This window comes from Eschrichtius robustus, chromosome 17 (genome assembly GCF_028021215.1).
Source record: "Eschrichtius robustus isolate mEscRob2 chromosome 17, mEscRob2.pri, whole genome shotgun sequence".
NCBI lineage: Eukaryota > Metazoa > Chordata > Mammalia > Artiodactyla > Eschrichtiidae > Eschrichtius > Eschrichtius robustus.
Genome location: NC_090840.1, coordinates 82,953,755 through 84,098,463, shown reverse-complemented (window position 1 = coordinate 84,098,463; position 1,144,709 = coordinate 82,953,755). Strand labels below are relative to the sequence as shown.

General features: G+C 48.7%; 7 protein-coding genes and 1 non-coding gene across 25 annotated transcripts; 4 read left to right on the top strand and 4 right to left on the bottom strand.

Moving 5' to 3' along the window:
* The first annotated feature begins 34,074 nt into the window (after nucleotides 1–34,074).
* On the top strand, nucleotides 34,075–289,740 carry PTK2 (protein tyrosine kinase 2). Of its 12 annotated transcripts, none has more exons than XM_068525372.1 (33): nucleotides 64,463–64,559; nucleotides 93,107–93,247; nucleotides 94,468–94,604; nucleotides 120,698–120,924; nucleotides 129,260–129,426; nucleotides 142,463–142,550; nucleotides 155,165–155,244; nucleotides 157,535–157,597; nucleotides 171,295–171,349; nucleotides 179,664–179,804; nucleotides 180,326–180,403; nucleotides 186,014–186,121; nucleotides 187,814–187,931; nucleotides 193,047–193,077; nucleotides 196,794–196,846; nucleotides 216,402–216,458; nucleotides 218,886–218,983; nucleotides 224,151–224,235; nucleotides 228,113–228,213; nucleotides 229,872–229,987; nucleotides 230,839–230,939; nucleotides 233,834–233,923; nucleotides 236,484–236,688; nucleotides 250,064–250,175; nucleotides 256,291–256,377; nucleotides 257,857–257,994; nucleotides 258,712–258,843; nucleotides 271,587–271,649; nucleotides 278,088–278,127; nucleotides 278,464–278,570; nucleotides 283,730–283,885; nucleotides 285,583–285,663; nucleotides 288,494–289,740. In XM_068525372.1, exons 4-33 carry the CDS (start codon nucleotides 120,730–120,732, stop codon nucleotides 288,704–288,706), a joined length of 3,159 nt encoding a protein of 1,052 aa, XP_068381473.1. In that variant the 5' UTR covers nucleotides 64,463–64,559; nucleotides 93,107–93,247; nucleotides 94,468–94,604; nucleotides 120,698–120,729; the 3' UTR covers nucleotides 288,707–289,740. The 12 variants fall into 12 exon arrangements, with proteins under 12 accessions (XP_068381479.1, XP_068381480.1, XP_068381473.1 ...); XM_068525371.1 differs by having other exon boundaries at nucleotides 94,465–94,604; XM_068525370.1 differs by lacking the exon at nucleotides 94,468–94,604 and adding an exon at nucleotides 84,411–84,483 and having other exon boundaries at nucleotides 64,485–64,559.
* Nucleotides 162,897–163,003, bottom strand: LOC137751644 (U6 spliceosomal RNA). Its single transcript, XR_011070894.1, has one exon. It is a non-coding gene; the product is annotated as a U6 spliceosomal RNA (small nuclear RNA).
* A 25,170-nt stretch (nucleotides 289,741–314,910) lies between the features above and the next one.
* On the top strand, nucleotides 314,911–411,787 carry AGO2 (argonaute RISC catalytic component 2). 6 transcript variants are annotated; one of them, XM_068525984.1, is made up of 21 exons: nucleotides 314,911–315,012; nucleotides 365,792–365,987; nucleotides 377,933–378,053; nucleotides 385,326–385,507; nucleotides 387,166–387,302; nucleotides 387,781–387,915; nucleotides 388,669–388,756; nucleotides 390,022–390,169; nucleotides 391,001–391,120; nucleotides 391,284–391,406; nucleotides 394,754–394,887; nucleotides 396,348–396,532; nucleotides 397,806–397,965; nucleotides 400,225–400,315; nucleotides 401,414–401,608; nucleotides 403,592–403,726; nucleotides 408,743–408,844; nucleotides 409,737–409,902; nucleotides 410,786–410,837; nucleotides 410,966–411,096; nucleotides 411,402–411,787. In XM_068525984.1, exons 1-21 carry the CDS (start codon nucleotides 314,991–314,993, stop codon nucleotides 411,518–411,520), a joined length of 2,742 nt encoding a protein of 913 aa, XP_068382085.1. In that variant the 5' UTR covers nucleotides 314,911–314,990; the 3' UTR covers nucleotides 411,521–411,787. The 6 variants fall into 6 exon arrangements, with proteins under 6 accessions (XP_068382085.1, XP_068382089.1, XP_068382088.1 ...); XM_068525985.1 differs by lacking the exon at nucleotides 314,911–315,012 and adding an exon at nucleotides 321,499–323,019; XM_068525988.1 differs by lacking the exon at nucleotides 409,737–409,902 and having other exon boundaries at nucleotides 411,402–411,507.
* A 15,873-nt stretch (nucleotides 411,788–427,660) lies between these two features.
* CHRAC1 (chromatin accessibility complex subunit 1) lies at nucleotides 427,661–430,656 on the bottom strand. Its single transcript, XM_068526047.1, has 3 exons — nucleotides 430,414–430,656; nucleotides 428,881–429,007; nucleotides 427,661–428,302 (listed from the first exon to the last, which is right to left on the bottom strand). Exons 1-3 carry the CDS (start codon nucleotides 430,558–430,560, stop codon nucleotides 428,178–428,180), a joined length of 399 nt encoding a protein of 132 aa, XP_068382148.1. The 5' UTR covers nucleotides 430,561–430,656; the 3' UTR covers nucleotides 427,661–428,177.
* Nucleotides 430,657–467,222: 36,566 nt separating this feature from the next.
* TRAPPC9 (trafficking protein particle complex subunit 9) lies at nucleotides 467,223–989,458 on the top strand. Of its 2 annotated transcripts, XM_068525829.1 has the most exons (23): nucleotides 467,223–467,370; nucleotides 481,122–481,715; nucleotides 489,855–490,000; nucleotides 499,627–499,755; nucleotides 508,852–508,878; nucleotides 521,954–522,075; nucleotides 525,900–526,025; nucleotides 533,817–534,033; nucleotides 542,175–542,318; nucleotides 584,907–585,033; nucleotides 592,336–592,481; nucleotides 599,697–599,782; nucleotides 602,758–602,884; nucleotides 606,362–606,494; nucleotides 608,537–608,700; nucleotides 621,725–621,877; nucleotides 653,111–653,235; nucleotides 792,523–792,665; nucleotides 811,561–811,671; nucleotides 867,413–867,566; nucleotides 880,229–880,319; nucleotides 987,834–988,054; nucleotides 988,698–989,458. In XM_068525829.1, exons 2-23 carry the CDS (start codon nucleotides 481,132–481,134, stop codon nucleotides 988,863–988,865), a joined length of 3,444 nt encoding a protein of 1,147 aa, XP_068381930.1. In that variant the 5' UTR covers nucleotides 467,223–467,370; nucleotides 481,122–481,131; the 3' UTR covers nucleotides 988,866–989,458. The 2 variants fall into 2 exon arrangements, with proteins under 2 accessions (XP_068381930.1, XP_068381931.1); XM_068525830.1 differs by lacking the exon at nucleotides 508,852–508,878.
* LOC137751338 (large ribosomal subunit protein eL31-like) lies at nucleotides 511,587–511,961 on the bottom strand. The gene has a single exon (XM_068525866.1). It carries the CDS (start codon nucleotides 511,959–511,961, stop codon nucleotides 511,587–511,589), a length of 375 nt encoding a protein of 124 aa, XP_068381967.1.
* LOC137751558 (protein CEBPZOS-like) lies at nucleotides 544,974–545,232 on the bottom strand. Its single transcript, XM_068526223.1, has one exon. The coding sequence runs from the start codon at nucleotides 545,221–545,223 to the stop codon at nucleotides 544,981–544,983; it is 243 nt and encodes an 80-aa protein (XP_068382324.1). The 5' UTR covers nucleotides 545,224–545,232; the 3' UTR covers nucleotides 544,974–544,980.
* A 27,790-nt stretch (nucleotides 989,459–1,017,248) lies between the features above and the next one.
* Nucleotides 1,017,249–1,103,845, top strand: KCNK9 (potassium two pore domain channel subfamily K member 9). Its single transcript, XM_068525996.1, has 2 exons — nucleotides 1,017,249–1,017,915; nucleotides 1,103,004–1,103,845. The coding sequence occupies exons 1-2, from the start codon at nucleotides 1,017,249–1,017,251 to the stop codon at nucleotides 1,103,843–1,103,845; spliced, it is 1,509 nt and encodes a 502-aa protein (XP_068382097.1).
* Nucleotides 1,103,846–1,144,709: the final 40,864 nt, after the last annotated feature.

Sequence of the window (1,144,709 nt, the reverse complement as noted above, 5' to 3'; positions counted from 1 at the left end):
CTGGAAGTCAGTCTGAGGAGTTACAGATGAAGAGACTGAGGGTCTGGGAGGCAGAGTCATGCTAAACGGGCATTACATGTTCCCCTCGGAGGCCCCTCTTGCAAGCTGGGCCCCAGCTCAAATGGGGAGAAAAACCAGTCAGGCCAGTTAGGTTCCCAAAACTCTCCACTGAAGACAAATATGTCCAACAGGGGTCGCCTCTGAAGATAGAACGGGAACTGGGGTGGGGAGGAGAGGGTGCCGTGCACAGCGCTCACTTTGCCCAGTTCTATGATTATCTGAATTTTTACCAAAAGTGTGTATTATATGGTTTTTTTTTTTTAACGAGAAGAAAATGAACATCCGATGATCCTGAAGTGTCTGTCTTCCCTGGAAACGTCTGCACCTTGAGACAGTCATGACAAATCTCCAGAGACTATGCCTGCAGCCAGCCCTCAATCTACCTTGGAAGCACATCCCACAAGCTAGGCCCCAGACCCAAAGTTGGCCACGCATTCATTTCTTCAGTCATTCGTTCTTTCACTACTCTGTGTTAGGCCCCTGCCCCTCCAAAAGCCACTGGTCTAATGGGGAGACAGGCATAAGGACACCACAAAACAGAGCGATTGGTACTGAGGAAGAATGTGGTATAGGAGTGTGGCTGTGGGAGCAGTCAGGGAGGGCTTCACAGAGGATGTGACCTTTGAGTGGGGCCTTGGAGAGTGAGTAGGAGTTCGTTAGATGGGGAGCATGTGGGGAGGTTTTGCCAGCAGCAAGAAAAGTGTTGAGCACCAATGTGGTATGTGACCCGGGTGCCAGGGGGAGTTTGGGGTGAATGAAATATGGGTGTGGGGCTGAGGGCTGGTTGGGGGTGAAACCAAAATCACAAAGTGCCTGGATGACGAGCAAGGGCTTACAGGTGTTCCTTTGGGCTATGACTTTGGGCTTGCTCACCAAGGGCATGACTTTTGGCTCTGGGTTCTGATGCACAGGCCAGGGTTGAAAAGTTCCTGGCTGGTTCTGATGGACCCCCAAGACTGGCATCCCACTGCTGTGATCCTCCTGACCGCAGCATCTGGGCTGGGAGCAGGGCAGGGATAGGTGGCTGCAGCACACGTCACTGTGCCCATCAGCTGTGTCCCCAGCGCTGAGCATCCTTCGTCCCCTCCAGACCATCCTTCCTCCATCTCCGTGTGTGGCAGATGTCCACCTGGAGCTCCCCCGGCCCCAGGCCCACCTATGCAGCTCTGGGTGGCTCTGAAATGTGTCAGCCGGGCTGGGCTGCACTACATCTCCCAGAACCCACGTCCCTGAATGCTTCTGCAGGATGGGCCCCAAAGGCCTTTCCCGGGCGGGTGGAGGATGGAGTGGTTTCAGAGTTCACCCACGTGGTTGCTGAGCTGCTGGCCACCCCCTTGGTGTGAGGCACAGACAGGCTGCCACCGGCCCTCCATTCTCATGTCTGACTCCTGGGCTCCAGGTTCTGCAGGGCACCCACACAGCCGAGGTCCCCCCACCCCCTGACCCTGAGAGCTCCAGCTCATCCTTATGGGTCTGGCTTCTTCTTTTCTTGTCTGTATCTCATCCATCATCCATCATCCCTCCCTGACCCCCTGTTCTGCCGTCTTAGGGCTCCAGCATCAGCCTCAGGACATGAGCCTCCCCCTGCTGCTGATGAGTCAACCCGTGACCCGTCCCATGCGCATGTGCATGTGTGTGCTGTGTGCATGTTACATGCTTCTAACTATCCATCCCAGTGGGACCTGCTTCTCTGGCTGCGCCCTCGATTATGGCTTACCTGGGCCGGGGCAGTGGACACCCCCCACCCCCACCCCAACACGTACACACAAGCACACACAGCTTTGGGAACAAAAGGTAAATAGAAGCCCAACTTACCATGTTTCCAAACACAGAAAATGACCTTTGCTGCTGACTGGGTCCCTGCTGGGGGTCCTGGGCACACCCCTTAACTGCTGCCATATTATGGAGGGGGAAACCAAGGCTCCCAGAGGACAGTGATCTACCTGAGGCCCCAGGGATGAGGGGCAGAGCTGGGACTTGAACCCGGGTTGCTCTGACTGCAGGGTGACCCCCTGCTCTCGGGCCACATGCTCTCTGCTAGCACCCGGCGGTGGCTCAGTCTCGCCAAAGCCCCTAATTCATACACTCACCACCTTCCAGTGCCTGTCTTCCAAAGGTGGCAGGAAGGTGTGGCTGAGCTCCCAGCTCCCGGTCCCACCTGGGGCTGCTCCTGACCTCTTCCCTTCCCCCTCTGTGCAGCCCCAGGTGCCCTCTGGGGCCTGGGGCCGGAAAAGCAAGGACTCTGGCATAAGACAGACCTGGGTTTACATCGAGGCTGCCCCACCGACTTGCGTGAGGGTCTCAGGCAAGCACGAGCTTCTCTGAGCCTCAGTTTCCTCATCTGTAAGCGGGATGACACCTCTCTCAGAGATCCTGAGCGTGAAGACCTGGGCTCCAGGCCCAGGGCGGAGTGGCGACCGAGCAAAGCTCACTCCCCCTCCTTCCGCCTCCACGTGCTCCTGGCCACCAGCACCTTCTGTTAATCCTATTTGGAGCCAGCTCACAGGGGAGTTTCCATACCCGCAGGCCTGTGTCTGCTGCCAATTGGGAGGCAAGGTAATTACATCGTGATTACAGACGTGCGCTTCCACTTCTTAGTGAGCTACGTGGGCTTGGGCAGAAAGGTCTCTATTCTCTGAAACTCAAGGACCGTACAAAGCTGCAAGGCTAACCTGGAGGAGTGGTTTTCCACCTGTTTTCAACCCCCTTGAAACAGATGAAAACAATGAATACTAAACTAGTTGGGTTGAGGTCAGGGTGTTGAAGGGGGGCCGGGAGAAGGGCCCAGAGTCCCGTTTGCCCTACAGCTCTGGATCCTGGGGAGATGGAGTTTGGGGTTGGTTCTGGGGGTGGAATCAGGGTAGCCCCAGGACAGAGGGAGAGCACTGGGGAGAGAGTCCACCACCCATATTTACCAGCTGGCACAGAAGGACTTCAGTATCTTCAGAACTGTGCTCGTGCCCTTGTGGTTAGACCAATTAACTCATCTTTCATATCGAGAAGTGAGTCTATAAACAAAAATAAAAATATGTCCTTGAAAAAAGTCATAATGACGTCAACCTTTTAATAACCCCACAGTTTCCTTTCTTAAATTTAGAGGGATATTTTAGGGAAAATATCTTCCCTATAGAAGAAATATTAATATGAATTCAGCCATTCTATTAACTCCCTTTTCTTTTTCTTCTGTTAAAGTCAAGTAAAATTAGATTAAAAATAGTATCCAAGATGTGATTCTTCTGGTTTTATAAAATCATTTCTACCAATCTGTCCCTTACTCATCCTTCTGGTTTCCTGTGTATTTGCAGAGTTGTCCAAAATGATGTTCACTTAATGTTAATGGTGGTTTTTTTTTTTTTTTTTTTTGGCCGCACAGCACACAGGATCCTAGTTCCCCAACAAGGGATCGAACCCATGCCCCCTGCAGTGGAAGCACAGAGTCTTAACCACTGGACCGCCAGGGAAGTCCCCTTTTGTTTTTTTTTAAGAGAAGAATCCCCTGATTATTTATTTATTTATTTATTTATTTAAACATCTTTATTGGAGTATAATTGCTTTACAATGTTGTGTTAGTTTCTGCTGCACAAAAAAGTGAATCAGCCATACATATACATATATCCCCATATCCCCTCCCTCTTGCATCTGCCTCCCACCTTCCCTACCCCACACCTCTAGGTGGTCACAAAGCACCGAGCTGATCTCCCTGTGCTATGCAGCTGCTTCCCACTAGCTATCTATTTCACACTTGGTAGTGTGTATATGTCAATGCCACTCTCTCACTTTGTCCCAGCCCACCCTTCCCCCTCCCTGTGTCCTCAAGTCCATTCTCTACATCTGCATCTTTATTCCTGTCCTGCCACTAGGTTCATCAGAACCATCCCTCCCTTTAGATTCCATAATTATGTGTTAGCATACAGCATTTGTTTTTCTCTTTCTGACTTACTTCACTCTGTATGACAGACTCTAGGTCCATCCACCTCACTACAAATAACTCAATTTCATTTCTTTTTATGGCTGAGTAATATATTCCATTGTATATATGTGCCACATATTCTTTATCCATTCATCTGTTGATGGGCATTTAGGTTGCTTCCATGTCCTGGCTATTGTAAACAGTGCTGCAATGAACATTGTGGTACGTGACTCTTTTTGAATTATGGTTTTCTCAGGGTATATGCCCAGTAGTGGGATTGCTGGGTCGTATGGTAGTTCTGTTGTTAGTTTTTTAAGGAACCTCCATACTGTTCTCCATAGTGGCTGTATCAATTTACATTCCCACCAACAGTGCAAGAGGGTTCCCTTTTCTCCACACCCTCTCCAGCATTTATTGTTTGTGGATTTTTTGATGATGGCCATTCTGACCGGTGTGAGGTGATGCCTCATTGTAGTTTTGATTTGCATTTCTCTAGGGAAGTCCCTTTTAATGGTTATTTTTGGCTGATGGGATTTGGGTTGGTTTTTTACTTCCATCTTTGGGATATACAGCGTGTTTTGAATTCTTTATAATGAACAGGTGTCACTTCTTTTGTTTGTTTGTTTGTTTTTTGGCTGTGTTGGGTCTTCGTTGCTGTGCGCGGGCTTCTCATTGCGGTGGCTTCTGTTGCGGAGCATGGGCTCCAGGCACACAGGCTTCAGCAGTTGTGGCTCAAGGGCTCTAGAGCGCAGCCTCAGTAGTTGTGGTGCACGAGCTCAGTCGCTCTGTGGCATGTGGGATCTTCCCGGACCAGGGCTCGAACCCATGTCCCCTGCATTGGCAGGCGGATTCTCAACCACTGCGCCACCAGGGAAGCCCTGTCACTTATTTTTTAATGTGATTTTTTCTTAAAAAGAGAGGTGGGAAGGAAACTTATCAAGATAGTTAACCAGAATTAATTGTGGAAACTGAGTACTGAGACCATGGATGATTGCTATTTCTTTTTTTTCTCCTTTAATTTCTAAAAGTAAAAAAAAAACAATTTTACTTTTAAAGTAAAGAAAAAAGAAATCATGGAGACTGTGAAACAAAAGCAGTAACAGACAACTTGGCAATGATCTACTCATATTTATTGAACAACTTGGTGCCAGGTTCCAATGTTTAGTCATTTTATTTAGGCTTTTGGTTACTACACTTGGTAAAATTTTCTCATACACTTTCCCTGCAATTATATATGCTGCCACTAGGTAACAGTAGGCGTATCAGTATTCTGGGAGGTGTGTGTTTTGCCCACGTCTCAGGTAAGAAGCCACCTATTACAGATTTATAAGTTCGCATTTTTTGAGAGCTTTAAAAAATACATATTGGGAACGTTACAATTGATAACCCAATCAAGGCTGCTCAACTTCTTGTCTTCCTCAAATAAATACTTCAGACACAAGTCAAGCAAGTGACTAAAACAAACAAACAGGACGCCTCTGCACGTGAGACGTAGACACACATAGACAGTTGCCTAGAGGTAAAGCGCCCAGCTCTGGAAGCAGACAGATCTGAGTGCAAATTTTGGATTCGCCACTCACTTGCTTCATCATCTTAGTCAAATTACATCACCTCTTTCAGCCTTAGAATCCTCTTTAAATGCTGGGGATTTAACGAGCTCACATCACAGGATTGTTGTAGGAGTTGAGCGAAGTGGTGTAGGTAAATGAATCAGGAAATAGCAGTTCTTATTGTTCCTGCTGCCATGTCCACCTAGAAAACTCCTACTCATCCTTGAGGACCCAGCTCAAATACCTCCTCCTCAATGAAGCCTCTGTTAACTTCCTAGCAGCAATTAGTTGCCCATTCCTCTTTCCTATACCCCAGTCCTTAACCCATTATGTTGTCAGTTTTTTGCTTTATATCTTCTGAGTCTACGTTATCAGGTGAGTGCAAATTTAGGATTTTACATCTTACTCTTGGAATGACCCTAGTATTATTTTGAAATGTCCCTCTTTATCTCTTAAGGCCAATATTGATAACATAATCAAGTCTGCTCAACTTTTGTCTGTTACTATTTTAGCTACCTTCCCTCCCTCCCTCCCTTCTGTCTTTTTTCTCTCTGTGTGTGCTTTACATAGAAGGAGAAAAAGGCTCAGAGGAAGAAGTGATTGGCCGACAAGTTAGCCGGCCTCCCCCTCCCGCCCCACCTGCAGAGACACTCCCGGGTCCTTCTGCCTGGGGCCACGTTGCTGAGAATATTATTGGCACTTATTTTGTGGCTCTCACCTGCCCCATCCTAACAGCCCCCTCACCAGTCTCCTGGCCGCCAGGCTCCTCTCTCCTATCCAGTCTGCTGCTGGGATCCTGACCTGTCACTCCCCACGATGGTCAGAGGCCCTCCAAATGGCATTGATCTGAACTTCTCAAGGACCCCACGACTGAGCTCATTTTTCACCCTCACCCCCTGTCATGGGCACCTTGTCCTCACAAGCACGCGACCGTGTACACTCACACGCTTGAGTGTGAGCACATGCACAGACACACATGCACGTGCACAGGCCCACACAGCAATGCTCGTTCCCCTGACCTCAGTGGACCACCTCCAGTTTCCAGGGAGTCACCTGCACACGCTCCACCTTCACCCACGTACTGACTGCTGAGTTCCTCCCCAGCTCGCAGGACGGACGCAGACCCCGCTCTGTGCCCTCTCCTACCCCCCTCCTCCTCTCTGCCTCACTGAGAGCCCTGGCATCCTCCTGGGGACCACGTGCCGGGTGAAAACTCCTTTGCAGCAAGGGGTGGCCACCACCCTGCTTGGGAAGGCAACTGCGTGGGCTCCTGAGCATATGCCGTTTCTTCCTGACAGGAAGCGCTGGCTTGGCTGACCTTTTGCTTTTTGACCTTTACCGTTCCCCTTCTTCCTTCCTGGACTGCAAACCCAAAGCCTAGAGACAGAGCCACTGTCTTGCAAATGTGAGGACAAACGCCACGCTCTAAAGATGGTAGAGTAGGGAGTAAGGGGCTCCTCGTCCGCGACCACCCTCCAGCCCGGGCCTGCCTCCTTCTTGTTTTGTGAGAAAGATAAACCTCTGCTGGTTAAGCCAGAGGTCAGTTGCTGGTACGGGAAGCTGATGAAAAATTTAATTGCCACAAAGACAGTTCATGGGACACCTCCTCCAGCAAGCCTTCCTGGATTCCCCTGGCAGATTCCATCCGGTGCTCTGTGTCCTTCTCACGCGGGGTTGGCTCCTACCTCATTGTCTCTCCAGAGAATCAGGTGCACCCGTCCACCACCCACAAGGAAAGACAAACTTCCAGGGGCAGGGCCCATCTTGCAGGCACGGGTACCCCCTTATTTCTTAGCCGAGAGCCTGGCAGGATGTTTCAGTGGGTGTGGAAGAAGGAGCGGAGGACTCGGACTCCTGGAGCTTGTGTTCTAGTCCTGGCCACCATGTCCCAGCACAGTGACCTTGAGTTCCCTCTTTAAGCAGCTGTTTCTTCATCTACAAAACTATAAAAATATCCGCCTCCTGTGGATTGTGAGGGGGTTGTGAGGCTCAGATGAGGTAATCAATATGGAAAGACTTGGAGACAGAAAAGCACTGCTGTACAAATGGAAATTGTCAACGTCCACGTAAGGATTGTGGGATCAGAGCCTTGTCGTTCACTCTGAAGCACAAATAGCAACACACACACGTCACATATATACATACACACATGCTCACACTCTCACACACACGCACACACACAGAGGCATGAGCACGTCTCTTTTTTAAAAAAATTAATCTATTTCTTTATTTATTTTTGACTGCGTTGAGTTCTTTGTTGCTGCGCGCGGGCTTTTTCTCTAATTGCGGCGAGCGGGGGCTACTCTTCGCTGCGGTGCGTGGGCTTCTCACTGCAGCAGCTTCTCTTGTTCCCGAGCATGGGCTCTAGGCACGCAGGCTTCAGTAGTTGCAGCTCGTGGGCTCAGTAGCTGTGGCTTGCAGGCTCTAGAGCACAGGTTCAGTAGTTGTGGCTCACGGGCTTAGTTGTTCCGTGGCATGTGGGATCTTCCCGGACCAGGGCTCGTACCCATGTCCCCTGCATCGTCAGGTGGATTCTTCACCACTGCGCCACCAGGGAAGTCCCACGAGCATGTCTCTTAGGCCAAAGCCACTTGAACTGCCCTTGGAAGCTGCCCAAACCCACCTTAAGCACAAGCTGGTCCACACTCGGTGACTCGGTGCTGGTTTGAGGACCAGCCAGGCTTCTCTAGGTCGTTCTCTTTGAGCCAAACACGGTGTAATCACCTTAGATGGTGTCATCACCTTAGCGTTTGGCACCTTGTTTCCCACCCTGAGACACAGGGAAGGCCTTTACATAGCTCAACAAGTGAGGAAGTGGAAACCAAAGAGCCTTCCCACCAAGGCTGCCTCGCAGGGGATTTGGAGGAAGACGTGCTGGCCCACTGCCCGCAGCCCGGAGCAAGCAGAGGGACTCTCTCCGTCTCTCTCTCCCTCTCTTTCTCTCTCAGTCTCTCTCAGTCTCTGTCTCTCTCCATCCGTCTCTGTCTCTTCCCTCTCTCTCTCTGCCCCCGGCACCCACCAAGAGCTGGAAAGCCAGGCCTGGCTCAGGGCTGCTCCAGGTGGGCAACCAGGATCCAGCCACTCTCCGTCATGATTTGGAGCTGGTCAGGATCCAGGCTGCCTGTTCATCCAACAGACATTGCCTGAGCACCTGCTGTGTGTCAGGCCCTGGCTTGGCCCTGGGAGCACAGACTGGATGCCCAAGGTGGTGGAAGCCTGAGGAAGGAACGGAGAAGAAACAATCGTGCGTTGGGTGCCCTCTCGGGTCAGGCACTGTGGTGATGCCGTCAACATTTGGTTTAATTCCTACACAAGCCTGTGAGGTATTTACTTACTTAAATAGGTTCCACCAACTCTACCAGCTTAAGGTACAGACAAGGCCTATTTTTAATATTCAAATTATTCTCTCACCAGCACCTCCCAGACCAGCAGGAAGGCCGTCATATATCTATGTCTGTCTGCCTCTCTCCATCTTTGTTTCTGTTGTCGTCTCTCCCTCCATTCCAGCAATCCCACTTCTGGGAACATACTCAAAAAAAGTGAAAGCAGAATCTCAAAGTTATTTGCACCCCTGTGTTCATAGCAGCATTATCCACAATAGCCAAATAGTGGAAACAACCCAAGTGCCCATGGGCCAATGAATGGATCAACAAATGAGGTCTGTCCACATAGAGGAATATTCAGCCTTTAAAAGGAGGGAAATTCTGACACCTGCTACAACATGGATGAACCTTGAGGACATTATGCTCAGTGAGATAAACCAGTCACAGAAGGACAAATACTGTATGATCCCACTGATATGAGGTGCCTAGAGCAAACAAATCCATGGAGACAGAAAGTAGGATGGAGGGGGCTGGGGGAGGCGGTGGGGAGTGAGTGCTTAATGGGGACAGAGTTTCAGTTTGGGAAGATGGAAAGTTCTGGAGATGGAGGGTGGGGATGGTAGTACAACAATGTGAATGTACTTTATGCCACTGAGCTGTATACTTTAAAATGGTTAAGAAGGTAATTTTTATGTTATTTGTATTTTTCCACAATTAAAACAACAACAGCAACAGTGGTGTCTGTGGGTGTGGAGTCTCTGTGGGCGTGGGCTTGGGAAGGGCCACCTGGGTAGTTCTGGATGGTTCCGAGTGGTCTAGCCCCGGCGTTTTCCCTCACACCTTTATCTCCGTGAGGGCAGGAACCCCGGTTATCTCAGGGTCCCCAGCCAGTATTTGTTGACTGACTAGCTGACTGGCTGCTTCCGCAGTGCAATCCTGACCTGGGGGCCTCTGGGAGAGCCCAGACCCTGGGCGGCTGGGCAGTAGAGGAGGCTAGGAGCCTGGGTGCAGCTCTGGAACCCAGGCCCCCTGCCAAGAAGGAAGCGCCAAACAATAGCCCCCAAGAGGCCTCCCCTCATCCAGCCGGATTTGCACCTCCACGGACACAAGCAGGCTTCCTCTCTAGGAAGTGATACTCGAGGGAGGGGAGGGAGGGCTTCCGCTGCAGCCAGCTGGAGAAGGGGCTGGGAAGGACAGGCAGGAGGGGGGAGTCCTGGATACCACCACCCCTGGGCCTGGGCACCAAAGGCCACCGTGGGCGGCGCGCTCCCCAGGCCTCTAAGGACCCGCCCGTCCTGCGTGAAGCGCCGACTCGTGAGCCTGGAGGTCAGGGTCAGGACATGAGGGTCTGGGGACGTGCTCTTGCATCCCAGCCCTCCATTCAGGGGCTGTGTGGCCGGAGCCCTGGCCGCACGCTCCCTCCCATCACACGGCAATCGCCGTGCACTCGAGATCCCAACGCACCCAGACCCAGGCCTGCCCTCATGTACCTCATTGCTCTCCCGGGGAAAACAGACAAAAATAAACGGAGACATAAAAAGAAATGGCCGTGAATCCCTAGAGGGGTGGTTGACGGTGGTGACTACTCCCCCCCTCCCATCCATGCTCTGAATCAATTAAGAGCCTGCGTCAGGAGACAGATGAGGACTGGAGAGTGGAAATGAGAAGCTGTTGGAGGAGTTCTGACTCAGGACCAGATGGGCCCTTGCTCCGTCCCCTGCGTTCAAGGTAACCACCCAGGAAGGAGCCAGGCAGCCGTGGGCAAGGGCGGGCCCCCTCTCCCAGCTCCCAGCCCCCAGCCCGGGAGGAGACCCCCGCCCCAGGGCCACGGGCAGGCTGGGCCAGAGGGGAAGACGGCTGTGGACTCGGGGTCCCGCTGCCCAGGAGGAGGGGGGCAGAGTCGCTTTGCCTCCATGGAACCCTGAGGAGGGGCAGAGGCTGCCTAGGTAACAGGTGTGAGGAAGGAGCCAAGGGGATGGGGGCTGAGATCCGGAACGGGGGCCGGGGCGGGAGGAGGTGGCCACTCGGCTGTTGGCTAGGCAGCAGGGCCTGCTGGGGCTGGGGACAGGTGCACAGACTGGGGCCGAGGTGCATTGCTGAGGTCGAGGCAGCAGAGGGGAGACAAGCCCCGGCTCACGAGACCCTAGTGATCCTGCGGCTCTTGCCGGAGGTTCGGGCAACGGTGCCCTCCGGCCACCCTTCACTGCCATTTGGGGGGTCCTCCCGAGAGGGTGCCCAGCAGGTGGCCATCACCCTCGACCTGCGGTAAGAAAAGGGGGAGAGGCCAGGAAGAGGAGCCCACCCACCCGGAGAGGGCAGGGAAGCAAGGAGGAGAGGAGGGACCGGGAGATGAGCCCCGGAAGTTACAAAGGAAGGGGGGACGCTGTGGGAGAGGGGTGGGAGCTCCAGCACAGCTGCTACTGCACCGCTCCCCGCCACCAGGAGCTTGCTTTCTTGCTGTGCAGAGAGGCAGGCGTGGCGAGAGACAGGCAGCCCTGCGGGGCGGGCAGCCAAGCGCTTGGTGGGCGCTGGGGAGGAGGGCTGCTGCTGGGGGAGGGGGAGATTGAACCCCTCACTCTGCCCCTGCAGGTGCAGGGCAGCCCTTCTGCTTCTCTGCCTCACTTCTCCTGCCCCTGCCCCCTCCCCCTCCACGAGGTTGGGTCAGATCCCTGTCCCCACGTGTAGCGGGCTGAACTGTGTCCTACCCAAAAGATATGCTCAAGCCCCAACCCCCAGTCCCTGTGAACGTGACTTTATTTGGAAAAAGCCTTTGCAGGTGTAGGTTAAGGATCCTGAGATGGGATCGTGCTGGATTTGGGGTGAGACTTAGATCCAGCAATAGGTGTCCCTGTGGGAAGAGGGAAGACACAGAAGGAAGAGGGCCTGTGAAGACAGGCAGAGCCGGGAGTGACGCAGGCCAGGAGCCCACCGCAGAGCCCGAGCGCGGCTGCCCACGGCTGGTCTCGGATTCCGGCTTCCAGGTCTGCGGGGGGAGCACACTCCTGCCGTCTGAGCCCCCAGTTCATAGCAGTTTGTTACGGCAGCTTTGGACGTGGATACCCCACGGACACCAAAGCCCACCCCTGGGTCACCAGCCTGCAAGCAAGTGACGGAACACAGGTGGCCTTGACCCCGTTTCCAGCTCCCTTCCCTGCACGTCCTACCCCTGGGAAAATCACCAGGAGCCTGGTGGCCAGGGGTCAGGGTTGGGAAAGTAGGAGGGGAAGCTGACAGAAGCCGGGTGGAGGTTGACACAGCTGCAGCCCAGCGAGCTGCCAGCTGGGACCCGCGATTCCCTGGCCGCCTTAGACCTGCCGGTCTGGAGGGGAAGTAATCGCGGTGAAAGTGCTGTCTGCGGTCAGCGGCCAGAGCAAGGAGGAAGTGGGGAGATGACCCGGGCCTTGCAGCCCTCGGGGCGTGCCTCCCTGCACCTAAACCCACAACTCTGCTTCTCCCAGGAGAACTACAGGCGGAGGGGAACTTGCCACATTGCCAGTGAAGCTTACCCTTCAGGGCCCCTCACTTCCAAAGACCCCTCTAAAGCCCTGTACCTGGTCTTGTATTCTTTTTGTGCAAAGGGACACCCCCCCCCGGCCAGATGATAAAAGCATCAGGTCCCAAACACCCTGGCTCCCTCCTTGCTGACACCTGGGCACAGCACACAATGCACAGCTGGCAGTGTGGACGCTTCCCTGGGTTTTCTGTCATCTGACCACCCAGCCAGCCAGGCCTCCGTGCCTTCAACCAAGCTGGATTACTGAGTCCCTGCCTTGGATATAATCCTTGCTCTCAGTGTTCATGCTTAGAGGCAGGGGGAGAGAGGATACAGAGAAAAATTAGAAGCAATTAAACCAGCTGCAGCATGATGAGCGTGAAGAAAGTGATGGGCCGAGAGGAGAAATCATGGAGGGAATGGTTGTTCTACCTGGAAGTCATGATGGCCCCACCAAGGAGATGACCTCCAATCTGGGTTTTTAAGGATGAGTAGGAGTTCACCACCCGACAAGGGAGAGGGCAGCTTAGGCAGAGGGAACTGCACGGGCAAAGGCGTGGGACAGCCCCAGGCCCTTGGGCACCAGTGTGTGTGACTTAGCCTGCCTGGCCCACAGGTGCTGTGGGATGAAAAGAGAGAGGGAAGGGCCAGGGCTGAGCAGGGAGGCCTGGGGTAGGGAGAGGAATCAGGTACGAGGGCCCCCAGGGAATGTGTTGGTTTCCTGTGGCTGCCATAGCAAAGTAACCCAAACATGGCTTAAAAGGAGAGAAATTTCCTCCCTCTGAAGGCTCTAGGGGACAGTGTTTCCAGGCCTCTCCCAGCTTCTGGCTGTCGCAGCCATGCGACCCCCGGGTCCCAGGATTTGCAGCCGCATCCCTCCAGTTGCTGCCTCTGTTGTCACATGACCTTCTCCCTGTGTGTCTCTGTGTCCCTCCTCTTCTTCTTACAAGGACACCAGTCATCGCAGAGAAGTTACTAATCAGGTAACTTGATTACATCTGCAAAGACTCTACACTATCTCCAAATACAGTCACATTCACAGGTACCTGGGGTTAGGGCTTCAACAAATCTTTCAACAGCCAGAAGCTGTCCCCTCAAAGCCTAGGGGTTTAGGCAGCAGGTGAGAGAAAACAATCCTTCCTGGGTTGTCTCCCTCTGTCCTGCTTCCAGCAAGTTCTGAGTTCCTAGTCTGGACCTTTAACTCCTGGGTTTTGACTTGGCCATGGGCTCATGGCTACTGGGTCCCAGTTCCCCCAGGAGGATCTGGTTGGCTGCCCCACCCTCTCTTGGCACCCAGAGGTGACCCTCAGCAGACCCGCTTCCAGCTCCACACTCAAGACCCTTCCCCACCCCAGGCCCTGGTCTGTGCCTGGCTCGGGTGGGGTGGCCCGGGTGGGGTGGCCCAGGTGAGGTATCTGGACACGTCCAGGCCCTTGGGCTCCAACTTCAGGGTCATTCTCAATCCCCTGCTCCAAACCTTGATATCTAATCAGTTTCCAGGTGCTGCAGATGGGGCCTCCGAGGTGCTTCTCACGTCTGGGTGGCCTCTGCTCTAGGGCCATGTTTCCCAGCGGTTGGGGTCACAGTGCACTCACAGGTCACACACGGGTGTGGGGCTCTCTTTCCGACGTTCTCTCACCCATTTTGCACAAGAAGCTGATTGAGCCCCGGAAGCCAGCACCTTCCCACCACCTTTGTCTCGTCTTGCTCTGGCAGCTGGAGCAGGACTCAGGCTTGGAGAAAGGCGAAGGGGGAGACCCCCGAGTAGGTCCTGAGCTGGGCCTTGGGCTCCCGGAGAGCCACGTGTGAAAGGACAGGTGACGATGCAGAGCAAACAGCCGCTGCTGGGAATTATGCCATTAGCGCGGTCCAGCGACTCCCATCCCCAGAATGCTCGCTCCAAACCTTACAGCATGCAGTCTAAGGGTCTGCTAGACTGGACTTCAACATTCCAAGACGGCTAGACGCCCCCGTCCACTACAGGGTCCCCCACTGCACGTGGTATAAGAGGCCCTCGAAACACACATGAGAGAACTTCCGATGGGCGTTTGTACCAGTGCATCAGTCAGGCTGCCTTGACCCCATAGTGAAGGTCAAGAGTTCACACTCTGGAGCAGGGTGGACCTGCCTCAGTTCCTTCTTACCTCTCCTACCAGCTGGATGAGCCCGGGGATTTAACACCTCTCAGCATCTTTTCTCATCTTTAAAGAGAAAATAATTGTGGTACCTCCTCATAAGTTTGTTGCAAAGAGTAAGTGAGATAATACATGTGAAGGGCTTATCAGAGTTCCCAGCACATGTTACTTATTCTGTAGGAAAACTATTATTGTTGCTAGAACGAAGGGCAGGCCTATGGAAACCCGAGCCCCAGAAGGTTGAATTTACTGGGGCCTTTGATTCAAATATACACAGATTTTTGCCTCCATGGAAAGTAGATGAAAGTCGAAGATGGATGGGCTTGAAAATGGAATCATGGAGATAAACTAACTGGACCAATTTTTTATATGGAAAATCCCTCCCCTTTTGGATGATCCAAATTTCCCATCAGTAAAACCTACCTTGTCCCTTAGCACAAATCTCGTCCCTGTTGGTTCCTTTTCTCAGTCACATTGGGACAGTAAATGCACACTTTCAAGGGATTTCACGTGCACCCACTGTTTATTCTTATGCCAGTCAAATGTCGCCTCTGCTACGTGCAAAAGTTCCCTGGATGTGAGCACTTAGATAGGGCAACATTTGGAGGGTTTGGCCTCACAGATGGTCTGCTCTCTGGTTGGCAAATTCCAGCCTGGCTTCACGAAGTTGCCGTTGCCATGGCGTCTGTGTGTGGGCAGGAGACAAACGTGCATCTCCTCAGCTTCTGGAACACTCACCCGGAGCCTTGGAATCAGGTGGTGGGAAGTCTGTGTGCAGAGAGAAAAAAGGAGGCGAGGAGTGTGGGAAGGAGTCGATCTGGGCGACTTCACCAGTGTTAACAGCGCTGAGGAAGGGGGGGGCGATGCCTAGGCTGCCGATGAACCAAAAGAGATGGATGGAGGCGGAGGGCGCATTGGGCAGGGGTGGCTGCAAGGCATGCTGGGACCTCAGCCACACAGGCCGGTGGGGTGGGGGATCAGACGGAGTGCCTTTTCTCCCGCCTCCTGCGATTCTCTGCTGCCTCTCCTTTTTTTTTTTTTTTTTTAATTTAATTTTATTTTATTTCATTTATTCATTTTTTTGGGGGGGCTGTGTTGGGTCTTCATTGCTGCATGCGGGCCCTCTCTAGTTGCGGCGAGCGGGGGCCACTCCTCATCGCGGCGCGTGGGCCTCTCATTGCGGTAGCCTCCCCCGTTGCGGTGGCTGCTCCTGCTGTGGAGCACGGGCTCCAGAGCGCAGGCTCAGCAGTTGTGGCGCACGGGCTCACTCGCTCTGCAGCATGTGGGATCCTCCAGGACCAGGACTCGAACCCGCGCCCCCTGCGTTGGCAGGCGGATTCCCAAGCACTGCGCCACCAGGGAAGCCCTGCCTCTCCTTTGACAGCCACTTCCTACCACTATCTCGAAGTCACTGTAAATGTAGCCCAGGAGTTAAATACTGCTGATTTAACACGTGCCCTTAATAAATAAATGAATAAATATTTAACGAGCTGCCTGCAATGCTCTCTTCCCCAAGTTTTACGTGGCTGGCTCATTCTCAATAGTCTGGGTTTTGCTCAAAAGAGTTATCATTTGAGAGAGACCTTTCCTGACCCCCTATCTACCCCTGCCAGAGTCCTTTGCCATTACAGGGCCCTGTTGTGTTTTCTTATAGCACTTTGTAGTGTCCGAAACCATCTACATAAGCTCCAGTAGTGCCTATGTAACGTGTGTGTAGGTCTCCATAACTGGGTCATCGTAGGCACTAATAATATTGGATAAATAAAGTAGTGAATTGGTATGTTCTGGAATATGGTAGGGTTTCAGAGCAGGTCCATTGGAGAGAGATTTATTTACTGCCATGCAACCCTGGGAGAGTCACCTAGCCTGACTTCCTGGTCTGTAAAATGGGGCTAGTGTAATTATTCAGAGAAGGCAGCTGTAAAGCATCCACGGAGGTCCCTGCACAGCGCATGTGCACCCAGCACCCCTCACCTTGTTTGGAGGGAGCAGGGCTCCAGCACTTCTCAACCCCAGGGATACCACTCATACTCCCAGGGATGGAGGAATGTCTGGAGCCAAAGGCATGAGCGAGGAGGGAGTTGGTGGTCACCGGGGGGAGCGGGGAGGGCCTTATCTGTCGGGGAGGAGCTGGGGGGTCTGTCAGGGCGAGGTCTGCCCCATGGTCTTCCTGCCCTCCCTCCTGGCCTGGTCTGCTCATTGGGTGCCTCAGGTTGCCAGGACCAGGGCCTTACTCAGGCTGCCGAGGGACTGGGGCCAGGATGGGACACAGGAAAGCCAGGAGGCGGAGGCAAGGACAGAACCTTTGGCCTTTGGGCCTGGCTTCTCCAGAACTGTCTCCCCACCATGGGCAGCAGGCGTTCCCTTGACCCCCTGCCCTCTCAGGGGCACTCAGGGTCCCTCTGTCTCCCCCCAGGGCTTCTGCTGCCGTCATCCGGCTCAGCTTTGACCTCCTCCCGCCGGGTTTCCTACACCTGTCGCTTACTCACGGCTTGTCTCCCTCATCGTCCTGCCCCTCCTGCCTCAGGGCTGCTTGTGTGGAGCCTTTCAACTCTGCTCCCACCACCAACGCCAGCACGGTCTCCGTATCTCCAGCCCAAATTCCTGGGACAGATCAGCTGGCCAACTGGCCTGCTTGGGCAGCTCTAGGTGCAGCCAGGCTGGCAGCATGGCCAGCCCACAGGCTTGTTCCTGAGCATGAGCCTCCCACCTTGCCCTGTTCCCGCCAGCTGGGGCTTTGACAGGCACCTGTGACAGTTTCCCTCGGGGAAAGGGAAGGGTGTACAGGCACCATGATGGACGTGTCTGTATGTCCCCTCTACTCGCCTGACGCCCCAGTCCACGCCTCACTCTCCCACAGCACCCTCGCCCTCCACACCTCCGCACCTTTGCTCATGGGCTGCCTTCTGCCCAGAATGCTCCCCGCTCTTTCATCTCAGCTCAGAGGCCACCTCCTCCATGGGGTCCTCCCAGATCACCACTGCCAGATGTCACCTCTCCCTTCTTAGACCACTAAATCCCTTTGTCCCACTTTGAGACTTTGACTTGTTGTCATCATGAGCGTGGTAGACAGTAATGATCCTCCAAAGATGTCCACGTCCTAATCCCTGGGCCCTGTGAAGATGTGACCTTACATGGCAAAAGGGACTTTGCAGATGAGATTAAGTTAAGGACCATGAGAAGGGACGATCACCCAGGATTATCCAGGTGGGCCCAATGTTATCACAAGTCTTTATAAGAGGGAGGTGAGAGGGTCAGTCAGCAAAGGAGATGTGACATAGAAGCAGGGGGTGGAGGGATGCACTTGGAAGATGGAGGATGGGGCCACGAGTCAAGGACTGCAGGTGACCTCCGGAAGCTGGGAAGCCAAGGAAACAGATTCTCCCCTGCAGCCTCCAGAAGGAACCAGCACCTTGATTTTAGCCCCTGGGACTCCTATCTGACTTCCAGACCTGTAAGAGAATAAATTTGTGTTGTTTTAAGCCACTAAATGTGTGGTTCTTTGTTACAGCAGCTGTAGGCAACGAATACAGTTAACATACATGGGATTGTTCCTTTACTATAGAATATCAGCATCTCAAGGAGGGACTGTGCCTTGTACATCTTTGCACATCTGTATACATATTTTAAAACACCTATTTATGGCTGCACTGATCTATCAGTTCTCAACTGTATTGATCATTCATTCATCACCCTCCCTCTACCCTCCTCTGGGCTTCTCCCATGGGAAGAAATGTTTCCTAGAAGAAAGGAAGGTTTTTTTTCCCTGGAGCATCTGAATTACTCCATCCCTCAATGGACGTCTTTTGAGATATTTTTATAATAAAACAAAGCATGATTCTCTTATGCAATACCATTCACATATTTGTCAGGAAACGTTATGAAACTTCAAGGAAATATCTTGCTTCAATAAAGCCACTTTGGCCTCTGCTCTTGGCTGCCTGATAAAGTTTGAGAACTGGCCAAAAAGATAAAATCCAAACTTCCGCGGCTCCTGTGCAAGGCCGTTCAGTCTGGCCCGGTCCTCCTCCACCCCGTCGGCGGTTCATCCCTGCCACGAAGCCTCATTTCTTGTCCTGCCCAGTACCCGATCCCCTGAACGCCAGGACGGCGCCAAGCAAAGGAATCTTAGCACAAGTTCCTCCAGCCTAGAGACCACCTTTCCCAGCCCGTCGCGGCCCTGCTCTTCCTGGAAGATTTAAGGCAATCGGCATATCCTCTGGGAGACGTCCTTCTGCGCATGGAGATCGGCGGATGGTGGCTCCAAGCAGAGGCTGAGAATTTTGTGGGACGAGCCCCCTGGTCTTCACTCCAGGCTCTTGCCCCGCTGAGCGGCAAAGGGGCCGGGCGAGGCTCCCCTCCCGCTGGGGACAGCGCAGAGCAGCCTTTAAGGTAGTGGCTCCTCTGTGTTGCCCCAGCCACTCTGGGGCTAAATGAAAATGGGGTGCTCCAGCCCGAGGCCGGAAGCCTCTCTCCCCTCCCATGGGCCATCACCCCAACCCCACAGGATGTACCCTCAGCACTGGGACACATTTGGTACTGGGATCAGAGGGGCACGCTGTGGTACTGCCAGCTGAGGGGAGGGACAGCCACTACCAGGCCCCACCCTCGGGGGGTGGAGGGCAGCGGCCGTCCCAGGGAGGGGGCAGGAAGGATGAGGCTGGAAGGGGCCCAGGGCACTCAGAGGCAGTGGGGCTGGGAGGTGACAGGGGGTGGGACCATGTGTGAGCCGAGGCTCCAGGTCTGTCCCCTCGAGCCTGCTTCATTGTCCCTGGACTTCACTTACAAAACATAGAGTCAAAGGTAAAATTATTAAGGATTTCAAGATGGTGACCACAGAGCATCAAACCCCCGCCCTAGGTCCCCCCTCTGAGCACGGGGCCCTCTGGGACTCTGCCGGTCACACGCCCAGGAAGCCAGCCCTCAGCCAGCCTTCTGCCCAGACAGGGTGGACCTGGGCCTGGCTGCCTGCCTCCTGTGGCCATGGCCCTGCCCATCCGTCAGGGTGGCAGCTGCAGGCCAGCGGCCAGTCCCCGGAGACGCTCACAACAGCCTCTCTGAGGGCTCGTCCAGCACAGTCTGGGCCGTCACCCTTTCCTTGGGCCACCCTGGCTCCAGGGGAACCACCATGGAGTCTGAGGCCCTGCTGGAAATACTCCTCTTATGCCCCACCCAGTCTGACTGGATTCCATCCCACCCCTCGAACCAGCCTCTCTGGGCCGCACCCTCCAGAACCAGCCTCTCTGGGCCGCACCCTCCAGACCTGAAGGAACAGCGTGAGGCCACAGTGACGGCCAGTGTTGACAGCTGCGGTCCCACTTCAGCGGGCCCTTGGCCCCAGATGGAGAAACTGGGGTTTGGAGGTTCCAGGTTGCAAAGCCAGGGTGTGGCCGAGCTGGCCAGCCTGCACAGCTCCGCCCCCCAGGCCCATCCCCCTTCCTGGTGGGCGAGGCCACAGCACAGCTTCCTTCTTGCTGCAGAGGCTGCGGCCATTCCTCCCCGGCCATATGCATCCTTTCGCTAAATTTAGATTAATTATTCAAGAGGAAAGGGAGCACGTGCTTCTGAATAGCTAATCTGCCTCCACGTGCATTAGGACTTCTGATGTGATTGGGATAGAATAGGATAATTATACAGGTATTTGTAGAAGTCCCAGTAGGGGATTATAGGTAGAGAGGGAAACCTAGGAAACTTTGGGAGACCACTGTTAAGTTAATGATTGCTCAAGAAAGCTATTGGAACATCGTGGAATGAAGACTTGCTTAACTATAAAGCCATAAATAAAAGCACGAGATATGCCCCAGGTCATTAAGTGAAAGAAAAATGTTACCACGCTTCTACTGATTTGAATAAGCGCTATGACATTCCTAGTGTGACCTCATAGGGTCAGACACTCTCCTGCCCAAAACGAAGGAGGAGCTAGTGATATAAGCCCGACGTCTACTCGAAGAAGGCAGTTCTTTTCCCCTTCCCCCCACTTTCCTTTGATTATAAAGTTGTAGCCCACTTAATCCTGGGGCAGAGCCTCCTCGCCTGCCCGCTTGCATCTCTCACAAGCGTCCTATGTTAATGAATCTACTTCTTGCCTATCACTTTGCCTCTCACTGAATTCCTTCTGCACTGAGACACAAAAAACCTGAGGCTCAGTAAGTCCAGACACCAGCTGAGTGATGCTAATTAAAAGACCATGGGTTCGAGCCCCAGTCAGGTTTTTGGCCGGGTTCAAGTCCCAATCTGAGGTGCACGTTTTCAGACGTGCTTTCCTTCAAGGCCGACCGCCGTCCCGGGGCCGCTGGCTCACGCTGCCTGCCTGCCTTTGGTTTGTAGCGACATGTTTTCCCCTTCCTCTTTTGGTACGTTTCCATGTGTTTATTAGATTTGTTCGCAGTGGCTCATGTATTTTGATGTCCGGTTAGTAATTTCCGCCTCCAGGCATGCAGACCAGGGCGGGGGGCGGGGGAGCCGCCTCCACGCGCTCCTGTGACCCCTTTCAGGCCCCACCCGTCTCCTGCTCAGTTACCCCGATCGGCGCTGATGGCAGGGTCTGCTGGACCCACAGCTCCAGGAAGCACGTGTTCCTTATCTATTTCCTCCCAGCCTCTGCTTTGTCTTAAAATAGGGATAAAGACTAATATATTTTACAGGTCAAAATGCTTGGTGGAGTGAATGAATGTTACAGAAGCCATTGACAGAAGCTACAAGTAAGGCAGCAGTGGTGAAGAGCGGGGACTCGGGAGCTCGGCCACTTACTTAGCTCTGGGTCTTGCGGCCAGCTGCCCTCTCTGGCCCTCAGTGTCCTCATGGGGGTAAAATGGGGGTAATAGTATTCAACAGTAACTACCTCATAGGGCTGTTACGGGATGTAAATAGGTTAAGATTGGTAAGGTGTTTAGAATAGGGCCTGGCACATGTCAATGCTATCCAAGTATTTGCTAAATCAGTGACACCTTCCTCTTTCCCTCCTGAGTTCAAGACCAAATGAGAGGGACTTCCCTGGTGGCACAGTGGTTAAGAACCCGCATGCCAAGGCAGGGGACACGGGTTCAAGCCCTGGTCCGGGACGATCCCACATGCTGCGGAGCAACTAAGCCCACGCTCCGTAACTACTGAGCCTGCGCTCTGGAGCCCGTGAGCCACAACTACTGAAGCCCGTACGCGTAGAGCCCGTGCTCCACAACAAGAGAAGCCACTGCAGTGAGAAGCCCACGCACAGCAACGGAGAGTAGCCCCCGCTCGCCACAACTAGAGAAAGCCCGCGCGCGGCAACGAAGACCCAACGCAGCCAAAAATAAATGAATAAATAAATAAATTTAAATTAAAAAAAAAAAGACCAAATGAGAAAGACACTGGGGTTTCAAATAGCAGCTTTATTGTAAATAAGGCTGAACTTGAGTAGAAGGCTTGACTCACAGCCGCCATCATATACCCCAGTACGAATTATACTTGGCCCCTGCCCCAGGCTTGCCAGGGCCTGTCCTGTAACCCTGAGTCCACTCCTCCACCAAGGCTGTGACCAGAGGGCAGGGTGGGCCAGGCAGAGAAGGAGGGTGGGAACCGAGGCTGCTCAGTGCCGATTCCCAGTCTCCTCGCTCCCCATTCAATGAGAAGGGCTGCGCAGAGGCCAGAGTCGCCTTGCTCCTTCTTTCAAATGCCCGATGGAGGGTGTGGGGGGCAGGAGGGGGACGGTGGGGAGTTTTCCCATCTACCAAGGACCACTCCCGGCTGTCATTTATCAAACACCTACTGTGCACATTATACGTGTTTCATTGCTCCCTCCTCAGAATGATCCTACTAATTTTTCAGGTAAAGCAACTGGGACTCAGAAACCTTAGGTGACCTGTCCAAGGTCACACAGTCAGGAAGCAGCGGAGTCGAGATGCACTCTTTCCCCTTTGCCACGCTGACTCTGGCTCCACCTGGACAGTTGTAAAGGGCTGCTTGGCTGTGGTTCTGGGAGGAGGCCGCTGGCTTCAGAGCCTGGTACCCGGCACCCAGCAGCGAGGACTGGGCCTTTCCTCTGGGAGAATACGCTTTGGCACTGATGCTCTGGGGGGCGTGATGTGATGTGATGGTGTGATGGGGGTGATGGTGTTTATCCACTGCCGCCATGCCTTAGGCGTGTCTGGGCACAGACTGGGGAGGGGCGTCCTTATGGCGCCCTGCTGGGCCCCTGAGAGGCACAGTCTCCCCGCTGAGCCCACCACGCCGAGTCCCAGGAGCCGTCTGCCTTGGGGACCTGGACACAGAGTGACTGTCCCTGTCCTGTGGAGGCAGGAGGAAGGGCAAGGCGAAGAGTAAGGACCCCTGAATCTGCCAGGAGACGCGGTGACTCGCCAGGTGGTCAAGCTCAGAGAGGGCCTGCCGTGCAGGGAGCAGCACTGCAGGGGCGGGGGGCCTGAGAGGGGGCCGGTTCTGGTCATTTGGGCACACGCAACAGAAACGGACTCTGGGTGCTTTTAGCACAAAAAGATGTACTGGACAGACATAAATTAGCCCTCGTGTCAGGGGAAGATGCAAAGACCCAGGCCAGGAACCCGGGTGGTCCTGGGCATCCAGGTGGGCAAAACCTAGGGATGAAAACAGCAGAACGGGTGAGAAAAGATTTGGGCGGTAAAAGTGACAGGGACTTGTAACGGGTTGGGTGGAGGGAACTGGGGTGGAGGGAGGAGCCGGGGATGGGGGGCAGCGCCGTGAAGAGAGAATGTTCCAGGGGCAAGGACCGCCTGGTGGGAGTGGAGGGCTTCCTTTCGGGTTACATGGAGTTTGATATGCCTGTTGGACCCCCAGTTAAGAATTCTGGGCAAAGGGCTGGTCCAAGGGCCAGGTGTAGGGGACACGCATCCAGGGTGACCGTGGAGGGTGAGTGAGAATCCACAAGGACAGCAAGAACCACAGAATGAAGGGGGAGGAGCTGGGCCTAGGGCCATGCCCCCAGGAACAGCCCTACCCCCACTCCCGCCAGCAGGCACCTCTGCAGTCCACACAGGTCTTGGGCACTGCTGGCACCTGACTTCCTTGTCCTTCCAAGGCACTTGGCCTAGCATTTCACACACAGTAGGTGCTCAGTGAATATTTGTAGCCCGTCTCCTACTGATGGGAAGGAGACAGCTGGATGCAGAAGTTGCTCTAGGTTTGACAGGCCTGACGCATCCTCAAGGATGACGCAGAAGGTGGTGTCACAGTGGTGCATGGGGTGCTCCCAAGTCACAGTGTCTGCTTCCCGACGCTTCAAGGCAAACAACTGTGCTTATGTGAACGAGACCCCTCGACCTGGCATATCGGTGCCTAGAAAGGAGGTAGAGTGTGACACATTCCTCCAGCTCTCAAACTCTATGTTCTCTTGAGAAATACAAACAAATCCACATGTTTAAATACAGGCCGCCCACTTGCATCAGAGGGGGTGGATTCCCTGGGTGACAAGTACACACAGTTCTGGCTGGGTTTACATCCTCTCCCACAATCCCTCATTCATGGCCTCCTTGGCCCGCCACAGTCCTAATTCAGCATCCTTTCTTCCAGATGGTCTTGTCAAGGCTGCCTTCTCGAAGGCTGATTTGGAGCTCTGGTCTAATCTGCATAAGACCTCAGCTGGTTGGTAACACCAAGTGCCTTGCAATTTGTTTGTCCTCAAAATCTGCCCACTGCCACAAGTCGCTCTATTGGAGGTGTGGGAATTTTCTTCAAGCATTGTTTTCAAGCAGGCAAAATGGCTTATGTGTGGAGCACTGATTGCCAGCTTTGTGATTTGTGTGAGAGCAAGGCTGTCCTTGCCCTTGGAGAGCTCCCCGTGGGGGACTGTTAATGCCTGTCACAGACTAAATGTCACCCTTTTGTGAATTCATAGGATTTCAGAGCTAGAGGAGCCCCCTGGGGGCTCACGGAAGTCCTTGGACAGACCAGGAGCGTGAGGCTGAGGGCGGCAGAGGGGCCGCTGGGTAGAAGAGGCAGCTGACGGCCCCATTTGCGAGCTCTTTCCTGAGAGGCACACGGGACCCCATGCTGACATCCCACTGGGAAATGGAGCGCTGCCTACTCGTCGGAGCTGGCCAAGGTCCCAGATCTCTTCCCGTCCCCGAGGCATAGGTGGCATTTCCACCTAGCTGAGTCACCAGGGTTTTTTCTGGGTGGAGACGGTAATTACCAACCCAGGGGAGCCCGGAGTTCCTTAGCCCTTTGTGGAGGTGGCTCTGGGCTGCCAATTTAGAAACAAGTCTCTCTGTGTAGAAACGTATCCTCAAAGCCCATTTGTAGAATGTGGTCAGAGTCCTAGACGCTGTGGATGAATTACAAACCACAGACACAGTAAAGTAAGAATGATGGCTGTTAACACTGTGCATTCCTGCATGCTACCAACAGGTATTTTAAGTGCCTCAAATCAGAGGAGTGTCGTGCAAGGGGGATGTACCATGAGGAAACTGCCAGCTCTTTCCTACAAATATATCATCTACTCTTTACAACAACCCTAGGATGATATCGCTTATATGTGGACTCTAAAAAAAATGTACGAATGAACTTATTTACAAAACAGAAATAGAGTTGCAGACATAGAAAACAAACTTGTGGTTACCAGGGAGGAAAGTTGGGGGGAGGAGGGATAAACTGGGAGATTGGGATTGACATATACACACTACTATATATAAAATAAATAACTAATAAGGACCTACCGCATAGCACAGGGAACTCTACTCAATACTCTGTAATGGCCTATACAGGAAAAGAATCTAAAAAAGAGTGGATATATGTATATGTATAACTGAATCACTTTGCTGTACAGCAGAAACTAACACAACATTGTAAATCAATTGTACTCCAATTAAAAAAAAAAAAACAACCCAGGAGGCAGCTATGACAATGATCTCCATTATAAAAACAGAGGAATTTGATTTTAGGGAGCTCGAGTCATTTTGTTTCTTCTCCAAAGGCGTTTACAGCTTAGGCAAGTCGAGAAATACAAAGTCAGAGCACCAAAGGTAACACACTGTGTCCATAATCATGGGGAGAAGGGAGTAGTTAGGGAAACCTTCATTCAGTCATTCAGCAAACACTGGATTCAGCATGAGGTGCTCCCCATTCTTGGTTGGGTTTTGCCCATAACTCCTGTTTCCCACATGCCTCTGGAGCTAATTTGCTGATGCCCCCAGTGAGCCACAGACTTTGCCAGGCCTCAGCTTCCGCTCACGGTGATCACACTAACTACCAATACTGTTGACAAGGATGTTCTAAGAACGAGGGGATGCCATCTGTGAAGTGTGTCTTCCGGGAGTGGATGCAGGCCTTACTCCTACAGGTTAGTTTTTGCTCTGGTGCTTGTGAACCCCTCCCAACCCTGATGCTGAAGTGTGTGCAATGCCTGTGGGTTGTCACACGCATGAATTATCTGGTGAAGGTTAGAGAATACCACTGACTTTGGCTCGATAACTTTAAAGAAAATGCCTTTATCACCATCACAGTTAAATGCAACAGCACAAAGCAGGAGAAGATGAAAAGGAAAAAAGCTCAAACCAAAGAATAAATGACATTTCAGAAAAAGCAGAAGAGGTAGATATGAAGACCAGTTGTAATTTAAAGTGGCAACATGTCCGATGACTTAATTGCTGGCTTCTGGGTTGTTCCAGGTTAGAAAGAGGCAGGTACACACCAAGCCAGACAGGAGGTCCTGTGGCGGGGAGCAAAAGATTTGACCTTGGGCAGTCTCTCAACTTCTCTGTGCCTGTTTTCTCATCCATAAACTGGGAGAATAGTAACATCTAACTTGAAGTGATCATAAAAGAGTCTGGATTCACATGCCTAGTATCTAATAGATACTCAAAAATTGTAGCCATGATCATTAAGAGTCATAGCAGAGAAAGCAGAAAGTGGGTACAGAATTGATAGGTGCTTAGAATGAATTTCGTTTTGTTGGACTAAAATGAACCTCTGTTTTAAATGTCCCTGTCTTATTTGTTTCCAAATAAGACTCACTATGTCACCTCATCAAATGAGACAGCTTGCACACAGAGAGTGGTGTGCTGGTAAATGTTCAACAACAAGCTCCCAGGAAGGGGGAGAACCTTGACTTGTAGTGTTTGCCAATTACCGCGGTGTGAATATTCCCACCATGGCCGATTTCAAACTTCCAATGTGGCGTCAGGAGACTTGACAACTACATGCAATGTGGGTTCCTACGTGGGACCCTGGAACAGAAAAAGGACATTAGGTGAAAAATAAAGGAAATCTGAATAAATTATGGACTTCAGTTAATAACAATGCATCAGTGTTGGTTAATTAATTACAACAAAATACATCATACTAATGTAAGATGTTAATGTTAGGGGAAACTGGGTGCAGGGTATATGGGAACTCTGTACTATTGTCTCGACTGTTGTGTAAATCTAAAACTGTTCTAAAAATCAGGCCTATTAAAAAGAAGAAATAATGTCCCAAGACACTTTGGGAAGAAATAATAATATTAATATCTATTATTAATTGAGGGCTTACTGTGTGCCCATAATTTTACACGTCAACTCTGGGCTTCTGTAAGGGGAGCCGGAAGGGGGCGGATGCAGCCCAGCCCCAGAACTGAAAGAGTAACGGCAGGCAGGTGAGCTGTGAGTGCTCCTCCACAGCCGGGGCTGCTTCCCTCTCTGTCGGACACCAGGGTTACATTCTGGGAGACAACCTGCCCAGGAGGGAGGGGACCGTAATCCCCAGACCACATGAAAAGTGGGCAGAGCATGTCCTGAAGGGAAAGTGGGGTCCTATTACCAGAGGAAAGGGGAGAGGAGGGGACAGCTGCTATTTTGGCTGTTCACCATCCCTTCCCTTCCCACCACCTGTAGGTTTGGTTTGGGTGAGGCTGACTTACCCTCGGTTCTGTGGCGGGCGTGGGACCCGGCAAAGCCTGGCCAGCCAGAGCCACTGAGACTTCGGTTGAAACTGGAGGAAAAGGGGGCCGACTCTTCTCCAGAGTTTGTTGAGGGGGCAGGACCGGGCCACTTTGTCATCACAAGGGAAAAACTGTGTCAGACCAGACCCTGGAGCTGCAAGGTGGAGATAGGCCTCATCAGCCTGAATCTGAAGTTTCAGAATCTGAGTCGGTCCCTCTTTTTTTTTTGTAAAAAAGTACAATTCAACGGGTTTTAGTATACTGACAGAGTTGTGCAGTCATCGCCCCTGTCTCAGCATGGTATTCACAACGGTTGCACACGGCCGTTGAAGAATATTTTGCCGTTTTCCACGATTCCTGTTACTCTAAATGCGTGGATATGTATACATGCAGAAATCATACGTATTATACGGATACAGAGGCAACACATGTGAAGAGAGACACCAATTGTTTATATTGGCAACTAGGAGAACAGGGACTATGTGTATGTTCTTTTTCAGGTTCTTTTCCATTATAGGTTATTGCAAGATATTGAATACAGTTCCCAGTGCTATACAGTAGGTTCTTGTTGTTTATTTTATATACAGTAGTATATATCTGTTAATCTCAAACTCCTAATTTATCCCTTCCCCCTTTCCCCTTTGGTAAACTTAAGTTTGTTTTCTGTGCCTGTGAGTCTATTTCTGTTTTGTTAATAAATTCATTTGTATCTTTTTTTTTTTTAGATTCCACATATAAGTGATATCATACATATACATTTCTCAGTCTGACTTACTTCACTTAGTAAGATAATCTCTAGGTCCATCCAATTACAGTTTGTATTTAACGTTTTATTCGATAGAACCTTTGGAATAGAAATAAAACAACAGGAACAAAATGATTCTTTTATAAACATACATGAAACTATTAATTTTTTATTGTTTACGTTGACTTTAAGGTATACTTTTTTGGTGAAAGCATATTCCACTGTGTGGCTTTGAATGCAATCGTGTTTTACTTTTTAATCTTTTACACCAGAGCTGCTGACGGCGTGGTGTGTGGAACCACAGCTGGCCTGCACACTGTTACCAGTTCACGGGGAGATAAGTACAGGAATTAAGAGTTTTAGAGGCTCTCAAAGCAATTTGACAGAGCTGTTTTATGTTCTTTGAATCTAATAATAAAAAATTAGGGCTTGAATTTTGTATGTCATGGCTTTTAAAAAATTTCACTTATTTCTAATAATTTATTTATTTTTGTCGCACGTATCAGCCCACAATGGACTGGAAGAAAAAAGAGCTGGTCTCACCCTACAGGTAGTTTGGGAAGCGCTGCTCCGTATCACTGAGAATTAGTACAAGTCAAGGTCGTGATGGAAATGGAGAATATGAGAATGGAGCTCAGAAAAGGGGAAAAAAAAAGCTGAGAAGATGAAAGACATGAGAAATCTCCAAAATGGCAGTTTGCTTAAATTTTAGAAACTGCAAATGAGGAAAGCAAGCAGACCTCTGTGCCCAGCATGACCCCCACAAAATCTGCAAAGAGGACGCTGCTTTGAGGAGGGTTTACTGCTGATCAAAGCAACGAAAATGATCAAGAAAGTGATTTTCGGCAATTCCACAACTAGAACAGGTCTGATGGAGACCCTTCAGCTGTGGGGTCTTCTCTAAATGAGGCTGTACTGACCAACCACTGACTGCAGAGAGAAGGCTTGTGGGCCTCACTTGGACTCACCCTGGTTGCCCTTGTGTCGGGCATAAGGACACACAGTCTTAGGAGGCAAAGAAGCTCAGTGGCTGAGAAAACAACTTCGTTCGGAGCCACACAAGCTCTTTTGAATCCTGCCTCTGCTGCTTACTTGCTGGGTAGACTTGAGCTGGGTAGCCATCACTTTCTGGCCTCAGTTTACCCATCTGTAAAATGCACTTAATAGGATTTATCCAAGGTGGCTGTGAAAATTAAATGAGATAATAAATAGTTTGGGGCAGAATTTCCCAGGAAACGCGGCCCTTTTCCTCTCTGGAGGCTGGTGCAGGGGCAGCAGCAGGTGCAGGGTACATGGGAGCCCTGGATGGACTCTGATTTGAGCCCTAGCTGCAAGTTCCGGACCAAAGGGGTATCTCAGGTCAGGAGGGGTGCGGGGGGTGTCCCCGGCCTGGACCTGTTCAGCGCCGTACAGGGGAAGGGTGTTCCTCCTGTGTGTGTGTGTGTGTGTGTGTGCAGGGTGTGTGTGTGTGTGTGTGTGCGCACGCGCATGTGTGTGTGGGGGGCTGGGGGTTGGGAAGTGACCATGGGGCCCAGACCAGGAGCAGAATCCCTGGGACAGCCCCACAGGTGCAATCCTGTGCCCACTGCTTGTGGCAGGGTCCACTCACTTCCACTCATGGGGGAGGCTGGGGGGCACAGAGTGGAGGTGGGGCCTGGAAGAGGTCCAGCTCGCGCTCTGTGTATCGGAGGGACCTGGAACACCCTGGTGGGGTCTGGGGGGGATGATCTGTGTGAGCTGGAGGGGCTGGGGCACCCTTAGCTTCCGCTGGGGACGCTCCTCCCACTGGGGTGAATTGCTCCCACGTTCCCACAGGAGAGACGTGCCCATTGCAGGTCCTGCTGGTGGGCGTGACCCACCTTTGTAGGCGTTAGTAGCCCCACATCCCTGCATCCCTGCATCAAGTTCCATGGAAAGTGAAATTTCAAGCATGTAGTAAAACCTGCAGAAACTGTCTAGTTTTCCTGTGAGCCCAGAATGTTCCCTCCCAGGAAAGCTGCACACTGTGGTCGTGGCCCATCTGGTCTTTAGTTGGGCCAGAACGTGAAGGAGGAACTCTGTCTTCTGATCACTCGTACCGTCCCTCCCTTGGCCTGCTTCCCCTTTGGGCATCTTCCCTCGGGGCAGCCCCTGACCCCTTCCCTTCTGCTCTTGCAGTCGCCCCCCCCTTCCCCCCATTTTACAGATGAAGGGGTTGAGGCTCAGAGGCTGAGTGGCTGCTTAGGGCCACTGGGCTGTCCTGTGCGGGAGCTGGGATTTGAACCTAGGTCTCCCGGCCTCCTTTCTCGTTCCCCTGCTCCTGCTCACTGGTCCCTGTGTAGTCTCTGATTCTTAACACTCGAGGGCCAGCAACCCCGGTGATGTGTCAGGCCCATAGCTCCCTGGGGCACATCTTACTGGACCTAGAGGTGGCCTGGGCACCTGTCTCTTGGGTCCCACTTTCTCTCACTGCAGCTTCTCTAGGCAGATAGCAGACTGGCCAGTGGCACAATGTGGGCAGTGACCTGGGCTTCGGTCATCAGCTTCTGTGCCCTCATTACCGTGCATCCACCCCCCGCCTTAAATGTGTGTTTCTGCTTCCCCACGTGAGCAAGTACCTCCTGGTGGCAAGCCCTCTCCAGATGAGGTAGGCGAGGGGCTCTTCAAGGGGGACCTGCTCTGAGGGTTGGTACAGCTGCTTTGCCAACACACAGGAAGCCCTTCCTGAAAGCTTCCCACGCAAGGTCAGCGCTCGGCCCATCTGGTGCAGCACAGGAAGGGAGAGGCAAATGGTGTTCTGTGTTTTGTTTTTTGTACGGGGCCTGAGTGCAGCAGAGGCTCACGGGGAGAGGGAGGAGCACAGGCTTTGCAGTTGGATAGATTGTGGCTTTAAATTCCAGTCTTGTTGTCTGTCTCATTGTTTTGTTTTTTCTGAGTCACGGTTTTCACATCAATAAAATGGGGACGATGATCACAGTGTATATGGGGCAGGGCTGTTATGAGGTTGAGAGACAGTGTCTAAAGGATCTGACCCACGGAGCCCAAGTACAATCAGCCTTCAGTAGCACTATGCTCTGGGTGGTCCTTTGAGTATGCCCTCCATGATCAAGATGATTAGTAATCTGTACAGTAATGCTGCAGCTAATCAAGAACTTACTGAGGGTATACTTTGCCAAGCACTCTGCTGAGTGTTTTACAGGATGGTCCATTTCCTCCCCATCTTCTATAAGTCCCATTTTACAGATGAGGAATGAATCTCAGCAACATTATGCGACCTGCCCATCATCATCAGATGCTGGTGAACAGCTGCACTTGAGTCTCAGTCGGCTCCATCGTTCCTCCATCTCCAGAGGCTGAGCACTTAAGGCACCACAGGTATGCTCCAGGGATAAGCAGGGTTTGTTAGACAACGCGCTCCTCACCTTTTACCTTTCTCCTTTTGTATCTGTTTGCCCTTCTCATTTGCATCACTTCTTCCTCTCGCCCTTTCCCTACTTTCTTCCTCTCACCCTTTCCCTACTTTCTTCCTCTCGCCCTTTCCCTACTTTCTTCCTCTCACCCTTTCCCTACTTTCTTCCTCTCGCCCTTTTCCTACTTTCTTCCTCTATTAAGCTAAAGAATAATCAAAGCTGCCCTTCAGGAGCATCAAGTTTAAACATAACATGGTAAAGTTGAGGAAACAAAGTATCAGTTATCTATGGCTGTGTAACAAACTACCCCAAAATGAGAGGCTTACAACCACAAGCTTTTATTTTATTTGTTCATAACTCTCTGGTTTGGCAGTTTGGGCTGCGTCCAGCTAGACAGTTCTGCTGGTCTCTCTGGGTCTCAGGTGGCTGCAGTTAGCGGAAAGCTTGACTGGGGCTGGGTGGTCCAGTGCAGCCTCACTCACCTGCCTGGCGGTTGGCAGCCTGTTGGCCAGGGTGCCTCAGTGGCCACTCGCTAGGCTAGCTTGGGCTTGTTTAAGAGGGTGGAAACTGCATGGCCTCTTGAGGTTTCAGCTCAGAAGTTGTACATCACTTGAGACACATTTTATTGGTCAAAGCAAGTTACAAGATCTGTCCAAATATGTCGGGTGAAAAAGTAGATTCCATCTCTTGCTGGGAGGAGTGTCAAAGACTTGGTGCCCGTTTTTAGCCTACCACACTAAGCACAGTTCCCTCCCCCAAAGATATCCTTAATATAACCCCTTTTGTTACTTCACTCCTCTCCCCTGACTCCCATTCCCTCCTTATACTTTCAATAATAATTCCTTACTTCACATCACCCAAAGCTTCATTTACTCACTCAACAAATATTTTATTATGTGCCAGGGACCCCGAAGTGAACAAAACAAAGTTCCTGCTCTAGTGAGTCTAATGTTCTAGTGGAGGGAGCAGACAATACAGAAATAAAGAAGCACACAGTGTAGGGCTATGGTGGACAATGGGTGCTTTGGACAACAACAGAGCAGATGAGGGGGTGGGGAGTGTGTGTGAAAGGGTGGAGGGTAGTCGGTGGTTCCTATTACATACAGAGCGATCAGTTGACATCTAATGAGGTGACATCTGAGCCTGAAGGAAGTGAGGGAGTAAGAAGGTCCAAGCAGAGGGAGAGATTTCCAGGTACAGCAAACAGCCAGCGCAAAGGCCCTGGGGCTGACATTGAGAGACACAATTCCTTACAGTCTTAAATGTAGTTTAAAAACACCAGCCGTATGTATTTCATAAAAGAATAATAAAAGAAAATATTTAAAAATGGTAAAACTCTTGCTAAGCGAAAGCACTTTATTTTACTGGATTCTGTTATAATCGATTATAGCTCCTGAGAAGGGAACGGAGGGTCACCTCTCTGAGCTTCAGGGAGTTCACCTTTCAAAAGGAGAACTATGTGCTTATCCTGCCTCTCGCCTTGTGGTGAGGATCAAAGTGACACCATGAAAAATGAAAGTTGCTCTGCTTCTGGTTTCATTTCCTACCGCAAGGTTGCCCGTGATTTTTTTTTTTTTTTTAAACGCAAATCAGGTATCACTTTCGCTTAAAACCCTCAAAGGCTCACTGCTGCCTAAAGAATAAGTGCCAGGCACCTGAGCACGACTTCAGAGGGCCCTGGCCGTCTCATTTTTTACCCAGACCCTCCCCACCCCCCCCCCGCCACAACCCCACGCTCCAGTCAAAACCGGCTCTCATCTCAGCCGCTCTCTGCCTGGGACCCTCTGGGATCCTCCTCTCCCTTCTCAAGCCTCAGCACCTAGGGGACCGGCGCCTTGGTGGTTAATGTACCCAGATCAGTGCCCCGCTGGCGCTCAGGTAGATAACGTGTCCACCTCTAAGCCGTTATAAAGCTCTTTCCAGACCATCTTCTAAGATCAAATCTTGGTACCGCCCAGCACTAGCTAGCTATGATGCCTCTGAACAAATCCCTGAGCCTGCTTCCCTATCTGCAGAGGGGTCCGGGACACCCCTTAGGTGGGCCTGGAGAGGACACGGGCCGGCGCGGGCACACACCGGGTCCGGACATCCGTGCTTCCGACTCTGGGGCGGGGCTGTAAGGCGGCTGACCGGGGTGGGGGGGGGGCCTCCAGAGGAGCAGGGTCTGGGGCTCGGGGCAGCGAAGGGGTGCGAGGGCTTCCCCGTAGTCCGTCCAACTCCGCCGGCCCAGAGTGCGGCCGGAGGGAACCCCGGGACGTCCGCTCGGCGGGGCGCCACTCCCGCCCCCGGGCAGAGCTTCCCCGAGGCCGCCGCTCGGGGCCGCAGCCACGCCCCCGCGCTGACCACCCCCCCCCATCCGCCCGCAGCCCGGGCCTGAAGTCCCGGGTACGATCCCGGGAGCAGAGCCTGGCGGCGTGGTGGGCATGCGCGGGCCGCGGTGCGCGGCGCGCATGCCCGGTGCTCCCGGGAGGCGGAAGCTCGGAACGGGGACGCGGCCGGGCGCGCGCAGCGGGGGGAGGCGCGCGCCTCAGGAGGCCGCCGCGCACGCGCGGCCCGCGCCGACGCAGCACGGCCCCGAGGGCGCGAGCCCGCCGCCGCCGCCGGGCCGGGACTGCTGTGCGCCCGCGGCGTGAGGCGTGGGAGGGAGCGCGGCCCATCAACCGCGGCGCCGCCCGGTCGTCGTCTGCCTTCGCCTCCCGGCGCCAGCGCGGTCCGAGTGAGTGCGGGGCCGGGGCCGGGGCCGGGGCCGGGGCGCGGGCAGGCAGGCGGGCGGGCCGACTCCCGGAGCTGGTTGTTGGCAGGGCCGCGGCCCGAGGGTGGAGGGCCGAGCGGGGCCGGACCGGCCAGTCCCGGCGGCGGATGCGGCGGGGACCGGCCCCTCCCGCGCCGGCCGCGGCCCCGGGAGGCCGGGGACGTGGGGAGGCCGGGGGCCCGAGGAGGCCGGCGGCTTGGGGGCGGGGGGCGCTTGGAGGCCGAGGGGTTCGGGGCTGGGAGAGTCTGAGGGTCTCGAGGCCGGGGGATGTGGGGAGGCCGGGGGCTCCGGGAAGCAGGGGGCCTTGGGGGATGCGAGGAGGCCGGGGACTCAGGGAGGCTGGGGTCTCGGGGGACGCTGGGAGGCCGGGGAGCTCAGGGAAGATGGGGAGGCCGGGGGATTCGTGGCTCGGAGAGTCCGAAGGTCTGGAGGCCCGGGGCCTCGGGGAGGCCGCCCGGCCTCTGCCGGGGCGGGCCGAGTGCCTCCAAAACAAAAGGGGAGAGAGAGGAGGGAGAGGGAAGAGGGAATCCGCGGGGCCGCCGGGGGATCGGCCGGCCCGCGGGGCAGGGAAGGGTGGGCCTCGAGCCCGCGTGCGGGGCGGCGGGGCGGCTGCGTCCCCCGCGGCCCGCGCTCAAGTTTTGTGCAGCCTGGAGGCTTTCTCGGCGGCAGCCCTGAAGACCTGGCAGGATTCGTTGCGCTTCCCAAGTTTCCTCCTCTTCTCGCCCCAGCCCCCAACTCCGCGGCGCCCGCCGAGCAAGCTGGAAGCACTCTGGGTCCTTTCCTGGCACCCCATTCTTTCTCAAAGGAGTGTGTGTGTGTAGGGTGTGTGTGTGTGTACGCTGTTACTTGGTTTTCTTTGATTGCCGGATTTTGTAGCTTAATGCACTAAGGGTAAAGGTTTTTGCTTTTGCCATTTCAACAGTGTCTTATTCTTGCTTAGTTAGCCTGCAGCTGGGTTTTTGGCAGTGAGACTAAGAGAATAGTAATATTGTGGTATTCATGGGAACTGGTTGAAATACGGTCAAGTTGAAGGCGATGTAAGAGTTTGGGGGTCTGTACTTAAGACGACCATCATTGGGATTCATACTTAGGATGTAAACATCTTCGTGGTTGGAAAAACAGGCCATTACTGTTCGAAATGCAATACCAGAGCCTCACCTTTGATACTTTATTTGTAAAACGGGTAATGAAAATAGTCTCTTCATTGAAATGACACAGCCAAACCCTCAGGTTAGTTGTCCTGTCTTTGACAACCTCTGAAAAGTGGGAGGAAAGTATGTGGATGAAGTGATTAAAGATTCACAATAAATTAGCATTCAGCGTACTTTGTTGAGGTACAGTGTAGATAATATTTTGGTCCAGTTGTACTATTGAGTTAATGTTTAAAACCCTGTAGTATTTAAACACATGAAACTTTTAAAGGAAGTTTGTGTTTCAACTTTCAACTCATAAAGACAGTATGTCTTAGTATCTTTATGAGTATATTGTTTTATATTTTTGGCTACTGTTGGAGGGGAAAAACTAGTTGAACTTACCATTAGTCTCTTCTGAACACTTGTGTACTAACTGCTGCTGAAACAGCAAGATCAAATATTATAGATTCTCCTCTGAAGAATTTCTTTCAGGTCATTATCAAATAATCCAGTTTAATAATGAGCACTGGAAAATATTGTTTAAAACACATGTTCCCTTGTAAACGCGGCCCCATAAGGCTTCATGAAAGGACTGAATAGAAGGACTATACATCATTCAGAGGTGATGCATTGAGAAGCAAGTGCTTGGCTGAATAAAGACATTGAATCCAAAACTTAGTATTTATGATGTGGGGCAAAGAATGCTGGGACTCCTACAGGAGACCGTCTGAGGCTGTCTGTCACGGAAAGTGAGTAGTAAGTGTTAGATCAGGAGTGTTAGATCCACTAGTGCAGCGGTCGCCAAGTGTCTGGGGAAAGCGGGAGTTAGTGATGGCAGTAAGGATCATTAAAACGTTTTTAGCTAAACTCTTCTCTGTAACAGTCCATGCCCTTTGTTGGAAAGTACAGAAATTAATGTTCCAATTCTAAAAGCTGGGTTCTTGAGCTAGATAACTTCTCTTACTAGAAAGTTGGAGAAATTGTCTAAATAACAAAAGTGTATCGTTAAAGCGTTTCCTTTAAGAAAAAATACTGATGAGCTCCCTCAGAAGAAATTATTGTTATATTTTGTATATACATATATAGTCTACGGTGTTATAAAGTGTTATGTGTAGCAAAAGATAATTTTGAAAATTACTATCTTTGCATGTTATTTTGAGTTATAGTGAGGTGGAATCTTAGTTCATATCTCTAAAGTTTTTATGGAAACCTTTTTTTCCTATATTTTAAATGTGTCTTAATTTTGAGAAAAATAATTAAAAATTGTCTTAAGGGTAACAAAAGATGCAATTCAAATTGTTAATACAATATGTAAATCTTTAATTTTTTAAATTAAACATTTTCAGTTTAGACATTTTTAGATAGAATAAATCTGGTTTTAAATTTCAGTGGCATTAAAAGTTCTGTTACTTTTGATTACTGTAGCTTTATAGTATAGTCTAAAGTCAGGGAGCCTGATTCCTCCAACTCCCCTTTTTTTTCTCAAAATCTCTTTGGCTATTCGGGGTCTTTTGTGTTTCCACACGTTTTTAGATTTTGTTGTGTTGTTGTTCTAGATCTGCAAAAACGCCATTGGTAAAAAGTTCTGTTATTTTTATCGTATTTGTGAACTGAGTTTTTAAATGAGTTTTTTTTTTTTTTTGCTAGTAAATCAGAAAAGTTTAGTTTCTGAAGTACTTTATTTTGCCGTAAAGCTCTAGTTTAAGAACATATTTTCATTAGTTTTCTCTTACTGAAATCCCTTAAATAATTAGAAAAAATTACTGTGGGGATCTTTGAGAATTTTCACTGATGTCTGTATTTAAAATGTTAACTTAAAAAATTTGGGCAGAGTAAATGACCTTACTTGAGTCAATAGTAATAAACTCCAAGAAGTTTATGAATGCAAATAAGCATTCAAATGTTAAGTTGCTTATCAACCTTTAGAAGGATCCTTGGAATGGAGAAGGATGGAGAGCAGCTCCAGCTTGCCTTGGGTGCACCTGTGTTTCTCTAGCTCACCCAGATACATTCAGAAGTTATGGTTTTTTTCCTTCTTTTCTGTAAAACAGTGTTTAGTAGTGGATTATTTGAGCCCTTTATTGCTTTTTCTCTCTACTGACATTTTGGCAGGGTTCTTTTTTCTTCTTCATTTCATGACTACCAAAAGGCAACCCAGTGCAAGAGAAATGAAATTCATATGTACCAGTTTCTGGCATTAATTTCTAGTAATTGTGCTAAATCTTATCATTCAGAACTGCACAAATGTGTTTCTGATTGTAAATCAGCAGAGGAACCCCCTCTGTTTCTATCTGTAACAGTTGTATTGTTTTTTACTAGGCTCTGTGATGGAAATGAAATTCAGATACACATATATAGTTAAACTTTCAGTTTAAATGGAATTTCTAGCAAAACTGTTAATTATAGTCTGATTTGCGTAAATAGTAAGGAAATGATTTATAGACATAGTAGGAAATAAACGTTTCCCCGAGTGGCACTATTCCCACTCTTTAGCAGTTGGAAGCCTCAGAGAAGAATACTAGTAGCATCACCACAAAGTTTACCTATTTTTAAGGACACAAAGGTGTTTCCTTACAAACTGAGTATTTAATTAAAATAATCCTACCTAAATCTTATTTATGTACATTGCTATTTACTATAAACTCATTTTTCACATCAAGAAGAATGACTGAAGTTACACATTTGAATATTTTCCAGTGGTAGGGGAAGAACATTACTGGGTACCTGTGTGGGTGCCCTGTGCTGTTGGTAGGTGTTATTACCTTTTTACAGATGAATTAAATGTGGGAGAGTCTCTATCCTGTAAGTTGCATTTGTTAAACACCATGTGCCAGGCCTGAGCTGGGTGCCATAGTGCTTTATCTCCTTTATTACTCGCTAGAACTACTGAGTTGTACTGCTGTCTGTATCCTCCTTTTGTAGATGAAACCCTGGAAGCATCGAGTTAGAGTAGCTCGCCCGGGTCCTCAGCCCACAGTGGTGGATGGCTTGGACAGACCCGAGGGACTCTGCAGTGCCAGCTCCTAACAGCCTGCCTGCGGCCTCCCTGGCTGGAAAAGCAGCAGTCTGTAAAATCTTAATCCAGTCTTCTGCAGTAGGAATAAATAGTATGCTAGTGTAATGACCATGTCTGGGAAAGTTTAGATAATTGTATTTTCTATTTGAATCTAACACTTTCAGATCATGAAGTTCTGACCTGGCCAACATAGTATAGGTAAACATTTTAATTAATATACCAAAATTGTTTAATTATTTGAAATTAATTTAGAATTAGGTAAAGTGTATAATGCATGATGCAGTGATTGATACTTCTTATTTGTCAAGATGTGCTTTAATAACCTCCACATTTACAGTTTTTTCATTGGTGACTTTTTTGTGGGGTTGATGTTTGAAGACAGTTTTGTGGAAAGCAAGGAGTATGTAAGGGAAAAACAAATTGCACATTTCTCACACAGGTATGAGCCCCTTGTAGTAATCCTAATATTTACAACCTCTGATACATTGCTGCTCTATAAATGTTTCTGAAGTGAATGTGCTCATTCTCACCAACTTAGAATTTTCCATTCTGCTTTTTTTAAAATATATTTTTAAAATTAATTAATTTATTTTTGGCTGCATTGGGTCTTTGTTGCTGCATGCGGGCTTTTCTCTAGTTGCGGTAAGCGGGGGCTACTCTTCACTGTGGTGCACGGGCTTATTGCTGTGGCTTCTCTTGTTGCGGAGCACGGGCTCTAGGCACATGGGGTTCAGTAGTTGTGGCACGCAGGCTCAATAGTTGTGGTGCACAGACTTAGTTGCTCCGTGGCATGTGGGATCTTACTGGACCAGAGCTCGAACCTGTGTCTCCTGCATTGGCAGGCGGATTCTTAACCACTGTGTCACCAGGGAAGCCCCATTCTCCTTTTAAGAGTCGGCATATACTCTGCTCCTTTATTTGGGGCCAGTGAACCAAAACCAAGGCTTAGAAGAACCTAAACAGTCGTGTCTGTGGGCTGTGTGTGCCTAGGATCTCCCTTCTGCCCCCATATTCTGTATTGAAAGTAGTCGAAGGTGCTCGTCATGTCTACTGGTGACCAAAGCACCATGCATTTGTCTTTGCTGGCCTAAAGGAAGACCTTAAATGATTTTACACATTACATATTTTTAGTGGCTTGTGTGTCTTCTCATGAGAATTTAAGCACCATGAGGGCAGAAACTTTGTTTTACACACTTTTCCATCTTCAGTACCTGACACAATATTTATTGAGTAGAAGAACCCAGGCTTATTAATTATTGGACAACAGCTATTACATCAGTTAGCTGTCTGCTGTTTTGTTTGCCTTGGTAAAGGACCTCACTTTAAAACCACATAGGACTTGATACCAGGGAAGAATTGGATTATCGTGTTTTCACCTTTGTCTGCTTTATTTTAGATTGCCGCTGTCATCAGACTTGGGCCAGGGAAAAAATACTGCTCTGCCCCTTTACAGTTTTGTTCTTTTTTTCTAGAAACTGATCCTGTATTAATTGATCTTGTGTTCTTTAGGACTCATCCTGAGTTCTGCAGACATAGAAAATTGCTCAAGGTGACACAAAATGAGCGGGACTTGTAAAAGCTCCTTCATTACTGGTCCAGAAGCTCTAACGTGTCCCTTACTAATCAACTGGATTCACTGGCTGCTTTACAAGAGTTTTCCATTATGCCCTGAAACCATTTTAAAAAACCCATTTTCGTATTGCTGCCGTGCCAATTACATATACAGCATACCAGCTTTCCCTTGCTGTGACAGGTCACTTACCTTTACTTGGGGGAAAGTCAACATTTGGGTAAAAAAGAGCAGTTTGTTCTTCCTCAGCGAGTTCCCCCTTAGTCTTGCTGTATGGTGTGGGGAAACAGGCACTCTCACAGAGACCAGGAAGCTTCAGGTTGTTGAATTGGTTCTCAAAGTAGCCACAGGTTAGAAGTGCAAATGCTCCTGCCTGGCTTCTGACCTACTGAATCTGACTCTGGGGGCGGGGCCAGTGGTCAGTTTCAACTTGCTGTCAGGAGCTTTTGATGCATGCTAATGTTTGTGAACCACTGCTTTAGAGTGTTTTAAAAGAAACGCCAGTTGTAGCAGGCAGACATCAGTTATAAATGGCAGAGGTATGTGTATGGTCTCTTTTTGACCACTTAGATTTGCTAATGAGGTTGCCTTCATGTCAGGACTCTTAAATATGTTTCTAAGGGTTTTTAGAGTCTTGAGAAGACCTCACAACTCCTTTCGTTTAGTAGAGATTTTGAATGTTTTCTGCTGAGACCACTTAATTATTTTGAATCTTGGTGTGGATTTTAAATGAACACTCTTATGTTGAAGTGGCAGTTTGTGTGGCTCCTGGACTTGTGGCTTTTGGCAAATAACAGGAGAGTGTGTACATGTGAGTGCTTAAGACACACGTTCCCTGGTGGTTTTGTTTTGGTGCTGAAAAATTGGCTAGCTTTATACTAGAGTCAAGGTGATTGCCAAGTCTTGGGGTGGCTAATGAAGCAGCATTGTGTGAATTGATTCTATGCCTAGCATTACATTCATATCTAAATTTAATGAATTTTGTTTTGCCTTTTGTCCTTTCCTTTTTTTCCTAAGAAGGCGCTAAGTAAAAGTTAGTGTACCAAATGGGATTGGTGATGTGCCTTGTGCAGAATTAGATGCATCTGTTGGTAAATAGACTATTATACGCTGAGGGACAAGGATTCTGTATTATCTTTTCCTCATGCTGCCATAGTAGGTGGTCAGTCAGTGATTGATGATTGAAGAAGAGTCTCTCCTGCTGAGGTCCTGGAATTACAGAGACTAAAGCGAATGACGCTGTTGTGGGCCTTCTGTGGTAAGGGGTCTTTTAAGTGTGTGAAAGTTGTTACGAAGGTAGAGAAGAAGAACTGTCAAAGGCAGAGGGAATTAAGTGTAATGTGATCTCAAAACAGTGAGAAGGTTCTTTCCATGTGAATTTTCTCCACCCTCCCCCCCCTCCCCCCAACCATGGTCAAGCTTTCAGTTAACTGTGCAGCTGCCTGAAGGCAAAAATAATAGAAATGAGCTGGTGGAAAGAGCTATTTGGAACAATTTCTTTCTCCTTAAAATTGGTCAAGTGAAATTAAAGTTCTCATTAATGTGACTCCCATTAAATGTATAGCTGTCTGCCCAGTATTCGTGGGGGATTGGTTCCAGGACCCTCCTCAGATACCAAGTTCCTTGGATGCTCAAGTCTCTTACCTAAAATGACGTAGTATTTACATACATACATTTAAATGCACACCCTCCTGTATACTTTAAATCGTCTCTAGATTACTTATAATACCTAACACAGTGTAATGCTATGTAAATAATTGCCAGTGTGGCAAGTTCAAGTTTTGCTATTTGGAACTTTCTGGGATTTTTCCCCAATATTTTGAGCCTCGAATGCGGAACCTGAGGATGTGGAGGGCAAGTGCATTTGAGTGTGCCTGGCCCAGAGCAGCTTCTCAGTGGATGTCAGTGGATGGTTCTCCTGGGACCGCCCCCCCCCCCCCCCCCCCCGCAACCATCAGGCTGCATCCCCTGAGCAGCCTTCTCTCTGATTACAGCTTCAGCTCATCCCCGTCTGTCTCTGTTCTCCTGTCAGTCTCCCCTCCCAGCGCCTTGGGGTCGTTTCTGTAGTAGTATTACCACCTTGTGGTTTTATTTTATTTTTTAAAAATTTTGTTTATTTATTTATGGCTGTGTTGGGTCTTCGTTGCCGCGTGCAGGCTATCTCTAGTTGTGGTGAGCGGGGGCTACACTTCGTTGCGGTGTGCGGGCTCCTCATTGCGGTGGCTTCTCTTGTTGTGGATCACGGGCTCTAGGCGCGCGGGCTTCAGTAGTTGTGGCTCGTGGGCTCTAGAGTGCAGGCTCAGTAGTTGTGGCTCACGAGCTTAGTTGATCCGCGGCATGTGGGATCTTCCCGACCAGGGCTCAAACCTGTGTCCCCTGCATTGGCAGGCGGATTCTTAACCACTGCGCCACCAGGGCTGCCCCCCACCCTGTGGTTTTAAATAGCCTTTTCTTGGTTATAATGAGGTTGCACATCTTTTTATACATTTACTGGCCATTTGTATTCACTGGTTTGTGAAGTGCCCATATTTTTCTATTTGTTTTAAAGAAATTTATTTGTAGACTTCTGTATATTCAGAACACAGGTCCTTTGTTGGTTATATATTTTGCCACTGTCTCTTCCTACTTTGTCATGGAGTTTCACTAGCTTGGTGGGTTGTTTTTTTTCCTTTTTGAATGAAGAGAAGTTCTTAAGTTTAATGTAGTGCAGTTTATCAGTCTTTTCCTTTATAGTTGGTGCTTTTTGTGTCTTTCCCTACGCTGAGATAATGAACTTAATTCCTGTTATTTTCTAAATGCTTTATGATTTTGCCTTTTCCCTTTAACTTTATAATTCTCTTGGAATTGGTTTTGGTGTGTAGTGTGAAGGAGGGATACAATTTCGTTAACGTGGACATCTTAGTTGTCCCAACACCATTTCTTAAAAAGAATAAATGCTCCTTTCCCCCAGTGCTCTGTGGTGACACTTTTGTTGTAAATGAAAGGTCCATATATATGTGTGTGTCTGCTTTGGACTCTATTTGATCCCTCTGGTACTAAGCTGCCTACAGTATTGTAGCTTTATAATAAGTCTTATCTCCTCGTGGACCTCTTCCCACTTGGTTCTCCTTCAAGTGTGCCTTGGCTATCCTCAACCCTTTGCAAATCTGTATGTTTTAGAATCACTTGGCAACTTCCCAAAAAATTCTTCTGGTAGTTGTTTGGGATGACATTAAATGTATGGATCAATGTGTAGAGAATTGATTCTAGATTTGGGTTATTACAGATAAAGTGTATGAATATTTTTGTACGAGTCTTTTTGTGGACCCAGGCTTCTATTTTTCCTGGGGATGGTTGTTTAGGATTGTAATGGCTGGATCATATGGTAGGTGTCTGTATAGCTTTTTTTTTTTTAACGTCTTTATTGGAGTATAATTGCTTTACAATGTTGTGTTAGTTTCTGCTGTATAACAAAGTGAATCAGTTCTATGCATACATATATCCCCATATCCCCTCCCTCTTGCGTCTCTCTCCCCCCCTCCCTATCCCACCCCTCTAGGTGGACACACAGCACCGAGCTGGTCTCCCCGTGCTATGCAGCTGCTTCCCACTAGCTATCTTTTACATTTGGTAGTGTGTATATGTCAGTGCTACTCTCACTTCGTCCCAGCTTACCCTTACCCCTCCCACTGTCCTCAAGTCCATTCTCTACGTCTGCATCTTTATTCCTGTCCTGCTCCTACGTTCGTCAGAACCTTTTTTTTTTTTCTTTAAGATTCCATATATATGTGTTAGCATATGGTATTTGTTTTTCTCTTTCTGACTTACTTCACTCTGTATGACAGACTCTAGGTCCATCCACCTCACTACAAATAACGCAATTTCGTTTCTTTTTATGGCTGAATAATATTCCATTTTATATATGTACCACATCTTCTTTATCCATTCGTCTGTCGATGGACACTTAGATTGCTTCCATGTCCTTTACATGTTGTAAATAGTGCTGCAGTGAACAGTGTGGTACATGACTCTTTTTGAATTTGTGTAGCTTTTTAAGAAAGTGCCAAACTGTGTTCTAAAGTGGCTGTACCATTTTACATTCCTACCAGCAGTGTATGAGAGTTCCAGTTGCTCTGTATCATTGGGGCAACACGATGGTTAGTCTTTTAAGTTTTTGCCATTCTAATAGGTGTGTCATGGTATTTCATTGTGGTTTTAACTTACATTTCCCAAATGCTTTAATAACACTGAGTATCTTTTTATATGTCTACTTGCCATCTGTATATCTTATTTGGTGTTCAGATCTTTTGCCCATGAAAAAACTTTTTCTTACGGGTGAATTCTTTATATATTCTGGGTACAGGTCCTTTGTGAGATACTCTCAATGCTTTCCTCCCATGCCGTGGCTTGTTTTTTGCATTCTCTTAACAGTGTCTTGAAGAGCAGAAGTTATAAATTTTGATAATGTCCCATTTATCAATTTGTTGTTTTATGGATTGTGTTTTTTTGGTGTCATATTTAAGAAATCGTTGCCTAACCTAGGTCACAAAGATTTTCTCCTGTTTCCGTCCCCCCCACCCCCACTAGAATATTTATAGTTTTAGGTTTTACATTTAGGTCTGTGATTGATTTTGAGATAATTTTTGTTTGTGGTGTGGGATATGGGTCCACATTACTTGGAGGACTCTTTCGAGGCCTAGAATGAAGGTAGTTCCCTCCAGAGAGCATTTGTTTCTGCTTCAGCCAGTCTGGGACCACCCTAAACCAAGTCCAAGGTTTGAGGTTTTCTGGACCACACAGAGCTGTCATTCTCTTGGTGAGCTGATTCACTTCTGGCTCACTCTCATCCTGAGCTGTGTAGCTTTTGAGGTCCTGCTTAGGGAGGTAGGGTTAGACACTTTGGGGGGCCTGGCTTTGATTCCTGTCCCTCTTTCCCTGCACTGTTGTGAAAAGGAAAGTCGAAAATTTCAGAATTGGCAAATGACTTCTTCCGTGCAGAGGTGGTTTCTCTGCTTGTTTCTCTCTGGGTTCCTGATTTCACTTTAATTTTGGTATTTCCTTCTTGTGCTGTCATTTTCTGGTTGCTTTTAAGATTTTTAAAGTATTTTATCTGTCTTTTTAAGCCTTTTTCAAGCGAGGGTTGGACTGAACAACATAGCCTGCAGTTAAGGAGCCAAGGAAAGTTCTTTTTCATTTCACTCCAGTGTCTGGAGTCTAAACCTGGACCTGCCGTTGCCTGTAGTAGCCGCTAGCCACGCGTTTAAATTAAAATGGAATCAGATTTAAAGTTCTGTCCAACAGCCAGGCTAGCCCCATTTCCAGGGCTCAGTACCCACATGTGACTAGCGGCTCCCCCTCGGACAGTGCAGATGGGGAGAAGGTTTTCACGGTTGCAGGAAGTTCTGCTGGGCAGCGCTGGCTGGACCGAGAGCCTCTGCGGGGAGAGCTTCTGCGGGGCCTCGCGGCGGCGGGTCTGCCCCGGAGAACCGCTAACGGAGCTGCCCTTGCGCTTAAGGTTGGCCGTTTTCTGGAATCTGCCTGCAGCCAAACATGGCTGAGCCCCTTAAGGCTTCTGGGGAAGGCTCTCCATGAGGTGGGTGTGGGTCGTAGGCTGTGGCTGTCAGGGTGCGGATGGGGAGGGCAGGCCGCGGGGCGCTCACAGATCTGCGGATGGAACTGGATGGAACTGGCGTGGGGAGAACGCTCAGCATGCGCTGAGCTGAGTCCCTGCCCTGAGCGGGTCGTAGTCCAGCGGCCGGGCAGCGGCAGTGCCGTGTGTAGCAGGTGCTGGGCAGAGCTGCGGGGGGCTGCAGGACGCTGCCACCCCATCCCCAGGGGTCAGCAGAAGGAGCCTGGCGGGGAGGGGGAGGAGGAGGGGGAGAGTGCTCTAGGTGGAAGGAAAGCACAGGCAAAGCTACATGTTGGTGGGAACGTGCAGAGATTGGTTTACTGCACCGTACGTTGGATTCTAGCATCGAGAGAGGTAGCAGAAACCACAGATTTAAGAAAATGTCACAAAAGGATATTCCATCCATTCACTGAGTATTCGCTGTGAATTGGTAAGAGGATTATTAGTGCTGGGGCTGTGTTGGAAGCTCTCTTTGTAGCTCACAGAGCATTAGGATAAGAGCACGTGCTGCAGCAGCCCCCGCTGCCCCTTTCTGCTGCAGGGTGCCCCGGATGCTGGGCGCGATTCAAGGAACTGAGGGCATGCAGACTTAGCCGTTGTGTTGTCTGTAGCCTGCTGCTCTGGGAAGAAGGGTTCAGCTGGCTCAGTAAGTACAGCCTGGCTGCAGGGGCTCTGTCCGAAAGACAGGGTGGTAAGTGGGACTGAGGGTGGGGAGGGGAGAGGTTGGGGCCACAGACATGGGCTGGTCATGTCAGTCCTCTTCGTGGTCACCTGTGGAGTCGCCTGCCAGCCCTCCTCTGCTTCATTTTGGGATCAGAGAGCAAGCAGAAGAGGTGAAAGCTCAGTTTAACTGTACCAGGGTATGTATTTGAACTGATAAACTACCTCAAAATCCAGCGTGTGTGTGCTCTGTATCCGGGCTTCTCAAACTTGAACAGGCACACACATCACCCAGGGATCTCGTTAGGTTTTAGGTTCTAATTCAGTCTGTCTAGGGTGGGGCATCAGATCTTGCATTTCTAGCAGGCTCCCAGGTGGTGCCGTGCTGGTGGTCCCTCGGCCCCACTTGGAGTAGCAAGGTACTGGTTTTCAAAGTATGGGTCATAAGGTGACGTTGCCTCACTTAGTTGGAACGTTGAATAACCACTGGCAGTGCAGTGGTGAAGGGCATGGCCTTGGAGTCAGACTCTGACTCCGTGGTCTTGGGCTAGTTTGTTAACTTCTCTAAGTCCATTTCCTTGTCCTTTAAATCGGCCAAATAATAGAACCATAGGCTGATGAGGGAACGAGGTGATACGCAGCATGTAAGGTTCAGGTGTTCACTAGTGCGTGACCTTTTGAGATGTTTCACAAAAGGTAATAACTATTAAAAGTAAACATTTACAGTAAAAGTTTGCCAGTTTTCAAAGTTCTCAGTCCTCCCTGCATCATTGCCCATTTTGTAATATTGCAGCTCAGAGAGAATGGGGGTATTTCTTTCATTTACTGCTGTATACACAGAGAACGTAGAGGCACAGCTGATACAGCTTGTTTTCCTGTGGGTGAATGTCCTTTGACTTTCTCAGCTCGTTGCTGTCAGCCTCTTCCTTTCTGCTAGGGTCAGAAGGTGCAGTGCTGTGTCTTCACATAGATTTTGTTTTTTAATTTATTTATTTAATTTATTTATTTTTGGCTGCATTGGGTCTTCGTTGCTGCGCACGGGCTTTCTCTAGTCGTGGTGAGTGGAGGCTACTTCCTTGCGGTGCGTGGGCTTCTCACTGCGGTGGCTTCTCGTTGCGGAGCACAGGCTCTAGGCGCGCAGGCTTCAGTAGTTTTAGCACGCGGGTTTCAGTAGTTGTAGCACGTGGGCTTCAGTAGTTGTAGCACGCAGGCTCAGTAGTTGTGGCTCGCGGGCTCTAGAGTGCAGACTCAGCAGTTGTGGCGCACAGGCTTATTTGCTCTGCAGCATGTGGGATCTTCCCGGACCAGGGCTCGAACCCGTGTCTCCTGCATTGGCAGGCGATTCTTAACCACTGTGCCACCAGGGAAGCCCCTCACACAGATTTTTAAATAAGCATTTTTTTTTAAAGTTGCCAGTAGTAAGGGTGATGGAAAGCCATTTTATACAAAGGATTTTGAAACATGCGTAAATGGGAATTGTGTGAGTTTCTATTACATGGGTATTATACTTAATAATTAAAGTTAAAATATGAATCTTCAATTTTATTTTAAAACTTTGTGGAAATTTTCAGACATATGCAAAAACAGAATGTTGTAATGAACTCTCTCTGTATTCATCACCACCTTTAATGGGCATCATTAATTAATATTAACTCTAATCAGAGATACTGGCTTATATTTAAAAGATGTGAAGGCACTTGCTTTGGGAACATATATGCTAATGTTGGCCAGATATTGTGGCCCTTGCTAAAATGTGACATAACAATTCATGACACATTTCTTTCAGAAGACTGGAAGGGATCAGGTGTAACTGTACAGCTTTTTTAAGTCAGTGATGCACAGAAGCATCTAATAGTCCTAATGAGCTGGGTGTTAAGCAAGGCTGTGGGTCTCTCCACAGCCTTGGAAACTGGAGTGGAAAAGTCCTCCCTCCCTCCCTCCTCCGTTCCTCCTTCCCTCCCTCCCTCCCTCCCTCCCTCCTCTGTTCCTCCTTCCCTCCACTCCCTCCCTCTCTCCCTCCCTCCTCCCTCCCTCCCTCCTTCCCTCCCTCCCTCCTTTCCTTTCTCCCTCCCTCCCTTCCTTCCCTCCCTCCCTCCTTCTCTCCCTCCCTTTCTTCCTCCCTCCTTCCTTCCTTCCTCCCTCCTTCCTTCCCTCCCTCCCTTCCTCCCTCCTTCCTTCCCTCCCTCCCTCCTTTTCTGTTCTTCTTGTACTTGAGTCAAAATAAACAGTAGCTTGCTTTGCTTTGCTGTCTTGCTTTAATGCTCCTGATAGCAGTACATATCTTGTTTTTTTAAAACTTAGTCATTAGGCTGGAGAAGCAGCATGAAGCTTTAATAGAGCAAGGTTCATTAGAGAAATACACTTAGTGTATTAGTCTTTTTCAAAAATGATTTTATTAAACATTGAAGAGATACAGAAGAACATGTGTAAGATGTGTGTAAGGTGTAGATCAAGAGTGCTCTGATCTCCCAGAGGAAGGTACCCGAGTCCGCAGAGGTGAGCTTCCTCGTACTGGCCCAGACAGGACACATTTGGGCTCTGCAGGCCACCTACAGCTTCTGTCCCCAGTACTCAGCCCTGCCATTCTGGCACAGAAGCAGCTGTGGTAAAGGAGTGAGCAGTCTGTGTTCCCGTACAGTCTTACTTCTGGACCCTGAAATTTGAATTTCATGTAATTTCACATGCAACAAAATGTTATTATTCTTTCAATAATTTCTTTAATCATATGCAGTGTAAAAACCTTTCTTAGCTCATGGGCTGTACAGAAACAAGCAATGGGGCCACCCTGGTGTAGAGAAGAATAGCGCAAGCCTAGCACCCACGGCCCGGCTGCAGCACTCGAGCATCCCCCCTCTGAAGGCCCGCCTGCTGCCCGCCGCAGCCCGCCTCCCACATCATGAAGCCTGCATAGCCATCCTCGCCTCAGCCCCCTTAGCTGCAGCCTCCTCCTTCAAGGCCTGATATCATTTGTAATTTACTCACATTTATTTTCTTTGTCGCTTGGCTGTGACAGAAAATCTCAGGGCAAGATGTCTGTTCGCTACTGTATCCCCAGCATTTAAAACAGCGGTCACTGAATGCATGTTGCGTTTATCATTTCTTATTTCTGTGTTAGTTTCGTCTGTGTTGAACTTTCTGTTAGGGAATCACACGACATGTGACTTGCCTTTTCCCACTCAGCACTGTGATTGAGACCCGTAGGAGGTGCCGTACGTGATCAGTACGTTCACTTTCACTGTTGTGTAACCTGATCTCCAGTTGATGGGCATTTGGGTGGTTTGCAGCCTTGCTCTTGCAAGCGCTGCTGACACGTCTTTGGCTGCCCACGTGTGTGGATGTGTCCAGCCTGCCCACGTGGGAGTGCGATGCCGGTTCTGGGCTGGCCAGCCTTCAGCTTGACTGCTTACTGCCAGATTGCTTTTAGAGTACCCCTGCCAATTTACATCCCACTCCTGGTTGCTCTGCATCCTTGCTAGTAGTTTATTTTGTCTTTTTTTCAGTTTTACCATTCTGGTGGTTATGTAATAATACCTTTTTGTGGCTTTAAATTGAATTTCTCTTATTACTAACTTTGTTGATACTCTTTTAATATATTGGTCATATCTTTTCTCTCTTCTGTGAAGGACCTGTGAAAACATTGACCTAATTTCTTCTTATGTTTTTCTTATTGACTTGTAGGTGTTCTTTCTATGTGTGGATTACTATCCTTTGTCATTATAAGTTGTGAATATTTTCTTCCAGTTTCTGGTTTGTCTTTTTACTTTTGAGGTGTCTTGGAACTAAAGTTCTTAATTTTAATATCGTTGACTTTATCAGTCTTTTTCTTTTTTTTTTTTTAAATTAATTAATTTATTTTTGGCTGTGTTGGGTCTTCGTTGCTGCGCGCAGGCTTTCTCTAGTTGAGGCGAGTGGGGGCTACTTTTCATTGCGGTGCGCCGGCTTCTCGCTGCGGTGGCTTCTCTTGTTGCAGAGCACGAGCTCTAGGCACGTGGGCTTCAGTAGTTGTGCCACGTGGGCTCACTAGTTGTGGCACGCAGGCTGTAGTGCGCAGGCTCAGTAGTTGCGGCGCACGGGCTTAGCTGCTCCGCGGCATGTGGGATCTTCCCGGACCAGGGCTGGAACCCGTGTCCCCTGCATTGGCAGGCAATTCTTTTTTTTTTTTTTTTAAATCATCAGTCTTTATTCAGTTAAGGTATTAACATTCAGTTAACATTAAATAAAAGATCTAGAATATTAACAAAAGATCTATCAAATGGAAAGTTCCAGCACCACAAATAAGGAATCCATTCTCTCTTCCAAAATCCGCTTCATGATCTCTTTTCTTTGATGAGGCATATCTCCAAGGCACCAAACAGTCTTAAAGCACAGATTACACCCTGCTATGAGGACAGATGCTGTATACTTATATTTGTTGAATTCCAAATACTCCCGAATTAATTCATTAATTAGAGGGTTTTCATGAGACAATGATGGTTGAGGTTCACTTTCATCATCAAGAGCATTGAAAACTTCAGCTCGAATCCTTGCTTTTAAATGCCCTAATACTCCTCTTTTTTCCAAGGTGTCCTTTAAAACCTCCTTTCGTCCCATCCTTTTCACAGGCTGAAGGCCGACATAGTTCAGCTTCCCATTCGTACTCACCCGCCTGGCTGGCGATTCTTAACCACTGCGCCACCAGGGAAGCCCCAGTCTTTTTCTTTATGATTAGTTTTTTTGGAGTCTCATTTAAGGAATCCTTCTTTGCCCAAGGGCTACAATTTGATGTGAGGTATTTTTATTATTTATTCATAAAACATTTATTGTTCCATTCAATAAATATGTTCAATATTTAGGTATATTTTCTTTTCTTTTGGCCACTCTGCGTGGCTGGTAGGATGTTAGTTCCCTGACCAGGGATTGAACCCAGGCCCTCTGCAGTGAAAGCATGGAGTCCTAACCACTGGCCCGTCAGGGAATTCCCTATATTTTCTAATTTCCATTAAGATTCCTTTGATGACTTATGATTTATTGTAGTGTTTGATAAATTCCAAATGAGTGAATTTTTTTCATGTACCTTGTTGTGACTTATTTCTAAAAGGGGATTGCAGTAAGAAAATGTGTTCTGTATGGAACCACTTCTTTGAAATTAATGTTATCTTTAATAGACCCACATCCTAGTTCAGTTTGGCTACATCTTGGTCCTGACTCAGAAACTTCTGGGCACCTAGGTACTTAAATTCCAGCTATGCATAATTTATACCTTGGTTTTGCAAAAAGATTAGATTAATAGATTAGACTAAGTTTTTTTGTTTAATAGAGTTTCTTATATTTCATTTCTGCCTCTGGAAATACTTGTTTTATCTCCTGCCTGAAGTCGAGGTGTTAATGTACGTTCTCAGCTCTTGGACTCTGTTCTGTCCAAGCTGAAGCTTGAGGACAGATGACTGCCTCGACTGCCAGTTTGTTTCAGCTTAGCCGATGGGCAGGGGTTCATGCTGTGCCTGCAGCTGCTTCCTTTCAGTGGCATTTGTTAATTAAGCTGTTTAATTTTACTTTCTTAAGGACTGATTGAAGAAAAGGAAAGAAAGAAAATTTCAGTTTGTGGTTATACCAGGGTCTTTTAGCCTAGTGCTTATTTTGCGTATCCATTTCATTTTTGTTTTGTTTACAAAAAGTAGCATTGACTTGAAAATTATCAAAATTAAATAATGAGTCAGAAATTAAATTTTATCCCTCCCCTAACGTCTCAGGTATTGGTAATTGAAGGGGTCTGGGCATCATGGTTTGTGTGGGGAGGCAGGTCTTTTTAAAAGAAAGAGTATCTCATCTGGGAAGCAGAAGACCTGGGTTCAAATGTTGCCTCTCTGCCTTTTGTCAGGTGACTTTTGACAAGTTGTGTAGTTTCTGTGAGTCTCGGTGTCCTTACTTATAAAGTCTAGTATTTATAATCTCAGCCATTGAGGGTATTTGTGCAGCTACTGTGTAAAGTTTGGACAAACGTGAAGTGCTAGGATCAGGATCTTTACCCGACTTATGTAGTGGTTTACTACTAAAGGCTAAGTCTTTTGCCCTTGTGTGTTTCCCTGGTTTGTTTTTGAGCTGGTCTAGTCAGTTCATTCATTTGTTCAGCATTTATTAAACACCTGTCTTGTGCCTCATACAGTATTAAGCCCTGGTGATACAGACAAGAGGGGAGTGGGACTGGTTCTGGTCAGTGGCTGTGTCACAGCAGGGGCTCTGAGGACTGGAGAGCGCGTCTCCATTGATGGTCAAGCTCTGGTGTCGGCAGACTTTCTCTGTTAAAGGCCAGATGGTGAACACTTCAGGCTTTGCAGGCCGCATATCGCCTGTTACATTTTTTTTCCCTCTTTAACCCTTTACAAAAGTAAAAAACATTCTTAGCCAAGGAACCATACAAAAACTGGTTGTGGACCAGATGCAGTGGCCTCTGCAGGTTCTAACTGTCTGAAAGGATCTGTAGAAGTCAAGTGGAAAATGGGAAGCAGGAAGGGCCTTCAAGACAGGACCCGCCCTGTGCAACGGTGTGGAGGCGTGAGGGGCCAGGGTTTGTGGAGCTGACTGTCTCTGTCACATCTGGAGTACAGGACAGGTCGGGTAGAGGAGGAGGTGAAGTTGGCGTTACAGGCAGGATCAAAGCAGTTTGTACTTGATTCTGATATAGAACAGATTTGTACGGTTGGAGGAGGTTTGGACTGGATCAGCGTGGGCGGTGTTACAGTAAAGCAGTTGAGAAGGGGGAGGAAGCACACCTTTGTCACTCAGGAAATGGCTGCCCGGTGTCACTCGCTAGTAAAGTGACGGGCAGAGTTCAGATGGTCCAGTTCCACAGCTTGTGTTCTTTTAATCTTACAATTATGTTGTGCAGATAAATGAAGAAAGCCTTGATCAAGGGCATGACTGAGGAACGGGAGAGAAGGGGACTGATTTGAAGCCCGTTTCTGAGTTAATCTCCAGGCCCCGACCAGGCAAATGACGCGGCAGGGCCGCGAGAGGGGTCCAGGGTAACTCTGGGACAGCTCCCAGATTTCTCCTGGGGTGACAAGTTCATGAAGCTCTCTTTGCTCTTGAGTTTACTAGGGATCACAGTTGCTTTGAGAAGGAAACATTGTTTCCTAGGTCCATGAGCCCCAGAAATGAAGTTGTAAGCAGAATTGTGTGTAAATGTGTGTTGTTTTTCCCTGGGGAGAGAACTCTAGGGCTCTTGTTGGATTATTAAAAGGGAGCCCAGCACCCAGGGGGAGTGGCTCCCTGTTGTTAGATTGTATACTTCCGGCACTCTGCAAAGGTTTAAGCTAATCATCCAAATCACAGGGGTTTTACTTTAAATGTAATACATCCCAAACTGCCAGGTAAACCCCAAACACATGCAGCCACTCCGAAGTGGAACTGTATCCCCAGCCTTTCCTCCCCTCCAGAGACAAAACAAGACACGTTTTTGGTACATAGAAGGCTGGCCAGGTGTGTGGGACTCCGACGGTCCTGGAATGTTTTCAACATGCTATTGTACGTTAGAGCTGAAGCTTACATACTGTTAGGCATCTCTTAATAGTCACATGGCTGTGAGAGATGGACAGGTGTCACCTTTAGGTAGGATTTGCTAGCATCAAAAATGAGTGTAGTTTCTTCCTGGGAATGTGTGACCTCAGGCCCCCAGCTAAATTAAGGAGGCCTAAATCAGGCAGGAGGTTCTGAGGGCTCAGAGGTGACTTCCCAGGAGCTGTGCACGGGCAAGACCTTTCCCTGGGCAAGGTTCATGCTTTACTGCACAAAGCCTAAAGAAGTTTATTATTTCTGTCATTACTAGGGAGTTCAAGGAATTATTGCCTTTAGATAGAAGATATATGTTGCAGCCACATGCAGTATATAATTCACCACAAAACTGAAAAATCAGAATTTCTACACCAAAGTAAAGATGTCTCCAGAAGTGTGTCATCCTTGACACCTGTCCTAATGTTTTTATAAGGGACTTGAATAAAGATCAGGAGTCATGCTGGGAGACAGCTCATTTCTAGAATCAGAATTTTAAAATATTTTGACAGGTTGTAATGAAGTGCTGAAATCAATAAGGTAAAATTAAAATTTATCAGGAATAAATGTAAAATGTAGACATAAATCAAAAAGAAGATCAACTGAGAAAGTTGAAGATGGGTGAACTATGTCTTAACTGTACCTGTGTGTAGAAGACAGGGGGATTTAGTTGACTAAAATGGATTGTCAAACATTTCTGTAAAGGCACACAGTTTCCATAAAAGGAAATATCTTAGGTTTTTCAGACTAATAGGCAAAATCAAGGATATTATGTAAATACTTCTATAATAAGAGAGAACACAGAATTTCTACAAATTTTTCATGGACAGAATTCAAATTATAACTGAGTATAATTTTTTTATAATACAGGTCCACTAATGAGAAGAATGGAATTCTCTTTTGGGGGAGGAAGGGGATAACACTTTCCTTAATTGGAGTTTTGAAGTTAATGCTCCCTGTCTTTGGCGTCAATTACAGATATTCATCTCTTAATGCTGATCTGCCCAGGAGGTTTTATGTGCTTCACCTTTGAAAATGTCTTTATGCCGATAGGTACTCTCAGATCCTGATATCAGTGCAGGAGTATATCATTTTAATTGAGCATATTCATTGCTTGGAAGGCCTTTATAGAATTCTATTAGGTTCTTCTTGATATTTGCCTTTTAGCATGTCATTATATTGCAGATTAATCACTTCCAATTGATGGTTAGAGGGGGGCCTCAACTGCATAGTTAAATGGATTTTGAAATATGTAAATTTTCATTATACTTGGCATCAGGGTTCAAAAAATGCTGCTGTAGCTTAAACTCAGAAATGTATCTGCTGTGGATTTGTGTGGGAATGGAAATCTCGCTTGTCGTTGTGACTTTTGATAGCACGGGGAGAGTGTAAAGAAGCGTGGTGTCACTTGTGATTCAAACATTGGCTGTCATTGAAATGACTTTACTGCAGTAGAAGTCTCTCATATAAGCACTGTTGTGCCTTGTAATTTTAAGTTGAATTCATTAAGAAATATTATCAAGTCTTTAGCAACAGCTAATTTCATTGAATACAATTTTTCGATAACAGTGATAATTGAAGGAGGGTCTTTTTCAGAAGAATTTCAGTCGTGGCTCTGAGGTCAGCAAGTCACAACAGAACCTACCCCCAGTCATTAAACTGCTTTGTGGGAGGACGAGTCAGGATAGTCCAGTGAAGTTCGCTGTTGATGCTGCTGGTTCAGTAACACAGAGCAGATTAAAATACTTTGCACAGAGTACGCGCTGATGAAGAACACAATGAATAACCATAGTTTAAATAACTATGTTAAAAAGCTTTACAGGTTTTAAAAGCTGTAAATGTACAACTTACATTTTCATAATCTTTGTAAATTTGTCCAGCCAGCCCTTCTTCTCTGCTTCCCATGTATTTTTAAAAAAATATTTATTTATTTATTTGGCTGTGCCGGGTCTTAGTTGCAGCATGTGGGATCTTTAGTTGCGACATGAGAACTCTTGGTTGCGACATGCATGCGGGATCTAGTTCCCTGACCAGGGATCGAACCCGGGCCCCCTGCATTGGGAGTGCGGAGCCTTAGCCACTGGACTGCCAGGGAAGTCCCTCCCCGTGTATTTTTACTGTCATCATTTGTATTCCACTTCAGGTTGTACTAAATTGGTGTTTTCTCCAGTTCTTTGAAAATATTCTCACCCGTAGTTCCACATACACTATTCTTGGAGGCCAGTTCCTCAGTACCACTGGCTCCTTGAATAAATAGCCGAGCAGTGTGGGAACCATCTGTTGACGCATCAACAGCCAAGGAAAGCCACCCAGAATCATGTGCCTTGTTCTTTAACTGATTATTGATGTTGTTTCCCATGTCCTCAACTCTTGCAACAACTGTTCTTGCTGAAAGGCTGATAGTCTTAAGCAGGTTTGTTTTTTCTCAGCACATTTCTTTGGCCGTGCAAACATCCGTGTAAACTGAGGGACTGTCTAGGATCTTGAGCAGAGAAGTGGTGCGTCTGATTGAGAGTCCGAGTCACGTGCGGCGTTGGGAACAGGCTCTGGGGTGGCCAGGGTGGGAGCAGGGAGGCCGGTGCTGCGTGGGTGCGGCTGCTGCCGTCATGTGGGTGAACGCGAGGGCGGCTCGGGTCAGCCTGGTGCTGGGGGATGTGACGCCAAGGGCAGTTTCGGGGCGTGTTTTGCAGGAAAAGCCGACAAGATTGGGTGGGGAGCGTGGGAGGAAGGGTTAGGGATGACACCCTCAGCACTTGGCTGAGGGGGGGTTGACCGCGTGCGGAAGGGTCGTGTCGGAAGGCCGCGCCTGAGCTTTGAGGGGTCTACTGGGCATTTTACGCCGCTCTCTTTGGCGATGTTTCACTGCTCTGAGCAGGCTAGCAGCTGCTCCCAGTGTACAGTGCATCTGTCAAGGGTTTGGTCAGGAAAACAGAAGCCACTCTAGACGTTTTTTCAATATAGGAACTAGAATCCATCACTTCTGTTGGTATAGGGCTGGCAGGGTTGAAGGTCAAGGAAGCAGCCATTACAGTGAGTGTGTCCCAGGAGCTCATCTGGAGTCAACAGTGATCTGGACAGTTGGAGCCGCTGCTGCTGATCTCAGTGGTTGAAGCAGGTGGTTCCTGGGGCCTCCCTCTGGGGCCGCTGGGAATTCTCTGTGGAAGCCACTCTCGCTCTTAGCTGCCACAGTTGGTGAATTCTTTTTTCTCCCTACGCATCAACCTGCAGCTATGCTTCTGCCCACAGCTGCCTCCTGAGAGCACTTTTCTCGTTCATCTTACCCGTCTTGCACAAGTGCCTCTTATTGGTTACCTCCAGCCCTGAGTCGTGGCAGGAGGGGGTTTTGGGAAACCCAGTTCTGGCTTCTCCTCTGTGATGCACAGGAGAGGGTGGGAGGTGGTGGCTGCGACGCAGGGTTGACAGCAGTCCGTGCAGGACAACAGCTGGGCAGCGGGTCTGAACTGGAGACACATTTTAGAGTTAGCAGGAGACAGCATTCAGAGTGAGCTTGCCTGGGAGGTAAGCACAGCTAAGAGGAGAACGGACAGAGCCCTGGGGGCTCTGGAATTGACTGGTTAGAGAGAGGAGGAGGCACCTGTGAGCTGAGACGAAAACAGGGGAAGACGGCATCCTGGGAACCAAGAGGAGGGGAGAGGAAGTGACCGACTCTTGTCAGGTGAGGCCAGAGTACTGACCACTGGATCGAGCGGTTTGGAGATTATTGGTGATCTTGGATAGAGAAGTCTCTATGGAGTGGTGGGGACCAAAGCCTGTGGGTTTAAGAGATAAAAAGAATTTGTGATATTGAGTATATTGGGTGTGTGCTTGTTTATGGGATTATTTGCATAATAGCTGCTTTAAAGGCTTTGTGGGTTAATTCTAACATCTGTTTCATCTCAGTATTGACTTATCTTGATTTTGTTTTCCCATGGGAATCAGATCGTGCCTGGCTCTTCCTGTGCCGAATATGTGTGTGGAGCACATCCTCCACGTTTAGGGTATTTTGTTAGGGGCTCTTTGTCATATTTAAATCTGCAAATTTGGTGGTGGTTTGAATTCCAGTCTCCTTTCCTAATCCACCTGCTACTGTGTACTTTTCATTAAATAGCTTCTGCAGTTGCTCCATCCAGGTTTACTTTGCTGTCTCCAGGAGAGACAGGATAGAGTGTGCTTTACTCTTCCTTACCTACTAGACCTGGGACCCTGCACTTGCACACTGCTTCCATTGTGCAGGTAATGATGGTTTCTGGTTTCATCTGGGCCATTAATGTCCAAATGACTGTCCCTTGATCAGTTACCTCTCTCAGTCCCTACAGGAGATGCTCCTTCTAATTACTTCTTGAAATTGGTTCGTAGGTCCTTCTTTTGGTGTCTCTCTCAGGTGGACAAAATGACCCTTAGATATACTGTAATAACCATTAGTTCTTTTGAGTATGATTGAAGGGTTGACTTGTCTTGAATATATTAACTGTGCCTGTTAATTAATTTGAGTAGAATAGTGTTTTGTTAATATTTTTAAGCCTTTTGCACAGTAGAATTTTCTGGGGATGTTATTCACAGTGCAAAATAGAGCAGTGGTTAAGAGCATGGACTTTGGACAGATTTTACTTTGAGTCTCAGATCTGATCCTTGCTCCCTGTGTGATGGTGACCAGGTTGCTTAAACTCTAATTTTGTTATCTCATCTGTTAGGTAGAGATAGTCATAACTCTCTTACAAATGTGGTATAACATAGTTCGTACATGGCTAGTCATATAAATAAATAAGGAAAGAATCAACCTGATGTTCAACAAATACAGTTCCTAACAATGTAGATATTTCTGTCGTGGGAATTTGAAGGCTAATCTTTTTTTTCCTTTTTTTAAAGATTTCTATTTATTTAATCTGCGCCAGGCCTTAGTTGCAGCACGCATGCCGGATCTAGTTCCCCCATCAGGGATCGAACCCGGGCCCCCTGCATTGGGAGCGCGGAGTCTTACCCACTGGACCGCCAGGGAAGTTCCTGAAGGCTAATCTTAATCATTCTCCGATTTAGTTTGATCAGTTTCTCCAAGAACTAGAAGGCAGTTTATATTCATCATTTACTCTGCAGGCATAATAGGCAATCTGTTACTAGTGTTGTTGTTAATATTGTTTTTTCTGAATTTAGTAACTTTACCTCTTCTTTCTTGTTAATGTATTCACTTAGTCATTAGTTTAGTAACAGGCATCTCAGAGATGCCTGAGACACTGCATCCCAACCTGTGAGCAGCACCACAGTCTCGTATTAGAATATTTTTGGCTAGAAAATTAGTTTGAAGCATAAAGAAGCTTTTGTTTGTCCAGATGATTTTCATAATCATATTCACATTCTTTATATATTTTTGGTTTTTCAGAAAGTTACTTCTGACCTAATTTTTTTTAGAATACATATTGCAGCTTGCGTAAGTACAAAACTGTTGGTAGACTGAGCTTAGAGGAAGGGCAGCCTCCGTGAAATGGTTGTATATTTTGGACATTGGAGACTGTCACAGTTAACTTAAATTGTTACGATGTTGTGGGTTAAGAAATAGTGGGTTTCGGCCTTATTTAGCACTTAACATCAAACGACCAATTCTTCTCCAGGAGTTCAGCCTACATGCTTAATTCGAGCCAGATATCTTATAATTTGTCAGTGTGTCATGTTGAATGTTACTCAGCTTTAGGAAGAGTTTTTCTGCTGTGCTTGCTTTGGAAAGCCCAGATCATGTTCATTGTTTTAACAATAATATTATCTGGTTAATTTGGGAAACCAGAATAGCATCATGATTTTAAAAGTGCTGTTAAGCTAGTGTTTGAATCCCTGATCTCTCCCTTGCTTGCTGTGTGACCTTGAAAATTTCTTAATTTCTTTCAGACTTAGCTTTCTTATGTGTAAAATGGGAACACTAATAGTAACCAGCTAGAGGCGTGAGGAGCTCCGACTTATAAAGCACTTAGGAGAAAGGCTGTCATTGTATGATGATTAGGGTTGTTATTGAGACTTACTGAGAGATGGATGTTAGAAAGCTGGCCACGTTGGATTGTGCATTGAAATGAGAACACTATAAGCAAGGTGATGGAAGGAAGTATTTTACCTGTTAATGAAACACAGATTTAGAGTGTGCGACTGGTGGAACATTTTAGTTTGCATGTTAGAAAGGGAAAGGGGTTCAGAGCAGCCCAGGTATCTATTTATACCCATCATAAAACACACCATTCATGCCCAAAATGTAGAGAGTATCCATCTTACAAATACCTTCAGGGACCTGGCAGTGTATTTTATTGTATAGTGAGACAAGCTTAGTTTCTGTTTATCTATCTGGAGCAAAATATTTTATGTATGTATTTTAATTATACAGTTTGGGGGCTTCCCTGGTGGCGGAGTGGTTGAGAGTCTGCCTGCCAATGTGAGGGACACGGGTTCGAGCCCTGGTCTGGGAGGATCCCACATGCCACGGAGTGACTGGGCCCGTGAGCCACAATTACTGAGCCTGCGCGTCTGGAGCCTGTGCTCCGCAACAAGAGAGGCCGCGATAGTGAGAGGCCCGCGCACCGCGATGAAGAGTGGCCCCCGCTTGCCACAACGGGAGAAAGCCCTAGCACAGAAACGAAGACCCAACACAGCCATAAATAAATAAATAAATTAATTAATTAAAAAAAAATTATACAGTTTGGGAAATATCTAGTTTTCTCCTCTATTTGAACTAGTTCAAATTTCCATGCTTATATTTTACCAGTTTTGTAGTTAAAATGCATAGCTCATATTCTTAATAAAGATAGATTGGCTCACGTGATATAAACAGGAGTGCTGGAACTCAGCATGCGCTGCCTCGCCCACTGCTGACATGGCAAGTGAGCAGGCCTCCTGTCGCTTAAAATGAAATGTTGTTTCTTCTTGAATTCTTCTTAAAATACAATATGAAGCAAAGAGCAGTTATAAGGCACTCAGAAGCTGGTGTATCCATTCCTTTATTCAGGCATTGTCGCTCATGCATCAAGTGTATGTTTATTGATTAAGTGCTCTGGGTGTTTGATACAGTGTATACCATCGGGTATATAGTGGTGAACAAAAACCAGACCTGGGGAGTGTTTTGCCTTTCACAGCAAGAAGAAAGCCAGTTTTAAGAGACTTGCATTTCAATGAATGAAGTTTTCAGGTTTGTACTCCTGTAATAGAAAAGAGGTCAAAAACAAACAAGAAAAGAAAAGAAAAGGCAGAGGGCCTCTAAAGAGCACATGTTACTTACCTCCTGCCACTGACTGGAGTTTTTTTGAGCTTAACTTTGGTTTTATTTAGTAGTGTTTGGGTCCTGAGGCTGCAGAGCTGAAAGAGGCTGCCATTGTCCCTAGAATCTTGCTGTTTGGGTGGAGGGAGAGGCTGACAGATCGGGTCGGATTTAACATCCACTCTAGTAAGCATATTAAACCGGAAGCTACACCACAAGGGTCCTTGGGGGCAGGGCCGTGTCTCTCCTGTTGACTGATGTGTATTCCAGTGCCTGGTACCATGCATGGCATGTGTCAGTCACTCCAGAGATCCCTCTGTCAGTGGTGGGTTGCTGGGGGAGTGCAGGAGAGAGGGGCGTGGCTCCCTCCAGGTGTGCATCCTGGTTCAGCCAGGGCAGGAATATCCAGGTGGAGGGAGCTGCAAATGGCATAGAGGTGTGAGGGAGGGCACATGTGTTCTGTAAACTGGAAGTAGTTTACCTTTGCTGGAGTGTAGGATTCCTAGGAGACCAATGTTGAGAGATGTTAGGACTCTGGAGAGTTAGTCTGGGCTTGATCAATAAGGGCCTCATGTCATAACGTACAGGAAGCCAGATTCCCTAACGCCCAGGCTGACACTTTTCATATTACACGATGCATGCCGTGTCAAAAAGCATCATCACGTCTCGGGGTACCAATCCATTAGTGATAACTTGCCTATTGAAATTCTGTAAGCCATTGGTGAACTTTTCATCTTTTGGGGAGGATGAAGATATAGAATAAATATTTGTTTTCTCAGGAATAAAAATAGTTTAAACTCTTGAAGGACAAGCAAAGTCTGTATGTCTTTGACTTCTAGTTCCCTAGAGGAACGCCAGGTAGGTAGAGTAGGTACTCAGTACGTGAATAAACGCAAAAAAAGCTTTGCTCTCATGTGCACTGCTGTAGCAAGCATTGCACTGGGTTCTGGAAAGTGATCGCTGAGAAATGGCCCTCTACAAGGTCTCCAGGCGAGTGAGGGGCAGAGAGAAGCAAGTCACTGGCGATGGGACAGTAGGTGAGTACCTTGTAGAGAGATGCACAGGGTAGTGCGATGGATACTCACCTTCCTTTGACCAGGGAATCCCGTGTTCTTAGTTCTTTCTATGCCTGCTGCTTATTTTCCCCACACTTTCCCATAGCCTTTTAGTAAATCTTCCACAAGGTCAGTCACATACACTCTTCACGTTCTCTTTCTGGGATACGATTTCCTGGAGATCTCTGTTTTCTTCTTTTCTGAACTGGTTGCTCCTTACGCCTTTTCCTGTGGTGTTGCCCCTGGACGTTCCTTTGCTCTCATCCTTTGGCCTTTCTCCAGAGTTGAGTTTCGTGTTTGTGGTATCGCCTGTGTATGTCTTTCTTGACTGACTTCTTCGTTTGGGTGGAGCACACCATACAGAGATGAATCACTTTAGAAAGGTGGTCCAGTGTCTTTGGGCAGGTGCGGCAGCCTTCCTCTTTCCTTTCTCATGAGCCACGTTGCTCTGACTGTCCTCTCCTGGCGCACAGCTCCCGTTCTGGAATCTCCTTTCACCGTCATCCCGGAGATGCCCTCATCTCTTCATCGAAGCTCCTGTTTGTCCGTGACTTCCTCCTACTTTGTTATGCTCACACGTTGGTGGAGGACTTTCTCCAGTGGCTTCCTGAGGTGGGATGCTTAAGAGGCAGAAAGTCTGAGAGTGAGCGTGATGGAGAAGGTGGTCGGGGGTGTGGCCGCTGTGGGGTGCTGTGTCGGCATCGCTCTGCTCCATTGCCTCCTGTGCGCCACGTTACTGGTTTTCAGTTCAGAAGCTTATTCTAATTTTTTATTCTTTGTATGTAACTTTTTTCCTTTGCATCTTTAGAAGCTGGTAGGAATTAAAAAATTTGTCCAAGTCTTTCTAAATGTCATGATGTGTGGGTCTCTTTTCGTCTACTGTTCTGCTTATTTAGTGGGGACCTTCATTCTGGTAACTTTTATCCCTCAGTTATGGGAAGATTTTTTCAAGTTATTGTGCTGAAGATTTTCTCCCTTCTGTTTCCTTGTTCTGTCCTTATGAAAGTCTTGTTATCCACAACTTGGGTGTTGTAGACAAGTTCTGTAATTTTCTTATACTTTCACTCCAGTATACTTTTCTTCCCTCCCTCCCTCCCTCCCTCCCTCCCTTCTCCTTGCCTTCTTCCCTCCCTCCCTCCCTCCCTCCCTCCCTCCCTTCCTTTCTTCCTTCCTTCCTTTTTATTTTGCTTTCAGGGAGATGTCTTCAATTTGACTTAACCTTCTTCTTTAGTTTTTTATTTCTGTGCTTAGCTTCTTTAATATCCAAGGGTTCTTTTTTTGTTCTTTTAAAAGAACATCCTGTTTTTGTTTATCGATTGCAGTGTCTTCTTATCTCTAGGTTATTGACTGTATAGTTCCTGTTTCTTTCGAGTTATTTCCCTCCTTGCTTCCTTCGCTCCCACCCTCCCACCGCCGTCCTTCCGTCTGCTGTGGACTGGGCCTTTTGACTTTTACGTCGGGATATTCTGGGTGGGCCATTTGTTGGGGAATCCCCAGTGTATCTTTAGGTCTTTCTCCTTGGCCTGATCAGATTCCCCAGACTCTCATCTGTAGAATTCTGACTACAGAGTTCTGGGGGCTGAGTGGGTGGGTGGTGGGAAGCTGGAGCATCCACCGTTGAGCTGTGTACGCCGATGAAGTCCGCCTGTGTTAGTGCAGCTGGACAGGGGGACTTCAGTGCAGAGACGCTCTGCTCTTTCCAGGGAGTGACCGTCCGGTCTGGGTCAGAGATGGTGTTGGGGTTCTGGCTGTGGCTTAAGCAGCTTCACCTGCTCCTCTGTGCTCAGGCCTCCACCTTCCTCGCCCCCAGTTGTCTGCACTGGTGCTGCCGGTTCTGAGCCTTCTGGGATACCGATGTGTAGATGGAACTGGGTCTCAGTTTTTCCCACTGCGGGCTTAGGATCTGGCTGTCTTGGCCTGCTGAGTCATTTACTGTGCTTACAATCTTTCATAGTTTCCGTTTCCTCCAAGTTTTTTTTCTTCTTTTTTCTTCTTTGTTTTGTTTTGGTCTTTATATTCCGTGTGAGAAACTTTTCTCACAGCTTCCAGAATTCTCTTTCTTTTTCTCCTTTCAGTTCTGCCTGAGCTATGTTTTGTTTTTAAAATTTTTTTATATCTCTTTAGTATGATTTTGGTGGGAGAGGATGAAATAGATGTATATATTGTTGGTGATCTTACCCTGAACTTATTCGCTAACTTTGTGCCTCATTAATATGTGCTTGTTGATATGCTTTAATAGTGTTCAGTTTTCACATGTATTTTCTTAACTGGAATGTAGGTTTGAAGACAGGGACTTGATAACATGTTTTTATCCCTCATTCCAGGTCTGGCACGGCATGCATGCATGGTAGGTAATGAAGCTGACTGAGGGGGATGAACACAATAGAGCTTTGAAAAAGTGGTGGCAAAGGTGGTTTTATAAACGCACGTTGTCTTTTCTTGTCAGGTTCTTTCTGACTGCTATGGAAAGAGGAAAGAGAAACTAGGAATATTTGTAAATCATCGTTTGACTTCGTCACAGAGTTATGGTGGCCTTCTGAACTGTGAGTCTGATTCCCTTGCTACACTTGTGTCTTGGTTTTTTGTTTTGCTTTGATTTTTCTTTCCTCTGTCTTAGGGTTTCTTTGTCACACAGTAGAAACAAACAAAAGGTAGTGAATTTTGCAGAGTAAGTGAGAGAAAAAACAGGAGTTATTTAGTACCTTTTCTGTGTAGATACTATGTATATATTTTTGCTGAGATACTGTAATAATAATGATTAACAACAACAATAACATCGCATGCTTTAAAATAGTGCCTGGTGCCTTATAAACACCAAGTTATAGCTGCTGATGGGGCCTCACAATAAACCCGTGAGTGAGGTCGCTCCTCTCCCCTCTTTCACGTTTGCATAACTTAAGTACAGAGAGGTTAAAGGTTACTAAGATAGTAAATGCAAAGCTGGGATTCAGACTCAGTCTGGTTCAGAGCTTGTGCCCTTTACTCTGGTACCTGATTTCTCATGGGCTCTGGATTCAGATGGCAACTTAGCTACTTACGAACTCTACTAGCTACCTAAACCTAGCTTTCCCATCCAACAAACGGTGTTTTGATAGCACCTCCCAGGGTGGTGAGAGGTGTGTAAGGTGCTCAGCACTCACAAATGTTAGCAGTTATCATTCCGTGGGAGTTTTCCCATTTTAATGAGAGGAAGACTGGGCTCTTTGTAATTTGTAACTTCGGAATTTGTTTCATGCTCCACCGCTGGGAAGTTGTAAACTTGAGATTCTATCCCAGTTTGTCATTTCCAAAGACTGCTCTTTCTGGTTAGTTTAGTGGTAAATCAAGGACAGACAGTTGGTAGACGATTCATACATCTCTCCTGGGGTATTGGCATTGGTAAGCACTTTGTCGTACCAATATGTTGTGTCGGTAAAAGCCTCATGAACTTGGACCTCATGGATTCAGCATTTGTGACAATTTATAACTGTGTTGAATTTCACTTTGGCCAGTGTCCTTGTCTTGGATGTTGAAGTGGCGGGGCCCTGGTTGTTTTTCCATTTCCTTCTGAAGGTCAGCTCACTTTCCTCCTTTGTTCTCTTTCTTCCCAAGCCACTTGTGTTTCTACAGAGGCTAGGTATTAGGGAAGGGAAATTATGTCATGCAGTTTCAGTTTCCTAGCAAGGCCCGGAAGTCTTACTCCTGTTTTTCCAATTCCCCCTGCTCTTTATTGGCTGCAAGTGGAGCCTCTTCTGCATGGCTGTGCCGGGTGTGATTATGTTGCAGGTCGTGAGGTGACAACCTTGTTTTATTCCCTCCTCCCAGTCCAGATTATATGTTTCTTCCTGTAACTGTAACATTTATTTGGGTGAAAGTCTGTTTCCTAGAGTCTTCGAAATAAAAAAGATTTTATTTCAGCTCTGCATCTTTTCTGCTTGACCCGTAGGTAGTTTTTGCTAAATGCTGAATGAAGGAATATTTAATGCTTGACACAAAGTAAGTTCTCTTAGTAGATCCAAACAAGAGGCAGAATATCAAGTGTAGCTTTTCAGCAGCATTAGTGCTTAAAAATATCTCATCTTGGTACAGCACAAGACGGTTACATGAGGGGACAATATTTAGTAGAAGTTACTCAAAAAATCTTCTTGATATAATACGCAGTGGAAGAAAAGCCTGACGGGAGGGTGGTGAGATGACAGGCCAGCTCCTGATGAACCAAGAGCCTCTTCCCCAGCTCAGTGGAGCTTTTAACACCAGGACATAATCTACTGATTCTGCGTTGGCTCTTTTTTTTTCCCCCCCCAGTATTTGAAAATATATAAGCCTAGGAAAATAACCTTCTAACCAGTGTTCCTGTAATTGTTTCCCCTAGCTCCAGACAAACGGTCAGACCACATGAGTAATACTGGCCTCCCCCAGAGTGAGTCCAGAGCTGTGATGCTGAGGTCCAGGCCCCTGGCTCTACCTGAGTGCCCCATCTTAAGCCCCTGGCCCGCCTGAGCCCCTGCAGAATGGCTCTGCTCCCGAAGCTGCTTTGCCAGAGCTGGCTCTTGGTTCTTGCTGTGTTTTGGGGTGTTGGGCTAGAAGGCAGGGACTTGGGATGGAGGAGTTTACAACCGCAACCCTAAGAAAGCAAAGCAAAGTTTTGGAGGAGCGGAGTTGCTGAAATATGTATGGAGATCATTTTCAGGGTTAATGGTTTGTGGGAAGGTGGTAGACAGAAGGAAGGCTGCCTTGAGACCCTCTGAAGACCCCCATTTTGTGAATAAAGACATCTTTTAAGCATCTCGTCCCCCCCCCCCTCCTGGAGGCCCCTGGAATCCCCCGCTTTAGCCGTTTCTTTTAGCGTTTGCATCCATGTTTCCTAACTATATTTCTGTACTAGTCAGGAGTCACTGACGCATCAATTTTAGAAAAAGTTACATTTTCAACTTCGCTATATAGTTAAATCACAATTTTTGTTTAGACCCATATTTTAGTTTTTAATGTTTCTTGACTTTGTAAACATTGCTCACTGTTGAGCCAGTTAAGGTAGTGTGATTACGTTTCCTTTTTTGTTCAACTTTTTGTTTTCCTGCTTTCTTGGACTTCTAATGGCCACATTTTTTCCTGTTTGCTTAATATTCTTAAGTCTGGCTAAGAGTTCTCACCTTCTCTACTAGCTCTATAAGTAAGGCTGATCAAGTATTTTAATTCTGTCTCACCCCCGGGCACACCTGCCCTTTCCCTGCCTTGTCTGGACAGATGTTCCTCCTGCCTGCTGGGAACGGTGCCCGGGTTGAAGAACGTAGGGCAGATGGTGCAGGAGCAGGGAGACAAGGTAGAAACGCTGACGGAGAAAAGTATGGTGGGAAGTTCAGAGGGAGGGGAAGACTGTCTTCCTGGGGGAGCCTGCAGGGAAAGATAAGAAGGGCTGGCTGTAGCTGGGGAAGGGCATTGCAGGTAGAGAAAGCGCAAGAATAAGCACAGAGATGGACCTAGATTGTACAGAGACTGTACATATTAACTGAGTTACAGACTCTACCCTTAAGAGACTTAAACAGGTTTACATGGGAAATGTGATTCAGATTGTTAAACGTCCGATGTAAATTTTTAACGTTGTCCTAAAACCTGAGCATAGGAGATATCAGGACACTTGAATCCAAGTGATAATCTTAAACTGTTGATTTCATGTATTGATTCATGGAAAAAAATCCTTATAGAGCACCTGTCACAAAAACTTAATAAAATTGGCATCTGGCTGTCCAAACCAATCATTGGCGCCGGACTGTGCTGAAGCTCCGCTCCGGTTGTCAGGCAAGAACAGGGCACTTAAGAAGCTATTCCAGAAACTGTTCCACATTTGGCTGCACTGGGAATGTGGCAAGCAGAGGGGGTGGAAAATGTCACTGAGGTGTGTAAGCACCAGTCTCATTTGTATGGCATAGCTATAGCATCCTGGAGGAAAGTAAGCCGTTCATGACGAGGTCATGTGACACCAAGGGTGATTAGATTAGATCCTTTTGCAAAGAAGTGTCACTGCATTTGAAATGCTGAGGCAAAATCGTAAGAAATAAGGTCCACAGAGGCTTTCATGCTTGCCAGCTCCAGGGCACCTCTTCTGTAAACACCTGGTAGTTTTCACGTGTGGTCGGGACCCTGCACCTGCATTTAGTTCAGTGCGTCCGGCGTGTGCACGTTACCTGCTGTGTGAGCCTCCAGTTTCATACGCACAGCTCTGTGAAGAGCGCATCTTTATCTTCCCAGACCCACATTGTGATTCAGGAACTTTGGGTGAATGTAATAGTCATAATAGCTGCCATTTATGTGTCAGTCGTTGTGTGAGTTAGAATATTATTTAATTTTTTATAGTAATTCAGGAAGGTAGCATTTACTATTCACATTTTGTAGATGAGAAACGGGACTTAGAGATGTTAAGAAACTTGCCCAAGGTTTCATATGGTGGTTATCAAGTTTTCAGGTTCCTTTGCAGTAAGTCTTAGCCCTTGTGCTCCTGCATGTGGGTCATGCTTTCATAGCGAGGAGAGTCGTGCTGCCTGCTGAACTGCCCGCGGACCTTCCCTCAGTGCTGTGCTTCCTTTCTGTGCTGTCAGCCACGTGTCGACCACGATGCGTGTATTCAGCGTGTATGTGTCGCCCATGCTGACTTGCGTTACCACTGTATCTGCAGAGCTCTGCAGGTAGTTGCCAATCAGGTGTCCGTGGCTCATACTGAGGAAAGAATGTGGTTTTAGCAAATACTTGTAAAAATAGGGAAATCGGTCCATTCCTGTCCCTAGAAGTAGGGAGACACTTTTCCTGTGGTTTTTACATTCAGAGTAAGGAGAAGAGGAGATTTTTTTTCTTTCTACCTGTTTTGGCATATCATAGATATTTTTTTTGGGAGGTGGCAAGTAGGGTGTTGGGAATTGGGATGGTAAGGAAGCATTTTAGATTTTTGTCTACTCATGAATTCTAAGTGGCTTATCAAAATATGCAAACTTTTCAGCATTTCTTCTTTGATTAACTGTATATTAAAAAGGATAGATGTCTCATTAAAAAGAACAAAAATTTGCCACTTGCAGCAACGTGGATGGACTTGGAGGGCATTATGCTAAGTGAAATAAGTCAGACAAAGAAAGACAGATACTGTATGTTATCACTTATATGTGGAACCTGAAAAAATACAACAAACTAGTGAATATAACAACAACAAAAAAGCCTCACTGATATAGAGAACAAACTAGTGATTACCACTGGGGAGAGGGATTGGGGAGGGGCAGTATAGGGGTAGGGGAGTAAGAGGTACAAACTATTAATAAAATAAGCTACAAGGATATATTGTACAACATGAGGAATATAGCCAATGCTTTATAATAACTGTAAATGGAGTATAACCTTTAAAAATTGTGAATCAGGGTTTTCCTGGTGGCGCAGTGGTTAAGAATCCGCCTGCGAATGCAGGGGACACGGGTTTGAGCCCTGGTCCGGGAAGATCCCACATGCGGCGGAGCAACTAAGCCTGCGCGCCACAACTACTGAGTCTAGGGCTCTACAGCCCGTGAGCCACAACTACTGAAGCCCGCGCGCCTAGAGCCCATGCTCCTCAACAAGAGAAGCCTGTGCACTGCAATGACGAGTAGCCCCTGCTCGCCGCAACTAGAGAAAGCCCACGCGCAGCAGCAATAAAGACCCAACACAGCCAAAAATAAAATAAATAAATAAATTTTAAAAAAATTGTGAATCACTATATTGTAACCTGTAACTTATGTAATATTGTACAGCAACTATACTTCAGTTTAAAAAAAAAGGTGTCTCAGTAAAAATTTCAATTGAAAAAATGGCCAAAAGGTTTGATTAGGCATTTCATCCCTTTCACATGGATAAGAATAAGCACCCAGAAAGATGCTCAGCATCATTAATCATTGGGGAAATGCAGATGGCAACCACATTGAGATACCATTGCAATCCTATTAGAATGGCTAGCATTAAAACAAAATAAGACAGCACAAGGTGACAGTGCCCAGTGACAAAGATGTGAAGCAGTTAGAACTCTTCCTTTGCTGGTGGGAATGCAAAGTGTTATAACACTTTGGAAAACAATTTGGCAGTTTCTTATGAAGTTGAATATATACTTATCATACAATCCAGTAATCCTACTTGGAGGTATTTACCCAAGGGAAATGAAAATTTATGTCCATGTATATGAATGTTTATAGCAGCTTTATTCATAATCACTTAAAATGGAAAACAACTCAAATGCCCAACAGCTGGTAAATGGATGAGCAGCAGGTTGTGGTCCGCCCCTACGGTGGAATCCTGTTCAGCAATAGGAAGGAATTAACTACTGACATAGGCAGCAAAATGGGTGAGTCGCCAAAGCATTCTACCAAGTGAAAACACAAAACGCTAATACAACTATGATTCCATTTATACAACATTTTGGTAAAGGCAGAGCTCTGAGAATAGAAATTAGGTGAGTGGTTGCCTAGGGCTGAGGGTGGGAGAGACCTGTGTACAGAAGGGCATGAGAGCACTTCTCGGAGTGATGGAAAGAGGCCGTATCTTCCATGGCCATACAACTGAGTATGTTTGTCAGAACTCACTGAACTGGAGGTTCTTCTGTATGGAAATCATACACCAAACTTAAAAAAAAAAAAAGATAGGTGACTTCTGTGTATATACGTACAGATATTGCACACACTTGAGCTCAGCTTTTCTTTCAAGCTGGATTAAATTTTATTTTTCTGGATGAGGTATCATGGAAGTTTAAGTGAAATAGATTTTAGCATAGACACTACCTTGAAGTCCTTGGCTGATTTTTGTATGCTTATTTATTCATGACCTCTAAAGGCTTTATAATGTGGCTTGTCTTCATATAATACAATTGTATATTACAGATGTCATGTAATTAGCATAAGTAAAAGTTGTTTTAAAAGTTAAATTATTTTAGGATTCCTTCCATGTTGTTCAAGCTCTTGTAGCTCTGGAGAAAATAGTTTTACCAGCTTTGAAAATTAATAAGAACTGTTTTCTCAGATTAATGGGACAAATTTATTTTATTTTTAAAATATTTATTTATCTCTTTATCTATTTGGTTGCACTGGGTCTTAGTTGCAGCAGGCGGGCTCCTTAGTTGCAGCAGGCGGGCTCCTTAGTTGCGGCTCACGGGCTTCCTCCTTAGTTGCGTCTTGCTGACTCCTTAGTTGTGGCATGCGAACTCTTAGTTGCGGCATGCATGTGGGATCCAGCTCCCTGACCAGGGATCGAACCCGGGCCCCCTGCGTTGGGAGCACAGAGTCTTAACCACTGCGCCACTAGGGAAGTCCTGGGACAAATTTAATTATGCAGTCTTCAGCTCTTTTGTTTAGTCAGCTATAATTGTAGGGTACAGTTATATTTTACACTGCTAGAAATAACAAGAACATACACAGAAAATAATACACATTAGCTTTACTGAACTTAAGACTTAATTGTGACTGTAAATACACTTTCTTAAAAGTATGCAAGAGAGTTGCTTGTTATTACTTTGTGGTGCCTTTTGATGTCCTCCAGAGCTGTTATTTAGCACTTTTTCCCAATAGGCCCTTGCTTAGGAAAGGCTTGTATAGGGCAGGGAGGGAAATTAAAGTGGAAAGTTGTGTGTTTTAATTTTTATTTAAAAATAAAAGTTTGTTTGACTTTAGAAAATAAGAAGGCAGCTATTTTAAATGATGAGCTCTTCATAATTTTATGATGGGAGGATACTCCACTGTGCGGTTATAATAGAATCAGTGATAAAATGAGGCTGGTTTTTGTTCCTTTATTGCACGTGCCCCTCTGTGTTTGAGACCCACCTTACTCTCCCCTAGAGATGTAAACCACTGGGTGCCCAGACCTGCTCACCACAGCCCCTCCCTGCCGCCCTTTGTATGGTGAGCACACACCAGAGATCTGCTAGTAGCCTCCTTGATAGCGTATTGAGGGACAGAAGAGAGATTGGAATTGTTCTGCTTACATTTTGTTGTCTGGCTCCATCCCTGTGTTTTTCTCTGGGATCTGCACTAACTTAACCCTGGTTCTGAAGGCTGGGAACAGGGCTGGGATGCTTCTTACAGTTAACGGTGTTTCTGGGTGCTGTCAGTGGTCCGTTTGTGTGGATGCGGGAGGGCGGTTTGCCGGGTGCTCCCTCTGGTTGGGATCACGTGTTGTTGCTGCACCACACGTGTGGAGTGTGACGGCCGTGTACAGTGTCTTCTAAGAGGTTTCAGTGTGACTCACTGTTCAATTGAAAGGTTATTGTATATGCAGAAGAGAAAAAAAGTAGTGGAGTGTACACTTAAAAAAATATGTAACCATATTTATTATATTTTTCAAAAGGATACTTAACAGATCTTCTTAAACAAAATGTACTAAAAGATATTAAACTCAGTTATAGCTTTTCTGGGTGACTTGGGATCTGCGGTATGAACACTTGTCGATTTCAGTATGCAATAACACAACTTTTGCCTTTTTCATCAATATCATACCACTAGGTTGGCGCCTCCGAAAGCCCCTCCAGCACCCTTTCTAGTTTGCTGCTCCTTGTTTTGTTTTTTGTTTTTTAAATTTTTAAAAATTGAAGTATAGTTGCTTTACAGTGTTTCAGGTGTATAGCATGTTTTTTTTTTTTAATGAAAAAATTATTTTCTTTTATGGAAAAGTTGTAGGATGTAGTATAGGGAACTCCCAAATACTGTACTTCAACTAGATTCACCGAATGTTAAATTAACATTTTGTTACATTTGCCTGCATGCCTTCCCTACCCCATCCCCGTTTTCCTCTTCTCTCCCTCCCCATCCCTCCCTGCCCTCTCTCTCTGTCCCTCCATATATATACGTGCACATACACACAAATATATTTACTTTTTTTTTTTGAAGAGGTTTCTCCACAATGCTATCCTTTTTTTAAAAATTAATTAATTAATTAATTTTATTTTTGGCTGCGTTGGGTCTTCATTGCTGCGCACAGGCTTTCTCTAGTTGCGGCGAGCAGGGGCTACTCTTCGTTGCGGTGCGCAGGCTTCTCATTGCAGTGGCCTCTCCCGTTGCCGAGCACGGGCTCTAGGCGTGCGGGCTTCAGTAGTTGTGGCACTCGGGCTCAGTAGTTGTGGCTCGTGGGCTCTAGAGCACAGGCTCAGCAGTTGTGGTGCACGGGCTTATCTGCTGTGCGGCATGTGGGATCTTCCCGGACCAGGGCTCGAACCCTGGCAGGCGGATTCTTAACCACTGCGCCACCAGGAAAGTCCCCGTATATTTACTTTTTACCAAGGCCTTTGAGAGTAGGTTGCAGCTATCACACCCTTTATCCCCTTAAATACTTCGGTGAGTATGTGCTAAGAACAATATGACCATGATATAATTCATATAATTATCAAATTTACAAAATTTAACATTGCCTTTGCAACCCAAACACTTATCAAAATGTAGACCATTGTCGTTTTGTTGTTGAACCCAAGTTCGTGTGCCCAACTCACTGTGAGGCCAAACAAACCAAAACGTTGGAATTTGAAGAACAGAATGGTCGTATTGCAGGACCAAGCAAGGAGACCAGGTGGCTCGTGCTTAAAAGACCTGAACTCTCCGATGGTTCTTGGGGAAGAGTTTTTATAGGTAAAATTCGGGGGGAGGGCTTCAGGGTGTGTAACCATACTCTGATTGGTTGGTGGGGAGGTAATAGGGTGGTGTTCAAGGAATCTCAATCATCAGTCTTATGCTTCCAACTGGTCTCGGGTCTACGTGCTTCTACATCCTCTACCTGGGTGGGGCCCTTAGTTCCTGTAGAAGCAGTCAGAGATCTGTATCAGATTGTTAGGTATATCTCTTGAGGAGGAACCAGGATCCTGGTTTATCGCTGCATTATTATTTCTTTCTTTTTTTTTTAATATATAAATTTATTTATTTAATTTATTTGTTTTTGACTGCATTGGGTTTTCGTTTCTGTGCGCGGGCTTTCTCTAGTTGCGGTGAGCAGGGGCTGCTCTTCGTTGTGGTGCGCGGGTTTCTTACGGTGGCTTCTCTTGTTGCTGAGCACGGGCTCTAGGCGCGCGGGCTTCAGTAGTTGTGGCATGCGGGCTCTGTAGTTGTGGCGCAAGGGCTCAGTTGCTCTGCGGAAATGTGGGGATCTTCCCGGACCAGGTATCGAACCTGTGTCTCCTGCATTGGCAGGTGGATTCTTAACCACTGCGCCACCAGGGAAACCCCTGCACTATTATTTCTTGACTGCTCTTCCTTTGTTTCTGTATTCCCTCACTCTAATTAGTAACTGTTTGAATCTGCCCTTTGGAACTCAGGGAAGGTCTAGGAGGCTGAAACCTTTTTCTTGCAAATGAGAAATGGAGGGCCCAGAAAGTTCCTTCGTGCTCACAGTCTCTGTCCCAGCACCTCCCCTGCCTGCCCAGCCCGAGACAACTCCTGTTCTTCCACCTCAGATCAGTTTTGCCTGTTGTAGGATTTCATGTCAACAGAATTGTACAGTATGAATGACTGTGTAAGGCATTTTTTAGCACAGTATAGTTGAGATTCATCTATGTTGTTGTGTAATTGGTTCCTTTTTATTGCTGAGTAGTATTTCATTGTATGAGTCTACTTGTCTATCCATTCTTTCTTGGTAAACACCTTCATTTTTGAAGAAATTTTTGCTGGGTGTAGAGTTCTAGGTTGACGGTGTGTTTACTTTCAGCTTGCTGATGAACGTGTTGTCCCTTCGTCCTCTGGCTCTTTGTGCAGAATTCTGAAACTCATTTTCTACAACTTTTTCATCTCTGATACTCTGCCTTGCAAATGTCAGCTTGACTCAGCTTCCCAAAAGTTGAAATTTTCTCTCCTCAACTTACTGAAGCTGCAGTGCTCTGCTTCGATTCCCCTTACTGTACTGTTGTCCAGGGTTGCCTTCAGCCAGACAGAGGGGACAGTGGGGATCACAGGCCTGCCATGCCCGTTGTCTCAAAGATCTGAAAAAAGTTGTTTCCTGGATTGTGTCCATTTTTCTATTTGTTTACCATGGGAGGACTTTTTCCGTACTAGTTACCCCTTCCTGGCTGAAGTGGACATCCCTAGGTCAGTCAGTGCTTTTTAATGGCACACAGCTCATGTGCTGTACTTCTAAATTTTCTGGAAAATAATACGATAAAATTGTACTTGTTTTAATATTAAATTAGCTACTGATTTTACTACCTACAAAATCTCAAGTAATTTCCATTTTGACAGAGAGAAGCCTTTCTTTTGGCAAAACTTTCATTTTATTTTGTTATTATACTGATGTAAGATATTTGGTTTATTCTGCATTGTGTTTAATGCAAAGTAGCATTTCTTGGCCGCCTTACCAAATGCTGTGTTGTTTGTCATAAGCACAACTGTTAATCCCCACTCCTTCAAGCAGAGGTCATTTTCTTCCAGTCACTTGCCGACAGTCAGCGATGGGTGGTGAAGTGAGCAGTGGGCGAAGCTGGGACTGGTGAGTGAGCGGGAGTAGAAGGGAGATGCTCGAGGGCTGATTTGTTGGTCAGCACACTGCCGCGCGCCCGCTGACCCAGCCCTCTGCTCTGCACTGCTGAGGGTCAGTTTTTCGCTCTGATCTTGCAGATGATTGGTTGGAGATTTGGAATCATTTTTGGCTCTTCTTCTAGTTTTTGTTGTACATTTTAGTAACTCAGTCTCTCCCTTTACAAAATATTTTTGTTAATTTGTGAAATTGAGATTAATAGTACAGTGTATTTCTTTTTTTAAAAATAAATTTATTTATTTATTTTTGGCTGCTTCCGTTCTTCGTTGCTGCGCGCGGGCTTTCTCTAGTTGCGGCGAGTGGGGGCTACTCTTTGTTGCAATGTGCGGGCTTCTCATTGCAGTGGCTTCTCTTGTTGCACAGCACGGGCCCTAGGACTGCGGGCTTCAGTAGTTGCGGCACATGGGCTCAGTAGTTGCGGTGCATGGGCTTAGATGCTCTGCAGCATGTGGGATCTTCCCGGATCAGTGCTCGAACCCGTGTCCCCTGCATTGGCAGGTGGAACTCTTAACCACTGAGCCACCAGGGAAGCCCCAGTGTAAGTATTAAAATAATTTTTCTTTATTTAAGCCTTTGTGAAGTGACATATCATGAAATGAAGAAATGTGTACATACTACATAGTTTCTCTCTACTAGTGACAGCTGCTTTGAAATACAAGAGCCTGGTAGAATGATGGTGTTTGGGTGTATGTATGACATATGCTCATAACCTCTGTATGACATAGATTAGGACATATCCTAGAACGAGGGGTGAATGTGACTTAAAGGCACCATGGCCAGACTATTTCCTTTTTTTTTTTTTTTTTTTTATTTATTTATATATTTATTTTTGGCTGTGTTGGGTCTTCGTTTCTGTGCGAGGGCCTTCTCTAGTTGCGGCGAGCGGGGGCCACTCTTCATCGCGGTGCGCGGGCCTCTCACTATCGCGGCCTCTCTTGTTGCGGAGCACAGGCTCCAGACGCGCAGGCTCAGTAGTTCTGGCTCACGGGCTTAGTTGCTCCACGGCACGTGGGATCTTCCCAGACCAGGGCTCGAACCCGTGTCCCCTGCATCAGCAGGCAGATTCTCAACCACTGCGCCACCAGGGAAGCCCCCTTTTTTTTTTTTAATTTTTAAATTTTATTAATTTTTTTATGCAGCAGGTTCTTATTAGTTATCTATTTTATACATATTAGTGTATATATGTCCATCCCAATCTCCCAATTCATCCCACCCCCACCCCCCCACTTTCCCCCCTTGGTGTCCATACGTTTGTTCTCTACATCTGTGTCTCTATTTCTGCCCTGCAAACTGGTTCATCTGTACCATTTTTCTAGGTTCCACATATATGTGTTAATATATGATATTTGTTTTTCTCTTTCTGACTTATTTCACTCTGTATGACAGTCTCTAGATCCATCCACATCTGTAGAAATGACCCAATTTCGTTCCTTTTTATGGCTGAGTAATATTCCATTGTATATATGTACCACATCTTCTGTATCCATTCATCTGTCAATGGGCATTTAGGTTGCTTCCATGACCTGGCTATTGTAAATAGTGCTGCAATGAACACTGGGGTGCATGTGTCTTTTTGAATTAACGGTTTTCTCTGGGTATATGCCCAGTAGTGGGATTGCTGGGTCATATGGTAATTCTGTTTTTAGTTTTCTAAGGAACCTCCATGCTGTTCTCCATAGTGGCTATATCAATTTACATTCCCACCAACAGTGCAAGAGGGTTCCCTTTTCTCCACAGCCTCTCCAGCATTTGTTGTTTGTAGATTTTCTGATGATGCCCATTCTAACTGGTGTGAGGTGATACCTCATTGCCATTTTGATTTGCATTTCTCTCATAATTAGTGATGTTGAGCAGCTTTTCATGTGCTTTTTGGCCATCTGTATGTCTTCTTTGGAGAAATATCTATTTAGGTCTTTTGCCCATTTTTTGATTGGGTTGTTTGTTTTTTTAATATTGAGCTGTATGAGATGTTTATATATTTTGGAGATTAATCCTCTGTCCATTGATTCATTTGCAAATATTTTCTCCCATTCTGAGGGTTGTTTTTTCATCTTGTTTGTAGTTTCCTTTGCTTTTCAAAAGCTTTTAAGTTTCATTAGGTCCCATTTGTTTAGTTTTGTTTTTATTTCCATTACTCTAGGAGGTAGATCTAAAAAGATCTTGCTGTGATTTACGTCGAAGAATGTTCTTCCTATGTTTTCCTCTAAGAGTTTTATAGTGTCCAGTCTTACATTTAGGTCTCTAATCTATTTTGAGTTTATTTTTGTGTATGGTGTTAGGGAGTGTTCTAATTTCATTGATTTACATGTAGCTGTCCAGTTTTCCCAGCACCACTTATTGAAGAGACTGTCTTTTCTCCATTGTATATCCTTGCCTCCTTTGTCATAGATTAGTTGACCATAGGTGCATGGGTTTATCTCTGGGCTTTCTATCCTTTTCCATTGATCTATATTTCTGTTTGCCAGTACCATATTGTCTTGATTACTGTAGCTTTGTAGTATAGTCTGAAGTCAGGGAGTCTGATTCCTCCAGCTCTGTTTTTTTCCCTCAAGACTGCTTTGGCTATTCGGGGTCTTTTGTGTCTCCATACAAATTTTAAGATTTTTTGTTCTAGTTCTGTAAAAAATGCCATTGGTAATTTGATAGGGATTGCATTGAATCTGTAGATTGCTTTGGATAGTATAGGCATTTTCACAATATTTATTCTTCCAATCCAAGAACATGGTATATCCCTCTGTTTGTATCATCTTTAATTTAGTTCATTAGTGTCTTATAGTTTTCTGCATACAGGTCTTTTGTCTCCCTAGGTAGCTTTATTCCTAGGTATCTTATTCTTTTTGTTGCAATGGTAAATGGGAGTGTTTCCTTAATTTCTGTTTCAGATGTTTCATCAGGAATGCAAGAGATCTGTATAGGAATGCAAGAGATTTCTGTGCATTAATTTTGTATTCTGCAACTTTACCAAATTCATTGATTAGCTCTAGTAGTTTTCTGGTGGCATCTTTAGGATTTTCTATGGACAGTATCATGTCATCTGCAAACAGCGACAGTTTTACTTCTTTTCCAGTTTGTATTCCTTTTATTTCTTTTTCTTCTCTGATTGCTGTGGCTAGGACTTCCAAAACTATGTTGAATAATAGTGGCGAGAGTGGACATCCTTGTCTCGTTCCTGATCTTAGAGGAAATACTTTCAGTTTTTCACCATTGAGAATGATGTTTGCTGTGGGTTTGTCGTATATGGCCGTTATTATGTTGAGGTAGTTTCCCTCTGTGCCCACTTTCTGGAGAGTTTTTATCATAAATGGGTGTTGAAGTTTTTCAAAAGCTTTTTCTGCGTCTCTTGAGATGATCATATGGTTTTTATTCTTCAGTTAATATGGTGTATCACATTGATTGATTTGCATATATTGAAGAATCCTTGCATCCCTGGGATAAATCCCACTTGATCATGGTGTATGATCCTTTTAATGTGTTGTTGAATTCTGTCTGCTAGTATTTTATTGAGGATTTTTGCATCTATATTCATCAGTGATATTGGTCTGTAATTTTCTTTTTTTGTAGTATCTTTGTCTGGTTTTGGTATCAGAGTGATGGTGGCCTCATAGAATGAGTTTGGGAGTGTTCCTTCCTCTGCAATTTTTGGGAAGAGTTTGAGAAGGATGGGTGTTAGCTCTTCTGTAAATGTTTGATAGAATTCACCTGTGAAGCCATCTGGTCCTGGACTTTTGTTTGTTGGAAGATTTTTAATCACAGTTTGAATTTCATTACTTGTGTGATTGGTCTGTTCATATTTTCTGTTTCTTCCTGGTTCAGTCTTGGGAGGTTATACCTTTCTAAGAATTTGTCCATTTCTTCCAGGTTGTCCATTTTATTGGCATAGAGTTGCTTGTAGTAGTCTCTTAGGATGCTTTGTATTTCTGCGGTATCTGTTGTAACTTCTTTTTCTTTTTTCTTTTTTTTTTTAAGTGACTTTGTTTTTTGAATTTTATTTTTTTTTTATACAGCAGGTTCTTATTAGTTATCCATTTTATACATACTAGTGTATATATGTCAATCCTAAACTCCCATTCATCACACCCCCACCCCCACCCCGCCATCCTTTTTTGTTTCTATTTTTATTTTATTTTTATTTTTTTTAATTAATTAATTAACTTATTTATTTATTTTTGGCTGTGTTGGGTCTTCGTTTCTGTGCGAGGGCTTTCTCTAGTTGCGGCAAGCGGGGGCTACTCTTCATCGCGGTGCGCGGGCCTCTCACTATCGTGGCCTTTCTTGTTGCGGAGCACAGGCTCCAGACGTGCAGGCTCAGTAGTTGTGGCTCACGGGCCTAGTTGCTCAGCAGCATGTGGGATCTTCCCAGACCAGGGCTCAAACCCATGTCCCCTGCATTGGCAGGCAGATTCTCAACCACTGCGCCACCAGGGAAGCCCCTCTAATTTTATTGATTTGAGTCCTCTCCCTCTTTTTCTTGATGAGTCTGGCTAATGGTTTATCAATTTTGTTTATCTTCTCACAGAACCAGCTTGTAGTTTTATTGATCTTTGCTATTGTTTTCTTTGTTTCTATTTCATTTATTTCTGACCTGATCTTTATGATTTCTTTCCTTCTACTAACTTTGGGTTTTGTTTGTTCTTCTTTCTCTAGTTCCTTTAGGTGTAAGGTTAGATTGTTTATTTGAGATTTTTCTTGTTTCTCGAGGTAGGCTTGTATTGCTATAAACTTCCCTCTTAGAACTGCTTTTGCTGCATCCCATAGGTTTTGGATCGTCGTGTTTTCGTTGTAATTTGTCTCTAGGTATTTTTTGATTTCCTCTTTGATTTCTTCAGTGATCTCTTGGTTATTTAGTAACGTATTGTTTAGCCTCCATGTGTTTGTGTTTTTTACGTTTTTTTCCCTGTAATTGATTTCTAATCTCATAGTGTTGTGGTCAGAAAAGATGCTTGATATGATTTCAGTTTTCTTAAATTTACTGAAGCTTGATTTGTGACCCAAGATGTGATCTATCCTGGAGAATGTTCCATGTGCACTTGAGAAGAAAGTGTAATCTGCTGTTTTTGGATGGAATGTCCTATAAATATCAATTAAATCTGTCTGGTCTATTGTGTCATTTAAAGCTTGTGTTTCCTTGTTAATTTTCTGTTTGGATGATCTGTCCATTGGTGTAAGTGAGGTGTTAAAGTCCCCCACTATTATTGTGCTACTGTCGATTTCCTCTTTTATAGCTGTTAGCAGTTGCCTTATGTATTGAGGTGCTCCTATGTTGGGTGCATATATATTTATAATTGTTATATCTTCTCCTTGGATCGATCGCTTGATCATTATGTAGTGTCCTTCCTTGTCTCTTGTAACATTCTTTATTTTAAAGTCTATTTTATCTGATATGAGTATTGCTACTCCAGCTTTCTTTTGATTTCCATTTGCATGGAATATCTTTTTCCATCCCCTCCCTTTCAGTCTGTATGTGTCCCTAGGTCTGAAGTGGGTCTCTTGTAGACAGCATATATATGGGTCTTGTTTTTGTATCCATTCAGCGAGCCAGTGTCTTTTGGTTGGAGCATTTAATCCATCCACGTTTAAGGTAATTATCGATATGTATGTTCCTGTTACCATTTTCTTAATTGTTATGGGTTTGTTTTTGTAGGTCCGTTTCTTCTCTTGTGTTTCCCACTTAGAGAAGTTCCTTTAGCATTTGTTGTAGAGCTGGTTTGCTGGTGTTGAATTCTCTTAGCTTTTGCTTGTCTGTAAAGCTTTTGATTTCTCCGTCGAATCTGAATGAGATCCTTGCTGGGTAGAGTAATCTTGGCTGTAGGTTCTTCCCTTTCATCACTTTAAATATATCATGCCACTGCTTTCTGGCTTGTAGAGTTTCTGCTGAGAAAGCAGCTGTTAACCATATGGGAGTTCCCTTGTATGTTATTTGTCGTTTTCTCTTGGTGCTTTCAATAATTTTTCTTTGTCTTTAATTTTTATCAGTGTGATTACTATGTGTCTCAGCGTGTTTCTCCTTGGCTTTATCCTGCCTGGGACTCTCTGTGCTTCCTGGACTTGGGTGGCTATTTCCTTTCCCACATTAGGGACGTTTTCAAGTATAATCTCTTCAAATATTTTCTCTGGTCCTTTCTCTCTCTCTTCTCCTTCTGGGACCCCTATAATGCGAATGTTGTTGTGTTTAATGTTGTCCCAGAAGTCTCTTAGGCTGTCTTCATTCCTTTTCATTCTTTTTTCTTTGTTCTGTTCTGCGGCAGTGAATTCCACCATTCTGTCTTCCAGGTCACTTATCCGTTCTTCTGCCTCAGTTATTCTGCTATTGATTCCTTCTAGTGTATTTTTCATTTCAGTTATTGTATTGTTCATCTTTGTTTGTTTGTTCTTTAATTCTTCTAGGTGTTTGTTCTTCAATTCTTCTAGGTCTTTGTTAAACATTTCTTGCATCTTCTCGATCTTTGCCTCCATTCTTTTTCCGAGGTCCTGGATCATCTTCACTATCATTATTCTGAATTCTTTTTCTGGAAGGTTGCCTAGCTCCACTTCATTTAGTTGTTTTTCTGGGGTTTTATCTTGTTCCTTCATCTGGTACATAGTCCTCTACCTTTTCATCTTGTCTGTCTTTCTGTGAATGTGGTTTGTGTTCCACAGGCTGCAGGATTGTAGTTCTTCTTGCTTCTGCTGTCTGCCCTCTGGTGGATGAGGCTATCTAAGAGGCTTGTGCAAGTTTCCTGATCGGAGGGACTGGTGGTGGGTAGAGCTGGGTGTTGCTCTGGTGGGCAGAGCTCAGTAAAACTTTAATCCGCTTGACTGCTGATGGGCGGGGCTGGGTTCCCTCCCTGTTGATTGTTTGACCTGAGGCGACCCAGCACTGGAGCCTACCGGGGCTCTTTGGTGGGGCTGATGGCAGACTCCGGGAGGGCTCACGCCAAGGAGTACTTCCCAGAACTTCTGCTGCCAGTGTCCTTGTCCTCACGGTTAGACACAGCCACCCCCCGCCTCTGCAGGAGACCCTCCAACACTAGCAGGTAGGTCTGGTTCAGTCGCCTATGGGGTCACTCCTCCTTCCCCTGGGTCCCTATGTGCACACTACTTTGTGTGTGCCCTCCAAGAGTGGAGTCTCTGTTTCCCCCAGTCCTGTCGAAGTCCTGCAGTCAAATCCCACTAGCCTTCAAAGTCTGATTCTCCAGGAATTCCTCCTCCAGTTGCCGGACCCCCAGGTTGGGAAGCCTGACGTGGGCCTCAGAACCTTCACTCCAGTGGGTGGACTCCTGTGGTAAAGGTGTTATCCAGTTTGTGAGTCACCCACCCAGCGGTGGGATTTGATTTTATTGTAATTGCGCCCTTCCTACCATCTCATTTCGGCTTCTCCTTTGTCTTTGGATGTGGGGTCTCTTTTTTGGTGAGTTCCAGTGTCTTCCTGTCAATGATTGTTCAGCAGTTAGTTGTGATTGCGGTGCTCTCGCAAGAGGGAGTTGGCCAGACTATTTCTTAAGACCTAAGTGGGAAAGATTCGGGCATCCTCAAGTGATAGTTTTGTTCTGGACATGCAGTGTTGATGAAGGCTGCCTGTTGTGTTTATGTGGAAACTGTTAATCCTAAATTTACCCTCTTTTGGTGGACGGAGGGCAGATGAGACTTGGTTAGTCTTGGAGCTGAGTTTTCACCGTTCAGGGCTGAACTTTATTGTGTCATACGTATGTCAGTAGCAGGGGTGTATTTGAGAAAACTTTGGTCACTTGTGTGCTTAATTTTGTCAGAATTTCTGTTATAAATTTCTTGAATGAAAAATTTTGAATTAGTGAATATATAAAAGATTTTTTTAATTATTAAAAATGTATTGACTCTCTTGAGTCTGACTTTTAATCTTTAGAGTAAATCTTTAGATGTAAAGACTTGTATTTATTATGCACTGAAGAGAATTTTCTGTGTGGTGCATACTTCTGGAAGATTAAAGAAAATGTATCCTCCTTTCTCTTTGCTCCCAAACGCCACCTTTTTCCCCCACCTTAATTTTACTCAGGTAAGAAGATGTGAACAGGGAAAAAGGCGGGGTGTAGCTTTTTATGCAAAATATTCTGATTATGAGAATGGAGTCAGTTCATAAGTGGATTTTAGCTGGAAGAGGAGGATAAAAAGCATGGTCAAATGTTTGCATGGCATTTACACAATAATCATGATGGCTGTTTTTATTCTAGGATATACTGTGGCTGCTGTCAGGAATTCTCCCAAATGGCAGTGCAGAGCAGAGTGTTTCCTTAGCTGCAGTAGCAGACTTCGTGACCGTGCCTTCTTTGTGTTGGCCTGACTCTGTGTAAGGGAGACAAAAAATGGATTTACTGTAGATTGTGATAGATGTACACAGAGAGGAGAGTGTATTTTGTCTCTTAGATAACTGTTAGAATGAGGTGGAGATCAGCTAAGTTTGAGGATATTAAGAATGAGATGGTCCTGAGTATAGTTTTCAAAAGAAGAAGTAATTTCAGTCAACTACCGTATGGAAAGGTCATATTGTAGTAAGTATAGATTGTACCTTTGAGGTCACATGGAAACAGCTGTAAATGTACTTGGTATATTTTGGGACTAGGAATATGTAGTTACATTTTACAGGAAACTCTGCAGGTGGTAATGCTGTTATTTTTGTGTTCTCTTTTTTTCTTGTTAGATTAATTCATATTTCTGTTGTTCACTTAAAGATAATATTTGATTTCCATAAAAAGTTTGGGAAATAAACGTTAGGAAATTCCTGTCCTCAAAGGTAGTTCTTAGGTGGTAATTCAGGGATGCCAATAAAAGGAATATGCTTTAAGCCACCTGTAGTTATATCCAGACTGTGTATGTATTTATAGCAAAAAATAAACGTATGTTCTCTCATAAATAATTCAAATGCGTTTTATACAGACACATTCATTTCATAACTTTATTTTCAGCAAAATCAGATTTGGAGATATTTAAAGCCACAGCTGAAGGAAATTACAGTTTCCCCAGGAAGTAACTATAAAGGTATGCAATAATGATTATAAAAAGAAAATTTAAATACTTTAGAGTATTTTTGCAGATTCTTGGCTCTTCTCCTCCCAATCACATAATGGAAAGTAAAATAAATTTTTGAAAATGTCCAGGGACTTCCCTGCTGGTCCAGTGGTAAAGAATCTGCCTTCTAATGCAGGGGACGTGGGTTCGATCCCTGGTCGGGGAACTAAGATCCCACATGCTGCAGGGCAACTAAGCTCACACGCCACAACTACTGAGCTCGAGCGCCTCAATGAGAGAGCCTGCGCTCCGCAACTACAGAGCTCACTTGCCCTGGAGCCTGCGCACCGCAACTAGAGAAAAGCCCACGTGCTGCAACGAAGAGCCCGCGTGCAGCAACTAAGACCCGATGCAGCCAAAAAATAAATAAAATAAATATTTTTTTAAAATGTGCAAATTAGAAATATATATTTTAAGTAACCCCTGTATCGTAGGAGATCCATGTTCCTATATTTTATAATTAGATCTTGTTTTTTTTCCTGGAGTCAGAATTCGAATGTTTTCAGTTGTTCTTGTTAGTTACCTTTTCATCTGTTTTTGATGTTTAGTTTTCTGTTTTGAATGTTTTTATTAGCTAAAGATGCATGCAGAGGTCATATCCCCAAAAAGCAATAGTCCATATAACGGCTTTAATTAACTGAAAGAAGTTTTTCCCTAAAAGATTATGTTTCTGGGAGGTTTTTAAAAAATTTTGTTCTCTTGAATATCTCATGTCTTAATGGATTGAAGAACTGCAGGTAAAGGCAATTTTTTAGAACTTTTGTGGGATTTAATTTGAAAATTTCATATAGTGTTTAATAGATAGATAGATAGATAGGTACTTTTGTGTTGGGCTTCTTTCACTTAGCATAATGTTTTCAGGTTTCATCCATGTTGTAGCCTGTGTCAGTACCTTTCCTTTTATTGCTGGCAGGAAATATACTACATTTGTGTTTAGGCTTTTAGCCTGCCAGAACCTCTCCTGCTTTCCTGTCCTCCAGCAGCAGTTTTCTGTGGTTGCAGAGCCCAGGGTCTCAGCCTCCTTCTTGTTTGCAGGATTAGCAAATCAATACCAAAGTTCACAGTAGCTGCAGTAGATCAGCTCAGCGTTGTGGTTCCTCACGCTCTGAAGTATTAGCCCCTCTTGTTCTCACTGCCCTAGCAGCTTTCTGATTATTGTATTTTATCCACTTTTCCTGTTTTTCTAGAGGAAATGCTCTTCTGCTGTCCACTGTTGGACCTGCCTTGGATTCAGAAATCTTAAAAAAAGGGGAAGGAGGAATCTTTGAATAAGTTAGCTATTTACAAACTCTCCTCTTTTCTGGCTGTCATGCCCTGCCAGCATGGCTTGTGGATTTAAGCCATTGCCGCTGTTATTCTGGATCTTTGGACTAGAATAAGAAGGGTTTCTGCTGTATCACAGGAGGTGCAAATAGCCATAATCAAGCATGGATTTTGCTCACACATTTTTAGGGCTTGCCTCCTTCATTTAAGGTCAGACATTTATGAATTCAAGAGTTTGCTGGTCCAGTGTAAAAAATGCATTGCAACTGTTTCAAGTAAAATAGATACGCTTTGACAGTTTAGTTACCGTGTTTCTGGTCCTTGAAAAGAAGTGTTAAATAGCTTTATTGTTCTCAGAAGGGAACTTTTAAAATTGCATGATTGTATTTGACATGCTTTGGGCAGAAATGTTTCTAGTTTCACAAACCCCCTAGATGATATGCCCTGGGTGTGGGGAGCCTTGGGGTTGAGGTGGACAGGGCCAGTGGAGTGGGGATGGGTACGTGTGGGCAGGACTCTGGTGAGGCATGTCTCAGAGACCCCAAAATCTCAGTAATCAAGATAAGTAATAGTGTTTTTTTTGTTTTTTGTTTTTTTAATTTTTGGCTGCGTTGGGTCTTTGTTGCTTCACGCGGGCCTTCTCTAGTTGCGGTGAGCGGGGGCTGCTCTTCGTTGTGGTGCGTGGGCTCTAGGTGCGCAGACTTCAGTAGTTGTGGCATGTGGGCCCAGTAGTTGTGGCTCGCGGGCTCAGTAGTTGTGGCTCGCGGGCTCAGTAGTTGTGGCTCACGGGCTCTAGAGCGCAGGCTCAGTAGTTGCAGTGCACGGGCTTAGTTGCTCTGCGGCATGTGGGATCTTCCTGGACCAGGGATCGAACCCATGTCCCCTTCATTGGCAGGTGGATCCTTAACCACTGCACCACCAGGGAAGTCCAAGATAAGTAGTAGTTTAATGCAGCATTTTTATTTTTTTTAATTTTTTATTTATTTTATTTTATTTTATTTTTTAATGCAGCATTTTTAAAAGTCAGGATTTAATGCAAAAAAATCCCTGATGCATGATACCAAACTTAAATGAAGACAGGATCATTATTACTCATTTTTCCTTTTGCCCTAGCACTGTTCCTTGTTCTATCTTAACTTCTACTTACTTTGGGTTTAATTTGCTAATGTTTTTCTTATTTCTTAAGGTAAAAACAGAGACAACTCATGTTTTTAGCTTTTAAATATAAGTGCTTAAAGTTAAAAATTCCCTCTACGTACCCAGCACTCTTTTAGCTGCATCCTAAAGATTTCGATGTTCTGTTTTTAATTATCATTCTATTCTGAACATTTTGTCAATTTCTCCTTTGATGTGTTGTTTGACTGGGTGTTATTTAGAAAGGATTGTTTACTTGCTAAATATTGGGAACTGTACTAGACATCAGTTTTTTAAAATAGTTATTTTTTATGGTCATATACTATTTTGAACTAAAATATACATGGTACAAAATTCAAATGGGTGGGAAATGAATCCTAACTCTCTCTCTATGTGACTCACTGTTCCCACTTGTGTAACCACCCACAGGTCCTCTATGTGTGTACAAGGAGGTGCATGTGCATGGATCTTTCTTTTGCTTTATATCAAAATGTATTCTACATACTCTTCCATACATTTTTTTATTACTTAAAATATATATCTTGAAAATCCTTGCATTTTAAGACTGGGAGTTGCCTTAACTCTTTATAGTACATGTTGCTTCTTTTCATTAATGAGTATTTTCCAGTATGAATGAAAAATTTTCAGCAAACACAATTTTTTAATGCTTGTATAGTGACTCATTTTGACGTTCCAGACTTTATTTGCTCATTTCCCTTCTTTTGAGCATGTTCCCACTTTTTCAGTGTTGCAGATAAACCTATGAATCATTTAAGCCTCAAACTGTACAGGAGATTTACTGGGGGTTTCTTAGACCAGTCTACCAGGAGCCGGAACTGTGGGTGCTGGGACTTATGCGCTTGTCCTCTGTGAGCTCTGAGCTCCTCCACGGCCTGGGCTCTGTCCCAGTTATTTTTGGATCCCTGGTGTTTAAGTCATTGCGCCAGCACAGAAGATGCAGAGTAATGCACTGATAATGCTGTACTCTCAAAGCCCTTTGTTTTGTGAGATTTAATTGTCCTAACAACTGTGAACAGTAGATGCCATTTTCAACTTCATTTAATTGATGAGAAAACCAAGTCAGAGAGAGGACAACATTGGGCTTTCAGGCTTAAGGGGGTGGAAAAGATGAAATGATTTGGGCTTTGGAGTCACATGTGGCTTTGACTTTTACAAAGTCTGATCTTACCCCAAGTCCTTTACCTCTCTAAGCCTGTTTCCTTTTTCTTGAAAATGGTGATATTAGTAATTATCTCAAAGTTTATTAGGGGATTAATTTTTTTAAGCCCCATAAAGCCCCCTTGTCCAATGCTGGACCAGTATCAGCAGTGCCGGACCAGTATCCAGCCTAGTCGAGGACCGGTTGTTGGCTCTCTTTTTCCTGCCTCTTGCACTTTGAGCTCGTTCTAATGTCTCAAGACTGTCCCCCTTGTCTGTAAAAGTAGACATAATTGTATCATATTTGCAGTTTCGTTGTAAAATATAAGTGAGATTCACTCTTTTAAAGTGGTTTTAACATTTTAAAAAGTTTTTTATTGGGATAGACAAAAAACACAGAACATAAAATTTACCATCTTACCTATTTTTAAGTGTGTAGGTCAGTGGTGTTAAGTGTATTCACATCATTGTGAAACAGATCTCTAGGGCTTATCTTGCAAATCAGAAGCTCTGTATCCCCTTTTCCGTTCTCCCCAGCTTCTGGTAGCCACTGTTCTACTTTCTGTTCCTGCGAGCTTTACTACTTTAGATGCCTCAAGTAAGTGGAATCATACGGTATTTGTGCCTATTTCACATGTGACAGGCTTTCCTTCCTTTCAAAGGCTGAATAATATTCCACTGTAACATACACCACATTTTATTTATCCTTTCAACCATTCCACTATTGTGAATAATTGCTGTGAACATAGGTGTGCAAATCTCTTCAAGACCCTGCTTTCAGTACTTTTGGGTGTGGAATTGCCGGATCATAGGTAGTTCTAGTTTTGATTTTTTTGAGGAACCTCCATACTCTTTTCTGTAGCAGTTGCACCATTTTACTTTCCCACCAATGGTATGCAAGGGTTCCAGTTTCTCCACATCTTCACCAGCACTTGTTATTTTCATATTAAAAAAAAAAAAGTGGGCTTCCCTGGTGGCGCAGTGGTTGAGAGTCCGCCTGCCAATGCAGGGAACACGGGTTCGAGCTCCGGTCTGGGAAGATCCCACATGCCGCGGAGAAACTAGGCCCGTGAGCCACAATTGCTGAGCCTGCGCGTCTGGAGCCTGTGCTCCGCAGCGGGAGAGGCCGCGATAGTGAGAGGTCCGCGCACCGCGATGAAGAGTGGCCCTCGCTTGCCGCAGCTAGAGAAAGCCCTCGTGTAGAAACGAAGACCCAACACAGCCATAAATAAATTAATTAATTAAATAAAATAAGTATTTAAAAAAAAAAAGTAATCATCCTAATAGACGTGAGGTTGGTTTTAATAACTTTTTAAAATTGAAGTATAGTTGATTTACAATGCTGTGCCAATCTCTGCTGTCCAGCACAGTGACTCAGTTATACACAGAGACATTCTTTTTTTAATGTTCTTTTCCATTATGGTTTATCACAGGATATTGAATATAGTTCCCTGTGCTATACATTAGGACCTTGTTGTTTATCCATTCTTTTTTTTTTTAAAGTGTTTGTTTTATCAATTTTATTTATTTATTTATTTATTTATTTATTTATTTATTTATTTATTTATTTATTTATGGCTCTGTTGGGTCTTCGTTGCTGCATGCAGGCTTTCTCTAGTTGCAGCGAGCAGGGGCTACTCTTAGTTGCGGTGCGCGGGCTTCTCATTGCGGTGGCTTCTCTTGTTGCGGAGCACGGGCTCTAGGTGCACGGGCTTCAGTAGTTGTGGCACGTGGGCTCAGTAGTTGCAGCTCGCGGGCTCTAGAGCGCAGGCTCAGTATTTGTGGCGCACAGGCTTAGTTGCTCCGCGGCATGTGGGATCTTCCTGGACCAGGGCTTGAACCTGTGTCCCCTGCATTGGCAGGCGGATTCCTAACCACTGCACCACCAGGGAAGCCCTTGTTTATCCATTCTAAATGTAATAGTTTGCGTCTACCAACCCCAAACTCCCAGTCCATCCTCTCCCTCTCCCCCTCCCCCTTGGCGGCAACCACAAGTCTGTTCTCTATATCTGTGAGTCTTGTTTCATAGATAGGTTCATTTGTGCCATATTTTAGATTCCACATATAAGTGATATCATATGGTATTTGTCTTTCTCTTTCTGACTTACTTCACTTAGTATGATAATCTCTAGTCACAACCATGTTGCTGCAAATGGCATTATTTCGTTCTTTTTTTATGGCTGAGTTTAATAACTTTTTTTTGAAGATTTATTTATTACTTATTTATTTTTGGCTGCGTTGGGTATTAGTTGAGGCGTGCGGGGTCTTAGTTGCGGCATGTGGGATCTTTCGTTGTGGTGCGCAGGCTCTTTGTTGCAGTGCGCAGGCTTCTCTCTAGTTGTGGCGTGCGGGTTCCAGAGCGTGTGGGCTCTGTAGTTTGTGGCACGTGGGCTCTAGTTGAGGCGTGCGGGCTCAGTAGTTTGTGGCGTGCAGGCTTAGTTGCCCCACGGCATGTGGGATCTTAGTTCCCTGACCAGGGATCGAACCCCCGTCCCCTGCATTGGAAGGCGGATTCTTTACCACTGGACCACCAGAGAAGTCCCTAATAACGTTTTTTAATGATAAAAATTTTTAGGTAGAGTTGGAAAAGTGACTCCATAGATTTTTGCTAAGTTGGAATAATGTCTGTTGATACCCGTGTGACAAGACCAGAATCATAGAGGAGGCTGATTGACAAAGAAAACCAATCACTGCGCAGCTGTGTTTGGGAAGAGAGGCCATCTTATTTGTGCCTCTTACTCAGAATATGATTGAAGAAAGGACAGGATCCATACTGGGTGCTTCTAGTGTTTCTTGAAAATGGAGTGTAGAGTCATGTCGTAGAAACACTTTCCTTTTCCAGGCCACAGCGAGGGATAATTTAAAATGTGGATGGATGATGTCTCCCTCTTTACAGCTGAGGAGTGTAGGTTGCAGAAGAGAGTCATTCACCACCAGGGGTCCCCCTGGCACCAGTGCCCCTTCCAGCTATAGCTGTCTGCTTGCAACCTGCAACCACATGGCCTGATTTCTAGCAGGACCCCAGAGGTTCTCTCCGCTTCAGTTACCTGATTTGGGGAGCCAGTCTAATGTCGCTATTTGCTAAATAAGGTGAGTGGTCAAACTGTGGATAAATTGGATTTATAGGGTAAAAAAAATGTATGGTGAGGAAATGATGAGGTAAGTTGGATATGTATATGCATGCCCAATGCGGTAAAAGTTTCAGAGTTGGTTTGAACAGTTGCAACATTAGAATAAATACTCGATTGCCTTTTGATATTTGTGTCGTTTTGGTCAATATAAACAGAAAACCCCTCTATAACGTACGTAGTTAGGTTGAAAATTTTGGTGTCTTTTCCCATCCTATGGTACTATACCTCTGCCACTCACTATATTTGAAAAACTAAAGAAGCATTCTTCTTACACATTTCAGGACCCTTTTTTTCCCTCTTAAACTTAATGGCGAGTAACCTCCCAACAGTTTCTAAACCTGGAATTTAGCGCTGCTCTTTTATATGGCAAAATAAACAAGAAATGCCCATGAATTAGTGTCTCTGGAAATATTCTAGTTTAGCATTGTTTTTAAAAATTAATTAATTAATTTGGTTGCACTGGGTCTTAGTTGCGGCAGGCGGACTCCTTAGTTGCAGCTCCAGGGCTCCTTAGTTGTAGCATGTGAACTTCTAGTTGCAGCATGCATGTGGGATCTAGTTCCCTGACCAGGGATCGAACCCAGGCCCCCTGCATTGGGAGCGTGGAGTCTTATCCACTGCACCACCAGGGAAGTCCTGAGTATTGTTTAGATTAATAATAAGTACAGAATTTTCTGCCTTTTAATTTTTTTTATTTTTTGAATTTATTTATTTTTATTTATTATTTTTGGCTGTGTTGGGTCTTCGTTGCTGCGTGCAGGCTTTCTCTGGTTGCGGTGAGCGGGGGCTACTCTTCATTACGGTGCGCGGGCTTCTCTTGTTGCGGAGCACAGGCTCTAGAGCGCACGGGCTTCAGTAGATGCGGCATGTGGGCTCAGTAGTTGTGGCTTATGGGCTCTAGAGCACAGGCTCAGCAGTTGTGGTGCACGGGCTTAGTTGCTCCATGGCCTGTGGGATCTTCCTGGAGCAGGGCTCGAACCCGTGTCCCCTGCATTGGCAGGCAGATTCTTAACCACTACCAGGGAAGCCCTACTGCCTTTTTAGAAGGCATTTCCCTTCTGTTTCATATATCTCAGTGTGGCTTAATCCAGTGGTATGTTTATCTCCTGGTGGTTTTGATGCATCTCTCAGGTACCAGCCGCATGTCCAGCATCTTACCTGAATTTGTTTTTGACAGGATTGCTGACACCAGGGACTATGATGGGATGTTGTGTAGGGGAGAGAACGGCCTGTCTCGCGTTCTTTCCGTGGGCATGTTTCTTCTCTTCCTTCTTTGTCTCTTTGGTCCTCACTGTGACTCAGTCATCCTCTGTAGGCTGGGTGGGGCCTGCTTCCTGACTCTCTCTGGAAAGCTTTGCAGTCTCTGCAGGTAGCATCACTGTAGGTGGTGGTTGAAGTGTGTGTTCTGGCTGGTGTCCGAGTGCCCGTGCATATCCCAGCTCTGCCGCTGACCGGCTAGCTTGATGTTAGGTATGTTACTTAATTTCTCTGTTCCTCAGTTTGTTCGCATGTCACGTGTGGATTATAATATCATCTACCTCATTGGTTGTTGTAAGTACTAATTGAGAAAACAGGTGTAAAGCACTCAGCAAATTGATGAGGAACACGGACTGTGGAGCCTGGCTGGCTGAGTTTGATTTCCAGCTTTGCACCTTAGAAGCTCTGTGACCTGGAACAAGTTATCTCTCTGTGCTCCAATTTCTTCATCTGTGCAGTGGGGGTAATAGAGTCTGCCTCGTGGGATAAAAGTACTTAGAACAGGGCTTGGTGCATAGTAAGCATTAACCTGGCATCATCATTATCATTATGTTTTCATTATTATTAGTGTTGCTGTTCTGCTGTTTTGTGATTGACACGTCATCACTGTTCAATAGGTGATAGGTATTGTCATTGTCCTTGTTTTACAGGTGAACAGACTGAGGTTCAGGATGGTGAAATGATTCTTTCTTTGTCTCACGGATAGAACTGGGGCTCCTTTGCGTCTTCCAGTTGCAAATTCAGTGCCTTCCTCAGCTTCCCCAGAGTTCCTCCAGAATAACGGAAGGGAGGTATGGTAATTGTTATGAAAGTTGGCAGGGAAAGCAAGTAATACCAATACCATCACCTTTCGGAATATGTTGTGTTTTGCGACCTATTGTCTGTTTGTCTTCAGAAGGTGATTATAGCCATTGTTAAGCTTGAATTTCTTTAGTTCTTACCAAGTCATAATTTTTATTGATACTAAAATTTTCAGAAAAATTTTTTCTGTGTTTGTGGTGGAAACAGTGAGACGCAATGACACAGAAATGGTAATTCTATGAGTCTTACTGGAAGTAAGCTTGGAACAGGATACCCAGCTACGGAAGTTAGGGTATGTTGTAACTATCAGTTGCTAATGGACGTACCATATTGTGAAAGTGTTGATTTTATTTCAATCTTTAACTTTTGATTAATGAAGATAAATTTTGAATTGTGTGTGTATAATGTGAATTACAGTTTTCTTTTACTTTCCTCCTGTTGGTTGACATATAAGCATTTACCAGTGCTTTACTCTTCTAAGAAGTACTGCCCTAAAGTTTTGGTACTAACTTAAGGCAAACAAGTAAAACCATGATAACTGTATGAGAACTGTGAAAAGTCAGAGTTGTATCTTTGTGAGCTGCTTTTGTGACATTTACAAGCAGTTTGTTTCTTAATAGTTCTTTCCCAATGACTTTCTTATTTAAGGCCAGGTTTCTGTAGGGAAGCCAGATTGGACAAAATTATACAGTGTATGAAGGGTTTTTCTGCTCACTGATCTTGCTTATGGCATTGTTTGCTAGCCTTCTAATCTCGCACATTAGTTTCATTATTGCTCTACTAAAATCTGCAGTGGAAGTTCTGATCGGAGTATCAGGATACTACAGTTGTGTGATTTATTTTTTATGTGGGATGAGGAAGGGCATTCCACATGATTTTTGTAGAATTTATATCCATTTTTCTTTTTCCATTCTTATGGGGGAAGAAAAGCAAGGTTTACAACACGTGTAATTCACGTATTCATGCAGTAAATATTTTTCAAGCCCCTGTGCTGGGTCTTGGAGGTGAAGCAGTGCCCAAGACTGAGGCAGGCCATGCTGTCACGGAGCTCACTGTCGGGTCCTGATACCTAGAATCTCTGATGCTTTCCCTATGGTCGTGGCCTCTAAAATAAAATAGAACTTCCCTCTGCCATGTCCTCATTACCTACAGGGGATAGAGGAGGAATGTGTGGAATATGGCCTGTACATTTTATTGTCTGTTTTAGCAGTGAGGCCCTGGAGACGGTGTGCAGAACCGACGACGTCCTTCCCGCCATGGAGAGTGCATTGTAGTGGGGCAGCCAGACAGTGGACGAGGTGCAGAATAAGGCACGTGGTGTTGTAGAGGGGATCGTGCTGTGAGGAGGTGAGGCTGGGTTAGGGTATGGGCTGTGCAATTTTAGATGAGGCGGTCAGGATAGGCCTCGTGGAGTAAGTGACATTTGAGCAAAGGCTCGGAGGAAAGGGAGTGAGCCTTGTGGTTACCTGGGGCAAGAGTGTCCAACCTAGAGGGACAGGCAGTGTAAAGGCCCTGAGGTGTCATGCATGGCTCGTGTGGGCAGAGGGCAACAGGGAGCTCAGTGTGGTTGGAGCTGAGAAGGCCCGGGGGCGGGGATGGTGGTGGTGAGGAGATGAGGGTGTAGACGGTAGGGGAGCCTCCCGGCACAGGGCCTTGCAGACCACGCTCGGTGTGCAGGTCACCTGTTCAGGGGAGTTGGGGAACGTTTGGTGAGTTTTAGCAAAGGAGTGAAATGGTGTGATTGATGTTTTGAAAGGAAGGGTCAGTTGCAGCTGCTGGCTTGAGAGTTGAGTGTGGAGCAGCAAGCCAAAAACAGGGGGGTGGGGGGTGGGGAGGCCTGTGGATGCCAGACGGCAGCAGACAGCAGACGTGGGGCAGCGGGCGGGGGGAGGTCACGGCCCAGGTGTAGTCTGAAGGCAGGGATGGTGGGTTTTCGCTGATGGAATGCTTTGATCTAAGAGACAGAGAAAGAAGTCGGGGTGACCAAGGCTTGGGGCCTGAGCAAACAGTAATCTTTCTATTTAAAGTAAATTTTAATTAAGAGTTTACTTGTTAAGTGGGACTTACCAGAGTTGCTCTTAGCTAGACTGATACTATAAAGAGGTTGTTTAAATACCAAAGAGCTTTTTATATTAATATATAGAATTTCATGAATCAGAGCATAAAGGGATTGCTTACTTTTTTCACTTGTGTTGCTATTAACTGTCAGCTTTTCCCATTCTTTTCAAGATGTCACTGGATTGGGAATTTAAAAGCATAAGTTGTTTTAATATTTAGCAGAAAGAAAATAGGAGTCGTCATATCACCACACTGGCTGGTACTCGTAGTTTTTCGGCTCTTAGGCCTGAGGCAGATCGCTCCGCCTCCGAACCTCAGGATCCTCTTCTGTAGAAAAGGGGAAGGAAGCGCTTTGTTGGGACTGTGTTAAGGGTTAAACTCAGTTGTTTTGTGTGTGAAAGCACCTGGCACAGTGCTGGTCCGCAGGTGCTTTTCTGCTGTGCGCCGAGCATCTGCGTCCTCTCCTGCTCTCACGCCGGCTGCTCTTTCTTTTCAGTCGCCGCAGTGGTTCTTAACTTTCTTGTAGCTGCTGCTTCCATCTGGGCTCTGCTTCGTCAGGCAGCCACTGTTCCCTGTGTCCTGGAGAAGTTTATGCTTCTCTGTATCTTTCCAGCTTTCAGACCCTCAGGACCTTGCACACCAGGAGGTGACATTTGGATATTGAAATAAAATATAAATTAGCTTGGTGGATGGGAGAGAAAGCTGCCATCCACATCCACTGGTTACTTCATTTGGAAACTGGGCTTCTCCCCCCACTCACTTTTTCCTTCCTAGAAAGCGCCCAGTTTGCCCCTCGTCCCCGCCTCCACTGCCCTGCATCAGCTCCAGCCACACACACCCTTCCCGCCCGCCCACCCCCCCCCCCCCCCCCCCGCTAGCTTTTCTGCACAGCTGCTGCTGTGGCCTTCTGGGCTGTTCGTGAAGACCCCTGCTTCCCAGATACGGCTGGGCTCAGTGACACTGTGCCTCTGCCTGGTTGAATGGCCCTGTCTTTACTCATCTTTAAAAGATGTGGTGGCACTGATTTTGCTTAGAAGATGTGAAAATGAGATATAATCAGTATCTGGTGTGTAGAGTATGGTTGGTGACAAGGTAGCCTTGATTTTTTAATTTTTGAGAGTCATAGGTTCCAAGAGAGACTCACAGTTTGCTTGGGTTGTTTATACATTCTGTTAGCTGATGGTTTCAGATTAAGCACCAAGCCGTTGTCATGGGGCTGAACCAGGTACCAGACTTGCCCACTGATGTTCTTTTCTGTCCTGGGCTCTCCTCAGTAATGGGGGAAGCTGGGGTGGTTTTCATGAATTCTGCTAGGTCTGTCTGCTTGTTTCTTCTGTTCTTTTTCTGGCTGGCTTGCCTGTGTTTTCTGGAGCCCCCTTTCTAACCAGTGTTGCCTGAGGTCAGAGTTCTCTGTGGTGAATGATGTGTTTTCACTGGGGCATATGAGGGGTCACTTGAGTTCTGCCTGCAATTAGGAGCCTGAAGGTAAAGCCTGCGGACAAAGCATCATCTAGGGGAGCTGTTAGAAACCGAACACGCTGCCCTGAGGCGTCACTGGACACAGCCTTTGTTCAGCTCTTGTTTTCAGAAGTTAGTGAATTCACAGTTAAGTAAAGTACTTGATTTTTTATTAGCTTACGGGATTTACTACTAACAAAATCACCCATATATTAGGAGGGCTAAACTGTGTTCAGGCAAAGGCTCCAGGAACCTAGTTACTTACTGTCTTACTGCTAAGATAATAAGTGTGGAATGTGTTTAAAGAGCTAAATTTTTTAGATGACCTTGATTATCTCTCAGTTTGAATGGAGAAAGTAAGTAGCTTTGAATCTTAAAAAAGTTGCTAGTACAGATTATTAGGGTATTTTTCTGTCCTACTTCTTCAGTATGAGTTTATTATTCACTTATATTTTGAAGCTAAAAAAAGAAATGCATCTTGAATCCCTCAATATTCCCTAAAGCTAATTTTGAAAGTATCTGGCAACCTCAAATTCTTGTTTTTATGTGTTTTCTAGATAACTTTCTATAAATTTACAAACTTACTTTTCAAGTATCAATCTGGAAAAATATTTTACCTCAAAAATATTTGGGTTCCTATGGACATTTTTTACAGACTTGTTTTTAGTGTTGATCAGGATTTTATTTTCAGAATTATTCTTATTTCATCAAGGTAATTATTTTAACTGTAAGGTTAGAATTAGGCTGGCAAAATGCCAAAAGCACGACTTTGAAAAACAACAATGGTTTGAGCAGGCACCTACAGACATGATCTGGGTCAGACCTGATTTGCAGCTTACCCAATTCTAGAATCGTCTGTTAGTTTCGTAAACAGAAGTCTGCCAGATGAATTGAACAGAAGGGTGAGATTAGCATATTAATAAGGTTCTGGCTACCGGCCGCCTTTTTCTCCACCCTGTGTCCTCCCTCCCCTCCTTCTCGCTCTCTTTCCCTGAGTGAATCTAGGAACACAGACCCTTGGGGTCACGTTACTTGCTGGTTTCTTTCTGTTCAGTAGCTTAATCTGGCTAGGAAGGTCTGTGTTTCAGGTTGCGGAAGCTTGAGAAGATTCTGTAACTGAGAAGCATTCTTCAAGCTGCTGGAAAGCATTACAGAGGGAACACCTCCCAAATTTTGCTTCAAGCTCTGAAAAAAGGAGCGCAGAGGGGAAGCTTAGTCTTGCTTGTGGATCGAAGCAAATCCTGTAGGAGCAATGAACGGGGACTTGGTGTGCGGACTCCTGGCTTGGTCATTCTAGGACTGACTTTATGTTGTTGGAAGTGACGGGCCGAGGGGCCCTGGGACCCACAGGTGCTGTCTGTATGGAGAAGAGCGGCTGTAGTCCATTTCCAGTGTGTTGGGCTAAAGGTATAAGTAGATTAAAAATCTGTTCGGTTTAAATTTTATTTAGATTCATGCTTTTGCACTAAGAAGGTGGATAAGAGTTTGTCAGAACTTATTTCAAAGAGATTCACAATTAAATTTAAGGAAAAAGGGAAATTACGTGGTATGGGTTTGCAACTATTGCATAAAACCAATTAGAGAGTGTTTCAAAAAGTAAATAAAATTATTTTTATGGAAATGCATTTAAATGAGTAAACTCTTTTTATGCTCTGTCTTATGTCTCTTGAAGTTGCATGTTTTATTTTGAGTTTTAATGAAGACGTCCTACCCATTCTGTGAGGCAGGAGTTTTTAAAGAATAAAGAGACTAAGCTTAAATAGGACTGTAGGAAAAAAGAGTGACATAGATTTTCTTATTTCAAAAATTGGTTTCCTTTCCTCACTGTAAAGACTGTATATTTAATTGGAAACTCCTTGTTACTGTAAGGTGGGCTTATCACTAAGGGTCAGCAATGCTGTGAATAAACAATTTTCCACTGTAATGTTGTTAGGGGTTTTAGTTATATAAAAATAAAAACATAAAATATAGCATTTCATTGTAACACTCAAGACGGTATTTGAAACTAACTTTTTTTTTTTTTTAATTTATTTTTATTTACTTATTTTTGGCTGTGTTGGATCTTCGTTTCTGTGCGAGGGCTTTCTCTCTAGTTGTGGCAAGCGGGGGCCACTCTTCATCGCGGTGCGTGGGCCTCTCACTATCGCGGCCTCTCTTGTTGCGGAGCACAGGCTCCAGACGCGCAGGCTCAGTAATTGTGGCTCACGGGCCCAGTTGCTCCGCGACATGTGGGATCTTCCCAGACCAGGGCACGAACCCGTGTCGCCTGCATTAGCAGGCAGATTCTCAACCACTGCGCCACCAGGGAAGCCCCTCAAGACGGTATTTGGAGAGCGTGTTTAGAAGTTAAAAATGCCATACAATTCACGTATGAATAAGACCAAGACAGGTAGGCTGTTTTGCTTAAAGTAGTAGTGAATTGAATATTTAACCTGGGAGGTAAAGTCCTTAATGAAGAATTTAATAAAAATATTTATTATTAAAAAATATATATTTAAATGTCATCTTACTCCACTTAGGAAAAATTTTTAAAAGGAGGACTCTGCACTGGGTAAAGAGGTGCAGTATTATAAGTAAAGCTTCAGACTGATTAAATTTAGTGTTCAGGTTAAAAATTTTAGTACCACCAGGATATTTTGATGTGTTAGCACAAAATTAAATTGGTTTTCATTTGAGTTGTTGTCATTATCTATTAATTCTTTTCTAGGCTTTTAAACATTTTAAAAACATGTGATATTAGAATCATTTAGTATGACTAAACAAAGACTGTCATTTTATTACATAATTAGATATTAAGAGTAAAGATTTTGCAGTTAATTCAAACTCCTGAGTTTTAAAGGATGTTGGGTTTGGGAACTTTTTAAATTGCAGATTCTCACCTCAGGACTGTATAGTATAATTGAGCATGATCAGTGCTCAGTGGTGAAGAGTTCTATACTTGTTGAAAATTTTGATCTTTTCCCAGACTTGCTGGGATTCATTTATATAATGCCACTTGCATTGTGTGATAGCAAATGATAGCTCTCTGTTAGCACTTATCCTTAACAATAGGGCTCTGATTTCACTCACAACGTCTAGGCTAGATTCAAGATATATGAATCCAGTGGCAATGTGATATTAAATAATCAGCTACTAAGTTTTTAAAAAATTCAAAGTGACTTTAGAACTATGAACTTTGGAAGAGAGATTGTAGTGTTTTTGTTCGTCCCAAAGCAATTGATTGAAGCCACTTATTTTTCCATTATGTTTGCTGACTGCAGAGCAAATGAGTAGAGGCGTTTTTAACTGAAATATCATTTTGATAGAGGTGGGCTTGGGCACGAGGGCAGAGCTCACATGTGTAGAAGAGGGAAAAGGTAGGGATGGTATCAAGGTCAAGGTCAGTCTGCGTGTAGGGCTGGAACAGGCTGTCTCCTCAGATGGATCCTTCAGGAGCAGATTCTGACAACGCTGGGGAGCTTGCAGCCTGTCCCCTTCTGGGGCTGAGCCCGCCGCCCCGTGAGCGCATAGGCACCATCTCAGGACAGGTCCCCTCTGCCTTCTCCGCTTACTCTCTCGCCCTTAGGTGTTTATCCTGATTAATTTTTGCTGTGTGATAAAGACAAAGATGTTGCTGTGCAGGAATTGTCTGAATTGGTTATTTTAAAGTATAAAATTGCTACTTTTAGATAGAGACAAAGTAAAAAGCTCAAATCCAAAGAATATATATCCAAATCTCTATTTGCAGTTAGACATTCTAAACCTCACATTTGATTTTATCAGTCACATTAACCTCAAAAAACAGCCATGGCCCAATTTAAGAAGACATGTAAAATACTTACTAGAACAGGCTAAAAATAATAGAACAGACCTATATTTGTGTACTTTGAAGTGAAAACTTTATCCTTAAAACACTCTGGAGTCTTTTCTATAATAAAGTTTATTGTACTGATGAATTTAGTTTAAAGAACCCACCTTAGATTCCACCTGCTGAAGATTGTATTTTAACATATTTAAGAGGACTGTGTTATAAATTGTGTTCAACTATATCATAATTTCCTAGGCTTAAAGACAGTTTTAATTCAGGATATTGAAGTAAGTGTAAATGTTTACAGTGCTGTTAATTGGCTGCAAGGCTACTAAGTGCAGAAAGTCCTGCTTGGAAAGTTCTTTGATTATATCAGTATGTGCATTGTTTGTTTCATCTTTTTGAAAGATGGGGAAGGATTGAGAGGTGTCAGATTTGGTTGTTAGGAATAAATGTGTTGTTGATTTTTTTTCTGTGTCTTTCAGTGGTAGATTGAGATTGAATATACTATTAATAGTTCATTTGTGTGATTCTGGATCCTGTGGTTGAAGTCATGCTTTTTCTGTATCAGTATTTTAAACTCCATCCATCCATCCATCCATCCATCCACCCATCCACCCATCCACCCATCCACCCATCCACCCATCCACCCATCCATCCATCCATCCATCCATCCATCCATCCATCCACCCATCCATCCATCCATCCGTCCATCTGTCTCTGTGTACAGCCCATCTTCTCTTCTGTGTGTCAGACTCCAGGGGTCAGCTGCCTCTTGATACCTACATTTGTATTTTTCATAAGCATCTGATACCAGCCAGAGAGGAGCCTCTTACTTGTTACCCCTGAAATTGGTTTCTCCCCAAATCCTGTGTCTTAATAAACATGTCAAACCCCCATCCACTCAGTTGTTCATGCCACAGACCCAGGATGCCTCTTTGACGCCTTCTTCCATGTATAAGGGGTCCATCTTTTTATCCTGATGATTCTGTCTCCAAAATAGGTCTTGAATTCCTCACCTTCTCTCCCCCTCTGGGCTATGGGAGTTGTTTCCTGTTGGTCTTCCTGTTTCCTCACATGTTCATCCTTCACACACCTGCTGCAGTGATTTTGTAAAAACATAAATCTGATGTTATTCTTTTTCAAACTCCCCAGTGGCTTCTCATTAGAATCGGATGGAATTGCAAATCCTTAACATGGCTTGCAGGGCGTCGCCTGATCTGGCTTCTGTCCACTGTCTCCAGCTTTGGGCCCTTGGCCTCTTGCTCGTTTTGACTTTTCAGTGCCTGGGACACCCAAAGTCTTTCCTCTTAGGCCTTCTGCAGCTGCAGTTGCCTCTTGTCTCCCTTCTCTGCCCAGCTGACTCCTGCACCTTTAGGTCTCAGCTAAACTAGTTTCTCTCTGGTGTTCCCTCCTTGAGCCTTTTCTTCTGTCTTGCACAACATTTACTGTTATTTATCATGGTATATTGCACTTGTTTGACCTCTTCTTTGCTAGATGGTAAACTTAACAAAGTCAGGGATTATGTCAGGTTTTTTCCTGCTTGACAAGTAATTGGCACAAATAAATATTACCTAATGAATGAACAAATTCTGTATAGAGTTAGCTAATCCTTAAAAATTGCTCAACAAAAGGAGTGAATTGGTCTTTGGGTTTCCTCTTGTAGCAGCACACATGCTACATTCGGTTCTCTCAACAGATGGGTCTGGGTCAGGCTCCAGGGTCTGATAGCTGCCCTCTGCCATGCCTGTGGGATCACGGCCATCCGATCTGACAGCTTGAGGAGCTAATTGACTTGCGGGGGAGACAGATTAAAAATATATTATTATGTAAGCATATAAACATTTCATAGTTACATTTATGTAGCTGTCTAGATACCTGTAAATTTACAGTAAAAGAAATCCGGTGCTCTCCAGAGGAGTGACTGACTTTTATGAGCGCACAGCCCAGGGAGCAGGTCATGGCGCCTCCACGTAGCGGCCTCAGTGAACGCTGAGCTGAGTTCCCGTCCACCCTCCGCCGGCCCTGCTGCTGCAGTTGTGTCCTCAGGCACTGCCCCCCTCCCCTCCGCCCTCTCCCCCGCTCCCCTCCGCCCTCTCCCCCCCTCCCCAGCTCCTGCAGGCTCCAGCCTCGCGTCCACCCTCTGCCTGCCCTGCTGCTGCAGTGGTGTCCTCAGGCACTGCCCCCCTCCCCGCCTCCCCAGCTCCTGCAGGCTCCAGCCTCGCAGCTCTGCGTGCACTTAGCTTTCTGAGAGGACCCTGCTGGGTTGTGCCTCGCCTGCCCCTTACGCTTTTGCTGCTCCTGTGTGGAACTTTCCTTCTTCTTCACACGTGAAGGCTTCAGGACTCTGCTCCGCACGTGGCCCTCTGTCTCTCACCGGCCCACAGGGCTGGGCGCTGCACACACTGGCATAGCTGGCGACTCACTCAGCTCTGCTTATTTGCTTGTCTCCTGTTACCTGGTTGTCAACTTCTTACAGGCCTTATTACTTTTTAAATCCCTCTGGTCGGACATGTTGTCAGCACTCAGTTGTTTGCTGAGTGAAAAGGAAGGCTGAACTGGTAGTCTGGGCCATTTCGATTCAGGCCCAGAGGGTGGGAGGGCGCTCCGTGCTCTAGGGATTCTGCGCGTGAAGGCGCTGAGACCCGAAGGTGTTGCCGTGTCCCAGAGGATGTGGGCTTTCCCACTGACTGCAGCTTGAGTTGCATTGAGGCCGATGGAGAGGGGTGAGTAGGCAGGCCTTGCCCTCCACCCTGTTTCTTCGAGGGGTAGGGGTGGGGCTCTTCTTCCTGAGACTCCCCCTGCCTCCGAAGACCGGGACTCCCCAGGTGGGTGCCAGGCCTAGTCAGGCCCCTGTGCACGGACTGGGCGCGTCTTCCCTCTCCCTGGGAGCCTCATCCGCCGCACGGGAGGCACACCTGGTCTGCCTCTGTCCCTCACCGTCATCTGTCAGTTCCTTGAACTCTTCCTCAGGTGGGGGATGCTTTTCCCTCCACCTGGGACACCCTTTCCCTTCACAGTTCCCTCTGTGACCCCAGCCACTCCAGCTCAGATTCCTTGATTGTCTCCTCATGGCGCTGGTCCCTTTCCTCACATCGTAGTGAGTTAACCGTGGGTAAATGTTAGTGCACTGTGTTTGTATCCCTCGCATGGAGCAGGCATATCGAGTACATGAGTTTATGATAAATCGAGAATATGAAAGTAACAGGTGTCTCTGTCGCTGCAGAGGGGAAGGAGAGGACAGTTAGGCAGCGCTTGAACAGAGATAAGGAGAGCAGCTAGCTGTGCGGGGTCACCGGGAGCTCCCTTTTCTCTCCTGTTTCGAATCTTGTTAGCACCCCTTCCCTCGCCCACAGAGCCGGTAGCGTGGGGATTCAGACACCTTTCTCTCTGATTCTTTCACTTGTCCTCATTGTATGTGAGGAAGAGGCCGCTAGTTCTCCCCGGGGTTCTCTCCACACGCAGTTCTAGAGCTTTAGTTGGACGTGGGGTTTTTGCTCAGATATGCCCTTGTCAGCCAGGTAGGGAAAGTGAGTGCCCCAGTTTATCCATCTTAACACTCGTCGCCCACCCCCGAGACCCCCGCCAGCTCTCCTGGTTTGGACAATAAGCTATATGAGTGTGTCCTCCTTGGCCCCCCTGGTGAAATGGGGCCCTCCTCCTGCCACCACCATCCTCTCCGCTCCTCTGCTTTCCTTCTCTCTTGCTCTCCTCACCAGCTCACGTACTGTCTGTGGTTCACCTGTTGGGCTCGCTTGCTCTCCTGCAGTGAAGTGCACACCTAGGAGGCAAGGGGCCAGTCTGCCCCGGCTCACTGCTGCGTCCGGTGCCTCGTGTGTGGCAGACTGCTGTCGTGAGCAGATGAACGCCTTAATGGAGTGAGTCATCTTGTCTGCCTGCAGCAGTAGAGGTCTAAGTCTCTGGAAGCCAATGAGAAGGGTGATGGAGACTTTTTTGGGAAAATTAAAAAACTGTTGAGTTTTTTCTAGCGCTTTAACGGTTAGTGATACTGATTTTTAAAAATAGTGTTCACAAATCTTTAATTTCAGATTCGTCTGTAATTGTTTAAACTGTAAGGAATTTATTGTAAATTCAACAGTTTTCTGTATTTCATAACTTTATCAGTTTTCAGTTAAAGAGAAAAAGCTAATGTTAAAATAATTAGGGACTTCCCTGGTGGTCCAGTGGGTAAGACTCCGCGCTTCCAATGCAGGGGGCCCAGTTTCAATCCCTGGTCAGGCAACTAGATCCTGCATGCATGCTGCAACTAAGACCTGGTGCAGCCTAAATAAATAAATATTTTTAAAAAATTATCACTGAATATTTTTGTTTTGCATTTAAGTAATATTTGTGTAAATTTACGTAATATTATTGACATGTAGCTCACATAATTTAGGTTTATGATTAGGTGTATATGTATTATCGTCTTTAACTTCTTTAACTTATATACATTTGTATTTTTATACCTTTCTTCCTGAAAAGTTGTATAAATTGAGTCATATTTTAAGTATTTTGTAGGAATTTGTTGAAAAGAAATCAATGGCAGTACATTTTTTCTTTGAGTAAAAAGACAAACTTTAGTTTATTCTGTGGTTCATGTAGCTTTGGTTCATTTTTTTGTGTTCTTATTCTCAGATGTTGGTGAATTTTTTTGTTTTTTGGTTTTTTTGCCTCTTTTCACAGTGTTCAGTTGAATTTGCAGACTTACGGATAGCAAGTTTTACCAGTTACAGCAGTTTTTGGAGTTGTTGTTTTTTCTATTCTGTTTTGATGGGGCTGTGTTGAAGCTGTAGATCAATTTGGGAGAATGCCCTATGAACAGTATTGAGATTTCTGGTGTATCTATCCAATATCGTACACTAGTGTATAGTAGATCTTAGTGTGGTGGTCTGGACTTTTTTTTGATGCTATTTGGTTTTTAAGTTTAATTTTCCAATTGTTGGCCTAGTATGTAGAAATAAATTATCTTGTTAGCTTATCTTCTGGCCTTACTGTAAATTCACTTATTAGTTCTGGTGGTTTATTTGCACAAGTAGACAGTCCTAAAAAACTATAATCATGTAATCTGTAAATAAAAACTATTTTTCTCTACAATCTTGATATCTTTTGTTTCTTTGTCCTACCTTTTTGCCTACCTCAACTTGGATCTTCATCCCAGGGTTGAGTAGAAATGGCAAGAAGGGATGTCCTTGTCTTGTTCCGACCCTAAGAAGAAAGTACTCAATGCTAAATAGGATTTAGCTCAGTTTTGTCTTTTTTGTTTTTAAGATATCCTTTATCAAATCAGAAAACTTCCCTTTTAATTCCTGGTTTTCTGAGAGGTTTTTTTTTTTTTTTAAATCATTAGAGAGTGTTGAATTTTGTCATGCTCTTTTTCTGTATCTGTTGATGTGATAATATGAATTACATTTTGATTGTTAAACCAACTTTGCATTCTGAAGATGAATCCCACCTGATGGTGATGGGTTATCCGTTACCCTATTTATACATTGAGAGATTGAAGATGTAGGATTCTGTTTAGGGTATTTGTGTCTATTTTCATGAGGGACATCGGTCTGTAATTTATTTTTGTTGTAATCTTTTTGTTAGTTTTTCATATCAAAGTTCTCATAAAACAAGTTAGAAAGTGTTCTCTTATGCATCCGTTTGTATGATATACAGCACAGCCAGAAAAATCCTCTACTGAAAGATGTGTGCAGTCTGTCTTACTGAGAAAACCAAGGGACAAACACAGGATCTGTTAACCAGGGTGAGGCCAGCATGTTGATCCTCCCCCGAGGTCTGTTTTGTTAACCGTTTTTTTTTAAGAGAAACAAAATTCTGCCAGAATATCATACCTTAATATTAATTTTTTTTACTGTGAAAATCTTAACTGCTTTGTAAAGTTGACAGAATTTCATTGAGAAGATAATAGTCCTGAACTGTTGACTGTTCTTGTTTCAGCTTTTGTGTAGATTCACGATGGAATGGTATACTGGTGGCATGTTTTCAGTGTAAAAAATGCATAGGTGTTTTATAGGACAAGGTTTAGGGGGGAAATCTAAAGGAACACTGTGCTTAATTTGGTTATTGGATTTAACAATACATTTCAAATATACCAGCTATTATCACGGTAAGAATGGGAATCTGTTGTTTCCTTTTTGGACAAGGATTCATGAAGCTGTTGTGCGGTCATGCAGCAGTGTGACCGCTAGGAACAGGGATGATGCTGATTGGGGACAGAGATGGGACTTTTGAAGTATGAGTTAAACGGGAGGGTCTTGCAAGGTTTCCACTTAGAGAACAGTCCAGCTCAGAGCTCTCCTTCTGTAGCAGCTGTCGCCTGCTGCATGCTGACTTGGGTTCAGTGTCTTGCTGAGCACTGTATGCTTATCCTCTCCCCCCATAGGGGAGGTACTGTGACTCCCACTTCACAGAGCCTGGCGCGACTGAGAGCCCCAGAGCTGTGAGTGAGCACCGGCCCTTGCAGTATTTTTCTGGCTGTGTTGTTACCAGAGGACACGTGCTACTCCTTCATCAGGATCTTGCCCAGAGGTCCTGCCTAAGCCCTTCCCTGAGACCAGCTTCTTCTGTCGGATTTCCACTTGTCTTCAGTTACAGCCCTGAGATTATACTGGGCTTCTTCTTTTAAAGGGTTATTTGTGTGATTTAGGTGAGGTTTGAGCTGTTTGTAATCTCCAGGGTCTTGCCCATAGAAAGTAGGTGAGCAGTTTAAGGGAGAGAGAATTCAGTCTTGCTTCTGAGGGCTGTGCCTGACCAGGGCAGCTCTCCACAGCCATCGCTGCTGCAGTGCTCTTGTCATAATTTATTCTCCCCGTTGTGGGCTGGCTTCTGCATATATTGTTTTAAAAACTTTACTGTGGAAAATTTCTGGTAAAACGTAGTATGTTGAGAACGTATTCTTGCACTCAGAACCGGGGATTAAGTGCAATTAGCCATGCTTTCTTTTTCCTTGCTTCCCGGAATCCTGTCAGGAGGTGGAGACGTTCTCTTCTGGAGACGCTGGTCCAAGGGAAAGGCAGGTCCTGACCTTCGGCGATCTCTGACCGAGTGGCTGCTTCCCTGCTCAGCACAGGGTCCCTGACAGACAACCAGGTTTTTAAAGACAGCCTCTGCTTTCAAGATGGGAGACCAGAACAGAGAAACAAGCAGAAAACAGTCTACAGAGATGAAACAGCAAGAGAAGGAAGCTGAAAGAACACAATAAAAGTCCCAGTGTCAGGTTTCCAGAGTGCCAAGAGGAGATGTCGCCTCTGTGAAAGACAAACAGAATTCTTTTAAAAAGTACATTCAAGAACAAGAAAATTAAAAGTAAGAAAGCAGAAATAAACTCAGCAGCAGCATTGGGAAATAATGTGGAAGGTGGCTCAGAACATGGAAAGGAAAGACAAATGGGGGAGAAAAGAAGGAAAGTAGGATGATGAATTCAGAAGGTTCAGTATCCAAATAGTAAAAGTTGCAGAAAGAGAAAAAGGATAAAATCATCAAAGAAATGATGCAAGAACATTTTCTGAACCAAAGGAGAAGCGTTTCTGGATTGAAGCTTCTCAAATGTTGAAGCCCGCCCCTGGGGCCGCCTCTCGGGCTCCCCCCTCACCCCGCCACCGCCGGCGCTGAACTGGTCTCCCTCAGCCCCGCACAGCATGCGCCGCCACTGTGACGTAATGATTCTGTGATGATTTGGGGCTTTTTCTTTACTGCTCTTACTCTAATTGTAATTTTTAAATAGTACTTGTTACAGTTGTAATTAAATAACCACATGTGAGTGTATGTGTATGTGCGTGTGTGTAGCTCTCTCCTAACTAGGCTGAACGCTCTTCAGGTTAGGATTATATCTTTTTGTAATCCATACTAGTTAGTCGTTGGCTCAATAAATGCCTTTAGAATTAATTACTCCAAGGGAGGTGTGGCCTGCAGGGACAGGCATGAACAAATGGATGAGGCTGGCTGGCTGTGAAAGAGTGGGCAGTAGCAATAACACCTTGCAGCTGGCTCACGGCCGAGGCCAGGACAGCGCAGTGGCGACTGCAAGGATGGAGAATGGCCACTCGGTGCTTGTTGCCAGTGTTGCCACGCAGCGGCCCGCCCGCTAGTGACCGCAAACCCGGGGCAGGGCAGCAGGGCTTGCTGAGCAAGGGCGTGGCCTCTGCAGCTCCCCTGCCTGCTGAGGCCCATGCACTAGGCCTGTGGCTTTGGGCCTTGGGCTTCTCTCTTCCCACATCCGGAAAGCAGGGAAAATAAGGTTGTTATGGGGATTAAATGATTTTTAATCTAAGCGCACGTTTAAGCGCTTAGAATAGTCCTGGCATGGTAAATGCCGCATGAATAATTACTTAAATAAACCCCTGCGAGCCCCCGGTCTAATTCATACCTTCCTGTCTCATGAGCGGCCTTTATGATAATGAGTTCCAAATCAGACAGCCCAAATCAATCTCTGCATATTAGGAAAATCACTCTTTTTGATGCATAGCAGTTTAACACCACATTGGGAGTCCTTGCCATTATGCCGTTTTCATTTTGCACAGTGCCCACCCCCCCCCCCCCCAAAAGGGTGGCAGTATTTTCCCAAAGGTAAATTTACTTCTCCCCCTTAGGAGTACAAAGATTCATTTGTAGCTGAGAAATTATATATGTATTTTAAAAGGCTTCAAAGAACCCAAATCAAAATGTCAGAGTCATGTGTGTCGTGCCCCGCCCCCTTCCATCCCCAGCCTGAGAGCCTGTGGTGACCCGAGGCTTATTCCCCTTTCCAAAGTAAACGTCCAGAAGTCAGGGCTCCCTGCTTCCCCCGCCCCCCACCGTAACTGGAGGCATGAAGTGCCTCCTTCATCTGGCTTGAGTTCAGGCATTTAGACCTGAGTTGTTCCCAGTAACAAATACCAAGCTGAATTGATCCTTTTACTTCCTGCCCATCCCCCTTCCACCAACAAACAGCATCTGCCCCTCCTGTGTTCCTTATCTCAATGGAATGGTATCGCTTTCCCACTTTGCTGCCCAAGCCAGAAAAATGGCTGCTGACTGTCCTGTAGTCTTGCATACGTGAGTTGATCAATCCTGTCCTCTTGCATTTTTTATAGCTTTCCAATCTTTCTTCTCCTCAGGCCATTTATCCTGTCTGGATTATAACAGAAACCTTCTGATTGGTCTGGAAGGGCTGAATTGCTGCCCAGGTGCATATCTGACATCAGTCAGGCTCTGAACCTGCCTCTACAGCTGGGCCTTGGCCTGCTTCCCTGCGGGTGGAATTAAAGGCACGTTGGCTTTGCGTTGACTCCCTGGATCACTCTCACCTACACCAGAGACCTTATCTTTTGTTGGGTATCAGTTTTGATACCCATTCTCCGGATCCCAGCTTGGAACTCACCTTATATCGGAGCCCTGACCACGTCGCGACTCTGAGCTGGACCTTTTCTTTCCTCGCCACGCCCCTGCCCCCCCAGCACTGGTTTTTTTTTTTTTTTTTTTTTCAGTTAATTAATTTATTTTTGGCTGCGTTGGGTCTTCGTTGCTGCGCACGGGCTTTCTCTAGTTGTGGTGAGCGGGGGCTACTCTTCGTTGTGGTGAGCGGGGGCTACTTTTCGTTGTGGTGCGCAGGCTTCTCGTCATGGCGGCGTGGCTCGTTGCAGAGCACGGGCTCTAGGCGCACAGGCTTCAGCAGTTGTGGCACGCGGGCTCATGTGGGCTCAGTAGTTGTGGCGCGCGGGCTCCAGAGCGCAGGCTCAGTAGCTGTGGCACATTGGCTTAGTTGCTCCGCAGCATGTGGGATCTTCCCGGACCAGGGCCCGAACCCCTGTCCCCTGCATTGGCAGGCGGATTCTTAACCACTGCGCCACCAGGGTAGTCCCCAGCGCTGTGTTCTTAGTGCACTTGTCTGTGGTGGCTTTTCTCATGAGGACCTGTTATCAACGTGTCCTGATTGCCTGTGAGAATGCCTTATACATACGCTTCTCTGATACATTGGGGGGTTGGGGGAGGTTGAATTGATAGGTGGAAAGTAAATGATATACTAAAGAAAATTATAATATAGCTTGGTAGTTTTGATGCAGGTAACCTACCAGACTAAACTTGCATAGGGTTCACGTGGTGATCTTGGTTGGGGTTGGGTAGGTTTGTGCTGGGGCTTGCACACTCCCCGTGGTGCTGTGCTGCGGGTCGGTGGCTCATCCTTGGACCGGCCAGTATCTGGTGTGGAGGTGAACTCGTAGACATGCAGCTGTGTGATCTGGGGCAATCGCCTAACCTCTCAGTGCCTCGGTGTCCACTTGTGTAAATGAGGTGACTAACGGAACCTACTGTGCAGGGTTGCTGTGTGGATGAGATGAGTTAGATGAGTGAGTGGAACCATCAGAGTGTCGTGGCTTTCCTGCTGTTTGAAGGACTCCTCTTGAGTTATTCTTTTCCTAAATAAGCACATCTTTTTGATGCTATATGAGGTACATTTAGATATAAACTTATAAGCACTGAAGTGCTGAAGAAATTATTTAATGTAGGTTTTCTACATTGATTTTGAACATCTGCTTTGATAAATTCTATTTTAATTTATATCTTTAAATATTTAATTGTAAAATAATATTACGGAAAAATACTTTAACCGTGTTTCTTTCATCTGGGGGATTTATTGATACACCTAGTAACAAAGAAGTGTTTGCGAAAGTCTATCATGATTAAGGTGTTCAGTAGTAATGAGGAGTCAGCCTGGCTCCGGGGAGATAGTCCTTAGTGTTGCCCTTCCCAGGAGACCTGTGGGGGGTTGTGTCATGTGGCCCAGGTTCACCCAGGCACGCATTCCATCCAGCCACACTGCCATCTGTTCTTTTTCATCAGAGTAGCTGCTTATTGAATGACACCAGGAAAGATAGGGAAATAGCCTTCCTCCTATGTGGACTCCACCCATGGCCAGTCAGCCCCAGAGAAGTTGCAGAAGTATCCGTGACAAGATGTGGTAGATCCACAAGCTTTCTCCCTGAGATTCCCTGCGCAGGAGTGGAATCTGCTTTAGACAGCGTCCTTCCTTTCATTCTTTTATTCATCGTCTACATTTAGTGCTTGCTAGCGTTGTTGGGACTGCAGCAGTGAACAGTTGTGTGTGTACGCGCATGCTGAGAAAACGGACTGCTTCACTGAGCTTTAGGATTTTAGGGGCAGAGAATGTTGTTAGGCTGGACTTGATGGGCTCCTTGGTGTTTAGATATACAGTATACCTGGACTGAAAGAGTTTTTCAGAGCTTCAGTCTCACTCAGTCCCAATCCAACCTGGAATATAGAGTGTCTTTCATCTTAGATTTTTATACCTGCCTAACGGAGCTAGTACCACCCACCTCTAACAGTCGTGGTGAAAATGAAATGAAATGAGATCATGTATGTTTGTGCTTTGCATGTAGAGCCACTAAGTAAGTGACAATTTAGATTATTTGTAATGAATGTTGGTACTGGTTGGACTATTGATCTTAAAGCTGGGGTCCATGTATGAGTTTTAGGGGAAACGAACTTTGCAATCATATACAAAAATTTGTGCTTATTCGTGTTTTTGCATTTTCTGGAGGACATGTCCATGTTTTTCAATAGATTCTTAAAGACATCTGTCATCAGTATGCATACATGTGCATGTGTATGTCCATATATCATAAATGTAGTTAAGAGCTCCTTTCATAGAAGATGATAAATTAATAGTAATTTCATATTTGCAGGCATCATACATTTTACTTGTTTTGCAGAATAGCACGTGTATGTACAATTAAAAGGGCGGCAGAGGCAGAAATGCAAAAATCAAGAACAGTTGGCATTTATAAAATGTGCCGTGTGAATTGCTTCTTTGCTGGATTTGTAACTGTGGCTCAGGCAATTAATTTTAGCCAGTGCGCTCTGGCATTGCGTGTTGCTTTTGGTTGATCAGTTGTTGGATAAGAGTCTTAAAGATGTGTAACTGAAGTATAACATCCATACTGTAAAGTGCACAAATCATATGTAGCCTGCTGCAGTTTTTACTGGCACCTTCCATGTCAGTGTTTAAGAGTGTTACCAGCTCCCAGCAGCCTCCCCCCTGGCCCCTTGTAGTCAGTATCCCTGAAAAAGAAACCAGAGTTGATTTCTATCACCGTGACTCGGTTTTGCTTGTTTTTGAATTTTGTGTGTTGTTTTGCCTATCATAACGTCTGTGAGATTCATTCGCGTTGTTGCATGTAGCACTTGCTCATCGTTTTTCATTGCTGTGTGGCTTTCCATTTAAGAATACACCACAGTTTATTTTATTGATGGCTATGTGGGTTTTTCTGGTTTTGAACTATTATGAATAACACTGCCATGAATATTGCATGTGTCTTTTGGTGAAGATGTGCGTGTGTTTCTCTTCGGCATATACTTAAGAGTGGAATGGCTGGTAATATTGTATATATATTGTTCCACATCATTGCCAACAGTTAGCATTGTTTTTAAAAATTTGGAGCCATGGAAAAATGTACTTTAAAAAAAAATCAATTTTAAAAATTGAGAAAATTTACCATTTTGGAGTGTACCATTCAGTGGTTTTAATTTTACAGTTGACCTTGAACAACACTGATCTGAACCGCGCAGGTCCACTTACACGCGAAATTTTTTCAGTAAATATATTGGAAAAATTTTTTGGAGATTTGTGACAATTTGAAAAAATTCACAGATGAATTCTATAGCCTAGAAATATTGAAAAAATTAAGAAAAAGGTATGTCACAAATGCATAAAATATATGTAGATGTACATGTAACATACAAAAGATGTGTTAATTGTTTATGTTATTGGTAAGGCTTCTAGTCAGCAGTGGGCTATTATCAGTTAAGTTTTAGGGGAGTCAGAAGTTACACATGGATATTCAAGTATGCGGGGGGTTGGTGCTCCAGTCCCCGCGTTGTTCATCCCCGCGTTGTTCAGTGGGCACCTGTGTACACAGGTTTGTGCAACCATCACCACTCTTCAACTCCATCCCCCCGAAAGGAAACCTTGTACTTGCGACCGGTCACTCCCCTACTCCTCTCCCCTCAGCCTCTGGCAACCACTTAACCTACTTCCTGTCTCTCTGGATTTACCTGTTCCGACTGCTCATGTAAATGGAGCCATACAACATGTGGCCTTCTGTATGGCTTCTTTCACTGAGCATAATGTGTTCAAGGTTCATCCATGTTGCATCAATAGCATTGTCAGTACTGCATTCCTTTTTATGGCTGAATACTGTTCTGTTCTATTCTACGGAGGTGCCACATTTTGTTTATCCATTCTTATTACTAAATGTTGTTATTGTTCTGTTGGAATAGAGGAGATGGAAATTATTAAGCAGCATCTTTACATTTGTGTTTTAACATGACCTCTGGTTGATTGGCTCTGATTTATCAAACTTTGCCTTAGAGCACATGATGACTGTCAGGAAAGGCGGCTTCAGTTCCCTGTGGGTGAGTGTGCGTGATGTGCTGAGTTTGAATATACACAAGTAGGTTATGATACTCTGAATGCTCTTAACTTTCCGTTTGAAATACATTTATCTTACCAGCACTTTATTAATTTGGGTTTTGTAAAACAAATATGTTATATTTTGCCATTCCTGATTTCCTTAGGATTTTTTTTAAGTCTCCAGAAATTGTTCACCAATGACTTTTACGGTCTCAGTGTTAATTAGAGATGTTAGAAATTAAAGTTGATGTTAAAGACTAATGTTGAGTATTATCAGGAATATAACATTAAAAATTTTAGTGATACTTCAAATAAAGTGTCTATTTACATAATTGTCATATTATCTGAAATAAAGAAAACCATATTTTCTGTGAAGATATTAGTTGAATTGTTATACAGGTGGTCCATGTTTTATATAGTTCCAATATGCACAAATTTCAGTTTCTGTGGTTCAGTTAAAAGTACCAGTTCCTCAACAGAGTGATTGAGAGTTTGGTTACCACGTATGTGAACTATGAGTAATTGCATAAAGTACAAACCCATTTTACAAGTGACTACATAAATAACAGGTGTGAATTATAATCCGTGACCAGTCATGTCACTTCTCTCAAAGTCTGTTGGTGACTGGTCAGTGCGCATCTGTTGTTCAGTTTATACACAGACAGCAGAGTGTGTAGTTGTGTTGCCTCCTTGTTTGCCAGTGATAAATCCATGTGACATTTTACAAAAATAGCTAATCAAAGGAGGAAATTGGCCAAGGAGGATGAAATACAGAATTGAAACAAAAAGTGAAAACACTGGAAGTAAAACTGGGTGTAAGTGAAGATTTGAAAATATTGATAGTAACGTGGTAACTGTGTAACAAAGTGAGCCGGGTCGTAGGTGTGCGTGGAGCTGTGGTGTGAACCAGCAACTGTAATCTCATTATTCAGCCAACGGACCAAGGAGTTGTTTCAACTTTTAAAGCCTATAGACAGACTTTGGACAGGCTGTTAATGCTACATTTGGAGATTGATCAAATGAAAAAATTCAGGAATCCTGGCAGGAAGTAACAGAGTGATAAGTGTGCAGTATGGCAGAAACTTTTACTACACTGTGGAAATAACTTTGCAGGATTCTCATTGAACGTAAATGGAGTTACAGAAAAAGTAGCCGACTCTAGGAATGTTGACTTTGCTGTTGAGCCAGACATTCTAGATGTGCAGCCAAAAGAACTTAGTAAAGGTGGTCTCATTGACATAAATGAAGAAAATAGTTGTGACAAAAAAAGATGTCACTGAAGAAGTGACATGGCAAAAAAGTTCACATTAGAGGAACTCTCAGAGGTATTTCATGACACTGGAAGTACAGAGGATAAAACGTAAAAGGAAGGTGACCCAAACTTAGGAAGGAATGTGACATTTTGTCAAGGCATTGAAAAGATGCTCACTCTGTATCTTTAGTTTAACAATGAGAAGAAGAAGGCAAACACTTTTCAGATGGCTTTTGGTAGTCATTTTGTGTCTCCCACTCCCACTCGAAGCGAGAACCGCCTCTGCTCACCTTAGTTGAACATACGCTCTGTCAGTTGTCTATTGATGAAAACAAGTCACCCCAGCACTTAGTGGCTTCAGATGACACGAGTTATTCGTTGTGCTCAGACGTGCAGTCTGGGCAGGGCTCAGCAGGGACACCGCGTCTCTTCCTGTGTGGCGTTGGCTGAGGCGGCACGACTGGGAGCCAGTGGGTCTACTCCAGGTGGCTCTGCCCCAGGGCTCGGAAGTTGACGCCGCCCGTCAGCTGGAAGCTTAGCTCAGGCTGTGGTTCTTGGAGCTCAGATCTTGGGTTGCTTGAACTTCTGTACAGCGTGGTGGTCAGGTTTGTGAGTGAGCATCCCAGGAGCGCCATGGGAACCTAGGTTCCTTTCTTTCTTTTTTTGGTGTTGCCTTTTAGGACTTAGCTTAGGATGTATCTCAGCCTAGTCTGAAGCCCACCCAGATTCAAGGGGAAGGAAGGTAGACTCCGCCTCTTGAAAGGAGTATCAAAGTCACACTGGAAGAAGAGAATTGGGAAAGGGGGAGTTTGGAAAATATAAACAGCCACACATTGCTATTATAATATTAAACATTTAAGTAATTTAATGTTAGCTTCTCTGTCTAGTAGAATCACTATAGGACATTTAGGATATTCAGGTTAGATATTTTATGAGAAAATAAACCCAAATCTTGTGTAAAAGAACAAAATTAAGGAGAAGAAAACTTTCCACACTAGTCTAGTTTGTTTAAGGATTTACTTTAGGGTCATTATCAAATTCTTAAAGACTCTTCAAACCTGTTGATGTCTTAATTTTTTAAAAAATGTAGCTGTATCAATTTGCATTCTTTGTTTCTTCTCTCATATTCTGGCAAGCATCTCAAGTTTTATTAAAGGGCCGGCTTATTTCAAGCGTAATGAGGTTACCCTCCTGGTGGGATCTTACTATGTACAGTGAATATAAACTAGGCAGCTCTGGAGTAGGATGCTCGTTGTGGTCCTTGTGCTTTTCTCCCTCTTCTGTATGTGCTGTTTTATGCAGCATTTATATCGGATTGTGGGCTGAGCCTTGGGGTCAGTGCCAAGGTTTGTCAGTACCTGTTTCCTCACACCTGCCTTGGGACTGCCCTACTTGTCCCAAGAAGAGAAGAAGTTAGGCACTGAAGTTAGTATGTGAATGAAAGGGAGACCTGAAGCTAGAAGGTCAGCGGCCACCGCTGACAGGCCATCTGCTTTCCCATTTCCCATTCCAGTGCACTGGCCTCTTGCTGTACCGGGCAGCCTGGTGCCCAAGCCTGGACTCGGCCAACTGTGGCCAGCAGACTGCGGTTGGTGCTGGAACTGTTAACAGTGTAGGACAGAGTAAGGGTAGAATTTGGTGTAAGCATCTAGAAACCTCTATAGCAACTTGACAGTAATTTTATGTTCATTGACTCTGATGATAGAAGTTTCGTGCTTGGCTTTTGTAGGCTTTTATTTTGAAATTTCATTTTTCTAGAAATTCCTCTTTATTGTATTTTACAAAAGTGTTGGTCTGTGACAGGTTGGAAATTAAAACTGGTCCTTTACCACAGATAGTTGGAAGAGTAGGGGTCTAAACCACGTAAATAAGCCAACTTTAAAAATCTTCTCATTTCCATGTCTTTGATAGTTTTTTGAGAAAGATATCCTGTAGTATGCGGAAGTAGCTGATGCCTATGACTGGTTAATCTTGAAAAGTTCTAACAAATACAACTGGCCACAGATTACAGAGGGCTACAATTACAAAATCCTATAAAAGCCTACCTCTCTGGTAAAGGAGGGGGACGGGCTTTTGTCACTTAGAGACACAGAGAGTTGGCAGCCCCAATTGTACAGCTTTAGCCATGGGTCAAAAACAAATAAGAGAACCACACGAACAACAGAGAATTCTGTTAATTGTTTGGAAACAGAATAGTCAGTGTAGCAGAGAGCAACGCTTGGGACTTTTCATTCCGTAGTGGACACCATCCCACAGACTGACTAATCCACGGTTTTGTGACCCAGATGCCAGGCTCTCAGAATCTGCAAGCCCATCATAAAGACAGACTGGAACGCCACCACCAGGGGAGTGGGTGGTGGTTAACTGACACACACACGGAACTGTCCAGAAGGGTCAAGGAGGGCTCACTGGTGGAGATGTGGCCAGTTTGAGAATTTATAGCACAGATCGGATTTTGACACATTCTGTTTTAGGAAAACTGCTTCGCTCTGGTGGCATTACAGCAATGGTTTATCTTTTAAAGAACGTTTAGGCCTACTTTTTGAAGGTTTATGAAGGATTTTGCCATTGATTCTTAGCCACAGAGGTATATCCAGATTGTGTGTTGTTTCTGGTTTAGCTCCTCCCTTGACACGCTCACTATTATGTGTCCTGCTGACCCTTGAGCAGCGTGGGCCCCAGGGTGCCAGCCCCCTGCGCAGTCGAAAATCTGCGTATAGCTTGTGGTCAGCCCCCTGTGTAAGTGTTCCCCTGTATCTGCGGTTCCGCTGCTGGGGATTCAGCCAACCAGGGATTGTGTGGTACTGTAGTGTTTATTTACTGTTGAAACCGGTGTTGTTAAAGGGTCAGTCCAAACCAGTGGGCAGTTCAAACTGGTGTTGTTAAAGGGTCAGTCCAAACCGGTGGGCAGTTCAAACCGGTGTTGTTAAAGGGTCAACTGTAGTGATTTTCCGTCACTTCATCACTAGTATATCATTTCTTCTGACCACTCCGGAGGTGTGGTGTTTCTTTTCAGGAAGCAATTGATAATATATTTATTCATCCTTACCATCTCATTTGGGGAGCAAAAGAGATAACTAAGATGATCAGAAGTACAGTTGATTTTGTTATGATCCAGCAACCTTGCTAAATTCATTTATTAATTCCATTAGTTTATCTATAGATTCTTACAAATTTTCTTCATACATAGTCATGTAGTCTGTGAGTAATGATGGTTTTATTCTTTCCTTCATACCCTATGTTTTACCTCCCTTTTTTGCGCTTGGAACCTGGTTAAGACTTCTGGAACACTGTCAGATTAGGGATGGTAATGCTGGGCATTCTTGACTTAGTCCCAGTCGTGGGGGGCGGGGCAGGGGGGGAGGGACTCTTTTCCACCAGTATTAATACTTTCATTAGATTAAGGAAATATTTTCCTATTTCTGTTTTGCTAAGAGTTTTTATTATGAGTGTTTGGTAAACTTTATCAGTTGCTTTTTCTGCATATATTAAGATAACTCTGGTTCTCCTTTCTGAAAATATGGTGAATTACATTGATTGCTTTTTTAAAATTAAGACTTTATTTTTCCTAAAGCAGTTCTAAGTTCACAGCAAAATTCAAAGGAAGGTACAGAGGTTTCCCGCGTACCTCCTGCTCCGGTACATGGTACATGCACAGCTTCCGCATCCCCACCAGAGCGGTACGTGTGGTACAGCTGACGAGCCTGCAACGACACATCATAATCACCCAAAGTCCGTCCCTCCCATGGCGGTTCACTCTTGGCGTTGTACGTTCTGTGGGTTTGGACACATGTATAAGGACTCATATCCATCATTATAGTGACATACGGAGTACTTTCAGCACCCTAGAGACCCTTTGAGGGTTTGAGTTCCTTGTTTGGCTAATAAGTTACTTGAAATACATTGCTTAATTTCCAGACAGTTGGGAATTTGCTAGTTATCTTTTTGTTGGTGTCCAGCTTAATGCTAGACACAACACAGCATACTCTCAGTAATTTTAGTCCTTTGATATTTATTGAATCTTGTGCTTTCACCTAGCACGTGGTCAATTTTAGTAACTATATTTCACCTGCAAAGGTGAGTTGCTGTTGGGTGTAGTATGTTATATGTCAGTTAGATCGTTTATTCATCATGCTGTTCAGATCATCTGTATGCTGCCAAAAGGTAAGAGGGTGTATATAATCAGCTGTGCCCCTTGTCCCCTCTGTGTGTCTTCAACTTCCCTCTGCTTTTGGAGGTGCCCACTGGGCTTGGTTTCAGGACTGGTGGCTGTCGTCAAGGGACAAATAGCACCGTGTGTGTGTGTGTGTGTGTGTGTGTGTGTGTGTGTTAGTGCCTTTTCCTTAGCTCTTCAGGGTCTTGAATGCCCAGAATTGGCAAATGCCCTTTGGGGAAAGGCGGCTGTTGAGGACCTGTTCCTTCTCCATCTGTGTCACCTCCTAGTGTCTTGGGCTCCACACATCTGGGTTGTTTTCTAATCCGGCTTCTCTGAGTGTTCTCAGTGGGAGTTGTGGTCTTGCCCGAGCTATTCCCTCACATTCAAATGGACGTCCTCCTATCATACTTTATTTATTTATTTATTTATTTTTAATGAATTTATTTATTCATCTATTTATTTTTGGCTGCGTTGGGTCTTCGTTGCTGCGCATGGGCTTTCTCTAATTGCGGCAAGCGGGGCTACTCTTCATTGCAGTGCACGGGCTTCTCCTTGCAGTGGCTTCTCTTGTTGTGGAGCACAGGCTCTAGGCGCACGGGCTTCAGTAGTTGTGGCTTGCGGGCTCAGTAGTTGTGGCTCACGGGCTCTAGAGCGCAGGCTCAGTAGTTGTGGCGCACGGGCTTAGTTGCTCCGCGGCATGTGGGATCTTCCTGGACCAAGGCTTGAACCTGTGTCCCCTGCATTGGCAGGTGGATTCTTAACCACAGAGCCACCAGGGGAGTCCCCTATCACACTTTAAAAAACTTAGTCATATGTGCTTTTTGTTTTTGTTTTGTTTTCAGTTGTGACTGAATTTTCAGTGTATGAAGAAAGAACTTGTATTTCACATAAAAGTTTTCAAAAGTAGGCAGCAAAATTAACATATTTGGCTCTCCAGTGAGATTTTCTCACAAATTTAAAGGCTGTGATTTAAAAGGAGGGTGGTGTTAAGTTATGTTGTTTACAGATAACACAGTGATTTTTGATGGAGCTGAGATAGGGTTCCTGGCCTTTTAATAATTTGTTTAACCAGTATTTATTATTCTACTGTGAATCAGGTACTGCTCTGGGTCTGGGGGTGGCAGGGGGTCGGGGATGGAATACAGTGATTATCTTGGTAGATTAGTAGGTCCCAGTTCTCCTCAGGCTCAACTTCTGCATATAACAAAATAGGGAGAGAATAAAGAACAGTGTTGTTATGTCAGTATCAACAAAACACATTTTAATCAGTAGATTTCAAATATTGTGCACTGAAAATTTTTTTTTCCTTTTACAGACTATGACAGATACCTAGCATCTAGCAGAATAATGGCAGCTGCTTACCTTGACCCAAACTTGAATCACACACCGAATTCAAGTACCAAGACTCACCTGAGTACCAGTGTGGAACGTTCCCCTGGGGCCATGGAGCGAGTGTTGAAGGTCTTTCATTATTTTGAAAGCAACAGTGAGCCAACCACTTGGGCCAGTATTATCAGGCATGGAGATGCTACTGACGTCAGGGTAAGTACATTTTCCTAGGACACATCCTCAGTGTATATGTAGGTTAAATGTTAATGGCACATACCAAAAAAAGGCGGAGTAATAATTTTTATTCCCATATTTCAGAGATGTTAACTTTTCTCTATAGCATTTATTGAGTTAATATGTGACGGACCAGAGTTTTGATTTACGTAACATTTCTTAGAAAAATAGTTAACTGCATCATATTATTCATATAATGCCATTGACTTGTTTTTCTCTCCCGTTTTTAAAAAAATTCTTTGAAATATACAAGGAAACGAAGGAATTAAAATAGTCTCTAATACTGTTGAAATAAATTATTTTCTAGAAAGTGTAATTTTGAAGGTATTTGCATGACTCCAGGTAGGATAGATTCTTAAAAAAAATATATGTATATCTTCTATATACCAGACACTTGGCAAGGTTCTGGGGATATTAAAGGTCCTGGTCATACAGCTTCCAGTCTGTTGTGGGCGAGATGCCCGTGGCCTTAATCGCAGTGCGGTGCAGGCAGTGCTTCCCGGGGTGTTGCAGATGACGAGGGCCGGCAGGGGTGTCACTGCGTGTGACTGTGAGAGGTGGCTGGACACACTTTCCTCTGGGTGTTGATGGGAGTGGGCGGTAAAGAATTGTGAGGGGAGCACAGTGTAGGCAGAGGTTGCTGAGAGTGAGGAGTGAGCACCATGATCTCAGAAAACTGAGTTCAAAATGTAAATTTTCAGGATGTTTACTTTGGTCAGGTGTTGAAGAAACCCCTCCTCCTTCCTGCTCTTTCACTTAGTCCCTATTCATCTTTAAGGAGGACAAGTGTCCAGAGAGTAGGACCATCAGATGTATCTCCCCTGCTTTCAGTAATAAAGAAACAAAGTAATTTGTACTCTTTGACTTATATGCCTTAACTGTTTTTAAGTATCATAAAGGGATTGGTAGAATTTAGATTTAAGGCTACATACTACATATGCATTATATATAATATTCTGTTACCTCTGTGATACTGTAATAGTGACTATTCAAACGGACTAATTATTAAAAGGAGAATCATTCACTGAGGATTGAAACATGTGTTAGTATCTATCCATGTGCTACACTTGAAATGTAGTAGTCTCTTTTTACAAGTTTTCTATGAAGCTTGCTGGCTTTTTCTAGTTTTTCTATAGTTCTGTTTTATATTTAACCATATAAACACAGTCACTGGAGAGAAACCTTGTAAAGGTAACGTTTATGGGAAGGCTGTTAGGGTATGTTCTAGTTTTTATAAATTTCGGATACAATGAGAGAGGAAATTCTTTAAATCATTGCATCAGCCTTAATAAACTTCAGAGTATTTGTGCAGGAGGGGAGCCTTTCAAAGATTATGAATTTGACAAGACATTAGCAAATGTTCAGAATTTATTATATCAGAAATTTCACCTGGGAAGGACTCTGTGACAGATGTGCCATGGTTTTAGTATCATAGGTACTGCACATGAGAGGAATCATACCACGAAGAGAACCAGTGATCACTGACACGTGTCCGCCTTTAGCCAATGTTAAAATCTTACCAGACATCAGAACATTCATATTGTGAAGAAAAATTTAAACCAGATACAAATACATAAGTTATGAGAACATATTTGTTAAACTTTTATGAAGATCAATATGAGCAAATCTTTGTGGCCAAAGAGCAAGTTGTTTTATTTCACAGTAATTGATAAATGTTTGAAAATTAGCAAGTCTTAGCAGTTGATGATTGATTTTACAACATGAGGCAGAGAAACCTCTATTGGCATTGCTTGACCCCAGCCCTCTCCTGGAATAGCATGAAATCAACATAGTACTGGGTCACTGTGATGGCAGGTGGGTATTATTCATAACCCACTTCCTTCTACTGCTGTAACATTTGAAAATGCAGTATTTTCATATAAATTAATTAATGGGTGGATCTAAAAATCAACCATTTTCTGAAAGGAGGTAGCTTATTGTTATCCAGAGTTGATGAGTCTCAGACTCTGTTGCTGCACTGCCCGATGTGGTAGCCGTGTGCAAATGCTGAATACTTGAATGTAGCTAGTCTGAACTGATGTTTTGTAAGTGTAAACATACGACTGGATTTCAGAGATTTAGTATGAAAAAGAATGTAAAATCTCATCAGTAATTTGTTACAATTTTGTTCTTGGCATGCTAGGTTAAAGAAAATATATCATTAAAATTGAGTTCACCTGCTTCTTTTTACACTTTTTTAAAGTGACTGCTAGAAATTTTAAAACAACATATGTAGCTTGCGTTATATTTCTGCTGGACAGCGGTGCCCTATAGAAAGTAGTTATCTGAGAGACTGCTTGACGCAGAAGAACCAGACCTTTGGAGGAGTTGAAAGGTTTATTTTCACCAGGAAAAACCTGGATTCTGGTTATAGTTCATTACAGAGGTTTTATTTCTCATGCTTTAATAGACTTCACTCCTATTACGTATTTGTGCTAGTTATACATTAATTGTATAGAGGATGCTGAAAGGATTCACAGGACTCCACTGGGAATAGGTAGAGTATATACGGCAGCAGTAGGAAAACGGTACTCATTGAAGGGCTTTGGACATCTCAGGCATAGGCCTCGTGGCCTTGGATGCTCCCAGCCATCACCGGCCATGTGTGCAGCACCCAGGTGTGAGGAGGGCTAAGGCCTCTTTGTGGTGGGATCTGTGAGATGGGCAGAGAGGCACGTTCCATCTCCGTAGCCAGCCTTGCCCTGTGTAACTGCCCAAGTGCCGCCAAAATCAGGTGCAAGTTGGGAATCCAGCTGTGATTACTAAACAGTGGTGCAGGCTAGTTGTGTCCTGCCCCGAATAGTCAGTAGCCCATGGTCGCAAACATCACTTATCTTGGCCACAGCTGAGTGTCAGTACCATGCTTCAGGCAGCTCTGGAGATAAGTGTGGGGTCAGTGCAGAAGAGCCAAGGTTAACCCATGGTGGACAGTGCTGAATAAGATTTGTCGTCTAGAAACATTGTGGTGATACTTCAGAATAATAAGGGTATAGAGAAGATCCAGATTCTACCAGAGAAGTCTCCTACGTAGGAAGACGAACAACATTTACATCAGACTGTAATCTGCGATGCTGGATGCAGGATAACATTGGAGCAGGTGTCCTCAGAGGCTCTGGCGAACAGCTTGTACCTCTGGAGTCTGTAGCAAATACATTATCGACCACAGAAACACGGAGTGAAGGTACTTGTAGAGACATAAGGAGGTAAGAAGTGCATACCGTAGGCTCTCCTTGAAACCACAGCTAGATGACATCGCAGAGCATGAAGAAGCGTGGACCCAGAGGGAAGCACTGTGTGGGGTGCGAGAGGCTGGCTCCCTTGCTGCCCTCGTGCGTCTTCAGAGGCTCTTAAAGCCGTGGCCGTGGTTTCATGCCATGCTCTGCCTAGTCCACAACCGTGCCCCGTGCTGATTTGTTTCGTTTTCAGCTTCAGACCTAATGCCGCCCAGCTGCATCTGCCCCTCTCTTCTCTGTCTTTGCCTTTCTTTCTCCAAAAGAACCATCAGCGCTTCAGAGGAAGGGTCTCCCCTTCGTTTACTTAACTAAAGTAGGGCCCTTGGCATCACCTTCTACTCCTTTTGCTTAGACCCTGCAGCCAGTACATTAGCTAATCCTGTCCACGTCGTCCTCAGAGTGTACCTGGAATCCCCCACCTCCTAGGACCTCAACCGCACACCTTCCTCGGAGCCACGTGGTCTCCTAACTGACATCACAACCCAGCAGCCAGAACGGTCCTGCTAACGTGAGAGCCAGAGCGCATCACTCCTCCACTCGGAACCTTCCGGTGCCTTCCTCTATTTGGAGTGAATATTCAAGTCCTTCAGGAGCCCCTAGCCCATTCCTCTCCCCGTCTTGCCCTGTGACCTTCCATCCTACCGGTCACCCACTTTTACTTTCTGCTTCCTGAACCATTTCTCTAACATGCTGCTCTTCTAATCAGTAATTTGCTCGAAACCCCCAGTAGCTCCCCATTTCCCTCAGAGAAAAGCCACATTCCCCCAGTGGCCCACAAGGACCTACAGGGCCTGGCTCCTTGTTACCCATCCTGAGCTTCCAGCGAGCAGCACACCCTTACTGATGCCTTTGTTTTAGCCCAGTGATACCCATTTCAGACTTGTGACCTACACAACTGGAAGGTCACACATTTGTGTTATTCTGAGCCCCTAAGTTTGTGGTCACTTGTTACAGTAGCAATGAGAAACTAAGAGTGACTATAGATCGTCGAGACAAAAGTGCATGCTTTGTCTTGAGGACTGTTAGGAGGGCCCCTCGTCTGCTGCTGAACCAAGAGCAGGAGGTGATGCCCTGGCTGTCGGAGAGCAGGACTGGATTTCCGCATCTTGTTTTGGTAACCGAATGATGCTAGGCTCCCACCTCTACAGGTGCGATCAGAGAAGAATGGTAGGAGCCCATTGATTCCTAAATGTAAGGAGTACCCGAAAGAGAGCACGCTGAGAAGAATAACCCCTGGACAGGATAAAAGACAAATCAATTCTTAGGAGGAAGTAAAGAGACGAACAGTGTTAAGAACAATACGTGTGACCTCAGATACCTCCTCTTGTGATAAATGGAGAAATGTTGCAAACTGCTTGTGAGGCGATAGCTAAAAATATGAAATGTCCATTATCATCTTGTCCCCTGCCTTACCTTCCCCACAGATGAATTACTCTCCTGCATGCATTCATTATCACGTCCTCCTGCTGCTCAACTCTGAGACTTCTCAGGGTCAGAATCGCATCTCGTCGTCATTGGGTCGCTAGCACCAGGCGTGCAGCGGGCCTGTAGGTGGTTGTTGAACAGTTGAGGGGTGCACATTCACGAGTGAATGGATGTGAAGGACGCGGCCGTATGAGTGCTCTCCACCGGGGAGGAGGTCACTTCTTTTCAAAGCGCTGTCTAAAAGATAAGTGGCCAGGTTGAACCGAGCAAAGTCATAGCAAGAACTCTTAGAAACAAACACAATTACAGCCTCGTCTCACTAGCCAGCAATCAGGGAAACGTAAATTATAACAGCAACCCCCGCCCCCGCCCCAGTTTGGTCCATCACATTGATAAACGTTTTAAGATTGATTTCATCCATTATTGGTATGAGATGAGGGACAGTCTGTCACATTATGTGTCAAGTGTAATCGGTATAGTTTTGTTGGTGCACAGTTTGGCTGTACTTACCAAAATGTCATATTTTAAGTAGCTCTTGACCCAGCACATCTGTTTCTAAGCAGTGCCTGTACGTATGTATGACGACAGGCTAGAAGGATGCTCCTCGCAGGATTACTTGCATTTCCACCTCCCTTTCCCCCAAAACAAGGAAACAGAAAAGAAAATAACTATCTCCCAGTAGTAAAAGGGCTGAATTGCTATGTTCCTGATGAAATACAAGCACGATGCAGACACTGGCTTCTTTTATTTCCACGTTTGAGAAGAATCCTTTACCGTGAATATCTAACATGAGAATTTAATCAGGAAAAGTGTATATTTCTAAGGCCTGGGCTGTGATATAAATGAATAAAAGGAGTTTTCAGAGTAGCTAAGTGTTGCTTTGTGTATTGTAGGACTAGATTGTCATGAGCCTTTAAAGCCAGGATGAGAAATTTAAATTTAATTTGGATACCATCAGTGGCATATTATGAACCCTTGTCCTCTTAGCTCCCTAGAGATAGTCCCTTTTCTAAATGTACATATTCCGAAATAATATACACATATACTAACGTGTGTGTGTGTGTGTTATATGGAAATGGTAATGTTTCCATATGGTAGCGTTGAGTTTGCATTTCTCACTAAAAATTTAGTTCTCAAAGTTACTTGTTCAGTTATTCAGAACCAAATAGTTGGTTCTCAAAATTATCAGTACTTTTTACTGAGTACTTATGTACATTTAGCATCAAATATTTAAGCACCTTGTCCACTCATAATCTTGGCTGCTATCCAGACTAAGTCCGAAGTGGCATTTATGAGAGTATTAGAGAATGAGACTGGGACGGAACTCAGTATGGAAGCATCATGGAAAAGCAAAAAGTGAAATAAAAGGGAATGCCTGTGTTTATTGCTTAATTGTTCAGTGGAGAGTGAAATTGCAACCTGGTTTAGGCACCAGGTCCTACAGTTTGGGGACTCTGGTTACGCAAACCCAGACTTGACATTATTCCTGTGTCTTCTGGCAGTGCGATCAAGGGAACTGACTAAAATTCTGTCTATTCCACAAGACTTCAAGACTAGGAACATGCCTTCCCCCTAATCATCACCATGTTTTTGGACTAAGCCCCTCTCATTGATACTGCTTCTCTGCAGGTGGGCTCCTGTGTGTGCCCGTGAGTCAGAGGACATGAGGGTCACCTGTGCTGTGCGAGGGGTCATCAGGGCAGGCACCCCGCGAAGATGGGGTTTCTCCCGGGGTGTTGATGGCAAATACAAGTATAACGAATGGTTGTGCCCTGCCTTACACTCTACATCTGGGCATGGAGGGGTAGACAGACCAAGACACAAAGATCTGGGGCTGATGTGGAATCGAGGGGAGATGAGCAGGGTAACTAGAGCCTGGGTGCTCTCGGGAGTGAGCTGGCAGAGCGGGGGCGAGAGACAAAGGCGCTTTTGTGGGAGTTTGAAGGAGGCGCCAGCGCCTGTCCTTTGCAGCTCAGGGATTTGGATGTTGGCAAGGAGAAGCTGCACAAGTCGCCTTTCAGAGAATTAGCAGAAAAAGATGGCCCTTCCTGTAGGCAGATCCTGCACCCCAGAGCACAAGATTTGCAGGCGAGCTTGGGGCTGGATCTGGGCTCCCACCGTCCGCTGGCAGGATGCCCTTGGGTGGTGTTCGGCCTGCACTGTCATTCACAGCGGCCCTGTCAGATATTCAGGCCTTGAATCCAGAAGCCAGAAAAAACGTTTTATGCTCATCCCAGGTACCACCCCAATCCCCCCCGCCCCCCACCCCGCCCCGGAGTTCTGTAGGCTGCAGACATGCCTCCTGTCCCAGTAAGAGTTCATCTTCTTCCTGAAGCTGTTGTCAGCTCTTCCAGCCGGGTTCTTTTTCATGCTTTCTCTCTGGTGCCACGTTTGCTCCCTCCCTCCATCCTTCCTCTGCCGCTCTCCTGGGCTTGATGCACAGCCTTGTCCTGGGGATTGAGGAGTCAGGAAGGGTGGTCGGCATGTGCAGGTACAGGAGTGCGGCACACGTCCTGCCCGTGGTGTGGACTCGCTGGTCCTTGACAGTTTTTGAATATAGTACATGTTATTATTTATCTGTTCTTACGGGTAGGGCTGGGGACATCCTTAATTGTATTATCAACAGCATTGTGCCATAATAAATACTAGTGTGTGCAGAACTTTTAAGATGTGTCTTACATTTTAAGTTATATGTTAGCTTCAGTTAATTGCTAATCTTTAAAAACCAATGATGTTTTTCTCCAGTACTAGATAGTTCTGATTTTCCATGATAGACATTTTCATGTTAATGTCAGAATCATTAAAAAAAAAAAACCTTATTAATGTCCTAAAATATTGAGAAGATTGCAATGGATGGTGATTAGCACCTGCTCACGTAAGGGTGGCAGATGGTCTCCATCGTATTCCCAAGGTGTCTTCCGCGTGTGCTACCCATTTACAGACATAGACGCACGACTTACACATCTCTGTGGGCACAGGGCAAGAATCAGTTCTAATTAACACTTTCTTTTCCACAGCCCCAGGGTAAACGCCGCCTTCTCTAGGGAGCCTTCCCTGATGCCCTCCTTCAAAGGTCACCTTCATCTCCTCTGAACTCATGGGGCACACGTGTTAGAAGAGTTGGGTTGGGAGCTATTGTGAATTGCTGCATGTTAACCTATAGAGAGCGAAGAGCAGGTGGCTAGGCCTAACTTTAAGTAGCTTTTCATATGTCATCAGTACTATCAGAAACATGGCCTTAATTATATGTTCCTAAATGTGTGTTTTTAAAAAATGATATTAAGGTTGCAGCCTGTTCTCAACAATATCGTTGGTTCAGAAAGTATAACCTTCCACAGGTCTCATTCTTAGGAAGCCACCTGAGGTGTGGCCGTGTGCTTTGATGAGTTGGGGTGACGCAGAGGTGGAGCTGCAGAAATCAATAAAGAAAGGGGAAGTGCCTCTTTTTGTGGTTTTTAAAAAACTTTTCTTCATAAAAGTTCATAAAAGTACTTTTTGTGAAAAAAGATTTCTAAGTAAAATTAAGTGATTTATTTAAATTGATACTCTTTTACCAAAGATTTCTGATAATTAACTAAAAGAAATGAACATTGCATTAATTTTTAGCATGCAGTTTTTTGTTTATAACAGTCGTTTTTGTGGGGGGTATGTTTTAGGGCATCATTCAGAAGATAGTGGACAGTCACAAAGTAAAGCACGTGGCCTGCTATGGATTTCGCCTCAGTCACCTGCGGTCAGAGGAGGTTCACTGGCTCCATTTGGATATGGGTGTCTCCAATGTGAGGGAGAAGTATGAACTTGCACACCCACCAGAGGAGTGGAAGTAAGATTACAAACCTACTTTGGGGTGACTCGAACTTGATTTGTTTTGCATATTAGAGACACGCACAAGAGGATGATTATCTATGCTTAATTTTCGCACTGATTGTCACTGGGACTCCTGTATAAATAGAGCTGGCCGGTAATTATTAACTAGTGATCTCTTCTACACTTCTGTGTAGTCCGTCTTGGGGCCCCACTGACTTGGACTTGCTCGAGCCGGCTGACTGATCTCATTCTTTTGTGATGCCCTTTCGCTCCTCACACTTCTCTTGTCAGTGCTGCTCTGTCCAGCCTCTGCTCTGAGGAGGACTCAAGCCCTGGTACTTGGACTTCCTGTTCTGCTGGCACCCTTTCGTGCAGCAGGATTCCCTGTGCCTGAGGAGACCACACCCAATTACCTTCTTAATGGGCTGCAGAGCTCGCTTTATTGTGCCCAGTACAGTAATCCACAGCCCACCGAAGAGAGTCAGCGTCTCTTGGATGTTCACACATAACATTGAAATTAGGAAGTAATCTCTTAGTGAGTCATACTGACCTTAATGAAACTAAAACCATTCAAGCTCAGTTAAAAGAATTCCCTATAAATTGTCCTTTTCCTGGTTCTCTCCTAATAATTTTTTTCACATTTAAGTAAACCAAGATGTTTGCAGGAAATTATACATCTAAAAACACGTTTGAGAGAAGTATAACTTATAGAACGGGGTTCTTCCACAGTGGTTCCCATTTTTACAGATAATGCTGCAGAGGTGAAGATGGTTATAGAGTGAAGAGAGCATTCAAATGTCAGTAACTTTCAGTTCAAGGATCTAAGTTGAGAAGATTAGAAAGATTAAAAAGAAAAACAGGGCTTCCCTGGTGGCGCAGTGGTTGAGAATCTGCCTGCCAATGCAGGGGACACGGGTTCGAGCCCTGGTCTGGGAAGTTCCCACATGCCGCGGAGCGGCTGGGCCCCTGAGCCAAAACTACTGAGCCTGCGCGTCTGGAGCCTGTGCTCTGCAACAAGAGAGGCCGCGGTAGTGAAAGGCCTGCGCACCGCGATGAAGAGTGGCCCCCACTTGCCGCAACTAGAGAAAGCCCTCACGCAGAAACGAAGACCCAACACAGCCATAAATAATTAAATAAATAAATAAATAAAAATTAAAAATAAAATTCCAAATAGATTAAAATTTAAAAAAAAAAAAAGAAAAACAAACATGTTTAGGTGAGTAAATCTTTAGTTGAATAAAATCTTGACCCAATTACGGTTTATCAAAGAAATATAGTTGTATTTTCAAATTTATCAAATAGCTGGAACCGAGCTAACAAAATAGTCCGTGAGAGTATAGTTTGGTTGCTTTTCATCACTGGCTAGCAAAGATTTGACTTCCATCTATTTGGTCAATTAATTAAATAAGTGTTTAAAAACTAAGACTATCTAAAAGTTGCTTGAAAATACCTCTAGGTATTTTTAATCAGCGCAACTTTGTTACCTTCTGTGTTTATGCAGACATGTCAGAGGCAGCCTTCATTATAGCAATAGTTTTAGTGCTCAGTCAAGTGTTGAATGTAGATCCCTGTGTATACAAGCTTTGCTTTTGTTCTTTTAAGCCAACTTACTTTACCTAATTTCAAGTAAAATTGAGTAGGCTATTTTTTTTTAGTGGAGCCTGGATCCTCAACAGTAAGGAAGATTTGGCTGACCCTCTTCAAGTGAAGGGTGATGAAGGTGCTACTGCTGGTACTGGTGAAGATGATGACATTGACGTATTGTCACCATCGAGTGGCTCTTAGAGCCAGGCACTGTGCCAGCTGTGTGCTATTTGTGATTCATATATTTGTAAACTGTATATTTCATTTACCCAAACCCTAGGAGGTGAAGACTTGCTGTCCTTATTTTACAGATGAAAACAGAGGCACAACAAAATTGATTTAAGCTGCATCCACATAGATAGTTTGTGACACAGTTTTGATTTGGATTTAGCTCTCTGACTTCACAGTATGGGTTTTTAAAATCAACATGCCTGTCTCAGCGGGAATAATGTGATCTTCGAAACTCTGAGAGTGTAGCTAGGCTTACAAGACGAGTGAAGGTGAACGGATCGTCGGTAGAGGCGATGAGAGAAGAACATGTGATCGGAGATACCACTGATACATGCGTGGTATCGTCCAGAGTGTGAGGGTTAATACAGATTGTTCTAAAGTGTCAGTGGGGAGCAGGAGGCTGTTAAATAACCAAGCAGATTTGAAAAAGAGCAAAACAGAAGTTCTGGAAATCACTGGATAGATAAAGCAGCAGATTAGACATAGCTGAAAACTTAGTAAACAAGAAGGTAGATCTGAGAAAATTTGCCCAAAACGTAGCACAGAGATGAACAGATGGAAATTATGAAAGCAGTTTATGTAACATGGAGAATGAGAAGGTCAACCCTTTTCTAACCGGAACTCTGAAGAAGAGAATAAAAAGGATGAGCAAGAGGAAATAATCTGAAGAGAAAACAGCTGAGAACTTTCTAGAATCAGTGAGTGACGTGCGTCCTTAAATGCAGGATTAACAAAAAATCTCAAACAGGGCGAATAAAACTAAATGCATACTTTGGCAAATTATAGTAAAATAGTGTTGTACAAAAGAAAAAGAGAGGATGTTAAAAGCAAGCAGAGAAAAATTCAGACTTCTTACAGCATGATTGATGCCAAGACGATGGAGGGATTGTACGTTCAAAGTGGTGGGAAAATGTAACTGGCAGCCTGTATTTGTTTGCACAGTTAAATTCCCTTAAGAACAGATAGCGGCTAAATACGAGGGTAACAGCTCAAACATTAGAAATATAACTTAAATACAAGGATAACAGCTCAAACATTAGAAATAGAACTTAAACCGTAGTTGGGTAAGTAGGTATTAGAGAAACGTAGGGATCAAAAAGAAGGAAAGAGATAGAGAAAAGGCACAGGAAACAGGATAAATAGAAATCACAAATAAGATGCAGGTATACTCACGGTGAATGGTCATAGGTTATCAGAGTGTGATTAAAAAATAAATTCTAGCTCTCTGCTATTTATAGGCTGTATCCAAAACAGTGATGTTCAGACATTTTTCTTTGACTTACAGGAAGAAATGTGTTTTGCCTTGAGATTTAGTGCACGTGTACCTGCTTGTGCATCTCAGAGCTGTTTGTAAATAACGGGCCTACATGTTGCATGAAACATACTCAGCCTTATTATTTACACTGAAGTCTAAGGGCTTTCTCTTCAATGTCATTCTGTTTTGTTCTACTTAAGTAAAATAAATTAATAAATAAATAGTAAAAAGAATTTTCCTACCTACTAATGAGTCCTGATTTTCAATTTGAATAACTCTCACATAAAACATGAGTACAAGTATACCAGACAAATAATAACCAGGAAAAAAAAAAAAAAAAGATTAGTATTATGCTATTAGTATCCTGTGCAAAAAATTTTCAGGCAAACAAGAATTATTATGGATGGAGAGGGCAACTACATAACAATAAAAGGCTCATTTCACCAAGAATTTAATCACTATAGAAATAGATATAACTCTTAAACTTATAAATTCCTAGACATTCCTCAAAATGTATAAAGCAAAACTAGTATTAAAGGAATAAAACTTACCTCTCCTAATAATTAAAAGGAAGAGCGCAAACAGTAGTAAGTAAACACTAGTTTTAAAATTATGTATCTAACTACTTCTTCTAATGTAGAAATGTAGGATCCTGCACGCAACAGTATATTGAGCAATTTAAAAACACATCTCTACATAATTTACGGTTCGGGCTTCCCGGGTGGCGCCGTGGTTGAGAATCTGCCTGCCAGTGCAGGGGACCCGGGTTCAAGCCCTGGTCCGGAAAGATCCCACATGCCGCAGAGTAGCTAAGCCCGTGCGCTGCAACTACTGAGCCTGTGCTCTAGAGCCCGCGAGCCACAACTACTGATCTCACATGCCACAACTGCTGAGCCTGTGCACATGGAGCCCGTGCTCCGCAACAAGAGAAGCCACCACAATGAGAAGCCCGTGCGCCACAACGAAGAGTAGCCCCCGCTCGCCGCAACCAGAGAAGCCTGCGCGCAGCAACAAAGACCCAATGCAGCCAGAAACAATAAATAAATAAAATAAAATAATAAAATAAATAAATTTATTTTAAAAAACAATAATAATTTATGGTGCAAAGGAAAAGGCCCAGCCTGCTGAGGGCCCGGCTTTGATGGGGTCTGTCCCTTGGCCGTCCAGTCTACTCTCTGCGGTAGCTCACGGCCGCAGTCACGTCCTCCTGTCCACGTGCAGCTGACCCTCAGCACCCGCAGGTTCCCTGCTTCCGCAGCCATGGATTCAACCAACCGCCGATACAAAATTCTGGGGGGGGAAATTCCAGAAAGTTCCAAAAAGCAAAACTTGAATTTGCTGTGCCAGCATCTATTTACATAGCACTTGCATTGTGTAAGGTACTACTATAAGTAATCTAGCGATGCTTTCAAGTATACGAGAGGGTGTGTGCTTCTTACATATGCAGACTGTGCCAGTTGACGTGAGCATACGAGGATTTGGGTGTCTGCGGGGGATCCTGGAACAATTCCCCTGTGGATACTGAGTGTACTTCCTTCATTTAGCCTCCTGTTTACCAGACTCTTCTGGTGAAGGTTTTCCTCCTCTTTTACTGACCATCACGGTCTGTCTTCTCCTGCTTAGCCTTGACGTTTGGGGCTGCTCCAGTGACCTCTTTTCCTCTTTCTGCCCACCTTAGACCTGCCTTTGGCATTAAATTCACTCTTTATTGGATACATGCAGGAAACCAATGGACAGGTTATTGCAGTAACCCAGGAAAAAGTCACAGAAGACGATGGCTGTGGGGAGTAGTACTTGAAGGAGTGAGAAGCAGCTGTACCGAGATATGTTTAAGGTAGAGCTCAGCGCATTTGCTAACAAATCTTTTAAAATGTGTAGGTCGTCCCTGCTCAGAAGCTCCCGGGAGCGCCCCCCCCCCCCCCGCCCCCGTCACCCCTGGAGCCCACTCTCAGCTTGTGATTACTTCCTGGTCCTCGTCTCCGTCTCCTGCTCCTCCCCCTCCTCCATTTGAGCGACTCTGGTCCCTTTGAAACTTTAGTATTCTGTTTTCTTAGCTACTCAGGGTAGGGTCTCATTTGATGGTCTCTTCTCTGTTGCCAGCCTTCTTGCTTGTTGAATACAGTAACCCTTCATCTCACTTCTCCTTTTGCCTTTATCTTTTCCACCTTTTCACTTGCTTGACCTTGGCCACACTGGCGCTCTTACTGGCTCTTGAACAAACCAAGCGGATTGTTCCTGGTGCCTTTGAACTTGATGCTCAACTGCTGTGTGTACTCGTCTGCCATTTCCGGCCTGGCTTGGACCTCCCTTCGTTAGGGCAGGTGCTCCACTGTCACCTCCTCCCCAGGGCCTTTTCCAGCCTTTCTGTCTACAGAGCCCACTGCCCACCTGGTACAGTCTCTCTCCCTCAGGGACTCCGTTGTATTCACTGCTCGGTTCTGGGCGTGCCAGGTATATAGTAGGCACCCAGTAAAAAAATATTTTAAGTGGAAGTTGAATCAGTGATAGTGAAATTATCAACTAGGAACTGAACAGGACTAATTTATGTTAGTAACAGTCTTCACATTAACACGCTTCTTGCTGTGTGTCAGACATTGCCTGAGAGGCTTGATGACCTGCCCGTGGTCACACAGCTTAAATGGGTGGCAGAGTAGAAACTGGGTCCATGCACCAGCTCGCTCTTTATTCCTGTGTTAGGTATGTGACTGCAAGAAACAGAACGTTGACAATTTGCTGGACACCTGAAGCTAACACAACATTGTAACTCAACTATACTCCATTGAAAATTTTAAAAATTGAAAAAAAAAGAAACAGAACATTGAGACCTCCTCTCTCAGTCCATGGGTGGACATGTGAAGGCAACTGCAGCTCTGGCTTTAGTTCTGAGAAGTAGGATGTTAATATTCAAATGAAAGTGCCAAGACTCATCAGAATAATTGGATATTAGTTTCCATTCCTGTGGGGTTTTTGAACATAGATTTTTCTTTTTTGCAGTATCTGCTAGAGTATCTCTTCATACTGTTAAATAAACCTGAGATCTAAACCTGTTTAATGGAGTCTTCAGTTCTTCTAAGACCTCAGTAAGCAGCTGCAGCACACACATTTGGTCGTAACTGTCTCAGGCAGGATGGCCTCACAGAGATGTCATGACGTGTCATTGGGGAAAGGAAGGGCTGATTTGATAAATGGCTATCCTCGTAGGAAGAATAACAACAAAATTAGATCCTACCTTGAACAATACACAGAAATCCACCTGAGGTGGATTAAGTTTAAAAAAAAAGGAGAGAAAGCTTAATGGAAAATATAGTTGAATGTGTCTTTGGCCCTAGAGTAGGAAGGTTTTCTTAATACTCCAAAAACGTTCACTCTGAAAGACGAGAATAATAAATTTGACTTTAATGAGGTGAAAACATTCTGTTTATCAAAAGGTGTATTTTCAAAGCTGCAGAAATGGTAATTCCCTGGCGGTCTGGTGGTTAGGACTCTGTGCTTTCACTACTGAGGGCGCGGGTTCAGTCCCTGGTCAGGGAACTAAGATCCCACAAGCCATGAGGTACGACCAAAAAAAAAAAGGTGCAGAAACAAGTTGCAACTAGGAGAAGATATTCTGCTGATCAATATGAAGTCTCAAATTGGCATGAGACTTGAAGCTATTTTCATAAAAGAGAAGACAAGTTTGACTAGTAATCACAGGAAGACACTGTCATCTTTCTCAGTGCTCAGGGAAGTACGAATCTAGGCCATTAGATTCCATCTTACACTGTCTGGTTGGCAAAAAGTAAGTTGTCTGACAGAATTAATAGCAGGAGAGGTTATGGATCTGACAGGATCTTGCCTGCCCTGCTGGGGAGAATGTAAATTGGTAAAACCATTTGGGAAAATGGCATAGCGTCCTCATGACATGCCCTGCCCTCCTGCTGTTCCACTTCAAGTTCTGTCCTCGAGAGACTCTTGCATTTCTCTGCTAGGCTAGAGACCCAAGAACATTCGTAGAATAGGCAGTGATGGTTAAGTCAGTTGCAGAATATTCACAGTGGAATGTTACTCTAGTCAAAATGAACGATCAGGACTTGCAACAGTGTGGATAAATCTTAGACAGATACCATTGTGTGACAAAAGGCAGTCCCAGGACAACTGTGTGAGTGCGCTAAATAGCAGTACCATTGAGTTGCACACATCGAAGTGGTTACTTTCGGGGGTGGGGGGGGTGGTGCGCCACTGGCTTGCAGGATCTTAGTTCCCCAAGTAGGGATTGCACCCAGGCTCTGGCAGTGAGAGCATGGAGTCCTGACCACTGGACCGCCAGGGAATTCCCTAAAATGGTTACTTTTTATGTGAATTTTACCTCAGTTAAAAAACAAAAAGTCCCAGGAGACGACACACAGCATGATATACTTTTACAAAGTAAAAAGAAAAATAAACCTAAGAATATTGTTGGGAACACATCAGATGGGTAAGACAATATTGAACATGTAAATGAAGGGTCGGGGGAGATGGTCGGTCTAGAGCCTCTGTGGGGAGAGCACCCTGGCCCCTCCCGTCCTCTTAAGAGCCCTCAGGGACTTGTGTGGACTCCTCGGGTCCTGAGGCAGAGCCCGAGGCCACTGCGCCGCATGCACAGGCACGGGCCCTGCTTCCTTCCCAGTCTTTCGGGGAGCAGGCACTTGCTCATCTGTCCCTGGGGTCCTGGGAGATCTCGGTTAGGTGGATGGTGTTTGCTAGGATCTTGAGTCAGCCAAAAAAGTTTGAATTACAGTACCATACCTAGTTAATAGTGTAGCAAAAGGGTATCTATCATGCAGTTTTGAGAGATTTCTACCAAAGAGATGTAAACTTTAAAGTTTTGCACCTAGATAATTAAATTCTAGTTAAATTTTGATGACTAAATTTTGGTTATCTGGAATCACCTACATGGACTGGTCTGACTTCTGAGCAGGTTAATCAGGTATTAAATGGCCCAGTCCTTTTGGTGTAGGATTCAGGGCTTTGAGAGCCAGGTCTGAGGGGAGGCTCTCTCGGCATTTGAGAGAGAATTGTGGGGCTTCTGCAGAGCAAGTGGGAAAGAAAGTCCTTTTCATCGTTATCAGATGTGGTTCACATTCTCCTGCTCACGGCTGTTGGGCAGCTCCTCGCTCTGCAAAGGGAGGATTTTTTTTTTTTTTTTCAGACCTTTGCAGGAAAAAAAAGTCTTTTATATAGAGGAAAGGTTTCCCTTTTCAAAGATGACAAAAGAAAATGACTAATGATAGCTTAGGAAGTTTTAGATTGTATTTTGATAGCTTTCTATGTTATCTTGAAACGACATTCCGTGTACCTATACCTTAATTTGAAAAGCTAGTCTTTCATTATAACACTGAATTCAACAAGAGTGCTTTAGAAGATTTAAAGCAGTAAGAGAGTAAATAGAGGAACATTCTGACAAGTTTGGAAGTGACCCCTTTAAAAAACAGGATGGACTTCCACATTTGCTGATTTATTAATTGAGCATTTATTGGATACTTCTGCACCAGACACTGACAGCACAAAGATGAACAGATTTCTGGCCGGTCTGTGGCTACACAGAACTGCTGTTTATTGACCAGGCTGGTTTAAAACTCCTTCTGGTGGTTATTTGTGATCACAGCTACAGGATAGTCAGTCTTAGGTATGTGAGAATTTCTTCTTATTCTCAATATGTATCAAAAGTTGCAAAAGTAGTACACAGAAATCCTGTGTACCCTTCAGTCGGCTTCACTAAATGTTAAAATCTTACTTAAACATAGCCCAGATATTGAAACCAGGAACTTAACATTGATGCAATACTATTAACTAATCTACAGACGTCATCAAATTTCACAGTTGTCTCTAATCTGGGACAGGTCCTCAGGCGGTCTTTGTCCTTGATGACCTTGACCCTTTTGAAGAACACTGGCTGGTTGTACCGTGTTCCTCAATTTGGGTTTGTCTGGTTTTTTTTTTTTTTTTTTTTTCATGATTATATTGAGCTTATGCATTTGGGGAAGAGCACCACAGTCAAGATGTTGGTTTTCGCACTGCATTTTAGCAGGAAGTCTTCGATGATGCTATGACTCATTTTACTGGCGGTTTTAACTTGGATCATTTGATGTAAGGTGGTGGCCAGGTTTCTCTGTTATAAAGTTATTATTGTCCCCTTTGTAGTTAAGTAATATCTTCTGGGGAAGTACAGAGACTGTGCATATACTCTTTCTCACTGTATTTTCTCCCACTAATCTCAGCATCATTGGTGATTCTTTTTTGCAGTATTCATTACTGTAATTTTTGCCAAATGGTGAGTTTCTATTTCTGTCCTTCCTTCTAGGGTTTTTAACTGGAAGTCTATTGTGAGAAAGAGCTGTCCACACCACATTGTTTATGAGGGTCATCTGTGTGTAGTTTCGTGAAATTGTACTTCTGTTTATTTCACTACTCGCAGTCTGGCTAGCTAATCCTTCTCGCTATCCGGGTTATCAGATCTTCATCCAACTCAGCTTTTCAGAAACATTTCCTGCTCCTCCCCATCAGTCGTCCGTTAGCATGTGGGTATCTTGGTGCTCATAGTTGGAGGTAAGACTGAGGCAGTTAGTTGTTGGTGGCATTAATGTTAATGTATTACTTAGTAGAAGCAAAAGGATGGTTTTATTTTGGGCATGTTGTAGTTAGCCGCTGCTCAGAAATCCATGGAGTGGCCTAGAGCAGAGACGTGGACATGTGTCAGGACACAGCCAGGCTCTTAGCAGAGTAGCAGAAGTATGAGGAAAACGGTGAGTTTCACGGAGGAGAAGGGAGTGGCGATGCTGGCGCGAGTGGGCCTCAGGTGCTGCGGTTTACGGACTGGGGTGAGGTGTTTGGACTGGAATTAAATTCGGAGGCCTTGAGCAAAGTGTCCGTAGGGTTGTGAGGGGGAATATGCTAGACGGTAGTGGGCTGAAGCAGGGACCAAGACCCTTAATACGATCTAAAGACCTTGCCCACCCCCATGACCAAGATCAACTTACATTCCTCTCTGTTTCTAAGCACAGGTGCCTTCTCTTAGTTTCATTCTGCCTCTGGGCATTCAGGCATGTTGAAGTTGAATCCCAGGTCTGCCTCCTAATAGCTGTGGGACCTTGGCAAAATTACCTAATTCCCAAAATTCTTTTCTCCCCCATCTACGAAAATTGGGTGAAATAGTAACCTGGTCACTATGTCTGGCCAGTCCCCTCCTGGCCTCCCTTTGGCCCCTGGTGTCTGCTCTACCTAGTACCACCTGGCTGGGCCTCAGTAATGCGATGTTACTGCTCTGGCCGCAGTGCTCCTGGAGCTTCCTTCCTCTCTGGGATGAGCCCCGCCACCATGATGAGCAGGGTCCTGTGAGGTCTGCCAGCTCCTGATCCCACCCCTCCTGGAAGCCCTTTTACTCACTGCCCTCGGTCAGTGGGCTATAGCTGCATTTGCCCCCGGGCACCCTCTGGCCTCAGGGCCTTTACACATGCTCCTCCCTGCACATAACTGCATAACTCCCTTCCTTACTTCCTTTAGATCTTCCTTCAGGTATCACTGAGTCAGAGTGTCCTTCACCAATTCCCTTTATAAAATAGTACTTCATCATTTGTTACTCCCCTTATTTGGCTTATTTGCCTTTATCACATTACCTGCCACCTCAAAGATACTTAATGTGTTTGCTGTCTGGCTTCCACCACAAAAATAGAAACTTTTTGAAGGCTGGTACTTCGTGCCTGTTTTATTCACTAATGTCTTCCCAGCCTCTCGAATTGTGCCTGTAGATGATTGGTGCCGAAGTAAATCGTTGTTGAGTAATGACTGATGAGGTAGATAAACCGTCCAGATGGTTGTGATGATGTGCAGTGATGGCTCATTCACTTCTCCCGGCGTCCTGATGAGGACATTGAGGCACAGAGAGGTGATGGCAGACAGTGAACAAGTGAGGGAGCCAGAATTCAGGAGCAGGCGTTCTTGATCCAGGGCCCACGTTCTCTCTGCTTCTTGTGGGGTTGTTGCTGATGAAAAGAAGTCATCTGGTTAAAATGCTTATCACAATTTCTGTCGTATCCTGAGTAGTCCCTAAACGTTAGTTGATATCGTCATCAGGATGCTGGATGTTAAGAGCGTGGAGGTGGAGCCAGGCTGCCAAATGTTTGACTTTTGGAGCAGTTTTTTTTTTTTTTTTTTTTTTTTTAAATCATTAAAATGGAGTAACATTAATACCAAAGCCTCCTGCAGCCTGTTTGATCCTGGAGCTTCCAGCCTTGGAACTGGTTGCTTACTTTTGCCAGCATCGTTCTCCTGGTCTGCTGAATGTGAATAAGTACACTTTTGTTCTTTGATTATTATGTTGATTAAGAGAAATGGTGCATATAAGGTGCCTGGTAAGTCCTAAACTCAAAATAAATGAAACCTATTGTGCTTCTGTAAATAGTTGCCCAATGTAAAATATCTGCAGTAAGTTATTGGAACACCTTCAGAGAGCAAAAGTACAGTGGAACCTCATTGTTTGGCAGTTGTGTATTTTAATCAGACGGACACTTAAAAATCTCAGCAGAACTTGTGTATGTGAATCTTGCATTTTTTCTACCCTTAATTGAACCAAAAGAATTGTACTGATTACTTCGCATTATTTTCCCTGTGAGCCTAATACATTTTTAAAAGATCAGTTTATGAAACTTCTAGAAAAAATTCATATCTTTATAACCTTTGTGTAGGCAAATATTTTATAAACAAAACACTAAGATAATTTATTAAAAAGAAAAGGAATAAATAGGACTGCATAAAAATCACAAACTTTCTTCCTCAAAAGATACTGTTAAAAAGATTTTAAAAATAATTTTTAAAAGGTACCATTAAAATAGTGAAAGGCAAGCCATAGAGTGGGAGAGGATATTCACTAAGCCTAACAAAGGCCTTACGTCCAGAACATGTAAAGAATACCTACAAGTCAGTGGCGGGGAATGACACAGATGACTCAGTAAAAAAGGGGCAAAAGCTTTAGCAGACACTTCACAAAAGAAGATAACCAACAATGGTCAATTATCAAATGAAGAAGTGCCCATCTGTGTTATACTCATCAAGGAAGTACTAATGAAAACCACCGTGTGCGCTTGCTGTTAAGTATCAGAGGTCCTAAAATGAAAAGGTTAGAAGTACCAAGTAGAGGTGAGGAATAGTGGAACCGGAGCGCCCGTGCTGCTTGTGGGGGTGTGCATTGGTACAGCTCTTTACCTTAGTCTCTGGTCATATCTGCGCTGCCTAAGGTGTGTGCTCGTTAGGATCCAGCGACGACGCTCCTGGTCTGCGTCCGGCAGAGACGTTCACCAAAAGGCGTGCGTGCGAGTGTTCATATGGGTGGACACACACGTACACGGAATGAGGCACAGAGAGAGCATTCTGGTGAAATTCGTTTGTCTCGACCATTCTTGAAGTTTGGCTTCCTGAGCAGAATTACTTTTTTAGAGGAAGATAAAGAGTGCTCGTAGCATTATTCGTAATAGCCCCAAGGTGGAAACTACTCAAACGGCCATCACAGTATCGTGGATGAAGGATTGCGGTCCGTCATACAGTGCAGGACTGTCAGCTGTGAGCAAACTGCAGTTACTCGATAGGGAGGAGTCTCACGAGCATATTGGTGAATGAAAGAAGCCGGACACACGAGAGTACCTCCTGTGTGCCTCCAGGCATGCAGAGCCCACCTCTGGGGAGTGGAAGGTGGCGCTGCCCCTGGGCAGTGGGGCTGGAGGGACTTCTGGGCGCCCTCTGGGCTTCTCATCGTGCTCTGTCTCCTGCAGAATCCTTGAGCTGTAGCATACTCACATGCACATTTTTGTGCTGAAAAAGAAAACATTTACATTGACAGATTAATTGATTATATTTTAACTTATTTTTACGATGATATTTCAGAGTAATTGGCAGTGCCATACTCAATACTGTAGACTATGAATTGAGAAAATGACTTATTTCTAATTGCTTTATCTTGTTAATTTTTTTTTAGATATGAATTGAGAATTCGTTATTTGCCAAAAGGATTTCTAAACCAGTTTACTGAAGACAAGCCAACTCTGAATTTCTTCTATCAACAGGTACAGGAGGATGCTTTAATAACACTTTTTTTCTTTGTTTCTTTGAATCCTATTTATTTCATGGTTTTATTTTAGAATTAGATTAAACCTAACGTTTGGGAGAATATAAATTTGTCACCGTAGGGCAGTGAGATTCTTGTAATTAGTAGGAAATTATGAATTGTTGACACTGTGAATTTTTGTATGCTTGGGCAAATCTTAAAAGATAACTTCTTTTAAGTAGAGACAGGAGGTCCTAAGTGACACAACCATTGTTCTGTCTTTAATTCAAGTGTAATTATCATGCCTGAATATCAACAAATTTGTCAGATGTTTATTCAGAGCCAACTATACCCATATAATCTCAATAGCACTTTGCACAACAAAGCAGAATTGACTTTTTTACACTGAAAGGAGCTTGCTTTTTACCCCGTATTAGTTAGACAATAAATACTTGTGGCATAAATGAACCAAAACAGTTTTCCAATCAAATAAATGTTACTTGTAAGTATTTGTGAAGAGTTCAAAAAAAGTCTAATGGATATCAGCGAGACATTTGTACATACAATTTTGCAATTAAATACGCTGGGAAATTTTTTGTTTTAGTAAAATTATTCATTAAATGTCTATTCGGGGTCAAGAATGCAGAAATTAATGACATAATCTGTACTTCTCAATTCCTCAGTCTAGTGGATTTCCTGTAAACAGCACCTTTGTGTTCAATCCTGTGCTGTTTGTAAGCACAAATGGTGTGGCCATGCCTGGGCGGAGGTGCTAACACAGGGGAGGTCTGGGGTCCAGGCGGCTCCCCTGCAAACTGTCCTTTAACGCAGCGGTCCCCAACATTTTTGGCACCAGGGACCGGTTTCGTGGAGGACAGTTTTTCCATGGACCGGGGAGGGGGGGATGGTTCAGGCGGTGATGTGAGGGATGGGGCGCCGCTCACCTCCTGCTGTGCGGCCCAGTTCCTAACAGGCCGTGGGCCGGTACCAGTCTGCGGCCTGGGGGTTGGGGACCCCTGCTTTAAGGAGCCTCCAGCTTTGTAGGTGAGGAAGAGAGGTACGTTAGAAAAAACATGGTGCGTTTAAATCTGAGCTAAGATGATTTGAAAGGAAACAGGTGAGAGAGATGGGACCACATCATGTAAAGAGAGGGTTTTCGGTTTTCTCCTGCAGATGATTGGGAGCATTTATAGAATTTAATTAGCAAATGTCATGATCAGAATTTTTTTTTTTAAATAAGACTGCCCTGATGGGATGGCCGTACCAGGGATGGATTGGGTCTTAAAAAGGCTGTAACCTAGTGGGGGCTCGTCACCCATTTGGGCAGGAAGCTAGAAAGCTGGGAGGTCCAGCGGTGTGGTAGGAAGCAAATTTAGTGGATGGATTTGCTAGGACTAGAGACTGAACGAACTGGAGCATGAAAATGAAGAAGAAAGAGGCCGACGGCGTCAACCCAGGCACTCAGTGTCAGGAAGGAGAAAAGGTGGGTGGGATTCGGTAGGAGCGCCAGGTAGATGGTTTCATTTCCCTGTTGAGGTAAGTGGATATTCCTGCTTTTAAGATCCAGCCTTTGAGAGCAGCATCCAGCTCTTGGGATGTTTTCTTGTCCCTGAGGTAGAAGTCATATAGGGAATGTAAGGTGTTAGGTGAGGTACTTGCGGGAACTTTTGAAGATTTATAATAATATGGAGTCAAATGGGAGAGGGAGTTGCGTTCAGCGAAGCAGAGAGAAATCCTGTTTGGACTCCAGCTGAGCGTGTGTGAGGCCTACTCATTACGGAGCGGTTTCAGTTTACAGGCTGCCTCTCTCTTCTACGTCCTTGCATCTGGCCCTCTAGCCGTCTGCCGAGCTTCGTATTTTGGTGAAGGAGGCGACAGAGTTCAGTTAACGGGTGTATTTATATTGTATTCTTCTCTCTTGTAGATGGTCTATGTCACTGGTATCTATATCTATATCTGTGACTCCTTTAGTGACATTGATTTCCAGGATGCATGAGACGGGCCTAAATAGCTCTCAGTTATTCCTTTTTATAATTTCTAGGCTAACCTAAAAGTTGGCAACTTTTATGTTCCTTTCACGCTGTTACTAGGTTGTCCTACTTTTTCCTTTCGGGAAACCTTGCTTCTATGTATATGATTAAAAGCTAGCGCACGTACCAGTGTATCCCAGATTTTCTTTCACTAATAGGACGTATCTTACTGCAGTCTGTGATTCGGGTGAATGGCCTCTATAAAGCCCGAGAAGTGTGAGGTGTCGTTAGCCCACAGACTGTTCCCGTTCTGCGTCTCACAGCTCTGTGACTCCAGGTGCCTCCCTTAGTTTCTTCACACGTAGGTATATAACACCTCCTGCATAGGGTCTTTATGTTGATTAAGTGAGGTCTGATTGTCTACCATATACCTGCCCAATAACACCTGGAATTTCAGTCTGTACACAGTACCAGGCTTTTGAGGATTCAGCGTTTCCACTTGGGTGTCACAATACAAACGTGAGCTGCACACTGTGGGATGGGACCCACCTCTTCCTTCCCATGTGCTCTGTATGCAAACCTTCCAGCCCCTCCACCCCACCTTCTGCTTTCATCCATTTCTAGAATTTCTCTTCTTCAGCCTATCCCCTTTTAAATTTTTTAAAATTGTTAAATCTTATGTTACAGTTTTAGAAGTCCAGAAAATATTCTAAAACATCACTTAACTTATCTCTGTCCTAATAATTACTTTCATTTTGTGTATGCTTTTATTATAATATCCTACCAAGTACTTGTAATTTAAAGGAAATAGAAGTGTGGTGATGGTAACACCTCTTTCCCGTGCTGATGGCCGGTGTTACTGCTTATCCAGGCCTATAACTAGTGAACTGCGGCTCTGTTCATGGGTATGGAAGTTGTGATGTTAAATGCTATTGTTTAAAACAGGCCATATAAAAAATAAAGCGTGTAATATAGTTCCATTTATGTGAGAGAAATGTATATTTACCCTCATCTGACAAAGTTTTAGAAATAGTATGATTTTTGCATTGCTGCTTTGGCAAGTAATTTTATATTTATTTGACTTCTTGTGATAATCTTTCAGTGCAGAGTCTATCCTGGTCTGTGCATGGAAGTTCTAGAACTAGAATTTATTTATTTATTTCTAGAACTATTAGAGGTGATCCGAACGTTATCCTACCCAGGCAGTACCCAACTTGGGAACAGATTTAATTTCAGTGTTGAAAGATCAGTTAGGAATTCAGAACTTCCTCCTATTTAAACAAACATGCCAAAAAAAAAAAAAGTATAAATAAAAAATTGGCCCTTCAGCTATTTATAGCCAAAGTCTTTTGAACTGAGAATGCAGCTGAAATATCTGTAAGAACTTGTGTGTGGAAATTTTCACCAAATTCTGAGAGAAATTATTTTATAAGGGCCTCAGAATTTGATGACACCCACTATTTAATTTTAAAGTTATTTAATATTTGATGCAAATATGTTAAGATGCATACACGTATGCATACATATAATTTCACTGAATTCCAAGCTAAATTGATCCACTTTTAAGGGGCGCAGGTTTTGATGACATGTTTAGATTCTGTAACATCCGATACACGTGTTCTTTAGTAAGGTGTGATACTTAATAATAAAATGAGTACCTCTGACCCCACTGCCTAGAGGAAGAGAACATGCCTGATGTTTCCTGGTCCCATGTCCCTGTGACACCCCCCCATCCCAACCCCTTCACTCCAGGCAGACAGCCATGGTCCTGAGTTGTGTATTTATCATTCCCTTACTTTTGTTTGCTGGTTGTCACGTTTTACAGCATACGTGTGCACATCTCAATTCTGGCCTTAGGATAGAAGCTGACTCTAGCTCTCCCCTGAGCCCTCTGCATTCCATCATTAGTCTGAGTAGGTTTTTGGTTTGGTTTTGTTCGTTTGTTATTCAGCTCATAGAAGCTTTTCAGAAGACTTTAAAAAATATTTTATTCAGCATTTTTAGTTCTTTTCAATGAGCACTGTGGCCAGGACATTGGGTCCACTGTGTTGGTAGAAATGGAAGTGATCACATAGGGCTTTAAAATTTTATCCCTTTTGGTTCATTTCCACAGTAATTTTGCACTGTGGTTAGAAACTGTGGTTCATTTGAACTCGTTCAGACTTTTTGGACTTGTTTCATCGTCTTGCATGTTGAGATTTTGCCAGGGGTTCAGCTTTGCTTGAGTGAACGTGTCTCCTCTGGCTGTGCGGTGAGCTCGGTAGATAACCATCGGTTTGAGATTGTTCATCGTGCCGTTCGCAGCTCCTGCGTCTCTGTTCTCTCTTCCTGCTTGAAGGATGGTGTTGCTGGGAGAACCGCGGTTCTGGTTCAGAACCACGTGGGAGTCGTTCTCCCTCAGAACTTCGGCGGTGTTCTCTGCTGTGTACGATCCCTGTGGCTGCTGTTGAGAAATGGCTGTCGTAGTCTATTTTGTAGGTCATCTGTCTCCTCTCTCTGGGTGGCTTTAAGACCCTTACTTGTCCTCAGTGTTTTGCAGTTTTATTACAAACTAGGTGGGATTCCCACTTATTTTTCCTGCTTGATCTGTGTTGTGTGGCCAGGACCTCTGGGTTCCTGTCGTTTTAATCGGTCCTGGAGATGTCTTCGTTGGCGTCTGCTCAGATACCGCCTTTTCTCCCTTCTTAGTTATTCCTCCTGAGATTTCAGTTGAGATCTCCATCAGAACTTCTCAGACTGTATCTACTGATGCCTCTTTTTTGTTCTCAACTCCTGTCTCCCTGAGATCTGGATTCACATAAATCTCTCAGATCACCAGCCCTCCTCAGCTGTGGCCAATTTGATGTCTAGTGCATTTGTTGGATTTTTATTTATTTTTTAAGTTTTATCTCTTCCCCCCACCCCCCATTCTTCAGTCTGCCAGGCCATCTTTTATGGCCCTTATTACTAACTAATTTTTCTGCCCCCTCCTTTTTTTTTATCATTTCCGATGGGGTTGATGTCTCTATTCTGAATCCGAATTGTAACACCTGGAGTCTGTGGGCTTTACATCTGTTGGTGGTGACCTACACTGACTCTTATTCACAGCGGCTTGTTTTCTTGCATGTTTGTTACGAGCCTAGCATTTTGTTGAACTTCATGTGTGGGAATCTTGAGGGTCTACATTGGGGAATAGTGAATACTCCTGAGTGTTATCTGTTATTTCTGTTTTAGAAGAATCAGTATTTTTATTACTTTGGTTCTTTTATCAGGATAGAAGCAAAAGAATTATGTTTAGATTTCCTCTATACTAGTTCCATCCCATGAAAGAGAAAGAAAACTTATGATAAGCTACCTTAATTTTATTATTCCTTATTTTGAAATTTCACCCAATCCCACTACTCATCATGCCCCTTGTTTGGATGGAGTCATGAGGAAAACAACATGTCAGTGGGTGTATTGAGCGTTGGGCTCCTGGTGGGAGATGATTCTGTGGATGCACATAGTTTCATTCAAAGATGTCCTAAATGTGACCACCAGTGTGACATGCCACAGATGACTCACTAAATGTTTTTGACCCATTTTAGAATATTCTGAAAGATATTAATCAGCACACTCTAAAAATAAACTAGAATCTTGTTATAACCCTATTCACTGTAGAGCAGGTGTCTAAAAAAGTAATTTGTGATGCCAAAGCTAATGGCTTATTGTAAAGCAAGAAAAGTATGTTTTGCCTTGAAGTTGAATTTTGCCTTTGCCATATAACATTTTATTCTTATCTCTCTGGTTTGTTAAAGGTGTATTTGATTGGCAACCTTTTGCAAATAGTAGTGGCCGTTAGTTTGAAGGGCTCTGTCCATGTTTAGTCAAGAAGTTGTCGTATTAACTAACTGTGCATCGATGATGCTGAACTTGTGTAGGACCCATTTGGTACCACTGACGTTTTCAGCTTCTGAGATGCCTGTGTCTGACATGAGGTTGTCGCTGTTTTCTCCTACAAATATATTAGGATTTAAAATGAGTATTATCCATCGGTTTGCTCTTAAAAAACATTAACTGTAACATAATTCGTGGTTTATTTGACAAAAAAAGTTCCAGTGGGAAGCTGAAGAAGACATTGAGTCCAGCACCCTAACTTTATGGTTTGGAACCTAAACTGCAGAGATGGGTGAGGGGCCAGGGCACACTTATATTTTGTTGGTCAATCTTTCTGTTATTTTACTCCAATTTTTTATTTTTACGTGTTTTTATTTAGATAATTATATTATCAGAAATGATTTCTGTAACTGTAGTTTCTTGGCCATAAAGCTTTCTGTCAGTTAAAACATTTTGAAATGGAAGCTCCAAGTGGGAAAGTTTAGTTTAAAACCTGACATTTTCAATGTGGGAATTATTAGCTGTCCTTTTCCAGAAAGAAGTTAAAATTAAATATAGGTCTAAGTCTGATTCATTAGAAGATACATTTGCTGTACTTCTTTAATAGATTTAATAATGTCCCTTTTTCTTCTCCTTTTCCACTCCTGTATGGTTTTGGTGATTCAAAAAGTTTTATGGTTATTGAGGACTTAGGTAAACTCTGTCATATTTATACTGTTCAACCCATAGTTTTTTGTTCATCCTTCTCTGTAAAAGACTTTAGAAATGGGAGGCAGAAATGGTCAGTCTCTCACAGTTATTCTTCCCTGCTGCTATTTTAAGTTTGCCTTTAGTCTACCTCAGGGCCTTGGGCAGATTCTTTCTTTGGTAGAAATACTGCTGTCTCAGGATCCCCAACACCACCCTCAAGTTCAGTCGTTCATCAGAAGGATTTACAGGACTCAGAGGTTGTTATGTTTCTGGTTTTAGTTTATTATAGCAAAAGGATACAGAGGACAGGCAGCAAAGGGAAGGGGTCTGCGGGGTGATGTCCAGAGGAAATTAAGTGGAAGCTTCCCCGGGTCCCTCCCAGGGGAGTCCCATGGCGCAGCACGTGATGTGTGACAACAGGTGCAGAGGTTCGCCAGCCTGGGACCCTGCTGAGCTTGGGCGTTGAAGGTTTTTATCAGGCTCCATCTCCTGGGCGTACAACACCTGTGTGACCTCAGGTAGTCAGGCTCCAGGCCCCAGGGAGGAAGCAGGTGTTCATCATAATCACATTGTACATATAAATTCTCCAGTCAGACTGGTACGGTGTGGCCCGGAGGCTTCAGGTGGGCAAAGGCACTCTTCTCAGAACATTTCAGGAGTTCAGGTTACAGGAGGCCAAGAGCCAGTCACAATCTTGGGAATGCGTAGGGTTTGAGCAACACAGGCCTGCCGAGTTAACATTTTTCTGCATGACTCCTCTTTCCTTTCCTGGACTTAGATCATTTCTATTCATTCAGTAACTCTTTTTTTTAAAAATTGAAGTATAGTTGATTTACAATGTTGGGTTAGTTTCTGCTGTACAGCACCGTGATTCAGTTACATATATATATATATATATTCTTTTTCATATTCTTTTCCATTGTGGTTTATTACAAGATATTGAATATAGTTCCCTGTGCTATTACAGTAGGACTTTGTTGTTTATTTTGTATGTAGTAGTTTGTATCTGCTAATCCCAAACTCCTAATTTATGTCTCCCCCCCCTCCCTTTCCCCTTTGGTAACCATAAGATTGTTTTCTATGTCTGTGATTAACTCTTAATTTTAAGCGGTGTTTTCTATGTGAAGCCTTCCATGACACCTGTACATTTCTCATTTAACATCCGATTTTTTTTTAATATCTTAAAATTAGTTTTACTGAGGTATAATTTTACATGCAATAAGAATCACCAACTTCAGTGTACAGCTCAGTGAGCTCCGACAGATGTGTATAGTCGAGCAGTTTCCATTACAATCATGATATAGTACAATATAAAAATAGGGAAATTGACATTGACACAGTACTACTCAGTAGACTACAGATCATGTTCAGATTTCACCAGTTTTTACGTGCACTCGTGTGTTTGTGTGTAAGAGTGTGTCTGTAGTTCTATGCAGTTTTATCGTAAGTACAGATGGATGTGACTACTACTGTAATGAAGACACAGAACTGTCTCACCAACACAGAGAAGCTCCCTGGTGCTGCTTGGTCACAGCCTGCCCCTCCCCTAAGCCCTGGCAGTCACGGGTCTGTTGTCTGCACGTTGTATTTCCCTGTTATTATCTGTTGCCCCCACTAATAGAGCGTGCCGTTCAGTGAGAGCAGACGTAAAGTCTGCCTTCACCATTGTGTCCACAACACAGTAAGACGTGGTTTTTAGGTGCCTAATTGATTCTCTCGAATGACTTATTAGTGATGATTGAGTTTTAATGCTAATGCCCTGATGTTCAAAAATTTGGATGAGATTTATTAGAAGATGTCAAAAACATCCAAGAAACAAAGGAACTATATGCCTTTGGAATTTGAGAAATCACATTGGTTTGTGTGTGTGCGTGTGCACTCTCAACATTAGGTCTTCTTTTTAAAAATTGATGTGATTCTTCAAGTATCTCTAGTATATTTATGGTTGCTTTTCCATTATATATGGACAAGAAAAAGGAAACAATGGAAACACTTCTTGTCATACAGGTTTTCTAGCTTTGGTCATCTCCTTCTATAGTCTGTTCTCAGTGTAACATCCAGAGCAGTCCTTTTCCAATCAAAATTTACCCACCATTATGTCCCTGTAAATTCCATATACAAGTTTTATTCACTGCTGTATCTTGGCACATGGTAGGCATTCAGTAAATATTTGTTGAATGAATACCTGTTAAATGCGATGTTAAATGACTTACTCAGTTGTGGAGAAAGCATTTGACTCAGTAAGATAGCATAATTCTTTAATTTATATATTTTTATAGCTCACGTACGCAAGAGAAAATCAAGGAGTTTGTTTTAATTGAGACCTGCCATTGGGTTCCTTCTGCATACAGACACTCCACTCTGTGATCTCACAGAACTCAGGGAGGAGTGCCTGCCAGTTGAGCCAACTTGGCCGACTGCCTCGGATCCCTCAGGTGGTGTATGATGTGTAGACGGTTATATACACATTTGTCTGCCCTCAGCCCCATTTTCTTTACACACACTATCGAGGACTTTCAGGTCTATTTGATAAATTCATGTAGCTGACAGAATATTCAGAAGAGACCAAAACAAGGCAAAAGATCTCATGTGGTAGCCAAAGCATTGACTTGGCATATGGAATAAATTATGGAGCAATTTAGGATTAGTACTTTTATTAGAGATGTGAGTGGTTTTTATATTAAAACCTGTGCTTTAGTGCTATTGCAGAATAAGGTGAAAAAACTCATGAATGTAAATACAATACTTGCCCACAGAAGGAAGTCCAGATACATCCTATTTTTTAAGCAGGAATTTGACATCAATATGGAAACAAATTAATTTAATAAAACAAAGAACAACATTCAGAGATCTTTGCTTGAAAGGCTCTTGGAAATTTTCTGGATTTGGAGTTAATAAACAGTAGTAATCCATGGTATAAAAAAGAATGCAACACAATGACAGTGGTAAAACAGACTGGGGCATGCATGTGAAGCTGTCATGTTAGACCCTGGGGCTACCAGGGTTATGAGCTGTGGTCCTTACTGGTCATCAATCTTCCTTCTAGTGGAGAATGCCTACACTTTCTGAGAGTTCACAAGAAGGTATAGGAACACACTGAAGCTTGAGTTATGGGGGTCAGTGGATGGGTTTTTGAGTTTTAAGTTTAACGCTTGCTGTGTGACCTTGAGTACGTTAACTTTGAGTAATTAAGCTTTCTGGTTTTTATGTATAAAAGAGGACTAAGGCCTATCTTGAAGAGTTATTGTACAGACTATAAATAATGTATCTAAAACAGCATAATACCTAACCCCTGGAATAATAAGTAGCTCCTCTGCTATCATCTTCATTCTTTTTAGGTTCTTTCTAAGGCTCTTAATTGGGGATTATAGTAGGATCCAACTCACAGTGATGCTGTGAATATTAAATGAGAGTTATGTATAAATCTGTCTGACTTGGCAATGTGAGTATATTTACTGTAAGCAACTATATAGCTATATATATGCACACTTAAATGTTCAATAAATTGCATTTATTTCACAAATGAAAGCATGAAAGTTAGAAACGTTTTGTAAAGAAATGAACACTGAGTGTTAAAAACCCTACATTTTGAAGAAAATTGTATGAGCCCAACATCAGGACGTGATGTGCACAGTGGTTCAGAGAACACCCCCTCTGGAGCCTGGGTGACAGGGACCTTGCGGGGGGGGTTGCTCTCTGTCCTCACAGAGGGCAGCTGCCACAGGGTGGGGTAAGGAGGAGGGGAGGGTCTGCTGAGATGGCTGGTTCCATCGTGGATCAACACACTTGGCAGAAAACGTGGATCACCGCACACAGTGAATGGGCCTCAGGCTGTAGTCATACAGCTCTGAGTCAAGAGTAGTAGATTGTCGCTGTAAGAAAAACAACTCTCAGAACTTTTAAGTCATGTTCATAAATAAAGGGATTTTCCGTGAAGATCGTTAAGTTAATTTTCTCTTTTTTTTCATTTTTGCAACTGATATGAATTTGGTTTTGATGACTGAATAAAGCATGTGATTACATTTTTCCACCTTTGAATAGTGTTTAAATATTATAGTAACTAATCTTAAGATAGTTTTGTAATGATGCATTTTCCTCAACATGTAATTGCTGTTCTGCTCTGGTTGCTTCAAAGTCTGCACCAAACCATAAGCTAAGATCCACTGAATGCTTCAGTCAGAACAACTGTGGTGTTTCTCTAACTCACATAAATACAGTCTTTATTTATCTCTCCATTTTTGTGTTTAGTAATAAACCTACTTAAGATGCAAAAAAGTTTTAAAATTTGTATTTATTTTTTGCTGTAGAGGAGAAAGGGCCAATTGAAGTGTAAACAGAGTGATTCTAGAATCAAAGCTTTTTAATTTAGTGGGTTGAATAATTCAGTTCTATTGAATCAGTCTTAAATGCCTGCTATATTTAAGGAATAGAAATTACTATTGCTTGTAACTCTTATGGAAAATGACATTTACACACAGAGGTATCCAAACCCTGGTTTGATGACTTTATTCTTTCATTCATTTGCTCAGTCTTCAGTCAGTCAGTGTTTATGGACCAGCTAGGTAAAGGTGCTAATGCAGAAAATAGAGCAAAGGTTTCAGAGGAAAATAGAGCAAAGGTTTGGCGTTTAGATCAGAAATAGATCACTGCTGGCTGAGCGGGCATCGCCCCCATCCTGAGAGGAGTGAGTAGGTGAGCACACATGCCCCTCAGGTTATAGGTTCTGGTACGTTAAAGAGGGCATCCCCGTCTGAAGACTTTTATTTTCTCTGTAAGAAAGAGATGTGGCTGGTTGACTGGAGAAAGTGTGAATCAGTGTGTTGCCAAGCTTCCTAGGCAGGCATTGCTGAATTTCCAAGCAGTCTCAGGCGATCGTTTGAGGTTTGTCGTCATGAACGTAAAGCGAAGCACAGAGCAGAGTTTCTCCAGTTGCTCAGCAATAAGCGTGGAGAAGGAGGTGGGTGGCTGGTTTCAGTATCTGTTGGTCTGGCCAGGGAATTAAAATAACGGGAGGAAGGAGGTTGGGGGGTTTGGGGGTCTTTTCAAGGGAAGGTTATGAACTATCACTATAAGGTTGGCAAAGTAGTTAACTTGGGACTAGAAATTTTTTGAACAAGCGAACTGACACGCTAGGTAGCAATAGTCGAAGAACAGGATCTGTGGAGTTTTTCCTAGGGCAGAGGTCAACATACTTTTTTTGTGAAGGACCAGAGAGTAAATATTTTAGGGTTGAGGGTCAAGAGGCCAAATGGAGGGGAGGGTATTATGAAATACTTACAGAACAAGAGACAAGACAGATTTCCACGGAGTTTTGTATTGGTGAAATTCATAATATAATAATTGAGTGCAGTTTTTTTGTAATACAGGTCTGCTAATGAGAGGAGCAGAGTTCCTTTCTGGGGGAGGAGTAACATTTCACTTAATCGAGGTTCAGAATGAGTGCTCCCTGTCATCAAAATCAATTGCAGATCTTGATCTCTTGATGCTGAGCTGTGAGATTTTACATATTTCATCTTTGAAAACATCTTCACACTGATACGTGCTCTCGGATACTGACATCAGTCCCTCACAGTCATGGGTTGGAAGGCCTTTGCGCAATTTGTTAGATCCTTCTCTTTATATCACACTTCAAGCATGTTGTCACTTTGCCGATTAATCACTTATAGTCGATGGTTAGGTGGAAGCACATCAGTTGCAGGATTAAATGGATTTTGAAATAATGTTAGTTTTCTTTGCCCTTTGCATTGAGGTCCAAAAAATGGTGCTGGGACTGTAGTTTGAGTTCAGAAAATACAGCCACCGCCAATTTGCCTGGAAATGGAGATCTCCCTTCTTGTTTTCCCTTTGACAACACGGAGGGTAGAAAGCAGCTTGACGTTATTGTGATTCAGATGACGTTTAAGTGCTCATAGATCATGTATGTTCTTCATAAAGGAAGACTGTTTGACTCTTTAACTATTCTTTGGTATTACTCATTTTATAGCCAGCATCTAGCGTGATTATTGACACAGTGTGTATAAAGCATGTAAATGGCACCCAGTAAACATTTACTTAATGACTAAGTTTAAAACATATTCTCTTACAACAACATTATTTTACCCTTTCCTTTTTATTGTAGGTGAAGAGTGATTATATGTTGGAGATCGCTGATCAAGTGGACCAGGACATTGCTTTGAAGTTGGGTTGTCTAGAAATACGGTAAGGGGGTAACGACATTGAGGTCTTCATTCAACAATGTTTTCTATTATTTTTTTCTAGGTATTTTCCTTTCCTGATAAAGATTATCAATAAAATACTGAATAAAACTTGAGTAAAATTTGAAAATATTCTGAATTGTGTTGACACTGCTAATTTTAGAATCTTTTAAAATATTATATTTAGAATTGAATGATTTATAAGAGTACAAGTATGTAAGCAAGTCTAAGGCTGAGCTCCCCAATGGAACCTTCTGTGGTGAAGGAAATGTTCAGTATCTGTGAGATCCCATGTGCCAGCCACTAGCCAAGGTGGGTACTGAGTACTCAGATGTGCAACGTGGTTTAAATTTGAACATAAATAGCCCTATATGTCTAATGGCTGCCATTATGGGAGATGGGAAACTGAGAATGTATTTCTTATTTCTGATAACATTTGTCACCATTTGTCATGTATTCTGTGCCACCATTTAAAACTTTGAGTGAAAGAAATATTTTACCTTTGTCAGGTATAATTTTAACTAAAATTTACCCCGGCTCGGGGCTTCCCTGGTGGCACAGTGGTTAAGAATCCGCCTGCCGATGCAGGGGACACGGGTTCGAGCCCTGGTCTGGGAAGATCCCACATGCCACGGAGCAACTAAGCCCGCGTGCCACAACTACTGAGCCTGCGCTCTAGAGCTCATGAGCCACAACTACTGAAGCCCACGCGCCTAGAGCCCATGCTCCGCAACAAGAGAAGCCACCGCAATGAGAAGGCTGTGCACTGCAAGGAAGAGTAGCCCCCGCTCGCCGCAACTAGAGAAAGCCCGCGGGCAACAACGAAGACCCAACGCAGCCAAAAAAAAAAAAAAAATTTACCCCAGGCTGCTAGTTTAAGATGTGTTGGTTAAATTAGCTAAAATTTGATTACATGTACTCAAAACAGTTAGTGATAATTTTCCCGAGAGATCACTGTTTTTTATATTATATAAGGCTATCAAATCACGGTTCCTACAAGGACCCAAAGATCATTAAGTATAACTCTCAACTCTTCATTAAAATTTGTTTTCAACCTTAATTTTGTATTCCAATTAAAAAAAAAAAAAGCCATCTCTCACTGGTCTCTTCCCATTCCTGGCCTTTACAGTTTTTGCTTGGGAAGCAAACTTGGCGCTCTTTCCTTCCCACAGACAATGCTGTGATGTATTGCTTGGAAGAAGGGTCCAGAAGCATTAGGTCCCACGCGAATGGCATGCGTGCCTCTCTGGCTTCCCCTCCCACTCTGGCCTCTCCATTTACGTTTATCCTTCTCCTCCTCTCCCCTGTTTGAGGTCACTGATTTTTGAACTCTGAAGGAAAAACTTGACAAAGTAGTCACCCGTCCAGCTACCCCTCCCAAACTCCTCCCCCACATGAATTGAAAACAGGAGAACAAATTAAGTGATCCTTTTTGGGCCCTTTAAAATTTTTTGTCGAAATCTAGTACTTTCGATTTTAAGTAGGCCAAAGAAAAAGTCAAACAAATTTAAAAAGCAAAACCAGTATTCCTGTTATTACAGACAAGTTTGAAACAGTCTTGTTGATTACACATTCTCCTGGGAAATCACTTCAGATGATTTGTAATATCTGTGTGTTCCAAAGCAGCTCGAGCTAGACCTTGTCCCTTTGTGAGATAACTGTACACGCAGAGAATCCCACCCACTTGGGGCAGATTTTGCAGAGAAAGGACTTGGTTCCAGTAAGCCCTGAAATTGCTTGAACATGTAACTTGGAGTAAGAGGTAAAATCCAGACTGTGAACACTCAGTGAGATAGGCAGCACTTCTCTGCAGAGCCTGGCGCCTGTTACCTGGACTAGCCCACTGCGATGATTCTGCTGCAGGTCCCATACTGTTTCCTTAGTAACTGTGGGTCTTCCCAGGAGTAGGTGGGGTGCGCACCGGCCACAGGGGCAGCCTGGGGTTCCTGGCACTGTCCCTTGAGGAAAGGCCAAGTACAAGTAGCGAATGTAGCTGATCTCTTTTACAGCTGGAATCTGGTTTCTCATTTTGCAAAGAGCCAGACCTGCTTCACATCAAAAGGGAACGTGAGATTGTTCAGTAGAGATACGGTCTGTGTTAACTGATTTATGCTGCATTAGGATGTAGGAAAAATGCTGCGAATCAAATTTGTTCTTTATTCGTTGTTTGTGAGAATGTTTGTGGCTTAGCCGCGTAGTGGTTAAGATACCCCCCTTTCACAGTTGTTAATCATTTAACATCGCAGACATTCCCAATACCAGTCTATGAGTGTGTGTATCTTCTCTGCTTTTAGGCGGTCCTACTGGGAGATGCGGGGCAACGCCCTGGAGAAGAAGTCTAACTATGAAGTATTAGAGTAAGTGCGGCACGTCCAGGCGCTGCCTGCAAGCATTCAGAGCTAAGTCACTTTTCAAACTGTAGATTTTACTGGTTTATCTTTACTTAAAACTTAATATTAAATCTGAAACACTACTGTTTCTAAAACTTTTATATCTGGAAGAGGAAGGTTTTATTAAGAAATGAACTCTTGGTGACGTTAATTGTGTTAGCAAACATTTAAATTTGTTGATAAATGTCGTAAGGTTAATATTCTTTGGCATGTTAACACATAAATAATAAACTTTTCTGTCTCTGTAGATTTAACCATATTGGGATGGAGTTTCACTTCTAATTTATATTGAACTATGAAATTGTTATTATTTATATTCTCTTTATAAGTTTATTAGGGTTTTTTTTTCCCTTAGTTAAAAAAAAAAAGTGGAAAGATGGGAGTTATTTGTTGCTCATGTATCAGAAAATTTAGGAAAACTGAATATTTTTCCAATAGTGAAGTTAACAGTCGTTAGACTATTACGTTAGAGTATTAAAATGCATATAAGACAAAGTGGGGCTTATGTCTTGGGAGGCGGAAAGTTCTGCCCTTTATCTGTTGATAATTAATTCAGCAAAAAAAATCACTGAGATTTGTTATTTCCAGCTTTATTTTCATTAGCAATAGTGCAACTTTTTGCCAACACTTTTCCTGGCCATATTATTACTGAAATTCTTGTGCTATTTGGAAGATGTTACTACAGTGAAGTAAAAGGTTGTCCATAAGTACTCTGCGATAATAAGAGACCTGACACGGCTTCGGATTTTATTTGGACTTTCCGGGTCAGCCCAACTGCTATGACACTGTGAAAGTATAATATCCCACCATTTTGAAAACAAGATTTTACAGGGGAGGTGTGGTCATTTGAAAATAAAAGTAGAAGTAAATATTTGGGGGAATTAGTTATGGAGCAGGTCCGACCATTTGCACTAATAACTGGTGGTAGGCGTGATCGTTACTTTGCAGTCACACAAGCCTCCTTTGTCCCAATTGTGACAAGTGAGGTAGCGCCCTGGGCAGCCTGTCTCGTTGCGGTGTGGATTCATCCCTTGATTTCTGGACCTACTGTATTAGCATAACGTAGGTTTCGTGACAGTGTGCAGCGTATAAGGCACTCACTAAATATTTGTGGTTGTGTGTTTATGGACACATCCATCACATAATGTTGTGCCTCTTAACAGATTAAATAAGGATAAAACACGGAGTTGTTAGAGTTGAGTGAAGACTTTTAGAGATCAACTGGGGTATCTTAGTAGGCAGAATTATTTTAAGTAGAATTTTCCCTGCCCTTCAGTTGACAGCATAGAAGCAACAATACCATTAATAACATTAAAAAACAAAAACAAAAAAAACTAGCATTCACTGTGGTTTAGGTTTTTGTTTAAAATTGCCACATTCAGCCTGAAAGACTCTTCCTACTGCTTAAAATACAAATTACCAGATTCAGAGGAATCATTGAAGGTCTTGTCTCAGGTACATGCTAGGTTTGTTCTCATTTCAAATGGAGGTTTTTGAAAAATAGGAATATTTGAAAAATATCCATTTGTTTCTTTGTTTATTCGTTCATTTAACAAAGATTACTGAGCATCTACTGAGTCCTTGGCAGCTAAGTGCTAGAGATGCAGAAGTGGATAATCCAAAGTTTTCACCCTCAGGAAGCTTACAGCTGGAAGGGAGACTCTCAGACAGTAAGCAGAGTTGTAAAATAATATAGTAGGAACTGAAGTAGAAGCTTCTAGAGGGGGTGTGTGGGGTGGTACTCCATGTCTGATGTCTGATGGGAGATGTTGTCTAGCCTGAGTGGTGGAGAAGGAGCGTGGGCAGGCGGGGGCTGCTGCTCGGGAACCAGCCAGCCCCGGGAGAGAGCGCAGCGTCTGCGAAGACACGGAAACGTGCACGTCAGTTCACTGTGGGTAGAACACCTTGCCCGTGGGGGAGGGCGGGGGTGTGTGTTGTAAACAGCTCCAGGCGTTCTGACACGGCCTCCAGAGGACTCGGTCCTGAGCCTGAGCCGTGATGACTCAATGAACCAGGTCCGTGACAGGAGGAGATTTGTGATGGAGAATTCCATATTCCCAAATTGGAATGATATTAAAGAAAGTTAAAAACGGAAGTAGGAACCCAGAAACTGTTGCATCTTTCCTTTCCCCTGGAGCAAGAATGAGGCTCTGACGTGGACTCCATAGCAGGAGCAGTGGAGGTGGGAGTTTACCAGAGTCAGGGTCTGCGGACTGGCTGCCTGGTTGGATTGGGGTGAAGGAGGCCAAGGAGGCATCTAGGGACTCTCGGTTTTCTGTCCTGGGCCAGTGGGCATGTCAGTCACAGAAACAATTTCGTGTTTGAAGGGAAGGAGGGTAAGTTGGTTGGGACGTGTTGATTTTCAGTTCTGAGGGAACGTTCGTGTTATTTAAATGAAAAAGGAAACAGAAATGTTGGTTTATTTTCTATGTTATAAAATCACTAAAACCACAGCTTAAAAAAAAATCTCTGATGGTACCCAGTGCCTAGATCTTGGTTTCTAATATCATTCTTCAATGAAAGGAAGCAGGACTCCTGATCCGAGGGGCAGGGGGAGATACATGATGAGCCTAGAGCATCTTGTAGAGCTGGAAAGGAGCAAGTGCTCAGAAAAGCAGATGGTGGGGCTCTGTCAGAGCATCAAATTGGAGTCCCAGTGACCAAAGGTAGGGCATTTGGGCAACAACGAATGACTTAGTTTTGGGTTATAGCCCAGAGTATGAAATAAATATCCATGGGCCTATATGAATATAAATAATTGAATAAATAAATATATAGAGGAGTGATAAATCTCCCACATAGAAGAATTCTAAGTAATTTATATAGATACAGGCTGAGGAGGCAGATCATAAAATCCCCCCCTATAGTGTGGGCTCTGCTTAGTGACATGTGTCTAAAGAATACAGTGTGGAAGGGTGTGTAAGTAACCTGACAGTGGAGCCACCTGACAGGCGCTACCTCAGCCAGGTGGTCAAGGTCAGCATCAACACCAACAGTTATGTTGATGGCATGTGTGCCCTTGGTGTGATCTGTTGCGAATGACACTTCGTCTCTGTGGTCTGCTTCCCCAAATCCTAAAAACCCAATCCAGACTTGCGAAAAACAGGTAATTCTCAGTTGAGGGATGTTTTACAATTACCAAACCAGTACTACTCAAAACTGTCAAGATCTTTAAAAACAAGGAAAGTCTGAGAAACTGACACAAGCCAGGAGGAACCTAAGGAGATGTGATGATTAAATTGGATCCTGTGAAACAGAAAAATGACATTAAGGAAAACACTGATGAGATCTGAAAGTGTAGGGTTTGTTAGTAATGATGTATCAGAACCGGTTTATTAGTTATGACAGAGGTGCCATAGTAATGCAAGGGAAAGCCAGGTGTGGGCTATTCAAGGAACTCTCTGTACTATCTTTGCAACTTTTCTGTAAATCTAAAACTATTCTAAAATAAAAAGTTTATCTTGGGAACAGTTCTCAAAGCTTTCTGAGATGCTCTTCCCAGGTTATAATCCTCCAATTCGGCTCGAATAAAATTTTCCATTTCTTAAAAAAAAAGAACGAGAGAATTGAAGAGGAAAAAGCCAGGAGGTACTTAGAGATGATCTAAAGAGGTGAATCATTGTGCGAAGTTGGAGCAGGAGGGCCAGGTCCGTGGCTTGCGTTGTAGCGTGCCCGGCCGTCAGAGAGTTGTCCTCAGGGCCACTGTGATGTGGACTGTGTCCCAGCCTGTCGTTGTGAGAGGCCCACGTCGGACCGGGAAGGGTAACTGAGCCATGGCAGCTGGGTGAGAGCCAGAGGTGTCATGGGAATGAAGAGAACAGGTACCTGGGGGAAATCTCCGTGGATGATACATTTGCATGTTTTTGGCAACAAGAAAAGTCTGTAAAAAGAAAGAAAATGAAGAAGCAGGTATCCATCAAGATGGATTTGGAGGTATATTTGGAGAGAGGAGCGTTAAGTTCAAGATTTATTTGAAATGAGAGTCAAAAATTGCATTAAAGTTGGTGTGAATTTGGCTTATTTCTAAAAGTTACAGAAATCGAGGCGGCAGGAGAACAGATATGTGGAAGAGGGCCCACTGGAGTATTAATCAGTGCCTCCAGAACTTCACAGTTGTCTGTGGGGTCAGTGGCATGGGAAGTGTGGGCATCACCAGACATGAATTAGGGCCAGTGACTATTGCCAACTGCAAACAGAACAAAGCAGTACAGCGTGATTTTGTCAGTTAGAGGCCTCCTTAGAGGATATTGATGAAAAACGGAATTATCTGTTATTCCAAAAATGGCCATTTTGTATTAGTTATTCTATATGTAAGATACTTAAATTAAGTAAACATGATGGTTAAGGAAAAGAAGGGGCAGTATGAGAGACTTCCAGTTTCTGGCTGTTACTGTGCTGGTTTGCTGTACCTACTTTCTGCATTCCTCTGCTTCTGCCTCGCCATTAGGGGTCCTTCATAATGGCGTAAGTTGTGTGAATTCACTACCCCATCTCAGTGTGAGAAGTGGGGCGATGGAGGGGGCTCTTGCAGCAGGTTGCTCCCCTGTTGGCTGGCTCTTCCACTTACTGTCCTGGATCAGTAAAGCCCTGGGTTTCTGGTTCCAAATCTGTAAAGTAGGGACCATGGTGATAACCTACCAACATATTGGGTTGATGTGGGGAGTTAAGAGAGAGAATCATGTCAAGAGCTTAATATAGTGCCCAGCACTGAATAAATGTTGCCCGTAATTATCATTGGGATCATTATCCAGAGGAGAGAGTTTAAGCACCCTCCCATTTTGGGGCCGTTTTATATTCCTTTTGTAAATTGTACTTTTCATCTGTTTTCCATTATGTTTATGTTTTTTTCTTATTGAGATCTTTGTCATACTAACCCATGGTTCGTAATATTTGTTGTATATATTCTCTCCCAATTTGTCTTTTATTTATTTATTTATTTTAAATTTTTATTTATTTTTGGGTGCGTTGGGTCTTTGTTGCTGCGCGCGGGCTTTCTCTAGTTGCGGTGAGCGGGGGCTACTCTCTGTTGCAGTGTGCAGGCTTCTCATTGAGGTGGCTTTTTTTTTTTCTTTTTAACATCTTTATTGGAGTATAATTGCTTTACAATGCTGTGTTAGTTTCTGCTTTATAACAGAGTGAATCAGCTATACATATACATATTTTCCCATATCTCCTCCCTCTTGCATCTCCCTCCCACCCTCCCTATCCCACCCCTCTCGGTGGTCACAAAGCACTGAGCTGATCTCCCTGTGCTATGCGGCTGCTTAAAAATATGGAATGCTTCACGAATTTGCGTGTCATCCTTGCGCAGGGGCCACGCTAATCTTCTCTGTATCTTTCCAATTTTAGTGTATGTGCTGCCGAAGCGAGCACTGCAGTGGCTTCTCTTGTTGCGGAGCACGGGCTCTAGGTGCCTGGGCTTTAGTAGTTGCAGCACGCGGGCTCAGTAGCTGTGGCTCGTGGGCTCTAGAGCGCAGGCTCAGTAGTTGCGGCACACAGGCTTAGTTGCTCCGCGGCATGTGGGATCTTCCCAGACCAGGGATCGAACCTGTGACCCTTGCATTGGCAGGTGGATTCCAGGGAAGTCCCCAGTTTGTCTTTTAACTATGATTATATAGCTTTTCATCATACAGAAGTTTTTCTTTTTTAACGTGGTAAAATCTGTCCATTACTTTCATTCTGATTTTGCGTTTCAAGACCTAATGTTTGTTCTAAAAGTTTTGTGGATTTATTTCTATTTTTACATTTCCAAATGTGTGGATATTTTTTGACTTTTTTTTTAAATAAATAAATAAATTTATTTATTTATTTATTTATTTATTTATTTATTTATTTATTTATGGCTGAGTTGCATCTTTGTTGCTGCGCACAGGCTTTCTCTAGTTGCGGCGAGTGGGGCCTACTCTTAGTTGCGGTGCGCGGGCTTCTCATTGCGGTGGCTTCTCTTGTTGCGGAGCACGGGCTCTAGGCATGCGGGCTTCAGTAGTTGTGGCTCGTGGGCTCTAGAGTGCAGGCTCAGTAGTTGTGGCTCACGGGCTTAGTTGCTGCGCGGCATGTGGGATTTTCCTGGACTAGGGCTCGAACCCGTGTCCCCTGCATTGGCAGGCGGATTCTTAACCACTGCACCACCAGGGAAGCCCTGACTTTCTTTTTAAAATTAACTTCTAGCTTAATTGCATTATGATCAGAGAGTGTGGTCTCTGTGATAAGAGCTTCTTTGGCTTTTGTTGAGACTTTCTCTGTGGACTAGTGTAAGGTCATTTTTCTCCAGTCATTTATTAGAAAGAAACTATAAACATACAAAAAGTTGAAGCATCTCCTGTTTTTGGTCTTTTCTAGTTTCACCATGTCTTAGGCTTGGATATCTTTTTTATAAGCCCAACTTGGAACAAGATGTGTTTTCCTGATTCTGTGGATTCACGTTTTTCATGTGGAAAATATATGCCATTATCTCTTTAATTGTCAACTGGATGTTTTTTCAGCCTTTATATCTCTTAACATCTTTCATATTTTTCATCTCTATTTCTTGTGGCAGTGTGTGTGTGTGATTTCTTTAGATTTGTCTTCTAAATCCTTAATTCCCTTTTAAGTAGTGTCTTCTTGACATACCCTGTCCATTCGGTTTTTCACTTCACCACTTATATTTTTCACTTCCAGAAATTCAGTTTCCTGTGATGTAATACGCTCTCCATTCCTGGTAATCTCTGTTGCTCACGTATGTGATTGTGCCGTTTATTTCTTCAAGCTTTTCATGCCAGCTGTTTTGTGCTCTGTATCTGACAGTGACTCTAGGGTTGCTGGGCTGTCTCTATCTGCTGTTCCTCTGACTTCCTCAAGCTCCCAAGTGGCTTGAATCAACGCCTGGTGGCCCAAGGCTGCTGGGTGGGCCTCCGGAGTGGGCATCTGACGAGAGCCAGGGAGTGAATGGCACAACTCGCCCTCCCTCAGGTCCCAGCTCAGTCCAGGCCCAGCATCGCCGCCTGGCAGGCGGGGCGGCATTGGGTCAGCCCTCTTCACCTCCAGCACTTCGGGTGTATAGGGTGGGGTCCTGCAGACCTACTTGTTTATTACTGTGTTGGTTAAACATTCTTTGTTGTAGCTCAGCCTGTCTTCTGATAGCAGTTCCCTTTTTCTTAAAGTATATTGTTTAGAAATTCTTTTATATGTGTCTTCGGTGGTAAAATTCTGCTCTTGTCATCTTGTAGTTTTCTTTATTTCACCTTGTTCTTGGAAGGTGAAGATTCTTTACTCCTTAGCAATTCTAGTTTAATCGTGATATTTTCTCAGTACTGTTCCCTGGGTTCTGTCTTCCACCGCAGCTGTTGAAAAGGCCCAGCCAGGGCTGTGGACGAGGTGTGGCTGGAAAGTGGTTCTCCAAGCACACCGAGGCCGTCCTGCCCGGCGGCGACCGGCAGCCAGGGCCTCGGGGGGTCAGCATTGCCCTTTCCTACTGGTTGTTGCTAGTAGCCTGGAGCCACTTAGAAGTGTAAATATTTTCTCAGTATGGAAAAGAATTATACATGAATGCAGAATATTACTTGTTTCTTGTTAGTTTATTTTAGGGTTCTGGTTTTTCTTGCCAGTAAGGAGAAAAACTGTGAAATAGTCCATATAGTTGCTTAGTTTCGCCAGAAAATGTATGGACAGTCTCTGTAATTTATAATGTACTGAAGAAAACTCCTTCAGCTTTACCACATTTCAGAATAACTATTTTCAATTATGCAATAAATAATCAGGCCCAACTTCGGAGAGTGGGAAAAGCACTATCTAAAAACGTTTGCATTTTTTCTTTAAACCAACTAAAGGGTTAATTAGTCTCTTTTTTCTATGTCTCTCCAACCCTGGTAGGACCAAGGTGCCTCTGCTGTAGGCAGAGGGGAAGTACTGGCCGCGACCCTCCAGCCGCAGGCCCAGAACGTGGCCTCCTGGGGTCTTACCCTGCAGGGCGCACTCTGGAGTGTACTCGGGTGGCTCTCTTTTATTCACGCCTCTTGTAAATCAGAGACGGGAGTCAGATGAGATATGTATGTTAAGAAAAATGTTTTAAGCTTAAAAACTGCATTGCTGACAATGACAGATGAAACCAAAATAAGCTAAAAATACAGTGTTAAAATTATGGTTCCTAATGTGATATTGTAGAAGGAAGAATCTTATGTACCAATGATTCTTCTTCAACGTACAGAATTATACTGTGAAATTATTTTAAATGAATCACGTAACTTTTCAGTTCTGCTCATTTCCTTATTAAGTGGTTTGCTTTTTTTAAAAATTCATTTTTAATCATCTTTGCATTTAATGTATTTTGCTGTAGTTGTTTGTGTAACTGTGTCTCTTCTCTACTAGAGTAAGCTGTATTGATGTAGGGACCTCCTGATATTTCCAGCACTTAGCAGAGTGTCTGATGTTTATTAGGTATTCCATCGATACTTCCTCAGTGAATAAATTTGTGATATAAAATTAGCTGAGGTTAATTCTAATTGTGCATTATTTTCATTCATTTTTAAAAATTGTCTTTCTTGTCAATAATAATCTAGTGCTTTTTTTAGCTGCCTGTAATAATTTATCAGTGAAGGGGATGCTCACAGATTTGGCGTGAATTGATTGACAGTGGCTTAACTCAGATAGAAGGTACTTTCTCTTTCACATAAAATGAGTGCTAGGCAGTCAGTGCTCCTCATCACCAGGGCACTAGGCCCCTTGAATCTTGCCACCATCATCCATAGCTGCCACCTGGTAGCCTAAGATGGCTGGTTGACCTTACCTGTCACAAGGAGGAAGAGATGGACCTTTTCTCTCTCTCCCAGCCCCCTTTAAGGACACATATGTGTATGTAGTGCTTTCCCTGAGAGGGACATTGGCTGAAACAGTGTCACATGGCCACACCTGGCTCCAGGAGAGGAAGGCAGCATCACCTGGTGTACCTGGCCAAAGGTGACTTCTCATTACTCAGGTTGAAGGAGAGGATCATTAAGAAGCAAACAGCAATTTCCATTGAAGTTAGAGAATTCTAAGTTTTATCAGTTTTTAAGAGGCTTAAGGTATCATATTAGAGGTTAAAGGACCTCAGTGATATTCTTAATGCTACTCAATTCTTGAGAGTTTTGGGGCGAGGATAAGATAGGGATACTGTATGAAAACGTGCGTTATAGTTTTATTTTAAAGTCGTTTTTGGTTGCCTTTTTTGCTGGGGCTTTAAATTTATGAGAGTTACGTCCACAAAGTATTAATTAGTTAAAGCCAACAGACAAGGTCTGAATCTTCTCAGAAGTAGTGCTGAAGGAGAGAGAAGTTTATACTTGACCTGAGAATTCACTTATAAGGAGCTTAATGTATGTAAATAAAGCTATTCAAGCCTCAGGGCTCCAAGGCCTGCTGTGTCATGGGTTTCGGGCGTGAATGCAGGTGTGCGCAGGACAAGGCCCCAGGCTGGGAGTAGCTGGGCGGTCCCCGAGTGCGCTCTAGAAGGATCATTCGGGGAGCTGGTGTGGGGTGGGAACCGCTGGATGGTGCCTCTTCCCCCTGATGCGGGGAGCGGCGCCTGCTGCCTGGACCGTCTGACGGCGAGTGTGGTCAGGGGTGCAGGAGGATGGCACAGTCGTGGGGGGAAGGCAGAGCTCTGAGGTTTAACAAAAGGGAAAGAGCACGGCGGCCTCATCAGCCAGCAGTGGTCTGAACGTTTCATTAGACGGACAGAGGTAAATTAAACGTTAACTAAGAAAATTCTGGTTTAAAATTGATCACAAATACAGTTTTAAGCCCCAGACACCCCAAATCTCAACGAGTAACTTTCCGGGCTCTGAGAGCGTGCTGTCTGATGGTGCCTGTCATGTGCTTGCACAGCTCGGGTCGGTGTCTCACCCAAGGAAGAGACCGCAGGGCAGTGACTCCCCTCTCCCCCTCCCCCCCATACCTAAAGTGGTGCCCAGTGTGGGGAAGCGGGGGAGTACAACAGGCTTGCTTTCTTTGAAGCTTCAAATCAGAGTGAGTTGCATCTTAGAGAAAAGTCGGAGGAAGAGTTACTGGGAGATCCTGCTTCCATGCACGGGCAGCCCCAGCCCAGGCCCCTGTCTGGCCCCCACTCCCTCCTGTGGGATCCGCGGTGGTCTTGCTGAGCGGGCCCCCTGGGAGTCGCAGGCGGTCGTGGTTGTCCCCGTGGGGCTGTGTGGCCGGGCCCACCGCCCTCTCTGAGGAGCCCCGGGGCCCAGGCAGCCGAGGCCGAGATTTCATTGCTGTAAGCCCGCGCCACCATCGCAGCGCCCTAGGCTGTGAAGTGTCCTGTCCGCCCGGCCAGCAGCGGGCGCCCTTAGCCCCCGTGGCTCCTGAGCACCTGAAGTGGAGCCCGTGCATCTGGGAACTAGATTGTTAACTGAACCTTAGCTAATTTAAGTGTGAATCCTTCATGGGGCTCCTCTTGTGGACAGTGCGTTCTCACCTAATATTAATATCTCGTTAATTGCGCGTGTGGGTTAAGAAGGTTCCTTTGAGCTCACGTGGGAAATCTGACAGCCTGATACTGGGGTTTGGGAACTGGGGGGTGGCTGTATCCTAAAAGTTTCATGAAAGCTAGTTTTAGTCAAATGAGTTTACCTGTATTTAGGATCTACCCTTTGGTAACTATTTACATAGTAAAGAATTGCCTCATTATAAAGGCCAGTAGTTTTATTTTGTTTGTGCTACATCAGTAGTGTTTACTGTTTTGTTCACCTTACCTCACGGCTGTGCAGACTTTGGGCTCAAGTGAGTTTTGTGTCACATAAAGCTGAGAGCTAGCCTGCTGCCCATCAGAGAGCTCCTCGAAAGCCAGTGCCCGACACGGGCTGGAGGGAGGTGGCCACGTGTGAGATGGGACAGCCTGTGTGGCCCTGCCGGGCTTCCTGGAGAGTGCTGAATGCAGGTGTCTCAGGAGGCTTTCCCTAAAACTGTGAGCGCAGCGCCTGAGGTGTTTCCCAGTGTCCTCCACCGCCAAGCCTCGTAGATGGGCTTCTTGGTAAAGTTAAATCAGAATGTGTGGAGGGGGGTGGTGGTGGTACGGAATTCTCCCAGCGATGCTGTGTTCTTTAGCCTCATTTTTATTTTCTCACTTGCCATGTGTCCCATTTTAAAGGGTTCTAATGTATGGGCAGGTGTTACAGCCTCATTATTACTCAAAAGTAGTTGGAAAAACTAAACTGCATACTTGCTAAGCATTAGTTGGCCTTAGCTTTTTTTTCCTTAAATGGAGTTGTCCTCACCTTGGAAGTAAAAGTAACACCTGGTAATAGGCTTTATTTTCACAGAGAAAAATTCAACCCCCTTGGTCCATCTTTAATTTTCCATTTGTGACAAAAATGAGTATGATAAATTTTCTACTTTCCATTGAACTCTAAGAAAAATATTGGGTTGGCCAAAAAAGTTCATCTGGGTTCTCTGTAATAGTGTATGGAAAAACCCGAACGAACTTTTTGGCCAACCGATAGCCGCAGAGCGGTGTTGAGTAGTGGCAGCTGATGGTCTCACCGTGGGGAAGAGGCCATCCCTGGCCCTGGTGTTCCCTGCCCCCCCATCCAAAGACTTACGTGGCCAGCTGCCTCCTTGAGATCTCCACCAGGAGGTCTCGTGCACCCTGCTCGACCCCTCGCCAGAAGCAGAAGTCCCAGGAGGCACCCCCGGGCCCCCGGCCTTCCTCTTCCTGGTGCCTCAGCCTTCCCTTGTCACCTTTCATTCAGCGCCGCTGGCTCTGCGTCCAGGGCATCCCTGAGTCTCTGCTGCCCACCCTCCCTCCCACCGCCCTCCTCCGGGCTCCCGGCAGAGCCTCCCTCCCGCCTGCCTTCCGGCCTGTGTCCTCCCCTCCTCCCTACAGCATGTCTGCTCTTGGCAACATCAGGTCACGCCTCCCTCTGCTCCAGACGACGGCTAGTCAGGCCTGTAGACCAGACTCTTGCCAGACAGGAGGGGCGTCCCGGGTGTTTCCAGGGGAAGGGGAACTACCCGTGTAGAGTTCTAGGGACTTAACACATTCTCACTGTCTCCTCAGCACCGCTGTTGGCAGCAGGGATTAGCATCCCTATTTTACACGTGGGTCACAGAGGTTGACAGGCATGAAGGCATAGCCAAATCCTTCCTACGGCAAAGCCAGGATTCCAGTGCAGAGCTCCCTCTATGAAAATAAGTTCTTTTTATTATGGAATAGCTGCCTGCAAAGGAAGATAGGGAAGAAAATGCTCAGGAATAATGCCTCTAAGAGTCTAGGGTGTTGGTTTATCTTTTATGTGCTTATTTTGCTACTTCCCATAGTGATTAGCACCCAAATCCTTAAAATGCAAAGTTCCTGTCTTTTTAGGAGGCAACAAAAAGTGGAAGAACTTGGGTGGACACTTTTCCCTGTTCATATCTGAAAAGATAAGGAAGGGAAGTTATAAACAAAAGTGGTTAGAAAAATAAGTGGAAAGCCAGGAGTTGTATGAATTTGCTGATAAGTAAAAGCAGAAAACTGTGTGTCATGGGAGCTGAGGAAGGATTTTGTACGGGTGTAGTGAACGTGGCCGTCGTCATCATCACAGAGTGAAGAAGAGTGTGAGAACTGAGACCAGCGTTTAGCAGGGAGTTCGCCGGTTTAGGTGCTAACTAGTAGAGTGTGGGATAGGGGATTAAAACGTTGGGATCTAGAGTCAACCATATAAACTCTGACATGCTTTCTATGGTTTCATTGGTAATACCTGCTAATAACTTACAGTTACGTGTGAGGAAGTCATCCCTGCTTTATTTGTTTAATATACTTTATATTCATTTTACTTTTTTATGTAATCCTGAAAAGGTACCTGTATTTCGCTTTTCTCCTTCTTGATCCTTTTATATTTTCCATGTGTCTCCTGATAATCTTTCATGTCTAGAGGCTTTATTTCACCTTACTAGCGCACGATTGCCCTCTAGTGGCCAAAAGCCTGGCTCACTTAGTACCCAAAGTAAGTAGAAGATGAGAGTGAGCCATTCTTTCCATCGGTTTTCTTGGCCAGAATGCTTTGAGGCTCTTGTTACTAATGATTGATTTTGTAGCTTGATCTAAAGAAGATGACTGGGATTTTCAGCATTTCCACACATTCAGCTTTTTGACCTTAGGCCACTCACTTAATTTCTCTTTTTTTGTTTTGTTTCCTGTGTGAAACTGAGATTATAAACATTGATTAATGTTAATCAAAAAGTTTATTTTTAAAAACAGTCAACTTTTAGGATCAATCTAAGGTATTTAAACTTCCCTGCTATATCCCAGATCTTTCCCTAATCAGGCCAGTCTACTTTCTATACAAATACAGCATTACCCAGTTGGAATCGAGGTTTATAAGGCTAACCTTCAAACAATGTTCAGAGAAGCACAGTTTTGTTTACATGTTGTAATTTACAAAGAGGCAATATTTTAGAGGGTTTGCAATAGTAAGGCTTAAAAAAAAAAAAAGACTTTCTACCTAAACCAACTTGTATCGGTGTTTCCTGCACAGATCTAGAAAATTACTTGTCCCACCTGCTTCATGACTGTGCGGGTACACTGGAGCTTTATTATACTTATTTCCTTCTAGAATAACCTGTGGAAGGGTAAATAATTTAAACTGCTTTTATGTTCTTGTGACAATGTCATGTTATTCATTGATTTGGTGGTGTTATTTGTTAATACACTTCTTTTTATATTTCAGAAAAGATGTTGGTTTGAAGCGATTTTTTCCTAGGAGTTTACTGGATTCAGTCAAGGTAATTAGAGTCTGCTTTATCATAATAGGTGACCGTGCTAGGCAAACACCTCCCCCGTGGTATGTGGTTTCCTCCTTTATGTGTAAAAGTCATAATATAAAAAGCTGGCAGTTATTCTAGTCATACTGATGGCAAGTAGATTTTTAAAGGTGTAGCATTCTGCCAGAAAACCATGGTTTCGCTTCTTGATTGCGAGTGCACCCTGCTAAGTACAACACCAAGAAAGTTGCGTTCACAGCGGTCCTCATCACCTAAGTCTTTACGGTCTTGGGTATTTTGACACACGAAAGTAAAGAAGCGGTACGTAAAAGAGCCATAGTGGCAGCTGTAGCGTGTGTGCACGCGTGCGTGCGCACGCGTAGAAGTGTGTTCTGAAGGTCTGTCTTCTCTTGTTTCGACCAAGGGCACTCCTCCCCGTTAGTAACTCTTGCAGAACACCAGTTCCTGTCTCTAGTGCCTGTAGCTCCCACTGCAGGGGAGGGGACACCGGGGACCTGAGGTGCGGTTCCCCAGCCCATCCAGAACATGGTCCAGTGTGGTGTGAGGACGCAGCTTTGGATCAAGATAGAGTCCAGCTCAGATGAACTCTGCCATTTCCTAGCCTCATGGTTTTGGACCTGGTTTCTTATTTCCACAACGAAGAAAATGATATTTTGTAGGGTTGGTGTGGCTATTTAGCAGATGAGTGTGGTGTATATGTGTAAGTTACCGCCACAAGCACCTGTCACAGTGCAGTTTATAAACTGTGGCTCTTACGGCTCTGACTTTTCATCACAGAGGACATGTTCCACACTAGAGCAGCCATGTGGAAGACCGTCCCACTCACTGAGGCCCAAGTGGGATAAGACAGAAGGACACAGGGGTTCAGAGAACTGGCTCGGAAGCCAGCCTGCCTTGCTGAAAGTTCTGACCCGATCACCTTGAATCACTTGGGACGCAGTTTGACCTGGAGGGTGAGGCCCTGGCGTGGGCGCAGAAGCCCACCCTATGCATCAGCCTGCCCTTTGCTGGGTGGACCCAGGGGGAGACTCTCACAAGTGTAAGACACCGTTCTTCAGGGCATTCACCCCATCATTGGACAGAGAAGTGCACCACCCAGGGTAAAAGTAAAAAGCAGGAAAGGATACGAAAATGGCTATATCACATTAGTAGCACCATCGGTGCTCAAACATTAGTCCCGGGGTGGCCTGAGAATTACTGCGAAGTCTCCTTAGAGCCGTGTGTAGATAAGCAGTTATCACAGGAGGTATGACTGCTGGCATTTGGGAGTCCAAGAAGTTATTCTGTATTAAAAAAGGATCCTCAAACTCCAAACAAGCCACCCCAGGTCCAGCTCACAGGTGCCATGGTGTAAGTGTAGCCGAGGTGAGAAGGCCCTGGGGAGGTCCCCCATCGCCGGCTCTTCTAAAGCTCAGCCTCGGCGTCCTCTCCCATACAGACTGCTCACCTCCCCAAGGGGGGGCTGAAGAAACATCCTCTACCTTAGGGTCCTGCTCAGGATCTTAATTTTTAATTTTACTTTCTCAGGTTTTAATTACTAGATATTTACTTGTTTGCATTTTGTCTGCCTGCTTCCATTATATTTTAAGATCCATGAGGACAAAGATAACATCTGCTGTGTTCTCTGCTGTAAACCCTGTGTTTGGCATAATCCCGGGCACACAGTAACATTCAGTAAATCTTATTTAAGTGAAAAAAATGAATGAATAAGTTTAAGGGCCACTTGAAAGATGACTGGACTTAGAGGAGGCACTTTCCAGGTAGAGGGTACCGTGTAGAAGGAGGCACGAGAATAGCGCAGGTGATACTCCTTCACAAGATAGAAGAATCGGAAGGCTGGAGAAGCTCGTTTCCCTGGGCAGCCCGCTCTGCCCCTGCTGTCACTCCAGAAACGTCCCCGTTCCTGCACAGGACTTGTCCCCTCCAGGTGTCTTTCAAGCTGTCCCTCAGGACCCAGCCTGACCGGCCTTCCTCATCCTGACCCTGCTGCCGACCCTAATGCGCTTCTGCTGCTGTCTGGGCTCCAGCTGGCAGTCAGGTCAGCCCTGTGACCAGAGCTCAGACACTGCGGTCACCTGTGTGGACGTCAGTACTCAGATGAGAGCACGTAGGGGCCCTGGGTGTTCATGGCAGGTTTCATGGCAGGGGAGGGACATGGTCACCTTTTGGACTTTAGAACATAAACCTGACAGCAGCATGGAGGACAGATCGAAAGCAAGAACACTCCAATCAAGAAGGGTTGGAGGTGATTAAGGTAATCAAGGTGTGCAGTGTCAGCCCCGGATGCAGTGGTAGCTGAGCCTTGTGTGTGCGCACGGGGAGTGGAGGGGAAGGAATTGACCCTGTGGAGCTTGAGAAAACTTCACGAGCCAAACAGATAGCACTTGTGTTTTCTGAAAGGTTCAGTTGCTGCTGATTTTGATGCAAGCAGGGAGAAGAGAATTGACTTTTAGCTTCTGTTTCTTAGGTACAGATTCGTCTAGTGTTTCATTTCTCACATGCTTTCTAATATAAAGGAAATCAGTATACTTTTGTAAAGCAAATAATGTGTATTTGGCTTCTTAAATAGCTTAATCAGTAGTTCATATCCTTGTGCCAAAATTTTTTCACCTTCTATGTAAATTCTTTCAACTGATTGCCATCAGACTCTTGTGGGTATGACTGACATAAACGTATACCCATAGGTGTGTAACAGCTACAGTACAAATTAGGTTGTGTTCAGACAGTCTCCTCTTCAAAACTATTGCCAGTGAAACTTCAGCTAACAAGAAATTCACATCAGCTTCTTGTTTCTCCCGGACTAGCCCTATAGAATGGCTAGACCAATTAGTATTTGCTTTTCCAAAGGCCATTTTGTTTTATATGCCTTTTTCCCTTCATATCTAGATTTCTAGAAGATCATTTGTAGTTAATGCTCACATTGAAGGGTTGAAAGGTTACCTTATATTTGATGGAACTTAAGCTATGATTGATTGATGGCAAAACAGGATTGGGGTGTATGTGCCCGATTACTAAGAATAGTTTACAAGATATTTAAATTTTCTGACTCTTTGATCTTAGTAGTGCCAGAGGCACATTTTTAAAAACACTGTACCAGTAAAACAAGTCAATCCCAACCTGAGGATAGTCTACAAAATTGACAGCTGGGCGATGGGGAGACATGAGTAAATGCAGTGTGGGGTCCTGGAGCAGTGAGAGGGCGTCAGTGGGCAAACCAAGGGGTCTGAGTAAAGTCTGCAGCTAGCAAGTACTCTTGTACCAATGTTGGTTTCTTAATTTTAACGGATGTGCCAGTGTCGTGTGAGATGTTAACTTCCAGGACAGGGGTAGTGGGGAGGTGGGCGCTGGGCAGGAATTCCGTACTGTCTTTGCAGCTCTTCTGTAAATCTCAAATTATGTTGCAAATAAAATAGCCAGATTTCAACTTATTTGAGTATAATTCACAGTAGAAATCTAATTTCAGAACTAGAAATGTTGCAAGATCAATAGGTATCAGTTTTTTGAAGTATCTGTACTTCAAAGTAATAGAGTGGTTTCCTAGGGTCCTTTCGGGAGCACTTAGTTTAGTCACCATTCCCATCCCTGTGGTTAGCACGGAAGTGCCTGGCTCAGCAGTCATTCAGCGACCAACTCCTGGCGTCTGCTGCGTGCCAGGGAGAATGAGGCCTGGTGTCAGCACGGAAGTGTCCATCCGGTCTGGGCTCCTGTAAGTAGGGTGGGAAAAAAGCACGCTTCAGACGTACACACACACACACACACACACACAATGGAATGTTACTCAGCCATAAAAAGAAGGAAATCTTGCCACTTGCAGCAATGTGGATGGGCCTTGAGGACATTGTGCTCAGTGAAGTAAGTCAGACAGAGAGAGACAAATACTGTGTGACCTCACTTACATGAAAAGAAAAAAAGCCAGCTCCTAGATACAGAGAACGGGTTATGGCTGCCAGAGGTTGGAGTGGGTGAAATGGGTGCAGGGCTCAAAAGGTACAGACTCCAGTTATAAAAGTAAGTCCCAGGGATGTGAGGTGACTGTAGTTATCAACACTGTTTTACATATTTGAAAGTTGCTAAGAGGGTATGTCTTAAAAGTTCTCATCACAAGAAAAAGAAATGTGTCACTCTGTGAGGTGTTGGGTGTTAACTAGACTTACTGTGGCGATCATTTCACAGTATATACAAATACTGAATCATTACATTGTACACCCGAAACTAATACAACGTTACACGTCAGTTAAAAAACACACACTTTGCATGCACTGTTACCGTATCTATGTTTAGCATTTGGTAGGTGGGGAGATAATTCCTCAATTAATGTTTCTTAGCCTGCTCCTCTTTTTTTGCGTATTCTCTTTAGCGCTGCATTATAACTTTTTCATCCAGGAGGCCCTCGGAGTCCATTGTTGCTAGCAGCATCTGATAAATACTGGGTTGATTAATATGAAATTATTTTTGTTGTTCAGAAGGCTGAATAGCAGCAATTTCCGATGATTCATCCTAATAATACTGCCTCATTTTGAGTAGTTTTCTCTCTATATATAAATTGGTTTAAAATTGACTAGCATTCATTGATTAGATGCCTTGTTTCCTAAGTCTGGGCAAAAACACAAAGCAGATGTTGAAACCCTATAAACAGGGAAGTGTATTGATTAATATCAAGAGATTCTAGGAAGTCAGATTTTGGGGAATTTTTTCCTTACTGAGAAAGGAGGAAAGAACTGATGCTTTCTGAGGCATCCTTCGTAGAAACGAATCTGGGGCTCCTTTCAGATAGCGAGGGTTTTCTAGTTCCTGCCCAACACTGGCTGCTGCAGGCCGGAAATCTCAGTCCTCTTGGGTGGCCACATTGAAGTAGAGACCCCGAGGAAGCTCAGGCACTCACTCCCGGCGGGCCAGGTGCGCCCGCCCTTGCTGGGCGGGGAGCCGGGGTGTGGCTCTGTGTCCCAGGAAGTAGCCCTGAATGGGTGCGCTCCCTCCTGCAGCTCCTGCGGCTGCCGCTCATGAGCGTGACCTCCTGTCTTAGCTGGGTGATGTGTAGGACTCGGGAGGGGCCAGGCAGAGCAGCATGCGGAAAACTGACAGAGTCAGCTGGATGACACAGAGGCGTGAAACTGTAGCTCGGGCTGTCTGTCTGCTAACACTGCACAGTTAACTATTTTCAAACCGATTTGCCCAGTTACTCAGAAGTTTTCCGGCAGGTTGAGTGGTCAGGTGCACAGTTTAGTTGACCCCGTGCACACCCATTCCACAGGTGCTGTGGGTCGGGGGACAACAGCGAGGGAAGGAGACGCGGAATGGGGAGCGCCTGTGCCGTGGGCTCGGTAGGAGAACGAGGATGAGCAGGGACCGTAAGGTGTTGCATTTCATGTTTACACGTACGCGTATTTACCTGTCACGTGTGAGTTACTTCTACACACTTAATAGAGAACTAACTACGTATAATGCTCACATCACAGGTATTTCCATTTCCTTGTTTTTCACTAGTCTCTCTTCTACCAGAATTCTGTATCCACGGGAGACCATCACAGAAATCAAGGCAAGAGCGGGGCTCCTGCTTGGGAAGCTTAGAGAAAAGAACGTGGCTTTTGGAAAAGCACTTTGAGGATGTGTCAGTGCAGTGGGTTTTGAGAGGTGGGCGAAAGAGGTCAAGGTTGCCGCCTAGGTTTCTGTCTCTAAGCCGCTGGGAGATTTGCTGAGATGAGGAGGACCAGGCCTGGAAGAAAGTCACAAGTTCTCTTGGTGGCACGCCAGGTTTCAGGTGTCTGGGAATTTCAGGTGGAAAGCTCAGGTGGGCACGTGCACATGTGTGGTTCTAATGCTCAATAGGAGACGCAGAGAGTGTTTGCAAAGCCTGGAGTCAGAACAGCTGTTAAATGCCGTCTCAGCTGTGGTGAGAGTGGCCTTTTTCAGTCTCTGGGCTCGTGGCCAGAGCTTGGACGGTTCTCCCCCAAACCACGCGTCCCAGACTTTTCATTTACAGAGTGTCCAAGGCCAACCACTCATGCTGTAGGTAACATCTGATAGTCAAGCCTTGCTGCCCTTGAACCCATTTTGCTTCTCTTCAGTTTAGTTCCTGTGATCTAAAACCATAACTGATACTCTTCCAATCGCCTGTAGTTCCACACTTGGCTCACCTGTCAGAACCCCAGCCCTGGTTAAAACCAGTGTTGGCCTACCAAGCAGGCTTTGGCCCGCACTTCTTTCCTGCGGCCACTGCATTTGTGGGAGTCATCAGGCCCCATGCCTGTAATCACGTCGGCTGGAGACGGTAACGTTCTGACCCAGCCCTGCTGTCTCCTGAGCTCGGGTCTATATCCAGCCTTATGCTCAGTGGTTCAGATCGGGAGACTTGCGGATCTCAGGCACGTTCAGAATTAACGTGACTTTATCTTCCCGGAGCCCGCCCCTTCTGTTTGCCCGCTTGTTCCACCCAAAACTCGAGTTGTGTCGACTTCCCGCTTTCCCTGCCATCTCGAGCATCATCCAGGCGGCCATGCGTGCCCGGCGCCGGTCTTTCTGCTTCCGTTCTCCCCCACACCTTCTCTGCAGGAGCAGAGCCAGCTGTTGAAATAAAAGTCACCGGCCCTAGGTTATCTAGGGCCTGCTCTCTGCCCGCCGCCGCCTCGCGCCCTGGGCTTCATCTCCAGTAACTGCAGCCCCTCTGGAACTGGATCCCCCGCTGACCACAGCTCCTAGCTGTCCAGCTCACTCTGCGGTGTCCCAGATCCAGCAATCCTTTGACCACACTGGTACCTTCAGGCCACTCCAGGCAGGCTGTCACTGCCCTGACCCACCAAAGTATGCCACCCCCTCCTGATTCACCTGCTCCCACTTCCCTGACTGCTGAGATGAGCAGGCCGCCATGGGATGAGGTCCTGTCCCTGCCCCTCCAGATCCCCGCCCTGGTCCTGTCTCCAGTCTCCTGGCTTTGCTTCCTGTCTGTGTGCTTCTCACACCGAGGCTCAGGCGGCCCCTGCTATTCTCTAAGACCCTCCTCCGCCTCGCTTCTCCCGGTCTTGGCCATTTCAGTTCAGTGGTAACTCTTACCTCTCAGTACATCCTGTTGGTTCTGTTTTCAAAACAGGTCTGAAATCTGACTACTACTCACTCCTTTCTGCTTCTACACTTGTGCAGCAGTGCCTGGGTCCCATCACCTCTCGCCTGGATTATTTTGGTGGCATCTCACTGGATCTCTCCTGCTCCCTTCATACTGTTCCCAGCATAGCGGCCAGAGTATTCCTGTTAAAACCTATGTCGGATCACAATATTCCTATTCCAGGCCGCCCCAGGGCTTTGCCTCTCACCAGGGTGGACCCAATTGCTTCCTGTGGCCTGCATCCTCTTGCCCCCTTCCCCAGACCTCATCCATTACACATCCTTTGCCCGCTGGCCCCCTCAGGCCACACTCCTCTCTCTGGCACGCCATGGACTGTGGGCTCGCCACCCTCCACCATCCAGATGCTCATGGTTTATAAATAGAAAACTCAGATAAGTGAAAAGGCTCCCAGAGATCACCTGTGATCCCACTACACAGAGAAGAGAGGCATGGCTGGTTTGTCTTCACTGTGCGTTGGTGCGTGTGCCTGCCTGTGTGAGGCCCATATCCTGTGCTCTACTTTTAAAGGCATCCACACTACGACAGATTGCCTTGTCTTATTTTTTCATGTAGCACTGTGATACGGATTTTCATGTCAGTCAATGGGATGTGCACAGCAGTCTTAGGACATCTGGGTAGCAGACACACTGCAGCGTGCATGGCTGGTTGTGGGGTACTCTACACACTTCCGTGCTGAACCTCCTTGTTGCTGGATCTTTGCATAGTCTTTCATCATTCCTAAAGAATAATTTCTCAAAGGTTGTGGTTTTAAAGTTTTTGATTTCTTATTGCCAAATTGCCTTCAGAAAGGGCGTGTCGACTTCCCCTCCCAGGTTGGGATGTGTGAGTGCCTTTATGTCCCCTCCTTTGCCGACTCCAGGTCACATGCGAATATAGCCCTTATATTTTTAATGCCTAACTGTTTACCACATGTTCTAATAAGCCAATTATTGCTTTACCAATTTCTGTTTAAGAAATAAAGCTCGGTACTGCTGAACTGTATACTTGAAAATGGTTGCGATGGTATATTTTATGTGTATTTTACTATAATTTTTTTTTTTAAAAAAAGAAACAAAGCTCTGATAAATACAACATTTGGTGAACGGAGGCGGTATTAAGTGGTGGCTGGACAAGAAATGTTCCTTGGTGTTGGCTGTTATTGCTGTGGTCTTTACTCATTGTTGGCTCTAAAAAGATGTTTGTAATTTTATCATGCAGGCCAAAACACTAAGAAAATTGATCCAACAAACATTTAGACAGTTTGCCAACCTTAATAGAGAAGAAAGTATTTTGAAATTCTTTGAGATCCTCTCCCCAGTGTACAGATTTGATAAAGAATGCTTCAAGTGTGCCCTTGGTGTAAGTATGGGGACTTGGAAATAGGGTGGGACTAGGTGTGATTTCTTTTGCTTTTTCTTATCCATGTATATCTAAATTTCTGATTGAAATCTAATTTGTCACATTTTTAACAACATGAGAATATTTTATCATTTTACAGTGGGGAAAAATACAAAAAGAAAATGTGTCAACGTGAGACTAAAACCATCCTTTTTTAATAGCATGCCTAAGATTTTTTTTTTTTATTCCAGCCCAGCGAGTCATTGATTAACTGTTCTCTAAGGGCTCGTTTACCTATTCAGATAATCTTCCCAAAGAAACCATTGGCTTGAGACCCACTGGAATGAGCACAGTCTGTCTGTCTCTGCTTAGGCTCAGCAGATGCAGCACCATGAAGTTGTAAATATTTTGTATTATTTGGTTACAAAGATCAGTAGCAAGCTAGTCCAGCCCCCCTTTGGTCCTTTAATATGCCCATGGTTCTTTATCTAAAATATCTTTTTCCTTCTGGTACCTTTGCCGTCACCTGTTTCACCTTCAAGTCAAGCTGGATTATTTCGGTGGAGCTGGCGATTGGCCCCGAAGAAGGAATCAGTTACCTCACAGACAAGGGCTGCAACGTAAGTGTGCTTGGGACAAGTCTTGGGAGCGGCCTGTGTGGAACACACCTCCCGTCGGACCTGATTGTGGACAAAGGGGAATCAAAATAAGGAAATGAGGATTCTCTTGGAAAAGACATCATTCTGCCATTAAAGCTTTCCGTTTCACAGCGTTTATTGCTCAAGGGAATGAAAGGAAGAGACAGCCTAGGTCGAAAGTTTTTGAAATTCTTTAGTCAGGAAGGAAAGGAATCACACAAATTGCACATATGTTGGTGAGATCTGAATGGGGTTGTTACAGTTTATCTGGAGAAGTTTTAGATACTAATTTCTTCATTCAGTTCTACATCTAATTTAAGTATATTTGTACTTGTATCATGTCCTTTGAAACAGCCTCTTCTGGCTCTTTCCAGGATCAAAAAAATCACTAAGAAAAGGGCAGCCAGCCCAACAGAGGAGGATGTCCAAATAGTTAAGACATAAGTGAAACGACGTTCAGCCTCATAGTCATCAGATAAATGCACAGTGCGATACTATTACACATCTGCCAGAATGGCTGAGATGAAAAAGATGTGTAATTCCAGGTGTTGGCAGGCATGTGGAACAGCTGGACGTTTCATACACTCTGTGAGGGTATAAAGTGGCACGACCTCTTCAGAAAGCCCTGTGACGTTATCTGTCTTCTCTTTGATTTGTAGTCTCTCGTATTCTCTTGCAAGGTTTTCTTTGTCCTTTCACATTTAGCCCATGTGGAATTTTGTGTATGGGACAAGGTGGGCCTGTGGTGTGTCCGGAGGATGGGCTCTGGAGTGTGCAGCCGGGGTTCCCAGTGGGTCACTCTCATGCTGGCCTTGTGACTTTGAGTCTATTTCTTCACAGCTGGCTTGTGTTTCCTCGTCAGCAAAATGGCAATAATAATTACAACTCCCTAAGAGCGGCGGTAGGAGGATTAAGTGGGTACTGAGTGTGCAGTGTTGAGGTGAAGGCCTTGCACAGAGGAAGCACTTAAGAGGATGCTGGCTGCTGGCATTGCCCCCTTGTTGCTCTTCTTGTTGGTATCCCAGTGAGCAGCCAGCCGTGTCAGCACAGTAATCGTATCTTTTACCTCAGTTGAATTTCTGCCATCTTTGTGATCTAATTCTGGGTCCTCTGTTCTGGTCCAAGGACACAGTTCTCTCTTTCTGTACCGACTCCATCCAGATGGGATTGCTCCGGGTTGGTGCTGCATCCCTGTGTCATCTTTTTTTTGTACACTTTCTGCACATATCGTTTTTCTTTTGTACACTTTCCTGGCTGTTACTGGCTGTTTAGTCTTTCAAAACCAAAGTTATAGAATTAGCAGAAAATTCTGTTGGGATTCCAACTTGTTTGTTAATTTGTGAAAGTAGATATTAGTTATCTGTCCAAGAATACGGTATGTCTTTCTATTTGTTCAGGACTTTTTTTTTTTTTAATTATTTATTTATTTTTGGCTGCATTGGGTCTTCTTTGCTGCGCGCAGGCTTTCTCTAGTTGCGGTGAGCGGGGGCTACTCTTCGTTGCAGTGCGCGGGCTTCTCACTGTGGTGGCTTGTCTTGTTGCGGAGCATGGGCTGTAGAGCTCAGGCTCAGTAGCTGTGGCGCACGGGCTAGTTGCTCCACGGCATGTGGGATCTTCCCGGACCAGGGCTTGAACCCATGTCCCCTGCATTGGCAGGTGGACTCTTAACCACTGCGCCACCAGGGAAGCCCGTTCAGGACTTCTTTTACATCCTTCAATAAAATGTCATAGTCTTTTTCGTATAGATTTTTTGTATTAAGCTAATTGATAAGTATTATAGAGTTTTTGGCCTTATTGGGAAAACTTTTTTTGGCCATTTCCAATTTAAAATTCATACTGTGAGCATAGCAGAATATACTTGATTGTTGTTTATCATATATTCAGCAACCTTGTTCATTTAATAAGTCATTTTTTATTAGAATCTTAGATTTTGTAGGTATATAATCATGTAATCAGCAAAAAAAGAATAGTTTTAACTTTTTTCTTTAATCTATGCAGTTCTTTCCTGTTTTCATATTCACAGGCACCTTGAAGATCATGTTTAATAACGGGTGGTAGAGGATATCCCTATCTTGTTTTAGGTTTTAATTTATCAGTTAAAAGTATGTCATCATTTAGGATAATTTTTGATGTTGGGTTTTAGTAATGTATCTTTTTTTTAAAAAAAATATTTATTTATTTGGTTGTGTGGGGTCTTAGTTGCAGCACATGGGCTCCTTAGTCGCAGCATGCAAACTCTTAGTTGCAGCATGCGTGTGGGATCTAGTTCCCTGACCAGGGATCGAACCCGGGCCCCCTGATTGGGGGTGCAGAGTGTTACCCACTGCACCACCAGGAAAGTCCCTTTAGTAAAGTATCTTTCATGTTTCTAAATTATGCCCTTCTCTGCTTAGAATTTTTATTAGGAGTGGCAACTAAATTTAACTGAAGGCTTTTTCAGCCTTAATGATATGATCCTGGTTTTTTCTCTTTTAATTTGTTATTATTTTATATTATCTTGATTAGATGTGCTGATATTGAGCCATTTAGTAACTCCTACTTGGTTATGTTATATTATTCTTTTGAAATAGTGATTTATTATATTTGCTAATATATAGAATTTTTGCAACTATTTATAAGTGAGATCAATCTAGTCTTTTTATATTAGCTCTATGAGGACATGATATTAGAAGTTACACTAATTTTATCAGGCGAATTAGGGGGCTTTTCATCATCATTTTGTGGCCTGAAATATTTTAAGTCAAGGTAGAGTTGTGTGTTCTGTGAAGGTGGATAGAATCAATCTATGTAACCATTTGGTGCCTTTTTCAATGGTGGGTGTTTAACCATTTTTTCAACCTTTCCAGTAGTAATAGATCTATTCAGGTTTTCCATTTCTTGTGTCAGTTTTGGTAATTCATACTGTTAGCGTTTCATCTGCTTCTCTACATTTTTAAATTGTTGCCATGGAGTTCCATCTTGTGATACTCTTATGATCTTTCCAGTAACTTTATTTCTGTATCCTTTCTCAGTCCTAAGCTTGTCTATTTGGATTTGTCTCTTCTTCTCAGATTTGCAAAGGATTTATTTCAGCTGCTTTTGAAGGACAGGCTTAGCGGTTAGGGTTATAGCATTAATCTATTTGTCTTCATTAATTTCAGTATTTATCTTCACAGATTTCCTTTTCCTAATATCTTTTGGTTATTTTTATTCTTTCCTTCTGCTGTTCCCTTTAAGTACTTCTTTAAAATTTATTCTTTTTATGTGGCCGACCTTGAGGGATAATGTCAGGATGAGTCAGAAAAACAGTGGGTTAAAAGAAGGAATAAAAAATAAGTTAAATACAATAATTTCCATAACTCAACTTTCTTTTTGTGCTTTGGAAGTTTTTTTAAATTGTAAGATGCCAGTAATGGGAATATTTTAATATAACCATTTACTGAAACTAATTGAGATATTTCTCATTTCATGTGTCACCACTGACTTAATGATATTTGGTCCCCAAGTGTGTTAGAAGGACCCTCAGGCCTCCTCTATGACAGTGTATGTACCTTGTGCCAGCAGCTCAAACATCAGACTAGCATTGCCCTCGGTGATGCCCTTTTCCAAAATGGTGAGCAACTCATAGTAACATTCCAAAGACAGGAACATGTAATATTCCCTGAATTACACCTAAGTTGCATTCCTGGAAAATTCCATGCAGAGAGCATACTTTGTGTTTCAAAATAGATGTGGGTTCTAGAGTCAGATTTTTCACCAGCATGAATAAACACTAGGACGTTTGAAAGCCATTCAGGACACAAGACAGTTTTTCGCCATGTGGGAATTTCCTGCACATTATATGGCCTCTGACAGCCGTGGTCCTCATTCATGTTCCTCATTCTTTGGTCAGCTGAAAACAACCCCCAGGGAATGGCCCTGCCCCACTGAGACCAGAGCACATCCCATCAAGACGAGGTCCTGGTGGGGAATTAGGTCAGAGAGGCAGGCAGAGGTCAGATCAGGTGGGTGTTTGATTCCTTTTGGCTAGCATTGTACCGTTTTTACAGGGGACTTAATAGGAGCAGATTTACATTTTAAAGTACCTCCCTGGCTTCCGGGGGCTGTCTGTGTAGAGGACGAACACGGATGAAGGGACACTGGCTGGGAAACAATTGCAGGACGGATTCTGAGCACCGTGCAAGACGGTGGCTTGTACTGGAGTGGTGGCCGTGGGGATGAGGGAAAACGCACGGATTCTGGGTGTTGGGAGCTGGGCTGGACATGGGGTAAGGGAAGGAGGGGAGTCAGTAATCATGCCTTCATATTTCCACTCAGGAACCAGGTTGAATGGTGATGCTTTTGTGGACGTGAGGAAGACTGGAGGGGGAAGGGGGTCCGCTTGACTGTGCTGGGTGTGCGGTCAGTCTCTCTCCAGTGTCCACGCGGGGATGCCACGTAGGGAGTTGGATACTTGAGTCCGAGCTCAGGACTGGAGATGGTACTTGTGCCACAGGACTGGATGGTGTTCGCCGGGCAGGCCTTGCACAGCTGGGGAGAAGAACGGGGCCCAGCACAGAGCCCTGTGGCACTTGAACGTTTGTGGGTTGAGTAGGGGAGAAGCCAGGAAAAGGAAGGAGAGCCAGGGAGGGAGGAGGAAAGCCCATGAGGGCAGAGGCCACAGAGGCCAAGAGAGGGCCGGGCGTGGGGGCCGTGCTGTGTGCTGCCCAGGGGATGGAGGACTGCCCGTGGGTGTCCGTGCGCAGGGCCTGACAGAGCACAGCCGTGCCTGAGAGCAGTGCTGCAGAGACGCTTCGCTGAGAAGGGGCGCGGGGTAGGAGTCCCCTTCTGAACCGTAATTCCGGCTCAGTCCCAGTGGCGTAATCTGTGCTGAGTGGGGCGCTTGGCAGGGAGGGGCTGATGCCGGTGATGTTCTAAGAGAAAGAGGTCCTAACGAGGCCGATTGTTTTGGATAAACCTGTCGGAATCGTCTCGCGCAAACCGGTCGTTGTCATGAAATGGTAGAGGATGAAAGACGGATGGGCATATTCTGTCTGCATAAGAAAAAAGAGTTCACTCCTCTTGGGAAAGTGAACAGTGTCTCTCTTGGCCTGTCTGTGTGGGGCGGGTCCTTTGGATACCCGCCGTCTCCCTAGCACGGTTACACTCTGGAACTTGAGAACGTTTCAGAGACTTGTTCGAGCTCAGGGTGCATTGGGAGTGGGAACAGGTCCCTCCGCCTGTGAGAAGCAGAGCAGAACGCTCCCCCAGGCCAGGAGTTTCACACGGCCCCCCCCCCCCCCCGGCCAGAGGGCGAGTCAGGTCCGGGACTCCCTTCTCCCCTTCTCTGTCCTGCGTCATGTGGGACTGGTGGCCGCCTGTGCAGCCCCCGAGGATGGAGCGCCCCTCGGCCAGCAGGGGCGCAGAGAGCAGACACGTCCCTGACCGTGAAGTGAGCAAGGGGCCCTAGGAGGTCCGTGACCGCTCCTCAGAGGGAGAAAGGCCCCCAGGCGACAGGGACAGTTGGCTTCCTCAGACATCCCGTCCAGGGAGGCGTCCTCAGGAGGATGAGGTGGGCTTGGGACCATGAGGACTGCGTCTGTGGTCCAGAGTGTTTGCCTTTTCTTCCCAAAGCCCACACACCTGGCCGACTTCAATCAAGTGCAGACCATTCAGTATTCAAACAGCGAAGACAAGGACAGGAAAGGGACGCTGCAGCTGAAGATCGCAGGAGCGCCCGAGGTAAGGAGGGCTCAACGTGCGTCATGGTGGGAAGACGAAAATAAAGCGCTGTTGTAGAAATGATGATTGTTTCTGGATGCAGGTGAAGTATTCATGGGTCATCAGAATCACAGCTTTCTCTAATGTAATAAGCGTTACGTTACAAATAATAATGATTAAATGCCCTCAAGAATAGGAAACAGGTTTAAAAATTAATGGAGCCTTATTGTGGAGGTGCTGGAAGATTATCATGAATTACCAAGAAAATCAACCTCTTAGAATTATATAAATTCTGTAAACTATGTTACAGTGTTATTTCCCAGACTGTGCAGTATGTGACATTCTCTGGGGGGTAATAATTAGGAAAATAACCGCGGCAGCAGCTGGTACTTTCTGCCACATATGTCCCCACTGTCCGACACTTAACACAGAAGCCAAGGACAACACGTGGCATCCTCAGAACCCAGCGGAAGAGGCACTTTGAGATACTTTGGTTACCCCCAGTCTGTAGATGAGGGAACCAAGCACAGGATGGTGGCCACGGTCCTAGTAGGTGGTAGACATGGAGTTCACCCCAGACAGTCTGGACCCAGAGCCTCTTCTTAATCAGCACGTGGTGTGGAAAGTAAAGGCAGGCCTGGCACGAGAAATGAACATTTGGCAAATACTGCATAAGGTGACCTTTCTGAAAGACGGACAGAGAATACTCACATACTGAAGAGTCTGCACAACCTGGCGGCACACGCAGGTTTACTCGTGGGCGAAGCCCGTTCTGGGGGCTCACCCGGTCCCACGCGCACACCTGGGCTCTGCTCTGCTGCAGCCCCTGCTGGGATGGCTTGTTTTCAGTGCTCCTCACGTCTTCTTGCTCCTACTGCCTTGGGATCGCAGCATTTCTAGGCTCCAGGCAGTTGGTTCTCAGAATTAAACAAATGATGCCATGAAATATTGAAACCGTATTGCAAATTGAAATTTCCTGAAAATATCTCAGTAATTTCTTGTTTGCACCATGATTTTCAGGCTGTCCTCCTTTCTGTTTGCTACCCCCAAATAATACTTAGGATAATGCAGGTGAGATAAGTTGTCCCTTTGGAAGGAGGTTATGAAGACTACATGAGTTAGGACATACTTGTGTTTGAAACGGCTTTGATTATCTCCTGGATAACATTTAATGATAGGTTTTTAGGAAATTTATCATAATTGCATGTTTAATTTGAGAAGTGTGGTTTCTAAGCTCTTAGGCAGAACATGCTATGCCTGCTCAAAATAATGAAATTCCACTAATTTTCTTTAATGTCAGAAAAACTACGATGGATGGTTAATAAAAATTTACTCCACGTTTGTCTAGTTTCTAAAATAAGCTCTACTTTAGCTTACTAATTTTCTAAATTCTTTTCTTAATTAGAGCGTGCCTAAGGGACCAGACGTTCTGAAGGGAAGTGTTTTTTCCACCTCTTTTTATTCTAGAAAGGGAGTCTCGGTTTAAGTGATTTTTCTTTTTTTGCCTGGGTTTGCCTTCTGTCACACATTCTAGGAATAACGTCCTTAAATATCAAACTTCCTTTTTCACTCAGACCTTACGACAGATCTTGTTTCGCTCCCGCTCCTCTCTGCGTTCAAGTGTATCTAGAGATCTGATGTCATAGTGCAGCTGTCCCTTTGATTACTGCAAAGAACAATAACGGCTCTCTCCGGGTCTTCTCCCCTGTCCAGCCTCTGACGGTGACAGCACCGTCCCTGACCATCGCCGAGAACATGGCCGACCTGATAGACGGGTACTGCCGGCTGGTGCACGGGGCCACGCAGTCTTTCATCGTCAGGCCCCAGAAAGGTGAGCTCTCCTTCTGTTCCAGCGCCCCCTCTGAATCGTTAGCCGAGCTCACCCCACAGCCTGCCGTCCTTCTAGATCGCTCTGTGAAAGTGAAGAGTGAGTGAATAATTCAGCCCAGTGGATCTGTATTCTTGCTTTTCTAGGGAAGTGACCCAGCTCACAGCCTAAGAGCTGGGTTTGGACAGAGCTTAAAGGAAACATTGTGTTTAGACCCTTTTGTTTTGAGCAACATGCTTAACGTATTTTCTAGGTTACCGTTAACATTTTTAAACAAACTTTTGGGATTACGTTCTGGGTCGTTTTTTTTTTTTTAAGTCTCTTGTAACTCATGATAAATAAAGTCTCTTTCCTATTTTTTCTCATAGATCTCAAAAGCTTAGAGCAGTAGTTCTAAGCATGATGTGATGAACCTTAGAAACATGACTGTGTCTCTAGCCTTTCACAAGGCAGTAAGATGGGGTGTTTCAGAGGATTTGGATTTCTGAAATAAAGCAGGAAAAAGCTGGACTTTGGAATTGTGTTGACCTATGGGTTCAAATCCTGAGTGCATGCCATCTGCAAAGTACTTAACTTTCCGTGCCTCAGTTCCGTCCCACAAGACACGAAGAGTGGTCCCTGTCTTGTGTAGTCGTGGGGGGACGGCCCCGTGTGTAGGTGGCTTGGGGCCGTGCTGGCACGTACAGCGTCAGAAACTTCAGTGTTGCTGTCGTTGCAACGCTGCTGCTAGTTTCAGTGTGATCTTGACACACTGGATGAGCCGTGGCTTGGAGATTCCTCGTCCATAATGGAAGAATGGTACCTACTTTATAGCGTGGTAGGTGGGTCCACAGGATCCTTGCCAGCACTCCCCTCTGTGGGTAGGACGATCCCTGGAGGGAGTCGGGGACGGCTGAGCGGTGAGCGAATGGGGAAGCGTATGTGGAGACACACAAGGGAAGCAGATGACAAAGCCCTGAGCTCCAATCGTAGACACAGCAGAGGGCCCTGCCTGCCCAGCGGTCGAGTTCTCTGTGCTGACAGCAGGTGGAGGGCGTTGAGGGAGGGTGTGAAGCAGAGGCATCATTGGAACCTTTGTTTAAAAGTTAGTGTCAGGGTGTTGTGCTCTGAAAACGGTATCTAAAGCCATGAACCAAAAGGCCAGTAAGTGCATGGGTTCCAGGATGCGGCTAATCTAGCAAAAATGTTTTTCCCACTATGATCAGACCAATAAAGCCTCTTCATTTATTGTTTTCCTAAAATATAGTGTGTATTTATCATAGCTTTCTTTATGTGAAATATAGTAATGAAGTTGCTTTTAGAAATATCTAAAGGCTACTCTCAGTTAAAATTTTTGCATCCATGAGCTTTTGAGTTTTCATTTTGTGCTTTAAATGGGGGTATGTACCTTGCAAACATTATTTAAATGTTTTGGGAAAGTTGCTTCATATAAAGATAGTATTCTATGAAAAATGTTAAATGTGCCATATCGCCTATCTTCTTTTTAGTGAATAAGTTTTAAATTTCATCCTGATTTACCAAAATGTTCTTCATCAGTTTGTTGGTACACAAAAAAATAACATTCAGACATTAGTCATTAAATGTTTGAAGCTTTAACATCTTTCTGTGTTGGTTTTTAATTGGCTTTTTTTCCCCTCTAGGGAGAAACATTTTGATATCAAATCTCATGAAATGAGATGCATTAAATTCTTCATTCATATGAAAACAGCATAAATGAAAATGCTTCTCATGAAAACCTAGTAGGGCATTGGTTGTTACCAATTTTATGTTGCCTTTATAGAATTAATTATTGAGTCTGATAATTTATTTGCTTTATTCTAAATCACAGCATAATGTACTTATTACATGACAATTTTATAATAGGTACCTAAAGTGAGGTTATATTGCCCAATTGAAATAATATTTTCAGTCAACTGTTTTAATGGATTATAGTCAGACATACATGGACAAGAGCACATGTGCATTTTTTAATTTAGTTTTTTTTTAGATTTCAAATAAATGTGAAACACGTTTCCACAACTCTAACGTACCATTTTCCTGGGATGTACTTTAAGTAACGATTATGTACGTACCCATCTGTCCTCTCTAGACTGTAAACTGCTTAATGGTAGGGAGCACGTACACGTTTGCGAGTGTTAACGGTTATAGTGACGTGTAAGTTCTACACCTGAGGTCTGATGTGCCCAGATGCACTTTGTTAGCTCTGTGATCCACCATAATTGCTTTGAATTTAGAAAGTGCTTTTAAAGGTGGTATCATTGGGGCAGAAAACTGAGAGTCACAAGTCCGATGCCCTGAACCAGGTTCCAGCAGAGTCGCTGTGTGACCTTGGCCCTTATCGTGGGGAGTTATCTGACCTTTCCTTTACTTGCAAGAAAGCTCAGTAGCAATTTTTCAATCTTAGTAAAATTCAATCTTAGTAAAATTCTCCTCAGAGGAAAGAATTGTGCGAATCAGGGTCATAATTTCATCGTTCTCAAGGAGGGTTTCTGTACAGAGGATGGTGGTAAATACTGCACATTGTGAGGGTGGGGCTGCTCCTAAGCCTGACACAAAACCCAGAAGGCACGGAGAGCAAATCCGTAGAGTTCATCGGTACGTAAGTATGAAAGCGCTTCTACTAGTAAAAGAAATGCTTTTTAAAGCCGTGACACAGAAGGGGAAACATCTGTAATACATACAATAAAGAATTAAAATCTCTCATTTTTCAAGTGTTCTTCTAGCTCATTGAATAAGAGGGTAAAAATGGGCACCTATAGAAGAACGGACGTACACTGTCCAGTAAGCGTATGGACACAGACAGTGACAGATAGCATTCTGTGTCTGTTAACCTGTTGTTAGATGGGTGGAAAGACCGTGATACCCATTCTTGGTGGGGCTGTTGCGAAGTGCCCTCCACACTCCACTGTGTCGGTGTGAGCTGGGACAGTGCTTTCGGTTGCTCCTGGCACTGCCGGCCCCTCCTGGAAACAGCCCCACAGAACCACTGATGCGGCGCCCCTGCCGCACTGTCTTCGGTGGCACAAAATGTGGAACGACCCCGGTGTCTGCGGGGGTGGAGCTAGTAGCTAATAAATAAGGGAGTGTGAGATGCCATGCAGCTGTTTGAAAAGACGAGCTGGCCCTGTTTCCGTGCTGAAACCTACATGCACGTGTGTGTGTATAGCCAAACCTGTGTGTGTTTATAAGCATACAAGGAGTCTGGTAGTCTGGAACGTTAAGTGTGGACGATGAATACCCCTAAGGAAGGTGGAATTGTACGTGAAGGCGGGGGGGCTTCAACTTGTCTACATTATAGACCTTTATGATTAGATTTGTTACAGTGAATCTGTATTGATTATTTAATTAAAAAACAGTAGATTAAAACTTTTATTCAAAAACTAAAAGCCTCAGTTCTAAAAATGAAAATTAAAGTGTGGGTTAATACAAAGATGCATCCTGAATCCTAAGGAATTTATTTCTGAGAAATAAGAGACCACATGAATGCCATGAGAAAGCATGTGTTACTCATTCAACTGATAAATTTAAAGCAGTGTCAGAAATTAGCTCCTAGAACTGGGCATTTTAGTTAGTGAGAACTTAGAGATTTTTATAATGCTGCTACTCACAGTGTCTGTTGCCATTTTTCTCAATATTCTGCTACGTTTTTGTTTTCTGAAAATTGACTCTCTTACGCTCCTTCAGTTGTTAATCACCTCATTTTCAGCCTTCTTCCAACTCCTGCCCAGCTTCTTATAAAGTCTGTGTTAACCAAATATTTCATAGTCTGGTTCCTTTTTCTCTGCAAGGCAGTAGAAATTTCAGCAGAGAGAGTAAAACAGCTAGAAATCACACGGACGTGTCATTTGAAAGCCCATATGATTAATTGACAGTGTTGAATGTGAGTAAGGTGGTGGTGGTAGCATCCATGGGGTAATAAACTAATGATAGGATTTTCCAGTTATTCTAAGTTTGGTCTTCACGGTATAACGTGGTTATTTTGCTTGAAATTTGGATGTGAAAAAGTCATAGTGAGGAAATTTGGATGAAGTTTCTGCAGTGTATTGGGTATTATGCAGTGGCTATGAGTGCCAGGTCCTCTGCTGGGTGGGGGGTGGCCTGTGGGCGGGTTAAGTCTGACCTTCTAAGTCGTCTGATAGGTGGGAAGCGCTCTGCTAATGCAGCAGAAGCACAGGAAGGCCATCCAGAGCCACGTGGGGTGTTCCAGGAAGGGCTTCTTTGAGGAGGTTGAGCTTGAATTGAGCTTTGAAAGATTGAGGGATGAAGCTTCCACCAGAAGGAAGAGAATCTTTCAAGGGATGGAATGTGTGAAGGCATCATGCGGTGTTCAGGGCCATACGGCCTGCACTCACACGGGACCGGGGCATAGGAGGAGGGACGGGAGACCTGGACAAGGGTAACCTGTGGCCTGGGGAGCGAGGGGAGTGGTGGGATGGGTTTACCGCCAGATTCATCCGATAAAAGAGATTAAAGCAGGGGCCTCCATGCTTCCTGGTTCACGGATGAAGGGGAGGGAGCACATCTCCCCCGCCCCTGAGCAGAGTCCGGAGCTTCCCTGCGATGCACTGGCCAGAGCCCAGCCATGACGGGGGAGTCTGCCACCGTCATGGGGGCCTCGGCACCTCCCGAAGTCGAGTCCACAGGACACTTCAGGCCACGCCTCTGAGGCTGCTGGGCCCCTTGGCTGCCCCTGTTCCTCCAGGAACACAACCTGTGGCTTTGTTTCCTTTGGATTTCTGTGTGTTCCCTGCACAAGTTTTGGTGTTGCCGCAGGACGTTCAGTCTTTGGTAAAGAATGTTGGCTTTGACTATGAGAAATTCTTCATCTTCTAGAGTCTCCTGGGAAGAATATCTTTCATCAGTTTATCCCTTACCATTTGGTTTTGATTGGCAATACCTTTTATATGGTCTGCACCTGCAGGCAGTGTATATTTGTCATCAATACTGAAAATAAAGCCATGGAAACCTAAGATAGATAGGCAGTATACCAACTTCGTTTTAAAGGGTTATTGCTAAAATTCTGAAATAGGACTCATCTTCTTTCTCTGATTTCTATACATAATCTTTTCAAAAGGAATAGAAGGAATCTCATCTCTCTCTTTCTGTTTTTTTCCCCAGAAGGTGAACGGGCTTTGCCATCGATACCAAAGTAAGTACTGCTTTGTGTGTCTTGTAATTCCTGTGCATTAGAAACTGGGAGGAAATCACTATGCTTTATTATCCATTTGCCTGAGTAATCAAATTTCTACGTATATGATTAGGAAACTAGAAAACAAATGTTTCCAGAAAGAAATCAAATCAATTGTAAATCATGTATTTAGGTTTAATCAAAAGTGTAAAATGAATTTTCCCTTTAAGTTCAGTAGAGAGCTCAAGAATAGTAGTGATCATATGAGGGAGGTCTGTTGTCAAACAGTCACTTTATAGTCAGTGACAATATTTATAAGAACCTGAAAATAGATACCATTCTGGCTATTTTACAAGTGAGAAAATTAAAGATATGTAGTTTATGTTAATTTTTAAATTTGTTTATGTCATGAATTTCATAGTAGATGTTTCAATCTGTACAAGTAAAAGAATGCCAAAACTTCTCTGTTCTCAGCCATTGTGCTAGGAATTGGGGACCAAACGAAAGTTACAATCTAGACATTCAGATATACAGGTAAATAAACAATTGCAGCTGTGTGCTGAGCACTCAGAGATTTGAAGAGAATCCCAAGGCACCTGCAGAGAATACAGCACCTGAGAGGCCACTGCATATAGGGATGAAGAGGGTAGAACCTGGGCATCACCTCTGTTCTGTCACTCTCTCTCCTCTGTCACCGGTCTACCACCAATTCCTTCCTTTCTGCTTCCTAACTATAAGATCCATCCACTTCACATTCCCACCGTCCCTCCCCGGTTTTCAGTTGTTATCACCTGTCTGGGCTCCTCCAGTAGACTCCTGTGTCGAGGTCCCCAAGACTGCCCCATTCAGTGATTCTCTAGAAGGAACTCCCAGGACTCAGCACGTAATCATACTCTCAGCTGTGATGTATGGCTGCCAGGGAATACAAAGCAAAATCGGCCAGGCAGAGAGCAATGGCATGAAGTCCCGAGGAAGCCAGGGGCAGGCTCCCAAGAGCCCTCTCTCAGGGACTCAGGTAGGGCGCACCTGATCCTCGGGAATGAGTTGTGATGACGTGGAGTGTTGTCTACCAGGGAAGCTAGTTGGAGACTCGGTGCCCCGGCTTTTATGGGGGCCTGGTCGTGTATGCACACTTTGCTTGGCATGTACCCAAATTCCAGACTCCCAGAAGGAAAGCAAGAGTTCAGCACGAACCATATTATTTGTACAAACAGTCTAAGGACAGTGGACCACACTTACTAGTTCGGGGTTGGTGGGAACCCTCCTAAACACCAGCCAAGGGCCCACCTCAGAGGATAGCAGTCTCAGGTCTTCTGGGTTCCCATTTTTCTGCACACCTCCTACCCACCTTTGCCTGTCCCGTTTTGCCTACCGTCCCATCCATTCCCTACAGCAGCAGAAGGGACCTTTCCTCTTGAACCCCTCGCGTGGCTGCTGCTGCTCTTAGATTCAGGCCACATCCTCCGCCAGCTGGCAGGAGGCTGCCCGACGGTCCCTGCCACCCCTCCAGCCTCCCCTCCCGCTCCTCATGCTCGCTCTGCAGTCACACTGAACTTCCCTCAGTTCCTGGAGTCCTCCGTCCTTCCTTCCCTCCAGCCTTGTCCTCAGCAGGGCCCTGCTCGAGTCTCATCCTGCATCCCTGCCTCTGGAAACCTCCCACCACCCCAGTCCCAGGAGCAGCCCTGTGTGTTTCCCTATAACTTATCTCACATTAAACAATCACCTCTCTGCTGCTCACACCCTGTGGCCTAGTTGATGGCCAGGGTCATGTGACGTGGTAGACCTGACACTGGGCAGTATCTGGCACACAGTAAGGTACACAGTAGCTGGGCAGGCGAGTGGAGGGATGGGCGAGACCAGCTTTCTCTTAGCTTTTAGGCCTTGTGTTTCACAAACTCAACAATATTTAATAGATATTTATTAATGTCCCACATCAGGCAAGGAACTAATGCTCATTGTATGTTCAATTGTGGAAAGTCTTTAAGAGATGACTTTGAGGATTAAAACACACTGGAATCATAAACACAGATAAAAAAGTGAGGAAGAAGGGAGTAGGTTTGAAGTGCCAAGAAATCCTAGAAAAACTGAACAAATAAAGCAAACTTTAAAAGAGCAGAATTTCCCCAAATCATAGAGCAGCAGACCTGTTATTGCCACTGATCAGAGAAGTGCAGATATCCCTGCAGTTGTAAGTTGGTTTGAAGTAGCATCCCAACCCACAGCAAAGGAAGACCCCGGTGTCCTATCAACAGGATACAGAGGCAGATGGTGTAACCTGCTTATTATGAATGTGTGCGCCTGTGACCTCCTGATAAACGTAGTTCAGAGATAGTGACAATAAGTCATGGAGCTGCAATAGAAGAGGAGCTGGTGATTTGTTAGAAAACAACTTTGGTTAAACTTTTATAATAAAGATACCATTTCACATATTCAGAGAATTCCATAAAAAGGAACTCAGGGCTATGGCTTTGTGCTGTAACCCTTAATTATAGAGGTTATGCAGTTGCATATTGAATATTTCTAGTTCTCAATGGGGATATACTATTTTAAGCTCCCGTATTACCTAATATAAATTCTATATACTAGGGAAAATTCTTACTTAGTACTTCTAGAGTAAAGGCTTATGTAGCAGGAAAAAGTTTTCTTTTATAAAAAGAGCAAAGTAACTTTGACATCTAAAGACTATAGGGTTCTGGGCTTCCCTGGTGGCGCAGTGGTTAAGGATCCGCCTGCCAATGCAGGGGACACGGGTTGGAGCCCTGGTCCGGGAAGATCCCACATGCCGCGGAACACCTAAGCCCGTGGGCCACAACTACTGAGCCTGCTCTAGAGCCCACGAGCCACAACTACTGAGCCCATGTGCTGCAACTACTGAAGCCCACACGCCTAGAGCCCGTGCTCCACAATGAGAGAAGAGAAGCCACCACAATGAGAAGCCTGTGCACCGCAGCAAAGAGTAGCCCCTGCTCACCGCAACTAGAGAAAGCCGTGCACAGCAACGAAGAACCAAAGCAGCCAAAAATAAATAAATAAATTGACTTAAAAATAAATAAAAGAAATGCAACAAAAATATTTTTAAAAATAAATAAAGACTATAGGGTTCCTTTTTTCTCTGTTTTACGCTTTTCCAAAAATTTTAAACTGAACTATGCTTGGATTTTTAAAAAATGTCACTGAAACCTTTGGCCAAAATGTTATTTTATGTGGGTGTTTATGTAAAACACTAACGTTGTCGAGCCGTTTCATGAAACAAATAACCGGATGCGTTAAGCTTACCTTGTTTCAGTCTGTAAATAATAACAGTATATGTCAGTGAGCTGCCTGCTCTTGGACGTGCTCGAAATTGAAGCAGGGCCAGTCGTGTAACAGTGTTTCACATTCGCATCTCAGTCCCAGGCATCGTTCCCTCTGTGGTATAACTTCGGCTACTCCCTTGCAGTCCAGCATCTAAATTAAAGTTAATCTAAGCCACGTACACCACATTCAGTGGTGTTATAGTTCAGCGTTCCTTCACTTCTCTGTCTTAATTTCTGGTCTTTAAAACATTAAAGCAGTCTGGTGACTTTAAGGGCCTCAGGTGGTAGAATCCAGTATTTTACAAAATCACCCCTCTAGACCGTGCAGTCTCCCTGGGAAGTGGCACAGTCGTCCTGATTCTGGGCAGCTCACGGTTTGAATGAATGCTGGCGGTGTGGTCTGAAGAGCGTGGCACTCACGGCTTTGCACCTCTGTTCCAGGCTGGCCAACAGCGAGAAGCAGGGCGTTCGGACCCACGCCGTCTCCGTGTCAGGTAAGAGGCCACACAGGCGTCAGGCAGAGGCCCCGCCGCCGTGGGAGGAAGTCGCCGTGTGTTAGACGTCTGCTCATTTGTATTAGGATTAGTTCTTTCTAGAACAGCTTATGAAAATTAAACATTAAAAATTAAAATTATTAATAATTTTTAAAATTTGCATAATTTTACCGTCATGAAATAGGTTTAAATGTAGCTCACTGATTTTTTTTAATATGAGACATACGTGTATAATACTCACAGGATTGTATAGAATTTCAAGTTATTTTTCAGTTTTAATTCCATGTTAATTATATTTAGAGTGAAAATTTTTACTTTTGAAACTGCCATTATAACTTATCTTTGTAATGTAGCAGAAATTAGCATAATATACTTTGTATATTTATTATTTTTTGAAGTTCAGGAAATGTGAAACATTTTTAAACAGCTTTTGTCTTTCACAATTAACATAAAATGGTGTTTGAATATTGCTTTTTTAAAAATATAGTTAAGATGTTGACATAAGCATTATCTTAACTATTTGCTGGTGTGATGAGTGTGGTGTGCTTCCCTTGATATGTTTTCAAAATACATGTGCCTTTTTTCCCCATTTAAAAATGTGGAAAATAGAGGAAAGGTGGGGAAAAAGCAAAAAGCATCTTCTATGGACCCAGGTTTGGTATCTTAAAATATTGATACATACACTACACGTGTATATTTATACATGTATGCGTATACATGTATATCCATACACACACATGTAATATGTTCTTATTATGTATGTCACATTTCTGAAATATAGCTTCCTAAAACTCTAGTATCTGACAATCTGACTTAGAAGAAATCGAATTCCTGTTAGTTTAATTTACCTTGAGTTAATTTTTACCTAAAATTTAGTTTTGTGCTTTTGCCTTGTTGATGACTGAATTATTTTCTAGTGTTCCAGTGTACAAATAGAATTGCTTTTTTTTTTTTTTTTTATTGTCCACAAACTTCCCACAGCCCCCTTCTCAAGAAATACCTGTGCTCGTATCCATATGCTCAGCAAGATGCTCCAGTGATGAACCGCGTGGGGCGGGTGTGTGGGGGCCGGAGCACTGCTGCTCAGGAAACTGATCCCTTCCTGATGGGGGGAGAGGAGTGTTAAGGGCTGGAGCTGGTACTGCTGGGCAGTGCCAGACGCCCGGCGGGCTGCAGGGTTGCCGGCACGCACTCCGCCTCCACCGGGCTCTCCGAACCCCCGCGGTGACGCGGGGCCGCTAAGCGCGCTCATCTCCAGCCTGTGGCGGGAGCAGGAGGTGCAGCGGACGGAGAGCAGGCCCTCCGGCGGAGCGAGGAAGGCCACCACGTGCCAGAGTGGCGAGGTGGTACGGGGCCCTGTCAGTCGCGGGCATCAAAGGCTGTTCCGTGGCATGTTCCATAGAAGAGGTGAGACTGAGCCCGCTTTGAGTAATTCGTAAGCGCCCTGGTCCCCTCCTTGCCAGACTGGAGGCAGGCACGGGAGTGAGGCCGTCGCCGCCGTGGCTGCCGCACGCGTGCTTCACAGCTGCCCCGCGTGATACAGAGCTGACACGCCCTGTTGGGCTCATCGTGACCCCAGCTAGTGATGAAACACAACACGCCTCACAGAAGCTTCAGGTCTTGTTCCTTCCATTTCCTGATGTCCTCAGAGTTTTTTCACAGCTGCTGCTCACAACACCTGCCGGTTTTACCTCTCCCAGCCAACCCCTCCTTTCTGAGTCCGCCTTCCTTGTTTCTCCCTGGTTATCCCCTGACTAGAAGCTCATGCTGCAGCCCCGTCTCTGCAGTAGCTGCCTGATGGCTACCGCCTTTACTGAACTTAAATAGGCGGGTCCCTGGGCAGAAACTTTCAGGAACGACTTACAGTCCATCAGACCAAGTTCTGACTCCTCGGCTCAGCCCCCAGCGGCCTTCCGTGGTCTGGGCACAGCCTGCCTCGCCGGCCCTCCCCCGCGTTGCTCTTCAGCCAAATAAAGCCGGGCGTCCAGCCCTCCGCCCCACCTCCTTCCCTCGGTCGGTCGTTCTGCTTGAGCTGCTCCGCCGTTTGGCATGTCCTTTTCATTGTCACTTGTCAAGGTCTTTCGTTCTTTAGATAGTCAGTGATGCCGTTTCACACGTGACCACCACTTTGGTGGTTCACCGAGACAGGCCAGAAAGAGCTCTCAGTGTCTTGTGGATATTCAGTGACGGGCCTGACGTCTTAGATGCCCGTTGATCCTTCGTCAGCCCGCCTATGGCTTGCTCCCTTTTGTGGAAGCGGACTCACTGTGCTTTATTTGTGTCTTCCACAGAGACTAGAGAATAACATCTCACCAGCCTGGCCAGCCAGGAGCTGTGCCTTGCACGTCGCCCATAAGTTATTAAGTTGACACCAGGAAAGCCGGTACTGTTGCTAAACCCCGGGGTTCTTCCTTACCTAGCAGCCTGGAAACCCGGCACCGCGTGGGTGTAGTGCTGACACTGAGGGGAGACCAACCCCCCCACCCCGGACCCTGCAGAGCGCCGCGTCTGCTCCCGCACCGCGAGCTGATCCGTCTCCAGGCTGGTGGGGTGGTGGTGAGGCTCAGTCTGTGTGCCGGCCGTGGGGACTTGTTTCTCTGTCAGGGTCCATCTCGTTTGGCCCCAGCAAACCCTACAAGGTGGATACTAGTCCAGTTTTACGTTTCCCGTTTTACGGTAATTCCGTCAACAGATACATCTGAGTGCCTGCCGTGTGCCAGGCACTGTTCCAGATGCTGGGGTACAATAGTGAACAAAGCCAGGCACTCCCCTTGTGGAGCCGACGTCCTGTGGAGGAGACAGACGGACACTGAGTTAAAATAAAGCAGGCAAATGGAGAGCGAGGGGTGGGACTGTTTAAGGTTGGGGTCAAGAGGAGTCTCTCTGAGCAGGTGACTAAACGCACACATTGCGCGACAGCGAGCGCTGAAGCAGCGACTTGGCAAACCCAGCGCCAGCCGGAGTGGCAGAGAGCAGGGCAGGCGAGGTCTCACACAGCTAAGAGGTGACGGGTCTCTATTAGGTTCTCAGTGTGCTGTGCACAGCGTTAGGTATTATCTCGTTCATCCCTACGACGATCTCACGAGGTCTTTGTCGTCTCCCCATTTCACAAATAGGAGGAAAGAAATTCAGAGAGGTGAACACACTTGTTCAGTGTCACACAACTTGAAAATGATGGAGCTAGGATTGAACTCAGGTCATTATTGTCCTCTGGGCTATATTGCCTTTCAATAAGAATTTAAGGGAGATTACCCCAGGTACAGATGAAGAATCACTTCAGAAGATGGAGAAAGTGGGACTTGTCTGATTCCCCTATTTACATTCATAACTGAAAAGTTCTTACCTGATCTTCAAGGCTGGCTTCAGATGCCGCCACCTCCTAGAAGCCTTCCCTGGCTACTCCAGGACTCTTCTTCCTCGGAGTTCTCTAGCCCACCATATGTCTCACTATTGTCGATAGTCTTTAAATAGATGTAATGATTTTAGAAACCTTCTTGTCCACTAGACCCTGCCCCCATCATAGGCAAAGACGTGTTTTATTTGTCGTTTATTGTCTGGGACATAGCGCTTAGTGATTGCCTTTAAATGAATCGGATGCCCCAGCAAGGTACGGAGAGGTGCTGGGACTTGGAGGAGTGTGCGCCACGCGCGGGAACAGGAGGAGCAAAGGCAGGGACCCCCCCCCAGAGCGAGCAGTGACCTTGAGAGTTGCTGGACTCTCAGACGCTTGCTGTGAGCTGGTCACTGTGAACTGTTCTGGACACACTCCTAGGTGGTTTTGGGTAAGGGGCATGGAGGCCAGCAAGCAGGGAGAATGGGGGTCTAGGTGCCTTCACTCCACGCACGGGAACAGGAGGAGGAAAGGCAGGGACCCCCCCAGAGCGAGCAGTGACCTTGAGAGTTGCTGGACTCTCAGACGCTTGCCGTGAGCTGGTCACTGTGAACTGTTCTGGACACACTCCTAGGTGGTTTTGGGTAAGGGGCATGGAGGCCAGCAAGCAGGGAGAATGGGGGTCTAGGTGCCTTCACTCCACGCGCGGGAACAGGAGGAGGAAAGGCAGGGACCCCCCCCAGAGCGAGCAGTGACCTTGAGAGTTGCTGGACTCTCAGACGCTTGCTGTGAGCTGGTCACTGTGAACTGTTCTGGACACACTCCTAGGTGGTTTTGGGTAAGGGGCATGGAGGCCAGCAAGCAGGGAGAATGGGGGTCTAGGTGCCTTCACTCCACGCGCGGGAACAGGAGGAGGAAAGGCAGGGACCCCCCCAGAGCGAGCAGTGACCTTGAGAGTTGCTGGACTCTCAGACGCTTGCTGTGAGCTGGTCACTGTGAACTGTTCTGGACACACTCCTAGGTGGTTTTGGGTAAGGGGCATGGAGGCCAGCAAGCAGGGAGAATGGGGGTCTAGGTGCCTTCAGACGGTTCTCAGCTCGTGATGACGGGGTACCAGGGCCTCCTTCCAATCTCATTGTAGGAGGAAATGTAGTTATCAGATCATCTCCAGTAAGGGCACACTTACAGTTGATGTTGAATACATGCAGAGTTTATCTCTGAAATCTAGACAAAGTTTCTCTATAAAAATAAGTATAAGGTTAACAGATTTACAAAAATATCTAGCAGAATAGTGCATTTCCTTGGGCACATTTCTCTGAGGGCCTAGAGTCATTTTTTTTAGCCTAAGTGTAAGTTTTTAGGAAACGTGTAAGCACACATTCTGGAGCTCAGTTAGAACTATAGTGGAGAGGTCGTTGCTTGTACTACAGACACGGGGTCTGTAAGTGGTCAGAGAGACTGGTGCCAGGATCGGGGCGGGGGGGGTGGGGGAGGCGTGCTTGAGCCACGTTCGTGTGGGTGAAGATTCCCTAGGAATATAGGTATTTCCGAGGAAAACCGATGAATAAAGCTGAATTCTAAATATTTCAAAGGTATAAACTTTGGTTTTTGTTTGGTTGGATTTTGTGTTTCAGGGTTCTGTTTTGTTTTTTAATAACCAGGCCCTTAATCAAGCAGTAGGACCTTAAGTGTAACAGAAATACAGGTAACGCATGATGGCCACTGCACTGTGCACGTGGCTCTTGTCACACATCTGGGTTGTAGTAATGGGATGGAGATCAGAAGACGATTTTCTCTCTTATGTGTCTGTCATGACAACCAGTGCAATGACCTCTTTCTTTTGTTAGAAATGTTTGGTTTGATTGCGTCTGCTGAGCCCTTGGTTGATGATCAAATGCACCACTTTGTGATGAAACTTTTTCAGTATTTATTATAAATTAAAAAAATTTTTTTTTTTACTTTATAACAGATTCTTCTGGTTTAGTTAATCATACAACATCATTCCAGTTATTTAAGATTACCTTTAGGTTTCTCAAGTTAGTGACTAAAAATTGTTCTAAACGAAAATAAACTTAGCAAAATAAATGTTATTTGCGTTAAGCTGCTTCATTACAAATTCTAAAGCAGTTACTTTATTTTTTTTTTTTTGAGATTGAAGTTTCATGTTTTTATTTGTTGAGAAGAAAGAGGTCATGTCAGCTAATCAGCTTCAACATACATAAATGCAATTCCCAAGCCTCTGAGTGCAGGGTTTAAAGAAGAGATTACAAAACCAACTCATTAAAAAGTACTGAGGGAGGTTCCTTGAATGTCTGGGTAAAGCTGGGTTCTACCAAATACAGGCTGACCACCCAAGTGGCCCCACAATGGGGGCTTACCGGCCCATTTAGGACGGGTCCAACAGACTGATTTTGGAATATTTTACTCTAAGAGTCAGGATAGTTTAATTGCATTTATTTAAGCATTCTGTTTGTACAGTGAAAATGGGAAGTGACTCTTTCTAGGGAAAATTGTGCATTTCTATTACCAAGCAGTTACTTTATATATGTAAAAGTAGTTTGTAAACTGTAAAGTTCTGTAAAATACAAAGTGGTATATGTATAGTCCATAATAATTATTTGCATTTTTTCCCCCTTTTTTTCTCACAGTCTCTGAAACACTAGGTCTGTTATTCATTCATTGCTCTTCCACTGCTTTGTAAATATAAGTACTGATAGTTATTTACATGTGAATGGGGCTCAGAGATTATGCCAGGCGCGTTCACAAGCACTGTCTTATTTGAAGCTCGGGACAGTCTTCCTCATGTTTCCACTTCATAGATGGGCTGAGGTGACGAGGCCTGGCTCACGTAGCTAGCAGTGGCAGAGAGCCGGATGGAAACCCAGATCTGGGCTCCAAACCCATCGCCTTTCCGTTAGAGCACACCGAGTCATTGGAAAGCTTGAGATGTCCGTGTGTAGAAGGGAGGAGTGGTTTTGGAAGAGTCTGAGTCTGATTTCAGGGTAGTTTTTCTCCCATTTATCAGGAATAGCATAGTCCTGACTCATTTCTGACTGTTCTGTTGGAATCCAAAAGTCTGCCCCGTTTTGAAGTTTGAAAGAGTTTCTTGTGTCTGGTTTACATCCTAGTTTCACTTGTGATAATGATAACACTGATTTAGAAGGTAGTCTCTGTCTGTGCTGAAAGCTTGATTTAAACGAAAGCTTTTAGGGATTTTTTTTGAAGTGCCCTAATAGAGTATTGTCGCCTAGTACGTGTGAAGTTAATTTTTGTAAATTATATGCCTTATGAAATAATTTAATCAAATTAATGCTACTGGTGATTTTTACGTGCACCGAGTTGAACGTATTGGGGGTTTGACATGTTCATAGTACTTGGCTTACTGGAAATTCTTTTAATTCCAACAGCCACGACTAGCGTTCTGTAGTCAGTCTGGCGTTAGGAGAGACGTTTAGCCGTCTCTGACCGGGTAGGGGCAGGGCGGTTGATCGTGTGGCACGTGAACAAGGAAGTGATCATGAAAATACACCATCACCACCACCCCACCCCCACCCCCACCGTGCTACTTCCTTCGTCCTAGCAGCCCTTCTCGCACCATTGTCACAGCATCTGAACTCTCTTTGCCTCTGTCGAGATTTGAGGGTGCTCCTTGATGATGTCCCTCACCTCTCTGGCTTCTAAGGGAGTTGAGAAGAATACTCTGGAGTCACACGGGTGCTGAAGCGTCTACATCATGTGTTGTAGAGTAACACCCAAGAAGGACCCGGAGCCAGATGGCTTCCTGTTCCTCACCCTGGAATTGGACTGAACCTCTCAGCTGCAGGCCTGGAGACAGGCAGACACTTGTAGGACCCCCAGGGGGGAGTAGCCTGAGACACTTTCAGATGAAAAAGAGCCCGAGTGAGATCGGAGCAATCATGAGCACAACAGAAATTTAAAGAGGATATTTACTTCTGTAAACTCTTTCCAGGCCGCATGGATCCGTCCTCTTAGTCCTGTGAACTCAGCGTCCAGACTAGAGTGTGACCACCCCCTCCTAATAGCCTCCGCATAGCAAGGGACAGTGCGGTGCTTCCCTCAGGAGAGCACTTTGAGCCAGGGTGCATTTTTTGTCTGTATGAAAGCGTGCTTCACGGTGGCCAGTGTTTGGGTTTATTTAGCTGATGAGCCATCTTAATCCTCTTGCTAAAATTATTAACACATTAATAAATAAACTTTAATAATCTTCCTAAAATTTATTACTACAAGAAGCCCAAGTATCATCTTGTTAAACATAAAAACAGATATTGCTAACATCCGAAGACCCAGTTTTTTCCCGCGCCCCCCCCCCCCCCCCCCTTCACAGAGAAAAATTTTAAAGGAAGGCTTGAAACTTTTAAAATGTGAATCTGGAATTTGACCTCACAGGTTTCTAGTAGCATGTCGTGGCTGCATCATATTGTGGAATTTGTTAAAATCAACCGCATGAGTCAAGATAAAATGCATTTGATATTTTTACAAGCAAGAGGCCATGTGAATGGGTGGATATCGTCATGCTTTTGAATTCTTAGCTTTTTAACTCTTTGTCATGGGAAGCTCCAGACGCACACAGAAGCAGAGCGAGTAGATTGTGTAGCGATCCTCCAGGCTCGTCACCCAGGTTCAGCAGCTGAAAACCAGCCACACCTCACCTCTGTCCCCACCCACACAGACACACACTCCCCACAGATGGTCTCAAGCGCCCCGAAGGCATATTCCTCTGTAAACATTTCTAAAAGACAAAGACTTTTTAAAAACAACATTACTACACTGTAAGAACAGGAATTCCTTAATACCAGCGGTCTGGTCAGTGCTCGGATTCCCTGATTAAGGCATTTTCACACTTGGTGTCGTCCAGTCTGGGGTCAGACAAGCAGGGCTGGGTGAACTTGGCTGCGTCTCCTGTCTCCTCCTGTCTCTGTGCGCTGCCGCCCCCCTTCTTTTTTTCTTGATCGCAGTTTATCTGTTGAGGAAATCGTGTCCTGTACGCTGTGCCCGACACTCTGGGTCTGGCCAAGTGCCGTTCCATGATGCTGTGTTGAGCGGGTCCCCCTCCAGCCCCTGTATTCCTCCTGACTTACCTACAGCCTGGTCGTTAGGATCGAGAGGAGTTTGGTCAGATTTGGACTCAAAGACTTGTTTTTGGACTTGTTTTTACAAGACCACGCATAGGTGCTGTGTAACATCTGGCTGCTGTCTCTGTGACGTTAAGCCGATCCGTAGGTTCAGAGAGTCTGTGTTTCACCTCGTGGCTCTGGCAGCTACTGATGTTTGTGCAGGGATTTCATTCGGGGCCACAGCATGGCCACGGGTGCATTCACGTCATCTTCGTTTATTTCGCTGTTATACTTCTTTTTTTTTTTTTTTTTTGGCTGCTTTGGGTCTTCGTTGCCGCACACGGGCTTTCTCTAGTTGCGGCGAGCGGGGGCTACTCTTCGTTGCGGTGCGCGGGCTTCTCACTGCTGTGGCTTCTCTTGTTGTGGAGCACGGGCTCTAGGCGCGCGGGCTTCAGTAGTTGTGGCTCGTGGGCTCAGTAGTTGTGGCTCACAGGCTCCAGAGCACAGGCCCGGTAGTTGTGGCGCATGGGCTTAGTTGCTCCGCGGCATGTGGGATCTTCCCGGACCAGGGCTCGAACCCGTGTCCCCTGCATTGCCGGGTGGATTCTTCACCACTGTGCCACCAGGGAAGCCCCGCTGTTATACTTCTAAAGACAGCCTTCGCTCATCAGCTGTTCAGTTGCCCTGAGAAATGGGTGACCGATAAGTATGTTTGCCAACCACCCCCCCCACGCCCCCACCCCACCCCATCCCCGCCCGACCTCCCTGCTCTCCTTGGCCAGTGCCCCAGGCTCACCTCTGCTCTGGAAAGCTTTTTAGCAAACGACTCCTTCCATATTTAGAGGTGCAGCCCCACAGGAAAACACTCCCTGTCCTGCGTCTGCTCTGAGTTTTTTCTCCATGGCACTTACATGTTGATGTACCACACAGTTTACTCACTTAATCATCTTTTCCCCAACCCAGAACGTAAGCTCAACAAGGAAAGAATGGGGGGGCCTGTTTCACTGCTGTAGCCGCAGCACGTACACAGTGTGCTGTTAGCTCATGGTAGGTGTTCAGCAAACATAATTAAAGTAGTCATCTTGGATAAAATAAAGGAAGGGTCCTAACACTTTTTTTTATGGTGTGGATAATATTCTTGTTATTACTCAAAAAAAGTTATGCTTATATTTTTTAAAAAGTATTTGCCTTTTAAGTTAATATGAAGAATATTCATTACCTTAGTTTCGAAATAAGATAAAAAATTGAAAGGTAGGAATAGCTTGCGCCTACGGAGCGGTTGTCCTGCGCCGGGTGCCCTGGGAATTCATGGAATCCTCTCTGCATCTCTTTACTTGAGGAAGCTTCTGTTACTGCCTCATTTTACAAATAGGAAAACAGAAACAGAAGTTGGGTAACTTTTCTAATGCCATGGGGTGAGTAGTGGAGCCAGAATCTGAATCCAAATAGAGATTTTTGTATATTTTATTTTTCCATAATTTCACACATAGAGGATGGTCGTAAGAATAGTAAAGTGAAGTCTCATATGTTCTTTACTCAAACTCACTATGTCTATATTTTGGCCCACTTGCTTTCTCCTTCCCTCTACTTTTTTTTTCTTTTTTAAAATTGAAGTATAGTAGATTTACAATATTGTGTTAGTTTCAGGTGTAAAACAAAGTGATTCAGGGTTTGTTTTGCAGATTATTTTCTATTATAGGTTATTACAAAATAGTGAGTATAATTGCTGTGCTATACAGTAGGTCCATGTGGCTTATCTGTTTTATATGTAGCAGTGTGTATCCGTGCATCCCGTACTCTGAACTTATCTCCCCACATCCCCCTTTGATAATCATAAGTTTGTTTTCTGTGTCTGAGTCTGTTTGTTTCGTAAGTAGATTCATTTGTATTATTTTTTAGATCCCACATATAAGTGATATCATACAATATTTGTCTTTGTCTGACTTGCTTCATGTAGTATGATAATCTCTAGGTCCATCCATGGTGCTGCAAATGGCATTATTTCATTCTTTTTTTATGGCTGAGTAATACTCCATTGTATATATGTACCACATCTTCTTTATCCATCTCTCTGTCGATGGACATTTAGGTTGCTTCCATGTCTTGGCTATTGTAAATAGTGCTGGCTATGAACATTGGGGTGCATGTCTCTTTTCGAATTAGGGTTTTCTCCAGATATATGCCCAGGAGTGGGATTGCTGGATCATATGGTTGTTCTGTATTTTATTTTTTTAAGGAATCTCCATACTGTTCTCCATAGTGGCTGTATCAATTTACATTCCCACCGGCAGTGTAGGAGGAGGGTTCCTTTTTCTCCACACCTTCTCCAGCGTTTATTATTTATAGACTTTCTGGTAATGGCCATTCTAGCCAGCGTGAGGTAATATACCTCAATGTAGTTTTGATTTGCATTTCTCTAGTAATTAGCAGTGTTGAGCATCTTTTCATGTGCCTATTGGCCATTTGTATGTCTTCTTCTTCTTCTTTTTTTTTTTTTTTTTTTTGAAACATTTGAAAGCAAGTTGCAGACATGGTATGCCCCTTTACTTATAAATGTTTCAGTGTGCATTTCCTAAGACCAACGACATCCTCTCAGACAGTCACAGTGTCATTACCAAAACCAGGGAATTTGACACTGATAGAATGCTCTTATCTTGTCTACAGTCTGTGTTCTTGTTTCATCTCAATGACCTCTATAGCTATCGCCCCTCCACCCCATCCGGAATTCTGTCCCGCCTGGCACAGGGCACTGTTTTCGTGTTCTTAGCTGATAAAACACAGGGAGCTGCCCTCTGGAGTCATCACACAGGAAATTGAGTGTGTGCTAAGGGGAGAAGATGGAACAGTGCACATTGTTGGGATAACAGCACACCCTGTGGGAACGTGACCACGTTGTCTGTTTCAGTTCTTCTCATTTCTGTTCCTAACTGATGGCCGTAAGTTGTTGCCGTCTTCATCCTGACCCTGCTCTCCCTGGGGCCACACCTGGAATCCTTACCTTTCTTGATGGGACCCTGTGGATCTGCAGTTAAGTTGTGCATGCCCACTGCATCTTTTCTGTCACATGGTGTCACCGCTGCATTTTAAAGGGTTATACATCCCTTGTTTTGACTCTAGTTTGACTTGTCTGCTCTTGCCCTTAGCGTACTGCAGTTGTTTCTTCTCTGTTCTACTGTCCTGGGTGCTTGTTCATCCAGCAAGTGCCTCATACAGAGAGAATTGACTTTCAAGTGAGTTTTCAGCACATGAATGAGAGTGAATGAACAAAGGATGCTGGTAGGCGGGGGAGGGGCTTTGCAACCTATGTATTCAGATGTTCTTATGTTTTTTATGTTAAGGCAGTTTATTTAAGGTGTACACTTAAGGTCTGTGTCTTTGCTGATGATTTGGGGGAAAGTGCTTATAAAGCTCTTTCACAAATCAGGATCTGCTAGTTTTCTGCAATTTTTTTCTTTGTGGTTGAATGTTAGATGTTCACAAGAATCTTGAATTATTTATTGGTCTTCGTTGTTTGTCTCATTTCATTTTGTTTCAGTTTTGTTATTTGTAAAGGTATCTGTACCTTTACTTGGCTGGCTTTGTGGAGCTGGCTGACTCTCTTTATGTCTTGCTAAAAGTTTCTGTGTCTAGTGCTAATCTTTCCTAAGAGGGAAAATTGCATTTTAAAATATTAATATGTTTCTTAAAACTCAGTTATATTAAGAAATCAAGTGTGCCAGTAGTCACATAAAAGCATTGCAATTTTGTCTTTGTTTTTATAGGTATGCCTTAAAATATAAGTTTGCTCTTGTATTAAAATGTGTTTCTGTTTTTCTCTTTCCTCCTCCTGCCTCTTTATAAAGGAGTCAGTCACTGCCAACATAAAGTTAAGAAAGCTAGGCGCTTTCTCCCTTTGGTCTTCTGTTCCCACGAACCTCCTTCTGCTGGTACTGCACTCATCTTTGCACAGACTCTTACTAACCACAGCGCCGCAGGCAGCAGCCTAACCAGATGCTTGTAGATTATCCTGAGCGGGTGTGCCTGTACTGGGGGTCAGTGAGTGCTGTCCACTGCCCGGCAGCGGTACTGTGGGCCGCTCTCCTCATAGAAGACTGTTTGCCCGTTTGCTGGTTTTTAAATGCATGACAGGGCGAGAAGTCTCTTCCCGGTTTCCCCCGTGGGATCTTAGTGTTGTACCAAAGGGGCCAGCAGGTACCTTTGCCTCGTGGGTTTCCTGACCTGGCATGCGATTAATGGAGAAGGATGGTCCGAGTGAGCCCCGGGGGTCTGCCTTTCCTGCCTCGGGGGCAGATACTCAGGGTGCTGCAGAGCAGAGGCCACGGGGGGAGTTTTCTAGCAAAGGGAAGATGATCTGTAACAGCTGGAAGAGTCATTTCTACAAACACTGTATAAATGTAAGTGGAAGCTCGCCAGCAGAGCCTCAGGTGCTGTGCTCCTTAAGCTTCTTTGGAGAGGCTGGAATCCTGGGCAGGCTTGCTGAGGGCTGTTCCCTGCTTATTGTGTGGGGTACACATTAATGACCCATGGTGTTCATTTCTAAGAGGATACAAATTCCTTTTGTGGAAAGTAGAGTCATTTTTAACATTTAACTGAGAAGCAGTCAAATCAGTTTTGCTTAATGTGGCAGAAACACACTTAAACTGCTATTTACTTGGGGTAACGTGTGGACGGCTTAAAACTCGCATTAATGCCCTTAAGTCAAGTAAACATGCTAACTCCTATGATCTTTCTTTTATCTTTTGAATTAGACTGGGGGGGTAATTTTTGTGTTTTCCTTACACTTTGATTTGCTTGTCATTTTAATAGCGTTTTCCCTCTCTCCCTCCCTCCCCTCCCCTCCCCCCCCTCCCCTCTCTCTCTCCTCCCCCTTTCTTTGCATGCCACCCGGATCTGCAGATGAAATTAGTGGGGACGGTAATATTTATTTTCATGTTTGTGTTATTAATATAATTATTTATGGATATAAATATCATTCAGTATTTAATGCAAGGCAAAATGTGGCTTTGATCCAACAAAACAAGTATGAAAAAACCATGGTGTGAGTCAGCAATCTCTTCAGAATTATTCAGGGCTTTGACATGGGAAGGGTAACTGTCAGTTTCTTTACTGCGTCTCAGTGGTAAATGCAAGTTGTATCTATTCATAGCGAATTTTAGAAGTGAAGAAAAATTGTCAAAACGGAATCATTCAGCAGTACATGGGAGAAATTTGCACACTCCTCCGCACGTACGTATGTAGTAATTGTTAGTTTGGGAGTGAGGTAGTGGAAAGGAAAGAAGGAAAAGTGATTTTTAAGAGTCAAACAGACTAAAATAATTAGAGAACCATCAACAGGAGTGATAATGAGTATTTTTCAGGCAGCCGAGGTTATCACTTTCATAAACTAGAAATTTAGAAGTCACGTGTAGTGTCTTGTTTTCCATTTCCTTTGTGTACTGCCTGCACGAAGCTTTGTACTCTTACGATAAGGAGTAAGGTTTATAAACTAAAATTAAGGGGGGTTGCATGTTTCCTCACGATTAATGAAAGAATGCTTTCACTGAAGAGCCCATCTGTGCTTGCGTGTGTGTCTGCTTGACGACTTGAGCACCGTGAGCAGAGTGCTTGCAGTGAGACGTCTGGACTAAATGCGACTTGGAAAGCGCCTTGCCTCCGGGGACCTCCAGCTCGAAGCTCTGCGCCTCGTTTCCGGGCCGACTCCTTGGTGGTTGCTGGGTGGCCGCCCCCCACGTGCGTGCCCTTCACCAGCGAGTCTCCCGGCAGGGGTTCAGAGCATGATGGGTGTTCTCCTCCCTGTCGTGCGGGTGAGGACACTGGTGACCAGTCCAGGGCCGCTGGGTGAGTGGTCAGGTCCCAGGCTCCAGCCTCGCCCCGTCCTGTCACCAGCTGGCCAGTTGGGTGACCTGGAGCAAAGCACTTCATCTCTGGAGTCTTCATCTGTAAAAGGCCTTGATGGTTGTTGTGAGGATGACCGTGAAAGCATAAAAATTTCAACAAATGTGTATTAACAAGTGGTTATTACCACATTATTTATCTAAAGAAAACATCGTGCATTTTCCCCACATTTGAATTTCCCAATACTGTGAATTAGAGTGAGTATTATTATCGCCATTTTACAGGTGAATAAGCTGAGACTTCCACAGACTCAGGCCTGTGGGCCAAATACGGCTCACCTCTGTGTTTGTATTGCTCCTTGAACTAAGAACGATTATTACAGTTCTTAATGGTTGGGGGTAAAATCAAAGAATAGTACCTGGCATCAAAACTATGTGAAATTCAAACTTCTGTGTCCATCAGTAAAGTTTTGCTGGAACATAGTGACACGTTCACTCATGACGTGTCTGCTCACCCCTGCAATCTGAACAGCAGAGTTAAGTTGTTGCAGTGGCCACTTTGTGAGCAGTGAAGTCTAAAATACGTACTGTCAGACCTTTTGCAGAAAAAGCTTGCCGACCCCGGTGCAGGTCACAGAGCACAGCGGGGCCCCCTTCCTGGCTTCCTGAAAGCCCTCCTGCCCCTGCCCGCCCCCCCCCCCCCAAAGCCGGTCGCCACTTCCAGGGCTCACGGCAGGGTCACATGTGCAGGTGGGGTGAGAAGTTGTGATGTTGCTTGGTCCCACTGAATTGCTGAGCAATCCCGTGACTGTGCACGCGTTGCCCTGGGGGTGGTGACTCATCAGGCCTCCTGAAGGCAGCAGGGCACGGGCCAGAGGCTGTCGTCAGAAGCCAGAAGCGTGTTGGTGTCAGGCCCCGAAGGGCAGGTGGAGGAGGTGGAGAGGGAATCACCGGGCCTGCCCCTCTTCCCCGAGGGGGAGTGAGCGGGTGGTCGGCTCCTGAGAGCTTTGTGGGCCTGCAGGCTCCGGTGCACTTCCCTTTGTTTACAGCCGAGCGTCCGCTGCTCTGTCCCTCTCCAGCTGGAAACTGACCCCTTCATGGTGACTCCGGAGGCTTCAGGCTCTTTGCGTGACGGAGCACGACAGGCGTGTCACTGGTTTCAGTAGTGACTTCACTAGGCCTCTTTTACCTTGTTTTAAAACAAGAACCTTGTACCTTTCTCTCCTAATTTCTGAGCTGAAGGTTTCTGCCCTTTTAACGTGTCTTCCCCTCATTTTTATTTTACCACGTCTTAAGATACCAACCCTTTCAAATTACAGTGTTATCCAAGGTTTCAGAAGTCTCCATCCATTTTTCAAAATGTTTACTTTGAAATATTTGACTCATGGTCCTAGAATTGTCTCCCAAGTGCACAGGCCCAGATAAGCCTTCCAGGGATGCCCATGTTGGGGGTGAAGTCCCAGAACATCCTTAGGGGAACACTCCGAGGTTTCGAAGCATCAGGTATCTGGTCTCACAAATAAAAGTCCCCAGAAACGTTTTGGGAGATAATAAAGAACGAAGCACAGAACACGGCAGCCCAGGAGCTCTGCTGGAGCGCTGCTCGCCGTGCCAGCCGCCGCTGAGTGGCTGGGGACCGTGAGAAACTTAGGATGCCTCTGGGGGCCCCAGCTTCCTGCCTGGGAAACGGGGATGACGATAGCAGTACCACCATGTACGACGTTCCTGAGGATTAAATGACGATACGTGTAGTTGTTTATGACCGTGTCTGGCGTTATGGTGGGCGCTCCATTAGTTGTCATCCTGGTCAAGTGGAGAATGCAGAGCTGCTTTCCTTTATTTGTGACGAGATCTTTGAACCTGTTTCCTTTTCCTTTATATTTTTCTTCGTTTATGTCATTATTTTGGAGGCCAGGCGGTTTCAGGGTGGACTCCAGTTTTTCAGGGGCCCTTGAGTATGTAAAAGTACCTCTCATCTCAGTGTCATACTGTCCCATAATCCTAAAAACCAGGAAAGAAAAAAAGAGAAAATAGAACCAAATCAGTATCAAGAATTCTTAGAGAAATATGCCGAGCATCCCCACTTGCAAAGCCCTATATAGAAGGTTACGGTAAAACCTTTGTAGTTCCACGTGCCTTCAACAGTGTTGATTGACCCTGCTGCATAAGAACCAACTCAAGAAGGACACAGCAGCAAAAATTCTCTGTTCACGTGACGTCACGGTACCCATAGCCACACCCACGTGTCGTCATGAGTAATGCTCAGGGAGCTTGGATAATCCCCAGAGTTCTTTTGTAGAATTCACATAGCACCGAAAGAAAAAAACTGCAGGCTTTTTCTTGTGATTGTGTGAATTAATGCAAGTGTATGCAAACTTGGTTTTTCCCACGTCACTTTTGTGTGTTAGCCTGATACATGAGCCATTTTCTTCTTACTCCTTGAAGCTGGTTCAGAGTTGGTATCCCTGCTGAGAGTTGTATAAGAAGAGGCAGTCCGGGAAGCCCTTACAGTCCCACCAGGAAGGCTCCTTCCAGAGGCCTCAGCAGGAAGGGAACCAAGGAGCCTCCCACCTGTGTGCAGGGCCGCGCCACAACTTCATGTGCCTCTCTGTAATCCTCACCACAGCCCCACCAGGTGGACGTGCTCTCATTGGGCACGTGAGGGCACAGCTGAAGCGCAGACAGGTTCAGCGGCTTCTGGGGTGGAGCAGCGCCCAGACGCGCAGCTGTGGCTGGCCTGGCTTCCTCGCCTCCGGGTCACGGGGAGCGCCGTCCCCTCCTGCACTGTTGAAGGGCACTCCTCCCTTTCGTTCAGCAAGTGCTTACTGGGTGCCTCCCGGGCCGGCCCTGGTTTGGACGCTGAGAACACAGCAGTAAACAAGGTACATACAGCAGGGCCCACTGCCCTGGGGGCTCTGCTCTGGATGGGGGCACACGGTTGACAAGGAACCAGAGGACCGTCAGAGGGTTGGTAGTGATGGGCCCCGAGCAAAACATGTCAGGCAACGTGATCGAGAGAGATGGGGGTGAGGAGGGGTCTCTGAACAGGTGACACTCAGGTGGCAGACACCATTACCCACAGAGACGGAGGGACAGGCGGTCAGTGACCCCAACAGCCTTGGGAAACTTCAGTGCCCGCGGAGTCGATGGGTCCCTGATATCTCCTTAATAGAGCTGAGAGCCAGGTGCAGGGGGTGTTGAAGATTCCGGAGCAAATCTGGTAGCAGGGCGGCAGAGGCAAGAGATCCGGGCAGTTTCACTGCCAGAATCCGGCCCCTCAGGGTCAGCTAATGTGTTTGGCCTCTAAGGGTGTGTGCTTTGCGTGAAAGGGGGCAGCAAGGGTGGGTCTGTGGTTGCAGGAAATTGAGCCTTAGTTGCATGTGCTCTGAGAGAGGGGCGTGAGGGGAGCTCATCTGGCTGCAGACAGAGTGAGTGGCTGAGTGTCCGTCTGTGGGGCCTTAGCACCGGCACATTCCCCCGCTTAGCCCTTTCCTTGCCTCTGCCTTAGCACCACCTCCATCCCCAAATTGCATCTCACCTTACACAAAAGCAAGGCTATCGGCCTAGGAACCATGGCTCACTCTTCCTGGTAGTCACTGAGAACAAGATAGGAGGGAGGAATGTAGGAATAAAGAATGTAAGATTTGGGGTAGATTTAATCATTTTTTTCTTTAATCCTGGAAGTAGTATTACTTATAAACATGTGAGAATAATATAAATTATCCACCTGGCATACAGGACTTACAAATAGGTCACATTTGCTAAATGTCTAAAGCAGAACCGATTTATTGACTTCACATTCTGCCAGTTGAATTTGTTTTTTCTTTAATCACTTTTAATGATGATTACAAATTAAGAAATGAATTCTTGGGCTTCCCTGGTGGGTCAGTGGTTGAGAATCCACCTGCCAATGCAGGGGACACGGGTTCGAGCCCTGGTCCGGGAAGATCCCACATGCCACGGAGCAACTAAGCCCGTGTGCCACAACTACTGAGCCTGCGCTCTAGAGCCCGTGCTCCGCAACAAGAGAGGCCACCGCAATGAGAAGCCCGTGCACGGCAACAAAGAGTAGCCCCCTCGCCGCGGCTAGAGAAAGCCTGCGCGCAGCAACGAGGACCCAACGCAGCCAAAAATAAATAAATAAATTTAAAAAAAAAAAAAAAGAAGAAAGAAATGAATTCTTCCAGTTGCTCTTAGATTTGGTCTCAGTTGTTACTGTAGCAGTATGTAGAAGAGTTGATGTCTAGAAACCGTAAACTATATGTAGTCTCTATTTTCTTTGGTTTCTATAATTTTAATATCTGAATGGAGTAATAATGACAGCACAGAAGAAAGAACTTTTAGTTCTTTAGCTTTCAGTTTCTCTGAGGTTAAATTTTGAAAACGATCTCTCTTCAGATGATAATTCAGGAAGTACTGCCCCTCCTTTCCTGGCCCGTCAGCCTAAACCCTTGTGCATAGAGCTACTAAAGGTTTTCCTCTTTCCAGAAAGAGGAAGACAGACAAGACCTGAGTGATTTTTCAGTGTAATTGTTATCCAAGTGAGTAGGTGTTTTCTACAAAAGGGGTTTTCCCCCCCACTAACATGGTGGTGGGTCTTTAAGTTGCTGCATTACTGAAAGGAATTAGTGGAAACATTGGAACTCCTTGACGTTAGTCAGAAGAGAACTCATTTCAATATGCTATTTGTTCTGACTTTATTCTCTTTGGCACATCTTTTACCCTTTTGACATTAATGCATACTGTTTAAATATCTGAGTGAAAAGTTACAAGAGAGAAATTCCTGGGTTGCTTTCACCCTGAACAAATGAAGTAAGTTAGCCCAGTTAATCTCCTCAAAAGTCAGCCTGCCGTTTTGTTTTCTAAAGGAGAACATCCAGACTGTGCTGTGGAGTCAAACTATGAATGAAATCTAAGCTGTGTTCTGGAGGTACCGGTCTTGTTTGGAGAAATCCCGGTAGACAGCGGTGTGGTTTATAACGTGTATCTGGTGCAGTTGAGGGAGAGCTTTGCAGTCAGTACCGCTTGGTGGGTTTGAATCGTGCGAACAGTTGTTTCATGTCTTTCTGTTTTCCACAAGGGCTTTCTCTGTTAGTCTCTTTGCTCTCTGAGGAACAAGTCTGTGTGTTATGACATGTTGGACCATGATGTCACTTTTATTTCCATAAATGACTCAACGTGTGAGCAAAAATTGAGTAATAGTGTTTTAAGAATAATGTCAGCATGGTAGGGGGTTTAGGCAGATCATTTCGCCTTTTCAAATTATATTAAAGGCCAGGGGGTTGAATATTTAACCTCTGTTTCCTTTCCTACAGAAACAGACGACTATGCTGAGATTATCGACGAAGAAGATACCTACACCATGCCCTCGAGTGAGTAGACTTCTGATTTTGTTCTCGTGCAGAGCTGACAGATATTTAACTTCTAAATATCTCGTGTTTAAACGGTTTAGGTATTTATTGTCCTTTTAGAACTACTTTTAAGACCTTACTGAGTTCATAACAGAAATATTCTTTTCAGCCTTTAGAATTCTGTATTGTATGTGCCCACTGCCAGGTCGGAAGCCTGAAACTCAAATATCTATAAGAAGTCAGTTCACTTATGGGGTTTTTGTAATCTTGTTTTCTGGCTCTACGATAATATAACCTTTAATGATTAGAGCATTTCCTCTCTGTAGGAAATCAGTATTTAAAGTTAAATATGTATACTCACACATGTATACAGCTCTTTAAATACACACATTCAATGGATTGCATTTCCCCTTTGAACTTTCATCTTCTTATTGCCCTTGACTAAGCAATTACAAAGAGCCTCCCGCGTCCAGTCCATCCAGCTCCGAGCTGGAGGTGTGGGGAGAGAAGGACTCTTCACTGACCACCCCCACCCCCCCCAGCAGCCTAGCAGTGTCACCCTCTGCTTCTCTCTGCTGTGCAGCTTGCTGGTGACAAGAGTCTGGGAGCCCCAGCCCTTGTGGTGGCGTGTATATAGTCACAGCTCTTGAGTTGGAGACAACCTTGGAATTTCACTCAGGTTAAAAAAAAAAGTTAACCCTACCTCTTAAAGAGGCCCAATTAGGAGTCCACCTCACAGCCTCAGAGGCCTGATAATTCAACATTTGATGTCCTGGTTTCGGTAGAGCTCCATGTATTTGTAAAATAAATGTTTCAGGTGCTTTACCCTGTTGTGTAAATATTTTAAAAGTTGTTCTCAATAGATTTACCATATACGTTGAGGAGAGTTACCAAAATAAAGAGAAACAGCCCAGCCCTCTCAGGCAAACATTATCCTGGGTGGGCCCCTCCTTTCAAGAGCTCCCAGGTTAGTGATTTGAAACAGAGGCAAGAGCTGAAACTTAAATGTGTTTACTTTGAATGGCAGCAGCAATTTGGAAAAACGTTTAAATTTAGGTTTAAAGTTTCAGTTAGCCATTTAGTCATTTGTACATTCCTGCAGAGTATCCAGATTTTTATTCATATATTTTCATAGTTGACTGGTGAATGTCCAACGTGGCTAACTTTTATCCAAACCCCACAAATGTGGGTTATCGTACAGGAATTTATGGGATAGAAATGTAAAGCATTGTATATCACATTGAGTTAGCTTGAGGATATTACTTGCGTTGTTACTTGTGTTTGGTCCTCTTTTTTGACCCGTGTTGGTAGTCAAAATATTTAATAAAGTAAATATTGAAACGTACTCTCCGAGTTTGTTGTTGTTAACCTGATTGCTATTAGTTATTTCTAAGCAAGGTCTTCAATTCTTTTCTCTCTTAATTGCAATACAGAAAGCTATGGAATAGATGAAGGTAACAGGATTCCTTTAAAATAACTGCATTTGCTTGCAATTGCAACCCATGGAATGATAACGGGATGTTTCAGTTTTCAGTTAACTTTTATTTTTAAATTTTTTTCATTGGTTTACTCATGCTGTTAAATCAATGGAACTGCTAGCTAAAGTGATTTTAAAGAGGAAAATAACCATCTAAAATTTGGGTTGAATTTTCTGTATGATTTATAATTTGACAAATTAGAAGAAATCAAAATACCACGTAGTTAATTGGATTAGAATCATCCACTAGGTTCCTAGTGGGTATTTTCTTTCCATGTGTCTCAACAGCCTGCTAAATAATTGGTTTTGTATAAATCATAACAATTTAATACGTTAATTTGAGGCGCATGCTCTCAAAAATATAAAATACTCGTAAATTATTATGTGATACGTTCAACCTTGATTCCAAGTCATCTGATTATGAAATCAGTTTTTAGAAGCTCCCTCTTTAAACTCTTTTAGCTCCGTGAATAATATAGATAGGATTATAAAAAAGTGGAAAACTCTTAAACTTATAAAGCTACTCAATGAGACAATTTTTTGTTCCCTCCATATTTACAGACTTTAGTTACTTGTAAAATAATTGCTTTAAATAACTGTTTTTTAGCCTTCATATATTAATACCTGAACTAATGGCTCATATTAATTAAACATACATAAACTTGGAGCAATTATTTAGAAAACTATCAAATAGATAATCAGCTAAATCAGACATTCAAAAATATGAAAAAAATCTACCTTGTATAAAACTCCTCATTTTGGTAATTCAAGCAGTGCTGTAACAGTTACATAAATTCCCTTAAAAATACTGTTTAAGAGAATTCCACTCTGTTTAAAGCATTTTCATAGAATGATGTGCCACCAATGAAGTTTTTACTCATGGATGATGATGAAATGAAGTGTGTCCAGTGTTTTCTACACTGGGGATGTTGCACTGAAGTATCTTCTGCTGTGTGGATCATGTTTTGCAGCCAGGGACTATGAGATTCAGAGAGAAAGAATAGAACTCGGACGGTGCATTGGAGAGGGCCAGTTTGGAGACGTGCACCAAGGCGCTTACACAAGCCCGGTGAGTCCTGTCAGACCGCCAGCAGCCCGAGCCGTCCCTGCTTACGTGTAGACTGCTCCTGTTTGTCTTCATGGCTCCTTAGCTCTTCCGGGTATTTGCAGTTGGCCTTCATAAAGCTTGTCATATATGTCAGCTCACTTGCTATATCCAGAAACCAAAAACTGGCAAAATTACCTCCTGAGAGCTGGGTCTTTTATTCATTTTAGTCTTTCATCCAGCCTCTGTCCTCAATGGATTCCATAGATGATTGTTCCCTCGGGTGCAATGGACAAAGAGATAACAAATAGATGCAAAGTCAACAGCAGTTAGCCAGCATTCCCAATTACCTGCATTTTCAAGAAAAGAACATTGATTTGTCCCAAGTTGCCCTCCAGAAGAGATCAGTGAATTTTTAAAATGATTTATTTAAGAATCATCTCATTGAGATATAGTTCGCATACTATGAAATTCACTCTGTTAAAGTGCACAATTCAGTGGTTCTTTAGTATATTCACAGAGTTGTACGGCCACCACCACAGTCAATTTTGGAACATTTTCTTTACCTCAAAAGAAACCCCATACCTTGGCGAGGATGTGGAGAAGAGGGAAGCCTTGTACACTGATGGTAGGAATGTAAGTTGGTGCAGCCACTGTGGAAAACAGTATGGAGGTTCCTCAAAAAACTAAAAATAGAACTACCGTATGACCCAGCAGTTCCACTCCCGGGTATGTATCCAAAGAAAACAAAAACACTAATTTGAAAAGATACGCGCACCCCAGTGTTCATAGTAGCATTACTTACAATAGCCAAGACGTGGAAGCATCCTAAGTGTCCGTCAACAGATGAATGGATAAAGAAGATATGGCATGTGTATGTATACAATGGAATATTACCCAGCCATGATAAAGAATGAAATTTTGCCATTTGCAACACCATGGATGGACCTGGAGGGTACTATGCTTAGTGAAATAAGTCAAACAGAGAAAGACAAATACTGTTACGTTATCGCTTATATGTGGAATCTAAAAAAATAAAAGAAATGAACCAATGTAACATAACAGAAACAGACTCGTAGACACAGAGAACAAACTAGTGGTTACCAGTGGGGAAAGCGGATGGGGGGAGGGGCACAATAGGTACGGGATTAAGAGGTGCAAACTACTATGTATCAAATAAATAAGCAACAAGAGTATATTGTACAGCACAGGGAAGATAGTCAATATTATATGATAACCTTTTTTATAATAACTTTAAATGGAATATAATCTATAAAAATTTTGAATCACTATGTTGTACACCTTAAACCGATATAATATTATAAATCAACTATACTTCACTTTGAAAGAAAGAAAAGACAAAAGAAGCCCCATACCCGTTAGCAGTCACTTCCCATTCCACCCTCTCCCCAGCCCTTGCCAATCACCAGTTTGCTTTCTCTTTCTCTAGAGTTGCCTGTTCTGGACATTTCATATAAGTGAAATCATACAGTGTGTGGCCTTGTGTGATTGGTTTCTTTCCATTAGCATAATGTGGTCAGGTTCATCCACGTGGGTAGCCTGTGTCAGTACTTCATTTCTTTTTATGGCCAAATGACATCCCATTGTATGGATAGACCACTTTTTGTTTCCCCAGTCGTCAGTTGATGGTCATTTGGGTTATTACCACTTTTTGGCTGTTACGCACAGTGCTGCTGTGAACACTCGTGTACAAGTTTTTGTGTGAACATAGTTTTCGCTTCTCTTGAGTATGTGTGCCTAGGAGTGGAATTGCTGGGTCATCTAGCAACTGTTTAACTTTCTGCCAACCTGCTAAGCTTTTTTCCAAAGAAACTGCCCCAGTTTCAGTTCCTAGCAGCAATGTGTAAGGTTGCCCATTTCTCCACACCCCAACCAACGCTTGCTGTTGTATGTCTTTTTTTATTAGATCAGTAATTTTTAAATGACAGTTTAAAATAACAGTACGTACTTGTTCAAGAAACTATTTTTAACTAGAATAATCACAGTGAACAGAGATGGCTTTAGTAGGGATATAATAGCACAGATGATTGACCTTTTGTGACCCCCTGATCTGGAAACTGCAAATGGCATTTTTTCCCCCTGTGTCTCCTTATCTATCAATTTTCCATATCCTTTACACATGCACTAGGGATACACTGATCATTACTTTTATAACCAGAGGACTGTAAAAGTCTTTCCTTAGAGGAAAATAGATAACTGTTGTTAGAGATTCTGTTTTTTAAAGTTCAGTTTTGAAAGTCTTTACCCTTATTCTTATATAAAACTATATCATTTATTATATATTTTTATCCATTATCGCCTTTTCCAATGTTTTGTTTTTTTTTTTTTTTTTTTTTTTACACTATATCTGTATTGTTTATCTTCTTAATTCTCTTAACTCTGCTCTTGAGGCAAAATGCATTAGAAAGAGCCCTGGATCTAAATTTGATCAAAAGACCTAAATCTTAGACCTGGATCTACCTCACTGTGAGATGTAAGGGAGGTGAGGCTTCTTGATCTAAATTATTGGACTTGAACCCAGTGGTCTCTGAGCTTCCTTACATCTCTAAAAGTCTTAATAAGCAAGCATTCTGAAGTTCCCGGAGTACAGGGACTTACCGGGATCACACAGCTAACAGCAGGGCTGATAGACTTTATTTCATTCACTTTTAAGTAATTCATTTTAGTTGTAAAAATACAAGAGAACAATTTTTTAAAATATCCGTAGTGTTTACTAAGTATTTGTTGAATGAATCCCAGCCTCCAGGAAAATATCAGCGTTCACTTTTTTTGTTGAATGTCTTTCTGATACACATCGTGTGTGAATGCTTGTCTATTTTGTTTTTCATGTGGGAGTCTCATCTTACAGCCAGTTCGTTTCTCTAGGTTTCCGTTAAAAATCCTTTCCCCAGATGGTGCTCTTTAGTGTTCTTTAAGATGTAATAACATTTTATCAGGGATTCTTAATAATTGGTCAAGTGTAACTCAGCATAGATTTCATGGGCAAGAACCCAGCACTGGTTACGTTACTTGAGATTCAGTGAATTCTTTTAGCGGTTATTTGTCAATCGTCCCCCAAGTGGCAGCTCGGTGGTGGGGACATTGTAATGAACAAAACGGTCAGGGTTCCTGCTCTCACAGACCTTAAATTCTATCTGAGGCACAAGGGGACAGGCAAAAGCAAACACGCTGAGTATCAAGTGGGGAATCTGTGCTCCGAGAAAAACAAAGCCTGGGCTTGGGGAGGTCAGGGCCCTCTTCCCGTGAGACGCTGACACGTGAGCAGAGACCTGAGCAAGGAGGGACAGTCCCTGAGCTGCCCGTGGGGAGTGTGCCAGGCAGGGCGGCGAACCAGTGCAGGGACCCCAGGTGGAGCCGAGCGGGGGAGGAGGAGGAGTACGAGGAGGAGGAGAAGCGAGCAGAGGGGAACTGGGCCGGGTGCAGGGGCGGCACATGGGGCGGCAGGGCAGCCTCTCATTCTGAGAGTCATGGGCATGAGGCGTATCTGAAGGCTCCCAGCACACACTCCTTTTTCTTTCTTAGGCCCGGTTATCAGGTTTATTTTTATTATTTGAGCATCGCTGATCATTTGCACATTCTCGCATCATTATTATCCTAGTCTTAAAAACCATGCTTTAAATCTGTTTTCTCTTAATTCATCCCAGAGCAGTCCTTCTCTAGACTCACTTGTTAAGATCTTCTGAGTGTCTGCTAGCTGTTACTAACTCCCAGCCTCATCACCTACCCCTCACCTCGGCCTCGTGGACACCAGGGTGGCATTTTCATTCAACATTGAGGAACTGCTCTGTCCCCCTAAACTCTGCTTGTGTTTTAAAGAAGGTAATGAAAATCGTGTCGTGAGCAGTTACCTAGATGTGTTTGGATCTGCCCCCTTTTAAAGGCTTTTAGAAAACCCTCTGCTCAGTTCTGGTCTTGCTTGTTGTGGACTGACTTCTTCTCCAGCATCAGGTCTCTGTGACCAGCCGCTCTGACAGCTCGGCACCCCCCAGGCCTCTGCAGCCTGGGGCCACTAGTCACCAGGCCTAGTCCATGGACTGATGGCCGAGCCACCTGGTCTGCTCACGTACACCCCTTTGTAGACCTGCTGCCCGTGGAATCTCAGGCTTAGCATCCACTTGAAACTATGCATTTTTAGAGAGCAGTGTTTTCCTTGCGCTTCTTTACTATCTTAATAAAGCACCATGTTCAATATTTGAGTTGAATTGACAGGATTGATGATGATTTATGGTCTTACAGAAGTTTCTGTTGTTACTCAGATCTCCTGTAAAATGGGCATTTTGTGTCATTTCTAAAGTATACCAATCAGCCTTAGGTTCACATAGAGGTAGAATTCATGGTGCTGGTCCTAGCAGTTTGCTGTCTAGTTACAGAGGACAAAGACTAAGTCATTCAGAGCAGAGTGGTTTCACTGAGGTGCCCTGTGTTGCTAGTGACTCTCAGAAGGCCCCAAACTCAGACGTTTAACAGATGCGCCTCTGTGCCAGCAAGCTGCCGTCCCACCGACACCTCAAGCCTGTCTTGTCCAGAGCTGGGCTTCTGATCTCCCCCTTCTCTCACCAGAAACCCGAACTCGCCCTCCCCGACACCCAGCCCGCTGTCTTCCTGCCCACCCCCCCCCCCCCCCCCCCCCGCCTCCGTGGCGCCTTTCCTCACCTCCCCTTCCGGGGGCCTCTCACTTAGGGTGGAAGCCACAGGGTCCGACCCCTCCCTCTGCCCTGGCCGGCATCCCCTCCCCTCCCCTCCAGCAGTTCTTTGTTCTCATCCCCTCTCTTCTCCTCTCCTCTCGGGGAGGTTACCTTCTAACCCGCTCCAGTCCGCGATGGATGTCTCGTTCACCGTGTTTGTCTGTATCCTCCTCTGGGACGTCAGCTGGAGTAGCACAGGGGTCGCCGGCCCTTGTTCACTGGTGCAGCCTAAGCCCCTACAGGAGTGCCGGGCGCTACGGAGAGGAAATGTCTGTGGAACAGACGAATCGCCTGCAGCGTTTTACGTGCATGTCTGTTTTCTGGGGGTTTTCTACAGAGGATTTTAACTGTTCCTCTCACTCTTGAGATTGTACAATTCTGGTTCTGTCTGATCCAGAATCCAGAGTTGCAGAATAAACAGCCTGTCCTCAACATGCCCATTGATTAACATAGAGACCCTCTTGTTGCATGTGTCCCCGTCACAGGAGAATCCAGCTTTGGCGGTTGCAATTAAAACATGTAAAAACTGTACTTCGGACAGCGTGAGAGAGAAATTCCTTCAAGAAGCCTGTAAGTTTCTAGAAATGTATGTGGAACTCCATTTGACTTTCCGTGAAATCCAAACTGTCTCTGAAGATGTGAGAAAAATAATGTTTTGACTTTTAGTGAGACAACTACATTTATTACCTTGCCATGCAATTAGTATCTGTATTTGTAGAGGCACGTGTCTACAGAGCTTCCCAGGTCAGCCGTCATGTTTGGGATGTAAAGGCAGATCGATTTCCTGTCCCTTCATCCTCTGGTACCTTGTGCCATAGCCATCTTCACCCTGGCATTGGGCAGATATAGAGATGCCAGCAGGCCCTGGAGTTGGGGGTGAGCGGGACAGACACAGTCCCTGCGGGACGGAGCCCACGGATGAGTGAGGGAGAGGAAACCCTGCCCGTCCCGAGGGGGCTGCTGTGGAGAGTTGTGTGTGATGGGTCCTCTCTCCTGAAGGCAGACCCGCGGAGAGCCAGGATCTGGTCCTGCCCGTTTGCACGCATCAGGCTCTTTCCCACCTGCCCTCAAGCTGGGTCGTCTTCCTGCTTCCGTTCGGCTTGTCCCTTCTGACCACGTACTTAAATAGTGTCTCCTTAGGAGGCTTTGTCACAGGACCCTGCTCTTTCCCTTCCTAACTATCCATAATTAAATATACATTGTCTAGGGACTTCCCTGGAGGTCCAGTGGGTAAGACTCTGCGCTCCCAATGCAGGGGACCCGGATTCCATCCCTGATCCGGGAACTAGATCCCACATGCATGCCGCAACTAAGAGTCCGCATGCCGCCATTTAAAAAAAAAAAAAAAAAAAAAAGATCCTGCATCATGCCACAACAAAGATCCCACATGCTGCAGCTAAGACCGGGTGCAGCCAAAATAAACAAACAAATAAATAAATACACACACACACACACACACACACACACACACATTGTTTAAGTTACTCTTGTCTCTGTCTCCCTCTAGACTTTAAGCCCCAGTGGGGCAAGGAACATGTCTGTTCTGCTCACCGCTCAGACCCAGAGACAGCATAGGGCTTAACTCATAGAAGGCACTCAGTAGCCACTGGTCGTGTGAATGAGTCTTGGTGTCCTTCATCACATGTACATTGAATTTCAAAAACATTTATCACCCAGTAGTCCAATGAGTAACAAGTCATGGAGTGAGTCATATTGTAACTTCATCAGTTAAGTCGAAGCAAATCCTAATCGTATTCCTGGATCTTTGACTTCAGTACAAGACAAGGCCTGGTGATGACCTCTGTCTCAACTAGTTTATTTCTTCAGGGCATCTAGGCCAAGAAAACACAGAATATACATCAGCCATCATTACCTAACAGCCTGTCTGCCTTACCTTTGGTGGTAAAGTGTATTATGTATTTTCAAAAATGCACATTTTTAAAATTGCTTCTCTTTCTCTAAAATTTTTATCAACAGTTATTGTATCGTGATTTTTGTAGGGCTTTGGAATCACCATTACAGAAATAAACTTTAGAGTTTCATAGGAGTAGTCAGTTCAAACTAACCTTGTTCTCTTTTTGAAAGGCTGTTATTTCAGATAACATGATGGACATAGTTATACCTAAAATCCTGTAGGGCTTTGACAGGCTCTATACGTAAGAGGGGAAGTAAACTTTTTCTATAAAGGACCATATAGTAAATATCTTAGGCTCTGCAGGCCAGATGGTCTCTTGTCACAGCTGCTCAGCTCTGCCATCGGGGTGTGAAAGAGCCACAGACAGCACATAAAGGGCTGAGCAAGACTGTGTCCCAGTGAAATTTAGTTTGTGAAAGCAAACAGCCGCCCCTGGCCTGAGCTCCTTGCCCTGGGTGAATGAATAACAGGTCAAACTACTACACCTATTGGGTTTTATTTCAGCAGGGATAGAGTTTCCTAGTGACCACAAGATTCTCCTCTTAGCCCTGCACTGTGTAGTATTTTTAATAATTACTTCTGTAAAGGGTAACATAAAACCAAAAATGATGGTAAGTCGATTGAAAATGAGTGAATATACTGGGTTCCTGAATGTTTATCCAAAAATATCACATTATACTTAAGTGATGAACTGAATTGACGATGAAATTCAGTGATACATTTTGGATTTTGTGCCAGGTGTTTATGTGGGGGGGGGGCGGTTTGCTTGTTTGTTTGTTTGTTTTTAACTACCAGGTCCTGTTTTTGGAATATGTAGGCAAAATTGAGGGGGAGAAAATACCTTAAGGGTTTGAGTTCTCTCAAGTGAGTGTGGGGTGACTTTGCAAGAAGCCAGTGTAATCCTTGGGTGCGTTGGTAGGATATACAGTCCTCCATGTCCACAAGTTCTGCATCTGCAGATTCAACCAACTTCGGATTGAAACTATGTGGAAAAAAAATTCCAGAAAGTTCCAAAAAGCCAAAGCTTGAATTTGCTGCGCTCTGGTATCTATTTACATAGCGTTTACATTGTATGAGGTATTACAAGTAACCTAGAGATGATTTAAAGTATAAAGAGGATGTGCGTAGGTTACGTGCAAATACTCTGCCATTTTTCAGAAGGACTTGAGCATCCGCAGATTTTGGTTTCCCCCTGGGGGTTCTGGAACCAACCCCCTGTGGATACTGAGGGACGGCTGTAGGGTGTCTAGAGTGAACACAGTGAGAGGCCTGTCTCCGCAGACGTACCCAGTGCTGAGTTGCTCCACACCGGGCTCCACGCTCAAATGGATACTAAAAGATATTTGCTCCTGCTGTGATTCTCATGTCCTTGCTTGGCATCATAAAAGTCAACCCTGTATTGGTCCCCAAAATTTAAAAAAAATGTTTTCATTTCAATAGTCTGTGAAGTCCAGGTACTTTGGGGACCACTGCAGTAGGTCACATGTAAAGTCACGTCCCGTTTTGAGGTTCTGGAGTTCTGTGAAGGTTGTCCTGTTCTCACTAATCCTAGTGAGTGTACTATGCAGGTGACCTCCTTAGCCCTGATACTAGATATTAGAAGGGTATACACACTTAAAAATACGCAGCCACACATAGGTACGTGCGTATATGTGCAGGGCCCTCTTGGTCATCTTGGGCTCAGTGAGGCAGTCAAACTCACGTGACGGCCACAGGCCATATCTGGCATCAGACTTGCTTTGAGGGGAGTACAGGACTGGAAACAGCAGGCCAGCATTTCTCCTGTAGCGAAGTCCTCACAGCAGTCCGGGAACTCGTTTGCTTAGCCCTGATAGTGATCTGGTACTGTGAGGGGATGAGGCCGCAGTGGTGGACTCGGGAGCCACCCGGGTCCGAAGTAGAAGTCCTCACAGACCCGTCACTGTGGGCTCTGGGGCTCTGCAGGGGACACCCAGCCACACCCACGCTCAGGGGAGCTCCTGCTACCCCGTCAGCAACTTAACCAATCAGGGGTGGTTTTTACCATGAAGGGTATTGCTTAGAAAACGAATCACACGTTCCAACTTCATGAGATTTCCAGAGGAAAACCTAGAAAGTTAGCCCCAGGTCAGATTTGTCCGTGGAAAATAAGAGGAGGTTTTCTGAACCCTTAACCCTCACAGTATGTCCCCCTGTAAAGCTGCTCACAAGTTCACTGCAGTGGCATCTTGTGCCTCACGTGGTCTGCTTTTTTTGTGCCATTTTATGGCGACTTGTGAGCTGACCTGACCGGTGGAATTGAATTCCCAGTTTCCACATCATTAGCCTTGAGGTTTTTTTTAATTCTTATTTTTTGGCTGTGCCACACAGCTTGTGGGATCTTAGTTCCCCGACCAGGGATTGAACCTGGGCCCTGGCAGTGAAAGTGCCGAGTCCTAACCGCTGGGCCACCAAGGAGTTCCCCATTAAAATGCCTTGAGTCTTATTTGAACTAGTCTTCAGGAAACTGAAATATTTTCAGAAGACTGACCGTGGACCACTGTTTTCCCCCAGTAACGATGCGCCAGTTTGACCACCCTCACATTGTGAAGCTGATCGGAGTCATCACAGAGAACCCCGTCTGGATCATCATGGAGCTGTGCACGCTCGGAGAGGTACCTGCCCCACCTCCGCCTCCCGCCCGCTCCGCCTGCCCCCTCGGGGAAGTGTGCGGCATACACCCTAGTGCATCTGAGCTGAGCGTCTTCATCAGTGAGTTCCCAAGTAATCCCCTAACTCAGTGCTGGCAGCAGTGTCTTCCCATCAAAGGATTTGTCAGGACTGGAAGCAACAGGTGACCAAGCGGTTCTTTGTTCCCTCTCTGTGGCTGTCATCTGAAGAACAAGCCCAGGGATCTGAGAGTGAAAGAAGCAACGTTGGTGGAGTTTGGGTAAATTAAGGCTGAATTTACGTAAATTAGAACAGTTGCTTCATCTTTTTGGGCATTCACTTTTCAGTGTCTTTCAGACCAACTCATGTTAGTCACAGTTTCTTTTTAAAACGTGAGTAACAGACTGTGGGCAGATGTCCTTATTTGACTCCCTCTGGAACACAGAAGCTCTTTAGTTGGTGTATCACCACCGCCTGGACGCTGGTCCCACCCGGGCCTGCTGAGCCACAGGAGGGCGGGCAGTCCTGGGCGCCACCCTCAGTCTGTGTCCCCAGGCGGCTCTGTGGGCCCCTGCTTGGGGCAAACACGGCGATGTCATTTCCAGATGTCTACACATGACTCTGTGGCACTGAAACCTAGTAGTTTAACCTTCTGACACATCATACACGTTACTTCTTCTTTGAAGGACACCAAACAGTCTTGCTTTTAATGAAAATTGGGGTTTTCTGTTATCAGGAACCCGAGGGTGCTTTGGGCCCGTCATCCTCTTCGTGACGGCATCAGCCCTGCCTTCCGAGGACAGGCCACTGCCTGGCGCCTCCCACTGCTCTCCTCTTCAGCTTGGGTAACAGAGTTGGCGAGTGAAATATCTGAGGGCCTCTCCGGTGTCTTTCCTTCCTCTACCATGCCTTGCCAAATAAAATGGAGTGTTTACGGATTTTTTTGGTTCACATTATTTTTCTGCTTTTGTTTTTGGAGAATTTGCTAATTCTTCTGGCTTAAATCATCAATATTTCTCCTTTGTGTAGGAGATTTTGTAGGATTGGAGTGTTAAATTCATCTGCCTTCTTTGCTATATTATTAGCATTTAGCTGAATTAGTCACGATAGCGGTAGTAAGGACCAGAAGGCCTAGTGCGTAAATACCCAACACGGGACCATTTTATCCTTCTTCACCCAGAACTTCCTGGGGGCAGAGGCAGAACCTCTTGCCTCCCCTTCCTTTTCATCCCCTTGTGCTCAGGTCTGCCTGGGGCATGGGGAGGTCTGAGGGAGGTGGACTGACCATGGCTGTGGAGGAGGCTTGCTTGAACGGTAACTGGAGCTTTTTGTTCCCCAGCTCTCATTATCTGGCAGTATTTTATACTGTGCCTTTATTCATTCCCTGGAAGCATCTTTCTGTGTTTTTTCAGAAATGTGTCTAGAATCATGAAGATTCCAATTTTGCAACTGGATCTCAAGTAAAGAATGATTAACCATAATTTCTGAGCTGATATGTTTCTTTCATTATGCTTTTTTTATTAGGGTAGAATTGAAGCCATTCTCATAAAAATGCATTTGGAAATGATCAGCATTGTTTTTGAATATAGCTCTTCTGCTGTTGATTTTTAGTCTCTGACACTAATTCTTTCTCTTTTTTCTTTTTTGGTCACTGTTCAAAAAGCTGAGGTCATTTCTGCAAGTAAGGAAATACAGTTTGGATCTAGCATCTCTGATCCTCTATGCCTATCAGCTTAGCACAGCCCTTGCGTACCTAGAGAGCAAAAGATTTGTGCACAGGTGAGACCCGGGCGTGAAGCTGGTGAGCTGCCTCTGAGCAGCAAGGAGGTGGGGAGAGGTTCTCACTGTGCCCTGAGACCTTTCGTTCCCCCAACTCTCATACACGGACGGCACTAAATGTCCTGCTGTGCGTATCCCAGCCGAGTGTGGTGCCCTGGCGTGGGAACACATGGATTTGAGGGGGTTTTCCTCACATGGAGTATGAAACAGGTCCATTATTCCTTCCACAAATACTACTGACAGCCTCTACGTGGCACTATGGACCTAAAACGGATATTGTCCTGGGACTTTCCAGGACACCATAGCGCCAGGAGTGACATCTGTTGGCCTTCTGCAGAATTTCTGTTCATAATCTGGGTCTCTTACTTGAATACAAGTTAAAGCCCTTACAACTTATTTGCCTTGTATTGTGTTAGAGTTTTGTCATCCGGCACTGAAACGGACTGCATCAGCAAAATCGTTTACAAGTGTTCCAAAGATCATTTGACTTTTATTAATGAGGTTTTTTAGTAACAGTGGAGTTACACACCCTGGTCGTGTATACTGTCTATTAGTTAATGCAGCCGGCAATATGATTGCATGAAAACTAATAAGTGGTTTCATTATTTGAGAATATTCTTCACCATCATTCAAAATAGCAATCACCATATTAATGAGTAAATATCTGCCAAAAGGAATATATTTGAAGTAAAATAATAAAAGTATTTCTTTTTCAGGGTATAATAAAGCTCCTGTTTGTACTGTATATAAGCTGTCTTTCAAAGTACCTGTATGTCTTTATATAACTTAGATGAGTTTGTGGGGTTTTTCCCTTGTATTAAAATGTATTGTCCCAAATTCTTCCTTATCAGGGACATTGCTGCTCGGAACGTTCTGGTGTCCTCAAACGATTGTGTAAAATTAGGAGACTTTGGATTATCCCGATATATGGAAGACAGTACTTACTACAAAGGTAAGAAATCAGAGCAATAAATAAGAAACAGGCTCAGGATCTTCAATGATTTCTAATTCTGAAAAAGGTACATTCTGACATGCTCAGCTGATTTTTGACAGTGGTGTACAGTCAGGTCCGTGGAGGAAAGACAGCCTTCTCAACAAAGGTGCTGGAGCAGTTGGTCATCCCTGGCCAAGAAACGACCCTCAACCTAAACTTACTCGCCATTAACTCAAGTGGATCATAGACTTAAATATAAGACATAAAACTACAAGACTTTTAGGAAAAAACATAGGAGTAAAGTTTTCGGATCTAGGGCCAGGCAAAAGAGTCCTTAGGCTTGACACCAAAAACATACATAAAAGGGAAAAATTGATAGCTTCTTCCTCATCAAAATTTAAAATTTTTGTTCTGCAGAAGACCCAGGCAGAAGGATGAAAAGACAAACTACAGAGTGGGAGGAGGTATTTGCCAACCACATATCTAACAAAGGACTGGTATCTAGACTACAGATAGAACTCTCAAAACTCAGCAGTAAAAAAAGAAAGGACACAGGTAGAAAGTGGGCAGAAGATATGAGGAGAGATTCCACCGCGGCGGGTATTCAGATGGCACGTAAGCACATTACCCACTAGGGAAATGCAGAGTCAGCCCACGAGGAGGTATCGTGCACACCTGTCAGGGTGGCTCAAGTAACGGTGGTGACAACACAAAATGCTGGCAGGCACAGAGAACGTAAACTGCTTGTGCAGATGTAAGATGGTACAGCTGCTCTGGAAAAGAGTTTTGCAGATTCTTAAAAAACTGAACATGCACCTCCCAGATGACCTAGCTACTACACGCCTAGGCATTTCTCCCAGAGAAACGAAAACTCACATTTACACAAAACTGGTGTTTGTTCATTGTAGCTTTATTTCTAGTAGCCAAAAGCTGGAATGAGCCCGGATGCCCTCCACTTCGTAGACACAGCTGGCTGACCTCCCAGCAGAGCGGTGGGTGCCCTGGCTCAGTGAATGCCGCCGGACTTACAGATCTGCAGTCTGCTGGCTCCAGAGACTTTGATCCTTTAGCTTTGGAGCTGAACTCTAGCTGATGGGATTTTTTCTTTAGTTTTCCCAATCTTGGAATCAGATTGACTTGGTTCTTCAAATTATTATTAATTTTCATATTCCTGGTACTTCAGCTAAGGTTTGGATAATAAGTCCATATTATGCTTTTAGTATATTTTCTAGTTATCACTACCATTTTACAAAGGCCAGTTTCTTGCTCAGTTTGTTTGATTTTTACGTAGTCGCAAACTGAGCCCTAATCTTACATACAAAATTAGTCTTTTTCATTTATACTGCAGCTGCTGACTGTTCTCTGTCCAAATGCTTTCTGTATAGTACAGCCTGATCCTTTGTTATGTGGAAGGAAAAGTCTGGTTGTTTATTCATTTTGATTATGTAGTCATTTAATTTAAAAACGACCAGGCCACCTTTCCACTGTTATAAAATACATTTCATATCACCTCACATCCTGACTAGTCCAAACCCTAGAATTCCACTAAAGGGCTGAACTCCAAACAGCACGGTGGCCAAGACTCTTAATCATCTAGACATCACTTAAAGTGGGCAACTGACGAGTTCACACATTGTTCTCTCAGAGAGGTCCGTAAGTCTAGATCCTGCTAGGCTTCAGGAGAACAGCCCCTCGGGGTTAGGGGTTCCTCGCTCGGAGCACAGCTGGAGAGTCATTTGTTGTGAGGGAATCAGAGGCTTTGACCTCAGTTGTCATGAAGGTGCATGAAGTTAAGTGGAAGAAAATTAATGAAACAAATGTAATTGTCTTCTGATTAAAAGTCTTGAGAGGCACCCTTGCTTATAGAAGGAAGTCCAGCCCCTGACAGCTCTGCAGAGCCCGGCACCCTGCTCCGGGGCCCCTGGATCAGGGCCTGTCCCCACCTGGCGCCTGCAGCTCCTCCTCCGCGCCCCCCCCGCCCCTCCCCCTGCAACACCCTCTCACTTCCGCTGGATTTGAGAAACTGTTTCTGCCTTTTGGAATTAGGGCTCCTTGAGGGCTGGTATCTGGTGAAAGAATGTTGAGGGAGGTGGCACAGAGGAAAGAGTTTAGGCCTCTAAAGAGGGCCAGTTTCAGGCTTTCCGAAGAGTGTCCTTTTCATTCTGTCGCCCCCTCCTGCTCTTCACCTCCCGGTGGTGGTACAGCCCATCCTCATATTCTGTGGATTCTATTTTTGCACATGCGTCTGCTTGCTGAGACTTGTGACTTCCCGAATCCACACTCCGATGCGTTCATAGTCAGGTGGGGATGTGCACGGGGCAGTGACAAGGTGTCTGTTTGGGCTGTTGGACAGCGAGGAGAGGGGCAGCCCCTCTGGCTCTGGGCCAGTCGGGCAGGCTGGAACCCCAGCTGTGGCCCCTGTGTGCCCGGGGCGGGGGGCGGGGAGCAGGGCCTCAGGCAGCTCAGCAGCACATCCATGCCTCATTTTCCAAAGAAGTCAGAACCTGCCAGGATAAGTGTTTAGGACTTAAGGTTATAATCTACGTGAGGTATGAATATGTATGTACACATTTCTCCCGGGAGCGATGGTTCGGTGTTGAAAGCGACTTTACGGAGTGTAACCACCGTGAAAGAGAATTGACTGTGTGTCGCTACCAGGCCGTCTCTAAAGCCGGGCCTCCAGCCTGTAGATGAGGCCTGCACAGCCGAGCTGGGAGCTGACGCCGCCCGGCAACCGGGGCTCCCTCCTCCCCCGCTGCCTGCCTCGCCCCTGTCCCCCCCAACGACCCAGCATCAGGGAGTGCGAGGCAGTTCTCCCAGAGACTTTGGTACTAAAAATCTTAGCTAGCTCTAACTGTTAGATTCCTAAGCAGGTGACAGGGAAGTTTTACTTTCTAAAATTAATCTTCTAGCTTCCAAAGGAAAATTGCCTATTAAATGGATGGCTCCAGAGTCAATCAATTTTCGCCGTTTTACCTCAGCTAGTGACGTATGGATGTTTGGTGAGTATTTGAAAACTTTTGTGTTAGAATTACAGTTCACGTATTCTCTGAGAGGGATTTAGCTCTGTCTGTTGTCAGAGTCTGTAGGTTGGTTTGCCTTCCCTTGCCTGGCCTCCCTCATTGCTCGCCCGTGCCCTCCTCGGTTCCTCAGATGTGGGCATGTGCCGTGCGCCCAGGCGTGGCCCGCGGGGTCCAAGGTCCTGCCTCTAGCCCCTTCTCACTCCGCCTTCCTCCCTCTCAGGGAGGTGCTATGTCCTCCCTTCTCTCCTGTCTCCACGGCCTCAGACATTCCTTTTATGTGAGTGACGTAAATGGTTAACCTGTCCGTGCGGTTCTGTGATGGCCCCCAGATCCAGCATGTCTGAGATTGCCCTTCATCTCTGTTCTGGAATCTGACCCCTTCCTGACTTGTCTCAGGTCTTGGAAGCGTGACCCTTCGTGTTCTGTAGCTGCTGCTGCTCTGGTGTCCACTGTGTCCCCTCCTTCCTGCTCCGAGTCCGTCCCTGTCGTCGTCCTCCTGCTCTGCGTTCTTGCAAAGCCCCCAGTGGAGCGAGAGTGTGGCTCTCACTCACTCTGCAGTACTTACTTCCACTACCTTGTCCGGATTTTTAAATCACTCACCTTTTTGGTGTGGATGACACTCCATCCCCGCCCTACTTTCCTGGTGTTACTCCTTCTTTCTGGACACCTCATCCTGACACCTCCTCCCCCAGCTGAAACTCTTTTTAACCTTCAGGAAGAGGTTGGAAAGAGTTTCTTCATTCACCTGAAATAGCCGCTCTGCCATGAAGCCCCACGTAGCAGGTGTGCCATCCAGACATAGACTTCCTTTCTCTGCTTTCCCAGCACTTTCTCTCTCTGTCGAGACACTCACGTGTAGATCTTGTGAATAGTCCTGTGTGCATATTTTCTCTGCCGGATTTTAAACTACTTCCCAGGAGATGCCCTGTTAAGTTTATGCACCTTCTTTTTCCCATTAATAAATATAACTTGATATACATGAAGTACGTGTTCTCATTTTTTCTTCTGCTTCCTTGCTGTTGACTTTCAGTAACCATTTAGTGCCCTAACTGATATTAGGTAAAGGAAGGAATTCAATAAAACAGGAAGCGGTGTGACATGATTGGAGAAGGCGCTGGAGTCCAATTGGCTTCAGATCCCAAGACCTCACCTGTCAGCTTTGTGACCCATAGAGCAGGTTACTTGTCCTCTCAAGAGGATTTCACATTTCAAAGAGTCTAAGGTGCCTGTTTTTTCACATTTCTGAAGTAGGATTTGTCACAAATCAGTGGCATTTCACAGTTGGTGTTAGTCGGGGGTGTGTGTCATGTGGGTCCTTGCCTACACTCATGTAGACTGTTTTGTTCATATTGGTGCTACTTTTCTTGTCCGAATGAGTTTAAAACCGCTCTTTGGTAAGAATAAAATAATTCTAAGAGGTAACAAAGGATCACATTATAACTTAGTGGGCAGCATATTCCCCCCCCCCCTTTTTGGTAATATAAGATAATTGTCTCTTATAATCAGTGGCATCTCAGATTTGATAAAATACAGTTTTTAAAGAAATGTAAGGTGTGAGAATTAAGGATAGTGTAAATTTCAAGGAAAGGTGCCAGAGACATATGAAGGTCTCAAGAAATGATACCCAGTGTTGTTATTACTAATGATGTTGTCATAATTTCTGGTGAGAAAAGCGGAACTAAGGCATTATTTTTGTCATATACTCTTTACTTTGAAGTTGCTGGACTTTTGGCTAATTTCAGATCTAACTCACATTCATGTGATATAATGGCATAATGGTATGCCTTCCTCCTCTGAGGCACACAGCATCTTAGGTGCTGAAGATACAGAAAGACGGTCACCGCCCCTCTGCCCCCAGGACCCGGTGTATGGGGCACACTTGGCGGTGGGGTAGACGGGAGCTTCCTAGGGGGCAGGGCAGGCAGTGCAGGAAACTCACAAAGGGACCTGGAAGAAGAGAACTGGTGGAGAAGAAGATGAAAGGCATCGAATCTAGAATTCAGCACAAGCAAAGTCACGAAGGAGCGTGTTCAGGTGCAGATCTGAGTGGCCAAAGTGCCAAGTGATGGGAATCTGTAGAGGAATCTGAGTACTCTGAAAGCATTAAGACTTTAAGTTGCAGGGTTTTCTTTGTTAAGCTTCAAGCCCGCTGCTGTGATCATAAGCAGGTTGGACTAAAGTGGAGGGAAATCTAAAATTCACTCAGCTTTTTTTGAATTGGTTCACTAAGCTATGCTATGAAATATCACTGTAGCTGGTGGGCCATTTTCTAATGTAGATTTTTTTAGAGAAATAAACAAACCTCTTAGGAAAATAACGGGTTTTTTCTCGATAATACTATCTCATTATTCGCATCATACTAAATTAGTATTCCTGTTCTTATTTGATAACGGAGCTAACTGAATGCTGCTTTATTTGGCTGATGTGCCTGTAATCACACAGCTGGTTCTCTCGTACCAACTATGAAGTTATTCCTGAAACGTGGGAATTGCACTCCTGCTGCTAAGTTCACCGTTGTGTTTTCATCCCCACCTCACAGGTGTGTGTATGTGGGAGATACTGATGCACGGTGTGAAGCCCTTTCAAGGCGTGAAGAACAATGATGTGATCGGCCGCATTGAGAATGGGGAGAGGTTGCCCATGCCTCCGAACTGCCCTCCCACCCTCTACAGCCTCATGACCAAGTGCTGGGCCTACGACCCCAGCCGGCGGCCCCGCTTCACTGAGCTCAAAGCTCAGCTCAGGTAGGATGGGGGGCGGGGCGGGCAGGCCTCCGCTGCTTCTCCCAGGCAGGTCCTTTTATCAGTACACCTGAGGCAAACCTGTTTCTTGGGTAAACGTAATTACTCCTTTATGGATTTGTATTTATTTACACGTTGTTAGAACCTTAAGAAGATTATGTCTTCAAGTCTTAATAAACTTCAAATTGTGGTCGGGTGTCTCCGCCCTGACTGCTGACCAACGTGGCACAGCCCACAGGCTCCGCGTGGTCTAGTCCCCGCCCACTCCCCAGTCTCGCCTCACACCACCCCTTCCTCTGCCCCGGCGGCACCCGGCGCCTCTGCGTTCCCCCGCTCGCCCGCAGGGCGCTTCTCTTCAGTCTTTGGAGCCCAGCTCAGGGTTGCCTCCTGCAGGAAGCCTCCCTCGTGTGCCCCACCCCCAAAGAGATAGCCCCTCCTGTGGCACCTCTTCAGCGCTTCTGTTGTTACAGCTCAGACATCCACGTTAACCTGTTGAGCTGCCGTTTTGTGACTCCTACTTCGTGCCAGACGCCATTAGACCCGAACCTCCAGCAGCCCCCAGTCCCCTGGAAGGAACACAGGGACTTCTTAGTGTGCTGGGCCCCCCAGAGGGTCTGCGCAGAGCTGGCCTGCTACTGGCCAGACTCAGAGGCCTCGACAGGTGGCCCTCATCCCGTCTTGCTCATTTCTGTAGGCCTGGGGCAGAGCTTAGGACCAGCACCTGGTCAGTGCTCCATAAACACCTGTCGAAGTAAAGTCTAGATTGAGACTTAATACTTTAATCAACAAGATATCTTAGTATAATACATATAACCAACCAGCCAACGCCATGGTTTAATGTGCTGTTTCATGTTTGGAGTACACTCCCCTGATTTTATTTGAGTTTTTTAATTTGCTGTATTTTCGTCTTTTTTCATAAAAATCTCCAAAGGTCAGGGTCCAAAAGCCCCGGCAGCTGTTCTAGCCCACCCTTATCCCTCGGCGCTTGAACCCTCTCAGCCTCACCTAACCTCCGGCAGCGCCTCCTGCCCGACTGACGAGTTTCCTCCAAGGAGGGCGTTTCTGGGAAGGAGCAGGGCCTTAGTGAGAAGTGGGGGAGGTTCGTCCAGGCAGCAGCTGTTTTGCCAAGTGTCTCCTTTGTTCTGAGCTAGGTTCTGTGGGCCCAGCGGTGAGCAAAACACAGTCCTGCCCCCGGCGTTTGGAGTCCGGCCGAGGAGGTGGGGGTCGGCACCGCGGGCCGCACGGTGACACCCCTGCCGCCCCCCGCCTCCGGGCCTGCTTCCGGGGCCTCGCGCCTGGCGGCCCCTCAGGTCTTTCAGGGCAGCTCTCTTCGGGCTGGAGCTCTGCAGGTTCTTAATTCTCATGCAGCTTGGCTATACCTGCTGTCCCTGTTGGAGCTGGTTTCCGAGCATGCTTCGTTTCGTGTTTTGCTCATAAAGTTTTTTGCTCCTCCTGGACCTTTCCTCAGAATCTGATCGATTCTGTCCGTGAAACGCCCCCTCTGATACCGGTTCCACCCGCCCGCCTCCCCGGCGCGTTCTTCCCCGTTACTCGGCGCATCCGCCGGCTTCTGTCCACCGCCTCCTCCCCTCCCCTCAGTACTTCTCCTTGGTTGCTTGCGTAACTGTTCCTGTGGCTTCGCTCCCCACCTCCGTCTGCCTCTGGCTTCGGTCCTGCCTCTTCTCACAGGTCCCAGACCTGTGTCTTCAGCTGGAGGACACGGTGTTTGTCCTAGAGCAGAGCCGTTACCGGCTCCTCTTGCCGGCCGCTTGCCTCAGCTCGTGTCGGTTGCAGTGGGGCCTCTGCCTCCACCTGCGTCTGCGAGTCGTCGGTAACTCCTCGCCCGCCTGTGCCAGCTGGCCAGCTGGAGAACCCTCACCTCCGTGTCTTCGGACCCAGCCCCTCCTCCCAGCTCTCCTCACCGCCCTGCCCCCGCCCCCGGCCCGCATGCTTCGTCAGTCAGTCTTAGCGAACCTCCCGTCGAAGGGGGAGAGTAACTCCCTCGCCCGAGACAACGTTCAGTGGGTTCCTGGCACCCCCTGTGCTAGCTTGAGGCTTCCAGCGTAGCATTTAAGGCTCCTTGAGTTACGGCCAGTGTCCTTCCATCCCTTTCTCACACTGCGGCCAAACTAACCCCACGCCTCCGCCGGGAAGGCCTCCTCCTGCACCTGCTGAAATCAGCCCTACTGTCTTCCGCAGCCTCTTTCCCTGCTCTGCCCGTGGGCTGCCCAGAACTCTTGCTTCTTCTGGCCACGCTCGCCCTGTGGGCCGCAGGTGGCCGCATCCCGGTCCGGTCAGCGCCACGTAGCTGGGCCCGGTGCTGGTCACTGGGCAAGAGAACCAAACACTTTTCCTGCCCTCGAGGAGCTCACAGTCTAGTACGTCTCATCCCCTACTAGACTGAAGCTCCTTGAGGACAGGGATCGTCATACTCACCTCGGTGTTGCCCACACCCCCAGGCCAGGAGCTGGGCCCAGTGAGGACCAGACAGCTGCTGAGTTCCCGCTTAGCTCACACAAAACTCATGCTGACGCTGGCTGGAGGACTGTTGCTTTAAGGTGGGGTAGCTCCAAGAACTGCCCCAGGTGAAGTCTTAGAACTAAATACAATTATTTTGTACACACACACATATAAAAACATCATGTACCTATTTATAGATGCTCTCTTGTGAACTGAACAGGTAGTACAGATTATTGACCATTAGTTGGTTCTCTCTGTTCTGTGTTAGTCGGAAATGGAGTTTAACTTTATATTTGGAACATGCAGAATATGGCTCCCAAATAAGCCAAATAAAATGTAACTTTATAATATACTAGCCGCTTGGACATCTATATGCAACAGTGTATCACAAGTAATTAAACACATTCCTTATTGAGTTTTTAAAATTTTTTATTATATCCAAGATTCTAGCAAAGTAATAAATTTTGGATAGCCCTTACCCCAGGGCAGTTAAAAATGTTCCCGAATCCCATTCTCCGTGTCTATCTAAAGAGAAAATGCTGCAAATAGACTCAGTTTATTGTGGGCCCCACTCATCTTTGGCTGGACCACGTCTTGTTTCTCTACTGTATCGTAAGTTAAGAAAAGTGGCTCTCGGTGACTCTTGTTAGGCAGAGGGTTGTACTGGGATGGGTCAGTCTCTGTGACCACAGGGCCTGTCCCCCTGCCATCCTGTGTCCTTATTCATAGATGTGCCTCATTGAGGAGAATGAGAGTAACCTCTGGGCAGCCTAGTAGCAAGTGTGAGAAATTCCTCAATAGGAAATTTCTCATCACGTGAGCTCTAGCATTTCGTACTGTGTGACTGACAGGTTATAAGAGTGCACTAAATATTTTTTGAGTGAAAAGTCATTTAATCCCTAGCTAGTCAGTTAATTCTTTGGTAGATACTGTGACAAGAAGACCGCGGTAAAACCTCTTGAGTATTTGCCCCTTTGGGGTTTATGTTCAGAGACGGCGTTTCCCAGCAGTGCTCTGCGTCATTAAGGTGTTTGTGCCATTATAGGAAAAGATTGTCAGTTTTATCTCAGGGAAACATTTTAAGTTAACGTGTGGCTTCTTTAAATCCCTTTTAGACAAATGAGGGTAATAAATAAAATTATTGATTTAAATTTTGTACCCTAATTTTTGTATTTTTCTAACTTTTTATTGACATGCAAAGATGTGAACACATAAACATGCCAAGAAGTAAACAACAGCTCACTGAATTTTCACAAATTGGGCCCATTCCTGTAACCAGCATCTAGAACAAGAAAACAGCACTGGCCTGCACCCCGGAGACCCACAAGAGGCCCCTTTTCCAATTACTGTTCCCCCTCCAGGGATAACCACTCACCATAGACTGGTTCTGCCTGGTTTTGAACTTTATGTAAACGCTGTCATTCAGTGTGTACTTTTTTGTTTATGGTTTATTTTGCTCAACATTTAGTTTGAGATCACCCGTGTTACTCAGGTAGTTGGACTTCACTCTCGTTGCTCTATGTGTCCCATTTGTAAATATACCATAGTTTATCCCTTATACTATTGGTGGAAATTCAGATACTTTCCATCTTGGGGCTCTCAAGACTGCTGCTGTAGGGACATAACAGAAGTGTCATTGGGTGAGCACGTGTACAAGAATGTCTGGTGGATGCGTATTCAGGCATCCGCAGGTGTGCGCGGCTTTAGCTTTATGTACTGATAGCGCCTGTTTTCCAAAGTGGATGCACCAATGCAGTGTCCCCAGCAGTGATGAAAGCTCCTGTTGCTCCAGCCATAGTTTTTTTTTAAAACCTTTGGAAATCGATCCTTGTTTCTAAGCATGCCATTTTCACATATGAAGGGTAGGTTAAAGAAAGAAAAAATAACGTAAGTGGTATGTAAACAATTTACCTGAGGTTTTCTATTCTAAAGATCACTGACTTAGTAGGTGTCTGCCTGGAAGGCCCTCTGACCCTGAGCGCTTTAGGAAGCCCTTTAAACCAACACCACGTTCACTAGGAGCCAGTCTCCATCCTCCGCCGTCAACCTTAGAAATTACAACATTGAAAACCAACGCTGACTGAGTGCTTTCTGTTGCCACACCTGTGCCGTGAACTTTCACACATTATTTCATCTGAATCCTCACGGTCCTGGGAGATGTAGGTAATATTGTCATCATCAGTTTACAAATGAGGAAACGGGAACTGAGGTGAGGCAGTTGAGCTGGGGTCACAGAGCTGGGATTCAAGGCACGCTCACCTGAGTCCAGGACGCAAGCTGTCAACGGTCACGCTCTACACTTTGTTTGAGCCATGGCTAGACGTTAGTAAGTACCCTGATTACGATTTTGACTAGTGGGCAAGTTGTTAATATTGTTTAGTTAAAAAGGAAAAAGAAGAAAGAAAAGGGAAAAAAAAACCTGCTGTTACAAGGAATTCCTGCAGCTGGTTCTCTTACATTTGCTTGAGTGTCAACCAGAGAAAGTCCCCCAACAGAATGGCAGCATCTCTGGCTTCGGCACAGAGGCCCCCCCCCACCCAAGGGTTTTGATGGGTGACGTAGTTTCCACGTGTTATCGCTGTTTTGCTGTCACATCTTGAGTGTGTTGCATTTGGCTGCTGTGGCCCTCTGTAATCCCAGAGTTAGTGGCAAGCAGTTGTGGAAGTTTTCGGCGAGGCTGAGTCTCTCCAGGGGTACTTGAGGCAGCTAGAGGCAAGCCACGCCAGTGTGCGTTGGCCAGCGTCCGCACTTGCCTGCTGTGTACTCGTCCTGTACCCGTAATGCATAGCCTTGTCTCCAGCTTGGGTCTGGGGGGAGTTGTGGATGTTGTTTGTTTGTTAGTATAACTTTGATATCGTCACGTTTGCTTCTTAACTTTATCATACAAAGCTGGCCGTTGAGAAATCTGTTTGACCTAAGTTGACCTTGGGGGAGTGACTTAGCCTCCCCGGGAGAGCAGAATCACAAATCCTACCTGTCCTCTAGGTTTCAGGATTAAATAAAATCATCTAAAATGCATTTAGTTTTCATGCTCGTGGTGGGTACACACACTTGGTGGCTGCTCTGGTAGTAGCAGTAAAAACAAAGCTTTTTCTGAAGATCCGCAAGGGACCTGGAGGTCTTCGGTACAGAAAATGATCAGTTACTGTTTAAAAAAAAAACTGGTTCTTCAGATGTAAAAGGGGTAGCTATTATCATCCAGATACCAAAATGCGAGGCACATCTTTTTGACATTTTGTAGATGTCTTATGGACATCTTATACAGGTTTGTTTTTTTTTTTTTTTGAGTCCTTTTTGATTCTTCACTTATCCTAAAATGTGAACTCTAGATTAAAAACTCTAGATTTGATTAATAAGATGAGGTTACTTGTGCTTCTTCGCTGTGCTTTTAAAGTGGTTTTGGGCTTCCCTGATGGCACAGTGGTTAAGAATCCGCCTGCCAATGCAGAGGACATGGGTTCGAGCCCTGGTCTGGGAAGATCCCACATGCCGCGGAGCAACTAAGCCCGTGCGCCACAACTACTGAGCCTGCGCTCTAGAGCCCATGTGCCACAACTACTGAAGCCCGTGCACCTAGAGCCCGTGCTCTGCAACAAGAGAAGCCACTACAGTGAGAAGCCTGCACACCGCGATGAAGAGTAGCCCCCGCTCGCCACAACTAGAGAAAGCCTGTGCGCAGCAATGAAGACCCAACGCAGCCAAAAATAAATAAATAAATAAATAATTTAAAGTGGTTTTGTATCTGCTCCCCAAATTCCTTTCAGAGGTGGTGTCTAAATTCCTCCTTAGTCATCGTATCGGCATTTTCCTTCTCACTGCCGTCCTGTTGGGTCTTGGCGTCGTCTAGAAGAGTAACCTGTTTCTCAATTACCCCTGTATTTACATCTTAAAATCTTTGTTTGGTTTGGGGCCTTAGTCTTCCCAGTAATAAAAAGTAAATAGTAAATCTAAATTTCATGGGAATTTAATGTAAAATTTAAATTGTTTCCACTAAAACTTATGTCATAACTGTTTCTTACCTGCAGGTAGCTCTTTTTTTTTTTTTTTTTTTTTTTAATTAATTAATTTATTTATTTATTTATTTATTTTTGGCTGTGCTGGGTCTTCGTTTCTGTGCGAGGGCTTTCTCTGGTTGCAGCGAGCGGGCGCCACCCTTCATCGTGGTGCACGGGCCTCTCACTGTCGCGGCCTCTCTTGTTGCAGAGCACAGGCTCCAGACGCGCAGGCTTAGTGGTTGTGGCTCACGGGCCTAGTTGCTCCGCGGCATGTGGGATCTTCCCAGACCAGGGCTCGAACCCATGTCCCCTGCATTGGCAGGCAGATTCTCAACCACTGCGCCACCAGGGAAGCCCTGCGGGTAGCTCTTGCCCTTCATTGGACCCCCGCCCGCACACAGATGTTCAGACCTGTACAGGTGCATCTCTACTTTAGCTTCACCTCCAGAATTTGGTTTTATGTGAAGTAAACAAATTTCCGGTGAGATTTAAACTTAAATTTCATAAAAATTAGTCCTTTGTACTTACGTGGCTTCACAGATCATTTTCACGTGATTACCTCACTGATTTCACAATAATTCTTAAGGGTGAGATGCGGTTGCCCTTTTCACTTAAGGAACCTGAGGCTCAGAAAAACCCTATGACTTGCCCGGATTGTGCAGCTAACAAAGGCTGGATCCAGGACCCTGGGCCCTTTTCTCCGAAGTCCAGGACCACTGCTCTTCTGGGTCTCTTTACCACCGTATGCCCCTCCCCACTGAATGGGTTGCTGGCTGCCTCCACCCCCTGTACTTCCCCGCGCTCTGCTCACTTCCCCTCCCTTGTCTTATTTGTAAGAGAGAACTTTGACTAGATGAAGTTCACACTTCAGCTGTAATCCACGTATTTACTATTTGAAGGTCGCCCTCAGAACCCACAGTGAAATCCTCAGACTCATCCGGTAGCTGCTGTAATTCCTTCCCTTCAGTCCTGTTTCTGGCACCATTTTCCTTCTCTCTCTAGTTGTTCTTAATTCCCCTTCCCTAAATTTTGTCTCCAGGGTTATTACCCCTAAAAACATGGGGGAAGAGTGGAGTAACCATGAATGTCTGTCCTCCCCTCTGGACAGTGAAGGGCCAGAGGCTGTAGGTGGCCCGTCCCTCTTCAGGTTACAGAGGGACGGGGCGGCGAGGTGGATGCAGGGATGCAGGGAGCGAGTGGAGCAGCACTGGCTCCGTCTCAGCCCGGTCTCCGGGCACCTGAGCTTAGAGGGGAGGGACCGGCAGCCCCCGTGGCAGCGGGTCGGTTCTCATGAAGAGGGTTTGGCGCTGAGAAGCCACTGGCTTACCTTCTGCACCTCTTCCTCTCAACCCCCCAGATTTGCGTTTTAGAAATACCTTTTACATTATATTTTTAGTGATTGCTCCAAGTGTTACATTATACATCGTTAACTTTGCACCGTCTACTGAGAGTTAATAACTGTATTTCACTTAAAATGGGGAAGCTTCATTTACCATCACCTTAGTCCTTTTTGCTCTAGATGTCGTGTAGAGTATATTCATATATGGTAGTAACCTCATAAGATAAGATTACACTTTGTGTTTTTAATAGTATTTTGAGGAAAGTAAGGGGAAAATCTTTTATATTTAACCCCATACAGTGCTCTTTATTCTTTCCTAAAGATCTTTCTTCCATTTGGTTTTCCCATCTGTCTGAAGAACTTCTTTAACATTTCTTGTGGTGTGGGCCTGTTGATTAGTTTTGGGTTTGTTTTTTTTTTAATCTGAAAATGAATTGAACTTCATTACACTGAATATAGAACTCTGAGTTGACAGCATTTTTCTTTTTCTTTTTCTTTTTCTTTTTTTTTTTTTTTTTCTTTCTTTCAGCACCTTAAAGCTTTCTTTCATTATCTTCTGGCCTCTTTTATTTCTAATGAGAAGTCACTGGCCTTTTAAATTATTACTCTTCTGTATGTAATGTGTCATTTTTTCTGGCTTCTTCCATGATTTTATCTTTGGTTTTCAGCAGTTTATAACTAGGATGTGCTTGGGTGTGGTTTTTGTTGTATTGATCATATTTGGGCTTCACTGAACCTCTTGAATCTGTAAATGTATGTCCTTGACCATTATTTCTTCAGATATTTTTTCCACTTCATTTTTCTCTCTTCTAAAACTCTAGTTCCATGTATGTTAAATCTTTTGATAGTGTCCTTCAGGTTCCAGGGGCTCTGTTCTTTTTCTGTTTTCCCCCAATCTTTTTTCTCTAAGTTCTTCAGATTGGATGATTTTATTGATTTATCATTAATTTTCCTGACTCTTCTCTCATCTCCATCCCACTGATCATCCAATCCTGTGGAGATTTTATTTCAGATATTTTATTTTTCATTAGGAATTTTCATTTGGCTCTTTTTTATACCTTTTGTTTCTCTGCTGGCATTTCCTATCTTTTCATTAACTATGACCAGATTTTCCTTTATGTCCTTGAACATAATAATAGCTCTTCAAAGTCCTTGCTTGCAAATTACAACTTCTGAGTCACCATTGGAGTCAGCTTCCTTTAGATTTCTTTTCCTCTTGAGAGTGGATTACATTTTAATGTTTATTTGTACATCAAGTGATTTTAGATTATGTCGTGGACATTGTGACTGATAGGTTGCAGAAACTCTGGATTCAGTATTATTCCTCTGAAGAGTGGTTGGTTGGTTGGTTGGTTTGTTGGTTGGTTGGTTGGGTTTAGCAGGCAGCTAACTTGGCAGGTCTCACAGTGCAAACTCCCTCCATTCTGTGAGCTCGAATCCCGATTCAACTGAGTTCAGCCTCAGCTGGGCTGCCTGGAGCCTGCCCTATATGTGCATAGTACAGGGGGTCAGCTAGTGATTCAGGCAGCATTTATACTCAGAATTTGCGGTACCCCTCCCTGGCTCTCTTCTTCCTGGGATTTCCCCCCTCACTTTCCACCAGCTGTGGTGACCCAAATTCAGTCCTCTGGTTCTTCAAACCAGTAAGACTGGGGCTGGCTTTCTGGCTAGTGGCCATTAAATTGGGGACTCACCCAGTGCCGTTCCCTTCCTCCTAGTGGCAGCTGCCTCCAGAGCCTAACTGCTTTGTGCTGTCACAGGGCCGTTTCTTCTGTCCTAGTCTGTAGTTAATATCTGCAAGAGGATTGGTCAAATAGGAGCTTCTCGAACTTGCCAGAAATACAAAGAGGTCACCATTCTAAAGTAAGATTTTAGTAGAAATCACTTTTTTAAAATAAGTTTCAGGTGTGTAACACCATAACCAAACAAAAGTACGTTATTTCCTGCGCTTTGAGATACATAGTAAGTAAAGAGAGATGCAGTTTTGTTGTATTCGTGAAGCGAGATGTTCCGTCTGCTGTGCGCGTTTATAAGAGAAGAAGGAGGGAGGCATGTGCTGCAGCACTGGTCACTGCCCGCTGCAGAGGTGCCGTCCCCGCTTTGTCTCAAGCCTTGTTTTCTGCGAAGATACCAAGGGGGGTTGTTGAAGGGTCAGCTCCATTCCTTTGTGGTGAGGCGATGTTGGGTACTTAGAAGAGATCGTGTTTCAAAGCTGGCATTCCCATGAACTTGCCCCAAAACAAGCCATTTCCCTCGTGGCTTTTTTTTTTTCATCCAGTTTCTTGCTGCTCTTTCTCTGGATGTTTTTCAGATTAGCCTAAGTAGCTATGAATCCAGACTGATTTTCTGTCCAAAGCAAATTTTGTGATGTCATCATAAAATTATTATGTTTAGGTGATCAAAGTCCAGTCTTTTTTTAAGAAGTTTTTCAAGCATAGAAGAAATGTAGTTTCAAAGAAAAGAATAGTATTACTATAATCATTCTCAGGAAAAATGCTACAGAAATGAAATAGATTTAAAAAAACATAAGGCAGGTAAAAGTACAGAACTAGACAGCATTTACTTAGAAAAGTCTTACTGGGTTTTTTCACCGACTTTATTTCTCCATCCTAACAGTGGATAGGACAGGCAGTATCGTTCCCATTTATGAAGGAGGACACAAGTTGAAATGGGCCCCGCTGCCCAGCTCAGTGAAGGTGCTGCTCGTAGCTGGTGCCCTTTCTGCTGGGACAGCGGGAACAGCTGGTCACCCACTCGGACTGATCGCCCCGTCCACTCTAAATCTTGTCTGTGTTGGAGATTTGCTTCCGAATCTTAGCTTGGTACTGGAAACGAAGACGCTATTAGACCCCTTTATTGCTCTCCATGAAAATACCTTAGAAGTAAAATCACGTCTTGCTGCTCCAGAACGGAAATTTAGTGAGACCTCTCCATACCAGCTTGCGGAGCCCCGGAGACCAGGTTTCACAGGGAGTGCCGCAGGCCGAGAAAAGTCGACGCGTGCTTGCAAGTTTTTATGTCCTTTACTGTGAATTGATTACTTTGATGACTTTTTCTCCTGAAGTGAGGGAAGTAGTGATGAAAAATGAAACTAACATTAAATAAATACTCCTTTCCCCTCTTCCCAGTTCTCTTCCTAGATGGGGCTCGTGGATAAACAAAGAATGATTCTTACGTGTTCTAACGTTTGTTAAATGGAGAGTCTTATTAGCTCCTATAGTTTCATCTCTTGGTGAGTGTGAGACTTAGAAACCACCATCCCAGGAAGAAGCATGAGGGCTCATTGCCAGTTCACATTAGGCAGCTAAAAGCTTTCAAACAGAATGTATTGCTACTAAAAATACTTGGACTTTGGGAAAATATGTTTAAACTTGACCTCCTTGACACTCTGCACATTCCAGTTTTTTGCTCTGGGTTCCTCAGCAGCTGTAAGGAGGAAAGTTCAGAACTGTCTCCATGGGCCCTCTTACTCCATCTATGGAAGAGCCTTCCCATCGTAAAAACAGATACTTCATGAGTTATTTATATTCTGCACTACTCTGAGCAACAAATTGTGTTTTCTCCGAAGCGTTTTGACATGTTATTTTTTGGAGTGATACTGAGGAACTCGCTTCCCGGTTACCCCTGCGTGTTCCGTGTCCAGGGGTAGCAGGTGATGCAGGGCCGAGAGGGAGGATTCAGACAGTGAATCAGTGGGTCAGAGAACAGGGGACAGTGAGTGTGGGCGAAGGATCAGGGCAGGTGGAGCCCAAGAGGGTCTCCTTATGCAGGGCCTCCCATGACCTATTTGGAGGTGTTTGTGGGGAGCAGTAACCTTCAGGTCAGGGTGGCCCAGTTCACGAAACAGCCCATGTGAAACAAATTGCCTTCGTGAGACCTATTTAAAATAGAGTTCCATTGCCTTAAAGAACATGTCACGCTTGGCCTTCTCATAGCTTGCCTTTATTTTAATGATTTGAAGAAGTTAGAAATACGGACAGTTTTTTTTACTTGAATTTTTCCTGATTGTTATGGACTTTTCAGTTGTTTAAAACTACGCAGTTTTTGGAAATTCTGACTTGGAGTCTGTTACTTGTTTTGAGGGCCAGGTGATTGAGAGCAGGGCGCTGAAAAGCTCCTAATCGGGGGCAGCCCTCTCTCCGGCCAGGGGTCTGTCTGAGCCCCTGCTCCCAGCGGCCACCCTCCCGGCAGCCTGCACCCGTCCCCTGCGAGGCACGGGGAGGTGGTGACCGGTCTTCATCACCAGCCAGTGCCCGTGCTCGGCTGATGGCGGCTTCACTCCCCTGTCACCACTCAGGCAGACTGTGGTCCAGGGTCTGTGCTAGTTCTGGGCACGTGGAAGGGGGCAGCTCTCAGCCCAACGCGGGCAAAGGCCAAGCAAACAGGCTGTCGCACGCACTTGACCTGTGAATCGTGGGACCCGGGGGCCAGGGTCCCGACGGCACTGGCTCGGCGTGCATCTGGCCAGCCTCGAGGGTGCCGCCAGAGCCTGCACCGTTGTTGAGGTGTTGTGCTGTTTTCTCAGCCATGATTGTCTAGATGGAGTGAGAAGAAAAACGAAATCATATTTTGAGGAGGGGGTTGCTTTTCTCTATAAAGTGTTGATGTGGTCGTTGAGGGAAGCGTTCCCTTTCCTTAAAAACAAAACAAAACAAAACTCGCATCTGGAGTAAGGGCTTGCTGACTCAGGGCAGTTACGAGATGAATTCTGTGTGTCCTCTGCTGCTGTAAGTTGCATGAGTGCAGCTGCGTGAGAAACGGCCTGCCCTCGCCTCCAGGCAGCAGGAATGTCTCCTGGAAACAGTCGAGCTGGATTCCCAGATTAGAAAGAAAGGCTCTGGGGCCGCTGACCTCACTCTCTCATGAGCTGCTGGCGCTGGGAGGTTCTCTGCTGCCCTCCACCAGGAGGCTGGGACTGGGAAGCCCCAGGACGCGGCGGCGGGGCGGCGGGGCGGCGGGCGGGCGGGCAGCAGAGGGCGGTGGCCGCTCCCGCGATGGCCCAGAGCCCAGGTGCGGAGCCCTGAGCAGCCCGGCGGGTAAGTAGCCGCGTGACCCGGTGCGGAGTTGCCAGTTTCAAGCCGGCAGGAGTTTCAGAAGTGCTTGTAGATACTGTTGCATTTCCTTCCCCCCCTGATGAGGCAAAGTGCCGCTTAAAGTGAAAGTTGATAGGAGGTCGTGAGCCGTTTGGGGAGCGTTGGGCCGGATGGCTGTTTGGTCGGTCGCTGTGCTGATGTGGTGACACTGTGAGGGCTGGGTCTATGCTGTGCGGAGCGCTGCTCGGCATTTGCTCAGGGAAACTCTGCTGCTTAAAGGAAGCCGGCGTCCGAACCGTCCATCCTGGCCCCTCTTTGGCTTCCCAGCTCCTCCTCGTGTTGCCCGCTGTCCTTCCCTTACCTGAGGCTGTGCCCCTTGCATCAAGGCTATTCTGGAACCCTTTTGTGAAGTTAGAAACCCGATCCTCTTTCCCTTTCTTTATTGGCCTCCGCCGCCACCCGCGGGGCTCCTCGGGTACGTCAGGGTGGGGTCTGGTGTGTGCGAGCTCCCCCGGTGTCAGCTCCCCTTACATACTCTGTTGTCTCTCTAGCACAATCCTGGAGGAGGAGAAGGTCCAGCAAGAAGAACGGATGAGGATGGAGTCCAGAAGGCAGGTCACGGTGTCCTGGGACTCCGGAGGGTCCGACGAAGCACCACCCAAGGTAGCAGAGGCCCCCACCCCATCTCTGGCATTATGCCTGCTAACTTCTGAGGTTTATGTCTGTGGGGAGAAAACCAAATGCGGGTTATTCTAAGAGTAATCACTGCAACTTCTGTTCCTTGTTCACCCCGCCGCATACCACCCCAACGTGCACCCGTTTCCCTAATTTTGCAGCTCTGGGCTGTTCGAAATCATGAGTGATTGGATTAGGCCTGACCTTCCAATCCGCGCCGCGCCCCCCCCCCCCACGCCCCCATCATCAGACTTAAGTGAGCACGCCCGGCTCGGGGAGGTTTCTCTCTGCTGGCGTCAGGGACCGTCCTGCTGATCAGATAGACTATAACCAAGCCGAGAACGCTTTACGTTCTGCTTTATTTTGAAAGGACTCAACTTCCACCTGACCCGGTTCCTTTTGGGCTTTGTTTTGTTTTGCTGAGAACCTGGTGCACATTTTCTGCCTTTTTCTCATCTGTGGCCGGCGTCCGGGTTGTCAGCGTGGGGAGGTCTGCCAGCAGCATCGCAGCCCTGCCCTCCGTCCTTCCCTCCTTCCGGCCTTCCGCAGGCGGCCAGAGCCTTCCCCTCTTGCTCAGCCGGGCTGGGGCTGGACACAGGTGGCCCTAAACACTCTCCTCAGGTTAAGGGTTCTTTGTTCTCCTTTTGCTTTTGACAGGATGGTGTTTTCACACAGTGGCTTACTTGCCATGAATAATCCAGTTCAGATCATTTTCTGGATGGTAAATAGATAATAGGCTTTTTTGCAGTTAATAGTTACCTGCTACTTTATGTTTGATTAGCTAAAAATATATTAAAGGAACTCTGACAATTCTTTACTTCATTTTCTTTTTGAAAAATGTTCAGAAATCTGTTAACAAAAAGTGCTGTTTAAATATTGTACCCATTTTTTTTATCATGATGCCTGAAATCTGTCTTCTCGGCCATTGTTTTAAACTATTTCAGTAAATATTATTACACATTGAAAGTGAACACAGGTGACTGACCCAGTTCTTCAGAATTTTAGAGGTGAAAGGTTCTGTAGTCTGGCTTCCTCCACCAGTGGGAAAACTGAGGCCCAGAGAAGGAGGAGGGCCTGTGGTCCGTTCTCTCGGTGTTACTCTGAGCTGGTTAGTGCTGAGACCACAACATATCTCTGTCTCTCCTCGTGTTACAACAACAACGAAGTCCCTGGTTACCCACCGAAAAGCTATGCACCCCAGCATCTGCGGCCTCCACCTTGTATACACGGGTTTGCCTGTTTCCTCGCTAACTCTTGTGGAAGGGTCCAGCACCGGAGAGTCTTGAAGTTAATTTCTCAGGCCTGGAAACCAAGCGGATCTGTTCACAGGTGGCTCTGATGAGCAAGGTGGGTTACCTTCCTGTTCCCAGCCTCACTTTCCTCATCTGTGAAGTGAGGGTACCAGTGTTCCCCACCTCTTAGGGGTGTTGTGAAGACCAAATGAGATAATGCATTCACAGCACTTTTTTTAGTCACAGGAGTGTAAGGAACTCTTCATAGTTGGTGATTAGCACAAATGATGCAGCATTCCCCTAAAACTCACAGAATTAACCTTTTCCATCTAAACATGATTACGTATCTCAATCTGTATGATTTTTAATAATTTTCATGTGGCTGAGTTTTGAAGGCTATGATATTAAGTTCATGGGCGGAGATGGAGGTGGTTAGGCTTCTTTGTTTACAGAACAAGGGTGAGTTCTGCTTAAATTTTTAAATATCCTCACATTTCTTTCTTTAGGATGTTTTCAACGTGTATATTTTGAAGCTCTTTTCTGTAGTCAGAGATGGTTCTACCCTTCAGAATGAGTCAGCAGACTATACCCCACTGCTTGTTTCTGTTGATGAACGTTTTATTGCATGAACTGCCCCCATGGCTTGTGTGTTGTCCATGGCTGGGTACCCCCTACACAGACGGACTTGAGTGGTTCTCTTACAGTATGGCTCAAAAAGATTAAAATATTTACTCTTTGGGAACTCCCTGGCGGTCCAGTGGTTAGGACTGCACACTTTCACTGCTGAGGGTACAGGTTCAATCCCTGGTCAGGGAACTAAGATCCCGCAAGCTGCACGGCGTGACCAAATAAATAAAATATTTACTCTTTGATCCCCAAATTAAAAGGTTGGCAGCCCCCAGATTTAAAAAAAAAAAAATTTTTTTTAACTAATTAATTTATTTATTTTGGGCTGCATTGGGTCTTCGTTGCTGCACACGGGCTTTCTCTAGTTGCGGCGAGTGGGGGCTACTCTTCGTCGCGGTGTGCAAGCTTCTCATTGCAGTGGCTTCTCTTGTCGTGGAGCACGGGCTCTAGGCGCGCGGGCTTCAGTAGATGCGGCATGTGGGCTCAGCAGTTGTGGCTCGCGGGCTCTAGGGTGCAGGCTCAGTAGTTGTGGTGCACGGGCTTAGTTGCTCCGTGGCATGTGGGATCCTCCCGGACAAGGGCTCGAACCCGTGTCGCCTGCATTGGCAGGTGGATTCTTAACCACTGTGCCACCAGGGAAGTCCCCAGATTAAAATTTTAATGGGTAGAGGGAATCCCCTGGCAGTCCAGTGGTTAGGACTCAGGTCTTCCATTGCCGAGGGCCCAGGTTCAATCTCTGGTCAGGGAACTGAGACCCCACTAAGATCCCACAAGCTGTGCAGTGCGGCCAAAAAAAAAAAAAAAAAATTTTAATGGGTAGAAGATCACCTACATTAGTATATATATGCAGATGCTGGATGTTTTCATTTCTAATAATGTAAATATTGGTAGATAGATTCCAGATAAGCAAAGGCTCGTGGAGGCCTCAGTAATTTCTGAGAATGTAAAGGGGTCCTGAGAACAGCTGCCTGAGCATAGTGTTTCTCAGCCCTGATCAGACCCAGCATTCCATTTATATAAAAAATATTTTATAATGCCCCATTTACTAATCCTAAAATAAAATACATAGGTTATAAAATGACTTAATAATTTCAAGATACCAATACTGCCAAGAGACTGTGAACTATACAAGAGAAATAAAAGTAACTTCTACTAGCATTACGCACACACCTGCATAAAATACTCCGGTATAATTACGCTGGGAGGCGTGGTGGAGGAGCCAGGTGCCCGCACCTGTGTGTGGTAGGCTCGCCCTGGATACAGCAGCTACGCACGCAGACCCTGCAGCCACAGCTGACTGTGGATCTCGTTCGTCTTGATGATGTGATTTTTCTAGAAGGGTGAAAAATCTTGGTAAAGTTCAAACGAAACCAAGTAAAATTGTCCATCAGTATTCACAGTAGTTGCTCTTCCGGAAAGTTCAGTGTCTGATAAACTATGCAGAATATCATTTGTGTTTGTATGTCAGGCGGAGTTGGTTCTCAGTTCAGACTACAGGGCTCCTTGTTGTTGTTTCACCTGTGTAAGGTGGAGAAAGATCTGAACGTAGCACAGGCCCTGCTGTTCAGCCCCGCTGTCCCTCCCGCCTGCCTGCCACCCTCAGTGCCGGGCCCTGCAGGCAGCAGGAGAGCCCTCTCAGTACCCTAGGCCCCCATCGGGGGCACTGCCATCCAGCTGAGGACCACGAGTGTAGGATGTCTTGGGTTTTCCTTTTTCTTCCTCCTCACTTGGGAGGCTTTTGACAAAAACTCCCCTAGCTCCATAGTTTGCTTCATGAAAAGCCAAGTTTCTGTCTTCGAGGAGGAGGTGCAATCACCCTGCTAAACCTTGTACTTAGTAGCAGGTGACACGTCTGGATACCTCAGCCCAGCTCAGCTCATTCGATCTTCGTGGCAGCCCTGTCCCCACTTCACTGTTGAGGCACAGTGGGCGAGTTGCCCCGGCCCGGCGCTGGCCATTTCCTGGCCTGCCCTCTTGGCCACCACGCTGAGTCTGTGCTTGTAGAGGAGGAAAACAGAACTGTTAGCAATACGTCCGTGCTCTCCACAGCGGGTGGCTAACAAAGTTCCATTTTGTGGTGTTCTTGGTGCAGTCGTTTCGTCTTCTGTAAGACATGTTTTCATGTTTTTATCTGTTATCTTTATTTTGAAATGGAACCTTACAGGTGTTACCGTTTGCTACCCATGTGGGTATTTGAGCCACTGGAGGGTGTTCTGTGGAGATTTTGCCGTTCTTTGGTCGTTCCTTTTGTAATTCCCCTTTTATTGGGTGAGTCACAGTGTGCTTGTCATAGAGTAGCAGCACAGCACAGCAGACTCTGGAGGCGGGCAGTTCTGCCATTACCAGCTGTGCAGCCTGTTCGCATCGCCTGACCTCTCTGAGCCTCTGTTTTATCCTCTGTACGGTGGGGTGATAATACTTCTTTGTAGCATTGCTCTCAGACTTATCAGATTGTACATACAACACCTTGCTCTACACGTAGGACCCACTGAGTAAAAGTTTTTATTTTTGCCTGTGTTACTTACCTGCCACCTCCAAAATGTAAGCCAGCAGACACAACTGTCCACCTGTCAGATAGCTGTGAATACTGTCCTAATTCCTGGGTCTGCACCCTCCCATACTTGGACTCCAGGAAGCCTTTGCCGTACGACCATTGTAATGCATACATATTAACACACACCTTTGAAACGGCTGTTGCCACTGAAATGTCAGAGTACAGAGATAGTCAAACATTTTTGCCTCTTTTTAACCACTTGCTTAAATGAAACCTTTAAAAATATCAATCTGAAGAGTAGTCCCTAGGGCTTCTTGGAACAAAATTGCCACCCTAGCACACAAGCAAAGCCCGTGACTCCCCCTTCATGCCCTTCCCTCTTTCGGGGGGTCTTGGGGATCCATCCTCACATTTAGTTAAGTTTGGAGTAGACTGCACCTGGGGGCTGAAATGCGACAGGGCTAAAGGGGTGGGGGAGCCTTCCCCACCCTCAGAGGCTTAACAGGCCCGCACCGCAGGGCGGGAGCAAGTGCAGGGGTGGCTGCGGTCCACGTGCTCGGAGGAGAGCGGGGGATACACTTCTGTGTCAGGAGGGAGAGGGAGGGGTGACACGGGAGACCCGGGACAGGAGGCGGCACGCATTCCAGGCGGAGGGGGTGACACTGTTTTCGAGACTCAGGCTCGCTCAGAACTTAGCCGAAGCGGAGTGTGTGTTCATCCAGGACCACCTGTGTCCACGGGAAAGCGACACGGGCACTGAGGTGTTTTCCTTCCTCCCCTGGGCTCGCTGGGCCCCAAGTCTGTTTCCTTCAATTCTGGTCTTTATTCACCTGGAGAGCCCTGAGTTTCCACTTTGTTAAATCCCTCAGGTTTAGGAGACTTTATTGACTTATCTTCCATTTCAGACTAGACCGTTCTTTTTGCTCTGAACTTTAAATTCACGTGTCAAACAATGAGGATTTTAGGGCTGGAAGTGACCTCAGGGTCCCTCCAAGTCAACCCAGTTCTATAGATGAGGAAATAGAATCCGGCTGGTTCACCCACGTGCTCCCAGCCGGTGAGGAGCAGAAAGGAAAGCCTCCAGGTTTGCATTTCCGTGATGCTGAATGGTATTGAGCATCTTCTTATGTGCTTATTGGCCATTGGTATATCTTCTTTGGGTCTACTCAGGTCTTTTGCTCACTGTTTACTTAGATTATTTGTCATTTTCTTGTTCAGTTATAAGAGTTCTTTCTATATTCTGGATATGAATCTTATCAGATAGATGATTTGCAGATACTTTCTTCCATTCATGGGTTGTCTTTTCACTTTCTTGATGTCGTCATTTGCAACACAAAACTTTTAATTTTGATGAAGTCCAGTTTATCTTTTCTTTTGTTGACTGAGCTTTTGGCGTCCTAAGAAACCATGGCCTAACCCAGGGTCACAAAGATTTACTCCCGTGTTTTCTTCTAAGCGTTTTATCGTTTTAGCTCTCAACGTTTAGAAATGTGATCCATGTTGAGTTAATTTCTATGTATGTTGTGAGGAAGGGGCCCAGCTTCATTTTTCGCATGTGGATATCCTGTTGTCCCAGCATTATTTGTTGAAAAGACTGTTACCCCCATGGAAATGTCTTCACACCCTTTATCATTCTTTCCAACTAAGCTCTTTTAGAAAATTATCTTTCTCTATTCTTTTTAATAAAATGCGGATTTACCAAAATCATCAGAATACTTATTCATGTGATGCTCTGTTGATTTGTTCACAGCCCAGCAGACCTGGTTATCCTAGTCCGAGGTCCAGCGAAGGGTTTCATCCCAGCCCACAGCACATGGTACAGACCAATCACTACCAGGTATACCGTTCATTACCGTTATAAGATGTGTTATTTTATTCTTCAGCACATTTGGGGGTGGGGAAGTATATATTGTATATACTTATAAATTAAAACATTCATTTTTTTCATCGAACAAATGAATGATTCTCTCCCAAGCCCCACGTTTCCTTACCTTGTAAATAAGAACAGCTATGGGACATTTCCTGTAGGCCTTTTCAGCTTGAAATGCTCATTTGATCCTTTCACGTCGTTGGTGTCATATAGAAAACTGCCTTAGATCATTTGAAATCTCTTTGTTGTGAAACTTCCTAGAAGTTCTCTGGCAGTGATATATCCCTTCTGACCAGAAATAGTCGCTGATACAGCATTTTATGTTTAGTAGAGTTTTTTATTAAAACATTTTCATTCAAATAAACTGTGAGAACTCCCTGTACGTCTTATTTGAAAGTTTAGTAATTACATATTGTCAGTGTGGAATTTTGGTATACATCAATGCCTAGAGACCTAACAATGCATGAAATCTTTGTTGAAGGGAATTTGGAAATGTGGATTTGGCTGTGCTTTATCTCATTTAAAAAGTAGCTGACAACCCTGGCTGCCCAGTACCAGCCTAATGAGTTAGGGAAACAGATACTGATTCCTTGTCTCTCTTTCTCTTGATTGAGGGAGAACCATGTAAAGAAATTCCTCTCACTTTCCTTCTGCCTTGAAATTTTTCTCCATGTCCAACTAAATGTTCTTCTCTGCCTTCATCATCATTGTTAGACTGTGAAGGCCTGCCTTCTCTCACCATCCACCCTGGTTCACTAGAGGACAAGCATTTGGGGGTTTTGTTTGTTCTTTGCTGGTGGAGTCGAAGTGAGTTGGGCAGGAAAGGGACTTGTAGAGAGATGGCTTAGCCATGTTTATGGCCCATTGCTTTTACATCCGAGGATGGTCTGCTCTCAGCATTGTAATAAGTGTAGAATTCCAAAGTGAAGAATTCCTGGTTTCCTAGTGTCTATTTGCATTAGCTATCTGCTGTGGCCATAACAGACGACCTTTCTCGAGGCTGCAGTTGAGAGTCCACTTCCTTGCCTTTCCCGGCTTCTAGAGGCACCTGCATTCCTTGGCTCATGGCCCCTTCCTCCACTTCAAAGCCCAAGTATCTCTCTGACTGTTCTTCAGTAGCCGCACCCCCTTTCTGTCCGCTTCTGCTTCCCTCTTGCATTTTTAGGGACCCTTATGATCACGTTGGGTCCACTCAGATCGTCCAGGATAGTCTCCCCACCTAATGATTCCTAATTTATAATCACATCTGCACAGTCCCTTTGGCATGTGAGCTACCATAGTCACACAGGTTCCAGGGATTAGGACGTGGACAGCCTTGAGGAGCCGTTATTCTGCTGCCACATTATTCTCTGTAATCTCAGTTACTTCCTTTCACGTGGAAAGCAGAACTGTGCAGAAGTCGTACCGTGTCAGACCACGTGACCTGGCCGCTTCACTCACCCGCAGGTCTCTGGCTACCCTGGCTCACATGGAATCACAGCCATGGCTGGCAGCATCTACCCAGGTCAGGCACCTCTTTTGGACCAAACAGATTCGTGGAATCACAGACCACAGGAGATAGCGATGTGGCAGCCCAACGTGGAGGTAAATTGGATGTTCTTGGGCTTTGCGTTGTTAACTGATGAGGCTGTGCCCAAGGTACAGGATTTCTAAACGCTAAGATTTCTCAATTTAGATGCCCTCATTCTCGGATCAGATGCTCTCGGGGTCTGTGAATCTTCTTCGCTAAACGATGGAGAGATGCTACCATCATTAGCCCATTCATTTGAAAAGCAGAGCCCTACATGAGGCCAAGGAACAAACAGCCTCCGGCTCTGCGGACCGTGTTAATTTTTACTAAATTTTCTTGGTAAAACCAAGAACCACTCCTATAATATTAAAAATCATTTCTTTGAATCCAAGAACAACTGTAGTTGTCTGCTCTTCAAGCTCTTTTCCTTGGAGTAAACATGCTTTATACTCCGTAATATGTGCGTGTCGTATTTAATCCTCCTCCCATTATTTTACTTCCAGATTGTTTCCACTTTTTCGCTCTAACTAATGATGCATTCTCTGCCTCGTATCTTGGATTACTTCCTTAGAGTAGGTCCCTGCAAGTGAACAATGGTGTGCTTTTTAAAGCTGTTTCACACACGTTAACTTGTAACCCTGAGAAAAGTTGTTCCCGCCGGCAGAGTAGAAGAGACCCTACTTCCACCACGCCTGCTATTTTGCTTAATTGTTTGGAAAGACACACAGAAAGAAAAAGTAAGAGCCTCATACACAGACTTCTGAGAGTGGACCTTTTAACTCCTCCCCCAGGACTCTGCCACACTGGACCTGCGTGGCATCGGGCAGGTGTTGCCGACCCACCTGATGGAGGAGCGGCTGATCCGGCAGCAGCAGGAGATGGAAGAGGATCAGCGCTGGCTGGAGAAGGAGGAGAGGTTTCTGGTAACTGAGTCTCAGAAAGGTCTTCCGCCCCTGAGCCTCTGGAGTCGGCTCTACTGCACACTGATCGCAGACTTCATCTTTTCCAAAGCAGGAGCCTTTGTTTTACGTCTGCTTCCTAAAACTTGCAATAGTGGGTCGTTTGCTTTTCTTGAATTACTTTTTCAGGATAAATTTCTAGGATGTCAGTAGTAGCATTATGGGCTCAGATGTAGAGCCGTTTCTGTGGTTTTGTGTTACTGCCACGTTTACACAGAAACAACTGCCACTGAAGTGTCAGCTTGCACATAAGACGTTGCCTCTCGCTACTGCAGGGCACATGGCTAGACAGCCCGGGGGCCCCGGGCTTGCCTTCCTGGGCTCCTCTGGTTCGAGGTCTGAGAGATGCAGACCTCCTGCCACGTGCCTCTGGGGTTGCGGGCAGCAAATGTCTTCCTGGGACAGCTCTTGTCGACAGCCCCTCAGAAGTCCCTGGGGGTAGAGGAGCGGTGACAGAGTGGTCTGTGTGTGTCACGTGGTCGTCAGCCTCAGGACCCCTCCCCTGTCACCCTGCGCAGCTATTTCAGCCTTCCTGAAGTAGCCTGAAGAGAAGAAAGGCTGGGCGGAGCCAGGACTCGGAGTGCTTCCGCAAAGCCCGTACCTGGCTGGTCCAGAGCTGGTCCCTCACGCTTTGACCATAAACATCCCGAGGCCACCTCTACGTCACCCTCTATGCTGAGGGACCAGACACTGATGAGGGGATACAGTGCTGTTCCTGGCATCTCTGGGAGTCCTACAGGCACAGAAACACTAAATCAACACAACAACCAGTGGTTTTACAAGACAGCGGTTCATCACCTGTGATCCTGATTTCACTCTTTATAGGGGGCTTTCTTTTTGAAGACTGTAGTTTCAAATTAAAGCAAGCTGCGCACAAGTTTGGTGAGGCGTGTTTTAACCCATCCAGGTGGCCACTGCCCTCGCTGCAGGGGGCGTGAGGGCCGTCTTGGCATGAACGGGGACCTGGGAGCAGATCATATTAGGTGGAGGCACCTTCTCACCTTTCTTTTCTTTTTCTTTTAAAATTTAGGCCTGCAGACATCACACACACTCCACACTCAGTTAACTGCCAGACAGGACTAATGCACACAGCCCCGTCACAGCTTAATGGTCAAGATCGTACAAAACACTTAATCCCGTGTCGGTCACCGTCCTACGTATTTCTCATACAGAAAGTCATTCAGTCTTTATAACCACCCTGTGGGGAAGAGACGGGTCCAAAATATTTTATCCGAAACTCTTGAGGGTTCTATGTGCTACACTATTTTTTTGCTTTAGAAAGTTAATGAAGGGAATCCCTTGGCGGCCCAGTGGTTAGGACTCAGCGCTTTCACTGCCGGGGCCCAGGTTCAATCCCTGGTCAGGGAACTAAGATCCCGTAAGCCTTGCAGTGCGGCCAAAAAAAAAAAAAAAAAAAGAAAGTTAATAAAATATGAAGCACATGTTGTATATTATATAAGTATTCCAATAGCATACAGAGTTAAAAGCACTAACATTCTTAACAGCAAAACACAGGTGTTCACATTACCAGCTGTAAAGACAGCCCTCACATCAGTTCAGGTCAGGTTTTGCCACAAAATTAGTTTCCTTCAAGCTTAAAAAAACAAACTTACCAGTCTTTTAGTACCTTTTAGATTTTGGAAACGAGGATAAAGGAATGTGAACCTGTCCTTTATTACCCTCATTTTAGAGATGAGGAAATTGCCCAAGACCACTGGCTAGCGTTGGCCGAGCCGGGGCCTTTGGTGCCCGCCACTCTGCCAGCCGTGCTGGGTGCCCGGCTGCACGCGGCTCGGCGCTCCCACAGCCTGGTGCTCCTCCGCACGTGCATTTACTGCGACATATACAGAATGGCGCTGGGCGCGGTGAACCGTTCGCTTTTGAACAAAAGTTTCATCATATCAAAATTCTAAATTATTTAAATCAGCCTATCTTGAGATTATAAGGCAAGCGACAAAAATTGGTTATTATTATTTACTAATCTGAGCGAATCCGTTTGGATATTATATCAGTTCCAAGAATACAGCTGCTGTTCCCTAGCCCTACATTTTAACCTTTTGTCCAGATAGCCTACTTTCCCGCATGGATTTGTATTTTAAAAAGGCAGTGTTACAAACTCTTCAAACTCGAGTTAATATACTTAAATACCAGTGTCTGGTGTATGATTGCCCTGAGAGTGGAGGAAGGCCGCGGCTGTGAGCCGCTCTGACAGGGCACAGCCGGCGGCGAGAAGCGGGAGGGGGGCCCGGGGGTGCTGCTCGGAGTCGGGATGGTGTTGGCGCCCAGGCCCCGAGCTAGATTGGAATTTGCAGGGCAGACAGGCTCAGGAAGTATGCTCATGCCTTGGGAAGAGCTTGCTAGCCGGGAAGGTGATTGGCCCGGGCCCAGGCTCCGTCTTCCCAGTGACGTCAGGTACTCTGAATCACAGGCTCCAGACGCTGCCGGCTCACCAGCCGTAGGGGTTGTTCCTTTTAATTGAGGTAATTTACAGACAGTGGCCTGCGCAGATCTTAAGCGTACAGTTTGGTGAGTTCTGATAAATGCGTAAGTCCGTATAACCCATTCTCCATACGTAGATCATTTCTGTCACTCCAGATGGCTTCCAGGCCACGTTGAAAATCCACTGATGAAGTCGTATAATGAACTCCCCCCGGGGCGTCCAGTCAGTGCTGTGTCCTGTGACAGCCTCAGTGTACCTGTCTCCTCAGCTTGGGACATTTCCATTTGTTCCTGACCCCTTTTGTTTCTCCCATGTAACTTTATAACTTTCTCTAAGTCCATATCTTCCCTTATTAAATTGCTGCCCATTCATTTAGAGCTTCCCGTCGCTGATAATGGTATCTCATTTTCATTGAACTTTTTAGTTGTTATTTCCGTATATGCATATGCAGTTGATTTTTAGAAAATTACCTTGTATGTAACAATATTTATCCCATGAAATCTTTCTGACTGATTTCCTTGGGTTTTTTCTATTCATGCACAGTTACCACTTTTTAGAAAACATTTTCTTTCTTCATTTTCAGTTATGTATCTCATATTGCCCCTGAAGCATCTCTTGCCAACTTTTGTATTAGATAGGTTCTTGCCTGCTTTGATTTTTAAAGATAAATGTCCGTAATAGTTTTCTCCATTAAGTATAATGTTGGCTCTCTATTTTAAAAATAACCTTTTTAAAGCTTTTAAAAGGCTTAACGTGATGAATTACGTGAAGCATTTTGCTTGGTTTTATGCTGGACCCGCGTTCCAGAGAGAAGTCCCCACTAAGTCGTGGTTGATGATCCTTTGAAGGTCCTGGTGTCTTTTGTTCGTGATGTCTTATTAGAATTTCCTATCGATCTCCATAAGCAAGAGTGATTTATTATTGTCATTGTTAATGGTTTCAAGATCAAAACAATGTTGATGTCCTCAGTCGAATAATCCCTGCCCCATCTGCGTTGGCCGTTGGTCAGGCAGCCGGTGTAGGTGGGGGGCTGAGAGCAAGCGAGCCGTCAGGACGGGCCCACCCCCGGCGTTAAGCAACTGGGTGGGCGAGCCACAGCGCCGCTGCCAGGGGAGGGAAGGTGAGGAGGCGGGGGGCAAGTAAATGTAAAGGCCGGGGCGTCGTACATGGCGCCTGTGAGAGCCTGTCCCCTCCAGGCTGTGTTTCATGCCACAGCCACGGTGGCATTTCTACACCTCGGGTCTGATCCTGGCCTTTTCTGACTTAAAACCTTCCCGTGGCCGCCACGGGATGACCACCCGGGCCCTCCATCCTTCCTGTCCTTGAGATGCAGCCCCTCTAGGTCAGCCCTGGTTGTGACAGAGAGGACGGAGCGCAGGGGAGGCCCAGCATGCAGGGCCGTCAGGGCAGGCTGAGCAGCTGAAGAACGTGCCAGCGTGAGGGCACACCGAGCGCAGGAGCCTAGGCGCTGGAGTCAGCTAGGGGAGACTTCAAAATCCTAGTTACCGCGGCCCTACGTAAGTTGTTTAACCTCTCTATGCTGTGATTTGTTAATCTGTAAAATAATTATAATTTCCTCTGTAAAACGCAAGAATGCCTTTCCGTAGGGTTCAGTGGAGGATTAAATGTATAACGTGTAAACAGTGGAAGAGATAAGGAATACGCCATTAACTTTTCCAAGGGCTTTTTAATCTCTCATTCAGTTTGTTCTCTGTAGCAGCCAGGAGTGCTGCATTGATGAGAATCTAGAATCCTAGATCGTACACCTCGCCCGGAATACCTGCAGGCAGCTCCCAACCCAAGATGAGTGTAATAGATGGGGTGAGAGCTTTTAGCCAGTGTCGAAGGGATTCTGCAAAGGAGCGTCGCTGGTATCACGCAGGAGCTGGACACCCTTTCACTGGATTTGTTATCAGTGAACCTTAATTCGTTGTTTGTTTTTGTGTGTTTTTTTTCCCCTTAATTCGTTTTTGCTGTTGTTAGGGCTCCCTTAGGTAGGCTGTTTTTAGCAGCTGGCTAACAAGGCCCTGGCTGTGTCTAACCACCATGTTTCCCCGAGGAGGCAGCATCTGTGTGCAGGACATGGAGCCTTTTAGGCCCAGGTGCTTCCCTGTGCAGGCTTCTCAAGCTGTCAGTGAAGGAGGACCTGTTTCTATTTTTTTTTTCCTAAACCGTTGTAGACCTGATACTCTAGTAAAATAAAATAAAAAGCAGTTACTAGAAAAAGGAAATTTTTAAAAAGGTATAACAAACTTTTGTTATGAGCTCCAACAGACCTAAAAATTACTATTTCAGACTGCTCTAGAAATGTCTAAAGATGCTCATCCTCTGTTTCTGTCTCATCATGACCTGGTAACAGCAAATCATTCCTGACCCGCCCTGGTCCTCGGACTGTGCTGGGAGCAGCCCTGCTGCGCCCTTCCGTGAGGTCAGCTTGTACCCGGGTGGAAGAGTCACGTTCTTTACTGGAAAAATTAAAGTTGCTTTGTCCGTAGCGATTCCCAGATATTTTCTAACAGATCAGGATCGATAGCTGTTTATTGAAGCCTCCGGTTTTAGGACTTACATCACTGTGTGAGGTTACTTTTTATCGAGCACTTTGGAGAGTCAAGCATCCCTCAGATGCATCCCTCCATCGGCACACAGACATCGGCGGGCTCTTGCCCTGGGGCACACAGCTGTGACCTACAGCGCAGGGTCTTTGTGGTGTCCCCACCCCCTTCTCTGATCTCAGTGCAGCCCGAGTGGTTTCCGGGTTGCCTCTGTGCCTGTGAATCCACGGCTGTAAAAGCTCTCTTGCAAACTGGCCAGAGAGAGCCGGCAGCCTTGACTAGAACCTCAGTCCACTGAGAGGACTTTCTTTCCTGTTGGGTGCTGCTTAAAGAGAGAGTAACTGTGTTACTTGTTTATTTTTATTGCTATGCATACAGTCATTTTCTAATGCAGGGCTGTGCTGAAGATAGGATTTTAATTTTAAAATGAGAAAGTTTTGAGTATATAAAGCCTGCTTTGTGTCCTGAGAAAGGAAATGAATGTTTGAGCTGTTTTCCCTCTTGCAGCAGAGCCAGTCAGCAGGAATGAAAGATGAACATCAAGACGGGGTCAGAGAATCCAAGACGGGGCCTCTGCTCTCAGCCAGGCCACATCCCTCCCATGTGTCTTCCACGGTCCAGATTTGAAGACAGTGTAGTGCAAGGGGAAAGGACTTTTGAGCTGAAAGCCTTAGGTTTGAAGTTTTCTAGAGTGATAGCAACATGGGACTAGAGATCAAGCCTGAATGGTTGGCTACCGTGTCCCCAGAACCGAAAGCAGCACCTTCGGCCCCCATCTGTTGCCTAAGAGAAGGGAATACGCATGCCCACATGGAAAAGAACTGGAGATAACCCACCTGCCCGTTAACAGCAGAACGGATGCAACAAGGGCATGTTGCACAACAGTAAAAAGGAACAAACTGCTACACATGACCACAGGGCTGAGTCTTAGACACCGTGTTCACAAAAGATGCCAGACACACAAGAGTGCTTGTTACAGGACCCGTCTGTATGAAGTTCAGAAACAGTCATCTGGGCTGGAAGTCAGAGGAGAGGCCCCTTTGGCGAACTGCAGCCTGCGGGTTATCTGCTCGGTGTCTTGATTGGGGTGGCGTGTTAGGCAGGGATACTGACCTTTACACTTAAGAACTGTGGCCTTTGTTGTATACAAGTTATACCTGAGTTTGAAAAAAAGAAAGAAAATGCATACCTGATGGGGAGAATAATCAAATAGGCCCAGACATTCTTTATGTCTATGATCCGTTTCTGTAAGATTTTAAATAGAAGTTGCCTCATTTTTGTCTTTAGTATTACTGTCTTCAGACCCAGAATATTTTATTTTGAAGTGTAATTGACTTAGAATATTATATTAGTTTCAGGTGTACAACATAGTGATTCAATATTTTTATATATTACAAAATGATCATCAGTGTAGGTCTAGTTACATCTGTCACCATACAAAGTTATTACAGTATTAGCCAATCCATTCCCCACACTGTACATTACATCTCATTGACCCATTTATTTTATAACTGGAAGTTTGTCCCTCTTAATCTCCCTCACCTATTTCACTCATCCCCCCCCCCGCCCCTCCCCTCTGGCAACCACCTATTCTCTGTATCTGTGAGTCAATTTCTGTTCTGTTTGTTCATTTGTTTTGGGAGAGGTTATTTGTTTTTTGTTTTTTTAGATTCTATATATAAGTGAAATCATACAGTATTTGTCTTTCTCCGATTGACTGACTTCACTTTGCATGATACCCTCTGTGTTGTTGCACATGGCAAGATTTCATTCTTTTTTACGGCTGACTAATATTCCATTGTGTGTATGTGTACCACATCTTCTTTATCCATTCCTCTATAAGTGGGCACTTAGGTTGCTTCCATATCTTGTAAATAATGCTGCAGTGAACACTGGGGGGCACATATCTTTTCAAATTAGTATTTTTGTTTTCTTTGGAAAAAATACCCAGAAGGAGAATTGATGGATTGTATGGTAGCTCTATTTTTAATTTTTTGAGGCACCTCCATACTGTTTTCCATAGTGGCTGCACCAATTTACCTTCCCACCAACAGTGCACGAGGGTTCCCTTTTCTCCACATCCTCACCAACACGTTATTTGTTGTCTTTTTGATAATAGCCATTCTGACAGGTGTGAGGTGATAGCTCATTGAGCTTTGATTTGCATTTCCCTGATGATTAGTGATGTTGAGCATTTTTCTATATGCCGGCTGGTCATCTCCATGTCTTCTTTGGAAAAATGTCTCTTCAGGTCCTCTGACCTTTTTTTGATCAGGTTGTTTGGATTTTTCTTTTTTTAATGTTAAGTTGAATGAGGTCTTTATATATCTTGGATATTAACTTCTTATCATATATATGATTTGCAAATATCTTCTCCCAGCCAGTAGGCAGCCTTTTTGTTTTGTTGACGGTTTCCTTCGCTGTGCAAAAACTTTTTAGTTTGACATAGTCCCATTTGTTTATTTTTGCTTTTGTTTCCCTTGCTTGAGGAGACAGATCCGAAAAAATACCGCTAAGATGACGTCAAAGAGCATACTGCCTGTGTTTTCTTCTGGGGGTTTTATGGTTTCAGGTCTTACATTTAAGTCTTTAAATCCATTCTGAGTTTGTTTTTGTACATGGTGTGAGAAAGTAGTCCAGTTAGATTATTTTGCATATAGCTGCCCAGTGTTCCTAACAGCATTTATTAAAGAGGCTGTCTTTTCAACCATTGTATGTACTTGCCTCCTTTGTCATTGACTAATGGATCATGTAGTTCATTTCTGGACTGTCTGTTCTGTTCCACTCATCTATGTGTCTGTTTTTGTGCCAGTACTATACTGTTTTGATGACTAGCTTTGCAGTATAGTCACTCTGAAGGCAGGGAGTCTGAAGACTCAAGTGAGTCTCTTATAGGCAGCATCTATGTGGGTCTTGTTTTTTTTAATCCATTCAACCACTCTGTGTCTTTTGATTGGAGCATTTAGTTCATTTACATGTAAAGTAATTATCGCTAGTATGTACTTACTGCCGTTTTGTTCAGTTTTCTGGGTTTTGTAGGGTTGGTTTTTGTTTTTTTTGTTGTTTTTTGGCTGCATTGGGTCTTCGTTGCTGCGCGTGGGCTTTCTCTAGTTGCAGCAGGCAGGGGCTACTCTTTGTTGCAGTGCGTGGGCTTCTCACTGCGGTGGCTTCTCTTGTTGCGTAGCACGGACTCTAGGCGCACGGGCTTCAGTAGTTGTGGCTCGCAGGCTCTAGAGCGCAGGCTCAGTAGCTGTGGTGCACGGGCTTAGGTGCTCCGCGGCATGTGGGATCTCCCCGGACCAGGGCTCAAATCTGTGTCCCCTGCACTGGCAGGCGGATTCTTAACCATTGCGCCACCAGGGAAGCCCTGTAGGGTTTTATTGTTGTTGTTTTTCCTTTCTTCTTTTACTTTCTTCCCTGGTGATTTGATGACTATCTTTAGTGTTATGTTTGGATTCCTTTCTCTTTTGTGCGTGTGTACCTATTACAGATGTTTGGTTTGTAGTTACCATGAGACTTGTATTTAACAACATTGTATGTATGTTGTCATATGCATATATATGATACGTATACATTGACATTCTCTTAAGTTTGAACACAGTCTAACAACCCTGCGTTTTTACTCCCCTACCTCCACATTTAATGTTTTTCACATATTTTACATCTTTCTGTTTTCTGTATCCCTTAACTACTCTTGTGGATTAGATTATTTTATTACTTTTGTCTTTTAACCTTCTTACTTGCCTTATAAGTGGTTGGTTTACTACCTTTACTGTATGTCTGCCTTTACCAATGGGGTCTGTTTGTTTGTTTTAATACTTTTATTTTTTAAAGGAACTTTATTACTTTTGTTTATTTATTTTTTTGGCTGCATTGGGTCTTCGTTGTTGCGTGGGCTTTCTCTAGTTGAGGCAAGCGGGGGCTACTCTTCCTTGCAGTGCGCAGGCTCACTGTGGTGGCTTCTCTTGTTGCGGAGCATGGGCTCTAGGCACTCAGGCTTCAGTAGTTGTGACACGTGGGCTCAGTAGTTGTGGCTCATGGGCTCTAGAGCGCAGGCTCAGTAGTTGTGCCACATGGGCTTAGTTGCTCAGTGGGGATCTTCCTGGACCAGGGCTCAAACCCGTGTCCGCTGCGTTGGCAGGCGGATTCTTAACCAGTGCACCACCAGGGAATTCCTTTCATAATTTGTATATTTCTAGTTATGGTCTTTTCTTTTTTGATTAGAGAAGTCCCTTTAACATTGCTTGTAAAGCCAGTTTTGTGGTGCTGAACTCTTTTACCTTTTGCTTGTCTGTTAAACTCTTTATCTCTCCTTCAAAGCTGAATGATAGCCTTGCTGGGTAGAGTATTCTTGGTTGTAGGTTTTTTCCGTTCATTATTTTGAATGTATGGTTCCACTTCTTCTGGCCTGCAAAGTTTCTGTTGAAAAGTCAACTCATAGTCTTATGGCAGTTCTCTTGTCCATAACGAGTTGCTTTTCTCTTACTGGTTTTAAGATTCTCTCTTTATCTTTAGTTTTTGCCATTTTAATTATGTGTCTAGTGTGGACCTCTTTGGGTTCATCTTGTTTGGGCTTCTCTGTACTTCGACTTGGATGTCTCTTTCCCTCCCCATGTTAGGGAAGTTTTCAGCTATGATTTTTTTCAAATAAGGTCTCCACCCCTTTCTCTTTTCTCCTTTTGGGACGCCTATAATTTGAATGTTAGTATGCTTGATGTTGTCCCAGAGGTCTCAAACTATCCTCTTTTTTTTTTTTTTCCTTCTTCTTCTTTTTTCTGTTTATCTTGGGTGATTTCCACCCCTCTGCCTTCCAGTTCACTGATCCGTTCCCCATTCCTCTGTATCCAGTCTACTGTTGATTCCTTCTAGGGTGTTTTTTCAGTTATTGTATTCTTCAGCTCTGTTGGGTTCTTCTTTGTATTTTCTAACTCTTTGTTAAACTCTCACTGTGTTCACCCATTCTTCTCCCAAGTTTGTTGAGCGTCTTTATGATCATTACCTTGAACTCTTTAGTCGGTAGGTTGCACATCTCCACTTTGCTTAGTTCTTCTTCTGGGGTTTTATCTTACTCTTTTATTTGGAATTCCTCTGTCTCCTCATTTTGCCTAATTCTCTGTGTTTATCTCTATGTATTAGGAAGGGTCAGTTACATTTTTTCAATCTTGGAGAAGTGGCCTTGTGTAAGAGACATCCCATGGAACCCAGCAGCACCCTCCCCTTTGGTCACCAGAGCTGTATGCTTTTGTCCCATGTGTGGGTTGTGTGGGTCCTTCTGCTGTGGCTGGGCCAGCTACCATGGGCAGCTGGTAGGTGAGGCTGGCCCAGCCCTGTTGGCTGCCTGGCCCTGCCTTGTGCAGTGGCTGCCAGCCTGCTGATAGGAGGGGCTGGGTCCTGGGGTGGCTCGTTTGGGTCCCAGAGGGCTGGAGATCTAGAATATTCTGTAAGGGGAAAACAGGAGAATTTAGCTTCACGCAGCAGCAGAAACAGCAATAGAATCTCTCCTTTTTGACAGGCTGTCTTTGGCTAGATTGCTCTTTAGTTAGTTCCCAGCGTGACACTTTTATTCAGACAGGCTCTGTCGACTATATGAGGAAAACGCTTAAATATTTCTATTCATGGAACACAAGTGGACTTTACATAGATAGGCCTCCTTTAGGATTGAAACTCTGTCTTTGGAAAAGTATATCATTGGGGAATTGTTGTACATAAAGAAAAATAAGTCATTTCATGTATTTTATATGAAAGTAAAAGTAGATAATTCATGTAAATACATGAAACCCAGCACCTTACTCTATAAGCAAGCAAACAATATATGAACTGCTTTGGTTTAAGTAAAAACGTAAATAAAATATTTTCTGCACGTAGAAGATACTCACTAAATATTTGTTGCCTGATTGAATCCAGCTCGTGTCGCCTATAGCAACCGGTTCTGCCTTTCTAAGCTTCACGTTCCTCCTCTGTAAAATCTTTTCTCCTTTGCACTTTTATTAATGCATTCCTTCAGCACATATTTACTAACCGTCTCATATGTGCACATTTCTGTGCCAAGCACTTACTTAATCCTTATAGTAACTGTGTGGGTGAGGAAATGGGTTAGGAGAGGTGAACCTTGTCCAAGGCAGCTTAGCATCTGTGAGAGGAAACAGAGATGTTCTACTACTTAGGGAAGGGGGAGGGGCAGATTGCAACAGATGGCATTTTGTTTATTGATTGGCTGCAAGTTTTAAGTGAAGTCCAGCAGTGCTGGGTGGGGCACAGTCCATCATGGACAGAGGCAGGAGCAGCTTGGCAGCTGATACGCTCAATTTTTCAAATGTTTAAACCCTGTGACTCCGTAATTCAATTCTTAGAAATCTGTCCCCAGGAACTAATCAGGAATTTAGTCAAAGATTTGTATACAAAGATGTTTACCCACAGCCTATTTATACAGTTGAAATTTTGAAAATGGCCCAAAGGGTCAACAAACAGCAGGAGAACTGTTTATTCTACTTGACACACACGTACGTGGCAGTGACTCAGTACTTTGCCAATATTAACTCGTTTAATCCTGACAAGGATTGGGGTAGTGCTCAGCAGGTGCTGTTATCGCCCCATCTTAGAGATGAAGAAGCTGAGGCCTGGGTCACACAGCTGGCAAGGGTGGGAGGCTGACCTGAGCCCCGATGGCTACTGCCAGAGCCCAGGCTGTTTCCACCTTTCTCTGTGTATGACAACATTCATGCTCTGGAATATTGTACAGTATTCTAACGTTTTTACCAATTTCCACTATATAATGTTATATGAAGGTTATGAAATTATATGGCATGGTTTCACTTTTGAAAACACACATTGAAAAGAAGGGAGAGACGAAGCTTGTTTCTCCATCAACACCCCCGACAGGTGCTTGCGGATGGTGTCCTCAGTGCTGGGCCCTCCTCAGGTGTAGAAAGTACGACGAATCCGACGTCAAGACGTTCTTTGTCTAACAAGGAAGTTGTTACTGCCTGATCTCTGCCAAATAGAGGGTCTGTAAGATACAGCGGACTGGCAGAGACTTCAGAGATGAGCGGTCAGCCAGTGTGCCTGGCGGGGGCAGGGGGCAGGAGTCGGCGTGGCTGCCTAGGGACTCCGTGAAATCCATGCCATCGTGGGGCAGGCTGGGACCACCTCACAGCATTGCTTTCACGAGGAGAAAACCTACCAAGCTCCACACCTTGACAGCATGTGGCCTACTTTGTTAATCATAATTATGTTAGTGAAGTTCATTTACTCTTACTTATGTTAAGTCAAGATTTCTCTGTTTGGTTTCTGTATTCTGGATGCAGTGCCGGGGGAAAACTTGTCACTGGACCATTTGCTGCTTTGGCAAGACAGCCAAGTACATATAAGCCTTAACCTGCCAGGAAGCAGGCATCGGTGCCTCCTCCTGGGGTGGGGATTTTCTCAGCGAAGAAAACTCGCTTTGCTGCTAGGAAGAGAGGTGAAGTGCACATCTTCATGTGTCATATGGGACTCGGGCACAGGTGCCAGTCCTGTTAGCTATGCACGTGTGCGGAGAAAGGGGCTTTGCTGGGGCAGCTGACCTGGGCTTTGAGAATTTTTGTGAAACTGGGGAACTTTTAACTCTTCTTATTCAGAGGACAATTGTGTTACAAAAGGAAGAAACGTAGTACAGAAGTATGTCAGTGGTTTTCAAACCAAGAATGAAACTGTTCGGTTTGCTTTCGTTTCTCTAGAAACCTGACGTGCGGCTCTCTCGAGGCAGCATCGACAGGGAGGATGGAGGTCCTCAGGGCCCGGTAAGCAGCTGCCCACATTCTCATCAGGATCTGGACCACTTTGTGTCCTGGGATATCCAGGCTTACTAGCATTTGTCGTATGGAACACAATAATTCATTCTATAACTAAAATCAACGTTTTAGCCAAGATTATTAAAACTTAACAGTACGCAGCCTGACATGCGTATTCGGCTAGAAAAATTTCTGCCCCGTTACTAATACACTCTTTTCAATAGTAAGCTGAACTCTCTGTGTCCTAAAGAAATACGTACACAAATTAACTGTTGCTACAAGTTGTCATCTGCTAAATTTTTATACTCTTGTTTCGTGTTTTATGAAAGTTTCCACAGTCACAGGAAACTTGTTCAAGCAAGATTTTTTTCTTCTGGGTGTTGTAAGGGGAAGTGCCTGAAATTCTCTTTAAAGACCTAGCTTATTATCATTATTCCAAATGTACTTAAAGACCTAGCTTATTATCATTATTCCAAATATATTGAAAGCCTGCTAGAAATAGTCCCTGGTCTTCAGGGGAGAGTAGTTAAAATTGTTAGGATTTCCATTAGCAGATACCTGGTTAAAATAAATGCAGATTTCTTTACAACTTAAAGAAATCCCCAGTAAAAAGGGGAAACCTGCACTTGCTGGGTAACGGACTTAGGGAGATAAATCTCAATCCACCCTAATAAGGCCTATGAGTAGAAATAAACCATTTCATTTCTAGACACACGTGCGTACACATACATACATACATGGGACTGTGTCGTCATCCAGCTCCAAGATGCATAGTTTTCCCTAGTCTGTGCTATAAAATCCAGCTCCCCCTAAGATCTGGCCCCTAGAAGATGTGTTCAGTCGCTAGCATGTGAAGGTTTGGCATTTCCCATAAGATATGCTGGCACAATGGGCTCTACAGACAGAATATTAGGCATTCCTTAGTCCACAAGTGCAAAATCACACTGTTCCCCAGTTAACGTCTCCACATGCAGTGCTCTTTCCTTATACTGGAAGGATGACATGTAGCTGAAAGCATTCCCTCTAAGATCAGGAACAAGACAAGGATGCTGACTCTCGTCACTTTTATTCAACATAGTATTGGAAGTCCTAGCCACAGCAATCAGACAAGAAAAAGAAATAAAAGGAATCCAAATTGGAAAGGAAGAAATAAAACTGTCACTGTTTGCAGATGACGTGATACTTACATAGAAAATTCTGAAAATGCCACCAGAAAACTACTAGAGCTCATCAGTGAATTCGGTAAAGTTACAGGATACAAAATTAATATACAGAAATCTATCACATTTCTGTAGATTAACAATGAACTATCAGAGAAAATAAGGAAACAATCCCATTTACCATCACATCAAAAAGAATAAGATACCTAGGATTAAACCTACCTAAAGAAGTAAAAGCCCTGGGACTTCCCTGGTGGCGCAGTGGTTAAGAATCCACCTGCCAATGCAGGGGACATGGGTTTGAGCCCTGGTCCGGGAAGATCCCACATGCCGCGGAGCAACTAAGCCCATGCGCTACAACTACTGAGCCCGTGAGCCACAACTACTGAGCCCGCGTGCCACAACTACTGAAGCCCGCACGCTTAGAGCTCATGCTCCACAACAAGAGAAGCCACCGCAGTGAGAAGCCCGCGCACTGCAACGAAGAGTAGCCCCCGCTCGCCACAACTAGAGAAAGCCTGCACGCAGCAATGAAGACCCAATGCAGCCAAAATTAATTAATTAATTAATTAATTAATTTTAAAAAAAAAAAAAAGCAAAAGCCCTGTTCTCGGAAAACTAGAAGACACTGATGAAAGAAATTGAAGAGGACACGAACGGATGGAAAGATATACTGTGTTCTTGGATTGGCAGAAGTAACATTGTTAAAATGACCATACTACCCAAGGCAATCTACAGATTCAGTGCAATCCCTATCAAAATACTAATAGCATGTTTTATAAAACTAGAACAAATAATTTTAAAATATGTATGAAAACACAAAAGAACTCAAATAGCCACAACAATCTTGAGAAAGAAAAACAGAGCTGAATCACCCGCCCTGACTTCAGACTATACTACAAAGCTATAGTAATCAAAACAGTAAGGTACTGGCACCAAAACAGACATATAGATCAATGGAACAGAATAGAGAGCCCGGAAGTAAACCCACGCACTTATGATCAATTAATGTGTGACAGAGGCAAGAATATACAATGGAGAAAAGACAGTCTCTTCAATAAGTGGTGCTGGAACAACTGGACAGCTACATGTAAAAGAATGAAATTAGAACATTCTCCAACACCATATGCAAAAATAAACTCAAAATGGATTAAAGACTTTAAGATCAGGAACAAAAGGAAACAAAAAAATTTTTTTTAATTTTTAAAGATTTTTAAGAGACCTAAATATAAGACCAGAAACCGTAAAATTTTTAGAGGAAAACATAGGCAGAACACTCTTTGACATAAATCATAGCAATATTTTTTTGATCTGTCTCCTAAAGCAAAGGAAATCAAAGCAAATATAAAGAAATGGGACCAATTTAAACTTAAAAGCTTTTGCACAGCAAAGGAAACCATTGACAAAATGAAAAACAACCTACTGAATGGGAGAAAATATTTACAAATGGTATGACTGATATTGGGTTAATATACAAAATATATAAACAGCTCATACAACTCAATGTCAAAAAAAAACAAAGCAACCCAATTAAAAAATGGGCAGAAGACCTGAATAGACATTTTTCCAAAGAGGAAATGCAGATGGCCAACAGACACATGAAAAGATGCTCAACATGGCTAATCATCAGAGAAATGCAGATCAAAAGCCCAGTAAGATATCACCTCACACTGGTCAGAATGGCCATTATCAAAAAGAACGCAAATAACAAATGTTGGTGAGGATGCGGAGAAAGGGGAACCCTTGTACACTGGTGGGAATGTAAATTGGTGCAGCCACTGTGGAAAACAGTATGGAGGTGTCAAAAAACTAAAAATAGAACTACCATATGATTCAGCAATCCCACTCCTGGGCATATATCCGAAAAAAACCAGAAACATTAATTTGAAAAGATACATGTACTCCAGCGTTCATGGCAGCATTATTTATAATTGCCAAGATATGGAAGCAACCCAAGTTCATCAACAGATGAATGGATAAAGAAGCTGTGGTGTATATATACAATGGAATACTACTCAGCCAAAAAAATGACATTTTGCCATTTGCAGCAACATGGATGGACTTGGAGGGTATTATGCTAAGTGAATAAGTCAGACAGACAAATATTGTATAATATCACTTACAAACTAGTGGATATAACAAAAAGACTCAGATATAGAGAACAAACTAGTGGTTAACAGTGGAGAGGGGCAATACAAGGGTAGGAGATTAAGAGGTATAAACTGTTTTGTATAAAATCAGCTACAATGGGAATTCCCTGGCGATGCAGTGGTTAGGACTCGGCACTTTCACTGCCAGGGCCCGGGTTCAATCCTTTGTCAGGGAACTAAGATCCCGCAAGTCACACGGTGCGGCCAAAGAAATCAGCTGCAAGAATGTATTGTAGAACACAGCGAATATAGCCAATATTTTATAATAACTACAAATGGAGCATAACCTTTAAAAACTGTGAATCACTATACTGTACACCTGTAGCTTACAGTGTGCATCAAGACTTCTTCAATTAAAAAAATGATAACATATTTTGAGCAGTTGGTCCCAAATTGTTAAGAGGAAAGAGTGAGAATAAGCATGAAAGTAAACCCTATTCAAGGGACCAGCTATTTATAACATCACTAATAGGAACATTTTTTAGAAAAGGAAAATCCTGTTTGTTCCAAGATGTGGCATGTAGCAGGCACCCAGAACGTATGTGGGGTGAGTGAATGAATGAGTGAATGATGAGACAGAAGGATTATTGAGAAACACTTTGTGAAACAGACAACGCATGACGGGGCCGCTTGTGATCTCATAGTACTTGCCGCACGCCAGGCCTGGGTGACAGTAGGCGTGCTTAGTCCTGATGGAGCGGGTGCTGCGCTGGGTGCTTCCCTCCTGTCACCTCATGAGTCCTCAGCACTCCTGTCAGGTCAGGCGCCGTGCCATCCACACGCCACAAATGAGTCAACCGAGGCTCGTAGGAAACTTGCCCAAGGTCGCTGGTCCTCATGCCAGACGCCGGACAGGGCACTCAGCGTGACCAAGCGCCAGCCTGCTCTGCAGGCCTCTCCCCTCCAAGGTCTGGGTTAAGCTGTGGGGCTCATAACACACGCTGACGGTTGCTGGCTTTTCTGCTTCTATCCTTTACTAAGATAACTATTTGGTTTGGCCCACTTCTCAAAGTGCTCCAACTTAACACTTTTGAAAATGGGCCCCAGTTTCAGGAAGAAACGTTTGGCTGGAAAGCAGTGTAGACTGTCAGTAGGTCTGAGCTAGTTAATAGACTCTAGTCACTGCCTCACGGAAATTGATCCCGTCTGTGTGCGTAAAAAGTAAAAATAAAAACTATTTGGGGGCTTCCCTGGTGGTGCAGTGGTTGAGAATCTGCCTGCCAATGCAGGGGACACGGGTTCGAGCCCTGGTCTGGGAAGATCCCACATGCTGCGGAGCAACTGGGCCCGTGAGACACAGTTACTGAGCCTGCGCGTCTGGAGCCTGTGCTCCGCAAGAGAGGCCACGATAGTGAGAGGCCCGCGCACCGCGATGAAGAGTGGCCCCCGCTGGCCGCAACTGGACAAAGCCCTCGCACAGAAACGAAGACCCAACACAGCTAAAAATAAATAAATTAATAAATTTATTAAAATTTTAAAGAAAAACATATGTCTAAAAAAAAAAAACTTTGGATTTTCAAAATAATATGCAAGTTGGCAGCATGTTCATTTTGTGACAACCCCCCCATAGGGGGTAAGTGTCACTAGCCTCCGCGTTCAAACGGGAAAACCAAAGCCTCAAACCGGTGAGTGACTCGCTCCTCCAGGGCCAGCACTGCACACGCAGCAGAACCAGAGCCCGGCCCGGCCCGCTACCCAGCCCGTCAGCCTCTGCACACAGGGACATACATAACATTTGTTGAACTGATCCAGAAAGTTCTGAGGATAGGATTTTCTAATTATCGCACTTTCTTGTTCCCTGAGTATCAGGAAATTCTTTAAGTCTTTTTACTGCTGGCCAGTGAGCACAGCACAGCATAGCCACAGTCTGTCTCTTTGCAGGGTTTTGGCCCGCTTCCCACTGTGTCAAGGAGTCCTCCTTCTTCACACCTTCCCGCTCGGAGGGTTTCTCTAGTCTTTCAAATCGGGAGTGTTCAGTGGCCTGCTGGAAGCAGCCGTGATCCTGGGCAAGGAGCAGTTGTGACTGTGTGCTGTCTCATGGTCCTTTATTTTAAAGAAGTGGATGTCTACTCAGTAAAAGTAAAGCACCTTAAAGTATATGTATTTCAGCCAGTTTATTGTTTCAAAATAAGCAAGGAAAGTCCCTCTTTTCAAAAGGATATAGTTTGAAGATACTTCTTTTCATTCAGTCAGCCTAGGATAAGTGGCTGTAATCGTAGCAGCAGGTGTGACACCCTAGACTGGGGCTGGTCCTATGTGGACCTGCCTTTTTTCCTGTGCCTGGGGTGGTTTGGCTTCCTGGCTGGGCCTGTGGCTTGTCCAGAACGGATGGAGGTGTCACACCAGGTTCTTCAGGTGACAGTGACAACATAGACATCCCAGTGCTAGGAAACCTCTTCTCATCGTCATTGTGCCTGACGGCACTCCTTCTTGTAATCAGAGAAGGAGGGGGTGGGGGAGAGTTTCCGGACACAGGACAGATTTCACACCCATGAAGTTGAGCTGGAGACCTCCATGGGCATAATTTCTTTAAAGAAGATTTGAAATTGGTGTGACCACCCCTGACCGTGTTCCCATCGTGACTCCTTCTATGGCAGCCCTTATCCCATACCCCATTGGCATTATTTGCTTATTAGCCTAATCCCCTGTCCCCACCTGAGGCCTTGAAGGCAGGCCCCTCCCCCGTCTTGTTGGTCTTTTTTTTTTTTTTTTTTTTTAATTTTTATTAATTAATTAATTTATTTATTTATTTATGGCTGTGTTGGGTCTTCGTTTCTGTGCGAGGGCTTTCTCTAGTTGCGGCAAGCGGGGGCCACTCTTCATCGCGGTGCGCGGGCCTCTCATTATCGCGGCCTCTCTTGCTGCGGAGCACAGGCTCCAGACGCGCAGGCTCAGTAATTGTGGCTCATGGGCCTAGTTGCTCCGCAGCATGTGGGATCTTCCCAGACCAGGGCTCGAACCCATGTCCCCTGCATTGGCAGGCAGATTCTCAGCCACTGCGCCACCAGGGAAGCCCTGGTCTTTGACCCCAGCGTTTAGCCCAGGGGTCAAGGGGGTGGGTGGAGAGGGTGGGCAGGGGAGGCTGTTATCCTGTTGTGCGCCCTGCTGCACTGACCCGGCTTTTTCTTTTCCCACAGACTGGAAACCAGCACATATATCAGCCTGTGGGCAAACCAGGTAAATGAAGAAATGAATGGAGTGTCACAAGATTTGTATAATTTGGAGGGGCGGGGGTTTTGAGGTATAGTTTCTTAGCTTTGAAAAACCTCATGTTGTGTTAACACTCTTCCCCCTACAGACCATAGCAAGTATGATGTTTACCAAATTCAGCCCACGACTAGAATGTTGGAAAACAGACTTTACTGCTCTAATGCATCAGAAACACCTCTGTAGGGTGCCCTCTCCGAGATTAGCTTCTGTTGTAATAACACGAATCCGTGTTTGTTTGTTTGGGGGTTGTTTCCATTCTCTTCATCAATGCACGTTACGTAATGGGACTCATTCCTTTACCAGATCCTGCAGCTCCACCAAAGAAACCACCGCGTCCCGGAGCCCCCGGGCACCTGAGCAGCCTCGCCAGCCTCGGCAGCCCCGGGGACAATTACAATGAGGGTGTCAAGGTGAGCACCAGAGCCTGTGCGCAGCCCAGGACCCCACGGAGCCTTTCGCTCTGGGCGATGACCCTGCGATGTGCAGTGGGGTCGGGGCTCGGTGGGATTGGGAGGGCTCCTTGGTCGGCTCCAGACTCCTCTGAGTCAGGACAAACTTTACTGGAAAACTCTCTTTTCTGTTCTTCTCTCATGTGATAGATTCTAGGGCCTCAGTCAGATCTTAACATTCTGAAGACATTTTCCTCTTACCAGACAGAATGTTTCTTTGAGATAAAAGTGCTGGGGTGGCTTCTGGTTTTACAAATGAATCAAACCAGGACGCCTGGGGAAAGCAAGGCCTTCTGTAGGCTGAGTGTCTCCAAGTGTGTCAGTGTGGCCTAGTGGGCGACTTCCATCCTTTGCCGTCTGGGGCCAGCGTGTGTAAAGCAGCGTGTGCTGGGGACCACGGCCGCCTCCTCTGTGTGCCCGTTTAAGGAGAGGGGTACACTCCACTTTCCATTAGGTCAGTTATCTCTCAAAATATGTCCTACTTCTCAATTCTGATACATTTTGTCGTCACGTTTTATTTATTTATTTTATTAATTAATTAATTTATTTATTTATCTTTGGCTGCATCGGGTCTTCGATGCTGCGTGCGGGCTTTCTCTAGTTGCGGCGAGCAGGGGCTACTCTTCATTGCGGTGCGCAGGCTTCTTTCTCATTGCGGTGGCTTCTCTTGTTGCGGAGCACGGACTCTAGGCGCGCGGGCTTCAGGAGTTGTAGCATGCGGGCTCAGTAGTTGTGGCTCACGGGCTCTAGATTGCAGGCTCAGTAGTTGTGTCGCACAGGCTTAGTTGCTCCGTGGCACGTGGGATCTTCCCAGACCAGGGGTGGAACCCATGTCCCTTGCATTGGCAGGCAGGTTCTTAACCACTGCGCCGCCAGGGAAGTCCCTGTCTTCACATTTTGATATCTCTAAAATCAAGACGGTAATTTAACTGGCATTTTTTTCCTTCTTCGTGGTGCGTAGAAAAAGGTACATCTTAGAATTCAATAGCTACGGGATCGGTTAAGATAAGCTTTGTTTCACTAATAACCACCATTCATTGAGTGCCACCTGCTGTGGCAGACCCTGCCCCGTGTATTTTAAATCCTCACATCAGCCTCACGGAATTGGTGGTCTTCCTATTGTTCCCACCTGTGGCATGAGGCGGCTGCAGTTCCCAGAAGTTACAGGGCGTGTTCAAGGTTACGGCCTCCCCATAGCTGGACCAGCACCTAGTGGCAGACCTGGCTTTCCACACACACACGTGTGCTGCCGCTCCAGGTTTACCCCCAGAGCCAAGCGGCTGATTCCTGGATAGAAGCAGGTGTAGTGCCATCTTAGCGAGTCGGAGAGGTTGTCCCCAGGCAGAGAAAATGTCATCTCCAGTTGCGAGCCAGCCCACAGCTGGAGGGCGGTGACCAGTAGTGAAGCAGCTGGCACTGTCTGGGACCAGCCTGCTCCCTGCGGAGCCTAACGCAGGAACCACGGTGCCAGAGGCGCCCCTGCACCAAGGGTCGGGCAGTCAGCTCCTGGAAATCAGGGTGCTGGTCCTGGGGGCTGCCCCCAGCGTCTGGGCCTCCAGGCCCAAGAAGCCTCCCTGCAGCTCCACTAGCACCACAGAGGAGCAAAGGAGGATACACCCTTTCCCAGTGTGGTTTCTTGACATAAATTTTAAAAGGAAAGAGAGAAATTGGGTTAATGAACTTCTTTCATTTTTCATAAGCGAAAGAAGAAACTTTCAAAAGGGCTTGTATTGCAATGAAAAGCCAACTTTAAAAGTGGATCAGATACCAGCTTAGAATTCTGACCTATATTCATTTTTTACATTTGAATAAATATAATTGGGAAATACCCTTATTATAGGGTATTGAGCAAGTAGAAATCTTTATGGAAAGGAATCTTTTAAGTGTGCTTACTTAAAGTACACTCAGGAGGGGACTTCCCTGGCAGTCCAGTGGTTAAGAATCCGCCTTCCAATGCAGGGGACACGGGTTCGATCCCTGGTGGGGGAACTAAGATCCCACATGCTGCGGGGCAACTAAGCCTGCGCTCTAGAGCCCGCGTGCCACAACTGCTGAGCCCATGCACCACAACTAGAGAGAAGCCCGTGCGCTGCAACAAAGAGCCTGTGCGCCGCAATTGAAGACCCCACGCAGCCAAATAAATAAATAAATATTTTTAAAAATACACTCAGGGGACTTCCCAGGTGGCACAGTGGTTAAGAATCCGCCTGCCAATGCAGGGGACACGGGTTCGGTCCCTGGTCCGGGAAGATCCCACATGCTGTGGAGCAACTAAGCCCGTGCGCCACAACTACTGAGCCTGCGCTCTAGAGCCCGCGAGCCACAGCTGCTGAGCCTGCATGCTGTAACTACTGAAGCCCGCGCGCCTAGAGCCCATGCTCCGCAACAGGAGAAGCCACGACAATGAGAAGCCCGCGCACTGCAACGAAAAGTAGCCCCCGCTTGCTGCAACTAGAGAAAAGCCTGCGCAGAGCAACGAAGACCCAACGTGGCCAAAAAAAAAAAAAAAATACACTCAGTAAACATTTTTTAATAATTAGTAAGTGTGAAGTATATGTCTCTACTTCTTCATGACATGTCCGTTTGGTAGAGGTTATCAAATCCAGCCTGAAAGAACAGTACTCTTTTAATACAGAAATGCTTACCTTTACCTGGGTGTAACTGAAGTAGTTCATCCAACTCCTAGCCAGAAATCAGTCTCGGTTTCTCCTTGGTGGCTTTACATTTCGGCTCTGAATTATCGGAGTCTTTGAGGACCGACCCCCGCCCCGCCCGCCACCTCAAGTGGTTGGGATTGGCTGCGTCCCTGCGGGCAGTGGTGTGTCCTAACTGCCTGCCAAGGGGCCTCCAAGTGGTCAAGCTCCAGAAGGTAGGAAACCAGTGACAGCTGTCTCTGCACACCAAGCTGGTGCCTTTGGGAGGGTCCCTGTGAATGGCCCCCGGAAGCTTTGTGACAGCGCTTCTGTGACAGTTGGGCAAAGGGTGAACACAAAAGAGCAGAAGCTTTGAACGGGTCAGGACAAACCACCCTCACCTCCTGGAGTCCAGAACTGTAGTTCTTCTTGATGGAGCCCCAGCCGCCTCCTGAGGAAACACAGCCTTTTACGTTGATCCCCTTTGAGCTGGCCCTCCTGCCCCATTCAGCATCTCAGTGCAGAAGATAAAATGCTGACAGGGCTTCTCTTGGAAGTGATGCTGCCATGAGTAACCTCCCTTTTTCTAGTGCACAGAAAACAGACAGTGTGGAGGGTTGGACCTCAGAATTTAGGGCTCTGCTAAACTTCTATACCAAAGGGTATACTTTTTTCAGACAATTCTAAGGAAAGGTCAAGAAATCCATATTTCTCTCAATTAACGTTGCCTATTATGTTACAGTAGAATAGGCTTGGTTTAAACTGTAGAGAAAAAAAAACATTAAAATTTCTAAGTTTAAAGTAAAGGAACCCAACCATAAGAACTGGTTCAAAGGAAGGGTTTTGTGTTTTAGTTTTTAAAATAAGCTCCTGATATCTTTAAACACAGCCCCAAGCCAGGCATCTGTATTACAGCAGGCTGGCTAGGTCGAAGGCCATTTCCAGGGATGTTGGATGTTGGGACCAGGCCCAGGGAGTGAGGGTGTGCAGTTTCTCCAGAATCACTCAGATGTCCAATGGGCGGCTTTCCGTGAATACAAGCATAGATACGCTTTCTTTCTTTTTAAAGACCCTTAATTCTTTGGATTCTTGCACGGCTGCCAGATTGTCATTCTCGGGCTTTGCATGTTGTTTTCCTCATTTATTTGTGAAAACAAGCATGGTGCATGGCAGACCCCTACTGAGTGTGCGGGTGCCCTGAACAGACGGCCCAGCGGCTACACGTTGATGGCCCGCGAACTGAGCCGACAGGCAGAAACTCGCTCCTCTTGTTCTGCTCATGTGTTTTTACGGGGGTTTTGTCTGCTGCCTTTATTAATATTGTTTTTCTTTTTTCCCTTTCTCTGATAAATTTCTTTAACTTGTCCTCACCTTCCGTTCGACAATAGCCGTGGAGGGTAAGCACATGGTATCTGTGTGTCTGTCCAGCTCTCTATCGCACCCCGCTCTGCATGCGACTCTGGACCAGGAATCGGGAAGCCTGGGGAGGGTGCTTTTGCTTGGTTTGTCACCAAAAGCAGCATTTGTATTTGCCCAAGAGTGAGACGTGAACATCTCCGCAGGGAGGGAACGTTCTCGTCCCTTTGTGTCTCAGGGCTCAGGGGTGGGCACCCAGAGTTGAGCACTGGCAGCAGATTGATGAATGAACAACTGTTGGGCGCTGTCATTTAGTCTTCTCCAAGTAGCCGTGTGCAGTCCTTTTTGTGCCTAGGGTGGCCAATTCGACTTTTTCAGTACGCTGAAGGTTCCCTAGAGGCCCTTGTGCAGCCTTCAGGGCTCAGGTTGTCTTGGATAACATTTGTTGAAGTCTCTCTGTGCCCGGGCCCTGGGACGGGCAGTTTTACATATGTTCACCCCCATCACAGCTGCGGGTGAGGGGGCAGTGCCCGCCCCCCCACCAACAGAGCAGCACCTGCACAGCTCCCACGTCAGCAGCGTTCTGGAAGCAGATGGTGTCCGTTTAAAGAAGACTTGCATTTGCCCACTTTTTATAACCATAAAAGGAATACACGTTTCCATTTAGGTGGTTTGAAGGCAATTAAGCTGAGCCATAGAGGTTTTACTGCAAAATTCAAACTAAGTGGAAGTTCTTATAGTCTCAATGTAGAACACTTGACCCCTTAGCCAACTGTCTCTAAATCCTCAGAGAGATGTAAAATATCTGGGTTCTTTCTCTTTTGGTGAATGATTTTGGGGGGGACAGTGAATCACTTCTCTGAATGAATCCGGGGGCTTTTAGCATAATGTGTGTGATTCCATCTCATTTCCTTTAACTGAGCTCAAAGTTAGAAAAAAAGGTGCCTTATTTATTTGTCACTTGGATGAATTGCTTTGCGGTCATCCCCAAGCTGAACTGTGTCCCCTAAGACAAGAAGATCAGTTATGTGATCTGCTTTGATCTCTTTTAGAGACCCTTTCTAACCTAGTTGCAGTGATATGACGCCATCTGCTGGAGGATAGAAAGATAACCGGCTTCTGTGTTGGCAGCTTCAGCCCCAGGAAATCAGCCCCCCTCCCACCGCCAACCTGGACCGCTCCAATGACAGGGTGTACGAGAACGTGACGGGCCTGGTGAGAGCGGTCATCGAGATGTCCAGCAGGATCCAGCCAGCCCCGCCAGAGGAGTATGTCCCCATGGTGAAGGTGAGCTCAGCCCCGTCACGTGGAGCAGGAGGCGTTCCCTGTGCCCTTCGGGCCCAGCCTGACTCTTCAGGAGGTCTGCATCACGTGGTGATCACGGCCATTCCCGACCTTGACCCCGGAATGTCCTGAGCAACAGAGTCTGTCAATAACTGCTGCTCATACATGTGATCTTGAGTGAGGGAAGATGCAGAATACTCACAGTCTGATGCCATTATGACTTAGGGGAGGTAATTACAGTGTTAAAGTGCCAAGACAGATGACACTTGGAGACCCTGCTTTCAGTTCTTTTGGGCATTTACTCAGAAGTGGAATTGCTGGATCGTATGGTAGTTCTATTCCTAATTTTTTGAGGATACACCATACTGTTTTCCACGATGGCTGCACCAATTTACATTCCCATCAGCAGTGCACGAGGGTTCTAGTTTCTCTCCATCCTCGCTAACGCTTTTTATTTTCTGTTTTTTTGTGTGTTTTTTTTTTTTTTTTTTGATAGTAGCCGTCCTAATGTGTGTGAGGTGGTACCTCACTGTGCTTTTGATTTGCATTTCCCTGATGATTAGTGAGGTTGAACATCTCTTCGTGTGCTTTTTTGTGTTGGCCATTTGTGTGTCATCTTTGGAGAAATGTCTGTTCAAGTCGTTTGCCCACTTTTTAATAGGCTTGTTTGGCTTTTTGTCATTGAGTTGCAGGACCGAACACCGTTTTTAGCGTACCAAGGAGCAGTCTCTGGCACCGCTTCTTTTAAACCATCAGTGTGGAGTAGCTGCTTGGAAGCCGTGATGTTTTGTGGGCAGCACAGTTAATCCATTCTGGTTTCGTTTTTAGGCTATACTCCCATACACTTATAACCGAAGTTCTTAAGGGTGCACTTGCATGAACCACAGACGGGTTTTTAAAAAATACTAATAAACTCAACAATATACAAAAGCAATCAAAATTTTGTACATAATAAGACTTTTTATGGTGATTTTATAGAAGCTGCTTTTTTAACCGTATTACTGTGGCAAAATGACACTCTTTTTGTTGATCCAGTGTCAATAACTAGCATGTCCATACTGGTCTTGTTCATACTGCATGTATAACTTAGCACCTGAGTCATTACATAGCTGACCCTCATAAGAATGACAGCGACAAACATTTTAACTCTAACGTCATGTCGTTTTTAATCACAATTGGTCCCTTTAAGCTCCGAGTGGCAGGGGGAGGGCTCTTGTGCTCCGTGTACATAGTGGACGAAGCCCTGGGGTCAGAATGGCCTCCATAGCAGACTGCCACCTGTCGTTCCCACGTGTGGCAGCAGTTACATCCTTTTTGGTGGCCCACGAGGCTTTGGCAAGCACTGGGGAGAGAAGAGAGTCATGGAGCGCACACGGCCCCAGCACCGCCTTCCCTGGGCACCCTCGCGGCTTTTCTTACATGAGCCTCCATTCCCCGGTTCCCCAGACAGTAGAGCAGTGAGTATTCAGAGATCTGAATCTGGGGGAAATTGCCTCATAACTTAATGAGATCAGGCTCAGCACTGTGGAAGAGAAACACAGAAATTTTCCTTTAAAAAAAAAAAAAAAAAAAAGAAAGAAATTTTCCCTAAAGTGGTGAAACGGAAATGAAAAATCATGTAACTGGAAGGAAACACTGTCATTGCTGGCGTGAAACTCCTTGACGTGCGTCCTAACGCTGGGTGTGGTCCTGTCTGTTAGGAAGTCGGCTTGGCCCTGAGGACGCTGTTGGCCACCGTGGATGAGACCATTCCCGTCCTGCCCGCCAGCACCCACCGAGAGGTAGGGCCTCATCCAGAGGGCAGTGTGGCGGGGCGAGCACAGCGCGCGCTCTGCAGGCGTGACCTCCTGGCCGGGCCCCAGGGCGGGACTCCGGCGCCTGGCCGTCCACCTTCGGGGCCGTGTGGAGCCACCGCACCGCGTGTGGGGTCCCGGCCTGAAGGACGGGGCGTCCGTGAGGACAGGTGGGGAGCGCAGGATTGGGGCTGCTGCCGCCCTGGAACCCTCCAGAGAGAGGACGGAGGCTGTGGAAACGGACCGCGAGAGGCATCCTGCCCTCCTTCCTCGAATTCCTCTGGAAAAATTCGAGTTTGCAAGTGACCTTGGTTTTCCACTTAAAGCAGCGATATAAACATTCCTCGTAACTAGTAAATAGGCTTATTTAGCGTTGGGGTCTGCACCCAGCCCTGCTCGCTTCCCGCGCCTCGCCCTTCCAGCTCCAGTGTCCACTTTTCTGCTTTCTCTCTCGGGGTGCGTGATCTGTCCTTCCCCCTGCAGGCACTCTGCTTGTTTCTGTTTTCTTCGTTTTTACTGTGAAATGATTTCAAACTTGCGGAAAAGCTCTGAGAGCAGCACCGAGAGCTTGCGAGCACCCTCGCCCGGACCGCGCCGCCTTCACCGTCTGCGCCGTCTGCGGCCTCTCTCTGCACGCGCAGGCTTTACTTCTCCAGGGCCACCTGCGGCCGCTTGTGCGCACCTCGCCCTCTTACCTTTAGTGTTTGCGTTTGTGTTTTCGAATAACGGGCCGTTCTCTTACCCTGCACGGTCACCACGTCCTGGAATTTAACACTGGCCAGTGTGCTCATCTGTCAGCAGGTGGTGGTCCGGGTTCACCAGTCACCCCAGTAATGCTTCTCCCTCTGGCTGGAGACGGCCTGGGGCTCACGTGGCCCCTGACGCCGCCCAGCGTGTCTGTGCGCCTCTCTCCTGGGGCAGCCCCTCAGCCCCGCGCCGTCTTCTGCGACAGAGTGTAGGCCCCCGTGTTCCAGAGCCTCCCTGACGTGGAGCTGAGGGAAGTTCTCTAAAGGCTGATGCTTCCTCCCGGTCAGGCTGAGGTTTTACGTCTGCGGCGAGGCTGCGTCCTCCTCGGAGGTCGTGTCCGAGGGCAGCACGCCCAGCAGGGTGTCTGGACACGCGGGGCCGTCAGGCACAGCTCCTGCAGCTGGTCCTGTAAGTGGCGTCAGTTCGCCTGCATGACACCACTTAAATCGTTTTGGGAAATGCCTCTGACTGGTGTCACCGTGTAGCTTAATATTTCTCTCCAGTTTGGAGATGAGCTAGTTTATCTGCTTTATTAGAAATTTAATTGGTTTTCCACAGTGAGCAAGGATTTTGCCCCGAATGAAGACGCTCCAGGTGCCAGAGGCAAAAGCAGGTGGTACCCTAATGGGTGGATAGTTTGGCAGGACCACTTCTAACTTGCTACGTGAGCTGATAACGGCTGCAGTGACCTCTGTGTACCTGGTTCTTCCGCACGCCGTGTGCTTCTTCCTGCTCCCCTCCCGCCCTCTGGACCCAGCTGTCCCTGACCTCTCTACTGCACCCGCCCAGGGGTCACCGGAGGCCATCCCCCCACCGCCCTGACCCCTTGGCGAGACCCCTGGAGTTTCAGAGCCTTGCCCGCCCCACCCCCAGCCTTTCTTTGCTGCCCCGATGGTGGCCGCCCCCAAGGTGCTCCCCGGACTTGCGTTTTAGAGATGGCTTTTGTCCTTGGCAGGGCTCCCCACGCCCACAGATCCAGATGTTTGAGGCCCTCACCCTCTGTGCTGTGAGTGGGCCCACTCCCTGTGCCCCGGGCGCTAGCTGTCCGCGGGACGTCTGCCCCTGTAGCACATTCTGCTTGCAGGGTCAGTGGGACCAGCATGCACTCACCACCCTGCCCAGCACGAACCGCGCGCGCGCGCGCGCGCGCACGCACGCACGTACGCACGTGCGGACAGCCTGTGTCACCCACGAGTCTCAGGTCGGGCCTTGCTTCTCCATCCTCACGGCCGCGTCCCCTCTTCCCTGAGGTATCACAGCAGCCTCTCAGCTGCTTACTCCACCTCTGGGCTCTCCCTGCCCTTCCGTTTACTTGCCGCACTGCCACCAGAGCCCCGTCTCGATTATGTTATTCCCCTTCCTAAAATTCCTTAGGCCTCCCCGTTGCTAAGTTCAGCAGGACCAAGGTGAACGTGGGGGGCCTTACGAGGCCCTTCACGGAGGAAGCCAGCCGGCTCACGCAGTCTCGGCCACATGCAGGCGAGTTCTCCTCTGTGGAGTCTCCGCCCCTCTCAGAAGGAGTGAACTGCTCCTCCCCGGGCCCATTTCTATGGCGTGATTTTCCCGCGTGCGGTGGGCAGCTCTGTGCGTGCTTCCCCCACACTGGGCTGTGAGCACAGGCACACTGGGTCACTCTTGAGTCCACGACTCCAAGGGCCTTGTGTACAGTAAGTGCTCGCTGATTGTTGAAAGAGCACGTGGCTAGATCGCCGCTGGTTAAGTACACAGGTCGGAGGGATCGCGAGAGACCCCAAGCAAAGCTTTCCAGCCCTGTGGCTCCTTCCACCGCCCTTGCCCCCGCTTCCCACCTCTGATCCGCTTGGAAGGGTCTAGAGCTTACATCAGAGTGGAGCAAGTGTCTGGTGACATCCTTGAACCATCTCCTGCATAGCAAAGGGAGGTCTTGGAGCAGGTGCAGTAGAAAGCGTGCGGGCCTGGAGGTGAAGACCAGGTTCTGTCTTGTTTAGGGGAAGGAAGAAAGTTTCTTCTCCTGGAGGCACCTAAGAAAAGCGCCTAAGAATGCCCTGAGTGTTGGCTGCAGGAGGCTCTCCTGACCCTCTTGTTCTTGCAGATTGAGATGGCCCAGAAGCTGCTGAACTCCGACCTGGGGGAGCTCATCAACAAGATGAAGCTGGCCCAGCAGTACGTCATGACCAGCCTGCAGCAGGAGTACAAGAAGCAGATGCTGACGGCCGCACACGCCCTGGCCGTGGACGCCAAGAACCTGCTCGATGTCATCGACCAGGCCAGACTGAAGGCCCTGGGGCAGACGAGGCCGCACTGAGTGCCGGGGCCTGCTCCCCGCTCCGCCGCCACCAGCAGCGAGGCTCTGCCCGGCCGTGGGCGCCAGCACTCACAGCGCCAACACTCTGGCTGAGGCTGGTTGAAAATCTCATACAAGTTTAACCGCATTTTGATGTGGGTTGTTTTGGTTTTGGTTCTTTAATCATGGTGTTCAGAAAAGTCCGGGATCCAAAATGTGGCATTTTTCTCAGAATAAAAATTGTACATGAGAAGCTTTTAAAGAATCACGAAGAACAGATTTTGTTCACATCAGGATGTACTTTCGTGGAAGCGGCCGAGGCAGTGATGCACTGGTTCCTGAACTGGCCGGACTGGTCCTTGGAAGAAGACAGGAGGAAGCGGAGGATTCCAGGAAACCCAAGGGGCTGAGAATCCCTTTGCCAACCCGCAGACTTACTCTCCGGGCTGGAATTTTTGTCGTTAGAACACTGTTCAGTTGCAATATGCTAATACCACTTTACAAAGAAAGAATATAAAAGCTATATTTTGAAGACTTGAGTAATTTCAGAAAAAAACTACAACCCTCTTGTCTTTCCTGCCTTTTACTTTCATGTGAGTATGTGAAGCATTTGGTTGGAAACTAGCTGTAGAACACACTAAAAACTTTTGTCTTTTTTCACCAGAATAATGTGCCAGTTTTTTGTAGCGCTGTTATTTCTCTTGGAAGCAGAAATGCTTTGTACCAGAGCACCTCCAAACTGCGTTGAGAAGAAGTTCTGGAACCATCCCTGTTTTCCATTTTTATATAATTTATAAAGAAAGATTAAAGCCATGTTGACTATTTTACAGCCGCGGGAGTTAACTAACCCTTCATTGTGTCTGTCTTCCCAGGAAAGAATTGGGCAAAACAGAGATTTGGTTTCCTTTTGATGTCCAGTTTTACCATCCATTCTGTTAAATAATTTTGAAAAATATGCCCTCTCTTTAGTTTGTTGGGGGATATAAATTATTCTCAGGAAGAATATAATGAACTGTACAGTTACTTTGACCTATTAAAAAGGTGTTACCAGTAAAGTGCTTGGTGTAATATCCTTTCTTTTGGTTTTGTTCCTTCAGATCATTTGAAATTTCTCAGGTGACTTGTCAGATAAACTAACATACAGGAAAGCTCTCGATAATGATTAGTTTCTTTTATTCTTTGTCTTGTCGACAAGTCAAGAACATTCCTCATAAGTTAACCTTCTTGTTCCATCTTCACGGTTAAATGCAGAAACCGAGCTAGGGTGATGTCGTCCCTGAAGGACTTCCCTCCGCAGGCTTGGTGTCACCGCCACCTGTCCAGCCTCGGGGAACCTGTTCTCTTAAGGGAGCCATCAGCGTGACAGACCCCAGACCCAGCCTCATCTCGCTGAGCCTCTGGCACGCAGGACTGGGGTCTGCAGCGCTGCGGACCTGGAGGGAGAAGAGCCGGGGCCCAGCCCCCAGTGGAGGGACTCGAGCGTGTCCTGCAGGAAAACGCGCGTCCCCGTGTGCAGCAGAGTCAGTCCCCTCTGGGCTGCCTGGCGTCCTCTTCGTCTGAAGAGAAGGTCGGGGATGTCGCCCCTCTGAGCTTCTCTCGGGCTCTCCAGTCTCCGCTTCCTCGTCTTTAGGATGGTGATCGTGAGGTTAAATAAAACGAGCGGTGTGAACGATGAAGCGCTCCACGTGCTCCCGGGGGCTCCACTGCGGGGCTGTGAGCCACGGCCGCAGCGCGTGTTCTCTGCCCCGTACCGAGAACTGCAGGTTAAGTCTGGAAACGTCCTGTCAGTCAGAGGGAAAGGCATTTTGGTTGCGAGGACAGGTGGAGACAGATAGCGGAGGGTGTTGGCTGGCCGGCTCGGTGGCCCCGGGGCCGTCAGAAGGGCCACCCCGTGACTCCGCCACATGGTGCTGCAGACGACAGCTACCCAGTGAGGCATTCGACCCTGTCCACGCTGGCCAGGAGAAGCCGTAAAGAAAGCGAATACGGGCCTGCCCACGACCTCGCCCTCTGTCTTTCTCCAGCTCCATGTATTTTAACATTATTTTAAGTAAAGAGTCATTTGAATAGAGAAAAGGGCACGTAAATGTTGAGCTTATTGAATTTTTCGCAAAAGAGCACACTCATGTCACTGGCGCCCAGACTCAGGAACAGGACAGCACCAGCACCCCAAAAGTCTGCCGGGGGTCCCTCCTAGCCACTGCTTCCCCAGAAGGGTGCAGCCACCCTGCTTGCCTTTTATCAACTTTATTGAGATGTAATTCACACAGAGTTAAGAACCTGCTGAGTGAACAGCTGGATGACTCTCTTCAAACGTGTACATCCAGTTCCCCGTCAGTCCCCACACCCACCGAGGCAGCCGCTGGCCTGGTCTCTTGCACCGTAGGTCTGGTCTTACACGCCAGGTTGCTTCTGGAACTACTGTATGCACTCTTCTGTTTCTGGCCTCTTTGACTCGGTGATGTTTTGGAATATCCGTGTTGTTGCGTCATCAGGATTTGTTCTTCTTTATTTCTGATGGTACTCCGTGGCCTCACAGCCAGTTCACCTGTCACCTGTTGGTGGATGGGACATTTGAGCTGTTTTCAATCTGGTTATTATGAATGAAGCCGCCGTGGACATTTGTGTACAAATACACGTGTTTCCATTTCTCGTGGGCAAACAACTATGAGCAAAATTTCTGGAACTTATGGTAAGTGTTCAACTTTATTAAGAACTGCCAAACCGTTTTCCAATGTAATTACACCATTTTACACTCCAACCAACGACACATAAACCTTCCTGCTGCTCCACGTTCTCACCAGTGTTTGGCATTGTCAGTCTTTTATAATTTTAGACTTTCTAGTGAATATGTGTTCCATCTCATTTTAATTGTGTTTCTTAATGTACAATGATATTGAGCATCTTTTCCTATACTTACTGGCCATTTATATATCTTTCCCGGAAGCCTCTGCTCACATATTTTGCCCTGTTTAAAACTGGGCTGTTTGGGAATTCCCTGGCCGGTCCAGCGGTTAAGACTCGGCACTTCCATTGCCGAGGGCACAGGTTCGATCCCTGGTCAGGGAACTAAGATCCCTCAAGCCATGTGGCATGGCCAAAATAAATTAATTAGTTAATTAATTAAATAAAATAAAATTGGGCTGTTCATCATTCTGTTGGGTAGATAGGAATTCCTACCCACTGGGTGCTAGGAATTCCCTCTGTGTCCCAGATACTAGTCTTTGTCAGATACTTGTTTCCCACACGTTTTCTCCCAGTCTGGGGCATGGCTGTTCATTTTCTTAACTGCACCTCAAGTGTAATTTTACCTGAAAAACTGGTGGAGGGATTGTTGTGATTGGAACTTCATTGGCTTTTTAGGTCACTTTGGGGAGAACAGATATCTTCAGAATGTTGAGTCTTAAAAACATGAACTTAATACATCTCTATTCCCTTATATCTTTAATTTTAGTAATGCCGTGCTGTTTTCAGTGTAAATAAAGATCTTAAACATCTTTTGTTAGCTGTATTCCTGTTCTGTGTTTTTGATGCTATTAGGTTTTAAATTTTTCTTTTTTCTTTTTTAATTTTATTTATTTTTTGCTTAAGCTAGGTGTGACATATACTATTTTCTATTCTATTTTTTAAATTGAATTATAGTCGATTTACATTGTTTCAGGGGTACAGCAAAGTGATTCAGTTATATATATGTAAATATATATATTCTTTTTGTACATTCTCTTCCATTATAGGTTATTACAAGATAACGAGTACAGTTGCGTGTGCTCTACAGTAGGTCCTTGTTGTTTATCTATTTTATATATAGCAGTGTGTGTATCTGTTCATCCCAATCTCCTGATTTATCCCTCCCCGCCCCCCCCCCCCACACTTTCCCCTTTGGTAACCGTAAGTTTGTTTTCTACGTCTTCATTTTTTTGGATTCCACATGTAAGTGATATCATGTGATACTTGTCTTTATCTGACTTACTTCACTTAGTATGATAACCTCTAGGTCCATTCGTTGCTGCAAATGAAATTGTTCAATTGTTGGTGGCTCAGTACATAGAAATGCAGTCATTTACACTGTGTCCTTGGTGGGTCCAGCCCTTTTCTGTCTCTGTTCACCTGCCCCAGCCTGGAGTGATGCACCCCAAACTCCGACCGCACCCAGCCCCTCGTGCTGTCCCTTCATGCAGCAGAGGGCAGGACACAGCAGCCGAAACCGAGTGCAAGTGCCGGACACCGTCAACCACCCTCAGGGGAGTCAGGCTCAGTCTCTCTATTTGGGGCCCCCCTTGCTGGGTGGGGCTGACTGCCACGCTCTGAGCCCAGGTCTGACCAGGTTTGTGTACCACCAATGAGGGCTGCACATCTTTTAAAACTTTTAAATCATACTTGACTTTAGTTTGTTATCTTGATGAATCTGACAACAAAAACAGACAATCTTTCTAGTTATTTTCCCCTCTGGGGGAAGAATGCTCTTTAAATTTACCCAAACATTTTTAGGCATTGACTTCTTTTTAAAAATTCATCTTTTTTTATTGCACAAGTGTACAAAGTGGTGCACATACACTGAAGAACATTAGAAAATACAGCCAAGTCAAAAAATTTTTTAATTGCCCCAAGATTAGGAACAAGGCAAAGATGCCAGTTTCACCACTTAACGTGCAACGTAGGACTGGAAGTTCCAGCCAGAGCAGTTAGGCAAGAAAGTAAATAAAGGGCGTCCACATTGGAAAGAGAGAAGTAGAGCTACTTCTATTCGCAGGTGATGTGATCTTATACACGGAAAATCCTAAAAAATCCATAAAGACTGTTAAAGATAATTAACAAATTCAGCAAGTGAATAAACAAAGTGTGGTGTGTCCACACCGTGGAATATTATTCAGCCATAAAAAGAAATGAAGTACCGACGCACACTACAACATAGATGGCCCTTGAAAACATGAGGTTGTGAAACACGCCAGACACAAAAGGCCACAGATTGTGTGATTCCATGTGATTTTGTGATTTATAATAAGAAACAGAAATTTGATGTTCCTCCCATTCCTGGTACAGAGCTCTCAAAAACCTTGGAATTTCCTAGGAGATGAGAGAGACACCGGTGTCCTTTGGAATTAATTCTTAACAAGCCCCTTTCAGTGGCACCTGATTTTATGTTAATGAGGAGACTTTGGGGAAGGGGGCTGGTTGCTAGAGGAACTCCCCATGACTACAGGGTTGGGACTTTGATCAGTCGTGCCTACGCAGTGGTACCTCCATAAAAACCCACGCAGACGGGGTCAGAGCTTCCGGGTTAGTGAGCGCGCGGAGGTGCTGGGGCGTGCCCGGGGTGGGCTGGCCGCTCCACGCCCCTTCCCACACACCTTGCCCTGCACATCTCTTCCTTCTGGATGTTCCTGAGTTCTGTTCTTTGTAATAAACTGGTTCTTCATAATAAACTGTTCTTTATAATGAAATCTAGTAAGTTAAATGTCTTCCAGAGTTCTGTGAGCTGCACTAGCAAATTCATGGGACCTGAGGGGAGGGTCAGTCTCTGGCATCAGTAGCACGGGTGATGGTGCCATCGGCACTGGAGAACAGGACAGCCTGTGGCTGAGCCCTTCGCCGGGGCGGTGGGGGGGGGGTCCGATGCTGTCTCCTGGTAGATGGGGTCAGGACGGAGTTAATTGCAGGGTACCAGCTGGTGTTGCAGAATTGCTTGGTGTGGGAAAAACACCCACACGTTGAGGGACCAGAAGTGTCAGAAGGGAAATATTGTGAGTAAAGTGTTGTAAGCAATGTAAAGTAAAACAAAAGTTTTTTCCTTTACATTCTATTTATAGGAAATGTCCAGAATAGGCAGATCCCTAAAGACAGAGAGCAGATCAGCGGTTGCCCGGGGCTGAGGAGGAATAGGGAGTGACTGCCTAATGGATACAGCGTTTCCATCTGGGGTGATGGAAAGTTTCTGGAACTAGGTAATGATGATGGCTGTACAACATGGTGAATGTACTTAATGCCACTGAATTGTACACTTTAAAAATGGTTAAAATGGTTAATTTTGTGTTGTGTGTATTTTACCACGATAATAAAAAGTATCAAATGTCTTATTAAAAAACATTAGGTACCTACTTATGTAGGAGGATGAATGGTCACCCACGGTGTCTGCAGGAGTCCAGGGGACGTGTAAGTGGGGACAGGTGACAGCAGGTCCTGGGTGGTCTGCATTGCGCCGCTTCATTCCGGCTCTCCGTCCCCCTCCTTCTAGACCCAGTCACAAAACTACCCCCTCCCAACAGCATCTCATCCAGGGCAAAGCCTCACTCTCAATCCCTCCCCCAGATCCTTCTTTCACCCAAGAAAGGACTGACGGCTCCGCCCTTGGTCTTCTCTGAAGACATGCGGAGGTCAGCAAACTTTTTCGATAAAAAGCCAGACAGTAACTATTTCAGGCTTTGCAGGTTGGATATGATCCCTGTCGCGTTATCTTTTTTTTTCTGTTTTGACAACCCTTTAAAAATGTAAAAACATTCTTAGCTCCCTGGCCAGTAGAGTATGTTTATCTTTTTAAATTATAATCAGACCATGTCTCTCACACACACACAGGCGCGCGCGCACGTACACACACACACACACACACACACACACACACACACACACACCACCCCACCCCCACCCTGCTCATAACCTCCAGAGGCTTCCTGGCACTTAAAATAAAATATTAGAATTCAGACTCCTCCAGGGCCTGGCATGGCCAGACCTGCCAGCTTCCTACCGTGGCTCTCTGTCCCCCTCCACCTCAGCCACACGGGCCTAGAACATTCTGGGTCATGTGGACCTGCCAGCCTTTGCCTTGTGGCCAGCCATCACCAGGGTCAACTTCAGCACACTTCATTGCTTCCAAAAGAAACCCAGCACCCCTTACCCATCCCCCTCCACCGCCAGCCTCTGGCAATCACGACTCCACTTTCTGGCTCCAGGGATTTGCCTCTTCTGGATCTTTCCATACAAATGGAATCACACAATGTGTGGTCCTCAGTGTCATAATGTTGTCAAGGGTCGTCCATGTTGTAGTGTGTTTCAGTACTTCTTTCCTTTTTAAATCGCTAAATAATATTCCGTTGTAGGGATAAGACCACAAAATCTCATCAGCTGATGGACATTTGGGTTGTTGCTACTGTTTGGTTCTATGTATGAATAATGCTCCTGTGGAAATTTGTGTATGAGTTTTTGTGCAGACTTATATTTTTATTTGTCTTGGGTGTATACCTAGGAATGGAATTTCTGGGTCATAATGCTAATTCTATGTTTAACCATTTGAGAAACTGCCAGAGTATTTTCTGAAGTGGCTGCACTATTTTACATTTTCATTAGCAACATATAAGAATTCCAGTTTCTCCACAGCCTTGCCAACACTTGCCGTCTTCCCTTTTCTCAGCCCTGTCCTAAGCCCTGGGGGCCCAGGAGTGAGCAAAGCAGGTAAGTAAACAGTACATCCGTGGCCCCTCTGGTCTGCTGTTGGAAAGTCCAGTCCAGACCAGAATGACATAAGCCCAGTTCATTCCAGTTGATAATCAAAATCCAAACTCTTATCCGGTTTGAAATGTTTCTCCTCCCCCAGCTGAGACTGGATGTGGAAGCCTGGAGCAGGGCAGCCCCTGACATCTGGGAGCTGGCCTGGCCTTCACAGCACGGCCTGTGTGCTGCTGAACCCCAGCAATTTCACAGGATGTGGACATCGCACAGGTCAGTCTGTGACTGTGATGGACCAAGACAAAACCATGAGTTGTCCAGACAACAGAAGTGGCCAACCATTCCCCCCACCTGCCCCCTGCTGACTTGAGCGATTCCTACTGCTTTACCACCCACAGCTGCCCCTCCCTCCCAACAAGACCGATAAGATGCCCAGTCACAAAGCTACCCCCTCTTCCCAAGAGCAAACCAAGTCTAATGCGGAGCAGACCCCACTTGCTCAGCCCTCCCCCAGATGACCTCACCCCATCCCAGATTCCGCTGTGCTAGAGGCTGAATGATGGCCCCCGAGACGTCCACCTGCTGATCCCTAGAACCTGTGAGTGCTCCCTTTTATGGCAAATGGGACTTTTCGTGGGATTAAGTTAAGGGTATTGAGGTGGGTCTATTACCCTGGACTGTCGGGGTGGGCCTGGTGTAACTCACAGGGACCCTTACAAGAGGGAACGTTTGTCTACAGAAGGGGAGAAGGCAGTGTGACAATGAAGGCAGAAATTGGAGTGATGCACCCACAAGCCAAGGAATGTGGGCCGAGTCCAAAAGCTGAAAGAGTCGAGGAGTGAATTCTCCCCTAGAGCCTCCAGAAGGGGCCGGCCCTGCCAGCCTCGCCTCTAGTCCAGCAAGACTAAGTTCAGACTCCTGGCTTCAGCTGTAGGAGGAAGCATGTGTGCTGTTCTCAGCCAGTGGCGCCAGGACTCTTAATGCACACAAGTTAAGTCTTTTCTAAAGACGCCCCCTTGGTTCCTCAAGATGCGTGTTCTCCCTCACTGCAGCGAGCAACAGCCCGACACGTTCAGCTGCTGCTGTGTTCTTGGTCTTGGGCTGGAGGGCGTCATCGTGGGCATGCCCAGGTGGGGGGCAAGGTGTACTGGTGTCACGGTCGTGAGCGGGCATTAGTCCTCCCACACCCGCACCCCCTGCCCCCAGGTGCAGCACAGGTCCAAAGCTAACTCTACTTGGGGGTGATTTTGCAAATTCCAAAGAGCCCCACCTAGCAGGGTCTGGGAGTCCAATTGCCCCGACACAGACCCCGCTCCTCTGCCTCTTCCAGCCGCCCTGCCCCACCTGTGCTGTGAGCCCCGCCCCTGGGCTCCTCTGCCCCTCGAGTTGCCCTTGGACCAGCCCTCGCCCTTGGTGAGGGAGAGCGTGGCCCAGCCCTTCCCTGTGTCCCGCCTCCTCCAGGCCCTGCCCCAGAGGGACCAAACCTCTCCTCCCCCAAACCCTCAAGGTCCCCAGGGGTCCCCGGGACACTCTCAGGTACTCTCGAAAGGTACCCCATCTCTGTCCTTCGTCTTCCCGTCTCGCCCTCACCTGGCCTCACAGCCCTCCGACAACTTGCCCTGATCCATCAGGGAGGGGCACTGGGCAAGCCGGCCCTCCCTCGGGGGCCTCTGCAGACCCCAGGCTCCCTGGGTCTCTCAGCCGGAACACCTCTACCTCCCGGCTTCTCTCTTGGACACTGGCTCGTTGGTTGCCCAACCGTGGAAAGTAATCTGGAGAAATCAGCTAATGAGTAACTTCCCAGGAAATTATTACAAATCTGCTGCCGCTGAGTGAGTCACAGGAAGCGGGGTGGCGGGGGGAATCACCCCCAAACACACACGTGCTTAGTCACTGCAGAGCCAGTGCCAGCGGCAAGGCACCGGCAGCTCACCGTCTGTGTCTAAACGGTGCTGTGTTGTGCCTGTGTTCTGTTTCTTTTGCACCTCTTCTCTGCTCCTGATGGAACATTTTATTGGAGTTCAAAGTCCCACACTTTTTTGTTGTTTTTTTAAGTTCTTTAAGGTCAAAAAAACATTGATTCTTCTGTTTCCTTATTCTCCCATTACTTTTAGGATATTCCTCAGCTTCAGAACTCCTACTTGGAATCTTAATTTTTTAAACTCAGTGTGTCAGGTCTTTCCTGGTCTCACTGTGAACATCTTCCCAGAACCCTTCCGTTCCGGTGGTCCTGAGATGCCGTCTCCCGGAGCCTCTGGAGGCTGCTGCCGTGCCTCTCCCCACGCTGGCCCTGCTCCCAGAGGTCTTTCTCTAGGACGCCCCTAAGTGGCGGGCATCTCGGGGCAGGGGCTGGGGCCCTCCTGGGGCCTGTGGGGCACACATTCCCCCCCTCCCCTTCCTCCGCTGCTCACAACTCATCGTTTCACGTGTGGGGCTCCATCTCTGCCTGGCTGCTGGGGTCCCGCGGGGTCGGGGCCGGGTCTGGAGAGGTGAGTGTCATATGCAGCACACACCGCTCAAAGATAGGGGCCTTAGCCACCTGGAGACTCCAGTGCACTGGGCAGACGGGACCAGACCTGCGTCCCGGCTCTTCCTGGCGAGACCAAGCCAGGCCTAGCCTGACCACGACTGTGGACACGGAACAGCCCACCCCGCTCTCACCGGGCCCGGGTTCCACTCTCAGGGACGGAAACCTTGGTTTGCAGCTTCTTGAGCCACATCAAAGCAGGAATGTCCCTGACGCTTAACACACCAGGCCTTATTAGTAACCAACACCTTAATAAGAAATGATGGGAATCCCAGGCTCCTTGGGCTGAAGGAGACCCAAGCACTCAGCCTGGATCGTTCGCCAGTGTTTACCCTCAAGGAGGCCAGAGAGAGAGACCGCAGAGCTGGGACCCAGCTGGTCCCAGCCCCAGGATGGTGCCCTCGGCCTTGCTGGAGGGGAGAGCCGGAGAGCTGGGTTCCTGGGCTTGTGACAGGGTGATGGGCTTCGGGTGCTGGGGCCCACCTTCACTTCTGCCACAGTTGCACCTGGAAGCCAACAGTGGGCATGTTACCCTAGATAAAGGGAACCTCAAAATGCAGGGGATCAAAATTATGCTCAGTGCAAGGAGCCAGACACACAAGGCCACGCACTGCATGACTCCAGTTGCACGAGCTATGCCAAGTGGCAAAGCCACAGGCACAGAAAGCAGAGTAGTGGTTGCCGGGGCTGGTGCGGGGTGCTGCTGAGTACAGGCTTTCTGTTTGGGGTGATGACACGTCAAGTCTGGGACTAGAGCAGACGTGATGATAGCACAACTTTATGAATGTACTGGGTTGGCCCAAAAGTTCTTTCGGTTTTAAAGTAAAAGTAAAAGGCACATTTTTCATTCTCACCAAGAACTTTATTGAACAACGTATTCACCATTTTGTCCCACTACCTGCTGCCATTTTCCAGGCAACTTCATAATTCCATCTTCCCAGAACTTTATCTTTTTTAGCAAAGATAGTCTTCCAGGGAATTGACATTTTTTCCATTAAGAGAATTTTGTAAAGACCTAAATAAATGGAAATCTGAAGGTGCAATGTCTGGTGAATACGGCAGATGAATCAGAACTTCCCAGCCAATCTAACAGTTTTTGCCTGGTCATCAAAGAAACATGCCATCTTGTGTTACCCTGATGGAAGATTGTCGTTTTCTGCTGACTAATTCTGGATGCTTTTTGTCAAGTGCTGCTTTCAGTTGGTCTAATTGGGAGCAGTACTTGTTGGAATTAATCGTTTGGTTTTCCAGAAGGAGCTCATAGTATCCGATCCCACCGTATACACATCACCTTCTTTGGATGAAGACGAGCCTTTGATGTGGGTGGTGGTGGTTCATTTCGCTTGCCCCACAAGCTCTTCCGTTCCACGTTATTGTACGGTATCCACTTTTCATCGCCCGTCACAATTTGTTTTATTTTGGTTTTTTTTATTTATTTATTTATTTATTTATTTATTTATTTATTTATTTATGGCTGCGTTGGGTCTTCGTTGCTGCGCGTGGGCTTTCTCTAGTTTCGACGAGCGGGGGCTACGCTTCGTTGCGGAGCATGGGCTCTAGGCACGCGGGGTTCAGTAGCTGTGGCACGTGGGCTCGGTAGTTGTGGCTCACGGGCTCTAGAGCGCAGGCTCAGCAGTTGTGGCGCACGGGCTCAGTTGCTCCGCGGCATGTGGGATCTTCCCGGACCAGGGCTCGAACCCGTGTCCCCTGCATTGGCAGGCGGATTCGTAACCACTGCGCCACCAGGGAAGTCCCCACAATTTGTTTTAAAAACGAATGTTTTCGTTACATTTAAGTAGAGAGTCGCATGGGGAAATACAGTCAAGAAGTTTTTTTTGCCATTTAACTTATGTGGAACCCAAACATCAAAGCGATCAACATAACCAAGCTTGTACAAATGATTTCCAACACTTGATTTGCGTATTTTGCGTATGTCGTCTGTCTCCCTCGTGGTATAATGTTGACTGTTCTCAATTAATGTCTCGATTTGATTGCCATCAAGTTCAACTGGTCTACCCGACCATGGAGCTTTGTCCAGTGCGAAGTCTCCAGCACGAAACTTCTCAAACCACTTCTGACACATTCGATCCATCACAGCACCTTCTCCATACGCTGCACAAATCTTGTTTTGCGTTTCGGTTGCATTTTTACCTTTCTTGAAATAATAAAGCATAATATGCCTAAAATGTTGCTTTTTTCTTCCACGTTCAATTACACAAAAATTCGTCAATTTTGATAAGGTTTTTTAAAATGCGTGCTGGTATGACAGCTGTCACATACAATCCAACAAAATTGTTTCGAATAAAGTTAAAGACAACTAAGCGCTGCTAGAGCCATCTTTCAGGAAAAAAACGAACAAACCTTTTGGCCAACCAAATACTTAATGCCACTGAACCACATACTTTAAAATGGTAGCTTTTATGTTGTGTGCGTTGTGTGTTATGTGCATTTTGCCACAATAAAAAAGGAAAACAAATGTAAGGGGTTGATGCTAACGATCCTGAGTGTCCCATAGGAATTCATTAGGGTACTGACCCATCTAAGCGGTCCAGACCAGGCCCCTTGTCTGTCCTGTACCATCTTGGAACCACTCGGCGTAGCTGTCCCAGCCCTTTCCTATCCTGTGGATAAAGTTGTAGGCAGAAACTTACCGGTTAAATTTCCCGAGGTGCGAGTCATCGTAACACACAAGTGCCCTTTCTACGTCTGGTGTGGAGGACACGGACCACATTCCCTTCCAGCAGCGATGCAGGAGTGGATCAGAAGCCTGCATCTCTCGTGCGTGGCTCCGGCGTTTCCTGACTCAGGGAGCCCCGTCCAGCGTCTCCAGGTCAGTCGGTCTGAGTCCCAGAGCGTGGATGAACCATGGTCTCCGAGCTAGGGAGGAGCCCCTGGGTCCCCACATCACCAGGGAGCATGAAGAGCTCCGAGGGTCCCTTTCCAGAGGCCCCACTTCTCCAGATGCTTCTCCCTGTGAGGAAGGAAGGCCCCTCCCCTGTCCGAAGTCCACCTCAGGCCTGGACCTGAGCTTGGGAGACTATTCATGGCCAGGCCTGGACTGTGTGCCCTGGGGCCCAGGCTCTGGGCATGTTGGTTGTTGGGATGTTCTGAATTCAGTGAGTGGGGCTGGGGGAGGGGTGACCTAGGCTGTTCCCCTTGTGTCCCCAATATGCATCGAAGACCAGAGCGGCCGCGGAGTCTCATGAGAGCAAAGCAAAGACGTTGATAAGAAATACTAAATGCCAAAAATACCTTTTTAGATATATGCAGCGATTCTCTTTTTTTGCTAACCTCAGGACTCACCCTGGATGGCCTGTCATGAGGTGGAAAGAGAAAGCCCCTTCACAGAGCTGAAACAGTGACGGTGACAATGACAGTTCTGTGAAATCGGACTGGAGTGTCTTCTGGAACTATCCCAGTTTTCAAGATACATTGGATAAAACCCAGATGAAACTTCTGCACAGTCTCTTTCACCATGGATGAGCATTAATCAGTGAGGTAGTTAAAACCCATTTTATTAAATCATTTCAAGAACTGCTCTAATTTTGATCAGTCCTCATCTTACTTCAGCTTCTCAAATGCTTAATATTTCCCACTCCCAACAACGAAAAGGAAATACGACACGTGAGCTGTCAGAGTGTTTGTTTTTAAGCAGTATATATGCCTTTCTCTTTAAATTCATTAAGAAAATCCGATTGTGATGTTTAACAAAAATGAATGGAATTATTTCTGATTTTTATACTTGATTCCCATTTAGTTAATCTCAAAAGCCGAAAAACACACATCAGTACACACATTCACACACATTTACCAAAGGAATACCGTGCTTCCTATCCAGCCCCTTGCTTCATAAGTGCCTTATCATGCTGGGTACATGCTACACTGTATTATTATAAATTAAGTAATGTTAAGGAGCATATCTATTTATTTTCTTGGTCGTGAAACACATTGTAAAACAGATACATTAATTACTTTAGACCTTTAGTTTAATTTTGACTGCTTTTAGTAATCTGTCTTACAAAATGCATTCCTTGATTTAATTCTAAGTGGATTCTATAAAATTCCTGGAAACACATATTAGCATTTGAATTGTAAAACGAAGTCGCCTTCTGACAGGAGCGTGTCTCTTTGGCTGACAGGTTTGACAAGGAGGACAGGCTCTACAAATCAGATTCTATGCCATATTTTTGCGTAAATTGAATAAACTAAATCTGCGGCTCTAAGAGTTTGACAAAAAAATTTATTTAAAGAAGCGATAAAAACTTTCATTTTAAAAACATTTTATTGGCAGAGGTATAAATGAATGAACAATATTTTATGCCCCTTAGACCTTGAGTTAAACTTGGTGCCTCTAAGTGAAAGAATATTAGACATCAATCTCAGGAAAGTACTTCTCTGCCCAGACCACACCACCTTGATGACTGTCACTTTATAGTCAGTCTTGAAGTTGCCGGTGTGAGTCATCTAACTTTGTTCTTTTTTCAAGATATTTTCTTTTTGGCTCTTCTAACTCATTTGCAGTTATATATAAATTCTGAGGGAATTCCAGTGGTTAGGACTCCGCGCTTTCACTGCCGAGGGTGCCAGTTCAATTCCTGGTTGGGGAACTAAGATCCCGCAAGCCACACGGCCAAGAAAAAACACAAGTGAAATCAGTTTGTCAATTTCCCTTTTTTAAAAAAAGCCCCTCGGGGTTTTGAATCAGCTTTCGCTGTGTGACATCGCTTACTCATTTCACTGTGCTTCTGTGCACCAGCTGGCAGCCGGCTGGCCCAGCTACGCTTGGACTGGGGGCTCCCCGGTCACCCAGGGTCCAGGATGAGGAAAGTTCCTCTCGGTGACGTGTGTGGGCCATGGGGAGGGGGCCAAGTCCCGGGCCCAGCCCCACAACGGCATCTAAGGCCTCTTAGGGCAGCTCTGCTGACATCCTAGTGGCCTACGCAAGTCACATGGTTGAGCCCAGCGTCAACGGATCTAGAAATAAACCGTTCCAGTGGGAGAAGAGGCAGGAGCCATGACTTTTGGGCAGCGATCGGATCCACCACGCCTTTCTTGCAGACTCTATTGGGGTCATAAAAGATCCTTGTGAAAGCCAGGTGATTTCCAGCATGGGGCTTTCCTCACCGTGAAGGCAGAGCTCGTTGAAGGGTCAGCCGGCCAGCCGTCGATCATCACATGTAACTGTCAGGGGGGTTCACTATGCGACTTTGGCACGTCACTGGGAAGGGTCAGAGCTGCCGCGCTGCAGTGACACAGCCCCTTCCATTCCCACCACCACTGATGGGAACACGGCCCTCGGCACTGACATCTGCAGAAACGAGCCTTGTCTCAATCCGGCCAGCAGTCCTTCCCGGGCCCCATTCCTTACTTTAAAAGACGCGTTGCCGGGCTTTCCTGGTGGCGCAGTGGTTAAGAATCCGCCTGCCAATGCAGGGGACACAGGTTCGAGCCCTGGTCGGGAAGATCCCACATGACGCGGAGCAACTGAGCCCGTGCGCCGCAACTACTGAGCCCACACGCCACAACTACTGAAGCCTGCATGCCACAACTACTGAAACCCGCGCGCCTAGAGCCCGTGCTCTGCAAGGAGAAGCCACCGCAGTGAGAAGCCCGCGCCCCACAACAAAGAGTAGCCCCCTGATCGCCGCAACTAGAGAAAGCCGTGCACGGCAACGAAGACCCAACGCAGCCAAAAATAAATAAATAAATGTATTTAAAAAAAGAATGAATATTAAAAGATGCATCTCCAACAGAAGTGTACTTTTCATGGCTGAGAATTATTCCTCCAAATGTGTCATATATTTGTGTTTTGCTCAATTGTGAACTGATAATCATAGTGATAAATAAATCCAGAAGAATTATTTTTAACACTTAGAGCATCGCAGGAAATAAAACAAAATTTCAATTTATTTACACGTTTTTGTTGTAGAGAAGTATGTTGTAGAGTGATCCATAAAACTTTCAAATGTAAAAATATTATTTCAGGATAAATAACCTGGCAGCAGTCAAAGGAAAAGATGATTTCTGTGGGTAACAGAAAGAGGTGTCTAAGCATTAGAGGTTCATCATGTACTGTTTGTAATGGATCGTGTCGCATATCAAATTGATATGGTATTTATATTCCATCTGGTTACATTTTAAAGTGATAATGACAGTTTTATTTTTAAGTGTCAATATTTACAGCATGCCAGAAATTGTATTCTTTTGTAGCTATTTAAACTTATGAAATATTTTAGGTGTCAACTTAATGTGTGAGGGAGATAAAACATATTTTAAATTACTTTAGGGAGTATGTGAACAAAACTGGGGACCAGCAATGCCAAGTGCATCAGTGAACTTCACAGTCAGAAGAAACCAAGAGATCAGCTGTGGAACCCTTGGTGTGACGGCCCCCCTGCGCCTGTTGGGAGGTGGCTGGTGTCGAGGTTGGGACCAAGCTGCGCGGGTTCAAAGCCGGGCTCTGTGCTCATGGGCTGTGTGGTCCCCTGCCTGTTTCCCATCTATAGCCTGAGGACTGAATGAGGAAATACATGTGCGGTGCTGAGAACAGGCACTTGGGCCGGAGGAAGCTCATGATGCCAGTATTCACGCTCCTGCACGATCCTGGGGGGCAGGAGGTTATTCCTCTCCCGGAGCCACTCTCAGCTCTGCTTTTTCAAGAAACACAGAACGAGACTCTTCGCTTCTCAACTTGAGAGCCCAGTAAGAGGACGGAAGCGGCAGCCCCCTCCACCCCAGACTGATTCACGGCGTTCTCTGCTGTGACTGCACTGGATCCGGATGTGTCCCGGTTCTGATCGCCCCCTGTGTGCACGGCCATGGGGAAAGGACAGGATCTTGAGACAGAGGACCTCGGGTGGGTGTTGGGGCGCCATTACAGAGCGCCCGCTGGAGTACCAGGCCCCACAGTAGGAGCGAGACGTGTGTACCCTTACTGCTGACCACACCCAGCCCGGGTTGTCCCAGTGAGGACGGCACGCTAACCCCAGCAGGTGGCGGGGGGACACAGGGCCCATCCCAGAGCAGCGAGGCCCCACCCCCTGCCTCTTCAGAGAAGTGAGGCCATCTAGCTTCCCCAAGATGGTGTTTATGGGACAGAAACCCAAGCACAGCATAAGTGCTAGCTGCCCTTCCTGTCTTCCTCAACGCCCCTCGCGTGGTGCCATTCAGAAAGGCAGGTGACGTTCTAGGTGTGGGCAGAAGACAAGCATGTTGGCCTCTGACTCCCTCCACTGTGGACACCTGGGTTTACCTCTGGGTTTGCTCTCTGAACAGCCCTCAGCCCTAGGCTCAGGGCATCGTGAGGACAAGCGATGAAGGCAGCCAGGGTGGCCCGGTCCAGAGCAGGGATGGAAGGGCAGGGCTGTTCCCGAGGATGCAGGCCACACCTGGCTGTGTCTCTACCCTGCGAGCAACAGGATGGCGGGGACGTTTTTCAAGAAGTGACAGCACCTAACGTGCTTTGAAAAGAGAGGCGAGTAGACCAGAGCAGGCCAAGGGGAGCCAGCTGCGGCAGGTAGGGCAGGGGCCTTGTGGATGCTCCAAGGCGCTGAAGAGGTAATATCCACGGTCATGGGGAAGGGTTAGCAGGTGACGGAGAGGGACTTACATAAAATATTAAGGGAACTCCTGGCGGTCTGGTGGTTAGGACTTGGTGCTTTCACTGCCACAGCCCGGGTTCGATCCCTGGTTGGGGAACTAAGATCCCGCAAGCCGTGCCGTGTGCCCAAAAAAACAAAAAAAGAAAGAAAAAAGATAAGGACTCCCTTTTTATTGACATAATCAAAACACCATTATCAGAGCTTTAAAAATTTAATAATTATTCCTTAATATCATCAAATATCCAGTCAGAATTCAAATCTTCCTAATAGTCTCAGGATTTTTTTCTAGTTTTTAAAAAATCAATTCCAAATAAGGGGCACACTTATGGTGTCTTCTGATGAAAAGAAGTTCTTAATTTAATGAAGTTCAATTTTTCTTCATGGTAGTGTTCTTTTGCCTCAGTTAAGAAATCTTTCCCTACCTCAAGGTCATGAAAACAGTCTCCTATATTGTCTTTTTTTTTTTTTTGGCTGCGTTGGGTCTTCGTTGCTGCGCGCAAGCTTTCTCTAGTTGCGGCGAGCGGGGGCTACTCTTTGTTGGGGTGCGTGGGCTTCTCATTGTGGTGGCTTCTCTTGTTGTGGAGCACGGGCTCTAGGCACACGGGCTTCAGTAGTTGTGGCACACGGGCTCAGTAGTTGTGGCATGTGGGCTCAATAGTTGTGGCTCGCGGCTCTAGAGCCCTAGACTCAGTAGTTGTGGCGCACGGGCTTAGTTGCTCTGCGGCATGTGGGATCTTCCCGGACCAGGGATCAAACCCGTGTCCCCTGCACTGGCAGGCGGATTCTTAACCACCGCGCCACCAGGGAAGCCCTCCTGTATTGTCTTATAAAGTTGTTATTGTTTTACCTTTCACGTTTAGTCTAGAATCCCCCTGGAATTGAGTTTTGATGCATTTTTCCCATATGGATACCTAATTGTCCCAGCACTACTTAGGAGAAAGCCCATCCTTTCCCCACTGCTCTGAGGTGCTTCTTCATAAGTCAAGTGGCTGCGTATGTGGGGTCACTTTCCGGCCTCTCTCTTCTCTTCCATTGGTCTCTGTCTACTGACAGGCAATGCCATTCCGTCTTAATTACTATGGCTTCATAATAAGTCCTGATCTGGCAGCGCAAGCTGTGCCACCTGGTTCTTCTTCTCAAGAGCGTCTTAGCTGCTTTTGCCCTTTGTATTTCCATACAAGTTGTAAAATACGCTTGTCAGATCCCATCCCCTGCAACCACCCCGCAAAAACAAACAAACAAACAAACGTATTGGGATTGCATTGAATCTATAGATCAATTTGGGGACAAGTGACATCTTTACACTAGTGAGTTCAGGAACATGCTCTCTTCCTCCATTTATTTAGGTCTTATTAAATTTCTCGGTAATGCCTTATAGATTTCTGTTTTATAGATTTCCGATGTGTTTTGCACATCTTTTATTACATGAATTCTTAGATTTTTTGATGTTTTACTCTTTACATTTAATTTTTAATTGTCACTAGTATATAGAATTATGGTTAATTTAAAAATATTGACCTTATAGACAAAAACCTTGCTAAATGATAGTTCATCGGTAAATTATTTCAAAGAAACATCATGCTAGATGATAAAAATGACAGTAGAAAGGAATCATTGTGGAGAGTTAAAAATGAATACTTGTTTACACTTTATATGCTTTATTCCTTTCATAAATAGTATAATGTTTGCTTAATGGTTTCTCCCTATATGAAAAATAGCCTTTATTTATTTCTTTTGACCCCAGGAAATGCTACAAGTTGCATACACCACATCCACATTCACCCCCAAGAACTTTGAGGAACATATATTTGGATGAGTTTGTAACTCTTGACCTTACAGCATAAACAAGTTCTTTGTGGAGTTGGCACGTGCTTGGTGGGGGTGGGATGGTCCTCACCCTGTGCTCCAGAAACCTGGGCTGTCCCCAGGCTGGGAACAGGGGAGGCAAGGCCACCCACACCTTGCAGGTGGGACCCCAGTTCCTTCAAAGAGGAAATGGATCTTGAGTTAAGTTTAAGGGTCATCAAGTAAGTGTGCCAGCCTGAAAGGTGGAGATCAATGCCTTTGTGGAAAATGCAGCAGTTTGAGTAGAAACAGTTCATAAAACCGAAAAAGACTTATCCCTGTCTGGAAAAGCGGAAGGTGTAGCCAGTATTCCGACGTGCTCACAGAGGACGGAATGTGACGTGCAGGCCTCTCTACCCCATCCCGCTAGGGGCCAGGCCATCAGGCCGGGAGAGGATGGTGGTGGCAGATCTGAAAGACGTGGCTGTCACCATGTCACCACAACACCACGTGGTCACCTCCTTGGCCTTTCTGACGGCTCACCTCCAGGCTCTGTGGGGTGGATGGAGCTGGGGGCTGGGGGGGTGGACAGGGGTCTGGATGGCTCCCGTCACTGCCAACCCTCTCTCCTCTGGTCGGATGATGAGGATGTCTTTTGGCTGCTTCTGTTGCCCCCTAATAAAGGCAGCAGTCGTGAGAATACGGTCTGCACAGGATACTAACACCACGTAACACCTTGGGGTGCTGTGTGTAAAGGCACGTGCCAAATGTCACCTGAGTCACCGAGCAACTCAGCTGCTAACGTAGTTCTTCCAGGAGAACACGGCATCCCCGGGGTGTTTCGGCTCTTCTTTTCAGATTACCAACAGTTCGCTTTTGATGGGTAATCCCATGAGATATCCAAAGTGTACATTTAATATTTCAATGACAGATGAAGGAAACAACCAAACAAACAGGTGGCGCTTTCCCAGTGCACATCTGTTGCTGATATTTTTTTCTGACGGTCCCTGATGGTGGCGATGAAACTGTCTACTGGAGCACTGGCGGTGGAGAGGGGTGGGATTCACAGAGAACATGGAAAGTACAGGGGTCGCTGGTTGAGCTACAGCCCTCGTGCGTGAACCTGAGGGCGACCACACAGGTGAGTCTCCTCACGCACATAGCTTCAGAGGTAAGTGACCTTTGTTGGGAGGCTGGATTGTGTTGTAACTCCCTGGAGAGCAGCTTCGAACGTCCTAGGAACTGTTTTTTAGAGGTTTAAGCCTGGGACCTGACTTCTCCAGGCAGGAAAGAGACATTTCTTGCAAGGTGCATTGGCATTAATCTAATAATTCTGTCCTAGGGTGTGTGTGTCTGTTTGGGGGTATGGTTCTGGCACACGAGAGTGTTTTGGTTTTTTTTCTTTTGAAGTATTATTAACCTGTTTGTTTTGAGATAATTGTAGATTTACATGCAGTTAAGTAAGAAATAAAATGGAGGGATCCCAGGTACCCTTTATCCAGTCTCCCCAATGGCAATATCTTGGAAAACTACCATACAATGTCACAACCAGGATATTAACATTGACAAGGTCGGGACTTCCCTGGTGGCGCAGTGGTTAAGAATCCACCTGCCAATGCAGGGGATGTGGGTTGGATCTCTGGTCCGGGAAGATCCCACATGCCGTGGAGCAACTAAGCCCGTGCGCCACAACTACTAAGCCTGCGCTCTAGAGCCCGTGAGCCGCAACTACTGAGCCCGCGAGCTGCAACTACTGAAGCCTGCGTGCCTAAAGCCTGTGCTCCATGACAAGAGAAACCACAACAATAAGAAGTCCACGCACCGCAACGAAGAGTAGCCCCCGCTCGCCGCAACTAGAGAAAGCCAGCGCACAGCAACGAAGACCCAATGCAGCCCAAAATCAATCAATCAATCAATAAAAATTGAAAAAAAAACCACACAACATTGATAAGGTCAAGATACAGAACTTTTCTACCACCAGGAGGGTCCTTCATGGCACGTTTTCATAGCCCACCATCTTCCCTCCCATCCACCCCCTTTCAGCCTCTGGCAGCCACTAATCTCTTCTTCATTTCTATTACTTTGTCATTTCAGGAGTGGTATATAAATGCAATCATACAATATGTAACCTTTTGGAATTGGCTTTTTCTCCCTCTGCATAATTCTTGAGATTCATCCAAGTGGTTGTGTATTTCAATAGTTTGCTCCTTTATACTGCTGAGGAGTATTCCATGGTGTGGACCAACCACAGTTGGTTTAACCATTCACCCACTGAAGGACATTTGGGTTGTTTTCAGTTTGGGGTTATACAAATAAAGCTGCTATAAATATTCATGTACAGATTTATGTGTAAACACGAGTCGTCACTTCTCTGGGAGAAATGCCCAAGAGTACGATTGCTGGGTCATGTGGTAGCTATATGTTTGGTGTTTTGAGAAACTGCCAAACTGTTTTCCCTAAAGGCTGTACCATTGGACGTTCCCACCAGCAAAGCAAGAGTGATCTAGTTTCTCCACATTCTCCTTAGCTTTGTTGCTGTCAATATTTTTTATTTTAGCCATTCTGATAGATATGTGTTGCTATCTTATTGTGGTTTGAGTTTGCGTTTCTCTAATGATCAGTGATGTTGAACATCTTTTCATGTGCCTGTTTGCCATTGGCCTCTTCTCTATAGTGAAATGTCTCTCCGTGTCTATTGCCCATGTTCTGAACAGATTTTTTGCTCTTTTACAGTTGAATTTTGAGAGTTCTTTCTATATTCTAGATACTAGTCCTTTGTCAGATATGCGGTATGCAAATATTTTCTCCTACTCTACAGCTTGTCTTTTTATGCTTTTAATGGAGGCTTTCACAGAGCAAAAGCTTTAATTTTGATGAAGTCCAGGGTATCCACTTTTATTTTTATGGATTGTCCCTTAGAACTGTTCGCCTAGTAGCCCTAGAACCCAGAGATTTTCTCCTATTATTTTTAAAGTTTTATAGCTTTATGTTTACATTTAAATCCTTCATCCATTTTGAGTTACGTTTTCAGTGTCAGTGGCATCTTGGCTATTCTTTCCTTATCATACGGAGGAAGGAACACACCCTAGAGTAAACTATGTCTCCTGGACACACGTTAGATGCCCCCTCCCCTGCACTTCCGTGTTCCAGTGGATGACAGCCTCTGTGCACAGTGGTGTCAACGCCTCCAGGGTGGTGCAAGGAGGTGGCCCTGGTTGCTTGCATATTCAGGATTCTCCACTTAGCCTCTGTTGGGTACACAAATGACAAAGTTATTTATGTATTCAAACTAAGTGGTTTGCATTTAATGTTGGGTTCAGTGTGAAGAAATTGCTTAGGAGTGTCGTTTGTTCCTGATATGAGAGAACGTATCAGGAACATATGGGCTTTTGTCAACTCACAACCATGCTCTTGAGTTTTTAATTCAGGAAAACAGCCAGTATTTTTATTCAGAGAATCTTAGAAGCTTAGAGCTGGAAGGCATCATAGAAGAGCTCTACCACAGTGTTTCCCAAAGTGTGCTCCACGGAACCTGGAGGTACCCTGTGATAAAAGGGTTCTGTGGTCCAGTGGGCTGGGACACATCCAGTCTGTTCCCCTCCTTCCTCTTTGTAGAATCACAAATCTTTTTTTTTTTTTTTTTTTTTTTTTTAAATTTTTTGGCTGCCCACGCAGGGATGGAACCTGTACCCCCTGCAGTGGAAGCACGGAGTCCTAACCACTGGACCGCCAGGGAAGTCACTGGAATCATAACTGTTAATACTGTGTTAAAGGCTCTGAGAAGGTCTTCAGCCAAAAAATCTGTTTAGTGTTGTTTAACTCAATGCTTCCCAGCTTATTTGACCTCCTAACCCCTCGTTTATCACATGCAGAAGATGTTTTTGGAAACTGTTTTATTTCAGTGCCCACATTTTAGTCTTGAAGAGACAAAGGGCCCCCAACATTGAGTGCTTTGTGGGCCCGATGGCCACAGCAGCGAGCTGTGTGTTTTCCCGAGTGTCCTTTGCCTTTCCTGCAGGGTTACTGCTCTGGATCCGGTGTGCCTGACATGCAAACCTGTGGGGTCCCTGGCTGTGCTTACAGCCCTGCAGGCTTAGCAGAGCAGAGGGACCTGTATGGGATCCAAATACAGAGCAATGAATTGTATCCGAGAGAAGGACTGGGCCCCAGAAGCCCCAGGAGCCCACCCCATGTGGTCAACACCCAAGTGTTGGATGAAGGCCTGGAGAAGCAGAGCAGTGAAGGGCTGGAGAAGGTTCTAGAGGCATTTCCCAGAGAACTGCGTGGACTGGATTGAGTGGGTTAAGTGAACTCACTCCCTGGGGAAGAGGCACACGGCAGAGGGGCCTGGGCTTTGCTTCCGTGGATGGCGAATCTTGGCAGTGCTTGGGACACTGGTGAAAGAGCGGGTTGGGAGGAGGGGAGAGGAGACGGACGTGGCCTGGAGCTCGTGGGGGACAAGGCGGGGCGCGCAGAAAGGGGGCGGGATTCCTCGACACTAGCGGTGGGGCATGATGCCTGGGAGACGCGGGCGAAGGAGGATCCCTGGTGAGGGAGGGCGGGGAGGCGGGGCTTAGGCCAGCGCTGTCTCTGCAGAGAAGCGACGCAAGGAAGCGTTGGGTAGACAGTATCTGGCCGGACTTGCAAAGGAGCCCTTGCAACAAAGTTACCCAACGCGAGCATCAAAGAAGCAGAAGGCGAGCTGAAGGGAGGCGGCAATTACAGCGCCTTCGGGGCGCTTTCTGAGGCCCGAGATTACAGGAGCACACAGCAGAGCCGTGAGGCCTCCGAGTGATTCAGTGATTTGGGGCGGAAGATAGTGCGGTGGCTGTGTGAGGGAGGGGACCAGGCGCACGCAGAGCAGCCCTCGGGCGTGGAGGGTCCTAAATATAAGAGGGATAACATTTATGATTATGATTTTTAAATGTCTTTATGGTGAAACATAGCAAAGGTACAGAAAAGTATATTTTTAAAAAATGTGCAGCTTAAGAGACTTGCAAAATGAACAGCTCTGTCATGGGCAGGAGGCTCGCGCCCCCGAAGCCCCAGGCCTCTCCGTGGTCACAGCACCCCTATACCCAGCAGTACCCACCCACCATTCTGACTCTTAGGTAGCCACCTTTTTTTTCTCTTCAGCTTTTTACCACTAAATGATGCCTCCCTCAAAAATGCAGTTCAATTTCGCCTGTTTTAGAAATTTTATACATGGACTCATGCAGTATGACTTCTGGCTTCTTTCACTCAACCTTGTAGAGATTCATCCACGTTGTTGTACTTTGATGAAGGGTGTTCATTTTCATCGCTAGATTCCACTTTATGAGTATATGTGGCTCTCACCGCCTATTCGAAGACTGATGGACATCTGGGTGGTACACAGTCCCACCCTGGTGTGCCTTCTTACCCGGACTTCCTGGGTTCCTAAACACACATTACGGCTGAGTAGCTGCCTAGGGTCAAGTGCGGATTTGTGTTCCCACAGCATGAGTGTAAGGTGGAGAGGTGGTCCAGGCCTCGGTGAGGGTGGAGGTGGTGGGCAGAGGATTGGAGAGGGATGGATGGGCGTCTCTGAGGCTGATGCCATGAGACCGACTCCTGTTCGTATCAGTGACTTGGTGAAGATCGAAGGCCTTTTCAGCTTCTCCCTGGAGGACAGGCTGGTCCTCCCGCATTTATTTAAGAACGTCCTTGAGGACCTGCAGAGACGAGAAATAAACCTATTGGATGCTTGCAAGCAAGACTCCCGTTCGTCTTCCTACCATCCTAGGCCGGAGGAACACAGAGTTACTGGCACCCAGTGCGCAGATAATACCTGCTTATAGGATGAAGGAATGAGATGGCAAATATGTTTAAAAGACAATGGGCAATTTGGGATTGTATTTCACCTTCTGGTTGCTAATCGCCCACCAATGAGGGGAGAAAGGAGTTGGCCTCTGGCTGGCCTCCCTGGAAAAGGCTCCAGAAAACAGCTGGATCCCAGGGGACTTGATCCATGGAGGAGGATTTGGGCTGGAGGGAGACGTATCCGCACAAGTGGGGCAAATACCGAGAGGCACGGAGGAGCGTGAGGGGGTTGGATAAGGGCCCCACGTAAAGAAACTGGGGAGGCCCCGAGGGCTGGAATGGGGCGTGTTATTTTGATCTGATCACTGATAGCAGCTAAAATTGACCAAAAACTAGAGTTCTGTAGATGGATTATCTGGGTTCTCGGCCGGGAGGTGGCGGTGTGGTAGTGAGCGAGGACCGGGGCGCGTTCAAGTTCAAGCTCCGGGTCGGGAGGAACCTTCGCGACACTCCTGTTTCGTTAATAACTTAAAAAAGCCTGGCGGAGATGCCGGGGCGCCAGGACGCGACACCACCACGTCAACACGGTGCCCAAGTTCACCCGGTCCGGCGGGGGCTAAGGGTGGGGAAGGGTCCGGCCCGCGAGCAGCCAGAACGGGCTCCCCGCGAGCGCCGCCGGCGGCGGGGAAACAAGGGGTGTGTTTTCTTTTCTTTCTTCCCGGCCTCCGGTGGCAGCGCCGCGCGGCCCGCTCCGCCCAGTCGGAGGAGACGTCGTTCTTCTGAGTGGCTGCGAGGGCCGCCCCCCAGGCCCCCCCGGCCCCGCGCCCGCGCCCGCGCCCCGGATCCCCTGCCCGCGCCCCGCCGCCGCCGCCGCCGCCGCCGCCGCCGCGCGGACCCGCCCCGCCTCCCCTCCCCCGGCCCCTCCCTCCTCCCCCGCCCTCCTCCCGGCCGCCCTCCCCCTCCCCCGCCCGCTCTCCTCGCCCCTCCCCCGCCCGCCCGCCCGCCAGCCCGCCCGCCGCCTCCGCCCGCCGCCCCGGCCGCGTCGGGTAAACCTGTTTGGCGGCCGCGCCGGGGCGGATCGTGCGGCCGGCGGCTCCCTCGCGGCTCGCGGCGTCGGGGCCCGTGGCGCGCGCGCGGCCGCCCCTCGGCCCCGGAGCCCCTCGGCGGCACCACCATGTACTCGGGAGCCGGCCCCGGTGAGTCCTCGCGCTCGGGGCGCCGGCCCGGCCGCTCGCGCGCTCCTCCCCGCGGCGCCGGCGGCGGTTGGCGGGCTGGGCGCGAGCGCGGCGCGGCGCGGGCAGCGGGCGGGCGCCGGGGGACCGGGGCTGGCGGGCCGGGAGGCCGGGGGTCGGGGCCGCCGGCCGTTTCCTCGGCCCCGCGGCGGACACGCAGCCCTGGCCTCCTCGGGCCCGAGTCGTCGGGGCGCCCCGCGCGGCCTGGGCCCTCCCTGCGCCGCGTTCCCGCCGCGGTCCGGAGGGCTGGGACCGGGCCGGAGCCGGACCTGGGCCGGGCGGCCCGCGTGTAGGCCTGAGGCCCGGGCGCCCGCCTGGCCCGGCCTCCTGCGCCAGGCGCCTGGGCCCCTGCGCCGCGCGGGGCCGGCGGGGCTGGCGGGGCCGAGGCCCGGGCCGGGCTCTAAGCGCCCGAGGGCGTTGAGGCCCGGGCCGGGGGCGCCGAGCTCGGGGCGCGGGCGGCACGGGGAGGAGCGCGGCTGCTCGGCGCAGACCGAGCCGCGGCGAGCCTGGAGCGCTCTCAGTTTCGTTTTTCTTTTTGCCAGTACTTCTGCGGCCCCTTCTCTGAAGGAAAGTCTGGAAATGCCGAATTTTGGCCAATTCGTGCTGGTAGTTAGGGCCGTAGACTGAGAGGGATAGGAAGCGGCACCCTAAAACCCTAAAACTGCGTGCGTCTCATTTTCATTCCAGACACGCCGGCTCCTTATTCAAGTACTAATTTGCCTTTTGCAATTTACTAGAGGAAGGTAAGGAGATGTGCTGATTTCCTTAGCCTCCCTTCTCACTAGTCAGCCTCTCTTTCTTTAGAAAAGTTCTAAAAAACTTAAAGCAGTAACACTTCTTTTTTTAACTTTTTTTTTTTTTTTTTTGATGCAGAGTAGAAGGGCGATTAACTTGCTGGGCCAAGAAAATGGTTAAGTGTTGTTAAGCTTTCTCCCTTCTCCCGCCAGGCACGTGGCTCCTAAATTTCCCGCTGGCCCTGCCACTTGGACAGGGCATATCCCGTCCCCTTTGTCCACCAGGCTCCAGCGGGCTGCAGGCCCTGCCGGCTCGGCATAGTGCTGCCTTCTCCTAGGGGCCCTAGCCCTCCCCGGCCTCCTGCTGATGGGGCCCTGGCCCGACCTGTTCCGGGCTCTCCTGATCCATTTGGGTCCCTTGACGTTTCCCCCCACTGCTGTGTCTGTTCACAAACAGTTCTCTGCCTTGTGAATCCTTTTTTTTGATGTCCCTTAGTTAGAAAGGTTCTCCAAGGCTGAGCCTGACCAACTTTTAAATCCTTACGGGCCCTCAGCAGTTTGATAGAAGAATGATTTTAGGCGTAATGGTTTTAACCGTAATCTGGAAGGTGACTCAGCCCTGGTGGGGAAGGGCCGGGGGCTCTGTAGTCACGGTCCTGGGAGCAGACTTGGCTCCGTGAAGCCCCGGATGGGCAGCGCCCACCCGTGACATGGCAGGGTCGGCCCTCACCTCTGTGAGTGAGAATCTCCCCGCTGATCCCTGTAGAGGAGCCCAGCAAGTGTTAGCCACTACGCTCTACAATTTTTTCACGTTTTCAGTTTAAAAGTTGAAGGCCCAGAAAAAGCGAAGAACCTTGAGGAAGGTCAAACCTTTGTGTTGTGTCTGACGTTAACTAATCCGTTGGACAGCTTGCTAAGTTGGTGGTGGTCGTTTTGAAGATGGACAACAGAGGCTCAGAGAGGTTAAGAGCCTTGCGAGGGTCATATGGCCAGCGAGCATTAGGACGGTCTGTCTGATCCCCGCTGACTCTCCATACATTCTCCTTAGAGAAGTGGCTCTCAGTCCTTTTGACCTTGACCCGCAGTAAGAAACACCTGTTACACGTAGACTGGACCCATGTCCTCGCGTGTTCGGGTGTAATTGAAACTCGAGCTTCAGGAAGCACCGCTAACCCATGCTGTGTGCTCTGCACTGGGATATTTTCTGGTCTATTTCATTTTCAAAAAAGCTTTAGTTCTCCGGATCTCCAGGCTCATTTCAGGTCCTTAACGGCTCTTGGAAAAATCATGCTCTGATGTGGGCCTCTGCATTGTGGCCTGGTGGGGAGAGGGCCCCTTGTTCTTGGTTCACAGATAAACCTGCCCTGAAATCGGACAGCTTTGGTTGAAAAAATAAGTGGTTCTGTAGGATAGTTCTTAGCCAATGGCAGGATGGGAATGAAACCAAATTTCAGGCTATGCACGCGTGCTGTAATTATAAGGCTGTGGTGCTGTTTAATTTTATTCTACACACTAAGGCTTTTAATTTTTAAGAGGAATTTTTGGAATAGAGTCTCTTCAATGAAACTCTTTTTAATGTATTTCCTAATTTAGAATAATAAAAAGACATTTGATCTGGATTGTAGAAAAAATTACAAATAGTTTTGCTACTTCCCATTTTAATACGATTATTAAGTGACTTCCTAAGTAAATTAATATAAAAAGTAGAGTCCACAGTAAGCCTGCGTTATGCCCGTTACAAATGCTATTACATATGTGAATTGGTATCTGGACTCTCAAGTTAGGTATGTTACTGTTTCTTTGTTTGTTTGTTTGTTTTTTAACTATTCCAAAGAAGTTAGCGGTTTAGAATGCGTGGACTCCCCAGTGACCCTGAACCTTCATAGATGATCAAGCAGTTGTTTTTTTTTTTAACCACTTAAAGACCTTAAATGGAGTCTCAGTATTGCATGCTCCCAGGGGATTGTTTCTGTCGGTTTCACTGTGCTCAGACTCCTGTGAGTTAATTCCTCACAGCTTTGCTACAAAGTAACTTCAGCGACAGCTAAGGATTATGACGCTGAGAATGACCAACTTTCACTGTGGTTTCTAGTGTCATTTAACTCCTCCTGCACCCCGCTTCTTCTCCCTCAGTTATCTCAGTGAAGATGTGACCGGTCTTCCAATAACAGTGCACTGTTGCCAAATAGCAGCCGGCCCTTTGCCAGGGTGGAGCTGCGTCAGGCTGGAGGGCGTGGCTGGGTAGTCTGCTGCCCTCTTGTTTTGCGAACACTCAGAATGTATCACTTGACTTTTAAAATAGTTTCTATTGTGAATTAATTTAAAGTACACATGAGTAGAGTGACTGGTATAATACGGCTTGCATTTATTTATCCATCACCAGCTTCAACAACTATCAAGATTTTCCACATTTGCTTCAAATCTGCCCCTTTCTCCTTTTTCTTTGAGGAAATATTCTTGAGTGAGTTCCAGATCTGTCGTTTCACCCTGAATACTTAAGTACCATGTCTGAAGGATGGGGACATTTAAAACTCAATGCTATTGTCACACTTAACAGTCCATAATCAATTTTTCTCATTATCGCAGAAGTGTGTTTACTTCCTGGTTGTTTTGAATCCTGAATTTTATTAAAAGTTCACACGTGAATTCGGTTTTATGCCTTTGAGGCTCTTTTATCTCGACTCTACAGCTAGCCCACCCCCCCCACCCCCAACCCGCTGACTTGTGAAGACCATGAGATCCTTAAGATCTCTTCTTCGGAGGATGTGTATCTTTCCCCCCAGTTTTCTTTAATTGTTCAGGGTCCCTGTGTTTCTTTGGGGAAGGCTGATGAGACCCAGTTGTTCGTAAGTTTAATTCAGACGCACTTAATCTTCAGCGATGTTTTGGGACAGGCCGCTTTGCACCTTTAATTTTCAGTGCAGTGGAATCCACTCTTTACGTGGGGCTCTGTCAGCAGAAGGACCACGGTGTGATGCGGAAAACGTGCCTGGGGCTCGTGCCTCTCGTGCAGCTTCTCTCCTCGTCCGACTCGGTGGACCCCTCCTTCCCCAGTGTGTGGTAGGGAGACGGCTCTCAGCGCCCTTCTGTCCTGTTTGCTCCCAGTCATTTCTCTCGACTTTGCGGCCTCACCCCCGGCTTAGCCGCCTCCGCCGCCAGCGCCCTTGCCTCCGGGCCGGGGTTTGGTGCTGGGGTTACAGGCCTGTCCTTTTTCACTCTAGGCAGTGAAGAGGTCATTAAGTATTTACTATTCTAATTTTTTGTCTGCATTTTTTTCCCTCAAAATTTAAAACCCTGAAACCTCCTCACGCTTTGTGACCGGGCAGCTGTGCCCTCCTAATTTATCTTTGGACAGAGCTGTACCCTTGGCGACGCCACAGTTTATCCTCTAAACTGGGAACTTGTGCAAGTGAAACAGGGCACTCTTAATTACTTCCCTGGGACGACAGGTGTGCACGGACGGCGGCAAATCAGGGTGGACGTCTCCCCAACAGCATTCCCTAAATCTTAGCCTCGCAGACAGGCTCAGAAACAAAGGGCTTCAGCATCGCTGACTCGTCTGACTCTCCAGTGCTTGCCACTTACTAAAGTCCTCATACAACCTGAAGGTCACAGGCGCGGTCTTAGAGGGCTGCTGCTTTGTGCCGCAGGGGTGCGCTGCGTCCCTCTCCTGTGGAACTGCAGGTGGGGGAGACGGCCCAGCCCTGCCTGCTGAGAACTTGAAACCCCACTTTCCTCGCCTTCCTCTCACTTTCCTCAAGGTCATGGCTGGAGCAGTGGGCAGGCAGGGAGCCTGGTCGTGGGCTCCAGCCCTGTCCCCGTCCTGGGCCTCAGGTTCCTCGTCTGGGCCCGGCCGCCTTAGGTGTCCGTGTCTTCGTCCCGTGGTGCATTTGTTCCTCTGTGGACCTCTGATGTGACTGCAGCTGAGGAAGGAGGTAGTGGGCCCGGGGGACAGAGGGTGTGAACGCCCAGCGGCCGGCGGGCAGGTGGTAGGGGAGGCGGCACGTCCCACCAGGAAAGGCGCCATCTGCTTTGGTGGCGTGCAGAGTGTCATGTGATCGCACGGGTCCTAGGAAGGTAATTCCAGCAGCCCTGCAGGTGGAAGAGGCGGCCTTGGCAGAGCAGCATGGGGGCAGGTGTGACGGAAGAGGTGGGCAGTCAGGGCCGAAGACAGTGGACCCCGTCTGGGTGGGATGGCCGTGGGTAGCGGGGTGGGTGCCCTGTGGGTATAAGCAGCCAGCGGCCGGCACTCTGGCCCTGGCCTAGCTTTGCATCTCGTCGTCTGCGCTTACCAGGTAGACGCCACTTGGCAGCGGCATCCGCTAGTGTCTGGGCTCCAAACCACGCCTCACCAGCTCCGTGACTTTGGCGGTTGTGTGTCTTTTCTAAGCCTCGGCTTTCGCACTTCGAAAATGGGGGGGACCGCACCAGCCTCGGGGTTGCTGTGCGCGTGAGATGAGATGTGCTGGACCTTCGTCTCCGGCGAGGGTGGGTGCGAGTCTGCACAGTGGTCTGGTCCTGCCTCCTCATGGGGAGAATCAGGGGCCCGCCCAGAGCAAGAGCCCGTGAGGGGGGAGTGGGGAGCTGGCCGCATCCTCGCCTTCCTGACCCCGCTTGTTGAATGTTTGAACAAGAAGGTGCCATCGCGTCTGGCTTTGTGGCCGGCAGAAGGGCCAGCGGGCTCCGGGGAGGGGACTCGTGCGTGGCACGTGGACACGTGGAGTTTGAGGTTCTGGAAGGCTGAGGCGGGCGCTGGAGGTGGAGGACCGGGGCTTGGGCTCGGGGGGACATGGCTTCACGGGCCCGCCCACAGCCGGTGCTCAGTGAGTGGGAACTGGGGCCCTGGGAGAATGCAGCCTGGCGCCCACCCCCGCAGCTGGTCGCAGAATCACCTGAAGGCTTTTCCCCATCTCTGCCCCTGAAGACCCAGGAAATTACATTTTGCAAATGTCCCAGGTGCTTGCTTTTTAGGAGGAGCTTGAGACCCATTGGTGTTGGGAGAGAGGGCGGGGAGAGGAAGCCAAAACGAGCCTCGTGCAGCCCCAGGGAGCAGCTCATGCCGGAAACACACCTTGGAGGGCAGCCCCCGAGAGAGGGGGGTCGCCGGTGGAGGGGAGGGGTTCTAGGTGGGAGTGTGGGTGTTCTGAAGAGGCTCTTGCGATGCACCGTAAGGAGTTAACTGTAGTTTACCTGCGGTTCCCTTCCTGAGAAAGCTTGAAGGTCTGGTTGAATGACGGACGACCACTCCTTTTCAGTAGCTGTAGTTACAGTTCCAGGTGGCTTTGAATACAACTTGTCTACAACTTCACTTAGAACTGGGTCAGAAGGAGACTTCTAAAGCTTATTACTGGGGACTTCAGTGAATTCTCAGTGAAAAGTGTTCTGTGTCCATCTGTAAGAACCCATAGCAACCAACAAACAGAACTGGAGCCTGGCTGAAACCAGCCAGCTCAGGAATCTGGGTGGCTGCTGACCTCAGTCTGCCTCGTTGCAGCCGAAGCCCATCTTGACTCTCCCTCCTGCCTCCCGGGCAGTCACTCAAGGGGGCACGGTTTTTGTGGTTTTCCACGTTATTTCTGGGTGTCTCAGCTCTGAGCTGTGGTACTTGGAGAGTTGCACATAAAAGGTCAGAATGCCGAGGTTCGTAGGTCTGAGTCATTTGAGATGTTTCATCAGCTTTGACGCCAAGTTAAATAACACGGCCATTGAGAGTAGCTTCTTACAACGCCACGTTGATGCTGGTGGAGCAGCGTGAACCCGGCGGGCCCGTTCCCGCGGCCCAGGGGTAGGTGGGCGTGCTTTGTGCCGTTCGTTTATGAGCCTGGAGGGTGGGAGGCCCCTGCGCTGGGGACTTGCTCGCCAGCTTCTCAGGCCCCTGCTGTAACCGAGCTCATGCAAGACGCGACCGTGGCCGGGTGTTTGGCGTGACTGGGGTCCTCTGGAGCTGGTGCTGCGTCTGAGTGTCAGAGACCGTGACCGAGGCTCCCGTCCCCGCGGCCCTTGTGTTCTCAGAGTCCTTTTGCCGCTACTCTCGTGGAGCACAGTCCCATCCATGCGGCGGGCTAAGCAGAACGAGAGAAAACCGAGGACTTCGCCTGGCCTTACGGGTAGCAGGAGGTGGCATCATTTGGTGTTTGTGGGAACAAAGGAGCTAACAGAGAAGTACAAGTGAAAAGTGGAGAGAAGGCAAAGCAGATGCAGAGAGATAAAAAGGATAACTTTGGACAAAAACTGGGGTGTCAGAGAGTCCGGAGCTCCCGGGAGCTAGGTGTCGCCGTGACTCGCCGGCAGACCTCCTCTCGCTGTGATGCAAGCCCAGAGCGCGGGCTCCAGGTCAGGCCGACCTCGCTTGAATCCTGACTGTGTGGCTGGGCACTCGCTCGGCCTCTCCGAACCTCATACAGAGGATGAGCACCTGACGGCGGAGGCGCTCTGATCAGGTGACAGAGCGCGGGCAGGCTGCTGTCGCTTCCCTCGTGCGTGGCCCCAGGAAGTGCCTGCGAGTTGCTGTGTCCCTCCCTCGGTCACTTTATCCTGCTGTTTACTCCGCACACAGCGGCTTCTCTCCGTCAGACGCGTGCTCCTCTCCTTGACCCTCCTGGCTGACCTCTGGGTCTTCACTTTGTAAGCCGTGAGGCATACGAAAACATTTCACAGACCACATCCCTGATAAATACCACTTACCAGGTGCTGTGTATCCACAGCTGCCTTGTACGGCTCAGTACCAGGGAAGTGAAGGGTTGGCCTCGATGCTCGGAGCTCACGTTCCTGGCAGAGTCGTTCAGAACAGACCCAGCTGTGCTGTGCAGTGGGGACCCGCCTGGCGTGACCACGTGGTGGCAGTGGTGCCGGGGAGCACCAGATTCTGCTCCAGGTGATTAGCTGGCACAGCTGGGTGAACCAGGAGACACTTTTCTACCTGTGATTCCACGTGGTGACTGGGGGCGGGGGACATCGCTGGGGACCTTTTGTTCCCGCCGTGTGCTGCTGTTTTAACAAGTGTGCGGTTTGTTCAGTGTGAACACACGTGCCTCGCTACAAGAACATCATGTTAGACTTGGAGGGCGTCTCAGCGCCAAGACTGGTAATCACAACTTAACCTTGATCTGGAGGCATGGAAAGCCTTTGGGGGTGAACAGTCGGAGCACACGTGAGGGGAGATGGAGAACCGAAACAAGTCGTGTACAAGTAACGTGGTTGTAAAGTGTGCCTGGGGCACCTGTGATGGAGAAGCCAGGTGAGCAGGATCGGGGCCCTGCTGCATGGTGGTCAGTGCAGGTGCATTGAGAAGGCACCTTGGAGCAACTTGGACCAGAAGAAGGGGAGGGAGGGAGGTCATGCTGAGCTTGGAGCCTTTGGCGGGACTTTGAGCCCAGGAGGGACTGGGCAGAGGAGGGCATCAGCCGGCAGGGTTTTTACAGTGATCTCCGTGGACGTGTGGAGGCGGGGAGCCGGCCTGGAGGAGGTTAGCATGGAGGGCTGAGCCGGGGGCAGCTGGAGAGCACGAGCGGAGGGAAGAGCCTGTGTCCCGCCCCCGCCAGTCGCCACCGGCAGCCTTGTTTCATCAGGAACCCCAGTCGCAGGCCGGCCCCTTGCACTTGTCTTTTTTTATGTTTGGCCGCACTGAGCAGCATGAGGGATCTTTTTCCCCTACTAGGGATTGGACCTGCACCCCCTGCAGTGGAAGCTCGGAGTCTTAACTGCTGGACCGCCAGGGAAGTCCCTGCAGCTTGTCTTTTTTTTTTTTTTTTTTTTTTTAAATATTGATTTACTTATTTTTGGCTGCGTCAGGTCTTAGTCGAGGCACATGGGATCTTCGGCACGCGGGATCTTTAGTTGTGGCATGCGAACTCTTAGTTGCGGCGTTCATGCGGGATCTAGTTCCCCGACCAGGGATCGAACCTGGGCCCCCTGCATTGGGAGCTTGGGGTCTTACCCACTGGACCACCAGGGAAGTCCCCCCTGCTCCTTGTCTTGATGCAGACCCCAGTCATCTCATTTAATTTACAGTATGTCTGAGGGTATCCCTGGGAGATAAGGATGTCTGTCTTTTCCTCCCCCTCCCCCCTCACATAACCCCTAGTTACCAGTGTCCTGGACCACACAGTTAGTCCAGATCTGCTCAGTTTCTCACATGTCATGGATTGTCAACAGCTGATTGAATCGGGATCCAGGTAAGGCCCACGTTGTGATTGGCTGATGTGAGTCTTCAATATGGTCTTAAAATATAAGCTTTATTGAGGTGTAACTCACGTACCACACAATTCACCATTTAAAGTGTAAAACTCCGCGCGCTTTAGTACCTTCACAGACTTGTGCAACCATCCCCGCAACCTAATTTTGGACATTTTTGTCCCCTCCCCCCAAAGAAAGGCTGTACCCCTTAGCTGTGACTCCTCATCCCTGCCCACCCACCAGACCTAAACAACCACTCTTTTTTTTTTTTTTTAGCATCTTTATTGGAGTATAGTTGCTTTACAATGTTGTGTTAGTTTCTGCTTTATAACAAAGTGAATCAGCTATACATATACATATATCCCCATATCCCCTCCCTGTTGCGTGTCCCTCCCACCCTCCCTATCCCACCCCTCTAGGTGGTCACAGAGCACCGAGCTGGTCTCCCCTAAACAACCACTCTCTTAATCTCTAGTTTTTGCCTTCTTCTTTCCAACTGCTTACTGTTGGTGGGTTGAAGAACCTGGCTTGTGTGTGCTGTCACGTTTCCCCACCAACTAGATTCCGCTGATTGCATCTTCTTGGTGTAATTCAGCGTGTCTGTCTGTCCTGTGCGGATTTCCTGCAAATTAGTGGTCAGACCTAAAGGCTTGATCTGATGCAGGTTCTACTTTTTTGGGTTTTGTTGCTTTTTTTTTGGTGTGAATACTAGTTGCTGTTGATCGTTAATCATTAGGTTCCATTAATTCAATTCATTAGGGTTTGTACAACGCTCATGCTCTGTATCCACAACAAAAACTTCCCCTGGGCAGCTGTTTGGGTTTGGATCTGTCTTGAAGGCAGAGGAGTGTAGGTGAACAGCATGAAGGCCCGACAACCTGTTGAGAAGAGAGGCTGGTCCAGGTAGGCGGGCACTGAGCGTGACGTCGGGGGTTTGGAGGTGATGCTGTGGGTACCTGGGAGGTGAGCTGAGGGTGGGGCTTTTTTCTGTTCTGCAGGTAACGGGGACCCTCTGAGTATTTGGCAGGTGTGTGACAGGCTGGGGTGGTCTGGCCGGTGACAGGAGTCTTCACCTGTGTTTGGTGGGGGCGTGGTAAGGTTCCCTGTTGGTGGCAGGTCAGTGCTGAGGGGAGGAGAGTGGAGAGAGCAGGGAGGCCTGTGTCTGGGGCAGGAGGTGAAAACCACTCCTCCCGGTTGACCTGCCTGCCAGCGTGGCGTCAGCGAGGCAGACCATGGGTAAGGAAGGAGCAGCAGGGGTAAGTTTTCTTTTATAGATATGCTAAATTTAAGGCGATCCTAAGAAATCCGGGAGAAGAAAATCCGTGGCATTCACTTTGCATCTTTATAGCACCCAGTGCATTTTGCCTGGTGGGGGCCTGTTTCCTTCATTCTGTTGTAAACTCCATTTGCTCGCCGCCCAGGACCATCTTGGTTATCTTTTGTCTTTCCAGTGTCTACCGTAGTGTTTTCTTTTTACTCAATAAATCCTTATTACATTCAATTCTTTATTGTTTAAAAGCTAAATCAATTGAGTTGAAACTTGTGTACACGTCTGAAAAGCCCTGCCTCCAGCCCGGCGTGGCGCCTCTTCTCGCTTGGCCCTCCCTTACCCCTGGCGCCCTGTGGTTCTCTCCAGCTCTGCCTGGAGTCCAGGGTGCTGACTGTCGGGCAGTGTGGAGGGAAGTGGACCAGGGGGCCACTCGCCAGCGGATCTACTTAGATAGGTAGTGGATGTCCGTGGGAAGGTAAACGCATGACCTCTCAAGGGGCAGGCAGGGAAGTCTTCCGCAGCACCCTGCAACCTCTCCACCGCCCTCGGTGAGTGAATTGGCCCTCGGTGCTGGTAGGTTCAGCGCGGGCAACCCTGAGCCGGGCTGCTGCTCTGGCCGTTAGAGGCCGACTGCCTCCCTCTTGGCTTCCTAAGATCTTGTCCAAAGCCGTGCCCTCAGGAGACAGGCCTGGAAGGAGGCACCCAGCTAGAAGCTGCATGGGCACGTGGAGGGGGGAGCCTGAGAGAGCACCTGCGCCTGTTTGTAGCCAGTGTCTTCACCTGTAAAGTGGCGATAAGTGCCTCCCTGCTTGTGAGGATAAAGCACATTAATGCGTGCAGGTGCTCAGGGCAGGGCTGGGCAGGTGTGGTGCTGGGATGGGACTCGGGACCGAGCTGAGAGTTGTGGTTTCACCAGGTGCTGGGGTCCTGTGATAAAGGGCTGGTGAGCCACCTTCTCTCCGTGATGGGATTCTAGGGGTGAGTTAAGGGGAAAATGCATGTCTTGGGTGAAAATTCTCTGAGAAATAAATGCTGTGGGCTTCCCTGGTGGCGCAGTGGTTAAGAATCCGCCTGCTGATGCAGGGGACACGGGTTCGATCCCTGGTCTGAGAAGATCCCACATGCCGCGGGGCAACTAAGCCCGTGCGCCACAACTACTGAGCCCTCATGCCACAACTACCGAAGCCCGTGCGCCTAGGGCCCGTGCTCCGCAACAAGAGAAGCCACCGCAATGAGAAGCCCGCGCACTGCAACGAAGAGTAGCCCCGCTCGCCGCAACTAGAGAAAGCCCGCGCGCGGCAACGAAGATCCAAGGCAGCCAAAAATAAATAAATAAAATAAATACATTTAAATAAATAAATAAATGCTGTGACGTAAATAGAAAAGATGGTGAGAAATTTGGTTATAAAACCGTAGGAACTCTGGGTGGCAATTGTTTTTTCTTTTGTCTTTAGAAGAGAAACAAAGAACTAGGTTGACTTTTTGAGGGATTTGAATCTCATTCCACCAGGGAAGCATCTCACCTGAGATGGTGGGCGTCCTGGGTGCCTGGAGCATTGTGTTGAGAAAGAGGCTGAGCCCCAGTCTGGGCTTATCGGAGGAGGAGGAGGGCGCCCAGATGGGTTTATCACAGTCTGCCACGGGGGGGCAGCGGGCGAGGGTGGTGCCCTCCTGGCTGGCCGGCGAGTCGCCATCCCAGCACGACGTACTTTAAGGATGAGACACACCCTGCTAAGCTATCCGATGGTACCTGGTGTCATTCCAACAAACGTTTATTTGAAGAGCGGTCTATATTTTATTTTTGCATGTTTTTATTGAAAATAGGTGTTTTTTAAGTCCGTGTCGTAGAATGATGGTTGTTAAAGAATCTTGCAGAGTCACCTTTCAGGTTGGGCATGCTCAGGCTGCTGCTGTAAGGTGGGGTTTTATTCCCCTGGTCCAGGTCCCTGGCCTCCTTTGAGGCAAACCTACAGCAGTTTCCCCTGCTTCTGTTACTTGTGTGGTCTATTCCAAGTGTGTCTGCACGTTAACAAAGGGAGAGAAAAAAGATCGGTGTTTCAGAGAGGCGGTGTTTTCAAAATGTCACAGCCTCTTTTTTTTTTTTTTTTTTTTTTTAAATTGAGATGAAGTTCACATAACAAACCATTTTAAAGTGAACGATTCAGTGGCATTTAGTACATTCAGTGTCAGGCGACCATCACCTCTATCTGGTGCCAAGACATTTTCATCACCGCAAAAGAAAATCCTGTACCCATTAAGGAGTCACTCCCCATCCCCCACTCCCTCCGTCCCTGGCAGCCACCGGTCTGCATTCTGTCTGTGGATTTGCTTCATCTGGATATTTCATGTAAATGGAATCATAAAATATATGACCTTTTACGTCTGGCTTTTTTCACTGAGCATAATGTTTTCAGGATCTGTGTCCTAGTGTGTGTCAGCACTTCATTTTTCTTTATGGTTGAATAACCCCTTATGTGGCTATATCACAGTTTGTTTACCCATTCATCTGTTGTTGATGGGCACTTGAGTGGTTTCTGCCTTTTGGCCGTTGTGAATAGCGCTGCTGTGAACATTCGTTTACACCATATTCGTATATGGTGTGTGGCAGATGTCTTCATTTCTCGTGGGCGCATACCTAGGAGTGGAATTGCTGGGCTTTACTCTGTAACTTTGTGAAGAGCTGCTGAACTGTTTCCATGGCGGCTGCACCACTTTACGTTTCTACCAGCAGTGGTTTGTTTCTCCACGTCCTCACCGACACTGATTATTGTCCTCACAGCCTTTTAGAAAGTGAAGTGGAGTTCTTAATGTAGTATATCATATCTGGCATATTCTGTTACTTACCAAAGTGGAAAAAGATATTAGATTTAAGCATGTTTTGCCAAGATCTGCCTAATAGCTATAAGGCATATCCATTTCTTTGCGCTAGAGTCTAGAGTATGTTTGGAACCTGGACAATTAGATAAACACAGTAAAGCTAAACATACTTTAACAGGGTGGGAAAGAACATGAGAGTCCAATACCCAGGTCGGGCCTGTGTGTCTAATGTCAAAAATGCTCACTCTTTGAGTAAATACTGAGTGCCAGCTATGTGCTAGGCGTCTTGCTCAGTGCTCGGGGAACAATGATGGGTGCAAACCCAGGTGGCTTCTGCCCCCTGAGCTCACTGACCGAGTCGTGAACACAGACGTGCAATGCGTGGTCACCACATGCGAGGTGGCGGATGTTTTAGTGCAGGCGGGAGGGGGCACATTCCAGAGCGAATGTGGCGGGGACCCTGGCCTGTGGGGGGCCTGGGATCGGGCTGCACCCGGGATGGGCTGCACGGGCCCAGGGGCAGAGGCCGCCCTGAGCACAGCGCTTTTAATCCAGAATGCTGGGGAGCAGGTGTGAGAGATGCACACATGCCTTGTGTGTTTCTGAGGAGCCGCTGGCTGCCGGGTGGAGAAGAGATGGGAAGTGGCTTGGAGATGCGCAGAAGTGTCACACTGGAGAGGTCCTGCGGGCGGAGGATGGAGCAGGTGTGGTTTAGGGAGAGCAGAGGGTCTGGAAGATGGCTGATTGACTTGGGGCTTGGATGGGTGGTGGGTGGTGATGCAGCGTACTAGTAGAAGTGGGCAGATTTAAGTTGAGTTTTGCAGACTTTGAAAAAAATTTTAAAGGGCTTTTTAGTGAAGAAAGTTTCAAATGTACATGAAAGTAGAGGGAGCAATACAAGGAGCCCCCGTGTGGCCGTCACTCCGCTCAGCCATTCAGTGCAGCCTTGCTCGTCTGTTTCTCCCCTGCTCCCCACCCTCCGTTGCTTGAAGTATCCTGTCATCGCATTCATAAGTATTCATTTATTTTGAAATAATTTTAGACTTACAGGAAAGTAGCCAAAATAGCACTACAATAGAGTTCCCATACCAGCTCCCCCAATGTTATCATCCTATATAATTAGAGGACAGTTATGAAAACCAGGAGATTAACATTGGCATAGTACTGTTACCTCATCTAAAGATCTTACTCACATTTGGCTGTTAGTCTGACTAATGTCCATTTCCCGGACACCCGCTGTCCAGTTCTGGTCCCCCATCCAGCCTCGGGGGCCTACCTTGCACGTCCCCTCACTTTCTCCAATCTGTGACAATTCCTCGTTCTTTCTTTGTCTTTTGTGACCTTGATGTGGAGCTCTTTCAGGTTGGTGCCTCCGTCTTTTCAACACACCCCATCGTTTTCTAATTATTTCCCTCCTGGACCTACAGGGTACTCTAGTCTCTTCTTGTATTTTTCCTGCCCCAATTCATTTCGTCGAGGAGCCCTGGTTCTTTTTCTTGGAGAAATGGTGTGAGAGGCTGAGACCTGCTTGCCGAGTGTGCTCCTAGCCCCCTGGGGTGCCCTCGCTTCTGGTTCTCTCAGTGTACACAGGATATACATGTATTTGTACTCACATGCCTGGACATACACATCTGTATGTATCTCTCTGTGTACGTATTAGAAACCATGAGTTCACACTTGCATTTCTGATTCCAATCCAATATCACATGGTTTATTCTTGCTTTCTTCTTTCCTTATTTATAACTTCTTCATCAGGTAGTGAGAAGTCTGGGTCTCATTATCCACAATGTATTTGCTTATTTGTTCAGACCTAGCATACACAGAAAGTAGTTTTAGAATGACTCCCCGGCCCCTGGGAGAAACAAGCCTGCTCCCTGGAGGACTGATCTGCGCATGGCTCCCCAGCATTTGGCCGTGGAGGACTCAGTCAGGGCGCCGTGGAGTGCTCAGTCAGGGCGCCGTGGAGGGCTCAGTCAGGGCGCCGTGGAGGGCTCAGTCAGGGCGCCGTGGAGGGCTCAGTCAGGGTGTCAGCTTCCGAAGTTCCTCCCTCGCTCTTGTCCACCCCCTTGGCTGGGGTTAGCACACAGTCTTAGGGCGCCGGCTCTGCTCTCTCCTCCCTTCTCTAACAGTTACTGAGAGAGCTGTGCAGCATATGCTACATTGCGTTATTGTTTTATTTTTAATTTATTTTAATTAAAGTATAGTTGAGCATTGTTGTTTTGTGTCTCTTCTGTCCTTGCTCTGAGTTCTTCTAGTATATGAGAAATTCAGTTTAGGGAATTCCCTGGTAGTCCAGTGGTTAGGACTCCGTACTTTCACTGCCGAGGGCGTGGGTTCAGTCCCTGGCTGGGGAACGAAGATCCCACAAGCCGTGCGGCGTGGCCAAAAAGAAAAAAAAGAAAAAAGAAATTTAGGTTAATGTTTGTGGATGGCAGTAAGCAGTCTGGTGTGAAAATGAGACTGTTATCCGTGTTGCAGTTGAAATCTGAAACAAATTGAGGCGACTCGGGACCCCAGCTCTGTTATAGGGTTGCCCTCCTAAACGTTAGGGTTGCTGCAAGTATGTGCCGGAGCCCAGGAGTAGGGACTTGGTGACAGAGTTGGTGACAGTGGCCGCTGCCTGGGAGGGCTGGCTGTTTGCTCTGCGCAGATGGACTGTTGGTGCAGTTAGAAGCCCAGGCACGCGTGCCGCCGCCTCACTGGCTGCCGTGGGAACCGATCGGCTGGGGGCAGCCTTCCCGGACCAGGAACAGCAGCCGTGATCTCCAGAACAGGGGCGCCGACCCCTCCCTTCCACTCCACAGGTTTTTCTTACCGTCTGGACCGTGACCACAGGCACGGAGGGTGCCTTTTGGTTCTAATTAAAAAAAAAAAAAAAAATTATCCTACCCTCATGATGAAAGGAATACATGCTCATTTCAAATAATTTAGAAGATACTGAAATAAAAAGAGAAAATATCCACCGGTAATATTCCTTAGAAGAAATAGTTAATGTGTTAACAGTATGTATGTGTTTGCTTCCAGACATGTTTTTCTATACATACACAGCGGGGGTTAGCCTACACTTAAAATTTTATGTTGTTTCTTTTCGCCATTATCTTGAGCATTTCTGAGTGCTATTTATTTGTTGGGGAGGTATGTTTACAACAGTGTTTAAAGTAAATAATGATGGCAGCACACGTGTGTCAGGTGGTGGTCTCCCACGGGACACAGGTAATGAGCACGGGCAGCTGTGGCCTGATTCCTGGTTAGGTGCCACCCAGCCGTGTGACAGTTCTTGTGGCCACTGTACCAACTGGGCATGAGACCGAGGCGCGGGATGGAGAGGACGATGACGTGCCAGTAATTCCCTCAGAGAGTCAGTGTGAAGGTTCGGTGGGTTAACAGGCTCGAGCACTCCTGTAGCTGCTGGTTTCACTATCATCCTTACGTGTACTCAGAGCTCACACTCTTCCTCAGAGCACTTTTTTACCGTCCCCAGTGAAGTGTTGAGGGATGGCTTGGTGTCCTGTCTCTCACTGACCCTAAGCTGCCAGAGGGCAGGACCACGTCTTGTGGCTGCATCCGCACCACTGTGGAGATTAGGTCGTCGGTATCCATTTGGTGGAGGGTGTGTGTGTGTGTGTGTGTGTGTGTGTGTGTGTGTGTGTGTGTGTGTGTGTAGACAGGCTGCTTACTAAAAACACACAGGCACTTAGATAGAAACGGTTAGTGCCAAGACATGTCTATTCCCTAGGTGTTAATTACACATGCCCTGTGCTAATAAGCCGACTTCATGCGTAAGGTGGGCTCCGGGACACCTGCTGAGCACCCTCTGGGCGGACGCCGTATCCCAAGGCTGAGAACAGAGAAGAATGGAGCTGCTCCACCCCCTGGGGAGCTCCCTTCTGGGGGAGCCCAAGGGAACTGGGCGGGGGCTCTGCAGCTGCGTCCTGGGTTCACAGCGTCACCTCACTCGCCACGTTACTGCTGGTGCCTGTAAAAGGGGGGTGATGATAGTACGAATTTTTATTACAGCTAATAACAATGTAAAATTATGTGTCAGAGCTATCAGAACATTTGTCAGCATAATGTATTTTATATGTAATATAGAGATATATTTAGTTATAATAAATGTTAATTATACTTATTCGTTGTAATTGTCAATGTTATATGATTGTTAGTTACATAATAATTAATATAACTTGTTGTTACAATGATCATATTAAACAGTCATTTTATTGTGAAGGTAAAAAATGAGTTAACGTGGAAAGTGCCTGCTGATGCCTAGGGTGTGCTCATTGCATGTTACTTATTATTACAGCGATGGTTTTAGCGGGTGGAAGAAATGTTGTGGCTTCTTTAAGGAGTATGCCCTTCTTAGAGGAATCTGAAAATTACGCTTAGAGGGACATTTGTGCCAGTGCTGCCTGGGGCTGGTGAGGGCTGCATGAGGCAGGTGCGGGCTTGGGGACGTCTTGGGGAGGCTCCTCTCTGGCCTGGGCCACGGGGCAGAGAAGTTGTGCAGGGCTTGGTCACAGGGGTGCCTGTGCAAGGACGTGGACCACCCAGTGCAAACCCTCTGCAGTGCCCCCAGTACTCCACTGAGCGTGCCCTGCGTGACAGCACGTCCGTCAGTCCACAGGATCTTCCATTATATTCCAGAAAGGTGCGCCAATGGGGGTGAGCTTTGGTTTAGAGACTGGAGATTACAAATTGATATAGATGAGTGATGTAGTATGTGTTTCTCGTAAAAAAACCTTCTTTCAGTGGGAACAGCTTTTTCTTGTTCTTCTAAGTGACTGTTCTGGTCTTTGGTCCAAGATGTTAGCTTGGACATTGTCGAAGTTATTTCTAAACAAAGCCCCAGAAGAAACAAAGCAGACCCGTTAGTGCTGTAACTCAATAGTGTGTTTTAATTTGAAACAGGCAACTGCGTGGATGGGATATGTGGTGCCCGGAAGGGGAACATCTCTGCGTGTAACAAAGCTGTGTGGAGAGCTGGAAAACCGACACTTCCAAGAAGCTCGTCCAGCTTTTTAAACTAGCAAAACCACTCTGAGCGTGTTAAAATTTCATTTAACTTGTGTGTATCTCCCCACAGCATGCCACAGTCCACAGAAACTACTATTTCTGACCTGATGTGTGGTGCCCTTTTATTCTGTCCCTAAAATATCAGCTGTTGATCCACTAGTGGAGAGGCCCCCTCTTCATTTTGGCTCTTTGGCTTTGTCTCTGCCACCGCTCAGACGGCTGTTTCAGTGTGGTGAGAGCTGGGCCCTGCGCTCTGCAGACTCGCTGGGGCCAGGGCAGCAGCGAATGGCCACCTGTGGGCCCTGGAGCCTAGGAGCAGGTGTGGGCAGCTGGTGGCGGCTGAGCCCTGGTTGGCTGCTCCTGGGCCAGTAGGACCTGAGTGCCGCGTGGTGCCCTGTCTCCATCCACTTTATTATATTTTTGCTTATTTTACTTTATTTTAAAATATTTATTTATTTATTTTGGCTGCGCTGGGTCTTTGTTGCGGCACACGGGATCTTTGTTGTGGCACGCGGACTTCTTATCTGCAGCATGCTGCGGGATCTAACCTGGCTTGTTCCCTGACCAGGGATCGAACGCGGGCCCCCTGCGTTGAGAACACGGAGTCCTACCCACTGGACCACCAGGGAAGTCCCATTTTTTGCTTACTTTAAAAGTGGTTTGTTTTAAATGTTTGCATTTAGCCAATCAATACCTGTATCCTTACAGCTAAAAGTGCTATTTACAGCGTGATTACAGGACTTAGGAAGCAGCTAACTGTGGACTGTGCTGAAAGCAATGAATGAGTGAATGGCGGTGACCTGCAGGCAGTGGCCGCAGGTCCGTGTGTGAGGAGGGCATTAATGAGAATCACACACGTGAAGTTTGAGACTCGGGAAGTGGCTTCAGCTGGCAGGTGTATGAAGACTGCAGGGTGCAGGAGGTCAGTTCAGTGACGGCAGTGGCAGCTCAGTGGGTGTCCTGCTGGCTGCGTGCCACTCGGAGGGTGCTTTTTTTTTTTTTTAACATCTTTATTGGAGTATAACTGCTTTACAATGTTGTGTTAGTTTCTGCTGTATAACAAAGTGAATCAGCTATACATATACATGCATCCCCATATCTCCCTCCCTCCCTCCCTATCCCACCCCTCTAGGTGGTCACAAAGCACCAAGGTGATCTCCCTCCCTGTGCTATGCGGCTGCTTCCCACTAGCTAGCTATTTTACATTTGGTAGTGTGTATATGTCCATGCCATTCTCTCACTTCGTCCCAGCTTACCCTTCCCCCTCCCCGTGTCCTCAAGTCCACTCTCTACATCTGCGTCTTTGTTCCTGTCCAGCAGTGGTTCTTCATAACCATTTTTTTTTTTTTTTAGATTCCATCTATATGTGTTAGCATGTGGTATTTGTTTTTCTCTTTCTGACTTACTTCACTCTGTATGACAAACTCTAGGTCCATCCACCTCACTACAAATAACTCAATTTCGTTTCTTTTTATGGCTGAGTAATATCCCATTGTATGTATATATGTGCCACATCTTCTTTATCCATTCATCTGTTGATGGGCATTTAGGTTGCTTCCATGTCCTGGCTATTGTAAATAGAGCTGCAGTGAACATTGTGGTACATGACTCTTTTTAAATTATGGTTTTCTCAGGGTATATGCCCAGTAGTGGGATTGCTGGGTCATATGGTAGTTCTATTTTTAGTTTTTAAGGAACCTCCATACTGTTCTCCATAGTGGCTGCATCAACTTACATTCCCACCAACAGTGCAAGAGGGTTCCCTTTTCTCCACACCCTCTCCAGCATTTATTGTTTGTGGATTTTTTTGATGATGGCCATTCTGACCGGTGTGAGGTGATACCTCATTGTAGTTTTGATTTGCATTTCTCTAATGATTAGTGATGTTGAGCATCCTTTCATGTGTTTGTTGGCAATCTGTATATCTTTGGAGAAATGTCTATTTAGGTCTTCTGCCCATGTTTGGATTGGGTTTTTGTTTTTTTGATATTGAGCTGCATGAGATGCTTGTAAATTTTGGAGATTAATCCTTTGTCAGTTGCTTCATTTGCAAATATTTTCTCCCATTCTAAGGGTTGTCTTTTTGTCTTGTTTATGTTTTCCTTTGCTGTGCAGAAGCTTTTAAGTTTTCAGAGGGTGCTTTTCGTATTCAGGCTTGACCTTAGCGGACCTGTCACACCCCCCATTATGGAAGTGAGGAAACTGAGGCACAGAGTGCAGGGCACACAGCAGGAAGTGCTGGATCCCCGATTTGGACCTGGGCAGCTACCTGCGGTCCTAGAACCTTGACCCCCGAGTGCCCAGAAAGGTGGGTGAACTCGCTGGGGTTGATGAATGCATGGGAGGTAGCTGCAAGGCTTTGCCATTATTATGCAAATGTACAGGACTTCGTAAGGGAGTTCTTTGTAGTAGCACAAACTTCATTACAGAATAAAAGGGAAAAATTGACTTAGCTTAAGTGGGTTTGGATTTTCCAGTGTTTTGATTAAAGAACGTTCAGTTGATTTTGGTGGGGGAGGGATGCTGTTTTGAATTAGTGAGTACTGACTGAGTTTTACTTTTGCTTTCTTTAAAACCATGGATTTCTGAGTCTGTTTCGGGCCGTGGTGCCCTCCAGTTTGCCCCAGGAGGGGATTTCCATTAACCGTCCTTTGCTGGCACCCCAGGCATTTTCTTCCCACTCACTGACGTCTGATCGTTTTCACATGCTTTTGTGAAGGATGATGACCAGATGGGGTGACAGGATGAGGGGCCTTGTTAAAGCCCGGCTCCTGCATCCCTGTACCATTTCCCCCGTCTTTACATCAGAATGAAACGGGCTGCACTTGGGGAGGCGGCCCGGGGAGCCACGGCTTGTGGGTGCTCCGTGGCCCTGTTCACGCCGCTCCCCTTGGCTTGTGAGGCGGCCCTCACCGTCACCCCTTAGTCTGTGTAATCGTAGCGTGTCGCCACCTTGAGAGCCGGTTCCGTCGTGTGGCGTGTTAGTGCAGCAGTGGGGGAGGTGGGGGAGGAGGTGAGGGTCGTTGCTGCTTTTTTTCTTCTTTTAGGTTAAACTGGAAAATAGGCAAAGGAAAGCATGCTGTGGGCTTCGAGAGTCCTCAGCTGATTTCCCCTCTCCTCTGCAGCTGCGTAACCTGTGGCGATCCCAGGGCTGGTGAGGAGCGGGTACCAGCCCGCGGCCCTCCGGCACGGTGCCCGTTGAGGATGCTGTCTGCTCCCTGAAAGTGGCGAAGAGCACCTGTTTGCTCAGATCCTGTTCCTGGTGAAATTTTATGTATTTTGAAGTGAACGATGTTTGCCGTCTCTGACTTGAGTACTTGACAAGTAGTTGTTTAAACTGAAGTAACTGGATGCACTTGGAGGTGAAGTGATGATTTGCCAAACCTGCACAGAAGGTGCACGGTGCACTCGTCCCTGTGTTACAGGGTCCTGAGAGCTCAGTACTGACGCAGACTTTGTGTGCCCACCTTCCTCCCCATCCCTGGTTGTGGGTATTAGGAGAAAACTGTGTTAATTCAAAGACAGTTGTAAATCACTTAACCATTGAGGTCTGCTGTGGATCATTTCAGTTCCTTTGGAATAAGTGCAGGCTACTGCCATGTTTACTAGTGATTGACTTTGTGTTTATTCTGGTGACATTTTCTGTATATGTCCGCTTCCCGTTTTGGTGGGTAGTTTCCTGGAGAGAGTGGCTGTGGAGTGCAGTCTTTAATTGCTCACCTCTCATACCAGCAAGACACAGCACTGGTGGTGAAGCCGTCTCTGGTCAACTGGTCAGGCGAGCCACCAAACGGTGGCAAGAGAGCACAGTCACCGGGGATGCTCAGACCACCCAACTCTTGTTGCTGTTCTTCTTATCTGTTGGGCACCAGATCAGAAATGTCTGCAGTACCTCCTTTACAGTCAGAGTTTCCTTTGGGTCACTGACATTGGCCACCCTTGCCCTTATCCCTGGAGAAATGCAAGGCGGGACCACGCTGGATGGCCAGCCCCACCCACAAAATGATATATTCAGGCGGTGGTTCCGGAACCTTTTGTGTCAGGACCTCTTTATATTCTCAAATTACCGAGGTCCCCACAGACCCTTTGTTTATGTGGGTTATACACTGTATAAGATCTTAAAATTGAGGGCGTTAAAAAATACTTAATGTGCTGTAATGACGAATATTTAATGTACTGACAAGAAATCTGGTGTGCATTAATATATCATATTCTTATGAAAGAATTGTTTAAAACTAAAAACGATGTGATGAGAAGAGTGGTGCTTCACATTTTTGTAACTCTCCTTTAGGTTTGGCTTAATAAAAGCAGCAGTTGGTTTCTGCCTTCAGTCTGCTGGGATATGGTGTATTTGGTTGAAGTATACGAAGAAACTCTGGCCTCACACTGACCTGTGGCTGAAAGGGAGGAGCGTTAGAGGCCTTTGCAGGTTGTGGATGCTCTTCTCTGCCACCACACCAGAATGCAGCAAGTAGTAGTTTCTTACAAGCTAGTTGCCGTGCAGGGTCCAGAACCGCACCCGTTGCTGCGTGAATCGATCTGTAGCCAGGTGACTTAGTGACGTCCCGCGTCGTCATTGGAGGACATTGGTTTGCAGAGTTTTCAGGTCTTTCAAACACAGGGAAGAGTCACACTCGGGGACATCACATCACTGCTGCTCTCGCCACAAGTCTAAGTATTTGGAGGCTTTAGCTCGTGGCGGCGAGTACAAGTTTTCCACAATTCTAATTGTCACGTTAAAGCTTGAATCTTATCATCGCAACAAATACTGGCAGCCGTGTTCTTGGAGGGGCAAGCCCACTTGGTTCAGTTTTGAGACGGTGTCTGCCCAACTCCCAGCTCCAGTCTCCGTTGAAAAAGGAGGTCAGCTCACAGCTCACACTGACACAATCGCTCTTCCTCGGCATTCCATCGTACCTTGGGATACGAACATTTCCTGCTTCTCACACAGATAGTGAGAAGGCCTGAGAGTCAGTGTTTCATGAACGCATTCTGCTGCTTTGTTAAGGACATTTCTAGGTAAATTGGGTTTTCCCCATTCTGGTGATGGATCCGGTAAGAGCACAGATCAGCACCGCTGCCTTGGTTGGTGCTGAGGAACCTGCAATTTTACCTGCCATTGAGCCATCAGTGCAGTTGTCAGCACAGAAAGGGCAAATGACATCTCAGTATTAGATGAACATAGTTTTGACCTTGGGAATCCCCTCAAAGGGTCTTAGGACCCCCCAGGGGTTCCCAGGACCGCTCGTGGAGAACTGCTGAATCAGGAGAATCCTGAGTTCTGTTTCAATCTACCGAACGATCTGTGTGTGAATACTTAATTCCACAGTGTGTTAGAGAGATGTTCCACTTTAATTAAATTGCATCATGATTTACAAGCATGTTTTAATAAAACTACCCAAGAAGACAGTCCGATTTGGAGTTTGAATTCTTGTTTGTGTGGCCCATCTGGGACTGCAGGAGGGGTTTGGGGCCGGAACAGACCTGGATGGCCTGTTCCTTGGAGCAGGTGTAGGTGGGAAGCCGTAGGATTGACTGTGGGACGGAACAGGGACCCTCGTCTCTGCTGCGGAAGGGAATGGGGTCAGTGATTTCTTTTGAGTTCTTGGTGAAGGAGTGTGGCTCTCCCTCAGGTCTCAGAGCTCTTTTTGAAAATAGGCAACTTAAGTGAGTGGTGTCTTTAGTTTGCTGAATTCTGTTTGTGCTTTTTGTGAGGTGTTTATAAAATTTGTCCTGTTAAGAAAGCCTCTGTCTTCGCCAGCAGATGCTGATGGAATTTTCTGATAATCTGAGCACACTGAGTTGGGATGTTCTTCTGAGGTTATCAGTCTGGAAGTGCTTCCATTCCTGGCTGGCATCCAGAAGGAGTTTAAAACATTTCTGTGGGCCTAGAGAAAGACCCTCCCCCCTTCCCTGCCGCCTGTCCTGCTTGTTCTTTATCACCACTGTATTTAAAAATAAAGTGTATCCCCCCTCCCTCCCCAGGAAACAGCCTGGGGCCCTCTTGGAGATTTGTTGCCAGGGGTGCTTGTGTGAAGCACCATCGCTTGGCTGCGTCTTCGAGTGGTTTTTAGGGGCTTTTGCTCGTAGCTTCTGACCTGCTCTAGAAAAAATATGAGTGAATGGTGTGACCTACATAGAGGAAAGTGTTCTAATTGATTCCTAACGAGCAGGCAGTCACTTCCCCGTGTGTGAAAATTGTTGGTCAAGAGTTGTGCTGACTCACCTGCTGTCCTGTCACAGCCCTGGCCCAGGGACAGGGGCAGAAGCCCCCCTCCATGGTCAGGACCAGGGCCGTGTCCCCCCGCTGCCCTCTGCTCCTGGTCGCTGTCGCTGTACCCGCCTTCCTTCCGGGTGTGGAGCTGCTCTGGGGCTGGGCCCTGTCCTAGATGCTGAAGAGCAAGTGGGCCAAAGCAGGTGATTCCTGCTCTCAGGGAGCTTGGGATCTGGTGGGGGCAGATGGGCGGACAATCAGTGGGTATACCAATGTATGCCGCGCTGGGTTAGGGCAGGACTCTGGACAGCAGGTTCCTGCCGGAGCGGGAGCGTGCAGCCGAGGAAGAACCTGCGTGCCGAGGCCTGAGCACGGCACGGTCCTGCGGGGCTGCGGCCGGGGCCCTGCTGTGGCCACACTGCCTACTTGGACACAATCAGAGGTTGCCAGCTATTTATAGAAGGCGTTCTAAACCCTGGAGCGGGTCAGGACCGGGAACTCACCCGCCCCGCCCGGCTCCCCTCCCTCTGCCCTCCTCGCCCGCCCCCCTGCCCTGCACTTCTGGCCGCGTAGGTCCTGGTCCCCTTTCCTGCAGATGGAAACTCCTTCTTCCCAGGATCTGCTCAAAACGGTTTTCTTGTGAACCCCTGCCGGATAGCTAAGTCAGAATGCCTTGGTGTTCCCCCACGGCCCACAGGCAGTCGGCTTGTTCCCCAGCGTCCGTCTCCTTCCCTTCGGGGTGTCCGTTACCAGCCAGCCCGTCAGGGAGCTCACGGTCCCGCCAAGCTGGCACATGGTTAGGAGGGTCTGGTGGGTGTCAGTCCCTGGAGGTGGTGTTGGTGGGACCCGCAGGGAGGTCCCGGTGCAGTGGGAGGTGCCGGGTGGGCAGGAGGAGCTCTGGACACTGGATGGATGGACGGGCAGGTGGACGGACAGACCTGGCAGTGGCCCGGCTCCTCTGCCGCGCTGATCCTGCGTGGGGGGACGCTCCTTGAGGCCACCGCAAAGTGCCCGTTTAGGTGTTCAGACGTCCAGAGCGCTCTGTTCTGTGACCCGGCAGGTGACCCTGGTGTCACTCTTTGGAGCGACTGGAGAGCAAAAACCTGGCAGAGAAGCCCCTCCCTTACTGCTTCCATCTAGCCCCTTTCGCGTGTAGTGTTCCTGGCGTTTTCTAGGTCTGGTAGATCGCTGGCCCCGAAGCACAGAAACTCGGCTGGCCGAGAGTGCAGGGCTTGGTGGTTTTCCTGGCACCCGTGCCCGCTTGGGTAGCTGCAAACAGCTCTGCTCGGGTGAGGTTTCCAAATGACACGCTGTATGCCACCGGCCATGACCTTCCCTCCGCCTGTGCTGTGCCCGCCCGGCCTGCGGGCAACCTGCTGGACCTGAGCAACTCCCCGGATGGGGGAGAGAGACCATCTGTTGGGGTCTCCACTGACGATTGTGGAGAGGAGGACGAAAGGGGATACGGCCAGTGTGCCCAGGAGCTGGTGGTGTAGCACTGGAGAGAGGCGGGGCCTTGCCAGCGGGCACGGCCGAGTGAGAACAGAGGTGGTGTATCAGTATTGTCAAAGAAACGTGTAAAAACCCAGGTTCTGATTGGTTATCTCTGTCTTGTATGACACTAATATTCAAAAAAAACAACAGTTTTATTTTCTCAAGATACAGCTCACAAAGCCCCAAATTACCACTGTATTTTTATTTTATTTTATTTTATTTTTTAACATCTTTATTGGAGTATAATTGCTTTACAATGGTGTGTTAGTTTCTGCTGTATAACAAAGTGAATCAGCTATACATATGCATATATCCCCGTATCCCCTCCCTCTTGCGTCTCCCTTCCACCCTCCCTATCCCGCCCCTCTAGGTGGTCACAGAGCACCGGGCTGGTCTCCCTGTTTACCACAGTATTTTCATGTGTTGTTGCTGAAGATCTGAAGAATCTGTTGGTGCTGATAATTCATGCAGTGAGTGTGTTCTCCACGGGAGACCCCAGGGGAAGGCCCCAGTTCCTCTCCGTGGGGCTCGGGGGCTCAGTGCCGAGAAGATACATCCAGGAAGTATGGCGTATGTGTGTATGTATATGTGTATGTATATTTGTATATATGTAGGTAGGTGCATAAAATACACATGGCATCAAATTTACCATTTTAAAGTATACTATTCAGGGCATTAAGTACACTCACAGTGTTTGCAAACCACCACCTCTGACCTGGTTCCAGAACTTTTTCGTCACCTGGAGAGAAGCCCTGTACCCATAGCTGTCTCTCTCCGTTCTGCGTTCTCCCAGCTGCTGGCAGCCGCTCCCCTGCTTTCTGCCTCTGTATCTGCCTGTTCTGGATGTTTCGTGTGAATGGAATTATACGAGGGGGTGGGCTTTTGTATTTGGCTTCTTTCGACTAGCAGTGTTCTCAGGGTTCATCCAGGTTGTAGCAGGTGTCAGTACTTCATGCCTCTCTATGGCTGAATAATATTTCACTGTAGGGATAGACCACATTTCGTTTTATCCATTCATTTGTTGATGGAAATTTGGGGTGGTTTCCAAACATTAAAGTTTTAAATTATAAAATTCTTCATTTGCTGTGCCTTCGAGCCTTACCAGAATTGAAATGTGTGTGACTCTTTTATCAGGGGACACACAGGCCCGTCTGGCTCATCTTCCACGGTGTGCTGAGAGCGTCGGCTTTTGGAGAACGTCGCCATTGATCCCTGTTTGCCTTGTGGGAAGGGAGGGCAGCAGGTGGGAGCTACAGGTGCCTGCTTGTGTGTCGCACTGAGCCCCTTCCTTAGGGATTAGAATCTACCTGCTTCCTTCGGGCGAATTAAAATGCAGTTGATGTTCTGAAGAACAGCGTTCTTCCTCTGTGTATATTATTTTGGGGAAATCTTACCTAATTTTTAGTAAACCTTCCTGAGCTTTAAGGTTTTTGTTCGTTTTGGTTTTGGTTTTTTGGCCGCACCGTGTGGCATGTGGGATCTTAGTTCCCCGACCAGGGATTGAACCTGGGTCCCCTGCAGTGGAAGTGCAGAGTCTTAACCACTGGACCGCCAGGGAAGTCCCAGATGTAAGGTTTTTTAAGTCAAACTCAGTGAGCATGACTGAGCTATAAGCATGAAAAAGCAACAAATTCTGCATAATTTGTTTATACTATTGGTCATATTTAGTATATTTCATGACTTGAAGGCACGGAGTATTAGACAGAGTGGGGAAAACTGTTATATCTGACACTCTGCTTCGTTTTGCAGGAGTTGATTGACATGTCCCTTTGCTGAGGACTTCTGCAAGCCTGGCAGTTTTCCCTGCACGAGGACTCTTAACTTGCCCATCCTCACTTTGCTCCTGGGCTGACTCTGAGGCCTCTGAGCAGGCTGGTAGCTTTCCCCTCCTTTCTGGAAAAGTTCCCCTCACTTGGCTTCGTCGGCCGTGTTTGGGGTCATTCATCTCCCTGTTCGCACCTGCGGTCAGGAGGAGGCTGCTGGAGGGCCTGTGAGCCTGGACTCGTGTGCAAGGCTGCCACCAGCCGGTCAGCTGGCCCCGGGGTCACGGCTGACTCAGAGCCCACCGCCCTCACGCAGCAGCTCCAGCACCACCGATGAGCGCTCTGCACCCTTCCCAGGAGAATGCCCGTGTGCTCGCCCACACCGTCGCGAGCGGTTCCAGGCACGTGTGCCCTCTGGTTCAGAGCGGTGGCCTGGCCCTCGTGCGTCCCTGCCTGGGAGGGGGTCTCCCCTGCCTGGGGCGCCGCTTCTGCAGCTGCCCTCAGCCCCACTCACTTCTTTCCTCCGGGAATCCCATCCACCGTGATCATCCCTGCATTTGCTGTTATGTCTTTCAAACTTTAAAGGTACTTTTAACTTCCTAACATGTATAAAAGGAAAGTCTAGTGGTCCCTGGGTATTCATCACTCAGCCTCAGGAAGTACCAACACGTGGCCTGTCTTACTGGTACGTTTTGAAAGAAATCCCACATCGCATCATTTATCCACACATACTTCAGTGTGTGTCTCTGAAAGATGGGGACTCCCTCTTGAAACAGGGTCACAACACTGACTCTTGAGGAACGGCCCCTCCTTCGTATCATGACGTATACAGTAAGCGCTCAGATTTCCCAAAGGCATGTTTACTGTTGGTGTGTGTGAATCACTATTTGTGCACAGAATTAGCTGTTAATTCTACCGTACCTAAACATTTCTGCCTGTGTGATTTTCAGGTTCTTGAGAGTTAACTCCCAGCTCCCTGCCCAGCAGAGGCTGAGTCTGCTTCTGACTTTTCCCTCAGTGCAGGGCACGCGCTGGCCGCTCACGTTTTAGGATGTTTTCCCTTGTTTCATTTGCCTGGTGCTCCCCCAAGCTCTGGCTCCAAACAGCATCTCCCCTTGGCCGGAGCCTCCAAACAGCGTCTCCCCTTGGCCGGGGCCTCCAAACAGCGTCTCCCCTTGGCCTGAGCCTCCAAACAGCGTCTCCCCTTGGCCGGAGCCTCCAGGCCCGCTGGGTGCGCCTGGGCCACCGCAGGCTGGCTGGACAGCTTTCCCACCTTGGCCTGAGCCTCCAGGCCCGCTGGGTGCGCCTGGGCCACCGCAGGCTGGCTGGACAGCTTTCCCACCTTGGCTGGTCCCCTCAGGGGCCTGGACGTCCGGCACCTTCAGCGCTGCTCCCCGCTGCGTCTCATTCCCCCCCACCCCCCCGGAAGGCAGGATCCTAGAAGAGTGAGCTGCAGAAACACACAGACTCCTTTGAAAGCCCACGTCGTTGTGGAAAGCTGATGGCAGGCCGTGCACCTGAGGTGGGAGGGACCCCAGCTGCAGGCCATCAGCCCTATCTGCAGAGCTCCTTGTGGAGACAAGCTGCGACGGGGGCTGAGTCCATTGGTACGAAATGCCCGGGGCAGGTGAAAGGACTGAGGCAGAGCAGATCAGTGGTTGCCAGGGGCTGAGGGTAGGAGGGAAAGGGGAGGGACTGCTTAATGCATATGTGGTTTCTTCTTGGGGTGATGAAAACGTTCTGTGAAATACAGTGGCAAAGGTTGCTCAACATTGTGAATGTACTAAAAGCCACTAAATTGTACACTTTAAAATGGTTAGGATGGTAAATTTTATGTTATGTGAATTTTAATATGGTAAAAAAACAACAACTGGGCTTGATCATTTCATGCATATTCATGATCCTAGATTTCCAAACTTGGCGTTGAGCTTGAAGGCGCCAGCATACTTCACTCTGAGGTATGAATCATGACCAACCAAAAATGACATTTGTGGTTCTACCTTAAGCTCAGTGAGGCCCACCGGGGTGCAGGAGACCCTGACTCTTGTCTTCACCAAGCTGCAGAGGGCACTGGGCATGCATAGAGCTCTGGCTAATGGTGGGGCCTGGTGTGGATGGGAAAATGCCACAACTTTGTCATTTCAAGATAACAGTCAGCACTCCGCATCTGGCACCATCCACAATCCAAGATGTGGGCAAGTACCATTAAATTTTTTTTCAGTCTTCTGAAAAACTCAGAAACACATTTCTATTTATTTTAAATTGTGGGCTTGTTTCTCTTATAGAAGAATTGATTTAAGAGGCCCAGCAGTCCTGGGGTTTGATCTGCTTGATTTTCAACAAATTTACTCCTAATTAATTGTTCTGACGCAAAAAAATTGTACCTCTACGGGGTGCCACTATTTAGAAGTGACGTTTCAAATATCTAGTTGTACAGATTTGGGGAATTTTCCGATTTCTGTCGTTTGGTAAATTTGCTTTTAAGTATCCCCTCGGGGAGTTGCTTTCATTCCAAGTGTGGGGATTACAGTCAAATTAATGCTCAGTTGAATTGGATCGAGCCACGGGTATCGGCCATAGGAGCCTTGCTAAAGTGTGCAAGGAAATTTTACGTCTTAGAGCTAAAGCTTATTTTATTTAGTCTTTTCAGATACTTTTCTTGGAATAAGGAACATTCTGGGATCTGTTTGTTTGGTAATAGCACCATGATATTTGCTATTCAATGTGTGCCTTGTTTTATTAACATTTAAAGTAACATTTCTTTTTAAAGTATCATGATTATAATTTAAAGTAAACATGGGAGTATTCTTATAACAAAATCTGAGTTGAAACGCTTGGTTTCTAAATATATCACTGAGGAGAGGAAGTATTTTTTTCCTTTACAGTGGCAGTGTTGCAGACATGACCCTGTAGATATCCAGGCTGGGAATAGTTTGATGTGTAACAAGAAACCATGTTTACCTCAAAAAAGATATCATAAAGAGAGGCTGAAGTTTTTCCTTTGTAATGTTTATTTTTAACCTCTATTTTAGTCTATTAAAAATAAAAAGACTTGTGTTCCTCGTAGAAAAACATAGTGACTACAGAAGGATGCGTTAGTTGGGGCACATGAAGCTCTTAAGTAGACCTAAACATAACGGCTCCTGTAGGAATCCAAATTCATGGAGGTTTATTTTTCCTCTGTATAAATTTCCAGGGGTGTGTGGGGTTCATGCCCTGTTCCGGGAGCATCCTGAGAGCAAGGCTGAGTGCATCTCCACCCTGAAGGCGAGGGGCCTGGAGGGGAGGTCTGTGGGGTTTCCAAGGGTCCGCCCGTAGCCTACCTCCTGCCTACACACACCTAACCCACCGTTGCCTGCACAAGCCATGTAGCTGGGCAGCATATGCCCACTTGCCATAGAGGAACAAGCAACCAGAGCACGGCAGACAGCCAGCAGACTGCCATGGTGAGGGAGCGAGGAGAAAATTAGAATCTACCTGAGCTCATTCATCACAGCCACTCACATCCGTCAGCGTGCTCTTTGCCGGGAGTTGCTCTAAGTGCTGGGGTAGAGCAGTGCACGCTGCCCTCGTCGGGTTTGCCTGGTGCAGGGAGGACTCGATGAGGAACATGCCAGGCAGCAGATGCGGTAGAGGCAGGTGGAGCACGAGGTGGCGGAAGGGCAGATGCTGTTTTTAACCAGGCGGTCGGCAGTGGTCTCTTCTAAGAAGGTGACGTGTAAACAGAGACCTGAAAGAGGGAAGCAAGCGAGCAAGCCACACGGACCTCTGAGGAAAGTGGGTTTCGAGCAGAAGAAGCGGCAGGTGCAAAGGCCCTGGGGTGGGAGCCTGTCGGGCAAAGAGGGGAGCAGTAGGAGATGCGAGAGAGGTCGGGGCAGTGGCAGGACTCCGGCCGTTACTCTGATTGAGATCGGGGGCCGCTGGGGGTTTGAACAGTGATGTCGTTTGCCCTCCAGTCTCTGGCTGCTGTGTGGACACAGAGGGGACCCGTTAGGAATTGTGGGGTCACCCACCAGGAGATATGACGGCTTGGACCTGTGTGCCAACGGTGGAGATGGTGGAGCTGAAGGAGTCTGCACGGTACAGGTGTTGAAAGGCGGAGGGCAGTCGGATTCAGTCGCGGGCTAGGTGTGAGATGTGAGGGACAGAGTCGGGTGACACCGGCACTTCGACCTGAGCCGAGGACACCGGCGTGGGAGGTGTTAATAATGCAGGGTCTTGGTGACCCTGTTAACGCGGGTTCGGAGGAGTCGGAGGAGCAACCAGTGCAGAGGGGTTGGGGGGTCAGCAGAGGGTCCTGGGGAGGGTGGGGTGGGCTAGGACGCGTCAGACCCGGGCTGTCTGTTGGGCGTCCCGGCGGAGGGGTTGAGAGGGCAGCAGGGGGCTCGTGGGACATGCGAGCCAGAGAAGAGCCCAGCGGAGGTCAGGGGGCTGGCAGCGCGGGGCCGGGCGTGATCACCGGGGCGTGCTGTGGCTGGACGTGTGGGGCAGAGCTGGGGCAGAGCTGGTGCGCAGGGCTGGGAGGGCGGGAGGGGAAGGCGGGCGGAACTGGCCGGGCACAGAGGAGGAACAGCTGGGGAGGCGGGAAGGGAGGCTGGAGGAAGCAGAGACTTGATGCAGGAGGAGCGATGGGCTGGTGGGTGGTGTGTTGGGGCTGCCTGGGGCACAGGCCTGACTGGGGAGAATTAGGAGGAGAGCAGCAGGTGCAGCCGGCTGATGGGTGGTTGGAGGGGGAGGTGGGAGCCCAAGATTGCTTTGTTCCTCAGGTCTGCTGAGGGCTCGCTGTCTGAGAACATCTTTGTTCTCATTCTTCAGGGAAAGTTTCTGAGTGCACGTTTATAGGTTGAGAGTTACTCTCTTTTAGCTCGTCGCTGTTCTTCCTCTTTTTCGGCCATACATTGTTGCTGTCAAAGTTGGCTCTCTGTGGGTGCTTTATAGCTGATCTGTGTTTTTCTCTCCAGTGTCTTAGAAGACCTTTTCTCTCTCTGTCTTGTTTAAGACGGGAGTCATCGCAGCGTGCGTGTGTGCTGCTGGGAGTGAGCGGGCAGAGGGAGAATCGAGGCGCAGAGAGGAGGAGGGGTTGCGGGAGCGCTGGCCCCGATTTCGGCCCCTGGTCTGCCGCGGGCGTGGGGCGGTTGGCCTCAGGAGCTCCCTCCTGATGGCTGTTATTCCCTCTGCGGAGAGCGGGGAGCTGGGGGCAGGGGGGCAGGAAGCAGGTGGGCAGGTGTGGGCGGGAGTGGGCCGTGGGAGTGCGCAGAGGGGTCCCGGGAGGCTGGCGGTCACAGAGGACCGGGGGCCCAATGAGCAGATTTTTCCTGTCCCCCACGGGGCTCTGGTCAGACCAGCGTTGCACAGTCCTGGATCCCAGGGGAGCCCGCTTTCTCCGAGCTGACCAACTTTGTGGTTTGCTCTCTGCCCTCAGAGACGTCCTTGCCCAGCTCTCAGTCATCGCAAGGCCTGCTGCCTCCAGCCCCTCCTAGTGTCGGGCTGACTGGGCTCCGGGCACCCGGAGCCCAGACTTGTGCCATTGACCACCACCCCCGCTTCCTTGAATGGGGACATGACCGACAAAGGACCCCCCTCGGACCCTGCCTCAGCTCCACATGTGCTTCTTCGAAGACGCTTATGTTGCCTGTTTACCACGACAGGACTGAGTAGGGGGCGGCACTGCTCAGAAATTGGTGTTTGTGCCTGTTGCCTGTCGCCGCCCGTGGCCTCGCTGGGTCGGGGTCCGGACCGGGCATGGAGGCTGCGGTGTCCCTGCCCCACGAGGCCGTGGCTGGGAGAGAGTGCGGTGGCTCCGGGCTGGAACCGTCTGGGGACGTCTCCACTCTCACGTCTGGCACCTGGGCTGGGGCGACGCCAAGGCCGGCCTCAGCTGGGCCGCCCGCGGGGGCCTCTCACGTGGCCCAGGCTGGGCTCCCCGAGGAAGTGTGTCAGGAGGACGTGTCTGGAGAGCAGACGTTTCCAGAGAGGGCGTGGAAGCGCCTGGTGGTTGTGACTCAGCTCACGAGTCCCGGCGTCATCTCCCCTTCGCACCCCACCGCCGGTCCGAGCCGTCACAGGCCTGTCCGGGCTCAAGGGAAGGGGGCGTGGACCCTGTCTCTCAACGTCGAAGGATTTGGGCGGTTTTAAAGCCGCTAATGTGTTGTCCTTCCAAAAAACTTGAAACTCGGCAGCACGGCAACACGGTTGGCTGTGTTGTTGGAGGTGGCCGTCGAATGCCAAGAATTCCTCAGTGACAGCGTGTGGGAAGCACTGACCGCCCGTGCTCAGCTACACATCAGCCCACGTTGTAGCAGCTAGAACTCCTCACCCTTCCCGACGCCCCCGCCCCGGTCCCCACTCAGCCGGCTTGGCTGGAGGAGTCCAGGTCCCGCCTGTGCTGCCGGCTGTGTGACCTCGGGCAGGTCACCTCACCTGTCAGTCTCAGCCTCTTCTGCAAAGTGGTGATAATCCCTGCCTTGCAGAGGTGTCGTGAGCGTTCCAGAAAATGCGAGGTGCCAGTGGTCCAGGCCCTGGAAGGCATTCCTGGGAATAACCTTATCGTGCTCAGCAGAACTATTTGCAGAGGGTTACACGGTGCACCTGTGTTCGAACATGAGACGGCCACCCAGAATCTGGTTTCCTTTTCCTCTGAGTGAGTGCACGCTTCCGGGATCTTTAAGGCGGCCGTGGCGTGTGCCGCAGGGCTCTGAGTGGAACGGGTACTTAACCCCGAGGCCGAAGGCGGAGGCTCTTGCCGAGGGCAGTGTTGCTTCACCGAGCCGTCTTTCAAGTCAGTTTTATACCTGCGCCTCTTTCGTACCTTACAGTTTGACGATGTTGTTTGTAAACGGCGTCTTTGTAAATTAACTTTCCTAATTAGTAGTTGCTCACATACAGGGGTGCAATGGATTTCTGGAATCTTCTTTCCAGCAAGCCTGTTGAGTTCTTTTTAGTTCTAACAGCATCTGTAGATTCCGTCTTAACTTTATGTAGGTGGTCATGTCGTCTGTGTGTGGCAGTTTTGTGTCTTCATTTCCAGTCACATTGCATGTTTCTTTTTCTTTTGTTACCGCCCTTGCTCAGATCTGTTCAAGTGGTGATTCCAAGCCTCGTGGTTTGGTTCTGTCCTCAGAAGAAATGCTTTGCTGTGTGAGTGATGTTTTCAGGAGGTTTTTATTAGATGATCTTTATCAGGTCCAGGAAGTCCCTTATGCTAAGTTGGAAGGGGCTCTTGTCTGTTTTGTTTTTATTTTCTAAATCATGAGAGGATCTTGTTTTCAAACAAGTAAAAACTTACAAGCCATATAAAGAATGTCTGTATACATGCCACCTAGTTTAAAGAAATAGCTTTAAAATGGCTAGAAGCGCTAGGACCACTTTTATGTGTGTAGTAAGTGTCTCAGTTAGGGGCTGCCCAGGCCTCCAGGTCGTGGGCCTTCAGGGCCCTGCAGATGCAGGTTCCCAGGGCAGACGCAGCACCCCCAGCTGGCTGCACAGCTGAGTCCCCTTTGCTCCTGGCTGACTTTGGGGGCCGCACTGTCACTGAAGATGTGGAGCCTCAGAATCCTGCAGGCTTTTGCTTCAAAGCCCAGCACGCCTACCTTCTAACTGTGGGACCCTAATCATTAATTTCAACCCACTCCGTCTATGAAATGGAGCCAGTGATAGACCACTTTATAGAATCCTTAACACCGGTTGGGCAAATGAATGCAGTGCCCTTGTTCAGATGCAGGCTTGTCAGTGGGATTACGGACATTGTTACAGATGCTGAATTACGGTCCAGTTTCAGTGAGCGCTCACCCAGCATTGACGACCTGCCAGGCCCAACAACGTGCTGGGGTGGCGACATGAGTCAGCCTCAGGGTTGTGGGAAGACAGATATCTTGGCCTGCGAACTGCCAAAGCACAAGGTAGAATGGGCCCTGGCAGTGGACGCATACACAGTGCGGAAGAAACATCACAGGCGGAGAGGTCAGTTGGGGAAAGTGTTGGGTTATTATCGCTTTCCTCTAGTTGAGCAAACAGCAACAGCAGAGCCGGGGGAAGACGTGCAGTGAGGCGGGCTCGTGGGCCCAGGAGGTCTGTCTGCAGGATTTCCTGTTTTCAGGGAGGAAGTGAGGAACAACAGCTCACAGAGAGGGTGAGGGACGCGCTCAGAGCAAGGGAAGCGGAGCTGAGGCAAGGAATGAAGACAGGCTGAGCCTCGTCTTGGGTAAAATGATTTTAAAAGATAGGAGGTTAAACAGGAAGAAATGTAGAATCACTCCCGGTGAAGACTTCAGCAGTGTTTGGTTTGACAGTTGATTAGAATGAACTGCTTTGGAATGTCACACCTCTGGGGACCAACCCAAACTTCTGAATGGTTGAGTCCTGCTGCCTTGGTTGGTCCAAAATAGTTCTTTTTGTGCAGTGACTTCAAAACATCTGGCCATCAACCCCCGAAGTCATCCTTCAGGCAGGGACGGGCGCTCTGTTCCCATGAGGGTCAGATGTGGAAACCCTGGAGTTCGTCCCTCTCCCACTGGCGTTGCCGCATTGGGCGGCTGAGCTGCGTTGTGGGCACCTGGGCCTGTCCGTGCTGTCCCATCTTGTTCCTTCCTCCTCCTCCTCCTCCTCCTCTTGTGCTGGACCACGTAGAATAATCCACTCAGTGGTGGACGGACGCCCTGCAGCCTGGGCATCCAGGATCACCTGTCAGTTCCCCAGCCGGGCAGATGACATGGCACCTTGGTTCTGAGTGACACGGGTGTGTGTCAGCAGCAGCCCAGCTGGTAGAAATAGACATTTACTCTTTTCAAGGCAGGCGAAAGGCTAAGACTTCACTCAGTAGCCCTGTGGGACAGAACTAAAATGTTGGTTTTTCATTCTTGATGTCGTTTTTTTTTCTTCCTGATTCTCTTTCTCTTAAAATTCATCAGGCCTTACAGGTAATGCTGATAGGTCAGGTTTTAGCGGATTTGCATTAGCTGGAGCTATGTGAATGCTAATTTATCCTTAGTCCATTACCGAAATTAAACTTAAGGCTTGAAGTCAGCAGGTAGTTCCCAGGGAAAAGGCCCTGGCTCAGAAGCCCGTTAGCGGCCAAGCCTTTACTGCCTGAAAAGCCACTGGGGGGGGTGGGAGTGGGGCGAGGCCGCCAGCCCCTCTCCTTTGCTGCTCACCTGCGTGTGTGCAGATGGCGCTCAAGTAGTTAAAAGAATGGTACCTGCCCTGAATAGGTGAGGCGTGCCCTGTGTATTGGGTTTTATTTTCCATTTAAAAAAAGAGAAAGAAATGCCATCCGTCCGTGGGTGGCCCCCTGCCGTTTGACGTCACTGCTCCAGCGAGTCGTGGGCTTCCCGCGCGGACCTCGCCCAGCATTGGTGCAGACTCGCTCCCCCAGAGTGGGCCCTCCAGCGTCGGTCTCCCCTAGTGCTTGCACGTACAAGGCGGTGGTTTCTTGCCACCTCAGAAGATGATTCAGCGTGTGTGGAGGGAGAAGGGGGACCCCAGCCTGAGTCAGAGCTCTGGGTGGGAGCAGGCCCACCCCGTGTGCCGAGGGCCGCATTCCAACATGGGCAGAAACAGCGTCTGAGCTGCTTTTTTTCTCGTGTGCAGTTGCAGTGTGGGTTCCCCTTATCTGGGCTGTAAAACCCGAACTGTGGCTTTAATCTTGTGTTTCATATAACACGTGTGCAGGCAACAGTGCAGAAGCACGTGGTGAGCTTGGGACGAGGACGTCTAGGTTTACACCCTGCCCTCGCAGGTGGGTGCCCTTTGGCGGGTCCCCAGGCACTGCCCGGCACCTAGGGTCCTTCCAGGCCTCCTGGCTGCAGAGGGAGGCGGAGGCTGCCCTGTCTTCCAGACGATGGAGCTGGGCACCTGCTGCCTGCCACGGGCGAGGGGCTTAACCTTCTCATCTCACTCTGTTCATCTGTAAAATGCAGACGGAAGTCTTAACAGGCCTGCCACAAATCCTGAATTAGGCAAGTTTTAAAGTCAGTGTGGTTATCTATTAAATGGGGGTAATGACTGTGCCTATATCTTGTAGGTTTTTAAAAAATTAGCCTTATTATTATTTTTCCAATAATAGATAAAATATGCCCACTTAAAAAATACAGAGGCATAAAGAAGACCAATCATAGTATGACCATTTAGGAAATAATCACTGTCAATATTTTGTTTTTCATCCTTCCTTGAGTTTTCCCATTCATACACCAAGCGTGTGTGTGCGTGTGTGTGTGTACGCGCACGTGTGTAAATAGAGGACAAATGTGATTGCGTCAAACACTATTTTGGAACTTTCTCCCACTTGGACATCTTTCCATGTAATAATTGTAGATGTGTTGTGTCAGGAAATTACTGTAATGGTTTATTTAACCAGCCCTCTACTGATGGACGTTTTTGTCACTGTCAGTCTTTTACTATGATATACTACGATAAACGCTCTTAGGTATACGTATCTGGGTATTTTAGGATGAACACCTAGACATTGAGTTAACTAGATCAAAAGGCACATGATTTTAAAAGATTTCTGAAACATACCTTCAAAACCACCTAGTTTGGATAAGCGTGATTTTTTTCCCCAAGCTCTTATAAATGCCAGCTGGGCAAAAAATTACTTACAGTTTTTTTGGGGGGGTGGGGATTTCTTTGACTAAAGGCTGAATGTATTTTCGATGTTTGTTGGCTACTAGGGTTTCCTATGCACACTCTCCATTCATAGATGTTGCCCATTTTCCAGTTGGAGTTTTTAATCCTTAGAAATTTAAACTCTATATCCAGGTTTATATTTCTAGGTTTGTGAGTTTATTATGTCAAAATTTTCTGAGTTTATCCAGTGATTAGAGAAGTCTTAAAAAATCTCATGTACTCAAGCTTGCCTGTTGTGACCTCTGCTTTTGGCTCCCACCCCATAATTATAAAAGGTTATTCAATTTTAATATATTTCTTTGGATGTTTTTGTTTCACTTAAAAATGTCTATTTACAGTTTGTATCCATTTGGAATTTTTTTAAAATAAATTTATTTGTTTTATTTATTTATTTTTTGGCTGCACTGGGTCTTTGTTGCTGCGTGCGGGCTTTCTCTAGTTGCGGCGAGCGGGGGCTACTGTTCGTTGCGGTGCGTGGGCTTCTCATTGCAGTGGCTTCTCTTGTTGCGGAGCACGGGCTCTAGGCGCGCGGGCTCAGTAGTTGTGGCTTGCGGGCTCTAGAGCACAGGCTCTGTAGTTGTGGCTCACGGGCTCAGTTGCTCCGCGGCATGTGGGATCTTCCCGGACCAGGGCTCGAACCCGCATCCTCTGTGTTGGCAGGCAGGTTCTTAACCACTGCACCACCAGGGAAGCCCTGGAATTTATTTTTAATAAAATGTAAGGAAGCTCTCCTTAATTTTTTAATATTCAGAAAGCTGTTCTTGTCCTCCTGTCCCACTCACGGACATGCCACCTTCGCCCACCCTGACCTGTCATAGCGGCCTGCTTCCGGCCTCTCTCTGACGTTTCTGCCCGCCCCCTTCTGAAGGTGGGCACCCCGAGAGCAGGGGAGTCGAGGGTGCTCAGGCGGTGCCCAGTGAGTGGAGTCGGAGCCGGTGTGTGGAGGTGCTCAGCGTAGGGCCGGGCCTGCGGATCTCGGGGAAGGCACTGAGCGCTGTGCAGTTCGGCTTGCTAGCAAAGCTCTCGTGCTGTGAGGGCAGCAAGACCTGTGTCTGAGTCCCGGCTTTGCCTGTCACTCACCTTCTGGTCACCTCGGTTTCCCATCTGTAAAGTGGGATCATGTTTGCCTTACCCAGGGTGAGGACTAGACGAGATGATATGCATGATACACAGTGTATGTGCCTGGTGCACTAGTGGTGGCTATTACTTCCTGAATTATTATGGGAGCTCAAAATAATAATATACATATTACAAAGAGAAATCACACGTTTTCTGTAGGTACTGAGAGGTGTTCCAGGTAACTAGGATGAAGTAGTTAATGTAAAAGGGCACTAAATTGAGTTTTCTGAACTTTCCCAGCTGCTTTAGAGGGATGATAGGTTAGATTCCTGTATGTTTGGGGTGATGAAAAGGATCTGGGTTCTGTGGAGAAAAAGACTTTCCTGAAGTATGAGAGATGTCATGTGAACTCTTCCGTAAGGGAGGCTGGGGGAGTCGAGGGATTGCGTTGGCGGAGGGCTCAGTGGGGACTGCTTTGGTGTCGGCCCTGTGGTCGGCGGGCACGGTGCCCTCTGTGCCGCCCTGGTTCCTCACCTGTGGAGTGAAGACAGTGTCCGAGAGGGTGGACGTGAGAACGACGAGGAGGCGCCTGAAGTCTCGTGCCCGGAACGTAGCAGGTGCTCGATCAGTGCCGGCCTCTTGAGCTGAAATGGGGCAGGCTGCTCGCCCAAGACGGAATGATAGTCCTCACATGAATGCCTCATGTTTTTGCCACAAAACACTTGGCACTGAGTTATAAATCAGTAAAGGCGTTTCTACTAAGAGTTGGTGTGACACTGAGCTATTCTTTTTTCATCTGTGCACTCGTTTGTTCAGTCATTCATTAAACTGTTGCACCAAACCAGACCTAACCTCTGCCCTGGTGATGCTTATGTCAGTGGGAAAGGCCGTTACTAATCAGAGAGTCACAAAATAACTGTAAAATCAGAGCTAGTAAGTGCTGCAGAGAAATGTGTGGGAGAAATGCACATATAAGAGAGTTTTCCTGTTTTCACGGGGCTTTTTTGTAACGCGCTTCCAAACTCTCTGACAAACGCTTGAAAGAACCACTAGTCCACAATAATGTCGTATCAGCCATTTGGGGGACATTTCTGTAGGAGGTAATTTGCATTTTACAAGTATTTCTTTAATCCTTCCTTGTGTTGATTATAGTATTTCTTTTTTTTTTTTTTTTTAATAATTTTATTTATTGATTTATTTATTTATTTTTGGCTGTGTTGGGTCTTTGCTGCTGCGCTCGGGCTTTCTCTAGTTGCGGCGAGTGGGGGCCACTCCTCGCTGCGGCGCGCGGGCCTCTCATTGCGGTGGCTTCTCTTGTTGCGGAGCATGGGCTCTAGGCGCATGGGCTTCAATAGTTGCGGCTCGTGGGCTCTAGAGCGCAGGATCAGTAGCTGTGGCGCACGGGCCCAGTTGCTCCGCGGCACGTGGGATCTTCCTGGACCAGGGCTCGAACCCGTGTCCCTTGCATGGGCAGGCGGACTCCTAACCACTGCGCCACCAGGGAAGGCCCTATAGTATTTCTGATATCGTTGAGTGAAGACAGATGGTGAATCAGAGGGGGCATTTTTAACTTAAGAGGGGAAGTTCATTAAAACATTTTCTATGAGAAAAAAAGTTTTTCTTTTTATACATCACAGGGGTGGCTTTGGGGACTGTTCCTCAAAGAAGATTGTGTTTTAAATGCTGGTGGGAGTTTCAGGTTAACCACAAAAGCCCACTTAAAAACCCATTGTCGGACTTCCCTGGTGGCGCAGCGGCTAGGAATCCACCTGCCAATGCAGGGGACACGGGTTCAAGCCCTGGTCCGGGAAGATCCCACATGCCGCGGAGCAACTAAGCCCGTGCGCCACAACTACTGAGCCCGCGTGCCACAACTACTGAAGCCCGCGCGCCTAGAGCCCGTGCCCCGCAACAAGAGAAGCCACTGCAATGAGAAGCCCACGCACCGCAACAAGAGTAGCCCCCGCTCACCACAACTAGAGAAAGCCCACGCGCAGCAACGAAGACCCAACGTAGCCAAAAATAAATAAATAAATAAATAAGTAAATTTATTTAAAAAAAAAAAAAACCAACCAAAAAAACCCCATCGTAGACAAAGTTCTTCGAGCCACTGACACGAGGGTAGCTGGGTGCTTGTCTTGTAATTCATCCTCAGTGGTCCGTCTGGCTTGTGGCCTCTTCCCGTGCAAGCTGCATGCTCCCCGGGAGAAGGCCGAATACCTTCAGGGTTTCGGGTCAGCAGCTGTCCTGGCGCTGACCTGCCGGGCCTTTGGGGCCGGCTCTCACCTGGGCGCATCTGCCCCTGGGGTCAGCTCCCTGTTCAGGCCGCTGCCGGGGCCCTTTCTTTGCATGTTACCAAGAACCAGGTGGGAATTTCCACTGAGAGAGGAAGACGTGAAAGGCTTACAGGAACGGTGGCCCGCGCGAGGGGGTGACACATCTACAGAGAACAGGTCTGCAGACCACGGCTGGCTGCCTTCCTTGCAGGGCCTGTCCCCATCCCCTCCCCGGTCTGGGGAGGCTGCCAGTGTGTCACCGGGCTCCGCCCAGCCCGCCCTTCCTCTTCATCTAGCGGAGTTGCTGTGCAAGCCTGCCCAAGGGCGCGAGGAGGAAGCGAAAGTCCTCTGGGTGCTGTGGGCACAGGGGAGGGGGTGCTCACGGCCCGGGCTGGGACCTGCAGGCCTGGGGGCGTCAGCGGGGCTTGATGGTCAGCCTCGTGCCGTGCGGTGTCCCCAGAGCCCCTGCGCTCTGGGCTGACGTTGACTATCCCATCGGAAGGCCGGTGGCACCAGACATTGCTGAGAGCAAGTCCTCCTGCAGTGACCGGGCCTGGGTCCTCCCTGCCCCGAGCTGATTCTCAGCTCGCGGGGCAGCGGGAGCGAGACCCGGGCCAGGCGGAAGCGTCTGTGTCTCGGCCTGGGTTCCATCCCAGCTCCACTTGGCAGGGCACTCGGGCCGGACGTGCGTGTGGGCGAGTGTTCCTGGGTCCTTGTGTCTGGTCAGATGGTCCGTTTCTCCGGGAACTCGGCTGGGTTTGGTTTGTTTCCCTGCTCACAGTTGGCTGTCGGTCGCCCGGGTCTGACGCTGCAGTCATGTTTGAGTTGATCTCCAGCTGACAGCAGGTGTGCCTGTCTGCATTCTTAGTGCTTCGTCCTGAGGCTGCTTCCACTCACGTCACCGAAAAGGCTGCTGCGATTGTTTAATGCAGTTCAGTCAGTTTCGGTGGCCACAAGCGAGACCTGCCTGTGTAGGCAGCAGGTGGATTTGGTCAGTGGTAACCGTGTGTCCTGGTTTCAGCGGGAGAGTGCTGGTCGGTCGGCTTCTGCTTTCTGGTCTGTGCCTGACGAGCTCTTCTAGCCCGTGAGGAGACACACAGACCCAGGCCTGGCCCGGGGAGCCTGACACATCACGCATCCCCGAAGCCTCCGTGTCCTGACAGCGACATCCAGAAGCGTCAAGGAGCTGATGGCCACACCCGGCTTGGCCCCAGGCGTGGCGTGGAAGGGCTGGACAGCCCTGAGCTGTTTTTATCACTTTCTTTTGCGTTCATAGTTTCTGGCTGTGATACCCAATATGATGAAAACAGAATTCTAAAAGGAAAATAGAGGATGCATGGCTTTGAATACTAACGCTTACTTTGAGATTCTGGAAAGAGCTTTACAATGGCCTCCTGGTATCTGAGTGGCAAATCTTTGATCCCAGCCCCACTAAGACTTGGGTGCTGGTGGGCTGGGCTCACTTCCTGGAGGAGTGCCCCACCCTCCAGCCTCCCAGCAAGGCTGTGGCCCAAGTTCAAGCAGCACCGAACAGCCAGTGAGTACAGACAGGACGTAATTTAGACTTTTCTTAAGGAACATTTCAGTCACCCAGGAGTGAACAGTCACGCAGATCTTTTTGATCTTGAATGTCAGATAATTCATAATAACATGTGGTGGAAGGAGCGGTGTCGGAGCGGGGGCCGGGGACGGGGCAGGCAGCACTGTGCCCCTTCTGGGAAGTCCTGGTGCTTGCCGCTCGGTTCCTTTGTGCTGTTTCCTGGCCCTCCCCGAGACCAAGCCCCCAGACCTGCCTCGGCACTGTGACCCCAGCACCTGCCCAGATCCGGCTCACAGTTGATGGCTTAGAGCAGGTGGGGGTGAGTTGCTGTCTCCTCTGGGTCTCCAAGGTTGTCCAAGGTGACTCCAGCCTCCAGGTTCTGTGATTTATTTCAAGTCATCCGTGGTCAGGAATGCTGTTCTCGGCCTGATGGTATAAGCTGGCACCCAGACCTTTGCGTTTGTGCTTGTAACAGCAGACCTGCCGTGAAAGCTGGAGTGAAGGGGCAGGGGCGGAGGCCAAGCCGATTCCAGATCCCGGTGCCTGACCTAATGTGGTTTGCAGTTTTTTGAAAGTTCAGTTCCGTGTGCCTAAGTACTTAGAAAATAGCAGAAATGAAGAGCTTCTCTGAACAATGATGCTTGTCCCCTTGCTCACCCCGGGACAGCTTGATTTCCACGCTGGTCATCAGGGAGTTTTGCCTTGCTTCTTCCCAGGATCCGCTGCCATGGCCCTAGGTGGACAGCGGCAGAGCCGTGGGCCCTGGGGCGCTGCTGTCAGGCCTTATCAAGATGTCTGATTTCTGATTCCCAGCTCAGCCTCGTGGTAGGCGGCCCGTGTGATGAGCAGAAGCCTGGAGATCCTGTTGTCATGGCAGCCGGTAAATCGTGAGCTCACGTCAGGTCAGGGATGGGTGATCGCAGGGCAGCCATGGAGACAGAGCCCCTGTTGGCCCGCAGGGCGTGGTGCTGTCTGCGGGGCTGCTCCTGGGGGAGGGACGTCAGACCTGCCCACCCTCCACACCGCCAGGAGACCACGGAGGCTTTGTGACGTTACCAGCAGCCGAACCGCCCTCCTCCCTGCTTAGAGACGAGGCCTCCCTGTTCCCTTAGAGCAGGTGGTTCCCAAAAGTGTGCAGTCGTGAACCTCTTTGTCAGTCTGGTGACGCTTGTGGATGGATTCCTTTCCAGAATAATGTTTTTTAAGGCAAAGAACAAAATACATAGGATGACAAAGAAAACTGGTTGTATTGAAATAGTTATCAAAATACCAAACCAAAAGGGTGACAGAGTAACAAATGGGTCCTTTACCACCTTTAATAACAAGGTCCAGCAGCAGGTCTAATAAATACCATGATTTTGAAGGAGCTTCAGGTTTTAAACGTACATTGTGGCGTCTGTGACCGCTGTCACGTGACAAGAGAGCCCTGTGTTTTCTGCTTGTCTGGTACACAGACCTCAGTAAGTGGCAGCTATGATTATGCTCTGAAATGCTAACTGAATGAACTTGGTGAGGCTAGATTATTATGCACTGTTAGTGCATCTCTCTTATTAATTTTGTTTGTCTGTTTTTAAATATTTATTTGTCTGGGTCAGGTCTTAGTTGCGGCATGTGGGATCTTTCGTTGTAGCGCGCAGCTTCTCTAGTTGCGGTGCACGGGCTTCTCTCTAGTTGCGGCACACGGGCTCCAGAGCGCACAGGCTCAGTAGTTGCGGCACGTGGGCTCAGTAGTTGTGGCGCACGGGCTTAGTTGCTCTGCGGCATGTGGGATCTTCCTGGACCAGGGCTGGAACCCGTGTCTGCTGCATTGGCAGGCGGATTCTTAACCACTGCACCACCAGGGAAGTCCCCCGAGTGTATTTTAAAAAAATATTTATTTATTTATTTGGCTGCGTGGGGTCTTAGTTGTGGCGCACAGGCTCTTTGTTGCAGCGCACGGGCTTCTCTCTAGCTGTGGTGCATGGGCTCAGTAGTTGTGGCGTGTGGGCTTTCTAGTTGAGGGGAGTGGGCTCTAGAGCGCATGGGCTTAGCTGCTCCATGGCATGTGGGATCTTAGTTCGCCAACCAGGATTCTTAACCACTGGACCACCAGGAGAGTCCCTTGTTTGATTTAAACTTGTCTACTCTCTCAGAAGGACTTGAGGCAGCTCCGCTTTGGTGGCAAACCTCACATGCTCTGATGACAACAGGACCTGTGTCTGAGTCCTAGCTTTGCCTGTTAGTCACCTTCTGGCATAACAGATGATTTAAATTTTCTTTGTATTTTTCTACATCTTCTGTAATAAGGATGTGTTTTGATAATCAGAGAGAAGACTACAGTATAGGAAAGATTCACCCAGTCGCCCACGTCTACCGTCATGGGTAAGGAAACAAGACGGCTTCCTTGAGTGGAAGTTACCCACGGGTGCTGCTTTAGGGAGTGCCCCGCGATCTAGTCGGTGAAGAATAGCCCCGCCGCGAGCTCTTGGATACCTGGCACATTCGGAAGGAGGCCAAACTTCCTTCTCTCGGAGGGGGTCTTAGCTGACTGTGAGGCTGCCTGGCGTCTTGGGGCCCTGCCAGTGCTGGTCCGTATAGGCAGCAGTCTCAGGGTATCTCCTTGGCTCCTCGGGTGTGTGACCTGCGTCCCCAGTTCCGGGTGGGAGAGAGGAGGGGTGATTGTGTGGGTTTGCGTCCATGTGCCTCCATCCCTCGCTCAGGGGGAGGGCTGGGACGAGCGAACAGCTCTGGCGAGGGGCTGCCAAGAGATGGTGAAGGCAGGTGTGTCTCACAGCCCTGCTCTGGGACCTTCCTGTGACAGGCCAGCGACGGTCCAAACCTTGGGGGTGGGTTTCTGCAGGACGCCCAGTGCGATGACAGGCTCGCCTCCCGTGGAATCTCTTGAAAGCTCTCTGGTTTCTATGACCCGGTTACTCATACAGGAAGTCGATTACTCATTCACTACATGTTTCCCTTTCACTGATTGAGCTGTGGCTCTGAAGATGGAAATTTTAAACACACGTGCTGGATGATCAGCAGCAACTCGGCAAACACTCGGTGCCTACTTTGTCCCTGACGCTGTGCTGGATTCTCAGGCTCGGGGACGTCTGCCCACAGCACTCTGGTCAGGAACAGGGGCTGGTGGCCGACTCACTGAAGTGCTGGGGCTGTGCTGGCGGTTGCTGTGGACGAGTCCTTTCCCGCCGTGGCAGCCAGTGTTGCTGGACGAGAAAGAAGCGTTTGCCTTCCCGATCCCAAAGGTTTTGCCCCGTGCCGAGGCAAGCCTAACAGCGGGAAATCCATTCCAAACAAAGCTGTTTGATGAGTTGCTGGGTGGGAAATGTGCTGTGCATGCTGCCTGGGGTTGGGAGGAGCGAGGCTGGGGTGTCTGCCGACAGTGTTCACAGGAAGGTCAGACCTGAATTTCTCCGTGAAGAGGGGAGGAGATGTGAGAGAGCTTGGAAGCTGGGGGATCGCTCGCTCAGCCTGCCGGCACGGCAGGAGCAGGGGAGGTGAGGTGGCATCTTAAGGGGGGTAGGCACTTGGGGCTGGGTCCCTGCTGAGCAGGCGGCCAGCGCCACGGCCAGTTGGCTTAACGCCAGCTCCGTGAACTCCTTCCTCCCCAGATGCTGCCTCCAGTTGGGCTGTTCCTTGGGCTTCCATTTATTTGTAGATGTTGGTGGCACCCGCTCCTGGGAGCCCAGGGTGAGAAGGTCGACCAGGGAGCTTGTGCTCTGGGGTCTCCCCATGTCCCCTCCTCATCCTTTCCCTCTGACGCCCCGCCCGTCCGGTGCACCTGTGCGTGGCAGCCCCCATTCCTGCTGCAGTGAGAAGGGCCGCGGGCCGTGCGAGGGGAGCGCCTGGAGAGCTCACCTCTGGGTGACGCTGGGCTGGATTTTCGGTTCCCCTGTGTCACACGCGTGTGTGCCCATTCGTCCCTCCTTTTGGCCTCGGGGCCAGGAGCTGACACCTCCTCCCTCTCCCCTGTGTCCGCGTCCCTTCCCCAGCGTGGGCGGAGCTCTGTCCTTCCACTGCTCCGCTGCGTCCTCTCCGGAGCTTTGTTTGTGGATCTTCCTGCTTGTTTCGGCAGTTTACACTTGGGACTCCCTACGCATCAGAAAAATAGATCCAAGGTGTCTCAGGACGGAGGCCCGGCGCAGTTTTCATGTCCCTCGGTGGGAGACTTTCCTTCCCGAAGGTATGAAACACAGGTCCTGGGCTTCCCTGGTGGCGCAGTGGTTAAGAATCTGCCTGCCAATGCAGGGGACACGGGTTCGAGCCCTGGTCCAGGAAGATCCCACATGCCGCGGAGCAACTAAGCCCGTGCGCCACAACTTCTGAGCCTGCGCTCTGGAGCCCACGTGCCACAACTACTGAGCCCGCATGCCAATAGCCTGTGCTCTGCAACAAGAGAAGCCCATGCACCGCAACAAAGAGTAGCCCCCGCTCAACGCAACTAGGGAAAGCCCGAGCGCAGCAAGTAAGACCCAGTGCAACCTAAATCAATCAATCAATAAATTTATATTTAAAAAAAGCACAAACACACAGGTCCTCACCCTGTTCCCTCTGCTTAGAGGGCTTTAACTTGTGACTTTATATTCCATCCGCCTCCCCGTGAACTGTCAGTATTTTCATTATTAAAAGCTAGAAGCGAGGAAGAAATATCTTATGAAATTATATATTTTATGAATAATTTACCATTGCATTTCCCCCATTGCTTTTATTAATACAGGTTAGTGGCGCAAACTGGTGAACTGTTCTCCTTGTTTCCCGCGGCTTATCGTGTCCAAGTGGTGGGTGTTGGGGGTATAGGAGGCGTAGGCTCAGCCTGAGAGGTGGGCCCCAGGCCTGACCCTGCCTTGCTGAGAGGTAGGTAAGGCCGGCGGGCGGGGGCGGGGGCGGGGGCAGCCTGGGGAGTGGGATGGAGTGGGCACGCCCGCTGTGTTGCTCTCTGGGCCTTGGCCAGCTTCACGGTTCACAGGCGACCCCTTTGCTCCGTAGCTGTGAGGCGCAATTAGGGAACGTGAACCAGAAGGGGCCTACTGTATAGCACTGGGAACTATACTCGGTATTATATAATAACCTACAAAGGAAAAGATTCTGAAAAAGAATATACATGTGTGTAAATATGTGTGTATATGTATAACGTATATCTGTATGTATAAAACGGAATCACTGTGCTGTACACGTGAAACTTACATGATACTGTAAATCGGCTGCAAGAAAGGAAACTGGGAAAGCACTTTGTGAGCTGGGACTCCCTTCAATGTGGATCATGCTCTGGTTCCTCAAGTTGCCCTGGGGGCCGGATGTCTGTGGCTCTGTGGCTGGACATTTCTTGGGACACAAAGGTTTAGCCTTGACTCTACATTCACAAGATTCCTCTTGCCGGGTGGGAGTCCATCTGAGGACAGAGACCTCGTGTCAGTGGGCACTCAGTGCTGAGTGCAGAGAATCTGCATCTGTCCCCAGGGAGCAAGCGGTGTCCCCTCCTTGGCGTGGTCAGGACCCTCAGTGCGAGGACCCCGTGTGACCTGCTGACTTTGGGGAAGTAAACACACTAATCCACTGGATGTCCTGCACTCAGACACTCTCCTGGGAGGTGATGTGTGCGCTGCTTGAGAACTCTGTTTAGTTTTGTATCTTTGGTCTCTGGCACTCTACCCAGCACGTAAGGGGCACCCAGGTGTGCTTGCTGAAGGGATGGGCTGCTGTGCAAGGCTGTGAATGTGTCATCTATGAAGTCATGGTAGCTTCGTGGAGAGAGACCCGAAGGTCTCCAGATGGTTTAGCTCAGTGAGATTAATAACCTTTAGACCTTTTCTCAGAGAAAAGGTCTAATAACCTTTTCTAAAAGGTTATTAACCTAAAAGGTTATAACCTAAAAAATAACCTTTTCTCATAGAAAGAAACCAAAGTATAAAACAAGTGATTCAAAGACTCCCTGAGATTTCCTATGTCAGAAATACAGTAAGAACAGCTTCTATTATTTTTTGTAGAGTACTTTTGTTTCCAGTGAGTGTCAGTAGGGATTGCAGTACATGGAATTTTTTTTTAAATGAGAACTTTTTTGAAACAAAGATATTTGAGCGAAAATTAAAGGTACACTGTTAATCGGAAATTTTTTTCATGGTTTTTTTTCCTAAAACGAGTTTGAATTTTATTAATGGAATTACTGAAAATTCGAGTTGGGACGAAGTGTTTTTTTGTTTTGTTTTGTTTTTGTTTTTTTTAACGGTCTATAGGGGGAGAAAAGCACTCCTCAATTAAGTTAATGGATTTACGAGTCACGGAGGAGGGACGCTGTCATGGCGATCTTGGTCCCTTTAATTCCGTATGAGTCTTACCCCTTTGCCTTTGTCTTGTTTGCTGACGATCACACTGCCCCATCTTTAATCTCTCACACGCAAAGAAAGAGAACAGAAGTGTGCATGGCAAGTATGGTAACCAAAGAGGTATCATAAAGCATTTTTAAGTAACGAATTGGCTTACTGTTGAGACTCCTTTGTGGAAAGGTGATCTTGGCGTTTTGCAGAGAAGGGGGTGTTGAGTCTTGGCTTCCAGGAGAGAGATGGCAGGGGTAGTTGAGTACCACGTTGACCCAAGCACAGCCGTCGGAAGTCCCTGGAAGAGGGGCTGTGGTGTAGGAAGTGGTTCTCAGGGGCGCAGTGCCAAGGTCTGGGTGTGAGTGTCGGTGTTGGGAGGCTCTGCGTTCTTGATTCTTGATGTTGCAAACACCTTCCTTCGTGGCAGAGGACACTTGGTGGGCGACTTTGGCAACCTTCCTTTGCCTGCGTGAGCTTGGGCTTTCCCACGTGTGAACGGATAGGCTGGCTCCTGAGCGTCAGGCGCTCCCGCAGACCTTGACCCGCAAGCTGCTCGTGGTCCAGCTCGCCAGGCGGAGGGCCAAGCGTGAGGACAGCGCACGGCGCGGCAGCCTCGTGCTGGAAACGCGAGCAAAGTGAGCTGGACACACGAGGGCTACAGGAGTGAATGGGTTCTTCGGGATTCTTGGGCGGGAGCTGGCATGTGCAGGGCTCTGAAGTGTGAGGCTGGTTCTTGGTGGGGAGGGTCCTTAGAGCTGCAGAAGATAAGGCCGAGACGTGAGTGCCTAAATGTCGGGGCTGCGTGCGGGGGGGCCACCAAGGTATCTGGCCGGGGTGAGATCAGAATGTGTGGAAAGTGGGTGACGGGCCTGGAAGCCGAGCCCCCACTAGGATGAAATGGGAACCCGAGCTGAGGCGGAGAGAGATGGATAGGAAAAGAGGCGTTAGAGAGAAAAGCGGGTAAAGTGGTGAGCATTGTTGAGCAATTGGCCGTGAAGAATGTGTGGGAAGGGTCTTGACAGTGGAGTAGACCGCAGCCTCATCGATGGAGGCGCAGGCCTGGGGGAAGGACTTTGAACTGTGGGTGCAGGGCTGGAACTGTGAGCCTGTCAGAAGAAGTGAAGAGGGCCGGTGGAGAAAAGCCGAGCGAGGGGGGACCAGGGAGGGAAGAGTCTGAGCAAGGAGGGCGAGGTGCAGGGTCGAGGCCGAGTGGCCGAGGAGGGCCGCGCTCTGGGGGACCTTGAGCCTGGCACTGGGGGGGCTCTGTGATGAGGTGGCCCCGGGCGGGGTGGGGGGTGAGTTTCAAGGGGAGGAGGAGCAGGGGGGAAGGAGGGAATGGCAGTGCCAGCGGGGCCTGTGATGGCGGGGTCCAGGGAAGTGGGGAGGGCAGCGTGCACGGGGCAGGCGCCAGGCCCCTCTCAGCGTGGTCCCTGGGTAACAGGCATTCTCTTTGCCATTTCCAGTGCTTGCCCCTCCTCCACCGCCACCGCCACCCATCCAAGGGTATGCCTTCAAGCCTCCACCCAGACCCGACTTCGGGACCTCCGGGAGAACGATCAAGTTACAGGCCAACTTCTTTGAAATGGACATTCCAAAAATTGACATCTATCATTATGAGTTGGATATCAAGCCAGAGAAATGCCCAAGAAGAGTTAACAGGTATTCTGTTTTGTCCTTTATTTTAAAACGAATCAACCCTTCGATTCTCAGCAGATCCTTCTGACCTTTTCCCCCCAGGAAGCTCCTGTTGCATTTTTTTTTTTTTAAGTGTTCTTGTATTGAGATACAAAGAAATACGCATTGTAAGTGTGCCGCTCAGTGAGTTTTGACGAATGTTTAGCCACGCCCATCGCCCCCGAAAGTTGCCAGTGCCCCCGCCCCCCACCAGCAGTGCTGGGATCCGTCCCTGGAGGCTCGTTTCCTGCCTGTGAAAATGGAGTCGCACGGCCCACGGTCCACGAGAGCTGAGAGCTGCCCCTTCATCCTGCTTCTCTCAGCATGTTTTTGAGCTTGACCTGTACCATTGTGTGTGTTAATAGCTTCTCATTTTTGTTGCAGAGGAATGTGTTACGATACAGTTATTTCATTTACTCATCCTCTCATTAGGTGCTTAGGCGCTCTGGGCTTTGCTGTTATGAATGAAGCTGCTGTGAACTGCTTGTTCAAGTCTTTTGTGAACACACGTTTTCAATTCTCTTAGATAAATACCTGGGAGTGGATCAAAGGGGTAGAGTAGGTTTAGCTGTATGAGACACTGCCAAGTAGTTTTCCAACGTGCCTGTACCGTCTCACGCTCCCATTGGCAGCGAGAGTTCCCGCTGCTCCACATCCTTGTCAGCACTTGGCGTGGTTAGTCTTTTTGATTTTTGCTGTTTCGGTGAGTGTGTAATGGTTTCTTATTGTGGTTTAATTTTCATTTCTTGATAACTAATGAGTTGAGCACCTTTTCATGCATTATTTCCTTTTTTTTTTTTTTTTTCCAGTGAGTTGTTTGACTTTCTCTCTTCTTTTTAATTTGTTTGTTTGTTTGTTTGTTTATTTTTGGCTGCATTGGGTCTTTGTTGCTGCGCTCGGGCTTTCTCTAGTCGCGGCGAGAGGGGCCTGCCTACTCTTCCTTGCTGTGCGCGGGCTTCTCATTGCGGTGGCTTCTCTTGTTTCGGAGCACGGGCTGTAGGCACGCGGGCTTCGGGTAGTTGTGGCACGTGGGCCTCAGGAGTTATGGCTCACGGGCTCTAGATCGCAGGCTCAGTAGTTGTGGCACATGGGCTTAGTTGCTCCACCGCACGTGGGATCTTCCCGGACCAGGGCTCGAACCTGTATCCCCTGCATTGGCAGGCGGATTCTTAACCACTGCGCCACCAGGGAAGTCCCTGAAAGTGGTTATTATATTGTGTGTTCTAAGAAACATTTGACTTCCTGAAGGTTACAAAAACACTTGTCAATTTTTTGTTTTTGAACAATTATAGTTTTAGTATAATTCCTTTTGCTACTGTTGACATGTGTTTTACTCCTACATATGTTATAAACCCCATGGGTACAATGTTGTTATTTTAAAGAAATTAAGAAAAGAAAATAGTCTGTTTACCCACATATTAACCATATCTCGTTCTCTTTATTTCTTTCTGTTGATCAGTGTTTATACCTGGCATCATTTCCCCCTCAGCCTGAAGAATATCTTTTATCCTTTCTCATTGTACAAACCTGCCAGTGATGAATTCTCCCACCATTTTTTAAAATCTGCAAATATGTTTATTTTCTCCTCATTTTTGAAAGATTTTTGCTGGATGTAGAATTTTAAATTGACAGTTTTTTCCCTAGCCCCTTAAAGATGTTATTACATCGTCTTTTAATCCTCACTGTTTCTGATGAAATCTGTTTGTTGTTGTTGTTGTTTGTAGTTCTCCCGTATCTGTCTTTTTTCTTTCAAATACTTTCTAGTTAATTTTGCTTTTCAGCAGTTTGACTATGATATGCCTAGGTGGAGTTTTCTTTGTATTTTTCCTTCTTGGGATCCTTAATGTTTATATCTTTCATGTTATTTGGGTGACATACTGGCAGTCATTTCTTTAAATTTTTTTCCTGTCCCATTCCCTCCTCTACTTCCAGGATTGCAGTTATGTGTATGTTAGACCATTTGATATTGTCTTGTGATTGTGATTTTTTAAAAAAATTGTTCTCCCTCTTTTCTCAGTTTGGGTAATCTTTATTGATCTCTCTTTAAGATCACTTTATCTACCCACCTCCCCCCGACCTTTTTTTGGTAATATCCAATATTCTGTGGTAACCATCCAAAATTTTTTTTCATTTATGTATTGTACTTTTTCTAGAATTTGCACTTGGTTCTTTTTCATAGTTTACATTTCTGCTGAGATTTCTCATCTGTTCATTCATAGCTGCATCTTTTTTCTTGATGACTTTGAATGTATTTATAGTAATAGCATATTTATGATAGCAGCCCGTGTCTGCTAATTACAGCAGATGGGTCATTTCAGGGTCTGTTTCTATTGGCAGGTTTTCCCTTAGATTACATGTCACCTTCCCTTGCTTATTCACATGCATAGTGAATTTTTTGTCTGTTGAGCATTATGTATGTCACGTTGAGGGAGTCTGGCTTTTGCTATCTTCTCTGGTACCCTCCCCCACAAATTCCTACCTCTCCTGCCCCCGTCTCTGCAGCACAGCAAGACTGCTGCTCTCTCACGTGCCTTCCCCATTTTGTGGTTTGGAAAGTGTTCCCAGCGGAGTGAATGTCTGTTCTCCTTCCCTCGGTGGTCACAGTCCTAAGCTGCCTGTTTTACAATGTCAAAAACAGCTCTCGGGTTTTCTCTAGTTTCTTTAGTTTTTTTAGGGCAGGAGGAGAAGTCTACTTCCCTTGTCATGGTCAGAAGCAGAGTTCTGAGTTGCAGTTTGATAATAAGTCAGATTGGTTACCCAGTTTGTGCTGGTGCCCTGTGAAGTGCTCTTTGCTGTAAATTTTTTCCTGATCACAATCTTTGTATGAGAAAGAATGTTTGGGGGTTCATTTCCCTTATTTGTAAAACTAAACAGTTGGATTCACTCAGTGTGGCCAATATACATTGGTCCAGACTTTTTAGAAGGTGGCTTGGTACATATGTTAAAATAAAAATAGTATATACCCTTTGACCCACCAATTCTACTTCTGAGTATTTATCCCCAAAAGACATGTCTCCAAAGAAACAATACTTGACAGTTATATGAGGTCCTTTAAATATGTGCTTACTAAAATATGTGTTTGTGAACCAAAACTTTGGGCACAACTGGTTTAAACAGCTTTATTTACTAAAGGTCTTCTGAGATCTTTTAATACGCCTTGTATGCTCTGAGACGCTCAATGAATGGGCTTGTTTGATTTTGAGTTTCCTTGGGACAAAATCCTGTGAGAATCTGATTTGGATATACTCTTAGAGCTGGAATGAAGGCATGAAAAAGCACATTTTCTGGGCTTTTGATTGGCATGGTGGCAGTGGGCTCTTATTATGCCATCAACCACAGTGTACAAGAAGCTTTCTTTTATGAAAATAGGCATGACTAAGGCTTTGTCGTCTGGCAACAGAAGAAGGCGGATGGTGGCTAAAATGCGATGTTTTTACCTGACCGTATTCCCACGGTCCTGTTGTAGTTACGACTGCAAGGTTCTAGAGTTACCCAGTGTTTAGAAATTGCCTCGTGAAACAGAAAGCAGCAAAGATGGGTCTTGAGCTGCATTTTTTTTTCAATTTATTGCTAGAATTTTATTTGGTTGTTACAAAATCTGCAAGGGTATGTATATTAAAAGGTGGGGGGGGGGCATGAAAGGCAGCCAGAAGAGTAAGTTATCTTCAAGTTACCTAAAGTGCCAGGCTAATTTTATACTATATTTAAACCTTTCCAAGAAAGTAAAGTAGCATAGGTAGGCAAAGGAATTGTTTGAGAGAGGGAAATAGAGCGAGGAGCCTAAGCCGTAATGAGGTAAGCAGACACATTCATGGGAAAAGACTTCATCCCACTTTAACTAAATTTTCATATTTCTAGAAAGAAAACCAAGGTTAGCCAACACCAAGCTGAACATCATATAAAGAAAAACAACAGCCCTTAAATATTTAAGGGTGTTGAGCTGCATTTTGTGGCAAGGCCAGCCCGCATACTGGCATGCCATGCTGCTCCCCTGGGTTTTGAGCCAACCTGAGAGTTGCTGCGTAGTTAAATGTGTGAACCTTCAGGGTTCTTCTTTTTACTATTCATTCTGATGGACTTTGGCCTAAGGTCCAATCTCAAAATTGTAATCATTCATCTTAGAAGAATGTTGGAAGTAAAGTTTTTGTGCTAGCAAAACCCACGTGCTAAAACCTTGACTTAGTCCCTCTCGGCAACCATGCTACCAACCGGCCGACATTTATGAAGCCTCCGCTGTGTGGTAGGCACTGTGCCGGCGGGCGTACGGTGGGGGACAAGGTAGGCATGGTTCCTGCCCCTAGTTGGGAAGAGAGAGTCAGAGCAGTGACTGACAGTATCGGGGCGGCGCTGGAAGAGGGGACCCGGAGTGGAAGGGGAGGTGGAGGAGCAGGCAGCTCCTGCCGCCGACTGTCCCCTGGCACTGACGCTGTCCAGACAGTCCTCGACACCCCATCTGCTTCCACACTGCAGCCCCTGTTAAAGCAGTGTCTTAATTCTGAGTTCCCCAAACTTTGTGCAGGGCACATGGTAGATATTTAATAAATTCAACCCTGAGGCTTCGTGCAAGACTGAGAGAAAAATGCCATCTGCACACGTTCTGATGAGTCATTGTGAATCCCGGCCCGGTGTGCCCTTAGTCTCGATCGCCATTCTGAGTGGCTTCCGTGGGAGGGGTTCAGTATAAGGCAAGGTCCCTCTTCTCAGGATGCCTCCAGTATCATCGTGGCTGCAGTTGGTCACACACAACAGCCAGTGCCCAGAGCTGGTCTAGGCTGTGCGGGCCTTACGGCCAGCGCTAGGAAACCTTGCCAATGGGTCAGAATTAGCGGTGCCGTGCTCGGAAGCGCGGGATGGGCTACCGGAAGGAAGAAGGTGTGCTCCTCACCTTTTGTCTGCACTTTCCCTCTTGTTCCTCCTGCGCTCTGTCGAGTGGCCCTAGGAGAGCACTGCACAAGTGCTCACGCTGTGCTTGGGAAGAGCGGGGCAGGGCAGCATGACTGTGTCACTTGCAGCCTGCTGCTTACGGGCGCTGGCCGCTGGAGGAAATGTACATCGGTCCAGGCTTTTCAGAAGGTGGTTTTGTGTATATATGTAAATAAAAATAATACCCCATATACCTTTGACCCGCCAGTTCTAAGTGTTTATCCCAAAGAGAGATATGTACAAGGATGTCTAATATTGTGATGGCAAAAAGCGAGAGAGGAAAAGGAGTCATTTCTGTGTCAACTAATGGGGATGGTTAAGTAAACATACTGTGGAGTACTGTGAAACGATGGACAGCAATGAAATGGAGCTCCACAGTATGAATACCATGTCTGGAAACATAGACAACTATGTGATTTGTTAATATTACATTACAGTACATGATACAATAGCATTTCTATTTCTAGACTTGATGCCGCTTCACGTATAGTGACAAGGAGAGGTGTTAAACACACATCCTGGGAAAGCAGCAAGCTCCAGAACCATGTGTGTTTAAAAAAATAATACACTGTATTTTTTTTATGTACCTATGTATTTATAAATGCATAGGTTTAAAAATAATAAGGTTGCTTCTGAGAAGAGAAGTGAAGTAAAGAGGTGGTCTAGGTGGACTTGGAGCATTATGCGTGTTTGAAATTTACAGTGGGAGTGTATTAATGAAAAAATCTGTGTAATTAGAAATTACCAGAAGAATACATTAAAAAATGTTTAGTGACTTATTTACTTTATAACTGGAAGTTTGTGTACCTCTCAATCTCCCTCACCTATTTCACTCATCCCCCCCCTGCAACCGCCTGTTTGTATCTCCCTCACCTATTTCACTCATCCCCCCCTGCAACCGCCTGTTTGTTCTCCATGTCTATGAGCCTCTTTCTGTTTCGTTATGTTTTTTTGCTTGTTAAGTGAAATCATACAGTGTTCGTCTTTCTTTGTCTGACTTCTTTCACGTAACATAATACCTTCTAGGTCCATCCATGTTGTTGAAAAAGGCAAGATTTTGTTCATTCTTATGGTTGAGTAATACTCCAGTGTATGTATGTGTGTGTGTGTGTGTGTGTATGTATACATATACACATACACACACACACACACACACACAGTACATCTTTATCCATGCATCTACTAGTGGACACTTAGTTTGCTTCCATATCTTGGCTATTGTAAATAATGCCGCCATTAACATAGGGGTGCATGTATCTTTTATATTGGTTATCTAATTAGTGTTTTCGTTTTCTTCAGAAAAATATCCAGAACTGGAATTGTTAGACTGTATGGTAGTTTTTAACTTTTTGAGGAACCTCCATACTGTTTTCCATAGTGGCTGCACCAATTTACATTCCCCTCAGCAGGGCACAAGGGTTCCCTTTTTTTCCACATCCTGGCCAACACTTTTTATTTGTTGTCAACCATTCTGATAAGCGTGAGGTTATATCTCATTGTTTTGTTTTGCATTTCCCTGATGAGTTGTGATGTTGAGCATCTATTCATGTGTCTGGCCGTCTGTATATCTTCTTTGGAAAAATGTCTACTCAAGTCCTCTGCCTATTTTTAATCAGGTTGTTTGGTTTTTTGATGCTGAGTTATATGAGTTCTTTGTATATTTTGGATGTTAACCCCTTATCAGATATATTGTTTGCAAATATCTTCTCCTATTCAGTAGGTGGCCTTTTCATTTTGTTGATGATTTCCTTTGCTGTGAAAAGTTTTTTAGTTGAAAGTAGTCCCATTTGTTTGTTTTTGCTTTTGCTTCCCTTGCTTAAGGAGACAGATCCAAAAAAATACTGCTAAGATGATGTCAAAGAGCATACTGCCTGTGTTTTCTTCTGGGAGTTTTATGGTTTCAGGTCTTAAATATAAGTTTTTGATCCATTTTGAGTGTATTCTTGTAAAAAAAAGTAGTCCAGTTTGATTATTTTACATGTAGCTGTCCAGTTTTCCTAACACCGTTTACTGAAGAGGCTGTCTTTTCCCCACTGTATATTCTTGCCTCCCTTGTCATAGATTAATTGATCATGTAAGGTGGGTTTATTTCTGGGCTGTATTCTGTTCCACTGATCTGTGTGTCTGTTTTTGTGCCAGTACCATACTGTTTTGATTACTGTAGCTTTGTAGTATAGTTAGAAATCAGGGCGCATGATACCTCCAGCTTGGTTCTTAAGATTGTTTTGACTGTTTGACTGTTTGGGATCTTCTGCATTTTCATATAAATTTTAGAGTTATTTATTCTAGTTCTCTGAAAAATGCCATTGGTTTTTTGATAGGGACTACACGGAATCTGTAGAGTGCCTTGGGTAGTATGGTCATTTTAACAATATTAATTCTTCCAATCCATGGATGTGTCTTTCCGCCTGTTTGTGTTGTCTTCAGTTTCTTTCATCAGTGTCTTATAGTTTTCTGAGTACAGGTCTTTTACCTCCTTGGTGAGATTTATTCCTAGGTATTTTACTCTTTTTGATGAGATTGTTTCCTTAATTTCTCTTTGTGATAGTTTGTTATTAGTGTATAGAAATGCAATAGATTTCTGTATATTAATTTTGTGTCCTGCCCCTTTACCTAATTCATGTATTAGTTCTAATAGGTTTTTGGTGGCGTCATTAAGATTTTCTATATATAGTGTCATGTCATCTGCAAACAGTGACAGTTTTACTTCTTCCTTTCCAATTTGCATTCCTTTTATCTCTTTTTCTTATCTGATTGCTGTGGCAATCAGATAAAACTATGTGGTATCAAAGTGGCAGGAGTGGACATCCTTGTCTTCTTGTTTCTCTTCTCAGAGGAAATGCTTTCAGCTGTTCACCATTGAGTGTGATGTTGGCCGTTTGTCATATTATGGCCTTTGTCGTGTTGAGGTATGTTTCCTCTATACCCAGTTTGTTGAGAGTTTTTAATCATAAATAGATGTTGAATTTTATCAAACGCTTTTTCTGCATTTATTGAGGTAATGATGATGTTTATTCTTCAGTTCATTAATGTGGTATATCACGTTGATTGATTTGCAGATATCGAAACATGCTTGCATCTCTGATACAAATCCCACTTTATGGTGTATGATCTTTCTGATGTATTACTGAATTTGATTTGCTTACATTTTGTTGAGGATTTTTGCATCTATGTTTATCAGATATCAGCCTATAATTTTCTGTTTTTTGTGATGTCTTTGTCTGGTTTTGGTGTCATGGTGATGCTGGCCTCATCAGATGAGTTCAGAAAGCACTCCTTCCCCTTCAATTTTCTGGAATAGTTTGAAAAGAATAGGGTTAACTTTTCTTTAAATGTTTGGTAGAATTCATCTGTGAAGTCATTTGGTCTTGGACTTTTGTCTGTTGGGGTTTTTTAAATTACAAGAATGCATTTTTTTAAAAGAGGAAACTTCTCAGAATTTTGGTAACAAGGCAAACAAGCTGCCAGGGAGCATTTCAGCCTCTCTGGATTAGCAGACATGTCCTGTTAACCACGGGGCAGTTTCACATCTGGCCACTGACACTCTCCAGTGTGCGGCTTGTGCCTCTGTGTCCTTGTGTGTAAAATGGAGGTGGTGTTGACCTCCTAGGTTACTGTGAGGACTGAATGAGTTGTTCCATGTGCAGCCTGGCAGAGACTAGGTGCCAACACGTTTGCCATTGTCATCTTCACTCTGCGTTTTAATATGTGGATCATTCTGTAAGATATTGAGGACGTAATGAGTCTCTAGAATGTGTACAGATAGTATCTGGGGGCTGTTGCCTTTTGAGTGAGGTCAGGATCCTAGCTTGAGAATGAGGTTCAATAAAGGTGTTTGTCCAGGGAGCCAAACTGATGTAGTACAGGAACTTTGCTTTCCAGTGGTCAAACTTGATATGAAGAAAGAACTAAACACAGGGGCTTGAGGAATGACATGTGCCCAGGTGGTTCTGCTCAGACACCTCTCAGCAGTCGCTGGGGAGAATCTGGTCCAAAAAAGTCCTTGGGCCTGGAAAGGGGTGTGGGGGTGGGGAGAGCTACTGTTTAATGGGAACGGAGCTTCTCTTGGGGAATAAGAAGTAGTTCTGGGCGTGGATGGTGGTAATGATTGTACAACAATGTGGATGTACTTGATGCCCCTGAACTGTACATGTAAAAATGACTGATGACAAATTTTATGTTATCTGTATTTTACCACAGTTAAAACAGAGAGAGAAGGACAGGAAGGCACTGGCCAGCCTCTGGGAGTCAGTCTGGGCTGATAGAGAGAAGGGACCTTCACATTTTAGAGTTAGTTGCTATCCGGTCATAAAAGTTAAGCAGTATGATCCCTACTTATGTTTTGCAAAAGATGATACGAGGTGATCAAGTGGGCCATCGAGGCATGGGGACATCGTGTGGGTAATGAGGATGCTTTCTCTTGGTCCATGTGGTGGTCAGGGTTGTGTACCATTAGTCACCCGAGCAGGATTGCTTCGTAGTCCATCAGGGTGACTCCAGAGGTAATGACTGAACAGCCTCCTTGTTTGAACAAATATTTACTGAGCCCCTGGTGTGCCAAACTGCCAGGTGCTGGCTGTTCCTAGGTAAGACGTGACTCCCACCCATAGTTTGGTGTGTAAGTGGAGTCATCATGCCAACAGTTGAATTCAGCTGAGAGCAGTAAGTGTTAGTGTAGATAAACGTTTTGTGTCGCGTGGGCTCCATTTATTGCTTTGAATACTAGATACCTAGTTGCCTCAGCACAAGGTATTGAGAAGTATTCTCTGTCCTCTCTCTTCTCCTCCTTCTGTCATAAATGGAACGTCTGTATGTCCGTGGGTCTTTTTCTGGGCCCTCGATTCTTTCCTGAGTTCTGCTTGTCTGTTCCTCCAGCACCACGCTGTCTCTGTCATGGTAGCTTTTACGTCCACCAGGTACCTTTTCAAGAGTGTGCTTACCAGCCTTTATCCTTTGTTATCTCCAAATACATTTTAGAATTAGTTTATTAAATCCCATCAGATAAAAATTAACCCCTCTGGATTTTCATTGGGATTGAAGGAATGAATTTGCTTGCAGAATTGAATATTCCTGTCCATGAATATGGTATATCAGTTGGTTGTTTTGTTTCTTATGGTGTTTCCAACTCCCAAATAAAAGGGTTGTGTATGCCACTTGGAACTAGTTGTCCCCTATCCCTTATTACCTACACACTTAACTGTGGGGAAGTCCATTTCTCATTGTAATGTACTTTACTGGTCCCTTTAGGAAGGACCACATTGGTTTGGCTGATCTACTCCAATCTTGGGGGAGAGAGGAGCAGTGGAGGGTGGGGCTTTCTCTTATTTTGTTCTGCATCTGTGTTTATAAGTGAGATTGTCCCACGATCACCTTGTTGTGTTTTGAGATAACAGTTTTTCTAGCCTCATAAAATAAGCTGGGGCATGTGCCCTCTTAATTCTGTTCATGATAAATTTGAGTTCAGTTAGCCGATTTGTTCTTTGAATGTGGGTGGGACTCCCCAGTGGAGCCATCTGGACCTTGAGTTGACCGTGAAGTCTTGACCAAGAAGATGGGGTCCTTGAAGCTTGGGGAGGAAGTGGTCTGGAGACAGCGTGGAGGAAGGTGGCCCAGAGTAGTGTGTGGAGCAGCAGGTGAGATTGCACCCTGGCTACTGGTCGGGGGCGGCGGGGTTGGAGGTCAGAGCTGCACTAGCTGTCCTTGAGGCTTTATACCTGCTAGGGCTGTGATCTCCCGGTTGGTATCAGAGGCCTGGTGCCTTCTTGGTGAAGCCAGCCAAGCAGAGGCTCCGTCTGTCCCAGGGACTCCCCAGGCAGTGGGCGTTTGGGGCAGGATTAGCTGGATCCCCAGAGACCCACCTCCTGCAACCAGCACAGTTGGAAGTCAGCTGGGCAAAGCCAGTTTGAATAAGCAAACCCTTCTTAGGCCCGCTTTTCTCATTCAAGGAAAAGAATGGAATGAATTTCTGGTTCTTGCGTCCTGAAAGATGACCAAGGCTGTGTCCCAGAGAAATACCCTTACGGCAACAAGGCTGAGCTCAGATGTGCCTCCCCCTCCTCTGCCCACCTCCCCTTTCCCTGCTGTCAGAATCCATCTCCCTCTTTACCACATCCCATGAGCTGCTGTTTCCTGATACTGGCTGAGATTTTGAGCCTCTAACAGTCCGTTTGCTATCAGTCCTTTGCATGTTTCCCTTACGAGGACCTTTGGGGACCAGGCAGGCATCACAGCTTTTTCCTATCTGTACTTTATCAGAGTCGGGTGAGTTGACGTGACATGCTGACAGAGATGTTCCAGGTGGGGCTCCCTTGGAGCAGAGAAGTGCTGAGAGGGTGGTTGGTGGGCCTGGCGCTTCCCTGGGCCTTGGGGCCCGCAGGAGAGCTGAGCTGGCCCTGGTCGTCGCGGTGTGTTTCTCTGCTGAGCCGTGGACAGATAGGCAAAACGGGGCGAGGTAGGGCCACGGGTCTGCTCGGTCCTCGGGGCCCCACAGCGGAACAGCTGCTTCGTGCTTGCCGGGTTCCTGCCGCTCCCGTTCACGCCCGAGGAGCAGACAGCCCCAGAATCTTCGTCGCTTACGGTGGCAAACCTCCACTGCACGTTCGGGGTCTTCGTGCCGGAGCCCCGACTGAAAGGGCAGCAGCACCCAGGGCGAGCCGTACCGCGAACCACAGGAGCCCGAGGCCCCGGCCGAGCCAGCCCGCGGTGTCGGCGGGGTGGGGGGGCGCCCTGTGTGCACGTCACACGTGGCAGCTAGTCTTCCGTGGATGCGGCGTGCACAGTGCTGGGCGGGGAGGGGGTTCTCCCATGCTCGAGTCACTAAATGAGTGAGCGTAAACCCACGGAAGGTTCTAGTTTGATTTCTTACAGAAGGAAGTTGAAAGTCACGTTATTAAAGGGAGCCACGGGGCTTATAAAACTGCTTAAAAACCAGTGTCGGAAGAATGTCGTCCTTGTGTGCCATTTCGCTGATTTGATTGATGTTTTGCTCGAATTCTGTCTCGTTTCAGGGAAATAGTGGAGCACATGGTTCAGCACTTTAAAGCACAGATCTTTGGGGACCGGAAGCCAGTGTTTGATGGAAGGAAGAACCTCTACACGGCGATGCCCCTTCCGATTGGGAGGGATAAGGTGAGCTCACAGAGGTGGGTTGGATCGAGCAGTGGGCGAGAAGTCGAGTCCGTTGTCCTCTCGTCACACACTGAATTGCTTCACCCGGGAGGAAAGAGCCGCTGATCGGTCGTGTGCTTCATCGTGAGATCCACAGAAACTGCCTTCCGTGTGCCGCGGTTTTCAGTGGCAGAGGGTTTAGTTGTCTAAGTGCAGAGAAAGACGTTGAGAACTTCTTGAAACCACTAAACTTTTAGATGTAAAGCACACACGTGCACGCACACGTCCCAAACCAGCACCAGACAGGAGCCTGGATGACAGGGCGGGGCTGTAAAGACCTACGGAGAAGTATGTTTGCACAGGTGAGTGTGTGTGGGACAAAGGCGGTGAAACACAGCAATCATTCAGCCGTAGCCAGTGAGTCATCTGAAGTGATGATCATGGTAATTAATCAACCTGGGAGTAGTGGTTGTTTTAAAGTGTCGCCTTTCCTTGTTGTCTTTGTCCTTACCGTGGTTTTATTTAAAAAGCAGTGAAATTTCTGCCCAGAAGCTGTTACTTCTTGGCATATCTTTCAACCAATGGGCTGCTCTGGGATGATGGTTATTGTTTATAAGAGAGGAGGACCGAAGACGGCTTGGAAATCATTTTTACCCGTACTTTTAAAAAAAAAACCCAAACTAGTAATTTAACAGTTATCCCAACGAGACTGTAGAAGCTGATTCCCTTCAAGAATGACCTACACAATTAGCTTCTTACCCCCAGGGTCCCCGAGAGGGAAAACAGCTCAGAGCTTAGAGGGTCTGAAACTGCTGCCCTGTGACCTGCAAGTTCTCCACAGACGTGTTTTTGCTCTTGCATTTTAATGATGATCTTAAAACCACTAAGCTCCTCTCGCCCTTCTGAATGGCCAGTGGGGCCAGTGGTTTCAGCTCCCAGCAGCACAGCGGCTGGGAAGTGTGACGCTCAGATAGGAGGAGCAGTTAGGGCCGAGGGCAGGCCGGTGGTGATAAGGGCTCTGTCCCCGAAGGGCCTGGCGGTGATTCTAGGAGATAACAGTGGCGCTCCGCCCAGCCTTGCCTGGCTGCAGGGGATTGACACGGTTTTGAACTTGAAGGAGCCCCAGGACCCGGTGCCTGTCAGCTGAGCAGTCACCCCTTGCTAATTAACATGCTCTGCATTTGAAGTGTATGAGTTACCAAGTTTTGTGTTTAATTTGCACATTTGTTTTTGTTTAAAGTTCTGTAAGAAAGAAAAGCATAAGGAGTTTATTCACAGTTTTGTCTGTACATATTTATAATTAGATACGAGGAGGGGCTAAGGAGTGTTTTTCCTTCAGAAGGGGTGGGGAGGGTGTATGGTGTTCAAATTTGAGACACATCGTTGTGGACGTTAACACGGGCTCTAGGGTAATAATAAGTCTGATCCGAGGCCTGGCTTCGCCCTTAACTCGTGGTGGGACCTTGGGTAAGCTGCCTCACCTGCCACTCCTATAAAATGGGGAGATGGTATAGAAACTACCTCCCAGGGTCCTTGTGACAACTGAATGGGTGAACACACCCCAAGAAAAGCTTCTCCGCCTTCAGTGTGCTTCCTGCAGCCCTGGGGCCTCTGTGAAGCGCTGGCTCTGGTTCAGGGTCTGGGGTGTCTGCATCTCCAAGCCGCCCTCCTGGTGACGCCCGTAGGACACCTGGGACACGGCGCACACTTAGCAGAGGCTCACCGCTGCTGTTGCTGGTCCAAGCGTTCGCATCTGTCGTCCTGACCCATGTCCGTGTGGACGCCCTGATGCCCACAGCAGCCCTTCGTACGTATTGCCAAGACTCAGTGGGCATCAGTGTCTCTTAAACTGAGTCCCACCCATCCTCGTCCTTTTTTCGGGTGAGCTGAGAGGACCTAGCCAAGGCCACAGCGTTTGGTTAGCGTGGGTCTCCAGATTCCAGACCCCTCCTTCCACTCATCTTTAAGGTTCTGTCAAATATTCGTGAGATGCAGAAATTAATCTCTTCCGTTTGAGAGCTAATGTAAGATGTTAACCTTTTCTATTTCCATATGTTCGCATCTTGTAGCAAAGTGTCATCCTTTTTTTTTTTCATTTTATGTTTGCTCTCTTTTCTATACGGTACTTTTCTTTGTGTCATGGGCACTTTTGTAGTAAGAGAAGAAATCCTTTAATGTCCCAGTAACCCTGTGTCTGCTAGTGGCTGCCCGGGGGCCGCAGGTGGCTCTGGCCCAGGTCTGTGCACAGAATGTGGCCCCGGGCCCTTACTCAGGGAAGGCAGCTGTTGTGATCTACTCCTGCTCTCACACACACACACACACACACACACACACACACACACACACCCCTTGAGCCCAGCCCTGCACACACACCCACACACACACACCCCTTGAGCCCAGCCCTGCCACGACTGGAAGACCCGGTGCGCCAGGCCAGCCCCCCGCCTCCCCGCGCAGGAGACTGCGGAGGCTGTGAGGGCTGCTCACAGGCTGGGGCTTAACTTCTGGATCCTCCTCAGCAGGAACGGGACGTGAGTTGCAAATGGGAATGTGTGTCATTTGTTGTCCTTGGTGCTGGCTCCAGCCCTCCCCCATCGGGTCTGCAGCTTCCTGGACCTACAGCCTCTCTGCGTTTATTCAGGGAAGGTGTGAGCGTCTCCTTCTGAGAAGGAGGCATCCCGTGAGGCCAGGCGCGCACTCGCATGGGTAGCAGACCGTGCGTGCAGGGCACTCCAGCCTTCAGAGTCCCCGGCGCTCCTTCTCCCCCCGCGCCGGGCCCCGGACCGCGAGCCGGGCTGCCTGTGCCCCGCTGGCGACTGCTGACCTGGGGTGACGGGCTGGAGAGTCTGAGCAGGGTGGTGAGGCCTCTGCACTTGGAGGGTCGGAGGTCTGAGGAGGGGCAGGAGGGGAGGGCAGAGGCGGTGGGGGCCAGGGAGCCGTCCTTGGGGCCCCCTCCTTGGCGAGCCCACAGGTGGAGGGTCTGCTCGGCCTCGTTTGCCCCTCAGGCAGTCCTGCTGCCTTCGGACTGAGGGTCCCTCCAGTGAACCTGCGGCATTTTTTTTTTTTTTTTTAAATAAAATTTATTTATTTATTTATTTTTGGCTGCGTTGGGTCTTCGTTGCTGCGCGCGGGCTTTCTCTAGTTGCGGCGAGCGGGGGCTACTCTTCGTTGTGGTGTGCGGGCTTCTCATTGCGGTGCCTTCTCTTGTTGTGGAGCACGGACTCTAGGCGTGCGGGCTTCAGTAGTTGTGACCTGCGGGCTCAGTAGTTGTGGCTCGCGGGCTCTAGAGCACAGGCTCAGTAGTTGCGGCGCACGGGCTTAGCTGCTCCGCGGCACGTAGGATCTTCCCGGACCAGGGCTCGAACCCGTGTCCCCTGCGCTGGCAGGCGGGTTCCTAGCCGCTGCGCCACCAGGGAGGCCCGGGCCTGCGGCATTTGTCCGCGTGCTCTGGCCCGTCGGCGGGTGGAGGCGCTCGGCAAGCGCGGCTTCCTCAGCAGCGCAGCCCCTCCCTGGACCTGTCGCTCTCCTGCCGCGGTCACTGAACTCCCGGCCGTCTCCCAGCGCTTTGTCCCGGGTCATCTGGGGACAGGCTGCTCGTTGACGGGATCTGTTGCCGTGCCGGTCACAGAAGACCTGCGCTCCGAGCGCCCTGTGCGCGTGGAGCCTGGCAGCCCCGAGGCCCTGCCCGCGCTGTCACGCCTTCCTCAGGGACGGATGGCAGCCACATCTGGACGAGCGAAGCCCGCTGGGCACCGTGGCTGCTGCTCCCTGGCGGCGCACGCCTCTCCCTGCTCGTGTCGGCGCTGCTTCGAGCTGCACGGCGGCGGCACCAAGCGGGACTCTTCCTGCCCCAGTTCCAGTCTGTCGCCCTGGTGACGTTCAGCCAGAAGGGACTGAGTGTGTGGCTGTGGTCTGCCTGGACACGTTGACTCTCACGTCTGCCTCACCGTTTTCCAAGCCTGGGGTGGCGTCCCTGCTAACGCTGTCCATATTCAAAAGTTGGCAGTGGTCGCCTTCCTGTGTCACAGCTTCTGGGCTGCCGGCGTCCTCGGTTGGCACAGGCATCTGTGCGGCATGTGGGCCGCCCACCTGTCCCGTATTACAGACGGGACCCAAAGGAGCCACAGAGGTTACAGACCTGGTAGCCCGTACACTGCCCTTGGATGCTGCATGGTTGGGACCAAGAGCTTCAGGACGCTCAGAGGTTGAAGTGTCTTGGTGTGCGGAGCGAGTCCAGTGGCCGGCAGCCCCGACGGGCATGAGGACTGCTCTTGGGCTCGTGTCGCAGCTGAAGCCCGGTGCCACCCTGCCCCTGGAGTGACATTTCTGTTGAAATCTCCATCATCCCTAAGATATTAGATGCCTGTACCAGTTGGCCTCTTGAGACGTGACTGACAGAGAATGTTGTAGAGCCTGGAGCTTATTCTGTTCCCTTTTTACGGGGGCCAAGAGGAGGCTGGTCTAGAATCTACTTAAAAATAGAGGACTTCCGTGGTGGTGCAGTGGTTAAGAATCCACCTGCCAATTCAGGGGACACGGGTTCGAGCCCTGGTCCGGGAAGATCCCACGTGCCGCAGAGCAGCTAAGCCCGTGCGCCACAACTGCAGAGCCTGTGCTCTAGAGCCCGCAAGCCACAACTACTGAGCCCGCGCGCCTAGAGCCCGTGCTCCGCAACAAGAGAAGCCACTGCAGTGAGAGGCCCGCGCACCGCAACGAAGAGTAGCCCCTGCTCACCGCAACTAGAGAAAGCCTGTGCACGGCAACGAAGACCCAACGCAGCCAAAAATAAATAAATTACAGAAATAAATAAATAAGTAAAGGAAGGGTGTTTTAAAAAAATAAATAAAATAAAAATGGAAGTACCTTTTGCTACAGGAAAATACGCCCCTCTGAATCCCACTCAGTTGGATTATAGAGGCATTTTTAAAGAATGACATTGACAAGCGTCTCATTAGCTCCTGTTCACAGAATTGTTCTTTAGATACGCCAGGCACTGCTGGGTGGAGACGTGTGCGGTAGGCGTGAAGTGCCCGCTGTGTGGGAGATGGAAACTAGCGTGCCGTTTCCACCCACCTGTTGGCCGTGTCCTCGGTGCACCATTTCTGAACAGGCGGAAGTGCTTACCCCCTCTGCTGACGTGCGAGCAGGTCTCTGCTGGTCCACACTCAAGCCCTCCCCCAGCGCCCTCCCCCATGGCCACCATCCTGATGACCTGGGTTAAATGGACCCTTTCTTGACTGGTTTTATCAGCTCTGTGTGCATCCTTAACATACGTTTTGCCCCGAGATGAATCATACTGCAGTGTCCCTCTGTGGCTTGCCACTTTTATTCAGTATTAGATGCTTGAAATCCATCCGTTGTGAAGAACGTGTTCCTTTTTCACTGCTCTGTTCTCCCTTCGATGGACCTCGGGCCGTTTCCATTTTGGGGCCGTCAGGCTTGGTGTGTGGGCCTGTGCTGGAGCACACCTCGGACACAGGTGTGCAGGGGGCTTCAGTGCAGTCTAGTTGCTGCCCCGGTGATGTCTGAATGGGGCGTAGCAAGTGCGTGAGGGGGGGAGCCCCTGAGAGTGGAGAGTGAGCAGAGGAGCCGAGCACAGGCTGCCGGGTGAGATGGGGGAAGGAGGGCGTGAACGAATGAGCGGGGCTGGTGCCAGGACCTCTCAGCCCCCCTCCCCCCACCCCAGTCATCACGTGGTGAGTGGAAGGGCCTTTGACAGCAGCCCCGCTGGCTCCCAGTCCCACGTCTGCCCTTTCACGGTTGTGTGGCCTCGGGCTGGACTGTCAGTCTGAGGGTCTGTGTTTTTTGTATAAAGCATGGTGAACAAGTCTCCCTTGCTGGGATTTTTGGGTGTTTAAGGATAAAGTATATAGTCTGTGCCCTACCAATAGATGTTCCATAAACATGGGGAAGTATTATCAGCAAATAACAGAATTGCTTCAGTCGTCAACTGAGTGGGGTCTGTGTGTGTGACGCTCAGGATGCATTAGTCAGTCACCGAATAATAATTTAATGTTTCAGTGGTGGAGTGAAGGGACTGGGTAAAGGTGGGTCTGGGCATCACGTGGAGCAGGGTGGGTGGGCGTGGTGAGGGGCGAAGGACCTACTGGGAGGCGGGGAGAGAAGTGGATTTGCTGTTCATCAAGTGTTGGCTCCAGAGGGCGTACCTTGGACCATTGTCCTGAACACCCGCCACTAGCTGCACGCGGCTATGTGCACTCAAATCTACTAGAAGTTAATGAAGCTAAAACTTCAGTTCCGCAGTCTCACCAGCCACATTTCAAGTGCTCAGTGGCCACAAGTGGCCAGTGGCTTCTGTCCTGGTCAGCTCAAGAAAAGACTGTTTCCATTATCACAGGAAGTTCTGTTGGAAAGGGCTGTTGTAAACATTGAGTGCTATTGTGTAAATATTCTGAGAATTTAAATTTCTTCCCAGGAAGTTCTGATTGGTCTTGTGGTAGTTGAAGCTACTTTCTCTGCCACCTTGAACCTGGCGATGCTGGTACCGCAGCGCTTTCCTGTTGCACAGATGGGCATAGACAGCCCTTGGAACAGCATCAGGGCTTGTTTGCCTGGGGAAGAGCCTGGCTTGTCCCCACTGCCCACATGCGTCATTCAGTGCCTGCGATCTGCCCACGTTTCATTGTGGACAAGTTTAATCAGACAGAAACGTCGAAGGCATTGGAGGATGCACAGCCATCTAGGCTGTTGTTAGCGTTTTGCTCTGTTTTACCTCATGTCTGTTCTGAGAAGGCTTTTGTTCATGATTTATTCACTGCAAAACTAGCTCCTGCACTCTTAAGGGACCCAGAAAACAGGAACCCCCAGAGCCACTGCAGTTTTCTCAGTCCCACTGGAGAAAGAGTAACTCCCCAGGACCCCCAGTGAGCTGCCCACGCCCCCTTCCTCTGTCCCAGGAGCAGCCTAGGCTCGTGCCTGCGCCCTGCTTTCCTCTTCCTGGGGCGCCCTCCTCAGAGAGGCCGACCCAGGCCCCAGCTCATCAGCTGCTGTGCGGCCTCAGGACGCCTTCTTGGCCCCTCGCCTCTCCCGGCTGCCACCGTGTGCAGGATCGGGCTCGGGAAGCACTAGACCTCCGTGGTGGGAAGGAGTCCCGTTGTGCTTCAGTCACTGGCTGCTGGAGGAGGGGCTGAGTGTGCCCCCTCCTGTGCTTGGATGAAGGACTGGCTGAACTTCCCTAGCCTGGGGGTTCTGGAAGCTGTCCCACCACCCTTGACCTCCCTGTAGCTTCTTAAGAGGGAAGCGTGAGTAACTGTGCTCTGGATCCCCTCCCAGGTGGAGCTGGAGGTCACGTTGCCAGGAGAAGGGAAGGACCGCATCTTCAAGGTGTCCATCAAGTGGGTGTCCTGCGTGAGCTTACAGGCATTACACGATGCACTTTCGGGGCGGCTGCCCAGTGTCCCCTTCGAGACGATCCAGGCCCTGGACGTGGTTATGAGGCATTTGCCGTCCATGAGGTGAGGACCGTCCACGAGGTGGGAACCGGGAAGCCTGAATCCTCTGTCTGAGGAGGCGCTGGTTCTCGGGCACAGGGTGGGGACGGCCGTAGGGGTTTCTGTGATGAAAGCAGTGGCGACGCCAGCTCGGGAAGAGCTGTACTGTAAAAAGAAATCGCTGGAGTTCTCTGCCAAGCACACAAAGGTTGCCTGCCTGTCTCGGGGTGCACCGCTCACTCCACCCAACGTGCGAGCTTGGTCCTGTTTCTCAGGACCTCCCAGGATCCTCCCGCCGCGATGCCTCGCCCTCGCACTCAGGAGTCATGTTCCAGGTTCTGTGCTTGCCTGGCTTCCGCCACGAGGAGGAGCCTTTCAGGACTGCGGGAAGCACGCACACCCACACACTTCGGCTTTATTCGGTGGGATTACTTTCCACTGACCACCACACTTGAACTTGTTGAGGCAGAGGGTAGGAGGACACTTTGATGGCTCGTGATTGACCAGATGGAGGCGCAGGGCCACACCGGCTCCCCACGTGACAGGCGTGTGCGAGCCTCACCCACCGCTCGGGTTTCCAGTGTGGGAGGCCTCTTCCTTCCCCGGGTGTCGTGCACAGTAGGGCCTCAGGAACTCTTTGAACGATTAAGTGAAAGGAGGAGAACCTAAAACTGAAACGAACCTCCGTACTGAACTCTCCCAATACCGACCAGAACTCTAAGGTCTGAGGGGAGGGTGTAAGTGTAAGAGGAGTCTCCTTGAAGGGCCGTGTTAGATTTAAAGGGGACCCTGGTGTTCTCGAAACACAGGGCAGGCTGTCACTCCTGGCAGGGTCCCCGGCCCCTGCATGTAGTCTGTCACTGCTTGGAACTGTTGATGTGAGGAAGGCAGGTGGGTGCAAGAAACCCCAGCTCTTAAGGATTGTTGCCAAAATGTCGAATCCATTCTTTAAAAGAGTGGCAGGAATTACTGTGATTTTTTTTTTTTTTTTCTGAATTCCTTTGCATTAATCACCATGTTACTTTTATAATCAGGAGGAAAGTCTTTCGTTTGGGGGAAATAGAGAAAGAGGCTGGGGGAAGCAAAGAGTGTGCGTGTCCTGGTTGGTGGCTCGGCCTGTAGGCGACAGGGTCTTCCCTCGGGGAGCCTCGGTGATGCCGCGGCCGCTGCCCTGGAGAGCGCGGTGGCCTCCGCCTCTGAGCACCGTCAGTCACCCCCCCCCGGGAGGGCGTAGGTGCTCCCTCACGTGGACCTCGCTGCCCCCCGAGACGGGGTCCGAGCTCTGCACCCCCCTCTCCCCCCCACAGAGGAGCCGGGTGGAAAGGGAACGGGGCCTGGGTGCTTGGTCTCCGCGAGGTCCTTGGCCCTCCGTGCCAGACGCCCCGAGGCCCGGGCGGGACCGGCCCGGCTGGCTGATTGTGGTCGCCCGCACCTGCACCCCTGCCCGCCCCATCCTAGAAGGAGGTGAAGTGCTGTGTGCAGACCCGAGGGCTGCGGGCGAGGCATCGCGGTGGGAGGATCGCGTGGGGAGCACGAGGTGCGACCAGACCCCTGTGTCCCCGGCTCGCGGGAGGAAGTTCTCCTGCGTGCCCCCTGCGCGTTGGCCGTGGACACAGGCGGGCGGCTTGAGCGTCTGCGGGACGTGTGCCCGCCGGCCTCCCTAGACAAGGCTCCCGTTCCAGGTACACCCCCGTGGGCCGCTCCTTCTTCACGGCGTCCGAGGGCTGCTCCAACCCGCTGGGCGGGGGCCGAGAGGTGTGGTTTGGCTTCCATCAGTCCGTCCGGCCTTCTCTTTGGAAGATGATGCTGAATATCGACGGTAAGCGGAGCCCCGGCCGCCGTCGGGGGGGTGAGGGGCTGCGAGGCCCCTCCGCACGCGCCCGGCCCGCCGCACTGCTCGTGCACGGAGGGTAGTGGCGCTCACGCTTGACCGTCAGAGCCTCCGCGGGGCCCCCTCCACAGACACAGCCTGTGGCTCAGGGGCCGAGGGGGGGTTCCCGGCTGCTCCTTTGTGTTGGACCCCGCGTGCGAACAGTAAGCTTCAGGGAGCCCGAGACCAGAAGGTGGTCAGAAAGTGCCAGAAAACCCAGGCTTGCGGTTATCACCGGCTGATGGGTTTTGTTTCTAAACCTCAGCGTTTTCCTCAGAGGGTGACTTTGGCCTCTGCCAACCCCTCCCGCTGCCCCTCGGAGTCCGTGAGCCGGGGGAGCCGGCGGAGCCAGGGCAGCCGTGGGAGTGGCCTCGCCAGGCAGGCCCGGTCACGGCTCGGCTTTTGTCTCTTCTTTTCCCGCCTGTAGTCTCGGCAACAGCATTTTATAAGGCACAGCCAGTAATCGAGTTTGTGTGTGAAGTTTTGGATTTTAAAAGTATTGAAGAACAACAAAAACCTCTGACAGATTCCCAAAGGGTCAAGTTTACCAAAGAAATCAAAGGTAACTAGCTGCCCGGCGCGGTGGATGAGGGACGCGACCTGGATGGCCCCGAGTTTCCCAAGTTCTTGTTCCTTCGTGTTTCCGAGGGGAGGGGGCAGGGGGCAGCGGGAGGAGCCAGCCCTCAGAGACACATCAGCGCAGGACAAGGACACCCGCTTCCCAGAGCGGGGCCGATTTCTAAATGATGACTTTCTGCGTGGGGTGGCCCGGCAGTGTCCGGGCGCGGCTATGAGGGCCAGGCAGCTGCAGCACTAGTGTAATCAGTTTCTCAGGACGTTCCGGAACGTTGATTCCTTGTCATTTAACCGAGCCTGGTTTCCACTCAAGAAAACACAGCCCAGGGTTCAGTGACCTGGCTGTGTCCTTCTGCCCGTCGTCGGAGAGCTGGCAGGCCCTGTAGGCTTGGCCCCTCTGCACCTGTCCTTCCTGGGGGTGTTCAAAGGCCGGCAGCAGTGCTCGTTGCTAAAAATAACCCCAAAGGAAGCACGGAGGGCCGAGGCGGCTGACGGCCCGCTCTCAGCCGAGCCCACGTCGCCCCTCGTCTTTGAGAACACACCCTGCCTCTGGCCCGGGCGTCCCTGGGGCAGGGGGCGTCCCTGGGGGTGAGATGGCCCAGCCCGAGGGTCACCCGGAAGGTCCTCGCCGTGGGTCTGTGGGTGAGGTTCCCCTGAAAGCCGATGGGCTGACAGTGGGGCGTGCGCTGCAGGCCCAGGCGAGTCTTGATGCTGAAGCCCAGCTGCTGTGTGTCCTCAGGTCTAAAGGTGGAGATAACGCACTGTGGGCAGATGAAGAGGAAGTACCGCGTCTGCAACGTGACCCGGCGGCCCGCCAGCCACCAAACGTAAACGGCCTTCCTGTCAAACGCTTATCAGCTCTGACCTTCACTGTCACTCAGATGTCCAAACTCTGCAGCAATCACTTCTGCGAAGGATTTTCATGCTAGTTGTAAAATTCCGAAAGCACACTTCACCTCGTGAAATAAAATAATGAAATTCCCCCTGTATGGGCGAGAGGGGGCGGGGCTCGCCGTCAGTTTTCCTTCTTGAATATGACAGGCGAGGGAAGGTCTTTTTGGTTCATTTTCCAGTTCTCCGTGCTGAGTGGCGTCCAGGGAGGGAGTGGGGATCAGTTAGTGCTGCCTGGATCCACGAGCGTGGCCCGGCCCAGGCCGACGCTGCGACCTCTGCCTTGAGCTCCCGTCACTTCACAGACAGTTTGGGGTCCAGGTCCGCGTAGTAAGTGTGCTGGCTGCACGGATGCAGTGCTGTCTTAGGTTGTGTGGCCCCCTCACCCCACCTTGAGGCCCCTGGGTCCAGTGAGGACTCGTTAGTTTATTTCGCGGTCGCTCTGTGGGAGGTGCCTGGTGTGTCTCTGGGTACTGGTTATACCAAGACGCCCAGGGTCCTGTGCAGCAGGAGGGGCAAGGTGAGCCTGTGTTCTTGTCCCCATGACCTCCTCCCACCGAGCAGAGCAAAGGAGTCGGCAGAGGTCCCCTACCCCTGTGCCCAGCGCCCTCGGCCCCATCCTGCATGGGGGCTGCCCCCCGTGAATGCAGGATGCCACTGTGCTCTCCCGCCCCTGCACGTGGGCCTCTCCTGCCTCAGCCCACCACATGTGGCTGCGGAGGCCTGAGCAGACCCGGCTTGTCCCTTTCACTGTCCTGTTCTGGAAGGTTTCAGGTTTTCTGGGGCGGACACTTGGAGCACTCAGCCAGTAAACGACTTTCAGAGTCAGTGCGAGGTCGGCTGGAAGGTGCACAGGCTTTTCTTTCTGGGTTTGTCTTCATTTGTCCTGAGTCCTTTCCATGTACTCTAGATGTATGTGTCATTTGTGATTATTGCATATTGTAGGCGTGCGGGTGTTTTTTACTTCCCGACTCCAGAGATAAAACGAAAGTTTAGGGACTTGGGAATGTTCAGATAAGCCAGAGGGCATGATTTGGTTTTGACCCCCAGGGAGATGCTTTGAATCACCCTCCACCTTCTTCAGCCCTAAGAAAGCAGACCCACAAAAGCACCCCTGTGTGAGCGGGCACGTTGGCTCTCGGTCACCCGTCCCCTGGGGGCCTGGGACGCTCCGGGCCTGAGCCGCCTCTTTCTTGCCCAGGTTCCCGCTGCAGCAGGAGAGCGGGCAGACGGTCGAGTGCACGGTGGCCCAGTACTTTAAGGACAGGCACAAGCTGGTCCTGCGCTACCCTCACCTCCCGTGTTTACAAGTCGGACAGGAGCAGAAACACACCTACCTTCCCCTAGAGGCAAGTCCCCCTCCCTCCATCTCTGTGGGCTGGGAGGAGGACTTCCGGGGCAGGGGCCCCGCTGGCACCCCGGGCCCAAACCGTGTTATTCCTGCCACTGTGGGACCTGGGACAGGTTAACAGATGTGGTCCAGCCTCAGTTTCTGCATTAATAAGATGGGTTTGGTAACTTACAGGATTCGTGTGAAGGTCGAGACCATATGTGTGTGCCCAGCAGGCCCCTGGCACCCAGGAAAATGTGCTCAGGAAGTCTAAAATTCACTTCTGGTTTGAAAAATCCTTGCCTGGGAAGAGATCAAATGCTGAAACAAGGACACAAGTTTTTAAGTCTTTTCTGTTAGTGTTTTAAATTCTCGGTATTTGTCCAGTTACTGAAACACCCGGCCCTTGGTTTGGCTTCTCCTGTGCTGTGTGCAGAAGGCAGACTTCCTTCCCATCACCGGCAGCTCTGCGTTACACCCCCGTGTCTGAGGACGGGGGTCGGGGGGTCCGCACAGCCCATGGTGAGGACACAGGCCAACCCCGCCCCACTGCTGGGTGGCCTCAGAGGCTGTGCTGCTTTCAGCGGCGCGGCTCCCGGCTCGCGTTTCTGTCGTGCTGGGTTTCCTCGGGTGGTTTCTGCCTCGGACCAGAGGGCCTCCTCCCGCGTTGCGGTTCCTGGTGGATCTCAGGAACAGCCTCCACGCTGGCGTCTGCGTGGCGCTTCACGGTTCTCTCGTGACGAATAGACGTGTCACGGGCAGAGCTGGGCGCCAGCTCCCGCGCTTGGCCTCAGACCCGCGCCCGCTCCCCAGCCCGGTGCTGACACCCGGTTCTTGCGTTTCTTCGTAGGTCTGTAACATAGTGGCGGGACAGAGATGTATAAAAAAGCTGACCGACAATCAGACCTCAACCATGATCAGAGCGACTGCCAGGTCAGCCCCCGATCGGCAGGAAGAGATTAGCAAATTGGTGAGCGTCACATCCTCAGGCCAGTCCTCGGGTGGGGACACCCTGGGGACGCCAGTTCAGGGTGCCCAGGGCCAGGCCCCATGATGCTTTGGACAGACTCGGCTTCTGGAAGGAAGCAGAGTCCACCCCTGACTCTGTGCCTTTTCTCTCTTCCCTTTTCAAGATGAGAAGTGCCAGTTTTAACACAGATCCGTATGTTCGTGAGTTTGGAATCATGGTCAAAGACGAGATGACCGATGTGACCGGGCGGGTCCTCCAGCCGCCCTCCATCCTCTACGGGGGCCGGGTAGGTAGATGGCTGGGTGGGGCGTTTTGTGGGTGTTGGGAGTATGTGTCTGAACGTCGATGGTGGGGTGCAGCACCTGACCCCCACACACACACCCTCAGAGGTGTAGACCATGGTCAAGGTGAAGAATTCTTCCTGCCCCAGTGTGAACCTGTAACAGCTATGGGCCTTCATGAAGGACTGGTTTCCTTAACCCTTTTAAAGTTTTCTGAATCACCCCTTTTCTTTTCAAAAGGTAAACTTTATTATCTCATCAAAATTTTAAAAGCATCATTCTTTGTATGGTAGATACTCTGCCAGTGACGAGTTATTCTCCAGAAGTTCATGCCGCTTTTCTGCTTTCTAACTTTTGTTTTGGAGGTATGTGGGAGCAAGTACATCAGTTTAGTCACGGGCACAGTTCTGTTTGTTTGTTTTTGCCCATTTGACCTCTGGTTCTGGTCAGTACGGTCCTGACCCTTGAGCCCCTTAGAGCTCACGAGAAGTTCTTCCCTCCTTTCCTCCTGGCACCGCCCCCTTAGCCGCAGCGCAGGTGGTGGGGCTCAGCTTCCAAGGTCACAGCTTTGGGAATCCCCTGGCCGTCCAGTGGTTAGGACTCGGCGCTTTTGCTGCCAGGGCCCGGGTTCAATCCCTGGTCAGGGAACTAAGGTCCTACAAGCCGCGGGCCACAGCCAAAAAAAAGAGTGAGAGAGAGAGAGAAAACAAAGGTCATGGCTTTTGTGGGTCAGTGAGCACCTGTGGGAGCCTGCGTTCTGCATGACTTGACACCTTTTTACCTGATGGAGTGGGACTCCAGTCCTCAGTGCCTGTGGCAAGCTTTAGTTTTGTTTTTTTGTTTGTTTGTTTTTTTGGCTGCGTTTTTTTGGCTCTTTGTTGCTGCGCACGGGCTTTCTCTAGTTGCGGCGAGAGGAGGCTACTCTTCCACTGCGGTGCGCGGGCTTCTCATTGCAGTGGCTTCTCTTGTTGCAGAGCGCGGGCTCTAGGCGCGCGGGCTTCAGTAGTTGCAGCATGCGGGCTCAGTAGTTGCGGCATGCAGGCCCTAGAGCACGCGGGCTTCAGCAGTTGTGGCTCGCGGGCTCTAGAACGCAGGCTCAGTAGTCGTGGCGCACAGGCTTAGCTGCTCCATGGCATGTGCGATCTTCCCGGACCAGGGCTTGAACCCGTGTCCCCTGCACTGGCAGGCGGATTCTTAACCACAGCACCACCAGGGGAGTCCCTTCGGTTTTGTTTGCAGGACTTTTTCCTTTCTTATTTTAAAATATAAGTTCTATTTTTTTAAGTGTTTCAAAGTTCAAAAGATACAAAGCATTATAGGGAAAAAAATCTCTTTCTCCCCAGATCCTGGTTACTTTCCCAGGAGGCAATTCTCCTTGTAAAATCGCTCCAGGGATTATTCACATATTTTTTTCACCCCTTCTTGTGCAAATAGCTGCATATTAAATACACGTTTGTGCCTTGCCTTTTTTTACTTAATATTTTCTCTTGGATCCCATGGAGATCTTGGAATGTGTGTGACCTCTGGCTTGTTGTTTTTGACTGTTGCATGGTATTCCTTTGTGGGGGGAGCCCCACCCTAGCCAGTGGGCATGGGGGCTGCTCCCCGTTCTCTGCAGGATGCCTTCTGAGCAAGGCCTCCTGGCTCCTTCTCAGCCCACTTGTGCACCTGGGAGCTCAGACACTGCAGACACAGCACCTTCTTAACCCTCCCTGTGGCCCTAGGAGGGAGAGGGGGATTCCCCTTCACAAGTCAGTGAGGAGATGCCCGAAGTAGTGAGACTTACCTAGTGAAGCCAGCATTGCATATCCAGCGTCTTTCCACCTTTTAGTAAAGACAGGAGTCATCTGGAAAACAGAGCAGCTCTTGTAATCTAACCTTGCAAGAATGTTAGAATTGTAAGGATCCAAACTTTTTAATGCTTCTAAATGAATGAATTTTTCCAGATGTCTTAAACATTGTAATGGGAGCAAACACTTCTCATCACCTGCCCTACCCATTGTCCTGTTAGACAAAACATTAAATGTCCCCCCCCCCCAGGGATATCCGGCAATGTCTGGAGGCTGGAATCTGATGGGCAGCGGCTGCTGGCACCCTCTAGGGCACAGGACTGCCACAGAGCAGTCAGCCAGCCACGTGTCCACGGTGGGACTGAGGCTGAGAAACACTCGGACAGTAAGAGTGCATTGCCGTGGGAACTCCGTGTGTGTGTGTGTGTGTGTTTACTTACTGAGTCTGGAACACCACACTCGGTGGTGGCTCTGTCTTATAGAAGGAGGCTGGCAGGAGCTGGGTAGTAGTTTAGAAAATATAGGAAACAAAAACATTCATTTCTGTAATGTTTGATTTTTACAATATGCTTATTTTAGTAGGAAAAACGTGTTTTTCATTAAAAAAACACTTTTGCAGAGTAAATGACAGCAACTCAGGCACAGCCCTGTCCTTCAGGGCCTGCTGCCCACAGGCCTGGGATTACAGCTCTGCCCCCTCCACATGGCCCTAACTAAAAATGGAGGCCAGTGCCAAAGACTTCTCTCTGACTCAGGCCCAGTCTGTGGGACTCAAGAGCTTTCTCTGCAGGGCACACAAAGGTCCAGCCAACACAGCTCCAGTCACAGTGTCCCTTGCTGACCATCCCTTGTGCTCCAGAATCACTTGAAGGCAGTTCAGAGATTCCTTCGGTGACAGTGTTGAGACCTGGTCCTTTCTGGTTGAGAGATGACAAAATTAAGTGGATGCATTATCTGCTGTTCTTTTCTTCCCAAATGGGAACAGCTTAAACAACTGCAGGCAGTGGCATGTGGAGCGGGGGCAGCAATGGGCTCGGTCCTAGCTGGCCTGTCTGCTCCCAGGCACAGGGCTGGGAAGAAACACCTTGCTCCCCTTCCTTTCCCTGGCTGCCCCACTGATAACGGATGAGGTAGAATTAACGGAAGCGTGTTTATAAGACAAGAAGCCTTCCTGTAGCGTCGTGAGGCACTTCTTTTCCTCCAGGCTCCCCGTGAGATTGAATGGAGCTCCGGGCCCCCCCTGCTCAGCCTTCCGGGCCTCCCCCTGCTCCCCACAATCTGCTTCTTCACCCCTCCATCCTCCCTCCGCCTCTCCCCCCTCCATCCTTCCGTCTGTCCTTCCTCCATCCATCCATCCATCCATCCATCCTGCACACACCTGCGGGACCCCTGCGGTGCCAGGCAGCTCAGAGATGGGGGGGTCTACACAAAGGTTCCATTCTCAGCCTCAGGAGCTGCCGTCTGGTCAGGGGACCAACAGCAGTAGGGACAGTGACAAAATCCAAGGTCAGAGGAATATGTTTTCCATTTTCTTCTCACTCTGAACTTCTCGCCGTTTGCAGAATAAAGCGATTGCCACCCCTGTCCAGGGCGTTTGGGACATGAGGAACAAGCAGTTCCACACGGGCATTGAGATCAAGGTGTGGGCCATCGCGTGCTTCGCCCCCCAGCGCCAGTGCACGGAGGTCCACCTCAAGTAAGGCCGCCCGGGAGCGGAAGTACCTGGCCTTGGACGGGCAGGGGCAGAGGGACCGCAGGGAGGGCCCGCTCCGCCAGGCTGGGCGGGGCGTGGGCTCCGTTTGGAGGGCAGGGGGTGGCAGCCTTTCCCTGTCGAAGGGCACTGCCTGGGGCGGCCGGGCCGGGGAGTGGGGGCCCCGGTGCTGCTTTGCTTCTCAGACTCGCTGTTGGAGCGAGTGTGGAGAGGTGGAGCAGGTTACGTGAGAAACAAAACAGCAAATGACGAATAAGTGTACAAAGTAGAGGCAAAGGAGAAGACTGTGTTCAGTGAACTAAAATTATTTTTAAAACACACTTTAGGTTCATATTTCTGTATCAGCCCAGCCTGGCCCAGTGTCAGACCCTTTGAAAGCAGCTCCGTAAACGTGCAGCTTGGTTGCTCATGCTTTTGTGCCAAACAGACCCAACAGGGAAAGGAAGGCTTTTGTCTCCTGCCTCTCTTGGGTGGGAGCAGGAGGGGGCCTACACAGCGGGGGAAGGTAGCAGGTGGGCGTTGCAGCAGAGAGCGGCTCCGGAGGGCTGTGGCTCTCAGGGTTCTGGAGAGGGGCGGGGCCTCTCCTCCACGCCATCAGCGGCACGAGCTGGCTTCTCCGCTGGGAGCGCGGGGTGTCGGGGGACAGAGTGGGCTAGAGTCCGACCTCGGGGTGCCTCCCCTCTCGTGTTCTGTCCGTGGCCCCCACTTCACTTTTCCTGGAGCCGGATGGCCCCAGGGTACATGCACGTGTGGGCGTAGGTGCAGATCCGCACTCGTGTGTCTCTTCAGCTGCGCTGACTAACGTACTGGGGGTCGGGCGCTAACTGGCCGGAGCGGGTCGCGTGTCCTCACTTTACTGTAAAAGGCGGTGACGCTTTTATTCCTGGGCTTAAAATAGAAGCCGTGGATCCGTCTCCGCAGCCACGCCTGTGATTTCACAGGGCCTGTCGGCCGCAGCTGTTGGTGCTACTCTAACTGTGGGCTGTTTTGTTTTCCCCCGTGATTGTGTCATCCAAGTCCAAGTTGTGCACACAGGAATAACTGGGGGGAAATCCAAGGGGACAGTCAGCTCACAGTTTTCCTCACCCTGACAACGCTCGGCATCCGCAGGCAAGTGGGCGGCAGCTGCTCACGCACGGCTTTAAAAGGACAGCACTTGTCACTGCCCTGCGAGTGTCACAGCTGGTGAGGGGGCAGCGTGGCCACGATTTGAAGTCTCCTGTTTCATCGTGACTTTTCAGTAACCTGCGTGGTTAGCACGAATGGCCGCCTTTGTTTGTTACCGTGTTGAAATGGCCTTGTCCAGGGCTTCAGCTCGGATTTGGATCTCAGTGAAAATGGTTTGGGGTCTGGATCTGTTAAAACTGTGCCCTTTCCTCGGGGCCTCCGGCTGGTCTGAATCACTGGCGCTCTCGGTGCTTCACGTAATGAACCTCCTCCTTCAGGTCCTTCACGGAGCAGCTCAGGAAGATCTCGAGAGACGCAGGAATGCCGATCCAGGGCCAGCCGTGCTTCTGTAAATACGCCCAGGGGGCGGATAGTGTGGAGCCCATGTTCCGGCATCTGAAGAACACGTACGCCGGCCTGCAGCTGGTGGTGGTCATCCTGCCTGGAAAAACCCCCGTCTATGGTAGGCCTCGGCGCGCACGCGGCCTCTGGCTGCCGTCGGTGGCACTGTGGGTGTGCAGGGCAGCCTTCTGCCCTTTGTGTCTCTGCCACACCGAGGAGCTGCCTGTCTCTGGCTCACTCGAGAGCTAGGAAAGACCAGGTGGTTTCTGATTGCGACCGCGCACGTGCCCAGGGCCGCCCTTGGTGGTCTCGTCTGGGGCCGCGGTTCCCGGAGGCCAGCCTCCTGCGGTGGCACAGGACTCGACACGTGTGCAGTTACCTTGCCCGCCGCCCGACGCAGACGTCGGCCGGATGGAGGAGCAGTCAGGCGACGCACACGAGTCATCCACTCGGGGTGCCGTCCTCAGCTCCTGCCTGGGACTCGCTTCCGCACTTGTGAGCTGTGCCCGCCTCAGAATCCTCTGGAAGTTGATCAGAGTCCTTTCTGCCAGAAGGGCAGTTGCACTTTCCCTCGGCTGAAAGTTTCCAGGCCCCTGTGATGGAGTCCCAGGCCCTGGTTCGGGAAGCTCTGGGGCGCTGGTGGTGTAGATAGGTGGCGGCGGCATGGGGAGGTGGGTGCCGGGTGCGTCTGCCGGAAGCCCCCTGGGAACCAGAGGCCCCAGTGCGGGAGGCGTGTGGGTGCCCCAGGGCAAAGGGAGCAGAGAGGCGTGTCGGTGTCACTGACGGGATTCCCCCGTCTGGGCAGTGACAGAGCGCTTGCTCCACGTCCAGGGAAAGGAGGAACAAGAAAGCCCCCGGAGTTCCCATCCTACGCATCTTCTCCCAGGCCTGCCCAGGGAGCGGCTGACCAGTTGCTTCATGAAGGAAGCCAGGAGTAGAGGGGGTGTGGGCCCAGAGAGGTCTTGGATGTGGGATTTGCAATTGCCGAGGATTTGAGAACGCCCGTGTTTATATTTTAACGACTCGAGCGTTGGCTTGCTTGCCGTCCTGAGCACTGTGACGGAGGGTGGCCTTCGGGATGCAAGCCCCGGGTTCCAGCCTGGCTCTGCCCGCACCGCCCTGCAGGCCTGCATAAGTCGTGGAAACGCTCCTGACGAGGACTGGGCTGTCTGAGCCGCCCGGCCTCCCTGGGCGAGCGGGGGCAGGGGTGGGGGGGACGCCCCGCAGCTAGCGCAGGCCTGGGCGGCGCGGAGCAGAGCTGGAACCCGGGCTCTGACCTCCTCTTGGGCCAGGCCCCTCTTCCACGGGCTTGGCTGCATGTGGGGCGGGGGAGCGCGGGGCGGGCGGAGGGGAGGCGCCGGGGAGCCATCCTGAGGGCACCGTTCCCTCCGCAGCCGAGGTCAAGCGTGTAGGAGACACAGTGCTGGGGATGGCCACGCAGTGTGTGCAGATGAAGAACGTGCAGAGGACCACGCCGCAGACCCTGTCCAACCTCTGCCTGAAGATCAACGTCAAACTGGGCGGCGTGAACAACATCCTGCTGCCCCAGGGGAGGTGAGGCCGGCCTTCCGCCGCGTGCGGGGCAGCTGGTGCGCGACTCCCCGGGGTGGGGCCTGCCGGGGCCGGCGTCCGCTCCCCTGGACAGTGGGTGAAGGAGGTGAGGGGGACGCGGGTCTTGGCTGCTCTCGGTCTAGGCGACCAGGGCCACCTGCAGGCCACTGAGGACCGGGTGCAGGGGCCGGAGGAGAAGGGACTTCTCACCCCACCCAGGGCCGGGGGTCCCGCACGTGAGATGTGGTGGCTGCCCTGGGAGGGGGTGGCTCTGCGATGAGGGGTCGTTGGACTCGCTCAGTTCACTCAGCGGCAGGTTCTGTGTTTATTGAGCGCCTACTGTGTGCAGGAGTCCTAGCCCTCCAGCGCAGGCCCCGGTGAGAGGGTCCATAAATGCGCTGCCCAGGTGAGCAACAGTGACACAGCGGTAGGGGCAGGAGCTCAGAAGGGTGAGGGTTTCACAGGGGAGGTGGCACTAAGCAGACTGCAGGCACTGGAGGGCGGGGGGTGGGCGGGCAGGATCATGTAGACGCCTGGGAGGAGAGCGTTCCAGAGGGCACAGGCCGTGCAAGGGCCCTGTGGTGCAGCCTGCCAGGAGTGTGGCAGGTGTTCCACTGAGAGACTGAGGGGCAGAGGGCTGCTGGGGGGCCTGGCACTCCCTCCGGGGGAGCGCATCCACGGGAGGGAGGTTCACGAGTGGAGGTGTAGCTCCAGTGACCTCGTTCTAAAAGAAGACTCCAGCTCTGGGTGGAGTGGGGACCAGGCCCTCCTGCGTTGTCCCAGGAGAGGTGCTGGGGCACGGCTGGGGCGGGATGGTCTGTGAATGGAAGAGGAGACTCGAGAGTGAGTCCAAGCCTGTACCTCTGGAGCAGTTAGGCAGCACTGGATGAGGAAGCTGGGCAGGTGCGTCAGCCTCCCAGGGGAGATACTGGGGTGGGGGGAGGAGGAGGGGAAACAGAGGCCTGGTGTTGGTGAGGTTTGTTTAGGGATCCTCACGTGGAGGTGGTATTTAAGGTCTCTAGGCCGGAGAGAACCCCCAGGGCAGGGTGTAGATAGGAAGGATGCCCAAACCCTCAGCCCTGGAGAGTCAAGGGTTAGAAAGGTCGTGGAGGTGAGGAGCCAGCACTGGAGCCTGGTGGGGTCGGGGGTGGGGGGGGGGGGAAGAGCCAGTGCGTGGCTGTGTCACTCGGTGCCAACCGGCCAAGTGCGATGAGGTCCGAGGCTCCACCATGGGACTGGGGGACGTGTGCAGGTCGTGGGTGACCTTGCAAAGAGGAGTCTTGTTGCCATGGCAGCAGGAGGCCTGCTTGGGAGGCAGTAAACGGGTTCCTGGGTTCCGCTAATTCCAGGAGCTTTGCCACAAGGCGAGCAAGGGAAGCGAGGGAGGGAGCTGTGGGAGGAGAGTGGAGTCCGGAGGCAGGTGTGGTTTTGCTGGTTTAAGGTGTGAGTCATAACTGCGTATGTTATGCTGCTCCGGATGCTCCCGGGACCGATCCAGGATTGGGGGAGGGGGCAGCAGGGAAGAGCCGCGGGGTGGGGGGGGGGGCCAGGCGCAGGGTGGGTGGGAGAGCACACGCGGTCAGGGAAAAGAGGAGAGTGAGGCATAGAGAGAGAAAGCTCCAGAACGCACAGCCGGTGAGTCTGGGACCCGCCGGCTGGCTCGAGAACCGTGCCCCCAACGCTGGCGCTTCAGGGTCGTGACCGCTGGAGTGCAGCCAGCGGTTAGAAGACCCAGGGAGAGAGCTTAGAGCAGTGCTTCTCAACTGGGGCGGTGTCGCAGCCCTGAGAGTGTGTGGTCATGTCTGGAGACGTAGGGGTGTCAGGACGGGGGCTGCTACTGGCCTCTAACACGTAGAGAGCAAGCATGCTCCTGGGCACCCTGCAGGGCGGCTGCAGGCCCGAGGTTGGGTAACAAACCATGGGACTCTGTGTGTATCATTGTCTTGGAATTTTCAGCCGTCTACGTGGGTAGAACCCTCGTGTCCCTGAGCCCAGCCACAGCAGCTGTCAGCACCTCCGCACTCTCGTTCAGTCTACACTCCGTCTACACCCTCTCCCCCACCGCCTTATTCTGAAGCAGGTCTCACACCAAGCAGCTTTTCACCTGTAAGGTTTTCTGTGCACGTGACTGAAAGATAAGGAGTCTTTACAAACACGGCCACAGTTCCCTTAGCACACAAAGTAACGCTGGTGCCAGTACCCTGAGAGGTCCGGGCAGTGTCCCCGAGTCTTGGCCTGTGACGCTCCTGCTTCCCCTCACAGGCCTCCGGTGTTCCAGCAGCCCGTCATCTTTCTGGGGGCAGATGTCACGCACCCACCTGCCGGGGACGGGAAGAAGCCGTCCATCGCCGCCGTGAGTATCACCTCCTGCCGGGCCCCCTGTTGGTGTGTGTTCCTGCGTAATCAGCATCTCCGTACTTCTTGGCCCTTTCCTTGTCTGATAGCATGAACAGTGCAGCACGGTGGCCCGGTGGGGTCATGTCCCTGGCACTCGCCGTCTGGTTCCCTCTGGGTGGCACCTGCAGGCGACTGGTTTCAGGCCAGCTTGCCTTTGGGACACTCGTCGCTCTTAGGGGTCGGAATCTTGGAGTGTCGTGTGTGGAGGTGCACGTGGCTTTGGGAAAACAGTGTGCTTGAAAGAATTAGGGACACTGTCAGTGTCGCCAGGTACCTTCTCTGGGCTGATGTAATTCAGCCACATCTAGTCACAAGCAGAATTAGGGGTTCAGAACAATCGTTGATTTTTTTATTAGGTCCCTCGGGCAAACTTTTATTCTTCGGAACACGTTTATAAGCACTACAGCCACGCACTCAGAAGAATCGTAAAGGTGGGGGGTTTGCATGTGACGAGCCCTCTCCTGGACCCCCTTCGCCCCCAGAGCGGGGGCCCTCGGGGCTCCTCCTGGACCCCCTTCGCCCCCAGAGCGGGGGCCCTCGGGGCTCCTGCTGGACCCCCTTCGCCCCCAGAGCGGGGGCCCTCGGGGCTCCTCCTGGACCCCCTTCGCCCGCAGAGCGGGGGCCCTCGGGCCTCCTCCTGGACCCCCTTCGCCCCCAGAGCGGGGGCCCTCGGGCCTCCTCCTGGACCCCCTTCGCCCCCAGAGCGGGGGCCCTCGGGGCTCCTCCTGGACCCCCTTCGCCCCCAGAGCGGGGGCCCTCGGGGCTCCTCCTGGACCCCCTTCGCCCCCAGAGCGGGGGCCCTCGGGGCTCCTCCTGGACCCCCTTCGCCCCCAGAGCGGGGCCCCTCGGGGCTCCTGCTGGACCCCCTTCGCCCCCAGAGCGGGGGCCCTCGGGGCTCCTGCTGGACCCCCTTCGCCCCCAGAGCGGGGGCCCTCGGGGCTCCTCCTGGACCCCCTTCGCCCCCAGAGCGGGGGCCCTCGGGGCTCCTCCTGGACCCCCTTCGCCCCCAGAGCGGGGCCCTCGGGGCTCCCGCTGAACCCGCGTTGCCCCGCAGGTCGTGGGCAGCATGGACGCCCACCCGAACCGCTACTGCGCCACCGTGCGCGTCCAGCAGCACCGGCAGGAGATCATCCAGGACCTGGCGGCCATGGTGCGCGAGCTTCTCATCCAGTTCTACAAGTCCACACGCTTCAAGCCCACCCGCATCATCTTCTACCGAGACGGTGTCTCCGAGGGGCAGTTCCAGCAGGTCGGCCGTCTCCCCCGCTTTTTCCCTGCCCTCTTGTCGGTGTCTTAAACTCACCTGTTTCTCGGCAGGACAGCTTCTTGGGTTCGCTAATGAGGACAGTGGTGTGGTTTTCCTTTTGCCCCCAGGTTTATCTGGTCACCGTGTGGGCGGTAGTGATGGGCTCGGGGTTGTCAGGACCCTGCGGCAGGTGGGGCGGAGAGGCCTGTCCCGGCGGACTCGGTCCAGCGCACGCCAGCCGGGGGCCCTTCCCGGCTCCAGGCTTTGCCTTGCAGGCTGAGGGGAGTCTCTGTGGGGCAGGGACACCGCTGTGGCTTGGGGGTCACCTCTGTCTGCGAAGGAGGGGGCGGGCCGGAGTGGGGAAGAGCGCAGAGCAGGGTGAGGACGGTGGCCGGGAGGAGGGTAGGTGGGAGCCCTTTGGAAATAGTCAACAGGACCCAGCCACCGTTTGGATGTGGAGGGAGAGGCGGCACCTTAGGTGACGTGTGGGGCATCGCCTTGAGGAAACGTCTGGAAGGCAGGGGAGCCTCTTAGACACCGGGGCACTGGAGGCGGGGCAGGTGAGGACAAAAGGGGGTTTGTTGCTACGCTCCAGGTGACAGCACCCGCAGCATCTCCAAGTCGAGGGGACTGTGGGCAGCAGTGAATCCATCCGAGCCTGGAACTCGGGGTATTGATGCCCTGAGTGTGTCCATATTTGGCCAGGGCTAATGCCACCTCCACCCCCTCCGCGTCTCCAGGACACGCTTTGTCGAGAGATAGTAGCAGGGAAGGGAGAAGTATCCGATGCTGCAGGAGACCCACCCAGACGGGAAGACATCCTGAGAGGCACTCGGCGTGTCCAGAGGCCCCAGGCCACCTTGCTAGACAGGCGGGGTGGCACGCGACAAGGCGCGGGAGCCAGTGCCTTCCTGGTCCAGAGCAGGAGCAGCTGAGGCCGCAGCGGGCGAGGGGGATGGCTTCGAGGTTCCTTGACCGTCTGGTAGCTCCTGGCCAGGGCCCCTGATTCGGAGCTTCTGTGGGAACCTGGGTTGGGGGCTCCTGTGCCGCCTCTCGGGTCCGGTTCCCTCCGCTGGGAGATGCTCTCCCCTCGTCTGAGCGCCCGTTCACCCTCTGTCACTGGCATTCTTACTGCAGAAGAGGGTTTGCGTCTTCCTCCATTTTCTCTCTCTGTGAACGCACTCCACACCTTACAGAATCACCACACTGGGGTTTCTGGACCCAGAACCCACGACATATTTTTGAGACATCACAACACAATATTTGGTGAGGGCAGTTGCTGAAACCCTGAGGTGTGGAGTCCCTGTAGCAGCCATCACCACGCCGGGCCAGGCTGTGTGCCTATTCATCTCTGACACAGGCTGGGGAGCAGAGACAGTGCCAGCATCCTTGTACCCTAACTCCTCGCGCTTCGCAGGTGACTTTAGTCTTCACGGCAGGCTTGCAAGGTGCGATGTTCCCATTTTAAAACTGAAAATACTGGGGATCAGACAGGGTGCATGGCTTTCCAAAGCCGCACGGTTGCTTAGTGGTAGAGCTAGGATTTGAACTCAGGTCCAGCTCCTAAGCCAGCGGTTTTTTGGGTTTTTTTGTTTTGTTTTGTTTTTTACTAGAGTCTCTCCGTCTTCTCCGATCCAAAACTAAGTTGTTGGATTGATTTGTTCATGTATGTGTTTCCCACAGTGCCTCATGTCCACGGTGGGTGGTAGCACTTAGAACATTCCAGAGACCGTGCTCAGCCTGTTTCTCCATTATCTAACCTAAACCATTTAACCACGAAACCTGGGTATCGTTTGCTCCATGATATTAATGAAGAAACAGGCTCAGAGAGTCAGAATCACACAGGTAACAACAAGCTAGTGGAACTACAAGCCTTAACGTAAATATGTATCAAACATACACATGATTAAGGGATTCGTTCCAAGGTAGCAAGAGGCCTGAAAACATAATAATGATCCTCAAACGTGTTCTTCTTTCTTTCCATAGGTTCTTCACCACGAGTTACTGGCTATCCGAGAGGCATGCATTAAGCTAGAGAAAGACTACCAGCCGGGCATCACGTTCATAGTGGTCCAGAAGAGGCACCACACTCGGCTCTTCTGCACCGACAAGAATGAGCGGGTGAGTGTCCTCGACCCTGGGCTGTGCAGCCTCGAGGGACACGGGTCTCACGCCCTGCACCACCTCCCAGGCTCTTGGGAGACCCGGCCCTTCGTGGCGACCCAGCCTGAGACGTTGGAGAAGGGCTCTCCTCAGTTTGGTGAGAAGTTTGAACCTGCAAACCCCACAGGTCCGGGATAGGTCCAGGCAGATGTCATTTATCTGATAAGGAAGTTACCGAAGGGGAGGCTTCAGGGCCAGTTAGCAACCATGGCCATAGACAGCACAGTGTAGAGAATGCGGTAGGATGCAGTAAGTGGGGAGCCCACAGGGTGGTTGGAGTGCTGGAAGAGGGCCTGGGGAGCTCACTCAGGGGTCTTGTCTGGAGAAACACTGAAAGACAGCGGTGTCCAAGCTCCTCATCCCTCTCCTGGCTGTTCCAGAACAAGAACCACAAGCATGCAGGAGACTTAAGATTTGTAGTTGTAACTGCTGAGAATTGTCCACAGTTGGAGAAAGATCAGAACCCTTAGGTTAAAAGCCCTCTCCTGTTCCCAACAGGATAAATAAAAATAAATCCATACCTAGACACATTGTCCTAAAACTGCACAGTGTCAAGGTAACTGCATGAGGAAAAAGACCTCCCGGAAGGGAAGGACGTCCCACCAGGCTGTCCACCAGCAGGGCTGGAAGTCGGGGGTTAGAGTCCGCGCGGTGCAGCCCGCTGATGCCACAGCGGCACCACAGCACCGAAAGTGCTTCTTGCCTAAATGGAAGACAAAATGCAAAGTGAGAGTCAATAGCAAGGAAAAGGGATACTTTGTCATGATCACCTAGAAGATACAACAGCTGTCAGCGTGGATGTACCTCACGCCATGACCTAAAAATATGTGAAGCAAAAACAGACAGAATTTCAAGGAGAAATTGACAAACACACCATCAAAGAGGTCTGTTTTAACAGACCACTATCAGAAAATGAAACAGGCACAAGTTAGTAAAAACTGAAAATGGGAAGAAAGGAATGAGCCAGACCTGACAGACAGAACTCTGCCTGTGACATCTGAGCTCACGCTGAGGGCTTACATGAGCTGGCGTTGTCCCAGGTCACAAAAGAGGTCTCAGGAGATTGCCAAACCTCAGTATTCTACAAACCACATTTTTTTAAAAAAACTAATTTATTTTGGGGAGCTGCATTGGGTCTTCATTGCTGCACGCGGGCTTTCTCTAGTTGCGGCGAGCGGGGGCTACTTTTCGTTGCGGTGCACGGGTTTCTCATTGCGGTGGCTTCTCTTGTTGTGGAGCATGGGCTCTAGGCACACGGGCCCTAGAGTGCTCAGGCTTCAGTAATTGCGGCACGTGGGCTCAGTAGTTGCAGTGCACGGGCTCTAGGGCACGTGGGCTTCAGTAGTTGTGGCACTTGGGCTCAGTAGTTGTGGCTTTTGGGCTCTAGAGTGCAGGCTCAGTAGTTGTGGTGCACGGGCTTAGTTGCTCCACGGGATGTGGGATCTTCCCGGACCAGGGCTTGAACCCATGTCCCCTGCATTGGCAGGCAGATTCTTAACCACTGCGCCACCAGGGAAGTCCCCAAACCATATTTTCTGTTATGTAGGAAAAAGCGTAAGAAAACTTAAAATTTTAATTTCAAGCCCACTGCAGGGCTTCTCTGGTGGCACAGTGGTTAAGAATCTGCCTGCCAATTCAGGGGACACAGGTTCGAGCTCTGGTCCGGGAAGATCCCACATGCTGCGGAGCAACTAAGCCCGTGCCCCACAACTACTGGGCCCACGTGCCACAACTAACTGAAGCCCGCGCGCCTAGAGCCCGTGCCCTGCAACAAGAGAAGCCACCGCAATGAGAAGCCCACACACCGCAATGAAGAGTAGCCGCCGCTCGCCACAACTGGAGAAAGCCCGCACGCAGCAACAAAGACCCAGCGCAGCCAAAAATAAATAAATAAATGTACTTATTAAAAAAAAAAAAAAAGCAGTGCATTAAAAATGTAAAGAGAATAATCAATTGTGAAATGATCGGAAATGAACAAAAACGAGAATTTCATATCAAACCTTGTGCAGTGCAACTAAAGCAGGCATTTACAGATAAGAGTATAGACATAGGTGCTTTTGTTGAAAACAAGAAAGAGAGCCATGAATAAGTCTGAAGCCACAGGAAGGATGTCAGTCCCAGTGGTCAAGGGAAAGCTGAGGAGCTGGTGTGCATAGGCCCCCTGCCACCTCAGCCTGCAGACCTCTCTTGCCAGGAGTCAGGAGGGCTCAAAGTCAGCTTATTCTGGCACCCCACTTTCTCTCTCAGAATAGAAAATAGTGAACTAGAAAATGAAGAAGCAATAGAGCAGATTAACACAAGCAAAAGGTACTTCTCTGAAGATAGATAAACCCAGCAAGACTCAACAAAAAGAGAGAACACTTGTAATTATGTTGGGAACAGAAGGGGAATGATGGCTGCAGAGGGAGTGTGTGTTATTTGAATCATAATGGAATGATAACAACTTCATGACAACACATTGGAAAACTGAGAAGAAACAAACACTTGTTTGTAGAATTACATAAGTTACCAAAATCAGCTGAGTAGGATAGTCCAATCATTGTTCCAAAAGGCATCAGGCCCAGAGAGTTTTACAGGCAAGCTTTACTAAGGCTTCAAGAATAGATTATCTTAAAGTGTGGCAGAGCATAGGAAAAAGGGGGAAACTACTTAGCTTATTTTATGAAGTTAGTCCAGAGATTTTTATAGGCAAGTTTTACCAGACCTTCGAAGAATAATCTTGTATAAAGTATTTCAGAGAATGGGAAAAGTCGGGGGGACTCACATTATGAGGTTAGCCTGATAAATACCAAATGTCGTCAAGGATGTGGGTGCCGTGATGTGGAGCAAAGAGTCTGGAGCCAGATAACCTGGCTCCAATCCATCCCCTCAGCATCCGGGCTACGTGACCACAAGCTGTCAGCCCCTCTACCCCCTGGACCACCTTCTGAGGATGTTGGGAGGGTTGGCTGAGGTAACACGCAGAGCACTTAGCACAGAGTAAATGCATTATTATGAGGAGGATTCTCCTACACTTTTGATGGGGATACAAACGGATAACCAACTTGGAACACTGTTTGGCAATTCTAGAGATCTACCCTGGAGGAACTCACATGCTTGTGTGCAAGAAGACATGTATTCTATAAGAGTATTCTGGCAGTATTGTTTATAATAGCAAAAAATTAATCTGTCTGTTAACAGGAGAAAAGGTTGTAACGTATTTATATATCGGCACTTATACAGCAATGAAAAATAATAAACTATCTCTCCCAAATGACTACATCTCAAAATTGTAATACAGAGCAAAAACAGAAAGTAGCAAAACATATAGGATACATGTATACAGTTTTTTTTTTTTTTAATAAATTTATTTATTTATTTTACTCATTTATTTTTGGCTGCATTGGATCTTCGTTGCCGCGCCTGGGCTTTCTCTAGTTGCGGTGAGCGGAGGCTACTCCTCGTTGCGGTGCGCAGGCTTCTCATTGCAGTGGCTTCTCTTGTTGCAGAGCACAGGCTCTAGGTTCACGGGCTTCAGTAGTTGTGGCTCGCGGGCTCTAGAGCGCAGGCTCAGTAGTTGTGGCGCACGGGCTTAGTTGCTCCGCGGCATGTGGGATCTTCCCGGACCAGCGCTCGAACCCACGTCCCCTGCATTGGCAGGCGGATTCTTAACCACTGCGCCACCAGGGAAGCCCCTACAGTTTTAAAATCTGCAAAGTAACACAATATAATGCTAACGGAGACTTAAATATGTAGCAGAGAATAAAAGTATGTGTGGGAATAATAAAGTCTAGATTTGAGACTGCAGCATGGAAGGGATACAAAGGTAGGCACTCTTTTCACATATTTTACTTATTTTAAAAATCTGGGACTTTCCTGGTGGTGCAGTGGTTAAGAGTCCGCCTACCAGTGCAGGGGACACGGGTTCGATCCCTGGTCCAGGGATATCCCACATACCGCGCAGCAACTAAGCTCGTGCGCCGCAACTACTGAGCCTGCATGCCTAGAGCCCGTGCTCCACAACAAGAGAAGCCACTGCAGTGAGAAGCCCACGCACTGCAACAAAGAGTAGCCCCCGCTCACCGCAACTAGAGAAAGCCCACGCGCAGCAACAAAGACCCAACGCAGCCATAAATAAATAAATAAATAAATGAACAAATAAATAAACAAATAAATAATCTGAAGGTGTAAAAAAAAGGTTGAGAAGAAGTAAAAACACACACACACACATCTGAATGTGCAGAGGGGTTACACTGGAGATTCTCTTTTTTGTATGTATATTTGAAATTGCACGACTAAAAAAAAAAAATCAATCAGTGACTTCGTGACTGATTGGGAGTTTTGCTGTTCCAGTAGCGTAGCTGGATGTTGGGTGGTTTTTCGATGCTAGAGTGTAAACTGGGAGTTAAGTGGTTTGGTAGAATTTGTAGTCCTCCCACACCCCAGCTCCTTGGATGGCCTCTGGTGGAGCAACCCTCCCTCCCTGGCGGTGGTGATTGAACCCCCGGTAGAGTGGGGAAGCTCTTGACAGCTGTCAGGGTTTTCTAGCTCTTCTGCCTTCAGTACTCTGTGTGTGTGTGTGTGTGTGTGTGTGTGTGTGTGCGCGCGTGCGGGCGCACATGGGCAGGTGACGGCTGTCACGTGTCCGTCGCCTGGTCTTAGATTTGTTATGTTGGTGACAGTTTCCATCTTGGCCTCAACAATAATGAAGACCCTTCAGGTGGTCCACGCAGATGCTTCAGTGAAGGGAAGACTCTGCATTTCCCTCAGCGGCCTTTATGAGATGGCGAAAACTAACCCCAGCCCAAAGAGAACAGGAATTGATTTGATTTCAGTTGTTAGTATATGTTAAATTGTAACACCATAGCACTGAGCAAATGTATTGGCCAATTTAAAGACTTCAGAGCAGAAGGCAGTGTGGCCGCGTCTTGCCTGCTTGCTTGCTTTGCCCTCTTGTCCCCTGGGCGTGTCTAATGGACTCCTGTGTTGCTGAAGGTGGGGAAGAGCGGAAACATTCCAGCAGGGACGACCGTGGACACGAAAATCACCCACCCGACCGAGTTTGACTTCTACCTGTGTAGTCATGCTGGCATCCAGGTAAGGACAGAGGGTCCACTTTGCGCAGTCTTGGTGTCTCTGGGGTGTCGTCCACACATTCAGCAGACACTTGCAGGGCACAAACCTTGTGCCAGGTGCTCCAGTGGGCACTGGCGACGTGGTGGTGAACAGCGCGGATGGGGCTGCAGGCCATCCCGAGGGGACGTCTGTGCAGGCGGTTGACCAGTGAACCGTGGAGGCTGAGAACCATCAGGTGTTGGGGACGGAGGACCCACTGGGGTGCTGTGCTGGCGCGGGGGTGGGTTCCCATTTTAGCCGAGATGAGGTCCAGGAAGAAGGAGCAATGAGTGCGAAGGCCAGGCAGCCTGGCGGGGACAAGTGGCATCCCTGTGTGCTTGGAGTTTGGCGAGCTAGATGGGGTCTGAGAGGTGACAGAGGGGCGGGGTCAGCCTTGCGTGCCCACCACACACGGGCACTGGTGTACGGGGAAGGTCACCATGTGGCATTCCTTGTCCCTCCCAGCGAAGAGACCCACAGCTTGCCAAGAGTGATTCTGAGAGAATGTTGCCACCTCAGAAGTGCCACGTCCAGCGTACCTGTTGTCAGAGCTGAGCCACCGGGATCTGCGAGGCTGTGCCCCTTGGGACAGGAGGAACTTAGCTCTGGGTGCCCGTGCCGCTTCACCACAGAGGGGCTTTTGGGTGTTTCAAGTTATAAGTGAGGACTTAAATATCCCTCCCCAAGGGATGTGAACCTAAACTTGGAGGGCTTACCGTAAACTTTGTACTTCTGCCACGGGAAATACACCTGCACGTCCTTCACATCACCGTGGCTCTAGAACAGGGCTTGGCAAACTGGCCTGTGGGCCGCATCCAGCCTGCAGCCTGTCGGGGTGCAGCCTTAGGGCTGAGTGGTGTTTACATTTTTAAAGGTTGTTAAAAAGGAAGAAGAGGAACGTGGCTCAGAGAGGACGGAGGCTTCCGCAGTGTTTCCCGGGCACGTCTGTCCCCGTGATGGCTTCCGTGTCGGGCGGGCGCTTTTTCTGTACAGGCCACCCCGGCTTCCATCACAGTCTGTCTTTCCTGGCTTCCCTCCTGGTGGGTGGACCCCCTCGCCCCCTGGGGCCTCTGGTTTGTTTAAGGGATAAACCTGTCTCCCTCCATTTTCTGCGCGGGCACTTTCTAATGGGGGAAATCTCACACTGGAGACATTTAAGTGCTGTGACAAAATGGGCCTCAAGGGGTCCTGCTCTGCTGTGGTTGCCATGTCCTCGGCACACCCTCTGACACAAAATACCCCACTGCCCGCAGGCCCCCATGACAGCCACCGCTTAAATGCTGAAAGGGGGCGCAGAATGTGTGCTTCATCAGAGGATAAGAGTGTCTGCCGCCCACCAGTCCCCGGGAGCCTGAACACAGCCAGAGAGTCAGGAAGGGCCTGCTGGCTGGCTTGGGTTGAGTGGCAGGGAAGGCGGGTGGGGAGAAGCCAGAGAAAGGCCCTTCCCTCAAGCGCGCTCCTAGCTGACCGGTCATGGGTGCCCCGGCGAGCTGTGCAGCGGCCGTGCCAGCACCCGAGCCCCAGCGGGCACTCCGCCTGGGGCATGGGCCAGGCAACCAACCCCACCTCCTTCAGTTTTGAAAGATTCCAAACTGCATACACTGCACAAAATAAATATATGTTCAAACTCCCATTTTAAAGGCGTTAATGTGTAACTTATTAGAGATTTCTTCTTGCCTTTATAAATAAAGCGTTGTAGAAAACCTAGTATACACAAATGACATTATCCTCCAAACAACCATTTCTGTATTATACCTTTCCTGTGAGTTTTCTCTACACAAACAAATGTGTGTATAGTCTGTTATTTTACCAGTAGGGGGTCATAGAATATGTGGCTCTGATGCCTGTTTATAATGATACATAATAGGATAATATAAATACCTTCTTGTCACTGAACGTCCTCCCACTGTATCCTCTGTGAAGGATTCTCCTGTGGGGTGGAAGCGCAGCTTCTCTCGGCAGCACCCTTTTGCAGGTGAGTTCTGGACTTCTCTCTTGCATGTTTACCTCTCTGACCCTCTGATCTGCTTTTAGGGAACAAGCAGGCCTTCCCACTATCACGTGCTTTGGGATGACAATCGTTTCTCTTCCGATGAGCTGCAGATTCTCACCTACCAGCTGTGTCACACCTACGTGCGCTGCACGCGCTCCGTGTCCATCCCGGCGCCAGCATACTATGCTCACCTGGTGGCCTTCCGGGCCAGGTACCACCTGGTGGATAAAGAACATGATAGGTGAGTGGCATGCCTTTCCTGGCTGGGGTCGTTTCTGCAACGGGCTTTGGCAGCTGCTTTTCTGGAATGGGAAGCAGTGGGGTCCCAGTGGCTGGAGCCGACCCTGCCACAGACACCCAAAAGCTAGCATCTTCGCCGCCATTTGTTAGCTGTGTGGCTGCCTCCCCAGATGGCTGGTGCGTGGTCCTAACTTAGCTATCAGTGTGCTGCCTCATGGTGCGTTAAAGGCTGCGCTCTCTCTCTCTCTCTCTCCTCTCTCTGTCTCTCTCTGTCTCTCTCTCTCTCTCTGTCCCCCATCCCCACAGTGCTGAAGGAAGCCATACCTCCGGGCAGAGTAACGGACGAGACCACCAGGCGTTGGCAAAGGCAGTCCAGGTCCATCAGGACACGCTGCGCACCATGTACTTTGCTTGACATGTTTTAGTGTTTACGATTGTGTACCGAGTTGGATTCACATGAGACCAGCTACACTCAGACCAACAAATGCCCAGCCCTTCCGTGACAGCCAGCATCGAACATGAGACGCCATTGATTTTAGTAGATTCTCCATTTTCCAGAATGCCTTCCGTCCCAGATTTCAAACTTGGATTTTGAACTGCAGACCTGTATGAGACCCCATTGTCGTAGGAAATATGGTTTGCCAAAATCTTATAAGCTGCTTATTAAAATAGAGTCCCGTGTTTCCTAAAAATCTCCTAAAACCAGTCTATGAACTCAGGGCTTTAAAACATTTTTAATTTATTTGGTCGTTCAATTTACTTGTTTTTAACATATGATTCTATATGAAATTGATGGGCTCAAACTAGCTGTGAACGTTCTGTGAGAGTGAAAGCAACATAAAACACATTGTGGTTTTAAAGCCTTGAACATTCTGATGCTGTCACTAAAGTTTATTTCAGAGTGACACCTGTGTGCTCCTGACCTGGCTCCCACCAGCTGTCCGGGATCCGAGGGCAGGGGCCAGGCGAGGCGCCCCGGTGTCTCTCGTTCTGCCACTGCCCGCCTTTCACTCAGCCCGAAGGAAGGAGGGGTGGCAGAAGGTGGGCCGTGTGTGTTTACAACATTTATAGGTCCAGAGGGATTGGCAGACAAGTGCCATTTTAATAAAAATTTATTTAAAAAAAGAAAAAAGACAATATGCCGACAGTCTAATCATAAGATTTGTCCTATAGGACTGTGACATTTATTTTCCAAAGTTTCTAAAGAATACGGGTCTGTGGTGATAAATACAGTACAATCCTTTTTCACTGTTATGTCTTTAATGTAAGAGAAAAAAATATATATCTGGTTTGCAGTATTAATGTGATAGATAGATGCTGTTTTTCATTTTACTGACTACGGGGTGCTTCTTGTGATCTGTTTAGCATATCAAGAGTGTTTTGGAGCCTGGAGCCTGGACCACCCTTGTGGTTTCTCAGTGCTTAAGTACAGGAGTATGCAATTGACTCAGTGTGCCCGCGGCCCACCCTCTCGTGTAGACCGCGCAGCCTGGACCCTCAGGAGGACCGAGTGTGCTCCCAGCGGTCACTCCCCCTCCCCGCCTCATCCCCGTGTGTCGCTCAGCCAATTAAGCACAAATGGAATGTATGTATCCTTCCACTCCTGGGAACGAGTCTGCGCATCAGCGTGCACTTCTCTCTGCGTGTGGTTTGTTAGACAAGCGTCATAGGATCTATGCACTGAAACACAGAGAAGGCTGTCGGTGGTGGCGCTCTGCGGGATGCGAGGCCAGCGTTCCGCGAAGGAGCCCAGCCCTCGGGAGGATGGCTGATGGCGAAGCCAGCAGGAGAGGCAGACCCTTCTGCTAGGATTTGCGTTCTGGGCCCCGGACGTGGGTTTGCCAGTCTAGAATCCATTGCACTAAGAATGATGCCGTGGACAGCTCGACAGGGGTAACAGCAGAGAGCTCCGTTTGTTCTAAATGGGCTTTTTGTCCTTGTAGGCGGTTTTCTAAGAATCAAATCCACATTCAGTACAGAGATTCTAGGAAGGAGATGAACCTTTCCCTAGTGCTGCTTCGTGCTCTGTAGGTTTCCTCTGGCCCTGCTGACGGCCCTCCCATCCCGGCCTGACATTTACCTCTGGCGCTGTGGTGGGGTGAGGGTCCCGACCAGGGTGCCTCGTGCCGGGGTAAGCGCCCGCCTCGGTCTTGTGTGAGGGCTCCGCGGGGGCGGGCAAGCGCTGTCATGGACACTCGGCCTGGATTTTGGCGGCAACGACAAAGGGGTGACTATTATTTGTGACAATATATACTCAAGAGTGGTGTGTGTGTGTGTGTGTGTGCGTGTGTGTGCGCGCGCGTGTGTGCATGTGGGTGTCTTATTAATGGCATTAGTCTCTTCTTGCTGTATCTTTTTTTTTTTTTTTTTTGTCTTTTTAAATGACAGAAGCCTCTGCTCTAAGAAATGTTGCAATTCCCTGTCATTTTATTAGCAAGTGGCACTTTCTCCTATTCAGAGGGATACCAGTACACTCTTGGCTCAAGTTACCGGGAGCATTCAAGCTAAGGAGGGAATCTTTTCACTAATACACTTTTAAAATCTGAACTTAGGTTAGTTTTCAGTCATTTTTAGGATCATCTAGAACCGTGTGTCTCGAAGGTATGTTTCTACCACTTGCAACGGTATCTCAGTGGTCGGGGCGGTGGTTGGGGCGTTGGCCGTAAAAACGCTGTGACTCCTGTGCTCGCTGCGGCCTCCGGGGTGGCGGCTGGGCATCTGCGTTTTACACCATCAGCCGGGGGCCCAGGGCTGCCTGGGGTCTGAGAACCTCTGATCTAGAGCCTTCTGGAGAGCGTGCTCCCTCAAGCACTCAGGGCCCGGCAGGGAGGGGCTCCCCAGCAATGCAGGGAAACGTGTTCTAAGCGAATACACTGGGCGGGATCACAGGCTGGCAGAAAATGAGACCTAAATTTTTAAAAAATCGTTTTGAAGGAAAAGTTTTCTTTCTAGAGGGCCAAAGTACTTTGAGAAAGGTACTTGTTACAGCCCTGTGCTTGTTTTATAAAACTTTTACTACTCAAAAGCATTCATAAACCAAACGTCTCCAGCTGGGTTAGCTGCATACCTTTGTACATGTCTGATGGTTCAGAATTCAAATGGCTGTAGTTACAATTTCTCAGGTAAAGAACCGTTTTCCCAAATTTCTACCAATCCCCCCCATTATTAGGATAAATTTTGAGACAGCGTAAAACCTCAAGGTGCAGTAGAATAAGTCCAAGCCTTGTTCACGTGGAAGCCAAGAGGGGCCCTGCCCGTTCTGTGTGGGTCACGCCCGCCCAGGGCAACCTCGTGGCCGCCCGAGAGGGGCTCCGGGCACCTCCGGCCTCTGCCTGCATTTGACAGGTTTCCTGAGGCCTGTGCGGGGCTGTGCAAATTGCAGAGGTGTCCACTCGCCGCCGGCTTTGCCCAACCCCACTAAGTAAGGTGTGCCTTGCTTGAAGCAAACTGAATGTGAAAATTATGAAGTAGAAATCTGGATTCGTTTCAAAGAAAAACTGGGATTTATCTCATCTCTTCAGAAGAGGTCTCCCAATTAGATCCTTATCCTGGTACTCTTCCTAGTATATTTTAAAATATTCACAGTAAGAAAAGTTAACATATTCCCATCCCTTCACCACTTCCTATTACGTTCGACAAGCTCTCACCCTAATAGCTAAGTGATGAAAGAAAGCCGGGGGAGCTGCTTCAAGTCGCCGTTTTGTAGGAGAGCCCTTTGGCCCTGCTGAGATTCCATCCTGCTGTTTGTGTACTTATTATAATAAGCTCAGATGTTCCTAGTTCAGATAAATGTTGTAAAACTGGGCATACCTATACTTTTAGAAAGGGATTGTTTTATTTTGGTTTTGGTTTTCTGTTTTGAGAAGATTTCACATATACACTTGATACTACATTTTAGGGTCTGCTTTTTCTTTTCAAGATTGTGTTGCTTTTTGGTAGTGTTCTCACACTCCCGTGCATGAATGTTTGCACTCTAGAACCACGAGCGATCCCTGGCCACTGCGCTGGCTTCCCCAGGAGGGACTTGTTGGAAGTGGAGTGATTTCCGCGCTGTGTGAGTTTGGCCGTAAGCAGTGCTGTTGTGATGTTTACCCCAGCGTGTGCTCATTAGAAGAGACAGTTTAAGTTCAATTCCTACAGCAGGGTTGTGGGCGGGTGGGTATCGATGTTATATTGTATGTTATTTTTATTGTTGTTAAATGCAAATGTTGCTATTTATTTTTTCCTTTCTGCTCTGGTTTGATTTGGCTGATATGGATATTCCAGTGCATGTGGTACCTGATGAATATGATAGAAATTATTTTCCCCAACTTTTATAAATTACCTAATGTTTACCTTCAAGTTTGCTGGATGATTTATTTTTGAAAGCCACAAATGTAATTTTTCTGGATGAATTGTTTTTCTTATATATGCAGCAATGTAATTTAACATTGATCTGCAGGGTGACTTAAATTTTATTTTTACAAGGCAGTTTTTCAGTCAGATTATATATTTGATACAATATGTTAAGGGTAGACCAGCCACGCGTCGTGCAGTTGGGACACCAGACTGTCTCGAGGAGGCCTCTGGAGGCTGGGACGGCTTCTTTTGGTTGCTTGGCGTCATGGAAGCACTAGGCTGTTTCATGGAGCCACCCGTCAGGATCTGGATGGAGTCCTTGAGTGGGACTTTGATCTGTTGGGCAGTTCAGAGGATTTTTCATGGGCATTTTCCTACACCTAAGGCAGTTCCATTAGGAGGAGCTTTAGAAGTTGACATAATCCAGACAGTGGACAATCCCAGTGGCCCAGACAAGCCATAGAAATTTCCCCGTGACCTCTCTTTGACTCATCTCTCACGCTCATGAGAAAAGGAATGTACAATGAATAGAAACTTCCTCAGTGTTCATACGCCTCACTTTCAGAATGCAAATACTTTGTATTTTAAGCCCTCCCCCAAAGTAACCAAGAATATTCTCTCTGGCTGCCGTGCCAGCAGTTTCGGCTGCTGTGACGTTTCTCAGTGTAGACACAGGGCACGTGTGAGTTCGTAATAGGGCTGTCCGTGTTACACACACATGCTGACTTTTTTTGTAAGGAAAATTTTCAACTCGAAATAATTGCACTGATTTTTTGACAGCTTCCTTTTTATTATGTCCAACTTTGCATCTGCTGTACTTGTTTGAAATGATTGTAAATAGATTTAGGATAGCAGAAATGATGTAATACAATGCGTTGCTTTGTTTTAGTGATCCTGCCACGTTTTTCAGTATTATGTGTTAGCGCCGTGTGGGCTGGCCGCTGCCCTTCCCCCTCTACAGCCATGTGTATGTGTGTGTGTTGACCATTCATGAAGGACAGATTAGCCTCGTTGCTGTCTTTTTCTGGAAGGAGGTTTGCAGTGTATTGGAAGAAGAGTGTGCTCTCTCCTTGCGGTCTGAGGTTTAATTCTAAGAGGATTAATTGTAAATCCTTTGAATACTTCTGGTCTGTTTAATTCCTAGTTATTTGCCATGACTCCCTAAAGCATTTGCTGCTAGCTCCCTCCAGCATTTGACAGCATGGATAGGAAGCATCTGAACGGCCAATGTTACTAGAGAGTCAGGGCCTCCCTTGCTTCTCTTTGGTCACCCGTCATTTTACAGCCATGAGGTCGCTGTTATGTCAAAACTGTCATTTGTGGCTTAACCCATAGATGCCGGGCAGACCTGAGACGCAGTGCTGTTCCTTTAGGCCTCGTGATTTGGCCGGATGAGAAGTACGTGCTCCAGCCCACAGTGTGTAATTCTGTTTGTGATCAGGCTACACAGTATCAGACACACAAAGGAGCTTTTAAACCCAAACCAGTCATCTGAGTGTGTGTTAATGTCATGTTGATGCCACCTCGGTGCCCTCACTTAGTGCTTTTTTGGATGTTTTGCCATTTTATTGTCTAAAGTGAATGTATTGGCTTAGCCATATCACTACAGAAGGTGGTTTCTAATACCTTTTAGTTTAAAAATAAATAAATAAACGCAGATAAAGGCTACCTCTGAATTCTTAATAGATTCATGTTTGCTTTTAAGTGTAGCTGTCCACACTGAAAATAGCCAAAATGTTGCCTGAATCAACTGAATTGTGAACATCTCTCTGTTCAGTTCTGGCTTGAAAATTTGTGTGCCATACTGTGACCCACGGGCAGTCCCCTCCTCCCTCTCTGGGTGTCCGGGGTGGACCAGGGACTCCTCAGGGCTGCCCGGCTCCGAGATGTTAGGACTCTCAGTGGCCAGCAGGAAGGAAACGCAAGGGCCTTTCTGCACCGTCCTCAGGTGCAGGGCCGTGTGTGGCGGGACCTGGAAGCGACCCACTGTCCTGGCTTTTCACTTTCCTATTTGACATAAGAAAGCACTTTTTTTTCCTGCTTTACTTATGAATGGGTTGAAAGTGTCTCCTTCTACTCTCTTCTCCCTTTTTGTACACTCTGTAAGATCACAAAGGTGCTTAAACACCGACTCTCATGCAAATAGTACTTCAGTAGCTGCATGGTTTCAAAATGCAGTGCAGATGTCATTGACCTTTGACTTGGGAACCTTGAGTTACTATCACTCTATACTTTAAAGTGAGCTAAGGTTTGAAAGCAAAATGTTCTGTTCAAATCCAAGGCCCTTTGTTTGAAAGGAGCACAGGGTCCAGGGCGGCAGCATCTTGAATTAGGGGTTCCTGCTGCTGGCGCCCTGGACCAGGATGCCAGCCTGCGGGGAGGCTGGCCTGGGAGAGCTCGGCATCACGTGTCATGAACCACTTTGCTGTCAGAAGTCTCGTCTGCCCACACACTGCTGTGGGTTGATCAGTGTCGCCCCCCCTGCTCCTTCGCGTCTTTTCTTTAGGTTCCTCGTGTTCTCCCGTCTTCAGGAGGTGAGCATTTGCTCCAGATCACTTGCACTGGTTTGCTCCTAAGTTCTGGAGGGACAGTTGGGCGCTGTTGCGGTTGCAGGCGTCTGGGTGTGAGGAGGCGGCTCCGCTCTCTTCTGGACGCTCATCAGACCTTGACTTTGGCCCAGAGAGGTTCCAGGTGCACCATTACGAGGAAGTCCTTGCCTTCAACGCTGCATGCTGCGCTTTAATTCCGAAAGCGCCAAGTGTCCTTTGCAGTCTAAGAATGTGTAATTCTGCAGTCGCGCTGTCCTATAGACACAGACCACCCTAAGAAGCGTGGACATTGGGGAGTGTCCGCCACGTCTGCTGACCTGCTTCTGGGGCTGCTGGGCTCTGAAGTGGCCTCGTTTTCAGCCAGAAACCCATACAGGGTTTTTCAGGGGCCGCTGCGCAGCGGCCGGCTCCTCGCTTTAGTGATGTCAGCCGTTGACTCAGATCTCCCACCTGCTTTCTGCACTCATGTCCCCAGCGTCCTGACGTGGGCCTCCCCCGGCATCTTTGCGTTCATGAAAGATCATTAAAGATGAGGGAACTGAAGATTACTGGTGCTTTTGTTAACACTTTTCTGTCTTATTGGTTAATGTGAAAAATTCAGGTGTGTTAGATCTTTAAACGCCCTTGGTGGTGTGACTGTAGGCTTGGATCCTCACCTCACCCCCCTTCTTTAGGCGGTTGGAGGAGGCTGAATTATCTCCTAGTTACAACTTCCTTGGCCTCAAGTAGTTCAGAGTTAAAGCTACAACACCAAATATTGACTCCCCACCCCCACCCCCAAGTGTCTCCAGGAGCTTGATGTTCAGGCCAACCTCATTCGGTACTTCTGGAATCTTCAAGGTCCTCAGAACCATGAGTTGATGCTAGGAATGTGCCCCCTCACCGCCCACCACCACCGACCAGGCTGGGGGGTGCGATGCGGATGGGCTGCCCGGCCCCGCTGGACGGAACTGGGGGACCCAGGGCTCCTCTGGACTCTGGACTCTGGAGATGCTGGGAACGATGCTGGGGGGTGGGAGAGGGCAGCCCCTCTGACCCAGGAGGCAGGCGGTGCCCAGGCCTCCCCTGGTCTCCAGAGGCCAGGGGTGCCAGACTGAGCGTGTTCTGGAGACCCCATCTCAGCCTCCGTGCCTTTCAAGTCCGGTCCTCAGTGTCCTTTCGAAATCACGTTGGGGCTGCGTTGTTGGGAAGGAAGCCTGGCCCGACGCACGGTCAGTCGCTGGCCCTCTGCCTTTGAAGCCGCCTCCGCTCCTCGGCTCCTGAGCACTGTCTCCTGTGGGAAATTGCTGGGTTCTGGCCGCGTGGCTCCTCCCAGGCCCTGAGCACGTCCGTCCACAGGACCCCTCTCTTAGTCAGGTGCTGACGGTGACCACCGGCAAACCTGGGGGTTTTGTTCTCAAGGTCACTCAATGAGAATGTTGAGTGTAATGGAACTAGATTTGTTTTCAAAAAGGAATTGGAATTGGAGTCGTGTCTTTGTAAAATGCGTGGGAAGTCCTCAGATGTCAGGTGCTATTTCAGTTGTTGGAGTGCCCCGCGTTGTTGTTGTTTTGTGACGTGCTGGGAAACTGCTTCCTCGGGAGTGGTGTCACCTGGAGCTGTGCACGTAGGACTTGGGTTTCGACGTCTCAAAGATGCAGGTTTTAGCTCTTGACTTTTCCAATCCAGGTATTGAGTTGAGCAGTTTTCTCGGCTGACGGTCTAGTTAAAAGCCACCCTCCTCTGTCAGTGGATGGTTTTAAGCGGGGGAAATAACCCAACGTTACTTATTTTAAACTGTCTAGAAAAGCCTTCGAGGTGGCAGCTCTTGGCCCTTCCGTCTCCCCCTACCAGGCACCGGGGGGACTGCGGGCGGCTTTGGGGGGCCGTAACACAGCGATGATGTGGGCTCCTCTTCAAAGCCAAATAGACACGTGACTAAAATCCTGGAAGTCTGCGGTTTAGCACTGAACTGAAATTCGCCTCCTGAGTTTGATAGTGGATTTTACATGTAGGTGTTGAAGGTATAAAATCATGTTTTGTAACTGTAGCGGCAAGTGAGTTTTTACTTTTTAAAAAGTTTTAAGGGAATAATTGTAAGTTTCTGTGCAGCAAAGTGGCTAATTATTCATTAAATACAAGAATGTAGTGTCTAAATCCAGATTTTTTCTTACCTCTGGTACACTTCAGATTACTTACCTAATATGTATTGAGGGGTTTTAACCCTGAGTTTTATCAACTTTTCTAGTTTTATTTTATTTTTATAAAATAATTGAAAAAAACAAAAATGAATTCAGAAGTTCCATAGGTAGATCTTGACCCTTCTTAATTTTCTCCCACAAAAAAAATTTTAGAAGACATTTTGAATCAAAATGTATTATGACCATTTAAAGTTTACTGTTTTCTAAGAAGCTGAGCAGCTAAAGGGCCTCATTTCAGGTGGTACTGCGCGTACTGTCTGCGGACTCGTTTACCTGTGCGGTGGGTCTACGTGACGATGTCTTGTGCTTGCAATATAGAAACCGTGCAGTGCTGTTGTGTACATTGACAGTTCCTGTATAAACTAGTATTTATATACATTGGCCTCTCTGTATAACTTTTCATTTGCTTACATGAATTGTAAAATTAAATATAAAATTATAGTACCTGCTAAATACAAATCTGAGGCTTCCTGTCCTTGTCTTTAGTTTGATACCATTCTGTGTGTTTTCAGGATGTCCAATGCTTGCATGATGGTAGGTGGCAATGCCACTTTAAATTAAGCCTTAATCAGATGTTAAATTTGTAAGTTTCACAGTATGCAAAAATATTAGGCAGAATGAGTTTAAACTGTTCAGATCAAGATGCTATATCATAATTCAACAAGTCTTTTCTCCGGACTTATAAAGGGAAACTTTCAGTGATACATACAGATCTGTCTGTCTCTCTCTCTCTCTCTCTCTCTCTCTCTCTCTCTCTTTCTGGTCTGGCTTGGCTGTTGCCATTGCTTGACGAAAATGGACCATTGTGCATTTCTGTGGCAGTCAGTCAAAAAGACCTGTTCTAAAAGTCTTGAGACTTTTTCAGGGTTATTTTTAGATGTTTGATTTTTTTTTTTTCCCTCCAGTCTGAGATGTATTTATGGCTGATGGAGAGTATGATTTAGGCATAAATCTTTGCAAACCTGCTCATGTTCTAAGCTTTCTTCAGGTAGTGCCACCTGTCATTGCTTCTGCATATGATTAAATGGATTTTTGTTTTTGTAAAAGCATCTTAAATTTAGACATAAAATGGAGGGGACCCAGCTTTCTTTACAATGTGGATCTACCTCAGTTAAACAGTTGGGTGCTATTTACTAAGTCTGTCAAATTAAATTGGAAAAAGTAACAAAACAGTGAAATATAACTCCACACAAAGCTTGAAATCGTAATTTCCGTTTATTTAATAATATCTATTTATTTTGTGCCTTTTGTGTTGAATCCTAATGCATTGAAAAAATCAGTATGAAATTAAATATTTTATATCGTACATGGGGAGAAAAAACCCAATTGGCCATGGAATTTGATAGATCACCCCAGCCAACTAAACACTAACGTATACTGGAATCCCAACTGCCCTCTTGTGAAAAGAAACATAGAATTATGTCCAAGAGCAAATTTGACATTTTACAAGCAAATTCCAAACTCTTCTACGCATATATTTGTAGCTATCACTTCATTTTCTGTGCCAATGAAGGGGCGACCAAAAACAACTCACAAACACTCTTGTCATTGCTTTTTCACCACACGTGCCCTCCCGGCCTTCCTCTGGCGTATTTTATAAGTTTATTTCCTAAGCAGCGAATGGACTATTGTTGATTTCATCTCTCCCACCCTCCTGGTGTGGGTGTTGGTGACCATCGACAGAGGAAGGGAGGGCCGCTGGCCGTGGGGGGGGGGGGGGGAGGGGAGGGGTGCTGCCTGCAGCAGCAGCCCCAGGGTTTCTGTAAGTTAGGAAAGCTTTCTGGCAGGTGAGAAAATCGGATAGATCGATGACTTTCCATGCTTTTATATTTGGCAGTTTACAAGTCTAGACTCTTCCTACTATGGCAATCTTTTTTAACTTAATTCTTTGGAGGTAACACAATATTTTGGAGTCTTAAGAATTTGATTTTATACCAATAAGAAATAAAAATTAGGGATCTTTCCTGTAGTATATAGTTTTACTATTTTAAAGAGATCTCTGAACTTTACAAGAGAACCAACATTCCTTAGTGGCATAACTTTGAAAGTTGATTTGGGAGGCTTTTCGCTTCAGGATCTCAAAAAAATTGGGATGATTCTAGTTAAATGTTTTTAATTTTTAAAATTCCATCAGGTCAATACTTAAGCTATATTTTGTAAAGAGTAAATCATCCTTTAGTATGCTGCATGTAAAGATCAGCGTTGTTGCACTTTCTCAATAATAATAAATGCCCTACAATTGGCTCACCAGTAAGCATTTTGTTTTTTACCTAACAAGAGTACTTTGGGGCAGGTGATTAAATTTATATAGGTACCTCAAGAAAAAGAACCTGAATATGCTGCATTTTGTTTCTTTAGCTTTTATACGTAGCATTTTGTTCTGCTCTTATGATTTTGTTTAGATATATGCTTTCTGGACCCCAGTAGACTGTTAAAAGAGATTTTAAAGTTACTCTTGTAGGGATACAGTATCTTTTTTTTTTTTTTTTTTTAACGTACTGCAATATCTGGTTCAAAGGTTGCCCACCAGGAGATTAATACTTTACCCAAATACACCTGAGAAAAAGGATACCATGTTTATAAGCAGACAATAATGTTCCCAATCCTTTCTGTTCATGCTGCTTTCTTAATTCTTTTCTCCATGTCATCAAGAGGTTGGACGACTTATTTCTAAGGTCAGACTTAAACATCATAGCATCGTAACATTTTCAACACAGACCTCACAAAATTGCCATTGAGTAAGTAGCATGATCCTAAAGGTATTGCTGGCACTAGGCAGCCGGGTCCATCTGGGCTCTGAAGAGCCGGTCTTCACACTTCTCTATTCCCCAGCACTCACCCCAAACTGAACAGACGGGGAGTGGTCTTGATTGACAAAGATTAAACTGGTGAAGAAAGCTAAAGGCTGAGACACTGAGCATCTATTGTCGTGTTTAAGCTTAGCTGGGTCCTTTAGAGTTTGTTTTACAGCTTACTAGGTTAAGTAGTTTGCACTATTTTTGCAATAAATTCATGGAAAACCTAACAGTTACTTGTTTTGTTTCTTACTGTGTGTATATAAACTAATACTAAAAAGTTTGGCATAGTGTTTTTTTCACCTCCTTACATAACCCTTAACATGCACAGAATGCTGTAAATCTGATACAATATGATGTGAATGATATTTTATATTTTGTATGGTGTCAATTTTGTTTTGCCTCATAGTATGTCAGCAAAAAATAAAATAAAATTCCTCGTATTTACAGCTGCCTCGCCCAAAGATCTTCTGTTTACTCACATATTTATTTGGGGACTTCCTTCCATACGGGTTAAGATTCCAGGCTTCTGAGGTGGAAGCACACCTTTGGTGATAGAAGTCTAGAGCCTTATTCCATATGTTGGGCCCCTGAGAATTTGGGGTCTGGGGATAAAAGCGTCAGGAACGAATTGAAGAACAAATGTGGTACCTAGGATGAGCTGGGTGTTCCTACTCTAGCAGCCATGAGAAAAGAAGAAGAAAAAGGCCATTCAGCTAAACCCCAATCGACTGCAAAGCCCTGAGCTCCATGTTGTGTGGGAATCAAAGCTGACCATATCTGGGGCTCTGGGCCTGGTGACCTCCCTCTGGGCGGTGTTTGACTTCTGTCTGTACTGAAAGAATATGTGGTATTGGGAAAGGAAAGGAGGGTTGGGTTAAGAAAACCAAAAATATAGCTGAAAATCCCTAGGATGCACACTGTTGCTAAAGCAGGCCAAAGTTTTTGTTTTGTTTTGTTTTGAAACAGCCAAAGCTATTTTCTGATTTTTACGGAAAATGTTTTTAAGAAAAGAATAGGGCTTCCCTGGTGGCGCAGTGGTTAAGAATCCGCCTGCCAACGCAGGGGACACAGGTTCAAGCCCTGGTCCGGGAAGATCCCACATGCCGCAGAGCAACCAAGCCCGTGCGCCACAACTACCGAGCCTGCGCTCTAGAGCCCGTGAGCCACAACTACTGAAGCCTGCGCGCCTAGAGCCCATGCTCTGCTACAAGAGAAGCCACCACAATGAGAAGCACGCGCACCACAACGAAGAGTAGCCCCTGCTCACTGCAACTGGAGAAAGCCCGCGCGCAGCAACAAAGACCCAACGCAGCCAAAAATAAATAAAATAGAGAATAATGTGTTCATTATAGAAAATGTAAAAATTCAGATAAACATAAAGATAGAAACTGTAAATTATCTGTAATCACAACACTGAGAGGTAGTTACTCTTAGCACTCTGGTGTATTCTGTTCCAGGCTTTTTTTTTCCCCTAATAAAATCAAGATGTAGTTCTCTCTTTTTTTCTTTTCCCCTTAATGTATACAGGACCTAGTACTTCTTACTTCTTCTTGGTATCCAAAACCACAAAGCCTCTTGGTGCCCACAGGCCCTGGGACATGCTAGCTGAAACTGAAAGAATACACACAAACTGCTGAGAGACCTACAGTATCCTTACTTCATAAATACGGCCTTACTTTGTTACATTCCCGTTATCTCACTATCATTCACTGGATGGCCAGAAGCAGTCATGATCTGACTGTGAAACCCTAAGTGTAAAAACAGAGTACGATGATGTGACGTTATGTGAATTAGGAAAAGATTTCACAAAAGAAAACAGCTCCTTGATCAGAGGATGTACAAGGGATCTTTATGCTCCATAGAGGACAAGGAGCCCATCTCAGCAGGAATGGAAGGTTCGTGTAGGAAAACAGGCTATAAAGCAGAGCAAGATCAGTGTCCAGGGCCTCGACTGCCAAGTTAAGAATTGACCCCATTGACAGTGCAGAGAAAAACCACACTTTTTTCAGAGTGTAGTCTGGAATTTGAATCCTAGTTCCACCACTTCCTAGGTGTGCCTTGGACTAGTTCCTTAACCTGAGCTTTCATTCTCTTCTTTGTAAAATATGGATACTTTGCAAGTTGTGAAGATTAGATGAAAGTGTGCACAATGCACACAGAAGAGGCTCAGCCCCCAATGGCTACTCCAATATCAGCTGTTTTTAACGCTTCTTAACAGGAAAAAAAGATTAATCTTCATAAAATTGTTTTGGTAATTTGACAGCAGCATGCAAGATGGGAAGAGGAAAGAGGCTATAAAGATGGTGAGGAAACCAGTTGTTAGGAAGCTACTGTACTAGACTAGCATGTGGTTTAAGGAGGAACTGAGAAGGATGAAAGCTCTCTACATAATTGGATCTGAAGGGCTTATGATAGGTTAAGGATGTTTCAGCTGGTTACACACAAAAACCATTTTTCCTGGGCATTTCTTAAACAGCATCACGTTACTATAGGCAGAGGTACTGAAGGCAATGCGGCATTTGAAAGATACTGACACAGGAGATCTTTGTGACTCTGGGTTTGGTGACAAGTTTTTATATACAACAAGAAAAGCATGATCCCCAAAGGAAAAAAGTGATAAAATGGACTTCCTCAAAATTCAGAATTTCTCAAAAAAATAATTTCTGTTCTTTGAACAATGCTGTTAAGAGAATGAAAAGACAAGCCACAGGCAGGTAGAAAATATTTGCAAATCACATAATCTAGCAAAGGACTTGTATTCAGAACATATAAAACTCTGAAACCCCAACAAAAAGAAAATAACCCCGTAAAAAGATGAGCAAAAGATTTGGACAGTTCAAAGAAAATATATAGACAGTAAACAAGCAAATGAAAAGATGTTCAACATTATTTGTCATTAGAAAAATGTAAATTAAAACCAACACCCACTAAAATGGCTAAAATTAAAACAAAAAAACCTGATACCAAGTTTTGCAGAGGATGCAGAGCAGCTGAAGCTCTGGTTCACTGCTGGTGGGAATGCAAAATAGTACAGACGCTTTAGAACACAGTTTGGTGGTTTCTGGTAAAATGAAATATGCAATTCCACTCAAGTGAAATGAAGTCGTATGGTCACACAAAACCTGTACCAAAGGCTTATAGGGCTTTATGTGTAATCATCAAAACAGGAAACAAGAAAAATTTCTGAGAGTTTTAAAAGGAAAAAAAAAAAAAGAGAAAAAGAAAGAAAAAACAGGAAACAACCCAAATTGGGAATTATCCATTCACCTGTGGAATGGATAAACAAATGGTATATCCATACAGAGGAATGCTACTCGGCAATAAAAAAGAACAGACTGCTGATACCTGCAACAACATGGATGAATCTCAAATGCACTATGTGCTAAATGTAAAAGTCAGATTCAAAGGCTACTACTGTGTGAGTCCATTTATATGACGCTTTGGAGAGATGGGTGGGCAAACCATGGTCTGTGGGTCAAATGTGGCCTGCTGTGTTTCTGTATGGCCTATAAGCTAATAATGGCTTTTACATTCTGAAATGGTTGAAAAAAAGGCAAAAGATTTCATGACACATGAAAATTATATAAAATTTAAATTTCAGTGTCCAGAAATAAAGTTTTTTTGAAGTACAGCCACGCTCATTCCTGTATGTGTTGACTGTGGCTGCTTTTGAACTACAACAGCAGAGTTGACTAGTTGTGACAGAGATTATGTAGCCCATAAAACTTCAAATATTTTCCACATGGCCCTTTCCAGAAAAAGTCTGCTGACTCCTCCTCTGGGGGCAGAGAATAGCTAGATCAGTGGCTGCCAAGGTAAAGGGTAGGAAGGAGTTTGACCATGAGGGAATTTGGGGGAGGTGACAGAACTGTTGTATCTTAATAATTGTGGTGGTGGTTACATGACACTGCATCTGTCAAAACTCAGAACTGTACACCAAAAAGTAGATTTTAAAATATTTTAAAATTTTAAAAACAAGAGGGACAGAAAACATCAGTGATTGATTGCCTGGGGATAAGGGAAAGAACTAACTCCAAGCGTATACAGAGGAATATTTGGGGTGATGGAACTGTTCTATATATTGATTGCTTACACAACCAACAGAATGGACATTAAAGGGTGATTTTACTGGATGAAAATTCGAACTCAATTGGAAAAGAAAAGAAAAGGCAAAAGTAAAAATTTACCCTACGTGGAAAAAAAACAGGGCTTATGGTTTTCTCTTGTGGACAGTAAAAACAATTACTATGGGTGTAAAGAAAGGAACAGTAAAATGAGAGAGATCTTCAATATACAAAATGCTTTACAATTTTTTAAGAAAAACGTGCTTACGGAGAGGTAGTATTTCTTAACTGTATCTGATCTAATAATTTGACTTGAAATTTTTCTCCAGGAATAAAAGCGTTAGAAAGTGCTCATTTTTGGACCTCCCCGGCGGTCCAGTGGTTAAGACTCTGTGCTTCCACTGCAGGGAGCGCGGGTTTGATCCCTGGTTGGGGAGCTAAGATCCCACATGCCTCACAGCGCTGCCAATAAAAAGGCAAAATAAAAAGAAGAAAGTACTCATTTTTAAATTTCACAAATGTTTCCAGATAATAAGCAGGGCATTAGAATAACAGAGGGTTCTAAAGCTAGTTCCATGAAACATTTCACTATAAAAATATATACAGCTTTTAAAAAAGAGAAATTTATTTCTTTACAGTTTAAAAAAAAAAAAATGCAGTATTTGGACATATACAAAGCCAGAAATTTTCTTCAAATACGAAAATTCAAATGTAACATACTACCCAGAGACTACACATTTAGCTAAAACAGGATCTAGCTGTTCACAAGAACTAATTTCAAAACATACATATGTGAATTTACACAACTGATATTTAGACGTTCTTCAAAATCTATCTGTAAACTAGAAAGTTAAGCAAAGCTGTCTTTGCCTCTATAGCTTACACCTGCAGACTGGCTGTGTCTCACGGTACGCAGCCCTTTCGTGGTCCTCTCCCACTCCAGCTGCAGTGGGGGCCTAGGGAAGAGAAGCTGCTGTCTGGGTTCCTTTCCTTTTGGCTATTTATGGCAGAGGCGCATTACGCTTGGTCTCAGCCAGGAAAGAACGTCATGTACGTGAAGTCTCTGCAGAGTGACAGACTAACGCCTGCTCCAGAGCAAAGGTGCTGATCCATGAGGGTCCTCTCCAGGCTCATCGCTAAAGCACTTCGTGGTTTAGGATTCCGCTCCGTCGCCATCACTCTCCTCGTCGTTGTCGTTCTCCTCCTCCTCCTCTTCTTCCCTCTTCTCTTTAAGTGTTTTCAGATACTTACTAGCTAAAATCTTCTTTGGTAATATATCTTAAAAACATAAAGCTAACATCAGCGATGCAAGTTTCAAACGTGCTAGTTCCTGCTCTGACCTCTAACACAGGTTCCAAGACAAGTCAAAGTTCAGACTACACTTCTGAGTAGAAGAGCAGGAAACCAGCACTGCCTCTGGACGAAGGCTCAACACCCGTATCTACTCCAGTGGCTGCAAACCACACTCCGCTCTGTGCTGGTACCCACTAGGAGCAGCCCTGCCCGACCCACCTGGCACAGCGGCTGGCCCCAAGGATCACCGGAAGCCCTTTTTTAGCTGTAGTGCACACAGCCTGTTCCACAGCAACAACTATGGGTTTCTGCTTCCCCAGCCAAGTAAGGACGAGTCTGAGGGGGTGGGCTGCCCAGACAGCCCCGTGCAGGTGCCAACTTAACTCCTGCTCTAGGTGAACTGCATTACAAACATGCTCCAGTCAACAAAACTAAAACTCTCGCCCCACGCCAGGTAAACTCTGACACCTGGAGAAAGCAGCCAAAATGTCATCTTCAGTGAAAGCAGAAAAAGAGCAGGGAAAAAGCTGTTTTTTAACCAGAATGTTTCAAAGGCTAAGTACCTGCAAGAAACTGAAACGTTTCCGATTCCTCTGCGGTATCTGATAAATCACTGTAAGTGAGTGCTTTCTTTTCTTTTCCACTGCCATGTCTGTAGGAATAGGTGGCGAGATATTGAACAAAGAGTTCCTAAAACAAAATGAAAAAGTTAAGATGAAAGGTGTGCTTTGAAAATTTACCACAGACCTTACTTTTTAATTACATTAAGTTTAGATGATTTCAGATTATCTTGGTTCATCGAACTGCAGAAAATCACTGGAGAAAGGAGAAATACGAGGTCGGAAAGAAAGCAAGGCTGAATTAAAACTGGCAGGGCAGCAGGAATTTCCCGCAAGTTTATTTTAGATTTCTAACTTACGAAAAATATTTAAAAGCCATACAACAAGGAATCGTGTTTGTTTAATGCCCAATCTCTACAGTTAGACAGGGGGGCAAGAGACCATCCAAAAATTCTATGCCAGGAACAGACTTTTAGTCTTGTATTTGACTACACTGTGTCTAAGGTGGTCCGCCTACAACTGTAACAGTCACTAGCTTGAAGGTAAAAAATGGTCACTTTGCCATTCTGCCCGGACACCCTTCCAAGGGCAGCCCACCTGAGCTGAGCCCCTCTCTCAGTTTTACTTTAACTCCATCTAAGTTAGTCAAGAAGGGATTAAAAGAAGTGCCTGCAAAACTCTTAATTCCTTAAGACCTACAGAACGAAACTGTACAGCTATCCCAAGACCATGTGATTCCCCCCCTCCCTTAGCTCTGACCAACGCACCGCACCGGACACCGTCTACCGAACTAGCCGGCCTGGGAAACAGACTCGAAGGGAAGTTAAAGCAAGTGAGACTCTGCAGCAGAAACCCGGCCCAGGGTAAGAACAGGAAGGTCTGGCCTACCTAGACCAAATTAAGAGACAAAATCATCTATCTGGACCTAGGAGGGGGCTAAAACTGAGGTCCCCGAAATTACTTCAATTCTGGCCCAGGAAACTGCGAGAGGGTGGGCGAGCGGCTGTGCCGGGCCGTACCTCCTGAGGGAGCCGCCGGCCCTCTCAATGAACCGTTTGAGGAGCTGGGGCCCAAAGCCGCGAAACAGGCCGGAAGCGACAAAAAGAGAGGCTTTGGGGCCCGGAGTACGGTGACTCCGGAGGAGGAGGAAGGGACGCCAAAGAAGGCCCGCGCGTCTCCTCGCCACCGCCCAGGCCAAACCCGCGCGAGGAAGGGCGGGAGCGGAGTGGGCGTGGCGACCAGCGCGCGAGGGAGGGCGGGAGCGGAGTGGGCGGGGAGACGGGCGCGCGAGGGAGGGCGGGAGCGGAGTGGGCGGGGAGACGGGCGCTTGAGGCGCCGGATGGGCGGGGCGAAGAGCGCGCGGGGGAGCTGGGGCGCACGCGGCGTGGGAGGGGAGTGAGGCGGCTCTCAAAAGGACGCGCGCGCGCACGCGAAGGGGACCGGACAGCTCGGCGGGACCCGGCGGGGCGCGATGGTTCCGGGTGGCCCCCACCGCCGCCCCACGCTCCTCACTCCTCCCCACGCTGCCCGCCTCACCGTGGCCTTGGCTGTGAGCACCAGCGCCTCCTGGTTGATGCTGGACACCTCGGGGGAGCTCTTCATGATGACCCGGATGCGGGACAGGGGCAGCGACACCAGCCGCTGCTCCCCGCACTTCTCCTTGCCCACGACCACGTCCGCCATCTCTGCGCCCCGCCCCCGCGGCGGCAGCCCCTACCCGCCGCGAGGTGGCCGGCCTACACGGTCGGTGCGGGAGCGGCGTCCCACTGCCCCGTGGGAGTTGTAGTGCCGGGAGGCGCGGCCGCGGGACGGACTACAAGCCCCGTGATGCCGCGCGCCCCCGAGGCTGCGCAGACGGAGCAGAAGGGCGGCCAGCAGGTTCGGCGGGGCGGGAGTGGGGGGGACCGTGGGTGGGGGTTCTACCTGTGTGATGCTGAGACGTACCATGAAGGAAAACAAAGCAGTGTAAGAAGATAGAAACCGGGGCAGTAAAGGAGAAGGCTGGGCAGCAAAGAGAGAAAACAGCCCTGTTTATGAGAAAGCGCTTTGCCGGGGAAAGAAGCGATAGGCAAAGGCCTTTCAAGAAGCTCAAAATGACCGCTGTGTGGACCAGGTGTGCTAGGTGAAGTCTGAGAGGTAGCCAGGGGCTAGGTCCTGTTGGATTTTATTCTAAGAAAAATGGGAAGTATCAGAGGGATGATGGGTTGTATCTTAAGTTTTCGAAAGATCCCTCTGGCTGCTGAGTGTGAATAGACCAAAGGGGAGTCGTGAGGATAAGGAGGTTGTAAGGGTGGTAGCAAAGAGATTGTAGAGTAGAAGGTGATTGCAGGTGATGAATTGGATGCCAGTGTGGCTAAGGCGAAATGAGCTAGGAGAAGAATGATGAGAAGTAGCCATGGGCCAGACTAGATAGGGCCTTGTACGTCATGGAATTCTTTCCCAGAGAGTTGGGAGGCCTGGGGAAGAGTAAGGTGGTCCCACTTAAGTTTTACAAGGAATACTCAGGTTGCCGTGTGTGAATAGACTGGAGAGGGGCGAGAACGGAGGCGGGCAGAGAGTGCAGTTAGGAAACTGTAACGGGGATGGAGGGAGACGATGGGTTAGACTACAGTGGAGGTGGTAGAAGTAGGGTAGGATTGGGGATCTAATTTGTAGAGCCAACGGTTGTCGACGAAAATTCAATTAACTGTCAAGTTAAGAAGAAAAAAAGGGATTTTATTCGAGCCAAACTGAGGATTATCACCTGGGAAGCAGATTCTCAGAAAGCTCTGAGAGCTCTTCCTCCTGTTAGAAGTCGAAGGTATAGTCTGTACATTTTTGAGACAAAGGATCATACATCAAAATGACATACTGATGTTTTACATAAAGTTCACCGAGGATGCGTAGTCCAGGTAAGCACGTACAAAGCGGGCAGCAAGTCACCATGACCCCCTACAGAGCTGGGAAAGAACAATGTTCTTTTAAGAAGTTACATTGCTAGCGTCAGAAGAAAGAAAAGCAAAAAAATTGATCTTTACGGTTGAGCAGGCACTCCCATCTTTGAGGAGCTCTGACGTGTAGTGCAGGCGCATACTGCACATTAGGGAGGGAGGGAGGAGGCCCAAACAAACAGAGAATTTTATGATTAATTTTTTTCCTTGTCCTGCCCTAAAACAGAAATTTTATTTCATCAGGGTCTTGCTAATGTGATGTGGAGTATGAGTGAAAGGATGGTAGTGCTGTTTACTGAGATGGGGAACCCTGTGGGAGGAGCAAATTTAGCAGAGGCGTAGTTTGGAGCAAGTTAAGTCTTAATTGCCTGTGAACACTCGTGGCAACGTTGAGGAGCCAATTGGCTATTCCAGCCTGGAGTTCAGGCTGGAGCAGTGAATTACAAGCCACCCTTGTCTAGGTGGTAATTAAAACCAAGGACCTGAATGAAAGTATCTGGGAGGAGAGTGTGGATAAAGTAGAAAGATCTAAGGACCACGAACTGGGGTACTCCAGCGTTCTGAGGTGGAGAGGAGAAAGAAAATCCAGCAAAAGAAACTGGGAAGAAGTGGCCACTGAGTAAGAGGAAAACCAAGAGATCGTGTGTCCATAAAGTCAATCGAAGAAAGTTTTTCTGAAAGGAGAAACTGATCAACTGGATTGAATACTGCTGGGAGGTGGAATAAGATTGTCCCACCATTCACAACAGCATGACCCCGGGCAAAGCAAGTACTCTCTCTGAACCGCTGTTTCCTCATTTGCAAAGATGAGACAGGAGAGTCGCACCTGTCTCGGGGTTGTTAAAAGGTGTGAACATGCCTGGCACATGAAGATTAAAGTCGTCCCCCCATCCATCCAGCACTGCCTCCCTCACAGGTCAGCAGGGAGCATCAAAGGAGCTGAGAACGAGAAAGCTCTTTGTCAACTGTACAGCACCCTGCAAAAGCCTAAACGACTATGTAAAGTCTCAGGGTTCCTGCTGCAAGGTCCTGTCACTCCAATCAACTTTGATTTCAAAGTTCATATGAAAGGAGTCTGGAAAATTAAAAATAGATCTTGTTTAACCTTTCTGATTTCTATTCTGTCCATCACTTAGGTAATGATTGCAAAATATAAAATGCATACTTGCAGAGGGTGTTTCTGCAAGTTTAGTGGGTTCTGAAAATCACTGCTCTTCAGGCTTCCTGAGGAGAGGAGCGAAGGCCAGAGAGCCCAGATGACCCAGATTGCTGACGTTTGTGGTGCCAGAAAAGTTTTCCCATCTACCTTCAGCCATGATGACCCAGTCATCTTAGCACCTGCTGTGTGCTTTGTCACTAGAAGGTGAAGGCCGAGAACGCAAGGACAGTGTCATCTTCACCATTGTGACCTCAGGTCTTGGTCCAGTAGCACCCAGTACATGTCAGGCACTTCTGGGCACAAAGGAAAGGTACAGGCAGCGAGCAAGACCGCTATGGTCCTTGCTCTCACGGAGCGGAGTTTCAGGTACAAGCAAGACAAGAAAAATAACACCTCCCGTGGTAAGTGCTATGAGGAAACAGACCAGTGTGCGAGTGATGAGACAGCCTCTCTGAGAACTGAGATTTAAGGTCGGATCTGGAGGACACGCAGAAGGGCTGGGACAAGATGTGCACTCTGAACAGAATAGCCTGTGGGAAAACACCTGAGAAGGAAGACGCCTTGGCAAATCTGAGGAATAAAAAGGCCAGTGTGGCTGGAGCTTAGTGAGTGAGGCAGAGAGCACCGGAGATGTGATGAACAAGGTAGGCGCCACCCGCTCGGGCAGGCAGGTGAGAAGCTTGGCTTTCGTTCTGAGAACGATGGAAAGCCATAAGAGTCTTGAAGCAAGGGAGTGGATCCAACTTAAAAGCTCATCCCGCTTGCCGAGGGATGACTGAATGGCACCGTGCCCTGTGCAGAGCAGAGATAGAAGGTGCTGCTTCAGCCTCCAGGATTCAGCTCCAAAGCAAAGGAGTGCCTTTCCTCCATAAGCTAGCTGTGCAAGAGGGTCCTTGGGTCCACACGAGAAGCAAGCTGACATTTTTCAGTCTTTAGATGTTTTGCTTCTCTAGCAGGTTACTGCTTTTTGATCAGGTTTGTCATTCTCTTCTGGCATGTTTGAGAGCAGGATGGGTTAAGTTTAGGAAAGAGGACAGAAGAGGAAGGCTCAGAAAAGAGCCAGAAGAATTCAAGGAGACAAGGAGAGTGAGAAGCTCAGGTTGTGGAACTGCCAGGGCGTCTTGTCCTTAATCATTTTGAGAAGTAAGGAATGCGGCAAAGACAAATCTGCAGAAAAGGGGGGAAATGCTCAGCATTCAATAAAAAGAAGCTTCAAACCTAAGACAGTGGGAGAATGAAGGAATCTATGATCGTCAGAGCTTCCCTGCACTAGAAAAAGCACAGTGAGTTAGCAGATCATCCTGTGGTTGGTGCTCTTATCCGTCAGCCCACTTATCCTCACAACGTCTCAGGTGTGCCCATTGCTTCTGCTGCCTTCCTTGTTCCCTGCTGTATCTGTACCCGGGGTGCTGGGAGGCGGGTATCTACACTTCTCAGAATCTTCTGCCAGCTGGCTTCTGGTTAGATTCCGCCAGTGGGAGACCCAGGTGAGAGAGTGCAGTTGCGGATGGAGGAGGAGACATCGTTTTACGGTTGTGTGAAGGCATTGGCAGCACATGGGGACTCGGGGTGGGGGGAGGTGGGGATGGGGGCGGCTACAGTGAGTCATCCGCACTGGGTGGGGGGCGTCTGCTCCGCAGCGACACCTTGGGTGGTCTAGTGGGGAGTGTGGGCCCGGCCCCCAGCCAGGAATAGTACCAGCGTCCTGATCTCCAAGCAGCACCTCAGCACCGGCTCCCTCATGCTCCTGCAGCTTTTCCACACCCTTGAAGTCAATTCTCAGCATTAAATCCCTCTTTGTTTGAACTATCTAAAGAAGTTTCTGCTTTCCTGGTTGAATGTTGAAACATACGTACTTTGTCCCAGGAAACAGACCCATGAAAATGGGAATCTGGGGCTGGTTATCTGATCTGATTGTGCTGGTGCAGGGATGACCTCCCTGGCAGTGTGCCCTGGCCAAACAGTCACTTAAGTTGTCACCTGCCATTGCCTGGATGGACGGCTCGCTGAAGACAAGGCTGCCCCAAGTCGGTGGAGCCTTGTGGGATGGGCTTCTCGTGAGGCTGGGAGAGATTTCAGAAAGAAAATTGAAAGCTCAGACTATAAATTCTCAGATCAAGCCCTAAGCCATTCCTTATCTTTTGTAGCCTCAGGGCTAATGGGGCTAAAGGTCACACCTGCCTTTAATCTTACCTGAGGCATAATTATGACAGAAGTTGAATTCACAGCTTCACTTGGGCTCTTCTGTGAAGGTAGGCTGTTTATTGGGAAGAGAGGGGTCCTGAGAATTAGAAAAGGGACGGTTGGGAGGATACAAGCAAACTTTTAACCCCCCATCCCTCTGAGCGTCTTTGTCAGTGGAAATAGCCGCCCCCTGCCTGCCTGAGATCAGTCTTCTCCTGCTTGAAGTCCTATTAATGAGCTCATCTGTGCTTACCTGGCAACAGGGATGCTGAGTCTTCTCAAGACTCACCCCCTCATTAACTCCAATCCATAACCAGAGTCAGATCCCAGCATGCCCCAGGGAAGCAACAGCAAAGCTCGATTTAGGAGATATTCACACAGTGAAAGAATTGCAGCATATTCATGCATTTATCGTCAGACACTTGGGGAGTGTGAGGTGAATGGATTCTAACGGCACCAGTCCAGGTGGACAGAGCTTAATGTAGGTTTGGGCTGAATTTATCAATATAGCGGATTTACCAGAGGTTCTGGATTCGGTGTGTGTTCGCTCCAACAGCTAGGAGGGGCTTGATCAGTTTGCTTAGCTAAGCCGGTGGAGTGAGGTTTGGAGTGACCTGCGCTGGTGGCTCTCTGACTTTTAAAGACTACTTGAATATCATCTGAGTGTGCTGCTCTGACCCATTCACGAGATAACTGCAGATCTAGGCCAGGGTGTCTGTGGGAAGAAGTTCTGGCAGATCCCAATAACAGAGTCATAGCACAGACTCTCAGGGGCTTGGAGCAAAGAGATATCTTCTGCAAATAACTATTCTCCATTTGAACCACAGCTCCAGATTTTCTGCTGGACACTGGTAGAGACCAAATGCCAGACCCCACGTGAGTGTGTGAGCTGAGCTGGGTGTGACGTGCTCCGCTAAGCCACATGCCACACTCCACCATCGAGGGGAGGTCGATGTGGACAATGCTATCAGCCTTGAGCAGGTCCCAGAAGCACAAGTAAGTCACATGACCAGGTGGCTGAGACTCCTAGGGCACCTGCTCCATCCCCCCACACCCCACAACAGTGGCCTCAGTGGACTCTCTGTGGGCAGAAGAGTGAAGAAGGAAAACGCAGACCCAGTTAATAGATTGCTTTGTAAATATGCTGGCACCACGCAGACCTGGAATGCCGTGCAAAACAGCTTCCCCCAGTGTGCCCAAAAGGTAGAGGTGAAGGGGTTCCCCCAGAAGGCCACCTGCCTGGGTGGAGAGAAAGCCAGAGGTCCAGGATCTACAGCAATGCAGGGGCAGCAGCTAACAGATGGTCTGGGAACTTGGAAAGAACAAGGTTGGAGACTTAAAGACAAAAAGGTCTGGGGAAGGGGTTTGTGGATGAACTTCTCAGAATGAGGAGAGATGTGAGGGTAGGTGTAGCCCATGTCCATACTCACCAAAGGGCTCCTACACGGGAGGCCTCTAATAAACAAGTGGCAGGATGCCTCACTTGTACACGTCATTTGTTCTCTTTCTCCAGCCACCCTCTGGCACTACCCAGTGCTTGCTCTATTGAGCTTATGTATAGTGGCCATGGCCGCATCTGGCGCTGATGCAGCAAGGATGTCATCTAAGACCTTGGGTCTTTCCATCTTTCTGCTCTGTCATTCTTGGCATGTTGGTTTTAGGCCTCATGCTTATTGCCTCATGGTTCCAAAAACGCCACTGCTGTTCCAGACTTCATCACTGCATTAGACAGAAACAAGGAGAAAGGGCCATAGGCAAAAGGCTCTTTCATCATTAGGTCTCCAGCCTTTGTCTTTTTACTAAGGAAGGGGAGATCTCCTTAGTGTTCCCCTTACATCTCATTTGTCAGAATTGGGACCTGAGACCAATTACTGGCGGAAGGGAATGAGACTGCTAGGATTGCTTTATACCAATTAAGATTTATCCCCTGGGGCTATCTTCCTGAGATCAAAGGGTATCTGATCCCTACTGACAAAAATTGAGGGGGTGGGAGGTGAGGTTTGAGGCAGGGAATGGTTGTAGGTTAGACAATGACCAGTACCTGCCAAAGCTGCCAACATTTAAAATTCTGGAGATTTCACTTATAAATCTAACTGGAAGAGTGGGAGGGGCAGGCAACATGACCCCACATTGCCTCATGGCAAAGCTGGCTGTCGTCGTTAGATGAGTCACATGCTCTTGGGTTGGCTACCGTCCTCACCACTCTCTATCACTCACCTGTCTGCTTCACCATTTCCACTGCCTGCTTGGCTCCTGTGAACATTTGAGTTTGTGACCCCCGACTTAGGACGTTGTTTTAGAAAGATCTGTTTACTTGTGTGTTTATCCCACTGGGCTGGCACAGTGTTTGGCATGTAAGATGTAAATAAGGCCAAAAAAAACAAGCCCTTCCTAATAAGCCAAGCTATCACATTACATGAGAGGAGTGGTAAAGGCTTTGCCATCACAAAGACCTAAATTACTAAATTACTAACTCCCGCAGTCTGACTCTCTTGTTTCTCGTCTGTAAGAGGAGGCTAATCACATCTGCTCCCCAGCCTCACTGAGAAGCTTATATGGTGTAAAGTTTATATGCATATAAAGCCCCAGGCAAAAAGCATAGAAGTTCCCTGTTCCTTCTCCAAGAAGGATGAATAACCAAAGTTGAAATGAATTTGGGATGGAATTCGGAAGGGAGATTTTTAAGAGCTGAGGCTACCTCTTATTAGGTTTGCATGGCTAGAAGTGCTTAATAAATATTTTATAATGATAATAATGATCATTTAACTCAATAGAATATAGTTATATAAATTGTAAAAATATAATTATGCCAGGTTGTCATTATAGATAATGGCCTGAATACAGGGATAATGTGGGCAAACCAGAGCCCACCGTGGTGATGGCTGCCAGCAGGCAGGCAGCTTGCAGAGATTTTCATGTGGGGAGTGGAGGGGGAGGGGCTGGCATCTGGTGGGGGGAGCAGTCTGGGCCAAGGGGGAAGGTTGCCGGGAGCCACACTGTACAGAGCCTCAGGGTCCTGGTCGGAGCAGTGGGAAGTCATTGGAGAGGAAAAGTGACAGATGAGAGCTGATATATGATTTTTTTGGATAAATTTTTTATTATGGCAAAATACAACAAAATTTATCTTTTGAACCATTTTTAAGTGTACAGTTCAGTAGCATTAAGTACATTCTGTCTCTGAACTTTACTCCAGGTCGCTCATATAAGTGGAATCACACAGCATTTGTCCTCTTGTGACTGGCTTAGCTCACTGAGCATAATGACCTCAAGGTTCATCATGTTGTAGCACATGTCAGAACTTCCTTCCTTTTTTTTTTAGAAGGATTTCTTTTTAATTTATTTAATTAATTTATTTATTTTTGGTCGCATTGGGTCTTCATTGCTGCGCACGGGCTTTCTCTAGTTGCGGTGAGCGGGGGCTACTCTTTGTTGCAGTGCAGTGGCTTCTCTTGTTGCGGAGCATGGGCTCTAGGTGTGTGGGCTTCAGGAGCTGTGGCACGTGGCCTCAGCAGTCGTGGCTCATGGGCTCTAGAGCTGCACTCAGTAGTTGTGGCGCACGGGCTTAGTTGCTCCATGGCATGTGGGATCTTCCTGGACCAGGGCTCAAACCCATGTCCCCTGCATTGGCAGGCGGGGTCTTAACCACTGCGCCATGAGGGAAGTCCTTCCTTCCTTTTTAAGGCTGAATAATATTCCATTGTATGGATGGACCACATTTGGTTTATCCATCCATCCATGGGTGCTTGGGTTGCTTCCGCCTTTTGACTATGGTGACTAATGCTGCTATGAACATGGGTGTACAAATATCTGTTCCAGTCTCTGCTTTTAACTGTTGGAGATATATATATATATATATATATATATATATATATACACACACACACACACACACAGACCCAGAAGTGAAGTTGCTGGATCATATGGTAATTCTGTGTTTAATTTTTTGAGGAACATCCGTAGTTTTTTCCGCAGTGGCTGCACAATATTCATGTTCCCACCAGCCATGGATAAGGGTTCCAGTTTCTCCACACCCTAGCCAACATTTTTGTTTGTTTGGTTTTGATAATAGCTCTCCTAATCGGTGTAAAGTAGTATCTCATTGTGGTTTGGTTTTGCATTTCCATAATTAGTGAGGTTGAGCATCTTTTCACAGGCTTATTGGCCATTTGTATATTTTCTTTTTCTTTTTCTTTTTTTAATTTTATTGGAGTATAGTTGCTTTACAATGTTATGTTAGTTTCCACTGTACAGCAAAGTGAATCAGCTATATGTATACATATATCCCCTCATTTGTACATTTTCTTTGGAGAAAAGTCTATTTAAGTCTTTTGCCCATATTTTAATCAGTTGTTTGTTTTTTGTATTTGAGTTGTAGTTCTTTATTCTAGATATTAACCCCTTATCAGATACATGATTTGCAAATATTCTCTCCCATTCCATGCCTGCTTTTGCACTCTTGATTGTGTTCCTTGATGCACACAAATTTTTAAGTTTGATGTAGTCCAACATATTTATTTTTCACCTTTGTCACTTCTGCTTTTGGTGTCATAGCCAAGAAATCATTGCCAAGTACAATGCTATGAAGCTTTTTCCTGTTTCTTCTGAGAGTTTTATAGTTTTAACTCTTAAGTTGTGGTCTTAGGTCCATTTTGAGTTAATTTTTGTATATAATATAAGGTGAATTCAACCTCATTCTTTTTGCAGGTGGATGTTCAGTTTTCCCAACATCATTTGCTGAAAAGACTGTCCTTTCACCATTGAGTGGTCTTGGTACTCCTGCTGAAAATCATTTGACCTTGTATGCAAGGGTTTATTCCTGGGCTCTCTATTCTATTCTATTTGTTAGTGTGTCTGTCTTTATGCCAGTACCAACACTGTTTTGATTATGACAGCTTTATATTAAGTTTTGAAATGAAGAAATGTGAGACTTCCAACTTTGTTCTTCTTTTTAAAAATTATTTTGGCTATTCAGAGTCCCTTGAGATTCCATATGAATTGTAGGATGAATTTTTCTGTTTCTACAAAAACAAGTCATTGGCTGATGCATGATTTTAACTTGGGGGTGTAGTAATCATGGAAGCAGTTAAGAGGCAGTTCAGACAAGAATTGCTGGTGTCTCTGAATGGCGTGGTAGCATTGGACATACAGAAACCTGGAGGGATTTGGGAAGTGTTTGGATGGTGAAATCAATAGGATTTAGTGATAGATTGGATGTGGGTGAGGAGGGAAAAAGGAATCAAGAATGATTCCTTGGTTGTGGATTAGAGCAAACGGTGGTGCCCGTTTCTGGGATGGAAAGAATGGAGAAAGAACAGGTTTGGGAACCAGGGGTGTCAAGAGTTCCTTTGAGGGCACAGATGGCTGGGAGACAGCCAGATGGAAAGAAAGGCAGCTATACCATGGACACCTAAGCTTGGGGCACAGGGGAGACTGCAGGGCTGGGGAGAGAAATATGAGTGTCAGTACTGGATGGGTGATGTGTAGAGCCCAGAGGCTGGTCAGGCGACCAAGGAAAAGAGAGTAGCTGGAGAAGGGCGGTCCAAGGAGCCAGCCAACCTGGTTATTCGGTGCTTGGGACCCGGAGGAGGAGGAGTCAGCAAAGGTGGCTGCGAGCTCCTGGGGAGATTGTGCCCAAGCATGGACACACCCAGGGGCCGGGCTCCTCCATGACTCTGCGTCCTGGGCCGGTGCCCTGTGGCTGCAGGGAGGCGCCCAGCATTTGAGGAGGCAGCGGGGCGGCATCCTCCTTAGCCTTGGGGTTGAGATGTCCCAGCCACCTACGAGCCCACTTCCGGCCACCGCTGTCCACCAGGCCCCCCGCATGTCCCTTCTTCATGCCTCTCCACCCCCTTGAAGGCTTTCCTCACCGCCTCCCCTGCGTGCCCCCCTCTTCTGGCTGACCCCATGTGTGGCCCCTGTCCAGGCAGCTGGAGCCTGGGGAGCCCCTGCAGACAGTCAGTGTGCTTTATTCATCTTTGTTTTCCCAGTGCCCAGTATTGAGCCTGGAACATGGGTCTCGGGATGGAGAGATTAAGGGGTAATTTTAAAATTATTTTTTCACTACTGTTCTGATTTCTATACCCTGAGCATGTATTATTTGTGTAATTATTAAAAATAACAAAAGATTAAAAAACACCCAGAGGGACTTCCCTGGTGGCACAGTGGTTAAGAACCCGCCTGCCAATGCAGAGGACACGGGTTCAAGCCCTGGTCTGGGCAGATCCCACATGCCATGGAGCAACTAAGCCCATGCGCCACAACTACTGAAGCCCGTGCGCCTAGAGCCTTGCTCCGCAACGAGAAGCCACCGCAATGAGAAGCCCACGCACCGCAACGAAGAGTAGCCCCCGCTCACTGCAACTAGAGAAAGCCCGCGTGCAGCAACGAAGACCCAACACAGCCAAAAATAAATAAATAAACCCCCCAGAGCAGTGGAATAAACATTGGTTTGAAAATGCTAACAAAATAACGAAAGCAAAGTGCATTCACTCATGCATTCTGTAGTGGTGGATTGAGTCCCTTGGTGGGCAGCACTGGGCCAGGGGCTGCGGATGTGCACTCTGCAAGAAGGGGCACGGTCCAGTGGTTCCCCGTGTTGGAGAGAGTTTAGCAACCGCCGCTCTCCCACGATGCTGCTGACGAAGGGATACGGTACAGACGCTTTGGAAAACAGGTTGGCAGCTCTTAAAAAGTTAGCCATATTGTTACACGTGACCCAACAGTTCCAGTCCCAATATTTATCCAAAGAAACAAATGCATATGTCCACACAGATGATTGTTCCTGAATGTCCATATCAGCTTTATTCGTAATGACTAAAGATGGAACCGACCCAAATGCCCACAGACAGATGGAGCCTAACAAATGGTGGCTCCTCCGTACAAGGGACTGAGCAGCAAACAAAGAGCCACTGAGCCGCACGGCAACCCGGCTGGGGCTCAAAAGCATTATGCTACAGCAAGGAAGCCAGACACAGAAGAGGACACACTGCGTGACTCCACCTATGTGAAATTCAGGATCAGGCAGAACGAATTCATAGTGACAGAAAACAGATCCTTGGTTGCCTGCCAGGGTGGGGACAGGGCTGGCCGCAGGGAGCACGGTTGGAAACGTTGTGTATCTTGCTTGTGATGGTTGGTTACAAGGGTGTATACGTTTGCCAAAACTCATTAAACTACACTTAAAATAGATGTCTTTTATCGTATGAAATTATATCACGATGAAGTTGATTTTTTTAAAAAAGGAAAGACACTGTCCCTGCTCTGATGGAGCCAGTGGGGGTGAGAGATGTCATTCAAGTAACAGCAGAAATGTACGCAGTCACGAGCCGTGATCAGCCTCCTGAAGAAAAGGCACAGGGGGCCCCGAGAAGGAAGAGGCCGAGACGCTTGGTGGGGCAAGGTGAGTGTCACAGTAGAGATGAATCTGACCTGGGACTTGGCATCCTTTTTTTTTTTTTTGGCTGCCCTGTGCCATGCGGGATCTTGGTCCCCCGACTGGGATGGAACCCGTGGCCCCTGCAGTGGAAGCGCGGCGTCCTAACCACTGGACCACCAGGGAAGTCCCACTTGGCATCCTTATCGTCATAATTACAAGTAACCTTTTCCTTTCTCAGAAGCGACACCTCTTGAGTATAGAGGAAAAGGAGAGGAAGCAGTTCTGTAAAAGGAAAATGAGGTACAGACACCACCCTGCCTCACCCCGATTTCGGCCACTGCCCCTCCAGACCTTCCGGCTGGAGCTGGGCCTTGAAGGACAAGCAGGAAGGAGTTCCCCAGCCGCGCAGAGAGGGAAAGGCACTCCGGGCAGAAGGAACAGCCCATGTGAAGGCGGGGGTGCCAAGCAAACTCCAGGCAGAAGATCCAGCTAGGAATTGTGCTCCCGAGGCCGGCTGCGTTAGCGCCCACGTTGGCGAGGACGGGCGGGACTGGCAGCTGTGGTCAGGGAGGGGGGGCCCTGGGCCCAGACTCCTGATGGTTGGGGTGGCGAGGAGGTGCAAAGGGGTTCAGGGTCCAGCTTTGGTGTAGAAATCTTACCGTTATCCCCATGGCCCATGCCCTCCCTCGGGCTTACAGAATTTACCTCTTGATTCACAAACCGTGTAACTCTTCATTCCACCCGTCAGCGATTAGGCTCAGAAATAACGGGGGAATCAGGTCCCCCAGGGCACGCATGTGTTGCCCACATGGCCAGATTCCTCTCCAGGCGGCCCTGCTCATTCTCTCCTGGGTCACTAACACCCCTATTGTCTGTCTCCTTTTGTGTTTCTCATCAGAACCCAGCACTTTCCTGGGTCTGGGTTAAGGGCAGGCTGGAAACCTGGAGTGGCTTGGTTTGTAGGCGGGCCCTGGGGGGCCAGGAGGCAGGAGCCTGGGGTCTGTCCCGCTGAGAGCTGGCACGGGGAGGGGGAGTGGGGGGGCTTCTCCCTCAGTGAAGATTGTGTGGAGCTTTCACGTCACAGATCAGCCTCCACTGTGAGCCTTCCGCCCCAGCTCCCGGGAACTGAACTCCGCCCAGGCGGAGGTGTTTACAGAGCTCTCGGCCTCAGAGCCAGCAACCCGCTCTGGGGTCTGCATGCCTCACAGCACAGGGTCCTCAGGGGCCCCGGCCCTGGCGGGGAGCACTTTTTGTCCTGCTGCTCATTTGGGTGCCCAGTTTCATTACTTCCCAGCGGAGGGGCAGGGGTTGCTTGTGTATGTGGCACTGGGCCGGTTGCTTTGGCTCTCTGCCCACCCACCTCCCCAGCCGTGAAAGAACAGCCCCCATTTGGCGGCTGGTGTGTGTCTCCGGCGAGCCAGCGTGAAAAGGCACCTCCCCCGTGCCTGGCACCGAGCCTGCAGTAGATCAATGTCTAACCAGCCATCCATTCATGCATTTCGCCCTGTGATTAACCAGATGAGTGTTTGCATGTGTCCTGGTTTGCAGAGAAGGTCCTGGTTTACATCTTTCGAGCCAGAGTAGTAATTAACAAACTTTCCTCTCACTCTCAAAAGTGTCCTAACGAGGGCGACAAATGATATTGTTGCCGTAGCGCAAACCAACCACCTTGACCCTTTCTCATCTAGGAAGGAAAAAGGAACCATCGGAAAGCTTGTTTCATGTCATTTTACAGACTGGGAGTGAGCCAGCATCCCACAACGAGAGACAGATTCCAGATATGTTTCAGGGCTAGATTGGTTTGCCTAGAATGCACGCCAATTAGTTTACGTTTCTTATATGACAAGATGTTTAGCCTTTAGGGGAATCCTTACTTTTTTTATTTGTTTTTAAGAGGTCTTTTGTCTTTTGAGCAATAAGTTTGTGTGTGTGTGTGTGTGTGTGTGTGTGTAAGAAAATCTCTCTTGAGAGATTTTGCCTTAATTTCAAGACACGAGCAAACATTCAGGGAACTCCAGCTGACATAGCGGGCGCATTCAGGAAAAGCCAGTTTGGGGCAAAGAAGGCACTGTTGCCCCCACGTAGAGTCAGGGAAGGGCCACGTCAGCATCTCGAGCACTTGTGTCATCAGGTTTGCCCATCTTCCCGCGGGGTCTGAAGGAGGCTTGAGCCCCAGCACAGGGGCTATGAACCCCGTGAAATGCCACAGACCTCCCTTCAGCCTGGAATTGTGTCGGCTCAGTGTGGTGACCCTGTGGGAGCTCCTGCTGATTGGAAGCTCTTGGGGCGATTTTCAAAGAGTCTGATTAATAAGGATGGTGAGATGAAGCAGTGACTTTTTAACGAATGTGGCTTGTGTGGAAGGGCCCTCAGACACACACCGCGGGGGGTGCAACTGTGCCGACTTACTGAACTGTTCTCTGGCATATGTATCTGAGGCCTTCGAGGGCCTTTGCCTTTGACCCAAGAATTCTGCCCCTGGGAATGTCTCTAAGGAAATCACCCGAAATTTGGAAAGATCATTATGCACAAAGATGTTCATTGCAGTGTTATTTATAACAGTAGAAATGGGACAATTCAGCTGTCCAATGAGAGGCATTTGGTTAAGCACACAGTGGCATAACCCTGATGGGATCAAGTATAGTCATTAAAAATGAGATGCAGGGCTTCCCTGGTGGTGCAGTGGTTGAGAGTCTGCCTGCCAATGCAGGGGACACTTGTTCGAGCCCTGGTCTGGGATGATCCCATGTGCCGTGGAACAACTAAGCGCACGCGCCGCAACTACTGAGCCTGCGCTCTAGAGCCCGTGAGCCACAACTACTGAGCCCGCGTGCCACAGCTACTGAAGCCCACGCACGCTTAGAGCCCGTGCTGCGCAACAAGAGAAGGCACCGCAATGAGAAGCCCATGCACCACAACGAAGAGTGGCCCCCGCTCGCCGCAACTAGGGAGAGCCCGCATGCAGCAGCAAAGACCCAGTGCAGCCAAAAATAAATAAATAAATAAATAAATCTATTTTTTTTAAAAACTGAGATGCATACACACAGAATGAGGCACACTTGTCCCCTGCCCTCCACTATCTCTTGTCATTAGTCTGGCTGAATTTTCTTTCTAGGGTTGTAAAGGGGGGGAGAGAATGGAGTTATTAATGTCAGGAATAAAAACTTTACATAAAGATTTTGAAAATGATCTTTATACATAACTGGCAACAGCATGAGAAATGCTTTTGTTAAACAAGAGCAGGCTATGACGTCATACACACACTGTGATTATAACCATATTAGCTGCAAACGGGGTAGAAAAAGCTTCGGGGAAATAATTTTCCATGGCTATCCCAAGTTTCTTTGTGAGTTCAATATTAAGGAATCAACAAGACATATTAAAGAAAATGTCTTTACTACTGTATATCACAGAAAACTATATTCAATATCCTATGATAAACCATAATAGAAAAGAATGTTAAAAAAAGAATGTATATATATGTATAACTGAATCACTTTGCTGTACAGCAGTAATTAACAACCTCGTAAACCAACTATACTTCAATTTAAAAAAAATAATAATTAAAAAAAAGAAAAATGTGGGGCTTCCCTGGTGGGGCAGTGGTTAAGAATCCGCCTGCCAATTCAGGGAGCACAGGTTTGAGCCCTGGTCCGGGAAGATCCCACATGCCGTGGAGCAACTAAGCCCGTGCACCACAACTACTGAGCCTGCGCTCTAGAGACCACGAGCCACAACTACTGAGCCCACGTGCCACAACTACTGAAGCCCACGCACCTAGAGCCCATGCTCCGCAACAAGAGAAGCCACTGCAACGAGAAGCCCGCGCACCGCAACGAAGAGTAGACCCCGCTTGCCGCAACTAGAGAAAGCCCTCACGCAGCAACGAAGACCCAATGCAACCAAAAATAAATTAATTAATTTTAAAAATGATAGTTTAAAAAAATTTTTTTTAAACTTTAGTACTTTTTTTAATGTATTTTTTTAAACGCATTGTTTACTTTATTTATTTATTTTTGGCTGTGTTGGGTCTTCGTCTCTGTGCGAGGGCTTTCTCTAGTTGTGGCAAGCGGAGGCCACTCTTCATCGCGGTGCGTGGGCCTCTCACTATCGCGGCCTCTCTTGTTGCGGAGCACAGGCTCCAGACGCGCAGGCTCAGTAATTGTGGCTCACGGGCCTAGCTGCTCCGTGGCATGTGGGATCTTCCCAGACCAGGGCTCGAACCCGTGTGCCCTGCATTGGCAGGCAGACTCTCAACCACTGCGCCACCAGGGAAGCCCTAAAAATTGTTTTTAAAAAAGAAAAATTTGCACATTTACAGTCACGTAATAGTAACTTCTAGTAATTTTGCATCATGGCTTAAAAAATATGTTTTTAGGGACTTCCCTTGTGGTCTAGTGGTTAAGACTCTGTGCTCCCAATGCAGGGGGCCCGGGCTTGATCCCTGGTCAGGGAACTAGATCCCACGTGCCGCAACTAAAGATCCCGCACAACACAACGAAGATCCTGCGTGCCGCAGCTAAGACCCAGCACAGCCAAATAAACAAAAAAACAAATAAACAAATAATTTTTAAAATATACGTGTTTTTAAAAGACAAATGAAATATGTTCAGTCAATTAAAAAAAAAAGAAAATGTCTTTAAACTGAAACACACATAAGGCAAAGTTATGTACGGTGGTTATGAAAATGTGACCAGGGGTTCGCAGGAGCCTAGCCCTGTATGTTCCAGAGGAGCAATGGCCCAGGATTTGCTAATTCAGTGTTAGCGGTGAATTAAAAAACTGCCACCAATAATGAGTGTCAACTGTATTATAAAGCAAAAGGAAGCAGTGGTGGTCTGGTGGTGAAGTTGCCAAGCCCTACTCCAGGGCCCTTCTGTGAGATGGTGACATCCCCCACTGCCAAACGGGAGCCACTCGCCTACCCTGCAGCTGGCCATGTCCCGCCACTTCCTTGGGCACATTCCTTAACTTTGTTGCCTCTGTGTCCTCACGTGTAAAATGAGGATCACACATACTTAGTGGAGAGACAGTTGTGTAACCACCCCCAGCCCCCAGGTGCCCAGCACTTAACTCGTGCTCAGTTGATGTGCCACCTACCACGGGGTCACCTCCAGAACAACGATCCTCTCTCTCTCACCAGCTGTCTTAGCCCTACTTTCTAGATGGTGACACAAAGGCTCAGAGCAGCCCTACAGCTTGCCTGGAGTCACGTAACACAGAAGAGGCGGAGTTAAGTTTCAAATTCAGGGTTCGCTGATTCCGAAGACTGGATTCTTTCTACTAGGTGAGTCTTGTTCTTTCTGCATCTTTTTTTGACTCACTCACAAGCTTTACTCTGTGAAACTTGGCCCCCAGAACATTCCCTTGTCTCATCTGAACTGCAGCTGTAAGGTCCACACCTCTACTGCGAAAGTTTGGGAATTTAAAAAAATTTTCCATATTCCTCCACTATCCCAGCCCCATGATTTTCACATGTGTAAATTCCCTCCCAAGCATTTACCACTTGCAGATATATCTCATGTGTTTCCTTCTTGCTCTTTGCCCAATTCAGCATCCTGCCTCTTTGCTTAATATTAGAGTATTTCTCTTGCTCCTTTTAATGGTTGCTGTCTTCCTTAGACTAGTAGAAGGAAATACATTTAATTGCTAGCAGTGGTTGTGTTATAGAAGTGCAATTATGGAATATTTTTCTCCTTTCTCTAATTTTTAGATTTCCTGCAATACATTTTAAGATTTAAAAATATGGCTTAAATGTCAGCCCTTGCTGTTCGGTGTATTTAATTCTTATCCACCCTTCTCAGCAGGCTCCCCTGGCTGTCCTGGCCCAAGTCACATTTGAAAGAAAACATTTGTAATCCCTCCCAGGAGGGCACCCTGGATATTTTCAATCTGAAGGGAGATAAGCATGGTCTAAGTCATACCCATGTTTAAGGGAAGGAAAAATGTCCTGAAAAAATCTCATCCCCATTTCTTTCCTGATGCATTTAACAAATGCAAGGCCACCCTTGTGTTCTGGAAGACAGGGACCATTTCTTGCTCATTTGTTTCCCCAGTGCCGGGCCTGGCACATGGTAGGTACCTAGTAAATACTCAGAGAATGGGAGTGATTCACTTAAGATTCACAGTGTCCCAGGGGGAAGGAATTTAAGGCTCATCCAGAGCGTGTTTATTTCAAGGGCCCCAAGTAGAAATCAGAAAAATAAGCCTTTCTTCTTCTTTCTTTCAATCAACAATCAAATGAAAAATGCCAGGGCCACAGTGCCTGAGAACATCCTTCTTTGAATTACTAAATTGATCCAAGCAGGGCTGCTTTCAGAAACCGTCTTCTCCCATTTCATGAAATGAACTCTGTGCCTTTTGATGAGAAAACCCATTAAAAAATTCAGCGCTCGCTGACTCCGAGGACTGGGTTCTTTCTACTAGGTGGGTCTTCTTGTTCTTTCTGCATCTTTTTTTGCCGAAAAAAAACCTCAGCACTGAGACAGAAGAACACAGGGCCCAGGCTTAGCTATGAATTTTCTGTGGAAATAACACTTTTTTGAGTATTCTCTCCTGAATCTATATTGAAGATATCGACTAACGTAGATTTATTTCAGGAGTGAAAAAATAAGAGCATAGATCCTCCCAGACCCAGGCTTCGAAGGGCTGCAGCCCCTGCTGCTCCAGGAGGATGCAGGGTTATCTAGGTACCTGGAGGGGCCTCCAGATATAAGTGGATGTGCCTGCTACGTGTCTACTAGTTCTTCTTCACACTGTGTGGTAGGCTGAATTATGGCCTCCAAAGATATCTCCAGCCTAATCCCAGGAACCTGTGAATATGTCAGGTTGTGTGGCAAAGGGCAATTAAAGTTGCAGATTAAATTAGGGTTGCTCATCAACTGACACTAATGTAGGGAGATTATCCTATATTATCCATGTGCCCAATGTAATCACAAGGGTCTTTAAAGGCGGAAGGAGAACTTAGAGGCAGACCACAGAGATGCTGTGGGTTCAGCTGTAGACCACTGCAATCAAGCAAATATGGCAACAAAGCGAGTCACACAAACTTTTTGGTTTCCCAGTGCATGTAAACGTTATGTTTACACTGTACTGTAAAAGTCTATTGAGTGTGCAATAGCATTATGTAAAAAAAAAAGGTATTTATCTTAATTTAGAAATGCTTTATTGCTGAAAGTGCTAACTATTATCCGAACCTTCAGCAGGTCATAATCTTTTTGCTGGTGGAGGGTCCTGCTTGGGCGTTGACGGCTGCCGACTGATCATGGTGGTGGTTGCTGAAGGCTGGGGTGGCCATGACATTCTCTTAATATAAGACAACAGAGAAGTTCACTGCATTGACTGACTCTTCCACAAACGATTTCTCCGTAGCAGGCAGTGCTGCTTGATAGCTTTTTACCCACAGAACTTCTTTCAAAATTGGAGTCAGTCCTCTCAAACCCTGCCACTGCTTTATCAACTGAGTTCATGTCATATTCTAAATTCTTTGTTGTCATTTCAACAACCGACTAAGTTTACCATCTTCTATGGGAGTGGTTCGTGGTGCCCCAAAACAATTAACGATAGTAACACCAAAGATCACTGATAACAGATCGCCATAACGTATATAGTAATGAAAAAGTTTGAAATATTTCGAGAATTACCAAAATGGGACACAAAGATACAAAATAAGCAAATGCTGTTGGAAAAATGGTGCCAATAGACTTGCTCTATGCAGGGTTGCCCCAAACCTTCAATTTGTAAAAAATGCAACATCTGCAAAGCGTAATAAAGAGAAGCACAATAAAAAAAAAAGGTGTGCCTGTCCTCAAGATCATAGACACAAGTAGTGGTGTTTGCCAGGGGCCAAGGGGGAGGAGGAATGGGGAGTTAGTGTTTAATGAGTATAGAGCTTCAGTATTGCAAGATGCAAAGAGTTCTGGATATGGACGTTGGTGATGGTTGCACAACAGTGTGAATATACTTAGTGCCACTGAATTGTACATTTAGAAACAGTTATATACTAAACGCTACCGAACTGTACACTTTAAAATGGTACATTGTATTTATGCGAATCATATCTCCATTTAAAGAAAAGAGGTCTGAGACAGAACAATCCCTTTTTCCTGTCTCTGGGTTTGATATATAAGGGTGTGAGGCCTGGAGCTGCTGCGACCAATCTTGCAGCCATGAGGGACACTGGTCACACAAAGAGAAGCCAAGCACAAAGACGGGAGGCCCCTGAAATAACTGGCCTGCACCCGACTTCTGTAATGTGACGTAGTGGAGGTCCTGACCGTGAAAGCCTGTTCCTAGGCTTTTCTGTTCTCTGTAGCAGAGAGCATCCCTCCAGAAAGTCCTGAGCACCCCGTACACCATCAGGGGTCTCTCCTACCGGAGGAGCAAGTCTCACTCCCAGTGGCTGGGAGGAAGTAACATGTTCTCCTTGTTGTAATGCTGCTGTGTCTTCTCCTCTGTTGCTCCTCCCCCACCCACACTCTTCACCCACCAAGTGCCAACACTGCCTCCTTGGTTGTCCTTTCTGCACCCTCTGTGAGCCTCTGCTAAGCCCCCGATACAGCACTGGCCCCAGGGATTAGAGGTGACTAAATGTCCCTCTGCCCCCTTCCTGGGCAGCAAGGCCTGGGCCTGATTAATTAGGCCTCCTTGCAGAGCCCAACACAGGCCCCGGCACTTAGTGGGTCCCCAGGAATTGCTTATTGTGTTGATCACAGAGGTGAGAGTGACTTAGTCAAAGTGCACGTGATGAGATAAAATCAGCCTTGTTAGCAGGTGGGGAGAAGAAGGTTGGGCAGTAGCAGGAGCCCCTCCTGTTCAGGCCCTAAGGCATGTAATCTCCACGGTGGCCCCTGAGGTCAGCATTACTGTCTCTATTTTACACATGAAGCAGGGAGGCTCAGACAGCTGGGGTCACGCACCCGAGTCACGTGCTAGCGAGCAAGCTGGGACTCAGGAACAGTTCTTGCTGACTCTGAGCTCTGAAAAAATAACAGTAACAGCTAACCCGTACGTAGTCGCCACTACTTGCCAAGCTCTGCTTTCCCTCGTTTGCCCTCCTGACAGCTCTATGAGGCGGTGGTGTCATCAGCTCCGTTGTATAGAGAGTAGAAGTCACCCAGCGGGTAGTGGCAGAGCCAGCACTGGAGGCTTTTGGAGGCTCCAGAACCCCTGCTGTTCCCACCTGAAGTGTCGTGGTTCTAGGTCAGGACCTGGAACATTCAGAGCCTGAGCGGGAGCTGGCCATCAGGCAGTGGTGACAGTGACAGGGACAGGTTGTTGGCCAATCGTACACCCCGGCCCACTGCAGGCTCTGGGGTGGGTTGTGCGGGCCTCACCGTCTAACTGTAGGCTGACATGACCCCTCTGGTCCTTGAATCCCGACAGCCCTGGGCTCTGCCTCTAACCAGCTCTGGGACCCTGGGCACACTGCTTCCGACCTCCAAGCACAGCCTCCTGGAGGTAATATGTGCGCACAGGGCGGGGCAGGGCTCAGGAGAAAACAGGGACAGTCCAAACAAGCTCCCTGATGATGGCTGTCAACCTGTCACTGAGCCTGCTGCTTCCTGTGGTGGGCGGAACAGTGGTCCCCGTTCACATCTGCCTGTGAATACGCTACTTGACACGACAAAAGGGACTCTGCAGCCACGATAGAGTTACTGGCAGTGAGTTGCAGAGATTATCCAGGATTATCCGGGTGGGCCAATTATAAGCACACTGAGCCCTTAGAAGAGGAAGAGGAAGACAGAGGGTCTGTCGGAGAACCTGGAGGACAGAAGAAGAGGCAGGAGAGATTCACAAGAGAGGGCCTCAAGCAGGCATTGCTGGCTTTGCCAATGGAGGAAGGAGCCTCTGGAAGCCAGACTTCGGTCCCGGCCGACAGCCCGCAAGGAAATGGGGGCCTCAGTCCTACGACCGCAAGGAACTGAATTCTGCCAGCAACTCAGATGAGCTGGGAAAACGGACTGGACTTCCAACTACTGTGAACTGTGAGCTAATAACTTTGTATTAAGCCTGTAAACTTGTAGTAATTCGTTATGGCAGCGATGGAAAATGATACTCTCCTCAAACTCCCTCTCCACTGGAGTGAACGTTGGTCCTCATCTCGGCCTTGAGTTGATCCACAAGCGTGGGGCCCCCAGCCCTGTTCTCCTGAATCAACGTGCAGGATCACTTTCCGTGGTCTCCAGCTGGAAGGCAGGCAGGACGGTAGAGCCCTGCAAAGGCCAAGTTCACTTGGCTTTGTGCCCAAAATAAAGCTCTGGATATGAGTGTACTTGTTGAAAAAGAAAAAAAAAAAAAACCAAATGCTGACCCACTTTTTCCTGACTGCTCTGGCTCAGACATGTCCCTCTAAAAGGCAATTTATTTCTAGTACACGCTGTTCCCAGGGCTGACATCACCAACCTCAGTTGGAAGGAGGAGCAGTACTTACGAGAGCTCTCAGGGACTGGCATCCAAATCTGATAATGTAGCAAAGTTCTGCAAAAAGCTGGTGTTTTTTAAAAAAAACTGCATCAGCCTGGCGATGGAGGGGCTGGGAGTTTGGCCCTAGTTAGAATCTCCAGCCAGGAGAAATGCTCGAGGCGTCTGGTCCCTGGAGCTCCAGCCCTCCTGCACAAACCCTGGCAGACCACAAAGCAGCAGCGTGGCCTGGCTTACAGCAGGGGTGACCACCCTTGCAGCCTGACATGGGGGCTGCTTTGAGGGTAGACAGCCTCCCTTGGGAGACCGGGCCTTCCCAGTGGCCACACGTCTCTGAGCCACACAATTGACCAAAACATCATAAATATATTATCTATTTTGATAATTATTAAATTAATATAAAGGTAAATTTTATTGGAAATATATCTCTTATTGAAATAAATATTTTTAAGTTATTTTATGGACCTACAAATATTGATATTTATTGTTTGCTTGAATGGGAGAGATTATGCACCAAACGTATCCCGAGTTTTAGCTTTTGTGTGTAAGTGCTGAGACTCTTGTTCACATTAATGTAGATGGGAATAGAGAAAATTATGTTATAGCAGTGTCTCTCAATTCTCCAAACTTTTATAACAAAAATCAGATGGCGATATAAGATCAAAAATCATTTTGAGTGATTTTCAACTAACAACTCAGCAGGTCTTCCTTTGATTTTGCTGAAAGAAAGTAACTGAAACAGTTAATTTGCAAAATGATTTGTTACCAAGTTGTTAGAATCATTCATGTTCTTAATTTCTGGGCAGTACGCTAAAAGTTCAAAATTCAGGGCAGTAATACCAAGAATTAGCACAAGACGCTTAAATATACTTGTTACTCTTTTGCTTAGAGGCACCTCGTTTAACCCAACATGCTCAGAAGAGGCTGGGAAAATGGAAGTATTGTTAATTCCAGTTCACCTTTGCCAAGGTAAAAAAATTAGTATACATTTACAATAGCCAATGATATTTTGGGAAATGTTAATGAAAATAATCATCTTATGAGTCTGAATAATGGTCTTGAAAATTTTTGTAAGGTAAAAGTATGTATGTCCAAATGTAACATTGATTTGTCAAAAGCAAAAGGAAATCTTTTTTTTTTTTCAAAAGGAAACTTTTGATCTCTTCCTCCCTCATTGAAATCATATAAAATATGCAACTGAGTTACAGACTGAGCTGCAGGAAAGTGAAAATACTCACAAATCCTTTCTCATTGCTGAGGATAGTAAAAACGGAGGAAGAGCTTCATAGAAGATTGTTTTTTCCCAGTATGCTTTTTACACATGTCGAGGATTCTAATTGTAAGGAAAAATTGTCCAAATTTTAGATATGAGGCAGAGAGATTACTGTGTCCTGCTGAGTGTTTTGCAGGGTTAGTCTGGTGGTGTAATCTGGGGCTTTTATAAAGTTCGGCATTATATTCTAGAAAACTGATCATGATGCAAGATTCTTGAGCTATAGCAAAGCAAATGAATATTATTCTAGAGAGATGCAAATGAGAAGATTACATTCCAAGACTCATAGCTTTATTTTGTATTCATTTTACAGTCTTATTCTTACATTATTTCTTTCAGGGAATAATATATTTGCTTCTCTCTCTCATAGCTTTTTTTTTTTTTTTTTTTGGAAACAGCTTTATTAGCCTGCTGTTTCCTTCATTAAGGAGTTAAGTTTGATACGGGTTCATTTTATATATTTGTTATCAATTTTATTGAATTCATTATTGCATACACTAACTGCCCATTTTAGAAGTAGAATTCAGTGAGGTTTGCTAAATGTATATACCTGTGAAACCACTGCCACAGTCAGAGTATCAACCCAACCACCGTCGACCACCATCAACCCAAAGAGTCTCGGTGCCCCTTCCGAGTCAGCTCCCGTCTGGGCCCCAGGCAGCACTTGATTAGATTTGCCTTTTCTAGAGCCTCATAGAGATGAAGCCACTTACTCTTCTGTGCCAGACTTTCCTTTACCAGCACGTCTAGGAGAGTGTCAGAGCGGGTCCCTGTTCAGTGCTCTCTAGTATTCCCATCTCTCTGCTGATGGAAAAAGGGTTATTTCCTCTTTGTGACAATTATGAATGAAGCGCTGTGAACATTCATGGACATACAGTTCTGTTCCTCTTCCTCAGAGGGGAATTGCTGGGTCGTATAGTGCATGGATGTGTGTGGAGTGGAAACTGCCAAACCTTATTCCAAAGTGTTTATCCCATGTGACTTTCCCACTAGCAATGTTTCTCTCCTTACTCCGTCTTTTGTTATGTAGAGGGCCCCAGTCGGAGAACCTAACGTGGGTAGAGGAAGATTTTTTTCCCCTCCTTTCCACATGCACACGTGGGTGGGGAGCCCAGGAGCTCACACACAGCTTTGTGGGTTGGCTGCCCCTGGCGCTCTCCTTTCCATTCCCCATCCCCTCAACTCAGTGACACTGCTGGTCTTTGAGTGACTTCTCTCTGCCATGGATCAGACCTGGACTCCCGACACAAAGCTCAAGTGGTCACAGAGCTGACCTCATTTGTTTTTCTTCTGTCAGGACACAGTCCTGAGCTGGCTGTTGTCCAATGTCTGAAAACCGTTTTCTTTTTCCTCCCCTTTTTCCTCCCAGGTTTCTAGTTGTTCACAGTGGGAGGGTCAATCTGGATGCTGTTCTTCTCCCTACATTTGTTTTTCATCTTTTCAAAATTATACTTTTACATAATTTTAAGGTAGATAATAGTTAAGGCATGGGGCTTTGCCGTGAAATTTGTCGTGCGGGTGAAATTAATATCTCCACTTTTGATATTATCTGCAGTTTCTCTCTTGGCTCTCACAGACTCTCCCTTAGGTGGGAAAGGAGATTCTGTGCTTCACTGCATACGGAGTCTAAGGTGGATCCGTTTTAGGAAAGACTACGTGTGGACATTGGGACTTTCGGTGGGGAAAATGAGTTCCTTAAAGCAATGAGACAGTACGTATAGTTCTTAGAATAGTGTCTGTCATATTTTAAGTGCTCAATAAATGGTAGCTATTATTAGGACAATGCAATAAAGGAGGTGAGCTTTACATTAAAGACTGCCTCCTTTGTAGCATGCTACTTATTCCCTTGAGGCCCCTGGGATCGATCGTTATGTTATCCTTTTTTAAAAATATTTATTTATTTATTTTTGGCTGAGTTGGGTCTTCGTTGCTGCGCGCGGGCTTTCTCTAGTTGCGGCAAGCGGGCTTCTCATTACAGTGGCTTCTCTTGTTGCGGAGCACGGGCTCTAGGTGCGCGGGCTTCAGTAGTTGTGGCTCGCGAGCTCCAGAGAGCAGGCTCAGTAGTTGTGGCACGCGGGCTTAGTTGCTCCGCGGCATGTGGGATCTTCCCGGACCAGGGCTCGAACCTGTGTCCCCTGCATTGGCAGGCGGATTCTTAACCACTGCGCCACCAGGGAAGCCCCATTATGGTATCCTTGCCAGCCCAGGGTTCTGATCCAGGCTTGCTTTCCTGGGCTGCGGCCCATATTCCATTATCATTTCTCTTTTTACTCATATAACAGCCTTCCACTGAAGTCCTTACCCCGTCCTCGTCCCTGTGTTGGAGTTGAAACTCATAGAACCGTGAGTGGGTCAGATACGAGAATGGGGTAGAAAGTCTCAGGACAGAGAGATGCAGAGGGGGTTGAGGAAGCCCCGAGGACAAAGGAACTTCCTCTGCTTGGGGAGTCAGGGTGGCTTCGCAGAAGATGAAGGACTGAAATTAAGATTTGAAGAGCGAGTAGAAATTTGCCAGATGGGCATGGTAGGGGAGAGAAAGAGCAGAGTATCTGCAAAACTCAGAGGCATGGGAAGAGTGATGTTCAGAAAACGGTAGCAGGGCAGCCAGGCCGAACGACGGCATGAGGGTGGGATCGCAGAGGGTGAGGCTGCACTGGCAGGCAGAGAGCAGTTTTTTCCCAACAACTTTATTGAGCTGTAAGTCACATGGCACACATTTCACCCATTTGAAGAGCACCATGCATTGGCTTTTAGTATGTTCAGAGTGGCATGCAACCATAGGAAGCAATCTTTGAAGCCTCTGTATGGTCCTATTGAAGGTGGCCTTCCCAGGACTTCCCAAAGTGTCTTTTGGGGGTTGTGTGGGTGCATAAAGTCTAGGGGAAGCTGGAGCAGTGTTGGATCCAGGCAGAAAAGAAAACAGGCAGCAGTCCTTGTGCTGAGCAGAGCAGAGCTCCGTCAGGTTACCTGTGGGTCAGAGGGGGGAGAGGAGGCCCCCTGCAGGGCCCCCACCACGGACCACAGCTTCTGTAACCTGGGGCTGTGTCTTAATAGTCAGAGCAAAGGGGACCGTAAAATACTGAGAGTGTGGCCCTGGGCCAGGCTGAGGCTCCCAGAAGTCCTGCTTTCCTGACAGATACCAAATGGAGGCCAGGTGCCCCAGAGCTGATTTGGGAAGTGCACTGAAATGAACACTTTTCAAGAAGTTCTTAGTTTTCTTGTTAAAGGTAGTCCTTTTTTTAATGGGAGAGAGGGACTTCCCTGGTGGCGCAGTGGTTAAGAATCCGCCTGCCAGTGCAGGGGACACGGGTTCAAGCCCTGGTCCGGGAAGATCCCACATGCTGCGGAGCAACTAAGCCCATGCGCCACAACTACTGAGCCCGTGTGCCACAACTACTGAAGCCCGCGCCTATAGCCCATGCTCCGCAATAAGAAAAGCCACCGCAATGAGAAGACCGCGCACCGCAACGAAGAGTAGCCCCCGCTCGCCGCAACTAGAGAAAGCCCGTATACAGCAACAAAGACCCAACCCAGCTAAAAATAAATAAATTACTTAATGAATAAAAAAACAAAACAGGGCTTCCCTGGTGGCACAGTGGTTGAGAATCCACCTGCCAATGCGGGGGACATGGCTTTGGGCCCTGGTCTGGGAAGATCCCACATGCCGTGGAGTGGCTGGGCCTGTGTGCCACAACTGCTGAGCTTGCACTCTAGAGCCCGTGAGCCACAGCTGCTGAGCCTGTGTGCCGCAACTGCTGAAGCCCGCACACCTGGGGCCTTCGCTCTGCAACGGGAAAGGCCACTGCAGTGAGAGGCCCGCTCACTGCAACGAAGAGTATCTCCCCCCCACCCCCCCGTCGCCGCTCGCTGCAACTAGAGACAGCCCGCATGCAGCAACAAAGACCCGATGCAGTCAAAAATAAATTAAACAAAAAGGCAAAAAAAAAACGGGAGAGAGTCTCCAGTTTAATGTCAGGAATGGAAAACAAACAGGTCAGAGATGGGTGGAGGCTGATTTTAACCAGTCAACTTGTATGGAACAGTTTTTTTATGAGCTGCCCCAATGACTGTCTGGATGAACGGTTGAAAGGAAATGGGTCTGCACATACAGGCTGTTCTTCTTCTTCCTGGGCCACGGGAGTAGCTGCTTTCCAAACCTGGCTGTGTTTTCACAAACACATTTCAAGGCCACACCTCCAGTGTTCTCATTCAGTACCTTTGAGTCAGGCCAGGAAATCGTGATGTGTTTTTAACTGCTTTGACTTCTTTTGGACTTCTTCTGGAATTCTCTTTTTGATGATTTTTAAACAACTGCAAACAATTTTCAAGTACAGTACAAATACTTTATCTTCCTTAACTGCTTTAGCGTAAGTGGCTGCCCCAACACCCCTAGCTGAGTGTGGATTTTCCACAAACGAGGACCTTCCCTTGTAGCCCCACAAGGCAGCCATCCAAAGTGGGAAATTAACATCGGTACATTATTACCACCTGATCCTCAGGCTCCATTCAGCTTTCACAGCTGTTCCAATTTTTTTTTTTTTTTTTTTTTAAGCAAAATGATCAAGTCCAGAGTCACGCATGACCTTTAGTTGTCCTGTCTCATCAATATTCTTTAATCTGGAGCAGTTCCACAGTCTTTCTGTGACTTGCATGAACTGGACATGTGCTTTTGAAGATTGCAGGCCAGTTCTGTTGTAGCATGTCCCTAATTTTGGTTTCTCTCTTGTTTCTTCACAGTTAAATCCAGGTCATGCATCTTTGGCAGGAATATCACAGAAGTGGTACTTTGTTCTATTGATTGCATCCTATCAGGTGGTGCATGATTTAGATTTGTCCCATTACCATTGATTCAGTTTGACCCAAATCCTCTTTTTTTTTAATTGAGGTATAATTGACATCACATTGTATAAGTTTAAGGTGTACAACCAGTTGATTAGATACATTTCTATGTCAAAATATGATAACCTCTTCAGTGTTAGATAACACCTTCATCATTTCACACAATTTCATGTCTTTTTGGTGGTGAGTACATTTAAGATCTAGTCTCTTAGGAACTTTGAACTATATAATACAGTATTGTTAACTATAATCACAATGCTGTGCACTAGATCCCCAGTTATTCATCTTCTAACTGCAAGTTTATACCCTGGCCAAATCTCCCCTTTTCTCCTACCTGCCAGTACCTAGTAACCACCATTCTCTTGATACTTTGTTTCTTCAGGTGATCTGAATCCTCTTTCTCTGCGTTAGAGAAAGAAGGACAGAAATGGCAAAAGTATGGATAATTGAGGTTTAAAAAAAACCCTTCCACTTAATCGATGTCATTTGAATAATTTGATCTATGTTATTTGAATAATTCAGATAAATCCTGTATCGAGTTGGCAGATAGCAGAGATTTAGTCTCAGTCTTTCCTTTTAAAAATTAGCTTTAATGCTGTAATATTTGACACACAAAAGTCATAAAGAATAACATAACTTGAACTGTAATAACTTGATATGTAATATATAACATATATTTCCAATTGGATTATTTATTACTTTATATGTAACATATAAGGCATATAATGTAGTGTCATGTACATAAATTGAATTCTCAAGAATTAAGTCACTGCCAATTTAGCTAAATCTCTTTTGTGAATTCCTTTCTAACATCAGTCTACTCTGAATTTGCCCAGAACTGACTGACCCAGGCTCACCTGACAAAGTGACAAAATCCCAGGTCTTGGTGAGAATTGTTGAGGCCATCCTAATTCAGACCAGACACGGATGTTTGTTTTTCCCATAGTAGCTACTTAGCTTGTTCCGGCATCTGGTGGTCACACGTGGGATTGCAGCTACCCATATGTTACCCTTCTCAGGATTTTTCTTTTCCATTTTGAATTTTTTTTCCCCATTTAAACTTAAATTTGAAATGTAAGATCCAATTTTAATAAATTGGATAGATTATAACTTATATTTACAAGTTTCTGGCTCTACAAGTGGCCACAATGCATTGGTGAGAACTCATAATTTTTTAGTCTTTGTTTCTTGGGGTGTTTGTGTGTGTGTGTGTGTGTGTGTCTGTGTGTGTGTGTCTGTGTTTGGGGATGTTTTTCCTCTGTTAATTCTAAAAATTTATTGCTAATACATGGCAGGCACTGAGGTGGACGCTGGCAGGGAAAAGAATAATCTGGATGGCAAATTAACCTCGTGCTTCTGATTATACTCCGTGAAACAGGAAACCTCTTGCAGTGCATTGTTTGAAATGTAGTAAATAGTAAGTTACAATCGTGACTAGGCTGTTAGGTAATCATTCTTGAGATATCTGTGGATGTTAAATTCACTGGTGAAAGTTTGATGAAGAATAGGTTATTTATGCAATTTCAAAGTATCTTCAAAAGATCCACAAGTTACTTATTAATTACAATGGGAAAAAATAGTCACTTTATAGTGGAGAAACTTGGTGGACTGCACATTAACCAAGGGATCAAAGTTAACATCACAAACCAGACAAACCAACCTCATGTGCCTCCTGAGATGATACACTAAGGACTCACATCACTTTTGTGGCCTGTTTTGCAAAAAACACATAACCTGAATCTAATCATGAGGAAGCATTAGACAAACTCAGAATGAGGAACGTTCTACACAATAACTGAACTGTATTCTTCCAACATATTAAAGTCATGAAAGACAAAGACTGAGAAACTTCCAGATAAAAGGAAACTAAAAAACATATGACAACTGCAACTTGTAATCCTGGACAGGGGAAAAATAGCTATGAAGTGCACAATTGGGAACTATTTACCTAGAGAATGATAAAACCAATGAGGCAAAAATGTAAGTAATTGGTGAACATGGATAAAGGGTGTATAAGAGTTCTTGTTACAATTCGTGTCGTTTTTCTGTGTTTGAAATTACATATAAAAAAGTTAACCCCAAAAAGTGTTTCCAAAAGTAACAAGCTCTTTAATGACAAAGAACTGGTCTCTTTAAAAATGATTTATTATTTTTCATTATGCAATCAATGTATTATGCTTTTTATTTTATTATTATTTTTAAATTAATTAATTTATTTTTGGCTGCGTTGGGTCTTCGTTGCTGCACGCAGGCTTTCTCTAGTTGCGGTGAGCGGGGGCTTCTCTTTGTTGTGGTGCGCAGGGTTTTCATTGCGGTGGCTTTTGTTGCGGAGCACGGGCTCCAGGCACGCAGGCTTCAGTAGCTGTGGCACGCAGGCTATAGAGCGCAGGCTCAGTAGTTGTAGCGCAGGGGCTTAGCTGCTCCACGGCATGTGGGATCTTCCTGGACCAGGGCTCGAACCCGTGTCCCCTGCAGTGACAGGTGGATTCTTAACCACTGCGCCACCAGGGAAGCCCCTGTATGCTTTTTAAAGGAGAAAAAATATATAGAAAAGTTAAAAGAAGAAAAAGCATTAATCACCCACAGGTCTATCACAGACCAGCGCTGCCTAGGAAGATTGTTTGAAAGGAGTGCAGTTTCATGGGGCAGGGATGTGCTAGATGGAGGGCATTCTGGACTGAAGGAACAATATAGAAAAGACAGGGAAGCGTGGAAAGGCATGGCTCAGGGGAAAATGAGAAGACAGCATTGGGTTTGCTTTGAGGTGGGGAAGCTGGGTCTAGAAAACGGAGATGAGTAGGTGCGGTAGGACTTCCCAGGAGGACCAGTGCTGGAGGGGGAGATCGTGCAGGTCCGATTCTCCCCCGGGCCGGCGTCCACAATGCCTGGCACATGGTTCGGGCTAATGAAGGAGTGCGCATGAGGCAGGCCCTAGGTCCCTTCCTGCCCCGTAGCGTCCCCTCGCAGCGACTCCCCCGCCTGCTCGCTGCTCGCCATCCCCACTCCGCAGCCTGCGGACTGCTGACGCAATCGGGAAGCAGGTGCAAGGCTCGGTTTCCAGGGCAACAGCAGCCAGGCCTCCATCCTTCCGCTCGCACGCGTGCGTCACTTCCGGCCGCTCGCCGCCAGTCGCCGCCGGCCTGTGGAGTGGCTGAGGTTGGGGCTATTTCTCTTCGTCTAGTTGGGGCGTTGTGCTGCGGATGGTGTTGGCCAAAATGATTTTTCGGTTCTGCGGGAGGAGCTGGTAGGGAGGCAGGTGGAGCTTAGTTTCCGTCCCCCAACCAATCGCTTTCAAATCCGCTCCCTGAGCGCAGGGGGGAAAAGACGTCTCGTCGCTGCCAGACCTAGAGCATGCGCACTCGCACCGAGGCAGCCTCGGGGATCCTGTGTTCCGGGATTTCAGGGCAGCCGGAGGGAATCGAGGGGGCGGGGCAGCGGGGGGGCGGGGTGGGCGAGCGAAGGCGTTGATTGGCCACTAGGAAGCTCGGCTGTGGCGCCGCCGTGGACCCCTGCGGCGGGCTCTGGAGTTTCGTTCATTCACTCACTCGCTGAATGGATAGACTCACTCAGCCTTCACGGAGAGTACGCGGAGTCTGAGCTTGTGCTAAGCGCTGGGGATTCGGATCCCACGATTTCGTTGACCCTCTGCGGTGTCCCCTCCTTTCTTCCTGTGCAATCTTATCGCCTCTCCTCTCCATTCAAGCCTAGTGTGGTGTACTTGCACAGGGAGGTGACCCCCGGCCTCTCTTACTGCAGGCGCCTTTCCTGAAGGGTCCCCATCCCTGAAAGCAGCCGCTGGACACTGGAAGGTCTGAGATGGAGTTCTGGTTAGGCGCTCAATTACTGAGGCACTTCCACCACTTGACATTCACCTCTGAAAGAGGAGTATAGTAATTTTCGGAGGGGTTGTGAGGTTTAAAATAATGAGCTTTGCTGCTTATCTTGGGGTTGAATCCCTGCTTTGCCCCTGATTAGCCTGTATGACTCTGGGCCATTGCAGGGAGGCCTGTGTCCAGCACTGGCTGATACTCAGGTCTGGCTAATTTTTTTTTTTTTAATTGAAGTATACATAGTTGATTTACAATGTTGCGTTAATTACTGCTGTACAGCAAAGTGATTCAGTTATATACATATATACTTAAAAAATACTCTTTTCTATTATGGTTTATTATAAGATATTGAATATAGCTCTCTGTGCTATACTGTAGGACCTTGTTGTTTATCCATTCTGTATATAAAAGCTTGCATCTGCTGACCCCAACCTCCCACTCCATCCCTCCCCTAAACCCCCTCCCCCTTGGTAACCACCAGTCTGTTCTCTATGTCTGTGATTCTGTTTCTGTTTCCTAGATAGGTTCATTTGTATCATATTTTAGATTCCACTTATAAGTGATATGGTATTTGTCTTTCTGACTTCACTTAGTATGATCATCTCTAGTTGCATCCATGTTGCTGCAAGTCATGTTATTTCATTCTTTTTTATGGCTGAGTAATATTCCATTGTATATGTGTACCACATCTTCTTTATCCATTCATCTGTTGATGGACATTTAGGCTGTTTCCATGTCTTGGCTATTGTGAATAGTGCTGTTATGAGCTTAGGGGTGCATGTATCTTTTTTTTAAAAATTTATTTATTTTTGGCTGCATTGGGTCTTCGTTGCTGTGCGGGCTTTCTCTAGTTGCGGCGAGCAGGGGCTACTCTTCATTGCGGTGTGCGGGCTTCTCACTGCAGTGGCTTCTCTTGTTGCGGAGCACGGGCTCTAGGCGCGTGGGCTTCAGTATTTGTGGCATGCAGGCTCAGTAGTTGTGGCTCGTGGGCTCTAGAGCACAGGCTCAATAGTTGTGGCGCAAGGGCTTAGTTGCTACGCGGCATGTGGGATCTTCGCGGACCAGGGCTCGAACCCGTGTCCCCTGCATTGGCAGGCGGATTCTTAACCACTGCGCTATCAGGGAAGCCCTCTTTTTGAATTATAGTTTTGTCTGGATATATGCTCAGGAGTGGGATTGCTAGATCATATGGTAATTCTATTTTTAGTTTTCTGAGGAACCCTGATACTGTTTTCCACAGTGGCTACACCATCTTACATTCCCACCAATGTAGGAGGGTTCCCAAGGCTGGCTAATTCTAAGGTGAAGGATTTAGTAAACCTAAACCAAACTTTTGGCTCCAGATCTAAAGCACCCTCTTCAACCGACATATTGGTAATAAAATTGACTTGTAAATATCCATTGTCTGATTCTTTTGTCTTATTTCTCAATTGCTCCACACTCAGGAAGAGAAAAAAGGAGTGTTACTGCTTAGTCCCCTCCATTAGAACAACATACCTTATAGGGCCATTGTGAGATTATATGAGAAATTTGTACCAAGCACATTGTACTTTACCTGCTGGGTAAATGGTAGCTACCATGATTTTGTTATTTTGAGGGAGTAGATGTGAAAGCTTGCTCAAGTGGCTGGTTCTTCATGGTGATAAGTAAGCAAATCTGTTCCTATTGGCTTGGGCACTAGAAAGCCCAGGTGAGACATGGCCCTATGGAGAAGTATCCAAGTGGACTGCATGGTAGAATAGAGCCCTACAACATGGAAAGGAGTAAGGAAACCTTTATAATACTGTTGGTGGATCAGAAATCCTAAGAGGTGATGGGCTTTGCCCAAAGTGGGGTGATCATATCACCCAACCAGAACACTTTTAGCCAGGACAACAGGCATATATTGGGGTTGTCCTAGGCAAATCAGGATATATGATCACCCTATCCCAAGGCCATACAAGTAGCATTTGAAAGAATTGAGACGGAACTTAGATCTATCCCACTCTGTCTCAAAGTGCTTTCTTATACTTGCTTTCATTAATCCTGAGAGTGACCTTATGAAGTGATTATTCCCATTTTATATGTGAAGATATTTAAGTTATATAGTTAGTGAGTAATGGAGTTTATGCTCTGACCTGCACTCTTGACTGGTTTCAGTGGTAATTCTCAACCCCACCAAGCCTCTTTGGGCATTGGTCTTCATCTTTGAGATTGCATGCATGATTGGATGTTTCAGGGAAGTAGATTTGCCTTATGAGAGAACTTTCTAACAGGGCTCTGTATCATTGTATGAAACTTTCCACCTCTGTTAGGACTTTTTATAGAGGGTTTCTGGTGTGGGTGTGAGGTTGGACTTGATGATTTTAGATGTTCCTTCCAATCCAACTTTAAGTGTCTAAAACTCCTTGAGAGCAGGTTTGGTATATTCGTTGAATTCTCAGCATTCAGAGGAGATGCTCAGGAAACGTTAAAACTATGTAAGCAACATAACTCCAGAAGCAAGATATACCTGGGACAAGTCTGGACACCTCTCTCTGATGGCTGGGGGGCTGTGGCTAGCCTTTACATTCTCTGAGCCTCAGTTTTCTCATTGGTCAGAATGCAGAGTAGTCTCCTCCCTCCCTCCCCCACATATTTGCTGGGACAATAAAATAAATTAATGTGAGTACATTGTAAACAGAAACATTGTACAAAAATAACAATGTTTCCTTTTGCCAGCTTTCAATCTTGCTTTCCAGATTGCTTCTCTTATTCATTTATAGAGAGAATGAGGACAAAGAAGGACTATGGAAAGAGCGCAGGCAACAAAGTCAGACAGCCTGGGATTTGAATCCTAAATAGCACCAGCCGCTTGTGTGCCAAGTGGAGTGTTCTTTCTGGACCTCAGCGCTAAGAAAAGCTGCCTTGTATCGATCTTATGAAGACACCGTGTGCTAAACAGGGAGCTCTATTCCTGGCACTTAGACCTCCATAAAGGGTGGCCTCTTTTAATGTCTGTTTTCTGTGTTCTGTAATTGTCAACCTGTGCTCTCAGCGCCACGGAGAAGCCACCTTGGGCGGCTTTTTGTAGGGTCCTGGAAGCGTTCTCTCTTAGCCTCTGGGCGCCTGTGTTGAAAATCCTTCCTTGCTGTCTGGTGTGCTGGAAATCCGTTCCGCCTGTTTTGCCCTGAAGATGTGTTCTGTTTATAATTCATTCCTACTCTTTGGAAAACAATTCAATAAAAACTCATTTGGTTTTCCACTGGCCCAGGGCAGGGATGAGGGATAGTGCATTATTATTTTATAAAAAAATATAAAAATAAAGTCATAAAACACCACTGGTCACAGAGCAGAGTCAATAAATGCTTGCTGGAGTAAAGTAAAAGTGATGGCTCAGTTTTTCCATGGCTGCTGTATTGGCTGAACTATTCCTGTCCACCATTACACTTTTTTTTTTTTTTCTTACTGAAAAAGAAATACATGCATATGGTAAAAAAATTCAAACACAACACAAAAATACACAAGGGAAAGAAGGTCTCTCTCATCCTTTGTTCTCTCAACCCTCTCTGGAGATGCCACTGTTGACACTTACTTGTGTATTTTTCAAATATGCTATGCACATTCCAACCTATGTATGTGAATTCCTTTTTAAGTTTTATTTTTTTATTTTTAACCTGGATAACCCCTTCTGCCCCTAACTAGCAAGCTGGGCTCTGGAACTAAGGACAGCTGTGCCACACCAGGGGGCCTATTTGGAGCCGTAGACGGGACCCCCAGAGTCAGGAGTGGTTTTCCAAGGAGGAATGGGGACCAAGCACCAGCCCTCGGGCAGTCTGCTTGGGGCTCGGGCTCCGACCTTCTACTTCCTGGCCCCGCCCAGCCCCTGTGACCTTGCACATAAGGCATGCCCTGGAGACACGCAGCCTCAGTTTCTCAGCCTGTAAAAGGGGAACTTCTACTCTCCCCAAGGTAGCTCAGAGCGCTGGCGACAACGCCTGCGGGTGCGCGACACGAAGCCCGGCTCGGCGCGTGGGCAAGGAGCGTGATGCCGTAGGGGTTTTGCAGAGGCCTGGGCTGGAGGGCTCCACCACGGAGGTGAAATTTGAGCTGCGCGCCTTGAGGGCTTGGAAAGGCGCGCGGAGGCGGGAGTGGCATCTCCTTCGGGGTGCGCGGCCCCAGGAGCCAAAGCTTTTCTTTCCGTCTCAGCTGCTCTCCTTCCCCTTTTCTCCCTCTGGGTCCCTCCATCTCCCTCCTCCTCCCTGCCCCTCCCTGCGACCATCTAGCTCCCTTCACTTTTCATCACTCCTCTCCTCCCCCTCCTCCTTCCCTCGCTTCCCCGGCGTCTCTTCCAAAACCCGGAGCGGAACGCCGGCCCGGGACGGGCCCTGCGCACGCGCAGGGGCGGTGCCGGCTCAGCCGCTAGTCGGAAGCTTCAGCTCTGAGCCGGGGGAGCGTCCGAAGAGGCTGCTCGGCCCCGCCGTCCGCCAGGCCGTTGGCTCCGGGCCCGGGGGTCCGGCTGTGTAAGTGCAAGGTGGGGGGCTCCCGGGCAGGGAGGGTGTCGGGTAGGCTGCGGGAGGGCTGTCCGTGTGTCACGGCGCTCGAGGGCGCCAGCCAGCGTGTGTCCCGCCGAGGGGCTCGCCTCAGCCCACACCTGCTCGGGCCACCTGCCCCAGCCCCGTTACCCTGCCCGGAGCCCGGCCACACCCGTCCAGGGCCGCGTCCGCACCTGCCGGGGGCCCGGCCCGCACCTGCCGCCTCTCAGGCCCGGCCCTGGCTCTCCTTAGCTCTCTGCGGTCGTCCCCTTCCCCTCTTCCGCCCGCGGGTCCCCTCCGCCCGGCCTCCCTCTCCTCGGCCCTTGCCCCCGGGCCGGCGGGTCTGGGGACCCGGCTGGGACCCGCGGCTGGGGTCGGCCTCCGGGCGGCGCTGCAGCCCGCGCCCCCGGCCGCCTTCCCCTCCCCGCGGTCCCGGGAGGCCCTCTTCTCCCTTTTCCTCCTCCTCCTCTTTTGGATTCAAAGTGTCTCAGATCCCGCTCGGCGGCGGCAGGCGCTGATTGCCGGGGATGAGCGCCTCGAATTGCAAAGTCCGGCTTCTCCCGGCCAAGTCTCGGGAAGAGAGAGAGCACAGTGCCTGCCTTGGTCTCCTCCCCCCGCTCTTTTGCCCCACGTGAATGCCCTTTAACACGGAGTTTTCTGGTGTTCGGTGGGGTGCTTGTGGATTTCACGTGTTTTTATAGAGAGAGGGATTACAGTGTTGAAAGCAGGGTTCGGTTTAGTTAAAGATGAGTCGAGGGTATGAGGCTGTGACATCCTCCATCCTCTCCCCGCCCCAGTTTAAACGCGACTGGCGATTTTTAAAACGTAGTTTTATAGTCGTTTCCTAGTCCAGCTCAGCTAGTATTCCTTAACACGAAATAGCAGCACTAGAGGCATGATATTGGAGAACCAGGAATTATTGCAGTCCTAAAGATGTCCTGGCAAGGTTTTTTGTTTTGTTTTTCTTAAATTGTGGGGCAGTCCAATAGTATAGAGGGAAAAATAGTTGTCAAGAAATATTTTATGAAATAACAGCGTTATTGAGATAATGTTCACATACGATAAAGTCCACCCATTTAAATTGTACATTTCAGTGGGTTTTAGTATATTCACAGTTGTGCAACCATTATTATTCCAGAACATTTTCCTCACTTCAAAAAGAAATTCCATACCCTTTGGCAGTATCCCCTCCTGCAGCCAGGGGCAGCCACAGATTTACTTTCTGTCTCTAAGGAGTTGCATATTTGGGGCATTTCATGTAAATGGACTCATACAGTATGTGGCCTTTTGTGCCTGGCTTCTTTCACTTAGCATAACGTTTTCAAGGTCCACCCATATTGTAGTAGGGTCAGTACTTTGTTCCTTTTTATGGCTGAGTAATATTCTATTGTTATGGATAGGTCACATTTTGTTTATGCATTTATCAGGTGATGGACACTTGTGTTGTTTCCACTTTTTGGCTCTTAGGGATAATACTGCTATGGATGTTAGCATACTAGTTTTTGTGTGGACATGTATTTTCAGATCTCTTTGGTACATACCTAGGAGTAGAACTGCTGTTTATATGGTAACTCTATGTTTAACTTTTTGAGGAACTACCAAGTTGAAGAAATATATATATATATATATATTTTTAATGTCTGAAACATTTATATTAACATATTTCCATACAAATAACCCAATGAAAGTTTAGTATTAGTTGTTTTGTTTGTCTGTTTTTTTATACTACAGGTTCTTATTAGGCATCAGTTTTATACACATCAGTGTATACATGTCAATCCCAATCGCCCAATTCAGCACACCACCATCCCCACCCCTCCGCAGTTTTCCCCCCTTGGTGTCCATATGTCCATTCTCTACATCTGTGTCTCAACCTCTGCCCTGCAAACCGGCTCATCTGTACCATTTTTCTAGGTTCCACATACATGCATTAATATACGATATTTGTTTTTCTCTTTCTGACTTACTTCACTCTGTATGACAGTCTCTAGATCCATCCACGTCTCAACAAATGACTCAATTTCATTCCTTTTTATGGCTGAGTAATATTCCATTGTATATATGTACCACAACTTCTTTATCCATTCGTCTGTTGATGGGCATTTAGGTTGCTTCCATGACCTGGCTATTGTAAATAGTGCTTCAATGAACATTCGGGTGCATGTGTCTTTTTGAATTATGGTTTTCTCTGGGTATATGCCCAGTAGTGGGATTGCTGGGTCATATGGTAATTCTATTTTTAGTTTTTTAAGGAACCTCCATATTGTTCTCCATAGTGGCTGTATCAATTTACATTCCCACCAACAGTGCAAGAGGGTTCCCTTTTCTCCACACCCTCTCCAGCATTTGTTGTTTGTAGATTTTCTGATGATGCCCATTCTAACAGGAGTGAGGTGATACCTCATTGTAGTTTTGATTTGCATTTCTCTAATAATTAGTGATGTTGAGCATCTTTTCATGTGCTTCGTGGCCGTCTGTATGTCTTCTTTGGAGAAATGTCTATTTAGGTCTTCTGCCCATTTTTGGATTGGGGTGTTTGTTTCTTTAATATTGAGCTGAATGAGCTGTTTATATATTTTGGAGATTAATCCTTTGTCCGTTGATTCGTTTGCAAATATTTTCTCCCATTCTGAGGGTTGTCTTTTCGTCTTGCTTATGGTTTCCTTTGCTGTGCAAAAGCTTTGAAGTTTCATTAGGTCCCATTTGTTTATTTTTGTTTTTATTTCCATTACTCTAGGAGGTGGATCAAAAAGATCTTGCTGTGATTTATGTCAAAGAGTGTTCTTCCTATGTTTTCCTCTAAGAGTTTTATAGTGTCCAGTCTTATATTTAGGTCTTTAATCCATTTTGAGTTTATTTTTGTGTATGGTGTTAGGGAGTATTCTAATTTCATTCTTTTACATGTAGCTGTCCAGTTTTCCCAGCACCACTTATTGAAGAGACTGTCTTTTCTCCATTGTATATCTTTGCCTCCTTTGTCATAAATTAGTTGACCATAGGTGCGTGGGTTAATCTCTGGGCTTTCTATCTTGTTCCATTGATCTATGTTTCTGTTTTTGTGCCAGTACCATATTGTCTTGATTACTGTAGCTTTGTAGTATAGTCTGAAGTCAGGGAGTCTGATTCCTCCAGCTCCATTTTTTTGCCTCAAGACTGCTTTGGCTATTCGGGGTCTTTTGTGTCTCCATACAAATTTTAAGATGATTTGTTCTAGCTCCGTAAAAAATGCCATTGGTAATTTGATAGGGATTGCATTGAATCTGTAGATTGCTTTGGGTAGTATACTCATTTTCACAATGTTGATTCTTCCAATCCAAGAACATGGTATATCTCTCCATCTGTTGGTATCATCTTTAATTTCTTTCATCAGTGTCTTATAGTTTTCTGCATACAGGTCTTTTGTCTCCCTAGGTAGGTTTATTCCTAGGTATTTTATTCTTTTTGTTGCAGTGGTAAATGGGAGTGTTTCCATAATTTCTCTTTCAGATTTTTCATCATTAGTGTATAGGAATGCAAGAGATTTCTGTGCATTAATTTTGTATCCTGCAACTTTACCATATTCATTAATTAGCTCTAGCAGTTTTCTGGTGGCAGTTTTAGGATTCTCTATGTATAGTATCATGTCATCCGCAAACAGTGACAGTTTTACTTCTTCTTTTCCAATTTGTATTCCTTTTATTTCTTTTTCTTCTCTGATTGCCGTGGCTAGGACTTCCAGAACTATGTTGAATAATAGTGGTGAGAGTGGACATCCTTGTCTCGTTCCTGATCTTAGAGGAAATGCTTTCAGTTTTTCACCATTGAGAATGATGTTTGCTGTGGGTTTGTCATATATGGCCTTTATTATGTTGAGGTAGGTTCCCTCTACGCCCACTTTCTGGAGAGTTTTTATCAGAAATGGGTGTTGAATTTTGTCAAAAGCTTTTTCTGCATCTATTGAGATGATCATATGGTTTTTATTCTTCAATTTGTTAATATGGTGTATCACATTGATTGATTTGCATATATTGAAGAATCCTTGCATCCCTGGGATAAATCCCACTTGATCGTGGTGTATGATCCTTTTAATGTGTTGTTGGATTCTGTTTGCTAGTATTTTGTTGAGGATTTTTGCGTCTATATTCATCAGTGATATTGGTCTGTAATTTTCTTTTTTTGTAGTGTCTTTGTCTGGTTTTGGTATCAGGGTGATGGTGGCCTCATAGAATGAGTTTGGGAGTGTTCCTTCCTCTGCAATTTTTTGGAAGAGTTTGAGAAGGATAGGTGTTAGCTCTTCTCTAAATGTTTGATAGAATTCACCTGTGAAGCCATCTGGTCCTGGACTTTTGTTTGTTGGAAGATTTTTAATCACAGTTTCAATTTCATTACTTGTGATTGGTTTGTTCATATTTTCTGTTTCTTCCTGGTTCAGTCTTGGAAGGTTATACCTTTCTAAAAATTTGTCCATTTCTTCCAGGTTGTCCATTTTATTGGCATAAAGTTGCTTGTAGTAGCCTCTTAGGATGCTTTGTATTTCTGCGGTGTCTGTTGTAACTTCTCCTTTTTCATTTCTGATTTTATTGATTTGAGTCCTCTCCCTCTTTTTTTTGATGAGTCTGGCTAATGGCTTATCAATTTTGTTTATCTTCTCAAAGAACCAACTTTTAGTTTTATTGATCTTTGCTATTGTTTTCTTTGTTTCTATTTCATTTATTTCTGACCTGATCTTTATGATTTCTTTCCTTCTGCTAACTTTGGGTTTTGTTTGTTCTTCTTTCTCTAGTTTCTTTAGGTGTAAGGTTAGATTGTTTACTTGAGATTTTTCTTGTTTCTTTAGGTAGGCTTGTATAGCTATAAACTTCCCTCTTAGAACTGCTTTTGCTGCATCCCATAGGTTTTGGGTCGTTGTGTTTTCATTGTCATTTGTCTCTAGGTATTTTTTTATTTCCTCTTTGATTTCTTCAGTGATCTCTTGGTTATTTAGTAACGTATTGGTTAGCCTCCATGTGTTCGTCTTTTTTACGTTTTTTTCCCTGTAATTCATTTCTAATCTCATAGTGTTGTGGTCAGAAAAGATGCTTGATATGATTTCAATTTTCTTAAATTTACTGAGGCTTGATTTGTGACCCAAGATGTGATCTATCCTGGAGAATGTTCCGTGCGCACTTGAGAAGAACGTGTAATCTGCTGTTTTTGGATGGAATGTCCTATATATATCAATTAAATCTATCTGGTCTATTGTGTCATTTAAAGCTTGTGTTTCCTTATTCATTTTCATTTTGGATGATCTGTCCATTGGTGTAAGTGAGGTGTTAAAGTCCCCCACTATGATTGTGTTACTGTCGATTTCCTCTTTTATAGCTGTTAGCAGTTGCCTTATGTATTGAGGTGCTCCTATGTTGGGTGCATATATATTTATAATTGTTATATCTTCTTCTTGGATCAATCCCTTGATCATTATGTAGTGTCCTTCCTTGTCTCTTGTAACATTCTTTATTTTAAAGTCTATTTTATCTGATATGAGTATAGCTACTCCAGCTTTCTTTTGATTTCCATTTGCATGGAATATCTTTTTCCATCCCCTCACTTTCAGTCTGTATGTGTCCCTAGGTCTAAAGTGGGTCTCTTGTAGGCAGCATATATATGGGTCTTGTTTTTGTATCCATTCAGCCAGTCTGTGTCTTTTGGTTGGGGCATTTAATCCATTCACGTTTAAGGTAATTATCGATATGTATGTTCCTATGACCATTTTCTTAATTGTTTTGGGTTTGTTTTTGTAGGTCCTTTTCTTCTCTTGTGTTTCCCACTTAGAGAAGTTCCTTTAGCATTTGTTGTAGAGCTGGATTGGTGGTGCTGAATTCTCTTAGCTTTTGCTTGTCTGTAAAGCTTTTGATTTCTCCATCAAATCTAAATGAGATCCTTGCCGGGTAGAGTAATCTTGGTTGTAGGTTCTTCCCTTTCATCACTTTAAGTATATCATGCCATTCCCTTCTGGCTTGCAGAGTTTCTGCTGAGAAATCAGCTGTTAACCTTATGGGAGTTCCCTTGTATGTTATTTGTCGTTTTTCCCTTGCTGCTTTCAATAATTTTTCTCTGTCTTTAATTTTTGCCACTTTGATTACTATGTGTCTCAGCGTGTTTCTCCTTGGGTTTATCCTGTATGGGACTCTCTGCGCTTCCTGGACTTGGGTGGCTATTTCCTTTCCCATGTTAGGGAAGTTTTCGACTATAATCTCTTCAAATATTTTCTCTGGTCCTTTCTCTCTCTCTTCTCCTTCTGGGACCCCTATAATGTGAATGTTGTGGCGTTTAATGTTGTCCCAGTGGTCTCTTAGGCTGGCTTCATTTCCTTTCATTCTTTTTTCTTTATTCTGTTCTGCAGCAGTGAATTCCACCATTCTGTCTTTCAGGTCACTTATCCGTTCTTCTGCCTCAGTTATTCTGCTATTGATTCCTTCTAGTGTAGTTTTCATTTCAGTTATTGTATTGTTCATCTCTGTTTGTTTGTTCTTTAATTCTTCTAGGTCTTTGTTAAACATTTCTTGCATCTTCTCGCTGTTTGCCTCCATTCTTTTTCCGAGGTCCTGGATCATCTTCACTATCATTATTCTGAATTCTTTTTCTGGAAGGTTGCCTATCTCCACTTCATTTAGTTGTTTTTCTGGGGTTTTTTCTTGTTCCTTCATCTGGTACATAGCCATCTGCCTTTTCATCTTGTCTATCTTTCTGTAACTGTGGTTTTTGGTCCACAGGCTGCAGGATTGTAGTTTTTCTTGCTTCTGTTGTCTGCCCTCTGGTGGTTGAGGCTATCTAAGAGGCTTGATGGGAGGCTCCAAGAAATATATTCTTGATGTTTTAATATTTGTATTAGATTAGTCTCAGACACCAGAGCTGGCTCAGTGCCAGGGCTTATTTCATCAGATTCTTTCTCCCTTGAAGAAAGTAGTGGAAAAGCATGGACTCTGGAACCTGGCTCCAGTTTACCTCTTACAGATTAGGAGACCTTGGGCAGCTGACTGAGCCTGGTTCCTCATCTGTAAGGTTGAAAATGGGAATGCTTGTTTCTTAGGATTGTTGTGAAGTCTAACTATGATAAGTTGTAAAGTGCCCAGTGCAGCCCTTTTCCTACCTTATATGAGACAAATTTCCTCCTGTGGTACTTGCATATTTTGAATCTGGGGCAAAAGTGAACAAGAAGTTTGCTAATACTGAGCTGCTTCAGGGAAAACCCTTGCCTGAGGTTGTAAGGTTTATTGAGCTGTGGCATGGATTTGATTGCTGGTCTGCTTTTCAGGGCCTAGTTGGAACTGGAAGGGACCCAGAGGGGTCTTTTAGTCCAGGGTGACTTCATTGTTTAGATTTCATAGATTGGTAAGCGCTAAAAAGCTGGAGGGCCAATCATAGGCTTGTCAATTTCTATTTTTGCCCAGATAGAATAATGGAAAAACAAGCCCCATCTCCCCGCCCCCCCCACCCCCCATATTGTTTTATAAAAGCAAGAATGTTTGGGAATTCCCTGGCCGTCCAGTGGTTAGCACTCGGTGCTTTCACTGCGGTGGCCCGGGTTTAGTCCCTGGTCAGGGAACTAAGATCCTACAGGCCGTGGGGTGCAGCCAATTAAACAAAAAAAAAAGAATGTTTTAACAGCAAAAAATGAGATAGTTCATAACCTAAAAATAAATGATAACAATAGTAGTTAATATTTATAAAGCACTTACTAAATTTACTTTAGTTTTATGGGAAGCTTACTATACATTGTTCATATTTTTCTCATTTTACTTCAGACTCGAGAAATTGAACACCTTCTGTCCTCAACCTGTGTCAGAGCCACAGGCCACCTCTGCACCTGTAACACACTTGCCTTTTTTGTGCATCAACTTTTTTGCTTATAGAAGAGGGGTGTTGGCAGGAGCAATAGCACATAATCTCCTGATAGATGAGAAGGGCTGGGGCCAGGCCCTGAAACTAGCCAACCTGCTGAAACACGCACTGTAAGCTTTTTGAAGTTCGACCTTCTTCCTTTTTTTTTTGATGTGGACCATTTTTAAAGTCTTTATTGAATTTGTTACAATAGTGCTTCTGTGTTATGTTTTGGTTTCTTGGCTGCGAGGCATGTGGGATCATAGCTCCCTGACCAGGGATGGAACCCGCACCCCCTGCATTGGAAGGCGAAGTCTTAACCGCCAAGGAAGTCCCCCTTCTTCCTTTTCTAACTCTTATGTTAAATGTTTAACATGTATGTACAGTTTATAGAATGGCAAAACAAGCACCCCTGGATCTACCATCTAGCTTAAGAGACAGAACATAACTACTACTTCTGAAGCCCACTGCTTCCCTTTCAAACTGCATTCCTCTTTGCCACCCAGGTAACCACTATCCAAATTTACTTTTTCTTTATAATTTTACCATATGTGTAAACAAGATATTGTTTAAGTGTTGCCTATTTTTGAACTTTACATAAATGGAATGGTGCTGCTTGTATTAATCCACAACTTGCTTTATTTGCCCATCATGTTTTTGAGATTCATCTTTGTTCCTGCAGTGTAGCTCTAGGTCATTCATTTGCACTGTTCTAAAGTATTTCATTGTGTTAAACGACCACAGTTTAGTTACCCATTCTCCTGACCGTGGACATTTGTGTTCTCTTCAGTTCTTGCTTCTGTGAACCTGCCAGCCACATGCCAGAATACATGCCACCTGTCAAATAGGAGAGTTACCTTTGGTCTACATTTTTGCAAACATGTGGTGTTTCTGTATTTAAAACATTTTGTCTTTATACCCATGTTCATAATAGTATTATTCATAGTAGCCAAAGCTAGAAACAACCCAAATGACCTTCAATGAATGCTGAAGCATTAAACAAGAAGGAGATTCTGATACATGCTACAACACTGATGAACCTTGAAGACATTCTGCTAAGTGAAATAAGCCAGTCACAAAAGGACAAATAGCATATGATTTCACTTATGTGACGTGCCTAGCATGGTCAGATTCATAGAGACAGAAAGTAGATGGGGGCGTGCCGGGGGTGGGGGGATGGGGAGCTAGTGTTTCATGGGGACAGAGCTTCAGTGGTGAAGGTGAAAAAGTTCTGGAGATGGTTGCACAACAATGTAAGTGTACTTAATGCCATAGAACTCTACATTTAAAAAGGTAAGTTTTGTGTTACGTATATGTTACCACGATAATTTTTTTTTTTGGTCAATCGGGTGGGTATGAAATGGTCTATCCCTGTGGTTTTAATTCGCTGTCTCCTGATCGCCATTGAGGTGGAGCATCTTACTGTACACGTCTTGGCTGCTTGAGTTTCCTCTTCAAAGATGTCTGTTTGAGCAATTTGTCCATTTTCTGATTGGGTTATGCTCTTTTTCTTACTCATGGATTAACGCATTGTGCCAGTACTACTATCGGAGAGTCTGTCCTTTCCTACTGTCCTAGAATGGCACCTCAGCTGTATTTCAAATTACCCTGCATGTGTGGGTCTGGTTCTGGGCTTGATGACATTTCTTTCCATTTTTCTCTCTATCCCTGTGCCAATACTGTGCTGACTATAGGTTTTTTTTTTTTTCCCCTACAGATTTACTGAAATATAATTCACATGCTATACAGTTCAACCATTTAAATATACAGTTCAGTGGTTTTTAATGTATTCACAGAGCTGTACAACCATCACCACAATCAATTTTAGAACATTTCATCACCCCACAAAGAAACCCTATGTTCCATTAGCAGTTATATCTGGTGGGACAAATGCCCTTCCCCATTGGTCGTTCCTCAGGAGTTTCTTGGCTATTGACCATAAACTAACTTGTTACATTCCATGAAAGATCTGATAGGAATTCTAATCAGAATTGTGTTGAATCTATATATCAAAATGGGGAGAATGAACATCTTTATGATATAAACTTTTTCTACCCATGCGTATATCTGGGACCCTACCTTTTCATCTGTACAGAGCCTGGCACATGGGAAGTCCTCATTAGATGTTGGGGATGTGAATGATGAGATTTTATACATCATTAGTTTCAACCATAGCCTTGCACAAAAGAGAAAACTAACCTCAGTGAAGCTACGTGACTCACTTATGGTCACAAAGAGTGACAGCCAGTGCTGGAGCCAACCCGATGCACGTGGTGCTTGCAACGAGTTCTCCGCCGCCTACTGATGGGGAGCAGCATGCTTTTTGCGAATAATAATATATGCTGGTTGGCCGCTTTCAGTTTCGTTGGTTCCATCTTATCTGTAGGTGTTTTTCTTCTGGTGGGCCTGTGTGTGATGTGTGACATGTTAATAAAGATCTGTGTCTGGGAGAACTCTGGGCCAGGTGCAGGGAGTGCCCACTGAGCACATGCTTGAATTGGGAAAAGCCACAGTAAAGGTTGGAATTTCCATTACGGTTCAAACTTCCTGGTTTCTATGACCTATTATACCTTGATTTAGCCCACCTTAATTTTAGATGCACAAATATGGAGTAACTTGATGAAACGTCATCGTACGGTATTGTAGAGAGAGGACCTTGTATGATTTTTCTCTTTCTTTTTTCTAACACCTGTTCTCCTGGGCCTTACAGATCCTGCACAGATCCTGCACCCATTCAGCAGTGCCCAGGGCTTGCTCGGTGCTGCACTGAAGCAAAATTTGTTTATAAGGGCCTTTCCTCATCTACTCTGGGCCTCTGTTTTCTTCTCTGCACAATGAAGGCTTAGACTAGATAAGGGTTTTTCAATATCTTTGCCACCTTTTAGAAACAGAAAACTCTCAAATCCCCGCCCCCCCACCCATCCCAGTGCTTAAGATTTTGATACGTTCCCCAAGGGGTGACATCCCTCTTTGTTGAAAGTTGATGTGCTTTTGGTTCTTTCCAGGAGGTGCAGAAAAGACTGCAGAGAATTACTGCAGGGAGGGGCCGAGGGGCAGTGTATCACACTTTACAGTGTGAGTGCTGGGGCAGGGGCTGGGGTGGGGGGGTGGGGGAGCGCCTGCGTTTATATACTGCTGCTGACGTGGCCTCTCTGTGATCTTGCACAATGTGACAGACTTCTCTTTCCCTCAGTTTCTTCATGTGTAAAGTTGGGGTGATATTATTTAGAGGTTTTCATGAGATAATATACACAGAAGCTATTTGTGTCCTGGGTAGAAACAAGACCTGTTAGCGGGTCAGAGGTTTCTTTTTTTTTTTTTCAGGAACTCAATAGCCACATGTGGCCAGTGGCTCCTGTATTGCACAGTGCAGGGCTAGACCCACCGTTTTTTTGTTTGTTTGTTTGTTTGTTTATCAGTCATCAATTTTATACACATCAGTGTATACATGTCAATCCCAATCGCCCAATTCAGCACACCACCATCCCCACCCCACCGCAGTTTTCCTCCCTTGGTGTCCGTACGTTTGTTCTCTACATCTGTGTCTCAACTTCTGCCCTGCAAACCAGTTCATCTGTACCATTTTTCTAGGTTCCACATAACATGCGTTAATGTACGATATTTGTTTTTCTCTTTCTGACTTACTTCACTCTGTATGACAGTCTCTGGATCCATCCACGTCTCAACAAATGACTCAATTTTGTTCCTTTTTATGGCTGAGTAATATGCCATTGTATATATGTACCACAACTTCTTTATCCATTTGTCTGTCGATGGGCATTTAGGTTGCTTCCATGACCTGGCTATTGTAAATAGTGCTGCAGTGAACATTGGGGTGCACGTGTCTTTTTGAATTACGGTTTTCTCTGGGTATATGTCCAGTAGTGGGATTGCTGGGTCATATGGTAGCTCTATTTTTAGTTTTTTAAGGAACCTCCATATTGTTCTCCATAGTGGCTGTATCAATTTACATTCCCACCAACAGTGCAAGAGGGTTCCCTTTTCTCCACACCCTCTCCAGCATTTGTTGTTTGTAGATTTTCTGATGATGCCCATTCTAACTGGTGTGAGGTGATACCTCATTGTAGTTTTGATTTGCATTTCTCTAATGATTAGTGATGTTGAGCATCTTTCCATGTGCTTCTTGGCCATCTGTATGTCTTCTTTGGAGAAATGTCTATTTAGGTCTTCTGCCCATTTTTGGAAAAAAAAAAAAAAATCTTGTTCCTGCTGCTCTGTCCAGGTGTGTTGTGAAGTTCCTGAAGGGTGAGGGTTGACTCTGAAGTCCAGCATGGGGTAGGTGGCCCCAGGATCTGCGTGCCCCAAATTGCTCCCACCTCCCTCCCCAGTCCTCTTCCTCTCAGCCCAGGATGAAATCCCTGCCATTGGACTTACTCAGAGGTCTAGTGGAAATGGCCTTTTATTTTCATTGTTTCATCTGGGAGGCCTGCTGTCATGATCTCTGTAGTCAGCTTCTGGTGACCCGAAGGCTATGCAATTTGGAGTTCCTAGTCAAGAAAAAGAAAACACAATTAGAAATACAAAATTAGATATAGGGCCATGGAAGGGGCTCTTGCAAGTGGGGGCCGTTAGCTCTGTTAGCTTCACAGTACAGCAGCCTCTGGCCGTGAGTACCCATCCCTGTACTCTGAAGTAGGAGAGACCAGTGGGGTCAGTGGAAAGATTTACTGAGTGTATCTCACGGGCTAGGCGTTTCCCTATTTGTACGGTGTATTCCTTATTTGATGCAATGAGCTCATTTAATCTCAATAGCCTTTAAAAAAAAATTAGACCTTTTATTTTGAGATGTAATGTAGATTCCCATGCAGTTGTAAGAGATAATATTGAGAGAGCTTATGGACCCTTTGCCCAGTTTCCCTTGATGGTACCGTCTTGCAAAGTTATGGTACAATATTAAAACCAGAATATTGACTCACTAACCCTTTGAGGTTTGTGTTATTATCCACATTTTAATTCATGATAAAACTGGGGTTTAAAGAAGCACACAGGCCTGCCCCAGGTCACTGACGTTGTTAGTGTAGAGTCAGGGGTGGAATGTGGGCTTCACATTTCTGGGTAGTGCCATTATGATGGTCTGTGGAAGGGGGCAGCATTCATTTGCTTGTTTGTTCGTTCATTCAGCAAACATTTATTAACTCCTATGGGCCAGATGCTTTCCTATGGGTTATCTAATTGAATTCAAGAGTACTGAGAATCAGGTAATGTTGTTTTCCTTCTTTCTTTCTTTTTTAATTTTTATCGGAGTACTGTTGATGTTGCTTTCTTTTTATATCTAACAAAATTCACTCAGAGAGGTTATTAAAACTCTCCCAAGGAAACACAGTTCATAAAGGAGGGATAGTAACTGTGTATAGCCTCTCCTTCTACGTCAGGCAGTATGCCCGGCACTTTGCATTTGCAGCCTTCCTCAATCCAGATGTCTTCTTAGAAAGCAAGTTTTATTATCGCCATTATTTTTCAGTTCAGGAGGAGCTCAAGTGGACTGGAGTTCAAGTCCAGAGCATCTGATTCCACTGTGGTTCTTTTCATTCTATTCTGCTGAGGGCTGGGGAAGCAGTTCCTTCCGTTGTTCATTCATTTATTCAGCTTTTTGAGCACTGACTCCACATCAGTGCCTGGCGCCTGGCTAGGTGTTGGAAACAGAAAACAAGAGATGGCCCCTTTTCTGCAGGAGCTCCAGGCCTGGTGCAAGAGCAGGGAATTGTGATAAGAGCGGTGATAGCCACAGGCAGAGCTCCGAGGACAGACTGTTCCCCACAGCTCTGCTTGGGGCTTACCCTGCCTTCCAGCTGGTGGGCGCCGGCATCACCACGTCCCCGAGTGCGCTGGCAGCCTGCAAAACCCGGTGCACCTCAAAGCCTCTTCTTCTCTCTGGGCAGGGTCTTCACCATGAGTGTCCCTGACTACATGCAGTGTGCTGAGGACCACCAGACTCTCCTCGTGGTGGTCCAGCCCGTGGGGATCGTCTCGGAGGAGAACTTCTTCAAGATCTACAAGAGGATCTCGTCCGTGAGCCAGATCAGCGTGCGCGACTCGCAGCGCGTGCTCTATATCCGCTATCGGCACCACTACCCACCCGAGAACAACGAGTGGGGCGACTTCCAGACCCACCGCAAGGTCGTGGGCCTCATCACCATCACAGACTGCTTCTCGGCCAAGGACTGGCCGCAGACTTTCGAGAAGTTCCACGTGCAGAAGGAGATGTACGGCTCCACGCTCTACGACTCGCGGCTCTTCGTCTTCGGGCTGCAGGGGGAGGTGGCCGAGCAGCCGCGCACCGACGTGGCCTTCTACCCCGGCTACGAGGACTGCGGGACGGTGGAGAAGAGGATCGAGGACTTCATCGAGTCGCTGTTCATCGTGCTTGAGTCCAAGCGCCTGGACAGGGCCACGGACAAGTCCGGGGACAAGATCCCGCTCCTCTGCGTCCCGTTCGAGAAGAAGGACTTCGTGGGACTGGACACGGACAGTAGGTAAGTCTGCCTGGAGCCCAGGCTCCTCAGCCTGGGGGGCTTCCCGACATCCAGAAGCGGAGAAGCAAGTGGGAGCGTAGTCTTGCAGCGGGGGGAAAAGGGTGCAGTCCACTGGTTTTCAGACTTTTAAAAATGGGACAGCCTTTGGTTCAGGGAAATCGTTTTAGGGTTCATGTGGACACTTACTGCCCCTTTTCAGCTGGGAGCCCTGGTGGGACCCCCTGGAGCGCTGTCCAGTAGGGTAGCCACTGTCACTAAGACTGTGGAGGAGGCTGGTCTGAGCCGAGACGTGCTGTAGGTAAAATGCACGTCAGATGCTGAGACCTAGTCTAGGAAAAAGAATGTAAACTGTCTCAGTATTTCCTTTTTTATTGATTACATGTTGAAATAACACTTACATATATTAGATTAAATAAAATACGTTATTAAAATCAGTTGCGAGTGTTTGGTTTTCACTTTTTTAGATGTGCAAACTAGAAAACTTTATTTACGTGGCTCACATGGTTTTCCTGTTGGACAGCACTGCCCTCCGCCACAGTGTGAAGACTGTTATTCAGCCTCATCCCTTCAATGTGTAGATGAGGGGCTGAACCCGGAGAGGCGGCAGAACGAGGTGCTAGCTGAGCTGGGGGTCGGGCCCGGGCCTCCTGCCTCCCAGTCCGGGCACCTGCAGGGCTCAGGCTCTTCCTCCTGCCAGACGGCCTCGCCATGGCGGCGCCAGAGCCCTCGCTTATGGTTAGGGTATCAGAAATGCCACAGGGACTTCCGAAAGAGCTCCCCACACAGAGGAAGGTGTGTTCATAGTTTCTGTGTCTCAGGGAGTGTCAGACAGAGCAGGGAAAGTTCAGTCCACACTTTGTCCCTGTGAGTAAGTCACCAGAATTGCAGACGAGCTCTGCTGGGCCGTCTGCTTCCCCTCTCTGCCCTCTGCTCAGTTTCCCTGTGTGGCCAGTGTGGTGTCCCTCCTGCAGGAGAGGACGAGATGCACGCCTTTGCCGAGAGGTGCTCCCCTTTGCTGGGGAGAGCACGGGTAGCTCTGTCACTCCTGGCCTTGGGCCCTGGGCCCTGAGTCTGTCCTCCCTGCTCTGTACAGGTCGCACGATGGTCTCCCAGGTGAGGATGGGGGAACATGGCGTGGGTGCTGCAGTGCCCGCTGCAGAGCAGGTGCTCAGGGTTTCCTGAACTTACCTAAGGTCAGACCCGACTTGCTGGTTGTTGATAAGTTAGAGGAGAAGATGTCACAGAGTTGAGGAAAAAGGTCCAGGCAGCCCTACGAGTGAGAGGCACAGAGTACCCGAGCCACTCCTGCAGGTGGTGCCTGGCAGGGTCTGGAGGAATTTTCATTTCCTCACCCGGACACATCTGTGTGGTCTAAGGAAAGGGCGAGGCATGTCGTACCCACGATCCGTACTTAGTTTTTGCATGACCCTGTGATCTACATGCCAGCGCTCCTCTTCTGCTCCTCGGAGCCGAGGTGGCAAGGTTTAGGAGCCCAGGCACCGCCGAGGGGCAGAGCTGCCAGCACCAGGCCCACTCCCGGCCAGCTTCTCGCCTCACTTGTTGCCTCCTGCTGAGCCCCAGGCGTCAGGCGGGGTAGATGCCGTGGCAATCATCGCTCACAAGGTGGGGCCTCACGGGCACACAGCGGCCTGCATTTCCCGCATCACGGTGCCTGCGGCCTCGGCGGGGACTGCCTTCCCCTCCCTGGACAGACTGGTGGGTGAGTGGCTGAAGCCAGGAACCCTGCCCTGACCCCGTGACCAGTGCCTTAGCCTTGCCAAACGAGGCACTGGTGACATTTCTGCTCATCAGCTTCTTGGCTTTGAGGTTGCAGACCCACCAGAGAAGGCCAGTTTGTTTTTGCCTTTTGAAATCTGTGCTCACAATTGGGCAGGAATAACTAGTTTCAGGATACTGTGCTTGGTGCATGGTGGCTGATCCTATTCCCAAGTGTTTACGCAGAGTGAATGAAACCTTCCTCCTGGTGGGTCCATTCTGTTCTCGCCGGTACCGTAAACACTCAGCCATCATATGCACTTTAGTGAGATAATGATGCCAGTGACCTCAACTCAAACACATTCTCCTCCAGTCGCTGTTCATCCCTTGTTGCTTTCACTCGTCTCAGTTATCTAATTTTTAAAACAACAGTTAGGTGCAGGGACAGAGCCTAACTCTCCTGCAGCTCTTGGTAGGGGTGATAAAAAGCGTCCAACCTGAAATGAGATTGCATTTTGTGGCTCAAAAGGAAATGTCTAGATGTAGGTGGAGGTTTGGTTTGAGGCGCTGACAGGCTCCATGGCACGTGCCGCCAACCTGAGGCCCCAGCCTTCCCAGGGGCCGTAGGTGTGGGTGGGCTTTACTGAACGTCCACGTGTGCCCCTGGCCTCATCAAAGCCCACGTCAATTCTTGACCATGCTGTCAAAGTTATTTTTGTTCTGGTGTGTTTCTAATTTTTGCTTGTTCCTCTTTCTTTTCTTTTCCTTTGTTCTTTTTCTCTCATACCGCCCTGTGAGTATGTTGTTGGGTCTGAAAAGGTAGGCTGTGAACATGTTACATTGAAAATAGCTAGATTTCCCTCTGTGCTGCCTTCTTACCGCCTTCATCGCCTTAAAAAACAAAAACTTAACTGCTGCCTTGATCCATGTATTATCCTGGTCATCTTTTTATTTTCTAATTTTTTCGAATTTTCGCTTTTTTAGCACATAACCCACTGGTGTTTGATAGCTATTCAAACACTTGCTTTGGGGAACCTGTTTGGTCTTCCTTATATTTGGTGACAAATGAGCCCTTATTAATTTTTGTTTGTTTGTTTTGAGGACGTGAGATGCTAATTGATTTAAGCGGCTGCCGAGGGGTTTTCACGGGATATTTTAACTTGGAAGTCAAAGTCTGCCGCACCTTGCTTGATTCTGGCTTTTAAATGAACGCATTAGGCCCGCGGTTCTTGGCTGTCGCTGGTGATGTGCATGGTGGTGCTTACTGGCCAGTGGTCACCGGTGAAGAGGTGACCGGCTTGGGGGTCTGCTGGCCGTGGAGGGACGCTGTTGGAGGAGCGGACACCAGATTTCCTTTTGCTTTCACCTTGACCATGCCATTTACTTTACTTTGTCCGAGCAACTTTCCGTCATAAAGGGGCAGAGGCTAGTGTAAAATGTATGCCACTCTTTTGCCCCCTTTATGAGGGCAGTTTTTCTAGGTATCAGAAAAATATGTCCTTCTAAATAGCTAGTTTGTTTGGATCTGGTGGACACAAGGACCTCTCTAAGTGACCATGGCTTCCTCTCTGCTTTAGCCAATAAGCGTTCAGAGCCAGGTCTGTGGTTTTTCTTAGCAGATGTATAGGCCCTACCTGCACCAGCCTTTACTTTTAACCCATGTTGGCAAGAAATAGCTGATTCTTTATTTGTTGAGGCTAATGTCCGCCACTGATGGGCATGTCATTAGTTTGCAGCTCCGTCACCCAAGGTCAGCTGTGAATGGAGATGCTTTGGCTGACCTAGGACCTCACGTTCTTCCCCCCGGTTCATCTCACCCCTGGGGAAGGGTTTTGCCACACCACCATGCTGGCCAGGAGACCTTGTTTCTCCTTTAATGCTCTGGTCCAAATGTGGACGTTCATCTTTCATCGAGATAAGCCAGACTTTCTGCAAGGGTCCATCCCATTCTGGGGTGGGGGGACAAAACAGAAGTAAGTGTAGCAAGTGCAAGAAGTTGAGGCCATCTGGGTTGGAAAACATAGGGTGGGATCCTGTGATGGCTGGGCTGTGCCCTGGATGCAGGGCCTTTCCCATGGGTCCCGAGACTCAGAAGCTGGAGTTGGAGTGGCGTGGGAGCGGGGAGAAGATGGGGTCACACTCACCTTTGAGGGAGGGAGGAAGGCCTGGGGTGGTGTGGAGCCCTGCCAGTCCAGTGGACTATCTTCCCCACGGTCACAAGGCAGATCAGACAGGGGATCTGAGGACGGAGGGGATGGGCATTGGGAGGAGGGGCTGACATGTGGAAGGATTGTTGGATAGTTCTGGAATAGTCTTTCCCCTCAAAATAGACTTAAAAAAATCCAAATCTCTTAAGAACATTGATAGTTACTATGCAGGAAGCAGTTCTTTTTTGATCCTTCTAAGGGTAAGGCACTACACTGGTGGATACAAAGAATAGGACAGTCTATCCCAGGGGTTTGATACTTATTAGGGGGAATATGCAAGTTTATAAGGGGAGAAGGGTGGGGGAGGGAAACTAGCAAGGCTCTGTATCAGGCACCAGTCAGCCTCCCCACCTACATATTTCACTCATGCCACATCGATGCCACCTGAGGTGGGTGGTAGCAGCCCCCTTTTCCAGAGTGGGAAGCCTTCTCAGAGAGGTTAAGTCATTAGCCCAGCATCACAGGGGTAGTAAATGCTGTAGCAGGATTCAAGCACGGCCTTGTCAGGCTTTCAAGGATGTGTTCTCACTACTAATTCTGTTACCTTCCTGTTACATCTGGAATGGTAAAGTGGATCAGTTTTGGAGCCTTTCAGAAAAAGTCTCTGACTTAAGTGCTGCAGTTCTATTTCATGAAGCTCAGACTTGTCTGATGGTTAGGAAGCATCAGCATGCTTTACATCCCAGAGTTGAAGGTCTTCATTTCACTCCAATGATGACATGCTTGCAAATGACGCACAGGTGCAAAATCAGACTTAGAAACTTCCGAACTTGTAATGGAAACTGTCCAGCCCTCCCTTGATCCGCTTTCCTCAGCAGAATGTAACTATGCTGCAGGGTAGGCCTGGGCTTTCTTTATGGAGTGAAGGTTTAATATCCAACTTTAGCATAAAATAGTTCAGATGGAGGAAATTGACATTGATGATTTATTGGAAGATTTCGTAAGACAAGATGCAGAATCAGTTAATGGCCCATATACCATCTGAAATTGAGTACAGAACATTGCATTTCTTATTTTCTGTTTAGAGCTGTCTTACAACATAAAGTTGTCTACTTTGGAACTTCAGCTCCACCAAAGGGGCGCCTGTCAGTGTGTTTATGCACGATGCACGTAATCTAGGTTTCCTCAGTCCATAATATGCTAGTGCAAAATCATGGGCTGTAGCTATCACTTAATTATGCAGATGCCTTTAAAACTATATAATACCAAAAAGAAAAAAAAAAGAGATTACCTTTATCAAAGTTCCTTTGGACTTTAATTGCAAACTGTTGTTGAGCAGCTCTGGTTTTCCTTTGGATTTGAATATATACATTCTTTGCATGTAAATTGGTTTTTGGATTAGAATATACCAAGCCCTTTTTTTCCACAAGCCATGTAAATAGTACCCAAATCGCACACATATGAAACACTTTCTTCTTTTATCTGATCAGAAGTCATGAGAATAATACAGCGTATATCTTTAGTTGAATTGTACTTAGTGTAAAGTGCAGTGTGAGCGCCTTCTGTGACAGTGCTTGCGGCTGTGTGTTAGGTGTTTTTGCACAGCTTCTAGAAAGGATGCCTTTCCCTTTATCTGGGGAGGCTGGCAGGTCTTTGCCTGTGATTTAGTTACGATTGATTTGAGGCCATTATGACTTAGGGGTTATTGGGTTTTTAATTTTTCTATCAATCCTTATTTCCAATTCCTTTAACCCAGTGTTTATAACTTGTCAGAATAATGAAATAACGTGAGTCACTCTTTGAAGTATTTAGAGCATGTTCACATTTTTGGCTAAGTTCTGTTGCTCATGGCTTTGAAATTCACCATTAGTTTTGAAATTTACAACAAATTATGGCATATTTTGAATATTTGCATTTTGTGTTAATGTTACCTTTATTTGCTACTGTGGCTTCATGTTGTATTTTTCTTTGTCATACTGTTTGCTCGTATGTTTTTTTTCCTTATCCATAAGCATATTCAGTGGTCACACAATGTGACAATTCTAATAATGTATATATAAGAACTCTGAACTTTTAGAGAGACTTAAAAAACGTGACATTACCATTTTCAAATGATCCGTGAAAGAAGGATCCATGTCTTTTTGGAAAAAGAATTTTGATGCGGAAGCTTATAGTCTAAATTACAAAATTGGCTTAAAATATTTTAGTTTATTTTGTAGTTTACCTAACTACAAATCGAATTGTCTTAATTCCTTTATCTGTTTCTTACTGTGTTTTCAAAGGATTGGAACAGAATTGCTCATAATCTTGAGATGACCCAGTCTTGGGGCATATAGTACTTCGAGAGTTAAATACTTTAATTTATATAAATCTGTGATAGAATTTTGTTTGTTTGGTATTTTGGAGATTTTCTCCAAAGTATTAGGGTTCATTCTATTTTTATATAATTTAGAATATTTTATATTGTTTTGTTGAATCGTATGACCTTAATATGAAAAACTAAGAGCATATTTAGCTGACTCCTTTTTGTAAAAATCCTGTATTTTCAAAACCAACTGTTTCTGATCACAATGATTGCACTTTTTATTTTTGAAGATGTTCTGGGCTATATTTTGCTACAGCAGATGTGCACCTTTGTAAGTTCATACGAAGATGTAATAATATACTTTTTTTGGAGAGTTAAGACAGGATGCTTTAAAGCAAATTTTAGTCTAACAGGATAGGAGTAGAGTCTACTGAAAAAAAGTCTAATTCAAAATCTATTGAGTCAACATCATGGTGGTATTTGTAAACTGAGCCACGTATTAAAAGTCCACAGTCGTGGTAATGGAGGAGGAAAATGTGCATTTGGATGCTGAATTCTTTTCTGGTTAGAACAGGAGGACACAGCAAGGAAGCAGGCCAAGCACTGCCCACCTTTGGGAGGGAGAGGCCCACAGGTGCAGAGGTTGGAGGCAGGGAAGGCTTCCTTGAGAAACTGAGTTGAAATGAGCCCTAAGGTGAGTGGGAAGTAGCTAGACCGAAGGGTCAGGTGGCCCCTGTGGTCACTGGGGACCTCGGTACTGCGGTAAGGCTGGGGAATGCAGGGGGCAGTGGGGAGGGCCAGAACTGTACTGGGGAAACTTTGAAGGCGTTGAAGTGAGGGAGTGACCTAATCAGATTTGTGCTTTGGGAAGGCCACTCTGGCTGTGTGTGAGTGTGTGTGTGTAGCAGGGATGAAGGGGAGGGTGGTACAGGGTGGGAGGGTCATTAGAAGACCATTAGAGGGCTGTTGAGGTGACCAGTGGGGGAGAGATGGCAGGGTGTGCTTGGGGATGGCGGGGCAATTTAGATGCAGTATTTTCTTATGGGGAGGGCTTGTTGGCGGGGGCCATCCTAGCAGCGCCTTGTGGCTGGGAAGAAAACAGATGGAGGCCAAGCCGACTTTCCTCTTCTCTCCTTCTCTGTGTTATGTGATGATCTTAGTTCAGCGAACATTTGGAACAGAAAAGGTACATTCCAGAGTTAGATCAGATGGGATTTAAGTTTGTATTGAGATCTGTACATTCATTTAGCTAGAAACTTCACATCTTTTGGATTAACATAGGGGTTTTTATTCTTGATAAGATTGCTTTCTTGGTGAGAGGAAATTTAATACAGCTGCTGTTTTTCTTGAAAAATCTTTTAAGAAATTTAATATTCACAAGAATAGGAATATTTAAAAATGATAAAGCAAGACTTTGGTATAATTTCTTTGGTTTCTGAGTTGATACAGAGTTAGAAGCTTTTGCATTATTTAATAGCACATCCTTGCCAATATTTAAAGAGCTGTTAGCGAGAGTCCCAGGCCCCACCTCTCAAAGTATCATTAAAGCTTGCTCTGAAATAGTGACGATAAAGGTCTTGTTTGCAAAAGCCAAACAGTTGGCTTATAATATGCAGCATAGCTCTCTTTATAAAAGAATAATAGGTTTGAGGTTAAGAAAGTGGAAGATAATTGATTTTTTTTAAAAGCTGAAACATAAACTTTCTTGTGCTAATGTTGTGATTGGAAAATTTGAAAAGAGAAAGCCTGCTCTAATATTATCCACGTGAAATACATGTATTCTATTAGGTTTAAAAAATAACTTTGCTCATAAACTGGCAATGATGGTGGCTGGCTTTCAATTGTGGAGCCTAAGGTTGCCTTCTTAGCTTTTTTTTGTAGTGAGGGAATTGAAAAGTGCTTAGCCAGTGTGCTTTTGGGGCAGAAGTCGGGCATTATCACTGATACATTTCCGTGCATTTTACTTTATAGACATTACAAGAAGCGGTGCCAAGGGCGCATGCGGAAGCATGTGGGGGATTTGTGCCTGCAGGCCGGGATGCTGCAGGACTCCCTGGTCCATTACCATATGTCCGTGGAACTGCTTCGCTCAGTGAATGACTTTCTGTGGCTTGGAGGTAAGGTTATCTGATGAAGATGATCACGTATGTAATTACAGCAACTGCTACTTGAAATAAGAGAAAACCTAGAAACAATGGCTCTAAAAACATATGGAGAGGGAGGGGAAGCAGTCAGCTGAGCTGGTTGCCGTGGGGAGTCTTCCAGGCTAACTGCCTCACCTTATCGCCTGCCACTTTCCCACCCAGCCCTGCACTGCAGTCCTGCTGAACCAAGCATGCACTTTCCTCAAAAACACACTGAATTTCCTTGTTGCTCTGTTTTTTGTTTTTGTTTTTTTAAAGCACATCTTGCCCTCTGCTTAGAATGCCATTCCCCATGTTAGTCACCTCTTACACTCGTTCTTCAAAACCTCATCCATAGGTCAGATGATGAATGGATGAACAAAATGTTTCTCCATACAGTGGAATGTTATTCAGACATAAAAACAAATGAGATACTGATACCACTACAACATGGATGAACCCTGATAACATCGTGTCAAGTAAAAGGAATCAGACACAAAAGGCCACATATTATATGATGCTGATTATCTGAAATGTCCAGAATAGGCAAATCTAGAGGCAAAGAGCAGATTACTGGTTGCCTGGGGCTGGGCAGAGGGGGGAATGGGGAGGGACTGCTGATGGTCATGGGGTTTCTTTGGGGTGATGAAAAGGTTCTGGAATTAGATAGTGGTAGGGGTTGCACAGCTGTCAATATACAAAAGTTCCCGAATCGTACACTTTTAAGTGGGTGAGTTTTGCGGTATGTGAATTATATCTCAATTAAAAAAACTTAAAAAAAAGAAAACCTGCTTCAAAGGACAGCCTCTTCTGACCCCTCCACGCAGTGGGTGCCCACGGGTCTTGTACAGAATCCTGTCTGCACGGAGTTTACCCTCTGTGCTGGGACTGCCTGTTTGCGTGTTTTTCTCCTTCAGGGGCCATGTCCTGGAGGTGGGAGTGGGAGGCGTGGTCTGTGTGTGTCCATCATCTAGCATATTGTAGATGTTCTGTGAGTGCTTGTTAAATAAACGTGGCGTGAGTGAGGGCTGAAACAGGGTCCTTTCCTGGAAGAGGTTGACAGCTCAGTCAGAGGGCCCGTCAGCCACTGTGGTAAATACAAGTCAGAATGAAGTAACCAAGTTCTTCAGTGGAAGATCAACAGCGTCCTATAGGACACACAAAATATAAATTCTTAAAATGGACTTAAATTTCATAATTTGGTTTCTTAAAGAGGATAGGGAAATGAAAGTGAGAAAGAGAAGGAATAGATGGAAAAGAAACAAGAAACAGATAAAGGATTAAGTAGGAGGGGAAAGGCGAATAGGAGTTTTACTTCGTTTTCTTGAAGGAGAGGTCTATAATGACTTGCTGTGCACTGGTGGAGTAGAGCTGAAGGTTAGGTGCTTATCCGGGAAGAAGCCACCGGGCACCTGACCCACCCAGTGATAATGGGCAGGTCGGGTTCCTGTGAAGGCGGGGTGGAGTGGGTGGTGCCAGGTGCTGCCAGCTTATTTCACTCTTGGTCCCTCAGAAATGGACAGTGGGGTTTCCGGGGGGCTCCAGGACGTGTGACATCACAGCACATTGAGGGCAGAAGCAGGTGTGAGAATCAGCACACTTGTCTCGAGCCAGACATGAAAGAAATTTCATGTAAAATTGTAAAAATGCAAACAATGCCCCTCTTCCAGCATATTGTTTTTGTTTTGAAACGTAGTTGTTGTTCATGAAAATTTAACATGGTCGGGGCTTCCCTGGTGGTGCAGTGATTGAGAATCCGCCTGCCAATGCAGGGAACATGGGTTCGAGCCCTGGTCCGGGAAGATCCCATATGCCATGGAGCAACTAAGCCCATGTGCCACAACTACTGAGCCTGTGCTCTAGAGCCCGCAAGCCACAACTACTGAGCCCGAGTGCCACAACTACTGAAGCCTGCGTGCTACAACTACTGAAGCCCGTGCGCCTAGAGCCTGTGCTCCGCAACAAGAGAAGCCACAGCAATGAGAAGCCTGTGCACCGCAATGAAGAGTAGCCCCGCTTGCCGCAACTAGAGAAAAGCCTGCACGTAGCAAGGAAGACCCAACGCAGCCAAAAACAAAAAACACCCCTTAAAAAATTTAACATGGTCAAGATGGCGTACTAGGAGGACGCGGAATTCGCGTCTCCTCACAACTAGGGCACCTACCAGGCACCGGTGGGGGACCACGGACACCTAAGGGGATGGGAGGAACCCCCAGCCACTGGCTAGGATGTGGGGCATGGGGGGAGTGAAGGGGGAGGAGAAGTGGAGGTGGGACGGGACTGGAGCCCCTGAGGGGTGGCTGGGGGAGGGGAAGGGATCCCACGCCCGAAGGGGGAAATTGGGGAACCATTGGGAGGGCAGAGGATCAAAAGGGAGCGTGGCCAGGTTTCTCCTGCCCACTTGGGCCCCTGGAAACCCGCTGATATCCCGGGCCTGATCGTCTGCCCACCGAGGCCCCCTCCAGCCACATGGGTCCTGAGGGAGTGGGTGGGGGGGAAGGGGGAGCAAAAGTAAAGGCCGGACCTCTGGGACGGCACTGCTGAGGGGCGGCTGGGGGAAGGGAGGAGTTCCTACACCCAGTGGGATCCACCCACGGTTAGGGGTCCAGCGGGGACAGGGGAGACCCTGGGGGAGACAGTGGGGGAGGGGCATGAATGAACAGAAAGGAATGAGGCCAGTGCTTTCGCTGTCCACTTAGGCACCGGGAAGCCTGTTGGGCTCCCAGGCCTAATCCTTTGCCCTCGGAGCCTCCCTCCTGCCGCGCAGAACCCAAGCCCCACCCCTACATCCCCACCCAGGGCCCCCACCCAGGGCCCCACCTCTACACTCGGAGACCCCCTCCAACTCGCTGGGCCTAAACCCCACCCACAAACCTGCACTCAGGGCCCCACCTCCAAACTCCTGGAACCCCACGCTCCAGAGACCCTCCTTTCCACGTGCTGCCTCTCCCCTTGTGGCAGGTTGTAAGCAGAGGCCCTGCCCCATGCTTGAACATCACCCCCCACCCACCTAGGTCCCGCCCACCCCAAACCCCACCCCTGCCTAAGTTCCACCCCCGCCTAAACGCCACCCCCAGAGCCAAGAGTTTTTTTTTCTTCCTCTTTTAGATTGGGGTTCTGTTTTACCTTGTTGATTCATTGTTGTTGATTCTTTTATATTTTTATTTTTCCTAATAAATCTTTTATTTTTCTAGTTTTATTTTATTCTTTATACTTTGTTATTTTTCTCTCCTTTTGGCTTGTTCCCCCCCCTTTTTTTTTTCTTCTTTTTTCTGTTGTGGTTTCATTTTACCTTGTTGCAGTTGTTTCAATTATAGTCTTATTTTTCCTAATATGTTTTTTATCTTTCTAATTTTGTTTTGCTTTTTATTCTTTGATATTGTACTGCTCCTTTTTTCTTTCTTTTTTTTTTTTTTTAACTGCACCACGAAAATTGCAGGATCTTGGTTCCCAGGCCGGAGGTTGGGCCCGAGCTCATGTGGTGGGAGCTCCGAGTCCAAACCACTGGACTAACAGAGAACCTCAGACCCCTGGAAATATCAATTGGAGTGAGGCCTCCTGGAGGTCCTCATCTCAGCACCAGGACCCGGCCCTGTCCAACTGCCTGCAAACTCCAGTGCTGGATGTCGCAGGCCAAACAACGAGTGAGACAGGAATACAGCACCACCCATCAAAAAAAAAAAAAAAAAAAAAAAAGAAGAAACGACAACAAAATATGTTACAGACCAAGGTAAAAACCTGCAAGACCAAATAAATGAAGACGAAACAGGCAAGCTACCTGAAACAGAATTCAGAGTAATGATAGTAAAGATGATCCAAAATCTTGGAGCAGAATGGAGAAAATACAAGAAACAAATAACAAGGATCTAGAAGAACTAAAGAGCAAACAAACAGTGATGAACAACACAATTACTGAAATTAAAAATACTCTACAAGGAATGAATAGCAGAATAACTGAGGCAGAAGAACAGATAAGTGAGCTGGAAGATAAAATGGTGGAAATAACTGCCAGGGAGCAGAATAAAGAAAAAAGAATGAAAAGAATTGAGGACAATCTCAGAGACTTCTGGGACAATATTAAATGCACCAACATTTGAATTATAGGGGTCCCAGAAGAAGAAGAGAAAGAGAAAGGGTCTGAGAAAATATTTGAAGACATTATAGTTGAAAACTTCCCTAACATGGGAAAGCAAATAGTGATTCAAGTCCAGGAAGCACAGAGAGTACCATACAGGATAAACCCAAAGAGAAACATGCCAAGACACATACTAATCAAACTATCAAAAATTAAATACAAAGAAAAAATATTAAAAGCAGCAAGGGAAAAGCAACAAATAACATACAAGGGAATCCCCATAATGTTAACAGCTGATTTTTCAGCAGAAACTCTGCAACCCAAAAGGGAGTGGCAGGACATATTTAAAGTGATGAAAGGGAAAAACCTACAACCAGGATTACTCTGCCCAGCAAGGATCTCATTCAGATATGACAGAGAAATTAAAACCTTTACCGATAAGCAAAAGCTAAGAGAATTCAGCACCACCAAACCAGCTTTACAACAAATGCTAAAGGAACTTCTCTAGGCAGGAAATACAAGAGAAGGAAAAGACCTACAAAAACAAACCCAAAACGATTAAGAAAATGATAATAGGAACATACATACAGATAATTACCTTAAAGGTAAATGGATTAAATGCTCCAACCAAAAGACATAGACTGGCTGAATGGATACAAAAATAAGACCTCTACATATGCTGTCTACAAGACACCAACTTCAGACCTAGGGACACATAGAGACTGGAAAGTGAGGGGATGGAAAAAGATACTCCATGCAAATGGAAATCGAAAGAAAGCTGGAGTAGCAATTCTCATATCAGACAAAATAGACTTTAAAATAAAGACTATTACAAGAGACAAAGAAGGACACTAACAATGATCAATCCAAGAAGAAGATATAACAATTGTAAATATTCACCCAACATAGGAGCACCTCAATACATAAGGCAAATGCTAACAGCCATAAAAGGGGAAATTGACAGTAACACAATCATAGTAGGGGACTTTAACACCCCACTTTCACCAATGGACAGATCATTCAAAATGAAAATAAATAAGGAAACACAAGCTTTAAATGACACATTAAACAAGATGGACTTAATTGATATTTATAGGACATCCCAACCAAAAACAACAAAATACACTTTCTTCTCAAGTGCTCATGGAACATTCTCCAGGATAGACCATATCTTGGGTCATAAATCAAGCCTTGGTAAACTTAAGAAAATTGAACTCGTATCAAGTATCTTTTCCAACCACAACGCTATGAGACTAGACATCAATTACAGGAAAAGATCTGTAAAAAATACAAACACATGGAGGCTAAACAATACACTACTAAATAACCAAGAGATCACTGAAGAAATCAAAGAGGAAATCAAAAAATACCTAGAAACAAATGACAGTGAAAACACGACGACCCAAAACCTATGGGATGCAGCAAAAGCAGTTCTAAGAGGGAAGTTTATAGCAATACAATCCTATCAGGAAACAAGAAAAATCTCAAACAGCCTAACCTTACACCTATAGAATTAGAGAAAGAAGAACAAAACACCTCCAAAGTTAGCAGAAGGAAAGAAATCATAAAGATCAGATCAGAAAGAAATGAAAAAGAAATGAAGGAAACAGTAGCACAGATCAATAAAACTAAAAGCTGGTTCTTAGAGAAGATAAACAAAATTGATAAACCATTAGCAGATTCGTCATGGAAAAAAGGGAGAAGACTCAAATGAACAGAATTAGAAATGAAAAAGGAGAAATAACAACTGACACTGCAGAAATACAGAGGATCATGAGAGATTATTACAAGCAACTATATGCCGATAAAATGGACAACCTGGAAGAAATGGACACATTCTTAGGAAAGCACAACCTTCCGAGACTGAACCAAGAAGAAATAGAAAATATAAACAGACCAGTCACAAACACTGAAATTGAAACTGTGATTAAAAATCTTCCAACAAACAAAAGCCCAGGACCAGATGGCTTCACAGGCTAATTCTATCAAACATTTAGGGAAGAGCTAACACCTATCCTTCTCAAACTCTTACAAAATATAGCTGAGGGAGGAACACGTCCAAACTCATTCTACGAGGCCACCATCACCCTGATACCAAAACCAGACAAAGATGTCACAAAAAAAGAAAACTACAAGCCAATATCTCTGATGAACATAGATGCAAAACTCCTCAGCAAAATACTAGCAAACAGAATCCAACAGCACATTGAAAGGATCATACACCATGATCAAGTGGGGTTTATCCCAGGAATGCAAGGATTCTTCAATATACGCAAATCAGTCAATGTGATACACCATATTAGCATATTGAAGGATAAAAACCATATCATCTCAATAGATGCAGAAAAAGCTTTTGACAAAATTCAATGCCCATTTATGATAGAAACTCTCCAGAAAGTAGGCATAGAGGGAACCTACCTCAACATAATAGAGCCCATATATGACAAACCCACAGCCAACATTGTTCTCAGTGGTGAAAAGCTGAAACCATTTCCTCTGAGATCGGGAACAAGACAAGGTTGCCCACTCTGACCACTGTTATTCAACATAGTTTTGGAAGTTTTAGCCACAGCAATCAGAGAAGAAAAAGAAATGAAAGGAATCCAAATCGGAAAAGAAGAAGTAAAACTGTCACTGTTTGCAGATGACATGATACTATACATAGAGAATCCTAAAGATGCTCCCAGAAAACTACTAGAGCTAATCAATGAATTTGGTAGAGTAGCAGGATACAAAATTAATGCACAGAAATTGCTTGCATTCCTATACATTAATGATGAAAAATCTGAAAGAGAAGTTAAAGAAACACTCCCATTTACCATTGCAAAAAAAAGAATAAAATACCTAGGAATAAACCTACCTAAGGAGACAAAAGACCTGCATGCAGAAAACTATAAGACACTGATGAAAGAAATTAAAGATGATACAAACAGATGGAGAGATATACCATGTTCTTGGATTGGAAGAAGCAACATTGTGAAAATGACTATACATCCCAAAGCAATCTACAGATTCAGTGCAATCCCTATCAAGCTACCAATGGCATTTTTCACAGAACTAGAACAAAAAATTGCACAATTTGTATGGAAACGCAAAAGACCCCGAATAGCCATAGCAATCTTGAGAAAGTAAAACGGAGCTGGAGGAATCAGGCTCCTGGACTTCAGACTATAGTACAAAGCTACAGTAATCAAGACAGTATGGTACTGGCACAAAAACAGAAATATAGATCAATGGAACAGGGAACAGAAAGCCCAGAGATAAACCCACGCACATATGGTCACCTTATCTTTGATAAAGGAGGCAAGAATATACAATGGAGAAAAGACAGCCTCTTCAATAAGTGGGAAAACTGGACAGCTACGTGTAAAAGAATGAAATTGGAACACTCCCTAACACCATACACAAAAATAAACTCAAAATGGATTAAAGACCTAAATGTGAGGCCAGACACTGTGAAATTCTTAGAGGAAAACATAGGCAGAACACTTTATGACAAAAATCACAGCAAGATCCTTTTTGACCCACCTCCTAGAGAAATGGAAATAAAAACAAAAATAAACCAATGGGGCCTAATGAAACTTAAAAGCTTTTGCACAGCAAAGGAAACCATAAAGAAGATAAAAAGACAATCCTCAGAATGGGAGAAAATATTTGCAAACGAAGCAACTGACAAAGGATTAATCTCCAAAATATACAAGCAGCTCATGCAGCTCAATATCAAACAAACAAACAACCCAATCCAAAAATGGGCAGAAGACCTAAATAGACATTTCTCCAAAGAAGATATACAGATTGCCAACAAACACATGAAAAGATGCTCAACTTCACTAATCTTTAGAGAAATGCGAATCAGAACTACAATGAGGTATCACCTCACACCAGTCAGAATGGCTGGTCATCAAAAAATCATCCAAAAATCCACAAACAATAAATGCTGGAGAGGGTGTGGAGAAAAGGGAACCCTCTTGCACTGTTGGTGGGAATGTAAATTGATACAGCCACTATGGAGAACAGTATGGAGGTTCCTTAAAAAACTAAAAATAGAACTACCATATGACCCAGCAATCCCACTACTGGGCATATATACCCTGAGAAAACCATAATTAAAAAAGAGTCATGTACCACAGTGTTCATTGCAGCACTATTTACAATAACCGGGACATGGAAGCAACCTAAGTGTCCATTGACAGATGAATGGATAAAGAAGGTGTGGCACATATATACAATGGAATATTACTCAACTGTAAAAAGAAATGAAATTGAGTTATTTGTAGTTAGCTGGATGAACCTAGAGTCTGTCATACAGAGTGAAGTAAGTCAGAAAGAGAAAAAGAAATACCGTATGTTAACACATATATTTGGAATCTTAAAAAAAAAAATGGTTCTTATGAACCTAGGGGCAGGACAGGAATAAAGACGCAGACGTAGAGAGCGGGCTTGAGGACACTTGGAGGGGGAAGGGTAAGCTGGGGCGACGTGAGAGAGTAACATTGACATATATACACTACCAAATGTAAAATAGATAGCTAGTGGGAAGCAGCTGCATAGCATAGGGAGATCAACTAGGTGCTTTGCGACCACATAAAAGGGTGGGATAGGGAGGGTGGGAGGGAAACGCAAGAGGGAGGGGATGTGGGGATATACGTATGCATATAGCTGATTCATTTTGTTAGTCAGCAGAAAGTAATGCAACATTGTGAAGCAATTATACTCCAATAAAGATATTTTAAAAAAAGTTTAACATGTAATGGGCTTATTATTGTTTTAAAAGGAAGGAACACATAAATATTTAAATCCTCTTCTAGTTTTATTTTCGAATATGGTAAATATCTGTAGATGTAACCTGCACAAAAAAAGCGCTCTTTTTTGTGGTCCTCAGTGATTTTTCAGCGTCAAGGAGTTCTAAGACCAAAAAGTTAGAGAACCACTGAGCTACTGGGTAAAGATGAACACTGCAGCACAACTTGTGAGGCGAGTAGCATAGTCCAGGGTTCTTAGGGTTTAACTGCCAGTGATAGAAGAATGAAAAGTTGCAGCAACTCAGTATGGCTGCCTTTGAGACGGAGACAGGCCTGCTAGGTGTTTCCTCGAAATGGGATAGATGCATTCAGGGTGAATGATGGGGATAGGTATTCTGGTCCTTCTTCCAGTGGTATGATTTTAAAAATAGTTTCGATCCAGGGCACTTCTACATCTGTCTGCAGTGTCAGCATCTGGCACAGAGCCTGCCACACAGTGTGAACTAAACTGTTGGTTAAATGAATGAATGAACAGCCTGTCTCACATGTGCTCAGCCCCTCAGAGAAACGTTGAGCATCACGAGAATTTTCTGCGCTGCCAGCTTTGACACAGGCCTGCAAAACATAGTAGGGGCCATGTTCCTGTTTGTAACAAAACCAGTGATCTGTAGGTTTGATCTCTGTTTTGTGGAAAAATTGGCATTTCCACATCATCAGGCTGTTCAGATCATTCTTAGTCACTGCAATTTTTGCTAAGGGTGGGCCACTAACTTTATTAATTGAACTTTTATTTTAATGCCCAGCTGCCCTTGAAGGGTTATGTTCAGCTTCTGTCATCTATCACTATCCTGGTGGAACTGGTGGTAAAACTGGAGCTCGAAGGTTCCAGGGTAGCTCACTTCCTGCTGAAGCAGCCAACAGACATCGACCAGGTAAGCTCTGCTCTTGCCTCCATCCTGGACTCAGTTACAGACCTTAAGCAAGCAGGAATAATCTATTCCTGTTCCCTCTGAGTGAAGGTTGAGTAATGTTTAAATAAAATATAAAATCTGTTGAGTCAGAAATCCTGCACGTGAGACATTGTCTTCTGGTTCTATTGAATATGTATTGATCTTATTGAGTCTTATCAAATGATATTAATGGATTACAGTGATGGGTTGATTTCTGGACCAGTTGCATAAAATTTCATGGTAGGCTGTCTTTGAAGTTCTCTGTCTGGGTCCTTGTCATAATTTCTGTGTATTTGGTGAAGTTAGTCCCAGATGTCACTTTTAGCAGCTAATTCAGGGCCCGGGGAGCTGTTTCTTATTTTTCTGGTTGATGAAGTTCTCTTAATGCATGAAGTTTGATTTGCTCATGTTTGTTAGCGCCTATGAAGAGTAAAAATGCATCGTTGGAGGAGCAGAACCACAAATGCTTGTTGAATGAACTTGACCCTTTTGACCCTTAATAAATGAATTTGCCTTAAATGTTCAGGATGTAGTTGTCATACCGCATAGGTCACGAAGATAATAACAAAGAATGCAGAGATCGAGGCTATACACAAAACTACTAGGTGTTTTTTGAACCATGAGATTTTTACAGATTTTTTTTCCCCCCAAAGAGAAGGCCCACGGCCGTTGATGTGTATTGGATGGGGAAATGCCTTCAGTGTCTTTTTCCCCTGAATTATACCATCCCCGTCACCAGCAAAGACTGCAGAGACCACCTCTATGAGCCAGTCAGTGTAGCCGTGCAGTCTGAATCTGGGTGCACTCTTTGTAGAACTGCTTAGATGAATCTTTGGTGGCCCTTGAAGATGTTTTATCATCCTTCAGCAGACCGTTCCTGACGGTTTTAGTGGGGTCTCAGTTATTGGAGAGGAAAGTAAAGCGGGCTGAGAAGTGATAGAGAAAGTCCTCAGACTGGAATGTCTCTGCTCCCTGCTCTCCTGGGCTTCCGTTTTGACTTGAGATGCCTCCCGTCGGTGCTCACCACCTGTGTTTATCCCGTGGTGTTGTAACTGCTGTCTCTGCTATGAGATTCCAGCATTTCAAGTCCTCTTGTCGCCTCGCGCCAGCGGCCAAGTGCTAAAATAGCCAACACACAGGTGACAGCTGTTTTATCGTCTCCTTAGAAGAAAGTGCTCTCTCTCTGGGTTGCCTTTTGTTGGAGGTTGTTTTATTTTATTCTTTCCCTGCTCTTTGAAGAGTTATAATGTGTCGGGACTGTTCTACTCATGTGATTAGTGAGACTCTGGCGCCTTTTTAGGGTGACGTTTCACTTTCTCCCCTTGCTAAAGATAGGCAGAAAAAGTCTTAAGCCTGAAAAAGTGCTCTGTCTGCAGTAGAGAAATGTCTTTATTTAGCTGTGCATAGTGTGAAACACTTGAGAACTTTTCACTGTTGAAGACAGTCTGTGGAGAAGGACATCCAGTGAAGCTTGGATGAGAGCTGAAAGAGCAGCGCCGATGGCGTTTAGATTCGGAAATGATTTTACCACCTTCCAGGCACTAAAGGGTCCAGAGCCGTGATCGGATTTGCTATCATGAGTATATATGTTGCTTCGTCCTGGATATTAATTTCAAGATTAGTCAGCTTGTAGTGGCAGCCTCATCTCACATCCGGAGTTTATGGTATCCACTCTTTGAGGTGAAGACCAGACAAACTGATTATTTAACATTCTCCCTTGAATTTATATCTCAGGTTCCTTTTTCACCAGCAAAATAGCAGGCTACAGATGTCATTTAATGGCGGTGTGGCCTGGAACAAGTTTAATCTCTCTGTGCCTCAATTTCCTTATCTGTGAAGTGGGGGAGATAATAATTGTACTTACCTTGGAGGGTTCTTGTGAAGGCTGCATGAGATGCACATTTAAAGGACCTACAACAGTCCCAGCCAGTGCTGGATAAATGTTAGCAGCCATTATTATTATCAGTATTATTATTGTTGATTGTCAAGTAGTTTTAAGACTTGGTAATATGAATTCATGAATAGTGTTAAAAGACTCTAGACATCTCAGATCCCCTTTACATAGTTTTCAAGATTTCCTCTGAGAAAAGGGAATTTTCCCCCCTCTTAAAACTGAATTTAGTTTCAAAAAAGAATTCTGTACTCCCTACCTCTTTTTGCTTTAATTCTCCTTTTGTTTAAATTTTTTAAAAAAAACTTCACTTTCTTAGTATTCAGAGTATTCAGGGTTATTCAAAACTTGGTTTATTAAAAAATCAATAGGACATTCTGCAATCAATCCAAAAGAAAATGCTTATTGATTTACACATGTTTCTCCTTTATGGTTATCTGTACTTTTTGGACTAGCTTAATTTATTAATAGTAAGCATTATCATTCCTAATTATTGAAATAGCTATGAATGATTTGGCATCTACCCTAGGCCAGTCTGTGCTAAATGCTTTCCTTACGTTTTACCTCCTAGCAGGTGTTTGAGGGTAGTTATCAGTAACTCCTTTTTGCAGGTGAGGGATTGAGGTTTAAAGAGATGGGGTAACTTGCCCCAAATCATGCAACTGGCAGCGGCAGACTCGGGGCTGGAACCAGGCTGGGGTGACTGCACAGTGTGCATCCTTAATTGCTCCTCTGATCAGCCTCCCGTTGACTGGTTTCCCAAACTCCTGTGAGTTCATAAATGACTGATTTTAGTGACCTCAACCTGATGAGGCCTTAAAAGAAGAGGTGTCAGTGAGAATATGAGACAGAGTGGCATAGATGTTTTATTCTCAGCTAATGACCTAAAAAGTTAGTATTTTTTATTTTAACTCTGGAAGCATTAAAAAGAAACGTAAAAAATGATTACAGTGCAAAAGAGAAGTGAGCTTTGAAAATCCAACCATTACTAATGACTTACCGCTTGTTTTTCTCTAGTGAGGCTTGTCGAGAGAAAAAGTTATAAAGACTGAACTGCTTTTATGTAGTCTTTAGTACGGAAGAAAAGATTAAGCCACTGAAAATTGAGGGAAAGTAAAAATCTTTACTCTTTTCTTTCCTTATGGTGAATATGTTAAGTTGGTTTTTATGGTTTAAGTATATATTTCCTCATTTGTGAAATTTGAATAATGTTATTTACCTAGTCTGACTGCGAGTTAGATACCTTGCACAAAGCACCCAAGAGATTCTCAGTAAAAATTTGCTGTCACAATGACAGATAGTTTACAAGGATCAGCTCTGAATACCGAAGAGGGTGGTTTATTTCTGATGCATATTCAGTGTGTATATACATATGATATATATGAATATCACTTAAAGTGATAAGGATTCGGTTACTTTTTTTTAGTGCAGTATGAAGTTTTGATGAGTGTCATCCTAGTAAGATAGGGGCTAGCTAAATTGTCTTCTGACAAGCTGAAGAACTTGAAGATTATTTGTACAGAATGTATATTTTTACAACTCAGAATTCATATTGCCTTGTAATCATCCACTAGAACCTTTAAATTGCTAGGAATTTGACCACGGCCTTTACGTTTAGAAAAATCAATATTGATTATTTTCAGAGAATAAGCTTATCTCTTTTGTGATTGAAGAAAGTTTTGATTTTTTTTTCCTGTACCCTTAATAGGTTTCATGTATTTATTTTTTAAGAAAGAAAATGGAAAATTTTATTCAAGGCAAATTTGAGGATTTTATAAAACCTGGGAAGAGCATCTCAGAAAGCTCTGAGAACAATTCTGCCTGTTAGAAGTGAAGGCACAGGTATATGAGTCTTTTGAGACAAGAGAGCTGTACATTTAATGATGTGTTGACAGTTTACACAGTCCAGATCTGAGCGTCATCATGGCGGTGGGTCATGTGTCCTCTTACAAGATAAAGACGGAATGTTATCTTTTAAGGAATTGCCTTGTTGATGCTAGGAGAATGCTGCTTTTTTTGATTGAGCAAGTATTTCTGCTGCTGGGGGAGGTAAATAATCAAAACGTTGATTTGACATCTGTCACTTTTCCTTTATAGAGGGAATAAAAGTGGAGCTCATGCTATTTTATTTATATATTACTTTTAAATTTTTAAAAATTTTTATTTTTTAACATCTTTATTGGAGTATAATTGCTTTACAATGTTATGTTAGTTTCTGTTGCATAACAAAGTGAATCAGCTATATGTATACATATATCCCCATATCCCCTCCCTCTTTTTTTTTTCCCCTCCCTCTTTATTTTAATATATAAATAAGTGTTTTGTATTTCAACAAAATTGTATGATTTGTAGTTGAACGCTCTTTGGGAAGTATTTTGCAAGACACAGATTATCTGCTGTTGGAAACGTGCAGACATGACTTTTATGAATATAGAGCTAGTACAGCTAGCTAGTGTAAAACAAAAGGACTAGGAGAGCTTTGCTGCTGATTGCTAGAAGGATGGATCCTGGGTCTCAGTCTCCCTGTCTGTAAAATGAAGAGGCTGGACTGGATTCCTTCTTCTAAGATTAGTTTCCATGAGCCTATGTCTTATTCAGGAGTGTTAACAATTTCAGATTACATACTGAATACCACTCCCTTCCCTGAAGCAGAATTCAGTTATGAGCTAGATAAGCTTTTAGTTATAGGCTCTGAACATCCTATTTTTAAAAACCTTACTGATCGTTTCTTATTATACAGGCAATTTTTGTGTTGTATCTTTTACAGCAACTTGGACAGCCTTTTTGGCCATAGGTGGCGCTGTTGCACCTTTTAAAAGTCTTAATTTTCCTGTTTGTGGAAGAAGACTTAACCCACGTTCTTTTAATTTGACTTCTTTGTTTAATGCTTAAGGATAGCACAATGTCCATTATGTCTGGATACCTGGACAAATTATTCTAGTTATATCTTATTTTTATTCTGTCATCTCAGTGTGAAAATTTCAGACTTGCTGTGCAAACAGTGGCGAAATTGTACTTCTCTTCCAGTATTAGAAACCAGTAAGCCGTGATTTTATAAAACAGATAGAAGTGGTCCCTGGAGCACCTTAAAGCTGAAAAATGTATTGAACTCCCTGAGTATTGAACCCGCTGCTGTGTGTTAATTAGTGGGAGGTGATTTGGTTGCTGTACGAAGGAGCGTAGTTTTTTGACTTGGGTTTGAATGCACGTGCTACCACTTAGCCATGCGAACTTGAGTCAGTTCTTTCTGAGTTTTTCCCTTGTCTGTAAAATAGGGACGCTAATATCTGCTTTGTAGAATTGTGAGAGTAAGAAATTATGTAAAGTGTTTAGCGCAGTGGTTATCTCAAAAGAGCTCAAACCCTTAGCTACTGTTTTGTATGAAGCCATCATTTTATCTAGTCTTTAGCAATTACTAAGGAATTAAAATAGAAAAAGCTGGTTTTATGACGAAAGATCCAATTAAGAAATGAGTAAAATATTTGAAGAGGGTCAGTACTTCCTGTACTCATAATTTAGCAGCAGCGTCAGAATTAGGGCTGTTATACAGTCACCCTGAACGTTAAGCCACAGAATTTTTGGCTAATTAGTATATGTTGGGGCTTAAGTGGGCCCAGTAATTGCACTCCTCTTTTCTCCACCGGCCAACTGAGAGACGAGAGGAGAGAGCAGGCAGCGGGAGGTAAACGTCTCCTTTGTTACTGGTAAAGCCACATTCTCCATGAACTTTAGGGCTTCGGGGAAATGGGTGTCTTCATACTCTATCCCAGAACTAGAGAGACTCACCCAGTCGCAGGCAGCTCTGGGCCACAGTGGGCCTTCCTATGAGGGGACCTGTCCCCATCATGCTCAGGGCTGTCATGTCACGAAGCTGAGCATCCTGGGCGCTTCCTGAGGGTGGCCAGCACCCGGGGGGAGAGAATGGTTTCCCGTGCCCCACTTGTCTCCCAGACTCCCTGAGCCCACTGCCCACTCCATTTGTGTGAGGAGGGCTAGCCGTGGGCCAGGGGTCTGGAGTGTTGAGGGAGAAGGCCTCCTCATGGCCCAGAGGAGTGGGGAGGAGGCGTCCCCTCCCTCAGTTTGAACCGGTCGTGGCGTGGAGGAGATGGGTGCTCCCCAGGAGTTTATAAGCAGGGAAATGAGGATGTCCTCTGGGACTTAAACTAGCAGGGAAACACTGAAGATGCTTAGAAGGGAGACAGGCGGGGCGTGCTTCATAGTTAACAGTTGTTGGGCACCTAAAATGTGCTGCCTACTTTTCTAAGCACTTTGCAGAAACTAGTTTAATCCTCTGATCCTCACAACAGTCAAGTGAGGTGGGTTTGATTATTTTCCCAACTTTACAGATGTGGAAATTGAGGCACAGAGAGGGTAAGTAATTTGACCAAGGTCACAGAGCTAGTAAGTGGCAGAGCTGGTATTTAAACCCCGGCAGTCTGGCTTCCAGGCTCTCAGAGGTGGGCTTTGGGTTTTTAGAGGTATCAGCCCGTCTGTGGGTCTCTATGTACATCGGTCCATCGGTCAGCCTGGAAAGGGTGGGAAAGGGAGAGTTACACAAGTGTTCACAGCTGTGCCTCGGCCACTGTGCATGCACCGTGACCAGCATTCATTGTGGTCTAGGCAGCAGGTCTGTCCCTGTAATAGAAATTTAGTCCATCAAGTTAATCTAGGAAATCCCTCTCGCTCTGCATCTGTCCATGCTTGCCATGTGGCCTCCTGCCTGTGATTGGGCCGTTGGGGAGAAAATGTACTGATTGTTGAACTCCGATATTTTAGTCTGATCGATAATTTTATGTCTCCTGTTACATTAATAAGGTAAACCTCTGTTTCTTTTTTTTTTTTTTGGCCACACCCTGCGGCATGCATGATCTTAGTTCCCCGACCAGGGATCGAACCCGTGCCCCCTGCATTGGGAGCGTGGAGTCTTAACCACTGGGCTGCCAGGAAGTCCCAGCCTCTGATTTTCTTTTTTTTTTTTTTTTTTTTTAACATCTTTATTGAAGTATAATTGCCTTACAATGGTGTGTTAGCTTCTGCTTTATAACAAAGTGAATCAGTTATACATATACAATATGTTCCCATTTCTCTTCCCTCTTGCATCTCCCTCCCTCCCACCCTCCCCATCCCACCCCTCTAGGTGGTCACAAAGCACCGAGCTGATCTCCCTGTGCTATGCGGCTGCTTCCCACTAGTTATCTATTTTACATTTGGTAGTGTATATATGTCCATGACACTCTCTTACCCTGTCACATCTCACCCCACCCCCTCCCCACTCTGATTTTCTTAACGTCAGTCTTTTACGAATTTGGTTAATGTGAAATCAGTCCATTGCAGGCTGATGATGCTGATAATGTAATTTCTGAGCACATGGAGGTACTCGTGTCTGTGGAGACCTGGCTGGAGGGTGCTCCTTTTTCTCACTGTGATTTCTTCAGACAGCACCAATTATTATCTCCCCACCCCCTCACACACACAATGAGGTGGGAAGCCTTCTGAGTAGGCCAGATAATCAGATAGCAAAGTCGACCAGTCAGAAGACTGTTACGTACCTAGAAGTGGGTTTAATAAAAGGAAAGGGCTTCCAGGGAGTCCAATTAGATGTTAAAGTTCATTTGGTAAACGCTGTCCATTTTTTGTGGTTGAGCTTGTTCTTTGCTGTTTGAAAAGATTGGATTAGATGGATTAGCTTAAAAGGCAGAAAAGGATCGTTTCAGGTGGTATTAATACATCCACACCAGTGAGAAGTGCTAGTTGACTGCCTGTGTGAGGCATGAGACAGAAAGATTTTTACAAACTTCATTAAACAACCTTAAAAGCTCTGCAATCTCAGTGTACTTAGCATGGGGCCTGGTTCATCCCTGGACGGCCTGAGAGGTCGAGTAATTGATGATTGTGATTATGACTCTGAGGCATCGAAAAAGTCTCAATCATATTCCCTATTCAAAGGACATGGCACAGTATAATATATTTGACCGGGTTTTTCACTGAACAGGAAGTTTTTACCACTATCTGGAAATCTCACATTCCCCAAGCTTCCACACAGCTCAGTGTCCCCTCAGTGCAGATCTGTCAGCACTCGTCGTGGGCACGTTGTGGAGTGTGTGATGATGCAGCACCCCTGGCTCCACATCCGCACTGCAGGCTTCCTCATCCCCATCTACCTTGTAGGGTTGCCCCGACAATCGCACGTGATGGTTGTCAAGCATTGTGTTTGGCATATAGTCATTATCCAATAGAAAGCACCTGTTTTTTATTATAATCGTGGCTTCTAGATTGCAGTGATTTTTAGTCTGCATTTAAAAATGGAGATTGCAATACACAAAGTAGCTCTTAAGTAGCATCATGGGACCTATTCTCTATGGACGATTGAAAACATATGCTCTTTCAGTAAGAATATATGTTATTGGGAAATAACCTTTCTGAATCTTGTTAACATGTTTAAAAATGATCATAGCTAACGATAAGCAGGACTCTTGGACCCAGTTCCTCTTAGGGTGTGTTTTGCCATCATGGGAAATTACGTTCTATAGAGAAGGCTAATTGGGTCTCATTGATATTTGGATGGTTTAACAGATGATCAAGGCTTTCAAAAGCTTCTTGATAATAATGAAGTTAACTGTTTTGTGTTGTAAACTAACTACAGAGCTACCTTCTAGAAGTTGGAAATCCTTAGCTTGTGAAATGTCCAGTAAATCAGTGTGTATGTGTGTCTGTGTCTGTGTGAATGTGTGTGTGTGTGTGTGTGTGCGTGTGTGATTTTAGGAAGGAGAAATAGGTTCCATATAGCCTTCTGATACCTTTCTCCTCCAGGCCAAGGTGTGGGCGTATATTTACACAAATAAATTGATATTCTTCTGTCACTTGGCTTATTTGTGGGAAAAGAAATTCTCATACTTGTTTCAGAAGAGTTAGGGAGCGTAAGCTTGGAAAGTGGGAAGGGAGAGAGATAGGGAAGCACTTTACAGTTTCTGCAGGATATGAGAAATAGTTTTCCTTTTCTTTTTTTCCTTCTAAAGCATAAAGGCACTGAATTGTAACATACTGTTACTCAGAATTGCTTTTCTGATCAGGTACAAGTGTCTCAGATTATTTTGAGGCTATGTGAATTATGAAATGTGATTTAGCAGTTATCTTTAAAAGTAGTTTTGTTTTTCAAATAAAAGACCATAATCTGTTCTTTCTTCCAGGGGCACAAGAAGTTCTCATTGATCCAGGTACATGATCTATGTGCTTAGTTTCTTTTGGTTATTTTTTTAAGTGCTTGTTTCATGGTGGTGTGAATGAATGGTTAAAATTTCTGGATTATGATCTTTGGAACATACTGATTTAAGTAACTTTAAATCAGAACTGTTACACACCTGATTGTTGTTTGTTCCTTGTTTCATGGGGCACCCTATTGATTTATGTTGTTTGTCGAGGAGGGAAATTCTTCCTCTAGCATGGTTAAGTGAATGATTTGCAGTGTGCCTTTAAAATTCTTTGAATGCATTGAGCATGCCTGTCCAGTTAATTCTGAATTTACTCATAGTAATGACTTCGCTCTGATTCTGTGGCTTACTCTCCTCTCAATGTGAATTTGAATTCTCTGTTGCATTTTGTATGTGTGTTCTTAACAGGGAAAGACATTTTGCATTTTTTACAGAGGTGAGTTTTCCTTTCCCCGCTTAATGCCTTCTGTAATTAATACAGCAAAAATCTCTTTTATTGCAGTGCTTAATTATTTCGTAATGAGCTCTGTTGTTTTCTGCCTTAATTGGACAATGACAAAGAATAATAATAAAAAATGAAAACCCTCCCTTCCTTTGAAGGCTGAAAATCAGATGGTCATGCTTACACATGCTTTGTGACCAACACATTTACTTTCATCTCATTGTGTATCTTGATTTTGAAATGAAATTGCTTCAGGTTTGTAGATTTTTGTTTTAACATTTGTGTTGCATTCTTTCTCTAGGCTGATGTTTCCTGATGGAGCTTGTGGAAAGTGTTTTCCTTCCTAGAGGAAGGAAAACAAATGTTTTGCTTTGATTTTAGGATACCTGAGTTGCTGATGAGAAAGCAGTTGAGGGGGGGCCGAGGAACTGAATGATACTCCCTCACCTCCCGTCCAAAACAGATGAACGATGAAATCAATGTTAGATGTATTGGTATTTGAGCAGTAGAAGTTATCGAGCCCAGACTGGCTAGTTATGCCTGATGGAAAGTACGGGGTTCACTTGCAGGAGAATTAGGTGCTTTACCAAGTAGAAGTAGCTTAGGGCTGTCAGAAAAATCAGTCATATGTTGAGATTAAAAAAAGAATATAATATTTTTTATTTCTGAAACTTTTCAAAATAAGGTTGTATAGAGCTGAAATTGAGTTTCGAGTGCTGGGAGTAAAGTCAGGGTGGTTCTGTGGGGCTGTTGTTCAGGGAGAGGATGAGGCTGGCAGGAAAGGACGCAGAGCCAGGGTCTGGCATCCCAGGACGCAACTCTATCTTCTTCCCCGAGGGAGAGCAAGGAGAGAGTTGAGATTCTGCCCGCCCCCCACCTCCCCAGTTCGCCTGGAGCCCTTCTAGCCTCTGCTCACGGGGCTTGTCCCAGGACTGGCCGCAGCCTTCTCTTCACTTGCCAACATCTCATCTGCCTTTCAGACGTTAGTCTCTTCTTCTCTGCCCTTTAGACCCTGGCACATGTGTTGGTGGGGAATCACTTCACGACTCCTGGGAGCAGTGTGCTGTGACTCTCCTTAGTCTCTGCTAGTGTTCTCTCGGGGGTGGCAAAATCGTTCGGCTCTATAGAAAACCCAGCACGAAATTGTATCACTTTCATTTTATTTTTGAACTTTAAATGGATAAGTTATTTGAAGCAAACTGTTTCAGAGTTTTTGCTGCCTTCTTTCCCCACAGCCATTTCAAAGGCCAGAAGGAGGAGTTTGACCGTCTTTGGCTGTTTGGTGCAGAGGTGGGGAAGAACTTCTCCAGTCACTTCTAGCAGCTCAGCTTCCGAGCCCTTGATGGGCATTTGAAACAGAATGCTTCTTGGTGTCACACTGTTGTTTCTTGTCATTTCTGAATATTGCATGTACATTCAACAGCTGTTTCAAGTGAAGTGATCTTTTGTCCAGTTTCAGTTAACTCAAATTTGCTTTTCCCATTTTAATGTTGATGGGAGTTTCTTCTTCCTATAATGAAAATCAGCAATTTGCACTTACTACGTGAAGGCACTGGTCCAAGGTGCTTTTTTTTCTTAACAGTTTTAATACAATTTACCCATTAAAATATACAGAGGTTTTTACTCTGTGACCAGAGTTGTGTATCACCATCAATCTTGGACATTTTCATCACCCCAGCAAGAAGCCCCATACAGATTATCAGTCACCACCCATTTCCCCCATCCTCCCCCAGCCCCAGGCAACCACTCTTCTGTCTCTGGATTTGCCTGTTCTGGACATTTCATATAAATGGAATCATACAACTTGTAGTCTTTTACGACCGACTTCTTTCACTTAGCATAATGTTTTCAAGGTTTGTCCATGTTGTATCATGGATCAGTACTTCATGTTTTGTTTTTGCTGAATAATATTTCACCATATGGATAGACCACTTTATGTTTACCCCTTCATCAGCTGACGGACATTTGGGTTGTTTCTACTTTTTGGCTGTTATGAGTAATGGTGCTGTTAACATTCATATATGTTTTTATGTGGACATACGTTTTCAGTTCTCTTATGTATATGACTAGGAATTAGAATTACAGGGTCATACAGTAACTAAATGTTTAACCATTTGAGGAACTGCCAGATTGTTTTCCAAAGTGGTTGTGCTGTTTTACTTTCTCAGCAGCAGTGTGTGAGAGTTCCAGTTTCTCTATGTCCTCATCGATGCTTGTTATTAACTTTTCTTTTTTTTTGGCAGTTCTATAACTTCTACTTAACAATCAACAGTCAGCTTTCATCCACATTAACTGTCTTTAGGTTTTTGATAATGGTGACAGGTACATAGGTAACCAACGTACAGAGCTTGTTTGGTGCATATTCATCTTCATTATGTTTTCTGGACAACTGCACATGGATACAATACGGGACATTCCTTATTCCTTTGGCCCAGACAGCTTTGTTGAGCCTGGTGTCAATGCACACATCTGGAATTCCCATCTCCTTCATGGCAGATTTCCGGATTTCTCTGAGTGCCCGAGGGGCACGCTTCTTGAAACCCACTCCAGGGATGCTCTTGTGAACGTTGATAGTGTATTTTCTGGTCGTCACCTTGTTGACGGCAGACTGGCCTTTCTTCTTGCCACCCTTCTTTGCGGGAGCCATCTAAACCCAGTCGACGAGAAGGCTCAGAGTGGAGTGGGACAAAGCCAAGCTAAGTCCTCCCTCTCAGCCAGCCTCATGCAGCTGCCCTCGGGGCTCCTGGAGCCCCAGGTCAGGGTGTTATCATCTTTGATTATAGCTGTTCTAGTGAGTGTGAAGTGGTTTCTCCTTGTAGTTTTTTTTTTTTTTTGTCGTTTAAAATGGAAATAGAATTTTTATTTGTATTTTTAAGTATTTGTGTACATTTACTAATGTTAAAATATCATAAAAGTTTGCCATAATATATATATTTTTTTCTTTTTTTAAAATTTTTATTGGAGTATAGTTGATTTACAATGTTGTGTTAGTTTTGGGTGTACAGCAAAGTGAATCAGTTACACATATACATATATCCACTCTTTTTTTAAGATTCTTTTCCCATATAGGCCATTACGGAGTATTGAGTATAGCTCCCTGTGCTACACAGTAGGTTCTTTTTAGTTATCTATTTTATATATATAGTAGTGTGTATGTGCCAATCCCAAGCTCCCAATTTATCCCTCCCCCCCCAGCCCCTGGTAACTCTAAGTTTGTTTTCTACATCTGTGACTCTACTTCAGTTTTGTAAATAAGTTCATTTGTACCCTTTTTTTGGATTCCACATATAAGCAATATCATATGATATTTGTCTTTCTGTGTCTGACTTTACTCAGTATCACAGTCTCTAGGTCCATCCACGTGGCTGCAAATGGCATTATTACGTTCTTTTTTTATGGCTGAGTAATATTCCATTGTCTATATGTAACAACTCTTCTTTATCCGTTCTCTGTTGAGGGACATTTAGGTTGCTTCCATGTCCGGGCTATTGTAAATAGTGCAGCAATGAACGTAGGGGTGCGTGTATCTTTTCTAATTATGGTTTTCTCCACCTCCTTGTAGTTTTGATTTGATTTCCCTTATAGCTATTGATATTGAGCATCTTTTTCTTTTTTAAAAAATTATTTAATTAATTAATTTATTTCTGGCTGCGTTGGGTCTTTGTTGCTGCCCGCAGGCTTTTTCTAGCTGCGGCGAGAGGGGGCTACTCTTTGTTGCTGTGCGCGGGCTTCTCATTGTGGTGGATTCTCTTGTTGCAGAGCACGAGCTCTAGGTGCGTGGGCTTTAGTAGTTGTGGCACGCAGGCTCAGTAGTTGTGGCTCAGGGACTCTAGAGTGCAGGCTCAGTAGCTGTGGCGCACAGGCTTAGTTGCTCCGTGGTGTGTGGAATCTTCCTGGACCAGGGCTTTAACCCGTGTCCCCTGCATTGCCAGGTAGATTCTTAAGCACTGCACCACCGGGGAAGCCCTCGAGCATCTTTTTCATTGTGCTTATTGGCCATTTGTACATTTTCCTTGAAAAATGTCTTTTCACATCCTTTATCCATTTTTTAAAAAATATCTTTATTGGAGTATAATTGCTTTACAATGGTTTGTTAGTTTCTGCTATATAACAAAGGGAATCAGCTAAGTGCATACGTATATCCCCATATCTTCTCCCTCTTGCGTCTCCCTCCCACCCTCCCTATCCATCCCCTCTAGTTGGACACAAAGCACCGAGCTGATCTCCCTGTGCTATACAGCTGCTTCTGACTTACATTTGGTAGTGTATATATGTCAGTGCCACTCTCACACTTCATCCCAGCTTACCCTTCCCCCTCCCCATGTCCTCAAGTCCATTCTCTATGTCTGCGTCTTTATTCCTGTCCTGCCCCTAGGTTCTTCAGAACCTTTTTTTTTTAATTTTTAAATTCCATATATATGTGTTAGCATATGGGATTTGTTTTTCTCTTTCTGACTTACTTCACTCTGTATGACAGACTCTAGGTCAATCTACCTCACTACAGATAACTCAATTTCGTTTCTTTTTATGGCTGAGTAATATTCCATTGTAAATATGTGCCACATCTTCTTTATCCATTCATCTGTCGATGGACACTTAGGTTGCTTCCATGTCCTGGCTATTGTAAATAGAGCCGCGATGAACATTGTGGTACATGACTCTTTTTGAATTATGGTTTTCTAAGGGTATATGCCCAGTAGTGGGAATACTGGGTCGTATGGTAGTTCTATTTTTAGTTTTTTAAGGAACCTCCATACTGTTCTCCATAGTGGCTGTATCAATTTACATTCCCACCAACAGTGCAAGAGGGTTACCTTTTCTCCACACCCTCTCCAGCATTTACTGTTTGTAGATTTTTGGATGATGGCCATTCTGACTGGTGTGAGGTGCTACCTCATTGTAGTTCTGATTCGCATTTCTCTAATGATTAGTGATGTTGAGCATCTTTTCATGTGTTTGCTGGCAATCTGTATATCTTCTTTGGAGAAATGTCTGTTTAGGTCTTCTGCCCATTTTTGGATGGGGTTGTTTGTTTTTTTGATATTGAGCTGCATGAGCTGCTTGTATATTTTGGAGATTAATCCTTTGTCAGTTGCTTCTTTTGCAAGTGTTTTCTCCCATTCTGAGGGTTGTCTTTTGGTCTTGTTTATGGTTTCCTTTGCTGTGCAAAAGCTTTTAAGTTTCATTAGGTCCCATTTGTTTGTTTTTATTTCCATTTCTCTAGGAGGTGGGTCAAAAAGGATCTTGCTGTGATTTATGTCATAGAGTGTTCTGCCTATGTTTTCCTCTAAGAGTTTCATAGTGTCTGGCCTTCCATTTAGGTCTTTAATCCATTTTCAGTTTATTTTTGTGTATGGTGTTAGGGACTGTTCTAATTTCATTCTTTTACATATAGCTGTCCAGTTTTCCCAGCACCACTTATTGAAGAGGCTGTCTTTTCTCCATTGTATATCCTTGCCTCCTTCCTTTGTCATAGACTAGTTGACCATAAGTGCGTGGGTTTATCTCTGGGCTTTCTATCCTGTTCCATTGATCTATATTTCTGTTTTTTTGCCAGTACCATACTGTCTTGATTACTGTAGCTTTGTAGTATAGTCTGAGGTCTGGGAGCCTGATTCCTCCAGCTCCGTTTTTCTTTCTCAAGATTGCTTTGGCTATTTGGGGTCTTTTGTGTTTCTGTACAAATTGTGCAATTTTTTGTTCTAGTTCTGTGAAAAATGCCATTGGTAGTTTGATAGGGATTGCACTGAATCTGTAGATTGCTTGGGGTAGTATAGTCATTTTCACAATGTTGATTCTTCCAATCCAAGAACATAGCATATCTCTCCATCTGTTTGTATCATCTTTAATTTCTTTCATCAGTGTCTTATAGTTCTCTGCATGCAGGTCTTTTGCCTCCTTAGGTAGGTTTATTCCTAGGTATTTTATTCTTTTTGTTGCAGTGGTAAATGGGAGTGTTTCCTTAACTTCTCTTTCAGATTTTTCATCATTAGTGTATAGGAATGCAAGCAATTTCTGTGCATTAAGTTTGTATCCTGCTACTCTACCAAACTGATTGATTAGCTCTAGTGGTTTTCTGGTAGCATCTTTAGGAGTCTCTATGTATAGTATCATGTCATCTGCAAACAGTGACAGTTTTACTTCTTCTTTTCCGATTTGGATTCCTTTTATTTCTTTTTCTTCTCTGATTGCTGTGGCTAAAACTTCCAAAACTATGTTGAATAACAGTGGTGAGAGTGGGCAACCTTGTCTTGTTCCTGATCTTAGAGGAAATGGTTTCAGTTTTTCACCATTGAGAACGATGTTGGCTGTGGGTTTGTCATGTATGGGCTCTATTATGTTGAGGTAGGTTCCCTCTATGCCTACTTCCTGGAGACTTTTTATCATAAATGGGTGTTGAAGTTTGTCAAAAGCTTTTTCTGCATCTATTGAGATGATATGGTTTTTATCCTTCAATATGTTAATATGGTGTATCACATTGACTGATTTGCGTGTATTGAAGAATCCTTGCATTCCTGGGATAAACCCCACTTGATCATGGTGTATGATCCTTTTAATGTGCTCTTGGATTCTGTTTGCTAGTATTTTGTGGAGTTTTGCACCTATGTTCATCAGAGATATTGGCCTGTAGTTTTCTTCTTTTGTGACATCTTTGTCTGGTTTTGGTATCAGGGTGATGGTGGCTTCGTAGAATGAGTTTGGGCGTGTTCCTCCCTCTGCTATATTTTGTAAGAGTTTGAGAAGGATAGATGTTAGCTCTTCTCTAAATGTTTGATAGAATTTGCCTGTGAAGCCCTCTGGTCCTGGGCTTTTTTGTTGGAAGATTTTTAATCACAGTTTCAATTTCAGTGCTTGTGATTGGTCTGTTTATATTTTCTGTTTCTTCCTGGTTCAGTCTCGGAAGGTTGTGCTTTCCTAAGAATGTGTCCATTTCTTCCAGGTTGTCCATTTTATTGGCATATAGTTGCTTGTAATCTCTCATGATCCTTTGTATTTCTGCAGTGTCAGTTGTTGCTGCTCCTTTTTCATTTCTAATTCTGTTGATTTGAGTCTTCTCCCTTTTTTTCTTGATGAGTCTGGCTAATAGTTTATCAATTTTGTTTATCTACTCAAAGAACCAGCTTTTAGTTTTATTGACCTGTGCTATTGTTTCCTTCATTTCTTTTTCATTTCTTTCTGATCTGATCTTTATGATTTCTTTCCTTCTGCTAACTGTGGGGTTTTTTTGTTCTTCTTTCTGTAATTGCTTTAGGTGTAAGGTTAGGTTGTTTATTTGAGGTGTTTCTTGTTTCTTGAGGTAGGATTATATGGCTATAAACTTCCCTCTTACAACTCCTTTTGCTGCATCCCATAGGTTTTGGGTCGTCGTGTTTTCATTGTCATTTGTTTCTAGGTATTTTTTGATTTCCCCTTTGATTTCTTCAGTGATGTCTTGGTTATTTAGTAGTGTATTGTTTAGCCTCCATGTGTTTGTATTTTTTACAGATTTTTTCCTGTAATTGATATCTAGTGTCATAGCGTTGTGGTTGGAAAAGATACTTGATACGAGTTCAATTTTCTTAAATTTACCAAGGCTTGATTTGTGACCCAAGATATGATCCATACTGGAGAATGTTCTATGAGCACTTGAGAAGAAAGTGTATTTTGTTGTTTTTGGATGGAATGTCCTATAAATATCAATTAAGTCCATCTTGTTTAATGTGTCATTTAAAGCTTGTGTTTCCTTATTTATTTTCATTTTTGATGATCTGTCCATTGGTGAAAGTGGGGTGCTAAAAGTCCCCTACTATGATTGTGTTACTGTCAATTTCCCCTTTTATGGCTGTTAGCATTTGCCTTATGTATTGAGGTGCTGCTATGTTGGGTGCATAAATATTTACAATTGTTATATCTTCTTCTTGGATTGATCCCTTGATCATTATGTAGTGTCCTTCTTTGTCTCTTGTAATAGTCTTTGTTTTAAAGTCTATTTTGTCTGATATGAGAATTGCTACTCCAGCTTTCTTTTGATTTCAATTTGCACGGAATATCTTTTTCCATCCCCTCACTTTCAGTCTGTATGTGTCCCTAGGTCTGACGTGGGTCTCTTGTAGACAGCATATGTACAGGTCTTGTTTTTGTATCCATTCAGCCAGTCTATGTCTTTTGGTTGGAGCATTTAATCCATTTATATTTAAGGTAGTTATCGATATGTATGTTCCTAGTACCATTTTCTTAATTGTTTTGGGTTTGTTATTGTAGGTCTTTTCCTTCTTTTGTGTTTCCTGCCTAGAGAAGTTCCTTTAGCATTTATTGTAAAGCTGGTTTAGTGGTGCTGAATTCTCTTAACTTTTGCTTGTCTGTGAACGGTTTAATTTCTCTCTCGAATCTGAATGAGATCCTTTCTGGATCACTGAAAGGTCTTTTCAGATCCTTTATCCATTTTTAGTTCAGTTATTTGTCTTTTTATTATCGAGTTGTAAGATTTCTTTTTATATTGTAGATACATGTTCCTTATCAGATATATGGTTTACAAAAATTTTCTCCTATTCTGTGTGTTGTTTTTTCACTTTGTTGATGGTGTCCTTTGAAGCATAGAAGTTTAAAGTTTTGATGAAGTCCACTGTATCTAACTTTTCTTTGTTGCTTGTGCTTTTGGTGTCATATCTAAGATCTGAGGTATGTTAAAAGCAATTTAATTCTTACAGCAGTTCTAGGAGATAGGTACTGTTGTTATCCCCAGTCTATAGATGAGGAAACTGAGATGCAGAAAAGTTCATTGACTTGTCATGGGTACAGCTGGTTAGTGGTGATGTGGGAATTCACACCCACACATTTGTCTCCAGCATCTGTTCTCTTAACCACCATACTCTTATCCTTTCTATAGGAATAGTTAATTAAAAAGCCTTTACTTCTTTGATTTCTTATTAATTTTTTCTCATTAGGGACCTCATCTCTTCCTTTATAATACTTTGCAGAACTCAGTGTAGTTTTATTTTAGGTCTAATGTAGGCGGAAGCATTGCTATCAGTTAATACCGCATTACTTACCCTCCAGTGATGATTGTTGCTGATTGACCTAATAAAGTCATACTTAACTCTTTTCTGGTCATTACACTAAAAGAAGAGTCATGGCTACAGAATGCTCTAAGAAAGTATATGATTTACCTTATTTTGCTAACCAATGAAAGAAAAACCCCAGTGTTGACATAGGTTGTAAATTTTCCAGAATAGGGTCATTGTCTTCCTTATATTTCATTTTGTTTGGTCACAGTGTCTAGATAGTGCCTTATTGTCTGGCAGATTAGTTAGAGCATGGTGCTCATGAATCATTGTAATGACAGAATTTTGACAACAGTATCTGTTGTTTCACAAGAAAAAAGATAATATAGAAATACTGCTGAGATTTATTTTAAAAGCCTGGAATTTTGAGAAGAGTTCCACAAACCATACAAAGGTATTTTCATTAATTTTAGCTTTATCTTAGACACGTTATGGTTACATAGCAGAGCAAATTTATGAACTAGATTTGACAGGAGAAGTGTAATATTGATTATTTGTTTTAATTAAAATATTATGCCTTGGATAAAGTAATTTAGTACCCATGAATGAACAAAAATAAGTTTGCATTTATATATGACACGGGGGCAGCCTTCCTACATATATATGTTTTGATCTGTTTTTCGGAGTAATTTTATAACTTTTCAACAATGTTCTAACTTTACAATTCTATTTATTTTTTGTTATTATTTTTTAATATTAATTTTTTAAAAAATTTATTTATTTATTTATTTATTTTTGGCTGCGTTGGCTCTTCATTGCTGCTTGCGGGCTTTCTCTAGTTGCGGTGAACGGGGGCTACCCTTGTTATTCTCCTCTTTTTATGGTTTTGCCTTTCTTTCTCCTGCATCATTTGTCTCTGTTTTATTCCTTCTTATTTCTTTTTTTTTTTAAATTAATTTATTTATTTTAGTTATTTTTGGCTGCATTGGGTCCTTGTTGCTGCACGCGGGCTTTCTCTAAGTTGCGGCGAGCTTAGGCTTCTCATTGCAGTGGCTTCTCTTGTTGCAGAGCATGGGCTCTTAGGTGCGCTGGCTTCAGTGGTTGTGGCTCACGGGCTTAGATGCTCCGCGGCATGTGGGATCTTCCTAGACCAGGGCTTGAACCTGTGCCCCCTGCATTGGCAGACGGATTCCTAACAACTGTGCCACCAGGGAAGTCCCATTCCCTCTTATTTCTGCTTCATTTTACTTTTGTTGACTTTCCAGCTTGTGCCTCCTATACAGTTTTGCACATAATAGGAACTCAGTAACTTTCTCTTGAATGAATTATTAAACTGTTGTTGGACTGATACTGGGGAGCCCTTGTGATGATTTTTTTTTTTTCAGCTTTTCCCCACTTCTTAACTATGCTCTTTCTTTTCCTTTCCTCTAGCCTGGGTTTCAGCCTGCCTGTGGCATTGATTTTTCCTGTCTATAGACTCCTTGTTTCACTGGTTCACAGTAATGTTACATGTGGGCTGTCAAAACTTTATAGGTGTCAAGAAAGATCAAATCCATTGCATACTAGTATTTTTAGAGTGTGTTATTCTTTTATTGAGTGAAATTAAATCATTCTGACCCACTAAGCTCTCCCGTGAGCTATGCTCTTTTTACCTTCTTACAGGTTATATTCTTTCGAGTTTCTGTATATGCTTTTCTCCCCCCCCACCCCTGCCTCTGTACTGGAGTTAAGTAAATCATTAAGGGAACGCCCATTATCAGTGGTGTCTTTTTTCTTTTTTAAAGATGGAGGGAACATTTGCTCCTTCTCCCTGGTTGGGGCTTCTTGGATGAGGTGAGGTACCATAGGAAGAATGAAGAGCCCACCTCATTCTGACTCCCACTCTTTCCCTTCCATTCTCCAAGGGAAAAGAGTAAAATTCAACAATATGAGGACACATTATTAGAGCTAATGAGATAAATCAAGATAACCTATCATCTATGAAATATTATTTCATGCCAGAAACAAAGGTATTGTAAACATGAAAAACACACAAAGCAGGATAGTACTGTGGTTAAAAATATAGGCCCGGGTTCGAATCCTGCTCTGGAGCAACCGGCTCTGTAATCTGGAGAGCCAGTAGGAATGCTCAGCCTCTTTAGGACCTGTTTCCTCCCTTGCAGAAACGGGGCTCACTAGGAGTCCCCCCCCGCATAGCGCTGCCATGGGTTGTAAATGAGGACACGCATGGATGTCCCCACATAGGTTCTGATTCCTCGTTAGTGCAGAATAACATAGCTTTTGCTGTGATGGCCTTATGACCACCCAGTGTAGATTCTCAGTGCTCCAAAGGGTTGCCTTGTGGCTTGGAGATGGACTTCTCAATTCTGTAAGGACCCAAAGATTGTGTCGTTGGGCCTTGCTGATTTGAATCTATTCTTTAGAAAGTAAATATTTTAGATTTTTTTCAGGCATGCATGCCCTTTTCTTTTATTATTTGTAGTTCTACCCTCTTATCTCTTGCTGTGATTTTTCACAAAATCTGTAGAAACACAAAATCCTAAGCCACCTGCCTCTTCCCAGTTCTCTGTTATGGTTCTTTCTTCCCTGACTAGAAGAGGATTTTGCATAGGAAGTGTTCTTTGTTTCCCTTTGCTTAGAGTCTCTCTGTCCGTCTGCCCAGCTTTCACCTGTCCATCTGTCCATGTATCTATCCACTCATTCTTCTGTCTTGTTCCAAAAAGCATTTGAGGCAGCATACAGAATAACAAAATACCAAGTGAGCAGGTGAGAAAATAGGACCAAGTTTAGACAGCAAGGCAAGGAGATGACCTTGTGTGAAGGTTGCGGGCCGTGTGAGACACACCCTTTGCCCCGTGAGTTCTAAGATCAACGGCAAATGTGTGCCTGAGTCTCCCAGTAGACCTGAGGGAAACAGAATTTGTCGGAGATGCTCAGTGTCCCTGAAATAAACAAGTGGCTTAGGAGAAGCCCAGCTTTTCCTGCTGTGGGGCCTACGAGAGTATTTTTTGAGTGTTCTCTGAAATCAAAGAGTATTTCATCTTTTTTTTGTCAGAGTTCTCTGTGTAGTTGGTTACATTCTATAAATGGAAATGTCTCCAGAACCCTTGCCCCTGTGAGTTTGATGGCTAGGGAATTAGGTGGTTCTGCTTATTGACAGGGGTTGGCCAGAAATAGAAAATGACAGCCTCAGAAAGGATGCCAGTATTTGTAAGTTATGTTTTTTTAGTGCTGTATAGTTCAGAAAATACTTTCACATAGTTTATCTCCATTTGAGGGTGCAGTGTGGTTTCTTGCTAGCATTAAGAGAAGAGCTTACTGCTGGGAGATAATGCGCACTGACTGCATTGCTGTCAAGACAACTAAGCTAGTTATTATAGACATGTTACTTTTATATAATGCATTTCATGTTCTTTAATAAAAAGTTTCAACAGGGAGGAAAACTTATTCTGAGTTAATTAACATTTAATACAGTGCTTTGATGGTAAGACTATTATAGGGAGTGTATAAGCTGTGAAGACTTTAAAAATGGTTTCATTATTTAAATTTCAGTTGGGAATATTCAAGCTTTATCTTACTTGTGCCCTTCTTTTAAAGTAACAAAGAAACAAGACGGAAAAAGCAAAAGATTATTTCTTTTCTTCCTCTCGGTTTGCAGGTGCCCTCACCACCAATGGCATCAATCCAGATACCAGCACTGAGATTGGACGGGCTAAGAACTGCCTTAGCCCTGAAGACATAATTGACAAATACAAGGAGGCCATTTCCTATTACAGCAAGGTGATTTTACTCTGTAGATCCTTTATGTGACTGTGTTGTTTTAACCAGAAGTTCCTGTTTTACATTGTGTAATGCTGCTGCAGTATCTCCTAATTATTTGTTTCTGTAAGTATTCATGTATTATTCCCCAATGCATAATACTATATGCCTAAAAATGGTTTTTGTTGATTAAAAATAATGTATATTTAATTTAATAAGTCTGAAAATAGGAGAAAAAGAGGCTATCATAGCCCTGCTACTCAGGGATAATGTTTAAAAAATTTTTTTTAGTATTTTTTATTTAAAAATTTTTAAAATTTTTTGGCCGTGCTGCACGGCATGCGGGATCCTAATTCCCTGACCAGGGATCGAACCTGCATCCCCCGACTTCAGTGGAAGCGTGGAGTCTCAACTACTGGACTGCCAGGGAAGTCCTCAGAGATAACATTTTTTAAAAAAAGTTAATTAATTAATTAATTTATTTTTGGCTGTGTTGGGTCTTCCTTGTTGCGCGTGGGCTTTCTCTAGTTGCGGCGAGAGGGGGCTACTCTTCGTTGCAGTGTGCGGGCTTCTCATTGTGGTGGCTTCTCTTGTTGCAGAGCACGGGCTCCAGGCGTTTGGGCTTCAGTAGTTATGGCATAGGGCTCAGTAGTTGTGGCTCGCAGGCTCTAGAGCGCAGGCTCAGTAGTTGTGGTGCACGGGTTTAGTTGCTCTGTGGCATGTGGGATCTTCCCGGACCAGGGCTCGAACCCGTGTCCCCTGCGTTGGCGGGCGGGTTCTTAACCACTGCACCACCAGGGAAGCCTGGAGATAACATTTTAATATCTATTTTCTGTTCTTTTTGTCAATGTATTATATCATCTAGATCATAAAATGGTGAGCATTCTGTACTTATTTACTGTGTGGAGACCTACATTTTTCATTTGGCAGATTATGTGTTTTTCTGCGTTATTGAATCTTCACTTTTTCACTCTTAGAAAAAATGTTTGAACATTCTTGTACATATATTCTTTTGTTCTTGTATGAGTATTCCTTTAGTTAAGATTTCTGGAAATTTAGTCACTGGATATGACATTTACATTTATCATAGGTTACTTTCAAGTTACTCTCCAAATTCCTTCTCCAACAGGGAATGAAAAGATGTAGAATTACTCATTTAACCAATTCTCTATTACTGAATATTATTTTCCTTCAATTTTTTTTTCCACCATTTTAAACAGTGCTGTGATAAATGCCCTGATGGATAAATCTTTTTGGACTGATTTTTTTTTTAAAAGGAAACAATTCCCAGAAGTGGACTTGAGTCAAAAAGTGTGCGTATATTTTTTAGAGTTTACGTATACATTGCTGTATCGTCCTCCAAAAAGCTTTATAATAGTTTGTTCTCCCACAAACAGACACTATCCTTTTAAAATATTTGCCAATACGGTGAGCGAAAGTAATTTTTCATTGTTTTAGTTTGCACTTGATGACCAGTGAGGTATTGAACATTGTTCATGTATTAGCCAGTTGCATTTTTAAAATGAATTATCCGTTTTTGTCCTTTGCATACATTTAAATTAGGGAGCATTTCTTATTGCTTTGTGATAGCTCTTTGTAAGTCATGGATATTAGCTTCTTTTCTGCCATCGACATATATTGCAAATCTTTTTCTTGATGTTGCCTGCCTTTTGTTTATGAGGTTTTTCATTTTGGTTGTGGTCAAAAATGTTTTTAATATAGTAAATCTTTTCCTTATGGGTTTTCTCTTTGGTTTTATCCTTAGAAATACCTTCTTAGAGAGCTTTTCTGCTGATCTGCTGACACTTTGTAAATAAGACCTAAGAAATTACTGGCTATAAAATCCTTATTGTTATAGGTTGTCCTCGAGTTCCCTGTGTATGGGATGCTAAGGCTATATAAGGCTAGATCTGAACAAAGATAGGAGGATTGTCTGTGGTGCTGGACCTCCCTAATGGAATGGGATTTCCACCTTAGTTTTGGAGTCAGACAGACCTGAGTTCAAATCCTGCCTTCACCAATTACTAGCTTTGTGACCTTGGCCAAGAAACTTTACTTTTTGGGACCCTATTTCCTTTATCTGTAAATAAGTTCCGTATTTATTTTAGGGGTTTGTTTTCGAATTAAATGAGATAATTCCCTCATTTATTTCTAAAATATTGATTGCATAGTTCTATGCTGTTGCCTTGGTAGATGATTACTAGGGACTCAGCAGTGAAAAAGGGGGCCCCTGCATCAGAGAGCTTATGTTCCAGGAGAATGCTTGTAAAAGACTAGGTATGTAGTAGACTTTTAGTAAATGTCCATTCTTTTCCTAATTCCCATTGATTCTGTATATCTTTCTACTAATATATGAACAGTTTTTTATGAATGCAATTTAAATTTCATTGTAATATTTAAAATATTTAACTATAACCAAAATATGTGAAAAAAAACCGAGTTGACTTCTATTTTCACTTCAGTAGAAGTTGTTTTAAGAGTTTTGAAGGAAAGGAAATAATTATATTTCAATGGAATCAAGTCCCTGTTAGATTCTTTTTGTTGTGTCATTAAATGGTATATAAAATTGATAGATTTTGACTTCAGTATTGGTAGTTAGGTAAGTATAGTTTCTTTTTGTGATGTCTTTGATAAATTACATGTAATATATCACAAATTCTGTGCCTGTTACATATTGGAAATGAGGAAACAGTGGAGACCTGCTCTTTCTGGCACAGTAATTTCTTTTTCCACCTTACAAATAATGTTCGTAAGAAACATGGGCAATTAGATATTTTTGCTTCTTAATAATTGATAAGTGGGCAGACTGCATTTTCATGAGCGGTTATGCCAGGCAGGCCTTGGGGTCTCAGCAAACACTTGCTGGAGGGCGGCTGACTCCGCAGCACGCTTAACGCCTCAGTGAGTGTTGGTGGGGGTCTCTCGGCCTCGGGCGCTCTTCAGGCACCAGAATACATGGATTTACCTCCAGAAGCCTCTTCCCCAGCTGCAGGAAGTCTTTTCAGATACATCAGATGAAAACCACTCCAGCTTGGGATAATTAGGAAAAAAAAATAAAAAGGGCAGAAGAACAGGGAGCATGGAGGGCTTCGAGTTGGGGCCTTGGGAAAGAGGAAGGCACAGAAAAGGGGGGCCTGGGCTCCAGAACCAGCTTCTGGGCCTGTCCCCGCGTCTGAGCCACACAGCTTTCAAGTGGGCAAGGGCAGCTCTCCTGGCTGGATGTCACCTTGTGCAGAACTTTGAGAGGTGAAGGTGAGATTGGAGAAGTTCTTGCCGGGATCATTACTGAGTGGCTACGTGAAGTCCACGGTACCTTTTCTGTTCGTGTATCTTCATTTGTCCTTCCTCTCAGGATCTGAGAAGCAGGAACAGGTAACTCAGAGAGATAACCAGAAAGACATCAAACGTGCTAAGAGAGGACAGATATAGTGATACAAGGAGCTAGAACTTTTGTAACAGAGTAACATGAATTGACAACTACTGCATCAAAGCTGCAGGTGTGAGAGAGTCTAAGAATGTTTTCGAGCACGAGATTAAGTGGAAGTGAATAGCAAAGTTTCCACTGATAACATTTTGAAATTTTGTAAAATATCCAGCTACTGTTGGTTGTATTACTTGAATGAATGCAAACATATCTATATGGGCATTTATAGGTTCATTCAGTCCCACCAACCCCTTTTGCCCCCTTAAGGGATAGACTTTCTCAAACACAAACTCCCCCCCCTTGGGTGGGCGGTGCTGCAGCTCCTCGTGTGGGGATGTGCTGCTCAGTGTCACCGAGTCCCTGTGGTACAGACTGCACGATCTGACAGAAACACCTCTCCTCTTCTCTTTTGACCCTACAGTATAAGAACGCCGGGGTGATTGAGTTAGAAGCGTGTGTCAAGGCCGTCCGTGTCCTCGCCATTCAGAAGCGGAGCATGGAAGCTTCGGAATTTCTCCAGAATGCAGTCTACATCAACCTTCGACAGGTGGGTGTGTGTCCTCCTATGAGTGGAAGAATTAACGCGGTCTTCCTGGAGCTTATTCACCAAAAGACCATCTGATTTTGCTGTGCTAGCATTCAGTATGGCACGGTTAAAACGCTGGAGTCAGAACTTGAAACTTTGATTAAGGGAGCTGTTTCACCTCTTTGTATTACAGTCTTTTACCCTCAAAATTCAGATTTCTGTTCTTTCAAAATTTTTTTTGATTGGAGAAACAACTTGGCTCTCACCAGCTTTGCGACCTTGGACGACAAGCTTTATGCCTTGTCACCTTACTTTTGTCACTTGTGAAGCGATTCCATTTGTGACCCTATCTGGGTTGTTCATGTTATAAAACATGAAGTTTGTGAAAGTACTTTGTACAGCTCCTTTTACACCTAAGGCATTCCACAAATATTACTTGAATCTGGATGTGTTTTTAATAAGACAAAGTCATCAGAACATTTAGTTGCAGGTTGCTACTGCAAAATCCCCAAATCAATAATCTAGCTAAACGTCTACAATCTGTCTAATCTACCTTGGATTTTTATGGCCAGGGCAACCAAGACTCAAAAGTGAAGCAGTTTGGTTAAGGACTCAGGACTAGGGTTAGAATACAGGTACTGTGATCGAGCAGATCTTTACTGAGCATGGCATTGTGCTGGGAGGGGGCGTAGAGGTGGAGAAGGCAGATTCTTCTCTCATTGAGCTGACAGTTTCGTGGCAAAGATAGACATTCACCAGGTGAAGAACTTGGAGTTTATTCTAAGAACAGTGGGTTTTGAAAGAAAGGTCTTAAAAGCATGGGAATGATGGGATCCCCTTTGTCTGGAATAGGGTAAGCATGGTGATGGAGGCCAGGTGGGAGGCTCTTGAGGCGTCCAGGTGGGCAGTGTAGGTGGCTTCACCTGAGTGGTGGTGGGACGGTCAATGGAAAAAAGCCAACAGATCGAAGACATGTTTAGGGGGTGAAAAGGAAGGGATTAATGACGTATGTGAGGGCGGACAGAATAACGCCCAGGTTTCTGGCTTGATTAATTAGGTAAATGATGGTCATGCTGTGCTCGGAGAAGGGAGAGCTGCAGAGGGAGTTTGGGGGGAACGCTGATGGATTCAGTTGTGGATATAATGAAAAGACTGTTAAATATGTGGGTCTGGGAGGCTCAGGTGAGAGAGAGGGTAGTGGGTGGATGGGTGGAGGGGAGGGGAGAGAGACTTTACGATCATTTTGTATTTTGAACATATAAGAGAGAATGAGTAATAAGACACACATGACTATCATCTAGGTTTAACATATTAACATTTTGCCATATTGACTGCAGAGGTTCTTGATTTTTAAAATAGAAATAAAGCAATGGAGTTAATGAACATCTTAGAGTTGATGTGTATGCTGCTCATATATATTTTGATACCTCATATGTTTATAACCACAATCTATAAAAAGTTAAATATTTTAGCGTAAGAGTTCAGCACAGCGACTCGGAATACGCACTGCTGGGGCCTGAATCTGGCTTAGCCCCTTGGGTAAATCAGCCTCTCTGTGCCTTGGTTCCCTCTTCTGTGAAGGTTGTTACTGCACCCCCCGGACCCTCCCCACAGCTAACTTCCTAGATGGGACACTGGGAGGGAGGCAGCTGAAGGGAGTGAGAAGTGGCAGCTGCCAGCCTAACCCGGAAGGGGAGACAAAAACAGAATCAAGCGAATAAACCGAGTACAAACAAATAAACCAAAAAGAGAAAAAAATCCCACAATGTTTGGAGCCACTTAGTGTACGGGAAACAACGCTCTGTGGGCTCAAAGCTGCTGAGCATGGCGGTATCACGGGTGGGAATGTGTCGTCAGGAAAGGGTTGAGAAAAGGTGTTTCGGTTTCCCTTGACGTTTCTGGTAAAGATGGGCAGGAAAAGTGAGAACCCACCACTTGACGGGGAAGCTTCAGTTTTATGGGAAACTGACCGAAGGGTGGAAACCAGCCGTCAGCAGTGCTGGCAAACGAACGGACATCTGGGTTGGATCCATCACTCACCACGATTTCCGGGTGGCCTGCTGGGTGTGAGCTCTGAGCTGGGCAGTACGTGTGCAGGGATGACCAGGGTGTAATCCCTGGCTCTTAGGCTGCTGGTCCAAAGAGCAGCCCTGGGCACATGCAGACCTAGTGGGACAGCTCGGGATGCGGCCCGGGGACCTACTGTGCTGAGGGTGAGAGGAGGGCTCCCCTGAGGGGTTTCCCTGCAGAGAGCGGAAGCAACCCACCTACAGGGGCTGAAGAGCCTCTGAGCGGGGACCAGGTGCGAAGGCGTGACCTGACTCGAGCACGGAGGGCTTGGGGAGCCGGAAGTCGTTTGGTGGCCTGAGCGGGTTTTGTTGCCGAGGGACAGTGGACGGAAAAGGTGCTTAAAAGGCAGACCTGTTATAGGTCGTGAGTGAAAGTAAAGAAACGTGGACCTGTCAGGCAGGCACGAGAGAACCCTGTGGGTGTGGGGATCCCAGCGGGGGCGTCATGCTGGAGTGAGGAGCAGAGTCACGGGCTCGTGCGCAGACCCCGCTTTGCCAGTTATTAGCTGCGTGACCTTGAGCATAATCCTCCATATCTCTCGATATTTTCATCTGTAAAATGATGGAATAACAAACTCATGGTGATCAGGAGTAGTTTAGTTCAGCTGCTCTGTGTCTGGTCCTGTCTAGTGTTGCCCTGCAGTGACCCAGCAGCCGCTCTTATACTCAGGCCAGAGGGCGTGGAGGGACATCTGGGGGGCGGGGGGGGGGGGATGCTTTTAAATTTAAAAGCATTTAAAAGCATGCTGAAGGACTGCAGGCAGTTTGGTGGAGGGCTGGGTGTGGGAGGGACTTGGAAGACTTAGTGTCCTAAGAATTGCTCGCCCTTACGGACCAGAGTTGGCTTTGCAAATTAATGTTGAACATTTAGGCTTTTGGCGAAGCTGTTTTCACAGGTGGGTATGTACACAACATATTTTATAAGATCAAATGCTTTTATTTAATGTGTGGGAATTTGCAGCTGTTGGGAACAGCCCCTTCTCTGTTGGCCTTGTCTTCATAGAACACTAGGGGTCAGCAGAGCCGCGCGGAGGGTAAGTGGCCCGCCTTGCTGCAGCGGGTTTGGGCCTTTAGAGTTCTCCCCAACTCGATGCTCTGCTGGAGTTGACTCATCTCCATGTCTGGTTGCCAGCTGAGCAGACAGCAAAATAATGAGTTCTGGTGGGATTTTTCTTTCTTTAATTTTAATTTTTAATTTTTAAATTAAAAAAAAATTTAAATTTTATTATTTTTTAATAGATCTTTATTGGAGTGTAATTGCTTCACAATACTGTGTTAGTTTCTATTGTACCACAAAGTGAATCAGCCATATGCATACATATATCCCCATATCCCCTCCCTCTTGAGCCTCCCTCCCCTCCTCCCTATCCCACCCCTTTAGGTCTTCGCAAAGCACCAAGCTGATCTCCCTGTGCTATGCGGCTGCTTCCCTCTTCAGTAAGTGGTGCTGGGAAAACTGGACAGCTACATGTAAAAGAATGAAATTAGAACACTCCCTAACACCATACACAAAAATAAACTCAAAATGGATTAAACACCTAAATGTAAGACCAGACACTATAAAACTCTTAGAGGAAATCACAGGAAAAACACTCTTTGACATAAACCACAGCAAAATCTTTTTTGACCCACCTCCAAGAGTAATGAAAATAAAAACAAAAATAAACAAATGAGACCTAATTAAACTTAAAAGCTTTTGCACAGCAAAGGAAAGCATAAACAAGACAAAAAGACAACCCTCAGAATGGGAGAAAATATTTGCAAATGAAACAACGGACAAAGGATTAATCTCCAAAATATACAAACAGCTTATGGAGCTTAATATCGAAAAAACAATCCAATCAAAAACTGGGCAGAAGACCTAAATAGACATTTCACCAAAGAAGACATACAGATAGCCAAGAGGCACATGAAAAGATGCTCAGCATCACTAATCATTAGAGAAGTGCAAATCGAAACTACAATGAGATATCACCTCACACTGGTTAGAATGGGCATAATCAGAAAATCTACAAACAACAAATGCTGGAGAGGGTGTGGAGAAAAGGGAACCCTCTTGCACTGTTGGTGGGAATGTAAATTGATACAGCCACTATGGAGAACAGTATGGAGATTCCTTAAATAACTAAGAATTCCTTAAAAAACTAACTTCCTTAAAAAACTAACAGTATGGAGGTTCCTTAAAAAACTAAAAATAGAATTACCATATGACCCAGCAATCCCACTACTGGGCATATACCCTGAGAAAACCATAATTCAAAAAGACACTGGTGGGATTTTATAATGACAGTAACAAAGAGGGATCTATAGTTTTTCCGAACCAGGACAAGGTTTTGGTTCTTGATCAAGTGTGTTCCATTGTAGAATTGATGAGCTGTGTCTATTCTGGGACTGATTTTGGCTAATCTGGAAACTTTGAAAGGAACCAAGATGGAATTATTGCAGGTGCCTTCTGCCTTAAGAAGCCCTGTGCAAATGTAAAAAATGAAAAAGAATACATTTGGATCTAGTGGTATTGGGAAGGGTTTCTGCACGTTGCAGGAGCATTCAAGGCAGAACATTGTGAGCAGGAACATGGATCCACCTGTCTTGTCTTTAGTTGTTTACGAGAGTAGTTTTTGGTAATTAGCACTGACAAACGGCTGCACGCATTGCATTTAACAGCTGGCTGTCTGCAGATTTGTCTATCGAACACGTAGATTTCACAGGCACGTGGTCAGGTAGAAGTGAGAGAGAAGGAACGCGAACCTTGGCAGCCCAGATTCAAGTTTCAATCACCATTTCTTCTCCGTGTGACCTTGGACTGGAATGTAGCCTCCCTTAGCCTGTTAGTGAATCTGTAAAATGGGAATGATAATATTCACTTCTTCCTGGATTTGTTGTAAGTTGTACCAATAAATAGTATTATAACACATGTAGAGCACTTCACACACTGCTTGGCACTAAGAAAGCGTTCACTGTCTGCCCCACTGGTGATGTGTCAGAGCAATAAAGGCAGCTCGTGTTTGTTGGACCACTAGCAGACACTTGACTAGGTTGTGAATTTGGTTATTTCCTTTAACCTTTGTAACTCTGGGTGCTAAGTGCGTTTATTCCTGTTGATAGAAGAGGAGCCTCAGGGTAAAGAAGATTTTGTAATTTGTCCCAAGTCAGACCATAACTTCGGGTGCAGGGGCCTAGTTAAAGCATGCTTGTTTGGGTTTTCCCTTCTGTACGTTCTGTACTGGAGGCCGGGTGCTAGGCCCTGGGCCCACTGTCTTGTAGCCCGAGAATATTCAGCATGCAGCCAAGCAGACAGGGTCCTGTGCTGCTTGAGCAAAACATCCGGAGGGAGACACAGGTGCTAAATAGATAAATGTAAAAACAAATGACTACAAAATGTGATCAGCTCTGTAGAGGAAAAGAACATGCCTTGCCCTGCAAAGCTGGGGAATTTTCTAGTCGGTGCTGCTCTGGTGGTATTAATCTCAGTAAAACAAGTTCTGTTACCAAAGACAAAACGGCAAAGCATCTGTTCTCAGGTAAACTAAAACCTGCTGATAATACTTACTACTAATTAAGCAGCCAGCTTGTTGCCGGCACTTACCTAGGGGTAAAAAGATTGCGGCCATAATCATCACGGCAACTGTGCTCACTGGTTTTATGGAACCCAGTTTTAGAGGTGAGGAAATCGAGGCTGGGGCGTTTGCTGCGTGCCCGTGATCACCTTGTGAATGCTACCACTGGTCTTCAGATCTAGTTTACCGTGGCTCCAAAGTCTGAGCTCTGTGAACTGCGTCGTGTAGCTTCCCCCCAAACAACCCAGATGACTGAAATTAATTTTCTTCAGTAGTAGGAAATGTAAGTGACCATAAGAGAAAGAGGTCATAAGGAATTGTTTGGAAATCTAGAGAAAAGCCCAGCACTTTACCAGCTGTGGGAGCATGCTCTAGGACCAATGTATATTCAACCCAGCACTCGGCACCTCCTGCAGATATGATGTTCAGGAATGACTGAGCCATTTGATAACATTTTGGCTCATGACACTGTTGGTTAGAACCTGCGGCCTCTTTGTCCCTGGTTAATTTTCTCTTCAAAGCCATTTACATGTCCTGCGGGCTACTCCACTCAGATGTAAGAATAGCCTCTTTAAACTTCTTGATGCAGTTCCTTAATGAAGCTTGTTGCTTAGGAAACCTAGCAAAAGCCCGGCAGATATGCACATAATAATGTTAACCTCAGAACTTTGTCAATTTAAACTCAGAATCAGAGGGATGGGAGATTCAGGAAAGGCTTTCTGAGATAGAAGGGGGAAAGTGTAAGGATGCAGCCCAGGTTAGACAGAAACATCTCGGTCCTAGCCGGCAGGGTGCCTGGCTTTCAGGATGGTGTGTGGGGAATGCAGAGCTCTCACAAAGAAACGGTTGGATGGGAAGGGAGGAAAGTCAAGTTCTTTATTGGAGAAGGAAAAAGAGAGACGGAACTGAAAACTTAACTGGTTGAACAGGAGTCTGGAATATGGCTTGACGTCCCTGCATTTAGGAGAGAGGAGTTTTGTGGGGACCACCGTAGGAAGGAATCTCTCTTGGTGGGAAGCCAATGCAGCAGAGAAATGGGCAGATTCAGGGGGCCCCAGCTGGGTGAGCTGCCCACCAAGCCAAGGTGTGGGGCTGCCTCCATCCTTAATCTGGAGCTTCAGGCCTGGGTTTGCAGCCCAGCACGGTGATGAGAGAGGGAGAGGGCTGGCGGGAAAGGCAAGGCAGAGGCCGGGGCACGGGCTGCGGGCATGTGCTTGTCGCATTTAACGTGGGGGGTCTGAGAATGATGCTCGATGGTGAGAAGGATGGTTTGGATTTTCTGCATGGGACGCGCCAGCAGCTGACGCAGATGTTTATCCCACAGGCGTTATGGCTCCTGTAGCTCATCATCTTTTACTTTTTGCTTCAGCTGCCAGGGATCTTAGAGCTGAATCTATAGTTGGCCTCTGTTAATTACCCCTACCTCATGGCGTTCATTTTTGTGACTTCACCTGCCCCTTGTTTCATTTAAGTATTAAATCCCCATTTTTGACCCTCATTTTTGTTTTTTTGTTTTTATTGTTGTTGTGTTTAAAAAATTGATTTAGATCCTCGTTTAGAATGAGGCCGAAAGGAAATAAATGTGTACACAGACTATATCACAGACACGGCTTTTAAAAATTCTAAGGTGTTTACCTAGTAGTTACATTGCTGGCATGTAGTCGTGATTAAACAGAAGTTGTTATTACTACATCATGGGGTGGTTGGGAAAATACGGTTAGGCTGTAGATGAAAGAAAAATTTTTGTAAGCCATGAAGTCTTAATTTAAGGCCAAGTTAGGTGTGGTTATTATTAACAGTTCTTTGTCTAGTTACCTGGTTCTATATATTTTGTGTTTTGAGAAGTTAATGTATTTGATGAAAGTTCCTGCCCAAATTCCAGTGTCTTTCCCTTTCTCTTTCCCTTCTCTGCATCTTATGTGCTAGGTAGCAAATACCTTTGTTCCGGAGAATATGGGCCTTCTTAGCAAAAGGACAGGGTGAGCTTGGAGAGATGGGGCTCAGAGAAGGCCTTGGAGCTTCCGTGTCGGTGCTTCTCTGGATCCTACCCTATCAGTGCACGAACTCAGCTTCCCTTTTCCTTCACGTTTCATTGGGCCTCTGTTTTATGAAAAAGCTTTTTTATGTTTCCTTTTTCACTTGTAAGGTTCTTTCACATGCTTTTCACTCTCCTCTGTGTGCTTCAGCTCTCCGAGGAGGAGAAGATCCAGCGGTACAGCGTCCTCTCTGAGCTCTACGAGTTGATCGGCTTCCACCGCAAGTCCGCCTTCTTCAAGCGCGTGGCCGCCATGCAGTGCGTGGCCCCGAGCATCTCAGAGCCTGGCTGGAGGGCCTGCTACAAACTCCTCCTCGAGACGCTTCCTGGCTACAGTCTGTCGCTGGATCCGCAAGACTTCAACAAAGGTACTAGAGCTGAAAGTTGCTTCAGTCCAATTAATGGTGCATCCAATTAATGGGCCCTGCTCTGCCTGTCGGACACGATGACTGGTGCTGGCGTGCAAAGGTGACTAAGCTCTCCTGCACTTGGGTACTTTTGATAGATTACAACAGAACGGTAACGGTGCTCTGCATGGGGGCTGGCATTCTTAAATCTGTGTGCCGGTTGGAAATCTCCCCTGAGCTCACTGACGTGTGTCATCCTTGAAACATCTTAAATACCTAATGAATCCTACTTACCTCATGTGATTTAGCCAATTAGCAAAAATCAACCAATCTAGAATAAATCCTGGGGTATATGTGTACAAATACAGGCATGCATTTGGTGATAAATCCTTATCCTGCAATGTTAATGCAGGGTAGTACATGTTGAACATAAGCTCTGAGTCTAATAACAAGTGTACACAAGTGTGGTGCCCAGTGTCAGGCAAAGGGTGATTAGCAGGAGAAAAAAAATCGTTGATGACCGTTTTAGGCAGGACATGCAGAGCACTTTCCCCCAGCTCATGTCCAGAGCCAGCAGGCCTGGCCTTCTAGATGGGGAGAGAACTGAGGGGCCGTCTCCGTTCTCGTCCCACCAGGGCAAACACAGTCCTCTGGCACGTGTTTTATGTGGTCATGTGTGCTGACCTGAGGAGCCCACGGTCCAAATGATAAGTCCGTTCTGCTCTTGGGTAGTTCTAATTACTAGGGCTCTCCCTGAAAGAATGAAGAATCCCCTTCCTGCTTGCTTCACCTCCCGGGGACGGTGTGTCCGCTTTCCCTTTGTGTCCACCTCCTCAATAATGATTTGTCGCTCTCTTGCCTGGTGCCATGGGATATGTGAGGTGAGCGAGTGAAGCAGTGGGAAGAGGACAGCTCCTGCCCTCCAACGTACAAACAAGCAGTTCTCACATGTGTCGACCTTCCAGGTATTTGCAGAGAGCTCTCGGGTCCTTCCAGAGCCTTCCTCTCCTCCTTCTCCGTTGCCCAGGTGGTTCTTGATGAATTACTCCGTCTGGACTTCCCCCCATTCTGACCTTCTCCCCAAAGCATCACTTACATTTGATAGAATCATATGCTCAGGATGAATTCTGATTAGCGCAGAGCAAGGAGTTGGCAAACTTTTTCTGTCAGGGGGCCAGGGAGTAAACATTTCAGGCTCTGGGAGCCCTCTGGCCTCTGTTGCAGCTCCTCGGCTCTGCTGCTGAGGTGTGAGAACAGCCAGGGATGAAATGTCCGCCGACAAAGCTTTACTTACGGCACGGGTGGGGCCGGGTTCGGTGTGCGGACTGTAGTTTGCCATAGCCCTGGCTCAGAGCACAGCGATATCTGAGATCACTTTGGGGGGCCCAGATTACTTAAAAAATTTTTTCCAAAGTGTTTTCCAAAATCATTTAAAAGGTGGGACCTGGGGTTTGGAAGAGCAGAGGGAGACTGAGTGAGCAGCATGGCAGGTGGCCTTTGAGGAGTGGAGGGAAGCTGGGACAGGACACAGTCCTTCATTAGCCCCCGCCTCCTGTAGAGGCCAGAGACCTGCTGCTGGGGGCTTGGCATGTGAGCACACGTGCTCGGGAGGTGTTGATAGGAACGGGGCAGCCTGGATTTTGGGCTTTAGATGTCGTGCCTCTCTGCAGCCACAGGGGGAAGATTGGTGGGCCCAGTTCTGATCGGGGGCAGTCTGCATACTTTTCCTGTTCATGTAGCATTCCCTTTCTAAAGCCATCTCACATAATAGAGCCTGGTCACATGACCTTGCCTGGTCTCCCTCATCCTCAACCCTTGCTGTTGATTTTTTTAAAAAGTTAAAAAAGGGGCTTGACGTTTGTCTCTGCTGGATAGCGTCGCTGATGGGGCTCGTACTGTTGATGGAGTGATTTTGAACCTGAACTCTGTCCCTGCCTTCTGTCCCAGCCATTGGTGATGGTATTAAGTGCAAGGGGTCAAGGGTAGAACTGGGGACCCTCTCTAGGAGGTCTTGCTATTAGCAGACGTTTCTTGGCTCTTGCTTCGTGCTGGACACCGTGCCACATGTTGAGGGTAAACGCATGGACACTCAGCCACGTCTGAATTCATTCAGTGGCACTTGCTTCCAGATCTTTCACTATCTCACCCAAACAGAGATCACGACAAATTTTTTTCATCTGCGATGTCATCTGCTCTTCCTTTCTCTAATTCCTTTTTCCTCTGTGTTCCCCCAAGAGATGGGATGGAATGTAAGGTTTGCTGAGCACTTGTTCACGGCTGGCCCTTTTGGGTAGACTGTGAGTTCTGGGTAAATTAGTACTGGTGGTCCTGTGATTTCAGCCCCAGTGTCTCTCTGCTGCAGACAAGAACCTCAGGGCAGTGGCAGTCAGCTGCTTCCCAGAGACCGTTTTAATTTCTTCCTGGCCTCTCTTGTGGGCTTCTAACTGGCCTCTAAGGGCTGCTTCTACTCTCTCTGGACAGCTTTGCCCCAGCTGTGGTCACAGGACTGTCCTTAGTGTCCTGAAACACCGAGACCATGTGGTGTTTAACTGAAAGTCATCTTGGAGCCTGAGGACTAAAGGGACTCACAGCCAGAAATGAGAACCTTCTGGTGGGACCCATCCCTGCAGATGGGATCCCTTGGCTGACCTTCTGCGTGAGCTCTTTGCCCTGGGCTCCCAGCCTGTCACCTCTTGCGGGGGTGGGGGGGGGGGTGGGGGGGTGGGGGAGGGAGAGGGTGTGTGCAGTGAGGCCCGAGAATATTTGTTTGCAAAAGTCTCACATGACTCTGAGAAGACTGATCTAGCTCCTACCCTCTCTTTACAGATAGGAAATTGGGATCCAGAGGGGAGGGTGGGCTCCACTTGGTGTTGTTTCTGCTGGGAGCTCTCATTGCTAATGGAGTCAGGAAGGGCATCCTGAGAGGGAGGCTGTAGGTCCAGGTGACCCTGGAGGGCAGAGGACAGTTAGGGAAAGAGAGGACAGGTGTGATGCGTGATTCGGGAGGTGCTGGATTTGGGGCGCCAAGGTCAGGCCGAGCCAGGATGAGGGATTCGGGATGCAGGTCACATTTGCCATCGCCCTTGCGTCTGGTGTTGCACAGGGAGCTCTCCCGGGACACAGCCAAGTGAGGAAAGCAGTGAAGAGACCACGGGGCTTGCAGGGGAGCTTGGCTCCCAGACCCTCACTGGTCTGCATTTACTTTGCTCGTCTCCACGGAGTGAGCGGCCGCGTTCCGGGGAGGCCCTTTCTGAATTCCTGGGCTCTGTAGCCGCTCCGCAGTCTAGCTGTGAGCACCCTTGCGCTTCTTGGAGGAGAGGGCAGAGAGTGCAAACCGGACATTACTCTCAGAGCTGTTCTGCGTGCCCAGGGTTTGCTCTCAGGGTGGAAGTGCCGGGAGCTGAAAGGCTGTTCTGACACAGCTGGCGGCTTCCCTTCTCGGCTCCACTCAGCGCTTAATGGCGGAAGATGAACAACAGCAAAGGAGCCCCTGGGTGGCGCTGGCGCGGCAGGGTGTCTACGTGTGTCCACACGCGAGTCACGGGAAGTGGTTTCACCAGTACGCCCGTTTACCTAGGAGCTCGGACGGTGCTTATTCTTCTTCTAAATGGAAATCATGTGATAATGGATTTTATCACGTCCCTCCTACCACCACACTTTCCCCTGTGTGATCTTATTATGATTATCTTTTAAGTAGACTTCATTAGAGCAGTTTTAGGTTCACAGCAAAATTGAGCATAGGTATTTCCCACATACCCCCGTCCCCCTGCCCACCCCCAGCCTCCTCCTCATCAACATCCCCGCCGGAGTGGTGCATTTGTTACAATGGATGAATCTACACTGCCACATCGTCACCCAGAATGCATAGTTTACGTTAGGATTTATTCTTGGCGGTGTCCATTCTGTGTTTTTGTTTTTTGTTTTTTTTGCCATTACCACACTGTCTTGATTTTTGTAGCTTTACAGTACATTTTGAAGTCAGGGATGTCTTTATTTCTTTAAAAAGTTGTCCTTATATTTCCCAGTATTTTAAGTGACAAATATAGAGCAACTTCCTTGCCTGGTAGGGTCAGTGCCTGGGAGTGTTGCCTGCACAAGGGCGCTGCCCTGGGTGTGGGCGAGGCCCGGAACCCAGAGCCAGCTGCTCAGGCCCAGCTGTGTCCCTGGCCCAGGGCTGGAGGGTCAGGGGATGGAGCACCTCGTCTGCTTCACATGGTCTTTCTTCCAGCACACCTTGCACTTGCACTTGCCTTATGCTGCTTGTGGCCTCAGGGAGAACGGTTTCATACGTGTACCGTCATTTCTCACGGCTTGGTGAGTGGGTGCGGTGGGCCCTGTACCGCACTTGAGGGAACAGAGAACCTCCTTGGGGAGGTTAAATGCTATTCCTGAGGTCGAACAGCTAGTGAGAGGGTGACACCATTACCGACTGGCTGCGTGGCCCCCGTCAAGTCCTCTGTCCCTCATCTGTACAGGGAGGCTGCTTTTACTGTTTCACGGGAAGGTTGTTATAAGGACTGAGTGAGTCAGTCCCTAGAATGTGCTAGGGCAGTGCTCAGCAGATACTGTCAGGTGAGGTCAAATTCCATCCGTCCCTCTGAGGCCACGTGGAGGCTGGAATAAAGTGCCCTGAGGGCCAGTGCTTCGGGCCTGGCTCCATCGGGAAGGAGTGCGTGCTGGTGGGGTGGCCCCCTGCCTTGGCCCTGGTAGCAGTGGTTGAAGTTAAGGGCAAAATAGCTGGACAAGCCCTAGAAGCTTTCTGGGTTTACACTGGAAAGGCTGAGAGTTGCTGGTGTGAGAGACGAGATGAGACCTCCAGGCCTGTGGAGGGGACAGTTGAGCATGCAGGCTCCGTTAGGCCGTACGCGGGACAAATTTCGTGGGGTGAGTTAGTGTCTGGGAAGGGGGTGTTTTGAGCGGTCACACTGTTGCTCTGCAGAGAGATGGGAAGGGGGATTGAGTTTCCATGTGCGTGGCACCGGGATCCCTGTTAGTGTGCTTCTGAGAGACTTCTGGAAAGATCGCAGTTGCTTTCCAGTGACCCCTTTTGTATCCCTCGAACATAACTGCAGGCTGGCTCCAGAGTAAATGCGAGCCTCCTGGGCTTTACGCAGTTACACTGGGCTGGCCTCAGCCTTTTCTTTCCGTGCTGGGCCAGTTGTACACGCCATCCAGGTGTCCACTGCTGGGTCTCCTCCCGGCTCTTGCGTCCTCAGGAATGCTCTTCCCTGCCCTTCACCGCTGCACCCCAGGCATCCTTCCGGTCTCTGCTGAGTGTCAGCTCTTCAAGAGGTCCCCCGTTGTCTCTCCACCTAAATGCAGTCCTTTTATTTCTCTCTTTCGCGTACTCCTGTTCTTTCTAAACAGCATTTCCCATAATTTGTAAGTACATTAAAAAAACTGGGCAGTGACTTAGCTTCCCCCCCGCCCCCCGCCACCAGGCTGTGTGCCGTGTGAGAGCAGAGACCCTGCCTCTCCCTGTGTCCCCTTGCTGGCACACAGCAGGCGTGCCTGTAAATACGTGTAACGTGTGCCCAAACCTGATGAGCAGCTACGTGACATGTGCTCATTGCCATTTATTGAATAGAGTTTGTTTCTTGATCTTAATTTTTAAATCACATGGATGAGACATGTTTCTTTTGAAAAATGAAACAGATAAGCACACCACCATGTGATTTGATACTTTTTACTTAGCCTTCTGTTTCGGGAGGGGACATTCACCATCATTTTGTGAAAGAGGTGGGGAGGTAAGGTAAGAGATCAAATAAGGTAAAAATGATAAATGGCAGCTGGCTGTATTTTTAATAAGAAATAAAAGTTACTTTAAACCCCGTCTCCACTGTTGCTCTGGACTACTTTAAACATTTCTCAGAGAATTAAATGGAATTCTACTAAATCCCTGTACCTGTGAATAAAAGGGAAATTGTCTGTATTCTCAGGACCTGAAATGTATTTTTATCTGTTTGTGGAAATGAACATTTTCCCTAGCTGGTTATGAAAAGTCGAGGTAGGAACACAGAAGTATACTGTGTGTGTATTTGCCAGCTTAACGGGCTACTTATTATCACTTTAATCTTACTTGTGTTCCTATATATGAAGATTTTTTGATCATACCTTTTGCTTAGCCTTCTCCTGAACGAGAGATTAAATTTTCCCCAGGAACTGTTATGAAAGAGAGAGGCAAGGCACATGAATTTGCTAAAAGGCAGTAGTTGATGTAATAAACTCTCACATTGCTGAACTTTTTGAATACAAGAGTGTTGAAAATTTTATCACTGGCTTATATACTGCAAATCTGTCTTAAGAATAAAAAGATTCAGATTTTATAGGAGGAGCAGTTTGAATCGCATAGAAATTATGATTTGTACACTATTTGGTGTTAAGAAAATTTATACTCAGTCTTACCGTAATTGCCTGTGGTAGGAACTGGATCCTTATGTATTAAAAAAAAATCTGCAGAGTGATATATGCCCCGTTCTTGGTATGGTGGGGTGGAGATTAGTTAGGTCATGTCATTTAGAATTCTGGGCTAGGTTAGTCATGACATTGATTTCAGCCTTCTCATCCTTTTCAGAATCTCTTATTTTGTTTTGGCCTTTGGTCTTTTGACAACGTGGAAATACTGCAGGGACTTGTCCTTCCCTCCTCTCCTGTCATTTTATGAAAAGATTTCTGTAAGATAAAACTAGTAGGATATCAAGGTTTTTGTGTGTGGGTAGGTTTGGTCAGCTCTAAGAATTTCAATTCATAATTATTAGTAATTGTTATTGTTAACAGTTTAAAAATTATTATGAAATAATTTAAATATACACAAATCAGAGAGAATAGTACAATAGCCCATCACCCAGATTAAGTAATTAATACAATTTTGCCATATCTGGCTTTATTCAGACCTTTCTTTTTCTTTTATTTGTTCTTTGTTGAAATATTTTACAGCAAATCCCAGAAATCATGTCATTTTACCCTATATACTTAAGTAGGCATGTCTGAAAAACAGGGGCTTTTTCTTTCATCAGGCTTTCAACTTGACCCACGAGCCTGTTAAGGACCAGGCATCTAACTAGGCAGTAAGGATATTTGGGTGAATAAGACACCATCCTGACTCCCAAGGAAATTAAGGACTGATGGAAGAAACAAAGACACTAGCTTACAGATGCCTCACTGTATGTGCCCGATAATGCCTATGGGACAAGATTTGTGCAGGATTCAGTGGAAATTCACAAAAGGGACTGGCCAGCCTTGTAGGGTGGGCAGTGGGAGAGACGGTCAGTAGGCCTGTGAGAGGAGGAATCCTTTGGTCAGAGTCTTAAATCCTTTCCCCCAACCTTTCTACCAACCCCCCAGGGCCCCTGGGCACACAGCACTGGGTGGTAACTGTTTTTGAGCCCTGTTTCCACATCTTCGTGAAGAATTTTAAGGTGGAAAATATTTAAAAGCAGTAACTGTTGCCAAAAGGGACTTGGAATAAATACCTCTAAAATCCCGTGATCTTAAAAAAATACTTTTCGATGGCTGTGCAACCGATTCCTTCCACCTCTAATTTCAAACATGCTAAGTTATGTTGGAGGGAGCAGCCACAGTTTTGTTGGTAACCTTTTTTCTAGTTTAGCTTTCTGCTTTTCTGTTCTTACACTTTAGAGAAATGCTGTGCTTTTTAATTGTATGGTTGTTGATAATGAAGGCTCGTCAGATATCAGTATTTTCTTGAAAAAAAAAAGTATGCTGTAACTCAAATACATGCCATTGAAAACATAATCTTTTGTCATAACCTTATTATAAGTATTTCAAAGTGGGTTATTTTAAAAATTGTGTCTTTGCAGAAGAGAGAAAATATTGGGTTGGCCAAAAGGTTCGTTTGGGTTTTTCTCTAACATCTTGTGGAAAAACCCGAATGAACTTTTTGGCCAACCCCATATAATATAAAACATTTTTTAAAAACAAAAAAAAACAAAAAAACATGTGAATAAGCGTATCATGTGAGTGTTCTTCTCCAGGATAAACACAGGGGAAATGCTTTGGTTGCCCTTTGCGCGTGGTGGTTGAGGCATTATCTTGAAATCACGAGTTTTACACGTTAGACATGGCTCCAGAGGGCTCATGTGTTGGCCCTGCTGCCACCGCCCCCCTGAAGCCCTGCTCTGATGCTCTGTGTCTTGTCGCAGGCATGCACCGAGGCTGGGCTGCTGTCCAGATGCGTCTGCTTCACGAGTTGGTCTACGCATCCCGGAGGATGGGGAACCCTGCTCTCTCTGTCAGGCACTTGTCCTTCCTGCTACAGACCATGCTGGATTTCTTGTCAGATCAAGGTGAGTGGATTCAAACTCCAGTTTTCTCCCAGGAAAGATGAATGAGTGCACTCTTGGTGCTGGCCCCCATCCACACCGGCCCAGGATCAGGTGGGTGGTGTGCCCGGCGCCCCATCCTCCATGCCCTCACCTCCCTGGGCCCCTCACTACTACTGGCCCTTCTCGCTGCTCTCAGCCTCCGGCATGGGCTCCCCTTGCCTTTGCCTACGTTTTATAAAATGTAAGTGTCAAAGTGTAACATTTATATGCAGAAGTGCACGATTCACAAGAACACTGCTCAGTGAGTTTTCACAAAGTGACCACGTGGTACCCGGCACCCAGGTCGGACACAAGACCAGAACCCCAAACGCCTTTGTGCCCCTTTAGGTCACTGCTCCCCTCGCGGGCAGCATCTGTCTTGACTTTCTGAGGGATCGTGCATATCTTTGCCCACACGTCAGGGCAACTTTCTTCTAGGTCCTTGCCTCCGTCACCTTCTCTTCTCACACAGTTCCTGGGTGTCACGTGTTTTTTGGGTTTCAGTCACAATCCGTTTATCTCCAGCCCAGGCCCCACCCCGAGCCCCAGGTGTTCTCCTGCTGCCTGGGTGCCGCACAGGCCCTTGGGAATCAGCCCTCCGCTGCCCCTGTCCCAGCGCCCTGTCCGCCTGTCCCTCCCGCCGGGTTAGCGTGTGCTGTGGGTCCCCTGGGAAGCACTCTTGGATGTGACGCATGTGTGGGGCATTTATTAGAAGTGCTCTTGGGATCGACACCCACTGAGGGGAAGAGGAGGAGGCAGGTCTGGTTGGGCAGAGGGAAGCTGGGCCTCGGTGCAGAATCTGCAGGGGCCTGGGCGGCCCCTGGGAGCCCTGGGCTGGGGTGACCCTGGAGCCGTCCTGCATCATCCCGCAGGCCGGCCTTCTGCCCCCTCACCGAAAGGTCGTACAGGTTCTCGTGGCGAGGTCCCTATCTCCTGTGGAGGGCACTGTCTGGAGAGGACGCCGCCCAGAGCCTCGGGGATGAGGCCTGAGCGGGGCCTCTGGCACTGGGATGGCCGCGCTGTGTGGTGAGAAGCTGGGTCTCTGTAATCACGCACCCAGGGGCTGATGCAGCTGCTACCAGGGAGGGGAGCACATGCCTTCCCTGAGCCGCTTCCACCTCCCCCTGCCTCACCTGCCTCGTCCTGGACTTTTTTCTCGCAGATACACATCTTCTTCCCGCAGAGGGCCTTTGCTCTCACCCCTTGCCTGCACCTTGTCAGCCAACTCCCCTGGGTCTGCACTTCCTCTAGGCTGCCTTTCACAAGTCCCAGGGGACCCGTCCTCCTGCTGTTCGGTCTCTCCCCTCACGCACTTCTCACGTTGCACCGACAGAGCCGGTGCGTGTTTAGTCGGCCTGTCTTCCCTGCAGAAGCCCCAGGAGAGAAGGAACTTGGTGGTTATTTAAGGTCATATTAATTAGTGATCCGAAGACACTGGGTCTAGAAGGAGAGAAACTTGGGATATTTGACCCTGTTGAACAAACCGCTGCCTCATAAGGGCCTGTGTGTGATGGTATTTGGTTAATTGGAGTCTTCTGAGAAGAGGACTGAAGTCAGGAGGACCAAGGGTTCCTTCCACTCACCCCAACCTCTAATTACCCTAACCTCAGATCAGGAATTAAATTCTTCCTGGGCTTCATTTTCTCATTTGTACAACTAGGATATTACAGATTGTGTGGTAGTTTGTTATTATTTTAATGATAGTATTTTAATTGATTGGGTGACCTTTCTCCTGGAGAGCTCATGGTACCATTCACAGAGTTGATAATTAACATTTCTAAATATCACCGCATTGAAATGAAATATGGAAGAGAGGAGTAGCCTTCTCCTTGTACGGAAACCCGTCTTGGTGTTTGCAGATGGAGGCGGCACAGTCTGGGGGTTCTTGCCTGCCCCTCCTCCTCGGTCCCCCCACCCCCCCCCACCCCTGGTGTGTGCCAGTGCGCGGGAACTCACAAGATGGGTTCTGGGGCCAATTTTTTTTTGGGTTTTTTTATGACGAATTTTATTCCAAAGTGGCTCTAGTAGTACCAGAGACATTGATGTAGAGTTTGAATATTGTTTCAGGTAAAGTGAAAATGGATAAAAGCAGTATTTCTAGTTAATATATTTTTAGATAATGGGATTTTAAATGTGTGAGTTAAAAATGTAATAAATATTAATGAACTTATTTACAAAACAGAAACAGACTCATAGACAATAGAAAACTAACTTACGGTTACCAAAAGGGAAAGGAGAGGGGAATAAATTAGACAACAATGTCCCACTGTATAGCGCAGGGCACTATGTACTCAATATCTTGTAATAAACTATAATGGAAAAGAAATGTAATAAATATTAAAAATAGGTGTTTTACTATTTTATCTATTTTGAAAGATTTATCTATTCAGAATTATAGGGGAGTTTTTTTTTTTTTTTTAAAGAAGAACCACTTTATTTTGAGTAGTAAACAAAACTGCATTTATAACATAATAAACAAACCTTCCGTCAGTTTCTTCACAGTTAGTCCAAAGAATAAAACCTCTGACTTAATTAGAATTTACATTTAACCTTAAATATTCTAAAATCCATCCATGTCAACTTTGGAATTTTAATCTTGTCTGATACTATGAAAGAGGGCAAACCTTGATTGATGGTCAAATTCCTAATTTTTGCTGTTCAGCCACTTTTCTTGATCTTGCTCTCTGATTCCGTACATTCCAGAGTGTTCAGTGGATTTGTAATAAACTTTCAAGATGAAGGGGAATTTCTTGCTCATTGTTTGCCTGAAATCTTGGCTTGCGTTCATCTTTTTAAACAAAAAATATGCTCCAAAAATGCCCACAAGTTCAGCTAGTAGAACTCCTTTAAAGATCTTCTTTGCCAGTGGATCCAGAGTACAGGCCATCCTGAGGCACGTACTCGCGGGGCTGCTGGGGCCAGCTGTTGACATGAAAAGAATAGGGTGTGGGGAGGATGCCACGGTTAAGCCTACAGAGGAGTCCATAGTAAATGATGGATATGGGAGCATCGTGGGGGAATTGACAGTTCTTTTCAGAGGTGGGAGAATGGTTTGGGTAATGTTCCATGAGGGAGGTGACCTTGACCTTGAAGAACAAATTGGTGTTTGCCAGACCAGACTCAGCAGAAGGAATAGCTTCAGGTAGGAGGACTTTCTCCAGCTCTGGTGGCATTAAGAGGGTTTGGTTTATGTGGGGAATGTTAGATACAGTGATTTGTGTGACTCTGTTGCCTGGGATTTTGGGAAGGAAAGTGGACGATCAACAGTAGTACGATACGATCCTGCAACTCCACTCCTAGGTGTATACTCAAGAGGTTTGAAGACATACACCCACATAAAAACTTGTACGTGAGTGTTCCTGGGGGCGTCACGCATAATAGCCAAAAAGTGAAAGCGGCATCCATCAATGTCCATTCACTGATGGATGGATAAAGAAAGTGTGGTGTGTCCACCTGGATTTCTCATTCTCTTCCTCTCCCTCATCCCTTCTTCCTTTCCACTTTCCTTCCTTCTTTTGGCTAACATTTGTTCATCCTTCACATCTCAGTGTAGATAACCACTTCTGTTGTTTTCAACAAAGCCTTTCTTGGTCCCTCGAGACTACCTTGTGTTCCTTTGGAACATTCCCACTGGAGTATGTGCTTACCCATCGAGCACTTTCACCCACTATATTTCGATCGCTCAATTAATTGACAAGCTCCCCACTCAGGCTGCAAGCTCTCTGAAGGTATCCGTCTGACTTGCTGTTTTTCTTGTCCCTGTCACCTAGTGGCTTGTACTGGCATCCACATATGGCTGAATGCATTAATAATAAATGCTTTTCCTTTTTTTAAAAGTAACTTGATTGAGATTTAGTTCGCAGACCACACAATTCACCTGTTTAAAATGTGCCCTTCAGTTTTTTAGTGTATTCACAGATATGTGCACCTGTTAACCACAGTCAATTTAAAACATTCATCACTTTGAAAAGAAGCCCTATTAGTGGCTAGTTAAAGCCACTGTGGCTGGTTAGTGGCACACTTCAGTACTCACATCCTGTTGAATGCATTAATAATAAATACTCTCATTTGTGTTCTTTCTTTTTTTGGTTTATTTTCGCTGTTACTGGGAATGCTATGGTGAGCCTCTTCAGCGCTTTGGCTTTTTGAGCAGGAGAGAGATTTTGTCAGGAGAGGGATTACTGGGTCAGCCATTTTGAACACTATTATTGCTGTTGAAACATATTGGAAATTGCCTTCTGAAAGGATTGTTCTAATTATACCTCAGGCAGCAGTGCTCCTAATTCAGTATGTAGAAAATGTTGCCTTATTGTTTTAATTTGTATTTTCTGGGTAAGTTGCAAGTTTGGATATTTGTTCTGTGTGCCTGTTTACTAATTGTATCTCTTTTATGTGAGACTCTTTTACAGTCTTCTGATAGTCTCCCTGTAGCTTGCCTCATTTGTTTCTCATTTCTTGGGAGGCAGATAGCATCAGGCCACTGTGCTGAGGTCTGTCAGGCTTTGAGATGCTAATGAAGTCCTTTGCCCAAAGTCTGTCCGTTACTATGAGAGATACTCACACTATGAAATGTATCTTGTGCCCTAACATACCTGGATGGTGTACAGCAGGTTTGAAAGAGTTAAGACACTTCCTGAAAGTGCTTCACTTGTTTTTGAACTAAAGCCGAAAGTAGCAGGAAAATCTGTTTTAGACATTTTATGATAGATCTCTTTAGCATAATACGAAACTTGAAACTGTTGCTGGAAGTCTGAGAAATACATTTAACATTACAGAGGATTAGCTCAGACCAACATGTGTGAATTTAACAGAGAGTATGAAGCTCACTACATTTGACCCACATTGGCCATCCTTTGGTTTCCTGAATATGTCAGGATTTTTGTTTTTTGGTGTTTTCTTGTCTCAGGACATCGGCTACACTCTGGCCCGCCTTCTACGTGGCCAGCCTTCCCGCCTTCCTTTCTGGGGTGGGTCTGTGCAGGTGGCCTCCCCACCCCCGCCCTCACAGCGTCTTCTGGTCGTGTCCTGACTTTTCTTCAGGGCAGGCAGTTTTTATGGCTGACCCTCCACTTCCTCTCTTGATAAACCCCCTTCTAGGAGAGTCGGGCCCCTCGGGGACAGCAAGGCTAAGTTACGGGACGAGGGGCTGAGCTGCCTGGGAAGAGAGGGGTTTCCTCTTTTCTGCTGGGAGAAACGTGAAGCCCCAGGAACTGCTGGCGACCACCCTGGGTCGTGTGGAGAAGAGTCTGGGAGTGGAGCGGACTCTTCCTTGTGTGGTCTTCTCCGTCCCAGCAAGCACACAGTAGTCCAATCCCTAGAGCCCTAGGGCCTCCCTAACTAGAATGTGCTTTCTAAGAAAGCAGTGACTCTGCTTGGCTCACTGTACCTTTGTAGCATCTAAAATAGTCGTAGGTGTGCCGGAAATATTTATGGAATGAGTGAGTGATGGTGGCAGTGATCGGTGACCGCTCAGGAAGTACTCCGGGAGGGGGGTTGTGGAGGGGACGTTGGAGTGCAATGCTAGGACACTTGTTTTGAAGGTGCATTTAAATAACATTTTACCATGGCGTTTGTTCATATTTTAAAAGTGATATGGAATGGCTGATAGGAATTATGAGGTGATTGATCCCTCCTGCTCACCCACCTCCTCACTCCTTGTCAGAGCCTCTGGCCAGATGATTTACTTGTATGGATTTAGGGTTAAGGAAAACCCAGAAGAGGGAAGACATGGAGTCTTCCAGGGAGGGCTGAAAAAGCTTTCATTAGGAGGTAATAGGTGCTTGAGATGGGCCCTGGAGAATGAGCAGGTATTCAGCAGGTGTGTGGCGGACACAGGTGAGGGGGAGGTGAAGGGAAGGAGTTTTTAGGGAAAGGCTTGCATGAATGAAAGAGAAGGTGCCGCTGTGCTTGGGCTGAGGGATGAGGCTCAGCCCAGACCTTCTGCTGCTTGGGGCGTGGCAGTGCCTGCCAGGTGACCCATCTCATCCGTGAAGCGGGAATGGGCGCCCGGAGGACGGCGTCCTGGCGTTCCTCCCCGGCACCCCTGCGTTCCCGTGCTGCCCGGCTGCAGTAGGCCACAGCCGAGTGAGGCCCGTTGCAGGGGTGAACACCGACGTCCTGCCCGGTGAAGCGGCCTGTCCCAGCCCCACAGCCAGTGGCAGAACAAGCTTGGACCCCTAGCCTCTCAGCTCCTAATATGGGGGAAGGGGAGCCACTTGCCCTGACCCCTCTTGACAGAGACATTTTCGTTTAACTGCCAAATGACTGCCTGCTTCCACGTGGCCATTCGAGTTGCTGATGGCAGATACGTTTCAGCACAATGCTACTGCCCCCTGGCAGTGGGACGGTGATATGTGTGTATTTCATCAGAGGAAAAAACACTCAGTGAGCTTGGAAACAGTTTCAAGGCAGCCTTTGGTGCACAAAGGACCTTGTTTATGGAAAAGGAAGAAGTACTGCTTTGAAAACAATGACAAAGCTGTGAAAACTGCAGTTCAGTTAGGGTTCTAAATGCACGCATGCATACGTAGTACACACATACCATTAAAGAGAAATTGTCCTGACACTTGTTAAAATGGCAAGGAAGACTGTTCCAGACAGTTGCAGTAGGGTCAGCTCTATTGCAGTAGGGGAGAGAGACCGAGCTCCCTCCGAATACAAAGACAAGTGGGGATTCAGAGCCAACAGCAAAGGGAGGGGGGAGTGGACAGAAAATTACTCAGAGGAGACATCGGGCTGGGGGATTCTGGCACAGTTGGCCTAACAGGATTCTCGCTGAAGGCAAGCCAAGGACTTAGACGTCAAAGGGCGGGGGGTGTGAGGAACTTGATCAGATATTGAGGGTGATCGGATATCAAGGGTGGGGGGACTCTCGCTAACCTAATTAAGTGGGATCCTTGCTACAGCTGGGCTAGGCGGGGCGAGGACAGGGCCCAGTCAGAAGTAGGGCACTGAGCAGCCTGCATCAAGGAGAGGTTCTCTGTCGTTACGCACACATGTACATACATGCACGCGTGCTTTATGACCGGGATTTGACTGTACGCGATGTGGGGGCTGGCTGCACAGGATGCGGAGCACTTGCTTCTGTGTATGCTGCCGGATCCTGAAGCCCTCAGGCAGGCAGTCGGGGAGGCGGTTGGGAAGGGGTGGTGGGTGGGAAGGAAGCACAGACGAGCGGGAACTTGCGAGGCTGAGCTGGACCCCACCCCACGGGGACGGACGGGAACCGTGCTGGTTTCTCAGCACCTCCCAGCCCCCAGCTTTGACGATGGGAACCCCTGGAGGAGCGGCCACCTGGCCCAGGAGCTGGAGAAGCTGAAGCAGAGGGCCTGGGGGGGCTGGAGGAGCTGGGGGAGGGATGCTGTCTCCACCCCCCAGCCCAGCAGTGTCGGTGGGCGTGCCTGTGGCTTCCAGGTCCCCATGCACGCTGGCTCAGAGTACGCAGGGAAGGGGCTTCTGGGAAGTGTGGCTTCAGCTTAGCTAAATGCACACGCTGGTGAAGGTTTGACTTTGTGGTTTGAAGTGCACGCCCCCTTTCAGGAAGCAGGAGATGAATCCCCATTGAGAAAAAGCACTCCTATTTTATTTTTGCTTTTCTCGCTATCATAGTGGACATTTTACTTCTTGTTTTAGTACCGGGAACAACTTTTTGTTTTGATTTCTCTTTGATGAGCCCGTAGTTATACATTTAGATGGGCTAGACAGGAATAATTCCTCCCTGTTTCCTCCCCCGCTTCTTCCTTCTCTCTTTGAAAACTGTTGATCCGAGATTACGTGATGCTTTTTGAACGAGAGTGAATTGTACTGTGAAGAGAATAAGAAAAAATAGGATTGCCAATTCCTTTAAAAATTTTGGTTTTTGCATGTAAAGTAGATAGGTTTTTGAGTTGTGAGTGCAATTGCAGTAGAGCCTTAAGGCTCCTGAAGGTGTATTTTAAGGGTTCTAGGAATACTGTACAGACGATGAGGGACAAGGGAGAGGTAAACGACGACATTGGGGAGCTCTCTTTATCTCCTTTCTGAAAGTGTTTATTGATCATCTCCATGAGTTGGACATGATGCTGGGTCCATGCAGTACCAGAGGTGACTTTTGAGCTGAGCTGGAGGCCGAGGGACAGCGGCGGCAAGGCTGTGGGGCGGGGCATTGCGGCAGCCGTGCGGGCGGGAGCGAGGTGCGAGGAGTTCCGAATGCTCCCCGTGTGTCTTTTGGCCGAGCAGTGTTTAGTGTAACAGGATGCCTGCAAAGCGTGGGGTTCAGGGATGGCGGGAGATGCAGCCAACAAGAGAGACTGGGTGGGGTGAGGAGGCCCTTGGTGCCAGTCCTGTGGGCGGGGTAAAGGGAGGCTTATCTGCACGGTTGTCACACATCACCTCCTTCTTCATCTAGGGGAAGGAAAGAAGGAGGGACAGAGGATGGAGGGGTTTCGGGAGGAACTGGAGAAACTGGGTCGGGTATTTTGGACGCAGAAACCAGCTAAAATGGAAGAAGCCAAAGCTTGTTACCTTCCACCCCAATCCCTAACCCTCCCCTAAAACAACCTGCAGGGATTTTTAGGGTTTGGGGGTTCCTTAAGTAGAATGGTAAATTTATGTTCGTTACCATCTACCTTTTATCTCTGAGCATCATTTTTGGAGGGGGGGAGACCTTGGGTTCAAATGCCAGGATTATCACTTCCTGCTTTTGTTTCCTTTACACTCCCAGCCCCTTCAAGTCTCTTTGGGTTGTCCCTTTGAGTCTGCCCCTCCGCCAGGTATGCCCAGTGCCCCTGGGCTTCAGCTGCTACCTCCTTCGTCTCCCAGGGCACCCTTCATCACTCAGCCTCTGCATCTCGACCTTACCCGAGGTCCAGGCCTGCAGGTCGTCCATCGCCTTCAGACTCTCCTCTCTGTTAGCCTCTGTACTTCCAACCAGGGCTCGTTTCCCATCCCTTCCTGCTCTCATGACCTTCCGCTGTGACCTCAGGAACTCATGGTCTGTCATAGCAAAGTCCCCTGTTTCATCTCAGCCTCTTTTTTTCCCTGAACGTTCCATTAACCTTTTACTAAGGTAGTGACTCTTCACCACAGAGTTTGCAAATGTGTGGGAATGTTTCTGGTAGAACCTTGACCAAGAGGTGTCATTTGTGTTTCGCAGGAAGGAACAAGGCCGCTAAATGCAGGTGTAACGCAGGTAAATAAAGCACAGAAAGCGCTGTCCTGCTCAGAATGGCGGTGGTGCCCCCACGGAGCCAAAGTGGGGAGGGGGACCAGCTCATTCCTGTAGGCACTGCTTCCCTGGCCACCCCTCAAGATGCTGCTGTTTTTTCCTCCTGCGCCCCAAGTGCCTCGGGGCCTAGAGATGGCAGAGAAGTCCTTCCCTATTGCTACTTCCAGGCAGTCCTCCTTCGAAACCCCAGCTCCTTACAGCAGGTGTGCTTCTCCTTTGGCTGTGGTCACTGACGCGCTCTGGTCACTTCTCCCCGCTCCTGGCTCACCCTGTCCTGCAGCGCCACCACTGTCTGTGTCCTGGTGGCTTCGTCATCCACATGGAGGGTCCAGTCAACACTGTCCTTATCTTCTCCGTCTGTGTTTCCTCCTGGTGAACTCACAGGCCCAAGGCTCCAAGAACTCTCTGCACACATGGCTCTTGTATTTATTTCTTATACGGAGCTCCAGACCTGAACGCCTGACTGCCTACCCATCCTTCCCTGCCCCATCTCAGCACGTGGCACCACTCTCCATCCAGTTGCTCAGACCACAAACGGTGAAGTCAGTCTTGATCCCCTTTCCCCCTATCAGACCCCATATCTAAGTCCTCATCAGGCAGTCCTCCAGGGTTTTACCTCCCAAACATCCCCATACGGCCCCTTCTCCCCACCTGTGCCCTTAGAGGTGCAGTCTGAAACCATCCCCCAGCCCCATTACTCAGCTGGGTGTGGATTTGGTTATTTGGTTCAAATAAGGCTTAGCCCTGGGAGAAATACATTTTGAAAGAAAGTAACGCTCAGCCAACAGTTAACTCAGAATTTACAGGCCCAGTTCCAGAGCCCCACCCTGGACCCAGGAGCTTGCATTTCACAAGGACCCGGGGAGGCCAGTGCAGGAGGTGTGTTCCGTGGGCTGAGAGACGGGCTTTGATAAGAACAAGTTGTTGGTGGGGAGTTTTTCACTGGGGCCATTTCAGGGTCTTTGCCTCTTTCTGGAAAGCAGCCTCCCTTCTTTCCCCTCCGTAGCCACCATTCGTTGGGTTCGGAGTAAAATGCATAGAGTCACCGTTGCTGCCCTGGCTCCCCTCAGAGGAGTTTCTGCCTTCTTTAGTGCCCCTGCTCCTGGGTAGCAGATTCGTGACTTGTGGGCCAATGAGATTTCTTATGGATTGTACAGTTATTCGTATGAAAACTCATGTAAAGCGATGTAAGTTATGTCACATTTAGTTAGAGATGTAGTGTAACGTTTTTACTGGAAGGAAGGACCCTGAGGCCGACATGGAATCTGAGCTTGCTGATGCCCTGTGTGTCAGCCCGACAGCCACCTATGAGGGCGTGGAGGTGGTGACACGGCGGTACAGCATCGGGCGCAGGACGGACCGGACAGATGGACACACCTCCTCCACGTCCCCCACCCCCCTGCCCTTTCACTTACCGTCGTTCTAGACTGTTGTGAATTAAAATTACTTTTCTGGCCATCTTTTATAATCCTGGGTTTAAAAATATCTGTTCTAAACATTTTTTTGAATTTCAGTAAATTGTAAAATGGCATTGAAAATAAGTGCATTTTTTACTAGATTTTGGTATCAGACATTATGGGTAAAATAACATGGCTATAATAATTGAAAGTCTCCTATAATATGGACCAACTTGAAAATATACAGGGTTTGGGTTTAAAGCCCTGTGTGTTGTGTCTTGTTCCCGCTATGAAGAACATACAGGCTTAGATTTGAATTTTTGTCCTTTGGCCTCATAGCAAAGCATAAAGAGCTACAGCATGAACCCTGGCCAAAGATGAAGGCCATAGTTTTTATACTGTGAAGGCAATATGTGTTATTCTGCTTCTTGCTTTCCATCCCTGGCATGCTCTTTCCCCCTTGCATTTTTTCCCCAGATGGTATACGTGGTTTCTTCTGGAGTTTTGAGTTAATATGTTCCATTTTTCACCTGGGTGGAGGCGAAGGAGGGCTGAGCACATGAACTGTTCCGTTGCAGAGTCCTGGTGGGAGCTCTTCTGTAAAGAGCTGTAATTTGTTTTCGTCGCAATTTACACAATCCCTTTTGTTTGTTCAGAAATAGACAGCAGAGGTTGAACAAAAACCCAACAGAAATGAAGGGAAGCTTTTGACTTCCTTTAAGTTGTGTGTTGAAGAGATAAATGCTATGTAGGGCAACATAATAAGTACCTGCTAATAAAATGCATTCTCAATAGAGAAACCACACATGTAAAATAATGAGGTGAAGAAAAACTATCAGTATGTCAAAATCCCAAATATATTAACTGCGTTTGCTAGTTATGGGAAAATACTAATTTGCCAAGTCGTAGGTGAACCAAAGTAGAGCATCCTGGGCTGGTATCAAGAAGGGCACTCTGCACCTTCTCGAAGAATTGAGTCTTGTGGGACACCGTGGTCTAGACGGTATATGCTTTTCAGCAGTGGAGTGGGGCCTGCTTTGCTGCTCACTTGCCCACCATCTGCTGCACGAAGTGCCAGCCTGCCACTCTCTCGGGCAGGCTGCCGTTTCTGGTCCAGGATACGGCGACACATTCTAAGGACGCACCTTGTCTCTCAGGTTGTCCTTTCTCATCTCTCTTCCACACAGACTATAAAGTGATGTTCCCAAAGCAGATATTTATCCATAGCAATCTATGTGTGAAGGCTGGACAGCTGGAATTGAGACTCTTTTTTTACCCCCCAAACCCCAGCCTAGCATAAAGTCTGGCTCATAGGGGCTCAGTACGTGCTTGTTGAATCGAATTGCTTGTTTTCTCTGCGTTATTTCCTCATCAGGAAAGTGAGGATTATGTCTGCCTTGCTGTGCTGGTGCAGGGAGTTGAGATGCTGTATGTAAAGAGCTGGAAGCATAATATATGCTCAACACATCGTAATTCTTATTTTATATTGATCTGTTTCTGACTTCTGAAGCGTTTCAACATATGCAGGTCTTAAACTGGAGAACCGTACAGTTTTCTATTTTGATGGTATGTGTGCATCATTCATGGGGTAGTGGAATGGCCTTGGACAAGATGCCGGTGTCCCTGGCCTGGGCTGCTCTGTGTGTAGGATGGAGACAGTACAACGTTGTTTCAGCAAGGAGAGCAGTGCAGAGAAATGTATGGGTTATGATCCTTGGATTGAGGCAGACCTGGGTTTGCCTCCTGAGTCTTCTACTGATTAAATGTAGCCTTTGACAACTTACTTACTTTACTAAGCCTGCTTTCAACTGTAAGATTAAGAAGATAATGTCTGATAATGTCTGGAGGATTATCAGAAATAATGTGTAGCAGCCACTTGGCATCCTGCCTGCAATAGTAGAAGCTCAATAAACATTAGCATCTTCCCTTACTTCACCTACTTGGAAAGTCGGTGTTTCTCCCCGTAATGCTATACAGTTCTTTCCAGCTTAAAGAGCTTTTGGTGGATGTTATCAGAAGTTTTAGCAGCAGAGTAACCTGTTAAAGTTATAAAAAGAGAGTTTCTCTGCAGGATTTTCATAGTTAGATGGGAACAGATGGGGGGAACCTTTTGGCTGTGTCTGACTCTAATCTTTGACCAATTTTCTCTAAAAAATGGTTATCTTGGCAGGTACTTATTTATTGCTAAGGATGACTTGAATGATTGAAATGTAGGTTTCTCTGTATCTGGAATATGTCAGAGTAAGAGAAGAGGAATTTCTGAGTATTAAATTCAAGCCAAAACGGAGCAGTACGGTTTTCACATGGAAGTATTGAGTCTGAAATTTGAAGCAACTGGGAAAGGGCGTGCAGACTACCTGGACCAGGACCGTGGGTTTGGCGTAGATTTCCGGACAGGAATCAGCACGAGGAGTGGGGAGGGTGGTCGGATTTCCCAGGTGTGACCTCGGGCCAGTCACCCCTCTGATCCCTGGCCTTCACCTTCCTCTTTGGTAAAAAATGTAGCAGTTCGACTGAATGATCACTCATACGTGTATATTCATTTATCAGATTAGCTCTGTATTAGGTATTGCATCTCAGAATTGATTGAGAATTTTGAATCTATTAATACTTTCTGTCATTTCAAACGAGGAGTTGAAGATATGCTCCAGTAACTTGCTGAGCACCGGAGAGGACAGCTGACCTGGAGCCCTTACAACAGTGGCTCTCAAACTTCTCAATCATGGCCCATAGTAGGAAGTACACTGCGTGTGAAAAACCACACGTTTCATGAAACGACACCCATTCTCACTGTGTGTGGTGTCCCCTATTGGTCAGCTTGGGCCACCGTAACAAAAATACCACAGCTTGGGGGCCTCAGCAACAGACATTTATTGTCTCCCAGTCCTGGAGGCTGGAAGTCCAAGATCAAGGTGTCGGCAGGGCTGGTTCTTCCTGAGGCCTCTCCTTGGCTGGCAGACGACCACCTTCTCCCTGTGTCTTCATGCGGTCATCCCTCTGTGTGTGTGTTGCTGTGTCTTAATCTCCTTTTCTTATAAGGACACCGGTCATATTGGATTAGAGTCCACGCATATGAGCTCATTTTACCTTAACTACTTCTTTAAAGGCCGTCTCTCCAGATGTAGTCGTATTCTGAGGTACTGGGTATTAGGACTTCAACAGTATGAATTTGGGGGGTGGGGAGACACAGTTTAGCCCGTAACGTGGACGATGACCCATCCCATCCCCTCCCATCCCCTCCCCTCCCATCCCATCCCATCCCATCCCCTCCGCTCCCATCCCCTCCCATCCCCTCCCATCCCCTCCCCTCCCATCCCATCCCATCCCCTCCCATCCCATCCCATCCCCTCCCATCCCATCCCCTCCCATCCCCTCCCCTCCCATCCCATCCCCTCCCCTCCCATCCCATCCCATCCCCTCCCCTCCCATCCCATCCCATCCCCTCCCATCCCCTCCCAACTCCTCCCATCCCATCCCCTCCCATCCCCTCCCATCCCCTCCCATCCCCTCCCATCCCATCCCCTCCCATCCCCTCCCATCCCATCCCATCCCCTCCCCTCCCATCCCCTCCCCTCCCCTCCCCTCCCATCCCCTCCCATCCCCTCCCATCCCCTCCCATCCCCTCCCATCCCCTCCCCTCCCATCCCCTCCCATCCCCTCCCCTCCCATCCCCTCCCATCCCCTCCCATCCCCTCCCATCCCATCCCGTGGGATGCAGCTCACTACCCACTAAACTGATTTTTATGACCCATGAAGAGGTCACATAGCTTACAGTCTGTTACACCCTTACTTCTCTCTTAGAATCGGCAATGGGATTTAAATGGAATGGGCTCACTTGAAATGAGTCACTTGCAGACTTCCCCAGTGTCCCCTGTGACCTGTGCTCCGCATTTGTTAGCTTCATTTACATGTGTCGCACGTGGAGGGAATCAAGCTGTTCGGCCCGTGCAGCCATCACATCCTGCTGGTATCCTGCTTCATTGATCTGAGAGAGAAAAAGAAGGCACCAGTTCAGGCTTTTCTGGATCTCATTTTTAAAAAGAGATTGAGATAAATTCACGTTAATATTTATTAAGCAGCCTCTCAGTGGCAGAGAACTATTTTAGTGGAAGAAATGGCATATTCCTTAGCAAAATGAATGCAGAGACCCTTGGTAGGACGTTCAGGGTTTAGCTCTTCTCTGGGTGACGACCTCTGCAAATAGCCCCCAGCTTTCAGGGGAGGAGACCCTGGATGCAGCCCACAGAATACCGACGCCAGGGAACAGAGTGCCAGCCCCCTGGCTCCTTGGCTTTTTCTACTTGTGAACATCCCCAGGGGTCTGTGTTACGTAGGCGATTTGAAGCTGTGCCGAGGCCGGGCTGTTGGATGGTGCCCACCTGGACTCAGGTGGCTGATGGCCGACCCTGGCCGACTGTGGCCCCTGCACGTCGGCGAGTCTGTGTTCCTCTCTGACTGTCACTGTGTCCACGGCTCTCTTGACATATCAGTCATGTTTTATGCATGTAGGGGGGTAATTTTAGTGGCACTAGGGAAGGTACAGAGGTCCAGGGGCCAGTTTCTCCTGATTTCAAGGCCCTGCTGTCTGCATGAATAACCCCAACAGTGGGAGAAGGGACAGATCTGTGGGTGTGGGGAGAAGGGTGGTGTTTGATGTGGCTGTAGATGGATTTAGAGGAAATAAAACAACTACAAAGAGGGAATTGCCTGGCGGTCCAGTGGTTAGGACTCGGCGCTTTCACTGCCGTGGCCTGGGTGCAGTCCCCGGTCGGGAAACTTAAGATGCCGAAGGCTGCGCGGGGGAGGGATGCTCAGCCGTGGCTGGGCTTTCCCACTCGTGGAGCAAAGACGGGATGGGGCCGGCGTGCCAGCAGAGGGGGCAGCACGAGCAGGAATAGCTCCTCACCTGCCCTAAGACTGACTTTGGTCATCTCTGAAGCGGGGGTGATTCAGTGATGGAATGAGCCACACTCCATACCCAGCAGAGCATCTGGCATTACAGGAAGGCAGTTAGTGCTGACTCCTTCCTTACTGCTTATCTCAAGCCCCCTTTGTTCTGCTGTTTTAGACTCTAGCGAGACAAGTTAACAGCATCACCAGCGGCGCCCTGCATGTTGGCTGATGACCATGTGCCTCGTGCTCACAGCCCCTCCTGGGACCCAAGCAGCCCCTGTGCTGCTGAGGAAGCAGGCCCAGGGGCGGGGCAGGGTGGGGGGGGGAAGGTGGGAGTCACGGGCACACACCTGTCCAGCGGGGGGCGGGGCAGAGGGAGGTGCAGATGCAGGCGTGTGAGGCTCCAATCCACGTGCCCTCCTCTCTTACGTGTTCCCACGTCTCTGATGGCCTGATCCTCAGGCTGAGCTCTCAGCTCTGCTTTCCAGATGGAAGAGTCCTCATCTTCGCATTTGAGCTGGTGCTCATATGTCACAATCCTGGACTTCGAAAGCTAGATTAATTCATTTTCTCACTTGCCCAGCCAGTATTTGTTTTTTTAGAGTGTCTGCCTCTTATATCTTTCCTCAGTTTCAGCACCTTCAAGGTGCAGACACATGACCGGGCTTTGCCTTAACAAGGGTTTCTGGGTCCTGAGAGTGTGCGATAGTTGTTGGTGTGCACTTTCTGTACTCTGTGCCCTTACAGGGGTGAATTGCCCTAATCCTCACAATTGCCCCAAACGGGTAGCTACTGTTCTTAGGCTTATTTTACAGTGAGGCAATTGATGCATAAGGAAACTAGCTAGAATGCCTAAGGTCTGCTGTGTGGTATTTGGAGGACCTGGGACTTGGACCCTGGCCATCTGGCTCTGGAGTCCATGCTCTCGTCCGCCGCTGGCCTCGATTACCTCCTGTTGCCTGAGTGCACGCGTTGACGGTTGATCTTGTCGCCCTGCACTGTGACAAGGGGCCAAACCCGCCAAAGGTTGCATCAAGGGACATCAGACATCACACTTCTGGTTTGTCTCTGTACCAGGGTTATCTACCAACTTAGATACAGTTGTCATTTCTTTGAAAGACAAAGATTGGATGAGATAGAGAATGTTAGATTGAATTTATTCAGTTTCTCCTTCATTTTATCGCCAGCTCATTACTTTGCTGCTCAGCCCAAAGAAAATGCATTAGAAATTTGCCATTGTCAGTGTCAGAGTAGATTGAGCCTTGGCCTGGGAAAGGTGCTCTCCTGGGGGTTTTATCCTGATGGGATGGACCCTCAGACTCTGGAGCCGAGGGAGGGCAGGAAATCCGAGAAGTGATGCATTTTCCAAACACTGCCAGTGCTCCTTGTTCTCACATTACCATTCTCTGCCTGCAGTTCCACGTCAGCTCTCACCTGCTGCAGAGCAGACAGTGGGCAGCCGGAGGAGCCTGGGACCAGGAGCCTCGCTGCACTGCAGCTGCAGCTGCAAACGTTAGGAGTATCTGCAAAAGGAAATCTTTTGTTACGTTGTAACTTGGGATCATTATGTCATAAAATCAAAAAGGTTTTTTTTTTTTAGTTTAAATGCTGTGATACGGAAGTGCATTTATTTCACGCACATACTTCTCCTTGGGGAAGAAACCGGAGCAGCTGGAAAAGAAACTTTGGCTTAAAAAATTATGAAATTAATGTTACCCCAAAGGTAATTATTTGAGTTATGAAAAACAAGGTTATTAAAAACTAGAAATTACAAAGTGGGTCAATGAGGGTGTACATTTAAAAAATTCTGTGAAGATTTGTGGTGGGGATTTAAGAGTTAAGCTCTTGGTGTATTCAATATGTACTTGTATTCAAAATAAAAATTTGCTCTTGATTCCACACAGTTATACATCCAGTCCTGACTTCTGAGCTTCAATTTCCAAATGAAGGTGGGATGTGTCCTTTGAATGGCCTAGGACCCTCAGTTGAATTAATTCTTTCCCTTGAGGGTGTTACTGTTTTCTTACTCTTGGAGGCTTGAAGCTTTTGGAGTCATCCTCTAATTGTCCTCCTTCTCCTATATCCTGTGAATTGCTTGGATGTATTCCGTATCCGTTCTAATGCTTGAGCTTTTCTCCCATGGGATTCCTCCTCCCCCTTCTGCCATCACTGTCCTGGTTCAGACTTCCCTCCTTCCTTCCTTCCTTCCTTCCTTCCTCCCTCCCTCCCTCCCTCCCTTCCTTCTTTTTAATTTCTAATGTTCATTTGTTTATTTCTTTTATCTCTCTTATTGTTTGGCCTGTACTGTTTTTTGTTTTTCTTTAGAAAAATAGTTTTAATTGCAGAAAAGTTTTTTTTTTTAATATTCATTTTTATTTATTTATTTATTTATTTATGGCTGTGTTGGGTCTTCGTTTCTGTGCGAGGGTTTTCTCCAGTTGCGGCAAGTGGGAGCCACTCTTCATCACGGTGCACGGGCCTCTCACTATCGCGGCCTCTCTTGTTGTGGAGCACAGGCTCCAGACGCGCAGGCTCAGTAGTTGTGGCTCACGGGCCTAGTCGCTCCGTGGCATGTGGGATCTTCCCAGACCAGGGCTCGAACCCGTGTCCCCTGCATCGGCAGGCAGATTCTCAACCACTGCACCACCAGGGAAGCCCTGCAGAAAAGTTTTTACATAAAAATAAAATAAGCCTCAGACAGAATAATGGCCATACATGCAAAAATGCTGCCTAGTGAGTAGGTTAGATTTTTTTTTTAACATCTTTATTAAAGTATAATTGCTTTACAATGGTGTGTTAGTTTCTGCTGTATCACAAAGTGAATCAGCTATACGTATACATGTATCCCCATATCCCCTCCCTCTTGGGTCTCCCTCTCACCCTCCCTATCCCACCCCGCTAGGTGGTTGAGTAGGTTAGATTTTAAGGAGAAAATCATTCGATTTATGCCAAAGGCTACAGAAGTATCTTAGATAAAAATTTAATTAATTGAAATTTTATAACCTTTATCTCCTTGAAAACAGCTCACTTTTCCAAGCTGATTTCAGTAATACCCTCAATGGTCTAAGATTTGCAAGATATACTGGGATAAACTGAGTTGATTCAGACTCATTCTGAATGGGTCCTTTTCTAAAATAGTATTTATTTACCCAAGTCTGCTTCTTTTTTTTCTTTAACATCTTTATTGGAGTATAATTGCTTTACAGTGTTGTGTTAGTTTCTGCTGTATAACAAAGTGAATCAGCTATATGCATACATATATCCCCATATCCCCTCCCTCTTGCATCTCCCTCCCACCCTCCTTATCCCACCCCTCTAGGTGGTCATAAAGCACCGAGCTGATCTCCCTGTGCTATGTGGCTACTTCCCACTAGCTATCTGTTTTACATTTGGTAGTGTATGTATGTCAATGACACTGTCACACTTCGTCCCAGCTTACCCTTCCCCCTCCCCGTGTCTTCAAGTTCATTCTCTACGTCTGTGTCTTTATTCCTGTCCTGCCCTTAGGTTCATCAGAACCATTTTTTATTTTAGATTCCATATATATGTGTTAGCATACGGTATTTGTTTTTCTCTTTCTGACGTACCTCACTCTGTATGACACACTCTAGGTCCATCCACCTCACTACAAATAACTCAATTTCGTTTCTTTTTATGGCTGAGTAATATTCCGTTGTATATATGTGCCACATCTTCTTTATCCATTCATCTGTCAGTGGACATTTAGTTTGCTTCCATGTCCTGGCTATTGTAAATAGAGCTGCAGTGAACATTGTGGTACATGACTCTTTTTGAATTATGGTTTTCTCAGGGTAGATGCCCAGTAGTGGGATTGCTGGGTCATATGGTAGTTCTATCTTTAGTTTTTTAAGGAACCTCCATACTGTTCTCCATAGTGACTGTATCAATTTACATTCCCACCAACAGTGCAAGAGGGCTCCCTTTTCTCCACACCCTCTCCAGCATTTATTGTTTGTAGATTTTTTGATAATGGCATTCTGACTGGTGTGAGGTGCTACCTCATTGTAGTTTTGATTTGCATTTCTTTTTTTTTTTTTTTTTTTTTTACATTGCCAAGTACTTTAATGCCATATATTTAAATTATTATGATTAATAATAAAACTAAATGTGCATGGCACTTTACAAATTACTTTTGTTTAAATTGTCTCATTTATTCTTTTTTTTTTTTTTCACACACACACGCACTGTATTTTATTTTTACAAGAGATAAATAGACTGACACCAAGCATTGTACATGGATGACCACAACAAAAGCAACAATGATTGCAATTACCAAACATGAAACACACTCATACTATGTCATAATATTGACATTCAGTCCAGTAATCCTCCACTGTAACAGCTCCTTTACTTTGCAGTGAAAATTGATTTGTATATTCTTTGCCTCTGAGTCCTTGTGGGATTTTTTTTTTTTTAATTCAGACAGAAAGTCACAAAAATTATACTCATCCTCATCAGTTCACTCAGTCCCATGTAATTAATTTTTTTTTTCATCTTGATCTTTTGTTAGCACTTTTATGAGTTCATCAGTTTTCTGCATTTCTCTAGTGATGTTGAGCATCCTTTCATGTGTTTGTTGGCAATCTGTATATCTTCTTTGTAGAAATGTCTATTTAGGTCTTCTGCCCATTTTTGGATGGGTTTGTTTGTTTTTTTGATATTGAGCTGCATGAGCTGCTTGTATATTTTAGAGATTAATCCTTTGTCAGTTGCTTCTTTTGCAAATATTTTCTCCCATTCTGAGGATTGTCTTTTCATCTTCTTTATGGTTTCCTTTGCTGTGCAAAAGCGTTTAAGTTTCATTAGGTCCCATTTCTTTACTTTTGTTTTTATTTCCATTTCTCTAGGAGGTGGGTCAAAAAGGATCTTTCTGTGATTTATGTCATAGAGTGTTCTGCCTATGTTTTCCTCTAAGAGTTTGATAGTGTCTGGCCTTCCATTTAGGTCTTTAATCCGTTTTGAGTTTATTTTTGTGTGTGGTGTTAGGAAGTGTTCTAATTTCATTCTTTTACATGTAGCTTTCTAGTTTTCCCAGCACCACTTACTGAAGAGGCTATCTTTTCTCCATTGTATATTTTTGCCTCCTTTATTGAAGATAAGGTGACCATACGTGTGTGGGCTTATCTCTGGGCTTTCTATCCTGTTCCATTGATCTATATTTCTGTTTTTGTGCCAGTACCATACTGTTTTGATTACTGTAGCTTTGTAGTATAGTCTGAAGTCCAGGAGCCTGATTCCTTCAGCTCCCTTTTTCTTTCTCAAGATTGCTTTGGCTATTTGGGGTCTTTTGTGTTTCTGTACAAATTGTGCAATTTTTTGTTCTAGTTCTGTGAAAAATGCCATTGGTAGTTTGATAGGGATTGCACTGAATCTGTAGATTGCTTTGGGTAGTATAGTCATTTTCACAATGTTGATTCTTCCAATCCAAGAACATGGTATATCTCTCCATCTGTTTGTGTCATTTTAATTTCTTTCATCAGTGTCTTATCGTTTTCTGCATACAGGTCTTTTTTCTCCTTAGGTAGGTTTATTCCTAGGTATTTTATTCTTTTTGTTGCAATGGTAAATGGGAGTGTTTCCTTAACTTCTCTTTCAGATTATTCATCATTAGTGTATAGGAATGCAAGAGATTTCTGTGCATTAATTTTGTATCCTGGTACTTTACCAAATTCATTGATTAGCTCTAGCAGTTTTCTGGTAGCATCTTTAGGATTCCCTATGTATAGTATCATGTCATCTGCCAACAGTGACAGCTTTACTTCTTCTTTTCTGATTTGGATTCCTTTCATTTCTTTTTCTTCTCTGATTGCTGTGGCTAAAACTTCCAAAACTATGTTGAATAATATTGGTGAGAGTGGGCAACCTTGTCTTGTTCCTGATCTCAGAGAAAATGGTTTCAGTTTTTCACCATTGAGAACAATGTTGGCTGTCATTTGTCATATATGGCCTCTATTAAGTTAAGGTAAGTTCTCTCTATGCCTACTTTCTGGAGAGTTTTTATCATAAATGGGTGTTGAATTTTGTCAAAAGCTTTATCTGCATCTATTAAGACGATCATATGGTTTTTATCCTTCAGTTGTTAACATGGTGTATCACACTGATTGATTTGCGTATATTGAAGAATCCTTGCATTCCTGGGATAAACCCCACTTGATCATGGTGTATGACCCTTTTAATGTGCTGTTGGATTCTGTTTGCTAGTATTTTGTGGAGGAGTTTTGCATCTATGTTCATCAGAGTTGTTGGCCTGTAGTTTTCCTTTTTTGTGACATCTTTGTCTGGTTTTGGTATCAGCGTGATGGTGGCTTCGTAGAATGAGTTTGGGCGTGTTCCTCTCTCTGCTATATTTTGGAGTGGTTTTAGAAGGATAGGTATTAGCTCTTCTCTAAATGTTTGATAGAATTCACCTGTGAAGCTGTCTGGTCCTGGGCTTTTGTTTGTTGGAAGATTTTTAATCACAGTTTCAATTTCAGTGCTTGTGATTGATCTGTTTATATTTTCTGTTTCTTCCTGGTTCAGTCTCGGAAGGTTGTGCTTTTCTAAGAATGTGTCCATTTCTTCCAGGTTGTCCATTTTATTGGCATATAGTTGCTTGTAGTAATCTCTCATGATCCTTTGTATTTCTGCAGTGTCAGTTGTTACTTCTCCTTTTTCATTTCTAATTCTATTGATTTGAGTCTTCTCCCTTTTTTCCTTGATGTGTCTGGCTAGTGGTTTATCAATTTTGTTTGTCTAGTCTAAGAACGAGCTTTTAGTTTTATTGACCTGTGCTATTGTTTCCTTCATTTCTTTTTCATTTCTTTCTGATCTGATCTTTATGATTTCTTTCCTTCTGCTAACTGTGGGGTTTTTTTGTTCTTCTTTCTGTAATTGCTTTAGGTGTAAGGTTAGGTTGTTTATTTGAGGTGTTTCTTGTTTCTTGAGGTAGGATTATATGGCTATAAACTTCCCTCTTAGAACTCCTTTTGCTGCATCCCATAGGTTTTGGGTCGTTACGTTTTCATTGTCATTTGTTTCTAGGTATTTTTTGATTTCCTCTTTGATTTCTTCAGTGATCTCTTGGTTATTTTGTAGTGTATTGTTTAGCCTCCATGTGTTTGTATTTTTTTTACAGTTTTTTTTCCTGTAATTGATATCTAATCTCATAGCCTTGTGGTCAGAAAAGATACTTGATACGATTTCAGTTTTCTTAAATTTACCAAGGCTTGATTTATGACCCAAGATATGGTCTATCCTGGAGAATGTTTCATGAGCACTTGAGAAGAAAGTGTAATCTGCTGTTTTGGGATGGGATGTCCTATAAATATCAATTAAGTCCATCTTGTTTAATGTGTCATTTAAAGCTTGTGTTTCCTTATATATTTTCGGTTTGGATGATCTGTCCATTGGTGAAAGTGGGGTGTTAAAGTCTCCTACTATGATTGTATTACTGTTGCTTTCCCCTTTTATGGCTGTTAGCATTTGCCTTATGTATTGAGGTGCTTCTATGTTGGGTGCATAAACATTTACAAGTGTTATATCTTCTTCTTGGATTTATCCCTTGATCATTATGTAGTGTCCTTCTTTGTCTCTTGTAATAGTCTTTATTTTAAAGTCTATTTTGTCTGATATGAGAATTGCTACTCCAGCTTTCTTCTGATTTCCATTTGCATGGAATATCTTTTTCCATTCCCTCACTTTCAGTCTGTAGGTGTCCCTAGGTCTGAAGTGGGTCTCTTGTAGACAGCGTATATATGGGTCTTGTTTTTGTATCCATTCAGCCAGTGTATGTCTTTTGGTTGGAACATTTAATCCATTTACCTTTAAGGTAGTTATTGATATGTATGTTCCCATTACCATTTTCTGAATTGTTTTGGGTTTGTTATTGTAGGTCTTTTCGTTCCCTTGTGTTTCCTGCCTAGAGAAGTTCCTTTAGCATTTGTTGTAAAGCTGGTTTGGTGGTGCTGAGTTCTCTTAGCTTTTGCTTGTCTGTAAAGGTTTTAATTTCTCTGTCGAATCTGAAGGAGATCCTTGCTGGGTAGAGTCATCTTGGTTGTAGATTTTTCGCTTTCATCACTTTAAGTATGTCCTTCCACTCCCTTCTGGCTTGCAGAGTTTCTGCTGAAAAATCAGCTGTTAACCTTATGTGGATTCCGTTGTATGTTATTTGTTGCTTTTCCCTTGCTGCTTTTAATTAATTTTTTTTTGTTTAATATTTGATAGTTTTATTAATATGTGTTTTGGTGTGTTTCTCTTTGGGTTTATCCTGTATGGTACTCTCTTTGCTTCCTGGACTTGACTATTTCTTTTCCCATGCTAGGGAAGTTTTTGACTATAATCTCTTCATATATTTTCTCAGACCCTTTCTTTTTCTCTTCTTCTTCTGGGACCCCTATAATTCGTATGTTGGTGCGTTTAATGTTGTCCCAGAGGTCTCTGAGACTGTCCTCAATTCTTTTCATCCTTTTTTCTTTATTCTGCTCTCTGGTAGTTATTTCCACCATTTTATTCTTCAACTCATTTATCCGTTCTTCTGCCTCATTTATTCTGTTTTTGATTCCTTCTAGAGTATTTTTGATTTCAGTAATTGTGTTGTTCATCATTGTTTGTTTGCTCTTTAGTTCTTCTAGATCCTTGTTAAATGTTTCTTGTATTTTCTCCATTCTGTTTCCGAGATTTTGGATCATCTTCACTATCATTTCTGTGAATTCTTTTTCAGGTAGGTTGCCTATTTCATCTTCATTTATTTGGTTTTGTAGGTTTTTACCTTGCTCCTTTGTCTGTAATATATTTTTCTGTCGTTTCATTTTTTTTTTTTAAAAGCATTTATTTATTTATTTATTTATTTATTTATGCCTGTGTTGGGTCTTCGTTTCTGTGCGAGGGCTTTCTCTAGTTGTGGCAAGTGGGGGCCACTCTTCATCGCGGTGTGCGGGCCTCTCATTATCGCGGCCTCTCTTGTTGCAGAGCACAGGCTCCAGACGCGCAGGCTCAGTAGCTGTGGCTCACGGGCCTAATTGCTCTGCGGCATGTGGGATCTTCCCAGACCAGGGCTCGAACCCGTGTCCCCTGCATTGGCAGGCCGATTCTCAACCACTGCGCCACCAGGGAAGCCCCATTTTTTTTTTTTTTTTGGATGGGTGGTGCTGTATTCCTGTTGTACTGGTTTTTTGCCTGAGACGTCCAGTGCTGGAGTTTGCAGGCATTTGGATAGATCTGGGTCTTGGTGCTGAGATGAGGTCCTCTGGGAGGCCTCACTCCAGTTGATATTTCCTGGGGTCTGAATTTCCCTGTTAGTCCAGCAGTTTGGACTTGGAGCTCCCACCACTGGAGCTCGGGCCCGACCTCTGGCCTGGGAACCAAGATCCCGCAAGCTTGAAGACAATCTGGGCAGTTGAAGTAAGGGCAGGAAATTCCTGTACTGTGTTTTTTAATCAGTGTTTTTTAAAGTTGAAGTATAGTTGATATACAGTGTTGTGTTAATTTCTGCTGTGCAGCAAAGTGATTCAGTTATACATATATATGCATTCTTTTTTTAATATTCTTTTCCATTATAGATTATCATAGGATATTGAATGTAGTTCTCTGTGCTCTACAGTAGGACCTTTTTATTTATCCATTCTATATATAAAAGCTAGATTTTCAACACCTGTTTCTTGGATTGGTGCAGTAGACTCCTAACATCATGTCCTGTTCCTTCCTTTGCTCCTTTGATCTATTCTTCACACTGGAACCAGAATTATCTCTCTGAAACACAAACTAAATCACATCCTTCTGCCCCTTAAGAAGCTTGCGGTGACTACCTGTCCTCCGTCTAGTAAATTCTCAACTCCATCTCAAGGATGCTCAGGATTTGATTCAAACCATCTTTTTAGCCTAATTTCATACTTTCTCTATCTGCGTAATCTGTATTTCATATATATTGGGACTTTTAAAATCATATGTTTTTTCATGCTGTTCTGTGGTAGCTTGCTCTGTCCTTGTACTTTTCCTGTTTCCCATCTTATTAAGAGGGTAATAATTCCTTCCTCTTCACCTCCTCATTACCTTGCTTAGTTCTCAATTAAGCAGTGTTTCATTATGTCCTGAGATCAATTTTGCCATCTGGTTCCCTCACTAGATTACAGGCTCCTTGGGGATCAGACTGTGTCTTACTTATACACCTTTCATCTTTTGTCATTTTGGACAATGCTTTTACCAAGAAGATAGTCAATAAATGCGGAACTGAATTAACTTAACACTACCTTTCCTGAATTTTTTCTTAGTATGTATTTGTTGAGACCCCACCAGTTGTAGAATGAGGCTGAGGAGTTAGGAGATCTTGTTGTCCTTGAAGATGTGGGGATCCAGCTGAGTGCTTTAAGGTAGGGCTTTTCCTTTTGTAGGGCAGATACTTGATATTTGTTAAAGGGATGTTGAGTGAAATACGAAATAGTTTTAGAAGAAGGGGAGCTGGCTGAGCCTGGCAACTGATTACAAATGAGAGCCTGGTGGGGAAGTGGAAGGCACACTGACCTAGAATAAAACCTTTCTAAGCTTCAGTTTGCTAACCTGTAAAACAGGGAGATCAGGGGCACCTCTTCCTTTAGGTTTTCGGATGATTTAATGAGCTAAGACGTGGAGAGTGCTTCGCACAGTGCCTGGCATGTAGTAAGTCCTCATTAAATGTTGGTCGCTGCTGCTGCTGTGGTTTCTAAGTGTTGCCAAGGACAGCTGTGGGGCTGGGAAGGGCTGTACGTGTCCTTACAGTAAACACCTCTGTCAGAGTGGGGAACCTCAAAAGCTCCTTACTCCATTGATGTTGTAGGGTGCTACTTTCTTCACTCCTATGTAATGTTGATAAATAAGCCCCGATTTTTCTTTAGAAAACTTTCTGAAAACTCAATTTTGAGTAGTTTTGGAATAATTGTTATTATACAAATAATGTGTGTTCCTTTTAGAAGTCTTGAAATGTATAAACAGAAAGGAAAAAATCGATTATAATCCTACATGGGCAAACACACAACACTCTTAACGTTTTAGTGTATTTCTTTTGTTTCATTTTCTATTTAAAACAAATTGGATTGATTTTTGAAATTTCATTTATTTCAAAAATATTATCTTGAATTCTGATTTTCCATGTATCGTAAGACATTTTTCATATTATTGCAGACTCTTTATAAATGCCGTTTTTAATGATTGCATAAATTTGCATTATGTTTCTGCACCATGGCTTATCCAACCATTACTTCATAATTGGGTGTGCAGATTCTTTCTAATTATTTATTAAGTGTCTATTCTTAAGATCATTTTCCCTTCTGGGAGTTATATTGAGATCTCTAGAGATATTTAAAATTTTTCTAGGTAGCGTTTTAAATAGATGGTTAAGTAAAAGCTGATGGCTTAACATCATTGCCTTTCGTTTTCTTAGAGCATGTCTATATGCTTGAAAAGAACAAGGGAAAATATTTAGTCTCCTTGTCTACTTGAATGATTGCTTCTCCGGGCCTCCAACCTGTCACTATGTAAATTAAGTGAAAAACAAGTATAAAGCAACACTGATAGGAAGCAGTAAATGTGGCTCAGTGCAGGTTTATCTGATTCAATCAGTCTCCTGTTACGGAGAGGCCTGTTTTCTTGGTACATGACAGGGCTTATTCTGTATCTGCTGGTTTGGCAAGATCATTCATCTTTGTAGTGATGGCACGTGACTCTTTCAGCCTTTGTAGTTGGACCATTATGCTGCCTGGATGTATTTGCAGAGTGAAGAAAAGCCAAGTTGATTTTTCTTGCTTGTCAGGTGCTTAACTTGCTGGATATCACGTTTCAAGATATCTGTGTTTTCTTCTGTATTTTCACATATTGAGGCAATCTGGGTGGGCAGCACAATGAAATGGAAAAAGCAAAAAGTTTGAGCTCATAGCTCTGAGTATGAATATAATTTAGCAACTTATTACTGGCATGACCCCAGGAGAGTTCACGTGACCATTCCAAGCCTCAAATTCCCTATCTGTAAAATGGGCACAATGATGCCCAAGGAAGTCACTCTGAATGGTGGGAAGAGCACTAGGTGTGAGGACCCTGGACTTGAAATCTCAGCCTGCTCACTGGCAATGTGACCTCAGAAAAGAGATCTGGGGGACTTCCCTGGTGGTCCAGTAGTTAAGACTCTGTGCTCCCAATGCGGGGGGCCTGGGTTCGATCCCTGGTCAGGGAACTAGATCCCACACACAGCAACTAAGACCCAGCACAGCTAAATAAATAAATAGATAGATAGATAGATAGATAGATAGATAGATAAATAAATAAATCCATCCCATAAAAACAACATCACTATCACAGCAAAAAATTATAATTCTTGGGGCTTCCCTGGTGGCGCAGTGGTTGAGAATCTGCCTGCCGATGCAGGGCACACGGGTTCAAGCCCTGGTCTGGGAAGATCCCACATGCTGCGGAGCAACTAGGCCCGTGAGCCACAACTACTGAGCCTGCGTGTCTGGAGCCTGTGCTCCGCAACAAGAGAGGCCACGATAGTGAGGGGCCCACGCACCGCGATGAAGAGTGGCCCCTGCTTGCCGCAACTGGAGAAAGGCCTCGCACAGAAACAAAGACCCAACACAGCCAAAAATAAATAAATAATAATCAAAATACCAAGAACCTCCCACATATTACATGTTAAAAAAAATAAATAAAAACAACAATACCAACACTATTAAAAAAATTATAATTCTTTAATAACTCATTAAAACATTTAAAAAAAAAAAGAGAGATCTGGGATCTTGGCTAAGTGTTCTCATCCCTACAGTTGGGCTAAGGGTAGCGTGTTGCTTACTGGGTAAGTGGTACTGTTGAGTATGACAATGCAGGGGAAGCCCCTCTGGGGCACCTGGCTTTTATGCTGCTGCCTGTAGGTGCTTTAACTTGCTGCCCAGGGGACCAACCATCACCTACTCACTTCCCGCCTGATTCTTAATTTGTTGCTGTTGGGTTCCTGCACCCACTAGTTTCTTTTGAAGATGGCAGATGAGCATGTAACTCCCACATGTGGTGATGGGTTTTTAGTCTCATCCTAATTGACCTTTCTATCCTTTTCACCTCCATTTCTCTTCTTTCCAGAAAAACTCATCTTTTGGCTTCTTGAGTCTCATCCTGAACTTCTAGGATTGTTTCTTTTCAAACCCATTTACTAGTTCTTCTTTTCTCACTGCCCTTAACCTCTGTGTTCCCCAGAATGTTGTCCTTAGACCCTCTGTTTTCCTTCTGTCACCTTTACACTTCACCTAGGAAATGTCATCTTTGCTGATTTTTGTGGTGCTTGGGATTCCATCTTGTTCTGAGTCTACTTTCCTAATCATCGTCCAACAGCTTTTTGGGTCTTTTCATCCTTCTGGGTAGTACCTGCATGCTTCACATTCGACATGCCTAAACCACTGTCTTCAGATCAGATGACCCCTGACTTTTCTCTTATCCTGGGTTTGCATCTTGGTCAATGACCCTGTCCTCCACCTGTCACTCCAGAGCCCTTCCTCTTGGTGACAGGCTTGTCTCCCACATCCTCTGCAACGCCTGTGTCCATTTGGACATCAAATCCTTTTTACTCTAAATCATAAATAATACGTAGAGTTAATTAGATTGTGGCATCCTTGACTGTGTCTAAATATCTCTGTATCTACAGGACCTTTTACCATGCTTGGCACATACTATTATTAGTTTTTCATTGATATTTTAAAAAATTGTTGTAAGATAGACATAAAATTTACCATTCTATTTATAAGTGTACAATTCATTGGCATCTAGTGTATTCATAATGTTGTGCAGTCATCACTATCCATTTCTGGAACTTTTTAATCATCTCAAACAGTAGCTCTGTACCCACTAAACAATAACTCTCATCCCTGCTACCAGCCCCTAGTAATGTCTACTCTACTTTCTGTCTGTATGGATTTGACTGTTCTAGGTACCTTGTATAGGTAGAATCTATATAGTATTTTTTCTTTTTGTGACTAGCTTATTTCCCTTAGCATAATGTCCTTAAGGTTCATCTATGTTGGAGCGCAGATCAGAATGTTCCTCCTTTGTAAGGCTGAGTAATATTCCATTTTACGGATATACCAAATTTTGTTTATTCATCCATTGACGGACACTTGGGCTGCTTCTCCGCTCTTGGCAGTTTTGAATAAGGCTGCTATGGACATGGCGTACAAGTATCTGTTTGAATCCCTGCTTTCAGTTCTTTTGGGTAGATCCCCAGAAGTGGAATTGCTGGATCCCATGGTAACTCAGTGCTTAACTTTTTGAGCAACTGCCATACTGTTTCCCGCAATGACTGCTCCATTTTACAGTAGTGCACGAGGATCCTACAGTTGTCTTCTGCGTCACTCCATCATGTTTCTTTTTATGACCAAAAGAGAAAGTAAGTAATGCTCAAAGTCATCATTAAGGATGTTTTCTGACTGAATGGAGAGAAGTTGTTGAGACGTTAGCATGTTGGGAACCGCTTGCCATGGGTGTCAGAGCATGGGGTTAGGGGACAGGCAAAGTGATCACCTGATCATTAGTGGTTGAGGTGCTTCGTGGTCATTGCTGCTGAGGAGGCATACAGGCCACCTGTATGTTATGTGCCCTGCCTCTGAACCAGCAAACCAAATATGACAGAACCGAGCACCAAGTGGAGGCCCTGGGAAGTAATGACTGCAGTGGTGTTTAGGGCCTTCCTACATTAATCCCCACCTATTAGAAACTACCCTGATTTCTGTTTTCTATTTGTGAATCAGTGCTTCCCTCTTAGTGGCCATTGTACTGTAGAGGAATCTGAATCCAGTCCTAACCTAATCAGGGGAGTATCATTCTCCAGGCATGTTACAGTTTGTCTGGTGAAACAGGAGGACAGGCTTGCTTGGTGCTTTTGAGAAAGACGCTTTCTTGCCTTTTTGAAAAAGCTTCCCAAAGCTCCCCTGGCCTCTCTCTCACACACGCCGTGGACATGCATGAGCAAGCATGTCCTTCCTGGGAGTTGTCGGCAGCCGTCTGCGTCCATGAGGAAGAGCTGACACCACTGCAAGTAGGGCGGAGAAAGGGAAAGAAACTGGGTCCTTGATAATGTCCCTGAGCTTCTGAATCAGGCTGACCCTGAAGCCTGACCTTGCGCTGGACTTACAGTTCATTGAACAAAGAAATCCCCTTATTGTTTAAGCCAATTTCAGTTACATTTCTATTACTTGCAATGTAAAAATGTGAAAATTACAGACCTTAATCTTGGTAATGTCAATTAATATGTAAAATGGATAAATGACTTGGATCTTTAAAATAGCACATTGGTGTAAATTCTATCTATGAGACCCTATTTTTTTTTTTATTTTAGTTATTAATTTTTGTCCATGTTGGGTCTTTGTTGCTGCGCGTGGGCTTTCTCTAAATGCGGCGAGCGGGGGCTACTCTTCGTTGTGGTGTGTGTGCTTCTCATTGCAGTGGCTTCTCTTGTTGCAGAGCATGGGCTCTAGGCATGCGGGCTTCAGTAGTTGTGGCACGTGGGCTCAGTAGTTGTGGCTCGTGGGCTGTAGAGCACAGGCTCAGTAGTTGTGTCACACGGGCTTAGTTGCTCTGCAGCATGTGGGATCTTCCTGGACCAGGGCTCGAACCTGTGTCCCCTGCATTGGCAGGCGGATTCTTAACCACTGAATGGTGGGAAGCCCCAGTGAGACCCTATTTTTGAAGTAGGAAGGTCTGGGAAGAATTAATGAACCTCATATTACAAGAGCAAAGGGTTTAAAAAATGTTTCCTGGGTCATGATTTTCTATACACTGATTTAAATTTACCATAACAATTATTCTTTCAGACTAACCCAGTGAATTTAATTTCAGGTTAAAGGTGTTGACATTATTTTAGACTTTTAAAAGCAATTATATTAACTTACAAAATAACTGTGTTTGGTATTATGAATTAAAAATGTAACAAGGAGATAAGACTCAAGATGGAGACTCACAGCCATGTTACTCTCCTATCTGGTTAAAGAGTTTTGAGTTTCCACAGAATACAAAGGATTATAGTGATTTTCTGATCAATTTATTTCTTTGCCCCAGGCTTAATTTGGGTTCATTTTGTTTCCTGGGTAACTTTTAAAGCCCATCTACCACGTTACAGAACATTTGAAACTATGCTGTGGGTTGGACCTGAAAACAGCAGTTGTTTGAAGAAAAAAATGTACACCATTTAGGTGTTCCTACCTAACTCGTCATTAAAAAGATGAGAAGATGTAAATATGGTCGTGCTTTACTGACCTTTCTGCTGTGTCTTAGCTGCTTAGATCCATGTATTGATCTGTTAATTTAAGTCGTAGCTTTTATTCCTAGAATTCCTGTTTGATTATTTTTTGTAAGTATCAATTCTCTAGTGAAATTCATCATCTTATCTTTTTTTAAAAACCATATTAATTACTTATTTTAAAGTTTATGTTCGATGACACCAATATCTGGGTCACTTCTGGGCCTGTTTCTATTATCTGTTTTTTTTTTTAAATTGGTCCCGTTAATTAGTATACCTAGTCATTTTTCAGTTAAATGTTGGATATTATGTAGAAAACTGCAGGGTTCTTTATGATGTCATCTTCTTTCAAAGAGGATTTCTCTTCTCTTCTGGCAGGTAGCAGGAGGGTGGATGACTTCAGTCTAGTCAGGCACCAAACTGGCTTGAGGCTCCTTGCAGCAGTTTTTATAAGGTCTGGGCTTACCCCCCGACTCTTATTGTGCAGCCCATTGTGGGTGGTAACCGAGAACCTGGGAAGTTTCCTGGGGTCCCTTCTCCTTGGTGGGTCCCTAACTCTCACATCTGTCTCTTTAGTTCCATGAGATTGCTGAAAATTTCATGCTGCTTCTGGTATATAATTTGATTTTCTTTTAATTGTTTGTCAGATTTTGGTATTGGGGCTATGCTTGCTATATAACACAGGTTGGAAAGTATTCTGTTCTCTGTTTCCTGAAAGAGTTTGAAAGACTTTTTTATTTCTTTCCTAAATGTTTGATAGAATTAATGAGTGAAGCCATCTGGGATAGCAGTTTTTGTGGGATAGTTCTTGATTACAGATTCAATTTCTTTAATAAATATGGGGTTATTAAGAGAGTTTTTTCTTGTGTCGTTTTTGGTTATTTTTCCCCTAAGGAACTTGTCTTTTTCATCTCAGGTGTCAAATTTGTTGGCATATGGTCACTTATGACATTCTCTTGTTGTCCTCTTAATGAATGTAGGATATGCCCCCTTCTTATTCTCCAAAATGGTGATTTATGTTTTTCTCCTTTTTTCTTGATCAGCCTTGCTAGGGGTGTATAAATTCTATTAATCTTTTCAAAGAACCAACTTTTTGGATGATTTTTGAAAATCGTTCTCTGTTTTCTATTTCACTGATTATCTCCTTTCTACTGACTTGGGGTTTAGTTTTGTGGTTCGTTTTTTTTTTCGTAGATTTTACATTGGAGACTTAACTTATTTTGGGCCTTTCTTCTTTTCTAATATCAGCATTTAAAGCTATTAATTTCCCTCTAAGCGCTGCTTCAGGCATATCTTACACATTTTGATAAGTTGTATTTTTACTACCATTTAGTTAAAAATATTTTAAAACATTTCCCTTGTGTTCTTTTGGACCTACGTGTATGTTGCTTAATTTTCAAGTATTTGGAACTTTGGTAGATGTGCTGTTGTCACTGATTTCTGTTTTAATGATGTGTGGTTAAAGTACATACTGTGTATGATTTCAGTGTATTTAGATTTATTGAGAATTGCCTTATGGCCCAGCATATGGACTATCCTGATGAACTGTCTGTGAGCCCTTGAAAAGAATTTGTATTCTGCAGTTGATGGGTATAGTGTTCTATAAATGCTAATTAGGAGAAGTTGTTTGATAATTTGCTCAAATCATCTACATCTTTATTGATTGTCTGCTACTTTTAATTATTTTATTGGAGGGGTGTTAAAGCCTCCAACTGTAGAAAAATTGTGAATCTTTCTATTCCTTTAATTCCATCAGGTCTTGCTTCATGTATTTTGAAGCTCTATTATGGAGTACATATATATTTAGTATTTTTTAAAATTGAAGTATAGTTGATTTACAATGTTGTGTTAGTTTCTGGTGTACAGCAAAGTGATTCAGTTATACAAATATATATTATTTTTCATAGTCTTTTCCATTATGGTTTATTATAAGATATTGAATATAGTTCCCCGTGCTATATAGTAGGACCTTGTTGTTTATTTTATATATAGTAGTTTGTATCTGCTAATCCGAAACTCCTAATTTATCCCCCCCTCCCCTTTCCCCTTTGGTAACCATGTTTGTTTTCTATGTCTGTGAGTCTGTTTGTTTCATAAATATGTTCATTTGTATCATATTTTAGAGTCCACATATAAGTGATGTCATACGATATTTGCCTTTCTCTGACTTCACTCACTTAGTATGATAATCTTTAGGTCCATCCATGTTGCTGCAAATGGCGTTATTTCATTCTTTTTTATGGCTGAGCATTTAGTAGTATTATACCTTCTTAATGAATTGACTCTTTTTTCCATTGTGAAATGTACCTATTTATCCCTTTGCTTACATTGAAATCTCCTTTGTCTGATATTAATATTGCTGCAGTAGATTCATTATGTTTACTTCTTGTGTTTGTGTGGTATGTCTTTTCTCCCCATTCTTTTATTTTCCCTGTATCTTCACATTTAAAGAATGTTTCATAAGAGTGTAAAGTCCATGTGGTTAGGTCTTGTTTTTTTTAATCTAAGTCTTATATGGATGAGTTTAAGTCCACCATCTTGATATTTGTTTTCTGTTTGTCTTTGTTTTCTTCTTTTTCTCCTTTTCTGCCTTTATTTAGGAGAATAAAATATTTTCTGTGTTCTATTTTGTCTTCTCTATTGACTTTAAAGCCACATCTCTATTTTTTTCTTACTTGCTCTAGAGATTACAGTGTGCATCTCTGACCACAGTCTACCTTCAAATAATATTATACTACTTCCCTTTTTGTACTTGGTGTATTAAAGAACAGTGGAGAGTGAGGTGAATAATGCTGACCCTCAGAAAAAGGCGCTGCCTCTTCTGTCGGCTTCACTGTCGGATCCTTGCCAGTCTAACGTGTAGCTGAGCTGGGCATAGGCTTTGCTGTGGCTCACTGATAGCTCATGGCGTTTGGAGGGTGGGGTCAGGATTAGACCTTTTACAGGGCGTGGGCTGTGAGTGCAGGGGAGACTGTGGGGGTCCCCCTGTGCTTTACAGCCAGCCGCCAGCTTTCCCACCACAGGCCATCGTTCTCTGCTCTAAGCCAGTTGGCGCAGTTGGTGGGTTTAGGGGGGCTCTCTTTGGTCTCCAGTCCCACTTCTGGCTTTCTGCATTCTGTGTGCTTCCTCTCCACCCTGCCTCAGCTTTCTGTAGGCCACTTTCTTGCACGCAGTGAATGTCCCTGGTGCCTTGGAGGGATATCTTTCAGCTCCTCTGTCCTGCTCCGGCCTTTAATGGCCTTGGCCTTGGAGGAAGGGGTCCCTCTCATTCTCCTGCCCCGGGCTCAGCAGGCCTCTCTGCTTTTACTTGGAGAAAGTGCATCGCACCTCAGTGCACCTCTCAGCTCTCCTGGCTTGCCCAGATTTCTGCGGGCAGCTGCCTTACATCTGGGGAAGGTTCTGAGCACCTCAGGAGGGGGTCTTCCTCTCAGCCCCCAGCCTGCAGTGTGCTACACCCTCTGCGAAGGCCCAGGGGAAGGATGAGTGTGTAGACTTGCTTGGTGACTGGGCTCCTGTGAGTTGGAATCCATTGTCCCCACCATGGGCAGTTGGGAGTAGTTTGTGAAAAGTTCAGCTCTTTTCTCCTTCCCTTCCTCTTTGTCTGACTCCCCATTTCCTCCTACTGCTCTGCCAGGGACGAAAGCAGCTGTGGGTCTTCTCTCCTGGGAAAGGCTTGCCACTTTCCAGAATTTAGTTCATTTACGTTCCCCTTCTGATGGGTTTTTAAAAGGCCCCTATTATAACTCATGCAGCTGTTCCCATAGTGTGGCAAGGCCATCTGGTGTCACTCTTTCCGTTTGAACTGCCCTCTCTTCTGAGTCCCTTTCAGATGGATTTGGCAGGCTTCTGTCCGGCAGAGCTGATTGGAAAAAGCCCCAGGGGAACCCGTGCAGTGAGTCCGGGGACCCGGCTCCTCCCGGGCACCTGGCTCCGGGCCCGCTGGCTGGGTGACATGCAGTTGCTCTCCCTGCCCCATGAGGATGCCGCCGGCTCTGCTGGCTGCTCAGCCTCTTGGCGGTGGTTCTCTCCATGCCTAGAATCCACACACACTCCCAGGGATGACGTGGATGCAGGAACGGGGTTCATCTTCATGAGTGCCCCTTCCCTCTGGACTCTCAAATCTTTGTTGCCTTGACAACTCTCCAGTGCCCCCTCCTCTTCTGTAATACTTTTCGTTAGCTCTTTTACTTCTTGGTGGGAGTGTTGTTTGCTATGAGCTACTCCAGAAGTGGAAGTTGTCACAGTGGTGTTTGTAATGGAGATTAACTTTTTCAAGGCAGTGAGGTGCTGTTGGATGAACAGGTGTAGTGTTACAGAGATCCCGGATTGAGGGTGATCCCCACCTTCCCAGACTACTGGTTTTGTGGCTTTGAGCTCATCACTTCCTCTTCCTGAAGCTCACTTATGTCTTAGTAAAATGGCATAACATACACTTATTTGTGAGTGGAGAATCATAATCTTCACAGTCCCTAATGTCCCTTTCCCTTGAAGGGAACTCAGAGTGAGTGCAGGCCTCCCCACTCCATCCCTGGAGAGGTAGAATGATTTACCTGATGGCAGGATTGGTCCCAGTAACCAGTGTGATCCGCTCTGCTCTGCTTCCTCTCGGGAAGTGCTTCTCTGTGCTCAGTGCTGGAGGTCAGGCCTGGCCTCCCCTGGGTGGGCGGTAGGGGCGTGCCCAGTTCAGCACAGCCTGTGTCTAGGCAGGAAGGTCTATCTGCCCAATTCTTGGTGTCAGCGAGGAGTTGCACTTTCTAAGAAACCGTGTTGTGGCCTGTAGCATGGTCTGTACATGGTAGTAATGGTGATATTTTAGCCTCTGTCTTTTCTCTTTGTTTTGTTGTCAACTTATTTTTAGAAACGAGCTGGACAAGAGGGGTCCTGCTTACTGGGACCCTCTAAGAGGTCTCAGCATTATGATATGGAAAGATCAATAATATTCTTATGAAAGCAACTCAAAGACTAACTGTGTTTTTTATTTCTATAAGTGAAGGTGTCAGATTCGATCCTCAAAGTATCATTTCAGACTGTATCAGGCCATACCTGTATTTTTCCTCTGTATTCTTTTTTGTTTTTTTCCTCCTCTTCCCTGTATTCTTTTTTTTTTTTCCCCTCCTCTTCCTTTAGTTTTCTTATTTCATATTTGGAAGAAAAAATGTACTTTTTTCTCTTATTTCTATTCTCTACCTGTTTTTAATATCATAACTGACTTAATGTGCACATGGTTGTCTCAGATTATTACTTAGAAGAGACAAGAATAGACAAACTGTAAAATCATGATGTGCTGGTTTTCATGTCAGGGTCAAGTCTTGAAATGGCAAATGGCCTGTGATCAAAAGTTTTGGTGATCATATTTTCTGCTTCTATAAGGAACATTCTAGTTTGGTGGCAACTAGGCGTCTATTAAAAATGTTCTGTTTTCATGATTTCTTCAATTTCTGGGTTGGAAAAAACTCTCAAGTGCATTAGGTGCTCTAGTTGGGCTGAAATAATTGTTGGATGTTTTGTTTGGAATTGAATAAGATCTATTGATGTTATGGGCTAAATGTCTTTGTCCCCTCCAAATTCATGTATTGAAGTCCTGACTCCCAGTGTGATTGTATTTGGAGGTGGGATCTTTGGGAGGTGATTGGGTTTAGATTAGGTCAAGCGGGTGGGACTCTCATGTTGGGATTAGTGCCCTACAAGAAGACGAGGAGACACAGATCTCTTTCTCCCTCTGTGCCCATGCACCTGAGGAAAGGCCAGGTGAGGACGCAGTGAGAAGTGGATGTCTGAAAACCAGGAATTGCATCCACTGGCACCTTGATCTTGGACTTCCCAGCCTCCAGAACTGTGAGAAGTAAATGTTTATTGTTTAAGCTACCATCCCTGGTCTTTCGTTATGGCAGCCAGAGTAGACAAAGATGGTTGATTTATAGTGAAATTAATTAAGGAGTCATCCCTTCCCACTGACCACATCACGTGCTTAGGAGAACGTTCAGGTTGATCACAGGCTTCATTCCAGTTTGGCACACGGAACAAAGGTGAGCAGCCACCATGGCCTTGAGCTCTCTTATCCGTTTTGGTAGCTCCGGCTCTCTGTGGTCAGGCCTAATCTGTGGGGATGGGAAGACTCAGTCAGCTGGGATCTGAGTCTCAAATCTGTTCCTCTCTGTATGACCTCGAGCAAATCATTTCACTTCCTCAAGCTCGTTAAATATTTTTACTATGAAATAATTTCAAACATAGAGGTGTAAGGAACAATAAAATGAATCCGCACGTAACAGTCACCCAGATTCGATGGTTATCAAGATCTTTATATATTTACTTCATCTCTTACTTTTTCTATTTGTTGAATTATTTTAAAGAAAATCCCAGAGGCATCATTTCATTTCACACCTTCACTCTTTAGTATGCATTGCTAAAAACAAATGGACATTTCCTAATATAACCACAATGTTAATGTTATACCCAAACATTAATAATTATTTTTGGTAGCATTTAGCACTATTCCACAATCAAATTTCCCAGGTTGTCCCTGAGTTCATTTTTATCACCTTTAAAAGGGAGATAATAATGCCCAAGCTCTCCCTCCAGGACAGGAATTTAGTGGGAGGGTATACCTACTTTGCATGAAAACGTTTTGAAGTTCTGCTGTGTGCCGGGATCCCTTGCCTTGAAGATTTTATACTCTGGAGAGCCTAGTACAAGATTCGGTGCAGAGCACGTGCTCAGTATGTGTAATTGTGGGTAAGGACTGCAAGTATTTCTGCAGTGCTTTGTGCTAAGAACAGTGCTGGTCCCTGTGGACGTATTGTAGAAGTGAAAACTGCCTGCAGCAGATCTGAGCTTAGTCTGTCATTTTTTGCCTCTGAGTGTTTCTACATTTCTTCCCTTGGACACGAAGCCTCCTTTTCTGCCCAGCAACCGTGTATTCATCATCTGTTGTCAGTAGTGAAATTTCTACAGCAACTGTCACAAGTCTCTGAGGAGTCCTATGTTCCAGAGAAGGTCCCGCATTGAAGACCTGTGTAAAGTATCAATATTTGACAGTCAGTGTACCGCAAAGCCAGTACCGTCCTCGCCCGCAGCAGTCCCCTCGCCTTTCCCATGGCAGGTCCCTGTGCTGCCGCATATGTCCTTATTCATCCTCCGTCCGTATTTTTGTCATATTTTCCTTATAACATAGCAAAAGGTCCAAATAACGCACTCATTGTTTTTGCTCTGAGTCCCAGGACCCTTGGCAAAGACCAAATGTTGCCTCTTCTATAAAACCTTCTTTGGCCAAATTACATGTCCCATGTGCTCTTCTCCCAGACTTTGATCCTGCCTCTCTGTAAAGTCACTGATAAGGAGTCGTAATGTCCTCTTGACATCGTGTGCTCTTTCAGCTTGGGACACCCCAGAAGTAGAGCCTGTCGTGCTTCTGTGTGCCTGGTGCTCAATGCTGTGGGCGCATAGTAGGTGTTTGATGGAAGCTGAGTGGATGAGGGCTTGAATGAGTAAAGTCAGGTAAGGTTAAACAAAGAGGAAGGAAAACAGTAACTTGATGAGTGAAGAAAAAGTGATACAAGTAGTAGTGAGTGGTGGAATGCATCACATGATTATTTCAGCTGCTTGTGGAAGTAGAAAACACCTGGAGAAGAATCACCTCGGTGGGGGCCACGGTCCTTAGTGTCGACACGTAGCACCCAGAGCCCCTTTGTGGTTCCCACCGCGTGAGGTGCACAAAGAAAAGGTGAGGAGGTGGTCAGCCTGCACAGCCTGGCTTCTGCTGGTGAATCAGCGGCTGTTACTCTGCACTGTGTGGACGGAGCACCTGTGTTCATTTTATTATTTTATTTTACTCTTGCCCGCAGATTGATTCTGTCCTACCTCTTTGGATAAATGAGACCAGCCAACTAACACATAGCTCTTTAACACCTTTTGTCATCTAAATACTCTTGACAAATTAGGGGAAAACCAAAAAGGGTGACAAGATGCTCTCCCTTTAAGGAACTTGTAGTCCAATGACCTTGATTTTTAGCTGTCAGAACTTAAACAAAATTTAAAGAAAAAATCACAGTCTCACCACTTAAAAAATTTGGTAAGCGGACCTGTGTTCTGTCAAGACCTAGAGAGACAAGGAGAATCTGGTGGCGTTGAGCAGCCAGCCTCCAGATTCTGATCTCTAAACACTGAAAGGATCCTGCGCTCCTTGGAAAATGGATTCTAGGCCTGAGGCTGGAAATGAGCCAGAAAGATAGCAAGCTGTTGACAATCTTGGGCCTTCTCTAAAGACATAGGAACCAACCTGCAAGGGCTCCCACTGGCCGAAGATGGGACAGTTTGAACATCAAAAAAGAATGTGATGGAAGCCAACTGAAATACCAAACATATAAAAATCCACCAGTGCATGGTGATACTGAGTCATATACGACTTACTGGTCATCATTGGAGGTGGTAGGGACACCAGTTCTCTCTCCAGTAAATGAAGGGAAAGACTCATTTGTCAGCCCTCCTTTCTGTGTCGTCTGTTTCAGGATCACCAAACGGTTGATGAGGGAAAATCCTTTTTAATTAGAGAATTAAAAAATTACCACTTTGTAATCCTTGATAAAAATAGATCTGGGCAACAATGTACAGCAGATGCTCAAATCCATCAAGAGAGAGGTTGATGAGAACTTTCTAACGGATGGACCACACTGACAATTGAACATAAGCATTTAACCCTGGAAACCCCACTAAAGTGACAGTGAAGTTGTCAGGTAGTGGGAAAGCAGGGAAGAGGCCCCAGGAGGCAGCGGTGCTCTGGGGGTGATGTGATGAGGGCCATGGCGGTGGGAGAATTAGCTGTAAAGCATCTCATGAGTTGATTGTATCCCCAGATCTCCTTCTCTGCTCCAGAGGCAGGTGGCTGTCCCTCTGCCGTCTCCGCAGAAGATTAGTATTTCGCCTGATGGAATAAAAAGAAAGCATATGTGCTGGAGTCACAGGCACAGCTGGAGAGCAGGGCCCTGTTGAAACCGAGGGGAATAAATGCATATGGGGCGTTGACCGCTTCACCTGGCTTCCACAGCCAGTCTTATACCCCACATGGGAAAGTCTTCCAGCGAACAGTGCCCGAAAGAAGAGGCTAAAGCACAGACACGGAAGGTTCCCAGAAGGAGATCCTGCAGTGAGGCCCATGGCTGTCTGCGTCCCCGTGTGTCCGTCCTGTTCTCTGCAGCCAGCTGAGCAGGACACCCCGGGTACTGTTCCTTCTTGGGTAACTTTGCAGGTGGCATCGGGCGTCATTAATAGGTTCATTCCTTTCTTCATTTCATCAGGGTTTACTGGGAGAGCGTAATTCAGCCTTATAATAAGGTACCTAAACCACGAGTGCTCTACCCAACATTAGGCAAATTAAGTCACTTATATGTTATCAGCGGGAGCCCCTTGGGAGATTTGTCACCTGTAAATTGAAGATGATTTGATTATTTAAAGAATTTTGTTCATGCTGCAAATTAACATTACTGTGTCATATCCAGATTAATTCTGGTTGCTTTTCTGCCCTCCTGCTCTCTAAGGAATGATGCTTAGACACAGAAAAGCCCCGTGGCACAGTTAACCCGTTAATATATCTGCCTGAGATCTAGGCATTCTCTGCCTGGATCTTGTTTTGTGTGGTCGCCGGTCAGTGGAGCCTGCAGCCTCACCGAGCAGCCCTGTACCACTCTCTGTGACATCCTCGCATTCCCTGCAGGCACCGGTATGACGGTGGTGACGGTGTCATCGTTCTTCTGAGCTCAGTCTCATGTCCACCAGCCACTGTTTTTAATTCACCCTTAGAAATTCTTTAGATGGGAGGTTAAGGTTTCCCCTCAGGTGGTCACACCACGGATGGGGAAAGACCAAGCCATGTACTGGAACCTGGTCTAACTTCATGGCCCGAAGTCTCGCCCGCATGGCTGCGCCCCTCTGTCCCTCTTCTCTCCAGGTCCTCCACCCTCCCTGCCAGCAGTGACAGGAAACAGGCCAGGAGCAAACCCCCGATTCCTGACTCCTGAATTCTTCCAAACAGTGTGGGAGTGAGGAGACCACAGGCTGAGGGCCAAACACGGGATTTTTGACATGACCTTTAACTTCAGTTGGGCTCGGTTTTCTCGTTTGCAAAATGGGCACAGTTGATGCCTGCCTTCCCGAGTTACTTGGAGTTTTCCAGCAGGAAGCGCCCTTGAGCTCCGGAGTGTTACAGAGCCCGTGAGCACGTGTCTAGGGTGCGTCATGGGTGATAAGCAAACATTATTCACTATTACCTGCATCCTCTTCTCCTCTCTCCTAGTGAAAGGGACGGGGATGGGGTGGAGAAAACCAGCCTTATCTCACAAAGCTCTACTTTTACATAAAAATACTGATTTGTAATTATTTGCTTAAATATCTGTTATACAGATGGACTGTACACTCCTTGGGGACAGGGCCTGGCATTTTGCTTGGTACCTAGTAATTGCTGGAAAAATATTTATTAAGTAATAAAATATTCTTCAGTCCTGCCTGCCCATTGACCTTCTTGGAATTTGATAAGGATTCATTATCTTGGAAAATGAAATCTCCTAGAAGATGGTAACTTAATTTCCTTTTTATCCACAGGCCCTTAAATGGAGCAGCTGCTAGTGATTATTTAAATAAATTGAATAAAGCTGCTATTTTCTTTTTGTCTCTTTTGGTCACTGCCCCTTTATTTCTATCAGAAGACTGGACTCACTGGACTGTTAAGGATTTGGGTTAAGAATTTTATTTTTGCTCAAAAAAATAAAATAGAGCAAAACAACCCTCCCCACCCCCCCTTTTCTTTGGTTTAATTAACCTTTATTTTGTTTTTATTTTCTCATCAGAAAAAAAGGACGTGACGCAAAGCCTGGAGAACTATACCTCCAAGTGTCCCGGAACCATGGAGCTCATCACCCTCCCCGATGGCCTCACGCTGCCCCCGGTGCCCTTCACCAAACTTCCCATCGTCAGGTAGGACAGGCTGGCCGGGGTGCGGAAGGTGAGCTTCGCTCCCAGCGTCTGTCTTTGGTCTGATCAGGGATGCAGATCTTTAGAAGGGTTCCTGGTTTGGGTTGGCTGTGTATCTGGTCTGTCATCTCGTTAAGTCGCAGCCCGTTAAGTCTTATAGACGAGAGAATCAGGCCAGGGCCATCGCAGAGCTGCCATGGTCACGTGCCTGTCTGCCGGCAGAGCCCCGCAAACCCGTGTCTGCCCGGTGCCATGGCCGAGATGTGGCCCTCTGTGCAGTGGAGACCAACCAGGCCTCGTGGCGCTCGCACTTACCCGCATCCGGTAGGGCCCACTTCCCTAGACTGCTCACCCCTGCGCACAGGCCCGGGGGAGCGCCTCCACCTCGCTTGCGTTGTGTGGCTTACAAGACCATCTGTGGCCTGCTCTGTCTCCAGACTGACTGTGAGCCCCTTCCTTATTCCCCGGGACCCCAGCCCTGCACAGCCTTCTGGAATCACTGCGTAGGCAGAACGTGCGGCGGGTTTCGTTCCTCTGCTCAGGCTCCGCCTTCTGCTTGCTGTGCCTTTCCCTCCCTTGCTCTGCCTGGTGGCATTCAGGCATCTTTCAAGATTTAGTTCAAGGATTAGCTCCTCCATAAAGGCTTTTTCTAGAGCAACCCAGATAGAAATAATTACACCTTCTGTATAAATTACCAATTATTTCAGTGCAAAGAGTAGAAAACCTAGCAGTGGATCACAAATAAGAGGTGATTTTTCTTATTTATTAAGAACTTGGAAACAGGTGGCCTCTCTGCAACTCTGTCTTTACCTCCTGATGACCAAATGGCTGCTGCAGCTCCAGATAACACATCTACATCCAAGACAGGATGAAGGAAGAAGAGGCAGGGCCAGGGAGCCTATCTTTTGTTTACTAGGAAAGCAAAAATGATCTGGACAGATTCGTAGTAGGCTTCTGCCCCAGTCTCCTTGACCAGGAGTGCATCTCGTGGCCACTGCTAGTTGTAAGAGAGGCTGAGGAAACACATGTTTAGCTCTCCCAGTCTCTGTAATGTAGGTGGGATAGGGAGAAGGGGGTCAGAAATGGTGCTGGGTTAGCCAGCCGGCCAGCAGTATCTCTCATGTCTTTCTTCTGTTTCATTTACAGAACTTGATTATACAATACGTCTTTGTTCTTTTTGACTGAGGGCTACCTGAAGAGGGCTTTGTCTTTGTAGCCCTTGGGTGCTCATGTGTGTTGAGCAGATGAACAGATCTATCCATCAGAATCCTTTGCATAGCAGTTGGCAGAATACCTGACCCAGACTATCTTAGGCAAAAGGGAATTTATGGCACATATGCCTACAAAGTCCAGGGGAGGGATTCAGGCAGGGCTGGAGCCAGGCTTCCAGCCCCTCATCACAACCTGTCTTCTCTCCTCTCTCAGCTGTGCCCTCTGCAGTGAGGCTTTAGTCTCAGGCCCCAGGTGGCATCAGGGTGGCAGCAGCAGCTCCTCATCCTGCAGCGTCCAGGAGAAGAGAGAGGCGACACCTGTGGGAGAAAGACGAAGCTTCTTTCTCTCAGGAGCCTCCACAAGTGCCCTTTGCTCTCCACTGCCTCTGCTGGCGTTATGGACTCAGATCTGAGTCCCTGCTCCCAGCCCTGCGTTAGCCATTTCTTCCAAGAGCCCTGGTTCTTTCAATGCAGAATGGAGTTTAAGTTAAGATGTGGGTGCTGTGTGTGATCCTTACTGTCGGGGTGTTGCTGCTCGCAGTGGATAGAACTAGGCAGTATCTACTTATATACATACGTTACTCACTGCATGTTCATGTCCACGGTTATTTCTGCATCTGTTTCTGCGTATTGGAAACCGTGAGTTCATACTGATACCTTCAATTCCACCCAACATCTTAGGGGGTCCTTCTGGTTTTCTTATATCTGTAACTCCCTTCTCAGACTGGGGGAAACCTGTCTCCCATTAGCCTCAGTATGGTTACTCATTTGGTCAGTTCCCCTGCTGGTTACCAGTGGTTATCAGGTTGACCTCCCTCCCCATGGGGAGCTCTGATGGCCATGCTGTGCTGCTGCCACAGCCCCCCAGGCCCCTCTTGCCCCACCCCGGCCAGCGTGCCCTCTGCCCTGTCGCCTGCTCAGATGCATACCTGGCTCTGCCCTCCCTAATGGACTCAGGGCTGAATTGCTGGGGCGGGAGGGAAAGGGGAAGGAAGCTTCTTTCCCATCTAGTCTCATCAACAAATAAGCTTGCCCTTCAGATCTTAGTCTGGCGTGAACTGGGCTCACCCCAGAATGGTTTCAGGTAATTGTGATGCAGGTACACATTTTGCCGTGTTTTCATAAAACATTTGGGGCAGCTCATAGAAATGTTATGTTAAAAATAAAGTCACCAGAGTGAAAGGTAAGTAAGGGTCCTACATAATGGCTGGAGATGGGGAAAAGCATGATTCTATTAATCATATGTCAATAATATAACTAACAATGGGTATAGGAGGAAATGTGATTGGTTACAAGACTCTCTGTCTCATAAGCAGACACAAACCAGTCACACTGGAGAAATACACCTCTTCACAGTAAGGAGACTTGTGGAAACCCCTCTTGTGGGTTCTCTTAAAGAGAACGTATTGACTAATGTCCTCAAAAATATCCCTACAAAAATCTGAAGCAGGTTCTCATGGTTGTTTTGTTCGTGGCATTCCTCAGTGCGGACTACAGGCTTGATGCCAGAGGGGGTTGAGTACACCCAGCTCTCCCAGGGGACAGAGTAGTGTGGTCCAAACATGCAGCTCTGCTGTGGACTGTGTGTATGTGTCCCCCCAAAATTCATCTGCCAGTGACCTAACCCCAGTGGGATGGTATTTGGAGGTGGGGCCTTTGGGGGCTGATTAGGTTTAGATGGGGTCACGAGGATGGGGCCCCCATGATGGGATTAGTGCCCTTATAAGGAGATGAAGGGACCAGAGCTCTTTCTCTTCGCCACATGAGGATACAGTGACCATGTCCGTGAGCCAGGGAGAGGGCCCTCAGCAGAACCCAATCATGCCGGCACACTGATCTCAGACTTCAGCCTCCAGACTGTGAGAAATGAGTACTGTTTAAGATGCCCAGACTGTGGAATTCTGTTAGAGCAGCCTGAGCTAAGACGAGCACTCTAATACAGCAGTCTGGACTGTCCCAGCCATACGTAGCGTAATGGACGGACTGTTTATACATCAAGCACTCCTTCATGAAGGTGATTTCTCATAAGTCGGCTTTTGGCAAGAGTCAGGCAGCAGAGAATTCAAAGTTATATTCTCAGGAGAAAAAAAAGGGCGATGGTAGGTGCTCTGTGATGCTGACTGAGGGTGGCAGACCCATATTACTGGTGTTCAGTCAGGACCTGGAGCAGGGTAGGTGTTGTGTGACTTTGTGTGGAATGGTTGTGTCCACACTGTGTGTGGGATTGTTGCTCTCTCACACAATCAGTGTTCCTCATCTCTCTCTGGAGAGGGCTGACACAGTACCCATGGACCCGGCCAGTGTTTTTTCTTGGAAAACTAGTCTGGGACTATTTTAATGTTCTAACCAAATGTTTCAAGGACCTATGCCTGGAAAACATGGACTTAATGTTTAAGTCAGTTTAATTCAAAAAAAAAAAATTCAAGTCAAGCATTGCAAGACACCCCCTGTAGCTATAGGAAGGGCTTTGAAGACCGAAGCTCCTGAAAAAATGTCCACATTCATGAGTAAATGATCAGACTTGCTGAATAGAATTGTTAGACATGAGCTAATTTAATGTTAGTGGTGCCTCATATTTATACTTTTGGTTTTGGAAGAGATGAGTGGAGGCTTATTTTCTGGTGAGGACTTTCCTTGTTTTTGACAATAAAGGCATTTCATCAATTTATAGGAAAATATTTACTTGTTCTGTGTAGCATGGGAGCATGAACTGGGTTCACCCAAAAATTGTGTCAAGCAATCACGATGCAATTTAATTTAAAAAAGGGCCAATATAGATCCCTGTTTTAATTCTGTTCTAAAATTCAATTAATCAGATCTTTATAGAGTGCCTAAGATGTGCTTGGCTCAATGCTAAGGGCCAGGGACTCAGTGATGGTCAACATGCCAAGATCCCATGTGCCAGGAGGCTGCCAAACCCATATCCGTTACTACTGTCCAGAGTTAAAGTAGAGGGAAGTTCATGTTACTCCTTACAGAATTCACAAAAACAATAATGTACACAAAAGCCACTAATAATCATGTAGATTGTTCACACACTACAAGTTGTGAATTATTAAAGAAGAAATTGGGGTAGAGTTTAGATGCCATTTACAGGAAGCCAGTGGGTCTTTAATTTGGGGTGAAACGGGGGTGGGGTGGGGATGAACTGATTGTTTCTTTGATGAACTGACCTTGAGCTTCAGCCTGGCAGAGAGCCAGGGTGGATGAGGCTGCTTTAATTGATAAGGATCGAAACCCTCCAGGATGAGCTTGGAGTCGTCTTGAGTGGTCTTGGTACTTTTAAAACTTCAACTTTTAAGTTAATTGTATTTGAGGAAGGATTTCAGGTGTTCATTCAAAAAGGGGCTTAGAGGCCACACCATCAGGGCAGTTTTTCTTGGTTTGTGAAACAGGGCAAGGCCAGCCTCCCGGATGCCGACCAGGATACGGCTCTGTGATCTCACCAGGTTCACAGCCACGTCCTGAATCTTCTGTCACACTTGGTGTAATCGCCAGGCCCACACCCTCCTTACGAATTTCTCAAACCTGAGCTTCTCGAAGAAAATGAGAAATGTGTGGTGTTGCTGGGGAGTCCGAGCGGGAAGCCTTGCACTACTGCCCTGGCTGGCGTGGTGGGTCCTCTCCAGCTGTCTCCGTCATGCCCGGACTCGGGACAGTGGGTGACCTTCACGTTGTTCCAAATGTGGACAGGTGTGGCCAGCTTTGGCCATTGCCCATCTGTGCAGAGATATCCAGGAGGTTCTTAGATATGTTTCCCCTGTGAATAAGGTTGAGGAATTAAAAACCAAGAAAGAAAAAGTGAGCTGTTTTTTCCTGTGTCATTCTTCTCACCAATATGTATAATATCACTTTCCTAATTAGTGTTCCACCACTGCTTTGCATGGTCCTAATTAGCCACGGTATACAGAGAAGTCAGATTTTAAAATGTCAACTGTTTCCAAGTGGAATCCCTAAAAATAATCCTTGGTTTGGACACTTCATCCCTGAAATTCTTCTTTACTGTTGGCAGTTTCATAAACCAAATATAATATTATTAGTTCCGCAGAAATTTATGCTAAATGAATTATATTTCCTTTAGGTCAGGTGCCTTGAATGATTGTTTTTCTGGGTGTATTTTATAAACAGACATTTGATGCTACATTTTGAGTTATAAATGAATGCCATGACTGCTTGTCGGATTACTTTTCTGGCTGACCACGCCCTCAGGATTCCTCTGCATATTTTAATAACCTTTTATGTGATCTGGAATTTCTGTGCTTGTGTACATGATTCCTAGAATCACAGATGACATCTCATTTTTAGGTGGCGACGGTGGCACAGAGTAGAATGCTATTTGTGTTGCAAGAAAATGGGATCATTTTACAGATGAGTAAACTTAAAGGCTCGAGTAGGCGGTGCTGGTCTAAGGTTCCCAGGCTGCTCTCAACATCACTGGGACCAATGCTTCGTTTCTTTGTCCCGGTGCAGTGTTGTGATCTTTGCGCAGGGACTTGGCTCTCTGTGCCTGTAAACGAATGTTGTTTTAGGGAGGAAAGAGAAAGGCTTTTGTGCACCTGCTAGGTGACAGGCACTATTACAGGTGCTTGACGCATATTAACTCAGTCCTCAAAGTACCCTGCGAAGGTTCGAAGGTCTCTGCTTCAGACCACTCCCCTTCTCTGCCTGAGTTTGGAATCAGCAGAAAGAAACGTCTGTCTCAGGTGGATGGCAGTGGCTCAGGGCTGTCCACCTGTTCCCCAGCCTCTGGCAGAGCCGGGTGACGGTATGCTTTTTCGTGGGACAGGCCCTGTTCCGTCCGTGCAGAGAGCAGGACTGAATACGTGCTCTTGGCAGGGCCTGAGCGGTGCACGCGCTGGTTCTCCTTCCAAATTTACCACCTCCCTTGGGAGGAGTGAAGGTGGGCAAGAGCGAGGTTAGGACCACTACCCTAAGGATGTCCCTCCTCATGGAAACATGGAACCGGGGAAAGGAGGTGTCCTCCTTCTGCAGAGCATTATCAGGTACCTATTATTTTTCCTATTTCGTAAGTGAGAGGGTTGAGGTCCGGGGCGATGAAGCCGTCTGTGCCCGCTGCCCAGCTGGTAGGTCCTTGAGGCTGCAGTCAGGTCTGTGTCTGTTGAAGCTGCTTCTCAGGAGCAGGCGGATCCCCCTGGGTTGGACGTGGTGGGTGTTAGATGCACATCAGACGTGGCACCTCGGCCAGTGCAAGGACTTGCCCACCCTCGTCCCAGGGCAGCGCAGCTGGTATTTTTTGAATGTGCACAAAGGGCTGGGATTTGCAGCTGTTAGGGATAAACTGCTTAGCCTTAAATATACGGTTTTGGAAGATTTAGAAGCTGAGGTTGAAATCCAGCTTTTGGGAGTTCATTCATGCAACATTTATCGAGAGCTCTGCCTTGAAGTATTGCACCAGTGCTGGAGAGACAAATGAGGCCCTGGGTACCCTGGTACCCTGGCCAGCTGATCGATCCCAGCGTGGGTATCGATTAGCAGACATCCACAGCTGGGAAAGCAATTTAATAAGATACAGACTGTGCAGATGGAAGCCGACGGTGCTGCTACCCTTCACTCGTGGTACCTTTGGGTCGTACGGGTCAAGGTCTGCACTTCTCTTTGCTGCGGGGCTGCCCTTCAGGAAGCGGGGAGGCAGAGGAGGGAACCAACTTCTGCTGAGCGGTGGGCATGGTACCCAGAGCGCTTTGTTGAGTCCTCACAGTGGTTCTGTGAGGGAGGGCGCGTATCTGCATCTTACAGACCAGGAGCCTGAGTGTAGGGGAGGCAGGGCCTGTGCCCAGAGGCATGCAGCTGGCAGGTGCTGCAGTCCAGGCTTCCGCCGGCCCCTCTGGCCCCAGCGCAGTGGCCCAGGGGCGCGGCTGCTGCCCGGCCGTGGACGTCTTCTCTCCCTGGGATGGTCTGGAGGGGTCGTGTGCAGGCTTCTTCTGCTTTGTCCTGCGAAACTGAGTACTTTTCCTCCCCTCAGTTTATCTGCTGCTTGATTTACTGTCATTCTAACATCTGGTATCTGGTCGTATTTACGCTGAACCCAAGCGAACAAGCAGCTGAAGTATTTTTGTTCCCTTTGAAACCACAGGCGTGTGAAACTGTTGAACCTTCCTGCCAGCCTCCGGCCACAGAAAATGAAAAGCTTGCTGGGCCAGAGCATGTCGACCAAGAGCCCCTTCATCTACTCACCGATCATCGCACACAACCGTGGGGAAGAGCGGAACAGGAAAATAGGTAGGCCGCTCATCCTGGCTTTCTGGCTGTGCTCTGCTGCCCAGCTCCTGGTGGCTTTTCTAGATTTTAAAGCATGAGGCTTGATTGCAGTTCATTCGTGCATGTGTGTATATACCCTCATACAGGTTTATTCAGTTTGCTACCTTAGCCAGGCCATTGCCTATAGACCTGACTTTTTGGTATCTTTTTGGTATTTCGTAAAAGACAGTTTTTGTGGAAGTTCTAGAAACCAGAAGACCTCTGTTATCTGAGACTTATGTAAACTACAGAAGAGAGGTACTCGGAGATTAGGGTGATTTCCCAAGGCCTGGAGTAACTTCTGAATCATCAAAGGAGATTAAAGGTTGACTTACGTTCAGGACTGACTGGGGCATAAGGACAGCGTAGCATTTTCCCTTTTGAGCGCCGGCAGCGCTGGTTTTGTAGTGCGCTAACGATCGCCACTTCTGAGATGCCTGGTGACTCAGCAGGGAGAGATGAGCTTGTCTCGGGCGGACGGGAGCGGAACGCTCGCTCCTGAGAATCTCCAGGGTGCTTTTCTTCTTGCTCGGCTCCCCGGCCGCGTCCCAGCCCACGGCCGCTCCTTTCCTTCCTCACCGCGGACCCCAGGGCTCCCTCCGTGCCCTTGCCAAAGCCTGGCCGTGCTGCAGGCCTCATTCCTGGCCAGCTTTCCCCTCCTCGGGCCCCTCGCATTTTGAGATCGTGGTGCCTGCAAGTCGCAGTGACAGAGCTAAAGGATTGAGAGGCCCGTCACTGGTTGGAGTTTCAGTAGAAGACCTGCGAAGCTTTTGCAAGTCAGTGCTCGCTTCTCCTTCTGTCTTCTTTTTTCCTCCTTTAACTTCTTACCCCTGATGTAGGCGAAGGCGTCCTGACTTCCTGAGGCCCTTCTTCCCAGGATGCACGTGTCCTGTCACACCCCGTAGCCGGACGGCGGGCTCTCCTGGCAGTGCCAGCCATGCTTCTTCTGCCTTTCCCGCTCACCTCCCACCTTTCCACTCCTGCTCCTCGGCTCCAGCCACACGGCCGCTTTCTGTTCTTTGGACATGCTGTCTTGTTCCAGTCTCAGGGCTCTGCTCGCTGCGCCTCTGCCTAGAGCTCACCCCCCTGCCCACCTCGCTCAGTCTGCGGGCCCCGCTCAGAGAGGCCGCCTCTGACCCGCACCTCACAGGCCGCTTCTCCCCACTCTCCCCTCACTGCCGGTTGCCCTTCACAGCACCTCGATGCGTCCCTCTGTTTATGTTCCCGTCCTGCCCATCCCCCCCTGCTAGAACAGTGTGGAGTGAATGAAGGAGTGGGGTGGATGGTGTGACCCCATTTTACACACAAGGAAGCTGAGATTCAGGATGTGTAACTGACTCCACAGCAGAGCCTTTGCCCTGTACCGTGGAGCTCAAGGCCAAGCACGACGCACATCCCATAACCTTGGTGGAGGTTCCCTACATTCACGCCAGCAGGAGAGTTTCTTGGAGTCTATAAAGATCTCATAAAAAACCTCATTCACAAGTATTAAACCACCTGAACACCTTGAAAAATGAGTGTTTCTAAGCTGTTCCCTAAGACAGAGGGCATAGTGAGGGTAAGAGTGCTAAAACAACCCTGTGCTTTCTGGTAACGCTCACCATTTCTTTGATTCAAGTTGTGCTTTGTAAAATGCTGTCACATTTTAGCTCAGTTAGTTTTCGTAGTATTTTTGGAGGAAGTAATTTTTACCTCCCTTTTCCAGATAAGAAACAAACTCAGAGAAATGAGAAACTCCCAACTTTTCAGATCAAGTGTGCTGTTCTAACCAGGGCCCTCCAGCTTTCCCTGATGTGTGCAGCACGCCTGGCATGGGCCTCAGTCAATGACAACACACAGCTGCCCACCTCCCCCATCCTCCAGGTCAGCTTCGACAGCAAGGCAGTAATACCCGAGAAGTTGAATATCCTAGCGCTCTGAAACTAGGTCCGCCGCCAGCAGCACCTGGGACTCACCTGTTGAGTTTGGGGAGATCATATGCATGGGACGAGCTGAGACTTCGGAAGGCCTCCCGGAGGCTCAGGAAGCAGAGCTGCTCTTAGGAGCAGGTGGGCTTCTAAGGTGTGGCTCGGAGGGCTGTAGTTAAAACAAGAAAATAAAGGAAGAAATGTAGGGTGATGCCCTTAAAAAATAGCATGTGATTGTAAATTCTGGTACATTTCTGAAAGCAGGAGCCCTAAGTATATAGCATCGTACAGCCTCGATGTGCATGCGTGCGTGCATGTATGCGTGCATGCGCACGTGCGTGTCTCTTGCTTCAGTCCTTCATTGGTTCATTGGTTCCTTCTCTCATCCATCAGTAAACTCCCCCTGAGTTTCCCTGTGTGTCAGGCATGTGGTAGCCCAGCCCTGTGGGTTCTAACGGTGAAAAGTGCAGGTGTGGTCCCTGCTGTCGTGAGGTGTAGGTAGAAGTTAGAGGGAAGTGACAAGTAGTAACTAAATATATTTAAAACGACAGGATTTTGAACTTTCTCTGATATTGTTTGAACGTTTTCCATTTGCATCCTGGGAAATGATTTTGCTCTTTTGTTCTCGCATCCGTCACGTAGGCATGGCTGCCCCTATCACTTGTCAGGCATTGTGAGGGGTGAAAAAAATCAGTGTACACAGATGTATATCGGAGGTCAGGTACTGCCTCTTAGTCCTCTGACCCCTACCCGCCATTCCCCCTGTGCTGCTTGGGCCGAACATTTCCCTGACTTTCCTGCCAGCCGACTGCCATTAGGGTCTCCCCGGTGGGGGTGAAGGTGCAGGAGGGCAGGGGCCATTCCGCTCCTGGGGGTCCCCTGGGTGGTGGTGGTGGCGGTGGTGCAGGGTGACCACAGCTGTGGCAGCCTGGGCTGCGGTGGTGGCAGCGACGGGGGCAGCGGCCCCCTCTCCATGGTCCAGCAAAGGACGAGCAGTAAATGTCCGTGAAAACGAGCGAGTGACCAGCTGCAGCTGTTTCCTGTTGTCAGGGGGGCAGGCCCGCAGGCACTCTGGTGTGAAGGCAAGTCTTTGACATTCTCGTTTCAGTCTGTCGATTTTGAAAGACAGCTCCAGCCTCCCTACTGCTTCTCTGCTCTGGAGAGCGTGCTGGGGGGTCTGGGAGCAGGGGAGCCGGGGGGACATCATGGTTGAGCAGGGAGGGCGGGTCCTGGGCCCGCTCCAGCGCATGCTGGTGAGCAGTGCGCGTCTGCCAGCGCGGGTGCCTCCTTTGATCTCTTTGGAGGTTGGGGGGGGGGGGCTTGTTCCAGTCCGAGTCTCACTGTTTCTCGATGGTGGGCAGGTCACTTTCTGGGCCCCTTTTCCCCTGGGTGGACCTGGACCTGTTATTACAGGGTTAATGAGGCTCGTCTCTTGGACCTTCTAGGAGTCTCTGGCTGGTCTTTTTGGGTCTCATTAGGGTTGATGATAAGCTTTCTCCCCTAAAGAACATTTTAGGAAACTTTCACCCATTTTGTTTAGAGAAACTTCCAGAGGCGATCTGGGGGACTGGAAGAGTGAGACTCCTTCTCAGGACCAGCTGCATGATCTGTGGGGCCCCCTTGTTCAAAAATTATGAGGAAATCGGAGACAGAGACAGCGTTAAGCAGAACGTGGGCCCCGAGCCTGGCACAGTGTGGCTGCAGGGTCACTGCCCGTGGAGCTGGCCTTTCCTCTTGATTTTCTTTCTCTCTGATCTTTAGAAACTGCTGAGGCTTCCTTTTATGAAAAGAATACCCTGCATTTGCTGCAGAGGGCTTCCACCTTACCCAGTGATTCTCATGACCATGTGATGCTGCAAGGGTTGTGTTCCCAACTTACAGATGAGAAAATTAAGACCGAGTGATTATAAGTTCCTGCCCTGGGTCAGGGAGCTAGTCAGGACAGAGCTCAGGCTGTGAATTCCTGCCCTGGGTCAGGGAGCTAGTCAGGACAGAGCTCAGGCTGTGAATTCCTGCCCGGGGTCAGGGAGCTAGTCAGGACAGGGCTCAGGCTGTGTCCATGGTTTGTGAGTCAAAGCCCAGGGGCCTTTTCCTTTAAGTACGGCTCCTCATCACAGTGAGGAGCACCTGTTCATCTGGGCTGAGGATAAATTCAGTGGATGACGCAAGATTTTGGGGGATATAACAGAAACTTCAGCCGAAATGCATGCAATTTGTTGAAGACCGATGGGTACGAGCGTGTAACTTACATTCGGGGCTTCTGATATCTTTTTAGCAGCAGACTCATCAACGAGGACCTGCCTGGAGCTTTGAAGAATCGCATGTCTTTAACCTAGAGTCCCAATCTCTATAAATGAATCTTATAACTGGGGGAGTTATCACAGCACAGGGCACAGAATATTAGAGAAGAAGAAACCCTTGAGGGCAGTTCCTGAGACCATTTTCCACGCCAGCTTGGAATAATTGACCAGTCTTTCCATCTGTGTGTTGCTAGCGTCTCTGTCGTCCGAGTTAAACTCCGCGCCAAGGTGATGGCTGTGCACGTCCTGAGCATAATTTGCGCTAGGACTTGGTGGTGGAGCCGGGCTTCTTGCCCGGGTCGACAGCTGCCCCGGAGGAGGCTTGGTGGCCTGGCCAGGCCGGAGCTGTCAGATGGCCTTGGGCTGCCGCGGGCCTCCCTGGGCTGCAGTTGTGCCGTCTACAGAGACCGGGCGCCAGAAGCTCACTAGGAGGATTCTTCTGAGGGTCAAGTGAGATAATGTTCCTGAAGTATCCAGCAGCCTTTCTCGTAAGGCTCTGAGCAGCGCTGTGTGCACTGTCCAAGGTGCTGGGGATGCAGTGAGAAATCAGGAGTGTCACCTGCCAGCTGGGTCCAGCCCGTGTGGTGGAAGGAGACGAGCTTGTCAACAAAAGCCCCCGAAAGAGGCTGTTTGTCCACGGCTAAGAACACACACGGGGGCCGTGCAATACAGTGTGGGGAGGGCCTGATACAGAAGGGTGTTTAATAGCCTTCAGTGCTGTTCCTTCCTGTGGTTTCTGGGACAAAATATCGAGGAAGGGGCCCCACCGTGTGCTTTGACACACTAAGGCTTAGGAAGGAGATGATCTCCTCTCAAACATAAATTACTATTCCTGTAATCAGGGATTTATCTTAGGTTTACCTTTAGTGACTAGGACTGTGCAAGTATAAACGATTCCTTTCAGAACCCCAGGAAAATGAATTTTGAAATGATGGTTATTTGACCGTGGTAGAGAAGACAAAGAGTTCCTTCGCTATCAGGCATAGCAAGCTGTTAAAACAAATGACGTTTTCATCGGCCGTGAGGAAGGGCTGGGGTGCTGGCCGCCGAGGCAGTGATGGGCTCAGTGATGCTGCTGAAGGTGGGGGTGGAAGCACCGTGTCTCTGCAGAAGGACTTCTGTGACCCCTCCCTCCCGCAGAGGTTCTCAGCCTGAGGCTGGGTGAAGAGAGGTGGGTTTCTGGAGCCAATGGGGGGAGAACAGCAGCCTGGGAGCAGCAGAGGCTTTGGGGCCGGGCACACGGGAGTTGGACTCGGCTGCCTCATTCATTAGGGCCATTGATGGTGGACGGTTCCGTGTTCCTTGTTGGTGAATGAGGGTGATATGTGCTCTGCTGACTGCTTCACTGTATTGTCAGGAGGCTCAAATGGGTACCTGCTTGTGCAAGCATTTTGAAAACTAACTCACCTGGTGGTCTCCTTATTCATTGCATGCAATTTCAGGATGCCAACTCTGGGTCACATTGCGTGCAATTTCAGGATGCCATAGGTTTGGTGCAACCTGTCTTAGTCTCTGTGCAGGGGACCTGGTGTGAAGTGTTTGGGAAAAAGGGTGTCTTTATGAAAGCTGAAGAATTCTGATCAGTAAATCTTAGTATCTACTGTAGAAAAAACCCTTTAACCACCACTGTCCAGTCTAGATACTTCTCCGAGTTCAAAGACCTGGGCTTGAATCCCTGCTGCCCCACTTACTGGCTGTCTGATTCCTAGCACATTTATTAACCTCTTTGGACCTTGAGTACCTGCCTTGTAACAGTGGGATTGTAATATCTACCTCACCAGGTCATTATGAAGAGTGAGAGACAGCCTTCCAAGGGCTGGACAGTACTTCCTGCCCAACACGTGTTACTTGGTTCTGGAGCCCCTTCCAGTTTGCCTAGTGGAGAATCTTAAGGGGAGGAGAGGGCAGCGGAGTGGGGATGAGGACCGTATTAGTTTTCTTTTGTGTGTAACAGATGACCACTAATTTAGTGGCTTAAAGAACACAAGTTTATTTTCTCACTGTTACTGTCATGAGTCCAGCATGTGTTAGCTGGGTCCTCTGCTCAGAGTCTTGCAGGCTGAAATCCAGGTGTCAGGTGGGGCTGTGTTCTCATCTGGAGGCTCGACTGGGAAGGATCTGTTTCCAGGCTCCCTCAGGTTCTTCATCCATTCCTTGTGGTTGTAGGACTGACGTCTCTGTTCTCTTGCTGGCTGTCAGCTGGACCACTTTCAGCTCATAACAGCTGCTCTTGGGTCCTGGCCACATGGCCTCCTCCGTACATCCTCTCATGCTTTGAATCTTTTCACTCAGGATGGGTATGTTCCCTTCCAAGGGCTCACCTGAGTAGGCCAGGCTCTCCTAGGATAATCTCCCATTGATTAAGTCAAAACCTACTGCTTGGGGGCCTTCATCACATATGGAAACCCCCTTCCCCTTTGTTATATAGCATAGCCTATCGTCATATCCACACTTGGGGGGAGAGGATGACACAGCATGTACACCAGGGGCCGGGAGTCTTGGGGGTCATCTCAGAATTCTGCCTCCCGTAGGTGTTGGACTGCAGCTGACCTGGGAGTGGGCAGGGAAGAGAAGCCACCGTCTTCTCTCACAAACTTAGGGAGGGGAAAGAGAAACCACGCTATGTGCCACTTAAAATTGACCACAGTGCCATCTTCCTAAGTACCAGCCTCTGGGCCTGCAAAGGTCTGTGTGACGTATGGCTCTACACCAAGAATAGTGCTGTCTGGATTGATTCCAGTTTCGTGCAGCTGCGATTGGCACTGAGGGAGGGAGGCATCAGTCACAAGGCATCCAAGTGGCAGGGATGATGTGCTTTGCATTGGAGAAAGCTAGCAGTAAAATAGCTTTAAACTGTGTATCTCAAGATGATCAAAATGCCCACTGCTTCATTGGAAAAAATAAATTGCCAGAGGAGTAATCTGAAACCATGTGAAACATGCAAAAACACCAGCTAAAATGTGGATTCTTTTGTGTGTATGTATTTCTAGATTTCCAGTGGGTTCAAGGAGATGTGTGTGAAGTTCAGCTGATGGTATATAACCCAATGCCATTTGAACTCCGAGTTGAAAACATGGTATGTATCATGAATCATTTGACCCTTTTGGGCTAAACATCAACTTACCATTAAAGTAAGTTTTTTACTTAATATTTGAGGCATACTGCCTATAATCTATGTCTGTTTTTAATATTTGTTTTGCCAAAGATTATAATCTTTTTGTGAGTGAAGACTACGTCTTGACATTCCCATGTCTTTAGTGCTTGGTACTCAGTGAGATGTGTGAGTCAGTGAACAAAGACATCTCGGATTTGAACACACACAGAGCTTAGTTGATTGCATATAAGATTTGAAATAATTATATTGAAATTTACATGAGATTAGCGAGGTTACAAACCCTGTATTGTGCCCACCACTCAATATCACTGTTACTGCGCGGCTACAAGATGATAAGATGATCAAGGCCTAAGGGAAAAGTGAGCTCTTTATTCATAAGAGAATAAATGACTGCACTGCAAATACGAAGTTTCCCTCGGGTTTGAAATCTGATGTTCTGTTTCTGTGTTTGTGTACGGCGTTAGAGGCTCACTTTTTGCAGTGCTGTCCATTGGAACTGCTCCCCTAATTCTGCAGTGAGCGGGAAGGAGATTCGTATGGCTCTCCAAGCTAGACCTAGTGTTTCCAGAGCAGAGCCCTCCGCCAGCGGGTGGATTGCAGTCCTCAGGTCTTCTCTATGCTTATTATTGTATAGAACCGCTTTGTAAATTTTCGGCACTGTGCGAAGGATGGTGCTGAGCTGGGCGACGCCTTCCTTTGGGGTTTTATGACTCGTGTTCAGGGTGGGAGGCGGTCTGCCCGTACAGGTGTCCTGCTGAGTGCCCACGCCGCGCGTCAGGCCTGGCCCCTGCTGTGACCTTGGTCAGAGCCGTGGTGGGGTGCACGAGGGGCTGCAGGAGCCGTGTGGAGAGTTAGGGGAGGCCCCACTGAGGACACAGGGTGAGCGGGAGCTCAGAGGCAGACTGGGAGTTATCGAAGATGATGTTTAGGCCTCCGGCGTGAGGCATGGTTTTCCCAAATCTGTTGGAGTTCTTAGAAATTCAGCTGAATATTAAGCTTACCACCTTGAGGTCACTCCAAGAATGACCTGTAAGGATGAGTGTTCCCTCCTCCTCCTGTTGCACAAGAATGTGCCAACCTTAGGTTTTAGCTCTTGGTCAGGCCCTTTAGTGACTTTCTGTCTCTTGGCCTAAACCAGGAATAATAGTTGTTTAGAGAATTTCCCCCAAAGTGGTTAAAGTATCATATGCCTGCTGTTCTTTCTTATACATATTTTTAGTCTTAAAAAGAAGCTTTCATTTATATCTGGTTGAAAAGTAATATGTGCTTTTTATAAAAAATGAGGAAGAACAAAGAATAAAATAAGTTACCACTAGGAGATAGCCCACAAATCATGTTCAGAATTTAAAAATTAAATTATGGAATATTTCAGGCATATGAAATGTTACAGGGAATAATAAGCCCTTGTATATCCACCGTTCACATTTAGCAAATGCTCACAGTTGGCCGTATTTGCTTTAGCTATTTTAAAAGGAAATCAAATGCCAATATATTTTGCCTGGAGACAATAGCCATCTAATTGGTTTCTCTGCTTCCATTCTTGGCCACGACATCTGTTTCACACATGGTTAGATCATTTCATGCTTTTGCTCAGACTCTGGGCACAGGTGTGCTCATTGTTATTGGAGAGCCTTTGCTTCTGGGTGCTTTCTGTAGACAGAGTTAGGAAAAGTCTGCATGCATGCACACATAGACACGTGCTTACACACGTACCTACGTGCGTACATCTGCACGTGTATGTACATGCATATACGTGTGCCCTTAGGCATGCATATACACAATCCAAATACAGACTTCATACATTCTGACTTCACAGCCATCCCTCCAATTCTAGTCGGTCTCCGTAGGGTTCTTCTCGCCTGCCTCCATTCCGCATCGGCGTCCTTCCCTCCAGTGTGAGAACCTGGGCTCCCAGCAGCATTAGCACGCTTCTCGTCTGCTTGCTCCTGGGATAGGCCTAAGATAGTTTCAGGATTGCTTCGACCATAGCACTGCAGAAAAGAGCCCCCCCGGGAAGAATCCAGGATCCCTCCTACATTCAGGTCTTCTTTAATGTATCTCAGCCATCTTCTGTAGATTTCAGTGCGGGAATCTCACAGACCACTCATTAGACTTATTCCAAGATAGGGGATGTTTTTGACCTCTTGTTAATGATATTTGTAATATTTTATTTTCTAATATGTTTTGTTTATTGCTAGATTATAGAAATACTTTTGCTTTTTTAATGCTGACTTTGTTACTTGGCTAAGTGCTCTTGTTAGTTCAGTTTTCCTCGTAGGTCCCACAGGGTTTTCCACAGTTTTTGTGTGTGTGAATAATTGTCTTCATGCCATTTCTTTCTCCTCTTGGCTGTTGTGCTGGATGGGGCCTCTGTTACAGTGTTGAGGAGAAGGTCCTGAGCGCTGAGAGGTCCTGCAATCACGGGGCAGCCCCTGGAGGCCAGGGAGCCTGTGTCGTTCGCCGTCAAGCATAGGGCCTGGTGCTTAGTGAAATGAGCTGATAATTCACAGATGCACTGGTGGAAGGATATTAACTGATGATCTATTTCCACACTTCATGGTTTTCATTTTGTATGTAAATAAAATATTTTATTTTTTCTTTTTATTTACATTCCAACTTGGTAAAACAAGAAAGCAGAACAAATATTAAAAATACATCGAGCGGAGCTAATATTAAAGATGGAATTGTTGTTCAAGCACCCACAGTGCTGTCCATTTCGAGATTGTTTTGTGTTCATTGCACTGCGAGGACATCTCTACAATTCCCTGTGGACTTTTACAAGAGCTGCCAATGAGCCTTTTCCTTCTGAGGGTCCCGGGGCTCTCCTGTGGGCGGGGCACGATGCTTGGGGGCCGATCGGGGACTGACCAAGAGCGCGGCGGCTTTGGGATTGGGTTAGGGCCGTGCTCATTGCCATCCTCTGTCACCTGCTCCAGGGGCTGCTCACGAGTGGAGTGGAGTTTGAATCTCTCCCCGCGGCGCTCTCCCTCCCGGCTGAGTCTGGTCTTTACCCAGTGACGCTTGTTGGGGTCCCGCAGACGACGGGGACGATTGCTGTGAATGGTAAGCAGGTTCGGGGGCTGCTGGCTCCTGTGCCTCCTGGCATTCTGATCTTCGCCCGTTAACAGGTCACGGATGGATGGCGGTGCTGTGGGACACGCCACGAACCACGTAGAGCGTGCGGGATGTGGAGGGCACCCCCCGCACTCCTGTCTGTCTTCCCCGGAGCCTGCAAACACGCTCCAAGGTTCTCCCACTGCGGTTAAAACCCCCTGCCCCCCCGCACCCTGAGCCCACGATTTCCTCTCGCTGTGGCCTCATCTGCTGTCTCTCCTTCCGAGCAGACCTCTTCAGAGAGCTGTCTGTACACGCTGAATCCACTCTTCCACCTCTGTGCTGGTTCTCTAACCCACCGCATCCTGCCCATCCAGCCATCACCTCACCAAAACTGCTGTCACGGAGGCCACTGGCAGTATTTTTCCGGCTAAATCCGGTGCCTACATTTCAGATTTTGTCCAACTCCACTGCTCAGCAGCCTTTGGCACCGCTGCCCGCCTCCTTCCTGGGTGCGCTCACCTGGTCACCCTCGCGTCTCTGCCGCCTCTCCTGCCTGTCATTCTCGGGCAGGGTCTTCTGCAGGCACTTCTTCTTCAGCCCGACCCTTCAGTCTGCACCCAACTCTGTCCTTCCCTCCCACCCTCTTGCTTCCCCTTGCCTCTCCTCCCTCCCCCACCCCCTCCCGCCCTTCCTCTCTCTTCCCCTCCTTTCTCCACCTGCTGTCTCTCGGCAATCCCATCAGACTCATCTACTTTCCTGGCTTCGGGTCCCATCTCCATGCTGCTGATTCCCAGGGCCACGTCTCCTGTCCAGACTCCTTTCCTGGACCTGCACATCCAGCCGCTTCCCACCCATCTTCTTGGCTATCTCGTGGGCACGTCACATACAGCATGTCCCAACTGGAGCCTGTCACCTCATCCCCCAAGCTGCCCTTCCCGCTGTGGTCCCGTCCCAGTGAGGGCATTGCCGTCTGGCCAGTTGCCCTACCCGGGCACTGGGAGTCATACTTCCCTGCTCCTGCCTCCTCCTCACTCCCCCCTACAATACTGACCGTGTCATCAGCGCCCTCTCCACCTCCACAGCCGCTCTGGTCTGGCAGAACATGACCCTCTTCTAGAGTTTGTCACAGAAGCATCAGGACTGGTGTTTCTGCCCTCACTCTTTCCGTATTGCAGCCACGTGACCTTTGCACAGGGCAGATCTGGTCCTGTCATCTCTGGACGGGAAGTCTTAGCACCTTCACCACGCGCTTTCCATCAGGGCTGCACGCTTACGTTGGCTGCGGAGCCCTGTGCGCTCGGGCCCTGCTCATCTCTGCCGGCTCATACAGCTCCTGTCCTGGAAACACGCCATGCTTTCCTTCTGTTGGTGTGCCTCCAGACGTGGTGGCCCTGGTGCTTCTCCAGTGCCTAGCCCAGTCTTCCTTTCCCCCTGGAGATCGTCCTCAGCTTCCCTCTGCTGGATCGGGCCCTCCTTCACGTCACGGATCGTGGCGGCTTGTTGGCCTTTTCCTTGCCAGCCTCGTCTGTCTTGCCCGGCTGGATCCTCACACCTGGCACGTAGTAGTCTTAGCTGTTTGGTGGCTGAAAGAACAGACATTCACTGGGAGAGGTGCTCTCTCTCGAGCGGTGAGGCAGCAGCGTCCTAGGTGAGGGTGCGTGGCAGGCAGTGCTGAGGTGGGCCGGGCCCCGGCTTGTGGGCAGTGGGGGAGCGGCGACCCAGAACGGGAGGTGGGTGGAGGGGGGCTTCTCCTGACAAGTGACCCTGAGGTTTGGAGGCGAACTAGGGGTTCTCCGAATGAGTGGGATGGGGAGTAAGAGGGATCCAGGCAGGAAGAACATCTGGTCCAGGCTCTTACTTACCTGGTGGTAAGAGAGAACAGGGTGCAGAGGGAGCTGGAGGGGGGCTCAGAATTAACTGGTCTAAGGCAGAGGGGTGTAGTGATGAGGCTGGGAAGGCAGACAGGGCCGACCCAGAGGGCCTCGTAAGTCTTGCTGAGGGCAGTGTGGGCTGCTGCATTATTTGAAGAGAGGAGAGAGATGGTCTGACGGGCGGTTCAGAGCCGCTCCAGGCTGCTGTGTTGGAGAGCGGGCTGGAGGTGGGCAGGACAGGAGGAAGGAGACCAACTAGGAAGCTCCAGCCGTAGTCCAGGGAGAAGATGTCAGACATCGGACCCCAGCTGCGGCTGGGAATAGAGCAGAGGAGACAGATGAGGGAGGAAGTAGCCAGGACCGAAAGGCTTGATTCAGAGTGACACACGGCCGAGGACCAATATGTCCACGGGTGAGTAGTGAAGCCTCGGTGACAGAGGTCCCTGGGACAGACTAGTTGGTGTCCATTGTTTGGGGAGCCGTATGTGTGAAGTGTCACTGGACATAACACACAGGATTGTCATCAGATTTTCAGTTTATTTGCAGTCACCTTCAGCAATGGGCGAGGAAAGGAAAATGATTGATTTTAATTAAGAAACTGGAAACAAAGGTTGCTTCGTAGACAAAGCCACATCCTATCAGGTTTCATAGAAAGAACAGTATGACAGGGCTTCGTGCCAGCTGTGGGTTTCTGGGGAGGAAAAGGTTCGCAAGTTAAATTAAAGGAGTCTTAGAAGGAACATACGTTAAAAAAAAGGAAATGTGGGTGCTGTGAATTGGAGTTATTTTAAGTTGAGGGGCCAGTTGGAACTGGCGGAAGGTAAAGGGGAGCCTTGATGAGGCTGTACCAGGTGCCAGCTTGCTTCTTGTTGAGCGTGTAGCCACTTAATATGAATGCAGAAAAATTGTCACCCTAGGCATTTAGCCATCGAGTATTATTTGATTTTGTTACACAGTGAATGTTGTTTATAATAATTATCTCAAAATTTCAAAAGCCATTTTAAAGCTTTGCTTAAACAATTTCAAGTGCTTATCTAACCCATGGAGGGTTTTTTTTTCATGGAAATTTTGCTAATCTTTTTTTTTTTTTTTTTTTTTTTTGCTAATCTTATATTATAGTACTTGTACACATTGAGCAGACTTGCCATATCACGTAACAGCTATAAAAACAATAATTGACTCTTGAACTTTCATCTCTCAACAGAAGATTTTGAATCATTTTTTTCAAATACTTATTAAGTTACATTATGTCCTGGAAAGGAATACAAGCTATCACTTTCATTTTAGAGATGGATAAATTTGAAAAGCAAATTAATAGAAGGATGAGGCACTCATTATTAAGTTCTGTGAGATTTACAGTTTATACACTGTCGCTTGGACGCAGCCAGCCTTGTGAAGTGGGCACGCAGGTGCTGCTGGCACCTCTGCTCAAGGAAATGGAGGGTCTTGGGGTTGAGTGTGGGAGCTCTGGGCGAGCCTGGCAGGCGACGGGGCCTAAATCTCAACTCAGCTCGGAAAGGGACCCTGCGTTCCTGTCACCCCGGGGCTGCCTTGAGGCGTGGGTGTCTCATGAAGCCTTTTCAGATGGTGAAGCTTTGCGTTTTGTCCCCAGGTTACCACACCACGGTCTTTGGTGTCTTTAGCGACTGTTTGCTGGACAACCTCCCGGGATTAAAGACCAGCGGCTCCACGGTGGAAGTCATCCCTGCTCTGCCCAGACTGCAGATCAGCACGTCTCTGCCCAGGTAGAGCACGCGCCGCGCTGGGTCTGCTTGAGGCCAAGAGGGGCACCTAGGAGTGCTGTTCAGTACACCTTCTCCGGTGGCCCCAAGAGTCTGAGTTAACCTGTGATCCTTATGACCAGAATAGAGGCGAAGGGTTTCTTCGAGGTCACCAGTAGGCAGTGTGCTCTGCTTGCAGCAAGCTGGAATATAGTTGAAGTGTTTCTTACCAAGGTCAGAACAAAATGTGAAATTAGGCTTTGGAATGGTAATTTTGGTGAGAAACAGTTGAGGTTTTAGAGAATTTAGGAAAAAGTCTTATCTTCTAAAAAATAGTCTTTTTTCTTTTTTTCCTTTAGCATTATAGGAAAGCATAAAGAAGAAAGGGAAATCTCAGAGTGAATTACTATTAATGCCTTCTGGTGTTTCCTTCCACTGTTTATCCATTAAAAAAAATGTTTGAATAGTTGAGATCGTACTATATTTTATATACTATCATAGATTACTTCTTGCATAAACATATAACATAAGCTAAAAATTTCTATTTTAATTGCTTAAAAAATTACATCATAAAGGTATCTCAAAATCTCATCACCATTCATTTCCTTGCTTTTGGAATTTGGGATTGTCTCAGTTTTTGCTCATATGAATAATGCTTTAATGTTTACCCTTTGGGCTGTTTTTATAAAATGTATCTTGGTATTTTCTGAAATGTTTCAAAAGCTCAGTCACTTACTTAATGGGCCCCTTCTCAGTGCCAGCCTCGTCTCATCCCAGCTCGGGGCTCTGATGGGTGGGACGCTGTGCTTTGGGACAGTCAGCGCCTGTGTCTGGGCCAGGCCTGCGGCCAGGCTGCATGTTTCTCTGCTTTCTCCCTCCTCCTTTTCCCACCGTACTGGAGGGGCTGGCATCCTCTTTGCTTGAGAGGCAGAGTAATTTGTGTCGGCTGTGTTTTAGTTTTCTTAAACACCTTCTCTGCAAATTCAAATTGACTACAAACAGCTTTCACTTGAGAAGGACTACCTGTTAAAATGTGGAAAGAAGTCATTTATAGTGAGGACGGGAGTCACTTTTCCTTCCTTGACAGAGAAAGTTTATTTCTTGACTCCTGAACAACTTTAAAGGTATAAAATGCAAAGGAATTCACGTTGATTCTTTATGCTGTTATTTTCGGAAAATGTGGTTTGGATGCACTTTTTAACCCCACCTCCCGCACACGCACCTCCCTCGTTGTTGGCTGGCTTTCGTCCCCACTGTGCCTCTAGAGCCCTTTCCCTGTGGTCACCGGTCCCTCCTTGCCCGGAAGTGGGTTTGCTGCCTGTGGGTTGGGAAGGAGACACCAGGGTAATGAGCACTGTGGATTGAGGGACAGTCAGTAGGACTCAGGCTGGAGCTTCAGACCAGGGCTGTAGTGCCGGAGCCTCAAGGGAGTGTCAGGCGAGGCTCAGGGCCTCTGGTCCAGCGCCCCAGCTGACCAGTGCCGAGGACCCGCCAGCTGCCCTGGGTCCCGTCAGGAGCTGCCAGCATTGCTCGTCGATTTTACCTGTGATGTGGAGGCTGTTGTATGTGCTTTTCATTTTTCTTTGTTTTCCTCCACTTCCCATGTTATCATTTGGAATGGTTCATTTAAGTTTTCTTCTTAAATCAGTGGATTTTCCCAGGCCATTTCTGAGCATGAGATTTAAAAAAATTTTCAAAGAGAGCAGCACGCTTATGGATCATTTGAATTAATTCATTGTTTCACTATTGTCCTCACCATAATCCAATCATTAAGAATTTTTTTTGCTTCACACACGCTTGAGAAAGTAAGGCCCAGTGAGAGCGATCCCGTGGATGAGAGGTCGGTGACCCAGGGCGCATCTGCATGTAGACAGCGCTCATGATGTGGCAATTTGCCCTTGAGTTCCTGGACGCTGGGTACTGATTCCGTGTTAAAGCCAAGGCTCCCTAGTCCCTGTTTCTGAAATGTTTAAGTGTGGTGATGTGAATAATTCTAAAATGCCACTGGTTTTCTTTGTTTTTTTCTGTGTTTCTAAAATTTATTATAATTATTACTATTATTTTAGGTCTGCACATTCACTGCAACCTTCCTCTGGTGATGAAGTATCCACTAACGTGTCAGTCCAGCTTTACAACGGAGAAACTCAGCACCTTGTTGTGAAACTGGAAAATATTGGGATGGAGCCACTGGAGAAACTGGAAGTCACCTCAAAAATTCTCACTACCAAAGGTAGGGAATTTAAGTAGGTTTGACCCCAGAAATGTTTATCTTTTTTATTTGCAGAAGAGACACATTAGATAACCAGTGTTCAGAAAGCCTAAAAATTTCTTCCACTTTTAATTTGACACCACTGTGAAATTTTTGTCCCAATCATGCGTGAAGAACACGCAAAGGAAGATAATGGAGCACAGGATGCACCTTTGTATCCCCTGTGCTCTTAACAATGATCAGATCTCGGGAAGCGTATCCTGGAATGAATGAATGAAGAGAAGCATTTGTAGGTTCAGAGGCATTACCATCTAGGATCCATCCATCCAGCCCAGTGTTTTCTGTGGGTTCAACGCTTAAGAGTCTGTGCACTCCCTCTTAAAGACAGATGCTGTCTCCTAGTTCTAAGGCACACGTAGCTTGGGTGTCATAAGACCTGTGTTAAACTTTGGCTTCACTGTTTACTTGCTATTTGTCCTTCACATGCCTCAGCTTCCTCCTGGGTAAGCAGGGGAGGTGGTCCTTAACCATGAAAAGTTGTTCTAAGAATTAAGTGAGGCAGCATGCGGCAGAGGACCTGGTCTGTTTGTGGTTAGTGAGTGGTACTGATCAAAGGGGGGATATATTGTGCGTGTGTCGGGGGGAGGGCATCGAGAGTAGTAAGTGGAAATAAAATCAGGTCATTTAATAAAGTTAGAGAAATTATACTGTCTGGGGAGACCAAAGACAAAGACAGAACAGGGAGAGCAAGCTGGTGGGATTTCGGGGTGTTTACATGCTTTTGACGTAGGAGCGAGGTGAGCCAGGCATCCAGTGGGAGCTTGGGCGCACCCAGGTGCTGCTGAGGACGGTGCTGTCCCGGGGCTCCTGGCTCTGGTGGGCCGAGCCCGCCATCTCCGTGAGGGTCTCCAGGATCGGATGCTGGGCCATGGGGCCACAGGCATTCGGCTTCAGAACTACTTTTCCAAAATCCAGTTACACAGTCATCGTGTGAGAGTGACGGCTGCCCCAAGTCCCCTCTGCTCTGTGCCATCGTAGTCATTTTATCCACGGTAGGGAGGTGGGGTGTAGTGCTCTAACGCCAGGGTTTAATTTGCATTTCCCTGATGACCAGCGAAGTTGAACACCTTTCATGTGGTTTTGGATACTCAGGTCCTTTGTCGTACCAGCCCTTTGTCCTTTTTTTCCCAGTGGGTGTTCTGCCTTCTCTCTGTCTCTGTTTCTCTCTGTCTCTGTGTGTCTGTCTCTTTCTCTGTCTCTGTCTGCCCCTCTCTCCTGACTTGCAGAGTGTCTTACCCGGCTGCCTTTACACTCTCTCAGCCATGTCCTTGGATGAACAGAAGTTCTTCATTTTAGTATGGTTCACCTAATCATTCTTTTCTTTTATGGTCATTGCGTTTTGTGTCTCTGAGTCTTTGGGGAATTTTGATGATCCTACCTTAATCGCATCCTTTCTTCCCTTTCCCTCCTATTTTCCGGAGCAAACACATATGGATTAGGTAGAAACTGCCTCCCTGACATGAAATACCTTCATCTGGTATTCTGAAGTTAATTAAATGGTTAAAGGGGTTGGTTGATGTTTGAACAAGCGAACTAACATTGAATGACAGAAAATTGCAGAGTACATGGTGGTAAAAATTTTCACATCTCCTGTGATTTACCTTGCCTTCACAGCTTAGCAACTAGAAAATATCTCTTCCTTTTCTCAGATAAGCCCAAACGGTAACCACGTGTCCATTATTCGTTACAAACTTGCTTCTTCTTTCCGAAGCACAGATCCTCAGGGTTCTTCTTTGGAAACCCCTGCTGTCCCTGCGCCCCAGGCCCCGTATCCCTGGCCTCTGCCCCAAGCCTCAGCCTCAGCCACCTCTCCCCTTAAACTCTCGTCACGTTGACCGTTAGGAACTAGTTTCAGTTTCCTGGACGTTCGTGCTGTCTCTCTAAACTTGAGGATAAACCATCTCCTCTCACTAGGAGCCGACTTGCTAACTTCTGTTCCTGCCTTTGCCTCCTCTTCTGCACTTAACGTATCCTGGGGTTTCTGCTCCGTGGTCACTCTGGGAAGCCTTCCTAGACTGGGTGACTGGGGCCCCCCTTTGTTGTCTCAGAGGCCCGGGTGACTTCTGAGGAGCCCCTTTCACTCCGAGTCGTCATTGCTTGTGTTCTGGTCTCCCTCCAGCCAGGTGCGAGTCTCTCAAAGGCAGCGAGCGCGTTCCCCTACCTTTGCTGTTCTTACGCTTTTGAACTCTTCTGGAACTTATTCTTTGTATCAGCCATTCCCTGCCTCTCCAACCTTTCATTATAAAAATATTCAAACATACAGAAGAGTGGAGAGAATTTTACAGCGAACACTGCAAACCCACCGTCTAGCTTCTATAATGTTTGGCTATCCAGCCTCCTATCCATCCATTGATCCATCTTGTTTTTTTTGTGTCGTTCAAAATAAGTTGCAGATTTCTGTGCATTTTACCGATTAATACTTTAGCATGCATATCATTAATTAGACTTCAAAGTTTGTTTACTTTTCTCTGGTAAAAAGTATATGGGGTGAAATACACAAACCTTAAGTTACCATTTGATAAGTTTTGACAAATACATGTGTCTCACCCAAACCCATATCAAGATATATCACAGACCATTCTCATCACCTCAGAAAATCCTCTCATGGCCCTTTCCAGCCAATCCCTGCCCAACCTGAGAGGTGGCCACTCTCCGTATTTACCTGGTCAGCCCTCGGTCATCGTTTACTGGCAGCGATGCGGGAGGGTGGAAACGCTCGGGGGAACCAGGCAGAATCCCTGGAGAAGCCTCCGGGGCTGGGTCCTTGCAACACTGTCAGCAGTCACCTTCTCGCCCAGCTCTCAATTTAGCCTCTTCGAGGGCAGGGGGTCAAGCATTATTACCCTCACGCTATGGATAGGGGAGGTGAAGGCAGAAGAGGTTAAATGACGTATCTGGGATCACACAGCTGGTTCCATCATGTATAGCACGGGCTGGCCATTCAAAACAACACGTTTGCAAGTGAAAAATTAAAGCTGTCATTCTTTTTTAATTCTCATCCCGAGCTGCCATACATTTACATGTGGAATTAAATTAATGAAAATAAACCATCTGCTTCCAAGATATACAAAGGGAATAATTCCTGTCACTTATATTCTACAGTACCAAAAAGCTGTCAGTATCAATAAATGATGTAATATAAATGTGAAGATGGGAAAATGTCTTAAACCGGGAACGTGAGTGAGCTCCCTGTGAAGCTCTTCCACAGGGAATTAAGCACTCCCTCCTCCAGGGTCCGTGTTATTTTCTTTGTAGTGCTGTTAGGGTTATTTTATGTCTCAGCAGTAATAATAACTTTTACTTTCTAGCACTCACCACGTGCCAGCTGAGTGGTATTTCAGGTAGTTTCTTCTCATTAAGTAATCACGACACCTGTAAGAGGTCTTTCTGGGGTAGGGGTGGTCTGTTTACCTCCCTGCTGCAGCGCCAGGGCCCGGGAACTAAGAACAGTGCTTGTCACAGAGGAGGTGCTGAGTGAACCCAGCGCGAGTCCCCACCACACAGGTTGTTGTGAGGCTGGCGTGTTAATGCAGGTCACGGGAGCGCTGAGGACGACCCTGAGCCCGAGGTGCCCACGTCTTGCCTGCTCCGAGGATGCTGACTGCTCTCCGTGTGTTCTGTCTGCAGGTGGTCTGCGTGCCCGGGGCCTTGGCCGCGTGGGAGGCCTGCCTGCGGGCCTCACGTCTTCTCCTCCTGTTCCTGCCCCCCGTCGGGGGCCCTCGCAGGTCTCTGGTCACGCCCTCACTCCCCTCTGATTGACCCCCTTTTCTTCAGATAAAGAAAAGTTTCCTGTTGTGTTTTTTTTTTTTTTTTTTTTAAAGATGTTTGCTGTGGTATTATGTTGAGGTAGGCTCCCTCTATGCCCACTTCCTGGAGAGTTTTTATCATAAATCGGTGTTGAATTTTGTCAAAAGCTTTTTCTGCATCTGTTGAGATGATCATATGGTTTTTATTCTTCAATTTGTTAATATGGTGTATCACATGGATTGATTTGCGTATATTGAAGAATCCTTGCATCCCTGGGATAAATCCCACTTGATCGTGGTGTATGATCCTTTTAATGTGCTCTTGGATTCTGTTTGCTAGTATTTTGTAGAGGACTTTTGTGTCTATATTCATCAGTAATATTGGTCTGTAATTTTCTTTTTTTGTAACATCCTTGTCTGGTTTTGGTATCAGGGTGATGGTGGCCTCATAGAATGAGTTTGGGAGTGTTCCTTCCTCTGCAGTTTTTTGGAAGGGTTTGAGAAGGGTGGGTGTTAGCTCGTCTCTAAATGTTTGATAGAATTCACCTGTGAAGCCATCTGGTCCTGGACTTTTGTTTGTTGGAAGATTTTTAATCACAGTTTCAATTTCATTACTTGTGATTGGTCTGTTCATATTTTCTGTTTCTTCCTGGTTCAGTCTTGGAAGGTTATACCTTTCCAAGAATTTGTCCATTTCTTCATGGTTGTCCATTTTATTGGCATAGAGTTGCTGGTAGTAGTCTCTTAGGATGCTTTGTATTTCTGTGGTGTCTGTTGTAACTTCTCCTTTTTCATTTCTAATTTTATTGATTTGAGTCCTCTCCCTCTTTTTCTTGATGAGTCTGGCTAATGGTTTTTCAATTTTGTTTATCTTCTCAAAGAACCAGCTTTTCGTTTTATTGATCTTTGCTATTGTTTTCTTTGTTTCTATTTCATTTATTTCTGCTCTGATCTTTATGATTTCTTTCCTTCTGCTAACTTTGGGTTTTGTTTGTTCTTCTTTCTCTAGTTCCTTTAGGTGTAAGGTTAGATTGTTTATTTGAGCATTTCTTGTTTCTTGAGGTAGGCTTGTATAGCTATAAACTTCCCTCTTAGAACTGCTTTTGCTGCATCCCATAGGTTTTGGATCATCGTGTTTTCATTGTCATTTGTCTCTAGGTATTTTCTGATTTCCTCTTTCATTTCTTCAGTGATCTCTCGGTTATTTAATAACATATTGTTTAGCAACCATCTGTTTGCGTTTTTTACGTTTTTTTCCCTGTAATTCATTTCTAATCTCATAGCGTTGTGGTCAGAAAAGACGCTTGATATGATTTCAATTTTCTTAAATTTACTGAGGCTTGATTTGTGACCCAAGATGTGATCTATCCTGGAGAATGTTCCATGTACACTTGAGAAGAAAGTGTAATCTGCTGTTTTTGGATGGAATGTCCTATAAATATCAATTAAATCTATCTGGTCTATTGTGTCATATAAAGCTTGTGTTTCCTTAGTAATTTTCATTTTGGATGATCTGTCCATTGGTGTAAGTGAGGTGTCAAAGTCCCCCACTATTGTGTTACTGTCAATTTCCTCTTTTATAGCTGTTAGCAGTTGCCTTATGTATTGAGGTGCTCCATGTTGTGAGCATATATGTTTATAATTTTTATATCTTCTTCTTGGATTGATCCCTTGATCATTATGTAGTATCCTTCCTTGTCTCTTGTAACATTCTTTATTTTAAAGTCTATTTTATCTGATATGAGTATTGCTACTCCAGCTTTCTTTTGATTTCCATTTGCATGGAATATCTTTTTCCATCCCCTCCTTTTCAGTCTGTATGTGTCCCTAGGTCTGAAGTGGGTCTCTTGTAGACAGCATATATATGGGTCTTGTTTTTGTATCCATTCAGCAAGGCTGTGTCTTTTGGTTGGAGCATTTAATCCGTTCACATTTAAGGTAATTACCGATATGTATGTTCCTGTGACCATTTTCTTAATTGTTTTGGGTTTGTTTTCGTAGGTTCTTTTCTTCTCTTATGTTTCCCACTTAGAGAAGTTCCTTTAGCATTTGTTGTAGAGCTGGTTTGGTGTTGCTGAATTCTCTTAGCTTTTGCTTGTCTGTAAAGCTTTTGATTTCTCCATCGAATCTGAATGAGATCCTTGCCGGGTAGAGTAATCTTGGTTGTAGGTTCTTCCCTTTCATCACTTTAAATATGTCACGCCACTCCCTTCTGGCTTGTAGAGTTTCTGCTGAGAAATCAGCTGTTAACCTTATGGGAGTTCCCTTGTATGTTTTTTTTTTTTTTTTTTTTTGAAATTTCATGTAATGTCTGAAACAGTTCCCTTGTATGTTATTCGTTGTTTTTCCTTTGCTGCTTTCAATAATTTTTCTTTGTCTTTAATTTTTGCCAGTTTGATTCCTGTGTGTCTCGGTGTGTTTCTCCTTGGGTTCATCCTGTATGGGACTCTCTGTGCTTCCTGGACTTGGGTGGCTATTTCCTTTCCCATGTTAGGGAAGAGTTTGACTATAATCTCTTCAAATATTTTCTCAGGTCCTTTCTCTCTCTCTTCTCTTTCTGGGACCCCTATAATGCGAATGTTGTTACGTTTAATATTGTCCCAGAGGTCTCTCAGGCTGTCTTCATTTCTTTTCATTCTTTTTTCTTTAGTCTGTTCCACAGCAGTGAATTCCACCATTCTGTCTTCCAGGTCACTTATCCGTTCTTCTGCCTCAGTTATTCTGCTATTGATTCCTTCTAGTGTATTTTTCATTTCAGTTATTGTATTGTTCATCTCTGTTTGTTTGTTCTTTAATTCTTCTAGGTCTTTGTTAAACATTTCTTGCATCTTCTCGATCTTTGCCTCCATTCTTTTTCTGAGGTCCTGGATCATCTTCACTATCATTATTCTGAATTCTTTTTCTGGAAGGTTGCCTATCTCTGCTTCGTTTGGTTGTTTTTCTGGGGTTTTATCTTGTTCCTTCATCTGGTACATAGCCATCTGCCTTTTCATCTTGTCTATCTTCCTGTGAATGTGGTTTTTGTTCCACAGGCTGCAGGATTGTAGTTCTCCTTGCTTCTGCTGTCTGCCCTCTGGTGGATGAGGCTGTGTCTCCCTGTTGTGTTTTTCTCCTCCATCTTCCTTGCTTTCTTGTCTTGTTCTAATCCCTGCTCTTACAGACTCACGGAGTGAAGTAATTCAGAAAGACGAAAACGAATACCGTATGCTAATACATATATATGGAATAAAAAAAAAAAAAAGGTTCTGAAGAACCTAGGGGCAGGACAGGAATAAAGACGCAGACGTAGAGAATGGACTTGAGGATACAGGGAGGGGGAAGGGGAAGCTGGGATGAAGTGAGAGAGTGGCATGGACATATATACACTACCAAATGTAAAATAGATAGCTAGTGGGAAGCAGCCGAATAGCCCAGGGAGATCAGCTCAGTGCTTTGTGTCCACCTAGAGGGGTGGGGTAGGGAGGGTGGGAGGGAGATGCAAGAGGGAGGGGATATGGGGATATATGTATACGTATGGCTGATTCACTTTTTTATACAGCAGAAATTAACACACCACTGTAAAGCAATTATACTCCAATAAAGATGTTAAAAAAAAAAGAAAAAAGAATCCTTTTGCATTTGCAGTATATGGTAGGGATCAGGGACACTTAAGAGTCACACAGGCCTTTGTGGGCCTCTCAGGGGTCTGAGCTGCCGTCTGGGCACTTATGGGGCACGTGTGTTCCCTCATCACAAGCTCCTGACCTGGAGCTGAGCATTTACAATCCACCGCATCAGGACAAGGATCACCCGCCCATGTCATGGAGTGATTCTAATGACAGTCCGTTTGTGAGCACGTCTTTATTTGTAGGTTGTCAAAGAGGCAGACTTCTGCCTTTACTTAAGTAATCATAAATTTTATTATAATTAAGCCCAAATTGAGATGAATTTATTGTATTTGCTTTTCAACAAATCTTCTGAGATACCCGTGAGTGTGTGTACAAACACAAATATACACATACCTGTGTACATAAATACATATACACATCCCTTCATTTCTTTATGCTTCCAGCTTAATTTTTTGACAAAAAGCAACGGCTCCATGTGGGTATAATGAAAAGCTCCTAAGTGTTTTGACTGAGGTGCCGTTCCCTGCTGCTTCCTGCTCTCATCAGCATTGTGGCAAAGTCTCTGCAGTTAGAAGCACAGATGAAAGGTCCTCAGATGTTGAAGGTCAGCAGCAGTAACGACTCCTCTGGTGGTGTCAGTGTCAAATAACCAGTTTCACTTGACTGCATGAAACGAAACTCTTAGCATTAAAATAATGACTATTATTTCTGAAACGAAATTCCACAGGGGGGAGAATTAGTGACATATGCTACTCTCTTGGTTTATGTTTATCTTGTTATTCCTGATAGCTTATCATTATATAGGATTTTGAAAAGCCCCTCTGGACATTCCATTTTGTAGCACAGTAATGAAGGAAAGAACCAGAAAGGCCCACTTTTGAGGCGTAAAAACATATTAAATCCGACAGTGAAGCTATTCGGCTTTCTGTCCTGCTGCAGCTGGAGGAGAGTCCGTGCGCTGTGAATTCCTCTGTGTCGTTACTTAGTTATAAATACCTTAGTTGTCTGGCCGCAGAAGATGAATAAGCTGTTCCCCACAAGTGGACTTGCCTGTTGTCTGAATGTGTCACTCTTAAGCCATGGAACTTAATACAGAAATAAGCAGTGCAGCTAGCACCCTTTCTGAGTATACCCTAAGCTTGGAGGCAGTGGGGTACTGAACACAGGACTTTGAACCTTATTTAGCTACTGGCCTTTTCTGGGGCTGGGGGCGGGGGTTGGGTGGCAGTTTTCAGGTCTCTTCTTGAGCTGTGCCGTTTGGCTGCGCGTGTAGCGGGAGCAGCCAGCGCGGTTCCACGCGGCTTGCGTGCTGCCCTTGTCCCTTTTCCTGCTGCTCTGCTGTTGCCTCTGTCAGGGCAGGTGATAGCACGGCCTCTCTTCAGCCGGCGACTTGAGAGATGGGTTTTGGAGTCGGATGGGTTTGGCTCCCAGCCCCTTGCTGTCAGTGACCCCTGCATGGCTGCCTGAGCAGGCCGCTGAGTGCTTGCGGGTTAGCGCTGCAGCCTGGGCACCCCTGGCCCAGCCCTGCTCTCATCTGGTGATTCCAGAAGGAGTGGTAGTGCCTCTGGGGTGCCCAGCACAGTGCCTGGCACGTGGTGGGTGATGGGTACCTGCTAAGTTCCCTTCCCTTTAAGTGGGGAAATGAGCTGCTGCTTTTGCTTCGCGATCGCTGCACTGGGGGAGTGTCTTGGGGGCTGGGAAGCCAGCACTCAGCGTGGGCAGGGCGGACTTGAAATACACAAACTCACGCCCCGCCTGAGGCAGGCAGGTGCCTGGGTCCACGTTTCCTGGGTTGATCTCTCCTTGAGCTGTTCAGAAGCCATCTTAGCTTTCTCTTTGCTCTCAAATTTTTCCTGGAATGGTGAAATTTAACTCTCCCCCAGATGAGCAAGGGTGTTCTGGCATTAAACCCTGCTCATCACACAGCAAACGAAACCAGAAGAGGTGAGATGGTGAGAAGCAGCCTGGGAGGCCGTGGGCAGCTCTGACAGTGAGGAGCTTGCTGGCTCCTCTGACCCTGGCCACCCAGGGGAACCTGTTAGCTGGTCGATTCTCAGGACCCAAGGGGCTCGGTAAGGGGGCCGCTGAAGGCCCATGAAGGAGTTAACAGTAAGAGTTACCCGCCCTGCCGAGTTTTCTCACTTCTCGGCCTGGTCTTTTTTCGAGTTGCTTGTGTTATGGCATTTTTATGTAATTCTTAAAAAAAAACAGAACACAAAAACACTTTGTGGCAATACAGGGCAAAACTTAAAAAATAAATCTTGTAAAAAAGCGGTTTTTTTCCTTCTTAGCATGGTCAAAGCGTACAAGTGTCTTGGGGAAAAAAGACTCAGTTTCTTCAATGTCTCCTTCAGTGTTCGTGCCACATCCCGCCTGCACGTTTGGGTGAGGACAGAAGCAGAGGAGAGCTGGGAGGAGGTGGCAGCGGCCGCACGGGGTTAGTGGGCCAGGCGCTCCCGGCAGAGGGGGCAGCATGTGTGGGTGGTAGTAGGGGCACAGCGGGTGAACGTGGGGAAGGGGAGGAGGAAAGGCAGGGGTGAACCCGGACTGTTCTTCCCAAGGCATTTCAGTCCTGTGAGGACCCACGTATGCTGGTGCAGCAGAAGATGTGCTGAGAGCCCTCACCTAGTTTCTGCCCGTCCACAGGAACAGAGCTGAATGAGTGCTTGCGTCTTGGTGCCTGTGTTTCAGAAGTGGTCCAGTAGAAGCTTTGGGAGGGGGGCCTTTGCGGGGCCTCAGTATCTTGGCCGGTATTGCCATTTCGTAGAAACGTTGGCCAGAGCTGCTGTGGCAGATGGAGAGGCTGTTTAAAGAAGTTAGCACGCACTGCTATAGTCCTGGCGCTTTGGGATCTGGGCTTCCAGCAAGCAGGGCCCGAGCGGTTTTCTGCCCTGGCTTCATGTCGCCTGGTAGGTCATATACCCTGCTATCCCAAATTAATCTGTGGGATTGGAAAATAAAGGCAAAGAATGTATTAACCTGGTTCACACAGACTCACAGAATGTGAGTTACTGGGTCATCGAGAGGATTTTGGTACCATTAGTGCTTTGGGAGGGAAGGCAGTAACTTCCGTTGTGGAGTCGGATGCTGGCAAAATACCCAGAGAGTAATATATCCGGCAGGACTGGAGGTCAGGTCAGTTTGTAAAACTTAATCAGATGAGGCTCCTGCCACATACTCAATAGTTGCCAGCAGACATCTAGAATCTGTGTGTCCCGTACAGTATTCATTCTATAGGAGGAGGGTGACAGGACCAGCGTGTATGTGAGGAGTTTTGAGTGTAACGTCCATTAAATGCGTCCCACGCACAGGAGGGTGTGTAGACACATACACGCCAAGTCCAGAGTCAACCCCACGGGTCCCACTACTCTTTAACCTGCCTGGCCTCTCCTCGTCTTCAAGTCTGGTCTGATTAGCAGTCTCTCCCAGAGGTTTTCCCTGGATCTGTGGTTACTGTCAGGTGCCCAAGTATCCCTGCCCACAGTGATTAATCGTTCACGTTGTCCTTAAATCTTACCTCCCAGGAACCAGCACTCTCAACAGTCCCATCATCCTTTTCCCAACTGCCCATCTGTTTTTAGATCATTCTGAAATAATGTAGTAATAATATCAGTCTATTACAAAATCTGAACGCCCTATAAACTAGTGGAATCGGTGCTGCCACTGTGCACCGGACACTTAATTGAGCACCTATTGTATGCCAGGTCCTCTACTTCCCAGCTGGATGACCTCCAGCAAGGACGTGCACTTCCTTGGTTTCCAAGGGGGATAATGACCACAGCTCCGCTGGGTTGCTGTGAGGATTAAGTGAGATGACTCACATGTGGAAAGAGTCTGGCACGGTCGAGGTTCGGTGTTCAATGAATAACTAAGTAAGTAAATGAATGTGATGTGGTTTCTAAACACCTTTCAAGGACGCCACCCCTGATCTGTTCCTATTTAAGGATACCCTGAGGATAAACGTGCTCTATTAGACGTGTTCTAATTGGAGCTCAGCCAGTTCTGGAGGGAGCACACCCCGGACAGGAAGACATGAACTTATTTTGTGTTTACAGCGCAGTTTGGCCTCGTTTTCTTGCAGTTAGCAAACCTCACAGGTCTTTCTCCTTCAATATGAACCTCGATCAAGCTCTCTGTCTTCCACTGGACTCTTGCAATGTTGATTTCTGGGTCCCAAGAGGATGACTTTATTTTTTAACCCTACCTTGATGTGCCTTCACGCAGGAAGTGAATGTCATGGCTCTAGAATCATTTGGATCTAGAATTCCGGCACTTTTCCCTAGTTTTGGACCATGGGCAGGTTACTCTCTCTAGGTGTCCGTTGCCTTATTCTGATGGAGGGGATTTAGCACAGAGAGTCGGCTTGTTTAAAAGGAGGTGGTAAGGTAACCCTTAGGCGGGAACAGCAGCAGGTTGCTCCCCTGTCTGGGACTGAGGGACAGCAGGAGGGGGGATTAGCGAGGCGGATTAGGGGACTGAGAAGTACAGCGGGAAGGCCTCCCGTTCACCTCGCTGGTGTGGAGGGATTCCCGCCCCAGGGCCAGGAGGATGGACACACACGTAGCGCCCGATGCTGGATGGATGGGACCACAGCCCGCCATGCAGGGGACAGAGGGAAACCAGAGGCCGCGGGGAGGCAGGCTTTGTAGTGTCAGCGATGTGGGGTGCCCCCTCGTTCCCACAGGGGGCTGTGCTTGGCTGGCAGGGAACTGAAACCCACCCTCAGGGCTAAGCCGGAGCTTCGTCTGGTCCCCGGGATACGGAGGGTTGTTTGTCAGGGGACCGTATCCTCGGGAGCAGAGTCAGGAGGAGAACTTGCGGTGAGGTTGTTCCAGGCCCTCCTGGTTTCACCACATGTCAAGGCAGTGCTGATATTGGACTTGATTCTAGGCCCTAAGCACCCGCTCCTCCCAGTCTGTAACGAAGCAGGGATCGTCTGGCAGGAGGGGGAGCCACACAGGTGACACAGCTGCTTCCAGATGACACAACCGGTGCCCCCTCCTGCCCCCCTGGCTCCTTCCTGGGCCCCTTCCTCCTCTCAGCACATTTCAGCTTTAGTCTATACAGTGCTTTACAGACACCACCCTGTTTAATCTGTAAAACAGCCCTGTGATGTAGGAGTTGTCACCCCCATTTCATACACGAAGAAATGTTGACACGGACAAATCATCACTCCCCATCCAGCTCTAGGTGGTCAGAGTCAAAAAGGCGTCAAACCCAAGCCTGTCTGACTCCGGAGAGCTAAGGATGCCCCCCGCCCCGCAAAAGGCCCTTTCTGATTTTGTGTTCCTGTTACCTGAAGAGGGTCTCTCTCCCCCTAAACATGGATCTGTTTCTCTTTAAGGCGATAGAACATAGAAAGTACTGTTTGAGCTCTGACTCTGTTCATGAGAACAAGAGTGCACGGCTCTTGTCGGGGAGAGAAAGCCGCTCCACGGGGGCAGTGCTCATAGACACAGGCCTTGGAACAGCCGTGATTCTGGAATTCTCTGGTACTTTGATCCATCCCATTTTAAATGGTTTGCATCTTTCTTTGCTTTTGAAGGTGCATCCGAATTTTCTAGGGGGATAGCTAAGTCTCCTGCTGCCTCAGTTGCATCCTCATTATCACCTTTATTACTGTCATTGTAGAAAAATTATATGGTGACTTCCTGAGCTGGAAACTGGAAGAAACCCTTGCCCAGTTTCCCTTGCAACCTGGAAAGGTGGCCACTTTCACCGTCAGCATCAAAGTGAAGCTGGATTTCTCTTGCCAGGAGAATCTCCTCCAAGACCTCAGTGACGGTAAGTTCTTCCCCAGTTTTAATCAGCACATCGCGGTCCCCAGTCACACGGTAGCGATCCCCATGCCTCGAGCCCCGCTGCTCTCTCGGTAACGTGCGTGTCATTCATTAGCTCGAGCGGCTTGAGACTTCTCCTGGGCACGTACTTAACGAGTGAGTTACCGTGCACGGGGAAAGTAATAAAAGTACTCTTCCGTTGAACAATTTCCTAATTCACACTCTTTACTATTTTGTGCTCATTTGCTAGGAGGTCGTCCTAAATTAGTGGAATGTAGGAATTACTGCATTTTTCTTTAAGCATAACTGCTGTGATCCCTTAGACGTCTGATTAGCTGTGATTATGAAGTTCTCCTTCAAAGTCTAATGATTTCTATAAGGAAATGGAGTGTGGAGAAAAATGGGAATTTATTTTTGTTATAACATTAGGACTAGCTGATTAGGGGTAAGATTTCATAGATTAATTATGTCCTATTACGCAGCATGCATTCATACTTTCATTGGGAGTCATCGTGGGGTGTGTTAGTTAGCTCAGGCTGCCACAAGAGAATACCACAGACAGCGTGGCTACAATTACAAACTTCTTTTCTCATAGTTGTGGAGGCTGGAAGTCTGAGATCAGGGTGCCAGCATGGCCACGTTCTGGTGAGGGCCCTTTCCTGGCTTGCACACAGCTGCCTTCTCACTGTGTCCTCACGCGGCAGAGCGAGCCTGGTGTCTCTTCCCCTTCTTAGAAGGACGCCAGTTTTATCAGACTAAGCCCCCACCCTGTGGCCTCATTTAACTTCTGTTACCTCCTCATGGGCCCTGTCTTCAATTACAGTCACAGTGGAGGTTAGGGCTTCAACATATGAATTTGGGGGGCCACATTCAGTCAAAGGGTGTTATTGGAGACGGTCAACGGATTCTGTTACTAGAACTTAGCAACTATGTGACTTTGACTTCTCTGTGCCTTAATCTGATAAGATGACAGTAATACCCATTTCTACAGTTGTTGTGAGGATTTGCCCTTCACCTGCAACATGGTAAGGGGTCAACAAGCGTTAGTTATATCCCCCCCCCCCCCCGCCACCGCCCCGCCGCCGTCACAGATTTATGGCATTACAAGACATTTAACCACCTCTTATTAGAGGCAAGCACTTGGCCAGGCTCTTGGAAAACAGAGATGAATGAGTCAAGGTCTGTCCCCTGGGCAGTAGTAATAACAGCAGCTAACATTTAAGAGGTGTGCCTAGATCAACTCACTGAACCCTCACAGCAGCCCTATGAAATAGGTGCTATTAATAGCTCCGTTTTACAAATAGGGACAGTAAGGCATAGAGAGGTTGTACAGTTTTTCCAAGGTCACACAGCTAGGAAGTGGCAAAGCTGGGTTGTGAAGCCAGGCAGCCTGACTCTGGAGTCTGTCCTCGTAACTATTCTGTGGCCTGTTGTTGCCCAGAGGGTCAGCCAGAAAAATAAATATGTGATTGGAACACCCTGAGACTCAGGGGTGTAACTGAGATGCAGCTTACTTTATCAGTAGGGTCCTGCAGGGAGGGCCTCCCAGAGCTGGTGTGTGACTTGGGCCTGAATTGGGGAGTATCCTAGAAGAAGAAAAAGCCTGTGCTCCACAGGCCTTTCAAGGAGCAGCAGGTACAGAGGCCCGGAGATCTCTGGCCAGTGACGCAGTGGGATTCACCTCCAGAGACTAGATGGAGATACGTGTAGATGCAGACCTGATTATTCAGATCTCATTTCAGTTGTCTCCCCGGTGGAGAGGCTACCCGGACCGCGTCGGCTAAGTCAGCATGCCCCGCCCACTGTCATTCTTGTCGGGTGCCCCCCGCATTATGGACTGCTCCTGTTCCCTGGAAGTGCCTTGTTTGGTTTTTCCTGTCCTGCTCCCTCCGTCCTTTACCTTAAAAGTTTCACAGGGAGAAGGACCTCATCTGTCTTACTCATGAGGTCCTGTATTCACAGTACCTAGACGGCTTACCTGGAGGGAGGGGAATGGATGAGCTCCTCTTCCCCTCCCCCCTCGGTGTGGAGGCTCCTCCCTCCTGACCTCATCTGACCCTAATGACCTCCCAAAGGCCCCGCCTCCTAGTGCTGTCACATTGGGGTTAGGGCTTCAACACAGGGTTTCTGGGGGACACCTACTCTAAGTCCGTAACACACTCCATGAAATTTCTTCTCCTGTACTCTCTGGAGTGTCTAAATAACCATTAATTTTTTTTTTTTATATTATTAAGGCAGGTAGGAAAATAAGTTTACTGTTGGACACACTAGAAATGGAAAATATCACATGGATTTAACATTATACCAGAACTCAAAAAATATCAGATGAAATGGATATTCTTTTCTGTCTCTGAATGGCTTTATACCACTGGACTGCATCTTTCTGTAAGTAGGCAGAGGGTTACAGACAGAGTTTCTGACTTTTCTTTTTCCCAAGAAGGGAGTTTGGCAGAATCAGTGGTGCCTGACACCTGTCCAGGGAATGCTTGATGAGCTGTTATCCCGGGGGTATGTCTGGGCAAGTGGGTGCCTAGCTGAGATCATTTGGATGTGAGGTGTGAAAGAAAGCCGGTTGTTACTTGTGCTGCTGACCATTTGGGGCAGGTTACTCCTGAGAGAGAGAAAATGGAAGGCCTCCAGGTGGAAGCTGAAGCTGCTTTTATTTTGGTGGCTCTTTGAGTTTATGTGTTCAATGTGGACATATTTTGTTATGTTTCTGCCTTTAGTTACAAAGTTCTGGAGGATTGTCTCTGCCCTTCTGTGCTGAAAGTAAAATTGCAATTTGGGATTTATAGTCTGAAAATACGTTCTTCTGTCTTTTAAAATAAAACCAAAGAGAGCTAGAAGTAGGTTTACCAAGTGGTTTGTAAATGTAAGGCTGGCCTAGGTTCCCGTCAGTTAGATATAGCACAGGTGTGCAATAGAGCATGGTTATAATTAATTAGATGCCCTCTTGGGCTTCCCTGGTGGTGCAGTGGTTAAGAATCCGCCTGCCAATGCAGGGGAGATGGGTACGAACCCTGGTCGGGGAAGATCCCACATGCCGCGGAGCAACTAAGCCCGTGCGCCACAACTACTGAGCCTGCGCTCTAGAGCCCGTGCTCCACAACAGGAGAAGCCGCCGCAGTGAGAAGCCCGTGCTCCGCAATGAAGAGCAGCCCCCGCTCGCCGCAACTAGAGAAAGCCCGCGTGCAGCAACGAAGACCCAACGCAGCCAAAAATAAAATAAGTAAATAAAAAAAAATTAGATGCCCTCTTTATTTATTTATTTTTGTACTGATATATGTGTTTTTATTTTTGTAATACAGTATCATAGTTTATGGCATTTGTAGTAGAACAGAATTAGAATATACTTTTTTTTAGATTTTTTTTTTTTTTTTTGGGATGTGGACCATTTTTTAAAGTCTTTACTCAATTTGTTACAATATTGCTTTTGTTTTATGTTTCGGCTCTTTGGCCACGAAGCATGTGAGATCCTAGCTCCCCGACCAGGGGTCCAGGGATTGAACCTGCCTGCATTGGAAGGCAAAGTCCTAACCACTGGACTGCCAGGGAAGTCCCAGAATATACTTTTTTATTGTGTGTTGAAGTAATGTACTTTTACATAAATTTGCATTAATGTATCTAGTGGTCTGGCAAATACAATATTCTAAGTGAGATGCCCTCTCTATTGATAATGGTTAATAGATACTCAGGCTGGTCATTTACATAGCAAATCGTAGAGTCTGAGACACAGAATCTTAAGGTCCACACCTGGGCAAGTTCTATAGAGGAAAGAAAACGTTGGACACCAAGGCCCACAAAGGACTTCTGCAGAGTTTGGTCGGTGGATAATGCATTGCTCCGTGTAGTTCAGCCTGAGCAATCTGGAGCCTGCGGTTTAGCCCTTATTTGGAGACAGCTGTACACTCAGCGGCAGAGGCTCATTTGTGGCCTCTTGCAACTGGGAGATGCCCCACGGGTGGCACTTGGTCTGACAGTTTCAGAACCTCCAGCCGGGGACCCCTGTGGACCCGGTTGGCTTTTTAGGCAGGCACTCACATTAACTATGGTTACTGAAACTAGATGCCATTTAAAAAACTTACAGAAATAAATGTAGCTGTCACGCAAAGCAGGACACTGGATCCAGTGTGGGCTGTAGACAGATGGAAGAGAATTAATATTTGTTGAGCATTGTCAGATGCTGCATATCAGGTCTGGACCAGCGACTTTATTTGCATTATTTCTATTTAACCTTCCCAGCAACTCTATAAAGTAGATGATTCCATTTTGTAGAGACAGGTGGGAGGACTATTCTGGATTAGAGGACATGGAAGAGATCTAACGATCAAATGCTATGTGCAATCCTTAATCGTACCCCGGATTAAAAAAAAGACCCTGAAGACATTTTTGGGGCCTCAGGATCCTGGCTGGGGCAAGAGAGAATCGGGTGTCTCGGTACTCACCCCGCACAGCGGAGGAAGTACGGTGCTCGCTCCCAGGTGCACCGGCCCCCGGGAGGAGCCCTGGGCTGACTCCGTCTCTCTGGGCACTGAGCTGCCGCCTTCGGGGAGGGTGACGTGGGTAGAGTCAGGCGGTGTCCCCGACCCTCTTCAGTGCATCCAGTCTCAGAGTTTTGTGTGCTGGGCCTTCTCTGTTGGACCCCTGGACCCCCCAGCGAGGCCCTCTCGTGTGTGGGTGGTGGTCCAAATTGGCGTTCTTTGCGGAGAACATGGCAGAAAACTCTTATTCTGCCACGATGATGATGCCAGTCTCTGCAAAAGCGATTTTAAACTGTTTTCAGTGATTCTTGTGGCAGAGATAGTGTTGGTCTTGGTATGCTGAAACTGTGTGTGAATGTGGAACTAAGTAAATGATCAATTCTGTGATAATCGAATTCTAGCATCTGAATCTGGTCCTGAACGAGGGTTCTCATTTGGAAGAGTTAACTGATGTAAGATGATAGAGATGAAGTAAAAACCTTGTAGTCTGGAACTTAAATAAAAGATATCAGTAAGAAATTATGGGATATTTAAAGATCTGTCTGTCTGTCTGTCTGTCTGTCTGCCTATCTATCTATCTATCTATCTATCTATCTATCTATCTATCTATCTATCTATCTATCTATATCTACTCCAAGGCCTGGAAACCCAGCAGCCCAGCAGCAGTGAGCATTCCTAGCGCCCACATCATGGTGTTGAAAGAAACCAGGGCTTCTTGGAGAAGTGGCCGCTTGCAGGTCTGGAGCAGGAATTGTCTGTAGTGAGGTGATCTGGGAACATCCTGTGAAACCTACAGCAGGGAAGCTGTCAGAGTGGATTTACTAGAGCTGTGTTAGGAGGACCCAACGTGAATGAGGCTGCCGCTGGCATTCTGAGCACCAGCAGGGGTGATACCTGCGTTTCAGCCTTGGGTGCTTAGTGCCGTTAGAAAGAACTGTCAACCTTTGGCGAACGATGGGGAACCAATTCATTATTTTAAAAATGATAGGTGATGAGTATTCTGCCTCTCCGTACAGATGTACGGTCGGACAACCTAAGAGTTGATGAGGGCAGTTTCTCTTTATGGACGTATGCCCGCTAACACTCGAGAAGGGACGACAGAGTTAGAAACTCTCCGCTTTGCAGCTCCTAACGGGTTGTGGGTTGAGACCATGAGCATCCACAGCAGAATACGAGACCGGCAGGCATTGCGTTCTTCCCGACGGGAGAGCGCACGCCTCGCGTGAGTTAGCGTTGCCCCGAATCACACCTGAGGCTGATCGGCGCTCCGGCTCTCACCGCCAGTTCACGGGAGTTCTGCCGACAGAAAAGCCTGCAAAGCTACTCCAATTCAGGCTACGGTTCACTCTGCAAGCAGCGTGGTTTCTTCAACAAGTAGACGGCAAGAGGATAAAAGGGACGAAGTCCTGGAGATGGATGGTGGGGATGGTTCTAGCTGTGGGACGCTGCCATCTCTCACGGCCATTCTGAAACATCGTTTCGGGCCTGCGGTGCTGCTTCTCTCCGCCGGCGGTGTCTGTCCGTCCCTCGTGTGCCCGCCGGCCCCCACCTTCCCACTTCCTCTCTTTAGCCCTCACGGCCCCTCCCTCGTGCTCGCTCACGGCCCGTGTGTCCCCTCGACGCCTCTGAATGCTGTCACAGTTTCACTTCACGTCTCTCTACTCCCAATACCCAGCACAGGGCCTGGCTCAGAGAAGATCCCAGTAAGTATTTATTGAGTTGAGGGGCTGAAAGGAATGTTGTGAAGCCAGACTGAGCGGTCCTGACCCTGAGTTCAGGGAGGGGAGAGCCGTCTGGGTGGGGACAGCCAGGTGCTGGCTTCTGGATGCGGGGTCCTCGAACAGCGCCTGACTGCGGGGTGAGCTGGACGCAGTGGGCAGGGATGGAGGTGGTGGGGTTGGGTATTCAGCAGAAGGAGGGGATCCTGGTTGGAATGGTAGGTTCAGGCAGGCTGTGGAAGGCCTGAAACTCCAGGGAAGTAACTCAGACTTCATTGGAAGATACTGGAGAGTCCTCGAAAGTTTTTTGAAAAGAGGTTGATGTGATAGAGACTGTTGGGAGAAGGTGGGTGGGCAGATTGGAGGGGTAGCCCGAGATTCACCTGGTGCAGTAGGTGACAGGTGTGAGGGTTCAAGGGTGAGGCACGTAGGTCTTAAGCAGGAGAGAGCCAGGTGGGCAGGAGAGGAAGGGATTCAGAAGACCGGCCGCTGCGTCTCTACCCGGAGGGCGTCCCTCCCGCCCTTCCCTGCGGCCTCCTTCGCTGGAGGCCTCCGGGTGTTTGTAGCACAGGATTCAGGAGCTGGCCTAGCATTTGGTGAGCTATTGGAATTTGTTCTGCTCCCCACGGAAATGCTTCTTGCCTGAAATGTCTCTTGTTTATTAGGCTAAAGACAAACTCTGCCTGTGGGAAGTTTGAATCATTTCAGTTTCTTTGTCCAGAGTTGGAGATTTGGGTTAAAAAAAGCCATATTTACATTTGGCATTTCATTATGTTTTGCTTCTTCATAATTTGATGATAAGAGATGCTTCGGCTTATCATTGTGGCCGGGGGATTGGTTTTATTTGAGAGTCCTCGCTGTGGAATCTTCTGTGTTCCCTTTCCTACCTCGTGTCTCTCCCCGATGACTGTGCCTGAAACCAGGGCGTCACTGAGTGTCTTTGCCCTGGTCTGCCGCTCTCCTCAAAAGGAAATACTAATTTTTGGGAAACTCCGTCTTACTTTTTAAGGAACAGTGACTCATCCTGAATTACCCGGAAACCAAAGTCAAAGGTGGTTGGAATCTTAATGTCAGATTTCTCTTTTTCTTTGCAATTCCTAGATGCCTGAGGCTTTCATAAACATATGTGATTTTAAAGAAGATTTCCTTGAAACCTGGGTTTTTTTCTGCGGCTACAGAGTACGGAGGCTGGAAGGAGACGAAGCTGTACTGAGTGGCCCCCGCGTTTGGGCGTGTGATGGAGGTGCTGACGGTTCTCTCTCTAACCCTGAGAGGTGGCTGGACGGTGACCCCCGAGTTTGGGCTCTGTACCCCCAGCTCTGTGGTTCCCCTCGGCTGTACCAGCTCCCAGCTGCTGAAATTGTCTGCCTTTTTGGTCTTTCTCACTATAGCACACCCATCCTGAGGGCAGGGCCAGGGACATCTTTGTCTTTCTTTTTTTTTTTTTTTTTTTTTTTTTTTTTGGCCGCGCTGTGTGGTATGTGGGATTTTAGTTCCCCGGCCAGGGATTGAACCCACACTCCCCTGCACTGGAAGTGCAGAGTCTTAACCACTGGACCGCCAGGCAAGTCCCCCATCTTTGTCTTTTAATTCCAACTCCTGGCTCCCAGCCTGGAGGTTGGCTCCTCCCTCCTCATCTTGCTTTTCCTTCTTCCTCATGGCAGCTCTTGGTCAGTTCCAATTGCTGCTTCCTCCTTTCCCTCTTGACCATTACAGAGCGGAGTTGCTCAGGGCTCCAGCCAAGATCCTCGTCTTCTTTCCTTCCAAGTTTGCTCTCTCACAAGACTTTCTCATCTTCCAGATGGAGTCGGTGACTGTCTCCCGCACCCCACCCCCTGTCCAGACCTCTTCTCTGTACTCCTGGTCCGCGGATCCGACTGTGTGCTCCGAAGGCTCTCGGTTCTGGGGAAAAAGCGGCAGGTGAAGCTGGGGGGAGGTTTGCTTGGTGGCCGCTGTTCCCCTCCCCCAGCCGTGGGGGGCTTCCATCCCTGTCCTCGTGCTGCAGTCTGTGCTCTTCCCCTGCAGATGAAGGCTTGGACCCCATAGGGAGAGGGGAGGGGCTGGTGTGGGGCAGTGGCTCTGGTCCCCTCCCAACCAGCCCCAAGAGGAGCCCTCAGGATCCTTTTCCTGGGGGAGAAGCCTGCATGGCGTGGACAGCAGCCCCCAGGAGACTTCCTGCTCTCATAGCCCATGCCAGACGTTTAGCAGTCCATTAACAACGTCTAGCTCAACCTTTTGACTGGCTTTCATGGCCCACATAGGCACATGTGCTGGGGTCCTGCTTCTCCCTGTAGGTGCCTGCCCACAGATTTCAGGTTAGTTTTCCCTGTGACTTCACTTCTCTGATCAGTTCAGGAAAAGTTAATTTCCAGTTTATCCAGCTTTTTTCTTAAGGATGGAAGCAGTGCTTTTCTCAAATCTCAACATTTCCAAGCAGTAATCAGAAGCCCACATCCTTTATTTTAAATCAGACCTCCAGTCATTTTTGGACTGTGTTGGCCATTTGTCAGACTACACACTGCTTTTGTGTTCAGTGGGTTATCTGCTTTTGTTCTGAAGGAAAAGGTTAATGATGCATCTGACAGCCTGCCCGTCGTTATATTTAGCCTGCATCACCCACCAGCCTTCTGACTCACAAACCGTAATTTCACAGCACGATGGCTCAGCTAAGGGAAAGGTCAGGCTGCTTCTGCTTCCTGGGGCTCTCGGGAGCATATCTGAGTGAGACAGAAAGCTGAGTTCTTGCCCCGCCATCTAATAACCTGTGGAGGGGCGCTGATCCCGTGGTCCCTGTTAGTCTGCAGGTGGGATGGTTGACTCAGCTCTGATTTAAATTCAGGTTGGAAAATAACTTGCTAAACCACCAGGAGAGAATGAAAATCCAGGTGTTTGTCATTCGTCAGCAACAGGTGATCCTATTGCAGGCAACCAGGGCTGAGGTTTTCTGAATCATTGATCTCACTGTTCGCATTACTGCCTTTCCAGTCAAGCTGGTGGTGACTCACTGGGAAACAAATTAGGTAGGTGTTCAGTTGAGGTGATTTAAGAAGGTTTTCTCCCTGCAAAGAGAAAGGGGTGATTTCTGTGGATCGCCGCAGGCTGGTATACTTCGAGCTCATGCTTCGTGATTGCACCAAGTCTTATCAATTTTGTTTTCTAAGTCTCTCCAGCCCTTCTCTACACATCCACCATCACTGCTCGGCTTAAAGCCCTGATAATTTCTCATCTGGACCATGCTGGGAGCCTTCTGACTGGTCTCCCAGCAGCTCATTTTGCGCCCTCTTCGCTGTCTTCCATATCTTCCCTGCAGTCCTTTCTCCAGAGCAGAATCTGTTATGTCCTTCTTCTGCCGTGCACCTTCCAAGGGCGTTCCATCGCCCTCAGATAAAGCCTCAAGTCTGGCTTGTGTGGTCTTGCCCTGGCCCGCCTGTTTGGCCTCCTTGCCCACCCGTCTCTTCTCCCTCATTTGGTTTGTATTCCAGAAATACTGAATGACTTGTATTTCTGACTTGCCATGCCCTCTTAGGCTTCTTGCCTTTGAGTGTAGGCTAATAGATTCAAACTCTGCTGCACATTGGAATCAGCTGGGGATCGTTAAAATCTGTGCCTGGCTTCCACCCTAGACCTCGTGATTTCATAGGCATGGGGTGTGACCTGGGTGTCAGGGTGTCCTAAAGTGTCCCAAATGATTCTTATAAGCATCGGAGTTTGGGAACCACTGGCAAAGACTGTCTTTCTCCCTAAAACACTTACTCATTCTCTGAGTCTCCTGGCCTTCTTCAGGCAGACACAATTGCTGCTTATTTTCTGTTTCTTCTGAAAAGCTTTGCAATCTGGTGGGATTGCATCACCCTTTAGATGATTGTTCAGGAGCTTTTTGGATATTTTCTGTCCATTGGTCTTAAATTTTAGAATCAGTTTGTCATGTTCCTCACGGTAGCCTGTTAGAATATCGACTGGGACTGCATTGAACCTGTTGGTCAATTTGGGCAAAGACTGATACTTTTATGAGACTTAGTCTTGATAACTATGAATATTGCCTCTTCATATATTTGTCTTCTTTCATGTCTTTCAATAACATTTTCTAATTTTTCTGTGATGGTCTTATAGTATTCTTCTAGAGTTATTCCTAGGTATCTTTATTATAAATGGTATTTTTGAGTCCTTTTCAATGGAAGTGTAACTTACATGCAGTCATGAGCACAATCGTGTACAGCTTGGTGAATTTATTTTTATTTATTTATTTATTTAACAGATCTTTATTGGAGTATAATTGCTTCACAATACTGTGTTAGTTTCTGTTGTACAACAAAGCGAATCAGCCATATGCATACACATGTCCCCATATGCCCTCCCTCTTGAGCCTCCCTCCCCTCCTCCCTATCCCACCCCTCTGGGTCATTGCAAAGCGCGGAGCTGATCTCCCTGTGCTATGCTGCTGCTTCCCACCAGCCAACTCTTTTACATTCTGTAGTGTATATATGTTGATGCTACTCTCACTTTGCCCCAACCTCGCCCTCCCAACCCATGTTCTCAAGTCCATTTTCTATGTCTACCTCTTTATTCCTGCCCTGTAACTAGGTTTATCAGTACCTTTTTTTTTTTAGATTCCATATATACGCGTTAGCATGTGGTATTTGTTTTTTCTCTTTCTGACTTACTTCACTCTGTATGACAGCCTCTAGGTCCATCCACCTCACTGCAAATAATTCAATCTTGTTTCTTTTTATGGCTGAGTAATATTCCACTGTATCTATGTGCCACATCTTCTTTATCCATTCATCCGATGATGGACACTTAGGTTGGTTCCATGTCCTGGCTGTTGTAAATAGTGCCGCAGTGAACATTGTGGTACATGTCTCTTTTTGAATTATGGTTTTCTCAGGGTATATGCCCAGTAGTGGGATTGCTGGGTCATATGGTAGTTCTATTTTTAGTTTTTTAAGGAACCTCCACACTGTTCTCCATAGTGGTTGTATCAATTTACATTCCCACCAACAGTGCAGGAGGGTTCCCTTTTCACCACACCCTTTCCAGCATTTATTGTTTCTAGATTTTTTGATAACGGCCATTCTGACTGGTGTGAGGTGATACCGCATTGTAGTTTTGATTTGCATTTCTCTAGTAATTAGTGATGTTGAGCATCTTTTCATGTGCCTCTTGGCCGTCTGTATGTCCTCCTTGGTGAAATGTCTATTTAGGTCTTCTGCCCATTTTTTAACTGGATTGTTTGTTTGTTTGTTTTTTGATATTGAGCTCCATGAGCTGTTTGTATGTTTTGGAGATTAATCCTTTGTCGTTTCATTTGCAAACATTTTCTCCCATTCTGAGGGTTGTCTTTTTGTCTTGTTTATGGTTTCCTTTGCTGTGCAAAAGCTTTTAAGTTTAATTAAGTCCCATTTGTTTATTTTTGTTTTTATTTCTGTTACTCTAGGAGGTGGGTCAAAAAAGATCTTGCTGTGGTTTATGTCAAAGAGTGTTTTTCCTACGTTTTCGTCTAAAAGTTTTATAGTGTCTGGCCTTACATTTAGGTCTTTAATCCATTTGAGTTTATTTCTGTGTATGGTGTTAGGAAGTGTTCTAATTTCATTCTTTTACGTGTAGCTGTCCAGTTTTCCCAGCACCACTTATGGAAGAGGCTGTCTTTTCTCCATTGTATGTTCTTGCCTCCTTTGTCGTAAATTAGGTTCCCATATGTGTGTGGGTTTATCTCTGGGCGTTCTGTCCTGTACTGCTGAAGTCAGGGAGCCTGATTTCTCCAACTCCGTTTTTCTTTCTCAAGATTGCTTTGGCTATTTGGGGTCTTCCGTGTTTCCATACAAATTGTAAGATTTTTTGTTCTATTTCTGTGAAGAATGCCATTGGTAGTTTGATAGGGATTGCACTGAATCTGTAGATTGTTTTGGGTAGTATAGTCATTTTCACAATATTGATTCTTCCAATCCAAGAACATGGTATATTTCACCATCTGTTTATGTCATCTTTGATTTCTTTCATGAGTTTTTTTTTAGTTTTCTAAGTACAGGTCTTTCGCCTCCTTAGGCAGGTTTATTCCTAGGTATTTTATTCTCTTTGTTGCAGTGGTAAATGGGAGTGTTTCCTTAATTTCTCTTTCTGATTTTTCATTGTTGGTGTATAGGAATGCCAGAGATTTTTGTGCGTTAATTTTGTATCCTGCAGCCTTACAAAATTCATTTGATTAGTTCTGGTAGTTTTCTGGTGGCATCTTTAGGATTTTCTGTGCATAGTATCATGTCATCAGCAAACAGTACAGTTTTACTTATTCTTTTCCAATTTGTATTCCTTTTATTTCTTTTTCTTCTCTGATTGCTGTGGCTGGGACTTCCAAAACTATGTTGAATAAGAGTGGCAGGAGTGGACATCCTTGTCTTGTTCCTGAGCTTAGTGGAAATGCTTTCAGTTTTTCACCTTTGAGTATGATACTTGCTGTGGGTTTGTCATATATGGCCTTTATTATGTTGAGGTAGGTTCCCTCTGTGCCCATTTTCTGGAGAGTTTTTATCATAAATAGGTGTTGAATTTTGTCAAAAGATTTTTCTGCATCTATTGAGATGCTCATATGGTTTTTATTCCTTAATTTGTTAATGTGGTGTATCACATTGATTGATTTGCGTATATTGAAGAATCCTTGCATCCCTGGGAGAAATCCCACTTGATCGTGGTGTATGATCCTTTTACTGTGCTCTTGGGTTCTGTTTGCTACTATTTTGTTCAGGATTTTTGCATCTGTGTTCATCAGTGATATTGGTCTATAATTTTCTTTCTTTGTGGTATCTTTTTCTGATTTTGGTATCAGGGTAATGGTGGCTTCATAGAATGAATTTGGGAGTGTTTCTCCCTCTGCAATCTTTTGGAAGAGTTTGAGGAGGATCGGTGTTAGCTCTTCTCTAAATGTTTGATAGAATTCGCCTGTGAAGCCATCTGATCCTGGACTTCTGTTTGCTGGAAGATTTTAAATTACGGTTTCAATTTCATTGCTTATGATAGGTCTGTTTATGTTTTCTAATTCTTCCTGGTTCAGTCTTGGAAAATTGTACCTTTCCAAGAATTTGTCCATTTCTTCGTGGTTGTCCATTTTATTGGCATATAGTTGTTTGTAGTAGTCTCTTAAAATCTTTTGTGTTTCTGCAGTGTCAGTTGTGATTTCTCCTTTTTCATTTCTAATTTTATTGATTTGTGTCCTCTCCCTTTTTTTCTTGATGAGTCTGGCTAAGGGTTTATCAATTTTGTTTATCTTCTCAAAGAACCAGCTTTTCGTTTTATTGATTTTTGCTATTGTTTTCTTCATTTCTATTTCATTTATTTCTGCTCTGATCTTTATGATTTCTTTCCTTCTACTGACTTTGGGTTTTCTTTGTTCTTCCTTCTCTAGTTGTTTTAAGTGTGGGGTTAGACTGTTTGTTTGAGATTTTTCTTGTTTCTTGAGGTGAGATTGTACTGCTATAAACTTCCGTCTTAGAACTGCTTTTGCTGCGTGCCATAGGTTTTGGATTGTTGTGTTTTCATTGTCATTTGTTTCTATGTATTGTTTAATTTCTTCTTTGATTTCTTCATTGATCTCTCCGTTATTTAGTAGCACATTGTTTAGCCTCCATATATTTGTATTCTTTACAGTTTTTTTTTCCTGTAATTGATTTCCAGTCTCATATAGTGCTGTGGTCAGAAAAGATGCTTGATACGATTTCGGTTTTCTTAAATTTTCCGAGGCTTGATTTGTGACCTATCCTGGATAATGTTCTGTGTGCACTTGAGAAGAAAGTGTATTCTGCCACTTTTGGGTGGAATGTTCTATAAATATCAATTAGATCTATCTGGTCTGTTGTGTCATTTAAAGCTGGTGTTTCCTTATTTATTTTCTGTTTGGATGATCTGTCCATTGGTGTAAGTGGGGTGTTAAAATCCTGTACTATTATTGTGTTAACTGTTCATTTCTCCTTTCATGGTTGGTAGCATTTGCCTTATGTATTGAGGTGCTCCTATGTTGGGTGCATAAACATTTATAATTGTTATATCTTCTTCTTGGATTGATCCTTTGATTGTTATGTAGTGTCCCTCCTTATCTCTTGTAACAGTCTTTATTTTAAAGTCTATTTTATCTGATACGAGTATTGCTACTCCAGCTTTCTTTTGATTTCCACTTGCATGAAATATCTTTTTCCATCCCTTCACTTGCAGTCTGTAAATGTCCCTAGGTCTGAAGTGAGTCTCTTGTAGACAGCAAATATATGGGTCTTGTTTTTGTATCCATTCAGCCAGTCTGTCTGTGTCTTTTGGTTGGGGCATTTAATCCATCTACATTCAAGGTTATTATCGATATGTATGTTCCTATTACCATTTTCTTAATTGTTTTGGGTTTGTTTTTGTGGGTCTTTTTCTTCTCTTGTGTTTACCGCTTAGAGAAGTTTCTTTAGCATTTGCTGTGAAGCTGGTATGGTGGTGCTGAATTCTCTTACCTTTTGCTTGTCTGAAAAGCTTTTCTCTTCTCCATCGAAGAAGTGAATGGAATTTTCTTATGGATTCCTTATGGAATTTCTTATGGATTTCTTATGGGGATTCCTTATGGAATCTTATGGGGATTCCTTATGGGGATTCCTTTGTATGTTATTTCTTGTTTTTTCCCTTGCTGCTTTTAATATTTTTTCTTTGAGCTTAACTTTTGTTAGTTTGATTAATAAGCGTATTGGTGTGCTTTTCCTAGGGTTTATCCTGTATGGGACTCTCTGTGCTTCCTGGACTTGGGTGACTATTTCCTTTCCCATGTTAGGGAAGAGTTCAACTCTAATCTCTTCAAATATTTTCTCAGACTCTTTCTTTTTCTCTTCTTCTTCTGGGACCCCTATAATTCGAATGTTGGTGTGTTTAATGTTGTCCCAGAGGTCTCTGAGACTGTCCTCAATTCTTTTCATTCTTTTTTCTTTATATTCCGCTCCTTGGCAGTTATTTCCACCATTTTGTCTTCCAGCTCACTTATTCGTTCTTCTGCCTCAGTTATTCTGTTATTGATTCCTTCTAGTGTATTATTCATTTCAGTTATTGTATTGTTCATCTCTGTTTGTTTTTTCTTTAGTTCTTCTAGGTCTTTGTTAACATTTCTTGTATTTTTTCAATCCGTGCCTCCATTCTATTTCCGAGATTCTGGATCATCTTTACTGTAATTACTCTGAATTCTTTTTCAGGTAAATTGCCTATTTCCTCTTCATTTATTTGGACTTATAGGTTTTTACCTTACTCCTTCATCTGTGAGATAATTTTTTGCTGTCTCTCTCTCTCTCTCTTTTTTTTTTTTAAATGAGTGGGAGTCTGTTCCTGTCTTACTGGTTGTTTGGCCTGAGGCTTCCAATACTGGAGTTGTAGGCTATTGGGTAGAGCTGGGTTTTGGTGGGTAGAGCAGGGTCTTAGTGCTGAGATGAGGAATTCCATGAGACATCACTCCAGTGAATATTCCCTGCAGTCTGAGGTTCTCTGTTAGTCCAGTGGTTCAGACTCGGAGCTCCCACATGCAGGAGCTTTAGCCCAACCCTGGGTTCGTGAACCAAGATCCTGCAAGCTGCCTGGGGCGGCAAAACAAAAAAAAAAAACAATAACAAAGTAAATAAAATTAGACTAGGAAACTAACAGATATGTTAGGAAGAATGTAAAAATAAAAATATAGATGAATCAACAACCGGAAGGTACATGAGTACCCTAATATTAAAAAAGAGAAGGAGGGAAAAGAAAAAAAAGAAAGTGGGGGGGAGTCCTTGGCTGTGCAGCGTGGGACCTAAGCAAGGGAGAGGTTTTGGTGGTGGGCGGGGCCAATGCTCAGGACCACAGGGCTGGAAAGGCCCTGGGGGCTGTGGGGGGTGGGGCTTAGGCTCAAGGAACAGAAGGGGCCCAGGCGTGCCCCCCACCCTTGGTCTCAGAGGGCAGGGGACCTCACCTGGGAGCCCAGCAGGCTCCCCGTGCCCGAGTGGGAGGGGCAATCACCCTCTGCTCCTCTCCCGCTCTTCCTGGAGAGTCCCTCCCGCCTGCCTCTCCTGATCTCCCCAGCCTCCCTCCTGTGCCCCCAAGGACCTACGTGGCCTGGAGGGGGCTTTGGGGGGGTTCTACCAGCCTGGGAGCTCAGCAGGCTCCCCGGCCCCAGTGGGCCAGGCGATCGCCCTCCGCTCCTCTCCTGCTCCTCCCGGAGGGCCCCTCCCACCTGCCCCTCCTGATCTCCCTGGCCTCAGGGGTGCCGATCCTGTCTGGCCTCCACTTCTCCTCCCCTGCTCAGTCCCGCTACGTCCTACCAGTTCACTTTGGGGTTCCTCCCGTCTCCTTGGGCGTCACAGTGCCCTGCCAGCGCCCAACAGGTGCCCTAGTCGTGGGGAGACGCTAACTCCGCACCTTCCCGCACTGCCATCTTGACTCTGCCTCTGAATTTATTTGTGTATTCATGTTCACCCTTGCACCCACCACCGAGACCCAGATGGGGGTGATTTCCAGCACCCACCAGTCCTCTCCTGTCCTCTCCCTGTTGATGACCCTGCATCAAGGTAACTGTAATTGTGACATTGATCATCATAGATTAGTTTTGCCTGTTCTTGTCTTTCATATAGAAGAAATAAATACAGTATATGCTCTTCTGTGTCTTTTTTTTTTTTTTTTTTTTTTTTTGCTTTAAACAGCACAAATTTATTCTCTTACAGTGGTGGAGGTCAGAAGTCCTATGTGTCTTTTTTCCCACTCAGCATTATACCTGAGATTCATGCATGTTGTTGTGTGTTGCGTTTGTTTGTTCCTTTTTATTGGTGGGTGATATTCCACTGTGTGAAAATACTGCAGTTTATCCAGTCTACTCGTGATGGACATTTGGGTTGTTTCTGCTTTTTGGCTATTATGAATAATAAGCTTTCTTGTACAGGTATTTGGTGGGCATCAGCCCACACTTTTGTTGGGTGTGTGCCCAGAAGTGGTTTTACTGGATCATAGGTTATGTGTATGTTGAGCTTTGATAGCTCTACAGTCATCCAGATTTTCAACCTGCTTATTTTGATTTACACACACCATCTGCATGAGAGTTCTCTGGTGCTCCAGATCCTCACCACCGATTGGTAGCGTCAGTCTTTTAAATTTTAGCTGTTCTTGTTCATGTGTAACCTCATTGTGTTCTAATTGGTTTTTTCCAGATAACTAATGATGTTGCCCAGTAACAAACAAAGAAAATATTTTAATAGACCCCTCACAAAAGTGTATATCCAAACAGTAAGAAATGAAAGGTGTGCAACATCATTAGTTACCTGTTTTGCAGCTTTATTGAGAAAATTGACATAGAACATTGTGTAAGTTTAAGGTGTACGTTGTGTTTATTTGATACATTTGTATATTGCAAAATGATTATCACCATAGCTTGGCTAAGACCACCATCACATCACTTAATTACTGTTGCTTTTTGTGGTGAAAACACTTAAGATCTACTCTCTTAGCAACTTTCAAATATATAATACAGTGTTGTTAACTATAGTCACGATGCTGTGCACTAGGTCCCCAGGACATGCTCATCTTCCAACTGCAAGTTTGTGCCCTTTGACCAACATCTCCCCATTTTGCCTGCCTCTCAGCCCCTGGTAACCACCATTCTCTCTCTGTTTCTGCAGGTATGGCTTTTTTAGATTCCACATATAAGTGATACCATACAGTATTTATCTTTCTCTGACTTATTTCACTTAGCATAATGTCCTCAGGGTCCATCCATGTTGTTGCAAATGGCAGGATTTTCTTCTTTCTCATGGAATTGTATTCCATTGTGTATATATATATCACATCTTCTGTGTCTGTTCATCTGTAGACGTATGCTTAGGTTGTTTCCTCATCTTGGCTATTGTGAATAATGCTGTAAAAATATGGAGTGCAGATATCTCTTTGAGATCCTTTTTTCATTTCCTTTGGATATGTACTCAGAAGTGGGATTGCTGAATGATACAGTAGTTCTATTTTTTATTTTTTGAGGACTCTCCACACTGTTTCCACAGTGACTGCACCAATTTACATCCCCATCAACAGTGCACAAGGGTACACTTTTTTCTTTGTCTCCTCATGTTACCTACACTTATCTCTTGTCTTTTTGAGAACAGCCATTCTAAAGTATGTGAGATGATATCTCGTTGTGGTTTTGGTTTGCATTTCCCTGATGATTAGTGATGGTTGCGCACCTTTTCATCTAGCTTTTGGCCATTTGTATGTCATCTTTGGAAAAGTATCTTACTCAGTTCCTATGCCTATTTTGAAATCAGATTTTTTTTATTGAGTTGTGTGAATTCTTTATACATTTTGATATTAATCCCTTATCAGATAGATGATTTACAAATATTTGCTCCCATTCTGTAGGTTGGCTTTTCATACTGTTGATTGTTTCTTTGGCTGTGCAGAATCATTTTAGTTTGATATAACCCCACTTGTATTTTTGTTTCTGTTGCTCATGCTTTTGGTGTCAGACCCAAAAAATTGTTGCCAAGACCAGCGTCAAGGAGCTTTTCTCCTATGTTTTCTTCCAGGAGTTTCTCAGTTTCAGGTCCTATGTTTAAGTCTTTAATCTTTTGAGTTAATTTTTGTGAGTGATTTACGATAGGGGTCCAGATTTATTTTTCTGCATGTGGTTATCTAGTTTTCTCAGCACCATTTGTTTAAGAGGCTGCCTTTCCGCATTGAATATCCTTGGCTCTCTTGTCAAAGATTAGTTGACCACATATGCAGCAGTTTATTTATGGGCTCGCTATTTTCCATTGGCCTGTGTGTCTATTTTTATGCTGTTTTGATTACTATATGCTATTTTGATTACTATGGCTTTGTAGTATAATTTGAAACTGGGAGGTATTCAATATGATACCTCCAGCTTTGTCCTTTTGTCTTAGGGTTGCTTTGGCTATTGGGGTCTTTGTGACTCCATACGAATTTTAGAATTGCTTTTACTATTTCTGTGAAAAATGCCATTGGAATTTTGATAGGGATTGCATTGAATCTATAGATGGCTTTGGGTAATATGGACATTTTAACAGTATTCTTCTGATCTACAAACACAAGATACTTCTCCATTTTTGTGTCTTCTTCAATTTCTTTCATCAAAGTCTCATAGTTTAGTGTTCAGTTCTTTCATTTCCTTGGTTAAATTCCTAACTATCTTATGTTTTTGATGCTATTGTAAATGGGATTGCTTTCTTTATTATGTTTCAGATATTTTGTTGTTAGTGTGTAGGAAAGCAACTGATTTCTGTATGTTAATGTTATATCCTGCAACTTTACTGAATTTATTGATTAGATCTTACAGTTTTTGGTTGAGTCTAGGATTCTATATAAGGTCATATAATCTGCGAATAAAGATAATTTACTTCTTCCTCTCTGATTTGGATACCTTTTAATATCTTTTTCTTGCCTGATTGCTCTGGCTAGGATTTTCAGTACTATGTTGAATAGTGGTAAGAGTGGGCACCCTTGTCTTATTCCTGATCTTGGAGGGAAAGTTTTCAGCCTTTCACCAACTGAGTATGTTAGCTCTGGGCTTGTCATATATAGCCATTATTATGTTGAGGTATGTTCCTTCAACACCCAATTAGTTGAGGGTTTTTATCATGAAAAGATTTTGAATTTTGTCAAATGCTTTTTCTGCATCTATCGAGATGACCATATCATTTTTATCCTTCATTCTGTTAATATGTGTGTATCACATTTATTGATTTGTGTATGTTGAACCATTCTTGCATCCCAGGGGTAAATCCCACTTGATCATGGTATATGATGCTTTTAATGTATTGTTGAATTTGATGTGCTAATATTTTGTTGAGGACTTTTGCATCTGTATCCATCAGGGATATTGATGTGTAGTTTTCTTGTAGTTTCCTTGTCTGGCTTTGGCACTGGGAAAATGCCAGTAGTTTTCCTTGTCTGGGAAAACTTGGGAAAATGCATTTGGGACTGTTCCTTCTTCCTTAATTTTTGGAAGAGTTTGAGAAGGATTGGCATTAATTTTTTAAACGTTTGGTAGAATTCACCTGTAAAACCATTTTAATTACCGGTTTTAATCTATAGTTTTTGAGCTAATTTTGTGTGTGTATATATTAGGTACTTGTAAGTATTTGAATGGGAGTGGATATTATAGAATATTTGAAGTTATGTCATACAATTTTAAGTTACGGAAGTGTAACTAATTACTAGTATTCTGTTCTAATCAGGTAACAGGACTTAAATAATTTCTTTCTTCTGGGTTTTACAATGTGGTGTGTGGTGTAGTAAAGTTAGCAATTAGGGTGTGTACTTCCCCCGACAGCCCCTTCACAGATATTTATGGACTCTCTACTTTATTCCATGTACAGGCATACCTCGGAGATACTGTGGGTTCAGTTCCACACAACCACAGTAAAGTGAATATTGCAGTAAATCGAGTCATGATTTTTTGTTTCCCAGTGCTTATAAAAGTTGTTTACACTATACTGTAGTATATTAAGTGTGCAATAGCAGTATGTCTGAAAAAAGCAATGCGCATACCTTAATTAAAAATACTTCATCGCTAAAAAATGCCAAAACAGCTACAATAGTGACATCAAATATCACTGATCACAGATCACCATAACAAATATAATAATCAAAAAGTCTGAAATACTGTGAGAATTACTGAAATGTGAGACGGAGACACCAAGTGAGCAAATACTGTTAGAAAAATGGCGCCGATGGACTTGCTTCACACAGGGTTGCCACAAACCTTCAATTTGTAAAAGGCGCAGTATCTGCGAAGTGCAGTGAAACGAGGTGTGTCTGTACTGTACTTCTCTTGGGATTGTCCTGAGTAAAATGAGCCGCAGTCCCTGCCCTCAAGGAGCTTAGTGTCCAGTGCAGTGGTGTCCGTCAGGACTCTGTGATAGGGCAGTTCCTGTTCTGAGCCGTCCAGTAGGGTAACCATGGGTCACTTGTGGCTTTGATCACTTGTGATGTGGGTGGTGCATCTAAAGATCTCAAGTATTATTTGATTTTAATTACTTTAAAGGCGCACTGTCTTGCGGCCACTCTGTTAGACCACGCAGGTCTAGTGGGAGAGATGGGCAATTTAATAATTGATAAAATAAGTGAAATGAATTTTTTCACAAATAAATGAAAAAGTGCAACTTTGCTAAGTGCTGGGTAGGAGAGGTACATGATGCTATGACTGTATCACAGGGAGTGGGGGAAGGCTTGTCTTTGGAGGTAAAATTTACAGAATGAGCGGGACCTTAGAGGATGAAAGAGGGAGGGGTGGGGAAATTAGTTTTTCATGCATGTGTAGAAACTGTGGCAGAAAGCAAGTTCCGGGAACTTAGTTTTTGAAAAGTGTGTGTGTGTGTGTGTCTGTGTGTGTCTGTGTGTGTGTGTGTGTGAGAGAGAGAGAGAGAGAGAGGGAGGGAGAGAGAGAGAGAGGTTGAGATTCTAACAGTTATTCCTTAAGAGAGTTTGCCCCATAAGTATCAACAACGAATTTGTTGGGGAGGAAAGGTTTTGGGGGATGATGCTGGCGTGAACTTTTTCTTTAGATAATTCCTAAAATTAGTGTTCTGACTTAAAACTGTCAGCTCTGTGATTTCTGTGATTTGGCTGATGCTTTAATGAAGAAATAATGACTTTCCCAGTCTTTTAGGGATGTGCATTGCTTGAGGACAGCTGTGAAGAGGGTTCAGACATTCAGACTGTACTTTGAATTTCTTGTTTCTAAAAGAACAAGCATGTGTCATTACTTGGCCTGGGACCATCGCTCTCCCTTTGTTATCTTGTGGAAAAGGCATCCTATTTCCAGTTTCAAATTGGCAGTACTCTGGTTTTGTTTTCCTGATTTTATCCTAAAATAACATATGCTAATTGAGCTATTTCTGTGGCTTTCTTTGGAGAATTGATGTTCATTTATTTGTGTTTCTCTTTAAGTAGAGATGGAATACTACATGTAAACAAGATATAAAAGATGTGTAAGATCCAGAGTGGAAACGTGAGAGCAGCATTTATCTGCGCTGCTGGGACCTTTCCTGTTGACCAGTGATCAGTCTTTCCCAAGGCTGGGGGCAGACGGGGGGCAGGGCCAGGGCTTTTGTCTCCAGGTCCAGTGCTCCTTTAAGCAAATCAGTTCTGGACAGACAAAGGGAGCACATCTGGGATTTGAACACATGTCCTCACGTCTCTTTTGTTAAAAAAATTTTTATTGAAGTATAGTTGACTTACAATGTTGTTAATTTCTGCTGTACAGCAAGGTGATTCAGTTATACATACATATACATATATATATATATTCTTTTTCATGTTCTTTATCATGGTTTATCACAGGATATTGATTATAGTTCCCTATGCTCTACAGTTTGTCCTCAAGTATCTTAATCCTTCACTTCCTTTGAAGATTTCCAAAGAAAAGAAGGTGCCACTTTTGGGCTCCCATTTCAGGGCTCTGTCGCTAGGGTTCCCTGAGATCCTTTGGCCAAGTGTCACCTGCTTCGGTTTCACTTGCTTCTTTTTTTCTTTTTCTTTTTTTTTTTTTTTTTTTAACATCTTTATTGGAGTGTAATTGCTTTACAATGGTGTGTTAGTTTCTGCTTTATAACAAAGTGAATCAGTTATACATATACATATGTTCCCATATCTCTTCCTGCTTCTTTTTTTCTTAACCATCTTTAGAGGGGGAGAAACTCAGTAATGTCCTGAAGCTAAGAGGACCGTCAGATGGTTTAAAAGTCCACCGTAGTTGGCCTCCTGTGTGGCCAGTGACTCAAGTGGTGTCACTTTTCAGCAAAGGTGATCATCAGCAACAGGCTCCCAAACAAGATCTCATTGGAAACTGGCTCCTGTAGCACGTTGTACACCTTGTCTGCTGTGAAAAAGTATGGATCTCACCCTTAGCCTTGGAGGTGACAGCTGGACGTTACTGTGAGAAAGTGTGCCTTGTACGCACAGCACTGTGGAACTAGACCTTTGTTTCTTCTCTTACCTGGGACACCAGAAGGAGATCCTACTCTCAGATTTTAGGGCTGCAACTTCAAAACACTTTGTCTGTGTGATGCTGCCTTATTCATAGCATAGGCTTCATGGCAGAATTTCATTCTTCTTTATGACTGACGAATATTCCATTGTGTATATGCACCACATCTTCTTTATCCATTTGTCTGTTGATGGGCACTTGGGTTACTTCCATGTCTTGGCTGTTGTGAGTAGCACTGCTTAAGAACATCGGGGTGCGTGTATCTTTTTGAATTAGTGTTTTTGTGTCTTCTGGATATATACCCAGGAGAGTGGAATTGCTGGATCATATGGTAGCTATATTTTTAGGTTTTTGAGGAACCTTGTACTGTTTTCCATAGTGATTGCACCAATTTACACTCCCACCAACAGTGTATGAGGCTTCCTTTTCTTGTTGAGTTCCTTTAGTGAGGATGTGTTGGTGGTAAGTTTGCTCAGCTTTTGTTCTGAAATGTCTTTATGTCAGCAGTTATTTCTAAGAATAGGAAGTTCTGCTGTGTACATAATTCTAGATTAGCAGTTAAATTTTCTTAAATACTTTGAAGATGAATTCATACTGTCTAATGGCTTCCATTGCTGTTGAAGTTAGCTGTTGGTGTAATTATTGTTCCTTTGGATACAATCTCCATTTTTCTTCCCCCCCCCCCCAAGTGTTTATATCCTTTAATTAAAAAAAAAATTGATACAATTCACATACCATAAATTCACCCATTTAAAGTGTACAGTTTAGTAACTTTTAGTATATTCAGAGTTGTGCAGTCAACCAAAATCAAAACATTTTTATCATCCCCAAAAGAAACCCCAAACCCATTAGGAGCCATTCACCATTCTCCCCTCCCCTGGTAACTAGAAATCTACTTTCTGTCTCTATGGATTTACCTATTCTGAACATTTCATATAAATGGAATCATACAGTCTGTGGCCTTTTGTGTCTGGCTTCTTCTGCTTAGCATGATGTTTCAGGGGTCATCGATGTTGCAGCCTGTGTCAGCCCCTCATTCCTTTTTTTTTTTTTTTTTGTAATTATTATTATTTTTTAACATCTTTATTGGAGTATAATTGCTTTACAACGGTGTGTTAGTTTCTGCTTTATAACAAAGTGAATCAGTTATACGTATACATATGTTCCCATATCTCTTCCCTCTTGCGTCTCCCTCCCTCCTCATTCCTTTTTGAGGATGAGTAATATTCTGTTGTATGGACAGACTGTTTTTTGTTTATCAGTTCGTCAGTTGATGGATCTTTGAATTGTTTCCATTCTGGCTGCTATGATTAATGCTATTATGAGCATCTGTGTACACGTTTTTGTGTGGACATGTCCCTGTATGTTTTTTTTTTTTTAGAATTGTATTTATTTTTTATACAGCAGGTTCTTATTAGTTATCTATTTTACACATATTAGTGTATATATATCAATCCCCTGTATGTTTTCAAAAAGATCTTTTTCTTATTTTTCGATAATCTGCAGGTTTACTGTGTCATTTCTAGGTTTGCGTTTCTTTTTATTGGTCCTGTTGAGCTTTTTTGTGCCTTTTGAATTTGAGGAGTCACATTTTTCCATTATGAGAAATGTTCAGTCTGTCTCTCTTCAGATACCAACTTTCCCCAGTTTACTCTCACCTGCTTCCCTAACTCCTGTTCACCTGTGCAGCCTCTCACTCTTCCATGGCCTCTAATGTTCTTTCACATTCCTCATCTTTCTCCATGTGCCACATTCTAGATAATTTCCACTCCTCTTTTTTCCAATTCACTAACTTTTTCTTTTTGCCTAATTTTCTGTTTGGCTCTTTAAAGAGTGTTTAAATTATCCAATTTGTTTTTCACTTCAAGAGGTGATATTTTGGGAGTTCCCTGGCAGTCCAGTGGTTAGCACTCGGCTCTTTCACTGCCGTGGCCCAGGTTCAGTCCCTGGTCGAGGAACTAAGATCCCCCAAGCCATGTGATGCTGCCAAACAAAACAAAAGACAACCAAAAATCCCCAGAAGAGGTGATACTTGTTCTTAATTTGCCTGCTCAGTTTTTGATAGGCTCCTCTTCCTTATTTATTCCTTTGAATTCTTTTTTCTTGTTTGCAAGCATATTAACAGCTCATTAATAACTTTCTTGGAAAATCAAATATACACTTAGCATATGACCCAGCCAACTTATTCCTGGATATTGAACCAGGAGAACTGACAGCATATGTCCATACAATGACTTGTACACAGATGTTCAGAGCAGCTTTATTTGTAATAACCAGAAACAACCTAAGTGTTCATCAGTAGGTGAGTGGAAAAACAAATTGTGTTATGTCCACTCACTGGAATACTATTGAACGACAGAAAGGAGTGAACTATTGATATGCACAATAACTCAGGATGATTCCGAGATAAGTATGCTGAGTGAAAGAAGCCTGACAGAGAAGAGTAGATTAATGTACAATATGTATAATGTATAACGTGTTAACTTCTGGGAAACGCACCCTCGTGTCTGGTGCCAGCAGTGGGTATCTGGCCAGGAGGGTGGCAGTGAGGATGTGCGAGGATGCACGGGGAACCTGGCAGTAGGTGGATATGTTCACCGTCTCAATTGTGTTGCTTGTTTTAGGAATGTCAGAACTCCTCCAATTGTACAGTTGAAACATCTGCAGGTTATGATATGCTAATTGTGTCTCTGTAACGATGTTAAAATGAGAAGCCCTGGTACTGGGTGAGGGTGCCTGGAATGAGAATGCGCGGAGGAGGAAGAGGCTGCAGACATCCCGGGAGGCCGTTCGTGGGGCGAGAGCAGTGAGGGACCGATTGGGCCCGCAGGAGGGGCGCTGCTCCCCCTACTTTAGCAGGAGGGAAGGCCAGGGGGATGGAGGGAGGGCTGTTTCCGTTTGAATGGTATATGAAGGCCACTGTTTCTACATGAATTATTTTTTCTTCCTAAGCATATCCCAAAGTTTCTGAATGAATAAACGCACCACTTTCTCTATGGAAATTGAGGATGAGTATTGTCTAATTTCTGAGCCAAATGCTTCTACTTCTTTGGTTTTCTTGAGGATATGTTATGATAACCAGATGGGCTCTTTGGCACCCACGGACTTCATGAATAATTGGAAAAGCATCTTCAAAATATATTCTACCTGGAACAGCATACCCTGACAAACTCCCACGGGGAGATGGTTGTCTCCTTTGGCCTTTGTAAATGTATTTTATTCCAGTTTAGTTTATTTCATATACCTGTCACCAGTGAGAAAAGTGTGTATTCAGCCTTCAGCATTTGTGTCTCTTTTGAAAGTGCACAAAAATGGACACATTTCTGGAGTGGCCCCCTCACCGGAGACGGTTGCTAAGCCGTTGTGAGGGGCCTCGTGGTAGGTTTCGTGGGATGGTGCACTGCAGAGCAGCCTGGCTGGGGAGGTTTCGTAAGCTCACGTTAGGGCTGAAGCATGTTGTTTGTGCCAGTTTTGCTGGGTCATCACACATCCGACAGTCCTGACTTCTAGTTCTGGCTGTGCCTCTGATGAACTACTAAGTTACTTACCTTCTCGGGATCTCAGCTTCCTCGTCTATAGAACTGATAAAACCATGCCCGCCTGGCAGGGTGTGAGGAGCAGTTATATGACATGTCCTGAGTGCCCAGTGCTATGCTGAGCACGCAGTAAACACTCAGCCTCCAGCCCTTCTTAGTTGCAGTATTTTTATTGCGACTGTGCTTTTTCTTCCCCACCACACACATCCCACTTTCAGCTGTCATTTCTACCAGTTGTCACCGTGGCTGTGATAAAGCTGACTTCGAGAGACAAGTACTATTTTAGCATATGAAATTGTATTTCTGAATTGCCCACAGAGATGCTCTTAATAGAAAAATTGAGCACTATAAACAGCAACTGTGAAATTCTCTCTAAAAGCTCACTTTGATTCATGATGATCTACCAGGCTCATCCCATTCTTAAATACCCTCTGTCCTCATAAATCCACTCAACTCTGCGGTCTTCCTACGAGGCTGCCTTCGTCTGTCTGTAACTTTTTTGGTCTTGTCTTCCTATTACTTGTCATCCCAATCTGTTCTCTGTTCTATTTGTGGCAGCCTGTGTTGGCAGGAAAATTGGCCGAAATGGTTGAACAGAATTTGCTGCCCTCCACCCGCCCAGCTGGGAGCGGCCCCTTCCCTGCTCACTCCATTGGCTCTGTCCAGCCTCTCGCCACCCTGTGCGGCGGCCTCCTCCTCTCCAGCCCTGTCCTTATGTGGCTGCATGCTCCTCTTCCGGCCTTCCCAAGGCCGGCTTCTCCCTCCCATCCCTCTGTCTCCCATGGGGACAGAGCTGCTGATCTTCTGTCCCCATTTATAATTTATACATAGCTTGTCTTTTCCATTCTCAATTGGATTAGGGGGCAGAATTCTTTAATCTATAAAGAAGCCGGAGAGTAGCTGTTTTAGTATATTTTTTTTTTCCCTGAGCTTGAAGATTGCAGGTTTCTGAGGTTTCTTTGAGGCTTTGAAGTCGTTGTCAGAAAAGGAGGCAAATTTCAGATGTAATTTTTAGCCTTTTTGGCTAAGTGCCCACATCCTAGATCCCCCCCCAGTTCCAAGACATTGCAGATTTGTACTTTTCACTGATTCCCTTGAGCTGGCCCCCATTTTAGAGTCAAGAAAACTGAAGTCACAGGGTTGTGTGGCTCACTCACTCTTGCAGTGTGGTGGGAAGGATGGCTGCAGGAAGGCCCAAACCTGTATCTTTAGAACATATGATTCAAAGGAAGATCCACCCCACTCGCCCCGCCCTTCGTAGACCAAATCTCAGAAAGACTCCGCGAGACCCTTCTGGGGTCTCATGTTCGTCCTGTGGATCAACCACTGTTGATGGGACATTTCCATCTCTCACCATGGCTGGATTAGAGCCACCCCTGATCCCACCAGAACACCCTGGGGTGGAGAAGGAAGGAGCTGTTCCGCAAGGAAGGAGGACAGACCAACCGCTGCTCAGGACATTTCCCACTACAGCCCCGAGCCTCTGGACCCCTGCAGAAAGGAGGCCTGGAGCACTGTTACAAGTGTAAAACAGGATCAGTGTTTCCAAGGCAGAAAAGGACCTCAGGCCTTTGGGAGCTAGCAGCATTTGCGTAATATGCTAATGATGGAAACTTTCTCTTGGGAAGAGTGAAGTACGCTGTACTCCAGGCTGTGCGTGGGGGAACGAGAGATGGCATTTAAAATCTGTTGGGCACCTGCCTTAACTCAGCAGGGGTGACCTTGGGGCTCACTTACAGGCTCCACGTGACCTAGTTTCTAGCTGAAGAGTGTGGAGTTTGTGTTTTGCAAATGTCTGTGTTCATCATACTAGTTCCCTCACAGCAGGTACTGTGGTGTAGTGGAGAGGTTTTACAGATTATGCCCATGATGCTGGGAGAATGAGAAAAGGGAGAGAAAAACCCATTCAGATCTCACAGCTTTGGACTGACTTTTGCAAATGGGTCTTTGCACAGAGACACATGATGAAATTTTAGTTAACCATGAATTGAGTTGATTATTGAATGTGACTTTGGGATGATGGAATTTTCGTTGACCATGGTGTGTAAACTACCAAATTTGACCCTGTGATTTATTCATTTACTTAACGTTTACTGTGGGTTTATGATTTGCTAGAGCCTGCGCCAGCTACTGTGGGGGGTGTATGAGAGGGATATTGATAAGAATTCTGCCCTCAATGAGTTTATAGTCATGTAAGGAATCTGGGACATGCATATAGGTTGCTATAATAACAATAGCTGTTCTTGCCGAATCTTTGCCAGGTACCAGGTCTTGTGACAAACACTTTATGTGCCCTGACCCGTCTGAGTCCCCACCACGGCCCTGCCTCGCAGCCTGTCTTCCTGGATACGGGGCCAGCTGTAGTGAGCGCGGGTCTCAGTGTAGACGAGGTGCCCGGACTCGGAGGAAGGAGTATTTCCAGGCAGGGCGGCTGCATGGTGAAGAATTGGGGATATTAGTATCCACAAAGGTGGTTGTCAGAGGTGCACAAAGGTGAGAAGACACAGGACAGAGTAGGGGCGACAGAGAAGGTGTTTTGGCAGGAGAATTGCCTGAATCCGGCTGAAGGCACTGACCTGATTCACAGTTGGGCGCTGGTCCCTGGGCGGCCGCTTTATTTCCAGTCTATCCTTCACTTAGTGTGTCATCCTTTCGGGTCCCACCCAAAGCCTCTAGGGCTTACCATCCACTCTTTTTAGGGGACACAGAATGTCACTGTTTTCCCACCTGAGTGTGAAAGGCTCTGCTCAGGTTCTCAGGCTCTTGGTCAGTTCTTCAGGGAGCTGCAGGCACCTCTGGGGAAGTTTAATGCCAGGCCTGTGTCCCTGTATTTCCTTCTTCTGCCAGATCGTGGTCCTGGAGTTCTTCCCTGCCCTGTTAGCCCTCCAGTACCTTGTCTGCGTTCTCGAGTTGTTCTCAGCAGCTGGGTTGGTCTGAATTGTCTACCTGCTGTTATGAGAAGTAGGAGCTCCTGAAGTGCATTCGGTAACTATTCAGTGTGAGCTGCTCGTGGGCTGTTGGGGGTTTGTACTCACCTGCTTGCCTGTTGGATGATGCGTTGGCACCTGGTTTACTTGTAACTGAGTTTTGGTGTTGCTCTCTGCTGCTCGGTTGACTTTCTGTTGGGATTCTGAGGGATGCATAAACTGTCCTCTAGCCACCATCTGGAATTGTATTTTGGGTTTGCATTTTCTCTGCTTAATGCAAGTCATTTAAAAATTAACTTTTGAGACTTCCCTGGTGGTGCAGTAGATAAGAATCTGCCTGCCAATGCAGGAGATACGGGTTCGAGCCCTGGTCCGGGAAGAGCCCACATGCCGCGGAGCAACTAAGCCTGTGCACCACAGCTACTGAGCCTGCGCTCTAGAGCCCGCGTGCCACAACTACTGAAGCCCGTACGCCTAGAACCCGTGCTGTGCAACAAGAGAAGCCACCGCAATGAGAAGCCTGCGCACCGCAATGAAGACTAGCCCCCGCTCGACGCAACTAGAGAAAGCCCACGTGCAGCAACGAAGACCCAACGCAGCCAAAAATAAAGAAATAAAGAAATAAACAAACAAACAAATAAATAAAATTAACTTTTCATGGTGCTGTTCCTAACAAATGTTTCTTCATAATTGGTGGGCACTTCCATCTAATTTAGAAGTGGTTCTAGTTGATAACTGAGTCAGTTTCTTTTGGGGTGCAGAAGATACTTACTTACACTGTTGTCAGCAGTTTTTACGGTCTGAAAATGCATTTTTCTTCAACCTCATGCAGCCATTGTGCTGTGCAAAGGGCCCTTGAGTAACAGGAGGCGTCCTGGGAGGGGCGTGACCTGATTTACATTTCTGTGGATGGAAACGAGCCAGAGCGGCATGGGGGGGCAGCCAGGAGGCCTTGTTCTTAGTCCTGGAGGGGCTGATGGCGACCAGACCAGGCTGGTGGCCTTGAAAGCCATTTCTGGAAATACTCTGAGAGCTAACAAGAGTTCCTTTTGGATTGGATGTGGGGTGTGAGATAAAGGACTTAAGGAGGAGTCCTGGATTAGACTGACAGGTAAGATCACCAAGTAAGAAGAAGAACAGGTGGCAGTGAGTGCTCTACAGAGGTTTACATATGTCCTGTGACACAGTAGTGGCCTCCTGAAATTGGAAGAGGAATGGGCTTTTAGACGAAGTTCAAGTGGCACGGTGAAGCCACCGCATGAACGGAGGCTGAGGGAGCAGCTCGTGCAAAGGCTGGAAGGTAAAGGCGGCTTGGCGCTGCCTGAGCACAGGAAGCTGGGGGCTGGTGCAGGTGGCGTGGTGCTGCGGCTGTGCCTCCTGACAGATGGTAGGCACCTGGTGTCTTTCAGAGGTGGTACGTCCTCAACTTTGCTCTGTGGCAGGTGTGACTCTGCGTTCGCGGGAGATTCACCGGGCGGTTGTAGTTAACACGAGCTAGAGTAGTGAGCACAAACGGGAGCATTACTCCAGATACTAGTGGTTTTTGCATAAAATCTCCTACATTAAAAAAAAAAAATCCGGTTAACTTCTCACTTACAATTTTATTCTCGTCTTTCAGACAGCATCAGTGTGAGTGGCTTTCCGCTGTGCAGCCCCTTCCGCCAGGTCGTGAGGCCCCGGGTGGAGAGCAAGCCCGTGAACCCAGCTGAGGGCAGCCGGCCTGGGGACCTGGGTCACGTGAAGGTGAGTCGGCCCCCACGGGGCAGCCCGCCAAGGGGCTTGTCGCTCTGGGCTTCTGCCGAGCCTTTCGGAGGCAGAGTTCTGAGTATTTTTCAGAAAGGCAAGGAAGCGTGTATTTGATAACAGATCTGTGTTTGTGGAAAGCTGGTTTCTCAGTATTTCTCCTTCTGTGTGAGGTTCGGGAAGCAGTTACACTGAAAGCTTGAGTGCCTCGTGTGGTGGTGGACTCTTAATTTCCTGAAGTTTCGGGAATTTTTGGGTTGAATCTAGGACTGTACTGATGAAAGTAGAACGTCGCCTGCTTTTTTCTTGTTCATTTAAAAAATTTATCTATCGCATCATTATTCTCAGTTCAGATGTTTATCCCGTAAACTTTCCTTAATCCTTAGGCGACTCCTTCCACTTGTTGGTTTATGAGCACCAAGGCAGCTGGAATAAACACACAAGTAACGAGCGAGTGTTGGTGCCCAGGTGCCTTGGGCCGGAGCCGGGGTGGAGACGAGCTGCCTCCTCCGAGCGCGAGGGGAGTCGGGGCCGGGCTCTCGGTCATCAGCGACTCGCCGGCACCTGGAGAGCTTGGCTGGGACGCGCCTGCCCAGGGAGCGTGTGTAGAGCGAGGGGTCGAGAGGTCTCAGCAGCTGTGACTGGGGAGCAGGCAGCAAAGTCGCCAGAAATGACGTCAGTAGGCGTGTGTTCGGGCCCAGCCTTTTGGGGCACTGCTTACATTCTTGGCGTCTAACAGGGTCACTGACTGATTAGACCCGTCAGAAGAGCTTGGCCAAACTGGCTGTGAGGCAGCGGGACAACAAATTGTGAGCCATCGGGGCTGCGCTTGACGAAAACGAGATGACGGTGGAAGGACCTGGACGCCGTCTGCCGTGAGGCCGTGGCGGAGGGAACGCGCCAACCTGGGCTGATAGAGGTCGCGTCGGTGGGTTGAAGTGCTAAGGAGCTGGGTTTCGGGGGAGAGTCTTCTCCACTGAGGGCCCTGCGGGGAAGAGGAAGGTGGCGTAGCTGGGAGTCTCCGTCACTCAGATACAGAAGCTTGGAGGCTGTGCGTCAGGGCTGTAGTGTTGGCCAAGGGCCCTGGGATGTGGAAGAAGAGTCCCACCGGAGGGAGCGAAGGCATAGAGGTTCCGCAAGCATAGATGCTGTTGGGGTGGATTGTTGGCAGGGAGCCATGGAGGAGAAGCTGGGAAAGGGACTTCCTCCCAGGCCCCGGATGTCACTTCCCTGCCGTCTCAGGTGTTCCTCCTCCCGGGTCAGGCCCCTCAGCATCGTTACCTTTGCCTCTGCAGTTGGCCTTGTGGCCTCCCCCTCTCCGTCTGCTGTTGATGGCAGCTGTGGCACGATTTTCTTTTTATTTATTTATTTAATTTATTTACTTTTGGCTGCATTGGGTCTTCATTGCTGTGCGTGCGCTTTCTCTAGTTGCGGTGAGCGGGGGCTACTCTTTGTTGTGGTGCGCGGGCTTCTCACTGGGGTGTCTTCTCTTATTGTGGAGCACGGGCTCTAGGCACGCGGGCTTCAGTAGTTGTAGCATGTGGGCTCAGTAGTTGTGGCTCGCGGGCTCTAGAGTGCAGGCTCAGTAGCTGTGGCGCACGGGCTTAGTTGCTCCGCGGCATGTGGGATCTTCCCAGACCAGGGCTTGAACCCGTGTCCCGTGCATTGACAGGTGGATTCTTTACCACTGTGCCACCAGGGAAGCCCACGATTCTCTTTTATCCGCATCCACACACACCAGTCTCCTTCTAGAGCTGTCAGGAACGCTGTCGGGTGGATGTGCTGACCTCGCAGGAGCCTTTGTGCCGAGAGGGAGTCACCCGGTTTGTCTGGGGTCTGTTGGCGAGGGGTGCAGTGAGTCCAAACCTGTGAAATGTCGCAACTCTCCCTGGTCGTCCAGATGCGTCCTCGTGGTTCAGTTGAACTTGTGCGGTTCGGCGCGGGCGTGGCGTCTGTGAGCGGCTCCTGTGCTCCTGGTGCTGTCACGTGGGAGCCTCCCTGTTGCATCAGCCTTCTCCCCAGAGCAGGGACGGCTTTCATTGGGGACGTGCCAAACCTGGAAACCTCGCTGAGGAATGGTGTAGCCATGGAAACAGGTAATTCAGTGAAGGTGGCTTCTGGGGAGCCCCTCAAGAAGTGGGAAATGATAACATGTGTTTCTTCGGATTTCCCAGAAAGATTCCTTCCCCCGTTTGGTTCGCAGCATGTCTGTCCGCGTTTATGCCCGGCTTTTCTGCACACCCTGAAGAATCTTCTAGGATTGAAAACAGATTGTGTGAAGTGGGTGCACATTAGACATAATATTCCTGTAAGCTAGACTCTGCAGTATGGCCTCTCTGACCCTCAGTTTCTCCATCGGTAAAATGGAGTAATCATGCTCCCTTCATGGGGTTGTTGGGAGGCTTAAATAATAGAAGGGCTGGGCAGGGAGGAGAAACAAAGCTGATCAAATCAAGAACTGGTAACGGACTGGGACTTGATTCCTGTATTTTGAGAGAGAAATGAGACTTGGTGAATGAGCCCCGCTGGCTGTTACGGGGGAGCAGCCCCGGTTAGGCTGGGCACTGGGTGGCCGACCTGGAGTCTCTCGTTGACCAGTTTCTTGGCGCTGCTGAGCCAGCTCCCCAGTGACAGCAAGGCTCGGCCCTGCCTTCTGAGTTGATACCGTGTGCACAAAATGTGGCCGCGTGCCTGGAACGTGGCAGGGCTGCACTGAGAGCCTGCCCGGGAGGGGCTAAGCTCGGGGACCGCCTGTCCTGGGCTGGGGCTGCAGAAATGGGGACACATGGACGGACGGGAGGCCTCTTGCCTGTTCGCTGGGCCATGGTCCCGCTCAAGGCTCCCTGCAGCTTTGCCTGATGGAGGCATCCAATTTACAGCCTCCAGGGCCAGACTACCCAGAAAGATGGGGGCTGCATGGGGCCCTGTCCTACTCGGGCCTGGAGCGTAAAGCACTCAGAGAGGCTGGAGGGCCTGTCCCACAGCCAGAGCTAAATCCAGTCAGGGCCTCCGCCATGTCCGGCTGCTAAATGCACCCCAGTTTCCCTCCATCGACAGCAGTGCTCTGTAAATGCATCACACCTGCTGGTAGCCTGCCGAGAAGCACTTGGAAATCCCAACAAAACCAAAGTTCACCAGGAGGCAGGGCAGCCGGGCCTGCCCTTGGGCTCTGTGCACATGTGGTTCTGAGGAGCTTGCTGGCATGTGCCCACCCTTTTCAGCAACACCTTGTCTTTAAAAACATCAGGGAACAGGCCTAACGGCCTCGGCCGTCAGGGTAACAGCTCCGTCCACGGGCACCTCCCGTGGGAACCAGTGTCATGCCGGCCGCTTTCCGGATGGTGAGGGTTTGAGCTGAGGCTGTAGGTGCTTCTGCGCCTGCATGTCCTGCCGTCTCCCTGCTGCTCTGACCACCTACACAGTCCATCCAGAGGCCCCAAGCGCTCTCTTAAAACACCCGAGCCCCAGTTTGATCACCTGCAGGTTGCGGAGAAAGTCCTTTCTCACAGGTTGTTAGTGAAGATCTATTGAAATAATACTTGGGCAGGTGTTTTATTAAAAACAATACACAAGTTGGGGAGGAGGAACGGAACTGGGGGTTGCCTGAACGGATGAGCTGAAGGGTGTGGTGAAGGCGTCCCCTGGTTACAGAGCAGGCGGAGGCCAGGCCTCGTCTCGTCCAGGCGGTGTTGCCCACCCAGCCTGGACCCTGCCTGCCTGTCCCAGATGCGCCTCATGGCTGCCTGCGTCCTGTCGTGTGGCCGTGCCGGGGTTGTCGTCCCTCTCCTGCGTGCCTGTTGTGTCAAAATAATAGATGATGACTGTGTCCACTAATACATGCACATATGAGAAAACTCAGAGGAATCTTAAAAATTAAGTAGTCGGTCTCAAATCCAGCAAGACTTTTCTAAGTAGATGTTCAGATCGTCTGTGAATAGAAAGATTTACTTCTTCCTTTCCAAGCAGGCTAACTTATTCCTTTCCCTGCTTTATTGTACTAGCCTTGTTCATGATTGTGGAGATAAACCATTCAGTCTTCCATCATTAAGTGTGATGTTAGCTGTAGATTTTTTATACTTGCCCTTTATCATATTAAGGAAGTTCCCTACAACCATTAAAAAAAAAAGTTATAGCAAATAAGCCAACGAAGGAGGTAGAAGTTGAAGCATAAATAATATTCAGTTAGTCCAAAAGAAGGAATAAAGGGAGGACAAAGGAAACAAAGGAAAATGGGACAGATAGAAGACATAGCAAGATGATGGGTGATAAACTTAACCGTATCAGTAATCAGATCAAAAGTAAGTAGTCTAAATACTCTAATTGCGGGTAGAGAATGTCAGATTGGATAAAAAAAAAGCAAGACCCAACTCTAGCTACCTCCAAGTAATGAATTTTAAATATAAAGACAAAAATAGGTTGAAACTAAATGGATGGAGGAAGGTATACCATGCTTACACTAATGAAAAATCTGGAGTGGCCTTATGGAGAACAGAGAAAAGTAAACTTCAGAGCAAAGAATATTACCAAGGATAAAAAGGTCTTTTCACAATGGTAAAGGGCTCAATTCCTCAAGAAAATGTAAGCCATAAATATTTATATACCTAATAAGAGCTTCAAGATACATGAAGCAAAAACTGATAGAACGGCAAGAAGACGTAAATAAATTGAGAGAGTTCAGGATCCTTCAGTGATTGTTGGAGAAAGTAGACAGAAGTGAGTAGAGATAGTATCGTTGAGATCTTCTCTGTCAATCAATTTGACGTGATCAACATTTATAGAACACTCTGCTCAACAACAGCTGGGTACAGAGTACGTGTTCTTTTCAGGTGCACATAGAACAATTAACCAAAGTAGACCATGTTGGGCCGTGATGGTTAGATTTCGTGTGTCAATGGGGCTAGGCTGTGGTGCCCAGTTGTTTGGTCAAACACGAGTTTAGATGTTGCTGTAAAGTGATTTTGGAGATGTGATTAACATTTACCACCAGTTGATTTTAAGTGAAAGAGGTTATTCTTCATAATATGGGTAGGCCTCATCCAACCAGCTGAAGGCCTTTGAGCAAAAATTGAGAATTCTGGGGGGAGAAATTTCCAAAATCCCTTTCTCCAAAAATGGAGAAGGAATTCTGCCTCAAGGCTGTGACATAGCTCCTGACTGAGTTTCCAGCCCATCAGCCTGCCCTACAAATCTCAAACTTGCCAGCCACCACAATCACACTGGCCAGTTCCTTAAAATAAATCTCTTTGTACATGTGTACACACAAATATTGCCAACACACGTGCCCTATTGGTTTGTGGTTCTGTTTCTCTGGAGAGCCCTGACTGATACAGAGGGCCACAAAACAAATCTCAATAAATTTAAAAGGATTCTCATTTTATAAAGTATATTCTGACAGTAATAAAATTAAACTAGAAACCAATAACAAAAATCTTTGAAAAACCCTCAGACATTTGGAAACAAAATGACACTTATAATTAACTCATGGGTCAAAGAAGAAATAAAAAATTAGAAAGTATTTTGACATGAGTGAAAATGAAAGCACAGTATATCATTTGTGGGATGCCACTAAAGCAGTAGTTCTGAGGAAGTTTATAGTACTTAATGCCTATGTCAGAATAGAAGAATAGCCTTCAATCAATAAACCTCAGCTTCAACTTGAAGAAAGTAGAAAAAAATGTGGAAATTAAACCTAGAGTAGAAAAGGAAATAATAAAGACCAGAGCAGAAATCAGTGAAACTGGAAACAAAAAAACCCAATATTGACAAACCAAAAGCTTATTCTTTGAGAAAAATCAGTGAAGTCTACCAACTTCTAGTCAGATGGATCATAGAGAAAAGACATAAATTAAAAATATTAGGAATGAAAAAGGTGGCCTCACTACAGGTTCTACGCATATTAAATGCATAACGGATATATTGTGAACAACTTTATGCCAATAAATTTGAGAACTGAGGTGAAATGGACAAATTCCTTTTTAAAAAAATTTTTATTGAAGTATAGTTGATTTACAATGTTGTGTTAATTTCTGCTGTACAGCAAAGTGACTCAGTTTTACATATATATTCTTTTTTCATATTCTTTTCAATTATGGTTTATCACAGAATATTGACTATAATTCCCTGTGCTATACAGTAGAACTTTGTTCATCCGTCCTATATATAATGGTTTGCATCTGCTAATCCCATACTCCCAGTCCTTTTCTCCCCATCCTCATCCCCTTGGCAACCGCAGGTCTGTTCTCTATATCTGTGAGTCTGTTTTTGTTTTGTAGGTATGTTTATTTGTGTCATATTTTAGATTCCACATATAAATGATATCATGATATTTGTCTTTCTCTTTCTGACTTACGGAGCTTAATATGATCATCTCTAGGTCCATCCATGTTGCTGCAAATGGCATTATTTCATCTTTTTTAATGGCGACAAATTCATTGAAAGACTCAAAAGTATTAAAGCTTACTCATAGAAGGAAGTAGATAATCTGAATAGCCTTATATCCATTAAGGAAATGGAATTTTTTGTTAAAACCATCCCACAGAGAAAATCCAGGCCCAGGTGGCTCACCGATGCAGCTTACCAAACATAAAGGGAGGAATATTACAAATTTTATGTGAGCTCTACTTGCAGGAAACTTGAGAAAGAAGAAATACGGCTAATTCGTTCTATGAGGTCAGCATTACCCTGATACCAAAACCAGACAAAGATTATGAAAACAAAAACAAAGACTCCTGAACATAGATAGGAAAATTTTAAGGGAATTTTTTCACCATAATATTGACTGAGTGGCATTTATCTGAGGAATGCAAGGTTGGTTTAACATTAGAAAACCAGCAAATGTAATTCTTCATATCAACAAACTAAAAAAAGAAAATGATATAAGCATCTCAGTAGATGAAGAAAAAGCATCCGCCAAAGTACAATATCTATTTCTAATAAAAACTCAGCAAACTTAGAAGGGAACTTCCTCAACCTGATGAAGTGCACCCACAAAACCGCTACGGCCCCCTTTGAACTTAAAGGTGAAAAACAGGTTGTGCTTTCCCTAAGGGCAGCCACACCGGGCCACGCACCCTGGCTCCCCAGGTGGACCCTCTCACTGTGCTCTTCACTGGCGCTGGCTGTTCACTTCGATTGGAGGTTCTCTCTCAGTTCCTTTGATCCCTGGCATGTTCTCCAGTCCTCCTCCAGGGCCACGCTCTGATGTTACCTTGTCTGCCAAGCTGTCAGTGGTGGCCCCGTGCCCATATCCCCGAGTTCTCCATAGCTGTGAGCTCCTCATGGCCGTGGCCTGGTCCGTGCCTCCTGGCACAGTGCTCAGCCTTTGGGAAATCTTTCTGGACCCAGATATTCCAGATAGCTAGGTCAAATATTCCCTTTCCACAGGAATTCTCCTCTCTCTAAAGAGATTCTCTCCATCAGTGAGGCAAAGCAGGGCAGTGGAGTCAGTTTCTTCTCACTCAGAGTAAAGTCTAGTTTTGAGATTCTTCAGAAACCCAGCAACATTCAGATGATGTCTTATGTCCTGTTAAATATTTTATTTTACTTTAACCTTTACAGTAAAGAACCATAGGATGTTCATGAAGTTCTTACATGCTTTTTACGTTTTAATAATTGTATTTATAAATGGACTGACTGGAAGAATCTGCTAAGAAAACTTAAGAGTAAATGTATTCGAGTTAAAAACAAAAAAACCTATGTCATGGAATAGCATATTTTCTTAATCAAGCTGTGTTACTAGGGGAAAATGGTTGCATGAGCCTTTTGGTGCCTCGGGGCAGCAGAGTGAAGGTTCTCATTAGCTTGGAGGAGAAAATGTATTAGACCGTTTGTTCACTGATCATTCACATGCTCAAGGATGGCAAGCAGGTGGGCGGCCCAGGCCGGAGACCGTGCTGGCCGGAGAGGCTTGGAACGTGGCAGCAGAGAGATCGAACTTTTTAAACAGCATTTACAGGTTCCGTCTCTCATGACTGCAACTTCCCAGTATTTGGGTGGGAATTACTGAACAGCTCAGAAAGATTAAGCAACATGCCCAAGGTCAAGCAGTTTCAAAGTAGAAGCTAAAATTCAAACCCAGTTATGGCTAAATCCAAAGCTTGTATTGTTTCCACAATGTCATGCTTCCCCTCTATATATACTTTGTAAGTTTCCAAACTTGTTATGGAATACAAAACAGCCTCTATAAGCTTTTATCCTCTAAATCCTCTATTGATTCAAGCCATATTTATAGAGCAGTGAATATAAGCTTTTCGCCTATCTGACCCTCAGTTTTCAATCTGTGAAATGCAGATCATAAGCCTTCCTCCTGGGCTATTGTAAGGAGGAAAGCATCTGCTATTAGCCCTGGTAGATAAGAAAAGCTTACAAAATGGCAAATCCAATTCAGTTCCAAATTATTTCTAATCTGTCCCAGTAATAGTTACAGAGACGGTTTAAACTCTACAAAGTTTAAGCATAAAGGCATCAAAAGAATCCTTTAATCTGCTAAACAATTTCAAAACTTAATAAGAAATGTAGCAGTAAGAGAAGTGTAGAGTCCACTGCATGTGGAATTCTAAACAGATGTCAGGGAGAGGGGCCAGAAGAATGCTGCTTGAGGTTCCATGACACGGTGAAGGCTTCTGTCCACCATGATGGTCACTGTTTACCTGAACCCCTGTAACATTTCATCCACTCCACCCATTCAACAAACCCTTGGTGAGTAACTGTTCAGTGCCCAGTTCTGGGAGCTGGGGCTGTAACAGAGAGCAGGACGACGTCCTGGAGCTCACGTTCTGGCAGAGGAGACGAACAGTAAGCACACACTTGTCAACTGGTGAGAAGTGCTGTGCGGGAAGGTCAAGGAAGGAAGAGGATGGGACCTGCTTGCCCCATCGGCAGAGGCCTTTCTGCAGAGGCACCATGGCAGTCTGAGGTGCATGCGCACACACACAGTCTGTGTCAGATGGTTTCCGTTTCCTGTATTGAGGTAGGACATGACTTAGAACATGATCACAGCTGCTGTAACTATTATATAAGCCAGTTTTTTCCCAGTAGAGTGTGAGTTGGTCCAAGCTAAGGATGATACCTTACTAATCTTTGCCTTTTCAGCACTTGGTACCAGGGCAGGCACATCACAGGCTCCCGGTAAGTGTTGAATACAGAACAAGAAAGAAAAGGAAATGGCTTCTAAAGCGTTGCTATGCGCTCTCATTCCTTTCCTATTAATCACATGCTACGTTTGATCATAGCAGGACCTTAACACTTTGGCTCGTACACGGTAGCATGCATCCGAATCACCTGGGGGCTTGTTAAAACAGAGTGCTGGGCCCCATCCTCGATTTCTAATTTGGCAGGTCTGGGTCGGGGCTGAGAGTGCATCTCTAACAGCTTTCCAGCTGCTGCAGCTGGCTGTGGGCACCATGCTTTGAGGACCACTGCCTTAAGGTAGGAAATGTTTCCGATTTGTTTAGCATGTTTTACTGTCTGTAGCACTGGACTGTAGGCAGTTCTGGGCCTTTCTGCTGTGCCTCGTGACCTGTGATGTAACGCATAGGTTAGCACATGGGAAACTCTCTAAGTAGCTCAGTTTGAGGTACCTCAGTGACTGATTTATAGCACCTGGACGCCTGGGAAGGCATTTGCATAAACATTTGTGGTAAAATCTTAACGTAAACATACAGTTAAGATTAAATCTAGGCATTCAAATGCTTATTTTGGGGAAAGTCAAGAAACACCTGGCTAGGAACCCATAAACCCGCCAGCCCTGCTGCAGCCCAGGGCCTTTCCACGGGATGAGCTGCATGGTGGCCCCGCGTGGGGTTCACAGAGGCCCTCAAACCTTTGAGCACCTGGCCCGTCATGAGAGCGCCTGGTGGCCACCAGGACTCGCGGATCCCCAGGCAGACAGTAGAGGAAAGTGGGTACTTTCATTGCATTCTCGCCGAACAGGAAAATTGAGTTAGATCAGCTTTTCAGAATGACTGACAGAAAGCCAGTATGTTTGCTTTGGGTAAGGAAATGGAAATTTCACACCACAGACATATGGGGCCCAAGAGTCATTTCACAAAACGTCCTGCCATACAGATTTAGGTGATCTCATTACTCCCTAAAAAACCCAAAACTGTTTAAATAGTGGCCACATTAAACAAAAGAATCCTGCCCCCTCTCCCAACCCGGAAACATCTACACTATTGAAACAAGCAAAATGGGGGAAACAATTACTTGTCATCAAACAGCCATGGATAAACCTCAGCATTGTCTCAGTGGGTGGGTTACTTCACTTCATCTGTGAAAGAGAGATCATCCTTAGTCCTCAGGGGAGTTCTGAGGGTGAAGCAGGTAACAGAACCCAAGTGTGGAGACCCCCCAGCTCCCTCTGCCCTCTGGTTGGCACATCCCTCTGTCATCTCTACGTCGCTTGGATGGCGTTGTCGGCAGTAGGCTTGTCTGTCACCCCGTGTGACCCCAAGCTCCATGAAGGCAGAAAACGTTCATGTTTCCTTATCCACGCTCTGCAAGATATCTAGCGCATGCTGGGTGCCCAATCGATGACCGTTAGACTGGGAGAACCACAGAAAGCTGTGGAGGAGGCAGGCGGAAGGAGGAGCCTTCTTCTTCTTTACTTTTTAACATCTATATTGGAGTATAATTGCTTTACAATGGTGTGTTAGTTTCTGCTGTATAACAAAGTGAATCAGCTATACATATGCATATATCCCTATATCCCCTCCCTCTTGCGTCTCCCTCCCCCCCTCCCTACCCCACCCCTCTAGATGGTCACAAAGCACTGAGCTGCTGCTTCCCACTAGCTATCTGTTTTACATTTGGTCGTATATATAAGTCCATGCCACTCTCTCACTTCGTCCCAGCTTCCCCTTCCCCCTCCCCGTGTCCTCAAGTCCATTCTCTATGTCTGCATCTTTATTCCTGTCCTGCCCCTAGGTTCTTCAGAGCCTTTTTTTTTTTTTTTTTTTTTTAGATTCCATATATATGTGTTAGCATACAGTATTTGTTTTCCTCTTTCTGACTTACTTCACTCTGTATGACAGTCTCTAGGTCCATCCACCTCACTACAAATAACTCAATTTCGTTTCTTTTTATGGCTGAGTAATATTCCATTGTATATATGTGCCACATCTTCTTTATCCATTCATCTGTCGATGGACACTTAGGTTGCTTCCATATTCCTGGCTATTGTAAACAGAGCTGCAGTGAACATTGTGGTACATGACTCTTTTTGAATTATGGTTTTCTCAGGGTGTATGCCCAGTAGTAGGATTGCGTCGTCATATGGTAGTTCTGTTTTTAGTTTTCTAAGGACCCTCCATACTGTTCTCCATAGTGGCTGTATCCATTTACATTCCCACCAACAGTCCAAGAGGGTTCCCTTTTCTCCACACCCTCTCCAACATTTATTGTTTGTAGATTTTTTGATGATGACCATTCTGACTGGTGTGAGGTGATACCTCATTGCAGTCTTGATTTGCATTTCTCTGATGATTAGTGATGTTGAGCATGCTTTCATGTGTTTGTTGGCAATCTGTACATCTTCTTTGCAGAAATGTCTGTTTAGGTCTTCTGCCCATTTTTGGATTGGGCTGTTTATTTTTTTGATACTGAGCTGCATGAGCTGCTTGTATATTTTGGAGATTAATCCTTTGTCAGTTGCTTCTTTTGCAAATATTTTTTCCCATTCTGAGGGTTGTCTTTTCATCATGTTTATGGTTTCCTTTGCTGTGCAAAAGCTTTTAAGTTTCATTAGGTCCCATTTGTTTGTTTTTATTTCCATTTCTCTAGGAGGTGGGTCAAAAAGGATCTTTCTGTGATTTATGTCATAGAGTGTTCTGCCTATGTTTTCCTCTAAGAGTTTTATAGTGTTGGGCCTTCTATTTAGGTCTTTAATCCATTTTGAGTTTATTTTTGTGTATGATGTTAGGGAGTGTTCTAATTTCATTCTTTTACATGTAGCTGTCCAGTTTTCCCAGCACCACTTATTGAAGAGCCTGTCTTTTCTCCATTGTATGTTCTTGCCTCCTTTATCAAATATAAGAGGACCACATGTGCATGGGTTTATCTCTGGGCTTTCTATCCTGTTCCATTGATCTATATTTCTGTTTTTGTGCCAGTACCATAGTGTCTTGATTACTGTAGCTTTGTAGTATAGTCTGAAGTCAGGGAGCGTGATTCCTCCAGCTCCGTTTTTCTTTCTCAAGATTGCTTTGGCTATTTGGGGTATTTGTGTTTCCATACAGATTGTGAAATTTTTTGTTCTAGTTCTGTGAAAAATGCTACTGGTAGTTTGATAGGGATTGCAGTGAACCTGTAGATTGCTTTGGGTAGTATAGTCATTTTCACAATGTTGATTCTTCCAATCCAAGAACATGGTATATCTCTCCATCTATTTGTATCATCTTTAATTTCTTTCATCAGTGTCTTATAATTTTCTGCATACAGGTCTTTTGTCTCCTTAGGTAGGTTTATTCCTAGATATTTTATTCTTTTTGTTGCAATGGTAAATGAGAGTGTTTTCTTAATTTCACTTTCAGATTTTTTCATCATTCATTAGTGTATAGGAATGCAGGAGATTTCTGTGTGTTAATTTTGTATCCTGCTACTGTACCAGGTTCATTGATTAGCTCTAGTAGTTTTCTGGGAGCATCTTTAGAATTCTCTATGTATAGTATCATGTCATCTGCAAACAGTGACAGCTTTACTTCTTCTTTTCCGATTTGGATTCCTTTTATTTCTTTTTCTTCTCTGATTGCTGTGGCTAAAACTTCCAAAACTATGTTGAATGATAGTGGTGAGAGTGGGCAACCTTGTCTTGTTCCTGATCTTAGTGGAAATGGTTTCAGTTTTTCACCATTGAGGATGATGTTGGCTGTGGGTTTGTCATATATGGCCTTTATTATGTTGAGGAAAGTTCCCTCTATGCCTACTTTCTGGAGGGTTTTTATCATAAATGGGTGTTGAATATTGTCGAAAGCTTTTTCTACAACTACTGAGATGTTCATATGGTTTTTCTCCTTCAATTTGTTAATGTGGTTTATCACATTGATTGATTTGCGTATACTGAAGAATCCTTGCATTCCTGGGTTAAACACCACTTGATCATGGTGTATGATCCTTTTAATGTGTTGTTGGATTCTGTTTGCTAGTATTTTGTTGAGGATTTTGCATCTATGTTCATCAGAGGTATTGGCTTGTAGTTTTCTTTTTTTGTGACATCTTTGTTTGGTTTTGGTGTCAGGGTGATGGTGGACTCGTAGAATGAGTTTGGGAGTGTTCCTCCCTCTGTTATATTTTGGAAGGGTTTGAGAAGGATAGGTGTTAGCTTTTCTCAATGTTAGAATTCGCCTGTGAAGCCCTCTGGTCCTGGGCTTTTTTGTTGGAAGATTTTTAATCACAGTCTCAATTTCAGTGCTTGTGATTGGTCTGTTTATATTTTCTATTTCTTCCTGGTTCAGTCTCAGAAGGTTGTGCTTTTCTAAGAATTTGACCATTTCTTCCGGGTTGTCCATTTTATTAGCATGTAGTTGCTTGTAGTAATCTCTCATGAACCTTTGTGTTTCTGCTGGGTCAGTTGTTACTCCTCCTTTCTCATTTCTTATTCTATTGATTTGAGTCTTCTTCCTTTTTGTCTTGATGAGTCTGGCTAATGGTTTATCAATTTTGTTTATCTTCTCAAAGAACCAGCTTTTAGTTTTATTGATCTTTGCTATTGGTTCCTTCATTTCTTTTTCATTGATTTCCTATCTGATCTTTATGATTTCTTTCCTTCTGCTAACTTTGGGGTTTTTTGGTTCTTCTTTTTCTAATTGCTTTAGGCGTAAGGTTAGGTTGTTTATTTGAGGTGTTTCTTGTTTCTTGAGGTAGGATTGTATTGCTATAAACTTCCCTCTTAGAACTGCTGTTGCTGCATCCCTTAGGTTTTGGGTCGTCCTGTTTTCATTGCCATTTGTTTCTAGGTATTTTTTGATTTCCTCTTTGATTTCTTCACTGATGTCTTGGTTATTTGGTAGTGTATTGTTTAACCTCCATGTGTTTGTATTTTTTACAGATTTTTTCCTGTAATTGATATCTAGTCTCATAGCCTTGTTGTCGGAAAAGATACTTGATATGATTTCAGTTTTCTTGAATTTACCAAGGCTTGATTTGTGACCCAAGTTATGAGCTATCCTGGAGAATGTTCCATGAGCACTTGAGAAGAAAGTGTATTCTGTTGTTTTTGGATGGAATGTCCTATAAATTGCAGTTAAGTCCATCTTGTTTAATGTGTCATTTAAAGCTTGTGTTTCCTTTTTTATTTTCATTTTTGATGATCTGTCCATTGGTGAAAGTGGGGTGTTCAAGTCTCCTACTATGATTGTGTTACTGTTGATTTCCCCTTTTTGTGGCTGTTAGCATTTGCCTTATGTATTGAGGTGCTCCTATGCTGGGTGTGTAAATATCTACAATTGTTATCTCTTCTTCTTGGATTGATCCCTTGATCATTATGTAGTGTCCTTCTTTGTCTCTTGTAATAGTCTTTATTTTAACGTCTGTTTTGTCTGATATGAGAATTGCTACTCCAGCTTTCTTCTGATCTCCATTTGCATGGATTATCTTGTTCCATCCCTTCACTTTCAGTCTGTATGTGTCCCTAGGTCTGAAGTGGGTCCCTTGTAGACAGCATATATATGGGTCTTGATTTTGTATCCATTCAGCCAGTCTGTGTCTTTTGGTTGGAACATTTAATCCATTTACATTTAAGGTAGTTATCGATATGTATGTTCCCATTACCATTTTCTTAATTTTTTTGGTTTTGTTATTGCAGGTCTTTTTCCTTCTCTTGTGTTTCCTGCCTAGAGAAGTTCCTTTAGCATTTGTTGTAAAGCTGGTTTGGTGGTGCTGAATTCTCTTAGCTTTTGCTTGTCTGTAAATGCTTTAATTTCTCTGTCGAACCTGAATGAGATCCTTGCTGGGTAGAGTAATCTTGGTTGTAGGTTTTTCCCTTTCAGCACTTTAAATATGTCCTGCCACTCCCTTCTTGCTTGCAGAGTTTCTGCTGAAAGAGCAACTGTTAACCTTATAGGTATTCTCTTGTATGTTATTTGTTGCTTTTCCGTTGCTGCTTTTAATATTTTTTCTTTGTATTTAATTTTTGATAGTTTGATTAATATGCGTCTTGGCGTGTTTCTCCTTGGATTTATCCTGTATGGGACTCTCTGTGCTTCCTGGACTTGACTCACTATTTCCTTTCTTATATTAGGGAAGTTTTCAACTGTAATCTCTTCATATATTTTCTCAGTCCCTTTCTTTTTCTCTTCTTTTTCTGGGACCCCTGTAGTTTGAATGTTGGTGCGTTTAATGTTGTCCCAGAGGTCTCGGAGACTGTCCTCTATTCTTTACATTTTTTTCTCTTTATTCCACTCTGCGGTAGTCATTTCCACTATTTTATCTTCCAGGTCACTTATCCGTTCTTCTGCCTCAGTTATTCTGCTATTGACTCCTTCTAGAGAAGTTTTAATTTCATTTATTGTGTTGTTCATCACTGTTTGTTTGCTCTTTGGTTTTTCTAGGTCTTTGTTAAACGTATCTTGTATTTTCTCCATTCTATTTCCAAGATTTTGGATCATCTTTACTATCATTACTCTGAATTCCTTTTCAGGTAGGCTGCCTATTTCCTCTTCATTTGTTTGGTCTGGTGGGTTTTTACCTTGCTCTTTCATCTGCTGTGTGTTTATCTGTCTTCTCATGTTGCTTAACTTACTGTGTTTGGGGTCTCCTTTTTGCAGGCTGCAGGTTCGTAGTTCTCATTGTTTTTTTGGTGTCTGCCCCCAGTGGGTAAGGTTGGTTCAGTGGGTTGTGTAGGGTTTCTGGTGGAGGGGACTGGTGTCTCTGTTTTGGTGGATGAGGCTGGATCTTGTCTTTCTGGTGGGCAGGACCATGTCCGGTGGTGTGTTTTGGGGTGTCTGTGACCTTATTATGATTTTAGGCAACCTTTGTGGAAATGGGTAGGATTGTGTTCTTGTCTTGCTAGTTGTTTGGCCTAGGGTGTGCAGCACTGTAGCTTGCTGGTCGTTGAGTGGAGCTGGGTCTTATCGTTGAGATGGAGATCTCTGGGAGAGCTTTTCCCATTTGAGATTTCGTGGAGCTGGGAGGTCTCTGGTGGTCCAGTGTACTGAACTCGGCTCTCCCACCTCAGAGGCACAGGCCTGACACACGGCCAGAGCACCAAGACCCTGTCAGCCACATGGCTCAGAAGAAAAGGAAGGAAAATAAATGAATGAATGAATGAATGAATAAATAAATAAATGTTATTAAAATAAAAAATAAAAAAATTATTAAAAATAAAAAGTTAAAGTAATAGAAAAGAAAAGAAAGAAAGAAGAGAGCAACGAAATCAAAAAACAAATCCCCCAATGATAACAAGTGCTAAAAACTATACTAAGAAACCAAAAAACAAAACAAAACAAAAAACGGACAGACAGAACCCTAGGACAAGTGGTAAAAGTAATGCTATACAAACAAAATCACACAAAGAAGCATACACATACACACTCACAAAAAAAGAAAATGGAAAAAAAAATATATATGTATATAAAAAAGGAAGAGAGCAACCAAATCAATAAACAAATCTACCAATGATAATAAGCTCTAAATACTAAACTAAGATAAACATAAAACCAGAAAAAAAATAAGATGCAGAAAGCAAACCCTCAGTCTACAGTTGCTCCTAAAGTCCACTACCTCAATTTTGGGATGATTCATTGTCTATTCAGGTATTCCAGAGATGCTGGGTGCATCGAGTTGATTGTGGAGATTTGGTCCGCTGCTCCTGAGGCTGCTGGGAGAGACTTCCCTTTCTCTTCTTTGTTCGCACATCTCCTGGGGTTCAGCTTTGGATTTGGCCCTGTCTCTGCATGTAGGTCACCTGAGGTTTTCTGTTCCCGCCCAGACAGGAAGGGGTTAAAGTAGCAGCTGATTAGGGGGCTCTGGCTCTCTCAGGCCGGAGGGAGGGAGGGGTACGGAATGCGGGGCGAGCCTGTGGTGGCAGAGGCCAGCGTGACGTTGCAGCAGCCTGAGGCGCGCCGTGTGTTCTCCCGTGGAAGTTGTCCCTGGATCATGGGACCCTGGCAGTGGCGGGCCGCACAGGCTTCCAGGAGGAGAGGTGTGGATCGTGACCTGCACTTGCGCACAGGCTTCTTGGTGGCGGCAGCAGCAGCCTTAGCGTTTCATGCCCGTCTCTGGTGTCCGCGCTGATAGCCGCGGCTCGCGCCCGTCTCTGGAGCTCGTGTAGGCAGTGCTCTGAATCCCCTCTCCTCGTGCACCCTGAAATAACGGTCTCTTGCCTGTTAGGCAGGTCCAGACTTTTTCCCGGACTCCCTCCTGGCTAGCTGTGGCTCACTAGCCCCCTTCAGGCTGTGTTCATGCAGCCAACCCCAGTCCTCTCCCTGGAGCATTCTTCTTGAGTGGGAAAAAGGCATTTGAAGCTGAGGGACCAGCCTAGACAACAGCAAGGAGGAATTAGCTTCTTTTACATGTGTGGAGCACTTCTGCTAAAGTATGGCAATAAAAGATGAGCTAGGAGAAGGTTAGATGAGACCGCATGGTGAAGAGTCCTGAATGCCTCTTGAAACATCCAGCCTGTCTAACGTCGGCAGTGGGGAGTGGGGACCACTTTGAGACCATAACGGAGCAGCAATATCCCTGTGAGCGGCCTCAACCTGAAATCGCTGGCTTTGTGAACCAGGACTTGCACGTTCCAGGTTTTGTTTTGTTCCTTGCTCGCCAAGGAAGTCAGTGTGTGGAGAGTTACCTGATGTCCATCTCAGAATAGGCATAAGGTATATATGTACATAAATATAAATAACAGCCCCTGAAGGAAATTGTGAGAAAAGGAAGCAGTGAACAGAGTACAAGACTAGATACTTAAAAATAGTTATGAGATGCTGTAGAAAAGGCCTTGCCTGGCTTTAAAAACGGTTCCATAACTTAGAGGACTATTATTTTACCGTTCTGACCCTTCTTATTCCCATTTTGTTGAGAGTTTTAAAAAAATCGGGACTTTCTCAAATGCTTTTTGTATGTGCTTTGAGTTGAACATATGGTTTTTCTTTTTTAGTTTGTTAATATAGTGACTTATACCGATAGGATTTAGAATGTTAAAGCAACCTTGTGTTCTTGGGATAAGCCCCACCTAGTCTTGCTGTAGCATCCTTTTTAGCCTCAAAACATTTGAAATGCTTAAGAATAAATCTGACAGATGATGTGAAGGACCTGCACCCTGAAATAGTCAATAAGGGAGATGATGAAGGTCTGACGTCAGAGGAATTGGGGGCATGCAGGAAGGTGCCTGTGTTTCAGAGGCTCCTCCAGGGATATCAGTGCTACTTTGTGATAAGAATCAGTGTTGAGAGCGTGAGGTGAAATCACAAGTCTGGCTGCGAGGTTTGGGTAGAGGGTGACTCCCTACCTGAGATGGAGCACGTAGGAGGAAAGGGAGCATGTTGTCCAGACCTACCAGAACTGCCGGGCAGGATGGCCATCAGCCAGGATCGGTCAGGACTCCTGGGCTGGGACTCCTTTCACTCATCTGTATTCTCCCCAAGCTGTTGGAGTCGTTCTCTCTGATTTTTAAGATAGGGCATAGAGTGCATTCATGGTTTAAAATCTGATTTCCAGGTAGGCCGTGAAGTGGCAGTCTTAGAATTTGTTTATTTACGTTAAAATTCTTAATCTTAGACTTCCTCTGATCATGGCATTTAAACAATATTAATTCTATATTAATGATATTTACATAACACTGTCTTTCTAAATGATGCTTTTAGTGATGAATGTTTCCCCTCTTTCTTGCTTGCAGGGTTTGGGTTTGTTTTCTTGCAGGGCTAAAAATAAACGAGCATATTTGCTAGAGCCTTCAGGACGTGACTTCGTGTGTTGTGTGATACAGCTTTTGCTTTTCAAGTGACTTACCCATGTTTTTGATAAGCTTTGTGTCTTCTGAGTACCAGTGATGTCTGATTTAACCCCTGGTGACACTAAGAATTTCTAGGCCGGATAGTTTTGACATCAGAGTCGTAGGTGACAGACTTCAGGATTGCTCCTCCGTGGGATCACTTCTGCATCTGGTTTGGGTTTCCTGCATACTGACGTGTCTCTTTTCCTTTCTTTTTTTTGGTTAAACTGACGTCTCCATAGATGATTTTTGATTTCTTTAAGCAAGCTCTCCCTGTTCATTAGTTTTGTTCAGTTTCTTCTCCCTGAACTTAACCTTCTAGCATCTGGCTTAAATTCTCAGCATGTTGATGAAATAGCTTTCTCTGGGATTCTCTGTGAATTTTTTTCTGTTAATGGAATCTAATTTCTTTTCACTGCCCTCATTCCTCTTCTGTCTTTTCACCAGATTTGACACTACTGGACACTATAATTTCCTTTGTGTACCTCCTGTCATTTCTACTTTGTGTGTGATAGAGGTCTTCTGATTTTCCTTTTTGTTCTTAGTCTTTGAAGCTTAATACCCTGGCCTTGTAAGTGATGCTTCCATTACCCCCAGTACCCAGTGGCCAGGAAGTCCTACAGAGTCTTCTTGATCAATGTCTCTTAGGCCTGTGTGGTCTTTTCATGACCACAAGCACCCACTACCTTAGCTGAGCCCTTCTTGCCTCCAGCCGAATCCTTTGGTCTTTTCCAAATGGGCTTCTCTGTTTCTTTGACTCTCCCTTGCTCTCACCTGGTGGCTCAGCCTTCCCCCAAGCACTGATTGAGAGCCTGACATTCATCAAACGAAGTCCAAAGTCATTGGCACGATTTGCAATGGGCCCTCACATAGGTGTGAGCGTTTAGCACTGTTGCTGTTCTGCAGCGCAGTGCTGACCCGCCCTGGGAGGTCACTGGAGCACGGGGACATTTCAGACTGACAGACATACGTTATCATTAGAGAAGCAGTACCAGCAGAAACTGATTCAGTAATGCAGTTTACACAAGCAAAAATGAAAGTGAAATTTCACTTTCCCACTGCCCAGAGGTTACCACCGTGAAACCAGAGTGAATGTTCATTCTGGGTCCCCTAGATTGAAATAATACTGTAAATATTGTTTTATAACTTGCTTTGTTCAATTAGTGCTCTTCAATTTTATATTTCAGTAAATTTGTATTGCCTTGAATATGCAGATGATACTAAAATTTCTCCCATTTGACCCCCCAAATTCTATTATGACAATTAGTCCGCCTAGAGGGGTGGGATAGGGAGGGTGGGAGACACAAGAGGGAGGGGATATGGGGATATATGTATACGTATAGCTGATTCACTTTGTTATACAGCAGAAACTAACACACCATTGTAAAGCAATTATACTCCAATAAAGATGTTAAAAAAAAAAAAAAACCAAAACCAAAACAAAAAAACCCCCCAAAAAAACCATTTAGTCCGAATCAGTATATGATCTAGGACCACTCATTGCATCTGGGCATTGTGCCACTTAAGTTTGTTTTAATCTAGCACCATCCTTTGTTTTTTGTGTTTTTGTTTTTTGACTGTAACTTGAAGAGACCAGGCCAGTTGTCCTGTAGAGTGTCTTATCTTCTGGATCTCCCTAGTTTCTGCCTCACAGTGTTATTTGTTTCTTCATCCACTGATTTCACTTAAACTGCAGATTGTATGTAAAGACTTGATGGATTCAGATGAAAGGTTTTGGCTGGAATACTTCAGAGATGAAGTTGGTATTCTCGTTTCATCACATTAAAGATGCCTGATGTCTAGCTGTCCCATCATCAGTGAGGTTAAGATTGACTGCTGGATAGGGTGGTGATGGTCTGAGCCCACCGTGCTTTTCCCCTTGCAACTAGAGACTATTCCACATGTCAGTACTTCAGCAGTATTACAGAGGCATCAATGATGCATCTAATGTTTTTTAAATCAGTTGATAATCCTTGCCTGATTCAAGTGTCATTAAGATTTTATGAAATGATTTTCTATGTCTATTATGTCTTCTGCATTTATAAAGTGGCCTTCTCCCGTAAAGTAGCACTTATAGCTCAACTGCTGGGGCTATTTGCTTACCCAGAATTACAACGCCTGCTAGAAAAACAGAAACAAAATGCTTTTTTTCCTTTCAATTTCTAACTTTGCATTAAGGAACTGTTTAAAAACTTCAAATGGTGAGAAATTAGGGTTGTTTTCCCTCTTCTTTCTTGAGTCCCATTATAGTCTCGGGTTTTTATTGATTTGGTGTGTTTTGATCCCTTAAAATCGTTATTCTGGTTGCTCCACTTGTCACAGCTTTGGCCAGTGATAGCTTTCTTGTGCCCTTTTGACATGACTCGTTAATCATTGAAAGATTGATTGCTTTTTGTTACAGGGAGTTGTCCCAGAGCAGGGGGATTGGACCTGTTTTATTCTTCGGGAAAATGGGGCTGAGGGAGTTGAATGACCCCCTGGAGTGGTTCTGTCGGGCGGTGACAGAGGGGGCGCTCCCATCCCAGACTCTGTGCCCAGTGGGCTCTCCACTCAGCCGTCTGTGTTTAGCCTTGATTGGACTAGTTAGTTGTCACTGCTCCCAGTCTGAATTCACTCTTTCATTTGGACCAGTTACCTGCTCGCACCTTATTCCACATCGTTCCCTAAACACGCAAGCAACTGGAGTATCATTTCTTCTCCTTGGCAAGCAGGTCTGACACCAGAATCTACGTCTGCCTTCCCAGGTGCTGCACCGGCTGCCACAGGGGAAGACAAAGATGACGAGGTGTGTTTCTGGCCCTTTGAGAGCTGGCAGTCTTGGAGGGAGGCAGACGGACACACAGGTCACCAGAATGCAGACCAGAGAAGGGAGGCGGAGGAGAGCTGTGTGTATTAGCTGTTGGTGGCGTCAGCTTTGAGGTTCCAGACCAGAACCCTGAGGTCAAGGGGGGCATACATTTCAGATATTAATTAAATTAAATTAATTAAATTTGATAGAGTGGAAAGAGTAGGGTTTTGGGGGTCTAAAGCTGGTATGGGTCCAGGTCTTGTTCCTTATGCTTTGTGATCTTAGACACACTATTTTACCTCTCTGTTTCTTTAAACTTCAGTAGGGGAATCATAATATCTTCCCTTTTTTTTTTCCTCCTGGTGTAGTTTTGAGAATGAAGTGATATGAGAGAACTTTTAGTTTAAGGTCCCACCAAATGTAATTAGTTGTTATTCTACTTGTTATTAATACAAATCTTATTGGGCTGCAGAGAAGCAGTGGTTAGGAGCATGGCCTTTGGCTCCGTAACTTATTAGCTGTGCCACCTAGGGCAAGTTACTTAATCTCTCTGTGCCTCTGTCCTCTCATCTATAAAAGGGGGACAGCAGTAGCACCAGTCCGGTAGGATGACTGTGAGTTAAATGGAGAGCAGCGCTGAGCCCGGCACTTAGATGTAGGATGTGCTCAGCCTACTCTTATTACTCTGAAACTCAGTGGCAACTCTGTCTCCTATGCAGCCTTATCCCTTTGCTCACCTCACCTCTCTCGGTAATTCCATTTCATTTAAAACGTCTCCCAGAAGACAGCATCCGTGCTTACTCTGCTGGGCAACTCTCGGCGCCCAGAGCACTAGACGGGGGTGTGTGTGTGTGTGTGTGTGTGTGTGTGTGTGTGAGTGAGTGTGAGTGTGAGTGAAGAAATGCTGCTCCCACACTAGCGGGGTCTCTCTCAGCTGTGTGGCTTAGGACACCAGTTTGCATCTCGCTAGAAGTTAGCTTAAAAGTGAGAATACAAGTGAAATTTAGAATTTCTTATGGCAACAATAGAGAACGGAAGAACCGAGACACGCCAGTGTTTTGGCGTGCTCTGGCAGCCGGTACAAACCAGCTCTCTGACATTTCCAAACACCTAGAAGCGCAGTGGAGAAAAGGTACCCTCTTTGAAACTTGTTCAAATTGTCGTTTCCCCTGGGGAACTATTAGCTGCTAAGGCCGTGGGAATTTGTTAGGCAGCAGTGGAAAATTAATCCAGCAAAGATGGTGCTACGTGCTTCACACAGAATGCGCTCTTGACATCTTGCCAACAACCCGTAATCTGTCAGTATCTCCATTTGAAATGGGGAAACTGAGGCTTAGAGCACACGCTTCCTAACAGTTGATACAGCTGATAACTCGTGTCACTGCAGGCTGGTCCAAACCAGGCTCGTCTGAGTCCACCGTCTTTACCCCCAGTGTTTTTTCCTCAGTGCCCTCCCCGCTCCACCAGCTCTGGTGGTGTTGGGTTGGGTTAGGTGTGTGGACTCCCACTGGACCCAGAGCACTGCTGTGGGCCTGCGTGCTGGTGACCTTGGGGGATGCGTGCCCGTGTCCTTGGGGGATGCGTGCCCTCACCACGCGAGGCCATCGTCCCCTGAGCCTCACCCCATCCATGGCTGCTGCCTTTTTTCTCTTCTTCCCCTTGGATAAGCTCTTGAGTGGGAGTCAAATGTAATGAGGAAAAATGTCACCAGCATCAAAATGACTCAAAGTATGACTGTATTTTCACAATAAATATCAAGACCCGTCATCTGACAGAATGTATAAATGACGAGATACAATGTTTGAAATTAGAACTGTTCCGGGGAATCAGAGATCCTCTGTAACAGTATCCACAGTGGGCATTGAACAAGTGAATGGAAGCTAAGTCTGATATGTTTTCTGGAAGAGGTGTAAGATAAAATTTGTCAAATATCAAGTGAGTGTTCAGGGGGAAAAAAAAATCAATGGGAGGCATCCTTACAAGAATCCAGGAGCAGTTTTGTTTTACATCAAGGCAGATTGGTAGGTCAGCAGTGTTTACCTAGAGAATGGGAGACAGGAGCCTAATGAAAGTTAGTCCTCAGCTCTCCTCTAGTTTGTGACCATTTCTCAGTCTTTCCTTGTTTTGCATGACCTTGACAGTTTTGAGGAGTGCTGGTCAGATGTTTTGTAGACTGTTCCTGAATTTGGGTTCCTTTGATCTTTTTCTTATAATGAGACAGAGTTGACTTGCCCGTCTCATTGCATGTGTCACTGATGATATTGACCTTGATCGCCTGGCTGGTGTAGCGTTTGCCAGGATAGTCTCCATACTCAGTTCTCTGGAAGCAAGTCACCGAGTGCAGCCGATGATCTAGGGGTGGAGTGGGGGGAAGGGAGGGTGGGAATAAATTAAGCTCCACCTTCTGTTGGGGGAGTCGCTCTAGAAATGATCTGGAATCCTCTGTAAGGAGGGTCTCCCCTGGCATGGCCTTGCTTCTAAGCCCCCTCAGCTAGCAGAGCAAGGAAATGTGTGTGTGGAGCCACCCACATATCTGCATGTGTCTGTAATTACTTATGTATGTATCCAGCTGTTTAAGTTAACATCTATTTAAGTTAAACAAGAGTTCTTACCAATGTCTGACTTAACCCAGCCCCACTGAGTTTGTTCTAGCTTTCCTCTTGTTTATCTGCAGCTTCCCTCCCCAGCAGTGAAACATCTGGCCACACTACCATTTACTGATTTGTTTGGCCCCAGTATACGTGTAAAGCAGTTAAAGCAGTTTCAGAATTGTTAACTCATACTCGTGAGAAACAGTACTCCCAACTAGAGTTCCTATGCGGTTCCCTCTGTCTGTAGCCCCACAGTTTCCAGTCAGAACAGTGTCTGCCAAAGTTACTGTCTCATCTCTTTTTTTTTTTTTTTAATTAATTAATTTATTTTTATTTTTGGCTGTGTTGGGTCTTCGTCTCTGCGCGAGGGCTTTCTCTAGTTGCGGCAAGCAGGGGCCACTCTTCATCGCGATGCGTGGGCCTCTCACTGTCGCGGCCTCTCTTGTTGCGGAGCACAGGCTCCAGACGCGCAGGCTCAGTAGTTGTGGCTCACGGGCCTAGTTGCTCCACGGCATGTGGGATCCTCCCAGACCAGGGCTCGAACCCGTGTCCCTTGCATTGGCAGGCAGATTCTCAACCACTGTGCCACCAGGGAAGCCCCCTGTCTCATCTTTTGAATATTTTTTCTTTGGACATTTAGGTTGTTTCCATGTCCTGGCTATTGTAAATGGTGCTGCAGTGAACATTGGGATACATGTGTCCTTTTGAAATATCGTTTTCTCAGGGTATATGCCCAGTAGTGAGATTGCTGGGTCGTATGGTAGTTCTATTTTTAGTTTTTTAAGGAACCTCCATACTGTTCTCCATAGTGGCTGTATCAATTTGAAAGACTTTTAAATAGTCCTGTTTGAAATGAACAGGATGTTATTGGAAGAAATGAAACCACAAGTATGAAATGAAAGCAGGCAGATTTGCAAAAGAACCAAATAGATATTATGAAAATTTTGAAATTAAAAAAACATAACTATTGAAGTAAAAAAAAAAAAAAACAAAAAAACCAAAACACAGAGGGGACTAGATGCAACTGAAGGCTGAAGAGAGAATAAGTAAATTGGAAGATAGATCTTAAGGAACCTCCCAGAATGTGTCCCCGTAAGACAAATGGAAAATGTGAAAGAGGAGTTAAGAGGCTCCAGTGTACGTCCAGTAGGAGTTCCAGGAATAGAGAACAGGGAAAAATCCTGGAGAGAAAAATATTCAGAGATTATGAGTGACAGTTAGCTTAAGAAGCACTGAGCCCTTGATCGAACAAGTACGTCAAGTTTTTAGTTTTCAGGCTTAATGAGAATGATAAATCCTCAGATCCAAGAAGCTTAACAAACACAGGATAAACACAAAGAAAATCACATCATAAGCAAATTGCTGTAAACTGGTTGTGCTGAGAGGAATCTTTAAGGCAGTTGGAGAAAAAACATACATTCCATGGAAACGAAAGTAATGATTGTAGACATTATGTAGTGTACTTAAAGTAGACATTAAGTAATGATTGTCAGAAAAGAATGCAGCCAGAGACAGTGGAATTTTATCTTTCACTTGGCAAAAAGAAAATAACTGTTAACTTAAGATTTTTAATCCAGCAAAAATATCCTCAAAGAAAGAAGATGAAATAAAGATGCAGAGACAGATGTTGAGAGAGCTTATCTCTATTTAAGACTTGCTCTGCAAGAGTGCTTAAAGGAAGTTCTTAAGGTGGAAGAAATCAATGATTCAGATCTTGAAATGTGTTGGAAAGAGTAGAAATATTGGTAAATGTGACAGTACATATAAAATGCTTATTCCTAGGAATTTAAAAATTTCCTTAAAAGAAAATTAACCACATTTTAAACAAAAACATCTGTTTTATTGTTTCAAAACATATGTAAAATATGACAGAAATAAGAGTGGAAGGGAGAAATGGGAATATATGGTGGTAAATTCTTACACTGTGTATACAAATACATAGTATTATTTGAAGATGGATTACTGTAAGTTCAGGATGCACATTGTAACCATAGAAAAACCACACAGCAAAACTAAACAGTACAAAGGGTTATAGCTAAGTCAATAATGAAGACAAAATAGAACCCTAAGAAAAATATTCAATCCTAAAATACAGCAGGAAAAGAGAAGAAAAGGAACAAAAAAGAGATGAGACAAATAACAAGATGGTAGAACTAAACCCAACCACATCCATAATTACATTAAACATAAAGAGTCGAAAAATTTCAGTTTAATGGTAGAGACTGCCATATTGGACAAAAAAAAAAGAGACTGAGCTATGTGCTTTTTACAGAAAATTTATTTAGAATATAAAAACAGAGTAAATATGAAAGGATTGCAGGAGATATACCATGAAAACACTTATAAGAAAGCAGGAACAACTATATTAATAAGACAATGTAGACCAAGAATGTTATCAGGAATAAAGAGGGACATTTCATAATGATGAATCGGTAAATTCTTTAGGAAGATGTAACATTTCTAAATGTGTAGGCGCCTAAAAACAGAGCTGCTAAATATAGGAAGCAAAGAACTGACAAAATTGAAATGATAAATGGACAAATCCATAATTAAACTTGGAGATTCTACCACTCCTATCTTGGTAACTGATAGATCAACTAGAAAGAATATGAATAAAGATATACAAGACTTCAATAATGCAACCAACTTGATCGAGCTAATGTTTATAGCTCATTCCACACAGCAACAAAATAATCCACATTCTTTTCAAGTACATGTTGAACATTTAGCAAGGTAGACTTTATGCAGGGCCATAAATCAAGTCTCAATAAATTTAAAAATATTTAAATCATACAAAGCATGTTTTCTGACAACAAAATTAAATCAGAAATAAATAACAATAAGATGTCTTGATTAACCCCAACATTTGGAAATTAAGTAACACATTTCTAAATAACCCATGAGTTACATGAAGAAATTACAAGGGCGATTTGAAAACATTGTGAATTGAGTAAAAATAAAAACAAAGTATATCATAATTTCTGGATGCACCTAAAGGATTGCCTTGAGGGAAACTTGCAGCCCCCATTAGGAAAGGAAAATTGTTTGATTAATGAACTATACTCTATCTGAAGAAACTAAAAGAGAAGAAAAGAAGAATGAATTAAAGCCAAAGTAACCAGAAGGGAGAAAATAAAGACTAGAAATCAGTGAAATTAAAGACAAACAATAGAGAAAAACCAATGAAACCAAGAGCTTGGTCTTTGAAAAGATCAATAAAATGCATAAACCTCTAGCCAGACTGATCAAGAAATAGGACATAAATTATCAGTATCGGGAATGAGAGGGGGACATCAGTTTCCCCTACAGACATTACTAGGATAATAAAGGATTTTAATGTATATCTTCATGCGACTGAATTTGATAATTTAGATGAAATGGAAAAATTTCTTGAAAGACACTCTACCAAAATTGGTTCAAGATAAAATAGAATACTTAAATAGGCTCTGCCTATTAAAGAAAGTCAATTCATTGTTTTAAAATATTCCCCTAAAGAAAATGTTGGCCAGGCATCATCACTGGTCAATTTTATCACATTGTAATGAAGAAGAAATAGCAATTTTTCCAAAAACTCTCTCAGAAAATTAGAGGAGGGAACACTTCCCAGTTTATTTTATGAGAATAGCATTATTCTGATACCCAAATCAGACAAAGACATTACAGGAAAACTACAGACTAATACCCTTCATGAACACACATACAGAACCCTTAAAATTATTAGCAAATAGAATTTAGCGATATACTTATTAAAAGAAAAAAAATCCAGCAATATATAAAATAGGTAATCATGATCTGGTGGGGTTTATTCTAAGAATGCAAGATTAGTTACATATCCAAAGTCCAGTTAGTTTAATTCACTATGTTAACAGAGTAAAGAATAAAAACCATGATCATATCAATAGAAATATTAAAAGAGCATTTATAAAAATCACACATTTATGATACAAAAACACCCGGTAAGCTGGATGTTAAAAATGATGGACTCTTGTTCAATTTGCTAATGGGCATCCACAGAAAAATCTGTCCTTAATGTGATACAAAATGGTGAATGCTTTCCTCCTCAGGTTAGTAAGGAGGCAGGAGTGCTTATTCTTACTGCTTTTATCTAACATTGTACTGAAAAGTCTAGCTTGTGCCATAAAGAGTGAAGAAGAGCTAAAAGTCCATAGACTGGAAATGAGGAAATAAAACTCTTTATTTCCCTGAAACATTTTTACGTACACAGAAAATCCTAAGGAATTTATAGAAAGTATACTAGAATAGTTAATTTAACAGGGTAATAGGGTACAAAGTCAATATACAAAAATCAATTTTATTTCTATATATTATTAGGCATTCAGAAAATGAAATTTAAAGTACCATACCATTTACAAAAACAACAAAAAAATCATATACCTAGGAGTGTATTTAAGAAAAGATGTGTAAGAACCACACATTGAAAATTGTAAGATTTATTTTCTTTCAGAAAAACACTCAAATAGAAAGATATTGAGCTGTGCGTATTTGTGGGTAGTAATACCTAGTATTAAGATAACAGTTCTTTCCAAATTGATCTTTAGAATACGATCCAGCAGGCTTATTTTACGAAGAAATTGATAACTGGATTCTAAAATTTATGTGGAAGTGCGTTGGACCTGACACACCCCAGACAACAAAGCTGCAATAATCAAGACAGTTTGGTTTTGGCATAAGGATAAATGCTTAGATTAATGGGAACGAAATGAGTCTAGCAATGGACCTATATATATATATATATATAAATTCAATTGATTTTGGATCAGTGTGCCAAGGTAATTAATTGAAAGGGGGAAAGGATAAACTTTTTCAACAAATGATGCTGGAACAATTAATTATCAGTAAGCAAAAAAGTAACTTCCCCCACACATGCATAAAAATTAAATCGAAATGGATCATGGACCTGGAATATAAATGGTAAAGTGGTAAAGTTCATCGAAGAAAAACATTGGAGAAAATCTTGGTCTTGGGGTGTGCAAAAATTTCTTAGGACACAAAGCATGAAATGTAAAGGACAAAATTATAAATTAGACTTTGTGAAAATCGAAAACTCATACTCTTCAAAAGTCACTTTTATGGAAATGGAAACATAAGCTTTAGCCTTGGAGTAAGTATTTGCAAAACATACATCTGTTAAAGCACCTGTATCCAGAATATATTAAAAAACTTTTACAACTCAACAATAAGGAGACAAAGAACCTGATTTTAAAATAGGCGAGAGACTGACCCGCTAATTCATCAAAGAAGATACATGGATGGCAAATAAGCACACGGAAAGCTCAGTGTCATTTGTCAGTAGGGAAATGCAAACTAGAACCATGATGAGATACCATTATACACCTATTAGATGGCTGAAAGTAAGAAAATTGATTATTCCCAGTGTTGGTGAGGATGTAGGGGAGCTGGAACTCTCCTCCATTGTTAATGAGAATGTAAACTAGTACAAGTACTTTGGAGAACGATTTGGCCATTTCTTACAAAGTTACCTTTAGGACTCGGCAATTCTACTTCTAGGTATTTACCCTCGAAAAGTGAAAACATAGGTCTGCACAGAGACTTGACTGTGTTCAGAGCAGCTTTATTCATAATAGCCCCAAGCTGGAAAAAACACCACTGTCCGTGATCAGGTAAATGAATGAACAAACTCTGACATATCTGTACAATGGACTATCACTTGACTATACAAGGTATAAACTACTGATAGGCCCAACAAGACGGATAAATCTCAGAAACCCTCTGCTGATGAAGCCAAACACGAGAATGCATACTGTATGATTGAGGAATTCTGAGATGCGTAAAACTAAGCTGTAATGACAGGAAGCGGATCTTTGGTTGCTGAGGACTGTGGGTGGGACAGATACTGGCGTTGACAGGGAGGAGGCGAGAACTTTGAGGAGACGTGGAAATATCCTACGTGTTAATTGTGCTGGTGGTTACACCAGTAAATTCATTTATTAAAGCTGTTGTTCTGTCTACTTAATGTGGCAGCATTTTATTGCATGTTAATTATTGTCCGTAAAATTGATTAGAACAACTTTGCTGCGCTCAGAGAAGTCGTCTTTGACTTTGTTTCCTCGCCATTCATCCCGCTGTTGTGTTCGGTAGCACCCTGCATTTTTATTTATGGAATCACTCAGCTCACACTGAGTTGTAATTGCCTCCTTTCCTGCCTCCCCCACCAGGCTTTCAGCTTCTTAAGAGCAAGGAATGACTTTTATGCGTGTGCCTCCAGAGCGTAGCCCAACGGTGTTTGGCATAGGTACTCATTGCTTCATTGAAGTGTGTATTTAGTTATAATAGTGTTAGTTTACTGAATGCCTCCCATGTGCCAACGATAGTGCTAAATGCCTTTCACTTATTATTTCCCATCTGTAGTATATATGTGTTGTGCAAATGAAGAATCATCAATACATTCCAGAAGTTATAGTAGCATGGTTGCACACTATCGCGAAGTATATTCTCACAAAAAGGCCGAAGTCAAATGATTTAAATATTTGTTTAAGTTCATTCAGTTGTTTAATGGCACTGTCATGATTAAAACCCAGGGAAGTCATTTGATTCTGTTTTTTCACATATAGATCTTCAACTATTGTCTGCGTGTATTTAAGACTCCAGTTACCTCTCTGTTTCTTAGAATTGGTCTTACCAGCGAGTGGAATTTACTTTGAAGATGCGAACCTTAAACTTTCTAATCTCTTTAACATCAGTTTCTTCTGTTTGGGTAATGGATTTAAAGTAGGAGATATGCTGGAACCAACTTACCTTCAGAGGCTAGCCAGGCATTTAAGTTGAGCAGCATTATTGCTTGCTTAATTGCATAAGAAATGAATTAATTATGCTATATAAGCCTAAAAACCACTCGTGACAACTCTGGTGCCAATTTCTGTTTGCTCCCTTTCGCTCAAGGAAAAAAATCCCTTACTCTCAGCATAATAGAAATTCATAATTCAAAAACCAGTTATTTTGGAAACTATTGGATAAATTTTCTTTGGCATCCTTTTGTTGGCTGATTCTCCTGTTAGCTGTGTGTGCTATTTTTCCATAGACATGTGGAAAGTGGTTATCTGCTGGAAATTAATTGTGTTGGGTGGATTCTGAGATTTTGATGATTGAAACCAGGGCAACACCAGAACTACTACTGCCACGTTTTTCTTCTTCTATTAAATTCCAAAGAGATTTTTAAATGTCATTGACTTTAGATTACAGTCAAAAACAACCCCTAGCTGTATTGGAGAACAGTTTGGCAGTTCCTCAAAAAACCAAACATAAAGTTATCATATGACCCAGCAGTTCCACCCCAAGGTATATGCCCAAGAGAATTGGAAACATGCATCTGCACAGAGACTTGTCCACAAATGCTCATAGCAGCATTGTTCATGATAGCCGAATAGTGGAGACAACCCAAATGTCCATCAGCAGATGAGCAGAGAACCGAACTGTTGGGTATCCATGCGATGGAATATTACTCAGCCATAAGAGAAATGAAGTTCTGATGCATGCTGTGACATGATGAATCTTGAAAATATTTGCCAAGTGAAAGAAGCTAGTCACAAAAGGTCACATGTTGTATGATTTCATTTATAGGAAATATCCAGACTAGGCAAATCCTTAGAGACAGCAGATTTGTGGTTGTCAGGGTCTTGGGGAAGGGAGAGGCAATTTGGGGTGACTGCTTAATGAGTACAGGATTCCTTTTGGGGGTGGTGACAATACCCTGAAATTAGACAGTGGTGATGGTTGCACAATTCTGTGAATACACTAAAAGCCCCTGAATTGTACAGCACTTTTTTTTTTTTTTTTTGTACAGCACTTTTGAAGGGTGAATTGTACAGCGTGTGAATTACACCTCAATTTAAAAAATCCCTGAGCTAAACATTTTCTCCCCTTCTCTTGTCTTGCCCGCTGTTGCACCCCACCCCCACTCACGTCTTTTGAATAATAATTATAACAGCGGGCTGCATTTACTGGGCTCCTACCACGTCATCTGCTGTGCTAGGCACTTCGTATTTGCCGTTTTATCTAATGCTCCCCATAACTCCATTTCACAGATGTTGATACCATCAGAGGCTCAGAGATGCTGAGCGCCTTACCAATTTCACATAAGTAAGCGACAGAGCCAGGGTTTGAAGCATGTTCTGTCTTCTGGCCCACCATATACTCTTCTGCCTCATTCAAACATATCTTCCTGGTGTATATTCTCAGCGAGTGGATAGCTGAGTTTAAGCCCTGATCTACAGACACACCCTGGACCAGGGTTAGCAAATGCTTGCAGACAAGCAGGTTTCCTACCGCAGGTGAGTGGAAGACCGGAAGGTCTGTGCTCTGACTAAGGCATTTTAATCACTGATTTTTATAAGACAGGCAGAGGCCTAAACAGGAGATGGCTTTAATCCAAGGGCTCTAGTTCGTGGTTCTGTTTCCTCCCACTTCCCTCCTTTCTTGCAATTAATTGTAAAGTATTAATCAAAAGTCTCATCGATTAGTTGACGGTGTAAATGTAATAAGACTGCAGACTCCATAGAATGTTGCATTATCCTTGCTTGTCCAGGGTGGGAAGTGACTTCTCAGTGTGTCCGTCTCTGCTGTCTCACACGTTAGGGCCCCATGATCTTTGGCTCTAACAGCTGTGAGCCTTTTAACTGCCCCCCGCCCTGGCTTTAGGTTCTCCTCTCTGGTCCATTCTCTGACCCGCTTCCAGCAGGCATAGTGGTTTGGAGGCAGTTTCTGCAGTCAGATTGTTGGACCCAACCACTTTGTAGCTGTTGACCTTGGCCTGTAATGTTAATCTCAGTTTAGTTGTCTGTAGAATTGGGAATGATAGTACTTTCCTTGTAGGTTTTTTTTAAGGGGATTGGCTGTAACAATAGTAGGAGCTCACTTTGTTGCATGCTTACCATAGGCTGGAGACTTCCTAAACTCATGGAAAACAGCACAGTGCTAAGCATTTAGCTAAGTGCCCAGAAAATGTCAACTGCTGTTATTATTATTGTATCTCTTATAAACCTAAAATCTAATTAGCCTATTCCTTTATTAAATCTCCTTCCATTGTCTGCCAAAGATAGTTCAAACTGGCATCGAAGGTCTTTTTTCAATCTGATATGATTCTGGTCTCTCAGCATTATCTCTTGTGGCTGTCTTTTCCTCTCTTCTTCATGGAATCCTCTCATCTCAGAATGCTGTGCTGTGTTTTGCAATTTTTCGGATGGACTCATGCTTCCAGGCCCAGCCCAATGTCACTTCCTCAACTTGCCCTTCCATTCCTGAACAAGGAAACACTTCTTCCTTTGTTTCTCCCACAGCAGTAACTGCATTGAGTTCCCATTATTTGTTCACTTGCCCTTCAGATAGTCACTCAACCTTTCTCTAAGTCTGGATTCGAGCCTTTTCCATATGGCACCTGCAGCAGTTGTCATTTTTGTTACTTTTCTGTCCTCCCGACTAAACCAGGCTCCTCTTGAAGACAGAGACCTTATATTCTGCATCTTTGATCCTTGGCATGGAGTGTCTTGGTTTGGTATGGTCGTACTCCACACCAAAATCTCACTTTTAATGTATTACAAGGTATAGATATTGCTTCCTGCACCAGGACACAGCACAGGTGATGTCCCAGCTTGCGCCTGCAGCTCCTGGGATCCGTCTGTTCCCCCAGACGCCACTTCCAGGCATCGCCAGGGTCAGGAGTTTGTGTGAGGGGCATCATGAGGGGGTGGGAGAGCCTTCCTGGCGAGGACCTCAGCTCTTTTATGTGCTGTGACTCTGGGGGTTACTTTTATGTCTGGCTATTTATGGTTCTTGCTACTAACAACTCTTAAACGATTTAACAGGACACAGCTGTAAGCACAGGCAATCACAATCACCTTCAATGACTTATAAGGTTTTTAGATCTATTCCTCCAGAGGAATTAATCTTCAGCAGTTGCCTACTTAATTTCATATATATATATATATATATATATATATATATATATATATATGTGGTAAAAATACAGTGTTTTCAATGGATGGATGAATAAATGAGTGATATTACAGTCTTTATTTAGTAATTTTTCTTTATTCTTTTGAAAGAGTGTTTTCCCTCTCCTATATATACTACCACCTATCTATTTATGTCTACTATTAGTGATACAATTTTATTTGTTCCTGTAATATTTCTGTGTAAGAATGTTAAGATTGAGGAGGGCATTTTGGTTGTATAGCCAGAGGCCCAGAATGCCCAGATGACCTGCTAATCACCTCTCCCTCCCTGCCTGAGGTCCCGAGCAGGCTGTGTATGCACGAAGGTCCAGACGGGGCTCAAGGAGCCTACCAGTGGCTGTGGGAAGACCCCGTAAGCCACAGGATTGAACTCTTGGTACAAACAGGCTTGGGGCCCAAAGCTTGGTTAGCTGGAGGCCTCAGTTGGGTTCCCATCCTTTCTGTGTTTCCCCCCCTCCTGATTCTAAATCTAACAGCTCCCTCTGGCCCCAGCTCTGTGGAGGGGGTGGGAAACAAATGCCTGGGTCTGTAGGGTGGACCCTGGTGCGTTCCACTCTCCCAGCTGTGTTCCTGGTGGCAACAGACACACACACACAGAGTAGAAGGATGCAGTGCGACTCACCTGCCAGCACGGCCATCCGGTCCCCGCTGCAGGTGTGCACCGGTCGGGACAACTTGTCCTTTAGGAGGTGTAGGGAGGCGGTGTGCATGCTCCCTCGTGTGTGTGTGTGTGTGTGTACCTCGTGTGCCCAGGAGGTGTGTGTGTGTGTGTGTGTGTACCTCGTGTGCCCAGGAGGGGTGTGTGTGTGGGTGTGTGTGTGTGTGTGTATGTGTATGTACCTCGTGTGCCCAGGAGAGGTGTGTGTGTGTGTGTGTGTGTGTGTGTGTACCTCGTGTGCCCAGGAGGTGTTTGCTCCCACTGTCCCTGCTCTGTCTGCAGCTGTCTTCTCCAGTGGCCGTGTACTCATTCCGAGTCCGGATTTCTGGAGCAGGATTCTTGATGCCGTTGATGGCAGAAACCCAGCTCTAAGTGGTTTTCTCAAAAGAGGTAATTAATCGGCTCATTGCATGGGAAAGCATTGGTGTAGCTTTATTTTCAAGTTCAGACTTCATCTCTTAACTCCCTCTTCTGTTTCCTGCAAATTGGCACCATTCTTTGCTTCTATGGGGCAGAAACATGGCCGACCTCACACTGGGCCTGTGTCAAGATGAGGGAAAGAACGTGCACTTTGCTTTGTTGGCTGAGAAATCTTGTACCTGTCTCCCCAGCATCCAGCCACGTGCCCCAGATTAGCGGAGGCTGGCGTGGGCCACGGCTGGGGACGGGTCCTTCCCAGCAGGGCACGTGCATTCGGCTCCGGGGCTGGATGATTCTCCAAGGAAAATGGGGACTTCATTTTCAGAAGAGGAATGAATGGATGTTGGGCTGTAAAACAGCCCGTGTCCCCCTGCTCTCCTTCAAAGATTCCTTCTGAGTCTACTTGTCCAAGGTCTCTGACTGTTATCACGTTTTTCCCAGGGCTCTGTCCCCACACTCTATGGTATGTTCCTGGAGCCTCTGTAACTTATTCTACTGTGCATCAAAGTTTGATGTCTGTAGGTTTCCGTAATTGGATTTTGAGTTCCTGAGGGCGAGGATTTTTTCTACCGTTTTCCCACACCCCCGGCACGTGTCAGATGGTCCGCAAAGATTTCAGTGGGTCAGAAAGCAGGCAGCGTGGACTTGGAGCCAGACATGTCTGGCTTCCTGCCGGGGCTATTCTGTTTATTAGCTGAGTGGCTTTAGGTAGGTTATTTTGCTTCTGTGAACTCAGTTTCCTCATCTAGAGAACAGGCATAACGATGTCTCCGTTCGTAGAGTGACATGATGTTACACAGAGCGCCTAGCATGACATCCAACAAAAATGAGAGACGGTGGGCCTTCTACGTGTGACGCAGAGGACAGTCACAGTGCAACTCCTGCTGTCCCTACCCCACTGCCAAAGGACAAACACCGTATGAGTTCGCATATGTGTGGAATCGAAAAAAGAAAACAAGCGAGCAAACAGAACAGAAACAGGTTCCTTGATACAGAGAAGAAACAGGTGGTTACCAGAGGGGAGGGGGTCGAGGAGTGGGCAAAATAGGTGAAGGGGTTTAAGAGGTAGAAACTCCTAGCTGTAAAATAAATAAGTCATGAGGATGTCATGTATGGCATGGGGACTGTAGGTAGTAATGTTGTAATAACTTTGTATGTTGACATATGGTTACTAGACTCATCTGGTGATCAGTTCATAATGTTAGCCGTGTTGAATCACCATATGGTACACCTGAAACTAATAGAGTATTGTACGTCAACTATACTACAATAAAAAAGAAAAAAATCACAGTATTCTGATAGGGCTTCTATTTGTTAGAACATCAAAGAGAATTCATATAGTAACTTTGTTGCTTTCAAGAAAAAGCTTGATGAAAAGTTATGTAAAATATTTGAGCCATTTTTGTTTTCAAATCTGTTGGGTTCGTTTCCTTTGTTGCTTTGTTCCCGTATGTTTCCAGAATTATGTTCTGTGCTGCCCCTTCTGTTCCTCTGCTGAAAAGGTTTCCCAGGTGCTGGTCTTAGCACTCCTTCGCCAGCATGGACGTGCACCCGTGGGCGGCGCTGTTCGCTCAGACCAGGGGCCCTTGGAAATGATGCAGGAGCAGCTGCTGCTAAGAGTTACGAGGGCCCCTGGACGGCTCCTCGCTGCTTTCAGAGTGGAGAGCGTGTTCCTCTGTGTGGCGTTTCTTGCTCTCACGTCTGGTCCTCCCTATAAAGCCAGGACAGATGGATTGAGGACTGGGAAATGAGGTGCTGCCCGAGGGGAAAGCGTATGGAGGGCCCAGCCAGCCGGCCCCCGGGTGCACCTCTCTCCTGCTCCACCCTCTGCCCCCGCATGCTTTTCCTTCAGAGCCCTGGACTCTGCCTGTTATGTTGGAACATTTCATCATGGGTCTCCTTCACCAGAATGTAAGTTTTACCAGGGTGAGGACGAGGTTTTGTTCGCCGCTGTGCCCCAAGTGTCTTGAATGGTGCCTGGAACATTAAAAAGAGGCTTTTAATCAACACCTGTTGGATGAACTACCAGACACTGGAGATACTGATGCTCACAGCCCCCGGAGGAGATGGGCAGGTGAGCCAGCGAAGAATGAGGGCAGCACGGTGCGAGACATGGGCCCAGAGCTGCACGCCCCTGCAGAACCTGGGAAAACTCATTCATTTTTAAGTAAGTAAAAATAACATTACTTGTTAGTGTTTTAAGGTGAGTATTGATGAGACTTGCAATCATAAATAGTTATTGAGTGCAAATCAAAACCATGGCGAGAGGGACTTCCCTGGTGGCGCAGTGGTTGAGAATCTGCCTGCCAATGCAGGGGACACGGGTTTGAGCCCTGGTCTGGGAAGATCCCACATGCCGCGGAGCAGCTGGGCCCGTGAGCCACAACTGCTGAGCCTGCGCGTCTGGAGCCTGTGCTCCGTCCGCAACAAGAGAGGCCGCGATAGTGAGAGGCTCGCGCACCGTGATGGGGAGTGGCCCCCGCTCGCCGCAACTATAGAAAGCCCTCGCACAGAAACGAAGACCCAGCACAGCCAAATAAATAAATAAATTTATTAAAAAAAAAAAAAAACCATGGCGAGAGGGACTTCCCTGGTGGTGCAGTGGTTAAGAATCTGACTGCCAATGCAGGGGACACGGGTTCGAGCCCTGGTCCGGGAAGATCCCCCATGCCACGCAACAACTAAGCCCGTGCACCACAACCACTGAGCCTGTGCTCTAGAGCCCGCGACCCACAACTACTGAGCCCGAGTGCCACAACTACTGCAGCCTGTGCGCCTAGAGCCTGTGCTCAGCAACAAGAGAAGCCACCGCAATGGGAAGCCCGCACACCGCAACGAAGAATAGCCCCTGCTCGCCGCAACTAGAGAAAGCCCGCATGCAGCAACGAAGAGCCAACACAGCCAAAAATAAAATATAAAGTAAATAAATAAATTTGTAAAAAAAAAAAAAACAGAAAAAACCCCACAGCGAGGTGCCACCTCACACCCACTAGGATGGCTATTATCAAAAACATGGAAAATGATTTTTGGGGCTAATTCCTTTTTCCTTCTTCACGATTTCATGGCTACAAGATTCAGTCTTACTGTAGATCTTAGCAACCTCAGCATGTGATTTATTTGTGAACGGAGAGCTTTCACCTTTTTACTTAAAGGAAGCTCTTTATGGCTTCTCTCTGGTGTGTCTGAATCGCCAACGTCACCACTCCTGCACTTTGGGCTCATTATTAAGTAAAACAAGGGCCACTTGAACACGAGCACTGCCACAGCGATGGTCCATCTGACACCCAGGACGGCTACTAAGTCACTAACGGGCAAGACGCGCTGGAGAAAAGGATGATACCCGTGGTGGGGCAGAGTGGGACGTGCCAGATTTCATCATGCTCCTCAGAACACGCGATTTAAGACTGATGAATTGTTTATTTCTCGAATTTTCCATTTAATATTTTTGGACTGAGGCTGACCACGGGTAATTGAAACAACGGATAAATGGGGGTGGGGACTACTGTACTTGGGTGTGTCACTGCCATTGATGTAAATTTGGCATATTCATCCCCTGAACCTGAGTGTAAGTTTCGTTTTTAAGATGAGGAACTGTCACTTAGATGACTCTGTCTTGGGTGACCTGGTATCCTTGTGAAAATAAAGGCAGCTGACGGCCAGTACTTGTGTTTGGTTGGTTCAGCAGCCTGCATTTTTGTCTCAAGTGGAGACAGTGTGGAGATGGATTGAGTGTGGCTTTTGGATTCAGATAAGCTTGAATAGCAAGTGTTGTAGCTGGGAGATTAAGCACAAGTGGCTCTCGCTCCACCTGTTGAGTGGAGGTGATGCCAGCTCCTGGCTGAGTGGGGAGGAGTTTGGGAAGTGTGTTAAGCACAGGAGTTGCACCTGGACACCCTGAGGCCTGGCCCCTGTGCCTGGAGCACAGAAGCGTGTTGTCCAAACGAGTCCAGGGCTCAGGGGACAGGTCTGAGCCAGAGATGGAGACCCGGCAGCGAGCGCAGGTGGAGGAAAGGGTGCCGTGGCGTTGCGGCCACCACTCAGGGTGTGACCCTGGGGGAGAAGAGCTGGGCCGTGCCAGGTTCTGCGCCAGCAGTGTCCTAGGGACGATGAGATGGACGGATGTTCACGGAAGACAATGAAGAGGCAGCAGGAGGAAGGGTGGGTCACAGAAACCAAGGGTCATCAAAACAGGTGAAACAATTGATAGCAAGGAGGTCTGGTAGGAAGAATGTGGAAAATATCCCCTGAATTTGGCAACATGTGCATTGTGGACAACTTCAGGAAGTGATGGAGAGGTTTCGATAGCGAATGTGGGAAGAAGCCAGCCTGTGAAGGGTCGCAGAGTCACTGGGATGAAGGAAGCAGCAAGTGGAGTTACTTTTATGAAGTTTGGTTGTAAAACTTAATGAGAAATGAGTCAGGACTGAGAAGGGAGTCTTGTGCATCTTGTGTCCCCACCGCCTAGAACCCCGGGCTGGTGGGAGCTGCCTGGTGGTGTCTGCTTTTCCCCACTTGTCTCACATACTTGATGAAAGACACAATGATTTTACTCTTTCTCAGTTCTACATATCTTTTTTTGGCTGCATTGGGTCTTAGTTGCTGTACCTGGGCTTTCTCTAGTTGCGGCGAGCAGGGGCTACTCTTTGTTGCGGTGCACGGGCTTCTCATTGCAGTGGCTTCTCTTGTGGAGCATGGGCTCTAGGCGAGTGGGCTTCAGTAGTTGTAGCACACGGGCTCAGTATTTGTGGCTCATGGGCTCTAGAGCACAGGCTCAGTAGTTGTGGCACACGGGCTTAGTTCCTCCGCGGCGTGTGGGATCTTCCGGGACCAGGGATCAAACCCGTGTCCCCTGCATTGGCAGGCGGATTCTTAACCACTGTGCTACCAGGGAAGTCCCAGTTCTACATATCTTATCTTCACTCAAGATTTAAGTTAGCAGCTCTTTTATTATTTGAGATAACTTTAGTTATTAGGTGAGATAGTTTTAGTTTCTCAAAAAATTTCTTTTTATTTGTTAATTAATCTGGAATCTTCTTTTAAACATGATTTCTAAGTCAGTTCTCTTTTCACAAGTCTCCTCCTGGGCCCAGAGCTAATAGGCTCTTGCATTTACCTATCCATTCCTTGATGTCTGAACTGGTAATTGTATTCTGAGCTCTGTCTCTGTCTCTTCCCTCCTTTCCCCATCTCCCTCTCCCTCTACTGTTGATTTTCCCTTTAAGAGGCAATTTATCAAAACAGAGGCAATGAATTATTGGAAAATATTGATGTATTATATAAGAATAGTCAGATTGATGTGATTTTAAGACTCAGTTCCTAGGATGTGGACTTCCATGTAAGACGTGCAGTGCAGCTTTGTAAACCCCTCTGGCCCTGCTGCCTGCCCTCTCCATTTCTTACTAAAGTCATTCATTCAGTGCTTCATTCATTTGTCGGGTCATTCAGCACTGAGGGGGCATCAGTCTTGGATTTGATTCTCCTTATTGGGAAACAGCAACAGTAGCCTCCAGGGAACTTGACACACTGTCTCTGCTGTATGTCTGGCGGCTGCTGTCCTTCTTGATTGAACACCTCCTGGGTGCGGGACTCTGCATGGGGTTCTGGGCATTGGAAGAGGTTAGTCCATCCCTTTAAGGAGCTCACAGCCTAAGTTAGATGCTGGAATGATTTGATTTCGCCCGTCGTTGTGAAATCAATCCAGCTGGTGTGCAGGTGGGAGACGCTACCTGCTGAGGGTCCTGGGTGGGGGGCTGCAGCTCTGGCGGGGACAGCACACCTTCCTCGTCCCTCAGCCCTGCCTCACTGCTGGGAGCAGGCAGCTCTGGTGAGCTGAGGGAGTGCAGAGCATGGACCCTGTGCTTTAAAAATAATTATTTAGTTTATAAAATTGTGGTAAAATGTATGGAACATAAAATTGACCATTTTAATCACTTTTAAGTGTACAGTTCAGAGGCTTGAAGTACATTCACATTGTTGTACCACCATCATCACCCTGTCCAGCCACAGAACTTCACGCTTTTGATTCTACCCTCCTCCCACAACTGAATTATTTTGAAGTGGTGGCCCCGCTACATAGTTTATTTTTTTATTCGTTCATTAAATATTTATTGAACACCTGCTGTGCCTTATGCACTGGGCTTAGTACTGGGAAGACAGAGCACGAGATCAGTCCTGTCTCTATGGAACTCAGACTAAGAAGGAGCACGGTAATAAAAACCAATCACAGACTAGGTTGGAGTGCATGGAAAAAGCCTTCCACGCAGAGGAAACAGCATCTGAAAAAGCACAGAGGACTGAAAATGGCAGGCTAGTCAGGGGGAGCTCTGAGGGGTTTCACGCGGCTGGGGCTACGGGCGGGCGATGGAGCCCTAGAGCATCGTGTGGTGGCAGGTGAGGCAGGCGGCGGGCTGGGCCGTTCTGCATCTTTCATTTGGGTTTTTCCCGCACCAGCAAACAGAACATTTCGATCACTGTCAATTTCACGTGGATCCTCTAGGTACAGTGGAGAACAATGAACAGTTTGTACTCAGCGGCAGGCCATGAACTTGGGGCAGGTAGACAGTGTCACACGGTGGGGCTGGCGTCATAGCAGAGGGCTAGTGAGGGCTGGTGGGCAGCCCTGTGCAGAGAAGGAGGGCCGCAGTGGCGCAGAGGGCAATGTCTCCAGGGAAAGGCCCCTCTGAACTCCGTGCTGCCGGAGCTCTCGGACTTGGCCTTGGGAGGCTGTCGTGTCAGGAATCAGGCTTCCTTTGTTGGTGTCTCTGCATTGTGGGGTTGCTCTGGACACCCTGGTGGCCTGTTCCAGCTGGGCTCACATCTGCATCCCCCTTCTCCCTGTCTCTGCCCATCGGCCTTGCTTCTCGCGGGTTTAGAGCTTGAGCCCGCGTTCGAGCCTCTGTGTGGCTGCGTGAAGTAGCTGAATGAACGGTTACGTCTGGAGCAGCAGGACAGGGGTGCGTCCTGGCTCTGCTCCTTGCCGGCTGTGGCATCGTGGCCAAGCCGCTTCGCCTCTCAGAGCCGCAGCTTCTACGTCGGTGAAATTAGGATGAGATTTACCCTGAGTGTTGTGCAGAGTAGAGATCATGTTTGCAAGGTGCTTGGAGCACAGCCAGGGCTCCGTGAAGCCTGCACACGATACTTTATTCTGTGTCATGAAAAGAAAGAGTGGAGGAAGGGTTAGGCCTGCTGCTTCTGGTGAGGCCCATCTGGGTTCCAGGGAACTCTAGGGATCCTCAGTTATTAGCTGTGAGACCTTTCAGCAAGTCATTAACTCCTCCGAGCCTCAACTTCCTCACCTGTAAAATGGGATGATAATAGCCACGTATGACCAAATCAGACAGTGATTTAGGCCCTGGACACATAAAATGGCACGTCCTGAACACTCAGTAATTGATGGCTGCTCCTGACTTGTGTTTGTAGTGATAGTACTCGCTCTTGTTTCAAAACTCAGGATAGTCTGGTTCCCTGGTATCTGCTCCTCCTCTTCCTTGACTATTAAATAGGGTAGCAGTTTCTAGAACGGAGGCCAGGAAACTCACGTGTTAGAAGTGAGCGAGGCATCTGGGCAACGTACAGCATTGCAGTTGCTCTGTCTCGCCACACAGGGCTGCCCTTTCTCAGCGAAGCGCTGAGCTGCACTGCTGTCCGTGGGCACCCAGACCTGAAAAGAGGGTTACTTTAGAAATAGTATCGATAGTTTGATTTGGGGTTTTTTTTTGTTTGTTTGTTTTTTTGTTTTTTTTTTTAACATGTAATGCTTGATTTTCTTTGGAGTTGCAGAGTGAGAGACCTGATTTCCCTCTTTACTTGAGCTGAGTGGCTAGGATGGGATTCAGAAGAACTTCTGGCATTATCCATGGAATTCTGCTTTATCTAATGAGCAGACCCTTTTCTCTTGCCTAGTACGCTTTCCTTGTGGACATGATGTGGAGGCTGATAGGAGGCAAACCTTTGCGGGGAAGATACCTGCTGCTTTCTGTGTTAAATAGAGTGGGTGGGGGACTTGCTCCCCTGCCTCCTGGTGTCACCGCTGGGAGGGCAGCTCCACTGAGGGCAGGGACTCTGGTTCACTTCAGTGCCTGGTGATTGGTGATAGTAGGTGCTCTCTCAGCATTTGTTGAATAGTTAAATAAATAATGAATCTGGGGGAGTCAATTGACCTTCTTGAGGGGTCGTTGTTGAGCTGTACACTCACATTGAGTAGGTCCCTGCTTCCAAGTTCAGGAGCACAGTACTTGGCACACAGCTAGCGGGAGAGGAGACCGGGCTCCCTCATTCCCAGCCCCGGTGCTTTTCACCTCTCCACACGTTCCTTGTAGGCCATGAGCAAAGGCATTGCCTGCTGTGGTTTCCAAGGTATGCTATGCCCTTGAACTTGCAAAGTGGTGGCTCCTCAGGTAAGCTATTTTCAAGGCTTGCAAGTACCTCCAAAAAAAAGCGAGATGTCTTTTTTTGTTCTCGTTATTAGGACGTAGCCCCTTTTCCTGTTAGGCATTGCCAGTCAATTTGGCGACTGTTGCAAGAACCAAAGTATACACTCAGTTGGTTTAGCTAGCCTGCTTTTTTGGGCATTGACACTCAGGGGTCACGTGTCAATAGAGCCACAGAAATTTATCTTTTTGGACGAAGGGTTACTTATTAAAACAAATCGGACTGTCCTTTTAATTTATTATTATTTCTTGGGATCTAAGGGTCAGAAGCAATCTGAACAGTCATCTGCAGGCTCCCTGGGGGTGCTTGGTGGGTCTTCTCTGTATCTATTTCCCTTGTTCCTAGCATTCATGTAATAGGTGTCCAACAAATATTTAAAATTAAATTAATTTATTTTAAATTAAATAAATTGAATTAAAAGAAAGAATTTCAGTCCAGTCTCGACCGAATACAGGGATTTTTTCTGCAGCATGTGAGCAGTGGCTGTGAGCTCTCAGTGTGGTCACGCCCAGTGGCGGGAGCTCAGGTTCTTCCTTGCATTGCCCCCCACAGGTCCCAGCCCCTGCCTTCTGGAGCCTCCACCTTAGAGACTCCTAACAGGAAAGGGGCTCTCCCTTTTCTGAAGCTTTGTATCCTTGAGCTAAACAGTCACCATTTGGAAACCCATCTAGATCTCCTTGCCCTCGTGTTTACCAATGAGAACTTTTGCCCTTTTAAATCGTAGCACCCAGGTCTACCCGTCCAAGGAGTGAGCCCTTCCATCATGAGATATTTCTTGAGCATCAGTTAAATGTCAGGGATTGTAATGAAAGAGCTTCCTACCACGTGGAACGCACAATCCAGCAGGGGGAGATACATCAATACAGAATCCTAACAGCATAGCGGTCTAATAGCGTAGCCCGGTGCTCTGCTAGCCTTCCGACAAGGAACAGTGGAGCCTAAAGGCGGGAGGAGGTCATTTCTACCTGAGGGTTGCGATGAGTAAAGATTTCATGTACATTTACTCACGTAGCAGATACTCAGTGAGTGCCTTCTCTGAGCCAGTGTGTGCTGGACCGCAAGGCATAATGACACGGTCCTTCTCTCACAGGGTTTATAGTCTGTACAATAGCCCTCCGATTCAAATAACTGGGACAAGAGCTATGAAGAAAAGGCGTGTGACTCTATGAGGTCATAGACTGACCTAGACAAGGGTGTTGGACAAGATTTTCCTGAGGAGGTGCTGAGATCCAAAGGATGAGTGGGAGCTCGGCAGAGGGATGGGGGCGGAGTGCATCTTGAAAGCAGGGGAAACAGGGCGAGGGGGTGGTGTGGTGGTCAGGGGAAGCTGGCCGTGCAGCCCGTGGGCTGCGGTGAGGTTTGGTGTTTGTTATCAGGGTAGCGGAAGCCTTTGGAGGACTGCAGGAGGGGGAGGGACAGAGGAGTGAGATGTAAGATCTGCACCCCGGCTCAAGCTTGGGGAGCGGTGTTGGAGGGGAGGCCAGCGTGGAAACGGGTCAATCAGGACACTGTTAACACTAGTCCAAGAGAAACACAGCGATGGCTTGGATAAGGTGATGGCGTAGAGCCAGAGAGAAATGGATGGATTTCAGAGATACTTGCAAACAAAAAGGCTGGCACTTGGTGGTGGAGGATATGAAGAGAGGAGATGGGGTTTCTGAGATGGGCGTTTGGATTGACAGAGGAGTTGTGGCCGAGCGGGAAAACGTGGGACAGGAAAGGAGTTCTCTTCCTTGGCAGAGGCAGGGTGGACCTGGTCATGGGTTCACACTCAGATTCGGGGAGTGTGGGTGCCTTTGAAATAGCCAAGCAAAGTAGACAGCTGTATAAACAGATCTAGAGCTCGGAGGCGATGTTTGAGCTGACTCTTGAAAAAGGGGTTGGCTGGTTTCCAGGGGAGCAGTGGAGAAGGACATTCAGGGCAGTCCAGCGTGCAGGGTATGACCCGGCAAACGTGGGGAGGCTTGAAAGAGCTCTGGTGTTAGGGAGTCGTAATGGTTCTTGGGGGTTTAGGGAGTGGGGTGTGTAGCGGAAGATAGGAATGGAGAGATGTGGGGCTGGGGCAGGTCGAGGAGAATCTTTTATGCCACAAAGGAAGTTTGGACTTCATCCTGACGGGTATCAGCAGCTATTGAAGGGATTTCAGCAAGTGAGTATATGATCAGATTTGCACTTTAGAAAAACCACTCTGCCAGGAAAGTTGAGGATGGGCTTAATGAATCATTCATTCATTCATTCCCCAAGGCTGCACGTTACCTGCCCTGTGCTGAGCTCTGGGTCAGATGCTGGAGGGACAGAGGTCAGTAAGGCGGAGATGGTGCTTTAAAGGGTTGATGGTCTGTTGGGGAAGACAGGCCCATAAACATGCAGTTGTAATGTGGTGACTGTAAGGGTGCACATGTACATAGAGTATTGGCAGCGTGGAATAAAGGGACCTCGCCTAGGCTCTGCTTACAGAAGGTTTCTAGCATGCAATAAAACAAAGTTTTAAAAGAATTGCAGGGGAAATGGGTGGTCATAGAAATTGCATTCCAAACAGAAGGAAGGGAGAACAAAGTCATGGAGGGAGGAAGTAGCAGAGAGTGTTAGGTAATCTCCATCAGTTTGTTGCCAGAAGGCAAGAGCAAAGCGAAAGTGGTCATAAATGAGGGTGGAGATTGTGAGGGGGTCGGAGCTCCCGAAAGTCCTGGCGTCTGAGGAAGAGGCTGTGATAGGATGAGCTCTGCGTTTTAGGAAGATCACCCTGACATCTGTGGGGAGAAGGGATGTGCAGATGAGATTGTGAGGAACCCTTCACCATACAAAACAGCCCCCCAAACACAACAGCCCCCATCAGGAAGAGAGTGAGCACCCTCAGGTGGGTCAGGGGTGGCTGTGAAAGCTCACTGCCGGTGTCTTCTTACGGTGAAAGTCAGGATGCTCCCCGAGACCAGGAAGGAGACACTCTTGCCGTTCCTGTTCAGCGTTGTACAGGAAGCTTGAGCCAGATAATTGGGCTAGGGAATGAAATGCAAGGCCTCCAGTTTAGAAAAGAGGAAGTAAAACTACCTCTGCTGGCAGATGACGTGATCTCATGTAAGTCATTCACTAAAACACTATTAGAACTAATAAATGAGTTCGGCAAAGTTGCAGGATATTAAGAAAATAATTCTTTTAATGTATTAAAAATAATAAAATAATTAGGAATAAACTTAACATAAAGAAGTGTTAAGACTTGTGTACTGAACACTGTAAAACATCCTTGAGAGAAGTTACAGAAGACCTAGATGAGGGGGAAGACGTCCCGTGTTCTTGGATCGGAAGGCTTAACTACTGTCTGCACGTGAACCTGCAGGCGGCCACCTCTGGGCCAAGGAGAGGGCTTGGGAGGAGCCAGCCCTACCCACACCTTGTTCACAGACCTGCAGCCTCCAGTACTGGGAGACAATATATTTCTGCTGTTTCAGTTACACCCGTTTTGTTACTTTATTTTGGCAGCCCTAGCAGACTAGTCCAGAGAGGAAGGAAGGCCGTTCAGTAGGAGGGATTATCCAGCAGCTGGTGGAATCCAGGCCTGTCCGCCAGCTCCGAGCACCTGAGGTCACCTAGCCCTCTGTGCAGGGGCCCCTGTGTTGGTTAACGTGACCTGAGGGCGTGTCCATCCCCTGCTGAGTGTCCTCCTGGCCCTCCTCCGTCCCGTCATCCCTGGTCAATCTCCACCTCCGCATATCTGTCCCCGTGCAGTTGATTCCTTGCAGCCTAGATGTGGGAGGTCGATGAACCTTTTGCTGAACGCCATCTCACTGGTTTTGATGCCATATGTAAGCCAGTAGAAGTTGCTTAGAATTTCAGCTCTGCTGTCTCTTGTGTTTGCTTTCCCTGGAGACCGTGGTGTCCAAGGGATTGAAATAAACTTGCTTATTCTGTTCTTACTTAAGTCACCGATGGGAAAAAACCTGTAGGAGACAGTGCCGAAGGTGAGGCACCCCAGAGCCCCAGCCATGCCCCTGGGGCCTTTCTCTTGGCTCCAGGACCCCACGACAGTCTCTGCACCCCTTCTACCCTCTTCTTCCTGTGGGGGCGGCTGGGGTTTGATTATCAGCCAGTCGGTCTCAGTCTCTGTCTTGATGGTCTCCTCTCCTGGTCCCAGTTACCACCTGTGGCTACTGGTGATTTGGGGGACCAGTTCCTTTGATCCGGCTTTCATCCACCCCAGTAACTCTTGGGCTTCATCTTCCTCACCTATAAAGTGAGGGCCACGATAATCATCGATTCACATGAGGTTGTTATGATGATTAAAGTGAGGTAACAGAATGGAGAGCTTGGCAGTAGTGCCTGGTACATGCTACGCTGCAGTGTGTGTGCATCAGTCCCGCTCTGCCTGGGCACGTCTTCCTTATCACACACGTCCTGCCACACACATCGCGTGTCATGGCGTGGTGGGCTCTCCTGCTTCCTCCGGCCATCCAGTTGGAGTCCTCTGGGATGTATGTAGTGTTACACACGCATACCTACATAGATACATGCATACTTACGTGTGTGTGTGTAGTATTGTACGTGTGTGTGTTATATAGAGTCCTCTCATGTAGTTTCCTCAGGCCTCTCGGGGTTCATATTTGTGCTTCACCTACTGGGTCAAGTTGAGCAAAAACTTGGATGAGATGAGCAGGGAATTAATAAATGTTTGCCCGGCACCTTGGAGGAAGATGATTTAGATACATTTTAATCAACCCAGCAACCCTGTGTGTAGATACTTTATCCCCGCTTCACAAATAAGCAATGTGAAGCCCAGGCACTAATCTGAGAGAATAATATTCTTAATCCTATTTCAGAGCCCAAGGAACCTGCACTTGCTCTTGACCTTCCTGGTTCGTTTGGGATTGGCTGGCCGTCTGGGATACACTGACCATGCCAGGGGCCCCCACTGGTCTTTGTTTGCAGGGAGACCAGAGCAGTGGGGACGAGACCAGAGGTTGACGGCACCATTACTCTCAGGAGTGGAATAATAATGCTAATAACAGTTCCTGCCTCCTGGGAAGTGTGTTCATATATATATTACCTTATTTAGCTTCACCAGACAACTGGTTTAGCCCAGCAAAGTACAGACTGAAAATGTAAAAGACTTAACCTGTGCACTTTTTCTGTTGTGGAGACTGTGAACTTAACTAGAAAACCACTCCCAAATGGGTCAGCTCCTTCTGGAAACATAATCAAGAGAACGTGGCTGTAAATAGTGTCTGTAAATTAACAATTTGCCGTCCTCATAAAGCACGATCAGATTGCCACAATAAATAGAAAAACTGAGCTCAAAATGGGAATAACTCTATTCATCTTGCTCGTTCCGTCATTCGTCTCGTGCTCAGAACTAGGGACGTACTGGTTCCCAGAACCTCTCCAGGCCTTCTGTTGCAAGGTGAGCATAAGTGTTTTTGGATGTGAATCACTAAATGAATTGCCTGAAGTGTTCTCTGAATTGCTGCAAGATTGTTGGAAGGTACAGGCCTGAAAGGAAAGCCTTCTGGAGGAACCCCACGGGGTCTGAGTCAGTGTGGACACAAGGTTTTCGGCGAGGCAGGTTGGGACGGTGGGGTGGCAGGCACCCTGTGGTCCTGCCATCCTGAGCCTCCTTGTGGACAGTTTGTGGCATCGTGGTACATTGAAAGGACCCTGGGCAGGACGAAGGAGATGCTAAATGGACCATCCTCAAGTTTCTTCCCAGGTAGTGAGTCCATGACAAAAACTGGGGATTCTTTTCTCTGACAGCAGAAAGCTTGTTTTAGAAGAGAATTCAGGGTAATAAGGTGGAGTCCAGAATCCAGGTGTGAAAGTCAAGTGAAAATGTGGTCGATGGCTATGAATGGAGAAGGGACAGCATCGTGACAGCATCACAAGGGCATCAATTTTTATTAAGATGGTCTGAGTGTGTCAGTGCTAAGTGTGCAGGTGTCTCTGACCCCCTCCAGTGGTCTGGATGTTTTCTCCCCTCCCTGCACACACTCCCCTGGCTCTGGGCCTCACGGCTCGTTTGTACGACCACTTGAGGATAAGCTCCCCTAAGCCAAAGCCAAAGGGCAGGGCTTTGGCTGTCTTGTTCATTGCGTGCCCCTGGGACCTGAGCCAGCACCTGGCACAAAGTAGTATCTTGATAAATATTTCCTGATGAAGTGAACGAATGCACGGCTGCTTTTCTTCTGTACTGAGCGTTCTATACGAGAGGCTGTGTGTGCTTCCCTCCCGCAGCCCCCGAGCCCATGGCGCTGGGCACAAGGCATGTGTCTGGGCCTGGGGGCCTGGGCACTGACTCCGTGTGCTTTTCCTGGATGATGGTGTCACTGTGCCTGTTCCAGCTTCACTGTCCTCTTCTGGAAATGAACTCGCTGTGGTTTGAGAATCAAGTGAAATAATACGTATAAAATGCTTTTTAAAAGCAGGAAGCGTTGTTGGTGATTGAGCTGTGTCTTTCTGTCTGTCTCATCGATCATTGTAATTATGCTGATTTAGGCCAGAGCCTGAGAGTAATGTTCACACTTAAGATAAAAATAACTCTGATAATGTTAGTAAGTTCTGCTTTATTCTTTGATTTCCCATCTTCCTGCCATGAAGTTATCCAGCCATAAATAAATATTATGACTCTTTTACGATGAAGGAAGTGCTGTTTTTCTGACACAGCCAGCTTATCTTGACAGTGTTAGCCCAACCAACTGTGTGCCTCCTCTAATTATTGATTATGCCTTGCTATCTCAGGCCTAGAGTAAGGCATCAACCAAGACATTAAGACATTGATGAGACGTGGACTTCTGTATGTCTGCTGAGACCATATGTGCTGCCCCCACCAAAGGAAAGAATTCATTTACGAATACAGAGAATAAGAGGGATGTGGCATTGTGGCTGGCGTAGGGGAGGGATTCTGATGTAGACAGCTGTTGCCTCTGGAGCACTTACGCTTTATTGGATTTTCTGCTTAGGTTCATCCTAAAGTGGGTAGTTAGCTGTCCACCGCTGAAGGTAGAGTAAAGCATGGACCCCAGAAAGGGGAGATAGGGAGGCAATCATGCAGAAAGAATAGAGGAAGTGGATATTTGAATAGAAATGGAAGGAAACTTGTCTTTATTGAGCACCTGTGTTACGTAACGGGTAATTTCACATACTTTATTGCATTTAGTTACCAAAATTATACTGCAACATGAGTGCTCTTATCCCCATTTTTTTTTCCTGTAAGAAAACTGAGCCCTGTAGTTATTAAGCACTTGCCCAAGGTTATGGAGTGTATTAATGACAGGGCAAGTGGTTTCAGAGCCTGCTGTGTGAGAAAGTACGAGAAGCTGGTTAGTGACCATTCATTATAAAGTAGAAGAGGCATGTAATGTAGGAGGGAGGCTGGCAAGAGCCATGTTATTAAGGTGGAGGTAACACTTAAAAGCTCAAATTAAGGACACAATGCCACAGGGCTGGTCTTTAAAAAAACAGTTTTAAATAGAGTTGGTTTCTAAGAGCATGCTTTTTTAAATATTTATTTTTTATTTATTTTCCTTTTTTTTTTGGCTGCGTTGGGTCTTAGTTGCGGCACGCGGTATCTTTGTTGAGGCACGCGGGATCTTTCCTTGTGGTGCGCAGTCTCTTTGTTGCGGCGCTTGTGCTTCTCTCTAGTTGTGTCACGCGGGTTTTCTCTCTCTAGCTGAGGCGCTCGGGATCAGTAGTTGTGGTGCGCAGGCTTAGCTACCCCGCGGCATGTGGGATCTTAGTCCCCCGACCAGGGATTGAACCCGCGTCCCCTGCATTGGAAGGCAGATTCTTTACCACCGGACCACCAGGGAAGTCCCTAGGAGCATGCTTTTTTAATGGGGATCCTTACATTGGCTTGACTATAAGTTGAGGGGGAAAATGTGCATATGTATATATGCACATGAACACACCTTCCCTCCCCCCACCCCTGGATGCACAGTGCCTGTCGACATACATTCTTGGAGGTTGAATGTAGAATTTAGCCCTTCACCAAACCCTTGGAACCTGCTCTGGTAGGGGCGTGCAGACAGGTGCCTGCTGTAGCAAAGGGCGCGCACGTCTCGTGGCCACACAGCTGCCCCTGCGTGTTCAGTGTTGTGTGAAGCAGAGAAGGGATTTAGGAAGTCCAGCACGTAGAAGAATTGAGTAGCTGGTGAAGAATTTACTAAGTATATCCTCGTAAATTCCTTAAATGTGTAACATTTCCAAATTCTCTGTTCTTGAAGAAAGTTGGTTTTGAAAGTTCAACTAGTGTATTGAACATTTAGCAATTTGTTAATTGGATTGAATCAACTCTGTTATTTGCCGGATACCCTACCAGGACCTTTAATATGCTTGTGCCATTTAAGGGAATAAGTACTGAATTTAGGTAAAGGTTTAGCAAAGGAGAGACAGTGAAGATGGACTTGCAGACAGGGAGTTGGTGTGGAATTCCAGGTCTGGTCAGGTCCTGCTTTGATTCATTCTTGCCAGAAAAAGAGCTTAGGCAATAACAGAAAAAAACTGAAAGGAGAAATCAAAAATCCCTCTGTGAGTTAAAATATAAGATAAACATTTTAAAAAATACAAATCAAAAAATATGAAGCAGTTAGGTGTGTTCTGGGTCCCAAAGTTTCATGGGTGGCTAGGATTTTAGCACAATGCAAAAAACCAAAATAAAACATTAGCAAATCAAATTCTGCCGGGTATAAAAGGAATAAAAAGTCACGACCAAGTGGACTTTATCTTAGAAATGCGAGGATGGTTCTACGTCAGAAAAATCAATGTTACATGTCATACTAGCAAGTTAATGGAGGGAAAAACAAATAGATATAGAAAATTCAATAAAATCCAACATATATTCATAATAACAGCTGTTAGTAAACTAAGACTTCAAGGGAGCATTATTAGCTTAATTAAAGGTGCCTGTGAGAAATCCATAGGAAACGTTACGCTTACCTGTGAAACTTTCGACACATTACCGTTTAAGTCAGGAGTGAGACAAGGGTGCCTGCTCACTGTTTCCACTCGAAATTACCCCAGTTCTAGCTGATGCAATAAGAAAAGATAAAAACATGAGAGACATGTGAATTAGAATGGAAGAAACAAACCTGTCTTTATTTGTGGATGATCGGATCATTTATAGGGAAAATTCAAGAGAACCTGCAGACAGCTGTTAGAATTGATGAAAGAGTTCAATAAGCTTTCTTGATTCAGGATAAAAAATTAATAGCATGTCTCCATACCAATACAAAATAATTAGAAAATACAATTTAAAACATTCTTATTCACAATAGCCATAGATACTCCAAGGTACTTTGGGGAAAAAAAAAAAAATCTGCAATGTATGCAAGACCTTTATGTAGAGTATTACAAAGCTTAAAAGCAGACCTGATGAAACCATGCACTGTGTTCCACGTTCGTGGATGGGAAGACTCAATATTGTGAAGATGTCAACTTACTCCCAGGTTTATCTGTGTTACATATCATCCCTAGCAGAATTCCTAGTTTTAAAATCAACCCAACAAGCTATAAATGTTAGAATTCCTATGGAGGAAGAATGAGCCAGGAATAGTCCAGACAGTTGAAGCATGTGAGCAAGTCGTGGCATCTTGCCCTGTGAGGTACTAAGGCTTATAAAACCAGAGTAATTGAAACAGTCTGATAAATTGTACAGGGACAGGTAGACATGTTTTGTAAAAGGGAATAGAAAGGTCCAAATCAGGTCCATAGGTATAGGGAAAATTGACACGCCCAGTTTCATTAATTCTAAGAAGCACCTCTGTTTTATCTCTGAAATACAGATTCATCTTACAATCTATGATGTTTTATAATTGTTGTCGCCCCAGATGGCAGACCTAACACAGTTTTATAAAAACGTTCTGATAAGAATTTTAGAATTGATGGAATATGGAATGACCGGGGTCATCGTAAATCAATGGGAGAAAGTCAGAACCTTTTCATAAATGATGCTGGAACACTTGGTTATCCATGTGGAGAAAAAAAGAGAATTGGAATATGATAAACAAAATTGGTATCAGGCAGGATAAAGACACAAGTATGAAAGAACAACATGTTTATGACTTTACCATTTTAGGGAGGGTTTCTTAGGCTTGGAATATAAAGCACAGATCATAGAGGAAAAGACTGACCAGTTCGATTATGTTAAACTTATACAAAATTCTGTAAAGGAGACTATATGAACAAAATTTAAAGCTAAGTCACATGTCATTACATGTGTTGCATCTTTTAGTATGATATACCCCAAGTAAAGAAAGAGTTAAAAACACAGAGAGGGAAAGGATCCACAGAAAGGGAGGTGTGACCAGCACGCATCACCAACAGAGGACTGGTCCCCAGACGGGAGGAGGGATTTTCACGGATGTGGGAATCAATAAGAAGTTAGAGAAATGGGTGGTGGGGGTGAGCCGGCCCTTCCCAGGAGAGGAAGCCTGAGCTGGCGAGGGTCATGCTGCCGGTGCCCAACCCTGTGATTAGATTCTTAATGATGCTTTTGTAAATACTAACCAGGGAAATGCATCAGTAGCGGCTCCCTCATTCTCTCCCCTGTTGTCCTGCTTTAGTGTTCTCCATAGCACTCAGGACCCTCCTGACGTTCCATTCGTCATCTGTTTTATTTTTATTTTATTTTTGGCTGCATTGGGTCTTCGTTGCGGCACACGGGCTTTCTCTAGTTGCGGCGAGCGGGGGCTACTCTTCGTTGCGGTGTGCGGGCTTCTCATTGCGGTGGCTTCTCTTGTTGTGGAACACGGGCTCTAGGCGCGCGGGCTTCAGTAGTTGTGGTGCACGGACTCTAGAGCGCAGGCTCAGTAGTTGTGGCACACGGGCTTAGTTGCTCCGGGGCATGTGGGATCTTCCCGGACCAGGGCTCGAACCTGTGTCTCCTGCATTGGCAGGCGGATTCTTAACCACTGCGCCACCAGGGAAGCCCCATCATCTGTTTTATTTCTGTGTATTGCCTGCTCCTCCAAAAGGGCAGTGATTTTGTCTGTCTTTTAACTGTGTCTTCAGTGTTTTTAGCAAAATGCTTGGTGTATGACAGTTTAAATATCTGTTGAGTAAGTGACTGGAAGGACAGATGTATGGATGTGTGGGACAGTTACAGTTTCACAGTTGTAAAATGTACCCATCAGACTGAGAAAATAAAAGCAAATTCTTTAATACCAGAAACTGTAAGGACGTAGCAAAAGAGGAACTCTCATACAGCGTTGGCCAAAGTATAAATCTGTACAACCATTTGGCATTTTTAATAAGGTTGAGGCTGCGTATATTTTTGAGCCGTTATCCCCACTCCTTGGACGATACATCAGAGAAGCTCTTGAGCAAGGAGGCAAGCACCGGGTTTCCTGAAGCACTGTCTGAATAGTGAAATTTAGAAACCCCCTGAATGTCCATTGATAGGGGGCTCTTAAATAAAATGTGTTAAATTCATATACTGAAATACCACACAGTGGTTAAGATGAACTAAATCTACATTTATCAGCATGGTTAAGTCTGGACATGATCATACATTGAGTGAAAACAGAAAGTTTCAGAATAAAGTGAGTATGATTACATTTCCATCATGTTTAAAAACATGGAAAACAGTACTACATCTACATACATGTAGTAAGCATATAAAAATATATGTGAAGAACACACACCAACTTCACGGTAGTGGTTACCTCTGAGGAGGAAGGCAGGGGCACTGGGGCGCTTCACAACTGTAAGTGAATGTGGCAAAATGTTAAGATTTCTTATAGTCCCGTGGGTTTGAATGCATGGATGATGGCTGTATATTCTTTACTCTTCCCCTCAGCTCATGGGTTCTTAACATTTTTACCACATTGCCAGTCGGCCTGCCTGCCCGCCCTCGTTCTGACGAAAGCAGACATCATAGGTACCGTTGAGTTAGTACAGAATACAAGAAAACCTCTGACCGTACCCCTGTCCCGCCCCCTCACGGGTGTTTGTCCTTCCAGCGCCTGTTGGGATGGCCGTTTGGTTAGCTTGTTCCGGAGGTACAAATTGGAGGGACGTGTCTGGGAGTGTGCGTGTGTGCGTTCGTGTGTGTATACATAAAGCATACCTGTAGACACAGTGTGCACGATCGGGGTCTGTTCACCAGGAGCTACTGCTCAGCGTCACACATGTGTTCCTGCCAAACCCAACCGCGGCTTCAAGGTGAGCTCTGCAAATCCTACACTCACCTCTGAATTCCCTTAGTGAGTTAGTTTGGTTTTGAGGTTTTAGAAGACTTTCTCCTTTATCGTTTATGTCTCCCCTTAGGATCCCATCATAAAAAGGAAAATGACCAGAACTCGCTGTATTTTCTACCCAGTCGGGGGATTGGGGGTGGTTGAAGGGATTTTCAGATACTTCTTTTTTATAGAGGAGTAGAGATGGGCAAACTTACGCAGAGTTTGTAATTTTCAGAGAGCCCCCCAAATCCGAGACATCTCTCTTCCTCTAAGGGGCAGGCGGTAGGGAAGCGAAGGCCAGCGCCTCTGGGGGTCAGGGTCTGAGTGGGGCGGAGCGACAGGCGGCATTTGTGTGCGGGCAGGGCCCTCAGCAGCTGACAACAGTGGGAGCTGCCAGCCCCTCTAGGCCTGCGGGGACCGAATGGTGTAACCAGAGCCTTCTGAGAGCTACAGCCGTGGAAGCATGGCTGGACAAGGCTCTGGGCATGGGGGTCCCAGCCCCACTGGGCTAGGGAGACACCCAGGCCCCCCTCTCACGCCCTTGGGTCTCCGGCCTGTCCTCCTTGGGCTGAGCCCAGCCAGAGAGAAGGGTTCTAGGGGTACGGCCCAAGGAACAGGGGAAGCAGACCCAGCACTTTCTGTGCTGCTGTATCTCAGATAGCTTCACCACACCCCTGTGAGGCAGGTCCCGTGTCTCCTTCTGAGAGAGGAGAGAGGGAGGCTTACGCACAAGGTAAGCGAAACCCGCTAGACTGAGAGTCCTCGCGTGGGTCCCCGTTTGCTGAGGGGCCTGGGGTGCGGGGCCCTCAGGTCCAGAGCTCCCTGCTGGGGCCCGAGTTGCTCTTTGAGGGCAGTGGCGTATGTTGGCGCTCCCCTGTTTGTGTAAGTAGATCTTTTCCTTGCCACGTACATTCTACTGCCCACGTCCTTAGGACTGTAGCTAGAACATGGTCTCGTCTCTTCCCTTTGACTCATGGGTGATTGAGGAGTTGCGACAGGTGGCAGCAGAGGGGAGTTAGCCGGGTGGCGGTGCGATTCTGTGCTTGTGTCCTCGGGGCCAGGACGGAGCTACAGTCGCTCGTTCGTTCGCTCCCCACGCAGCTGCCCCTACACTGGGCACCAGGCTACGTGGATGCAGAGCTGGGGTGATGCGGTCCCTGCCTTCCGGAGGGTTGTAGTCTGTGGGAGTAGGTAAGAGAGCGAGGAACACAGGAGGAGAACTCGCAAGTTGAATGCCCCCAGGTGCTGGGCGTCTTTCTTTTACTCTCTGATTTATTCCTTAAATCTCTGGTTTAGGCGTTTCATAATCCCTCTTTATAAATGAAGAAATGAAGGTTTGGAGAGGTTGACTTATTTACGCAAGTAAACTGACAGTGTGGCTGGGCTGAAATTCAAGCCTGCCACGCTCTGGCTCTGAGCTCCCTGCTCCTATGCGGAAAATGACCCGTGTTTTAGGAGCAATGTGGGTAAGATGTCCCTCCGGATAGAAGTAGCAGAAATTAGAGGAGACTGCGCGGACGTGGCCCCTGAAGCTGGGCTGGAGCAGGGGCAAGGGCGGGATACCCCTTCTCGGGAGCCGCTGTTCACGCTGCCCGCCCTCCCGCACGTGGGCTCACTGTAGGAGCGGCCTTCCCGGTGCGCGTGACCTGTGCGGCCCGCTGGGGAGCCGCCCTGCTGCGCAGGGTGCTTGGGCGGTGGCTCCAGTCAGCTGGTGAAGCTGGAGCCCCCTTTCCGCTTTAGGGGCTGCTTTTTGGAATGTTACAGTGAAAGACAAAGGTCATAAAGTGTCACATAGTCTATTGTGTTCCTCCAGTGTTCACTTCTTGGCACTTGGGAAAAAGAAAATTGAAACTCATTCTGTGCGTGTGTGAATATGTGCACGAGACGCAGTGTTTCTGAGGACACGTCTTCAGATGCAGTCGTGTGGAGCTATTTTTAGGTATCCCTTCTCCTAGCAGCGCTGCTTAAAGATTCAGCTCAGGCTGCTAATAGGTATATTTATAACCATTCTGTCGACCGGCCCAGCCTGAATGCTGCTGCAGATGATGCTATTCTTGGAAGTGGTTGCCATGGCTACCATTAACCCTTTTGCCTTGGCAGCGTCTATCAGTGGGTGTGCTTTGTTCCCCCAGGGCGCTCAGTAGCATTTGAATGCATACATGTACTCTGAAATGGAAACAAAAATTGAGTGCATTTTATGCTTAAGCAGTGAATAAACTCGATAAATGAATGGGCAGCATGAGTGATCAGTATTAGTAGAGGCTCCTCCCTTGCCCTTAAAGAAACTAGAACAATAAAGTTGGCTTTGTAGCTATTGCTGAGCACTGGGGTGCTAAAATCATCTTTTTTTAGAATTTTTTATTTCTTTTATTTTTGGCTGCATTGGGTCTTCGTTGCTGTGCGCGGGCTTCTCGTTGCGGTGGCTTCTCTTGTTGCAGAGCACGGGCTCTAGGCATGCGGGCTTCAGTAGTTGTGGCACGCGGGCTCAGTAGCTGTGGCTCGTGGGCTGTAGAGCACAGGATCAGTAGTTGTGGCGCACGGGCTTAGTGGCTCCGCGGCATGTGGGATCTTCCCGGACCAGGGCTCGAACCCGTGTCCCCTGCATTGCCAGGCAGATTCTTAACTACTGCGCCACCAGGCAAGTCCCTAAAATCATCTCTTAAATTTGAATATAGACTCACCCGTGTAGAGAAAGAAGACTCAGTCCCTTAAGATACATTGTTCCTGCTTCACTACCTGTTATTTCTCTAACTTTGCAACTTATTGGTTTAAACAATGCAAGTATCTCTTTAGTAATATTCATTCGTTAACTGGAACACCACTGCAGCAAGCTCTAAGACTGGCACCCATTGGGATATAAGTCCAGTCCTGATTTACCTAGAGGGATTCATAGGTCACTGGGTTCAAAGTACATAGAGACATAATCCGATAAGTAGACTTATTCCCCCCATTTTTAACCAACCCTCATTGTGCTGTGTTAGAAATGGGGCTGCCTCTCCTACCCGCAAGTAGCTTATAGTTGGAAGAGGAAGCAAGCGGTTAATTACTCCGGAGTGAAGAACAAAATCAGTGTTACAGAAAGAACAGAAATGCTCCATAGAAACAGAACAGTTGACATTTGGGCTGATCCTCAAGGATTAATGATGATTAGCATAGGTGGAGAAAAATTCTTGGCTGGGGGGAAATGTGCGACCATTCTTGGCCTGTAGGGGCAGTGGTTGTAGCATAAGTGAATCTTTGGAAGCAATCTAGTGGGAGTTGAGGCGGGAGAGATACCCTTGGCGGGACCGAGGGAGACAGAGAGTGCCAAGCTGAGGGATTGCTATTGACTGAGGACAGAAGTTGGCTTGGTCTGCCTCCTGCTCTGTGAAGACAGCTACGTGAATAACGTGGCACGATTCTGGAGGCAGAAAGATAGTGGGATGTGAGGCATTGCTGCGGAATTCTGAAATGCATTGAATTTTTCTGAATTGGCATATAAGAGCATCGTTTGTGGAAGTGACTTGTCTTTCATTCACATTTCTACGCTCTGGTTAAACGCTGGGCACAGTGGGAAGCAAGGTGTTGAGTGGACACAAACGTACACATACCAATAGGAAAAGAGAGATGATCCTCGCTAGTTAGAACTCACGACTTAATTGGAAGACACGCATCTCTGGAGGGAACAATTTAGCTGAACAAGTCAAAGGTGAAGTGAAATTTGGAAGCCGGGAATGAGTGGTTTGAGGACCTAGTGGAAGGGCCCCGGCTGGAGCTGGGACGTCTGAATTCCAAGTCCTGCTCTTTGGCTTTCATTTCCTTGCGTAAAATGAGGAAAGAGAACAGCTCTGGGTTCAGTGAGTGGTCCGTCCGAGAGGACAGGTCTACTTCCAGGAAGTCCTGTAGTTTCTGTCCCTCTGTGCCCACCTCCTCGCCTGCCCAGCACTGAGCTGCTTACCTGTCCCTGCACATGAGCGCCCCCTTGTGGTACCGCCTTCACTCGGCGTGGTCTTTACCCTTCATCGTCCCTCTCTCTCCACCCTGACTCTCCCCAGACTCTTCTTCGCCTCCTCTCCCACCCCCAACATCAGGCTGTAAGTTCCTCCAGGGCAGGAACTGATCTTAGGTACATGTATTCCCCATTCCTACGGTGGAGGTTGGCTTACAGGAGGTACGGAGAATGTTAAATGAATGAACAAATGAGAATAAAACTAAGAAATGATGGACGGTTTTTTGGTGGAGTGGGTTTTGAAAAAACTATTGGGAACTATTTGCGATATACCAAAAGGTATAAAGAGTAACGTGATGAGCAGTCGTATATCTACCGTCCAGCCAAGGGATGGATTGTTTTGATGCCCTTGAAGTCCATGTGTACGAGGACCCAGCCAGAGCCTTCCCCCTTCCATGGAGGGAAGCCACAGTCCCATTCATCTCTCTCTACTTCCACTGAAAAGGTATCGTTCACTTAACAGTATCTAACAGTGATTCGTGTGTTTTACCTTTTCATAAATTGAATTGTGTGTGTTGGAGTGAGACCAGCTTCCAGGGAACGTCGCACACACGTTTGGAGGGGACACACGAGAGGCAGAGAGCTGAGTCTTGGAACCGACAGCTCGCTGGCAGGAATGGGCCAGGGAAGGGAGCACAACCCAGTGTGGGTGCCCGGAGCCGGGAGGGAGGTGGCACATGTCCGTGTGGTTCAAATAGTGAGGAGCCCTGACTTGGTGCGGACTCTGGGCTGTACAAGGCACTTTCACATTCGTTTTCTCTTTTCATCTGTATTTGAGAAATAAGCATGACAGATACTCTCCTTATTCTCTTGAATGAGGGAACTGAAACTTAAGAATGTTAGTAATGCAGAAATTTCCATCAACCACACCTGAAAACATCCCAGAAAACTGAATTCCCAAGAACTGAGGAAATGCTGGGCTTCCTTGGACACTGACTTTGAAACATAATGCTGTAGACTCTACTTACTCATTTTTATTTGTAAATCAGTCACACGAGTCAGACTTTGCAGTGTATTTTTTGTTAACCACAAAAAAAAAAAATAAGCGTGCTGTCCAGTATGTCTTATCATTGAACATGCTGGTGGACCGCAGCTATGGATTACAGACCTCTGGAGAAGCTTTTAGAAAATAGAAAATACAACATTGTCTTCTCAGAAATCTTTTATTTAAAGAAAGAAAAAAAAAATGTGTGCCATGAGATGGGTTTCTGTTCTCTCTTTTAAAGGATTGCCTAAATTGTTTGGTATCAGTTGCCCAGGAAGTAACCAAAATGTCAAACAAATTTCAGAAACAATCTAGCACTTTCTGACATTACATACTTTAGAAGTGGATTTTTGAATAAAGATTCCATTTAAAGAATGCCATATAGTTGGTAAAGAGACTACACTATCGATCCTTTTTTGGTGTCAGCTTGATTACCATTTCAAGGTGAATTTAGAATAAGCTCATGTGTGCCTTCCTTGTAGGGTGGTTTGGGGGCTCACCGGTTTACCGGTTTACCTAGTTTGAAGGGAGGTAGCTGGCACCGTTGGTGGGGGCATAAAGAAGCCTTTGCTTATGTCATGTCCTACACGGAACGCCCTCATGGCTGGCGGGGCTTCTCTGGCATTTAAAACTTCAAAAGAGGAGACGGTGGAACCAATTTCTACATTAGTTGAAAATACGCTCTAACAGGGAACTATTCTCTGGAGCAAGCAGGAACCCAAGGGTTGAGGCGGCTACAAACTTTGGAAGATGCCCTGGGCCACTGTGTTCTCAGGGCTGTGGCTTATTGCCTGGGGTCCTGGGGGATGCAGGAGCCCTTACATTTCGTTCATTCTTTCATTCATACATCCAAGGATATATGTCTTCACCCCCTGCATTTCATCATCAGTAAAGTCGAGATGATATTAGTATTGACGTCAGAGTCATGATGAGGATTAAATGAGATAACTCTAGGAAAAGCTCTCAGCACAGTGCCTGCCCCTAACTTAGCGCTCCATCAGTCTCGGCTGTTATGTGGTCCCCACTTATTCACTGCACCATCTAGCCTGTGCTGGGTACTGAGGACACAGAGCAGAACAGTAGGCAGGTTACGCTCTGTCAAAGAACTCATGGTCTAGTTAGTGAGGTCACTGGATAGACAGATGCTTTCTGATGTCCACAGTCTAGTGAAACTATCAAACAGGCTTTACTGTGAAAAATCCCTTGGTTTAAATTTTGGTTACTGAGTGCCGGAGGCCACCCATCACAGTGGCTCTGAGCCACAGGTGCCCATCTGGAAGACGAACATGGCACCGACCCGGCAGGGCTGGTGGCGACGCCCGATGAGATCATGCACGTGGGCACTCTGCCTGACCCCCCACTGTTCCGTGATATTTGCTCAGTAAACGGTAGCTGGTTTTTTTTTTTTTTTTTTTTTTTTTAATGAAGCTTTTATTGAATTAAAACTTAAGGGGAGAAAAATGCACAAATCATAAAGCAGCTTAATGAAATAGTGAATACCCTTGTATAACTGTGAGTTCAGTGTGGATAACATTGAATCCTTTCACGTAGCCACTTCTCGGATCAGAAGTGGAAGACCAGCAGCGCCCAGGGAGGTCCTCGTCATGGGGCCCCTGCTCAGTCCCCACCCCCTTCTCCCCCAAAGTCACCACTATCCCAGAGTCTCATACCGTAGATTGTTTGGCCTGTTTGTGAACGTGACATAAATGACTTCGTACAATACGCGGTTTTTTTTGGTATCTGGCCTTTCCTCTGCATCATGCTGGTGAGATTCATCCACGTTGTTGTGACAGTAGTTTATCCGTTTTTCGCTGGGGTGTAGCATCCTAGTGTATGAATATACCGTGACTTATTTATTCGACCGTTAATGGGCCTTTGGGTTTTTTCCTGTTCGGGGCTATTATATAAGAGTGCTGGATGGATTTTCTTGTGTCTTTTTGGCGCACATATTTACGTGTTTTTCTGCTGGATATAAACCTCAGAGTAGAAATGCTGGATTATAAGCTCTGTAGCTGTTTTAGTGAGAAAATTGTTAGGAGCGCAGTGCAGTGTAAAGGTAAAACCGGTACAAGGAGGGGAGAGTACCTACCGCCCCTGGGAGGGTGTTAAGGAAAGCATCACAGAATCTGAATGGGCCTTACGTCTGGGTCCGGGTGCACCAGGAAAGGCGGGGCCAGACCTCCCCAGCAAGGGAACAGGAGCCACCGGCACCCACCGAGCCTTGACTTGCCATCCTCCCTCAGACCCCTGTGTCTGTTGAATTCAGGAGTTCAGGGATGCTCTAGCTGTGCTGTCCTTTGCTTCTGGAACCCTTTCTTTGGCTGCCCTCTCTAGAGTGTGTGCGCCATGGACTTCTGTGCCTGACTCCTGTCCCCAGGTGTCCTGCGCGGCTGCCCCTGGTCTGTGATGCCATCGAGGCTCTGTCTGGGAGTCAGCACGCTGGGCTCCTGTGTGTTCCAGAACGGCCTGTGTGCCGACCTGTGCTCTGCGTCTTCAGACATCGCACCTGGCCCTGTGCCCTGGGCTACAGCCGTCACCACCCGCCTGCGTCAGGGTTGACTCTGCTGCTGTGTCCGAAGCCAGTACCCCCTCCCCCTATTTTTTCTTTGAATTGTTTGGTTTTTTGTTTTATAACCACTCGTCTCTTTCTCGTTAAGGCAGAGCATACTAGCTACATGCCTGTCATTCTATATTTCTGCTTGTTTAGACTCTTGGTGGACAAGGCAGGGTGTGCTTAATTGTTCTGAGCTGCTGTTCTCATTCGGGGCAGCGTCAGCTGCGGGGGAGAAGCTGGTCTCTCACCCTCTGGAATCAATCTGGACCTGAACTGAAAATTGCCATTAATTCCAACAAGCGCATAGAGGAGCCTGGAGATGCGCTGAGAGAATGTCAGGCAGATAACAGAGCCGGCGAAGGCATGGTTCTAGAAAGGGCCTTCAGGGTGTGTGGTGTCCTTTTGGCCTCTCCCAGGCTTTCCTAAAATAGCAGAGAGAGGCTGTGTGTCCAGCTGGAGAAATGGTGCCTCCTGAATTGGTCTGAGCTGCCCAAGCATTAGCCGCTATTTTAATTATTGCCTTAAGAATGTGACAATAGTAGTGCCATGTATGTGCCAACATTTCAGGGAGATTTGGTGATACCACATGATATGCTTAAAGCACAGATTTCAGAATCAGACATACGTGGATTTGAAAGTCAACTTATTTGCTCTCTTGGACAAAATACATAATATCACTAAGCCTCCGTTTTTCATACTCATAGTGGAGATGCCAATACCTACTTCACAGGAGCCAAAAGAGATACTGCAGTGAAGCAGGTTCTTCCCAGATGTTACTGAGCATGAATCCTCTGAGGGTCCTGTTCAAAGCAGAAGATTCAGCAGGTCAGGGGTGTGGCCAAGGCTGGAGACTGCATTTCTCACAGGCTCCCAGGGGATCCCGGTGCTTCTGGTGCGTGGGCAGCGCTCTGGGTAGCCTGGGGTGAAGCACAGGGCGGGTCTGCTTGCCGTAGGCGCCCAGGAAATGTTCCGCTGCGTCTGGATCCGTGTGTGGTCCCCGCATCCGTACCGCCACAGCCGAGATCCTAGCGTGGCCCCTGCGCTCTGCGCCGCCATACCCCGAATCCGAGTATGGGCCCGGTGCTCTGCCGCCTCCCTGGCTGTGTGTGTGCTTCCTGCCGCTTATAATGCTCCCTTTCACCTGCACCTCGGGGTCCTACCCCCCCCTTCTAGACTCGACTCAGATACTACTTCTTCCTGAAGCCTTGGCCGCCCAGACCCTTGGCTTTGAGTTCCTGGAGTCCAGGATTAGAGTTGTGATTCATCTTGGTCCTTCCCAAAGTGCCTCACAGATCCTTGCCCGCAGCTACGGAGCAATCACTGTATAGTAGGAAGCCACGATGGAGCTGTGAGCAGGCACTGAGCCCGGGTTCATCCCGCCCACCCCGCCAGGCAGCCCTGCTTTGCCCTGTCCTCCTGTGTGGGCTCCCGCTGGTCACCTGGTTTTGTGCAGCTTTGCTTTCTCTGGTGGGAACCTGATTTATCCAGACCAGGTCCCTCCCCCTATTCTCCCTTCCAACCCTGCCCCGCTGGCCTCCTAGCCGCCAACCCCCCCTGTCTCTTTAGGGCATGATGAGCGTAATTGCCTTCCTCTCCACGTTATAGAAACATCACAGATAGGAAGGCAGAGAAAGTGATCTGTCTCCTTTTCTTTGCCCCCGTCTCCCCCCGCCCCCGTAGTAATTTATAGTTTTCCTGATTGAAATTTAGTAGTTTGTCACTTTTATTATCATGATGTATCTCTCCAAAACAGCCGATTCTGTCACTCTTGTCCTTAAAACCCTTGCATGAAGAATGAAAGACTCCTCCCCTGCCTTCCCAGACCCCCCACCCTACCCACCCCACTGCTTACCCTGCCTGCCGCTCCCACTCCAAGTGCAGCAGCTATTTAGAATTCTATTTTAAAAATTTTATTGTGCTGTATGTGTGTGTGTTTATATAGATACATTTTTTTTTGAAGTAGTACCAGATTGTTTCCCACATTGGTTGCACCATTTTAATTCCCACCAGCAACATACAAGGGTTCCAATTTCTCCACATCCTCACCAATGTTTGTTATTATTATTATTATTATTTTTGTTATAGCCATCCTAGTAGGTGTAAAGTGGTATCTCTGTGGTTTTGGTTTGTATTTCCCTAATGGCTAACAATGTTGATTATCTTTTCATGTGCTTATATCTTCTTTGGAGAAACAGTTAAGTCCTTTGGCCATTTTTTAATTGGATTGTCTTTTTGTTCTTGAGTTGTAGGAGTTCCTTATATATTCTGAACATTAAGCCCTTATTAGATACGATTTTCAAATATTTTCTCCCATTCTGTAGGTCGTCTTTTCACTTTCTTGATAAGTCCTTTGATGCACAAGAGCTTGCATTTATTTATTTATTTATTTATTTATTTATTTATTTATTTATTTATTTAGCTTATGCTTTTGATGGCAAATCTCAGACTCCATTGCCAAATTCCGGGTCATGAGATGCTACTGAACATGTGTGCAGGTGAGTGGTTATCTGTGACCCCTGGCATGTCTGGATGGAGAGGACCATGTGGGCAACTGAGTCTGGGCGACCCAACCTCAAGACTTTGTTCCCTAAAGATTTCTGTGAAGGAGCAGTTCTTGGGTGTGATTGCTGGGAGAAGAAAAAGTCAGTTGGCTAGGAGACAAAGTTGGCTAGGACAAAAGGGCAGGAGATTTCCACTGTAGAGAGTGCAAGTCCTGCGCAGCTCCAACCTTTGCAAGCTTCGAGGCCTAGATAAAATCACTTGACTCACTGAGCTTGACTTTCTCAATATGTAGTTAGAGGTTCACACTAATTTCTTTCCTTCTTCGGAGCATTGTTGCAGAGGCCAGATGAGCTATGTGTGTCTAGGAGAAAACCTTCTAAGTAGCTAAGCACTGGGCAGATGGTGATTGTGTGAAAATCCAAAGCCGTTTTTAGCAGATGCTCTCAATATAGTTTGTGTAGTATAGTTCAGTATAATGTTTCTGTGGGGCAGTTTGGCGGTCCTCCGTGTATCAAGAGCCTTTAAAAAGTCTATATCCTATTACCCAATGATTCCACTTCTAATATACCCTAAGGAGAGAAAAATCCGATACGCAAAAGGCTTTGTGTGCAAAGAGGGTTATTGCAGTGTTATTTATAACAAAGGAAAAATTGGAAACAATCTGAGTGTGGTATAATAGAGGATTGATTAAGTGAATTATTGAACAACTTTATAATGGAAGAATATGCGGCCACTGAGAAAGTTGAAAAAGTATTGGTACCTTATAAAATATGTTTACAGTATAATTTCAGTTTATTAAAAAATCTATGCATAGAAAAAAGACTGAAAAGCTGCATATGGAATTCATAGCTGTTACCTTAGTGATGGAATAATAGGCTATTTTAATTTTCTTTCCTGTTTTATAAAATTTTAATGATGAGCATTTACTATGCTTGACAAATTTTTTGTGTAGAAGTTTCTAGTACAAAGAACTTTTTTTTCAGAGTAAGTTGTCAACCTGATGCCATCACCCCTAAATTCTTGACTATGTATTTCCCGCAAACAAAGACATTCTTTATATAACCACAATATAATCATCAGAATAAGCAAACCCCCAGCCCGTCCTTAGACCCCATTCCCATTTTGCCGGCTGTCCCAGTAGTGGCCTTTATGACAGAGGGTCCTGCTTTGGAGCACTTGTGTCTTCAGGGTCTCCTTCCCTCCTGCAGTCTGGGTTGGTTTTTCCTTAGACTGTCTTTGAGATTCATGACCTTGATATTTTAAAAGATTATAATGCAGTGATTTTGTGGAACGTCCCTCCATTTGGGTTTGCTGTTTCCTCCTGATTAGATTCAGGTTGTGTATCTTTGGCAGCAACGTCACAAAAATGGTGCTGTTGTCTCACTGTATCCGTCGGTGGCTCACGATTTCTCTTTGTCCCAATTCTCACGTTGTTCATCACGAATAGTTGGTTCAGGTGATGCCTGCCAGAATTCTCCACCGGGGAGCTACCTTGAAGTTCATGGGTACTTTGCAGGGAGGTCCTGTGAGTCTGTGTAAGGACGCTGTTCCTCATCTCACCCGATCTACTCCCTCATTTATTCGCACCAGTGTGAGCTCACGGTCTCATTCTGCGCCATGCGGTATAACCCATTACTATCACTGTTTAGTTCGATGCCCACATTTTCTCAGATTTGACCAGTGGGAGCCCCTTCAAGATGCCTTTGATTTTTTGACACATGTCCATCACTTTTTGAGTGCTTCCTTGCTTTCTGGCATAAGATATTCCAAGCTAATGTTGTACTATCTTTGTTCCAGCTCTGTAATCGACTATTTCTCCAGGAGCCCTGGTTCCTTAGAAGCCAAGATTTGAGAGCAAAGTGTGCCCAAGGCTATTGGCGTGTCACTGCTTTGAGGCCCTCTCAGTGGGCAGGTTATATATGCACACGTGTGCTTATATACACATTTACCTCTATTATTATTTCCCTCTCTCTCTATTGAGAAACATGAGTTCTTGGCAGTATTGCTGGCTTTATTCCAGTTTTCTCTCTCCATATTTGTCACTTCTTCTTCTCTCCGGGAGAAGTCTGGCTCTCGTTGTCCTTTGCATATTTACTCATTGTTCAGTCCCCGTGTGTGACCTCCTCATCCCGTTTGGGTTCTTGTGCCCTGTGCCAGGCTGTCCCCGCCCCTCCTGTGGACATCCTTCTCACCCTGCCCAGGCTCCATCCCCCAGACTGCTTCACACCCAGGTGTGGACACCCTTTGTAAACGGCCCCCTCAGCCCCTGTTCAGATGCCCCAGCCCACTTTGCCCTCCACTGGGATCCCCTCCTGTCCCAACACGGCCCTTCACATGGGGCTGCTGGGCTCCACCAACCAGGACAGACCACTCTTCCACCGAGAGCCCCTTGTACCCGCAGGCTGGCCCCACCCACGGATGTCCTCCTCATCTCCTTTGGGCTCTTACTCCTTACACTGGATGCACCTTAGTTGGTGCCACCAAGCTTGCTGCCTTTTTGGGCTCAGTCACCCCACACCCAACCTCCCTTCCTCGTGGGTGCCTGCCGTGCCCACCTCACCTGGTAACGTCAGGACCGTACTGCTCAGAGGGAGATGGGATGCCACTTGTTGCTGCTGCTGCTGCTGCTAATGAAACTGGTTCAAGTAGAGAATTTGAATAAGATTTAGAGGTGACTTAGGAAGGAGGACTTGGCCTTCTGTTAACTGAAAATCCCGTGAAAATCCACCTTGCTGGCAGAGAGGCAGAGATCTACGCAGAGGAGGCTTTTGAATGGGGAGCTTGGTGGCTGTGGAGTTGCCTGCTTCCAGCACTAGCCAGTCCCCTGTGTGCACACTTCACAGGACAGCTCTGGCTCATCGTCAGAAGGACTTGGTGGGGGCAGCGTGGACGGGGAAAGGGCGACGGATTTCAGACCTGTTCCCAAATCTAAGCCCTGCCATTTGCTGGCTAAATCCTGTTGGCCCCTTTGGCAAGTCACACCATCTCCTTGAGCCTCAGCGTGCTCTTGTGTAAAGCGGAACGCTGATGGTCCCTGCCTCGCAGGCTGGTTCTGAGGATTCACAGTGTGTGGCCGCAGTCAGTTTCAATTAGTGCTAGTTCCCTTCCGTCACCGCTGTCAAAGAAAATGATTTTGCCTCCCCCAACTTTCAAGTTTATCATCCTTCTGGATGCAGAGGCTCCAGACTTGTGATGAGAGGATGATGGGTCGAGGCACACGTTCCCTGAGATGCGTCCTTACCACCCCTCAGCTCTGAGGTTACTAGCCCGTGTCCCCGTCATTGGTGTTTAGCTGTGCAGCCTCAGACCCTTATTCACTGCTTCCTGCATCCCAACCACCCATTCTGGGTGGGCTCAGGGTGACAGAAGGCCCGCCACGATCACTCTGAGCGCCAGCCATCTCCTTGTGGATAGCGTGCTAATGCTGGAGCTGTGAGTGGTTTCCGTGAAAACTCTTTTTTTTTTTTTTTTCCTGTTTCAAAGTAAATGAAACCATACTTAGGCCGTCTCGGTATCAAGCATAATCTCAACTGAACTATACTGTGGTGATCGGAAATAAGCAGTGACTAAAGAGCCATAGGAGAGTAAGATGAGCATTTCTTGCCTTTGATGTTGATAAAAACAAACAAATGGTGAACGCTAACCTTTTCTATATGTCATGGTCTGTCCCATCTTTATTTTTGGCTAAAAAGTCAATTTAAATCTTCACTGAATCATTTCAGTATGTTGGGTAGATGCTATCTTTTTTGGTTTATTACTCACCCTGCAAAAAATGCAGTATTGCCTATTCTTTCATAATAAAGGTGAATTTGGGCTTTAGCATTTATGACTTCAGGCTAATCTAGTGAAACTGCCTGATCTCTTATTCAGGGCCTTCATTTTTGGCAAGAATCTGGCGAAGCAACAGACAGATATTTGTAAACTTAGACTTTTACTATCATAGTTTTAGACTTTTGCTAGTTTATGTGTAGGAGCAACCCTTGTGGATATGGTGGGTCTTTCCCATGATGGGATTGCCTTTGCCACCAAGAACTGTCTCCTTTAAATGTTCACTGATCAGAGGAAATCATTTCTGGAATATATTTTTTATCATCAGTGAAATCTGTGGCTTAAAACCTCACATTGTTAAAATGGCTCTTTAAATTGAGGCCAAAAGATTCTTCAGTTTATTTAGCTCATTGGATGTTTATTGAGTGCCTGCTGTATACCAGGTACTAGTCTGTCGGCTGGGGATATGGTCACGCATAAAACGTGGCCACTGCCCTCGAGAGGTTTACTGTCTGATTGCAGAGAGCTGTGTGATGACGTAACGATGCATTGTATAGGGTATGGCACGTCATTACGGAATTGAGTTTTTCCTTCCGGTAGCTAACTCATTGAAAATTATTTTAATTCTGCTTCTTCACTTTGTATTATATTTCGTGTGTATGTGTGTGCTCACGATCCTTTTCATTCGTTTGCTTGTTCGTTGTTAATGCACAAATACATACATGTTGAGCCCCTGTCCGTCACGCCGGGAAGCCAGCCACGCTGACTCAGTACACGCCCTCAAGGGGCTTCTGTCCAGACCCTCGTTTGTTCCAAAGGAAACGACTCTGACATCTGCTTTGAGAAAAGCAGCATACTAAACAGTTGTGTGTGTGTTTTTTTTTTTTTTGCACGGTACCATCTTTCATTCTCACAGCCCGCTGGAAAGGGGTGTACCTCTCCCATGGTTCACAAATAAAGGACTGGTGGTTCCAGATGTACTTGTTAGGGAGGCACCTAGGTGGCTGTTGGGGAAAGGGGGGCTCAGCTGCAGACCCGGCTCGGCCCGCCTGCCTTCTGGTCTGTGCGTCGGGTGGCACAGAGCCGGGCCCCCAACTCTGCAGGGCGTCCCTCACATCCTGGCAGTTGTCGGCTGGGCAACAGGGTTTGGCAAAGTTAGCCCAGCTGAGCCACTTCTCCTCACCGCTTCTGCTCTGGCTAAATACATTGTCCTAATTAAATGTTGCTTTTTCATTTAAAATTCCACACTGCTGTAATTCAAATGAGAAAGCTGCTATTTTGACAGATGATGTCATTTAATTTGGGGATCATTGTGCTTCTTGTATTCAACCCCAGACTAAATTGGACCCTATCTTGGAGCTTTTATATATTTATAAAACGTCACGTTTTTATGAGTGTCTGCTTAGCTTGGCTTGCCGGGGTGCTGATACTCTCTGAGAGACCCCCCTCCATGCAGGTCGGGGCTTGATTACTTAATTTACTTGTTTGGAACGTGGTGCCTCGCAAGTCCAGTTCTGAAATAGACCGGTAAGTTTTCACTTGTCTGCTGGCCGCAGACTGTGCCTCATGCTTAACATGCTCCAGGTGGGACCCACTGTTTTCCCTCCTCTGTGAGCCTTCTTCCTTCACCCCCCTTCTCCTGGCTCACACCCGACCGGGAGCCCAGGGAGGCGCTCATTTCTCTCCTCTTCCCCCGGCTGATAGCCTCCACGTCCTCCTAGCTGGCTCTTTTACATCTCCTTCTCTGCGGTGTAATTTACATACCATACAGGAAAATGCTGGCTGAGGAGTCCAGAGGATGACTTTTGACAGATGCATACACCCCTGGAACCACCACTGCCGTCCAGATTTAGAATATTTCTCCTGCCCCCAACCCCGGGTCCCACGGCCCTGCCTGCCACACCTCACTCGCATCCACAGACCATCGTCGTTCTTTGTGTAAGCGCAGGTTACATCTGCCTTGTCTGGAGCTCTGGGTGTGTGAGCCGTGATCTCTCTCCAGTCTCTTTGGGTCGTCAGGTCTCCGCTGCAGTCCTGGAGGTGGGCTCACTCGTTTCTTCCTGGGTCAGCGCCCTGGTCTCCTGTGCGTCCCTCACAGCCTCTCGAGGGAGCTTTCAGAGCAGCAGCCCAGCCTCGTGATCCCCGCTTTGGACCCTCTGGGCGGCTGCCTGTTCAGCCTCAGGGAGCGTGGTGTCCTGCCCTGGGCTCTGCATGGCCTGACCCCCGTGTCAGCACCTGCCCCGGCCTCCCACTCCTGTTCCTGCTTCACGGCCCTCCCAGGCCCTGTCAGGAAGCGGCAAAGGGATACAGTCATCCAGTGGTGAGAGTAACAGTGTCAGGATTGATCTAAGGGCCCGGCTGCCGAGCAACGAGGCCTTCCACCTTTCATCCTGGGCTGCCTTCAGCTCTAAAAATGACAAGATTCAGACCTGAGGATTCCGAACACCTTCCCTTCCAGCTCTGCAAAATATAAAACTGTGTATTCCCTAGAGCCAAATAACGGAGACAGTTTCTCCAAGAGATCGCCCACCCTGTGGATGTCAGGCTTGGTCTTGGGATTTGTTTTGGCCTGTGTGAATGGAAGGGGCTTTGTGGTAAATGGAAGAGTGTCTCCACAGAGATGCCCACGTCCTAATCCCCAGGCCCTGTGATATGCTCCCTCACACAGCAGGGGACTGTGCAGATGTGGTTAGTTAGGGAGCCCGAGATGGGAGGTTACCCTGGATTGTCCCGCTGGGCCCAGTGCAATTGTCAAAGGGCCCTTATTTAGAGGGAGGCGGGAGGTTCAGGAAGAGGAGCGGGAGATGTGACGATGGAAACAAGAGGTTGGGGTGATGCCAAGATGGGGCCCTGAGCCAAGGAGCGCAGGTGGTTCTGGAAGCTGAAACTGGCGTGGAGCCAGAGTCCCCCCTGGAGCTGCAGAAGGAGTGCAGCCCTGCCAACACCTTGACCTTGGGACTTCCGACCTCGGGACTTCCGACCTCTGACAGGTTCATCAGTGTGTGTTGTTTCAAGCCGCTAAGTTTGTGGTCCTCTGTCACAGCAGCCACAGAGTCTAATACAGGGCACGTGCTGCTTCTGAGCGGCAGTTGAAAGAGCCTTCATGGGGTGTGGCCTCTTTCTTGTGCCTCCGCGTGAGGGTAAGCAGTGTTCTGGGCAGGACAGCGCTTCAGCCAAGGTCCAGCATGCAGACTGACCAGAGCCTGCCCCGTAAGATGTGGACCCTGTTGGAAGCCCCTGAGGTTTGGGGCGGGGTGTTGGTCACGGGGTGACCTAGCCTCTCCTCATTGACCCACTTTCCCAGGGTACGTTACATCCCTCGCAAGAGCGAACGCCTTCCATTCAATTAGCAAATGCCTTTCCATGTCGTTTGATGGCCAGGCTCTGCATTAGCCTCTGGCATACAGCAGGCAACACACAGACATCGTTCTTATTCTTGTGAAGCTTGTGATCTTGTTGGGAGGACAAAAAAAATTCATCAGTAGCAAACGTATGTGGAATGATACTTTCTGATGAGTGATACGACAGAAGTACGTGAGGAGTGATGACCCAAACAGTGGCGTGGTGGGGTGCGGCGAGGCCCCGTGGGAGGCCACAGGGAGGCGGCCCGGCAGGAGGAGGGCGGCCCAGCTGTGCGCAGTGGGGTGGGGGAGGGCACCAAACCTGGGGCGACACGGTGAGGAGGGGGTCTGGCTGAGCACCGGGGAGGACAGGGAGAAGCGGATGCCAAGGATCCAGAGCCAGCGGGACCAGGTCACACAGGGCCCCGTCGGACGTGGGGTCAGGGGCCTGGGTTTGACCAGAAGACTGTGGACGGCAGGGAAGGGTTTTTAAGCAGGGAAGTCAAATTTGCAATTTTACTTAAAAAAAAAAAAAAAATAGCCGCTTTGGCTGTAGCATGGAGAAGAAGTTGAAGAGGGCAAATGGAGCTGCAGGAAGGCCAGCCTCGAGTTCGGGCAGGGGTTGGGGCGCTTTGGATGACGCTGTGACGGCAGCAGCGGGGGGACACGGGGGCCTGCGGTCCATTTCGGGGCAGGCAGCCAGATGTGCGGCGGCACCAGGGGTCGGGGGAGGGACTGGGGCCGGTAAGCGGTGACCGGGTGGAGGGGGGCATGGGGGGGGGGTGGTCAGATTTTTCGGGAAAATGAAAAAATTCATTTGCGGAGGCCCTAACTTTTAGATACCGGACTGACGTGCAAGGGGAGGTCAGGCCGGTGGTTGTGTAGGTGAGTCTTGCCCGGTATGTAAGATGGAAGAAAAATCCTACGGGGCTCAGGACACCTTTTCCAGGTGTGCGTGCAGCAAGCACACCGTGTGTGCAGGCTGTTGAGTGACACTGGGCTTGCTTGGCTGCAGAAGGCGGCCTCCGAAACCGGTCCTGTCCTTCCAGGCCAGCTCAGCTGCCCCTCCACACGGCTCCATTAGCGGCTGCGTTTGTGCTGGGCTGTGTGCTGTCCCTGGGGGCCGGCTCCCTCCTCTGGCACTTGCGGGGAGGGGCGGTGTTCCGTCCGTCTCTTCCTACTCAGCGCCTGGTCTTGCGGGTACAGGAGAGGCCTGGAGTGATAGTTGATTGAGTTCCTCTTTGTGTCTGATCTAGTCATACACTTCCTAAAAACTTTAATTCTCACGGAAACTCTAGCACGTAGGCATTATTTCTCCTAGAAAGGAAAGCGAGGCTCAGGGAGCTTAAGTGTCTTGTCCCAAGTCATAGAGTTGATACGTAGCAGATCTGGGAACTGACTTAGGTCTCCCTAATTCTAAGATTTTTGTTTATCCATACTGTTTATATTAGTTACCTCTTACTTGTGACAACATACCACAGACTTAGCGGCTTACAGCAGCATAGATTTATTATTACACAGTTTCTGTGGGTCAGGAGTCGGGGCCTGGCTTAGCCGGGTCCTCCCAAGGCTGAAGTCCAGGCGTTGGCCAGAGCTGCAGTCTCATCTGGGGCCCTGCTGGGGTTGGGTCATTTCCACGCTCCCTCAGGTGGTTGGCACAATCCAGTTCCTTGAGGTTGAAGGACTGGGAGCTTCCATTTTTAGCTGGCTGTCAGGTGGAGACTGCCTTCAGCTTCTAGAGGCTGCCTTGCAGGTCCTTGCCACATGGGGGTTCCCCAAAGGGCTGCTTGCTTCCCCAGAGACAGCATGGGGGAGGGGGAGAGGGGGAGAGAGCCTCCAGCAAGACAAGAGCCACAGTCTCCTGTGACGTGATCACGCACAGCCCGTCACCTCTGCCGTGTTCCCTTGGCCGGAAGCAGCTCGCGGGTCCCACCCCCGCTCAAGGGGAGGGGACCCCGCAGAGTACGAGTACCAGAAGGTGGGGTCATGGGAGCCACCTGAAGCGTCTCATCTGGGGCCGTCGTACCGACAGAGGACCTCGTCTTATTTATTACTTTAGCCCCTGCTGGAAGGAGCACAGAGCTCTACAGAGGAGGCCTAAGTAAGTACTGGCCGAAGTGAAGCCCTTGGTTTTCCATCAGAGGACTTACAGTCGAGTCTACAGGAGGATAGGCACACAGTTTTGCCTTTGGTGAAAACTTCACAGTGTGCCTATAAATAGAACACTGGCGAGGAAACTGGGGCATCTCCCTTGCATCCATTCTGTGCTGCCGTTGCTGCACCTCCCCTGGCCCTGCCACTTCCTCCTGGGCCACTGCGACACCTCCCACGGTGGCCTTCCCTGCCTTTGGTCAGGCCTGGCCAGTTACCAGGGTATCCTCCTTCAAGGAAGATCTGACTGTGGCTTCCCCAGGGCCTCTGGAACAAACCCTGAGCCCCTTGGATAGCCAAGTCCTCTCGATCTTTCCCGTTCTTTCTTCTGCAGGCTGTCTCTCGACACCATTCCTCTTGTGTCCCAAGGTCCCACAACACCTTGGGTGCCCTCTGGTGCCCTCCAAGACACGAGGCAAACCTTCCTCGTCAGTGGCGGCCTCCCTGGTGTCCTCGGGGGCAGCTCACCCTCTTCGCTTTAACATGCAGTGCCATGTAGACCCCCCCTTCCAGGATTCCATGCGTTGTGTAGTAATTTGACTTTTAAAAAATTTGCACCTTTGTACGCTCAGAACCTTGCACAGTATTTGTTAGCGTGTGCTCCATCAATTTTGATCGGATTAATGAAAAGGATGCATGAGTGAGTGATGGAAGAAAAGTAGTGCAGTGAAGCTGGGTAGAACTGAAAATCTTAAAAGCAAAATCTATTTGGCATTCCTTTCTGGGAGAGGCACGCTATATTGTATTAATTAACTCAGAAGCTTGCAAATCAGGGCAGTGCTAACGATCTCTTTTTCCAGTTACTGAAGAGAGGAGCTGGCAGAGTCCCTGCTTCATTCATCACTTGGAGCTTAGGTCTGGCTGTGCTTATTTTTCTGGTAAATAAGGAAAAGACATTACAGCATAGTTTGAGGGAGCATCTTTGGAGTCCAAATTTGCCTTAATTTCTGTTTTGTGGGTGTGTATGGATGTTACCCAGTTCAAGGTTGGGCCATGTTGCCTCCTCGTGTGGAACCCGTCCTAGCATCTAGACCAGGGCCGAACATCCACGTACTGAAAACCTGGGGGTTTCCTTGAGAAACAAGTTCATGGTGATCTTCACCCACTTCCTGAACGTTTACTGAGTACTCATTACAGGAAGCGAGGCATCAAGGAGTCTGAATAAGGCTCGAGCCAAGGAATTGTGTCTCCATCCATTCTGATTGGATTAATGAAAAGGATGAACGAGTGAGTGATGGAAGAAAAATAGCGCAGTGAAGCTGGGTGGAACTGAAAATCTCACACAGGTTGCTGAGATGGGTGTGGGAAGAGGTGCAGGTAGAGCCAGCAGGGCAGGTACATCAGTTCTGCGGGAGCCCAGCTGAGAGGAAGGGAAGTTCCCATCCCGCTTAAACGAACATGGAAGGACATGACATTTGGGAGGCCTCATGGCATGAGGTGAATGGATTTGGAGTCAGAAGACCTGGTTAAACACTCTGATTTATTTCTCAGCTGAGCTACCGTGGAGAAGTTACTGACCTCTTCTTACTGCAGTTTCTTAACATCTAAGACGGGAATATTCATATCTACCGAGATGTGTCTATGTGGTGATCAAATGATGTGACGGTACCTGAAAGGATTACATTCATTTAAATTACTGTGTTGGAGCTGGACCCTAGGGGTTGGGTGGGACCGTACATGAAGAAGCCAGGATATGGCAGCCAGCGGGGCGGGCTGGGGGGCCGCTCTGGGCGGGGGGCTGAGAATGCCCAGCCTGGTGGTGGCTGTTTGGTGGGGACCCAGGGTGGAGAGGGACTGAGGAGAGACATGCTAGGGGTGATCCTGAAAGGACTCCTGTTTTGCTGTATCATGTATTGCATTTTTGCTCAGCCAATTCATCAGCCTGATCAGGTTTCTTAGGCTGTGGATAAAATTAGCCTTGGTTTCCTAAACTCATTCCAAATGACAACCCTCCTGCCACGTGCTCGCTGGCTGCAGGCCGACTCCGCCGGCATTGCTGGGCTGGCCTCCTTTTTGCCCTTGCCCACCCCACTGTGTGCTCTGGCTCCCCGCTCCTCCCCTGTATCTTCCAACACAGCTGTGCCCCCCTGGGTCTCCTGGAGCCCCTTAAACTTCAGACAGCTTTGGTGTGACTGCACCTGGAAGGGGCTTGTCTAAATTAAGACTCTTGATTGTAGTTAGCAAAATCGCTCTCAAGCCATTCTAAGCAAAAGAGGGAATGCGCTGGGGGACAGACTTGGTGTCTCCTGGCATCCAGGGCAGGCACACTGTGGAGCTGGGCTGCAGGTGGGACCCCAGGCTGGAAAGCTCTGAGACCAGCCTGCCGGGCTTTCGGCTCCAGCGGGCCCCATCCCTAGCTCTTGCTTTCTCGGTGGTCTCTTGTCCCTCCTTGGTCTTTCTCTCTTCACCGGCTCCTCTGCTTCTCTAAACCCATGGTTCCCCGCAGTAGACGTCTAACACGCCCACAGGTGAAACCAGCAGCCCTGACTGATGATTCTCTCAGCCCCGACTCCGTAATTCCAGGAGGAGGCATCTTCTTGGCCCAGCTCCTCTCACGTGTCTTCCCCTGGTCCTGTCACCTGGGGCCAGTGGGGTGCAAGCCTGTTAGTGACAAGCATGACTACTGGTGGCCTTGCCCACGGACAGGAATACAGATTCCCAAGAAGGGGTGATTGTGGGCCGGGCAGAGACTGCAGACAGTACTGATGAAGGTATTGGAGGTGATCGAATCCTTGGCCTGCTGAGCTGGGGTCCTAGGACCCCTTCGGAGGCCGTAACAGTTGTAATGAAGGAAATTCATTCACCCAGCACTTACTAATCTCCTTCAGTGTCAGGTGCTGCGTGGATTCTGAGGGTAGGATGTGTGGGTTTCTTTGATCATTCTCCAGAAGCCTGGTAGAAATCTGGCTTTACCTGTACTGAAGCTTTTGTTTTGGCTCGACTCTGAACTTCGTGTCCGGTGCCCACTCCTGGCTACCCTGCTATTCTGTGGACAGTCTAGCCATCGGGGTCCCGCTCCTTGGGAGAGGGGAAGCACCTCAGTGCATCACACAGGACTTCACCCCCAGCAAATCTTGGTTCCTAATTTGTAAAATGGGATTAATAGTAACCATCTCGTGGAATTTTTGTGAGAAAATAGGTTTTTATGAATTTTGTAAGCACTGAAATTATTATGCAGATGTGATTTCAAATTACCAGTGATTTCAGGTAAATAATGTATCTGAGTCACAAGAGATGAATTACCTACCGGTGCACGGTTGGTCTTTGTAGATCTAAAGCTTGGGAGGAATCTATTTTTTACTTTGTAGACAATGTGCATTTGATGTTGTATCTCTTAGGACAAATATAGTGCTGAATCAGAATCTATTTTCCAAATTCCTTTTAAGAGAAAAGGTATCAAGCCTACCTTTGCTACTCGCTGAGTCCTGTTAAGCGGCATGTTGGAGGCTGTTTCACTTCCTGTAGGGTTATGCTTTTCACTGCTCGGCCCTAAATAAAGCTGCCACGGTGTTGCGGCTATATGTGCCGAGCACTTCATGCGCCTCATCTCATCTGACCCTTACGCCAGCTTACAAGAACACGTTCTCTCTCGCCCCTACAGATGAGGAGACTGAGTCTAAGTGAGTAAAATGACCTGTGTAAGTTAAGTTAGTAAGACTCTCAGGCTCCAAAGACCCCCTTCTTCCCCACGGTGCCACACTGCCTCACAATGTAGAATGAGGGCACATTACAGCTTCCGGCAAGAAGACAACCCACCCCCTTCTCCTTATGTGGACTCTGGCAGCATCTGAGTGACGTGGGAGAGCCCAAGCCCCGCCTGCTCAGCACCCCCCCGGCCTGTCCCACCTCCAGGGTACCCCAGGAGCCTTTGAGCACACTTGGAAGCCATGGCTCTCTTCCCCTCCCAGCCCACCAGCTCACACATTTTATATCCTGGCAGACTGAGTCCGCATCAGCCAGCAGCCCTTCCCCTGAGAGCCAGCACGCTTGTCAGCTGCTGCCAGAAGGGTGCACCCCAGATCTGAGCACAGCCTGGGGTAACTTATCCTCACAGTCACAGCAGGCACTTACTGTCTTTAAAGAACAGTAGCGTTATGAATCAATTTTTAGTGCCTGAGAGAGAGCTGCGACTCTGTAATGGCTCCCCAAATTTGTAAATTACAGGCATCAGCGTCAGTAAAATAATGACAACGCCAAACCAGTGACTCATCGGCTCCCTCGGGTTCAGTACAATTCTACTCTCAAAGGAAGAAAAACGAGTGTTTAGTTGGCTGCTTAACTGGATTGTCCTGAAAGTTTCACAAGGAGAGAGAGAACACGTCATATGTATTTAGGTTAACCTGCCCCCAGGGGGGGTGGCGATCACTTTTAGGTGTGAATTTCCTGCCTCTGAAAGTTGGCCAGAGTTTCTTCCGACAGGTGCAGAGTGAACCCTCTCCGCTTTGCGTCGTGGCCAGCGTAGTCTCTCTAAAACGCAGACAGGGCTGTACCTCCCCCTGCTCTGAGCCCTTTCATTATTCCTCACGGCCCTTGGAATAAAAGCCCGCCTCCTTCACCCGGCGGGCGTGCGTTCCGCCTCTGCCTCTGCCTCTTCACCCGCCCTTGACCACATCCACTGCACGGTGGGCCACCCCTAACTCATGGTGTCTTGTCACCGCTCGTGGCCTGGCGCTTCCTGCCGCTCTGCCTAGAACCACCTTCCCCCACCTCGTGCACCCCAGGGGCTCCTTCGGATTCCAGCTCAGGTTCTTCCTGCTCCGTGGTCTTTCCTTCCCCCCCCCCACCCCAATAATATTCACAATCTCACATTTCATGAACACCCCGTTGGTGCCCAGGGCGGGGGTGGCTTGTAAACGTGTCCAGGCACTGCCTCACCCAGCCCCACTGTCCCCGTCCCTCCAAGGGTGTCCTCCGAAGGAGGCGGGGCTGAGGGGGCAGTGCGCCCTATGTCCCCGCAGCCCAGAAGCGTGGGACTGGTTTTTAAACCCACCTTTGAAAACTTGATGCTCTCCTCTCCAGGCTGCTTTTCTTTCTTTTTTTTTAATTAAAAATTATTTTAAAATATTTTATTTATTTATTTATTTTATTGGGGGTATAGTCGCTTTACAGTGTTGTGTTAGTTACTGCTGTACAGTGAAGTGAATCGGCTATATGTATACATATATCCCCTCCCTTGGACCTCCCGCCCTCGCCCCCCCAATCCCACCCCTCTAGGTCACCACAGAGCACCGAGCTGAGCTCCCTGTGCTCTACGGCAGGTGCCCACTAACTGTTTTACACATGGTAGTGTGTACATGTCAATCCCAATCTCCCAATCCATCCCCACCGCCAACCCCCGCCCCTGCCGTGTCCACACGTCCGTTTTCTGGACTCCTTTTCTAACGTGATTAACTAGTCCCTTCTCGGTGCAGTCCCTGTACTTTTTTTTTTTAATGGATCTTTATTGGAGTATAACTGCTTTTTAAGGCTACAATTAGTGCACCACCATGTTGGGATTTGTTACTTTCACATCTGTGCTCTTGCTTAGAGTGTAAGCTTCCGGCCGGCAGGAGCTAGCCTCTCACTCTTCTCTTTCCCTCCACCCCTAGTGCGAGTCTAGCTCCCAGGAGGCGGTCAGAAGACTCGTGGCTGAATGTAAGCGAGTGGGTTGCACTCAGTGGATGGGTTTTGCATCTTTTTCTTCGAGTCCTATGCACATATGGTCGCCTCACCTGGAAAACAGCCTTCTTTCTGGATCATCAGCAATTCCCTCCCTTCTTCTTGCCTCTTGGCTACTTTTGCTTCCCTCCTGTTCCAGAAGCTTTTTCTGTCTCCACGAAGTCTTCGTGGGGGACACGGTTCTCCAGTTCCCTCCCGTATGCTTTCCTGTCCCTGGGCCTCTTATTTGCTCTCCTAATCACGACACTTCACCGCTTTCTTCCTCTTTGCTCTTTAAGTCTTGAATGTAACGACCCGGTGTGTAAAAGCAATTATGAAACGATTGCATCAGTGACGGATGGTCCCGTTATGATTGCAGCATGTGCTGGGATTGAAGATCTTACCGTGAAGTGCCAAGAATGACTACATTAATGTCATCTTTTTGATCAAGCTTAACTCAGATGTTTGTCAGTGAGAATAGTCAAATTAATGACACTATGGTAACAGATTTCTACTTTAGGCTATGTGACCCTAAAGGACCATGTGTCTTTTGCAGTGTCAGCTGCTGGTGTTCAGAATATCTTCTTTTTTGGAAAGAGTTTTTAAATCTTTTCATCATTTTCATCCTTATAAACCCAGTGCTGGGCACGTTTCAGACACCCGTGCTTGCTGGATGCATGACCCGAGGTAGCATTCAGTTTACTCCACACATGGTCGAGGAGAATGTCCTTCTGAAGCCAATGCTGGACCAGGTGACGGGATGTGAACAGGAACGAAATGCAGCCCTTGCTCCAAAGGAGGATGCATTCTATGGGGGATTCACACGACTTAGCAGCAGTACCAGCAGAGGACCATGAGGGTGCCATGCTGCTCGGGGGAGGGCCTGGGGAGGGATGTCGGAAGTGATGGTTACTGCCCGGAGACTTTAGGGCAACTCCTGTGGTCCATATGCCCAAATCAGCCAGTTTGCAAATGAACCAGAAATTCTGCAGATGAGTGGGCCTGACTTGAGGATGTGGTGGAAAGCTTGCGCTCTGGTGTGGGGTCTGGGTTTAAGCGCATTCAAAGGTAGAAATGAGTCAGGAGATGAAAATAACCCCTACATTACCAATAAAGTCGGAAGTAGAGGTTTGGCTTGGTCCTACCAGCCACAGGCCTTGCGAAGCCACCCCGCCCTGAGTTGAACTTATCCCCGAGGCCGCCTCCAAGGACCCTGCCTCTTTGTGACGCCTTACGGCACGGAAGACAAATGTGTGCTTCCTACCGTCAGAACTCCCAGGGGAGCAGTGAGTGGGGTCTGTACCGAACAGGCCAACCTTCCTCCTCCACTCGATGCCCACAGGACTCTCCCGGCGACGAGGGCCCCGCCAGTGTTCCTCTGTGGAGCCACCGCCACCATTTCTAGGGTGGGAGGACTTGTCTGAGGACCGTACACATGTTGGGAAGTTACTTCAAGGTTGAGGATGGAGAAGCGACGGCTCTTCTCGGCTGCAGGCTCTCAGAGGAGGCGGTGAACACGCGTGTCAGGCCAGCTCAGCTGCGGACCCCGGCCGCCTGGAGAATCCCCCGACATCCAGGCTCTGCTCAGCGGTCCTCTCTATGGGCACACCCCAAACCAGGAGTGTTCCGACCCCGTGCATCCTCAAAGGCCCACCTTCCATGCCGCTCGCCCCTGGCGTTATCCTGACGTCCGGCCGGAAGTGCCCTCCGTCCCGTGCAGGCCGGGAGTGGCGTCAGCCTCCGCGCTGCCCGGGATGTAGCTGCTTGCCTCTCTGTTCCTAAGACCAAGCTCCTTCCGGGCAGGGCCACGTGCTCTGTGACGTCACGTCTCCGTGGGTCATAGCTCGGTGTCAGGCCGTGGTGTTGCCTTTCCCGTCCTCCTCCCTGCTCCCCACGTGACGCTGGGCTTACTCCCCATCCTGCAGTGGCCTTGTATATACGTATATAACATTTACTGGCTGCTCAGTAAATACCGCACGAATAAGTGACTAGTAAATAATGAACAGGTGAGTGGAAAATTATGTGGAAGACTGTGTCTTATTACATGTCAACACAAGAGGAACGTAAACGCCGAGGATGTGTCTAAGCTACAGCAGAACGTGGTAGAGAAGAGGAGGCCTGAGGGTCAGACACCCCTGGGGGTGAGCTGTGGCTCGGCACCTGCCGCGGCGGGGCCTCGAGGCAGGACGTCTGTGCCTGTGAACGGGAGGACTGGGGCGGGGGGCAGCTGCACCCCTGCAGCTCTGACTGCGGTTCCACGTGTAAAGACGGGGGCAGCTCAGGGCCTGTTGAGAGGATTAAAGATGATGCGTGGCGGGTGTCTAGCTCAGAGCCGGGCGTGAGGCTGAGTGTGGCAGCTCTGCCAGCATCCAGAATTCTCCATTCCCTCGTGCCTGCGAGGCAAAACCAGCCAAAGCTTCCTGTGGCCACGTTAGTTTTATTATTACTTCTCTGTTTATAAAAATGGCCAACTTGAGGGAGGGGAGGACCACCCACAAATGTTCTTTCTAGAGAAAGCTGTGAATGTTTCATGAAACACCACCGAGTCCTCCACGCCCTCCGCCCCTGCGGAAGGCACCTTATTAAAGTGTCCCCATGATGAAGTGTCCTGCGTGTGCGCGGGGAAGCGTGCTGCTTTTCAGCCACTTAAAGTCATAAATATTTTAAGGAGTGTTGTCTGCTCACTGTTTCTGTGTATCAGTCTATCAAATGGATCACTTTCAGGACAGAGCGCCTTGCCTTTGCTCTTATCAGGGCTTCACAGCTACTGTCGTCAGTTTCCTTCTGTCTTCTGTTTCACCGCAGTTTTGAAGTAAGTTTCCATGTTGTCCTCATCCATATGTTTGTGACCTTTAGGGAGTTCCTGTCCCGAGGGAACGTGAACGTGGCTGGTCAGGTGTGTCTCGGGGCCTGTGGCTGTGTTCCTCTCCCGCGCATTGGGTCGGTTCCGCTGCCACTGAGGGCCTGTGTATCCTAGGCACCGCCCTGGGGTGGGGAGGAGGACAGGCTGTCTGTCCTCTAGGCTCCCCTGCTCCCCTCCTCCCCCAAATCCCCAAGGCAGCCGCTGGGCAGGAACAGGGCTGGGGCTTGGCCCTGGAGCCCAGCCTGGACTGTGGCGGGCCGGGGGAACGAAGAGCTGCGGTGGCCTTTTTGAAGGCGGTGGCCTCCGAGCTTGCTGACCCCTCTGGCGCTCAGTTCCCCACCCGTGCAAGGGACCGGGAGGAGGTCCTGCAGGTCACCATGCTCACAGGTACCTGGTGCAGGGTAAGCCCAGACCGGGCCTGATTGTAAATGAAAAGGAAAGGGGCTTCCGATGGATGGATGTGTCCTCAGGGTCCCCACGCGAGGCAGGCAGCACCCTTGGGTAACTGGGGGTGGGGGTGGAATAAAGGGAGCCTCTGTGCTCATGTGAGTGAGGGGCAGGGCACGGCAGGGCCTAGCAGCAGCGGGAGCCTTGAACGCTCCAGGCGGAGGGGCCAGGAGACGGAGCCACAGCGAAGAGCTGCCCCCTGCGTGAGGGCTCTGGGGTCTTCCTGCAGGACGGGACGGCAGGAGCCCGGCAGGCAGGGGTCTCTGGCCTCACTCCCTCCGCCCGCTCATCTCCTGCTGGTGCCTCCCATCCCTGAGCCCAGCTGGAAGCTTGGGGCGCGGGGCGGCCGCAGCTGTCGTGTGGGCCCACCGCGTGGAGCACGGCAGCGTGGGCAGCGGATCTGGAGGCTCCCCAGAGCGTTTCGGGCAAGAAGGGCTTCTGTGTAAGGACTTTCCCAAGGCTCTGATGTCAAGTCCACCCAACCCAGAGAGACCTTCCTCAGCACCTGTGAGACCCGGGGCAGACCGGCAGGGTGGACGTCTGGCTGTGTCTGTCTCCTGCTTCTGTGCCGTCCGGGGAGAGGTTAAGGGTTGGCTCACGAGGAAACACACTGTGGGGAGGTTGGATAAGTTGCCCCGCGTCCCTCAGGATTTAGGATGTGGAGTCGGGGGCCCAGCGGGCCTCTCGGTGGCTTCTCACCGTGCCTGCCACCCTCTGTGCACACAGGCTGGAGTCCAGACGGAGTCCCACCACCTTTTCTTCTATAATCTGTAACCCTGTGAGGGAAGTCGCACCGCGACTAGGTGGCAGGTCTGGAGTTCACACCCGGATGTCTTGGCTCCATTGTACCGCGGGGCCTGTTTTCTCATTAGCAGTTTTCTAGTGGCAGTGCATCTCGCTAGACCCTGACCCAGTCCCTGACCAGGTGATCGCCGTCCCCTGTGTGGACGCGTGGTAGCTTGTATTGAATGCACTCCAGCTGGTTACTACTAGAGTGACCACACACCCCAGACTGTCCGAGACAGGCCCTGTCCACTCCCACTGTCCCCTCGCAGAGCTGGCCTGGAGCCCCTCGGGCTGTCCTCTGGGCTCCCCAGTGAGGGCCCTCAGCCTTGTGTCTGTGCGGCCCTCGGACAGTCAGGGACTTGGCTGACCTCGCCTCCCCTCTGCTGGTGACGTGTCCCTTTCAGCACATAATTTTTGTAAAATTTGAACACGTATCTCGAGGCATTTTTGGAATCACATTCGCTTCAGAACTGGAAAGGAAAAGTAAAGTATTTTGGGTAGTTATAAGTTACCTCTGTTTTGGTTTTTGGAAACTCCTTTTCTATTGTGCTTTCTTTCAGTAAGTATAAAGGCTTCTTGAAATAATGAAAAAGAAAGAACCCTACCCTCTCGATAGTTGCTTTAAATGTGTTCTTAGCGGTAGGACGTTGTGTCAAGTGAGAATCCCAGAACACAGAGCAGCTGAAGTTGGAGCTGCTGTCGAAGCAGAAGTCCGCGGAAATCTGGGGCTTCGTTAACTCCACACGTGTTTCTGGAGGGTCTGCCGCGAGCCAGGTGTCCTTCTAGGCCCTGGGGACAAAGCAGAACAAAACAGACAAAAGCCACGGCCGGGAAGATGACGTCCTAAGGTGGGGAGAGGCTGAGAACTGCTGTTCCCCCAGACTTGTTCCCTGAGCCCGCTTTCCTGTGCGTGCACTTGGGAAGCTGAGGGGCGTGGTGGTGGTGGGGCCGTGTGTTCTAGGTGTGGGGTGGGGGGGTGCAAGCGGAAAACGCTGTTGAGTCGAACCCATACATGTGCTGAAGCCCCTTCTCTGGGCCGGGCGCTGTCTCTCTCTAGAGGCTCAAGACCAAAACAGCTCATGAAAACTGAGGGAGCACTGGCCATTGACCGTGAGAAGCCGTCAGGGGTGCAGGCAGAATCCCAGAGGGCTGTGCCCCCGAGAAACTCAGGGCTGGGAATGTGCAGTCTGGATTCGAATTCTGGTTTTGCCAATAACCAAGCATCTAATTTGATAATTGTATAGTTGGTTATTTCTCCTCTCCAGGGTATGCTTTCCCTGTTTGGAAATAGAGGGTTGGGCTGGGTAAACTCCTTACCCTCCCTTTTCCCGATTTATCCTTGTAGATTTGTGAATCAGTGATTCATCGTTAAGTTCAGAATTTACCCAGAGGATGTCTTATTTATACATACATACATACGTACGGGCACATATATGTTTCTTTTTCTTCCTGTTTTGAAAACCCAGTGCCTCACACTTGCCCTTCCTGGCCTAGACTGGGGGCGAGATGAAGAGCTCAGGCATGTCTTAGTCTTAACTTGTCTGCACAGATTCTGTACCCGCGCTGCCGCGAGGAATCCAGTCAAAGTTATGCGTCACCCGCCCCCCCCCCCCCGCCCCCCCACGCACTCTCACGCCTCCTCCGGCCACGTGCTGTACAGTCCACACACTTACCTGTCTGGCAGCACATCTCACCTGGCGGCCTCATCTCTTCTCCGGGCGACTGTGTGGCCTGGCCAGGATGAAATGATCCCATTTCTCTTGCCTGTGAACTCCGGCGAGCGCTTGCCTCCTGCCTGCGGGGCCCTTCCTCTCCCCGCCCGCCCTTTGCCCTTGGTTCCCTCCTTAATTCTCAGAGTGTCAGCCGAGTTGTCAGTTCCCTGAACTGAGCGCCCCTCCCACCATACCGCTGGTCTCCGATTCCGACCCCCTGGGTGCTCGCATAGAACCCGAGGTTCCCTTGTAATGAATGTGTAATCACCACCGGGTTAGGGCAGTCACCTTGAGGCTGGGGATGGCGCCGTTCTACCTGCTGTTGTGGTCTCAGCGGACAGCACTGTGTCTGCCCATCGTAGGAGCCGAGTGGAATATTCGAGTGAAGGCGGGAACGGCTGCCGGAGGGGCCCTCCAGTCCCGCCTCTCTGTGTCTGGGGGTCCGTAGTCACCAAGGACTTGTGCAGACGGGGATTGCTGGAACACTTCAGAGGAGGTGGTTGAACTGACCCAGGGCTTGAAGCCTTGAGTAGAGGGGAGGAATGACTGCCTGGTGGTGGTGTCACTGCCTGCGTACGGCGGCCCTTACTCTAGTCCAGGCCAGGGGTGCCTTTGCATCTCTAAGAAAAGCCATGGACCATTTCCTCAAAAACAAAACAAAACTACACACGAGGAGAATCTCCCTTATGATGTCAGGAGGATCTTGGACCCCATGGAGTTCAGGATAACAACTGTTTTGGACAGAGGCACCTATGAAACCGATCAGAACTTTTGCAGCTGTTTATTAGGACTGGGCTACCTGCCAGGCAGACGAGTTGCTGGGGATAGAAAGATAAGTAGCACTCAAGGAGGGAAAGGGGAAAGGGATCTATTTCTTGAAAGTCTCCTTGGAGGCTGGCAGGGTCCAAGCCCTTTATATAGATTATCTCATTTAATTCTTGTAACAACCCTTAGGAAGTAGGCATGGTCCTCTTTTTTTTCGTAGGCGGAAATGGAGTCTCGGAGAGGTGAGATGACTTTTCCGAGGTCATCTAGCTAGTAAGGGGAAAATTGGAGGTCACCGTTTTCTCTTGCTCCAAAGCCTGGGCTCTTCGTTCCATCTCACAACTTCCCGAGGACGTAGCTCACCGTGATTCTCTGGCTCTTTCCACTTACGGTTGCTTTGAGTAGCGATCCCAGCCCAGCTCGCCCTGCGACTTGAGTCCTGGCATCACTCACCTGTAGGCATCGCGGCGAGGCCTACCTTGGCCGCCTTTCTGCAGGACAGACATGGCATGAACAGACATGGCAAGGACCCAGGAGCCCCTGTTCAGGCGTCTTGTCTGCTCTTCTAGGTCTAACAGTTGGGAAATTCTTCTGATCTTGTGTCAAATCGGTTTCCCAGACACCTGTCTCTATCAGCAGCTCTTCCAGCCTTCTCTGTGAATACTGCCTGGCCCCCAAATGCAAGCCTGGGGCTCATTTTGTGGGAGCCGGAGCCTTGGCTCCGCTGGCAGCTCGACCTTTGCCTGGGGGCCGAGAGGCTCTCGTGGAAGCGCCGCTGACCTTGCCTTTGTTCTGAAGGTGGAGCGGAGCCCCGTGTGATTCATCACCCAGAACTTTGTCACGTGTGTTTCTTTTTGATCTGAGCAGCAGACATTAAAAAAAATTCATCGTTACAAAATCTGCATTCCACTTGGTGACTGAACTCGGCTTGGGCTTTTCATTGCTCTTTCCCTTCGTTCCTGCTTCCAAAGGGAGGGGAGGGACGTGCCCTTGTGCCGCACGTGTCTGATGTCACGGGGGGTGCCGCCTGCCGGCTCTGTGTCCGTGGGGAGAGCCCCTCGAGGGGGCCTCTGCCTCAGATCACGTGCCGTCTGGCTCCTTCCTGGTGGCTTATGTGGCTGAGATGGACTGGAGGACAGAGGTGGCATGGGGGGAAGGCCCGGAGAGAGAGATGAGAGATGAGGAGGGACTGTCTCGGTGAAGCCTTGAAGGAGGATGGCTTCGCCTTGAAGGAGGATGGCTTCGCCTTGAAGGAGGATGGCGCACTGACCGGGTGGGTGGGGAGAGGTGGAGGGAGCAGGTTCCAGGAGGTGGACAGGCGTGGAGGGAGCGTGTGTGTACCCAGCTCTGTGTCTGTGCCGAGCCTGTATCTCTGTGAAGTGTAGCTGTAAGCTAGGGAAGCCGGATAGTTGCAAAGAAGGAAGAGCTTGTACCAAGAACAGGAGGGACTGGGCTGATCAGCGTGGGAATCACACCCAGGAACAGGACAGGGAGATGGATTCAGTACAGTCAGCCGACGTCGCAGGGGAAGAGCTGACTGTTGAGAGTAAATGACCAATCTGCACGACAATTTACCACGTTTGCAGCGCATTGATTACACGCCAGGCACTGTTTCAGCGCAGCCTTGAGATGGAGCCTCTGGGTGACCCTGCTAATTATGATGCGGTGCTAGCAAAGCAGAATAAGGAAACAGGAGCCGAAGTCTTCGACTTCGTGGTCTTGAGTTGGCAAAGGGGAGGCAGCGGGTAAGGGGTGCAGAGGAGGCAAGGCGGGACTGCGTCTGGATCCGTGTAAACCTGCGTGGAGCCTTGGGGCCTGGAGCCCTGACCAGGCCGCGTTGCCCGTCGTGTCGCACGGGTGCTGCGTGCGTGGCGGGCATCAGAGGAACCGTGCACACGCCCAACCAGGCTGCGTCGGAGGCCGGGGAGTTGGAGCCCTGGGGCGTGGGTGTGCACAGGGTGCTGGCTTACTGGCTTGGGGCGGGTTGGGGCAGGGTCGGCCAGCATGCCCGTGACATCTCGTCACCCTCCCCAAGAGGGTTAGACAGAGGCGGGGAGGCTTCGCTTCTCTGCGGTGACTCTGGGAAGCACGCTAATCACGAGAGAGATGTTTAAGAGGTACCTGTGTCAGGTGGGCTGGGCGGAGGGGACAGCCCCTCTCATGGCACCTGGAGCCAATGCTGTCATCCTCCAGCCTCAGAAACACTGTGTTTCAGTCACCAGGGCCGAAAGCCCTTGGCCTTGTCCCTCTTTTTCCATAGCTGGTTCTTGTCTCCTCCGGTCCTGCTGTCATCCTTCTTGCCTATTCTTGGTGTGACCTATCCTGAGTGTTCATCCATGTATCTGACTGTCCACTAGGTGGTGAGCGTCTCAAGGATCCCAGGGTCTAAGTCACCTTTGTTCCTGGTGGCCCCCCGTGCTGCTTCATGCTCACCCCCTTCCTGGAGTCTGCTCCCTCCTTTATCTGCCTAGGAAACTCCTCAGTCTTTGAGACGGGTTCAGAGAGGAAGCTTGGGTCCTTTCTGTGGCCCCCGAGCCCTATGCCTGTATGATTCTAGCTCTGGCATTGCATTTGTATTAGCCTGTCATTCTTTGTTTACAGAGCGGCCTTCCCTAGACGGTTTCATCCCCGTGTCTCCAGCTCAGTACAGTGCTCGGTACACGGGAGAAGTGCTAAGTAAATGTTGAGAGAAGGAATAAACATATGGAGCGAAGGGATGGTCCAGTGCCGGAATTTAGAGATGCAAGCTAATACATGATTTACTCAGAGAGCTTCATTCACGTGCTGAAAAGCACACATTCCTGTAGCCGAGGAGGAGTCGGATGCTGGTGTGCACTGCCTTGCCCTCCTGGACGGGAGGGTGGGATAGTGGGGAGTGGGCTGGCTCTGCAGCTGGTTCTGTCACTTACTTGGCAAGTCCTGCTGCCTTTGGGAGCTTCAGGACCTTCATCTGTAGAAAGAGAGTCGTCGTAGCACATCTCAAACTGAGCTCGCAGCTCTGGGTGTCATCAGTAACATTGTGCCGGCTATTACTTACTGCTCCTTGGTAGGGGCGAGGCACTGACGCTGCACATCAGGCTTTCTCGACAGCAGCCCCGCTGAGGTTTGCTGCTAGGTGGTTGTAGGGGCCACTTACCAGCATCCTGTCTTCCACCCTCCAGTTGCCAGGAGCAAACCCCTCCTTCCCCCCTGCCCCCAGTCAGTTGTGACAGCCCGATTGTCTCCAGATACTGCCAGACGTCCCCGGAGGAGGGCCCCAGCCTTACTGTGTCCTCTCCTGGGTCCTCACAAGTCTCTGAGGTGGGTCCTGGTACTAGTCCTGGTCTACAGAGGGGGAAACTGAGGCACAGGGAGGTGAATAATGGCCCCCATCGTGCTGTTAGCAAAGCTTCTGCGGAAGGAGCGTTCCTAGTGGTTCTTCTCGCGGCTCACCCTCCTCTGCCGCTGCTGTGCCGGCTCCTTGCCTCTCGTCACCTCGGTCCCTCTCTTCGAGGTGGGGCGGGGCGGCGCGGCAGGGGCTCGGCCAGGCCCCTTCGGCCGTGGAGCCTGACGTGTAGCTTTGCTTCATTTCTTTCCTGGCTGTGTATGTGGGGCTTGCGCTCCACCCTGGCACGTCTGATACAGTCCTGGCTCCTGGGACACGTCCAGCACAGTCGCTCCATGAAAACGGGAGCCATGGGGACGTGGAAGCCGCTGTCCAGCCCAGGCCGTGTCTGCAGGCGGACGGAGAGGCGCACGGGAGCGAGGGGGTTGGAGACGGCATCAGAGGTGAACCCGGCCTGGCACCCTGAGTCCTCACCTGCGCTCTTCCCCCCCTCCCTTTGCAACTGCTCCCTAAAAGATGGCTCCGCTCCCCGTCTCCAGTTCCTCTCCTTCCAGCCTCCCTCGGTGAAGTGGGCAGGAAAAAACCCAAACCGAACCAAGAGTGTGTGTTTGAAAGACAGCGAAGGAGGAGAGAGGGACGGGAGACGCTGGGTCCCCGCTCGACCTTGACTTCTTAGTGTAGGAAAGTTCCAACCCAGTCCTGGTCCTCTGCTCCGTCCACACCCACTCCTTAGGTGGCCTCGCCCACACTGCAGACACTCACATTCCCTTGCCTTCTCAGCCCCTCTGCTGGACATCTCCTAGGCGTCCTAAACTCCACGTACTTGGAGGTGACCTTCCCTTCAAACCGGCTCTGCACACGTCTTAGCGGATGGCAGCTCCATCCGTCCCGTTGCTAATGAAGGCACCATTAGCTCTCACTTGCGTCGTCGCAGTGATTTCCTAACCCGTCTCCATGTTTCCAGCTCTTCTCCCTGTGGTCTGTTTTGAGGGGTCCTGGCACCTGGTGCCTACGTGAGGCGCATCACTTCTCTTTAGTGGCTCCCTAGCTTCTCAGAGTGAAATCCAGAGCTCACCATCGCCTGAAAGGTAATCCGTGACCTCCTCCCCGCAGCCCTGGCCCAGCCTGTTTTTGCTGTCGAAGGAACAAGGCAGGCACACTTCTGCCTTCCTGCCTTCACACAGGCTGTTCCCTTTTTCTGAAATGCTCTTCCCCTGGGCATCCACATGGCTAATGCCCTCACCTCCTCAAGTCTTCGCTGAAATGTAGGCTTCTCCGTGAACAAGGCGTATCCTGAGGCTTCACGCCCCTCTCCTCCTGCCCCCTGCCCCCTGCCCCCACGGCCCACCCCCTGCTTTGCCCCACGTTCTCTTCCTTCCACGCACTTTCAGTCTCCCATGTGCTGTGTGATGTGCTTATCTGTTACGTCTGTCGTTCACTGTTTTGCTCTCCTTGCTTGAAGTTATGTTTCTTGGGAAGGGGGCGGGCAGCGAGCCTTCGTTTGGCGTATCACACCCTTCCGTAAGTACATCTCACAGGTGTTCCTCCTGATGAGTGTCCGGAACTTCTTTTGTGTTTGTTTTGTCTTCTTCCATGCCGGGTAAGAAGTGCCGCAAGGTTTCTTGGGGGCCTGTCTGGAGGCCTTAAGGGGATACTGAGCTTATAAGGAGTGGCTCCCCTTCCTCCTGCCTCTCTCCTTCCTTTCATCTCTGTTCCCTCTTCCTCTATTTGGAAACTGTCGCTTGATAAAGATACAACTTTTCATTAATGTAGCTATTTCAGGATGACAACCAGTCGTCAGATTTCTGACAGGTGCCCCGTAGAGCAGTTGGAAGAGCCTTGCCCTTCCGTCGGCTGACTTGCTGTTCTCTGCCCCGGCCTTGCCCGTTGTACCGCACGGCCAACGCCCCTGCCAGGCACGGTGCTCAGAGCTAGAAGAGATACAGATGTTTTAAAGACCAGGTCTTGTTCTTGAGGAGTTCCCTTCCCTTCCTACACGCCTGTCAGGTCACCAGCACGCGCCAGGCCTGGGGACTGAGGGTGCACAGCCGAGCAAGAGGAAAGGCGAGCTGGGGCCTCTGGGCAGGCGTCCGCTGGAGCAGCTCTTCCTTTGGGCCTCTCGGATATGGTCGTGGTGGGAGCTGGGAGGGGAACGCTGGCTCCAGGCCTGGAGTGAGGGCGCGTGGCCTCAGAGCCGGCCTGACCTGCCCAGACTGTGTCCTCGCCCGAGCCCCGTCTGCTGCTGGTGGAGGCCGAGCCACGCGTGTCCTCTGCGTAGCGGAGATGACACCCCGGGGCCCGGGCCAGGCCTAGCGGTGCTGGGTGGCCGCCCCCTGCATGTAGCAAACACGCCCTGTCACGGCTCTCGGGTCACCGTGGTCCTTCCAGCTGGCCAGCGCGGTGGGGAGTGACAGGCTGGTCCACAGGGTGACCTGGCCTGGAGATGATGGGCCAGAACGTGCCCAGCGGTGGGAGCGGGGATGAACAGGTGGGCTGTGCACGAGGGGCCATGCCGAGGCCAGGTCAGTGTGGAGCCTGTGCTGGGCCGGCTTCATGGTCTGTGCAGACGTGGACTCCGGGCTGGGGGGTGTGGAGGAAAGCGGGCACGGTGAGGATGACTGAGGGTCCGGACAGGGGGTGGTGGTCCCGGTTGGGACTGATTGCAGGCTTCGAGTCACTGCCAGGCGGCCTTGGGCAGGCACCTTTGTCTCTGGAGGGCGCGGTGTCCATCTCTGCCCAACGAGCAGGTGGGGTCGGCCTCCCAAGTCTGTGCAGCTTTAGTTCTTCCGTCTGAAACCTGGTTACTGGCTGCTGGGCTTGTTCTTCAGGTAACAGTGACGTGCCGGTGAGGGAAATGGGCTAAGCTTACGGCTGACGGGGACCCAGAGCGACTTCCTGCCCAGACTCTACCTCGGGGAGTGAGAAGGACGCGGATCTATGCCGGGGCGTGTGAGAGGTGCTGCCACAAGGACGGGGGGCGCGCTCCTCGCCCAGACCTGGGAGGTTCAGATGGGCAGGGTTTGCAGGGTCTGGGCATGGCTTGCATGTGGGCTGATGAGAGAGAAGTGTGAGCAGGAGGACATTTGGAAAAGCTTATTGTCTCCACGATGAAAGCAGTGGTAATTACCCAACAGATGCTGTACCAGGCAATGTAATGGGTACTGTGTGCACACCACCTAAGTTGATTTCCTGATAATCTCAAGGTGAATGTCTTAATCCCATTTAACAGATTAGGGAAATAAGGCTTAGGAGTTTAAGTAATCTACCCACGTTCTCATGACTGCTAAGTGGCAGAACCAAGAATTTTTGACTCTAAATCCCTTACACTCTATGTTCATATACAAAACCAAAAACATGAAAAATATAGAAATACGTTGCAAAGTCACCATTGTTTCCAGCAGCCAGAGATGATCACATTTTGGGGTATTTGCTCTTCGTCACCCCTCCTTTGCTGAAAGGAAGGCGGTGGTCACTTTGGGTTGGGGTGGGGTGGGATGGGGAAAGGGACGTGCTCGTGATACTGCAGGGGGTGCCCAGCCTCCCGGAGGGTGTGCGGCTCGCTTGTGGAAGGAGATCGGGGTGCTATAGCGGACCAAGTACTGAAGAGTATGTGGAGGAGGGGCTACTGGTAGCAGGGCCTCTGACACCGGTTAGGTGCTCGAGGAACAGTGCTCCCGTTATTATTGTGGTAAAGAAGCATTTGATGAGTCTTGGGGGCTTGCTGAGGAGCAGGAGGCCGGAGCAGGGAGGCCCCACTAGACGGAGGAGAGGGCCGAGGCCTGGCAGGCGGGCCGCGTGGAGGCCGGCTCAGGGTCGTGGGGCTGAGTCGTACGGTAGCTTGTGGGGCTGGCAGGAGGCGGTTCTGCGGGGCAGGACGGGCCAGACCTCCGAAGGCCTTGAAAGCCAAGCTGGGGGGTCGGCCTCTGTCCCGAGGCTGCGGAGGGCCACTGACAGCCAAGGAGAGACTGCCGGTCAAGCAGTCCCGGGCTGAGAGCAGTGTGTAATTCTCTGTTATTTTTGTAACTGAACCGCAGCGGGCGGGACAGCAGATCAGAACCCTTTGAAGACGACTTCAGAGGCCCCTTGTGCCCTGCTTCACTGCGGCCTGCCTCACGTCTTTCATCCCTACGCTTATCTACATCACGGCAGTTAATTATCTCCCCCAATAGTAACTCTACCCATAACTTAATAACGCGATGTTCCGCCGTCTCCCAAAGAAGACCTGCTGGTTTCTGCAGGTAGCACCGTTGGTAGTAATGTTTTGGCGCCCAAAAAGCAGAGGCAGCAGAGTAGCTGCCCAGAGGCAAGTGATGCTAAAAGGGGCCTCCTTTGAGCAAACTCGGTGAGAAACTCCGGCATACTGTCTGCCTCTATCTGCTCAGTACCGCGGGCTCCCTCCACCCCACTGAGCCTTGCTCGTCCGTCCTGCCATCTCCTCTTCCACGGCGTTTGTTCAGCATTGGCCCCAGGGTTGTGAAGCCGTCAGGGCTGTCGCATGTGACGGGGCGCTGACAAGTGGACAGACTCACAGGGAGGTGCAGGGCGAGTGACAGGAGAGGGAGTGCCGGGGCAGAGGGCGGGGGCCGGGCACCTGGGCCGCCACCAGGTGCTTCACTGCAATGCCTGGTCTTCAGTCAGAAGGGATGTCGGCTCTTACCTGGCATTTCAGCGTTAATGACTTATCCCTGTATATTCATGCTTTGTTCCTTCTCCCTCTGTGCTCTCTTCTATCCAGCCTTGAAGGCTGGCTCAGCTTCTCAGGCTCCGAGACTCCATCCCCTCATCGCTGGGTGAGCTGGCATCTCTGGGCAGAGCCTCACTGGCCCAGCTCTCAGAGGCCAGGGGGCTAATGCGCTGCACAAGGGGGTTTTGTGTACACGCGCCCTTCGCCTCCCCACCCACACCACCTGCAGGGCCCGCCCCCCCATGAGCAGCTGGTGGGGAGCAGCCTGAGAGCAGAGCTGGGCCCCTGCGATGTCTGGCTGTTGGCTCCCTGTGGGGGGTTGTCTGCGGCACCTTGCTCCGAGTGGACCAGACACCTGCGGGGCTGAGACAGGGCTTGGAGGGATGCTGTGGGCGTGGTCCTGGTGATCGTCCCCTCACTGTGTTTCAGAGGACCATCAGTCCCACTTGGGCTTAGCTGTATTAATCTAAAGAAAACCACCGCGACCCCAGTAGAGTGAAATTGTGTCAGCTTGAGTGCACTCCCTGTACAGCAGCCTCGTGTGGCTCAGTTCGGGTCCACCCTGTGTTACCCGAGAGGGGGTCTCAGGAGGTCGCCTCATTCCCCCCCCCCCTTCTTTGAGATCGTGGCAGTTTTATCCCCACTGCATCCCTGCAGAGGCGTCAGGAAGGAGCTGAACTCGGGCAGGCTCACGGCCCTTTACCCGCCGCTCCGACACCCAGCAAGGGCCCAAAGAGAGGTGTTTTCGTGAAGAGGGCTCCAACCTATTGGCTGGGGAAACCTGCCCTGAATTCGTGTGAGACCATTTAACACCTGTCTTTCCTTCACTCAGTAGCCGACTATTTGCGGATTTTACTGCAGACTTACCGTATCTGGTTACAGGGTGCTGCCTGGTAAATGGTGTGTGTACCCCATGGCCTTTCTAAACCTGAGAAGTCTCTGCTCCGTAAAGCCCCTGGCCCCAGGGGCCCTGGACCAGTGCCTTTCTAGCTTCTGACATAGAGAAGCTGGCGCGGAAGGAAGGGGGAGCAGAGGAGAGACGGGTGATGCGGGCGAAACCCTTCAGGAGGCCGCGGGGGCTGACACGCACGCGCGGGGAGTGTGGTCTCCGAGAGCCACCGGGATGCCTCTGCCCTCCTGAGAGAGGGCAGGGCGGGCTGGGGGTTGCGGTGCAGGGTCAGAGGGGTTACTGGTGGGAAGACACGCCACTCTCGGCCTCTCCGCTCTTCGCTCCCTCTCCCTTTGTCTCTCTCTCTCCCCGTCTTCTCTCCCCCAGCTCTAAGCACTCTCTCTTCCCTTCTCCTCCTCTCTTCTCTCCCACCTTCTCTCTCCCCTCCCCCTTGCCCCCCACACTCTGAGCCCCTGTTGCACTTTCCTGATGCGAGCGCACCTCAGAATCTGTGCGTCCACCTCAACCCCTTTACCAGCCACCTCTCTAACACATCGTCTAAGCCGTGGTTAGGTTACGGCTGAGTTTGGCTGCATCCTTTTAGTCTAAAAGCGGAGGGGAGCTCTGACAGCCTGTCAGGTCCTCTTATGCTTCTGGCAGGGGCGTCATGGGTGAAACTGGAGTCTGAGGGCTGCCCCTGCGAGCCTGGACGGCCTCCTCTTCCAGACACTGCAGCACTTCCCAGGGCGGTGGGGGGAGGGAGCTGTAATGCAGCAGCTTTGGGCGAGAGTTCTGGTAGCACTTTGAAAAAGAAATGTTTGTTTTTAACAGTGAATCAGAGGAATAAAAGGTGGTTCATTGACAGAGGCAGGCTGGGCTCCTACGTGGAGAGCGCCAGTCGGGCCATCGTTACCCAGAGCGGCTCTCTCCTCTCCGCCGTGCGGCTCGGGGTGGGTCTCAGTGGGGCCTCGTGGTGAAGGACCTACCCCTTTCCTCTCTAAGTGGACCGGGAACAGAAGAGAGACGTTTGCTTTGAAACAGAGCAGAGTTGTCACCCGGTGAAGTCAGAAGCCCTGTGCTTCCCTGGGCACGTCTGCGTCCACGGAGTGCTTGGCGGGGTGAGCCCCTGGTGCTGCCCTGGTGCTTTCATTCAAGGGACTTGGTGATTCTCACTTTACAGCATAAAGACCTTCTGCGTGGAAGAGAAAGGATGGCTTGTTTAAAGAGAGATTTTCTTAGAACGTTGAAGCTAGAAGTTGACATTTATGTTTTGTACTAATGGCACAGTCTAGTGGGTTTCATACTTAAAGAAAATCTAAACAGCAGCGTCCTTTCTGCAAACAAAACATGCAGAGGGAACCTGAGGTATAAACAGTCACAACTGGTGTCGCCCACTAGAGGTGGGTGTGTGGGCTGCGGAGGAGCCTTCATCACGGGGCCCCCATTGTTCTGAGACAGCGCCAGCTCCACCGGACAAGGGAGCCCCGCCTTCTAGAAGTCGCGGGCCTTTGAAGGGAAACGTGGCTCAGTCTCTCCGTGTCTCTCTCTGTCCGGTATCCGTATTTTGTGGATGACTCGGCTGCAGGTCCTGCCGATGCAGAGCCAGCGCAGTGAGGAGGTCCAGAGCACGGGCTTTAGAGCCCAGCCCGGGCCTGACCCCAGCCCTGTCATCCGGGCAAGTGACAGAACCTCTCCAGGTGTCTGTTTCCTGTCTATCAAATAGGAGTAACGACCCTGATAGAGGGCTTAGCACCGCGCTTGGCGCTGAAGCATGCTTGGTGAGCGCTCCAAGATGGGGAGGGTGTCACCCAGACCCAGTGCGCTCAGGGGGGCAGGTCGTCTGGCTGAGAACGGGCAAGAGTTCCCTGGACCCTGGGCACCAGTTGGAGCCTTATGGGGACCCAGTCCCGCTGAACAGTCAGGGAGCAGCCCCAGTAGAGCTCAGAAGGCAGGGTCAGCCCTGGTGACATGATACATTCGGATTTTCATGTTGGCCTTTGGGAAAGGTAGGTCGGGCCAGGCATTCGTGGCTTGGATGCAGTGCTGCAGGCCACTTCGGAGGCTTCTAGACCGGAAAGGAACATGATCTCAGCAAGCTCCCCACTGGAGTAGCCATCACACGGGGATTAAAGGCTGCTAAATCAGAGGAGGTCTGAAAGCAAGGGTACCAATGATACTTCTATTACCTTATCCATTTAAAGTTTTTAGTGGACAGTTTTATGTTTATGGAGGTGTGTTTTCATTATAATAGCATGACAAGTTTACTCTAGAAAATGTTAAAAATATTAAAATGTTGGAGGAAAAAATCAATCATGGTTCTACCGCCCAGACTCAATCACTGTTTTTTTTTGGTTGTTCTTTTTTTTAATTAAACTTTTTATTTTGAGACAGTTGTAGATTCACATGCAGTTGTAAGAAATAATACAAAGCGATCCGTGCACCCTTCACCCAGTCTCCCCCAGGGGGGACATATTGCACAACTGTAGTACAGTGTCACAGCCTAGATACTGGCATCATGGTACAGTCAAGAGACAACAGATCCATCACCCCAAGAACCCCTCATGTTGTCCTTTTAGAGCCACACCCACCAGCTCTTCCTTAACCCCTAGAATCCACTATTCTGTTCTCCATTTCTATATTTTTTCACTTCAAGAGTGTCCTATAAATACACCATACAGGCCTTTTGGATTGGCTTTCTTCACTCACATAATTCTCTGCAGAGCCATCCAGTTGCTGGGTTCATTCAGTAGTTCATTCCTCTTCATGGCTGACTATTATTCCACAGAATGGATGTACCACCATTAGTTTAACCATTTACACACTGAAGGACGTGTAGGTTGTTTCCAGTTTGGGGCTATTGTGAATAAAGCTGATAGAAAATTTCATGTACAGGTTTCTGTGTGAGCATAGGTCTTCATTTCTCCGGGGAAAATAAGCAGGAGTGCAATTGCTGGGGAACATGGTCATGGCATGTTTAGTTTACCAGCAAAAAAAAAACCTGTCAAAATGTTTTCCAGAGTGGCTGTACCATTTTACATTCCCCCCAGCAGTCTCTGAGTGATGCAGTTTCTCCTCATCCTCATGAAAATTTGATTCCATCACCGTTTTTATTCTCTTTCCTACACACTATTGTAACAATCGCAGCCACCATTTATCAAGTGCCTACTATATGACAGATATTATTCTAAGCTTTTCATTAGAACAACTCCCAGGGAGCGTTTACTTTTCCCCATTTTACACATGTGGAATCTGAAGATCAGATAAGTTTGAGAGGTTGGACCAAGCTGGCGCGGCTAGTAAATGGCAGAGGTCAGATGTGAGCCCCTGCCCGTCTCATGCCGTGGTTCTTGCTCTTTCCATTTACCAAGTTATATGGATGTTTTTGTATCCTGGCTTCTCCACTCAGTGTTAGTACCTTTCAGTCAACATCATTGTCATTGTAATTTTAATGGCTACATGATACTCTATTGCACAGTGTTACCAGAATATTCTAAGTATTTTTTCCAAGCGTTGGATGTTTAGGTACTGACCTTTTTATTGTTAATTTTTTAAATTGAAGTATAATTGGTTTACAATATTGTGTTAGTTTCCGGTGTACAGCAAAGTGATTCAGTTATACATATATATATTCTATTTCAGATTCTTTTCCATTATAGGTTATTACAAGATATTGAGTATAGTTCCCTGTGCTGTCCAGTAGGACCTTGTTGTTTATCTTTTTATATGTAGGGGTGTGTATCTGTTAATCCCAAACTTCTAATTTACCCCTCCCTCCCTTTCCCCTTTTGGTAACCATACGTTTGCCAAACTTATGGTTACCTTTTATTGTTAATTTAATAGACACTGTTGTGATAAATGTTTATTTCCTTGGAAAGATTTTTTCCGAATTCCAGATCATATTCTTAGGAGAGATTCCCAGAAGTAGAATTGCTTTGTGAAAAGGTGTGAACATTTGAAAGTCCCTTGTTATCTGCTGTCAGATTGCTTTCCAGCAGTGCTGTCCCACTTTATCAGCACCAGCTGTATGGGAGGCTGTCTACCATACCCCACGCTCCGTAGCAGTGGACATTCTCGTTGTTGTGACCTCAAACAAATGTGAGCTTAACTGAAACATATTTTAACCTGCGCTCATGTGATCTCAAAGCAAATCAGAGCATTTTGATTTGTTTAACAACTGCATTCTTTTTTTCCTTTTAACAGTCTTTTGCAAAAGCTTTATTTCTAGCAGAAAAGTTAATTTGAACGTCAGACTGGAAAAATACGAAGTTAATAGCCGTTTGTCAAGCACCAGCCTATTCAAAGCAGTATGTTCAAGTAGAACAGTTTATAATCCTTAACTTCTTAACCCCCTTTCTTCTGTGTATCTGTCACCACCTTAATGTTAATTAGGTTGTTAAAATGCATGAAAGCATCAAGCCCTGTAACACTCTCCTCTTGGTCTCACCTACCTCCATTATTTGGCAAATCAGAACGCTCTCCCTGCCAGAGCTTTCAGGGCATCTTGTCACCACGCGGCCTGGGAGCCGCCTCCATTGAGGCAGCCCTGTGTGGAGGAAACCAGTGATGCACTGGTTCATTCGGGGCATCTTTCATCCCGAGAAGACACACTGCTCTCTAATGTGACTTGTTAGATTCTTTCTTCCTTTGAATCCTGAGAAAAAGATTGCTCCTGGGACCGGGTCATAGGAACACGTGGTGTTCGTGTAGCTGTTGGGTCTGATAACAGAAACAGGAGGCTTTCATGTGAGCTGGATAAAAACTCAAGTTTCAGATAAGGAAGAAATGGGTCACCAGATTTTAAAGCTTTTCCATCCACTGACGGCATCCTTCCCTTGTTAAGCATTCTTCAGTTTCGTTTAGTTTCCAGGCTTGTTGTGAGGACGTGCTGTGCGTTAGAGAAGGCTGGGTCCTGAGAAGTGCAAGGTGAACAGTGGCGCCTGTGGTCCCTGGGGAGAGGCAGAGCTGTTGCCGGATACCTGGTAAATTCAGTAAGTGCTGTAAGAAACGTTGATGGAGTTCCTCCTCGGGGCCAAGCCTTGGCTTGGGTGTCAAGGATGGAGAGAAGCACGGAGATGCGCGTGGACTGGGGGTGGGCAGCTGGTCTGGCCGGTCTAATGATACGTTTATGACCCCGACCACTTAGGATGTTTGTAGTGGACAACTTTACATTTATTTTCATTATAATAGAACATTGCCTGAACATGTGCGTATGGCCATCTTTCCCAAACCAAAAAAAAAAAAAAAAAAAAAAAGGGGGGGGTGCGGCAGCAGGACGCCCAGGAAGGAGTTTTCCCTGATTTGTGTCTTTATGTAGAATATCTTACAGCAGCATCAAGCGTGCAGTTTTGAACACGTTGATTTTCTTCTTCACCTTGACCATGTCGGAGTGAACCCAGAATAAGGGAGAGGAGGTCTGGGCAGTCTTCTCAGAGGAGGGCACTTGAGTGGGCTTTGAGGGAGGAGGAGTGAATAGCTGGCCATGTGGGTGTCGGGGGAGCGGCAGGTGGGAGCAGCCGCGCGGGGGGCTGTGCCCCGGGGGAGGCAAGTGGTCCGTCCGCTGGAGAGGCATTTGGGAACAGACGGCAAGGGGCAGTTCCGTCTCCATGTTAATCTTGCTGCGCAGTTACCTTCTCTGAGAAACCCCCAGTCACACCCGCAGAGCGAACAGGTGCCTTCCTGGAGGAAGCGGCTTTCCTGGCTGGTAGCGCACAGGAGTCTGGGATGTGACCGTGGACACAGTGGGCCCATCGCAACACCTCCCCCATGGCCCAACGTGAGGACCTCAGGAGGTGATGGTCGTGGAGCACCTTGAACTTTCTTGTTTGGGCACCAAGCCTGTTTTGTGGGGGGACTTGGGACTCTTTGCAGGGTCGACAGTCACACGCACATAACTCGTCTATCTCCGGCCACCGCACCGGAAATCACAGTCAGCCTTCCTGGTTGGTTGTATTCTTTTGTATTTTTCAGCCTGTCTGTTCTGAATTGCACGTGGAAGGCAAGTTACTAACGCGGTTTCAAATCTCGCCAATGCTGAGTGTGGAGTGACAAGGAGAACTATTAAGGACCCGTGCTTGGCACCACTGAGGGCTGGCTCATTGTCAAAACCCTTATTTCAGACCATTTATGTACTTTATTCTCATGGATTGTCCGGCGGCACTTCCGTTTCTGGGAATTTGGCCTTTTGGTGAAACAGAATTGATCAGTACAAGCAGAGACTTCTTAAAGCAAAAGTTTGACATGCAACAACATCTGACCAGATGAAAGTGGTACCTTTGTGCTGCGATGTGTGTGTAGGCTTCGTGGTTACCTGTCATGATAAAGGGGCGAGGTGGTGTATCCTCGGTCCCCTGGCCTCGGGGACAGCCTGTGATCTGAGGTCCCCGCACACAGGCTGCCGCCCCCTGGACTCTCCTTTACGCTGGGTCTCCCTCACTTCTCTGGCGCTCCTGAGGTTAAAAAAGAGGTTAAAGAATTTGCCAGATTCACACGCCTCGTAAGGAGCAGAACCAGGGTTTGAACCAGGTTTGGCCACGCAAAGCCTGAGCTCTCCTCAGGTTCTTTTTTGTCACTTTCGGCCTCCAAGGCTGAAGAGCCGGACGGCTGCTCCGGGGACCGTGGCGCTGACTTGAGAGTTTGGAGTGTCCTGAGCGATCGTGGGGCAGGCCTCCTGCTGACTGCTGGGGGCCGGGGGCCGGGGGCCGGGGTGTGGTAGCCTATCTGGTTTAGGGCCCCGCCTCGGAACCTGGGGCTCTGTCTCGCGTGTGCCTGGAGGGCCGTCCTCTCCACGCCTAGACGGGCTCCGCGGGGGGGCTGCGTGCTCTCCACCCTGAGCTGCCTCCTCTTAACGGGGGTTCAGTTCCTGGATCCCACCACTCTGTCCTGCGATTCAGGGCTTTGCCCAGGTGGCGACCATTCCTGGGGGAATTGCCTCTCCCCAGCCGGGAAGCTCTTTCCTCTCATTGAAACCTCGCCGCCAGCCGTCGTCCCATCTCCAAGCCCTCCGTGACCCCAGCCCTTCCCCCACTGAGACCTCGCCCCCATCCACTGCTGCTGTCACCCCTCCTTCCCCGCCATGGCCAAGATTTGGGGTGTGGCGGGGGTGGTGACAGAGGGCTGGAGGACCTGGGTGGGAGTCGAACTGGCCAGTTTTGTGCCACGCAGCCTGAGTACGAGCGGTGCCTTCCCCACGGCGTCCAGGGAGCCACTGCCGCGAAGGGTCTAGCACTTTTGCAGTTTTCTTCTTGCCTTTTGCTAAATATAATTGTGAAAAACTGTTTTAAAATCCCATAAAACTCTGTACTCCTGCAAGTGACCATGTAGAGAGATTTGAAAGCAAAGAAAGCAATGAGGAAACGCTTTGGAATAGGTTCTTCTTGACTGTAGGCTGATTGCGGGACAGTGTTTTTCTTTCTCTGAGAGCAGTTTCCAATTAAATGGAGAGAAACGGCATGCTGTGAAGACGTTTTGTGTCAGTGTTTCGACCAGTGTTACTGGGTTTTCACATGCTTCCTATCTAGTTATTTTAACTCCATGACAGATGAGGATAAAGCATTCACTTTTCTGATGAAAACTGTGTGTTTCTGTAAGGACCACGATGATTGCATAGGTCGGGCTTTTCCCTCCCCATCCGAGGCTGTCCTGGACTGTCTCCTGTCTCTCCGGGTTTCCCTTCTTCTGGCCTTCAGTCTTACTGCAGCTCTGCTGCCTCTCAGTTTTCTGCACGGTAATTCCTCTGCCTGCCTTAGGCATTTTGACAAAATGATATATGTAACCACCACCACCAAAATTGAGATGCAGAACAGTCGCTTTTCCCTAAAAAGTCCCCTCGTGCTCCCTTGTAGGCAGGCCTGCTCCCTGTGCCACACCCTTGGCCACCACTGATCGGTTTTGTTTTTCCTGAATGTTTCCTGAATATATGGAATCATCAAGTATGTAGCCTTTGCTGTCAGGCTTCTTTCACGTGGCATGATGCATTTGAGATTCATTCATGTTGTTGTGTGTATTGGTAATCTGGTCCTTTTGATTGATGAACAGCGTTCCATTCTCTGGACGTACTACAGTTTGCTTAGCCATCACCAGTTGAAGAACATTTGGTTTGTTTCCGGTTTCTGGTAGTTATGAATAAAGCTGCTTTTATAAACTTTCTCTTATAGTGTTTGTGTGAACATGTTTTCCTTTCTCTTGGGGAAATACCTAGGAGTGGGGTTGCTGGGTCACATGGCAAGTGCATGTTTATCCTATATGAGAAATTGCCCACCTGGTTTCCAGTGGCTGCACCATCTGGCATTCCCACCAGCAGCGAATGAGAGCTCTCGGGGCTCTGCACCCTTGCCAGCCCTCAGTCTTCCAAGTTCTGTTCGTTTTCCAGCGATTCTAATGGGTGCATGGTTTATAATTTGTATTTCCCAGTTACTGATAACGTTAAACACCTTTTCATTTGCTTATTTACCACCAGTATGTCTTCTTTGGTAAGAGGTAGGTTGCTTATTTTCATATTATTGACTTTTGAGAGTTTTTGATATACTTTGGACACAAAGCCTTTACCAGATGTATGCTTTACAAATACCATCTTCCCTTCTGATATTTGGTGTTTTTAATTTTCTTAAGTGTCTTTTAAAGATTAGAAGTCTAATATTTTGATGGAGTAAAATTTACCGATTTTTTTTCTTCTATGGATCATGATTTTGGGGCTGTATTCAGCAAACCTTTGCCTAATCCAAGGTAACAAACATTTTCTCTCGTGTTTTCTTCTGAAACTTTTGGAGTTCTAGGTTTTACGTGAGCACCGTGATTAATTTTGGTTTTATTTTCTCTTCTTATGGAAGGGATGAGTTGAGACTGACTGACCGGTCAGTGTATGAATGTCCAGTTGCTCCAGCAACGTTTGTTTAAAAGGCGTTTCTTTCCCTGTTGAATTGCCTCTACACCTTTGTTGAAAAGCAGCTGGCTGACGGGTGTGGGTCTGTTTCTGGACTCTCGTCTGTTCTGTTGATGTATGTGTCTCTTTCGCCATGTGTCTCGAATATAGCAGCTTTAGAGTAAGTCTGGAAACCAGGTAGTGTGAGTCTTCCAGCTCCTTTCTCAAAATGTTTTTCTGTTCTCGTTCCTTTACCTTTGCATATCACGTTTAGAATCAACTCATCGATTCCTCCCAAACATCCTGCTGGAACTGTGATTGGGATTGCAGGCATCTGTAGGTGAATTTGGGGAAAACTGACGTCTTAACTGTACCGAGTGCGTCAGTGAAAAAGGATTCTGCTTTTCCCATTGAATCACTTTGTTGTTTTTTTCAAAAATCATGAGTTTGAATCTGGCTCGATCACTTAGTAACTGTATCAGCTTAGAAAAGCTGCACCATCCATCTGAGCCTCAGTTGCTTCATCTGTCAACTGGAGAAAAAAAATCCTTACTTACGTTTTAGGATGGTTGTGAGGATTAAGTGGGATAATATGGGCAAGGCGGCTGGTGTGGAAGCCGGCCCCGACGGAGCCCGTGCGCTGGGACCTGCTCTGCGGCAGAAGCTCTGTTCACGTTTCTCCAGCGTGTTTGCCACCGAGGCCCGCCCGTCGTTTTTAAGTCTCATTGCAATTACTAATTGTTCTGATTATTCAAAGAAAAACTCACATATCTTTGAGCCATCATTACATACATATGTCTGTGTGTATTATGTATGTGCCTATGTATGTATGATGCATGGATTAGTCATGTATGTGTGTATGTATATATCAGGTGTGTGCATATGCACACACATTAGGCATGTGCACACATATATACATGTTATGTATGCACGTGTATGTGTATGTACGTGTATAATGTATGCATTAGGCATGTATATGTATTTTGTATGTATGCACGTGTGTATGTATAGTCTTTAAAATGTTAGGTCCAGTGCTGGCAACAGTCTGTGGAGACTGGTATATTAACATGTTTCTGTTGTCAGTGTAAGTTGGTGCAACCTCTTAAGAAGGCCGCCTGTCAGTACATATAATCTGTGCTATGATGATGACCCTGTCTTTTGCCTCTGTCTTCACATAATTCAGAACTACGGGAAAAGGCACGCGCAAAGATGTTGTCCCAAGCTTCATCTGTACTAGCAAATATGAGAACAACTTGAATGCCCACTGACAGGGGCCGTTTTTGGTGGTTTATGGTCCATTTAGGTAATGGTATATGATGTGGGCATTAGAGGGTAGATGCATGTGAGTTACCTATGTTCACTGAGATTACGTCCATTTATAAATTGTGTGCATGTGGGCATGGCCCAGAGGGGACTAACCACAGGAGAGTAATAGTGAGGCCATTTCAGACCGCTTTGCCGAGGTTGGTGCTCTACCCATGTCCACCAAATATCCTCACCCCAGCCCTTCAAGGTGGGTAGCACGATCCTTTCTTTTCAGAGGAATGGACTGAGGCCTTGAGTTGGTAATGTGCCCTGGCTGTGTGGGCAGTGAACCTTGACGGTGAGGTCTGACTTTGGATTCTGGGCCCTCTGCACCAGTGCTGTACTGGGTGGTGCTGGTAGAATAGCAGGATGGGGGTGAATTTTTATTTCTTCTGTACAATTAAGTAATTCTGCTATTATGCTCACATTCTTTAGAAGTTAAGTGAGCACAGTGGCTTCAGGAGGGGAGTCGGGTGCTCTATCTTCATAGGCATAACTGTGTTCAAAGCTTGGGGCTGGTAGGCATTCTGTGTGTGCTGGGCCTGGCCTCTGCAACGGCCAGTTGGCTTGTGCACTTCAGAAAGTAATGTTTTCCGACATCGTTTTAAAGTCTTGTTTTCCTTCTAGTGTTTTATTTATCCTCAATATATTGCGAATGCAAGGGAAATTTAAGGATGAATCACTTAATATAGTAACACAGGTAAAATAATCATATTTGCATTGACAATGGAAAGGTTCATGCATAATTCAGGTAGTTAATACTCGCTGATTTAATTTACTAGGCAACGCGGTATTGCTGTGCCAGACGAAGCGTCGCTATTTGTTATGAAGGATCGAACAAGTGTCCAGAGCAGCGCTGTTTGCGGTAAACTGATTAGGCTTTGATGGCTGCCTGCAAAATACAAATGGACTAATTAAGGTGTTTTGATTCAAGAGTTTCATAATACAGCTGATCACCCATTCTCATTTTATCCATTAGCCTGGTTCCATCAGGTCAGCTGAGGTTGACATGTTCTTTTGAGTGAGGAATATTGTCGATGGAAATGTCCTTGAAAGTGAAAATTATTTAATTTATAATTATGTAAAATTTCCCAGTGAAAGTCTCTTCCAAATATAAAATTTTCTGTCACTTGTGCACCTGCTCAGCAGGCTTTGCCGTGATGTGCGGTGACCGCAGTGTCTCTTGCAGTCCCCGCGGGGGTTTGAGGAGGCTCCTCCTGGTGGCATTTGGTGTCTGTGACTGCAGGGCTGCCCTCGGCCAGCAGAAAACAGGGCACAGGCTGTGTGCCTTCACTTGCGCTGTTTCTCTTGCCTGGAAAGCCACCTGTCCTCTCTCCATCCCCTGAGATGCCACCGTTTCTTTCTTAAATGGCTCAAATGTCATTTCTCTGTGAAGCCTTGCCTACTTTTCCAGGCAGCTCTGTGCTATGACTGAGTGCCACGTACAGCACTGGAGGTGTAAAGATGAATCTGTCACAATCCTGGCTTGCAAGGAGCTCAGACATAGAAGGAGGCTGACAATTCCCATACAAGGTGGTGTACACACACACACACACACACACACACACACACACGCACACGTAATATTGGTAAGTGCCAAGTACAGGCAAACAAAAAAATAAATGGAGTGCATAAACACACATTTTACTTGCCTGATGAGAAAGCTCTTCCATATGTGCACACAAGTATGCCTTCTTAGACATTCTACATGTGGATCCTGGGTCTACTACTTGGTCAGTGTGATCCATGCCTCCCTCCTCTTTCCACATCCTTTAGAGCTCTGAAGATGGCGACCAAGCTTCCCTGGAATTCCCTCCTTCCTTCGTGTCAGCTTTTCCTGTTATCACATGGGTTCAGGCTTCTCACTGATTTTGTCCTTTCTCTGCATGGGCTCGGATTGGTCTGTGTCAATAGCCTCTGCTTATTAAAAGAACAGAGAACTTTTGCATTTTATACTCACCTCCTTTCATGTACTTATACTGTCCATTTACTTACTCTGTGACCTTGGTGAAGACACTTTTTTTCCGGATTTTCATCTGCAAAATGAAGACATTGGGAAGGATGCCCTCCACGCGGCCTTCTAGCTCTTCCCGTTGCTTACATTAACCCAAAGGCCGTGTCCTGTCCTCACCTTAGTGGACTGTAGTTTTCTCACGGAATTTGAGGGAAATCAGACGGGTGGTCTATTGCCAAGAGCCAAATTTGACTGTGAAAAAAACTTAGAAGGTTGAGTTAGAAGAAAAAGGTCTTTCCTAAGCCACTGCTTAGGAAAGCAGTGGCTTTTTTCTGAATGACTCCTATGTTCTGTTGAAAGGATATGAGACTAAAATGCTTCAAGGAGAAGAAATATTTTTACACTATTCAAGGTTCCTCTTACCTGTCCTTCTAGATACATATCCCCCAGACTTCCACCTGGAGCCGTGAAGAGGGTGCCTGTCACCAGGTGGCTTGGATTGCCCGCGCAGGTGCCTTTCTTTCTCTGATAGCTTTCTTGCAAGTGCTCCATGGAGACGACAGAGCAGCCGGTCACCAGGCAAGCCCGTGTGGGAAGTCGTCGGGCATCGCCTGCCCCTGTCATGGCTCCCTTAGGTTCTCTAGTCCCTTGTGTTGGTACCGGGGAGTTTGTTTGTTTGTTTGTTTGTTTTAATATTTATTTATCTATTTATTTGGCTGCGCTGGGTCTTAGTTGCAGCACGCGGGATCTTTCTCTTCTTTTTTTAAAACTTTTTTTGGGTTTATTTATTTATTTAATTTATTTATTTATGGCTGTGTCGGGTCTTCGTTTCTGTGCGAGGGCTTTCTCCAGTTGCGGCGAGCGGGGGCCACTCCTCATCGCGGTGCGCGGGCCTCTCACTATCGCGGCCTCTCTTGTTGCGGAGCACAGGCTCCGGACGCGCAGGCTCAGTAATTGTGGCTCACGGGCCTAGTTGCTCCGCGGCACGTGGGATCTTCCCAGACCGGGGCTCGAAGCCGTGTCCCCTGCATTGGCAGGCAGATTCTCAACCACTGCGCCACCAGGGAAGCCCCGGTACCGGGGAGTTTTGATCTCTGTCTGCTTTTCACACTTTACAAAAAAAAACAAAAAAACCCACAAAGTGGCTGTTCCCTAGATGTTGGTTTTATATGGGCTCTGCACATAGTAGGTGTTAAGTAAATCCTTGGTAATTTAGTTGAGAATTGCACCGTGCACATAATTACTCATGGATTCATTGCCTTTTCATTGACCACCCATTCTGGTGGTAATTTTCTCAAGGAGACCACCTGTTTTCGGAAACTCGTGGGTGTCGCCCCAGCCCATACGAGTTCGGCTCAGCTCCCTGCAGGTCAGCATGTGTCCTCTGTGCAGACCACGGGGGATCACACTGAACACAGCGAGGTCACCTCATCGAGGAGCTCACAGCCGTCTGAGACCATTGCTGCCTCTTCAGTCTGTCCTCGCCTAGGCCCAGGTCTCTCGCGGCTTAAAAAATGATCCTGCCTTCCCAGTACACCCAGTTGACTCTGTCTCTGAGCTGCCCCCTATATCAGACCATTGCTCAGTGAGTGCTTTCGTTTTACACTGGCTTTCTCTATGTGAAAAGGAGCCACACGTTAAGTTGAGAACCCAGCTCAAAAAGCAAGTTAAGTTGAGAACCCAGCTCAAAAAGCAAGGCAAGCGAACAGGAGGCAAGGAATATTAATTCAAGAGGTGTTAACCATTCACATATCACTTCTTTCTTTGTATAGATCAATAAATGTTACTTTGTAGAATGGGATAAACTAAAAGACATGCTGACCGTTTCACACAGCCCGTTATTGTGCAAACACAATGAGATGCTACTTTTTAGGAAGGGGTCATGTGGTTTAGTGTGTAATTGGCACAGGAATTCGTTACCCCTGCCAAATATATCCGTTGGGTTGGGAAAATGGGCTGTTGGATTTTGTCGTAGAGAGGTCCGCTGTTAGGATACGCAGAGTCACAGAACCACACTGGAGAAACGGTGACTGAAATACACAGAGAAACAGGAATTCATTTTCCCCAGGAAAGGCCTCACTGAAGGACTGCCATTTCTCTTCAGAAAAGAGTAGAATTTTGGCTGGTAGAACAGAGGGACGTGGCATTAACAGAGGTGCAGAAGCGTGAACGTGGCCCAGGACGCCGGGGTGTGCCTTGAGGGCAGGGCGTGTGAGAGTAACCCAAAGGGTGAAGCTTGGAGGGCTCCGGCTCACACCCCACCCTCAGGTTGCTTCCTCTTACGAAGATCTGAGATAATTCTCTGAAAGCAGAAATGTTTTTAGTTATTATTAGTTCAGCATCCTGATGAGGTGAATCTTTTATGAAGAAAGTATGCAGTGAATGGTCTGAATACTACTCAGGCATCGTTTTTATCCAGTATCAAAATCTAAGTGTCCTTTATGGCCACTCTGCTTGTTCTGTTCATCCATCCGTTCAACAGACATTTTTCCTGTACCTCCTCTGGCCGGGTAGGGTCGTTTCCCACAGGTAAATCACTGTAACTGACTCGTGAAGGGTCTGTCGGAATTTACTAGATGGATATGTGAGGTGAGTGCATGATAAGCAGAGGGCCACGTGTACAAAAGAGTGTGAATCAAAAATACCACGTTTGCTGACTTGGAGAAGCACCTGGTTATGTTTATGGCTGGGCCGCGGGGCGTACATGAGGCCAGATCAGGAAGAGCCTTGAAGACCCTCCATTCATTCCTCACGTGTTCACTGAGCACCGCTGCGTGCCAGGCACCCACGCGTGTATGTTGGGGACGGGGCAGTGCACAGGTGAGGTCCGTGTCCCCACGGCATGGCCCCTGGCCACCGCCCTCTTCCTGGCCCTCCCGCCCTCCCGCCCAGGCTCCTGGTCTAGTCAGCCTCGCGTTCCTCTTGCTTTAGGCTGAGAGCACATGCCGAACGCTTCCACTTCCTCTGCCCCGCTGACGCCACCTGAGCCCTGAGAACCCAGCTCAGACACCCGTCTTCTGGGGCGGCTTCCCAGACTGGCTCCCCGGCGTGCTGCCAGCCCCTCTCGGAGCGCCCCAAGCGCTGTGCTCCTCTGCTGCGGCCGTTCGCTTCTCCGTTCCCCCCCCCGACCGCGGGCTCCTTGAGGGCAGAGACCAGCCCTGTCTGTGTCCACAGCCCCAGCTCCTCGGAGGGCGACTGTGGGGACCAGGGGTCGGGATTGAAGCTGCGGCCCAGCACCGAGAGGGCGGCCTTGAGCCCGCAGAAGCGGACGGAACAGGCTGTCGGACCGTGTTCCTGTGGGCGACTTGCCCGTCGCTGAGCTTGGGGATGGTTGTGAATCCAGGGGTTCCACCAGCTGCCAAATGCGACCGGACGGTAGCCTCGCGGTTTTTGAAATCTTTCAGTGGCTCCCCAGTGCCTGTAGATCTGGTTCTCAATTCTGGCTTCAAATCAGATCTGAATCATCCGGGGATGTTGAAAAAAAAAAAAAAATGCCCGCGTCTCGTGCCAGGCTGACCAAATCGGAATCCGAGGTGGGGTCTGTACAGTCTCCCCAGGCGGTTTTTTTTTTTTTTTTTTTTTTTTTTTTATTTTATGGCTGTGTTGGGTCTTCGTTTCTGTGCGAGGGCTTTCTCCAGTTGCGGCAAGCGGGGGCCACTCTTCATCGCGATGCGCGGGCCTCTCACCATCGCGGCCTCTCTTGCCGCGGAGCACAGGCTCCGGACGCGCAGGCTCAGCAATTGTGGCTCACGGGCCCAGTTGCTCCGCGGCATGTGGGATCTTCCCAGACCGGGACTCGAACCCGTGTCCCCTGCATTGGCAGGCAGACTCTCAACCACTGCGCCACCGGGGAAGCCCCCCAGGCAGTTTTAACGTGACTGACAAACATCGGCCGGTACCGTGCGGCCTCTCCCTTGCGAGGCCCCTTTTCTAAGGCTGGCTGAACATTGGCGTCACCTGGTGACCTTACGAGCTACTGACACTGGGGCCTTCCCGTAAGTTCTGATTCAGTTGATCTGGAATGTGGCCTGTGCGTTGATTTTTTTTTCTAAAGGCTCGCCAGGTGAACGCCAGCTTCTGCCATGATGGAGTTAATTGGTGGCAGGCTTGCCCTCCTGCTGTTTAGTAAACCACTAGGAAATTGGGGAAAAAATGATTTAAATAATAGTTGTCAGCCCATAGAAAGATGACAAAAAACCAGCCCAGTGCTGTGTGACCCCCTGAAAGAAGAGAAACAAATGAGGTGAGCCCTGTGATTGCCTTGGCGTCCTGCCAAGGCGTGTGGGTAGCAGGAGCTCAAGCCAGAAATATGGCAGTTTTGCTGAGCTGAGGAGATGCAGATCAGAGTTTGGGAAGGCTGAGGTGGCTGAAACCGCGGGGCAGAGGACCAGGAAAGGATCTAGCAAAGAGAGAGCTCCAGACCTGCATAGGGGTCACCCTGAGCTCACTGCTGAACCCTGGGCCTTACCCATGGAGGCAGAGACCCCCGGCAGCCAGGACAAGAGCCACCAGGGCTGTGAGCTGGACGGCGCCACGGGCTCACTCTCGCGTGGCCGGGGGCAGTCACGATGAACACCTGCGGCTTCTCGGGTGGGGCCACCGCCAGGTGAGGGCCACCCCTCACGCCTCGGGCCAGCCCGGCTCGAGACTTGCCCGAGGGAGCTGAAAAACAAGCCTGGGAAGGAGCAGGCTGAGCTCCTTAACCGCCAGTCGAAACCGGCTCCAACACTCTTGAAAGGAAGACGAGAGACCCAGACATCCGGGTCTCAACACGAAACCCGCCAACACCTGGAAAGGAGAAACACAGGAAGCATCACATGGAGAAGAGTCTGTGCCTTGCCACAGACTCAGAAATGATTAGGCTCTGAGCGTGTTGGCATACCCGGATGCGGCCACAGTTATTAGAGCTGTGCTCAAGGATTTAATGAAAAACAGGAACAGAATGAGGAAAGAAACGAAAGAAGAAGAACAAATGGGAACTTTTATTGCTGAAAATACCATTGGAGTTGTTTCTAGAATACATAAATAAATTATATAACTTAATAAAACCACCCAATTAAAAAGGGCGTAAAAATTTGGCCCACCAAAAGAAGGTATATGAATGGCCAACACACCTGTGAAAAGATGAGGACGATCATAAATTTTCGGGGGAATTAAAGGCGAAACCACAATGAGACACACCTGCACAACCGCTGCCCTGGACGGTCAGCGAGGAGTGGAGGAAATGAGACACGTGTGCTGCTGGGGACAGCGTAAAATGGTCCAGCCACTTTGCAGGACTGTTGGCGGTTTCTTTGCAAGTGAAACCTGTAGTTCCCGTGCAAGGAAGCAGTCTTCTTACTCGGTACTTACCCAGGAGAAATGAAAACTTGTATCTCCGCAAGACTTATACGTGAGTGTTCATCGCATTTGTTCAGGACAACCCCAAACGGGAAATAACCCCTGTGTCCAACAGCATGTAAATCGATAGTTGTAGGATTGTGGAGTACTCTTGGCGATAACAAGGAACAAGCTGCAACGCACTTAGAAACAGGAATGGGTTTCATTACGATGCCAGACACAGAAAGTACATACTGTGTGATTCCACTTGTGTGAATTCTAGAATAAGCAAACCCATCTAGGGTGGTAGAGAGCAGATCTCTGTTTTCCTGAGGGCTGGGAGCGCTGTGAACTGCCCGACAGGGGCAGAAAGGAACTTTGGGGGGGCGATGATGGACAAGCTTTATCGTTTTTGCTGTGTCAATTATCCGAGTGTACATTCGTCAAAACTCTTTGAACCTGACACTTGGATGGGTATAATCCGTCTTCTGGAGATGATGCTTCGCCGCCACAGACTTAAAAACCGGCACCACTGCCCGCACAAACTTGTCTGGGAGTTTTCGGTCTGCAGCAGAGTTTGAGAGCTACTGCCTCGAAGGCCCTTCGTAATCTGGCCTCCGCCCGCCTCTCCAATCTCAGTTCCTCCCCCTTTTTCCGTCTGTCACTCTTTCTGCTCTGGCCAGAAGCCCACCCGGTATTACAAGCAACTCCCCGAACGGGGCATCCCGTGTTTGTTTGCTTTGCCAAATGCAGTTCCGTTTGCCTGAGAAGTCTTTTCCTCCACACCGTCTGCTTCCTCCCCAGCCCTTCGTGGAGACCCGTTGCCGTCTTGCGTGTTTCCCCAGGGCCCTTCCTGCCTGGCTTGTCTCTGTCTCTATAGCGTCTTCTCCTACCATTTTATGAGAACTTGGGGTTCCAGGCCCTGCATTTCCATCTCTGTATCCTGGTGCCCAGCTGGCCCAGAGCCAGAGGTGTCTAATGAGCAGGAGATGCTGAATGAGTGAATGAATGAATGAACGAACGAACGAACGAATAGATGGATGAATAGATGGATGGATGAAGGGGTGAGGAAGCCTTCACGGAGGAAGCCGGGAAGGTGGGGCTCAGAGAGGCGAGGGCAGCGTTCTGATACAGGGAAAGAGGAAAGTCGGGAGGGAGTTGCAAGGAGGTTTCATCAGTGGGTTTATATTCGCATTTATACACTCTTGAGTTGACACTGAGCCCTGTGAGTGTTTATAGGGTGTTTGGAACTAGCCATAAAGTGACATCAGAGTGCACAAGCCCACCCCTCCCCGGCACCTTATATATTAAAGATTCTGAGAAGTGACTGGGGGAAAGGAAATTAATTTTCCATTGACACTGATTTTGATCTCAGCTCATTTAAGGGCTGACCCAGGAATCTTCTACAACCAAGCAGGGACAGCAGCCCGGAGACTGGACTGGACGTGCCCTGTGAGCTGCCGCATTTGCCAAGAATTTCCCGTATGCGCTGTGCTTAGGAAGACAGAAGCTGGCACATAGTGTGATGTGAGGCCGCCCACGGCACGTGGGCCATGGACGTGGCCGCTCCAGGAGACGCGACGCCGCCCTGGACGCAGAGGGTCGGGGGGAGACTCGCTTGCTGGCTCCCTCCACCCCAGCCCCCTGCCCCGCCTGTGGTTCGCTGCGCTCTTCCCAGGCGCCGGGCTAGGCTTGCTGCTCCCGCACGTGGGCTCCTAGATGTGACACTGCCGGCCCAGCAGGACAGGCCCACCTCTCCACCAGGGGAAGCTGAGGCCAGCACGGTTGAGAAGCTGACACACCGCATTCGCGTGGTGTGTGGGTGTGGAGCCCGCAGGGCCTTGCCCGCCGCCTCTGATTGCATTTCAGTTGTCTTGAGTATTTGAGCGGTTGTGCTGCTTGCTTCTCTTTGCTCTTTCTGACCCAACCTCCTGCTTGAGATGATGTTGTTACCCGACAGCATTTAGAGAAATTTTTTTTTGGTAAGAGAATTCTCTCAGTCTAAATGAGGGGGGCTAGATGTGAGGGCCCAGCAGACAGTTGTGGTTGTTTGTGTGTGTCTAGGGGAAATCTGGTGAAATGGAGACACGCCTGGCGCTGCTGGGGCAGAGGTCGTTTCCAGCTCCAGCTGCAAGGACTTCGTGCCTTGACCTTTGCAAATCTCTCTTCTCATCTCTAAAAAGCAAATGTAATACAAATCTTGTAAGGCTTCATGATAATCAAGCGAAAGCATGTGCGTAACCTTCCAGCAGGTGGGTGGGCTTCACATCACACAGATGCTCAGAGGGTCGTCTCCTTCCCAGCTCTGCTTTGCCCGGGTCCAGTCTTTGTGTTTTCTGCACTCCTGGGGACCTTAAGCTTTCAGCGTCACTGCGGACTGAATGGATGACTCTTTAGTCACTCTTGTGGCCACATTTGGGCCGGTGCCAGTGCTCCCTGGCCGGGGTAGAGAGACCCCCAGGATTCCCTTTGAAGGTGAGAACCGAGAGGCGAGGGGCTCGTGAATGGGCCCAGGCAGGACAGGTGCTCAGGCCTTTCCCTGCCTGCGGCTCCCAGAGCTCTCCCGTCTCCCTCAGGGCACGGCCTCACCTTGGGAAGTGCTCCAGGAGCTTTCTTCCTGAGGGCTGTGCAGGCAGAGGCCCTGGGTCACTGTCATTCACCTGTGATGGCAAAGCCAGCCTGTGGTGTTACTGGTGTGGGCGCCTCTCACCTCCCCGTCCTCCTAACCCCGATCCACCGCTCGGCACCTGTGGGACCTTCCTCCCTCTGCCTCAGTCTCCTCATCTGTGAAGTGGGCACAGTAGGCTGCAGCTGGGAGTGCACAGGCTGGCGTGGGCCCCACCATCCGTGTTGTCAGCACTGAGAAGGTGCTCGGTGTATCATAGCTGCTGCCGCGGCTGCTCCTTGCTCACCGTTAAAACATTTTCAACTTTGTTTTTGAACTAATTTCAGATTTACAAAAAAGTTGCCAAAATAGTACAAAGGATTTCTTCCTACCCTTCCCCTGGCTCCTCCAAGTGCTAATGTCTTACATAACCACAGTAAAATTAGTGAAGCCAGGAAAGTAACATTAATACAATACTCGTAACGTGTAACCCTGCTGTGGTTTTCCGGCCGCTTCTCTAGCTTCCATTTTCTGGGTCAGGATTCGGTGCAGGACGGGGCAGTGCGTCTGGTAGTCAGGCATCCTTCATCCCCTCTCATCCGGGATGGTCCTCAGTCCGTCTTTGTCTCCCGTGGTCTTGACACGTGAGAAGAGTACCGGCCAGCTATTTTTTTTAGAATGTCCCTCAATTTGGGACTGTCTGATATTTCTTGGTGATTAAATGGGTGTTATGCGTTTTGGGCAAGAATAGCTCAGAGCAATGTGTGCTTTTCTCAAGGCATCACCCAGGAGGCACTGGTGCCTTTATCTCTCGTTCCTAACGATGGCAACTTTGATCCCATGGCTAAGGAGGTACCTGTCAGGTCTCTCTGCTCAAAAGTTGCTAGTTTTCCTCTTATTGAAAACTAAATATAAATATTGGTGGGAGGTACTTTGAGACTCTAAATATGCCGCTTCTCAGCTTTCACTCACTAATTTCAGTATCCATTGATGATTCTAACCTTCAGTGTTTATTACCGTAGTGTTTGATAGGTGACAGTTTTTTCTAATTCCATTGTTCCTCCTACGTTCGTTAGTGGGAATTCTTCCATAGGAAAGAGAAGTCCCTTCTCCTCCATCAACTTAACTATTGTCCGTGGAGGGTCACGGATGTTTGTTTTATTCTGCGAATTATAATCCGTCGCTGCCATTATTTATTTTATTGATCAAATTATCTCAGACTTGACCATTTTGTTTTCCTCCCTGTTGAAGAGGTTTTTCTAAATTTCTGTCCTCTTATGATAAAGGGCTGTTTTCTCCTTTGCCAGAGAAATACTGTGTGCTAGCATAACTTTGCTATTCTGTCCTGCTACGGTGATTTTGAATCAGCAGTAGAAAACCTCTGAGCTGGAGCACAGACGTCTCCGCCCTTGCTTGCCCAGTCCTGGGAGCTTTGCCTGCTCTGCCCTGGGGCCCAGGCGGTCACTCGCTGCCCTGCCACACCAACCTTCCTCCATCACTTTGCTGGAGAAAAGCTGCAACCCTGATTACAATGAAATAAGGACTGTGGATCCATGTACACACATGCTGTGATCTTTTCTTTTTTTTTAGTGTTTACTTTATATTGGAGCATAGTTGATTAACAATGTTGTGCCGGTTTCAGGCGTACAGCAGTGATTCAGTTATACATCTACATGTATCTATTCTTTTTCAAATTCTTTTCCCATTTAGGTTATTAAAGAATATTGAGCAGAGTTCCCTGCACTATACGGTAGGTCCTTGTTGCTTATCTATTTTAAATATAGCAGTGTGCACATGTCAACCCCAAACTCCCAATCCATCCCTCCCCCCCGACACTTCCCCCCTGGTAACCACAAGTTCATTCTCTAAGTCTGTGAGTCTGTTTCTGTTTTGTAAATAAGTTCATTTGTATCATTTTTTTTTTTTTTAGATCCACATGTAAGTGAGATCATATGATGTTTTTCTTTCTCTGTCTGACTTGCTTCACTTAGTATGATCATCTCTAGGTCCATCCGTGTTGCTGTAAATGGCATTATTTCATTCTTTTTAATGGCTGAGTAATATTCCATCATATATATGTACCACATCTTCTTTATCCATTCCTCTGTTGACGGACATTTAGGTTGCTTCCATCTCCTGGCTACTGTAAACAGTGCTGCAATGAGCATTGGGGCGCACGTATCCTTTCGAACCATGTTTTTCTCTCGATATACCCAAGGGTGGGATTGCTGGATCATATATGGTGGCTCCGTTTTTAGTTCTTTGAGGAACCTCCATACTGTTCTCCACAGTGGCTGCACCAGTTTATGTTACGTCATGTGAGAATTAAAAATATGTAGTCACTAATAATGAGTTTAAGTGTGGGCTCTTGTCATCGGTTTTTCCTCTGCACCTGCTCCCCCAGAAGTGTCTCAGGGCCACGAAGAATCTCTCTCTCATGTTGGGGAGCAGCCATCCTAATTAAGCATCTTTACATAACTGCAAATGTCCTTCATAGAACACTTAGTGTAAAACCCTGGAGAATAAAACTTCCCCTTTCCTGAGAATACGCTGCGTTATGCTCCTAAAGAGCAAGCCATACTTCGCGGTTCAGCGGGTGGAGCCGGGAAGCCTCTTCCTCCAGATCTCGGCAGAAGGCGTTGGCGGGCGCCGGGCGGGCGCTGTGTCCTGTGCCTGCGCATCTGTTATGTCGGGGGATTAAGATAGGCTTGGAAGGGGAGAGGGACTGATAAGATGCCTGCTGGAGAAGCAGACAAACATGTAACCGTCAAGGCGTCTGCATCTAGGGTGTGGGAGGGGGTCGGGCAGTCCCACGGGAAAACCGACAGCAGAGCACGCAGGGCCTGCAGGAGCCCCTGGGTATAGACCCCAGCCTGCGCAGGCTGCCCCGCCTGCCCGGCGGCTCCCACGGGGATCACAGGTCTCACTTTGCTCTGCACCTCCCACTTTTAAAGCCCTCACTGTCCCTTCGGCTCTCCTAGTGAGAGGGAGGGAGGGAGGGGTTCGCCCAAACCTCTCCTGTAATCCTCCGGTGGTGCCAGATGCCTCGGGCAGCTAAAGGAAGTGTCTGGACTGGGAGCTCCTCCTTCTCGTCACCACCTTGTACAGAGTCCCTGTGTGTAAGGCCGTGTCTTCACAACAGTTGAAGATTTGAGAATAGCAATCAATAATAGCAATACTGCAATAATCAATAGCAATTTTCTGCATGAGCTGTTCATATATTTTGGAGATTAATCCTTTGTTGATTCGTTTGCAAATATTTTCACCCATTCGGAGGGTTGTCTTTTCATCTTATTTATGGTTTCCTTTGCTGTGCAAAAGCTTTTAAGTTTCATTACGTCCCATTTGTTTATTTTTGTTTTTCTTTCCATTACTCTAGGATGTGGGTCAAAAAAGATCTTGCTGTGGTTTATGCTGAAGAGTGTTCTTCCTGTGTTTTCCTCTAAGAGTTTTATAGTGTCCAGTCCTACATTTAGGTCTTTAATCCATTTTGAGTTTTATTTTTGTGTATGGTGTTACGGAGTGTTCTAATTTCATTCTTTTACAGGTAGCTGTCCAGTTTTCCCAGCACCACGTACTGAAAAGACTGTCTTTTCTCCATTGTACATCCTTGCCTCCTTTGTCATAGATTAGTTGACCATAGGTGCGTGGGTTTATCTCTGGGCTTTCTATCCTGTTCCATTGATCTGCGTTTCTGTTTTTGTGCCAGTACCATACTGTCTTGATTACCATAGCTTTGTAGTATAGTCTGAAGTCATGGAGTCTGATTCCTCCAGCTCTGTTTTTCTTTCTCAAGATTGCTTTGGCTGTTCGGGGTCTTTTGTGTCTCCATACAAATTTTAAGATTTTTTTCTTCTAGTTCTGTAAAAAAATGCCATTGGTAATTTAATAGAGATTGCACTGAATCTGTAGATTGCTTTGGGTAGTATAGTCATTTTCACAGTACTGATTCTTCCAATCCAAGAACATGGTAGGTATATCTCTCCATCTGTTTGTCTCATGTTTGATTTCTTTCATCAGTGTCTTATACTTTTTTGTATACAGGTCTTTGACCTCCTTGGGTAGGTTTATTCCTAGGTATTTTATTCTTTTTGTTGCAGTGGTGAATGGGATTGTTTCCTTAATTTCTCTTTCTGAACTTTCATTGTTAGTGTATAGGAATGCGAGAGATTTCTGTGCATTAAATTTTGTATCCTGCAGCTTTACCAAATTCACTGATTAGCTCTATAGTTTTGTGGTGGCATCTTTAGGATTTTCTATATATAGTATCATGTCGTCTGTGAACAGTGAGACTTTTACTTATTTTTTTCCAGTTTGTATTCCTTTTATTTCTTTTTCTTCTCTGATTGCTGTGGCTGGGACTTCCAAAACTATGTTGAATAATAGTGGCAAGAGTGGACATCCTTGTCTTATTCCTGATCTTAGATGAAATGATTTCAGTTTTTCACCATTGAGAATGATGTTTGCTGTGGGTTTGTCGTATATGGCCTTTATTACGTTGAGGTAGGTTCCCTCTGTGCCCACTTTCTGGAGAGTTTTCATAATAAATGGGTGTTGACTTTTGTCAGAAGCGTTTTCTGCATCTATTGAGATGATCATATGGTATTTATTCTTCAGTTTGTTAGTATGGTGTTTCACATTGATTGATTTGCATATATTGAGGAATCCTTGCATCCCTGGGATAAGTCCCACTTGGTCATGGTGTATGATCCTTTTAATGTATTGGATTCTGTTTGGTGGTATTCTGCTGAGGATTTTTTGCATCTATATTCATCAGTGATATTGGTCTGTAATTTTCTTTTTTTGTGGTGTCTTTGTCTGGTTTTGGTATCAGAGTAATGGTGGCTTTGTAGAATGAGTTTGGGAGTGTTTCTGCCTCTGCAATTTTTTGGAAGAGTTTGAGAAGGATGGGTGTTAGTTCTTCTCTAAAGGTTTGACAGAATTCACCTGTGAAGCCATCTGGTCTTGGACTTTTGTTTGTTGGAAGACTTTTTTTTTTTTAATTTATTTATTTAGTTATTTTATTTTTGGCTGTTTTGGGTCTTTGTTTCTGTGCGAGGGCTTTCTCTAGTTGCGGCAAGCGGGGGCCACTCTTCATCGCGGTGTGCGGGCCTCTCACTATCGCAGCCTCTCTTGTTGCGGAGCACAGGCTCCAGACGCGCAGGCTCAGTAGTTGTGGCGCACGGGCCCAGTTGCTCCGCGGCACGTGGGATCTTCCCAGACCAGGGCTCGAACCCGTGTCCCCTGCATTGGCAGGCAGATTCTCAACCACTGCGCCACCAGGGAAGCCCAGTTGTAATATTTTTAACCACAGTTTCATTTTCATTACTTGTGATTGGTCTGTTCATATTTTATGTTTCTTCCTGGTTCAGTCTTGGAAGGTTATACCTTTCTAAGAATTTGTCCATTTCTTCCAGGTTGTCCATTTTATTGATGTATCATTGCTTGTAATAGTCTCTTTTGATGCTTTGTATTTATGCAGTGTCTGTTGTAACTTCTCCTTTTTCATTTCTAATTTTATTGGTTTGAGTCCTCTCCCTCTTTTTCTAGATGAGTCTAGCTAGAGGTTTATCAGTTTTGTTTATCTTCTGAAAGAACCAGCTTTTAGTTTTATTGATCTTTGGTATTGTTTTCTTTGTTTCTATTTCATTTATTTCTGCTCTGATCTTTTTGATTGTTTTCCTTCTACTAACTTTGGGTTTTGTTTGTTCTTCTTTCTCGAGTTCCTTTAGGTGTAAGGTTAGATTGTTTATTTGAAATTTTTCTTGTTTCTTGAGGTAGGCTTGTATTGCTATAAATTTCCCTCTTAGAACTGCTTTTGCTGCATCCCATGGATTTTGGATCGTCGTGTTTCGTTGTCATTTGTCTCTAGGTATTTTTTGATTTCCTCTTTGACTTCTTCAGTGATCTCTTGGTTATTTAGTAGAGCCTTGTTTATCCTCCATGTGTTTGTGTTTTTCACGGGTTTTTTTCCCTGTAATTTATTTCTAATCTCATAGCTTTGTGGTCAGAAAGATGCTTGATATGATATGATTTCAGTTTTCTTAAATTTACTGAGGCTTGATTTGTGACCCAAGATGTGATCTGTCCTGGATAATGTTCCGTCTGCACTTGAGAAGAAAGTGTAATCTGCTATTTTCGGATGGAATGTCATATAAATATCAATTAAATCTCTCTGGTCTATTATGTTATTTAAAGCTTGTGTTTTCTTATTAATTTTCTGTCTGGAATACCTGTCCATTGGTGTAAGTGAGGTGTTAGAAAGCCCCCACCATTATTATGTTACTGTCAGTTTCCTCTTTTATAGCTGTTAGCATTTGCCTTACGTATTGAGGTGCTCCTATGTTGGGTGCATATATATCTATAATTGTTATATCTTCTTCTTGGATTGGTCCCTTGATCATTATGTAGTGTCCTTCCTTGTCTCTTGTAACATTCTTATTTTAAAGTCTGTTTTATCTGATATGAGTATTGCTACTCCAGCTTTCTTTCAATCTCCATTTGCATGGAATAACTTTTTCCTTCCCCTCACTTTCAGTCTGTACGTGTCCCTAGGTCTGAAGTCGGTCTCTTGTAGGCAGCATATATTCAGGTCTTGTTTTTGTATCTATTCAGCCAGTCTGTGTCTTTTGGTTGGAGCATTTAATCCATTCACGTTTAAGGTAATTATTGACATGTATGTTCCTATGACCATTTTCTTAATTGTTTTGGGTTTGTTTTTGTAGGTCCTTTTCTTCTCTTGTGTTTCCCATTTAGAGAAGTTCCTTTAGCGTTTGTCGTAGAGCTGGTGTGGTGGTGCTGAATTCTCTTAGCTTTTGCTTGTCTGTAAAGCTTTTGATTTCTCCGTCAAATATGAATGAGATCCTTCCTGGGTAGAGTATTCTGGGTTGTAGTTTCTTCCCTTTCATCACTTTAAATATATTGTGCCACTCCCTTCTGGCTTGTAGAGTTTCTGCTGAGAAATCAGCTGTTAACCTTGTGGGAGTTCGCTTGTATGTTATTTGTCATTTTTCCCCTTGTTGCTTTTGATAAGTTTTCTCTGTCTTTAATTTTTATCAGTTTGATTACTGTGTGTCTCGGTGTGTTTCTCCTTGGGTTTATCCTGCCTGGGACTCTTTGTGCTTCCTGGACTTCGGGGGCTATTTCCTTTCCCATGTTAGGGAAGTTTTCGACTATGATCTCTTCAGATAGTTTCTTGGGTCTTTTCTGTCACTCTTCTCCTTCTGGGACCCCTATAATGCAAATGTTGGTGCGTTTAATGTTGTCCCAGAGGTCTCTTAAACTGTCTTCATTTCCTTTCATTCTTTTTTCTTTATTCTTTCTGCAGCAGTGAATTCCACCATTCTGTCTTCCAGGTCACTTATCCATTCTCTGCCTCAGTTATTCTGCTGTTGATTCCTTCTAGTGTATTTTTCATTTCAGTTATTGTATTGTTCATCTCTGTTTGTTCTTTAATTCTTCTAGGTCTTTGATAAATATTTCTTTTTTTTTCAATTTTTAATTTATTTGTTTATTTATTTATGGCTGTGTTGGCTCTTCGTTTCTGTGCGAGGGATTTCTGTAGTTGCGGCGAGCGGGGGCCACTCTTCATCGCGGTGCACGGGCCTCTCACTGTCGCGGCCTCTCTTGTTGCGGGGCACAGGCTCCAGATGCGCAGGCTCAGTAGTTGTGGCTCACGGGCCCAGCTGCTCCGCGGCATGTGGGATCTTCCCAGACCAGGGCTCGAACCCGTGTCCCCTCATTGGCAGGCAGATTCTCAACCACTGCGCCACCAGGGAAGCCCGATAAATATTTCTTGCATCTTCTCGATCCTTGCCTCCATTCTTTTTCTGAGGTCCTGGATCATCTTTTTTTTTTTTTTTTTTTTTTTAATTATTTATTTATTTATATTTGGCTTCGTTGGGTCTTTGTTGCTATGTGCTGGCTTTCTCTAGTTGCAGCGAGTGGGGGCTTCTCTTCGTTGCAGTGCACGGACTTCTCATTGCGGTGGCTTCTCTTGTTGCAGAGCACGAGCTCTAGGCACACGGGCTTCAGTAGTTGTGGCTCGCGGGCTCTAGAGCACAGGCTCAGTAATTGTGGCGCATGGGGCTTAGTTGCGCTGTGGCATGTGGGATCTTCCCGGACCAGGGCTTGAACCCATGTCCCCTGCATTGGCAGGTGGATTCTTAACCACTGCGCCACCCGGGAAGTCCCTCCTGGATTATCTTCACTATCATTATTCTGAATTCTTTTTCTGGAAGGTTGCCTATCCCCATTTAGTGGTTTTTCTGGGGTTTTATCTTGTTCTTTTATCTGGGACATAGTCTTCTGCCTTTTCACTTTGTCTATCTTTCTGTGATTGTGGTTTCCCGCCCAGCTTGTGCTGGATCCTTTAGGAAGATGCAGTCAGCTCCTGGGGCTGGTGCTTGTGTGAGGCCTCATTTGGGTTCTGGTTGGAGGCCCGGGGCTTTGGCTGGGTCTCTCCTAGCAGGTCGGCACATCCCTCTGGACCTTGATGGGCCCTTTGCTTTCTGGTGTGACCCCTGCCCTCCCTGGGAGCTCAGCTGGGGACTCCTTCCTCAGTCTTTTCCTCTGCTGACATCTGGGCAGTTACCTCCCCAGGGCACTGAGTTCCTAACTCTCCCACCTCTGTCCCTGCCTGGAGCGGAGTGATGAGGAGTGGCACGTGCCACCGTTACCGCTGGAGCCTGACTGGAGTCCAGTTCCACCTCCTGCTAGCGGTGGTGGTGGAGCCCGGTAGACAGGGCATAACTCACATGTCTACACTGAAGAGTTTTCAACACATCTGAACTGTCAGTGCCTCGCTCTCATGAAGAACTCGGAAAGCACAACTATTGCTGATTACTGTTGTTCTCTGTGTATTTCTCAAACAGAGACTGAGGATTTGGCGACCCCAAGGCAGGCACGCAGAGAATCAGGAGGAATTAAGTAACACGTTGGAGCCCCTCCAGCCCCTCTTGTCTCTTTCTTCATAAGTGGCACATTTTCTCTTTCCTTTGTCCGAAGGCAGGCACTTGTTTTGTTCTTTATTCTCTAACCTCTCATCTGGATTTGAGGTGACCCACGCACCAGGTCTCCAGAGGCTACTTGGGCCTTGGGCAACGACTTGCATGCCCGCTGCCTTTCAGCTCTTACTCTGACCCAGGCTAGCACAATCTAATTTCAGACCTAACCCGTGTGCTGGAGTGCAGGGTTCACGGGGCTCGTGTGTGTATGTGTGTGTGTGTGTGCGCGCGTGCGTGCTGGAGGAGGAGATACAGCACAGGTGTGTGACTCTCTGCCCTAGAGTGTGTGCAGGTATCTTTAGCTGCTTCTGCGAGCCTTGCCCCTGGAAGGTCACGTGGGGGGCCACCAGGCCGAGCCCTTCACGGAGGAGGTTTGGTCCATCTTTGCAGCCGTTCTGTAGTAGAAACAAGAGCAGATTATTGCAGATGTGACAGGACCCTTTGTAGACTTTGTCTATACACATTTCTGTCCCTCAGGACAAAAGCCTAAGAATAAGTGACATTTCCCTCATTTTCGTGCCAAAAAAAGTACAAAATGACCATCTGAAGGCTTTGTGCCCTGTGGCAGATGTGGGCCCCGCCACGTCTGAAGAGCTTCTGTGAGTTGTTTTCGGGATGAGAGATATCAGAGACGTCTTCCAAGGCTGTGGACGCAGTGACGGGTCTCTCTGTGGTCTTGGAACCGAGGCTGGGGACGGCGAGCCAGCAAAGCAAGGACAGAAGGGGGTTCAGTGGCTGTGAGGCATCGGGGGCAGTTCCCTCTCACGCTCCCTGTGAGGAGCAGTGGGGGCGGCACGGCTCTCAGCCCGCCCACACCCGTCTTTTTAGTCTCCCCTTCCAACCCCGGGACTTCTTATCCGGGTGTTCCTTAGGTAGAAGGTGGGCTTGCCCCATGATGCAGCCTGGCTCCCGCCCCACATTTTAGGTAACAACAAGCCCCGAATTCCTTTTGCTTCTCATTACAATTCCACCATTGTTTTGAAAAGGACAACCCATCTCTGGAAAGCCAGTACTGCTAGAATATTAACTACCAGTGCGTTCACATCGTCGTCTTGGTGATAGCTGCTTTTCACTTTTCTTGGTTAAGTAGAATAACACTGAGTCAGAGCGACTGTTTGGAGAGAGGAAGGAGTCAAGGAACACAGTGGATCTGGGGCTCCTGGCTGCGTGGCGGTTGAGCGGGCGGCGTCCTTGCGCTTGGACCGTTGGTTTCATCTCCCCAAGAGGCCGCGAGCATCCGCCTTCATCTTTGTCAGGAGGGAGGTGTTCTCCCTGAGGAAGCGGAGGGAGCAGAGGCTTGTTAAACCCACCGCCCTTGTTCGTTTTCTCATTCATTGCTCACAACCGCCCAGCAGGCAGGGGGCCCTCATCGTGTCATCGCGCAGAGGAGTCCGAAGCTGGAGCGAGGCCGCCTGCCCCGGGCACCCAGCCAGCAAGTTCACGGCGGCCTCTGACCACGCACGGGTCCTCGGGCTCCTGGCTGCCACCTTTCTCTTCCTCACCTGTGCCCCTGGCAGGGTGGCCAGAGGCAAGGACTCAAGTGAGGCAGGAAATCAAATGCCTTGGCGGCGGCTTGGCTTTCGTTTCGGGGGGGAAGTTCTCTGCCCTCATTGTGCATCTGTTTTGTTTTTAATACTAATGATCCTTTGCGATGACTTATTGACTGTTCACTAGTCCTGGCTTACCTCTGGCTTAATGTTTTCAGCTGACACAGAATGTTACTCCTTTGTAATTTATATTATTTAGCTATTCTTAGCCTTTAGAGTGAATGCGACTTAGGTGAGTGTAATTAGAAAGGCATATTTAACACACAAGGGATAATTTTCTCTTATGCAGCTGTGCATTAAGAAAAAAAAGCATCTGCGGGACTATAAGGTTTCCATTTATAATAGAGATTTATTCTCCCAGAGGCTAGGAAGCCATAATCCTCTGAAAGCTCTTTATACCAATGCTGAAGGTACTCCTTTCATTCATTTATTTATTTAATTGGTAAGCGATGATTGAACTCCTCCATCGGGCAGTGTGCCAGGCTGTGAGCCAGCCCTGGGGGCACCGCCGTGCCTGGAGGGACTCTCGGGGTTGGGGGGTGGGGGGAACCTGACATTTAAGTGGGTTATAATGACTGTTTCTACAGCGGTGCCATGGCTGTCTATTACAAGGAGTTCCGAGCTGGGCAGGTGTGGCGTTAAATTCTGCCTTGGACAAGCTTTGGGGCTGGCTGAACAAATCACAAATCCAAGCCACAGTTTCTTTTTTTTTTTTTTTTTTTGAATTCTTAAGTTGTATTTATTTTTCTGTACAGCAGGTTCTTATTAGTCATCCATTTTATACACATCAGTGTATACACGTCAATCCCAATCTCCCAATTCATCACACCACCACCCCACCCCGCCCCGCCACTTCCCCCCCCCCTTGGTGCCCATACGTTTGTTCTCTACATCTCAAGTCACAGTTTCTTTATCAGCACATGGGAGGCTCTGTAGGCCAGTGGTCTTGAGAGGTGAGGTCTTCAGAGTCAGTGGCTAAGTGTAAAGCCACGTCTGGGTCTGTTGTGACTTGTTTCTGTCATTGTGGTTCAGCTGCTTGTGGCCCAGCACTCAGTCCCAGGCCCTGAGGGAGCTCCGGCCAGAGCTCGGCGGCTGGCCTGCCAGGGTGCCCTGCTTGTCTCCACTGGTCCGCTTCCCATCTTTCCTGCCTTCATGCAGCTGGGGTCAAACGTCACACTGGAAAAGGGTCAGCCTGGTTTCCTCTTGTCTCCAGCCTCTTCCGGAACAGTCTGACCCCCCTCCTCATGCTCTCGGCAGGGCGTGCGGCATGGTGGACAGCCCGGGACGGGGCTCAGCGGACGTCTGATGGACAGTCGGGGTGGTGGCTCTCCCCGGCCTGCCGAGGAACCGTGGAAGGAGGGTGGTGTTAGACTGTCAGCCCCGGGCTGTCTTCACATGGGTAACAGGGTTTGAGAGGGGCCAGCTAGCACCCTGCTTGCACGATCTAAGTTTGGAACATCAGAGAGGTGTGTGCAGGAGTGGCATGGTCAGCTCACCAAACCGGAGAAGCTAGGTGGGAGGGCCGGCCTGGCTGGGGCCACGTGGGCTCCCCAGCGCCTCACCGTGGAATTAGCGTGTCCACACAATCAAGGGCAGAGCTGAGGTCCATGATTCTCACCCACGGGGCCGGCTCTAGGACTCGGGCCAGCCTGCAGGGCCAGTGGAGGACAGGGAAGGGGTGCAGCCCACAAGACCCATCCTTTGCCACCTCACCAGTTAGGGAGGCTGCCCTCCTCTCCCCATCTGCACGGGGTGGCTCTCAGAGCGTGGTCTCTGGACCAGTAGCGTCAGCTTCCTGGGGTCTCCTTAGAAATGCAACTTCTCGGGCCCCGTCTGGACCTGCAAATCAGAAACGCTGCTGTGGGGCCCAGCACTGTGTTGAAACGAGCTCTCCTGGGGACTGAGGCGAGTTCTGGGGCAGAGCTCCGCAGTCAGGAGAGGTGCCGGGCAGAGGTGGGCTATAAAATCCAACCAGAGAACCCCGGTATTGGTCTCTCAGGCCTCAGGGTGGCCAGTGGGAGTTGGGGTAGCCAGTGTTTTCCATGTGAACCAGGGCATGGAAGAGTGAGGGAGAGAGTCCTCGGGGAAAGTCCTTCACGTGGAAACAGAAGAACGGAGAACAAGCCCTCTCCGCAGAGGGGTGGTCTGGGACGTGCTGCTTACTCCTCCTTAAGCCTCCTTCCCTCACCTGCAAAATGGGGCTAATGAGCTCTTCTCTGAAGGATTTTGAGGCTTAAACTACACGATGCATAAAGAAAGTGGAATTCAGTGTATAGTAATAGATGGCCATTAATATGCAGTTTTATTTCCTTAACCTCTTTTCCTATTGGCCAAGATGTTCTGGAGGATCTCAAAATGGGAGAACAGATTACAGACCAGAAGAAGAAATTCTAGGTGCCAGAGTCAGCCTTTGCTATTGGGGACAGAAGCCCAACAGAGGGCTTACAAGGGCGCCCCTCAGTCTCAGCTGCTCAGCTTTTATCCTGGGCGTGGGACCCCTGAGGTCTGGGCAGGACAGGCGGCTCTAGTCTTGGCCTGTTGTACCAACTGAGCTGGAAAAGAATTCTGTAAAGCAGCTGTTAAATTGATTCCCACCGTGAAGATAAAGGGTGGAGGTTCCAAGGGAGGTGGAATTTACCAGGGTCACCTGCTCCGAGGACCTAGAAGTGCCATTGCTGGCCAAGCAGGCAGAAAGTTTGTTTTCTATTTAAAGAAGGAAGTTTGCTGGAGTGAGGAAGGGGCAAAGGCCACAGGCTAGAAGAGTTGTTGAGTAACTGAAAACAGCAGCAGAAATAAATTAAATCAGGAGCAGCCCAGCTCCAGAGAAAGCAGAGCCTCGTGAGATGCGGGCTTTGCAGTGGTCACTGCCTTTGTATCCTGAGTAGCCTCGTCGGGCTTTGGCAGCCTCCGATTCTTGTACGTCTCCGGAGTAAAGCCATAATTTCATCTCAACCACCTGAATGAATGAATGTCCATGTTTTCAGCCCTGGTTAACAGACCACGTGGCCCCAGGCCTATCAAAGAGGCAGCATACAGCGAAGGTGGACCTGACTGTGGTTCCGCACTCGAGGTTAGAATGCCATTAGGCGCTTAATGAAGGTGCAGCAGTGTGTCTAATGAGATCAAAGACAGACCTGTTGTCACGGATTTAACGTTGGATGGGATCTTGTAGTGCACTTGGCCTTGGGCCCAGAGTCTTAGAGGTGGACTTGGGCTCTTTGTCCCTCCCATAGCTATGTACCCCGCTTCCCATGAAGACCAGGTGCCAGGTCTAACGGTGGAACACCGGAGTCCTCTCTCTGTGGGCCCTCGGCTGAGGTGGGGACAGGCCCCACAAGCACTGACTTGTGTCCTCTGGAGGAGGGTGCAGGATGCACCCTACGTTTCTCACATTAGAGAAGGTTGTCACAGGTGGGGGAAAATGAGAATGAATCTTGTGGTGTAAATTTGGAACTTGAGGGTATCACTCTGAACTCCCTGTTTGTGTTTATTTCTGTATCTTTGTCCATGTATATACTTACATCCATGTCTATCTATAGCAAGATGCCAATATATATGTATGTATGTATGTACAGACACATATTTCTCAGGTTTGTTCACTGGAAAAACCTTGAAGCAAGAGCATCTTAGTAGCAAAAGAAAATTGTCTTGTGTTGTTAGAAAATTGTCAATGGATGCTAAAGCTAGTGAGTGAGAATTTAATGAGGAGTAAGGTATTTATCACCTCTCAAAGCGTCTCTGCGCAAACTGCTTGTTAATTACTAATAGAAAAATAGGAACAGAACTCGCAGACACCATTATCGTCATTATTTCATTATCTATCTATCTATGTATCTATCTATCTATCTCTCTATGTATCTGTCTATCTATCTTCTATCTCTATCTGAAGAGAGGGAATTTAAAAATGAGAGAAGATGTGAAAAGTTGCTGAATTGGGTAAAGGGGTGGTTTTTGTACTTTCCTTTCAAATTTTCTGTCGCTTTGAGATAATATTGAAGTTAAAAGTTTAAAAGATAAACCTTAAAGTCATAGAGGAAGACAGGGGAGAATAATATTTTATAACCTTGGAGTGTGGAGAGTGTTTCTAACCATGATTCAGGAGCCATGAAAAAGGTGCAAGGGACATAAAAGAAAAGACTGATGCATTAACTGCAAAAAAAGTAAACATTTCTGCAAGGCAAAGAACACCATAAATAAACCCAAAGATACTATCCAAATGTGAAAAAATATTTGCAGCTTATATCACAGGCAAGGAGTAATTTCCTTAATATATAAAAACCTCCTAGATATCTGGAAGAAAAAAACCTGACAGGTCAATTAAAAAAAAAAAAATGGTCAAATGATATGAACGTGTACTTCACAACAAAAAAGATGAAACGGCTGCTTTTTTTGGTACCAGAAATCAGATTTTTGACTTGGCCTTTTAACAGTCCCCAGACACATCTTCCTCCATCTGGACCTCACGTCCTGACCCTCCTCAAGTCACCAAGGGACTTCTGGGCCTCTTGAAGAGGAGCTGCTTTGATGGCTGGTGTTGCGCAGATCCATTCCTACATTATTGTGGCTGTACCATTTAATTTGTAGTCACTTGGCATCTTTAAGGCATAATTAACACTGAAGAAAGACTTTGGCCAAAAGTGCTAATTAACTGGAAAGTAGTGGTAAGGCTTTCATTTGTATGTTTCATTGACCTTAAGTAAACTGGAGGGCTGGCCTCTTGGGGTATGAGCCCCAGCTGGGACCTGTGGTCCTGAACGTTTGACTTATTAAGTGAATAACATCACAGCTGCTAATCTTGTGTCGTATCACGGAAATAGAGCAGAAGGAAATCTGCGGTGACAGGTCCACTTGGGGTCTTTAAAAATTAGAGGTCTATTTCTTAGACATACAAATTAGTTACGACAGTGTCCAGGGTGATTGTTTTTCTCTGGCAATAGCCTTAGTTAGATTAGAAGTCACGGAATATTAGATTAGTATTACAAAATGAATAGTAACAATTCATATGAGAACTGGTAAGAACCTCAGGCAATATCTGGCACAAGTCTCAGATTTTACAGATGAGTGTATTGAAGACTAGAGAAAGGACATGACTTTTCCAAGGTCATGTGAAGTTTTAATTACAGTAAATCATAACCTCACTTCCATGACCCTGCTGCAGAACCTGGGGATCCTGAGGCTCCACATTCATCCTCAGACGTAGGCAGCCCTACATCAGTGTGGCCCACACTATGACTTTGGAGTCTTCTGTTTTAATGTTTGCAAGTGATTTTGTGCCTATTAAGGATCAGGATCGATTTCTAAAATCAACTTTATTAAATATAATTTGCATTCTGTAAGATGCAGCCACATTAACTGTACAGCCATCAAGATATAGAACATTCTCATTACTGCCCGACACGTTTCCCTGACCCCTTTGCAGTCAGCCCTCTCCTGCCCCCAACCCAGGCAACAACTGATCTGCTTTTTGTCCTAAAGAGTAACCTTTTCTAGCATCTCATGTACATGCAAGCATACGGTATATATTCTTTTGTATCTGGCCTCTTTCACTCAGAATAATGTTTTGGGGCTTTCTGCATGTTGTGTCTGTCAGTAGTTTGCTTCATTTTGTTGCTGAGTGGTATTCCGTAAGATTTGTTTGTCTAGTCACCTACCTGCTGTTGGACGTTGAGGTTATTTTCAGTCTGGGATTAACCTGTACTACGAATAAAGTTTCCAGGGACATTGATATACATGTCTTGGTATGGATATATGTTTTTATTTTTCTTGGTAGGAGTTTCATTGCTAAATTATATATTAATTCTGTGTTTAAATTTATGAGGAATTGCTTAGTTGTTTTCCAAAGTGGTTGTACATTTTACATTACCACTAGCAATTTCTGAGAGTTCTAGTAGATTCCTTAGGATTTTTGGGGGGCACATGACTATGTCATATATGAACAGACAGTTTTACTTCTTCCTTTCTGACATGTAGGCCTTTAATTTCTTTTTCTTGCCTTATTGACTTGCCTAGGATCTCAAGTACAGTGTTTATAGCAGTAATGACAGCTAGGTCCTCGCCTTATTCTGGATTTTAGGGGCAAAACATTGCTTATGATTAAGTATGGTTTTAACTGCAAGTTTTTCATGGGTGCACTTTGTGGATTGAGGATGTTCCTTTTTATGCCTAGTTTGCTGAGATTTTAAAAGAAATCATAAATAGGTTTTGAATGTTGTCAGCTGCATTTTCTGAAGCTATTGAGATGACCCTATGACTTTTCTTTCTTTTTCTTTTCTTTCTTTTTTTTTTTTTTTGTCTGTTAACGGTCTGTTAATATGGTGAATGACATGGATTGATTTCTAATGTTAAACCAAACCTTGCACTGTTAAGCTTACTTGGTCATGATGTATTACTCATTTTAAATATTACTGAATTTGACTCAGTAATAGTTGTTAAGGATTTTTACATCTAAATTCAGGAGGGATATAGGCCTGTAGTTTTCTTTATGAACTCTGCTTTTAGCATTTGGGTAACACTGGCCTCATAAAAAGAATGGGGATATTTTCTCCCTCTCTTTTCTGAAGGCGTTTCTGTAAACTGGTATTGTCTCTGACATTAAGTTTTGACAGAATTCAGCTGGGAGACCATCTGAGCTTGGGGTTTCTTTTGGAAGGGTGTTTTAGCTTATGAATCCAATGTCTTCGCTTAGCAGGAGGCTCTTCAGGTTTTCTATTTCTTGTTGGTTCCGTTTGGTAACATGTGCCGATTTTACCTAAGTTGTTGAATCTATTGTCACTAAATTGTTCACACTCTTTCTTTACTGTCTTTTTCATGTGTGCACGATCTGTACAGATACTCGTTTTCATTCCTGATATTAGTCATTAGTTTCTCACTTCTTTTTTCCTTGATCAGCCTAACTTAGAGGATTGTCACTTTTATTGATATTTTCACAAAATAGGTTTTAGCTTAACTGATTTTTTTCTCCCATTATTTGTCCAATTTCTATTTAATAATTGCCCAATCCTCCCTTCCTTACTGGGTTGTTGGCTCTTCCTATCCAACTCCACACCTGACACACACGGGCTTTTTTTCCTCCTGTATCCTTGTATATACTAGGGCACTTCTCTGTGCTGTAATGTATCACAACTGTCTTAGATATCTAGGGGCTTGTGTCTTTGACTAGACCTGAGCAAGCCCTCAGGGGTGGCATTGTGTCATCTGCCATAGTCCCTTACACTTAGTAGACATTCAGGGTCAGTGAGTGAATGAGTGGGTGGAAGAATGAATGAATGAATGAATGTATGCTGTTCTGAGCAGTTTGCATACGGGGAAGAGAGAGGGCTGTGCAGCCATGCAGCTCTGCATTTGAACCCTGGATGTGCTACTCCCTGGGTGTGTGGCATAGGCCAGTCACCTAACTGCTTGTTGGCGAAAACTGGGCTTTACTTGTAGGGCTCTTAACGTTGGAGCCCATGTATGAAGACAACTTAGCATTGCATTTGGCACTTAGTAGGTGGCCAATAAAAGGTAGCTCTTGAAAGACCTTTCATTTTAGCTCAAATAATAAATTATATTGATAGTATACCTAGAAAGTAACTTTTCTCTAATTCTTCGCCCATTTCTGATTTTTATAATAGTCTTCCCTCAAAGTAAAGACCATCGCATGTTCTAAGAAGGGAAAGTCTTATGGCAGAGTACTGCATTGTTCCTCCTTATATTTTGATTGAAATAAAGCTTCGACATCCTGTGTCTTTTATCACCCCACTTTATGGCTTTATTAAAATATTCTAATTTTGGGGGACTGAGGTTTTTTTTGTTTTGTTTTGTTTTGTTTTTTTAATCAAGGAAGAAAGGCAGTAATACTCAATTTTAGAAAATCTTTTCTGTGCTTGATTTTCATAAATTACATATTTTCCCCCATAATTATATCTTTTCCTTGCTTCTCTACAGAGTAAATAAACAGCCAATTCCAAGAAGATAGAAACACAGAACTATTTCTTCTTTGTTACATGGTACTTGACAGTTATCTATCTCTGTGTATTTTTTGCTCATTTCCCAGGTGACTTCTACTCTATCACTACCTGGAGACAACTTTTAAGTTTACCTTAAAAAACAAAAAAGACAGTGTGACATTTTTATTACTTCACAGATTTTGGCTTTTCAAGGCCATAATTGAGAACCTGTTTATTTCCTTGACCACCGTGCTTGCAATTTGTGGAAGCTGCCATGTATGTGTTGGGTGATGGATTGGTTTTATTTGCTTATTTATCAGTTCATTCATTCAGACCTTCATTGACAACATTTAGTGAGCTTTCTGAGATCAGGGACCATACTGTATTCATTGTTCTAAGCACAGGTCCTGGCACTCAGAAAGTACCCAGGAAGTGATTGAAAAGATGAATGAAAGAATAGACCAAACAGATGAGAGTCAGCTGGACTGAGAGAGTCGTTACAGAAAGGTTTATTTGGATGTGTGTATGAGGGGGGTCTTACCTTCTGCTCACAAACAAGGGTTTTCAAAAGTATAAGACATAAAATTGGCAATCCTTTTGAGATGACAGTACAGTGCTTTATGCTATGGGAAAAGAATTTGGGATTTTGGTGAAACCAAAATATGATCCTTGAGTATTTTTTAAAAATCTGTATTTCACGGGGTCCTTGTAAAGTAAGGCAGTTATAGCCATCTTACTGGAGAAGGCATGGCTTTTGAGGGGCCATGAAGAAGGAGTAACATTTATACAGGTTGAGAGAATTAGTAGGACCAAAGTTCAAGGGCACCTGTAAACATACAGACCTTGAGGAGTGGTGGGAGGTGAGTTGGAACAATGAGCTTTTGAAATGGGACTGAGGAACTTGAATAGACATTTCTCCAAAGAAGATGTATAAATGGCCAGTAAGCATATAAAAAGATACTCAACATCATTAGTCATTAGGCGAATGCAAATCAAAACCAAAATGAGATACCACTTCACCCCCATTAGGATGGTGATTATTAAAAAACAGACCAAGCAAACAGGAAAAAAAACCAAGTATTGTTGAGGATGTAGAGAGATTGGAATCCTTGTGCATTGCTGATAGGAATGTGAAATGGTGCAGCCATTGTGGAAAATGGTATAGTGATTCCTTAAAGAGATTAGATATAGCATTATCATGTGATCTAGCAGTTCCCTTTCTGGGGATATGCCCAAAGGAACTGAAAGCAGGGTCTCAAACAGATATTTGTACACCCATGTTCATAGCAGCACTATTCACAATAGCCAAAAAGTGGAAGCAACGTAAGTGCTTGTTGACAGGTGAATGGATAAACAACATGTGGTATATCCATTCAGTGGAATATTATTCAGCCTTAAAAAGGAATTAAGTTCTGATATAAGCTATAGCACAGGTGAACCTTGGAAACACTATGCTGAGGAAATAAGCCAGTCACAACAGGACAAAAATGCAATGATTCCACTTATATGAGGTATCTGGAGTAGTCACATCCATGGAGACAGAAAGTAGATGGTGGGTGCCAGGAGCTGGGGGAGAGGGGAGTAGATTTTTTTGTGTAATTTGTATAGAGTTTCAGTTTGGGAAGATGAAAAATTCTGGAGATGGATGGTGGTGATGGTTATACAACAATGTGAAAGTACTTAATGCCACAAAACCATACACTTAACAACGGTTAAAATGATAAATTTTATGTTATGAGTATTTTACCACGATACGAAAAATGTTAAATAAAATAAATGGCATTGAAATACATTTCACATTTCTTACTATTTTAAGCCATGTTGCCTTAGGGTGTCAGATGGTGAGGTTGCAGAAGGAGAAAGGCACCTATTTAGTGAGTGCATATTTGTTCTGCTACTTCGTTTTCTCACCGAATCTTCATTAAAGTCCAGTGAGATAGGTGTTAATTATTGTCCCCACTTAACACTTGAGAAACCGAGGCTGAGAATGGTGAGATACTACACCCAAGGTCTCACAGAGTGTCAGCAGGCTGAGTTTACCTGGCCTCCATACCTGCTCTCCGTCCACTGTACCAGGCTGCCTTGCCTGTCTCTGGAATTTCTGTCCTCTGGCCTTCCCAGAGGAAAACCATTCTCCACCTAGGATGGCCTCCGACAGCATGCATAGACAGGTGGTTTTCTTTAGTTCTAAATAATTGTGTAGCTGTGGCTGCCTCTCTTTTGGAGAGGGGAAACCGGTCAATGAAAGCAATAACTGAGGGCTAAATGCCGTGTCTTGCCCGGAAGGCTTATTGAAATGTGACTCTCGAAGCATAGGGAAGAGGGCAGGAGGGCAAGTGGGCAGGCACCTGCTCTGCCATTGGGAAGTGTGGCTTCTCTTGGCTCTTGCAGGTGGGAATGTGCTTGAGTCCCCACCTTGAACACGTGGTTTTTGAGGCTCCTGTCTGGCACTGTCAGCCCCAGACAATGCTCTGAGCTCACCCTCACTCTTCCTTTTCTGGAAAAGGCTTCCACTAGGGTCATTAGTGACCAGTTCATCGCCATTAGTGTGGTGGACGCTTTCTCAGACCCTTTTTACGTGGATTGGCTGCAGCAATGGACATTCTGACCCTTCTTCCCAGAGCTCTGCCCTCCTTGGGTTTCCACGACACCAGCCTTTTGTCTCCTGTTGCTTGTGCTTTTGGTGTCATATCTACGAAACCATTCCTAATCCAAGGTCATGAAGATTTCCTCCTATGTTTTCTTAGAGTTTTATCGGTAAACTTTTTATGTAAAGGACCATATAGTAAATATTTCAGCTTTGCTGGCTGCCTATGGTCTCTGTTGCATATTCTTCTTTGGTTTTGTCGTTTGTTTTGTTTTACAACCTTTTAAAAATGTGAAAACTGTTCTCAGCTCCAGGGCATACAGAACCAGGCTGCGGGCCAGATCTGGCCCTTGGGCCATAGTGTGCTGACGCCCGTTTTAGGACCTTACCGGGGAAGGCTGAGTCATTTTAGTGAGGAGTTGAGCTGGGTTTGAGATTTCCTGTTGCTGTGGTTACTCTTGGTGCAGCACAGGCTCCAAATTGTGCTGGGGGAAGGGGAAGAAAGTAGGGGCTGCTGAGGTAGGTACCAGGGGTTTTTCCCATAGTGGTCCTCCATCCTCAGCCCTGAGCCCTCCCTGCCCACCAGCACCTGGCCGGGATCTCTCCACACCTTCATGCCACCCCCAGAGGCTTCTTACCAGGTGCCTGCTAGGTCTGTGCCAGGAGCAGATGGGGCCCTCTTGTTCTCCTCGTGTTGCCTCAGTCCTAGGTCGGAGCCGTGCCCCTGGATCCTGCGTGTGGGCTCTCAGCGTTCCTGCCCTTCCCCCAGTAGCAGCCAACCTCTGCCTGGTATAGTGGTGGGCAGTGTGTATGAATGGGTTTCCTGCCTCCGTCTCTAGTGGCATTGCTGTAGGATCCTGGCTTGGGACCGGCTCCTGGCCCTCCCAGCAGAGTCTGCCCTCCCCTCACTAGAACGGATATTTACCCCTGTCTTTGTGCCCTTGGCATTGGCTACCCCTCCTCCAGAAGCTTAAGATTTTGCTTTAGAGGAGAGAAGGATCTGGATGGGGTTGGGATGGGGGTAGGGGATTGGAGCTGGGGTTCCGGTTTCTTGTTCTTCCTATGGTGGCCCCTGACCCCCTCTTCCAGGCCTGTACCCCCAGGGAGGCTCCCCTGCACTCCTGCCCCTGCCCGTCCTTTGTGTAAGCCCCCAAGGAGGTCCTTGGAGAAGACCTGGAGCGGTGGGAACTGTCCTTGGGTCTGGAGAGTCCTCACTATCAATAGAGCCCCTACTCAGCCTTTAGCAATTCATTAATGTCTGAGCTGATTCCTTCCTGCCAGCTTGTATGGTGGCTGGCTCTGCCCCTGGTGAGATGTGTCCCCACTCTGTCCCTCCTGGAAGGACCTTGTTCCTCCTTGGCCTTCTGGCTATGTGGTTGCCCTGTGACCTCATCTCTGGGGGTTCAAGGAGGTGTCATGAGTTTGTAGTTTGTCGGCCTTACTCACTGTTAGCCTGGGAGCCACGTTCTAGCTCCTTGATGGAAGTCCCTCCTCCCCCGCAACCTGATCTGTCTGTTTAAGTGATGCTGATTGAAATGCGTTTTTCTCTCTGAAATGCTATATCCCATCACAGAGTAATTCTGGAGCTCCTTTCCATTCGTGTTTCCAGGCTGAGAATTGTAGGTGTTAGATAGAGGGCATCATCGGAGGAAAGATGGTACCAGATGTCAGGTGCCAGGTGGCAGCCCTGGGTGAGAGCTGCCCGTGGCAATAACTTTACCAGTTGGGATAATCTTCAGCCTTATCTGAGCGAAGTCTGCTGCCTGGGGGAATGGCGATCAACTTAGGGGGTACTAACTTACCATTTTTTTTACATCTATTTAGACCCTGGAAGCTATCCTGAATTTCAAATACTCCGGAGGCCCGGGCCACATTGAAGGATATTACAGGAACCTCTCCCTGGGGCTGCACGTAGAGGTTGAGCCATCTGTATTCTTCACACGAGTCAGTACTCTGCCGGCAACCAGGTAAATGCACCTCTGCTCTTGGACCACCTTGTTCTAGAGCCTGAGGGCGCTGCGTTTGGAATTCTGACCTTGGTGTTCGTTTTGGTCCCACTGTTCGCTGTGCTGAGTTATTTAGCCTCCCCGGGTCTTCATCAGAAAAACAGGCAGTGTAGAGCAATGCCGCTTCAGTTAGGTGGGAGTGACCGGACTTCACACCTTCTACCGTGCTGTAGTAATATTGTTGGCGGTGCAGTATGCTTGCTTGTGGTTGTCATCTTGCAGGACACGGTTCCCGCCCGTTGTCCCGAGCCTGGAACTCACTCCAGTCTGGTTCAGCTCTCCTGCTAGCAGCGGCTCAGCAGACGGCTCCCTGTCTTGGAGACCCCTGGAGGCGTCCAGCCTATCTGTCTGTGTCACTTCGGGCGCCCCAGGAAGACTGTGCAGGCAGGGCCAGGCTGCCCAGCGTCTCAGCCCCATCTTTGCGGAGCTCCCAGCCATCTGGAGCGTGGGGTCATTTCTGCCCAGAGCACCCTACTTGCAGATGGCTTTCTCTCTTGATTACTTCTCCAGGCCTAGTCTTCCTTTAGGGAGAAAGAAACCAGTTTGTCTACTTCAAACCCGGAAGTGGTCAGAGATACTAGAGGTTACTCCTGCCTTAGGTGGGAGAATGACAGTTTCTCACCCCCGCATTTGACCTGTGATGAACTGGGAGCTGTGGGGTCTGAAGCACTGGGTGGGGCTCCAGCCAAATGGAGACCCTCTGGGGTCAGATTCCTGCCCAGGTGGTGAGCAGCCTTTGGAAGGCAGGTCCTGACCACCCCCGGGCATGTCCACATTCTCATGTCCAGGGGCACATTACGTCTCGGGGGAGGATAGAGTGGGCTAGAGTTTTTTTTGTTGTTGTTAATAAATTTATTTATTTTTGGCTGCGTTGGGTCTTTGCTGCTGCGCGCGGGCTTTCTCAAGTTTCGGAGAGCGGGGGCTACGCTTCGTTGCGGTGCGCGGGCTTCTCATCGCGGTGTCTTCTCTTGTTGCAGAGCACGGGCTCTAGGTGCGTGGGCTTCAGTAGTTGTGGTATGTGGGCTCAGTAGTTGTGGCTCGCAGGCTCTAGAGCGCAGCCTCAGTAGTTGTGGCGCACGGGCTTAGTTGCTCCGCGGCATGTGGGATCTTCCCGGACCGGGGCTCCAACCCGTGACCCCTGCACTGGCAGGCGGATTCTTAACCACTGTGCCACCAGGGCAGTCCCAGTATTACTTATTTTTAATGGAGTTAAGGCTATACTTACCTGTCTGTCCTTGACCGTGGGGGAGAGAACATCACATGCAGCGTCCCTCTCCCCTCCACCAGTGGGCTCTGTAGTCCACAGAGTATAATAGAGGGACGTTAGTGTCGATATAAAACTCTTTAGAGTGATACAGCCCCCAAAAGTAAGGGTAGTTTCAGTTCATAGGAAAGACTGCTGTTCTCCCCAGCCATTGGAGAATGGCTTCGGCAAGAATTAACGTCTTTGCTTTGGGCTTTTCAGCCCAAGCACATTTTGATCACATTTCATCATCTATCACTTTTTCAACCCACAGAGTAATGGTCTTTCTTGCCAGCGCTTGCCTCTGTTTTGAATTTGGATAAAGCGTCAAAGCACTTGCCGGCGGGAAGCTTTGGCAAGGATGCCTGCCAGGTGCTGTTAGAGTTTTTCAGGCCCTTCCTGTGCTTTGGTCCGCTCCTGGTGTGTGTTCTTTCTCATCCCCTCATCTCCTGCTGCCACTGCTCATATAAATAGGTCTTAGAAGCAGCACAGGTTGTCACTGAGTCGGATTATTTTCGCCTTATTGATATCTGGCTTCCATGTCATGGCCCCTGCAGTTCTTAATGACAATTTAAGATGAGAAGAATGTTGCCTTGTGGTTTGGTGCACATGTACACACAGAAGAGTTGGTGGTTAGCTGACGCGCTGTTCGGCTCCTGGTTACCCGCCTGCTGACCTCACTCTCTTTCTTTTGGCCTCCGTGTTTCTTTTCCCTGCTCTTGGGGTTGAGATTTGATTCCCTCTAAGCCTCCCTTTCCTTTCCTGCTGAGTCTAACTGAGCCCCAAATCCTGTGGGTGGAGCTGACGTCCCTGCGTGCCACTGCACGTCTTTGCCATCTTTCCTTGGGACTCTAGAAATGCTTGCCTACTCAGTCCCCCTGCCTCTAGCCCTGCTCCGGCATCGTCCTGTAAACACACATGAACGTTCCCACGTCACCATCTGGCTTAAAGACGTTCCCAGTGCCTACGGGATAAAGTTCAAAGTCCCCTCTCTGATATTCAAGGTACTTCAAATTTTGATCTAGGCGTTTCTCTTCAGCTGTTTGTCCCCAGTCCCTCCATACTTCATGTGAAAGACACTTTGCTTCTCACCATCACCAGGACGTGTCAGGACAGCTTACTCCTGTGTGCCTTTGCATACCTCCTTTTCTAAAACTGTTCTTTTTCTTAAACTATCATTCCTTCACTTAACCTTTTGGAAAATGTCTGTTTGCCATTGATATATGTTACATTTTTATAAAATTTTCCTGACCATGACTAGGCATAGTGGGGGGTCCTTCTGTGGGTTACCCTGTACATTCTTTGTATGTCTAATAAAGCACTTAGCAGACTGTAAACCTTTAAACCAACACCTCCAATGTTTTGGGTGCTACGTGAAGCACCCACTGGGATCAGAGATGGACAGAGAAACAGTCCTTGTGTTTTATCAGCCTGGTAAAAGCTCCTCAGGCAGAGATAATACCAGATGGAAACTCGGATCTACATTAAGGAATGATGAACCCTGGAAATAAAGTGAATAGGTTAGGTATGAGATTTTTTATCCTCGCTTTTTGATTTCTTTAAAAGACTACTGACTGTCTAAGAAAGAAATTATAGCATTTAATTTTGTAGTGCATATCATATAAAGAAGTAGAATATGTAAAAAAAGAAAGTCGTACAAAGGGAAAAAGAGGGAGAAATGGACATTTTTATATGCAAAATGTTATATTATTTGAAGGTAGAATGTGATGTTAGAGACACGTGTTGTAAAGCCTTGAGCAATGACTTAAGGTATGGATAGTATACCAGGAGAGATAAAACAGAACACTAAAAAATAACCCCCCCAAAGGGGGAAAGAGGTGGCAAGAAAGGAGAAGAAAAGAACCAGGAACATTTAGTTAAGTAGAAACAAATAGCAGTGTGGTAGATTTAAACCCACTGTACCAAGAATTACGTTAAATGTAACTGAACTAAATGCTACATTTAAAATCTTTGCCCCCCCCGAGTTACAGAGATACTCTGCCACTTTTTCTTTGAGGAGGTTTATAGTTCAAGTTTTTCCCAGAATCTGTCTCAAATGAAGTTTTGTGCATGATGTGACGTATGGATGAAAGACTTAAATAGTTGGGGAGGAGATACCATGCTTATTGATTGGGAGAGTCAGTTACTGCTAGGATACCAGTTTCCCCAAATTTGATTATAAATTCAATGCAATCCCAATTAAAATCCCAACAGGACTTTTTTGGGGGGGTGGTGGTGGAAGTTGACAAGCTGTTTTAAAAATTATTTCACAACGGAACAGATTATTGCCAATGGAATAGGCAAATGACTTGACAGAAAAACAAAGTTGGAGGACTTAGGCTCTACGACTTTAAGACTTAACATAAAGTTACAGTAATCAAGAGAGAATGCTATTGTTGTAAAGATAGAGAGATCAACGGACCATAATAGGTGGTCCAGAAATAGACCCACTCATGTATGATCAGTTGATCATATGACCAGCAAGGTATGAAAACAATTTTACGTGGAATGAAAATCTTTCCAACAAATGATGCTGGAAGAACTGGACATATATGTGGTGGGAAAAAACGTGGAAATTGTCATACTGTATAAAAATACAAGAGCCAACTCTATGTTTTCTATAAGAAACTCACATTAAATATGCACAGTTTAAAAGCAAAGAGATGGGGGGAAAAAGGCATGCCATGTTAACAGTAATCATAAGAAAGATGGCATGGATATATTATCAAATAAGTAGACTTTCAGGAGAAAAAGAGAGAGTAAGCAGATAATTTGTAATGATGGACGGGTCAAGTCATCAAGAGTACCTGACAATCCTAAATGCAAATGCACTTAGAAACATAACTTCAAAATAAAACCGACATCTGAAGGGAGAGATGGAAAACAGATAATTATAGTTGGATATTTCAACACTTGTATCTCAGTTTTTGACAGAACAAGGAGACAGAAAATTAGTAAAAATATAGAAAGCTTGCACAGGACTAGTAAACAACTCCAGCTAACTGATATTATAGAACAGTAAATGCTTATGCTAGAAGTTGAACGGCTTAAAATCAGTGGTATAAGTGTCTATGTAAGATAAAGAAGAGCAAAATGTACCCAGAATAAACTGAAGTAAAAGAAAATAATAAGAAAGAGTGGATAAGAATGAAATAGAAAATGAAAAAATAATATGTAAACTAAATGGAACCCAAAGTCGATTCTTTGAAAAGATTAATGAAATTAGTAAACTATAGCCAGGATGGTCAGAATTTGAAAAAAGAGAGTGAACACACAAATTACTAATAATGAGAATGAAAGAGGGGGGCATGGCTAAATACTGCAGACATTAAAAGAATAATAAGAGTGTACTGTGAGAAATCATATTCCAATAAATTTGACAACTTAAATGAAATGGAAAAAAATCTTGAAAGACATGAATTACTAAAGTTGGTACAAGAGAGAATAGAATCCCTGAGATAGTCATATCAGTTAAAGAGTTTAATTTTTAGTTTTAATTAGTTAATTAGTTTTAATTCTTAATTAAAATTTTTCCATGAAGCAAAGATTTCTCAGATGGGGTGAGAAACTACTAACCATAAAATAAAATGTTGATAAGATGGTTTTTATCAAAATTAAAAACTTCAGCTCATCGAAAAGCAAGCTCCATATTGGGAGAAAATATTTACAATACACTTATGCGACAAAGGTCTGTATCCAACATGTACCATGAAGTCCTAAAAATAAATACCCAAGAGACCAAAAATGGGTGGAATTTAAACTCCAGAGAACCCTTTGACGTCAGCATTGCTGTATGGAGATGTTAAATAACTCACCCTCGTTGCACATTAATGAGAAAAAGAGATTCGATTTGAATTCTGGCCTTCTTGGCACCAAAACCCATGCTTCCGGCCACACATACTCTGAACTGGGATTCCAGAGACCTGGGCTTCCCTTGGCCCCCTGTGTCTTTGCAAGCATCTCTGTATCTCTCGCAGCTTCAGCAGCCCTCCTGCCCCTCACTTGGAGTGATCACCGGCTCTGCTCACCTCATGGGGGAAAAGAGAATCAGATTAAACAGTAGAGGGCCCAGTGTTTTCTCAAAGCCAAAGCGCAATATAGATGGGAGGTGGAATTCTCATTGCTTTTTTTTTTTTTTTTTTTTTTTTTTTTACCATTCTCCTTCCTTCAGGGGTGTACCTAGGTTTCAGCTGACTTTTATTTAGGAGATCGATTACCATGAAGATTCACTTTTTACACCAAGCTGCCTGGTAATGTTGTTAGGGACCAGATTGAAATGGATTGGGCCATGCCTCCCTGTCTGAGTGCCTGGCCTTCCCCACCACAGGAGCAACTTCTTTCTAGGCTGCTAGGATAAGTGGTCCAGTCTTACACATTGCTACTCTGAGCTCTGTGGAAAATACACTCCCCTGAGCAGGGCGTTAAGGTGTGGGAGTTGTTACATTCTGAATGAAAATCATACAACCTGACACACCATGGCGCTTCTCCCCGGACATTTAGAAGAAGAATTCCGTTTCCCCCGTGGAGTGGGACCACCCCACGCTGTAGGGAGCCTCTGCTCACAGACATGTAGTAAAGGCAGTTTCAATGTCGGATTTCATCACGGTTGATCTTTTTCAAGTTGCTGTGTTGATTTAAGTTGGTTTTAAATTTAACAACAATTTAGAATTTTAACAAGCACAGGATTCAGAACCCATTGTACCTGTATCCAATTTCAAATTTTGATCCTCCCACCTATTTGCCCTGTGGTCTTGAGCAAGTCGTTCCTGTTTCTTTAAGCATCATTTTTCTTCATCGTGAAATGGAGAGAACACTGATCTTGCAGGGCTGTGGTAAGGTTTAAAGAATACATCAATACACAGGGCGTCTAATACAGTGCCTGACACAGGTAGAAAACTGAGAAACAGCGGTTGTCAAGGGCAAGGTCAGGGGCTCCGCCTCTTCCGTGTGGAAGTGGCACAGGGACAGCCCAGCTGGGGACTCAAACGTCTGGGTGGCTGGTACGAAGACCAGGGCTGTGTTACTCAGAGGGAAGCCCTCGCCCGCCCGGCAGCTTCACCCTCTTCACAGCCGTCACTGAGGCTGGGCTGTGAGGGGCACCCTGGGGAGGACAGAGGAGGGGAGGCGGACACCTGCACCGAGACCTGCTTCTGTGATGGGAGGGGGCGGGGTCTGCCCCAGGGCTCCCATCTCTCTCTAAGCCATTCATCGGATCTCTGGTGGGAGGAGCTTAATGACCTAACGCATTTGCTCCATCCCTTCCTGCTCCTGTTGGCTTGTGTTCCCTGAGACGATGAGCACGCTTTTCATCGTCTTTCCAAGTGTTGACATAGTGTAGGTCTGCACAGCCGGGAGCTGGGACCCCGCCTCCCATGGCAGGAGCAGCTGGGCATGTCACTTAGGTTGACACAGCAGCTAGCACCCTCTGGTCCCCAGTGTCACCAGTTAGGAGCTGCCCAGGCGGTGAATCACCTCCCATTTTTCTGTCTCCACTCGCACAGCTGTACCTTGAAGGGACCTATTTTATGTCTCAACCATACATATTATTAAAGTATTACAATCAATAATTTTAAGTGATCTGTATCTTATTCTGAACTATTACATTATTGAATGTTATGTGTTAATGTTCATTTAAAAATGCTATCAATATTCCTTATTTAAAGACAGATTTAAAGATTGTTCGACTTAACAAGTAATATACACTAATTATGTTAAGAAGTATGATTTATAAACATCAATTCAAAAGGCCCATGTCATACTTGATTTAGGGATTGAGCGTATGTTAAAAGGTAGATTGTCTATCATCAACAGCTGGCCAGAGTTTTTTGTGACCTTCCATTTAGAATTTTTGCGTTTGGCATTTTCAGAGTTTTAATCATTATAGAGTTAATTGCAAATGATGCTACATGAACCATGATTTCAAGTTATTCTTAAGTACGTTTTCATCCTTTTTGAATTGGGCTTGTCTTCATTCCCAGAAAGTGAAAAGCCAAATATGACATAGTTGTCATTATATGTTATCTTTTTAACCTTGGATTTTGAGGCACAAGTGTCTTGGTGTTCATTTTTGTGCCCCTTTTAACATGTGGTCTTCATGGTTCTTTTCTCGTACCTGTGGTCCATTATGAGTGCAAAGTAGACAGTATAACAGAGAGTAAATGATGTGTTCGTCAAGACCACGGTGGCGCTGGGCGCTGGGCCCTGGTGAGGTGACGCAGTGCTGTGGCTGAGGCAGGAGCGTGTTGGTCTCACCGCCACCACCCCCGGGGCACTCTCGCTGCATGTACATGCGAGCTGTATGGAAACATCGTTTGCATACCACACAATTCACCCACTTAAGCTGCATAATTTAGTGTTTTTAGTATAGTCACAGAGTTGTTCAACCATCGCCACCATCTAATTTTAGAACTTTTCATTCTCCCGGTAGAAGCCCTGTACCCATTAGCAGTCCCTCCTCCCCCTCCCCTACATGACCACAAATCTACTTTCTGTCTCTAGATTTGCCTGTTCTAGAAATTTCATGTAAGTGGAATCATACAAAATGTGACTGGCTTCTTTCACTTAGCATAATGTTGTCAATGTTCACCCACAAGGAAGTATCAGTATGGCATTTCTTTTTATGCTGAATAATATTTCACTGTGTGGATATGCTACATTTTGTTTATCCATTCATTAGTTGATGGGTTGATTCCACTTTTTGGCTGTTGGGAATAACGCTGTTACGAACATTCACGTACCAGTTTTTGTGTGGACCAGTTTTCATTTCTCTTGGGTATACCTAGGAGTGGAATTATCAGATCATGTGATAACCGTTTAACCATTTAAGGAGCTGCCTGACCATTTTCCAGCTTGGCTGCACTATCTTACATTCCCACCCAAACCTTCAAGCAGTGCTTGAAGGTTTCAATTCTGCACATCCTTGCCGATGCTTGTTATCCTATATGTCTTTTGGATTCCAGCCATTCCAAATTTTTTCCTCTAAAGGGAACATTTTAAAACATTATTTTAAAACGTACTCATTAAAAAATCAGAAACAGAGGCCCTTCCTGCCTTCATTATGTGCAGCCCTCCAAGACCCGTCAGAGGCCCGGTTGTGTGTCAGCCGTCCACAGGGAACTGTTCCCACATTTCAGTCGGTCACCAGATCTGTCCTTTCCACTTCAGTAGCTCTGCATTGACTCAGGCGTGTCACCTTCGTCCCTTGGGCTAGCCTCTCTCTCCCTCCCTTTCTTGGACAGTTGCTACAGCCTTTCAAAGTCTCTTGCTTTCGTTTTCTCTTTCCAGTTCTTTCTCCAAATAGCTGCCAAAGTGTTTGTTCTAAAACGCAAGCATGAGTTTGTCCCCCCGTTAGGGTCCTTCCACGAGTCCCTGTCGTCTGTAAGTCACGTTTCGGTTCCAGAGCTGGGCACACAAGGCTCTGCACAGTCTGACCCAGCCTGTCTGCCTTGCCGTTTCCTTTCCCCACCCCACGTGCCTCCTGCAAGCTCCCCGCACGGTCCATGCTGCTCCAGCCCTGTCTGCTCGCGTGCTCTGCTCTGTCCGCCTGCAGGCCTGCGCTCAAGCCTTTGGTGCCTCAGCGAATGCAGGAGCCGCTTCCTTCCAGAAGCCTCCCCTGCTTGTTTCCTGAGTCTCTGTGCCACCGCCGCCCACTCGTCTTTCTCACCAGTTAAGACTCAGCTTCTTCCAACCCCAGGCCCGGAGGACACCAGAGCCCTGGGCGTGACCTCCGAGGCGCTGATCTGTTGTCCCCTGCAGAGCCAGGGGATCTGTGTCAGGTGGTCCTCACATCACACTTTGGGAAACCCAGTTCTAATGGACAGTAAATCTACTGTCAGAGTCTTCAGCAAGGTTTGGAAGCTCCGTAATCTGTGTGGCAGAGGTGAAGATGAGATGATATCACCCGAAGAGCATTCTGATTGTTTGTTCTATTTTTTTTTTTTTTTTTTTTTGTCACTTTAGATTGAATAAGCTCCCTGGCTTTCTTAAGACTTACAAGAAAGCTCTCCATCCTGAAACTGACTACTAATTTTTCAGGAAGGAAGGCTGATTGATAACAGGCAGGCTTATGGAACTTTAAAAGACCACATGGGTTTGGCCAAAGGTGTATGTGGCCATCACTTCCGGTCTGGCTGTGTCTTCACTCACTTTACTGCGCCCCTAGGATTGATGGAACGGTGATGTTTGGACCCTGCAGGGGCTGGGAGAATTCGGCCAGACTCGGGGAGAAAGAGCCCCACTTAACTTTCTGGGCATGGTGCCATGGTTTTTAGACAGACTCAGACCTTGGCGTGGGAATTTCTCATAGTCACTTTTAGCTGAGTCAGTATTGAATAATTAGCTGGGATTGCTTTGTTGGCAGGGCTGTGTGCTTTCCCTCTTGCTGCTCCAGTGACTGCAACCAAGCTAATAATAATCACCACCCCTCACATTTATGTAATATTCTGCTTGTAGTTTTACAAAGCACTTTCACTTTTTTCCCCATTGGAGCCTCCTAATAATTCCATGACATAGGCATTCTTGTCCTCGTTGGGGAAACTGAGACTCAGAGAAATTAAATGACTTACATAAGATATTATATACCCATTAAGCAGCAAAACTGGTATTCTGATAAGAAATCTTCAGACTTCGAATCGTTTTCCTTGTACCAAATGCCTTATTTGCTCAGGCTGCTTTCAGATGGCTTCTTTCCTTTTGCTTTTTAAAGTTTAGTTTGATGAGGATGTCTCTGGGCATAGATTTTTAAAAATTTATGCTGCTTGGGGTTTGCTGAGCTTCCTGAATCTGTAACTTTATGTTATTTGCCAAATTTGGGGAATTTTCAGCCATTATTTCTTCAACAGCTGCGTGTGCGTTTTGTTTTGTTTTGTTCGTCTCAAACTCCTATGACATGACTTTTAGAGCTTTTCTTGTCTCATAAGATTGTTTTTAGCCCGTTTTTTTCTCTCAGCTGTTTCCATTGGATAAATTATTAATCTATCTTCAAATATATTAGTTTAATTCCTGTGTGGTTCAAAAAAATACTTGTGTGATTTTTACTCTTTTAAAGTTGCTAGAGGTTTTTTACCTGGCCTAGAAATGGTTTATTTTGGTAAATGTTGCATATAACTTGAGAAGTATGGATATCTTGCTTTTTTTGTGGGGGGTGGTGGTGGAATGTTCACTAAGCATCAGTTAGATCCAGTTGGTCAATGGTATTGTTTGTTTTATATCCTTTCTCATTTTACGTCTACTCGTTCCCTCAATTACTCAGATAATTCACTACCTGGTGAATTTTTCAGTTCAGTTTTTTCTTTTCTAAAGTGTCTCTTTGTCTCCTCTTTATATCTTCTATTTCTTTGCTGAGATTTTATCTTTTCAGTTGTTTCAAGTGTGTTTGCCCTTACTTTGCGGAACATATCTGAAGTCTTTTTCTGTTAAGACTTTCATCTTGAGGTTGTTGTCTGTTGATTTTATTTTCCTTTGCAAGTTGGCTTTTTCCCGGGTTCTTCCTATGCTGAGTAGTTATAGACTATATTATGGACATTTCAAATATAATGTTGTGAGATGCTGGGGTCTTGTTTGAATCCTGCAGAGGATGCTGATATTTTTGTTCTGGTGGGTGGTCCACACCACGGTCCCGCAGTGCCTTCTGTGGGCTGTGCTGCGGTTCTGGTTTTAGAGTCTGTGGTTCTCCTTGGATCAGTCCTGTGTGTGCCACCCACTGTTCTTCCTTGGAGCTCAGTTACCAAAGCCCATGGTTTGCTGCTCAGGATCCAACCCCTCGTGCTTGCTCCACAGTGAGCCCAGGTCAGGTACCACTTTAGCAAATTGCTCTCTTCATCTCTCTCCTTTCCATAGTCTCCCCAGCGCTGTCCAGGGGCCTCCCTTCGCTGTTTGCCCACAACAAAGCCATGGTTTGAGTTCTTCCTCTGTGTGTCTCTGTGTGGGACTAATTGGTCAGAGGGCAGAGAGGGAAATAAAAGTGATGGGGACTGGCCCTGTGCTTATGGGACCTCAGTCCCTTGGGTCAGAGAGGTGGTTTCCTGGCCTCGGAGTTGTATGTGCCGTGCAGCCATGACTGCCATCGTGGCACTGTCGCATAGCAGTACTGCCCAGGGGCTGGGCTGGGAGAAACGGAGGAGAAAAAAGAAAAAAAGAAAAAGCCCAGAGGGCCCCCCAACACACCTTCATGGTGCCCTCTCCCATGCCTTGGACCTGGGACAGAGGCAGCTCGCGGAACTCTGCCTGTCTGTACCTGATGGGCACCTCCGAGCCGCCTTTCAGGACGGGTAGGACTTGAGGGAGATGGAAACTCACTCTGAAGTTCAGAGAAACTTCGATTTCAGATCTCCTTCCCAAATCCACCTTCTATAGTTTACTTTTCGAATCTTCAAATAGCTGCTCCATGCATTATACGTATGATTTATAGTTGGGTTCAGTAGGAGAGACGCAGTGGATTATTTGTACTTACGCCATCTTTTCCATAATAGGAACTCGTCATTTTTTTTAAAACATCAACCAATTCATGTCACTTATCTGCTTAAGACTCTAAAGATAGCTTCCCATCATACTTAGAATAAAATCCAAACTTTCTGTCACGACCTTTCCTCTGTCATTAATTTCATACCACTCTCCTCTTGGCTCGTTCTGTCCCTTGATGGCACCATGCCTTAAGATTTGGTCTTAACTGCTTTCTCTGGAAAGCAGTCCTCCAAGACCTTCACATGATTGCCTTCTTGTTGTGTGGGTCTGAACTGAAATGCTATTTCATCAGAGAGGCCCTCCTTTGCCGTCACATCTGAAGTCAGTTTTTAATCTCTGTTTATGATTTCAGGAGATGCACTTAATTTAAAAAAAAAAAATTTTGTCATCCACGCGTCTTGTTCTCTGCCTCAAGTCCTAGCCCACGTTTTACACCAGCCATCTCTGTGGCAGCCAGATTTATGCAGGGGTAACTTGACAGCACCTCACCTCAGCTGTGCTGTGTAGCTCTCGAGTTCTGGAATGTCTGAAAGCCTTCTCCGGGGCCGCAGCACAGGTGCACACGCCGCACGGTGTGGGGAGTCGGGGAATTGCCCCCTTTCGGGGGGAGCTTGACCAGGGAGGGCGGGGGCTGCTGGAGAAGTAATCCCCTCTCCTCTGCCTGAGGGGCACACTTCCAGGCACAGTCCGTGACTCTTCAGAGGGACCAGCAGGGTGAGCGCCAGCGGTCCACACAGTAGCCAGCTCAGTAAGGCACCGTGGTACTGCGTTCTCGCCGCACCCCGTGCCCCCGCCCTGCTCCCCTCCGCATCCCCTTCCCAAACACCTGCTCCACTCCAGCCCTCTTCTCAGGCTCTGCTTTCTGGGGGGAACCCCGGCTAAGACAACATTCTAAGTGACTTTAAAACTACCTCTTATAAAACATGTCTTACATCTTACAAGCAACATATAAAGAAAAGTCAAGGGGATGATAATCTATCCAACCACACAGATTTGTCAAATTTTTACATTTTGCTGTATTTGCATCTATTTTTCTAATTTAAAGAAAGAAAAATGAAACTGTTAAAACTCTGTGTGCTCCGCTGTGACCCTATTCTCTTCCTCTCTCACCAAGAGTGACTACTACCCTACAGTTGATTATTATAAGCCATATAGAGTATTTTTAAATATTTTAAACTTGATATAAATGTGTAACTATCTCCTGCAACTTGCTATTCACTCAACCTTGTTAACATGAGACTTAACCTGTGGTGAGGTTTGCAGTTCTTAATTCATCTTCGCTTCTATATAGTTTCCAGTGTATGACTGTTACAGATTTATTTGTCTGCTCTCCAGTTGGCTGCGCTTCGTTAAAAGCAGTTCTTTGGTTTTATAAATGAGGCTGCGGTGCACATTTTAGGAAGCATCCTTGTGCCGAACTCTGAGAGTTGGTCCAAGATACATGCCTACAAGTTGAGTCATTAGATCAAAGGGTTCTCATCTACTGCTTGGCCAGGTTGTGCCAACCTGCCCTGTGAAGGAGTTGTACCAGTTTACACCCTTAGCAGCACTGAATGAGGATTCCCATGATCCTTGCTGATCTACATCTTGGCCAACACTTGGTCTTAGAGCACATTTTAAACATTTCCAATAGGTTGGGTGGGAAATCATACCTGAGGGTTTTCTCTCCATTTCTCTGACTACTAGTTGTATTGAGCTTCTGTTCCTATATATTGGCCATTGGATTTCCTCTGCTTTAAATTGTCCACTCTTGTTCTTTGCTCAGTTTTCCATTGGATCATTTCTTTCTTATTGATTTACAAGAGGTCTTTATCCATTCAGAATTCTAATCCTTTGTCAGGTTTACGTGTTGCAAACACCTTTTCACAGCTAGCTTTTCTTTGCTTTGATTTTAATGTTTTTCCTTGTACAAAAGTGCTTCATTTCAGTGCAGCCAAACATTTCAGTCTTTTCCGTTATATATTTTCCCAGCTTGATTGAGGTAAAATTGTATATATTTAAGGTGTACAGTGTGATATATACATTGTGAAATGGTTAACACAGTCATGTCACATTTCATTTCACATTTCAAGCTCATTAATGTATCTATAACCTCTCATAGTTACCTTTTGAGTGGTAGTGAGAACACTTAAGATCTAATCTCTTTGCAAATTTCAAGTATACAACCGCAGTATTCTTAACTATGGTCACCATGCTGAATATTAAATCTCCAGGATTTGCTCATCCTGTGTAACTGAAACTTTGTATCCTTTGACCAACCTCTCCCCCTTTCCCCCACACCTCTACCCCTGGTTAACCACCATTCTGCTCTCTGCTGTTTTGAGTTCAACTAATTGAGATTGTAGGTATAAGTGGGATCATGCAGTATTTGTCTTTCCGTGTCTGGCTCATTTCACTTAGCATAATGTTCTCTGGGTTCATCCGTATCACAAATGGTGGGATTTTCTTTTTTCTCATGGCTGAATAATATTATGGGGTGTGTGTGTGTGTGTGTGTGTGTGTGTGTGAAAGGGGGAGAGAGAGAGAGAGAGAGACGGGTTTTTTTATTCGCTCATCTGTCAATGGACACTTAGGTTTTCCCATATTTTGGCTATTATGAATAATGCTGCAGTGAATATGGGAGTGCACTTATTTCTTTGAGATACCTATTTCATTTCCTTTGGATATATACCCAGAAGTGAGATTGCCGGATCATATGGTAGTTCTATTACTAATTTTTTGAGGAAGTTATACACTGTTCTGTAATGGCTGTACCAATTTACATTCCCACAAGTGCATGACAGTGCCCTTGTCTCCACATCCTCACCAACACTTATTGGTCTCTTTAATAGCCATTCTAACAGCTGTGAGGTGATATCTTATTGTGGTTTTGGTTTGTATTTCCATGATGATTAGTGATGTTAAGCACCTTTTCATATGGCTGTTGGCCATCTGCACGTCTTCTCTTGAGAAATGTCTATTCAGGTCTTTTGCCAACTTTTTAATTGGATGATGATGATGATTGCTATGGCTATTGAGTTGTTCGTGTTTCTTATGTATTTTGGGTATTAACCCCTTTTGAGACCTGCTGTATCCAAATATTTTTTCTCATTTTGTAAGTTGCCTTTTCACTCTGTTGATTATTTCCTTTGCTGTGCAGAAGCTTTTAGTTTGCTACAACCCCACTTACTCTGTTTTTGCTTTTGTTGCCTGTGCTTTTGGGGTTATTTCCAAAAAGTCATTGCCCAGACCTATGCCAAGAAGGTTTTCCCCTGTTTTCTTCTAGTAGTTTTACAGTTTCAAATCCTACATTTAAGTCTTTAATCCATTTTGAGTTGATTTTTGTATATGGTGTGAGGTAAGGGTCCAGTTTCACTCCTCTGCGTGTGAATATCCATTTTATCCAACATCATTTATTGAGGAGACTGTCCTTTTCTCATTGTGCGTTCTGGTGCCCTGGTTGAAGATCTCTTTATATTTTGTATGTCTTGCAACTCATTCGAGAAATCTTTCCCTCTTTCAAGGTCAGAAGTTGTTCACCTGTATTTTCTTCTACAGGATTTTAAATATTACTTTTTACATTTATCTATTCAGTCTGTTTGGAACTTATTTTTGTTTATGGTGTGAGGTAGGGATATCATTTTCTTTCTATCTGCATAACCATTTTTCCAGCACTGTTTATTGAATCTCCTTCTTAATCATCAACACTGCTACTTTGGTCACATATCCATTACCTTATTATATTCATGGATCTGCTTCTGGGCTGTTTTTTCCTTCATTGATGTGTTTATCACTGCCCCACTGCCTTCATTTTTACAGCTTTATGACAATTCTTGATATCTGGTTGGCCAAATCTCTTCCAAAAATTTTCCTCGTTGTTGTTTTGCATGTTCTCGGCCCTTTGATCTTAGATATAAATTGTAGAATCAGTGTATCAAGTTTGACCAAAACCAGAACAATGTTGGGATTTTTTATTGAGTTGCATTAAATTTGTATACATTTGGAAAGAAGCGAGTTATTCAAAGATACTGAGTTTTTCTATCCTATCTAACATAGTACATCTCTGCATTTATTCATCACCTTTAATATCATTTCATAAAACTTTGGAATTTTTTTCACAAACATCCCGCATATATTTTGTTAGATTTATTTCTAGGTACACTACTATTGTAAATATATTTTCTTAAAAATTATATTTTGTAATTGTTTTTAGTTGATATATAGGAATGCTGTCGTTATTGATTTTGTGTGTGGATGTGTGTCTTAACCCTGTATTTAGCAACCTTTTTGAACCTATTTTTCCTAATTTTATCAAATATGACTAAATTTTTTTCACTTTTAATTCCTCTTATCTTTCCTAGCCCTGTCCCCTCACAAGAGTGTGAGTTCTGTGAAAGCAGAGATCCTGTTTCTCTTGTTCACTTCCATATCCCAAGTGCTTAGAATAGTACCTGGCACACAACAGGTACTCAGTAGATATTTACATTTGTTGCATGAATTAATAAATAAAGTTAATTGTCCTAATTCTAGACAGGAAACAGTGCGTACTAACTGTATAGATGTGGCTTCACGCGCACTGTTCGCTGTGCCTGGGCTGTGCCTCTCCTTTCCACCTGGCGGCCTCGTCTCCTCCCTCCAACTTTACTCCAGATTCTTTCCTGCTACTGGGCACCCCACCCCGCCCCCCGACCAGGCAGATGGATCTGAAGCCTTTCTCTGGTCTCAGTTCTTCTAGGAAGCTTTCCTGGGCTTCCCTGTACTTCAGAAAGATGGATCCAGAAAAACAAAAAAACAAAAATAAAACCAAAAAGTCAATAAGAATTAAAAGTAAATTATATGCTCAAACACAGATTAAAACTTAAGAGAATCACCTAAAGAGGTATGGAAAGATACACAGAGTAAATGACATGATGGTGGGCGCACAGTGCTACTACAGTTTGGGAAAGGGAATTAATTTATGAATAATAGATAGAAAGCAAAGATCCACCAGCATCTCATCCTGCCAACAATTAGGAGGAACAGAAACACTGGATCAGGCGCCCCCATACGCAGACAGTGAGTCAGAAAAAACAGAGGACAAAAAAGTATTACATTCCGACGTTGTTCATTCCTGTGCAGTTTTCTAACAACTGTATTCCATGGGTGAAAACAACATGTATTTGAATCTTTTCTTTCCTGCTTTTAAAAATCACTTCAATTTTCTGCCTCTGATAAATGTTTTATGAATTTCCTTTTCTGGTGAGAGATTTTGCTGTGATTAAAGATTTCATCAAGTTATGACAAAGGCGGAATAGATCTTCATTCTCGAAAGCTCATTTTCCTGTGAGCTGAGTGAAGAGGCCTCTCGGAGGCAGCTGTCAGAGCTAATGAATGTTTTTCCAAGTGCTGAACCTCTGGGGAGGACACCCCGACCCACAGAACCCAGAATCAACTAAAGACGTGTCGTGCGACATCTCGTAGTGCGTAGCGGGGATGGTCAGGCTGCTACTTTACCATCTCCCTTGAGAGTAGGTGCATGTATGTGTTTTGAAAATCTGGTACTTCACAGATGCCCAGTGGCCTTTGGATGCTGTCAGTCTTTGTGTACGTGAGCGCGCGTGTGTGCGTGTGTGAACCCCTGGGCACGTCACTGCGCCCTCTCCACCTCAGTTCCCTTCTCTGGAAAGAACAAGGGACGCAGTTTGGATTGGAATACGCGTCTTCGTCCGCTGTGAGCACTACAGGATTTCTAGCTCTGTGTCTTGAGTCTCGGTCATCACCAGCACTTTTCGTCATCTCCTGAGCCCGCCTCTCCTCTCCTCTCCATCCGTGGGTCTCGGGAGGACAACCTTGCAGGGCTTTTGTATGAAATAAGCAATGCAGGCAGCCGGCACACGTGGGTGTGAGTCCTGTCTCCCCTTTGCTTAACAACCAGCGAAATCTTCCCTCTTCACACTTTGGGAAACACACCTGAGAATTCAGATGCCCTATGGAAGGTCATGTTTTGAAGAAATGCTCAGCTGAAAGAGACCCAGAGCACAGATCCTTTTCTGAGGCTTTTTTTTTCTTCTCTGAAAATCTCCTTACCCTGTTCCTCCAGGAAGGAGGATGGCTGCTGCCTCTGTTGCTGTCTGCTCCTGTCTTAGGTCTGGGTGTCCCATTTTGATGAGCAGACGCTTATCCATCAGCTGTCACGCGCCAGCTGCGACACTTGGTGTTTGAGATGCTGTGTTAGTTTTAGGCAAGCATTGGACCGTAATGGGGACCTGACAAATGGCAGCTAGCACAAACGAAGCGTACGTGGCTGGAATTCTGTTTTTCACATGTAGCTAATGGGTCTGTGCCATCATTTCCCAGGGCCCCAGTCTGCCCTCCACAGCCGTGGCGTTCGTCCCCATCGCCCCCTAGAGTCCCTGAGCTTCCTGGCGTCCTGCTCCTCCCTGGGGAGGAAGCAAAGGGAGTCAGGAGGTGGAAGGGTGACGCCTTCCCGTCTCAAGGACTTGTCTTCTTATGTGGCATGAGAAGTCTCCAGAAGCCGGTTATTGGCTGGAACTTTGTTCCATGGCCCTCCCCTTGGGGAAGGGGGAGGCGGGAACTTGGTTACTTCAGTTTTACTGTCTGCGGTAGAGAAGGCCAGGGAAGGGAGGTTTCAGGTGGGTGGTGAGTGACCCCACGGTGTCGCCCACAGTTCTGGGGGAGTGCGGGGTGGCCCCCGTGAGGACTCTCGGTGGACATGTGCACAGACAGCATGGGCACGGCGCTCTGTGGACCCCTGCCCAGCACCTGGCCTGGCACCCGTAGAAACCCAGGGCCATGATGCGGTCACTTATTGAATGACACTGTATGCCGAGTGCTTTCCCGCTGGGTCAGGCGTCCTAGCGGTCGCACGTGTGAGGCTTGGAGAACTCAGGTTACCTTCCCGAGGTCACTCAGTGTGTAAAGGGCACAGCTGGGTTATAAGCATGTGTCCCAGGACCGAGGAGGACCTCCTGTCCAAACCCACTGTGTAGAATTCACAATTAGTTCAGAATGAGTCTTCGTAAGCCTTTGTGTCCCGGGGTACATGACATTTTGATAAATCGTACTTCTCATGTCCTCCAGTGGTGTAAAATCTTTGGGGATGGGGGGAAGCAGAGTCACTCTCCTCTTTGGCTGTCAGAAGATGCTGAACTTGGCTTTGTCTTTGCACCGCAGTACCCGGCAGTGCCACCTGCTCCTGGACGTCTTCAACTCCACGGAGCACGAGCTGACAGTCAGCGCCCGGAGCAATGAAGAGCTCATCCTGCACGCCGGCGAGTGCCAGCGGTGAGTGTCGTCACGGCCCCACGTGCTCCCTGGCCCCCCTCTCGTCGCCCTGCTTGGGAGGTGCTGAAACAGTCCAGCCTCGAGACCTTAGCGGGCGGGCAGCCTGGTCCCCCTTTCAGAGGCATCACAGCCCTTATTCAGGTTCAGTGACAGGATCGGTCGTGGTTGCAAATTGGAGCCAAGTGTAAAGTCAAGGTAGAAATGAATGGTTTCCGTCCGAGGAAGCAGCACCTCAGCTACAGATGCTTTCAGGCACCATGTCTGAGGACGCCCAGACGTCTGGGCAAGACCTTTCACTTTTAAATTCTTAAGAAAGCTGTATCTGGGGTCACTGGGTGTTGACCTGAGGGACGCATATCAATGTCAATGGGAAGTTCCTTGGAGGAATTAATGTCACAGGAGACAGGCCAGGCAGAGGTGCCTGGAAGAGGTGCTGTGTCACCCGAGCTCAGCCCTTGGAGGGCAAAGAGAGGTGGCCCCAATGGGCCCTGGCCAGGGTCAGCCGCAGGACATGCCCTGGTCCAGCAGAGGCGAGCAGGGAGCCAAGGTGGAAGTGAGAGCCGACCAGGAGCAGAGCCAGGGCCACAGGGGCAGGTCCGGAGGCAGGTCAAGCTCGGTGACTTTGGAAGGAAGCTCTTTGCTGTGGTGGGGATCCCTTCCCCAGGGCCTGGCCCACTCCCACTCATTTGGGCCTCTCTCCAGACCAGGAGCTGTGCCCCCAAGCACAGCTTGGATGTTAGGGCCATACCCTTATAGGTGGAATTATAGCTGGAGTAAGATATAGGTGAAATATAATTTTTATTTGTAATTGCAAAATACTTGAAACATACAGAAAATAATTTAGATACTAGCATACCATATCTCAGATTTCAGCGTTTTGCTATATTTGCTTGAGATCTCTCCCTCTCTCTCTCCCTCTCTGTCTCTGTCTCCCTCTATCTTTCTGTCTCCTCTCTCTCTCTCAAGGAAATAAAATGTTAAAAAAAAAAAATAGTGGACGTTAACACCATTGGTCAGTGGGGAGGAGGGAATGCAAATTTAAATCACAATGAGACAGCACTACACACTCATGAGAATGCTTAAAATGACAGACTGACAATGTCAAGTGTCCACAAGGAACATGCAGCAGCTGGAAGGTTCATGCCTGGGTGGGAATGTGAAACAGTGCAACCACTTTTGCAGAGGCTGCTGTAGTTTCTTACAAAACTAACCATAGACGTACTCTGCCCAGCAGTTCCAACTCTAGTTATTTATTCAAGAAAAATTTAAAAACGTATGTTCACAAAAAGACCTATAAAGAATGTTCCAAGCCAAAAAATAGAGCTCAGGTGTCTGTTACAGGAGAATGAATTAACAAATGGTGGCATTTTCCTAATGGGATATTACTCAACAACAAAAACTGACAAACTCCTAATACATCACCATGGGTGAATCTCAGGAACCTTATGCTGAGTGCGGGGAGCCTGACCCAAAATAGCATGTATCGTGTGGTTCCGTTCATCTGAGATCCCAGAACCAGCGAAACTCTTCTGTGATGGTGAAAACAGAGCATCGGTTGCTTCTGGAGAGGTCGGGATGGGCTTTGACCAGGAAGGGGCACAAGGGGATTTTTCTAGGTGATGGCCATGTTGTCTAACTTGATATTTGGGTGTGGGTTCCACAGGTGTTTGCCATTGTTAAAATTTAGCCAATGTGTACTTAAGATTTGTGCATTTCTCTGAGAGTCGATTTTCTATCAAAAGAAAAACTGTAAGCAGATGTTAAACTCTGCCGGCTGAAGGACTTGGGGGTGGTGTATGATATCTGCACTAGTCTTTGAAATGCCTAAAAAACTAGATTCCTGGATGGGTGGAGGGATGGGAAGATGGATAGACTGAGCTGATAAAGCAAATAGAATAAAATGTTAATTATAGAATGTACCAACGGGTCTATAGAGTATCCTCTGAGGAATTCTTTCAACTCCTAAGGAAATGTTGGGAAAAAATAAGCAAATGAAAAAGCAGCCAAGCCCGACAGCCCCGCCCCGGCCCCCGCCCCCGCCCCCACCTTCCTTTCTCTTCCTCCTCCAGAGTCTGTGTGTCTCGGAGGCCGTGGCGTCATCATCCGCTCCACGCTTTACTACTTTATTGTACTTATTTATAGCCACAACAAACACTGTGTTCAGAGTTTTTTTTTGTTAATGACATAAGTGGTTCCGTATCATATGTCTTTTTCTGCGTGTCTTTTTATAACTTTAAATCAGCATTGTGCTCTGGAGCTGAATATGAATCAGGTTTCTGCCTCCTGACTGCTCTTCGTGGTTCGTTCGTGAATGCACCGTTTATCCATCTCCACGCTGACCCGCTACGAGATTGCTTCCAGGGTGCGGCTGTTTAGTGTCATTATGGATGTTGACACGTGTGAATGCACAGTCGTATTTGCTGTCTGGGGCTGATACTGGGAGGGCGTTCATGGCCTAACCCTTGAGAGGACGGAAACACCCCCTCTCAAGAGCTCCTTGTTGTAGGGGGTTCTTGCTGTGCGGGCGTGTGCAGGGCTCCCGTGCTCGTGCACGGAGGCCGTGGCGGCCGTGCTGAGTGTTCTGGCTCCGGGGCGTGAGGACAGGCTCTTTCCTGGCCTGCTGCTGCGTCCTTGGTGCTCTAGGCCACTGGCAGCGGCCTGGGCCCCGTGCTGGTCCCCAAGCTGTGAAGGAGACCGTCTGCCCCCTGCCTTGTCTGCCTTGTCTAGATGTTTTGATGTAGCCTGGGATCCCAGAGGACATCCTTCTGGTCGTCTTATGACACCAACATAAATCCTGCTTTAAAAAAATGACTGACAGGGCTTCCCTGGTGGCGCAGCGGTTGAGAGTCTGCCTGCCAATGCAGGGGACACGGGTTCGAGCCCTGGTCTGGGAGGATCCCACGTGCCGCGGAGCAACTAGGCCCGTGAGCCACAACTACTGAGCCTGCGCGTCTGGAGCCTGTGCTCCGCAACAAGAGAGGCCGCGATGGTGAGAGGCCCGCGCACCGCGATGAGGAGTGGCCCCCGCTTGCCGCAACTGGAGAAAGCCCTCGCACAGAAACGAAGACCCAATGCAGCCATACATACATACATACATACATACATACATACATACATACATACATAAATAAAATTAAAGTTGCAAGGAGGCTGGGACTACTTTAAAAAAAAAAAAAAATGACAAACTGCTGAGCTTGTTCTAAGCTTGACTCACTGTCAGCCACGGAAGTCTGAGCGATGTTCACGGCCCCGTTCGCAAATAAGCCCAGTTCAGTCTTGTGCTTCCGGCTTCTTCCTTGTTAAGCTTCTTGCTTAAATTCTCATTTCTTGATGCATCTAACTCGCACATTCTTTATTCATTCATAAAATATTCATTCGATAAATATTGATGCTTCGAGAATTTGCTCTGGGGTGCCTGCGTCAGGCTCCAGGAGCCACAGGATGAGTAAGCAAGGACCCCTCATGGCCGGGAGTTGACGACACTCCCGCAGCCGGGGCGGCCCTGCCACTCCTGCCTGGTGGGCCATCCTGCTGTTTTGGGTGGGGGGGTAAACCAGAGGTCATGATGCTCCTTTCTGTCTGGGGAGTCAACTCGGGCGCTGCTCCCACTACCCCGCTAACCCAGGGGTGACCGCCAGGCATCCCAGTGTTCGCGGGGATGCAGGGAGTCACTGCGCTTCCCTTTCCAGACCTCTCCAGCCTTGCCTGGTTTGGACACACGCTCTGCCTCCATGGAGAGGGCCCAGGTCTTTGGTCTGACGGAGCAGGTCTAGGGGAGGAAGCTGCGGTGGGTGGACCTTGCCTGGCAGCCCCGGGAAGCCCCTTGAGTCCTGGGCTGCTGTCCCCGTACCTCCCGGTTCTGTCTCCTCAGAGCCCTGTGCCCTCCCGGAGTCCTGAGCTCAGCCCCCCCGAAGCCTGTCCCTCCCCCACCGGCGCCATCCCCACCACACCTCGGGCTTCCCTAGGCGCTCATGAGGGCTGCCCTCGGCCAGGCTCGGCCACTCTGAGGAGGGCAGGGCGGGCCAGCTCTCCCCGGTGGTGAGGGCAGTGGTGGTCCTCAGACTCCGGCTTTATCTCCCAGTGCGTGGCAGGCCACCTTCCCACTGCTCCCTGGGGAGTGGGCAGGTGAACCACGGGTTCTGCCGGGGTGACACAGCCTCACCCTCGGTGAAAAGCCGTATTCCTGGCAGCCACGTAGCTGTGATGCTGCTCTGCTCGGAGCCCTGGCGTCCTGGGTCACGAGGCATTTGACGTCCTTTTAAGGGTGACCTGCAGTCCAGGAGAGGGACCGACTCCAATTAGACTGTTGGGGGCCTGCATCTGTCTCCCCCTCCCTCCGGGTAGAAAGGCGTGCCAAGTACAAGAGAAACGTGTCCTTGGAGTCACAGTTTCTGAGCCCCGTGTGTTTGCAGGAGGTCAGGCGCTCAGTCCCCCTAGTACCCTCAAACAGGAGCTTCTGTCCGCATGTTAATAGACAAGCAGACTGAGGACAGAGGTCAAAGGCACTTGGTGGGACCCAGGTCTGAATGACGCCACGGCTGAGCTTGGGATGGCGATTTAAGATGGGCTGGAGATGCTAACACATACATATGGAAAAACAAACAAAAAAATGGTCATGAAGAACCTAAGGGCAAGACGGGAACAAAGACGCAGACCGACTAGAGAATGGGCTTGAGGACACGGGGAGGGGGAAGGGTAAGCTGGGACGAAGTGAGAGAGTGGCCTGGACGTATATACACTACCAAACGTAAAATAGATAGCTAGTGGGAAGCAGCCGCATAGCACAGGGAGATCAGCTCGGTGCTCTGTGACCACCTAGAGGGGTGGGATAAGGAGGGTGGGAGGGAGACGCAAGAGGGAAGAGATATGGGGATATACGTGTATGTATAACTGATTCACTTTGTTATAAAGCAGAGACTAACACAGCATTGTAAAGCAATTATACTCCAATAAAGATGTAAAAAAAAAAAAAAAAAAAAAGATGGGCTGGAGGGGGCGGGGGGAAGCAGGTTCTATTTTCTCCTCTTTCTGCTCTGTGCAGCCTTAGGTAAGCTGTGACCGGCACTGAAGTCCATTGTCAAGCGTACAGGCCGGCAGAAGACGGGGAGGCGGAGGAGCAGGCTGGGTCTTTGGCTTGCAAGGTGTTCATTAATTCATTCAACAAGCACTTCCCGAGTGTCGAGCGAGTACCACGCCCTGCCAGGAGATGACATAGTGAGTAAGGTCCTCACTGTGTCCTCACTGCGCTTATGTGGGGTGTGGAAGAAAGGCAGGGATTGTCACACAGGGTGAGGAGAATCCAAAGCTGAGAGGAAGAAACCCAACTTGGGGCTGGGAAGGCTTCCTGGAGGAAGTGGTGCTAATACAGAACAGGACACTGAGTAGGAGTGAGGTGGGGCTGGAGTGCAAGGGAGAGCAGCCCAGGTGAAGGAGCAGCACGCCCTGGAAAGGGGAGTGTGCGTGGGGTGGCGTGAAGGACTTCTTCATAGGCTGAATGTTCGCGTTTTTAAACTGGAAATACCACTCTTATACCCATATTTCCTAGGGAGATCTAGTTCATCTTATAATTTAAAATACAACATTTCAGCAAATGGATGTAGCAAGTACCTTTTCACCTTCCAAATCTTTTCTGTGAAAGGTCCTTTGGAAATCAGTGACTCATCTCTCTTTCTGTGGCCTGGTTGATGCATCAGTTCTGTAATTAAGCACCATTAGTTAACTTCACTTTTGCCATACACGATTTGTGATGCTTGGTCTGTGCTGATCGCATTTCCTGGGGCTCCACACCATCGGTCGTGACATTGAGGATGTCCTCCAGACTTGCAGCTAGATGCCTGAAGTAACATTCATTTTTACCCGAGGGGTGGTGTAAAGAAGAACCCACTTTCACAAGCATTTCCGCCTTTAATCCTCATCCTCAAGGTGTGGGCATTGTGCCCATCTCTGCTTACGCATAAGAGAGCTCGAACTTGCCAAGGGCCATGCAGTTAGTTGTAATTGGGACCCAGGGCTGCCCAGCTGCCACCATACCCCTCCGCGGGAGTTACCTACACTTCTTTAGGCTATGTCCCGGGAACTGGGCATCCCCCCTCCTCCAGTTTCAAAAGATGACCAGAAACAGTAGAACACTTTTCTGAGTGGAAAAGAATGAACTTCCTTAAGAAAATACAGTGTCGCCAGCAGCAAATGTACTGGAAAAATTAAGATATGATAATTATTGTGTTTCTGCTTCATTATCAAACCATTAAAATTAAATTTCATGACAACCCTCATTTATGCGCAAATCTCTCTTAGTTTACAGTATCAGATGCTGTCTCCTCCCGTGCTTCAGGCTACCCCGCCTTGTCCCGCCCTCCCTCACGGGGAGCCACTGCCTGCTTGGCAGGCCTGGAACGTCTGGTCCAGGCGTCTCCTCGCTGGGGAGCCTCGTCGCTGGCTGGCTGAGAACAGGTCAGCCCTGTCAAGCGTCCGGATGGAGAGTGCACCGCACAGGTCCTAGAATGGCTGTGGAGCCAGAGGGGCAGGGACGGGCTCCGGAGCAAGTACACCTTAGGCGCTCTGAGACCTTCCCCTTGACGCCGTCCAGGCCATGGGGAGGGCCGGACCCTCACATCTGGAGGGTCCTGGCGGGGCTCTGGGGTGGGAGTGAGAAGGCCTGGGCGCTCCATGGCATTGTGGTTGTGTTTCTAGGGTTCTCTTGCTGGTCTGAGGGGGGCCCAGCCTGTGGCACAGCGCTGCATTCAGCCGGCAATTTGTTTCTGGCTTAGCTTTTCTTCTTTTGCCTCTTGAGTGGCTTTAGATAAGCCTTTTCCCTCCTCTAGGTTTTAACTTCTTCCCTGGTCCTGTGAGAGGCTCAGACAGTGTTTCCTGTAGGAGTGAAGGAGCAAATGAAGTGATCACGTGATAAGCGATGACTTGTGATTGGTTACTTGCTGTGCTGCGTGTTCTGTCTTCAACGTGTGTTTTGAGGTCGCTATCGTGATCATCATCTCTATCTAGCAGATGAAGAAACTGAGGCTCAGAGGGGTGACCAGCCAGGTGACCACTAAGGTCCCGTCCTCCTCTCGTTTTGACTTTGATCTTCTGTAACTCCCCGCAGAGGGGTTTGGGGAGCAGCCTGTGCGTCCTCTATCCCCGCGATCGTTCACTTGTGTGCAGGTGCCCTCCCCGGGAACAGTGAGCGTGTAAGCAGTGATTTCCGCGCAGGCCCGCCTCGGGGGGTGTATACCGTTGTATCACAAATTGCTGTTTATCCGAGCCCAGAACAGCCCCAGCCCCAAATATCTAGCTCCTCCTACCAACTGTCTCCACGTTTTTCTCTTGTTCAGTTCCGTCGAGCACTTCATTGCATCCCGCGAGGAAGCCCTTGCTGTTAGGAGACCGGTGTTGTTGCCCTTTGCTGTTTAACCGCAGCTGGAATGTGCGCACGGCCTCCTTCCACGGGTGGCCTGCCCTGCCCCCCGCCGTCCACAGGCCTGTGCCCCCAGCCCGGTGGTCTCTTCTGCAACCGTTCTGAGTCAGAAGACTTTGTGGATTTTCTTTGTTCCTTTTTCAGACTGGGAGGAAAGTGGGAGAGTCCTTCAGAAACTAAGCTCATGGAAACCAGGAGAAAGCACCTTGGTGTGTTCTTGTCCTTTCAGCTGACCGATGGGGAAACTGAGGCTCGGGTTTGCTTCGCAAGCCCCGGGCAGGATGACGTTGGTGCCGGGCTCCTCACTCCCTGGCCACGGCGTCTCCGCCACCCCACTCTGCATCCCTTCCAGTTAGCGGTTTTGCAAGTCTCCTAATAGAAACCCGGATGGCGCCAGAATCAATAGGATCCCCTAATGATTCATAGGCAGCAAGAAGAGGGGTCAGAGCTCAGCCTGGAGAAGCATCCAGGTGACAGAGATTCGACACCTGGAAGATGCTGCAGTTTGCTGACTCAGATGACAGGAGAGAGTCTCTCCTCTTCATGAGAAAAGAAAAACCAGGTCACTCGCTTGGGCTCCGTACGCCGGGCAGCTTTGTGTGGCCTCTGTTGTCCTGAGCGACTGGAGCCTCCCTCCTGCAGGAGGTGGTGCCCCCTGCACCCACGCCCTGGCTGCAGGCTGGTGTTCAGGCGCCCACCCCGTGGACACAGGCCTAGCGGGCGCAGACCTGGGGCCACACGGAGCCCAGGCCCGGTCTCGCTCGGCCGCTGGCTGGCTCGGCTGTCTGGGTAAGTCGCCTGGCCTTGTTGGGCTTTCCAGTAAAGCGTGGATACTGATGCCTGTCCTGCAGGTCGTTATAAGTACTAAAGTTAGTCCAGGCTGTGTGCCTAGCACTGCACGTGACCCCCGGCAGGTGCTCCGTGACGGGCAGGTAATGCTATTTTCAGCTGTGAGAACGGCTCCCGCCATCCGAGCCGCCAGGCCTAGGGAAGGGCGTGCGCTTGGGGTCTTGTGCTTCCTTTCTGGGGAGATGACTGTGCGGAGTTTTGCTCAAGTGCTTAGTTATGACTTGGAGTCGCGTTGCCCAGGCTCCTGGGCGGTGCCTGACGTGGGGACAGAAGGCCCTCCTCTGTCAGGAGCCGGAGGCCACACAGCCGCTTCACAGGGAGGACTTACTATGAGGGCTTGTTAACGAGGCCTGACCAGGGAACTGGTAGCCAGGTGACCGGAAGGGTAGGGGGCGCCACTGAGGCGCGCGGTGTAGCAGACCTGCCGCCCCTGGGTCTGGGGGCCGGGGTCATGGGCCGGCATCATTGCAGTTGGGAGCTGGGGGTTGGCGGGACGCCTGGGGTCCGGGGTCTCGGGGGAGGTGCAGCCTCGGGAATCTCAGGCAGATGGCCACCCTTGGGAAGTGACAGGAAGGCCCGGAGGGAGCAAGGCCGTCCCCTGGGGCCCCTCGGCCTTCGGCACGGATGGGAGGGCAGAGCGTGGCCCGCAGGGTCAGCACCGCGGGGCCTCAGGCCGTGACAGAGCCGCCCCGCCGCGTCCTCCCCGATCTCCCCCTGGAGCCGTGTCCTGCTCCCCTGTGTGTCCATGGACTCTTGGATGGCGTTTGGTATTTTCTACCTCGCGTCTCGCTCTTGCCAGACTAGCGGTTCCCAAACTTCGCCTCGAATTGTTATTACGGGGCTCCCCCCGCCCCACCACCTCCTGATCTGATTGGTTGGGTGCCACCTGGGCCTCGGGACCTGTCAGTCTCCCCTGGTGACTCTAACGGGGGGCCCTGTGCGGGGACCACGGGGCTCGACTGTGGGGTCTTTGGGGGCAGCGTGTGTGTCTCGCTCAGCTCTGAACGTCCCTACCACCTTGATCCACTGTCAGGCACACAGTAGGTGCTCAGGTAACGTGCACGAGTGAGTGAGTCAGCAGTGGGCGTGCTGAGTGTCATTCACAAGCGTTCCCCTCCTCCTCGGGGGTCCTGCTCAGGGCGCTGTCAGGCACACAGTAGGTGCTCAGGTAACGTGCACGAGTGACTGAGTTAGCAGTGCGCGTGCAGAGTGTCATTCGCAAGCGTTCCCCTCCTCCTCGGGGGTCCTGCTCAGGGCGCTGTCAGGCACACAGTAGGTGCTCAGGTAACGTGCACGAGTGAGTGGGTCAGCCGTGCGCGTGCAGAGTGTCATTCACAAGCGTTCCCCTCCTCCTCGGGGGTCCTGCTCAGGGCGCTGTCAGGCACACAGTAGGTGCTCAGGTAACGTGCACGAGTGAGTGAGTTAGCCATGGGCGTGCTGAGTGTCATTCACAAGCGTTCCCCTCCTCCTTGGGGGTCCTGCTCAGGGCGCTGTCAGGCACACAGTAGGTGCTCAGGTAACGTGCACGAGTGAGTGAGTTAGCAGTGCGCGTGCAGAGTGTCATTCACAAGCGTTCCCCTCCTCCTCGGGGGTCCTGCTCAGGGCGCTGTCAGGCACACAGTAGGTGCTCAGGTAACGTGCACGAGTGAGCGAGTTAGCAGTGCGCGTGCTGAGTGTCATTCACAAGCGTTCCCCTCCTCCTTAGGGGTCCTGCTCAGGGCGCTGTCAGGCACACAGTAGGTGCTCAGGTAACGTGCACGAGTGAGTGAGTTAGCCGTGGGCGTGCTGAGTGTCATTCACAAGCGTTCCCCTCCTCCTTGGGGGTCCTGCTCAGGGCGCTGTCAGGCACACAGTAGGTGCTCAGGTAACGTGCACGAGTGAGTGGGTTAGCCGTGGGCGTGCAGAGTGTCATTCACAAGCGTTCCCCTCCTCCTTAGGGGTCCTGCTCAGGGCGCCTCCACTCACAGCCTGACTCAGGCAGGCTTTAAGCTGACCCCATCGGGGGACATGGTGGTGATTATCCTCCTGGTTTAGTTCACCAGGAAGAGGTGGCGGGTAGTGACACGGGTCTTGTGTTCTCTTTGGTGCTTATCCCTCACACTCCCAAGCCCAGTCTCCCCCAGCTGCAGCGCTCCGGTTGGTCTGGAGCTAGAAATTCTGGGAACTCATCGTTCCCTTCGTGGGGATTGGAGTCTGGCCGTGGAGCCCCGTGCGCAGACCTCTCAGGGCCCTCAAAGGTGTCTGCCCACATGTTAGGGAAAGGGTCTCATCTTATCTGGTGGGAAGAGGAAAGTGCCCTGGACCGAGCCGAGACGTGCGCTGCAACCCCAGCTCTGCTGGTCGTCGGTCGCACCCTTGGCTGGTCCGTCACGCTCTCTGATGCTGACGCCTCACCTGTCAGATGGGCGGGGAAGAAGCCCAGCCGTGCCCACCTCGGCGCTGGGCCACTTCAGCGAAGGTGCCGAAGGGAAGGGGTGTGTCGTTATTCATTCTTTTACTTAAAAACTTTATGTGGACAATTCAGATATATACAAGAGGTGCCGTAATAGTACTTCTCACCCAGTTCTATAACTAGTGACTCATGGCCAATCTTTTCCATCTCTCCCTCACCAACTGCCCCATTTCCTGTGTTATTTTGAAGTAAATCCAAGACGACATATCATTTCATCTGCAAATATTTTAATAGTCAACATTGGAGCTCTTTTTAGAAACACAACCGCAATGCCATATCATGTTTTAAAATGAGCAGTTCCTCAGTATCAATGTTTAAATTTCCAGTGATCTCGGTGTCATGTTTTTTAAACATTTTTTGGAATCAGAATTCAAGAGGTTGATAAGTCGCACATCCGTTTTTAATCTGTAGGCTCCCCTGTGCATCTCTTTTTTCTCACACTTGTTCATTGACTAAATCAGGTCCCCCAGTTGGGGCTTTGGCCAGTTGGGTGCCTGTGGTGGTGGACCTTGCTCCTCTGACTGACTTCTCTTTCTTTATTCCTTATTAAATTGGTAGTAAGCTCTAGAGGCTTGATCATATTCAGTGATAGTTTTCTTTTTCTTTTGCAAAGAATCTCCATCAGAAGGCACTGGTGTCTGCTTACCTACTTTCCGTGATGGAGCCGTTATTATTAGATCTTTTCCTTTTATCTAACCTTACACCCCGAATGCATGCCTTTTCATCCCCAACGGATGAGTCGACATTAAGAAGTTCTCTAACTCTTTCTCATAAGCTCAAAATGAAACACACAAGCATCTTCTGTCTGAGGTTTGGAAAATGAACAGATGAAGAAGTGAAGCCGTTTCCTGTGTCTCTCCGCTCTAAAGCATCCTGCCCGTCAGATAATGAAGGCTCATTGTTCTCAGCAGGTGCCCAGCGGGAGACATCGGGGTAACGCTGGGGCTGCTTAGGGCTCTCAGAGGCCCAGCGGGATTGGGAAACCTGCATCCACCTCTGGTAGCTGACGCAGCCCCGGAGCTGAGTGGCTCCGGGTCTGGCAGGACCAGGCTGCGGCCCACACGGGAGTGGCGGCATCCTGACTGTCCAAGGGAACTGGTTTCAGGGGCTGGCGGGGAGAGGGGGGGAAGTAGGGTTCGGGATGTCTGGGACTTTGTGGCACAGGTTAGCCCGAGCAGCATCTGTGTGTATTTGTCATACGTTATGCTGCTTCCTCTGAAACTAACTTAAGCTTGTGAATGTTTGTGTTTTTCCAGGGCCAGGGTTATTTTTCCCATTTGACGAACAGCTCACCGCAGCTCAGGATGGGAGAGCTGGGTGTTTCCTGTGGCCCGAGTGCAGGGGGAGGTGATGGGTGGACTGGTCTGGGCCAGATCTTAGCGGACCTTGGATGCCGATGAGTGTTAATACATTTTTAATGAGGGATACATTTGAAGATGTCTTTGTCTTTTGGGTTTTCCCCGTTTTCACCTTCAGGATAAATGACAGCTTCACCCTGGCTTGAAATCCTCCTGTGAGAGCCATGGTCAAAGCCACGTCTTTGGAGGGGAAGGGGTGGTCACAAGAGAGTTCGAGGCAGGAGAGTGTCAGCTTGACCTTTTAGGAAGTGTCTGGAAGGGGTGACAGCTGGTGAGAGCCTGGGTGGTCTCAGGCAGGTCATGGCAGCTGCGCCTGGGGGCGCCCTTTGGAGCAGAGAGAAGGGTCGGGATCCGGAGACCCTCAGGAGGGAGGAAGGATAGAGGGTTGGTGGGTGTGGGCTGTGGAGAAGGAAAGGGAAGTTTCTAGTTTGGGCAGCTGGGTGGGTGGTGGTGCCATTTGGTTGCCCAGCAGATGCATGGCCAGGGCGGGGTGGGGAGGTTCTGAGGGCACCGAGGCTATGGCCGCAAGGCTGCTGTCCTCGCAGGGGCAGCCCACTTCCTGCTGCACCAGAAATGCCGCGCTGTGACCTTGGGCAAAGAGCACAGCAGTGGGAGCCGAAGGTCTGGCTTCTGGTCGCGTCTCTGCCAATGCCTGGCTCGTGCCCTTGGGCTTGTCATTCAGGCTCCCAGCAAACTGGGGGCTCGGTTAGGTCCTGTGAGGAAATAGCAGTGGAGCTGCCTGAAAGCTGCAGGACACTTGGAAGACTTGACCGTTTTATTCTCCTCCCTCCTGGGAGCGAGACCTTGGGGAAAGGTGGGGACAGGCGTGCTCTTCCCCGTCTCCTGGGACAGGCGTTCTGTACAACCGGCGCCTTTCTCTGGGGCTCCACAAGGGATCTCAAGCTGCCGGCACCCGGCTCTCCCGGCCCTGATCGGGCTCGTAGCCAGTGACGCTCAGAGAGGCCTGCTGGGCCCCTGCGGGACTCCGGGGGCTGCCCTTTTGTTTGGACCCAGCTAGCCCCTCTGTTCCCCAGCTTAGGGAAGCTCTTCCCGTTCAACCCCACACACCGCCTTTGGGCCTGGGAATGGGACGCAGATCCCAGCGTGGGAGGAGAAGTGAAAGAGGAGGGTCGGGATCCTTGTCCCGGCCAGCAGTGTGGGGCAGCCTGAAGCCGGGCAGGCTGGTCCCAGGGCCCGAGGCTGCAGGGGTCGGCAGGGCTGAGGCCAGTGCAGGGACCCTCCTCTGGGGGGGAGTCTGGTCCACGGCATGCTTATCAGCAGACTGACCGACAGCCCAGAAGAATCGCTGCGTCCTTTCTCGGACTGCCTTACCTAGCATCTCTCACATAAGGAAGCACTTCAGGGTTGGAATTGGGCTGGAACTTGGATAACAAGGCAGCCTCACAGCAGAGTATTGGAACCACTGGTGGCAAAACCGAAGGGAAGTGGGTGTTGACATGATGGAGTCGTTTAATCTGTGTCAGTTCAGAAGGTCTCCACGAAGGTACATTGACTCAAAAGACCCGTTAGCCGCTGGAACCTGCCCACGATGGACACAGTAAAACCCGCGCTGGCAGAGGAGCTCCCCTCGGCTTCCAGCGCGTGAGCCCTTGTGCCCCTGGCCTTGGAGGGAAGGGGGCGTCCAAGGCTTCCTCCCGGACCACTTGCTGACGCCTCTGCGTTCTACACGGTCACGCTTTCTAGCCTTCCCCGTCAGCAGGAGGCTTCCGGGCCTCTCGTGTCACCCCCCCCCCCACCCGCCTGTCATCTCTGCATGCCCGTTGAGGAGACAGGCTCAGCGGGAGCAGATGACCCGCCCCAGGTGACACTGCCCGGGGGTGTCCGAGCCAGGGTTTGAAGCGGGCTCGTGAGAGGCCTCCTGTGGAGAGCTCCCTCCTGCCGGCTCCCTGGGTCGTTCTACCTGTGAGTCGAGAGCTTCCCAGGAGCCTCTCCAGGCACCAGAGATGCAGGTGTTACAGGACAGTGGCTTGGAGGACCCCAGAGTGTGTCGGGAGGGAAGGCCAGCGACTGGACGATCAGATAGATCAAGGGCAAGGCTACGTGACAGACCTGCGCGGGAGGGGTGCCATCGCCGCGTATCATTCCCGAGGCCGTGACGCGGAGCATTTTAGCGCGATAGCGGGCGTCCGCCCATTCGGGGCCATCTTATCAGTTGTCTTCCCTATCTTTCAACTTGAGAATGAATATATTGCATAGGTATTATATGCACACAGTATATGCACCGTGTATATACATGTGCTCAGGTGTACTTACACACACCTGCACACACGCATAAGACTATGAATGTTATCCTTATTACCTTCAAAATACTGTTACAGCTCTGGGGGTTTATGTGAAGTGCAGCCGTAGCTGAGAATCTCTCCACTTCAGAACTAGTGGAAAAGCCGTGGCTTCAGGGTTGCAGAGACCTGGGCCAGGTCCTCCCTCCTTGACCTCTGCCTGTGGCACGATCTCGGGCAAGTTGCGTACCCTGCCTTAGCGTCGGTGCTGACATCTGCACGCCCGGGCTGATGGCGGTACCTGCCCGGGGAGGTGGGTGAGAAGGTTGAGTGAGTAGCTCTCATGCACCTGCAACTGCTCCAGAAATGCCAATCCACTTGTATTACCTCGGAGACACGTGGAGTACTCTGCTGTGTCAGTCACAGGTCATCCTGAAGAGAGAGAGGCAAAGGCCCTGCGAGGTGAGGCTCACAGGGAGCGCACCGTGCCTCCCTTCAGGAATGTCGCTTTGTTAACATACGGTATCAGTTGTCCACCAGCTGCCGGATTCCAGAGGCCAAGTCCAGTTGCCCCCTTCTGCTGTGTCCTCCCCCCTGACATCAGGGTTGTCTTGGAAATCCCTGAGATTCAAGGAAGACTGGGCATCCCATCCTGGGAAAGAACTTAAGACTCCTGATTGTAGGAGCCTGTTTCCAGGGCTTTTTAGTGACCAGGGGGCACGTAATCAGAAAACGGGCACCTGAGAGCTGTGGGAATTGTTAAGGCCATGGGGCAAAGGCTGCGAGTTTCTCCATTTAATGTATATATTAAAAAAAAAAAGAGCACGTGCGTATGTCATTGTGTACCCTCCATCCGCCTACACCAGCTTTTTATTAGGGAAAGTGTTTTTTGGTTGTTTTTCATTCTTGCTGTTGCATATTCTGTGGGTTTGGACGATGACGTGTACAGTGACGTGTATCCATCATTCTAAAATCCCCCGTGCTCCGCCTGTTCATCCTTCCCTCCCCTCCAGCCCCTGGTGGTCACTGATCTTTTTACTGTCTCCTTAGTTTTACCTTTTCCAGAATGTCATATAGTTGGAAGCATACAGGATGTAGCCTTTTCAGGCTGACTTCTGTTATTTAGTGATATGCATTGAAGGCTCCTCCATGTCTTTTCATGGCTTGATAGCTCATTTCTTTTTAGCACTGAATAATATTCCATTGGAAGTACCACAGTTTGTTTATCTATTTACTTACTGGCGGACATCTTGGTTGCTTCCAAATTTTGGCCTTCATGAATAAAGCTGCTCTAAGTACCCATGTGCAGGATTTTGTGTGGATGTAAGTTTTCAGCTCCTTTGGGTAAACACCAAGGGGCATGACAGCTGGATCGTATGGTAAGACTTTATTTTTACCAGAATCATTGTGCATTTTTTTTTTAATTAATTAATTTATTTTTATGGCAGTGTTGGGTCTTCGTTTCTGTGCGAGGGCTTTCTCTAGTTGCGGCAAGCGGGGGCCACTCTTCATCGCGGTGCGCGGGCCTCTCACTATCGTGGCCTCTCTTGTTGCGGAGCACAGGCTCCAGACGCGCAGGCTCAGTAGTTGTGGCTCACGGGCCCAGCCGCTCCGTGGCATGTGGGATCTTCCCGGACCGGGGCACGAACCCGTGTCCCCTGCATCGGCAGGCGGATTCCTAACCACTGCGCCACCAGGGAAGCCCCCATTGTGCATTTTAAAAAGCCGAGAACAATGCATACTTTTTTACCTCTTTCCTCATCCAGTTTCCAAGTACTGTTCCATAGCAATAGGAAAAGGAAAAAAAGGAAAGAAAAAATACTGAAGTAAAACAACACATAGCATGGTGCGGGCTTGGGGCGTCCCATTCTCTGTCTGCAGCGCCCCACCCGACCCAGTCGGCCGCATCATCTCCTCATCCTGGGGGACTTTGGGATTCCCCACTCCTCCCGCCTTTTATCCACGTGTCCTCTACATCTCATGCTGGGGTGTCCTTATTTGCTTGCATGTCTCTCTCTGCCCTGGGAGCCCCCTCTGGGCAGGGGTCATGTTCTCATTATCTCAGTGCTGGCTCCTGGCCTAGTGCCTGGCCCAGTAGGAACTGAATTGAATCACTTTCTTTTTTTTTTTAATAAATTTATTTATTTATTTATTTATTTATTTATTTATTTATTTATTTATTTATTTATTTATTTATTTATTTATTTATTTTTGGCTGTGTTGGGTCTTCGTTTCTGTGCGAGGGCTTTCTCTAGTTGCGGCAAGCGGGGGGCCACTCTTAATCGCGGTGCGCGGGCCTCTCACTGCCGCGGCCTCTCTTGTTGCGGAGCACAGGCTCCAGATGCGCAGGCTCAGTAGTTGTGGCTCACAGGCCTAGTTGCTCCGTGGCATGTGGGATCTTCCCAGACCAGGGCTCGAACCCGTGTCCCCTGCATCGGCAGGTGGATTCTCAACCACTGCGCCACAGGGAAGCCCTGAATCACTTTCTGTATCATTCAGTTTAGGCTGAGTTTCTCTTCAGTAACAAAAGACCCAGAATCTTAGTTACTTAGCACCACAGGAAGATTTGTTTCTTGCTCCCGTTTTGTGTGTATCACAGGTTGGTTTAGCTCTGCTCCATTTTGCTTTCATTCGTGACCCGTGTCCTCTGGAGACATCCTGGTTTTGGGGCAGAGGAAAAGAGAAGGGGACAGGCCACATGATAGCTCAGGAGCATTCTGCTTGGATGTGGCCTGGGTCACTTCCTGCACATTTTGTTGGTCAGAGAAGTCACAGGGCAGCCTGAGATCAAAGAGGCGAGGATGGGCAATCCTGTAGGAAGGGCATGAAGATTTGGACAGTGCTGGAGTCCAAGTACTTTCTTTGCGTTTAAAGGGAAACTACCATACTTCTTTGGGTCTTCATTTTTCATTTTTTGCCATCTTTAGAGGATGGTTGCTTTTTTCCTATATGAACATATAACGTTACAGTTGACTCTGCATTCTTTCGTTCTTTCCTACATTTGTTCAGAAGGCATTACTAGAATACCCATCGTGTCCTAAGCACCATGCTGGTGCTGTGTGGAGAAGGACTCACAGACATACCCACTTAGCCTGGTGTGATGCACATGTGTGCTAGGCGTGGACGTGAATCCCTTGTCGTTTTAACTGAGGTTTATTGAGCACCTGTCAGACTCAGGCTACTCTGGCTGGAAGCCCAATCTCTGCTCTCAGGTTTTGTTACACGAGACCAGAAAGGGACTGATGTGTGTGACACACGGCACGTGCCGGGCACTGTGCTGCCAGCTTTATAGACTCACTTATTGAGCCTCAGCAATCTGAAGAGTGGGCAGCCTGAACCTATCCAGTAAAGGGGGAGACTTGAGACCATGGCTGCCCCATCCCCCGTCAGAGAGATTCGGGTGGGAGGGGCCAGAGTCCTCAAGTGTCCCACCCTGCACTCCCACAAGGCCGAGTGAGGACTGGAATTCGGGGCACCTGCTCTGGGGTCGCATGGCACGGCCTCTGCCTGTGTCCAGCTCCCCTCTAGGACGAGACAGTCCAGCCAGGGACCTCATCCCCCCTGCCCAGGAACCCTCTCCTCTTATGCAGGGCCTAGCCTGGAGGAAGTGCTCCTTGGTATTGGTCAAAATCAGCTGTCTTCATCACCTCATACTAGCATCCTGTTTAAAGTTTTTGTTTGTTTGTTTGTTTTTTCAGAATTGATATGTAACAAGGACCTTTTTTCTCTTTAAAAACCTCCCTCCAAGAGAACTCGGGGTGTTGTGCTGGAAAGCCTCGTGATGGAGGCTGCACGGCCCCCAGGACGCCTGTCTGCCTTGCTTCCTTCATGGCTGTGTATTGCTGGTTAGGTTAGAGGGAATTCTTTTATTTCCAATTAATCATCTCTTGCGAACCTGTTCTGCATTCAGCACACAGCGGACTCCCTACTTAACATGTAGCTTCCCCGCTCCCTCCGGGACTCTTCTCTATTTTTTATAAGTAATTGCATTGTTTGTGTTTGCTTCTTGTGTTTTGGAGATGTTTCTGGAAGAGGGAAGCAGAGGTTATGGCTCCTGAATGCTAATGGACACCTTGAGAGGGGTGTCCAGAGACCAGGAGGTAAAGCTGCTTTGCTTTGGGAACCTTTGTTCTTGATAAGTAGTTCTGACGATAAAAAATTCACGAAGGCACTGTTTCTGCTAAACGGGACCTGAGGACCACCTTGTCAGCCCGCATTCCCAGCTCTGTGCCCAAGAGGTGTGTGCAGACCCCAGTCTGTTCAGAGGAGACAGGGAGGCGGGTGGTCTGGAGGACCTGATGCTTCCCCCAGGTGTTTTGCCTGACAAAAGGCAATTTTCAAGGGTGTCATGTGGGGAGAATCTGTAACCTCAGGAAGCAGACAAGCCAGTATTGCAACTACAGAAGGCATATTTCAGACCACACGGGAATATTCTTAACAACCCTTTCTAAAGGCCCGAATGTCGGAGACCCTGTGCTAGGTGCTGAGGGTCTGCAGACAAATAAGCCGTACAGCCTGCACTGCAGTTACAGGTGGCGCAGGAGGGAGCCCAGATCTAAGGAATGAAGACGGACAGACTGACAGTTACCGCCAGCCTGGGCAGCTCAGAACAGACATGGCCCTGGGGGGGGCCCTCACCCTGCCCCGCTTTCCTTGGATCGGTATAACGTGATGCTTCCTTCTGTGCTCAGCCCCGGGGAGGAAGTCAGTTGCTGTTGGGATAATTTTAGGGACAGCTTTCCTCTGCTGCTTTCACTGAATAGTCTTCTCAAGTGTGCCTATTAATAGCACTGGGGTCAAAGTTCCTTGGTAGAGATGTTTAGTATTTTAGGGAAATTAAAAATCTAGCCTCTGTCAAACATTACTTTTCCCAGAATTTGCTGAGTGCTTGAAGTTGCACAGTCTTGCCATGTTTGTTTACCTTATTTAATCTCTTCGTGTTTTCTTTAATAACTATTCTTAGTGTTATTTTGGAGATGTGGTTCTTCTGAATATTTGTAATGATTGTTCTGAGAAATACCTCTTAACTCCATCAAACTTTGGAACCTTGAAGTTGGAAGGGGGGTCTTTGAAATCGTCAGAGCCCTGACCCCTCACTACCGGTGGGGACCCTGAGGCCACCAAGAAGGCAAAGTGGCCTTTTCAGGATCTCACAGCTGCCTGGAGGGAGAGCCAGGCTAGACTGGGCGTCCTGGCTTCTAGATCCCAGGGCTGTGGCTTCCTAGCGGGGGGTTGAGTCAGGGTGTCGGAGCGAGGGAGCACGCTCGGAATCAAGTGTAGGCCGGTGCTCTGCCCCGCACCCTTTCCCTGAGGGACCAGATTTCTCTCTTCGGTCCACCTGGAGAATGTGTCCATTCGCCCAGACCCAGTCGAGCATCCTGTCTGCCGGAGGCTTGCCTGACCTCCTGAGACACGTCCTGCTTCTCTGTGTCCCGCGGTTCCTGGCACCTGCCCTGCTGTTAGACTCTGCTGTGCCGTGACTGTGTCTACGGGTGTCTCTCCCCAGTGAGTGGTGACTCTGGGAGCAGCGGCCATGAATTCCTCGTGGTCTCTCCCCCTAGGGTCCAGGGCAGTACCAAGTGGTTGACAAGGGTTGTAGGCAGGACAGTGCCCCCCGCCTAAGAGACGTCCACGTTCCAATCCCCGGAACCTGCGGATGTGTTCCCTTACGTGGCAAAAGGAACTCTGCAGATGTGATTGAGTTAAGGACCTTGGGATGGGGAGATTACCCTGGTGTCTTCGGGCTGCCATAACAAAGTACGACAGACTGGGTAGCTTGGAAACGATAGAAATTTCTTTCTCATAGTCCTGGCGGCGGAAGTCTGAGATCAGCTGGTTGCTCTGGGGACGGGGTTTCACACCCAGGTCTTTGTGGCGCCAAGCACTCCTGGCACCTTCCCGGCATCTGAAGCCTCCAGATGCTTCTGCCGGTCCTCACATTGCTGGAGGTTGTGCCTCACAAAGTGCGCTTTGAGGACATTGGTCAGGGTCAAACTTTCTTTCCCATTTCCTCTTTGTCCCCTGGTGGGCATGGCTCCCTATGGTCCACAGGGATTTATGAACTTTTAGAGGAATGGGCCTCAGGTCCTGTGGGTCCCTCTCCCTTCCACGTCTGGATCCTCTGCCATGAAGTGTTAGGGTTTCCATGAACATAAACGCACCTTTGTGCTGCAGCCTTACTGCAGAGCCATTTGAGAATCTATAACAAAGAGCCTTGAAAGCTTTTGAGCCAGTGAGCGAGTCCCTCCTGGGAAGCTGTCCTGATGAAAATAAATCTAAACTACAGAGTGAGGGTTGAACACAAGGGTGTTTAGTTCTGTGTTATTTTTAGAAACCAATATGTCCGACCATAGGGCATGATTAGTGAATTACGGTACTTTTGTATAATTGACTGTTATGCAGCCATCAGAGATTGTGTTTTTATAGAGTTTGTAATGCCGAGGTCCGTTGTCACAACGAGGATTGTGATGCCAGCAGACACAGGCAAGGGAGACACGCTGCCTAGATGAGAGTGGAGGAAACGCCACGTCTGGAGCAGGTGGCCCTGGCGCCGTGGTCCGCGAGGCTGGGATGTCCCCGAGCTGCTGCTGAGACCCGGGGCGGGGGGTTGGGGAGCCCTGCCCAGGTGCTTGCCGAAGCTCTTGGGCCGTCCCTTGGGACTGTGGATCCTCCTGGCCCCAGGCACTGTACCTGACCCCCTGGCTCTGTGTCTGCCTGTTCACCAGCTGGTGGGCAGCCCCCGATGCTTCCACGAGGCTGGGAGAATCTGAAGTCCATTTCCCAGGATCAGGACCGATCACCCCCGCTCCAGGCCCAGACTGCAGAGGAGCGGAAGTTCATGCCCGCAGCGTGGGTACATGTCCACCGCTTCATGTGTGGAGGAGACAGGACATAGACTGGTATTTGTAGTGTGATACACAGTGTGTACAAATCAACTAGCACGCTTAAGTAAGACAAGCACAGCAAGTTCACGTGACTGGAAGGGAATGCAACACAGTGTGCATGGGAAGAGAGTCATGGGGGAATCTTTTCCTCCTGTTTTTCAGTGTTTATGATGTGCATGTAATAATATTATTCGAAATATATACAAGTTATTTTTTTTTAAATCCTCACCACATTGCATGACCAGGTGCGTTTCAGTTTTCCAGAGCCATGGTGTTCGCCTACCCATTTTATTGTTGGGTGTGTGCATTCAGACGTGCTCACTTTTTGTCCACCGGGAGTGCTGGACGTCTCTGGGGACGTGGTGGCCTCGTGCTCTCTGGGGCAGATTTGAACTTGACGCTTGCCCCCTCATCTCAGCCCCCCTTGCCCACCCAGGCACCTTCCACAGTTCGCCATCCTGCCAGGGCCTGCGCTGTGGGAGTCTTTGTCGGAGACCCAGGCCGCCCGTTCCCGGCCCGCAAAGGAAATCCAGCGTGTCTAGAGAAGCAGCGCTGGGGCCAGTGCTCCCTTGAGGGGAGGCTGCAGTGCTGCGGTGAGCACCCCGTGCAGCTGGTGATCGCGCTTTTTCACTCCACTTACTCCCCCTCGACAGCTGTGGAGTCTTTTTCCCTTGCGTTTGCAGCCACCGAAGCCATCTCCAGCATCCCAGGGCGTCGTAAGAATGTTGACTGGCTTCCTGTGTGTCATCTCCTGAAGCGTCAAGGGTTGCTTAGCCAGCGGCGGCTCCCGTCAGCGCCTTTGGTGTGTGTAGGCGGCTTTCTGCAGCGGTCTCTGTACGGCCCCGCACCTGGGGGCCAGCACCCTGCCTCACCCCTCGCCGCCGCACTGGCCTCCGGGACGTGCTCTGTCTCCAGCCCTCCGGCCGGCCAACACGCTCACCTTTAGGCTCCTTACTTCTGTGGGCTTCACGGGGTGCTCCTCCACCGGCTCTGCCCTCCCGCTTCAGGGTCATCGTGTAGAGCCTCTCTGCCCGTGCAGTGAAGTGTAAACGCCTTCGTGTGGCTCACGAGCGCCCCACCTTCCTTCCCTCCTCCTGTCTGTTCCTCAGACACGTGTTAAGAGGGTACGAGGTGCTGTTTTGGACTCAGTAACAGAAGATCCCGTCTCTGCTCTTGAGAACTTGGCCGGCTGCTAGGGGGCGGATCGATGCCAGATGCTGGGGTACAGGGTGGAAGGGTCCCCTGGCTTCATCTCTTACATCATCTTCGTTGATTCGTTCCTTGTTCATTCGTTCCTATACGTGTGTTTGCCCCCTTGCGTTTTGCATCCTAGACACACCACGGTGCATCCTATTCACACACACACACGCGCGCGCGCACACACACACACACACACACACACACGTGTGTTCCTTCTGCCCACAGCACGCGCCCTCCCCTCACCGGCGAGCTCATCTTCCTTCCTACATTCCGTGAAGTCTTTCTTCTGAGGGGCCCTGCCTGACAGTCCCAGACACAGTGCGTTACTTCATCCTCCCATAACTTGTGAGCATTTGTATGTTTTGGATTTAACCTTTTACAGTCTATCCATTTGTTTCCATGTTTGCCACCTGTACCAGGCCCTAAACTTCTTGACATAGGGAATTTGAAAAGTTTTTTGTAATCTTCATATACCTGGAGCCCGCTCAGCACGTATTTGGTCCTCAGTATGTGTTTGTTGAATGGATGAAGGGACGAGGCATACAGCTTATGCTTTTATACCTCTGTGCCTTTGCTTCTGCTTCTCCAGCTTATGGAACATCTGTAACTTCTATTGTGTTAGTGTTAAAATTACAGTTTCTTCTGCTCCTGAAAGAGAATGAACCCCGTGGTCCGTACAGTCCTTAAGTTCAGAACCTGTGTCGCCACACCCGCTCCCAGCTCCACACAGTGGGCACAGAGTAGAAGTTTGTGGGCTGCACGTGTGTACGCTCCTGTGTTGGTCTGTTCTGGGTTTTAATGTGTTCCTGATGCTCTGTGACTATTTAAATGTCATCTTAAGTATATGTGAGGAAGGAGACGGACATTCACTACTAGAATCTGATGTCCCGTAATCTGCCTTGCTTGTGTTTTTGTTTCTGCTTTTCTTGCTGGTCTCTGACTCAGAAGGGCTTATAAAAGGAGGTGTTTTGCTGCTGTTGGCTTGTTTTATAGACCTTGGTTTGGGGAGCAGTTGGACCCAGAAGGCAGATCTTAAAAAGTTAGGGGTTAAGCCTCCAGGCAGCCTGTACTCCTCCTGCCCACCTCAGGGCATCACTGGGGACGGGTCTCCTTGTCACTGAGCCCCCAGGACATGCAGTCATGCAGCAGGGACAAGCAGGAGTGACAGGCTAGGCCCCAGGCCCAGGCCGGTGCTGGGGGTCCCGCACCGCTGCCGTCCTCTCCACAGCCCTGCATGGAAGCTGGTGTCCTCGACTCCCGGTTGAGGAAGCTGAGGTTCAGGGCCGCTGAGCAGTAAGGGAATGCGTTAGAAAGAGGCAGTCAGGATTGACACCTGGCTTTTCTGGTGCCGCGGACGGTGGCCGTGACGTATGGCCTTCGGGGAGGCCACAGACACAGGTGGTATGTGGAGCTGGCCCGGTCAGGTTTACAGACATAAGTAACGGGCTTGGCGGGAGAACCCAAGGGCAGGAGGCAGGTTCAGAACAGGTGCAGAGGTAGAGGCCTCTGCCCGCAGGATGGAAGTGGGCTCGGGGGCCAAGTTCACCCCTCGGATGGCGTCAGCAGGCAGACTCGCCCTGACGGGAGCCTCACGGACCGTCTCACCACGTGGGTGTCCAGACCCTCAGGAGCTCGGTGGTGGTCAGAGGGGCCTCCTCAGGCGACGGGGTGGGTCACAGGCCTCCAGTGCCGGCGGCTTGCTCATCACACACGACGGGGCCAGCCAGAGTGATATTTGAATCCCAGCCCCGGAGCTCATTTGCCACTGGTCTTGGGCAAGACACTCAGCCCCGGACGTCATGATTTGCACATCTGGAAACAATTTGTTGTGAGTAGTGCATGAGCTAACGTATATGTGTGTCTGCTGGAGTGCCTCACGTGTGCTCGGTCCGTGTCCCCTTCCACCACCATCTCCTCACCTCCATCACCCCACAGCCCCTGCCCTTCATCCACAGGCGAGGGTCTTGGTTGTGGCTTAGCTTGGGGCTAGGCTGAGACCCCAGGTCTTGGGGGGTCTGCAGCGATGGCCGCGTGGCCTCGCTGTCCTTTTGAAGCGCTGCGTCTCGCTGGGGTGAGATCCACAAGGGGTCCCGAGCCAGCTCCTCCGTCCCTTCCCCTCTGCAAGGCAGCCATTGCGAGGTGGCGGTGGGGGACACCACCTGACGGCCAGTACTTGTTTATTGGCAGGGGGCTGTCTCCACTGCAGTCGTGGCTGCGGTCGTGCTCCTCCCGAGAGGTGCGGTTTCTCTTGGCGCTGCTGGTCTGTGGACGCTCTGGTCAGCCTTCCCGTTCTCCTTCGTTTGTGCCTGTAGTAAAGCTTGCAGTGCCCAGGGGGCCAGGTGGGCAGGGGTGCTGGCTGTGGAACAATGGCCATTGGTGGTGGCGTCCTGTAAGAGGGCAGGCCGGCCTTTGCCAGACAGTTCTAGGTTCAAGGCTTGGTTTCACCTCTTGCCAGCTGTGGGGCTTAGAGGAAAATCATTAACTCTCAGAGCCTCAGTTTTATCTGCCATGAAATGGGGAAAATGACCTTTTCGCAAGCTCTGCCCAAAGGCCGTGGATGTGTGGAACTCGTGGCAGCCGAGAGTCCCTGACACACAGGAAGCGCTCAACGAACGCTGGGGGAAGTGGTGTTTAAAGCCCTCGGCGTGTGTCGGCGGCCTTGGACCAGGCGTTGCTCGCGGACAGGTCACCCGGCGCTCCTGACAGCCATGACCGGGATGCCCATCTGGCCTCCTCCTACAGGTGCGGTGACGGCGGTTCAGTGGTTTGCTCTTGGTCACCTACCCAGCAGGTGCCTCAGCTGGCAGCCACCCCCATCTGTCACTCAGACCCGGCATCTCGCCCGTTGGGGCCCTTACGGGCTGGTCACCCTGGGTCGGCTCGTCTTTTCCGTCAGACACGTGCTCCCAGGGCAGTGGTCGTGGTGTCCACACTGCTCCGTGCGTCCTTGCAGAGGCGAGAGGGCCCTTCCTTAGGGACGAGGACGGTTACCCTGCAGCTCCCCCCTTCCCGGGAAGGCGAGTCTGTGTGCGGAGCGCTGCCTGCCGTCTAGAACCGCCGGCTGTGGCTGTGTGACTGCCCCCTTCAGGCGCGGGGGCCTCGGAACCCGTGTGTCCCCAGTGCGGGCAGCACTTCTAAAGAGGGGTCCACATCCCTTTCCTTCAGACGGGTTGAACTGGTAGCTGTGGGCTGCGGGGTGCTATCGGGGTGTCAGAGGTTGTTCAGAAGTTGGCCCTGGCCCCGTAAAGCCTGCTGTCCAGAAGAGGAGACAAAACGAGACGCGTATACAAGCAGCAGAGAGAGTGACAGCTGCCTAGAAACAGGTGTTGGCAGGGACTCTGGGTTCCGCGGGGAGAGCCGTGAAGTGCTGGGAGCGAGGCCCTCACGGGAGCCGCGTGGCGGCATCTGGGCTCGGACTCGTGGAGTGGCCGGGTTTCACCACGTGGAGACGGTGCGGGGCAGGGGGTCATGGAGTTTAAACAAAGGGGGCTGCTCAGTCGCGGGGCTACATGGATGTCGCACAGGCACGCCCACGCCGGCTCAAGAGGTTTACGGGCAGGAAGCGGGCGTCGTGGGGAAGCTTCTGGGATGGGGGGAGCCATGCGGGCCCACGATGGCCACTTTTCCTCCCTCTGCCTCGGGCATCCCGTCTTGGTTGCCTTCTTCCCGCCTGCTCTGTTCTCCCCGTGATGGGGTCCCTGCCAACCTGCGGCTGTTCGTGAACCCCACTTTGGCCTGCGGGGGGCTTCGGCGGCCACGGTCCTGCTCTGCTCCCCACCACAACTGTCTCGAGTCCGTGGTCGGCCACCACCTGCCACTGAGGATCTGTGTGTTCATAGGGCTCCCCTGGCACGGCTGTGGATGGAGCTGGAAAATTGGGAAAAGCATCGGGTTCGGCGGGGAAAATAGGTCACTTTGATTGGAACGCAGGGCCTTTGGAGGGGACGATAGGAGGCACTGGGGCCTGTGGGTGGGACGGTTGGCTGGCCCTTGGGTGCCAGGCTGGCCCTGCCTGCAGATGGTTCAGCCCGCGAGGACCAGAGGGGTTTGCGGTGCCTGTCGGGCTTCTCCACCTGCCTCGAAGGTGAGCGAGCGGGCAGTGTGGCTGGGACTGAGCTGCTCTGAGCTGCAGCTGACACCAGGCACCTGCCGGTCCCTCTTCGTCTTCCCTCTGAGCGGGCACAGCCAGAGGGGGAGGGGGAGCAGCTCATTCTCTGAGCCCCGCAGGGCACGGCCCATGGTCACACGATATCCGTTTGTTTCTGAGGAACCGTCCACCTAGGTCCTCGCGGTCACTGTGGAGGAGGTCTGTGACCCCGCCTGCCGGGCTCCGAGTGCTTGCTCTCCTACACCCCGTGATGATCTCAGTTATTTTAAAAAGGAAAGGCTGACTTCGATGTTAAAGCATTAGGTCATACGCTGTTCACCTGGGACAGGTGTCTGGAGGGAGCATCTGTCAAGAGAGTCTTAGTGCCCCGCCCCCAGTCCGGCGCCCGGGGTGGCCTGAGTCCCCGGGGACCTTGCGCGTAGAGGGGCCGAGCCCTTCTTGCCCACGCACCGTCCTAGCTGTGCTGTTTCTATGGCAACCAGAGTTGCTGGTTGCTGTTGGGACTAATTGGACTTGTGTGCGCTATTTTTAGCCCTCGTGAGGGGAGTCTTTTGACTTGAGAGCGTTACAGGACGGTGTGTGTGCAGGGCGCACCGGCACCCTCGGTCGGAGCGAGTTTGCTCTCTCCAGGGAAGCGGGCTCCCGTTGCCGTCTTCTCTCACACTCAGAGACTCGCGCCAGATGTGCCCTTCTGTTTCCCCTGCGTCCCGTCCACTGGCTCTTTTAGCTCGGAACCCCGCACACCTTTTCTGGGCTGACTCGAAGAGGAGGCGATCCTGCAGTGACTTAGTACAGCCCGCTGTGCCCAGCCCGTGCAGACCTGAAGACAGGGTGCTTTCCTCCCAGGATGAGGGGCCACCCCCAACGCCCCAACGCTGCTCTCTGAGCCTGGGCCGCGTGCAGACACGGCCAGCCTGCAGGTTCCAGTGTGGGATGTCGGGGCCGCCCTGACCCTGGGCCCCCTGTCACCGGTTAGCTGGGCACAGAGGGCGGGCCTCAGCTGAATCAGGCACCGGCCCCTGCGTTCTGTAGAGAGACCTGGAAGGATGTGAAAGCCGTGCCGGGGGTGGAGGGATGAGGCTGGAGGGGAGGACCACGTCTTTGGGGTTTCTTTTCCCCAGCCTATTCAAGAGCAGAATTTATTCTTCCTTGAACGAATAACTTACATTTTCATGTTTCATGTGTTTAAGTAAACCGCAGTTCTCTGTGGGTCCTTTACGCATGACTGATAGACTGAAATGGTGTGGTTAGCTTCTTCACTGCCACATGTAACCCAGTTTTTGTGTCCGAAGTGGCTCATAGGGAGCCATTGGCGCCGGAGCCCACCAGGGACAGGTTCTGGTGATGCTGGGGCACCTCCCAGGTCCTCTGGTTCCGCACCAGTTTGATGGCCCATGATCCAGAGTCCTATCTGTACTTACTGGTCCGACCCTCCTGTGGCCACTGGTGAGAAGGGTCCTCGAGGAAGTGCCCTCTTGGGCAGCACAGCACCCTCTGCCCGAGCTCCTGACTAAACTACAGCTGTTTCTCGCCAGGCCTCTGTGCCAGACCCCCCCCCCCGGCCCTGCCCTCGGGCTTCCCTGTGCTGCCCCCAGGGCACTCTCCCACGGCACGACGCTGGCCGTCCTGGGCGGCTCCTCCACAGCAGGTGACGATGCCCAGAGGCCCGGTTCTCCTCCCCGAACCCTGCAGTGCTCTGACACGACCTTCGCGTCCCTCGAGAGCCCTCTGCAGGAGGCCCCGAATTCAGACCCTCCCCCTCCCAGGGCTCCTGGAGCGGCGCGTAGATGAACTGACGCGCCCCTCCTCTGCACGGTTCACAAGTGTGAGGCTCCAGCGAGCCGAACAGAGCTCACCAGGCACACGGGTCTCGGTCCTTGTCCACGGAAATGGCCTGTCCTGACCTCAGACAATGCCTGTGAGGCGCTGGCTGCACGAGGCCCCACGGTGGAGGATGGAGACACAGGTCGGGCAGAGGCCCTCGGGCCAAGGAGGGCCTCTAGTACAAACACCAGAGGAACAAGAATCCACATGGAGTCAAATATATGAGAAGAAGGCAGGTGCTAGGGTGTGGGGGTGGGTTTGGGGTGCATGTCAAGCAAGGAGAGCCCCTCCCTCGCCTGCTCTCTCCACGTTAACCAGTGCCTTCCCTGGTGCCAAGCAGCAGGAGAAGCAGTGGGGGGGGAGTAAGGAGGACGCAGATACGTCCTTTACTCCAGGTGCTCAATGCAGTGATGGAGGAGCACATGGGAGGCCAGGGGACCTGGGGGACCACACACAGAGAAGCAGTGGGACCTTGGCAAGTTAATTGACCTCTTAACCTTCAGTTTCCTCATCTCCACAGCGTGGTTAGCAACAGAGTGTACTCGTTAGGGTTGACAGAACTGACGTGATATTATATCTGATGCTCTCAGCACAGGGTCTGGTTCACAGGAGGTGCTCAGTGAATAGCAAAGGTGATGTCCTTACTGCCACCATCGCCCTGTGCGGTGGACGTCCACTGCCTCAGCTGCCCTCGGCCCCTCTCCAGTGTCCTGGCCCGTCTTGTAATATCTTGTCCTCAGTGTAGTCACGCCCGAATGTTCACGACTCTCTTTTTATTTCCTCGTGTTCCATTTTCTTGGCACGTTGCTCCCCCACCCTGTTCTGTTATCTGGGCACACTCTTTGTTCACTGTTCCTAGGGAGAGCCCTCACATAATCCCAGCTGCTGGACGCCTGTAAAATCTCACCATTTTGGGTCCAGTTTTGTTTATTCTGCTTTAGCCTTCCATGATTACGTCACTTATGTAACTGTTTGGCTTGTCAAGTCACTTAAACCCCCTGAGCTACTGCTGCTGCTTCTGCAGTAAGAAGAAAAGGAATGATTTCATGGGATTTTGGTGAAGGCAAGATGAGTCCAGGCATGGCGCTCCTGGCTCGGGAAGGGGAGGGAGAGGGTCAGTAATAATTATCAGCTGCCTACTATATGCCAGACATTGAGGTAAGCTTTTCACATCCCTGGTCCCGTTTAGACCCCAAATAATCCCTCAAGTAGATGCAATTATTGGCCCCATTTTACAGATGATGAAACTGAGGCTCAGAACGATGAAGTAATTCCACAGTGAGGATTCAATGGAATTGGAATAAAAATCAGGTCTACCTGACACAAATTTTGGTTGGGCCTATTCTGCTATACCAGTAGAATCTTTGGCCTCCTGTTCCCTTGAGATCATCCTTAAAAGGGTATGGGGTGGGGGTGGTTCTTGAGATGGATAAGTTGGGGAAATACTACATAGCCATTTCCCCCTCTTAGAGATTTACAATGTACAGTAGTGTCTTAAGTATTCTGAGACTTCCATTTAAAAAATAATTGAATTTTTTCAATTTTTATTATGAAAAATTTCAAATATATAGAAAAGTTAAAAGAGTTTTACAGTGAGTACTGGTATACCCACCACCTAGATTCTATCATTAATATTTTGCTATACTTTATTGCATATATATTTACATTTTTACCCGTCTGTTAATTCATATTTTGTTCATGCATTTTAAAGTAAATTGCACACATGAGTACATTTTCCCCTAAAAACCTTGGCACATATATCATTAACTAGGGTTTAGTACATACTCTGTGTGATTTCAGTCATTTAAAATATATTGAGACTTGTTTTATGGCCCAACATACCGTTTATCTTGGTGAATGTAGTTGCGCACTTGGAAGAAATGTATACGCTGAGGTTGTTTGCTGTAGTGTTCTCTAAATCCAGTTAAGTGGTTGATAGTACTGTTCAACTCACTTATTTCTTCACTGATTTTTTTTTTTTGTCTAATTGTTTGATCAGTTCTGAGAGATCTTGAAATGTCCAGTTATGACCGTGGAATTGTCTGTGACCCCTTTTGATTGTAGACAGTTTTTGTTTTGTGTATTTGGAAGCTCTGTTATTATGCACATTTATGATGATGGTGCACTGCTCGTGGATTCACTTCATACCATTATGGACTTTCCTCTTTATCTCCGGTAATATTCTTTGTCTTGAAGTGTATTTTATGTGATAGTAATATAACCACTCCAGTGTGGTAATATAACCACACTGTTTGCATGGGGAGGTTTTTCAGTCCATTTACTTGAACCTACTATGTATTTATATTTAAATTGCATCCCTCCTAGACAACATACAGTTGAATTTTGCGTTTTTGTCTCTTATAACAATCTCTGATTTTTATCTCTCTCTCTCTCTCTCTATATATATATATATGCACACACACATATAAATTAAATTGATTTGTTGACATTTTACCTATACCTCTTTATATTTTTTAGTGTAATCTAGGGATTAAAATATAGAATCTTAACTTTTCATGATCTACGTAAAGTTAAGATTGTATCATTTCATATAAAGTGAACCCATATGGGTTCATTTGCCCCACCTCTGTCCTTTGTGCTATCCTTGTCACTGATACTAAATTTATAATGCACTGTAAACCACACGACATTGTTAACATTTTTTTAACTTTAAGAAGTCCTATGTATTTAAAAGAAATAAGAGGAAAAAGTACTTCATAGTTGCCCGAGTATTTAGTATTTCTGATGATGCTCACTTGTCCCTGAATAACCAGTTCCATCTGGTACTGTCTCCCTTTAACCTCAAGAACTTGCTTTAGCGTTTCTTGCAGAAGAGGTGACAGTTTCTTAGTTTTCCTTCATCTGAAATGTTTTTATCTGTTTCATTCCTGAAGGATATTTTCACTGGGTATAGAACTTTGGCCGACAGCTCTTTTCTTTCTGTACTTTAAAAGTACTGTTCAGCACTGTGTTCTGGCTTCCATAATTTATGATGAGAAACCAGTAGTGATTTAAATTGGTGCTTCTCTGTATGTTTTTGTGTTGTTTTTCTCTGGCTGATTCCAAGATTCTCTTTATCCTTGCCCTTTAGCTGTTTGGTTATGACATGCTCTTGTCCGTGCATTTGTCCTGCTTGGGCTTCGCTGAGATTCTTGAATCTGTAGATTTATGTATTTTACCAAATTAGGAAATCTTTTGGTCATTATTTCTCTCTCTCTCTCTCTCCCCCTCTCATACCTTATTCTCTCTTTCTTGTCCCTTTGGGGCTCTAAGGACAAGTATGTTAGAATTTTTGATACTGTTTCAAGGTCCCTGAAGCTCTAGTCTTTTTTTTTTTTTTTTTCTCATTATTTTTCTTCTTAAGATTGGATTACTTCTTTTTATTAAAGATACTTTTCAGTTTCAGCTTTTCTACTTGGTTCTTTTTTGAAATTTTTATTTCTTTGCTGAGTTTTCCTATCTATGCATTTATTGCCATGGTATTTTCCTTAATATTCTCAAGTATAATTTTAAAAACTTTTAAAAATCCTTGTCCGTTGACTGCAATATTTGCATCTCAAGATGGATATCAATTTATTGATTGCGTTTTCTCTTGAGAATGTGTCACACTTTTTGGTTCATCAAAAGCCAATTAATTTTATATTGTATTCTGGACATTGTAATGTTACGTTTTGGAGTCTCTGGATTCTGTTATAGCCCTCTGAAGAGAATCTGCTGTTTTTATTATATAGCAAGTGTTTATCTTTGTTGGCCTCAAATTGAAAACTCCGTCTTCTGGGCACCTCAAATCTTAGCATTTTCTTTTATAGCTGGCTGGACTGCCTTGAGTCTGCTCCAGGCACATCTGTTTCAGGCGTTAGCCAAAGATTTGGGCAGAGTCCATGCACAACATTTTGGGCTCCTACTCTTTGGCTTTCTCCTTTCCTGCATCCCCCTGCTTCACTGTCCAGTTGCTGTGGTTTCTCTGTACTCTGTCTTCTGATTCGTTGCCCAAGAAGGATGTAGGTTCTCTACCAGAGTGTTAGCTTCTATGTGGTGCTGACCTGAGCTCATCCTCAGGCCAAAGCCATAAAGAAAGGGTAAAATCCATGTTTTTTCCTTCTTCCAAGTGGCTATTCTTCTCAGTGTTTGCCTGTCTTCCTTCACCTTCCAGTGGTTTCAGACTGTTGTTTTTAAAAATATTTTGTCCGGAATCTGTAGTTGTTATCTATAGGAGCAGTTGGGGCTTACTGAGACATGCTAGAGCTTTTCTTTAAAACTTCATGTTTCCCAATGAACAATTAGTTACCCAAATACAGTGATCAAATTCCTGATCCAAATAGGGTCCTTTTTGGTCACTTTCTAAGCAGTCAATAAATGGTAACTATTGTTTGTTCATCCCTTAATTGACCCCAGGAAGATAGGATGGCATAATGGGGGAAAGCCCCAGAGTTGGGTAAACAGATAGGGCCACCCTCTAAGGACTGGAGAAGGGGTGCCACGTGGCCAGCACTGTTGCCACCATGCAGTGTCCTCAGCCCTCTTTACTGTTTACACACCGGGGAGGCTGGTGTTTAATTAATAACAGACGAGGAACCTGAGGCACAGTGTTTAAGTGACGTGGTGGGGAGTTGGGTTCAAACCCAGGTGCGTCTGCTTCTGAAGCCCCTGCTCTTGGTGCCTCCCACCTGCCCCTGTGCTTCCTGCACGCTGGTCTTCAGATCGCTTCCTTGAAGCCAAGGAAATGCACCTTCAGGTCTGCTCTGGCATTTTCTCCACTTTGCCTTGGGAAGAGGTTTGCTAAGCGTCTGGCAAACCCATGCCCTGAGCCCAGGTGGGCCGGAGACGCCCACGCCCTGAGCCCGGGTGGGCCACAGTCCGACCTGGTGCTGCAGAGCCGCGTTCTGCCACCATCTGCCTTCCGCTCGGCCAGTCTGCCCCGTGACCTTCACTGAAGTGGTCACAGTTGGTCACATTAGGGACCACCAGCCTGATGATCTACCCCTGCTCTGATGCCTCCATCTTCACCCTGCCAGGGCCTCTATCCCTGGGACCCCAGTGCATGTCCTGTCTCAGCTGGCAGCCCCCTGAGCAGGGCTGAGGGACACGGGGGATGCCCCTTTCCACCCCCCGGGGACAAACTGATAGCACCCCCTGCTGCGGGCACTGTGCTGGCCTCCGCACCCTGTTGCAGTGCCCTCCGGGGCTGAGGCCCAGACAGATGCTCCCATTCGCTGCTCCCCTGCCAAGTAGGCTGGGCCTGCCAGAAAACCAGTGATGTGAGTCCCACCTCTGTCATCTCTTGGTGAGGACAGGGATGAGAAGTGCCACCCCAGGGCCCCTTCACTTGCTGCCGTGCACACCCTGCCTGCACACTCTCCTTCTGTGGGCGCTTGGGGGCAGCCAAAGCCTTGGCCCCTCCGTGGCTCCTTTGGCCTGGCTGCTCAGCTGGGGCGCAGCCTCGTGGACGTGGCACGGAGCAAGTGCCTCTGAGCACCCCGCAGCCTGGAGGCAAGGGGCTCTCTAGAGCTGTGCGGCTGGGGAAGGGAAGGGGGCCTCGTCAAGGCGCTCGCCACCCCACTGGGCTGGTGTGGTCCTGGCTCCTTGGGTGACAGTGGCGCTGCCTCTCCTGCCCTCGGTGTGGAGGCCTGGATGGAGTGTGGTCCCGCTGCGTCCCCGCCAGCCGTGCGCCCTGACGCAGCAGGGCAGACCACGGCCCCCTTAGCTCATCTGGACGCGGGCCCACAGTTCCTCTGAGTCTGGGCTCTCCTTCTGCATCGTCTGATTCATTCACGTTTTCTGTTTTTATTTTTTTCCCCCACTTCATTACAATGTTTCCTATCCTTCCATCTGGCACTATGAGATTTTAACAGTATGAAATGTAAAATGAAGATGATGAAGATGATAGTATTGGTTGGAGTGGAAAATGGCAAAAGGCTCCCCAATTAAAATAAACTTTACTTTTGGTTTCTTCCCCATTTCTCTGTCCAGTGATTTGTGTCAACATACAGAGAGGTGGCAGAGGAGACGTATTAAGGAAAACGTGACTGACAGAGCTGTTCAGAAATGAGAGACCTCCGGTCAGTAGCCGGGCTCCCCGTGCTGGGCTGGAGCCTGCGGTGGATCCTCAGAGGGGGTCACGTGCCCACCAAGCACCCTGTCAGAGAGTCCGAGGTGGGGACCAGCAGGCCCAGTCCAGCTCACAGATCCATTTGGCCTGCCTCGGGTTAAAAACTCTTGAGCCACTGTTTTAAAAATATGGACATTTTAGATTCAGTCTAGTTTCTGATTCTCTTGACAAGTCGGGAGATCAGGCAGCACGGCGGGAGCCACGTCCTGAAGGTCACCTGTCGGCCGCGGCCCCGCTCCTGTGACGTGTTCCCTCCCAGCTCCTCGCAGGGGAGGTGGTCACCACCCTCCGTCCGCCCCTTGCTGAGACCCTGCCTCCTGGGCCCATCGTTGTTGCCGCACTGAACTTAGAGGTTTCTTTCCAGTTCCAGGACTTAGGACTTGAAAATCTGCTGGCAATGCCGAATGAGCAGTTACTAGATGTGGTCAGATTGATCTGGAATCAGGGTGTGTGAGCACAGGCCCGCTAGGGGCCACGATCTGGAATCAGGGTGTGAGCACAGGCCCGCTAGGGGCCACTGCGGGGATGGTGGCCCCGTAAGGTTGGGGTGACGTGGGACAGACGCCAGCCCGAGTTAGCGGGCCTCTGCCTCCCTACCCCTGCAGGCCCCGAGCCTGAGGAGAAGCCTCCGGGGGTGGGCAAGGCAGACCCACCCTAGGAAGGGGCCTGGGAAGCTGGGTGAGGGTCTTGGCTGGCACGCGCTCTCCTGGCAGCCCCATCTGGCCTCCTGTTTGGCCCCCTGCTCCTGTGGCCGCTCCCGCCTGGCCCCCTGGCCGTCCTAGCACCTCCCTCCCCACTTCCCCCTGGGCTGCACTCGCTCAGCTGTGTGCGCTGTCCATCCGCGGTGCCCAGCCCAGGCGTCACCTCTTCCAGGCCTCCATCTGGGCTTTGCTCATTCTCCGGCTCCCAGGACTCGTCCCCTCCACAGTGTGGCCTAGTCAACTGCCCGCCTGTCCCTGCGTCTCTCTCCCCAGTCCTTTGAGCATAGAGACCATGTTTGATGGGCCTCTCTTGTCCCAGGGCCCAGAGGATGGGGGATGATCCTTACCTGTACCTAGAGGCTGGAGGTTGCCAGGGGTGGGGAGGGAGGAGTGGGAGTTTGCGGTGAGCAGATGCAAACTGCTATATGGAGGATAAACAACAAGGTCCTACTGTAGAGCACAGGGAGCTGTAGTCAGTATCGTATGATAAACCATAATGGAAAAGAATATAAAGAAAGAATATATATACACGTGTATAACTGAATCACTTTGCTGTACAGCAGACATTAACACAACGCTGTAAATCAACTACACTTCAATAAAGTTAAAAAGAAAAATGAGGCTGTGGGGAGGGAGGGAGGTCTGGGAGACAGGATACTTCACTCAACTGTAGTATTTCTCCTTTGGCCTCCAAAAAGTAAGGTGGGATAACACTACATGTCTCAAGGGGTTGCACATTTAAGAGCTTTCCCACAAAAATAGACTGTTTCAAATGACCAGCTCATCTTTGGCGTCCTCCTAGGATTTCCGTGGAGGGACCACTGGATGAGGCTTGGAGGGCAGCTTTGCTCCGCTCCCCAGAGAAAGACTTGCAGGCAGCATGAGGTGGGGGAAGGGCTCCTGCTTTATTGTTTTCATTCCGGAATTCCTTTGTTGCCCTAATTGCCAGTTCCACATTGTTGAGGACTTTCTCCTTTTCGTGTTTAAATGGCTGTGGCATTTTCAACCTGCAGCCAGACTGCTGAAAGATTTTTCTGGCTGAATCGATCTTCCCCAAGGTTGATTTCTGTTTTCAAATCCCCAAAGGTGCACAAAGGCTCAGGAAGCCTACTTTTCTTCATGCGTCTTCCGAGCGTATCTTCGCCTTGTCTGCTTTCTGATCCGCACGGGCACTGAGTCAGATGCAGGGCCGCAGTGCTGACTGCAGCGCTGGCTCTGTCACCTGTGGTCAGAGGCTCCATCGCCCCACGCCACGGTCACTTAGAAAGTGTAGTGGCGGTGGGAATAATATGTGACATTTATGTTAATGTTTCCACTTCACACTCTGCCTTCTGAGTGTTTTCGTCCACGGCCCTTCCCTTCTGGCCGGAGCTGTTCCAGCATTGCCTCCTTTTTCTCCGCTTCCAACCCGACCGCGTGCGGTTTCCTGCATGGACGATGCTTGTCCCCACTCGTTTGCACACAGGGGTCCTGTTTGCTTCGACCGTGGCCCTCATGCCAGCCCCCGGCCTGCACCGTCGCCGTCACCCCGTCACCGTGCTCGGGGGCTCGTCCCCTCTGCTGTCATCCCACCCGCTGCCGCTCGCACCCTGCCGTCCAGCTTCCTGGGAACAGGGTTTTCTTTTGCTCTTAGAGATAGCATCCCTTACCCTTACCCCCTACAAAACGAACACATGTTCATTTTAGAAAAGTCTCAAGAAGATGATTTTTAAATTGTGCTCCTCCCGCCTCCCAGAGATGACACCCTTGCCACCCGCATCCTCGTCCACAGTGATGGTTGTGTCTAGTTTACTGACACAAAACCAGGACTGCGTTGGGGCCACTCTTTTGTAGCCTCCCCTTCCGCCACAGCGTCACAAGGGCTTGTTTTGTTACCCTTCAGGAGCACACGTTTTCACGGTCTCACAGTACCCATACGCCCCGTGTATTAAAGCAGCTCCCTGCTGGGCACCCAGCATGGTGTCACCTGAGCCTCTCCCACCTTCCCACCCGAGCGGGCCCCTGCCGCCCTGCGCTCACACTGTCACTTGCCGAAGTGCCGTGAGTCCCGTGGGTGCCACGGGCTCGCCTCCCCGAGCTCGTCCTGGGGTGCCCTGCTCTTCCTGCCGGCCAGGGGGCTCCCCTCCACCTCTGGGAGGTGGGGTCTGGCGCTCTGCTCCGTTACCGCATCTGTCGCGCGTCTGCAAGTACCTGTCTGCCTCCCCACTAACCATTCGCTCCTGCGTGTGGGGCTGCGTTTCATCTGTCTTCGTGTCTCTGCTGTGTGGTCCAGTGCTTTTTACAGGGCTGGACCTTAGGATACATTTTACCAATGAGTAAATATACTGCATCCTCAGCAATGACCTAGGAAGCGCTTTGGATTGCACATCTCTGAATCTTCCTCTAGCAGGACTGGCGAGGCCTGGTGCCTGGTGCCAGGTGGTCTGTTAGCCTGTGGCTCTCCTGGCCTCTGCCAGGTCCAGTCTCAGCAGGGCAGCGTCTGGGGATTCCTGAGTCTTCCATGTGAGGGACCTGAGCGTCTTGACAAGCCAGCAGCGTGCGGTGAGTGTCTGCGGTGATGGCTGTGGAGTCCCTGTTTCAGACAGAAGATGTGAGAGTCAGAGCAGTCTTAGCTGGGGCATGTCCTCAGGGAAATTCTCCTACAGCGGGAGAAGGAAACCTGGGTCGTGAGAACCGTAATGCAGGGGGAAAAAGTGATACAGTTCACAGGTGACGGACAAGGGGCTGGGGGTCTTGAGAGGGGAAAGATGGCTCCTGGCTGGGGAATCAGGAAAGGCTTCCGGAAGTGGTGGCCCGTGCCACCGCGCCCTGAAGCTCAGCGTTCATCTGCTGTGGCAGAGTGCACAGGCGTTCCAGGGAGAAGAGCTGGTCAGCTTCCACGGGACTGTGCTGTGGTGGGAAACTACCCCGAAGCATCACTGAATCAGAGTCAGGCTTGCCGTCGTGCTCACATCACACGTGGCGGAGGGGTCGGCCGAGGCGCGCGGATGCTGCCTCCCGCGCCTTTCCCGCTGCAGGAATCAGAGCGCCCAGCCTCACCCGTGCTCGCGTCTGGGAAGGAGGACGGGCCGGCCACACCGTGGTGCTCGAAGCCCCTGACCCAGCATGGACGTGTCACTGTGCACGGGGCCAGTCGCCAGGCCCGGTGGTGTGCAAGGCCCCCTGCGAAGGCCGGGGGCCCCCGCCCTTGGAGCTGCCCGTCTGGGCTCCTGTGCCTCTTGCGTGTCCAGGCGGTGCTTCCGAGCTCCCGGCCGCTGACTCCGGGGCTGCCCCAGACTCGAGCTGTGCAGCCAACCTTCTTCAGCCTTTTCTTTCGTTTTGAATCACATCGCTGCTCTTAGGTGCTCCTGTAATGCTTGACAGATTCTCTGTGAATAAAGGAAAAAAAATGAAGCATAAATCATCCGGAGAGGAGCATTTTCTAATTTGGAAATGTGGCAAAACAACTCCGGGTGATTTGTTTTTTTCTTTATTTTCAGCAGAGTTTCTCTGACGGGCCATCGTCGTCTGCTGTGCAGCGATAAATCGCAGTCATATTTTCCGGGTGAAGCAGGTCTCAGTTCTCATCGTTGCGTTCACGTTTCCCTTCCTCCTCTGCTTCTTGGGACGTGTAATCCTTAGCGACTCTGTGATGAGACATGATGGTCAGAGCCTCAGTCTTACACGGTGGGTAGGTGAGTGATAGCGATCTGAGCTCCTCGCGTCGGCGGCCTGTGCTGAGGCTGGCGGAGGCGGTTTTGGTTTCGCCGCCGACGGGACTGTGCCGAGCCCACAGCCCCACCCAGACGAGCAGGCTCGGGGCGAGGGCACCCCCCCAGACCCCGGGGCCCGGGACTCAGGCCCGGGGCTCTGTGCAGCCTTGTGGAAGCTGGGCCTCGGGTTCATTTAATCTGTGCAGAGAGAGGGATGTGCTTGTCCCCTTTCAGCTGTAAAATTCCGCACACTGAAGACTGGGTTGTGGGGGCGGCTGTGTGAGCCACGTGTTCGAGGGGGCGAGCCGGACCCGCGGAGGAGCGTCCATCCTTCTTTCTGGGGTTCAAGCCACACGTGGCTCCGCTCGTGAAGCCTCGTGTTTGGAAACTGCCGTTGTGTGCGTTTGCCCTGCCGGTAACCCTCGACGTCCTCGGCGCCCTCCTCTGTGGAGTGGGGGGCGTGGCGTCCCGGGGCCGTGAGGCTTGGGGGCAAAGCTGACCTGGTGCAGCTGGCGTCCGGTACGTGGCAGTTCACCTACGACCGAAACCCTCACGGTCAGGTCAGAAGGCTGAGCCCGCGAGGTCGAGGTGGCTTCCGGTCGTCTCATGCTTGTAATTGTAGACGTGGGGTTGGAATCGCCTCCAAGCTCTCTCCCTCACCCCGCTGGGGCGGCCCAGGAGGTGGGACCGTGAGGGTCGGGGCCTCGGGCTTGCTCCCTGTGCAGGACAGCAGAGCTGTGGAGGGAGCAGGCTCGGTGCCCCAGGGCTGATGCCAGCAGGGGTTTATCCTGCCCGCGCCTCAGTCTCTGCATCTGTGCAAGGGGGGCATGTGCCTGCCGTCCGGTGGGCACTGCTGCTGTCTCCACAGTGGTTTCACCTCAGCGTAACCCTGTGTGGCCTCCTTCACTCCTGCTTCCTCTCTGAGCCTCTCCCGGGGACGTTGGGGTCTCTCAGGGGCCGCCAGTCACCATGGCTGACTGAAAATGAAATCTAAGTTCCCTCCTCCACGGGGGCCAAAGGTGGGAATGCCTCTTACTGGATTTGACTGGGTCTAGAAGAGTTGAAATTGCCTTTGAATGTTAATCTTGTCGCTGTTACCTCTTTGTCCTTTTAATGTCTTGGCTGGAAAAAGGAGGGTATAAATAGCTCTAGTCTCTTCCCTGAAAGGCCTGCACTGTGTTTGCTACTTGAATGCAAAGCAGGAGCTGTTTCCAAAGCTTTGATCTAATCGTTAGCTGCCTGTTTTCCACTCTGATTCCAGCCAGCACCCACCCGACCTACCGTAGCTGCGGTTGCCGGAGAGAGCTTTTGGGGAGCTCTTAGCTGTTCTCGCCACTACTCACCTTAGCTCCGTCCTGCTCCTGGTAATGTCAACTCCAGGTGGGCTGCGGCTCCTGCCCCCGCCCCTCATGCCTGGCCCATCCCAGGAGTCGGAGCGGAGGGCGAACGCGTGTTAGGGCAGCAGGCTCTGTGGGGCCCGCCCTCCGTGAGTACCGTCCTTTCCCCGACCACGTCTGCGAGGTCCGGGTGGTCCCAGAGTATAAGGGAAGTGAAGTTGTGCTTGTCCAGCACCTGATACATGCCGCCCACCATGCCAAGTGTTTGTTCATGTCACCTGTGCGTACTGGAGCGGTGTAGAGACACAGGGGACCGCTCGTGGCATCGTTCACTTCCACGGCCGTCGGAGTCGAGTACTGCTCCCAGGGCTGGGGAAACCCTCCCCTGTGAGGAGGCGGTTATTCCCCCATTTTACAGGTGAGCGTGCCGTGGTTTGGACCCTCGAGGAGGTTGGAGTGGGTGAAGCAGAGAGCGCTAGGCTGGAAACGAGGCTGGAAAGGCAGCGAGAGGGTCCCAGAGCCCTCTCCTTGGCTCAGCCCGCTCTTAAACACCCTCTGCTGACCCGCGCAGCCTTGCTGGGGCCACGGTTACAGGGAGGGGCACCTCCGACCCCCGTCTCCTACTCCCCGCGTGTCAGGCCATGGCTTTGTGTTCCCGAAGCTGCAGGCCACGCGCAGAAGCACAGTTTGAGAAGATCAGCAGCATTATGCAGGGCCGCGGAAACCTGCAAATCTGGAAAGAGAAGCAGGCAGCCTGAGGCTTTAGAAGGAGGAAAACAGAGCAAGATCCAGTGGCTGCCCGAGGTGTGGAGGGGCTGAGCAGGTTTTGTCTGTTTGTTTTTTCCCTCCAGTGTGAGACCAGCACCTGTCTGTTTGTTTTTTCCCTCCAGTGTGAGACCAGCACCGTGTTTGAGACTGGCTGTGTCATCGAGTTACTTAAGGGCCCCTTAGCTCAGCTCACGTCTCTCAGATGTCATGCTGTGTTACGGTGACTCTAGGTTTTAAAGCTTGTTCGCTTACTGGCTTGTTCGCTTGTGGCTCTGGCGTGTGGATCGTCTTGGGCTTGGCATCACTGGTTTTCGAGGATTGGTCACATTTTCCTGTTTTCTTGCACGGCAGGTGTTTTACATTGTTCTTGGACACTGTGAACATTATTTCTTGTAGACTCTGACTCTGAGGGTTATTTTCTATGAGCCTCTGGAGAGCACTGATGGTTTGTTTTGGCAGGCAGCCTGTCCAGTGAGGTTGCAGTCATAAATCCTGCCTCGCCTTCCTGGGCTGGAAGTCGAGATCTCTCTTCCTTCAGCTCAGTTCCCCAAGCCTCTGCTTCGCTGGTTTGGCTCTGTCCAGCGTGACCTGCTAGGTTGTTAACAACTCACCCTGGATTGTAGCGTTTGCCAGATTCTGTGGTGCAGATACTTCCCCTGCGGCCAGATTCCAGCTCCCGACGTGACCTCACTGGATGTGGGGTTGAGAAGAGAGGCCAGCAGTGGCGCCCTGGGCCGCTCGGGGTCAGGCTGGGGTGCCTGTGTCCGCTCGGAATCCCAGCCAGGCCGCCCTGCCTCTGCCCGGCCAGCTGGCGCCTGTCCTGTGCACCCACAGCTCAGGGGCGAACGGAATCTGAGGCTGGTGCGCGGGTGCGGGGGGTCAAATCCCAGGGCTGTTCTCGAGGCCTTTGCTGTGTTGGGTTAGGGGGTCCCGTGCCCTGAGATTCCGCCCCCCCCCCCCCACACACACACACACGCTCTGCCACCTCCAGGGACCCCCTTTCCTGGTTTTCCTGGCCAGAAAGATGGCGTTTCTATCCGAGTTGCATCCACTGGGGTTGCTGCCTGTTGCTGTCTACTGGGGGCGCCGCAGGCCACTCCGTGGAGAAGAGAGAGGGGGACGTGGAGGCCCAGCCCGCGGGGGTGGCTAGTCCGTGTTTCTCCCCGTCACACCTCCCACTGTGTTCTCCTCCCAGAGGGCTCAGGGGGCTGCCTCTGTGCCGGTGCAGACTTTGCCTCGTAGTCAGTGGGAGGGGTGGGCCGTCCCACGAGGGTGCAGAGGGCTCCGCGTGACTTTAGTCCCTCCGTCCTACCCCCTGGGCCACACAGAACAAAGCTGGCCCCTCATTCTCATCGCATCGTTCAGCTTATCAAAGGCAGTTTTCAGTAGTTCATTCAGCAGAGTCTTGTTGAACACCTAAGTTCTAGGTCTATGAAAGATGGGTAAGAATCCATAGTGAATCCACTCTGTGAATTCATAGTCGTGTGTGTGTGTGTGTGTGAAACAGGCGCGTGAAGCCACCAGGGTCACGAGTGTGGTTAACCATCTATTAAACAGTGGGCACAGCGTTCAGGGTAGTGAGCGTGCGCTTCTCGTGGGCCGGACGGGGGACAGGTCAGAGTAGCCTTCGCAGGGCTGATCCCTGAGCGGGAGCCAAGGCCCAGCAGCCTGACGGCACTGCAGGCCCCGGGGCAGGAGGCACGTGGGTGAGTCAGGGCAGCTGAGGCCCGGAGGTGCGTGGGCCCAGGCCTTGGGGGCTTTGCGTGCCTTCCTAAGGAGTTTGCATGCTCCGTGCCCTCCTGGTTCCCTTCTGCTCCCTGTGGCCGGATCAGTGCCGGGGTGGGTGATGTCGATGGTGGGATATGATTCCAGGTAGCCCCGCCCTTGGAGCGCACCCTCAGGGCTCGGCACGTGGCGCGAGGCCTTTTAAACCGCACGACTGTACTCTGAGGTTAGCCTCCTTATCCTTATTTTTACAGCCAGAAAATGCTTCAGAAAGCCAGATGACTTCCCGAGATGGCCCAGCCATGGGGCAGAGCAAGGATGCGAGCCCAGCATTGCATCTCCGCGGCCCTGGCCCCCTCCGTCCCCTGCACTGACTCCGGGGGGTGAGAGGCTGGGCCGCACCCCTGGGCCCCCTCTCCCAAGCCGGGCACACTCGGGAGATCTGACTCCTTCCCGTCCCTGTTTGCTTTCCTCATTCACGTTAGGAAGTAGGACATTTAACTTAGAGTTGATGAAATGTGCAATTAGATGTAAAGGCACCTTTTTACTAACGGCAGCTGACTTAGTATGATTGAGGCATTTTGTTAATAAAATGGAGGCATTTAGCTGCCTTAAAGTCCGTCAGCTCATGGTTCCTTCCGGGCGGGTACCGCTTCAGTCACACGAAAGGCTTGTGGGGTGACTCTTAGTTCGGCGTACATTTTCTTCAGCCCCGACTGCGTGCCAGGCCTTGTGCCAGGCGCCAGGAAGGCGAGGACAGGCAGGCTGCGTCTCTGCCCCCCGAGCGCTCTGTCAGGTGGGGCGGGAGGCCTTCAGTGTGCGCTTTACCAGGGCGGCTGCTGGAAGCACGGGGGGCTGAGGGGAGGTGGGTCCAGGGTGAGCCGAGCCGGGTGAAGGGCCGGAGGTGCAGAGTGCTGAGTGCAGCGTGGACGCGGCGTGGGGCCAGTAAGGGCTCCGTGGTGCCGGCGGCAGGAGGGGGCTGGAGACTGGCGGCGCAGGTCACGGAGGCTGGTGCGGCCCCATCCACGCGGACTCCCTTCGCTGGTGTCGGGCGGCACGTGGAGGCTGCCGTCTTGGTGGACGGCTCCGGGGCGGTCATGTGAAGAGGTTTATCAGAAGAGCCGGTTGTTGACGTGAGGACCCATGTAGGTACCTCTGGAATGAAGGCCAAGGCCCCCACTTCCTCCTGCCCCCAGCATCCCGCTGACTTCCTTCTGCTCGGGGACCGTGGCTCACGGGCCTCCACCCTTGCTCCCTGACTGTGTCCCTCTGGAGCCCGGGGGTGGCTTAGGAGCCTCAGCTTCCCCATCAGTACAGACGGGAATGACCATGCTGCACTCAGGGGCTTCACGGGGGTGAGATGAGAGCCGGGTCTCAGGGTGCTCAGCACAGCAGGCGGCCGCGTCTGCCGTGAGCCCCGAGTGCTGATGGGACAGAGAGGCCCAAGCACAGCACCTGGTGCAGGGAAAGGCCTCGTACGTGGTAGGGATTCTCACTGTAAAAACTGAATTCCTCCCTGGCACTTAGGCCTCTTGGAAAGGCTTTTGACCTTCTGGAAATGTATTCTAATTTTTATTTTCCAAAGGAATCTCCCTTAATTCTATTTCTGTGTTTATAAGTATATTCTGTAGGTACACTCTTTGTTGATGGTTACGAAAATGTTAGTTGCGCACAGGTGATAATTGGGCAATTTCCAATTTGTAAATCCCTTTGAGAATTCCATGCCTTAGAAATTTTGTTCTTCTGATGGCGGTTTTGGTTTGGATTTGGGCCACTGCACTAGCCTCCACACGGGCTCGTCACCGGTCTCTTCCCCCTCCAGCCTTCCCCCCGGCTGCTGCCTTCCTTCTGCTAAACCTCCTTGGCCCCTTTGTCTAAAGAAAGCTCTAGAAGCTCTAGGAAACCACTTAGCAGGACACTGAGGTCCCTTGGATTTTGCACCCACTTTTCTTAGGCATCATCACCCTCATCCCTAGTTCTGTTCTCCGGGTGGCAGGAGCCCTTTAGAACCAGGGCAGTTTATATACACTGTGATCGAGTTCTGCACACAGGGTGCAGAGGGCAGAGAGGGGAGAGGCTGGGAGTTAGAATGACATGGCCGTCAGGTGGCCCGCGCAGAAGGGGGCAGGAGGCCTGAACTAGGGCGTGGGGAGGGGGCGGGGTCAGTCCACACAGCCTGCTGCCCAGGCCTGGAGGGCAGAGGGAAGGGGGATCGCAGGCCCAGTGTGTGGGGTGATGCGGGAGTGAGACGGGCCTGGAGGGGAGCAGCTGGGAGGTGGCATGCTTCTGGTTTTGGATGTGTGGAGCGCTAGGTGCTGGTGGGAAGGTATCGTGTAATAACCATGGCAATGAAAGAACTAGGATTTCTAAAAGGCTTTCTTATTAAGAATACACTGTCCAAACTAATCCACAGATCACCTCTTTCTAGCTAGATCACGTGCTCATTTTACAGATGACACACTGAGGTCACAGTGTTCAGGACGCCCTCCGGGGGTTACCCTGTCTGCTGGTGAGAGAGCAGAGTCCAGCAGAGGCGACTCACCTGCCTTTGGACTCCACCCTGGAGACTGGTTGGCATCTGCAGGGCGCCTCTGACCCTTTCTGGACACGCTGTGATGGGAGGAGGCTTTGCTCCAAGGACACAGGGCCACGTCCGCCTTCCAGGGCGCCCCACTCCTCTGCCCCCCCAGGGCCACACACGGCTCTGAGGTTTCCTCTTCTGGAGGATTCGGACACTGATCGTCATAACATTTATCGCCGGGGTGGTTGTGAGAATTAAGAGACGTGATTGTAGAGAACCCAGCAAGGAACCTGGCTGTGAGCAAGGTCTCGGCAAGGGGTCGCCCCCTGCCCCCAGATGCAGATTCAGTGCCAGATGCCCTGTCCCCTACCTGAGACCCTCCCTTCCTCGATCTCCTAGTTAGGTAGAAGCAGGCACGCGTCCTGTGGAAGGTGGGAAATCTGCATCTCAACGTAGAAAGACTTCTGTCCAGAGACTGATACAACACGGTAATGTTTTGTAGGTTCAGCTCCACTTAAAAGGGGCATTTTTTTTATACGAGGGAACTTTAATTTCTGCGGAGGAGAATTGAAGTGTTATTGTCCTTCAGCAAATGCAGTATATTTTCACTTACCTTTGACACTGGCAATGTACCAGGATCCTTGCACTCCATTCTGATCGTTCTAACTGTCTGATCCATCTGTAACTGTTCTACAAAAGCTATTTTAGGGTTATTTAACTCTGTTGGTTCTTTTGCTTCTGATTAGCTTGATGAGGGAAACTGCCATGGTCTGTCTTAAACCCAGATGTCAAAAATACTTCCACGTATTTCTCTCACGTCCTTTCTTTAGCAGCATCTGCCAGGAAAAAATCTGCCAGTGATGTTCCAATTTGTTTCCCTCTTTCTCTTCATCTCCCTGGGCCTGGGGTTGAACCTGTGAGCATCCTGGCTCCGCCCCGTGTTTGCCGAGTGGAGTGGGTTTGAGCCCCACCCCCCAAACAGCAGCAGCAGCCCCCCCCCCCGCCCCCACGCCTTGTGCGACCCCGTGGGATGCGACGAGGAAGGTTGCCTTCTCAGTTTGGAACCCTGGACCCAGGCCCTGGGCTCTGGCTTCCCGGCAGCCTCCCTCCTGGGTGTCCCCTGGACAGGAGCGGGGAGCCGGAGCCTCAGCTGTGGATGCCCCTGTGTGCACAGGAGGCCTCTGGCTGCCAGGGGCCAGTGCGGCACAGGGAGGAAGCTGCTTCGGGCTGCCATCCCCACCTGGGCTCTGTGGAAGGACGTCTGTGTCCAGGAAGGCCTGACCCTTGGCGACCACACCATCACCTGTGCCTCGGTTTCCTCGTCTGCTTTGTGAAGACAGTAAGACCATTTGAAGGAGGGCGTGTGTGCTGACTGCAAATACTCAGTAATCGTTCTCTCCCTCTGTAGTTTCCTCTTCCTCTGCCTCCTTCAGTTTCTCCTTTTTGTACTATTTAAAAAAAAAATTTTCCTTTGTTCTTAAAACTAGCCTTTGACATTCCTTGCAGCGTGGGTCCACCTGCCTGGCGGTGTAGCCATCCACTCGGCCATAGCGAGCAGGGGATGTGCACGCCCCCTGATGAGGCCATGGGAGCCTCCGTGGTCTGCCCCTGCTCACCCCTCTGGCCTCGTCCCTCCCAGGCCCCTCTGAGCAGTCAGACGGGCGCCCAGGGAGCCGAGCTAGCGTTCACGTGCCATCGCACCGTGCTCTGCCACTTGTGATGTTCCCCGCGCCTGGGCTGTTCCCTCCTCACCTCACCCCGACGCCCAGCCCGAGCAGCTTCAGGGCGGTGGACAGGCCTGGTCGTCCCCTTTCCACGCTGAGCAGCACCGAGCATCCCTGTGGCATAGCACTTGCCACAGCTCGTCACAGACCTCTCACAGCCTGTCTGCCCGAGCTCCCTCTCCCGCGGGGAGACGGGGGCTGCTTCGGATTCGCCCATGTCCCTGAATGCCAAGCGCAGGGCCTGCGTCCTGCTGACCGCTCTCTGAGTACCATCGCGCTGGTCCCAGGTGGCTGGTCCCAGGTTCCCTCCTCAGTCTGGCCCGGCCAGCACCCCGCTTGAACCCTAATGCGGCTCACAGCACATCCCACCCTGGCACGTTGGCTGGCGGAGCTGTGGAGTAAGGTGACTAGGGGACGACAGTGAAGTGTCCCATCAGCTCGTGTCCCTCGGGCGCAGTCACTGACCTGCAGCTGCCCTGCAAGATCCCGACCTCATCGGGGTGATGGGGTTGCCGGCCGGGACCCGGGCTGGTGCCCACGCCCTTAGGAAGAGGCCGCCCCACGATGCAGCCACGTCTTCTGCAGGGTGATGGGAGTGAAGCAGGCTCCACAACGGGGACGCTGCTGCCTTAGATCTCCCTCCCTGGCCAGCACGTTACTCTGGGAGAACTCACAGGAGCCAGAGGAGCCCGGGCGTGTGTTAATGCGCACCCGCTTTTCACTTAAGGTTGCGTGGCGGCCATGGCCCACCTGCCCCGGCGGAGGCTGCCGCTCTAATCTGAGCTCCTCGGTGGCTTTCCCAGCCCACCCGAGCGGAGCACGGCCCTCGGGGAGAAGCAAGGACTCACTCACTCATACAAGGCAGAGTGGGTCCACCTGCCACTTGAAAGCAGCTCGTTTCCTACTACGGTTGGAAGCAGGCGGGAATTAACCCTGATGACGCGCCAGCTGCGCCGTGGCCGGACCCTTACTTGGGTTAACTTGCGTGTCCGTCCCCCCCCACCCCCCCCCCGCCCCAGGAAGGCCCCCGCGCCGGCCCAGGACGGGGGCTCCCAGTGGGTAACTCACCAAAGACACAGCTGATTAGAGGCAGGCTTAGGCAGAAGCCAGGTCTTTCAGACTCTAAAAGAATAGCAGAAAACCGGGAGAGCATCTGATAGGTATTTTGATCTTCGTACAGACTTCCCCAAAGTAGTCAGTGAGGAGCATTGGAGAAAACCCCAAGCTCCCCCTCAGAGACCCAGCAAATCCAGGGAACTGTTGGCATGATTTCTGGTGCTCACCGGGGAGGGAAGCCCCTGCTTCAGCCAAGCTCGTGCTGTGCTGGGGGACCTGTGAGTCCGGCTGTGGAAAGAGAGGGAGAAAGGAGATGAGGGTAGATGGGCAGGAGCTGGTGGGGTCTCCCCACCAGCCTGTCCTGTGCGGGGCCTCTGGGAGCGGGGGGGGGGTGGTGGGGGGGTGGAGCTGTGGAGGATGCAGGGCTGAGGACACAGCGAGAGGCTCAGGTGCTTTCGTGTTAGCCTTGGTGGAATATTCTTTGTGATTACAGGATAGTGAAAAGAATAAATAAAGTACCTGGCGGTTTTTACTTCATAAACGCCATTGTAAATGCTTTCCTGTTTTGATCTCAATCCATTCTAGAACTTTTTTTTTACCTCCCCCCAAAAGTAATAGCTGTAATTTTGATCACCAATTATATGCCAGGTGGTCCACATTCTCCACAGTCCTGACTAACCCCCAGGTCAGATACCCATTTCCCATGTGAGTTCTTAATCATCACAGGTAAGCGGGCTGCCAGAGGGACCTTACAGCCCACCTTCCTGGTCACAGCACACACCCCAGAGGACAAGAAACTGTACTGTGCTCCCTGTTCATATGGCCTAACTGCTTTGTACAGCCTCTGGCCACCAGGCTCCTAGGTGACCAAGCGTGGATTTAGAATCCAGGTCTGTGTGGCTGCAAAAAGCCCACGCTCGTTCCTCCACACACTTCTCCGTCCCAGAGGGTACTCTGAAGTCAGGTGACCCGCCCTGGATCCCACGTCCCGTCAGGAGCAGAGTCGGGCTTGAACCCCTGCCCGCTGGCCTGCCGTCCCGCCCCTTCCCACCGCACCGCAGAGGCCCCGGCTGTCCCCGCCTCTGCCAAACCCTGTGGCAAGGATCCAGCAGGCCGGCCAGCCCTTGTTTAGATGGCAAGGCCCCCCTGCAGGAGGCCTAGCGGAGAGAAATCAATGAAAAGTGACCCCGGAAAGCAGGGATCCAGCCCTCACTCTGCTTCCCGCAGCTTCAGGGGGATCCGCCGGCAGCTCAATGACGTTAGGAGCAAATCTCATTTTATTAATTAAATGCTATTTTCTGCGCCGAGGAAGGTACTTAACGGGTCCCAAAACAATTGTTCATGTACAGAAACGCAAGGTACGGGGTTGTGCTTCCGCAGAAACGTTGGCTGAGGTGGAAGGGGACACTCCCAATGCTTCAGAGCCAGCGCCTCTGGCCGTTAGAAGCATTGCTTTGTTTCTTTTTCTCTAATACAGAATAAACTCATCTCAGTTTTCTACAGGAGGTGTCGGCGTTTAGGGGGTGATTCGGAGGCTGCACATATGCCTGTGGCGGAAGCAGCCCTGGGCTGGAGACGGGTCGGCAGAGCCCTGGCCGCCCTCGGGGAGGAGGAGGGCAGGACGCTGGGGACCACGGGGGCACGGTGACAGGGGGTGCCCCAGCCGGCCTGAAAGGCAGCACGGGAGGCAGGGAGGCTTCTCAGGGAGGCTGGATCTTGGAGCAGGGTGGGGGTGGAGTTAGCTGCTTGGAGGAAGCGGTGAGGACAGGCGAGGGGCCTCAGGAGGGCAGGTCCTTGCGGGGGGAGGACTGTTTGCCCTCAGCTCGCCCGTCTGTAAGATGGGGCAGTGCCCTGGGGTCCCCGCGTGTGGAAGACAGGGGAGCATGTGTATGGGGTAGTGTGACGGGGGATGCCACGTGGGGTGACGGGGGATGCCACCTGGGGTGACGGGGGATGCCACGTGGGGTCCCTGGTCCTCTTCTCCTGCGGAACCAGCTGGTCCCTCGCCCATGATCACGCCATGCGGTCATTCTTCCGAGAGGCTGTCTCGGCGGCAAGAGGCCCTGGTCCCCACTCCAGTCCCCACCCTTGGCCTTCGCTGAACTCACAGAAACCCAGGCAGGAGGTTGGTGGGCCCTGGACAGCCTCCAACCCACAGATGAGGAACTGGAGATTTCAGACAGACTGGAACCTCGGAGGCGGACTCAGCGATCAAGAGAGGCCGGGATCTGTCTGACGCGGGCATCTGCTCAGCTTTCTCCCCTCCAGGTGAATCCCAGCCTCTTCGTGGTGCCAGCTAGAGGGTGGAGCCCTGGCCCCCAGGCCTGTGCTCGTGTCTGAGCTGCACTGACCCTGCCGGACGCTCCGTCCGTTAGCTGCGTCAGCCCGGCGTGTGCCCGGAGCGCGGGGAGCAGGGACACCTCTTGGGACCCCCGTCTTCGCCTGCCGCGGGCTTTGGGCCGTCCAGGCCGGGTTAAGAGTCCTCTGCCCCGTTTGCCTTCCCTGTGGCCTTGGGCAGCACGTGGGTGTGATCCCGCCAGGGCTGCCGTGAGGACGGACGTAGGTGGTGGTGGTGAGGCACATGCTGGGCCCCCCGTGGCCATGGGTGCTGCCACTCTCGTGTTTGGTGCCATCCCTGATGGTGCTTTGATTTTTAGAATACAGTTCTCTTCAATTAAAAATAATAATAAGGAAGGTTTGTTTTTTTTTTTTTTTTTTTAAACCATAACTGATCTGTGAGGCTTAAGGTGCAAATGATCTTCTTGGGCGTGATCCAGGTTGTCAGCGTTGATGCCATTTTCTTGTCTGCCAAAAGCTCCTCTCATTCAGGATGGATGACTCTGGAAGGTTGGCCGCTTCCCTTTCACTTGGATTGTACTTCCTTATAAAACAGAGAAGTAGGCTGGCGTTCTGCATAGTCAAATAGACTCCCGAAGGATGCGCCACATAAATTTAGAATACCATCTTATAACTATCAATTATCTCCCAATGAAAGTTCAATTTAATTATATGTGGATAGTCCTTCTAAATCCGACTCCTTGATTTGTATTTAAATGTCATCATTACGACTTCCCTGGCGAGGTTATCAGCTGTTCAAAGGCTGAATCATATGGTATGGTATTTTAAAAACCACCGCTTTTTTATAGACTCTTCAAAAATCACAGCACCTTTTTTTAGTGCCAACTCTTGACTATTATTGTCACATTTGGCCATAAAATTAAACGTGAAAATTGGCATTCAATGGCAGTATTAATTCTCTTTCACTCCGACGCGGCAAAGATGAAGAGGACTGAATAGCGGTGGGGGCTGCACGGTTAGGAGGCTGGGGGAGTCCGCTAGGGTGCTGGGTCGGCACCAGAACGGCATTCGGGTCCGAATCTCAGCTCTTCCACGAGCAGCTCAGGTTATTTCCTTAACTTGCCAGCCCCTTAGTCTCCCCATATGTAAGGTGGGATTGATCATCGTGACAGTGGCCACTGTTTGTAGGATGCTGTGTGTGTGCTGGGCACTTGTGGACCGTCTCACTTAATCTGCCCAAAATCTTACAAGACGGGGCTTATTAGCCCCAGTTCGGGTGCAGGGTTTTGCACTGTGAGGCAGTGCCGCCCTTCCGGGAGGGTTTGTGCTGTGGACGAGCCTTGTGGCGGAGCTGACCTCTGATGGCGTGACCACTGGCACTGAGTGAGAGCGCTGACCTCTCGCCCACCCTCTAGGTCACTACTGCCGACTGCATTCCGCAGAGGTGCTCAGGGAAGTGGAGGGCCACGGCCAAGGTCGTGTTCACGTCGGGGCAGAGCTGGGGGTCCAGCCCAGGTGGTCTGCTCCCAAGCCGGGGCTCCCTGCTCTGTGCCCTCCGCTGCCTCGGTGCCCATGGGGTGGACGTGGGCTGCCGTCCGGGGCCTCAGCTCCCTCCCCTCCGGGGGCCGCTGCAGTAGATGGTCTCCCTCCCTCCCCCCCCCCTCCCCCCCTCCCCTAGGCGGCTCTGGACTTCCCATCCTCCTCTCCTCAGGGAGTCCCAGCAGCTCCGCTTCAGTTCCTCCATAAGCGGCCTTGACGGCCGTGGGGCCGCCTCCTCTCCGAGCAGCTGGTTTGGACCTGCTGCATCACCAGGGACCTGGAGCAAGGGTGCCTCCCGGGGCACCAGGCTGTGGCTCCCCCTGTGACAGTGCTGGCCCTCGGGACCGGTGTGCGTGTCACGCGGGCAGAGAGCTCACGTGTGGGGACTCAGCTCTGGGAGAAGTTTCCCGGCCTCGCTGCCGGCCCCTTCCTGGAGGGGAGGAAGGGGGGGGGGGCGGCGGGGCTCGGGACCGTGCCCCAGGCCCACGGAGAGAGAGAGAGACGTAGAGGTGGACAGCGCCCCTCTGCGGCTTGGGGAGTAATCCTCGGGTCCTGGGGTTGCCACCCTGGCTGCAGGATTTTAAGCAGGGTGGTGCCCCTGGGTGAGTCACTCAACTTCTGGTACCTCGATTTCATCATCTGTGGGAGAGGAGGGACACTGCCTTTGGGACACCTGCTGGCAGCACGCGTCCTGGGGCCGTTGGGGCAGGAGGGCTGTTGTAAGTTTGGGGGTGTGCTGGTTCTTGTGGATGGCAGGCCCACGGTCACCGGGTCTGTGTCCCACACCGGGTCTGTGTCCCACACCGGCTCTGAAAACAGCACGAGCAAAAACCATTACCTTTTAGGTACTCTGCCTAAGCAAGGGAGAGCCAGATACGGCAAAAAAACAGAGCAGCGCTGAGTCTGGGCGGCAGGCTCTTGATGGGACTGCCAGCTCTGTGACATTGGCAGGTGGCTTATGCCCAGAGAGCGTCATTGCATCTGTAAAAGGAAGCAAATCACACTCATCCTTAGGCCACAGTAATAAAAAAGATGAATGTATATTTAAAACACCTGGCCCAGGGCTGGGTATGCGATGAGCGTTTGTTGCATTTCATTTTTTTTTTCCTCTCCTGTTCTGTGGGCACACCTGGCTACACTTTCCTGAAGGGTGGAGATGGGTCATATAGGATGACGCTTACGCAGTCAGAAATTGTTTGAAAGAGCCCCCTCGCAGACGGTCACACAAATATAATCCTGGTGGCCAGCGTCCAGTGTGCGTTCTGACCCTAAGGCTGCTGAGAGCCGGGCCTCTCTCCCTTCTTGCATTCGACCAGAAGAGAGCTGGGCATTGGGATGTGTCCACACCCATCTGACAGGTGACAGTTATTAGTTCTTTTTGAGTTATCAGACGATGAGCTGAATTTGGCCTTTTTAGTGAACCTTAGGAAATATTCTGACCTCTTGTTTGAAGAGAGCACTCGTTTGCTCCGGGCTAGCTTGGAAGTAGGAAGCGCTTCTGCCGGGTGGGAAATTAGAAGCACTCCGGCTGCACTCACAGGGGAAGAAAGATAAATGGCTAATAAGCTCCTGAAAAAATGTGCAACCTCAGGAGTAATTCAGACAGACCTGCAAATTAAAGCATCAGCGAGGCAGCATTTCGCCTCTTACTAGCACAGATTAAAAATTGATCATCGTCAGTATTGGCAAGGGTGCAGAGAGCGGCGTGCCCGCCCGCACTGCTTGGGGCATGTACCCCGGGAAGAAGCTCTCTGAGAAGGAACTTGGTCCTCTGCCTCCAAACCTCAAAGGTTTTCACATCCTCAAATCAGTAATTCCGCCTCTAGAATGGAGTCTCACAGTCATAAATGCGGAGAACAAATTTAAGCACAAAGATGGTTGTTAAGATTTTTTTCACTAGTAATTTTTTAAAGAATGGAAAATACCTGAAAGTATGAAAAATAGGGGAATTGTTAAGTAAATTATGATACAGCCATATGGTAGAATATTCTGCAGACTAATTTTTAATGATGCGAAATTGCTCATCCTATATTAAGAGAAGGAAGCACGTCTTAAAATTATGTGTATATGTATGTGTGGTCACATATATTTAATACTTATTTAATGACTTATATGTATGCTTATATAATGATGTAAACTACATTAAAATACAAGTGCTTAGAAAAAAGACTATAGAATTAATATATCAACCTTAGAGTATAAGATTGAGTGCTTTTTCTTTTGTATGCTTTTCTCTATTTTCCAGCTTCTTACAGTAAGCCTATCTACTTGTATAATCCGAAAAGAACAGTAAATGTAATTTTTTGAAAGTGGTCCTTGCTATGAAACGCACTGTTTCTGCACTTACACAGAAGTGCCTCTAACTCTTGAGTAGCTGACCCTTAAACGTCACGCTCGCGGCCAAGTGCTGTGGATTTACTAGTGTTCCAGTAGTCCTTTCCAAGCTCTCAAGACCTCTTCCTTGGGTTTAATCTTATGTTTATACACCCTGAATACCAGTTCCTGGTTGTTGAAGAAGCTCCAAATGCCAATTAGAGCATGCTGGGGCTCAGCAGAATATTTTGGCCACAGCACAGGCTATGAAATAAAAGAAAATGCCTACTTTTATCCGTTGAGTGACAGTCATCGTCAGGGCCTGACACGAAGGAGTCCCCCTTTCTCCCCCTCTTTCTTTATCCATCCATGTAACACATTTTTGTTGAGTACCTGCTGTATGCCTGATCTCGTGCCAAGAGGTGGGATTTCAAACGTCAGTAAGACATAGCCCCTGGCTATGTGACTGTCAGGGGCATGGGAGTGGGAGTGGAGGCAGGCTGCGGGCGGTTTAGCTGGAGCCTGCCTGCCTTCTACAGACCAGGGGCTGTAGCACCTGGGGACGCAGCTGAACGTGGATACAGGTGTGCGGGCTGGGCAACAGTGGCGGTGGGCGGGAGGTAAACATTGGCCTGGGGTGTTAGGGAAGGATCTTAATTCACTCATTCATTTCTTCTCTGAACCGGTTACTACAATGTGCCAGGCAGGCATTATTCCAGGCCTGGGAAACACTGGTAAACAAGACAAGAGGATCTCTGCCCTCAAGGAGCTGAATTTTGGTAGGATTGATAGACAGTTAACAAATCCAGAAGTAAATATTTACAGCTCATGGTAAACGCTATTGCAGAAATAGGTGGAATGCCGCAATGGAGAATGGGGCGGGGGGAGGGATGAGATGGAAAGCTGCTGTGGAGAGGTGGGCTGGGGAGGCCTTTCTTAAGCTCAAATCTAAAGGATGAAAGGCTCCAGCTGTGCCAAGGGTCAGAAGAAGAACATTCCCACGTGGGGAGCTGTGGGCACAAAGACTAAGGGAGGAAGAGCCTGGTGTGTTCTGGAAACTGCCAGAAGGTTGCGAGTGCGGGACACAGCAGCAGTGTGGGAGGCTCTGTAGAGGATGTTGTACTTGGGCCGAAACCTGAAGGGAGGGTGGGGTCCTGGGCTCAGGGGCTGGAAGTGGGCGGGCGGGGAGCTGTGCGACTGGCCGGGCACGCGGCGTGTGTGAGCAAGTCCATCTGGCCAAGGGTGAAGTGCAGCACGGCAGGCAGGGCTCTGATGACGAGGCTGCAGCTCCCCCTGGGCTTTTGGGGCCCCAGGGGTAAGTGACTGCCAGGCCGCCTCGCTGCGATTTTTCCCCTGCTTCCTCTCTGCCTTACCCTATTCCAGAATTCAGATTTCCTTCTGGGGTTGGACACTCTGACTGTGTCTTCCGTGCTAAACGGTGTTGAGCCAGCTCTGAAGCTGATACTACCCTGGGAGTCAATTATTTCATTTTCTTGGAATGAATCGGTTATGAATTACTAACGATAATGATTCATTATCCTGTCTCATGCTGGCAAGGGCTGCTTCTCCAGCAGCCCACAGAAGAAATTGCCCTCCTGATTAATTCTCTGCTCTGTTTCCCCGTTCTCTTAGAATGGCTATTCAAGTGGACAAGTTCAACTTTGAGAGTTTCCCAGAATCCCCTGGGGAGAAGGGGCAGTTTGCAAATTCCAAGGAGCTGGAGGAGGAGCGGCAGGAAGCCCGAGGCCTGGAGATCAACAGCAAGCTGGACATCCACTGGACCATCATATCCTTTTCCCGGTGCCCACCCCGACCTGTGGACCCCTGAGGAGGACCCCAGAGGGGTCAGCTATTGAGCGCTGGCCGTAGATAACTCAGAAATGGCATGGCAGGGAGATACAGACCAAAGAGTGGGCATTTTCTTACCCTTCCACCACGTCCAGGGCCCCACGAGTGAAGTACGGGTTCAGGATGAGGAAAGGCCTCCTTGGGGCCGGTGCTGCTCTCACTTGGATCACGTGTTTCCTGTCAGCTTTGAGATCTGTGTGAGTGACCGGTTCTAACGGCCACCGGTCAGTGCTGGGCTTGGGGTCGGGGGGTTCCACATACTGACAGCTGAACACAGGATAAGATTGTTGGGGAAACTGAAATCGGGCTGTACAGCTCAGCAAGGCACACGGATGCCATTTTGAAAAGACTGGGGTGGGGGCATTAGGAGGACTGCACTAAAAAGGACGGTTTCATAAAATAAGTGGCCCTGCCTTGAGCTTCCGATCAGTGCCTGGCTCGTGGTAGACACTCAGTTGGGTGAGTGGGACTCTGGAGAAACCTCAGGTACACTTATCTATTTACTTGTTCTTTCCAGCAGTCTTTACCCGGTGCCTGCTTTGGGTTGGGTGTGTGGCGAGTCGCCTGAGGGACTGCAGTGCGGAGGCAGGGCCTCATGGGGTTGCCCGGTCCTGAAGAAGGTGTGCGTCATCTGAGGATTAAACGCACGGCTGGGGAGCAGGGACAGAGCGTCATGCCAAACGCTGTGAGGTTCAGAGGATGAAGCTGCCGGGTGCAGGGCAATCAGGGGCGGCTTCACAGAAGGGGTGTCGCCACGGTGGGCTATTTAAGGGTGAGTAGAAGTTTATCAAGGGGACAGGGATGGGAGATGCCCCACAGTTCGCATGGTGTGAGAGGACGGCTCGCTCAGGGTGTCTCCCAGGAAGAGGCAACTCTGATGGGAATGTCTGTTGATTACCTTGTTCACACACTGGTTCTGTGGAAGTGGGATGGTCACAGGCTGTTGTGTGGTCTCGTCGCCCTGGATCCTGGAAGCACCCTTAGGCTGCAGGAGGCACGGCTTCCAGGACCGGGGCAAGTTCCTTCGTGCCAGCTAACGTGAATCTGGGCTTGGTAGACAAGACCCCTGTCTCCGAGGAGCTTGTGACAGGAAAAGCGCTGTGGATGGAAGGCTTTGAGAACCAGATGCCAAAAACTAGAGCGCTCAGGGGCTCACGGAGGGAGCCTGGCATGCGTGGTGGAGTTAGGCGTTGGTCTTCTGTACAGAGAGAAGCGAAAAGGTGGGGGGCCGCGGGAGGGGCCCTTCCCTCGGTGACCCCACTTCTCAGCAGGGTCAGGGTCCAGCCAGCTGGCGCTGGTTGAGCGAGCAGAGCGTTGCAGCACGGAGGAAGGCGGCACCCGCGCCGCGTCCCAGGCTCGCTGCATCCGTCACCTCTGTCACCTCTTCACACCTCTCTGGTCGGCACCTCTCACGGTCCGCTAGGGAAACGGGATCTCAGCAGGGTGAGCTGACTCGCCTGGAGTCCAGCCAGGAAGTGGTGCAGCCAAGGACCCACCCAGGTGGGGTGGCCGGCGGCAAAGCGCTTACCCTCCAGTCCGGGTCCCCACGGGGAGCGTGGTGAAGGTGCTCATATCCTGTGGCGGGGAGGGGGGCAGGGGGCGGGGCGGTCGTGAAAGGAGGCCATTAGCGCTCAGTCCTGGCGTCTACGTCCTGACACGAGCCGGGAGGGTCCTTTCTGGGCCTTGGGTTGCGGAGGCTCCGCACCTCCTGCGTGGAGCCCGTAGGGTCCCTGTGGAGCAGGAGCCGCCACGCTGGGTCCTGGAGCCTTGGCTTCACGCGGGAGCTCGTGCAGAGCCAGGCAGGCCCGGCTGGCACCCGTGGGGGAGGGGCATTGTGCTCGGGGACCCGGTGGGAAGGGTTCATCCCTCTGAGGGGTCTCATTCTGGGACTGGGGGGCCCCGCCTCCCCAAGTTGCACGGAGACTGGGCCTCACTGGGAGCCGGGGTGCACGGCAGCACCTGCGAGTGTCATTTCCTGGGTGCTGCCCCCAGGGGTCCCACATGGTCCTCGGCACCCGCTGAACAGCTCCCAGGGCGTTTCTCCCCCTGTCTTGCTGATGCAGCTGCCTCTCAGTTCCTGCAGAGAACGGGGAGGAGCCAGCCCTGGACCCCTCGGCCTGCTTGAGCCCGTGGTCCTTGCCTTCTAATGGGGTTATATCGACCGTCAAAACTCTTAACGTGCTTTGAAAACTATTATTGAAAACATACTAAAATGTCTTTGGGTTTCTCTCCTTTTAGCCTTGATTCTTTCAAGAAGCTGACTTCCCTATTTTGTGTTCGATTAATAATTCAGGCTGCAAATCCTTATTGAATGCCTACCATGTGCCAGGCACACCTGTCTCCTAGTTTACTGATTGGAAGACTGTCCCCAAAGGCGAATTTGAGTGAAGAGAATTAGCATTACGGACATTCCCTCCCTCCCTGCTTCCCTTCCTATCTGGTAATGACATCTGGCATGGGATGGATAGCAGACTTTTGCTACTGTAAACCTAAATTCAAGCAGATGGAAAGACCAAAGATTGAATTGGCTAATTATCTCATTATGCATTTTAATATTTTCTCAATATTTAGACTTCATAAAAAATTTGAGCCTAGTTTGACACCCATCCGTAGTAATAAAAAAAAAAAAAAATGGCCCGTAGGTAGCACGTAAGGCTGGATAGACGTGTTTTAAAGGAGACTGTGACTCTTGCAGTAGGTGTGTGCACACCTGTCTGGGTAATATCTGCAACATCCAGATAAGTGGCAGGGACACCGGGAGCTCCAGACCCACTCTGTACCTGGCTAACAGCCTGTACGTATTGTTTCCGTGTGCTGAGCCCTGGAGATGCCCCCAGTCTGCGGGAGGGGCAGACGCAGAGACGGGCACTCACCGTGCAGCCCGGGAGGGCTGAGACAGAGCTTTCCTGCGGTGAGGACCGGCAGGGCTGGAGTATTCTAAGCACATTCCAGAGCCTGACGCGCACTGGGGACCTGAGTCGTCCCCTGTGACTGGTTGTGCAGAATGCAGACTGGGGCAGCAGGGGCCAGGCGTTGAGGAGTCGGGCTGACCTGCCTGCCTCCTTCCCCCTTCCCCTCCTCCCCTCCTCCCCTCCTCCCCTCCTCCCCTCCTCCCCTCCTCCCCTCCTCCCCTCCTTCCCTCCTTCCCTCCTTCCCTCCTTCCCCTTCACCCTCCCGCCTCCCTTCCTGAAGACAAGGGTTAGGCTCTGTGGCCTCCTCCTTCAGGTCCTGCCCACAGCAGCCTGTGAGCATCGACCTCCAGGGCTCTCCAGCAGAGCCCAGCCTCCCTGCAGGCCGTGAAGATTTGTCCCTCCCTCCCAGTACAACCCAGCCGTGCTTTCACGTCCCTCCTCTCCTCTGACCTCCCCCCCCCCGCCCCGCTCCGTGAAAGATGCAGGGCAGGCTTTATTTTTTATTTTTTAATTTATATTTTATTGAAGTGTAGTTGATTTACAATGTTGTGTTTATTTCTGCTGTACAGCAAAGTGACTCAGTTATACACATATATTCATTCTTTTTTATATTCTTTTCCATTATAGTTTACCCCGGGATATTGAATATAGTTCCCTGTGCTGTACAGTAGGACCTTGTTGTCTGTTCATTCTGTGTGTAACAGTTTGCATCTAGTAACCCCAAACTCCCAGTCCATCCCTCCCCCCCTTATAATAAAGGGCAGGCTTTATTACAAGGAGCCTGGTAACTGGCCGAGAGCCAACACAGTCCAAGGGTCCCCGCAGGCTGCCTGGTGGGTCAGGAGACCCACCTCTGCAGGGACAGGGTGACCTCATGTGGAGGAGGTGGTGGACGGCACCTGGCCATCCAGGAGCGGTGAGCACCAGGGGCCTAGTGGTGTTTTCAGCCCTGGCGTTCACTAGTTCTGAGGTGGGATTTACGCGCTGGCCCAGCCAGATGAGCTCATGTATTGAATACTGCTTTTTTCCCTTAGGTTTACAATACCTATCTCTCTTCTGTTTATAACTTCCATCATCATCACTGCTATGAAAACCGCTGCTTGCACGGCCCCCGTGTGTCAGTTACTTAGTGTGTTGTCTGCGGGGCTGGGGAAGGGGATGCCGGGCAGCGGAGCTGGACATGGGACCAGCAGGCGCTCTCCCCCCGCCTCACCCCTCCCCGCCAGCCCCCGGGTCTCAGCCTAACCCCTCTGTTTCCCGTTCCTCCTCGTGTAGTGGGGGGAGGTGACGGTACCACGAGGAGCCCCGTCGTGTGGCGCCTCCCCGCCGTCAGGCTTGCCCCCGTCACACCTGGGGCTCTCCTGTCCTTGCGCTTTGATCCTTATTCTGCCCAGGACGAAGGACTCCTCACACTCAGAAACCTGTCCTGAGGCCCGCCCCCTTCCCTTGCCTGTTCCTTGTGCCACCTCAGCCTGGTGACTTTGAAAGGAAATGTCCTCCTGAGCGCTCCCATCTCGCAGGAGGAACTCGCCTGGGGGTGACGTCGGTGGGGCTCCTGGGGGTGGGGAGGGGCGGCCTGCGCAGAAAGGCCTGTCCGTGCTTTCCGGATAAACACGCCCTTACTTTCCATTCTTCTTCTTTTAACCTTCTTCTTCCCTCCAGCTGCCACTGTTGGACCGTTTTTACTGAAATTGGGAAACCTTAATGCCGCCGACTCTCCCCGAACTCTTGTCAGTAGCAGGTAGTAGCCCCCACACGTGACCCAGTGACCGTCTGCATTTGCCTTTGGGCTGGGACCAAAGATGCTGCATCGTTGGGGGCCGGAGCCCCGGCTCCGAAGGTCTGGCTCTGCTGTCTCCTGCGTCCGGCAGGCAGGTGGTGACCTGTCAGGCCCGTGTCTCCATCTGTTCGGCGCCGTGAGGACACCTGCTCCGGGGTTGCCGGTTGCCATTAGGGTCGGTTCTGACAATTGTATCTGCCCTTCTGATCCCATACCGGGTGCCAGACAGGATATTAGCATTTTCCCTCAAACCTACAAAACAGGTAATACCTACCCCTTTTTAAAACGTAAATAAGTAAATTTTGGAAGTTAAGCAACTCATCTGAGATGGTGCCGGGAGCTGGAGAGCCAGGATCCCAGAACGCGTGTTATTTTCCTGTTGACTGAAGTCAACCTGAAGTGAGGCCTCACCCTGGTGGTGCCGTCACGGCCCCTGACCCTAGGAGGTGTCAGTACAGGGGACACACTTCCTGCTGGAAGACCCGGCGCTGCTCAGGTGACCCGGCCTCAGGTGAGGCTTCTCCTGGACGGGAGACGCTGGGCCAGACCTCCCCCACGACTGTCCCCTGGCGTCCTCACCTCCACCTCTGCCGGGGCCTGCCTGAAAGGGGCTGGGTTGGCAGTTCTGAGAATCACCCAGAGCGTCTGGTTTGGGGATGTATGGAAGCTGACCATATCTGTTGTCACTTTCCGTGGTAATTCAGAGAAGGAGAAACAAGCATCAGCACTGGAGCAGGTGTGGGTCGTCCTTTATGGTTGGCCTCACGTGTTCCATCTTCCACGGAGCCCTCTCTGCCCCCTCTGCCATCTGGCCCCGGCTGGAACCGCCCCTCCTCTGGGGTCCTGCAACTCTCAGTGCTTAACTCTTGTTTGGAATAGTGCTTACAGAGCACAGGAAGGTTTGTTTTCTTCCCAAGACTGTCTCCCTTGCCAGGCTGTGCTGCTCTTGAGGTCAGGTCGTGTCAGCAGCTATTTCCTGATGACCTACGACGTGCTGCGGTTTGCGCCCAGCACCGGGGACGCTGCGGTGAGCAAGATCGGGTGTGGACTCCGCCCGATGGAGCCCGAGCGCGTGCTCTCGTCCCCGCCCCGGTGCTGCCTGTAATCCTCCCATGTAGCTACTGAAACCTTTCGGTGAATCGGTGTTTCCATTTGATTGATGCAGCCGACGGTCGCCAGCTTGGTTGCGCTACGCTGAGTGCCGTGTTGAACGTAGGAAGGGAGTTTGCAACCAGCACGATTCGTCTTAGCGGAAGGCCGTCTCCATTTCCAGGGGGCAGCCCTGCGCAGGCTGTCTGCGGTGGAAACAGACGCGGGAGACGCTCGGAGCAAGCTTGATGTCAGGGCCCCTTCTCGCTTTCCTCGTTTTTGTTGCAAATCTCTCCTCAGAGAGCATTTCGGGGTTCGGTGAGATGCTTGCTGACCTATTAGAATCCAACCCCATATAGGTTTCCCGACAAGGACTGGGTGCCCAGTTCAGCTGGTCCCCACGAAGCTGGCGGCCTGGACCATCTGGGCTGAGGCTCTGCCAGGTGGCCTGGTCTGGTGAGCACGCGTCTCCCGCCTTCTGTCTGGAGATCGTTTGTAACCATCTGGCTGCTTTGAGGGTGAGGCAGAGGCTCAAGGACCCCAGTGGCAAAGAGGGCCTTAGGCGCCTAAGAATCAGCAGCCCAGAGTGGGGGCTGGAATGTCTTCGGGGGGGGGGGACACAGAGGGCACACAGTCCTCAATAACTGGGAAGCGGAAGGAGGCGGAGCAGTGTGGCTCTTCTCTTGAGAGTGCGCTGTGCCCCCCGGAGGGGCTGCCTTCCCAGGGCTGACCCCGGGCCGTGCCGCTGACGGTGGCATGTTTGGCCTCACAGACACCAGTGGCCCTCTATAAATCCCAGAAGCGCAACAGTGGCTGTGACATTTGTCATCCGTCTGTACTTGAGGTCAACCCTGTAAGACTCTAGGCACGACGTCCTCAGTTTGGTTGGTCACCACCAGGACAGGCAACCTGGCATATGGCCACACCTGGCTTCTCAGTTTCCGAGACCGCGTCCCCGCCAGTGAGGAGAATTTGCCGATAGCCAAGCCCTCCTCCCTTCATAGACTGAGGCAGAGCTTTCACTGTTTGCACTGGATCGCCTGAGATGGCCTCTCAGCCTCTCTAACTGGCTTCTAGCTAACTCTCAAAGATGCTTCTGATGGAGCTCTGTCTTCTCGTTCCCTGAGAGAAATTAAGCATTTTTAGATAAGACTCCTTTAAAACAGTGCACTAGGTTTTTCTGATAGTCATGTTAGGAGAGAGAGTTTTATCTAAATGAATTTTAATACAAACAGCTCCCTTTATCGGTACAGCTGATTCCTTGATCATCTTCAGTGACATGCAGGGTTGCATCTTGTATTTGTCTTTAGGGAGTGAGTGTTTATAGCTGTGGGTAATCACTTGGTTCAGAGGCCTTTAATCCTCATAGTGGGGAAGCCGTGCCAGCCCAAGAGAAGCGTTGCTCCCGACCTTCGAGGATGTAAAGTTGCCCTGGCCCTTTAGCCTTCAGGGGACGGAGGGAGTGAGATGGGAGGGACACATATTTGATTCTTGACTCCCCCGAATCCAAATGTGTATACCTTGAAGTTACTCTGAATGGAATCAGCGTTTGGCACACAGAGAGCATAGATTTCAGGTTTGGCTGGCTCACGAGAGTGGGGAAGGACTTTTCCCTAGTATGCAAAGTTCCAGATCTGTGTGTGTGTGTGTGTGTGTGTGTGTGTGTGAGAACATGCACATGAATCAACGTGCAGTGTGTTCATGTGATTGGGCGCACGCTGGGCTTTTACACATTCTGTGTACTTTTGGCGTGACAATTATTGTGAGCATGTGTATCTTATATAATAGAATCATAAAATTACAGAGCTTAAGTAACAGCTATAACACCTTATGGCACTTACTAGATGCCAGCACTGTTCTGAGCAATTTACCTAGATTTGCTCACTTTTTACAAAAACCCCGTGAAGTAGTTTTTATCCACATTCCACAGATGAGAAACCTGAGGTCCTGTGAGTTTACCTAACTTGTTCCAGGTCACCCAGCTAGTAAGTGGCAGAGCTTGGATTCTCATCCAGCTGTCCGGCTTCAGAGTCTGTGCTCTTATTAGCTCTGTGTTGGGCAAAAGAGCGAAAGAGCATCTGGTCTCTGCCAAGGCCTTCAAATTATCCCCATTTTTCAGATGAAGCCAAAGAGACGTAGCATTCCTCGGGCACGCTGCTGATTGGCACACCTACCCCACAGGGCTCTCTCCATTTTGCCTGCCCTCCATCCTCTGACTCAACTACTCTCCCCCAGCAAGACTTGCAGCCCCGAACCGCGTGCAGACTCTCCCTGGCAGTTCGTGGCGCTGTCCAGGGAGCTGAGCCCAGACACTGGCGCCCCTGCTGGGATGAGAACAGCCCAGCGTCAGCATTCTCAAAGTTCACGAAGCAAATCGGAGGACAGAGTCATGGGAAAGAGGCTCGTTAATCACCTAAAGCAGCCTTTCCATTAGCGTAATTTCTAGTTGCGACAATTTGCTAATTGATCTGAGCTGAAGTGGGGCTGGGCGAAGTCCCTGCACCTGGGGTTATCACTCCAGAGCTGGCACGTGGGGGCGCAGGCAGCCCGTCTTCCTGGCGGGGGTGGTGCCGAGGTGCAGGCCGGCTCCTCAACAAGCTCCCCACTCCGGAACACTCACCTGGGAGCCCGTTTAGAAACATCTGCATCAGCTGCCCTCACGGGCTGGGTCTCAGTAGACCACTTGTAACAACCAGGTGTTCAGAGCACGGTGCTGCACTCCCCTGTGAGAGGACCCAGGCCTGCCACCCGCCAGGCTGCATGTTCCCCAAGGGAAGAGCTGACTGAACAGTCATTTTTTTCTAGAGCATCAGGCTGGGTCATGGTAAACTTCAGTCCGTTACACACAGGCAGGATCTCAAAAACTGCTCCGTGGTTTTAAACGGTCCTTTGATTGCAGCTCATGACTGAATATTTCACTGCTAATGGGCTAGCAGAAAATGAAGGGGAAGGTATTTTATTAACCTTCTGCATTTTCCTTGCATGTGGTGGTGTTTTTAAGATTTGGAAGCAAATATCCATGGTTCCCAAGACTTGTAGAAGATTAACTGAGACAATGTGCATGAAAACATTCGTAAACAAAAAAGCTCTGCACAAATATTGATTAATTAAATGTAATTAACAATGATGAGTGACGAATAATACTGAGGTATCATCCTTGCACAATAGGCTGGGCTTCTTAAAAGTAGGAAGGATCTCACCTGGTTGGTCTTTCTTACTGGTTTGCAAAAATAAGCAGCCAAGCAGTCGTGACGGCAGAGCTGCCCGCTCATCGGCCCGGCAAGTTTGAGTCGGGGATGGCAGTGGAAGTCTAAACTGAGCAAGGGCCAGCCCGCACTGCGAGGCTCGCCACCTCCGAGAGGCGTGAGTGAACTGTGGTGGCTCCGGGGAGCTCAGCTGTGGCTTTGAGGCAGGAAGTGGCAGGCGCAGAGGGCGCTGTGAGAGGAAGGCGTGGCTCCTTGGGGGGAGCCAGAAGCTGCCTGTGGGAGGCTCCAGAGGCAGAGCGAAGGTGATTTGGATGCGCTGAGCTGGGCACTTGAGTTTTCTTACGTTCCAGGCGCACAGGGGTTGTCGATGGTCGTTACTTGTGGGTGTGGCTAGGAGACTTGCAAAGCCTGGTTGGCACCCACAGTGGTCTACATTCCCCCTGCTGCAGTGTCACCACCCCTGCCCTCCTAAGGGACAGGAGTATATCTCGGGGGCAAGAACCCATCGGCTGACCTGGAAACTTAATTGCTGCGTCCCAGGTGACTAGGAAGGGCTTGAAAGGGGAGACAGGTACTTCAGCACCACGGAGAGCTCCCCATGGGCCTCCCTCAGGGCTGGAGGAAGGAGGCTGGCCCCCACGCGCCATGCTGGGAGCAGGCGGTGACTCTGCCCCTGGCAGGGCTGGGGTCCTGGCCGGGCCCCGGCCCTGTGCACGGAGGAGCCTCGTTTGTCCGGTGGGGATCACGGGTCCTGGCTTCCAGGTTTATTGTGAGGAATCGATACTGCGTTCATAGTCAAGTGTCTGAAAGTGTGGGCCGCCGTGTGGGCTCCAGGGTCAGACGGCCTCAATCCTGCCACTTCCTAGCCGTGTCTGCTTTCTTGTTATCCCCATGGGCCTGAGTTTTTAAAATCTCTGCAATGGAAATAACAGTACCTATCTTATACCCACCACATTCTCAATTTGAAAATAGTATTAAATTGAGAAGATACATATTAAACACTTAGCACACAGCCTCTCTCATGGGACTCACTTTGGAAATACTCTTTCTAGCAGAAGTAATGATAGGAGTTATTGTCCTCATCATCATTCTTTTTTTTTTTTTTAATTTTATTTATTTATTTATTTATTTTTTGGGTGTGTTGGGTCTTCGTTTCTGTGTGAGGGCTTTCTCTAGTTGCGGCGAGCGGGGGCCACTCTTCATCGCGGTGCGCGGGCCTCTCACTGTCGCGGCCTCTCCCGCTGCGGAGCACAGGCTCCAGACGCGCAGGCTCAGTAGTTGTGGCTCACGGGCCCAGTTGCTCCGCGGCATGTGGGATCCTCCCAGACCAGGGCTCGAACCCGCGTCCCCTGCATTGGCAGGCAGATTCTCAACCACTGCGCCACCAGGGAAGCCCCCTCATCATCATTCTTTATTGACCTCTTGCCCCAAACGCCAGAGTCCATGTGTTCAGGAAAGAGAAGCCACTGCCATGTCCACTGTCCTCACTATAACGTTGTAACCTGGGCTGTAAAAGTGGCTGATAGAGCATCTGCATAGCTGACTGGTCAGCCAGGGTTGCGTTCTTGTGTCCAGGCTCACACACAAGACTGTTTTGGTGGCTCATGGGGCTGAAGGGGAGGGGATGTGCGTGCAGGTAATTAGCTTTACTAGCTCAGCTGTATAATTTTATGGCTCATGTCCGAAAGCAAATGAATACGGAAATACGCTATTGGAATGGTTTCCAAAGCCCCAGTGCCATTTGGCAACTTTGTAGTTACTCACATGCTGACTTGCTCTTCTAACTAATCATTTCAAAGGCTCCTCATCCTGGCCATGTTTGTTAGGCACTATTTCTGTTCTCCAAGCACCGGGGTGCGATCAGCCTCAAAAGCCTGGCATGATTTTTTTTTTTTTTTTTTTTTTTAACAAGAGGGAAGTAATATGCCATATTCTGAAGTCTTAATTTCATACAAGTGAAAATAACCCCCAGAGAGAGTCAGGAAAGAAAACAGAAAGATGTGGCCCCTGCACCACTTACCTGGGATGTCGACTCAGGCCAGCATTCATTGAGTCATCAGACAATGTTCATGGAGCAGCCACGATGATGCGGCCACTGTTCCCGGCCCCAGAATGAAGGCTCTGCCCTCACCCAGCTGACAGGCTAGCGGTGAAGCCAGACGATGGAAGACACACACATCTAGTGAGGGTTGCCGAGGGGATGCCAAGAGCCTTCGGAGCAGAGACAGTTCAGAGAGGCCTTCCTGGAGGAAGTGAGGTCTGCGGTAAGAGTTAAAGTATGAGTACAGTGAGGCGGGGGAAGAGGGCAGGGAAAAGCGTTTCCAGGCAAAGAGCACAGAAGGTGGAGGGTATGGAGTTCTGAGAGAGCACGCTGTGTTTTGGAAGAACTGAAACAGGGCCAAGGCAGCCAAAGCAGGACCCGGGGCTGGAGAGGTAGGTGGGCGCTCCTGAGCGTACTGGACGCCAACAGCTTGGCCTGTGCCCTGGTCTGAGGCCCGTTGCCGTGTGCGGCCAGCTGGCTCTCCTGGGCAGCCCTCTTGTCTGAACAGCTTTCCGTGGCTGCTCGGCTGGGCTGTTTGAGGGCTGGGCTGTCCCTCTCTGGCAGGAGGGACCCGGGAGCTCTGGTCTTCATTCCCTCGGGGCCTCGGCACCCCTCGCTCCCTGCCCCAGCCCGTTCTACTCTTGCCTGTGTGGCTTTATCCCGACCCGGCTGTCCTCAGGCTGGGCAAGTGCAATGGTCTGTTCCTATATTGTCATCTTTGTTGGAATGTGAGCCTCTCAAGTTCAAGGTTCATGTCCAGTCATTTCAGTGTCCTCAGTGCTTCTCACCATGCCTGTCTTGTTTCAGACACACTCTGTGTTTGTTGAATGCAATTAACTTGCTAATGGAAGAAAGTAATGGGATTTTCCCCCACTTCCTCAGTCACTAGAGAATGTCAGGAATGACATTCTTCCCTTTTGATTGCAACCTAAGTACTGGGGCTTTAATTTATGTAGGAAAAGGGAGAGAGGTTTATAGATCTCTCTCTGAGGACCACACTGGCTGTTTAACATTAGCGCCTTGGAGACGTCTATTTTCTGCATTTCTAAACCTGATTTCTTCCTCCACCGATACTTGCTGAGAGGCCGTATGACTTCCTCGATTGTGAACTCGCATGAGTCCGTTTGTAATACTATGTGTAATTACATCAAGATGTATAACAGGGCAGACGTGAAACCAGCATGAAACCGACACGTGTAGAGAGACACACTTGGTTGTATTGAACAGTAAGCCACAGTTTGCATCCTTTTTAGGAAAAACAACCTTCCCTCTTCTTTATTTCCCCCAGCAAGAATAGCTGTTGGATTGAAATTATCCCAGTGGATTTCCCTTCTTCACATAACAGCTCAATTTACCAGATTTGGAGGGGGGAGAGGCCCTTGACACATTTACGTACCTGTTTCCCACACACTCAGGTGAGATCTTGTGGTTGGTTAGACCATCCCTGGAGAGGAGGGGGACATTCACCTGCCGCGGGAGGTTTCCCGTCTGGGAGTCTGTGGAGAAACTTCTAGAACTTCTCCCCCTGGCCCGGGACTCGGAGGCAGTGGAGTTTTCCTTAACGCGGCTCACCCCTCTCTGAAGCGCACAGGTGAGGCGAGTGTGGAAGGACTCCTGAGCCAGCTGGTCCTGGAGCACCTGCAGCTGGCCCCTCTCCTGTGGGGTGAGTACCACCCGTCACCTCGGGGGGTGGCGCGCGCTCCTTTTCTCAGAAGCGCAGGCTCGCGCTTGGCGGTGTGTGCTGACGTCACAGAGAGCCGTGGTGGGGAGGGAAGCTCGCCGCCGTGCCGGCCTCCGCGTGTCTGCCGAGCTCTGCCCGGGCACGGCCTCGTGAACGGGCTCGCCGCGCTCTGAGCACAGGTGTGGCAGTGACGTGGAGGTGCCCTCGGGGTCCATTTGCTGCAGAGTCGGCCGTCCTGCGCGGGGGCACTTGGTGTCCGCACGGGCGTGTCTCCTGCCGATGTTTCTGCATCTCCCGTGACCAGGGTGGTGGGCGGGAGCGAGGCTGCGGCTAGCTCCTCTCTCCTGGACTGGCTCTGGCGGAGTTGGTCTGGTAAACACCCTGACTCAGCCTGGCGCCCAGTCCGTGAGCGATCGCCCGGAGGTGGCGCTTCGAAAAAGGTATTTGAACGTTCGCTGCCCGTTGCACCTGGAACTCTCACCCCAGTCTCTGCCTTCCTAAATAGCAGTGACAAAATTTTGTTGAGAAAACAAACTGAATGTAGAATTTTTGTTGAAGTGAGAGTGTTTATTATTCTCTGGAAATGATTCCATCCTGTAATCTGTGTTGGGTCAGATGCAAGCAATCATATACATGTACCTTCTTTCTTCTCCTTGCCCCAGAAACCATTGTAAATTAGTATCTGGTATTTCCTCCACTTAATTAATTAGCTTGACCTCCCCCTTTTGCGTGCTAGAGACACAGGAAAATTATCCCAGGGGTCTGAAGAGCAAAACAGGCCTTCCTCCTGGCATTCCCTCACTTCCCCTTCAGTTTGGAGAGCCCCTGGCGCTGCACGGGGGCCGCCCACTCCACTGGGCTCCCTGCTCCCGCGGGTGAAGGTTGTCGGGAGGCCTGTTGAGGGGCGCCGACACGGCAGCTGTGCCTGGACTGTGTGCTACACCCGGGGCTCCTTCCGTGGAAGCCGCCCGCCTCGCTGGTGCAGCCCGCGGGGAAGGAGGCGGGGGTGTCACTGCTTGCACCTCTGGGGGTGTCCCTCGCTTTCCTAGTTTGGAATGTCTTGTCTCTTAATGACCTGGGCTCAGCCAGCTACTTCCACCGTATGTGGCAGCTGAGGAGGATGAGACTCCCAGCCCCAACCAGCCCGAGGAAACACAGGGACACAAAGCTTGTATTAAGGCATCATGTCAGTCAGAAGAAATTCCCCAAGGCCCCAGCAGTCTGGGAGTGAGCCCTGGAGGAGGGTCTGACTCATTCCAGAGATTGGGGGGGGGGTGGGGGAGGGTACATTGGGAGAGGACCCTGGGACTCTGCGGGGAGACGTGGCCCAACTCCTGCAAAACGTCATTTCATCAAACTGGGTAACATGGAGGCCTTGGTGGGGGAGATGGTTAGTTTGTTTCTAGCGTGAGATTCGTGAGGAACGATGGCAATACTTGTATCTTGGATGCGTGTGGCGCAGGCCTCCCTGGCAGGTGAGCTGCCCGTGGACCCCCGCCTCCTTCCCAGGGAACTTAGCAGTGGCGCTGGGCTGTGGATTTCTCCCCCACAGGCTACGTCTCCAGACAGCTGCTCCCGGGCCAGAGTGTTAGCACTCAGGCCCACGGACCAGGCTGGGTCTGCTGGGCCAGATGAATCGGGTGGTTTTGGTGAGTCCCAGCGGCTGGTCAGCCTGGTCTGAGGACCCCTCCCTGTGGCCCAGCCGTGGCGAACGGCCATCTGGTCTGAGGCCCACCTGGCCCGGCAATGGGTGCAGGGAAGCCAAGGGGCCGAGTCACTGTTCCTTTGGCACCTTTGCCAAATATATATATATATATATACATATATATATATATATATATATATATATATACACACACACACACACACATATATGTGTGTGTGTATATATATATATATATATGTAAACTGATAAAAAAAAAAAAGGAAAAAAAATTTATACAGGATATAAAAAAGGAAGGAAAAAAAGTGAAAACAAAAAACCCATATACAAAGAAAAAGCCCCAGGCCACTCCTGATCCCCCGCCGGGGAATGACCCTGTGGGATCAGCCAGTCCCCTCCTGCCCTTTCGTTGGTGGGTGGCAGCCCTGCCCTGGGCCCCTCTGTGCCAGGCGTGTTCTGTGAGCTGCCCTCCCCCTCCTCGCAGCCACTGAAGGCAGGCACCGCTGGCTGTCTGGAGCCCTGAGAGCCTCGGCTGTGCTGGGCCCCCCGGTGCCCCAGAGCCTGTTCCTGCCCTTCTGCAGGGCCTCTCCTCTCCCCTCTCCCCTCCCACCACCCACTCCACCCTGCCCCCCATTCTTCTGTTTGGTCCCAAGCATTCTAGTTTCAAAATCACGTTTGGGAGCCTGCTTTATTGTGATAATCTTTCCCAAAAGAATCGCTGCATTTGGGGAGCACTTACTGCATGCAGCGTGTCCAGTAACTCTGTCACCTCATTTATTCTTCATTAACTACCTGCTGGAATAAGCATTATTCTGTGTTTTATGGAAGAAACTTCTGAGTGAAGAGATTACATGATTGGTCCCCCAAACTGCCCCCAATCTGCTTCCTGTGACCTGGGGTCCTCCCTGCAGCCCAAGTGACCCTCCCAAATGTGACCCCGATGATGTCACTCTTAAACACTTAAAACAATTCCTTGGCTCCCGTCATCGCTGAGGATGGACTGGAGTGTCCTCAATGAGGCTTAGAAGTCCCTCCCCGACCAGCACGCCTGCCCCTGCGGCCTCCGTCCCCCGTCTCTCTGTGCTCTCCCAGCGCCATCCTCCCCGAGGTGTGCACCCCGGGCTCCCTCCACTGCTCTCCCTTCTGCCAGGAAGTTGCCCTCTCTCCAGGCATTTTTCCCTGTGCCCTGTGACTTCTCCTAGTCCTGTCTTTCCTTCTTCAGTCCTCCTGGGAAGCCTTGCTTGCTGCCCACACCTCCATGCTCTCACACCCCACCACCGAGCTGCATGTCCTCCTTTGTGTCCCCTCCTCAAGTTCTCGTGGCCTGTAGATGGTGTCCCCCACTCCCGGTGAGCGCCCTGGGGACACACAGCATTGACCGCACCCACCGGGTCTCCATGTTTGCTGACCGCGAGGAAGAATTGGCGGATGAAGGCCATCCTCCTCACAGGGTCAAGGCCATCCAAGTCCTAGTCCTTAGACGTCCTTCTTCCACATGACTTAAACAGTTCCATGTTGACGTGCCCAAGTGCACTTAGGCAATCCCTTCTGGTTGGTTATTAATGGTTTCCAGTTTTTCCATTCATAAGACTAAGGTGGACATTCTTGGCATCTGCCCTTCTGCCCCCGGATCAGTCCCAGAGGGCCAGTGTCCAGGGCAGGGTTACTGGTGCTTTGTGAAGGCGTTGCATGCTTGTGGCCAGCTTGGCCTCCAGGGCGGCCGTACTGATCCACAGTCGCCCTGGCAAGGAGAAAACGAATTCACCACGGGTCACTCTGGATCCTCTGTGACGCAGCAGCCGGGAGGGCCAGCTCCACCCCAGGCGTGAGGGGCCAGGCTGAGTGAGGCCCAGCCCTGCCCTTGTCCTACCCCAGTGCCAGGAACCCAGGCAGCCTGAGCTGGAGTTTGCTTCTGGGGCCCAAGAGTCAGAACAGGGGTTCTGATCCTGGGCCAGAGGGTATGTATGTCTCTCTGAGCCAGGTCCCTGGAGAAAGCTCAAGGACAAAGGACAGCATGTAGACCAGGTGGATTAAGAATTTCCCTCAGCCCCCAGCTCCTCCCCCTGAAATCACTGTGCTGGACCCCTCAGCGCTCTGCTCAGACATCCTCCCGTCCCGCAGGAAGCCTTCGCCTCTCGAGTTCCCACCCCACGTTGTCTTTGCCTGTTCACTTGTCTGTCTCGCTCCCGAGACTGGGAGCTCCGTGTGGGTAGGTTAAAGGAGGTGCTCGGTAAGCTTCCTGCGTCCGATTGAGAGGGACCTGGCCCTGGGGGGGAGCAGGTGCAGGTACCAGACCTGCAGCCTCTGGTCTCGGGGACGGGGGTCGTGGGTGCCCAGGGAGGCCCACGTCTGCGACTACCTCGGGGCCCCTTTCCTCGGAGGGAAGGTGACAGGTGGACCTGGAAGCAGTGGGGTGAGGGTGCTGTGGAGAAGGGGGTCCTGCCCAGCCCGGGAGCTGGCCGATTCCCGCCAGCTCTGTTGTGGGTGTTCATTGTTACTCTGGGCCTCCAGTGAAGGCCATGGGTGATGCTTGGTCCTCCTCTTTCTACAAAGGGGGGCCGTGAGGCTTTCCATGATGGGAAAGACTACTGCCCCAAAATGGATCCTCTGTGCGGCATGCAGTCAGTGTTTGTGTGATTTGCTTATTTTGTGAAGATAAAATGTGCACAAACAGTGTGTATTTTCCTCCTTGGGTACCACGGGAGAGCTTCCTGCCACTTTCCCTTCTTACTTAATGACATAGGCTGGACCCAGTCTCATTCCATATTGCACGCGGAGCCGCCACAGTCTTCTTAACCACGGCATAAGATGTATCGTAATTTATTTATTCTGTATCTTTCGATGGGCCCTTAGTAATCTTTTGCTATTATAAACGTGGTTGCGACAAATACCCTTGTAAGTATGCCAGTCCTCCCAGGAGTGAGTCAAGCTGGAAGATACTTATTTAAATTTAACAATCTCTTTAGAAACAAACAAACAAAAACTTTGTTTCTGTATCATACTCAGACTTTCCTCATTTAGCTTACATTTTAAAAAAATTCTCTTAATGCTTTCATGGGCTCGGTTGTTTTAACATTTAAATCTTTTATTTATCTGGAATTTATTAAGGTGTGAAGAGTGAGGCATGGATCCACCTTTTCTTTTTCCAGAAAGCTATCTAGTTATCCCCAAGTCACTTAATAAATGATCTATCTTCACTAATAAGCGATGCCATTTTCTCATATGTTCAGGAAAATCTTGGGATTCTCTTCCATTAATCTGTCTATCCATGGGCCAGTATCACCCTTGTAAGTATATTATGGGTTTACAGTATGTTTTAATACTTCCCTGGGTAATCCTCTTCAATGTCATTTTCTTACATTCATTCATTTGTTTATTTAAATGTTGTGGTCAAAGCACATAATAAAAATTTGCCATCTTAACCATTTTTAAGTGTACAGTTCAGTAGTGTTAACTGTATTTGTATTATTATGCCAAAGATCTGTAGAATTTTTTTATCTTGTAAAATCAACCCTATGCCCATTGCACATCTTTCATATTTATTTTTATGACTTCAGAAAGAGCTTGTGTAGCTCATTTTTTTTAAAAAGAAAACTTCTATAGGTATTTAACTGCCTCTTTAACTGAGGGTTTTTTCCCTGTTTTTGCTGCTTCTTTTATATAAGTTTGCTTCCTCCTCTTTTTCTTGTTTAAGTGAGCTAACACATGATCTACTTTCTTCATTAATTCTATCCCCCTTCTCTTTTCTAATTCAGTGATTCTTCTATCTTTATTAATTTCTTCTTTCTGCCTTATTTGGGCTTATTATATTATTTTTTCCCTCACTTACTGGGTTGGACATTTAATTCATTCATTTAGATTGCCCTATCATTGGTACAGTTTTATGGGGCTATGAATTTTCCTATGATCACTGCTTTAACCACATTCTGGCATTTAAAATTTTCATGTTTGATATTTTTAGGCATTCTGCGACTTTAGTTTGTTTCATCTTTATCCCAAGAGTTGTTTAAAACATAGTTTTTTGTTTGTTTGTTTTTTCTCATTTTGTTATGACTTTCTAATGTAACAGCAGTGGAATCAGTTTAGTACTATTCTCACCTCTTAGAATTTACTGAGATTTCTTTGTGGTTAGTTTTTGTTTTTTTGTTTTTTTTTCTTTATGACCACTCCATGGACATTTAAAAGGAAGGCATATTCCTTGTTTTAAGTGTATTGAGTTGAAATGTATCACTTAGCTATACCTTATTAATTTGCTTAGGTTTTTTAAGATCCTTACTTATTTGATCTACCCATGGACTTTGAGAAGTGAATTACAATTACTGCTAACGTGGGTCCTCTTCACCCTGATGGACTTCTGTCCATCGATGTAATACTGTCTGTCCTGTAATACATGCAGTGTGAAGGCTGATGGTCTTTGGTGCATAGATGTCATAATTATTCTCACTTTGTTGTGCCTTCTACCAGTTAAAGTGCCTTTCTCTGTCTCCTCTAATGTCTTTTGCCCTTATTTCAATCTGATCTGATACTGTAGCTCTCATCCCTCCTTTCTTTTGGTTTGGCTGATGTACCTTTTTTTTTGTTTGTTTTTTAAATGGCACAACTTTTTTTTTCTTTTAAACTTTGGGTTTATTTATTTATTTATTTATGGCTGTGTTGGGTCTTCGTTTCTGTGCGAGGGCTTTCTCTAGTTGCAGCAAGTGGGAGCCACTCTTCATCGGGGTGCGCGGGCCTCTCATTATCGCGGCCTCTCTTGTTGCGGAGCACAGGCTGCAGACGCGCAGGCTCAGTAATTGTGGCTCACGGGCCTAGTTGCTCCACGGCATGTGGGATCTTCCCAGACCAGGGCTCAAACCTGTGTCCCCTGCATTGGCAGGCAGATTCTCAACCACTGCGCCACCAGGGAAGCCCCTGGCTGATGTACCTTTGCCTCTTGTTTTGTTTTAAACATTTGAGAATTTTTTTTTTCCCTATGTGGTTCTCTTAGATGAAGCATAGAGTTGAGTTTTGTTTGTGATCTAACTTCAGTGTCTTTTTCATTAATAAGTGGGTTTAGACCAGCTACATTCCTTGATATGGCACATACGTTTGGTCTTATTTCTGTCATGTATTTCTGTTATGCTTTTTATGTTGACTTTTGTGATCTGTGTCATCTTGGTTTTATTCTGTGTGATGATTTTATTTTTTCTTCCTTTTCCTTTCTGAGCTCTCCTGCTTCTCTTGTCTGACCTCCCCATCCCCACATCACCTTCTAAGGCCTTACCTGCTTTAGTTTTCTTCACAATTCTTATTATTCTCTGAAAGTTCATTACATATACAGGTTTTTTTCTTATTTGTCTCTCCACCCCTGCTAGAGTATAAGCTCCACAGAGAAAGAATCTGGTCTTCCCTGTATTCTCAGAACTTGGAACTGTTACCGGAACATTTTAGTGACAGCTGAATACGTATTTGTGGAAGGAATTAATAACGTAACCTTCACAGTCTTGTCTCTGAAGTAGGTAGTGTTATTCCTGTGCTTTAGGGCAGGGAAATGCAAAGCGTATGCAGGGTTGTTCAGCCTGTGAGTGGCAGAGTGAAGACTAGCGCACGGTCACTATGATTCGAAAATCCACGTTTTCCCCATTATTGTGCCTCCCAGAATCATATAATGAGCTAGTGGCCTACAGCTGGATTTGAAGCCTGGGTCTGCTGACTTCTAACCAGAAATTCCACAGTACCATAGTCTTTTAGAAGTAAAGATAAGCAAAAAGAAAAAAAGGAGGAAGTTATCGTGTTATTACTCACAGACTTGCAGGAAAGTTGCACATACAGTGGTTAGAATTTTTTCTGAGCCATTTTAGAGTCAGTGCACCATCGTCCCAAATTCTGTGTATTTCCTACAAGCAAGGACATTCTCTTATTTAACCACAACACAGCCATCAAAATCAGGAAATTAGCATCCGTTCTACCCTCCAGTACTGAGACCCCATTCACGTTTTGCCAGTCATCCCAATAGTGTCCTTTGTTCCTAAAGGATCTAGACGTGGTTCAGAACCACTGTTGCCTTCAGTTGTTTCATGTCTCTAGTCTCAGTCGGTCTGCAACAATTCCTCAGTCTCTCTTTGACTTTTTTTACCTCGGTGCTTCCAGATGTTACCAACCAGCCATTGGTGGAATGCCCCTCAACTTGGGGCATTTGTGTGATGTGTCCTCATGATTAGATTCAGTACCCGGGTCTCTGTCAGTAGTCACAGAGGCAGTGCTGTGTCCTTCTTGCCCCTCTCAGATGGCTCGTGAGTTGTGTTTGTTCCACCACCAGTGGTGGCCACCTTGATCACCTGACCAGGTGGTGTCTGCCAGCCTTCTCTGAGATCAGGTTCCTTTGCTTCTCTTGGTAATCACTAAGTATTCTGTGGGAAGGTGCTTTGAAACTTTGTAAATACCGATTCCTCCTTAAACTTTCCTTTGTTCGTTTACTCTGAGTGGATTCGTCATTTCCTCTTTTACTCAGTGTGTTAAAGTATGTGACTGTCATTATTTATTTTGATGCACAGTGGGAGCTCTTTCAGGCCGACTTCTGTGCCTCTCGACACGTCTCCGTCGTTCTCTGGACACTTCCTTGCTTTCTGGCACTAGGTGTCCCAGATTCATCATGAACTACAGCTGCGACAGCATCCGTGTTCCCCAAGAAATCTTGGTTCCCTTTAGTGAAGATCATTATTTAGAAACCAAGATGCAGATGTGAGAATGGTCGTTCTTACTGGGGGGGGGGGTTGCTACTCCCTGGCCTTCTCAGAGAACACAGCCAGGGAATATACGTGTACATATAACTATAAATACACACACGCACACTCAACATCTCTTTCTATACATATTGACAGCTACCAGTTCTCTCTGATACCTCTACTTCCAGACCAACACGGCAAGGTTCCTTCAGGTTTGTCCCCTATCCTCAGTTGTACCTCACTTCCTTGGCATTGAGAAATTGGCTTTTGTTATCTCTAATGTAATTACCAATTTGTCAGTCCCCCCACTGTAACCAGTCTTCCATCTCTGCCCCAACCCTCCCCCACTCTCAGCATGTCAACCTCTCACACTGCAGGGGGCGGATCCCACATGGGGTGGCTCTGCTGTGCAGATGCCCTTCACCCCCTCCCTGGCCCCCATGCCCCGCTGCCCCCAACCCCTCCCTCATCCCCCAGGCCCTCCTGCCCCCACCCCGTGGCCTTGGAACTGAATTTTCCAGGAGGGGTGCCTGACATGAGGCCCTGCCTTTGCTCATGGCACCCCCTTCCTTGGTGTCTTTTCACACCCTTTCCTGGCTGGTTCCCTGTCCTTATTGTCCGGGCCCTGTTCTCCCCTCTGTCCTCCATCCCCATGGTGGCTCTTTCCGATTCCCCTATGAGGATCTGTGCCTGTCTCATTCTCCATGAACTCACGGGGATGAGGTCCAAGCTAACGTCCATCTCCCTGTCTCCAGGGCCTGTTCCTTATGGGACCCAGAGGAGGCACAAGGCAAATGCTTGTTGAGTGACTGGTAAATAAATAGTAAGCCTTCAACAAACGTTTGTTCTGTGAATGAATGAATGAATGAGAAACAGTCCGTTTCCTGAAGGAGTTCGTGGGCTTGTTGGGGAGAAAGGGTGTGTTCCTACTGGACAAAAATAGATGGGCCAGAAGACTTCCACTGGGGAAAACATCTCTGTCCGTTTGTAAAGGTGCCTCTGGCTCTGGGTTCTGAGAGAAGCTTCTCAAACCTCTTCGTCATCCCCAGCACCGAGGAGCCTTAATCGTGACCATGCGCCTCCCCTCGGGCTGGGCCTGCTTGAGTTCTCTCCTAATCACAGTGAAAAGTGAAATCGGGAGAATCTAGACGGCTGGTTTGAATGGGTGCTAATTAGTGCAGATGTAGGTCAAGTCCAGGTCTCTGCGATCTTCTTAGTCCCAGAGTTTCACGGGAGCCTCCAGGCAGAGCTCGCGCGCGTGTTTCCTGCAGCGCTTACTCCGTCGCTCCTGGACCTGTTGATGATCGGCGTCCTAGGATGCTGGTACCCACGGGCCCTCCGCTGGCTCATGTAATGGCAGGCACTTCACTGCAATTGAACAACTGCTGACATAAAGCACTTTGTCCCAGTGTGTGGGACAGCCCCGGTGCGAAAGTGACCCACCTCAATCCAGGCTGCAAGGGTGGGTTCTGCTGGACTGGGTGGTCCCAGGCCCCTTCTGTTTGCTGAGATTTCACCTCCAGGATCAGGAAAAGAGCATCGGGGATCTTTCCAGTGCTGTGGGAAGATCCACTGTGTGAGGCTGGAGGCGCTCACAGCCCTGCAGGGCTTGCCCACAGCACACCCTCTGCCACCTGCACTACAAACACCGTCTGCCTTGCCCCGCCGGGGCCCCTGGAGCAGCTGGAGGACCCTCACCTCACAGAGCCGGCGACGGGGCTCTGCAGAGACAGCAGTGGGTCTCCGGCCAGAAAGTCACGGAGCCGGTGCTTGAATCGACCACAGGACTCAGCTTGTGTCACATTGTTGTAGGCGTTTTCCGTTTCTCAAATAAGAAAGTGATTTCAAGGTATGCAGCACGGTAAAAACAAGTGATGGAGGTTTCAGTCTTCCTCTAGTTTCCCCATTGTTTCTTTACAAGACAAAAACTTTAACCCCTAGGGCTTCCATCTTGCAGGAAATTTGGTCTCTGGATGCTGCACCCTTTTCAAACATAAGTTGTGGTTAGAGAGCAAGAGTCATGGAATGCGGGTCTGGATGTGGATCAGCTGGGGCTCACTGTACCGGTGAATGGGATCTCTTGTTTTTCTTGATGCCTCGTCCAAAGACAGACGGCACAGCAAAGAGCCCCGGGTGCCAGCTGAGGAAACGGCTCCTTGGACGCGCCAGCCCCCGGGGCTTCTGGCCGGGAGGCTCACTCAGGAGGAGGAGGCGTCTTCTGACAGAGTCTACAGCCAGTCGAGCTGCGGGAGCACGGCTGGCGAAGGCCGTCAGACGGGACCTGGCTGAGACCCTGGTGTTCGATGCTCTGTTAATCGGAGCCGAGGCAGCTCAGACCTCTGGCTGGTGGAGGCCGCCTACCTGATAGGTCGCGTCACTGCTGGGCGGGGTGGCCATGGCTGCTGTGGGCTCCCCTCGGACTCGTGTCCAGGCTGGCTGGGGGCCAGCAGCTCCCCCACATCCCAGCCCCGTCCCTCACCGTCTGCCGTCCGTGGCAGAGGCCTCCCTGCTGGGCTGCCTGCGCCACCGCCACCCCACCTCCTCCTCCTGCTCTTCCCGCCCCTCCTCCTCCTCCTCCTCCAGTTGCCACGTTCTGTGCTGTGGCCCAAAGGTGTCCTAATAGCAGGGGCCCTTCCCTGTCCCAGCTCGTCCTGCCGGCCTGCGTCACCTGGGACGAAGCCGGAACACCAGCGTCTGGGGTGCAGATTCCTCCCTCCACTCACCCCCTGGCTTCCTCACGTCATGCAGGGTGCCTCGCAGGCTGCTTCCCATCCGGGGGGGGGGGGGGGGCTGTGGGAGTCCCCGGGGGGCTCACGTCCACTCCCGTGGTGGCCCATCCAAGCAGCCTTGCCTGCCTTTGCTCCGCTTTTCCTCCAAGGCTCCGGTCCCCTTGTGGAACTCTCCCCCTACTGCCCGGCCACGTCACCTTTCCCCTGCACTGGCTATCCTTGGCACAGACACAGCGAGTGCCAGCCCGTGTGCGTGCGCCGTGTGTGTTGGGCATGCCAGCTCTGTGCCCTTGGGCTGGTGGTGCCTTATATTCTTCTTAAAGTACCCTCTGTCTCGGCATCTGGGATAGAAGCTCTTTGAGTACAGATACAGGATCAGCTTTTCTTATTTCCCCTGATTCATTTGAGAAGATGCTGGAGGGTGTACACACGTGGGTTTTCAGTTTACAAAGAGCTTGCATGTCCGTGTTGCATCAGAGCCTTGGAAAGGCCCTGCTGGGGTGATAGCGTCACTGGCCCTGCTCTACAGAGGAGAGCCCTGGGGCACACAGCCAGGCTAAGTGACTTGCCCAAGGTCTCGCGCCCAGGACATCAAATCCAGGCCTCTGACTCCCTCTGCTGTGCTCATCGACTCCCTGCAGCTGCTCCTCTGAGACCTTGTACCTGGGCATCAGGCCTGGCGACAGCAGTGCGTCTTCTGCAGGGAGGGAGTAAGGGCGCCTGCCAAGATCTGGACTTGGGGGGGGGGTGGGGGACGCCCAGTTCCACCAGAGAAGAGCGGGTGAGTGGTCAGCATGCTTGGGCTGTCTTCACGCTGAGCCGGGAGGCGGGGGGAGCCAGGGAGGAGACCCGCGGTCCCAGCCCACTCGCCTCCACCTCCCTGTGGACTTGGGAGGCAGCTGCCCTGGGCTGGAGTCCCGTCTTCGTGACCCTAGTGACTGTCTTGACTTGAGGCCTGGGAGGTGGCTGTGAAGACCAGCGGCCAACCCGTAACAAACGTCAGCCCGCCTTTCTCCCTTGGCTCCACAAGGCATCTTTTAGGGAACTAAGGCCTGTCCTTGAGTAGTTAAAATCCCAGCCCTGTGCCCCGTGCAGACAGGGGGCTGTGTGTGGCCTGCTGGGGCTGTGCCTGGACGGATGGGTGACTTGGGTGGCATTTCGACCCCCCTTGGCAGGCAGTGCTGTCCCCAGGGCCTTTGATGCTTGAGTCCTGGCGGGGAACCACTGGGCTTCCCGGCAATCTTGGGTAATGTCGCTGTTTCCCCAAATCCTGGATTCTGTTTCCAGCCTGCCACAGGGAGAAAGCTGCTCACTGCCCGTGCTGGCAGGCCCCTCCTTGTCTCATTGGCGGCGCACGTATTTTTAGCTGCAGCATTCAAACCAAAGCTGCAAATGAGCCAGTGCATGCGGGGTGCATGTGGTGGTGGTGGAGTGGGGTGCCTTGGCCTTCCCCAGGTTGACAGGTTTGCCATCTCAGCCCTTCTCAAAGGCAAAAGCATCTTTCCTAGACATGCCAGTGGAGGGCCCACTCAGAACAGGCCTGCTGCGGGAGGCATGAATGAAGAAGGATCGGCTTGAATGGGGAGCGGCGCCTTGCCCTGCCCGCCTTCACTGGGTTGGCACTCCAGGCGTTGGGCCGGGCCCAGGTCTCAGCAAGAGCTGAAAGGGACCTTGGAAAGCATCTCATTTATTTATTCTCCCACTTTGCATTAAATTCAGCCAATTCCTGTGGCTTTTTCTCACGGAGAAGAGGAGCCAAATGACCTTTTATCTGTTTTTGGAAGTGTCTGCTGAGATAAAGGTCTAGGCTTCAGGTGAGGTTTCTGGCTTCCGGCCAGAGGAGGGGCCCCAGACCTGTGCTGCCGGCTTCCGTGCTGCTGGCGCTGCCAGCGGGGGAGGCCCCTGGCAGCCTGTCCCTGCTCAGAGGCGTCCCAGCCCAGATCAGACTGAGTTAGGTCTGCTCAGCACACCCGACTGTGGAGGGAAGGCCGGGCGGGAGGAAGGGGCCACTCCGCACGTGGTTGCATCTCAGGAGGCCGGAGGGACGGTGGGGTCACGCAGAGCTTGGTCCTCCCCGATGGGTGGGGTGGTCAGGAGGCGGGGGGTGGGAGGGAGCAGGCACTGGCCTTCCCCGTGTGCTCGAGGCCTGGCATTTGGGGACCACCCAGGGGCACAGGCATTTCCCTTTGGTGGGTGGAGAAGCAGCTCATGGTTCTGACAACTCGCCGAAGATCAAGCATCAGGAAGCAGGGCCGGATCTGGGCCCCGGGCTCACCATCCCAGCGCTCCTCGTACCCTGTCCATCGGCCGGCAAAGAGATAGAGGTGCCTTTCGCTGGTGGTGGGACAGCTGGATGCCCCACACCGACTGCCTCCACGGCCTCGCCCAGAGCTGTCCACCGGTCCCTCCGTACAGCCGAGCAGACCGTGGGCCGGGCAGGTCAGGCGGCCTGACTGGGTCTCCCTCCAGTCCACGTGGCTCACGGGCGCTGGTGTCTGAGCCAGTCCCACCGCAGCCCAGGAGCCGTCAGCGGTGATGGGCACGTGTCCGGACACAGGAGCTCTGGCTTCAGTTGTGGGCCTGCGTGACCCTGGATAAGTGATTCTGCCCCTGAGTGCTCACTCCCTCCTCCCTCCGACAGTCCTTCCCCGGGCCGGGCTGAGGGTGGAGTGAGGTCCCGAGTGCATGGGCCGTGACTGAGGTGATGCCCTCAAGGGGAGAGCTCATGGGAGCGTGGGTGTGGATGGGGCCTCCCAGGTCACCTGGCCTCCCGCATGGGGTCCATGGTGTTTGCAGGACCAGGACCAGGTTTGCCTCCTTCGGGTCTGTCCCTCTCCCTCAGCCACCACCAGACAGGGCTATTGGCCTCGCTCTACTTTACCTGCCATTTTTGTGTCTTACCCACATTATTCAGAATGTGCTAAGTAAGCACAGAGCAGACGCTTAAGGGAGAGTGTTTGAAATTAAGCTGTCTCATTTCTTAGGAAGGAGAAGAGGTCTGGAAGCAAATGTGGGTCAGCTTGGGCTGCAGTGCTAAGAGGTTTTGGGGGAAAATAACTCCTTCCCGTTTGAGGAATCGACAAAGGAAGCTGTCCTTTAAAAGGTGCTGGCCTTCGGGCCACTTTGAAGCCAGACCTTGAGCCTGACAAGGCAGCTTCAAAGACTCAGCTACTGACCTTTTCCAGGCGGCTCCTGACAACATCCTTCTCCCCGAGGCCTTGCCTGGTGATTCGTCACTGGAAGGTTGATCCAGTCCAACAGCTGGAAGAAACCAGCCGAGTGACCTTCACTCTTGGAGATGTCAGTTTTGTCAGAGGATCGGCCCCTTAGCTTGAAACGAGTTCACCAGATCTCCCTTGGTGGTGGAAAATGTAAAGATCCTGGTGGAATAGAAAAATGCAGGGCACCGCCCTGTCTGCCAAAATCACAGCAGATCAGGAAGAGCATGGGCTTCGGGGCTGTGTGCCCTGGGGCCTCCTCCTCCTTGGGTCCGATGCTTTTCCTTGCAGAACCTTAGTCTCTGGATCTGTAAAGGGACCACAGTCCCAGTTTATGTGACTGAGTGGAAGGTTAAATGACACAGTGTATCCCCAGCATCTGTCGAGCAGGAGAGTGTGGTGCGTTACCTTCTCAACAATAGTGAGCCGTATCGAACAAACGGATCGGCCGAGCTTAGCCATCTTGTCGAGAGCCCCTGGGAACCTAATGATAAATACACACTCGAATGAGGCTTTATGGTCCCTTTTGTTAAGAGCCGACCACTTCCTGCAGGTGTTTCACCCCTGTCCGCCCAAAGCACGCTGGTTCTTGCGGAAGAACCCTGATTTCTCGAGGGTGGGGCAAAATTCCATCATAACAAGGCAGCCGAGGGCAGGGCAGACGCGATCGCTTCACTGTCACAGAGGAGGCCGGGGCTCAGAGGCTCAGAGCGTCTGCTCACAATCCCCAGCGTGTAGGTCCCATAGGACCCAAAGCACATCCCCTCCTCTAGTTTGGAGTGGGCAGAAGCAGCCACTCCAGGCATGCGTGGAAACCAGCTCTTCCTGACAGCATTATGCGGCTTGACAGGAAGTACAGGAGTGAGTGCAGCCGTGGGAAGGTGCCAGAGAGCCACTTCCTGCCAGCCTGCAAGATGCCCGCTCTGCCGTGGCCACGTGGTTCCCGGGATCTGCAGGCTGTGGTGTTTATGTTATTGCAGCCTTGTCAAGAAGCAGCTCTAAACGGGGCGGGGGGCGGGGGGGAGGTGCCAGGTGGGGGGCAGACCCCGCAGCAGGAACCTGCGGCTCTGCCAGAGGCCTGGAGAGAGGCCGCCCGCCATACCAGGGGCTGCATCAGTCAGCAGTCGCTTCCTGGGCGCATGCCGTGAACCCAGCTCTGGGCCTGGAATGGGGTCCAGGGGCGTGGGCTGGTAGGAGACGCTGAAGGCCGTGGTGTAGCCCGGCGTGATGGAAGGAGCTGGCCCTCAGGTGTCCTGAGCTCATGTCCCGGCCTAGCAGAGGACCTTGAGCGTGTCGCGAGGACTGTTGGAACCTCCGTGCGCTCGGGACACGGCAAGGCACAGGAGAGGCTCAGAGCCTGGCTTCGGGGAGCTGACCCTCTTGTGGAGAGACAGACCCTCACTTACCTGCCTGTCACTCACGTAGCTCGGCAGTGCGATGGCACCAAGGCCTGTGGGCGATCGTGGAGCAGGGCGGGAAGGCGGTAGGGGTTGGGTTTCCTGGGGAGGGGGCCGGAGGAGGTAACGTCTGGGCAGAGATAAGAAGAAGAGGCGGGGAGCAGTGCGGGCCTAAGGATACGGTGTGCCAAGGTCGGGTGCGCTTTCCATGGGGCCGCGTGCCTGGAGCCCGGACGCTGAGGGGCAGCTGGAGATGGGCGAGCAGCAGCCCCTGCAGCCTGGACCGGGGGGCTGGTTGGTACCCTTCTCCACTGGCTGGGTGGGAGGAGGCCAAGCCCCCACCTCAGCAGGTGCTGAGGCACCTGGAGAGTCCAGATGTGGTGGGGCGTATGTTTCGTAGCAGGAAGACACAGGGGTCCCACTTGTGGCCCGTTTTCCTTGTGAAGCAGGAGGGGAGATCACGTCACAGGATAGGATTGGGGCGGTGTCGTGGGTGCTGGAAGTTTGAAGGGTACGGAAGAGTTTACCTGTAGTACAGGGCACGGAAGGAGCTTGGCTGCAGTCAGAACTCCTGACGTATACGCTGAATTAATGCAGGAGGAGGAGAGGGAGGGAGGGATGTGGTCAAGAAAGGGGAGGATTCCATTTCGGGAGGGAGGACAATGTAGGGGAGGGGGAGGGAGGCGGTCCCAGTGGGAGCCGAGGCTGTTGAGTGCCACGCCTGACAGACAGAAGCTTCTTCGCCGTCCATCCAAGCTGCCAGGAGTGCATGGGCGGGGCCGGGAAGGACCAGGGGGCGGGCGGAGGGCCTGGCGCAGAGGAGTTCGCCCTGGATTGTGTTTCCAGGGGGCTGTGAACATCCATCCGTGCCTCCAGTTCCCGATTCTCCTCCTTCCCCAAACCTGAAGCCTTAGGGGGACTACAGACGGGTCAGTGCAGACTTCTCAGCGGTGTTTACAGTCAGGGAGACCGGGACACAGCTGGCATTGAGCAGGCGGGTGGACGTGTGGTTCCGAGGACAGAGGTCAGCCCGGATATGGGGCTGCAAGATGGAGCACCGGGCAGGTGTGGGCAGAAGGGACTAGGGAAGCGGCGAGCTGATGACGGAGGCCCGGAGGAGGGGGAGGGGTCTCAGTGGACACGTGCCCCGGAGCGCTCGGAGGACAAGGCGGTGCCGTGCTCTGTGGGCCCCTCTCCTCCTGTCCCTGCGCCCGTCATGCAGGTGTTCTGTGCACCAGGCTCCTCCCAGGTGGTTTCGTGGTTCCTGCTCACAGCACCTTACCCCTCCCCCTGAGAGCCCGACATCTTTCATTTTGGGTGGTAGTTGTTCATGTGGGCGTTTCATCCTCCGACGTAATCTTCCTGAGGTCAGAATCCCCCCTGTCATTTGGCTCCCAGCCCCTCTCTGCGGCGCCTGTGGCTCTGGACACAGACTGTCACTGTCCGTGGTTTCTGAAGTGCAGGTCGGGGCCCGGGGCTGACCGGGGACCTGGTGCTTCCGGGTGTTACAGGCAGCCCGAGTACTGGAAGGTTCACTGCAGACTTGGAAGCACGGGGTCTTCTGGGCGTGGGGACAGCTATAGAAAATTGGAGCTCAGAGGTCGCCCTGATGTCTGTGAAATGAAAGAACGGCCAGGGGTGGGGAAGGCAGGGTTGCCCTGAGTTGACATTGTGTTCTGTTGGCAGTATGTGGTGCGGGGTAGATTGGTTTGAATTACCTTGGCTGAGTTTTGTTAAAAATCCATTGGAGCTTTTGAGAACCCACAGGGGGAATGTCGCAGCCTGCATTTCGCCCTGGGCGTCCTCCCCCGGCGCCCCCAGCCCCGGCCCCACGCTGGCCTTTTGTGCGAGTAGAGCTGGGGCGGCCACTCTCCTGAAGCACAGAGGCCCGTGGCGGAGCGTCGTTGGGCCACCCAAGCGCCTGGCACAGGAGCAAGCCGGCTGCCTGGGCCACGTTGCCTCCCCCACTCCTGGGAGCCTGTGACAGTCTCATCGGGACCTGGGTCTGCGGGGAGGGCGGTTCAGGAGCTTGTTCTGCGCTCAAGGAAGACGCGGGCCTTTCTCTCAAGCCCGTGTGTGCTCGGTCAGTGCCCACGCACAGCTCGCGGGGCGTCGGCAGTGTCACCGATTCGGTTGTTTGTTCACTCCGCAAGCATCTGTTCAGCGCTGCGGCGTGCACCAGGCGCCGGCCTAGGCGCTGGAGGCACAGGGATCGCAAAAGGCTTTGTCCTCAGCCACTCACGTTCCACTGAGCAAGTGTGTCAGCCGCGAGCTGGCGGTGAGCTGTCCTCAAACGGCGCAAAGTTACACGCACTGTATGTGGAGGTTCGTTTCTCTGGGAACGGGGTCTGTAGTTTTCGTCAGATTTTCAGAGGGTTTTGTGGCCCTACGGGGGGCGGGGTGTCTACTGAGAGCACTGACGCGGGGTCCCCTCCCGCCTCCCTTTGCTCTACCTGGAAAACTTAGTCCGTCCTTCAGGGCGCAGCTCAGCTGTCACCCCCTCCCGCCGCGGACCTCAGAGCTCCCTGCATGAGCTCTGGGAGCGCATCCCGCACACGTGTCCCCCGTGTCCTCTGGGTCCCGGGCCCAGGCCCTGGCCGGGCTCCCCTCCGTCCCACGCGTCTTGCTGGCTGCCTGGGGGCGGTGCTGGCATCAGGACCCTTCCTGTGGGTGCGAGGCTGACCGCCACAGGCAGCGCTGCCACCGGCCGGGGAGCAGAATCGCCCTCGGTCATTCTCTTTCTCAGACGCGGAACCTGCCAAGCTGTCATTAGGAGGAGGCATTAATTTCCCTGCTTTCTGAAGCTATGGCACGTTGTCACCCACATGCCTTTTCTATTTCTGGAAGCGTGAACTTTATTATGCAGAAACCCAGCTTTGCTTAGTAAGCAGTAGAAAGCCCTGCTTTCCACTAAATGTCCCTGTGGGTCATGGGGACGGTGGGCAGCATTGATGGCTGCTTCTAAAACTGGAAGCGCAGGACGGGCTTGATGATGGGGAGGCGGCGGCTGAAGGCGCCTGTGAGCCCCGAGCCAGGGCTCGGACGTCAGGCCACACGGCCGCGTGGGCCACCTGGGCGTCGGTTCAAGTTAGCGTCACCTCTTGAGTTTGACTCGGGCCAGCGATCGGGGCACGGGGTGGGGGAGAAGCTCCCGACCCGGGCGTTCTCATGCGGTGCCGAGAACACGGAGGGAGCAGTGCCTTGTCTGGGGCTGAGCGGGGAGAACTCGTGGAAGAAGTGGCGTGTGAGAGAGGGCTGAAAGTAGCGGTAGGATTTCAGCCCGCGAAAGCAGAGGGAAAGCTTTCTAGCCGGAGGCGGCAGGATGAGCAGGGCCTGGGTGGGCTGGTGAGGCGGGTCGGCGGGGCGAGGGTGCAGGGTGATGGAGGCGCAGGCTGGGTGCCCGGCGTTCCCGCCCCCGGGTCTCGGCTCCGCCGGCCGGCTCTGGCCTTGGCGAGACCACTGATCTTCCTGACTGTTCAGCGTCCAGGCCCTGCAGATACAGGGTGTCCCAGGGGTCACACGAACGGGCTGACCTCAGTACAGTGGGTTCCCCCGTACCCCCTCCCCCCGCCCCACACGGGCACTTGTCTCCCCCTGTGGAGTCCCTGCCCCCGCCCGGCCGCCTGCTGTCCATGACACCTGACAGGAGAGCACAGAGAAGATGAAGAGCGACTGCAGAGTCCATCGCAAATCTCGGAGAAGGCGCAGAATTTCCTGAAGTTGGTGCAGTGATCCAGGAGAGCCTCCTTTGGACCCCGAGCCCTGGGCCGAGGAGGACCTGGGGGCAGAGCTGAGAGCTAAGGGTAGGGGGCGAGTGGGCCAGCGCGGGGCTCTCCAGGAGGTGCACGGAAATGACCCTCCTGCGCTGCCGCTGCCGCGTGGAGTGAAACCAGCGGGCACGCTGTGCTCTCATGCGCGCTCTCAGAAAAGGGCAGGAAAAGACGATCCCAACTTGACTCTCTCTTTGCTCTTTCAAAGACTTACTACCTCTGGCAAATATAACCTGGGTTGTATTAAGTATAACCTAAAATGAACTTGTTTTCATACTTCTTTTCATTTTATTCCCAAGGTAAAGCCTCAGTTTTACCTTATTTTCACTATTTGCCGTGACAATTTGGTCCCATTGGTAAGTGGATTCACTTAAAAGTAGCCTTTTTTCGAGCTGTTCTCCTCAGCGGCAAGGCCTCCTGCCCTCAGGACAGCTGCCCGTTCAGTGGCCGGTCGATGACGTTTGAAAGGCGAATGGGTCCACGGGCCAGGCCACTTGGGTCCCTGGTGCCTTTGTCTCCTGCTCCCTCCACCCGCCGCGGGCTTCGTGGCAGCTGCTAGGGAGAAGCCCACGACCCCACGGCAGTGTTTCCTGGTGGCAGAAGGGCTTCACCTCTGCCTGGGAGGTGGCAGCCAGCCGAAGGGACCCCATGCCGGCTCCTGACTCTTGCGGGGAGCGGCCGGCAGGCCCCGTGGCTTCCCTGGCTGGCCTGTCGCCGTGTGTGGCCCTGGACCGGCATCGGCAGGCAGGTTGGGGTCCCCGCTGCCCGGCTCGCCCACCGTGTGGCCTTCAGTCTCCTCAGCTGACAAATGGAGGAAAGTGGGCACCATCCCTTAGGGCCACGGTCAGGATGCCGTCTGAGGTTGTGTGCGAGTTCTCTGTGGAGACACGGGCAGCGGTGGTGTTTCTCACCCTCGTCCGTGGCTAAGGACCCGGCAGCTTCAGATGCCCGCTGGGCCCGTTGTGCTCAGAATATAGACTGCTCCCCAGCAGGGCCTGCCAGGCCCGGTCACCCCTGCTGGCCTCTGGCCTCGCCCCTCTGCCACGCTGACCTGTGTCCGAAACCTCGGACGATCACCCCTCCGTGCCCTTTCCTTCTGCCCGGAGTGCCCTGTGCGCCTTCCTGCTCTTCTCTGAAAACGCAGCACAGGCGCCGCATCCCCGTCTGAGCTGGCTGCCCCTACCCTGGGTTCCAGAGCATCTTGACTGACTTTCCACTGCCCTTCCCGCTTCCTCTCGCAGACTGCGAGCCCTCCTGGAGAGCAGGGGTGAGGCTGAGTCATTTGCGACCCGACGCCGCCGAGCACCGCGCAGATCCGTGACGGTACTCGGAGAACATCTGCGTGAAAGATGAGTGAATGAACAGCCGGATGAATGCGTGAGTGGATGACGGCGCTCTCTTCCGCCCGGGCCGGCTCTGCCTGCGCTTTCCCTCAGCCGCCTCCCCTTTCCTCAGTCAGTCATTTTGGGCCAGGTTTTGACACGGGAAGAAATTAATTCTGAAAGCAAGCCTGTCACATTTACGAATGGAGACCGTGCTCAGACACGGTTAATGCAGTCGCTGTTGAGAAGACAAGCCCGCCCGCCCCCCACCCCCAAGTCTGGTGCCTTGCTGTTGGCCCGCGTTACAGGGGAGCCCTGGGGAGGCCGAGGGGAGCATCGGGAGGAGGCCTGGCTGCACAGCCTCTCTTGCTAGAGCTCAGGCTGCCGTCAGGAGTTGTGGGTCACTTCCCTGCCTCCTGGTCCCAGAGCTGGGGGGCAGAGGAGGGAGGGGGGCGCCCAGGGCTCTCTGAGGTCTGTCTCCTTGGGGAGCAGAGACGGCTTTGGGACACAGGCCCCTGGGAGGCTTGGCGTTGGTCCTGAGAACGTTCCAGGTAGAGGTGGCTCTTGGGAAAGGCACGCTGAGATGAGGCACTAGGCACGTAGCTGCCCCCGAGGTGAGACTCCTCCCCACCTCCCGCCAACCCGATCTGCAGCCCTGCCCAGTGTCTGCACGCCCCTCTTCCCACAGACCTCCCCAAAGTCCCAAATCTTTATGGTGCCAAGGGTATGGTGGAAGGGATTCCCACGTTGGGGTGAGGACGGATGAGGTCACCGCTGAGAGAGGGAAGGGGCCACTGCATGTTCTGAGTCTGAACTGAGTCACTACTCCTCGCAGACACTGTCTTGTTTCATCTTTGATGTAACCCAGGGAGGTGGAGAAACCATTCCCACGTTACTGGTGAAAAGACTGAAGGGCGGGGACTTGGGGAGCCGGGGTCAAGTCAGACAGCGTGTTTGGACCCAGTTCTGTTGCGCTTGCACCAAGCACACCGCCTCCCAGTTCTCTGGTTCTGTAGGAGGCTGTGCTGGCTGGGCCCGGTGATGTGCAGGGGATGCTTGGAGGTCACCCGAGGGAATTGCCCGTCTTACAGGCTGTATAAACCGTGCATCAGCTGGTGGCGGCCCCAAGGCACAGGGTCAAGCTGGGCCTTCCAGGAGGAGAGTGCTGTTTTCAGGGCAGCTTCTGGGTACCCCGCACCTGACGGGGCTTCTCATCAGCCATTCCCGCAGGGAGGGTGCAAGGTACTGGGTTGGCCAGTTCAGAATCACTGACCCCCTGTCTCCTAAGGCTCCCCATTTAGAAGGTCAGGAGCAGAGCCCAAGTCTGCGTGTGTAACGGACAGCCAACATGATGATTCGGATAAGCCGAGCTGGGGACCCTGCCCTTCACCGTCCTGGATCCCCACGGGACTCGCAGCTTCGGGGACGCCACTGTCATTTGAAGCTGCCAGATCCGAGGCTCAGGGAAGTGACAAGACTTGGCGAGACGCTGGAGCTGGGATGCAGACCCCGCCAGGGCCCCAGAGCCGAGGCCGGCCGCCCGGTGACCCAGGGGCCCTGCAGTCACAGCTTGGGATTCTCAGCAGGATTCTCAGGCCTGGAAGGTCCAGCGCCTGCTTCCCGGGTTCCGAGGAGAACCAGTACTGAACCGCTGTCTGCTCACCTCCACGCCCAGTGGCTTCGTGGTCCCGATTCAGACAGAATCTCTGGGCCTGATTGTTTGTTTGTTTGTTTGTCTTTTGATCAGCGGCCCAGCTCCTGGTTACAGGGTAACCGGGTAGGCCCAGTGGTCTTGCAGGCATGTTTGTGGAGGAGGCAAAGTCTCCCGCCTCCCGGAGACATGAACAAATAATGGTTTAATAATTGACGCTCCCACCTCAGAACACCGTGCCAGCTGCATCTGAAGATGATTATCGCCCAGCGGAAGGAGCCAGGAGCCTATCCAGAGCCCCGGGGCCCCGCTGGCAAGGGGGGGAACCAGGTCGGTGTGATTTGCAGGGGGAAGGGGGAGGCCAGTGTGCTTCCCAGTGAGGGTCCCAGGGTGCCCAGCACCGGCCTCAGTGCCCACTTGGTGCCCCCTTTGCTGGGCTCTTTCAAGACCCACCACTGCCAACGAGTCTTCTGAGAGATTTGAGCAGGAGAGAGAAAGGAGAGAGCAGTTCATTAGAGTAGCGTTTGTTCCGACCTGACTGTGTGCCGGGCATTATGCTGAGCCCTCCTTGTGAAGGCGCTGCTGTGATCCCCGTGACTCTCATCCCCCCGAGGCTCAGAGAGGTTACGTTCCTCTTCCAGAGCCACACAGCCGGGAAGTGGAGGAGCCAGGTTTGAGTCTTGGTGCCTGGCTCGGCTACCCTTTACCAGGGGCATCCTGTACGCCGGCCGCTGTGCCAGGTGCTCCCACACGTCCTCCCCACCGCCAAGGGGAGGTGCTCCGGGAGCACTCCCACCTGGGCACAGCCCAGGTCGCTGAGGGTCGAGTCTCTGCCCAGATGGAACGGGACCCCAGCCAGGCCTGGACTGCACTGAGCTCCTAGCTTCTTTCTGGAACTAGAAACGTCATTAACGGCGGCATCCGAGATCTGAGCCTCCGGGGAGCAGAGCCAGCCCTGTCGAGTCTGACTCAAAGAGAAAGAGATGATTTCGGTGCTGGATGCTCCGCAGTCGTCAGGAGCGTGGAGAGGCTTTTCACGTGTTGGGAGAGCTCAACCTGCAGAGATCTCTGAGCGCAGTGAGCCTCACAAAACCCTCCAAGGATCTGATAAGCTGGTAGGAAGTGGTGAGCCTTCCACCCCAGAACGCTCAAAGACACAGCGTGGTCAGATGCGTTCGTTTTCCTTGTTTTATTGTTTTAGTGCAGTGAGACCATTTGCCCTGAGAATTAAAACAAAACAAAAATTCAAAACAAAACCCCCGGTAATATCTGCATATTTTGCATATTCATTGTATAGTTGTATATAATCTGTATATATGTAATAATTACATATAATTACAATAATTAGGTGGCATATGAAATATTAAAATATTAAACATCTCCATATTTATTTACAAGTGAAAATAAGAAAACCAAAACAAGGCCCCTCTGCCTCCTCTTGAAGGTTACTGCTGTCGGTTGGCCATCACCTTGCCACCACGCGCCCTAACCACTGAGGGCGCCTGTCCCCAGGCTCCGCCCCGGGTCCCCAGAGTCAGCGCTCTATGCCGAGTCCCACGCTCCACGCTTAGCTGTTCTCCAGGGCTGCTCCTCGCCCCTTGGGCCGGCCCTGCCGCCTCCTGGTCCTGACCGTTGCTGACCCGGAGGAAGCAGTCCCAGCCCCACGGCTTTAGAACTGACTTGCACCCTTGGGGAGACCAGTGGTTGGCGCCCTGTTCATTTGCTCGCTGTTCATTCATCTGTTTGCTCGCCCATTGATTCAGCAGGCGTTCCGTGAGCCCCTGCCTTGTGCTCAGCGTTAACCGGGGTCTGTCCCTTTTGTCCCAGCTCTCCTAATGGTGGGGCAGACAGACTCCTGAGTCACGGAATCCACGGCCCATGGTGAATATCAGGAGGGAAGCACAGGGACGCCTTCTTAGCTCTCTCCGCAGTGGAGGAGATTTGGAAGGTGCTTCTGAGGGACGGTGCGCTGATCCCTAGACTGCCCCCTGCTGTTCACCCCAGGGGACCCAGGCTGCTCGGGAAGACCGCGTGTTCCTGTTGCCTGGAAGAGGCCCCGGCCCATCCGCGTTCCTGCCACGGGGGGCTCTGTTGGTGGGTACTGAGTGTGGGGCTCGCTGACCACACAGCTGTGACGGGCAGGCCTTCCCAGGACGGAGGGTGGCGCTTCGAGGTGCTGACGGGACAGGAGTGTCACCTCGGAACATTCCACAAGATGCCTAGGTCGGAACCATTCCTGGGAAAGAAGGCACAGAGAATGCTTTGGAACTAAGAGCACGTGTGGCCTGGTCAGCAGCTCTCACAGCTGCTCGGAAGGTGGGCGTGGGCAGGGGCCTGCGGACAGCTGTGTCTCTGCTGCCTCGCCTCCGAGGATCCCTCCCCCCAGGGTCCACCCACGTTTTGAGAGATTGTTTCCCAACCTGTTCAGTGAAGGATGATGAGCTCACTTTTTCGTCTCAGTGATCAAAGCCACACCGCTGTCAAGCGGAGCTGCTGCGGGCGCGTGGGAACCCTTATAACCGCGCGGAGCTGCGCGCCCGAGCCCGGGGAGGAAGTGTAGGGTTTTCTTTGGTTTGTGCTGGTTTGGGGTCAGATCTCAGGGACCAGGTGTTCTGTTTCCGGGGCGCTCAGCAGCGTGCTCTCCCCCAGGAGGGCCTCCAGGATGCCGGCTGTGCTTGGTAACCCAAACCAGCATCCTCTCTCCTTCACCCGCTTCACATGCACAGAGGGCGGCCGGACTGTTTGCAGCCTCCTGACCTTGGAGAGCTCTTCCTGATGCCACCGCACAGTCTCTTCAGAAATCTCACAGTAAAATTATTTTCTGCAGCCACTACATATGCTCCAAAATCATGAAGTATGAATAATTCCAATAAGTCCATAGGAAGTCCTTTCGTGTCCTGATTGGTTTGCTCGCTGAATGGTCATATTCGGTTTTCTGGCACTCTACAAGCTTCCCAGGTTGCATTACCGTGTCAAGGACCCTCTTCTTGCTCTGCTTCCTCTGGAGATCCAGCAGTGGCGTCTGGCCAGACTGGAGCCTGGGGACCTTCTGCGGAGCCGTCCCAGGTGCCCTTCCTCCCAGGACACGTTTTCAGGAAATCTGCCTTCTTTTTTTTTTTAAGATTTTTTTTTTGAGGTGGACCATTTTTTAAAGTTTTTATTGAATTTGTGACACTATTCCTTCTGTTTTCTGTTTTGGTTTTTTGGCCGCGAGGCATATGGGATCTTAGCTCCCCGACCAGGGATCAAACCCACACCCCCTGCATCGGAAGGCGAAGTCTTAACCAGTGGACCGCCAGGGAAGTCTTGAGCTACCCTCACACAGCTCCTGGAATCAAGACGGGGGAGCAGCTGGTAGCATTTGGGGGTCAGCATTTGTACTTGCTGAGTTGCTTTGGGCCTGAGCTTCTGTTCCTATTGAAAGCAGATGGTAACATGGGACGGGTATGAGCTTTCGAATCACGCTGACTTAGGTCTGAATCAGGCCAATTTCAAATAAGGTACGATATTCTCTTACCCTGGTACAATGTGCTCCCAGCTCCCGCAGTAACCTTGTTCCTACCTCCCTTTAGGACTTAGTGCGTTGTTGTGTGGAAGTTCCTCTACTTACCAACAGGTTAGACCCCTGAAAGTCTGTTCACTAGCCTGTCCCAAAGTAACACCATGTGAGTGACCCATTACATCACGTGTTGGTTGGGGGCTGAGCTGACGTGCATTCTCTCCATTATTTAGCTTCCCTTATTCTCGTGAATGTTCGTAAAGTGAGAAGTGTGGGTGGAGGAGCTTCTGCAGCTTGTTTTTACGTGCTGGGGTCCTCTTTGCGACTGAGAGTTCCTTTGAAGGAGGGAGGATATCTTATGCACCTTGGCGCTCCCGTAGCTGCCGTGGTTCTTGGCGTGTGACGGGACTTCTGTAGGTGATGGTCGGAGAGGTAGATGGGCCTTCGGGCCGGGGGAGACGAGTGCACAGCTGCGTGGTAAATGCTTGGATGGGCCGAGGCACCGTTGGGTGAGCGGATGGGTGAAGGGTGGAGTGACTGGACCGTTGGTGGGTGGGAAGGATCAAGAGCACCTGCCTAATGGACGGACAGATGGCTGTGTGCCTCTGTGCATGGATGGCTGAGCTGGTCGCCCAGCTCATTGACGGACCAAAAAGCCTTCCTGTGTGACTTACATCCCTTCCAACGGAAACTGTTACAACCCAGCTTTTGCAGATGGGTTTGGGAGGTATATTAGAGTCTCGCTCTTTCTTTTCTTTGACAGTTATGGTGACTTGTGATTAAAACGTTGTCACAAGTAACCCCGCTTCTCAGCAGGACGGAGGCAGTGCCCCTGAGGGTACTGCTTGTGGGGGCTGCGGGGAGGAGCCCCCGGGAGTCAGGAGCCCCAGGGTCCAGACTTGGCTGCGCCTCGTGAGACCTGCCCACCCTGCATGAGTCATGACTATGGGACGGTCACCACTGTGACTGGCACGTAGCGAGCACTCAAAAACTCTAGTTTTTCTTCCATCTTCCCCGTGTGTAATGTGTACCAGATGGGGTGACGGAGGCTGGAGCACTGTGTCAACGGTCGAGCCTCCAGGGGTTCAGGCTCCGAATAACTGGGCTTGGGGGTCACTGGGGAGCTGGTACAGGAAGCGGGAGGCGGAGGGAAAACTGTTGGAGGCCCGGGCACTTGTGGGCGAGGAGGGGAAGGGCGCACAGGCCCTCAGGCCACGGGCTGCAGACCTTCCCACGCCCCCTCCCCCAGAGGTCAGGGGTTGCTGGCGCTGAGCCGGGGGAAGCCAGGCGCTCTGGCAGAGCTGGCCCTTGACGCGGATGGACGCAGCGGGGGTCCCGACAGGGGACCCCGAGGAAGCTCCTTCACCTCCTGGCCTGTCCAGGAGCAGGTGGTGCCCACCTCACGGGGCAGCGTGAGGGTTCAACGAGGCGGAGGGTGAGGGGCCCGCAACGGGCCTCCTCGTATGGAACACGCTCAAAAATGTTCACCCCCTGGGGAGGTGACCACGATCGTATTCACTGTTGTGTTGGGTTGGCCAAAAAGTTCGTTTGGGTTTTTCCATAAGGTGTTATCAGGTTATTGAGTGCTATATACCGTGATATACAACTGAGACTATATTATCTGTTTAATATGGCAAATAACGCGTGTGTATTATAAAATTAGAACCATTACTAGGCAGTTCCCTCGTAGTTATTAAGAAATTCTTAACGAGCAGTATAATGAAGCTGCAGAGCCGGATCAGAGCAGGGTTAGAGGAGACAGCTCGACATTCCCGTCCCTTCCTGGTTCCTGACACGCTTCTCTGACACCAGAGCAGGCAAGGCTGGCCAGCGGCGAAGATCACCAACACTCCTGGTCCGCGGTGAAGCTCTTCCCGTGATGGGAGCAGCACCCCCGGCGTGGCCCTGCGTCGTCTGCTTCCCATTTCCTCTGTGCTCCGCGTGGGGCCCCTTGAGTGTGCCCTTGGGGGCCCCAGGAGAGCTGTCTTTTCCTCAGGGATCCTAGACAAGGACAGAGGAAAGAGGCCACCCAGGAACCTCCTGCTGGAGACGGGGGCCAGTGGGCACTGTGCAGGTGCACCCTGAAGTCCCTCGTCAGAGTGGGAGGGGCGCTTGCTGAGCCAAGGGAAGGCTACTTAAGGAAAAGAAAATGGCTCAGCGTGTGGTTAGTCTGGAGCATGGGAACCTGGGTCTGGACTCTTCTGAAACCTCTGATTCACCTAAGCATGTAGATTTCTATTTCAGGGGCTTGGAGCTATATAAACACACGTACGTATTTATATGGAGAGGGCTGAGTCTATACACTTCTGTGTCTACGTATAGAAAGAGATCCAACTTTAGGCGCGTGTGACATGTGGATTTTGCAGAGTTTGTGTGTGTGTGTGTGTGTGTGTGTGTGTGTATTCCATACAGCACATCCTACTTCTCTAACGTCAGTGGAGGATTTTCTTCTCCAGGTTATTTACTAGGTGATCGATCAATGTGTCAGTGGCCCTCTGGTGTGTGCGGGTCTGTGTGCGCACGTACAGGCGTGTTTCACTTACCTTCTCAATCGTTAGAGGCAACGTGGGCTTCAGATCAGGGAGGCCAGATGATGATGTTTCCTGGGAGGGCTGACGGGCAGCTCGCGGAGTGGGTGCGGCCCCCGTCCCTCGCAGGATGCCTACGCGGGCCGGAGCTGCTCGCCGGCGGTGCAGTGGCAGTTTGGCTGGCACCCCAGGGGCCCAGCTGCCGAGCGCGCCGTCAGCTGCTCTGTTCTCATCGCCTGTTTCTGTTCTCTGCCTCCTCCCTCAAAGCCTCTTGAGAAAGCCATTTCCGTTGAGTGACCTGCCTGAAAGCTTCCCGGGCAGGCCCTGTGGAGTGGCTGAACTCTCCACGGGGGGCCTTGTTCGCTTCCTGGAGACCAAAGCCCAGGCCCCTGCTTGGCGACAGGGACCCACGCTGGTGGGCCGGGAGGGGCGGTGCTTTGTCGGTGGTGGTCTTTCGTCTGGAGGGGTCTTTAAACGTGCTTCTCTCCCTGACACCCTTGAAGGGGCGCACGGGTACTCACTCTCCTCCCCAGGGTCGTCCGGAGCCGGCGTTTCACTTCTCTGTATTGAAGGGTAACACAGGGCTGAGCGAACCCGACCACTGGCTGCAGGGTCCCGTGAGTGCGTGCGCGTGTCTGTGTCATCCAGACGGAATCGGTCCATTGATCCCATTCCCCGTCCAGGATGAACACTGGTTCCGCTCTTTCCTCACCTCAGCGCTTCCGGGCGTTCATGGAAGAGTGTTTGCAGTGCGTGTGTTTCTCCTTCTCAGAAACTGCTTTTTTTTTTTTTTTTTTTTTTTTTTCCCTTCTGTTCACCACGAGCCACATTCGGCTTTCTTGGCAGAAGACTTGGTTTTGGAAAAGAGGTGCATTTGTTCTTGAGGGGCGCTCTCTGGTCCACTCTGAAAGGTCTGCAGCGTCTTCCTTCCCGGTTGGGGCAGGTTTCATCCTCCCGTGTGCCCGCAGTGACCGGCATTTGGGGACCCTGCCGGGCAGGGACAGCGGCAGGCCCGGATCCTGGCACAGAGTCGCCTATTAATAAGTAATCATTGAGTGAATGAAACCACGAATGTTTTGATTGACTTGACCAGATAGTTTCAATAGTTTCTTAATGAATTTGGATAATCTGATAAAAATGGTACAGATTTGACGTTGTATTGGACTAACAGACTGCATCGTGTATTCAGATTTCTAACCAGCTGTGCTCACCCGTGGCCTCCCCAGCAGGAAGTGCGGGGGGCAGCCTTGGTAAGTAGCATCAAGGACCGAGTGGAAGGGGAGCTAGGAAAGTGCCCCGTCTGCGTGCTGCTCTGAGCCTGTCCACGAGGGCCCTTGGGGCTTGGTAGCCTGGAGTCTCTCAGATGTCTGAACGCATCAGCCAGCTTCCAGTGTGTCTGGAATTGTGTCCTAACCCAGATTAACTAGAACTCAGTGAAACAGTTACATTTTCTTTCCAAGACCATTGTAATTATGTGTGTGTAAGAGAGTTAATTTCTTTGAAGTGCTGTGTAAACATGTGTCTTCATTATTCACCGTGTTCCCACCGTCATGTGTCCATTGCACCTACTCCGCTGGTCTAGGATGCGGTTCACCTTAGCCCACCAGAGTCGTGGGGCTTGGAGCCCGAGGTTTGCAGGCCGGTGAGAATTTGGCGGGGCCTGGAGCTGGGCCGTTGATTGGAAACACAGCAGCAGAGGCGAACGAGTGTCATCCCGTCACCACCCTCCGGAGGTGCCGGCTGCTGTCACGGGGATGTAAGGAAGAGCTCCGTTCAGTTTAGGGTTGATGGTTGGCTTCTGTTGGGGGGGCCCAGGGTCTCATCCCTTCTTGCTGGGACTTTTACAAGACTCCTCCCGGTCTCCTCCAGCTTCAGGCCTTCAAAGACTTTCCTGAACTTTCCTGAAGACTCTCAGGGCCCATCACAGCCACTCCCTCGAGGTCCCTCTGTTGGTCAGGTCCTACCTAAGCAGGTGATGGTAGTGGTTGCCATGCCTCCGCCCACCCCTTTCCCAGCATTCCCTGCTTGCCCTTTGAGCTGCTGTTGCCTCTTCCATGAAGCCTTCCCCATCCCCTGGTCCTTGGCGTGCCCTCGTCCCAGCGCTCCTTCCCCCGGCCTGCCACTCGGGGGCTGACTCAGCTGGCCCGCACACCAGCCAGCGAGCCCTAGAGAAATGGAACCGCGTCTGTGACACACGGAAACTGCGGATTGTGTCCCGTAGTCTGAGGTTTGGCTACCGTAGCAGAAGCCCCAAAATGAGAGCGGCTTAAGTAAAGTTCGCATGTCTCAGCCACGCAAAAACCTGGTGGCAGGCAGGCCAAAGCTGGTGTGACGCGCTCAGTGCCAGGGACCTGGACCCCCTCCACCCCATCCTGCGTGGCTGCGGTAGTGCTGGCTGTTGCTGCTGTGGATTTCAGGGGATTTCGGTCGGCGGGAAGGAGGAGGGGAGGGAGGAGGCACTGCCAGCCCCCTTCAAGGAGACTTCCACTCTTTACATTCCACTGGCCAAAATTTGCAGGAAGCTCGGAGGTATGGCTTTATTGACAGTGGCCAAAGGCCCATCTAAATCTCAGGACCCCTCACTGTAGAAGGGAACGCGGGTGTTAGGAGGCAATTAGCAATCTCTGCCCCTCGGGTGTATTTCAGATTTGCAGACTCCGCTGGATCGCCCTGTACGTTCACAAGGGCCTGGGGCAGGAGGAGGGGGAGCGGGCATGTGTAGACATGGGCCTCGCCGGGGCTTTCCCTCTAGATCTTCTCTGCTCCTCCCCACAACCCTGCAAAGCAGGGGCAGCGTCAGCCTCATTTCTGAGACCCAGAAAAAGAGAGAGAGTTTGCCCAAGTCATACAACCAGAAAGTGATAAACACCACACACTTGCTAGTTACCTCTAACTGGAGAAAATTAACTCATGCAAGACAGAGTAAGTGTCAGTTGAGTGGTGAGGCCCAGAGGAGACCACGATGAGCCTGGGTGGGACGTGCCGGAGGAAGTGACGGTCATGGGACGTCCGAGGAGACAGGGCGAGCCGGGAGCGTGCGAGAGGCTGAGGCCTTCGGACCAAGGCTGGCCAGCGGGTCACGTTAGCCACCTGGGGGTCACGGCCAAGGCATCTGCACGTAGAACAACCCAGACCCGGTTCTGAAACAGCGGCTCAAGACCTACCTGACTGGTAAATGAGGGCTCCTTGCCTTTTTCAAGATGAAAAACACTGCTTTCTTCTCCAGACCATCTTCCAGAAAGCTTAAACCAGTTTACACGCAAGCTTGTCACCTGTGGGAGAGAGCCCTCCCCGAGGTGTGACCGTGGAGCTGGCAGCCGTGTGCACACAGGCAGTGCCCTCACGGCTCGTGTGGGCGTGCGTCCGGCTCCATGACTCGCCTGTCTGGAAAAGTGACGGCCCCTCTAGTTTTTATGGAGGCAGCAATAAAGAAGTGTTGGTGAGACAGAAATGCCTCGTCCTCCGTCGCATCCTATGATGTGTTTAAAGCCCGGTTATCTTATTTGGGGGGAGAAGCGGGGAGCCGGCTCGGCTGACTCCCTCCTCTATGCCAGGCACTTTGCCGGGCGACATACGGGGTTGTCAGACGCCATCTTCGCCAACAGCTGGGTGTGATGTTAGTTGCCCTATGTGGCAGATGGGGGAAGTGAGGCTGGCGGAGGCGCTGTGAGCCCTGCTGGGGGTAGGGCTTGTGTCTTTGAGTTCATCCTCACGGTGATGGGGTCTCCTTGCGTGCGGGCCACTTCAGGACTTTGGTGGCGTGGGTGGGCCTGTGGGCAGGCGCCCATGTTGGGAGGCGGGGTTGGGGTCGGGACGCCATTGAAGCCTGCAGGACCCCAGAGGCCATGCCCTCTAGAGGTTGGGTGTGGGGATGGAGGGCAGGTGACCGAGGGGACAGAGAGGAGAGCTGTGCAGAGAGCACGTACCCGGTGCTGAGCTCTGGCTGAGGTGCTGTGTGCGTGTCCTGGGGCTGCTGTAACGAGCGGCCACAAAAGTGGCTTAAAGAAACACAAATGTGTTGTCTTACAGTCCCGGAGGTCAGAAGTTGAAAATGGGTCTCACTGGGCTAAGATCAAGGTGTCAGCAGGGCTGTGTTCCTTCTGGAGCCCTGAGGACAGCTCTGTTGCTCACCTGTTCTAGTGTCCAGGGGCCGCCCACGTTCCTTGGCTCACGCCCTCTTCGCCTCCAAAGCCAGCATTGGCTGGTCCAGCCTTTCTCCTGATGCCACCTCTCCGGTTCTGACTTTTCTGCCCCTCTCGTCCACACTTGAGGACCCTGGTGATTATGTTGGACTCACCTGAACAATCCGGGCTTATCTCCCTATCAGACAGTCAGCTGATTAGCAAACTTAATTACATCTGCAACCTAAATTCCCCTTTGCCATGTGATCCAGTGTATTGACAGGGTCTGGGCATCTGGGGGCGGGGCATTACGCTGCCTGCCAAGCCTGTTAAGACTTACGGAAATTTGGAGGAGTTCAACTTTACCTCATGTGCAAAATGGACGTTTTAGGACTTTTTTCACCGGAGTCTACAGGAGCCTAGAAATCAGAAAGTAGTGAACTGGAGTCTGGACCCCAGGTTCTGGTCCCAGCCCTGCCACCAGCTCACTCTGCTGCCTTACTTCTCCGAGCCTCAGTTTACTCATTTGCCAAATGAGGACAACCATCTCTGCCCTGTTCACTCCACATGCTTGTTTAGATATTTGAACACGTTCAATGTGCTACTCGTTCTTTCCCCGATTCAGGATTTGTTGAGTGCCTCCCGCCATGTGCCTGGCATGGGGTTGGCCCCAGGTCTGTACCAGCAAGCAAGATAGACCACCCCGCCTCCAGCTGCCTGTAGTGCGACTGACTGCAGGCCCAGGGCTGGGGGGTGGCTGGACCGGCCAGGATGGCCAGAAGCATCCTGGCCCAGGAGGCCCAGCCAGCACTGCCACACGTCTGTCTCTTCACCCCGAGGGCCTCAGCGTCCTCATCCCTAAAACAAAAACGCTCACGCTCACCTGCTGGGTTATGGGACGTTAGATTAGATGACGCCTCTCCCAGGTCCTGGCCCCGGCGGGCGCTCCACGGGGGTGCTAAGTGTAGATGACAGAGCATCGCCCAGTTGACTGGCCTGCGTCCCCAGAGCAGAGGGACGAGCACTTTGAAAACTGTTGACGGGCAGGACTGTGAACTGCAGGACGGAGGTGGTGGTGGCGCCTCTCCGTGCTGTGTGTTGACGACCCTGCTGCGATGGGGCAGAGCCAGCGCCCGCTGCCCCCTCGCAGGGATCAGCCCTGCGTCCTGAGCCCACCCCTGCCGGTCCCCTCCCACCTCCTGGTGCAGGGGGAGCTGTGATCACGGCCCTGGGCGGGAAAGCCAGAGAAACTGTTGATTCAGTTTACCAGCGTGATGGATCGCCCGCTGATTGTGTTTATTGGTCAAGGCTGCAGTGAGGCTGTGTCGGGGCTGAGTGGGGGGGTGGGTATCTGCTCTGTGGGATTGCGGGAGGTGGGCTTGCTCTCCCCTCCAGCGCTCCCTGCTCACTTTGAGTGAGGCCGGCAGGTGGAGGCCTGGCTGGAGGACTTCTCTCAGGACAGAGCTGGCTAGTAGCAGATTGTAAAGCAGCTTGCCCCAGGCACGACGCCCCAGGCCCAGGCAGGAGCGGTTAGAAGGGGGAAGAAGGAGCTGCCCCAAGGCCAAGTAGGAGCACTTGTTCAGTAGCCAGGAAAGCGGCTCTCCCCGCAGCTGTCCAGAGAGGCTGCAGCCTGGCCAGGTTGGTATCAGGCCAGTCTTTTAAAAGCACAGTGTGGCACCTGGGGCTTACAAGACTCCCAGGAAGTGGTAGATGAATTTGAATTCATCTGTGGGTTTCCTGGGCTCTGGATAAAGTTCATTTGTGTTTCTCTGACCCCCCGCTGACCGAGGCCCCAGGATCCCACCCTGGATGAGGATCCTGGTATGCCAGCCATGCCTCTGGGTTAGAGGCTGAGGGCACGAGGGCTCTGGCCCCGAGGGCGCCAGAGGAGGGCACCGTTGTCTCACAGCCTCGCCAGGGGCCTGTCCCCGTGCTACAGGCCTCGAGCGATCAGGTGACTCCCCCAGGGTCACCGCCTTGTCAGGAGCACAGCCAACAGCCAGTGGAAGACTGGTTCCCAGGCGCACGTTCCTTCCGACCTCAGACAGAGCAGGCGGTGACCTGGGGTCCTTCAGCAGAAAGCAGGGTGTCAGGAGGGCCGTGAGGAGCCCGCACGCGGCCAGGCCGAGGTCAGCCGGGAAAGGTAGTTGCTGCGAGTTCCTGCCCCAGGGGCACTCTTGGCCCAAGACCAAGGGCAGGAGGGTCGTTATCAGTTCCCAGCTGGCTCCGCCGCTTGCTCTAGGGCCCTGCCGCCTTGCACCAGAAGGGCCCTCAGGGATTCCTAGGTCGGCCAGCAACACCCAGGCCCCTCAGGCATTCTTGGGGAGCCACGCCAGGTTGTCACATCAATTTTAAGAATCTGCATTCAGGTTTGCCCTGGTGCCATGACTACCACATTATATGGCATTAAAACACCTGGTAAATGATGACTAGCATCCTCTCGATTATTCATTCAACAAATATTTATCTGGTGCTGTTTGCCAAGCCCTGAGTGTGTAGTAAGTAGTACACGGTCCCCGGGCCTGAAGTTCTCCAGGCGAGGGATGGGGGCTGGGAGCCATTCCCAGCACTTCCGAGGTCCGTGGTGTGTGCATGTCTGTCTCTGGGCTCAGGTGGCCCAGACCAGCTGAGAATTCCATTTCCCTTGCTTTTGATGGCAAACAGCCACCCTGGGGACAGTCACTACAGAAGCAAAGTAATTGTTAATGGCCGCACTTTCTTGGGTGCCAGAGTTTCTCAGGAAGTGGAGTCCATTGGAGACAGCACAGGGCACTGCCATGGAAGCTTTGGGCCCTGGGAGGGAGAGGCCATTTGTTTTTACCCCGTGTCTCCAGGCCCGGCACGGGGCTGGCACTTCCCATTTCTGGAAGGCACCCCTCCCTCTCCCAGAGCACAGGCTGGCCGTTTGCTGTCCTGGGACGCTCCTTCCTTCCTCCTTATCGTGTTCACCAAACAGGGGAGACACCCAACAGAGCTGGCGGCTTCCTGGGGGAAGTGGCATTTCAGAGGGACCTGCAGGAACAAGGAGTGGGAAGAACCCCCATGGAGCGCAGCCCGCAGGGTGCAGCTGAGGGTGGGTGTGCAGAGTGAGTGACTAGTGTGAGGGGCTCGGCCTCCTCTCTGATGGGTCACTTTCAAGTGGACACAGACGTGGATCCCGTCAGCACAGGGCCTCGGTCCCTGCACTGATCTTTGCCATACCCCAGCGTCAGCCCCTTATCCCTGCGGTGGTGGTCTGTCTGGTCGGTCAATCCCTCAGTGTGGGCACCCCTTGTTGAGAGCCGTCCCCAGCCCCCGGGGTGCATGGGACATGCCCTGCCCAGGCCCTGCTCTAGATGCACTCACTGCCTGGCCTGGTGTCTCAGGAGGCCAAGACCATGATGCTCACATCCCCCGATAACGTCCCCAACATCAAGCGCGGTGTCGGGCAGGTAGCAGGTGCTCCGTGTTTGCTGGATGTGTGAGAGAGCCAGTCCCCGAGGCCTTGCCTGCAGGAGTGGCAGGCAGGTGAGGCTGGCAGAGCGTCTTTAGGCCAACGTAACAACTTGAACAAAGGCCAGGGGTGGACTGCCCATCTTGTGGTGCATTTGGTATTATTTGGTAGATGATGGTACCGAATGGGCCTCCCAGTATGGGAGAAGCTGCCCCCAGGGAACCTGGCAGTGTGTATTTTTACCCACCTGGTGTGTCAGCTCCCCTGTCACTACAAGGCTGGCTGACCCGGGGCTGCAGCTGCCCGCCCGCCCGCCCGCCTGCCCACCCTTCAGCTGGTAAAGGTTCTGATCTCCCCATAGCAGGGCTGGAAGAGGGGGAGGAATAAGAGGAAGAAAACTGATGATCAGGTTCCCAGGCAACCCCTGGACATCAAGCCTCATCTAAAGGAACCATCGGTCAGAGGCAGCCGTAAAAGTGCCTTTGATGGGGCCGAGAATGTCCAGTGGTCTCCAGCCGGGCAGCAGCTACCAGTCAGGGATTGCTGTGGATGCCTAGGTAGCGGTGACATGTCTGTCATCACAGCCAGCAGTCTGGTTCTGCAGAGTCCCGGCCCCCAAAAGAAAATAGGCCGACTTATGCCGGCCAGGACACTGGCACCGGGAGGTCCCTGAGGCCACCAGGTCCAGCGGCAGAAGGAAAAGGAGGCTCTTCCGGAGCATCTCCGAGCAGCTGCGGGAAGCAGCCTTCCGTAGCACAGGCCCTCAGCCTTGGCCCCCAGCGCCGCCCCGCGCGCGCCGGAGGACTCTGCCTTCCCCACGCGCTCGTCCCTGCAGATGTGGTCGCTGTGCTCACAGAGCTCCCAGCCCAGCAGAGAAGAAAAGCGACCAAGTACGTACGATGTCAACCAAGTACGATAAGGGCTAAACGGGAGAGCAGGTTGAGCAGATGCGAGGGCCCGGAGACCCCTTGGAAGAGCCACCTGGTGCCGTGGGGCCCACGGGAGGGGTCTGGGCAGCTGCATGCCCAGGAGCGGCACCCCCATCCAGCTCTCCTGACACGCCTTGGCATCCTCGTCTGGAAATGGTGACGGGACCCCCTTCTTCCCCTGCCTAGCTCGGGGCTGTCGCGGGGCTCCATGCGTGCAGAGTGTGATACAGCCCTTCTCACTGTCACTGCCAGCGGGATACCATACACGTACACTGTGGTGATAATAAGGACCATGGTCTGGCTGGCGACCTTGAACAGCCGTTCTGTTCTATGCAGATGTGTTATCTTGGGCTTTAAAGTTTACAGGGTATTTTTTCTGTCCACTTTCTCACTGGTTCCCTGTCCAAAGCCCACGGTTGGGTGGACACTCAGGGCCCCGCCGTGGACTCCACTGTCTTTGCTCCTTGGTCAAGGTCTCACAGCTGAGTCTGGACTTGAACCCAGGTCTCCAGGCTCCGAGTCCTCATCATTGTTTTTCTTTTTAAGGAGGGAAAAAAAAAAAAAAAAAAAATACAGAGGCAGAAGAAACAGTTCCCATCAGCCCTTCTGACTCCCTGGGGAGGTGGGGCTGAACCACAACCTCCTGTTTTTAGTGACAGTAGCAAATGTTGGGGGTTTTAGATGATCATGTTCTTTAGTTTTCCAAATAAAATACCTCCAGTAAGAAGCACCCTCGTCAAAGAGCATTTGTTCCTTCTCAGAACAAATTACAGGTGTGCCAAGATTTCCCAGAGCCTTGGTCTCCACTCAGGGGAATTCAGCAGAATGTTCCAGGCTTTCAGGAAGCCCAGCTTCTCTCTCTTCCGGCATCCAGATGAATTGTGAGTTTTCAGCCCTTAGCTAGGTCATACGTCGGGCAGGCTGCAGCATCTCCACTGTCGAAGTGAACAGAGCAGCTCTGGGATCAGACGGCCTGGGGCTGGGTCCTGGGCCTGATCCAAACTCTGAGCCCCTCCGAGTCTGTCTGTAGGAGGGGCCTGGCGGCCTCTGGCGTGTCTGGACCTGGGGAAGATTACAGGAGCAAGTGCACGTCCAGCCCAGGGGACAGAATCAGAACGTCTTCCAGTGTCTGAGAAGGGCGAGCGTTTCTTTGTCCAGGAGCGCGTCCCTTGGTGAAAAGTACCATTTACCCAAAAATAAATACAATTTGTCCAAGTGGCTGGCGAGCTCAGGCCACCTCCCCTGCTGGAGACTGGGCAGTGGGATTAATTCTTGAGCATCACCGGCTTTTTCTGCTGCCCCGTGAGCCCCATCCTTCCTGTCACTACTTCTGTAGGCTTTCTAGGGAAACTTTTATTGGATTTTTCATCTTCAGCTTCTTATGTCTCAGCAGACCAGGGAGGCTTAGAGTCTCTTCATTTCACTCTGACAGTCTTATCAATCTCCTCCTTAATTAAAGCAAGCAGATTGGGCCACACTGCCTCTTATCTGCTGTCAGCTGGGACTCGATCCGTTCACCGCAGCAGTGGTTTGCCTCTCGTGCTGCCTTCCACTCGTGTCCCCAGGGTTATGAGTTAGGATGTTTCGTGGATGTAAAATAGATGCATAGATGGATGGATGGGTAGATACATACAGAGAGACAGACAGCACACGCCAAACAGCATCAACCGCGGGAGAGAGAGCATGATAAGGACGCTTACCACAGAGCCGTGGCGTGCAGAGCCCGGAAGCGCCCGCAGGATTCTGCTCGGTGCTTTCAAAAATCTGTTAATCAAATGCAGCGTGTTTGCAACCCAACATATGAAACAAATCAGCAGCCGCTCTGCTCTGGTTGTAGAGGGTGAGGAGGCCAGGGGACTGGTCAGGTGGGTGAAGACTTGCCCCACCCAACCAGTTTAAAAAAAAAACCGGCGCTCTAGTGAGCGTAGGGCTCAAAGAGGGGAGATAGGCGCACACGGGTCACGTTCACATCAGCAAACCCCCGTCCGCAGAATAGCCTCAACGCCACAGACTAGAGAGTAGACCCCTCTTCACAGGGGGTACATTTATCTTTGAAACCCTCCCCTCAGCGTCACCCTGTCCAAGTGAGCCAGCCTGGAATAAAAGAGCCCACAGCACCTGGAATGGAAACGTCCTAATGTAACGACTGCTGGGCTGCTGGGCCATCACTGGGCCTGGACCCCAGGAGAGCCAGCCCACCCAGCGGCGCTGCTCCTCGGGCCTGAGACTTACGTTGTCAGAGCTGCGGTTTCACGCCTTCAAATAGGGATGCTGATGGCCAAGCCTGTGCCCGATGTGACCTGCCTCGAGCTTCCGCTGCACAGACTGACCGGGAGACCTCCGTGTGTGGAACTGGCCACACCAAGGATGGGTGGGAAACATGGCACTTTGTAGCCTGCGGACCTGAGTCCGAGTTCAGGCTGTTCTACCGACTCCTGGGTCAGCCAGGCCAGCAGACCTCTCTGGCTCCTACTCCCTCAACTGGAGGCGGGGGGGGGTGACGATAGTGCCGGCTGCTCCAGGGGGTCCCCGGGGCTGGCCAGGTGGCTGGTGGATCCCCACGTGCGCCAAGGCTTTTGCTCTCCATCTTCGTAAAGGAGCCACCTTGCGCTCTCAATGCGCATGGCACTTAGTGAGCACCCTCAGTCCTCCGTCACGGATTCTTAGCCCGATTATTCCCCACACAGCCCTCTGCTGTCCGTGGGGCTTTTCCCTAGGTATGAATGTAGCATGGATTGTCCAGGGTTTCTGCTACCTGTAGATGCACGTGTGCCAGGAGAAGAATAATGCCTGTTTGGGGGAGTTGCTGCTTCATATAAGGAGGAGAATTCTTTGCTCTGCTGGGCATGTGCATGGCTGACCTCTGTTTCTAAGCCAGAGTAGTGGAAGCTGGGGATCACCGAGAAGAGAGAGTCTGAGATGGGAAGGGGAGGGGTCATCAGCTTGCCCAGGAGCACTCCGTGCTCACCAAACAGTAGGAGGATTCTCTGAAGAAGATACCTGCTATTGGCAGAATCTTGAAAGCTAAGGAGAGGTCAGCCAAGGGAGCTTCAAGATGGTTCTCTACTCGGGGTATCACCAGGCTAAAACCAAGGTGTTCGTTGGGTGGAATTCTCTCCTGGAGGCTCTGGGGGAAAGTCTGCTTCCACACTCTTTCTTGTTGTTGGCAGAATTCAGGTCCTTGTGGCTGTAGGACTGAGGTCCCTGTTTCCTTGCTGGCAGTCAGCAGGGGTCACTGTCAGCTCCTAAGGCTGCCCCCATTTCTTGACATGTGCCGCCTCCATCCCAAACCTGCAGTGGTGTATTGAATCCTTGTCATGTTTTGAAGCTCTGACTTCCTCTTCTGAGCTCAGCTGGAGAAAATTCTCTGCTTTAAAGGGCTCCCTGATTAGGTCAGGCCCACTTAAAACACCTCCCTTTTGCCAGATAACATATCCATGGGTTCTAGCCAGACTCAGGAGGGGACTGTACAAGGGTGAGTAGAATTCTGCCTCCCAGAGGGAGGGAGGGACAGCTGATCCCACTTGCAGGCCAGACTGCTTCCTAGAGGAGGCCGCCCTGGGCAGAGTCGCGAACACTGAATAGAGCCTGGTGGGCGCTCCAAGCAGGGGACGGACCCCTTTGCTCACTCCGGTTGGCCTCACTTAGGAACGTTTCCCCAGAGCATTAGGCCCACCCTTAGCCTAGAGCTCAAGTTCAAGATGGCAAAGCTGAGGACCAAGGAAGTCCGGCGTAAACGGTGAGGTCGGAGCGCCAGGCCCATTCCGGCCTCCCCGGGGCCCCCCGCCAGCCCCGCATCCCAGAACTGACCAGCGGCAGCCCACGGGCAGGCACGGCAGGTCTCGCTGGCCACTCGCATCCTAGTATCTTCAGCACCTCGTCTCCGTGCAGCGTCAGGCCTCGAGTCTTAAAAACAGACTTCGAGCCGGATGGCAGTCAGATGTTATCATGTAAATGCTGCTATTTCTACAGGAAGCCCAAGGAAGAAAGAGGCCATTCTGCGCTTTGATTAGGAAATGCGCTCGCAAAACAGCAGATTCCACCTGAGGAGACCAGGGGGTCTGGCGGGGCAGAGAGAGCCTTGCCCGAGAAGCTCTGGAGCCCCAGTGACCCTGCCCTCACCCCTTTCATAACCTGTTACTGGGTCGGGGGACGCCCGTGCCAGCCTAAAGGAAGGATGCCAGCGCGGGCACCTCTGAAGTGTAGCCAGGACGGCAAAGGGCCGTTGGCAGAAACCCGATGGGCACGTCGGAGCCGTCACAGAGGCTCCTGCAGGCGAGCTGAGCACGGGCCCTGGGGCCAGAGCTGGGCCGAGACCCCCTCCAGCAAGTGATTGAACCTTTGGAGCCTCAGTTTCCTTCACTAAATTGACAACATCAGTGCCTTCTCTGCCACAAACTTGCTTTGCATCAAAGGGAGACTGTTTAAAGCACCTCCTGTGTCCTGCCTGGCCCCTAATCTGGCGGGCCACGCTGCACTTTCCCCCCAGCCTCTCTCAATTCCAGACCTGCAAGTCCAAAGCCTTGTCCTCCTCCGTGCCCCTGCCCACAGTCCCCTCCTGGCTCTGGCCGGGCCTCTGCCCTGTGTCCTTCTAACCCAGCACTGCTCGCCAGACTCAGCAGGCCTCTCCTGCAGGCCCCGGACCCATGAGAAGCCCCGCCCACCTTCTCTGGACCAGACCGTCTCTAACTCTCCCTTTCCACCTCTTGTCTCATCCTTTCAATCCAGTGTCCACGCTGCCACACCCCCCGCCACCCCTCCCTGGGGACCGCCCCTCCCTGAGGTTGGCAGGCGCTTGCACAGTCAGTACTCAGACTGCAGAGTGTGGGAGGGAGGGAGCCTGGCCGGAGCCCTTCAGCCTTGAAACCCGATTCCATCTCATGGTCTTGGAGCTGCAGCTGCCCTTCACTTGGCTCCCCAGGACCCTCCATGGGGCGTATGTCGCCAACCCTGTCCTGCAGAATGCCTGGCTGAAAACAAGCCAAGAATCGCAGTCTCCTGGGGGTGGAAGTGACCTTTTCCTCAGAACTTATTATGGAAATTAAATTTCCATTTTCATTGGGAACGTTAATTGATCCCATAGGGATCAAGGGCAGAGATTCTGGGGACAGAGTTTCAGAGGTGCCTGTGCAGCCCCTCCCAGCTCCTGCAGCTCTGCCTTCACGGCCCAAATCCATCCTGCCAGCATGTCCAGGGACACCTCTGCAGCACTGCCCTGAGTGACGCATAGCCGGGACAGTGGCCTCAAGTGGACTCGGTACCAGCCACGCCCCCCCGCCGTCGCGCCTCCTTTCGGGGAGGGAATGAGCTTCTGGACCCAGCTGGGCCGTGGGCCCCAGAGGGGGAGGCTGCATGTAGGAAGGCCGAGCTGCCCGCCCTGCCTGGCCCTGCAGACTGCGGGTCTCGCCTCTGGTCCTTCCAAGACCCCAGCCCTCAGTAACATCTTTCTAGTCCCTTCTCATGGGGTGACCCATCCCATGCCCCCCACTCCCCCCTCAGCCCAGGCGACCCAGGTGGGGACACTTGTACCTGCTCCTTCACCCACTTGGCCTCACTTGGAGCTTAACAGCTGAGTTTTGCTTAGAAACAAAAGAAAAAAGAACCCCACGACCAGTGTTCAAAGTGCCTGTCTGGGTTGGGGGAGCTGTGCTGTGGGCCTGGAGCTGAATTCCCGGTTCCCCAGTGAGGGTCCCTGACATCTGCACGCCAAGGGGCGAGCCCTCACCAGACCTCAGCCCTGCCGGCCCCTCAACCTTGGACTTCATCCTCCAGAACCGTGAGAAACAAATGTCCGTTGTGTAAGCCCCCCGGCCCGTGTTGTTCCAGCAGCCCCAGCAGACCAAGCCAGAGGGAAAGAGGCCTTGAGCACGTTTCTGTCACCGGGGCTTCGTCCGCCTTCTCCCCGTGGGGTCACGGCAGAGCCCTGTGCCCGCCCTACAGTTCCCAGTTCACACGCCTCCTCTGCGGGGCGGCCTTCTCTAACACCCACGTGGAGCCTGGCCCCTGGACGCACCCCCTAACAGCGCCCTTCCAGCACTGCACGGTTTGTAAAGGTACACCAGCGGGGTCGCCAGGGCCCCGCTTCTCCCCCGGGCTCTGAGCTGGGACAGGCCTGGGTCTGTTTTCCCTGTGGGTCCAGCACCTGGTGTTCCCTCTGGGCACATGAGTGCTTGGGCTCAACCCTCTTGTTTCACATGTGGGAGGGCTGCCCTGAGAAAGCTGTCGAGGTCAGCTCCCTGTGTGTCACTGACCCCCATGACTTGGGAGCCTCTGAGGGGCAGGGTCCCTGTGTCTCCCCATGTCTTTTTCCTCGGGCCCCAGCGCTTGGCCTGGATTATGAATAGACAGAGGAAGTCACCTCTACATCCCCAGGGCCCAGCACAGGTCTGGCCCAGATCAGCTCCAGGCATGGATTTTTAGTTGAGCTGATGAACTGGCCTGTCCGGAGCCTCAAGGCTACAGAGCTGCCGGCAGCTGAGTGTGTGTGTTAACGGTGGTGTTGGGGGCTTGGGTGTCCTGCGTCCCACGTCGCACAACCCGCGTCCTGCCTGGGGCTCTGGCAGCACACGTGGCCCCTGATAGAGCCACGTTGACGAGGGGGCAGGAGTCAAAGCCCGGTGCCGGGGAAGAGCTCTCAAGTCTCTTGGCCTGATTGCTCAGCCCCGCTCGACTCATTCCCCGAGGGAGGGGCAATTTGGGCCCAGCCAATAGCCGAGCACGGCCGCCATCCGCGCTCTCCCTTGAGCTCCGCGGGGAGGGCTCCAGCTGCTGCCTCTTTGATTCCTATTTACCAGGCTATTACAGTGCCGAGCATCCTTGATCTCTCTACTCGTGGAAGCCTTAACAAGCTCACGGGCCCTGTAAGCAATGATCACGCTTGGACCAATGACAAGCCTGGGCATTGGGATTGGTTTTCAATCTAGATAGCACTTAAAAACCATTTATTAGATTCTTTAAATTATACAAGTAATCCCTGTTCATTTTTACTAGTGAAATAATACTGAATGGTATGAAATATATTCACCTGCCTACCTTCTCCATTCCTATCCTCCGAGCAGACACCCAGTACCAGCACCCTGATATAGATGTTTATGTCCTTTTACACGTTTCTCCAGGCTCATGTAGCCGCATACACACGTTTATATATGAAATGTGTTTGTTCTCCCCAGGTGGGATCCTACTGTTGTTAGACCCCTCTAAGAACCACGTACTGGACATGTTATATGCACCCCAGCCCCCTTGCCCAGAGGGCACTGCTGTAGGAGGTCACGTGCCCACCTGCCCACGTCCTCGTGCTTCAGCCTGATGGCTTCCGTCTGTACCCTGATGGGCAAAGCACACCATTGTTGCTCTGATTTGCTTTTCCTGGACAACTGGCGAGGTTGGGGATCTCCTCTATTTACTGATCCTGTAGATTCCTCCCCCTGAATTCCCTGTGTACTCCCTCCACCCCTTCTCCTATGAGATCCTGTGTCTCTTTCTTACCCATGCATAGGAAGCTGTAACCTGGCCGTGAGAACCGCCCGTCTGCTGGATGTGCCGCGGGTACCTTTTCCTCGACTGTTGTTTCTTGTGACTTTGTCTTCGTGGCTTTTGCCATAAAGAGTCCCTTCATTTTCCTGCAGTTCAGTGTCCTCTTAGGAATGCCTCCCCCACTTCCTATTATATACATGTTCTTTTCATTTCTTTTTTATCATTTAGAATGTTAATCTAACTGGAATTTACTTGTGCACGTAGAACGAGGTGGATCCCGGCTTGTCTTGGAGATGTTTAGTCGGTTATGCCAGAGCCAATTTATTTTTGAAAACCATCCTTTTCCTCTGAATTAGCGTGCCATCTATGTAATATATTTAGTTCCTTTGTAAACATGGATCTACTTCTGGATTGTCTTATCTGTAGTATTGAAAAGATTTGTCTGTTTCTGCACTAATACCATGCCCTTCTATCATAGTAGCTTTAGGATAAGTTTTAATATCTGGCAAAGCGTGCCGCCTTCTCACTATTCTTCTTTTACACTTTTCTTAGGTGTATGTCCGTATGAACTTTAAGAGCATTTTTGTCCAGTCAAAAGTTAACATTCTAATTAGAAATGTAACAAATTCATATATGTATATATTTGAAAGTGTAAAATATTTTCTTTATTATAAAAACAGTTCTTATAATTTAAATCGTTTTCTTCTATTTTAAGAGGATTTTTGGGGGGCGAAGTTCTCTAAATTTTTTTCTATCAAATGACTTTTGGCATTTATTAATGTAATCCTGATTTTTTCCTCTTTTAAATGTTGTGGTGAGTTAGGCTGATAGATTTCTTGGTGTGACCCACCCTTAGGATAAACCATTCTTGGTCATGGTGAGCTATTCTAGTGACACACTGCTTGATTTGACTTGCTGATATTTTATCTATAGTTTTTGCATCTATAGTCATAAGTGGAATTTGTTTACGGTTGTCTCTGAAGTGCTGTCTTCCAGATGTCACCTCTGTGCCCTAATGAGGTGGTCCCTGTCTTGGGGGGGGCTCCCCAGGAACAGCAATGGTGCTGGGGGGTAAGTGCTGTGATTGAGACGGGTTCGAGGGGTTGAGGGCTGGGAAAACAGTGTGAGGGGCTGTGCCCGAGGAGGGCAGGGACGGCTTTCTCAGGATGTCCGTGTAGGGGCCGATCCTTATAGAGTGACTGGGACGTCGCCGAGTGGCAGAGAAGACTGTCTGGGGCTGTGCCGGTGTGCCCGTGGACCCGCTCACATATTCAGGAATTTTGTGAATTCAACTAACTTCACGTTCGTAGCTAGAAATCAGTCAGGTGGAAGTATTTACACCAGGGAAATTGGCCAGTGACAAATCAGTTTTGTTTTTCCAGACGGCAGATTGTTAAACATTTCCCAGCACACCACTTATCCTCAGCTCCTCGTCACCACTCCGGCCCTCCACCCCGAGGGCAGGATCCTGCCGTTCCTCAGTCTGCGGGCCTGGCGCCCGGAGGCAGGAAGTGCTGTAAAGCTTCAGAACTGGAAAAGCCTGGGGTCAGTCTCTTTCTAGCCGAGGACAAGTCACCTGAAGTCCCCAACCCCATAGCCTTGTCCATGAAATGCGAGTAATCCCCGCACGCGTGTGTAAGCAATGTATGTGGATTGCTCAGCCTATACTAGTACAACTGGCAGAAGAAAAATAAAACTGTGAGACAGATTCTACATTGATTAATGCAGCACGTTGTTGGGACCCCCCTGTCTGCCTGTGGGGATCTCAGGCCCACCGCCGGGGCCGGATCTCAGAGCTCCGTGCGTGCCGGCAGCGAGTCCAGTGCTGCTCTGGTCTGCGTTTGGCAGATGGAATGGGACCTGCAGCCTTCCGTCCTCCCTCCCCTGGCCTCACCCACCCCGACCAGGCCGTCTTCTCCGGGCCTGGAAGGGCCCGAGGCCCCCGGCCTTCCCCTCCTCTGCTCCCCCGTCTCTGCCTCTGCATGGCCAGCCCCACAGCTCTGGACGGTGCCCCTTGTTGCTGGAGCGAATCCTCCCGTCTGTCAGACCTGCTTTCCAGGGCTCAGCGTCCTCTCCTTCGGGAAGCTTCCCTGGTCAGCGGGTCTGCCCCGAGTGCCCTGCAACTTGTCCAGCGGACAGACTCCAGTCGTGACCGTTCTTGCCAGCTTGGCCAGTGGTCGGGAACCCAGGCTTGGGCTCAGCTGCTGGCTGGGCCGCCCGCTGGCATCACCGGGCCCATGTTCCGGAGCCTCCCTGGCCTGTTTCTCCGTCTTGTCTCGAAGGGTGTCTGAGGCGGTTCAGTGAGGGACAGGAGTGGTGATTAATGAGAACGGGGTCCACCGTTGCCCTCACTGTGTGTCTCCTGCTGGCAGCTCCCTTGGGCCATGCCCAGCGCGGCCTTCTCCTGGCGGGGGCGTGGGGGGGGGCTTCCGGCAGGCAGCCAGCGCCCGGCTCGGGGACGTCTAGCGGGTGAATGGGTGTCGCCCGTGAGCGGAGCACTGGGTAGTCTTGGTGGTCTAGAGGTGGAGAGCATTGGAATCTCGGGTCAGCTGTGTGACATTGAGCAAGTGCTTACCTCCTCTGCACTCCAGTCTCGTCCCTGACGCGGGGTGATATTTGCCTCTGCGCTGGGAGAGCGAGGGCCCTGGAGCCTGAGGGGCCGTCCGAGGGCTGGAAGCACGGCTGTGGACGCTCTGCCTCCTCTCCCAGCTGCCTCCCCTCCCAGCTGCTTCCCCCTTCTGTGGGCAGGAAGATGAAGCCAGTTGGCAGCACAGCTTTTGCCAGCCTGACCCTGGTTTTGAAGCTGCCCCAGGCTGAGAGGTGTGGGAACCGCCAGCGGCAGCCGGAGCACGTGGGGTTTTGCGGCGCAAGTGGCCGGGCCGCGACCCCCCCCCCCCCCCACCGCAGCTGCTCCCCTGCAGAAGCAGTGCCCGCTTTCTGGCTGTGTTCTGCACCTCTCCACGTGTTCAGTGTAGGAACACTCGGAGTTCTCAGTGACCGTTCTCTTTCTTTCTAGGCCAGCTGGCAGAGTTTAGGGGGGAGTGGAGTTTACATTCAGATGTGGGTTCAGAGTCTAGCTCTGCTACTTGTTAGCAGAAAACCCTGGAAGAGTGAGTGTTCTGAGCCTCCGTTTCATGTCTGCCTGGACCGAGACCTGGGAACTAAACACGGACGTCAAGCTCAGCTCCCGGTGAGGCTCCAAGGTCGATTTACCGCAGGTCAAACAGGTGTGAAGGCTCGTAGGCGTGAGTCCCCATCCTCTGCTTTTCTGTCCTCGCCAAGCCGCACTCCTCTTGTTGAGCAACAGAGAAGACGGCAGGAGTGAGGCCAGAGGAGGGGAGACGGCCGCCTGCCAGGGACCCGCTCTCCTGCGGTGCCACCACCCAGCAAGGGTCTGTGCAGCCAGGCACGGCAGGCCTGCGGCGCTTCCTTCCCCACTTCTCCCAGCTAGCCGGGAGAGGAGCTCATTTTGGTCCCATTTCATAGTTCAGACCAGCGACAACAGGCACCCCAGGGGACAAAGCTCCCCTAAGGATCCAGACTCTTAGGCTCTCATTCGTGTGTTCCACAGCTCCCAGAGCAGTGCCCCTGCCGCTGGGCCTGAGGTTGCATTATCCTCGGGCGTTGTTCACTGGGCAGTTCCTGCCCATCCCTCCCCACGCTGGTCCTCCTGAACCCTCGGCCTCCCAGCAGCTGCTCCTTTGTCCTTGGCATCTGCGGGGCTCTGTCCACTACTCTTCACTTCTTCCCAGGATGACCGCCCTCTTCCCCCAGCTGTCATGGCCTCTTTCCTCGTGGCCTCATGCCATATCCGTTCCATCGCTGTCCTTTCCGTGGGTTTCAGGCGGCAACAGACAATCGCTTGTATTCCTCAGCCCATCTACACAGACTCTCCCACCACCCCTGTCTTTCCAGTTCCCCAGTGACTCTGCACCCAGGGCAGGTGTGCTCAGGTGCCAGGCGCACCTGAGGCAACCTCTGCTCTGGGAGTGCTGGGGGAGTTGGGGGGCGCAGGGGTCGGGGAAGGCGGGAGGGATTGGGAGGGTGCTTGGTGGTGTCTGCAGGGGAACGCGCTCGGTCAGCCTCGGGGCTGGCACGTAGGGTGTCGAGCTGCTTGTCTGTGGCTGTGCCGTGCTTGTGGAGGAGGCAGTCAGGGCTGCCGTGTGCTGGGGGCTGTGGTGGTTTCGGGTATGAGCGTGCTAGTGGGCGTGATGCTGGTGTTCTCTGGTGACAGAGGAGGGAAGCCCCAGCGAGGAAATGAGGAAGCACAGGGCTGGAACGGCAGGCGGGCTGGTGTGTGGAGGACCCTGGGTGCCCGCGGGCGAACTCAGATTTGCCCAAGACAGTGGAAGGGCGTCACAGTGGGGAAGAGACAGGAGTGTAAGGTGACGGCGGCCCAGGATTCATTCCCCAGAGCGACCTCCGCCTGCCTGTCTCATCAGCACCGACCGACTTCACGGCCAGCCTCCCTTCTGGAGCAGGACATCGCCCGGTGGCTCTTGGGGTGTTCAGCGCAGCTTCTCAGCTCCCGCCCTGACACTGCCGGCCTTTAGGCACGCTTACCGGGCGGCCTCACTCCCCGCCCTGTGCCCGTTTCGTCCAAATGTTGCTGATGCAACGCGGGGCAAAGTGCTGAGTCCGCCTTTGGAGAAGACTGTGCTGTAAAGTCAGTTTTAGAAGCGGCTTCTGTACAATTCGAGGTAACGCTTCTTGGCTTTGGGGGTAAATGCTAAGTGGGACAAGTTAGGTAGATTATCTGGGCTTTGCATTTGTCTCCCTGTTCTCAGAGGATTATCAAGTTAGATGTTTTTTGTGATGAGATATTACAGTCTATGGAGGTTTATTCTCGTTTTGAACTAGGTTGGGTACAAGAGCACAGGGGTCTAAAGCAGGCACAGCCTCTCCTTGGCAAAGAGAAATGAAAACATGTGAAGGACAGCCAAACCCGTGCATGAGTTGTAACAGCTGGAAGTGGGAACAGCCAAGCTAGGTGTCCACTGGCGGATGGCTCAGCGACTCGGGGTCTCCGTACGATGGAACGTTGCTCGCCAGTAAGAGGAACAGGGTACTGATATATGCTGAAACGTGGACGAGTGTTTAACATTATCATGCAAAGTGAAAGAAGCCAGATGTAAAAAGTTATATATGTCTGGTTCCATTTATGTGAAACGTCCGGAATAGGGAAATCCACAGAGGCAGAAGGTAGATCAGTGGTTTTCGGGGGCGAGGGGGTGGGAGTGACAGCTAGTGGGTGCGGGGTTCCTGTTTGGGTGATGAAGTGCTCTGGAGTTAGACGGTGGTGATGGTTGCACACTGTGAATGTACTAAACACTCTGGAATTATTCACCTTAAAGGGGCGAATTGTGTTGTGTGTGATGTAGGTCTCAAAGATGTTCAAAAATAACAATTTTTTTTAAGAGTCAGGCAGAACCCTGCCTTTGCCACCCTCGGGCTCTGCGACCTTAGCTAAGCTCCTTAAACTTTCTGTGTCTTGCCCTCCTCTTGTGTAAAATGAGACTCGTGACACCCACCTGTACGTGGGGCAATCCCAGCCCATCAGGGCAAAGCCAGAACTCAGTCCCCAGCCGCAGGAGCCACCGACCCTGTGCCGGCACGTCTTCCACCCAGCAGTTCTGCTGCGCACCTGCTGCGGGCTGTTCCCAGCCTGCTTGCCATCAGGGGCTTTCCTGGGCGTCAGACAGAGAGAGCTGGGAGACAGGAGCCCTGCTGGGGGCACTTCACCCAATCGTGTGGGGCCCACCTCAGTCTCCGTGGAACGCTCGTTCTCCAAGCCTCTGCACGGCCTGGAGTTTACAAACTTTCGGGCAGGAAGGCGGCACGAGCACCGCTACTCGCACCAGCTCCACGTTCCCCAGACCCGCAGACACTCCCAAGGGAAGGCACACCTTTGTGGGGGGGGGGGGGGGGGCGTCTGCTCTGCATCTGGGCCGAGAGCCAGGAACCCTGCCCACCTGGCGAGGCCTGGGGGCATCTCTGGAGAGTTCAGTGGGGGTTCGACAGCTTGAAGGAGGCAGGGAGAGAGCCTGGGCCTGACTCACCACCCACCCAAGTGCGTACCCAGTTAGGAGGTGCCTCTGGGCCCCCAGCATGAGAGGAGCCCTCCCTGGACGGGGTGAGGGCCTGCAGGGATGCTCGGTGCGTGACGTGTGATGCGTGATGCGCGAGTTCCTGCACGAGACACGCCGGGAGTGCCGCTGCTCCGGATGGGCACGGGCAGGCAGTCAGAGGAACTGGCTGCCGACCCAGCTCCTGCCGCCCGGCCGGTGGGGCTGGCCGAGACCTTTTCTGGTTGAACCTCAGGCTCCCGCCCCGCACGAGGGGTGGTCTGAGGGCTAGGGGTGTCCGTGGAGCACACGTGTGCGAGCCCTGGGCAGGAGCCGCTGCTGCCCCCGTGGGCTGGTGGTGCTCTGTTTGCTGACGGGCTCCCCGGGGAAGGGCACACGGGCACACCTTGGCTTCACAGAGGGTGAACTCGCTGACCGTTCAGACCACATGTTTGGATGGCATTTACTTCGGGTTGTTGCCCAAGCGACTGAGATAAAAATCCCCGCTGAGGTGCGTGCCCCGGGCGAGGGGTGACGGGGAGCAGCGGTTCTGAGGTGGGGAACCGGAGCCGAAGGGCGCTGCACGCACCTGGAGAGACGGCCCGGCCTCCCAGCTGCTCGGTGGGCCTTGAAACGTCTCCTCTGGGGAGAAAGGGCTTGAAGTTCTTTGGAAAACCTCCCACCAGTGAACGCGGAGGGGAATTAGCCTTTGTCGACGGGTTGAGTGTGCAGGTCACGAGGATGGCCCCTGGGAAGGGTGGGTGCTCAGCTGTGTCGGGGGGCCTCGCCTGTGACTGTGGGCCGCTAGAGGGCAGAGGCCACGTCCCCCGGTCCGAGGGCCCTCTCAGAGAGGATTTGGGGCCTGAGGGTCCCCTGCGTTGGCACCGCCTGGGGTGGGCTCCTGGGTGAGGTGGCCACGCGCTGGCCCTGCATGTGGTCCAGCACGGATGGGGTGCCCTGGCCACCTCCCCCGGGGCAGCGGCGTTGGTCTCTGCACGAGGGGTCAGGGTCACGGGCAGAGTATGGGCGAGGTGGGGCTAAAGTTTCCTTCTGACGCTGCCTTCTAAGAGGCCATGACCTTGGTGAGAGCCTGGGAAGGGCCCTAGCAGCACACGCGCACGCAGAGACACGCACCCTCACACAACACGGGTGCACAAGCACACAACAGCATGCAGACTCTCACACTCACACAGAACAGACAGATACACAAACACACACAGCAGCGCTCAGACACTCGTACTCGCACAGAGACACAGACACACCACTCAGACACTGCACAGCGCAGAGACAGATGCCCAGACACGCCCCACGTTCTAAGCCCTCTAACACTTAGAGTGCGACGCTTCAGTTCCCAAGTCGGAGACCAGCTCCTCATTCTAGAGGCGAAGACAGTCATTGTTTTCCAAACAGCGTGTTCTGCTTCGAATATATTCCCATCATCATCAGAAATAAATACTAGTTGACATGTTGCCTGTAAGAAGGGCTGTTCCTCAGTCTGTCTCCATGGGGCTAATGGAAGCATCTTACAGCATTTGACAGCTTACACATTACCGTTATATTTCTTCTTCACAGCACTCCTGTAAATGATATGAGGCCATCCCCATGTTAAAGGTGAAGAAACTGAGTCTGAGGGCCAGGGGCCGCCCGAGGCCTGGCTGGGGAGGGGTGGGAGCGGGGGCGGGGAGGGGCATCCCTCTGACCACACTTGATGTCCTGCTGCTGCCCAGCGGCCCCTCACGTGACCAGGATCTCATATCGCCCTCTTCTCCCAACAGCAGCCCCTCTCCCTGTTCCCTCCACCCCTTCGTGAGGGCCAGTCCCCTGCCCGCTGGTCCCGTCAAGCCCTAAAGCCTCCCCCAGGGCCGGCCCACAGGAGGCGTGCCCAGAAGCCAGCAGGAGGGCATCCCTGCCCTCCTGGGGTGAGCTGGGCAGTCGTGCTCCTGTTCGTGCATCTGTGCCCGGTGGGAGAATCAGCGCCCGGCAGGGTGGGCGCCCAGCGAACCCACGTGGGTCTCAGCCAGACTGTGGGGTACAGGGGGTCCCAGCAGAGGCCCAGGGCTTGGCAGGGGGGTGTCCGCGAGGCACGTCCGTGGGCCTCGCGGGCTGCCGCTGGGCCCTGCAGGCCGGTGCCGGGTTGGGAGGCCGCCGAGATGCTGGTGCGCAAAGGCAGAACTGCCGCTTCCTGCTTGCACGCCCCCAAACCCCGTGTCTTAGCCAGTCGGCACTTGAAAGGTTTCAGGACACAGGACAGACGGAGGAAAGGAGGTAACGCGGCACAGCTGACGGGGTAGCTGGCGTGGATTCCTGGCGGGTCCCTCGGCCACAGCTGGCGGCTGTGCATTTGGGAGCCAGGACTCCTGACGCCACGGCGCTTTCTGGGGAGGACGCCGCCTCCTGGCTCGGACCCCTACGCCGTCCCCACAGAGCTTGTCACAGCTCGCGGCGCCGTCGCACCCCTGCCTCGTTCACCTGACGGCGGGCACAGCCCAGGCCGGGCGGGGGACGCCCCGCAGAAACACCCCCCGCCCCGTGCACGGCATCCACACGCTCCTGGTGTCCTGGCCACGTGGGGATGTGCCTGCCTCTTACGGCCTCTTCACTACGCCAGCCAGACGCAACAGCCCGGGCTCCTGCGTCCCCTGTGAGAACATCCAGACCTTGTCCGTCCAATCTTATTCAATTCTGTGCCATCAAGCGCATTCACTTTTTTGTGCAACCGCCACCGCTGTCCATCTGCAGAACTTTCCGTATTGTAAAATTGAAACTGTTTCTGTGAAACGGCTCCCCATTCCCCGTCCCCCAAGCCCCTGGTGAGCCCCATTCTACTTTAGGGACCTTATGTAAGTGGAGTCATACGGTATTTGTCCTTTTTGACTGGCTTACATCTCACTTAGCCTGTTGTCTTTAAGGCTCATCCACATCATAGCCAGTGTCAGAGTTTCCTTCCCTGCTAAGGCTGAATGGCATTCCCTTGTAGGGATACACTGCACTTTGTCCATCCGTCCTTCCGTGGACACCTGGGTTGCTTCTGCTTCTGCCACACACGTTGTAGCAAACATGTATCAAGTGCCCACTCCTGAGCTGATGAGACTGCCTTCAGGCCTTTTCGAAGCTCGGTGGACAGTGTGTGGACAGACGGTGTGTGTGTTGATACAGGCATAAGTAACAGCCTCTGCCCCTGGACCTCTGTTACATAAGTAACCAACCTTACCCCCTGGGATGGCAAGGTGTGGCGTTTGTTAGTTATTTGGATTATTCCAGGCCGACTTGGTGCCAGCCCTGCCAGGGGTGACTTCACAGAAGGGGAAGGACTAGGCTGCCTGCACGTCCCGTGCCCCCCGGGGACCAGGCGCTGTGCGGAAGGAAAGTGGCCATGCCCCCAGCGTTACCAGCGCGACCGAGGCCCGGGACGGAGGGGCCGTCTGGGCGCACAGCCAGGCGAGGAGGGGGGCCCTGCCTCCCCGACACCCACCCAGTGAGTGGAGCCCCTCCTCCTGGTCCTGCTGCTTATCTGGCCTCTCAGAGACAAGACGGCGTGATTCCTAAATGTGAGGCTTAATCATCTGACAGCATTACTTTTATGCTCTGTTCTTTCAGTGAAAATAACGATGCGCTGAGCTTTCATCTCGGTAGTAAATCCTGCCATCATCCTCCAGCCAGGGAGCCAGCCCTGACTGCGAGTCACTCCCTGCACGCGTGTCCCCATGCACCGAGGACGGATACATTTTCCGTTCTTGGAGTCATTTAATTCATTCTTTTGCCGGGTATTAAACACCTACTGCGTGCCAGGGGTAGAGCAGGGAGCACGGCAGGCACAGCTCCGCCCTCCGGAGCCCACTTTCCATCGGGGAAGATGGCCCAAGACAGACGCTGGTTGGCGCCAAGAGTCAGGCGGGGGCCGGAGGCGGGTGGGCAGGGAGGGCCTGGCTGAGGGGTGACACCCACAAAGACCCCAAGGGAGGGGGGCCAAGCCAGGGACTGTTACAGGAGGGACATTCAAGGCCGAGGAAGACGCAGTGCCAGGTGTCTGGGTGGAAACAGCCGACCACGTTCAGGGGCCAGCAGGGGACCCTTGGGCTGGAGCAGAGCCACGGGGACTGGGGAGCAGGCCGGCCACTGGGGGCCTCTGCGGATGGGTTAGTGTTCGGGCTTTGACTGTAATTCTCCGTCAACACATCTCTAAGAGAAGAAGAAGGGGCTTTGGGGCCAGGTTTTGAGAAAGCTCAGCCAGCTGTTGCTGAGGGCCTACTGTGTGCGCCAGGCTGGGGCTTCCGAGTGCGGGAGAGTCGGATGCGGCTGGGAGGGAGAGAGAAATAAAGAGACGGCGAAACAGCGCTCAGGGGCCCCGGGAGCCCAGAGAGGGTCACCGGGCAGGCCTTCCAGAAGAGGGACTCTCGGCTGCGAGGACGGATGTTGTGGGGATGAAATGAGAGGATTTTCCCAGAAGCCCCGTGTAAGCACCAGAGCTCCCTGAAGGCCCTCGGGCACACTCTTGCCACTCGGCACCAACCACTCAGTCCACAGACAGCGGAGCAGGTGGTCACGAGAGGACAGAGGTATAGAGGGGACGAGTGACATGCTTGAGGCTCCACGGCCCATAAGGTTGCAGGTGGCAGAGGGTGCTGAATAAGTGGGATTGTACCGTGAGGGTGTCCCTGTGCCCTGCGCAGGGCCAGTCTCAGTAAACATTTGACAAGTGACTGCCTGGGCCCCAGCCCGTGGAACTGCAGGGCCTTCCGAGGCTGCCTGGCCCTGCTCCTTCCACTGAAAGTCCCTGCAGGAGGTTCTGGCTGCTGCTGTAAGGAAGAGCTCCCAGGAGCCCCCCCAGGTCCCTCGTCCAGGGCCTCAGTGTGGATGGCGGGAGGCAGGGTGGAGCTGCCACGGTGACGACATGGAACAAGGAGCACAGGTTCTGATAGCGCCCCCTGAGATTGGACAGAAATTGCAGCTGTGGGGAAATGGACCCTTTTGGAAGCCAGTGAGGGGGGTGGTTCCAGCAGATTGAGGCTCAGCATTTGATGGATGTGGTTATGAGGGTTCCACTTGTCTGCACACACGGCAGGGGGTAGGCTAAGAAACGGCTCTCCGGGGAATTCTCTGGTGGTCCAGTGGTTAGGACTCGGTGCGTTCACTGCCGGGGCCTGGTTTCCATCCCTGGTTGGGGAAGTAAGATCCCGCAAGCCAAGCAGCGCAGCCAGGAAGAAAAAAAAAAAAAAAAAAAAAAAAAGCTCTCCAAAAGAGATCCAAGTTCTAATCCCCCAGGAACTTGTGAATGTGACTGTACATGGCCAAAAGGGGGTCTTTGTAGATGTGAGTAAGTTAAGGAACTTGAGATTATCCTGGATAATATGCATAGGCCCTAAATGCAGTCATGTGTGTTGTTATAAGAGGGAGGCCAAAGAAGGTGTGACATGCAGAAGAGAAGGCCACGTGACCCCAGAGGCAGAGATTGGAGCCGTGTGGCTACAAGCCAAGGGTTGCCAGCAACCACCAAAAGCTGGAGAAAACACGGAACAGAATCTCCCCGAGGGCCTCTGGAGGGAGTGCGGCTCTGCCAGCACCTTGACTTCAGCCCGGTGATACTGATTTCAGACTTCTGGCTCCAGAACTGTAGGAGAATAAATTTCTATTGTTTTAAGCCACTCAGTTTGCGGTAATTTGTTAAAGCAGCTGCAGGAAACTCTTCCAAGCAGTATTGCTGGGATCCCATTATGTGTTTCCATATTGGCTTGTTGAAGTGATGGCCAGGGTCCAGAGTTTCGGAAGATAACCATTTGGAGCAGCAGCTCACACAGTCTCCCATGGATCGGAGTTCATGATACCCTTTCTAGAGCACAGATCCTGATGTAGCCACACCTTGGGCGGCACCCCTCCAGGCCTCCCTACCACCCCTCTCTCTGAAGAAACCAAGCAAATAAACAGTCAGTAGCATCTACCGCTATAGTTCAGGTCCGCATCTTCTCCTGGGTTAGCACAACAGCCCTCTCCTGGTCTTCTGTATCTGCAGAAGCTTCTCTCTAGGATGATAAGGCAGTATTTCTAAATCCGAGCTCTGATTGAAAGTCTCTGTTTCCGTGCAAGATTGGTGTATCAATTATATTTCTATACACTAGCAATGAACAACCCCAAAGTGAAATTAAGAGCACAACTCCATCTATAATAGCAGCACAAAGAATAAAATGTTAGGAATAAACCTAACACGAGAAGTGTATGATTTATGTGCTGAAAATTACAAAATATCCTCGAAAGAAATTAAAATGTTTAAAAACCTAGATCTTTAGAAAGAAATCCTTTATTCATAGATCAGGAGACTTAATTTGATTGAATCAGTACTCCCCAGATTGATCTGCAGATTCAACACAATCCCTATCAAAATCCCAGATGGTCTCTTGGCAGAAATTGACAAGCTGATCCTAGAATTCAAATTCTAGGTCAGGGGACCCAGAATAGCCAAAATAATCTCGAAGAAGGAAAGAAAAAAAAAAAAAAAGAAAAAGGAACAAAGTTGGACAACTCACACTTCCCAATTTCAAACTTATTATAACGTTACAGCAATCAAGACAATGTGACACTGGCATAAGAATGGGCATACAGATCAATGAAATAAAATTGAGTGTCCAGAAATAAACCTTCACATTAATGAATTGATTTTCAGCAAGGGTGCCAAGACAGTTCAATAAAGAAAGAATAGTCTAGTTGACCCTTGAACAACACAAAGGTTGGGGCAAGAACCCCCTGCGCAGCCAAAAATCAGCATAAAACTTCACACTTGGCCCTCCATATCCACGGTTCCACATCTGTGGATTCAACCAGACTCGGGTCGTGTGGTACCGTAGCACCTATTTACTGAAGAAAATCCACATGAGTGGATTCAAACCCGTATTGTTCAAGGGTCAACTGTATTTTCAACAAATGTTGCTAGGACAACTGGATATCCATAAGCAAAAGAATGAAATTGGACCCCTTCACACCGTACGTCAAGATTAATTCCAGATGAGTCAAATACCTAAAAATAAAAGCTAAAACTATAAAACACTTAGAAGAAAACATAGGGGTAAATCTTTATGACCTTAGATTTGGCGATCGTTTCCTAGATAGGACACCAAGAGTACAACAATAACAACAACAAGAAAAGATAACTTGCACTTCATCAAGATTAAAAACTTTCGTGCTCTTAAGGACTCTTATCAAGAAAATGAAAAGAGAAGCCACAGAATGGAGGAAAATATGTGCAAATAAGGGACTGGTATCCAGAGTGTATAAAGAACTCTTACAATTCAGCAATAGAAAGGATAAATAAGCCAGTTTAAAAATAGACAAAGGACTCGAGTAGACATTTCTTCAAAGAGAAATCAAATGGCCAACAGCACACGAAAAGATTTCCAACATCATTCGTTAGTCATTTGGGAAACGCAAGTCAAAATCACGATAAGATGCCACTTCTCACGCACTAGGATAGCCAGTGTTGACAATGACGTGGGGGAATTGGAACCCAGATGCACTGCAAGTAGGAGTGTAAAATGGTGCAGCTGCTTCGGAAAGCAGTCTGGCAGTTCCACAGAGTTAAACATAAGGTTGCTGTATGACCCAGCAGTTCCACTCTGAGATGTGTATACCCAAGGGAACTGAAAACATGTTCACACAAAAACTTGTACACGAATGTTCACGGCAGCATTTTCATAACAGCCAAAAACTGGAGACATCACAAATGTCGGCCAACTTATGAATAGATACCAATAACTGTGGATCATCCATGCAAGGGAATATTACTCAGCCGTGAAAAGGAATGGAGTCCTGATCCATGCTGCAACACGGGTGAACCTGGAGGACACCGTGCTGAATGAAAGCGGCCAGACACACGTGCTCACCTGTTGTCTAATTCCATTCATATGAGATGTCCAGAATAGGCAAATCTATAGAGACAGAAGTAGATTAGTGATTGCCTGGCCGGGGAGGGGTGGGGGTGGGGGGGTAGGATGGGAACAGTCTGGGAAGTGACTGCTGTCACCCAGCTCCTGAGCGTGCGTCTCAGAATCGGGGTCCTGGGGCTGGAACAGACCTACCAGGTGACTGAGGTTGACTCCTCTCCCTGAGCCCCAGCATCACCGAGTGACCTGTGGCAACGCCCCAACAGCGCAGAGCTGGCCTCTGAGCATGCGGAGAAGCCCAGGGCTCTGCCCACGGGCTGACTCTGTGAATATCACCGTGAGCAGCACGGAAAGGAGAGGGAGCATCCTGAGCAGGCCTCCTCCCCCATCCATCTCTGCTTGTACTGAGGATGTCAGGCTCTTACTGATGCGGTTTGAGCCCCACCGCCTTCTCCTGTGTTGGGTTTGCTCAGTGACTGTTCGCCACGGCTGGTGACCCTGAGCATCACATGCCGGGGCCCCTGTTCCCTCCCCGTGCTGTTTTGCGGAGGGGTCTCGAGCTGCTAATTGGCTCATGCTTGGCTCGTTTTCAATTCCAAAGGTCTGCTTCCCACCCCTTGCGTCTCCCCGGCTGGGCGAGCATCGTGATCTCTGATCGCTTCCCGACACTTCAGTTGTGTACTCTGGGTTTCAGGTTAGTCGTGGATTGTTTTTCACGTAATTGAAAAGGATGCTTTCAGATGCTTGTAAGTGCTCATCAAAGTGTCCACTTGCTGGTGGCTTCACCTCTCCCACCGCCTCCACCACAGTCCTACCCAGCGTTGATCACAGATCCTATCAGCCGCATTGCCTGGCCATGAAGCCAGGTGAGCCCCAGGGGAAAGCTGCGTCTGAATCATGAAAGCATAGCTACTCAAGCTAGAAGGGTCCCTGGGGAGGATCTGGCCAACTCCCCTGTCTTCTAGGTAGTGTTTTGAGATCTCTGTGTCCAGGAGAAGCCTGGCGTCTCGCTGAAGGGCCCACGGAGAGGTCACTGCCGACACAGGGTGGCAGCCTGGCTCTTCCAACTTGTCAGCAGTGGCCTTTCTCCTACCGCAAGTGTTGGGTTGGTGGAGCCATGGGCAGCATGCAAACATGGCAAAGAAGAATAGGCTCTGCACTGGAGCCAGGACACCTGGGCCCCCATCCCTGTTTCACCATGGCCTGTGGGGACCTGGGCCGGGCCCTGAGTCTCCGGTATGAAGAGCCCGACACGGTGCAAAGGATCAACTTTTGTGCCTGTCCATAGCACATCTCATGTCTCCCACCAAGAACCCAGCCGGTTCTTTCTTCCCAGGGCTCTGAGAGGACTAAAGGAGTTAGGGTATGAGACGTGCTCGGCACATAGTAAGGGCTTCGTAAATCCTGGTTCCTGTCTTTTTATTCCCTTGCTGTCTTCGCCCAGGCGTAGGAAAGGAACAGTGTGCTTTCTCGGGCCGTGCGCCTGAGGTCAGATCCCTCTCGGGGTGGATGCGGCCTCTGTCACATGAACAGCTTTAAAGTGCAGTGAATTCCCAGCAACCGCTGCTGCTGCTTGTTTGGAACGCGGGGTTGCGGTCAGTTTGCGGGCCTCTATTTAGCACCTGTCCCTGCCAGACCCCCCCGAGGCTCAGCCAGGGGAGCCCCCAGGCAGAAGCAGCGTCCGCCCAGCGATGTGCATGAGCGTGCCCTCTGCGGCCCCAGCCCCGCCAGAGAATAGCGGGGGCGAGTGCGGTCTGTGGGCCGTGGGCCAGGACCGGGCTCCCCAGGCCGAAGCAGCGTCCGCCCAGCGATGTGCATGAGCGTGTCCTCTGCGGCCCCAGCCCCGCCAGAGAATAGGGGGGGGCGAGTGCGGTCTGTGAGCCGTGGGCCAGGACCGGGGCCGGAGAGGACTGCCGGCTCTTTGTCCTGCTCCTGGGGAGTGCACGGGCGTCAGGCGGCTTTCGCACCGGGGGTCCCAAAGCGCGTCCCCCGGGTGGGCCTGGCCTGGGGAGCTGCGTTTGCGATGCTGCACGTCGACCGAGCCCCTCGTGGGGACACGCCGCCCCTGCGCACAGTCGTGGCTCCGAGAGGTCCCCCGTGTTACGGGTGTCGCCCTTTGGCCTTGGAACCCTCTTTTCCTGTCCGCCTGCCTGACAGCAACCTTGGGCAACAGTGCCTGGGTCATGCAGTAGTTTGGGGACCCCCTGGGTGGCGAGAGCCCCGTGGCAGCCACGCTGGTGGGAGCTGCGGGCAGCCGGGGAGGGCAGGGCGGGTTGTGGACAGGGCCTGGTGCCAGCGGGGGCGGGGCTCCCGAACCAGCCTCTGAGCCCCATCTCCGTGGCTCCCGAGCTTGAGGCCCCTCCCCTTGGCCGCTGCCTCCCTATCCGCAAGCTGACCCTCTGCCGTCTGCAGCCTTGAGGGGGAGTGCGGTCTCTTCCCTCCAGGGATCCACAGTGTGCGGACCCTGTGTGATGGGACCAGCCATAGAGTGACAAGCTCGGCAGCAGAGGGGGCTGGCTGGGCGGCAGTCAGGTGATGCCACCGCGTGGGGTCAGGGGCGCTCTGCAGAGGCGGGCACCACGCAGATGGACGTGGTAGGGATGGAGCAGAGTCGAGCTGGCCTTTAGAAAGCTCCTCTGCCCTGGAACCAGCTCTGGGCCAGGAGAGTCACTGTCCGGGAGATGCCCCCCCTGTGCTGGGCCCCCTGCGCCATCGCCCCACTTCCTTAGGAGGCGGGGATTCTGTCCCATTTTAAAAGGCGAGGAAACCGAGGCTCAGAGAAGTTACGCGTCTCGCCCAGGGCACACAGCCTAGTAAGTGGCACAGGCTGCTTTTGAACTTGGCTCCTTGGCCCCTGACAGCCTGGCTGCCTTGGACCCCCGGCTGGGCGTGCCGCACACTGCAAGGCCAGACCCAGTGAGTCATTTGGCCGGCAAGCCTGTCGGGTTGGCTCTGAGACTGCCCAGAGCTGCCCTGCCAACAGCCAGCTCCCGTCCTCCTGACACACGATGGCCCAAGGAAGCCCTTTGTCACTCTGCTTTCCTGTGAATGATGGTTTTATTCAACTGCTGTTGATTGTCGACTCTGGACGAATAGGATTTAAAATCCCACCAAACGGTGTCACTTTGCCCCAGAGGTGGTACAGGCAGAGGCCCACCCTCGTTGGCCTTTGGATGTCAGCTCTGCAGGGCACTGTGCAGCGGGAGGTGGGGCGCTCAGGCCTGCATCCACTGAGTGCCTGCACCTCCCAAGTGGGTGCCGATGTGCCGAGCGCTTGCTCCCTTGGGGGTCTGGAGTGGGGCGTCTTCACAGGAGAAGCAGGGCCCCTGTGGCCAGGCCCCGCGTCCAGGTTCCTGCCAGCAGACCGCTGCTCTGCTCAGGGGCTGTGGCACCTTGCTGTCTGTCTGACACATACACATCACCACACGTGAGCACGTGTGCCTGTGTGTGTGTGTGTGCACGCAGGCTGCAGAGGGTGCCTGTGGCTGGCCAGCTGGAGACGCTGACGGGCAGCCCCCGAAGGTTTGAGACCCCTTTCTCACAGGGTGTGTTGCTGCCCTCCTCCAAGCCCCATGTCCATCTCCTGTGGCGAGGGCTGCCCACCTGGGCGCCGTGGACGTACGGGGCCGTATGTGTCTCTTGTCGGCCATCCGCGCGCTGTGGCCTCCACCCACTGGATGCCCGTGGCACCCCTCCCCCAGGTGCGACAGCCGGAACTGTCTCTAGATGTTAGCGTGTCCCAGGGTGGGGGCAGGCAGCAGAGCCGCCCCGTGTCTAGAACCCTCGCTCTGTGCTCCCAGCGCCCTGGCGGCGGGGCGTGTCCACCGGTGGCCCTCGGGGAGTGTTGGCTCCCGGGCCTTTGCACCCCCTCCCCTGCTCCTTCGCTCTCCCCACGTGGCACCTCTTGCCGGAGAACAAAGCAGGCCTCCTGGTGTCACTTATTCTCAGGTCACAGTTTTGAAAATCTAGGCGGTCGATTCGGAACGTCTGAATTTGATTAGTGGAGCTGAGCTCTCTCACGTCAGCGCTAGCAGAGCTCTTGGGTTCCTGGTTCAAACAGGGCTAACCTTATCTTTGGGAAAATAGAGTGTGTTTGAGGCCTAATCATGGGCATTAAAGCCGTTAATTAGTAATAAGATTCAATTTCCCAGTGTCCTTGCCCGTGTGTGTCCTGATGCAGAGATTGTGCTGCGAGCATTTTCCACAGATGCATCGACAAACACCTGCTGTCCCAGTTCAGTGGCGACACGTCGTAATGTTCCCCAGCCCGGCCAGGCCCCGAATAACCCCATTACCGAGAAAGATGATACACACCAAATGTGCTGCCTGCGGCCGGGAGGGGCGGCAGAGGGGAGGGAGCGGGAGAAGGCCCGGGCCGAGCCCTCCTTAACCAGATTGCCCACTTCAGTGTTCGAGTTGAGGCCCGTCAGCAAAATGGATGAGCTCTCCCTCAACAAGGCTACCTTTCCGTCCTCCCCCATCAACACGGTTCTCTCCGTTTTGCACCTTTCCGTCCTCCCCCATCAACACGGTTCTCTCCGTTTTGCACCTTTCCGTCCTCCCCCATCAACACGGTTCTCTCCGTTTTGCACCTTTCCGTCCTCCCCCATCAACACGGTTCTCTCCGTTTTGCTAACCTCTACCACCCACCGTCGCCTGCCTCCCTCTGGTTCAGGGTCAGAGGTGTGTTTGCCTTTTATCCCAGCCCCTGGACACCAGGGAGCAAACAGCCAGGAGCACGTGCTGCGTCCGGCCAGGGCAGGAGGCCGCGTGGACGGTCAAAAGTCGGGGAGGTCTGGGTGCCCTGGGCTCCAGGGCCGTCACCCCCCACACCGCCCGCCCCCCCACGCTGGGTGAGCTGTGGCGCGGTATTGACAAACCCGTCGCCTCCATCTCCGGCCACCGAGGATGGGCGCGAGGATCCTGGCCCCGCAGACGTGCTTCCAGGTCACGTGAGATGCCAGGCACCGAGCGCGGGGCCTCTAGGAAGCCCTCAGTGAGACACACAGCCTCTCCCGTTGTAAAGTGTGGCTCAGCTGGGCTAAAATTCAAGCAGCCTGGGGACGATGAGGCCGAGTGTGAACAAGTGTGTGAGGGCAGGTCAAGTGAGGGCCCTGTGCACACTGGGCAGTGTGCACAGCCCGGCCAGCCTGGGGGGCGGGCAGGGGAGACTGTGACCTCACCCCGAGCACCCCAGCTCCCTGAGGGCAGCACAGCACACCTGCGGTCCTGGGCTCTCCCCTCCGCGGGTCTCCCCTCCAGCTGAGGCGCCCACCTGGAGGGGAGAGAAGAGGGGAGGTATGGGGAACCAGTGCTTAAGTGAGCCCTGCACTTTCCCAGGCAAGAGCTGCAGACGTCATGTTTCTGGCACATTTTTATCATTTCACGACGTTTGGATTAACGTCCATGCTGATGATCTTAGCTGCACCGCTCTCTTAACTCCTGGGATTTATTTGCATCTTAGCGTGTAGAAAGTTTCTCATATTAGAGACAGTCAAGTGTTTGTCTTTTGGCTCTTTTAAAACAAGGCGCCCTTCACTTGGACTTCTCTTCCAAACCCTTCTGCTCTGACCCAAGACTGCTGGCAGAGGGGCCCCCAGATCTAGTTGTGTCCCTTGCAGAGCCCGGGATCAGTGCCCCCGGAAGGCAGGCAGCCTGGGTGCGACTTTGTCTGCTCAGAAACGTGGTGGGTTGACCTTGGGTTGGGCGGGTGCCGTGGGCCGTGAGCTCTGCCTCTAGGCTCAGCGGTTTGAAGCTGCCCTGGGTTTCCTTCCGTCTCTTCCCACTCCCCTCTCTGCCGGGTCTGCTCTTTCCCCGGAAAGGAAGGTGGGTAGCAGACGGAGCCTAGGCCCAGGCTGGGGTGTCCACAGCCACACCCTCTGTGCGTGGATGGCCACCCCAGGACCTTTGGTGGGAGCCAGAACCCATCTCCACAAGCTCCAGGGACCCTGGTACACGGGAGGCATCGCTACCAGTGACCACAGACCTCACAGACGGGCTGGGTTTGCGGTCCCTCGGCCTCGGTCCAGCTGGGTTCCAGCCTGCCCCCAGTGTCTCTGAGCCTCCGTCTGCTCCGATGAAGGTGGGGTCCTTGTAGGCCTGTGAGGGGGAGCGAGGGAGAGCGCGTAAAGCATGCGCCCCTGGCCAGGCAGCACGGGGGGGAAGCGTTTGACACTGGTGGTCCTTGCTGTTACCTCCACGGTGGTGGTTGTCTGGAAGCGTCCGAGGGGTGGTCTCGGCCCCAGGACAGCGCGCTGCCCACTGGCCGCCGGGCCCAGCAGGTGTCAGCAGCGGGAGGCCCAGAGCTGGGAGTCCTCGCCGCTCCTTCCCCAGCAGCCCGGCGTCTGTGCCCGGCCTGATGGTTAACAGTTCTGACAGGCCAGGCTATTTTTAGAAACCTGTTCCCACATCTTTTGCCGGTGGGAAAAGCAAAGCAAGTTAAATTTTAAATTAACCCACCACCCCGGCCCTCCTGCAGCACACCCGGTGGCCACCCGGGGGGTGGGCCCTGCAGGAGGGGCTGGGGGGAGGGGGCGTTTGCGGAGGCTCCTCTGCCCACCAGGCTTGGTGAGGGGCACCTGCGTCCGAGATCGGGTGGCGCTGTCCTGTCTGGTGCCCACGCAGCCATCACCACGGTGCGGCTCAGGGACGGGGAGCAGCTTGTCGGGTCACACGGCCGGGAGGGCCGGGGCCCGGCTGGAACTGAGCTGCCTGACTCTGAGTCCAGTGCCCTGTGTTGTACCTGGGAGTGGGTTGGCAGCAAAGGGGAACCCCGTGGGGATGGGGGGCAGTGCCCACTGCAGGTGGGTCCCCCTCTCACTTCTGAGCAGCCCTCTGTGCCTTCCAAAGCGCTTCTGCTCCCAGCTTCTGTGGTGCTGACAGTAGCCCTGGGAGCGAGGCGGCGTCCAGGTGTCATCCCCACGTTACCAGCCAACCTTAAGGCCCGGCCATGGGGTCACAGGTCACTCCCAGTCACAGCCCGGAGCAGCTCTGCTGTGGGGCCCGGCCAACATACAGGGGTCCCTGGGCAGGAGCTGGCGCAGGCGCAAACAAGCAGGGAAGTGTTAGATTCACAGCTTGAAATACAGCGGAATTGATTTGAAAAATAAATTTAAAGTGGACATTAAACAGTCACCAATTCTTAGGTAGTAACCTGGTAAAGATTTAGAAAAAAACTTAAGACATAATATCAATGTCTTTGACTTGATCCACCTATACTGAAGTTTTCAGCAAGGCCCTTTCCTGTTTTGGGGGTTGACAGTGAGGCCCCAGGGAAGAAGTCAGCTCAGAACCGAGGTCCTCACCCTCAGAGCGGGCCCAGTAGCTCTGCTTTGGGGCTGTGATGAGATGGAAAACACTCCTGACAGCCGTGTGCACGGCGGGGCCCAGCCAGCGCTGGTACCCTTCTCCCCTCTCTGCGTGGGCTGTAACACAGGCGTGAAGCAGCTCAATCACTCTGAACCAGGGTTTTCCTCCTCAAACTTACATTGAGCAGTGACTAGACGTTCCCCCAGGCTGTGACTGTACTCCTCATCCCGTCACGTCAGTGCTCTGCATGGAAGAGCCGTGGCCTCCCGGTGCGCCCTGGTTGAGTCAGGTTCCGGATTTTGCGCAGCTTTGTTGAGGTCTAGCTGGCACACAGTAAACTAAACATATCTAAAGTGTACACATGTACGCGCTGGTGAAGCCATCGTCCCCCCGAGTTGCCTCTTGCTCTGTAGAATGCCTCGTTTCTGGCTCACCCCCGCCCCTCACCAGCCCTCCCATCGCTGATCTGCTTTCTGTCACTGTAGGTTCGTTTTATACAAGTGGATTCTTGCACTGCATACTCTCTTGTGACTGGCTTCTTTCATCCAGAACGACCGTGTCGAGATTCCTCCATGTCGTGTGTATCAGGAGTTTGCTCCTTTTTGTTGCTGGGCGGCATCCCATCAGATGCACTTACATTATATTCCTTATCTGCTCACTTCATAGACACTTGGTTTGCTTCCAGTTTGGAGCTGTTAAAAAGAAAGCAGCCACAACCATTCCTGTAAAAGTCTTTGTACGGACGTGTGCTTTCACTTATTTGGCGTCACTGCCTAGGAGTGGAGTTGTTGGGTCACGTGATAGGTGTTTGTTCATCTTTTCACCCTTCTCATTCCTGATACTGGTCATTTGCATTTTCTCTGCTTTTTCCTGATCAGTGTGGCTAGAGGTTTACTAATTCTATTGAGCTTCTCAAAGAACCAGCTTTTGGTTTCATCGATTTTTCTCTATTGATTTCCTGTTTTCCATTTCATTGATTTCCACTTTGCTGTTTGTTTCCTTCCTTTTTTTTTTTTTTTTACTTTGGATTCAATTTGTTCTTCTGTTTCTAATTTCTTAGTGTAGAAGCTGAAATCCTAAATTTGAGGGTTTTCTTTTCCTCTAATAGGTGTTTAGTGCTATAAATTTCCAGTAAGCATTGCTTTATTGACATCTCACAAATTTTGATATGTTTCCATTTTCACTCAGTTCAAAATAATTTCTAATTTCCCATTTAATTTCTTTCTTGACCTGAGGGTTATTTGGAAGTGTGTTGTTTAGTTTCTAAAGAGTTGGGGATTTTCCAGATCTCTTTCTGTTATTAAATGCTAATATAATACCATTGTTGTCAGAGAATATACTTTGTATGACAGTCTTCTTAAACTTACAGTTGGGAATATGGTCTGTATTGATAAATATTCCATGTGCACTTGAAAGTAATGCATGTTCTGTTTGGGTAGTATGTTCTAGAAATGTTAATTAGGTCAAGTTATTGACGGTGTTGTTCAAGTCTTTTATGCCCTGGCTGATTTTCTGTTCACTTGTTGTATCAGTTATTGAGAAAGAGGTATTGAAATACACACCTGTAATTGTGGATTTTGCTGTTTCTATTGGCAGCTCTATCAGATTTTACTTTACAAACTTTGAAGCTCTGTTACTAGGTATCAATACATAAACATTTAGGATTCTTATGTCCTTTTCATGAATTGACCCCTTTATAACTGTGAAATAACATTCATAACTTCATAATATCACTTGCACTGATATTAACATAGCCACCCCAGCCACTTTTACATTAGTGATTTCATGATATACCTTTTTCCATACTTTCAATTTCAGTGTATTTGTTTCTTTATATTTAAAGCACATTTCTTTTAAGCAACATATGGTTAGGTCTTGTTTAGTTTGGTTTTATTTTGCTTTTATCCTGGCAATCTTTGCCTTTTCTTTGGGTCCATTTACATTTAGTCTATTAACATTTAATGTGATTATTATTAAGTTTAGCTTTAAGTCTGTGGTATTCTGTTTGCTGTCTGTCTATTCCAACTGTTCTTTGTTCCATTTTCCTATTTTACTGACTTCCTTTGGATTTGTTAAGTATTTTTTATGATTCCATTTTTAAAAGTAGACTTTATTTTTTACAACAGTTTTAGGTTCACAGCAACATTGAGTGGAAAGTACAGAGAGTTCCTATATACCCACCACCCCACAGTCTTCCCCATTGTCAATATCCCCCACCAGACTGGTACATTCCTCACCATCAATGAACCTGCACTGACACTTGAGTATTACCCAGAATCTACAGTTTACATTAGGATTCAGTTTTGGTGTGGCTCATTCTATGGATTTTGGCAAATGTATAATGACATGTATCCACTGTTAGAGTATCATACAGAAAGAGTAGTTTCAGTGCCCTAAAAATCTTCTGTGCTCCCTTATGCATCTCCCCCAAGACCCGTTGACAACTACTGATCTTTTTACTGTCTCCATAGTTCTGCCTTTTCCAAAATGTCATGTAGTTGGAATCATATGGTGTGTAGCCTTTTCAGATTGGCTTCTTTCACTTAGTAATATTCATTTAAGTGTCCCCCGTATCTTTTCATGGCATGATAGCTCATTTCTTTTTAGTGCTAAATAATATTCCATTGTCTGGATGTACCACAGTTTATTTATGCATTCACCCACTAAAGGGCATCTTGGTTACTTCCAAGTTTTGGCCCTTGTGAATAAAGCTGCTATAAACATCCACATGCATGTTTTCTTTGGACATAACGTTTTCAAATCATTTGGGTAAATAACAAAGGGCACGATTATTGGATCATATGGTAAGAGTTTACTTTTGTAAGAATTCACCAAACTGTCTTCCAAAATGATTGTACATTTTGCATTCCTATCAGCAGTGAGTGACAGTTCCAGTTGCTCCATATTCTCATCATCATTTGGTGTTGTCAGTGCTTTAGAATTTGGGTGTTTTAACAGGTATGTAGCTGTGTCTTGTTTTAAATTGCAACTCCCTAATGACATATGACATATGATGTTGAGCATCTTTTTATACGCTTATTTGCCAAATGTTGTCTTCTTTGGTGAGATGTCGGTTCAGGTCTTTTGCACGTTTTTTTTTTTTTTTTTGAGTTGTTTGTTTTCTTATCATTGAGTTTTAAGAGTTCTTTGTATATTTTAGATAACAGTCTTCTACCAGATATGTGTTCTGCAAATATTTTATCCCAGGTTTTGTCTTCTCATTCCCTTGATGGTGTCTTCTGCAGAGAGGAGTTTCTAATTTTAATGCATTCCAGCTTACCAGTTCTTTACCTTATGGATAGTGCCTTTGATGTATTTTAAAATTTATCACCATACCCAAGGTCATCTAGATTTTTCTCTTATGTTATCGTCTAGAAATTGTATAGTTTTACATTTTGTATTCACATGATCCATTTTAATCTAATTTCTATGAAGGGTATAAGGTCTGTGCCTAGATCCTTTTTTTTTTTTTTTTTTTGGCATGTGGATGTCCAGTTGTTCCAGCACCATTTGTTGAAAAGACTGTCTTTTCTCCATTGTATTGCTTTTGTTACTTTGTCAAAGATTGGTGGACTATATTTACCTGAATCTGTTTCTGGGCTCTCTAGTCTTTTCATTGATCTGTTTGTCTGTTCTTTCACTGATACTACACTGTCTTAATTACTGTAGCTTTTAGTAAGTCTTGAAGTCAGGTGGTGTCAGTTCTTCAACTTTGTTCTTTTCCTTCAATATTATGTTGGCTATTCTGTCTTTGGGTTTTTTGTTTGTTTGTTTGTGCCACTCTGTATAAACTTTAGAATCAGTTTGCCAATGTCCACAAAATTGCCTTCTGGGATTTTGATTGCAGTGACTCTGTAAATCAGGTTGGGAAAAACTGACATCTTGACAATATTGAGTCTATTCACAAACATGGAATATCTGTCTCTATATTCATTATTACTTTGTTTACTTTCATCAGAGTTTTGTTCATTGCCTCACATAGACCTTAAACATATTTTGTTAGATTTCTACCTAAGTATTTCATTTTTGGGGGGTGCTAAAATTGACTTTTGTATGTTTACCTTGTATGCTCCAACCTAGCTATAATCACTTGGTTCCAGGAGGTTTTTTGGTTAGTTTTTTTGGATTTTCTACACAGATGATCATGTCATCTGTGAACAAAGACAGTTTATCTCCTCTTTTGGCTAAAACTATGCCTCTTTTACTGTATTATGTTAGTGGCTGGTTTAGGGTTTATAGTATACATCTTTAACTTATCTTAAAGTGACATTATAAACTTTATATATACTTCAAGGACCTTATAATGGCATAGTTCCAATTCTCCTCTCTGAGTTTTAATACCACTATTATCATGCATCCTATTTGTATATAAATTATAAACCCCACAAAACGTTTTTATTATTTTATAGAGTTCTCAATAAAAACAAAATCTTATCTGTTTACCCATGTAGTTACCTTTTCCTGTGCCTTTGTTTCTTCTTATCAATCCACGTCTCCATCTGGTGTCATTTTCTTTGTACTTGGAAGACTTTGTTTTAGCATTCTGAAAATGCAGGTCTGCTTCTGCTAAATTCTTTCTGCTTTCTGTTTTTCTGAAAAAGTCTTTGTTTCACCTTAGTTTTTGAAAAAGTTGTTTTCTACCTGGTTTCGAATTCTAGTTTAGCAGTTCTGTGCGCCACCCCATCCAGCATTTAAGATGTTGCTGCACCGTCTCCTCCTTTACATTGTTTCTGATAAGAAACCACTGTCATCCTTACCTTTGTTCCTCTATATGTAGTATTTGTTCTCTGGCTGCTTTTAAGAATTCTTTTCTTTATCACTGGGTTTGAGCAATACGGTTATAGTGTGCCTTGGTGTAGTTTACCTCATATTTTTTGTGCTTGGGGTTTGTTTGGCTTCTTGGATCTTGGAGTTTATTGTTTTTATCAGTTTTGGGAAAAAACTGGCCATTGTTTCTCATTTGCTTTTTCTGTGTCCCTCCATGCTCCTCTCCTTCAGGGGACTCCACCTGCAGATAGGTTTGGCCACTTGAAATTTTCCAAGAACTTACCGATGCTCTTCTTTCTGTAAAATTTTTAATCTGCATATTTCATTTTGGATCTTTTCTATGGCTGTGCCTTCAAGTACACTTATTTTTTTCTTCTGCAGTGTAGTCTGCTGTTAAGTCCATCCTGTTTATTTTCATCTCAGATATTGTACATTTCATTGATAGAAGTTTGAATTGGGTCTTTTTTGTACCTTCCATGTCATAGCTTAACTTTTTGAACATCTGGGATTATGACAATTGTTTTAATGTCCTCATTTGCTAATTCTAGTGTTAGTTCTGGACGTGTTTTGATTGTTGGGGTTTTTTTCTTCTCATTGTGAGTCATATTTTTCTGCTTCTTTGAATGCCTAGTAATCTTCCATTGGATGGCAAGCATGATCAATTTTGCCTTTTCGGGTGCACGATATAAATACTCTTGAGATTCTGGGACACAGTTTTATTACTTAGAAAAGGTTATATCATTTAGGTTTTTGCTTTCAAGATCTTTTAGGCAAGACCAGAACAGCGTTTAGTCTAGGGCTAATTTTCCCCCACTACGAAGGCAAGAACTTTCCAACTAGGCTAACACCTTATGAATTCTGATGTTTTTTTGCCTGGCTGGTGGGAACAGGTCTTGTTCCTGGGTCTTCGTGAGCAACAGACACTTTTCCCTACGAACCTTTTAGGTGCTCCTTTCCCCAGCCTTGGGTACTTTCTGGATGTCGCTGACTCCTCAGGGGCCCCTCTGGACCTCTGCCGTCTCTCGCTTGCCCTTGCTCTCTTCTCGCCAGTGTTCTGTCCGATAAGCTCCAGCTGCCTTCACCTCCCTGGACTCTCAGCTCCATCTTCTCAACTCACAGAATCTTCAGGGTCCCCCTAAGGTCCCCATTCCCTGTGTCCTGACCCAGAAACCTCTCAAGGCAGTAAGCTGAGGTATCGTAGGCTCACTTCGTCTCTCAGGGGTCACTGTACTTTGTTGCTTAATGATCAGCATGTTGAAAACCATGGTTTCATGCCTTCTGTCCAGATTTTGTTGTGCCGCGTTGTGCTGGGGGAGGGTAAACTTGTCCCTGTTGTTCCTTGGCTGGAAGCGAAAGTCTCTCTCACTCTAGTTGTTTTCATGTGATTTTGTTTCACCAAAGTGCACGTTAATATGTGAGAAGTCTCATGGCCAGCGTGAATAACTTATTTGTTATTATCAAGGAGACAATCATTCATTCATTCATTTGCTCATTCAGGAAATGTTTACCTAGTCCCTGCGAGGCCGGGAGGAGAACCCAGGAAGAAAACAGGCACACCTGTGGGGCTTATTTGGAACCACTTTTAACAACTCCCTTGGGAAAACTTAAGAAGAATAAAGCCTTCCATCATTCGTTCAGCTGACATTTACTAAGTGCCTGGCATCTGCCAGACCATCTCGGGTGTGGCCCCAAGGAGCACATAGGCTGAGTGGTAGATGTACAATCGGAAAACAATCTGCTGAACGCTGAGACAGAAATCCAGAGAAAAGGTGGAGGTGCTGCTTTCGACCATGGGGTGGAAAGAGGACCTTTCCCAGAAAAGGTGGCGGTGGAACTGAACTTTGAAAGATGATCAAGGCGGGGGCGTTGGAAGGGGAAGGATCAAGGTGGCACGTTCAGGTGGCGGGAAGCAGAGCATTCGGGGCTCAGCGACGAGGCTGGTGGGGGTCACGTGCAGGCTCAGGGTTGGCGCTGCGGGAGCTGCAGAGGGCCTAAGGCATACCAGATCTGTGGCTTAAGAAGAAAGGACTGTATCGTCATTTCATGAGGTTTCCAAGGCATGATGGACTTTTGGTTTTATTGCCAAAACCAAAACCAAAACCAAATCATTTCTGGTTTCCCTAAAGGAACTTTATGGTAATTTCTCAAGTAAAATTTATAATTACTTTACTTGAAGGCAGCACCACAAGTGCCTTTCCGTGACACAGACATGTGCCTTTCCACGCATGCGTGCGTGCACACAGGCAGACGGATGGGGCAGACAGGCCTGCCTGACGGAAGCCGCTTTGGAGGCCGGGTTCAGGGAGAAACCTGAAGGTTTCAAGGCAGCTTGGCTGCTGCGTGGTCAGCTGTGCTTGCCTGATCAGGTGATCGATCTGGTAATTGAGATCCTGTTTCCTGAATAAGTGGTTATACGTCCCCTTTCTGTAAACGAGCCGCGTTGCCGTCCTTACCTCCGTGCCACCATCCTTTCCAGTAGCCCCGCCTCTCCTTGGGCCACAGAGGGCACACTGGTCAGCGCTGTGTTGCGAAAGTGGGGTGACGTCAGCTGGCACTTTAGTTCCCCTGCTTGGCCTGCTGGCCCCGAGCAGCAGGCTTTGCTTGTGCAGCTGAGTGACCGTGTACTCCGACGTCTGGCCCGCCAGGCCCGGCATTTGTGTGCAGGCCAGTAGCCTCGTAGGCTAGAGAGCACTCCACCTGGGAGCCGAGGACATACGTCTGGATCCCGAGTCCCCACTGAACTGACTGTGGTCCTGCCGCGTCTGCCCAGCCTGGTCCTCTTGTACTCAGTAAGGCAGTGGCCAGGCTGGCGGCCAAAAAACGCCCAAGTCCCCTGAGGGTGCCTGGTTGGGGGTGGGTGGGAGGGGGCGTGTCAGGGGACCGGAGCAGCGTAACTCGGGGGGCAGGGGCCGGGGTGGCCGCATGTCAGGTGCGTGTCGCCGAGACACCGTGGTGGGGAGGGGTCGGGGAAGAGTCCTGCCTTTGGGTAGACCCCAAAGGCGGAGCTGAATGTCAGGGACCTAAGTGGAGAGGACGTTCCATGTGGGCCCCACCATGTCGAGGCCCAGGCTTCAGGGCCAGAAGGACAGACTGCCATGGAGGGCAAGACAGAGCGCTTGGTCCTGACTGGGGCTTCATCTGGTCCCACAAGGCGGGCAGAGGGACCCAGCCTGTCAGACTCACAGCCAGGCTGTGCTCACACCCGGCTGGGGCCGGGCCGTACTGCCCTCGGGGTGACCCCCTGCCCGCGCCAGCTGCGCCCTCCCTCTAAGATGTGACCTCGGCCCTCGACCTGCCAGCACCCAGGAGGGCAGCTGGTAATTTCTAGCCTGCGCGGCATGCTCAGTGCCCAGCCTGGGCCAAAGGCCCTCTTCTCAGTTTCTGGGAAAAGCAAATTTATCAGCTCATGAAAAGGGGAAATGTTTACAGGAAAGGAAGACACAAAATGAATGCATAATTGCAGCCCCATTCCTGGTCCCCAGAGACCCGTATTCTAGTCTCTTGCTTTTACTAGAAAAGTGAACCAAAGAGAGAGCTCCTCTAGAGAACTGGGAACCGACCCCCCCCCTACTCCTGGGCTGAGGGGTGGGAAGGGGCCCTGAGGGCCTCCTGCCGGGTCCCTCCCTGTAGGATGGGGGGCAATCCCAGCTCTCCCGGGAGTCCAGCCCCAGGCGCGGCAGGCACCAAGATGCCCCTGGGCCCACTCTGGCCTTGGGTGTGTTGGGGACAAAGCCCCTGTTGGCCCTTGGATCACAGCCTTCAACCTGCCTCTTCACCGAGCGTGACCCTAAGGTCTCACGATGCCATTGGGTCGTTTCCCTCCGTGCCCAGCAGACTCTGCTGTTAACTGCGTGTTCTCCGTCGCTCCCAGGATCCCCAGAGAGTGTGCCATGGACGGGAATGGGGGTTGGGCTCTAGCAGCTGAGGTCACTTCCCAGCTCTGTCCCTCACTTGTCAGTCAGGCAAATCCCCTCCCCTTACCGAGCCTTCTGTGTCCTTATCGGGAATAATCTTCTCAATAATTAATGGTAATGAGCCGCTACTCTGGGGTTGACAGGAAGACCGTGTTCCTTCGGTAAATGTTCTGAAGCACCTCCCCTGCCTGTTCCTGGCCTGGGGAGACGAGGGAGTGCAGTGCTGTCCCGAGGTGGGCAAGGTCAGGGCCCCGGGAGTGGGGGAGCACCCGCCTTGCTGACGGCCCCGGGGGGAGGCGGTGCCCAGCTGGATGGTGACATCTTTGAGTGGACATCAAAGGTCACGCCGGATGGGGCCCTGTGCAGGCAAGAGGGAGAGGCACCCAGTCTGCAAACACAGGTGCTCACGTGCGCGCGTGCACACATGTGCGGCCCCAAGGCTGGCAGCTTTCCCAGTCGTCCCCCCCACCCCCCCACCCCGCCAAGTCCAGGCCGCCGGCATCGTGCTTCTCTTGGGCCCCTTCTAAGGCCTTCCTCTGGCCTCTTCGCATCACCGCCACCGTGTCTCCTCACGGCAGCCCGGGTGACCCTCTACACCCGTGCATCAGGCTGTCACTCTTCTGCTGAAACCCCCAGTCACCTCCCATCTCCCTCCAGCCCCGCTCAGGCCTCTCCGGCCGCCTCTTTCCCTCCTCTGTCCTGCCTGCCCAGGCGGGCCCTCGCCTGCCCGTCCAGCAGCCCGTCCAGCAGCTGCCCGCCCTCCCCTAGCACCCTTTCCAGCACAGCCCACGTCCGTCTCCCCCTCACCCGTCCCATTTCCTTCCTAGAGCCGATCCCTCACCGACGCGGGATGTGCCAGCCCGGTGTTTCTGCCCTCCTTCCCCATGAGAACCTGTGCTTCAGGGAAGCAGGCCCTTCGTTTGCCTTTCTATTTTATTTCTTTCTAGAAATTTGTTTTCTTTCTAGAAGACTACCTGACAGGTAGGGGGAGCTGAGTGAAGGGTAATCGGAAGAATGAATGCATTAATCGGTTGGTTGCAGGTGACAGGGCTGCCGTGGCCACAGGTCCACAGAGAGGGCGGGCATCCAGCCGAGTGGGTGGTGACGGGCACCTGGGGGCACTGGCACGGCTGAGCTGGGAGAGGGCAACCACGGGGCAAAGGGGTGCGTGAGCGGAAAGCTGTCATCCCATCCCCGCCTCCGTTTCCCACTGGTGGATGGTGCCTTTCGGGTCTCTGATTCCCATCGACCTCCATCTGCTGCTTTGCCTGATGCCAGGGGGCGATTTACCCTCAGGACAAACTCCTCTGTTGTAGTCAGGGCCTCTGGCTGCCGTTGGGAGCTTTATCTTCATTTACTTTAATTTTAACGATCCCAATTAGCACTAAGTACTGTCTAGCGTTTGCTTTGGATTTTAGTTAAAACCTATTCAAGCCACCAGCACGTGGAAAGATGGAGGCAAGGACCTGGGTGTGCCAGGCCTGGGCTGGCATGGCCGACCTCACCACGCTGCCTGCCAGGTGGGCACAGAGCGAGCATGGGCGCTGCTGAGGGAGCCAGCGCTCCATCCAGAGCCAGACCCCGGCCTGTAGCCACAGGGCTGCTGGGACGTGCCATGCTGGGGACGCAGACTTCAGGCTGGAGGAGACGTGGTCACCTCAGCCCCGGCCCTACCTCTTGCACGACGCCACTCTGCAGAGACTCACTTGGGCTCGGCCGTGGCCCTGGGACCCCCTGAGCGTCATCGGGACGTGGGACAGGTCCCAGGGGAGCTCACGGGACCCTGGGAGCCTGGGGCTGAGATGCGGTGGCCATGGAGATGGCTGGAGTGGAGGGCTTTGGGGACTGTTGGGTGGACCCCTCGTGAGGCCCCGGCCTAGGCTACCTGGCTGTCTTTCCCGACACCCTCCGCTTTCTTCTCCAGCACGACTGTAGCTCCTGGGGGCGGGGACTGCGCCGCGCGCTCTGAGTCCCTGAGCCCCCCGTGGGCGCCCGATCCTTCTCCTTCGCCCACGGAGAAGGACACCAAGGCCCCTCTGGGCCCCCGGCCCCCTTCTAGAGCCAGGAGTGGCTGGGCCGAGTCTCTCCTCCCAGAGACTGGCTGTCCACTCTTCTCCTCGGCCACTTCCTGGCAGGGCAGGCGCCTGTGGGCAGGTCGCTGAGCCCTGAGCCTCCACTTCCTCATCTATAAAACTATCAAAGCCCCTTTGCCAGGCTGGGTCCCCGTGGGGGGAGGTGACGTACACGCAATGCCAGGCCCCACGAGGGCGCCCCATCGAGTCCTCTCCCCTGTCGCCCGAGTGCACAGACCTACCCGCGGCCGTGCTCACCTGTGCTCGTGCACACGCACGAGGGCCATTTGGCTTGATCAACGGTCACTTTCCGTTTGGATCCCAAGTGATTTTGTGAGCAGGCTATGTATAGGCCTCGGAGGCGGGCAGGACAAATCAATAGCCATTAGCAACGTCCGGGCAGCCAGGGCCCCTGCTGTCCCTCCAGTCCAGGCTGCAGCATAATCACGTTTCCACCGACGGGGCTGTCACCGATAGCGGAGTCACCTTCCTACCCAAGCCACCCGGGCAGCCGTCTGGACTCGTGCCCGGGGGAGACTTCCCAGACCCCAGCTCTCGGCAGGCAAGGGGGCTGCGGGAACTGTGTCCCGGGACCCGCCTGGCCCGGACGTTGAAGCTGCAGGGGCAGGTGGGGTCGGCCATCTGCACACAGCCAGGCTGGGGTCACCCATGTGCACCCGTCACGAATGTCCCGTGGTCCTCACGCTGGGCCCTGGGGTCCGAATCAGGAGACGTGTGTCCTCCTCGCCTGCCGCTCCTGAAGGGGGTACTTTGAGGCGGTCACCCCACCTCCCGGAGGAAGTGGGTGTAGGTGGTCAGCGAGGTCCCTCCCAGCTGCCCCAGTCCAGTCCTCAGTGGCCCGGGCAGAGTTCCGTTTTCTCTCCGTGTGCGTTTTTCATTGGAAAGCACGTACTTAAGCCCCTATTTCAGAAGAGCGGGCACGTAAGGATTGCCGCCGTGCCTCTATTGAAATCTGTTACTTTCCCACCCTAGGCGGGGCCTGTGCGTCCCTGAGGCTCAGATGAAGGAGGCCCAGAAGCCCCCGGGTCCAGTTTGGCCCCTGACTTCAGCCGCCTGCTGTTTCTTCAACTGGCGCATAGCTTACTTCCACTGGTCATGCCGGACTGGGGCCCACCCTCGGGACCCCCTTTTAATTTAATCACCTCTTAAGGGCCATCTCTCCAAGTAAGTCACGTTCTGAGCTGCAGGTGGTAGAGTTTCAATATATGAATTTGGGGAGACACAATTTAGCCTGTAGCTTTAGATGCGGCCTACATTGGCGTACACTTAATACAGATTGTACAAAGATAAGAACTGAGCTCTCTGTTCAGATAACCCTTACTGACAAATTAAACAAAAAAATGTATGTATACTCGTTGTAGAGAAATAACAATAATAGGTGAACACAAAGGAGTTACATGTTAGCAGTAATCCCATCATCCAGAGGTGTTAACTATTAACAAAGAGGTTTGTAGTTGTCTAGATCATTTCTTACGTACATCTTTTATAAAAATGAGATATACCTGAAAATATAGGTATATAAGTACGCTTTTCCTTAATGTACATAGTCCTGTCTTTCCGTACCGGATGTACATCTAAAACGTGATTTTTCATGGCTGCGTGATGTTCTTTTGTTCCGGTGTCTCCTAACCTGTGTAGCCCGTCCCCTCTCATTTTGGACTGGAGGTAGTTTCTGGTTTCTCGGTGTTATTATCCAAATCTACCCACACCGATAACCCCCTAGAACTGAAACCACCGAGTCAGAGTGTGTCTGTTTGCTACTTACTTCGAGATCGCCCTGCATCCATATTACAGCTTCTAGGTGATAACCAACCGTGTATGTAAGTACCCATTTCCCTTGACTCTTGCCAGCAGTAGCTTTCATTTTCCATAGAGACCTTTGCCAGCCCACTGGGTCAGCAAGGAAAGGCACTGCGGGCCTCCACTTCGCTTCTTTGATCACTGGCCAGGCTCGGCTTCTCGCTGTGTGTGCGTCAGCTGCTTGCGTTTCTTCTTGGATGAAGCCCTATCGTGTCTGCTATGTCCCTGTCTCTGTGCGGGATCTGGGCCCGGCCAGCTCATACCACCTGCCCACCTCTGCACTCGGCTCCCGCGTCTCCTCCATCTGGAAGCTTCTCCCCGTCCTCCTACCCGCACCTGCCCGAATTCCCACCTGGGTCCATCTGTCTAGCCCAGCCTTCGTCTCGTGACACCTTGCATTTCTCCCTGTGTGGAGTTGACTGACCGCACACCTCAGAACATGTGGCCGGAGTGGGGAAAGCAGGGCTATGGAATCGGGCAGAGCAGGTGTCGCTGTGTGGTTTGGTCCTGGAGCCTCTCAGAGGCTGCCTTCCATCTGTGATCTGAGGACTCGTCCTTCCCACCTCGTGCCGCTGTTGTGAGAAGTGAGACAGGTGATGTGTAAAGCCCCCGGAGGCAGTTGAGGCCGTGGTCATCACCGTGGTCCTCAGCGGCCTCAGGAGGGGCGGCAGCAGTGGGGACAGTGCTGTGACTGTGGGCAGGCTTGTGCCGGGGTCTCGCAGTCGTGTAGGGGACACACACGTGGAGTAGGGACTCAGGACACGTGACAGTGCTGAAACAACGAACGCGTGGGACGCCCAGACAGGCCGTCTCCTCTGGAGAAGAGGACGCTCCCCGAGGATGTGACGCAGGCTCGGCCTTTCCCCTTGAGGAAGGTGCTCTCGGGAGGAGCCAGGCAGGGACGCTGGGCCAGGCAGAGCCCCAGCTCTGAGACCCCTTTGTGGTCTCCTCTGGCGGGGAGCTTGGGAGCAGAGACCCCAAGAACAAACACTGTGGGTTGAGTGCCTTTGCAGGGACTAGCTTGCAAGTCCCCACACGCTGCCAGGTAAGCATGTCACAGAGAAGGAAACGGAAGTGCCCCAAAGTGGCGTGACCTCTCCGAAGTCCAGTTCCTGGTAAATGTGAGAGCCCTGTTTTGAGTGTCTGCCTGATACCAGAGGCCCTGGTCCAGGAGTCAGTACATATTTGTTGAAGGAAGGCTTTAGGTGGGACCACAGTTCGCATTTGGAGAAGAAGTTGTCGCTTTGGGGACTCACGAGCATACAGCCGTCACGCTCACCGTGGGGACGGGAGCTCAGAGGTGGGCTGGGGAGGAGGCCTGGGCCCAGCCAGGGGCCGCCGGGGTGCTGCAGGTGCCAGATCCCAGTCTGGCGGGGCGGGGCCCTTAGGACTCTGGCCCCCTCTGTCCACAGCTGGGGGCGGAGCCTGAGAGGCCACCTGCCCAGGGATAACTGCCCCCCCCCACCCCCGTAAGGCAGGGAAGCTCCTCCTCTTTTCCATCACTATTCCTTGATGTTTGGGACCAAAGGGATTTGGCAGGTTCCCTGGGGCCTTGTGAAAAAGAAGAAAAAAGCAAAACATTCCGCTATTGAATTGCTTTGTGCGTTAGATGTTGTGTCTATGAAAATTGCTCCGTGATTATTTTTGTACTTGTAACCCTTTTGGGGATAAAGAGTTCTGTGTCCTTAAAGGGGGCCACTGGCAGTTTCCAGGCTCCGGATCAGATGCCGCAGAGCCCGGCTAAGCGAGTCTCCCACTCCTGGCCCTGCCAGCGTCCCTGCTGGGAGCAGTGCAGGGAGGAGTGTGATCCAGGCGGGTCGTCTTCATCCTGTGGGTACAAATCCGCTTGTGGGAACAGAGCTCTCTTGGGTGTAATTTACAAGCAGATCGGTGTGGGCTTTGCATTTCAAGGACACGTGTCTTTCGTACCCATGCCCACAACTCTTGCATTCAGCCCCCAGAATCTCCCCCCGACTCAGCACACAGGGCCTGCCCTCACCTTTCCCAAGGGCCTTCAGTATCCGCCATTTCTCCTGCCAGCACTTGATGGGGATGCTGACCCATGAACGAATCTTGAGCCCTCCTTCATTTTCTTTTCCTGTCTCTTCCTCTTAACTCAGAAACTCCTTCCCTCGCCTCTCCTCCTCCTGCTTGGGTCCAGCCCATCCTTTAAGATACTGGCTGTTAACCCCTTGGGGCCCCAGAGTGTCTCAAGGATCCAATGGAAGCTTCGAACCATCTGTTCAGGAAAGTGTAAACTCACATAAGTACACACAACATGCCTGTCCTTCCAGGGCGTCCAGGACCCTGCGGAGGTGGGCTGAGCTTTCGGAAGCCCCTCCCTCCCGTGGAGTCTTCCCAACTTTGCCCGGCCTTCCCTCCCTCCTGCTCCCAGAACTTGGGCATCTACCCGGGGCCTCATTGCTCCTGGCTCGCTGACCATGCTACTTCTGAGCATGGTCAGCGAGCCAGGAGCAATGGGATGGAGAACAGATGAACCAGCCGGAGGGAGGGAGGGCCGGCCGGGTACTGGGAAGTGTGCACTGGACGTGGGAGTGATGCTGCAGTAGGGATCTGCCCTCCTGCAGCTCCTGGGTGCATCTGGGCTGCCCTGAGCAGGGGCTCAGTAAGTCCTCACAAGGGAACCGAGGCATTCACTGGCAGAGACTGACCACAGAGGGCACCTTTTATTACGAACAGGTGCCATTGGTCTTCCATTGCTCAAGACCCGCCACGTGCCAGGTGCTAGAGATGAGCGGGGAGAGAAGACAGAACCCCTGGAGGGGCGCCATCTCACGGGGGGAGGCAGCGGAATGCAGCTGTGGGACCAGAACCCAGTACGCTTTCTGCCAGGCGTTGGCGTCTCCTTCCCTTCACTCCGAGGTTCTTTGAGCCCATCTGAAGGATCCGACGCCCGCAGCCCTCCTGAACGAGGGAACGCGTGCCTGACGGACTCAGATCCTGCCGTCCTTCCTGCTCTCCGCACAGAGCCCCAGGGGACGAGGGCTTCTCCGCAACGCCAGCCGTGGGACTGCTGTGTCCTGGGCACTTAGTCTCCGGGAAGTACACACACTGGGGGGGTGAGCGGCCCAGGTGTCTAACCCAGTGCTGGGAAAGGGGGGGCAGCAGCCCCAAGACGAGGGCTGTGCTCGTGCCTGTGTTTGAAGTGCGGCCGGGGGCCTGGGCAATGGGTGTCCTCTCTGAGACCCACCTCCTCACGGGGCCATCCCTCTGTGACGCGGCTCTCTCCTGCTCTGAGTGCCATCCCCCTCACTGCCTGGCGTCACCCGTCCACCCCTCCCTCCCGAATCGTGCCCACCTGCAGGGATGCTGTGGCGTCTGCAGTGTCATGGCCTCCCGTGACCCTCGTCCTCCTCCTTCGCAGCCGTAACTCTAACGAGCTGTCTTAGCTCACCCCTCTCTCCCTCCCCAGGCCCACCGCTAGCGTCCCCACCGCTGTCACCTCTCCTGTCACTACATTGTCACCGTTGATCACGCCCTCCTCCTGACACCTTGTCCACTTGGCTCCTGGGACACCTTGCGTCCTGGGGTCAGGCCGTCCACTCCTCTGCCGTCTCTCCTCGAACCCCACTTCCACGCGTCGTCGGGCCCCTGGGCTCTGTCCTCAGGTGCCGACGTCTGCCTGCTCTGATCTGCGCCCGGGTTCTCATCCAGTGCAGTTTCAATTCCATGCCCTCAACTTCTTTCTTAAAATGGAGATATGATTCACGTGTCATAAAATTTACCCTCTTCAAAGAGTTCGATTCAGTGGTTTTGGTGTTTTCACAAAGTCACGCAACCGTCACCACTGTCTAGTTCCGGAACGTTTTCCTCACCCCACAAAGAGGGTCCGTACCCACTAGCTGTCGCTCCCAGTCTCCTCCCGCAGCCGCCGATCTGCTTCCTCTCCCCACCGTCTGTCTGTTCTGGGCAATTCATATCAATGGATCACCCAGCAGTGGCCTTTGCGGCCAGCTCTCACTGAGCGTGGCGTTTTAGAGGCCCGTCCGCACCGGGGCGCGTGTCCGTGCTCCACGCCTGTCCTCAGCCTCCTCACACACCTCCCTGGGTGTCTCATGGGCACTTCAGCTCAACAGGCCGAGATCACGTTCTTCTTACCCCAGACTCGCTGGCACCCCGACCCGCAGTTCGTGGTCAGCTCTCCCAGGGCTCAGGCCCAGCACCTGGTGCCTTCCCCACCGCTCCCGTGCCCCGCGAAGCCTCCAGAACACGGCCGGGTCTGACTGCACCGCATCTTACGTCACCACTGCTCCTTCCTCTCCCCGAGCCGCCCGCGGGAGCCTCCGACTCACATCCCGATTCCTCGCTGCCTGCTCTCCAGCAGCCCCAGCGAGCCCGCAGAGCCGAGGCCAGCTGCCCAGTCTCTCTGCCCAAGGCCCTCCGGGGTTTCCGTCTCACCCGATGGAAAGGCCAAGCACCTCACCTCCCGGATGCAGCCCGACCCATCTCCCAGCACGTCTCTGCCTGGTCCCTCAGGCCTCCGCACCTGCTTGCTCTGCCGGCACTTGCTCTCCAGGTGTCTGTCTGGCTCCTTCAGGACTCGACTTAAATGCCACCTCGCAGAGACTGTCCGACGTAAAACAGCCTCCCATCCCGCCCTCATCCTTCACGCCTCAGGACCGCCTGCGACTGACTGAGACGTGTGTGTATGCACGCGTGTGTGTGTGTGTGTGTGTGTTCACTTGTTTGCTGCTTTCCTGTGGGTGCTCAGTGAGAACATCTGAGCTGGATGGATGAATGCGTGGAAGGATGGACCTAAAGGGCTCTCTGGTGGGGAAGACAGGCTGTAGCTTCCATCAGATTCTGTTTCCTCAGGACTCTGTAAGGGCATTTCAGCGAAAGGTCGTTTTCCTAGATGAATCCACGACATTTCTCATTCTTCTGGAAGACCAGGCCTTAGTGTGGTTTTGGTGAAAGATCATGGGCTGTGTGCCCAGACAGAGCCATGTTTCAATCCCGGCACTGCTCGATGGCTTTAATCAAATTACTTAACCTCTCTGAGCCTTGATTTTTTTTCCCTCTCTCAAGCCTTGCTTACAAGGTTACTGAGAAGACAAAAGAGTTGTTTGAAATACGCCTATTGCCATAGGTCTACACCCCGTTAGTGTCAGATCAAGGCCCTCAGTAAATATTATTCTCTTTCCTATTTGATCAAGGAATGAAGAAAAGTCCCCGCCAGTCCCGTTACTGAGACCCGTCCTGCTTTCAGGAAGCCAGCTGTTGGGATGGCCCCTGGTGGGCTCAGGGTTCCGCCCCAGCTGTGCAGCCGCATGACCCCAGGAGCCTGGGGCTGAGGTTTTCATCCCCGTTTTCCAGGTGGGGTACAGCTCAGGCCTGCAGGGGAGGCCAAGTCCCACAGAGAAGAGGGGCCTCCCCGGGGCTTCTGGCCCCAGGCACCCTGTCCTGACTTGCCCACCCACTTCCTAAGCAAATACGTGTTGCTGAGAAGGAGAAGGAGATGGTGGTGGAGATGATTAAATTATTCAAGAGAACAAACTGTTTTGAGTGCCCTGATTTGCATACCAGATCCTAATGTGCTCATTACAGCCATTCTTCTGGGTTCTCTAAAGCAACGGCCCTCCAGCCAGCCCTCGAGGGGGCTGCCCTGTGTGCAGTAGGGGTACCGCAGAGGTATCCTCAGCCGTAACCCAGCCTCTTCAGACCTGGGTCTCCCCTTCCGATTAGCGTGTGTCAGGGTGCGGCCAGGAGCCTCCCGTCTATGGCTCCTCACGGCTTTGTGCCGCCGCAGAATCCGTTTCCCTCAGTCAGGAGCCTTCGTCTGAACTTGGCACCAGTGCATAGGCAGAGGGGGCAGGTAGGAAGGGGAGACGAGCAAAGGAAGCCAAGGTGCACGGGGGGGACAGGCAGGGTGGGGAGGGGAGGGCCTAGAGCTGGAAACCGCAGGGGTGATGGCCCCCGGCTTTGGAGAGGGGCCGTGCACCGTGGGAGCGAGGGCGGAGCGAGGGCGGAGCTCGGCGGCTCTGGGTTCAGGGCCAGGGTGACTGTCGGGGGCGTCCCTGTGGAGCCGAGGGGCGGCCCTGCCCAGAGAGCAGGGGCGGGGGATTGAGGGCTGGCCAGCAAGTCACCTGGCGGAGCTACAGAGGCCCGGGATCCATGGGTCTGGACTCAGAATGGGGCTCACCAGCCCCAGAGGTGGTGGAAGGCATGGGAGGGAATGAAATCCCCTGTGAGGGTGAGCGGGGAGGAGAACCTCCAGGGTACTGGTGCTCCCACGGCATCACATCCCAGCCCGGAACTCCAAGGGGCCACAATTCTACATTTGGACTCGGCCTCCCAGCCATGGTGGAGGTGTGTTTGTCACGCTAGGAGGATGAAAAGTGTCTTATATCCTTGTTTGTTAGCTTGGTCTACGGCTCCTGAATATCTGGCCCTGCGGCAGGTGGTCGCCCCTTGCGCTCTCGTCCTGAGTCCCGCAGCTCAGGACGTGGGTGGGCCCGGCTGGCTGGTCTCTCCGCAGCCCTCACCCGTAGAGGCCGCCGCGGCCAGCTCCCTCGTGTCGGGAACCTTGGTCCCCTGCCCAGGGTGCTGCTCTGTGACTGAAATTGCTTTCCTGCTAATTAAGCGGACAACATGGCAGGCAGGCAGCTTCCAAGTTGCTTTTAAAAATTCCATTTTTCTCCTGGAAGCGATGTTGTTGGCCCAGAGAGGTACGTGCTCCTTCTCATGTGACAGTAGGAGGCTGATCAGCCAAACCGGGAGGGTGCTGGGTGGGGCAGAAAGACTGATGTAACCCCCCAGTCTCCCCAACTCAGTGGTTCGAGGATCCCACACTGACTCCTTCACACGCATTCAGTGGGCCGGAAGTCACCTCCTCCGCGCTTCCCCGAAAACCGCCCCCAAAGCCCTCCTGCCAGGGGTCCACGCCCTGCATGGCCTCCTCTCCCACCGCACTTACCCCACCCCGCCCTGACCCCAGCCTGGGGGCTGCACTTACCCCCCATCATCGGGGCCTCTCGAGGTGGCGTGGAGTGGGGTTGGGTGGAGGTGGGAGTGCAGAGGAGTGTCCGGTCATGTCTGCAGGTCCATCAGACGCCCATGTGGGGCTGCCAGGGAGGCGGCGGGCTGTGTGAGCTGGAGCAGAATGGAGGGTCCTGGAAGGAACTTGGTGTGGAGGCCAGGCTTCAGAGGGGATGGGCTGAGGGGCTTACGGCCTAGAGGAGGTGGTTCTGCGAGCGCATGGCAGCCGTGTCCCTGTCTGGGGTTCAGGTGAGCATCGAGAGCCCATCCCGGAGGCCAGGTCGGACTTCCCAGAGGTGCGCTGAGTCTGATGGGCCACCGGGACTAAGCAAAGGTGTTTCGAGCACAGACTCAGGTGGGGGCCGCCCAGGGCTGCGGACCCGGTGATGTCAACCTTTCCTTTACTTTCCCGAGCCTCAGCTTTCTCATCTGCAGAATGGCAACATTTATACCTTCTCTGCAGCACGGAGACCGGGATTAAGGGAACATGCACGATGTGCCCCCGAGTTTCTAACAGGCGCCTAGCGCAGCGGAAGTAGACAGGGAACCATACTACGCTAGGAATAGCGCCAGGATAGTTGGCACATCAGCCCCGGGGTCTCCAGAACCCACAGCGAGCTCTGCGGTGCCATCACCCTGCTGAGTGCCCTCCCCGCCACCCGGGCCCATCACCAGGGCCCGGGCTCCGGGGCTCCCCAACACCCAGTGCTGAGCGAATTCGTTTCCCAGCTGCTTCCTGGTCTCTGGCCCTGTAGACAGTGAGCTGAGCCGGGAAGCACAGGGAGCTCCTTGTCTCTGGGCTTTGGGGCTGAGGGGCTGTGAGTCCGCAGACTTGCTGTTCAGGGTTGAGGGGCTCGGGCTCTGATTTCGGTGGGCCTGGCCCTGAGAGACGCCACCTACTGTCTACGGCAGACAGGGCTCCCGGGGCACCTAGGGCAGACGCGTGAGCAGAAGAGGGGAGCGCTGGGGGCGTGAGAGGGGTTGAAAGATGCAGAGAGGTTTGCTGCGTGGGCAGGGTGGGAGCTGGCGGGGCAGAGGCACCGTGGGGCTCCCCGTGGAGGGCGGCGCCCACTCCTGGGGACTGGGCCAGGGTTCTGGGGCTGAGCCGTGCGCGCCCATCCACGCTCTCGAGCACAGGGACACGTGTCCAGGACACCCGTCTGGCGAGGGCTGGCATGGGGCTTTGAACCCAGGCCTGGGGTCCCCGGACCCACACCCTGAGCTTCTGGGCCCTCACACCTTGGGGCGGTTGGAGTGAGATTTAGGCCGTAGACGCCGCAGGCCCTGGTGGTGAGGGGTGAGGGAGAGTGCAAGTGACCCGGGTTTCTTCTGTGCCGACCTCGGGATGCTGGTGCCACTCGCTGAACCAGTGAACGTGGAGCTTCTCAGGCTCAGCCAGAGCTCACAAAGGCACCCCCCCCCCACCCCGCCCCGTGCCGGCTCCCAGACCAAAGATCCCCCAGGGAGACAGGGATCTGACAGCCCCTGCAGGTGAGGTGTGACCCCCCAGAGGAGACCGGCAGGAGCTCAGGGCTCTAATTAAATCTCCCGGTTGTCATCCCCCCAGCTCCCCACGGAGGAGGCTGTTCCGCAAACCGCGGCGTGTCTCCCGAGCCCGATTAGGGAGGGTAAGTGGCCCTGGGCAGATGGCAGCCTGGCGAGCCCCTCGCAGGCGGGCAGATGTGCACCCGCTGCTGCAGGGCAGCGAGGGCCGGTTGCTGGTCACCAGCAGGGATTTCCTGGGCACCTGCTGGGCCAGGCCCTCCCTGGGTCCCGGGGACACAGGAGCAAGCAGACCCACTCCCGGCCTCGCTGGGCCTTTGCCGGTGGGTAGTGAAGGTTGAGGAGAGACACGGCCCGGTGCGAGGGGGCAGGGGTGGAGTCTGGGGGCGTCATACGGGCCTGGCCTTGCTCCAGCCCTGCCCCGCCCTGGCTGCGGACCCTGGCACGGGGTGTAAGGAGAGGTGACTGTGTCCGTGGAGTGGTTGGGACGCAGCCCCCAGGGGGCATCCACAGGTCCCTCAGCCCCACCCCTACCCCTCCTGCATCTCTGAGGACTTTCTGTCTTTAATTTTTTATTTTCAGTTAATGAGAAACCACTGGGCAAACAACCAGTGAGGCCCTCATCAGCTTTTACCGCAGGCTCAGCCCCGTTTATTGGAGCAGAGGGCGTAGATGCAGCAACTGTACCGAGAGGCCTTCTCTAGGAGCCCCCAGCCTGGGAACGAGCAGCTTGCTCACCGCAAACTAAATGCAGGGCCGGGGGCTAGGGAAAGGCCTGCTGCTTTCTGTGGCCGGGCCACAGCTGCAGGGGTCGCCAGCAAAAAGCTGAGAAGCACTGTGACCCGGAAGAGATTCGTGTGCTCATCCATTCCATCAGCAGGCACTGATCAAGGCCGCCTGGAGGTCTGAGCAGGGCCTGAGGGTCGGGAGCTTCCCCCGCCGGGGGTCGCTGAGCCCAGCGTGTTCACGGTGCCCTGGCCGACCCTGGAGATGCTCACGCCCTGCCTGGCGCTGAGAAAGAAACAGTCACGGCTCAGAGCTTTGTGCTCAGAGACAGGGCCAGGGATGGGGAGGAGGGGGCTTTGGGGGCTCCTGCTCTACTTGCGCAGGTCCAGGAGGGCTTCTCGGAGGAGGGAGCAGGGGCACAGGGGCCTGCAGGGTGAGGAAGGAAACCCTCTTTGCCATGGGGCCTCCAGGGGCACCCTGGGAGCTTTGCCCGGAAGCTGGTGTCCTGTGGGTGCTGGTGTCCTGTGGGTGCTGGGCCGTGGGAGCCTTCTGAGCACAAGCCCGCTGTCGTGCCTGCCTTGAGACAGGTCACCCTGGGGAGGGAGGGGCCAGGCAGAGGGCGCCCCGCCCCCCAAGCCCCCCACTCGGGTGGGCCCTCCCCGGGCCATCTTCCTGCCCCCATCCTCTCTCTCCTTCCCTGCTCTTGCTCTCTCCGTCTGGCACTGCGGGGACAGAGGAGGAAAGGATCCACGTTGACCCCCAACCCCGAGCCCTGGCCCTGCCCTTCCCGCACAGGCATGGCCTCCCTTTAGCCTCAGAAGCCTCTGGAGCAGATTATGTGAACTCACCCCACACACCTGCCCACGCGCACACACGTGCAGGCCTCAAGTTGTGAGGAAGACCCGGGGTCAGCCCCGTGCAGCGTGGAGGTCCAGGTGGCCTGCGCGTGCAGAGGCTGGGTTGGGATTTGGACCCCTTCCCAGCATCCCAGAGTGGCCCCGTGTCCTCTCTAGGCCTGGGGACAGCATTCATTAATCCTTCAACCAGCGTCTGCGGTGGGGACAGGAAGCTTTGTGCTGTCAAAAAATGATTCTGACACTTGTTCAAACAGTAAGGGGACTTTATTCAGGACTGTTGTGACAGGGGTCAAGCCTGTCCAGTAGCAGAGAGAGGTCAGACTCTGCTGTAAATGCAGCAAAGACGGCTGGGGGTTTAGAGCCAACGAGCAGAGTGAGGGGTCAGTGGGTGGAAAGTCACTAAGAGGAGACATCAAAGGTGGCGGATTCTTGCTGAAGGCAGGCCAGGCGACCGGACATCACGGGCGGGGATTCTCGGGCTGAACCGACTGGGCAGGATTCTTGCCAGAACTGGGGGACGCCGCCGGCCGGCAAGGCCAAGTTCCGAGAGTGCTGTCCCAGCGTTCCTGCTCTCAGCCTCCCAGCACTGCCAGGGTGGCCGTCAAGGGCCCGGAGTCACGAGCCTGCAGCTGGCCTTTCGGCCTCTACCCCTCACCTTCCTCACGAAGACAGAACCCAGCTCAGATGACTGTGCGTGGCTTCCGTGGGCCCAGGCATGGAGACGCCCAGTGCAGCGCCAGGAACACCGTAAATACTCAGTGAGCGCTGGCCCGCCATCTTTCCTTCCCTTCCCCATGCCACAGCCTGCTGCGGAGGTTTTAATGAGCCACCTGGGTCCAGCCTCCAGCTCTGCCACTTACTGTGCAGCCTGACAAGTGACCAACTTCTCTGCACCTCAGTTTCCTCATCTGTAAAATGAGGGCGGTAAGGGCTCGTAATGCGGAAGGTAGCTGTGAGGATTAGAACAGGGCCGGGCCCATGGAAGGTCCCGGTAAATGCAGCTGCTGTCACGGGCAGCGGCAGCTCTGTTCGCTCAGAGTTGGGGCAGAAAGAGGCCCCGCTCGAGTGCACGGCGTCTCGGGTTCAGTCTCCTCCCCAGAACCCCAGGCAGTGACAGCACCACGTGCCAGGAAGCTCTCGGGCTTCATCTCACTTACTCATTGCAGCCACTAAGCTGTCTGTGCTTAGTGCTTAAGCTCATTTTGCAGATGGGGAAGTGGAGGCTCGGAAACTCATCCAGCTTTGTAAGTGGTGCAGCCAGGGTTTAAGTCTCTCTGACCCGAAACTGAAAGCGGGTTTTTAACAGCGGGAGGCCTCTTCAGCGGGGAGGGGGGTGTACCGTTCAGCTCGTGCCACAGGTTGGGGTCCCTGGGAGACGCTCGGGTGGGGACTGGCACTTGGCGTTCTCAGGTCAGCCCCTGTGGGAGGGAGAGGAGGGGGAGGCCGGGCTGCGACGCAGGCCCCGTGAAGGAGCTCCGGAGCAGGGGTGGCTCTTTGGGACTAGGGGTCTGGGGCTTGATGCCCTGTGTCAGCCGGTCACCGGATGTGGGCCCCCCTGGACAGGGGCTGTGACCTTGGGCAAGGCAGCCTCTGAAGGACTGCCCTCAGGTACTGCTCCCAGCGCCCGGGGGCCTGAGGCCCCCCTCCAGGAGCGGCCCCCCGAGCGGCCATCACAGCATCCATGGCAGACTGTCTGCACCCCTGGAGGGGTCAGTCCTGTCTCCGTTGAGGGCAGATGCGGACATCCAGGGTTTATGCCACCAACCAGTGCTTGGTGGCCTTTGCTGTTGATTAGGTGGCTGAGACTAGACAGTGGAAGGGGAGGTCCCTGGCTTGACTGCCCCATTTTACCGAGAAGGAAACTAAGGTCCAGAGAGCGCCAGGGCAGCCTTGGCTGTCCCGGCCGAGGGTCACGTTAGCCAGAATGAACTGGGAGTATTCCAGAGCGTCTCTCTTCCTGCAGTTCTAGGTTCAAGGGTTCAGACCTGCCATGATGAAGTCAGTTCAATGCAGTAAGTGTTTCCTGAATTCCTACTAAGCGCCAAGGGATGGGGTTGGGACATGCAAACCATGATTGTGCTCCAGCCGAGGAGATGGACCAGCCCACAAGGAACCGTCCCATAAGCCATAACGCAGCGTGAGGAAAGGGGACTGATGTTGTCTGAGTCCCCCATGTGCCGAGGGTGGGCCCTCTACGTATCCGTGTCCTTTAATCCTCAGTCACCATGGTCTGTATTCCAAGTGAGGATTCTGGGGCTCACGAAGTTAAGTGGGCTGCCAAAGGGAAAACAGCTCATAAATGGCAGAGGTACCATTTAAGATGGCCTGTTTAACTCCGGCAGCTGAGTAAAAGTTTGGTCAAGGCCCCCAGGAAGTGTGGGGAAATCTGGAAGGAATGGAAGAGGCTTGCGGTGAAGACTTTAGTGGGTTTAGGCCTCCAAGGCTGACCGAGAAGTCTGCAGGCCCTGGGGCTGTCCCACCCTGAAGGAAGAACAGGGCAAATTAGCAAAGTGGGAAAAGGCAATCGAGAAACTATATGGAAAGCGAATAGAGAGCGGGAGGGAGGGGGGCAGGGGTGGGCGGAAGGATGGGCAGGTGATGGGTGGGAGATGAGTGGATGGATGGACAGGTGAGTGGCTGGGTAGGTAGATACACGGATGGATGTTGGATGGGTGATGTGTGGTCCAGTGTTGGTTGAGTTTGTGACGGCAGAAGACGAAGTATCTAGATCCCTGTTCCAAGGCTGGGGCACAGGAGCCCAGATAGGTAGGCAGATTAGGAGCTGTGGGCACCACCCTTTGCCACAAAGCCAGCATCGGCAACTTGAGTAAGTGGAACGGGGGACCCTGCCCCTGTTGCCAGTGGTTACAAGCTAGGGTTGGAAGCAGGCGGGCAGTGTGCAGAGACAGAGAAATGAGTCAGGGCCAGAGCATGGCCCTGATACCTGAAGCGTGGATGCTTATGGGTGACGTGGTTTCCGGAAGGGCCAGGCTTATCTGAGAGCCAAGGTAGAGGCCCATGCCAGGTGCTATGGGCTTGGCCCCTGAGCATCCCTGGCCTCGGGACCCTCACAGGGATGTATTCTGTTCAGTTCTGGCTGCTGGTCACTTCAGGGCTGCGGACTCCACTGTGATTTCCATCGAACGTCTGACAGAATCGGGCCAGAGATTCAGATGTGCAGCCGGGTAGGCCGACTGGGTGGGCTGCCCTTAACCTTTCCCTGGGCTGGGCTGGGCTGGGCTGGGCTGGGCTTGGCTGGGCTTGTTTCAAAGGACATACTGATCGGCTCTGCGGGCAGCAGGGCAGGCTTCCTCCCTTCCGCCCCTCGCACTCGGCCTTCTGCAACCCGCGAGCAGGCAGCGACCTGGCCGGACTGCCTGGTGGGGCGGCGGGAGCTCTTGTCCCTTGTGCTGGAGCTGCACTTGGTTTCTCCGTGTCCGCTGGGGTCATCCGTCCTGCCGATGTCACTTGCTGCTACTGCAGGGGACAAAGGAACTCGTGTGGAAGGAAGCAGTTAAAAGACTGTGAGCTCTGCAGCCAAATCCCAGCTCAGGCAAGGACCCGAGCTCTGTGTACCTTGTCCATAAAATGGGGACGGTGATACCCTTTGTCATAGGGCCCTGGTGAGGAGGAACGGGACCATCCGCGCAAAGCACGGAGAGCAGTGCAGGCGCGTGGGGAGTGCTCAGGGGCGGGGAGTTAATGGTGCTGGCGCTGCTGGTGCCAGGGGTCGCTGGGAGCTGGGAGGCCCAGTGTCGCTGCAGAAGGGGCCACCGCCGCTCACCCCGTGCACTGTTCATTCACAGACACCCTCTGGGCAAGACGCAGATAGACCTCAGCCCCTGCCCTCTGGGCTCCCAGCACGTAGGGGGAGCAGCAGGGACGGGTAGTGACAGCGCAGGGGGGTCCGGGCTGGGTACAGGCGTAGCCGCAGTTCTGAGGGCTTCCGGGAGGGTGTGCCATCCGAGCTCGCGGCACAGCGCACTCAGGAGGGACGTTGCAATGCTCCTGCGCCCTCTATCTTTCAGCAACCCTGCCAGGCAGGCATCACCGTCTCATCTTACAGGTGAGAGACTGAGGCTGGGTGAGGGCCCCACGAGTTAGTGGCCTGGCAGCCCCCTGTCCCCAGGGCCCCCCGCCCCCCCGTCAGCCAGCCTCCCCGCCTCGTGCCGACTCCAGTCCTGGGCCCTCGCGGTGCATCGTTCCTCCTGAGCGTTCCCCCCAAACCTGCATCTGCCTCAGGTGTGTCATCTGTACAGTCACAGGACGAGGGACAGCTGGGGCAGTCTTGATGTCTCTGCAGGAGGCTCAGTTTGGGAAGCCGGGTCGGCCTGGAAGGACTCTCCGTGCTTGCTCTGGGGTCAGTGCTCTCTCGCGTTGGCACCGTGTCGGTCGGGAGGACAGGAGTGCGTGACATGCAGCAGCCACCTCGTGTGTTAGGACAGGGCCCCCCCGGGGCACACTGCCCGAGTGCTGCAGGGGACAGGCACCTGGGTGGCAGGTGCGGTTTGAGTGGCCCCTCGGGACTCATCCCAGGGCTCCTCGATCTGGCCCTCTCGGGCTGGAAAGTACATTTAGAGAAGCCACCAGTCCTTGCAGAGAGGCAAGAGGCCCGTCCCCGAGAGCAGAAGGCCACGAGTCAGCTGCGGGACCCTGGGCAAGGGCCTTCTTTTCTGGCTCAGGGCTGCCCAGACAGCCCCTCAGCCTGTGCCCGGCACCGCCCCGGCGCCTTTCACACTCACCGTGAGGTGCAGGGCTGCTGCCTGGCCCCGAGCTTTTCCTCTGCAAACAGAGGACCCAGCCAGTGCAAAGGCAGCGGCACGAGGGCACCTGTCCCCTGTGCCGGGAGCAGCTCAGGTAGAGGGCAGCACGGAGGGCAGCAGACGGGAGCTGGCGCGGGCCCCGGGGAGGCGGCCCTCCAGGAGCTGCTCCGTCCACACTCGTTTGCAGGGAGCCCGCCTGAGTCTGGGAGAGTGTGGACTCTCGTGTGGGTCAGGCCCCCTGGAGCCTCTGCGACGCTCAAGCCCCCGTCAGAGAAGCCCAGGCGGGGGCCTCATTCAGCAGGGTCACCTCTGGTGAGGAGACGTCTGCGGGCCCAGGGCACAGCCCGCGCCACACGGACAGCCGGGGCCCGTTTCCCTGGGGCTGCTCTGCTCTGACGCCCTCCCGCATCCGGCGCCCTGCGCCCAGGGTGGGTGCAGCGGGGCCACTCCTCACTCCGTCCTGGGTTTGTGCGGGCCTCCGCCCCACCCCTGCCCCGTGCCGTGGGCTCCACCGTGGGGCCTGCTGCGCGGTGCTCGCCCAGGGCAGAGGGGCCGTGAGGGGCCCCCTTACTGCATCCTCACGAGCCTCTAGCCCACCTTCCAAAGGGCCAGCGGCAAAGTCTCGGCAGGGCAGTGCTCTCTGGGGACTCAAAGGGTGCCCTTTCTCACGGCCGGGAGTGACCCCAGTTAAGCACAGGGCAGCGGGTTCATCACCAGCCTGTTTGTCCAGCTGCCCGGCTCCCGTGGTTCGGGCGCGCTGGCCGCTCGGAAGCTTCTCTCGTGGCCCGTGTCCTTCCTGAGTGATCTGAGTGTGCTCTGGGGTGTTCCACTTCTACGGGAAGCTTCAGCTACCACCACTTCAAGAGTCTGTTTGACGTGGTAAATGTTGACCGAGCACCAGGCAGGTGTCAGGCCCTGGGCTGTGTGTGGGGGGGTGAGGGGACGGTCCTGGCACAGTGTCTGGACGCCGAGGGAGCCAACATGCCACCTTGGATCAGTAGAAAGAACGGTGTGAGTATGGACTTAAGAGGGCTGAGCCCAGGCACGAGCACCATGAAGTAGTAGCCCGTTCTGAAATCATCCAGCTCGTTCCTCTCAAGTTATAGATGGGAAAGCAGAGGCTCAGAGAAGTTAAGTGATTTCCCTAAGGTCACATAGCAAGCCATAGTTGGGCCCTGTTCATTCGTCGGTTAGTTCAGTGAGTGAACCCTGAGCCCTGCCCTCAGGAGAGTTCACCTCTGTCAGGGAGACATTTTGTCAACGGAAAATTCCGGCATGAAGCTGTACATGATATGACAGGGGGCTTGTGCGGGGCTGGGTGTGATTCAGGACGTCTTCCTGGAGGAGGTGCTGCTCGGGCTGAGTTTCGGAAAGGCCTAGAGGAGCTGGCAAGGCAGAGAGTATGAGGGGCATTGTGTGTGGCTGTGAGGGGGTTGATGGATGGCAGGAGGGGTGTCACAGGGTGCTGGGGGAGAGTGAGCAGAGGAGAGAGGCAGATGGCCTTCAATTGGGTCTAGAAAACTCTGGAGGAGCAGTCGAGGGCACCAATCCTATATCGACATCCTTTTACGTTTTCTCTCTGGAAACCCTTTTTCTTCTCCTTGACTGTCTCCCCGCCTGGACAGACCCCAGAGTCCAGAGACCTGGCTTCTAGGCCTGGCCCCACTACCGGCCAGCAGAAGGTCTGCAAATCCTGGGGGCAGCCCCAGGTACTCAGGCCCTGCTGGGCACCAGGGGATGGAGGTAGGAGTGCCCATGTCCCGCCCTCCGGAGTCCGTGGTGGTGGCAGGACCCCAGGTAAAAGCAGGATGCCGAGTGCAGCCCCCGAGGCACCGGGGAGGGGAGGCTGAGCTGGACAGGTGGACAGGGCAGGCTCCCAGGCCCAGGCAACGAGCCGCCTGCGCCAAGGTCCAGCGGCATGAAACCAACTGCACAGCCCCTTCCCGTGTCCGCTGGGGCCCTCCCACGCTCCTTCCCCTCCGGCGCTCAGCTTCCTCATCTAGGAGAGGAGGGTCCTGAGATTCCTGCATGTCCTCCTGGTGCCAGCAGTGCCAGCCGTGTGACCTGACCCTGTGGGTGAGAAGGTCTGCGGCTGGGACGACCTTGTGTGGTGAGGACCAGCCTGGACGCAGAGCCACAGGAGCAGCGGAGGGGCTGCCTGGGTGGCAGCGATCTTTATTTAGAAAGTCCTGAGTGAAGAGGAAAACTGAGAGATTGAAAACGTAGGGACACTGCTCGGAGACAGAGAAGTCATTTCAAATTCTCTGCTGTTCTCAGAATGATGTCTTTGCCTAATGCTACCAGCCAGCAGGCATAGCTTTCATTCTTCCGTTTTTTTCCTGGTTTATCTTCAGTTGTCTGAAGTGCTTGTCCAAAAAGAGAAGGTCGAAGCAGAGGGCCTAAGAGAGGCATTGTCTCCGCTAAGCAAGGTGCTTCCTGTGCAAAAGCAGTTCCGGTCCCTTTGGGAAGGGAAGGGCACCCGGGCTCCAGTGCCCACGCCACCGCTGATTCACACCATGGTCCTGAGCACGTCAGCTCCGCACTGGGTTCCAGTGTCGCCTCTGAAAGGGAACAGTTTGGAGAGATGAGCCCCGGAGGCCGGTAAACGTCATAGCTAAATGCCATAACAAACAGCCCCAAATTTCAGGGGCCCAGCACAGCAGCCTTACTTTATGTTCTCATGGTGTTGGTGGTGGGGCCTGTCTGGAGCCCACTGGGGGACCCTGGCCCCGCCCACCCTGGGGCCTGCCCATCCCCCAGCTTCCCTTATCCCGCGGCTCCTCCCTGGACCCTTCTCAGCTCCTTTAGTTCTGGCAGCAGACAGATGGGGGATTGTAGGAGGGATGTGTTTGTGGGTCAGCTTTGGGGGGGTGTCATTTTCGCCCCAGCTGTCCACTGGCCGGGCCTCAGTCCTGCGTTCACGCCTCACCACTGCGGGCACTGCACTCTGGCTGTGTGCCCAGGAGGCAAGGGAATGGTCTGGTGAACACGCAGCCAGCCTCTGCCGCCAGAGCCTCCCAAGTTCAAGTGTTCCATGAGGGAAGAGCAGGGCGGGCCCCCGGGTGGAGGGGGCGTGTGAGCAGGGCCTTGAGACCTGGGGCAGGGGGACACTGCTAGGGAGAGGACAGCAGAGGGCCGGCCACCGGCACGGAACCCTCCAGCGAGACCCAGGTTCGAATGTGGCCGCCCCGAACTCAGTCTCCTCAAACGGAACCGACCTCGTAGCTCCGCCTACACCGCTGCCTCTGGTCCCCGTCGTGAACCCTCGCGTTTGTCGGGCACTTCTCTGCCCCGGCTCTGCACACCAGCCCTCTGGCTGCATCACCCCCTTGCAGGAGAGGAAGCAGAGGCTCTGGCTTCTCAAGGGGCTCTCCGGGAACCTGGACTTGGTCTGAGCTCTGCCACCCTGCTCGCCTGGCCTGAGAACCAGGGCGACCGTGGGCAGGGGGACCCCTGACCTGGTGGGTGGTGTTGGCCGTGTGCGTCTCTCCCCGTCGTTGAAGCAGGTTTGCACGGTCCACAGGCAGCCACAGGGCCGCAGGATGCAGCCGCCGGGGGCTCCCCTCCATCGGCCTGGTCCCCGCCCGCCCCGCGGGTGCTGGCCCCCGGGTGGACGTGCCCGGGAAGCCAGAGGACATTCCACGAGTGAGCTCCAAGCCACACGCCTCTCCGCTCCCACTCCAGCTCGCCTTCATTTTAATCTAATTTCCTTTAATCTTTAATGAAAAGTTGTAAAAGTAAAGTATTTACCCAGGAGAGCCAAATGGCTCCTCAGGAGCTGTTCTCGACTGGAGGGTAATTACACGTGTGGGTCTTGCGCGGTCTCCCTCCCCGGATGCTGGGGAAGAGGCATCCTGGCTTATGAACTAATTATCTACCTCAGTAACTGTTAAAAACGCGCGCCATTTAGCACATTGAGAGCAGGGCTCGGGCCTTGTGTGGTGCCCGCCTTGACGGGCGCCCGGCGCGGGACCCGGAGGAGCCTGGGCAGCCGAGCCGAGCTCTCGGGAGCAGCCCTTCTCCCGGCCCGTCACTCTCCTGTCGCATCCCCCGGCCTGCGCCAGCACGGCCGACAGAAAGACCCCCTTCCCCGCAGTGCGGGAGGCTCGGAACGTGCGGGGAGGCGGGAGGCGGCTGTGGGGCTTGATGCCACCTCCCCAGATGCCCACTGCCTCTTTGCGTGTAAGACCCTTGCCCAGAACACCGTCACTCCCACCTCCGGGGCATCTCCGTGCTCCTGACCTCTTTTGCAAACTCTCTGTCAGTAAAGCAGCAAAATAAGATTTGAAACATTTGGACTAAGGGAAACCATGTTTGGCACAGGTGGTCAAGACTTGGAGGAGTGGGCATGCAGGAGAGGCCGTGTGTGCGTGCGTGCGTGTGTGCGCGCGTGTGTGTGTGTAGACTGAAATACGGCTGCTGAGGGCCCGCATGGTGCCCTAGGTTGGTACACTCCTGGCTCTGAGCTCCCTAACAGCCACAGAGAAAAGGTCAGTTACTTGGCTCTCGTCGGTAGCGAGGGAAAACCTGCCGCCTTGGTTGTGTACCTAGCGACTAGCTACGCTGGCATTAGAGAAAGTTCACCACTTTTTACTGGCTAGTCGGGAACTGCAGGGTTTTCTGCTGGACCTGCCTGTGCCTTCTCCCAAAGGACAGCCAGCGCTGGGGGGAGTGGGCAGCACCGGCAGGCCAGGGCCCCTGGCCTTGGTTCTCTTCTGCATCCCCGAGGCTCAGCTATTGTATTTCGTTCCCACTTGAGCTTCTTTTTTGCTTCATTTAAAGGGTGACAAAGCTCCTTGATAAATTCCCGAACCTAGCCTCGCCTGAATCAAATTTGGCTCTAAAATTTAGGCCCACCCAAGATTTATGTCAACTAGAAAAATGTGTGTGTCTTGTGAAATTTGAAATTTAAATGTGCTTTAGCTGAAGCAGGCTTGGTAGAGCCTTGAAAACTTGACTCACTCTGGCTGTTTTGGAGTCTTCACCTCATTAATTCCTACTGCATTGTTCCCAAGTCTTTAAAATGTTTTGTCCAAAATTAGACCTAGAGTCTGCTTAGCCGTCCAGTTTTATCAAAGAAATGAAAGGCAAGGAAGGTGGAGCTCTGAGGTGAGGCCGAGAGGGTGTCCTTGCTGGGGGTTTGGGCTCTGGGGAAGAATACGCCTTCCACTGCCGGCCCTGGGAGCTGTGTCCTAAAGGAGGAACGAGCCGGCCGTCCACGAGTCACCCCTCTTTGCCACTGAAAAGTGACTTGCGCGTGACCTTGGGGGGGGGGGGGGCCTGCTGATATTTTCCGTGTTTCCTTCAGCCCCCAAGGGAACCGTGCTGTGCAGGCTCCACCCGAGGTCCCACCTCACCCGTCTTCCAGTGCCTCTCAGAGCGAGACCGTGGCCCAGGACACGCACGCGTGCGCGTACACACACGCACACATCAGAATCGACCTAGGAGGCCAGACTCCCGGGAGCCGCCAAGCAGGTCCCTTTTGAAAAGTCCACAGTGGTTTAGAACCGCTGGGCTGTCCACAGCCATTTGGCAAGTGTCTCCCAAGCGCCAGGACCGTCTGCCCGCCCCTGACCTTCACGCCCTCCCACTCAGTGGAGCAGACTAGAGACGGCTGTGGACGCCGCAGGGCCGGCCTGACCACTGGCCCATCCCTGACCTCGTCCTCAGGCTCCGATCTCTACCCAGCCCTCGTCTTGGCTCCAGAGGCCCTGCTCCCACCTGCGCCTCTGAAGTCGGGGTCCTGATGCTCTCTGCTGGCCTCAGACTCGCCCAGCCCCCTATTCTCTGCCGTGCACGAGGGGAGAGGAGCCCACACTATGCCCCAGCCCTCTGCCCAGCCCCAGGCTCCAGGAGGACGAGTGGGGTTAGGGGCTTGGGATTCCAGAAGGTTCTCAGCCAGGGATAGATGAGTAAAGAAGACCGGACAAAAGGGCCTTTGCACACTCCTGTCCCGGCAGGCAGAGGCGCACGTCCACCCTGTGGGGCGCTGAGGGCCGCAGCTGCCTGGCCGGGCGTGGGCACAGCAGGGAGACGCTACCGCACCCGCACTAGGATGGCCGGGACAAAGAAAGGCAGGCGCTACAAGCGCTGGGAGGGACGTGGAGAACCTGAACGCTGCGAGTAGGGCTGTGAGATAACGCAGCTGCTTCAGAACACAGCCTGGGGGTTCCTCAGCAGGTTAAACGCAGACCCACACGACCTGGCAATTCTGCCCTGAGGTGTGTGTCCTCGAGAAGTGAAAACCTGAGTCCGTACAGACACTTGTCCCGGAGTGTCCACAGCAGCACTGCTTACGACAGACAAGGGTGGAAGCACCCGAGGGCCCATCCACAAATGAAGACAAGCTGTGGTGTAGCCACACGACGGAACATCACTCCAGCGTGAAGAGGAGGGAAGTGCGGGCTCCCACAGGGCTGAACCTTGGCAACGTCACGCTCAGGGAGGGAAGCCAGTCCTTAAAGACCGAATATATATGATGGTACTCATGTGAAAGTCCAGATGTGGGGCGTCTGGAGAGCTAGAAACTCGATTCGTGGCTGTTCAGGGCTGGGGGACGGGGAGAGGGGCAGGGATGGTGAAGGCGTATGAGGTTTCTTTTCTTTTTTTCTTTTTTTTTTTTTTATTAATTTATTTATTTTTATATTTATTTTTGGCTGGGTTGGGTCTTCGTTTCTGTGCGAGGGCTTTCTCTAGTTGCGGCGAGTGGGGACCACTCCTCATCGCGGTGTGCGAGCCTCTCACTATCGCGGCCTCTCTTGTTGCGGAGCACAGGCTCCAGACGCGCAGGCTCAGTAGTTGTGGCTCACGGGCCCAGCTGCTCCGTGGCATGTGGGATCCTCCCAGACCAGGGCTTGAACCCGTGTCCCCTGCATTGGCAGGCGGACTCTCAACCACTGCGCCACCAGGGAAGCCCTATGAGGTTTCTTTTTGACGTGATGTAAATGCCCTCACATTGCCCGTAGTGATGGTTGCACAGACCTGGGAATCTATGGAAAGCCATGGAATTGTACACTTTAGTAGGTGAGCTGTGTTGTTTGTGAACTAAATCCCAGTAAAGCTGTTTAAAGAATAACACAAGCCCCTGTGCCCAGGGTTCGGGTGGGAGCTGGGCGCTTGGCTGGGCGCCTCTCCACACCAGGGCAGGTTCACCTGTAACGTGGGGTAGTGACAGCGCCAGCCTGATGGGGTTGGTCTGAGGACCGTGTGAGGCAGTGCCTGTGAAGGCTTAGAACAGTGGCCAGGGTGCCACTGGGAGCTCCTGTCACCAACAAGGCTAATAACGGTGAGAAGCGCAGCGGGCTGGTGCCCGCGGGGGAGGGCGAGGGGGGCGCCTGGGTGCAGAGGGCCGCGCCAGGACAGGCCCCTTCCACCGTGCTCTCCACCTGCTCCCGGGCTCACGTGGGCCTGGAACCCTCTGGAGTGCAGTGGGCATGAGAGGTTGGCAGGTCCCCAGGGCGGTGTCTGCCTGTGTCCTGGGCCGAGAAAGGCCGGCCCCCTCCAGGCGCAGCGTGCAGTAGGGGCGGCATTTGGCGAGGCCAGGCAGGGGTCTAAACCGGCCCCGCATGGGAAAGCGGAGCTGTTGCAGCCCGTCCTGGGGCAAGAGGGGAGACCGAGGCTGGAGGACAGAGCCGCCCCCTCCAGAAGCTGGACTCCAGCCCCCATGCCGCTGCCAAGCCCTGGATGACGGGCACTCCGTCGGGGCAGCGTCTGGGGCGGGCCAGAGGCCCCGGGCCCCGGCAGCCCCATCACTTCCCAGACCTCAGCCTCCCTGCTCAAAACCCGCTAAACCCGCCCCTGTTCTCTCTGCCCTCCAGGAGCACATGAGGGTCGGGGGGAGGGAGTGGGCAGCGGAAGACTCGCCTGACCTCCTGGTGGCGCCTCGGGGTGCGGGCACCGCCCCTTTCTCAGCGCGCGCTCACTTCGTGAAGCCCCGCCCGCTGGCCGCAGGGTGGCTGCCCTTGGCCAGAGCGCAGGCTGGCACCGCCGGCTGCCTTCCCCCTCGTGCCTTCCTCGCCAGCGTGGGCCCCGCAGGCCCTTCCCTGGTCGTGCCTTCTATTTATAGCATGGGTTCCTGCCAGAGCCTGTCAACGTGCTATAGCATAAACGTGGCAGCCGTTTCAGGAGCCATTCTGGGCCAGATAAAATTAAGTCCGTGACTCTGGCTGGTATTAAAAGTGAAGGAGAAGCAGGGCCGGGGGCGGCGGGAGAAGATGGACTGTGGCCCAGTTTAACGCTTTGAGGGAAGACTAATCCGCTCCCCGGAGATTTCTTACAATATGAGATTCTCCTGCATAAATAATCTCCTCCACGAAAGCCGGGTCTGCGAGTCAGGACCAGAGCCGGGCAGTGGCAGCTTGGTCCTAACATCCTCTCTGCAGGGGCGCTTCGGGGACGTGGCCCAGTCCCCTCAAGTCCCAGGGGGCCCGAAGGGGGCAGGGCACGGCCGGGATTTGAGCCCAGGTACCCCAGCCCCAAAGCCCACTCACCTACTCCTTCATTCATCCACTCATTCACTCAAAAAATATGAACTAGAAGAGTGCCTGCCTGGCCTGGGTGTTGGGGCGAGGAGGGAGGGACACACAATGGTTAACAAACAAATGGGTAAAGAAGAACTTCAGATAAGATGTTGAGGGTCACGAGAAAATGAAGAGAGTGGAAGAGTGACGGGGCAGGAAGGCTCTTTACTGTGTGGTCAGAGACAGCCTCCCTGAGGAGAGGGCCAAGGTGGTGCGAACAGCAGGTGCAAAGGCCCTGGGGCAGGGATGTGCTGGGCCTGCTGGCGTAACAGGGAGGAGGGGAGGCAACGTGGGAGGAGCGCGGGGATGGGGGAACCTGGCTCAGGGCCGTGCAGGGCCCTGGAGACCAGGGTCAGTGGCCGTAATGTGATCAAAACTCCCTCTTATTCTGGGACCGGGCAAGGGGCGAGCGAGGACGTGACAAGGTGGGACCACGGTTCATGCCGCTGTGAACCGTTGGCTGCCATGCGGGAAGCTGGCCTGGGCTAGGATGGAGTGGGTCGGGGCGGAGATGGGGATGGCCGCCGGGCGGGCTGGTGGGCTGGGTGTGGGTGCCCGGGGAACACCTCAGTGTGACCGCCGGGCGCCAGGCGGGCCTGCCGGGTAGGGCCCCTTATGCACGGAAAACCCTGGGGAGGCGGGGTTTCAGGGAGAAAGTGGGAGGGTTTCGTTTGGGCCAAGTTAAGGGTGAGACCCCGCTGGACACCTGGGAGAGGAGGTCAGGGCTGCCCAGAGGAGCCGACGCCTGGTTGCGGCCCTCACTGGGTCCTGAGCCCCTCCTGCTCAGTCCTGCAGGGTGGCCACCTTTCCTGTCCAGGAGTCCCTCCCACCTGGAGCTGCTGGAGGGCAGGGCCACGTCCAGGGTGTTCCACAGACGCTCGTTAAGATAACGAGTGCCGTGGCCTTGGCCTCGGGCCTTGGGTTTCAGAAACTGGGGGCTTGGGGGCAGGTCGGGCAGAAACGAACCCGAACCTTTGAGCACTTCCCTTTGGCGCTTTTCACAGAGAGTGTGACGCTTGCTGCGTTTCCAGATGAGGGACGCAGGCAGGGTTCAGACCACGCGGTCCACCCGCCCTCCCCTTGGGCCTGGGAGGCGGGCGGCAGCTCTTTGGTCCCTGAGCGCTGCCGGGTTGGGCTCCTCAGCCACTCTGACAAGTGAGCGCCAGCCTAGTGGCTGAGAACAACACGAGCTACTACCCCACGGTCCTGTAGGCCGGTCTAAGAGGTGGCGGCAGGCTGCGGGCTGGGGAGACCCCGGTTCCCGCCTTCTGGGCTCCAGGGACGCCTGCACCCCTTGGCCCCGTCCTGTCTTCAAAGCCAGCCGTGCGGATCCTCCCAGCCTCCCTGCGCCACCATGGTCACGCAGCCTTCCAGGCGCTCTCCTGCCCCCTCTTGCCCTTATAAGGACCTTTGTGACGACATTGGGCCCAGCCAGATACTCCAAGATACCTGCCGTCTCAGGGTCCTTAACCGAATGTCACCTGCAGAGTCCCTTTACCGTGTGCGGGAACACGCTGCACGGGATCCAGGGATTAGGACGTGGACATCTTTGGGGGTGTCATTCTGTCTAGCACACCACCCCCTCTGGCGGCACAGACCCAGGGTTCCGGGAGCTTCTCGGGGACAAGGCTGGACCTCACAGAGCCAGAGTTCTGTCTCTCCCGCCCACCGCTCCCGAGGAGCCCCCAGGTCGAGGTCCCCTGTGCGCAGCTCCCCGGCAGCCTGGGGGTCAGGAGATGGGCTTCCAGGCTGGGACCCCCCCTCCCTGCCTCCCCGGGGGGGTGGGGGGCTGCCTCTCCGCTGAGGCTGGGACGTTCCAGGTCGCGATGCGGCCCACCTGCAGCTTGGCTGTGGGTCTGCATCCCTCCTGGGCAGAGTGGCCGGGAGAGGCTGAAGGGACTCGTCCTGCTGCCTCGGTCCCCTCTGTCCATCGCGTCAGCGCCGTGCTGGTCAGCTTTCCCCGTCAGCATTCACGGCCAGCCTGCGGGTGAGGAGCGGCCCTGGGGAAGCTATGTAAGTGCAAAGCGTCCCCCTCGGCTGGGGATTAGAGCTGGTCGGGGACCTGGCCCGCCCCGCGCATTCTCCGCTGCCCAGGGTGGATGTGAGCCTAATGGAGTAGATGATCCAGCCGTCCCGCTGCGGCCGCCGTGTGCCCCGCCCCCTCTGCGTGCGCGTCTCCAGTTCTCACAGAAGCTCTTGGAGGTGGGCTTTCCTATCAGCCCTTGTAAAGGTGAGGAAACTGAGGCTCGGAGAGGGCAAGCGGGGGGGAGTCAAGGAGAAACTACTCAAAAGCGCGCAGCAGCAGGGATCCGTCTACCCCAGCCTGGAGACGGGCAGGGGGGTCACCACCCCAGGAAGCGGACGGTGGCAGCGGCCTGACGGGCCGACCCTGGAGGCCGGGGGCAGCAACTAGACCCCGCACACCCGGACATCAGACCTGGGGCTCCCACGGGGCTCTTAACGAGCCCACCCCGGACGCTGCGGGAAGGCTCCCAGGGTGGTTGTGAGGAATCCTCGGGGCGGGGAGGCGCCAGCTGCGCGGGACACACTCGGACTGGCGTGCCCACCCGCTCCCTGCAGCTGGCCAGCCTGCTGCGGACACAGAGGGAGTGCTAACCCGCCGTCCCCGGCAGGGGCCCCGGTCTGGCGCTCGAGTGGACGCGGCGCCCACCTCCCCCACCTGAGGGCGGCGGGGCCGGGCCAGGCGCCCCCCGGGGACGGTGGTCGGGAAGTCGAGCTGAGCCCTGCACGTGCCACAGGGCGGCTGAACTCCCGGCCGTGCCGTGATGTAACATGTGGTTCTCATTCCTCTGGGCAATTTAGAGACGGCTCCGACACAGCTTGCCTTTGAGAAATTTTTAATTATTTCTTCCCTGCTCCTTCCTGGTGAGTTCCGTGACTCTCTGGTGGACGGCTGGGGCTTCTCCTTGCTGGTCTCAGCTGCTCCTTCCAGCCTGGCGCAGCGGGGCTTCCACGCGAGAAGGGTCCCCTCTCCCCAGCGTGGGGCGCAGCTGCCCTGGTCCAGAGTCAGAGAAGCGAATTCACTGCAGCAAGGGGTGCGCTGGGACATGAGTGCCGGTGGAGTTACGACCCCCGACCTGAGCACAGCCGTCACGGTCACCGTCAACACAGTTATCTCAGGTGCATTTTCACTAGACTTCTCGCCCAGTACCCCGTGGGTCCCAGGAGAGGCCAGCCCTGGCATCCTTTTCAATTCAGGAAGCATGTCATATTCTCGGAGAAAACGGACCTCTGCTGTCTCCTCCCAGTGAGGGACGTGGGAAGGTTTGGTGCTCTCGGACCCAGGTTGGAGGTGCTGGAGCTGCAGGGTGGAAGGAGACAGCTGCTTGCTGAGCCCAGAAAGTCGTGAGTTTGGCAGGCAGTTATCGTGGGTGCCAGGCATGGGTGTGGCGTGACCACTGTCCCAGTGTGCCTGGCACTGAGGGGTTCCCGAGACGCAGAAGTTTCAGGACTAAAGCCAGGATGGATAAACCATGACAGTTGGTCACCTGTGACTGGGGACACATCAGGGAGCAAGACAGGTGGGTCCTGCCCCTCTTGAGGGTCGCCCTCCTCCCCGGGGAGGCAGACGAGGCAGCAAGCAGCTCTCCCCAGACTAGGGCAGGGCAGGCCTGGCTGGGTCCTCTGTCTGCCTCTGGGTCATTACCCCGGTTTTGCAGATGAAGTGAAGGAGGCTCAGTTCGGCAGAGGGCCTCCTCCAGGATGAAGGGTTGGGGCAAAGCCGAGATCCCAGCCCGGCCTGCTGCTCAGCCAGGGGCCAGCTCTGTCCCCCATCCCTGCCACCCTGGCCTGACCTCGGGACCATGCCCCTGCCCCTCATTTAGAGAATGCCAAGGAAAGAGTCCCACTGGGAACTGTGTCCACAGCCTCATTTCCCCTCTTCATTGCCCCAGGGGCCAAATAGAGCTGGGCATCAGGGAAGGGTTAAACGAGCACCACCAGGTGAGCTGGGGCTGCTCTGCAGATCAGCCATAGGCCAGTGCCTGTGGCTCACGCGGTTCTCTACAAGGGAGGACAGAGGGGGCAGAGATGCAGCGAGCCGGCCACCCTCCGCCGATTTGCAGATAATCCTGTCTTCCCCTTAATGGAACCATCAACCGAGGCTCTCCTACACCTGCTCTCTCCACGCGAGGCTCAGACTTGCCTGGCTGGGTTCATTGTTCAGCACGCATTACTGGGGCCCGGCCTGAGCAGGAGAGGGACCAAGGACTGTCATTACGCCCACTTCTCAGGTTTGAAACAGGCCCAGGACAGAAGCCAGTGTCTCTTGTTCCTGATATATCCTCTCTACACACACACACACACACACACACACACACACACACACCCTCTCACTCCGAGCCCTGGATGTGCTATGGAAAGGTCAGCTGAAGAGATTCCAGCACTCCTTGGGGATATCCACCTGCCTTGGAGGGAGGGTCTGCATGGCCAGTCCAGGGCTGGCCACTCTCCAGACCCGTGCCTTCCAGGAACCCCACTGAGGCGCTGGCCTCCTCCCATGGGCACCGAGGCCCCATAGCTGTTGGGCAGGAGTGTCTTCTGTGCAGTCGCCTGGTGTCTAGAGCAGTGTCAGTGACTTAGGGGGTGTCCCCGACTAGCCTCCACTGCGGGATGCTGGTAATGGCGGGGTCAAGGTTGAGACACACGTGACGAGTCCTTAAACAGCAAGGTGGGCAGGCGTGAGGAAGTACACAGGTGACACTGTCACACCATTACTCCTGGGCCTGCAGATGTGACGAGGCCAGGGCTCAGGGTCGGCGCTTGGTAGCCCCACGGCCAGTACCGTGTGGTGTGAAGTCCCACTGCAGGTCTAGGACCCCCTTCCCTGGCCTCCGTGGCCGGATCAACGAGCCGGTGACCTTCTGGTGTCAGGAAGGACCCTTACTGACCGTATCAGCATCCAGCACTGCCATGGCAAATTACCACAGACTGGGGGCCTCGAGACAACGGGGCTTGACTGACTCTCTCACTGTTCTGGAGGCTGGAAGTCCACATTCAAGGTGCGGGCGGTGCTCTGGGGCAGGACCCCCAGCTCCTGGAGCTGCGGCTGCGTCACGGCAGTCTCTGCCTCTGTCTTCACCTGGGCTCCCCTCTGAGTCAGTTTTCTCCTCTTCTGCCTCTTTTAAGGACACTTGTCGCTCTCAAATCCCAGCCCATGCCTCGCACCCATGCTTGAAGGCGGGTCCCCCAGACTACCCACCCTGCCGTCCTGCTGGGGTGTCTGGTGGTCTGAGGAGAGTGGGGGTCACAGCACAGCCTCTCCAGTCTACCTGCCCCATCACCCCACCCCCTTGCTGCCCCTCGTTCCCTGTTCCCTGCCTGAGGGGCGCTCGCCCTGCTCCGTGACTCCCAGACCTTCCCCCAGCTGGCGTCCCGCCTCCGTGGCGCCCCAGGGCCACCCCGGCCCTCACTGCGGCAATCTAGGCGGGTCGGCCTGCAGGTGACTCGGTAGAGGCCCAGCCACGTGCCGGTCGGCTCCTCGGCCCCGGCCTGTGCACGCTCCCCGCCAGTTCTTAGTCCCTCCCCTGGCTGGCCTCCACCTGCAGGAGCCCCTGGGGTCCGGGCCAGAGCTCAGCCCTTCCAGGCGGGGGCAGCTAGGAGGCCCTTCAGGACCCCCAGGTGACCCTGGGGCCCTCTCGGCCTCTCCAGCGTGGCACAGACCCCCCCCTGGGGTACAGCTCCGGCCCCGACGCCTGTCTCCGCTGGCCTGCATGTCGGGAGAGCAGGAACCGGGGCCCTTCATCTGTTTTCTAGGAGGCAGCCTTGGTGGGTGAAGGAGCGGGGAATGAATGAATGAATGGAGGGAGGGAGGCCGGCTGGGCAGTGCTCTGACAGTCTCGTGCCCCGTGTCCCTCGCAGACGTGCTGGTGGACGGACAGCCCTGTGACCGCGAGGCGGCGGCCTGCCGGGTGGGCGACCCCGTGCGCCTGGAGGTGAGGCTGACCAACCGGAGCCCGCGCAGCGTGGGGCCCTTCGCGCTCGGCGTGGTGCCCTTCCAGGACCACCAGAACGGCGTGCACACCTACGACCTGCGCCATGCCGTCTCCTTCGTGGGCTCCGGCACCTTCTACCTGGACAAGGTGCGTGTGGCCCCGGTCACTGTCCCCTGTCCCACCCCCTCCCCCAGTGGCAGACTTAGGGGTTGGTAGACGTGGCGGCCTCTCTGCGTTGACCCTCATCCCCCTGACTCGCCCTGAGACCTCAGACGAGTTCACGTCTCTGTCCCTGAGTCCTGGGAGCAGAGCTAGGATGGGGACACCGGCCCCTGAGGGTTGTTAAGGAGCTGAGACGAGTGTGTCGGGGGAGCGGCAGGGCAGCGTCAGATCTCTGTGCCACTGGCACCGTTGCCCTGGCCCACGTGGCCGGCTCCTCCCTGCTCGCGGTCACGGCACGCAGGCCCGAGGGGCTGATGGGGTCACAAGTCACAGTACTCATTCTCCACTTACCTGTTGAGATGGCGCCTTTGCCCCAGACGCTCCCCACGCTCCCCGACCCCCAGACGGCCCAGGGAGGGAAGTGTGATTAGCGCCATCCTAGGATAGGAGCTGAGGCCCAGAGAGGTGCAGTGACTCGCCTGGGGCAGCACAGCAGGGAAGCCCTGGAGGGCCACGGGAGCAAGTCCTGGGGGCCCGCCCGCCCCCGTATCTAGGTAGGTTCAGGGGTCTCCTGGAGGCTCTGGGGGTCCGCGCTGCTCCCGGCTGATGCCCCTCCTCCTCCCGTCAGGTGCGGCCGTCGGGCCAGTCAGCCTGCCTCGGGGCCCTTCTGTTCCTCTGCACGGGCGACTTCTTCCTCCGCATCCGCTTCCACGAGGACAGCTCCAGCAAGGGGCTGCCCCCCTCCTGGTTCCGCCTGCCCAGCGTGCACGTGCGCGCCCTGGGGGCCCCGGCCTGAGCCGCTGCTCCCGCGGGGAGAGGTGACCAGAGTGCCCCCGGGCAGGGGACAGGCCTTTGCTGCAACTCCTGTCCACTCCTCCCACCCCTCACCTCCCCTCCTACCTGCGGCGTCCTCTCTGGGCTTTGCAGGGGCCCCCAGACTTGGCAGCTGTGCCCCTTCCCACACTGGCCATCAGGGATCCCCTGCAAGAGGCCGCTGCTAGGGTGAATGCTGACCAAACCCCAAAGTGTGGCCCTGGGTCCCTGCACCTGTTCTGTGACCTGGGGTTCACAGCCCAGCCAGCAGGAAGAAGAGGTGAGCGTGAGGGAGGGGCACAGCCGGGGTGGGTCTGGGGAGCCTCCCTCGGCCCCTCGGCCCTTGGAATCCCCCGAGGGCTGGCTCTTCTCCCAGGGGCCCCGAAGCAGCCCAGCCAGGAGAGATGGCACCGTGGTTGACTCCAAGAGAAGCCACCTGCCCCCGGTGGGTAGACGGTCACCTGTGCCAGCTGTTCTGGCCCCTGGGCTGGTTCCAGGCTGGGCTCTGGGGGGCCACGGCCTGTGTGTGTCTGCGTGTCGGTGGCAGATTCTCCAATAAAGGGCCTGCCTCGCTTCTCTGCTGGTCCGCCTGCATCCCTGCCTCTGCTGGTCCGGTGCGGTCAGGGGGCCGCCCCCCCCCAGCTCGTCAGCCCCCAGCGCAGGTAGGGACTCCCACGACCCCACACAGCACACACGGCTGGTGGCCGGCAGGGTCGGGCCTGTGTCTGTCTCTCCCTGTGGCCCCCCCAGGCCCCTCCCATGCGTGTGCTCTTTGGGCCTCTATGCCGCCCCTCTCAGAACACTGTCTCGAGTCCCGCACCATGGTCCTCAGCCCCCGCGATGGCTCTGGCCATCTCGGCCTCTCACTTTCTCTCCTGAGGTACACACACACTCGGGAAGATGTTTGGGGGGTGACACACGCGTCCGGAAGTCGAGGTGCAGATTGGAGGTGGGCGTTCCGCAGCCGCCCTTGGACCCACCTACCCACCCACCGCGAGGGCTGCCTCGTCCCTACTCCCTCCTCGCTCCCCTCCGGGTCGCCCAGCCCCCTGCCCCCCTGCAGCCTCACTCCCAGCCCTGGAGGTTCAGACCACCTCTGGCCCAGGCATCCTCAGGCCCTGTCTAGCAAACTCCACCTCCTGAGCAGAGTTCTGGGGCCAGAGAGAGGGCGAGGGTTCCAAGGCACAGAGCAGGGTGGGGTGAGGCCGGAGGTGTCCAAGGCTCCCGGGTCACCCCGTTTAAACGAGGCCCCCCAGGCAGCAGGCGCGTGGCCAGCCCAGACACAGGGACAGAGGAGGATGGGCAGTGAGTGGGCTGTCGTGGGCCTGGGGGGCATGGCCCGTGGGATCCCCACGACTTCAGAGATGGGTGCCCTTCCAGGCGTACTGGCACACCCCGATTAGAAAGCATCTCAACGAAAGCTCTGGGCTCAGGGCACCGAAGAACCTCCCGGGCCCCGCCTCACATGGGCCGCACGTGTTCCTGGCACGCCTCCCAGTGCCGGGACTTCGCCCTGCTGTGCCGTCCTCAAACCCTCTGGGCCCTGGGGCACCGCCCCATCACGGGGCCTGGGGGACTGGGTCTCCAGGTGCCCGGAGCACAGAGCCAGAGGCGGCTGAGCAGAGTCCCGCTGCCCTGGCAGGGTCACCCCAGGAGACACCTGGCAGGAGCCGCCTTCTCCCACACTCCACCTCTCTGGCGATGCTTACGGCCCCTCGCAGGCTCTCGGGGCCCAAGTCCAGGCCTCGTGGGCCAGGCTGCCACCCGTGGCTTTGCAGGCTGCTTGTCGCCCACAGGGAGGTCGAGTGAGGGCCAGAGCCCTGTCTTGCCCCTCGTGGGGCTGTGCCGCCTGGGTTGGGCAGGGGGTGCTTATTCAAACTGCACAAGCTGCCACGTGGCCTGGGGTGGCCCGTTCTCCCCCCTCCATCAGCCTCCACCCTCGCGGACCTTGCTTCTCCCAGAGCCCTGCCCTTAGCCGGCCCTCCCTTCTGCCCAGGGCGCACACACCTGGTTCCTCGCAGAGGCTGGCCCAGGGAGGCTCTTCGTTTGAGTGCCCCATGGCAAACCCCGAATCTGAGCACAAGTTCATCTGGGAGATGGGGGGGTCCCCTGCGGGGAGTGCGGGGTCAGGGGCGGGGACGAGCCAGTGCGGAAGCATTGTTGGGCCCCTGGGCTGAAATCCTGGCGGGACTTGCGGGGAGCGAGAACACAGCCTCAGACTCCTGCTACCGGCGGCGACAGCTGGCCCGCGTGTCCCCCAACCTCAGGGGTTCATTCCCGCCATGCCAGCTGTTCTCGGACCTGAACAGGTCAGATGCCAGCCTTGGGAGCCCCAGGGATGCTGGACGTTCCAAGGAATCTTGGGGGCTGGGAGTGAGGGCTCGTCCACAGCCATGTTCGGGGACTGGCCGAGTGTAGCACAGTAGGAGTTTGGTCTCTGCCCTCAGTTCCTGACAGAGCTGTTTCATCCCTTGGAACTTCCTGGGTGACGGGAGCATCTTTTGTTCGAAAAAAGGCGGCTCTGGGTGGGCTCCTAGATGGCTTCACGATGGGGGCCGGTCACCAGAAAGGCCCAGCACGACTGGAAGCTTGGGCCTCCCTCTCCCACCTCATCCTCCGGGGAGGGGAGGGGAGGGGGACTGGAAATCGAGTTAATTGATCACGCCTACAAGATGAAGCCCCCGTAAAATTCCCTCGGCTGTGGGGTGCGGAGAGCTTCCTGGTTGGTGAACACGCCCACGAGCTGGAGGTCGTGCACCCCACCTCCACGGGGACAGAAGTTCCTGCACCCGGGATCCTCCCAACCTCACCCTGGGCACCTCTTCATCTGGCCATTCATCTGTATCCTTTATGACGTCATTTGTCATCAGTTGGTCAACATAAGCCGTAAGTAAAGTGTCTTCCTGAGTTCTGTGATCTGTTCTAGCAAATTATCAAACCCGAGGAGGGGGTCATGGGAACCCCATGTGTTTTTTAGTTTCCAGAACAAATACAACAGTTGCCAGTTACTGAATGCACCGAGAGAGAAGTCTCAAAGGGCTTCTTGGGGGAGGGGGTGTTGGAACTAACCCGGGCACCCTGAAAGGTGACCCATGTGAGGCCTGTGTCCCGAATGCCCCCCACGGTGGAGGAGATGAGCTGCATCCGGTCCAAGGACACCCTGTGTGGACCGGGAGCATTTGGAGCTTTCTCGGAGGGTCAGCGGGAGCCCGGGAACCGTGTAGAGCAGGGATGTTACTGTCGACCTTGGCACGGCTGGATCGTTCCAGCGTGGAGGTGTGTGGCCGAGGCAGAGAACCCAGGCGCAGGTGTCTGGGTGACAGCTCGGCGTCCTGGTTCTTCAGGTCCCGTGCTGTCGGCTCCTGAGCACGACAGTCCTACAGCTGCTGTGTCTGCAACCCTCCTCGCCCCCCCCCCGCAAGGCCAGAGGAGGCTAAGCCCGGAATAGACTGTGTCCTTTTCATTTCACTAGCTGAGCTGGCTTGGTTTTGCCTCCTGACATTGTTCCCTTTGGCCAGGACAGGCCTGCCATGACCCCGTAATCACCCAGCCATCACACTCTTGTCATCCGAAATTCACCAAGCAGAGCCCGGATCCATGGGAGGGGGTCTGAGGAACTGAACTCCAACTCAGCCACTTGTCAACTCTGCGACCTCAGACACGTCACTTAAGACTCCATTTCTTTTCATCCGAATAAATGGAGATAAAAATACTTATTTCATGGGCACTTTTGCGCTAAGAGTTTGGTTTGATCTCCTCAACATTCCTACACATGAGGGCAACTCCTCGTGAATACTGGTTCCCTCCTCGTACCCCTCCCGTCGCCTGTGTGCTCCCATCCACATCCCCGGCGTGTGCCTGGAATTCCACCATTCCCCTGGGAAGCTTAACAAGGGATATCGCTGTTTCCCATTAGACCCTTGCACAGGTTAATTTATTAGGTAACATGAAATAATACAAGGCAGGTATTTCTAACACAAATGCTCAAGTGGGAAAGGGATTGTCTGACAAAGGGGTGAGCTCTGTGACTCTTTGTAGTCAAGCAAAAGCTGGAACTGTGGATGGTTTCAAAAGATGCAGGTGTCGGATGAGGCCTGTGAGCCCAGAAGCCACTGTCATTAGATGTCTTAAGAGCCAGCCTGGTCCCAGTAAGCAGAGAAGAGAGTGAGGTGCATGTGATCACCTGGCTCCTGGGGCCTCTGAGCAATGTCTTAAGGGATTAAGACAAATAATAAGTAAAGATCAAAAGAGGGTGTCAACATGATGGAATAGGGGCCCAGACTAAGCTCCCACTGAAAACGACTAAAAATGATGGTAATTATATAAAAACACATTTGTGAGTACATCCACAGAGCTGGCAGGGGAGTAAGAAATACTCAGTCCAGTACCTGTGTGTAGGCAGAATCCAAAAAGGCAAGCAGTGAACTGATGCCAACTTTCATTTTGAGGGTTTTTGCCAAAGCAGGAGCATCAGTTTTTTGCAGTCTCACAAAACAGGAAGGAGGAAGACAAATCCTAGGACCCGTCAGGTGGGAAGTCTAATAGAAGACCAACTCCCCAGTAACTTGGGAGCCCTACCATACTTAGAGAGTGGAAATAAAACTACTCTGTCTCTGGGCTTCCCTGGTGGCACAGTGGTTGAGAGTCTGCCTGCTAGTGCAGGGGACGTGGGTTCGAGCCCTGGTCTGGGAAGGTCCCACATGCCGCGGAGCAACTGGGCCCGTGAGCCACAATTACTGAGCCTGAGCGTCTGGAGCCTGTGCTCCACAACAAGAGAGGCTGCGATAGTGAGAGGCCCGCGCACTGCGATGAAGAGTGGCCCCCGCTTGCCACAACTAGAGAAAGCCCTCGCACAGAAACGAAGACCCAACACAGTCATTAATTAATTAATTAATTAATTAATTAATTAATTAAAGTAAAAAAAACTACTCTGTCTCAACCCTTTGATTCCAACCCACATTGGCCTTCCCTTGAATCTGCAGTCCCAAGGCACACTCCCTGAAAGCCGCCCCCAAACTTCAAGTCATTCATTAATTTGAAAATGACCCTAAATATACACACTCCTACCACCACATACCAGACATTTTACAGAAGTAAATGCATCCTTTCTGGAGGAATCTACTCTTGTCCCAAGCTCCAAGGGTTTCTACAAGGAAAATGAATAATTCAGAGTTTCAAAAGAAAGAAAGTCATTAAATACACAAGGAAACAATGCATCATGTGTGAGAGCCAGAAGAAACAAAAGCAGCAAACTCGGGCTTGAAAAGGAATCGGACATTGGCTTTATCAGACATAGACTACAAAATAAGTATGCTTTATATGTTTTGAGAAATGAGGAAGAAGATTAAAATGGGTAGAGACCTAGAACATCATAAAATAATCAAATGGAACTCCTATAATTGGAAAACAGAGCTGAAATTAAATACTTAACAAATAGGTTGAAGAGCAGATTAAACCCGGCTTGGAGGAGAACTAGTGAATGAAAAATAGAGCTGAAGATGTTAAGGAAAAAAATGCAGCCCAGAAAGGCCAAAAAATATGAAAGAGACTTAAACACAGAGGACAGAGTGAGACACTCTCTCATACATCTAATCAAGTTCCTGGAGAAGTGGGTAAAGAGACTAGAGAAAAGGCAGTATTTGAAGGGATAATGACTGAGAACTTCTCAGAACTGATAAAGACAAAAGTCCACGTATTTTAACAAGCCTGATAAGTTCCAAGTAGCATAACGTTTAAAAGACACAATAGACACGTCATAATACAATTTCAAGGACCAGATACAAAGGGATGATTTAAAAGGAGCTGGAAAGAAAAGACAGATTACCTTCAAAGAAGTGGCGATTTGATTGACAGCTGACTTTCCATCAGCAAAAACAAAGTCCAGAAGTCAGTGGTATAGTATCGGAGAATGTGCTGAGTGATGCAAATATTTTTCAATAGATAAAATGATTATATTTTCATATAAACAAAAATAGGGGTTCCACCACCAAAACCTCATTAAAGGGAGTTCTGAAGAATGAATCTCAGGCAGAAAGAAATTGATGCCAGATAGAAAGTCAGAGATGCAAGGAAGAAGGAACAACAGATTGAGTGGTACACATGTGGATAAATCTAAACAAACATTTACTGTATAGTAATAATTATTAACTTAAAACAGAATTAACATATAGCAAAACAACACAAGTGTTGGTAAGGGGATGATTGGAATTAAAGTATTCTAAAATGCTTTAATTTCAATTTTAAAGGTTCAGGAGGAGGGTAAAGATATTGAGTAATTTAGACTTAAGCTTTGGTGCTTTGTTTATGGAAGTTTCCATTTCTGGGATAAGCACAAAGAAAATGAGAAATAACATGAACAACTTCTAAACTAGATGCTCCAAAAAAATGGAATAAGGAAAATTAATTATTTAATCAAAAAGTAGGAAAGACAGAAAAGAAAATGACCAAAGAAATTAATGGAAATGACAGAACAAATAGAACAAAATGACAACCATAATGGTATTATCCCCATATTACAGGTGAAAAAAATGAGGCACAGAGCAATTAAGTAACACCTAGAAGTGGTTATAAAATAAGTTGTAGAAATAAAGCATATCCATACTTAGAGTAAATTAAACTAAATATCCCAGATAAAAGACTAGACAAAACCCACAAAATCATGTTTATGATATTTACAAGAGACACTACAACCTAAAGATATAGTAGGTTGAAATGAAATGTTGGAAAAAATGTACCAGAAAAATCCTAATTAAAAAGTAAGTCTAAAGCAAAAAATAAGTTACTTTAAGAAATAAAAACAATAACATCATGATAAAAGTAATAACATCAGGAGGCCTATAATAACTCCAAATATGTATGCAGCCAATAATACTGCCTTCAATACATAAAGAAAAACTTGGTAGAACTAAAAGGAGAAATAGACAAACCTCTCACAGTAACTAAAAGATCAAGAAGATAAAAATTGTTAAAGACATAAAAGATTTGTAAAATGCCATCATTAAATTTGATTTAATGGATTTACATAGAACACTCAGCAGCTTAGAAAGACATTTTTATCAAGGGCATATGTTAAAGATTTGCTTTATGGCCCAGTAAGTAGTTGAAGGACTGTTATCATACAGATACATTATCTGAACCCAATATACTTAACTTAGAAATCAGAAAAAGATGATTATAAAATTCTCATGTGTTTGAAATCTAGTAAACACTTCTAGATAACTCAGAGGTGAGAGAGGAAGTAACCATGGAAAGTAGGAAATACTGAAATTGAACAATTAATAAAAGTATATCAGAACTTGTGTGATGCACATAAATCAGTATTTAGAAGAAGGTTTTATAAACTTAAATGCTTACATTCAAAAGAAGAAAGTGTGAAAGTTAATGAACAAAGCACCATATCCAGGAGCTAAAAAAGATGGCATAAGAAATCAAAGAAAATAGAAGCCTATAGTAAACATAAGATCATAAATTAATAAAATAAGAAAGAGACACACAATAACAAAAAGCCAAAGGTTGTTTCTTGAAAAGGCTAATAAAATTGAGAAACCTCTGAGTAGATTAATAAAGAAAAAAGAAAAGGCACAAATAGCCACACTACAAGTGAAGAGGGGACATCAGATACTGCAGACAATAATAGGAGACTATTATAAGAGGAAATTATGAAGAAATTCATAACAATATACTTGAAAATGTAAATGAAATATAAATTTTCTAATAAGTATAATAACAATTAAAATGTCTGGTAATAAATAGGATGAATAACCCTAAAACCAGTAAAGAAATCAAATCTGTAGTTAAAATTCTTAAAAATCTTTTCAAAAAGAAAACTCCAGGCCCAGATGGTTTTTTACCAGTGAATTCTAATTCGAGGAACAAAAAATTCTAATGCTACACAAAATATTCCTGAACATGGGAAAAGAGGTGAAACACTCAGGTATATTTTATGAGGCTGGTATAACCTTGATATCAAACTCTAACAAACACAGCATAAGAAAAGAAAATTTTAGGCTAAATCCTAAAATTTTGCATCAACGTAGATGCAAAAAATTTGAATCTAACTGTTAGCAAACAGATTCAGTGATATGTGTAAAAGAATACCATCATCAAGTGTTTGTTGGCAATCTGTATATCTTCTTTGGAGAAATGTCTATTTAGGTCTTCCACCCATTTTTGGATTGGGTTGTTTGTTTTTTTGATATTGAGCTGCATGAGCTGCTTGTATATTTTGGAGATTAATCCTTTAGTCAGTTGCTTCGTTTTGAAAGGATGATCAGCATCACTAATCGTTAGAGAAATGCAAATCAAAACCACAATGAGGCTGAGTAATATTCCATTGTATATATGTGCCACATCTTCTTTATCCATTCATCAGGGAGATCAGCTCGGTGCTTTGCGACCGCCTAGAGGGGCGGGATAAGGAAGGTGAGAGGGAGACGCAAGAGGGAGGGGATATGGGGATATATGTATGCATATAGCCGATTCACTTTGTTATACAGCAGAAACTAACACAAAACTGTAAAGCAATTATACTCCAGTAAAGATGTTAAAAAAAAAAAAAGTCAAAAACCACAAGGTATCACCTCACACCTGTCAGAATGGCCATCATCAAAAAATCTACAAACAATAGATGCTGGAGAGGGTGTGGTGAAAAAGGAACCCTCTTGCCCTGTTGGTGGGAATGTAAATTGGTACAGCCGCTATGGAGAACAGTATGGAGGTTCCTTAAAAAACTAAAAATAGAACTACCATATGACCCAGCAATCCCACTACTGCGCATATATCCTGAGAAAACCATGATTCCAAAAGAGACATGTACCACAGTGTTCATTGCAGCACTGTTTACAATAGCCAGGACATGGAAGCAACCTAAGTGTCCATCGACAGATGAATGGATAAAGAAGATGTGGCACATATATACAATGGAATATTGCTCAGCCATAAAAAGAAATGAAATTGAGTTATTTGTAGTGAGGTGGATGGACCTAGAGTCTGTCATACAGAGTGAAGTAAGTCAGAAAGAGAAAAACAAATACTGTATGCTGACACATATATATGGGATCTTAAAAAAAAAATGGTTGTGATGAGACTAGGGACAGGACAGGAATAAAGACGCAGACGTAGAGAATGGACTTGAGGACACGGGGAGGGGGAAGGGGAAGCTGGGACAAAGTAAAAGAGTAGCATCAACCTATATACACTACCAAATGTAAAATAGACAGCTAGTGGGAAGCAGCTGCATAGCACGGGGAGATCAGCTCAGTGCTTTGTGACTACCTAGAGGGGTGGGATAGGGAGGGTGGGAGGGAGATGCAAGAGGGAGGGGATATGGGGATATATGTATACATATAACTGATTCACTTTGTTATACAGCAGAAACTAACACGACATTGTAAAGCAATTATACTCCAATAAAGATGTTAAAAAAAATAAAATAAAAATTATTTTTCACAGCAAAAAGAAAAAAAAAGAATACTATGATCAAGCTGTATTTATTCAGAGAATACAAGGTTGATTTTACATTGGAAAAGATAGTAATGAATCCACCACTCTAACAAATTAAAGAAGAAAAATCATATCATTCTTATAGATGTGGGAAAAGTCTTTGATAAGAGTTAACATCCTTTTATGACTTTCAAAAAAACCCCAAAACCCTGCAAAAACCTCTTAGTAATCTAGGTCTAGAAGAGTTTCTTTAACCTCATAAAAGGATATCTATTAAAAGTATACATACAGAAAACATAATTCTTTTTTTTTTTAGGGTACTTGTTTTATTTTTTATTTTTTTAAACATCTTTATTGGAGTATAATTGCTTTACAATGGTGTGTTAGTTTCTGTTTTATAACAGAGTGAATCAGCTACACACTGATTTAGTGTAGTGTATAACTACACTGTGTTAGTTTCTGTTTTATAACAAAGTGAATCAGCTATACACTGATGGGAATATACATATATTCCCTTATCTCTTCCCTCTTGCATCTCCCTGCCTCCCACCCTCCCTATCCCACCCCTCTAGGTGGTCACAAAGCACCAAGCTGATCTCCCTGTGTTATGCGGCTGCTTCCCACTAGCTAGCTATTTTACATTTGGTAGTGTAGATATGTCCATGCCACTCTTTCACTTTGTCCCAGCTTACCCTTCCCCCTCCCCGTGTCCTCAATCCATTCTGTAGTAGGTCTGCATCTTTATTCCCATCTTGCCCCTAAGTTCTTCATGACCTTTTTTTTTTTTTAATTCCATATATATGTGTTAGCATACAGTATTTGTTTTTCTCTTTCTGACTTACTTCACTCTGTATGACAGACTCTAGGTCCATCCACCTCACTACAAATAACTCAATTTCGTTCCTTTTTATGGCTGAGTAATATTCCATTGTATATATGTGCCACGTCTTCTTTATCCATTCATCTGTCGATGGACACTTAGGTTACTTCCATGTCCTGGCTATTGTAAATAGAGCTGCAATGAACATTGTGGTAAAGAAAACATCATTCTTAATGTTGAAATGTAAGCACTCTCTTTAAGATCAGGAACAAAACAAGGATGCTCATTATCTCCACTTTTATTCAACATTGTATAATTGGTCCATGCCAGCACAGAAACTTAGATACAAGAGCAAATAAAAGGCATAAGGGCTGGAAAGGAAGAAGCAAAACTGTCATTATTTGCACATTATATCATCAATTACACTAAAAAATCCTAAAGAATCTTCAGGTTTATCAGAATTAGTAAGTGCTTAAGCACTGTTGTTGGATACAAAATCAATATAGAAAATCCACAGCATTTTGGTACCACAACAAAAACCAGCTAGAAAATAAAATCATAAACATTACTATTTATAGAACTACAAAAAATATAAAGAATCTGTGGTAGGCAGAATAATGACATTCCACACATGTCCACGTCCTAATTCCCAGAACTTGTGAAAATGATGGGTTCATGGCAAAGAGTAATTATGGGTACAGATAAAATTGAAGTTGCTAATCACCTGACTTTAAAATAGGGAGATTATCCTGGATTATCCGTGTGGGTCCAATATATTCAGAAGGTTTCTTAAAAGGGAAAGAGAGAAACAAAAGAGAACCAGAGAGATGACAGCATGAGAAGAATTTAGCCCGATGTTGCTGGCTTTGAAGATGGAGGAAGGGGCCGTGAGCCAAGAGGTGCCTCAACCTCTAGGAGCTGGAAAAGGCAAGGAAACAGATTGTCCCCCTAGAGCCTCCACAAGAACAAAGCCCTGCCCACATCTTGACTTTTGCTCAGCAAGACTCATTTTGGACTCTGACTTCAAGAACTGTAAGATAATCAGTTTGTGTTGTTTAAGCCACCAAGTTTGTAGTAACTTGTTACAGAAACAATAGGAAACAAACACAGAATCCAGGAATAAATCTTTAATGTGTAAGACCATTATGGAGGAAGTTATAAAAATTTATTGGAAGACATTAAAGGAGATCTAAGTAAATGGTTGGAAGACTCTCTTTCCTAAAGGTGTAACTTCTCACTAAATTGATCATATAGGTTCAATGCAACACCAGTAAAAATCTTAATTTTTTTGTGGGGTGGTGAAGATTGGCAAGGTGATTCTAAAATTCATATATAAATGCAAAGGCCCAATAATAGCCAACATACTCTTGAAGAATAAGTCAAAATGTATTATAATGCTGAACAAGTACACACTGTGGAATAGAAGAATGGGTCAATGGAAAGCCCAGAAACAGACCTATGCATATAGAGACCGACGATGTATGAAATATTGCTGTCACATGCCAGTGGGAAGAGGATGGACTTTTCCTTAAATAGTGCTCAGAAAGTAAGTGAGTAGCCATAGGGAAAGAGAGATACTGGGCCCTGCTACACACCATACATAAAAATTATTCTAGGTTAAGACCTAAATGTGAAAGGCAAAGTATAAAACATTTAGAAGACATTAAAGATATCTTACGATCTTGGGGTAGGGATAGATATCCTAAATAAGACACAAAAAGCACAAGCCATAAAAATGATAAGTTTCACTATATTAAAACTAAGAACTTCCATTCATCAAAAGACCATAAAGAAGATGGAAAGACAAGTCACAAACTGGGAGAAATATGAAGAGGGTCTTACACCATAATGAGATTATTCAACCTGGAAATGGCCTCACCTGACTGCAAACAAGGCATGTCTCTTTTAGGGACGAGGGGAGAATGAGCACCAGAAGTTTCTACCACACCTAGTGAGGTTGAACTGGTCATAACCTAGGACCCAACGATTCTACTACCATGTACATAACGTAATGAATGTACAGTGGCTTGTGTAACATGAGCTGTGTGCCAGAATGTTTATAGCAGAATTGTTCATAGTGGGAAAAAAAGGACATAAGTTCACATTCCATAGTAAGAATGGAATGTACAGATCCGTTTTAGCATATTCATATAGCAGAATAGTATACAATGATGAATATGCAACAATGTGGATCCACTTCCAAAACATAACGTTGATGGAAGAAAGCAGACAACAGAAAAGCACATGCAATATGATTCTAATTACATGAAGTCCAAAAAGCAAATCAGTGTATTTGTTAAGGATACATACCAAGTTGTTACAAAAAAAAAAAAACAATAGAGACAAGTGAGTAACTGACACAAAATTTAGCATAGATTCCCTCTGGATTCCCTCAGATCCCTCATGGGACCTGAGAGGGGAAACGGGGCTCTGGGAATCAGGTAATATTCCATTTATTCACCTGGGCAGTGAAAACTTAGTTCTATTCCTCTCTCCAAAAATTGAGATGTTCAATTCAGGCCCAGGTGATGAGAATTGTCAAAGACATGGCTTTCGGTAAAAAAAAAAAAAAAAAGAAAGAAAGAAAGCTCCTTTGGCACAGATTCAGCAAACCAATAAAGAAATTCTTTCCTTCCACCTTTAGTTTGCCATTTAAAACCTGCTGATTAATCACAGTGTGTTCCTGGCAGCCGCCCAGACCAGCTCCTCTGAAAATAGGTGAAGTGGGAGCCCTCGGACAAGAGCACCTTCAGCACCACGGACAGCAACCCACGGCTGGCCCTTCTGAGACCAGCTATGTAGGGATTCAGAATGTTGCAGAAGGGCAGAGGATGAAATAGAACCCAGGTCTCCTGATACCTAATCTAGTCTTCATTCCATCTCTCCTGGCTTTGGCTAAATGAACTGCAACTCCTCCCTAAACCAAGAAGTCGCCAGGGGACTTCCACATGTGGTGTTCACATATGCCATTGAAAGCTTGGGCTTTGCAGTCAGTCTCAGCAGGGTTGAGATCTGACTCTGCCTGCATCATCTGAGTGCTCTCGGAAGTCTCTTCACCTCTCCAAGCCTCAGTGTCAATCATATCAACTCCCCACAGAGTTGCTGCGAGAATTCAGTAATATTAGATCTTGTGCTCTGGTGTGCATTTAAAACCAAGAAAATTCCCTTTCCCTCAGTGGATTTCATATAGAAAAAAAAAAAATTGGTTCTTTGGAACATTTAAAAGATGCTGAAACAACTAGAGGCTGTTTTGGAAATAAACCCCACAAAATCTCCATATAAAATCTTGGCATTTGCTAACAGATACTAAGGCTCCCTTGGATGTCGATGTCTTCGTTTTGTCCAGTCTGGTTCATTAGAGCCCCCTGATCGTTGCCTAATATGTCCTTACTTTGTCATGCCAAGAGACGCTCAGAGAAGAGGGGTGAAAATATGCCTACAAAATGTCCCCAAGGCTAAGGGTCCTAAACCACACACTGCTTTCTCACAATGAACCTGAAGGGTAATATATTGTTCTCTTGATTAGTCGCTAGATTCTATTTGCTAGTATTTTATTTAGAAATGTTCACCTATATGTGTGCCATCGGTCTATAGTTCCCCTTATTTTGTATTATTTGTATTAAAGATATTCTAGATGCATAGAATGAATAAGGGTATTTCTCTCCTATCCTTTTCTATGGCCTCAAATAGCTTAAACAGTATCAAAATGATTCATTCTTTAGAAATTAGATAAAACTCAGCTGTGAGCCTGTCTGATTCTGCTGTCTTTTCACTGATAGATCTCCAGTCACCTTCTAATCTCTTCTATGGTAATTGGTCTATTAAAATTTTCCATTTTTTCTTGGACTGATTTTGGTAATTTACTAGGAAATCATCCATTTCCCTGAGGTTTTCAATTTCTTATCACAGAGTTGCATGTAATATTCTCTCATAATTATTTTTATCTCTCCTGTATCTGTAGTTATATTGGTATGTCTGCCTTCTTACTCCTAATCTTGTCTAATTTTACTCTCTCTCTTCATTCTCCATAATTGGACTCACGAGGGTTTTTTCTATTTTATGAGCAATTTCAAAGAATAAGCTTTTGCATTTACATATTCTTCCCACTATTTAAATTTTTTTTCTATTTCATCAATTTCAGTTCTTTATGAATTCCCCTTTTCTTGTTTCTTTTGTTGTTTCTTTTCCTAATTGCTTGAGACAAGTACTAAAAATGATGTTATGTTTAGCCTTTGCCCCTTCGAATGAAGGCATTTAGGCTGTGTGTTTCTAAGCTGTTAACTTTACTCCATATGTTTTAACATGAAGCATTTTCTTTTTCTTTGTTTTCCAGATGATATATAATTTCTCCCTTGATTTTTCTCTTCGATCCAAGAGTTATGCATGAATGTTTTAAATTTGCAAGTAAAGTGTTTGGCTCCCATTTTATTATTAATTACTACTTGTATTGAATATGGCTGGAGCATGAGGCCTGTGAAAACTTCATTCTTGGGTTCTTGAATTTGGTAATGTTTTCTTGTCAGCCTATTATATATATACTGATTTTCCTCTGTGACATTTGGGCACATAAAAAGGGATTCACTATTTGAAAAAATATATATATATATCTATATCTATATATATATATAACTATATTATATATACAGTCACAGTTATTGGTTGCATTATTCAGTTCTGGTGTTATTACTTTGTTGTTTTTGAATTTCAAATATACATAAAAGCAGAGAGATAACGTATACTATACATCCATCATCAAGATTCAATAACTGTGTACATTTTGCTATGTTTGTTTTTTACTGAGGTATTTAGAATTAAATTATAGGCTTCATGGCATTCCACCCCTAGATACTTCAGTTTATCTCTTTACTAAAGAAGGATGCTTCCCTACTTAACCATGATACCATTACTGCACCTGAGAAAATAACAGTGATGTTCTATAATCTTCTAAAACTCCATCCATATCAAATTTCCCTAATTGTCCCTAAAACGGCTTTTAAAAATCTGATTTGTTCAAACTAGAATCTAATCAGTGGCCATGCAATAAATTTGATTGCCTCTTAACTTCTAACAGTTTCTTAATTTCTAATACTCTTGTCCATTTCTCACAGAGATCGTGCAATGGTCTCTCACTCTAATTATATTTTTATCAGGTTCTCTTTCCTTTCCTAATAGGTTTTGCTTATATATTTAACTCTTTTTTTCTTTTTAAGTACAGGCTTATGACTGTATAGCATTTCAGTGTATAACATTCTAATTTATCACATATAAATATTTTAAACCTTTTTGAGATTACTATCTACCCATCCTACTTTATTTTCATTTGCTTTATCCTTGTAGATATTTTCCCAGCAACTTATTTTATTTTATTATTATTTTTTTAATGTTTTTTCTTTAACATCTTTACTGGAGTATAATTGCTTTACAATGTTTTGTTGGACTTCCAGCCTCCAGAACTGTGAGAAACAAATATGAGTTGCGTAAGCCCCCCAGACTGTGGTATTTTGTTATGATTGCCCAAGCAGATAGACCCTAAGACCCCTTCCATTGCACTGATGGCCATTCTCTCTTCCCTGTTTGCCAGAACTCTCTACTTTGAAAATAAGATACCACCTATTCCACACAATAAGATATTCTATTTTTCCCTTGATTATTCCTCCCCAGTCTAATAAGATGACACTTCTAGACATCTTTTATTTTCTTCCTTTCCCCTCCCCCTCCAAGAAGAGATCCTTGCAAAGTTTATAAATTTCCTTCCTGGCCGTAACTTGTAGCTATTGCTGAGCTATGACTTTTATAAATAGACTATCATTACAATTTTTCCTTTCAGTACGGACCTTCAATTTTAGGAACCCTTACTTAGCAGTTAGATGATACAGTGCAAGACAGGTCTATCCTTATTCATTTTTATTTAATTTACCACATAGCAAGTTCCGTTGCTCACCGTTATGTCTTTCCCTTTTCATCTTTCTTCATTTCGTGGGCTCTGTTCTGTCTTCTTTATTTTCAGGTTTGGGTCTTCCCTTGAGTCTTTTCTTCAAATGAAGGATGCAGGAGATAGAAGAGAATTTGGGAAGTGTACTCTCAGAATCTTCCTTTTGCCTTCACGGGTGAGTGGGAACTTGCCTAGGGACAGGATTCTTGGGTGTAGGTCTTTGCCGGGTATGAGGGTGGACAGAAGACCCCAGGCTTGGCCATGTGGCCTGCTTTGGCCAACACAGTGCATTCAGAAGTGATGGAGGATGTTTCTGGGCAGAAGCTTTTGGGACCACGGTGAAATCTGTCAGGTTTTGTCTCCCTGTCGGGGATGGTGGAAGCCTAGGGCAGGGGAGCGTCTGTCAGCCTGGGTCTCAGGGGGCCAGTGAACAGAGCTACTATCAACTCACATGAGCAGGAAATAAGCCTTTGTAATTTGAACCACTGATTTTTTTATTTAAAAATTTTTCTGGTACTGCTATGTCTCAGTCAGCGCAGGCTGCTGTGACAAAATACTGCAGACAGTGGTGGGGATGGGGGGTGACTTAAACAACAGACATTTATTTCTCATGGTTCTGGAGGCTGGAGTTCCAAGACTGGATGCTGGCAGATCGGGCACCTGGCAAGAGCCCTCTTCCTGGTTTGCAGATGCCCTTTCTCACTGTGTCCTCACGTGGCCGAGAGATAGTGAGAGAGAGAGAGGGCTCTGATCTCTTCCTCTTACTATAAGGACCCTAATGCCATTACGGGACCACACTCTCATGACCTCATCTAAACCTGATCACCCCCCAAAGGCCCCACCACCAAATGCCATCACACTGAGGGTTAGGGTTTCAACATATGAACGTGGGGGACACAGACATTCAGTCCATAACATGCTGTATAATCTATCCCATCCTGACTGATTCAGAAACCGATAGGATGCGGGGAGAGTTCTCACTCTCCAGGTACAACTCTCCCCGTCCTGTCTGGCTCTGGGCACCCCCCTTAGATGCCATGATTTTTCTTTGTCAGCTCTTTGGAGGCTCAGATCTGATAGCTGAGTGCCCCTGTGTTAATCTGGGTCCTCCAAGAAGCAGATGTTGAGATGCAACTAAACACACAAGAAGTTTACTAGGGAGAACACATAAGAGAGGAAACGGGGAGGGAGCTGGGAGAGCCATCACGCCGCGATCTGACCCAAGTGAAAGAGGGAGGGAAGGAAGGATGGTAGGGTGGAAACCGAATACTCAGTTAAATGTAGCTGCCAAAAGGCTACTGCTCAGAAAAGGCAAACAGACAGGAGGTGAAGTGAGGCCTGGCCCCAGAGTCTGGCCTGACCCTTTTCCTGATGCTTTCCACGGCAGCTGAGGTGCAGGCCAGAACACAGGTCAGTATGGCCAAGCATGGGCTGCACAGGAGAGAAAGGGGTGTGGGGTGCATTTGGGACTGAATTGTGGACACTATTGATGATGAAGGATCATGGAAGCCAACATGTACACAGTACCTTGGTCTGTGACGTGTAAGCATCCTGACCTCACCTTTGCAGCCTCCAGGGCCTGGACCAGGAACTGGCCGAGTAGATGCTTAACAGACATTCGTGTCAAGAAAGAATGAAGACCTGTATCTCTACTCTGGTCTCAGATTCTAAGACATAGTCTGGGAGAGAGAGACTTTGGGTGGAAGCACCAAGGAGGTGTCCACCAGGACCAGAGTCAGGGAAACTTACCCTGATCGTTTCACCCCCACCCGTCATCGCTCCCCCCTTCTACCTTGTCTGCACCCCACATTCTCCCTCCTCTTTGGTTCCTGCATCTCTCCTTCTTCTCCCTGATCCCCCAGTCTCTCCACCCTTCTCTCTGGTCTTCCACTTTCCCTTCCTCTTTCCGATGTCCCACTTCTCCCGCTCCTGCCCCTGCTCTGCTGGGTTCAAAATCTCAGGACTGTTGTGCAGGAGTCACCGGTGACCCTGCATTTGGAGAAGCACCAGTAGCTCATGAGAGAGTGAAATTCAAAGCTAGGGGCAGAGACAAACACAACCAGCTCGCCTTCCTTCAGTGCTTACCTGTGCCAGGCACTCTGCTAAGTGCAAAACACACCACGTCCCCATTTCACAGATGAGGAAATTGAGACTTGGGTGAAGTGACAGGCACAAGGTCAATCAGCCAGTATATGGTGGAGCCAGGATTGAAACCCAGGACCATCTGACTCCAAAGCCCACCTGTTTGCACTACCTCCACCCCAAGCTTGGAGACTGTGCCAGTGTGGTACCTGGCTTTTCATCCTCCCCACCATCCAATCAGCCAGGAGCCCTCATTCCACCCATTCTGCAAGGGACGGGCCTGAGGCTTGAAGTCCGGGGGTTCACCCAGGAAGTCGGTGCCCAGATCTGAGCCAGGTCGGCCCTAGTGCACACGCAGACTGAGTCCTTGACCATTATGGGCCACCCCCTTGCACAAGGTGTCCCCTCCAGCCCTCCTCCACCCCCAGCATCGTGGTCCTGATGCGCCCATGCTCCAGCCGGCCTTGATCCGGGGCTATTCACTTGCGCTGTGTTAGGACTGCACGGTTGTCACATACTCAAGGGACGGAATCTCTGCCTGGCTCCATCCAAGCTGCACAGCGGCAACTGAGCGTGAGGAAAACAGGAGTGCAACCTGTGATGTGGTCCTTCTCAGCTCAGCCTTCTCTCCTGGGCGTCCTCCTCTCTAACCGTATCCTCGAACCTTCTTGAACATCCATCCCCTTTGCGTTCTCACCTGCTCCCTTGCACTTGACACTTAAGGAAGGTCTTACATCAGCATCCGTGGACTTCAGGGTGTAAAAGTCAGTGTTTCCCAGGGCCGGACCCATTGCTGAAATGGTGCTAACTTCCCTGGGGAAAATCCTCAGGATTTTGTTTCTTTATATTTCTCTCTACTTTTTATATTTTATGCAAAAAGTATTGTCTGTGATCAAGAATAAATAAATTAAAAGGGTACAATGATTATAAAGAGTCAGTAATTCAACCTGCCACCATTAAAGAGATTTTAGGCATCTGAGTGGAGGTGTGGGAGGGATTTGGGGAATTGGGGACTCTTCCTGTTGCTGCGGAAATCACACCTTGTCCACCAGGCCTGTCCTAGGTCGTTGGAGACCAGACAGCATCAGAAGCTGCAGTGATTTCACCCAACTCACCCCCGGGGCGCCTGCTCCCCTGTGAGTGGACCCCAGCCCCGACAAGAGATGCTCAGCAGTGGCCTCTGGGAGGCTGGGGCCGTGGGCTGTGTGCACTGCAGGCCCAGCCCCTTCACAGTCATCAGAATTGGAGTCATCATTGTTTTAATTACCACCCATTTCTTGGGGACCTTTCTTCTTCCAGGTTGGAGAGCTCCCCAGGTGCCCTGTGGTGCAGGATGTGGGTGCCCCACGCTGTCCAGTGAAGCAGATGTGCCTCCTCTCCCTCCCCACACAGTGCACGCGTGGACTTCCGTGAATGCACAAGTGAAATCCATCTTCCTCCCATGGGCTGCGAGAACCTCCGTGATATGGCCCTGCCTCCCGTCCTCCTGGGGGGGGGCTCAGAGCCCTGACCTCTGACCTCATCTTGTGCCAACTTCCTCTGGGCCAGCATCCCAGCCACATTTGCCTTCTGGCTCTTCCCTGAATAAGCCAGTGTCCCTCCCCTGGCCCCAGGGCCCTTGCACAGGCTATTCCCTCTGCTTAGACACCCTTTCCTGGGTCCAAACGTGTCATTCAAGTCTCAGTTCCAGTGTCATCTCCACGGGGTGGCCATCCCTGACCACTGCACCTCAAATCTCTCTCTGCCCAGTACACTTTTCACCATCCCGTGTTTCTCATCTTCCTGCAATCACCTGTCTCTGGCTTTTCCCTGATGGTTAACTGGTTCGCTGTTCACTTTCCCAGCAGGACGATTGCTCCGTGACAGCAGAGACCTTGCTGCTGGCTCCCCAATACTCCTCGAGGCAAGGGCTGGATTGCCAAGCTATGTGGACTCCCTGGAGACCCTCTGGGGGGCCCTGGACCTGGGCTCGGGGGCCTGGGAGGTGGATGGTGTCCCAGCTCTGCAGACGATGGTGACTCTGTGACCCCCCATAAGTCCCTGGACTTCTCCGGGCTGCGGTCTCCTTATTCATCAAACGAGGAAGGAGACCTAATTGCCAGTGTACCTTCTGGCCCTGTGGGAAGAGACTTAAACCCTGGATGGGGCCCTACGGTGTGTACATCCTCAGAGTGTAGTTGTGCCTGCTTCACGCCCATAGCAACCAGAGAGCTGGGATCAGCCCATCCCACGGCCCCGAGCCTGGCAGGTGATGTTGGGGCAGAGAGCAGCTCAGGGGCAGAGAAAGCCTCTCTGAAGCCCCAGACCCTTGCAGAGCTCCCATCAACTCAGTGGATGTTTCCTGATCCCTGCTCCGTGCTGGGGACACAGACAGGTCGGACAGGCCCTGTCCTAGGAATCTCGAGGCCTGGACCGGAGCCGGGGATGGAGCAACAGAGCTGAGGACGGGCTGTTCGCACCGGGGCACGTGGGCCACGCCCAGACCCCACCTGGGCCAGGAGGGCTACCAGGGGAAGGCTCCCGTGGAACAGGAGCCTCTGGAAGCACCCCACCCTCTCTTCCCTCCCCCTGGGAGGTGACAGGCCCGTGATGATACAAACGATACACCTGCGGGTCCCCAAAATAGCAGCAGTGTGTACAGGGATGCCGTGTCTCGCTGCGCAATCGCTGCCACCTTGGGTGCGTTTGCAAAAATACCTTCTGCCACACAAAGGTGAAAATGGCAGAGGCGAGAACCAGGCTTCTGAAAAGGAAAAATATTTAAACACCTTCCGCGGGGATCTGTAAACTCTCGGCACAGGGACAACGATGGCGCCACGTGACCGGACTAAAGTTAGCTCCCACCCGGACGAAGCTGGCTCCCGGCCGGGGAGGTGGAGGGAGGAGGGCAGCGCGTCCTCCGCGGGGCGGGCGGGACGAGCTCCCGCACCGCGTGGCCCCGCCTGCGGGCCAGGCCTCCTCCCGGGAGCCGCACACGCCTCCCCGCGCTTCATCCGGATGGACGGAGAGCCCTCTTCAGCCCTTGCCAGCCAACCGGTGGGGTGGGGGGCAGGGGCACGGAGCGGGTCGCCCACTCGCCCGCGGTCACGCCGGGTGGAAACGACAAGCTTGGGATTTGGATCCCGGCCGCCTGACTCAGAAGCCGGTACTTATCCCACAGCCCGAGTGCCAGTCGGGGTCCGTCTGGGAGAACTGATCTGCTGGTGATGGACAGCCTGCTCACAGCCCGTGTGCGCTTTAGGGACACGCTGCTTCGGGCGGGGGTGGGGTGGGGGGTGGTCCGCAGAGCAGCCCCCGCGCCCCGGCTCTGCCCCGCGCCCGTGCTGGACAACTTCCAGACGTTCCTGTCCGCAGCCGCATCAACAATCGCGGGTCAGCCCGTCTCACTCCCGAGTGCAAGCTTCCCCACGTCCCGCGTTTAGAGCGTTTTCCATAAGCTATTGTTTGTTTTCAAGAGCGGAAGATTTTTTATTTTTAATTAATCTTATTTACATCAGCATTAGTATTACAAAGGAGAAGAGCTGGGTTCAACAAATGTCCCCTCTCTATGGGCGCCTAATTATTTTACGTACTGGGTGGTGATGAGGAGGTGACTGAGAGAAAGGTCACCAATGCCATTTCCTGGCCACCGGTATGTCGTTCTTGAATCCATTTCATTAATCTAGTCAGCAACTGCCCAGGAGCCTCTGCTCTGCCAAGCCCCGCGTACCCAGAAGCGGAGGCTGGGGACAGGATGCCCTCCCCACGGCCCAGGAGTCCCGCTGTGGGTGTAGACGTGCTGCCCTCCCATCTCCTGGGCCTGGTTTTCGAACAGCCTCCCTCAGGGGTTGGCCCTGCCGCTCCGGCCTCGGTTAATGAGACCCTCCTGGTGGGCACAGGGTTCGTGCCCCTCCAGCAGCCCCCCTCAGGAGCTGTCAGCTGGTGAAGCCTCTGCCGATGGCCTGATTGATCCTGGCAGCACTGGGGCTCCGTGGGGAACACGATGGAGCTATTTATGGATCAGGTGTGGAGCTGGGCAGTGGTTCAGGCTGCGTTAAGAAGCCTGAAATCCACTAATCATATTTCCTGCAGTAAAGCAAGGGCTTGTGTGAGTGTGTGTGTGTCGGGGGGGGGGGGGGGGGGGCGGGGTTGGGGGCCGCCCTTGGCTCGAAGGCGGGGCCCCTGGCCTTGCCTCTGCCCTCGTTCGCATGTCACCCTGAGTCCCAGAGAGGGCTGGCTGGCTCCTCACCTGCTAGATGAACTTCCTACTCTTGAGTCCTCTAACTCCGGGGGCAGATCGGATCCTCCCTGAGCCTCGAATCTGCACACCGATCGTTCCTGCAACAGTTTAGAGTGTGAATCTCCCAGGAGTCTTTGCCCACGTGGTCACAGTTGGAGACATCACCGCACAAGGAGAACTCTGGGGCTCAGAAATTCCAAGTAAGACCCCCCTTGGGCTTCACATCTCAGGGAGGAGGCCCACCCATCTGGGGCTTTGTGTCCTCACATCACCTGTTGATGGACTTAGGGGGCAGCTGGAGGTCCAGCAGCCCCAGGTCACAGGCTCTGACTGTCCACCCTATGAACTACTTCCCCTGCCCCTGACATGACATTCTGGAACCCTCTGGGCAGACTGAGCCTGGCCGGCCTCAGTTTCCCTTTTCTGGCATTGGCTCTGCCTCTTGTGTCTTGGAAGCCCTGGGCCATTTTCCTGCTTCCCTCCCCCGGCTCTCACCACATCAGCCCTGGGACCAGCCTTAGCATATTTTGGATTCAATCACGGAGCCAATGAAACAACTTTTAGCACCTCCTGTGTACCAGGGGCTGGGCTGACTCTCCCTCTTCCTTCTCAGCTTTTTCGCCATCACACTGGTCCAGCCTGGTTGCCTGTGCCTGGAGAGAAGGACGCAGCCCCCCAGCTCCCGCCCCACCCCACGAAGGATCTGCAGTCATGGTCACTGTCCTAAGCTTAGAGCCTTGGCTTCATCTCCGGCCAAGGGGATGACGATGGCCTCACAGAGTCATCATGAGTGCTCAATGCCCAGCTCAGGCTGAACACCCAGCAGGTGCTCAAGAAAGACTCACTCAGGACCGGCCCACCAGGGCGCCATACACCACCATCACGGTGCCACTTGCTCACGGCTCCCTACGTCCTCTCATGATGGGTGTAAACACTTCTTTGCCATCTCAGCTGGGGCCAGATTGGTGATGGCCTTGAAAGGAAACAGGTGAGCATTGAGCCCAGGATGAGCCCTGTGTGGACCCCTGTGTTCAAGATTCTCAGGCTGTAACAGATCTCGACCAAAGACAGGGCTGGGGTTGATTAGCAATGTCTGCCATGGGCCCAGGCCAAGGGAAGGCAGCCTGTGTGTCAATACTGGTGAGCTCACCCTTGGACCCACTCTCCTCTCCAGGCTCACCCCTCACTCCTTCCACTGTCTGAGCTCTTGTTGCTTTCTGCCCTCTCTTCCACCTCTGCGTTTCATGTTCTTTCTCCTCCTTCTTCATTGTGTTGGACCCCCAGGGACATCAGAGTCAAGGCCTAAACCTCAGAGACTCTCGGGGTCCTGGCAGGCAACCACCTTTGCCATCTGCACAGCTATTTTTTTTTTTTTTTCTCTCACTCTTCTGCATCTACCTCTTCCTGCCTTCCTTTGAGAGATCTCACTTGGGGTGATGACTTCAGACACACTGGCATGTGAACTCAACTCTGCTCTTTAGTTTTTAACAAACATTTATTGTGCACCTACTGTGTGGCAGGTCCTGCATGACCAAGTTGAGGCCGGCATGGCCCCTGCGCTCAAGGAGCTCACAGTCTGGCAGGGGAGGTGTGACTGGCACCAAAGGGGTCACAGGATAGAAGTATGTGCAGGGACACAGGCGCCTCATCCAGGCTGGGGACAGGGGAAGCTTCTGGAGGAGATGCTGCCAGAGCTGAATCTTGAAAGATGAGGAGACGGGAGCCTGAAGAGGACAGGGAAAGGTATATAGGCAGAGGGAACAGCATGAGCAAAGGCACGGAGGTGTGATGTGCTGCACTGGGTAGCTGGCCTGGAGCACGGTACCTCCCTGCTTCCCGCCCGCAGCTGAGTCTTTCACAGACACATAGCGCTGATGTAGAAGCAGCACTAGACTGGGAGTGAGGTCCACTCTGACTCACTGAGGGGCCTGAATAAGCTGGTCGGCCTCTCTGGGTAACACAGGGTAGTGATTCCTAGCCCCAGGGGCTACGGACACGCCCACTGTGTGTAAAGAAACTAGCAAACAACTAGGTGGTAGATAGCGTTATAAAACCATGATGTTCTCTATTATCAGATACATCTGTTTTTACTAAAGAAGACACTGAGGTCCAGGGAGGCCCAGGGACAGATCACTGGAGGAGCACAGACAGGCTGCCAGCTCACAGGCACCAGCAGCACCGGTCTGCTTGGAACCAACTCACAGTGGCCTAAACCAAAAAGTGAATGTATTTGCTCCCTGTAGGGGAGTGGCCTGCAGCCTCAGTACCTGCCTCCCTCCCACGCCTCCGCAAAGAAATGCTTTCCCAGGGTTCTCATTGGTTGAGAGGTGAGCCACGCCCAGCCAATCACCGTGGCTGGGGGAACCTGGCTCTGACTGGCCACACCTGAGCTCTGAATCCACCTCTAGGCTGAGCTGGAGTTGGTGCTCCCAGACCACAGGGGCAGAGAGGGAGGTGGTCTCCCCAGACGCACTGCCACCAGCCTAACCGCTTTCTGGACTGTCATGCGGCAGCAACCCACAGTGCTAGCTGAGCACCTGCCTTGGGGATGAGTGCTGGGGACACAGGGAAGATGTCAAGACCCAGGCTCTGCTTCAAGGAGTTCACTTCCACCTGCAGGTCAAGACCATGGAAGGAGAGTGTAGGGTGAGGACAGGAGTGTGGGTGCTGGATGGACAGACCAGGAAACCCTCCTTTTACCCCCCTCCCCGACCAAGAACCCTCCAGAGGCCCGGCTCCCAGGCTTGTTTCTCTTGAGTCCAAAGGCCATATTTGGGGAGGGGGGGAAGTAAAGGAAGAACCAGCGTTTGGGAGTGGTCTGTGGCTATTCGTGGCACTGTGAACTTGGGGTCAGAAGGCAGCTGGGTCCTTGAAGGAACGCAGGACAGAAGCCAGGAGGAGGTTCAGTGCTGGTTCTGGATCCAAATTGCCTGTGTCCCTGGGCACGTGATCCTCTCCGGTTGGAAGTGTTCCCATCTGTAAAACAAGCGGTTTGGACTAGTTTATCTCTGAGGTCCCTTCCAATACTCACACAAAGCGGCTCCGTTTTCCTGAAAGGTTGTATGTAAACCGAATAAAAGTGGCTCCCTACAAAGCTTGGAATCTGTGGGTGGAGAGCAACCCATCCCCCGCTCCCGCACCTGCCAGCGGGGACAGCTTGGACTTTCCTACGAGGGGTTGACTCAAAGCGGGGCGACCTGTGGGTCGGAGTCCAGTGCCCCCTGGTGGCATCCAGGCGGGCAGGCTGCTTCCGGACGGCGTAGGCCCGACGGCTGTGACTCAGGGGTGGCGCCGCTGCAGGGCGGCGGGAGGCCCGACTGGGGTTCCGTCGTGGGCCGAGCCACGGCGCAATTAATTACCAGCTGCTGGGAATCCTTGTCGCCCGCTCGCGGTGACTCACCGGGCGGCCAGGCTCATTCGCCGAGCGCGGGGGCCTCGGTTTCCAAAATGAATTCTGGGGAGAGCGCCTGCTAGGGGTGGGGCTCCCCGCCCCCGCGGGCGAGCTCAGACCCAGTGGAGACCGGGCGGCCCAGACGTCGCCCACAGCGGGGGCCCCCTTCCCTGGTGCGCCCGGGGCGCAAGCACCCGCGAGTCCTCAAAATGTGATGGAGAGCATCCCCGCCGGGGAGCCTCCGTGGGTCCCTAGACTCGCTCGACCCAGACAGAGTCCCGTGGGCGGGGAGCCCAAGCACGGCCCGAGGAGGCGACGCAGAGGGGTCAGGGCTCCCGGAGCGAGCTGCGCGAGGGTTGAGTATAATTCCCTGGCCTACCCCTCATAGCCCATGGCTAGCCTCTGCCCCGTTTTTTAGCCCGCCGCCGGGGCGGGGCGCCCCTTTCCCCAAGTCTCCATCTCTTTCTTGTCTGGGGTCCAAGGGAGATCGCCTGACCCAGGGAAGTGGAGCCCGGGGGTCTCCGCCACTCGCGCTTGCCGCTTTCGGGCTCCATTGCTCAAGAGGCAATTAAAGGGGCCGGTGGTTGAGGGAAACCCCCTCGACGACCTGAAGGGAGATGGGGGGAAGAGGGCAAAGGAGGCTGAAATAGAAAGGGGGTAAAGCCGAGCGAGGACCCCTCTCTGGACTCAGCGAATAGCTACGCCCAGGCCGAGCCTCGGGTTTCCTCCCCAGGCTGGTCCCGAGAGGCGCCGTCGCGCGGTGCGGGGAGCAGGGGGGAGGGTCAGGGTTGAGTTCTGGGTGCACCCCGCGCCCAACCTCGGGGAACCAAGGAGTGTTTCTCGGAAAAGCAACAGGAAGCAGACAGGGAAAGGGGAATGCGGCGTCCTCCCCAGCGGCCCCGATCCCAAGAGTGGCGGCTCCTGCCATCCTCAGCGCTCTCCCTGGGAATGGCTCAGGTCGGCCGGTGCTGGGCCAACCGGCCGGCGATGCTCTCCGGGTCTGACGCGGCCCTTGGGACCCCAGCACGCGACGAGGAGGTGCCCCAGGCCAATGACACGCACCCGCGCCCGGGCCAGGTGGCTGACCCCGGGGGAGCCGCGTGAGCCGCCGCGCTCCCGGGAGCCCACCGACCCTCCCCTCGTGCTCCCACCCTCCGCCGGATTTCCCCTCTCCCTTAAGCCGCCTGTCTGCCTTCTCCGGCTGCGCTGCATCCCGTTTCTTCTCCCAACCCCGGGTCCCTCAAACTCTCCGCCTCTCGTGGTTGCATGTGCTCTCGGGGAGCTGGCCTAGAACGGCCCAAGCAGCCTCATTTATCCTCCCATCCCCCGCCAAAACCTGCTGGTGGATCCGCCCCCCACCCCCTCTCGGGCGACACCCAGTCCTCGGCCCGCCTCCGCCCCCTCCCCGGCTGCACCGGCCGCCCCTCCCGAGCTCTCTTCGCGTGCGCCCTGCGCCGCGTTCGGTCTGCAGCGGGAGCCGCCGCGGCAGCCTCTCCAGCTGGCTGGTGACCAGGCGGGAGGTGGCGCGCCCGGGAGGGTGCGGGAGGGAGGGAAGGAGGGAGGGAGGGAGGGAGGCCGGGCCTCGGCTTAGCCCGGCCCCCGCCCCCCGTGGCCCTCCCGCTGGAGCAGGGCTGCCGCGCGCGCGCGCGCGCGCACGCACACACGCACACACACACACACACACACGCCCGCCCGCGCGCGCACACACACACACACATATACACACGCACACAGGCACACATACGCACAGACACACGCACACACACTCGGCTCCCTCCGGCGCGCACGCACGCAGCGCTCCAGGCAGAGCGGCGCTGCGGCCGCCTCCCCGGACGCCCGGACGCCGGAGGGCCCCGACCCCTGCGCGGCTCATGCGCCCGCGCCCACCCCGCATCTCCGCGAGGCCCGCGGGACCCCTCCCGCCGCCGCCTCCGCCGCGCCCGCCGCCCCCGGAGGAGCGGGCTGGGCGACCGCCGCCGCGCCGTTCCCCGGCCGCCCCCGAGGCCGCTCCGCCGCGGGCCCTGCCACCCGGGGGCCGCGCCCCGCTCCCGCGCCTCGGGGGCTGAGCCGAGCAAACTTCGTGGACCGGCCGACGCCTGGCTGGGACCCCGCCGCGTTCCGGCTCGCCCGGGTGGACGCAGCGCGCTCGGACCTTCAGGCACCCGGCCGCCCCAACCGCTGCACCTGCTCGGCCCCCTCCCCGCTCGCTGGGGACTCCGGAGACGCCGCCACTTCGCAAACTTTTTCACCCCCCCTCGAAGGGGAACGCGGAGGGGTAAAAGGGGCAGGAGGTCCCGCGGGGCGCGTGCGGACCTGTGGTCTCCTAGCTGGGCGCCGCCTCCCCGGAGCCGGACCCGGAGGGGCGCGGGCCCCGGCGGCCGCGCTCCGGCTCCCGCTCCCGCCCCTGCTTTTCCGGCGGGAGCTGGGGGCGGGGTGCGGAGGGCAGCGAGGCCCGCGCGGTGCCCGGCGGGGCCGCCGTGCATGGCCCTGCGCAGTGGGGCGGGCTGTTTCGGCCGGGTCTGGCGCAGGGTGTCGGGGCTCCCGGACGCCTGGCCCCGGCGCTCGAGCAGCCTCCTGTGCCTGTCCGCCTTCTCGCCGGAGCCCGGGCCCGCGCCGCCCCTGCCCCGCCAGCCGCCTCGCGGTGGCGGCGGCTGTGGCGGCCCCGGCGGAGGGGGGCCCCCCCAGCCTCCCCGCCCCCCACCTCCCCGCTGCTGCTGCTGCTGCTGCTGCCGCCGCCGCCGCTTACAACTTGGAGGCGGCGGCGGCGGCGGAGGAGGCGGCGGCGGCCGCCGGGCGCTGCAGTGGGACGCGCGCGGCTGCGAGCCTGCGGGACATGCCCCCCGCGCCGGCTCCTTGCTGGCGGCCATGAAGAGGCAGAACGTGCGGACTCTGTCCCTCATCGTCTGCACCTTCACCTACCTGCTGGTGGGCGCCGCCGTCTTCGACGCCCTCGAGTCGGACCACGAGATGCGCGAGGAGGAAAAACTCAAAGCCGAGGAGATCCGGATCAAGGGCAAGTACAACATCAGCAGCGAGGACTACCGGCAGCTGGAGCTGGTGATCCTGCAGTCGGAGCCACACCGCGCTGGCGTCCAGTGGAAATTCGCCGGCTCCTTCTACTTTGCCATCACGGTCATCACCACCATAGGTAAGGGCTGGGCGCGCCGCCGCCCGGCTCCCCGCGTCCCGGGAGGAGTCCGGGGAGGCGGCTGAGCGCGCGGCGCAGGGCTGGGTGCGGGGCGCCGAGGGTTAAACGCAGCCTGTCGCCGGGGCCCCTCCCGCAGCGCCCCCTCCTCTCCGGGAGCCCCCGCCTCTCCTGCGCCTCCGCGCCGTCTCACCCCTCGCGGACCCCACCCGGTGCTCTCCTCCGCGCCGGTGTCTGGGCCGGGCGTGCGAGCCCGGAGCGAGCGTGCCGGAGCCTGGAGGGCGGAGGCGCCACTTTTGCGAAGAGAGTGGAGCGCTAAGAATAATCCCACAGCAGACACCCACCCACCCACCGCCCCGGCGCGGGCTGGGCTGCGCGGGCCTCCAAGCCTTACACTTACTACCTCTCCGGGAGTTGGAGAGGGCTGGCCTGGCACCTGCGGCGCGGAGACCGACTCAGGTGGCCGCGGACGGCTCTCGGAGCGAGGCAGGCGCTGACCCTCGCCAGCCTCCAGCCTTCTCCGAGCCCAGGTTTCAGTTTTCCTGCCTCCTGGCTCCTCTTCTTCCATGCTGGAACCTGGTCGTGCCAGGCCCCTGGGAGGAGAGGGTTTGCTCTTTGGTGATGGGGGGGCGGGGCGGTGGCAGCCTGGTGAGAGGCTCTAGGAGCGCGGCGGAGGGCCCGTGGGGGGGCAGGACCAGCCCACCCCCAGGCTGTGCCGGTGGGTAAGGCACGTGTGCGTATTGCCCAGAAGCCGGGGAAGTTCAGCTCCGGTCTGGGGAGAGAGTCCAGTTGGTACACCCTGGGGATTCCTGGGGGTCTGAGCCCAAAGGTGCTGCCCATGAAGCAGCCTCTCGTGGGCACCTAGGGCAGGACCCCCACTGAGGCCAAGGGGTTCGGGCAACTTGCGTCCATCATACTTGGAGACCTGTGGGGAATAGAGCAGGTCACTTCATCCCAGTGGATTTGGGGCTGCCCTCCCCACGGCTGCAGGAGGCAGGGTGGTGTCTCTGTGGTGTACACCTTGTCCCAGCGCGGCACCCGGCCTCTCATGGCCACCTCCTTGGACCTGTCAGGGCCACTGTATTGGCTCGGGGCCACCTCTAGTTTGCTCCCCTCCAGTTCTTTGTGCCCCTGTGCCCTGAGAAGAGGCCTCCTCTTCCCCATCCTTCTCTCCGTCCCTCCTGCCTGACTTCTCTGGACCTCCTTCTCTGATTTTCCCCTTGATATTTTTCCTTCTCTGGAAAGCTCTGCGTGCTGAAAAAACAGGATTTCTCAGTGCCATATGCAACAGGAAGCGCCAGCACAGGACGGCTTGTCTTTCCTTCTTGGTTGAAAAGAGTTTTTAGAGAGTCATCTTGTTTGAAATGTTTAATTCATTGGTGTAGGTTTTTATGTTTTCAGGAGGAAATTGTCCTTCTGTTGTCTGTGGAAGCAGCTTTGCTCCTCTTGCCACACGCCCTTGGCCCAGGGGCCAAAACACAGAAAAGTCCTTCCTTTCCCACCCTGTGCTTCCAGCTCCTGAAAGGGCCAGCCAGTCATAACCATCGTTTCTGTTCTTTACACTTCCAGTGTGAGCTGTGGCCATGACACACATGCACGGGGCGTCCATCCTGCGGGGCAGGGGCCTGCTTGCGGGAGAGCCAGAGAGCCGGGGATATGCCTCCAAAACTGACCACCCCTGGGGAGGGGAAGAACTCATCACTCCGTAAAGTGCCTTGAGTGATGTAGACCCAAATCAGATGAAATCTGCGAGCACGCTGGCCACCAGTAGTGAAATGAGCACAGGAAGCCTTGGGCTGGTCCCAAGAGTTGAACTGCAGCATTGAAGAGACGGTTGGAGTTAAAATCAAACCCAGAGGTGTTCCATTTACCTGATAAGGTTCTTATCGATTGCGTTTATTGATCCTGATTGGCAGTTCTGGGCATGTGCCTCTGACGGTTAGGGCTCCAAAGAGAAAGGGTCAAGGCAGGGTGGCCAGGTGAAGCGTGTGGAGGGGCAGCTGGTGACTGTGCCGACTTACTCCTCACTTCTTTTGTTGAGTTTCCAGCTGATTTTCCAGAAAGAAAGGGTGGAATATACGTGTAAGGCTAGGAAGAAAAGACTGTCCTAACTCAGCTGCCCTGCGGTGGAAAGATGCGAACCTGGAGCCCGCTGACCGGGCTTGCAACCTGAGTCCTGTCAGACGGGAAGACCACGAAGGGGAGGGTGGTGTGCTGACTCCCAGCCTGTTTCCCCACCTGTAGAAGGGGCGTGACACTGTAACCTCCCGCCAGGGTGACGCTGAAGGGCCAGTGGGATCCCTCGTGCCTGCAGCCGCCTGGTACAGCGCTGTGTGCACTTCGTAGGTGAGAATCCATGAATTTTGACATCAGCTGAGCCTCGGACTCTGCCCTAGGAAGCTGTTTAGCTCTGAAGAGCTCAGATTTACGGGAAACCAAGCACCTTTCTAGTTAATTCTGTTTGTTTTCTTCTTTTTTAATATAAATGCAAATTAAGGTGCTCCTAGGCCTAGACCAAAACCCAGCCCCAAGCCAGGCCCTCCAAGGAACCTCCTCCTATCGGGCAGTGATATTAATGAGTCAGGTGCATCTTCACGGGCGTTCTTCTTTTTAATCTAACCTTGAGCGGTTTCTTGAGCATGCGTGCTTCAACTTTGAGCTCGAGTCTCCAAGGTGGGGCAGGAACCACCCTCACTCCCTCTGCTAGTGTACGCTGCTTCCCGGATGCAGTTAGTAGCGCACTCGGTGAACGGGATCTTAAGAACATATATAATTGCCACTTTGCCTTGGATCTGTGGCCGCCGTTTTCGTCAGAGGCTTTGTTGGGCTCTCATGCTGACCGCCGCCCAGCTCTCCCGGGAGCCCAGGCACAGGCACCTTTGTCCTAAGGCGGGACGAGCACAGGTCCCACTGGCTCCAAGAAGGCAGATTCACTCCCATCGCTGCTCCAGTTCTGGGTGCCATCCGTCCCCGCTCGCTGCTTCTGATGTCTGTGCCACTTGTAGCTGCTGCCCAGGAGATGGTATTGTTGCGTTCTAAATTTGGCGAGCCCGAGGCCTTCGGAACTCTCCATCATGTTCAAGATGAAAACTCCTTCTGCATCCCCTGCCGTGCCCATCTGATTAGCAGGCGGGTTGGAAACCCTCCCACCTGCCTTCCTGAGCTGTTGGTAGGAGTGGTGGCAGTCAGGAGTCCCGGCGGCCAGGGGCTGTAGAGCGCCTGCTCTGAATTGCTCTGCTCAGGGCTAAGGCCTGGGTGGGAAGGAATCCCCAGCACACTGGGGCTCTTCCTACAGGAGGCGCTTGAGGCCAAAATTGTGTCCCGCCATCAGCGACTACTTCTGACAACAGCGGGAATCTCCAGACACTTCTCTTTCGACTCTAACATCTGTGTTGCAAGTAGTTACCACCTTCAGGATCATTAAAGAGGAAACTGTGCTTAGAATTCAGATCTCATTTGGAGGATCTAAGAGGACGATTTAAAAACTGGGCCTCACAGGGGAAGGAGGGAAAGAAGGGCCCTGGGTTTTGTTTGTGCTGCTGTTTGGAGGAGGAGCAGACTGACGTCAGGCCCTTTGGGCCCGGCTGATGAGGGCCCCGGCTCAGGAGGTGGGTCCCTGGCAGGGGGTGGGGCACAGTCCGAGAAGGTTCTGCGCTCCTGCGGGCTCCCTGCTCAAGGTCCCCCACCCCAGCATGCGGTGGGGCACCCCCTTTTCTCGCTCATCCGCAGGACCTTGAAGAGACTTCTCACCAAGTGGAAAGCGTCTCCCATGTCCTCTTCTCGCGCTCTGGGGTGCAGGTTTCGATCCACGGTTTACACTCTCGCTGCGTGCCAGCCCCTGCCTGGCCTGTGCTGCCTCTGAGGCTCTGGGGACCGTCTAGATGACAAGATAAGGCCTGGCCTTGAGGCAGGAGGGGAGCTGGAAACCCAAACAGTTGGGTGCAGTCCAGCGTGAAGCGTGGGGACAGCTAAACTCAGTTAACCCTTCCCGAGCCGAGCCGCCGGCAGACAGCCCAGGGGCTGGGCTGGGGGATCCCGGTGGGCCCTCGCCCTCCAGGACGGCGCGGCTTGCCCTCTGCCCCTCACTGCCCCCGAGCTGTGCCCCCTGCCCTCCGCACCTCCCAGCTCCAGCATTGTTGGTGCCATTTATTCTGCCCCTGGAGGAACCGTGTCTCCTCCGGGCACCGGCGGGGCCTGCACAGAGCCCCACACAGAGTGGTCACCTCCAGAAGGACCGAGGATGGAAGCACCACTTCTACGCACATGCGCTCACGTCACCCCCGAGGCGGGAGGAGGTGTTGCCCCACTTTACAGATGGGGAAACTGAGGCCCAGAGAAGGCAGTGCCCGCTGAGGCCGAGGGCCTGGAACTCTGCAGTCGGGATCTCCTTACCGCAGGCTCCAAGGATGGATTCCACCCAGGAGCCAGGGATGGGCCTGTGGAATGTTCCATCTGTGTCTTTCTGCTTCTCCCTTTACCTTCACGGTTCAGGAAACCTGCTCAGCCAGGCCCGAGTGAAGGACCCGGCCACCCAGCACACGGTGGGCTGGACGGGAAGGCTGGGGTCTCCTTGTGACTTTCAGTATGGCAGCTGGTCGGGTGCAGGAGCATGAGGTGCCGTGTTCAGCTCCTCCTCCCAGGCCTGCCCGGACCTGGCCTTGCTCGACGTGGCCCTGGCCCTCCAGCAAGCACGGACTATATATAGATGTCCTGGGGGAGGCAAAGGGGTGGTTTCCTTGACTCGGGGTGACCTGAGAGAGACGGCTCTCCCGAGGCGTATGAGACACCACGCTGAGGGCTCTGAGACGGCAGGGATCACTTGAGACCCCGTGTGTAGACACCTGTTGCCTTCACCTGCTCTTTCCTGACGGCCTGGACTTTCATCTGCTAAGTCCGGGGAGGTCAGAGCGGGAGGTGAGCCAGGCTTCCGTGTACATCTCTTCCCCTGTGGACCTGCGTTCGCACCTGTACCCATCCATCCCCGACTCTGCCCCTCAGCCAGCCCTCCCCGCACCTGTGTGTCAGGCTCCACACGTCCCCGCATCCGTCCGTTCTTCCCTCCGCGCTGTCGTTCACTTACTCGTTCGCTCACTCCTCATTGCTCGGAGCACTCACTCAGCTCCATGCGTCGTTCGTTTTTCCTCCGTCAGTGGGATGTTACCCAGTTCCTCCCATGGGCGGGTCAGGGTGGGCGCACGGTGGTGAGGAGGAGGGGCACGGCACCCCTGGCAGGGCTCAGTGAGTGTTAATGCCTCGATGGCGGGGGATCTTCAAGTTGTTCCAGCCTCATCTCCTTCCTGCCAAATGGTCAGCCGATCCCAGTCACTTTTAATTTTTAATTTTTAAGAGAGTAGAATGTTCGTATGGAGAAGCGCACGTGTCACAAGTGTATTGCTCAGTGATTCCGATAAACAAACTCTGCCATGCAACCAGCACTCAGATCAAGAAACAGAACATTACCAGCACCCGCGATCCTGCCTCATCAGCCAGCCTTTTCTTGAACGCCTCTAGTGACAGGGAGCTCATCACTTCACATGTGATGAAGTGTGTGTGCTTAGATGAACATTGAGGTTATTGTGTGAAGTTCTGATCTGTGGGCTTCCATGTGGAAGGGGGTGTGTGTACTGGGGGGGGGGGTCTTCTCTTAAAGGGCTGGCCAGTCTCTATGGTGGTCACCTGAGGAGGGGCCAGAAGGTCTCCATTTAGAAAGTGGAACTCGGGGGCCCAGGCCCAGTAAAGGAGGGGGAACTCAGCACACAGAGTGCAGGTGAGTCTGGAGTGGGATGTGTGTGGAGTGGTCCGGCCCTGGGCACCTGCCCCTGTGAGTCAGAACACAGAGCAGCCCCACACTGCCTTCACACCAGCCGCGCCAGAGGACCAGGGAAAATGCCGGAGGAGATGAATGTAACGCTGGTCCTGGCAGTGCTCTGGGAGGGAGTTAGGAGGCAAGGACCCTGGAATTCCCTGGTGGCGCAGTGGTTAAGAATCCGCCTGCCAGTGCAGGGGGATCCGGGTTTGATCCCTGGTCCCGGAAGATCCCACATGCCGCGGAGCAACTAAGCCTGTACGCCGCAACTACTGAGCCTGAGCTCTAGAGCCCACGAGCCACAACTACTGAGCCCACGAGCCACAAGTACTGAAGCCCGTGCGCCTAGAGCCCGTGCTCCGCAACAAGAGAAGCCACCGCAATGAGAAGCCCGCGCACAGCAACGAAGAGTAGCCCCCGCTTGCCGCAACTAGAGAAAGCCCGCGTGCAGCAATGAAGACCCAGTGCAGCCAAATAAAAAAAAAAAAAGAGTCCATGGGCAGTGGAATCTGGGACGTGAGAGTCTGGTTGAGGGTCTTCCCCTCCGCCCCGGGGATATCCTCCTCCAGGCCACCCATGGACGGCGGGCGATGTCGGGGTCCGGTGTTCATTTTCTTAAGGGATTTTGTTCAAAGTTCCCTTCTTCTGCCTGTCCCAACTCTGGGACCTCCGTCTATAGAAGGTTCTCCCTTTTAAGCTGAAGGCACCCACCCTGTGGCTTACAGTTCTCCAACAGAAGGGCTGAGCCGAGCTTGGTTCACTTCCTGTCCTGTAACAGTCTAGGGAATTTGGAGATGGCCCCAGGGCCCCTGAGTTTCTTTTGATAACGCCTTTGTAAGCCGGCCGCTCTCCTCTGAGCAGCTCTGGTGCACACGTGCACCCTCCAGCTCGGGTCTGATCACGCAGGGAGAGCACACGTGTGGGAGAGCAGAGAGTCGCCTGCACTGGTCTGCACTGGACTTCTGTTCACGCTCCCAGTCAGTACCCCAGCGTTTCTGGGCAGCCCCCTCCCTGCATTGACATGTTTCCAGCTTCTGACTCACGTGAACTTCTGTTATTCTCTGTCTTGGACTGGGGTGAATCCGGGCCCTGACGTTGATCTCGGAGCGCAAAACAACTATGTGCTGTGGACCCAGAGAAGAAGGGATGGTTGATGGAAAAATTTGCAGCAGGGGAAGATGAGAAAATTTAGGAGCGTCTGTGAGTGCATTGGCCCGGCTTGCCAAGACTCTGTGAGATGTCTGCCCCTGGGCCCGGGAGAAACAGGGAGTCCCCAGCTGAGGACCATCTGCTGCCCTCAGCCACCTCCGCAACCGTGCTCCTTCCTGGGGTCCTGAGCGATGACGGGCCTGGCCGGGAAACAGCTGCTCAAAGGCAGGGCTGCCCCGTGCGGCGGGCTTGCCCTGAACTGCCCTCAACCTTGTCGTGTCCCCAGCCCTGGGAGGAGCCCTGGGTGGCAATGAGGTGAAGGATGGGGCCAGACCAGAGGCGGATGAGCTGTGGCTGGCGTGAGGGTGCAGGTGCCCTTGGGTGGCAAGGGGCGTGCCGGGCTGGGCGTATGGAGAGCGGAGGGGGCCGGGGCCAGGCCCTACCGCTGGCCTTGGTCTTCGATCCGCAGGAGCGGGTCGTGGCGCCGCTTGCCTCCAGAGCCTGAGTCCAAGGGACTCGGGGCCAGGGGCGGCAGGCAGATCACGGGGGGGTCCCGTAACCGTGGGCAGGACTGCTCACGTCTGCCTGTCCTGGAGGCCTGATCCTAGGCACGTCCCTTTAGCCTGGGGCTTTCTCATCTGTGAAACGGGGACGTAGAGCTTGGTGGCTCTTGAGCATCAGAGAACGTGCCAGGACAACCGTGAAAGGCCTCCTGTCACAGCCCCGGGGCTTTGCTGTGCTGACCGTGGTTGCCAGGTGCCTCGCACCTCCTGGCACTCCGCCGGCTCTTGGCAAATTTGCAGCTTCCCAGCCCTGCTCTCCTGCCCCCCGTGGGGGACATCCCATCCCCTGCCTGTCTCCAGCCCCCGCCCCTGCTGGGTCCCGTGGCCCTGACCCTCGTTGGGGGGCTGCCCCGTGCCCCCTCTGTACTGAGAGAGCAACCCCGGAGATGGAAAAGCTTCTGGCATCCAGCGGAAGGAGGCCCCCGTGGTGGGATGCCAGGCTGGGGGCCTCGGGGGCTTCTGGGGCCGTGTGGTCCAACCCCGGGCAGTAGGTTTTCTCAACCCAGGCCTGTTGGGAAAATATGGCTTTCCGGGAGGCCGCCTTCCACCCTGCAGCCACGGTGACCTTTCTGAAGCCCACGCCACCATCTTCCTCTGCCACCGACACCCCTGCATCCCCAACTTCTCGGGTCAGAGCCAGGCCCACCACGCCTCCTGCAGGGTGCCCCGGGTGTGTGTGTGTGTGCCGCAGCCTCCACAGGGGGCACCTGAGTCCCCAGGGCCGCTCAGGGCACCTGCTGGAGGCCGAGGTGCGCGCCCGGCCCTGAGAGCTGTGGGGACTTTGAGCGGTTTGGGGCCATCTTCCCGCTCGGATGAGCCTCGGGGCCACTGGGCAGGCGCAGGGCAGAGGCCTGGCCTTTTGAACTTCAGCTGTTGGTTGTAAGGGAGGACAGCAGGTTAGGAACCCGTCTTGCCAAATGGGGAGCTTCTCACTCCCACGCCTTAGATGTGTGATCTCGGTCCCCAAGGCCACCGCTAGTGACGGGCTCGTGTGAGTCTGTCAGGCACCTGGCGGGAAGAGACACCCACCTGTGAAACAGCCTTGGGCTGTCACCAGCCCTGCCAGACCTGAGGTACGGGAAGGCGAGAGGTTCCCAGCGGGCAGCCTCACCAGGCCTTTGCCCGGGGCTGAGGCGTTCAGTGTGTTGTCAAGGCACCCAGCCCTCCGCCCTGCTGCGCCCTGCCTGCCCCTCCCGCCCTGTGGGCCCCCGAACCTCCCTCCCCCTCTCCCCACGCCCCCTGGGACACCGCTGCCGGGCAGTTCCCGCCTGGGACCTTGCCCGTGCTGTCCCCTCCACCCAGCCTGGCCCCGTGCACTCACAAGATCCTGAGACTGTACTCGTGTGTGTCCTCTGGGCGCTGGTCAGTAGGTGACAGCAGGGGTCTGCACTGTGCTAGGTCTGCTTGCATGAAAGGCGCTTGAGGGCTGGGCTCAGGCCTTTTATCCCAGTGTCCCGAGCACCTGGCACATACCGGGCCCCAGAAGGTGTCTGATGATTGACTGCCCGATGGCCCGTCAGGAACAAGATGTTGTACTCAGGCACCAAAATGCCAGTAAATGTGAAGCACGCGGCAGTGGTGTCTTTGGTCCCTGTTGGCCATTTGTTGGAGGCGTGCAGGGTGGCACACATCTGGGGTGCTGTGGGTTTCAGGGGCGGGTGAGGCCTGCTGGGAGTGAGGGGCAGAGCCTGGCGCCGGCAGCCACTTTGGGAGCTGCAGCCCTGAGGTGTCCAGGCTGGGCACAGCTGCTCCCTGGACCCTCCCCGTGTGCACGCCTGCCCCCCTTGCTGTCCCTCTCCCACACCTTCGAGCCGTGGTCTTCGTGCACGGGGGAGCTTGGTGAGGATCTCCCTGCTGACTCTTGGGGATTCCATTAGGTACTTCCGTGGTGCCCACTGGCAGTGTCCCCACTTCCGTGGGCAGGAGACCGTGACTGCTCATGAACCACAGTGAGGATGCCGGCATGAGGGCGGGAAAGAGCGCGGGCTGTACGCGGGGCCCCGGCTCTGGTCACCGGGGGACCTCGGGCTGGGGCAGGGTTCTCCCCGTGCACCGTTGACATTCGGGGCTGATACCTCTTTGCAGTGGGGACCGTCCTGTGCATCGTAGGACACAGAGCAAGCATCCCTGGTCTCCATCCTCTAGTTGCCAGTGGCAACCCCCCTCCCCCACCCAGTAGTGACAAACAAAAATGTCTCTAGACGTTGCCAGATATTCCCCGAAGTGCAAAATGTCCCCTGGCCTGGTGACTTCCCTTCCCTGAGCCTCTTCTGCAGACTGGGAGAAAAAACCACCTTCCGAATCATGGCCAGAGGGGGCCGAGCGGTGTGGCGCGTGCGTGTGCGCAGTCGGTGCCTGGGAGGTGGGTTCCTTCCCTCTACCTGCCCCCTCCTCCTGCCCAGAGGAGGCCTCACAGCCACATGTCGGGAGGGAGGTGACTCTGGCGTTGATCTTTCAGGCACAGTCCCATGTGGATGGGGGGCGGGAGCCCAGGTGGGATTGGGATGCGTAGCTCAGGTGGGGCTGAGGCGAGCTCGCTCACTCCGGGCGGGTGGGGTGAGCTTGGAGGTGTTGGGGGGAACCGTAGGAGGGCGCTTGGCTTCCCCACCTCAAGCAGAAGCTCTAGGCAGCGTTGTTGTGTTGCAGGGAGCACGGAGGGTGTGGTTCCTGCTCCAGCCCAGCTGCGAGGCCCCAGGTACGTCTGGAGGCAGCTCGGTGTCCCACGGGCTGCACTTGCAGTGTCGGGGCCTTTTCTCTCTTGGACTCTGGTTGGAAGTGACTGCTCGTGATGCAGGGCTGGACTGGCTGGGCTCTAACCACGAGGCTCATCTGGGCCCCAGGAAAGGGCCTCGCCCAGGGCTGCCGCAGGCTGTGGGGGAACGTTCCCTTTGAGTCTGGTCGTAATGAAGGGTTTCCCAGTGTGAGCGCCATTTCTGGGGAGATAATGACCTCTTTGACTGCGCCCCGAGTGCTGAGGGGCCCTGGCAGTTGGCACAATTGGTCTAGCATCTATTTGGGACAAGTGTTTAGGCCAGAGGGATTCGAACGCCGACGAAGTGGATGCCCAGTGTGTGTTGGTTCACAAAGTAGCTCCTACATTCCAGAAAAGGGGAAGTAGTGAACCGTGGCAGAGATCGTTTCATAAAGAGGGGAGAAAAGTCCCCACCACTCCCCTGTGGTCTCGTCACATGCAGGAATGGCTTTAGCTTTTCATGTTCCCACTCTCCTCGTTGCCCAACTGTGCTCACTGTTTTTATCCTTTCATCAGGATGAATCTGTAAGGGACTACGTTCCGCTGCCTGTAGCAGAGAACCCAGGTAACCGTGACTGGACCAAACGGCAATGAAGGAGTCTGGGGCAGGTAGATGGGCTGGCAGGTGGCTCCACGATGCCTGCAGAGACTCAGGCTCCTTCTATCTTTCTGCTCAGCCGTCTTAGCTTGGCTTTAGTTCTCAGGCTGGTGCCTCTTGGTTCCAAGATGGCTACCCTAACTCCAGCATCACCTCCGGCATCCTTTCCTGGCAGGAAAAAAGAACAAAAGACAAAGGCATGTATCAGCCGAGCCTGCTCCTTTCTAAACAGCTTGCATACACGGTCCACCTAAGGACTTCTACTTACACGTCATTGGCCAGGACTTTGTCTTATGGCCAACCCTATCTGCAAGGAAGTCTGGGAAAATGTAGCATGTTGCTTTTCAAGCCAAATGGGTTCTGAAGGTGAGGAAGGAGTGGAGATGGGTATTGGTAGGCCCCCATGGTGTCTAGGCATTTCAGAGTCTTTTTCTCTTTAAGTTTATATCAAACATTACCTTGTGTTTCTGCAGTCTTAAGGGAAATATATTTTCACAGCTCCATATCCACTAAATGAATGTATGATCATCTATTTAACCACTTCTCTATTTATAGTGTTTTAATGTGTCTTTCCTTTTTTTTTCTTTTTGCCAGTTATAGATAGTGCTTTATTGAATGTGTGTGTGTGTGTGCGTGCGCGCTGGGTTATTACTTAAGGGTTTGCTGTGGTGGTGGGATTCCCAGGTCAGAGGGCACGAGCACCTGGGAGTGATGTGTGTTGTCTTGTAAACAACAGCATATGGTGCAGGGCTTCTAGTCTCACTGCAATTTCAGCAGCCCTCAGCAATGTTGAAGACGTGTTTTGGATGTTCTTACTATTTTAGGACATTCTCTTAGCAATCTTTATGCGGCCTGGACCAGGTCATGTGGGGCTAGAGGGCTGTTGTCCACAGCTGTGAGAACCCATCGTCATCCCAGACTCAGCTAGTCCAAGGGAGTCTTGCGGGGGCAGTTGACACCTGGAACCCACAACCTCCTGGAAACCCCGGAGCCAGGTGGAGGCAGGGGAGCCAGTGGGCCCTGGTCTGGCTCCCAGGGTCGGAGGTTTTGCCTGATCAGTCTGGTCCAGCCCGTTGGCTTGGTCACTGGAACACTGAGCTGAGAAGCACCTCCAGTGGGGAGGAGTGCTGTGATTGATTAGTCATGTGTGCCATGGGTATAGAATGGACAATGGCAGTATGCCTGCCATGTGCTTGCCCACCCCAAGCTAGCGAAAGACATAACTTCAGAGGTGGAGGGCTTTTCCCTCAATACGCCTGGAGTGACATCTCTGCGGATATGGATGTGGTTTGTCCCCGCTATTATCTCGTTCATAAAGCAGGGTCCCATCCACTACCATCTCTCATCCACATAACAACCCTGTGAAATAGGCATGGTTAAGATTAACTCTGTTATGCCAGCGAGGCCAGACACGTCCAGTGGCTTCCCAAGGTCACACAGTGGAGTTTGGGACTTGAACCCAGGTCTCCTGCCCTCAAGCCCAACATTCTCTTCTTTATACCACTGTTCACCTTCCTGGCATCATGGGTTGGATACAGGGCAGAAGACCTGCCTCGGTGATTACTGTCTGACAGTCAAGAGGATTCAAAGGTCATCTGGTCCTACCCTTTCAGGATGGCATCGTTGCTTGACCCTCCAGTGACAGGGAGCTCACTGCCTCACTAAATTAGTAGGGAAAGGCAGATGTGGGACTGATGTTAAAACAAAAGAAGACAAAAGGTTCTCATCTGCTTGTCTTGGTCATGCTGACCAGAGCGCCCCAGGGCAAGCTTAATCTCTAGCCCCTGTCACAACAATAGAGCTATCACTCATGGGGTTTTGTTTTTCTACAGATACCATCTCAATTAACTTTATCCTCTCAACAACCCTATCGGATGGATATTTTCATGTAGTCCCATTTTACAGATGTGGCTATGGAAGATCAGAGAGGTCAAGCAATTTTCCCAAGGTTACACAGCAAAATAATGTCAGAGTCAGGAGTTACACCCAGGCAGTCTGACTTCAGAGTCTGTGCTTGTTACTCTTTCGTTAAATACTGCCTCTTTTGACCTTCTATATCATTTAGCTAGTGACGTGTAACAAATCACCCACAAATATAGAGGCTTAAAACAACGACCACTTATTATTGCTCACAGACTGTGGCTCAGATGGGCTTGACCGCTCCAGAGCACTCACCTGGGCAGCTTTTTTCTCATTGCTGGTCTGAAGCTGACGGGGCAGCTCTGTTCCAAGCCACTGTGTGTTTTCCTCTTGGTGATGGCAGAGGTGCAAGAGGGCAGTGAAAGCAAGTGAGGTGTCTTATGCCATGACCCTGCCACCGTGCTGTCATTTCTTCCACGTACCGTTGTCTGAAGCAAGTCACTGACAAAGTCCAGAGTGTAAGGGCAGGAGATACACCTGCCCACGATGAGGCCAAGGCAAGGGTGCAGCCTACTCATCCTCCTGGGCCAACGGTTTGTCCAGGCCCCTTGCTGAGCCTTTCCTGCTCTCCATGCTTAGCTGCCTGGTGCAGTGGAGAGAGCATAGCTTTGGACTCTCATCTGGTTTCAAATGCTGCCCACTTCATAGCTCTAAGATGTGCCGTTCTCTTATCTGCGAAATAGACAGTGTATCATCTACCTCTGTATCAAGCTCAGGCTGCCATAACAAAGCACCATGGACTGGGTAGCTTAAACAACAGAACTTTATTTTTTTTGCAGTTCTGGAGACCAGTAGTCTGAGATCAAGGTGTTGGCAGGTTTGGTTCCTCCTGAGGCCTCACTCCTTGGCTTAGAGATGGCCACCTTCTCTTTGTGTCTTCGCATGGTTGTCCCTCTATGGGTGTCTGTGTCCTAGTCTCTTCTTATAAGGACATCAGTCACACTGGATTAGGGCCACCCTACTGACCTCATGTTAACTTAATCACCACTTTAAATACCCCCATCTCCAAATTTGGTCCCATTCTGAGGTGGGGGGTTGGGACTTCAACATATGAATTTGGGGGACACAATTCAGCCCATAGTGTCTTCCTAGGACTGCTATGAGCAGAAAAATGGAAATGAAAGTACCTATCCAGGCCTGTCGTGCAGAATTGCCTCCGTAAATGTTGGTCTCTGCCCTATCACATGTAAGAGTGTGAGCGTATATCCCTACGGCCCAGGAGCTTTTGTTGCCCCGATGTATTAATTATCCTATCATTATTTTCAAAATCTGGTTACATGTTGGGTCAAAAGGCTGCCACGGTAGAGCGGACCCAGCCTGGGATGTGTCATCAAGAGGCCCGAGCTCAAATCCCTGCTCCACCTCTTACTGGCTGGGAGACGGTGGGCAAACCCCTTCCCTGGTCTCAGCCTCAGTGTCCCCGTTTGTTCACTCCGGGTGATCCTTCAGCATGTTTTGGGGTATATGAGGTCTACTGTGCTTCTTTTAAACTTCTTTCTTAATTGGATTTTCTAACAGGTAGCGTGTAGTACTTCCGTAATTAAACACACATACATACTAATGTTAAGTTTTTGGTGTGATTATTTTATTATGGTTATATATAATAAGTGAGTCCTTATCTTTTAGAGATATATACTGAAACGTTTAGAGATGAGATGACATGTCTGGGATTTGCTTCAAAATTATCTGAATTGCAGGGGAAGTGGGTGGAGGTTTAGATGAAATGAGATTGGCCATAGGTTGTTAATTACTGAAGTTTGATTATTTGTGTTTGGGGGTTTATTATACTTCTAACCTCTACCTTAGTATATATTTGAACAAAACGTAAAGTAAAAGTGGAAGTCTCTCGTCACAGTCTAGCCCCTTAGCCCCACTTCCAGGTAACAGCTGCCAGCAGGTTGCTGTGTAGAAGAGGATGAAACAGTTGGCTCCTGTGCAGGCTCTGGCCTGCTCACAAGTTTTCTTTGGCCCTTACATTGCTTGAAAATATTTTGAATTAGTTGCCAACATATGTTGATCTTTCAAAAGAACCAGCTCTTGGTTTTATTATAGTATAGTAAGGTTATCTATCTTATTGATTTTTGCTTTTGTATTTATTAAATACTTATTTTACATTCTTTAGTTTTATTTTTCTTTTCCGCCCTTCACACACTGACAGTTTCTGTTTCTTAAATAAATGTATCAAAGGCTATACATGTTCCTCTGCATGCCACTTTGGCTGTATCCCATAGGTCTCTCATTATCACTTATTTGTAAATAACTTGCAAATTAGTATTTTCTTTAATCCAAGAATTATTTGAAGTGTGTGTTTGTGTTTTAAAATTATGCACACACACACACACATAAAGTTAGCATAGTTGGTTACAAGCATAAGCTTTGGAGCCAGACTGCCTGGGTATTATTCTTTCTTGGCCATTTACTAACTGTGACCTTGGGCTTTTCCCATCTATAAAATTGAGGATAATGATAGTAATACTAGGGATAATAAATAATAATAATAATAGCCCTCAAGTTGTTGAGAAAATTGTTAGCTATTGCATTCCGGAAGTTTAAGAGAGCTAATGTTTACTGAGTGTTCACTATCTGTAGGCACATTTCTAAAGCATAATTTCTGTATTCTAAGATTTACTATAATTTTTCTTTGTAGCTCAATGATTACTTTTTGTAGCATTCCATGTATATTTGAAAAGAACTTATGTCTTTGTTGTGCATGAAGTTCTATATAAATCTAAGTCAAACTTGTTTGTTATGTTGTTCAAAGCCTTTTCAAGGGTTGAAACTAGTGATTATTAGCTAAATCAGCCTGCACACCTGTGCTTCTATACTGTTTTAAATGATCATTATTTTGTTAATTCTCATGCCTTTCATGGAGCACGTGCTCTTTCCAGTTCGCCACAGTCCCCACCATCATCAGATCAGGTCACCTCACTCATTTACTTCAGCTGCCTAGCTCTACAGACATTTCTGCTTGTGCCCTTGCCTTATAATCATCTGATTGTCATTATTATTAGGTCTACTTTATTTTTGAAGGAGATTGTTAGTGTCTCTTTCAGTGCTTCGTCACTGTGGTTTGTCACTTTCTCCTTGTATTTCTGTCAATTTTAGTTTTATGTATTTTGAAGCTATCTGGTTAGATGCATAAAGGTTCGTGTTTCTCATTCCTTCTTGGTGGGGAGATAAGCTTGCCTTTATAAAACATGCTTTTTTTTTTTAATGTGCTTGATATTTTTTGCCTTGGGTTCTTTTTTTCCTGATATTATTTCTGTGCCTGCTTTCTTTTATTAGCATTTGTTATATGTGTGTGTGTGTGTATGTATATGTGTGTGTGTGTGTGTGTGTGTGTGTATATATACACACACACACACACACACACACACACACACATGTTTTGAGCTTATTTTTACCCTTTCTCTTCTAGGAAGATTTTGATATGGCTTATAACAAAATGCCTAAAAATAAGGTACAAAGGTCCAGGAATCTGGGCTGTGTGCCTGTGTTTCACGTATATTAACTCTCATGATGGCCATGACAGAAGTTCAAATTTACATGGAGTTTCCTAGGATAAAGGACAGAAAGAAAAGAAAACGTGTCAAATGTTATAACTCCTACCGTAGAGTGTTTGGCACTAAATTGCACAAGAAGGGCTCGCGGAGTAATGTGTTGGTGTCACGAACATTGACGGGGGCTGTGCTGAGATGTGGCTGACCTGGAGACAACCGGAGGACCTGGAGTTCCCGGGGGACGTCTGGGTGGAACATCCGGGGAGTGACGGTGCTAGTCTCTGCGGTACTCTGTCCAGGGCCATCTGGGCTCCCAGTTCCTTTGATTTTCCTGCTTTGTCTTCTTTACGTGTTGTCATCTATACCCGTGTTGATCATATCTATGTCCCAGGCAGGAAGAAGAAGGGTGGGCTAAAGGTCAGAAGGGGTATGCCAGCTGAGATTGCCCTTTGAACAAACTTTCCTGGAAGCCCCACCCAGCAACTTTCGCTTCTCCCTCATTGGCCAGGGGTGGATCCTGTGGCCACACTTAGACCAGTCATTGGAAGATGATGGAGAAGGGGGTGTGGCTGCGTGCCCGATTTCACACGTGCCTGAAGGCCTAGGGAACATGAAGCCCGGACTTCTGGGGTGGAAGGCACCTCCTGGCAGCCTGTTCAGTGGCCTTGCAGATTCCGCCTGTACACCCCATGTACCAGGGACAGCTCTCTGAGCCCTCGGCCATGGTCAGCTACCACGTGTCCTGGTATGTGATCTGGTACCACGTGGTCAGCTCCGACCCCTCGGGCAGGTTTCCCTTCCCTGTCTGGGCTTTATCTCCTGAGTGCGAAGTGAGCCCGCAGACGAGGTTGGCTCTGAGGTCTCCGGTGGCTGGCGATGGAAACCCTTGGACCTGCTGCTGAAGACACAGGCCACTGGCTGCGTTGTTTGGCGTCTCAGGGTGTCCCGAGAGTCCCGTCGTAAAGGGGTCAGAAGAGAAGATGCAGCTGAGATGGGGAATGCTGTCGGCAGGGGATCACCTTGTGGGAGGAGCAGGGGTGGGAGAGGTGAGCAGAGGAAGCTGCCGGCCGGTGGTGCTTTCCCTGGCTGCCTTCTTCTCACGCCTGGTGTCCAGACACCTGCTCTCCACCCCTCTGGCAGGGGAGATGCTGGCAGGCCAGTGCCCTCCTCTTACGTCTTGCTGGGCCCATCAGTGACCTTTACAAGGTGGGGTGTTAGGTGCTGTTGGTACCTTTTACTCGCTTCTTCCTATCCAGTGGGCATTGGCAATCAGCCAGGACCTTGTCCTGTCACTGTCGCCTCCCCCAGCCCCTGATGCCCCTGGCTGAAGTCCTGCCTCCCACCAGACCCAGGAGACCCAGCCATCGGAAACGTTCTGGGTTTTTTCCTTTGGGTTTTGTTTTCCAGCTCAGCCTCAGTCTTTTCTGGGCACACAGAGGAGCCCTCTCTAATTTTTGGCTTGCTCTGGGGATGACCTAAGCATTTGTTTTTAAAGGGCTGGCGGGGGGCCACGGGGCATCATGCAACACTGCACTGAGACCACATTACCCACTCGGCCTTGTCCCAATGCATGCATTTCTGAGATGGCTCAAGGCCTGTGCTGATATGCATCAAGCTGGCCACAGGCCATCAAATCAGATCGAGTCACTCCCCTGCTCCAAAGCTGTCGATGGCTCCCAGCTGCCTGCAGTGCACAGGCATTGCCCAGCACGGCCCTTGGAGTCTGAGCTGTTGCCTACCACTCAGCGCCATTCAGCACCGCACCCTGTGCCGTGTAGATGGAGTCCCTAACCACTAAAGACCGCTCCTCTCTGGCTGGTTAGGTGTCCCTCCTGTTGTCCCTGTAGCTCCAGGGCCCCCGCCAGCTCAGCCCCTGTCACCCCATGTCATGCCCAGCTCCTCCCAAGTCTGACTTCCTCCCCTGCCCGCTGCCTTCCCAGCAGGGACTGAGGCATTTGTCCGCCAGTGTCTGGCGCTGAGCAAGCCTTCGGAGAATGTTTGTTGAATGAATATAGGCATGGAAATGGAACAGCTTCCACAGGAGCTATATTTAATTGTTCTAGAATATTCTCCAAGTCTTTCAGAAAAGCAAATCCTTGAAAAACCACAGCCCACGAATCTGAATGGCAGGTGTTTGCACGAAGTGGTGGGTAGTCCCGTTGGGAGGGCAGCCCCGCTTTCCGTGGGAGTGGGGTTCTCCCTGCACCCCTCACCCTCCCGGCTCACTCTCAGGAGCCTGCTGATTTTGCTGTTTTTCCTCCAAATCCCAGGGTACCTGCAGGGCCTGGTCTGGTTCCCTTGGGGTTGCCGGGAGCTTTTGTATGAGCAGGCCATGGGAAGGAAGGGGGCCTTCCTTCGTCCACCTGAGGCTGGGCTACTTTTCCAGGTGGCTTGCTTTCCTGAGCCCCGAGTGCGGCTCTGACTACGGGCCAGGCAAGCTGCCAGTCAGTTAAATAAACTTCTCCACAACGTCACTCTGTGCACTGGTCCACGTGCAGACCTCTCTAAGTAGGGTGCTGGGTCCAGGCTGGGTCCACCTGACTGCAGGTGGCCAGTGCCCCACCCCCTGACGTAGGATCAACCCACCGCCGGCCTCACCACGGAAGCCTCTGGGACTCTAGTACCTTCCAGCAAAGGGAGCAGTCAGCCTGCTGTCCCCTGTGGTGTGGGGTGAGCTTCCTAAAGCCTGTGGCCCTTGTCCCGCCCCCAAACCCTCAGGGGCTCTGGGAGGTCTGCAGGGTCAAGTCCAAACGTCGGAGATGTGTGGACCTCCCCCCACGACTCTACCCATCTCTGCCAGCATCCTCTGTCCTTCACACTGTGGTCTGTGCCTCCTGCTTCCCACCTTTGCTCAGGCTGGTCCCTCTGGCCCACATCCTTCCAGGCTGCCCTGCTGTCTCTTCATCCAATGCGCACGCGTGAAGCAGCTTGTTAGTGAGAGGAGCCCTGCTCCGTGGTTAGAACCGCTGTGGACTCAGGCTTTGTCGGTGCTTGTCCTGGCCTTTCTCTTGAGCAGCTCAGTGTTTTCATATGTAAAATGGGTAGACCAGTGGCTGCTTCTGAGAGGTTTTCTGAGAATTAAGAGGAAGTGGGTAAGGTGCTTGGCCTGGTACCTGGCATGTGGTCCTTGATGGATGGACAGTGGATGCTGTGATGTTGATGTGCTGGACTCTGCCAGATGCGGTTGGCTCAGAGGTGAATGAAACAGACACGAAAGCCACATGTCTGCTCCGGGAGATAGTTGTTAAACAAGTGAAGACACAAATCTGAAGCTCCAAGTCGTGGCATGTGCTGAGAAGGGCAAGAAGCGGGTGCTATGAGAGTGAGCGCTGGGGACTAAACTCCGATTAGGTGGTCAGGGGCAGCGTCCCCCGGAAGTGCCATTTAAACTGAGGCTTGACGTAGGGAGAAGTTACTTGGCCAGGACGAGGGAACAGCGTGGCATGTGCAAAGGCCCTGTGGCAGGAGAGGGACTGAAAGAAGGCTGGGGATGAGAGGCCAGAGCGAGTGCCCCGGGCTGGGTGAGTGGGGCCTGGAAGAGTTGAGGGAGGTGGCAGAGCTCTGGAATTGGAGAATTGGGCCAGTGGGGCTCAAACCCTTAGCCATTTACTAGTGTGTGGCTTTCTTGCCCACGTTACTTAACCTCTCTGTGCCCTCGTTTTCTCAGCTCCAGAGTAGGGGTTGTGAGTGTCAACCTCAAAGGGCTGTGTGTAGATTCAGAGAAAGAGTACAAGTGCCAATCCCGGCACACAGTGGGAGCTCACCTAACTTCCAGACACTCCCTCGGCTAAATAAACCACTGCATGCACTTGAGTGCAAGGGGTTGCAAGGTGCACTTGAGAAAGACCTCTGGCTGCAGGGGAAGGGTGGGCTGCAGGGTGTGGAGGGGAGAAGGCGGAGCGGTGGGATGCAGCCTTCATGCCTTCTGGGCGCAGAGGGAGGCTCTGGGTGGGGTGGTAGCCTCAGGGAAGGGGAGAGGCAGACCTGAGATGCTGAAGTCGCAGGAGGGCAGCTTCCTCCATGGGAAGGATCCCTCCCTTCAGCCCCTCCCCCAGCCCCAGGACTGTCCCCGAGGTGGCCCTCAGTGCTGTCCAACTCTAGCCGCTTGGAGGTATGCAGGGCCCAGCTGGCCTCAGGAGCTGCCACTGCAGGCCCTGGACGAGGCCCTTGCTCCGATTCCTGAGGCCAGTGAAGCAGGAGGTCAGGGTGGGCAGCTGAAGGGGAAGGCTCCTTCCTGAAGCTGGGACCTGCCCTGTCCCCTGTGACACCCCTGCAGGATTGGGCACTGGAACTTCCGGTCCCGCCACCTCTGCCGCTGCTGACCCAGGCCAGGTCAGGAGCCTGCACTTGGCTGGCCCTGGGCAGAGGCTGTGCCAGCCGGAAGAGTCTCTGCCAGCTCCTGCTGGCCTCGGGCATGACTCCCCAAGTCCCCGCAGGCATGGGTGGGCCCAGGTGGCTCGGAGGACAGGACCCAGGAGCTGCAGACCCCCAGGCCATGTGCCCCAGGCTAACCCCGCCAGGGTCACTGCATCCCTTGGTGAATAATAACAGCTGTGATGTGGCTCGAAGCGAGGCTGAGAAAGAGCCTCCGGCTGCAGGCGAAGTGTGGGTTCCAGGGCCAGAGCAGAGGTGGGAAGGTAGTGGGGCTGCGGCCTCTGTGCTTGTTTCACCCTTGTCCCCATGTCCTAACTCAGTGCTTGCTTGTTAACGAGTGAGTCCTCTTGGAGTCCTGCTCTGCCCCCAGGTGTGGAGCTGCTTCCCAGCTCTGGCTTCAATCTCCCCTTCTGTGAAGGAGGAAACTGAGCGTCTCTGAAAAGACCTGGGTTCAGATCCTGACCTGTGCCCTCACAGGCTGTGTGACCTTGGGTGAGTTCATTAACCTCTCTGAGCAGTTTTCACATCTGTAAAATGGGACTGCCAGTGTGAGGACTAATGGAGAAAAGGCTGCTGTGTGGTAAGCTCTTGGTGACTTTGGCTGGTTCCTGCTAACAGTCCCTCAGTCTTATCCAGGCATGTGTGTACCCAGAGATCCTGGATTGAACGATCGCTACCTGTGTCAGTGAGGAATGGGTTGACTTCTTGTAAGTCTTGTAGAAATCTGACCACGGCAGCTTGACCAGTTTGGGATTTTCCCTAGAACAGGATGTTTGGGTGTCAGCAGGCCAGCTCCCTGGGGAAGTCATCAAGGACCCAGGCCCTTCTGGCCCCCTGTGCCCCCATCTTAGCGAGCAGCTTTTATCCTGCCTCCTCGGTGGGAGGAAGGGGAGGAGTGAAGGTGGGTGTCTGTTGGGGCTGCCCTTGTGTATCGGGGACATGGGCTCCGCCAGCGCCCTGCCTGGCAGGCGCTTCCGCTGTCACTGGGCAGATCAGGGGCCCGTGCCCACCTCTGGTGTTTCTAGCTGGGCCCATGGCTGTTCCAAGTAAAACTGGGGTTCTCTCAGTGAGGAAAAAGGGGGTACAGTATGGAGTGGCCAACCCACGTGCAGGCCCCACATTGAACGCTTACTACTCTGAAGTGGGCTGAAAAAGAAAAAACCTGCAAACGCATCAGGGGTAGTCTTTCAGGTCAGTGTAGACCCGGGCCCCTGCAGTAGCCGCTGCGTCTCTGCCACTGTGTGAATGTAACGTGGGGTGTAGCCATGCCCCGTGAGGGAGGGTGCAGCTTTCTTGCCCACTTAATGCCTGGGGAGAGGCCGTTCATTGCTGCACCTTAGAGCAAGGCCCTGGGTCCAGAACGGGAGTGCATATGTCCCTAAAGGCCCAGTGATGGCCCCCAGCCTGGCCACGAAGCCCCCAAGCCAGCAGGCCCCAGACTCCCAAAGGGAATAGTGTCTGTGTGGCGTTGGAAGTGGCCGTGCAGCCCAACCAGTGACCTTGCCAACAGCGGGCTCGGACGCCCGTGCGGACGCCAGAGGACATCCCAGGTGTGTGAGGGCCCTGCTCCCCAGAGCCTCATCCCGGCAGAGCTGGAGGCCCCCGTGGAAGGGCCAAGCTGGCTGCGGACTAAGATCCAGACGCACTTTGAAGTGACGTGGAGAGGGGTGTCCGGAGAGCCCGGGTGAGCACGGGGCAGTGGTTCCAGAGGGACAGAGACCTCGGGGCTCTCAGCCCACAGAGGGGAGGCGGGCTCAAATTCTGAATCCAGGAGGGGAGGCCCGAGGGGCATACCTGCCAGGAGAGGCCTCTCCGCGACCCTGCGGAATCCTTCCACCGGAAAGAGGGGGGCCCACACTTGGGCGGAATCCCGCTTCCAGAACTTCCCAGGAGTTGTTGCGGCCCTGCAGAGCCTGGGGAGGAAGGTTGGGCTCCCGAGTCCAGGAGGCTCCAGGCCAAGCGGGGGGGGGGGAAGCTGGGCGGCCCTGGGCTGGCCAGGGCGCTGGGCCTTCGGGCTGGGGTGCCAGGCCAAGCAGGGGGGCAGCTGGGCGGCCCTGGGCTGGCCAGGGCGCTGGGCCTCCGGGCTGGGGTGCCAGGCCAAGCAGGGGGGCAGCTGGGCGGCCCTGGGCTGGCCAGGGCGCTGGGCCTCCGGGCTGGGGTGCCAGGCCAAGCAGGGGGGCAGCTGGGCGGCCCTGGGCTGGCCAGGGCGCTGGGCCTCCGGGCTGGGGTGCCAGGTACTGTGCTGGATTTCAGAGCATCCCGCTTCTTTCTCTTCTTGTCAAGGGTTCCAACTCACTTTTCCCCCTTTGCTGAGTGCTCAGTGTTTAGAGGAATTATGTTCTCTCTTGACCCCGAGCTGTCTCTTGGGGTTGGAACAAACCAGCAGGACAGGCGGGCTGGGTGATGAACGCTTCTTGGCATTTGGGGTCAGACTAGCCTGCAGGACAAGTGCTGTGCACAGAGCCACAGGCCCTGGGGTCAGGCAGGCCTGCTCGTGAGCCCAGCGCTGTCCCTCCTCCCCGGCGTGACTCAGTGTCTCGGCCTCGGTTTCCCCATCTGCCACATGGGGTTCGCACACCCAGAGGTGACAGGGAAAGCATCTGACGCCCGGCACAGCTGCGGCAGGGCCCGCTGCCCAGCATCAGCCTTCAGCTGGTAGATATGAGGGACAGGGCAGTGGGGTACAGGATGGCACGTGAGGGGGTGTCTGTCTCCCAGCTGGTGGGGAGAATGGCGGTGTTTCAGCAACGTGGGCTCCCTGTGTTGGTGAGAAGTGCTAGTGACATGTGCGCCCACCTCGCAAGGGATGGTGGCGTCTGTGAGGCACCTCGTGTGCAGAGTGCAGTGTCCCTTTTGGTTCCCTTTGGTCTCTGGGCCCCTGGGATAGGTTCCTCCTTCTCAAGCCCAAGTAGGCTCCTGGGCAGGGAGGCCCACTCTCGCGGGCCCCCGTCCCTCTCTGATGCCTCACTTCCGCTCAGCTGGGGGACGGTGTCTGGCCCTCTTGATTCCTTTGCCCTGAGTGCCCAGAATTTGCACTCAGCTGAGCTGGGGGTGAGCAGCTCATGAGGGCAGCCCTGGGGACGATTGACCCTTGGGCCAGACTGTCACGGCCTGGATGTGTGTCCTCAGCAGGAGGTGGGGCCGGAGGGGGGACAAACGTGATGCTGGCCTGCGTCTGGGGGAAGCATGTACATTCCGGGGCCCCACGGCCTGGCTTTTATCCAGTTCTTGCAACCTGCCTGCCATGGGCCGTGGACCAAGTGACTTGCCTTGGTTTGGGGAAAGGTAAGGTGAGCATGTACTTGGGAAGAGCTTAGGACGGTGCCTGACATGGGGCTGATCCCTAGTCATTGCTTACGCTTGGAGAATCAGGCACAAGCTGAGACTGGAAGGCCCTCTGGGAACAAACTTCTCATTTTCCAGGTGATCCTATCCTGAGGAATTCTGGTGTCTTCATCAGGCAAAATTTACGATTGCCGACTCTGCACCAGCCCCAGCTAGGGAAACGGAAATGAGGAAGTGACAGGTTGTACCTTGGTCATAGACCAGGGTGGGAGACAGAGAAGAACCTGGCTAGTGGTGGTGCAGAGGACCAAGGGCCAGGAGGGGGCCTGAGGAGGGAGCCACCACTGGACATCTTTGTTGTTGGAGAGGAGTTGGGGCTGTGTATTCGTCAGCATAGGCTGACTGCTGTAACAGACACTCCCACGTCCCAGTGACTTAGCACAATACAAGTTTATTTTGCTCAAGTTAATGCAGGTTAGAGACTCTGCTCCACCAGGTCACTCAGGGCCCCAGGCTTCTTCCATCTTGTGGCTGTGCCTTCTTCTAGGTCCTTGGAGTGCTCTCCGTTCAGCTAGCCAACGGGGAAAGACAGCTTGGAGGTGTGTGCAGAGACAGACCTGGAATTGGTGTGTTCCATGCCTGCCCACATCCCGTTGGCCAGCACACAGTCATGTGGTCCTGCCTAGCTGCAAAGAAGTCTGGGAGATGTAGTCCAGCTGTGTGCCCGGGAGGACGTGTGTGAGGTTTGCCAGGTTTGGCCAACACCAGCGGGTCTGTCCCAAGAGGCTTCTGGGAGAAGCTAAGGCTGGCCCGGGCCGCGGAAGATGCCTGGGAGTGGGGAGGGGAGACAAGCCCTCCAGGCAGTGGGGCAGCTTGGGTGAGGGCTGAGAGAGCCCAGCACATGTGGGGGAGACAGGAAGCCCAGGGGATGGGGTGCGTGGAAAGGCGTGCAGGGGATCATGGGATGTCTCCCCTCATCCCCCAGTCCCTGAGGGTTTTGGTGTTCGTTTCCAGTTGAGGCACTGCCTATGCCCCGAGCAGGCCCTGCCGTGAACATTATTACCTCATTCAGTCCTGCCACCTCTGGTCCGTGGGGTCCCAGGGCTCCAGGACATGAAGTCATTTACCTATAGCTTCACTCAGACAAGTAGCGTGGAGCCAGGATTCGAGTCCCAGTGTGTCTGACTCCGCGGCCAGTGCTATTTCTGGTGCTCCACACCGCATCTGTGTCACCGGGCCAGGAGTGCATGCGGGCACCCAGCGTGGGGAAGCCTCTGGGGGGAGGAAGAGTGCGCCTCTGGGCTGACATGCCAGGGGACATGGCCCTTGGATGTGGCTTTCAGGGAAGCACGTTCTGTGCACAGGGGCCTCTGAAGGCCCCACCCTGTGCTGAATCCCCATCTGCTGCTTGGCCTCAGGGCCACCGGGTGTCTGAGCTCCTCATCTGTGAAATGGGAGTGGCGGGTCCCCTGCCTCACAGACACAGTACTGGGGGCACTGCTGTCTGTCCACCTGGCCCTGGCACCCTGTCTTGGTCAGCTCAGTGACCATAACAAAATGCCTCAAGCTGGGTGGCTTAAACAACAGAAATTCATTTCTCACAGCTCTGGAGGCTGGAAAGTCTGAGATCAAGGTGCCAGCCTGGTTGGGTGAGGGCCCCCTTCCCGGTTTGCAGATGGCCGCCTCCTTGCTGTATCCTTCGGTGTTGGAGAGAGAGAGCTCTGGTCCCTTCCTCTTCCTATAAGGACATGAATCCCATCATGGGGCTCCACCCCCATGACCCCATCTATAATGTTACCTCCCAAAGGCCCCACCTCCAAATACCATTGCATTGGGTGTTAGGGTTTCAACATGTGGACGTTGGGGAGACACAAGCATTCAGTACATAACACACCCCAAACGGGCCGTGGGAAACAAGCTTGGGGTTTTGTCTCCCTGGTGGGTACAGTGGTCTAGAGCTGGAAGGATCCAAAGACAGGCCAGAGAGCCGAGGCGGCAGGGAGGGCAGAGCTGCCTTGGGCTGGAGCAGTGGGGTCCAGCTTTGGGAGGAGGGCGCCCCAAATCCGGCCTTGGAGGAAGCCGGGGCACTGGGTGGGCTCTGCACTCAGTGTAATGCTGGAATGGGTTCTCTTCTCTCTGTGGGACCCTGAGGTCCCACCACCGCAGAAGGAAATGGGAGGCTGGGCCGCCTCCTGGGTGGTATCTTCACAACCTGCAGAGGTGTTTAGCCCACTGTCTCAAACGTGGATGGTTGACGTTGCGCTTGTCTCCACGAATTCTCTCTCCAGCCTGTGTTTGCCAGCTCTGCGGCCCTGGTGAGCTCCTGAAGCTCTCGTAACCCGACTGTCCCCACCTGAAAAGTGGGCTACTGGCGTTTAGCAGGTCAGATTAGCAGGGCTGTCAAGTGAGATATTGACTGTCGAGGTGATGGGTGGAATGTTTGGCGTCCCCGCTGCTCACCTGGCATCGGCCAAGTCCTGCTAAGGTGCCCCCCCTGATGGTTGGCACAGGTCTGGCGGGGTTTTCTTTCTTCTTTGTAGCATCTTCATTGAGACATACAGTTCATAGACCGCACAATTTCCTCATTCAAGGTGTACAGTTCCATGGTTTTCAGCATATTTACAGATTGTGCAACTGTCCACGGTCACTTTTAGAGCCATTCATCACCTCAAAAAGAAACCCTGTGCCCTTTAACCATCACCCCGTCCCCCTTCCACCAGCTCGAAGCAAGCGCTGATCGCCTTGCTGCCTCTTTCAGGCAAGGCTTTGAGCTCGTGTCTGCTGGGTGTTGGTTTGGCCGCTCGGGGGGGATTAGGTCCTGAAGCCGAGGACCCAGGGCTTCCTCGCTGTCACTCTCTGGGCCCACACCCCATTCTGCAGGGGGTGAGGCGGGGACTCTGTGGCTGGACCCATGGCTGTTTGTTTATTTCTCCCCCTTGTGGTGTCCCCCCGCTGGACTGGCCGCTGCCCACCTCGCCCACCCTGTGGGGCCTGGCACCTTGCCTCGCGGGAGGTGTTGCTGGGGAGCTGGGCTCGGGGGAGCTGTGAAGGCCCTGCAGGCTTGGGCAGCTTCTCTGTGGCCCGTCCCAGTCCACACGTTCTAGGCTGTTGCTGGAGCCCAAGCTCCTGACTCACCTTGTCCCTGGAGAAGACACAGGACTGGAAAGGGGGCCGGGCCCTCTGCCCCCGAGGTGCGCCGTGTCCCGGAGCGCCTGAGCCCACCTGCCCCATGGCCATACTCCTCCGGAGGCGGCCCTTAGGCGTGGGGCAGTTGCCATGGGAATTGTGTATTGGGATCTATTTTGAGAGCATCTTGTAGCATGATTTTTATTACTGCCTGGTGTTGGCTGTTGGTTTTTCTCTGTTTTTCCCAAGTGAGCGGGTTTTGACTGGCCAGTAGGTTGGGCCGGGTTTGTTTCTGGCTGCGGCATTGCCCAGAGCACGGTCTGAGCAACTAGGAACGGGGGCAGGGGCCTTGCGAGGACCCCCTTCAGAGGACGCGACGTGGCGTCCCTCCCCCGGCCTCTGGCCAGCCGGGGCATCAGTGGGCGGGGCCCGTGCCGTGTGGGACAGATGAGGAACCCAGGAGGGAGTCACCCCCCGGGCTCTGGGAATTCGATGAGAGGCCGGGGGTGAGGGACTGGCTATGGCCGGTACCGTGATGAGCGGCTGACATTCACGGGAGCTCCAGCTGCGGCCTGGCCTGATGCGGGGTCTCGCCCACTGCTGGCTCCCGGGGCCCCCGGCCTCCCCCGCATGGCATTCATCATGCATCTGAGCTTGACCTGTGAGCTGAGAGTGAATTCCCTCAACGTCTGCCTCTCCCACTGGGCTGCAGGCCCCAAGGGGAAAGCCGGGGGCCGTGCTCCTCCCGCCATCCCCGCGGTGTGCCTAGCACAAGGGAACCGTGAATAAATACTTGTGAATAAGAGAATGGATGTAAGCGAGAGGCCTCAGGAAGGGGCTCGATGCTGGCCAAGCCTCTTGCCTGCGGGAGCTTCTGGCGGCATGTCACCTCCCCTGGGCAGGCTTCGGGGTCCTGCCTCTGGGGCTACAGAGCAAAGACGTGAGGATGTCGGCCAGAGGGGGTCCGGGAGGGTGACCCCTAGGAGGGATGAGCCAGGAAAGGGAGGGAGGGAGGTGCTGACCGTGGAGAGCCTGTCTTTGGGGTCAGGCCACCTGGAGCCCAGACGTTCTCTGCACATGGGCTCTCTTTGCTGCCTCTGCTTCCAGGAGGGGCCTGGCAGGTGACCTGCCTGCGCGCATGCAGGCCAGCTGCTGCTCTTGTCTGGATATTCTCTTACTGATGTTGTGATTAAAGCAGACATGGATCCAGGAAGGAAGCCCATGGAATGAGCAGGGGACACTCCCACTCCTGCTCCACGTGGCTGGGTGGGGGCCGGGGTCAAGGTGATGCGGCCACAGAGCCCCTGCTCGGTGATGGGGACGTCCCCGGGGCCATCATCCAGTCCCGGAGCTGGGAAGACTCTCAGTGGGAGGTCAGGCCGCCCAAACGTGTCCTGTTGCGGTGTTTCTAACTTTAAAAAGCAAAACATTATAATCAGGTCAGCAATACGTGATCATTGTAAGCAGCGTTAGAAAGTACAGGTGAGGAAAAAGATCTGATTTCCTACCCGCTGAATCTACGGTTTCTAGTGTATTGGTCCACATTTTTCAAATACATATACAGCCGGCATGTGTTTCCTGTTCTTATTCTTATTTTTATTTATTTTGCAAGAAAACAGGATTGTACTACACTTACTTTCCTGGACCTTTGTTTGCCATTTAGTGTATCCAGAACCTACTCTCATGGACGTAAGTATAATAGTGGACATCTCTAGCCCTGCTTTAATGGTCCATCTGTGCGGTGGAATCTTTTTTTTTTTTTTTTTTAACATCTTTATTGGAGTATAATTGCTTTACAGTGGTGTGTTAGTTTCTGCTTTATAACAAAGTGAATCAGTTAGACATATACATATGTTCCCATATCTCTTCCCTCTTGCATCTCCCTCCCTCCCACCCTCCCTATCCCACCCCTCTAGGTGGTCACAAAGCACCAAGCTGATCTCCCTGTGCTATGCGGCTGCTTCCCACTAGCTATCTATTTTACGTTTGGTAGTGTATATATGTCCGTGCCACTCTCTCACTTTGTCACAGCTTACCCTTCCCCCTCCCCATATCCTCAAGTCCATTCTCTAGTAGGTCTGTGCCTTTATTCCCGTCTTGCCACTAGGTTCTTCATGACCTTTTTTTTTTTTTTCCTTAGATTCCATATATATGTGTTAGCATACTGTACTTGTTTTTCTCTTTCTGACTTACTTCACTCTGTATGACAGACTCTAACTCCATCCACCTCACTACACATAACTCAATTTCATTTCTTTTTTGTGCGGTGGAATCGTAACAAGCCATAATGAACTGCTCTCCGGTGTTGGAGATTCAGATCCTTTCAAGTTTTGCTGCTATAAGGAACGCTGTGATGACTGTCTTGTTCACAGCCCTTTGTACACTTGTCCAATTGTCCCCTTAGGATGCAGTCCTGTGAGTACAATTGCAGTGTCGTCATCTACAACCCACTCTGCTCCATCCTCACAAAAGCTGCCTGGGTTGTGACGGTGGAGCTCGTGCTGGGGGGTCCTTGCTGGAGGGCGTGGACGGCGGCTGACGTCCTCCCCCGGAGCTGCTAAGCCCTCTTCGCTTACACGGCAGTTATGCACGTGACCAAGAGCCTCGGGCTTCTCACCTTTGCAACGGCGATAACGCAGTTCACCTCTCTGCATCTTCCTGTAGGTGAAATCTCATGGTACCGGGTCCCTCATGGTGTTGGGCGCTGGCCGTTCTAAGGAAATGCGTGGATGGTGCCTCTGGCCGGGTGGCATCTGGGTCTTCATTCTCTCCATCCCCGGGCAGGGTGAGGTCACAGGAGAGCCGCACACGTCAGCAGGACCTACCCGGGAGTGAATCACTTCACCCTCTGGGCCCCGTGGTGTTTGGGATCGATTTTACAAAGGGACAGGGTTTTGTAGGGATGACAGAGCGGGGGTGGGCATGAACGGGGGAGAGCCAGCGTCCTCCTCTGCCACTTTCAGGGCCCCTAGAGTCTCCTGCAGGTCGTTTAGGGAGGAGAGGAAATGGGGTCCAGGTGAGTGATTGGCGTAATTGCTAAAAAACAGTTCCGGCGTGGTGGGTCAGAGGTGTCAGACTGAGGGATGTGGTGTGTCTGGGGTCTCTCTGAGCAGCCCCGCTTCGGGAGGGGTTGGTGGGCTGGGGGTTGTCCTGACAAAGGCTTTGTCCGTTAGCCTAGCGATTCCCAAAGAGGGGAAGGGCGTCAAGGCAGGTGGGATGTGTCCTGCAGACGGCAGGGCTCTGTGGCTCCCACGCTCCCTCGGCCTCCCCAGCCCGTGGCTGGCGGCCCTTCATGTGATCCCGCCCCGCTCGTGAGCCTGTCTTTGGGTCCTACCTTGCCCAGAACCCAGGAAGGGGGCTCTGGGCACCAGGGGACGTTCTTGTGCCTGAGAAGGCAGTTCAGCTGTGATTTGGGGGCCAGAACTGTTTTCAGTTGATGCCAGTTGCAGCCCTGCCTTGGGGAGGGGGTGTAAGGCAGCTTCGAGGCGAGGCTGGGAGGAGACCAGGGACCCGGGCCCGCGTCGCCTGCCTCGGTCGGTCTGCCTGCTGCTGCTCCTTGGCCCCTGACTGAATCCTTGTCCCGCTCGGGTCACGGTGCCAGGGAGGCCATCAGGAGGGCTGCAGTCAGAGACGCAGAGGGACGTTGAGGGCGATGGCGGAGGCGCTTGCGTTGGCTCCGGGCAGGGGGATGAGCGGGAGGGGCCGTGGAGGGTCCCCAAGGGAGTGGTTTCCCTGAGCAGCTGCTCACAGGTCGCCTGGGCCTTGGTGAAAAATCCTTTTAATGGAGGTTCGGGAATGGAGCCAGCGTCTCAGGATCCAAGCAGGTGGGGCGCAGGCTGACTTGTCTCCCTGGGTGACACCTCCAGAGCTGTCTGGGCCTCCTGGCTCCCTTCGGGGCTGTGGAGCCGGAGAGGTGACGTTAGGATCGTGCTCAGGGCCCCATGGCCATTGACTCCCGCCCGGCGCCACCTGCCACCCCGCGTGATCCAGAGATGGTGCCGTCCCCACGCCCCCTACCCCAGCCCAGGCTCCTGAGGGGGAACCCGGTGGCCCAGGCGGCTGCCGCGGGTTTGCATCGGGACCGCCTCGGCTGGTGCATTGTCCAGCGGGTGTGTGTGGCCCATCAGCCTGGCGCAGGCATGGGTGGTGGGACGTGATGGGCAGGAGGGCTGCCGGCCCCGCGGGGCCTCTTTGTTTTATCCACAGGTCCGGGCTGGCGTGGGGAGAGCCAGGGTCTGAGGGCTGGCTGGTCTCGGCCACCCCCTGGCTGGTGGCCTTGTGGGCAGGACCCTCTGTGGGTCCTCGATGTTGTCTGCAGGGAATGGACGGGCCAGCCGGTGGCTCGTGAGACTGCAGGCTGAGAGGGGTGAGGGACACGTTTACCCTGTGGTCCAGCGCCTGCCCGCCTGCCCCCCTCTCTCCTGGAAAACTGACAGTTCCGTGAAGCAGGGAGGACGGTGCCACCCAAGCTGCGCTGGGCGCTTCTGGTCCTGCCTCTCTCTCCCTTCCCTCCCCGTCTCCCCCCTCCTCTCCCTGCCCCTCTCATCTCTTCTCTCTCTTCATTTCTTTTCCATGATCAGAAAAAGATGAGGATCACAGCCGCGAAATCGGTTCTCCGTCCACTGCCGTTGTCTGTGGGTCTCTGGTACAGGCTCTGCTGGGCCAGGCCTCTCCCCGCCCTGCCCCTCTCCCCTTCTGGATGCCCACGGAGACCCCAGGAGAACTGGGAAGACATCCTAAAGACGGGACCTTTATTAGTTTATTTTTTTAAGTCAGTGGACACTCCCTAGGGGCAGCGTCCGAAGGGGGCAAGCTCTCTCCAGGGTCCTGGCCTTGACTTTGGAGTCAGGCTGCTCTGAACGCTTAGCACAGAACCTTGGACGAGCCCCTTGGCCTTGGAGGCCTCGGCTTTTCCCAGTTGTGGGGTGTGTACGGGGGCCCCGGCCTCTGGGGTCCTGGCCAGGATTCAGAGAGAGAACACATGTCCCATGTACGGGGTACAGTGCGGCCCTCCTTCTGGGAGCTTCCATCACCCTTGGCTGGGCTCCTCCCCCACCTCTGGCCTCTGACTCCGCCCCGGTAGGACGGAGAGACGAATCCTAGCGAGAGGCTGCATAGCCGGACCCCAGCCGTGTCTCCTCGCCTGTCGCCTCTGGAGCAGAGGTATTAAGTGCCTGACCCGTTGGAGACCTTCCAGAAGCTGCGGCGTGTTGCTGGTGTGGACCCGTTGCGTAGAGGTGTTTTAAGGTTTGGCGGTTGGTGTTCCGTCGGTGGACGCTTCCCCCTCTGCTGTAGATTCATCGTGTCGAAAAGTCCTCCGTCTCCGCGTCAGCAGTGCAGGAACCATCGCGTGCCGGGTGTGTGCTGTGTTCTCTCTCATGTCGCAGGGCTGCTTGTGGAACGTAGGCCTGGGGCCTGACTCCCATCTCACTCAGGCGCCTCTGCGGCTATGCGGCCTTGGCCCGAGCCAGGCCACGCGTCCCCACTGGGCCCTCGACCACCGAGCCGTCGGGTGCCGGGCGGGTGGGTGTTGCGCCAGCCTCACATGCAGCCCCAGTGATGCTGCCGTGGGCGGAGGTGGGGGGCCTTTGCTCAAGGGCGAGACCCAGCCCTCCAGGCCAGGGCAAGGCCACGGGCATCAGTGCCCAAGGAGGCACGTGGCTGAAGGTCGAAAAACAGGTGGGGGAAACCTAAGTGGGAAGAAATAAAAACCACACTGCCTGTTGGTGAAGAGGTGGTGGGCTTTCAGGTATCAGATACGGTTTGATGTGGATCTGGACTTTTCTGTGGAGCCTTTTCAGATAGCAGGCGTTTGAGCACCTGCTGTATGCAACGCTGCTGTGGCTCAGAGCACAGACTCGGGCCGGCTGCCAGGTTCAAGGGCTGGCTGTGCCGCTCATCGGCCTCCAGAGCTGGCTGATGAATGGGGCCTCCCTTGCATCAGTTTCCTCATCTGTGAAATGGGATGATCCGGCTTATAGAGATTGCCAGCGAGGAGCTGATGCATTCAAACCTGCCAGCGCCCAAGAGGTAGGTACTCATGTGTCTATATTTATTTTGCACTTCATAGAAAGGGCATATAGCAGGGCTTAAGATACCATTGTGTATTGTTTTAACCACCCTGCACAACAGGCTTTATTCCCATTTTACAGGTAGGGAAACCAAGGCTCAGGAACATTAGGAACTTGGCTCTGGTCACCCGGGCAGTACTTGGTAAAAGCAGGATTTGCACCTCTGTTCCTATTAGTCACTGTCATTGGCCCCCAGTTTTCTCTGCTCTAGACTAAGGATGCCTAACTGCCACACGATGCATGGCTGGTAGCCGGGTAGCTGGGATCAGATCCCAGATGCGTCCCCGGTTCTTCCCTTGCAAGATTCAGCTTTGGGTTACGACCCCTTAGTGCATCCCAGGTATGGTGGTGATGGAGTAGAACGTGGGCATTGATGAGCTTAGCTCCGATGAGATGGGGTAGAGCCGAGATCCTCCCACTCGGCCGCGCTCAGTGTTGTCTGGGGCCAGCAGCGCTGGCCTCACTGGCAGCTGGGCGGACAGGTGAGTCTCAGCCAGACCTTCGTCATCCAAGGCTGCCTTCTGATGAGACCCCCCCCCCCCACCCCGCCCCGCCAGGGGACTGTGCATGTTCAAGTTGGGGAAGCCTGGTCTGGATGGCGGGCTGGGGGTCATCCTGCCTCGGCTGTTCTGGAGTGCATCTTGGGGTAGTGCCCCTCACCCCCCTTTGCGCCTCCTCGTCCCATTTCACAAAAGGGGAAGTTGTTAGGGGAGGGGTGGGGGGAAGGAGCCAAGCTCCGGGGGACCACCTGTGAAATGTTCCAGGCGGGGTGGGCACCTGGCAGTTGCAGAATAAATGTGCCCCTCACCCAGAAACGTCCGCACACCTTTGAACATGTTACCTTGCACAGCAGGGAGAATTAAGGCAGCAGGTGGAGCCGAGGTTGCCAGCCAGCTGACCCTGAGATAGGAGAGTGTCCTGGATTGTCCAGGGCCCAGGGTAATCACAGGGTCCTTGAAAGAGCGAGACAGAGGCCCGGAGTCACAGACGGCACGTCGTGATGCGAGCAGAGCTGAGAGAGGGAGAGATGGGAAGAGGCTTGGAAAGTGGAGGAAGGGGCCATGGCATCCGACAGCCTCCAGAAGGAGTGCAGTCCTGCTGATGCCTTGGCTTTAGTCTAATGAGACGCAGTTCAGCATCTGACCTCTCAAACCGCACACAAATAAATCTGTGCTGTTTTAAGCCACCAAGTTTGTGGCAATCCGTTATAGCCACCGTAAGAAGCCAATACACAGAGCGGATGTCGTCCTGATTACTTTTTTGTTGTTGTTGTTGTTTAAATTTTATTGAAGTGTAGTTGATTTACAGTGTTGTGTTAATTTCTGCTGTTCAGCAAAGTGATTCAGTTATACATATATATATTCTTTTTCATATTCTTTTCCATTGTGGTTTATCCCAGGATAGTGACTATAGTTCCCTGCGCTATACAGTAGGACCTGTTGTTTATCCATTCTCTATATAATAGTTTGCGTCGGCCTGAGTACTTTATGTAGAACTGTGCTGGTACTGGGGTCTGCCCATCCTTGTTTTGGGAAGGAAACATCCTCCAAATCCCTCAGGTAGAACTGCCGAAGACCCCTGGGCGTGGGGAGGCGGGGGCCAGCCTGGTGAGAAGCTGGGGGCAGGGGAGCTTCCTTTTAAACTCCTCACACTGAAGGGTCACCCCAGCCACGCTGGCTCCCAGCCTATTGCCATGGCGCCCCATCCCTGTGGTCCACTCCTGGCCTGAGGTTGGTCCCCTGGCCCCCTCTCCTCCCAGTGCGCCAGCAAGGCCGTGCCCAGCCGTGTCCGGCTCAGCGTAGGCCCTCGTGAGATATTGAGTTGCTGGAACAATGGTGCCCAGTTACGGCCCCCCGGGCTTGACCCTTCCTCAAGGCCAGGAGCAGCTGGGTGAGCAGGGGTTTGGGGGAGGGGGGGGGCACTGGCCGAGGCCTTAAGCCAGATGTGTGCACACAGCCCCCTGGGCCTGCCTTGGTTGGAGACTCAGGGTAAGGCCATCCCTGACCGAGTGCCTGTCTCACTTGGCCACGCCTGTACCTTTGGCCCCTCTGAGTCCTCCTCCTGCCTTCACTTGCTGAGCCCTGGGCAGGGAGGGGGGATCACCGGCCTCCCCACTCGCCCCTTCCTGCCCGCAGTGGAAACTCAGGAGCCAAGGGACTGGGGGAGGCCCTGGGCCGGCCCGAAGAGGGGAGGACACCAGACAGGCCACAGGGTGCGGGACAGCTCCGTGGTCCGGAGCGCCAGCAGTGGGGAGAGAGGGGGCTCAGAGCACGGCAGGCCCTGGGCCGGCGCTGGAGGAGGGCAAAGCCGCCCGCCCAGGCCAGCACTGTCCAGTCCTGAGCCCCTGGTAGCCTCAGCTGGGATACTCCAGACGCTGTGTCCACCCTGCCACTTGGGCAGTGAGGAATTATAAGGCGATTGTCATGGCAACGGGGAAGTAGGGTGGGGCGGGCTCCCAGAGGGCTGGAGTCTGCGGGCTCAGCCTGCCTGGGCGGTGGGGCCCAGGTCTCAGTCCCAAAGAAGACCTGGGGAGCTGGGCTATCTCCACTCTGAGCCTCAGTTTCCCCATGAAGGAAAGAGGCTGTGCCTACGTCTGGGGGCGCCCGGCAGGCCTGGGTGCTGAGGCAGCAGCCTGGCGGGGGGACTTCTGCTGAGCCCTGGTTCTGCAAAGGGCAAGTCTAACCTCTGTGTGCCTCAGTTTCCTTATCTGCAAAATGGGAGTGCTGTTAGCAGTCATCCTCATAGTTGCCCCACCCGGTGCCTCCAGCAGCGCCCGCCTTGCCCGGCTGTTGGCTCCTCCGTCCTTCCAGTGGTTCAGGCTAGAAACCTCGGCTCCGTTCAGCCCAACACCCAGGCTTGTGGCCCACCTGCAGAAGCGACCCAGCATCCAGCCCTCCTCCTGTCACCTTGGCCACACCCTGGACAGGCCACTGACGCTAGCCTGGCCTCCCCTCACCCTGCAGCTGCCCCGCTGGCCCTTCATCCCCCACACCACAGCTAGACTGAGGGAGATCCGCTAAAGATGGGGTCTGGTTGCATGGTTCCGGCTTTCATTTGGAAGGAGATGGAAACTTCTGGAAGGTTTGAGTCAAGTCCTCACAGTGGACCACAAAGCCTTAGGTCCCCTGCCCCGCCTTGTACTCCCCCCAGGAAGCAGGAGGAGAGCAGGAATTCGGTCACCCTGCTCCCTGACACTTCGTCTTCCTCCAGCAGAGATGCTGTCCCCTTGGACACCTCTACGTCCTCCGAGATCTGCTCAAAGCCCACCTGGCTGCCTGGCCGTGCTCTCTCCTAGCCCTGACACCCCTCCTGCGTTATCACCTGTGCCCTGGCCCTGCCTCACTCCGTCTCACAAACTAAATGGTCACCTCCCCTCCTCAGGGAGCTTACATTCCAGTGGGAGAGAGGCTGTCCCCAACTCACTGTCCTCAGTGGCTAGAACAGGGCTGGCACATAGTAGGAGCTCAGGGCATGTTTGTGGCATGACTGGTCCCCGCTGTGTGGCTGGAGGCCCGGGCATGGCTGGTGCTCTGTCGTCCACCGCCCTCGGCCCTGGCTCTGCCACGTTCTAAGTGGGGCCCCAGGAAAGTTATTTGGATCTGAGCATTGTCATTGCATTTCTACCAGAGATGCATGGAAGGTGCCAGTGCTTGTTGGGAGCTGGGGGTTGAGGATGCCCCCCCCCCCGCCTGCCGGCAGTGGGGCAGCAATGCGGGTTTTGAAGCTGAGGGAACTGGGCTCCTTTTACTGACTGGCTCTGAGACCTCCTTAGGCAGATGGCTTGACCTCTCTAAGCCTTAGTTTTTCCATCTGGAATATGGGGATGGTCGTAGACACAGAAAGTCTCAAAACAGCCTGGGTGCGAGCGACTGTCTAGCGCGCTAAAGCCCCTTAATGGCCAGCAGCATGTATCATTGATAATCAATAAATGTCTGTTAACTGAATGAAAAATATATCCAATATGTAGGTTTCACCCAGTCATTTTTGTGCTTTATATGAAGGAGTTGGGTCATAATAGCCCCATTCTTCCTTGTCAGCTGTTATTACCGAGTGATTGCTACCTGCGATTTGGCGGTCTAAGTGCTTTTTAGCGATTCTCACATTTCATCAGTATAATAATATTACAGAGAGGCTAAGGCTCAGTTTTATTGCTAACACTAGCACCTTCGGAAATGTGTTACTCGCCCAGGGTCACATAAAAATAAATAAAACCGCTCTGACCAGCTATTTGATCCAGTAGGTAATATTGATACATTTCCATAGTTCAGACATTAAGCCAAGATACGAAGGTGTTCATTGAAATAACTCACTCCCATCCTGTTTTTTCCATCCCATCTGCATCTGTTTTTCCATGTTCTTACTAATAAAGTAGGAATCATTTTTATTAATATCTTGTGTTTCTGATGGAGACACAAACATCTATTATTATCCCCCCTTTCTTACACAGAAGGCAGCATCTCTCTCACTGTTCTGTCTCTTGCTTTCTCATAACAATAAATCCCAGAGATCTTTGCATGCCAGTACGTAACTTCCCCTTTTTTTTTTTTTTTTTTTTTTGACATAGGCATAGTTTTTCCATTGTGCGAATGTACCAGAATTCAGTGAGGTCTTTACTAATTGATGTTCTATTCCTGATAGAAAAGGACTGGAAACAACTCGTGAATGAGTAACTTTGTACCAACGTCATTTCATACGTGTGCAGGTGTACCTTGAGGATAAATGTGCAGAAGTGGAATTGCAAATGCATTTGTAAACTTGGTAGATGTAGAAATTCCCCTCCATGGGGTTGTACTATTGTGCCTGCCCACCAGCAACCTATTAGTGGGAAATGGTAGTTTGGTGTAGCTTGAGCGTGAGGTTGAGTATCTTTTCCTATGTTGAGTGGTTATTTGTGGGGTTTTTTTTCCTCAGGAAATTGTCTGTTCACGTCATTTGCCCAGGCTCTCAGTTTTGACCCCCCAGGTTCAAATTCCAGCTCTCCAGAACTTGAGAAGAAATAGGGGAAATATAATAAAAAGAGGAGGGGGAACCTTTGAGAAACAGGCCCCCAGGGAAGGAGCCCACCCTCTCCCCTTGCTGATCACTTGGCCACTGCTGTTGGATAGGCAGCAGGCGGGTGCCTCGAACCTGGCACCGGGGTCAGGTCTGTGCTTCCAGGGGCTTGGGGCCCAGTGCCAGAGGGTAGGACAGGGCAGCATTCTTCATTTTTAATCAATGTGCCTGAGGCAGAGAGCAAAGAGAAGAGAAACCCAGCCTGTGCCCTCAATCCTAGGCATGAGCTTTGCTTCAGAAATTTGAGGGGACCCCTGGGACCAGTAAGGAAAACCTAGCCTGTAGCTGTGTCCCTAGGAGGCGGGGGGCCTTGGGCCAGTCCCCTGTGACAGTCAGGGCCCCCATCCACATGGGGTGCCTTGGGGCACAAGCACTTTCTGGCCTATGAACTCATTTGGTACCCACAGGGCCCCCCAGTGGCTTTGCACGTGCTGTTCCTCCCCCCCGGGAATGCCTCCCTTGGTAACTTGCCCTGCCTCAGTATTTTAATTTTTACTTTCAAATCACTTCTGATCTTGTCCCCTCGGGGAGCTTCCCAGGGCCGCCCCCTCCACAACCCCCCAGAGAACATTAGTTCTCTCCACTCTGTGTTACCCTCTGAACTTGGGGGTCTCAGCACCTCGGACAGCACCCGAGTCAGCGGGAACCTAGAGAGCTGGTCCAGGGCCCTGACAAGCCTGGGACTCTGCGGGGAGACGGAAGCTAAGTCACGCAGAGCTCCTGGAACACGGCCTTGCTAGCCGTGACCATGCCATCAGCTCCGCTTGGCAGGTGGGAGAAGGGCTGTGCTCGCAGACGCACTTGCCCCCTTCTCCTGCGGTGGACGGCAGGGAACTCATTCCCAGGTTCCCTTGCGCTCTGGTCTGGGCGATTTTAGCCCAGGGCAGGCAGTGGCAGAAGTTGAAACGGCAGGGTGATGAGAGGGTGCACACTGCACCCTCCCTTCCCCCGCATCCCTGGCAGCGGCTCCAGCTCCTGGTGGAGAGTGCCATGGCTCCTGCTCTGGCCAGTGACCTGACCCTGGCCTGCCTGCTCTCACTGCCCAAGCCTGGTGGCAGCTTCTGGTCCCCACTCTGGGCTGCTTCAGCTTTCTTGTCACCCCCATGACTGGGTGGAATTCCCTCTGTTCTAAATTTTTCAAGTGGGTCCTCGTTTTCTGGTTAGACTCCTAAGAGGATTACACTCAGAGAGGCTCAGTGACCTGCCTAAGGTCACACAGCAGGTTAGGCACACCAGGATGCCTGAGTTCAGTCCTAGCTCAAACCAGCACCTGCCTTTCCGCTGCTCAGTGCAGCCTGGCTTCCCTGGGAACACAAGGGCAGGCTTCCTGGAGGTGGTGACGTTAGAGCTGAGCCTTGGGGAGGAGCAGGACTTAGTCGGGAGGACCTAGCAGGATGGAGATGGCTGTTCCTTGGAGGACACAGCACGTGCAGTGGAGTGGAGGGGCAAGGTGGTGGGTTTAGAATGGATCCCGAGGCCAGGAAGGCTGCAGGAAGATGGGGCTGGAAGGGGGAAGCACAGGCTGTGCAGGGGTGGGTCGGGGTGGGGTAGAGCCCTGGCGCTGGGGGGTCGAGCAGGGCTAGGGCATGATCTGATTTGTGTTGGAGAGGACCGTTCTGGCCACTGGATGGTCCGTCCCTTGTGCCAGGGATGGGGAGGCCATGAGGAGGTTGTGGCCTGTGTCCAGGTGAGAGATGATGGTGGCCTGTACCTGGCCAGTGCGTGGAGCCCGAGAGAAGCGACGGGTCTGGGAGAGGCTCATGATCGTTCAGGAAGTCTCTGCGGCAGTAGATGGAGCACTGTGTGAGTCTGAGCCCCTCCAAAGTTTGGCTTAAAGGAGGAAGTAATCAACTGTTTCCGGGAAGGTGAGGGCAAGGAGGCTGGAGGCTTCCTGGAGGAGAGGCCATCTGACAAGGCTCCGCGCACCCAGCCGCTTGTTTGTCTGTGTGCTCCTCGGGGCTGGGAGCGCCTTGGGGAGAACCGGCCTGAGATGGTGAGGGAGAAGTCAGTGTGGTCCCACCTGAGATGACAGTGGGGGGGAAGCATACCAAGGAGAATGGGGAAGGGCGCTTTGGCAGGAGGAACAGCGTGGGCGGAGGCCCAGAGGTGAGAACGTGCTTGTTGCCTCTGGACAGCAGGCGTGGCAGGGAGGTGTGCACTGGAGGAGGCTGGAAGGTCAGGGTCTGGGGCCGAGCCACTTCCAGCTCCCCTCTCAGGCTGCTCCCATTTTGCTTCCTGCGCTCTTGAGGGCCAGGCTGGCGGCGGGGAGAGCTGACAGCTGCCTCTCAGCTCAGATCAGAGCCCCAGTGGGGTTCATTCACCTGCAACTGGGGGCATCAGCGGCCCCTGACCTTGGCTCCTCCGAACCTCCCTCACTGGGCCTGTGAGAAGAGTGGAGCAGAGGGCCCCTGAGTCACCTGAGTGTCCACCGAGCCATGTGGCTCAGTGCCCATCAGAGGGCGGCCCTAGCTCTTTATCTGATTTGAACTTCACTCCACCTCCCTCCCAGGGTTCTTGTTCCTATTACACAGATGAGGAAGCTGAGGCTAACAGGGCTCCAGGAACTTTCCCAAGGTCCCCCCAACATTGCTCTGCCTTTCATTTGCTGTAGGTTGAAATCCTCTTTTGAATCCTGTCTTCTCCTCCAGGAAGCCCTCCCTGACTACCCTGCGTTGGCCTGCCACATCTGCTTTCTCCCCTCCGACTCTTTGGCAGAGCCCCTGGATGAGGAGGCTCAGGGTGTGGGGGAAGCAGGCTGGTGGAGTTAACCACACCTGCTTGTGAGAGTTTAAGCAGTTACTTCCCTTCTCTGGGCCTCAGTTTACTTGTATGAGAAATGGGGGTCACAGTGCCTTCCTGGAAGGGTGGACTGGGGATTCTCCACGTCGTGACACCACAGCACAGGGCTTGACGCCAGTCAGCTCCCTGCTTCCCTTCTGGACCTGGTGGGAGTCCAGCCTCTCCTGCCCCTTCCCTCCCCCATCCCCAGCTCAGGGCTCTAGAAAATCTGCCTAGTCAGGTTTGAATGAGGGAGAGCCAGCCAGCCAGCGTGTCTGGGTGGCGAGAGAGGCTATTTTGGGAACGAGCGGGGAAGGAGTGTTTTGTTTTGTTTGCTCCTTGTGATTACAAGAGGTGGCAGAGTTCTGCCTCTCCTCCCCTGGACACCAAGTGAGGGCTGAGCAAGGGATGGGGAAGGGAAGGAGGGCATGGCTCTCAGCGAGATGGACTGTCAGACTTCCTGACAACTGGAGGCCACATGGGTCTGCAGCCTAGCCCCCGTCACTTGTCACTGTCGTCTTGTCCCCAAGCAGTGTCTGAGAGAAAAGGAGTGGAGGAGGGGAGGGTTGAGAAAGCAGGGAACTCAGATCCTGCCACACCAGAGTTTTGTTTCCAGCTCTGCCATCTGCTCGTGCATCCACCCATCCACCCACTGACCTGTCCATTTGCAACAAACCGTCCTCTTACCCATTCACCCATCCACCCATTTATCTACCCCCCCATTCATCCCCCAACCATGCACCCACCCATCCATCCATTTGTCCATATGAACCATCTATTCATTGAAACAGTTATCCATCCATCCATCCATCCAACCATCCATCTATCCAATCACCCACCCATCTATCCATCCATCTATCCATCCATCCATCCATCCATCCATCCACCTATCCAATCACCCACCCATCTATCCATGCATCCATTCATCCATCCATCCATCCATCCATCCATCCATCCATCCATCCATCCATCTATCCAATCACCCACCATCTATCCACCCATCCATCCATCCACCCACCTATCCAATCACCCACCCATCTATCCATCCATCCATCCATCCATCCATCCATCCATCCATCCATCCACCCACCTATCCAATCATCCATCCATCCAGTCATCCATCCATCCATCCATCCACCCATCCATCCACTCACGCACCCATCCATCCACCCACCCACCCATCCATCCTTTTTCAGCAGATACCACAGGTGCTCCATAAATCTGTGCTTTGTCTTGTACAAGGCTCCAGGATAGAATGGTAAACAAGACACACTATTGCCACCCGCCTTCCCCACTAGAGGCCATGATTAAACAACTAACCTGGCATTTAGTGCTTATCTTTCTGGACCTTACAGTATCCCGAGGGGTCTGGAAGATTTGAACCAGGTACTGTGTGAGGGAACCACCGGGGGCCAAACTGAAAGGCTCCTGGAGGGATGGTATCCCAGCTTCGACCCAGGCAGAGTCCAGGTGTCTGCCCAGCACACCTGGTGTCAGCTGAGCGAGGAGCCAGCGAGGCCCCGAGGTGGGAGGGGCTTGTTGTCAGGGAGCCAGAGGGTCTGCAGCTCAGCGAGGGAGAGGGGGAGGGGCCCTGAGGGCTGGAGAGTGTCTGTCTGGCTGGCCATCTGATATAGTCCATGGCACACCTGGACGGGCCTGGACACATGGGCACACGCTCTGAGGCCAGCTTCCTATTCAGAAACTGTCTTCTTTGATCAGGCAGAACTGTCCCCAGATGAAGGGGGCTGGGGCAGCTGGACACTGGGGCACCCAAGCGATTTGGTGCCTTATGTTTTACAAGTAAGTCTTAAAAACCCTCCCCGAGCTTTCCCTGGCTATATAAGCTGAAAATTCAGATAAACCTCAGCTATTCCTAAGTTATGCTTGGACTTAGAGTTTTCTTTTTCTTAAATGAAAGCATCTTCCTTTTTCTCATCAGGTGCGTTAACCTGGAAAGCTCTGTTCCTGAGAAAACTGAGCGGACAAGGCCTTGGGCATGGGGCTCAGCGTCCTGGCACTGGATTGCTGTGTGGGCACTGACTTGCTGTGTGGCCTTTGAGCACTCGCTTGCCCACTCTGGGCCTCCACTTCCTCCTGGCTAAAAGGAACATGGGGATCAGAGCCTGCCACTTCTGCTCTGAGGCTCTGGGGTTGGGGGACTTGGGGGCCGTGAGGCCTTGGGCAGCATGGAGCAGACATTCTCGGGAGGGTGCTGCCGAGAGCTGAGCCGGGCTGGCGTGGGGAGGAGTGAGCTTGTGGGCCTCTGGACTGCGTGGAAGACGGATTCTTTCTGAGCCGATAATACTGCCTTGTGTTTGTAGAGTGATTTATGGATTTTGAAAGCACTTTCCCTTGTGTCATCTGAGTTGAGTTTTGAGTGTGTGCCGAGCAAGTGTTTGCATATAGTGGACAAGGGGAAGCCGGGCCCTGCGGGGCCCTGGGGATGGCTCTGCCCCCAGGGGCTCACATTCCCACGGGGGCCCCAGGCCCACCCCAGAAATCTCTGGAGAGAGCAGGAGGAAGGGTAGGTCTCTGGTGGGGGGTTCTGAGTGTGGACCACCAGAACCATGGACCCTGAGATTGGAAGGAGGGTCATCTGCGGGGGGCGGGGGCGGGGGGACTAGATCAGGCAGGGTCTCGGGGTGGGAGACCGCAATTTGATTCAAAGCAAATACGACACCAAGAAAGCAGACGTTTCAGGTACTCTTCTAATTATGCTAAGGTAAAGCCAATGTGTATAAAGTATGTCCAAACGTTTTTTATTCCTGGCCAGGCATTTGTGATCTCTCATAATACAATACTTTTTAGAAGAGTGGTCTCAGCTGCTTGGAAACGGGTCTGGGACCAGAGGCCGACAGGGCCGGTGGCTTGTGTGATGGTTCTGCGTCGCTTCCTGCAGCGAACACCGGGCGGCAGGGCACAGGCAGGCCAGCGCTTCTGCACCCCCATCGGCCACACGTGGAAGGAGGGCCCCTGCGGAGCCCCCGGGGAGCAGCCGCAAACTGCCATCACGGCACACAGCGCACCATCCCCGGCCCCCAAGATGCCGAGTTCTGACTCCAGGAGGGAGGGAGAGGCTGCAGCCGGGGTTGGGAGCCCCTGCCTGGTCTTGGCGGCTTTGAACTCAGAGGGACCCTGGGCTGCTGCCAGCCGGGAACCGGGTGTCAGGGGCGCCCAGAGCATGCCACCTGCTGACGGGTGCTCCCGGCAGCCAGCGGCTGACAGCGCTTGGCTGCACAGCGCTTGGTGTATTTATGGACCCATAAAATATTAAATAATCATCACGCAGCACTTTTTCTCCTGAAAGCTCTTTAGGGTGCATATTTCCCCTATCTGGAAGGCAGAACAAATAACCATTTAATTAACCCCCAGCTCTCGGCACGAGAATCGTGCCTCTGGAGGACTCCAGGGCCGGCAGCCTCCACCTCTTCCCGCCCCTCACCTGATGAATATCAGGGGAAGCCTCCCCCCAGCTTTTTACAGGGAGGGGTGCTGATGCAGGCAGCAGGCCAGTGGCAGGACAGGGGCTTGAACCCTGAGCCCCTGGGACAGCCGAGGGACCAGGTAGGGAGGGCGGTTCTCCCAAATCGGCCGCCCCACCTGCATGTGATCAGCTCGCCACGCCCAGGTTGCTCAGGTGTTGGTCCTTAAATGCATTTAAGCGGAGAAGCGTTTTTCTCACAAACGAGGACACAGAGCTCTGGAGCCGTTGTGGGCTGAGAAGTGCGTGTCGGGCTTGAGGCCAGGCGAGCTGTGGATGACTCCAGCGTGGTGGTGCCTTCGGAAAATCAGGTCTGAAGCTTCCTGTGTGTCTGATCCTGGGTGGTTTTGTCGCCGGTCTACTGGGAGGGCTCGGCGCCGTGTGGAACCTCTGCTGCGGGTGTTTTTCATCTGCTGGCCACTAGCCTGTGCCCACCTATCCTACCATTTCATTTAATTTTGCAAAAAGCTGGGATCATGTTACCCAGGTCACAGGGGGTTGAGAGTGAGGACATTTGAGACTCAAACTGGTGACATGGGGGGTTCACAAGATGGGGAAGTTCAGGCATAGAACGGATTTTAGGTGCTTTGGTTGGCGATCTGAGGGCTCAGGTGATGCTGTCAGAGCTAAGAGAGGAGCCCAGGTGTTTCTCTCTGAGGGGGGAGGACGCAGAGGGTGAGTGGGGCTCAAACCGCAGCCTTAGCCGGAGCGGAGACCGCATCCTTATATGCGACGCCAGGGAAAGACTCGGGCCGAGGGTGGGATGGGGCTGTGCTTGGAAGCCCCCCCGCCCCAGGACCACAGACTGGGTGTGTGTGTATGGTGGGGTGTTGATCCTGGAGGTGGACCAGATGCCTGCGTCTCTGACTGTGTGGTCGTTGGTACCCGTTGATAGGGGCTGAGTTGCGATTGCAGATTGTCCCGCATTCGCACCCCCTCCAGGCCTCCCTCTGGCTCCAGCCCCTCCTCGAACGTTTGGTGAACTGCTCACGGGTCATCCAGGCTTGGCCTTGCAGCCAGGAAGTGGAATGGAATTTAAAACGCATTCTCTTGACCCGCAGCCTAATCCAGAGATTCTGGAACTCTTGATATTAGTAGGAGCAGAGGTTCTTGCGGTTGGCTGGGGCTCCAAGGCCCCCACCCAGCATCACTTGCGAGGGGACGAGGGGCTGGGGGAGTCTCGGTGAGTCTCCGGGCCCAGCCCGTTGAGGGCTGATGGGAGGCCGCTTCCTTCCTCCCCTGCGACGGCACCAGCTATGGCAGGGCTGCACCCCTCACTGGGCGCAGGCCACCTCACCCACATCTTGGGCAGAGTGTTGCCTTTCCCAGGGACTTCTGGTTGTTGAAATTCACTCTGGGCCAGCTGCAAACTTTCAGTCTGTATCCGGTCCAAAGCCAGTCCCTTCCTGCTATGGTCAGATGGCAAGGACCTGAGGTGGGGAGGGGACGTGGGTCCTCTGTTCACCCTCCTTCCCCTCCCTCCTGGGGGTTGCCTCTCAGTGGAGAGGACAGGGAGGAGGGGGGTGGGGAGAGCAGCCACAAGCACCAGGGTGGGCACAGGGGCACCTCGGCTCAGCCCCTTCCCCTGTCCTAAGGCAGCATCTGCCTCCACTGCCCACCCTCCGGCTCTTTGGTGCCCTGTTAACAATCATAATAAGCACTGAATTAACCAGTGGTGTGTGTGCCAGGCTGCTTCAGGGTTTACGGTGAGACTTGAGGCTGGGCTGGCGGGGGGGTAGTTACTGGTACTCATAGAGCTGCCACGGGGGTGACATGATTAAACCAAAGGTGCCCCACCTTTGCCCTCAACAGTCTACGCTTCACACAGTAGCCAGAATGATCCACTGAAAACTGAACTCAGATTCAGGACGCTGGAGCTTATTCTGGGTGAAATGAGAAGCCGTGGGGAGTTTTGCGCCAAGCTCCTCCCATGGCCTCGGGACCTTAATTTGCCTGGGTTGGCTGCTTCTGCCCCAGGGCCTTTGTACATGCCGTTCTCTTCACCCCTCAGGTATCTGCCTGGCTTGCTCTCTCACTGCCTTTCGTAAGATGAAATAGAGGGGCCCTCCCCACACTGCCTCTTCCCCCAGTGAACGGAGAGTTTCCTCTCAGTTTCTTCGGATCCTCCGTTCTGGTGGGGAGACTTTGTTTACTGCCTCTCTGTCAGCGCTGCTTTGTTCTCTGCTGTATCCCCAGATCTTAGAACATGCTAGGTGCTCAGTGAATTTTCTCTTAATGAGTGATTGAGGCAGAGAGGTTAAGTAATTTGTCCAGGGTCACACAGCTGAGAAGTGGAAGGGCTGGGATTGGAAGCCAGGCAGCGCAGCCCTGGAACCAGACCCCCCGGTTGCCTTGCAGGTACTGGGGAGCCATCAAAGGTACTTGAGCAGGGGGTGCCCCCTTGGGCAGGAGGAGGATGGGGAGTGGGAGTTCGACCAGGGTGGGATGCAGAGTCCGCGGCAGGAACCCAGGGAGTGTGGCATGTGCGTGGGACATGTTGTGGAGTGGATTTGGCCTACCCTGTGACTGTGTTTTTGCTCAGCCCACCCTCTTTCTACACCCACGATGTCCACTTGCCGCCAACCCCCAAATCCAACAGCGAGTTCATCACAGGCCTCCTGTGCCCCCAGCGCCAGCGTTTGCATAATTAAACACGCGCTTCTGACACGCCACTCTGGCCAATTTTCCAGATCGTGTCTACTTGAAAATCCTGTCATTTTCCACCAGCTGAGTTACAGTGAAAAAGGAGAATTTAACCGGAGTGCATCCATCTTCAATGCAAGTGAGCAATTGGACCCCGTCTGCAGGTGAAGGGCCTGAAATCTGGGGTGTGGAAGGAAAGAGAACGCTTCCTGGAGGGCAAACAGCAGCTCAGCCATCTTTGATTATTTTGGGGGGACATTTCACAGAAGTGAATTATGAAAACCCATGGAAAGAATTCTTTAGGCTTCGGGAGGCTCCTTCCCTCTTATAGGCAGATGACTTCCTGCCACGGGGGAGACGTGAGGTGGAGATTGAAACTGGGAAAGATGGGCGGGGCAGCAGCAGCCCCCAGCCCAGTCCCCAGGACGGAGCTCCGGGCAGTGGGGCAGCCCGTGGGGCGTCTGTCTCTCCCATCCACCCATAGCCCGGGGAGTGGCTCCCTGGGGGCAGGCGCCCTGTCCTTACCTGTCTGCAGGCCAGCATGTGCTTTTCACTGGTTAACCCCGTTTGCACCAGGCTCTGGGTTGAAACACGGCTGCTCTGGATGGGCTGATGCCAGCGGGTGTTTATGGTCACTAGCTGGTGACGGCGAGTTCCTGAATTTGTGTGCTGAGCTAGTGGCCGCCCCCTTGGTGGGGGCAGGGTGTAGGAGGCAGGAGCCCCAAGTCGGGGTCAATACTGCAGCCGCTACCATCTTGAGTCGGGCTTGTGTAGCCCCCATCTCCAATTAAGGTAAAATACATCCCATAAAATCAGTAATTGTAAAGTGTACAATTCAGTGGCATTTGGTACATTCAGTGTTGTGTAATGTAACCATCACCTCTATCTGGTTCCAAAACATTTTCATCCTCCCAAAAGGACACCCCGTACCCGTTAAACACTAACTCTCCATCCCCACTCCTCCCAGCTCTCAAAACCATCAGACGGGCATAACTTGTTTTACTGTGCTTCGCAGATACTGGTTGTTGCATATTGAAGGTTTGTGACAACCCTGCATCAGGCAAGTCTATTGGTGCTATTTTTTCCAACAGCATTGGCTCACTTCGTGTCTCTGTCACATTTCGGTAATTCTCATAATATTTCAATTGTTTTCATTATTGTTATATTTGTTACAGTGATCTGTGATCAGCGATCTTTGGCGTTTCTATGATAACTGAGCATTTTTTTTTGGCAACAAAGTATTTTATTTTTATTTTTTTAAAATACCTTTGGATTTTTTTTTTTTTAGTAATTTAATTAAATTAATTAATTTATTTTTTGGCTGAATTGGGTCTTCACTGCTGCACGCGGGCTTTCTCTGGTTGTGGCGAGCGGCAGCTACTCTTCGTTGCAGTGCATGGGCTCTAGGTGCGCAGGCTTCAGTCATTGTGGCCCGTGGGCTCAGTAGTTGTGGCTCGCAGGCTCTAGAGTGCAGGCTCAGTAGTTGTGGCGCACAGGCTTAGTTGCTCTGCGGCATGTGGGATCTTCCCGGACCAGGGCTCGAACCCGTGTCCCCTGCGTTGGCAGGCGGATTCTTAACCACTGTGCCACCGGGGAAGTCCGACAAAGTATTTCAAAATTAAGGTACGTCCATTTTGTTAGATATAATGCGATTGCACACTTAATAGACGACAGTATAATATAAACATAACTTTTACATGCACTGGGAAACCAAAAAGTTCATGTGACTGGCTTTATTGCCATATTTGCTTTGTTATGGTGGTCTGGAACCCAACCCACGGTCTCTCTGAGGTGCGCCTGTTATCTGCTTTCTGTTCCTGTGGCTTTGCCTATTCTGGATATTTCGCGGAATCATCTAGTGCGAAGTCTTTTGTGTCTGGCCCCTTTCCCTCAGCAGAATGTTTTCGAGGTTCATCCGCGTTGCAGCCTGTGTCAGACCTTCATTCTCTGTAGCGCGTGTCCACGGCTGAGCAATGTGCCGTTGTGAGGACACACACGTTCGTGTGTTGATGGACACTTGGGTTGTCTCCGCCTTTTGGCTGTCGTGAATAGCATCGCTTATGAACATGTGTTTGTCTGAGTTCTGTTGTCAGTTCTTTGGCGTACATACTTAGGAGGGGAATTGCTGGCTCATGTTGTCATTCTAGGTTTAACTTTTGGAGGAACCGCCAAACTGTTTGTATGTGGCCGCCCCATTTTATATTCTGCGGTAGCCTCTGGAGAGGGGGCAAAGGATTCGGAGACCTACCTTTTAGAGTGGAAGCCTGGGCAGAACACTGTGGGTTCAGAACCTTCTAGACCTTCCTGTGTCTGTTGGAGGAAAAACCAAAGCCCTTAAAATGGTCCACAGCCCTGCCCGTCGGGTCCCTGCGACCGCCCCTGTCATTCCCTCCTCCCCCTCACCAGCCACCCCGGCCCCTCTGCTGTCCTCCAATGGCCAGCATGCCTGTGTCTCAGGGCCTTTGCACGGCTGTCCTGTAGCCATGGGGGTTGCTGCAGAAGACAGTGACATGTGCTCTTACCACCCTCTCTCCTGTTGTATAATTTACTTATTTATTGTGTTTGGTAATCATTGTCTGTCTCCCTTCCTTCCTCTCCCCACAAAAGAATCCAAATGTCTACAACTGTGCCTACCGGTTAAGTGCTCAGTAAATATTTGCTGAGTGAATGAATGAAGGTGAGGACACAGATGAGCTTTTTTCTTAGACCTCCCACCAGCTTCTCAGGGCTATGGGTTTGGGGAGACCGGACCCCTTCTTCAGACTTCTGTCCCTGGGCCCATCCCACTGTGTTAGTGCCCCCTCAAAAACCCATGCTCACTGGGACACAGCCCTAGCACCCCTTCTCGTGCCTTTGAACCTCAGACTTGCAGAGAATCCTGCTGCCAACAGAGGGTGGGAGGGGATGCTTGGTTAGGGACCTGTGTGCCCAGTGCACAGAGGGACCGATTTGCCTTTACATGCATAGCACACCTACTATGTGGATGTGTTAGGGCTGGTGACCAGTTTCAGGGCAGTGAGCCAGGGTCCCCCTGTTAGAGATGTCAGAGATCTCTTTTGGGGAGGTCACGTCAGTTTACTATATTCAACTAAGAGCTACCCGTTAATGTCAAGTCTATGTTTGCACCATAAACTTAGAGCCCGTTTCTGGGAATTCTTGTTTATCACGATTTATTTTATCTTGTTAGGGTCAAGATTTTAAAATGCTGGAAAGATGGCCAGAACTACCATTCAAAATACCATTCATTCATTCATTCAGTTAGCAAGTGCCCCTGGAATACCTATTATTCCCATGTCTCAGATACTGCTTGACACAAAGACATGGTACCGTCCTTGAGGGCACCCATCCATTTACAGTGGGCTGTCCCTCATTGTTCTGTCTGAGAGACTTCTTCTGGGTCATTATCTGAGTCATTAATGAAAAATATTGCTCAGGTCAAGTCCGAGATAGAGCCCTGTGGCCAGCCACTAGAGACCTCCTTCCATGTTGACCTGGTCACTAGAATCCCTGTTGTGCTATTATTAACAGAAGTTCAGATGCCACTGCCTCATCTGCACATGTTCATCCGTCTTCTCCACGGGTTACTGGAAGAGATTCAGAAACTGATGAATTTGGCAAAACGTCTATTGTTATTGGTCTTGGTCTTTGCAAACGGAACCAGCACTGTACATCTGCAGGAGCCAGCACAGGGCCGGCAGGGGAGATGCCACAAGGCGTGTGTGCCATGGGGCTGCATCTCAGCGGGGCTGCCGATGTGCCATGCTCACAGCCTTTCCCGATAGGTGCTGCTGGCCCCAGGGGTCCTCCTGCTCGCTGGACCCAGGCAGGGCTTCCCAGGGGAGGTGACATCCACCTGGGCCTTGAACACTGGGTACAGTTCTGACCTGAGAAGGGGGCAGGAGGGATCCTTCTGGTGAGCGGCAGGGCCACGGGGTGGAGGTGTCAGAGGATGGGCAGTGGGGAAGCAGCAGGCTTTTCCCGGGAGCTCTGAGCATGCCAGGAGGGGCAGGTGGGTAAGAACTGGGAGAAGTTGGGGCACCAGGCTAAGGTGGTGGGGTGCTGAGCAGTGTTGGGGGAGTCTTTGGGGTCTCCTGCAGGGGCAGGGCAGAAGCTGGTCTGAGGTTCAGGAGGCCCCTCTTGCTGCCGCCGGGGTGGAGGCTGGGGCGTAGGTGGAGGAGTGGGAGGCCCCAGGCGGTGATAACAAATTCCCCCATATACCTCTCGGGGCTTCAAAAGCAGGTGCTCAAAATGGATGGCTAATTGGCTCCAGGTGATGTGAGAGAGTGTCTGGCTGAAGCTGTCCCCGAGATAAACGTGGACCAGGCTGGCGGTGGCGGGTCCCAGGTGCCAGGAGGCTGGGGGATGGGCAGGAGGGCAGAGGACTGGCTTCCCCGGAGCACCTGCTCTGGGCATCAAACGAGTCCAGTGTTTTCTGAGATACCTTCTCTTGTAACGTTTTACACACCCTGTACGGGGGGCAGTTCAGGCCTTGATTTACAGACAGGGAAGCCCAGAGCTGGGGAGGCTCCCAGCTCTTCCACTGCCTGGCTTTGCCAACCTCCTGGCGGCCCAGCCTGGACTCTGTTGGCCCCTGCCCTTTCCAGTGCTGAAGGCAGGTAGGCCTGGGCGGGGAGGGGCAGGGGCTTTTGCCCTCTGCAGCCAAATCCTTGAGTGGGATGGGCCTTGGGCTTACGGGGAAGCCCCAGCCTTTGGAAGGTGAAAGAATCCTGACCTCTTCATGTAGGTGGTTCCACAAGAGGCCAGAGAGGGTGAGTGAGACACCTAAAGTCACACAGCATCAATCTTCCGCTCAACCTTGATGCTCAGGGCCCCATGGGCACCTGTGGAATGCTTCCCTGGGACCCTCTGGAGCCCTCAGGGGTAGCGCCTGCTTGGGGGGCCACGGCCCGTGGTTCCCACTCCACATTCTTAATTCTGAGATGACAAAACGGCCCACGGTGTGGAGAGGGAAGCAGCCTCGTGTTGCAGTCTGGCGCCAGCCTTCTGTTTCTGCAGCCTCCTCCCGCCTGGTATGGACCCAGGTAGGCACCCTGTGCCCCCTGGGGCCGCGGAGCAGGCCTCCCGAGCCTGTTGCCTCAGCTCCGAATCAGGGGCAATGATGCCCACGGACGAACGGGAGTCTGAGCCTCTGGACCCACCTGAGTGTTCCAGCCGCTCGCTCCCAAGCCCATCCCGCCCGCCTCAGGCTGCAAAGCCCTGCCCAGGAATATCGTCTAAACCGTGGGCTGTGAGCCATTGGTGGGTCCTGAAATCAAGTTAGTGGGTCACAGCCAGCATATTAAAACACACGCTAGAATAGGAGGGAATCAAATAGTAGGATAGGGAGAGGGAGCCGCGCCGTCAGGAGAGCCTGCTCTGGGACCCAGCTTCACACGCTGGCTGCTGCCACACTGCGTGAAATCCATTTCTGGCCACATCGGTTTCAGCCTGGCTGGGTCTGTTGGCCCTGCTACCTGCCAGCAGGAGAGGCTGGTTAGCTCCTCCCGCTCTGTCCCTCGTCGGTCAGACAGGATAATAAGGATAATGATAGTACCCGCAAACCCACAGTCCCCCAAATCCCTTTATTTGCAGAACGCTTTGCACGGCCCTGGCCCTTCCTAATGGCAGGAGTATTAAAGCTGGGATTACTGTTACTTCAGCAGCAGCTTCTAGCTCCCGAGCGAAGATGCCATGGGAGGGTGGGGACCACAGCCACCACCCTGCCGGGGCCCGTGTTGATGCCAAGAACACCCCAGGCCCGGGGAGCTGGAGTCCAGGCTCACCTTTCTGCCTGCTGCATGATGCGCGGTGCCAGGTGGAGGTGTCGTCGGAATTCTCAGGGCCCCTGTGTCCCTCCTCCCTGCTAGGCCCTCTCAGTCCCTGGAGCCCCGGCTCCCCACGCGAGCCCTCCCCTCCAGTGATCTCCCTTCCTAAGGCCCCAGCTCAGGGGGCACAGGGTGTGGTCCCTGGCCCCTGCTCCCTGCCCCGGCTCTCTAGGGCTTTCTTAGAAGCACCCGCTTGGTCTCACCCAGGTTTTGGCTCAGGCAGTCCTTCTGTCTGGGACCCAGTTCCCCCCCCTTTTCCGCCCCTCCATGTGCAGGGTTTTGTCCAGCTGCAGCTGAGTCCTGCAGGGGGACGGGTTTGAAGTCCTCTCCTCCAGGGAGCCTCTCTGGACCCCGATCCGGCTGAGGGACACCTCCTGCCGGCTCCCAGGGTCTCCTCCTCATCTCCTCCCACAGCCCAGGGACGGACCAGGGTGGACCTTGAACCTGGCTTCCAGAGTGGGGGGCCCTGGCTCTTCCCTGATCAGCCCGAATTGTCCACCGCGAGCTCTCTGGGCTCCCACGAAACCCGCACACAGTGGGTGTTCAGCCGTGAGATGAATGAGTGAGGGAAGGGATGCTTCTCCCCCAGCTTCTCCAAAGTGCTTCCTGTTGGAATATCAGGAGGACTTCCTGTAAGGGGGGTGCTTTGTGGAACGGGAGCAGCTTGGAGACACAGAGGTGGAGGGGATCCGGCTTGGCTGGTTCCATGGAGTCTGAACTGTTTGCTGAGCGTGGTGCCGGCAGCAAGTCCCTGCTTTGCGGGACAGTGACAGGGTGGGATGAGGGGGCGTTAGGATCTCCACTTGCCAGATGAGAACACCTGTGACCTTGGCAAGCTGGCTCGCCCACTGCAAGGATGAGAGGTAGAGGGATGAGGCCGAGGGCGTAGGGGGGCTCTTGGAGGCCTAGCCGAGTTTGGGGCGGGTTGGGAGAGGTCTCAACTATTAGGGGTCTGGGCTTTGTTGGAGTGCCTGGGGGCGTCCCTGGGGTATTTGAGCAGGGGGTGGATGGTAGTTTTCCCCTTTCTGACCACAGTACACAGCTCACGTTCATCAGCCATCGACCCCCAAACCTGCTCTCCTACCGGACAGAGAGGATCCTGGTGTCCCAGCATGGATTACATACTCACCCTGGGCCCGGAGCCAGCTGGCTGGCGCCCTCTGCCCACATCGGGGTGCCACTCCAGGGGCTTAGTGTTTCTCTTTGGGGAGTGGGTATGGCAAGGAAGGAGGCTGGAGGAGGCGTCCTACTTGGTGATCTCACGGTGGGGGACCAGCTGGAGCTCGAGTTGGCATCACCATCACACAACAGATTCAGAAACCACCCCTTGGCCTCCGGGGTCCGGGTTCTGGAATGTTCTTTGCTCTCACCCCCAGCCCCCCGTCCTTTGTCCCTCGGGTGTGGGATCCAGCTTGGGGCTGCCGACCTCACCCTCTCTCCTCAAAGTCCTGTGAGGGGGGGGGTGGGTTCTACCCAGAGAAAGGAGCTTCTCCCAGGGTCCCTTCTGGGGGGCGACCTGTCAAGAATTGTCTGTGCTCCGGGCCTTTTGGCCACCAGGCTAAGCCAGGTGGGGAGAGATCCCAGTGGAGCCCAGGGAGGGCATGTTGACTTGCAAAGTCACTTGTCACTTCACAAGGCTGGGGGCTAGTTCACACCCATGGCATTCTACAAGAGCCTCACTTTAAAAAAAAAACAACAAAAAAAAAACCTCAGGCTTTTACAAAAAACATGCTTTTAAGCTCACTAAAATTGTTTATTGGTTTTGATTACAGCAAACGAGTGAATTAGAGTTCTTCTTTTTCAATCAATTTAATTGTTTTGGTGCTGTTCCCAATTTTTTCAGCAGGGGTTGAATCGCCTTTGTTCAAGGACCTCTGGTTCCAGCCCCGTACTTAGCGTCCCCTGAGCCTGGGCGGCTGTCTCTGAAGGAGCCGCTAGATTTGCACTAAAACCTGCTCTCGGTGGGGGATGGAATTTAGTTGATTTCAGTTTTAGGTGGGGAAAGGGCTGTCCCCGAGCCGTAGATGCCACTTGGGGTTATAGGAGCACCTGAGCTGGAGTAAGGACACTTCAGCGTTCCTCCTCTGATGCAGGGGTCTGTCCCGGACCACCTTGGGTGAGTGGCTGTCCAGCCCTAGCTTCATACGCTCAGCCATGGGCACTTCACTGGCTCACCCGGCTATGGCTGGTCCCTGCTGCAGAGTGGCAATGGACATCTGTCTGGCAGAGTCTGGGAGGAGACCTGTTCACTGCACAGGGTGAGCCCTGCCAGCGGGACAGGTCCTCCAGTGGGCCCTTCCAGAGTTCTTGTCTCTCACCTCCTGCAGCACAGGCCTTGCCCTCAGGGAGCTCCTGGTCAGGTGTGGGCTGGCTCGGGGGATGGGCGAGGAGGGGAAAGAAGCATATCACCAGGGGATCATGGCCCTGACCGGGCACAGAGGGTGGGCACTGGGCAGAAGCGGCATCAGGAAAGTTGTGATGGATGGGTGGCCAAGATCAGCTCGTCCTACGATCGGGGGTCAGACCAGACAGAGGGCGTGGCAGGGGCAAGGCTGCTGGTGAGAAGGGGCTCTGCCTGCTCACGGACGAGGGGGTAACGTGGTGTATTAGAATTGGGTGTGCCGCCGGGGGCAGGCTGGAGAGGTAGGTGTGGGTCAGAGTGGGTGAGGACACCATTATTTGAGGTGACCCTCATGTGCCACTCCACCTCCAGGAGAAGAAAGGTCACGATGCCCATTTCCTGGGGGCTGAGGCGGTCTGAGGAGGCCAGGGCCCAGTGTCCCTCGGGTAATCTGCAGCAGGCTGTGTGGTCCGTGCCGAGCTCGGCATGCTGACGGGTGGCCTTTCTGCCACAGGCTGGGGAAAGCCGGGTAGTTTTAGGAGACAGAAGATGGAGAGGGAAGTGTCCTGTGCCCCGAGGGCACCCTGGGGTGGGGCTGGGGTGCAGCTGCAGGGAGTGGGTGAACTCTCCCTGCAGGGTGGTCCAGGCATCCACTGCCACCCCCAAAAGTACAGGTCACAGGGTGCCCCAAACCACCAGGAGAGACAGAGCCCCTACCTGGTGTCAGGCCCCGGGCAGGGCGATTCCCTGGTCATCTCCCTTAATCCTCTCTAGAAACCAGTAAAACTGAAACACAGGTATGAAACTAATTTTTTTTTTTTTTTTTTTTTTAATTTTTGGCTGTGTTGGGTCTTCGTTTCTGTGCGAGGGCTTTCTCTAGTTGCGGCAAGCGCGGGCCACTCTTCGTCACAGTGCGCGGGCCTCTCACTATCGCGGCCTCTCTTGTTGCGGGGCGCAGGCTCCAGACGCGCAGGCTCAGTAGCTGTGGTGCACGGGCCTAGTTGCTCCACGGCATGTGGGATCCTCCCAGACCAGGGCTCGAACCCGTGTCCCCTGCATTGGCAGGCAGATTCTCAACCACTGCGCCACCAGGGAAGCCCTGAAACTAATTTTTAAAAGTGGGTGACCCACAGATAAGTGTGCTTTCTGACCGACGCGTTCAATAACAGGGACCATGGTGGGCCCAGCGACTACCATGAGCCCCCAGCAATGATGCATGTCTGCGATGTCTCAAAGTGTCCCCAGCTGCACACATGGGAGGGAAACACATCTCATTTCTGTTGACGTCACAGCAATAGCCACTACTGACCCCTCTTTGTGGTTTGTTGTTCATAAGTGTAATAGAAGGAATCGCTAAATTTCAGCCAGAGGGTGGTGAAATTGAAGATGGTGTATTCTTCCACATCCAAGTTTTGGACACCCCTGAATTCTATCCACAGACCCACCCCCGCAGGGTTCAGGGTCCCTGTCCAAGGTTGTCCTTGGCAGCCCCGAGGGCAGATGGGCTCATGGTTCGAGGAGGCCCTGGTGAGCCCCAAGTGGCTCTGGGTGCAGGTCTGTGACCAGGATGAACAGCATTGAAGAAATACATCCCTCTGACTGAGGGTTCTGACCGTGGCCAGCACGGGGCTGCAGGAGCACGGGGAGGACCCCAAACCAGTTTATAAGGGCCCCGCAGATGAGCCCTGACTGCCGACTTGGAGAAAAAGAGGTGTGAGGTGTCACAGGCTGGGGTACTAGCCCATCCATCATCCCAGTGGCGTCAACAACTTGTTCTGGGAGTGGGGAGTGTACAGCATAGCAGGAGCTTGGCGGGTATTCTGGGGTAGAGCAAAGGAGAAAGACATTTAAGGAGGTGGGTTAGGTGACAGACTAGGGTTCAAGTCACCAGCTCGACTGCTGACATGCTCAAGCAGGGATGCTTTGCAGATGCGAAGGCCATGGGCGTTATTTCATTTAAGTGGCACACCACCTCTCTGTGCTGCGTGGAGCTGAGCACAGTGCCTGGGGCCCGCTCCTAAGCGTTAGCCGAGCTTGGCTGGTTTTACGGCTCTTCTGGGGCTGGGGGGCGTGCCGAGCACAGGAGGCCCCACGATCTGCGCCTTGCCCAGAAGAGCAGGAAGAGGCTGGGCTCGGGACGGATGGAGGTTTGATTAGCAGGCTCAGAGGCTTCGTGACCCGCTGGAGGCTCGTGCAGGGACCGGGTGAGGCACGAGGCTGCCACTCAGCCCCGGCACAGGCAAGCTGTCCCCTGATGCCATCTCTGGGATGGATGGGGCAGAGCTGGGATCCTTACCTCTTCTTGCAGATGTGGATGCTGACCTCAGAGAGGTTATGTCTGAGGCCCAGCTGGGCGGCCCTGCGGTCTGGCCACAGCTTGCTTGTGCAGTGCCGGCGAGCCGGGGGCTGGTTGGTTTGGGGGACTCGGCTGGGCTGGCTGCTCCACGTGGTCTCACTCCCGTAGGGAAGCTGGGGTCTTGTCACACACACACAGGCTGGGCTTCAAAAGCAGTCAGAGAGGCCAGCCCTGAAGCAGAAGCACTTTCCTAGCCTTTCTTAAAATAGTCCCACCTCTATGCTGTCTATAGGAGACTCTTTTTTTTTAAAGATTGATTGATTGATTGATTGATTGATTGATTCCTATGTTGGGTCTTCGTTTCTGTGCTAGGGCTTTCTCTAGTTGCGGCAAGTGGGGGCCACTCTTCATTGGGGTGCGCGGGCCTCTCACTATCGTGGCCTCTCTTGTTGTGGAGCACAGGCTCCAGACGCGCAGGCTCAGTAGTTGTGGCTCACGGGCCCAGCTGCTCTGTGGCATGTGGGATCTTCCCAGACCAGGGCTCGAACCCGTGTCCCCTGCATTAGCAGGCAGATTCTCAACCACTGCGCCACCAGGGAAGACCCCTTCCTAGCCTTTCTTGCATCGCATTTTCTACTGTCCCTTTGGCTAAAATGAGCCACGTGGCCAGGCCCAGATTCCATATACTCAGAGCTGTGGGGATGGAGCCACAGGCCAACGCAGGGCAAACTGCTCTGTAACTGGGTTCTCATCCTTCCCCAGTTGCTTGGCACAGGGCGTTTATTCACCCCGTGGCCTCGGGGTTCGTTGGCACTTTTGGACAGAGAAGGGAGAGTAGCTAGCATTTGTTGGTCAACTACTATATGCCAGGCATGGTGCCAGACACACCTGCAAAATGAACAAACGCACGTAGTCGCACCGCCTGGGGTCAAACCCCAGCGTTGCTACTTGCTAGTGGCCTGGCCTCTGGTAAGGTCCTTCACCTTCCCTGTGCCTCCATTTCTGCTTCTGCAGAGTGGGGATAACACTAGGACCTGCTGGGGGACTATGATGAGGGTTAGTGGGCTTATCCATTTAGCATCACTTGGCATGGAAATAGCGTTCGGTGCGTATCAGCAGCTAATATTTTATGAGAAAAGTGGAGCTCGGAGAGATGAAGTAACGTGCCCAAGGTGGCACAGCTGGCTACTACGCTTCAAAGCTCAGGTTTCATCCTCTCCATGCCCCTCTCACTTACGTTAATTAGCAGCGCATATGGGATGCGTCTGTCAACCGTAGAGCTCCACGTGAATACTGGGCTTTGATATTTGGGGGCAGTTAGCTTGGGAGCAAGTGCCCAGGATACGTCGTCGGAGACAGCTGAGGCCACGGGAGGGAGCTGAGTCCCCTCCCCCTGCTCTGCCACTCACGCAAGACTGAGTCTACGAGGGGATGGGAGCAGGTGTCTTCGCCAGGCTGTGGGTCCCCTTCCATTTCTTCCTGTTCCCAGTCAGGATGCCAGCTCCATTCTGCACTGGAAGTAGAGGAGGAGACAAGATTTAAATTGAGTTTGAGATGGCACTGTAGGCTTTCTTGAGATTTGAATAACTGAAAGGGACTGGACAGTTTTGGAATCTTCCCCAGGTATCCTGAAGGGTTGATGGGACAGGGTGTGGTTGATGGCAGTTGACTGGGAAAAAAATTGAACCAGTCCTTACATCAGTGAAGTTCTGTTTCATGCATTTTGGGCCTCTGTTATTAGGTAAATGTATGTTTATAATTATGATGCCTTCCTGATAGATTGAACCTCTTATGCTTCTAAAATGTCCCTCTTTGTCTCTATTAAAAATCTTTGCCTTAAAGTTTATTTGGTCTGATAGTATAGCCACACTCCAGCTCTTTTGGCAAGTTTGCATGATCTATATTTTCCATCCTTTTGCTTTAAACCTGTTTGTGTCCTTGAATCTAAAGTGTGTCTTTCATAGACAGCCTATAGTTGGATCATGTTTTTGTTCTTTGTCCAATCTGCCAATTTCTGCCTGTTAATTGTAGTATGTAGTAAATTTATATTTAATGTAGTTATTGATAACGTAGGGTTTAAGTCTATCATTTTGCTATTTGTTTTCTGTATGTATTCTTTTTTGTGCCTTGATTCCTCCATTACTGTGTTTAAATAGATATTTCCTAGTATATAATTTTGATTTCTTTGTTGTTTGTTTTACTATATATATTTTTTGAATTATTTTCTTAAGTTTCCCTGGGGATTATAATTAACATCTTAACTTTAAAAAGTCTAGTTTTGATGGATACTCACTTAATTTCAGTGGTATGTAAAAACTGCTTCACTATAACTCCATTCCCTCTCTCTTCCTTTGCACTATTATTGTAGAAAAAAAAATTACATCTTTGGGAATTTCCTGGAGGTCCAGTGGTTAGGACTTAGCGCTTTCACTGCCAAGGGCCTGGGTTCAATCTCTGGTCGAGGAACTAAGATCCCGCAAGCTGTGCAGCCTGGCCAAAAAAAAAATTACATCTTTACACATTATAAGCCCTTCAACACTGTTTTATTATTATCGCTTTATTCAATTGTCTTAAATCAGATAGAAGAAAAGGGTTACAAATAAAACACATATGTACTCATACATTTACCAATGTAAAGTTGTTAACTTTACTGGCATTCTTTATTTCTTTCTGTGGATTTGAGTTACTGTCGAATGTCCTTTCATTTAATCCTGAAGGACTTCTTTTAATATTTTTTGTAGGGTAGGTCTGCTAGCAATGACTTCTTTGAGTTTTTGTTTATCTGGGAATGTCTAAATTTCTCCTTTGTTTTTGAAGGGTAGTTTTGCTGGGTATAGAATTTTTGGTTAACAGTCTTTGTCTTTCAACACTTTGAACATGTCACCAGAGCCTTCTGGCCTCCGTGGTGTCAGATGAGAAGTCAGTTGTGATCTTATTGAAGATTCCCTGTACATTTTGGGTTATTCTTCTCTTGCTTCTTTCAAGAGTTTATCCTTGTTTATGACTCAGTAGCTTAACTATTATGTGTCTAGGTGTGGATCTCTTTGACTTTGTCCTATTTGGGGTTTGTTAGTCTTCTTTGATGTGCAGATTAATGTTTTCATCAAATTTTGGTAGATTTGGGTCATTATTTCTTTGTATATTCTTTCTGCCCCTTTTTTCTCTTTTCCTTCCAGGACCATAATGAAATAAATGGTAGATCTTTTATTACAGTCTCATGGGTCTCTGAGGGCTCTGTTTATCTTTTTTCCATTTTTTTTTCTGTTCCTCAGACTTGGTAATCTCAATTAACCTGTCTTCAGGTTCACTGTTTTTTTCTTCTGTCAGTTCATATTTGATGTTGGACCCTCTGGAGAATTTTCCCTTTCACTTATTGTACTTTTCAATCCCAGAATTTTTATTAAGGAATAATTTCTATCTCTTTACTATTTAGTGAGACATCATTCTCATGCTTTCCTTTATTTCTTTAGACATGGTTTCTTTTAGTCTTTGAACATATTTATAAAACCCGATTTAGCATCACTACTAATCTCTGGCTTCCTCAGAGACAGTGTCTATTGACTGTCACCCCCCCCCTTTTTTTCCCTGTGTATGGGCCATACTGTCCTGTGTCTTTGTGTGTCTTGGAATTTTCTGTTGAAAACTAGACGTTTACAATGATATAATATGGAAACTCTGGAAATCAAATTGCTCCTTAACCTCCAGGATTTAATGTTGTTATTTTTTGTTGTTGTTGATGCTGCTGTTTGCTGGCTTAGCAACTTTCCTGGATGAATTCTGTAAAGTCTGTATTCTTTGTCACCTGTGGCCATGAAGTCTCTGCCTGGTTAGCTTAGTGGTCATCTAATTGTTGGACGGGGATTTCCTTGGATGCCTTGAGCAGATAAGTCTCCCCATCTTTGCTGAGGGAATCTACATGTGGGTTGGGGTACACAGTGCTCTGGCAGGCAGTTTAACACTTCATCTTAGCCTTCACTTCCTGCTTGGGTAGAGTCTCATGGTCATCCATAAGTGGGGGATTAGGGCCATCTAAAGTGTTCCCTGGTAATGTGCACCTTCTAGATTCCCAGGAACATGTCAGAGCTTTTCAAAGTCTTCTATTCCCCAGTTTTTTAATTTTTTGGTCAGCCTCCTGTTAGCCCCAACTCGTAACTCCACTTCAGGCAGCTGCACTGTTAAAGGATTTTCCTCTGACTGTTTTCCGCAAATACCCGGGTATATGGTTTCTCACAGAGCAGGCTCTGAGTCAGGTCAAATAAAGACTAGCCATGGGAATGGAAGTTTTCAGGAAGCTGCCAGACAGGTCAAATAGTGGCAGTTCTCTGGGTATAGGTTTTTTTGGGAGCTCCAACCCTCCTCTGCCCCCTCCCATGGCTGCTGGGATGCTGTTTTCACAGCTGTCACGATTGCTGGGCTGTTGGCTTTCAAGGCTACCATGGAGCTGGGGACAGGGAGATGGGACTAGGAAAAGTTAAAATACCATAAAGCTTTCCTTTCTTACTGTAATTTAGTCATTTTTCTTGAATAAACATCTTGAATTATTGAAAGCTTTTTGTTAATTTCCAGAATTTGAAAAAGTTGATTTTGACACTTTTCCCAGTGCTCTCATTGTTTATCTGGCGGAGCAGATTTTTGGAGGTCCTTACTCTGCCATTCTGGAAGCTGGCTGTCCAGCAGTGAAGTTCTGTGACCTCAGAAAGCACATTACGGTTTGGGTTCATCAGCAGTAGGTGAGACCCACCTCTGCTGAAAGAAAAGAGCCACAGTGAGGGGAAAAGAAAGACTCTGGATCTGGCCGGGTGAGAGGCTCAGGAATTGACCCTACCCTGGGGCACAGGGGCCGGCCCTGTTCATCCCAGCCTGGATGTCTCCAGCCCTGGCTGTGACCATCAGCATGGGAATAGCTGGAACTTCGGGGTCATACTAGCCGTATGACCTGGGGCAAATCACTTGACCTCTCTAAGCATGTGTCTTCATCCAGGAAAACGGGGGTGATTGTTCCTAGAAGATGGGCATGCCGTGGGAAGAAGGTTCTCATTAGATGCGGCCCTCAGGAAAGGGGACAACGAGGGATCCTTTTCAGCTTTGAATCTCTTGCTGTGCTCAGCCCAGGTTCAGGCATTTCTTTGGTCTCTGGTCTTTTTAATGTGGTATGAATAAAATACCAAGGGCCAGAAACAGTGTGGTTTTGGCTAAAACACAAATGGTCATTAGCAACAGAGACAAACTGGAGATCAATGAATTCCCTATTTAGCCTATTTAGGTGAAGAAATTATGGCACGTCTACTTGAAGTTTATGAAGAATTAAAAATGTTTATGAAAATTTTTATTGGCAATATAGTGGCATAAGCATTTTCTTATAAGTGGAAGAAAGAAGGCTACATAATTGCTTAGATACAGTTTGCTCTCAGCCATGGAAGATGTGTTTAGGAAAAGGCTGGAGGAAATATAACAAAATGTTCACAGGGCTGCCTCTTGAGTGGTGGGATTGTGGGTAATTCTTTCCTGCTTCTGTAGACTTTTTTTTTTTAACTTTGCGATGCTCTTCAGTAAGCAAGTATTATTCCTACAATTAGCAATTTACAAAATGGAAAAATCTCAAAAGTAGAAAACAAAGAGAAGTGGCTGGAAGTCCAGGAGATAAATTAAGGAGGATTAGGTCGGTGGGGATTTTTCCATCTCTTGTTTTGCATCGCAGTGTTTGACCTCTGCAAGGTTAGGTGACTTGCCCAAGGTCACACGGCTGAGACACGTAGGAGGTGGCGCCGGGACCCGGGTCTTCTCTCATAGTTATGACAGAGTGATTACGAATATAGTGCACCCCGCTCAGAGATGCCAGCCTGCTCGCCTTGCTGGTGGTGTCTGATGCTCTAGCATCAGATGGTGATGGGAATTGACGGTGACAGATTCAGGAGAGAGTCCATCCCAGTGACTGTCGCCCTTGGCTTTTTCGGGAAGGGTATTAAGGGCAGTGCTCTGGGTGGGCAGGATTTTCTCCCTGTGAGGCTGGTACAAAGAAGCCTAAAACAGTGGGTGTCTGCCTTTGGGGGCCCTGCGAGCATCCATCCAAGCTGCATCCAAACCCTCGGAGATCCGTCCAACTTTCCACCTCACACCAGGCTCAGAAATGGGCACCAAACCCAGAGCCCAGCTCAGGTTAGGGCTGTGGCTCTCAGAACCCGGTCTGGGTAGTTCTATAAGGTAGATTCCAGGGCCTGCTCCCAGGGTCCTGATTCCATGGGTCAGGGGCAGGGCCCAGAATCTGCATTTTGACCGTTGCACTAGGGAGTCCCATGAATGGTCTGTGGCCATGCTTTGCAAAACACTGGGCTGGGGAGCACCTGAACGGTTGGTGCCTCAAAAGGACGGGATGTGGGATTTTGCAGAAAGACACATGGGGGTGGCCCAGGGCTGGCTGGGGGAGAAAATGACCACCGTTGGGACTTGTGAGTACCTGGCCCTGGGCGGGAATCACACACAATGTCCACCCCCCATTTGGGGGGGTTCCTTTCCCTTTGACAGATGAGGAAATGGAAGCTCAGAGAGGCTAAGTGACTTGCTCAGTCACGTGACCCATGTGAGCACGTGCAAGTCCAACTTTAGACCAGCCAGTACAGGGCTCCCCGAATGTCACCTCCATCCTGTAGGCAAAAGGTTGGACAGCTTTCCTGCTGCAATACCCACCTGGCTCTTCCAGCAGACCGTCCTGGAGGAATAGTGTTCTGGGGATGGGTTTTGATTGGGGGAACGATGGGGATGGGAAGGGGGCTAGGTTTCCACTCACATTTGTTGAGGGCCTACTGTGTGTCTGCAATGTCATTTCGCGTCAACTGCGGTGTTCTCAGGAAGGTCAGTAACAGATGGTGACGTTGTGTTGTTTTTAGTGGTAATGCAGCAGTTTCTAAATACCTGGCCCTGTCCGATCAGAGTTCAAGTTACCCCACTGAGCCCTCCCAGACACCCCAGGCAGGCAGCAGGACCAATCTTGTTCCGTGTGGCAGAGGGGAAACTGGGTCCCAGAGAGGCCAGCACTCTTCCTGTAACCGGTGCCCAGTGCTTCTCCCTGTGGCCAGCATCTGGGGATCTCCAGAGGAGCGCGGTGCAGTCAGAAGGGGACCTCACCCAGGGCAGCCTCAGAAGCGGAGCCCGTCCTCATTTTCCCTGGGGGCTGAGTTGGGTGGAGCCCATCCTGGCAGACAGCACGGCCGTGTGGGCAGGAGGATATGGGGCGGTCCTCTCTGGCCTGGCTCCCTTGGCTGAGGCTGAGTCTCCAGGCCTGCACTAGCAGCTCCAGGACACCAAGCCACTAACAAGACTGATACAGGGCCGCTCTCACGGTCCAAGGGCCATCCCTCATCCACAGACAGCTGGGCAGGCTCTTTAATTAAAAGGGCTCCGTGGCTCTGGAGAGATGAATTGAGGCCAGCTTCTGTTTGTAAATGCTTCCTGCAGCAGGGCTGGAGGTTCTGGGCAGGCTCTTCTCCATGGGGATGGGTGGGTGGGTAAGCGGGTACCCTGCCCTTCTCAGATGCTGAGCCCAGGGCTGGCTTCCTCATATACAGCCAGGGGCCGGGTGGGTGGCTTAGCATGTGAGGTCCTGGGGAAGTGACAGCGTGAACTGAGGATACAGTAGGCTTATCCGAGAGCCCTTCTGTCTCACATCCTTCACAACACCCTAGTGGCTGCTGTGCCTTCTGTGACAATGCCACTGACTTACAGCCTTTAGAACAGTGCCCGACACAGAGCATCTCCCCCTCATCATCCTCGTGGTGTTGCCCTCATCGTCCTCACCACTCTCATCATCGTCATCACTAGCTTGGCCTTCCCAGTGCCTAGCACAGTGCCCGACACATAGCGTCACCGTCATCATCGTCATCATTGTATCCTTGTCATCATTATCATCATATCGCTGCTGTCGTTATAATCCTCATCAGCCTCGTCTCCATCCTCCTCCTCCTCTTCCTTCCCATCATCACCATCACCACCATCATCACCATCATCACCATCACCACCATCATCACCATCACCATCATCACCATCACCATCACCACCATCACCACCATCACCATCATCACCATCACCACCATCACCACCATCACCACCATCACCATCACCACCATCATCACCATCACCACCATCACCATCACCACCATCACCATCACCACCATCACCATCACCGTCATCACCATCACCATCATCACCATCATCACCATCACCATCATCACCATCATCACCATCACCATCATCACCATCACCATCACCACCATCATCATCACCATCACCATCACCATCACCATCACCATCATCACCATCATCACCATCACCATCACCATCATCACCATCATCACCATTATCAACATCATCACCACCATCATCACCATCATCACCACCATCACCATCATCACCATCATCACCATCATCACCATCACCACCATCACCATCATCACCGTCACCATCATCACCATCATCACCATCACCACCATCACCATCATCACCATCATCACCACCATCACCATCACCACCATCACCATCACCATCATCATCGCTGTTGTCCTTGTCATCATCGTCATCCTCCTCCTCATTATCATCATCTTCATTGTCATGATCATTATTATCACCATTGTGTGATCATCACCCAAGTCATCCTCACCACCATCCTCCTCCCCCTCCCCATCATCATCCCCATCACTGCTGTCATCACTCTCTTGGCCTTCCCCATGCCCAGCACATGGTGGGTGGGTGCTCAGTAGTTACCTGTTGGATGAATGAAGGGATGAAATAAGTGCCTGCATGTCCCAGGCACTGGGAGTGCAGAGAGGAAAGACACAGGCATTTCACCCGCTGAGGCAGGAAAGAAGGAGATGCTCCCACCCTGCCCTGCGGCAGTCTGTTCGCATAAAGGCAGGTGTCACCCTTGGAGACTTTTGAGCCATTTGGCCCTGATGTCAGAGCCCTCAACCTTCCTTTTGTCCACTTCGACGCTCCCCACCTGCCTCTTTGCCGCCTTCCCTCCTCCTGCCCTGGCCTCCTTCCCAGGGCCCTGCCCTGTACCTCCCCATGGGACAGGGGGCACTGCTTTGTCATATGTGGACAATCTGACCCCACCCTGGCAGCAAGGTGGCCTCGGGGACAGGGGTTTGAGGGAGCAGCGTTCTGGGTTTGAATTCCCTCTTGGCCGTGTTGACAGCTGGGTGATCCTGTGCTAGTTACTGGCCCCTGAGCCTCAGTTTGCTTGTTTAAAATATGGGTGTAGTAACTGTACCTCCTGTGGGTGTTTAGAACAGTGGCCGGCACGTGGCTGACATGTTATATACCTGATGGTTTGTATTTGTTCACTTACTCATTCGTTTCACAAATGTTTTATTGAGGTTCTGTGTACCAGACACTGGGGATACTTATGGCCATGAATAAGATGGGCTTTAGAGAGCTGTGTGAGGGACACCCCCAACTCTGCCCACAGCCTGGCCGCCCAGCCCTCTCTTCCAGGGCTCTGTATGCTGCAGGGGAATGATCGGATGGTGACCTGAGTCAGGGAGCAGCGCGAGGCTGCCCCTGCCTCCCTGGCCAGTGTTACAGGTGATTGCTACTCATCCACTGACCACCCCTGTGCCCCAGGCAGCGCCCCTCCTACAAAGTCCTTGGTAAAACACAATTCCCGTGCACACCATGAGAGGCCTGGCATGCCTCGGCCAATTTGTATCATCTGCCTTCACCCAAGGATCCCACTGACACCCAGTGTCAGTCCTGAGTGGAATCATACCTGGAAGAGACGCACCAGAGGAGACCTCCCTTGTCTGGCCATTCGTCATGCCAGGCTTGGTCCTGGGGCTCCAGAAAAAAGTCAGAGGCTGCCCTTGAGGTGTTCCTGCTGGTCTGGGGAGGACAGATGGTCCAGCACGGGTGAGCCGGCCCCTCCAGGAGATGGGAGGGAGTGGGAAACCTCGAGATACGGGAGAGATGGTGCCGTCCTGCAGGGCTAGTGACGGTGGACGTGCCTCCCCTGCAACCCTCGGGCTGAGGGGAGTGAGGGCTCCGGGAGGGCACCTGGCAGACCCCTGGTACCCAGACACCAACGCCTCCTTGCCAAGAGGGTAGGGAAGACATCGATGAGGCAGAGGCTTTGCAAATGTTCAGTCTGTGCATCTGGACGCCTCCCTTTCTGCGAAGGAGGTCAGGCCCCCTGGGCTGTGACCCTGCAGAGCAGTAACTGGCTGGGGCTGCCCACATGCTCTCCCCTTCCTCAGGGTCTCCTCCCATTGACCTCTGGGACAAGTCCTGCTCCCTCGGGACTGGCACTTACCCGGTCCCTTGAGGCCACCAGCCTAAGGGAGCCACGAGGCAGGGGCACCTTGGTTCTGCACCGGGTCCCTCCGCTGAGCCATCCCAGCCTGAGGCTGAGGGCCCAGGGGTGAACCTGTAGGCAAGGTGGAGCCGAGGAGGGTGCCGGCGTCCATGGCTGGTAGCACAGCACGTGCAAAGTCCCTGGGCATAAAGTAGAAGAAAGGAGACTCGTGCTCCTGGGACAAGCTCATTTACAACGTTTGCAGGGTGTCTGGGAACCAAAAGGCAAAACTCACAGGCCAGAAGGGTCCAGGGAGAGGCCCCTGCCCTTAGGGAGGCCAGTGCCATTGTTTCGTGTCTGTCACCTTCTTCAATGCTCGCGGCAAGCCTTGGGGGAGTCGCGGGTTGACATCGCCTCCAGGACAGACCCGGGCGCAAGGTGCTGGAGCATGTTGCCAGAGTCCCACAGACGAGCAAGCAGGCCGAGCTGGTGTGGCTCACACCGGGCTGTTTCCACTCGACCTGGAGACACCTCGGGCTGCCGTTGTGCAAGCGAGGGTCTGGGAGAGCCGTGGTTCGGGCCGTGTGCGCGCGCGCGTCTTCCCGCAGGGGCTGCAGCCGCGGGAAGGAGGTGAACACAGGGTGGTCGTATGGCGCCGCGGTGGCCCGCATATTAGCTGTGCGTACTTAGGCACGTGGCTTGGCTGGAATCCTTGAGGCCTCCCCACTCCACGAGGCTGGTGCTCTTGTTACTCTCCATTTTCCAGCAAGGGGACCGAGCACAGAGGCTGTGTGCCGAGCGCTGCCCCTCGGCTTTTGTGAGTGCTCACGTGTAACGCACGCTCACGCTTAATAACTGGAGAGGGAGTGAGGGGCTTGCTGTGCTCCTCAGCTTTATCTCGCTGCTTTTCTGTTGCTCTCCAGAGTGTCTTGGGCCCCAGAGGTGCATATGTGTGTGTGTGCGTGTGTGGGCATGTGTGTGTCTGCACATATGTCTGTGTACGTCTCTGCGTGTGTGCGTGTGTGGGCATACGTGTGTGCATATATATCTGTGTACGTCTCTGCGTGTGCGTGTGTGGGCATGTGTGTGTGCATATATATATGTGTACCTCTCTGCGTGTGTGCGTGTGGGCATGTGTGTGTGCATATATATCTGTGTACATCTCTGTGTGTATGTGTGTGTATCTGTGCACACATATGTGTGCATGTATGTGGTGTGTGTCTACAGGTGCATCTCTGTGTTCCTATGTATATGTGCATGTGTATCTGTGTATGCCTGTGTCTGCCTGTGCGTGCACACATACATGTGTGTGCATGTGTGTATGTGGTGTCTGCATGTGTGTGTATCTCTGTGTGCATGTGTGTGTGCCTAGGTCTCTGTGTATGTCTGTGTGTGCATGCGTGTGTGTGTCTTCGCATACACATGCACGGGGGCTGTCAGCATCGTACAGCAGGCTGCACTGTGTAGTCACGGCCATGTCCCACGCCTCGCCCCACTACATATGGGATGTCCCTAAGGTTGCACAGCTAATCATGTCCCGGAGACCAAGTTTTCTCACCTGTGAAATGGACACGGCCGTCCCCGCCTGGCCGCCCCTGGCAGATGTGGAAACAGGTACAGAAGGGCTCATCCGTGTCTGCACCCAAGTCGGGGGGATCCTGTTGGACAGCAGGGTCGGCGATGACGGCCTGTGCGTACCTGCCCCTTGAGTGTGGCCCCTGTGCTGGGAAACCCTGATCTCCACTAAGCGCTTGTTGCGAGCCGGGGGCGCAGCAAGCACCTCCCCTCATCCCCGGCTTCATGCGACCCCAGCTCCTTTACCCCTCGTGTCCCAGTCACCGGGGATGGGCAGGGCCTCTGTTGCGCACGGTCATTCAGGAACCCGGGCTCCGAACAGCCGGAGGCTCCGTCCTCCCCGAGGTCCCGGGTCGGCTCCCTGTTCAGGCAGAGCGGGGAAGAGGAAGGAGGGAGGGGACACAGGAGAGAGAACGGGAGTCCCGAGGCCGGGTTTACGGGCCAGGCCTGGAGCCCTGCAGGAGGCCCGAGGGCTGTGTGGCCCGCCGTGCGCGGAGCAGGAGAGGGCCCACATCTGGTGGGCACCAGCGCTCTCGGCTAGAGCCCCCCTGCTTCCGCTGCTGCTTGAGGAAGTGAGCCTCTCTCGCCACGGGGAGCAAGTCTGCTGCTGTCAGACCCCCGGCGGGTGCCGAGTCGTGCACGCGACATGAGCTCAGTTCTAACCATCACCACACACTTGGGACCAGGCCGGGGGACATCCCCTGAGGCCGGGCGCTGACCCCCTCAGCTCCGACAGACCCCTGCTTCCCTTCAGATCCCTCCCTAGTGGTGGGAGGATCCAGGGAGCTGGAGGGAAATGCGGAGTCCCAGGCCCGGACCCCCTGCCTCAGGACCTGCCCTGGAACAAGACCCCAGGGCGGCCGGTTTGGGAAGCCGAGCTGTCTACCTTTTACCTTCACTTCAGCTCATCGGGTGTCCCAGAGGCAGAGGCGTTTGCATTTTAGCATTTTCAGCTGTGAAAGCAGTGTGTCTTTGCCCTCAGCGGCGTGAATCACGTTCCTTTCACCGGGAGGGGAGCCAGGCTTGAAGACAGGCCACCTAACGCCGTGTCCCTTAGGTCCCTGTGTGCCCAGAGCGCCTTTGGGATTTGGGGGTGAGGAGAAGAGGGCCTCCCCGGAGGAGGTGGCCTTTGAGCCGGGCCCTGAGAGGGGGCAGAAGCTTCCGGGAGGGAAGGGCAGGCCGCACCTGGGGGGCTGGGGGCTTTGGGGAGCTGGCACTCAGAGGCTGAGTACCTTGGCATCCAGGGCTCTCTCTGTTCGGCCCCCACGGATCTTTCCTCCATGAACTCGCCTGCTCCCTCCTTCTCCTGCCCTCCAGGCCCTGAAGGAGCGTCTCCACCTCAAACAGAAACAAAGCACGAGTTTGAATAGTTGTGACCTGGTTTTACTTCTTTAAAAATACAAGTATCAATGATTACCGAATGAGTGGGTATTCTTGGGTATTAAGCCTGTCTTAAAATTGTCTTAGTCTTGGGCTTCCCTGGTGGCGCAGTGGTTGAGAATCTGCCTGCCAATGCAGGGGACACGGGTTCGAGCCCTGGTCTGGGAAGATCCCACATGCCGCGGAGCAACTAGGCCCGTGAGCCACAACTACTGAGCCTGCGCGTCTGGAGCCTGTGCTCCGCAACAAGAGAGGCCGCGATAATGAAAGGCCCGCGCATCGCGATGAAGAGTGGCCCCCGCTTGCCGCAACTAGAGAAAGCCCTCACACAGAAACGAAGACCCAACACAGCCAAAAATAAATAATAAATAAATAATAACATAAAAAAAAAAAAAAAATTGTCTTAGTCTACCCTAGACTTTTCAAAAGTCCGCCCGATTTTGTATAATTTTTATGAACTTAATTTTTAAATTTAGGTTTGTTTCCCCAGATTTCCTTGCAGTTTTTGTTTTGGGATGGGGGGGCGTTATGGACCGTGGGCAGCGAGGGAAGGAGAGTAGGATGGGAGAGGGAGGAGGATTTTCTTGCAGAGGGCTGGAGGAGACAGAAGGAAAACACCTCTTCTTCAGTATGTGGCTGGCTGAGAGCGGGGAGTTAGGATGGGCACCAGCTCCGTCTGACTTGGGGGCTTCTCATCCATGCCCCCCCCCCCCGAGAGAACACCACTCACTACGCAGAGGGCGTTCCCTCTCCCCGCAGAGCGAATGAGTTAAGGAACGTGAAACATGCTAGCTCGGTCCCTGGCACAGTGCATGCCCTCTGTAGACAGTGGTGTGACCACAATCCTCTATTATTATGTTTCGTCAGTGATGCCGTTGGTTGGTGGTAACTTATGAGAAGTTCACCACACGGCACACGTCCTCTGTGAAAAAAGATGAATGGCTTTTCCCTGACTCCCTGGTTCTGGATGCTGTCCCAGGGGAACCCAGGGCTGGTGGCCCATGCAGCCGAGTTCCGGCTCTGCAGTTGTCCGTGTGCCCGCCAGAGGGCGCCCTTGCATTTTGGTCGCTGACTGGCGGTCCGAGGCTCTTTAGCAAGTGGGCCTGAAAATACTGAGAGTTGTAGGCTTTAACCATCATTTCAGCCCCTTGAACTCTTTACTGGCCACATTTTATATGATCCTCTTCAAGAGCAAACTTAATTGGCGGATGGAGGGCCTTTAACCTCTTCCAGCAGTGAGGCTCCGTGCCTCTGAGGGTCCAAGCCTGAGATATTTGAGGGGCTGGGGTCTGGAAGGGGGTATGCCTTGACCCAGTCCTGCTCCTGATGTCTCTCCTGTTCGGGTCAGAGCCGGGACCCCCGGAAAATGGGAAGCGTTTGGCTTTAAAAATAATGTTTTTTCCCCCCCACTTCTTGAGGTACAATAGGCATAATATAAAATCAGCCATTTTCAAGTGTACAGTTCAATGGCATTTAGTGCATAAATAATTTTTGCAAACACCCACTTCAATCTAGTTCCAGGACATTTCCATCACCCCAAAAGGAAACCCCCGACTCATCAAGCAGTCGCTGTGTTGTCCCCTCCCCCAGCCCCAGGAACCCCTAATCTGCTGTTTCTGTAGACTTGCCCATTCTGGATATTTCATACAAATGGAATCATACAGTGTTACCTGTTGTGTCCGGCTTCTTTCTCTTTGAATAATGTTTTCGAGGCTCAGCCACATTGTAATATGTGTCAGAGATTCCTTCCTTTTAAAAACACTTTTTATTGAGATATAATTGAACCGTAACATAGTAGTTTCAGGTGTATGACATAACGATTTTATATTTGTTTGTATTGTGAAATGATCACCACAATACATCCATCACCACACACAGTTACCGTTTTTTTTCTTGTGGTGAGCACTTTTAAGATCTGTTCTCTTAGCAACTTTCAAATATGCAATAGAGTGTTATGAACTACGGTCGCTGTGCTGTACATTACGTCCCCAGGACTTATTTTACACCTGGAAGTTTGCTCCTTTGACCCCCTGCACCCATTTTGCCCACCGTCCCCGAGTCCCACCTCCAGCAGCTGTCAATCTTTTCTCTATGAGCTTGATTTTTTTTTTTATGATTCTATATATAAGTGAGATAATACAGTATTTGTCTTTCCCAGACTCATTTTACTTAGCGTAATGTCTATTTGTGTTGTCACAAATGGCAAGATTTCCTTCTCTTTTATGGCTGAGTAATGTTCCATTGTATACATGCACCAGCTTTTCTTTTTTTTAAATTAATTAGTTTTTTAAATTGGTTTGTAGCATTATATGTTTCATGTGTACAGTGTTATATTTCTACTTCTGGACACAGCATAGCACGCTCACCCCTGAAAGTTTAGTTTCCATCTGTCCCCACACTGTGGACCCCCTTTACCCATTTCGCCCTCCCCCGACCTCCATCACCCTGGTAACCACTACCCTGGTTCTCAGTATCTGTGTGCTTGTTTTCGTTTGGTTCATTCATTTTTTTTTTTTCTTTTTAAAATTTTTATTGAATTATAGTTGATTTACAATGTTGTGTTAGTTTCAGGTGTACAGCAAAGTGATTCAGATTTTATATATATATGCATATATATATTTTTTAGATTCTTTTCCATTATAGGTTATTATAAGATACTGAGTATAGTTCCCTGTGCTATACAGTAGGTCCTTGTTGGTAATCTATTTTGTATGTAGTAGTGTGTATATTTTAATCCCAAATTCTTAATTTATCCCTCCCCTGACACCCCTTCCCCCTTTGGTAACCATAAATTTGTTTTCGGTGTCTGTGAGTCTGTTTCTGTTTCGTAAACAGGTTCATTTGTATCATTGTTTTAGATTCCACGTATAAGTGATATCATGATATTTGTCTTTGTCTAACTTACTTCACTTAGTATGATCATCTTTAGGTCCATCAGTGTTGCTGCAAATGGTATTATTTCATTCTTTTTTTATGGCTGAGTAATATTCCATTGCATCAAGATACCACATCTTCTTTATCCATTCATCTGTCGACGGGCATTTAGGTTGCTTCCATGTCTTGGCTATTGTAAATAGTGCTGCAATGAACATAAGGGTGCATGTATCTTTTTGAATTACAGTTTTCTCCAGATACATGCCCAGGAGTGGGATCACTGGGTCATATGGTAGTTCTATTTTTAGTTTTCTAAGGAACCTCCATACTGTTCTCCATAGTGGCTGCACCAGTTTACATTCCCACCAACAGTGCAAGAGGGCTCCCTTTTCTCCACACCCTCTCCAGAATTTATTATTTGTAGACTTTTTGATGATGGCCATTTTGAGCAGCGTGAGGTGATACTTCATTGTAATTTTGATTTGCATTTCTCTGATAATTAGCGATGTTGAGCATCTTTTCATGTGCCTGTTGGCCATCTGTATGTCTTCTTTGGAGAAATGTCTATTTAGGTCTTCTGCCCATTTTTTGATTGGGTTCTTTTTTTGATATTGAGCCGTATGAGCTGCTTGTGTATTTTGGAAATTAATCCCTTGTTGGTTGAATCATGTGCAAATAGTTTCTCCCATTCCGTAGGTTGTCTTTTCATCTTGTTTATGTTTTCCTTTGCTGTGCAAAAGCTTTTGAGTTTAATTAGGTCCCACACCACGTTTTCTTTATCCATTCATCTATCAGTGGACACTTAGGTTGCTTCCATTCCTTTTTTTTTTTAAGGCTGAATAATATCCCATTGCAGGGATAGACCACATTTTGCTAATCCATTCATCTGCTGATGGACATTTGGGCCGTCTCCACCTTTTGGCTGTTGTGAATAGTGCTGCTATGAACATGCGTGTACGAGTATTTGAATACCTATTTTAAATTCTTTTGGCTGTATAACTAGGAGTAGAGTTGCTAAAAAGGCTTTTTAAAGGAAGTATTTTTTGTTACTTTGGTCTGCGCTAAGAGTGGAGAACAGTCTTGAGCAAACTGTAAAGTCTTGCCTTTTACTTCCCCGCTGACTTCTGGGTGGTCACCACCATCTGCTGTGGGCGTCATTCTCAGCACCCTTAGGGACCCCTGGGATGCATCTCTGCCCCCATCTGAGGGGTCTCCTGATGCCAGCCTCCCGAGGTCTTTGTGGGACTAAAGGAGAAGCACACGGGGCTGCCCAGGCTCAGTTTCCTCCTCCGTAAGGTAGGGATAACGACACGTGACTGGATCCCACTGGATCCTCATAACACAAAGGAAACAGGAGCCAGGGAGGTGCAGCCCAGAGCCAGGAAGAGGCCCAGCTGGAGTCTGGACCAGGGTTTCTAGGAGCCCACCGTCTCATCTGCCGGGCGCTCCTGAGTGATAGCACAGGCCGAGCGAGAGACGCAGTGTCCATTTAGCACAGGCGGGGGGAGTGGGTGCCAGGTGGATATGAGTGGGAAGGTCCCTGAGGCCGAGCGGGCTCTGGCCTCACCTGACACCCCTCACCCCGGCCTTCCCAGCCCTCCCAGGAAGGGGCTCACCGGGCTCTCCCCAGGGCGTCCTCACATGAGCCCTCCCTCCAGACAGAAGAGAAAGACCTATCATGAGCTGTTGTTAGAAATCTGCGCCTTGTGAGCTTGCATATTTTTAAAAATATATTTTTAGGTCTTCTTTCCCTCTTAAGACATATCAAAACAACGAAGCGAAACCAAAAGGGAACGTTTCGGGAAATTAATGAGGGAATTGCTCTGTCATTAAATAAAACACCAAATCTGCCAGGTTTTCTTCCAGGGATCACAGTGCCAAACTGGTGACTGAGCAAGTCACCAGGCCTCCAGGCGCCGCTGACAGGGGTCAGGGCTCAGGCCTTGGAATCCCCGGCCCTGGACAGAAAGCCTCAGGGTTCTCGTCTGTGAGATAGGGTCATGGTCGTGTGGGCTGAGTCCCCTTGGGGATGGTGCCCAGGATGGTCACACTCACCTGGCCGTGGCTCTGCTTGCTGCTCTGAGCGGGGCAGGCGCGTCTATGGCCTTTATTTGTGCATCTGTGAAATGGAACCAGCAGATGACTCTTGCAGCAGGGACCTCACTGTGATGGGGGAAGGTGAATGGGGGGTGTGAGATGGGGCTCGGGGGTGGGGAGCCACGGGCCTGGCTGGCCTCTCACTGCCCCCTCCTGCTCCCTCTGCTGCCCCCGCCCTCCCTTTCCTCAAGTCCCTTCTGTCCTCTCCTCCCTCTCCTCCAGTTCTTGAGCATCGTGACTTATGCGTTGGACAAACAGATGGTCAGTTTTCTCTTACTGTGCTTGGCCTGTGCCACGTTTTAAAATGTTTCATTAGATACCAGTTAGAGCCCACATTTTCAATATCCAGTGTTTCCAGCTTCTCTTTAAAAATCAGGACATTGGGTCACCCTGGCCTGCAGCCCCGGTTGCTGGGCTCGGGGAGCAGCTGCTCTTTCCGGGGACATGGGTCTGCAGCTGGCCGCCGGCTGCCCACAGGCCTGGTTGGCCTCACCTGCCCACTTCCCCTCAGACAGACCTAGTGGCTGTAAGAGAAACCGTGTGGGGTGCAGGGGTGTGTGAATTGCAAAGTGCTTCGTTATCCATCCCAAACTGCTCTTCATTATTTGTAGTCATGCTGAGGTGTAGGACATGTTGAGTGTTAATCCACTGCAGTCAAAACACTGGCTGAAACCAGATTACTGGGACACAGACAGGAGTGCCTGAGAAGGGCTGACTGGAGACTGGGCTCAGACCTGGGGGTGGAGCAATAGCCCCCGTTTCTCAGGATAGTCTCCTGCATGGTTGGGCTCATCCTCATGGTGGTGAAATGACTTCAGAGGCTCCGGACATCACACTCTGGCCCCTTCAAGTCTGGCAGGAAAGAACAAAAGGCTCATTGGTTCAGGGCTTGGCCGGAGACCCAATCGGAGCCCACAGGAAGCATCATCCCCTCTCGGGGGCTGAACGGCAGTCCTGCACATTAGCCCAAGCCCCCGTGGTGGGACCCGGGAGAAATTCAGGTTCGGTTATAATGTGAGAAGCGTGGCTTGACCTGGGGCTGCCACAAGGGATGGCCCTTTCAGATGAAAGAATGAATGCAGAAAAGCTTTGCAGACTGTAGAGTGCTGTGGAACTGACTGGAAGGGACGCCTCGTTCCTCACTCCCCTCTACAGAAGAGAGTAAAGGCTTAGAGTCTAGGTGGCTTTCCCAAGGTCATGGTTGGTAAAGTAGGAGATGGAGCCAGATGTAGTCCTTGGGACTTACTGATTTCCATCCAGGAACCTCTGGAGGACCCTTCCTGCCCACCCTCACCCCCACTCCCCAAGCCCCACGGGGCCCGTGAATCATTTTCCTTTGTGGTGTCTGCAGACACCTGGGTCTTAATAATCACGCAGAGCCCATGCGGGGGCTGGAGCCGGGCCAGCACAGTTGGAGGACGGATGAGTGGGATGCTTGTTGCAGGCTGAAGTGGGGAGCCAGCCAGAAAGCACGGGGGGCTGAGGGCAGCCCCCTTCTCTGGCACCTCTCTCCACAAAGCCACGTTGAGTCATTCTTTAATGGAATTTGTGCCTATTTTAAGTCGTACAGGCACAAAATCCTTGCGTGTCCTTTATAAATATTTCATTCTCTTCCAGCAGCAAATTTCCTGATGCCCAAATGCCTGGGTGGCCATCTCCTTCCCTGGGCCGGGCGGCCTCTGGGCTGGAAGAGATGCCCATGACCACTCTCACCTGGCACCTGGCCTTGATGGCCACTTCTGCCCAGTGAGCAGCAGATTATCCCTGGGAGGTTGGGATCGCAGTGAACTTGACTGAAGAGAATGAGGAGGCCTGGGCACCCACGGTCCCTAAGGGGCAGAGTCAGGGCTTCTGATGCCAGGTTGTCCTGATGCCAGGGGCCAGCCTTGTCCCGCCCGCTGAAGTGTCCTGGAGGGGAATTCAAAGCTGGGTTGGTCGTTTCTGGCAGAGGGATCAGGGCAGGCTTCAGGGAGGGGCACTCCACGGTGGGGGAAGCTTTGCAAACTGTGAAGTGCTGTGAGAGTCTGGAAAGGGCTTTTACGGCCAACTGTTTATAGGCCTAGATTCCCAGGGAAAAGGAGGGAGCCATGGACAGTCCCGGAGTGTCAAGAGTGAGGCTGGTCTATGACCCACACTGCCCAGTTGCCTTATTTACTTCTCACAGTGAGGACAGCCCGCTGGACACTCATGACATCTTAATGAAATGCTGCCCAGGGCAGGAGCTGGGCCTGGGAACTCCTCGGACCTGGCGGTTGTCAGCTTCTGGGAAATCTAGTAGGAGCCGGGGGAGCACAGGGTGTCTTGCAAGGGAGCGCTGCCTTCTAGCTGCAGCTGGCTCTTTGGGGAGCCCCCAACCCAATAGAAATGATTAGTTTTATTACCCTCCTTCCCTGCCTCATTCCCCTCCGGGAAGACAGAGCCTATTCATTTATTTTATTTGTTAGCCAGCTGCAGTCCAGAGATGCAGGCCTCTTCTCTGCAAAGCCTCTCCCAGGACAGATCAAAGAGACCCACTAAGTATATTAAAGGGGCCATGAAAATCGGGCTGGATGATGCAGTGTCTTGGGCAAAGCTGCCCTCAGCCGTGCTGGGCTTGGGGATGGGCCAGGACTTCAAGGCAGGCCTGGAAGACGGAGGTCGTATGCATGGTGATGACGCCCTCTAAATTCTGAGTGCCTGTTCTGTGCTGGGCTCTGGGGTCCACAGGGGTGAGCCAGGGGTGGGCTCTGCCCTCCTGGGAGCTCAGAGTCTGGCAAGAAGGCAGTGGAAGGGAGGGAAGGAGGGAGGGATGACCTCCAAATGTCATCTCACTGGTGGGGTAGGGCTTCAACGTATGAATTTGTGGGGGACAAACATTTAGTCCGTAGCAGGGACCTGGTGACCTGATAAGAGGTCAGTTCCCATTGCATCTCTTGTCAGTTTCTGCTCCCTGTCCTTGGCCCCATTTCACAGATGAGGAAACCGGGGTGTCTTTCTAGGATGCTCAGGAGTCCAGATCAGCTTTTCAAGGTGGGGCTTGTTATTTGAACAGTTCTATCCCCTTTTGGGATTTGTAGGTTAGGAAGCCCATGCTGGCCTGTGGTGTGGCGCTGGGATCTGCAGCCCTTTCTGGGTGGGGAGGTCGGCCGGGCGAAGTGGAGGTTCTTTGCAAGGCTGACTTTGTGTATTCCTCTTAACAAATAGCCTTGCAGCTCTTCGAATGCTCCATCCCTACCCTGGGCTTAGCGCGTGGGTGCACGTGCACGGGCTGGGATGTGGGGCTGGGCTTGCGGTCTTCCTTTCTGTTCTGCTAAACCTCCTTCACCGCATATGTCCACCTGCCCTGCTCTTAGCACTCCTGGTGGGGAGGCCAGGGTCCTGGGCTTAGGAGCTAAGCAGAAGCCCATATGTCCACCTGCCTCTGCCCTTAGCCTGGTCCTGGGCCCTGCCACCTGCTGACAAAGAGAACCCTGGCCCAGGGAGCACAGTGTTGGAGACGCAGCTGCCGTGTGTGCACACTGGGGGTGGCTTTTCAGGCTGTCACTGCCGTCGCCATCCATGTCAGTGGTCCCCACGGCTGGCCTCACACCCAGGGGCCTGGCCCCTTGTGGCCATCTGAGCAGCCCATCGGGGCCACGAGCAAGTCTGAGTCTCTGGCTCTGCACACGTGGAAAAGTCAGCAGAAAGGGGGCGGCAGGGCTGGGTGCAGAGGGACAGTGTGAGTCACTGTGTCCCCTGTGTGTAGGGAGCTTCGCATCTGGTGGCTGGTGGTCTTCATGTTCCCCAGTTTGTGGAGGTCTGGGTGACGGTCATGTTGGTCACTGCTGGGCTCCTGCGGGGCTGGGGAAGGATGACCCTGTCTCTTGCAGAGTGGCCGTGAACTGGTCTGATCTCCCCTTTCCAGCCTCATTTCTCACAACTGTCCAGGGAACTGAATAACTCTGCTGAGGTCACAGAGCAGCAGCCCAGAGGTTTCAGCATATCTTTTGCACCCCAAGCACACCTCCTGAGCCCCGTATAAATCAATTTTAGATGTCTCTTTGCCAAAAGGATGAATTGTTTATGATGATGGAAGGATGAGCAGTATGGTCCTAGGTGGGATTCCTGAGGTTTTGTCGGTGGAGGAGAAACTGGCTCCCAGTGCCTGGGAAGATGATGGGGGGCAGGGGGAGCCCAGGATCTCAAAGGGAAAACCTGGACAGGGATGTGGCTCTGAGCTCAAGGGACTGGTCCTCACAGGTGGGGTGGGAGGCAACCCAGGAGAACAGGCACCAGCCTGGGAGTCCTCAGTGGCATTGCGACACCCATGCCCTCCACCTAAGGTCCCCTTGTCCAGGCACTGGGTGGGGCTCTGAGCACGGGCTGGCTGGTGCCCCTCTGGAGATCTCGGGGGAATATGAAAAGCCCCCGTGGATCCCCTGTGCCAGGCACAGGTCATGGTGCATAGTCAAGGCTCTGGATGAGTCTCAATGGGTAACATATGAGTAGATGCATAAATCTGGCTCCCAGCCCAGGAAGGCTAGGCTGCCTTCACTCACTCACAGATTAAAAAAAAAAAAACCACCCACAGTCTCCTAGGATCTGAGTTGTCACACAGGTTCTCTGAGAGCATTGAAGATTTGTAGCTTGTTCTCCTCTTGGGCTCTCTACCCTGTTCCATTGATCTATATTTCTGTTTTTGTGTCAGTACCATACTGTTTTGATTACTGTAGCTTTGTAGTATAGTCTGAAGTCAGGAAGCCTGATTCCTCCGGCTCCATTTTTCTTTCTCAATATTGCTTTGGCTATTCGGGGTCTTTTGTGTTTCTATACAAATTAAAATTTTTTTGTGTGCTAGTTCTCTAAAAAATACCATTGGTAACTTGACAGAGATTGCACTGAATCTGTAGATTGCCTTGGGTAGTATAGTCATTTTAACAATATTGATTCTTCCATTCCAAGAACATGGTATATCTTTCCATCTGTTTGTGTCATCTTCAGTTTCTTTCATCAGCATCTTATAGTTTTCAGAGTGTAGTAGGTCTTTTGCCTCCTTAGGTAGCTTTATTCCTAGGTATTTTATTCTCTTTGATGTGCTGGTCAATGGGGCTGTTTCCTTAATTTCTCTTTCTGATCTTTCGTTGTTATAGAAATATAACAGATTTCTGTATATTAATTCCATTCTCCTCTTGGGAAGGAGAAGCTGTCTTCTCTCGTGTGTCTGGCATATGTGTATTTTGTATGTTCTCCACTGCATGTACCTGTTATCTGTAGATATCATGGATGCTATTGAGATATGGGTACGTACAATCCCTGCAGCCTATGCATACATGTGGTGCACACATCCTGTGTCTTGAGTGCACTTTCCGTGCACACGCACATCCTACACAAAGTGTGTGACTCTGGGTGTGCGGTGGGTATACTGTAGATGCTTTGTGTGTTGGTCTAATACCTATATGGTATGTGGCTTTTGCCCACATGTTTCACATCCACGTGCAGTTACTCTACCCAACACATCCACCTTTCACAAAGTTCCAAGTGTATACCATGTGTATTTGTATAAAGCATCCATGCTATGTCTGTGTGTTCCATTGATACTTTATGAATATTCTATATGTAGACTTGATATGTGTTGACCCGTTTGCATGCAGTGCCACCGTGTTGCATCATAAGGAGACCTGGGAAGCAGATCCAGTGGAGAATACATGTGGTATATCAGCCAGAGTCTTTGCAGGAGGTGGCACTCTCAACTTGAACAGTTAATTAATGGCTATTTATAGTGTGGGAGGGTGGGTAGGTTGGAGGGAAAGCAACGAGGGAAGGTGTGGTAGCCTGGGATGAGCAACTGTGGAGAGCTGTCAGTCAACATGCCTGGGATGTAGCTGCTAGCGCTTGTAGAGTTGCTCCATGGCGTGAACCTGCTGGCAGATTCATTACCAAGGTCCTCATCTTCCTCCCATCCTCTGACCTCCTGCTGGGGCTGTGCCTTGGATGAACTCAGCTGGACACCAGAGGGCCAAGAACCCCTTGAGGTGGCTTATGCAGACTTAGCCTCCCCAGTGGAGAGCAGGGTGGAGATGGGTGCGTCTAGATGGGGAAATTTGAAGATCTCCGGCCAGGCCTCCGTCTTCCTGAAAGGCTCTGCAAGTTGGGCAGCTTCTTTCTCGCTGCAGTGGGAATGGTCCTGTGTCCTGGACCACTGGGGCCCCAGGAGATTTATTCTAGGGCCTGAACTTTGGAAGGCCCTGAACTTTGGGGGTGTTCCCGGCCCACACTCGCTTGTGCACGTGTCTTGCTAAGGGATGTCATTGCTGTAACGGATCAGTGAGATATACTGTGGAATGTCAAAACAATGGAGTTCTTTCTGTAGTATGACGGGCCACGGGAAAATTGACACCACCCCGGGACAGGATACATGGGCATACTGCCGTCCAGGCCCTGTGAAGGAACACTGCTTCTGATCGTTTTTACTTACAGGAGGGGGGCCTGAACACCTGGGTTTGAGCCAGCAAATGCTGTGCTGGTTTCCTCCAGTAAACATATCCCATCCGGAACCGTTAGCTAATTTACCGCCTTATTAAGTTGCCAGCAATCTACTGTCTTCCAGCATCCATCTGGGTTTTATATCAGCCACACAGGTGAGCTATATGGCGATGTCGCGGGATTCCCACCCCTGAACTTTGTATAAATATGAACCCACTTGTTTACCAAGATGCACTTCATTCTTTCCTGAAGACCTAAGTCTCCATCTGGTGCCATTTCCCTCCAGGCAGAAGAACTTCCTTAGTAATCATGCTATGCAGAGCAGCAGGAAACAAGTTTTTAGTCTGAAAGTGGATTTTGCCTTCATTCTTAAAGAATACTTTCCCTGGATAGACAGTTCTGGGTTACGGTCTTTTTTTAAAAAGCTCTTTAAAGATGTTATTCCACTGTTTCCTGGCCCCTGTTGTTTATGATTGGAAGTAAGTGCTGTTCAAATAGTTGTTTTCCTGTATGTGATACATGGTTTCTCTCTGGTGCTTTCAAGATCTTCCCTCTCTGGTTTTCAGCAGCTTGATTCCGATGTGGAATGTATGTGGTTTTCGTTGTATTTATCTTGCTTGAGGCTTACCGAGTTTCTTGAATCTGTAAATTTGTCTTCCACCAAATTTGGTTAATTTTGGCTATTATTTCTTCAATTTTTTGGTCTCATTCTCTTTCTTCTAGGACACCTGGTGACACTGTCCTACATGTCTCTGAGGCTTTTAAAATTTATTAATTTTTGACCTTTATTCCTCTCTTCAGATTGGCTGATTTCTATTGATATGCCTGTTGTCCTCTCCTTCTTGCTGTTTCCCTGTTTCTGTCCTTTCTGGCCCAACTCCAGTGTTGACCTGCCATTTCTGCTCTTTCGTAAGGGCTGTGGGGTTGCTGAGGGGTCAGAGCTCTGCACTGGCTCAGTGGGCTGAGGGCCAGAGAGGATACAAACGTGTGATGTCATCTCTGCCGTGAAAGTGTGGCCCCCGGGGCAGGCAGGACGTGGCACAAGTTCATGCCAGGGGAGAGGCAGGCAGGCTGAACGGAAGTGATGAGTCTCTGGGAGAGAGGCCTGGGCTAGGGCAGTCAGGGTGGTCTTCCTGGGGGACGCAGTGGGCGGGGTGCAGGTCCCTCCTGAATCCTAGGCCCTGGGCTAGCTGCTCTCTGACCTCAGCAGATCTGCACAACATCCCCACCTCAAAATTATCATCGTCCCACGTAACAGATGAGGAAACCCAGGCTGGGAGAGGTAGTCTGGGGCCCAAGGTAGCGCAGCTGGTTAAATGACCATGCGCGTGTGGCTCAGGGGAGCGCCAGGGAAGCCTTTTTTGATGGGGCAGGATTTGAGATGTTGGAAGGCCATGTGCATCCTCCAAGTTCTCAGTCCAAATACTGCCCATGATCCTGGTATTTTTCTGGGCAGTATTAGTCCCGGAACTTGAACTCGTCTTAGGTTTCTTCTGCCATGTTGTGCAGACCCTATCCTGGCTCTGACATGATCACTGACCAGCTGGATGACGCCGGCAGGTAACTTCACCTTTCCAGCACCACTGTCCTCATTTGAATGTGAGGAAATACAGGCTCGGTTTTGCACAGTTGATGCAGGGGATCAACGAAGTGATGGTCTGTGCAGCTGCGTGAAGAGTTTCGAAAGCACTTACACACATGAGGTCTCTAAGGATTATTTGTTCCCTCGATTCTGACAAGGCCACATTCACACAGTGGCATAAATTTATTCTGTCCTTTGTTAAAGCGGTATTTTATGTGCTCGGTGTTTCTCTAGGTGTGAGGATACAGCAGGGAACAGAACAGGTAACAATCTTTGCCCTCGTGGTGTTCATGCGCCACCCTGCAATGACCTCTCTCAAGTCAAGACGTCTGCTTTTAAAAAAGCCTCATTCTTGGGATTTGAACCCAGACTTTTCAGCCACCAACTCTGAAGAAACCAAGCTACCCTGCTACTAAGTAACTAACTCGGTTTCCTAGCCAGTGGCGTCAGATGCATCGTGCCTGTTTTATAGGGTCGTCACGAGGGTAGAAGGAGGTGACGTACGACAAGGAGTCCACACAGACTAGCTGTGGGCTGGCGGATCCCCGATGCCTGAGCTGGGGGCACGGGGAGCCTGGGGCAGAAGGCAAGTCGTCTTTGCTCCATGCTGAGCTTTCTGGCACCACTGAGAACGTGGAAACCGGGGTTCTTTCTCCCCTTTCCAAGCACAGGCAGAAAGGACTCTAGGGGATCCATCATCCCCTCCCACCCCGTGCACCCCTCTTACCTTCCGTGGTGTCCCCACCTCCCTGGGCAGCCCCACAGCTCCCAGCGGGGGAGGTGCCGGGAGCCACACCTCCTTGGCTGTCCGTCCGTCCGCCCACGTGTCCGCCCTACCTGGCCTTGGACCGCGCATTTATCTAAGAATAAAATCATGGCGGTCAAAAACAAGAACAGCAACAAAAAAAAACCCAGTGAGCATTCTTTGACTCTTCACTCTTAATATTGATCCATGTTGGGATATTTAATTTTCTCCCTTGGGCTGGCTACTTCTGGAGTTTTCTGCAAAATATTATGAGTGAATATGCTGCTTTTCTTTGCGAAAACTTTGCGTTACTGGAAGGACAGTGAAATGACCCCCAAGCTCCTCTTGTGACCAAATGCCCCAGACCACCTCCCCCGTCCCCAAACTTCAAAGGCTATTTCTTCATTGATTCCTCCCTGTTCTTCGCCCCACCCCTCAGGCGCCGGCCCCGCCCCCAGCTCCATCGCAGCTGCCGCGCCCACCTCCACACCCGCCCCAAGCCTCAGGAGACCCCCAGCTGACTCCCTCTCCCTGTCCTCTCGCCTCCCCCCGCAGGTTACGGGCACGCCGCTCCCGGCACGGACGCGGGCAAGGCCTTCTGCATGTTCTACGCGGTGCTGGGCATCCCGCTGACCCTGGTCATGTTCCAGAGCCTGGGCGAGCGGATGAACACGTTCGTGCGCTACCTGCTGAAGCGCATCAAGAGGTGCTGCGGCATGCGCAACACGGAGGTGTCCATGGAGAACATGGTGACCGTGGGCTTCTTCTCCTGCATGGGGACGCTGTGCATCGGGGCGGCCGCCTTCTCCCAGTGCGAGGAGTGGAGCTTCTTCCACGCCTACTACTACTGCTTCATCACGTTGACTACCATTGGGTTTGGGGATTACGTGGCCCTGCAGACCAAGGGCGCCCTGCAAAAGAAGCCGCTCTACGTGGCCTTTAGCTTCATGTATATCCTGGTGGGGCTGACGGTCATCGGGGCCTTCCTCAACCTGGTGGTCCTCAGGTTCCTGACCATGAACAGCGAGGACGAGCGGCGGGACGCCGAGGAGCGGGCGTCCCTCGCCGGCAACCGCAACAGCATGGCCATCCACATCCCCGAGGAGGCACGGCAGGGCCGGCCCCGGTACAAGGCGGACGTGGCGGACCTGCAGTCCGTGTGCTCCTGCACCTGCTACCGCCCGCAGGAATACGGTGGCCGCTCGGCGGCACAGCAGAACTCCTTCAGCGCCAAGCTCGCCCCCCAGTACTTCCACCCCATCTCTTACAAGATCGAGGAGATCTCACCAAGCACATTAAAAAACAGCCTCTTCCCGTCCCCTATTAGCTCCATTTCTCCCGGGTTACACAGCTTTACCGACAACCACAGGCTGATGAGACGGCGGAAGTCCATCTAGGGTCTGGGGAGGGAAATGCAAACAAACAGAAGTCATTTGTCATATCGGACGTTCAGTCTCATTGGCCCACCTTGTCTTATTATTTATTTATTATGGTTATCCTTTATTGTTACGATTATTGTCATCATTTTTTCTTTCTCTCCTTCCTTTTCTTTCTCGGTTTCGTTTCTTCCCCACCTTTCCAGCGAGACAGAGCAGGCCAAAGGGAAAAAGGAAAGGCCCGTCTTCCTGTGAAACTCGCATCTGAGCATGAAGCATGGATTTCTTCCTTCTTCCCAGCAAAGTATGCCTTACATTTCTCCCCAGCCCGCCCCATCTCTGGGGTGGCTTTCCCAGGACAGGTGTGAGACCCAGACAAGGAGACAGAGCCCGGAGGATACCCGACCCAAAGTTGCACACGCGGCTGAGAGCCTCGAGTGCCCACCCACGGTGGTGTCTCTGACCCAACAACTCCTTTCTCTTTTCCTCCCCAAGCAGTGGGTGGCCGAATGTGTGTGGTCTGAGTGTGTGTGAATGCGTGCACACACCAGTGTGCTTCTGTGTGCTTGATGTGACAAAATGGAAAGTATCAGGTGTTCCTCTTTCTTTTCCGTCACACAATTTTGTTAATAGCCTGCTTTCGGCTGCTGCCAAACAAAACGGGGAAACAAAACCCACAAGGTTTTTGATTTATCATCTTGCCAAATCAAGCATGTTCCACAAGCAGTGTTTCTCCCAGATGTGTCATGACCACATTTTTAAAGTGCTAGGTTCTAAATTATATTAAAACTTCTTTTTAGGGGGTGGGTGGGCAAGCCGACACGGATCATTTTAGCTTGCCGGTTCAAAAATTTTTTAAACAAACAAGCATGCACTTTGTTAAACTGGTATGCGTTATCATCAACACAAGAAAACAAAACTAGCAATGGAATAATCAAAAGCCAATAATATTAATTTATTAGAGACATTTTTAATTTTACCATCTCTAGTTCCAACAATTTTCCATGTAACTGGACGTGTTGGGGGAAACTGGAAAATTGTTGCAACCACAGAGTATTTTATTCTCTCTTATTTGTGTGATGATGATGATTTGTGTAGCATCTACCTACATGAATAAGAATTACAGTTCAGGATGCTTGGATGAGAATGGGTATTTATTAGTAAGTGGATGTGGTTTCTTTTCCTAACGAAAAATGACAGGGCATTCCTCATTTTAAAGAATATATATAATGTATTTTAAGAAAGATTGTCTCTAACTGCATTTGATTTGTAAATAAGGGAATGTTGATGTTGGTCTCAGGAAGAGTTTAGAGGCAAGGAGCTGCGTCTTGGCCTGCTGGGAACTTGTCAGTCTCAGGGGGTGATTTTTTTTCTGAATAATGGAGAAATTCCTCCCCACTCTCAATAGGGGATGACCCCAGAGGGAAGGCCTGCTAACATCCTGGGGGGCCTACAGAACATGGCACATTGGAGGCCCTTTCCATGACAGGAATAAAGGAAAGTCTCACCTCCAGATTCATGGGGTGGACCTTCATTTCCCTCATCACTGGCTCGGCCATTTCTAAAAATCAGCCATCCTCACGGCCCTTTTTCAAAACCTGGAAGTTCTTCCAGTTCTTCCAGCTCTGGCTTTGGCTGGGCTGCTCAGCGGGAGCAGTGGGGGCCCCAGTGGGATCTCCCAGGACGGAGGATCTGCTCCCAAGCAAGAGGAGACCTACAAGATTTCCTAAGAGACGGCCCCAAGTGCACCCCTCCCAAGCATCTGGGCCATTGGAGTTGACCACAGCCCTCCAGATTCCTCTGAAAAGGCAAGCACTTTAATTTTACATCCCATATTGAAATGGCCCCTTCATCTAGGACACAGGGCCTGTGGAATGAGTCTGGGAACCTCAGATTCTCTAGGCCAAAGAGGACAGTTATTGATCTTCAAGGTCATATCGATTAACTCATTTTTAAGACTTAAAAAAAATTTTTTTTAGGGCTCTAAAATCTGTCTAGAGAATAGAAGCAGTTGCTCTTTAATTTTTTTTTCTCTTGGAAGAGATTGTTGGCTTTCGTGGGTCACAGGTGCAAAAGTACTAGTGCATATTTGCAGAGTGCTTCATGCTCTGGAGAGGGCTGCTTGTAGTAAGTGTGGGGTTTCTCAGCAAAACCTTTGTACAGTTAAGACTTGACCTCAAATGGGGGTATGTGTGATAATCTTTGATCTATAAAAGGGAGAGAGGCACTGAGAGGGTGAGAGATTTGCTCAACGTCAGAGAGCTGGTCTTTGCTAGAACTGAGACATTAGTCTCAGTCTGGACCCCAAAAGGGTCCAAGAAGCTGACCCCACCACACTATGGCACCCTCATTCAGCCCTCAGAGGAGGGAACCTGCATCTCTTTCTCCGCAGGTAAGTGCACCAGGCTCTTAGAGTCAACTACGGGAACATGGATTCAACCCTTCACTCAGAACTGGTCCCCTCACCAGTGTACAGTGGTCATAAAGTGACCTACTTCTGCTTGAATGCTTCCAGTGACAGGGACCTCCTCCCTTCGCAGCAAAGTTTAGAAAACACCCCATAATCTCTCTTTCCACAGAGCTGACTCTTCTTTGTAGGATTAAGGATGGTAAGATGAAGTCTTTTCTGTTTGTGGGATGACCACCAACTTTTAAGTGTCTGAAGCAACTTGGAATTTCTCTTGGTTCCATATCCTCCCCCCCCACTCCCTGCCCTCTGCTACCAGCTCAGCCCCTGAAGGACATGTACCGAGTCTTCTGTTCTGAAGGTAAACATCCTTGTTTATGCTCAGAGTGTTCGGGGGTGGAGGGGAACCTTGGTTTGCTTCCCTTGTGATGTCCTTCTTTTTCTCAGATGGTCCAGCTCTTCCCTACTGCACTCTCTGGCCAAGGAGTCCTCTAGGTGCATCCAGTGAGGTGCTCTGATGGGGGCGCTGAGTCAGGAGTTCTCCAGGGTTCTCCTCTCTTGATAAAGCAGGCCTGGGGCATCTCCACCTAGAGCTTGGCCCACCCCATCAGCATTGGAATCCTCAAAAGCCAGGGGGAAACTTAGTCTGAGTCACCTTGCTGAGGTCCCTCATCTTCAGGAAAGGAAATCGAGGTCCAGAAAGGCTGGACACGAATCTGAGGCCCCACAGCCAGAACCTAGGTCTTCCCACTTGTTTATCCTGCTGCTGCTTTCTTGGCTGCTTTGTCATTGCTGTCACTTACACCCTCCAAACAGTCCTTGTTGCTGGACTTTTTAGCATCTCGGACCCAGGTCTCTCTTCCCCCCTCACAGCTGATGATTTCTTTCTTTCAGCCCAGGTTTCCCACACCCTTCTTCCAGTTGACCACACCCATTCAGGGATGGGGACGAAATCTCACCAGGTTGTTTGAATTTGGGCCCCAACTTCTGTTAGAATGAGCTGAAGAAGAGCCACATTCCACCAGCATCACAGGACGTTGGCCTGCCACGTGGTCCCTGGTGGGGGTCTAGAAATCAACATGCCACATAGATACTCAAAGAGATTTTGGACTCTCACGTGAATGCTTTCCAACTAGGAGATCTCAATCCATCCCCTCCATCAAAGACAAAAGGAAGGTAGGCAGTGGTACCGATTATCCCAGCAGCTCTGAGTGCCGTGCTTTCTAGAGACCATCCCATTTTGATCTTTATGACATCCATCCTGGGTGGAAGGTGCTGTCATGCCATTGGTCTACTAGATTCTTTACATAGGAGTGAACCAACCTGTTTGGCTTTTGAGGTACCCAGTTAGCCCCAGAGCTGGGATCGGAGCGCTTCTTTCCATCCACACCGCTCTGGCCTGAAACTCAGGCAGCAGCCTCTTAAACACAGCAGGCTGCCTGGTGCTCTAAATTTAAGTACTCTCTCTGAAGCACCTGTTGTGCTCCACTGTGCATCACCAGTTGGGAGGAGGGTACCTGCGCTTTGGAATGATTGCAGCAGATCACTTGCAGCCCAGGAATCCCCACTGGGTCCCTAATCCTTCCAGCAGAGGAAGCAGATGGATGCAGACTGCTGCCCAGGAGGCCTGGCTTTGCAGGTGCTCTTTAAAACCCATCTGTAGAAAAGGGTGAGTTGACTGCTTAATCTCGGTGCACCGTTTGGTCTCTGCACACGGGGCCTCGGTTGGGAGAATATCTGGATGGTGACTTGGAAACCTGCAGATAAGCCCAGGCAGGTCATTTTTCTCTGCCTCCAGATCTGAAAGCCTTGATTCCTAGTGATTCTTAGTGATTCCTGGTCACTAGCGGTTTGAAGCTGGAGGGAAGAATGGTTTAGAGGCATTCGTTGTGCACACTGAGTTTGGAGGGGAAGGTGAGAGAGGTAAAAATGATTAAAGAAGGAAAACCACCCATCACTGAGGTTTTCGGCCCTATTTCTTTATGTAAACTTCTTCTTAAATAATAGGCCCTAATTAGGGTACCCGTTAAGGGCATCCACAGAGGCGTGGGGTCTGAGGCCTGCGCCGGACTATGTCCGTTCTCTTGGTGGGATGGGCGGTATCATCTGTCCAACACTCCAATGAATTGTATCTTCGCCCTGAAAGGGGTGGGATGTGGGGTCTGTCACATGCAGGCCTGCTGCCTGGGAGTGGGTACCGTGTGTCTCTTACGGAGTCATGGTTTGTGTGGGACCCCGGAAGCATCCCAGGCAAGGAAGGTTTGGCAGGACAGGGACCCGGCTCTCACCTCCAGCTTCACTGGGCTCCTGGAAATCCGTTCCCCTCCCTGGGCCTCTGTAGCTTCCTCATCCTCACAGTGGGCCAATTTGGGCTGAATTTGTGAGCATTGAGCACAAAATCAGTTTGACCGATGAAGACACCTGGCCTGATGTCCTGGTCACTGGGCACATTTGAGGCTTGAGCCACAAAAATGAAAACCCAAAATCGTTTTGTTTGGCAGCATCCTGGGAGCTGGGAAGATGGCAAGTAAGTAGGCAGAGGCATCAGGAAGGGTGGTCGTCGTGCAAACCAAGGCCCCGTGTGTGCTGGGTTCCCCAAGGCCCTGGGCATACATCCATTTTATCTGGTTATTTCTTGAGCACACCTTAGTAGAGATTGCTGTTTTGAGGGGGGGAGGGAAACCTATTACCATGATTCCTCCCTATCGCCCCAACTTTCTGTTGTGAAAATTCCAGATTTACAGAAAACTTCCATATCCCTTTCACCCAGACTCACCAGCCTTCAGAACGTTGCCACATTTGCTTAAACCCCTCCACGCCCCCGACATTCATACCCAGGGGCATTTGGAGGATGAAGTGACGTCTGCAACTTTTAGGTGGTTCGGCCAAAGGGAAAAGTTGTTTCTCTCCCAGGAACAAAAGCATTCTCTTTGGTAGCGGTGCTGTTATCACCCTTAAGTTTGGCAGTCATACAATAATATTGTCTAAGACGCAACCCATATTCACATTTCTCACGTCGTCTCAAAAATGTCCTCCAGGGCCTTTTTGTGAATCTGAGAGACAATCCAAGATCGCATCCCACATTGCTTGTCTTCTCACCCCGGACTCCCCCAGTCTAGGACATTTTCTCCGTTTTTGTTTGTCATGACGTTGCCGCTTTGGAGTCTGGGCCAGTTCTCTCGTGGGCGGGCCCACAACCTGCCTCTGTTTCCTCAGGTTAACGAATTAAAGGTGATGTTGTTACGATTCACGCATTTGAGAAATTTGACTCTCTGGAGACCTCTGTGATCATCTCTTTCATCGTAGATAAATAAGGCATATTCAATGCTGTTCTCCTTTGCCGGAGACACGAACTGAAGCTGTAGGAAAGGTGTCCGGGAGCCCCTGGATGCTGCGTCTCGTCACCAAAGCCGAGCAGGGCTCTGCTATTTCTAACTTCTCACGTGGATCTCTCTTCTCTGCTGAGAGTCAGCAGTCTTTCCCCTAAACACCTGTGGGGATGAGCCAGCCATAAATAGACATAAAGCACCAAGACATTCTTTCATGGATTGTAAAGGGCTAGCAAGTGTAGCCCAGTAGGGTGGTTGGAAGGATGCCCGTAAGCCAGTGGGGTACTCGGCACCCAGTTGCTTCTCATCTCTGAGATTTGTGTTTGCACTGGCAAGTTCTACAGCATGGCCTTCTCAGTTCTGGTAACATAGAGCAACCCACCGGCTGAGGCTCGGTCCCTTTAATTTTGATCAAGAAAATATGTCCATACAGATTCCCGCCTCTGAGCCTGTGCCCATTCTGTTCCCACTACCTGGAAGGTATCCCTGCCGCTCCCCAGCATGGCGGTGGAGATGGGAGCATCTTATGCATACTTTAAAAGCTCCTTCTGACTATTTGTTCCATGAGGGACTCAGTGATGCCCTCCTCTGGGGTCCCCAGTCCTTCTTTCTATCATGGACAAATACACTGGGAAGCAAACCTCCAGTGACCCGGCCATAGGAGCTATACGTTCTGGGCAGCGCCCACAGCAGGGCGTAAAGACAACCAGACTTCCAGCATCTTGCCTAAATGGCCACTCGCCCCTGTCATCAAGGCACGTCTTAACTTCACTGCAGGCCTTTGTTCCATCCCTGGAAACCGATGCACATCCACGGGACGAAAACCATCACCCCACCGTTGGCGATTCAGAGGCATTTGCCCGGCAGAGTTGGGTGGGCCGTGTGCAATAGGGCCACAAGCTGTCCACAGCTGGGCATTTCCCATAAAGCAGGTGATCGGTACATCTTCAGATGTACCAGGGGCACGCCTGTGACATTCTGCCCTGGCGTGAGTGAGCCCTGAGATGCGAACGTCACCAGGAGCCAGGGCAGCACCGTTTTCTCACGGGAGTACTTCTGGTAGAGGCTGAGCAGTGTGGGGCGCACACAGCAAGTGACGGGATCCCCGGCCTCGGCTCTGCGCCTGCCCAGTGCCCGCTCTGGGGCCCTGAGACAGGACAGGGCGGACTCCTCTTTCTCCACAGAGCAGCGTAAGGGAATAAAGCTGCACGCGCACCTGGGACCGGCTTCTGCCGTTCCCAGGCAGGTGGTGGTTTTGCCGCTCTGAGCCTCAATGCTCCAGCCTTTAAAGTTGGAGATTTCAGATAAACCCCATTGCATAGGGAGGCTGCAAGAACAGCATGTGACAACGTCGGGCGCCCATTCTGAGCAGAGTGCCAAGCTAGAGTTCTTAACGCCGTTTGCATTTCTTGTAAAGGCCAGTCCGAGGCTCCTGCAAGCTTACTCCTGGGCACTTGACTAAGTCCAGCTATGGAAAGAGGTGATCAGTCTGGTGGAGGAACGCAGGCAGGGCTTCAGGGAGGAATTGGCTTTTGGTAATCTTTGAGGAGAGCCTTGAAGGAGCAAGTGGGCACTGCCGCATGGGCAGAGGCCCAGGCGTGTGAAAGGGCAGGGAGCAGCGATTTCATCCAGTGCTCAGTGGCTCCCTCCCACAGAGCCACACCTGAAAGATGAGTCAGTGAGCTGTCAAGGCCCTTCACAAGCTGGTCACACCTTAAATCATCCAGGCTATTCTCCTGCTCAAGAACCTTCCATGGCTCCCCAGTGCCCACACGTTTTATTTCAAGGTCCTTCACTCTAACACCCATAGCCTGAGTCTTGGGCTCTGATGGAGGAGCTATCCATCCTGATATCCCTACTGGGTTCTCCTCTGATTACAAAAGTCTGAAACTAGATCCTGGAGTCTCACCCAATTTGAATTCTGTGGCGTCCTATTCTTTCTTTAGGTGGAGGTTTTCTTCCTTCTTCTGGACATTAGCTCTAATTTGCATATGGGAATAATTCTGGATAAGATCTACTTGGTCTTTCATTTAAGCATCCTGGGGGCTTCTTCTGGTGAAGGCTTCCAACAGCTTGACCAAAGCTTAGCATGAAACCACTAAAAGGAAAATGTATAATTCTTGGGCTTTCTTGGCATGAAGAATTCGCTGTTTCCTGAGACTCTGGGAGCAACAGATTTTGTGACTGCCTGTGACCAGGAATCAGGGATGGAGAGAGGAGAAGAGGATGCATTTGAGGGCAAGGTAACTTTTTACTTGGGGAGTTTTTATCCTTCACATCATCCCATTCACTCTTGGATCCTAACTCCAGCCTCTTGGAGGCTCCAGTCGAGTTGCCTGGGGACCCCTACCATCCAGAGAGCAGCTCTTGATCTTGAAGAGGGAGGTCTTGGGAAGTTTAGCTATAAGCCTCGACCACTAAAAACATAAAACCTCAGCTTTGCCCCTTCCAGCTCCTGAGCATTGGGAGGTGGAGACCTCAGGGCCTTCGTAAGCACCCGCCCCAGCTTTCTTTCCTTCCTCTTTGTAATCAGGCCAAGTGGCCTTGGGCAAGTCACTTCCTCTCCGACAAAGGATGGAATGGCCAGGGGAGAGGCAGATGCTGGTGAAGATGACAGGAGATAAGTGTCATTATGTTCCATGCTCTTGGTTGACATTTCCTTGGGGGTGGGGGTGGGAGGGGGGATTTGGGGGTGGGATGGCCAAGTCCTCCCAAGCATAGGGTTCCTGAGCGGGGCCAGCTCCTTTCCCCTGGGGAACGTCACATTTTCCAGGTAGAGTTGTTCTATAACCCTCCTCGCACCAAAGAATCATGTCTTTACCCAGCTCCTCTGACCCTTCTGTTGACGGGTTCTCCTTTGTGGCCCTGCTCAGTCCCCAGTGGACCAAATGCTTGGCAATGGGGGGGGGGGGACATTGCCCAGTGAACCAAAGCCCCCCTTTCCCTGACAGACCTTGGGGAAAGTCCTACCTTTCCTTAACCTGAGAGATCAAAGCAGCTACTGACATGAGCTGCAGCAGTGGCTCCATAGGGCCCCCTCTGAGCAGTATTCCCTGCTGATTGATTCACTTACCCAGCGATTATTTATAGAGCTTTTGGGCATCTGCCATCAACCTCAGTGAGAGGCCATTGTGGTGAACTGGACGGTCGAATTCCGTGGCCTCATAAGGCTAAAATTCCACTGGATCACATGCTCCCAAGATGCACACGTTCTAGAAACAGAGTCAGATGAGCACTTCTTGGAATCAGAACATGGCTCAGCTATCGCTGCATTTTCTTGAGCTGAATTTTAGAAGCTGGGTAGAAAAATAAAAATCGAATGAAAGGCAAAACACGATTAGTGGGAATCCAACAAAGCAGAACCCACAATTAACCAGATTTCTCTATAATTTGATGGCTCCTCAGAGAAGAACATGGTCCTGAAAAAGGCTAATTACATATTTGTTTATTCAGCCCACAAATAGCATTTTGACGGCCGTTGGGGGCTGGAAGGGACCTCCAGAGGCCATCTCAGTCCACACTGTGCTTTATCAGAAATCTCCAGGGAACAGAAAATGCATTGGATTAGGTGACGCCGTTGGCCTTATTGAGTGAAATTTAAATAGGAAAACAGACTAACCCCACCTGGAAGGTCTGAGGCTCTCTCGTTTGTCCGTAATGTTGATCAGAAGGCTTGTAATTGAACAAACAGAGGAGACACAGGAAAGATGTCAAAGAGGATGAGGAGATTTTAAAAGTCACTGAACCGCTTAACAAGAAGGAAGAATTTCTAGTCTATTCCCAGCAGGCCAAGAAATTGCTGATACTCCCTCTACCATGTACCCTTTTTAACTTCAGCCAACTGTGTATCCTTGTACCTCAAACATTAAACATTTAAAAAAGTGTCATTTGTGACCCTAGGCATAGAAGAAGTTAAGCTTGAATTAGGTTCAAACTCACACCCATTAAAATGATTGGCCTCTATGCACAGGGAGTTCATTCTGGGAGTTGGGGGCACAGAGGTGTGATCCTCACTTATTCATCTGGGGCGCGCGCGTGTATGCACTGACCGGGTATCTTTGGGTCTCTGGATTTTTTTCTTTCTTCTTGGCACGGCTGGACATTTTCATGACTGCATGCTAAAAGGACCTGGGTTTGTTCTGATGGCAATGCTGCTGCTGGAAGGCTTCCAGAACACTCCCGAGGAGTGATGGAGATCGGGAAGTTTCTAGCAGAAGCTGGGTCAGCCTGGCCACGTGCCAGGAGGATGGAACGGTTTGTCCCGAACCCCTAGCAGGGCCCTCCCTTCCCACGTTGTTGGGCGTTTGGGATTTGGATGACAGGCCCAACTGTGGTCAAGGCATCAGACCTTGGGCGGGAAGCCGCACCAGATTTGGCAGATTCAGTGATCCCAACTGGACCACAGTGAACCCGTTTCAAAGAAGCCTACTGTTCCTGTTCGTTTTCCTTTCGTTTATCTTCTCTGGCCTTCTCCACCTGTGGAGAGGGCGCCTTCACAAATGGCCTTAGAATGCCGTTCTGAAGTTTAACAGAATGAGACAACCATCAAATGAATATCAGAGGTATTTACTATCGCAGCTTATCTGAAGAATGAAAAACAAAAACAAAACAAAACTGTATCACCAATGTTTACAAGTCCAAGTAGACATCCAGCCCATGTAAAATATGTAATTTATGCAAGGGATTGCATCTTTCTTTTGTAACGAATGCACTAAGCAACCCTGTATATATTTTACAATGTCTTTACAGAAAAAAGAAAATCATTTACTGTAGTGTTGTAAAATAATGCACTTTTCTAATTTTTTCATTAAAATCTCTATGGCACGTTTGCAAATGTGTCTTGGTCTTCCTTCACTAAGAAAGGGGAATTAAGAGCTGTTTTTGTCCAGGCTCTCCTGCCTTAAGCCACGTTCGGAAAACTTTCTCAAGCAAGGTGGACAGAGTCAAAATTGGGCACCAGTTGTCACTGGTCTTCCTCACTGCAGGCAGGCCCGCTAAGAAGCCTTGCCCCTAAACACCTCGGCAAGGACTTCAAATCAACCGAGAGCCCCCGATTTGCCAATTTTTGTTTTTCTGGCTGAGGAATTTGAGTTCAAAACATGAGACAACCCCTTTTGCCCTTTTCTACCTGTCTCTGCGTGTGCGTGGAAAAAAGGAGAAACAGGCAGATAAAGCTGCTCTATAATCTCTGCGGCAAAGGTAAACTCTGCTCCCGGCAACCCACAGTAGCTGCTGAAAGGTTAGGGGCTTCTGACTTCACTCATGTTCCAGAGGCCTGGGCATCACGGAACTCTGGGGGTGCCAGTGTCAGAGCTTCCTGAAGGGGTGGTATTCTCCGATCTTGCCCGCATCCAGAAGGCTCCTGAAAACACAGATTGCCAGGCCCCATCCTCACTGTGGGTCCAGGATGGGGCCACAACTGTGCGTTTCTAACAAGGCCTCAGGGGTCCTGAGGCTGCTAGGGTGGGGACCACACCTTGAGAACCGTGGTCTTCTCCGTGCTGTCCCAACTCTGAGATTAAGGGGAGATTCTGGACCAAAGCGCATCATGGCCACAGGTGGAGCCCCATGGAAGCCAGGCTCCTTTCTACCGGTCCTGTCGGAAGCGTACTCATTCACGGGGTACCTGCTGCCTGCTCTGCTCTGCTCCCCCAGAACAGAGGCTCATACAGGGAACAGGGCTGACCTTGGTAAGAACCTTGACTCTCAATGATCAACGTCATATCACCACAGTTTGTTCCTCGATAGAACACCTTGTTTCGGGAGCCGGGTCTTCTAAGCCAGGGGTTAGACAACTTTGACAATAAAGAGCCAGACGGTACCTATCTTAGACTTAATGCCAGACCCCAACTCTGCCGCTGTAGCAGGAGAGCAGCCAGAGATAATACGTAAATGAACGGGCACAGCTGTGTCCAATACACCTGTATTTATGGAGACTGAAACTTGAATTTCACAGCATTTTCATGGGTCACAAAATATTCTTCGTCTTTGGTATCCACACCCTGCACCATTTAATAATGTAAAACTCATTCTTAGCTGGTGGGCCACGCGGAGACCGGGGGCCGGGTGTGGCCTGGAGGCCACAGTGTGCAGACCCCTGTCCTAAGCTCTTCTCCAGATATGGACTCGTTTCATCTTCCCATGACCTCCAAGCCTGATACTGTTTTCACCACTCAGTGTTCTCATCTGAGCCAGGGTTTCTCACAATAGCAGCAAGGGCTAAAAATCAGTTCACGGGTCAGAGGGGGCTTTATTTTGTCCATCCTTCATGGACGTCCACCTTTGGGAGGGTTCAGAGAGATCATCAGCCCGGCCAGCCCAGGCCAGCCTCCCCTGACCGTGGTTCCTCTCCTCGCTCCGTACCACCCCAGCCCCACCTGAACATCAAGCATCAGCGAAGACACTGCTGGAACCCAGCAAGTACAGTTAAGGGCCAGATGCCACATCCCTCCCCCAGGTGAGGTCAGGGAGCCCAGGCCATTGTCCCTGGCACTGTCATCCCACAGAGAACCTCTTCAGGCTGGGTCTCCTCGTCCTGCCTCTGGGAGGTTCCCAAGGAGATCACAGGCAGCATCTGGAAGAGGATTTACAATCTGTGTTGACATTTTAGAGACGCAGGTCTCGCTCTGACCCATGAGTCTCAGCGTGCGGTGACGGACCTCCATCTCGTGTCAGCCGGCCAGGCTGCTGAGAGCACGGCAGGTCTCGGACGGGACAACAGTCGGGTGTGGATTCCTCCTGCTCTCCCCCCTCCCTCCTTCTCTCCTTCCCTCTCTCCCTCTTCCCGCCCCCTCTCCCCTTCCTCCCTCTTCCTCCCCTTCTTCCCCACCTCCCTCCCTTCCATCCAGCAACCATTCATTAAAAATCTCCGGTCTGTACATCCACCTGCCCGTTACACGTGTTCACTTGGGTTTCCAACAGGCATCTCCCACTTCACGGGTCCAACGTGAACTCCTCATCACCTCCCTCCCCCCACCTCCCCAGACTCCTGCTTCTCTTGAAGGGCTTCTCATCTCAGTAAGTCAGTGCCATCCTTCCAGCTGTTCAGGCCAAAGAACTCTGGAATTATCCTCGACTTCTCTTTTCTACCCCAAATCCAAGCCCTCAGAAAGTCCCGTTGGTTCTACCTTCAACATTTATCCGGAATCTGACCCCTTCTCCTCACCTCCACCAACCCGCCCTGGGTCCACAGTACCAGGTCTCGCCTGGATTATTGCGTCAGCCCTCCCCCCCCACCTCTCCTCCCCCTTTCCTCCCATCCGCTTTCAATACAGAAGCCAATGCATGCTTTTGCATTTTAAACTCAGGGTTAGTGAGGCATAACTCACATACAGAACAAGTCACCCTTTCTGGGTGTAGAGTTCTCTGAATCCTGACAACACACAGGGACTTAAAACAATCCTTCTAGAGTGTAAATAAGGTCGGGTCACTTTCCCTGCTCCACCCTCCCGGTGGTTCCCATCCACCCCAGCTGACAAGGCCCTCCCAGACCTGCTCCCCTGACCCCCTTGCAGCCCCGCTGGCCTCCTGCCTGTGCCTGGGCACCACTGCCCAGCGTGCTCTTCGTGCTGTGGCCTGTCGCCCCCAATCAGGAGTCACAGGCCTCTTTGTCACTTTGGTTTCAGCTGCACTGGAGTATAACTGCACTTCCCCCTGGGGACCTCTTCAGGGACCCCCAAAGTGAATGTTGTGTATACCTGTATTCAGTGCCAGGCCTTCACAAACATACCTAACAAACTTGGTGAAAATCTAACCACACGATACAGTAATGGAGCCCACAGTTTACATTAGGGTTCACTGTTGGTGTTGTACATTCTGTGGGTTCGGGCAAATGTGTAATGACATGTGTCCACCATGTCATACAGAGCAGTTTCACTGCCCTAAAAAGTCCTTTGTGCTCTGCCTATTCATCTGCTGAGTCCTTCTCACGTAATAACTCATAGCTTTTCCCAAAATACGTTCCGTGGAATGCTTGTCCCCAGCCCCACCCGCCAACACAGGTTATGTGCGCTGCCGTATCCCGTGTCCCCTTCCTGGAGATTGACAAGCCACCACATCACAGCGCCTCATAGCCTTTGCTATATGAAGAAACCCAGAGCTCTGACAGCCCAGCGACGCCCGAGCATGATGGGTCAAGGGGTCCTTGCTCCCCAGCGCACCTGTTTACAACCGTCAGAACCCCACCCCACATGCGCTGGTGCACCCGTTCTTCCCGCTCCCCATGCACCAGGCACAGGCAGGTGGCACTTCCTGGTCCCCTGGGTGGGTAGAATCATGGGGCTAGTTCTGGCCAATGAATCCTGAGCGAAGTGACATTGGTCCCTTCTGGAGGGACCATCAACTGATGGTCTGATGCTGGAGCATCAGTTGTCGACGTGAGACCCTCCAGAACATCATGCTGACAGTCAGGTTTCAAGATAGAGGCTGCTGAGTCCAGGTCCTGAAGTGAAGCGGTGGGGCATAGAGTCCCCAGCTGGCCCACAGCAGACACAGAAAGTGAGGGGGAAAAATACCTTTAAACCCCTAAGATGCTGGGGTTCGGACTATCCGCAGCCTATATCCTGACGGAACCACACCCCTTGGGACACTGGTTCCTCAGGACTGTGGTGCCTGGCACATGTTTGGTTCATAACGAAACCGAGTCTCCCAAAACCAAGTTCCTCTGCCGAGTTTACGGTTTACCGTTGAAACCTTATACAAGCTGCCATGTCCCTGTCCTTGGAAATAAAAGGCTTTTGCTTTAGTCTCTCAGGCCTCCCCTGAGTCTCACAGGCTGGCTCAAGAGTTAATGATTAGAAATGTGAAGCTGTAGAAACCAAGAATAGCTGTTGGGCCAGGAAACTGGTAACAATTTAGACTATAAATACGTCACGTGGCGGAGTGGCCGAACTCCCAGTTCTCTGAAAGATATAGATAAAGGCCTGACACACAGTCCTAAGTTGTTTTTCATAGGAACCAGACCCCCGCCAGATGACAACTGCTGACCACAAGCACATAGACCCCAGACCATTGAAACCAGAGATCTGATGATACTTGAAACTTCACCTTGATGCCAACCAATCTGAGAATTGTGCATGAGCTGATCACGGACCCTGCAGCCCCTCCCTCGCATTGCCTTAAGACCCCCTTCCCTGAAAGCCGTCAGGGAGTTGAGCACGAGCTGTGCATTCTCCTTGCTTGGCACCCTGCGATAAACGCTGCACTTCCCTTCACCACAACCCAGTGTCAGTAGATTGACTTTACTGCCTGCAGGCAAGTGGACCCAAGTTTGGTTCTGTAACAGTAAAGAATATCTATGAGTTAACGATCAGCCCACAGCATCTTCCTGGAGACAGCTGCATGCACTGAAATCAATTCCACGTCAGGGTCTTACTTATCTGGGTTAAGCATAAGCCACTCCAGTCCCATTCCCATTTTTGGGACTTCAAAAGAATCTTTGTCATGTCCAGCATTTCCCTCCTGTGCAGAAGAGCCCATGTCAGGGGGTAGTGACACCGTCTACAAACGAGGACACTGAGAAAGCCACTTCCTTTCCTGGACCCTCAGCATCCTTCAATCAGCAGTGGCAGACGTTGGATCAAGAAGCACTGGCTGTGGATAAAAATCCAGATCTTGGTTTTCATAATGTGTCCAGAGCTGATGGCAGCAGGGAATAAACCTCAGCCTAGCTGTGATTCCAGCCCTGCCAAGCCCTCCCGAGAGCCCAAATCAGTCATCCAAAAAGAGAACACAGATGGGTGGAGGGAGCTCCAGACACAGGGTCAGTGACACAGCCTGGGCGGCCTTTCCAAGTCCCTGCCGAGGAGTTAGAAAGTCCGTGGATTCAGCTATTAAATTGCCTGAGAAGAATTGTCCGCTGTCTTAGCAGCTCCGATCAACTCAGCCTCAGCCAGACCAAGAATTGCATTGAAAACCAAAACCAAAACCCAAACAGCCTGAGGACGCAGGGCTCTGTCCCCTGGCCCACCTGCAGGGCTGGGCACAGTGGCAGGGAGGGTGGGAGCTCTGGGGTCAGCCTCCCAGCTCAGCGCCCACAGTCTTAGGTAGCAATGCTTAGGTAGCTTACTACACCACAGGTTTCCTGTGTGTAAAACAGGGCTCTTTTGAGGAATTATGATTATTAACATCACCCCCTGAGTCAAGGTACCTACTGAGATAATATATTCAATGCTCACAGTAAAAGCTAGCTGTGTGCCAGCACTGTTCTGAGACCCTGATCTCGTGGTTATTGTTTTCGGTTCCGCTGTATGCATTCCACACACATTCCCTTTGACTATTTGTCTACCGTGGGCTGTGTGTCTACTAGGAAAAGCGGCTTCCAGGGTGTCTATGCGCCTGGTGCCTGCCCCCTGTGGCTCTTTCTTCTGGTAATTGTTCAGACTTGAGCCAGATGACTGACTCAGAACCCTTTGAATGAAGGGGAGGCCGGGTGCCCTTGAGGAAGGACCCGAGCACAGCGCCAAAACTGTATATTTTTAACCTTTCTCCCAGCCTTCTCCGAAGGGACCCATGGCTGTTTACCAGGGTGACTGTGCCGTGGGGAAAGGGAAATAATCAGACTTTTGGGGGGATTCCTGGACACTGGCTCTGAGCTGACACTAATTCCAGGAGACCCAAGACGTCACCGTGGTCCGCCCGTCAGAGTAGGAGCTTATAGAGGTCAGGTGATCAACGATATCAAGTCTGTCTCACAGTGGGTCCCCCAAGTCATCCTGTGTTTGTTGTTTCAAGTTCTGGGCTGCACCACTGGGCAGTCACACTCAGCAATGGCAGGGCCCCTGCGCTGGCAACAGACCTTGCTCCCAGCCACAGGTGTGGTCTGTCATCCAGGCTGGGCTAATTACAGCACCATGTCCCCTGGGCCACCACGGTGATTGCTCCAGGGATGACCACGTGACCCAAATCAGCCAGTGGGAGCCCTCCCTTTTTTTCCCCCCGGCAGGACTTGGTAGGGAAGAGCTGTGTCTGGGGCCTCTTGAAGCAGGTGGGCTGACACATCTCACAGAGCCTAAGAGCATTTAAGTCTTGAATCAAGTTGTACCTGAGACCAGATCTACCCTTGCACTTTCTACTGGCTGATGGTACAAGCTAATCAATTTCAGTGAGCCAGTGAGAGCTTGGATTTGACTCTAGTGTCCCAAGACAAATGCTGTGCTGGAAATCTTCTATTTTCCCCTCCAAATCTTTCTCCACCTTTATCCACTCCGCTCTGTGTCCATGGAAACAAACCTGTGTGGCTTCCACTTAGATTTGGCCAATGGGGAGCTCTGGCACAAAGTCAGGAGGTTTGAGGAGAGGGAGGGGGAGCATTTCTTCCCTCCGTTTGAGTCGTGGAGACTCTGGGGTCTGCGTGTTTCCTAAGCAAGGGTCCCAGCCTCTCCCAGGTAGCCTTCTCCGCACAGCCTCTGCTTCCAGGCTCGGAAGTACCCCTCTTACCCTGGCGCAGGGGGTAATGGTGCCCTGACATTATTAGCTTCCGGTACTGCACTACCCTTTACGGTTTCTTTATACTCTAAGTTTTTGAAAATAGTCCCTTCATTAAACGGTTCTCAAATCACCCAATGTGAGTATGCTATCTGTCTCCCGGCAGACTCTGCCAGCTACGTACACTACATGATTGCTACACCCAGACGACTCAGCCTAAGTGGACAAAATATCATCATGGGGATCATCGCATCCTGAGAGCTGGGTGCATATCTCTGCCCAGGCAAAGATCTTGGGGAAGTTAACTTCTGTTGTCCAGGAAAGGAAAGCAATTGCTTAGTATATGGGCAATTAGGACATGAGGATTGTGATTGATCATCTGTCCAGGATTACGTGGCCATGTCTCCTTCAAAACCAGAACCTGTTATTTGCTAAGAGAAAGGCGAACAGGCTGAGATTGGCAGTGGGGGAATGGATGGGGGAGCGGGTGGGGGAGGATGGTGGAGAGGACCAGGGGTTTCCCAGCAGTCATATCAGTGCTCACCTGCAAAATGGGAATAATGCTTCCCCAGCCCATGTGACATGTCTGTTAAACTGAGATGCAGTGGGCACAGGAAGACATGGAAAACATAGTCTCTCCTTGCTTTCCTTGGACACAGAAGCACTACTTGGTGAGCCTCAGCCTTACGTCTACCCCCAGTGGTACAGCTGCCCCCTCACTTCCCAGGGTTCAGGATGGCCAGCTCCAGCCCAGCTCTGGATAAAGGGACAGGACACTGCTTACGTGGGATCTTTCCTCTACTGTCCTCCTAGGGAGCACTGCCCACCCAGTGTTCCCCTTCACGGGGTAACAGGGTTGATTTTTCCCTGGAGGAACACACCTCCCACGCGCTCGGCCCATACAGCCTGCCCCGCTCCTAGCTTCAGCACTAGAACAGGACCCTGGTTTTCTGCATTTCTCAGCCGACCCTTCTATGGTCCCTCTGCCAGGGTGCTTGGCCCCTGGGCTCGATGTGAGGCAAGCTCATTGAAGGGGCGTAGGAAGGGAGGGTGTGTATTCACCGCTGAAAGCAGGTGGTGCTGGCTTGTACAGCTGCTCTGCGAACCGTGAGGTCCCCACAGAACCATCAGAGAAGCACGCCGGCTTACTGAGCTTCCCGCGTTGCCCTGTTGCCATGGCAATGCCCCAGTGCCGCACCAGGAATAGATGGTTTTTTAAAGGGGGGTGGGTGGGTGGCGTCTTGAAAGAAGTATGAGCAGTTGAGGGGGAGGGACTTCTTTGAGTGGGCGCAGGGGCCTTGGCTGCCCCCCCCAGTTCAGGGCTGCCCACTTCCACCCTGTCCTGCCAGCAAGCAGCTCTTCCTTTCATTTTTGAGACAAACGCCAGCTGCTTGCGTGGAGTGCTGGTGGCGGTGCTGGGCACGAGGGGGAGTGAGGTACGAGGCACAGGGGCTGACGGGGGTATAACCAAGACCCACTCATCCCTGAGTCCTGGAGGCCAGGGCCCACCCTGGGCCACATGGCCTTCCACAGTTAAAGGCAAAGCACAGAGCTTGGGGTCAGAGGGGCCTGGGTCCTCAGCCTGGGTCTCTACTTCGTGCTGAGCAAGCCCCGGGTAAGTCCCTTAACCTCTCAAAGGCTCAGTGCTGCAGTCGGGCAGGGATCCACCAGAGAAGCAGAACCAGGAGGAGATGTGCATTAGGAGGTTTATTGCAAGGAGCTGGTTTACGTGATTGTGGGGTCTGGCTCAGTAAGTCTGGAGTCCACAGGGCAGAGCATCAGGAAGGGCAGACTGCACTTCTCCAGCAGGGGCTGAAGCTGCTCTCCACAGGTGGAATTCTTTTCTTTATCAGGGAGGCCTCAGCTCTGCTTTAAAGGCCTTTCAACGGAGGCCCACCCAGATTATCTAGGGTGACCGTTCTTGCTTGGAAGTCAACCAATTACGGCCTTATTCACATCTACAAAAATACCTTCCCCGCAGCACCTAGATTAATGTTTGGTTGAGAAACTGGGGACTGTTTGACACACAAGAACACCATGACAAGTGGCTCCTCTGTAAAGTGGGGCCAGTGGGCTTTTGGGGGAACTTACTATGTGATTTATAAGTGCTTATCTTATTTAAGCCTAATACTAGCAATAATGACAAAAGCGTTAACCGTAGCCAACCGGAATCTCACTGTGTGCCAGGCATATCCTAAGTACCTATTTAATCCTCTCAGTGAGCATATCTGGCAGGTGCCGTCTTGATCCCCATGGACCAAAGAGGTTACTTTACCCGAGTCTAAGATCTGCAGGATCCAGAAGCCAAAGAAAAGCATATTTTAAACCAGGTGCTATGCTGGACACTTTACATAGGAGAGTGCTGTGAGGGGATTAAACTCAACCTGATAAGAGCGAAGAAATACCCTTTGTGTTCACTCATTCTCCCCTCGTTCTTCAAACAGGCGGCAGGCCCCCACTGCATGCTTTACCTGTCTTCTCACCTAGCCCTTGGTGCCTCCCTGTATAGTGACGTTATTATCCTCGTGTGGTCATTGAAGACGCAGAGACCGTAGGTAAGGTGAGGCGTTGGACTGAGGTCTGTGTGACTTTGAGGCTGTGCCTCTTGGATACTTGGCATTGTTGGAAGAAGTGCCTGGTTTGGCCCCGGGGCTCTTGAACTCAAGCTTCAAGCCTCGGATCTGGGATAACTTCCTTACGGATGATGTGCTGGCCATTCTCCAGACCTGTTCTCTGCCCACCCCTTCCCTGCTCTGTGCCCCGGGAGGCTGACCCTGTGAACTGCATCATCCAGGTTCCCTCTGGCTTCTCGCGGGACTTGGTCAATGGGAGACACTGGTAGGAGGTGGGAGGGTGGGAAGAGAGAGATTAGGACATACACTGACCTTGACTCCTCCCTGCCTTGCCGTGGCACCAGTAGTGGCCCATCTCTCTCTGCACCTGGCAACACACCCGCCTCCTTTCCCCCAGACCCTTCCAGGCCGCAGAGTGGCAAAGGTTTCCCACAGGTCTCAGGCCGCTGGTGCCTCACCATCCCTTCCTGGTTCCCTGGCCCTGCCCTCATCTCTACTGATAGTACCTTCATTACACTCCCTCCAAGGAAACCTCTGGGCACTCCATCTGCCTCCTGCTGGAGCCCCGACAAACTGGCAGATCTGGGAACTGCTAACTGGCAGCCCACCTTGGGTGATGGAAGGTGTCTGCAGGAATTGAGGCAGGGGGAGGGCAGGGCCACTCCAACCTCTGCAAAAGGACAACATGCTTTATGAGCCTTTGGTAGGATCAGCTGAGTCTGGCCCCCTGGATGTGTGAGGGAGAAGCAGGGTGCCAAAGTCATTCCGATTTGCCGGGGACATTCCTGGCTTTAACGTTAAATGTCCCCTCCTTCTCGGACACCCCCAGTCCCAGGCAGATGGTGACAGGCGGTCACCCCAGAGTGAAGTTACCCCCCTTTTGCCGTGCACGACTCTCACTGGCCTCACCGCTCAGGGAGATGCCCAGACTCATCCCCAGGAGCCCTAGTCTGGGCTCCACGGAGGAGGTGAGAGCAGCTCAACGTGCGGAGACCGAGGCCCAGAGGGAGAGGGGCAGCTCAGCAGGCCCTCTGTCCATCCTGCCTCACCGGGGAGCCTGCAGCCTGGAAGTGTCACTTCCTTCAGTGGTTCTCCTTGAGGCCTGGCTGGGTCTAATTGCTTGGCAGCTGGAACCCCAGGGTCCAGCACAATCACTGAGTATTTAATAATAATTAAAAGACAATGGGATAAGCTTCTCCTCTGTACCTCTCACTGTGGGGTCTATATTCCCCTAGGCACGATTAATTGCTGTAATGACAATGTCAACGTACAAGCCACAGCCTCTTAAAGTCCTGACAGGGAAGGATGAGCAGAAGTTTGTGCTGGATCAGTGATGCCAGGCAGGGGATGGGGCTACATCGCCTTCGTTTACACATGTTGTTCCCTTTGCCTGGGCAGCCCTCCCCTCACTGATAAGCCTGGTGCCTACCCTCCCTGGCTCAGCAAACACCCCATACAGAGCTCACTCCTTGCCGGGCATCCTTAGGAACCGAGCAGACAGCACTGAACCAGACCAGTGGAGCAGAGTAGTAGTTCCAGGGCTTGCCCTGTGCCTGTCACCTTCCCATTGTCTCCAGCTGGACCAGAGCAATTAGAACAGTGTCACGTGGAGACACCCGTCTTCGGGGGTCCAGGCCCTGAGGCCTGGGGGTGACTTTGAGGCATTTGTCAAACTCTGATCCCACCCATCATGGATGTGTCAAATCTCAGAAGGGAGCCACTGATCTCTGTCTGTTCTGAATCAAATGGGAGCCTCTCAACACTCGTGTCCACCTTCCCTGGTTGACGACAACGCCCCACCAGTAGGCTACTGTTGTCCTCAGCCGATGAGAAGCCATGAATAGGTTCTGGGCAGAGGAAGGCCGTTGTCTGAATTACTTGCCCTGGACTACAAGACCCGAAAGTCCTGCGCAGCCTCCTCCTTGCCCCCTGCCCTCCAGTAACAGTTGCCTTCTCCTGGCATGCTCAGGGCACCTTGTGTTCTCCTGACTCACGGCCTGGGCCTCACTCTTTGGTCTGCATGGAAGGCCCCCCTCCTGGGGCTTGGTCCATTCCTACTCATCCTTCAGGCCTCAGAGATGGCTTCCTTGGCCATACCTCCTCTGCCCCCTCAACATAAACTCCAGGTTTCTCTTGTACTCTTACAATGCCCTGGACCTTCCTTTCCTAGCACTTGTGAAAATTTGCAAGAAGACAGTAACCGAATAATTGGACAACTAAATATGCCTCCCCCAGCTCTGAGAGCAGAATCTACAACGTTGTCATTGCTGTGTCCTCAGGGCCCAGCATCAGGGTACCTATCACACAGCAGGCTCTCAATAAGTGTTTGCTGATTTAAATGAATAAAGTACGACTTCCTCTTGGAAAAGAAATATAGACATTTGGGGAATCATCCTCTACAGAAAGTGGGTTTTCCTCTCTAGCTTCATCCACTCCAGAACCTCTTGCAGAGCAAACACTTCTATAGCACTTACTGTGTGCCAAGCAGTCTTCTAAGTGCCTTACATACGTCATCTCATTTAATGGTCACCACTCTATGAGGTGGATACTATTATTATCCACAATTGACGTAGGAGGAAACTGGGGCACAGAAAGCTTAAATAATCTTAAGCAGCTAAGGAGGCTGCAGAGATAATCCCAGTAGGATAAGACTGTAATTTCTTTAGGTCTTCAATTCAGTGATCATAAATATGGAGAGAAGGGGTAGGCTCACCTTGTCTGAAGACAGAGTCAAAAATCCAAACTTTTTTTTGGGTATCTGACTTCTTTAGGAGTTCAGGTGTCTTCTTAGACACGAATCTCTTTTTTTTTTTTCTTTTTGGGCAATTGTTGGATTGCAAACTCATGTGCTTGCTTTTGGTAGAAACGTATCATCATAAGCCCCAAGTTTCTTTGATTTTATCTTAGTTAAAATTTGGTTAAAGCCATAGACCACAAAATTCACATATCGGTTAATGAGAATACCTTTTAAAAATAACTTTTATAATGAAGCTGATCGCACAAGTGTTTTGAGAACACAAAGCACTGGGTTAGCAAGCCATCAGCTTTTGTTTGGAAAGAAAGAAAAGATTCGGCAAGTATTTGCACAGTAGTGTCTATAACATTTAAATTTAAGCTACACTTGCTCTGTATATGTCATCATAAAGTTCTGAAGGAAAATGACTACAACTTAGAATTCTATACCAAGCAAAACTATCATATGTGACGATATAGTATAAAAACTCAGACAAAGTGTGTCCTGGATCTTACTAAAGTTGGCAGTAGGTCTCTTGGTAATGGCAGTTATCAAAACTTTGTCCCTGATTTACTCTTTTCCAGTCCAGACTAACTGCTTGGTACACAGCAGTCATCCTGGATCTTTCATCATTTTATGTTTTTCATCTCTTGCTTCCTCTATCCCACTTCCCCATGTACTCCATTGTTTTGTTGGAGCATATCTTCCAGGAGCTTTCTGCAAAAAGTTTGCTTGGGGGGTAAATTCTTGGAAGAACTTTTCTGTAAAAAACTGTCTTTATTTTACCATTATATTTGATTAATAGTTTGAAAAGGAATAGAATTTTGGTTTGGAAATGATTTTCCTTCAAATTCTTAAAGGTATTGCTTTAGAATTCTGTCTCCTAATGTTGATGTTGGAAAGTCTAAAGACATTCTAATATCTGATCCTTTGATGCCAAGTTTTTTTTTTTCTGGAAGTAAAGTATACAATCTTTTTCATCTCTGTTGTTCTTTAATTTCACGATAATGTGTAAGGATTGATATGCAGGGAACTTGGTAATCCCTTTTTGTCTTTAAAGTCAGGGGAAACCCTGAAGGGGGGTGGGGTGAGAGGGGTTTCTAAGGCTGCTTCTAAATTGCCATATCTGGGAAAACAATTTTAAAAACTTATTTCATTAATGATTTCCTCTTCTCTGGTTTCCCTTTCTGGAACTCCTATTATTTACATCTTGTATCCCCTAGGACGGTCTTTTAATATTCTCATGTTTTGCCTTCTTTTATTCATCCCTTTGTTCTTTGCTTACGTCCTAGAGATTTCTTCAAAAATTGTTCTACAGCCCTCCCACTGAGTTTTTCATGTCTGCCTTTATTTTCAAACTCCAAAAGTTTTTTTTTTTCCCTAAAAAAATTGCATCCTGTTTTATGTCATGGATATAGCATCTCTGAGGATATTAATAAGTTTTTTCCCCCACCTTTCTTCCTGCTTTGTCTCCATTATTTCAACTTTGTTTTTCCTGCTTTTTTTGGTTTCTGCTTTTTATGTTAGACTTTCCCCTCATATTTCTGGTAATCTTTGGTTGTCTGCTTATGTTTAAGAGTGGGGGACAAAGGAGCTGATGGGGTCTCCGAGCACAGGGTTGAACTTGCTGACTGTGAACTTCAGTGTAGGGTGATCGTCAGTGTAGGGTGATCTAGTAGGGCCTTTTTTTGGGAGGAGTCCTTGAGGTTGGTCAGAGGTTCACAAAGAGTACTCTTTCCAACTTGTGTCTGAAGGACTGAGGTTGGGCTGCCAGTAGTTAGGAGCTAAGAAAGGAAAAGAACTGGAACATCTCACTGTTCATTGTGCATGTGACAATTTAATGCCCTGCTTTTCTAACAGTACTTCTGCCCCTAAGTGTCCAGGGATCCTCTAGATTAGAGATTCTCTGTTTTACTCACTCCAGTGAATAAATTTCCAGGCTTCTGCCAGGGTGAGGGAGGGGAAACCCTGAAGGGGGGGGGGGGTGGGGTGAGAGGGCTTTCTAAGGCTGCTTCTAAATTGCTATCGTTGAATGCTCCTTATTTTAGCCTCCTGTTTCACCCTCCACCTCTGCAAGTACCTGGTGCCATCAGTTCCTGAGCCTTCTGAGGACTCTGTACCGCCAGTTGGCTTTCCCCACTGCCTGACTAGCACTTGAATTTCTCAGGGCAGCTGAGATAATAAGTACGACTATCCTGTCTGCTTTCCTGTTACTGAAATCTGTTGCTGTCCACTACTCTTTTCTTCCTGTTCTTCTGCATATGAGATTAAAAATTCCCTTTTCTGCAGTTTTAGTGGAGATTTAGAGAGAATGAAATCAGATATGTTTGCACAATGTGTCATCTTTAGGACAGACAATGTTTCAGGTAAAAGATCCTCAGAACACACTTTTCTTGCCCATATCTGACCACAGCCAGCTGTGTGACTTGTCTCTCTAGGCCAATCTCTGGCCTCTTTGTCCAGATGAAGAGATTAACACTGGGGAACTCTGTGCGTTTCTCCAAATCCATGGTGATATAGGTTTTGCCCCCTGGATGGGAACCAAGACCGTGGAGGCTTGTGGAGGAAGAGTAGGGTCAACCGAGGGGCTTTAAAAGTGTGTCCAAAAGAGAAAACAACAGGAACGGTTTGTGCCTGAGGGCTGAAGTTGTCCTGGAGTGCTAAAGCCAATGATATGATGTCAGCACATGATGAGTAAAGCTTTCTAAATATGGCCTCCTAATGAGGCTAAGTTCAGCGATGGCCAAGCTAAGAGACCCGGGGCTCTGCAAGGCCAACTCCTCCACTTCCACATGGGGAGACGGAGGCCTGCAGGGGGCAGCCTCTTCCTCAGACATACCCGAGACAGCATTGGCTAAGGGGCTGTGTGGATGGAGACTTCCGGAAGCTGACCACAAGACAAAGAGAGGACTGCAAGAGGTTACTGGGGGATGATGTGTGTGACAGATAAAGCAGCGAGGAAGCAGCACTGGGTAGAGGACACCATCAGATCACGAGTAGATCTGACAAAGTCTCGGTCAGCTCGACCCGGAGCTCCAGAGCAAAGACGGCTCCTTAGAGGAATCTGTGTTGGACAGAAATGGCCAGGCCCTGGTTCCTGCCCCCTCACACCCCCCCATGTTGTTCAGTCCCAGTGGCTGTCCGGGAAGAGTGTAGACACAGGGCAAAAGCTGAGGTGGGCTCTAAAAACACGAACAGCTGGAGGCTGCCAGGGAACAGCACTATTCACAGCTGAAGGGCAAGTCCTTTCTTGAAGGGAGAGCTGGGGCTACGTCTCCGTGGCTCATAGGGATGGAGGAGACAGGAGGCGACAGGAGCTAGCCTCACCGTCCTCTCTCCCCTGGTTGCCCACCTGCGGGGGAGGGCAAGGCTCTCCGAAGCCCTGCATGTTCCCATTTTCAGGATGGGGACAGCCCTGTGCAAAGGCTGAAGGACCTTCCATTGAGAGCAAGGGGGGTAGTTCCTGCTCGCCTGATGATCCCACCTCACAGGGCTAGTCTTTCCCCTCAGGCTGACCAACACCCACCCTCAAGACAGCTTGCATGGAGGCCCTGGAAATACTAGCCAGGAAGAGATTTTCTTGGAGTCTCTTGCCTCTCAGATCCATCTCACTGGCCCTTTGCAGTTTTCAGGAAGGCCTCCTGATCTTGTAGGCGAACTGCAGCCCCAATTCCTGGATGCCCAGCTGTTCCTCAGGCCTGAGGATGGTGAAAATGGCAGAGGCAGCCAGTGGGCATGGGAAGCCCCTGTGACCCGTGAGAAGGTCAGGCGGCCTCCAGCTGGAACATCCAAAGCCCATCTGTCCAGGGACATTCACTCATTCCTCAGTTGCCCAAGGAAGTCAGGGTGTGTGTAATCCGGGATGCTGTCTGGCCACTAGCTGGCGAGGGTGAAAACACAGGATTATTATTATCATCAATATTATTATTATTTTAAGCTCTAAATGTAAGCAGAGAAGCAGCGGGAGCCTTGATTTTTATTACTTTGCTCTTTCTCTCCATATGTCCCTAGAAGCCGTGGAAAGCAGAGGCAGGTAACGTGCTGATCAGGCAACGTGAGAGTGCAGAACCCTCATCCTGGTTCTGGGGCCTGGCCCCGTCACAGGAAAACGGGAGAAATACTCTCATGAGGCAGGTGTAGAGGAGGGCCCAGCCTGGCCCATGTGAACAGTCATCCCTGTCTCTAGATGGAGGCATTTGTCCACCCACCCCGGAATGCAAGGCCGGGCTGCCCGAAGCTGAGAATGGACCAGCCTGTGTATGAACGCTTAGTACCTGTCCGCTTAATTGAGGACTTTTCTGGGCTGTCTAGATCAGTGGTTCTCACTTGGGGCTGATTAGCCTGCAAGGGATATTTGGCCAAGTCTGGAGACAGTTTTGGTTGCCGCAGCTCCTGGGTGATGGGGGTGTGGGTGTTACTGGCATCTAGTGAGCGGAGGCCAGGGATGTTGGTAAGAATCCTATAACGTGCAGGGCAGAGCCCCTACCCCGCCCGCCAAAAACGAACTACCTTACCTGAAACATCAACAACGCCTGCTCTGAAACCCTGCTCTAGAAGATGTCTGATCGGAAATCAATCCTAGCCGCCATTTATTGAGTATCTACTACAATGAGGCACGTTACGTTCAGTATCTCAACTCCAGACTCGGAGGCTTGCTGAGGTTAATACCTTCACTCTGGAGATGAGGAACGACGAGAGAGGGAAAATCAAATTCCCCCTGGTGTCCTGTCCCTAAGGGCCTGGGGCATGGATTCAAACTGAGGTTGGTTTGACTCCAAAGCCCAGGCCTTTGATGCCCAGACCTGGCTGCAAATCGACAGGGTGGGCTGTGCTTACGATCTGGTGGGAAGATGCCACTGCTAGGAGGATACGATCGCGGGCAACTTGGTGCCTGAGACAGTGCGTGGGCTACGGTGTTTCCCTTGGCGCTGGAGGAATCACAGTTTTAATTTTTTGAATAGACTATTTATTCACATGGTTCAGAATTCAAAAGGTACAAAAGAGGACTCAGTGAAAGTTTCTCTCCCACTCCTGTCCCCCATCTACCCAGTCCCCAGCCACACGGACAGCCAATGTAGACAGTTTTTTTTTTTTTTTTTAAACATCCTTCTAGAGATAAGGCACTTAAGTTTTCTTAGAAAATTAAGCTGCTTTTGTTTTTTTGTTTTTGTTTTTACAGTGAATATGTATTGCTTGTTTAATGAGGATAAGCAAACAGAAACCAAGAGAATAAAATTATCCATAATCCTACTCCACAAAAAAGTCACCATAGGGCTTCCCTGGTGGCGCAGTGGTTGAGAATCTGCCTCCTAATTCAGGGGACACGGGTTCGAGCCCTGGTCTGGGAAGATCCCACATGCCGCAGAGCAACTAGGCCCGTGAGCCACAACTACTGAGCCTGCGCGTCTGGAGCCTGTGCTCCGCAACAAGAGAGGCCGCGATAGTGAGAGGCCCGCGCACCGCGATGAAGAGTGGCCCCCGCTTGCCACAACTAGAGAAGGCCCTTGCACTGAAACGAAGACCCAACACGGCCAAAAATAAATAAATAAATACATTAAAAAAAAAAAAAATCACCATGCATGCTTTGGTGTATAAATGTCCAGATGCGTTTTCTATTCAAAAATCTATGGAGATGTACCACAATGTTCATTGCAGCTCTATTTATAATAGCCAGGACATGGAAGTGTCCATCAACAGATGAATAGATAAAGAAGATGTGGCACATATATACAATGGAATATTACTCAGCCATAAAAAGAAACGAAATTGAGTTATTTGTAGTGGGGTGGATGGACCTAGAGACTGTCATACAGAGTGAAGTAAGTCAGAAAGAGAAAAACAAATACCGTATGCTAACACATACATATGGAATCTAAAAAAAAAAAAAAAGGTTCTGAAGAACCTAGGGGCAGGATAGGAATAAAGACACAGACGTAGAGAATGGATTTGAGGACACGGGGAGGGGGAAGGGTAAGCTGGGACAAAGTGAGAGAGTGGCATTGACATATACACACTACCAAATGTAAAATAGATAGCTAGTGGGAAGCAGCCGCATAGCACAGGGAGATCAGCTCAGTGCTTTGTGACCACCTAGAGGGGCGGGATAGGGAGGGTGGGAGGGAGACGCAAGAGGGAGGGGATATGAGGATGTATGTATACGTATAGCTGATTCACTTTGTTATACAGCGGAAATTAACACACCATTGTAAAGCAATTATACTCCAATAAAGATGTTAAAAAAAAAAATCTATGGAGAACTCTCTCTACATATGGATAGGAAAATAACTTTGGTATAACAATAATATAAAACTTCATAAAAAAAAATAATATAAAATAGTAATATAAAAACAACTTTCCAAAAGCAAGACAAGAAACCCAGAAGCTGGACAGCAAGAGAAATTTGACTAAGAAGATTAAAATTTTGAATAAAAATAAGCACTATACAGTCAAAAGACGTAACAGCCTGAGGAAATGTTTATCCTTATAACACCAACTTAATAGGTAGGAGTCTGATGTAACCCATACGAAAGATAAAAATTAGCATGTTTAATATTCAAGCAGCACACTTTTCTGTCCTGCTCAGGAAGGCCTCCAGCGCACCAAGCTTATTACATTTTTTCCTAAATGTTCTTTTAGGAGTTTTATTATGCACATTTGTTATTACTTAAATCTTTACACTTTTACATGTATTTGTCACATACGTACACTTCAATTTTTGATCCCCCTGGTGCTCATTTTTGTATATGGTATGACGTGGGGGCCTGGCTTTGCTCTGTTCCAAATGGAGAGCCAATTATTCCAGCAACATTTACAAACTAGACAGTTATTTTCTCATTGAATTGAAATGCAGCCTTTGTCGTAGAGTGAGCTCTCCAAGGTACACAAGTCAGTAGATCAGAATTTTCCAAAAAAAGGTAAGATCATGATTCTCACACAGATATAAAGATAAAACATTAAATATTTTGTTTAACTAAATAATGAGAAAACTGGTGAGGTGGTACAACCAGTTCAAAGGAGAATCCAAAGAACACATATTTATAGATCAGAAATATTGATAGAGATGTGCCAATGGAGCTGAAATGGATTTTTTTGGTGGGTTGGGGGCAGTGGAGGGTTCATTTGCATTTCACAACAAGAATGATTTTGCATTGCTATCAGTTATCTACAACTTCCAGAGGTGTCAAATAGCTTCTATAAACTCAGAATCACACACGGAAGGGAGCACTATAGATACACCATCATTTTCCATCGAAGCATATGTTTTTCTCCCTTGTATCTCCACTTCTACTCAAAGATAAAAAAAAATTATTCTTGGGCTTCCCTGGTAGCGCAGTGGTTGAGAATCTGCCTGCCAACGCAGGGGACACGGGTTCGAGCCCTGGTCTGGGAAGATCCCACATGCCGTGGAGCAACTAGGCCCGTGAGCCACAACTACTGAGCCTGCGCGTCTGGAGCCCGTGCTCCGCAACAAGAGAGGCCGCGATAGTGACAGGCCTGCGCACCGCGATGAAGAGTGGCCCCTGCTCGCCGCAACTAGAGAAAGACCTCGCACAGAAACGAAGACCCAACACAGCCAAAAATTAAAAAAAAAAAAAAAAAAAAAAAAAATTATTCTTGATCACAGAGTAAGGCTGGTCTCATTAGTTTGGCCCTGATTATGTACATAGGTACACCAAGAGTGTTAATTTACCATAAAGACCCTAAGTTTGCTTTGCTAGAAGTTTTCATAAGGAATCTCAGGTTGGATTTTTAACTAACGAGTCCACAAGAACTTTGAAGAATGCAAAAGGGGTTTGGATAACAAAAATACCCTCAACACTGCTGCTTTAGGACAAAACTACTCTTCCTTGTGCAACAGAAGCACGTGCATTGTTATATTTCTCTGAAACCACTGCTCCCAAGTATAGTCTCAACCACGTATAATAATTAGTATATTCACTATATTAGTTATTTAAAATCAAAGTAGTTAGTAATATTTTACAGAGAAAACTCGGGGGTAATTGAGAACCGCGTGTCACACACCAGCATTTGAGCTATCAGAGCTCATGGAAACGCACAACACAGCTCCCTACAGCCACACACCTTCCTTACACAGATTCTCAGTGGCAAAATGAAACTGTTCTTAACAGACCCAAAGATATAGCCTCTCTGTAGTGTATAAAAATAAGAAGCAAAATCACATAACCTTAAAGTCATTCTTTGTGATCTGGGTTTCACAATTCTATTTCACTTAAAATTTATCCAGGCATCCAATGAGTATCACTAATTAACTCAATTTAACATTAGTCCAAGGTTTTAAGTTATCTAAAGATCTTGGAAATTATCTTCAAGCTGACAAATTACAAAACAATGTTGACATACAAGTTCATCACAAGAATAAATTAATTTAGGTAAATGCAAATTTACATTTTTCATAATATTTACATTTTTCATAATATTAAACATGTAGGAGTAGTGTTAGCTCCTTTGATCAGTAAACCTGAATCCATTTAGGAAGAACATCCCCAAGTAGAATAAAAACATATGCTTGTATTATACTTAACACTGACAGATGAGAGAAGATTTAACACTGACAAATCAGAGAAGATGCAGCTCTGTTTTCACTGAGCTAAAAATATTAAGCTTATTTGCCAAAGATTTATGCTCAATTCTGTGTGCTTGAACTCTTAAAATATGAGTTGACTTTTAAAAATAGCCATATTGAGATATAATATGCACAACATAAAATTCAGCTTTAAGTGTAAAATTCAATTTTGGGGGTTATTTTTATAAGTTGTCAAGAAAAAAAATCACTGCAATCTAATTTTAGAATGTTTCCATCACCCCTAAAAGGAGACACTTCCATCAGCCCTAGACAGCCATTAATCCACTTTGTCTCCATTGATTTGTCCATTATGGACAGTTCATATTACTGGAAACATACAACATGCTGTCTTTTGTGTCTGGCTTCCCTTATTTAGCACAGTGTTTTTTAGGTTTATCAGTGTTCTAGCATGGATCAGTACTTCATTCTTTCTTATTGCTTAGTGGAATTCCAGTGTATGGATAGACCACACTTTGTATTATATATTCATCAGGTGATGGACCTCTGGGTTGTTTCAGCTTTGGGCCTATTCAGATTTATTGTTATTGTGAATGGAGTTTTATTCCAATTTCATTTCTAGCTTTTTATTGCTAGAGAAAAGATTTTTAAATACATATCTGCTATTCCTCACCTTAAGAAATCAAAAGTTACGTCTAAATTTTTTATTTGTATTTTTTTTTTAACCTCTGTCTCTAAGGTTTCCTGGATTTATAGTTATGCAATTATAGCGTCTGTAAATAAAGATGTCTCTTTTTCAAACATTTGTTTTGAGCACTTACTTTGTATACCTTATTATGCTTGTTAATAGCTCTGAAAATATTAAGTAATAGTTTTTGGTGAATAGTCTTAATAATGTCTAATCAAGACATAACATGGAAAAATGTTCTAGATTTTAATGAAGAGTCCCTTAATAAGTAGTAGTTTCTATTTAATCCTATTTCACACATAATGTTTATTAGGAATTACTGCTGAATTGTATGAAATGTCAATTTGGTAGCCATTGATGCAATTTTTTAACCTCCTTTATCATGTAATTCATTACTTTCACAGGTTAGCACTCCTGAGGTTGAATTCTCTCTGTAGTCTCAGACTAAAACTGACTTGGTCACTGTCTATTGATGCTGCAGGTTGGGTTCCATGGAAACAGGTTCTTAGACGGAGAGTTATGTGCAGCAACAACGGAGGGGGAGAAGGAACCAGGATTGGACAGAAGGGGATGTTGAACAGCTAACCCCCCAGGGAATGCTGGGACCGACTGCTGGATCGTCAGAGCTGTCTTGGATTGAGGCGAGGTGGTTGGGCCTTTGTACCCCCTGCATCCACCAGGAAGGGAGTATAGCCTTGGACCTTGGGGAGACACTCTGTCCAGTCAAGGTCAAAGCCCAGGGAGGGTCTCAGCTGAGAGCTATCAGCCACTAACACTCCCGTCCACTGGTAGTAATTCCATCAACAAAAGGGGTGGGGCGAGATCTGTGTGATGTGCTGTTATCATCTAGTACAATTGATACATTGATATGCCAGCAGGTTGCATGATTTGCATTTATATTCAGAAGACAATCAACATTTTTGGTTTTATTTTGATTAGATTCTGATATTAAGGTTACATTAGTTCTAGAAAGTTAAGTGGTGAGCTTTCCATCTGTTTCTGGTATTTAAAGTCCTAAATGAACTCACCTAGGAGGCTGGGTATGAGGAGAGGAGAGGAGCAAGGAGCAGACCCTGGGACTCTGACACTTAAAGGCGGGGTCAAGGAAGAGGACACAGTGAAGGAGACTGAGAAGAGGTGGAGGAGGTAGGAGGAAACCACCAGGGTGGTGCCGGGTTCCCGAGGCTCCGCAGTGCCTGTCACTTGACTTTCCTCCATAAGATGAATAGTACGGGGGGAACTTTCTTCTTTACGCCAGATGCTTCCTTCTAGGTGGGAAGAGTTCAATTAATGTTAACTCCTGGCTTTGTGCCACCTCTTCATTCATTTTGCATCAGGGAAAGAGAGTAACTTGACCAGCTGGCAAGCTCTGGAAGAATAAACTGGGCATGCCCAGCTCAGCCCTTTCCTCTCCTCCTCTGGGTACCAGCCAGCCAGAGAGAACACCATCCTCCTAGTTCCCTCGGGCCAGGCCTGGGCCCTGCATGGCTCTCACAAGAAGTTACAACCCCCAGCTCCACCTTTATCAATAATAAAGCTAATATGTTGGAGTTTCATCTGCCGCTCCTTCATAGGTTCTCTAAGTGTGTTCTGAAACCAGTGGAGAATGGGAGGGTTGGGGGCATTTATCAGGTGTGCCCTCTAAAAATTTAGTTTGCTTTTTCTACTCTTACAATGAAACTCAAAGCTCAAGCTTTTGTGATAATAGGATCCAGATCACTTTTTAGATTCCAAATGACTGTTACTAAAACAAGTCCATCTAACGGTATATTCTCTGAACAGTGGATAGAGTTAGACTGTTACTAAAACAAGTCCATCTAACAGTATATTCTCTGAACAGTGGATAGCGTTAAACTCATTCGAGCATCAAGACTATCTAGATTTAGCCCGTATATAAGTGGAGTTAAAGTTCGTATACATACCTGATCACATTTAGTCTTTGCAACAGTACTATGGTTTAGATGCTGTGATTAATCACACTATAGCAACACTTAACTGGCGTAAATACTTTCAGTTCTTTTGCACCACTACTTCCCTTCTTTGGAGCAAGCTCTCTGGGAAGTAAACCTCTAAGGCCAGACATCATTGAACTTGACTTGCCTTCATATATGAACAGCCAGAATTGAAAGCACCACATGCTATTGCAAAAGAGCCCCATATAAGGAAAGATGAAGTAATTTAAGCTCATTTATTAAAAACAAAAGTACCCAACTCTCCAACTGGGCTACAAAAAAATTTACCTACATTTTGCTTAACAAGAAGCTCACATAAACTTGTTTATCCTTCTATCTTTAACCTTCTGTTTTTGTTTCAGGGCGATGCAAACAAACAGAAAAGTGGCATGGAGATATTGATCTCAGACACAGTATGAAATGGAACGGTCTATTTTATACTGATAAATGATCCAATTCACAATGGAGAGAAAATAGTTCGCTTATAGGTTCAGTACATAGGTCCACAATAATTATTCAAAGTTCTAAGAATACCTAATTACGCTCACATACATGATTCCTTTTCCCCCAATCCTGCTGAAACGACCAGTCTAATAAAACAGTGAAAATTATGCAGCGTTAGCGTATTCTTGGGACGAGTCCAATGAAAACAGCAGGAATCACTGCAGAACCAGTGTTGAGAAGGACTTGCTTTCTGTCTCTCTGCTCATCCACATGGACTGAGACTCTTTACAGATATTTGAAAGGCTTAAAGTCAAAATAGATAATTAGTCTGAACAAAAAGCAAATACTCGCCAATGAAGTAGCCACTAGGGGAAATTGGAGAGAAGAAACAAGCCTCAAATGTCAAGACCTCACAGGAAAAACTGTAAAAGAAAGGATAGACAATGTGTTTGTGAAGATTCTTTTGGTTGTGAGTGAAAAATGCTTAGTGGTCCAGCTACCTATTGCTGTGTAACAAACCATCCAAATTCTTAGTGGCTCAAAACAACAGTTCATTATCTCTCTCATGGTTCTGTGGGTTGACTGGACTCAGCTGGGTGGTCCTTGCTCAGGAGTGTTAGTGTGATTGTACCTGTGTTTGTGTATTTGTAGCTGTAGTGGATGTATGTGTTAGGGCTCTCCAGAGAAAGAGAACCAGTAGGAGATACACATTATACATATATATGAGAGAGAGAGAGTTTTTTTTTTTTAACGTGTTTTTTTACTTTTTTTTTTTTAACATGTGTTTTTTTACTTTTTTTTTTTTAACATGTGTTTTTTTACTTTTTTTGGGAGGGGGGTTTATTTATTTTTGGCTGTGTTGGGTCTTCGTTTCTGTGCGAGGGCTTTCTCCAGTTGCGGCAAGCAGGGGCCACTCCTCATCGCGGTGCGCGGGCCTCTCATTATCGCGGCCTCTCTTGTTGCGGAGCACAGGTTCCAGACGCGCAGGCTCAGTAGTTGTGGCTCACGGGCTTAGCCGCTCCGCGGCATGTGGGATCTTCCCAGACCAGGGCTCGAACCCGCGTCCCCTGCATTGGCAGGCAGATTCTCAACCACTGCGCCACCAGGGAAGCCCGAGAGAGATTTATTTTAAGGAATTGGCTTATGTAATTACGGAGGCTGGGAAGTCCAAAATCTGCAGGGTGGACCTGCAGGCTGAAGACACAGGGGAGCAATGATATTGCAGTTCAAGTCCAAAGCCTGTCTTCTGGCTGAATTCCCTCTTCTTTGGGGGAGGTCAGTCTTTTGTTGCATTCGGGCCTTCATCTGCTTACATGAAGCCCACCCACAGGACTGAAGGCAATCTGATTTACTTCAATTCCACTGAGTTAAATGTTAATCTCATCCCAAGACACTCTTACAGAGACATCCAAACATATGGAATAACGTTCGGCCAAATGTCTGGGCACCGCGGCTCAGCCAAGTTGACATGTAAAACATCAATTCTCAGGGCAGGCCAGCATCCTGGAAATTCAGGCAAGAGTTGCGGTTGCCGTCTTGAGTCCAAAGGCTGGAAACTCAGGCAGAACTTCTATACTGCAGCCTGGAAGCAGAATTTCTTCCTTTTTGGGAGACCTCAACTTTGCTCTTAAGACCTTCAACTGATTGGATGACGCCCACCCCCTGTTATGAAGGGTAATCTTCTTTATTCAAAGTCTCCTGATTTAAATGTTAAATCCCATCTAAAAAAAAATGCCTTTATGGCAACATCTAGGCTGGTGTTTGGCCAAACAACTAACTGGGCACCACAGCCTAGCCAAGGTGAAACATGAGATTTACCACCACATGGAGTCTGGAGTCATTGGAAGGCTCCACTAAGTTGGATGTTAAGGTGGTTCACACACATGGTTGGCAGTGGTTGCTGGCTTAGTGAGTGCTCAGCTATCCCCTGGGACAGGCCCATGGCCTCTTCATGGAGCTTGGACTTCTCACAGCTTGGTGGCTGGGTTCCCGAAAGGAGTGTCCCAAGGGTGAGCAATCCAAGACACATTTCTTTCATCAAAGGATGATTTCTCTAGATAAGCCCTCTTCTTTTCTGTATTTGGTTTGTCTTGAGCTTATGTTGATGGAGTTCTTGCTTTGCTCTCTAGGTCCCGATGCTGGAAACACCAGAGGACACTAATTTCTGAACAGAACAGTTCTGTTTTGACCTATTCTTCAGAACTGGAGGTAGGCAAGGAAGATCTTAAAAGCAGAAGAGCAGCCTCTTTCTTCTTGCAATCTCTAAATGCCCCAGCTGTGGTTTTCTTGTCTCTCACAACTCATTCATGAGTTTGTCTACTAGCTGGACCAGGATGGGCTCTTGTAAATGGTTGGAGCTGACCGCAGGCTAAAACCCAAGGAGTCTGTTTAGTTTTTCTTCTCACAGGAGCCTTTGTCTAACAGAGGTAACAGTGCCCTTTCCTTAGCTAGGTTTAGGCTTGTTATTCAGTTTCTAAAACAGCTATCCAATTTATTGTTTTGGTACTTTTTAAAAAAAATTATTTATTTTTTATACAGCAGGTTCTTCTTAGTTATCTACTTTATACATATTAGTGTATATATGTTTTGGTATTCTTATTATAACATTTACATTTATTAAAAATAAGGAAATCGTGACCATATTCCTAACTTTTGTGTTAATCTTTGGGTGCTGGGAGGAAAAGGGGGTGCTATGAAGGAGGCATGCAGAGGGCTTCTAAGGTATTGGAGATGTTTTATTAATCTGGTTAGTAAATGTATGTTCAAAGAAAAATAAGGCAAATACCCTTAAATGTTGTAAACACCCTTCTACATGTATAATACATTCTTTTTTTTTTTTTAATTTTTATTTATTTATTTATTTATTTATTTATTTATTTATTTTTGGCTGTGTTGGGTCTTCGTTTCTGTGCGAGGGCTTTCTCTAGTTGCGGTGAGTGGGGGCCACTCTTCATCGCGGTGCGCGGGCCTCTCACTGTCGTGGCCTCTCTTGTTGCGGAGCACAGGCTCCAGACGCGCAGGCTCAGTAGTTGTGGCGCACGGGCTTAGTTGTTCCGCGGCATGTGGGATCTTCCCAGACCAGGGCTCGAACCCATGTCCCCTGCATTGGCAGGCAGACTCTCAACCACTGCGCCACCAGAGAAGCCCTGTATAATACATTCTTAAACTGGTTTATAAAACAAAATCTACCTGCATAATATTTCAAGGGAAACTTGTAAACTTAATGACGGAAAGGTTTTCTATGGTTACGGGGTTGGTCAAATTTTCTACCTCTTGGTGAGTCATTCTTTTTTAAACCTTTTGCGAGAAGAGCGTCTGCTTCCACTAGGTTTTCAAATTCTTCACAAAGTTGCAAGTATCATTTCCGTTAGATTTTCAAACTAGCTGTCTTGGAGTTGCAAAGTAATTTAATAAGCTCCCATAGAGCTGCAAATATAACCATAGATACAGAAATACAAGAATATCTTCCTTTTTAAATCCGGTTCCTCTATGCATATATTCACATGTGCTTTTACATAAATGCCTAAATCGGATGATATACATCATATAGAGTGTTCTGGGCAGAGCAACAGTGCGAAGGGGGACCTCAGAAGGGAAAGCAGCACCGGAAGGTAGCCACATGGCGGAGGCTTAGCTGGTGTGGGGAGAGGTAGCAGGAGATGCAGTTAGGGAAGCAAGTAGGGGCCACGGTACCCAGAGCTCTGGAGGATAAAATGCAAAATCCTTACCTAAGGACTATGGAGGTCACAGAAAAATACATATCAATAAATACAAATGTGCCTCATTATGTTTAATGGCTGTGATACTCGTACGATGTAGAAGCATTTGATCAAAATCCTATTAATGGATATTTTAGCTGGTCAGTTTTTGCTACCTTAAACATAGTGTGTTGAGTATCTGCATATCTACGTTTTTGTAAATTTGTGTGATTACCACCCTTGAATTGGGTTGGTGGGTCAGTTAATATGCGTATTTTATGTGGTCACATTGTATCAAACTGGAAACCATGCTGGTAGAAGTGTAAATTCGTACCGTCTTTCTGGAGGTAACCAACCTCATGGACCTGAGTGGCATTGGTATTTTATCATCTGTCCTTTTTTGTTGTCTGTTGCATTCAGCAGCATTCTTTTCCTCCGATGCTTTTTTCTCCCTCCTTATTTTACAGGGCTGGTGCCTGGAACCCACATTTTCCAGAACCCTTTTTCAGTAGTATACTGGTTTAGCCTCTGTCATGATGAGGTCCTCAGGCAAGAGCTGGAAAGTGCCCAAAAGCAAAACCATTATTCTTCTCCTGGAAGTCGGAGGCAAAGGCATGGCCTTGGCTGACCTTGAGCTTTGCAGTGGCCTCTGTGGGAGGGGGGAGGGGGAAGGTGGGCCTCTTTGTTGCCGGCAGCTCTGACCCTTCAGTGCTTTCCTGCTGGTCCAGGCCTGGGGGCAGGAACAACTTCCAGATTCCTTGGTGGAAAACCAGAGAGCTAGCAGAGGCCCTTCCTCAATTTCCTCCTTCCAAACTTTTCCAGATGTTTTGTCAACACCTAACTTCCTGTTTTAAATCCCTACCTACTTGAAATGCCAAGAGTGGTTTCTGTTTTCCTAATTGAATCCAGACTGATACCTTTGCATTTTTTTTTGTTACTGATGAGGTTATTCTTTCACAGATTTGTTGGCGTTTGTGTTGTTTTTATTAAGAAAGAGCAAATGACACATGCAAGGCTTATTTGGGGATTTTAAAGTGTTCATCTTTTCTCACTGATTTGTAAGTGTTCCTTAAAATTAGGCATTTTTGTTTGACTGGCGCACGGGTTTAAAACATTTTTGTGAGATTAATCTGAGTTTTACTAAAAATTAAATGTTTTAAAGTAAAAAAAAAGAATAATCCTCAGAGATTAGCATAATCAAAGATTTGAAAGGTACCTGGGTTTCTAATCCCCAGTAGGTGACATCGGGCCAGATAATTCTGTATAGTTGGGGCAGATGGGCGGTCCTGTGAATTATGGGTCATTTAGCAGCATCCTGGCCTCTACCCACTAGTTGCCATTAGCAATCCACTTGGACTTCCCTGGTGGCGCAGTGGTTAGGAATCCGCCTGCCAACTCAGGGGACACGGGTTTGAGCCCTGGTCCGGGAAGATCCCACGTGCCGCGGAGCAACTAAGCCCGTGCGCCACAACTACTGAGCCTGCACTCCAGAGCCCACAAGCCACAACTACTGAAGCCCGCACGCCTAGAGCCCGTGCTCCAGAACAAGAGAAGCCACCGCAACGAGAAGCCCGCTCACTGCAACGAAGAGTAGCCCCCGCTCGCCGCAACTAGAGAAAGCCCACGCGCAGCAACGAAGACCCAACACAGCCAAAAATAAATAAATTTATAAAACAAAAACAAAACGAAAACAATCCTCTTCCCCACCCCGTTTGATAACCAAGACTGTCTCTTCAGTAATGGGGTCCTTCTTGCAGTCTGGCCAGTGAGTGACCCAATTCTAGTGTTTAATTAAACTCTATTGCCATGGTGGCTCCCTTAACCAAACCAAAATCTAAGCCTATAAATGCCTCAAGGTTACAAAATTGAAACCTGAGGACAACCAATCACAGACCGACAGTAGGCTTTAAGATATAGCCAATCAATTTCCTTTCTTCGCCTCTGCACCTTCTCTGTATGTATGTCTTTCCCCAGCTCCTGTTGGCCGAGTGCTCCAACCACTTCTGGTTTGGTGCTGTGTGATTCAAATCGATTTTGGCTTAAATAAACCCTTAACATTTTTTAAATGTGCCTGAGTTTAACGCTAGATTCCCATTCTGAGCATCTGCCTCCTAAGGCCACTTGTAGTAACAATTGTCGTAGTTATGGTGCCCCTAGAGCAGATCCTGGGGCAAGGATTCAAGTGCAAGTTCACTGCCTTTCTCTCACTTCCCCATTCCTTCACCAGCATTTCCTGGGATCATCTTCCCAATCAACGGTACATCCTGAGACAAGTTAACGCTGTGGGAACCAGAGATGGATGCCATAGGAGAACTCTGGGAACCAACCCAGAACATGTGATTTAGGATTAGCCCACCCAAGATGTGAGGGAGGTGAGATATTTACGTACAACTTTCTGTCAGCCCCTGGCTAGGGTGGCTTCCAGGAGGTACAAATTCTCAGGCACCCAGGTCTGCATGTGTGCAAACAGAGTAGGTTCCAGTGGTCAGAAAAAGCTGCGGGATGGAGAGGGGAAGATGCTGACGGTCACCACACACGTTATAACAGGAAGGGAATTATTGGGGTCCTGATTACTACTGGAATCTAGGGCTAAGAGTTTCTGGAACCCTCTGAGGAACCACACGTAGAATGTGCTGTACAAGGCATGGAATAGGGGAGTATAATTCTACAATATTCCATTACCCTTTGGCCAAATGGTAACTACCTTGCAATTCCAGGTCTGTGGCCGAGCCAGAATGGAGACGTGGGCTCCCACAGGTATTCATGTGGCAGCACCAGAAGCCCTGGGGCAGAAAGCAAGACAGGTGTGCAATAAAGAGAGGTGTCAGACTACAGTTCCATAATTGCTGCAGCAATGCTGGAGCATAAAGGTAGACCAAGAGGGTGTGAGATGGGGCATCAAAGATTGCTAGATCCACACATTTACATCTACATCCACATTTACATCTTTCCAAGTCTTTGGATTCTTCCTTCTACATTTTATGAAAGAAGTTTTGGCATCTTGACTTCACTTAATATAAGCCAACACTCAACTCCTGTTTAAACCCACAACTTTACTCCTAGCTGCTTAATGCATTAGAGTGCTTACTATAAA

What these genes read in the sequence shown, in the direction of transcription:
- PTK2 (XM_068525379.1), top strand. Translation starts at nt 120,730, where the DNA reads ATGGCAGCTGCTTACCTTGACCCAAACTTGAATCACACACCGAATTCA. An exon ending in TCTAACTATGAAGTATTAGA is followed by an intron (nt 157,598 to 171,294) that starts GTAAGTGCGGCA and finishes TTTATATTTCAG; the next exon opens with AAAAGATGTTGGTTTGAAGC. An exon ending in TACAGACCAATCACTACCAG is followed by an intron (nt 256,378 to 257,856) that starts GTATACCGTTCA and finishes ACTCACCCGCAG; the next exon opens with GTCTCTGGCTACCCTGGCTC.
- AGO2 (XM_068525984.1), top strand. Translation starts at nt 314,991, where the DNA reads ATGTACTCGGGAGCCGGCCCCG. An exon ending in ATCCTGCTGCCCCAGGGGAG is followed by an intron (nt 397,966 to 400,224) that starts GTGAGGCCGGCC and finishes TTCCCCTCACAG; the next exon opens with GCCTCCGGTGTTCCAGCAGC. An exon ending in GTAGTCATGCTGGCATCCAG is followed by an intron (nt 408,845 to 409,736) that starts GTAAGGACAGAG and finishes ACATTTTTAAAG; the next exon opens with GTTGTTAAAAAGGAAGAAGA.
- CHRAC1 (XM_068526047.1), bottom strand. Translation starts at nt 430,560, where the DNA reads ATGGCGGACGTGGTCGTGGGCAAGGAGAAGTGCGGGGAGCAGCGGCTG. An exon ending in TGCTCACAGCCAAGGCCACG is followed by an intron (nt 429,008 to 430,413) that starts GTGAGGCGGGCA and finishes ATTTTGTTTTAG; the next exon opens with GAACTCTTTGTTCAATATCT. An exon ending in AACGTTTCAGTTTCTTGCAG is followed by an intron (nt 428,303 to 428,880) that starts GTACTTAGCCTT and finishes TATGTTTTTAAG; the next exon opens with ATATATTACCAAAGAAGATT.
- TRAPPC9 (XM_068525829.1), top strand. Translation starts at nt 481,132, where the DNA reads ATGAGTGTCCCTGACTACATGCAGTGTGCTGAGGACCACCAGACTCTC. An exon ending in GGGGACGATTGCTGTGAATG is followed by an intron (nt 602,885 to 606,361) that starts GTAAGCAGGTTC and finishes TTTTGTCCCCAG; the next exon opens with GTTACCACACCACGGTCTTT. An exon ending in GCACCTTCTACCTGGACAAG is followed by an intron (nt 988,055 to 988,697) that starts GTGCGTGTGGCC and finishes TCCTCCCGTCAG; the next exon opens with GTGCGGCCGTCGGGCCAGTC.
- LOC137751338 (XM_068525866.1), bottom strand. Translation starts at nt 511,961, where the DNA reads ATGGCTCCCGCAAAGAAGGGTGGCAAGAAGAAAGGCCAGTCTGCCGTC.
- LOC137751558 (XM_068526223.1), bottom strand. Translation starts at nt 545,223, where the DNA reads ATGGCCTGTACTCTGGATCCACTGGCAAAGAAGATCTTTAAAGGAGTT.
- KCNK9 (XM_068525996.1), top strand. Translation starts at nt 1,017,249, where the DNA reads ATGGCCCTGCGCAGTGGGGCGGGCTGTTTCGGCCGGGTCTGGCGCAGG. An exon ending in CACGGTCATCACCACCATAG is followed by an intron (nt 1,017,916 to 1,103,003) that starts GTAAGGGCTGGG and finishes CTCCCCCCGCAG; the next exon opens with GTTACGGGCACGCCGCTCCC.